Source organism: Thunnus maccoyii, chromosome 19 (genome assembly GCF_910596095.1).
Source record: "Thunnus maccoyii chromosome 19, fThuMac1.1, whole genome shotgun sequence".
NCBI classification, from domain to species: domain Eukaryota; kingdom Metazoa; phylum Chordata; class Actinopteri; order Scombriformes; family Scombridae; genus Thunnus; species Thunnus maccoyii.
In genome coordinates this window covers 5,495,835-6,649,267 of record NC_056551.1, presented here as the reverse complement: position 1 = coordinate 6,649,267, position 1,153,433 = coordinate 5,495,835, and the positions used below count along the sequence as shown (strand labels likewise).

At 39.4% G+C, this 1,153,433-nt stretch overlaps 35 protein-coding genes and 3 long non-coding RNA genes across 74 annotated transcripts in view; 20 read left to right on the top strand and 18 right to left on the bottom strand.

Annotated features, from left to right (window-relative positions):
• The window catches only part of zgc:92275 (cholesterol 7-desaturase nvd), a 13,672-nt gene extending 9,089 nt beyond the window's left edge, over window positions 1–4,583 (top strand). Inside the window, exon 7 of the mRNA XM_042394239.1 lies at window positions 1,125–4,583. Coding sequence (XP_042250173.1) covers window positions 1,125–1,286 — 162 coding nt within the window. The 3' untranslated portion in view covers window positions 1,287–4,583. The remainder of the gene's footprint in view (window positions 1–1,124) is intronic.
• A 13,245-nt stretch (window positions 4,584–17,828) lies between these two features.
• On the top strand, window positions 17,829–52,469 carry grin1a (glutamate receptor, ionotropic, N-methyl D-aspartate 1a). Of its 3 annotated transcripts, XM_042395321.1 has the most exons (21): window positions 17,972–18,299; window positions 21,130–21,264; window positions 21,806–21,982; window positions 28,579–28,641; window positions 29,403–29,500; window positions 30,278–30,399; window positions 31,405–31,579; window positions 32,202–32,346; window positions 33,566–33,652; window positions 34,054–34,189; window positions 34,511–34,638; window positions 36,733–36,897; window positions 37,820–37,938; window positions 38,293–38,405; window positions 39,128–39,276; window positions 39,427–39,584; window positions 40,135–40,296; window positions 40,588–40,697; window positions 41,068–41,213; window positions 46,984–47,094; window positions 50,504–52,469. In XM_042395321.1, the coding sequence occupies exons 1-21, from the start codon at window positions 18,051–18,053 to the stop codon at window positions 50,570–50,572; spliced, it is 2,817 nt and encodes a 938-aa protein (XP_042251255.1). In that variant the 5' UTR covers window positions 17,972–18,050; the 3' UTR covers window positions 50,573–52,469. The 3 variants fall into 3 exon arrangements, with proteins under 3 accessions (XP_042251253.1, XP_042251254.1, XP_042251255.1); XM_042395319.1 differs by lacking the exon at window positions 46,984–47,094 and having other exon boundaries at window positions 17,829–18,299; XM_042395320.1 differs by lacking the exons at window positions 28,579–28,641; window positions 46,984–47,094 and having other exon boundaries at window positions 17,829–18,299.
• Window positions 52,470–57,388: 4,919 nt separating this feature from the next.
• On the top strand, window positions 57,389–72,744 carry LOC121886224 (ectonucleoside triphosphate diphosphohydrolase 2). 2 transcript variants are annotated; one of them, XM_042396171.1, is made up of 10 exons: window positions 57,389–58,032; window positions 58,179–58,324; window positions 61,863–61,980; window positions 64,420–64,570; window positions 66,755–66,914; window positions 67,432–67,659; window positions 68,930–69,199; window positions 69,533–69,652; window positions 70,482–70,616; window positions 70,737–72,744. In XM_042396171.1, exons 2-10 carry the CDS (start codon window positions 58,208–58,210, stop codon window positions 70,950–70,952), a joined length of 1,515 nt encoding a protein of 504 aa, XP_042252105.1. In that variant the 5' UTR covers window positions 57,389–58,032; window positions 58,179–58,207; the 3' UTR covers window positions 70,953–72,744. The 2 variants fall into 2 exon arrangements, with proteins under 2 accessions (XP_042252105.1, XP_042252104.1); XM_042396170.1 differs by having other exon boundaries at window positions 58,176–58,324.
• A 1,410-nt stretch (window positions 72,745–74,154) lies between these two features.
• On the top strand, window positions 74,155–76,769 carry phpt1 (phosphohistidine phosphatase 1). The gene is made up of 4 exons (XM_042395376.1): window positions 74,155–74,247; window positions 74,365–74,553; window positions 75,956–76,083; window positions 76,225–76,769. Exons 2-4 carry the CDS (start codon window positions 74,388–74,390, stop codon window positions 76,315–76,317), a joined length of 387 nt encoding a protein of 128 aa, XP_042251310.1. The 5' UTR covers window positions 74,155–74,247; window positions 74,365–74,387; the 3' UTR covers window positions 76,318–76,769.
• Window positions 76,770–80,164: 3,395 nt separating this feature from the next.
• On the top strand, window positions 80,165–95,647 carry mamdc4 (MAM domain containing 4). Its single transcript, XM_042396039.1, has 28 exons — window positions 80,165–80,276; window positions 80,642–80,803; window positions 82,150–82,275; window positions 82,480–82,713; window positions 83,000–83,125; window positions 83,888–84,043; window positions 84,211–84,314; window positions 84,601–84,756; window positions 85,132–85,222; window positions 85,327–85,440; window positions 86,303–86,395; window positions 86,512–86,649; window positions 86,742–86,881; window positions 87,458–87,566; window positions 87,672–87,776; window positions 88,435–88,569; window positions 88,822–88,949; window positions 89,210–89,426; window positions 90,061–90,198; window positions 90,297–90,424; window positions 90,894–90,984; window positions 91,251–91,400; window positions 91,548–91,673; window positions 91,862–91,986; window positions 92,204–92,306; window positions 92,749–92,966; window positions 93,906–93,971; window positions 94,698–95,647. The coding sequence occupies exons 1-28, from the start codon at window positions 80,165–80,167 to the stop codon at window positions 94,734–94,736; spliced, it is 3,630 nt and encodes a 1,209-aa protein (XP_042251973.1). The 3' UTR covers window positions 94,737–95,647.
• Window positions 95,648–106,915: 11,268 nt separating this feature from the next.
• LOC121885799 (glutamine synthetase-like) lies at window positions 106,916–112,022 on the top strand. 2 transcript variants are annotated; one of them, XM_042395560.1, is made up of 6 exons: window positions 106,916–107,084; window positions 108,508–108,669; window positions 108,763–108,909; window positions 109,941–110,068; window positions 110,229–110,428; window positions 111,352–112,022. In XM_042395560.1, exons 1-6 carry the CDS (start codon window positions 106,916–106,918, stop codon window positions 111,659–111,661), a joined length of 1,116 nt encoding a protein of 371 aa, XP_042251494.1. In that variant the 3' UTR covers window positions 111,662–112,022. The 2 variants fall into 2 exon arrangements, with proteins under 2 accessions (XP_042251494.1, XP_042251495.1); XM_042395561.1 differs by having other exon boundaries at window positions 108,751–108,909.
• Window positions 112,023–117,186: 5,164 nt separating this feature from the next.
• Window positions 117,187–156,188, top strand: arrdc1b (arrestin domain containing 1b). The gene is made up of 8 exons (XM_042395922.1): window positions 117,187–117,376; window positions 140,293–140,403; window positions 148,013–148,063; window positions 152,232–152,386; window positions 152,714–152,896; window positions 153,495–153,671; window positions 154,317–154,770; window positions 155,170–156,188. Exons 1-8 carry the CDS (start codon window positions 117,259–117,261, stop codon window positions 155,232–155,234), a joined length of 1,314 nt encoding a protein of 437 aa, XP_042251856.1. The 5' UTR covers window positions 117,187–117,258; the 3' UTR covers window positions 155,235–156,188.
• Window positions 156,189–159,252: 3,064 nt separating this feature from the next.
• On the top strand, window positions 159,253–167,192 carry slc31a2 (solute carrier family 31 member 2). Its single transcript, XM_042395703.1, has 4 exons — window positions 159,253–159,683; window positions 164,356–164,422; window positions 165,294–165,522; window positions 165,842–167,192. The coding sequence occupies exons 1-4, from the start codon at window positions 159,675–159,677 to the stop codon at window positions 166,005–166,007; spliced, it is 471 nt and encodes a 156-aa protein (XP_042251637.1). The 5' UTR covers window positions 159,253–159,674; the 3' UTR covers window positions 166,008–167,192.
• Window positions 167,193–167,211: 19 nt separating this feature from the next.
• Window positions 167,212–199,026, bottom strand: niban2a (niban apoptosis regulator 2a). Its single transcript, XM_042395699.1, has 15 exons — window positions 198,941–199,026; window positions 198,713–198,791; window positions 192,943–193,073; window positions 190,573–190,701; window positions 190,376–190,481; window positions 189,735–189,902; window positions 182,086–182,201; window positions 177,257–177,361; window positions 176,982–177,144; window positions 174,605–174,792; window positions 173,374–173,529; window positions 172,973–173,086; window positions 172,290–172,397; window positions 171,188–171,299; window positions 167,212–171,064 (listed from the first exon to the last, which is right to left on the bottom strand). Exons 2-15 carry the CDS (start codon window positions 198,765–198,767, stop codon window positions 170,169–170,171), a joined length of 2,547 nt encoding a protein of 848 aa, XP_042251633.1. The 5' UTR covers window positions 198,768–198,791; window positions 198,941–199,026; the 3' UTR covers window positions 167,212–170,168.
• Window positions 199,025–236,041, top strand: stxbp1a (syntaxin binding protein 1a). 3 transcript variants are annotated; one of them, XM_042395700.1, is made up of 21 exons: window positions 199,042–199,111; window positions 200,325–200,544; window positions 213,538–213,587; window positions 215,428–215,509; window positions 215,612–215,688; window positions 216,335–216,413; window positions 217,763–217,866; window positions 219,805–219,953; window positions 220,713–220,797; window positions 221,042–221,172; window positions 221,294–221,401; window positions 221,532–221,592; window positions 222,320–222,385; window positions 222,468–222,548; window positions 222,754–222,892; window positions 223,785–223,894; window positions 224,083–224,184; window positions 224,644–224,729; window positions 228,147–228,301; window positions 229,632–229,789; window positions 233,811–233,899. In XM_042395700.1, exons 2-20 carry the CDS (start codon window positions 200,508–200,510, stop codon window positions 229,739–229,741), a joined length of 1,812 nt encoding a protein of 603 aa, XP_042251634.1. In that variant the 5' UTR covers window positions 199,042–199,111; window positions 200,325–200,507; the 3' UTR covers window positions 229,742–229,789; window positions 233,811–233,899. The 3 variants fall into 3 exon arrangements, with proteins under 3 accessions (XP_042251636.1, XP_042251634.1, XP_042251635.1); XM_042395702.1 differs by lacking the exon at window positions 200,325–200,544 and having other exon boundaries at window positions 199,025–199,111; XM_042395701.1 differs by lacking the exon at window positions 229,632–229,789 and having other exon boundaries at window positions 233,811–236,041.
• Window positions 236,042–236,124: 83 nt separating this feature from the next.
• akna (AT-hook transcription factor) lies at window positions 236,125–258,487 on the bottom strand. 6 transcript variants are annotated; one of them, XM_042395694.1, is made up of 24 exons: window positions 258,384–258,487; window positions 257,907–258,031; window positions 251,791–252,454; window positions 250,637–251,411; window positions 250,209–250,512; window positions 247,881–247,955; window positions 245,935–246,091; window positions 245,570–245,691; window positions 245,408–245,467; window positions 245,209–245,327; window positions 244,921–245,092; window positions 244,150–244,319; window positions 243,728–243,892; window positions 243,338–243,587; window positions 242,599–242,705; window positions 242,083–242,327; window positions 241,704–241,854; window positions 240,836–240,979; window positions 240,399–240,538; window positions 239,915–240,034; window positions 239,460–239,576; window positions 239,176–239,274; window positions 238,458–238,602; window positions 236,125–237,478 (listed from the first exon to the last, which is right to left on the bottom strand). In XM_042395694.1, exons 3-24 carry the CDS (start codon window positions 252,176–252,178, stop codon window positions 237,202–237,204), a joined length of 4,302 nt encoding a protein of 1,433 aa, XP_042251628.1. In that variant the 5' UTR covers window positions 252,179–252,454; window positions 257,907–258,031; window positions 258,384–258,487; the 3' UTR covers window positions 236,125–237,201. The 6 variants fall into 6 exon arrangements, with proteins under 6 accessions (XP_042251628.1, XP_042251627.1, XP_042251631.1 ...); XM_042395693.1 differs by having other exon boundaries at window positions 251,791–252,435; XM_042395697.1 differs by having other exon boundaries at window positions 242,110–242,327; window positions 251,791–252,435.
• A 2,771-nt stretch (window positions 258,488–261,258) lies between these two features.
• Window positions 261,259–401,086, bottom strand: whrna (whirlin a). 3 transcript variants are annotated; one of them, XM_042394647.1, is made up of 14 exons: window positions 399,031–401,084; window positions 340,381–340,599; window positions 335,730–335,855; window positions 308,038–308,246; window positions 301,685–301,721; window positions 287,553–287,765; window positions 286,244–286,465; window positions 285,848–285,880; window positions 280,184–280,258; window positions 277,832–278,417; window positions 276,816–276,982; window positions 274,769–274,891; window positions 261,998–267,467; window positions 261,259–261,748 (listed from the first exon to the last, which is right to left on the bottom strand). In XM_042394647.1, the coding sequence occupies exons 1-13, from the start codon at window positions 399,772–399,774 to the stop codon at window positions 267,285–267,287; spliced, it is 2,937 nt and encodes a 978-aa protein (XP_042250581.1). In that variant the 5' UTR covers window positions 399,775–401,084; the 3' UTR covers window positions 261,259–261,748; window positions 261,998–267,284. The 3 variants fall into 3 exon arrangements, with proteins under 3 accessions (XP_042250581.1, XP_042250583.1, XP_042250584.1); XM_042394650.1 differs by lacking the exon at window positions 261,259–261,748 and adding an exon at window positions 271,133–271,302 and having other exon boundaries at window positions 267,391–267,467; window positions 399,031–401,086; XM_042394649.1 differs by lacking the exons at window positions 261,259–261,748; window positions 285,848–285,880 and having other exon boundaries at window positions 263,766–267,467; window positions 399,031–401,081.
• LOC121885306 lies at window positions 385,335–387,116 on the bottom strand. Its single transcript, XR_006092523.1, has 3 exons — window positions 386,660–387,116; window positions 386,210–386,344; window positions 385,335–385,573 (listed from the first exon to the last, which is right to left on the bottom strand). It is a non-coding gene; the product is annotated as an uncharacterized LOC121885306 (long non-coding RNA).
• A 15,644-nt stretch (window positions 401,087–416,730) lies between the features above and the next one.
• Window positions 416,731–435,975, bottom strand: man1b1a (mannosidase, alpha, class 1B, member 1a). Its single transcript, XM_042395623.1, has 14 exons — window positions 435,692–435,975; window positions 434,233–434,370; window positions 430,640–430,748; window positions 429,456–429,766; window positions 428,985–429,127; window positions 428,648–428,766; window positions 427,540–427,731; window positions 427,123–427,271; window positions 426,770–426,958; window positions 426,109–426,299; window positions 425,589–425,709; window positions 424,990–425,184; window positions 422,711–422,842; window positions 416,731–421,504 (listed from the first exon to the last, which is right to left on the bottom strand). The coding sequence occupies exons 2-14, from the start codon at window positions 434,332–434,334 to the stop codon at window positions 421,295–421,297; spliced, it is 2,163 nt and encodes a 720-aa protein (XP_042251557.1). The 5' UTR covers window positions 434,335–434,370; window positions 435,692–435,975; the 3' UTR covers window positions 416,731–421,294.
• Window positions 435,976–438,429: 2,454 nt separating this feature from the next.
• On the bottom strand, window positions 438,430–560,129 carry si:ch211-196i2.1 (collagen alpha-1(I) chain). Of its 3 annotated transcripts, XM_042395118.1 has the most exons (69): window positions 559,769–559,836; window positions 549,052–549,118; window positions 522,627–522,774; window positions 522,337–522,495; window positions 519,244–519,436; window positions 513,476–513,610; window positions 512,999–513,079; window positions 492,345–493,049; window positions 490,620–490,664; window positions 490,162–490,281; window positions 485,864–485,902; window positions 485,709–485,762; window positions 485,516–485,569; window positions 482,282–482,389; window positions 482,128–482,181; window positions 480,644–480,697; window positions 480,469–480,513; window positions 479,745–479,798; window positions 478,164–478,208; window positions 478,009–478,062; window positions 477,387–477,431; window positions 477,237–477,290; window positions 477,074–477,118; window positions 476,086–476,139; window positions 475,484–475,528; window positions 475,355–475,408; window positions 474,680–474,787; window positions 474,108–474,161; window positions 472,852–472,905; window positions 472,488–472,532; window positions 472,217–472,270; window positions 471,058–471,102; window positions 469,761–469,814; window positions 469,229–469,282; window positions 468,998–469,051; window positions 467,368–467,421; window positions 467,177–467,230; window positions 465,640–465,684; window positions 464,855–464,899; window positions 462,331–462,438; window positions 462,122–462,175; window positions 461,947–462,000; window positions 460,297–460,350; window positions 459,491–459,598; window positions 458,458–458,511; window positions 458,222–458,329; window positions 457,459–457,512; window positions 457,176–457,229; window positions 456,414–456,467; window positions 456,267–456,320; window positions 452,543–452,650; window positions 452,332–452,385; window positions 452,155–452,208; window positions 451,969–452,022; window positions 450,966–451,019; window positions 450,553–450,606; window positions 450,407–450,460; window positions 450,220–450,273; window positions 448,992–449,045; window positions 447,897–447,950; window positions 447,738–447,791; window positions 447,059–447,076; window positions 446,701–446,754; window positions 446,212–446,274; window positions 445,753–445,918; window positions 443,634–443,743; window positions 441,062–441,142; window positions 439,816–439,998; window positions 438,430–439,330 (listed from the first exon to the last, which is right to left on the bottom strand). In XM_042395118.1, the coding sequence occupies exons 1-69, from the start codon at window positions 559,817–559,819 to the stop codon at window positions 439,181–439,183; spliced, it is 5,511 nt and encodes a 1,836-aa protein (XP_042251052.1). In that variant the 5' UTR covers window positions 559,820–559,836; the 3' UTR covers window positions 438,430–439,180. The 3 variants fall into 3 exon arrangements, with proteins under 3 accessions (XP_042251052.1, XP_042251051.1, XP_042251053.1); XM_042395117.1 differs by lacking the exon at window positions 549,052–549,118 and having other exon boundaries at window positions 559,769–560,129; XM_042395119.1 differs by lacking the exons at window positions 549,052–549,118; window positions 559,769–559,836 and adding an exon at window positions 555,997–556,234.
• Window positions 560,130–564,541: 4,412 nt separating this feature from the next.
• cacna1bb (calcium channel, voltage-dependent, N type, alpha 1B subunit, b) lies at window positions 564,542–736,642 on the bottom strand. 7 transcript variants are annotated; one of them, XM_042394880.1, is made up of 49 exons: window positions 736,032–736,642; window positions 734,003–734,321; window positions 731,305–731,583; window positions 729,160–729,265; window positions 725,825–725,964; window positions 672,147–672,238; window positions 671,149–671,301; window positions 666,387–666,574; window positions 648,668–648,771; window positions 646,626–646,741; window positions 646,434–646,523; window positions 643,239–643,328; window positions 641,525–641,746; window positions 641,313–641,425; window positions 641,010–641,122; window positions 639,730–639,861; window positions 627,067–627,139; window positions 626,666–626,783; window positions 626,081–626,148; window positions 625,846–625,952; window positions 623,268–623,330; window positions 619,751–620,497; window positions 617,931–618,136; window positions 616,647–616,776; window positions 615,836–615,965; window positions 615,006–615,065; window positions 614,301–614,407; window positions 606,243–606,339; window positions 602,884–603,044; window positions 602,481–602,618; window positions 598,850–599,051; window positions 598,127–598,291; window positions 596,436–596,546; window positions 595,091–595,174; window positions 593,169–593,285; window positions 592,174–592,239; window positions 589,560–589,651; window positions 589,256–589,406; window positions 588,877–589,004; window positions 585,928–586,024; window positions 581,503–581,608; window positions 581,269–581,376; window positions 580,484–580,593; window positions 579,257–579,423; window positions 577,264–577,393; window positions 577,042–577,152; window positions 571,094–571,355; window positions 566,662–566,885; window positions 564,542–565,989 (listed from the first exon to the last, which is right to left on the bottom strand). In XM_042394880.1, the coding sequence occupies exons 1-49, from the start codon at window positions 736,090–736,092 to the stop codon at window positions 565,429–565,431; spliced, it is 7,515 nt and encodes a 2,504-aa protein (XP_042250814.1). In that variant the 5' UTR covers window positions 736,093–736,642; the 3' UTR covers window positions 564,542–565,428. The 7 variants fall into 7 exon arrangements, with proteins under 7 accessions (XP_042250814.1, XP_042250815.1, XP_042250817.1 ...); XM_042394881.1 differs by having other exon boundaries at window positions 646,467–646,523; XM_042394883.1 differs by lacking the exon at window positions 736,032–736,642 and adding an exon at window positions 734,434–735,892.
• Window positions 736,643–738,386: 1,744 nt separating this feature from the next.
• Window positions 738,387–773,492, bottom strand: ehmt1b (euchromatic histone-lysine N-methyltransferase 1b). 5 transcript variants are annotated; one of them, XM_042394891.1, is made up of 26 exons: window positions 773,278–773,492; window positions 762,299–762,389; window positions 761,687–762,210; window positions 760,821–761,094; window positions 760,546–760,685; window positions 759,947–760,078; window positions 759,558–759,629; window positions 759,264–759,366; window positions 756,072–756,206; window positions 754,658–754,935; window positions 753,239–753,471; window positions 752,811–753,026; window positions 752,621–752,703; window positions 752,364–752,470; window positions 746,687–746,809; window positions 746,325–746,426; window positions 744,739–744,843; window positions 744,493–744,647; window positions 744,208–744,378; window positions 743,700–743,844; window positions 743,519–743,596; window positions 742,866–742,981; window positions 742,410–742,496; window positions 740,313–740,391; window positions 739,998–740,173; window positions 738,387–739,789 (listed from the first exon to the last, which is right to left on the bottom strand). In XM_042394891.1, exons 3-26 carry the CDS (start codon window positions 762,155–762,157, stop codon window positions 739,600–739,602), a joined length of 3,771 nt encoding a protein of 1,256 aa, XP_042250825.1. In that variant the 5' UTR covers window positions 762,158–762,210; window positions 762,299–762,389; window positions 773,278–773,492; the 3' UTR covers window positions 738,387–739,599. The 5 variants fall into 5 exon arrangements, with proteins under 5 accessions (XP_042250825.1, XP_042250821.1, XP_042250824.1 ...); XM_042394887.1 differs by lacking the exon at window positions 773,278–773,492 and adding an exon at window positions 772,771–772,850; XM_042394890.1 differs by lacking the exon at window positions 773,278–773,492 and adding an exon at window positions 772,531–772,745.
• Window positions 773,493–779,352: 5,860 nt separating this feature from the next.
• Window positions 779,353–782,637, top strand: ssna1 (Sjogren syndrome nuclear autoantigen 1). The gene is made up of 3 exons (XM_042395355.1): window positions 779,353–779,667; window positions 781,359–781,558; window positions 782,394–782,637. Exons 1-3 carry the CDS (start codon window positions 779,616–779,618, stop codon window positions 782,484–782,486), a joined length of 345 nt encoding a protein of 114 aa, XP_042251289.1. The 5' UTR covers window positions 779,353–779,615; the 3' UTR covers window positions 782,487–782,637.
• A 768-nt stretch (window positions 782,638–783,405) lies between these two features.
• On the bottom strand, window positions 783,406–813,391 carry tprn (taperin). The gene is made up of 4 exons (XM_042395354.1): window positions 811,042–813,391; window positions 788,635–788,836; window positions 787,518–787,642; window positions 783,406–786,513 (listed from the first exon to the last, which is right to left on the bottom strand). The coding sequence occupies exons 1-4, from the start codon at window positions 813,220–813,222 to the stop codon at window positions 786,451–786,453; spliced, it is 2,571 nt and encodes an 856-aa protein (XP_042251288.1). The 5' UTR covers window positions 813,223–813,391; the 3' UTR covers window positions 783,406–786,450.
• A 1,846-nt stretch (window positions 813,392–815,237) lies between these two features.
• tmem203 (transmembrane protein 203) lies at window positions 815,238–817,721 on the bottom strand. Of its 2 annotated transcripts, none has more exons than XM_042394688.1 (2): window positions 817,466–817,721; window positions 815,238–817,033 (listed from the first exon to the last, which is right to left on the bottom strand). In XM_042394688.1, the coding sequence occupies exon 2, from the start codon at window positions 816,764–816,766 to the stop codon at window positions 816,350–816,352; it is 417 nt and encodes a 138-aa protein (XP_042250622.1). In that variant the 5' UTR covers window positions 816,767–817,033; window positions 817,466–817,721; the 3' UTR covers window positions 815,238–816,349. The 2 variants fall into 2 exon arrangements, with proteins under 2 accessions (XP_042250622.1, XP_042250623.1); XM_042394689.1 differs by having other exon boundaries at window positions 815,238–817,029.
• Window positions 817,722–817,819: 98 nt separating this feature from the next.
• alad (aminolevulinate dehydratase) lies at window positions 817,820–823,924 on the top strand. Its single transcript, XM_042394687.1, has 12 exons — window positions 817,820–817,916; window positions 819,082–819,207; window positions 819,412–819,462; window positions 820,089–820,185; window positions 820,492–820,627; window positions 820,723–820,806; window positions 821,457–821,545; window positions 821,811–821,866; window positions 821,962–822,049; window positions 822,144–822,230; window positions 822,384–822,513; window positions 823,379–823,924. Exons 2-12 carry the CDS (start codon window positions 819,089–819,091, stop codon window positions 823,435–823,437), a joined length of 996 nt encoding a protein of 331 aa, XP_042250621.1. The 5' UTR covers window positions 817,820–817,916; window positions 819,082–819,088; the 3' UTR covers window positions 823,438–823,924.
• Window positions 823,925–827,345: 3,421 nt separating this feature from the next.
• On the top strand, window positions 827,346–890,697 carry LOC121885326 (atrial natriuretic peptide receptor 2). The gene is made up of 22 exons (XM_042394686.1): window positions 827,346–828,355; window positions 839,202–839,383; window positions 843,352–843,465; window positions 843,920–844,055; window positions 845,470–845,564; window positions 852,275–852,410; window positions 857,539–857,623; window positions 864,876–864,996; window positions 866,185–866,259; window positions 867,270–867,347; window positions 870,497–870,601; window positions 871,960–872,031; window positions 872,868–873,027; window positions 873,106–873,261; window positions 875,611–875,779; window positions 882,988–883,134; window positions 883,917–884,040; window positions 885,386–885,454; window positions 885,659–885,833; window positions 887,592–887,690; window positions 888,920–889,011; window positions 890,152–890,697. Exons 1-22 carry the CDS (start codon window positions 827,662–827,664, stop codon window positions 890,212–890,214), a joined length of 3,147 nt encoding a protein of 1,048 aa, XP_042250620.1. The 5' UTR covers window positions 827,346–827,661; the 3' UTR covers window positions 890,215–890,697.
• Window positions 890,698–896,442: 5,745 nt separating this feature from the next.
• On the bottom strand, window positions 896,443–902,173 carry spag8 (sperm associated antigen 8). 2 transcript variants are annotated; one of them, XM_042394269.1, is made up of 6 exons: window positions 901,984–902,173; window positions 900,525–900,684; window positions 900,253–900,298; window positions 898,686–898,806; window positions 897,725–897,787; window positions 896,443–897,157 (listed from the first exon to the last, which is right to left on the bottom strand). In XM_042394269.1, the coding sequence occupies exons 1-6, from the start codon at window positions 902,050–902,052 to the stop codon at window positions 897,050–897,052; spliced, it is 567 nt and encodes a 188-aa protein (XP_042250203.1). In that variant the 5' UTR covers window positions 902,053–902,173; the 3' UTR covers window positions 896,443–897,049. The 2 variants fall into 2 exon arrangements, with proteins under 2 accessions (XP_042250203.1, XP_042250204.1); XM_042394270.1 differs by having other exon boundaries at window positions 898,692–898,806; window positions 901,984–902,172.
• A 45-nt stretch (window positions 902,174–902,218) lies between these two features.
• LOC121885118 lies at window positions 902,219–907,220 on the top strand. Its single transcript, XR_006092466.1, has 3 exons — window positions 902,219–902,294; window positions 906,679–906,733; window positions 906,831–907,220. It is a non-coding gene; the product is annotated as an uncharacterized LOC121885118 (long non-coding RNA).
• Window positions 907,221–909,530: 2,310 nt separating this feature from the next.
• pmchl (pro-melanin-concentrating hormone, like) lies at window positions 909,531–910,687 on the top strand. 2 transcript variants are annotated; one of them, XM_042395744.1, is made up of 2 exons: window positions 909,531–909,771; window positions 910,000–910,687. In XM_042395744.1, exon 2 carries the CDS (start codon window positions 910,047–910,049, stop codon window positions 910,563–910,565), a length of 519 nt encoding a protein of 172 aa, XP_042251678.1. In that variant the 5' UTR covers window positions 909,531–909,771; window positions 910,000–910,046; the 3' UTR covers window positions 910,566–910,687. The 2 variants fall into 2 exon arrangements, with proteins under 2 accessions (XP_042251678.1, XP_042251676.1); XM_042395742.1 differs by having other exon boundaries at window positions 909,848–910,687.
• Window positions 910,688–935,301: 24,614 nt separating this feature from the next.
• On the bottom strand, window positions 935,302–939,327 carry ccnb1 (cyclin B1). Its single transcript, XM_042396030.1, has 9 exons — window positions 939,217–939,327; window positions 938,831–938,959; window positions 938,133–938,249; window positions 937,848–938,036; window positions 937,589–937,747; window positions 937,240–937,476; window positions 936,972–937,112; window positions 936,463–936,573; window positions 935,302–936,336 (listed from the first exon to the last, which is right to left on the bottom strand). Exons 1-9 carry the CDS (start codon window positions 939,235–939,237, stop codon window positions 936,232–936,234), a joined length of 1,209 nt encoding a protein of 402 aa, XP_042251964.1. The 5' UTR covers window positions 939,238–939,327; the 3' UTR covers window positions 935,302–936,231.
• Window positions 939,328–941,932: 2,605 nt separating this feature from the next.
• On the top strand, window positions 941,933–948,092 carry zfand5b (zinc finger, AN1-type domain 5b). Its single transcript, XM_042396100.1, has 6 exons — window positions 941,933–942,185; window positions 945,628–945,812; window positions 945,955–946,099; window positions 946,237–946,340; window positions 946,827–946,955; window positions 947,684–948,092. Exons 2-6 carry the CDS (start codon window positions 945,656–945,658, stop codon window positions 947,830–947,832), a joined length of 684 nt encoding a protein of 227 aa, XP_042252034.1. The 5' UTR covers window positions 941,933–942,185; window positions 945,628–945,655; the 3' UTR covers window positions 947,833–948,092.
• Window positions 948,093–954,944: 6,852 nt separating this feature from the next.
• tmc2a (transmembrane channel-like 2a) lies at window positions 954,945–967,969 on the top strand. The gene is made up of 20 exons (XM_042395864.1): window positions 954,945–955,015; window positions 955,722–955,760; window positions 955,872–956,319; window positions 957,432–957,587; window positions 957,757–957,847; window positions 957,944–958,025; window positions 958,118–958,224; window positions 958,407–958,505; window positions 959,252–959,394; window positions 959,533–959,680; window positions 959,868–960,056; window positions 960,966–961,145; window positions 961,362–961,520; window positions 961,911–962,039; window positions 963,596–963,663; window positions 964,587–964,826; window positions 964,913–965,038; window positions 965,324–965,402; window positions 966,111–966,231; window positions 966,424–967,969. Exons 1-20 carry the CDS (start codon window positions 954,979–954,981, stop codon window positions 966,642–966,644), a joined length of 2,862 nt encoding a protein of 953 aa, XP_042251798.1. The 5' UTR covers window positions 954,945–954,978; the 3' UTR covers window positions 966,645–967,969.
• Window positions 958,707–961,016, bottom strand: LOC121885995. Its single transcript, XR_006092655.1, has 3 exons — window positions 960,953–961,016; window positions 959,916–960,509; window positions 958,707–959,706 (listed from the first exon to the last, which is right to left on the bottom strand). It is a non-coding gene; the product is annotated as an uncharacterized LOC121885995 (long non-coding RNA).
• A 510-nt stretch (window positions 967,970–968,479) lies between the features above and the next one.
• On the top strand, window positions 968,480–977,300 carry LOC121885993 (annexin A1-like). Its single transcript, XM_042395863.1, has 12 exons — window positions 968,480–968,916; window positions 969,040–969,118; window positions 969,489–969,594; window positions 971,056–971,150; window positions 971,747–971,860; window positions 972,978–973,068; window positions 973,351–973,487; window positions 973,997–974,090; window positions 974,738–974,833; window positions 975,719–975,777; window positions 976,511–976,633; window positions 976,787–977,300. The coding sequence occupies exons 2-12, from the start codon at window positions 969,050–969,052 to the stop codon at window positions 976,841–976,843; spliced, it is 1,041 nt and encodes a 346-aa protein (XP_042251797.1). The 5' UTR covers window positions 968,480–968,916; window positions 969,040–969,049; the 3' UTR covers window positions 976,844–977,300.
• Window positions 977,301–979,457: 2,157 nt separating this feature from the next.
• slc30a5 (solute carrier family 30 member 5) lies at window positions 979,458–989,163 on the top strand. Of its 2 annotated transcripts, XM_042396034.1 has the most exons (17): window positions 979,458–979,752; window positions 979,880–980,003; window positions 980,477–980,599; window positions 980,704–980,770; window positions 980,998–981,083; window positions 981,273–981,360; window positions 982,026–982,113; window positions 982,246–982,322; window positions 982,418–982,588; window positions 983,437–983,725; window positions 984,945–985,153; window positions 985,994–986,151; window positions 986,264–986,393; window positions 987,661–987,925; window positions 988,017–988,243; window positions 988,450–988,578; window positions 988,880–989,163. In XM_042396034.1, exons 2-17 carry the CDS (start codon window positions 979,933–979,935, stop codon window positions 989,048–989,050), a joined length of 2,349 nt encoding a protein of 782 aa, XP_042251968.1. In that variant the 5' UTR covers window positions 979,458–979,752; window positions 979,880–979,932; the 3' UTR covers window positions 989,051–989,163. The 2 variants fall into 2 exon arrangements, with proteins under 2 accessions (XP_042251968.1, XP_042251967.1); XM_042396033.1 differs by having other exon boundaries at window positions 979,458–980,003.
• A 1,364-nt stretch (window positions 989,164–990,527) lies between these two features.
• LOC121885664 (MAM domain-containing protein 2-like) lies at window positions 990,528–1,007,877 on the bottom strand. Its single transcript, XM_042395339.1, has 15 exons — window positions 1,007,664–1,007,877; window positions 1,007,416–1,007,526; window positions 1,002,741–1,003,030; window positions 1,001,042–1,001,126; window positions 1,000,676–1,000,813; window positions 999,679–999,956; window positions 998,820–998,913; window positions 998,053–998,199; window positions 995,257–995,376; window positions 994,994–995,133; window positions 993,772–993,868; window positions 992,795–992,953; window positions 992,046–992,299; window positions 990,983–991,067; window positions 990,528–990,870 (listed from the first exon to the last, which is right to left on the bottom strand). Exons 1-15 carry the CDS (start codon window positions 1,007,692–1,007,694, stop codon window positions 990,824–990,826), a joined length of 2,076 nt encoding a protein of 691 aa, XP_042251273.1. The 5' UTR covers window positions 1,007,695–1,007,877; the 3' UTR covers window positions 990,528–990,823.
• Window positions 1,007,878–1,016,924: 9,047 nt separating this feature from the next.
• On the top strand, window positions 1,016,925–1,037,564 carry LOC121885189 (amyloid-beta A4 precursor protein-binding family A member 1-like). 4 transcript variants are annotated; one of them, XM_042394389.1, is made up of 14 exons: window positions 1,016,925–1,017,589; window positions 1,019,612–1,019,846; window positions 1,022,669–1,024,657; window positions 1,025,737–1,026,099; window positions 1,026,674–1,026,713; window positions 1,026,930–1,027,075; window positions 1,031,609–1,031,641; window positions 1,031,937–1,032,023; window positions 1,032,311–1,032,511; window positions 1,034,521–1,034,700; window positions 1,035,485–1,035,697; window positions 1,035,938–1,036,057; window positions 1,036,467–1,036,607; window positions 1,037,038–1,037,564. In XM_042394389.1, the coding sequence occupies exons 3-14, from the start codon at window positions 1,022,750–1,022,752 to the stop codon at window positions 1,037,107–1,037,109; spliced, it is 3,504 nt and encodes a 1,167-aa protein (XP_042250323.1). In that variant the 5' UTR covers window positions 1,016,925–1,017,589; window positions 1,019,612–1,019,846; window positions 1,022,669–1,022,749; the 3' UTR covers window positions 1,037,110–1,037,564. The 4 variants fall into 4 exon arrangements, with proteins under 4 accessions (XP_042250323.1, XP_042250322.1, XP_042250324.1 ...); XM_042394390.1 differs by lacking the exon at window positions 1,016,925–1,017,589 and adding an exon at window positions 1,017,599–1,017,745; XM_042394388.1 differs by lacking the exon at window positions 1,019,612–1,019,846.
• Window positions 1,037,565–1,037,988: 424 nt separating this feature from the next.
• Window positions 1,037,989–1,074,376, bottom strand: tjp2a (tight junction protein 2a (zona occludens 2)). Of its 3 annotated transcripts, XM_042394387.1 has the most exons (25): window positions 1,074,167–1,074,376; window positions 1,061,771–1,061,900; window positions 1,054,612–1,054,665; window positions 1,050,669–1,050,793; window positions 1,049,920–1,050,022; window positions 1,049,012–1,049,771; window positions 1,048,359–1,048,462; window positions 1,047,972–1,048,125; window positions 1,046,608–1,046,719; window positions 1,045,988–1,046,118; window positions 1,045,811–1,045,895; window positions 1,045,498–1,045,648; window positions 1,044,966–1,045,074; window positions 1,044,100–1,044,319; window positions 1,043,707–1,043,894; window positions 1,043,494–1,043,589; window positions 1,043,204–1,043,283; window positions 1,042,900–1,043,110; window positions 1,042,675–1,042,775; window positions 1,042,294–1,042,518; window positions 1,042,055–1,042,159; window positions 1,041,238–1,041,444; window positions 1,040,674–1,040,751; window positions 1,040,366–1,040,451; window positions 1,037,989–1,040,241 (listed from the first exon to the last, which is right to left on the bottom strand). In XM_042394387.1, exons 2-25 carry the CDS (start codon window positions 1,061,774–1,061,776, stop codon window positions 1,040,085–1,040,087), a joined length of 3,648 nt encoding a protein of 1,215 aa, XP_042250321.1. In that variant the 5' UTR covers window positions 1,061,777–1,061,900; window positions 1,074,167–1,074,376; the 3' UTR covers window positions 1,037,989–1,040,084. The 3 variants fall into 3 exon arrangements, with proteins under 3 accessions (XP_042250321.1, XP_042250320.1, XP_042250319.1); XM_042394386.1 differs by lacking the exons at window positions 1,061,771–1,061,900; window positions 1,074,167–1,074,376 and adding an exon at window positions 1,059,306–1,059,581; XM_042394385.1 differs by lacking the exons at window positions 1,061,771–1,061,900; window positions 1,074,167–1,074,376 and adding an exon at window positions 1,055,683–1,056,358.
• Window positions 1,074,377–1,076,275: 1,899 nt separating this feature from the next.
• Window positions 1,076,276–1,094,368, bottom strand: pip5k1ba (phosphatidylinositol-4-phosphate 5-kinase, type I, beta a). 2 transcript variants are annotated; one of them, XM_042394245.1, is made up of 16 exons: window positions 1,094,238–1,094,368; window positions 1,090,326–1,090,370; window positions 1,090,138–1,090,209; window positions 1,089,209–1,089,339; window positions 1,088,045–1,088,162; window positions 1,087,769–1,087,921; window positions 1,085,504–1,085,800; window positions 1,083,294–1,083,478; window positions 1,082,599–1,082,679; window positions 1,081,940–1,081,988; window positions 1,081,730–1,081,814; window positions 1,081,500–1,081,637; window positions 1,081,298–1,081,388; window positions 1,080,407–1,080,503; window positions 1,079,488–1,079,571; window positions 1,076,276–1,077,337 (listed from the first exon to the last, which is right to left on the bottom strand). In XM_042394245.1, the coding sequence occupies exons 3-15, from the start codon at window positions 1,090,207–1,090,209 to the stop codon at window positions 1,079,533–1,079,535; spliced, it is 1,536 nt and encodes a 511-aa protein (XP_042250179.1). In that variant the 5' UTR covers window positions 1,090,326–1,090,370; window positions 1,094,238–1,094,368; the 3' UTR covers window positions 1,076,276–1,077,337; window positions 1,079,488–1,079,532. The 2 variants fall into 2 exon arrangements, with proteins under 2 accessions (XP_042250179.1, XP_042250180.1); XM_042394246.1 differs by lacking the exon at window positions 1,079,488–1,079,571 and having other exon boundaries at window positions 1,090,138–1,090,370.
• A 4,255-nt stretch (window positions 1,094,369–1,098,623) lies between these two features.
• On the bottom strand, window positions 1,098,624–1,108,593 carry LOC121886026. The gene is made up of 5 exons (XM_042395911.1): window positions 1,108,521–1,108,593; window positions 1,102,569–1,103,157; window positions 1,100,184–1,100,384; window positions 1,099,774–1,099,884; window positions 1,098,624–1,099,308 (listed from the first exon to the last, which is right to left on the bottom strand). The coding sequence occupies exons 2-5, from the start codon at window positions 1,102,872–1,102,874 to the stop codon at window positions 1,099,222–1,099,224; spliced, it is 705 nt and encodes a 234-aa protein (XP_042251845.1). The 5' UTR covers window positions 1,102,875–1,103,157; window positions 1,108,521–1,108,593; the 3' UTR covers window positions 1,098,624–1,099,221.
• A 5,776-nt stretch (window positions 1,108,594–1,114,369) lies between these two features.
• On the top strand, window positions 1,114,370–1,121,456 carry LOC121886254 (oocyte zinc finger protein XlCOF6-like). Of its 2 annotated transcripts, none has more exons than XM_042396226.1 (5): window positions 1,114,370–1,115,685; window positions 1,117,111–1,117,285; window positions 1,117,391–1,117,465; window positions 1,117,866–1,117,925; window positions 1,118,996–1,121,456. In XM_042396226.1, exons 1-5 carry the CDS (start codon window positions 1,115,473–1,115,475, stop codon window positions 1,120,303–1,120,305), a joined length of 1,833 nt encoding a protein of 610 aa, XP_042252160.1. In that variant the 5' UTR covers window positions 1,114,370–1,115,472; the 3' UTR covers window positions 1,120,306–1,121,456. The 2 variants fall into 2 exon arrangements, with proteins under 2 accessions (XP_042252160.1, XP_042252159.1); XM_042396225.1 differs by having other exon boundaries at window positions 1,114,527–1,115,685; window positions 1,117,863–1,117,925.
• An 894-nt stretch (window positions 1,121,457–1,122,350) lies between these two features.
• Window positions 1,122,351–1,125,649, bottom strand: LOC121885759 (coiled-coil domain-containing protein 42 like-2-like). The gene is made up of 7 exons (XM_042395486.1): window positions 1,125,442–1,125,649; window positions 1,124,256–1,124,382; window positions 1,124,060–1,124,164; window positions 1,123,600–1,123,782; window positions 1,122,851–1,123,072; window positions 1,122,581–1,122,739; window positions 1,122,351–1,122,499 (listed from the first exon to the last, which is right to left on the bottom strand). Exons 1-7 carry the CDS (start codon window positions 1,125,480–1,125,482, stop codon window positions 1,122,371–1,122,373), a joined length of 966 nt encoding a protein of 321 aa, XP_042251420.1. The 5' UTR covers window positions 1,125,483–1,125,649; the 3' UTR covers window positions 1,122,351–1,122,370.
• Window positions 1,125,650–1,153,433: the final 27,784 nt, after the last annotated feature.

Here is a 1,153,433-nt window from a genome sequence, read left to right as displayed (position 1 = left end):
CCACCATGTTGTACCGCCCAGACCAGAAAAACCAAATACTGGCTCAAGAGAGGACCTTTCGTGTCTTTTGCAAGTTCTGCGGCCACCGTAGGTGGCAAAAAATCAGCAAATAGGAGTACCTCTATCAGCAGTCCACAGACAGTCAGACTAACTATGAAGGAACTGTGGCGTTTTGGCTTTACATTTGATATTCAACTTAAAAAGTTGTTCTATATCATAACGTATCTTGGGAGTATACAACAAAAGTGGCTGAACTGCATGAATATTGTGCTTGCTACTTTGAGGTCACAGTTATATATTGGTAGTAAGTTTCAGTTTCAATTCAGAATTGCTTTTAAACTTCAATGTGAAGAGATTATTGTGTGTATTTGCCTCCCACTCTGCCTTTGATTTCATTTTGCCTCTTCATTGCCACCAGAAGTAACACCACACAATCACAGAAAAGGTGTAAGTAGTCCTCATTAAATGTGATAATTAGCTGTGTGGTAAAGTGAAAACTAATACATTGGCTCACAAGACATGGGGAAAAGTATTTTTGTGAATGGTAAATCAGAGGTTGTGCTCATAGCTGTGCAGTCAGACACCAAAAATGCACCTAGAACTCTAAAACTGACAATTTTATCAGCTTGATATACAAGAGAAACAATGTGATTAAACACAGAACACATGGCAATTGTGTTTCTGCCTCAAAGAATCATTTTTAAAAGAATCATGTAGAATTATTTTTGTCAAATTACTTTGTTTCCTGATGTAGTACAAGCCACCAAAGGAAACTCATTTTTAGAGGGTAGTTCCAAGAGGTGGAGTTTGGATGAATTGCCAAATCTCAGCAGCTGACGTTTAATTCTTAGTCCTACTCAAGTGTGAGTCTGTTCCTTTTCAAATCTTCTGCAACTGTGCTACCTACTTGATTATCATGTGCTCACGAGAACTAAATGAGGATAGAGGAAGTGCTGAGAGTACAAACAAATATGCTTTTAAGTGCATGTAAAGATGCAATACTAAAAAAAACAAAACATGTCAAGTTTGTTTAAATATTCATATTTACTCAGCGTTTGTCTTCTTCACAGCTTTTTGAAATCACAGTGTCCAGTGACCTTCTCCTGTTTTCTTATTTTGTCTAGTTTGAACGGGATGTGATGATCTGGAACAATAAGAAGTACATCTCCAAGCCTCTTCTCGTGAAGGAGGATTCAGCCATCCGGAAGCACAGGCGCTGGTTCAGTCAATTCTACAGTGAGAACAGCCCGCGGCTGCAGTACCAGCATGACACTTTAAACTTCTGACCTCCTTGGACTACGGGGCGAGTGATCAGCAGAGAGATGTCTGATCAGGGTTGACATTAATCAGACGTCTCAGACGAGGGAGTCCACTGTTGGATTTTATCTCGCATGTAATAAATTGAAAGAAGAAAGGAGGCCTGACTTGTTTGTGGGACAGTCTTGGGCATTCATTCATTCATTCTGGGCCTGAATCTTACATTAAACCTGAAATCCTCCTTAACTTCATGTTTAAGTGGATAATTGGACTTTCCAGCCTCATATATGCAAGTGCCTGAAGCTGTCATGGATTAGTATAACTGACTGAGAAGATTCAGGCCATAAATGTGAACTTTTGATGAACCAGTGCTAGTTATCAAAGCAAGCAATACTAAGAACACCAGAATTGCCTCGATGTAACTGAGAAGAAGACCATAAGATTGTCAAAATACCGTTTTACTCTGCAAAATGTGGATAATTTATATACTTACATATACAGTCCTATGCTTGAGTGACTGTTTCAGCATGTTTGACACAGTTTAATATAAACCACCTGCTTCTATTTGAGCAACTAATCAGCGAAAAGGTTCTTCTGTAGTATGTCTCACAATGCTATCATTTGATATTAGTATCTGTGTTACTTTGACTTTAGAAAACATTAATCCGGCCGTCCACACTGTTAGTTTCGATCTTTAATGTGTAATCAAAGTCAGTCACAGGTTTAACTGCAGGTGTGTTTGTTTTCTCATTTATATCTCAGGTTACTCAACAGCGAGCTGATAGCATAGGCGGCGGGTAAGGCTGAGCATGGCGAAGGCAAATACTACTACAGTGGTGCTGAGCCGACGCCCGAGGGTGGGGGTGCTGCTGCTGGGCTGATGACGCATCTCTCTCGCTCTTGTTTTTGTATAATGGGCTGCTCAAGCGGCACACTTGCTCTTTTGGTTTTGTATAATGGGCTGGTCAATGTGGCCCACATAGCGAGCGGGGGATTTCTCCCGGTGCTCCTGATGGCTAGTCCGACTCTGAATTTAGGGAAGGCTTAGCCGTCTCTAGCCTACATTACCCGCCGCCCTTGGCTGATAGACATTTTCTAGTGACTATTGTGCAATGACAACTTAAGTAGTTTTATTAATCAGTGGTATTTCCTGTTATTATGCAGGAAATACCACTACAGCATAATCAGGAGGAGGATCTAGGGTAGTAATGACTACATGCTTCTTGTAAGTTACAGTCAATATTAAAGGAATAGAGAGTGATATGAGAAGATTGATATCAACCTTTTGTGTTAAGTAACAAGCTGAAGCGGGGAATGGATTAATTTAGTTTAGCATAAAGACTGGAGGCAGGAGGAAACAGCTAGCCCAGCTTTCTTCAAAGTGGCAAAAATATGCCCACCAGCACCTCTAAAGCTAACTCTTTAACAATTGCTGGAACAATTTCTTGGCCAAATACCAGCTGGGTGCAGTGACTGTGCGCAGCTTAGCAAAGTCTCGTCATGAAGTTGGCAGGTTGATACTACTGTGCCTGTACATAAACCTCCACTAAACTATGTGCTCACCAACTGTATCTGACAACTTGCTGTGGCATGCTGCAGTACTGGGCTGCATGGATGCTTATTTTTTGTGAAACTGACTTTGTGAAGAAATAGTTACAGCACATACCTACTCCTAAAATCGCAATTTTCAATTGTTTTTATTTCTGTTTGTGTATGAAATAAACTTACGAAATACAACATGATAACTTAGTAAGCTGAAGAGGTGGTGGTAGGGTGTAGTGGTGAACCAAGCTAGCTAGCTCTGCTTTCAGTCTTTATGCTAAGCTATGCTAACCACATCCAGACTCCAGCATTGTGCTCTGCACAGACATTATATTTAGCTTCTCATCTCTTGGAAAGAATGGCAAATTAGCATATTTCCCAAAATGTTGAACTATTCCTTTAACAAGCATAATTGTACATACAGGTAGTACGATAATGTGGCACAAATGGTGACAAATAAGGTGGTCCTTTGATTATGAGAGATGATGATTGTTGTGAAATTATAATGTACACAAAAATTATTGACCTGAATTGAATAGTATTAAAAGAAAATATGTCCTCCTTTAATGTATATCAGCATACAAAAACTTTGTTGTTGTGTTACCTCTCTGGTCCACATGAGTTATAAAGGATTATTGCATTAGTGTATTTTTTTTTTTTTTTAAACTTTTATTTAAATTCATTCATTTCTGTCTGATCATTTGATAAGGTGGGTATGTTTACATGTGCACAGTAGTGTGATTATGGCCAATACTGCGATTAAGACATTAGTGCGATTATGCTGTTTGCATGATTGCGAAGGTGACAACTCCCTTTAATAATCCTGTTTACATGTGTCATAAAGTTAGTTCGATTATATAAAGAGAGGTGTGACGTTTAGTAGCTTTGTTTACTTCCTGTTGTTATGTTTATTACTTTTAAGTCAATAATGAACACATGACGGCTCTAGTTAACCCGGCTGGGGTTTATTCTTCCATGCTCGCCATACATGTCATCATGTACAACTCCTCAAACTTCCAGAAATGTTGTTTCTTCTCTGTTTTGCTTTCCATCATCACATTTGTCAACACTACAACCACATGGAGCACTACGTCACCAGTTGCATATGCGCACCCTTATCAGAGTTTCAGTAATTTGACTGTATACATGCTCTGACTGGCCCCAAAAAAGTAATCCACATATTTTACTGTGATTATGCTTACTTGGACTATGAGCATAATCGCATTAACATAATTTGAGTATGGTGTTTACATGGGTTCTGCTTTACTCGCATTATTGCCTTAATCGCATTATAATCAAATTATTAACGTGCATGTAAATATAACCACTGTCATATATTTTTTACATTACTCCTCTAGACCTCTGTCTCTGTAAGACAGCAATATGCTGATTCAGATTTTCTTTTTGTTCATTTACTCTGCACAGACATGACTCATTACTGACTTAATCATTGATGACGACAATGCTGTGAATCTTTATTAAATGCTGCTGTGCCTTCTTTGAAATGTGACAAAAATATAAAAGCAATAATGTTCAGTTGCCGGGTGGGGGTTGGTTATGTGGGATTGGTTGACATTACATTTTAATTTCCATGTTTCTGTTTGTCAGGTGGTCATAGAAGAGAGATACATTTCAAAGTAAATAACCAGTGATGTTAAAAAGCACAATACTTCATATGAACATCAGATGAACGCCTCCCTTCTGTTTCCTTTCAATATTAAAATGTATTTTTGTAACTAGCTAATCTACAGATGTAATGTTTATTTAAATATGCAGAATAAATCTGTCTGCTCTGCTCTAATGTGTTTGCTCATGCATGTCTGAAATGGCAAAATCTTTCCGTTGCACTGAATACGTTAGCATGTTAAATTGAGCAGAATGGTGAAATGTTCACTGTACTACTTGGCCAGTGGCACTTCTCTGCAGCTCATAATATTGCTTGGCACTGCGTATCTGAGAATGTACTTATCTTATCTTGGTTTATGGTGGGAGAGAACTGTTGCCTTTGCTTTACTAAAGCATTACATCAACAATTTGCTCAGTTGAGCTTTGTCCAGGAAGAAGTAGACTAGCTGTAATGAGGAAATGCAGTACATTGAACTTGTGTTAAAGTTGAGTTAACTGTACTGAACAGAGAGAAAAAATATTTAAAAAAAAATCTTTATGTTATGAAGGATGGCTGAAGCAGAAGTCTTTGAATCTGAGGAAGAGGGCATGGTTACACTCGAAGAAAAGCACCTGCCAGCTACAGAGGAGACTTATCTCAGAGTTTTATACACAACAAGGAGAGTAGAGAAACGAGAAAATGAGAGCGACTCAGTCATACAGCCTTTGCTTCAGCACAAACATCAGGACAACCGTGATGAGAATCACAAATCAGACACGCAAACAGCGACAGATGGGGCTGACCGAAAGACATCTGTTCCACAAGAGCTGGAATCGGCTGGCAGGGATCAGCCTGGCTGCAGTGGAAGTGTCAGGAGTTTGTGCAGTGACAGCAGCCGGCACGAGTGCCCCATCTGCAGTGAGCTATTCGACTCACACGGAGTCACTTTATTGAACTGTAACCACACACTGTGCCACCACTGTATAGCTGGCATCCTGAGGCAGGCCAAGGATCCGGGCCGACTGCAGTGCCCTTTCTGTCGACAGACCACCCCGTGCCCACAGTGGGAGATCCGGAGACTGCAGGAGGAATCGTACAGTGACAGCGTCTACCAGCCCGGACCGGACCTCGTCATCAGGCCTGGCCTTGAATTTCAGGCCGTCCCAACATCACCGTTATGCTGCTTTGCTCTAGAGAGACAGCTGGAGGCGCAGGCACACACAAACATATGTGGATGCTGCGTTTATCCTTCCTGCCTTCTTGGAGGACTGAGACTGATGCAACTACACTCCCTCTGCTTCTCTGTCACTGCTCTCCTGCTGCTCTTCATGGCGCTGCTGGGTTGTTTCCTGTACATAGTTGTTCCTGCTATAATAATATCCATACTTTTCGGTAATGACTAAGGTTATAGATAATCATTTGAGTGACTTCAGCTGTCTGACTACTGCGAAACCGTTTATGGCTTTGAATTAACTGCTTGTTAGCGATTTAAGTGCCATTACAGACAAATGACATTTGGGGAATACAATGTACATTTCTTTGGCACTTTCAACAGTGAACACACATAATGGAATACAACCTTTTATTTGAGGCTTTTGTTCAAACAATAATTCAATGTCAAATGTCATTTACTCTACAGTTGTTTTATTAACCTCATTTCTTATCTTTCATTTCACATAACCTGATTATTCCAGACTTACCTTTGGACTGAGGTCTGTAAGGCAGTCTATTAGATATTATAATTGGAAAACATCCAATTTGGAGTTGGCAAAAGCCAAACTGACTCCTAAATAAGATGATTTGCAGGTGCACATGCAGAATTCATCGTTAATATTGCAAACGCCTGGAAAAAAGTACCAAGAAGTTTATCGCACAACATTTCTAAAATATGTCTAGGACTAAGAGGAGTTTGTCAATCTCTGACTTTTGTTTTCTTTGAAGAGTGCTGCAGCTTTGTAGGGTTTGGTGCTGGGGATAATTGAGGTTTGACTTTGGATCAAAACTCTTCATATCTTTCTGGGTCTCATGTTGACCTACTTCTCATCAGAACAGCTCGGATGATCTCTGTTGTAGCTGCAGCATATTCTTAGCAACAAACCCCATCTTGATCTCCTTTCATAGCGGACATGAAGGAAACTTGGCCCTACAATTTTATCCTTTATATCAATATTATTTATTCAAAGAGAGACAGAGAGAGACAGAGAGAGAGGGAGGGAGCAATGATGAAAGCTGGAATTGGTGCTTCTCTGGATTGTTTCTTCCTTGTTTTGTTTGTCAGTACTGTATGTAGTTTTTTTAGATGATAGATAACTCTGAATAGATTTCTGCTTAACCAAACTTTTTCAACAAACATGTTCTGTATGCTTCTCTACTATATATTATGAAATCAAAATTCAAACACAATGAAAATTTGTAAAGTTTAGATTTAACTTTAAAGCTGCACTCATCAATATTTTTTTTATATTAACAATGGGTCAAATGACTATGAAAGAGGTCACTTGTAGTGACAAAGCCACAGAAAATGACCACCAACTCTACGCTCTCATCAACCCTGTTTCCAGTAGCAGCTGTTTTCAGCTAAAAACCTCTAAAAACTTCCTGTGCACTACCCTCCGAGCATCACCCGGCAGACAAAGTTAGCCACTAGCTGGCGAAGAAAGTTGAACAGGAAAGTGCATACTGGGCCTACATTCATGAGGTGCAAACAGGACTCCATATAAGTAGCTCTGTGTTTGCTAAATGTGTGAATTTAAGTTTGCTAACATGTTTGCTACACATGGCAGGAAGATGCAGACAAAGTTCTGCTACAAAGTTCAGTTTTATATCACAGCACAGTCTCAAGGTTACAGTTTTAGCCATAACATGTGAAATACTACTCTAATAATATTTTTAAAAAACTCACCACAGTTTAAAATGAATCTTTTAAAATTTCTAAACTGCCAGAAACCCAGCTGATCGTCCAACAGCCAGGTCATTGATCAGGCAATTGATGAGGCATTGTAACCCCCCTCAAACTACACGTCAAACGACAACTTTTCTGGCAGAAATTTGGCTAGTGTCCGACTGGCTTAAAGGGGTTATGTCAGTGTTGTTTTCAGCTTGTTCAACTGCCACCAAGTGGCCAAAAGAATCTATTGTAACAGCTTTGCTGCTATATAAGGAAAACAATGCGGAGAAGGTGGTATAGGTTTTAAAAAACTCCAATAAAGACTAAAACCTAATAATCTACCATGTTAAAGTGATGTGTCGAGTTGCAAAATTTGACTTTGGTAGAAAATGTATTCGTTGGTTTTTTGCGCTGGGCTTTACTGTGCATATACATGTGTCTTTACAAAAGAGGCAGGTTCCCAGTATCAGTGGTTGACTGGTTGTAATTATTACAGCCAAGATAACAGCCAAGACAAGATTCTCAAACATTTCTTAAAAATGCATTTCTTACAAAAATACTGTATAGAAAATGTACAGAACTGATGTAAAGACGTAAAATCACCTGATACTGTTTCAAGATGGTGATCAACAGAAGGACAACACAATAATGTGAACAGACAATCTAAGGCACTCTATAGATAGCATACACACATGCTCAACATGCATTATTCATTCAGTATATTCACTATGCTGTAAATCTACATCCAGTATTGCATGACTTTGAGGAACAACAGGATCATTATGCTCTGTAATAACACATATGCTTGTTTCCGGAGATCGAATCCTAGTTCTCTCCTGACTCTCTGCACTGTCTCAATTACTGAAGCACAAATTTGGTGCTAACAAGCCTCTCCAATGTGAAACGAGAAATTGATCCATATTGATCAGGCCTGCAGCCCCCTTGAGAGTTTGCAGTGTTGGAAATAAAGCTGGAACCTAAAATCCGGAAAAGTCTTCATGTTCTCTGCAGCATGAATACTTCAGCTCAGCATGGGGACCAGGAAGCAAGCGAGCACCGAGGGGGCTCACACATCTATGATTTATGTGAGGACTTCACACTACATGAGAAACACATCAGATAGGCAGGCATCCATCTGCAGATGACTCATCGAGGCAATCCATTTCCAAGACCTCATCAGCCCTGTTTATGTCAAAGCACTGGCAGAGCACGACCTGGTTTTCTCCCCCCCTTCGGTCAGATAATGTGGGCTCCATGAGACAGACGTTCAACAACTACCACGCAAAATGCTGATTGATGCTTTTAAAGCGATCTTCACATATCATTTATAGTGCACTTCTTCACACCAGTCGACTTGGACATGTTCAGGTCAGAGCAAATGTGTTCTGAAAAAACATTCATCTGATGCAAAGAGCAACATGAGGCGTTGAAGACACGCATTGCTGTCATGCCAAGCGTTAAAACATGTAGGAGTCTAAATGTAACATGCTATGTCTGTTCTCTGCTCCCACTTTGTATGTTTCATACATGCATGATTCTTCAATTAAAGGCACTTTTGACCATTTAAAATTCTAGAAACATGCAGTGAAATTACTTGTTACTTAAATTAAGTTTGTTTTATGTTTGTTAAAATGTGTATAACAAGTCCTGATTAAAACACGTCCACAGGGTTTGATCACCTTCAAAACCTCCACCTTCAAAAGAAATATGATATTTTAAGGCATTCTTTGTTGCTGCCAAAGCAAGATGCCATCACCATTGCAACAGGGAAGGATTTCATTTTAAATGGGATGAAAAAGGTTCAAAAGTCCCTTAAACATTTCCCTTACAAAACTTACAACATAGAGAACATCATCTCAAATTAATTTTAAATACTAAAATACTTTAGTTTATACAGTGACACTTCAGCAGTATGCAGTATATACAGTAGATGATTATGTGCATTGGCAAGTGTAGTTTTATGAAGATTAGCTTCAGCTAGATGAAAAGGCTGGTGCTCATGGTGTTCATGAGTGTTTTCTGTATAGCCACACAGAACTCTCAGTTGCTCCACTGATGATAAACACACACCCTAGTCAAGATTTATTTCTACTGTGGCATGTACTGGAAGATGAAGATAATGTTATAAAGGTGGAGCTGGACCAATCACCCCTCGGGACGTGCTCATTATATATGCATGAGGAAAACTGGAGATGCAGTGAGGAAAATGGGGAATGTTGTGTGGGGAAACTGCTAAATAATGAAGTGTGTGCCAAGATCAAAGCAATAGTAAAATAAAGGAGTTCAAAATGAGCTAGTAAAAAAATAAATAGAAGAGGAAAATAAATCAAGTTTTAATTTATTTTAATTTCATTAACTGATTGGTAGTTAAGGAAAAAGAAATGAAGCTTTTTGCTTTTTTACCTACTGATTGGAGGTTAAAGGACAAGTATACATCTTTAGGTTTCTTTTAATAATTGATTTTATTAATTTTTATCACTTAAAGTGGCTATAATCAATATTTTTGTGGCAAGGACGGAGTCCATGCAAGAGTTGTATGTAAAACAAATGTAATTTATTAAAACTAAAGCTAACACAAACAAACAGTAGGGTGTGTAGAACAAGGTGCAAAACCAACAGAAGGTGATGCAGGGTGGATTTTGGCAAGAGGAAGAAGAGCAAGAGTGACCACATGGGTCATGGCCTGCAGGCCCAGGTGAACACATCTGACAGCCCTCCACTGTCAGCCAACTTAGGCTGCATTCAGACCAAATCCTGCAATCCGGCACTATGGTGCAGGGGGCTGCAATGTTGTTTGAGGTACTACAGGTGAGACAATGAAATACGATCCAGGAAGTCAAGCTGATACACTGCACAGTGGTTTGTAATTCACAGACAGGATTTTAGAACTCTGGGAAGTTTTCACAGCGGCAGCTGTTTTCAGAGAAAAAGCTCTAATAAATCCACTGTGCGCTGCCTGCTTAGCACCAAATGGCAAAGTTGCAACTAGCTAGCTGGTGAACAAAGTCAAGCATTTAGCAGCTAAAGAGCCAGATATTTCCCTCAGGAATTATAGAGAGCAAAAACAGAGCTAAAAGAGAAGTGAAATTTGGATGCCCCTGTACGCCAGCTGTACAGGGCTGGCAAAGGAGTGGCAAGAGATTTTGGCAGGGTGGCATGGAAGGGTGCAGTATGTGGGGATCCCCAAATAAAAATACAAGTCTACTTATGTACATAAATGAGTTGAACAAAAGATCCACAAATATATTTTATATTTATTCTTACATTATGTTATTTTGATTCACACGTTTAATGACGGACAGCAGGAACAAGATGCCAGCATTCATACAAAAAACTGTGCAGCTCTTACTGGCTCCGCACGAGGGATGTGCAGTGGGTCCCAGTATTTGTATTTGTATTTGTTGAGGCAGCAAAATTATTTGTATTTGTATATGTATTCGAATAAAAGTGGAAAGAGGCTTTAAAATCCTATTTTTGTTTTTATTACGCTTTTGATTTTAGAAAATTAAAGTGTTAATGAATGAGTAAGTCAATAAATAATGAAGAAGTGTTCATGAATAAACTACCTTATGAAGGAGGTCCCCACACGAGTCTCGAACTGGAGTCTCCCAGATCACAGACAACTGCACTGACTACTGAGCTAAAACTTTGCCAATTACAATTGTGCAGACAGACCTTTAGGTATTCATACACCCATAACACAGAAACAGCACAATGTGTAACATGTAGGGAGGAACTTCAAAGGCAATTATTGCTTTGCACTTTTCATTTATTGCCCATTTTTTACAACCTAACTTTGTGGAAAGGAGAAGGGGAAGTACAGGTTATGGAGAGTCCCTTGGGAGGATTCCACGTGTGTTAGTAGCTCAGCTTTATCTCTGGGGAGTGATGTCCAAAATAGGAAATGTGCGTCATGTAGCAGGTCGATGGGACTCCCCTCGTTGAGACCTGCTTATAGACGTAACAGCAGAGCACAGGAGAGAGACTGATATAGTGATGTAACCGACCTGCGCACTTGTATTTTGTTTGTTTTTTTCTTCTGGAAAAAACAAATAATTTAAAAAATATTTGTATCAAACAAATATTCGTAAAAAAAAACCCCACTATTTGTGCTTTGCCATATAATGTATTTGTATTCAGGCACACCCCTACTCTGCACTAACCATCAGGTCATATTCAATCACCGTTTTTTTAAGACAGCTAAAAGCGATGATTTTTATGCTTTGCAGCAAAACATTTCACTAACATATCTTGTATTAATGCTGAGTTTTCTTGCTGAAAAATCTGGAAATATAACCACTTTTGCCCTTCCTTTTAATTTTCAGTCCGCACTGCACACCAGTCCAACTATTCTGACCTCCAGTAGTCAAGTAATCAGTAGGATTATGATGTGATTCATAATGCGATGCATGATGTGATTTATGATGTGTTGTATGTTGTGTTATATGATGTGTTGTATGTTGTGTTGTATGTTGTGTTACATGATGTGTTGTATGATGTTAGATGATGTGTTATATGATTTGATGTATGATGTTATTATGATGTGTTTTATGATGTGATGTATGTTGTGTTATATGATGTGTTGTATGATGTTTTGTATGTTGTTTTATATGATTTGATGTATGTTGTGTTATATGATGTGTTATATGTGTTGTATGATGTGTTGTATGATGTGCTTGGTTGAAAGCCATGTATTACATTACACTGTAAGGGCATGTGGTTAATAAATAACAATAAAACAATCAGATTTAACGCTGAGTTATATTTAGACTAATTAATCCCCTCATCACTAATATATTCAGTCTGACAGTCACGAAGGCAGCAGCCTGTTTGTGTGTAGACTCTGTGCTGTACTCTGTTAGAAGGGCAGTTGCTAATCAACCAAAAATAATACACTAATGTGCAGTTATTAGGCTACAGTCCCAACAACCCACTCCCTAAGCGTGATGGATTCAAACACAACAGTGTTTGCACCTGCAGCTTTTGATATCTATGAAAATCGAGGCTCAGAATGACAAAGGCTCTTCCTAATCATGTCTTGTGAGGTTACGCTAGTGACTTAACCTTTGACATGCTCTCAATACTGAATCAAGTTTTGCATACAGTAATTACATTCAATTAACTTAACTTCACTTGCAACCCAGCCTCACAGCAGTTTGTGAAATAGTTATGAAATTTAATCTATAGATTTGTGTACATGGACACGAATTTTCCATTTTTTTCATGACAGTCAGTGTGACTTTCAAGCTAATGTATTTCAATTGGAAGCATGTTTTGTGCCTGCACCACGTTTTTTTTTTCTGTCACTCAGGACTCAGGAGCACAGAAGCTGTATTGTTTTTTCTCTTTTGTTATTCTTTTTGTTATTTCTTTTCAACTACAACCGCTACATTACTCAACATTTAATCATGAGATTTTATTCTTGTTTTTATTTCTATTTTAATTTTATCAGTACAGTCAGTGGTCGGTGTCAGTCTGATGGGTGGACCAAATGACCCGCCACCTGGAAGTAGCTTATTTTCCTCACCGTGTTAAGGTTTTCCTTCAATGATATCGTTAACATTTCTCAACAAAAAACACTAAAGTGTCCTTGATAACTCAACAATAGGATAGATTAATGTTAAGGTCATCAGTTTTGATTATTTCTCCTTCAATTCTGAGAAATAAAGGTTTTTGTCCGGGTCCAGACTGACAGAAAAAAACGTGGTGCAGGCATGAAACATATTCCCAATTGAAATATATTAGTTTGAAAGCTGTGCTGACTGTCAAAAAAAATGGAAAATTCATGTCTATGTACCGAAATCTCTAGATTAAATTTCATTTCCTCCTTTTAACTGCCATGAGATCGGGTTGTTGTTTGAGTTAAATTGGTCTGGCTGGTTAAACTTCACACAGAGAACATTTGACATCACTTCACCTCCAGATGCTGCAGCTCTCAGTCTCTCCGTGTGTTGTGTTGTTCTGCCTCGCTGTGACTGTGTGTCTGTGCACATTTGACACAGTACCATACCGAAAGTTTTTGGGGACCAAAGTGAGCATATTGCTTATTTCAGTGCTACCCCCCCTTACCCTTCCTCTGGATCCACCCCTAACTGTTTGCTAAAAGGTTTACCATCTTAAAAGGTGATTTGTTGTTTTCTTCTTCCCCCAAGTGGACTAAATAAATAAATAAATAAAAATTCACTCATTTCAGGATTAACTAATATTATTTATTGTCAATTTAGTTTCAAATATTTCAAATTTAGTCTTTCAAATGACTAAATTGACATTTCGATGCACCAAAAAGATTTTATATCAAAATTGCCTCTAAATTTGCATAATTTCTCACATTTTCTTAGAGCTTGTTTATTTTCAATTCCAAAGTTTGTAACATTTTTAAGTGTGTGTGAAGCAATTTGAAACGTCCTTAGTGTATGAATTATGCTGTTTAAATACATTTGTCTCACCTTGCCTAAAAAAGTGTTTTCACACTGTGTTGGTATTAACCTAAATAACACTTGTTTCACAACACATACACACACAAACATCCCTCTCCTTTCCCTGCAGAGGACTGTGTGGGTGGTGTATGAGTATGTATTACTTCTGTGTGGGCGGATGGCTCAAAGTGGGAACTCAAGATTGTGTCCACGTGTGTGTGTATGTCTTCGTGTGGATTCGCACGTATGTGTGTGAATTTAAAAGTCTGCAATGATCTATGTGTGCTCGGCTGCATGTGCTTCCTTTTGTGCCTTACTGAGAATCCACATCTGAAGCGAGACGTGAGCAGCGCGTAAAGCTAGGTTTATGTTTGATGTCACCGCATCTTTCATGTCAAGGCTCCACAAGTTGTTACGCTTGGTCATGCACCTCTGACTTTTTGCAACTAGGCGCGCTGCCTGGTTGCAAAAGTAGCTGAAGTGCATTTCCTTGCATTTTCCTTGCATTTCCTAGCACACATCAACCTCACAATACAGCTGTATTCCCCATTGAAATGTCTCTCTGCATGTAAGGGATGGACAGACCATCTCCTCTTGCATTGCCTTTGTAGTTTTAATAGCCATAAGCAGATAAATTCTTCCTCGGCAATGACAAAGCTCCAGGGCAGCGTGTTTAGCCATGTTGGATAATGATGTTCTTCCGGTAACACTCATTGATTTCTTGCTTATTCACAGTATATTTTGTTTGTACGCCCCCTGGCCCAGGCTACTGCAATGAACGTGTTGAGTATAAACACCTCTGTGCATGCTTATAGCTTGGGCGCCATCTGCGGAGGCCTGCACCACGGTGTCTCGCGTGAGGCTTAAGCATGTTTTACCCGTTGATTTCACACTGACTCCAACCTGCATTCAGCTTCTCTGTCTACAGAGCTGGTGTTACACCGTGTTTGATAACCCATCAGATTCTGTGACCTGCCCTGATATTCTTACCCTAACCATCTCACTCCTCAGGCCTAAACCTAACCAACACCAGGCCGTCTGTCAGCAGCAGCTCCTGACGAGCAACCGGCTAACCAAGCTGACTGACAGCAGAAATTTACTGAACCAAAATAGTTTTCATGTCGGCTCCACAGGAAGAAAATCAACAGTGTCTGTATTTATTGATTCATTGATTGTATTTCCCCACCCACCGTAGCGAGTGAGGGGAATCTGCCTGTAGAGAAACAGGCGAGCTCACAGACAGACCAGGAACCTTGATCAATCAACATAGATACGGTTAATACGTTCAAAACAACATATACAGCTGGATATTTGTGTGATTTAAACAGCTGTCTGTGCAGATTGCACTTCACTAAACGCGACAGAAATAGACGTAAAAAACTCAGATTCAGTGTGGATTGATATATTTAATGAAATGGAATGGTATCCACTCCGTAAGATGTAAGTGACGTCCATCACTTACGCTTCAAAAAACGAATGAATTGGCCGTTGTCTCACTGAACTTAAGAGTCTTTATAGGACTCTAGTGTTGTATTACTCCAGAAGCAGACAAACAAACTTATTAGATAATGGCTACAGAGCCGATTGGTCTACCCTTATTGATGTGTGAGTGGTCGGTGAGTGGGCAGGAAGTGAGGCAGAGGAGGGCTTCATAACCTCATTTAACAAGAGGCCCACACTCTCACAGGGCCAACCAATTGTGGTGAGTTTAATACAAACTGGCTGCGGCAGTCACGCCGAGGCTGGGAGGGTAATCATTAGGTGCTCTGCTCAACACCATTATTTGTTCAGTTATTTTCAGTGGTTTGATGGTGTCAGGGACTTGTCTCCTCCTGTCTGTGGCTAGCATTTTGAAGGCAGTGTGTTTTATGGCCCCAGTAGCTTATTCGCTTCAATGAGAGAAAATGCCTCTGAAAATGAATCTATCCCGGCTGAGCCCCAGAGGGAGAACATGAACCAAAATACTGGAACCAGCCAGTCCTGTCTTTTTCTTTTTGTTGATTTGTATAATGATAAAGGCAAATTTGTCTGTTAGCTGTTGTTTATTATATGGTTTGTTTGGGGGGTATTTTTTGCACTTTTTTACTCTGTTACCAGTCTGCCAGTCACATATCTCTCCTGTCATTCAGCCTCAGTGTGTTCTTGCCTATCTCCATCACCTGAGCTTGTTTTTTTGACTGTTGCCTGCCTTTTCCTGTCTGCTTACTTGTTATGCTCTTTTGGAAGTGACCTCTGCTTTGTTTTTGAACCATAAATAAACTTTGCTTTTACTTGTTCTGTATGTGAGTCATTCTTTTGAGTGAATTAAACTGCCTGAACTAAATAAATTTGAAAGTGTTCAGATATGGTGAAAAACTTCATAGTGCTGCTTTGTATGGGCTATAATGTATAAAGCCAAGCATTAGTCGGAGCCCTGCTGTGTTCCCTTCATGTATGTAGAGGGAGATTTGTTTGGGTTGGTGTTTTTTTTTTTATTATGGGACTGGATTACCACATTATTGTGTTTTCTCATCTATCAAATATAATTTTGACTAATGAGATTCAACATTTTAAGTCATTTTAAAATAAAGTGAGGAGATACTTAGCCAGCTGCCAATAAGTCTGTTTCATATAAGTGCATATAAAGTACATTTTTCCTTGTGTCAAATTGTCAGAAGAAAAGAGAAAACTTCCAAATCATATCTGAGACAGCCTCATTTTGGAAGCACACAGCCAGCAGCTGATGAATGTTGATTTCTTCAGCCTTGTGATTAATTTATCAGCTCTCTGCAACAGAGAGAGACACCACTGTGTTGTGTGATTTATAATTCAGCACACTGTTCGATGATTTTAAACTGGCCTCGTTTCCAAAAACACCTTTTTCCAATTGCAGGAATCGTTGACATTAATACTTGGAATAAACGCACCAAAGCCCAGAGAAAAATCCTCCTGGGGCAAAAATATTTATTTGACTGTTAATAATTGAAATGTGTGCACGAGTTTCTCTGACTGAAATGTCTTATTCATTTTCGTGCGCTTACGTGTTTTGTTGAAGTGTTTTATTTGGATGCTTCCTGCTGTGATGAATAAACTCACTGTCAGCTCGCCACAGAATATTTCCTCAGTGTGAAGAACCTCCTTTGTGCGTGTGTGTTGTAAAAATCCTGTTTCCTAGGTAACCAGGAGGTTGATTCTGCTGCAGGGATGCTCCCAACAGTTACTTACACACTCCAGAGATTACACAACATCTTCACCACAGTCTGATTTTACTCCTGTTTGCACACACACACACACACACACACACACACACGATTAAAAACACAGGACAGGTCTTGTGTTGGAGTGGACGGATGTTACTGACATGCTCAGTGATTAATGAGCTGTCCACGGAGACCTACACGACAAATAAGACCCCCCTTCCAGTTTGGAGGAAAATCCCGCATCAGAGCCCGTGTCCGTGGCTCAACTCTGACCTAAAACCCGTTACACTGGAATAAAGACCCCTCCATCTGCTCTTCTCCAATCAGGCTATTTGAGGGGAAAATCTCACAACGGTCTGCTTCTCATTTCAAAGCACAGGCAATAACAAAGCCCACATATGAATCCGAATTAATTTTATAACCTATCCATGCCCTGCAGGTATGCAACCGAACACTTCATGTGCGCTGCCCTCAGTGATCTCGTCTGTCATGTCACATTATGAAAAACATGGTGATCGAGAGTATTTGGAACAAGTAGGTGCATTTATTTTTCATACGATCAGCTTCTGCTTCAGCATTAGCAGCGGCAGCACAGCACGCCAACGCGCAAAACCCAGAGTGGGTAGCCGATACGGCGGGAGCGCGCAGTACCACCGAAGCGCGCATGCACAGCTGTCAGCACCAAGGACAGCAGCCGCTCAGCCCGGAGCGACCAGCCAGCGACGCATCGGTGTGAACAGTCCGCACAGAGCGCACGGAGCAGCGGCTGGAGGGAGAGATATACACCCCTGAGAGGAAGCCGCCTGGAAGCTCGGACTATGGTTTAACTCTTCTCTCAAAGCCGAGGGGAGGTTTGAGGAATTCTGCAGAAGAGTGCAAAAAAAAAAAAGGTGCACAATGCGGTTTGGACGTCTCTGGTTGACAGCCTGCCCCTAATATGATCATGCACATTCCTCCGCATTGCACATAATTCCACCGAATTTTTTTTTCGGTCTTCTTCCTTTTTTGGCCTCCCTCCCTCGCTCACAACGCCCACCTGGATCGCGTCTGCAGTCGTGCAAGCAACTGGCTGAGCCGCGCTGCTGTCCAGAAGCTGGTCGAGCCGACCCGCCACCGGGGAGAAAAGCTACCGGGCTGCACTGTGCTGTTTGGTGGTCCACACGATGCGTCTGTTTCTGCTGGCGGTGCTCTTCTCGTGCTCCTGCGCGCGGGCCGGCTGCGAGCCGAAGATCGTGAACATCGGGGCCGTCCTGAGCCAGAAGAGATACGAGCAGGTCTTTAAAGATGCCGTGACCCAGGCCAACCAGGTCTACGGCAGGGACAAATTCAAGCTGACCGCCATCTCCGTAACGCATAAACCTAACGCCATCCAGATGGCTCTCTCCGTCTGCGAGGACCTCATCTCCAGTCAGGTAGTTTACCGCCACCTCTGCATGGGCGCTTCATCAGATAACTGCTTCATTTATCACTGAATCATAGCCTATATCTCACAGGCATATATGATCCATGCACTCATCCGTCTAACTGTAAAATGCTTTGCTGTTGGACTCTGCATCAGGGTGTTTTGGAGGAACAGCAGCCTAGAAATTCCTGTGCCTTGCCATACAAAGTTGGGGCTTTCAGGAAACATTTCCTACATGTCATAATCAGATGTTTTTTCTCACTCAAAGGCCATGATTGGTTGCCATGACCACATCATCAGTCTTGAACTCTGAATGGCTAAATGGTTTTATTTTTTCTACAGACTCTAGCAGGGCAACTGTCCACTCAGCATGTAAATATTCCCAAATGTACAGAAAGATTAAAAGAAAGCAGGCCTGTCATTTATCTAATTTGGCATCCACTCAACACTTTTACACATAAACCCATAAATTAGTCCACATTGTACAATTCTAAAACAATGAAATCCCCACAGACCCATCTGTTTTACAGACATCCAAAAATAGGCTTTTGTTCGAGGCATATCTCGGATGAGAGGGCAACTGTACATTTCAGGACACACAGCTGCAAATCTACTGAACTGCAAAGGAATCAGTGAGGAGTGAAAATGTGCAATACATCATTTGCAATTAACGACTCGGCTGTCAGTGTGTGTGCTGCATGATAATTTTTGGCAGGAGGAGACTGACACGGCTGCAGACAGTTTGAGCAAACAGTTTCTGTATGTCGGCCTTCAGGCGTGGATCATTTTCTCTGCTGCAGTCTGTGTGGTAACATGAAAAACTGTGTTTAGAAGTCTGCGAGAATGAGTTTCACTTCAGAAATAGACACATTTGCCAGGGAAGAATTTTCTATCAGCATAAATGTTCATATGTGCTGCATATCTAACACATGAAACACATTTCATAAGTAATGCATGGTGAGTGTGAGCACCTTTGAGAGTTATTAAAACACTGAAGCACACTGAAATGCACCATCCATCCTCTCATATAATGCTCAACATGGCTTTTAAATAGCGCCAACATTATGTCACAGCATGTTGAGGCGTGAATTCCCTCTCGTTCCCGTTTCTCCCACACACATAATTAGGCTTTATTCAAAGAAAAAAATGCACACCCACAGCTTCAGTGCTGCTCTCATGTCCTTGGTCCTGTGCTTAGTGTAATGAGTCTAATTGATACAGGCTTGTACAATAATATTGCCACATCCAGTCTCCTGTCACATGCTCACTCAAAGTATGAACATGCCATCCACCCATTAGGTTGCTCACATTACAACAACAATCGTCCAGATCTCCACACACACACACCTTTTTGTAAATTAGACACACCTCACACCTAATTTAGGCAGAAAAGTCTACAGAAGGTTTAATCAGATGAGATTAGCTTGTAGGCGATAACAGTCACTGAGAAGGAAAGTTCGTGGCAGATGGAGGAGTAGATGCCTGGGAGCAGTCCTTGGAAGATAGACCTCATTTCTGACCCAACCATACGGACTGCTCATATCCAATAATTCATGCCTGCACGGCAATGCCAACTTTATTCCTCTTCCTCCACAACTCTGAGGCATTTGTCAAAGCTGGGCTTTAAGAGAGACACGCAGAAATTATTTGCTTCTCAAGTAGTTGGCCAGCTTTTTTTGCTTAATGCGGGGATAAGACTGAATCAGATGGCCTCAAATTAATATTAGTCCACCAGCCCACACAGTGAAGACATTTGAACAAAGGAGACGAATTCTTTTCTCTTCTATTTCTCTGTTATACATGAGTTTGTCCCTGACTACAATTTATATAGCTATTCACAGTTCAAACATGTTATTTTTAACCTGTTATACAACATTTTAGAGCAGCGGCTGCACCCACTAAAAGATGACTAAATGTAATTAAAGTACACTCATGTTTAATTTATCTTGATGCTGAAAACCAGATGTTTCAGTCACGGCTGGATTATCGACCAGGGAACATGGCCATCTGCCCCAGAGCCCCAGATGGTCAGGGACCCTAAAGGTCCACGATTCAATGTAGCAATTAGTTTGTGATACTCTGATTACCTGTAACTATAAACTGAAATTGAAAGGGCTTTGAGGTGACTCCTGCATATGTACTTAATCCTGAGGCTCTGTCTTACAGACAGTCTTAGACAGTATATATTCTTAAATACATTTGCATTTATTCATGTTACAACCAAGTTAAGATGGGGAACACGATCAAATCAAATCAATCAATCAAAACATCTCACTTTTTGCCTTGGGGCCCACTAGTGGATTCATCCAAAAATAGTTTTACAATCAAGATTTCATCAGTTAACAGTGATGACTGAAACATCTGTTTTTTCTACATCATGCTGAAAATTTTATAGTCACCCTTAAGTCACACTTGTAAGTGTGCATAGGAAATGTTTTTTGTATGTGTGTGTGTATGCAAACCTAACAGAGTGAGAACTATACACTGAATCAGGGCGGTTTCATTTATTTTTTGTCTTTTTGTTGTAGTGCTAGCATTATAAAAAATTTAAGTTTATTTGATTCAGGAAAAGGATACTGTACACTTATGTGCATGTGTGTGTTGTGTGTGATGAATATTTAAATATGTTTATATAATTTTGCAGTACATGTCATGTTTTGTTCCCTACTGACTGCAAAAAAAGAGAAAACTATTCAATAAAAAAAGAAAAGAAAGATAGTAAAAATGCAGCATGTCCAAAATGGACGCCTCTAAGACTTACACCTTTATCAGAGTGTGAATAGAGGTGTCTTTATGCTAGTGTCAAAATGACAAAGTGCCCTTCTTCTGTGTCTCTGCAGGTCTATGCTATCCTGGTGAGTCACCCTCCCCAGTCCAATGACCACCTCACTCCGACGCCTGTCTCCTACACTGCAGGCTTCTACCGCATCCCCGTGGTGGGTCTCACCACCCGCATGTCCATCTACTCAGACAAGGTGAGTGATGGATGAGAGAGATGTAAAAAGAGATAAAGAGAAGAAAACAGGAAGAGAGTGAGCGGAGAACGAGGGAGTAAGGAGCTCCCCTGGGGAGGCTTCAAAAGCTTCTTAGATTAAACGTCCCATCACTGTCCATTAGGGAGCTGTGATTAAATGGGTTTCCAGCTGAAAATTGAAAGAACATCATTAATAATGTCTGTGACCTAAGTAATGTTTTTATGAAGCAAAAACCATTAAAATGAAACTCTAAAGCAATCACATAAATAAAACTCCAAGGACTTTAATATCTTAATTTAAAGTCGATTAAGTGACATACTGCCTAATCTTGTAAATTATGGGAAATCAGAGGTATTAAATCCAGATGTTTGTCCAGTAGTTATTTGGTTTGGTATTTCTTTACCACCTAAAACAAACAGAATATTGCCTTGTGTCATTTTTTTTGTCCACTTATTTTCCAAATGTTATGAGTTATGAGTCATTCATTAAAAATATAAGGCGTTGTGTAAAACATCTCTATTCCGTGCCTCATGCTCCTCAGAGTATCCACCTGTCCTTTCTGCGGACAGTCCCTCCCTACTCCCACCAGGCGCACGTGTGGTTCGACCTGATGCGCGAGTTCAACTGGAACCACATCATCCTGATAGTGAGCGACGACCACGAGGGGCGGGCTGCTCAAAAGAGGCTCGAGACCCTCTTGGAGGAGAGAGAAACAAAGGTGAGACGCTTCTGCTCCCAGGGGCCCTCCCCCAGAGTGTGTGAGCGTGAGCACGCGCGTGTGTGTTGTAAGGCCTCTGTTTTTTAAACCTCAAAGGTCTTCTATGTATGTAACTGTTTTCCTTTCTGTTATGTGGCCACATCTCTTTCTCACCATTGTGTAAACATTGGCTAACATTCCTAGAGACATCAACAGCGTTTAATGTGGTCTAATCTGACAAAAGTTTGTATGTTTATTTGCTCATCTTCACGTTGCTTTTCGCCATAGTCCAAATTATCCTGTGTCTATCCACAATGGGAGCCAAATAGCGGACTTTAACGTGGGGCTTTGCAAACCATCACAGACTGAAGTGTTGAAGAGTTTATCGGGGGCCAAGGTGGAAGACAGGTGTTTCTCTTCTCTCAGCGTGTGACGAATGGCCGGTTTCATTACTGTGCACAGAGTCCTTGTGTTTATTGCACCATGCTAGGTCATGATCACAAGATATGGGAGATGTTTTCGCCTTTTCAGATACCGCTGATGCATCCATTCTGAGTGTAGCTCTGAGCTGTGTATGTGGGTCAGTGAAATGCTGATTCTCTATGAGCCAAAACAGACTTGAGACTGCGACGATGCCTGCCCTTTAGGAACGGAGAGCAAGCGAGAGGGGAAAAAAACAACTGCCATCTATTTCATCCATTTAATAAGATGAAATTACCTTGGGATATATTTTTTCTTTATACTCTATGATGCTTGTCCCTCTCTGAGGACTTTTGCTGTAATTGTGTGGCAGAGTGAAATGAGTTCTGATTCAGAGGTTTAATTAAATCAAACGCTGAAGAGACAGTGAATATGACACACACCCGAGAGTAATTCACGGAAGGCACCGACAGTTAAAGTGAAAGCTGCTTAAATTAAGTGACCGTATTGATTAACAACAACCAATTGGAAACATTTGCATCCGCATCCGTGCAGTTTAAATGATGCTACTGACGTTCAAAATCATTAAGCAGTGACTCACATCCTGCACAAGAGAAGAGAAATTTGTGTATTAAAAGCCTTTGATGAGAATCCAGGAAGTCCTTTTATGTTTGTATAATCTGAGTTTGGATCTCAAAATGAACCCATCTGTGATTCCCATTGAATCTCATAATGCTGAGAGAAGTTGCTGCAACTCTCTCTCCTATGAAGCTGTAATCCTGCGTATATTTAATTATGACTGCAGGGCCAGCTGGAGCAATTCTGGGCCCCTGAGAAGGATTTATTAAAATCTCCCAAAATGTGTGCAGCAAAAATTAAATTGAAAACCTGGTAAAACTCAAAGGATAAGGCTGGTGATATTATATATATTTCTTATTATCTTTAAATCCCATGATAACACCAACAATGAATTGATCCTACTAACAAGTATTATCTGTGTATCAAAAGTCTGATACATATTATTGAGCTCCACTGTTAAAACTAAAACTATTAAAAAAACATTAAGAGGCTACACTGGCTAACATGTTCCTTCATTGCCATGAAAACAAGCAATGTAGTGTATTTCCCAAACACACCGTCCTGCTGCCGTAAATACTCACCAGTGCACCAAATGTGTATTAATCCGCAGCTGAAAACAGTCCCCAACAAATGCACTATTTCACTTTCATAATAGCTGCTCTAAAATTGAGAGATGTCTATGTTTTTTTGGCATATTCTTTTCTATTGGCCTGCGTCTACATCACATGACTGTCAAGTTTCTTTCTGTGAAAAAAAAGGCTGACAATCCTTTTATTCTCAGTGGAAAATGCAATATTTTAAGATAGTTTCTACATTAAAATGCATTTTGATAACATTTCAAGCGAGAAATGTGCATTTTACTTTTATAATCATTCATAATCGTTCAGTGAATGTATATGATGTTTAGTTTGTTAGTTATTATGGAGATTCTTTCAGTTCTTGCCAAAATATTGTTGGAATGCAAAGTTTTCTATTGTTGCTATGGTGGTTACTATGGATGTTGCTATCGCTGAAACCACATAGTTGCATGTTGTTTGAATCATTGTCTTTGCGTTGTGGAGTTATCTGGGCTGTTATGTTATTTGTGTTATTTTATGTAACTGAGATTTTGTGTGTGTTCAAGGAGTCCCTCCCTTCACACACAACAGAGATAGTGACATTTGGATTCAGATAGTTGTGTTCGCAGCCAACAGGCAGTAATTTGAAGTGGAATGAAGCCCACTGACATCAGACAACCCAAAACAGGAGTTGAACACGCCAAGTCCGCCCACAACACATTGCCCTTCCTTAACCTTAACTTGCCTTTGCACTAAATTGTATCAAGTCTTGTACCATGGCCATATAGACGGGATGAAGACAGGGATCTTGCATTTCATCATGGAAAAGTCTCAACCTGGAGAGTAACATCATGTCAGTCTGAAGCTGATACATGACTCCGGTTTTGAAATATTGACCTCTGAACCTTGAACCCAGTGCATGTTTGAAGGCTTGTCATTCAGCAACAGGAGGGGCTACAGACATAGGACCAGCTGTTATAGAAAGCTCTTTACCTCAGCTGTCATGTGGGTGTGGTCACTGTTATGCACAAACTGAGGGCACTGTCAGATATGGAAAAGAGCCATTTTCACCCATTTAATGATTAGATTTGTAAATCTAATAACACCAATGTGTTTCCCATCCCCTAAAACCCCCTAGGGTACCCGCAGTTTAATACTGCCAGCTTCTAATTATGGGGAATATATCAATGTATTTAAAAACTACAATTCCCATTAGAGATGTGACATAGAACTTGTTACGAAGCGTACAAATCAGCCAGCACACTTGTAGTTCTTGTGGTTTCCAGAGTAGGGTTGTAATTAAAAAATGGATCTTCACTAAAAAAAAAAGTGTATACATATATATATATATATATATATATATATGTGTGTGTGTGTGTATATATATATCAATAAATATAACAATCTACAACAGTAGTGTAAGTTGTCAGCAGGAGTTAAACAACCCTTCAAAGAGGGATTAAGGATCTTTCGGTAACTCCCCCCCATGGATGTAACAAACTGTGTAATAATAAATAATTCAGGTTCATTGAAAAACTCTAGGGGACTGTACATTCCAACATTTTTCTGGTGAGACCTGACAGAATCTCAGTAATAATTAACAAACTAAACATCATATACATTAACTGAACAAAGACTATAAAAGTAAAATGCACATTTCTAACTAGAAATGTTATCAAAATGCATTTTAATATCGTCTTAAAATATTGCATTTCCACTAAGAATAGAAGGAATGTAAGCCATTTACATCTTCAGGGGGAAAGACTGGGCTTGGGGCTGAGGGCTACATACAGGGCAGGAAAGAGAGATCGCCAAACAGATAGTTGGTTTTGGTCTTTACATGGCATTTTTTTCATATTAAGAAAAATATAGAATAATGCCAGCCTTATCTATTAAATATTACTTGATTGCTACAGCATAAATTCATATGGAAATTGAATATAAAAAGAACATTAAAAAAGCAAAGGATATACTAACATTAAAATGTACTCCCTAATTTTCATAAAGGGTCACCAAATATCAAAATTTGGTGTTCCATTGCCAAAATGTTTCCAGCTGTGAGGATGTTTGTTGATTTGCTGCACTATAACAAAATCAGGAGGTGAGACTTTAAATTTTAAGACAAGATAAAAAGAAAATTTGTTTACACTACTGATTTTTTGGACGCCCCCTGGTTGTTCAGCAGCCCTGAACATCTACTTAACTCATCTTCGCCTCAGCCCTGAAATCCAATGTGTGTCACGACACCAGCAGGATAATGAAACCTTTCCCAGCTCTTTCATTGTATGTTTGGGTCATGGCGTCAGCTAAAAACCTAAACAGTTAATGCAGCAACAGCTTTGACTCTCTTAGATGATGTTAGTTTGGATGTAGCAGATTCCAGCTACGTCACATTATGCTCTACTTAAAAGAGAGATGTGTTATTCCTGCTAATCACCCGGCTGTGTTACATAGATGCAGTAAATTTACATAGTATTTTTAGCTTCATGGCAAGTTGTTACCGAGGTCGCACAGTCACAGGAGGATCACTGTCACCACCAGCTAAGAGGCTCTGGACACAGTGGACTTAGTCAGAGAGCAAATGTGACCAACACAACATGAAATATTAATGCCTGACTGAGGATACAAAAATAGAGCACTGAGAAAAACTCTTGGAAGAAAAAAGATGAACACAGTTTTTTTTTCTTGTTGCTCATGGAGACTGAGGACATATAATGACGCATTTCTGTTAAAATTCTGATGGTAGTTACTTGGTATTTAATACTGACTCTTCATAGTTTTGCATGACTGAACTGGACTGTAATTAAAATCTGTCTTAATATTTTAGTTTTCCCAAAAAAAAGGAAAATATATACTCTTGCTTATTTCACTTGTTTCAATTGTAGTTTTATACGATTGTGATATTGTTCCTCCATCTTTTACAATATCTCATGATCTCAGAATATATTCTTAATAAAATGCAGAAGTGGAATAGGAGGAATTATTCATAACCTCACTACAATTTTTTCAAAGAAAATGTGTTGACATTGGAAAAAATATTTTTTGTCATAAGTATGACGACTTAACATTTACCTCTCAACATGTAAAGTCACAATTACTCAAACTAACATGACTAACACAAAAAACACGACAGCCTCAGCTTGTATAACAGGCCTCGAAGGCTTTCAGTTGATGTGATTGGAAGTGTTTCTGGTCTGCATTGTTGTGAATTTGCTTGTCAGCATGAATATTGTGCTGATCGGCACTGACTTTGTGAGGGGAGGGCAGCAGACCCATAGTGCACTGAGGTGTGAGCTGTGAAGCCAGGCAGCTGTGCAAGAAACCCCGTGAAGCAGAAAGATGCTGTATATTCCAGCAAAATGGCTTCCTGTCTCAGGCAGGACTCCCGAGTGTCTCTTCTCACAGACACAGGACCGGACTGAAATTCAAAATGGTGACACCTCAGGTCCGATAGTCTGAAGAGTCTGACTTACGATTAACCTGCTCAGCCGCTACTGAAAATCAGTATCTTGTGCTGTCTCCCAATTCCATACAACATACTAAATGTATACAGTATTTACTATATAGAATCTTGATAGTATATTGTTTTATCAGGTATTATACAACATATCAATTTACTGTTTTATACCAACAGGAAAAAATCAAACAGCTACTTTGGAAAGCAAATTAAACATCACAGAGAGAAAGCAGCATTTTCTACAGATTTAATACTTGCTTTTTATTTGATTTATTTTCTTAGATCTTTCTGAAGCTGTCTGACAAACATTCACAATTAATTTAAATTATTTGCAGCCGTGAGGTTGAGCCTCGAGTGCATCTACTAATTGTGTGTAAATCAAAAGCACACTCAAAAATTCAGTGTTTTTAATATGAATAGTATACTTAATTTTGACACTTTTCCGTGGTGAACACATTACATAATCAATGCCTGTCCAGAATTAGTGTGTCGTATGAAACCGGGACACAGCTTTTGATTATTTGCTGGAATTAAATTGTGGGATAAATGACCAGTGTGAATCTTTTACTTGTGTTTGTGATTTAAGGTTTAGATTACTGATTACTGCTTTTCCCTGTCTCATTTGGTTAAATTTGATTTTGTAAATCACAATTAAATAAGACCACCTATATTAGCCAAACTTTATAACTGTTTAATAAAAATGCTCCATGTAAATGAAGCTATTTAGCTTTTGATATGTTGTTTCAAGTATGTGGTCACACTAGTTAATAATATTAAGGATAACTAGCAGCAGCCTCTGAAGTTGGCATGTCTGAGCTGGTGAAAATATTGTCACCTCAGCAGATGGTTGGATAGATGAGCAGTTTCCTCTTTCAGTTTTGCAAGTTTACACACTTCACACCTTTTATTGAGTACTGCAAATATTTTAGGAAGGCAAAATGTGGTCATGCTTTGGACTCAACACATCCTGTATTGTCATATAATTAAGTGACAGTATAGGTCTAAAATTCAGCCATCAAAAAACAACTTATAGTTATGTTTATGCCATCTAGCAACCGTATTAATGCGGCCTGAATTTTAGACCTATACTGTAATTTTTCTTGTGAGGACGGTCTATTTGGACTCATTGGTGTGTTTGTAGAGTGTTGAAAATCTGCTCTCTTTGACGGCCATGTTCTTTTCTTAAGTTTCCAGTATCCAGTTGTATAATATTAGTTTCCAATATGGTGAAGAAGACACCAAACATGGTAGAGTTAATGAGCTGTAAGTATTGATTATTGCTGGAGCCAGAGCATTTTGATCCAATTATTTCTTAAAGTTGATTGATGCATCTGAATCAGCATCATTGATAACTGATGAATCAAATATAATAAATAAATCACCCTGATAATTATTTTGTACTTTCTATTTTAATTAAGCACACATGATTTCAGCATTATTATTAAGCGATCATCTCTGATGTTCTTTGCAAGCCCCTCTGTTAAAGATCCCAATTTGAAGCAGAAAAGTGGAGATTTGTTGGAATGCTTTACTGCCCTCCATTTTCAACTGTTTATAATATTTTTCTGTGTCTGCATATTTTCTCTGTGCACATTACTCATCAGAATAAAAAAAGGAACTATGAAAACCTCGACCAACTGTCCTATGACAACAAGCGAGGACCTAAGGTATATTTGCATGGTCAATGCACGCCGCCCACCAACTTTCCAAACGTAGCAACTAGAAACCAGCCCAAACCAGTCACCAGCCGACCCAGAAATGTCCCTCTATTGGTAGCACATGTTTTCTTTAATTTTTACTTTGAGACATTTCCCTATGATTTAAATAAAGAATGATTTTGTTATGAAAAATCTATAATTTTCGGTCATTACAGAAAAAAAAAAAATTAATCAGTGAACAGCGCCCCGCTTTTATCATTTTCATTTTCTCCTTCAATAAAGGAATGCATGTACTCAGAACACACACACTCACACACAAAAAGAGTTTGCAAGTCCATTCCTTTGTGGAGAACCGGTAGTGTGGGACAAAACCGTTTCCCAGATGCTACTTCCTCCTGTTCTGTAGCACCTCCCTAGTTTTCAGCAGTTTTTTTGTTGGGGGAAAACGTCCCCCTCACCCCCCTTCACCCGTTTTTAGTTACTGGTTGCATTGACCTTCTTCTTCCCCCTACCTAACACATGCACGTCCTTCTTTGGAGCCTTGATAACCCTCAGTTTGCATGCGAACAAATGCAAAAGTTTTTTTTCCCTTCAAGCTTTTTTTTTTTTTTTTTAGTTCAGCCGGTTCCCCTGGATCGCTTTCCTTTTTATCTCTGTCTCCCGTTTTCAAATAAAATCGGCCAAGCTCGAACCAAGCAGGTAAAGAGGCAGCATGGTGTCTACGGTAGGGAAAAGTAGCTGGCTTGACCTTTCTTATGCCCCGATCACAGGCAGAGAAAGTCCTCCAGTTCAGCCAGGAGACTAACTTAACTGCCCTGCTACTGGAGGCGAAAGAGCTGGAGGCCCGAGTCATCATCCTGTCCGCCAGGTGAGATTTTTATCTAAAATTGCACATAAATGTCACCCAACTTCTGAGAGTTAGTGTCAGCAATGTTATCAGATGCTGAGAAATGTACACAAGATTGAGCTGGGTAAAAAAATACAAACAAGATCATTTTTATTATAGAGGTGACATTCAACATAAACCACCTTCTGCTGGATCTAGCTGTTGTACTTTATGTTCAGTTGTAGGGTGACTCTAAATTCAGGCTGAATTTTACAAAATTTGTCAAACTTGAAAGCTAATTAAAAATCAAGCAGACATTTAGGACCCAATACACAAAAAAAGAAGACATTTCACATCTTTCGTGTAATCGAAAGTACTGGTAGTAATAAAATGTTGCAAGCATGCCCCAAACTCAATTACAGTGATATTGTACATATGTACACATTGTACATGTGCATATATGTGTGTATATTTTTTTATGTATACACACACACACACACATATGTGTATATAGTATATAAAAATTATTTTTCCTCCTTCCTACAGTGCCACTGTTATTGAAGTATTTTTCTTATTCTACCTTGTTCTATTTTATTCTACTCTAATTTATTACCTGTGTCTTTTTATACATTTCCTGTGTGTGTAGCATGTAGGGGGCTACAACTGCATTTTATTGTGCAATCCTGTATTGTATAATGACAGTAAGACTCAACCTTAAGCCCTCAATGACTAAAAATGATCACAAAATGTCTTCCTCACACTTACATTCAGCATGTTCTGATGTGAAAAATAATCTTTTGTCTATTTTCAACATTCCAGTGAGGAAGACGCTGCTGCAGTGTACAAGGCTGCCCGCTTCCTCAACATGACGGGCTCAGGCTACGTGTGGCTGGTGGGCGAGCGGGAGATGTCGGGTAAAGCCCTGAGCGAGGCGCCAGACGGTACGTTTATCCAGAAGAGATCAGTGGGAAATACGCGAGTTAACCCCGGCTCTACTCACAGGCCGATCATAACACACACAGGATTAGAGAGATTAACCGTTTAACCATGGATGCATTACATGATTAACTGTAACTGCTTGTTGTGTGTTGAGCATTTAAACGTTTAAGCATTGTGTGTTTAAAGGTTTAAATGTGTTGTATGCAGAAGCTACACTCAGTTTTTAGCGTATATGTGTATGTCCCGGATTATCCAACGGTAAATTCATTGTCTACTTTGTCATATTAATACCCTGGTTTCTAATGAATCATGAAGGGAGAGTTTTGCAACAGATAACTGATAGAATGGTAAGCTACAACAGCCTTTCTTGTCTCTGTTACTGGATTTCCGCACAAGTCTTTCACAATGTTTTATCGTTTTGTGGTCACAAAAGTCGAGCGTCTTCCCCCCCAGGCACTCTAACACAACCAACCCCTGCAGAGAGTTTGTTGTCCTGTCCATGTCCAGTCTCCTTCACCTCCACTGCGGCTTCTTCCAGGAGTCTGCAAGACTGACGGACCTGGTTGCAATCAGAAAACTTAGCTGAAGTTGGATTGTTGCTCGGTTTAAATTTAGGTCTGATTGCATTTTTGTTTGGTCCTAACACGAATAATGCTTTGCCTGTGCTGATTCCCCAAACCTTAGCTGGTAGGGTCGGGGAAAAAAAAAATCCAACTTCAAGGGACTCTTTACACATGCTGTGAAAAGGTCATCAGTGGCATAAAAATGATCCATTTATTTCTGTTGCCTTGTCTCATAAATGACACTTTGTGGATATTTTCTGAGTTATCGTCCCTGAGATTAACAGGCAATGAAGATGGATCATGCAGCTGATGTCTGACCTTTATTCAGGATGTCTAAAGTGGAAGCCCTATAAGTTTTTTTCCACTTTGTGCATTGCAAAAGGATCCTGAGAAACTTTAGATGGCTCAGGTCAGTGATTATCTTTGTTGTCGGCCTGGTCTCAGGTCTGATCGGCCTCCAGCTCATCAACGGGAAGAATGAGTCGGCCCATATCAATGATGCAGTGGCTGTGGTGGCTCAGTCCATCCAGGAGCTCTTTGAGAAGGAGAATATCACAGAACCCCCAAGAGGATGTGTAGGCAACACCAACATCTGGAAAACAGGACCCCTCTTCAAACGGTAAGCTTGGATTTGCAATGCTTCAGTTCTATTAGATATTAAGATATAGATGACAAAGGTGGCTAAAGGAATCTATAAGTCTGACTTAATTTAGCCAGATGTGTCAAATCCAGATTTCTCAATTGAGGAAGAACTGATTTTAATTTTGTAAAGTTTGCTCAGTTCCTGATTCTCTCACTCTGGTTGAGTTCCTGATACTTTTTTGGTCATTTCCAGGATTTTTACATGTCTGGAAAACTGCCTTATAGAATGACAGTTTATCAGGTTTCCCAGGATGTGTAGGAACCTCATTTCCAAATGAAACAACTGAGTTTTGACTGACCCACTTAGAGCGGTTTCTCAGCATAACATAAAATAAATGCAGTGCTTCCAAACAGATGTGGTGACAACAATAGCCCATATCATCCTCGCTCGACAAACACAGCTCTGTTGTGTTCATAAAACTTTCAACAAAAACTGTGTCGATGCAGTCAGTTTACCACATGCACTGAATTGGGAGCCTCATAGCGAATGATACACAAGACGCATCATTACACTCCAAGAAGATGACATACATGATATCCATGCGTAAACAAATGTGCACCCATTCGCACATATAATCATTCTGCTTGGCTTGCCACAGGGTGTTGATGTCATCTAAATACCCAGAGGGCCTCACTGGACGTGTGGAGTTCAATGATGACGGAGACAGGAAGTACGCCCACTACAGTATTCTCAACTACCAGAAGAGTCGACTCATTCAAGTCGGCATATACAATGGAACACAGGTAAACTTTTAAATATTTGACACAACCATAAAACAAATTTTACAGGAATTTTAGAGTTTTTCAAGTTCATCTTCTACTTTATACTCATGTGTATGTTGTACAGCGTCTTCTTTTTATTTATGCTGGACATGCCGCTCCAGTTTTCTATCTATAGTACAATGCAGCTAATGTAGGACAACTCCACAGTCCTCATTCTGTGCAAAAACACTCTGCAGTACATGATGCTACAACAGTCCATCATGATGGATTAGAGGGGGTATTTAGAATTTTGTTGTTTATAACTGGGGCACATAGAAGATATGATGATTTACAACAACTGGATGCCAAGAGGGCAAGGAGAGGAAGTGGTCAGTTTATAATTAAAATTGACTACAAACTTCAAATTACCAGGTCGTTTTACTAAGATTTTGACTTTGGCCGAACCATGCTTTGATTTTTTTTCTGCATTGGCTGGGGATTGTAGATTTGTCCAGTGTCCAGTGGACCTGAAATCAAAACTGACATAAATGTGCTTTATGAAAACAAGGTATAAAAACAGGGATAAAAAGAAGTCAATCAAGAAATTAAGATGCCGAAAGCAAAGATTTTAGTGCCTGTTGTGAAACGCAAGAAACAACCACATTCCTATTATGGATAATAATCTGGGTTTGGCTTGACAACAAAAACATCACTCATGAATTCAAATTTTGTCACTTACACTAAAATGTAAGAGTCAGCTGCTCCACATCTTGGATGTCTTTTTCTCAAACTGTGTCACCATACCACCATAACTTGACCAAAAAAACCTGTTTGCTGTAATTGATTGCCTATCTCAATTTGTACTGAATTTGGAAAACAATAGCTGAAAATAAATCTAAAAATGTTGCTTGAGATGCAATTAAAAGCTGTGGCATGAACTAGTTAGTTTTTTCAAACTATTCAATTTGTAGCTAATGGTGGTTATTAACATGCTGCAGCCATGCAAAGTGCAAACAGTAAGGACTGCAGGGATCAGCACTTCAGTTCCCTGGTGATAGGTGTAATAATAATAAGTTCCTGAAGCCTTCAGGTATGATACATAAGTCAGAGGTCAATGTGATAAATAAAGGAACCGCTGAGCTGTGGTTATATAAAGCTGACTCATTAGTGATGCTCACCCACAGTGTTGGAGCCTCATCAGCAGCATGCCTTCTGTCAGCACTCAACTATAATACCTTATATGTGTGTGGCATCCCTGCAGGTGGTAATGAACAATCAGCGGAAGATCATCTGGCCCGGAGGAGAGACTGAAAAACCGCAGGGCTTCCAGATGTCCACTCGATTAAAGGTAAGGTGCCTTCACTTAGCTGCAGCGATGTGACATTTATGTCTACACAGATAGAGTACGGACCTCAGCTGATATGCTTGTGTTGGACAGTGCGTTAACGTTTGTTTCTCAGAGGGGAATGAAGTTACTCTTCGTTCGTGAAGGCTGCAGTGATTTATTTGCTATGACTTGTATCTCTTCAAATTTGTCATAGGCCTGCAAAGAGCCTCTCATTTTTATCCTTGTCAGTTATTTTTACATTCAACTATTTGTCTGTCTTTATGTGTCTCTGGGTATCCGGGCATTTGGACATGGGTTTAATTTCTCTCTCGCTCTCTCTCGGCTATTCTGAAGTCCCTCAGGATCGAAACGGGTCCAGCTCTGACTACGTGATAAACAGCTTTCTGTCCCGTCTGTTGTAGATAGTGACGATACACCAGGAGCCATTTGTGTATGTCAAACCAACTATGCCGGACGGAACGTGCAAGGAGGAAATGACATTAAATGGAGTCTTAATTAAAAAGGTTATCTGCACTGGGCCCAATGAGACCATCCCAGGTAACACATCAGGGACGTTTATAATATCAATGTGCTTTTACTGCACCCGCCAAACACCCACTGGAGATGCATACATATATATGCAGTAGGTATCTATATATGTATGCATGTAGCTGAGTGTGCCATCCAGAATGTGTGATTGTCAGGATGCTGGGACGTGCGTGGTCTGCTGAGTGTGATGTCTGAGTGTGTGAGTGCAAGGGGCACCGTGTGACGCATTTTGTTCAGTCTACGTGCGCCGCCTTTGGATTCAAAAAATTAAATCTAACATGTTTCCTCAGGACTGATTGTAACTTGCAACCATTGCTGGTTTTGTTACAGGACGCCCAATTGTACCGCAGTGTTGTTATGGATTCTGTATTGATCTCCTGATCAAGTTGGCTATGACCATGAACTTTACCTATGAGGTTCACCTGGTGGCTGATGGGAAATTTGGAACTCAGGAGCGGGTTAGTTTTACATTAACAAACTAACAGCCATATCTGTCATATTTATAGGCATGAATGCACATTTTTGCATGAAGCACAGGTTGCATGCAATATCTCACATTCATTACTTTACGTGACTTAAACTTTTTATCATTTTGTTGTACTCGACTAACAGTAGTAATCTCACTTATCCCAAGCTGAAGCGTTAAGCAGTCATAGAGCAAAGACCCACAGCTGTCAAATGTCCAGTAGGTGATTTTGTCAATAGTCAGTGATCTAGTTTCAGTTTTAAAATGTGTTTTAATAGACAATATAGTTATCACATGCAAACATGTATTGATAGGTTGTAAAACAGGTACCAGTACACATTGAAGATACTAGATATATTCCAGAAAAAAAACCTGTAAAAATCTACAATGAGATTCTAATTTATTCCACCTCCAACTACTGTGGGTTTTGGATGAAAAGGTCAGTTTTCTGCTGTGGTTTGAATTTGAATTTTTATTTTATTTGATAGGGACGATGCAATTTAACATAGTTCCAATACAGAGCATGAAACTGTTGCTATTAGCTATTGCTAATTTTCAACTCTTGTCCCTAGTTGGGCTTTACATATACAGTGTAATTAAAATATATATACATGCATATAGGTTGGGAGCCTAGTTTATGTTTAACAATGAGCTAATTATTTAATATGGCTCAAATCTCACTATTCATGTTGTTCATCTGCTCTGGTGTTGCAGTCAATGAACAATATGCATTCATTTTCAACATTGCCCTGTGAGGGAAAAGATTACAAGTAAATTAGGAAACATGCCATCACATAAAAAGACAATGGCATCTAATTGGCTTTATTTAACCTGTTTATCTGTTTATGCATTACTCAAGCAGGACGCCTTTGCATTAAAGAACTTGGCCCTTTTACGCACCTTTGCAAATTTCTTTCTTGACACTGCCCCTTCACAACGTCACAGAGTACCTTATCAACAGTTTGTTACTTATATATACAAACTGTCATTTTTAGCTAACAGTTTTGAGCTAACACTAGCTTTATACTGACTAACAATGGTGCAAATGGTGGATTTGGATATTTTCTAGGATAAATAGTTTGTTTTTAAACTGGGAGTTTGTGACTGACATCAGAATATAATGATACACTGATAAAATAACTTTGTTAAACAATCCTGGTGCAGAAAAATCTAGTACTGCTGTGTAATATTACGTTTTGAGACATGTTGTGTTTATATGTTTTGATGGACTTGACAATTAGTAAGTACTGTAACAGTAACCAATGCTTAATAGCAACACTTGTATTCAATACTCATTTTCATAACAATTCACATTCATAATAACTTTTGTTGGAAATAAAATAATCACTTCAGGCAAAATTGTTAACACACAAAAAAATCTTTGTGTTAACAATAAAGTACAATAGTCCAGTACTCAAATCCATTCGCACAAAGGCTCACAATAAAAGCCAACAGACTGAAGTGTTACAACTAGTATTACAACTATACATATATTTAAGAGCATGACATATCCGAGCCATGTTTTAATGTCATGGTATTATTTAGATGCAATGCCAACACCATGTAGCCTAACATTGATTTTATTTCATATTATTCATTATTTCATGTGTATTTAACCAGGAAGATCTCTTGAGATTAAAATCTCTTTTGTGGCAGAGTCCTGGAAAAAATGGCAGCATGACTGTGTAACACAAGTCAGTAAAGATCCCACTTTCACAGAAGTAAGACGAGAAAGGAAAGGAGGGAAAAACGGACATGATCAGCTGAAAACCTGCATGGACTGAACAGAAACATGAACCTCTAACCCAGAAAAAAAGCCTGTTTTATAGTCAAAGCATGAGCACAATCCTACATTTTTGGTGTTACATTATCAGATTTCTTGAACAACAGAAAATAGTGAACCCACTTTTGATATATATATATATAAGACAGAGCCCGTTTTAAAGATGTAGAGCATGCCTAGCACTTTGTATATCCCCACTAGGCTTAACCCAAATCCTAAAACCTGTAAAAAACATTCTGTGGTCTAGTAGACAGCGGGTTGATAGCGGACTCTCATGTCAACACCTTCCTTTTGGGGCTGTAGGTGAACAACAGTAACAAGAAAGAGTGGAATGGCATGATGGGAGAGCTCCTGGGGGGCCTGGCTGACATGATTGTAGCCCCGCTGACTATAAACAACGAACGAGCCCAGTACATCGAGTTCTCCAAACCCTTTAAATATCAAGGTCTCACCATCCTTGTCAAAAAGGTATGTGTTCACTTTTGGTGCTTTGTCATGTCAGATAGCCACCGGGGAACTGCATGTATCATCTTGTTGTGCATTTGCTCTTGTTCGAAAAAACCCGTCAAGGCAATTTTTTATTCTGTGTGCACCTACTGTGTCAGTAAGGACCAGCAATTTTACGCTCGCTATGACATTTGCAAATAAACACAGAAAACTTGTTTGTTAGGTGTGTAACCAGCATACTATCCTAATAATTTTACTTGATATATGGACAGCAGTAGTGACATGTGATATGATGAGCAATAACACAAATTACATACATTTGGGTCACCATTCATCTGAAAATAATTATTGAGTGGGAGGGAAATTTATACACAGCTGCCATGGTTTCTGCCGCTTCATTACTTCTGTTTTCTGCACATCATATAGACTTTAAATCACACCTGACCTTTTTGCAAACAATGTGCACTGTGTACTTTCAGGCATCTATTAGCTTTCATCCATTTCTATACTGTCTGGTATTAAAATCTTGTGTGTAATCCATCACATTGGACAGCAAATCTGCGTATATATTTGTTATTAATATGAGGTAATGCAGTGCTGGCTTCAAATCAATTGGCATTTGCCACACAAGGGTGATCATGTGACAAAATTTATGGTACCTTATTACCTGTGGATTAACTATGGGTTACACAACTCACGCAAGTTTCAAGGGTTTGCTTAAGATTTTCATTCCACTCAGAAATTAATGGAAACAAGAGGGTGCCTGGAGCCACAAGGTGCCAGAAGGAAGAATACATCTGAAAATCTAAAACTCTATAGCAAAAATGGTTAGCAAAAATTGTAAATGTACATGGGTTGAAAAGTTTAGGACATAATATGCGCAACTAAGGTAATAAAAGTTGTTAAATATCAATCAATAACCATCTGTGGTGTGTGTTTTCAGGAAATCCCTCGCAGTACACTGGACTCGTTCATGCAGCCGTTCCAAAGCACGCTGTGGCTGCTGGTGGGTCTTTCGGTGCATGTGGTGGCGGTGATGCTTTACCTACTAGACCGGTTCAGGTACAAGGGGAACCTGTGTGTGTGTATGTGTGTGCCTGTATGTGTGTGTTCATGTGTACTCAGGTCTGAATCAGTGAGTGTGTGTATATGTGTGTACATGCGCTCCTTGCCCGCTACAGATCTTCCCTCGGTGTGGACAAGAAGGCAGACAGAGGTGAAGATTGGCTCCAACCATCCCACCGCTCTGTCCCTGTGCCGCCGTCTGTGTCTGTTTTCTTTCTGTTTTCTTTCTTGCTTCGCTCGCTCATGTTCAGTTCCTTTCCCTGCCTGGGGTTGCCAGGGTTTTCGCCTCTACAGCTTCTCAGTGATTTCTCACTGTATCTCCCGCAACCCCTCCCGATTTCTTCCCTCTAGCCCGTTTGGAAGATTTAAAGTAAACAGTGAAGAAGAAGAAGAAGATGCCCTCACCTTATCATCTGCTATGTGGTTCTCCTGGGGAGTGTTGCTGAACTCTGGAATAGGAGAAGGTGAATGTTCCCTTTCTCCCAGAACACTGTAAAACACCTTTTTCACTGAAGAAATTTGCCACAGCCACACTGTCATAGCTTAACGGAGCCATCATTAATGTTATTAGTAACATCTGTGCTTTTCCCACTTTGATGAACCAACATATCCGCTGTGAAAAATAGCCTATTCTGTTGAGTACTTTGGTCTTTTAGCAGTTGTATAAAGACCAAAATCAAGACGTTTGTGGCAGAGAAATGCTCCAGGTGTTGCCTCACTGTGGGGTTTTTCTTTGAGGATGACAAATTAATTGCTTTTAAATCGCATTTTGTGAAGACAGGCTTTGATGCTGGTTGTCTTTCAGCAGTTTTACTCCTGCTGCCTTTGCTTGTTTCATTTGTCTTCAAGTGTGTCATTTTCATGTCTGATAGTTTTAGTGGCTTGTATTTTTTGTTCTAGGTCATTTCTTTTGTTCCAGGTAGTTTTGTAAGATAATTAGAGTTTTTTTAACCATCGATTGTAATATATTGTTAATGATCGTTGTTATTATTATTATTATTTGCAGAAGCTGTAACAGTAGTAAAAGTAGTAACAGAAGTAGCAGTTTTAGAGGTTATTAGTGTTGAGTGGTACAACTATTACTTGACAGAAATGGAAATATCCGGCTAACTACTCTACACAGCTGATCTGATTCGAAATGGAAATTTACTGAGCTTAAAGGTCAAATCTTGAACTTTCCACACAGGTGCCCCGCGCAGCTTCTCAGCGAGAATCCTGGGTATGGTGTGGGCCGGCTTTGCCATGATCATTGTGGCATCTTATACTGCCAACCTGGCTGCCTTCCTGGTGTTGGACCGGCCTGAGGAGCGCATCACCGGCATCAATGACCCAAGGGTGTGTAGATGATGGTGCTAGACCGCACAAAAACATTATTATTTATGAAATTAAATTTATAATTTATAAATAAAAAAAATTACATATCAATGGAAATTATTAGCAGTCATTACATGACTGTTTGTGCCTTGTCCTTGTCTCCTTGTGCAGCTGAGAAACCCATCGGACAAGTTCATCTATGCCACAGTGAAGCAGAGTTCTGTGGACATCTACTTCCGGCGGCAGGTGGAGCTTAGCACCATGTACCGCCACATGGAGAAGCACAACTATGAGAGTGCCGCCGAGGCTATCCAGGCTGTGCGTGACAAGTGAGTCTCGGCCAGGCCGGGCCGACCAGAGCACGTGTCGGCCGGCTGCTCGACCTGTCAGGCACATATTCCAGGGTCAGTCCAGTCAGCTCGGGGGGGGGGACATGGACCTCCGGACCAGGTGGAAGCGGCAGGACTTACTGCAGCCTTCCATCTGATCCAGGCCCATCGCCCAGCCAAGGCAGACGTCCAGGGACAGGAGCAGGTGTGGACGTGTCAACAGCACTGGCACCAGTGTGAGGTTGAGCTAACATTGAGTCGAGGAGCACCCTTTTTCAGGTTGTACCCAGACGAACATCTTTGAGATGGGGGGAATCCAATGGGGGACGCGCCCTCACCCATCTGGCATTGGATTTCATTTGGGCCATAAGCAGCGGTAGAGATTGCTGGTAAACGCTGAATGACACACACGATCTGGTGTGCGAGAGAGAGAAGGGTGGGAGCCGTAAATGTGTATGTAAATCATTGTATTGTTGCACCGTAACCCCCTCCTTCCCCTCCTCCTCCTCCCTCCTTCCTCCTCCTCCTCCTCCCTCCCCCTCCCCCACAGCAAGCTGCATGCTTTCATCTGGGACTCTGCGGTGCTGGAGTTTGAAGCCTCGCAGAAGTGCGACCTGGTGACCACGGGAGAGCTGTTTTTCCGTTCGGGCTTTGGCATAGGCATGCGCAAGGACAGCCCCTGGAAACAGAATGTGTCCCTGGCCATTCTCAGGTCTGTCCCAGCCGAAGCTGCATTACTCGTATGACTTTTTTGGTTTCTTATCAATATGATTTCGTGGTCACGTATTGACCATTTACAGCCATCCAATACATCGCCTTATGTTACATCTCTCTCTGTATCTCCCCTCTCCTGCCCTCTCTGTCTGTTTGTCTCTGTCTGTTTATGTCTGTTTGTCAGTGAACTTGTCTAGCTGTCTCAGGAGTGAGCGGCTCGAATATTCCCTCATTTGCGGCGTGTATTAACTTTGTCACCTCTCTCCCCACCACCCCCAACCCCCTGCAGTTCTCATGAGAACGGCTTCATGGAAGACCTAGATAAAACCTGGGTGAGATACCAGGAGTGTGACTCGAGGAGCAATGCCCCAGCCACACTCACCTTTGAAAACATGGCAGGTATGGTCCTTATAGCGTAGAGAAACCGTTAAAAGTGATTGGACAAAAACTGCAGTGGTAAGGTACTGTAGCCCTTTTTTGTCCAATACCTTTGCAAAATCGTTGTTTTAGTGTCGGCGTGGGTGCTCTGTGGAAGTGTGCCGTACAGTATTTTGTGCTGTGGCTTTGTGCGGTTGTGGTCTTCAATTAATATTGTGTGGTTTACAGCCGCTGTCGTCAGTAGGAGCGGGTTGAAAAAAGGCGGGGTGACCGCTGAGCATGACAGGCAGACCATGCATTCATGCTCAGTGGGAGCGGCGGGGGTTGTAGACCAGCAGCTCACACATCTCCGTCTCTGCTCTTTCTCCAACTGTCTGTCCCTTCCCGACAGGGGTCTTCATGCTGGTGGCTGGAGGCATAGCAGCAGGGATCTTCCTCATCTTCATTGAAATCGCCTATAAGCGCCATAAAGACGCCCGCAGGAAGCAGATGCAGCTGGCCTTTGCGGCCGTCAATGTCTGGAGGAAGAACCTGCAGGTAGGAATGATCCCCTCTGTCCTCTCACATCTAGGGTGGAAGGGCCGGGACTGGGGTGCGAGCCAGCAAAGCCTCTCTTCTCATGGAGGTTGATTTCTGTCTCTGTCAGGAGCCTTTAATTTTTCACATCAACAGTGGTCAGACTTCCAGATCACGGCATGAGAAACTGTGATCTCTGATGCCTTCATGTACTGCAAGGCATCCTGAGCGGCCACCCTGTAGGTCCTAACAGCTCCCAGAGGCCAACTGCGCCCGTGTGTCTTGTGTGTGCCTGCAGGACAATAAGGAGGCCTCCGGAAGTCAAGCGGTGGCTGGGACTCCCTCATTAGTATGTAACTGATTAGCAGAGCCATTTCCACCGCCATGTCACCGCTCACTGTTTTTACTCAACAACAATAAGATAATCAGCCTCGTGATCCTTTAACATATTGGACATCCAAATTAAAACTTCACCTTCCACGTTCATGGCATGAACCAGTAGTTTCTAAGCTGCTACTGTGGCGCTTATACGCTTCATAAGGTCAGATGATGCGGACATGGAAAGCCTTTAAAACAAACAAATGTCCAGCCAGTCATAAAAAAAACAATAACAACAGTGATTAGTGGACAGTTAATGCTCTTTGAGCACGTCATCATTGATTTCCTTCAATCTTCCAACAACAGCCAGAAGCTAACAATGCAAATAGAGCATAAAGATTAAAATCAATGCCCTGGAACAATCACACAGCAGTGACTCTCGCAGTATTGTCGGCATAGCTGTAACGTGCCACGCTGCAGTGTACAGTGTGTCTGCCTCCCCCTCTAATCCACTGCAGTGTCCATAATGCACACATCCAACAAGAGTCAAACTTATCTTGCATGCCGGAGGCTTCATGCAACACAGTGGCTGCCTAGCAGGCAGCAATTTAAAGGGTCAGCTCAATCAAATTACATAAATACATATTTTCCGACTTGCCCTAGTGATATCTAGCCATGCAGGGAGTTTTGGATAGATATCCATTATACCTCTGTAACTAAATAAAATGGAGGTTTGTGGTTCACAGTTATATGCATGACTACGTACCACTAGTAGTAAATAAGATTTTTTTTCTTTTGAGTGAACCGGCCCTTTAAGCTATAATCAAGCAATAAGGTCCTCTGCTCAGCCAATGAAGAACATGATTTGCCTGCCAATGCAATTAAATATGGCTGTGAAGCGTTGGCACATCGGAGCACCCCTCCTCCACCCCCACATACTCCTTTCCTGTACTCTTTATGGTTTTACTACCTGATTGGATAGTTAGGAGGTCCAGGGGTGCCACATTTAATGGCCAGTCACTGTGAGTGTGTGATGTGGCTCTTTCTGCTGCATCTCTGTAAAAGCCTTGAACCAGAACTCGGTGCTCAGCCCTGCTGAGTAGAGACAGCAGGGCTGCAGGAAGGTACAGTATAAAATCACAAGTGCCTGTCAGCAAATCGATGTCCTTCTGAGAGTGTCTGCCATCGACCTGACTACTGTATGTAACTGTTGTGACTGTCCTCATATGGATGTACGTTCTCTAGGCGCACTCAGCAGGCGAATGCATGCAGGTGTTGGGGGGGAGCATCACTGAGAAAGGAGAGGGACACACTAAACTGCCTGTAGACCAGCGCGTTTTAGATCTATGTCAGCCATGAGCATGTTGATTTTTCTGCACCGTTGAACAAAGACGGCTCATGCATGCTCATCTTACTCATCTACTGTCACTGTGGGCCCTCGAGCTAAAATCACGGACCCACACAATCTTCACTGCTCTAACTATAACCGCTGTAATGGGGCCTCATGCGAGGAGCACAGAGTGAGCCCACAAAGTCGAGCTTATACAATCTGTTCTGTTCTGCGTGAGTATTATTCAGGATATTATTCATACTGTTTTGGTGCACTGATGTGATTACTCACCGTGATCTGATTTACACAAATTAAAAATGACAACTTGGTTATGTAAGAAACAAACTCATCATGATGGAAAATCTAAGATCACAGTTTATGTGGCCTCCTCCTTCCTTAGTACAGCAAGCACTGAAACCTGGAGTCCCATTGTTGGCATAATTTTGACTGCTTGTATGTGTGTTTGTATGTTATTATGTGCTTATACTGCCTCAGGTTTGTGTATTATGCAAAGCACTGTGAAGTACTGTGCACCTTTCAACACAGAGACATAACCCCAGAGAATGTGCACTTCTGACTAATCTAAATCTGTCCATGTGGTACATTCCTCATCGTCTGCAGACTGACATGACCTCGCAAAATATACAAGTTCATTAACTAGCACACTTTGCTTTCACAATGCTTTACAAAGAGATAAAGATGCATGCATTGTTAGCATTGCATGCCTACAATAATCCAGCTTTATGGAGCTGTAGCCACAGAGGTGTAGTGGGGGTAAACCTACAAAATCTCAGTTAGTACATATTTATATTTAGGTAAGAGAATTTAAAGCTGATTTAAATCTTTATGATCTAAATTTATAATTTACATTATATAAAGTATTGTATATGGATGTACTGGATGTACTGTATAGCCACACTATCAGTCCATGAGATGTTGTCTCTTTTTAAGAGATTTGTAATGAGTGAGGAAATAAAGATACAATAAGTGCTACATTTGAGGCCAGTATCAAAATATTTGTTATACTGTATCAGTCAATATTCATTTTTAACATGAACAGATTTTTGAAAAAGATTAATCAAAGATTAAGCTGACACAGAGCTGTCACAAAGAGACAGTATGCACTGAGGAAGGATATGACAATATAACAATCAAAGATGACAGTAAAGCTCTTTTCAGACATGCACTTTACTATAAATGTAAATGTGCTGGCATTTTTACATGTCGGTCTCATGTCCCAGAGACTTTCCCTTAACAGTCATGACAGCAATCTTACTAAGTTGCACTAACTAACTACATTAACATGACTCAAGTCTGAATTAAATGTCAACAAATAGGCACGCACAGGAATAAAAAGCAATACAGAGATCATTCTGAAGTAGCAGATTTGACTCAGCTGCTTTCCCTCTGCACCATGGGCAACAAGGCACTTAATGGGACTGTATACGACAACATGATTGACATCCTTCATCAACAACGCATATAATTCTGTTATAGTCACGTCATGTTTAAATTATTTATAAATCTGTGTTTTTGTGAGCTCAGAGTCCATTACCTTTACAGACAGATGAAGCCAGCAATTTTATAGATTCTTGGCTGGAAATTTTGAGTCTACATTTAACAGAAACTCAAATAGTACATAGTAAAGTTGGAACAATTATACAACAAGAAATACAGCATATAATTCATTTTTTCATATCTCCACTATTGATGCTGTGCCAATTTATGTGTAATAAGCTAATATTGACCAATAATCTGGCTCTGATATGTTCTTTATAGGCTTCATATATTGTTTTGCTGATTGGTCTTAATACTACTAACTATAATGTATTCTATAAAGTTACATCATAATTATTTCTATCACTACATGTTTCTGATTTCTCTTACTATTATGATACGGTGCAGATAGTTTACCCAACGTTTTGTTGACCACTACATCACTAAGAGGCTACATGTCCGGCTTTCTAGCTTTCTCTGTTAAAACAGATGTTAGTCAGAAGTGCACTGTCTGATGAAGACTGAAACTGGTGTCAGTCTAAGATGAAAACAAAGTGTCAGAAACCCTGTTACGTGATGATGATGATGATGATGATGATGATGATGATGGTGTATAATGACGATGCACTGCGGCGGCTCGCCTCTGTTTCCAACGAGAAACAGGCGAGTCTGATGCCACACTTCATCTGACAGCCCAGCATGCCCTGCATGGCCGGGACTGTGCACACGCAGCACCTCATCAGGGCTCAGAGCGACCAGACTGCATTCCTGCAGTCTCACAACGTGTAAGAAATGGGGGAAAATAACAGAGAAGTGACGTCACTTGGGCATTGATTTTTCCTGAAACCAAGACAGTTAAAATCACTTGTTACACACGCTGACGTTCACCATTTACTAACATGAGATGTCATCTCCCAACAGGAAAAACATTTTACTTATTACACCTGCACTAAAATCAAGTGATGTCTTGCACCAATCACTCCTCCTGCCAGCTTTCATCGAACCGCCATGCCAGCTAATGCCTGCTCGCCACCTGATATCATGACATCAGGGGATTGAGAGGAAAACGCTGGTTGGCGGGGTGATGGGTGGTACAAATGTGCCCAAAAAGAGCCTAGTCATGTGACCTGATGAAAAAGGATGTACTGCGGGGCCAGTGCTGGCCAAAATTGATTTGTCATGCTATTTGTTTTGTGTTTACTTATTCTATGTTTCCCCCTTTTTTATCTCTCCCTCCATTCATACAATGTTTTTGGCATGTTGAAATTCACACCACACTGCCCCGCCCACCCAAAGGGCCTCACTCCCTGCAACTACTCGCTCATCCTCCACTTATACTTTACTAACGCCCATCTTAGAATGCTTTCTTTTGTAGAAGTAGCATCTTCCATCAAATCTTTTCCATTTCTGCACTTAAACTTACAGAAAGAATATTTTTTGCAGCTACAGTAGGAGACCATTCATTTTCCTTTTCTTATGCTCTCCATCTCCATCCCATCCCCTTGTGTGTGGGGTGAATTTCCATTATACCCCTTTAAAGGTATAATGACTTTCAATGGGCTTTAATTACTGACTTTTGTCGCTGTTGTTTTCCCTCTTTGATATGCATTTTAGTGGCTCTCCTGCCTCTGATACCATACGTAGCTTCTCGACTTTTTTACACCTGCCTGGCTTTGGATGTGGATGTTTGCTTTGCTAGTGTTTTTTTAAAGATATTCACCCTTTTTGGTTCCCTTGGCTTTTGCTTAAGGATCTTCTTTAAAGTAATAACGATCAAGTGGATGGAAATTTATTTCATTTTTCTTTTCTCCCCCTATGCAGCCCTCTTCCTCTCTAGAGACTCAGGATGTAAGAATACCTTAATATGAGTTTTTTTGCACACAAACACCCAGTTATTGTGCTGAGAGTAGCTGTGGGGCACTCTGATGGTATGAGGGAGGGAAGGGAGGGCACCAAATTGGCTCGCCGGTTAAAAATGCTTCTTTTTTCTTTTTCTTCTTTTGTTTATTTTTTGTGACGGGAATGCATTTGAAAATGTTTTCTAGAACCGAGTAGCGAATATGTTCTAGATATTTTCAAAAAGTCATATTCAGCATTCTGTTTAGTCGATCCATGTTTAATTTGACATCGCTTGTGTGTGGAGATGAGGAAGTTGGAACTGTAAAGTGTGCGTTCAGGCAATAGTGAGCGTACAGGTAGAATACTGTAGATGGTTTAAGTAGTGTAACGTAGGTATCACACCCACTGACATCTTTACTAGTCAGTCATCACTCATTCCAATGCATTTCTAGGAGCCGAGTGAATGTGTCAGCACATTTCTAGAGGACTACTGTGCCATCTTGTGCAGTCCCAGTGTGACAGTGTTGCTTAAAATGTAGTCGAGTGCCCTCATATCAGACTGAACAGACTATTTCCACTCTCACATCTAACAGGCTTTATCCCTTTCTTTCTTCCTCTTTGCGCATTTTACTTTTACAAATGATCTAGTCTTTCTCACAAGGACCCTCCCTCTATTTAGAAAATAATAATTAATTCATTGGGGTGGCGGGTGGTGGTGGTGGTGGTGGGAAGAGAAGAATGGGTGAGACCAAGGTTATCACTCCAGCCAGAGAACATGAATAATGTTTCTACATATATTTATTTTAGGATAGGAAAAGTGGTAGAGCAGAGCCCGACCCCAAAAAGAAAGCCTCTTTTAGGTCCATCAGTACCACCCTGGCCTCCAGCATCAAGAGACGTAGGTCCTCCAAAGACACGGTAAGGAGACGAAGAAGCAACATCTTCCCTTGTTTATTCTTCCCTCTCTTTCTTCTTCTCCTCCTTCTCCTCTGTCTCTCCTCCTCCCCCCCTCCTTTCTCTTTTTTCCTCTTCTCTGTCCTCTCTGCCTACATTCCCATATCCGACCGCGAGAGAGTCCCATGTTCCACTCACCCATTTCCACACGGCTCCGCGGCCTCTGCCACGTGTCTGTCCGTTCACCATCGATCAACCATCACCATTTAGCATCTGTAGGTCCTCAACAGGCTGGAAGGCATCAGTGCAGGAACTCAGGTCAGGCCAGGCCAGGAGCTGGGCTCTGAATTGGGGAGGGGTCGTCCAAGTGTCCAGGATTTTGGGGGGGGGTTGATGGGATTAGCGGCGTGTTCTTCTGGAGAAGGGGTGCGACAAAAGCAAGCAGTCTGCCAGTGGTGTTTTGTCTTGGGCTGTTCTTCCTCCCCGCCTCTGGTTTAGACGTGGATTCTGGCGATTGTGTCCCATTTGGTGGCGTTGTGATGTGTGTACTGTACATGAGCGTGTGTGTGTGTTTGTATATTTGTGTTGGTGTCCTGTCGTTTTGACTGCTTGATCCTTTGTATATCCACCTTTTATTTGCACCAACCCTGCACTTCCTCTGTTTGGGTTTCAGCCGCTGTTGGTTTGCTTTTGGTTTGAAAAGCATGCGCTGGTGTTTTGTCATTTTGTACAGTCCATTTCCAAGGTAGTCGTGATGGCCAGTCCTCCTGAGAAGAAAACTAATGTGTGGTCTTATTTATCAACATGTCTATTTCAGGATTACACTCATGGATTTCTATTAATCAATTTACTTTTTGCTTTGTCATATTTTCTTTGTCATAATTCCTGTTTATTTTTCAGTGTCCTTGTGGTCTGAACTGTGCATGCCTCTTTCAGGGTATATTTTCAGGTGGCGAAGACAGTCTTCTTTTTTGTTTTAATTCTTGTCTTTATGGGCTACAAACTCTGTGAAGCCTTAGACTCTCACTGTGTTACAAGCTATTCTTTCTTTAAAAATCCCTTTTTACACCATCTTTAGATCTCATATCTCTTTGACTCCTTTGTTGCAGCACAATGAGAGTGTCAGGTTTTCTCCATTCCTTCACAGTTCAGTTGAAAAACCCTGCTCGTTGCGGTCGGGGGGGGGGGGGTGCACTCCGCAAGCTTGGAGTGCTCTGACAAACCAGTGACCCCACAGTCATTTGTGCCCAGCTGCTCCGCCAGACATAGCTGGTCTGCTGACCAAATCTGGCATGGGACTCTAAAAAGAAAAGAAAACGTAAATCTCTGAAGATAGCACAGATACCTTCAGTGGAAGGCTTCTGTACTAACATTGTGTTTTGAATGTGTTTCTCAGGGGAGATGTAGCTTATTGCAGCTAAGCTAACAGGTCACAAATTTTTTTTGAGTGTTTTTATTTGATCTTCTGTCTTTCTCTCTCTTTCTCTTGTGTTAACTGTCTTTTTTTATGGATGTTTCTGCATTGAACCAAACCATCTTTACTCTCCCCTGGAGGTTTCACAATAGAATTGGTCACCTTTGAAGAGAAGAAGAGTTGGATCACCATTGTTATTATGTCTTTATGAGGGTTCGGATGCTGGTTTGGGAGCCCCAGTAGGGAAAAAAATGGCTCAAAGTGGAAACTTAAAACAGGATTCAGCGTAATCAAAAAAGATGCTCCAATTTAAAGATTTACCATCTTCAGTCTTTGACCATTATTTTGATTTTATATAAATGTTCTTCTTTTATATTAATGGATATCAATGGACTTGAGTGTCAGTGTCCCTCACCCACATGCCACACTGCTCCTCTCTCCCTCTGCAAGCATGCCGATTACTGTAACTGTCATAGATGTAGTAACGGTAGAACTAAGTAGAAATAATCTTTGTAGTTGTGCCATATATTAAGATGACTCACTATAGCTGTATTGAATAAGTAGCTTTAAAACCATTAACTGTGGTTGTGAAGTGTCTCTCTTTTGCTGGTCCACTTGACCCCAGTAGGGTGAGCTGTTAGCAGGCCCTCAAGGTACAAGACATGAGGAGACCTAAATGGGGGCTGTAAGCCGTCGGATGATGCAACTCACGGGTCAAGGAGATGAGCGACATCCACTCTGACTCCAGTTGATTTAGAAAAATGAAACCTTTTATCATTCAGGCTGGATGTTGCCCCATCTGTCAGCATGTTAGTTGCATCATAACAGCTTCTGAAGCTCATATGCTTGAATGTATTGGCTCTATCAGCTTAAAACGAGAGGAACTTAAATTGTAAGATCTTGCTTAATGGAGACACAAAAAGTACAAAAGTGAGATGGATACCGTGAGGCAAGACTCTTCCCTGTTTTGGTTCTGCCATCATTAATGTAGGACAATTATCTTTTATGTATTTAATGTCTTGCACATTGGGTGTTATGAAACTGGTTCTTCTAATATAGTGCTGTGAGTCAGGATTTTAATTGGCATTTTGGAAATCAGTCCAATTCTAAAGAGCATAATGCAGACAAGTTAGTTACTCCGCCCAATACCACTGTGTTTTAAAACATGACGCAAGGAATCATTACTACAAAAAAAACGCATGTTGAAGCTATATTTATGATGTAATTGACTGTATTCACAATATTTAATGAGTGATTGTTTCATAATGTTTCTATATTTTTGCTCATTAGTAGAAAAAGCAGCCTCAGCATTGTGAAAAATATGGCTTACTGCTTTCAGACCACACAAGACTCAAAAGACTCAGTCAAAAGCATAATAACGATTACCATAGAAACTAAGCACCTGCATGCAATCGAGATCTTGTTTCCCCCTCTCAGTACTGTAGACGCCTCTAATTCAACGCACTATGCTTTAAAAGAAGCACAGTGAAGTGGGGACTGGATGTAAGAGTCCGACACAACAGCACTTTGAAATCAGCCTGAAATTCATCTTCTCCTCCTGAGCTGCTAAAATTAGAGAAGTCTGCATGCGTACAAATGACTGCAGGGAGATAAATGAGCTGTCCGTTTTACCCGTGGCAGCAAATTATCACCCAGTCATGTTGTCAGGCTGGAAAATAAATGATTGCCTGATTCAAATTTGCTGTTGTCTAGACTCTCATGACCTTACATCTGCTCCCAACTAGCCCACCTCAGGCACAACCAAACTGCTTTACAAAAATCCAAACGTAAAAGATTCAAAATAGCAATCAGAAAAACTGAGGTCTGCCTGAGAGGGGTTAGAGAACCCTCCTGCTTCTACATTTCTGCAGAAATGAAGCGCAGGTTTTCTTAAAAATCAAAACGAATGTATAGATTAAGTTGCAACAAAGCTTCCAAATGCTGCTTTTGTCAAGAAATCACACCCTCTTATGTGTCTCCCTTTACTCCTTTCCCCCCCATTTCTCTTCACCTCTGCAGCAGTACCCACCCACTGACATCACGGGCCAACTCAACTTGTCTGACCCGTCTGTCAGCACTGTGGTGTAAAAGAGAGGGAGACGCCGAGGTTTGCTCCCCAAAGGAGAGAGGAAAAACGAGACGAGGAAGGAGAAGGGGAAGCGGAGGGGAGAGAGCCATCTCCTCGACTTCCCTTCGCCGTTGAAGCCGAAGCTTTCATTTCACCGCTTTCGGAGCTTTCGAAGAAACTGCTTGCTGAAGAAGTGGCTGAAAACACTGAAGTTGCACCTTTTTTGAAGTCAGGATTACCTGGTGTTAGATGTTTGTAGGGTCCCTGAGCATGCACAGAAGAACCCATCTGACTCACATATACAATCTTTCCGTCTGTATATTATTAGCTGACTTATTTAACCTTGTTTTTGTCCTTTTACTCACAGAAATTTACTTAATGTTTGATGTTATTTCCAGTTTCCTGACCAGCTTAGTTTGGTTAAGTTTAAATAAACCAGTTTTGGTGCAAGTACTGTACTTAACATATCACTTCCAATTAGGGCCTAGATACAATAGTAATATTTAGAATTTCTTAACAACATATACTGCAATACAATATGTACTGTAAGCTTCAATGGATATCAAGTATTTTTAATAGGAACTTCTTGTGTTTTTATCTACACTTTAAAAGTTTTTAGATGATATTTCTTTCATCAGGAGGCACTAATGATAACAAAGAGGATATAACTAATCTTGTCTACCAGAGAAGATGATGGAAGCATGTGTGTGCTTGTATATGAATAAGAGCTTTATGTATCTGAATGATATAGTTAATGAAATAGATAATTGATATTTTGAAGGCTATATTCTGGACTAGTAGTTGTTAAAATTGAATCTTTTTCCCCTTTCATTTTCTACAAAAATGCCAAATGCATGTTTTGTTTTTTATTTCTAAGAACTCAGTTTCTTAAAGAAAATCAGTTAAACTTTGCTACTATTTATAGCGAGAGATAAGTAGTGAATACATGAAGTTACAGATTAATTTGCAATCTGATGAAACCTTCAAGTAAGACTGGTGTTTTTAGGTCTCAGCCATAAGCCATGTTGCGTTTGGGGACGCCCTCTCTCTTCCTCTCTCCTGCTGCAGCAGTCTTTCTCAATTTCCAGTCTCGACGGGGTTGCATCAAAGGGCCAGGTTTTTCACCCAACCAACACTCGATCTTTCGTGCAAAACACTCCTTGCTGCGCAGCACCGGAGAACTTTTACACGAAGGAACCCGAGTGAATTGAAAGCGTGGCTCAGCTTGCGAGCTTGTGTGCAGGTCTTGGTTAGATGCAAAAACAGGCCGTTTCCCATTTTCTGGAGCTGAGAAACCACTGCTGCTTGTTGAAAGACTATCACATTCTTTCTGGTGTCTGGCTGGCACCGCATAGCACTTTAAGCTGAGGGGTCTCCCAAAACTGTTGAAAATATACTGATTTATCAAGAGAATAGGAACAGAACCTCTATAACATCAGTCAAACATGTTAACTTCTCCACTTTAAGATGTTTTAATTTCACAAATCTTACAAACAGTAGTATCTACAAAGTCTTTATAAGTGACATAATGACACTTTTACACAACCACACAATGTGCTAAAACAGAGTTTGGTTTCTAAACTTGAACCAATACTTTGCCTCTGATCACATTCTCATTCTGGCCTATGCATGCTTACGTGTTATTATCAGTGCTTTCGTTTTTTTGTTTGTTTGTTTTTTTTTCTTGGATGCGTGTTGTTTGCCGTGTACAGTTAGCTGAGCTGTGTGACGCACTTAAGTTGAATGAAATGTAAATAGAATCTGGTTCAGTGTAGATGGGGGTTGAGGAGATTGTACTGCGCTTGTATTATGACTGCAGCTGAGAATGTCTTATATTATAGTTATACACACACACACACACACACACACAGACACACACACACACACATACACACATGCACACACACAGCAGTTGTGATACACAGGCATGCATCAACACACACACACACACAGAAACATGACAACACCCCTTAAGGGAAGAATCACTTGTTTTTCTTACCTTTTCCAGTAAAGATCTTGCATTGAATTATCTTGTTTATACAACTGTAAATAAAATATACTTACATACTGCCAAGTCCATCCGCTCTTCTGCTTTAATTATTTAAAGTCCTGCATCTGACAGTTACTTACAGTATCAATTAATCTCTCAGCTGTTTTTTTTCAACAAATCAATAAATAGCACAGAAATAATCAATAAAATGTCACTTTCCTCAGTGGACAAAGTGGTGTCTGCAAACTGCTTAAGTCCAACCAGCAGTCCAAAACCCAAAGATATTCAATTTATAATCATATAAAACAGAAAAAAGCAGCAAATCCTCACATTTGAGAAGCAGGAGAATGTGAATGTTTGGCATTGTTGCTTGACTTAAACAATAAATCAATTACCAAAATTGTTAGCAATTATTTTTGTTGTGATCGACTGAGTACAGTATGAGTAAGTTTTTGTAATAGCACTTCTTAAACTGCTATATGAGGAGTCTCTAGGTGTGTCATATATACAAACGAAACAATATAAGTACACACTGTACCAAAAAAAGAACAAAAGAGAAGGAAGAGATAAAAAGAAAATAACACCTTTGCATCAATATATGAATCGAAGACAAACGAGTTTTTAAAAAGGCTGAGAACAAATCAAAGCAAGAGAGAGCATCAGTAAAAGGCAACAGGTCTTGCAATGAGATTTAAAATGCATTTGATACTAGCATACAACCCGTATCAGATTCATTTCCCAATAATGTGATTGCCTAACAAGCACAGTACTGGACGAGTCACTTCGGATTTGGCAGCAAACTCACCAGCTCCAATGGTAGCCTGATGTTGGCAAAGGCAGGCATTTTCCAACAGTCTGATGTGCAGTGGTCCGGTGCTGAAGCAACAGTGCATGCTGGAGATTTTTAACAATCTTGCCTGCTTTCATGCTGAGCTTGATAGACTTTTCTTAAAAGAAAGAAAAACAGACATGTAGCACTTCTCAAACACATGGTTTAAATGTTCCACACCATTGTAAATAAAATACACATATAAAATGAATTAAAATGTTTGACGTTAAAAGTGAATCAGTGATCTGATGTTGCAAGTGTTGCCAGAATTATAAACTTTGCAGCAGCTCTACGCAGCTTTTAGTCACTGTAATAGCTAATTGTTTTGGCTATCTGACTGTATGGTTGACTCCATAATGTTCATACCAACCATTCATATAAAACTGAAAGCAGCAATCTCCAGATAACAAGCTCAGACAAGCTGAATGTGACCTGCCCAGCAGGAAGCAGCAGAGCTGAAGTGAATGGTTGGTGAACTGAGCAGCTAAAGAGCCTGATGTTTTTCTCAGGAGTTCATGGAGACCAAACCAGAGCTAAAAACAATTGTGACTATTGGACTTACACTCATTACACAACATGTGATGATAATGTTGATCTGAGTCAGGTGAACATGTAACTTTTTATCAACATGCCAGCCAAGTGATCAGCTGATAGTATGTCTCAGCTGTGGTGTTTTGGAGCCTGTCTTTCCCCTGGTGATACAAAAAGTGCTTAAAAAAACAAGAGAAGCCAGCAAAACGCATCAAAAAATGGAAAAGATGAATATGCAATTAAAGAACTGGGTTTCATTACAGTCAAAATTAATATTATGCTCTTTGCAGTGACTTAAGAGTCAGCTATACAACTGACAAACTGTATCTGTTCCTGGCTATTTTGGCCACTACTTTGAAATTGAAATATCTCAAAAACTAGGATGTAGCCTTGTTAATCGATCTGTCAGTATATGTCTCTTCCACACATTGTACCATGTAACTTAAAAACAAACTGACAAGTTTGATAAAATCAAGGGTTTCTCCCTGTATCTGTCAAAATGTCATGTTGCATCTACAGACAAAATAAGGGGTGCTGTCTGACATGTACTGTATATCTTTAGGCTCATTGGAAACCTTCATTCTTTTAAACAGCCCTCACACATTGTCAATAATATGACCTAGAGCAGCTGAAATGATACCAATGTCATTCTGGATACCTAAGTGGAATATACCATAACACCAACACAGTCACTGTCAGTGTAATTTTTAATTAAATTGGGAGGACCATCATTCTTCACATCACAGCTGTCTTTGTTAATTAATGACATACCTTGTACGTCATTAATTAACGCAGGGTATTGTCAGGTGAGACATTTTTTCTGGTCCATTGACCCTGTGTCCTGATCACAGCAGACACTCTGTCACACTCTGTGAGAGAGATTGATGTGACACTGAGTGCTGATTGGTCCTGTGGATTACAACCAGATTTTATGTACAGGTCTCAGGCCTCTGCTAAAAAAACACAATAAACACAACAATGTCATTTAAACATAAAGTTTGATGTACAGTCTGAGTAACTGTCCTTATTTCTAATACATATTGCAGGGTTTTTCCTTGTAAACAAGTTAGATTCTTTTAATTTTTTTTTTTTTTTTTTAAGTTTTTACCTAAATTTGCTGTGTTCAACCTCTAAATTACTGTACATCAAGTTGGTGATGTGGGTGATCAGAACAGTTGAGCCTTAATTAACCCTTTTACTGTAAATGTCCTGAAGCTGCTGCTCATGTAAAATGTCAATGTCAAAACATGTCTGATGCCATATTGTGTCTGCAATCATTCATGTACAAGAAACAATGAGAGAAAGTACAGGCCTGAGGAAAGGCTGTGGAGGAATTTATGATTTAAATGTTCCCTCTTATATACTTACTTAAAAATGCATTTGGACTGTTTGCTCTGCTTAAGTGTGTGCTATAGCCAAATGAAATTTAGCACAGTCTGACATCCACACTTTCATTATTCCTTGACTGCCTCTTGCTGAAGGAGCTAATGCAGGTTCTAAAAGTGACCACAAGATGTCCAACATGTGCCTTGCTTTCTCATAGGCCCTGTTTACACCCAGCATTAACATGAGTGTTGGGTGATCTGATCACAAGTGTGAACGCACCCAAGATGCTTTGAGGACACATTGATATCTGATCACATAAAGATCTGTGAGGCGTGATAGACGAACTTGTTCCCACATGACGTGGATTCGGTGGAAGTTGCTCAGGACTGTTATGAGACTTTGGAAAAAGTCTGACTCATGAAAAGAACAATGAAACGGGCTGCAATTAAGAATTAGGCTGGATGTAAAATGCAAAACTTTATGGCAAATTTCAGCTTGAAAAGTCATTCTTGACTTTTGAAACTGCAATTCAACAATACAATCTCACTTTCTAGCTTTTGCTGAAGCTTTTAAACATATCACACAGTCTTCATCAGCAGATGGAGTTTGTTCAGTTGTCAAGGAACTGTAATTGTAGGATTTTTTTGTCCTTAAAAGTTGATCTTGACAGTTCATTCTTGACTTAGAAACAACAAAATAATTTCAACTCACTAAAGTCCTCAATTTGAACACATAGTTTCATGACAAACTCCTGATACTAATGACGACTGTGATACAGTTGAATGCTAAAGAAAAAGGTTTTTGTTGTTTTTTACAGCATTGCTCCTTTTTATTTTTTCACTTATCACAGCTTTACTTATTTATTCTGAATATAATGTGTTTATTTTTTGCTCCTCTCTCCCTACTTCTTCCTCTCTGCTGTGTTTTCAATATGGACCTTACATAAATGGGCCCATTTTAAATGCCAGCTGCTTTATGACTGTGTTTTTAATGGGAAAGTCAACAGTGGAAATATGTCAAAAAATTGCATGTTTGTTGATTCACTTGTGTGTTATTATGACAAAGGTCAAGAAAAAATATCTCTTCTGTTGAGGTTGAGTCACTGGGTTAGAGGCACTGTAAGTAAGTAAAGTTTATTCATACAGCGCCTTTCACAGACACCAGTCACAAAGTGCTTCACAGGCACGCACACAAAAAACAATAAATAAATAAATCAAAGATAAACAACAAATAAAACACACAGGAGGTAAAAAACAGGTATAAATCACAAGTTAAAACATAAAATACCACATGCTACCTAAATGCCCCTCTGGACAGATGGGTTCTTAACTGCTTTTTAAGAGTCCCCAGAGTCCAGAGAACTCAGACTTTTATGGAGACTATTCCAAAGCTTAGGTGCTGCTGACTCGAATGCATGATTTCCTTGAGTCTTAAAATGTGTCCAAGGACCACTTGGAAGACCCTGATTAGAGGACCCTCTGGTGGTGCAGAGGGTCCACGATATAATGTGGAGCCAAGTGGGGCTCTATAAGTGAGTACTAAGATTTTAAAAATGAATTCTAAAATTAACAGGAAGCCAATGTACAGAGATTAAAATAGGTGTAATATGTGACCATCTGTTGACTTGTGTTAAAAGCCTAGCAGCAGCATTTTGGACGGTTTGTAAGCAGTCCAAGGAAGATTTATTAATACGGGTAAAAAACAGAATTCCAGCTCTTGACACATCAGACCTGATTTTGGCTGTTTCTTAAGTGAAAGAAACATGATCAAGTCAGCTTCCTAATAAAAGCATCAAAACTCATGGATTGGACAAAAATCACACCAAGATTACACAGACTAGATTGAGAAGATGAGGATAAGGCACCAAGGTTCTGCCTGATCACTGAGTGAAGGTTATCAGGAGCAATAATCAATACTTCAGTTTTATCTGCATCTAACTGCAGGAAATTATTTGCCATCAAGTTCCTAGTTGCATTTAAACACCTGTTCAATACAGACAGTCTGTCAAGCTCATCAGGTTTGAAGGAAAAGTACTGTAATTGTCACACTACTGTAATTATTTTTGGCATTTAGTCTCCCAGATGAGCCTGTTAACCTGGGGTGGGATACTGACAGTTACAATAACAGTATATACTTAATGTTTTTGCTTTTTGCTTTATTATGCAATGTCTAGCATACTGCAAAGGATACAAACATTTAAATCTGTGCTGGAGTGACAACATAAGGATAGCTCAAGTGCTTAACTCAGAAGCTCCTTCAAAATACCTCATTATATATTCTGCTAAATTTGGACACTGTCAGACTTTTTTAGACTAGACTTTTTAAAGCACAAGTACAAAGAAATTTAAGGCCACTACTGAAAACTTGATGAAAACTTCATGTCCATGCTTCACTTTACATTCAAATGAAGGTGCAATTTGCAAGTCAGGTTTTGAGCTGCACCCATTCACATGCAAATACGGGGGGAAAAAACAAAAAACAGCTTTGCAGTTCCTCTGTCCAACTGCCTACAATCTGGACCTCTGCCGGTTTACGCCACCCATTGTTTTCCATAAATGACTATATAATTATAATATTCATCAGATTTTTATCTCTCTTAAATTAACAAGGAAATGATTAGGCAGAGATTACACGTAGCTCCACCCTGACTAACCGCTGAGTGTGAATGAGTAGCTCAGGCCCATAATAAAAACATTTTCCCCTCCATGGCACCAGTAGCCTTGGAGCTGATTTCATTCATTGACCAGGGAGAAGGTTTCAGACACATGGAGGAGGACTTGGTTGCGCTGGGAACATAAATTCAGGTCAGACTTTGCTATCTCAAGTGAAATGTAAAACAGGAGGCAGGCAGCAGGTGAAGCGTGAACCACAGGCGGGCCGGCAGCGGGAAGCCACCAGTACCTTCTCCCTCTTGGCCACTACTATTAAACGACGCTCAAATTTCCAGCAGGCGCAAAGAGGAGCTGCACTTCTCACTTCATGGCTCAGCGCTCCGCTCATCCTGTCGTCCCCATCGCGCTGCTGGTGTTTGGATTTGTTGCAATCCTGCTCCTCACTATCCCCACCGAAGACATCCAAGAGGCGCCGGGGTTCATGGTAAGGTCCCGTCGGGTATTTTTAGCTCTTGTCAGGGTGTTAAGTCGTAGGGATGTGTTACCAAAAGCGCTGCTGTGCAGGGTGCACAGGAAGCAAAAAGGTGTTACATAGAAATCGGTGGCACTGGAGGATTCTGTGAGATTACTACCTGAATGTAGTTTACTCAGACTGGGTTTTACCCCAAAGTTCTTTACATCCTCGGCTGTCTTCAAAAATGATGGGGTTGGTTAATAGTCTCTGGGTCAGCTCAAAAATATGGAAGTAAAATACTGACAATATTAAATAAAACATGTATTATACTCTAAATTGTATTTGCTATACACGTGCACATTATATATTATATTATATATATTATATAAGTATTTTTATGTTTAATTTTTACTTTCATATTGAGAAATGATTTGGTGATTTGCAGTTCAAAAGACAACTAAACATTAAAATGGGTGTAAAAATTGTTGTTGTCTGTTCAATCCCTGGACTGACAGGATAATTCTGGGTGTGGAAAGTGAAAAAGCAGCGCATGCCCCTCCTGCATTACCATCACTGAGGTGTCCTTGAGCAAGGCCCTTAACCCCAACTGCTCCAGTGGAGCTGCTCGGTGGCTGGTAGATCAGACTGTGGTTGTACTGGGCAGCTTCCAGGTGTGAATGTGTGTAACTGTTATACTCTAAATTGTATTTGCTATACATGTGCACATTATATATTATATTATATATTATATATATATATATATAATATTATATATATTATATAAGTCTTTTTATGTTTTATTTTTACTTTCATAGTGGGAAATGATTTGGTGATTTGTAGGCCAAAAGACCACTAGACATTAAAATGGGTTAACTTTGGATAAAAAGTGAACATTTTATAAATGTTAAGTTGTTTCAACAGTATTTCAGTGACTATATTCTAACATGTAGTTAGGACCTCCCTCATATTTAAATATAGTCATTTAAATGCTGCTGAAACAAAGTTGGGCTAGTTTTAACCAGTCATCTGATTAATCTTATCCTCTCCTGTTTTTATTATCTGTATGTTTGGCTCTTGGTCATGGCTCACTCATCTGTTGCTCACTCAAGATCAACTGAGGACAGTTTGCCTATCATGAGACTGTCATCAGTAACTTTGTGATATGCTATATATTATGCACTCAGGTGACCTCATGGCTGAAATACTGATAAACTGTAGTTGCCTCATTGTAATGAAGCAAAAAATATGGCAAAGAGACTGCCCTACATCTAGAATGTAAACCAAGATTTAACGAAGAGACAAACAAATAAATGACAAGCTTGGCTGTCTTGAGGATTAAGGCAGTGAAAGGTTGTTGTTCACTGCTGTTAGGAAACTGCCAATGCAGCTACACTGGAGAAGTTTCATTGTAAAGTGCCCCATATCTATTATAAATCTATCGTAAAGCATTTTTAAAGTGAAATTTGAAAGTTTTCTCATGTTATAATTTTGACCATATATCTAATGATTACAACACACACACACACACAAAAACAACATAAAACTCTCAACTCCATGTATGGACTTTCCTGTCTATTCCCTTGTTTTGAAACTGTAGTGGAGTGCTGTTTTAGCATTCAGAGCAGGATTGCTGCAAAGGTCAACTCCAGCTTCTGTTGCCTCTGCACCATCCCAGTGTTTGTGTTACCGGCTAAATATCCCATGGTTCCTTTTTTAGTATAACGTAGCTGCCCTTTTGCTCAGTAACAATGCGGTCAACCAGTCACACAAAAGGGCACAAAAAGGTTTTTCTTACATTTTTCAGGGAAACAACTGCAAGAGTTCCCATAGTGTATCACATGAAAGGACAAACAGATCATTAGAGTTCCTGTGTGTTTTTGGCAAGTGTAGAGCAGGTCCTTACAACTGACTGCACAGCAGTAATGAGAAAATATTATGAGAAGTAAAGCTGCCAACTTCCACATGACATTACTGTTCACCTGTTGTGCTGATTTGAGAGGCTGTGTGTTTTCAAATGCGAATGTAGAAGGATGTGCAAGTATCTATTTAAGCACACGTATTTGTGTGTATGTGTGTGTGAGATCCTTTTCTCTCAGATTATCAGTCGGATATCCTCTTGCGTGTGCAGACATCCTGGGGTCCAAGTACCTGTTATCTAAACAAGAGGTAGAGGAGGTATTTCCTGCTAAACAACTAAGATAGTTAGTACTGTTCACACACAACATATTTTAGGCTACATGGTTGGTAATGTAATGTTATGATAGAGACTGTATAGTGTATAACATGCACCCGAGAGTTCAATGCATACTTCAGTAACCGCAAGTATGTTGTAACAATGCTAAATGTCTACAATATGTTATAACAACCTGAAAACAAAAAATCTTGGATGTATAAGAGTGGAGAGATACAGAAGTACAATGCATTTACATTTACCTGAGAAAAAACTATTGTGGCATTTTCTTATAATTATGACTCTGTATCTTATAGTTTTTTTTTCCTTAATATCTCTATCTTATGATTATAAAATGAAATCTTGTAGTTATGAGATCTGTCATCCGTGTCAGTTGGGAGAGTTAAAGAGTCCCAGGCCCAAAAGGTTTCCGTAGATTGAACTGAGCTATCCCCTAAATACACCAACCCACCCGTTGAACACTCCTGCAGTTGTTTCAATATGTTTTCTTAGTTTGACCAGCAAAAATTATATTTTTATTTTTGCCAGTGTCACACAAAATTAAAAGCACACACAATTGGCTAGATGCAAGAAGTGGAGCAAGAACTTCAACTGGATTGTACAGAAGACTACTCAGTTTTAGATTTCATATTTCATTCCTTCAGTCTTGTGGAGCCCAGTTGAAATGTGTAAGTTTGACATATACAGTACCAAAAGCTGCATATCAAAGTGCTGAATCCTTACTTAGCAATGTCATTAAGATGAAAAACTGAGAGTTGTTTGAAAGAGAATGAATAAGCAAACATGTAAGACAACTAGTAACTGGTACTTTATATTTCAGAGCTAACATTAAGGTTAATAAAAAACATAAATAAGGTTAATATTATTACAATTTTAATGATGATTTTTATGACTTAAAAAAAATTGTCAACTTTGAATAAACTACATATATTGATGTGAAGCAGTGTAACTTGAACTCATCTGGCATATTCTTGTACACAAAACAATATTGGCATTTCTGCACAAATAAAAAAAAAGCAAAATAACACATTTTCTTACTTATTTTATAAAAGTGAACTCCTTTCCTGTATTATAAAGGTGAGGATTAAAGATGGGGTAAAAATGTAATGCAATCAGTGTCTTTCCAACACAAATACTTGTGTAATATGAGGCCCAGAATGCTGTCTTTGAACATTCACATCGTTAGTTAACCTAGTCTGCAGCCAAATGGCTTCAAGATGCCAACATTGAGGTGACACAGCCATGACTGTTAACGTCTTTCATGTTCTTTTATATGGTTAACTAGAGTCCTCTTTTCAAGACTGTCAGCACAATTAACTTTTTGAAATGTTGAGCTGTCTCTGTTATAACCCCCTTCACTTTTTTCTCACTCTATAGTATGGGATTGTCCTGGATGCTGGGTCTTCGCACACAGCTTTGTATATATACAAGTGGCCAGCAGACAAGCAAAATGGCACAGGCGTGGTCACTCAGCACAGGGAATGTCATGTGCAGGGTAAGTATTAGCAGTTTCTCCACCAAACACTTCACTACCAATACTCCTGCTTGTATGCTTGGGAGATGGTTTTGAAAAGTTTCTGCTTTGTCTCAGAGGATGGCAGCTGTAGTCGGCTCAGATTCATAACAGTTTCAACAGCAGCCCATTCACAGTGAAAAAAGAATATCCTCAGAGACATTTCAAAACACTATCTGTTTCCCTTTCACCTATAGTGATCACGTCTGTCTGGGTCAAATTGATCACTATAAGCGGATGATTATTATAACCTCTTTTTTTTCTTTTTCTTTATTTCTCATTCAGATTACAATCTGTATATTTATATATTTGTATACTTATAACATGAATATAAAGTAATAAAACAGACACCGTCACTATTTACTGGATTTTATTGACTGTTTCAAAATACAGTACAGCTGTTTTAAACTCTTGTTGTTTCACTGCTGCATGTTGTTGGCTTGTTTTTGGCAGTTTGTCATAAGCCCCAAGGAGACTATGTTCTTCATTCAGAGAAAAAGTCTTTCTTTTTCCTGTTTTCAATGTGCATAAAACACCAGCCTCAGGTAACCAGCTGGTGCTGCAGCCGCTAACACATATCATATGTGTATCATGGGAGTAAAGTAAAAAGAAAATAGAATCACCTTAGTTTTAACATTTTTTTCCATATGTTGTCATGTATGAAAATACCCAAAATGAACACTGTAAGTGGAGTGCTTGATTACTACAAGCAAATTATTTAAACAGCATTTGTATAGGAATGATTCTGTCCTAAGCTTTTTGATCCTTATAAGCGGTTGATCACTGTAACCTTGATCACTATAAGCGGTTTCCACTGCACTGTTTGACAATAGGCTAGCTCATGATGACCATAAGCAAGCTAATGTGAAAGTTAACCACAATAGCAACAGAAGATGTCATACAGTAGTTTGTCATATTTTAGAAAAAAATATGAGAAATTTATATTTTAAAGTCTTTCATTTCATGATTTTGCTCCCTAGTTTTACATTATTTAGCTGAAATACTCTTAAATACTCTAATCTTATTTCAGTAAAACAAATCAAATCTTGAATAAATCAGTTACGTGGTGTTCTATCATGGGCAGATCAGACGATCACACTGAGCCTGACTGCATCCTGCTACACAACACAAGAGCCACAGACTCTGAACAACAACCCACATTAGCTTTCTTGATAAAGTCTCATTCTTATCTAACTTACAAACATGAACACACATTATATCCTGCACCTTAGCTTGTTGAACAAGTCACCAAACAAACATTCACTGGGGAAAAGTGCACCGCTAACATCAAGTTAGCAGTGCACTTTTCCTAGTGCACGGGCTATCTAGCCCGAAGTTAGCAGGCTAGATAGCCAATTAGCTAATCAGCTACAGCACATTAAATTGCATGTAAACATAGGCTACCTGCAAATATCACTTTGGTCTGGTTAGATCCTGGTTTGGTCGTTGCTCTTCAAAATCCCTGTTAGCAACACAATGTCTGGCCATGACTTGTAGCTACAGCAGTTTGTTTATTTTATCTGTGTTCTGTACGTTGTAACGCTGGCAGCCTGCCAACTAATGTCAATAAAACAAGCCTCAATCCTGGAGGGGGCTGTTGGAATCAGATAAATTGTGATAAAAGTGCCTCAAGTGACATCACTTGAGGCACTTTTATAACTGACAAATAACAAAAAACAAAGCTTACAAAGTTCTTTGTCTTGTTATATTTACCAGTGAGTGGGATCTCAGATAGTGCCTGCTGGCTCCTGGGACTGGAATACTGTACATTGTGAAACAAATTTTTGTCTCCAGCAATCATGAATCACAAATGAGTCAGAGTTGAGCTGTGCGGGTTGCCACTCCTGTCCTGCCAAAGGGTCTTTATGTTTTAAAAGAAAGATAAACAAAGATTTTTTTTTTTTCCAATTAGTCATTAAGATGGTGTTTACTTTGTCATGTTTGTCATGTTTCATTGTAAAAATGTCCTATCAGTAGTGACCTTTGATCCTTAGATGGATGTCTGAGAAGGATATCCAAAATTACAAATTTCTAAATATAAATCAGACAATTTACAGTGCCCCAAGTTTCCTTGAATATTTGTAACATTTTACTTCACTATTTTTTATGAAGTCCATGATCAGTGACCTCTGATAACAGTAAGGAAGAACTAAAACATTCTTAAAGTTGATTTCTCAGTTTGAGTCAAGAAAAGCAGTATTCCTTCCACATTGCGTGATTCATTTTCATTGTTCACCCACAACTGTGATGAGTAGATTGTGTTGCAGTTTTCTTACCAGGTAAGTGGGAGATTTCTAGTGTTGTCGGCGTGATTGATTTGCATCAGAATGCAGGTTGGTCACAGATGCAGAACAAGATTCTTCAAGTCGATTATGTAATCAGATGGGTTTTTTCCTTCTCTTCCTTTCATCACTCACCCAGGAGGAGGGATCTCCAGCTATGCAGGCCAACAGGGAGCGGCAGGAAAGAGCTTAGAGGCATGTCTGGACCAGGCAATGAGTGACATCCCCAAAGAAAGACATCAGGTCACGCCTGTGTACCTGGGAGCCACAGCTGGCATGAGGCTTCTGCAGTGAGTCAGTGTGTGTCTCTCTGTCCATATAACCAGACTGTCACTGTCTGTGTTTATTTTGTTTTCTTTAAATGTGACTTTGCTTGTCTTTCTCATACTTCACCCTCCTATGCTACTCCTTTTATACGTTATAATAATAATAAAACAAACATTTTCATCTAGCATAATATATATATTAGTTGCCGATAGGTTATACTCCAATACAGGAGAAAATTCGATTATTATTGTTCCAATATGGAATTTCAGCCAATTATTACGTCTAATAAGGCTTTTCTTACAGTAGTTGTCCATGGTTCCTCTGTGGCCTTGAATAAACACTATATATAATCCTACCACAGGCAGATAGATGAATTTATATTAATTGCACTGTTGCCTGTTAGCACTTTTAGAGGGAAAAAGATAAAGATGAATGGCACATATTTTTTGCATTAACTACAATGTGTTTACCAAATTGACAGTGGAAAAATAAATTGGTCATTATTAATATCAGCCCTGAAATTGCATATCGTTACATGTTTAATGTAGCACATACTGTATATCTTTGACATTGTGAATATCTTATTTAAATAGTAATGATAAGTCTGTGGACGCTTTATTTTTCTCCCTGCACATTACATTCAATTATTATTCTGTTTGACTTGACTTGAATTGACTCAGTGAACTTGCATATCTTATCTTGCATTACATTCTTGTATATTTTGCATACACAGGTATATATTTTGCAGGGCAGTCTGTGGTATATCTCTGTTAAGATAGATATGCACCTATCCTCCAGCACACATGAAATAGACAAATTACTGTAAGTTGATGCCTCTATGATCTCAGCAGTGCTAGATTGTGTCTATTTTTTTGCTAAGTAGAAATATGTGGTATACTGACTATATAAATCTGTAAATACTGTATGAACTCCATTTTTGTTGCAGATAAGACTTAACTTCCTTGACTATATCTTCTGATTTCTTTCTTTTGTTATTATTCAGTATGCATAGATCAACTTCAGGTTCTGGGATCAGTCATGATGGTACAACTGACCAACAGACTGGAGGACCTACATTAATATTAATAATGCCAATTTCCTCCGCATTAAATTTTAGCTTAATTCCAAATTTTGTTTTGGCCTTTCTCGCTCTACATACGTTTTAAGAGAGGCAATTGAATATCTATCCAATTGACAGATATTGGGTAGCGCATGATATCAAATTGGATATCATGCCAGGGTGTGACATCGGTAGGTATCACGTCGACTGGGTGGTGCATGATGTCCAGGATGACTGGATAGCTGGTGTCTGGGAACTGGATAGGTGGTATGCAGTTTGGGTGGGGTTTTGAATGACAGGGCTCCTCATAGGGTCGGGCGCAGCTGGGAGTACATATCATACCTAATGGTGCCTTCGGTGACAACCAATAGCAAAGCTCATTAGAGGGCGGAGCACGTACAAAATAGAAATAGTAGTTACCTATATGTAGCTCCAGGTCTATGAGTATGTGCAGAGCCCTCCTACTACTAGCTCAATGGGCCCCAGTTGTTTGTTGCTGAGTTTCAAAGGGACACAAGCAGCACAGACACTGGGGTTTTATAGTGGGAGGATGCTGCACGGTTGCTACCTCCTGATTGCAAAGATCTTTTCTTAGGTGATGGGGCAGAGCCTCATAAGGGTAAACCAACAGCAAAGTCCATTTTAGGACACCGCACATAATCCTAGAACTGGAGTTACATCCAGGTAACTACTATTTAACATTAGTTGATTCAGGAAATGAATCGATTTGTGGCATACTTTTTAAATAACATACTTTTTAATTTGGGCTTGGGGGAAAGTTTCTGTCTTCAGCTGTCTGTCTCTTGTGGAGTCTGGTAGGCTGGGTGAAATTGGTGCATCTGGTCATGCTGACAAACATGTGTTACTGATTTCACTGTGGTGTCTCCATGAAGCTTTCAAATGAGTAAACCTCAACTGGAAGATCAGGGTTTGTTAAACCTTTGTAGTTTTAGAGGTCAGCAGTGAAACCTGAAGCCTGAGGGAGTAAAAGAGGGAGAAATAACTCAGGTTTATGAAAACTGCTCATTTTCAGCCATCTAACAGCGTTTTATTCATACAACTTCTGAATGAATGTCCAGAAAATTACCTGCTGCAGCTGAAACGTATAATGGTCTAATAAATTACGACTCTTATTTCTCCCCACCAGGATCTCCAATCCAGAGCAGTCTGCTCACACTCTGCAGGAAGTGGGCCGTAAAATCCAGTCCTACCCTTTCAAGTACCAGGGTGCGACCATACTGAGTGGTCAAGAGGAGGGGGCTTATGGCTGGGTCACCGTCAACTATCTCTTAGAGAACTTTATCAAGGTACCAAAGCTTGTGCAAAGTGTTGGAAGGTTTGAATAAGTAGGAGTCTGTATTTTTATCTAAATCAACAATAGGGTGTCAACTGATGTCAAGGCAACCAGTTAGAAATCTGGGAGCAACAAATGGATAACAATTACAGTTGTACTTTGTGAGACAGGATGGTGCCAAAAAGCAGCTTACACTAGAATCAATTCCTGTAATGTTAAAATTCATTTAAAATATATTCTTGTTTTTTGCTCTGGTAATTGTTGCAAAGATTGTCTGTCTTGAGGTATTTTTCTCTTTAAACCTTATTTAGTGGGTGACCGATGACATCTAGTGGCTTCTCCAACACTAATGGTCATATGCTTTTAAATACATCAGATATTGTCTAAATACATTTCTATGTCAGTGGAAAGTGGTTAAAGATTGCATGAGGCAGCATGTGGAAATATACAGTACGTGTAGGAAATGGCTCTTTAGACAATGAACACAAAAAAAAGATAATTTTCTGCTTTTGTTCCCTATTCCTCACCAGTATGGTTTCGTGGGGCACTGGTTCAGCCCTGGCAGACCCACAGTGGGAGCGCTCGATTTCGGTGGGGCGTCCACCCAGATAACATTTGCAACCCAGGAGGAAGTAGAGGACGAGAAGGACTTGATAAAACTGCGTCTGTATGGCCAGGAGTACTCTCTGTACACACACAGCTTCCTCTGCTACGGGCAGGACCAGGTCCTCAAGAGACTGCTGGCCCATATGGTGAAGGTAGAGTAATATGCCGTCTTCACACTCACTAAAAGCAAACTCAACCATCCTATTATTTCAAAAATGTATGTTAAACACAGCAGAGAGACTGGATATCAAGAAACTGTTGAAACAGTTATACCAAAAGACATCAATGAATGTTGTCAAGACACTGTGTCACAGCTTACTAAAAGCATATGACATGTGGACTGTACAACATCCTGGCAGTTAAAGGAATTGATGTGCTGCATACAGTTGATAGTGACAGCACTTGTTTTCTGTAGTTAGGATCCAGATGTTACGTTAACTGTCTGGCTTAAAGTTAATGTTTTCACTGTCTTTAGACCCAGACTAATCCAGGCTGCATGATAGACCAGATTTCATTGTTAAAATATAACAATATCATATGTCTTGTCGATATTATAGCCTCTTCCCTACAAATTTCAAACATATTCAAGCTTTCTGTATTGTTGTTAAGTAACCCAAATATTTTATTTTATTATATTTTATAGATATTAAACATATGTAGGTATTCGGCACTAAATAAGGATGCATCTTTTGCTGTTATTTTTAGGCCCTAAGCCTACTAATACTGGATTTTACAGGCTGTAACTATGGCGATATAAACATTTGATAGTTTAAATGATTTGATGGTAATATATTGGCAGATATAACACACATTACATACACATACAGTATGATGTAAACAAACATTTTGATAAAGAAAGGTGTCATGCAGTCAGTTTTTTTGAGGGATACAGTTTCACACCACATATGTTCATATTCACACCAAACCAAGTCGTTAACAGTAATTATTTGCTTTGGCTTCTATATTTATGATCTAATAATAATTTAATGACAAAATGTTAGCAAAAAGGTTTTAAACTCAGGGGTAACGTTAGCTTGGTTAGCGAACCAGCACCATTGATTATTTAACATATGTAAAGAAAACTGACAAACACGTAGCTAATAACCGCAAATGACATAAGCTAAAACTAATGTTAATTACTCATGGGTTATAGTTAAAACCTTTAAGTAATTTACAAATTCAACTTGTCAGCGGTCTCTGCTGGACAAAAGTATGTAATGGCAACATCGATTTACTTATCGGCCATCACATTCAACCATACAGTTATATCTGTAATAAACTGTACGGTATACATACAGTACATACAAAGTACATGTGCATATTAGAAACTTTAATGTTTGATTGTAATTGTTATATTAATTTAAAGGATTTGTGAAGGGAATGTGTCATGGCTCTCTTTCTCTCTCTGTCTCTCTCTCTCAGTCTCAGGGTTATTCAGAGTCAGTCACTCACCCCTGCTATCCTGCAGGACACACCAGAACTTTAAAGCTGGACAGCATATTCAACTCTCCGTGTACGACAGAGAGCAAACCCGACTCCTACATCCCTCAGGCCTCTTTGACGGTACAAGGCAGTGGACATTATGAACACTGTGTGGGCAATGTGTCCGAGATCTTCGACTTCAACAGCTGCCCCTACTCCCAGTGCTCTTTTGATAAAGTCTACCAGCCAAATGTCACCGGTAGCTTCATGGTAAGATCACAGGTAGCATTATACACTAAAGGTCAGCCTGTACACACAGGGTTCAGATACAGTGTTAGTGATGCCTACAGTTGTACTTTTTTACCATTTGGAAAGCTGTTGACACCACAGCAGCTGTACTGTATTGTCCTTTATATGTCGATATTAAATATGTAGCTAACATCACTGTATCACACACTAAAACTTGTGTGTTGTGACTTACACATAAACTGGGCAAATTTTTTGTCATTCCATCGCTCTTTCTGGCTATATCATTTTCCATATACTCTTACCGTAATTGCCCAAGTCTGAGTTTTGTATTTTGTCTTCTTTCTGTGTTATCAGGCGTTCTCTGCATTCTTCTACATTCACTCCTTCCTGCAGCGTATCACTGGTATCACTGTGAGCACTCCCTCACAAATGGAGGAGGCAGCCAAAACACTGTGCAGTATGACTTTCGATCAAGTTATGTGAAGCTATGAATTCATAATATCTCACTTGTGTCTTCACGTGTTTGGAGTGCTTGTATGTATGGCGTGTGCCACCTGATTAATTTATACATTTTCATTGGTTAATTATTATCATTTATTAATTGATGCATTGAAAGCTATTCACAATGAGTTCATGGATTTGGAAATACATTTTTAAATGACGTCTATTTCTTAAATTCCATTTGGGAATGTGTCTTCCTGTCATATTCACACTCACAGTTGTCTTATTTTTAATCCCCTCCACTCAAAAGTGTGTTTTACTAATTGTTTCTTCGCTTCACGTGTCCAGAGTTTGATACTGCAAAGCCGTTCTCACATCATTGTAGTGCACACAGCACACAGCACATAAATTAATTAATTAAGACAAGTTAACAGAACTTTTTTTTTGTGGAAAACCCATATCAGACAAAAGTAATCATTACAAGCAGAGTATTTTTATAGGTATTTTTACATGTCCGGGGGGGGGGTCTTTAAATTTAACATTTTAACTTTCACTTTCGTGACCACTTTGATTAAAGACCCATGTTTTTAATTTTAAAAAACATGTGGCCAGTGTGTCACATTGAAAATGAAAGAGAGAAAAGTGAAACAGATTTTTTTTTGTAAACTTGTAGTTTATTTGTATACCATCATTTACATATAAATTTCATTATTCACTTCATCAAGGTCTGAAAAAATGTATAATTATTCTGGTGGTACAATCAAGACTCCATATACTGTACACTTGGGTGGATGGGTATTATTTTTAATCCTATGTATTCATCATACTCTAACATTACAATATATTTTAATCTTTGTTCCAGTTGCTGCTTCTTGCTCCAGAGCAAAAGTCTCGTTTGCAGGACTATTGCACTTCCTCTGTGTTTGTCAAGATTCTCATGGTGAGAGGATACAGCTTCGATGAGACGTCATTCCCACACATTTCCTTCCGGAAGAAGGTGAGAAATTCATCATCATTTTACAATACATTATATCCTCATCATCATTTCACAAAACAGTATATCCTCAATGCTCATTTAACAATAACTTGCAACAATATTATGTTGCTGATCCTCCAGGCAGGGGACACCTCCGTGGGTTGGGCTCTGGGCTACATGTTGAGTTTGAGCAATTTGCTGCCAGCAGAGAGAGTGCAGCTGAAGAAGGCCCTGAACCTGGGAGCGTGGGGAACTCTTATCTTCCTCTTTGTCCTCCTCCTAGCAGCAGTCATGGTCTTCATTTTACTTCGAGCTCGTGATGGGAGGAAGAAGGGAGTCAGTGAAAGTACCATCTAGGTACTGCCAGTCAGAAAACAGTAGGACAGAAACACATTTTTGTTTGTTTTGGCACTGTAGTACAGCACATTGGATTTGAAATAAAGATATGACTATGAGGTAAAAGAACTGCTTAGAATTCCAATATCTGGTGTTCACATTATAATCGGTGAACACTGTAAAAGCCCTAACTCTCTTTATAAAGTCCCCCAACTTTAGGTTAATTCAACAGGACAATGATCCTAAGAGACTGTTATGTATGTTCACAGTCTGTGTATTTGTATTTTACACTTTACCTAGACTTATGTTTACTTATCCAATTACTTTAAGCCCCCTAAAATTGGTGCATTCTGCACAAGAAAATTTTGCAGAGCCAACACAATAAAAAATGTGTTAGACTGAAATATTGTATGACTGCTCAAATGGTTGAAAAACACATCACTCCGCTGGTGCCATCAGCACTACAGTGGAGGTCTGTATGTAATTTTTATTTTTAACAAGTCAAACCACTTTTTGGTCCTATGATATGTAAAAAAAAAAAATACAGCTTTTTCTTTTGTAGAGTAAGACTGTACTCTGAAGCACTGTTACAGTAAACTCATTGTGGAGATGACTACCAGTTTAGTATATGAGGGATCATAATTTTCTAAATGTTTGTCTAAATGTTCAAAAACATTTTTCAGGTAGCATTTTTATTCACACTTTAGTCTGTCTAGATTCTACAGCAGAGTTTAAGTCATTAATAAAGATTGTGTCACACAGAGGAGGGTTAATAACTAACTTTGACTGATTTTGAGGCAAATGCTGAGCCGTGACTCTTCCAGAAGTTAATAGTCAGTAATGGAGACCTTAACTTGTACTTTTGATACAGGTCGATATCTGATAGAATAGAGCTCTCACTGTCATTGATAAAATGTAGAATGACAAATGGATAAGGTTTGGTGTTTAAACTAAACTACTTCACACTCCCCATTGACAGTTCAGAAAGGAATGTGCAATGTTAAGTTACTGAAGAAAACTCACATCAGATCTCACCGACCTTGTGTTTATATTTTTCTTATACGTTTCTTTAATGACATTAATGCAGGTTTTAGTCATGTGTGCTGTAATAAACTTTAGCCATCACAAATCAAGCTAACATTTTGACTTTATATAGATGTTCAGAGAATCAGAATCAGAATTGCTTTATTGGCCAAATGTACAATGTACACAGGAGTTTGACTCGGTGATACAGTGCAGTGAAACAAGAAAATAGCAGAATAAGACATAGAAGAGCACACTAAAGTTAAGCAAAAGTGAGAGTGGAAGGAGAAACATAATAGAACAAAAAACCATACAGTTGCTGGGTGCCATTTCCCAGAACACAATGCCCATTATAGTATAAGTGTACTTGTACTACAGTATGAAAACCATCTTTTTGAAGTTTATAATGTTTTAGGTTTAGTTGACATTGTGTTAAAAAGATCATCAAAACCTTTTTTTATCACAGCTCAGTGATCATTTTTTAATTGCATTTGGTACTGTTGTACTGTGTTATATTGTCAGAGGTACTTTGCACCATACATACACAACATTAAAAAAAAAACACTGTCTACAGTGTCTGGGCGCCTTTTTACATGTTTACATGTTGAATTTGTATGTATATTATGGAGTATTTCAAATTATTCTAATACCATAATGCGTTTTTGGTTGTTGAAAAATCTGACAATTCTGGTAATTAGTGCAGTCTGTGTGTTACTTTCAGCCCATTCAATCAATCATTGTTTGATGAAACAGGTGTGACAGTAGATTAAACAAATGTTTTACCAACATATTCCCTTGACTCATCAAATCCTTAATTAATAACCATTGTTAATTTTGTATTTTATTTCCATCACTTACACTGCTTTCTGTGCGGTCACGTGGTATCTTTTACTTCACATAAACAATTAAATGTTATTTTTCTTTATTTGTACAAGGAGCCAACTGTGTCTAAGCATCTTCCACTCAGCTAAACGTGCCTCCCTCCTTCCTTAACCTCTTTTGGACCACAACTACCAGAATACTTATTTTACGGAAGTTTGCCACTCGTTGACTGCCGACATAGTCGCTTTGCCTTCAAAATAAAAGCTGGGAGCAAGTCAAAGCATGGGGAAGGGAGGCTCAATATACATTCTATTAACGTTCAAAGTCGTAAAAGAACATACTTGTAGATTTTGATATTGTTTCCTAACTGTTTCAGCTAGGACTGCTGAAAAGGAAGACAACTTTTTACATGGTGAATTGAGGTGGTCATGAAATTATAGTGTAAATGCGCAGTGTGTAGAATTTAGTGGCTTCTAGCAGAGCGGACTTGGCAGAAATGGAGATGGAATAAGGATGTTTTAATTAGTATATAATCACCTGAAACTAAGAATCACTGTTTCCGTTACCTTAGAATGAGCCCCTTATATTTACATAGTGAACAGGTCCTCTTCCACGAAGCCTGCCATGTTTCTACAGTATCTCAGAACCGACAAACCAGACAGTGGCTCTAGAGAGGGCCTTTCGCATTTTTCCATAGACTGTATAAAAATAATGGACGTAGCAACCATGACGTCACCCATCGTCACCCATTTTCAATTCTCAAGTTTGAAGCCTTGAGTTTGGCATTTTGACTGTTGCCATCTTTGTTTTTTGGAGCCATAAGTGATAAGAGGTGTCCATATTTAAACACGAGTGTGCAGCTGGGGAGGAGCTCCCCAGGGTCAAACTACAGCACCTCATGCAACGCCGTGAGAGCAACTTGTCAATCACATAGTAGCCACACCATAAAGCATACCCTGCTTTATCATGTATCATACTCTAACTGTAATTTACAAAATAAACATCATGCTGTATTGAAGAAGAAAACTAGTGATTGAGACCATAAATTCATTACAAAACTGTTTACTGAGGTAATAAATCAAGTGAGAAGTAGGATGATAGACTTCGATACAATTGGACTTCTTTTTGGAGCCAGTGGAGTCGCCCCATGCTGGCCATTAGAGAGAATGCAGGTTTAAGTCATTTCCACATCGGCGTCACTTTTCAGACTGAGACCTACCCACTTGCGTTTTTCGTGAGTTTTGCGGCCACCGTAGCCTTTCCGTGGATGTCTTATAAAAGGTTCTCCTACACGGTTGGGGGGGGGGCTGTATTCAGTTGGTTGCAATCTGCAACCTTTCCGCCTGCAGGATGAAATATTTGTATTTATAATAGCGCGATGGCGCTTTTATTTTGAAGGCTATAATCGGAAGTAGTTTTGTTGTTGCTGCATGGTGGAACAGGCGTGACAGCAGAGGAACCGCTTGCTGTTGTAATAATTAATTATTGCTCCATATACGTCTTGCTCAAACTATTAACGGCGTGTTTCCTCAGGGGCAGACAGAGAGTCTGTTGAGAACATACGAGCATTTTTTTTTGTTTGTGTTAGTGTGGCTGCAGACAGGTGTGAAGATGTGCACTCAGACGAAGGCTGCTGCTCTCATGGCAAACATACCGCAGGCAGACATCGACCCGTCCGGTGTGTTTAAATACGTCCTGATCCGAGTTCACAGCAAAGAGGAGGGAGACGACTCGGAGGTAGACATAGTCCGAGGATACGGCTGGGCGGAGTACCACGGTGAGTCAGGACCTACACAACCAGACTGCTACTAGCCAACAGAGTACATGACCATGGATGTATAAAGAGAACAGGCTGAAGGGTCCCCCACAAACCATCAGGTTTCCGTTTATTAGGTGTAGCTAGCATTAGTGCAGTCTAATACTATGGCCATGCAGTAAAACACACCTTCATGAAAGTATTAATGTCAAGTTTTTGTTGAAAACATTTTAAGGGGTGTTCATTCAGATTTCTGGTCATTTTGGAGGCAGTAGTCCTTGTGTTGATGTTGAATTGTATAACGTTATACTAAGAGGTGTTCCTATAGTCTACGAGGGTTGACAGCATTTCAGAAACACCTCCTCAGTATGAACTAAAGCCTCCATCCTGACCATGAAGTCAGATCAAAACCTCTCTACATCAGCTGTAACAGAAGCCTTCAAGAAGGTAGGATGGATTTATTGCAGTGCTGTTGTATTAAAGTTATGTGTAACTGGTGAAGTGGAAAGTTACAGTTTTTCACGTGCATCTCGCAAAACTAATTATTTATTCATTAAATCAAAAAATGCTTGCAACTGCTGGTTTTTGTTATGATGAATGACGAGCTAACTCTAGCGTGTGCGCGCTGTAGACTGACCGGGTGCTGCACTGCCCTCGCAGTTGAGTTCCGCCTTTTTGGTTCCGTCAACATTACGTTATTAACATTTAGAAACTCGATTTTTGACGTTTGGGAATCAATGCAGAATCGTCCACGTCCGCGTCGCGATGCATCTAAAGGCTTTTAGGCGACCCCCCACCCCCACCCCAGTTGAGACAAGTTGATTTTGAAGATATAGCAGCAAAAACAGATTCCAGCACTATGTTCTGAATTTTGGTTGCTGGGAAATTGAGTCATCTATGTACATGTAAAGCTTTGCTAAGTGTTTCCAGTAAGAGGGGGATGTCAAGTTAAATTCAATAAATAACAGCAGAGAAAAACCAAATATACATATAAAACTGTAAATAAATGTACAGCACAATGCAGAATAATGTTTGTACTACTGGGTTTACGCAAGATCACCACAGTAACTGCCCAAACCTGTAGGGATTAAAAGTCATTTATATTATCTGTATATTCATTTATACACATAGGTGGTATCTAAAGTATGGAATATGATTTTTTTTTTTTTAAAACCAGATGGAGGCAGCACATCTACACAACAAGCAGCCATTTGAAATGATAAACATATTTAATGGACAGCTGGCAACTCAAACATGAATGGCTTCATTCACAAGTTTATTAAAAACAAATGTACTTATTGAGGCAAAATCTGTTGTTCAAACTATTTTTTCTATCATAACCCAAATTATAAATACTAAACATATTTTTCATCATGTATATTTAGATGAATTAAATAATTTTTCATATTTCTTTTGCTTGCAGCTGATATCTATGAGAAGGTCTCAGAGGAGCTTGAAAAGGACGGACACCTGGACTGTGAGTGTATCGGAGGAGGGAGGATTAAACATGATGCTCAGGCCAAGAAGATCCACATCTACGGATACTCAATGGTAAGAGACTCCTGCTTCCTGCTTCCCTCCTCATTTCCTTCATGTTATCATTATATATATAAAGATATTGATCATTTGATTTTAAATAAATGGTTGTCTTTTAACTGTAAGGGAACATTGATGTGGTACTTTTCATTACAGGGATTTGGAAGAGCGAACCACGCAGTATCTACTGAAAAACTGAAGGCTCGGTATCCAGACTATGAGGTGACCTGGGATAATGAAGGATACTGAACTGAGACCAGCCTTTGTTTGACACCCTTCCTGGACTGACTTAGTACTTAGTCCATAAGGAACGTTTTGATACCACATTTATAATCCAAGACAAAGATTGACAAGTCTAAATAGAACCAAAGCCTTTTTTGATTTTCTTATGTTACAAATGAAGTAAAGTAAAGCAAACAATGTTGTTTTTCACATTTAAATTTTATTTGCTGTAGGTCTAAAACAAATGCATGATAGTCTAATTTGGAATTACAATTGTGTAAAATCTCCCCATTAAACTTGTTTCTTAATAAAATAAATAACTGGTTATGACAGTTTTGTAGTGTGACATACAGTCACGCATTGACTTGTTTTAGAGTCACATAGCCTCATAAAGTTCACCTTATCACTAAGATAAGTTGGAAAGTGAACCTTAAATGCTTTGTTGCAATGTATGTTTCATAAAGGTTTCCTGAAATCTGCTAAGTTGTGTGGATACTGTGTCTCTCCTGTCACTGAGCTCATTGCTTATCTTTTGGCCAACAGCCATTTATTTCTTGGCAGCCTCTGAACTGTAAACTGCTGATGAATGTCATTTCCTTAATTTAAAGTGGGGTAAGTGCTAGATAAGTGCTGATGAACTTGTTGATCTTGAAATTATAATACACCCGTATCATTGCTAGTGATCTAATTAAGAGGATAGAGGATGGATACGTGCTGTTGAGCTGCATCTTGTATGAGCTGTTGTATCTGTTGTATGAACAATATAAGATAAACCTTTGGACAGTGCAACAAACTACAAACACAGTTATAATATTATCACCTTACAAAGTTGAAGTGGCTTATTTTCCAATATTCACTTTTTATAGCCTTGTTTTGGTCTCCACTAACTAATTGTATGTAAAATAATTGTCTCTACAGCTGCTAAATGCTCTACTTTTTTCATAAGTTTACATACAGTGGATTTATGTGAGAGTTGTTGCTGAAAGAAACTGCCTGCTGTGATAAGAAATTACGCTGATGAGAGCGATTAATCAAAATGGTAAAACCAAAACAATGAGCTGAAAGATGCTAAAATGCTGTTGACCATCACCAACGTAATATTGTATTATTAATAACAGAATACATTCAGCTCATTCAAAAGGAGCTATAAACTGTTGGTATGTTGTTTAATGTACTAATGAACCACTAAAAATGTTACACTGTAAGAAAACATCTAATTTTAGCTTAATTCCCATTTATCTGGTAGGTAAGCAACAGGGGCAACCATGAGAGATCTTTAAATAATGCCTGAACGCTCCACAACTTGAAATAATGTTTCCCTTTTCTTCAGACCAGCTAAAGGACTTAAACCACTTACATTTTCTTAAACAAGGCACTTAACCTACATCTGCTCTTGTGAAGCAGAGTCAGTGAACACAAGGGATAAATAAAGATCAAATATAATAATAATAAAGTTTGGAGTATAATTTTGTAGACTACACAGCAGTTATAGCTGAATTGTTCTGCAGTTCTGTTGCCAATTGTGTGTACTTCATTTATTGCTGAATCTACGGATGTATCCTATGAAACATCCGTAGATTTAGAGGAAATTGTTTTATGGTTTGTTGCACTTGCATACTTGGTGAATTTAAAGTCCAGCTGTTATCTCAGAAACGGAGACGGGTCAGAGTTAACTAGAGAAGACTTTCCAGGTTGTGTTCAGTCCTTCACTGAGCTGGTGGAAGAGGAAAGATGTTACATTCAAGGGGCTCAGCCCTCTTTCTGCTGTTGATTCTGCAATGGGGTAAGTGCACATTCAGCCAAACTCAATTCAAACATTGTCAATTTTTTAATGTAGAAATTATGCTGCTGTTTGTTGGGCTAAACTTATCTTAAGTAGAGTAGAAATTCAGATTCAGATTTCTAAACAAGCCACTAAAGTTTGGCCAAACATCTTAACTTAATGTCTTACTTACAAGTTCAACCACTCAAAAAAGACTTTAAAACAGCATTTAGACCTTTACATTGAGATATGTGTATATATGTGTGTATATATAATAATAATAATAATAAGTATTATTATTATTATTATTATTATCATCATCATCATCATCATCATCATCATTATATTATTATTATTATTATTATTATTATTATTATTATTGTATTATGTAATGATATTGTCTTTTTTTTTCTTCTTTTTTTTCTTTTAAATAGACTAACTGGAAAACTTACTTTATGTCTAACTACATATGCTCGCTTGTGGTGACATAATTTGTTCTTGCAATATCCATTTTCATCGTTATGCAGAAGACTGTTTTCCTTTTTTGCCCATAAAAATGTCAAAACCAGTTAAGACAAGCACAAATTATCTTTAAGATTTCCTACATTGCATAATTTTAGAATTCTTAACAATATTTCTAGTTGTTTTTTTTTTGCCTTGAAAAAGAAAAAAAAACATAGAAAAGAGAAATAGCCACATACATAATTACATGCATTAAGAAAATACTAATCATGTGAAGATATTATCAAAAGATAACAATAAAATAACCATAAAATCATTAATTTAAGTAAAATATATCATCTACTTCAGCTATAAACAACAATTTGTCTTGTTTGGGTATAAACAAAATGTAGTAAATCAGGATCCAATCATCATCCAATAATTCTTTCTTCACATTTACATTTATTTCACATTAAAAAGGAACGACCAGAAAAATATTCCCATTGAAAAATAAGTTTTAAGAAGTTTTCTCTTTTCTTTGATTGAACTCAGTTAGAGTCATGACTCAACATTTTCTCAGTTTGAAACATGATTCATCATCCTACTTGCTGTTATGTTTAATTTCCTGCCATCAGGCTGATGAAGCAAAAAGTCTTGAGTCTTAATCAGAGACCTTTGGATGGTCGGATGGTATTTTGCTTGCAACCTGATTACTTCTCTCTGGCCTTTGAGCCTATTGACATTAGTTATGCCATAAATCTGTGAGAGCAATGAGTCCTGATAAGAGAATAAGTGTTTGTGCTTGAGTCATCTGGGGGATTTTATACAGTCTTCAAACAGAGGCAAAGACAGAAGGTAATAAATGTAAGAACAGTTACTTATTTATGGACTTTTACATTTTTCCTTCATGAAATTTCAGAGTAAAAAATAAAATAGAATAAAATATAGCGCTCTTTTTATTTTACCACATTTATCTGAAGGCTGACTTGTTACTTACACAAACTCTGCAAGTCTGTCTTAAAACAACAGTCAGGAGCCTAAATGAACATTGAAACATGTTTTTCTTGCTGTAATTATTTCTCCTGTTTAGCTTCAGTCAACCACATTCATCAAATCAAGTAGATATCTTTCAACGTTACAGTCTATTTGATGCTAAAAAGACTGTAAATGTGGCAGATATCCACTTGATATGACTAACTCAGATTTTGGCCTCCATCACTTACATTGAAAGCACATTAGAAGGTGATATTTTAATAGCCAGTATGAACAAGAGGAATGATTACAGCGAGGAAAACCTCTTTCACTGTTCATATGGACACGTTTTAAGACTGTTTTGAGCAATTCTGAACCTATCCTTTAAGATCTTACATTAAAAACATGAGCAATAAGCTGAGCTTGACAGATCATTCTTGACCTTGGAAACAGTTGACACAACAATCAAGGTCCACTTACTAGCGTCTGACGTTTTCACTGTATCATACACTCTTAATCAGCACATGAAGTTCCCATGTCAAGAATGAACTGTCAAGCCTGTTTAAGTCATAGACATGATCTGATGTTAAAAATTAAATCATTTCAGAAAACGACACATGTTGACAGAGTTTAATCATTTGCTTTATTTAATATTTTGTATTGATTTTCTGATTTAACTTGAAGTAACACTGTCTTCTGATGTTTCTATCTAATGACACAGCAGCTGGTGCTCAGGCTAATCCATGTGAGACTGACCTGAGATGTGACTTTGTGTGTGACTGCACTGACTGCAGCGATGAGCAGGACTGTGGTACGTTCACAACATTTAAACATGTTTAAAACACACCGCTGAAAACTGAACTCTCAATTGCAACTTTATTATAAATATCATAACTTCTTCACTTACCAAGACGACAGTGTATCTACTGAGGCTGGTACCTGATCTAATAATGACTTTTCCATCATTTACATATCAAAAAGTAGCACAGAATTGAAGCCTGGTGGACAAAAAACACTTCAAAGTTATATGTCTGAGTATATTATTAATATAACATAAAAAGATCTTGTCTTCAATGTTAGAAAATTTTTTGAAAACTGATTTTACTGATTCAATTTTTTCTGTTTTTTTCTTTTCTTTTCTTTTTTTTTTTTTTTTTTACCTTTTTACCTTTCCAGGCTACAGTGGGAAGGGGTATGAGTGTGACTTTGAGAACTCAGGGATGTGTGGATGGACTGCCCACACCTTGGATGGAGAATACTTCTGGGAGAGGCGTCAGAGAGGCGACACCCTGCCCAACAGTGGACCGTCCTCTGACTTCACCATCGGTACAGCTACAGGTATGCTTCAGTACACAGTTACTTATCCCTTTTTATATCACCCTGATGTCGTATATGCCACAAATATCTATACAAGTTTCAAGACAGTACACTATTTATTTGTCAGTTTGCTGTCTTCTGCCAAATGTATTTGATTGTTCTGTACAGTTCTGCAAGATCAAGGTGATTATTAATTAATATATTAATTCACATTTTAGTGTCTGCTCCAAAGAAAATTACAATGACTAAAACAGCAGCGTGAGTTTATGAGTGTAGCTGTTTCCAATATTTCTGACCCTGTAAATACACTTGATGAGAAGTTAATAACCAAGTAATATAGATGCATTTTTCTGTTAAATGAACACTGTTAGAACTAATAATAACTAATAACAATTTATTTGTTGCTGGTGTGTTGATCAGTGAGTAGTGCACAGAAATAACAAAGACTGATGTGTTACAGCAATGGAGAAAATATTACTTACAATTTTGACTGATTTTGAGTTATCTCTCTATAGCAACCACCACACAATTATACCACTGAAAAGATGCATGAAATTAAGTTTAAATCATTCATGCTATAAATGGCAACAGAACAGTAAGTGACTCCAAGGTTTTTGCAGAGACTCCTAATGAAAGAACTGTGTAAACATGAAATGCACTGATGTAGTGTGTAATTAACGGAACATGGGGTGATTTTCACAGCCAGCTTCAACATCCACTAATTTCTCTGCAGCTGTGAGGTCAACTATAACAACAGCGATCTCTCCCCAGCAGTTAGTCGTCATTTAACAGGAAGACATGTGTTGAACACTAAGATATTAGATTACAACATGTCATAAAGAAAGTATAGATGGAAGACATATTGGAAACTTCAGTTCTAGTTGAAGATTTTAAAACATGATCCTCGGATTATAAATTTAGTTTTCTTCCATTTGAAATGAATTGTCCATTGTGTGTCAGCTGTGTGTTTGAATTATATGTGTTTGCTTTTACTTTTTTGTGTGCTTTTTTTGTACACTGTATATGTTTTGCTGTACATGGGTTTCTGTTAAGAAAGCAATTATGATCTCAGTTAGATCAGCTGTTTAAAGGATTAATAACTGCAGTAAATAATGATGCAAATAGATCAAAACCAGACTGATATAACTTGGTCTATATGCGCATACATACAGCTTGGAATGAGCCATTATTTACATTACCTTATATGTATAGACATATTTAGTTTTAGTTTCTTTTTAACTTAATTTTATAACTTTAATGTTACAGGTTAGTTTAGCTACAAAAATGTGAGTGTAACAAGTTGCTTTAGATCAAACAGCACTAAATAATAATGTGAAATATAACATGTCTAATTTGACATCACACAGGTTGGTTTATGGGGGTGAGTGAAGTGAAGACAACGCATCTCAGTCAGGCAGCTTTAGTCTCTCCAAAGATTCAACAGACTTCACCAACATGTCGTCTTCGTCTCAGATATTTCCTGTGGGATTCAGGTAAACTGTTTGCCTCAGCCAGCTTCTCACAATGACAGGATTTCATACTAATTTGTGCAACTTTTATTTCTCATAATTCTAATTTAATTGATTGCTCTACTGCATCTTATAATCCTTTAACTTTGGCAATTAAAATAGTAATTAATAAGTCATTTATTGTTGTGTACATTGAGACCAAATTTCATTTCCTATCATTTCCTGAAGGCAACAGAGGACTGGGCTCCTCACCCCTGTGGGCGTCTATCCGTCACCCGGACTCTCAAGAATCCGTAGTGTGGCGTCCTGAGGCCACAAGTGTGCGAGGCTGGAAGGAGGACACCATGTATCTGGGCCGTATTTCCACAACCTTTCACATCGTTATTTACTCGCAGCGCTCTGACGGACGAAGAGGAGATGTGGCCATAGACCAGATGGAGTTTCTGGACTGTGCTCTGCCCTGTGAGTGCTTCATAATATCTCTTTCATGTGTTGTTTCTGCCTTATAAATGGATTAATTAAAATTAACTGTATATAACTTAATAATCACACATTCATTTTCTTATATACTTATGCCAAGAACTCAGTTACAACAAAAACACAAAAGTTTCAAAAGCTTTAAAAATATATAACTTTTTCTTATAACTTATGACTTAATATGTGTATTTCTTCACAATACACACATTAGGTTTGATCATCATAATCATGATTTGGTGTTAATGCTGTTTTTCTCTCATTACATCATCAGTACCCCTCCCTGGTCAACACTGTCCACGAGGGATGATAGAGTGTAAGCGTGAGGGCTGCGTGAAGGAGCAGCAGGTCTGTGACGGCACTGACGACTGCGGTGATGGGACTGATGAGGAGAACTGTGGTGAGAAATCACATGTCTTCTGAATTACTGCAGAGAACCTGCCGTAAATATTGTAGGAATCTGTCTAAAGACGCATGATTCACCGTACAAACTGTCACAGCACAAAACAAAAGATTCTGTGATGACAGTGCAACACTTATTATGGAGAAGCGATTCTGGGACCAGTCCAACACTTTTGTGGTATCCACAGACCTCACTGCAGATTTAACGGGAATCACTTTCGACAGAAGATATAGTCCCAATAGAAACTGTTGACAGCGTTGTCTGTAAATTATCCAGAGAGACTAGGATATTGTTTGTAAGACACACTGCTGCTGAGTTTTTCACATATATATTTTTTTTACATTTTAGCTAATAAAATTGTCTTCAATTAAATTTAATTTGGATGGAGGTAGAAGTTTCAAAGGCAGTTATCTTAAAAAAAAAAACTACTAGCTACTGCTGCCTTTGCTTCACCAAAAGAAGAAGCCATTATTTGCATAATGAAAAGGTTGTTTGTCAAGAGAACGCAAATGTACACCGGTAAACAAACAACGAGCGCTGTCACCTCTGTTTCCACGACAGCTTTCCCAACTTTCCCACTGAAATATCCAATTTCTTCCAACACTCTCTGTATGGAGTACACTTTCCACTATCCCACAATATTCCTCATATTCAGAGACATGAAATTACTTTCCATGTAATCTACAGAGTACATTTTACAACATGCATATCCAGTGATCACCAGTCAAAGTGAGATATGTGTGTGTCTTGTGTCTCCAGGAGAGTACAGGCGCTGTGATTTCGAGGACGGCCTGTGTGATTGGGACCTGAGATCATTTTCCTCACTGAAATGGGAAAGGACAAATCAGGAAACCATCTCTTTGACGGATCCTCTGAAAGGACCAGGCAGGGATCATTCCAACAGCACCGCATCAGGTATCTGACCAATCAGAGTCAGTACAGTATGTTTTTTTATTGTTGAAACCACATTGTTGTTCTGCTTCACAGTTCATGTGTTCGGTGTTACTCTTTTGTAAGTATTTAAAGTAAATTTGTAAATAAATAAGAATATTTTTTTAAAAAGACTATTCTTATTATTGCAGGTTACTTCCTTTATGTCACCGTCCCTGAGGGTGGTCTCAAAGACGACTGGGCATCTTTCCAAAGTCCGTTTCTTCAACCCACCAATAGTTCACATCCTTGCAAGGTGAATCCCAAGTTCCCTCCTCAATCAGAGAGGTTTTTGTTTCACTCTTACGCTTCAGTTTCACGGTAATTTTCATACAGTCCCACTTAACATATGCTGATTCTCTTTAAATTTAAAAATACAAAAGATTCTTTACACAAGGAAAATATTCAGAAAGAAAATGTCTGAGACTCCGATGAATTAATTGTCATTTCATCATGTTTAAAACATTTGAATTAAGAAATTCTATATTTTTAAGCATAATTTGAACCTACTTCAACAAGTTTCCTGTGTCTGCCCACTATAGCTGGTGATGTACACACACCAGTTTGGGCCAAGGTCCGGCGGTCTGACAGTGATGGTGGCGGATACTAAAATCTACCCGGTGTGGGAGAGGGGTGGAGCCCTGGGTGATGTCTGGGTGAAAGCAGAGGTGGACATTGTCACCAACAGTACTTTCGCAGTAAGTAGTTCACCTGAGTTTGTAGCAGTGAAAATGATAACAGCAATAAATTTATTATAAGCATATTTTAAACAGTTACTGAGCACTACATTTTGATAAATAGAAGTAAGGAATAACAGAATTAATGCAAATTTAGTGCAGGTTGTCAGTGCTTCATCATTTGAGAGAAATAATGATGATAGGAGCAAAAAAATTATAATTGTTGTTTAAATTAAATGATGATGAATTCTTTCCTAGGTACAGAGCAAATTAGAAATTAACGATTTCAGATCTCTAGTTTCTTTTTTGTTGTATTTAAATTATTTTGATGAAATTTACCCTTTATTCTTATGTCTTATTTTTCCCCTCTGCTGTTGAATTTCCTTTCCATTATAGATTGTAATAATGGCAGCAATCAGGGACATGGCGTATGGAGGTATCGGTATCGACAGCATTGTGTTGTCTCCTGAATGCCGCTTATCAAATGGTAATCTCTTCAACTGTCTGAACTTTTTATTTTGTGATTCCACACATCTGAAAAGTAAGAATAAGTATCTCCTTCCTGCTATCTCACTCTCTCTTCTTGAACAGAAAGTAATACCATCGGGGAATTCCCAGATGGTCCTGAACACCACTGCCAGAAACCAGACAAGATGTGCAATTTTCACCCTGACTGTCAGGGAGGACATGATGAATCCAAATGTGGTGAGTTTGTTTATCCTGTTTACCAAGTTTTACTTTTATCAACAAGTCTGCAAAGGTTGAAAAGCAATTATGAGCCAGCTGAGGATTAAGTAAGGCTGCTTAGGGCCTCAGGAGCCACCAGGGGGCCCTCCAAATGAGCAAATTACACAATGAAAACATAAGAAAAACACACACTAGTGTTCAAGGGATGACAGACACAGAATGGGTATTTTTTTTAAAAACGGTTTTATGGGCCTGAAAGTTTAAAATATTCAGTCCAAGGTGGAGCAAGACTGTCCTCACCAGGAAAAACAACATCACTGGTTGTTTGTTCAAACACTAAAAATAATCTGTTTACATTTTCCTGACAAGTCAACTCTTGACCGTGCATATGACTGTTGTCACTGAGAAACAAAGGAGGAAGGAGTGCGATGTTGTCATAGCGCCTCATAGGTCAGATGTTTGTTTCTTTTAACCATGACGTCCATCTTTTTTTCTTACCCTTGCCTTTACTTGTTTTGACCAAATATTAAATTTTGGGAAGAACTGACAAATAATGTCATCCTACGCAATGACTTTTTCAGAGAAATGTGGAATCCTTTAAATTATTATTATTATTATTACAAAAAATTCAAAGTGTTATGTTTTTTAATACAGGTATTCTGTTTTTGTACCATCTTGACACCTGAAATTGAAAATAAACTGAAGGTCCCAAATATGCTTTAGTCAGCTCTAATCTTTATGAGCCCTGTCTCAAGCACTGAACTTGTAACATACAGCAATAATGCAAGTTGTTGTTGTAAAGTTATTTTTGTTGATGTTGTTTTTAATTCCATAACATAACTCATTTTGAATGTGATGTCTCCATGAATGATTTCTGCAGGGGATTTCTCTTACCCTGACGGCAGCTCAGGCTGGACTGATACCAGCATTGGGAGTCAAGGTTGGGTGCTGTACAAAAATGCCACAGCCAAAGGTACATCATCACCTTCTTTACTTATTGATTATTACTATATACTGATTTAAAAAGCATAATCTTTAAATATTTTTCTCTCTGGCATGATGCTTTTCCCTCCCTTTCATATTTGTTAGAGAATTACCTGTATGTGGCCAAGGCCCCAGGCCAGCAACTGACTGAAGCCCTGACACGGACCCCCCTCCTGGGACCCTCCGGCCCAGCCTGCACCCTCAGCTTTGATTATGCACTGACTGGAAATCCATCCCACATTGGTATAGCTGTCAATTTAATGGGTTTTTTTTCATAATAAAGACACATAATTTGGATGTTTTAATAGGACTCTAATTATGTCTCTCTGCTGCAGGTGAGGTGTCAGTGAGGGTGATTGACAGCGTGATGGGCATGCAGCCTAAGCTGTGGGAGTTCAGTGGGAAGACGGGAAGAGTGGAAGGGGAGTGGAAACATGCTGAAGTATCTATTGGATCCAGGAAAAATCGCTTCCAGGTGAGCTTTTTTTTTAGGACTTGTCTCATATAATCATCACCTTTACATTTAAATTTTTTTGCGGTGATGATGAAATTGGACTCACAGATACTGTTCTCCTCTAAAATAAACACAGGTCAATCTTTGAAAAAAAGTCAGGTTGTCTGAAAACAATCAGAGTGGAAACATTTTATATATCCCCAAAGTCTCAGTCTTTATCCTGTCGGTAAAAAAATATTTTGCCAGGTGGAAAGTAGATTTTTTATCTGTACCATAAGCTACTAATTTTTTTCTTCCAGCTAAACAAAGATGGCAACTTGTAACAAATTGTCATTTTTACATTTCAAATTTTTTACTTTGATGATAACACTTGACTTACAAATATGATCCACTCTTCTCAAAATAAGTTGGACTTTGATTTTTGAGGACAGCAGCATCTGTGACTAGAATGTAATCATGAGTGTAAAAATGGTGATTGCAAGACAGTAACAAACAGAAGCTAAGGAACTTTAACACTTGAAGATGAATTTGTTGAGTTTTGTGAATGTCTTTTCACTTATTAGGGCTCCTCTGTTTTTCTTGTTTTATCTTTATCAGCTGGAATTTGAAGCTCGTGCTAAAAAAATGTGTCGATGTACCAAGATTAAAGTGGCAAACGTTCGCTACATCGGCTGTCATGCTGAGTATTTTCCATTTACTCCAACAGGTAACTAAGGACAAAATACAAACATGATACTGTAAATTAATATTTGAATATTTTACCTATAGATTTCTCAATGCCTTGATGTTTTTGCTGGGTTTTTTTGGCCAGGGCTGTCATGTAACTTTGAGGACGGACTGTGTGGATGGTATCAGGACCACAATGACAACTTTGAGTGGACGGTGCTTGATGGGATAGACCACACCATCGGGATTGGTAATGTCATTTAAAAATAAACAGTGTATATACAAAAATACACAGTGTCCTTCTCAGTAGAGACACATACTTAACCTTCATGTTTCCTTGGCCTCATTCATAGAAAATATAACATTTTAAATATGTCATGTAGAGTAAAAAATACATATTAAAATCATGGTTTGGTGCAATAATAAGTTACCAGTTTCTTTCAGGTGTTCTCTCCATTTAAATCATTTTATTATTATATATTATTAATATATTTATTATTATGATTATTATTATACATTTTTTTGTCTGAAAGTTTGTTTCCTTGACAACACTCAAACTTCCATGTTCATCAGGGTGAGATTCTGAGATCTGACATTTGGGATGTTATTCTAGTCCCAAAATAGCCTCGAGCCTTTAAGCTATCATTATATTCATAGTCACTGTATCAGGGAACATGGAGTGACAGCAGTGCTCCATTCTGTTCAATAGACAATATGAACAAAACTATTATCTTTTTAAAGATATAATATACATTTCTGAATAGTTTAATTGGGGTAAATGTGCACACTTAGTATATAATGTAGTTCATGAATTGCATTAATAATCACTACAAAACATAAAGAAGATACAGTATAATTGTGATGCTTTAAAACTCACTTCAGTTTTCCATCTTTCTGTTAATGTCCAGGCAAAAGTCTTTCTGTGGACATGTGGAGTTCATCACTGCGTGGTGTGTTTGGACGTTTACTTTCATACCCGCAGATGCCAGGTTCTACAGATTACTGTCTGTCCTTCTTCTACAAACTTTACGGGCCGAACACAGGTGAGGTGTTGAGCCGGGATGAGACTGATGTTGTGATGTTTAAAGTTGTTTCTACGAGGCTGTGCATGCATTTTGAGGGGGACAATGGCAACAGTGATGTTTTTTTGTCAATTAAACTCTAACAAATTAAACTTGCTATTGATCAGTTTAAGAGTGAATAAGTTGTTCAAAAATGCAGATATGTCGGTTTGTAACTGAATTTTACCTAATTGGTTACTCCCTCCTCCTCTTCCACCCACTGATTCCATCCAGGTGTTCTGAATGTGAAGCTGTTAGATAACAATGGTTATGAGCACATCCTATGGACCCGCAGTGGAGCTCATGGCAACATCTGGCACCAAGCACACTGCTCAGTACCACATCAGCTCACAGGCTTTCAGGTACGGTATAACAGTCAGCCTGAAATTACTAATGAATGTGACAGAGCTTAATGTATCTGTAATATTTTTTCAAAAAAGTGACAGAAGGGGAGAAAATAGAATAAAAGGGGGGTTTAATCAAGTGGTTTGGAGTTTTGGGAATCTCTGCCCCCATGTGGTAAAATATCACTGCAGCTTTAAGCAAGTAGTCAAAAACAGATAAGAAGATCTTTCTTCTTTTTCAACTAACCCTATCTGTCTGTCTTTTGACCTACCAACAGCTGATGTTTGAAGCAGTTCGCGCCGGCTTTGATGGGCAGGTGGCCATTGATGATGTGGTGTTCGCTGAAGGTCCATGCACCGTGCCGAGGACGTGTTCCTTTGAGGGCCAGCAGTGTGGGTTCACCAGCTCTGGTGAAGTTCGCTGGATCCACCGCAATGGACGCGGCGTAACATTGGCTGGACCCAAAACTGACCACACTCTGGAGACTGATCTGGGTAAATAATATTAATATTTGAACACACATGCAGAGAACTGAGAGACTCTGACTGTTTATTACTAATCACTACATTATACATCACAACTATGCAGCTGCTCCCTCAGAAATGACAGTAAAGGTGGGCACTACTAATATCAGTCATGGTTCATTCAAGATATTTTTGGTCAGTTACTGTCAGAAGAATAAAAGGTTGTTTTGCCAACTACTGTAGGTTTTATTTTTTTACAATTCAGATATGAAATAAGTAAATATAAATAAATATTCACACATAAAGAACTTAAGAGCAACAAAAAATCGAAAACTAGAAAACTTTAAATGACATTCTTACATTCAAGTAGTGACTAGCAACAAATAACAATGTTTTCATTATTGATTTATCTGTTATAAGCTTTTCAATTATTTTTAAAAATAATTTAGTCTACAAAATGTCAGAAAATACTGAAAATGCCCATCACTAGTCTTCAAATATCTGTTTTCTGCTCAATCAACAGCCCATAGCCCAAAGATATTCAATTTAGAATGATATAAAACAGAAAATTAGCACAAAATTACAAAACATTTGGTGCCAAATGTGCCAAAAATTGAAATTACACACATGTAAACAAGGATTCCTCTGCCCGGTCTGTGCTCAGGTTACTACATGATGGTGAACACTGGAGCGAAGATCCTTCCCTCTGGCGGTACGTCAGTCCTCACATCTCCTGTTCGCCATGGAACCATGAAGACCGAGTGTGTCAATTTCTGGTATCACACGGATGGAGTGAATCCTGGTGAGACACCTGCACACACTGAAAAACACAAAACACACACAAAAAAGTGACGGAAAAACACGATATGACGTGTGTGTGTGTGTGTGTGTGGTTTGCAGGTTATCTGACAGTGTACATGAAGCCAGTGAAAGGAGAAAGGGTGAAGATCTTCTCTGACACTCTGAGCCAGGGAAAAGTCTGGCGCCATGGCAACGGAAACATCTCGAGTGTCCTTGTGGACTGGCAGGTACAGTGTAGAGGCTGGAGAGGGACGCTGGAACAATTATAGACTTTTCAAGTGGTCAGTTATGAAACAAGTAATTAGTTTATGCATTAAGAAAATAATTTATGAATTCATGAAGTGTGCTATTAATAAAGTATTTCATACAAAGTGATGAAACATGAAAAATATGCAAATTAATATATTCTGTTTGAGTATTATGCATGAAAAGACTCCCTGGTCTTTGAAACATATTCTGTCACACAGTTCATTATTTTGCCTTCATGTCCCATTTAGTTTCTGTTTTATCCACAAATAATTTTAAAATGCTTCTCTAATTCAGAGACATCTTTAAATGTCTTGGTGAGGGTGTCACAACTCTCCAATAGAATTTTACCCAGAAACTTTTGAGAATTGTTTTTAGGGAACTTTAATATTTAAGATCTTGTGTTTGTCAATGTAACCACGCTGATGTTGTGCTCATTTTGTTCTGTAGGTGGAGTTTGAGGTGGTGGGAGCCGGAGGCAAAGACACTGCTATTGCAATTGATGATATCTTCTTTTTACCTTTTCCGTGTGAGAGTCAAGGTTTGTATCAGCTTCATCAAAACTAAGGTGGAACATGACAGACTTTTAGATTTTTCTAAGCGAACTTGGTTATTTATACACATGTCCACATCTAATTAAAAGACTACATAAAAGTCAAGTTATGGTGACATTATTACTAGGTTTAATTAAAGAAAACAAACTGTACCACATACAATCTGTATTTTGTAACATTTCAATGTTAAACAACAGTACACTGTTGTATCTTCTCTGTGTTATGTATAATTTTGTTCTGTTAAATGTCTCAGGTTCTAAGTGCAGTCTGGAGAGAGGAATGTGCAGCTGGAGCAACACTCAAAACGCCAAATTGGATAAACTGGACTGGGAGCTGACGAGTCAGGAGGGAGAGAGACGCTACTCCACCCCCCCTGAGGACCACACTCTGGGAACAGAGAAAGGTAAACCAGAGAGAGAAACAGAGACAAGCGACTGAATATTGTGTCATTAAGAGAACAACATTTCTGTGTGTGTTTGTTCATCCAACATGTACAAAAGAAAACATACTGAAGTGGAAAATAATCTACCTTCCCTTTTCTTTCCGCCAGGCCACTTCCTGATCTTTCCAAGCAGCAACCGGACAAGTGTCTATGAAAATGCTCAGCTGCTGAGCCCTCACCTGCCCCCAACCAAAGGCACCTGCCTGAAATTCTGGGCCTACAAGCCGTACTCATGTAAGGATCAATGTTCTAAATGAAACTTTAATGAAGCTTGGTTCATCTGTGGTTGAGCTGATACAGTTCTAAAGCTGTATCCAGATCCACATTTAATCTCATTTCAGGTGCATGCTGGTGTGTGTGGTGTGTGTGTTGCGTTCCCCTTTTTATATTTTGTAACAACCCACTTTTTTAATTGTATGCAGCGGACAGCCAGCTGAAGGTGTGGGCTCTGTCTGAAGGTCGTCTCCTGCAGCTGCTGGTGGTGAATGAACTGGGAGGACCGTGGAAACGCTTCAATGTAGACATCAAGTCTACTGAGGAATACCAGGTTAGACTCTCATCTGCTATAAAACACTGAATACTAATACAATGATTATAACATGTTAATTAATCAATTGTCAAATTAGTTTCCTATTAATTCATTATTGACTAATTGATTAATAGACAAATTGTTGCAGCTCCAATTCATTGTAACTTACAAGTTCAAATTCCTTACATGAGACTGACTACTCCTGTATCTCTGCTGCTGTTTTTGTTGTTAACAGATTGTGTTTGAAGGAATCACAGGCACATCCGGCTCTGTAGCTCTGGACGACATTGAGTACACAATTGGGGTCAGCTGTGATAACCAAGACAACACAGTTGCACGTAAGATGGGCCAGTGATTTTATGTGTTTTTCAGCCAGTTAAGCGCTAACAACATGTGTAACACATGTGTTTTTTGTTTTTACTGATTTTCTCTGAAAAATACCAGGATTTTTTAAAAGAATAGTTGGACATTTTGGGGAATATTGGAAGATGCTTTCTTGCATTGCAAACTTGGTTTTAAGTTGATATTCATAGCACACTGAAATTCATTAAATTGATTCGCTGCCTAGAAGGAAGGAAATAAGACTAAAATCCTATGGTATGCTTCGAAAATTGTTCAGCAGCAAAGGAATTTGTTAAATGTCAGCAGTTTGGCTTGAAATGCAAACCCAGCTTAACAGCCTTTAACTGAATTCCTATCTGAAATGTAACATGTTCTTGTTGTCTTCAGCACTATTCTCTACTGGAACTGAAATCTAAATATTTTCCATCTCCTCTGTAGCCAAATCAGAGAAAGACGATAAAGGAGCACTTGCAGCGTCCGTCATCATAGTCCTGCTGCTGATTGGCACGGTGGTCGCCGTGCTGGTTTGGTACCTGCTAATCAAACAGAGAATCTTAGAAGCTCAGGCTGGTCCATCACAATCTCCACCATCATTCCCATCATCTTCCTCAGCTGGTGTTGGTTTCAGTAATGAGGGATATGAAGCTGAAACCACAGTAAGTTAATGACATTAAAACTTGTGACAACACAACAAAAAAAAACTCAGTCAAATGAGGATAATTCTGGTTTATTACAATTTGAGTCTAATCCTAAAGTTCATTGCTGGGATTCTTCAGATTCCCGCTGTAATTAACTAGTTGTAAATCAAGTCATGTCAACTTTAGCCCAAAACCACAAATGTTCCTCAAAGGGCTTCATAATCTGTGAAGCATACAATAACCACTAGACCCTCAGTTCGGAAAAGGAAAAACTTGCCAAAAAAACAACCCTTGAGTGCCTGCAACATCTATAGATAAGCATTTCTAATTTACAGACATGCCTCTTTAGAAGAAACACTCAGTTAGCACAAACCATTGTAATATAGTTAGAGAGGATATGGTAACTGTGGATAACTAGCTAAACTAGGCTAGGCTAGAAGCTAAACTAGGAGCTAAATTAACACGGCAGCAACAAAGGCTACACTGAATGCTAAAATCATTTCTAAAATGTAATCTACTATGATTTAGACTTATCACAGAGAGAATAACAGATATTAGATAAGGAGAAGTGTGAAAATTAACTCAATTAATTTACAGAACCGAGAGAGTGTACATAAAGGTTATCAATCTCATGGCAGTCATGTTTTGCAGTTGTTGAGGTGTAATTTAAATGATAATAAAACTACAACAAAGATGGAGTACCATAGCACTTGTGACATCGGTCATTTTGTCGGTTTTCTATGTAGTTAGCTCAACCAAAATGCCCTCAACTGGCTAAGTAATGTCTTCAACAATTTGTTGTTTGCCTAAGAGAGAAAATGAATCAGCCGCAGTAAACCAGCAACATACTGTATGTACCCACAAGTGAATTGTGGGTATTGTGGATGTAATGTAGCTAGCAGCAGAAATCCTTTCTGTATTGTGTCTGATTCATGGTTAATCATTTGTTCATTTCAGCAAGACCGTTCGAAGGTTACAGTACCGCATAACCATCCGATGGCAGCTGGGTTCAATAATGTTTCTGTGAGTATAGAGTTCTTTTTTATGACTTGTGTTTTATTTCATTTATCTATTCTATTTGGTGGGGAGACAGTAAATTCATCCTTATTTCCATGTACTCTTTAAATATAGTTGAATAAAGGTGGTTTAAAGCTGCGACCACTCAAGGACAGAAAGTAGGCTCCAAAATACCCAACATTACACATCCAGCAGGGATGAAGCAACATGGTGCTCAATGGAGTCATTTCTGTCTTCACCTGTCAAATGCAATTATTATTATTATTATTATTATTATTATTATTATTATTATTATTATTATTATTATTGTTATTATTATTATCATTATTATTATTATTATTATTATTATTATTATTATTATTATTATTATTATTATTATTCTCTTTAGTGTATTTAGCTGAAAGCCACTGATGGTCCAGACTGAAGTGTTGATTCACAGTCCGATCAGCAGCAGCAGCAGCTCTTTCACATTTCAGGAATGGATTTGATTTTAAGAGAATATTAAAAACTTTTGGTTAAAGCTTCAATTTCACTTTCATTTTATGACAGATACCAAAACAACACAATTAATAGGACTCATTATAAATTATTCAAAGGAGTCATTTTTTATTTCTCAAACATGTTTGTGCAGACTTCTAAATAAAACTATTACCATTTACCGACAAGCTGTCATCCTTCCTGGGCAGATTTAAGTTGTGCTAACTGATGGATTTGACTCTTCTTGTGTTTCAGGAAGTCTCTGTTGATGTGAGAGGCGCGGCAGAGGCCTGAAGCAGGAGGAGTGGTGGTCCTGCCAACTAAAGTTGGCTTTGTGAAATTTGGGCGATATCACAGCAGAAGAACTGCTTGTGTCACCCTTACATGACACACACACACACACACACACACACACACACACACACACACACACACACACACACACACACAGCCCACATACTGAAACACTGATGAAGGCCTAATCAGTGCAGCTGCCTAACATCTGATGGAGCCCTCAAAGGTCACAGCTCTCTGCCTGTGGACAGACATTCGAAGTTAGAGGGACAACACATAGCGCTACACTCCTGAATCATGTTTGTCTAGTTTAAGGAGAACTCAGCAGATTTGGCTTCTTTCTCATGGGTTAAAGGGACACTTGTGCAATTTCTTACAGTGTCAATTTACTTGTTGTGGAGCATATACGAGTCAGCCTGTGAAACAGTTGTATAATGTCTTCCATGGCTCTGGAATTAATCAATTAATTTAGAAAACATCTCACTCAGTAACTCATCACCAGCCTATCAGCTTTAGCTGGGAGACTACACACTTACAACAGAAAGCTGGGAGCATGGAAGACTTGATTACCAGGCAGGGATGGTCTAACGAAAGATGCTATCAAATTGCATTATGGAAGAAGAGCTTGACTCACAATAGGGACTATCTGACTCTAGTATGTCTCTCACAGGTCCCACAAGTGGACAGAAGGGCAATACTAATTGGCTGGAGTGCCCCTCTGAAGAGAAAGGAAAAAGAAAAGAATTACTGTAAACAAACTTGTGTAAACTGTAAAAAAGATTTTAAGATTACAAAGGAAGTCAACATGCTGTAATGCTATTGTTCGGAAAGAGACTGTAGGAAGGATGTATTGCTTTAGATGTGTTGGGGGGGCACATTTACTCTGCTTTGAAACAAGAAATAATTGAACTCTGATGATAAATAAATTAAACTTTAGCAGTAAAACACTGGTGTCCGAGTGTTTTTTTACTCAGAGAGTAAATTGCTTGACTGGGGAAATTAAATATCGGCATCATGTCATGCAGATGCTGAGATAGGAAATATTTTTAGGGTGAAAAAGTTGATGTGATGATCATTCCTCGTAATACAAAAATCTGATTCTCTAAGTTGTTCTTATTATTTTGATATTGTGGCTTGAAGTTAAATATTTGTCTTCATTCTAGAAAATCTTGTCAGTCACAATTGTTATTTATGGATGGCTGCAAGGTGGTTTAAAGTGAAATTTCAGGTATTTTTGCTAAAAAAAATTAGTGCAGAAGTTAATAAAAATATTAATATTAATAAACAATTAATTCTGAAGATCTTTGATAATTGACTAACATTCAATCGATTAACTATTTAATTAAAAATATTGTATGGTTGCATCTTTTCAGTTTTGAAGATTTTCCTGCCTTTCTGCTTGTTCTGTTATAATATTTGGCTGCTGATGAGACAGTATTGATATACTATATATCCTCTATAATTCATAGTTTTTTGGACTAAATATTTATCAGTTGATGAAAAAGAATATTTATGAAAGAAATTAATTGATCATTCAAATAATCAATAATGGCAGCCTGTGTCAGAGGATGAATGGTATAGCCTCATAAAGCAATCATGCGGGAGGACACAGTCATGCGTGCACTTATCGGGTAGCTACCGGCATGACTCTGATTTGGTCAAATGCCTCGTTCATCTTTAGGAAAGGGATGACGACATTCTGTCCCTAGCAACGGTCGCGTCTCTACGGCAACATCCTCCGCTGTCCCCTCTCTGCAGCTGTCACCGTGACTCTCATCTGTTGTCAGTGAGAGAGAGAGAGAGTGAGAGAGAGAGAGAGAGAGAGAGAGAGAGAGAGAGAGATCACTGTTTTCACTCGGATGAACTGATGATTTTGGAGGAGCTGTGTTGTCATGGGTGGTGTGCGTGCGCCCACCTCTGCAGCCGTTTGTGTCTCGCGACTCGAGTGCCTGAAGTTGGACTGGACACGTGGCAACTTGGGCACGAGGGCCCTCTCCTTATCTTCCTCATCCTCATCATCATCACCATCACCGTCCCTCCTCCTGCACAAGGCTGCAACCCCGCGCCGTCTGCAGCCCGGTGCTGCTCTTTCTCATCTGGATCGTTTTTTATTTGCACCGCGCGGTTCTCATCCAGCGGTGCGCGCGATTTGAATGGATCCGGCCGTGCTCATCTTCCTGCTGTACGTGATGATCGCGCACGAACTGGTCTGTGGCTTGATGCAGTACCGGAGACAGAGTGCCAAGCCCCGCAAACGGGCTGGACCTCTGCTGCGCTCAAGGTGTGTGTGTGTGATAGCTATTTGATACACCTACATTTACACAATAGACTTAGTAAATAGGCCTATGTTTGCACTGCTGTATTGATTGGTAGGCTACTACTAACCCAAAGATAGTTCTGAAAGGATTAACTAAACATCAGCTAATGAAATAGATTCATATTTCATGTATAATACGACATACCATATTGCCTAAAGATTAATAGCCTAATTTATTAATCAGTTTTGTTGAGTTTGGTGTCATGTAATAAAATATAACTGTTACATGACATTTTCTTCAAATTCATCAGTGTTAAAAGTTGTCTACATTTAGCTGTACAGGAACAAGAACTTGTCTATAGATAAAATATTTGACTAAAATACTATTTGAGGTTCATTCTTGACCACTAGATTTCACTTACTGGATATTTTTCAGGAGCTTTCAATCATATCTCAGTGCATTCTCCATTGGATGGAACTTGATCAGATATCATCATACACAGCCACCTGTTTTCATATGACACAGGTTCAGTAGTTAGGACAGGTGAGGACACCTGAGCGAGCTGCATTAGCTCCAGAGAAGCTCAGTAAAATAGATAGTCAGAGATCCTTGAGTTTCGAATATTTTATCAATGAAAGGAAAACTGAATCAATAAAATTATGATTTAAGTCACAAAATACTACCATTTATCATTAACAACAATTATGGACAATCAAGTGCTGGAGACATAATACAGCACTTTGTATTCCAATGGTTTTGAGGTTTAATACCCCATGCAGTCCTACATTTTTGTCATTTATTGGTAAAAACATGTTTGTGGTGTCAGCTTTAAGTACAAATAGTCACTCGCTTTTCTCTGTTTTTACATCATTATATATTGAATATTTGGGGGTTTTTCACTTGTCACCCATGAAACAAATTTTGGTTGTGGGAATATTCTGGGAGCATTTTTTGTAGATAAGAGATAATTCCCAAATGTTTACAGAGTAACATTTAAATATTTCCTCAACAGCCACTTTTCTGTGAAGGTTTTCTGCAAGAGTTTGAAACCTGGCTGCATCTGTTTCCATTCAGCCATAAGAGCATTAGTGAGGTCGGACATTGATGTTGGGTGATTCAGTCTGGCTCACACTCGGCGCTACAGTTCATCTCAAATGTGCTGGATGGGGTTGAGGTCAGGGCTCTGTGCAGACCACTCAAGCTCTTCCACACGAAACTGGGAAAATCATTTCTTTATTGACCTGGCTTTGTGCACAGGCAGTACTGTCATGTTGAAACAGGAAAGGGTCTTCCCCAAACTGTTGCCACACAGTTGGAGACACACTATTGACTAAAATATTGTAGTGTGTAATGTTAAGATTTCCCTTAACTGGAATTAAAGGTCCTGAACCAAACCATAAAAAAGAGCCTGAGACAAGATAAGTTATTCTTTATTGCCCCTGAGGGGGAAGTTGTCTTGGCTTAAGTGCTGCATAGGAGAGACCAAATGTACACAAGTATGTGAACAGGGGTCAAAAAGTGAACCTGACGGAAATGTTTCTGAAAATTTCTTCGACATTTACAATGAATAATAAGCCTTAGGGGAGCCATAAAAAAGTATGTGTTTCCTTGGCAAACATACAATTTCCACTTTGAGCTCAGTGTTTTAATTAATCATTGTCTTATCGACAAGTTGGTTTGATCTTTTATTCTAAAAAATATCTCTGGATGAATCAGTTCTGAAATAAAACAATTTTTGCTTTGGACAAAATTGAAAATTATTACAACTAGAGTTCACTTACACTCTTGGAGTTAGATGTTGGTTGATTGCAGGAAAAGTGATACCATTTACTAGTCTTATGACCTGAAGATATGTGGTGTGTGGTTGATTACTCACTCTTTCTACTGAAATTGCCAACATTGTGGCTTTCTGTTTAATCCCTTGTACTTCTCCCTCAGCACCCGGGTATGTCAGGGAGCATGGAGGGTGAGCAGCCAGCCAGCCAGGACCGACAGAGGAGGGAGAGACCTGAGGAAGAGTGGACGCATCGTGAGAAAAGCTTAATCAAGAGAGACGACAGATATAAATGGCCATTTGTTGAAGGATAACTTTGACTTGATTTCCATGTGACTGCTGAGCGTGAACTTTTTGTCTGCCAGTCAGATCAAGTCCACCTTGCCTTTAGGCTTTATTTTAATTGCACATTCGAGCATTTGAACCTTTTATTACTGTGTTAGTCTTAGTTCTTTGACAAGTGAACCATGTGACACTGTTGGCGAAAGGAATTTCTGTCTGACATAAATTAAGATTCAGATGGCCAAACTTCTGAGAGAGTAACACCAAAAATGCAGCATTTTTATTGAAAATACAAGCCATTGCATTTCAGTAGTGATCTTCATGATGGACTTTCATCAGATCAATATCTCAGCCTCTTCTCATCAGTTTACTTTTGAGCTGCACCTTTCACAATTGTTGTTTTGTGCTCATTTTGTTTTGGTTTGGTTGTATTGCTAAGACAGCCTATTAAACCCATCCACCAGCCATCCCCTTTGCCTCTATTTCAAGTGATCAAAGGTCAAATGTGAAATATCATGGGCCTCCCTGGCTGATTTTTATTTACCTAAGACTGACAATGTGACCACAATGTTCCCCTATTTTTTCTCTAGTCAGTGATCTATTTTGTTTGACCCTTTTCCTCCATTGTTTTTGTCTCTCAGGTCAGAAAAAGCCCTAAAAATAGAATGAAATGCAGGGATATTAGTGGCCTGGTTGCAGACCTCTGAATCGCTGCCAACATCTCTGACTTTACCTCTGATTCAGTTATGTGCTCATGGACAGCTGTTTCCCTGGCTGGAAAAACAACAACAGAGTGAATCAGAGCTTTTTAGATGGGATTAAAAGTGAGAATGTTGTCTTCTCGCACCAGAGCTAGAATCCATTCAAACCAATCCTGTTACACATCTCTCAACCACTTGTGCAAGAGCTTTTCTTTGGGGTTTACAGTGAAGAGAATTCTTCAGTTTGTTATACCCTCTTTAACCAACAAATAAGCTTTGATCAACATGACATTATGTTAACTGCTCCAATAGCAACCACTAGTGCAGCAGCTAAAGGCGACACTGTTAACTGATGTTTCTGTCCAGTCCCTTCTGAATAATAAGGTTAAAACAAAATGGCAATTCATTCTGATTATATCACCCGAGAGTCCCTCAAAGCATCAATATTAAGAAACTACAGGCAAGTGGCTCTGTGAGGCTGTACTAGGGTACTGCACTCAGCTAAATGTTAACATCAGTATGTAAGCATTCTAAATTTTTGCCAGAACAGCTGAGGCTGATGGGAATGTCATTTATTTTGCATGAATTTGGGCATAAACCAATGTATTGATCGCACAGAAAATGTGACCTGGTGAAAAAGCCACTGCAAATCCAAAGTCGTCAAAGTTATGTACAGGATATTTCACAAAAAAACCCAAAATGTCAACCTGCTGGTGGTGCCAGAGGAAAAGGTCAGGGGATCACCAAAGTCATCAGGATACCATGAAGATGATACCATGGATCATCTGGGAACCATGAAGGTACCAAAATCTGTGCCAAAGCATAATGTAGGGATATTTCACTGGATAAGTGAAAACTTTGACCTGCTGGTGATGCTAGATGAAAAGTCAGGGCATCATCACAGTCACTAAAATTCAGTCTATGTATATCTGTGCAAAATTTAATGCCAATACATCAAATACTGTTGAGATGTTTCAGTCTGGACCAAACCAAAACTTCTGGTCTAGATACCACTAATGGTAAGTGGAAAATGTTTTCAGGATTACGTGACCAGTTAATGTTCCTACTTTTTGTCGTGATGTGCGGGTGGTGCCGTGTACATTATCTGTTTTCTTTTGTACTTTGTCATTGTTCCCTCCTAAGGTTGGTGAACCTTTGCACCACAAGCCAACAAAAACAACAATATGCAAAAGAATGTCGTCCTTCAAGTTTTTGTTTACTGTGGTTGTAAGGGAACGATTTAGTGATGACGAAAGCAATCTTCATGCGTGGGAGGGAAAGGGAGGGAACTCAGACTGTATCTCGCTGATCCATGACTCTTGATGCCTGAAAATGATGTCATAATCATAATGTGATATCTGCTGACCTGATTCCTCTGTTTGAGCTGCTTTTAGAAACAAACTTTGTGCTCAGACTCAGAACTTCATGAACTGAAGGCCTGTATGGATTCCCTGTCATATATTCATCTTCAGCTTCAAGAGCAAAAACACAAACAAACAACAATTTCCAGTGGAGTATGAATGAAACACTGCTTTGCCTTTTTGTTTATTAATATCTTTTTAAAACTGTGCATATGTCACATGATGTGGCAGTTATGGCACTGAATCTTGATCAGCTAATGTTTAAACATTGGCAGGTTGAGTGACTGAAGCTTCTTGTTGAGGATTATTTCAAATAATTTGAACTAACAGGTATCAGGTTCGTCAGTTTATTATATCTGATAAACTGTTCACGCTGAACTCAATTTCACTGCGAGACAGCTTGTGGTCTATGGAGGACCGAAACTGCCAAAATCATAAATGAATAAAGAAATAAGTAAATGACTCAATAAATAAATTAATATGCCATTAATCGCACCAAAAATAAATGTAGGCCTTAATTAATTGATAAAAATGACATGAATTAATATTTCTGTTTTAATTTGCTTCTGTATTTATTTACCTTTGTATAAATTTATTTTTTCTCTCCCATTTTATTTATTAATTTATTCATTTTTAAATTTATTTATTTATGTATTTATTCATGCATTGGTTTCTGTGTTATTTTCCCTTTGCATTTTTCCCCCCATCTATTTCCCCAAACTTACTTATTTCTATATTTTCTTTTTACATTTCTTTATGCATTTCTGCTTCATTATGCAAATGATGGAGTCAACTTTTCACCTATTTGCGCCTTTTCACCGTTGTATGGTGGCGTCAGCTAGACGCTAGGTGCTGGAGTTGTTAAGAGAGGTGGCTAATAGACTAGAGGAGTTATACCACACCATACGGCGTGAGAAGCAGCAGAGAACTGGGCAGATGTGCTGCTAGCGACAGGTAATGCTGTGTTGTTTCACCTCACAATGTTGTAATATTTGCTATCACATATAAGTCAGTACCAGCAACAGTAGTGATTGTCTACAAGATACCCACAACAGAAACTAATGTGCAAAGATCAGCTTGTTAGGTCAGTTATATGTCACAGTGTCTGATTAAACTCTACTTTTATGGCACTGCCACACAGCAGAGAGAGAGAGGCAGATAAAAAGAGTTTCTAATCAAAGTTTTTAATAGGACAGAGGATATTACAAAGGGTTTCAATGGCCTCATTAAGGTGACAATAAAAGTTATCAAGATAACAACCAAGTGTTTGGATGTATTCAAACATTTTATGCAGTTAAGAGCAGCTTCATAATTATCCAACAGATGCTGCATTACTTGCAAGGCCTGCAGGCATTAGTAGCTAATACTATTAAAAAACCTATATAAATAAAAACTTTTAGTGCATTCTAATATTCTCCAACTGCATTGAGTAAAATAAAGCTCATTATGTAATAAAAATGTAAACCAAGGTTTAGTCCCATCACCAAAATTCAAAACACTAACTTAGAAGTTACTATCACAATCAAACTGATCAGTAAGTGTTTTGACAGATAGAGTGAACAGTAACAGGCAACCACTAACCTATAAAATACTGGTATGAAATATACAGTATCTATAGAATCAGGTAAGACGTATATACAAACATAATGAATGTAAGTTTTTAATGGATGTATCTGGATGTATCTCAAACAAATGGTCAAATGAAAAAATACCAGTTTAAACTTTTAAAACAACAAGAAAGCACAGAGTGGATACCACCAAAGCTGCACAATATTTAATTAGCTATTTCAAAATGTTTCAATCTGTGTCTGGCTCTACTTCAAAATACACACAGAGACAGACAATCGTGAGACAGATTTTTATTTAATAACCATGAGTAAATAGTGAAAATGTTCAAAAATACCCCATCACTCAATCATTCATGATCTAATTTTTTTCCCCAAATTTCATATAAATCTCTTACCAGGTTCCAAATATAAATAAACAACAAAACAACTGAATCAGTCTGAAACTGAAAATTTAACCTCTTAGTAAATACTGTATGAGTACCTATTGTAGAATCAATCTGACTTGTAATAATGTAAAACTGAGAACCACAACATCTGTGCTGGGTTTCACACTAAAGTCCTGTGTTAAACCGTCAAGGCTGTGCAAGTTAAAGGGCAACTGCCTTGACATGTCTGACATATCTGCTTTCAGGATCTGGAAAGGGACCCTGGGTCAGTGGAGGACAGGGCAGCACTGCTGTCTCGTAGAGTCTTTGGTGTATGTGTTTGGTTGGCTTGTGAGCCTTTGTTTTAGAGGAACCTTTGAGTATGGTACTTTCGTTCAGTTCATATTCCAGTTTTGTGTTTGGTTGCTGGAATTTTGTGAAGGCAAAACATTGGAGGTTTGTTTGCTTCGTCTTGCTGCAGGCCACTTTTACACTTAAGATTAGCTCTGGTGCTCATTCTGACCTCCACATTTTTGCATACTTCAGGTCAAGGGTTGAACCTCATTCCATCCTGACCACATTCCTTGCTATTCTGTTTCCCTCACTTTCCTGTGTTCCGCAAAGACAAATCATCATTTTTAGGTGGGTACTGTCTTATACCATTTGGATATTCATTTCAAAGGTACAGTAAAATCCATACAGCTATGAACGAGTCTTGTCTTGACTATTTACTTGCCAATTAACTAGCCTCTCTGTTTTGATGGGTTTGTGTACTCCCCATTTAAGTGCTCCTCAGGATCCAAGGTTGCTGGGTGGGGATTCAAATCTGGTGAATTGGGTGGCAGTGATTTAAGTGTTTAGTCATTCATTGATATGGATGTGTGTGACTGCCATTCTAAGATTATGGGGAACAATTGTGAATTTTACATTGAGCAAATGTAACCATTTCTCTTTCTATGAAATATTGTATTGTTTTGTCTTTGTAACAACTTTGTTTTGCTTCAGATGTCAAGGTGGAGGTGTGACGGCCCTCTCACTGTCTTGGAGGCTGCCTTCTGGATATTGGCTGACAGCGGAGGGTCATCAGTGTAATATGGTTCACCTGGGCCTGCCAAGCTATAAAAGCTAGCCCATGTTGTCACTCTCTCTCCCTTCCTCCTGCTGACATCCACCCTGACTCATCTTTTCTTTTGTTTGCACTTTGTTCTAAACACCTTGTTTTGTTAGTTTTAGAATAAATAAATATTTGTCTTAAGCATATTTGTTTTAATATTTGTTTTTATTTGGTTAATCAATATTACAATATCTAAGTGTTTTCTCATTGGTTCATGAGGTGTGGTTGACTTGACATAGATGACAGAAATTATTGAATATTCAATTTGTAAGCACTTCATTTTCAGATATTTGATAGGAATTTCCCTTTTATTTGAAGGTTAGTTTTTCTCTCCACACAAAGGAATGCGGTCCCTCAAAAGAGCGCCAAGGATCCTTTTCTTTCAGAACACACCTTATAGGCTATAAAAAGTTGTATAACTCTCTTCTGCTTTTTGACTTGCTGACAAATAAAATTATACCTGCTCCTGCATGCAGAGCTAATGTCAGTATGAACGCTCCCTTAGTCCTGTTGAGATACAACAGAAATTTGTCATTTGGTTGTTTGGGGAACCCATGGTGGCCTTTTGGTGGCCCCTCAGCTCCCAAACAGCTGCTGAGGTTGCTTGTGTCATCAGCATCACACCCTTAAACACACCATCACAGTGTCTCATGTGATTATTCCTATTTCTGTAGGAGTTGTTGAATTTCTGCTCTCATGCCTGATCTGAGGACAGCTAACCAGACGGAAACTGAACATATGAGCTGCTCCTAGTCTGTAATTGTGTTCACTGAGCTGCAAGACTTGACTCAGCTCAGCAAACAGCAGTCACTATAAGCAGATGGCCTCTCCAGCACAGGTGGGTGTTCATTATTATTTCTCATGGGAGTTTATGGTCGCCTCAGCTGTACCTGTGCAATGATTTGATTGATTTGTTTTGTTTTGCTTTCTGTGTGCACTTTTATATGTTTTATTTGTATAGTATATGTTATGTGGAGGACAGAATGGGTGGATTTTGACTGAGGAGGTCAGTTTAAATGTTTACAATGTGCTGACTGTATACGGATGTCATGTTTACTGCTTGACATGTTTTCTCTCCACAGAGCAAATCTTGTCACAGATTTTAAATGTTTTTCTTAACAGACGCATGAAGGATCTGTTTTTGTCTGATGAAAACATCATCATCAGACTGTATGTAATGGAAACATACATACAGTATTACACATAAACACACACCTACAACTAATGAAAGCCTTTAAATGTCATATTATGTTGAGTCCACGTGATCCTGTGACGTCAGCGTGGTCATTTACATTCCAGTTAAATACCACAAACAAGTTCAGGCAGATCAGACAAAGTTGTCTATAGTCACTTGACTACATCTGGAGCCACCTGTAACACAGTAAGTCCAAATATTTATCTGTTTTATTTTTAATGTGCTTCAACAAAGCACAAAATTGTGTAATCTGAATCAACACTCATGATTTGAGTTAATGTATCAATTTTTGATCCTTACATGAGGAAAATTGCTGTGTCTGATGCTATTAACTGGACAAATGTGGTCATTAAGTGATACAGCTCAAACTACCTGAACTTATATTACTAAGAACTAAAGGTTTTGAAAAGTTTTACATGTTGCTGAAGATAAGAGTGTTAAAGTTGTTGAGTGAAGGAAACATGAGGGAAAATGAAAGTAAAAATTAAGTTTTGTACTTTTTCTGTGAATGAAGTTAAGGGAATCTTTAAATTTAATTAAGCATAATATTATAATATGATATATATATATATGTTCTTTATCCACAACTGGATCTGTTAATACATTATTTACAGATTTTGTAAAAAAAAAAAAACCCATATATATATAACAATAATAAATAATTCATAATTGATGAGGTGCACATGCAAAAACCCCAATGTTGTGTGTATATTGTGTAATATATATAGGTTATAATATATTTGACCTACTTATTGTTTACATTTTACTGACAGCAAACAGCTGTTCCTGGCAGCCTCTGATTGGTTTTCTCTTCCTGGTTTATGTTTACATATACATGGTATCAGCACTCTTTGTCTGTCTAAATCTTGCCTGATGAAGGTCTGAGGACTGATTTGATGTTAATAAAAAAGAGTAGAGGTGATCGACAGCATGCATTCAGAGACCAGATGTTACAAATTTTCATTCGTTTTCTTCTCTGTTCTATTTTCATTTACTGTAATTGTGCCTCATAGAGAAATCAGCAGAGCACAGGCAAAAGACAGATTTGGTTTCAGTAAATATTAGTGTACAGTTGTGCACTAATATGTGCACTTGATTTATTATTTTCAATCAGATGGGTTTTTTCTTTGTTTGTTTGGTTTTCTATTTTTCACTGTTTGCTTTTGAGTGTTTGTAACTGCAGTCTCCATATACAAGTGTGTTTAAGTCTTGATCCTGGTCTTCTGTGCATGGAGTTTATCACCTGTCAATGAACATACTTGGTTTAAGGTGAATTGGAGACTCTAAATTTCTTCACTAAAGTAAAAGAAAGAACTATGGAATTGCAGCCTAAAAAACTTTCCTGAGGTAAAAGTAAACAAACAACACAATATTTCCCTTTAAGAGTTGTCAGAGGTAAGTGCTATAAGTAGGCAGATCAACTACTAATCTAAAGAAGTGACTAATCCAGCGTCTAACATAAAACACAAAACCTAGGACAGATACTGGAGGTAACAAGTCACATAATATAATAAAAACATCACCTCTGCATTGTGATCTGTCTCTCTGATCAAAGGTGAACATGGCATCAGTGTCAGTCAGTTCCTGTCTTAACAAGGCTGTGCACCAGCAGTACATGAGCCTGCCGCAGGGCGGGAAGTGCCAGGTCACCTACATCTGGATCGACGGCACTGGAGAGGGACTTCGCAATAAGACCCGAACCCTGGATGAGGAACCAAAGAGCATAGATGGTAAATGTCCTCTTTTTATGGTGAAATACTTTTGGGGTGCGTAGCAGTTGACATTTTACCTAACTTTAAGGAGTCTACTTTTACCTTTGTACCTTTACTTTTCATGTCAAGATAAAGTAAAATATGCATTTAATACGTTTCTTTAAGGGGTGAAACAATTGATCCTTCAGTCTACTCTTAGGAGTTAATGGCATTAATAGCTTAATGTAATGGTTATTTAAAATGTCCTCCAGCCTTGCAAAGTAGAGAAAGACATTAAATTAGGAGATTAAGAGATGGATAGAGATTACAGAATGATTTAGGCATTTAAAACTTATTTTAGGGATGTTTGTGGACCAGTGAAGGAGTTATTCATAAACAAATATCTAGAGGAATAACAGCTGCGTTGTTAGGGAGAAGCTCCAAGAAAAGGGAGGGTTGCACACCTACATTGTAAACAGCACAGGTGTAGAAGAGCATCCTGGTACAATGTCAGTGAAACGCAGGCTCAGCTAGAGACCAAATGTTTAAGTACTGTATTGAGATCTCAGAGGGCACTGGTACTTAGAGTTGCACTTTATGTTAACAACAGATCAAATGACTAAGTGTAATGTTAAAAGGTGACCCTTGTAAATTATCAACTGACTCTGCAGTTCCACTCAGCTCTATGGGGCATTTTAGTTTCCTTTAGGTCCTTTAACCAACTTCAACTTTAATTGTTTTGGTTTTCCAGCTCTTAACGGAGGCAGTGGGTGGCTGTTTTCAATGAAAAAGGTCCAATAAACCAAATGTACCCTGATTGCCCTGCACTAAACAGCAGACAACGTTAGCGACTAGCTGGTGGACAAAGTGGAGCATTTAGCAGTTAAAAAAGCAAGAGACCAAACTAAAAGGAGAGAGAGAATTGGATTTACATTCATCAGGTGGCCAGAAACATGACTCCAAATGAATGTTAATATTGGTTTGTATCAATTGGGTGTGTAAGAAGATATTTGACAGTGCATGGTAACAACTTTGTCAATGTTCTCAGCTTGTTCCACTGCCCCCAAGTGGCCAAATAAATCAATTAATGCTGCTTTAAATCCTTTCTTCACCTGATCTGATCATGGAAACCTTGAGATCCAAGGTTTTCGCTTGACAGAAAAAATATCCTAACCCTACTCTACTTTTGATACTTTTGGTACATTTTACTGTTAATAACAATCAACAGTGTATAATCGTGTAATTTTCCATTATGATGTTTGTATTTAAGTAAAACATTTAAGTTAATTTGGTTCCCAAATACAATAAATGCACAGGATTTTTTTCCTGGTGGCATCAGAGTTAAAATAGTCTGTGAGCTGATCAGGTTTCACATTACGCAGCATGACACAAATCCAATTCTGACTTATATTTAGAAGAGATGTTTTTGCTGACAATCATTTGACTAAAATGATATTACCAGATATTCCTGAGTGGAACTTTGATGGCTCAAGCACATACCAGGCCGAAGGCTCCAACAGTGACATGTACCTCATCCCTGTGTGCATGTTCAGGGATCCATTCACATTCGACCCCAACAAACTGGTCCTGTGTGAGGTCCTCAAATACAACCGCTTGCCTTCAGGTACATTTTTCACCTTTCTGTTTACCTTTTTACGGCCATGACCCATAAGGTTAGGACAAACAAGCTGTACTGGTTTTTGTCTTTACTGTCTAGAAACGAACCATCGAGCGAGCTGCAACAAAGTGATGGAGAAGATTAAAGAGCACTCTATGTGGTTCGGCATGGAGCAGGAGTACACTCTCTTAGGAATTGATAAATACCCTTTTGGTTGGCCTGCGAATGGATATCCACCACCCCAAGGTGAGTCAGCAACCAATTTTCACTCCTCTTTGTTCAAATTATTCATGTGGAAGAAGTATTGCAAAATAAGGTACCACTGTTTAATAAGCAAATAAGTAATAAGTAAGTAATTTATGGCTTATTGATTTTTAGTAAAGTAAAGTATTTAATACAATACAAAGCAATAATAAGCTGCTTGCAAGCTGAACATTTGGGTTGCCAGGTTGTGAGAAATCTAGACCATTGACTAACACATCGCTAACACCTACAACTGCAGACCTCATGACTTATTAGAAAGTAAGAAATCCACAACTTTTTAGCAAGATAAATCTACGGGGTCACAATAAGATTAACAAGTTAAAAAAGAATCAGGCAAAACACTTCTGTAGCAGAAAACTCAGCAATTTTTTTAAAATTTAGAATTGTAAATAAATCAACTTAATTTAAAAAGAAAAGCTACATGTAATTTCAAATAAATCTTTGGTTTTTTATGAAATACTTTGGGAATTTTACCTCCTCAGAACTCTAAAAATAATCTGAGAAGGAAACATCACTTTTTGGTTCAAACTGTTCACAGCTCGGCCAAGAATGTGCATTGGCTATAAAGGATAACAATCCAAAAAGGTTGTGAATGAGCGTAACAAGTTATCAAATCTGCAGTTATAAATGTTGGTAAGTCTCTTATAAAGAATTTGTTCCATGACAAAAATAAAATGAATTAAATTAAATGTGTAGTGTGGATGCTCTTTAGCTCTTGGTCCGACTCATACACCAGAGAATTTTCAGAACCTGGCAACCCAAAAGTTCTCCTTGCAAACAGCTCATCAGATCTTCCCTGTGAATTAAAGAATGAGATAAAAAGACAAAATCATTTATGCTGGTGGAGGATCACCTCCAGCCAAACTGTTTTTTACAAACTGGCATATTATAAAGTGGTACCAGAAATAAAATTATCTCAGAATTGTCAATTAATCACAAATACAATTAATTTTTGCACAGGCTTTGCATGAATTTTGTCTTAACAAGCTTCCCATCTTATCCGACATTTTAAGGTCCTTACTACTGTGGGGTGGGGGCAGACAATGCTTATGGACGGGACATTGTGGAGTGTCACTACAAGGCCTGTCTCTATGCAGGAATCAAAATCTGTGGCTCCAACGCTGAGGTTATGCCATCTCAGGCAAGTGTCAGCATTATTCAAATACACAGCAGTGGAAAGAAAATGCTTCCACATTGGCATGACTTTGCATTCAACTTGAATTATTGTTCATGTTTTTTCTTTTCTTCCCATGTGCTATTTCACCCTCTTTTCATTGCCTCTACCCTTCTTCTAACCTCAGTGGGAGTTCCAGGTGGGTCCCTGTGAGGGCATTGAGATGGGAGACCACCTGTGGGTTGCACGCTTCCTGCTGCACCGTGTTTGTGAAGATTTTGGGGTTGTTGCAACACTGGACCCCAAACCAATGGAGGGCAACTGGAACGGTGCTGGTTGCCACACAAATGTCAGCACCAAGCAGATGAGGGAAGAAGGGGGACTGCAGTGAGTAAACATTTCCATAGAAACTTCTAGTGACAGCAATTCATTAATTTTAATTGGTAAATAATTAGGATTAAATATGTTTTTATTGACAATGTTTTTATTTTTGCAAATGGTTGGATGGTTTTAAAAGACTGTCGGTAAATTATTAAAAGCACTGTTTTGAAGTCAGAGTTTATCTAGAAAATGAATGTTCTGGTAAATAGTGTCACTTATAGATTCTGAAACACACTCTAATTGTGTTTGCATGATCACAAATCTCTCTATAGAGCTATATGATTTTGTATTTGATATGATCCAATAACATAGCTGTTATTTGATTTGGTCTTAATACAATGTGATTCCATACAATACAATGAAAATCCCCAAGTATAATTTACATTTACTTTACTTTTTGTGTCCTTATTTGATCATTTTTGGTACTTAGGGTGATAAAAACACAGTAACACACTGCAGCTTTTCCAACAGGCTAAATTTTTCACTGGTTGATCATTTCACATAACACATGCACCTTTGAAATTTCTCTGTTTTCAGGCAGAAATCTTTTAATTTTTTACATACTCAAAACTTATAAAGAAAGAAACAATTGGACTAATTTAATATGGACTGTAAGTGTTCCTGTGACTGCAGATAATTGAGTTTCTCTAAATTCTGTAACTTAACGCGGCTATCAGCAATATTTATATATAAACGATGAAACACCTGTATGTACAAGGGATCACTTGATAGTGTGATAGACCTTTATAGCACCTTTCAGCTCATTGTTTTGGATTTCTGGCCTTTACTGTTTTGGTTCACTCTCACAGTTCTCATAGTGTTGTTTGTGGCTATGTTCTCTGTGGAAAAACTCTAAAAACCTGCCATACACTAATGCCCAGCACCAAACTCCACTCAACTGTCTCTTCTGTTTTTTTCTCTGATGACAGATACATCGAGCAGGCCATTGAGAAGTTGAGCAAAAGACACTTGGAGCACATCAAAGTGTACGACCCACGTGGAGGTCAGGACAACATGAGACGTCTCACAGGTCATCATGAAACCTCCAGCATCAATGATTTCTCTGCTGGAGTGGCCAACCGTGGCTCCAGCGTCCGCATCCCTCGCCAGGTAGGCCATGAGAAGAAAGGCTACTTTGAGGACCGCCGCCCTGCAGCAAATTGCGACCCGTACGCTGTGACAAAGGCCATCGCGAGCACCTGCCTGCTTGATTCACAAGAGGAAGAGGAAAGCGAGTAGGAGAATTGCACATCTATCTGTGCGTCTACCTGAGTAAGATGCTTGAATAACATGGCGATGAAGAAATTAAGACATGATGTTTGTTTTTGTTGATGAATTTATTGATCTAAGTGGCTTAGTTTGACATAGCTTGCATTTACATGTGCAGATGTGCACAGACAGCTGCTTCTCCAGTACTGTTATAGTCCTTAGAAATAAGAAGTTAAATATTTTGCACAGCAGTTTTGTCAGAAATGCAGGTGGGTTTTTTTCGGAGCCCACATACATATTATATTGTATTAAAATATTAGTCATTGTTTCTTAAATCTTGTGTTACATGCGTTAGTGCGGACAAAGTGAAATAAAGATACATGGTGCTGTACTTGTCTCAGTTTTTTCTTGTTTGTCTCTTAAAATTTGCAAAAATGTAACAGGTTAAAACTAGAGCAGAGCAATCAATCAATACAATAGCAATAGTATCATGGTCAATAGAGTGTAATTTGTCCTATTGATTGGTTGCTGAATGTCAGACAGAGACACCAAAAGAAATTAGTAAGTAAGGAGAGGGAAGAAAAGACGAACAAGATAGGTGGTGTGCTGCTGACAGCAAGGAATAACCCTCATCCCTGAAGTGTTTTGGTTCAGATCCTGCTTTGAATTATAATAATGTGTGTCTAATATGTTTTTCCATAAAAAACTACCTTAAGATCCTTAAAATGGCATCTCCTCCTTCTTCCTCATTGAAAAAACTGCTGGATAGCCTACGAGATGTCTCCTACTTCACTGTAAAGTCCATTCTCAGTGTATGTGCACTGGAGTCTTCAAGTTTCTACATCACACGTGTTTAAGTTGCATACTGGGCCATGATTGGCTTCCAAACTAGTTGTGATGTCACAAATCATGCTCATAGGTATACGCCTTAAACTGAGAATTAAGATAGAGAAACTTTACTCATTCAGCAGATGAAGGTGAAAACAACTTTGTAGTGTCTCTGCACATACGTCCTTCTGCACAGTAAAGCTCAAACATGCAGGTGAAGTAATAATAAGAAAATCAAATTTTTCAGTGTAGGGACTTTAACCTAAATGAAATGTAGGCAGCGCTGTGAGCAGTCAGTGTTCGGAAGCAACTGTGGGAAATAAACTGAGCTCATCTGGGTTCGTTCACTCAGTTTGGGTATTCAGTATATGTTGTGGCCCGTTAGAAGCTGCTATAGCCACAAAGCTTAGTGGCAACAAGGTGGCAGGAAGTTTCGGCAGGGTGGTGTGCGGGGGTCCCCACGATTCTGCAGGTAAATGACAGAACATAGCCAATAACTTTTTTAGTGAGTGTGTTATTGTGCTGGAATTTATATAAACAGAGAGAAAACATACCATGAGGTCCAGCTGAAAGCAGAAACAGGGTCAAAAGTCCCTTAATTCAATTTTTCAATTTTTTTCAATTAAATTCAACTTTATTTATTTAACGCCAAATCACAACAGAAGTTATCTCAGGGCACTTTTCACATAAAGCAGGTCTAGATTGTACTCTTTATTTTACAGAGACCCAACATTCTCCCATGAGCAAGCATTTGGCAACAGCAGCAAGGAAAAACTCCCCTTTGAAGGGAAGAAGAACCAGGCTCTTGGTGGGCGGCCATCTGCCCTGACTGGTTGGGTTGAGAGAGAAAGAGGGAAGGGAAGAGAGGAGAGAGAGACACAGAGAAGCATAATAACAACAACACTTAACAATAACAACAACAATAATAATAATAGAAATATGACTAATACTCTCAGTCCTTATCTCTTCCTGTCACTTTCTGTTTCTGTCCCTGTGCTATTCTTATTCTGTCTCATCTTTCTCACTCAGTTCTTCATCCCTCACATTCAGTTCTTCTTCATCTCATTCTTCTCTCTCTCTCTTCTCCTTTTCTCTTCCCTTTGTGAGTTTGTCGTCCTCCTGCCTCTCACTCTGCTCTCCTTTTCCATCCCTCCCTATCTCCTCCTCTTGCGCAGTCTGTAGCATGTTTTGTTAAAGATGGTGCTATCTGCTGCTCTGCCCTTCCTTTTCAGTTTCTATCTGAACAATCCAGCTGCACTGACCTACAGTAGTCAACAAGTGAAGGGACATCTTGGTTAAAATCTGTTATGTAGAAAGTATAAAGAACTATATTTGCTACAGTGATATGCAATTACTCTAATTACAAATACTGTGATAGGTTAAAAGACTTTATTCAGCTTATCTGACTCTAAAAGGAAAGACTCATACTTTTACAACAGTTGTGCTGGATGAGGAGAAAAGGCAAAAAAGGCCTTAAAAACATCAAAACATCCAATCCCAAGAGTAAAATAAATTCAGGAAACAGCCATCTGGCCTAAACCACCACTGTAGTTACGGATGTAAATACTTATGGTAACTGTCCACCAGGTGGAGCTTCTGCTGTATTTCTCATCTTACTTTGTCTCAGCATGACTCCACAGTTGAAACAACAGTAATCAACTTGTCAGATCCACCTGATGGAAGGTCAGAGTGTCATTACAGACCAGAACCTCCGTTTCCCAAATGCATCTTAAGGCTAAGATGATCTCAGTCTCATTTTAAGTCTATGGGCTAAGATCACATTAATCTTAAAATCCTTTTGGGAAATGGGGCCTTGAGACATCTATGCAGCACTTTATGAAGGGAGAAGAAGGATGTGGTTTGAGTAGATGAACCATCAATCCACAACAAGAACAACATGATCTGTTATCATATGATATATGATGGCAGAAAAAACATGAATGAGGTTGCCTAGTCATCATACTCTCAGTATTGGCATGGATTCACCTCAACCTGATGCTCAGTGTATCTGACATATGGCGTTAACATCTTATCCTGTTACTTCCTGAAATACGATCCTCTCATTTTCATCCTTGCGGTGTCAAAATGACTCATTATTCAAGCTGTTGGAGGGAAGCGTTTTTTGCAATACGAGTAAACAAAAAAAAAAAAGAGATTCTTTAGGCCAGATCAGATGCCACCAGATTTCCATGGATACAGGGAGTAACTTGGCAACCATGGTGTTTGTCTGTCGTCATGGAAACATCAGAGCTTTTTACCAGGAATATTGGCAGCCTTGTGAGATGATGACGGAGAAAGAGAAGCAGAATGAAAACTATTGTCTGTCTCTGTGTGTTTGACGTCATTTTTTTTTTGTCTTTTGATGAATGCCATATTTTAAAGCTTCATGACTAAAACTGAAAGTGGAAACAAGAAAAAGCAAATAATCTTTTCTGTGAATGTCTTATGCATCAAAGCTATCAAAACTTTCAAATCTATAACATTCATCTGCTGGTGCTGCACATCGAGACAGGAAGTACAGTTAGAGACAGGAAGCATACACAGAGATGGGAAGTGTATGAGCCAAGAGAAGTGCTGTGAGACAATTTTATTCAAACTGTGTTTCTAATAGTGTATGTTTTAACTTACCAAAATACAAAATGAAGTGCACTTAAAAATGCCAGCATGCAGTCTAAAATGCCTTAATTTTTGAGTGTGGTTTTGATGTACTTGGTTAGCCCACAATGGAAATGGTTGAATCACTCACAGCAGGAAAAAGTTGCGGACGGTTGTGCAATGCTTTGCCAACTGCTGAAAAAGAAAAGAAAAAAAACACATTTGTGTTGAATATGTGGTGCAATAGTTTTACATTTTTTACTATATATTAAGTTTTGATTCACAGTCTTTTGGTTCACACCTGGTATCTTTTCCTGTTAATACAAGACAATATGGTCATACTTTGTTCTCTAAATGCCAACATAGTGCTCTTAACATTGACTAAAAGGATTGCGACACTGCCGGTCTACATGCAATACATTTTGTTTAGATGGTTTTCCTGTTTTGAACATAGACAATATTGTAATAATGTCATTTGAGACAGTTGAGTTGAGTTCTCCACACTAACACCTTTACATCTTGCTGAGAGTGAACTCTATTACAATTGAACTGCATGCACTCAGAAATTAAGTGCAGAAAAGTACTTTTTGGAGGGCAGTGCCAATAAGGCTGGATTATCAAAGGGCAAAGTGGGCAATTGATCCAGGGCCTCAGAACTCCAGGAGCCCCAGAAGCTCCAGTCTTGCTGTACTGTATGTTACCCGAGATCCCGAGGCCCTAGCTTGAGAAGGGTCCCTGTGAAAGACTAGTTGATAACCTTTCTATTTCAGATTTGTACTTACATGTTGTATATTCCTAAATCATTTTGTGTTTAATCAAATAACCACACAGGTAGAATTCTAGCTTTAAAAAAACTGTAAACAATTTACAGAGTGAGAGGAAGTAAGGACTTAATAGTGTCCCAGCAGCTCATTTTTTACCCTTGTTTATCCCATGCATCTATAATGATACACTGGGAAGGAATGTAGGCCTACCAAATGAACAAGATTTCTCAGACTGCGTGGTAATATTTTTCCTATATTATCATCCTTGGAAAGTCCTGTACAGTCAAAATGAAACTGAACCTTCATTACAGGTATTACAGTATGGGTAGACACATGAGGATATGGCTGTGTACAACATGTGTCCAACTTTCAAGTGCACACAGGATAAACTGCTATAGTTGGTGAAACAACATCACCAACTATGGCATATCCTTTCAGTCTTACTGGTATTTGGAGCTCTGTATTTCCTTTTCTCAGCAGAGAAAAGGAAATACAGTCCTTCTTTTTAATAAACAAGGATGTATCAACAGTTGCATTATAAAAATAAATAAATAAATAAAAACATGGCAAAATGTGTACGGGGTGAAGGGTATTAAGTTGAGTAAAGCCATTAAGTCCACTAAATGAAATTCATCCAGAATGCTGACATCTTTCTTTCTTTCTTTCTTTCTTTCTTTCTTTCTTTTTTTGGAGATTGACTTCTGCAATTACAATGTTGAAAGCAGGTTTTAGAGCCAGTTAATTTAGATAAATACTAATTGTAACCTTCATTTATATAGGCTAGCACTTTTCAAAAATAAGTGCTTCACAGACATAAAAACAGAAAAGACACAGTGAAATTATAAATTAGAATAAGTTCAATGCAATCAATGAGCAGGACAATGAATACAAAATTTAAGAATAGACAGCTAAATTAAAAACGTAAACAAAACAAAACAAAAATACTATACCGTGCAACTAAATTATATTGTGGTACTCAAAGTGGGGTCCGGGGACCTCTAGCGGTCCTTCAGGGGGCTCTGGATGGTCCCCAGCCAAAAGGGGAATAATTTATTTTCACTAAAATTTCATCCGTAAATAAGACAATGACAGAACGTATGACTATTTTGGTCATGGGTTTCATACACTTTCTGTAATAAAACATCTCAAAGCAAAAATCTTATCAAGTAGGGGAACCTGAGACAAAATCTTATCAGATGGGGGTCCGTGGTCTGATTTGTGTCAGTTTAGGGGTCCTTGACGTGAAAAAGTTTGAGAACCACTGGTATAAACGACCTTCGCCTTCAGCCCATAAACCGCGAGATGAATCAGTGATTATCCCTCCCATTACTCTCAATGGGCTGTCAAAGTGACGTCAGTGGTCTCTGTCGGCAGCAGGTGAGAGCGCAGCGTCGCCTCTTCGCTGCTTTCACAGACGCAGAGCGGCGGAGGAGCGGAGCCATGGGAAAGCTTCAAGAATTTGAGATCACTTTTGCCAACAACAAGGTGGTTTACAGTCCGGGAGAGTCTATACGCGGAAGTGTGAAAATACGAACCGGCAACTCGCTGCAGTACAAAGGTAACCTCCAACATTTCCACACAGAAGGAGAGAAACATGTTTGTGCCAGCGTGTCTTTCAGCTGCTGGTTCAGCGAAGCGCGCAGAGAAGGTCGATGTAAATAAACTTTTCCTCGGTGATGGTAGACATGTAGGAGAATATATGTCGCTGTGGCAGCAAAGTGGTGATTTCTCAGCCGATTGAACGTCTCGTTTTGTGACCGTGACCGCCTTAAAAATGTGGTGCGGACATCACGGATTTCGGTGCTGCTGCTGCGCCGAGGAGAGGACGGAGCGTTTCCTCCCGGCAAATGACACCAGCAGCCGCGGAGGATTCTGTTGTTGTGCCATAAAAGCTGGTTGTTACTGCTTCTCGTTAGTCAGGCCGTTTGAAAACCACATCCTGGATCACATCCTGCTTGTTATAACATGTTGCTTCCACATATTGTTTTTTGCGAACCCTAGAAATTGTTTGGAGATATTGTTTGAATGATGAGAAGCTTCCAAAAAAATCAGGACAACAGGTGTTAAACACTTTATTGCTATTAAAAAATATTTGTCTGTTCATTTACGGTATGGAAGGATATTAAAAGCTTTTACTGCCAAGCATCACAAACTTGTGGGTACAGTTAATAATGGGAGTAAAGTAGGTTAACAAGGTGGGGAGCAGCTCTTTGGAGTTTCCATGGAAGTACACAAAGAATCCATTGTATGAAAGTGATCCTTGTGGGGATTCTTCTCTAATAATAGAGGGCTGCTAACAACTTTAACTAGCCTAAAGCACTTGTTGTATGGGAGTCTGGCACAGAGGTATGTTAATTGACAGGGACAGTAAATGAGACGGGCTTCTGTGTGTTTGCCGAAGTTGTGAAAACGAAAGATGTAAATGTTTACCTTTTGTCATTGCCATGAAATAACAAGTGCAGAGCTGCACTTGCAACTTTCCCCACATGCATTTTAAATGTGTGCAACATAGCCGGCTGCCAAGTGAACATCCATCCTCTCAAAGGAAACATTCATGAACATCTGCTTCCAACAGAACTAATCTATCAAGATGATTTACTAAAAAGACTATTCATGGCTTGATGTCTTGATGATTTAAAAACCTGATTCACCTCTTGAATTCCATCATATTTTAGAGATTTTGTGTGTTTGTGTGTGCATGTTTGTGTGTGTGTGTGTGTGTGTGTGTGTGTGAAGTTATGTGGTGTATGTCTGACGTGGTGAAATTAATTTGCCATAATGCACAGGCTGACCTGAAGCAGATGGTGTTACAACAGAGGTCAGAGCTCCTGCTGAGCTCTGTTACACTGTAAGGTCACACGGCTGCAGTTCCCCAGTACCTGACACCGGCTTTATTCCTAAATAGACCCTCTTGTGGTGGCTGCTGTGGCAGAAATCGGCTGTTCTTCTCCAAATTACTGTATGTGAGCAGCTCAATAAAAGTATTTTGCAGTAAAATGGTGACCAGAACATGTGGAGAGATTCAGATGTTGATTGAGGCTTTGGATCAGCTGCACTGACTTGAAAAGTATTTGTTGCAGTTACTGGTCTTTGTTTAAAGTCAGATGTCACAAATGCAACGTTCAACCAGACCGCAGTGTGCTTTCAGTTCTCACTGCTGTGACAAACGACACAATTATTAACAACACCGATACACAAATCATCATTTTTCAAAGCAAAGTAGATCTTAAATCTTTAATTAGATAAATGCAGATCAACTCAGAAAATGCCAAAAAAAATGCACTTCAAGAGAAATAAAACCAGGAAAGGAGAATAAAATTTCACGCTGCAATCATCTTGACCAAAATGATTTTGTTACATTGTCATTCAGTTGACTTCAGAAATAAAATAACAATCTTCAAACTGTATTAATGACAAAGGACAGTCACATTTATATGACTGTATCTGGATGTTGTGAAGGTTCTGCCAGAGCTGCCATACACCTCCACAAACACTTAACTAAACACTATTACTTAAGGTATATTTTTGAACAATGTGACCCAATAGAACAAATTTTTATTCAAGCCTTCCCTGGAATTCAACTATAAACGTTTTTGACAGATGTTCTTTCTTTGAAAAGAACCACAATAACAGAAAAGTTCATATCAATATAACTTTATAGTTTTGGCAGACTGTGACAGTTCTACAGAGTGATTTTATCCGGCAGGCTGGACAGTAGGAGGTAAGAAGTTAAAAACATTTTCAACAGATTCTTTTAGTTTTCCAGTGGTATTTTTGTCAAAACTGAAATATAGCTCTATATTTGCAACTTTGCTTTGATCGTAGAAAAAGTGCCGTTTTCTCTTTGTCTTTCTATTACAACAAAACAAAATAGCTGTGTCCACCTTCTGCCATGATAAATGTGTATACTGGCATGCTGCTGAGTGCAGACCACGTAGGAGGTGGCATAGGAGAGTCTTCTTGTTGCTTGTAACTGCTGTTTTTCTGTAACAGCACATACTGAACTGAAGCTCACTAAAGCTCAACTGTAAAGTGTGACAGGGAAGTGATATACAAGATAATACTGTTTATGCCAGTCAGAATCCTCCACTTCTTCTTCCTCCGGGTGAAGGTTCTTCAGCTGAGGAGCTCCATCTCAGGCTCACAGCATGTCCGTTGTACTGTAAATGCCGAGGCTGCATTATGCATCCAGTGATGTCACCCCTCTAAATCATGACTGCTGATGATTCCATCAATCAGACAGCTTGAATCATGCTGAAGCAGGAAAAAAGGTCTCCATATCTGCTTTGTTTTGAGCGTGAGAATTTCCTGTTTTTGTGTCTTGAGGAAAGAACAAAGAGGAGTAGGTGGTTTGTTACGGTAAGTCTGGAAACTCATTGATGGGGAAAGTCGGAATAGGTTCATCATTTAATCCGTTTAATGATTTTATTTGATTAAGGATGTCTCATTAAGTCAGATGATGAGTCACAATGGTAATAAGTGCGCATGGTCCAAGAGTCTTTTTTTTAATTTTTATTTTTTTACCAAAAGAATGAATATCTCTTAATGAAAACAGCAAAAAACACATTTTTAACTGAAGAGAACTAAGCATTTGCCTTGAACATGTGTTGGTCAACAGAAAGTTAATCGTCGACAATTCTTCCGGTCCAGTCAGCTTTCCCATTTCTCTTCCATTCCGTGTTCATGAGTCTCTCATAGTCGATTTTAACAGCTGCTGTTTCCCACCAGAAATCTGTGTAGCGCCCATGAAAGGCAGAATCCATCCTCAGATACTTCACCAAAGAGCAGCACTGGTCTTCTTTTTCAGGGCATGATATCAAAGTGGACTGTAAATGTATGTTTTATGTCCTTTGAGAGTGTGTGTGTGTGTGTGTGTGTGTGTGTGTGTGTGTGTGTGTGTGTGTGTGTGTGTGTGTGTTTGGTGTGATAAGCAACAGAGGCTATCTGTTACACAGATTGTGGCACCATATGAGCTGTTTAGTATTTTATTTACATTGCAGTGTGTGTCTGGTGTGTACTGTTACCAAGTAACATGATGAAATAAATACAGAGGGATATTATTAACAACATACAGGCTTTCTGAGCTGCTGGATACTGTAGAGGTCCAAATTCTCAGCCTCACTGTATTATTGATGATGGAGACCATTAGACAGCATTTCTATTGATTGGCTTCCTTACAAAGACATTTGTCTTGGAGCTTTCAGTCATTTGAGCAGAGTCGTGAATGCATGAATGAAAGTACACGAATAAGCAACTTATACTATACTGATACAGACAGACTGATAGACATGTCGTTACTGTCATGTTACTGTCGTTACATTAGAGCAGGTAGCATAATATGAAGAACAGTTGTGGGAAGAAATTGAGCAGCATTTGTTCAGCAAAGCATTCATCCTTTCTTTTGCAGTGGTTACCAGAGCCATATCTTTGGCTCACTTATGTAATGCGTTTTAGCCTCTGTAGTTTTGATGTTTGAGTGGTCGGGTGGTTGGGATTTTCTGCGGATCTTTTCCGTTTTTGTGGTGTTTCAGGTGGATGGACTAATTTGCAGTGTTTGTTTTGCTCGCAAAGTAACATAGGTGTTTTTGACTGTCATCAGTTTCGGTTTATTTGTTGTTCCTCCCTGTTGCCGGATCAAGTCAAGTCTTGTTTTGTGCTTGTTTTGATGTAATGCGTCTCTGTGCCAATGCAAACACGGCAGAATCGCATAGAGGCCTCAATCAAGATTAAAAATCAAGAAGACTTATTTTAATTAATCATGCAGCTGTAGGTGCATGATTTACATCTAATGCTGACGTTGCAATTGTGCAGGAAGTAGCTAGTCCTTTATGCTGTGAGGCAAAAAGTATGTTTCGGGTGGTGGATTGGCAGTGTAGTGCGTCTGACTTTCATGCTGAAGATTGGAGTTTGCAACCCTTCACAGACAAACGATTAATGTATGTTTTTTTTAAAAAACCATATCCAAGATCTTTTCCTAATGTTAAGTTTTTAATCTTAACCTTTTCTCATCCATAGTTTATTTGCCATAATCACAATCTTTCCCAAGTCATAACTATACTATAGATTCTTGATTTTTTTGGTGTTATCATTGTCAACAGAGCACTTTACTATTTGTTTTTGATGTCTTTATTTGTAAGATTTTTTAGTATTTGTTTGACAGTTGGCACAGACGCAGAATGAATTTCCTAAACTTATCAAAAAAAGTTGAAATATAAACTATATTTTCTGTTATTGACTCGGGGCATTGACAGAGAACACACTCAGTGAGCAGCAGGGGATCCCTCTGTGTCACTGATGATGGTGAGTTATAGATCTGAGGTAGTGGGCAGAGCCAGCCTGTCTGTTTGGTTTAGCCTCCTCCTGTGTCTTGATCGGCCTCGCGGCTCTCAGCAGCACCTATAGTCACCTGATACAGGAGATGTTGCTGTATTGACTCAGTGTCTCAGCTTGTATGGACATTTTATCTCATGAGGGACATACCTCTGTATTGACAGTTTACTCCAGCCTTTGCCACTGTATGAAAGTGAGAAGTAAGGTTTTGGAACAACAACTGTAACAGGAAATGAGTCACCTTAAGTAAAAGTCCTCTCGGTCTGATTTCCTGCCTGTTTGTAGTCTTATTTACTTTGTCTTCACTGTATATCTAAGTAGACTCCAATGTAAATCTGTCAGTGTGCAGGTGTGAAACTCCTTTCTCAGATGACAGCAGTAGATCTCAGCTAAGATTTCAACAAAGCAGAAACACAAACACCTACTGTAATATAATCGTCATCTGTGGTAATGCAAACCACCGCCTTTATGTAAACAAGACTATCCTGCCCTCAGGTTCATATGAAACTGGCCACAAGCACGCATATGCACACATACACACACACACATTTTTATCTTGTATATAACCTGTGGTTTGTGAATCACATGGGAAGAGTCACTTGTTTTTACAAACTAGTGACAAATAATTTGGACTTTTGCTGCCTTTGTGAGTAGTCAGTGAATTACTAACTCATCCTGTCTTTGTTTTTGTCTAAATGTCACTGAGCAGTTTTGTGTAATCTCACATGTCTGTTGGTTATACCACCATGCTTGTTTCACATCCATGTTTATATGACAGAGAAGAAGGTGTGAACCTATCCAGTTGCCTCTCCATTAGCTCCGCTAAATTTATGCAAATGTATGCTCTTTACATTTGTTTTTACAATATCAGTTGTACTTTTTTTTGAATAATATTGGACAAAGATAACATATGACTACGAGTCACACATCAAAATAGGGAAATGTTATCATTTCCCTATTTTCACCACTTTGTAAATCCTCCTCCTCCTCGAATCTGCTACCTGGCCGGTCGAGGTTTTCAAGTGTAAAAAATAAGTAAACATCAAGGAAAAGCTGGAGGGGATAAACACCAGCCACGATCCAGAACACATAGACAAGCAAGACCATCTCTGCATCCATGTCAACATCGAAGGAAACACAGAGGTAAACATGGAGGGATTAAACACCGACTGTAGTGTTTCCCTGATATATTCTGCAGAATCATGAGTGCCACTGCTAAAATTTTACACAATCATTAATATCAATGGGCTACTAATGATTTTCACTCGCACACTGTGCAAGCACAATAATACCCTACATTATTGTGGAATTGTTTTGAATCATCGACTAGTGCCAAGGTCACTACTATGTGGACTGCAATCTGGGTCCGGTATTCTTTGTTTCAACCGTGGTTACTGTCTTCTATCATGTATGTAGTGCATGCTCATCTGAAATACTCACCAGCAACTAGATTAAATAGAAGCCGAAGGACAACAAGAGATGAAAATGTGATTGGAAAAAGACTGGATTATTTAATACTGCAGTTTATTCATCACTGTTTTGACTTTAGCTGATGTCCGTTAGGCAAACACTGTCTGGTAATCCAAAGAAAACTGGGGTCAAATTGCTACAGAATAAATCAATGAATCCAGTGTATAAGTGTCTCTTCATTGTGGCAAGACATATCCCAGCAGGCTGAGGTTTCTGTGTGACTGTCTAGTCTCAGGGCCTGAGTAAATCATGACATCATTGCCCAGAGGGTGACTGATAAGAGATCCGTCTGAACAAGAAAAGAGCTCTGCACTGAGCACTCAAAATAGAGGACATTCTGATGACAGACTTTAGCACATCAGACTTGAAGTAAATTACAGTGAAAAGACTGGAAACTACAACAGAAATCTATTGATTTTTTTACTACAACTGTGCCTACTACTGCAACTGCTACTACTACTTACTACTGCTACCACTGCAACTGTTACTACAACTGCGACTACTGCAACCTCAACTACTACAGTTGCAATTATTGCAACTTTTATGACTACAACTGCAACGACTGCTACTGCGACTACTGCAACTGCTAATACAATTGTGACTATTTCAACCACAACTACTACAACTGTGACAACTGCAACTTCTACTACTACAACTGCTACCACAACTGAGAGTATTGCAACTTCTACTACTATAACAATGCCCACTGCATTCTCTACTACTGCAGCTGTGACTACTGCAACTGCTACTACAACTGCGAGAACTGCAACTTCTATGGCTACAACTGTGACTACTACTAATGTAACTGATACTACTTCTGCTACTACTGTAACTGTTACGGTGTGTTCATACATACGGATACAAAGTAATTGTCAGTCTCTGGCCTCTTGTGAATCTGTAGTTGTGTGTGTGTGTGTGTGTGTGTGTGTGTGTGTGTGTGTGTGTGTGTGTGTGTTGAGCACATAATTTTACATACTCTGATCCAACTGGACAGTTATTTTTTGATGTAGCCATCGTAATAATGAACCAACAATGTCAGCGATTTGTTTCCACACGTTGTTCTTTTAATTGTCTAGGCAGCTCGTTAAATACATGTCGTAGAGAAGCCGGACGCCATGACGATCAGCTTTTCCTCCATTTTGTTGTAAGTTATTTCATGTAGCAGTGTGGAATAGTTAACAACTCTGTGCTTCCGTTTCCACAAGAATCAAAACGAGTTTGTGTGAGTGGCTCTTGCTGGTTGTCGCTCACACTGCGTCAGAGGACATTTGCATAAAGTTGAGCCTTTCTCAACTTTCCCCTGCAGTGTCGCTGGGCATTGTCTGAATCTCTCTAGCTCAGCGGGGGACACTGTGCTGTAAAGCCAGGTGTCATTCACAATGAATAGTAGCCATCACTGTGCCAGTTTTTGAGTCTGTATGTTTGAAGGCCCGTTACTACTGGTGCTCCTACAAAGAGTTTCTTTCTTGTTTTAATAGGTTTGGTTTGATAGGTCACCATGACCTCTGATCATACTTCACTTTGTTTTGTGATTAAATTTTTTAGAGGTGTCTTTTCCAGTTTTCTGTTTGCATTGTCCTTTTGATGCTTGTCACGGAAAGACTACTCTGTATGATCCTGAACTGAGGAAGAAAGAGCTTTTAATCCCTCTGACTTGTGGTGTCTTTTGTCCTGAAATGAGGAACATGACACATGATTACACAGTGTGAATAACAGTGACTCAGAGCGACTCCATTCTCTCTGCTGCCCTTCAATGTGTGCGGTTGGCATTGATCCACATTTATATTATCATCTCAGTGTACTGTGCCCATAGAGCCGGTGCCATGAGCTGGAAATCTTGGCACCAGCTGCTCCCTCTCCCCCTGGACTTAGTCATCTTAATAATAACTATCCTTTGACCTCCATAACCAACACCCTGTCTAGCCCCACTGCCAGTTATTTAGGTCTATCATAAGAGGATTCTGTCTCATTCCCCATGATAAGCACAAAACACCCCCCGATCACTCCCCCTCATCCTCTCTCTAAAACACTGTCCTAGATCCTGTGCTATAAAATGAGAAAAAGGAGCAAAAGCAGTTTTCAGTGAGGATGTCACTCTTCTGTGGAAGTGGAACAAAACGTCAATTATTTCCTGCTAACAATGAAACTAAAGATAGAAAGCATGTAGTCAGCTGGGATATAGGAAGTTGGTTTATGCTTGCTCTAGTTTGTTGTTATCTGTGAAGGCGCACATGGTACAGGGATATTCTCAATCCAATCTTAATGCACTGACCAATGTTTTTATATTAACTATGATTTAAAAAACTGTATGTAATGTGAAAGATGGCATAAACCCAGATAATTACCACCAACTCTGAGGCTTTATGCAGCTTTTTAGCCTCTTTGACCTCCATAGTTTTGATTTTCGTCGACATATTTGCAGTACAGTTCAGCTCTCTGCTCGTATTAGCCTCATTTTCAGCAGCAGCAGACGGCTATTTTCAGCCATCAAGCTCTGATAAACCCACTATGCACCACCTACCCAGGACCAGAGACCAAGTTTATGACTAGGTGGTAAAGAAAAGTGGAACATCTGGGAGCTAAAGAGCTCCTGAGCTTTAACTTTTCATTGAAAAAGCCAGGTTAATTCCACTGAGATCATTTTTTAAGGAAAACTTTGTAAAGTAAATTTAGTAAAAAGAACTTGGAAAAAGTGCTATAATCTAAAAGACCGTGGAGGAACAGGACATGTGATGTTTGCTAAGAGGGCTGAAGTTTTGCTTGATGTGGAGCGAGAAACCATGTTGAATAACAGGCTGCAGAACACAGAGATTATATCTTTTATATCCCGTATTTAGAGGTGAACCTGTGTGTGTGAGTGTGTGTGTGTGTGTTCGATCCAGCTTTTGAGAGGCCATGAAAGGTTTCAATCATCATTCCATCGTTCCACATTTGCTGCTAATCCTCCATCACCTTCTCCCTTCTCACCCACATTTTTCGACAAAGCTCATCTTTCCCCATTTGATGTAGCTGAAAATTGTTTCATCCCTCATGCCTTTGTCAACCTATGATGGGAACTGCCACCACTTCCTATTGACACTTTGATTTAGAGATTGAATACTTCCAGAAACATTTAAATATTGTTTTCTTTTACTTCTGCTCCTTCCATTTCTCTCAAATGCTGATTTCAGTACCAAGCTGGAGTGTTGTGGTCGGGGCAGTGATGCTTCTGTAAACAGCATACGGTTGGTTAGCATGTATACTGGTTCCAGGGTTCTCAGTTGTGGGAAATTGTGTTTGTGGCAGACTAGAATCAGCAATAATGTACAGTCTGAATATAAGTTTGTTTCCTCCATTCTTCCTTCCAGTTTTTTAGCACTGGCTTATTGAAGGGTAGTCTGCTTTCCTGACATGGTTTTTTGGAAGCTCCAGGCGATTGGCAGCTGTTATTGTTGAATCTAGTTCACCTACAAACCAAATGAAAAGTTCTGCATAATTTGTATATAATTTGTCCATAACACACTTTGTTAGGTACCCAGATTCATGTCGGGCTTTTTCAAAACAACTGCAGTGCTCAGAAGTCACCAATAACACAAATAGCACAAGTCTTTGGATGGTACTGATGAGTCATATAGCAATGCCGCTCACTACACGATAGCAGCCCAAACACACCTACATCATAAAATCAGCTGCGATTGAACACTGACAGTTACATTCAGAGGGAGTGAGCAGAGGTCTGAAGGTCGCTGTTGGGCGGCTGTTGATACTAAATGACTAATCACACAATGACAGACAACCAATGTCTGTAGCTTAGAGCAGAGTAAATATCTCTCCACTATAAGTATGGAAAACACAGAGCAGGACAGTTTTAATAGTAAATGTTAGATGCAGCAATGATCCTCATGTAACCACATGATGTAACAGTTGATTAACAGTAATAATGAATAATAAATATGAATGCAAAGAGAGTTGCTGGCTTTCTGACTTAGTCTATCATTATACTATGACTGATTATATGAGTCACATCTGGTGGCCCAACTGAAACTGAAACTTTCCGCCTGTTTTTCTGAATACTTAATCTTGAAATAAGATGTCAAAAGATTCAAGACGTCTTCGGAAACCAGCTGCTTTGTGTGAAGCCAGTAAAATGAGACCAGGTCAACTGAGGACATCACTGATTGCTGCAAGGCAATGCTAATGTAGGTCTCTGCTGACACAGATACCATCAAACGTGATCCTAAACTGGCAGTGAAGCAGTGTTTACACATCTTGATTCCTGAGCGAGCCTCATACAAATGGCAAGATAATGAAATATCCAGAGAATGAAATGATTAATTCCCTTGCTTCTTGTCATATGATGAAAACCAGATGATAAGTTAGCTGCTAAATATGTGAGTATCTTTTGATGTTTTTGTTTTCCTGATAAAGTCCATAAAGAATACAGAGGAAATTTGTGTCTCCTCAGATCATGATGTCTGCCTGGATTTGAGCCTAAAGCAGTTAAATGTTGAAATTCGTGCCATGATGGGTAACGTGGGAGCGAGTACAGATTACACGTCTGCTGGGTGTTTTATGATGTAACATCTGCAGAGATAAGCCTCTTATACATGCATGCAAACATACGCAGGGATTTGTGTGTGTACTGTACATGCAGATGTGTATGCACCTCGACTCTAACACGTGCAAACACAAACATCATAAACTGATGAGTGATATTAAAGTGTGCAAAGGTCGTCAGCATCCATAGAGGAGGTGAATATTATGGTGCTTGGGCTGGTCCATGATATCAAACTCTGTTTTAATATCACAGCAAAGAAGTGAACTGCATTGGCTAGAACTAGTTTAACACTGCCAGCATGGATATCTGTTGAATTATATGGATGAACTATGTGCTCTACAAACCAACTTGATAGCATTGCTAGAACAGCAGAACAAATTAATGGTACGACCAATGTTAAATGTGTTAGTAAGGTGTTTTTCCACCACAAGCCTTTAGAACAGTTTCAGTGCTCCTTACCATAGATCCTCTATGTGTCTGAACTCTACTGGAGGGATGAACACTAGTCTTCTAAAGATAATCCCTCATTACGGGTTTTGATGATGGTGATGGAGAGCACTGTCTGATACATTGCTTCTAAATCCAATTGGTGTTCAGTTGGGTCGAGAGCTGTGGCGATATATCGAAGTAATTTGATTCACCTCTAAATTTTCAGTTATTACAATATGCACACAACGGTTATTTTTAGTCAAAAAGTAACACAGATGCTATATTAGTCGTTTTGAGTCACAACAGTCCCGTAAACTGTGACGTGATTAGTTGGACTACCTGCACACCTGCTGCAGTTTACAGGACTGTCATGACTCCTGGTGGCTAGCTCTCTCTGGCTGTCTCCTAGTGAATTTAGCCATCACATCTACAAGAAGGACAGACTGAAAATGCGTTTGTTGACAAGGCATCATCTCCGGCTCTGAGAGTGGAAGCGCTGGGAGTCTACTGAACAGTTCCCAGATTCTGCTATGTTCAGTTTGTCCCTACCTGCCAGGTAAATAATGCTAGCTACTAGCAGTCTGCCGATATCAGACTGATGTCTCATAAAGAAACAAACAACAGCACATCAATTAGTGAGCGACCCATTCTGCTCTGTCTGTACTGAAACCCATTATTAAACTGGATGTGCTCTAACTAGTTGGAGCATCTAGTACTGACAGTCAGTAGCTGTATGGGATAACCTGAATTTTATGCAGAAATGATGACAGCCTAGCAGGTGGTGCAGGTGTTTTATTATTATTGCTCAACTGTTTTATAAAACTTGAGCTTGAGAAAAATTGGATTATATTTTTTGACATATCGCCTGTATGGAAGCATCTGCATTCCTTGCATTCATCAGGTTTTTCTTTTAATTTCTCACCTCTCTTTACATTCTCCAGCTTGGAGGTGTGATACAGTGAGTGATGTTAGGTATCTGAGAAGAGTTTTAGGATGCAGAAACAGACATATGGTCCCCTTTTACCACCTGAACTTTTCCAGGAACCTTCTCAGGAATCCTTGAGTTCGACCAGGGAAACTGAAGTGCATCTCTTTTACTTTTCTACTGGAGAAGAACTTTTGTGAAGGAGAACGCAGTGTTAAGAATAGTTGACAAAGGCTTGTGGTCAAACACTGCTGCAACTTGTACACAGCCTTCATTCAGACTGCAAACAGCTGCAACCTAATATCAGGGATGGGAATATGTATTTAATTTCTACTGGTGTTCAAGGACAGTTGTGTAATGCACTTTCCAAATGGTCAGAAACAGATACGTAACTTAATATGTGCTAAAGCAGAAAAATAACCAGAAAAGTACACTTCCCTGCACTTTAGTCTATCTTGCAAAAAAACTCAATCTCAATTCGATTACTTGATTAAATAAAGGTTATTCATCTGTGCATTTCCTTTTCAAACATCACAGTAAATGACTTCACTCTATCACAGTATATTACAAGAAATAACGAGTATAATAATAATAATAAGATTCTGTGTTAATGTCATGTCAAAAGGTTTTCTCAGTCCATTGTCTGGTGATGTAATTTCCCCAGTTTTCATGGTTTTTGAGAAGTGGTGGAAACACAAACGCAAATGCATTAAGGGAATGTTTAGACTCAGTTTGTAGTTCCTGTGTTTTGTTCCTGTGCTTTTCTAGTTCCTGGCAAGTGTTTGGTTGAAAACTGTAACAGAGGGCATGAAGCTGTGTGTTAATTTTGTCTCTCTTTCACTGACACGTTTCTGTCTGTTACTAATCCTACAGTGAGCTAACTCAGGACGTGTCTGAACGAACAGCCCTGGCTCTGTTCTGCTGTGGGATTGTGGGGGATTCCCTTACAGTCCAGAGTAATAGATCATAAGATCAGGTGGCAGTGTTTGTCGGCTCGCACTGAGAGGCATTAGAAAGGAGATGAGGGATGATGTTGGAAAAGTGAGAGGGACTAATTGTTTGCAGCGCTTAAAGATTTAATGAAGGTAGTAAGTGTTGCGTCGGGTTACTCTGCTGTACAGAATGATGGCTGTGACCTCTGAGCTGTGTGGAGGAAACTAGAAATAGTTTTATCAAAAGGTTTTACAAATATTGAGAGAACAGAGGATCAGTGGTGTCTGTTAGTGCATTTTGTTATCTGTTCTTCACTGCTGTTGTTAAAGCTACAAGAAAAATGAATTACCCTAAAACTCCCTCAGATAAAAATATGTGTCTCTGACCTCACTGGTAGAATGACAGTTACAGAGACATGTCAAAACAAAACTGTATTTCCTCTTTGTGCAGTATCAGTACAAGAAACAAATGATGTTTTCTTCATCAAGAAGTTAAATTTCAATTTCTCATACTGTGTGTTAATGAGCTTCTAATGTTTTAAATCTTGACTCCTCAGTTATAACAACTCCATCAGGCTAATTAATCAATTTCTTCATTTCAAAAACCAGTGCAGCAAAGCATTATCACACCAAACTAACCACCAAAGCCAACCAACAACTGAACCACTTAATTATCAAATCTTACTCAGGGTTTCCCCCAGAAAAGTTGTTAGGCCTGGTGGCAAGTATCCTTTTTTTGACGGGGCTGCAGTGCAGGCCAGCAACAGACTGATGGCAGCATTAAAGTAGGGCCCTATAGTTTCTGTGATAACAGAATCACAGGTGGAATCGTGGTATTGAGAATTTAAAAAAGCTATAACACAGATTCAGCAGGGCCCTACATTAAGTCACTGCTAAAAGCTGACTGGAGATTTGAAAATATGACTACGTAGTGTGTTATTAATAGTCATTTATTCAGCAAAAACAACAAAAAAAATCAACAACTATTGCAGAGTCTTACACAGAATCTGACAATGTACAGTCTCTGAATGCTGTGTTTTCAACAACAACAAAAGAAATTAAATTAAAATAAATAATATCAAAGTTTTTGCACTCTACAAAAAACTTGAAAAAAGTCCTAATTGGTGACAGATTCTTGCAGCCTTGGAATCCTGGGCACATTTCAACAACAACAAAATAAATTAAAATAAATAATACCAAAGTTTACGCCATAGCTGATTGAAAAGCTCTGAGATACCATTACTGCTCCATGGAATAAATTGCAGCTCATTCATGTCACTACAATCAGCAGAATTAATCTACACAAGATTCAGGAATTCTGCCTTGCCCGAATGACTGCGCATTTATTTTTATTGCAAAATGAGGATCATAATATACACGTACACAGTGTATACTGCTCACCCAGCTCTGCGCTTATCAGCACACCTCTGTCCGCCCTGATACCAGCCACGCCACCGCTCTCTCACTCTCCCTCGCCCACTCACTCACATTGCTAGTTTTCTTTTAGCCGTTCGCCTGCACACCACAGCTGAAACATGAGTGATGCCTCAAATGGTCAAGACTGCACTTCAACACAACTGCTAGCAAAACTTTCTGTCCTTAACATGCAGGCTACAGTAAGTAGCTTTCCATCCATTATATCTATGTTTCCAACCGAGCCGCCCCACTCAACTGTACTTTAAAAAACATCTTAAAAATACATTTAAAAAAAATTGCCTGATGCTTAGGCTCAGTGGGGGGTCAACTTAGGCCCAGCGGGTTACTGGGCTTGCAGTACACTGGCGGAAACTCTGAACTTACTGGATCAAAGTTTGAGCTGCCGCTTCTCAAATTGCGGTTTGTAACATTTCCACAGAAGCTTCATTTTAAAACAGTCCGGTCTTATCACGCAGACACTGCTTTGGGAGTTTCCATGCTTCATTATGCTGGAATGTTTATATATGACGTCCGAGGAGCCTTTTGGTGCATTTGAGGAATGTTGGTAAATTCAAGTCATTCAAAAAGCCTCTCTCAGTCCCCCTCACACTCCTGACCCACTTCAAGATGACCTTTTAGTTGTTGAAAAGGCACAGTTCCTCTCTAGTCTGTGTTGTCTGAGAGGTTTGGGGTTTCCTCAGTCTGCTTTGTTCTTATAAAGTCCAGACCTTGAACAAACTCACTGAGGCTCCTTTGTGCTTCAGGCAGTCAGCTGAAACTGGAATGTAATCAGTGTAAATAAGGAACTGTCATTATCAGCCCGGCTTCCCTGCATGCTTCCCCACCAGCCCCCGAGCTGACTTTTCCCATTTACTGATGCAACATGCTGTAAGCTCTGACATAATGGTTTTATCCCACAGACACACTTCTGCTTTTTTCCTGGTATAGTTAAACATTTGTTGCTTAAGTCATTTTTCTCAGTCAACATATTTGTATTGATATGTGGGCCAGTGTGCAAACAAAATTTTTCATAAAGAAACTTCATAAAATAAAGCGGCTCTTTGTTTGGAAAAGCTGATGACAGAGCAAATAACACTATTGCGTAACTGGCACATACTTTCTCAGGGAAGTACGCCCTCAAGGACAAATATCCTGTACTGGGAGAGGGTGGAAGAGAAAAGTATGAGTTGCATCAATGACTTTGCCAGACAAAAAAAGTTATTCTTATAGGTATGTGAAGGATGGCATAGAGGAATCAACAATCAGTGATTTAGCTAACAGTTGTCTGTTAAAATCAAGTAAGAGGATACCTCAAACATGTAGATAACCATAGCAACAGTACTTGCTATATACAGTTGCCACATGCTAAAAGTTAAACTAGCTTTCACTGATGAAACTGACCGAAATGTGGGTTAAACTAACCACAAATACATTTTTAACAAAGGATGATAATTTGAACACACATGCTTTTTTTGCACTTGGTAAGTGGCCATGCTATAAGTACGGCTGGATATTGAACCTACTGCACTTTTTTGGCGCTGACCTAAATGGGTCCATAGCTCTGAGCATCAAAGCTTAAAAGTACCAAAGTATCTGTCATGAATGTCTGGTCAGATTCTTTATCTTCTTTACTTGTTATTTGATCAGATGGTTCCTGATTTAAATCCACATTTTTCCACTTTTAGACTGTTTTATTTCAACATCATTAAACTAGGGCAGCAATTAACAATTATTTTCATTATTAATTTAATCTGCTGTTTATTTTCTCGATTAATTGATTAATTATTTTGTCTATAAAATGTTAGGAAATAGTGAAAAATGCTTGTCGTGATTTCTTAGAGCCCAAGATGATGTCTTCACATGTCTTGTTTCATCTGACAACAGTCTGAAATCCAAATATTTACTGTCATGTATGACACATAAAAGCTTCACATCTTCACATCTTCACGTCTGGGAGGCTGCAATCAGCAAATGTATCATAAGACTCTAATCATTGCACTTTACAGATGCATAATGGCATAAAGAGATAAGAATCTGACTTAAGGAGTCAACCGCTTACTCAACAGTATTACACCTTCAACTCTCACCTACATCCTCCACGACCCACCAACACCCTGTTCTAACCCACATCAGACAATCCTTGACGCAGTGCAACCAGCAGCCAGATCTAGACACAGTATCGATTCCATCTTCTCAGGCACACAGACAGTAATGGGCCTGGTGGCACTGACCCACCCAGCCAAGTTTGATCAAAATACATGTTGTAACAATGAATATATATATATATATATATATGTGTGTGTGTATATATATATATATATATGTGTGTGTGTGTGTATATATATATGTGTGTGTATATGTATATATATATATATATATATATATATATATATATATATAAGGAAATAAATAAATATAAACTTGATTCATTGTTGACTTGTGTGCGTTGAATTTGTCTTCTGATTAAAACGGATCTGTTGAAACAAGTTGTAGGAAGTCTCCCAACTGTAATTGAGTAAGAAGACATGCCACTGCCTCTATCAACCAAGTCCACCAGACTCATCAGCCCACCATGACGTCAGCCCGGCCGCTCACTCCCTTGTGGTACAGCGCTTTCTCCCGGTCAGCCTGATGCAGATTCACCTGTAGCTGCTGGAAAGTAGAGATACTGAAGGTGCTGCAGCCTCCAGGTGGCCTATAGGCCAGTGGTGGAAAGTAACCAAGTACATTTACTCAAGTGCTGTACTTAAGTACAGTTTTGAGGGACTTGTACTTTACTTGGATATTTCCATTCTTTGCAGCTTTATACTTCCACTCCACTACATTTCAGAGAGAAATATTGTACTTTCTACTCCACTACATTTATTTGACAGCTTTAGTTACAATGGATAATATAAGAAGCCTTTAAAATACAACATGTTTTTTCTTCTTTCTTCTCCCATTAATCATCTCATGACCCCTGAGATTTATCTGATGTCCCTTTGGAGGGGCCCAGCCCCTAGGTTGGGAACCTCTGGACTAAACTGTAAATAAAGTTGTTGAAACTAGCTCCACCTGCAACAGTTACAAGAGTAACATGCTGCTTACACACTGATGCTTCAGTATTAATGATGTAATGATGTCATATATAATAATATATTAGTCAAAAACTGTAGTTATAAACTTGACAGGACAGAGGAAACTCTCCAGGAAACAGAATTAACCTTTTAGCTTCCGAAATAATTTTTTAGACAGCTCTGATGGAGCTCAGGATTTATCAGGAGGACGGCTGCTTTACTCCAAACAATTTCACTGTATGAACCTGGACTGTGTGTGTGACCTTTTGGATGTGTAGAGGAACACAGAACATTAACATGAGATCCTGACCGATCCTGTAAGCGTGTCTGGAAATTTAAATGCCTCCTGCGTAAATGCGCACAGCGTCTGTCTCAACGGGGAGACGCACTTATCATTTCTGCTGCAATGGGATCGCTGCAAGTATTTAATAAATTGAAACAGTTTTTTGTGAAGGGATGTTTAATCATCAACACCCCCACACCTCCAGCTGGAATCATGTTCTCGTGGCTATGGGTTCACCTGCCAATTTATGTGCTATTTATGAACCACGGCCAAATTTGTATGCATGTCCCTGCACAGTCAAGAATGGAAAATCAAGGTGCTCAAAGTGGTATGGAAAGTTTTCTTGATGTGTCCATATAGTGTTTTTCTCTGGCAGAAAAGTGCTGGCAGGTGCTGGGGAGTGCTGGGATGAAGCGCTTGTGCGACAAGAGAAAAAACGTTGCGTGTGACGGTATTTTAGGCTGGATAGGCAATAAAAAAATGCTTTTTGTCTATACTGTTGTGTACCGCCTTTATCGACTGAGGCTCTATTGGTTGAGCATGTTGGATAGGCAGTGTTTTGCTGTTATTGCCTTTTATGATGCAGAACGTTGCAAAGTAAACTGGTCGCTTGTTTTTCAGTTGGTTCTTTTTTTCTTCTTCTAACTTTTCATAAGTCAGTTATTCTGGGAAAAGATGGCCCACCCAACTTTTGTATTAGCCCAGCTGAAATAAAATTCCTGCCTACGCCACTGCATCCTCTTGGATCTGTTGCCCACTCAGTCTAATTCTTCAAATCTAATGAGTAGTAGCACCAGGATCGTCTACGCCTACGGACACTCTCATTGAACCGTAGAAAGGACCTGGACAGACTCCAGTGTGTTGGCAACAAATCCAGGCAGCTGCTGAGTCAGAGCATGCTCTACTGCAGGCTCCTACTACCGAGTGTCAGTCTCCCTCCAGGCTGTGGTTTATTGTGTGGAGAGGTGGCCCCTGGCATAGATTCCTGTGCTGGCATTTCTAAGGTGTGATCCATAGCTGCTGGTGTGTGGACAAGCTGGAAGTTGTCTGTTTGGCAAAAACCAGATGAAATCTTGTGCGCTCAGTCCTGCTGCAGGATTTTTGTCATGAAACTTCTGAAGTTTGTGAAGAACTACTTAAATTAGCCATCATAGATCACAAATCTAGCATAATTTTGGAACTTTATGGTCTACTTTTTGCCTCAAATTAATTTATAGACCAATTTTAGTGGCACTGTAAACACGTAACCTGAACAGCCAACCTGTATTTTCCTGTTTAAAATCAGAAGCAAAGACAAATTGTAGCCCAGTGAGTCAGTTTGTCTAGATCCTCACAAATATTCCCATAGCACTGATTTGTATTTATGTAACATTTGGAGGGATACATCTATTGACAATTAACATTTCAGCCTCTATAATTCTTTGCCTAGAAGAGCAAGAAAGAGACACAGAGACACCAGGCAATCCTAGCAAAAGAAAAAAGTCCTTGGATGCAAAAGACTTCATCAAACTCCAGGTGAAGTTTAAGTTTAGGTCATCATCTTTATGTCTGGAAGCGCGTCCCATTAAACACATCATCACTACTTGTGGTCCATCCGGCTCCATGTGTCTGCGGAGAGGCGGGCCCATCATTTATCCACAGACAGCCAGTCTCTCTGCCAAAGCAGCTTGTCTCTTATGACAGAACTATTCACTATTCAGCTCTGCTGCAGCCGCTCTTCCTGTTGCTGCTGCTACTGGGATATTAACAGATTACCCCTGTGCTGACCTTTCACAGGCTGAACTCTTCACTTTTCCACACCAGACAGCTTTAAACAATATCTCGTAGAAGTCATTGTTTGCCTTTTATCGTCGTGTTTGTGTTCTTTGCACTTCTACCGTTGCTTCTGCGAAGTGTAACGACTCCATAGAGCTCACAGGGTTTCGGTATGTGTGTCTGTGTGTGAATGTGGAGAATAAAGGTATTATTCTCGTACGTGAATGAGGCAGATGGCTGGAGGAGCAGATTGCAGGGTTTAATTAATGACCATAAAAATGGACGTTAGTCTGCGTGGCTGAAGGACACAGCTCTGTTTTGTGCGCTGCAGATTTTGGTTTTCTGTTTTTACCTCCTCCCCCAAACTGTGCCAACAGTCCTGCCGGTGTGGAGAGCGCAGCCATCTGCCACTTTTAGAGAGAGAGTGTGTATATGTTTGTGTGTGTGTGTGTGTGTGTGTGTGTGTGTGTGTGTGTGTGTGTGTGTGTGTGTGTGTGTGTGTGTGTGTGTGTGTGTGTGTGTGTGTGTGTGTGTGTGTGTGTGTGTGTGTGTGTGTGTGCTCCATGATGCCAGCACAGGATCTTACGTGGGTGTGAGCCAGTGATTGGTCAAACACTGTCTGTAGCATGATATTTTTTTACATCAGAGTCTGTGTTTAGGATTTTTTGGGTTTGCACATGTTTCTTATTAATACCAGAATATTGATCAAATCGTGTTGGTAGCTTTGTGAATCGAAGACATGCAGGGTTTGGCATCATGACAACAACAAGTGGAGATTTTGTCCTATTCTGTATGTTGAGGTGTCCCTAATGTCTCTGCTTGGACAGGAATCCATTGTAGCAAATCTAGGAGTAGGTGTGCTTCATGCCAATATCAGATTGTTTATTATGTATGCATCAGTGTGACAAATTACCTTTATTTTATGGCTGAAACTAGCAACTTTTTTCAGTATCAATTAATCTATTTATTGCATTTTTATTAATTTAGTCTATAAAATGTGAATAAAATGAAAAATGTCCACCACAGGTTCCCCAAGCTCAAGGTGATGTATTCAGATTGCTTGTTTAGTCCGACCCTCAGTCCAAAAACACAAAAATATTCAATTTAAAATGATATAAAACAGAGAAAAGCAGCAAATTCTCACATTTGAGAAGCTGGAACCAGTGAATGTTTGACATTTTTGCATGATAAATGATTTAATCCATTAATTGATCCAGAAACTTGTTGTCAATTTAAGTTTCAGACCTGGTTGATTTGTCAGGTCTTTAATTGACTGAATTGGGCAAAGGATTATGATTAGGGTCAGCGTTCTAAGTGGTTCTTGTTTACTTTTCTCTTTTTCCATATTACCAGACTTACATCAATTATATTTTGTCATTTAAAAGTACATTGCGGAGGTAACATTGTACAGATGTTTTGGACAAAGCAAACAAAAGAAGTTAAAGTTGAAGTCTAAAAAAGCGAGTAGCTCGGAAGGAAATAAAGAAATTCATGTGTCACATCAGGACCGATAACATTTATTTAGAACGATACTTAGCCTGATCTATCTGTCTGTCTGTCTGCTTATCAAAATACTGAGATAATACTGAGGCCAGGCCATCTCTGTTTAATCCTCTGGCTTCTGTCACAGTTTGGGTGTTTGTGTTTATTTGTGTGTGTGTGTGTGTGTGTGTGTGTGTGTGTGTGTGTGTGTGTGTGTGTGTGTGTGTGTGTGTGTGTGTGTGTGTGTGTGTGTGTGTGCGCGTCCGTGTGTGTGTATTATCAGAAGATTTTCATTTCCTCACAGACAGATCAACAGGGAGACAACAAGGATAGAGAGAGGAGGGGTGACACAGACAGACAGGCTGTGTTCACGCTGCAGACCTGCAGGGCCGTTCATGTTGCTCACTTCTAACTTTCTTTTGCGCTTGTTGGTGGACTGTTGACGTCTGTCACAAGACACATATAGCGCCATTGTGAATTCATAGTGGCGCCTTTAGTGCAGAGTATAAATGATCTTATCATCTTGATGTCTGTATCAAGCGTGAGAATGAGATAACACCATTTCCTGCACCTGAAGCAGCAGTACAGGAAAACATGTTGCTTAACCTCACCACTTGTCTTGTGGTTTACTGGCGACAGAAACACTGTCCAAATGGTGAAGAGTATTGGCAACCAGTGAAAACATCTGCTGGTTCTTAATTGTTGTCACTCTTATTCTTTAACACCTCTTTTTGTCCTTGTTGTTGCTTCTGCTTAGTTACTTTTTTTTTGTTTTTTTCCCAAAACAGCTTTCTCAGCATTTTTTGAGGCCACTGTACACATCGACAGGCAGGAAAACAATGAAGTCAGGTTCAATTGACAAAAAACAATGTGTCTCTGTGCGGTTATTTACATTTACATTACATTCATGCATCCTGTTGTAATATCAGTAATCCTGATATGACGTCAGCTTTATCTAATCTGCGTTAAGCATCATCGCCATCGTCATCACAACAAGCTACTGAAGGTGAAGCACAATCAGTGTTATAATCTAAACCAGTCAGACCTGAAGCATCCAGGCCTTTATTCACAGTAGCCTCTTTCTTTCAAAACAGCTCCCTGATAAAGTTACTTGTCCTCTTTCCCATCTGTTGACAGAAAGCCCATTCACAGCCTCTCCTGATTATTTACAACTATGGCAGCACAGGCTCCTAATGATTCAGTGAGGCGTCCTTGCTTGTTAATCATTGTCGTGCTGATTTGTGTATATTGTGCTGGAGGTCCGTATTTCTCAGACTGTGGTGCTCAAACTGGCAGCGGTTACATGAGACATTTCTTTCTTTTTCCAAATTAATCAGAGCTTTTTTGGCTCAATAGTCAGAAATAAGAAAGAGGGCTTCTGTCAATGTTCTGACTGAAGTCTTTACGCAACATTTTTTAAGTCTGATTGAGCTTTTATTGTGATTATTGGTGGAGTAAAAGATTTAGATTCAGTCCCAATTAAATTTCTGTTTTCAGGTAATCAGTCGGCAACTATTTTGATAATCGAATAATTGTTTTAGTCATTTTTTAAGGAAAAGTGCCAATAGTTTGCTGTTTTGTGATTTAATGATTTTCTTTGTCATATGTGAGACATAGGCCATAGGTCAGACAAAAATTAGACATCTGAAATGGGAAGTTAAAACCTTCATTTTTCACCATTTTCTGACATTTTATAGACCAATTGATTAGTTAACAGATAATGAAAATGATAGTTAGTTGCAGCCCTACTTATTTTTTAATAGCAATTTTGGAAATATCTGAAAATATCAGTTAACTTGCACAGGACCGTTTGTTTTCAGACAGCAGACTGACTGTTGTTCTCTCTCCTCTTTCCACAGCCATCAAGGTGAACTGTCAGGGATCATGTGGGATCTCCAACAAAATGAACGACCCCTCGTGGACTCTGGAGGAGCAGTACTTCAACAGCACGTTGTCTGTCGCTGACAAAGGTGATGACAGGAAAACCCTCAAGACTTTATTTGTAGCTTTTCTGTTGATGGCACATTTAGCCCCGATCATTGAACAGGGCACATCAAAACACTGTAAGGGTGCATGAATGGAGACCTTAATATACAGGCTTTACATTTTATTTTAAAGTTAAAGAACCACACCAATATTTTTGTTCATTTGCCCATTTGGTGCATAGACAACTTTCAATAGCATAGACAGGTATTTGTCAGGTTACATTTTTCCTACTTTCCAGGCAGCTGTAGATCTTCATTCCTATTTGTGCACACTATTAAAAAATGGAACATCAACCCTAAATGATAAACCTCAAATATATGTGACTTGTAGATAGTGGTCTATACATGTAAAAACACTGTTACAGTCATTTAAAAGTACAGCACATAATCATCATGTGCATGTGTCTCTGCTGACATCCTCCATATGAAACAAACCGATTTATTCTTCACCCCGGAGGACATTGAAATGTCAGAAACCCAACCTCCCCGCCATAACAACACTGTGGCGTGACTGAAGGTTCCTGTCTTTCACCTCATTTAGTTTATGGGAAATGTGCAGGAACAGGTTTAATCTCACAATGAATTAGGTGTCAGCAGCAGGTTTTTTCGGCCCAGTAGTGAGGAGTTAAAGTCTCAATCAGTCAGAGTAACAGTCTCCTGCAGAGATGTTCCAGCCTGCCTCACTGCATGACACTTCTCCAAGGTGAGACATGGTCATCAGTGTCCACCAAGTCTCCAAATGAGAATGTTAGATATGCTCCACAGAGGACAGGTTTACACCCCCCCCTCCACCACCCCCTCCCCCCAGCGCCTTCCCCTGCAGCACTGAGGCCCAGCTCGCCTGCGGAAACGAGGGCTTACAGGACCTTTTGTTGTGAGCGTGATCTTCCATCTTTTGTATGTGTTGTCGATACTGCCTACAGCCAGAAGGTGAAATGTGCCGTGCATGCATGAAATCTGTTGTAAATGCAAAGTGCACTGTGGGACTTTTAACAGTCATTAGAGCATGTAATCCATGCTGGTTAGAACACCACGAAGCAGTTCAATGTTTAACTCTCATTCACTCTGTCTCAGGACTGTGTCCTTCAACATGTGTTACTCTATATATATATATATTATATATACAACCTCTGTATATACTATATACTGTACTACATTCTGCATGCACCATTACTGAAGAATAGAGGAAATACAAAATAACACTGCACAGGGCCATTATTTATAATGACTCCTTTTACTTTTGATGCTTAAATACAATTTACTGCTAACACTTTTTTTAACTACTGACTTTTACTTGTGTACAATTTTAAATGCATTACTTGTACGTAAGTAAAGGATGCTTCTTCCACCACTGACTAGTATAGCATAGAAAGCTGTATTACACAGGGAAAAGGTTTTCATTCAAAATACTTTCCACTGAAGAAATATTCTTCATGGAAACAGTTGACAGCAACATCTAGATTTCCCTTCCGGTGAGAGAGTAGAAAGGAAAATACAGTGTTTGCATTGGGGACTACTAGGTGTAAATGAGAAAGAAATGTATTTTATAATTTGGGGGACTTGAAGTAAGTGGAAAAAAAATCAAAGATATTGGATTCTTTCGCTTGTTTCCAGTGTGACTCTGGTGTGTGGTGATACCGTGTAGTTATCTTCAAGGAATTCAAAGTAAGTTGAGGCTCTGCTCCATTTCAAGATAAATAAGAGGGGAGTTCACGTGTTGAAACAGAAATAAGATCCTGAGGCTGAAGAAAAGATGAAATGTCTTGTTACACTGGAGATTTTGTAAAATACTTTGATATATAATTTCTTACAGTATTTCTGTTTCTCTTCCATCAGCTCAAGAGATTAAGACAAATTCAACTACAAGAATTTGAATTATTGTATCAGTTAAAGTGATTTCCAGTTGATGTAAGTGAAAACAGGGCCATTATGATTCTAGATCAAATGTCAAACAGGATGTAAAAGAGAAGTGAAAATTTGCCCACAAAGCGGGCACAGGTTATTCAAACCGACCCAAAAAAAACCAGGCATAAACATGAACACACCCATCTCACACAGGAACATGCAGACCTGTTGCCATACTACTATATTAGCTTAGAATGGTGCATGCATAGAAGTGAAACTTGCAGTGAAGGTAAAACGTTACTTACAGGCTAGTTATCAAACGTCAACATTTTTGGTACTTCCCAAAATGTGTCCACACACCAACTACTGAAAACTCAAGTGATGAAAGTTGGCGTTGAATTTCTAGTCAAATCAGTAAAGTTGTTTGTTTATTTTTTGATCAGTAGTGCCCAATTTAAATTTAAATAAAGCCAGTTTTACACTACTTTATTAAGGCAAAGTTCTTGTACAGCTGTTTGTGTTAAGACATTTAATTTTTGTTAAATGAAAAAAGGTGAATTTACTTTTTTAATTCATATTTCTCAAAGTAAAGTATCAAAAACTGGTATTGTTTCATTGGTAGTCTCAAAAAATTGTGACATGAAAGAATAAAAAAAATCATGCATGCTGTTGAAGTACCGTTCAAGTGATCGACAGAGTGCAGGATATTTTGGTTCTTTCCCAGTAAGAGTTTGTGACTTTCTAGTGTGCAAAAACTTTTAAGCGATAGATACGAGAAATAAAAAACACATACCACATCTGCAAAGTAATATGGACAAGGAGATCTCTGAAGCAATATTAAAACTCATTCAACACCTCCGTACACACACACACACACCCACAGCATATTGTAAAACACCAGGCACACTCCAAACAGAGGAGGACATAAATAATTCATTACACACCCTCCCTCTGTGCTCCGCTTTATCTCTGCCATTTTTCCGTATCCCATTCTCTTCCGAAAATGGGCTGCTCTGCCCCCAAGGGCCGAGCAACACAGAGAGAGCGAGACAGGAGGGGTGACAGAAGATCACCACACACACTCACATACACACTCTTGCACAAAACAAGCGACGCTCACTGTGGGTGACTGATAATGTGGTATGCCACAGATGCTTGACGGTTGGAGGAGTAAAGACCAGTGATGTCAGCGTCCGCTCTTCATCCTGTCACTGATCTCGGTTAATGACCTTCAGGAAATAAGGATCTCACTCTCACTGCTGGTGTGTGATTGTGGTTCCACTGAAGGCTTGCTTCATATTTAGACCACGAATAAGGGAGATTTATTGTAGTATTTCCTGTATTTTTTATATTTTACTTCTTAATACTACTACTTCACACATCTCTGCACAGACAGTATTTGTCATCATTTCCAAAAATGATGATCAAGTTCTTGGCATTCAAAGAAGCTCCCGTGGAGTTTTTCCAACGTGGGAACACATAATATGTCATCCTAAATGTTGCTAGACTCACAGGTCAGTCTCTAAACGCTTCGCTCACAGAGACAGAGGACAATCTCCCAGGTTTGGTTGTTAAAACTGGGTGGAAACAATTAGAGAGTTTTAAAAAATCCTACATCGCAGAACAAAACCAACGTCTTTAGGACAGCCCTTCATACTGGGGCGGTCACATGCAATTCGCTACGGAGGAGAATGTGGGTAGAGCATAATTCCCAGTAGGGTGTGTCCTTGACAAAATGTAAGGGCCGAAGGTTTGTTAGCGTCTCTTCTTGCGACCGTTCAAGCAACTACTGTCTATTTAGAAATCCCCAGCTTCAGTAGGCAGAGATCTCCGATTGTCTGGTATCACAAGACTAAAATGTTGCTCACCCCCTTATTCTCTTTTAATGTGTAATTTGTCCCAAAATTAATTTAATGTTACAGGACAACAGGAATTCCCAGCAACTCCAAAAATAGAAAATCAATATGTGGCGGGCAATGTTGATATTGTGGCGGGCTGCCATAGATAAATGAATGTATGGGAAACCCTGATGTCTGAACTAGCTGGTGCCACCTGGAGCTAGCCAGCCCAAGGAACTAGTGGCGTTTAACCTCCGAAGGTGCAGGGCTTTTGGGAAACGGTGTGTGATAAAGGCTGATAAAAACTGAGATATCAAATAAACAGTACACCACCATAAGTGTTGACCAAGGTTATGTTCCAGGGCTGTATTTTTAGTAATTAGTGTTATTACAGATGTTAATAGGATTTTGAATTAGTTTTTCTTACTCTAGAACCTGGACGTTTTACTTCATCTCTTTACAGCCATGCTAGCAATCATGATATCATCAACTGTGGTAGACGAGCGGACATTTTGTCCACCAGTAATGTAAGTGTTGCCAGATTTAAAGTCAGTTGATCATTAAAGTCATCAGGATTCATTAACATCTGCACCAAATTACATGTAAAACCATTCTATATTTGTTGAGATAATTTACTTGGAAATAAAGTCAAACTCCAACAGTGTCTAAAAACAACATCACTAGGTCAACACAGGGTCAAGGAGAAATAATTATAGATAAAGAGAGTTATCACTGCCCATTGTCCTAAAGACAAATCCAGTGAACTGAACACATTCACAGACAGTGAAAGCAGTGAGGTTTGGATTAATCACGGTTGGCAGTTGCCCCTCCGACAGATAAGCGTAGCCTGTGTGACTGTGGCAGTTGTTCAGTAAAACACTAGTGTAAAGCAGTTAAGACACAGACAGGAAAAAATAAGATTAATGTACCATCTCTGTCCAACCTCCATGATGTGGATATCAAAGTGATGCGAAGGAATTAAACCAGCTGGCAGTACATACTATTTTATACCTGTAAATACACAAACTTAACCATGATTTCAACTGACCATTGTAATAAGAAATGCATCATTTAATAAAAATCTGAAACACATGATAGTGTGAAAGTGGAATGTTGGCTTGGAAACACAAGAGAGTATCCAGCTAGCAAGAGATATGTGGATTGGCTGCTCACCATTGGCCCTGTGCAGCAGACTGCTTGGGTCAGTCCTTTGCTGGCATACTGCTCAAAATGCTTGTGAAGATTTAAAGTAAAATTTATTTCAAAAATGAGAAGCAGCGGATTTGCCTTCTGTTTTTTCCGATTATTGTTGGAGGAACTGATAACAGCACAGTACAGAAAAAAAATCTTAAAAGCTGAGTGAAACTTTGTGAAAGGTTTTCAGATTGTACCCTTCATTTAAATGACATTCAATGTCTATATTTTTAACATGTAACAGATTCTACAGGATGTCTTAGACAAAAGCGGTTAAAAAGTAAAGTCATTTACATACATTACAGTATACTGGGTTTGAAGGTGCCACCATAGTAATGGCCGCTTGTTTACTTCTGGGGTGGGTGAGCGGTGCTGCAGCCAGTAACCTGGGAACACCCTCAGGTGACTGACTTTACTTTCAGGTGTTCCCAGTTGCGCTAATGATCACCTGTACAGCAGTACAGCAAACAGGCAGGTGAATCACTCAGCAAAACAGACGACACCAGGGGTTGTCACACCTCCTACAACCCACAAGTTGGCTGTGTTGGATATTTAAAAAGTGTGAGATATGGCAGATGTAGTAATGAGAGGGATCATCTCTTAAGGTACAGGAATATGAGCCATGAGTCTATTACAGTATATATTTTTAAGTTTGTTTAGTTGAGTTTTAGCGTTTTTTTCAAAACTGGACTGTTCTGTTTTTAACTTTCAGCCAGTAGACTACTGATAGTTTTGCCCTTTCCCTTGAGTGTAATTATATAGTCTTAGCAGTGACTAGTACTGTAAGTATGCAATGGCTCTTAATTGTCTAGGATTGTTATAGGTTCGATGGATATTCAAAGAAAAGGGTTTGTATGCTGAGGGTTTTAATATTTTTCTTTCTATACCTGTAGAGTTTAGCCACTTCAGTTGAGTATCTATAGTAGGTGTTGCACCTGCACAGTGCTGGTTGAAAGCTTGACTGCTTCCTCTAGCAATAAACATGAAAATGTAAATGAACACACCACCAGTCTGTGCACTTCCCCTACTGAATTGAGACCAGTGGAAAAAGTTGTGCTTGTCCCTAATGAGGTGAGACATTTTGCTGTCTGGAAGAATTTAATTGGGCTGTCAGCTCACGTAGAGAATTAATCATCTCATTGGCTCAAGGTGCTCTAAGTCTGACGGAGATGGAAAGGTCTTATTCTCTTGTTATAAATTCAGTTGAGCTTGTGAAGTATACAAGATTGAAAAATTCTCTTCACAATTATGTAATTGAATGAATTGCAATTTTGTTAAAGATTTAGTTTCTTGGCAAACTTGGAGACGTTGAGTTCTGCAGCCAGCTGGTGTCGTATTGATTGCAGCAAACATTGTAATAACCAGGCAATGTCTGAATAACTGAGATAAAAGCTGAGCTCCTATTTTGTGGATACAAATTCTTATTCTGGGAAAAAATGTGTTCGCAGTTTTATTGTTTTCTTCCAAAACACATCTTCATATTTCAAAGCACTTCCTTCCATCCTCAAAATGCCACATGTATTTCTGAAACCCCCCAGTGAATTCTGCTTCAGTTCACTCTGTGTTGTCTGATAACATACAAAGTTTGCAGCCCTCTGCACTGCTGCTTGATAGAACTCCTGTTCATAGCACTTTCTTTCTCGTCTTTCCCTGTATACCTTTTGTTTATGCCAACATCTTTAAAGAATAAGGCTGGAAATATTCTATATGTTTATTATCAACAAATCCCATGAAAAAACAAAACCAACAGTGAACTGATCTACTTACAAGTATTGTCTGTGCATCCAAAGCCTGATATATCTTATTCCTCTGTGCTGTAGAGCTCCATTGTTGTCAAAAAATATTAAAAACACATCAGTGAGCCACACTGTTACACTGGCTGACATATTCCCTCATTAAAATAAACATACACACTGTAGTTTATTTTGTGAATCCCCCACACACACTCTCCTGCTGCTGTAAAAACTCTCTAGAGCAGCAAATATGTATTAATCTGCACCTGAAAATAGTCCCTAACAAGTTTGCTACTGACTTCTATTTGAATAGGTTTGCTAAAAACTACAGTGCCCAGCTGCTTGGGGAAATTGCTGAGCCCCTTTTAAAAATGAAAGAATATATTTATCACACATTTCATAAGATTTATATGTCTTCAGTAGGAACCAGAGGAGTTGGGGCTGAGTGCCACAGACAGGGTTGTTGACAATGAAGGAAAATATAGAATAAAGCCAGTCTTATTCTTTAATCTAAAAAGGGCAGACTTGGCACACTGATGCTGACTTGTAGCTGTTGTAACGGTGCAGAAGAGTGCACTCAGAGTCTTGGGTCGATCACTGCTGGTCCCGCTGTGCTTGTAAATCATTGATTAACGTTGCTGAGAAATGCTCCAACTTTGGCAGCTACACATGTAGGCTATTACACACCCAACAGTTAATCACCTCCTCTGACACTGGCTGATTAGTTTCAGTTGCAAGTTCCGTTAACTATAAAAGACATCTTAGCTCAGCTGTCTTTGAACAACAAAGGCTTGTTGTCTCAGTAACTCCCACTGGTAAAGCAGATGAGCCCCACAGTCACGGCATCACCTGGACAACTGTTTACTAAGGAATATGTGAAGCTAGAATAAACACAAACCCTGAGAATTATCACTGTAGCAGAATTTGCATTTTTTTCTTTTCTTTCTGTCTGATGTGTAACTGATAAACCCTCCTCTTTTACAGGAACTCTGGCAGCTGGCGAACACAATTTCCCTTTCCAGTTTGTCATTCCAGGTGAGTGTGGGATTAACCTCAGTGACCTGTTTCACCACATTCCTCTATGTGAAGGGCACACTCTCAGTATCCATAATTGTTTTCTTATGGACCTGCTTTATCAGAAGTCCAGATGACGTCAGTGTAAGGAGTGTGCAGGTGCGATAAACTCTGATAACCTGGGACTTTCCTCAGCATGTGCACTGACAAAATATTTACACCCTTTGTGTCTGACACAAAGCAGACGCGCAGAGATCTGTGATGCCGATGGTATGTGAAGGCTCATAACGTAGTTAATGTTTAAAAGGTATAGGAGGAGCATGCTAATGTGAAGCCTCAGCATCATAAAGTCTTTACTCCACGTGACACAAACACATTCTTCAATCACAAAAAAAAAGTACATTTTTTTCTGAAGGCTGGCAAAAAATTACTAAACCATGACTATGCAAATAACACAACGATCAGCTGAACACACTTGGCACCTGTGAGGGCACACACCATGCAGTGTCTGTCTGGTATCTTATACTCTCTCAGGCGTGGGCTGGAGCACAGGGAGGCTTTGGGGTTATTTTTAGTTCCCTCTCCTGTTGTGCAGTCACTGTTTAATTGGTCTTCATGCCCCCATGCTTCGCCCTCCCCTCCTTGCGGGCTCTCTGACTTGAGAGCAACAGCACAGGGCATGTTAACAATCAGCCAGAGATAAGTGGATCATTGGAGAATAAGGTGTCTCCTACTGCCTCCTGCTGGCACTTAAAACAGACTGTCATGCTCTTTTGTGTTCTTAAAAGAGCTGAAGAAAAGCAGTTTTTTTGTAAGTTTAAAGGAAAAATGAGCCAACTTGAGTTTTAACACAGGATTTAAAGAGGTGATGGTGATAATTTGTTTTTTATCACCTTTTTTTTTAATCCTCCGTTCAGATATGAAAACATACATTCAGTGCTAGAGAACAGCAGGTCTGCCAGAGATCTTAAAGCTTGTTTGTGTGATAGCGTTGGCAACAACAGTTCAATGTTGTTTTTAAGGGAGAAAGAAGAAGAAGAAAGTAGTAAGAGACTTTGATGAAATATGCAGGCTGCAGTGTTTTCTGTAAGTCATACGTACTGAAGAAAGTGTTTCTTGACAAAAGCTGCGTAGAAGCCTTCACATCAATAACATACACCTTGTCACCAATTTACCAGGTACACCTAGCCGATACTAACATAATGTTAATACAACCACTCAAGCAATAAATCCTACATTCATAAAGATTAGTCATTTTTTGTTGAAACAGTTTTCGAAAGATGTTGACTTAACTTTATGGTCATTTCGGTGACTGTAGTTTGTGGTGCTGTTGAATTTTATTGTGTTATAATGAGGGGTGTTTCTAATATTTATTCTACCCTTGTTCATATAGTTAACCGTTAATTCTCTCAACCCATCTACAGCAAAAAATAACCCTCAAGATGGTAGGATTTATTGCAGGTCATTTATCCAAATAAATAATAAATACATAATTTAAGAATAAGCCACAACAGTCCACAAAGAGTATTAGCAACTAGTTTGGTATCTGTGCATCTTTGATGGTGTCAGTTTGTTTTGTAAGTCAAAGTCAGTTTCAAGGCTTTACCACCTGACACCAAATAGTACAAGTTGGTGCTTTGGAGAAAATTGTCAATAACAGAGCACACAAATACATTTCTGATGACAAGTCCACATTTTTTATTTTATTTGTACATAATTAAATTTTTATGCCTCCCTCCGACACCAGCCGTGGCTGGAGGCATCATGTTTGTCGAGTTGTCTGTCCATCAGTCCATCCCATTCTTGTGAACGTGATATTTCGGGAACACCTTGAGTGAATTTCTTCAAATTTGGCACAAATGTCCACTTGGACTCAAGGATGAAATGATTAGATTGCGGTGGTCAAAGGTCAAGTTCACTTTGACCTCAAAAAAACACGTTTTTGGCCATATCTCAAGAATTCATATGCTAATTATGATGAAGTTTCACACAAAAGATTTTGATGGTCAAAGGTCAAGGTCACTGTGACCTCACGTCTTTCCCATTCTCTGATGAATGCGATATCTCAGGAATGCCTTGAGGGAATTTCTTCAAATTTGGCACAAACACCCACTTGGACTCAAAGATGAACTGATTAGATTTTGGTGGTCAAAGGTCAAGGTCACTGACCTCATGTCCATCCCATTCTCATGAACGTGATATCTCAGGAACGCAGTAAGGGAATTTCATCATGTCTGGCACAAACATCCACTTGGACTCAGGGATGAACAGATTAGAATCTGGTGGTCAAAGGTCAAACTTAATACCTTTTTTATTAAATTACTTCAAAGTCTTCACCACAAATATTATGAGTATGGACAGACATGGATGTAATCTTCAACTTGACTAGTTGGCAGAGGCATACAACCGCGAGGTGGTATTTCTAGTTCAGATATGTACCATCTTGCTGTTACTTTGAAATTTTCTTTGCATTTGTTTATTTAAAGAAAAAGTTATAATGCAAGCAGAAATGATTAATGTGTTATGAATGTAAGAAGATCAAGGTTGCATGATTTCAGTTTTTTTTTTTTTTAGCAAAGCTGTCCTGAAAGGACTAACAGAGCATTTCTTTTAACAAGCCCAGCCCTTTTATCTGAAGTGAAGGCACCAGGTGTTGTTCATTTCTCACTGGGGGAAGAACAAAATTCAAAGAGGAGTGGAAGGTATAGGCTGAGATAAACACAGTACAAGGACATTTAGAGGGATATATAAGGTTAGATGATATGGTGGATGGCCTCATTCCAAAGGGACATGAGTTACAAGTTCAGGAAGAGAGGAGAGAAGAACAAAATAGATGAAAAGGTCATACAATTACTATTAGAGTGTTACTGTATAACTTTGTAGATGAGTCCCTGCACAAATAAACTGAATAACCAGTGAGCAGCTAACTCCATAGCTGAAGATCTCCATATATCCTCCTATCTCACTGCTGATCTTCTGCTGAAATTTTACTGTCAACTGTGATAAATTTCAAAACCTCCATACTGAGCTGGAAGGAGGGTTTTGGGGAACGTAATTGGCTGCTACCCAGTCAGTGTACCGTCAGACAGACTATGTGTGAAATGTGTGACGCCTCTCCTGACCAGCCAGACCTTTTTAAAATCAAAAATATTGTTACCTCCAAGCAGGATTTCTACCCACAACTAATTTCCTATGTGTGTGCGTAACGTTCACTTTTTTAGCCCACTGTTAACCTAGATGTCTTCTGACCCGCAGTCAACAAGTGTTTACATACACAAGTCCACGCTGAAGAAGAAATTTTAGGGGTTGCTTGTTGAAATTAAGATATGCCCCTGCCATTTTCAGCAGCCACGAGCAGCTCAGCCTGGTGTGTCTCCAGGGAAAGTCAGCCTAGTGCTTCAGTCTGTTGCCAAGCTGTCTGCTACAAGGCGGCAACAGCGTTCTTCTCCTGGTTAATTCTTATTGACAGCAGCAGCAGACTTGTCCCTGCAGCAGCTGCAGGCTGCACCGACATTACCATCTGAATGAGGATCAGGGAACAAAAGGAACACATTAAAATAGTGAGGGTGAGAGAGTGGCTCGGTTTGTATTTTGACAACACATTAATCACCTTTTTCTACATCCTGTTTGGGAATTTATGTGCAGATTGTTTGTCAGAATATCAGAAAACGTTTAGATTCCAATGTATTTTTTTCCCTCTCCTCTGGCTCTGAACATCTCTCTGCTTTTGTCTGTCTGGCTGCTCTCTCCCCAAAAAGATATTTTTATCTCGCTCTTCTTAAATTTCCTGCCCTCCAGCCGTTTCCCTCCCTGTTTCCTTCACTGTCCTTTTCTCGAGTCACAAAAAACAAGGATGAGACAAGAGGTGCAGGAATCGGTCTGAATGGCTTCTTACATCTTCTGACAGCTCTGATAGAAGGACACAGTTTACACCTCTGGAACTAGGAACTAATATAGAAGAAATTCACATAAAATTCTTTCGGTATTAATATTGTTTTTGCTAGCATTGCATCCTTAAATTATTTGGAAAAGAACATGCATTAATTTACCATTCATTCATTGTGGAAATTATTAATTGAATGGGCTTTAGCAGTTAGTATGTAAATCAGTCCACCTGAAATGTCAGCATCTGTCCTCAGTGTCAAACTGATGTGTATGTTGTCTTCCTGCCTCCTTCCCTCCCCCTCAGTCTCTGTCCCGACTTCATTTGAGGGACCCTTTGGGAAGATTGTTTACCGTGTGAGGGCAGTCATTGACACACCCCGCTTCTCTAAGGACTACAAATCCCAGAAGCCCTTCTACCTACTCAACCTGCTCAACCTCAATGAGGTGCCTGACATTGACGTAAGTTTGATGCACAGATCTGTCTATTTTGTCATAATTTCTCTGCTCATTTTTATTCCTTACAAACTAAAATCTTGCCTTGTGTGTTCTGAAGAGCTGTTATGCATCTCTTTATTTGATTAACCTTTATCTCGGTTTAGGCTTATTTGATTTCATGGAGGCGGATCTTATTCGTTTTTTCTTTACTCCCTTGCATTATTTACCGTTCACTCTCTTCCTGTCATGACTGTCTGAGATCTCTGATACTCTGGAACTGAGCAGGAAAAGATTATCAGCTAATGAGTCAAAGCACAAACAAGCAATTATCCTGTGACTCTGTCTCTGCAGCATTCGAGTTACGCTGTGATCACTAAGAAGTTCAACTACCTCCTGGTGAAGACGGGGACCCTGATGCTGAAAGCTCGCAGTGACCTCAGGGGTTACATCCCCGGTCAGGTGATCAAGTTAGCCACTGAGATCCACAACAAGTCTGGGAAGGACACGGGATATGTACTGGCCAGTCTCATACAGGTAGCTGCTGGATTATTGAATATAATTATGGTTTTTATCACCTTTTTTTCTAAATAAGATAACATATTTTCTACAGTAAGTCATCTTTAGAAATATGATTTTGTCTTTATTGGATTTTCAGGTGTTGAGTACAGAACAGGTGCACTGAAAAATGCATTGAGTTGAAAGAACTAAAGAAAATAGATCATAAAATAAAAGGTGAAAAATGTGGAACACAACACTTCTAAACATCATCCCACCTCTTCAACCCACAGACGTGCATCTTCATAGTCTTTGCTGAATCCCAAATACCAGTATGAGCACAGCCAGTGTGAACTGCCCCCTGGAAATTTCCATTTTAGAGGGTATTGACCTTTTAGAGATGTATTATAAATCTCTGCTGGGACTCGGGAGCTTCAAACATAACCATTCATAGAACTAATCCTTTCATGTGGGTGCACATAAAATCTCTATACCCCAAGATAACAGTAATAGAGGTTTCCTTGATCCGTTTCAAAAGAACGTTTTTCCTTGCAATAAGCCAGAGGTGGATGAAGTGGTTGGAAGACACTATCACATCTTTTTATGTCTGGATATGATTTTTTTTTGTGCACACCAGAAAGTGACCTATAAGACCAAGCGGCCTGTGTTTGACCTGCGGACCATTGCGGAGGTGGAGGGAGCTGGAGTGAAAGCAGGAAAACACGCAGAGTGGAGGGAGCAGATCATCGTCCCTCCTCTTCCTCAGTCAGCGCTGGCTTGCTGTGGCCTCATAGATATCGACTATTTCATTCAGGTCAGTTTGTGTGTGTGTGTGTGTGTGTGTTGGTTTCAAACACTATATGACAGCTTTATAAGCTGGCACAACTTATATAAGTGTAGACAAAATGATTGAACTTATCCTCTGACTTCCACAGTTCATGGTATTTTGTTGTATTGTTTTTTTACTTGTGTACTTAAAGAACACAAGTCCCTCTTTGTGAACCAGTGAATTCTTGATGACCCTCACTCATTATAAACTCACTGTAGAGAACTGACATGACTGTGATATTATTGAAATATTATAGTGATTATTTACTTGGTGGTTCAGGCTGTTCCTGTTTTCTTTTGGATCAACTTTTTTGCAGCTTTGCTTTTTTTCCTTTTTGTCAGCTTTCCAATCACATTTACAAAAGTAAATGTAGAATAACCTAATTATGTTCAGCATTGTGTAAATGTAAACACAGACAAATAAATGTGCTCTAATTTCTTATGCTATAATTTATTTTTTACTTTTAAAAAAGGCTAAATAATTTCTTTAAACTGGTAAACTGTTTTACAAATAGTATATATTTTAATAAAAACTAAAAACCAATGGTATGAGCCATAATCATATTGCAGCATAAATGTAAAATCTAATTGAGGCCTGTGCTTTATTCATAAGTCCGTGTTTGTGTTACAGGTATCACTAAAATCTCCAGACACAGTCGTCACTCTGCCCATCTACATCGGGAACATCGCTGTCAACTTGTCTCCGTCGAGGCCCATTGCCTCTAGTCCGGACTGCTGCGGTGCGGCCAGCATGGCAGGGGTGACACCCAGCGCCCCACCGGTGGAGGAGGACCTAGGGGAGGGGTTGTGCGCAGGTGGTGTGGCCAGTGAGGAGATTCCCACCAAGAGTCACTCTCAGCAGGATCCCTCAGGTCAGCCGGTCACCATGTCCCCGAGCGCCTTCAGTCACGCCCCCGGCGCAGCGCTGCCTCCCGGCCGCAGACGGCCCGACGCGTCAGCTCCCCTGTTCTGCGTGTCCACCGGGGCTACCATACCTTTCTTTACAGAGGGAAACGTCACTCCTGTCCCCACTTCCTGTTCTCTCATTCTCCCTCCAGAGTACAGCAGCTGGGACTACCCTCACGGTTAGATCTTAATACAATCCTGCACATACACAGATACATGCAGGGACATACAGTAGACACTCTTGAAAATTCTGTAATACAACTTTCTAATGGAAAAGTCCTGAAAATGCCAAAATGTCCTGGAAAACAAGCAGGTATCTGTAAATTTTTGCAGGTTGCTCTTTGACCTTTCATAAGCACAACATTTATTTATTTCTGATGTACTGCATTTTCCTTTTTATAAATCACAATCAACTTAGAGCAGTAGATCTTCTTTTATGCAAGAATATGGACAGAAAATGACAGGAACATTCTTCAGATTTTCAGATAGACTGGCGGAACAGAGGCTAGGAGAAGGTGCAGGACTTCAACTGTATTACTGATTTTACCGTATTTACTTTTTGCCTTTGTGTGTTACAGAGCCCCCGCCCACTTATGAGGAAAGCTGCAGTAGCGCCAACTCCAGTTTCAACAGTAGACAGTAGAGAAGAAGCAGGTGATGAAGCATCATGGCCAAGCCCACCCACACCTGTCTGCACTCGCCTCTGGACAAATCAGGACGGAGAGACGCTGGGTGAAAGAGTGTGGAAGATAACTCCCAACACTCCAACTCCAACCCAAACACCCCAGAGATTTTTATTTGTCCTCTATGAGTAGAAAAGGGATCATATCTTATATTGAATATAAGAATTTTAATTTCACCTCATGTCCCAACAGGTAGTGTCAGACAGAACGGGAGAACATCACTGTGCCTAAAAGAAGTATTTTGAATCATCACACAGCATTTAGAATATTCAGTGATTGGTTGGACCTGATTCTTTCTTGGGGCAGGGTAAAATCCTTTTTTTTTCAATGAATTGTTGCATCTGTGATGCCTTGAAAATGATTTCGGTCTACTGAGGGTCGTGTATGACAAGACCAAACTTTGGCCTTTTTTGTAGCGCCGTTCCAAATGTGCACTTGTCATCGTGGTCCTTCGCTGTCTGTTTGTGTCTCAGTGTGTCCTCGTCATCAGCGGGGCAGGGTTGTCTTCATGCTGGATATCAAGAGGAGAACTTACAGCCACAGGTCCTAGTCTGTCTGTAAAACTAGTTAAAACCCCTGTGTGTAGGATTTTTCTGCATCTTTAAAATGATTCTGATGGTTTAAGTCTTGGAAGAAATATGAGGCACTGTGTACTACAGCAGCATGTCTTGCTGTCTGCCTCCGTGTATTTATTCAACATACCACTGAAAATCACCACACTTTTTGAATCCTACACAAAGGGGCTTTAAAGTAGGGCTGCAACTAAAGATTATTTTCATCATCGATTCATCTATCGAAATGTCAGAAAGTTGTGAAACTTTTCCGATCATTGCTCTTTAAAGCCCAAGATGCAACCGAAAATGTCTTGTTTTGTCCACAACCCAAATATTTTCAGCTTACTATCATAGAGGACTAAAGCAACCAAAAAATATTCACATTTAAGAAGCCGGAACCAGAAAATTTTGTCATTTTTTGTTAAACGGCAAACTATTCAGTGATTATTAAAACGGTCGCTGATTAATTTTCTGTTGATCGACTAATCGTTGCAGCTCTACTTTCAAGAGTGTGTCTAAAGGAAACCTCTCAGTTGTGTAACTTGAGACACAAGTAGCAGTAAACACAAAATACAAATGAATGCATTCACACGAAAATAAACATATTTTAAAATTTTTCTATTTATTTCTATGTTTTAATTGACATGAATTAACCAATTGGAATATTTACGCTATTTTGTGTCATTTATGATGAGTAAATCAAATTCAACACATGGAAGAGTACTTATACTGACACTCTGAAAAAGTAAATTCTATTAAATATATATATATATATATTTATGCATATATATTTCACCTCTGTACCGCCACCCTGTGTTGGCTCATAAAACTGAGAGGTTTTGCTTTGACACCAGTTTTGTATTCAGGAGACAGTTTATCTGCAGATGAGATTCATTTTTCCTGCAGCTGGATGTGTAGACTTCAGTACTGACACGGTCTTTCTCTGCCCTCTAGTGGTCAGTACTGTTACAAACTTTATCTCAACTTAGAACTGGAGCCCGACATTATCACCCATGCAAGCTGAAATGCTAAATTGACTCCTTGATTCAGTGGTGCACGAATTAAGATTGGCTGTGTAGACTTAATCTTATTTTCTTGCGACTGTCTGTTCAGCAGAACAGACAAATTGAGATTCATGTTGTTTCAACATCTTTTCAGTCAGTCTGGATGAGATTGTATTTTGTTTTTTCCTCCTGTTTGTTGCCTTAACTTTCTTTATTGTTACATTAATGAGATGAGAATCTTCTAAAATGTCAGTCGGTGCACATGATAAACACACATGTGCACAGCAACACAGCACTTTTGATCATTTGAGTGCATGAGTTTCTATGAGTGTGCGTGTCTACTGTACATTTTGTGTGTATGAGTGTGTGTCTGTAAAATATAGCTGTCTTTACTTGCTGTTTATTTGGACCAGATGCTAAATTCACCTCAAATCTGTTTTCAGTCAAACAAAACAATTTCCAATTAATTCTAGATTCAAGGTCTCTTATAAATTGTCTGTAAGAAACATTTTTCTTTGCTTGTCTACAAGGGCTGGGTGATCAAACTTTCAGATGAATCAAAGTTTTGTTGTATGAGCAAATTGCAATTAAAAACTAAGTTTTTAAACATCAATTTGGTTATTTTATATATGATTTCACATATATGTATTATATCGTATCATATATTGGTAAAAGACAATGTCCTTATTTATATCATGATAATGATTTTAACCATGTCATCCAGCCCTACTGTGTTGTAAAAGCATCAGCACATATTCATTGTCTGTGGGAATGTCTGTCTAATGCCACTGAGGATGTGCTGTACTTAATGTTTGTGTTGCTATTGATGTTTTTATCTTATTTTACCATTATTTTACCAAGTCCAGTTAACTTTTAATTCTGTGAATTGAGAAAAAAAATCACAGTGCTGGTTTTGGCTTCTTACAAACAATCTTGTTTTGCAGAACTTGTATTCACATCAGCTCTGATATTTCCATCGACAAACTGCTTTTACTGTTAGAACCCTGACAGTCACCCTAACTACAATATTCTGGCTCTACATTATTGTGAATGCATGCCTTAAACAATCTGGATTTCCACCGCCCCCCTACAGGAGCCTGTGATGGACATTTCTTTTTTGTCATGGAGGACATCAGGATGTGCTCATGCAGCTCTTTCTGTTTTGTCTCCCGTGGACTGTGCCAAGTGCACTTGATGTATACAAATGTAGCTTTTAAAGGACACTGGACCCTGGTTAAAATTTGTTTTTATTGTTTTAGAAAATATGTGCAATTCCTCTCATCACCAAGAAGGCTGCAGCAGCAGCAGCAGCAGCAGCAGCAGCTTGGTTCCCTGAAGTCATTTCACGCTGCCTTTATTGTTCCTCATTCTGTTAAGTTCTTCTTCACCAAAAGGTACTATAGCTTTATGAAGCCCCACTTGTTTTGTGCTATTTTTTCATTGTTTCTCCCTCACATATTGATGAGTGGTGTCTGGTTTTGTATTTTTCTACTTGTAAACTGTTTACAGGTGCAGTATGCAGATGCTAATAGTAGCACCTCAATCAGTAAATGTAATATTTCAACCTACAGCGCAGAATCAAAGTTGTACTGTACAGTATAACAATAAAATTATCTGACATGTGTTTTGGTGTCCATGTGCAGTCAGCTTTGTATTTCTGAAATGGGAACATGCCAACAGAATATCATGGCAACCATTTATATTTAGTCTCACAAAATAGATTAAATGGTCTATAATTTCTGGAAAATATGTGTTCAACCAAAGGAATCCTCAAATCAAAAGGCGGAACGGTAAAGATACTGAGAGATTGTACTTTGCATAACGCAGATCAGTGGGAGGAGGCCTTTTTCACAGAAGACATGATGATGTGTCATAGAGGGAAAAGTACAGGTGTAAACAATAACATTAATGATGGCTATATCCTATTTAGCGGCTTCAGTTTCAGGGTCCTGGTATTGTGTATGCTGGTCCACTGTCACACTGTCATGGCTCACTGGGACACTTGACTAGAATGGAGCCATTCATGTTATTAGTTATACCTGCACTTTTCCTACAGTCAGTTATGAGTCAAAATGTCTGCTATTAAATAGGCCTATCATCAATATTTTGCAGTTTAAATCCTGTGTGGGACATAGAGCAAGTTAATAATCCCAGATAACATAATTTGTTAAAACAAACATATATTACACAGTATAACAACATAAACAATATTACATATAGAAATTTCAAAAAAAGTAAATATTGACAGCACCGGTTCGGCTCATTCAAAGATTTACCGCAATCATTTGTTGTTTGTAGGTTGACAAAAGATTTCTAACAGTACGAGTTACAGCGAAAGAGGCCGAAACTCCACGAATGCCTCCCTCGGCTATCTCCGTCTGTCACATGACCCAAGTCGTAGTAAACAATGCTGTATGTTATGCGCATGCGTGTTGTCTTAAGAGAAAGTAACAGTAGTGGCTACATTCCTCGGCTAAAGTTAGCCAACTATTGATTTTAATGCTAATGTTTGTCAGTTAGACTTAGCTACACGGACTCTACTCTTTGTTGACGATGAAATTTGTTTTTCTGGACGACTGGAATAGTAATTGAGTCACTATTTCGACTTTATTCGCGGTGGCTGAAAACTCCACTAACCGTCAGCCCTTTGTGTCGGCGTCATTCCGCTACACTGAGAGTCGCTTGGTCAGCTGCGGGTAATAATGTGGTACAGTTGAGAAATGAGTCGTACTTGAGCGCTCTCTAAAAGCAACTGTATCCCGGCTGTGAGCCGCCCATGATGGGGAAACAGAGCCAGTAACCGCTGAGACTGTCGTGTTTGCCTCCAAGCAGCAAGATCAACATGATGTCTGTAAGTTATGTGTTTATAGTTTGCCACAGCTCAGTATCATAATGTGTTTCTGGAATAAGTTGCTTTGCATTTAATATATTGATGCCTGTTCAAGTGTGGCGTTGAGTAACGTTAAATCAGTGTGTGTGAAAAACAGACGATATGACCCGCATGGAGCAGACCATAATAAGAAGTGAATATCCACAAGTTTTGAGTGAACTGCTGTTAGGTTTTGACCATAGACATTGTACACACAAATATATATATCTCCACAGAATTTAAACTGCAAAAATATTAATGATAGGCCTTTTTCATAGCAGACATTTTGACTTGTCACAGTGGGAAAAGCGCAGCTGTAACCAATAACATTAATGGCTCCATTCTAGTCAAGTGTTATGCATGCACAATAGCAGGACCCTGAAACTGAAACAGCTAGATGGGATATAGCCATCATCAATGTTATTATTTATACCTGACGTTAGTTTTCCTCTTATGACACATCATCATGTCTTCTATGAAAAAGACCTACTCTCACTCATCTATTATACAAAGTACCACCTCTTAATATCTTTACCCTCCACGTTTTGATTTGAGGATTCCTTCAGTTGAACACATATTTCCCAGAAATTATAGACCATTTAATCTATTTTGTGAGAATAACTATAAATGGTTGCCATAATAGTGAGTGAATATCAACAAGTTTTGAGTGAACAGCTGTTAGGTTTTGACCATAGACATTATGTGTGTTTTAGGCTGGAGAGTTAGTACACCCCTTGACAAATAACATTCTATTTTCAGCTAACATTAATGCATAGTTACTTTTTATGTCAAACTGAACAAAAAATAAAATAAAAAACATCATTGTGGCATTTGCATCCTATACAGTCAGTACTTACTAACACTCTCTATGGCAGATATCACAGGTAAAAGTCTTTCAGTTCTTGTATTTGGGCCCATTCTTCCTGTTCTAGTAGTACAATATTCTTGGGTTGTCTTGCATGCACAGCTCTTTTAAGATCTACCCACAGATGTTCAATCATGTTAAAGTCAGGGGACTGTGAGGGACATTCCAAAAGCCTCCACCTGTGCAGTGTTTCCTGTGCCACTGGCTGCAACACAACCCCAAAGTATAATAGATCCACACCCTTGCTTAACAATTGGCAAGGTGTTCTTTTCATGAACTGCTGCTCCTTTTTTTCCCTCCTAACATACTTTTGCTGATTGTGGCTGAAGAGTTCTATTTAACTTGATCAATCCACAGCAGTTGTTTCAAAACACATCAGGCTTCTGTAGATGTTCTGTTGCATACTTCTGATGTTGGATTTTATGATGAGGACTCAAACAATGTTTTCTTCTACTGACTCTTCCATGAAGGTCTTGTTTGTGCAAGCATCGCTGCACAGTGGAACGGTGCACCACCACTCCTGAGTCTGCTAAATCTTCCTGCAAGTTTTTTGCAGTCAAATGGGGTTTTTGATTTGTCTTTCTGACCAGCATATAAGCAGTTCTCTCTCATCTCTCATCTTGACCTCCACAGTTGCCCTAAACCGCTATCTCTTAATTACATTTCGCACTGTGGAAACTGCAAGTTGACAACACTTTGCTATCTTCTTGTAGCCTTCCCCTACATTATAGGCACCAATAACTTTCATTTTCAGAGTCTCACACAGCTGCTTAGAGGAACCCATGGTTGCTGAGTGTTCACATAAGGTTTGAAGAATCAGAATATTTGTAAAGCTTTGAAATTGGCACCAGCTGACATTTCCTAATGACAATTGTTGACATGCTTCAGGCCTAATAAGCTGATTAAGCTCTGAGACCTTTTATAAAAAGAATCTAATGCTTCAGAACTCTTAGGCTGCCCAAACTCTTGCATACAACAGAACCTCTCACTGCTCGAAAAGATTAACTGTAAAACCTAAAGGCTGTGTTTTAAAGAGCCCATTTAACCAGGCCCTCAAATCACATTTTACACTCATAACAGAATTTAATTAATTTAGTCAGTTATGAATCACAGTTTGCATAGGCTCATTAACTGGGACAACATCATTTTGTAAAACAATAACATGTTGTGATCAAATCATCATGATTTGATTCCATTAAAAGTCCATATACTTGGATATAGAGTGATTGTCCTGCCCTACATGTAACCAATTTATATCACATGTACTTCACATGATTCCCTGGCATTTTTCAAGGTGAATCTTAGCTTCTTATATTTTTTTAATGTGTTATTCCTTTCTGTCAGGCAGCCAGTATAAGAGAGTAAACTTGCATTGAATCGAGAAGCAAAAATCATCAATATGTTTTGGTTAAAATGAGAATTAAGTTAAATGTGCGAAAGTCCAGACGCTGCAACATCTTTGCAGGCTGTCTCACAGTCGGCAATGACAAGAACAGCAACCAAAAACGTACAAAGTTATATGCTTGCAAAATGCTTGACTGACGTACGTGTGACCTGAAACATGCAAAAAGACACGCAGTCCTTTGAAAGTGTACTGGGAATGTTTGTAGTAGAAGCAGTGCTGTCACGGTTTGCAGTCTCAACATTCACCTGGCAAACAAGTATCAGGTTTTCACAAGCAGCTTGAAAGATAAGCTCACAACGATCACCCTGCCTGGCCTTGACTCAATTTGTTGACTCAAGTTGTCCATATTTGACTTTCTCTGTGGTGTTTTCCAACCGTGTCAAATACTTCCCTTTTCCTCATCACTTTAACGGGACTTTTTTTTCACTGTCCTTCATCTTTTTTGCTTTGACCTTTTACTATTTTTCAATGTCGAAGCTGTTCACGAGTCTGTCAGTTAAAGAAGTTTCTACACATTTGACACCAAAAGAATTGGATTTTAATGGAGCGGATAAAAGTGAAAGTGACATTGAGTTAATGAGGTCACTTTTCCGCAGAAGCCGATTTTCCTCTTTTCCAGCTGACACAGATTTTTAAAGGTTAACTCGATATACCACAATAGGATCTTGTTTTTGTAGGTCATTTTACTCACCAAGTTAATTGCTGAGATCTGAGAACATGGTGTCATCACTGAAAAGAAGCCCAACAGTCAGACGATGAGACAGGTTTCAACCAAACCCCGCTGTTAGACAATCTGTAGGAGAAAACAAAGGAAAACTGTGAAATTATTACCCAATGTGATTACTCATGTTTCTCGCCCCATTGGACTGTTGTAGCGATGTCACTGTGTTAACTTGGTATGTACCATGTTATCATGACTGATAGAAATGAAGCTAAGAAAATAAAAGCCAAGTTATGGAATTACCCTTTGATATTTCATTTGGTCTTTAATTGGACAGTTGAAAGTGAAGAGGGACCAGAAGAGTGTGAGAAAACCTGGTTTGTGTTCCACCTCAGTAGAGCTGCAACAATTAGCTAGTCAATCAATTAGTCAGTCAACAGAGAATAAATCACCAACTATTTTAATAATCGTACAATGAAGCTTTGTGTTTTTCTTTGTGTTCCCTGTGATGGGGAAGGACTACATACACATTGTATGCACAGTTGCATCACATAAACTAGAGCTGCAACATAGTTTTTTTTATTAGAAAATGTCAGACAGTTGAGAGAAATGCCTTTGGCTTGCTTCCAAATCCTATATTGATGTCTTCACATTGCTTGTTTTGTCCAGCCAGCAGCTCAAAACACCAAAAAAAAAAGTAAATCCTCACATTTGAGAAGCTGGAACCGTAATATGTTTGGTGTTTTGCTTGCTAAAGGATTCATGATATATTAGAATTGTTCTGGCTAAATATTCTGCGATGGACTAATAGTTTGAGTGTTAACATGGACATCGCAGGTTCCATGTACACCTTCTCCAGCGCGCAGCTGGTGAGAGACACTCATGCGCAGACGGGTGGTGAATTAGCAGGGAAGTGGGCTCAGAGAGAGCCTGGCAGGAACCGGGCAGCTGACTTAGGAACACACACACACACACACACACACACACACATACACACACAAACAGTACATTCCTCTGTCAGTCACACATCTACAGCAGCAGGACAGAACAGAGTGTGCTTTTGTGGAACAATACATCCTGCAGTCGAGGTCAAGATCAGCTGAACAGATATTTGTTTGGAACGAGGAGAATTAAATTCTTTTCGTTTTTTAAGGAATCCAAAAATTATATGTTGAACAAAGGAGCTTTTGAGAATAAAGAATCCTGCACATAGAGCGAATTTCCTACAATACAATTGAGAAACAGAAGAGGAAGAACATCTCTTCTCCCAGGATTGTTTAGTTTGCCTCAGACAAAAAAAAACACCACTTCCACAGCATATTTTATGTCTTTATTTTCCTATATTCAAACTGCTTATTTTACTGTTCTTTTATGATGCCTTATCAGCCTGTCTGTTATTTTAAAATGTAAACCTTTTTTTTATGAGGAGTGCTTTTTATTATAACGTGAGTCTGGGCGGGTTTGTTAGATGTGTAATCAAAGACGTTTTGAGTCGCTGCCCCAGAAAATGGAGAGGACTGATCAGAGAGCAGTGCAGCAAGTTCACAGGCTTGGATGACTGATCTTAAAGGGAAGGAGGATGATGTCAGTGTTGTTGTAACACCTGGTCCTGCATTAATTATGTCTCTCGGAATTGGAAAGGTGCCTTTAAAGTAAATGACAGTCTACTTGAAGATCAACAGAGGTTTAGAGGTTATAATTTGTCTCTTGTTTTTTCTTTTAGATGACTTTTGGGGTGTCAAGTAGCGTGACGCTGCTGTTTGACTTCTGGGATGTACATGGACCTGCAGGTAAGCTGCCAAGTGAAGAGTAGCACCTTCACTTCAGAGGAAAAATTGACTGTGAGATGTTGACTGGTAGTGGTAACTCCTTAGAACCAGTTCATCTGGTTAAAACATACTGTACACATTTCTCTGTCTTGATGGTTCATGTTACATTTATATAACATTGCATCACACCCAACAAAGATGCAGGTGCATTTTTTTTTTTTTTTTTTACTCCACTGAAAGCTTGTATTTTGAGCATCAAATACTCACCTGGAAGCCGGCTCTAAAAGGTTTAAAGCTTGCTCCTCTGTGGAGGACGGCAGCTGTAGTCAGATTGGATTCAGGACAGTTACAGTGGTTTTGAACACTGGGCCAGTGTAGCAGCGAAAAAAAATATCAAAAAACCTGTAGCATGATCCACTTGTCTGCTGTCCATCCACCTGCTCAGTATGGGAGCCTGACTGAGATTTTTGAGGCTGAAAATTTACCAGTACTCATTTTTTCAACCTAAATGCATAAGAAATACACGTCTTTGTCAAGGATCCATTAAACTTGGTTGTTAAAGAATTGAATATACAATATTTGTATATGTTGATACATCTCTGTTTATCGCTATTGCTGAGAACTGCAGTGTATTGGTCAGGCTCTGCTCAATATCTTCCAAATACTCATATTTACAGCTAAAACAGTAAACTGTTTCCATCTGTCAGAAAAGGCAGTTGCACCAAAAAAGAAGCTGTGTGTTTAGACATATTTATGTATTTAGACACATGTATTTGGAACATTGGCAACCCAATAAATGGGCAGAGGAAAAGTGGATTAAGCAGCAGGAATGGTTTAAAATACTTTTATAATACAGTCATGTGTTGTATCTTGTGCATTAATTGTGTCTCAGGTATGGTGCTGTCGGTGTTCGTGGTGTTGCTGCTGACGGTTTTCTATGAGGTGCTCAAAGTTTGGAGGGTGTGGCTGAGCAGTTGCTCCAAGCTGGCTGAGCCACAGCCTCTGTGCGCCGTCCCTCCGTCCTACCGCACCGATAGCAGCTCCGTGCTGGAAAGCAGCCCCTCTGAATCCTCGCTGACCCCCATGGATTCACCAGCTCCCACTCCAAGCACCAGGAACAGGTCAGGGTCTTTGAAAGCAGATCCTTCAGAAAACCAACCCAAAATCCTAAAAGAGTTGAATTCTTTGTGCTTTTTTGGCCCCTATTAACCACTTTGATGTTTATTCAAACGAACATGTAGAGTTTGGTGATTTCTCTGAGTGTTGCTGACCTCGCTTTCTGTTAAGTGTCAACTATTCTGTCGTAATGATTGATAACCAAAAATAATATATAACACAAGCAAAATATAACATCTCAAACACCTTGACAGACTGAATGTGCACTATTTTGATTGATATAATTTATTTGAGGTGATGATTTCTCTGTTTCCTCGTCCTCAGCTGGTTGCTGCACGGTATCCAGACGGTGCTCCACATGCTGCAGGTGTCTCTGGGCTACATGCTGATGCTGTGCGTCATGTCCTACAACACGTGGATCTTCCTCGGGGTCATCGTGGGCTCTGTGCTCGGTTATTTCATCTCTTTCCCTCTGCTGGGTCAGATGTGACGGTATGGACAGAGATCAAAGACGGCTCGTTTTTGGTCTCTTGAGACGGAGGGATCGCGTGTCCTGGAATCTAAATGGAAAACTACTTGAGGGACTAATTTCTGTGTGTTGTTTTGCAGCTCTGAGTAGGCAACAGTTAGCATTTGGGAAAATGATAACACTGTGGGAGCATGAAAAGGCAAACTCCCTCTATGCCACGCTAACGCACAGAACTCATGTGGATGTGGAAGCTGACTATTTGAAAGACAAAATCTTTCTCATCGCCCGTCACCTGTTTCAGTCTTTGATCTCTGATTTCTCGGTTATACATTTCACACACTTTAACTACTTGACGCACAAAATTTGAACATTTGACCTCAACCATAGGGATGCATATTATTTCTTTATTATTATTATTAGCTGGTTCTTCTGTGTTAAAGGGACATCATGCTCAGTTTAGGCATAGCCTCATTTCTGTAATCAAGAACTCAAGCAAGCGCTTGTAAAAATGCTTGTGAAAAATGTTTATAGCCTACGAGGGGAGGAATGCTTGCTTTCAACTCTTGTCTTTTATTTATCCCAAAACAATCTACATTAAAGAGATGAAATGCATTTGTATCGTCCACAGTAGTAGTAGATACAGTAAGTAGTCATCCATAGCTCTGGGAATTTCCAATTATGATTTTATGTTTTTGTGGTCAACACTGACCGATATTGATAGCTACTACACAGTTCACTGTATTTTAGGAGTAATGACACTACAGGTGATTCAAAGATGAGATCTCTGACAATGTTGATAAAACGCATCCAATTTTCTGTGTTTTGCAGTGTTTTGGAGTGAAACCTAAAAGCAGAATAGCACTTTAGAGATTTACTGTCAGAGGTCATAAGACAGTTTGAGGAACTGACTCAATCATATGATTTTGGCTTGTAAACTTCTGTGATGTGTCATCTAACCGACCAGTCATTCTCACATGCCTATCAGGGGAAGGTAAAAGTCGGTCATGTGGTTCTGTGTTAATCATTTACACACCACAAACCTGCAAAGAAAAACATGTTTGAGTGCCTTGCAACTGAAATTTCATGTGTTTTCTGAGTATTTTAAACTCTATTTTTAACTGATTCTGACTATAAAAAAACAATATTCAAATATGTGTAATTTTCTCAGTGATGATTTTCTGTCAAATAATAAAAATCTTGAAAGACTTTGATGACAATAATAAAGAATAGTCGATGAAACAATTTTATTCATCCATATATTTTTGAAATATATTTCAGGACGACAAAAGACTAAACATACAAATCAAAGAGAGCTGTTGACAACAACCACACAGAGGTTTTTATAATAAATAAACAGGAGAAGGTGACAGTGGTCCTCCATTGGAAGTTATGGATGTATAGGTCTAAAGGCAGCAAACTTAACAGTTGAGACAAATGTGCCTTGCATACAGTGGCAGTAGGTGATTTCACAACAGGGGAAAATGCAAGGGGATTCTCAGCATTTAAGATAAAATTCTAACTTGTCCTGTCGACTACAGATGATACAGAAGTGAAAATAATTCACCCTTTTAGAGTATGTGATGCTGACAACAAAAATATAGTAATACTTTATTTTACAAGTTAAGTTTCATAGAATTTCTTAGAAAGAAACTGATTCGTAACTGCAAATACACAGGAAGGTTCCTGGAAAGGATGTTTGATACAAATTATAATTGGGAGACATAAAATGATATGCGTGTACCTAAAATTGTCATTCTGTCTCCCCATGTTGTAATTGTGCTACAGTTACCTCTGTACAACACCTATTATAATTCATGTCTGTCTGTCCTGGAGGAGAGATCCTTCTCAGCCATGCTAGCAGAGTGGCTCTAGGGACAGCAATGCCAGTCAATATGTCCATCAGTCAGTTTGGTCCAGACTGAAATATGTCAACAGTTTTGATGGATTGCTGTGAAATTTGTACAGATATTCATGGTTCCTTAAGGATGAGTCCTAGTGACTTTGTTTACCCTGTGACCTTTTTAGTGCCACCTGCAGGTCAAAGTTTTCACTTGTTCTCTGAAATATCTCAACATCTTAATGAATTAGCACAAAATTTACAGTTTCCAGATGATAAATCCTACTGGCTTTGGTGATCTACTGACCTTTTCTCTAGCTCCATCAAGAGGTTCACAGTTTTTTGTACTTTTTGTGACATATCTCAGCAACAACACATTCATGTTCCCCTCAGGATGAATTGTAATCACTTCAGTGATCCCTTAACTTTTCATTTACATTTTAGCTTGTTAAATACTTTGATTTAGAACGGAATGGAAACGGACTTTCAAAATCTTTGTGTTTAACACTAATAAGTATATGTTAGCATGCTAACACGCTAAAGTTAGATGGTGAACAAGGTAATTATTATACCTGCTTAGCATCAGCATGTTAGCATTGTCATAGTGAGCATGTTTGCATGCTAACTTCATTTGGTGAAGTCTTGCCTTATCTGAATTGATATAGGATATAGGTTGCTATCTGTTGTGCAGACTGTAAAGCTTTTAGGCAAATTTGTGATTTATGATTTGGGGATATCTAAATAAAACTGACTTGACGAAACAGTGTTCAACTGGTAAACTTATAAATAATTCCAATTAATTGTTAGTGTAACTTACAGTAGAGAGTTTTTAGTTAGTTTGCTGAACATGCAAAAATGCAAGATTTGTGAACAGCCAAGCATACAATGTGGAGCATCTCTTTCAAGGAAACAACTGCTGATAAACGCAACACAACTACTGAAAGTCAAATAACTGTGTCAGATCTTTCCTCTTTTCTTTCTATTTTTTTTCTTTTTTTTTTTTGTTTCATTTTCCCTATATTTAGTACCAACTTACATACATGTAGTTCTCTCCTGGAAACTTCCTAGGAAACTATACAGACATGTAGAATAAAGCATTACCAAAAAATGCCCATGTTAATTGTAGGCTTGACAAGCAGTTTGTTATATACTGATGTATTTCAGGAATAAAGTAACATTTCCTAGATGTATCAAACATTTGTGTCCCCTTAATTAGTAAGATGAATATGAACAAATGTCTTCACAAGGATAAGTATCAGAAAATATGTTTAGACTTCCTTGTGATTTAGGTGAATTGACCCTTTAACCCAGATTAGAACATTTAAATAAAATAAAATGTTAAATAGACATTGTCATATCTGTTTAATGTATTTACAATGAAGTTGAAGAAAAAATATCAGTGATATTTGAACATCATCACCAGAAGCCACTATTAAGATTCCCCCAAATAACTACGTAGAGGGCTTCCTCTGATTAAAAGGTTCATCAAAATCCTACAAATTAGAGAACCATTATTTACTGTATCTTGGCCTTCTACACCCACAGGCGAAGACAAGAAATTTAGTTTGTTTTCCTCCACAGATGTAAAACTAACAATAACATCTTACTTTTTTGTTTTTTCGCAGTTTGAACTGAAACACATTGAAACATTAAGGCCATTTGCTACTATAAGAAATGCTCACAAAGTAAACAAATTACATATTTAAAAACTTACATTTTACAAAAATAGATACCAGTATTTGAAAAATTTGTAGTTAAAATACACATAAATCCAGACACAACAACTGGAGGCTGATATAGCACCCCCTGCTGTCAAGTAGAGGCTGTGACTTTTAGAGGATCCATTCACCAGCAGTAGAGTTAAAGGCTGCATCTATAGTATATTTGACTATATAAATGTGAGAGATATTGAGAAAAAACATTGGCCTGATTTCCTGTTGTGTTCACAACATTAAATTAACAAATAACTTAAATTTAGTTCCTCTCTTATTGTGTGTGGATTATCGTTTAAGATCCCTTCTGATTCATATAAATGAGATACAGTACCAGTCAAAAGTTGTACTGTATATTGAATTCAGTGTCATACACAAAATATGAAGAAAACTTGCATTGAGTTACATTAAGCTGCATAAAGAAGAACCAATCACCAAAGAAATGTCTCTAGTCTAGGAGAGGATGGAAGAATTGGTTTTATAGTGCTCGATATCAACAACAATAAAGAAAAGGCAACGCTTCAAATGAAACCCTTAAATACAATCCTTATTGTACAATCCTTACTTCTCTCCCATCACATGTGATGCACACTGCTGTTTTCTCTCCAAGTGCATGAGCAGATAATTGTCTTCTTACGCTAAAACCACCTCCACCTCTACAGGGTCAACGATTTTGTCCTCTCCATTCAGACCATTTGTGACAGGCTGAGGCTTACCTTCTTCCAGTCCCTCATTGGACGGTGACTGGAAGCCGCTGTCATCATGCAGGCGAGAGTCTGTAGCCAATGGTGGCTTTGGTGATGACTCAGAATCTGACTCTGCAGCACAAACCTCAGCAATCCGTTCACTGTCACGTTCTTGTATCTCCATTTCCTGGATGGCATTCTTAATTGCTTCTTCCTCCTGATGCTCCTTATCAGCTTCCTGCTTCTTGCTTCCTACCAGCTGCTGGAGGATTGTCTGCGGGGACGTCTTGTTTTGTGGAGACTTCCTGGGGACGTCCTCCACCAGTGTGGTGACATGTGTCACATCCTCCTGCACCCCATCGTCCAGGGTGATGGTGGCGGTGCTCATCTCCATCCCGTTGGTCATGTCGCTCTGGTTCTCCTTTGACACTGGCAGCACTACCTCAACCACCGGATTGATCAGGTCCCTGATTTCATTTACACTATCAGGAGACTTGGGATCCTCAGGCAGGTCTGAGTCCTCCTCATCGTCCTCTCTGCTGTCACACATCTCGGGATCCTCCTCAGGGATAAGCTCCACACCTGGAACCTCCAGACAGGACTCATAGGGCAGAGGAACCCCTTCCAGCTGGATCATGGACACAACCTGCCTGCGTCTTCTCCCAGAACCCCCTCCTTCAAGACCGCCACCGAACGAATCCTCTGGCTCATTGCCTCCAAATTTGGTGGCCCAGTCCACTGGAGGGGTTTCTCCGAGCAGGTGCAGGTTGGGGTCACTGTTGGTCAGAATGATGCTGTCCCTGTAGAGATTGTGTCGCCTCTGGACAGCTGCCTCCTTCACAGCTGAATACAGAAAAGAACAAGAGAGTCACTGTGTTAGCAAATAAGTTAGATCATGTAATTTGACACGACTACTAACACCATGGGCACAGTCATTTCAACATCTTAATGTTTATTGTCCCTCACCCATCATTATGTCCTTGGTGACAGAGTGCAGCACCACCTCCTCAAACATATTTTCCACCAACAGAAAACGGGAGAAGTCCTCGAAGATTAGCTCTTTAAAGCGAGGCAGCTCCTGGAGGGGAAAGGGACAGAGAAGAGGTTCATAAAGCTTTCAGCATTCAATACTCACATTTCAGTTAACGACTTATTGGATTTAATGTTTCTGATCCCCTCAGTTAGCATTCATCTCTGGCCACACCTGCAAGTGTTTTTAGGGAAAGAAGACAAGGTAGTTGAATCATAGTCATACTCACCCACCAGCCAGTGATGCATGCTGATTGAAGGAATCACAAACATTAAATGTAAATGTTTTTAAATGTCAACTAATATGTAGGCACTGATTCAGATGCAGTAGACAGCAATATTAATGAGAAGTATTACTTCTATTTGTATGTGCATATGTTGCATGGCTAATGTTTTTGTTGCAAAATTGCAAACATTTTGTTGTGGGTCAAAAATTAAAAGAAGGCAAAACCACCAAATCTTTCATATATTCTTTGCAGTCAGACTGGTTGCATTTTTCAGCAAACTCAGGAAAGCAGAAAGTATGATCTCATTTTAGGGCCAAAAATGCAGCACAGCATACTAATAATAATCCCCTAAACAAAGTCTGTCAATTAGAAACACAATTGCTGCAAATGAGGGAATTGTCGTTAAATCAGATTTTTCTCTTGCCCTATGTTTCTTGTACTGCTGTTCTTAGTGGTGATACTTTCTCTTGTGAATTTTGACACTTTTTAAATTTTGCTGTTGGAACAACTCAGTGGGTCCTGTTAGCTATAGCAAGCCACTGAGCCATTTATTTATTTTTTTCCTCACTGAAAGTTAAATTACATTTTACTCATGGCTTTGGTTTCTGGGCTAAAATAGAAAGAAAGAAAGGTGGGACTGAATTTCAGAGTACTGTCACCCTTTCATTGTTGGAAAGAGTCATTAGAATTAGAATATATATATAAGTATAAGTATAAGGTGTATGTGTATATATACTATAAAGCATTCAATATGAAGAGATTATAAAATGAAAAAGGGGTAAGTAAAGTGAGCTGAGTTTGGTGCCACTCACAGGTGAGCAGGATGGCGAGAGCTGCTGCAGCATGTATGGGATGATGATCTGCAGCAGAGCCTCTCTGAAGAACTTCTTGCGCACTGTGCTGCTGTCATAATCATATTTCTGACAGGGAAAGACCAGAAACACAGACAGTAGAGATTACTTAATCATAATAGCTCTTCTACTCACTGCACAAACCATATTTACCTTAGCAAAAAACACCTTTTAACATTTCATTCTGCTTCAGCTGTAACCTCAGGTTCCCTCTGAAGATTAATAAAATATACATCCACATGCTGCCTGTCTAAATGAACCTCAAAAAGACTCCTACTGGTGAGTTTTCTGAGTTACTTTGCCCAGATCAAGTCATATAGAAACATGTCATCAGAACAGGCTCATAAGGGAATATCCACATTTAAAAATTATTTTCAGTGTTGTGAGTACCACAATAAACCTTGAGGCAGAAACCTCACTGGCATACTGCCTCAAAATAAATCCATCTGCACAGCGAGCTATCACCAAGGGTAGGTGAAAAATATGTTTTCTGTAAATTAGGTGACCTGTTTTATAGTATTATTGTGATTAATGTGCTGTGACTAAAATAGTGAAAACATTTGTATCAAGTTACACTCTTTACAGTCATCCTTTATCCACCTATCTACTACATTACTTCTCTGTCTTTAATTTCTCTGATTTACCTTGAGGACCCTGTCCTGGCATCGCTGGATGGCCTTGCACATGTCGTCTTCTCCCTGGGCATCCAAAGACTGGTGGAGCAGCTGCTCAAATGTGTACACTGCATTGTCCATTTGCTGCCAAAATGAAAACAAATTATAAAGTAGCACAAAGACACAGATCAATGCAGACAGTGATGATAAACCACAGCTCTGCTTCAGCTCACGGTATTTCTTTACAAAATGTCATTCTCTATTTGTCCAGCAGATGGAAGTAGAGACTTCACCAGAGACGAGACAAGTTGCTGGGGTGAGCTGTCTTACTAGGAATCAGCAAGTCTGTTTTTAAGCCATTTAGACATTGCTTTATGATTTGCTGACTCAGATATATAATTATTACACAGAGAAAGGCTGTGACAACTCACCTCCCTCATGAGGATCTGAGCCCTGCTGACGAACACTGAGGGGCTGGAGACGTCGAACCTCTGCTGCAGCCCCTCCAGATTGAGCTGCTCCACCTTCTCGTAGCAGCTCTGCATTTTCACAGGGTGGAATGCGAGCATGGACAGCCTCTCCATGTGCTGAGAGGGAAGACGCATAGAGGAGGGCAACAGTGAGCAAAATGGTAGGGCAGCTGAGGACACTCCCTGACTTTTAATTAAAGACCAGCACTAATGTGACCGAGGCGTCCACTAACACACAGTTTCTTTGCATGCTCTCTAATTCTCCTTTTATTGTAACCAAAAGTCAGACAATACTCTTAACATTCACAAATTATCAGCTTAACCATATTCTCCTGCTAAATTAAGTCTTAACTGGAGTGCCTAACATCCACTTAGAGCTGTCTAACTCATGCAAAATGATTTTGTTTAAGAAAAGCAGCACATCTAACAGATGTGGGGAAAAAATGGCTTTTCTTGGGTCACACCAAAATGGGTTTCTTGTTACAACTGATGCTACAACTAATACCCATTTAAGCTGCATTAATCAATATTTTTATGATAACACAAAATCAAATTTTAGTAACACAAAATGAAATGACTGTGTAATGTGACAGGGGATCACAGTGATAAACCCACAGAAAATTCCCACCAACTCTGCAGCTCTAGGAAGCTTTTTAGCCTCTTTTAGCTCTTTGTTTTGATTTTACAGCAGATATGCTGTATGGTACAGTCTCAGCAGTCAGAAGTAGCAGGCAGCTGTTTTCAACAAACAAGCTCTGATAAACCTACTGTGCACTACCTGCCCAGCACCAGATGACAGACAGGAACATTCAGCTAAAAAGTATTTCTCTTAGGATTTGGTGGAGACCAAACAAGCTATAAGGAGAGTGAATATTGGACTTACGTTCATCAGGAGGACACATTCATGAGTCCAAATGAATGATAATGTTGCTTTGTATCTGCTTAATGCCCTAAGAACTTGATAAGGTAACAATATATCAGAGTTACTCTGTCCCCTAGTGGACAAAAACTGATTAACGCAGCTATAAGATGCTCAACATCCTCAATACTTGCCCGTTTTCTTTCTATATTACCTCGTTTATCAAACAGCTGACAGAGAAGTCAGATTCCTGTGAACCATGTTAACACCTAAATCAAACTGTTACATGACTTCATGTACAGAATGAAAGACTGAACGTAAAACATGACTCACCTCTCCCAGTCTTTCTTTGCTTCCTCCGTTGAGTGAGTTCTTGCTGATCTCCACCATCTCTCTGAAGAAGACGTCCCTGACCTCAGAGAAACCGCGGCTCGCGGGATCCATCAGGGCCTCCAGGATGGAGCTGATGTAGGGCTGGATGCTGGTCCGCAGGAGCTGCTCTGCCTTGGGCAACACCAGAGCTGCACGCCAGCAGCATCACATAGAGAAAAGAAGAAAAACATATTCATGGTTTGTTAATTGTTAAGTTGCTGCAGCTTGTAAACAATTAACACTCTGCAGATGATGATAAAGAGTCAGTCAAAGCATCAAGAAAAATAAAGGCATAGCTCTGACTGAGAGGAACTGTGCCAAAAGGTTCTTACAATGTACAGTGTATTGTTTAATGCCAGGATGAAATAGTAGGTATGCATGTGTTGACTTTAAACAAACGCACTTGGGCAAAAGTGAAAGCCGCAGGGCTTCCATGGAAACAGTGCAACTCGGATTCACTCACATTCTAGCAATTCAACCTCTGTGCCAAAAGAGATCAACAAAATTAACGACTAGGGTTACAACTCTCAAACTTCTGCCCTACCCTCATGTAAGGTGAACCTGCATCATTTGTTCTTCTGACTTGTAGTTTCAAGCCTTATCTGTGGGATAAAGTCGGAAACGGCCCATACAGTGCAGGTGATGGAATGCAGTTCTTCCACTTTAGTTCAATGGAAAACCGTACACATGAAAAAAAAAGGAGCAGCCAGTGCTAAGTTGAACTTTTGAATAGAAAGATGACATGCTGACAGACTGATCAAAGAGTGGATGCTTTGGTGCTGTAGAGGTAATCAAACGAGTCTTGAGGAGAGAGTACATAAAGTAAATGAGAGATGGAAAATTAATTACAGAGGGAAGGCCCTTATAGTGCCAAATGTCCAAACAAACTCATTGGAAACTTGAGCCATGTGGCGTTATTCAGTGACCAGACTGATCGCTTCACTGTGCCAATAATCCCTGAACCAGAGAAACCACAGCCACATGTCACTGAGGCAAACAGTAGGAGAACAATGAAGCATGGCTGGAGGTTGGGAAGATCATGTTCCATGGAAAAGTGAGCACCAAGTGAAGCAAATCACTTTGCATAGCATGTTGTTTAGACATGTGTAGCTGAACACTACTCAGGTAGTATTCTGTTAAAATATGCCTGTCTGCATCTGTTTCTGTCTTTCTTTATTCCTTCCCTCCTTCCTTTCTATCCATTGCTCCACATTACTCTGGTTCTTACAGCCTCACTTACTCACTAAAGCTATCTACAGCTGTTCTATTATAAATAAGTGATTGCCTCTTCAGAGTCAGTTTTCACAAGTACAGACTTCCCAGTCAGTATGGTTTTTGCAATTTACAGGTGAAACCACATCTAGGTGTAAAGGGTAAAAACTGTGATTTGGTTCACAGCACAAACTCTCATTGAACAATCTTCTTTACTCATGAGGTTCTTTCAGAGTATACAGATGTTCCTCTCTGGCATCTTCTGTGTTGCGTCCTGTAAGCAGTGGAAGTGGTGCACAGACACCACTGAACCCAACTGGTCCTGACAATGATCAGTAAACAATCACATTCTTTGTACTTGATGAATAGTCAACCACCATCTTAAATTCATGCAGGCCGTTAGCAGATGTTGAGTAGTCAACTAGACTGCAATGAATTTGCTTGATGCAACACATTGCCAACTGGTGGACATAATATCTACTTCAACAAAGGGGACATTCTGCAAAAGACCCAAACAAAAGATCCTACATGGTGGGCATGTCTATACAAATTTTGAATCTGGATAAAGTCTAAAAAGTGATACAGTATGGAATCACAACCCAACTTCAAAGCACTTCCCTTTGTTTTGTTCAAAGAAAAAGCTGAAGTGTATCTCTTACTGAGGTTTTCAAATCACACAGATGCAGGGGTCGATAAAACTACCCCAAAAACAAGCACTTACTGCATTGAGAACCAAAAGTGAAAGATTTGTTAAACATCTGCAGTAGGTTTCATGTAACTCTTCTTTCAACAGCATTTCAGTGACTGTACTCCATTGTGTAGTTAGCACCTGCTTTACGTTTAAACAGTAATATAAATGCTGTTGAAACAGTTTTCTGAAGTGCTGGAATATGCAGAATGTGCCTTACCATCATTTTACCGCAGTGTGGCCACAATATTTAAACATATAGATGTAAATGCATCTGTTTGCCTTCTGTTAACACCCTAAAATTGTATTTTTAGGAAGCACCATGAGACATTCTCTGTTAATTTATCATATTTAACCTATTAAGACAAACTCAAAACAGGAAGATTAGTTTTCCAAAAGCCATGAAGAAGACTTGGTTGCACGTTGATATTCAGTCACCTCGTATCTTGCCGCTGACGTGTTCTTTAGATGTGATGATCTGGTCCATGTCAGTTCTCAGTCTGGCGTCCAGTGGACCTCTCTGTGCCTCACAGGCTTCCACCAGTGCCTCATACTGACCGGTAGTCTGGGACAACACCTGCTTGTACACCGCATCAGAGATCTGGAGGAGAGAGTCGTTCAAGAACATGACTGGTTTGGACTGGTGTTGATTCTCTCCTGTGCTTTTACAGGAGAGAATCTGCTGCACGCTGTATGGTATGACAGGAACTCACCAACATCCAATTTCTCTGTCTCTGTTGCATCTTCCCTTTCAGGCGAGGGCCAATCACATTTCTCAGCTCTGGTTGGAGGGTCTCCATCACCAGATTAGCCAGAATCTGCAGTCACACACACACACACATACACAACACATCTATTTACTTAAACACGTTTATGTTGTTTTATATTTTTTGCATTTTTATGTGCAAGTAAAATAAACAAAAAAGAAAAGAAAGAGATCCTGTCTGGCTCACCTTGCATAAGTTTATAATAATTATGACTATGCAATATATATATACAGTACATATATATACTATGAGCAGTGAGGTCAGCCCTCATCAGTTATAGTATGTTATTGTTTCTACGTCAATGTGCCAACTGGGTTTTTTTTTGGGGGGGGGGTTTGACTAGAGGTGTAGTCAAAAAAAATAAACAACTAATATCCTCCACCCAAAGAAAAACAAAAATAAGCCTTAAAAAAGTGCAGCCTGTCTTTCCTGTGTGGATACAGTGGAGCGATTGAGATGATACACAGCTGGATACAGAGAGACAGGAAGGCTGGTTTTAGTGGTACTGCCCTCACAACTCACACATATAAATTTAAGCACTCCTTTATTTAGACCTCCTGTGCACCTCCATGAGGTTTTAACTAAGCTAAAGTAAATATTTGGGGAAACATGTTGCCGGGTAATGAATGACTGTAACAAAAGCATCATTTATTTTTCCACATGGACAAACAGAAGGGCCTGGCAAACAACTGTTAGTTGTTTAAGGACACAAAACTTCATGGAAGTAACGCCACGTAGTGAAACAATGCTTTCTCTGTGTTACCTTGCACTGTGGACCAGGTTTTCTTTTTTTGTAAAATATCATATTATATATATTAGCAAATTTATAAACCAAACTCCATATATTTGTGCCACTTTTAACATCCAAATAAGCCAAAACTTTTTCTGAAAATGGACTGAAAGGACTCTTTTTTAGAACTTTTTTAATATCTTGAGCACCACTTTTATTCAGAATATTATCATTTTTCTTGTGTTTTATCAATATTTGCATGTGTTAATATCATGTATTCTCCGAGTAGCTACTGTATATTCTGTTTATTGAAACAGCACGCTGAAATTTCTTTAACTTTTTCCACACAACATACTAATGTGCTTCAAGTATTGTATATTTAACACACTTTCCGTTAAAAGGCGGTCTATTTAAACCGTTGGTCATCGCTCACGGCTTTGTTACTCTGCTCGTTTAAAAACTGCTGTATTTCTGCTGTAAACACTTTATGAAACTGACTGTTTCTAATATAGCATTTTTTAGTCAAGATCGCCTGTCAAACAGTCTGACCATGTTGCTCCAGGACTGTTTTGTGGGAGAAATGATTTGTTTTGATCCTTCCTCCTGTCCTTCTGTGAATGTTCCCTGGTTGTTGGTTGTATCACCTGTAACCCTCAACAAGTGGTCAAGTGAGGATTTATATGATGGGTGCAGTTAACTGGTCACCCAAAGTCACATTTGATTCAATGAATTTTTGGTACACAGTATGTATAAGTTCAAGATGAGTCATCAACCATCTGAAAATGTTTTACAGTAAGAGGAAAGAGAGATTTTGATTAGAGATGCACGATATTGGATTTTTTTGTCGATATCCGATATGCCGATATTTCCAACTCACTGTGGCCGATTGCCGATATCAATATATGCACATATTTTTTTCCAGATGGCTGAGGAGACTATTATGCATGCAATAGATTGTACTAAGTATGATCAAGAAAGACAATGTATGAAGGAAGAATTTAGGAAGCCTTAAAACTTTAATGAATCTGCCAAGTGGTAGAGTTTTAGAGTAGAGTACAGTAGAGTTTTCATTGAGTTCATTAGACAGACAGGATTAATGTGTAGGATTTAATCTCTGGTCTAAACTCCGGAGCAGAAGGTGGCAGTAATGCACCTAATATGCTGGTTGCCAACTGCCCTTATAAACCAAAAAGTTTTTTTTTTTCCAAACAGAGTGGTACATCCTGTCAGCCGAGGTGTTTCCTATCTGTGCGGCCGAACTTTGCAGCTCCTCAACTGACTGTTTCTCCCTGACGGTCCCGTTGTTTCCTCCTCACACAGCTAGCTAGCCTCTGCTAGCCTCCCAGCTAACGTTAGCCCCGGTTCTGCATGTGGATCCAACCAGACCACCGAGCCCCGGTTTGTTATTCAAGTTAAAGTGGGAAGAAGCAGCGGGTCTGACGGGCAGCTTAAGTGAAGTGGAGCCTGCGGAGGAAACACCGGGACCGTTGAGATGAAACAGTCCATGTAGGGAAGCACAGTAAGGCGGTGGAGGAGATTGCAACAAATCGGCCTCTCATAATCGGCAGAAATGGCCGATGCCGATATTTCATTTTAGAGCTTTTATCGGCTGATACCAATGACGTGCTGATAGTATCGTGCATCCCTAATTTTGATATAAAAATTTACATATATTTGGTATATAACAAGGGACAACTGATCAATTAACACAAAGACCCATAATAAGAACTGTGAAAATGTATTTTTTTATTTCATTATGTCTAAAGCCAGCAGCTAGCAAGCTAAGCTACTTGAAGTCTTCCTGCCCTGCCGTCACCTACTTGATACTGTGAGGTCTATACCCACTTCTCTTCACTGAGGTAAGCATTTGCTGCTTGTGTCATTATAAAATGCCAGACTACTGTGTGCCTTGGCTGTGTTAAATTACTGTTTGTGTGCGTGTAATGTGAGTAAACTATGAGGTTAAAATGCCTTTTCCACAGCAGACATTTTTATTTGTCTTCGTAGGAAAGCACAGGTGTTTCTAATTAACGACGGCATCTTCAAGCTAAAACTGAAGCAGCTAAATGGAATTCAGCAGTCATTAATTTGATCACTCACATCTGTGATTTTCCTGTCAAGATGTCAAAAAAACCTATTTGCTTATGTTCCATGTCTTGTTTACTGGCTGTTAATTTCTGCTTGTATGCTGCTGCCAATGTTCTGTTTTTCCATTTATACTTATTGTGCACTGGTTGCTTCTTGTGGCGTCACAGCTCTTTTGCATTTGGTTATTGTTTGGTAGGTGCATTACGGTGCTGTCATGCAGTTAATAGTGGTGAAACATAAAGACTCATGTTTGAAAATGATGGATGTTGTGGGCTGATTTGGTCTTGCTGGTTTTTGTTTTGCAGCATCTCTTCTTGGCTCATTGCAAACTCTGAATATAAGTAGAAGGTAATATTGTAAACTAGCTAAATCTTAACTGCTAATCTCTTATTCCATGTTTAGTGCTGTTTTTACTTTCTGCTTTGCTCATTAAGGTTATATCCATGTACTAATGGTCAACTGCTGCTTTCAGTATGTTTCTCTTCTACAATCACACGATAAATAAAAAACCCCACAGGAATGTCTAAAAGGGAGAGGCCTCTATATTCTCCAAAAAGTACTAACAACACTTTCATCTGCTCCAGCTAACTTTATTCTTTATTACATTAGGAAAAGCATACTGTTTGGAGACCAAATGATCTCTTTGCCAGGTACAGATTATGATTCCTCTGTACTACTCTTTATAGTTTACCTGTACTTGTCAATCTGGGCTGGAAACATTGTACCATTCTTAATGTAACAGGAGCAGATGACAGAGAGAAACTGGGATATAGACAGGAAGCATAGGCATCAAGTAAGGAAAAGGTGACCAACATAAACACACAGAATGATTCTGAAGCTCTAGCAGGAGTCTGAAAGGAACCTATTCAGAGGAAAGAGTCCAATCAACAGTGTTTGTGTATGCTGGTATGTTGAGGGGTGGGGTTGTGTTGCTGACAGTCTCTTTTAAGGTTGTATGTCAATGCATTCTTGTTCTTTAGTGGGAGGAGAGGGTGTGTGTTCATGATGCATGATTGTTTGAGCTAAATTCCCTTAGAAAAAGTTTGTCTCTGGGAAGCAGCCCTGCCTCTTCCAGTGTGTGTCATCCATCATTTTGGCCTCACAAGAGGTTGAACTAAGGCACTGATCTGAACTTTGGACAATCATTCACAAGGACTGTTATGATATTGTTCCTGAAAATCTCTTTTAAATTGTCACCTGCAGCAAACATGCAGTTTGAGTCACAATATCCTCATTGTTAGTCTACCTCCCAGGAGAGAAACATAAACTATATCAGGGGCTTGATCTTCTGAAGGATGTGGCCCATGAAGGTGGATCCCCCTGAGAACCTGCAGGCAGGGCTGAACCTGAACTACTAATGGTGCATTCAGGTACTCCTCAACAATTTGCAATGTCAAACATTTCCAAGTGTCATCAGGACTTTGCCATCAAACAACAACCAGCAATGTGTTAATACTTGATTTTCATTATATTCATCCTGCCTGAGTCACAAAAGGCCTTTTCAAAGCAAACATTTTGACTTGTCAGGAAAAGCACAGCTGTTACTAATAACATTAATGATGGTTCTCTTATATTGACAGTGTGACACTGAGCCAACATGCATCATACCAGGAAGGAATACATGCATCTATTGTTATATGTTATGCTATATGTTAATCTATTAGTTACACCTCTGTTTCTCCTACTGTGACATTTCAAAATGTCTTCTGAGAAAAAAGCAACTGATCATTGCACAATAGATTGACCATTCATGTCTTTCAACTTAGGGCTGGTGGTGTGACAATATAAATGTGTCAACCATCAGATTCTCTGGTGATTTTCCATAAACCTCACTGATATCAATATCACAATATAACATTATATGACATCGGCTTTGTCAACCTGTGATGACATATTTGGTCAGAGAATTGCAAACCATCTATACTGTGATTAAACAAAGACCCTGACTGTGTCCCACCTGTGGGGGCGCTCCGCACATCATCTCCCAGGTCCCATAGTGTCCCTTGGCTTGTCTGTGAAGTCTCACGGCATCTGTGAAGGCTGGCGTCTGAACAGTGCACTTCTCTGACAGACCTGTGTGGTGCAGGAGAGAGTAGAGCAGATGATTGATAACGTTCTTCAAGAGAGGATGATGTGGGCTGAAATCTTAGTAGCAGGATGGTGGGATGCATATTTTTGGTATTTGATGATTTCTATGTATTTAAGTAAGGTGTCAGAATACTTTGCAGTGACATAATAGATGTTATCTTGGTATAAATTGCAAACAGCTGTTGCTGAAGCTGTTTCCATAACATCTGAGTTGTCAGTTATGGAAACATCTGTTGGACAGTCAGGCGGTATGAATTTGGCAAGTGGTAGGTTATATTCAGTAGCAGTTGCTGGAGTGTTGGACAACAAATGCAAACCGTGTCATCCCCCAAAACAGGAAGATGTCGTCTTGTTGGTGGACAGATGTCATGTGGTCGCTATGGTTACTGCCCCTCCCAGTTGACAGGACAATAGAAAAACACTCTGGAACAAGCGTGTGTTTTTAGGAAGTTGGTTCTTATCACGTAGTCATGTGGCTATGTTTATATGATGAAAATACATCAATAGCTGAAGTCAAGAGCTGCCTCTCTCAAGGCCACGGCACATGGGACACCAAGTGCTGAAAGTCATACATCCCTAACAAAAGAGTATAAACAGGTGTATGGAATAAAGCATCCCTATAATTAGCAGTTTGCCCTTCAGAGCAGTCCTGTCCTTAAATAAAAATGGCTAATGCATTGGTTGTGTTTTCTCCTCTAACAACAAAAAAAAGGCAAACCTTCTGACGCACAAATTTGTAATTAAAGGATATGTTTGCTGTTTTTCAACCCAGCCCTTATTGAAATACCATCATTCCTTCATCACAACTTCAACTACAGCCGCAATGACTTCTTTAAAAAGTTTACTCCTCTGCTGCCGCTTTTTACTGCACTTAAACACTGAGGCACTTTACTTTAAGTTATTTCTAAGTATTTCCATTTTGCCATGGTGGAAGAAATATTTAGACCCTTTACTTAAGTAAAAGTGGATATACTGTACTAGTATAATACAGATTACTGTACTACAATAATACATATTTTTCTACTGGAATGACCGGCCCAGATACAACTCACGTTTATTTAAAGTTTAAGACATCACAGTAAGAACAGGCTATGTTGTCATCATGATGTCATTACAGGCATTACAACCACTGACATCTCAAACATGTGATGCCTATAACATGCTGAAAGGCAGCTGAAAATATACCCAAAAAGTGAGAAGGAAGTCACATGTCTGCACTTTTTTTTAATGTGGAATTGTGTGGCTGTAATTTTTTATATTGTCAAGACTCTGTAGCCCCACCTGTGGGCCAAGCAGGCTTTCAGACAAAAAAAAAAAAACAACAAAGAAAAAGGAAAATTGAAAAATAGGCAGTGTAAGAAAAAAACAAACAAGGCTGTTGTGGACACTGCAGCATCTGTTCTTGCTTTTTTTTTTTTTTTTTTTTTTTGAGGCTGATTCCTCCAGAGATGTCGAGAGATGAAATGATAGAAGTATGAAAGTTTCCAGTGTAGCAAATAAAAGGTGAATGGATGGTTTATCCACAGCATGCCAAAGTGATAATCTGTTCTCTGTGAGCTTTGTCATACAAGGGCATCAATGTGTATTTGCGTGTCTTTGGTCTGAGTGTCTTTCAAGTTGTTTTGTCTGTGTCTGTAAATCTGTGACTCAGAGGAGGCTGACAAAGACAGGAAGTGACCAAGGAGTGAGGCCAGACAGGAAGCCGTCTCTGCTTTCGGCTCACTAACTCTGCGCTGACAGGCGGAGGGTCGGGAGTTAGCTTGTCTTGGCACAAGTTTCCATGAGAATTCACTGGACACTAAAGTTAGAGGCGCAGTGGGAAAATAACCACACAGACTTCAGCCATGTTGGCAGGTGACCAGCCATCATTTGGAGGTCAAATGTAGGGAAAAGTGTCTGAAGGTGGCAACAGGCCGATTGATGGTTTACCAAAAAGTTCACAGATGAAAACATGCATGTCAACACCAACCGCAGAGCCTTGTCCAACCCTGCTACTGGTCCACGGTCCAGCAGCTGCCACCACTGGGATACAACATTCAGCCTTGCTGTTTGCCGCTTGGTCTTCACCCTTTACAATCCAAATCTCTGTCTGATTTATTGAATGTTGGAAAATAGATTCACACAATGTCAATCTAAAACTTCAATATTAGATGGAAAGTGTTTCTAAGAGCAAATCTTTTAGGATATAAACTAGAGTTAGGGACAGATCACCAGGGTGAAACGCCTGACATACATTCTCAGCTTGTTGAAATTTCCTCTTGGTACCAGCAGAAAAAGGAAAATATTTTTTGACGACCTGCCAGGCCTGTAAACCACTACACATTCTCCATGTGTCTGAACCAAGCTAGATCAAGGAACAGATTACATTTTCTCTGTGCTGTGTGTGTGTGTGTGTGCGTGTGTGTGTGTATGTGTGTACTATGTATAAATAGAACATGTGGCAGCACTTATCACGGTCTCTTTATTTGAGGCATTTCCCTCCCTGCCTTGCTCACCACACTCTGGTTGGTGGGATTTTAGCAGCAGCCGAGGACATGTTCCCAGGCCTTCAAATCTACAAATGTTTGTTTGAGTTGAATACATTTGACATTTTAAAACCTATTAAGCTTTTGGATGTCAAATATGGTCTGATGGGACTTAAGCTGCAGGCCACCTGCCTTCACGTTAAGATTTGAAAAAATTTCGTTCAAACACTGCTGCTGCTCCCATTGACACGCATGAGTAGGGTTTCACCATATGGTGCAGCCCTACGGAACCAGCCAAACCCACAGTCCAATAAACACACATGGACACATACCATCAGCCGCAGACATCACAAACACATGAATGAATAAGTCTTAACATGCGATTTTAGCAGATGCCTTCCTCCAGTAGCAGCGGATAAGCTAATGCTGGACGCCCTGTATTTGTTTATATATTGTATTGTATTGGTATATACACACTCTCTGTCAACACTACTGTATAGAGAACATAAACGTCAGCATTTTGAATCATATAGCTGAGAAGCACACTGCTCTGCTACCGACGAGCCATAAACCTGCGTTGAAATGTTCTTTTATCGTCCTTTGAATGTGCACATCGCAGGTCTCCTCTTGCTGAGTGGAATTAGTCTGAGGTCTGTGGATCAGAGCAGAGGGTTGGTGGCTAGGTTTAAAGGCTGTGGGGGTGGAGAGTCGGCCATGATTGATGGCTCTCTAGTGGCCTGGCGGCAGCTCAGTGCAGGGTCTGACTACTAATGTGATGCCCTGCAGCATCAGACTGCTGGCCTGATAGCAACAACTGGAGCCATCATTAAAGTTGCAACTGATGATTGTTTTCATTGTCGATTAATTTATCCTATCTATTGAGAATTCATTGATTAAAGTAACATCTGAAAATTGCTTGTTTTGTCCGTCCAAGAGTCCAAAATCCAAATATATTCAATTTATAATCATAGAAAACAGAGAAAAGCAGCAAATCCTCACATTTGAGAAGCTGGTATTTTTGCTTGATACATGATGAATTAAATGATAAATCTGTAATCAAAGTTGTTGTCTAACATTGATTCATCATTGTCACATCATTCTACCTTTACAACAGACTCCATTATTGTAGCTCAAGCATCCAGAGCAGTCAGACAGATTTACTTAAATAAATCCCAAGTTAAATTATGCTACCTAAACCATTTATTTTGAAGTATAAATGAAGATGAACAGTAAAGTTATTACCAAACTGTATGTTGAAAAGCTCAAAGCTCCATTGTAAAGCTGAATTTATACTAATCTTTCAGTAACAATATTGGAGTGTAAAACACTCTCCCTGGGAATCCACTTAAAGACGGGCTTTTAGACTTTTTATACGCACACTTCTATCTCTAGCCTTGTTGGGTTGTACACATGTAATTCAGCCTCTGACGGTCCCTTTCAGCAGCATAATGGCCGCTGGCATTTAATTCTGTGGTGGTGTGCATTCAGACTGAAAGGTGGACCAGTCAGATGGGTTGCGACTTCTTGTGCGATGAGGTCACCTGTAACTGAGCTGATACACAGAGCGCTTTGCAAATCATCCTGTTGAGGCGATGCAAAGCAGCTACTGATCGTTTTATTGGTCAGCTATTATGGATAAAACAATAGGCACTTTAGTACATTCAAATAGATTAAACTTATCAAAGCTAGCTGAACAGTGGCTGTGTTCAGTTGAGAAACTGCTTTGCATGAAGTTTCTGTGCTGCAAACGGTTTATTCTTTATTGGCACTGCAACTTTCTTTAAAGTGCTGAATTCACTGGTCAATTTCTGTATTTTTTGATGGCCTGTACACCCTGACAACATTTCCATTAACAATTTAATATCTAAAAAGTGTTCATTCTGACATACTTGACCAGGAACTCTTTCAAATCTGCCCTATTGGAAATGGTGGCATGTACACTAAGTGTAAATGTGTTTCCAGTGAGTTAAAGGAACTGCAGAGAGGACAGGGGTCAGGCTGTTATCACCCCCAGGAAAAGTCTTTTACCGGTTCTGGTTTTCTTCAAAATATCGACATGACAGAGGCGAGACTGGGCGTGTCAACACAGGCCAAAAGCATGAATGCCAATCCACACAGAGAGCAACGTAGTTAACCTTTACTTACAACATCTTCCTGGAGGCCAGCCTCACAGCTGGAATGTGCTTTTACTGAGCATGCCCAAACAGGTGGAGTTGGGAAGTAGTGCATGAGCTCAGCTGGATACAGACAGAGGCTGATCTTGTTTTACAGTCAACAAATGTGTGCACTAAAGTTGGTATTTGGTTTTTAATTAATTTTAATCTGCACCCAGGTTGGTTTTGGCTAAGACTTAAACCTAAAATGAAGAAATGAAGCCTCTGTTTTTTTTGGCTCCTCTGACTTCTGGGCTTGTACTGAATGTTTTCAAACCAATACTGATGATAGATAGCTGCTAGCTTTGTCATGTGTGGTTAATCAGAACACTTTGAATTCATGCAACACAGTTGGCTGGCGTAATAGTTGACTAAGTGCTAAACAAGACTAAATCAGGTTGGACAACTTTTTCAGCCTGGTGATAAGCTTCCAGTCAGTGTATTGTTTCATTTGATACATGGCATGAAGTTTTGCTGTATTGGTCATGATTTAGGATTTTCTAGGATTTAACTTGGTGGCTTTAGACAAACTTTAGTGCGCGGGTGCCCTCATCTTTCTGTAGTGATTTGATGCAGCTGACTTGATGTTCTATAACTCCTTTTGCATGATGACCCATCCTAACAATTGCTTAAAGCACAGTTACAGATACTTAAGCCCTAAATTAGCTGTCTTGTGAGGAAAGCTGTTGAAATATAATAGCACTAACAATACAAACAGAATTATAATTATGTGCATGTTAATGCCCACAGGCATGTAAATCCACATGCTTGTGTATATACTGTGCATGACTGAAAACTAGGGTCAGCTAAAGTAAAGCCTTATCTTTGTTTTATTTCCCTAAAATTGAATAAAACCATATGTGTGAGTGCTTTTTGGCTAAAATAATTTATAGTCAAGATGTGCCTAATATCTTTTGAAGTAATAATAGTTATATAATTATTAATAATAACGTAGAGAAGGCATATTATGTAACATGTGGTTAGTGTTGTCTGTACAGTAGCAAAGTAAAAATGTGGATTTATTTAAAGCAATGTGTAATTATATGGATTTTAAATTCAAACATATCTGTAATAGAAAAAATGAATATAGCCAGTAAAGGTCCACATTACCTGAAAGTTTATTGTAAATTAAAACTTTAGGGTGGACCTTAATAAATAATCTGTTCTTGATCTACAATTTAACATAAACACCACCTGCCTTTGCAGCCCGAAGGATCCAAACAAGCCTGATCACGTTCACTGCAGCAGCCTTTTTTCTATGACTGAATCTCTGAAGCTTTGTATTTTTATCTCATCTACCCCAAGTTTCCCATTCATTGTGATTCTCTTTGTCACGTCTAAATAAAGCGCACACTAAATGTGAGCTCACATCCACGTGTACGCGCGCACATAACCACAAAAATGTAACTTGACTCTCTTCCAGTGAAGGCAGCATGTGGACTCCCTGCGTTGCACTGCTAAATGTAAATTTAAATATACCCGCCAATTAAAAGAGTATAATTTTAAGTCAACACGCCATGTGGCAAACAAAGTCTGGAAGCAGGCCGATCACTTAAACCAATTCGGATTCTTGCGGTATGACAACATGACAAAAAAATGGATGACATTATGTTTTTCACATCCTCTGGCATGACTCTGTCTTTTGTCTCCAAACACAAAGACACGAGTCATGTCCTCAAAAGAAACCTCGATAGCAGATCAAGAGTAGTTCGCCATCCTCATAAAACAAACATCTACTAATGTGCAACCAAATGCAAAATGCAGTATCCTCCAAAATACCATCAATTCACAAATACAGGCCAGAACTTAAATCACTGTGGCATATACAAACAAATAAAGGCGGGAAAAGTCTAGAAAAAAAATCTAATAAAAGTGAAAAGCAGCAACTTGTTACCAGTTCACTATTAAAGCTTTTGATAAACACGACATGTTGAAATGTGATAAGCTTGACTTTTTAGGATTGTTTTATATACTGGGGACTCTGGATTTGCTTCTTTTTTCTCTTTTCAATGTATTTTTTAAATTTTTATAGTTCCTCTCATCAAGTACTTGTATCCTGGAAGAAAACCTCTGGTGTGCTGTCACATCACTATACTAATGACCTGTATTATAATGCTTCAATGTCCAAAAATTATACTCTATTTGCAATGATTTAAAACAGCAAAAATCAGCAAAACATCACATTTGAGAAACTGTGACCAGAGAATGTTTGACATCTGAATGACTAATTGATTAATAATTAATTTTGTGTTGATTGACAAATCAATAAACTGGCTGATGGTTTCAGTACTAGAAGAGGTTACACTCTGTGAACTGCTGGAAGGTTTTTATTGTGAAACATACGGAGAAAGAGTTGTTTGCACAGCAAACATCAAATTAGAAAATGGTAAGCTTTTCACTAAATACAGTCAAATATATAACAGGAAAATAGAAGAAAAGCCAGTCTTGCCTGTCTAAAATGAAAGTCTGCTTCTATTTTCAGTTGAGTAAATAACGTCTCCACCCGCTATCAGTGTGAGCGTTGCAGATTCTCTGTCTGGGCTGTACCATATGTAACATTTATAGCTTTGATCAAATTACAACACGTCACACTGTAACCAAGCAAATACAAATAAAGAAACAAATAGACATTATTCCTGCAGTGTCTCACCTTCACAGACTAACCAGCTCACTCAGATGGCATGTAAAGGCTTCATTCACGCCCTCGCCTGAGACACCGACAAAGGTGGAGAGACAGACAGAGAGTCTGCTGTATGTACTGTAGTTTCTACTCTACTCACCGTTTTCAATAAATAATCTGAATCCCATTAATTGAAGATCTTTTCTTGTGCTCTTACTGCTTCCTTTCTACTGTGGTAAAACATTTGTGTACTTCACTGTGTGCTTGTGTGTATTGTTACCATTGTTACTGTGTCTGACGCAGTCCTGCAGCACAGCGTGCCACTTCTTCTGCTCCTTCTCTGTCAACACACAGAAGTAGTGGTGGCGGGCGTATGGGTGCCACAGGATGAGGGGAAACTGAGTCGCACACTTGATGAATGGATGACTGCCCACTTTGGCCTTGATACCTACAATAAGTCACATGACAGGAGGAGAATGAGAAACTCTTTTCCCTCTTTGTTTAATAAGATTTAGAAAGTGCTTCACAGATGATAACGACAAAGAGAATATATATTAAATATCAGTTGATTTAAAAAAGTTAAATTAAACAATGACAGATTTTGCCCATTTTCTGTCTTGATTTGATTTTGCACATCATGGCCAAATTGATTGATTGATCAATTGATTTTGTTTCAGATGAATACATTTGGGGGAGAGCGAGAGATGTACTGAGATATAAAGAATAGAGAAAAAGAAAAAAGACAAAGAGCAAGAAAAGTACACAAAAAATACACAAAGTTATTTAGTCGGTATCCATCCATTTCATCCAACAAAACTAGTAAAAGTAAAACAATTGCAGACTGATGATATTACATCAGTTATACAGTATTTTTAGTAATATATACAGTACATAGTTATTATTCCTCTCTTACTATCCTACCTGGCAGGCTGGTGTTAATCAGCTCCATGTACTCCTCCATGGAGGTCAGGGCCTTGTACCCAGCACAGTTGATGGTTACTTTTGGGTGCAGGTGTCGTTCATGCGCCTGTTAGACAGACAGAAAAACACACCAAACAGTTTTAACACAAGTGTCCAAATCAGCAAACTAAACAGCAGTTTAGCAGAAGCGTACTCACTGCTTTGCTCTCATAGAGGCTGATGGTGTAGCTGTTTGGCACGTGCACAAAGCGATTCCTCCACTTCCGATTCTCCTCCAGGTATTGAAACAGACTCCCTGAGAAGATTGAATGGCCTGCCAGGGGGTCCTGAAAAATCACACATTAGCCATTTTTAGTATGAAATTACTGTGAGATATCAAGCGCACTAGGTGCAGACATTAATGAGATAAAGTTAAGTTTCATTAGTCTCACAAATTATTATTTTTTCTTCATGTTTCCATTTCCTCTTCAACTATTCCAAAGTCTTGAAGCTTACTTTGTGTTTTCAAATGTGCAGAGGTGGAGATTTTTACCTGAAAACACAAGTGTTTACACAAGGAAATACACCACCCACTTTGTTTTCAGATTTCCTGTTTTATATCTAATAATCCTGTAACTCAGACCGCTCAGAGAGGAAGGAAGGAACGAGCGCAGAGGCGAGCAGCGGGGCTGAAACATAAAGAGGTGCTTGTGTGTTTGAAGTCCGGCTGGCTGCTGTTTGTTTGCCTGAAAATGTTAAATTGTGGATTTTGTGTCCATGAGTGACAGGGTCAGTGGGTCCTCTTGCAATGCACACAGCTCAGAAATGTTTCCAGTAAAGAAGTCAAAATAAAAATAGGGAGAAAATGCAAATCAGGTGCTGATTATGCATCCATCTACTGTAAGTAAACAAACAAGTGGTTAAAATGCTGTGTTTGTCCTGAAAACGGTGTTTTTATGATACAAATGTCAGACAGATTTTTATGCTATTATATATTATTGTATATTTCTACTCCAATATTTTCAAATCATCAAAGTAAACACGGATGAATTTGCAAATTGTTTCTGTGTGTTTGCACAGGGTTGGTTCACATGTGCGGTTTGTTTTGTACGTTTGTGTCACAATCACACACAAGCAGCTGTCCTCCACATAGAGAAGAGAGGAGATGAACTGCCATAACAGGATTCCAAACAGCATCTCTGTTCATGTGTGAAATGTGCTCCACTTTCCCTTTTCGCTGATTGAAAACGTAGACAAAAGTGAGACCTTCAGTGCATTCAGTGACCAAAAAGATGAGAGGAATACAAAAACTACATAGTGGTAATGCAGAGGGCTTGCTCTTTAGGTAACGCAATGGTACACAGACCCCCACGAATGAGCTCATTCATGCATTGTGTATAACAGCATGCTCTGTTGGCCTGACAAAGCCCATACTGATGCAAATCTGTTGTGCACAAATCATTTAGCTACAAACACCGGTGTAAATTTGTTCATATTAAATACAAAAACATCCTGTTAAGATGGCAGAAAGGAAGCTGGAAATAGTCAAATTAGTCAAGTTAGGGATGTGTGGTGGCCTGGAGGTTACGGAGCTGACCATGAACTTCAACGTTCCTGGTTCAAATCCAGCTGGAGACCTTTTGAAGTATGTTGTTCCTCACCTCTCTCTACCCCGGCTTCCTGTCATCTCTCTAGTGTAATCTCCCTAATAAAGGCATAAAAATGCCAAAAGCTAGTTAGAATGATAAATAACAAAGTTTGATAATTAGACCAAATAAACCATAATAATTCTAATATAACAAACCACTCTGGATATAATTCTTCAGTTAACAAATAACATCAGGGAAAAACACACAATTCCTGGATGACAGGAAGTTTTATCCCCAACAGCAAGATGCATCCACATAGATGGGAATCTTGTGAACTGGTTTATTACAACTTCATCATTACTATAGATAATAGTAAAACTGTACTCACCTAGTTACGATTAGACAGATTAGCCCTCAACTTAGCCAAACTTACTGAGACAAACTGTAAAAATATTACCTCAACTGTTTGTTGCATCACAACAAACATCTATCTGGTTCAAGTGTCACCTGCCATACATGTCATAGTGTGTTTTCTTGTACAGTGAGGAATTATTATCAACATTGTGAGTGTGCTCGCTTTCATGGTAACATCGAAAGTAGTAAAACTTTCAGTTTAATCTGGATACACTGTTGTTTCGTTTACAGCCTGTCTTGTGCTTGTGTTTGTTGCCCTGTTAAGATTTTGTTGTAGCAACTTCCTGTTTTTCCAGGTCTCAGTAATTACTTGTGGTGAAGTGGTGAATGCAGTGTTATCATAATTGAAATCAATGAACTTACAAAAATAAGAACCAAGTTGTAATAAAGTGGAATTATCCTTCAATATCCAGTTCCATGTGGCATTAAAGACACCACAACAAATATGTTTACACAAATTACAAAGATCTTGTTCGATGGGGAAGAAACATCCTTTCTTTCTTTGTAGTTTTGTTTATGTCTTTTATCGTTCTATCCACTGAGCACGTTTGAACCTCTCTTGTGAAGCAGAGATATTGAACTTGCCTTTCTGTGAAGCAGCTGTGACTGCGTCCCTCCTCCTCCTTCTATCTCAAAGCGGACGCTGTTAAAGAGCGCGACCGCATACTGCTGCTCGTACACATTACTGAAGTCCTTCATCACATCTCTGGTCCGAGCTGCAGGAGGAGACAGACAGACACACAACATCAGCAAACATCCAAACTACACTAATGATATATTTCTATAGCACTTTTACTGAAGATACAGTAGAGTGAAAAGTCAGTCTTATTACAAGGGATAACATTTGTGTTGAAAGGTACACACTGTAACATATTTGAGGTAAAACATCAACTCAGTCCTGCAGTGTACACTAATGAAGAAATCTTCAATGACATAGTAAAAGTTGATATTGGTTCAAACAACACAAGTCACAAAAGAACAAATCAAGCAGTTCAATTTATCCCCAACAAGGTAGTTTTGTTGCAGAGTGACTGATTTCCACCAACTTTTCAAAACTTATCAGTATTGCAATTTAAGTTTCTTTGTTAAATATTAGCTAAGTGTTGAAGGGGAGCAGACATTCTCCTGTGAAGATAAATTGTTGCAGTTGAGGCCACAAACCTTCACTGCTGCTATCAGCTCTTTATGAAAAGTGCCATACAATAAAATGTAAAATGGATCTTTTGAAAATGGAAGATAGTGACTCAGGTGCAGCATTCAACAGAGATGTCTACCATGTATTATCAGTATAATTCACACTCTCCTGTATGTCACGGCTGTCTGGTACAGCTCAGTCACAGGAAAATGTTTGGATGGAAAGCTTTTGCATAGCTGAAGTATAACCACAGTCATAAGACGTTTGAATGAATGGAAGACGTTTGAACATTCTCTAGCTTAAAATGTTATTTCTCAGCTACTTCAAAGGCTGGGCATTGAACCTTTGTGCTTTTTTGGTACAGGTCAAAATATGTCTGCAGCACAGATCGACAACAGTCAACCACTGAATGCCCGCATTGAATTTCTGGTCAGATTTGTAATCTCGTTTACTTATTCTTTAAATCTAATTATCGTATCAGCATTTGATTCGAAACATTTCAACTGTGCACTACGAAATCAGACCTGGCTGACAATTTTTTCACTCCCTAAATTATAATGCTACTAAAATCAGTGACATAATTTAGGGGAGATGGTCCTTAACTGTCCTTAGCCAATTAAAATCCAGGTTTCTCCTTTTTAATTACCCTCAAGGTCACTGACAGTATCATATGTATTCTGTATCATCTTGTTCCAGCTCTTTATCGAATGTATCATATTTACACTGAACTCAAACCCAAGACGCCATGTTTTTACAGCTGTACTATTCAATTAAATTGTTGCTCATCGTGTAATTCACCTTTCCTGGACAAATTTCAAGACAAATTTGAAGATATCACCCTGCACTCTAGGAAATCATGAAAGGTATTTTTCACTATGATTAGATATTTTAAAGACTAACGATTAATCAATTAACTGAAAAGTGAAAATAAAAAGCAGTGTCTTCCTTTGGGGTTCAATAAAGTTGTATCATTGTTTTCCTTATCACAGATCCTCTCCACTGCTTGACTCAGCATTTCTTTTCCACTGCTGTCTGCAACCAGTTTCCAATAAATGGTCCAAGACCCTGCTGGATGGGACGTAGGTTTTCCCACGTTCCGATACTGGAGAAAGAGTCTGTTAGCGAGCCAATCAGAGTGTTTGGCTCTGTCAGCGGCAGACAGCGTTGACTATGATCTGTTTATGGAAGGTACAACACAGGAAGGAGGGAGCCAGCCTGCAGAGGGAGAGCAGGAAGGAAAGAGCTGACAGGACAGGATAGACAGGGAGAGAATGTGGAGGAGGTGGGACAGGGACACATGGACTAATTAAAAACATCATCTGTTTCATACCAGGATGGGACAGATGACTGATGAGACTCAGACTCTTTTTCCTCCTGTAAATCCACTGTTTAGTAGGGCTGCGTATCAAACCTCAATATTTTTCTGGTACTGACCAGAATGTGTCTGAGTATTGAGTAATGAGTATTTTAAATTGTCAGGTACAAAATGTTTCAACCATTTTGCCTTTTTTTTATGTGTTTATCTGATTCTGGATAGAAAGTTTTTTCTGTTCTGTGTAAATTTCCACCAAATATGTGTTGGTTAATGAGGCCTCCATTCCAAACGTGCAGGGAGTCAGTCGGTACTTTCCGTTGGTTGTCTTGCTGTGCCAAAGTCAGCAGACTGAAAAACTGGAGTTTGGGAACAAAGACCTCTCCTTAAATACATACTCCACTATTTAGGCCTGCCAATATTAATCTTTCTTTCCTGTTTCTCTCAGTTTGCATATTCCTCCATTCACTCCAAGACCTGTTTTCTATATCCTTTTGCTCTCTTGTCCAGTGCAGGAACCAGAAAGAAAACTGACATAGTCATCCTGTGGTCCATCAATGAGATGTGCCTCCAACCCTGACTCTCAACCACCTGAAATCACTGAGCTAATGAACTAATGAGCTCTGAACTAGACCCCAAATATGTATAGATGTTGATACCAGAACACAATCACATCTGCACTCACATGTGGGAGAACATACCCAGAGGCAGTTATTTTATTGGTTTGAAGACCTTTTCACATGTTATTACAAACTAACTTTAAATTACGTAAGATTGCACCTCGAATCTAAATGTGCTGATTATGGAAAAATACTATGATGAAAGAAGGGCTAGACTGGCCAAGGGATTAAGGCACCAACCATGAACCTTAACGGCTCTGTTTTGCGTCAAGCAGCAGACTTTTGCATGCCATTCTCCATTTCTCGCTCCCTCCATTACTGACTAACAATAAAGGCATACAATTTGACTGAAATTGACTGAGGATATTCACTTCTTAAAAAATTTAAATATCAGGTGGTTGGCAGATAATACAAGCGTCTGTTGTTTCAGCTTTGCTGACCAGGGGCTCGTTTCACCAAAAGTACAACATGCACACAACATGACTTGCAAGATGAGATCATTTCTTTCTCCCCTTTCAGCATGTTTCTCAGATCAAAACAAATGTCATACCTGCAGATTTAACAGCAATTTGCTAGTGTCAGTCATGTGTGAAACAAGACAATATTATATTGATTTGTTGCCCAGCTTTGTCTTTGTCTTGTTTTATCTTAGCTAAAATGACCAGAAGTTTGAATTCTACTATGGAGCACAATAGTAGATACTCATTTATCTTCTAATATGTACAGAAAACCTCAGGATCATGTTCCAGCTTTTCAGAAAGCCTGATGAAACAAACACTCAATGAGAAAATCTACAGAGTTACAGATGATAGTGGGAGAGATGCTAGCTAGCAGAGGGGGCGGATAATAGCTCGTTTTAGGGTTTAGATGGTTTCACTCAAATGCTGTTTATCCCTGTATTCTAGTGAGCAGGGTCTCAGTTACACAAACTGCACCACATCTGACAAGAAAACTGGGAAAACTGCATAGCAGCAACTCTGAGGAGTATTTCCCACAGACAGGCTCATGTTGTATGCGTCATTCAGTCTCTGCTATTTCTGTCAATGCAATGTAATGTGTGTGTGTACGTGATCATCTTGTGAGAATGTGCTAAGGCAGCGAGGATGAAGAAATCACCTTGCTGGGAGGTACGTACTACAAATAAGACTCCCAGAGCAGAAACGCTGAGTAGAAAAGAAGAGCAGCAGAGGATCCACAGAGAGAGGTGGTGGGGGTGGAGACAATAGAGGCAGCGGGCGTGTGAGACTTAGCAGTTTCAGCTACAGTATTAATCCTGTGACATGTTTCTACTTGCTTTACTTCTGCAGCTTCGCACACTATCTTCTGTATCTTTCTCTCAACCAGACTCCTGCAGAAAAAAGCACTACACGATTTAAGTTAATCTAGCTAAAACCCTAAAATGACATGAAGTTAATGTTGCTGTCCACAGTAACAATACAGTTTAAACCGCCCTGTGCATTCCTGCATTCTAGCAGATTGACAGCAACATAAATACATTTCCCAAATAGGCCGACTGTTCTGATGAGACAACACCTTTTGTCAACACTTGAGTCAAGTGATGACACTTGAGCCAGCTCCACTCACAGATGAGGATTGTGAAATGCAGTTGAAAGCTGAGAAAAAGCTAGTAAGAGGACCTTTGGGATGAGAGTACGATGTTACACATAGTGTGAACTTCCGTACTCGACACGTTCCATGTTTGTTTACAGATTCTTTTCAGCTCACCCTGAATCTGAAAGGTTGTTGTATAGCTTGATTGAAAGTTGTGATAAATGGTAAAATGACAATCACAGTTTCCTAGAAAAGTGAGTCATGTCCTCAAATTTGTTGTTTTTTTCCAACCGACATTCCAAAACTCAACAATTCAATTTACAATTATAGAAAACAGAGAAGACGTTCAGCAAATCGTCACATTAGAGAAGCTGGAACCAGAGAATGTTTGGCATTTGTCTTTGATAAGTGACGTAAATGGTTAGTTCTTTATCAAAAATGTTGTTGATATATTTTGCGTTGATCAAATAATCAGTTAATTGACTGAATCTCTTTAAATACACAGTAATAAACACAGCTGGTGTAAAGAGGCAGCTGCAAACAGGGTCATACGTCTGACTTTCTGAGACTATTTCTCTTTCTGGTTCACAAAAAGCAGCAACAACAAACAAACTGATTGTCTGGCCAACAAAAAATCATATTTGGTTGTGTGTGTGTGTTTGTGTGTGGTGTGCTGTGGTTTGGTTTGATTTCCACTTGCAATTACGCCTGCCAGCATATACACAAACACAATTACAATAGTGAAAGAATATCCTAACCCAGCCTTAAATGATTCTGTGACAGGTTTCTGGAAAGCACTAGTCTAAAGGATCTAACCACTCTCCTTCTTCCTGAGTTATTTCTGATCCTCTAACTACTTCTAGCAAAGAGGATCTGATCATTTTTAGGGAAGCATCCACTGATCCAAGTATTTCACTCCACTCCCACGCCCGCTGAAATAATCACACAGACCTGCACAGTTCACTTTGGGGAGGCTGGAGCAATCTGAGACTTAAATAGCAGTGAGTCCCAAACTTATACAAACATGCTCCCCTTTGGGAAACCTACTTATTATCTCTGAGAAATAGGCCTGCAGCAGACGTGGGATTGAGGGGAACTCTTCAAGTAGAGCAGAGCAACAATCCCCTGATATAAATAAATTTTTTATAAAAATGAAACCCGGGAAGGGAACGCTTGCTGTGAAGTAAACCAGGAGTTAATGTCTTTTGTAGATTCTTTGGTTAAATCATGCAGGAAGGTTTCAGTGGATTTCTCTGTGTGGGTCAGCATGATGACAGCTCAGTATAAAGGCAGTTTGGTTTATCTGAAGTAGAGCTTTCTCCAACAGATAAACATGGGTTTTATGCTGTAGGCTATTAATCTTTTGACTTTGAAAGACGAAATTGCCCAAATTGCAACGAAGCCCAACTGGAATTTAAAAGAATTTTCTAGCTTTTAAAACCCTGGTATTTGGAAAAGTGAATTTAAGACATTTCAAGACTCGCAGACATGCTGAACGAATGCTTTTACTCTGGATGAGTTTATAAAACCAGAAAAGTAGTTTCACATAATGGAAATTCACTGAATGATGAGTAATGAGGAGATAATAGAGCAAGCCATGAATTATGTAATAGCAGTATGTTGATAACCCTACACGAGGATATAAAAACTGAACACACTTGTTACAAACTTTGATGAAAGCTCCAGTGCTGCTTTAGATTTAAACAAAATGACTTGTTGCAGGAACTCTTCTCTCACCTGTAATCATCTCCCGTCTGCTCTCATCCAGGTGAGAGGAAACCACGTCCCCCATGGTTACAGGAAAGCCTCACAGATCCTGTAAGTATCCGAGCTGGTTACAAACTGTACAGATTTCCAGGTGAAGTTGGTGATATCTGCAAATATCCGAGCTGAGCCGCTGGGGGTTAAAAAAGCTTTACTTTCCCTCCTGAGAGACGCACTGCTCCTGACTACTCTCCTGCTTACCCCAATGAAGAGGAGGACTGAGGCGAGGTGTCAACTCCCCGGCGGTGAGGAGGAGGAGGAGACGGAGGAGGTGAACACTGGTCTGGTTCACGGTGGCAGGACACACCCTCTGAGAGTCATCACTGGTCCAACGTGTTCAGTCGGCGCTGCCAAGGGTGTGGCCTGCGTAAAGTAAGACCATGTTCAATATCTACTGTGTATCTCAGTGCTATTTTTTGGGTGCTGCCCTTATTTGGTGTTAAACTTATGACCTGTTGATATGAAATTGTAAGATACCAACTCCCATTTATTCAGATATCACGACCAACCAATGAGGCTTTTTGTAGTTTATTTCAAAACTGATTTTTAAAAAATTTTTCTTACAACACTATAAAACCAAAATAAGCTGAGTTCCATTGAATTAGAAGTTCTGCATTGGAGTGAAACCGTTTTCCATGATGCCCAGTGCAGGTCCTGCAGAAAGACACATGCTGCCCCCTTGTGGACACTTTGTGTCCCGGCTGTTTTATATTTAAACTGGCCTGTATCTACCTCACACATCCTCCATCACAGCAAACCTGTGATATAAATTCAATTACTCACTTTTTTTTTTTTAATTGCCGTGCTTAAAATAGGCCTATGAGTGTAATTCAACCTTTAATGGAAAACCATGTACGATATTCTCACTGACTGATGTTTTATAAACTGTTGACAATCGTCGAGTTCTGAGTTAATCATTTATTAGATTAGTTGTTACTTCTCTTTCTGGGGTCCATATGAATACAGTAACAGCAATAATCTCCACTAGTGCTGAAAGTACAAATGTATCAGCCGATCAACAGAAAATATTACACAACAGTGTCAGTGATCTATTAATCGTTAGTGTCATTTTTTCAAGCAAATTTACACAAATTTACTCAATTGTGTGTTTGAGCCTCGTTCATATTTGTGAATGAACATTTTCTTTTGATTTTGGACAGTTTTCAGGTAAAATAAGGAACTTGAACATCATCTTGGGCTCTGGGAACTTCATTCTTTTGACATTTGTAGACTATGATTAATGAAAAGAATCATCAGACCTACTACACCAATTAAAAACTACTAATCGATTAACTAATTACTACTAATCACCATTTACACCAAACGCAATAAAATAGCATCAAAACCAAACATATGACATAGCCTGTAGAGAGGTTATAGAGTGGGGTCATCCTCTGCTGTAGGCTGTACATACTATACATACTATAGGCTACAGACACTAACTGCATGTGGCATGTTTCTGGATATACAAGCTCTAAAATATCATTATTTTACAAGGAGTGTATCTGTAAGGGTTTATTAGGGGCTAAAGAACAAGCTGTTAATGAAGCTTGTCATTATACGGCTAATCAAGGAATTGTTTTAGGCTAATAAGACGCAGTTGTATCCAATTGTGCAACACCACCTATGATCGGATGATGCGGAAGGATACGTGGTGACGTTTCCCACTGGAGGCTCCTCCGCAGCGATGTGAGGTGAACACAGAGAGGAGAGAGAGAGAGAGGGAGGAAGCAGAGGGTGAACACTCGGTCCAACACTCAGCAGCATCATGGCACCTATCGGATTAAAGGCGGTGGTCGGCGAAAGTAAGATTTTCACTATTATTATTTTTGCTCAGAATTTGTGGAGATGTTCCGCTGCGGCTCTGCGCTGTGCGCGCAAATGTGTTTGTGTTTTAACAGGATGCGGATGGCTGGATGGCAGTGATGATGATGGTGATGAAGGTAGTGCTGTTGGTGCCCCATTGTATCCCATTGTAAACCACAGCCGTGTGGTGAGGGAGCTGTAGATAACCTGCAGAGGCTGGTTTGTCTCACTGGGCTCCTGCGGCGCGGATGCGCAATAGTATTTAAAGCGGCCGAGACCTGAAAATGGCTCTAACAAGCAGCGATTAGCCCACTGATGGAAAATGTAGGCATCCTTGTCCAGCATGATGCAGAAAGCCTGGAGGCAAATGTAGCCCACATACGCCCTTTTAGCCTCAATTTATTTCAGGAATAATCCGCGCTGCATTGGAGCTGCATCACAACTGTAGTTTTGACTGACTATTGTGCAAGAGGATGCTGCAGACACTGGCTTCTCACGCCTTGGTTAGCTAATTATAGTCTGTAATCTACTGTAATGCTATTGATTGTAAAGTGATTGGACATTAACACTCTCTCTCAGTGGGATTCCCTGATTTCAGCAGTGCCTCACCCCTCTGATGGATCATGAATCGGTTGCGTAAAACACCCTTTCTAACCCGGTGCGGTCGAAAGCTGAAACAAGCTGCTGTCAGCTCTGTTTCACATTAATGGCGGATTGTATTCAAGGCGAGAAAGTTCCCTTGCGAGAAATTCCGCATTATCTGTGTACAAGCTACCGTCTAGTGAATGCCCTTTCATCATCATCTGCCCTTTCCTGGCAGTGCGCCACCGATCAAACCCGGTCTGTGTAACCCTGCATCGTTCAGACGCTGTAGACTCGACTCTCCACTGTCTGATTTTGTCCATTTAGACTCATTTCATTCGGCCGATGCTTCAGCAGTGTCGGTGTGTGGTGCTGATGCAGGCCTGAACATGGAGGCGCAGCTCGATTCTCCTCAGCAGGGTCAACTGGGTGCAAGTGTTGGTGGTCGTGATGATGTGAGACAGGCCTGCATAGTAAAGACTCACACAGAGCACTCAGATAATGTGAAGCCAGCTATTCTAATTTATAATTATTGTTTGCCATCGTTTCTTCAGCTGCACGTTCCCATCATTAACGTGCCCTGCCCATGGTGCAGGATTTGCCTCATTTAATATCTGTTGTTCAGCTTATTGATTCGGTTTCTCATCTCTTACAAAAATCTACACTCGCTCTGTAGTAACGCCTCACTTTCTGGCAGTAAGATTGCTGAATCTTTAAATTCCTTAAATTGTATCAAGCTCAGTGGTGTATCATATTACTCATGGGTTCTGCTGCAAATTTTTGGGCCCCCACCCCCACCCCCACCTCATCACACACACACACACACACATACACATTCACCTCCCCAGTCATACACACTTCCTCTGCTATGATATGATGGAGGGTGAAAATGCCTCTACAGACCTCCCACATGGAGCACACAAGAGCTGATCCTGAACTACTAATGATTACACATCCAAAAATATAAATTCACTCTGAAGCCAACAATATAATATTATATAATAAATATAATAGTATTAATATTTTATTAATGGTAGCCTATATAAACTGACTGTAGTATAGGGCTGGAGGATATGGCTGCATACTTTAACAACTGACTTTGTCCATTTTTAATTACAGTGAGCTTCTGTCCATTTTTAATTACAACATAATCGTGTAAAACAATGATATGATATAATTATATTGTCATGATAAGATTCCACTGATCATACTGACTTTATAGCCCAGCCCTACTGTGTAGTTGGAGCAGATTTTTGGATACTTGAGTAGGAAAGGTTGTTTGGCCCAGGTGCCATATTGTGGGTGAGGTGAGAATAAGTATTAGTGGGAGCCCAGACCTGCAGTTTCACGCCCTGCATCACTGCTAGCTGTGCTAGTGAGGAGATTGTCATGGCATGGTAAAATTTTTTGATTTAAGGCCCTCAGACTGAAATTTGATGGGAATGAAATCCTCTGCGCACCTACACCATTACAACTCCACGCTTTACATGCCAGATATTCTTGCATGTTCTGTCTTCTTTAATCATGTAGGCCTTGTAACTGTCAATTACATAATCCCGTTGGTTAAAGTAAAGGCAAGCACATGCAAGCTCGAGTGTCGAATGAATCGTCTTTTACAGAACAATGTAAACACTTGTGCGTGTTTCCCAGTAGGTGAAGGCAGGGACGCTGCAGGCAACACCTGCGCTCTGTTTGGCTTAGGTGAAGCTGGGATGGGATTGGTGGAGGTGGAGGAGGCAGAGAGGGAGGGGGGGGCGACACCATCATGGGTCCTCTCTGCAGCAGTGGATGTAGCAGCCAGGATGGAGGAGAGGGGGGGATGGGCAGCGAGCAATGCTTCACCCTCCCTTTTCATGACTGTATGTGAGCATCATTCCCAGAGAGCAACAGAAGCTGAATGAGGATCTCATCAGTCAGCAAAAGCCTGAGCTGATGGGTATTTATTTAAAAAGGGGTGTTGCTTCTCAGGTGAACAGATTTGATGAAACTCAGTGATCATTACGTTTTGCAAATTGCAACCCAGAGATTAAAAAGAAATATTCTGCATTTGACACTCAAGACGTGAACACTTTACAATATGATGCATACAGAGTTGGTGGACTGGATATTATCATAGTGTGCAGGTGTTCACATTATTCCGTCCACTCCTTGTATTTCTCAAGAAATACAACAGGACAGTTACAACTTATTTTATGTCAACCTAGACAAGGAATCACCTACTTTCAGTCATTCATTCATTTATTTAAATATGGGTTATATGGATAAAATTGTGTATTACAGTATATGTAATTTTATATTGTGATATAGTAAAATTTCTGGAAATTAAGTTGAGAAACAGTTTGTAGATGAAATAGAAGAATAGAAATGTCCGTTTTTGACTGTTCAAGAGAGATACTTAATTACCTCTCTGCAGAAATCCTATAAATCCAATAATACCATATAACAGTCCCGATCTGCAACATTGTCTACAATGACCCAACACAAGATATAAAACGGAGAGCTACCTCAGTAGAAATGTAGAAAATCTCTGACATATTATAGACGTTATTGTCTACCTGCTTATTGTTGTGCAGGGTCATGAGGTTCATACTGCACATGCAGTGCTGTTAAACTGACACCCAGCATTCAGCATGAATATAATCACCATCCTGTGATTGCATAACAGGTAAAAGTAATGTTATTGTCCACTTCAGAGACCATATATGCCCAATGAGCCGATTGAGTTAAAGGTTTAGATCATGAAAATTGCATTCAGTAACTTCAGTGTAACCTTACTATTGTTTAAATGGCATTCTGTTAATACAGGAGCTTTTCATTTTGGCTTTTGCCTTCATCTGATGTTACACAGTTGAGATCTGTCAGGAAATGAAGGTAGAGAGAGGGGGTTTGACGTCCGCCTGACTTGAACCACAGACATTGTGATCACATGGTCACAGTCTTAGATCCCCTGGTCAACGTGATACTCGTCAGTAGCTGTGGACTGAATTTACGTTCTGCTCTCAACGTACATTTTCTCATTTTCTCCTTGTGGCATTTTGATGACTTTATTCATTAGTCAGCTGGTCAGAACACTGAAATTAGCTTGTTGTAATCCAAACATTGAAAAGTTGTACCATACCCACAACACTAAAGCAAATTCAATTTTTGCTGTCCTCATGTGTCAGTGATAGGGCTGTGAATGAAGTCATTTTGTCCCAATTCCATATTATTATACTGTTATTAAATGCTATACATTATTCTTCACTGTGTAATATTCTGGAAATTAGGATACAATAAATTTGTACTGTAAAATATTGTAACAACAGCAAATGATGCAAGACTCAAGTAGTATAAATGACTGAGGTTTTTGAGTATTTATGCCCGTTTCTTTCAGTCTTTTCTCTTGTTGCAACATTTTAAAAACATTAATGTACTAGTTAAACATGAGCTAGAGTTAGGATACGATGTGATTAGCCTAGCTTAGTATAAAGACTGGAAGTAGGGGGAAACAGCTAGCCTGGCCCAGTCCAAAGTTTTAGTTTATTCGGGACCAACAGCCAGCGACAGTGACTGTGCAGCTTCCCCAAGTCTTGTCATCGTAGGGAGGTTGCCAGGTTTGTTTCCATCATGCTTGTGCCAAGACCAAAATCAAAACTTTTGTGCTCGCCAATTGTATCCCGGAACCCGCGCTATCGCAAGAAATGCTGCACAGAAGCACTGATCAGGTAGATAAACTGGATATCTGAAACCACAAACTTGCTTTTTTGCATTTCTCTTTAGGTACTGATAAAAGAAATGAGATAAAAGGTATTTAATGATGAGCTTTAAAAGTCTTGGTTGGCGTATTTTATTTAATTTTTGTCTAGGGCCAGGGTAGCTGCTAGCGTTCAGTCTTAATGCTAAGCTAGGCTAAGCATACCTTGACTCCAGCTCCATACATAATACATGAGATTGATATTGATCTCCTCATCTCACTCTCAGAATAAGGAAGCAAATAAGAAAATTTCCCAAAATGTTGAACTATTCCTTTAAATATCTTATTGGTTGTGATGAGTAAGTTCAGTCTTCCTTGTATAAATCTGGAAGCAGCCGGATGTGTATTTACTCCTCTCAGTGTCAGACTGTGTAGAGGAGAAGAAAGGAAGAAGGTGAAACAGAGAAGGACACATGCATGCACTTAGTTGCACGCACACACACATACACGCACGCACACACACACACACACACAGTCTAAAGCTTTCAACTGACCTTGGAAGCATCGCTGAACCAGAGCATCACGCACATCGTCTGGGCTCAGTGTCTGACGCAGTGCCTGCAGCCCCTGGGCCTCCGTAGAACACACACACACACACACACACACACACAACAAACACACATGCAGGCTACACACATACAAGCACATGTTCCCAAATAAATCCATGCCGAAATGTCATGTCGCTGTGGCTACAGAGCATGAAGGGCTGGCAGAAATAGAGCTCTCTAATGCAGGGTTACAGAGGCTCGTAATTGTAATGAATTCCCCTTCTCTTTCACTGAGGAAGAGTGCTGTGTCAGAGCTGGCAGACATCCTCTTCCTCCCACTCCTCTCAGCAGCACGTGACCACTCTCGCCATCCTCCTCTCGCATACATACAGTACGCACACACATACAGTGGAGACATATTTAACACAGTGTTACCGAAATATATTCTTATAGAAGATCGGTACGGTAAGAGAGCCAAGTAGCGACAGCCAAGATGCTCTTGTCCTCCAGCGACAGCAACAAAAACGCAGATTAAGGAGAAAGAGAGAGGGATAGTGTGACATGATGGTGACGTGTCAGGTTGTTATGTTAACTGTAAGAGGATTTTATATGCAAAATGATACTGATTTGAGGTTTTATGCTGTACATTAACCAGTGAAACTGAGCCGGAGGAGACTGCAGAGCATTCAGAGCTCCAGCCAGGTTGTTGCAGCCTGCGGCATCACAATGCATCACTTGCTTTCCTACAGTCTATTATATACTTCCTGTCATTTTCAGCGCTCTGGGCTCCTGTGAGTTGTTTTCTAGCTTCATCTAAATCTTACTTTGGTTAGTTGCTGTAGAGAACACCTTGTACACCTCTTGAATTTATGCTTTGATTTTTAATACATACTGATATCAGCGTTATGTTTTTGTAAAAGAAAAGAATCAGCTGATTAATCAGTCTAAAGAAATGATTAGTGATCAAGTTTAAAATATTAAGTCTGACTGAAACCATTCAGGGCATGGTAAGCATCTGTAACATGATGGGTTTCTAACTGACATAATATGTGGGGTATAATGACGATGGGGATTTGATCAAATCGTTCTGGGATTTCATTTGATCACAATGAGTGTGACTTAGTGAGTATACAGCGTCTCTGGAGATTCACAGCGATTTGGAGCTGTAGAGGACTGTTGGCCTTCACCCACACCTTCCTCAACCCACTTTGTTAGAAGGGAAAAATGAATAAATTAGACTGCAACCCACACTCTATTGGAATGTTAACAAAATTCTTGCCAACCGATAATCCAAACACATAAAATCTCTCTGCTAAACTAAAGTACGACCCACGAGCACAGATGCCCACAAGCTCACAAAGTGAAGTGAGGTTTGTATGATGGGAGGGGTTAGTCCCAGGTCTAACTCCAAATTACATATGATTGGATCCATTTATTTACACCCCTGAGTTTAAAATGAGTCATCAAAAATGTTAAGTAAGAGAAAAGAGATTTGGATATAGAATAACTCAAAAAATATTTTTCTTAACATATATTTGACAAATACCAAGAGATTAAGAGAAAAAATAGTAGTTAATAGTTTCATATTATAACCATAACCATGAAAACAAAGAGCCTCTCGTCTTACCACTCTGAGAAAAAAGGACTTAAGTAGGTCATCACTCTCTGAGTGAAATGTGTTGAAAAGACAAGACAAGATGTGTTCTTATAACACACAGAACAGTTTAGTCATACTTGCTAAAATTATTCTACCTGTGGGTGTTCAGTAGGAGTTTAAGACACCCAAGTGTTGCATCTGTTAGTTAACTGGTTGTCATCGACCTAATTATGTAAGAAAACAAACAGTGTTATCATGTGCAACATTTTTAAACATTTTAACATAAAAAAATAAATAAAAATTGAATGTAATTTCTTAAGAGGCAAAACAGGAAATATACACATATGCACAGTATTTTTAATCAACTGTGAGAGTGGAGCAATAATACAAAGCTGTATATGTACAGTACATGTGTACACAGTATATGTATGCTGTAAATGTGTTTACTGGCTAAAATCATACAGACTGTGAGTAGCACTAGCTGACCACTATGGACAGCATCTACTGGTAGTAATAGTCAACTAGTCTGCAAACCCTTTCATGTGAGAGGTGAAATACACAATGAAGGCCACACACAGCCTGATGCATTCATGTGTGAAATTAATAATAAATCATGTTGTTGTTGCCGCATTACTGACTTCTGTGGATTGATAAGACCACCCATTCATCTGAATGTCCCCTCAGAGAAGCTCCTTGCTGTCAGGTGAACAGAGGTGGCCGATAGCTCCACGTGTGTTGCGATTGAATTGCAAGCACAGAAGACTTTCTTCTTGTCTCAAGATGTTAAAAATGTATGAATATGTTGATTCTTGCTGAGTAATCACACCAGTGTTGACTGATGCATCCACACCGTTGGCTGGCACTGCTAGGCCTGCTCCCTTTGGAAATATAAAGGGCTCCCGCACGCCTACGTGCTGTCATATGTGGTCATAAGTCTTTATATGTCTTCTGCATCTGCTCAGATTTCAGCTTAATGAGCTACGTTTACTGTATGTAAACTACAGGAGAAATACTGCCCACACAGTCACCAGAGATCAGTCCACTACCATTAATATACTGTATTTCTGGCAGGAAGATTTCTCAGTGGATGCGCTGTCAGAGCATCTCTGCTCTCAGGTCTCGTGTTTTTGCCTTTTCTCTGCTCCTGTACATCATCTCCCCATCGACGCAGGTCATGGGAAAGGGTCCTCACGTCCTCCCATTTACTGGTGACCTGCACTTCTCATCAGCCTGCATGACCTCTGAGTGGATGGATGTTGGAGGCCACAAAGTCATGATCCTCTTCTGCTTTTTCTTATATCTCACTTGTGCTGGTTGGGGCTGGTTAGTGGTGTTATGTAACTGCAGGCCAGCTGCAGACTAACAGTGGGCTGAGAATAAATGACTGCTGGGTTTCAGCTTTGATACTCACATACAATTTTTTATGACTGGTTTAATTTTTTGGATGTAATTTAATGCGATATCAGGATATACTGAACTGCAGGAAATCATAGCAACTGTGATGTTTCATGCTACGTTATCAATGAACCCTCACCGTTAAAATAAACTCAACGTTAGTTAAACTGACTACAAACACTTTAACAAATGGATCCCCATTTAAACAAGGGATGCAAATAACTATTATTTTGATTATGAGGTAATCTGTTGATAATTTTCATTATTATGATTCTTTGGATTAAAAATTTAAAAAATAATGATAGATGCCCACTGAAAGTTAATTTATGTCATAAAACTGTGGTGCAAATCCTGAATTAAATCAGTTATCAATGACATAAAACAGAGAACAGCAGATAGTTTTCACATTTGAGGAACTTTAATTGTTTGGTACTTGATAAATAACTATTGCAGTTAATCAATTATCAAAGCAAATTAGTCAATCAGCTATTGACTATTGATTTCAACTCTGTTTTACCCACACTGTCAACTCAACATAAACCCCAATCTAAAAAATAATGGTCTCCATGTCGAAATGCCACTCATGTTTTTTGCCTCCAATATTTTCTATTACACTTCATTATTAATTATCACTAATATATGGCATGGTTTTATTGATGGATTAGGATTGAGACCTGGCTTCATGTTTCCTTTTTCAATATGGCCGCTCTTAAGTTGAGACCCTAGAAATTGAAGCTTCAATTGATTTTTTTTTTTAAGAAGCAGACTAAAAAAAGCTGAACTGTGGTGATGGCCTGCTGAATTGTCTGCCTGTCTCTTTAAGATCAGACGTGTCAGATACTCTCGGGAACGATGCCGCTGTGAAGCCGAGACCCAGAGAAAAAAAAATGGGTCATGTACTCATAGGTGAAAGTCCCTGAAGGGGGGAGAACCACAAGGCAAAGGGAAAAACTGTCGGCTACACTGTTGTAATATATGTGGAGTGGAGGCTGGGTGGAGGAGTGTACATCGACTCTATCAGCAGTATCATGTACAGTAACACATCACACTGACTCTTAGGGTGTTATTATAGGGTGAAATAGGGTGAAATGTCAATATGTCTTATTCTGTCAAACAAAATTCTGCAATGTAATGTGTTTAGCAATTGAGTTTTTTAAAGTTTCATTAGCATTTTTCATAATTTACTGTATTTTCTCTGTAAAAATCCTGTCGTGTCTTCTGCCCGTCTCCATTGTCGTACCCTGTTTTACCTTGAGGACGTGCATCCTGTTGAACTGGATGTGAGAGAGATTATGGGGCTTTTGAGAAGTGTGTTTGTGCCACTCTGTCCGTTTGGTTGACACAGCTGTTGCGCTGTGTTTGTTCAGGTCCTTTTCCTTCTGTCTGACCGATGCGTTCCTGTATTGTTGTACCACTATCAGGACGTCAGAGAGGAAAAATCCACAGCGCTGTCTCCTTCTGACGTGGTTTTGAATCTCACTCTTAACACGTCACTTACGAGAGTGTGCAGCGCCTACTTCACTAGCTTATCGTCTCATTATTCCCACGATTCCAACGAAGGCCAACACGCAGGAGACGAAAGAGAGGAAGAGTGAGTCGTTTCTAAAGACAATACAAAAGCTGTAAGATTTCACACAGTTCCTGATATTGCACACTATTTAGCCAGTCCACATCTAACAAATAAAACACACATTATCAAAAATAGGAAAAATACGTCATGATGTACAATTCAGTCCTTTATTTTTTTCTTGGAGGATGCTGGAAATTACACAAGGTCGCTAAACTTCATGCGTCAATTGAATTGATAAAGGTGTTAGTTGTCCCATCCAAAGAGATGCAATAAAACTAACAGGAAAGCGAGCGAGATGTCAGTCAACAAAACACAGTGTGTACATGCCCACACAGTCCTGAGAACAGAGACAGGTAGATTTAGTTCAAACACTTGTGTGGGTGAACCGTGACTGTTAAAGAGCTTTGAAATTGTGCTTAATTTTTGGCCACCTGAAGTCATTGGAACAATCTGGAAACAACATTGTCATAACCGTATATGTTACATGTTAGCAAACCGTTTACACAGCATTTACACATCAAGGAGACATTGAGCAATATTATCATTCATTTGGACTTGTGTTTGTGTCCACATGATGAATGTAAGTCCAATATCCCCTCTCCTTATAGCTCTGTTTTGTCTCAACTAACTCTTTAGGGAAATATTCGGCTCTTTTTCTGCTAAATGCTCTAATTTCTTCTCCAGCTAGTTGATAGCTTTGGTGCTGGGCCATTGGTGTACAGTGGTTTTATAAAAGCTTATTTGTTTAAAACAGCTGCCTGCTGCCGCTGCTGGAAACAAGGTTGATGAGGGCAGAGTTTGCAGGCCAGAAAACCAAAACAATGAGCTAAAAGGTGGTAAAACTCTCTGTAGAGCAGAGGGGAACTGCAGAGTCAGAGTCTCTGTGGGTTCGTCACTATAAACAACACCTCTGGATCAATAGATCCATTGTTTATATAAAAATACTTTATAGTGCAGCTTTAGCATTGCTTACACAACCTGATATCTCACAATCTTTTCATACATATTTCCCCAAACTGAGTATCAATGACTTATCAATAAACAATGAGGATTTTTTCTCAACTCTGAGCCTTCATAGACGAACATAAATGATAAAAGTTGCTGTCATTCAATTCACATTTAGAGGCAGAGTTAAAAACAGGAATCAGTGTGAAAGTAACTCTTTGCTTTTATTTTAATGCAATTTATGTGTAGGACAAAATCACCATTTTTAAAAAATAAATGAATACAAGTTTACACCAGTATACCAGTTCAGTGACCGGAGATTTCCATTCTTGGAGCTTTTATCAGAAAACCTTTATCAGAAAAATGCTGCAGCAGACAACAAAAGGAAACACATCAGCTGCAGCAGAGGAAAAGGGAAAACGAGTGACGGATATCCCACTGCGTCTTTGTTTGTCTGTGTCTCATCCTGTGGCCCGGAGCCGCTGCTGAATGAAAAACAAGTCAACTTTTTAGGAATGAAAGTGAACCTGCTTGAATGCTGCAACTGTTACTTTGAGCATTTAGCATAGATTTGTCAAACTCCACAGTGAAAGCACACACTCCCTAACACATTAAAAGCCCATGTGTGTCAGTTTTTGGTTTTGTCACTTGAGTTGATATTCTCTCTGCTATTGTGCTGACGCAGCGGCTTACAGAACAGGATACAGAAGATGCTGGAAATAGACTGAAGGAAGCTGAGTTGGGGAATCTCTCATTTAGTGAGAATAAGATTTGCACTATTCCAAGATCATCTGTCCCACAGGAGGTCAGATACAGTTCCTCTGACTCACAGGAGGTGGAGGCCGGAGACTGACGCTGTTTCTGGATGAACTCGGTCACATTTCATTCACTTTCAGTATGTCAGCTGCTTTTAAAGGCCCATTCTGTGTTTTTTTTTTTTTTTTCGTTTTTTTTTTTTTTTTGACAACATAAATTTGATTTATAATCCTGCATGTAACTGAACGCTTTTCTTTGCTTCCTTCTTTACATCCATCCTATCTATATATCCTTCCTTCCATCATATCTATCTGTCCTATTGGTAGCCCTTAGCTCCTCCTTCTGTTTGTCAAAAGAGCCAATCAGAAGCTGTTATCTTCATCACCTGAAAGAATTTATCAGATGTTGTAATGGAGGCAGAAAACAAAAGCGCTGACTGAAACGAACACACCCCTGATCTTTATTCGATGTGTGTTCTGTAATCTTTTGTACGAATCCTTTTTAATCTGTCGTAATCCATCAGTATCTGTGTGGCTTCAGGTTTTAGCCGGGGACGAAGGGCTTAGCGGTTTATATTTGCAGTGATCCAGCATGATGTTTAACAGTAATTCACCCTAAATGGATTTATCCTAATACGGCTGGCAGATGGTTGGCAAAGTGATCGAGCCAATATCAGTATCGTGGCATGAACACGGCCGTTGTGCTATAACCCCACAGTGGATTGGATTATTTCTCCTCTGTGGATTTTACTGGAGGTCCTGAGAAACAAAGCAGAATCATTTACCAGCAGTCTCTGTGTTTTTATTCACTCCGCACCGACAGTGTACATCTGTGGTTATTAACCTTGTTGCAGGCCATATCTGACTGTTGCATGTTGATATCCTCCAGTGCAGGAATTGCATTATGGGATTTTAAATCTATATCAGTATGGTTGGAACAGTTTAGTTTTAGTTGTTAGTTGAGTTTCGTCGAACTAATATTCAAACGTGTTCTTAAATCTATTCTCTACTCTATACTACAACTACAAAGTACATTTTTGTAGCAGCACAATCATTACTATTGTAGTATAGGTAATTTTTAGAGAATGCATTTTTAGCGCTTTTGGCAGAAATCAGTGAATTTTTACACTTATATTTTACACATATTCCTTAAAATATTTTTTTATCATCAAATTGTGGAGCATTATTCAAACTTAACTGCACTTTATTTGTTTCTGACATTCCTAAATACAATAATTGTATTTTACTTAAAAGATGATTGGGATTATCAGTATATGCGATTGGGACGGAGGGATTTGCCGTCATTACTGGTTGCTTGTTCTTTTGTAATTGTTAATTGAAATGAATGGCAGAAACAGTTGTCAAGATCTTTCACTGCTCAGTTGAGATCACAGTGAAAATCTAATTATGATTGTAATAATAAGATATTTAACATTTCTGGCAAAAAAAAAAAAGGAAATCTCTTTATGGACACAACAAATCACATGAAGTCAGCTGTCAGTGTTGTAGAACTGGATACTCAAATTAATGGAGCACATACTGTGCTGTAAGACAGAGCCATATGTGAACCCTCCACACACACACACACACACAGGCAAAATTATCCAGTCAAAGAGGACATATTCAAGCCTGCAGGGTGCAGCGACACCGAAACAGCCGAACAAAGGTTGTTACATACCGTATATTCTCCTGAAATTTAGAAATTATTCATTTATGTTGACGTTATGTGAAGGTATTTAGGTCTGAGGGTTGATATTAACTTACTGCATGGACATAGCACTCTTGGTGTGTGTGTGTGTGTGTGTGTGTGTGTGTGTGTGTGTGTGTGCCTATTCATGAGTATTCCCTGTTTACTAAATGGAATATTTTTGCTCATCAGATCACCATGCACCCCTGAGATTCCTGATGTTTTGTTGTTTTTTTACAGAGATTATGAATGATGTAATCAAGAAGATAAAGAAGAAGGGAGAATGGAAGGTAAGAAGAGACTCCCACACATGAAGAGACACATACTGTACATACATTTGTAGGCATTTGTTAGAAAAAAAGTTACAAAAAAAATACCCTGTAATTACAAACTGTGGGTCTAATTGAGAGGGGAGTTGATGTGGAGGACTGAGCCTCAAACCAAACAGTACATCATCATATTTCAATAACCGACATGTCCCGACCCCCAACAAAGTGATAAGTGAAGTCAACTGTTGTAGAGTTTGATTCAAATCACATTTGGTTTGTTCCACGTGTTGAACACATATATTTAATAATGTGCATTCTTGGAAAGAAAATCTGCCGTTCACTATTCACAACTGCTTTATGACAGGGCTGATATAGAATAGTCCTCCCTGTTCAGTATTTGATCAGTGTTATAGCTGCCAGTAAAGACATAATGAAGTTTTCAGCGAAGTAGCCCCACTCTTTAATCTGCATCTTGTGTGAATGAGATAAAACAACTAGATTTCTTATTTCCAGGGCTTGAGTAGGAATTGGAAAAAAAAAAAGATAGTCTAAACCAGCAGCCTGCTTACAGTAACATGCACACGCAGCATTTAGGAGCACAAGTCTTGTGTAGGCATTATTAATTCATTTAAGGACACAAATCACTCATGTGTAAAAAGAAACACTGATAGTTATTCATACACATGAATTATAAAAAACTTCTCCCTGATACCTGCTGGGCTCTGTATCTTTTATGGACAGAGGATTTTGGAGGCGTAAGCAGAAATCTAAGTTCTTATCCTGCAGGTCTCTGACTCAACTAAATGTTGGACGTCACACAGCAGCTGCACATTTTTACTTCTTTGCAGATTGTTTGAGCAGGAAACTGGGCTGATTTTGATCGACGCTGATATCAGCTACATCACATATACCTATATTTATTGGAAAATGGCAATATTGGATAGTAATGGTATGTATGTAGTGCTCATTTCTAGTGAGTGATGTAAAATGTAACCAAATAATATATTAATCAAATAGTACTATAGATCCTGGAGTTAGTCTTGAATAATGATGTCAGGGCTGTGCAGTACGAGCAAACAACCACAAAATTTAGTTAAATCTCAGAAATGTCGTTACACAAATTACAACAACAGGAAAAAAAATAATTCTGAAGATAAAGCAAAGAGAAGTACATAAAAGATACAAACAATGTATGAAACATACACACATCAAATATAGAAGACACATAAAAACATTTAGAAGTGGCATAGAATGAAAAACAAATGAAAAGAAAGTTCATATTTCAATAAGTCAAGTCAAGTTAAATCAATTTTATAAATATAGCCCAAAATCCTAAAGGTCAAATTTGCCTCAAGGGGGCTTTACGATCTGTGCAGCATATAACAGCCTCTATCCTCAGACCCTCCACTCAGATAAGGAAAAACTCTTTTACTTCAGGAGGAGCAACAGAGGAAGGATCTCACTTCCAGGACAGATAGACATGCAACAGATGTTGTGTGTAATAAGTCCTCATATCATAATGGTCCACATTAGACAGAATAACTAAAGCCATAGTCACATGAAAAGAGTTGAAGCCTGCATTTAAAGGAGGTGACTGAATAAGCCTGAGTCACTAACCAATGCAGGAAGAGCAGAGAGCTTCAATCAATTTGTTTTCATAGTTTTGACATTAAAATAAAACCGACCACTGACACACATTAGCTTAAGATATTTACTTAGACAATTCCTGGCAGTGAACATCAGAAAATTCCCGAGAATTTATGTATAACTTTATTTGAATGAGACAGTTTTATTGTCAGCAAGCTGTAATATGAGTAATAAACTGTGTTTGTATAGTTACTGTCTTCTCTCTTGTTGCCAGGCGCTGATTGTAGACCAGCTGAGCATGAGGATGTTGTCATCCTGCTGCAAGATGACAGACATCATGACAGAGGGCATCACCAGTAAGGAGACGATGGTCACGTCTACCGTTTCTCTGTGACACTTCCTTTAGTTTGTTTGTGTAACCGTGTGCCTGCATACGTCTGTTTCTCCTTTTCCTCTAGTCGTGGAGGACATCAACAAGCGGCGAGAGCCTCTTCCCAGCCTGGAGGCCATTTACCTGATTACACCCACAGAGAAGGTGAGCATGCTCTCTCTCTCTCTCCCTCTCTCCCTCTCTCTCTCTCATTCATAGTGTATATTCAGAGGTGTGTCAATGGCAGCAGGTCTGTGTTTTCAGCAGAGAGAACAGAGAAAGCCGCTGTATGTCAAACACATGGCTGTTGACTTACCCGAGGCAGATCACGCATACACACTTATTGGTTTCCATGGTCTCTGAATTCATTATTGGCGACACCATAATTAAGTTCAGTGTTGTCAAAGCAGGCTGTATAATGTTTTCAGTGTACCGTGAAGTGTATTATGAAGGAGCACAGAACAGTTTCATATGCTGTTGTTGTTGCTCTGACATGTTCTGACATATTTTGCTGCTTCTTTGACATAGTGTCACATTTTTCCTTAGTAAATATTTAACTTTGTTTTTGTTGGTTGGTTTAGTCTGTTTGGTCTCTTTGGTCAATTGATTTAAGCTTCATTGGCATGTATTGTGTAGTGTTAAAAAGATTTAAAAAAATGTTTTTCATGTGCTTATTGTATTTATTCATTTAGTTCTGCTTATGTAAAAGCTTTGGCAACATCCTTCTGATCAGAATGCCAGAAAGGCTTCAATGAACTGGATCGTACACACTCAACACACTTACCTGAACGCTACAATTCTCTCTCCTCAGTCTGTCCACACCCTCATTGGAGACTTCAAAGATCCTCATTCAGCTAAATACAAAGCAGCCCATGTTTTCTTCACTGATTGTGAGTAGATGCACGTTATCTAGCTTTGTGTTCTGTGCTTTTTGCTCTTTAATATTTTCTTCCGGTCATCAGTTGTACTCTTTGTTCAATGTATTATTGTATTCTTTTTCTTCTCTACTGCTGTTTTCTAAGCTCCTTGTAATAATTGATCTAATAGATGAGCTCCCGTTGTCCCTTTTTGTTTTCCTCTCATTTCTTTCTTATTTTGTGCTTCATTTAATTAAATTGGATGGAGTTACTATAATGCTACAATGAGCTTTGAGTTTGAAATGTCTCTGTTATATAAGTTGCTGTTCTCCTGAGAATCTGCAGCTACTGTACATCCTGTCAACTGATGAATGAGATGGTTGGACACAGTGCTCAGACTCGTCTCAGATGCACATAACTGCCGTTCACACAATGAATTGTTGCACGTCATTTGCAAACATAAGCATAGCAGTACATCATTTGCATACACGCTGCAGTCAAACAGACATAAATGTGAAGGATGCACTGATATGAAAATTCTTGATACCAATAACAGATTGTTTACAAAAATATCTGCAGATGCCAACACTGTTAGTTTGTCATTTATGCCTGTTTGTCCATTTGTCTTTCAGCTGCTTAAACACAGCTCACCAAGGAACACAGTTTCACCACTACTACACACTAACCTCCCACTACTGCTGCATTTATATAGTCTCTATTGTTTGCACCTCCACAATAATCAAGCTTTAAGCCAATTTGATATTTTGAAAATCAGCTAATTTGAAAAGATGATGACAATGTAGCCTAAACCTTTTGTTGGCTATGGTGAAATAAATATTTTAGGGCTCAGCTATTACTTAATGTTATGATGACCTAATAACAATACAGGCTGAATATGAACATGGCTGTTGAAACTGTAGAAGTAATTGTACTTCATTTACAATGGGGAAATTTTCCTAGAATAGGCAAAGTTATAGACTACAATGCCAAGACGCTGCTGCCTCTTGCTGTTAGACTTGAGTACGGCACGTGCACAACTGAACTCACTAGCGTCACCAGCTTTTTGCGTAGTTTAGAGTGACAAATTGTAAGAGCATACTTTGAGGTCAAATTACGTACCTGCTATGCAAAATGCAAAAAAAATATTATAACAAAATCTGCCAAAAAGGTTACTAGATGAATGTTTGAGGGCGAACATGATCTCCTAACAAATACCAACATTCCTTCAGAATTCCTCTATGGATCAAGATGCATAATTCAGTTTTTCTCAATTCCACCTCATTAAGATTCATAAGTTTTCAAAGGTGATGAGAGCAAATAATCAACTAGAAGCTATATTATTATATATTATTATTATTACTTCTTGTTTCTGTCTCTTCCAGCCTGCCCTGATCCTCTGTTCAACGAGCTGGTGAAGAGCCGTGCTTCCAAAACCATCAAGACTCTGACGGAGATCAACATCGCCTTCTTGCCCTACGAGTCTCAGGTAAACATCCTGCCACATGTAATGAAGGTGGCTCTGGAGCTGTGAGAGAGCGCTGTCCGTGTGACACTACGTTGATATGCAAACAGGGGATTAAGGGTGTGTCACAATGATTGAGATAAATAAAACACAACCATGCAGACAAATGGCAATATAAATCTTATGAAAAGAGTGCGTATGCATAGACTTTTATGCATCTGGATTGTTTTTTCTCTCGTATTATTCACCTCTCTTTTCTCCTCAAAACAGGCCATGAATGAAAGCTGGTTGACTTTTATTGTTTGTTAGTGACTGTGAGTAAAAACCAGAGAGAGAGAGAGAGAGAGAGAAAGATGCAGAGATAGAGAGCGAGAGCGAGAGCAGCGAGAGATCGATTAAGACAGATGGGAGGAGAGAGATGCTGTAAAGGACACGGACAAGAATAGTAACCGTGAGGTTATTGGTTGTTAGATTCAGGGTTGGATAACAAAGAGACAAAGAGAGGAGAGAGAAACACAAACACACACTCAGGTGGCCACTTGGCAGAATGCTGCTGACTCACCAGTCGCTCTGTTTACTGCCAGACTGTTCGAGAAAGACTCACATTTGTCACATCGCCTTCCTTCCCTCCCACTTGCTTCTCCACCCTTTGCTAAATTTCCAAATTCCTGCCTCCATCATGTTCTTTCTTCCTCCCTCCCTCTCTCCCTCCTTCTGTTTTCTGTTTTTTTTTATCCCGCCATTCCTCCCAACCTACCTTTGCACGTAGCTTCTTGCTTTTTTTTTTCATTATGTATGTTTATTATTTCCCTTCCTCCAACAGCATTTTGCTAATTTACCCCTCCCTCCCTCTCTATCTCCCACATCTCTCCTTCTGTCCATCCTTCAATCTCTCCCTATCTGAAGATGCGGCTCGGCCCACAATGCTTTGCTGCCCTCCTGTCTACTATGATTAATTCAGAGTCAGTGGTTTTCAGCTCTAGGCAAAGTGCTGCCTCATAGACCCGCCCACAAGACGACACTCTGGTCCCATTGGATGAGTCAGGATCCACACAGCAGGCGGTAGCCAATCATAGCCGAGCTAAGGCAGGGACCCTTCTGCAGAGCAGGAGTGTGGTCATGTGACTGTGGACAGATGGGTTGGGAGGAGGGAGTGGTAGTGAATGATGCAGGAGAGGAGAAGGATGTCTCATTTCTCTAAAAACATGTTTCCTCATTTCCCCTCTCTGTGCATCTTCTCCTTGCATCTCTCCTTGAATCTTTAGTGGGAGGGACTAAGATGCCAGTGAGGGAAACGTGGATGCAATTAAGGGAATTGAAATGGAGAAGGAGGAGGAGAAGGAGGGGAGACAAGAGGAACATGGAAATGAAAGAAGAGAGGAGAGGAGAAAAGATAGGAGGAGATTCAACAAGGAAAAAAGGACATAGAGGAGGAGAGATGAGATGAGATGAGAGAGAAAAGGAGAATGAGCGTGAAGACCTGAGAGAGGAGAGTACACAGACAAAGAGTAGAGAGTAGATTAAAGAAGAGTGGATAGAGAAAGACAAAGAGGGGAGATGAGAGGAGATAAGGGAAGAGGAGAGAGTATATAAATCAGATATGTTTGATATTATCACAACACCTCCAGCTTGTTTTTTGCAGTAAGATAACATGCTGTCTGTTGACGGTGACCTTCTGTATTTTACACAGAGCAATTCATACTCTTCATGATACTGAACATCTCAATCACCCTCTACATTCATAATCAGCCATCACATCCTGGAACACATCCTCTGTTCCTGACTGCACGCGACAGAGTGTCTCAGTCAGCAGCTACACGTCACAACTCTCTGAGACTAAATTTGCACATTACATAAGAAAAGAAGGAAGGTGGAAAAGCTCAAATCAACAAAAGTAGGAAGGCAAGAAACGGTTTGCTGTTTTGTTAAAGCAGAGTTTACGTTGTGTGTCTGCGTGTGCAGGTGTACTCTCTGGACAATCCAGATGCCTTCCACAGTTTCTACAGCCCTCATAAGACCCAGCTGAAGAACCCGGTGATGGAGAGGCTGGCTGAGCAGCTGGCCACGCTCTGCGCCACACTGAAGGAGTACCCTGCCGTCAGATATCGAGGGTGAGCAGTGGGAGTCGCTGCTCAGGTGCAGCCGTGGGTACAAGCTGGATTCTCAAACAAAAGGCTTCTTAACTTCAAAGAAGTAGCTTATTTGGACAGATATGGTCTAAAAGTTGAAGTTCAGGTGCTGCAGTTTGGGAGGATATTGGCCTGTATTTATCAAATTTTGGATGCTAGTGAGAAATGATATTAAAAAACCCTATTCATTCCAAAATACATTTAATTTAAAGTTGGCTGTGATGAGTAGTCTACAGCTCCTATGAATGACAACACAGATGAGTTGTTATTAGTAATATTATTAATGATGTTTTTTGCATAATGACACATCTCTTTTGGATGCTGTTTTTGTTTTTGCTGCACTGACTTGTGTGAGAGGAGAAAACTGATGGTGCTGCAGATGTTACTGTAGATCATTTAATGTCATTTTTAAAAAAGTAATCAAATATAATTCTTGCAGCACTGATTCAGCATATTTGTCTAAATTAATTTCCCCACCCCTTGAGAGCAGCGTTCTCTGGAAGCTGCAGCATAGACAGAGCGTTTACACACCTGTCTGTCAGACCGATGCTGTCAGAATGTATTTTTCATGTAGAATTTTTATCAAAATGTTTTCTGCTTTTTGTTGGTTTTGTCTCACCTGCTGGCTTGAATGTCTGTCTGTCCTCCTCCTTCCTCTCCTTCACATTTAACCGTCTTTCTGACTTTCTGTGTCTCACTTCCACATGCTTCCATTTATCTGACCATCTGTCTGTCTGTCAGGGAGTACAAGGACAACGCCACCCTGGCTCAGCTGGTTCAGGACAAATTGGACGCTTACAAGGCTGATGACCCCACCATGGGAGAGGTGAGCTCAGGAGATTTTTTAATTTAATTTCTTTGTCTAATAGTCCCCTGTTGTCTCGTATTCTCATCGTGCCTTTGTGTGCCTACTTTCATTTCTTTTGAGATAGTGTTTTCGTAAGAACATTTTGTAAAGTGTATTATCTGCCCAGTCTAAATATTTTCTCTTGTCCTTTTTTATCTTATCGCTCCTTTCACTCCTGTCTTTCTTCCTGTTTCTCTCTCTGTCTCTCTCTCGCTCTCTGTAGGGTCCAGATAAGGCTCGCTCACAGCTGATCATCCTGGACAGGGCGTTTGACCCCGTCTCACCTGTCCTGCACGAGCTCACCTTCCAGGCCATGGGTTACGACCTGCTGCCCATCGAAAACGACGTCTACAAGTAGGAAGAAACACAAATGCTGCACTGGACAGAATTTTTTATAAAAGTATTCCTATCAGGTCCAATCAGATTTTAACCAAACTAGTGTGTTTCAGTCAAAATGATTGTTTCCGTTCTTCAGATATGACACCAGTGGCATCGGAGACTCTCGTGAGAAGGAGGTTCTGTTGCATGAAGACGATGACCTGTGGGTGAGCCTGAGACACAAACACATAGCTGAGGTGTCCCAGTGAGTACTTGTCTTTATAATGTACTTTATAGATCAATTCACTCAGTATTTTGATACTGAATTAAATAATATAACAACCTTTCTCTCATGCGTCACTTCTCCTCCTCTGCTGTTTGTGTGTTGTGATCAGGGAAGTGACACGTCAGCTGAAGGAATTTTCTTCCAGCAAGAGGATGAACACTGGAGAGAAGGTAAAGAGGAAGCTGCTTAAAGGAGATGTTGATAAGCTGATGTATACAGTCTGAACACACAGTATTTGCAAGATATTGGTACTATAGTGTTACTTAACATGGAGGATAACTTCTTTAATTCTTCATTACTTGTTATTCATTTCAATGCTAAATTACTTTAGTAATTTAGGTAAATAGGCCTTTCTAGTCCTCCGACCACTCAAAGCACTTTTACACTGCATGCCAACATTCACCCATTCACACACATACACTCACACACTGATGGCACAGCCTTCAGGAACAATTTTGGGTTCAGTTTCTTGCCCAAGGACACTTCCACATGCGGACTGGAGGAGCCGGGGATCAAACCACTGATCTTCTGATTAGTGGAAGACCTGCTCTGCCTCCGAGCCACAGCTGCTGCAAATAGCAATAAAGGCTCTAAATACAATCTCAAGTTCTGGTGTATAAACTGTTCAGTCTGAATTTCCACTTAAGGTGAAGAGATCTACTGCATGTTTTAAATCAATTTAGAAACTTAGAACATAATTTTAGTTTTTATTTGGCAGCATCACTTGGTAGAGGAAACTGAATGAACTGTGATGTTTCTCTTTTTCTTCTCCATTTCATGTTTGTAGCAAGGGTTAGGGTTAAAGGACCACGGTGTAGGATTTAGTTTATCTTGCATTTATATTAATATATCACACTTTTATTATCATGTAATTTCATGTTGCTTTTGTGTCATCAGACCACAATGAGGGATCTATCCCAAATGCTGAAGAAGATGCCTCAGTATCAGAAGGAGCTCAGCAAGGTATGTGTGTGTTCATATGAGTGCGTGTGTGTGTGTGTGAGCGTGTACAGTATGTTGACTTTGTATATTTTGTGTTTTTCAGTACTCCACTCACCTGCAGCTGGCTGAGGACTGTATGAAGCATTACCAGGGAACGGTGGACAAGCTGTGCCGTGTGGAACAGGTGAGAGTGCAGTGGAGAAAGAAGAAGAAACAATGAGACAAGAGAGTAGATCTAAAGGAGGATTATCACAGTTTTTATGCAGTGTACTTGAATTCCACAATGTAATACTGTGCAATAGTTTATTTGAAGGTTTGAGGGAATACATGTTGTTATGAGACCATTTTAAATGCCAAACATTATATGAGACCTGGGCTCTCTGTTGCAGGATTTGGCTATGGGCACAGACGCTGAGGGAGAGAAGATCAAAGACCCCATGAGGGCTATCGTGCCCATCCTGCTGGATGCCAACGTCAGCACATATGACAAGATCCGCATCATCCTGCTCTACATCTTTCTCAAGAACGGTAAGAAGGAGTTTACAGGTGACAGAAAGGACTCAAAGCTAAAGTTTGTTCAACTCTGTGCTGCTTTCTGTCCCTGTAAACTTGTTTCATTTTATTGTGCTGTTGTCCAATCATCTTTTTAAATATTAACACAGAATTGTGAGTATTAGGATTTCCTTACTACACATAGAACTGTTTAAATGCACAGAAATGCTCAGAGTGCAGGAACATTAACCTGGTAATTAACCACACAGTCAGTTGGGATCTGAGACTCATGGGCAACGTCTGTCTGCTGAACATTCTTCTAGATTTATCTGTCACTGCTCTTTTTTAGAAATTATAATAGAAATGAGGGGCTACTGCACTGCTGGTGCCACTGTAGTCCTTCACTAATTAATATCCGCTTTGTACGAAAGAGAGAAATTAACCACTGCAGCCCGACTCGAGCTTCAACCAGTCAGCTTTTCAGAAAATGTGAAATGTAAAAATACAGGATACAGATACAGAGAAAGACAGAAATTTAGGCTGTAAAATTCAGGTATTTTCTTTACCGCTGCAAAAATCCAAAATTCAAATTCTGTGTAGCGAAAGTCTGATACATCCTGATAATGAAAGGATATATCAGTGACTCGTCATCTTCAGATGGAGACAACAAGAAAAATATAGAATACACTTATCTGTTAAGGAAGTGCAGTGACATCAAACTAAACACATTTTGAGTTCTAATGAAATAATTTTATTTTTGTGCTCCAGTAACAAGATATTAATTCCCCTTCATCGCAGTACAGGCTGAACATATTAAATGTAAACAAATACGCTTAGAGGTTATAAGACATGACCCGTGTGTGTGTGTGTGTGTGTGTGTGTGTGTGTGTGTGTGTGTGTGTGTGTGTGTGTGTGTGTGTGTATTCAGGCATAACGGAGGAGAACCTGAACAAGCTGATCCAGCACGCTCAGATCCCCCCTGAGGACAGTGAGATCATCACCAACATGGCTCACCTCGGCGTCCCCATCATCACAGATGTAAGACCCTCACTGATCAGCTGATCAACTTCTTTCACTATCAGACATCAGAGATACTGTTCCCTCAGTGTATGGACCAAACAAGTTGACACAAAATCTTTGAGACATACAGGTTATTCTGATCACTGTTTCCTTTGTCCTTCTTACTTTCTCTTTCTTTCACCTCCTCCTCTTCTGTCCTTCATCAGTCCACCCTCCGCCGAGGAAAGAAGCTGGACAGGAAGGAGCGTGTGAGCGAACAGACCTATCAGCTGTCCCGCTGGACACCACTGGTCAAGGACATCATGGAGGTGTGTTTGCAGGGCTTGAATCTCCGTTAGAATGACCATATATTCATTTATTTGTGTGTTTTTCGAGACAAAAATAGCTTAATTTTAACCCGGTTCTCCACTTTTCATTTTCAAAACCATTTCCCCTGTAGATGTGTTTTTTATTTCCTCAAGCAAACAAAAATTGGGAATGAAAAAAGCAACAAACTAATTCATTTGAGCAGATTTTTTTTTTTGACTCAGCAAAACATCTGTTTTTCCAGCCCTGTTGTCATTGACTATATTTAGCCTCTTATTTGTGCAAAGCCAATTCTCCAATGGACCTCCATGATGGAGCCACACATGGTTGCTAAGAGACATGACGCAACTGTGAAGCCCCTATTCAAGCGTGTGTGTGTGTGTGTGTGTGTGTGTGTGTGTGTACAGAAGGCAGACAGTATTGCTGACAAAGATCTGTTTTGTCTTTTTGTCCCCTTGCAGGATGCAATTGACGATAAGCTGGACACCAAGCACTACCCCTACATCTCCACCCGCTCCTCTGCCTCCTTCAGCACCACTGCAGTCAGGTACACACACACACACACACATTGCATCTTATTGCATGGTTTGCCCTTTTTAAATGACAAAGACAGAAATGGTGCTATTAGATCAATAGTAATTTGGGAAGGGAGATGAGTCTGGAAGATCAATACTTGAAAAACTGAGAGCAGGGAAGTGCTTGATGACTGGCAGGTTAGTGAGCCGTATACAGATGCCAGTGCAGTGATGGGAGGCACCAGAGCTCAGACATTCACCAACTCTTATATATATTCTAACGAGACCGATAAACACCAGGCAGAAGTATCCAAAAACGTAACATTTTTAGAAATCAACCATAGAAGTTTCCACATTTTAAACTAATTACCTTGCATCTTTTGAAATATTTTATTCTACGTTCATAGAGGATGCAATAATTTCAATAAAAGAGGGAAACATTTGCAAAGATTTTTGTGTTTTCAAATGACGTGAAAACTGAGTAAAAAAGACGTTGCAAAGACAGTCTTTTCTGAAATGATTCATGTCTTCCACAAAAAAACATTATCAGTTAAAATATCACCCCTGGCAACAATATTTAAGCAAGCTGACCTGAAAACAAATCATCAATAATTCCAACTCCTTTTGCATGTGTGTGTGTGTGTTTGTCTATGAGAGGATGACGCCACATCGAACCTTTCTAATCCTTACACTCCAGTGTGTGTGGAAGCTGCTGGTGTGTATTGATTCAGCATCAAATTCTCTCTTGTTACAAACTGCTGTGTCTCACTAGCTGTCCATCCCCCACAGCTACAGATCGCAGTGCTGAGGATCATGTTAGGATACATGTAGGTTACTGAGACACATGCAGATAAAACCTCTAATGGAGTCTGATCAAACTTTAGCTTCAACTCACATTATTTGGTTTCAGTTTCCCAATTTAAAGCAGCTATAATCAATATTTTTATCATAACAATAGATTAAAAATGAGAAATTCTGCATTGATTTCTGCACTGCAGTACTGAACACCACATTGTTTGTTCACATGTTTGTTTGTTGGCTGGACCGCGGGGACCAGCCTTATAAACACTAAATGTCTGTCCGTCACTGACTCACTCACTGACTCAGTGACAGAGTGATGAAGACAAAGCTCGGGACAGCCAAGTATCCCAGAATGCATTTCGCACCAACTGGCAGCGATGGCAGAGATTGTGAGCCAGACTAAAAGCCGTCATAATTTTTCGCTGTAGGACAGTAATTTTATTAAGTTTTAATATTTTTCAGGCAAGAAAATAACCATTTAGATTCCCAATATTTCGTCAGTTTATCCAAATAACACCTGTTTGTAATGTGCTCCAACGTTTCCGGGCATGTAACCGTGTGAGACCAGCCAGTCATCTAAGCCGCTAGCAGCCCGACTTACTGAGATAATCAGCCAGTCAACATGTCGACATCCCAGAGAGAAAATGATCTGATGAACTGATCTGTGCAGCTCTTTGGAGATTTACCACTGGCTCTAATGTCTTAATGCATTTTGTTGTATGATATAATTCCTTTTGGAAGATAAATGTTGGCCTCACAGATGAAATCTAACAATTGTAGCTGCCACATTAGTTTGTCTGAATGTAAAGTGAAGCTTCATGTTTTTACCGTACAGAACAACAACGCTGCCTCTGGGGCTTTTTATGTACAGATATCACTACATTTACATAAATATAAATGTATTCAAATGAACAGATCAGTTCATTTTAAATTTAGTTTTATTTTATTAAGCTACGTAACAGTTTAGATTTTGTTATAGCTACATTACAGACTGAATAACAAAATTTACTGCATCTCTCTATCAATGAGGTTATTTTTTGTGAGAAGACTGTTAGTGGAGCTTTGAGTTGAGATTATTTTGTCACAGTACAGTCAGGTAAGTGTGTTGAAGCTGAGCTGCTGCTGTCAGCAGGCAGAATGATCGTACTGCGTCCTCCTGTCCTCAGAAGTTTGTACTCCTGAGTCCAACTTGCCAAGTCTGAACCAGCAAGTACACAAGTCTGAACTCGGCGTACTTGGTATCAAGGTCAAATTGGCTTCAGTCAAAGCCCTGCACACTTCCTGGCAGTTTGGTCGCCATGTGTCACCACTTCCTGTATCCATCATTTCAAATGAAAAGCCCTCCAGTGTTTCATACACAGTCCAGCCATATACCAGGTTTTGATTTAGTCTTGTCAATTTTAAATAAAACCAAACAAAAAACTAAAACCATGAAGTATTTTTTATCAGATACCTGCTTGCCATTTTTTTGAAAGCACTGCTTTAGCTTTTAGTAATGGTGAGTTGTAGCATATTTTCAGGAGTTAATAGACATTTTTACAGAAATACATCTTGATATGTCACAGTAGGAAAAGCACAGGTGTAAATAATTAACTAATGATGGCTAAATTCCATGTAGCTGCTTCAGTTTCAAAGACTGGTATTGTTCATGCTGGCTCAGCGTCTCACTGTAATGACTGACTGAGACACTTGAATAGAACAGAGCCATCGTTAATGTTATTAGTAACAGCTGTGATTGTCATACTATGACAAATCAAAGGCTGTGTCTGAAATTACTCCCTCGTTCACTCATTCACTACTCCCTTTACTGTAATAGACACTCAATAATCTACTCAGTAGTGAGCAGCAAATTGAGATTTTGGACATTTGCTAATCATCGTCATTTTGCATCAGCACTGTCAGCTGTAGTGTCAGTAATTTTTGCATCTATAAAAAGCAGCATGTTGCATTGTTTGATTGTTAGCACAAAGTACTTTTTTGTTTTGTCGTGAAATTCTTGAGGGAAATATATAGTGGATAAATTTACACATTCAGAATTCAGACATTCAGATGGAACGGCAGAGGTTATAGTAAATAGGGAGTGATTTCAGACATAGCCAAAATGTCTGTTGTGAAAAGGCCTTTTGCAATAACACACTGTCGCCTGTGAATCACGATCTGCCAAAATGATTTGTTTTTTTCCCTGAGAAGTTTGTGCAGGCTGCAGAGCTTCCTGCCAGAGTGTGTGCAGCTTTCAACAAGCTCCACTAATCTGATGCAGGAGCCTGTATGTAGCCTGAGCGGAAACGCTGCCTGGCAGGCAAAATTCAGGGCAAAATAGTTTTCCCAAAGCCTTTTTTTTTTTGCATTTTCCTCTACTTAAATTATCATTATTATTGAGATCTAATCTCACTTTTACAGCTGGACGATAAGAGGACACTGTTAAATGCATTTTTAGCATTTCAACTCAAATGCTAGCTGGAAATGTGGGAAGTGACAAAATAACTCTCCCAAGTCTCTTAAAATTATAAGGGAGACATAATCCTAAATTTGGAAATCATTCTCATTTCACTAAATCTTTTTGACTCCGTTGTGACAGCCAGGCTAATAAAAACATGAGATACTTTAGGAAACTGTAATAACATGAATCCTGTTTTCCTGTCTGGCAGTGCTCGGTACGGCCACTGGCACAAGAATAAAACACCTGGAGAGTACCGCACCGGTCCACGTGTCATGGTCTTCATCATTGGGGGCGTGTCCTTCAGCGAGATGCGCTGCGCTTATGAGGTCACACAGGCCAATGGGAAGTGGGAAGCCATCATTGGTGAGTAGTGCAACAGGGGGGCACCACTGAGTGCAGACTGAGAGCAAGAAGAAGCGTTCATGTGTAGGCTGTGGACATGGCTACTCAAAAACACACCCGCCGCAACATTAAACACAGAGCAGGTGTGTCTCTGAGTGGACACGTTTTGAAGAAAGTGTGGTAGCTTATAAAAGCTGCGTCCTAATTCAGGGGCCACATCCTTTGAAGGATTTAAGAGGACTGTGTGAGGTTGAACCAGCAGGTGCAGGTTCAGTCTGGCCTTCAGGTCCGCAGAAGGACACAGCTTCTGAACCGGGACGCAGCAAAAAATATCAGGATGGAGGGAAGGGGAAACACGGAGTGAGTCAGCCACAGGAAGTGAGCTGATGGGCAGTCTAACCTGAGGTGGAAGTACAGTGCATAAAAAGAAAGATTTACTGCTTTATGACATATTAAACCTTATATCAGAACCTGTTTTTAAGTTTTCAAGTATTACTTCTAGGAATTAAGTTGCATTTTGTTGAAGTAGGCGGAAAGATGATTATAAGATAGTTTCTTTTCTTTTACAAAATCATGGAAAAAAGTTGACAATCACTCACAAAAACAGTGAAATCTCACACCAAGGCCAAACTAGACTCAACAGATATAAATAAAATATTCAACATGGTTTGATATTTCATTGATTTTTGCATCAACTATACAACTGAGAGGTAGATTTATATACCGACTTATTGTTACGCCTTTTTTTTTTTCACCGTTTTGATACAAAACGACAAATTAGGAATTGACATCTCATGTTTTGCAAACAGAATCCATTTCAACACAACATAAATGTCATGCACCCAGATCCTGAATCACATACATCACTACCACCTCAATCACACGGACACACTTTAGATGTAATCTTGTGTAAAGTATTGGGAGGGTCTAGCTGCAGATTGTTACAACCTGCCTACTGTGTGTAAAGCCTTAATGTTAAAATAGTCCTTTATGTCATGCCCCTCTGTACTGTTTATTTAATGTCTTAAAGCTTCGCCAGTCAGTCTGTGTTAGTGTCTTGTTAGTTTCTGTTGTGCTCTGCTTCAGCTGTTGTCTTTAAAAACAATTGTTGTCTTTAAATTGCAGCCACGCCTTGTCTTTTTCTGTGTCCCGGTTTTTTTGTGTTTGTGCAACATGGCAAGTCTGTGTGTGTGTGTGTGTGTGTGTGAACTGTGAGTGGATGAGTGTGTCTCTGTGTGTGTGCGTACGACAGGTTGCTTGTTTTAACCCTTTGTGTTCCTGGAGAGAGCGGGGGAGGGGGCGTGGCATGTGCTGAGAGACGAGTGGTGAAGCCGCCTCTGTTCCTCCACAGGTTCCACCAACATGCTCACTCCCACCAAATTCTTATCGGACCTGCAGCACCCCGACTTCCGAGAGTCCACTAGGGTGTCCTTTGAGGACGCAGACCCCTCAGCCGAGTGAGGCAGAGACAGATTGGGAGGGAGGGAGAGAGAAATCACACTGAAAAAAGTAAAGGCAGCCGCACAAAGAAGCCCTTTCTGATCTTTCACAGCACAAGGGCTTCATCCTTGTTCCTTCTTCTTCTTTGATCACTCAGTACCGTTTTATGTACCTCCACCCTCCTCCTCCTCGTGTCCCTCAGGGATGGGCAACCCCCGACCTTTACTCACTGCATGGACCGCTCCATCAGGCTCCACTCCCTATAGGCTGAGAGTTAGCCTAGAGAGTTAGTCCTACTATTCATCAGGTGTTACCTGTCTGCTGCCCCTACAGGAAGGCTGAATCAAAATGTCACAACTTTACCGAATACCAGGCGTGTTCCTGAGAAGTCCATGAGTGCCTAGGACTACCCAAGTCCACAATTCATCATCATCATAAGTCCACAAGGGGGCACATGTGGACTTTCTACAGACTACTAGAGAGTTCACTTAGGGTTTAGACTTTGTTGATTGAACCCACAGCTCGTTGCAAAACGAATGTGATGCTGTCATTTTTAAATCACAGACTCAATGCATTAAAAAAGTATTTTTTTTAAAAATGATCAGCTGTGAAGTCTTACTGTGTATGTATGTGACATGAGCTGCAACAGCCCAGTCTGTAAGTCTGGGTAGACATTTGGATTCAGCCCAAGTAAAGTCTGTGCTGAAGAGCGGCCATGCCTGAGGGGGTCGTGACCCCATCCCTGCTGCCTCCTCCCATCATCTCAGCTGGGTGGATTAAATCACCTCTTGACGGCCACCCAAAGGCCTTTTGAGCCTGTTGAACACTCACTCCAGATTTAATCTACCCCGAGATCCATCTTTATTAGTTTTTTACTTTCTGATTATTTTTAGAATTAAACCTTCGCAAAGACAATCACCTTGATTTATTACCAGTTTCTTTCAGGACAAGGTCCTTAAATTGATGTTGGATGAAGGATTCTCTCCTTTTTTCCTTTTGCTTTTTTTTTTTTTTTTTTAATTTTGACTCCCAGTCCTCAGCCCACCATCACATGCTCACATGGCTCACGGCTCGTCTGCAGAGGGTGCTGGATATTAGTAACAGAACATCTTTATCATGATAATACCTACACAGTGCTGTCACACAGGGCAATTTTGGGGGCAGCAAAATGAAAAAAACAGTCAGGCAAGAAAAACTATTTCAGAAGGATTCAGTTCAGACACCTAAAAAGTTGCCCTGTGGATCAGTGCCACTATGAAGCCTCTCTGCTGACTCAGTCGGGGAATGTAGCAATGTTCCACCTGATATGCTTTAGCAACCTAACAAAAAATAAAGATGCCACACATGTCAAACAGCTGCCACTAATCCCCCCTCCCTTAATGTAGGAGAAGATTCATTTCCTCCAAAACTAATCCTTTATACCAGCCACTAGCAGATTGATAGTTTCCAGTATGTTGATGCAAGAACTAAAAAGACAATACATCCAAAAGCACCTGTCGTGTTCTGTTCTGATTGTTGCTGTTGTGCCACGTATTGGTGAAATGCCATCAGATTTCACAGGATTGCTCAACGCTGATATGTGCATGTGTTGAACAGATGTGTTGACAACAGCACAATGCATTTAAGAGTTACTGTAGTTTATTTAAAATAAGCCACACCTGCGAGAATTTGGTCATTTAAAGGAAAACTGTGTATAATGTGAAAAAATCAATACATTTTGATGGAGTCACCCATTACTGTTATGTAACAAATTTTGGTTTCGTTTGGATTACAGGTGTAGCATCGAGAAACGACTGTTGAAAACATTTAAATTCAAATTAATTCATGTAAATGTATAAAAGAGGGAAAATAAAGGTTTTTCTTTTAAGCCTCGGCTCAGAAGTTGTAACAACATTCAAAACATAACCTCCTTGGCAGAGGTAATAAATAATACAGACTAAAAAATAATACCTATCTGCATTAATATCCATGACCACCTCATTGCCCGTCTCTGTAATGCATCAGCAAGGCCACTTTTACACACACATTTCCATTAAAAGCTGGATTTTCACCCACTAAAGACAGAATACTCTTTCCCCGGGCATCCATCTCATTCCTGACTAATCTGCTAAAGCGATATCGTTTACAAACCAACTTTTGGTTTTATGGTTTCCTCAGTAAGCAGCTCTCACCATAAGCAGTATGGCTGCTCTGACACATACTGCCGCATTCAACACTTCCTGAGCAAAATGGCCATCACTTACTAAAACAAGTCTTTGTTTTTGTTATGCTGTTTTGGTCTAAATCTGGTCATATACAAGAGTTTAGTGGCGTTGGAAATCAACGTCACAGTGTTGTGTTTCTGGGGCAAAAAGGCCCACGAAGCTGTGTGTTTTGGGGAACAGCAGAGAAGCAGGCGAAGCCAGTCCGACGTTGACCTCTGTTACCCCCACTAAACCCCACTCACGATCCCTGACACTTACGACCCCCGCATCACCATAACGACCCAACTCGAGATGGGCTTGCCTCTTTCTCTCCTGTTTTTACCTTCAACTACTTCCACTTCTTGTTTTGACCCCTCATAGGATCAAGTTTAGTTTTACTGTAGGCGAATGTCTTTGAGCCAAAGAAGCAAATCAAACCAAAGTGGAAGAAACATGCAGCTTTGCAACAGAAACAAACCAATGTAGGCCAAATACTGTTGATAATGTTGAACAGGTGTGAGGAGTAAATCAAATCGTCTGTTTGCCTTCTTTATGGTCAAGGATTAAGATGGTTATCCATCTGTCAATCTGGTAATGAAGCGACAAAAATATTTGGCAAAATGTTTGCTTTACTCCAGTCGAGCACCTTTCAAGTTTTACAATGTTCGAAATGTGTCTTCAGCTGTCACAAGAGTTCATCCCTGTGTCATTAGAGCTACTGAGTTTCACATTTTCATTCATATTTACAGTAGACGATAGACGTAACTCTGTGGTTTTTGATCCCATGACATGTAGAGATCCGCTTTTGTCTTTTTTTTTTTTTTGCTTTTTCTAGCAGTATTTTCAGCTGTGTGCATGCTTTAATGACTGTACTATACCACTCTCTACTGTATGTGGTTGTGTGCACATTTTTCTAACACCTGATTGGCTGTGCTGTGTAGACAGGTTTGATGTCAGAGGATTTCTACTAGCCCGCCTGCAGCTTGCAGCTCACATGACAGTTGTGTGGTGCCATCACTGATCTGTGTGCTTCCATAATGTTCAACTGCATGTGATTAAGTTTGTGTCAGGCTGTATGTTTGTAATGTGACGGACTCAGAGTATTAGTGAGAGGTGGAAGAGGTTAACATGGTACTTCACCTGGGTAAAAGATGAAAACATTTCATGTCTGAAGTGATGGATTGATAGCTGGAGATATAAAATGAAATGAAAAATGAAAAAAAAATTAAATGAAAATCTTTAAATTTGGACCTGTGAGGATTTCCGACTTGTCTAGTTAATCTTGCATAAGTCATATGGGGATTTTCCTACTTTCAGACCAGTTAAAATAGTACAAGTTGACAAAATTCTCTAAATTAATGTCTAAAATCACATACAGAACTCAGTCATCACACTGCTGTCTTTAAGACTTTTGAAAATACTGATATTTTGGAGACTGGAAAACGTTTATCAGACAACACTGATGAGCTATTTGATGACCTCTTCTGTTTAATGCAAAATCTGAATATGCAGAGTAAGAAGTAACTGCAGCTGTAAGATAAATGTAGTGAAGAGAAGAGGACAAGTACAAGTGCAAGAAAGTAAAATGACACTCAAATGAAATACTCAAAGCACTTGTAAGTACAGTGAAAGTTTGGTCCCACCTTAAGTATTTTTTTCTCTTTAATACATGAACCATTTTTAACTCACAGACTAACTGATTATGATTTCTTGACTTTGGGTTGCTCAGTGTTTCTATCTTTACTTTCATTATGTGAGACTGCCCTCATCCAGCTACTGTAGGCATTCATAGCAAGAGCTGAAAACACATTTTTCCCTCTGTGTCTTTCCAAACGCGCAGATCTAACACTCTCTCTTTGTGTGCGTGTGTGTGTGTGTGTGTTTGTGTGTTTTCTGCGTGTCTTCAGGATCGACCCACATCTTTACCCCCACCAGCCTGCTGGAGCAGCTCAAGGCCATGAACAAACCAGACGAGGAAGTGACAAGCTAAAATCCTCCCATCACATCTCCCTCCTCTTAACCTGAACCTGGCCCCCCTCTACCCATCTTACCTCCTTCCTTTCCCCACAAGAATCCTACATTTATTGTGTATGCATCTTGCTTGAGAAGAAAAAAAAAGACATCTTAGATGACAAAAAAATATATGTTATATCAAAGAATAAAATCGTTGTAAGTATTCTCATGTTTTACAATGGATGCAACTAAATAAACTTATTTAAAAAGGTTTAAATATCAGAACAGAAGGCCATTTAAAACTGAAAGTACCAAAATGTAATATTGTATGCTATGAATCCTGCTAGAATGTGTAAAAGGTAGATATTTTCTCTCGTTTGTTCCTTTGGGTTACCTCCTTTGTGTGAGTTTTATTGGAAGCGGGTGGAGGAGGGATGTGCAGTTTGAGAGGTTGATGTTGTAAAATATATCATATCAGTCAACATGCAATATATATATAAATATATTTCATCAGAGAGGAGTCGCCCCTGCCCATTTGAGATGTTCGTATTCAGTAGCATGCTTGGACTTGTGTGGACTGTTACTGTGTTTGTATCCAGTGTGGATGTTCTGGGAGCCACAGAGTTAGCATTTAGCTTTTTCCTAAGATGTTGTGCTTGAATACTCCACTGAAAACTTTACTTTTCAGTATCAAACAAGTATCAAAATGTGCTCAGAAACACTTTCAAACCACTCTTACTCAAAGGTCTGTCTATTAACTCAGTTGCCAGTGTTTTAGGGACACCTAGCGTTAGCTAACACTAAGCTAACTAATTAAACTAATGCATTATACTCAGAAGAGTTTCTAATATTTAGTCTTCTATCATTGATATAAATAGGGTGTACAGAATATTAAAGGCACCTCTCAGTATAGTGCAATACAATTCAACTGTATCACAAACTGTAGCTTCCAAAATGACCTTAAAGTGGTCACTGCTGTCATTTTGTTGAGATAATTCATATTTTTAAAACTCTCAAATTTAGGTAATGTTTAAGAAATGTTGATTCAGTTTGTTTGTTGCACATGTGCGCACTAGCAAGAAAGGAAAGCTGTCTTATTTGACAGAGATGTAACTTTTGACTAGACTGAGCACATGGTTGAGCAGCTGATAACTGGACTATGCTACAGGAGTGGTTTTATAAGTGTCTATGAATATTTTGATACATTTTTTCACGGTGTAGCCATTTTGTATCTAAGTTAACCTCGGCTGCCGCCCTCTGCAACTTTCCATCATACTACGTTGCAGCCGGTGAATGTTTGATACTCAAAATGAAAATTTTCAGTTTAGTAGAAACTCTTGGTTGAGAGGGTTTTGAGAAGAGAAAAAGCTCTGTTAAAGCCAGAATCAACCCTGCTGAGACTGTAAAGTATTCACTCGCCACAAACTTTTCCTTTCTCCGGAGAAACTTCACGTTTTAATGTCGAAACGGCCGTTGCTTGCTGATATTTAATGAATAATCTTTAAAAGGGCCAGTTGTATTTCAGTATTGTATCCTGTCAGATTAAGTCTTATCATTGGTTAGTAATGATGTTTAATTGGGCCATGCACTGAGTAGTGTTGTGTATATGCCATATGTTGCTGTTTTAGCGTCTCACTGTTGACTGGTGATATTTCTGACTGTGAAGTAGTGATACTTTTCCTTTAAAAAATGCCAATGTGAAGCCACCGTGTTTGTGATGTTTTAGCTGTAGCTGTTAGTGGTCAACTGGAAAAAAGAACTAATATCTATATTTTCTTTGTCTGTTTCCTCCTCTGGTGCAATGTAAACCCTCCAATGGTGAATGGCTTTGCAAAAGAAAAAAAGACTTCAGTCCAACTCTTTATTTTATTTCCTCCCTCCCTTCCTTATTCCCTGGCCAAACAAGTTGTATATTGCACTATAATGCGTTTTCTGTGATGCAAACGCTTGACTTTGTGTTTATTTTTTTCTATTATAATTTGCTGTTGTATAGGGTTTACTCTGTCAAATCAATTGATTTATATCAAATTTATTTATCAGAGAAAAAATATTATTGAAACATTAGTCTGTCCTAAAACTGTTTAACTTATTGGGATTGTATGTTTGCGAGTGTCGAAGCACAAACAATACTTCCATGTGTACCTAATATGTACTAAGGCTGTCTAATAAATTGGCTTCCATTACATTTAAGACTCAACTCTTCTTGAGTAATATCTTTACTTTTTATTAGGTTCTTTTATAATATAAAATCAAAAATACATTGAGACAAAATGTTCACTTTCACCTTTATTTGGCTCCTTCGGGACAACTGAGAAGATTCCCTGCAAAATATTAAAAAATACAGAAATAATGGTACAAAAGTAAAAAAGGATTAGAACAAAAACAGAATTCACTTAAAATCCACAGTTCTTCAGTATGTAACGTATAATCTGATCTGTAGAAACTGTCCTGTGTGTTTGCAGTCCCACCTGTAGAGATGGATCTACATCAGCCTTGATGTTTAAAGGCGTTCATGACTGCAGTGCTTAGTTGTGTGGATGTTTGATCCACATAAAGCTGTTCAGTTACTGTAAACATCTGGCTCACACATGTGCAAGCTTATGAAAAAATACTGACTAAATTACATTCATAACTTCCATAATCTGTGAAATATGTAGAATAAAACAGACGTGAACTAATTTTGAAGTCCGAGTCCATCACAACAGGTAGAATGAGCGAGTGCGTTTCATTTACAGCACGATGTGTTACTGTATCAACGAGGTGAAAAAAAAGTTGCAACTAAAATAACACTGAAATGCTGAACTTATTATTAGATTTATATAAACTAGAAAAGATTTAAAAACATTCACATGATCAATAAGCACAGTCACATAATCAGTACCTCAAAATAATTGAGTATTAACTCAGGACCACTGCCACATCCAGACAGCTGAAACTCTGTCATATGGTGTAAAGAAACTCATTTCTTTACCTCTTGGGTTTGAAAATCAATATGATCAACAGCATTTCCAATCAAACTGATCTACAGTACTACATCATATTAGGAAGTTAGTTCATCTTTTCAACGTATGCCAGCACATCTTTTGAAATAAATATTATGCCTGCTAAAGATACAAATTCATGTTTGGACACCTGAGACATACAGTAATGATGTCATTAAATTAAAAACGCAGCAAAAGAAGCGTCAGTTTTTCTCCAAACGTAGGAGCCAAAGAGAAGTTACAAAGAGAAGGATTTCAGATTTTTATTCTTTGTTCTTGCACTTAGTCCTGTTGGCAGCCGGTGATCCTGACAGCCTCACTCTGCAGCTGAACTGAGGGTGATATATAGTTAAGTGAGTTCAGACTAGTAGCTGCAGGATTGAGACAGCAGCTCCTGGTAGTGCAGTCCTGCAGCCAGAGAGCGGGCCATGTGTCTGGAGGTGTGTTTCATGTGCTGAGCTGCTCTGATGGCTCTGTTTAGAGAACTGTCCATGGAGCGCTGGGTATCGACGGACAGGGAGCGTCTCGTCCTCCCCCTCACCTCCTTGCGACCTCTGATCCCTGAGGATGTGCCTGTGCTGTTGCTAGGAGACACGTAGAGGGGCGGTTGGTAGGAGTTCATCACAGGACCGGAGTACAACCTAAAGAGAAGGTAGGGATGATGACAAAGAAATGAAGTATACAAAGGAGTGAGATCTGCACACTGTTAAGCTCCCAATAAATAATTTTACTCTCTTTTTTGAGGCAATGTTTTGATCTGTAAGATCTTCCTCAGGCAAATGTAAAAGAGAAAGATGCCTTTCATGTAGAGACAGCAATCAAATCTAATCATTATCACCTGCTGGTCAGCAAGCAGCAGGGAAAACAAACACCACAAGATGGCGTCACAATAATGTATATAATGAGTACTCCAGAAAATAGAACCACCTGAAATTCCCCCAATTTTTTTTTAAAAATACAATGCTGATATGACAGCCTTTAAAACCATATGGTGGTCATTTGGTAAAACAAAATTGACAAGTTTCTAATTATCAATTAATTTACAGATGTGCCACAGAGGCTTTAACAAAAATGTGGACATGCAGGCAAAATAGCCTATAATCACAAAACTCTGTCTCTCTGTACACACATCATAGGACAATGGTCTGTGTGGGAGAGAAAAAAAAAAATATATATAGTCATATGTATATATATATACACACACACACACATAATTTGTCTGGATGTGCACACACTTGGTCGCTCTTCTTCAGTGTGCCACTTCAGATCAAACAGAATGTACTAAATATTATTTTTTCATAGTAGATTTTGCCGTGTGTATACAGTGAATCAATGCATTTTGTGTTTTGTAGTTGGGATCAAATCAGACAGAAATCTAACCTGCATGTATTGTGCAGTGATCACTGGTGAACGATTCTGCACAGACGTGGCTCATTTCAAACGAGTCTATAGTGTATAGAACTAGTATGTAATGTGGAATTGTTTGCTGAGTGGAGTGAATGAGCCAATGTGAGAAATTTCATTGGCTCATTCACTCATTTCATTTCACCATTAGTGGATGAAATCATCCTAATGGTCGTACTCCATCATATGTCTGGTGTGTGTGTGTAGGTGACTTACAGCAGTGGTGGTGGGCACACTGGTGTGCACTGCAGCAGCGCAGGAGGAGCTGCAGCTGCAAAGTATCTGCACCTCGCTGTTCTGTCCAGGGACTTGGCTGGTTTGCGGTTGGTGCGTGTGGGGGAGTCTGAGTCTCTGCGACAGTCTGTGAATCACAGCGGGTCAAAAGCTGCACTTCAGATAATTAAGCTCATTTCATTCACTGCAGACTGAACTGATTTATGTGCCGAGTACAGTGAGTGTAGAGAAATTTGTGCTGCTGATACTGAACAACAAACTCTCAAATTTTGACAAGTCATAGATTAATGACATCATCAACCACATACAGAGCAAAGACTTAGCGATACAGAAAACTGCACACACCTCACAATAAGCATTTAAAATTCAAAAAAAGTGTCTGAGCAGAATCTTTGAGAAAGTATCTGAGTCTCAAAAAGTCTTAAAAGATTTGAATTCAGTTCGCTCAAAATAAGAGTCTTAAATTTCATTTACAAAGATCTTGAATATTTTTTCTTGTCTGCTGTGGACAGTAACATTAGTGCTAACATGTAGGCTGTCAGTATACGTTATACATCTATAACCTACAAGTGAGACTAGTGCAACACTGGATTGTGCTGCACAAGCCGTTTAACCTCTCCTCAGAGTTTAATTCATCCATCAGTTTTCTGCCACTTATCTGGGTCCAGGTCACGTCAGTTGATTAATTGTCTCGTCTCACCTGGTTCAGTGCTTCTGTACGGTTCAAGGCGTCCACAGAGAGGACAGTGACGTAAGCGAGAGGGTGAGTGGGTCGACTCTTTGTTGCCACCAACTGGCTCTGATAATAAAAGACAGATAGAAAGAGGACTGAATGAGGCCAATCAACAACTCAAGCAGGACAATCAATGATGACAAAGCTGCAACACTGGTTTCAAATGATTCAATACAAAAAGAATGGATTTTATCCTCTTTGCCTGAACGCAAACACAGAGTTCCTGCTCAGATTGAGAAGAGCCTCCTTACTTTCAGATCGCCCTCGGTGACATGACAAACACTGAGGACAAAGAGGAGCTCGACCTCTTCTGCTGTCAGGTTCATCTGCTGCTTCAGACACTTGTACAGACACACCAGGATCCTGCCCTGCGACACAAACACACACACACACACACACACACAGGTGAGGCCTAAGTAAAAAATACGCTCCTCTTCTGGCAGATTCTCATCTAAAATACATGAAGGTAATCTTGATACTTCATTTAACACACGCGTGTACATATTTTGAACTGGTTTGGTTGTTAGTTAGCATGAACAATGTAGAAATTCATAAGTAGTCATAATGTCACACATTATTTGGAAGCTGGTGAGGTGAAGAGAGACTGAAGGAAGCATTAACAGTGTTGTATATGATCAATGACAGAAGCACAGTTCATACAGTATGTTGAATCAAATGTCTGTGGTGGAAGGATGGATATTCTTACTGGGGTGTGTTCTGCTGCTGCGTGAACAGCGGCTGTCTGGTGCTGCTTCAGATGTTTGAGTACATCTGGACACCTGAGGCTGAGGCCGGGGTGTGGAGGGCTCCAGCTGTGAACCTGTCACTAAAAACAAAAACATTACATGCGTTAAATGATATACTTGTTAAAATCACATGCTTTTTATGAATGCGCTAGCATATGTGTCTATATATAATCTATGTACAGGTAAAAGTGTTTAACATACACAACATTTAGTCACAGTCCTATGTGTTATTCTCATTGGACTAAATACCGTGGATGAAAACATATAACGCATTATCATTTAAGGCTCATGTATAAATGATAATGAAGAATTAGGTTTATTCACCTCATCCTTAATTGAAAGATATATACATACTATATGCTACTATAGTGAAATTTGGATTAAACACCTTCTTTCAGGCAAACTTATGAATTAAGGGTCAAGAGTTAATTCAGATGTACTTACAGATGTCAGCTTGTGGTTTTTGTCTGTGTGCAGGAGCTGATTTCTTCCTGGCTGTTCGTCTCAGTGTAGACTCCTCAGCCTCATCAACCGTCCATCTCTCCCTTCCTCCCCCACTAACATCACGCCGACACTCCGCAGACCTGAGCAATGAGAGAAGACCAAACTAAGAACAAGCTGATGTACAAAAAAAAAAGCAGATAACTAGTCAAGTACAGTATATATGTATAGGGCAGTGTTTAGGTTGCATACACAAAAGGTAACCATGGTAGGAGGCAGGCTGCAGGCTTCCAAGCTCCATGCAGATGCTTCAGTCTGAAGATAAACTGATTCTATGTGCTTGTATGGCTGTAAAATCAAACACAAGCCTGCAGTGGCCTGTGCAATGCTGCAGTAGGACATATGGACTGTGTAATTACATCTGGAAGATACAAACCAACCTGATGTGAGGTGTAGAGGTGTTTTGGTGAGTGCAGCTGTCCTGAGCTGCTCTCACAGAGCTGACAGGTTTCTTATTTTTCAGACAGCTTTCTATTTGGTCCTTCAGTCTGGTCACCTCGGCCTGCAGGGTCTGGATTGCATCACTAAGAAACACACAAAGATTCACACCACAGATGTTTAAAATCACATGAAACAATCTAGTTGGGGGTAGTTTTTGTATTTAGTACATATGTTTTTGTTTTCAGTACCACACGTATCCAAAGTCAAACACCAGGAAATGTGACCGCTGACCTACTGCACTGTGGAACTATTCAAGTCAACAATGGACCAGACAGGTGAATTCAAGTAGAAATGCAGGTGACAGGTGTCAATCCAAACGCATATACACACACACTCTTTGCAAAGAGTCATGCAACACCACGCCATGCAGGAAACAAGACAGAGTACCTCCTAATACGCAACCACATTCACTAGCAGCCGATTCTGTAATAAAATACATAAAAGAATATGATGATATAAACATTAAGGATGGTTCCGCATTTCAAGAGCTGTGAAGCTTGATGTTGTAGGGTAAACTTCCAGTCAACCAGTCAATTTCAGAGAACATCATCTGAAAATATTATTCTCACCCATTAGAAATGATGTGTCTGATTAAATCAAAGCTGCTGCCAGAATCAACAGAGAGCAGGTACAGGAAGATACCTGAGCTCTTAGCTCTAGCAGTGTTTTTCTATAATATTCTGCCTTCATACTTTGTGGCAACACAGCTTGTTCACTTTGAGTCCCATGTAGGAGTCTCTGCAGGGAGACATAAATCTGGCCTTGTTTGCACAGCTATCGCTAAGGCAGCTGCTGCTACATACTCACTTGCGATTCGCCACCTGACTGGAGCTCAGTGCTGTAAGAGAATCACCATGGTGACACCGTGCAGCGGGGGAGGAGCTCGGGGAGGAGCTGTGAAAGGAATCGATGGACTCGGTGTACTGGTCACTCTGTCCCTCTTCAGACACAGTGTGAACTGCAGTCAGAGCAGGTTAAATACACAATGAAAGAGAAAACTAGTCAGTCATGAATGAGGGAAATTCAAGGTGACAATGAAAACAACAAGACAACAGGCCTTAGTAGTGATTTCATAGATAAAAAAAACAACATTTTGTTATTGTTATTTTGTAAGTGTTTCAAATGATTGAGCATCTATTAAGAAAACACAAAAATCTCAGCTGATAGATAGAACTTGGAGACTCACTGCAGTCACTCTCCAGCCCAAACTCACTGGTTCCACTGTCAGCCCTGGTTTGATCTGTCTGACTGACCCAGCGCTGGGGAGAGCAGGAGAAGGTGCGTCTCCTCTCCACATGTCTGGTTCTCCGCCGGGAGCCTCTGCTGGGTTCCAAAGCCGTGCGTCTGTGTGACGGTGAAGAAGCACGAGGTGGTGCTGATACTGGGCCTGTCTGAGGCTTCCCTGAGTTCACCTCCTGAGGGACTGAAACACTGGCGCACGATGGAGGAAAATTCAAACATACAAAGACAGAAAACACACAAGACCTGATCAGAAATGGACTGAAAGACAAAGGTTTTGATGAAAACAGTTAAAACAGGAATGTCAGTGGATTTAGGGGAGTTGTAGGATCAGATATCTGAATGCTTTTTGTGTGTGTGTGTGTGTGTGTGTGTGTGTGTTACAGAGGTGGGGGAAGGCACATGAGGTGAGATTTATGGTGCAATAAATACTGTATGTGTGATGTAAACAAGCAGTGTTCACCTCTCTGAAGCCCTCTGGTGGAGAGGACTGGGAGCTGCTGCAGGAGTCGGATGGCTGCTCTCTGAGCCGACAAACCCGCTGTCGGTCTCCGGAGAGATGATCCCATCCTGGTGAACACAAGACAGAACATCACACACCATCCAACACAACAGTGTTTTTTCATACTACATATTTATTTGTGGAATCAACAAACCACATCTGTTTATGCAAAAATCTCATTAAATAGGTTGTGTAACCAGATTTTCCATCCTTCTCTTAATTCATCTAAAAAATATCAGGGGAGGGGAGGGGCAGGGTAATGTGGTTTCAATGTTCTTTTGCACAAGTGAAGACAGGATCAACATTTATAATTTCATTTTCCATAGAGGTCAAAGGTCTCTTAGTTCAAAACATATATACACAAACAGACTTTTTAGGTTTAGAAGCTCATGTAGCTACAGTCATAATCAATATGATTTTGTTAAATAAACAGATTTCAGTATTTCAGGAACAAGCTTGTTTTAAAGTTATTTTAATGAGATGTTACACAATATCTTGACTGCAGAAAAAACAGAATAAAATGCTTAAACTTCTGAAAGCTAAGAATCCTGTGATGAATTACCACAGAAAGCATTGTTTTAGTTTCCGAGGATTATATTCTGCACACAAGCAAATACATCATGTCACATTTTTTGAATGAAATCCATGTAGAATCAGTGAAAGTCTTTTGTTCATCCAGACAGTTTACAATATAACTGACCTGAGAAAGCACTCTCCTGGTCCCAGTTTGTAGTTTGGAGCTCCTTCTATCTGATACAGTGATCTCTCCCAGACTGCTCAGACTGCTACTGTGGGACTTTCCCATCTCTAACCTCCTATTGCTACTGGGTGGATGAACGGGGAGTGTGGTGGACTGACTGGAGGCCCTGCATGATGGAAGATTAGATTTGCTGGTCCGTTGTTTGCTAGAAGGAATAGAAGGAGAGTCCTGGTGGTCTGATTCAGCTTGCCTGTCAGAGACAATCAGAGAACTTAGTGCTGTGAAGCTACTGAAATTAGCTTCAACAAAATCAGGACCAGGCAAGTTTAGAACAAAGCAAAGATCTAAAGAGTAATTTCTAGCATTTACTATGCAGCTGATGAAACTAACCTTTGAGGAAGACTTCTCTGGACTTCCATATTTCCAGTTCCTTGAACCTGTCCCTCTTTGCCCTTTTCTCCAGGCTGCAGGTCAGTTCTTGAAGCAGCAGAGAGGGGAGCTCCTTCTCTCAGGCCACAGTCAAGGAGTCTAGGAAGTTCTTTGAAGCTTTGGTAGCTAAACAACAGAAAAAACATTCAGAGTGAAAAAATGAAGCTCCAGGTTGTATGCTGAGCTCAATATTTTCCAAATATCCTTCTGACAGAGCACAAAATAATCAAAAGCATTTGGGTCTCATGTCATGACTTAAATAAAAAATCTTTCCACAGCAGAGAAACTGACTGAAGATCTTTTATTGATTGACACATGCTCCAGTGCTGTGAACTTTTTTTCAAAATGAAAAAACAATTTAAAACACAAACATCACCACTTACTGATCTATTAGTGTGGTGAATTCTTGGTCAACACGTCTGTGTTTTCCATTCAGGGGTTTGAGGAAGACAGAATTTAGAGTTTCCTCATCCTCCTCTTCTTCTTCGCTGACTGAGCTCACCTCTGCCACTGCCGCCTCTCCTGGATCAACCAGCAAAGGCACAGCTGGGCTCTGGAAGAAGTTACAAACCTTGATTAGTATGACATAATAAACAGTCATTATAGAAACAGTGTGTCAGACCATCAAAAGTAGAGTCACGATATAAAATATGATGTGGCTGCGATTCTTCTTACAGTGAAATAGTTCTGACTGATCATACAACAAAGAAAACTATATTATAATTTTCAATTCAACAAAACTTCAAGACTTCAACATGAATGAACATATAATTTTATATAATTTTTCAACATCAGTAACAACAGCATCTGTCTCTACTAAGTACTTGTAAGAGGTAGACAAGACTGGAGTGGAAAAAATGTCAAAAATATCCTCAATATCTTACACAATGATTCCTGATAGGAATACAAAACAGTTTTTCTATAGGCATTCTATATATAACATTTACAAATAAATATCCTATTTTATATTTCTATTCAGAATCACTTTAGTAATCCAGTACAATAAATACACAGATCGTGTCTTTGTGGCACTGACACAGAGACATGATAGCAAGCTTCTTGAACAGGTGCACAATATAGTCGTCTGTGCATTAACACCATAATCACTGTGTAGCTGTGTACATGTAGACAGAGCGCAGTGGTTTTGGTGGTACCTGTGGGTGAGACAGGGGTTCCCTCCCCTCAGAGGGTACAGATGAAGTGGCAGGTTGAAGAGGTGGAGAGGGAGGAGGCTCACAGATGGGCTGCTCCTGTCGCATCTGTTCCACCTGCTCCTTAAGCTCATCCATACGCAGGCCACACTGGAAGATGAGCCCATCCAGCTCCCTGATACATACACATACATACATGTATATACAGAACATAAAGACAAACGTAATCAAAACAGGTAAAAAAAAATAGTGTGCACTTAAGTACATAATATAAAATGTAATCACTCTCACCGTTCAGGGTCAAAGTGGCTGATTTCTGTCCCTCGCTGCTGCAGGAGTTTGTGCTCATCCCTCGCTAACAGGTAGCCCCTTTCTAAAGAGTCCAGCCCCTGAACAAGCTGTGACAGACCCTGAAAGAGAGCATCGGTTCATTAGTGCAAATATGAGGTGGCCAGTGGGATTACAGACTTCAACTGTTTGTTGTTCTTACCTTCATCTGTTCAAAAGGTTTGAGTTTTTCACTGTTAAGAAGGTCCTCAAAAGTCTGCAGCTAAATGAAAAACACACAAAAATCCTCTGGTTACGTTGATGAAATCATGTTATCAAGTAAATCATTGAGGATTTTCAGCACATCTGATAATAGTTCAGCTACCTGCTGGAGGAACTTGTCGGCCTGATTGTAGAGAATCTTGGTCAGCTGCTGCCCCACCTGAGGGCCTGGACTTCTTGTGGAAGAGATGGAGGCAGATGATGAAGGACGGGCAGCAGAACTTCCTGTTTATTTGACAACGTGCAGAGGAAAGAACAATTATATGATGGGAGTTGTAAGCAGCAGCTGAACGATAGATGAAAGCCAGTTGATTTATTTGTGTATATATATTTAACTGTACAGTGAATCAGCCTTCAGAAGACCAGGTAGACTCAGATGGGTGAGGGAAAGCTGATTCACTGATTGATATAATAAAATATATTAAATGATGAATTTGACAGCAAAGACATTGAATAGGATGTATGTACTCTGGTGAGGGCTGTGTCTATCCGGATGAAGAGAGGCTGAGTTGGTGTCCGCTCTCTGAGCCTGAGGAAAATCCAAGGTCATGAACTTTGAAGCCTCCTTGTTCAGTCCTGACTGCACGGAGTGACCGGGCTTTGGAGGGTCAGAGTACAAGTTCACCTGGTGGAAATGTGTAAAAGTAAATGTGATATGGTCATCCATATCATGATCTATGTCATCCATTATCATTATCCCCCCAATCACATTTTAACCTCTAAATACATGGTCATATCTTGGAACAACTTTTTCCCTTCTGCAAGAACAGTGATATGAGTGACTCCAACTACTGTCACATATCAAGACTTAATTTTACTGGGTATCTTATTTTAGAAATGAGATACTGATGAGTAGAATACTTTATATAACATGTTAGAATTTTATTCAATAGAACAGGTTTCTGAATATTTATGCAGAAAAAAAATCTAATCATACCACTTGAGAAAAACAGAAAATTAGAGATGATCAGTTTCATTTGGATTAACTAAACTAAAAGAGAAATCTTTCATATTCCCTGAGACAAGTAACCGCGACATTCAGACCCAGCAGAGAAAGCAGACCAGTGAATCCCCATCTATTTATTGTCCTATGTTTCCACTTTCTGTTTTCTTGGCTTCATTAAACAACAAGTCATATCAACACACCAGGAGGTCATTGAGGTCGTCTTAAGTGTCAAGAAGACACTAAATGAATTTGGACTGGACTGTGTGATAAAAGGGTAAAATGCACAGCGGTTGTCCTCCCTCCCCTCCCACACACACAAAATGAATGAAAATGAGAATGATAAGCCCTCTGAGCAGTAAATCATAATGACCCTAAACTGACCTCAACAGTTCCCATAAAACACACACACACACATAAAATACATAAAACCTTATGAGCTGTATTTCACCCAGCCACTTAACTTGCTCTTGTCTTTTTCCCCTGCTATTACTTGCAGATTGTTTCCCATTTATCACAGTTAAGATGCAAGACACTGATAAAAATGGGTCAGAAAGATAGAATGGTCTAAGTTTAGAGCATAAATCATAATGTAACTCGTCATGTCTGGGGTTTGCGCCAGAAAAGTTGTTAGGACTGGCGGGGGTTGGAGAGCAAAATTCACTAAAATGAACTTGGCTTGAGTCTTGAGGAGTTGTATCACACAATACAATACATTACAGTGTAATTCCACTTTAAAGTTGGGTCTAACCCCCACTGCCCTCCTCTCACTCTGCCTGTGTGACTCTATGTGCAGGAGAGGGAGACAGATGGTGGTTCAGCGTTATGGTGAAGGAGATGGAGGAGAGGCGGAGGAGCTCGATAAGCTGATTTTAATTGGTGCTGATTGTGGCACACTGCTGCTCTGACATAAATTGGCCAATAATGTTTTAAAGGAGCTACTTCAGAACACTTGAACACTCCTCCTTCATTTCTTTCACATCCCGCTTTTCTGAGATTTCTAATCACTCGTTCTGACATGCTGCTCTGTCACTGATGTGCTGAGACTGTCTGGATCTGGAAATGAAAACACAACAGGCTCATTTATATTTGAATATAGATCTGAAACAAAGAATTATTATTCTATTAGAAATTTTGTGTCTATATTTTATAAAGCTTCATGTTTAATGTGTTTTTATTAGAATCTTCTATGCACTATTATTTTTATTGATGCACATTTGATCTTATTTTGGCTTCTGTTGCGCAGCTTGAATTGTTTCATAGTACTCAATAGTGAATGATAATTTAATATAAATGCCTGTATTTGAAGAAAAATTAACTGTCCTTCTTTTTGAAGCTTTCTAATAACTTGGAGGTGTTCTACTGACTTCAAATTGAGTGCAAAAATACATTTCGCAAGTTTTTTAAAACCCCAAACTGCTGCAAACTGTTAGATAGTGACAAATTAAAGCCTGATTTCTAGATTACCTACCTTGGCTTCCAGGCGCAGACGATCAATGGTGTTCTCTGCCTCAGCGTATTTAGTCAGCAGTCTGTTGTAGTCCTCCTGCAGTGAGGAGAGGAAATAAGAAAGTAAGGTAAGGGAAGAGAAGAGAAGAAAAAGAAAGTGCACAAGAGGCATGTGAAGAGGAAGAATTAAAAAGAAAGGGAAAAGTTTGGCAAAAAAAAGAGAGGCAAGGAATGAGAGGACAAAGAAAATGGAGCAGACTTTAGGCACTATTAGGTCCAATTTATAAGTAGACCCAAACATAGTGGATCAAAAGTATGTGGATACCCTGAATGGGAACAAATCAGGTCAGTGACCATATACTTTTGGCTATGTAGTGTACATGGTGGCCAGCTCTTTAAGACACTGGTCCATTCAAAAGATTCCAGTAGAGATGTTATAATTACACTGATGTAACGCAGGTAACAACGAAAATCATTCTCAGCATTTAAATGGTGACTAAATGTAATGATACTCTATCATCATCATAACACTAATGTTCATACAGCATGGGACTTGTGCAGTGGCCAAACTTAAATCATAGACCAATCAGACCAGTAGTGGACTGTACATTTACAAAAAATGTCACCCTGAGAAGCAAAGTTAATCCGTCCTGGAAGAGTCACTCATACATTATTACTATATTACACTATAAGTGAGAATTTATTACTAATATTATCTCAAGGTCAGTGATCTGCAGACCTTATTCCACTTTCCACTTTAAATCAAAATCACTGTAGTATGAACATAAGTGTCACGTCAAAGTTTTGTAACAGCCTTGGTGCAGTAGACTGATTAAGAATAAAGCATGAAGGATGGAATACTGGAATATAGGCCAAAACACACAAGAGAGTGGTTATATTGATAATCTTGCGGGGGGGAAAAATCTTTACAGCATCCAAGACTTCAACAGAAAGGAAATTCACTGGAATCTGGTTATTGTAGTTACACTTTCTGGTTGAAATCACCCCTTAAAAAATGTCTTTGAAAAAAACAGGCACCAGAATGAAGAAAGCCTAATCTTCATTCTTCTTTTTGGTACCACAGTTATTTAAATCTATCCAGCATATTCAATATAAAACAAACATTAGTGTGCCTTCCCTGCTCAGTACTTCATGTTTAGTTGTTTGACTTGAGGGTTGCTACAGAAACAGGGAGGATGTAAAGTGGGACAGCTGGAATACTGCTGCCTCTGGGAACGAGCATGAAAGCCTGTGAAGTGTTGCAAGCTGCGTGAGGCACCTTGTTTTGAATATTAAGGCTAAATTTGAAACTTCTAAAGTAAAAGAGAAAGGGGACGTTCCTTTCAGAAGATTTCCCTTTAGATATTTCTAGGAATTCCCTTCAGGTTTTTTAGGGATCCTGTTTCACTTAGACAGTGTGTGTAAACAGTGCTTTATCAAAATCATGTACTAACTCTGGGTCCTGTACAATCACATGTTCAGAAGAAGACCTGCATTGGGCCAAAGTGACAACAAAAATTACTACAATTTACTACAAGAGCCTATAAATGCCAATCCTGACAGTGTATCATAATCTTCTTAATTTACCTATGTTAATCTGCTTCCTCCTCTTCAAATTTATGCACAGCTTGTGAAAATGTTGGCATTGTAGCATCCTGCGAGACATTGTCAACTTTTGAAACTAAAACCTAAACCATATGGGCTAATTTATCTGAAAACATTGTGCATCCATACTAGTGTTTTCAGGCTGTTTTTGTAAAAATCTCTTCCATACTGAAACACCTAAAGGAAATCGGCCAAATCTCTTCACCCTCCTCATTTGGCTGACAAATGACAAAACTGTGCATCACAGCCAACACTTGTAAGGAGTGGTACAGAACATCTGGCTCCTCTGCTGACTTTACACTGGTTAAACCTCTGTTCTGTGCCCTCCTGCTCTGCGTGATCACCTGCACTGTGTTTCAATACAGCCAAACTTCTGATTTAGTTGTTGTCCTTGACATTTCTGTCTGTTCTTGTTGTCAGACAACTGAACAAGCATAAAAAAATTATTTGATTATGACTTAACTTCCTGTTAACCAGGCCAACAGTAACTCCTGCACTGTTGCTCTGCGATGTCGACCAGACTACTGTCAATCACAATCTTCATTCATCTTTCAATCATCATTCCATCTTCCATCACTGTTTTCTAAAAGCTCCTCATCAACACAAAAACACGAGGCTGGTATTTTAAGAGTTACCCTCTCTGTTCATTGTATTCAAATAAGCTCAGTGTCTGGGTGACAATAAGTAAGCAGGCCCAAATGGTTTTTCAGCTTAGTGTGGATGTACTGTCAGTCTCTACCAATACCTGTAGCTGTTCGAGCAGTGTGGTGGCTTGCTGGCGGCATCTGAAGTCCTGAGGCACAGTAGAGTTGGGGGCACTGGCTGGTGGTCTGTTACAGTCTGATGGGGCAGGAGGTCCATCAGTGGTGTTCAGTAGGACTTCTTTCACAATGTCAGCAGGAGATTTAAAAACTAAGGGGGGCTGAGGTGACAAGGACTCCATCTTGGAAGAGCGCTTGCTCTTGGGGGGCTTGTAGCCACCTTTGGGGAAACGGACCCTGGGCTCCACCTTGGAGAAGTCTGGTGTCCGGTGACTCAGAGCCCCTGATCTGGAAACATAATTCAATTCATGCTAAATGCTTTTTTTTTTAAATCAGCTACAAACAATGTGTGGTTTTAGGATGAGGAGGTAACATGAGGATTGGTGAAGATACATGGCTAAGAGTCCCTTACCTGGATTCATTCAGTAAATCAGCATTGGTCCTGACTCTGGGTGTATTTAGCTCTCCATTTGGACTGGATTTTGAGCAGTCTGCCCTGAGAGGGCTAAGGGCATGAGTCCTTGAATATGTAGCTTCAGGAGAGTGTTGCCTCATCTTCCTCGGTGAGGGAGTGGGCTTATCTGACTTTAAAGGCCCGTTACTGACTCCACTGTATTGATTTGGTTCGGTAAAGACAGCTGCTGGTTGAAGCCCCTTCAGCTCCCCCCTTTCAGATTTTCGTGGACAGCGAGGACTGGACTTGAGACTCATGCAGCTGCTGTGTGATTCTGGAAGACTTTCTGTGAAGCCAATATCTGGCAACGTTTCAGCTTCAATCCCCGGAGCGGAAGCTATTTCCTCAGCAGTAAAGTGGAGGAGGTGGGGGAGGGTGGAGGATGTGAGAGGTGAGGTAGACTGGTATACTGGACAGTGATGGTTGGAGACCGCAGGTTCTACAGCTGGCAGGTGAGCACTGCAAGACTGTGTCCAGCTGATCTTCTCATTCTCTCTTTTGTTAATGTAGCTTCCAGCCAAGCCAGTTGTAGCTCTAACCTCTCCTGATGTGCTTATGTGTTCAATTTTCTTTTTATTTCTATAACCTCTCTTTACCTCTTCTTCTCCATCTTTCTCTTCCTCTGTCATGTCCAGGTATTCGTCCCTCTCAAGGAGGTACTGCTGTTCCTTCCTCTGCCTCACCTCCTCATCCTCAGTTCGTGCTCTCAAGATACCCACAGTGTCATCACCTACTGGGATGGGGAAATGGGAAAACAATGCTTTCAACACAGTGCAGGCATAAACTGTCTCCCACAAAGCAGTAGCCTTGTCTAGCTTTAAAGGAATAGTTTGACGTTTTGAGAAATACACTTATTTGCTTTCTGGACGGAAGTTATATGAGAAGATCTTTCCCAATGTCATAATGTATCTGTATAATAAATATGAAGCTAACACCAGCAGCCCATTAGCTTAGCACAAAGACTGGAAACAGGGGGAAACAGCTAGCCAGGATGTGTCCATGATAACAAAATCCACCCACCAGCTCGCTAATTAACACATTATAGCTCATTTGTTTAATCTGTAAATGACATTTTCATAAAGACATTAGATGATGCATAATCAAAGACTCACATGGTGACAGTACTTGTACATCCTCTCCTGGTGATTCAGTGTGGGACAGATGTTCACTCAGGTTGTAACTTAGCTCCTCAGGCGGTGTATCCATCTCACGCCCACTAGGGTCTGCCTCCTCTGGGGTGAGGGCTCTAAGATACCACGCTGGATTACATTCTGCGTCTAAATCACAAGTTTCCTCCAGTCTCACGTCCTCCAGTGCCTCTGCCAGTCCAATGATGCCATTCTCATCCATCTGGCTAACAAAGTCATCCGCTTTCTCTGCCTGTTCGTCATCCTCATCCTCCCACACGTCCTCAGATACTACAGAGCTGGTGGGTGAGGTGCGGACCGGGGCAGGGGTCCAGAACATAACCCCTGCTGTGGTGCTCTTTTTTATCTCCATTAAGCCTTCAGCCAAATGTTACCTCCCTCCAGTCTCAGCTCTGACCTCAGTTACTGTCTCAGCCAGGCACGGGAACCTTCCGCATGTTTTCTTGTTGCTCTGACTCTGCCGTGAGGTCTGCTTTTAAAGCCATGGCTACAGAAGCTCAGAGCTTACAGATCATGTCATTTAGCTGGTAACAGTCCAGAGGTACAGCTGAGGAGGACTCATCAGCGAGTCTTCAGTCTTGGGCAAGAGGAAGTCTTTGGCTGCAGTTCCTGAAACACAAGATAACCCCTGAAATAAGACCAGATGTTTGATATCAATAACAGTTTAAAGCATTAAACTGTCAGACAGAAGAAACCAATTAAAGAAATAAGGATAAGAATATACTGGTATTCATTGTGCATCATAACATGCACCTTCATTCAATAGACTATCAGAACATTGTGATTTTCAGCACTCTATTTTCTGACATCTTACAGACCAAACAATGTTTCCATTAATCACCAAAGTAATTGAAAATGAAAATATCCGTTTGTTGCAGCCCTACAACAGACAAAGTAAATTTGCTGCAGAACAGCAGCCAGAAAATGACAACATGATTCCTAATTCCTATAACTCAAAAATCACAATCTTTGAGACTTGAGACACTCCATACAATCAGTTAACTGTAGTATCTGCATCTGTATCTGCATCTCTCAATAAATACTGTGTGCATCATCCTCTAACAGCAGGAAAGAGCTGCTGTGTGAAGTCCTAGGGGGGCAATAACTAGAATGAAAATATACAATAAGCAAAGGCAATAATTTCAAACAAAAAGTCAATATCATGCATGGCAATCAAAGCATAAATTATAAATGTTGGCATCTTGTACAAAAACAAAAAATGATTCTTCAAGACAGGTTGAAAGCAGGCCTACAGTGATTTTCATTTACAATCATTAAGGTCAGCTGTACCCTTCAAGCATTCATTTGGCTTCCATCATGTGTTGTTGTAGGTGCATCTGGACAACTTTTGAAGACGTTTACAAACTTTATTAGATGATGACACACTCTACTGTAAGCACTGCACGCTCATGTATTTCATCCATTTAATTGAAATACATGAACATTTGGTATTGTCACAAATGAACGTATCAGGTTAAGACAAAGCTGTGGAAGTGGATCGAGCAGACTGAGTGATTATGTCCTGATGCATACTGTAAACACAGCATCAGCACACATCCCTTTCAGAACATTTAAACTTGACAAACTGTTTTACCAGTGTAGTTGAATCATTTATTATAGATGACAGAATGCTGTTGCAAACAACAAAATGTGAGTCAGAGGTTGTTCTAAAAAAACAAAAAAAAAAACAAAAACAAAAGCATGGGGTTACTGATTCATAGAAGCTTGTAGATGCAGTAGTGTTTATGTGATGGTGTCTGTGTGTCATTGTTGAAATCAAAAGTCACTTGTTAAGCTGATCAGTGTGGGTTTTTGATTTCATATCAAAAGTTCAAAACAGAATAATCCTCAGATTGTTGGACAATTAATTGATTTGTTAATCGTCCAATAATTCCAAATACTTGCATGTTCCAGCTAATTAAATGCCGAGTATTTGCTGCTTCTCTCCTTGTTTTATTATTAATTTTTATTTTATTTTTTTATTATTGTTATTTTACTCATCTTGCACTTGGACAGTGCACTTGTGGTGGGAGCTGTCTTGTGTGAGCACTAACAGACTTGTTTCCACGGTGACATGACCTCTGTGTCAGTCTACACCACAGATGAGCATTCATTTTATTGCCTACCACTCAAATCCTCTGTTATCAGGTCCCACCATTCAGTTTATACCAACACAAATCAGCCAAAACCATGTAATTCACCTAACATATCCTGCCCATATTTACACATTACAGATAAGAACATCACACATGTAACAGATGAGATTAGACTACTAGTTCACAATGTGCCATCAAGTCCCCAAAGTATCTGCCTGGAGCTGCAACGCTCACTATGGCTCACTATGGCTCACTATGGCAACTCCACAACATGAACCAGACCTGAACTTTCAGCGTCTGCAATAAAACATCTCTGACAAGTCTTAATGTACTGTGTAACAGCTATTCTGCCTCACCCATTTCATCTATTAACTTATACATGCTCATGTACTTACAAGCCACATAACCAAATTCTCAAACGTCATTAAAAGACATCCATCTATATATTAACTTTGATTGAGGAATTGCTGTGGTTGCTTGTGCACCAATGTCACATAGTGTAATCATCATTTTATAGTTTTAATTACAGTATATTCCCCTGACACTTGTACACACACACTTTTTTGATGCAACATTACTTTGATGGTAGTTGACAAACTGGCTGTGGTACGGATCATGCATTAATTACAGTTATTTAACAAGGAATGCATTTAAAGTCATCATCAGAGAAGCATAAAAGTACAAGACATGCAGTACAGATTCTCATTACGAAAAGTGGTCACCTTGTGTTTTAGCTTCTTTCATCAATATCCCAGATTACCGCAAGTAGATTATTAGTCTGGTGCTTCTTACAGTGTCTGACACACAATCGCATGCACGCACACACACACACATCAGGAGAGTATGTTTTGTTTTTTTGCAGAGAAATTAAGACACTCGTGCATCCACAGACACTTGTTTTGATTGTGCTGGAAACAAACAAAAGGCTCACGTCGTGCTCTCTCTACAATCCTTTCATACACAAATCCGCAGCGTGTCTGCATCCTGGCCAACATGGCAAGCTCACCATGCATTTAAAGTAGACCACAAGGAATGAGAGCACACAGCTCCGCAAATGAACAAGTTGAGAGGAAGATTTAGACAAACAATAACTTCAGAATAGAAAGAGTTTGAGCTCACACTATGACACGCACAAGATTTTCAAAAGACTACAGATAGAGAATAAACCCCTGCCAGGAGGAAGAAGACAAATAGACAGATTCATTATGAGCTGCTGTCTGTGTAAACAACGGTGAGAAGTAACTGGATACATTTACTCATGTACTTGAGTACAATTTTGAGATACATTTATGAACACCATGTAAATCACCTCACCTATCCTGCCCAGGATTTTACGTACAATATATATGACGAGCTTATAGAATATAATGCATTGTTAGCACCAGCTACAACATCAACACTGTTAATGTATATATAATATGACTGGATGCTTTTCTGGTCCCAATCAAAATATGTCTAGAACACTTAATATTGAAAACTGTACCAAAGTACCACCTATTGAAATTATATGACACTCTAAAAGGAGGCATTTTGCATAATTTTTTTCTAATAAAACTTTTACTGCAGTAACATTTGAACAAAGAACTTTTGAATGTTTTTGTATTGTGGTATTTCCTCATCTACTTAAGTACAGGGTACTTCTTCCATCTCTGCTGCACCAGCAGTGCCAGCTTGGCCACCTTTTACAAATCTTTTTTAGTTGTGGTTGGTGGTGTGTTCCTGCTCCACACACAGAGCTATGTTAGGCATGTGTAGTACGTTCCTCCAACAGCAACTATATCCAGAGCAAATCCAGAAGAGTCTCAGGCAGCAACAAACTTCTAGTGAAACCAAAACCATTTCCATATTCAACACGTTTCTAGCTTTTCCATAACTGTTGGAATTTAGTGCCTCACTTTGATAAGAATAAAGCAAAGAAACAACTCACCTGTTGCTCTGCCTATGCTCCCGTTTCCTTCCCAGGGGAACTGAGGATTTATCTCAGCTGCCAGATGGGGGGAATTAAGCTGCTCTAAACCCCTTACAGGGGGCTTCACATATTGTAAACAGACAATGATCATCAGTGTACATCTAAGACAGAAAGCTAGTTCAGCTCCTCATGGACAGACAGTGAGACAACAGCAGGGCTTTAATCACGTGACTGTCAGGTGGAAATGAGGGATAGAGAGAGAGAGAGAGAGAGAAAGCAACAGAGAAAATGACTGACAGACTGAGAGAAAGGGAAAAGAGCAAGCTCTATCATCTTCACAGGCCCAGCAAAGCTGTCACAAAACCAATCAGCCCAGCCAACAGGGACACCACATGATTTTTCACAGAGTGACACCGGCTGAATTTTGAGCAAAGTCAACATAAGCGTACCTGGAGCTGCCCCAGAGGCTGGCAGAGCTACAGCGAGCTGTTTAGGATGGACTAGTGACTAAGATATGACAGCTAATCTTCTTAGGAGGCACAGGGAGAGCTGAGTACACACAATACAACGTGCAGAGGAGAGTGATGAGAAGAATCATTAAGTAAAATTGTCCAGTTATACTAAAATGATTTGTTGATTAATTCATGAGCTGATGTCATTGTAAATCAAATAAGTAAATCAAAGAAAGCACTTAGGAGATGTCAGCTGGGCTCTGGAAAATTGAGGTAGGCATTTAAAAAAAAACAAAGAAAAAAAAAACTACTTTCTGATGTTTTTGAGCCTAAACAATTAATTGATCAATCATAAAACAATCCACACATTAACTAATAATTAAATATTGTTAGCTGCAGCCCTGATTTAACTTAAATTAAAAATCTTAATATTTTGGCACTGATTACACAAGGCTGTATTTAATTTTCGTGTGATGTCTCATTGACTTGAACATGTACACTTCATTGGCACTAACAAAAACAATTTCATTTTCAAAAGTGTTACAAATAATAGTTTCTTCTGTACTTCTGTTCTTCTTACTATTGCAAGACTAATAAAATCAAATCGCAGTGTCAACATATTGCAGTTCAAGATGTACAATTTTTTCAACAAGTTATAAAGCCTCTGACTGCAAACAAGTGCTTTACTATACTTGCAGTTGCAATCATAGAGAACTGATTAATATATAGGGCATGGGTATTTAACTTCAATACTTTTTGGCACCAACTGAAATGTGTCCTTAACACAAAGTTGCAAAAAAAAGTGTTTAATGGTGTTATTACAAGCTGCTTTGTGCAAAACAAAATTAAACATTTGAGAAGTCTTGCTTGTTTTGTTAAATGGAAAAAACATGAATTTGTTGAAAAACACTCTTCTAATCCTAATATAATTTTGTATTGGTACCGAAAATTAGGTATTTGCAGTGGTATTGAAAAACTGAAAATGACACCCAGCCCTACTGAATATAACCAAAATAGGCAAAATATCACTGAATTGCCAGAAATACTCAGGAGAATTCTGCCCTGGTCCTCCACATAATGTTGTTAAATTTTGGCTACAGACAGCATGTTATCTAAAGGTACTTTGCTGATTATCAATCTGATATTAAACATAAATCAGAGGTCATATGGTATTCTAAAAATCTGTGTGGCTGGCCATGCTGGTGTTTTACACAAAATTGTTTCCTGCACAGACTGTGAGAAAGCAGATAAGAGCCCAATAAGAAAACAGTCTGTTAGATATACTGTGACCTAAAACAGCAGTCTCTTTCCAATCCAGTTTCAGGAAATCAGGGATTAGAGGAGAAGACACAGCAACTATGCACTTTTTCTTTTAATTACTGTGACTAACTATGCTGTTAGTAGACAAACACATGTCACTTGCAACAACAACAAGTTCCAGTACTGTAAACTCAAGAAAGACTTGCTCAACACCATCAACTGCTAACCAAGTCCAACCAGTCAGGCTGGTGGGCTAAAGAAAAAAATCCAATATGTTTGCGTTTCTGAGGACAATACACACATACAAATTCAAATAACATAAGTTTGGTACGAATTATAAACAGCATCACGTTGCACACTTACCTTATGGCATAAATAAGGGCTTCGTTTATTTCGTCGATACAGCTAGCACGATTTTCAGGACACTGTAGAGATTTCACTGGCAGACTTCACAGCAGCAGGGGTCGGTTGCCTTGAAAACCGCAAAACTAAAAAGAGAAAAGACCCACCCCTGTATCACCATGGCACACACACACCACAACAAACCACCGCCGACAGGTTTCCTCAAACACTTTCAAGCCTACATATTCGTTTAACCACTGACTTAAAGTCTGTGTTATAACGTCAACGTATGTACTTTTTTTGTCATGATAAACTGCGGAGTACATTACCGTTAGAGAAAACGGTTGGTAACTGTAAGCTAGCTAACAGTCAGTGCCAGTTTCAAAAGTTGGGTTTACGTTACACGTTACCATCACTTTACTCCTAACGTGGACATCAAAACAAACGCAAATAAGCCACATTAACAAGACTTTCAAATACGTAATGTTGGCACTTTACTTTTGAAGGTGTTACACGGGTATATTCCTCCCAAGAAAGCCGGGGTTTGTGATATTTAAGAGGCTAATTATCAGTCTAGAGGAGTGTGGCACTGATTTAGCTGGCACTGCATGATAGACAAAGTTATGTCCTGAGTTTAGTCTATCAGGCTTTTTATTTCACCTGCTTAAAAGACCTCGTACAAATCATGCCCTTTCCCAAGCAGTGTCCACGACTCTAACGTTAAACTTTTATGACCTTACTGTAGATATAAACATTTAATTTGTGGAGTTTCATGGGGATGCTGTTGCCTGCCAGGCAAAATTCAGGGCAAAAAACTTTACACTTCTACAGAAAGCTTGAAGCCCAAACTGAGTGGTGATTGGTTAAAAGGCTGCTCAGGGGCGGGACTTTGCGTCGATTGATATTGGGAATACAACACTGGGGGGCTGCGGTTCATCGATGTGCCCACAAGAGGGCACCGTTTGCTACCTTTTCTATGTCATCCAGTCATCTTTCTCGATGTCTAACACAGCTGTTCATAGACATAACACACATGTAAAACAGAAAGAAATAAAAAAAAATATGTATGAAATACGAATCGATTTAGAGACATTGCGCAGGGGATTATAGAAAAAAACAAGATCTCTGTAGTATAAACATCCGCTCATGTTGAAGCTTTTTTAAATCAACAATGTTATTGATGGAAAGACAGTGTAGACAAGAACAATTGACTCGATGAGAACACTCTTAACCCCAGCACAAGAGTAAAAGAACAAAAGATAACAAAACAAAACCCCAAACTGCCCTTTACTCCCACAATAATGGCTCATATTTACCCACCCCAACCAATCTCCCCTACAGACTTTCCCCTTGTGAAAACACATACTTAAAGTTCTTGCACACACAGACCTATTGATACATGTTCAAAAAGAAAACAGACAAAAAAATAAACAAACACCAGAAAGGAACTGTGCCTCAGATATGTGTGTTTGTGGACCAGTGCTTTACATTCTTCAGACCTTGAAAGAAGAGGCTGGGAGGCAGTTTAGTGCAAATATATTAAATACATAAAAACATGAGAAATGGCAGCGGGCAGCATGTCGAAGCTTTGTAGTGGCTCATTTCAGTGGACTCATGTGAGTGCAATATTAAGATGTGTAGGATGATGTTATACATGTGCAGATTTCATTACAACTGGTTGAAACTGAACCGAGAGAAACAGAAAGACAGACAGATGACCACGAAGCTGACAGCCTTCTCATATATCCAGACATTCCTACAACTATCTGTGTCATTCAAACTTTACCTGAACAAAAAGACTGGGTAGGATGCAACAAGAAACACTAAGGTAGATGTGGCATTTATAAAGAGTACACAATGGCAGAGTATTATGTCCCTGCCACAGACAAATTCATCAAAAAGTCAGTGCCCTATTATCATCTCTTGAAAGACAAGCTGGTGACATGATGACTTCTAATCATAATATTTTTCAGAACCAGGTGGCACAAAGTTGTGGTCTGACCACATGCAGGTTAGATGAATTGAAAACATCATTTATTTGATAAAAGATCAGAAAAAGTGAAAAATGTCCATCACAATTTCCTTTTAGCCCAAGGGGATGTCATCTTGAAATAGTTTGTTTCAACATAAAAATGTAGAGAGAAAAGAGAAAATCAGCAGGTCCTAACATGAGAAGAGCTGGAACCAGGGGACAATTGGCATTTTTGCTCAATAAATTGTTTAAGTAGAGTCAATTTTATTTATAAAGTACATTTATCATTAAAAAAAAGGAATTATGTGAGGTATTATTCAGTAAAGTACAGTGTGTTGCACTGCTTTGGCAATGGTAGACAATTTAAAAACAACAATAACAGAGAATTCTGAGCTGAAATGAATCATCAAAGAGCCTGAAAGAGCGAGAGACGAGTTTACAAATGAACAGAATTAGAATAATGTACCAGGATATGTAGGAAGCTTGTGCATGCACTGCGCAGGGTCATCTACCACAGGAGACTGAACAAAATATGTGGATACCTGAACACCCATGTCTGATTGTTGAACATCTCGTTCCAAAACCATGAACGTTAATCTGCTGCCATAACTGCCTCCACTCTACTAGGAAGGCTTTCCAAGAGATTTTGGAACCAGACTGCAGGGATTTGTTCCCATTCAGCCACAAGAGCATTAGTGAGGTCAGACACTGGTGTTGGCTGATAAAGTCTGGATCACAGACTACACAACAGTTCATATTAAAGGTGCAGTGTGCAGAATTTAGTTGCATCTAGTGGAATGGACTTGGCAGAAATGGAATATAATATTCATAAATATGTTTTAATTAGTGTATAAATTACCTGAAAACAAGAATTGTTGTGTTTTCGTTACCTTAGAAGGAGCCCTTTATATCTACAGAGGGAGCGGGTCCTCTTCCACGGAGCCCGCCATGTTTCTACAGTAGCCCAGATGGGACAAACCAAACACTTGCTCTAGAGAGGGCCTTTCGTGAGTTTCACAGCCACTATAAGTTCTCCTACACACTTTTGGGAAAGGGGGTACTCAGTTTGTTGCAATCTGTAACCTCACCACTAGATGCTACTAAATCCTACACACTGCACCTTTAAAGGTGTAGAATGGGGTTGAAGTCAGAGCTCTGTGCATGCAAGTCAAGTTCTTCCACACCAAACTGGGAAAACCATTTATGTATGGAGCTGGCTTTATGTTGAAAAAGGAAAGTGCTTTCACACGATTGCTCACTGTTGCATTAAGATTTGCCTTCATTGGAACTAAGGAGCTTTGCCCAAACTGTGAAAAACAACTCCAGACCGAGGGGCTAAATCAGTGACCACCCCTCTACATTGCTATGTTTCTAACTTTCAAATAAAAGCAGACAGCTTGCTATTTTTATGCAGTTATCTTTATTGAAAAATTAAACACACTTTCTGTATAAATAGCATGTCATTGTACAACACTCCTCGTTAAAATGTGCAGGAAGCAGACAAAAAAGAAGGATGGACTGACTGACAGGAAAACAAAAGCAAAAGGAGATTGCTGAAGAGCACCGCAGGGTGGAAAATGAACACCAACAAAATCAACTTGTGCAGCTAATAAAGCAGGAGGCACAGTCAGTGAAACAAATAAACATTATTGATAGAGTCAACAGGTTGTGTTGGTTGGTTTATGAGTCTGACTTTTGCAGGGAAGCTGTGGTTCAGGGGTGGAGGGGTGGGGGCAAACCATCACACCTTGCACCAATGCCAGCAACATGCCTAAGCCGTCATGTCTCCTGTCAGAGCCAAGGCCAGCACCTCTCTGTCTTGGCGTTTGATTAATGAGACTGTCAGCGGCTGCCATCACTTCCCTCGATCATCCCTCCATCCTGGACGGCCCTTTAATATCAGGTCAAACAGAAGGCCGAGCCGTTATCGGCACTTGTCTACAAGACAGGGTCATCATGGACTTCAGTCATGAAACGTTTCTTTAAGCACTCCTGCGGTTTAAATATGGTTAATTAATGTCTAAATAAATAAATATAGGGTTAACACAATAATGGCTGCTTCTTTTCCCGCAGAGCTTCATTCATCAATATTTTACATTTGACTTTCTCTGAGACATATTTGCATTTATCTACATTTCACCTGAGCAGGGTAAAGCCAGCAGCAGACAGGGGGTTCAGTGTCTTGCTCAAGGGACCTTTGGCATTGATGGACACATGTAGCTGTTGCAGAGATTGAACCAGTGACTGAGTGAGTGGTGTGATGTCAATAAAGTGATAAAATAAGTGAGAAAGTTGCAACTGTCTTGTCCTCTGTAATTGTTGCATTTTGTTGCAGTCCTGTGAAAACCAACAATCTCCAAAATGTCAAATTTTCATGTACTAAGAAATCAGCCTTGTTTTAAGTATCAAACCTTAATAACTTTTAGGTGCTGAGTATCAAAAACTGTTCAGATTTATATTCTTCACTTATTCTTTGATCAGAGTTTCAAATTTAAATCATAATTTTACTAATTTTAGACTGTATTTAGGCAAAGTTCTTACATGATGTTGCAGGTTTAGATAACATTTAGCATTTAAGAATTTGGCTTCTCTTATTAAGTGATAAGTCTGGTGTTATTCTATATTTTTATTATTGTCAACAAATTCCATGAAAAGACCAGAACCAACAATCCTATTATCAAGTATTGTCTGTGTAGCCAAAGCCTGATCTATCTTATTCCTCTGTGTCATAAAGCTCCATTGTTGTCCAAAACCTAAACACATCAGTGAGTCACACTGTTGCCCTGGCTGACATACTTTTTCACGCCCATGAAAATGCACATTGCAGTTTATATTGAGTCACAGTGTGTGTGCGTCTGCTGCAGTAAATACTCGCTAGAGCGCCAAATGTGAATGAACCCAACATTGAAAATAGTCCCTGACAAGTGTGCTCCTGTTTGAGTAAAGTTTGCTAAAAACTCCAGATGTCTTAGGAAATTAAATTAGAGTACTGTGACCCATTTTTAAAGATTTACATCTTCGGTAGGAGCTTGAGGAGCAGTGAGCTTGGAGTTGAGAGCCACAGACAGAGTGGAGATGTCTGACAGTAATGAGAGACAGACTAATGCACTGTTGGTTTTGGTCTTTTCGTGGGATTTGTTTGAGAACAACATCAGCTTTATCCTTTAAAGGGCTTTGCAGAAAAACAATATTGGTACTGAAACCAAAGTATGCTATCAGCAGGAAAATGTTCAAATGGTACCCAGCTATAATGTGACACAGCATGTTTTAAATGAATCCAAAATGGTTTTATTAGCATTAAAACCAGGAGAAGTCCCTCAACCCACTGGAAAATTGAATCGATCTCAGAAGTTAATTAGAAGTTTTATTTCAAAAGTTTATTTGAAAGACATTAAAAAGCAAATCTAGATTAAATCAAATTTGGAGATATATAGTACATGGTTTTCCCAGGACAGATTTACCCTTTTATCATATTCCATCAAAAGGCTGTCCATTGTAATGTTTGACAATGAACACTCTCTCCTTGTCTCCTCTCTGTCTGAAGGGAGGTGTCATGTGATGTTTAAATGCTCAAGTTAGAAAAACAAAAGCCTTCATCTGGCTGTGATTCCTTCCACATTAGATTGTTTAACGGAGAGTAATTCCACTGAGAAGACGCACTCCAGCTCTCATCTGTCTTACTGTCTCTCTATCTCGCTCTTGTCTTCCCATCTAAGCTATCGTTCTCACACAGATACACACTCATGTACACACACACACACTGATGCATCCTGAATTTTAAGTGTTTTGAGTGGTGGGAGTGATTACGCTCTTTTCCAAATATTGCTTGCATCATGTACTGAATATGTAAACAGTTAATTTCTCCAAATCAGATTAATGGATGCACTCAAAAGCCAGACACTTGTAAATATTAATCAAAACTTTTATGCGTTTAAACGGGTGCTGCAGTTTAATACAGTTGCTGACTGTTTTCATCAAGGCTGTTGACTTATTAATACACAACATCACCTACAAAACCGTTATATAAATCCTGCGACAGGAGTTACTGTTACCGTTAAAGCTTTAATTGTTGTAATATTATTATGATTTATAGGTCCAGGTCGTCCTTTACAAGCCTACAAAACACAGAAACACAAAACAGAGGATTTATCTCAACTGGATCACTTCTTCAGTTGTATCATATCGCTACTTTTATGTCGACTGGCTCTTAAATCTGTGAGGGACAGCGACATTTTCACTAAATTCTGTCTGGTTTTGAAGGTAGCCAGCGAGTTTTGTCTTGCGTTGTTGTGTATGTTGTCCTTCAGTATTCAGTACATACACACAGTATTGTACAGCATGTTTCCTGATCCTGAGCCCTAGAACACACATTTGAAACAACAAGTGACTTACAACAAAAGTCACATTCAGCAAAATGTTTCTGAATGTGGAAAGTCAGTGTTGAGTTGGACAAAACCTAAATTTGCCCAATTTTACATAAATGGAGGAATTCTGTGGTCATCTGAGGTGAGGGAGGTTTTAAACAATATTTTTTAGGAATTCACTGAGAGTGTATGTTGGCAAGGAGCAAGAATCAATATTTTTTAACTTAACACTGTGTAATGCGAAAGAAAAACCCACAGAATTATCACAAACTCAGCAGCTCTATGGAGTTTTTTAGCCTCTTTTAGCTTGCTGTTTTGGTTTTACAGTATATTTATTGTCTGGTTCTTCCAGCAAAAGCTGTTTTCAGCAAACAAGCTCAGATAAATCCACTATGCGCTGCCTACCCACTAAACAACAGACGGGCAAAGTTAGCGACTAGCTGGTGAAGAAAGCAGAACATCTAGCAGCTAAAGAACCAGATATTTTTCATGGGAGACCAAAGCAGAGCTACAAGAAGAGTTAATATTGACATTCATCAGGTGGACAGAAATGTGACTCAAAATGAATCAAAGAATGGAACTTAATCAGGTGATAATATCTCACAGCTGTGTGTCTGTTGGCTTGTTTTTGAATCAATTCATGCAGCTAGAAAAGTTGAGTTTTTTTGGTCAGTGTTTACTTGTCAATTGTCCAATTAGTAACAGAACTAAACACTATAATTTGACAAATAAATAGTTTAATCAGATTTTCATGTTAAAAAATGATAGATTCTTTAAAAAATATATATTTTAGTATAATTGGTCGTTACAGGTACAAACATTTCGTATATGGGTATGACCTTTTAAAAAAAAAACCCTACTAGTGCATCCCTAACATTTGCTTTTACTCCATTAATGACATTTTAAAGATTGACAGCAGGGATATGTTGGAAAAACAAATCATGAATATGGTGTTCTCTTCTTCCAGTTGTCACCCGAATGATACAGCCGTGTTTGATGGCAATTTCTCACAATGTAGCACTGTTGATATTCTTCAAATAGCCCAGACTCCTGCTTCGCTTCCTTGTGTGTCACATGCAGCAGCTACCTTGATGACATTTACATTTGTCTTTTTTGCGGTCCCCTTGTTTTGAGCACTTTTTTTTTGCGTTACATCCATTAACCGGCAGACAGACACACACACACACACACATCACTCACATTAAACACATACATAAACCATATCCACACACACACACACACATAAAACCTAAAGTAATTCCTCTAATTACTTCATATTTCTACCTGCAGCATAATGAGTTGCTCTAGTGATACATCCTCTTCACGCTCGCACTCTTCCTGAGGAAGCAAATCATCTCCACAACAACAATCACGTCTTATTTGTCACTTTAGACGCTTTCTCATTCTCTCTCTTCCTCTCTCTCTCTCTCTCGCTCCATCACTCACTCTACCTGATTGCTTATCTCCTAATTGCTTTTCTATAAATGGATGAAATGTGTGTGTGTGTGCACGCTTGTTCCATGTGTGAACATGTGTGGAGGAGTGTTTCTAAAATCTTTGGTAGTGTCGTCCTCTAAATGTCTCATTACTCCCCTCTCGGGTGTAATTGCTGCACCAAGCATGGCTTCAGCAAGCTCCCCAGGGAGAATATAATTAAAACTATGAAATTACAAAATAAAATCATCAATTGTTATTCAGCAGGGGGAGCAGCAGAAGAAAAGCTGAGCAGTCTGAGCGAGGAGCTGAGGGATTTTATCCCCACTGAGAGCACATCCACACTAAGTGGGCCAAATCTGAAAACTTATCTTTGCCTTTTTTTCTTTAAATATCTCTTTTCAAATCACTGCACAGAGAGGATGAATCTGAATACACCAGCCTCGTGTTTTAGTGTTGATGATGAAACTTGACTACAGAACAGCTGTTGTTATTAACCGACGTTTATGTTGTCAGATGACTTTGTGATCATAAAATAATGATTTTATTGATGCCTCAGAGAAGCAGCTCAGGAAATATTGTTCATCTGATTAACAGTTAGCATTTGTCACCCTTGATCAAATCACTATTTTATACCTGCACCGTTGTCTGACAACAGAAACAGAAAGATATGTCAAGGAGAACTTAATTGTGAGTTTGGCTGTATTGATTTTATGAATTCTATTGTTTGTATTGTATTGCATTTTTTAAAATTAGCTGGCTTAGTGTGGATGTAGTCTGAAACACACATACAGATAACAAACAGGGAAGTGGGAGGGAAACAGGAAATATGCTTATGAGTGTGGTGACCAAATAGATTGCCATCATTCACATGTACAGTATTTTATCAAACAAAATATGAGCATGTTGTGAGTTTTCACGTTAGCCTAACCTTCCTTTTTAATGAAAGGGTGGTAATATGCAAACAGGCCGGTAGCATCAAATGGTTAGAGTCCTGCATCGCTAAGCTTGACTGAATTATCATCATCTTTGAAATATATTACTATATGTTGATGATGCAAAAGAGGTTACGGGTTTTATAATTCATATAGGAGTATCTTTATGTGTACAGTATATATGCATCTGTATCTACATTTGTTCATTTTTACATATACAAATCCAAGCTTGTAAAGTCGAGCGTGAATCAGTCTTAGATGTGCGGTTGTCTCTCAGATAGAAGCAAAAAAATTGATCAAATAAACTGACCAGGGGAAGGTGAGAGTGCTAAGAGGAGTTCCAGTGATTTCAAACGGTGGCAATTCCACAAGTTTTAACACTGAGAGAACAAACAAAAGATATAGGTTTCACTATTTTCCATTGTAGTGCATAAAGTCTCACAGTGGGGAGGTAACACGTTGAAGAAAATCCTGAACAAAGTCCACAGCGGAAGTAATGCCTGGTAAGTGTGAGTATCATGTGTCCAGATTCAGGGGTGGATTCATGGGAAAGGAGAAGAGCTGAGAGATCTGGTGGTGGTTTGTTTATGTCTGTCTAAAAGAGTTGTGCCATTTAAATCAATAGACGCTTGAACGTCTGCCCTTCATCGTTGTTGCTGCCCTCGTCATCGTCCTCCTCTCCTCCTCTACTAAGCTATAGCGCTACATTGAACTCAGTCACCAGGAAGTCCACGTAGTCCCTCTCTTTGGTCTTGAAGGCCTCGGCGATGAGGCGTGCGGCGTCCTTGTGCTCACGGCCCCTCAGGGAAACGCCGTTCACCTCCAGGATCACCTGACCCACCTTCAGCTGGCCGCAGTTATGAGCTGAACCTCCCCTCTGAGAGAGAGAAAGACAGATAGAGAAAGACAAGGTGAATTTTAAGAGAACTTAATTGTTTTAATTTTAAGAACAGATTAAAAAAAAACAATAAATGGGCCTCGTGTAATTTTCTCAAAATTAGAAATTTCTCTTTGGCATGGACAAAATTAATGGAAGGTTCAGGCCTGTACAAGTACAACAATATACAGATTGTGTATCTTTCTCCAAAGTGGGAAAAAAATTATAGTGCTTTCATCTGAATACATTTGGATAAAGTTTGTCTGCATATTTATAACAACAGAACTTGGAGTCTTCTTAGAGTTCTACATCTTACTCTTGGGTGACATTTTTGTGAATAAAACTTGCCCACAAACAGGTAACTTTATGAGGCAATTAGGTGATGTCGACTATAAAAATAATTGGATCTCACAAACCTACTTATAAACAGGGGAGAGTCATCAAGTTGAAATGAGACATTTGCTAACATTCTGCTGACTTGGTGGACTTGTACAAGCCAAGTCTTACAGAAAAAAAGTTAAGGTTAAGGATAAGAAAATAAAAACGTTCTTGCATGAGGCTCATTAAATCTACTGTCATGACTAGCTATTCCAAATAAATACACAAAACTTTCCCCATTTCATGTATGAGGAGTGACAAAAAACAAAAAACACATCCATCTCTATTTTGTACAGGAAAATATTAAAAAATAAAATGAGAGTCATATAGATTGAATCACTTGATAGAAGTTTCTGTTTTAATGCTGTGTCATAAAACTGAGCAAGGACATATTGTACGTACTATACATCATTTCTGGCTGCCATCTTTGTTTGGTTGAAGGCATGTGGTTACAGGTTATGAGAAGAGAATCGACTTTACTTTGCAGTTGAAAAATATTTTTGCTACCAGCAGGATAGAAGAGTCTTGGATGGGTTTGGAAATGGCATCAAAAAAACTGATAAGTGCTGTCAAACAACCTGCAGGATTTTTCAAAGTCTGGTTTGTATTTATCACTGAGAAAAAAAAAGTAGCTTCTGTCTGTCTCAAAGGTAAAAGCGGTCATCAAATAAAAGAACCGGGACTAACTGCAGCTCAGTTCCAAGGCTAGCAAGCCAATAAAGACTTGTTCTCTCTGTAGCTCAGGGGCCCTGCAAAGAGTTTTTATGACAGTTTGAGATCCTTACTTTTGTTCTATTACAACCAAGTAAATGAGGTCTTCTCAGTGCATCACCTAAAATTTAAACATTGCACTATAAATGTGACAGGTACCTCATCAGCATACAGAAATAGAGACATCCTGTCACAGAAGAACACATTCGCAGACACACAGATACTTAAATATACACACACTCACCCCTGCAGTCTGGCACTCAAAGCACACAGTGACAACTCAGCAGGAAATATATGCAACCTCACGTCTTCTATAAGAAGCGTGTGATCACCAAAATGAAATGCTTTCCTCCTCACCGGCAACACTACCCTCTCACAGTTACATCCTCGCACATTCCAACACATCTGTGATCAGAAAAACGTTTTCTGTTATTGACACCCTGAGGCATTCATGCACAGGACACGGTGAGCTGTCTATTCACAAACCACAGAAGGACTCTGGTCTAATTTCTTGAGTAAGTCTCAGCTTAGTTCCTTGGTGGGGGATGGAGGTGGGGGGGGGGCATTTTTCACCTCTATTTGACAGTCAAAAGTGTAGTGAGACAGGAAACATGGGTAGAGAGAGGGGTATAACATGCACAGGGACCTAATTGGGTTCAGCCCCTGAAGCGGGTAACACACAGTTGCCATTGTGCTGTTCAGTAGTATTCAGAGTTGGCAAAGTCCAATATAATACTCTGTGTGAAAACACAGTCAGATACCAAAGCACTGTGAAGTTTGTTGCAGTGTAGAGTTCTCAGGTCTGACTCCATTCTTTCTGACAGTCATCACCGGGCACCGGTCGATGTTGCAAAGCCACTTCAGCCGCAGCACCTCTCTTTCAGCCGCAGCTGTTAACGTAGCTACAGTGGTCACTTCCACCTCCATACTCTGTTGTGTCTGATTCCACAGCATGATAATCGGCCTGATAACAGTAGCTCCACATCTCTGATTCCAACATGGAGGGACATCATGAAACTAGTTTTCTTCTAAATATACTGCTATTTTGGTGTCTGCTTTTCTCTATCACTAGCAAGAAAGCAATATGGCAAACAGATTGTTTTGGTCCCTGAGTTTGGAGACCCCCCTTTGGCAGTGCTTGAAGGCACCACTATAAAAAATGAGTGTAGTTTTAGTCCAAGACAGATCTCCAGAGGACTTTTGCAGCTGGATGAAGAGGGATATTTTAATACAGGGAAGACAGAGGAAAGATTAATGATATTCAAATATAGGTACTTCCTGTATTAGAACCATAGGAATCAACTTGAGAATTAGTGAAGTTCTTCAATTTTGGATGACTGCAGTGCATGAATTATGTCCATTGCCAACATTCAGCACCAGTGCAAGAAGTAGTGGGTTCTTTATGTTGAGAGGCAACAAGCCATGACCTCTGCATGCCTCTTTCTTACTCTTTTTACAACTTTTCACACACTCATCCACATGCCACTGCAAGCCTCTGCAATAATGTCATAGCAGCTTGGGTGAGGATCTGGCTCCTTGTTGATGCCTGGCTTGAGATTGGCTGTGCTACCCCCCCCCCCCCCGAGTAAATCACTTCTTCCTCTGCCTATTTCCAAAACACACCAGCACCAAAGGAAGCCGCCATATGTTCGAGACAAAAGGAATGAAGATGGTTTTGCCTCCTTCCCAGTGGACCTTCTGGTGTGCTAGCAGTAGATTTGTCCACAGTGCCCAATACAGTGTCAAGATTGCAGTGGCACCTCTTGCGCAGCTGTCAGTACGCATCAATGGTTGCATACAGTGTGCACGTGGCCACAGAAGAGGTGAAGTATGGATGGGCACAAAAGGCATGCTGAGACCTTAAGGCCACGGAGGTCACTATGGCACAAGTGATTTTCATGCTAGAAACCGGAGTTCACATCCTGTCTCAGACTAGCAATTAGTGCTGGTTTTTGAACTATAAATATGATCTTTCTTTAGCCTTAACCAAGCAGTTTCAGTGTCCTTACCTCTGCCTAACCTGAAATATACTGTATCTGATAAATACACTGTATGTTACCTGCAGCAACAAAGTCTCATCCAACAAAGTTAGCTGCTAGCCAGAGAAAAAAGTGGAACAGCTAGAAGCTAAAGAGCCAGACATTTTTCTCATGACTTGACCAAATCAGGACTACAGTAAAAGGAGAGTGAATATTGGACTACATCAATCAGATGGACACAAACACTTTTCGAAATTAATTATTTTGGATGTGTAAATATGCTGCGTTTTGCTAAGACATTAGCCATATCAACTTTGTCAGGCAATAAATTGTTATAGCTGTGTGACTGTCAGCAACTTTTAACTTAATTTAAACCCCCAAATCTACCAGTCTAGCTATACAGGCTCCATTTTCTTGTGGTCTTAATAACACATCAAGTAAGATATAACATCATGTTTTTCTTTTTTGCCAGTTTCATCCTCCTCCTCCTCAGGACAGCTGACCTCATTATGTGCCACTATGATGGCTATAGAAACACCAGCAGTGCCTTCCCCTTTAGGACTGCATTATCTTATTTACTGAGTCTAGAACAATTACCCTGAGCTACAGGAACAGTCAGTCGTCACGATGGGAAGATGGCAGTGATAACAGGCTGTCGCTTCAGGAGGGGGTGATGGGGACTGATAACGTCCGGCCAGCAGGCAGCTGCTTACTCATCTGTACTTCATCCTTAGCAGCCGTGATCGAGGTGACTTGAGGCGAGAACCCTTGTGTCCAGACAGATAGGAAAATCAGACACCAGAGGTTTGCTGTATCTCAACTCCACTGTGCTTACTTGCAATGATGCAGAGAGACAGTATAATACAGGGCACTGGCTTTGATGTGATGCCATCATCTGTCCCCTGAATAGAACCAATGCCCCTTGGAAAGCCAAAAACAAAATTAACCTTTTTTACCTCCTTTTTTTCCTCAAGGCAAATGTATCATTCTGATGCTTGGTCCTGACTGGGAGAAGTACTGAGGTTGTGTACCTTGCTTGAGGGCCTAATAACATTGAGTTAGCTTTCCCCAGGTAACAGGGCAAAGTTTTCAGAGCTCACTTTTCCACCTTGAAAACGGAACATGCAGAAAGTCTCCCGCTTTTTCCGTAACAAGTGACCTCGAGGCTGCCATGTTATTAATGTCTCTAAATAACTGTGAAGCGCTACAGTGTTATTGTTCGGGGATGTAGCAGCGGTGTCATGTAACTGTGGCCTCCTCTCGTTTGTAATCAATAAAGTTTGCACCTCGGCAAACCAAAGTTTGGATTGGTCTATGCTATTACAAAAATGTGAAGCAGTAATTAGAGACCCATAAATAACTTCAACTTGATTAAAATTTCAATCTTCTTGCCTGAATGGTTTAAATTAACTCTGTTAAACTAAGCTTCTGAAATGTGTTTTAAACTTGTTTCAGGCAGCTGCACTGGACCTTCTCATGTCCTAAAAAATCCATGCGACAGTGAGAAAGCAAAAGTTTCCTCTGCTATTATCCATTGCAATCAGCTGCCTTTTTATTTTTAGACTTTCAGTGAAGTGTCTGTGAGGTTTAAAGGGATTGGTTAGAAGTCAGTGGCCTCATCTCTTGAGCGTAACTTTCTTTTCTCTCTCTGTGCTCATAAAACATTTGATGTCACAGACAATCCTGGGCTGAAGTGAGGATTTGTTACTTGCATATCGGTATGGTAATTGAAAGAAGACACAGCTGCAGTGCTGGCCTTCTTGAAAAGTGACAAGTTAATGTTTGCCCCTTTCTTTCAATAGTTTGTTGGCTTGGCAACGTTTTTGTGATAAACGTAAAAAAAATATACTATACCGTTTGGTGGAAGATCAGATGCTAGTGCCTGATACTACCACTTCTTCTTCTGACAGATGCTTTGATCATATGTCTTCTGTCTTATTGTTATGTCTCTGATTTTTTTTCTGACTGGTGAGTGAATGAAGCTAAGATGAGGTTCATACAATGATGTAGCAAAGAGACACCAGTGATATAAAATTAGCCAAGCTGAGTTCTCACAAAACCAGAAGCACATGCATAAGATAAAAAAGTTTAAAAGAACCTGATATTCCATCTTCTTGCATTTGTCTTGGGATTTGTTTACTTGGTCCCACTGCAACCCTAGCCTATAAAAACCTTCCTCCCACCTACTCAGCCGCCAAACACCCAAATACTGCACCCACCCACAACACCAGACCTCTGCATAAATCCTCATCCCTCCTCTCCCTATTAACACCGTTCTCACTTCTTTTGCATCCTTCACTCACTCTTGCCATCCTTTCTTCCAGTGCACTCTTTGATTTTGAATGTGCTGATTTCCAATCCTTTTATCCCTCCTCTCGCAATCAGCAAGCCTTTTTTATTTCAATCACCACCTCTTTGGAGTGGGAGGCTGAGAGACAGCTTTGAGTGGGGTGTGGACTGTCGTCTGTAGCTGCTCACTGCACTGATCTTAAAATTGTAACTCCCTGGTTCTCTGAGGTTAGAAAATGATTAGTTCTACAGATAGTCCTGAGCTAAGGCTTTGATGTCTCGCAAATTGCCATGCCAGACAGATATACGCACACCCAGTCACCGTAATAGCTTTCTTTAAAGGTGACTAACCTGTCATTTCTAGCTAAGCTTTCAATATTTGGATATCACTCTGTGTAGCCGGGAGATCTAAATTTTCCAACATTTTTCAGTATAAACATGCTTTAAATGTAAGATCTCTGCTAAAAATGTAAGAAATTCAAGTTACAATCTATTCAGCCTCATCATTAAAGCTGGAGTGTGGGACTTTTGTCTCCTCCTTCTGGCATAGAGAGTAAAGGGGGGCGCTTGGCTGTGATTGCCTGAGTACAAAGATGTTACTAGGACGAGGGGAGGACATTTCTCTTCGTCTGATAACGTTAAAAGCAAAGTTAGATTTTTCAGTCGGCTTCCTGACTCATTTTAAGAAAGATGAGAGAAAAAGAGAGAGAGAGAGAGCTGAGAGCACCAGCGAGCGAGAGAGAGCAGCTGTGGTTGAGTGAGCTAGAGAGTGAATGAAGAGAGGGAGCGGTGGTAACGAGAAAGCTGGTGAATCAGATCAATGAAATGTTATTTACTGATTGTTTCACAGCAGTTACGTTCTAGAGCACAAACACGCCCACTTACTCTACTCAACCCTGCAGCGGTGCACTGCAACACCTGGTTTGGTCTGAATACGCCTGACATGTGCGCACCCCGAATGACAGGCACACAGAGAGAGCCGGTGAAAACAGATATATTTATTTATTATTACATACATGTATTATGGATTTTTTGACAGCCCACCAGGATTTGTCCCAGTAGCTCGATGGCCAGTACATACTGGCTGTAACCTTCTGATGCGACTGTAAAACAGTGGATAAACTGTTAGCATCACACAACCCCCACAAAATGACTTTTTTTTTTTTTTTTTTTCCATTATCAGAATTTGACCCATTTGGTCCGATAACATTTGTAAAGTCTAGAAGAGCTGCATGATTAATGGCCAAACAGCCAGCACGGGAATATTGCACCTGAGATTTAAAAACTCTGTGTACTGTGAAATACGGAGAGATTTATCTGGTGGTGATAGGCTTAATCAGCACTGTGTGAACTCGTTTGGCAAGGGTTTGAATGTAACGGACATTCATTTATATGTAAAGGTTCTGCACTGCAGGTTTAAATGAAAAATGTACACATCTGAACTGAGCCTAACTCTTAGCTTTTATTTAAAAGGTGCTTGATCATCTCCTTTAGGTGCTGCTGATGACTCTACCTTCTGCCTTTATCCTTAAATAGCAACATCATGTTACACAGACTGCCTTCTCTGAAAAACTAATTGCCAAAAATCTACAGGAAGTCAAGCCTTCTCATGGAGGCCATTAATGTTGAAATCATCTTTGTAAGAGCCCCAATGAGGATGAAATTAGCAGGATTCTCAGTGTGAGCTCAGCTGCAGTCTGAATCCATATAAAGCCTTGAAGGACATCAAATCCCACCTGGAAGGTTGGCATGTGGTATCATTGCAGAGAATCAAAAAAGCACAATAAACACAGCCGACAATACGAGGAGAGTATTCAACAAATTGTAGACAACTGCATGTTAAGAATACTGGGTTAAAAAGACGTTAGAAACAACCTTATGGTGATATTATTTGAATTAGTAAGATGTTCCTATTATTTTTCTTGTATTATCTTCCTCATTTACCTGTATTGTGACAATTCTTGGCAGTGGCTGTCGAGTATTGGCTCCTCCTTCAATGGCAATACCCAGGGTGCTGGCACTCTTTGCCACCCTCACTAGTGTAGATGTGGGCTCCAACAGCCCTGGCTAAAGGGAGGGAGAGAGAGAATGGTACAAATCATAACATAAGAACATCATTTATACATGTTTTAAAAAACCTGAATATATTCATAACATTACACAACCTCCCATTGTCTGCTTTCACTTTGTGCCACTATGCATACATACATTTTCCTGCCTTTATTTATTCCAAGAAGCACTTAATGCTCAAGAGTCTTTTCAATAATTTACACTTTCATAAAGGTCCTGACTATATGTAATACACGTACATATTCGGTCCTGGTAATATATTCATGAATGAGCAATCATGTTAAACAGCTTCACAAACCAAAGGACAAAAGAAATATTTTTTTAACCACTTCACTCATTTTTAACAACATCTAAGTTGTAATTGTTTTCTCTTTAGTCAGTTTTATGTCAGCTCTTGTAAAGCTTCTGTTCCACTAGCTTCTGTACCTCAGTGGAGCTTTTGTCTCTATGAATTTAACAAAGTTGAATTTAAAAAGTTGAACTGAATTTAAATGACTATTTGAAAGCATCTTGGTGGTGTAGTGAATCGGACACATGCCATATAACTGCAGCGTCCCGGTTGCATCATTTCTGCACCATTAAGTTAATGTCCTGTAAAAATCAAAAAAGCAGTATGGCTAAAAATCTCTGTTTCCTTTCACGTTACTGAGTCATTTGATCATTTTCAACCTGGAAAACCCCATGATGAGAAAACTCAACTACAGGCTGCAGAAGCTAGTAGAACAGAAGCTAGATAACAGATGAGGCTCACAAACCAGTTAACTTACTGTCACTTCAGCCTTCTCCAAAACATGTTAAGTGACATGCAAAATTTTCTTCAGTGACTCTGGACCAAATTTACATACTTGCCCGCAACCCACAATTTGGCACCAGCTTGGTGTATGTTCTGAGTGACATAAGGATGACTAGAGTATAAAAAATACACAACTGTCTTTAAGTTTGTTCATCAGAGTTTCTATGAGCATATCATTTTGCTCTTTCCAGCACACTCTTGTTTGACAGTCATGCAGGAACAGAATTTAAATCCCTTGCTCCATGGCAATAAAATGCATTTCCATTATCCATTTAGCCTCCACTTTTCCAGCCTAATAACTCTCATCTAAAACAGACATTGACCCTCACAGCCCTCTCATCATAAACAATCAGGCTATTCCATCCTTACTTGTTACTCCTTCCATCAATCAATAAGAACCAGAGAGCGATTTCAGAGTTTCATTACGCTACACTGCAGTGGGTGATGAAATAAATGATGGAACATTTGGCTGAATGAATGACATGACTGAGAAATAAACAAATGAGTGAAACAAAGACAACAGTCTGTGAGAAAACAGAGGGAGGAGAGAAGAGATCACTATTAGGATTGAGAACAGATTCTGGAGGAGGATTAGCAATAAAGCAATAAAGTCCATCAACTCTCGGCTATTTCAGCTGATGCACACATTTGTACTTCTATACTTATGAGGACCCAATGACAATTATGCATTCTCTACCTCCCAAATCCATAAACCTGATTCTAACCTTGGCCCTAAAATAAAGTCTTAGCCCTCAGAAATCCTTTAGAGGGAGTGAGGTATGGATAAAATGTCAAAACAGGCTCTCATTTTCCTAAATATTGTCCTCACTTTGCAAAAATCTCTCTATTTTCCCAAAATATTCCCCACTTTCTTAAAATGTCCTAACCTCCTAAAAATGTCCTCACTTACAACATATGTTCTTACTTTCCAAAAAGGTCTTCAATTTTCAAAAAAATGTCCTTACTTTCTCTCAGGGTCTAAAACTCAAATTGGTCCTCACAAAGACAGAAATACAACAGCACACACACCTTAATTAATTAAATACATTTCATATTCCCCACAGTTTAACAATTAATCCACTCATCCATCCATGTTTGGCTCACAGCTGTTCCAAATCACTCCCTCACCGGTTTGGAGGGGTTGTCCCCCCCGCCCCCCTGGGTGTCTTGGGGGTGGCGTGTGCGTGTGGAATGGGAGCTGCTGTCTTTGCTGAAATGTCCTGACTCAGCTATGTCCACCCCGCTGTCCTCACTGAGAGTCTGGCCGCTGTCTGACAGCTGAGACAGGGCGCCACCTGAGGGAGAGCAGGCAGACTGGATATCAGCGGTTTATTCTCCCGCTGTAAATAACCTGCAAACATTGTTCCTTTATAATGTCAATGAACACATTGTTTGGTCTTTAAATCTTAATGTGTGAAAGTACTCAAACACTTCTATATCTGTTGGTTTTACTCTTTTACTTATCAAGATGTGAAACTACACAGAAAAAAAAACCCTTTCTCAATCAGCACTGGAAGATTTTTACATTTGTTCTGAAGAAAATATGATTTTAAGACTTAATACAAGATTAAAAGCTTATTAAGATTAGTGGTGTTTTTGCACACAGTCGCGATCGCACAGAGTGTTCTGGGTAATTGCTCATTTAAGCACATTACGCCCAAGTAAACATGTACTTGGAGAGATTATACACTTGACATTTATATGCAACTTCAGACAGAGACAATCATCAAGCCTCAGCATCTGGCCAGTGTTAGGAAATGAATCCAAACTGCAGTATCTGATCTGAATGTTTCACAATCAAGAAAGATACAGCAAATACTTCTGAAGATGTCAGGTGTAAAATCTTTGAAAAGGTTTGTGTACCAATTAATAATTCATAACTTTGGATTATTATATGCACAAATACAGGGTTTTTTTTCTGTCCTGAGATATGTACAATATGTGTATTTCAGGTTTTGGCTGTTGAACGTACCTTTGTGATACCTTTGACATACTTTAAATATATTTTATGAAACTTTTTTTTGTTCTGTTCATTTGTATGCACAAACCTCTAATTAAAGAGGACACTAATAATCAAAATCTTTATGTTAACTTAATACATGTTGGGTCTGTACATTTTACCTCCTGTGCCCTACTTTCCTCACCTCGAGCTTGGGGCAGGGGCCGCACCTCATTGACGTCGGGCTCTGCGTTGGGCCTGTGAACCTCCACTGTAACAAACTGTTGTTTAGTGCCAGGAGAGGAGGTGGCGGAGGCTTTGGACATAGACACTGGCTTAAGGGGCAGAGCGGGAGGCGGAGGAGGAGCAGGGAGTGGAGGCGGAGGCGGAGGCGAGGGGGACGGGGCTGCAGGTTTGGTGCCTCTGCCGGGAGACTGGACCCTGGGGAAAGGGCCGATGTTGTGCTGGGAGACCATGGACAACTGAGCGGCGGTTATTTGTTCTTTCTTGGAAGGTGCTGAGGTTTCTCTCTTTCGGATGGGGGCGTAGTCCCGAGAAGGGTCCCTGGGATGCTCTCGTTTGTGGTGTAGCGAGGGTGAAGCGGGGGGGTGTCCTGGGTCTTTGCTGTGGTTGTGGGAGGTCGGGGCTGTGAAGTACAAGCCTGAGTGGGAAGATTCGGATGAGGGGCATTTGTTGTGCTGGTCTTGTCTACTTGGGCGCCTCTGCCCCCCTGGTGGGGGCGGAGGCTTGAAGGAGGGGGGAGATTCAGCTGTGGTGGACTGTACATCATCCTGAAGTGAGAGGATATTGTCATCATCATTGATTAGGGGTGTAACAATGTACTGTGGCAGAATGTACCACGATAAAAAATGTGACCATTTGCATCACGGAGCTGAAAAACTGAAAGCAGTATTAACTAAATCTGATCAGTTCTGACTCTTAGAAGGTGCTTGTTATTTTGTCTGCATAAATTAAATGCCGGGTGCAATTGCATTTCGCCCATTAACACTGTAAGTGTCAGAGGTTTCAACTAATGACTCAAAATGTTCACAAGCGTTAAGTCTTAAAAGAAAAAGGTCCTATAAAATCAGTTTGTGTGAAGATGTGTGAACATTTTGTGAATGTTACTCAAGCCAAGACATTTACTCTTTATCTGCATGAGGACTTCAAGGCATTGTATAATCTTCATTTTAATTCTATGTAGATAAAAATGTGCTGAGGTGGTTCAATCATGTTACAAAATCCCCCCCCCCCCATCTTTTCTCACTTACCACTAGTTGTATGTAGTTTGGGTTTTATCTATACATATGCATATATCTGAGATTTCTGCTGCTACACCAATACAGTGGAGGTGAATGGAGTTTAATTTGTGGTGGTCACAGCATTTTGGAAAGACATGTTGATATTGAATGTTTTAAATGTCTTTTTTTCATTGGAGGTAAATGAGAAAATATACTTTTGGTAATTTGGAGGAAATTACCCTTTGAGACATTCTATTATTTACATTTTTCACTAAAACCTGGAAGAAAAAACTTGAAACTAAGAAAGATAAAAATGTGCAGACTTTGTACATTCACAGTTTGTTTAAATTCCAACTTTGTTAAAAATATCAAGAGTGAATAAAACCGTGAAGCGTGTATTGCACCAAAAAATTAGCTGACTGTATTGTTACACCCCTAAGAGAGGATGTATATTAAAAAACAAAGTTTAAAGCCGGTGTTTGTATTGTTTCTTCATGATTATCACCAATTTCCACTCATTCTCTCACTCACACAACTGTATTAGACACCTGTTTAACCATGCCACCAGTTTAAGTGACAATAATAGTTGACCTGAAGATGTTCAACACATCCAAACCTGGTTATACGTGTCGGTTCTTGCCAATTAGATTCCGCTGGTATCCTGCGTTTCTAGGTAAGAGTGCTTGAACACAAATTGAACAGTGGAATGAACAACACTGAGACATGAATGGCTCGCCAGTGTATGGAGTAAGACATAAAATGAGCATAAAAGAAAGTTTACAAAAGAAAAGTAAGGTATGATTTGAGTGGCACTCAGCCTTGGGCGATGGCAAACTAAAACTTTTCTCCTTGACCTCTTTATTTTCACCCGCTGTTCAGAATAACAGATGAGACCTCTTGATATCTCTTGTTGCTTTGGAAATTGTGCAGTCTTTTTTAAACCCCATCACGCAGAGATGGAGAGGTAGGAAGAGGCCTGAACAGGCCGGGGGGCATATAGTGCTCAGCGTCTACTCTCCTCTTCCCATACAACAAAAAAGAAGAAAGACTACACCAGCACTTACGCTGACAAACCTCAACTTCTCTTTCTTTCTCTGGTTCTTATTTGGTGTAAACATTTGTTCCACTCCACCTTAGTCTACAATATAAAGCCTGCGGGTCAGCTTGTCTCAAGTACCTCAATCCTTCCCTACCTCGTCTCCCCTCCTCTTTTTTTTCTATTTTCTTCCCACCCCTCCTCACTTCTCCCCTGTGCCGTATCCATCTTTATCAGGCCAGAGCCGGGCTGTGCCTGCCTTTCTGCCTGCCGGGCTCACCAGAGAGATGTCGGTCAGAAGCGTGTTCAGGCTCTCCGGAGGATCCTCCTGATTACTCTCCACCACGCTGTCGTTCTGAGAGATGGAGGAAAGAAACAGAGGAGGAGGGACACCAGGTGCAAAAGTAAAAGAGAAAGAGGGGAGAGAGATGAGAAGACAGCAAAGACAGAAAAACAGAGAGGGAGGAGGAAGAAGAGAGGGATTTAAAGTGAGAGGGAGAAATCTTTGGAGCAGATGTTAAACAAAGATGTGAGTTTATCCCAAAACAAATGCCAAATTAGATTTGGTGGATGTTCCACCTCTCCTAGAAAAAAGGACAGACGTAAATATCTGTTTGGATTTGCTTGCCAACCTCAAAGTCTATAAGGAAGGCAAGCAAATAAGACATGCTCACACACGCACCTATCATGTGTTCTTCCACAAGCAAAACACACATGCTGTGTAATCGATAAAGAACCATCAGCTCAGTTCAAAGCAGGATTTGGCAGCTCAATTCCACCGGCATGGTGGAGAGAAGGTAATTTGCGGCAGATCTGTGAGTGATTTCAGAGCAGAGGAGCTGAGTTCAGAGAAACGTTGCCCTTCATTTAACTCTGCCACTAAACCAAAACAAAAGCCCCATCAATTCAGCTTAATTACCCGTCGTTGCTGCACAGGGAGCACTTACAGACAATTTATTTATCACAAGAGTCAATCGACTTTCTACATGCGGAGACGCAGCTCTGCAGTGTAAGCAGTCAGACCACGCTGTGTTTGTGTATGTATGATCGTCTTCATCCACATTTACAATCCGAAGACTGTGTGTGTGTGTGTGTGTGGAAGCATGTGTGTCTCAGCCTACTCAGGAATCATATTATGCAATTAAGCAGAACAAGGCTCACAACCAATGCCAACATCCAGTGTAAATACAGGAGGTAGTGTCATGTTTACATAGTGGTGGTGAAAAATAACAGTATAGATATGGATGGGCATGTTGCACTGCTGGGATCAGACAGCACAATATCAGCTCAATTCATCAATGTGATGAATTGGAAGGTAACTTTTGGGTTTGGGGCACAAAAATTTGTAGGAATGACATTGTCGAACTTGAGACACCATGGTTGTTGATATTCCTGATTCTGGAGGTCTGCCCCTGGGCCTGTATCACAAAGCCACATTAGCAGGTCAGCCAGGTATCTTTGGGCTTAACTCAAGTTCTCTGGTATCACAAAGTTGGCTCACTTTTACTTTGGATAAATGGGGATAAATCACCATGGTAACTTATGCTGAACAGCTAACCTGCTCTGGAGCAGGTTAACATCAGAGGATCGGATCACAACATGTCAACACCCCGAACACTGACCATTCAGATTACTGGATAAAAGGAGTCATCATTCCTACAGAATCCCGAAATAGACAAAAGTCCTGATTTTACAATAAAGTGACAAGTAAAAAAGAGGAATATATATATTTATATGTCAGTAGAAACATTTTATTGTTCCAGGCTTTCTATTTTATTTAAAACAGAGCTTCTAACAAACAGAGAGATCGTTTATGACACTAAACACATAATGATAATTTTCGCTGCATTTTAATTGTGCAAAGTAGATTTTATCCCCAGAGTGGCAGCTGACAGTGTGGATGATTTTACACTCTGATTCCATCACTGCAGCTCAGAATAACATGAGACAACTGTGTGATGATAACTGGAAATAATCCACACACTGTTAATTGGCTCCCATGATTATAAATACAACATTTGGGTCAGATAGACCTCATCAGTCATTAATTACTTCTCCACTCTTTGCTTTGGAAGCAGAAACAGTCTGGCAATTTTTTATGTGACATATTAAGAATGGTTTCTTCATCATCCAACTAAACAGCAAAAAATACTCACTCTACACTTAAATCATATATAATAATACATACATACATTTTAAGCCTTAGCCTACTTTTAAAATTTGGAAATTATTTCTAGTGTTTCTACATCTTCTTATTCTGTTTGACAGGCTGTTGTTTACATTTCACTTGGTTGATTATGACTTTTTGCTGTCCCTAAAACAGAATTTTTCCACAGGTAGCTTACTTGGTTTAAATATTTCATCTCATGTCATATGAAGTACTTCATTCATGGTTCTGATGATGTTGCTCGTAATTAACAACCCTGCCTCTTTCACATGAACGTGCTTGTAGCTGGAGAGGAAAACCGAGTTGACTGAGCTAGTTGATATCCAGCTTGTGCTATTGGTTTTCCAAGATGGCCAATGTAAAGCTCAGTGAAGCCAGCTCACCCAAAGACAGCCTCAAAGAAGCCTCTTGTTTGCCCTTATTGACAGACTACAACGTATAATTGGTCATACATATAGTCTGACACGTCTCTCGGCTTTGTCACGGCAGGAAGGAGCGCCATGATCACCTTAACTCACATGGTGAGCATTTTTAAAGAAGAAATTGTGCAGTCTGAACCGGTGCGGCTTGACCGAACATGGCGAGTTAGACTGACCTTGTAACTCTGATTCATTTTGCATGAGAAGCAGTGAATGACTCAAGATTATCATGACGGGATCATAGCTGCCGAGGCTTATTAATTTACTGCTCGAATAAAACACATGACCCTACACTGCAACAATAGGAAGCAATTGTGATAACAAACATTATTGATCTGCCCGCAGAAGGTGTTTATGGCACTTGGTGGCCTTATAGTGATTAGTCAAGGCAACATTTAGATTTTAAATAGAGCCCTGTTAAAAATATGTAAGATGCAATGTGATCCAGAAAGTAGAGTTTGGATAGTAGATCCATGAGGTTGTATTTGATCTGATTTGTTTTTTCTGACCCGTCTCCACATGACAGTATGAATAATCTATTTTTAAATTGACATGGAATGTTAAAAAACAGCTGTTTAATATTCTTCAAGCTGCAACTATGTTTGTGTCTATCTCCATAATATGTGTATGTGTGTGTGTGTGTGTGTGTGTGTGTGTGTGTGTGCATGTGTGTGCGTGTGTTTGCATTGGTATGCAGTTGACAATATACCTGGCTTTGAGTGTGGTTCAGAAATCCAGTGTTTTCATCCTCCCAAACCCACCCAGCTCTCTAATCTGCTTTGCACAGCAGTGGTAGCAGTCACCCATGGGTCCAAAACAACACAAATAGACACACACAGACACACGGGAAGAATACAGACCACACAAACACACACACACACACACTCACACATGTAAATGCCGCTTCTCGGTGGGGAGAGCAGAAAGGCAGAGAAAACCCATGTGAGGCATCTGAATGAGAAGGACTATTTGTGGAAAAATCTGCAGACGGTCAACAGCTTATCTCCACTGTCAGCTTAGACACTGTGTGTACGCGTGTGGGGGTTTTTTGTATGTGTAATCAGTTGTCACTTGGATACTGACACATTTAATACATACTGGCACATTTGTGTTCAAGCTTTTGGGACATGCTGTATGTACACTGAACTGAACTACCGATGTGAGTAGAAAAATTAAAACAAAAGAAAACACATCACACAAATAAACATTTAAAAAGTGAGAGTTGGCTGTGCTTCATTGTATTTCTCTGAAGGGCCTGGAACGCATGGCTGGTATAAAGGTTTTACTCTGAGGAAAAGCTACAGCATGTCTCACAGTATATTAGGCTCACTAAGTAAAAAGTATCTGCCAAAAGAATGTTATATAATGTGTCCATCCACCTGTTTTTATGCATACTTTCAGTGTGCACATGAAAAAAACAGGGTGAAAACGCCGCAGCCACAGGGCCTTATTGCATGTCACCTTCCCCTTCATCACTATAGTGGCTGATAAAAAAGAAAATCACACAAAAAAGCATACACACAAAAAACAAAACACAAATCCATCTCGGGTAAGGATAGCATTAAGATGTATCAGAGTTGGGGATTGTATGAATTTTATTAAGTAGGGAAGACGGAGGGTTGGAAAAGGGAGAGGATTATGTATTTTTTTTGTTTTTACTGAAGGGAGGGAAGTCAAACAATTTTGGGGAGAGTGTGGGAGGGTTTTAACCTTCTCCTGTCCCAGATTTATATTGAGATTTCATCCATCCATTGTGAGATGTATTGTAAAAAGATCAAGTGGTTTGTGTATATCAAAAAGCTGGCTCTTTTGTGCACCATGGGTCACAAAGGTGCACTTGGCTATATGCAAAGGACAAGAAACTTGCCTCTGTATCAGGGCTTTATTTTCCACATCAAAATCAGATAGAAGGATTAATGTGTCAGGATTTGGATCTTTGTAGTTGTTAGTGATTGAACTGTGTCCCCATTTTCACGAGCCTACAGCGGCTCCCGTCTTCACTGCTGCATCACAGCAGAAAACAGAACTACAGTCAAGTAAAATGCATCATAAAAAGTTCCAGGTCAGCATCACACGCTGCCAACTTGTCCTACTAATGGGTGAATTTAGATGAAACATGCTGATCATTGCTGTTTACAGTGTGGAACGTTAATATCATCGGTTAATTAACGCATGTTTTCTTCAGTACACGGTGATGTGAACACACACACTTTATTATCTGTTCTTCAGCAGCTAACTGAACTGTTGCCTTCGATTACACACATCACCTGGTGCCTGAAATCAAATCGACGCACGCAGCTGTCTCTCTCTCTCTCTCTCTCTCTCCCGCACATCAGTGAGCAGTGGACTTTAAACATTTACCAACCTTGGTTAACAGATTTAAAGGTGTACTGTTTGGCACACCATATAATCCTGCGCACAGCTTTCTGTCTCTCCTCTGCACGTCCGCCAGCCTTGGACTAATTCCCAGCCGTTAATGCTTCTAATTATCACGCACGATCAGACATCTCATCTCAAACATATCAAACACAGCCATGATATCAGATCCAAATCATATTCATTTTTTATCATTTGGAATCTAGGTGAAGAGAAAATATCTTGGTGCTTAGGTCCATCAGCAGCCACTGGTGCTGATTAAGTCTTAATTATATCTTGTTACATCCCCTTGAATATAGTATATTTGCATATAAGGGAGTGATTGGGACACAGATTGATTCACGTTCCACTAAAAAAAACCCCAGATTTTCAGTTCAAAATAAGTTTATACCAATGTTCGTGGATTTCATGTCCACAAAAACCCAAACTCTGTTGTGTTTTCGTCTGCAAGAGGACACTGATCATCACTACAGTTTACAGGGATCTCTTTTGACGAGCATAGCTCAGAAAAGCTTTTGGTAATAGAAGGAATTTTTTTTATTCCAGCTTTTTCTTTATAAAACTCTCAAGGAGAGTTATTTTTGTGACCTTTTCTTCCTGTTTTCATGGCTGCAACCCTGATCTCCTCCACCGAAACAGCCAGACATCTCCTGTACAGCAATCATTACAACATAGACTATTGACAATTAATAGGACTGTAAAGAGACACGTCACTTCTTTATAAGAACTATACTTTTTGCTGCAACTATAGTATCTGTGGAGCAACACTTACTATAGTGTTGCTCAATCAAGGTAGAGAAAGAAAAAACAAGAGAGAAGAAAAACACTGCAAACAAATTCACTGCAAAACCACAAACCGGGGTGAGATTTGGAGTGTATGTTTGAGTGTCTGGTACACATCAGCCCACAGGGAACATAACATCTCCTTGTTCTAATGTCCTCTATGTGTGAGTTTGTGCTTAAAGGCATTCATCACTCCTACCTCCATCATATCTATCAGCCAGAGCAGCCTTTCCTGCACAGAGGGGGGGAAAGGGAAGGTTTTAGGGATGAGGTGGAGGTGAGGGGGTTATTGCGATGGAAGAAAAACACAGCCTATCAAATATCAACGGAGAGACTTTTCAGTCTCAACAGAAAGGCAGTGAAACATGTCATTGTTCAGCCCGACAAAGTCCGTGCCAGAACGGGATCTTTTCTACAGCAGAATCTGTTATAATCCATGGAAATGTATCACACAACCCCCCCTCTCTCTCTCACACACGCACACAGCCAAACAGAGAAGGAAACAATCACAAAAACTCTGCCTATCTCAGCTAACTCAAGTGCACACTAAATCAAGAAGAGCCAGATTATTTTCCAACTAGTAAACCTGGCGTACCCGTGCAGAGCTGAGGGTGGTGTTGGTCATGAAGCTGGCTGAAGACGAGGTCAGGGTGTCTGGGTACGACACCATGGACAGGGAGTCTGGTTGGAGCGCTGTGGCTCCAGCTGTGCCCTGCCGCGCCTTTAGTGCCTGGATTTCACGTCGCAGCACCAGCCCGTCGAAACGCTCCAGATCCTGCGGGGTGACCAGGCCTCGCACCTCCGACAACAGAGAGAACTGAGGGAGGAAGGTACAGTGGAGGGAGAAACAAGAGGGCACACGTATGATGAGATAGTCTGACTGAGACTCGAGTTCCCAGGCATGTTCATCAGTGGAAACTTCATTTAGTAACTTTTCTCTTCTTACAACATATGTGTATTTGGTTGTGTTGTCTGTGTTTGTGTGTCTATATGTTGCATGTTTGTTGTCAGATTGGTGAAGATATTTCCTTCATTTGATTGTCTTTTGCCTATATGCATGTGTTTTCTTTTGTTGCAGTGTGTTTGAGCTCTGAGGGCCACCATATTTAAACCTTCTTTCAAACTTAACTTTTAAACCTTATTTTAAATGCCGGTGTAGTCATCTGTAAACCAGATTAAAATCAACTGTGTTGCTCCCAACTTTCACCTCAATTTAAAGTCTGATCAACAGTAAACAGACAACTGCTGTAATTGGTTTAACTTCTAAAGCGTCTGGGTTTTTTAGATGAATTGAGCGAAATCAAAGCGATGACCAATGAGGAAAATGATTCTGAATGTTAATGTAACCAGTTAATACTCAAAAGCAAACTTTCTGGTGCAAATAACATTTGTCTGATCAAAAATCTTATGTATTTATGTAGGATTTCAACTAAGTTTCACTGAACCATGATTAACCCTTTTCTAAGTTCAGATTCATTCTGGTTGCACTTTTGTACAATTCAAAAAAACTAAACCAAAAACAACCCATATATTACAGAAATTGTATAGTAGCTCTAAATATAGTACAAGGCAACTGCAAAAGCTTTCAGCAGTGTACTTGGGAAATTGGAAATAAAATGCCTTTGATTTATTGTGTTTTTTTATAAGGTGAACTACTGCAGACTGTGAGTAGATCAAGAGACTTTTAATAGCCGAGGAGAAAAGAAAAACTAAACAGAAGTGTAAGCATCGGCAAAAAGCCTGGGAATTAATCTCCAATGGGCTGAGAAAACTTCAATTCAAACCTCACAGCAATCATACACACAGATTGTACAATAGTACAGATTCCTGCACAAAGAAAATATAGTTTCTTTTGATTTTGTTCTTTCATTTCTCAAACTGACAAAAGCCTCCTCGTCCCTCACCTTTGCGTGCGTGTTGAGCAGCTCGAACAGCGCCATGACCAGCTGCTCCACACCGATGTGTCCGTCCCGGTACTCCTCCACGTAGTAGCCCATAGTCTGCCGCTCCGACTCTGTCAGCAAGTGGCGTGCTTGCTCCTCCAGCATGGCCCGGGACTGGTTCACCAGGCTGGACAGGGTCACCTGTGAGCCCGCCACGCCTTTATAAAACCCAGGCTGGTGTAGATGGAGAAAGATGTTGAAATAAAAAAAGAGAAGAAATGGAGAAATTTGTTATTTGCACTGATTTATTTCTAAAATTGATTTGTATTTTTTTGTTAATCATGTTATTTATGTTTTAGGGTGATGGAGTGAGAAGGAAAGTTGAGACAAAGAAGTCAAGAACAGGTCATGGAGAGGAGTGGTGGCGGTGGCAGTAAAATGATGTTAAGGATGAGGAAGAAATAAAAGAAGATGACAGCAGATTAGAAAAGAATGAGGAGAAAAACATAAAGAGGAGGTTTTGGAGTGAGGAGAACGAGGGATTTTGGAGTAGGAGGGTGAGGAAGAATGGGAGAAATATGGGAGGAAATAAAGGGGGATGTGAGTAATGACGGCAGACAGAAATGAGTAAAATAGAAAGGAGTCGGATGGAAGAGATGAGAGGAGGGGGTTTGGGAAGATGGCAGGGAGATGTTAATCATGGCAGGAGGTGAAAACCGGAAGGAGGATGATGGTGGATGAAGGAGGAAGAGGTGATGGATAGCGAGGAGTGAGAGGCCTAGAAAAACCCAGAGGTGAAGGTGGAGCAGGAGGGGGGTTAAAGTGGAGACAAAGGCGTGAGACCAATCGGGGCAAGAATATAAATTACACCCACATACAATGAACCAGCCATCAGTCTTTTCATCCCAGATGTATAAATTATCATCCTACTTCCTACTTCCTGCTGTCCTACCATCATCCATTATCATTAATGCATTGTGGCGCTAACAGCACAGCTTGCTGCAGGACAGAAACTGTGTCGTTCACACATGTGGGTGACAGGTTTTTTTTTTTTGTTTTGTTTGCAGCTTTCAAATCTGTCCCCAATGTGCCAGCTGGCTTCCCTGCCAATCAGAAGGACGGCACTTCAAAAACTGATGAGCTGCCAATATCACTTCTCCGCTCCATATCTGCTCCGCTTTTCCCACTGCCTGTTTCTTCGCTTTTTCCTCAGTTATCTGTTCACTAGCATGCGGCTTTTCTTTAATTAACTCCTTAATCAAAGACACCACTTCAAAGTCACAGCTTCAGGGTCTGTGCCTTGCCTGCATTTGTATGAGACGGAAACAGGAGAAACAGGCCCGATGCTGTCCTCCCCCTCCTCCTCCTCCTCCTCTTCTCTCTGCCTTCACCTCATCCTAAAGTCTCGCCTGCACCGGTCCGTCTGTATTATCAGCAGTTGTTGTTCCAGTGTCCCGGTCTGAGCAGAGCCAACAACTGTTTAGTGCCCAAGGTGAACTCTGGCTCTACCCTGCCTGAATCTTAATCACTGCAATGCTTACCACCAGAATTTCTCTAAAGCATCAGTGTCCCGGTTACTCAACTCAAGGGTGCCGTGGAGTGAACCAACAGAACCACACAAGGTATCTGAACAGTCAGTATGTCTCTCGCTGTCATTTTAGAGGGCAAATTGGCACTTGAGAGAGCTAATGAAATCAGTCGTCACTCAACTGGAGTGGAACACCTGCAGTCTCCTGCTAATGAGGTCTGCTTAAGAAGGCGGTGCAGGAGGACAGAGAGGGGGCGATTTTACTGTAAGACCATGATTTTACAGGTAATGGACATCCGGTAACACTGGTCTGTTTGTTGGACACGTTCCATCTCTGAGGTCATTGTCTAGCTGGGTTTGTCAAATGCCAGATAAACTGACTGACCCTGTTATCACAGTGACCAGCAACAACAACTACTGCTGTCGGCATCCAATCAATAGAGAACAAATCAGATAAAGCTAGATCAAAAACTGGCCAAGTACAGAAGAGAAGCGCATCACAAGAGAAGAGCAGTCTTATCTCTGCTATAGCTTGACTTTATTTAACAATAGAAAGAGTAGAAAAAAGTGAGATAAAAGGAAAAAAAGAGAATTCTCAATAGATATGAGACTATTCTCCTCTCAAAACTATGTTTTGTTGTATCATACCTCCATTGATTTTAACATTAACTTATGGGAGACAAAACCCTGTGCACTTTAAAGCACTTCCACTGCACCACATTTAGCCTGTAAACATCGCTGACAATATCTCATCTAAGGGCTTTAATGCAAAGGCTCCCAGAAAAACCAAGCAAATGGCTGGCGGAAGAGGCCCACATGGTAGTTAGAGACCTCCTTGTACTAACAACCAAAAAGCTAATGGGATGACTAACCCTGCTGGGTTCAAGCAGGTTTCCAAAACAAACTTCCAGAATTGAAGGAGGAGAGTGACTCATAACATGCCATTAAAATCTAATTACTTTTGGGTTTTGGGACTGTTGATCCATAAGCAGTTTTAAGACACTTACACAAGCATCTGATTTTATACACATCACAACCCTCAAGAGACTAAACCTTAAAAAGAAAATACATAAGCAGTATTTAATGAAAATAAAATAAAAATAATAACAATGAAAAATAATTAAAACTAACCTGAATAAAAACAAGAGTCATATAGCTAGAAGCTCTGGGAGGCAAAGGCACAGTGGTGCTTTGAGCTAAATGCCAACTTGCTGATGTTTAACAAGTAATGATGACCATGTTCACCATCTTAGTTTAGTGTGTTAGCTCGCTAACATTTGCTAATTAACGCTAAGCACAAAGTCCTGCTGAGGCTGATGGTAAATCACCAGTTTTGGTAGCAGTGGACAAAGTGAAATTTTGACCTGACGATGTGTAAAAGTGCATTCTTGACTTCAGAAATTGTCCTGATTAAAGCAATGAATAATCTTAACTCAAAATCCACTCATTTGTTTTTTGTTGTTTTTTTTTTCCCCCAGAGCTTTCAACCGCATCTCAGTCTTTGTCAGCAGATGGCTCATTTGTCACGGAGACGGCTCAGTTGACAGAAAGATGAAGGAGGTTATTAACACCTGACACCAAAGACCATCTTTGAATGGAGACAGAGGTTGCAACTTTTGTTTGTTAAAATGTCAAGGTAAGTTAAAAGATATGCTTCATTAAACTAGCCTCAGTTTCATGAAGCAAACCATGACTGAACTGGTGAAGGCAGTCAGACAGGAATTAATTTCACTTCTTCAACTTTTAATCATTATGTAGACTTAGAAAAGTCAAACCAAAGACAATACACTGCCAGTTTAGAGTTTGTGTGTGCGTGTTTTCCATCTCGTTTCCTATCACAACTACCTGAAAACTAGATCCTGCAAGGGCGACACACTTTTGCTTAAGTGAAACTTAACACATCACATCCTTCTCTGTGAGAAATCAAACCTCTTTGCACTCGGTCTATGTTTGCAAACAAAATTAGGACATTATTTTTCTCATGGGGAGTTAAAGCCCTTTTCTCTGAAAATGAAAAAGGACAAGGAAGACCCTAGGAAAGAGAGGAGAGGAAAGATTGCCATGCCAACACTATAAAAATTGATTGCATATGATGGTGGCACAGATTGGGTCTGACCTCCCAGGGCAGATTCTGGTATTTAAACCTGAGGCCTACAGAGAGAACAAGTGTACCTCTGCCATGTTGCAATGTAACCACCTTAGAAACACCCAATAAATTAGCTTCTTGATCCCATCAGGAAGTTATAACAACAGACACATTTACTACATCATGAGCACTATGCACATTGAAGATGACAGATATCTTTATTCCCCAGGGTGACTGTGTTTTGATTTAATCACATTACGAGATTATATATTATTATACTTTAACGCTCCTCCATCAGATGGAGTTATGAGAGTGCATTATTGATACAGTCAACAGTATAAGATGTTTGAGCAATGCAGTCAGATCTTGTCCGATGCTCGATGCTGAGGCTCAAATCAGCTTCAGTCTCATTCTGCACACTCCACCAAGAAGTGAAATCGACCCTGCTCTTATCGCAGCTTAGGTCTGTTAATAATCTTGATCAAGTGGATAGATAGTGGTCGCTTATTGCAGTTTCTCTCTCCCTCTCTGCTCTCACATCTTTCATGCATCAGAAAATAAATTATTAGCGACAGAATCAATACATGTGACCAGATCAGAAATTAATGTTTTGGGCAATTAACCTGACGCTCTTGGAGGGCTGACTGATTTATAGTGTGTAGCCAGAATATAGATGAACTTTTGGTTATAAGACAGTATTTCGAACCACAGTTCATCTCCGCTGCCCGTGATTGGTGATATTAATTACACATTTGACTAATAAACAAAGATGAAGATAATTTGTATACGATTGAAATGAGCAGTAACAGATGTGATCTGGCATTTACATTCAGCTTTTTTCCCCACAGCCAGTCTGAGGCATCTCATATTGAGTATGTGCCACTACTAAAGATTGATCACTTGTTTTGATTTTGTTGAAAAATACAGCTACAGACTGCACATTTCAAGTACCTCACAATTAGTTAAAGCAGACTAATTTAGGTAAGATATGCTGCATATTTTTTTTATGAACGCCTGTTTGGTCATCATAAAAAATAGCCTGCGTTTTAGCTTTCCTTTGACACAGTAGTGTTAATTTATTATAAAGATATTAATTTATAATACCTTAGTAAAGAGGCTATCAAGTATCATAAATAGCTCTTACAAATACAAAGATGCTGACCAAATAGATACAACACCCATAGGGGTAACATCTACTGCGATCATCAATGCATCTGCAATAAATTCAGGTTTAATCATCCTCTTTTTCCTTCATATTTTCTGCCTCTGTCTTTGCCTCAGTGACTTGTGTGAGCTCTCTTATGTCTGCTAGCGTTTTAACGGAGAGAACAATGTGATGTTTATGACATGCATATGTCAGCTGATGGAGCTGATGGTTAAACAAAGACAATAGTTAGACTAAAATATGCTGTGATCATGCAAATCAGCTCCCTACATTCCAAACATGATTCAAAAGGAAACATACACGCACAAACTCAATAATACAAGTGGCAATCTACGGTATCAATGACAGCTTGAATATAGAATAGATGGTTTACCAATGTCACCATCTTAGTTTAGTTTATTTGAATTCTAACATTTACTAATTAGTGCTTAACACAAAGTACAGTTTGTTACTAGTGCAAGTATTGGTCATTAACCAAAGTACTGGAAAACTTGAAATGTTGACCTGATGGTAGCACTAGAGGAAAAGTCAGGTGATCACCAAAGTTATTTCAGTTGATCCTGAGAGGGACATGAATATCTGTACCAAATTTCATGGTGATGAGATATTTCATGCAAAACTATAAATGTCAACCTCATGGTGGGGGTAAAGGAAAAGTCTTAGAATCATTAAAGTAATGATGATTGTCTGTACAAAACTTCATGAAAACCCAGCCGATAGTTCACACAAACACCTCACTAAAAACCACAAATGTCAACCTTGTGGTCAGAAGATCATCAAAAGTCTGTTGGATTCATCCTCTGGGGACAATGAACGTCTGTATGAACCTTCATTGCAATCCATACAATAGTTGTTGAGATATTTCACTCAGGACCCAAGTGGTGGACCGACTGACCAACACTGCCATCACTAGAGCCATAGTGCTGGGGTGGCTAAAAACTGGACTACATGTATAACATGACTTGATTCCATGTTAAGGACATTTACAGGACTGCCATAAACTTGTACTGAATGTCGTAATCTCACTGAGACGATACCACACACATACAAGCAGTAGGTGGGAAAACTAGTAATTTAATAGTGCAATTTAGAAAAATTCCAAACACTGTGTTGAAACAATCTACCAGTTTTCCAAAATATGAAATGAACATGTACATCAGAACTCAGATTCAGACGACTCCTACTGAAAAAGATTTACTTGCTTTGTTATAGTCACAAAGCTGCTGCTTGGGGACGTTACCAAGATGGTGCCAAAGTGAACCAATAGAGATTTTACTTTTACAAGCTCTATAAATCCTCATCAGACTCACTGTCAAAGTATTTATAAAGTATTTATATTGCACCTAAGCTCTCTTCAACAGCTGATGTGCTTTCTGCTCTTCGGTTCAGTCCGTGATAAGCTGTCTGCAGACAGATTTCAGCAGCAGGCTTTGGATTGTTGCTTCAGTCGTCTTGGACAAATCAATGTGCATCAGTGCAGAAGAAGTGTGACTGTCTGACAGGCAAGATCTATTGGTTTTGATTATACTGAGACAGGAATTACATCACTACAATACTACAAGCTTATAGTTGGCACAGCTGAAATCTGGATATCTATAATCTTGATGTTATATAAAGTAAAGTGAAGAAATACATCAAACATGCTGCCAGATATCTTTGTGCTTTCTTAAGCCACATTGATTTCCATTAGCAGTCTGTCAACAGAAAAGCTGCCCAAACATTTCTGCAGCATGTCATAGTTGCTGTGTTGCCAAAGGTATGGCAGGTTTGTTTTTTCAGTTCAAGAGAGTGACATATACAACAATCCTGAAAATCTCAAAATATCAACTTTGTCTTTGTGTTCGGTATGTGTCTTGACTTGGCTTTAAGCAACACTGAACTGCCAAACTCTAAAAAGAATTGCTGTCTACATGGGTAATGGTCAGCTTTCCACACTACAATCTGACATGCCCTGTTTGTCAGAAGACTTAATTGGCCTATTTCCCATATTTATTATTATTATTATTATTTATTATTTTTAGTATCATGCCTCTATACAAACCTTTCTGATTAGTAAAATTTACTCACGTCACAATAAACATCCTTTTCTCATACAAATATCATTATAAATATGATGAATATGATGTTTCCACCAATGAGGAAACTCCAATACTGGGCTGGCCAACCAATGGTGTAACTTCATCACTCAGTGAGTCAGTCAGTCGGTGACAGACAGGTATTCAGGGTTATAGGGCTGGTCCGTAGCCGGTCCAGCCAAAAAGAATGCCAACACTTCATAGGCTGCTTTTTATTTTGTGAATTTCAAAAAACCCCAAACAAAACAAAACAAAACAAACAAAAAAACTGTGATAGCCTCGGTGTGAAGTTTAACCCTTTACCACCTTATTTAATCCTGACTCGCACATTCATTTGCAATAACTACAAACCTGTGTGATGCACTATGTCCTGTCCTCTTATTTTTCAAACCTGAATGAAATTCTTTGAAACCTAGCGGTAAATACTAATTTTGTGTGCTGGATTTGGGTTTGCACAATTTACACCCCATGTGAGTGCATTTATCATTCCATTCAAGCCAGTCGATGTTATTTAACCATTATTCACAAAATGCCTGCATCCTTTAATTCAGTCTCAGTCTTTCATTTCTTTTAAAGTGGTGGGAATCCGACGTAAGTACTCAATTTTTATTGTTTATTGCCCCATGCGGTTTTGTAAAACTCTTAAAACCTCTGGAAAATACAATGAATCTATCATGAATTCTGGATGCTTGCAGTGACACTTCATTTGGAGTGGCTAAAATTACCTTTTTGCTGCAAAACAAGAGAGATCTGAGAATTACAACTGTCTTGTTTGCCAGACAGCTTTGGGAACCATCAGTTTTGATGGTAAAGCAGAATATCTTCAGATTCAACTCATTAGCTTTCAGTTTTGTATACCAGCAGTTTTTGAATTTAAGGAGTTTATCTTTAAATGCCTTGAGGTTTGAGCATTTTCAAGTGGTTCAGTTTTAGCTGTGTTTGCTTGTATGTGCACTCCTGCTAACAAAACTAACAAACATGATGTTGTTTTCACTGTCATAATATCCATGCTCAGTTTACTGACCGCTGGGCATCTCAGCCTATTAAAAATCCTGCTGTGCCTTTAAATTTACGTGATCTCTGCAAATTAGGTTTGACTGACACATGCGTTATTTGCTGTAATACATTTTGTTGTATCTCAAACAACATTCATTTGCTCTAGATCAGGGCCCAAATGGGGTCAGAACAGAATTAATGATTGAGAATTGCTGTGTGACCTATCCTTAATTAATTAGCTTATCGGTCTGCTTTGGCCTTTGGGCTGCAATTACAGGATAGAGGGAGAGAGGAAAGCCAAAGGGAGGAGAGTGTGTGTGTGTGTAAGGGCAGGGGATGTGACCACTGAGATGCGCTGAATCTAAAGGCACCAGCTGGGGGAGAGATAACACAAGGAGGAAGAAAATAATAAGATGAACACAAATCTGTTTGCTTGTTTAAACAGGACAATCACTGGCAGATCATTCTCAGAGAGATGAATATTTATGTAGAGGACATGTTGACATAGTGTGAGGATAGCAGTGGGGGTCGACTCTAACAGAGGCTGCCTGGCTCACATGGAGGAGCTGCAGAGCTGTGAATTATCACTTCCCTCCCTATAGCCGAGCCCTAAAGCCCCGCTGCTACATATCTTTCCCTCTTAATGCCTCCTCTTTCCCTCTCTTTCTCTTGGTGTGTCACTCTCACACACACACACACAATCATACGAGTACACATACAGAGAGTTGCAGGCTATCCACCTGCATGCACTTAAGTAGTCTTGGCTTACTCTGAGCTTGTATACGCTGACTTCCATAATCACAACAGTGGTTTCATTTCTGACATTTCCTCCACATTTATCCCTTAAAAGAGCATGTGGTGTTCTTACTTATGTATTCAAGCTTCTTAGTGATTTCTAGAGGTGCTGTAGCTATAAGACAATGGTTATTGAAAAGCAGGGCTTTGTGCTTTTTTTCACTAAAGCACATGAAAACTTAGTTTTAAATGTTATGTACACTACATGGCCAAACATATGTGGACACCCAAACAAAGTATGTGGACACCCGAACATCGAATCCAAATGTGACTGTTGAACATCTCGTTCCATAAACATGGACAGCGGGAAGAAGCGAATGGCTGCAGCCAGCGTTTGTAGTTGGCGTTCCAGTTTATCTCAAAGATTTTGAGGATGGGGTTGAGGTCAAGCCTCTGTGCAGGCCAGTCAAGTTCTTCCACACCAAACTGGATTTCTGTCTTTTGTTTTCTTTTTGAACATATCGGTAATGGTGGCTAGGGCCTTTATTTACCTCAACTGCAGAGGGTACCAGTCCTTTATTGGAAGCAGGCTTATATTAGAGAGAGGTCTTTATTTCTGATTCCCTCTGTTTGATAAGTATATTTGCTCATAATTTAGCATGAAGCCTCCTTGTTTTCTTATCTGCTTCCGTTTGCTCTTTAAAATTTTTGTTACTGCATTACCTGTAATCTACTTACTCCGACATGCGGAACAACAATTCTAGTGCTTGAGTTCCAGCCGGAATGTTTTGGCAGTGCACCACATAGCTGTAGCATTCACTCTATCTACAGGGCCCAAATCACGAAAAACAGCCCAGACACAAAAGTATACGAAGTACACACTCCTTGTGATGATGTCAGCCACAGACAGCTGTCCCTTCCATAGTCTTTGTTGCTAAGGTTGTTGCCAAGGTTCTTCCATGAGTTGTTTGCATTGGCTACTTGCATAACTCGGATTTGGGCTCAAATAAGTACAGATCTATTTGAGAAGTTTATATTTTGAGTAAAGAACAAAAAAAGAAGTGAAATCCTACTACTACTGTCTGTTTACGTAGCCTCCCGAGCCCGTGGAAGTCTGCTGAGGGGCAGCTGCTGGAAGCTAGCCAATCAGAACAGAGTGGGCTCATCGGGAAGGAGGCCTTAAAAAGCACAGGAGCTAAAACAGTCTGTTTCATGCAGGCTGAACTGAGGTGCTGCATAAAGGACCAGTATTAGTATAAATAAGGGATTTGAACTGTAAATCATTGATTTACCAGAGCCCCGTAATATAAATATAGACCTAGAAATTTGTATGATACATCCCCTTTAATTATACATTACCTAAAATAAGAAAACTCAGGTAATGTTTGTCATCAGGATTGTGAGGTTTTGGTTTGATTAGATTTAATGTAAAGTGGCACCTCCTTGGCAACACAAGCAAACAATCCGACAAATTACATCATGTTATGATTCTTAGTAAAACTACCTTTCCAACACAGTCTAAGGCACAAAAAGTTATAAAATACATACATTTATCATGTGAAATAACCAGTATAGTTTCAAGAACTTACACATACATAAAAAGCATAATACACACAGCCACTTAGATGCAAACACATGCAAACATAAAGTATACATGTACACATTAAGATGCACACATAAAAACACACACACACACACACTGATTCTGCCCTCTAAGGATTGTTTCATCTTCAACATCAAAAGGCACCACTTTCATCAAACAACACGTATTTGATCAAGGTCAGCCTATAGGACGAGGCTTTGAAATGAATGCACAGCATGGTTGACACAGCATGACACTAGAGCACCAATATCATATTGTTGACACTTTAATGACAGTCTGTATCAAATTCACTTCAGTGACTATGAGGAGTGCATGGAGGGGGATTGAACAGGACAGTGGAGCAGGTTAAAGCTGCTGGTTTACGGATATTGACACTGCCACACATGGAGAGAGAAGGACAGAAGCCTGCCACGCTGACTGTGTTGACAGTCACTGGCAAACCATCTACTGTACAAATCAGTGTACTCTGTCTTTTTTATGTATGAGAAAAAATATAAGAAATACCACTGTTCCACTGTTGTTTCAGTCACTAGAGAATTCAATGTAGCAATAAACCAATGATATGCTGTCTTTAATACTGGAAGACAAAGTTGTCCTCAAACCAATATTTTAAGGACCTGCTGTAGGGCATTACAACCTTTATAGTGGGAGTAAAAATGTCTCTAAAAAGTTAAAATGCTGATATGTTGCTATTTGTGAGGTCCAAAGGCTCATCATAATGAAGGTATTTAGTATTGTGAACTATACATGTATAGCTCACAATACTAAATACCTTCCTGTTTTATTAAGTGTACCAACTGAGCCGCTCTGCTGTGAATAAGAAAGATAAGGGCTGGATAGCAGGGTGAAATTAATAAAGGTAACTGTCTGTATTTTCATGATGCTTCTTTGACGGCTGCACTGCAGAAGAGAGAGAAAAATTAGCTTTGACCCTCATGATTGAATTAATCTCAGGATTAGCTTATTCTTTGTTCTCTGCTCATTCAGATATTTCTAAATGAACCATCGGTGTAATGTCTCACATCTGATGAAACTTTTATGTCGGGGTTTGGTTTCAAACCTGAGAGGATTGCATGATGTTTGATAAAGCTTATTTATCCTCTACAGCACCTTAATGAGGACAGACTCAAAATCTCATCTGCATGCATGTTTTTTTTTTAATTATACAAAATGTGGGATGGATGGAATATTCTGCAGTATCACAAATCAGAGATGTCAGGGTGCTGTATGTTTGCGAGTTTGGGAATCTTTTAATCATGTCTTTGTATCAAATTCCTACCTCTCGTTATATCTGTGTGGCAGTGATGCACAGACACTGAGGGGGCATGTGTGAAAACTTGTAAGAGCACATTTCCCAGGTGTTCTGCCAGTTTCATATGCAAAGACATCAGTTATATAAATGCAGCATCAAAGGCTTACATCCAGCCTGGGACCTTTGTCATGTCACCTTGATTTCACTGTGAACTGTGGAAAAAAGCAGAAATGCCAAACAATCTAAACAGCATTTCCATAGGAACGCTACAGGTCCCACGCATGATGCTCTCCAGAAGAACAAACTTTGCTGAATTTTTTACTAGGATAATGTCTCATGGGGAAAATTTAACTTGGAAAAAATGTATTTTTGACTTTGCAATACAGACTTGTGTTGTGTACTCTATCTATCTATCCATCTATTTATCTATTCAGTGTCTTTAACACTGCCAAATCTTGTCCAGTCCACCTAAACAGTTGCAGTGTGGTACCTCACACAGTTCTGGCAGTTATTCATTGGAGGGAATTGGACTTATTGCTCTGCACATACTGGATAAGGAACTGGATGGGAAGCCAAGTGTCCTGTAAATTCTTGGAAAGGATGAAGGCAACCAAGTGGTCATAAATTCTCCATGCTGACTAGTGGAGGCTGCTGAAATGCTTTTCACACATGACTACCACACAGTTTGTAAAGCTGCAGGCATTCACAAATAAAATTATATATGTATGTATATATATATATATATATATATATATATATATATATATATATACACACATAAATATATATGGGGGGGTATGACATGCAACACGGATCCCCCAGCCAGGAATCAAACTGTGGACAGTGCGGTTATGTGTTATGTGTGGTTATGCACCTTAACCATTAAGCCACCAAGGCAACCTCAGTCTTTGGACCACAAACACAACATTTAGTTAACCTTAACCAAATACTTTTAGTAGTCTTAATTTAACCAGATCTTGACTCACAACTCATTTAATGGTTTAGGTACATGAAGATTTGTCTGTTTGGTGAGTTGATGGATTTGCCAGCTTGCATATATAGTGGAGAAACTGCAACATTTATGAAATGTCCTGCAAATTCTTTACACCTTTTATTTCATAGCTCCTGATCACTTCGCAGTGCCCCCAGTATAATTCACCTTAGCTGTTCTGTCTGAAAAGAGCACTTTTGACAAAAAGGGCACTCCACTACTGTGCACACTAGCGGAGTGCTGTTCAGCAAATGGTTTAAAACAAAGTCTATAAATTACTTTTAAACCATCTTTAGACACAAGTGTGGAGGAAATGTATGTCTTCCGCTCAAAATATCCCCTGCCTCCATCTTCACTCTCTGTTGTCTCTCACAGTGTTGCTAGACTGTCTCCCTCCTCTGTCAGGAGAAGACTGTCCATCAGGGCTTTCATAATGAAAAGTGAGCTCTCCCTCTCACCTTCCTCCCCTCTTTCTTGTCCCCTCTCTTTCTCCACCGTCAGCTGCTGTCTCTTCCAACTTTCCTCCAACACACCCTCTCTTACTTAGCAAAGTCAGAGTCAAAGTCAACAGTGAAGACAGTGGGAGTAGGCTGTATGGTGAGTGAATTGAGGACAGCTTTATAATATAAGGTAATAACACAAGACTGTTTTTGCTGATGGGGTGTATCTGATAGCTTTAGTTGCATTAACTGTACTACAGTAAGCATACCAAGCTGAATGAAGAGCCAAAACATGACATCCAATGAATACAATCCATATATAAAACTCCAAGTGCGTGCAGAAAACCTGCAATGGACCAAAACTCTATCAAACAATGGAAATGACTGCAGTAGTGCTTCCTCTCCTGCGCGCCAGAGCCATCACTATCTCTGAAATATGACAGTCGTATTAGGAACAAAGCCAATGAAGCACGACACCAGTTCGGCTTGCTCATCTGCATTTATCACTGAAGTAGGATTACAGCGCTTTAGGATCCACACTAATGATTATTTTCATTATTAATCATTCATTTTTTGATTATTTTTACATTTTTCATGGTCTATAAAATATTTTAAATAGTGGGAAATGCCTATCATAGGATCTCAGAGGCTAAGGTCATCTCTTCAAATTGCTTGTTCATATCAACCGACAGTCCAAAACAGACAGATTTTGAATTTGCAATGATTTAAAACAGAGAAAAGGTGAAACAAGCAAATGGTTGTCCTATTTGCTTGATAAATTACTTAAAACTTGACTATAAAAATCTATTGAAAATCAAAATTGTTGTCAATTCATTTTCAGTGCTGCAAAAATGTCCTTTTGTTATTTATTTATTGGTACATTGATTAACTGAAATTTGTGATTACACATTAATAAAAGTAGAAAGAAATGCTCATGTTATGTGGTTATGTGCAATCTGTGAGTTTTTCTAAGGCGAGACATTAAAATGTGTGTTTGACAAGTAAAACATAAGACTGGACAGGTACAGCTCCTTCATTCCCAATCAATGACAAAAGACTTGACACAAGAGTGGATGGTGGTGATAACACACGACTGGACAGATGGATGGACCAACAGATAGATAGATAATTATGCCTAAAGAGAGAAACTCTGGTACACACACACACACACACACACAATCTATATTTACTCTGCACACACACACACATACACACACACACAGACGCACACACACACACCCACACACACACACAAAGACAAATAGCTTGTTGTGAATCTCACCTTTCCTGCTGCAGAGGCTCCTTGATCCATAGAGAAGCTGCAGAAAAAAGGTGAAGAGGACAAATTAGCCACTGGGGGACAAGAGTCCTCAAACACACACACACACACACACACACACACACACACACACGTCTCTCTTTAGTGGTTTAAGAAAGAAATTATCAAAAGAAATGATAAGAAAAGAAATGATCTTACTGCTGACCATTTTATTACAAATTTTATCCTGGTCTTCTTTTTCTTTTCTTTTTAAATACTTATTATTCCCCTAGTGTCTGGGTAATTTTAATACAATGTGAAGTTTGAAACTAGTTGGACATCCACTAAAGTTGAGCCTTTATACTTTGTTACAAAAACACAAGATCAAATCATGTTTGAAGAGACTGTTCCCTTCTGAAGTGGCCTGTTAAATAGCCCCTCTACAGTCTGAAAGCCTCCCTGGGACTTTAAGCCATCCAAACAATAGAAGAGTGTGAATAAACAACATGTTTGAGTGGGTTGTTAAAATCCCTGCTCCAGCCTGCAGGGGCACTGCTGAGTATGAGCTTTAAAACTCACACACTTGCCGGTCCCCTCTTGGCCAAAATTAAAATAATTTCACCAGAGGGCTTTAAACATGATTTTATCATTATTAATGACCAACAGGGAACCAGCAAAATGTTCCCTGTTGCCTTGGTGTAACCTGATGCGCCGCATGGTTTCTTACACAGAACCATCTGAGAAGTCGTCCTTGGAAACTGTTTGGAAAAGGGCAGGCACTTTCAAAAAATACTTGGCAGGTGATTGGATGAACCATCTGTCCATCACTGTCTTATCTTGCGAGGCAGCTGGATTGGCAACACTGATTGTTCGGACACTGATTGTTCAGACACTTGAAGCCTGACAAGATGGATTCTTGCGTGATCTTGTGATATCTTGATCTTGCGAATCCAGCTGCCTTGCAAGGTGAGACTTGGTGGTCCCCTGTTAGTGAATGTGTAATGATACCACGGTCCACTTTTTGTAAATCAATATTCAGATTAATTAAGGTGTAACTTCTTGTTATCTCTTCACAGTCTGGACCATGAGACACACATATTTCTGTATATCAGTATAATAATACAATATATGTATGGAGAATTACCTGATGTGATTATTTAGGGTTGGATATGTATTCTCAAGGATGTTTTTTAAGGTCCCCCTTTCCTCTAGCTTAAAATTATTTATTTATATATATATATGATATTTTGATGTATTGTTGATATGCTGATGTATTATCTTTTTTGAGATGTCCCTTTTTTGAATTTTTGAATAATTGTTGATTGATTTGAGATGTTGGGCAGGTTGGATGATTACCTACACCTGCCGCCATAGAGCCTGTGGGATTCATTCTTTAAAACTTTTTGACCTGATCCAACTTGGATTGAAACATGGTTAAAATTGTGGCTTTAGAGTAAGCATGCAGGCCTTACTCTCTTCCTATTGGTGGAGTTTTTTAAAAGCCCTGCACCTACGTGATGTGCATATAATTGCGTCCTTACATCTGACCCGTGACATATTTTCTTAGTGCTGGGTGACAGATAATTTTGTCATATTGAAGGTACCTTTAGACTGCACTTCAAAACACTCATACACACACACACAATGTTCAACGCCATAAAAATAGGCAAACTGATGTGTATATACATTAAGTGCATACACAGGAGTCTCTCATGATGAGCTTTTAATGCAGTCAAAGAGCAAACTTTAAGAGTGCATTAATACCAACAAGTCCTATAAATTAAATGACCATATAGGTCATTTGACCATGCACTGCAGAACGACACGGCTCTTATCGACAGAAATCTGCAGGACAACATCATTTGTCTGTGCTTTTCAAAACCATTACAAATTACTGCTAAAAAATCATGATATTTTATGGTGTGACAACGCTGTGGTTAAGGTCTGGTTAGGTTTAAGCACAAAAAACACATGTATAGGTTTGGGGAAAGATCATGGTTTGGGTTCAAATGATCACTTTGTTAAGGCTTGAGAAACATTTGGTGTTAGGCCACCTTCGTCATCATGGCTACAATAGTAACCAAAGGGTTAAGGTTGGGGGACGGTGTGACACAAGTGTGACCTGTGGCAAAGTCTACTGTTGGGTTATACCATCCATCCACCCAACCCACCACCTCCATATGAGGAACCAGACGTCATCTGAAATGTGCCACCGCTCTGGTTCATAATTACTTCACCCGCCAGATGACATCTGTCACTCAAACGTAACTACTGTATATGTCGTTTTTGGGCAACTGACCTATTGTGTCGTTTTTCTTTGGAGGACAGGCTCATTTATACTGTAGTGAACATATTATTTCACCAATTTTCTCACTAAATCACATTCATCGCTCTCTTACACACAGATTTTAGTCACTATGTTCTGCAGTAACATCACTAATCATTAATCAGCATTTTTGCTACCACAGAGGCAGTTTTCACACACACACAAACACACACACACACACACACACACACACACGAGTGATGAATGGAAAAGAGGATTTGAAACATCTTGACTGACAGCTTTTGATCTTTTTGAATATATTTCTCATTTATCGCAGGCTAATAAAATGCACAGTACCACAGATTCATCACGGCTTTCATGTTTCTTAGTGACATGGCACAAACCGCTCTGCACAGAAAAGCATTTTTACAGGAAAACGTGAGGTGTGCATGTCTCTCAGTCTGGCTTTTCAATAAATTGAAAGCACATATATCAAAATGCATGTTACAAACACACACAGCAACACTCTCTCTGAATCCATAAAAGGGAGTGCTTTGAAACATCTGTCATTTTTTTTTCACACCCATATTCATGCCAGAACGAAATGAGTCGAGCGGATGTCTTTACATCCTCAAGTGCTCACCAAGTAATAGCCTTTAAATCCAGGAGTAAACATGACAACTCAAAGCGCTGCCTTCCGGGCTACAAATGGCAGGAAAAAAATTAAACCAGAGTCCGAAAAACACTGCAGTCTCACCTGCAATGGCACATTAAACTCAGAGTGGAGATCTGTTTTGCGATTCAAATTGAATTAGCCCTTTTGACTTGGAAGACCAACTCAGCCGTTTATTCTCTCTTCTTACTGCTTTTTTAAATGTCTCCTCCCTGGCTGTTCTCTCTGTACTCACAGATAATTGATAGTCTTTAAAGGACAAGATGAACAAGACTAAATGAAATACTATTGCAACGTCCCTCAGTAAGAAGACGAAGAGACATGCTTTAGCTTATGAATGTGTCAACAAATGTGTGCTGTAATATAATATAAAACATGCATCATGGTAAGAACACAAGCAACTGTGCAACTGTATGTATACAAATTGATTGATAACCATTGTTTTATGGCAGCACAGCACACATTTCAACCCTTAAACTCTTTAACCGGTTTGAAATGGTGCATATTCCATTTGTTTCACATTTATACTGGGAGAAAAAAAATAGGAATTTATGTAAATTCATTATTGGAATTTATGTAAATTTATGCATCCAACATGCTAAAGACACAGGCAAAGAGAAACAAGAAAACATTATTTCAAGCACCCAGCATTTCAAGTCTTAACTTTTTTTTACCTGCCTCCTGGTGCACCTTCCAAATCTTTCCTTTTTAGATTATTAAAAATGTGAAATTAAAATTCAAGACTGGGGAAATTATGTAAATATATGTACGGGATTTATGTAAATGTATTTAAATGAAGAAGGGCATTTTAACTCCTGTATGTCTTTATGTTCTAGCACTGAAACACCACAGTGAAACAAATGAATACACACAGAGAACAGCCATCTGTCTTTTATAATGTTCAGCTGTGTTGCCTCTGCAAGAAACAATAAAATAACCATGATATACATCTGAGAGGAGATTCGACCAGAAATTCATTGTGGATGTAAATATTAAATACCTTTATGGCCGTGTTTGTTTGAAGAATCAGCAAGGAATTACAAGCTCTGAGTTGTCGCTTTGGCTGGTTGTGTGTTATTGACTTAGTCTGGCATTTATATCAGACTTTAATTTGGTTGTTGGGGATCACATTTATTCCAGGGACTTGTACTACGAAGCAGGATGTGGGGTTAGTGAGGTAACTTCAGGTTAAACTCTGGGTTTTCAGGGTTACGATGATGGTTCACTTCTTACCGGGTACATCACCATGGTAACGTAGCCTGAACAGCTAACCTTCTCCAAGTTAACATCAAAGGATCGGATCACAACATGTCAACACCTCGACCACTGACCAATCAGATTACTGGAAATAAAGAGTCATTGTTCCTACAGGAGCCCTGAGTTTACAATAAAGTGACAAGTAAAAAAGAGCAATATATACTTTTATAGGTCAGTAGAAACGTTTTATTATTCCAGGCTTTTTATTTCCACTCTGGTTTTAAAACAGAGCTTCTAACAAACAGCGAGATTGTTTACAACACTAAATACATAATGATGATTTTAGCTGCATTTTAATTGTGCAAAGTAGATTTTATCCCCAGAGTGCCAGCTGACAGTGTGGATGATTTTACACTCTGATTCCATCACTGCAGCTCAGAATAACATGAGACAACTATGTGATGATAACTGAAAATAAAAATGAAAGATTGTCTTTTATTAGAAAAATAATCCACACACTGTTAATTGGCTCCCATGATTATAAATGCAACATTTGGGTCAGACAGACCTCATCAGTCATTAACTATTTTTCCACTCTTTGCTTCAGCAGCAGAAACAGTCTGGCGTTACTTTTAAGTATTTTTATGTGACATATTCAGAATGGTTTCTTCATCATCCAACTAAATAGCAAAAATTACTCACTCTATACTTAAGTTATATATAATAATACCTATATGTTTTTTAAGCCTTAGCCTACTTTTAATATTTGAAAATTATTTCTAGTGTTTCTACATCTTCTTACTCTGTTGTATGATTACAGGCTTGTTTGTTTGTTTGTGTTTGATGTTTTCTGCAGGTAGTTGGTATCGCTGTTTCATCTCGTATCATATTCAGTACTTCATTCATGGTTCTGATGATGTCACTCATAGTTAACAACCCTTGCCTCTTTCACATGAACACGCTCATAGCTGGATAGGAAAACTGAGAGTTGACTGAGCTAGTTGATAGCCAGCTTCGTAGTACTGGTTATCTGGACGGCCAATGTTAGACTCAGTGAAGCCAACTAACAAAAAGATATCCTGGGTATGTTGAACTTGCTTCGTAGCACAGGCCCCACCAGGTCATGAGCTGCAGATGAGTTGCTCAGGTGTGACATTTTGAAAGGAGTTCTCTGTTTTTCCCAACAGAGCTGCATATTGCTTTTTGTTTTCTGCAAAAAGGGTGCGAGTGAGAGTCCTGCCATCTTAGAGAAGGGCCTCTGATCACATTGGATGGTTAAAGACTGTGACTTGACTGTAAGAAGGAGGGGATGTTTTTCTGGGTGTTCTCTTCATTATCTCTGTGATGTCTGTTTCTTGCTGCGCTGCACAAGTCCCAAGCTTCTTTCTTGTGCCAGTTTTCAACGCTGAAATTAGCATACTCTCATTTTTAAAAAACTGGGTTGACTAAAGGTATCTGTTAATGTGTGGCAGAGTAAAGGAGACAATCAAGATGATTTTTTCTAATATTAGTGGTTAAATATTAGTGATCAAATCCTTGCATTACCTCAAAGACAAAGAAAAGATGAAATGTGAAACTCCTCCTGTTGTACTAATAAGGTGACTAATGATAGTTCTTCCCTTGTTGGTAATCTCATAGCATTTCAATTTCTGTGTCACCTGCAACAAGGTGGGCTTAATAAATATCTCATCTGATGTGTACGTGACGTGTAAAGAAAATTAACTTACATTTACAAGTTTAAAGCCTGTTTATATACAGTTGGTCATTTTATCAGAGCTTGTATGCCTTGTCAATATCCCAAACATCTGATACATTAATCTTACTTCAGAAGATCTAATTAAGTTTTCTCACCCTTTTATTCAATCAGGAACCTTACTTACAACCAGTTCTTTATGTGGGCTGCCTTCTCTCCTTCAGCTTTTATTCTGAGCCTGGACTGAACAGCACATTACAGGACTCCATGTAATATTTTGACATACACTAATTAGCTTTCTTGCTGAGAGTTGGATTGGGTCGATACCACTATGTTCACTTAATATGAAGCTACACCCAGGAGATGGTTAGCTTAGCTTGGCACAAAGACTGGACAGGGGGAGTCTCGTCTTCACCATCTCTTTTTGGCAAGAAAGCAAATAAGCGTTATTTCCCCAAAGTCAGACTAATTTTGAATGTTAGCAAGCAGAGTAACAGTTTTCACAGATAAGTTTGTAACAGACTATTTGGGGCCCAATCAAAACTCACCCTGCCACGCTGCTGTTGGCGGAGCTCTCTGCGATCTGCGAGCTGGCGATCCACTTGGTCTCCCCAACCACCGTCCTGGCGTGCGGCAGGCGTCCCACGTCTTTCACCGTCATCATCAGGTGCCGTGTCGACTTCAGGACCCTGACGGCTTCGTCATGCGGGATGCCCAAGAAGCTGCGGCCGTTCACCTCCAAGATCTGGTCACCGACCTGTGGGGACGGGAGGGAACAGAGAGGTGTGGCGGGGGGGACTGAGCAAGGCGGCGAGAGTGGACTAGGCAGAGACTGTCACATGCACAGGTTCACAGGTCAAAGGTCAGACAGAGGTAACATAACAGATGGAGGTGGTGGAAGTGTGTGAAATGTTAAATAGATCAGAGTGAGATGATTAGGTTGTAGGTTTCTTGTTAAAAGTTGCGTCCCTTTCAGGTTGTGCAGCGAACAGAAATAATTACACAAAGACTCAAATATTCTCTGCTGACTGAAAAGTTCAAGACCACAAGTGTTTAATATGTAATTGAATTCACATGTAATTTCACATTCTATCAAAAGGCTGAGCCTGGAAGCAGTGGCAGAAGGAGTATAATGATGTCCATACTAAACACCACCTTGGACTGTACCTCCTGTCTCCTGTAATGAGCTGATATATTGTAGCTTTAACCTCAAGGTCAGCTCCCTGTGGTGTTCTAGCGAACCTCATCTGCACTGAATGAAGCTGAAGCACCATCTCAACCTTAAACTGCATCTCTCCTACATGCTTGATCTGCACGTCTGCCTTGCTTGACCTTAATCTGACAGATATCAATCATGACTGGGATGTATTCTGTTTATACTCCGTGGTCTCCTTGTTATCATTCTTACAGTGTTTTTTAGGTATAAAATGGGCCTCAAAACAGAGCTGTTCAATCACTACGATCAGGTTTGTACCCTGCAACAGAAGCGCAATTAAGTCTTTAATTTGAAGCATGGCTGTTGTGGGCTAAGTCCTTCCTAAACATGCAAAAAAAAGTCAGTGTGTGACTGTTCATGTGTTTCTTTATACTTAACTTATGTTTCTTTAACATAACATCACAGTTCCCATTAGATCTGTAGCACTTGGTCTGTCAAATCACCATCATGAATTCATTCATTATGCCTGTACTGAAGGAGCAAAAGAAGAGCAATAGCTGCAATGTAAAATAATATTGAATTATTCAGAAATATCCGTTACTTGAAGTGCTGAGTATAAAATTTGCCATTTAATGAATATTTGAATTTAAAATGACTGATGATAATAATACTATGAAATATTGTCATGTAGGGGGCTCCAGCAACAACCAATCCCCCTACCTTAGGCACATTTTGTCCAAAGCAATTGACCAATCCTAAGCACTGCCTATTTCCCTTAATGCATTAATGACAGCTAAGCACAGACTCAGACAACTCAATTCAATCTTTCAATGGTGTACCCATTGGGCTTGAATAACCTATTATATATAATCACACTATAAGGAGCACTTCACAACAAATCTGTACCTCCATGAGCCTGAAGCTCATCTCGATGTCTATTGTAGCAAAAAGTCTCATTTAGAGCAAGTCACAATGGGAGCTAGAGCAGAAAATACCAAGATGTGTTGATATTACAAGTGACCAGCAGGGTGAAAGTCACAGTGCTGACAATTGTAAAAGTCCTTTGTCCCCCAAATGTAAAGAAATATTTGGGTCAAGAAATTAAGATGAGGTGATTTGGTCATCTTAGTACCTCACACTGACTCAAGAACTTTATCTGTCACCATAACTGTGTAATAAATTCAAGGACAGGTTCGACACTCCTCCTTCATAAAACAGCACAGAGTCGTTGGACTTGTAAATTACTTTGGCTGGCATTTAGACTTGATATAGTGTTTAGCATTTTAAAAAAAAAGTCTCCAAATGTCACTTTCTGTTTCTTTGTTTTATTCCCAACTTACTCTGGTCAGCCAACCAAACCTTGCAATGATTTCAATGTTCTCCCAAAGCAGCAGCCAATACAAACTAGTGATTAAAGACAATCAGAATCTCATAAGTTTCATTTTCTTGGGTGTTTTCCAACAACCTGAGGTAACCCAACACCAGATCTGGCACACTAATCCACAGCAGTACCTCTAGCGCACATCTGAGGCAGCTGAGGATACTCTCCACATGCAGTTTCTGCAGTGGCACAATTTGTAATACTTTGTGGTAGGGCCGTTTGATTGCAAACACAGGGACACATTATCAAAATTGCACTTATAGATGCAATCAATCAATCAATCAATGCTAACAAGCGTACTGCTGCCACAGCAAACAGTTCTTATTCGTGCTGTCAGGCTGAGCTGAAGCCTCTGGGATGAGAGACAGATTTTAAGACAGATTACAAGCTATTTGTTCCAGCTGTTTGCATCAATAATCTGCTTCTTATGGACTTAGTACAGTGTTTGTCAAGCCTGGAGCTCAGTGTATTGTGAGATTCATCTCAGTTTCACTTGGATTTGACACAGTGTGAGAGCATGGCTGTGAAATGTACACACGACACCATTTTACTCCTTTTTGTTTGTATCTCCGTCACTTGAGGAGAAATGGCATTCTGTCTTGGTTATGAAAAATATTATACTATTGCATCTACTATTGTGATTATTTCATAAAAAGAAATGGTTTTTGTTTATATTAATGGTCTAATTTTAAAGGAAATGTCTGAAATGACTGCTCCCTTCACATTTTACGCACTTCATTATGTTATAATTTTAACTTAAAATGGCTTTAATTTACATTTTCTGGCAAGTAATTCTACACAAGATAACAGTAATGGCAAAGCAACACGTTATTTACAAGTATTCAGACCTTTTGTCATGTCGCTCCAAACTGAGCTCAGGTGCATCTTGTTTGCTTTGATTATGAGATTGTGATAACTTGTAGTAATTGGTATGCCTTTTTTCACAGCAAATATTAGGAAAATCACAGGTGTTACTAATAACATTAATGATGACTCCAATATATTCAAGTGTGCCAGTAAGGTCTGACAGTGTGACAGCCAGCCAGCATGCAAAATACCAGGGCTGTGTCTGAAATCACTCCTTACTTACTTTATAGTGCACTAAAAATGTGGTCTTTTTATTTGAGTATCCAAATTTTGAGTGTGAAATTAATGCACCACATAGTGCCCTCAAAAATTCCCACAATGGAGCTAAAAAGTAGTGTCCATAACATGTGTGATACTGCTTTCTGACATTACAGTGGTGACGCTAAATGGATTGGAGGATGGAGGATTTATACATGTCAAAAATCTCAATTTACTGCTCACTGTAGAGTTTTCGACACAGCCCAGGAGCCTGAAATTGAAGCATTGATAATGTTATTAGGAACACCTGTGTTTTCCTAAAGTAACGACTCAAATTATCTGCTGTGAAAAAATCCTGTTAGTTGCTATGGTGACAAAGAGTGGGGTGACATAAAACAAAGTCCACAGTCTGGAATTAAAACTTGAGATGAGAGCCATGTGGTGCGTGTCATTCCAGTCGGACATTACCAACGTCAGCAGAGCTTAATTGGACACATCAATGGATTAATGGACTCTGTTTCTCGGTGAAGTCAGGGTGCGTGAAATTCGTCCGAGCTTCCCTGTTGAAGCTCCAACTTTGACAGCCTTTCCATCATCCTTTTTCAAGTAGACCTTTTTAAGGTCAGAAATTTTCGAGTTCTAAGTCACTCCGGAACTCAGGAACACAGAAATACACCCCTAAAACACCCACACTTTTTAAATTTTATTCATTTTTAACTCTCTGGTAGAGTGGAGGAACAACTTCTACAAAAAGTAGAAGCAGCAGGAAACAGAAAAACCTGTTGTGGCATTTCCTCTCAGGTTGTTAAAAGTGTGAACAAAAACATACAGCATGAATGGACACATACTGCTTTAATTGTTTAACCTTGCACATCTTTTCTATGTGAGGCCTAGTGTGTTTTTTGGCCCGTACTGTTTCAGTCCTGTAGTTTCTAAAAGAAATGCTGTGTGTCTGCAGCAGTTAATCAAGTCAGATTATTTGCACCTGTTGTACTTGACAAATAAATGGAACTTTGATTAATTACACGCTGATTAAGTTTTATGACCCTCTGAGGCTCATTCAAAACCACACTGTTAATTACACAGGGACGAATTAGAGAATGCCAATACGCAGTGTTCATCCTCCCATAAATTTCTCTATTATTCTAATGGTTCACGACGGATCAATCGATATTTTGGAACACAAACTCCTCCACTCCTACAGTAAGTTATCTGTGGTGTCCTTTTTAATAATTTGAGGGACAAACATGAAAATCCATTTTGCCTTTTTTATGATGTACTTTAAACAAGCATATTCCTCTGATCTGCAGATTTGACTGTTACATTCAGAACAATATGACATTTTTCAGTCATGGGACTGTGCATGTTTTGCAGTGGCTGTCCATATACTTTTGGCCATATAGCGTAAGAAGTGACAAGTGATAAGTTTATCATTATCAAACCTTTATTCCAAAACAAACACACTATGTAGTATATATACACATAAGATCTACACACACACACACACACATAAGCAGCTTTATGTGGTTAAAGTCGGTTCACTCGACTGCATCATCAACTCGCAAATGACATCTTTCCTTTCCTCCCACTCTCTCACTCCTTCTCTCTCTCTCTCATTATTCTGCTCCTGTATGCCCCCTTCTTCTCCCTCATTATACTTCTATTTGAGAGTAGATGGGCCCTGTCCTGAGTCACAAGCACTTCATTTTTTGAGATCAATCTCTGCGTCACACTGGAGGTGCCGTCGCAGCGCTGCATTCTGGGCAATTAAAAAACAGCCAGCGGCTGTGATGTTTATGATTAAATCTCTAATCAATGCTGCTGTTTAATAATAACACATTCTTCATACAGAGAGGAAAATAACTCAGAGTGCAGAGCGCGGTTCGATTGGCTGCAGTGAAATACCACACATAGTTTTACTGAAAGTCTCCCAATTATAAACTCTGTATGTCCAGAATGATTTTCCCTTAAAAATGAACACACACCTGCATGTGACTGAGGATTCACCAGGCAGGAGAAGTGAGAAGTGTGTAGAGAAAAGTTTCTGTGGTATCACAGTGGCTCTACAGACTAATCCAGGGTAGTATGTGGAAGTAAACTGTCTGTCACTGTCAGCGCTGCAGTGGTACATCACTTGTCATATGTAAAGGATTTTAACAGCTTTTGTACAGCTTTTGCCAACAATCATGTCCAGTAGCACCTGATACATTTTGAAATATAGGCATCAAAATGCTCCTTAAAGGACAATATTCTGTATTTTTCTTATTCTCAGGAAATCACATGAAAAAGATGAATTCCTCCCTGCCATACACTCCCATCTGTGTCCAAAAACATGAGCCACACTGTTGCACTGGGTAACTTGTTCCTTCATCACCATGAGCACGTCCTGCGTAGGTTATTTTGAGTCAATCCCACATATGACATCCTGCTGCGAGAAATGCTCAACAAGAGCACTAAATGTGTGTCAATCTGAGGCTGAAAATAGCCCCAAACATATGTTTGAGTAACATTTGTGACAAACTACAGTGCCCAGCTGATTTTTAGCCTTTAAAAAAGAAAACTATATATTTGTGACCAGTTTTAAAGGATTACACATTCAGTAGAAAGGAGCATAAAGTTAGAAACAGCCTGATACTGCTTAAAGTATTCAAAACACATAAATGAGCCACTCTCAAACTAATGGCCTTTTCATGGAATGTACTGGCATTTAGAAAAATATAGAAATAGCAGTTATACACAAGGAAATGTAAAGAAAACTAAATTTAGTTATCATCTGCTGCAACAAAATGGCAAACTTGAGCTTTGAAAAAACATCCACATTCACATAGGCAACTTTTATTCATCAGAGGAGGTGATTACTGACCCTTAGCAATTCAGCATTCTACTCTGTGAACCTGCATTTCACTGCGTTATCCCACCGCAATAATGCCAACATCACTAGACTGCAACATACAATCAGCTGGCAGACTAGTCTACGGGATTTTCAACATAATCTGCAATAATAACACTAATAAACCAGTAAACTCTGTAATATAAGTCACTGGCACAAGACTGCAGAACAACTTACTAATTACCTCTTTCCACTGTGCTAACTGCCTAACAAATAATCCTTTAAAGAAGAGGGTTCTCTCTATTTGTAGACAGATTTAAATGCAAATGCAAGTGCATCACTTGGCAAGTGGTAAGTGATGAATCATATCCCCTGTCTTCTTCTGTTCACACTAATTGCTCCCCAAAAAAACCTGTTCTGGCTCCTTCCTCAGCTCTCTTTTCTTTTTGCTTTTACAAAATGACTCTGATCACAGGAACATTATGGACATAATGCCTATTTTCCTTAAAAACGGTTTGCCGAATATTTGATCTTAATACGACTTTATACAACGGCCAAAGAAAATGTTTATTACACCTTAAACATACTATGGTGAACAATTTAACTGCTGTTGTAAATCAGTGGACAAATGATATGAATCTGAAGGTGAACATACATACAAAGCATACAATTATGATTCATGCTATATTACCAGTTAACTCTCACTGGAAACCGACTGTATACAAGCTAATATTAAACGAAATCACCTTTGGTGGTCCAGGTAAATGCTGTAATGCAGTCCAATATATTCTGAAATTAAAAAAAAAAAAAGTAGACTAATTTGAGAAAATGCCATGACACAAAACAAAGTGGCATTCTTGACCACTTAACACTGTAGTCAATGAAGCTGCTAACTACTGTATTTGTAAATAGTGGAGTACAGAGAGCGACTCCAACAGGTAAATGCGCAAATGAATGTGTTTTAGAAAACTCCACCACTCAGATAGACTTACTGGCAATACAAATGAAATTGAATATGGTTTATTCCCTGTGCAATGACTTCAAGTACTTTTATGTTTCAATTAGTATCCCGAGATCCTATAATCATTAGTTTACACATCTGTGTCAGTATTTCATAAATCCCAAATGTGCAGTGGATAGTACAAACACATCCTAATGTCTGTTTGAAAGCCTGGAGCAGAGCAGTGAATGAAGACGGAAGAGGCAAGCAGACAGACTATTACGCTCCCTTTGAATTGTCCTGCTCAAGCTGTTTGATCAGGACTATTGTCAAAGATTCCTCTGACATTATCAGAGCTCTCTGATGAAAAGTCTGGGTCAGACAGCTCAGTGCCGAATGGTGGCAGACACATAGAGGGGAGATAGAGGGATAAAGTGGCAGCTCCAGACCACTAATCCCTAAAGCTACATTAAGAACAGTGAAGCAGTTTTATCTGGTCTTTTGGTGTTTCTTTCACTTAAAAGCTTCCTTTTCCATCTCTAAGTCTCTCAGATCTGTGTGTGTGTGTGTGTCTTGTTGTTCAGATGTATCGTGCTTTATCAAGATATTTCCTAATTCTGTCTGGATCTGGTTGAGACGGACCAAACTCTGAATATTTCAGATTTATCTAGAGTGACTGCATGTTTATCAGATTTTGCTTCCTCACTTTCATTTACATGTACAGTATATGACTGTTTACAATAATCTGTTAGATCAGTCTGTAAGATTTCTGTCTTTTAGACTATACTGCAAAAAAATCCCCTTATGATGAAAGTTATCATAAGGCTTTCTTCAACTCTTCTTAAAAGATCTCCCTCAAACATGTTGGCAAAGTACTTTGCTTTGAATAATAATTTGTGTCTGATATGTTTTGTTTTAGCTAGAGAGGAGCACTGCATCGTTTACTTTACATTCAAGATGTATTGTTTTCTAGAAAGTGGGAAACACTGCGTAGGCCGGCTGCCTCTCATACTTCAACTGGCCTGACATTTCCTTCACTTTGCTTCCGTCCCTTGGCAGAACAGCGGAGAGATTAGATATCGACTTGTATGCATCCGTCCAACTCCTTACTGTATACCTTTGTCTGCAGGCAGAACTTGTAATAGTTTTCAGATGTACTGTAATTTCCTCTAAAATGAAAAGGGACGGACACACAGATTACACCGAAGTCCAGACAACACATTTATCTTCACTTTGAGACCTTCACTGGAAATGATTAAACTCTAATTAGACCCTTTGGCTCCCTTACCTTTCTTTGTATTTCTCATTAGTATCTGTGCTGCTTTTAACACGTGATTTCTTGATTTTGGTTACTACACATAACTTTCTCCTCCTAAGCACACTCTCTATCCCTCTCCCTCACCTTACACTCTCTCCTTCCACTAATCTTTTTTCTTTCCTCTAATTATATTTCTCTCCCTTTGTCCTAGCTCCGCTCAGCTCCCCAGCTCCAGTGCAGCCATCTATCATCAGGCATTCTCATCAGCCGTCAGCCACTTCAGTAAAGCTTCCTCTAAAGTTCATGTTTCGTGATCATGCTGCATTTAGCGCCACATCACAGCCGAATAAAGCAGAGAGAGTTCACAGGTCACAGAGGTTCAGTCTATTCTCATACAGCAGAGTGCAGTAATGAGAGAAACCCGATATTGATTTGTTTTCTGGTGCACTGATTCACAGCCATAATGTTCCCACTATGAAGCTTTATTAAAAAGGTCACCGCATTTTTCAAACTGACTACACAACCAACACACTCCAAAAAGCGGATAATTGTCATGAAGAGTAGCCCTCTGGAGTCACTGATTTCAATAACGTCTTTTTCTTATAACTTTTATGAATTACTAATCGCTCATAAGTAGAAATAAATTAATAAAGGCTGTCACGTGTGTCAGCTGTAAACCTTTTAAAGGTTATTTATGTCTTCACACTACAAGTAGAAACAGAGCTGTTATCTTCTTGTGTCACACAATCAAACTATGATACTTTAAGAATTATACAGTATGTACTTACATACTATACATAAATCTAAATTTAGATTTTTGGTCATATTGCCCACCCCTATACACAAATATACCCCTTAATATAAACTCAGCCCACCTTAAAGGTAAACAGTAAATCTGATTTTTTAGAGATGCAAAATAGGGACATCTTACCCATTAATGTAAAAGCAGACTGCAGAGCATAAGCACCACTTAGGGCTTCACTTTGGTCTTTTAAGGAACCATTTCAATCAGTTTACCCCATAATGTTCGTTGGTCCATATTTATAAATAACCCTAACCTTATTATGAAATATTTAGGAGGCTTTTAAGGTGGAAAACGATGGAGTTCTGTTCCATAAACCACAGGGATTACTGTTGTTTATTGTAGTCTGTGCAATCTCTACATTTGTACACACCGTGAAATAAGATACCCACACTACATGTTTACATATTGTTAAATGTCTTTGGAACACTTTTCACTACTGCTCCTCTTTCAAAAAAAACTAGATCTGCGGAGCAGAAAGAACATCTTAATGATGCAACTCTGACAGCAGTGAAGCGCTGTGTAGCGAGACACGCTGAGTGAAATCTGAGTGTATAAGCCTGACTGACTGATCCTGCCCGAGCATGCTAATGACCCGCACAACCACAGTGCATCAAATAATACCTCCATCACACCGTGATGTGTTAGGGCTGTTTGTTTACTCTGGTCAGAATGAGCGGATAAGTTGGTGAACTTGGCGTGTTTTCCTTGGTTCGGCTCCTTTTCACACAGAAAAATCAAAGCGAGCCAAAACGCAGCACCACAGGCCACGTGGTCAGATGTGTCTGAGGAGGGAGCAAGAACTTAAACAAACGAAGATGGTCCTGAAGGAGGATCCCAGTATGCAAATCTCACTTGGTTATGGGAGCTGTTTCGCTCAAACTTGCGGAGTACACCTAGTAGTTGGGTCAGATCAAAGTTGGATCACGTACCGACCTCAAATAAACTGCTCCAGAGTTTGTTTAGGACCAGATGAAGACCACCTCCTCTAAGGGTGTTTTCACACCTGCACTTTTTAGTCTGGTTTTTCCCCTTGGTGCGATTTGTTTGGGAAGGTGTGAACACAGTAATCACACTGAGTTCACCCTGATTCCACTGTGTAATTGGTTTGTTCACATCCTCCAGAACGACACGTATTTTCTGATCTGATCCTACTGAGAGGATGACGTCACTGTTTCAAAAATAAAATCCTCTTAGGATCTGAAAATGCTATGGTGGAGGGCCCCCCCCCTTTCAAAATGACATTGATCAAAATTGTTTCTGTGGATCAGATAATCGATTAACCATTAATCATTTCAGCACAAAAAGCTCAACTTTTAGTTCAGTTTAAATACACTTAGATCAACTTAGATCTTTCATGACCTTTTGCATTACGTCAGAATTTAAAGTAAAACTAACATTATCAATAGAAAATTAGACAATTAAGGCAACTGTCCATATTGACGTATTTGAAGATAGGGTGCATGACTTTGAACGTCTCACACATAGGTCAGCACATAACACACCTCTCCTCTACTATGCAAACTGTATTCAAGACTATATAAGGCTTTGAAATTGAATAATATAAATTCCAATATTCTTTTTTGAGCCTTGCAGATATCCAGCTGCAGTTCTGAATGTTTTCTTGCATTGTTCATGGAGACCTGTCACCTTGGTCTCTCAAAACTTCCCTGAAATGAACACAATGCCTTAAAGAAATATATTTTCTCACCACAATAGATTACAGCTAGTAGGCAGGTCTGGAAACAGCAGTGAGGAGGTTTTGGCCTTCAATTCTAACAACTAAAGGTTCAACTCTTAATTTGTTCAAAGAAATTCGTGACTGTGAATGAAGTCTGCATTTTAGCTATTTTTTTTTATTTTGAAGCATGACTAGTACCCTCAACCAAATTCATAATGAGAGTTTTAGGAGTTTAGACCTCACCTAATTAGATCACAGGCGAGGATGCTGATCACCTATTTTGACTTGTAATCCTGTTAAACATTTCAAGGGATTCATTTCTTGGATCACTTAAAACTGTGGCAAAGAAAGTTGTTTTCTTATCACTGGTAACTGAAACTGTAAACTGTAGCCCTCCCAGGATAACAAAGAATAAAAACAGCCCACAGAACATTTTCCCCAAAGATGATTTCCTTATTCTGTGGGAAAAACAAGACCAATACAAGCAGAAAAACAAGGACACAGCACACAAGGACACTACTTAGGGATAAAAAATCATGCTTATTTTAGATCTACTGTTTTTAGAGTCTATTATACACAGAATAAATTACACATGAGAGATCTGTAAGCTGAATTGGAGAAGGAGGTTGCGCTTCAACAATGGGATTCTTAGTCGAGATCCAGTGAGCATGTTCCAAAAATATAAATATAGGCCTAGCACATCTCAAATTTCCCAGTCAAGGAGGACAAAATACCAACATTTCACTTGTTTATTTGGCTCACATCACAATGGAAAAGTGTTTCGGCACAGAGCCTTCTTCAGCGCGTTTGAAGTATACATGTTCAATTCGGTCATATGTACAAGGGCAGAGATAGTGGTTCTGTATGTAGAAATCAGAAATTCCTTCTCATGAGTGACACCTGTGGCCGTAAAATGAGTTGTAGTCAACATCCTGGTGCTCACACGTTGTGAGCACGTGCTTGTGCGCAACTATTGCAGGTGATGTCTATTTCCCTGCTTACACTTCTCATATTTACATAAAAGATCTCTAACGTTGTGTTTTTCACTGTGTTTCAGCAAAGCATCTCTCACTCCCAGGTAAGGAGTGAGAGAACAAACATTTGATGGCAGTAAAGGGACATACAGATTACAAATAGTCCTAACTTGAATAGCATTTTAAGCTGAAGTCATCATGAAGTTCATTTAGTGTCATAGTGTTGAGTGTGTATATCCAAAACATTTCTCTCTGGGCCAGTCTTAATACGATCATCAGAAAATGCTTGAACTTTCAGTTCAGAAGTTTCAGTTTTCAGTCCCACCTACAGGAAGCTAGAGAGAAATCCTATGAATTAATTTAAATCTGAAATTGACAATCTACTGAAAGTTGCATTTGAATCAAACTGGATCACAAAAAAACAAACAACCCTCCCTGAATAACCAGCACCCAGTCACCCCCATTATTTATAGCCTTCACAAAATCCACACATACCAAATAGCCCCCTCTCAGTCCAATAGTCTCAGGAAGAGGCTCTGTCACTGAACCATTATCAAAATATGTTGACTTCTTTTTGAAAGACTTTGAGAAAGATTTACCGGCCCAAATTGCATTCCCCATGAAAATGCTTTAAACTCTGCTGCCTATTACCTACCCGAGAGAGAAACAACACAAAGTCTTCCAAATGCATTCCTATTAGAACTACTGCACCTTGTTCTGAGTCGCAACTATATACAATATGAATCCAACTGGTACCTCCAGCAAGCTGGGACTGCAATGGGGACAGCAACAGTTCTCTCTGTGGATTGGATTGATTGTGGGAAAAAGGGAAGAAACTGTTATATATGATCCCAATAACAATCCATATCACTCAAAGATAAACTATATAAACAGTACACTGAAGACATCCTGTTATTTTGGGAGAGGATGCAGGGGGAATTGATGGACTTTGTGTCATATCTTAACAACAGCTCAAGTTTCCTGAAATTAACCTGTGAACAAAGCACTGACAAAATCAATTATTTCGATCTAATCATATACAAAGATGAAACTGGAGCCATTCACACTTCTATCTACCGAAAAGACATGGAACACAATTGAATATTGCATGCTGTTAGCAATTATCCCAAACATCTAAAGGATAATTTCCCAGTGGGTCAGTTTTTGAGGCTCAAACACAACTGCTCAGATCTTGATGACTATCACTGCGAAAAAATCATCATGGCTACCAGGTTCAAGGAAAGAGGCTATGTCTCGAACTCTATTCAGAAAGCCATACAACGTGCCAATACCACCTCCCGCTCTGATCTCCTATCTAATACGCAAAAAACAAAAAATCCAAGCCAGGCTTGTTTCTCTACTGAATATAATCATTGTGTGTGTGTCAGTGCTTCACAAATAAAAGGGATACTCAAGAGACAATGGCATGTGCTTCAAGCAGAACAATCAGAACAATCAGGAGAACACCCACAGTTAAAAACATTGTCATGTACAAAAATATGACTCATAACAATACCATATGGCTGACCACAACTGCCATTTATAGATGTGGTAACTGTGTCTGCAACAACAATACAATAAATACGAAAGTGTTCAATCATGCCTATACCTGAAGGAAAATTCCTATTTGGGAATTTATAAACTGTGAGTCGACTCATGTGATTTACATCTTAATATATCCCTGTGGTCTAGCTTACCTTGGACAACCCTAACGACTCCCTAAACAACAAATATCGGAGCACAAAACTGCAATACGTACAGGCAACATGGATTATGCAATTGCAAAACATTATGCTGAAGCAAATCACGGCTCACCCTCTTCATTAAAATTCTTTGGGACTGAGAAAGTCATGATGCCTACTAGAGGAGATGTTTTGAAGAGACTGGCCCAGACAGACACACTCAACACTACGACACCAAATGGACTTAATGATGACTTCAGCTTAATGTGCTTTTTAAGTTAAGACTTTTTGTAAAATGTATGTCCCTTTATTGCCATCTGGTGCATGTTCTTAATAGTGAATCAATGATGGCCAGAAACAGTGTTTTGTTAAGTTTATATTGTATATAATGGGGTTTAAATCAAATTTAACTATAGACTTATGATTGGTCCCTGTATCTAGAACCATGGGATAAGAAAAGTGATTAGTTCCTAAATAATTGGGTCCAACTCCCCGCTGTGTATTAACTCTGCCCTTGTAGATATGACCGAATTGAACCTGTATACTTCAAATGCTCTGAAGGCGGCTCTGTGCTGAAACACATAAGTGAAATGTTAGTATTTTGTCCCCCTTGACAAGGAAATTTGAGCTCTGTAAGCTGCTTTCTGTCAGGCCTGAGGGTCTTATTCACTGTACCACACTGTCTTTTACCTGTGACCTGCCAAATAACCTGTTTGTTTCAATAAATTCACAACATCTGTTCACTATTCTTCTCTTCTCTATTCTATGGTTTCTCGCGTGTTACAATCAGTTGAACAGTGAGCTAAGTGCTGCTGAAAGCTCAGTTTAGTCACACTTGCTGCTTGGTCTGATAAACTATTATTTGAAAGCTTTCAAGGTTTCTCATTGTATGAATAAGTCACAACACAGTGTGGTGATCAATTGTAACCCATCAGTTTGATCTCATTCAGTGAGGTTAATTTAGGCCCTGAAAATCTTCTTTCTGAATCAGCTCCTTGCTATAAGTGATGGAGTTCCACATAATGCTACAGGAGACTCTTCTGACTGGTGTGGAGTGGGTGGGGCTCTGTAAGAAAAAGGTGATGTCAGGTATTTCCATGGACCAATCAGAATGTAACAATTAGGGATGTCAACAGTTAACCATTAATTGGTTAACCACTGAGAATATTTTTGACCAGTTACGCATGTTGGCCTATAGCCTTAATGTTGCTGGGTTAGCGAGTGTCTCAAAGTCTGTTTATAATGTGTGTGTGTGTGTTAGTCAGTCAGACTTAAAAGTGTTTCGTTAGTCCAGCTTAATCTGCAGGAATTTCTGAAGGCTCGTGCAACGTGTTTTTCTGCCATGGGGGAAATAAATTCATGACGAGTGAAAAGGAGTCCAAAGTATCATCACATCTCTACTGCAGAAACAGAATATGTCAAGCTGCCAAATAGCACTGTCACAGATGATGAGCTCAAAAAGACAAACAGGTAGTCATATAAATGCTGACTACTGGTGAAAATAATTTTTGACCACTTCCAAGAGCCTGGTAGGAGAGTGTGAGTATGTAACTATACTGTGATGTAAGTTATATTCAAAAAGTAACATTAACGTTATTTTCCAAAAACAGTTGTTGGAAAAGGAAGGAGTCTTATAGGGAGAGTCTTATAATCAGGGTTGGCTTATATTTGGGCCAATATGGTATGGTACTAGCATTATGCTGTACCACATTAAGAACAAGCACCCGGCTGCAGTCCGAGGATGGCTTGCTGTTGCAGCCAAAGATCACATCGCTGCTACCCGGGGGAGAAAGTGTGATGAGCCGCGGTCCAAGGCCATCACCCAGTTGGTGTGCTGAATGACTGAGACCAATATGCTGCCAATCAGTGTGGTAGAGGGTGAGGGATTGAAAGAGCTAGTTCGATACCTCGAACTACTTTATGCCACCGAGAGCTACTGTGACTAAATGATCTGACTAAAAGTCAAGCTAACCAGGTCAGACAAGCTAGCTCTGACCACCTCCTGCTGTACAGCTCTCATAAACGAAAGCTACATCACAACCTTTCTTAAAAATTAACTGGATAGTTACAGTTTAATGGATGTCTGTCTGTTGAAAGCAAAATTAACCAAAACTGACATCTCTAGTAACAATAAAAGAGTCAGAATCGAAATCCGATGACAGCTGTTAGGCGTTTCGTTTGATGTTACAGACGGGAGATGTTACTATCAAATCAGATAAACCACCATCATGAATTTTGAATACTTTTGAGTATTGAAGGTTTATCGATTTCTAACAAAGGATGAAGAAAACTTGTCAAAAACTGTCAAACAAAACAATAACAAAATATTCTCTATATTATACACTCACCAAGATTTCACTGGTTTTCACCTATCCTGTTTTATCCTCAGTTTTTTGTATTTTATGTGTGTGTGTGTATGGGTTTATTTGTTTATTATGTATGTATAGCAATTCTATGGAATTTGGGAACAACAAAAGACCTTTTTCACAAAAAAAAGTTTGACACAGTAGGAAAAGCACCTCATCTTATAAAATAAGATGAATGATGACTGAATTCCATTTAGCTGTCTGAGTTTCATTTCCAGTTTCAATTTCTTGCATGTCACTGTCATGACTCACTGAGACACTTGAATAGAACAGGGCCATTGTTAATGTTATTAGTAACACCAGTCCTGTGCTTTTCCCACTGTGAGAAATCAAAATGTCTGCTGTGAAAAAGGCCTATCATGAAAGGCATTTTCCATATGTGCATCTCAGGAGGAGTAAGATCTGGGTTTCCTATAGTCAAACATTTGCCTTGATAGCTTTCCTTTATCATTAAATACTTGCTACTAGGTGTGCACAGCCTTCTTTTCTCCGTATTAGCTTTTCTGTCCTTCTCACATCAGCATTGTGTGGTGATCAAAGGTATCCACTTGTTTGAAGATAAAATATTCATCAACATGAATTTAAAAACATGCAGTGAATGTGGCTCAAAGGGGATATACTCACGCTAAGAATGTGTATATTTTAAATAAATGTTGCCTCTGAGATGAACATAAAAACATGCATGTTCCCACTGTACACTGCAAAAATACCAAAAAAACAAGAGAAATGAAAAGGAGCGAGCATTTGTTCCATCTGTGTGTGTGTCTCAGTGTGAGATGTGCATATATATCTGTTCAGTTGGCAAACATGACCATCACAGCACTTTAACAGTCACTTTCACAGCAAACGAGCAGTTTGCATTTATAAACGGCACCTTCTCAAAATCCAGACTATTTTCCATTTGTCCTGTCTGCCATTTGTATGTCTGAGCAGTTGCTGTGACTTAGTAGTCTGTGCCAACAGATACCATACAATCAACAGTATTTGGCTCAGTGGGGCGACTTATAATGTTGAGAGAGCTCTACAGGAGCCACATCACATCACAAAACACATGGGCCGTATTGCTGTTTGCTCCCTTGGCCTGAGTAGAAATGTGTGAGTGTGTGTACTGTAGAGAACAAAAAAACATCAGAAGTTTAAAAAAAAAAAATGTTTCGATACAACTCATTTGCAGCGGCTAATATGTTTTGTAGGAAGCACAATGCCACCCAGATGACGTGTTTTTATCAACATAAAGATTCAGCTTTTTTATTCTATGTGTCCACAAAATGTTCACTGTCTGTGTTAGCCATTTTTTTCTGCTTCTGGCAACTAACAGTGCCATTACAGGCCCATTACAGGTGCCCAACCCTCCTCCCTCTGACTTCTCCCTGATTATAAGACAGTCACCCTTCCTGTACTGAACAAAACTTTGCCAGTGACGGTAATCCAGGCAGTCAAACGTAATTCAGTTTCTCCAAAATATATTGTATCTGCAAGTGCAGATGAGCAGTATATAAACTTATTTTTAAGAGATATTGTTGGAAGAACAATTGTTTAGCTGTAGGGAAAGAAGACAGAAGACAGGATGCTGACTTCTTCAATTCTAAACCCCAACATTGACAATGGGCTAACCAACATTTCATGCGAGTCAGCATCCTGTTTATATCTTTTAACACTGTCTGTGTGGTGTACTGTAAGTGTGAAACTCTGTGTTATGAGAGTCTCACAATATTTTTTTTGCAGTAAGCATGTTAACCCTTCATCACCAGCAAGTGTGAACAGTGTGATGTTGTCTAAGTGAAATGTATAGTTTATTTTCTAATGGGGAGGCAGCCACTCTTTTTGGGGATTTTTTCCCCCTTACTTCTCCTTATTTAAAGATCCGCTCCATACATGTTTAAAGACATATAAAAAGATGTACTGTACTGACTGGATAATAATTTCTGATAGGTTTACTCCTTTACCTCATCAGAAATTCTTAAAATTACTAATTATTCCTTCTCCCTCATTCAAAAATCCAGAATATATGAAAATGCAAATTTTCATTTCAAAAGTTTAATTGCTGGACACAAGTTGTCTCCTTCTTCACTGTAAAGTCCATCCTCAGTGTTTGAGCGCTGGAGGCTTCAAGCTTCCACATCACACTTGTGTAAGTTGCATTCTGGACCACAAGGGGCTTTCAAACTACTTGTGATATCACAAATCATGTTGGTATGTCTAAAACTTGAAAAATTTTTAGGTGAGCACAGAGAAACTTTCCCCCTTCAGCAGATGAATGTGAAAACAGCTTTCTAGTGTCAAACTCTGCACATACATCACTCTGCACAGAGAAGCTCAAACATCCAAGTGAAGTAACGATAAGCAAAACAGAATTTGTGTGAAGTGGAGGGGGACTTTAAATTGTGTCAATAACTTTTCAGTTTTTGCTTCTTTTCTTCCCCCCTTTTGGCAGTAAGAGTAATTACACAAACACTGTTGACACGTGCTTGCGTCATAGGCTCCGCCATAGCCTACTCCATTGCTACTGTTGCTGCTGTAAAATGGTGGATAAATTGTTTTGAGCATCACCCAACCCCTGCAAAATGACTCATTTCACTATCAGTATTTGCCAATAACATTTGGAAAGTCTAGAGGAGCCACACGATTAAATCATTTTATCCCCATTCAAGTTAGCAGAGAGCTAATCGGAGGATAGCCACTCGGCCAGCGGAAGTCTCTGGTGCGCATACTCTGCCCATAGAGTGTGCGCAGTATGCATTCATCCAGCCAGCGCGAGAGTGTCAAACCCAACACCAGAATGAAAATCCTGTATACTCTGAAATACAGACAGATTTGCCTGGCATTGATGGGCTCAATCAGTATTTAGTGAACTCGTTTGGCGAGGGCTTGAATGTAACGGACATTCATTTATATGTGAATATGTTCCGCGCTGTGGGTTTAAAAACTTAAAATATAATTACACAAAATTACACAAAGGCAAGAAGAACAAAACAACATTTAAAATGAAAAGACTTTAACATCAAGAGAGAGAAGAAAAGAAAAAAAAATTAAAAAGCAGAGAGTGGGCAACTACTGGCATGGTTTTTATGTGAAGAGCAGCAACTGTTATTTACTCCTCAATGGTCCCTGGTGATTTGGGAAAATGAGGAAGTCCAGGTGCCTGTCAACAGGCCAGACTTTGATCAATGGGCCTCTGGGTAGCAATCACACTTTTCCGTTGTCTGTGTGATCTGCTGTTGGTGCATTTGTATTTGAATATCATGTTTATTAAAGCAGGAAATAAGGAACTGTCTTCTCTTTTCTGCCAGCACAGCAGGGTTTTTCTATTGGTGTGGGCGCAGTGTCATATATCTATAATAAGTGGAAATAAATGGCTTGCTTTGCTCCTGAAGTGCTCTCCAGCTGTGCAGCCAGAAATAGTCTAATGTAGAGCCCATCTCCATTTCACAGCAGACACATAGAAGTAGAGTTTCTACTGTATGTGTACCTGCAGTCTGTGTGTACTACTGAAGCACAAGGCCTTGATATTTTCTATAGGCAGTGTGGAGATCAGCTTGTTTTTTATGAATATTAATTCATGAAATGTTTATTTTACAAGGACAGATACAAACACAAGGACATTGCGAGCAAATGGCTGTAGTGCTGTTATAAATTATTTTTAGCTAAAGTCAGCTAGTTGATAATGCCTGTCCTTGGAGAGGGCTGGTGTACAAACACATGGGGCTTGATGCTCAGCAGGGTTTGTTATTCTCTTTACCATGGATTAATATAGCATTCCTTATTCTCAACCAACCTGCCAGATACTGCCATGTACAGTATATATATGTAGTTATGACAGCTTGTATAAAGTGGCTGTTATTATGTGCGTTTTAGACTGTAACGTTAATGTTAAGTATACAGTGTGTATATAGTCTCTTCTATGCATATGTATAATCCAGTGTACAGTATGTGTATTAAATCTAGATGCCTGATCAAAAATAAAAATATAGACTGAAATGGTGTCTGTTTGGTTCCATTATTTTTCTATCACTTCACAATGAAACACCTAATTTTAAGTTCTGTCAAGTGAATGTTGACCAATCGGACACCTTTACCAGGAATATCATGATTGTACACTACAAAGTAAAGCTCAATTATTGACATATCGGTGATAAAACAAGTGATGAATGTGGCATATACTCCATATTTTTTAACTATTTAAAGGTGATCACAGTTCCAAAGTTTGAGTTGAGACAAATATGCAGCAAATAGTTAATGATTCATGGAAACGTAACTATTAAAAAGACCATGGGTGCAATCCTGTTAATGATTTATGTTATTAATTGTGTAAAGTTTGTTTGTTGTAATAGCTGCCCTTATTTCAACCTTTCATTAAACTGAAATTAAACATCATTTGTGGTATGAAAACGCTGCAGGTAACACTGAATCACTGAATGTCTGCACTGTCTGTATGTTTTACACTGATGCTGCTGTTTGGATTTTATTATTTCTGTCCATGTCTGCTGAATCCTGTTTTGATGTTCTCTTCAAGAGCAGCAGACTCAGTCCAAGAAGTTCCCCTCAAGGGACAATAAATCTTTCCTCTTCTTTTTTGGCCACATTATATTAGTCTACGTTGTTCTTATCAGGAGTTATTTAATATGCCTCAAAAGACAATAACACAGCAAAGAGATGCTGAATCTGTGGTGGTCACTGCTCAAGGTATCTCTGTATTTCACACTAATACTTAACACCTGCAAGTACCAGCTACCATGTTGTAAACTAACACTGATCAATCTGTACTGTGGTTGTATGTAAGTGTTGTCACAAAGGACAGTAAAACATTGTGGGGCAGAGTTGGATCTCTGCAAAAAGTCACATATATTATTATTAATAATAATAATAATAATAACAATAACAGTACGTGCTGAAAATGAAGTGTACCTCTGAGAAACTGCATCTTTTTTCACTGGTTTTGCTGTGATAGATGATCCTGATTTGATTCAAAACCTTTAAGTCAGTTGCACCTCACAGTCTGTACATCACCTTCAACCTCCTACAATCAATGAGTCAGGTATTTACACAGAAAACGAGGAACTACTGAGTTAAATGTGATGAGACCAAATGGTGGCCTGTTGGCCAATATGAAAAACAAAAACAACATAGTTATCTATTCATGCCTATGTTAATGAGTTGGGCTCATCTTTTTCAGGTTGTCACAGATTCTCAGTCATGTGATTCATATAATACATACATGTAGTTAATTTGCTAAACATGCTAATTCATTTAAGTTTTGCATGTTTGTGACACTGTCCCTGTTTAGGGATCTGAGGATGCACTAATATGAGTTCATGAGATCCGAAATAAACAATCATTTCAAAAGCAAAATCTTCAGTCTTTCATTTCTGATATTATCAAGTAACCACCGGCTGAACCATGATTTGGTTTTAAACATATACCAAATATAAAAATTGTCCAAATAAACACCAAAGTGTTGCACTCATTCCTGATTGAAGGCATTACAGATTTTTTTTTCAATCTGTTGGTAAGAAGGCCAGTTGTAAGAATCAAATAAGAGGTGCACAAAGTCTACATGAAGGATAAAAATGGCTTAATTTTGATAGATAAATGGTGGGAAAGTTTTCTAGTTGTTCAACATCATGTTCATTTTCATATATCCCTGTGATTTTTAGATTGGATAACTATTTTTGATGGGAGCTCAGAAATACAGCTCTAGTAAATTTTCACATGCAATAGAGGATATGCAGACACTAAATCCTAGATTCACCAGAAATGATCTGGGGAACCATCAGACTCTCAAGGCCATTTTTGGAAAAATGTTCTTTTAAATACTATATTTATAAAATGTCTGCTTTATCGGACCACTCACAGTGAAAAGAGACAGAAAAGATGGGCAAGAGGGAATGTAACAAAGCAACAAAAGGATCCAGGTCAATTTAAAACCATTATGGCAGAGCCACCAGGACAGCCCAGAAGTTGCTATTTTAGATTCGTTTTTATACCCTTTTATCTTTTCCTATGAACTGGAAGTAAAGTGACTCTAACTGAATTTCCCCCTGACCATTTCAGTGGCTTAACATGCTTGCTGTGTTTGGAAATGTTTTTTTGACTGTGTAAAAGAATAGTGCATCAAAGGCTGGTCAGTATCAAATATGATCAAAAATGATTCTTTGGTCTAAAATCTTTTCATTAGTTGGGAGACTCCAATGTTTGTATTACATTTGTAAATAGTACTAATCCATATTTTAAATTAGTTTTTCAAACCAGCTGCAACATCAAACACTTAATATGAGGATTTTTGTAGCAGTGTATTGTAGCAGAGATACTTTGAAATAGAAATACTTTGGAAAAAATATAGGACCTAAAATCAAACCCTGAGGTGCTCCAAGTTATATTGTTTGAGTGTGAGTTTTTAATTTTGTATGGAGTTTTCTTTAAGAAGAAGCCATGAGATTTCAGTTTCATTTTAGTATTCTGACTACTGTGCAAAAAATTCAGACAATCCGTGGAGATGTTGTGATCTTCAGGTCACACCGAGGACACCAAGGACATTTACTTTGTCAGTAACTAAAACATTGTTGAAACTCGTTAAGCTGCAATAATGTTTCTCCATTGTCTAGATGGCTAAAGCAAGCAAGACCTTTTCAGCTATTCATTGTGGTTAAAGAGAATAACACACACACACACACCTGCACCTTGTTGCTCGCCAAGTCCCTTTTTTGTCCTGATTTGTTTTATGCTCTTTCAGCAGGATTGCTTTATCATCAGAGAGGATGGAAAATCACCCCTGTGCAAATTGAAAATACTTGGCCTTAATCCATCTACGTGTTTGGGGCTCTCTTTATTCATTTAGACACAGCCTGTGTGTGTACACAGCTTATGTGTGTATTTACATTTGAGTAAAAGGCAAACAATGAGAAAGTGGGTCTGAATACATATATTCTTACTTGCTGACTTAAACAAAACCTCTTTAATTATGAATTTACCAAATGCTTGATGAACCTACAACAATATGAAACAGCAGCACTTGAATACTTCTTACAGACTTTCAATAGTGCCCAGTTGCCTCTCCTGTTACTTTTATGTGTGTCACTGTGTTGACGTCACCGTAGACATGACCTTTTTCCCTCTGCGTTAATCAAATTAAACCAAGCCAGGCAGATGTCAACAAAAGGGCACTGGGCAGGGTTGACCTTTCTCCCCCTTTTGAGTGTGGTGAGTGGGAAGAGGTGCAATTCGGGGGAAATTAGTAACTAGTCAAAGTCTGTCATGTCACTTAACAACACGAATACATACAGCCTGCATTCATCCAAACTTACACATGCATATATTCAAATGCATTATCACACACATCTGAATGTGGACCTTAATTGGTAAGATGGTCAGTCTTTGCAATTATTTTCAACATCCATTAACATCCCTCCTCACTACAAAGCCACATTACTGCTACATACTATTAAATAACATTTTAAAAACAGGTTTTATGAGGCTTCCTGTTGAAAGGGGAAGCGGCAGGCAAGCAAAGCGGTGAAGTAACATTTTCTCTGAGACTGAAGATCGAGGCGGTGGCATCTTGGCAGTGTGATGATCACAGAAGCCTTGAAGCCATATAAGCCATCTACCATAATCATCCAAGCTAGATGAAAACCAAGAAGCAGAGTGTGAAGACAGTCTACTGTAGGGTTAGGAAACGTCTTCTCCCACTGAGGACTGACAATCAGAGACGTCTTAAGCCTGTATGAGTCTCTGCCCTGACACTATTCAGGGTGCACAATGGTGCCCTCTGAGCTATCTCACAAAGAACACATAAATTCAGGCTCAGCTTCTTGGCCCTTTTTGTGATAAGAAAAAAGTTAACTTAAGAATATGAAAAAAGTCATTTATATTGAAGGTGAATAATTATCACATTTATTTATTCTCAGGTTATTACAATGTCAAAGTCTTAATTACAAAGTAAAACCTGTACACGAGCCATTCCTCCTGTTCATGAAGCTCAGCTAGAAAGGTTCAGGAGGTGTCATATGCTCTTATCCTTATATATTTCTTATACTTTCAAACAAAAACATATCTAGTCAAAAACTGAGTAATTGATTATTCGACAAAACATTTCAGAGCTAGTTTTCTGCCTCACAGCAAATCAAATGTCTTTTTCAGGATTTTAAAAGAGCACATGGTACCTATTTTGTTGAGACAAGATTATGTCCAGACATCCATCAGCTTGATGAGATGCTGATGGCTGTACCTTATTTGAAAAGTTTCTGCTTTAAAATAAGTCTCAATGAAGGTGTAATATGTGATATTTTTAGCCTGAATGGCTCTGTTGGACAGTTGGTCATTCAGTCAGTCCACCACTTTGGTGAACATGGTAAAAAATTAAACCTGATTAACATCAGCATGTTAGCATCATCATTGTGAGGATGTTGACATATTGATGTTACTCACTTGTTTCACTGTCTGGTGAGGATGCAGGCTCAAGTAGGCTTTGGTGCCACAGTACTGGGTTAATGCTAATTTTGTTAAAGAATGTATGACCACGCAGGGATCCGACTGCACACAAGCCCCATAGCTCAGGATGATCAAACACTATAGACCACTGTGCAGCAAGAGGCCCATCGTCCAAATGTTATCAGTGTTGCCATTTAGTGTAAATATAAAAACACTGACAACAAGGCATGAATTAATCAACACTGACATCACTTTAATGTTGTACACATTTTCCAAAAATATAGTTTTGATTAGAAAATACAGCTGATTAAACAGGGTCGGTTCTGTTCTCCAAATTCCCAACTGACTATTTCAGTAACAAGGCAAACTGACGGCTTGAAACTTAATTACATTCCCTTAAATGTTCTTTCCATTTTACATTGAAGTAATTGCAAAATAATATGCAGCCATCTCTTCCACTTGCATGCAATTATTTCTCATTAACAGGTACTGTAGAATAACAAAGCACAACAATCACCACGCCAACATCAACCGAGAAGGCCAAAGTGGGAATCAATAGCTTGACTGAGGTTGCCAACAACAACTTCATAGAGGATTTTACTGAATACAATTGCTTATATTCACATCCACTAAATATCAAGTCCTGTGTATTTTCTAAATATCCCGAAGAACGAACATTGTTTACAAGACACATTGTTTAATGATCTTGTCTTGGGGCGCAAACAATGCCAGAAACACCAGTTAAACACCTTCGCTGCTGATGTCAACAGGGAGAGTTATTTTGAATAATTAGCTCCTTAGAGATATTCTACAGGTATACTCCAGATCCATATTAATGGACAGTTCAGCTAGACGTTAAATACCATGACCTGAGATTTCTGAGTATTATTATTCAATATTTATGTCTCTCTCACCTATTTCCTGCCTACCTGAGTGAGTGTGTGCACACTAACTACAAAATGTGTCTCTGCCCGAATGTGGGAAGTTGTCAACGTCTGTGCTCTCTCTCCTTCTCTCTCTCAAACCTCCCTCTCATTCTGTTGAGACAGTGAACAGCATCTGGCCCTGCGGGTAAAGCCAGGTGTGTACTGAAGCATCTCACCAAATCAACAAAAGCATTGCTGAAACACATCACACCAGACAGGAAAATGTGCTCTATTTAAATCTTCGCTTCTTACACTGAACACTGGCCTGTTTGGATATGCTTTCTTGCACTGGAAGCTGCATTACCTTGTATTTTTTTTTCCAGTGTTTACAAATGATGAAATTCCACATCAAATACCGAGCTACGAGGCACCAAAACAGAAAAGGAGGGGTGGGGGGAGGTGGGGGTGTCTAAGCTCTAAAGACTCAGGTTTGACACTTTCCGAAACACATTCCTCAAAAGCACATCCAGCTCAGCATAAGAAGCAGTGTTAAATAGTTCATACATATGAAATAAAGAAAAGAACTTGCGGGGGGGAAAAAAAAAACAGCAGAAGAGCAGAAACAGAAAAAGGGCAAGACAAGCACATGTCATATCACAGGATATTAAAGCCTTTTCTCCCTCCTGTGTTTTCTTTCCATCCTTTTTAATAAGATGCCTTTCTAGTCGCTAACAACACTCCACATCAAGATGCTGTGCTCAGTGTGTGTGCACCTGTGTGGGCCTTCTAATAGGTATCTGTGTAATTGGCTGGTTGACGTGCTGATAACTAACAGGCATGAGATGAGGAGCTCAGGGAGACATCCTCACTCTCCTTCTGTTGCCATGTCACCATGACAAACACACGTATGTAAGCAAAGCAGACAAAGCTGTGCACTCTAAGGATGGATACTGCCTAAAAATGTCTAACATGTACATCTATCCTGCACCCGCAATTTGAAACAAGCCTCAACAGTATATGTGAGATGTGTTACCATGTATGTTAGTGAAACTAAAAAGTTGTGTTTGCTATTGCCTTAATGTTATCATTTAAACAACAGCAAAAGAGGTTTTGTGTGGAAAGCTATTGAGTTTTTCTTTCCCTAAAGGGCACTGAAATAAATTGTTTTTCAAAGACTATGATTTTGTTACAAAGTCTAATAACACCCCCATGCCAAAATACCTTCCCAGTTAATTACTCATGTTATGAAAGTCATTCATTCATTCACTCACTCATTCATTCATTAAATCATTCATTCATTCATTCATTTATTCCTTTCCTTTCCCTGCCACCAACTCTCACAAGGAATAAAACCATTTGTCACAGAGGTGAAGTTGATAAAAATCTTAGTTTTAAGTGGTCATCTCTAAGCTGTTTCACATTGTTTTACATTATCTTTATCTATTATATAGTATTGACAGCTATTGTATATGGAGAAACTGACCCTTACATTAAAACTTTAATATGATCAATATGTAAAATACTGGAAAAACTGACTAAATATACTGTATGTTCCTATGATGTAACCCATTACATATGTCACTGAAAGAGACAACAATAATGTTGCCTATGTCAACCCACTCTTTTTGTCTGAAAATATCAATACAAATAAACTTGCAGAAGTGTAGGGAGTAGAGTCACAGCACAGCGTATCAAAGAAAATAGCATATGTTACTTTCTAATTTGTTCAAACCCCTTAAAGCAATTATTTTTGGCATCCCATATGGCGAAGAAAAAGAGGAACAGCAGGTTGGCAAAGAATAGCCTAAAGTAGTAGGAAATGTGAGTGTATACATCAAAGAAAGTGGCATATCGGAATAACTTTCCCTCTGTTGTCATGTCACTGTGACAGAATCAGGAAACAGGAAATTTCACTACCAGTCTGAGATGTCTGTATTCTAGACAGAACAAACAGTAGGCGTGAAGTGCAAATCTGATCCAACTAAGACTAAGGGCTGTCCCACCGGTTGGAGAGATCTAATCATGGATAGATCCAGTGCTAATACACCCTGAACACCGATGGCTGTTTGGCACTTTTAATGCATTGCATGCTCTGTACTTGAACCTGACTTCCTTATAAGGAGAGCAGATGAAAGGAAAGATTTTCTTGTCAGGAAACAATACTTTTGTAAAATAAAAAATTATAATGCATGCTGAATTAGTTTAAAAGCTCCTATTTTATTGCTAATAACATGGTAGTTAGTTGGCAATATGTTGAAAGGGGCTGTTACTAGGTGGTTGCTACGATTGTTCTAGGTGACTGCTAGAGAATTAGAGAGTGCGAGCCGAGGGGTTTGGGGTGGTAGCTCATATGTGTCTGATTGTTTTTGAAGTGACCTGTAGGAGGTTCCTCTGTGGTTTCTTTATGTGTTTGATGCAGTTGCTTAGCAGCTGCTAGGATGTTGCTGTTTGTTCTATACAAGCCTTGATAGGTTGATAGGGTATTAAAGGCATATGACAATCTAAATGGTTCTGAAAAAAAAAAGATTTATGCTAATTTTGCAAAAGTTATAAGATGACATGCAACCAAAAGTAATATAATGAGACTCATATTTTGATATATCATACATGTATTTGGCACCAAAACTGTGTGAGAGGCCTCAGAAAAAGAGGAATAATAGGCCAATTATGGAGAGGTAGAGTGTGCATTCCCCTGCAAGCACACCAACAAAGAGCAAATCATGCCAATAACTAAATCCTTATCTATCCTTATCCATCTTCAAAGTGAGAGTGTGTGGGAGACAGCGAGTGAAAAGATAGATTGAAGTGATACCTTGAGTCCTCCACACTCTGCTGCTGATCCCTGGTCCACTCCAGTGATGTAAATACCCAAAGCATATTCAGCTCCCCCCCGGATCATTAGACCCAGAGACCGGCCGTCGTCCAGAACCAAGTTGACCTATTAAAGACGGACAGAGAAATAGATAAAGAAGGCAGAAGCAAGGGGTTAAATATCTGAAACGGTGTGAAACAGACACTTCTTAAATATCAACATTTTAAATGGCATTTTGCAGTCTCAATTGTGTCGCCTGACGCGCTGCCAGATCTGCCTGCGGTGTCGGGCTGTTCACAATGAAAGGGATGTGGAACACAATGCATAGAGGAAATGACAGCTTTGCTCTGAGCCGGGATTTGCAGGCAAAAATAAAGAGTTTCAGGAGCTACTTCAATGTGGTGACTCAGAGCCAGTAATGAGGAGGCAGAATCTGTTTTGATTGGAGGAATGACTGTTTGAATTGGTCAATCGGTTTGTTTACGGGGCTCGTCTGTACCACTCCCCCTGATAAGCAGTGCGGACAATATCTGATGCTGTTTGAAGGAATAATCCACCAACTGAAAATACTGGATAGTTACAAGATATCTCTGCTATTAACATACTGGTGCAGAGAGTTAATTATACCTACAGGAAATACATGACTGTAACAAAATGATTACTCTACTTACTGCATTTGTAAGAATGTCTATTTAAAAAAGTAATTTAATCTTTTACTGTATTTAGTCAGTCATTTCTGACCTGGAAACGACAGAAATTAGAGCAAAATGAGTTTACTGGTTTAAAATTCAACCTCTTTAAACAAACGTCTTGAATTAAATGAAATTCTAATAAATTATGTGGACACAGGTGGACAGAAATGCCAGATTATTTCACTTGTTTTAAAGCAGAACAAGTTTTCATGTTGTCACATACAGCGTGTGCAGCATGTCAATGAAAGATGGCAATTAAAAATTTAGCTTAGTTGGCAATGCCTGAATCAAACAAAAAGTCAACTTCAGTTTCTGCATCTGCAAAGTTATGATTAAGCGGTGAAGATATAACCAAACAACACAGATCAATGCAACCTCCCACTCCTATTCTTCTGCATTCTGCACACATCAGACATAAGTTCACAAATCAAGATGTGATGCATTTAACGGTAGAGTGGACCTGACACATCTCAATGACAGTCAGTCCAACAAGCAGGAGGTAGGACTAGAGCAACAGCACTCGGCATGCAGACGAGGATCTGGACTGAGAGGCATCACATCACAATTCTTACATTTTGGAGATCTTCAGCTTCAACACGTACACAGTTTGTTAGCGCTAATGGTTTCATTTCCATTGCAATTTATTTAACAATGTGAAAGCCGATCAATCTGTTAATATTTTCAAATTCTGTGTTAAAACTAATCTTTTTAGCCTTGCGTTTATATTGACTTGATTAACTTATTTTAGTACTAAGTTACTTACATTTATAGATCTTTAGATTGTATTATTTGCTGTGATCATGCTAGTTTTATCAAGGGTCATATTGGCTCTCATAATGTAATAAATTGACCTCCAGGCTGCTGTCACATACATTGATCTATGAAACCTTTGACTGGTTTGACCCTTTCTGCAGTCTGTTCGGGAAACTGTAGGGTTTGATGAAGGGTTGATTTGTTTGATTCTATCCCACTGGCAGTGATGGCAGGTATGATATGCTTTGTTCAGTCAATTCCTCAGAGGTGTCCCTTAACTCTGAAGCTATAGGTTTTGGCCCTTGAGCTTTTAGCTTTAGGTAATTTGGTAATCTTCTCATACTATATGTGTTCACTGCACACAACATTACAGGTTGATGATTTCTAATTCTTTACTTGGAACACACACACACCTCAACCTAAGAGTTGAAACGTTCCCCTCTCTCACCTGCACTGATACCTATACAGTACTATAATTGCAATGAAGCTCTGCACAATACTTCTTAATGACATTTAAATGTGCCTACCCAACCTTAACATCAAAAGTAAAAAAACATCTTTGTATTGTACTTCATTTATCATTCGCTATTGGCTGCTTGGATGAGCTCACCTCAGAATATACATTTGGAAAGAAAAGAGACCACATTTAAGTTTATACTGCCCACTGGGAAAGGTTTAGCGGTAGCTTAGCAGTGCCAAACTTTAAATTGAGTTTTTTCTCCAGCACAATGAGGCTTTGATTACTTGGTGTGATCCTAATACAGCTGTCTCTTGCCAAGATTGAAAAGGGGGAATCAGTTGCACTCTGGCGACTGCAAGCTGTGCAAATATCTCTATTAAACAATGTCAATTTCATCCCTCTTATATTCCTGCTGGTGTAGGTTTGGCATCTGGCACTGAAATCTTGCTTTCATTCAGTGCATATGGCACTGCAGCTCTTCTCTTTTAATAACAACTATCTGCATATTGGAGGTAAGCCAGCAACCTTTGCTGAGTGGGAATATGGAGGCATTCATGTTCTCTGTGACATTTATGCAGGACATAGAAAAATAGTCTTAATTATCTGACTCATCCTTCTGTTATTGGCAGCACATAGAAGCTCTTATAGTTCATAGTGTTCCCTGGCATCAGCTGTTATCATGGAATTAATGAAATATGCTCTTTCTCTCTAAAAAGGAGCCCCAGCGGTCTAATGTCTCTGATTTGTAAGCAATGGAATCTGTGGTGGCATTCATAGAGCCTTTGTTTGGGATAGACATTTAATCACCTGAAGTGTATTGTTCATATTGAGTGAAATTAACACTGCATGTTTGAACAGCTAAACAGGACATTTCCCCTCGTGATAGCCAATTACTACATGCTAAAAAGCTACCTGAGCTAGCCTTGTTTCTAGCAATTTACCCCCAAAACACCAGAGACATACTGCTACTGCTACATAAAGCACAGGAAAGAAATAGGAGCAGCAGTTTTGACCTTTGACACTGTGTCCTATATAACGCAGCGTTTTAGTCACCCCTAAACTACAAAGCTCCTGGAAACTGTTCCAACAGAAAGTGGACTGAAAATGTTCAGATGACAGATTTTTCTCTCAGATTGAACAGCAACCACCTGAAAATTTCAGAGAGCTCCTCCACCTCAAACCCAGAAATGGATATTAATTTCTTTTTAAACAGGAGCAAGGAGCTGAAACTATTTACTTGACACTAGATTAATATTTTCTAAATGTTATCTGCATGGCACTAATTACAGTCTGCACTGACGGAGCTGAAGCTGGCAAGATTAATGCCTGGCTTTCAAGTGATGAAAAATTGAAAGTTCTAGTGTAATAAATCTTTTAAACAGCTCTGACAGCTCCTTCCCTGCAGGTCATCAGGTGTTGACAGGCTGGAGTTTTGTGGGACTGAAGGTCCAATTACTGTTATTGTTTAAGTTTCTGAAAAAAAAATCTGCATCCATCATTTTTTGTCCATTACTGTGTCTTACTATTATAATTTGCTTTTGCTCTTCCCAGCTGCTCTCAAAGTCACCCCGGTTGGACATGTTGGAAGCGGATAATAACGTGACTTGCCGACCCTCTAAGTTCTTTAACAGCCATTAAAACTGGGCTTTGCAGATATAATTGCAGCATGATTCTACAAATGCATGACCTTTTTTTCTCAAATATATAAAGAAAGTGGCTGTGGTGGGTAGATTGGGAGAAATTTAGTGTTTCAAGAACTGCCAGATTAAACATCAAAAGCGAGGACTGATGATAGCCTGCGTTTTGTGTGTTTGCCCAGTCAGGTGCACAAATGGTTAATGTCAATGTTCAAGTTCAACAAGAGTTCATGTTCACTTTATTCTCTGATTCATTCATGGACTGCAATGACTGAAGCTAAAGTTGTATGATTGCTTTTCCCTTCCTTCAAGTTCATATAAAAAAAATATTATGAAGTCATGCACAAAACCAGGCCCTGCAGTCACAGAGTTGGAGTGTGAGGAGTTCCATGATAGAGTTAAGTCAAGTGGAGATCAGAGTCAAAGGCAGAGCACGGCGAAAAGGACTTGTTGAACTCCATCAGAAAGTGAAGAAGTGTCCATAACTAGGCTGAATGTGAACAGAAGAGTTATCATTCTTTTCTCAGTATTTCTCAGTCCCGAGGCCGCTTCACAGCATGACGCCGGTTACAGAAGCAAAATTTTAGTTGATGCCCTTAGAGAAAGCTGGAAATGACTTTTTAAGGATGTTTGTTACAATATTTATGATTAATGGATCAAACTGTTTTAGATTTCTTTGCTTACTTTAGCATGGCTTAATTTATTCTTACCATTTTACATTCTTCATGAATATTTGATTTTATTTTTCCAGTGTTTATTTTCAAAGTTTAAAAGAAATTTGAGAAATTATACATGTAAGTAATATGTTGTAAGCAACTTTTTTTGCAAGCAGAAACTGTTATAAGTGCATAATGGATGTAAGGAATGTCAAATGTTTTGAGTGTATGAAATTATTTATTGGTTAATATCGGAGTCATCTATAAAAGATTTAAACTTATAAATTATAATCATAAACAATCTGTGGATATGTTATCCAAAAGTAGAATATTTGCTTGTGTTCTCCTGATAGTATTATTCGAGGGGGCATCTAACTGTTGTGCAAAAAAAAAAAAAATGGAGGCGAAACACAAGCTGCTCCATTATTCCAGCACCCTGATGTTTTGTCTCACCTTCTTTTCATCTCCGTCCTGCAGTAGCTGCATGTTGCTGCGTCGCTGGCTGTCAGTTCTTCTCAGGGTGGCACTCCGATGCTCAGGCAGGTCAGGAGGAGGGGACACACTCCGACCCTGAGGGTCAACCCAGGTATAAACATGGTTGGTGACATAGCCGCCTGGAATCCGGCCGACTGAACGTACAGAAAGACAAAGCTTTTTACTGCCCTTCAGCACCTGAGGAGAGGAGAGGAGAGGAGAGGAGAGGAGAGGAGAGGAGAGGAGAGGAGAGGAGAGATTCAGCCCACTTTAAACACAAGTAAAACATTTTTCTATTCTCAGAACATGTGAGTACACACAAATCCACATGTCAATCAATTTTATCTTATTTTATAAAGCCATAGCATACACCCACACACATACATGCATGGGCCCAGACACACCATGTGGTTGCAGCAGTGAATATTGAAGTGAGACACAACACATAAAAAGGCTGAAAGGGATATTTAGGAGAGAATTAAAGATTACATAGAAACAATCCATTTTTGTGATGCTTCTCCACCATCCAAACCCCAAATGACCAAACACCTACCTACATACACACACACACACACAACAAATACATTTCTACTGAAAATTGCTGTTGGCTGTGCCTCATTGCCTTCTGATAGCTTGCTGTATGTGCAATCCCTCCGCAGATCAATATATTCCCATGTGCCCGGTGGTCTGGAGAAATCAGACAGAACAGGGCTGAAGGTCTTAATGCTCAAACCATCTTTCTGCAGCAGAAACACAAAGAGGACCTCTGTTTTCAGACTGAAAATGATCACGAACACTCCTGATTTCAAAACTGACATCACAAACAGACAGTTTGCTCCTGCAGCAACCACTTCATGAGTTTTGAAAGGACAGGAAAGGTCTGTATATGGAAAGGCTTCATTTTGCTACCATCAATGTGTGTTATAGACTACAGACATATCAAATCAAAATTATTCCTCCATGTCAAGGCCCTAGTTGCAATAGAATGCATAGGCAAGGCATCTTTTTACCCAGTAACTATTTATAGCTCCATCTCCAGCCACTTCTATCAGCAATCTCATTCCTTTAGTCTTTACCAAAATCTCATGAGCACTGTTGCGGGATAGAACCAATCGAAAGGTTTAGAGCTCTCTTCTCACCACTCTGGGAAAGTAAAAAGCCTCCGTTACTGCAGCCAAGGAACATCAGATATCACAATCTGATAAAAAAAAAAAAAAACATCATCTGCAAATAGGTGAGATATCACCACAGCTGCCTTGACATCCTGTACATGAATAACCAGCAAACAAGAAGGGTGACTTGGTGCACACTAACCAGAGTACAATACTAATGTTGAAGGTGATTAAATCTATGTCTCAAATGAAAACGCACCCCTCACAGCTCAGACTGCAGAGAGACTTGAAATACAAGCTACATTCTGGACATGCTTGACCTTCTGTTGGATAAAATCAAACCTAAATGCTTCCTGATTTGATTTTAGGTGATCAGTCATCGCTTGACATCCCTGAAAACCACAAACACATTGTGTTGTCATTTCTACTTGATGAAAATGTCCTTGTTCTCTCTCCATTTAAAACTCTCTCTATGCTAAATATATTCATAGCTGTCAATTGCTTGAATTAATGTTACGTTTGAGAGAAATATTAACTATTGGTGTACCTTGACTTTCACTATGAATGAAAAGTCCAGTACAAATTAAATATATTATTATTATTACTATTATTGTTGTTGTTGCAGGTTGTACAGCCTTATGTATTTCTGCTGTGTAATGTCCCATATGTAATGTTTCATACATACAAGGGCATAGGTTTGGTTTTAAAGGGGCCTTATTATGAAAAACACTTTTTCAGTGCTTGTGTGTATATATTTGGGTCTCTGATGTGCTTATTCATGCACAAACTTGGAAATAAAACATCCCAGCCAGTTTGGTGTGGGCTGGCTTGCTCTGTACTCTTGTGATTCAACAGGCCATTCAGATTTGATGCCCCCTCTTACATCATTTGGGCCTTCATTGGCCCAAATGAAAATTTGTACTGCCCTCCCCCCCATCCATGCCTCTATCTGAGTCTCCAACTACTAAATTTCCTGAGGTCTGCCATGTTTTTCTCACAAATATCAGCCAAGACCTGGCTAAACTAAACTAAGCTAAGCTAGGCTAGGCTAAGGGCGTAAAATGTGCGTGTATTGCAGGGCTGGACCGAGGCACAGAGCCGCTGCTTGCTGACAGATGGCTGATGAGCACCGTCCAGCTCTGGAGGAGAGAGCCAGGGAGCAGAATCGAAGAGTCCTGTGTTGCTGCTGTCTCATCATCTGGAGGAATAAACACCCAATTCTTCTATAATCCAGAGCAGTTTACCGGTGGAAGGAGTTTATTTTTTAAACCTTTGGGATTAAGTGGATTCATCTTTATACTCGCCTCAGCTGCTGTCATCAATAATAAACATCTTAAATGCTGGTGAGTTTATATAATCTTAAAGTAGATATCTATGTGTATAAACAATAACGTTGCTGCCATATTTATTCATTTATTTCAATTAGACCACAGCAAAATCTAAGTTTATTTTGGGTTCATTCAGGCTGAGCTTCAGTAACATCACCGCGCTGGTTGGGGACTAGCTGGCAGTTTGGGGCGAATGAATGCAAATGACACAGTCAATGTCGCGCGAGTAACAGAAGGTGTGTTGGTGTGTTTGCTGCACTGCTCATTGGCACCGCTGTTTTCTCTGGCAACCATGTTTCTCCGGGTTTCATGCTCAACAGTTGCCATGGTAGCTAGCACACCCCGCAAAAAAAGAGTGGGGTGAACTCAAAACAGCTGTTCTGAACAGGGCTGTTTACACCAGATGAGAAGGCTGCTGTGGTGCTTGATCCTTGTGGTATTTTAACCAAAGAAAGTCAGAGACATTTTATTAAGACCCCAGGGAACTGTGTTAACTTGTGGAAAAGGGGTATAATATGGCCCCTTTAATTTTGGTAGGGCTATTTTTTGTTGAATGGGCAAAATCATTGTGTATGTGTACTTGCTCTCTATCACTCTATCCACTCAAGAGTTTCATAACAGAATCAGTGATGCTCAAACCTATCTTTAAAATAATCTCCAAAACTTTTAATTGTATTATTCTGAACTTCTGGCTAGATCTTTCACTACCACATCAGAGCTCACCTGAGAGGCTGCGGCTCACCTGTCTGTGTGTCTCTGTGCTGCTGCTGACAGGATTTTAATAATGAAATGATGACTGACAGTCACAAAGGAATCAGTTGGACAAGCTGTTGCTAATTTAGCTTATAAATAATGTTCATATGCAATAATAACTCTGCTCTTGATCCACTCATGGAAAGGAGAAGATAAGGCATTAAATACTAAATATTTCTCCCACTACTTTCAAAGATTAATGTTTGGACTAATTACAGAACATTCTTATTAATTAAGTAATAAGACTGTTACTGACACTTTGGTTCTTCTTTCAAAAGGACTAGATGTTGCATTTGGGAGGAATTTTCACCAACAGTGAAATTGTTTATTAAACAGCATGTCTGAGCAACAATCACAAATTAGCTAACAACACCTAAAGCCTGAAATTAAATATAATATCAAATGATCTTAGTTTTGTCCTGTGAAGTTGTTTTCAATTCTGTGACATCTGGATCATTTAAACTATAAACATGAACCTCTTCAGATTCTCCACCTCACCAACTCCACTACTACTGCTGCTGCTGATGCTGCTGCCAGGCTGCTGCTAGTCAACAATGTGCACAGCTTGAAGTTGAGGGTTGCCAGATCATCAGGTCGAGTATCCCCCATATCCTGCTCTCTCACTCTTTATCATAATAGCACACTTTTTTGCAGAAAACACAGAAACCTGGCAACTCTACAGAGATCTTCCCATTAACATTATGTGCAGTTAAAACAGCTAGATTGTTTGAGATTGGTAAAAATATCGGTAGGGACAATTCAGCAACAATATTGGTAGGGACATGTGCCTGCTGTCCACACCTACGCATACATGTTTCATGCTGTTTTTTAAGTATTCAATGAAAAATGCAGTGCAAAATAAATCTAAGAGGCTACATCATGATGAATCTCCAGTAGTCATTTCCTGCTTACTCTGTATGCAAGGTTGGTGAAATGACTTCTTGGGGTAGCTCTGTGTCCCTCAGGAATCCAAGTGAATGCTGTTACCAAACACAATATCCCTCCATTCTCTCCTTTATTGAGCCACAAATACATCTAACCCTCACATCAGTCTTCTTTCATCTGTCTTCTTCCTACAATACTTGCAAGAAAACTACTAAATGCTTCTGTTGAAATGCCTATGCTACAAGCAACAATTCAAATTATTACTTGTCAGCGTGCTGTGGATTTCAGAGGAGGTACGTCTCCTTGAGCATGACAATCTAGCTGAATCAATTTCACGATCCTGATTTGTGCTGAGAGATAATAACTTCAATTCTGTGACAACAAAACCCTGTCAGCAGTGGAGATCACTGACTGGACCAAAATGCCTGTCATCACTCCCTCCCTCTTTCACCTCCTCCCCTCTTGACGGACCGCATCAATGCAGAACTGTAGATAAAAGTATAGAGGAGATAAGTTCTGCAACACACGCTGCTAGTAGCCTTTATTCAAAGAGTGAGAGAAAGAGAGAGGCACACAAAAAAAACACAGTGTGAAGTCGTGAAGGCAAATTGCGTGTCTCCATGATTTTATTATTGTGTCAAGATTTTGAAACTGTGTCAAGATTTTGACACTATGGTGCCAAGATTTTTGACAAAGCCCATCTCCTTGTTGGAACAACACACATCACCAGCGCACGACATGTGTCACATGTCTCTGAGCCACCAGACATCACCAGGGGGTTGTGGGAAACGAAATGCAATCAGGATGGCATCATTTGCAGATTGAACATATCGCACATATAGCAAAGAGGGAAGATAAGTTTAAAAAAAATGTGAATGTGGAAGGTGATGAGACAGCTTCACGGAGATCTCAGAATGCAAAAACTTAAGTATTATATATGGAAGTTTAATTGGTGGTGCTGATTCCAAGCCACAGTTTGATTAAGGCTTCCTGTTGGTACAAAGCAGTAAAATATATTCATTTGTATACTAATAGAAAAACCTGTATAATTTATGTAAGAAAACACAAGTATGCAGGATAAACTGTACACTATTATTATGGAATTGGGCCACAGTTATAATTAGTTGTTTTAGAGAAGCATTGAAATTTCTGTGGGAGGATGATGATATCACTATAGATCTTTACAAATTGAACTGAAAAAGTTTTAATGGCATTGCAGCATCCACATTCTCAAGCAGATATTAGAGAGAGATTACTGGTGTGGTTCTTTATTTTGGTGATTGTTTGATCCATGGACACCGGCGTCTCTCTTAGACACTTTCCCAACCAGCTACAGAGCATCACTTTGATTGAATATTCCAAACAGGCTCCATGATGGTGTGTGCTGGTCTGAGAAATTTAACTGCATTTAGAGGAAATGAAGGAAGAAGTCAAAATGAGCAGTGTTTAGATGCAATGGGAAGCAAGAGCGCAGGGAGTCAGGGCAACATGACAGACAAGGAGAAAAAGGAAAGATGGAGGGTAATGGAGGCGATGGAGGAAGGGCAGCGGGTTTAACAGGTTGCTCTGTCCTGTGAATAAGAAACAGTGGTAATCGACGAAGCAGCCGTGGTACAGTGGTCCTAATGCGTCATCCCTGGAGGAAAAGTGCTGATTATGACACCGGGCTGATGAACCTCGGCTCTGCTCGCAAGCAGAACAAACAGCGCTGGGGAAATAATGGAAAATATAGCAGAGCGTAATGGGAAATGGCAACGGCAGGTAAACTGCTTTCAGACGATGCTGCGGAAAAAACAATATGCTCTCATGAGAGTCCAGGCAATCCATTTTATACACAAAAGCTGACTGCACAAAGCCCGGCGGTAGAGGCCATCCAATTCCATCACTCATAAATGCACGTCACATGCTGTGTACTGTAGAAGGTTTAGAGCTACAGTATAAGACGTGAGGGATTAAACCATAAACTTGGTTATATAAAGAGGATGTATTAAATGGCCCGACAGTGTTGTTAACTCTTATCAGTGGAGTAGTTTAATCTCCAAAAGTCATCAGAAATCATTAGATGATAATGTGTGTCAATTTGCATAAGTGTGACATGACTACACAACTATTTGAATATCAGAATGTGTTAGCGGTGTTCCCCTGACATCAGCCCCTTTGTGGTGCAACGCCACACCTGCCACAGATACATAAATAATAAAGAGATTATTATGAAATGTGAGGTCAGACGATAAAGTCGGGCGCAGTGGTGCACGAGTGGACGAACAACGCTGCTGTTACAGTTATTGATGAAAGAGCAGTTTGGCTAGAAGGTTAGGCTGCACTTCAGAAGCTTTATCATTGGTATATTACCACCAATGAAAACAAGTTATTCAATGGGATTAACACATTCTGAGCATTAATTTATTCTGTGAAAACATACAGGAGGTTTTCTTAACAGACAATACACTCCCCAGGCCATCAAATCAGTTATATGAAGGCAGTCTACGCCCTCTGCTAGTGTAAAGACTAGGTGATGTATAAAAACCATATATACGGTACAACATTTAGAAACATGTACATGTTTAAATTAGCACATATATTCAGGTTTTTTCACAGCGAGAAAAGTGCAGCTTCACTGAGGAGTATTGGAAACTTTGTTCAAGGGAAAGTAGTCAATAAATGTCCCCAAACCCTCTACTGGCAAAAGTTCTTTCATTTCATTAAAAACAATTCTAAAAAACTGATAATGTGTCTTAAAAGTCACCAAATCTAATGAAAACATTGCTAAGTTGGCAACACAAGGCCCCAAATGTAATTAAACCCCCAGTGCTCTACCTGATGTCCTATACTAAAACAAAAAAAGTCTCTGCTTTCATGAGGGTTTGGATAAGGTTTTGTTTCGGATAGGTGGATTTATGACAGAAAAAGAAAAAAAGAGTCCATCAGTCGTCGGCTAAAAGCATTTCTTCTGTGGTGCTGTCAGATGATTTGGCTGCAGAGTTGAAACCACTCAGTGCTAATTGTTCCTGCCGATTGCACACACTTAATAAGTTGTCATGAACACTCATAACGCACAAGTGAATTCAAGTGAATCAAAGCAAGTGATCTGAGCACACAGTCCAGTCACACACACACACCAACAAACATAACAACAAACACACCGACCTGAAAACATACAGATCTGATGTAAGAAACTGATACAGACATACGAAGGTAAATTGCCTTTCACCTGTTCATTTAGTGCTGTCAGAAAGGATCAGTCAAGCAGTAGAGATCTACTTTATAAAAACACACACACACACACACACACACACAGAGGTGATATTTATTAGAAAAATCTAATGTCATGAATTCACGTCTACTGCAAGCAAAATACTTACATTTTATATTTAAAATATGTACAGTTTCAGTATATCACATGCTCTTCAAGAATGTGGATGACTGGAAAAATATCTGTGTTGATCCATACTTTCAGATCCTGTAGCAAAATGTTATCAAGTAAAAGGAGTAACACTCACATTGTCCTGATTCCAACCAATTACCACGCAAACAAGCTTGCAAGCAGCGTGACATTTGCTAAACACAGTGGAACAACTTAAGCATGCACAATAAGGATACACACTTTTACGTTAAACCTCAATTATCTGGGAAAAGCTGCGTCTGAATGATTTTATCCCTGTATCAACTAAATGCTCCACAATATGGCATGTTTTTTTTTTCTCAAAAGAGAACACAGGACAAATGATTTACAGAGCAGATATGTACAGAATGCCTTAGTAGACAAAAAGGCAGTTTATTTTCAGTTGTATTTTATCATACTCAGGTCCCAGGCTCACCCTTTTTTTTTGCAAAATTTGAATTTCCTGGCTTCAGTAACGTACAACAATGGTGTTGAACCACAAGATCAAACACAAGATATGTATGCAGCATTCCCACACACACACACACACACACACAGCAGGAAGAGCTGGTGACACATAAAAAATATACACAAAACAAAACTGCAACACACAACACTGATGGCGTTCTTGTACTCCTGTTAGCGTTAAGACAGTCAGGAGATTAAAAAGGAGTGATACTCTTTGCTGGCACTGCTGCATTGTGGTTTCCACAGTGCGTTTGTCCAATTACAACACCCAGCAGTGACGGTAGGCCCGGTAAGCTCTGGAGAGCAAGCGAGCTGTAACAAAACTGGAATGCGTTTGTTTGATGGCTTGCTGGAAATCCGAGCGCGGCTGGGAGGCAAGCGGATCTGTCAGCGGTGTGAATGGATCATAGCCATCGATGCAGCGTTGGCACAATTTTCAAAGTCCGATCCATCTATCAGCCGTATGTGTTTGCGCCTTTGGGCGAAACGTGTCACCGGCAGCGAGTGCGCCTGTGAGCCTGTCGATGGAGTGTTTCTCTGACACTGATCGAGGTCAAAGAATAAACGCGGGAATCACATGTGCTCGTTTCCACATGGGTTGAGTTTACATGTGTCACACTGACATGTAAAACCCGCAATGTGCTGGTTTCACAGCACACAGCACAGTGAGTCACAATACTTTCGGAAAACAGTGTGTTTCTTTTGTTCTATTTTATTGAGCTCAAAGAAGGAAATACAGATCGAAATTGAATTCAAAACGCACAGTGGACTGTTTTGCTTTAAGCACATTCGAGGGTGTTCACATACATTTTGGGTGAACAGTTTAGGACTCCAAACTAAACCTTTTATACACAGTCCCACAGTGTGAGGACATTTTAGCAGGTGAAATATTTTTGAGGTGAATAAATGATAACTGATGTCTTTAATTCACCAAATTAGCCCTTAATTAATGCAGTTAAATGCTATAAACTGAGAAAATTGAAGAAACCAAATAACAATAACTTGTTCTCTCTTATTTCTGTCCTTTATGACAACATATTAGTCATGACAACAATTCACTGTACAACTGTTGCAGAGCAATTAACCACCTTTATCATATTGCATAGCGGCCGTCAATTAACATTGACCAGTGTGTCCTATTTTTACAACTTGAAAACATGCAGACATGAATCATCTTCAGGAACATGTCTAGACCTGTGAGGATAATTACTTTATCGACTTATCATACGATAATGTAATCACAGACATGATCATGTTGATATATTGACTTATCGTACCATATATGGACATGACCTTGATCATGTTCACCTCAATGTTGCCCACTGCGTTTACATGCATGGACATAAGAATGTCACCAACATTTTCGCCAGAATAAACAGCATAATTTATTGTGTGTGGTCTATTTGAGTCAAATAATCGGTTTACCTGTTTCAGCAGGTTGTTTCCAGAAAGTTTCAGCATTTTGATTGATACAGTTTTTGCTCCTGCTGTTAAAATTAAAAAAAGAGGAAGGCAGCGCATGAGACCCGCTCTTCCTCGGCCTCCACATCATGGGCAGATTTCCCACACTCCAAATTAGCGGCTGATAAGCTATTCATGTCACACTGGAGAAGTAGTCGCCACCATTCCTCACTGCACATGTCCCGAGCGGGGAATGCCCAAATGAGCGGTGCTGCTCATATGGCATTAACCATAAATAATATTTTTACAGAAGCCCGCCATCACTGCCCGGACATTAGCTACTACATGTCTGAGGTGGGAGCCATGTGCAAGCAATCCTCACTAACCTTGATCAGATCAGGGGAAAGACTTGTTTCACATTCCAATCCCAATGTCTGAATATTCATAAGACTTAAAAGTTCATTGCTCTTTGAAAGGGTGTACTTGCATTATTATGCTATTATATTATCATTATATCAGTGGCATAAAATGGTCTTAAAATGACAATAATATTGTTTATCACAATTATTTCTGGGACAAAATATCGTCCATGTCGTTCTAGTATGTTCTGACTGCACTATATACTGAGTATTTGTGTGTACTGTTTTGCCACGTGTGTGAGCATGCACATGCACATTTGTTGGACACAGAGACGCAGTTTAGGCCCCAAATGAAGTAAACACTTAGAAGGATTAATGAGTAATTGACAAGGCCACAACACAGAGACTTAATGGAGGCAAGTCATCAATCACAGGGATTAGCTAGAGGGAAACATCCACAATGCTCTGCCCAAGTCATCTCCACTAATCCTCCCATTCCCCAATCCATCTCTCACTCTCTGTATCTCTCTGTAATTTGAATAAATGTCACAAACCACCTGCAGAAACACACACACACGTATGCATACATCACTGCAGGATAGGACATGCATATAAAATACAAACAACACAATGTGACCGACAGTGAAAGCATGAGAAGAGTCAAAATGTAGTGATTAACAGGTCGGTATAAACACTAACCTCCTTGCAATTTCTTTTCACTATTTTCTGCTGTTGAGCCCATCCTTTCATCACACTTAGAGAAAGCACTCCTTAAGGTATGTATCATAATGCCTACAAGTCCCTGATATTTCTAGACTATTGCCATTTATCATTTTAAGGTGAACACAGAGAGAGATCTATGCTGGCTTTCTACAAATAACAGGGTGGATAATATACATAACTGTTATCACTGTGTCACTGAAGACAAAAGGTTCAAAACACACTTGTAATTTTTTTTTATCGTACAAAACAACAATGCAAGAGTCTGAGATGTACGCACAATGATGAATGTTACGTTGAGTTAGAAAATAATAAAATGGAGAGTTTTTGTTAGTTGTAGCCCTAACAGGGTTGTTCTGACAAACATCCATTACGTCCATGAATCCACTGTTCCATTGCCACCACAAGCAAATAGTCCCAGAATTTGGCGGCTTGTGTTTCAGCAACATCTGAAGAAACATAGACCGCTAATGGTTTTAAAACGACCACATTTGTTTGAGACATAAAATCATTTTTGTATGTGACATCCACCAGACTCATCATAGTCTTTGTAATTTACTAATGTTTGTATTTATGTTGCACAGGCGACGTTAACTGGTGTAAAGGAAAAATGAAAGGTGAGACAAAAAGGAAAGAAATTGGTGAAGAATTTTCAGAATTGTACTTGTTTATTGGACTTTTTATTGAGTCTTATATTGGATTGGTACTTTAGTACTGTTGCTGCGGGTGCCTTTTAAAAAGTTTCCAACAGTGCTTTCTTATTTTTACTTTAAGAGATATTTTAGAGAAGTTTTTCTTTGTCTTGAGGTCAGGCTTGGTTGGAAATCTGAGCCATTGTGGGCCTGTAAAGCCCTCTGAGAAATGGGATGTAATATTGGGCTATTGAAATGTACTTGACTCGATTTGAAGTACACGCTAAGGTTCCTGGAATCTTGAAGAAATCGAAAAGGGCTTTTATAATTCAGTGATATTTATTAATAAATGCTGTGGGTGTTACATACAGCAAAGTACATACAGTATCTGTTGGTGTGGGAAGAAAGCCACAAAAACATGTAACGAAAACTCCAACTTCACACCGTAGGAACCTGAGATTTTTGGACTTCCTTGCTGTGAAACAACACTGCAAACTGTTGCAACAAAGTGTTAAAAGGGGATATACAATGTCCTAATTACACAGTAGTCAACACTGAATTACTTGAAATTGTTCAAAAAGAAAAAGACTGTCAAGATGGCTGGTGGGGCCATGGATCAATCTACCCCCCACTCGTTCCTTCACACCAGCTCATTAATCAAACCTGCCTCCTATAGCTCCTCTCCTCCCTCTCATATCTCCTGTATTGAACGCCATATCTCTCAGCAGCTGTAATTTACGACGCCTCCTCCCGGACACAGATGCCCGACGTCTTTCACCGGCATTTACTCAGAGTGAGAGAAAGCAAAAGTAAGAGCGGTGAAGGCCGATTCAGAGCTCAATCTCTGCTCGAGTTAGACACATTCCACTTAAATCCTTGCATCTAAATATAAATAGATTTCTCTCTTTCATATTGTACACCTGGGAACAGCTGCATTCATCATTAATGTTTCATAAAGCATGTACAATCAGCTCTCATGTCACATTATTAATAGAGCTGGGTATAAAAGAATGAATTGGTACTAACCCTTGACAAGCAGCAGAAGATTTAATTTTACATAACTGATCATTGAACATAAACCGTTCTCTGTTCAGAAGTGGCTGAGATTGACACTAAAATGAGAATAGCTGGTCCACCTTAAAGGTCAGTCCACCTAAAGTGAGCCTGGTCAGGTTAGGATAACCCATTGCCGCTAACTTCGGGGCTAACCCCCTTCACTTTTCCAGCTGTTGGGGAAACAATAGACAAGACTTTTCTTGGTCTTGAGAAGCTGCAGCATTTATTGAGTGAAACACTGTAGCCTGTACTGCACATTTACTGCCGGTTGACAACTTACTACTAACCTTTTCCTCTGCTCCGCTCGCATTCACAGTTACTCGCTCAACCACGCACTCGATATGCACACACATTACACACTGCCCTGTTCCTTAAAGGAGATACGCTACCAAGAGTTTTCCAGGCAACGACACAGAGGTTGACTCACGTTTCGGAACAGCGCTGTACAGAGGCTCTTTGACGCTATTGATTTCTGAATGAATGGATATTTGGCGTTATTTTTGGCATTAAAAAGATCATTTTTTGGCTTGGTGGGGGTTCCCATTGGCCTGGTGGCCTGTACAATTAAAGGGGGAACATTGGACTTTCTTTTATTCTAAACTATACAAAAGCTGACCTGCAAGTGGCAATGGCGTCTGTTTCCGCTGCTCAAACCGAATCAATTTAAAATGCTCCTCCACTCGCGGATGCATTGATGTACCTCAGCATTCAGACAGGAGCTCCGCCTGGAGCCATCGGAAAAGTGTCTGAGATATCAAATGGAATGGTTTTAAGTAATTATCACTGCTTCGGCTTGGAGCCTCTCTAAAGGATATGCCAGGACAAATTGACTTACAGCAGTTACAATGGTAAATTCAGATAGGGGTAAAGAAGTGAAGGTGCTTAACTTAGGGTGAAAATGTAAATTAGACTAAACCTGTTCTTTCATTAAGCATAATGGAGCCAGACTACATGTCTAATTTTCTCATTTCGAAGTTTCAGTCTGAAGAATAATTTACATGATATCAGACTGTGTCTTACCAATTGGATATTAAAAAAATACTTGACATGCATGAAGGATGCTTTTGGTTCCTTTTTTTTTTGGTCTGTCTGTTTGCAGGAGATGTGAAAACTGCAGATTTGGTGGAAAGTCAGGCCATGGGGCATAAAACAAGAGAGGACAGAGAGCAAGAGATGAGAGTCTAAAGCCATGCTAGTGGCTCTGTGAAGTTGTACTTGAGTAAAATGCTAAACCCAACATGGCAACATGCTTACAATAATTAAGCTAACATACTAATGTTTAACATGTGTAATAATTACCATGGTTGCCATCTAGTTTAGCATGTTAGCATGCTAACATTTGGTAATTAGCACTAATTAGCACTGCTGAGGCTGATGCGACTGTCACTTCCCATCTTGCAGGCATTTAATTATAAACCAAAGTATTGGACAAATTACATTTTTGACCTATTAATGATGCAAGACAAAAAGTCAGAAGATCACCAATTCATCTTGAGGAGGACATTAATGTGCCAATTTTCATACTGGCTTGGTTTCAGACATTTAGCTGATGTGGCCATTACAACACACAACAATAGCGAGAGTAGAGTTTACAGTCTGTTGATGAAGGACATTTCCTGCAGACAGAACACATGCAGTCACGGCTGAGGAAGAACACACACTGGGGGTCAAACAAGTGACTCCTCTGTCAGTGGGCGGCCTTTCTATCCAGAAGGCTACCTCACTGCCCACAAATGTACTAACAGCCTCTCCATCTGAAGACTTTATTCATCTGTCCTCATTTCCTTAAGAGACACTCCTGCAGGCGAGAGACATGAATTATGGAGAACAGACACTAGCAGGAGCTTGTGCGTGTCTGAACGTTGTATAAGATGGTCTCATTACGCACAACTAAACTGTGAGTGTCTGCAAGTGTGTGTCAGTATTTATTCTATGTCTGTGTGTGTTTTTCCGTAGCTGCATGTGAGTGTGTGCTTATCTTTGTTTTCAGTTTGTTTGTGTGTGGGAGGATCAAAAGACTGTGGAGGCAATAAAGTTTCAGCTGTGGTACCTGGATAAGAACTTTCTCATGCCTGAAGAGCTGCTGTGTTACTAACAAGTGTAGATAGTCACATTATGCATTATGCAAACTTCGATACAACTGTTGATAGGAAACATTTCCTGACGATGCACAACGGCCTATCAAATCACAGGAACTAAGCTATTTGTAACCAATCATATGGCAGTATTTTACACAGCTCACTCCCCCCAGAACGGTTGGTTGACTTAGCTGAACAAACCACATGTTACTGTTTTGATTATACAAGAGAGTCTTGAAAGAGATGAATGCTTCTTCAGAGGAAACTTCAAGTGTCGATGAAGAAAGTGACAGCTCAGCGACCGTGACGACCGTAAACAAAGGAGATATTATGGATGAACAAGGTAAAAAGACGTTGTGTATGTGGCAGAACTTTGGCTATTTAAAGTCTGACTGCAACAGAGTTGACCACATATTGTAAACTCTGCCAAAAACATGTGCCAACCAAAACAGGAAATACCACAAACTTACCTTAAACACTGTCACCCGACAGAGCACACAGAGCGCAAACATTAACAGTCACAACCACCAGCAAACATGTCACCTGGAACAAGCCAGGAACTGCTCAGAGAAAAGCCCAAGCAACAAACTGTCATGTCTGTGATTTCTAACAGTGAAGACCCGATGAACGCATTGCGTCGCAAAGTTTGCCCCCTTTCATATTCTATGGGACATAGAGTGAGTGAATCATAGTGAATCATTTCGCAGGGCATACAATTTGTCATGCAAATGAGGACAAAATTTGCCAGGAAGTGGTGTAGTGAAACTGACGGAGTGGTTTGATGGTGGACCAGGAAGATATGAGAAGATGTGCGTGGAGGAGAAAATAATTGTTGCCGTTTCAGGAATTTGACTTCTATACAACCCTTCCCTACCAGATTAGAAGGACAAAAGACAAAAGAAAGACAAAACAAATGCATTGTTTATTTACACAATGCTTGCTAAGAAATGCTAACAGGCCTTTGCCAGACGGTGTTGACATAGCGACGAGTGAGAAGTAGGTCTTCCCCATAAGTGAAATTCATGTAACGTATCATTTAAGAAAGCACTGTTATAGCACTCCAGCTTATGAACCTACTGCAAATGCCAACATCTGTCAGTTTTGATGCTACTCAGTTTGTGAACTACTGGTGTGTTTACATTGTGTTTCTGTGCCCTACTGGCTCACCTGTCAATCACACAACACACCAGCCCACCCACTCAGACGCTTGGAGCCTAAATGAACTTTTCTGATATCTACTTGTTTTGTTTTTTCTTTTTTCCTGTACTATACACACACATATATATTTGTATAAACAATTTACAGGATCTTTCACTGCAAAAAGGGATTGTTTTTGCAATTTCAGATGGATTTGAGCATGAAAATTTCAAATAGGAGTGATACCAAGAGTCGCCTTTATCCCGCAGAGCAGAGAGGAAATAAGCGGCTGCAGGCTTCTCATCAGCATGCTGGTCAAACAGCGAGCTGAGCCTGCAGGAGATCCCTGAGGTCTGACATCAATGGGGAGAATGGCACATACCACAAACACACACACACAAACCAGTCCTACACATGCATACTGTATTTTTTTTCCTAGGTCACCTTTAATGTGCACCGCAGTGTTGCCATGTGACATTGAAAACAAATAATAGATAATTACTAAGACACAATAATGCAGTGAATGATGAAATAACTAAAGAGTCCTGCATGTGGAGCTTTATTATCTGCATCATTTTAAGGATGTTTTGGTTAAGAGTAGGTGTGTTTTTACAAAATGAAGTACAATCACTTACTTCCATGTTTAATTGCAACACTTGAATGACACCCGAAAGCACACATTTTTTTATTGTATAAAATTTTTAAAACTTTTGCATTTGAACCATTTGATGTTTTTTATTACTTTGGGGGAATAAATAGCAACATATCATGTTTCAGTACACATACTCTGAGCTGTCCTCATCACAGCTTGACCTTGTTTACTATAATCTATAGCAGAAAACCACAACAAATTTTGGATGAACGGAGTGAAACTGCTATTTTAAAAACAAAATCAAAATCGAGATCGAGAAGTGGTGAACCTGAAGTGTAGGTGCACTCTGTAAAGAATATATGAAAGGAATGGATTCCCATCACACTGAACAAATACGCTTTCCCACAGTACATAAAAGAAAACATACTATAAGGCCAGCTGAACCTCTATAACAGTATTTGATTTATTATTCAGCTTCACTGTGTGTTTGGTTTAGGTTCATACAGCAAAGAGGAGCAAAGAAATCGAAAAGACAAGAAGTGATGCAAATGAGTACAAGGAGAGGAGACTTACTCATTTCTTACTCCCTTGAAGTCTCACGTCTTTTGTTACATTGTATATCAGAGAAAATGATGAGCCACAAGGAGGACTCACAGCAGTGAACTGTGAGCTTCTGCATTATCCTGTTATAACGTTGCATCATTTATTAAACGCGTGCTGCTGTTTGAGGGAGAGCAGCTGTGCAGCAGCCCAGCTTTCTTGCATGTAAAAGCCGTTGCACTGCACCGACAACATCCGTCAATCGTAAATAGATTACGCATTTGTTTTTCAATAGTATATTGATTTATATAAAATCATCCTCGTGTGACGGGCCTCTGCTTTGCTCTCGTGATATTTATTCTACTGTCCTAATCAGCCATACCATAAATTAATCAATACTGATGACTGACAGGAAACCGAAAGCCTCTACTGACTGCACGGTCGGTTTATCTTCATATATTTGTGTCTCATTTTTCCCTGTGGTCTTCTTTCCTATCAGCCACAGTAAAGACACAGAGAGAGAGAGAGAGAGAGAGAGCGAGAAAGAGAGAGAGAGAGAGCTGAAGTAGTTCCAGAGGAATCACTGAGACGCTTTGAGCTCCTGTAAAACTCAGGATAAAGAGAAGCAGGGACAGCCAAACTATACACAAGCATCCAGGTAATAAACACGTCTGATCATCCTCTGCCAAGAATGTCATCAAAGTCTACTTGATCTACTTTCTGCTGAACAATTTCGACAGGAAAACCTTTCTGAAACACAAAGCGCTGTGGCGGGGTGAAGCTGCGCCACTAAAACATAAAACTGAGAACCAGAACGCATGTGCCTGTTCTGAGAAACCCCCTAAAAATACAACTTTTTTTGATGAGCTCTCTGTTCCCCATGTGCCTGGCAAGTTAAAAGCCATTTAGCGTTTTTATTCAATATGAGTTTATGAATGTACTGAAGCTTTTTATGGGACCAGTTTAGTAGGCTGGGCAAGCAGTCAGAATCCTGCAGTCAGCACCAATAAATAACCATTGCTCCAGACCGAGCAGGGGTTGATACCGTCCAGGTCCATGAAGGACACTTAAGCGTCATAGCCAATTAAAATATACAGCTGAGTGGGACAGGTGGTCATGAATAATGCTGCACAAACCAGTGCATTTCCTCACACAGTTTGCGCAGGTACTCCACCTGTGTCCACCAGCGAACATCGGGCTGCTGCATGAGGCTAAAGAAAAAATTGAAATTACACTGCAATAGAGTGAAATGTTACAATAAACACCTTCATTTAGTTACGGTCTGGAGAAATTCAAGGAGGAAAGTCAGTTAGAAAAGGGCAATTGAAGGCTCACTATTGCTTATCCTATTCCAATTTCAAAAAAGAAAGTGATCAGCAGTTTTATTTAATAAAGCTGAGACCGTCCTCACCAGAAAAACAGTGTCCTCTCATGTTGATACAAAGAATCAATATTCTCTCTCTGTTTATGAACTATATGACATGAATTATGACAACTGAGGATATGTATGTGTGGGAGTGTTAATAGTCGACATGCTGACACATTTTGCTGTTAGGGGTCACGGTGGCTTCATTCTGTGAACAGCTACAAAAATTTGACGTGCGAGAGCAACTGAAGAAAAGGGCGGGTGGGTGTTTCAAAACTCACAGTCAGCTGATTGGCAGCCACATTAATTAAAATGTCTTTTTTTCCTTAATGAGACTTTATCTGCGACATCAAAGCTTGACAGTATGGAAAATTATAGTAACCACTGTCAAAACTAAATGGGTACCAAGACAATTAACTCAAAGTGATAAAAAGGTACAGCCTAGTCTGGGGTTCATGGTTTGATCACCGGTAGCCTCACACTGCACAAAGTAGCTAAATAATGCAATACAAACTGACATGAAGGTGCCAGACTGCTTCAGAGATGTTATGAAACAAGTTAGATGACAACAAAACAATACAGACTTATATGAGAGTTCTTGAGATTTTGCCTCCGTGTTATTTCTCACAGTGAAGTAATTAGCTTCTCTGCCTTCCCCGTTAGGGACTGTTTAAGCCTTGAATGATTTCAAATATTCTAAAGTGAGCCGCTTCATCTAGACTGTAAGTCTTCTATCAGCTGATCAAGCAACACAGAGAGAACGATGCTCCCTGCAACCAAAACAGACTCTCTAATCTGAGATGTGTCATCATTTCTGTCTCATTTCCTGTTTCATTTCGGTTTGAGCTGAAGTCAATCTCAGCACAAATAAGCATCTTAATGCTCTGACATGGGACAAGGAGTCTTTATAGTCTTTATAATACTACTTCAGTACACAAAAATAGAAATACTGCAGCTCATCTGGCACTTCAATTATTGGTAGAAGTGTCCTCCCCCCATGTTATTGCTTCCCACCTTTCACATTGTCATTTCTTCTACTGTTGATATAAAACTATTAGTACAGCTTTAATAGTTTAAGAACATTTTAAGATGTCAGTTCATGAGGAAATTAAATATGATCTCAAAGGTAATGTACATTGGTAAAGACTCCTTTCAATTTATTCTTGAAATGACTCCAATCACATCACTTCTTTAAATGGCTGTAATAACTACAGTGTAAACACCATTCAATGCATTGAAATGCATTCCGGCTTTCAAACTCCACTGATATTTCATGACTGTGCTAAAAAAAAAAAAAAAAAAAAGAAAGAAGAAAAAGTCTGTCACAATCCCTGGCTGACCCTGTTTGACATGTACCTCTGCACACTCCGTGACATTGTCCTGGGAATTCAAAGACCTCTGAGAAGGCAGCACTGCAGTAACCTCCTCAGGGCGTCCGTATCTTATCAAACAACACTCCCAGCATCCTGCGGTGCTGCTCTGTCTTACGAGCGCCTCTCACCGCAACACGCAGCTGTTTTTCATGCTTCCAGTGCTCAGCTATGCAGAAAATTAACTCCAGCGGCAACAGCCCATCCACACAGGCCAATCTAAACACAGTCCCCACCTCTATCCATTTCACTCCATCTCTCTTCCTTCGTCTCTCTCCTGCACACACACACACACACACACACACACACACACGCACACAAGATGACGTTTCCTGTACACCCTTTCCCCATCAAACGTCCATCCACACCTCCGCATCAGCGACAGTCAATCACTTGTGCACTATTTCATTTGCAGGCATGCATTAGCTCCCTCTACATGTCTCCTGTCTTTACATATGAAGCCTCTCACACCGTGTACCAGTGAGCTCTATCACTCTCCACAGTTATGCACACAAAGTTGAACAAAAATAATATTGTCTCAACTTGGTTATTGTAGTACTTAAGTATTACATATTATTTTTAAAACCAAAAGACATTCATAAATAATGAAAACCAGGGAGCTTAATCAGCTGACCGTGTAATTGCAAACGTCCCCAGTTCAAACTCATGAGTAGGCTATTTTAACAGCTTGGTTTTGCCTAAAAAGTGCAGACCATGAATAATATTACACTCTTATTATAACACTTGCAGGTATAGTGGTCAATAAATAACGAAATACAAGAACTACTTGCACATCAAATGTGATTCGACTCGGAAAATTCTGGTTTTGGGAACAGCCCCAGAAACCACTCCAGTGCTAAACATCATGTCTCAAATGATTTGCCTCATTGGTGAGTGTGATGCCAGGCAGGTCTTCACTGACATGGTGGCACGGTGTTTCATTCTGTTGTCAGCTGTGCCTGTCGCTGTGAGCTCCTTCCCTCCTCCACAACACACACTCATGGTAGTGGCAGGTCTAAAAAGACGTGGGAGGACAGGGGATGTAGAAACAGATGGGTGCTGGCACCAGCTGAAAACCCAGAGTCTGACACTAATGGGCCCGAAGAGAGACAGAGAGAGACGGCCCCATCTGGGCCTGATACTGCTCAACCAGCCAACAGCAAAACACGGATTTAGGAAACAGACAATAAAATGTCCTGTTGCCCAAACACAGTTAGGCTGCTGAAACCGTTCTACACCTCTGATCTGATTTATAGAAAAGTCCTGGCCTCAAAATATGATTACACAAGTGGCTGAGTGTGTGAATTTATAAATCTAGAGGTTGATATGTGAATGTTTCCACCTGAAATGCAGGTTGAGTTAAAGAACCATACCGCTGGTTTTGAAGATTTCAGACATTTGTTACATGTACAATACATTAAAGACAACCATTTTTCAAAGTGTGTTTTTGGTTATTTTGGTTGCCATGGTTGCCATTCCTCCCACTACTGTGATAAAAACTACTGTAGAGAGTTGAATGTTGTTTCAGTTTAAGTAGCATTTTGCTGAGATTACATATTTGCAGTTTTCCTACAGGTAATTTTTACGCAACTGTCCCCAAAAATGAACTAGAATTTAGTTATTTGGTTATCATAAAACACCACAGTTTCTACATTCATTCTTGTCAAAGGACACTGCAGTAAATTTTGACTTTATTTGGTTTTTCATATTTGAGAGATGATAGAGAAAACCAAACAAAACTCCCCATTAAAATATCAATAATAAAGTAAATGGACTCGGTACCCAAATGCTAAGGTCATTATCAGCGCAGATACCAATCCAATTAATTAAAGCAGTTTAGACATAATATTTTTTTATCAGTTAAAATAATCAGTGCTGTTTAATTGTCCCTTTGCAGATGAATGCAGGCATGCAGAAGGATCTCTTAAAATCTACTGCTGATTACAAACCAAAGAGTATTTTTAAACATAACCGTGATGCCAAATGTGCGTTTCATTTCTCAGTCAGCCAGTTTCCACTCATTACCTACAAAATTAGACCCATCAACTACAAATCTCTGTATCTACCAAGACCTCAAGGGCTGATTACTCAGATGAATACTTGTTATGAAATGTTTCTGACGCAGAGAGTTGTGTTTTCCAGCAAACCGCGACATTAATATTAAAATTACATTTGTCGCTGGCTTCCTCTGGGCTCACCCTGGTTTAAATGTTACAAAAATCAGTCATGCTGAATCCAGATGTGCGTATTAAATGAAAGCAAAAACTGTAATGATTTTAACATGCAGCTTTTCCAAACACACACACACACACACACACACACACACACACACACACACACACACACATATATACTTGGTACATATTCTATTACTTGTCTGCAAATATCTTAAGTATGAAGAGTAACCTTCCAATCGCTTCATTAGCTCAAGGGATACAATCCAGTGAGGAGAATTAATTAAGCAACACATGATTAAAAGGACTGTTGAAGCGTATTATTTCTCAGATTGCTTTGCCAACAGCTATATTCCTCACAAGGTGTGTGTGCGTGCGTGTGTGTGTGTGAGAAAGAGAGAGCAAGAGAAGCACAGGAATAAAAGAACTCTGGATTGTAAACTATATCAAAATCTGATCATTGAGATATCTTTCCTCATTACCACACAAAGAGAACTGCTGCTCTCCAGGGTTTACTTTGATTAAACAGGACAATGTGAACGCTACATACTCAGAAGTTTGATCATAAAACATCTGATTCTGATACACGACCGGGACCCTTCCTGATTAACTTCCTTCAAAATCTGTGAATGAGTGTTGAAGTAGAGCACATGAAGAGAGTGTGCTCATAAAGTGATTTCCGCTATGTTGGGTGACTTCACTACAGTGAAGATGTCATCAGTTTATTAAAATGGAAGATGATGCATTTAAGGCTTTATTACTTAGTAGTTACAATTAAAGTCTTGGTGTAAACTTGTGTAGACATGATTAAAATTGAGGATGTTATTGGACATCACAGTCAATTAAAATGTAGTTCAATTGAACACAAATACAGTAAGATAGTGCTGTCCCATTTTAGAAGAAATGATTTTATGGTTTTCATATTACTTCATACATATCAACAACAGTCAGTGACAGGGTAAATCAAGCAAAGACAGAAAATTCTGATGATGTAATGTAGAGGTGACATCTTCAGCCATTAATCAGACTCAAGCTCTGCAGGATGGACAAAGGAGTATTGAAGGACGACTGGGGAAAATTTGTGCTCAGCCAGTTAGCAGGAGCTACCAGGAAGACGGTGACTTTATCATCATAACAGTGCCACCGTCAGTGGTGGCCTTTTGAAACAAGGTTAGATAGTCCAGAGATGTGACTCAACGGGACACATGTCATCCTGTGTGACTCACTGCAGGATGATCACAGCCAATTAAATAACACAGCTACTTCTGCAAAACCCAACTACTGTCCAAGGTCATCTGCTAAATATAAATCAGAGTACATCCAAAGCAGACATGCTGTAAACTAAAGACACACGCTGTGACATTAATACACATCCTCTCCACTTTTCAAGTGTACATCGTGTTCCTACAACAAGCAAACAAGGCAGATAAATAGCTGGTCCTCCAAACTAAATGACAGAGCAGGTCTTATGTCAGTATCTGCTTCGTGTGCCTTTGTTTGAGCAAGAAAAGTCTTTTGAACAAACAACCAATGCTGTAATTTTTCTGCTCTGAATAATTTCTAGATTATGATGCTAACAAACACATCTGTACAGGCTACATACACACAAGAACCTGCATTACAACACCCAACATCTTCACCAGCGGTGTCAAAACATCCAATACATTTAGTCCAAGTGCTTTACATAAAGTTGCATTACACATTGTGAAATCTATCACTAGACATTAAAAGTGTTCCTTTTCTAATCCTTTTCTAATTTCTAATACCTGATCCTCCTGATCACTGTGACGACCCAGAGGCTACAACTCTTCCCAAAATGAACTGGAGTGACTCCATGGAAGCTATGATTTGATAATCTGATTAGAAAAAGGGTTTTGTGTTTGCATGTAAGGAGCCACAGTAGCACTATGTGTATATACTGCTCCTGTTCAACCTGGACTTGTATTCATGGAGTGCCTATAGACATACAACTAAGAGAGCAACCATTTGGCCAATTAAAAGTACAGCTGACACAGCATCCTGACAGTCACTACGACGATCAAGTCTAATAGATGAGTGAAAAAAGAAATGAGAGAAGAAGAAAGACAGGGGTTGCGGGGTATTTTTGAAACAAAAAGAGGAGGAAGGCTGAGAGGAAGATTTGAGATGAAGAGTGTCAAACAAGGGAAGAAAAGAATTTCAAAGCAAAACATAAAAGCTTGTTAAAAATATAAAAATAATGTTGTATAGTATGTCTTTGAATGTATTTGTCCTGACAACAGAATTGTCAATAAGAGGAAAGAACATAAAGAATACAAAGTCAGTTCAAAGCTGCTGCTTTCTGCCCTATGGGAGTTCTGAATGTCTCTTTCAGACATTTCAATTTAATTCATGACAATTTAATTCCAGCATTAGATCACTGGAGGGAGAAAATGGGCATCCTCCAGCCTGCAAAGCACAGTGGTGTTGTGGAAAATTGATGGGTGAATATGTCACTTTGATTTCCAGTTATGAGAATATTAGACCGTGTACTGTGAACATTGAAGTAATTGGACCAAAGAGCTCCTGACAGTGTTCTTTAATGAGAGACCTGTACAAGCCTTCTCTTCAAGGGGAGTTGGATTGACACTGCTTCACTGTACAGCTAACCAGGCGCTACACAATCCTGTGTGAGAGTCCAAAACAAATCCTTTTTACTTGAAATGTAGACTGAAGTTAGTCACGGATATGTCTGCTTGCCACAAACTGCCTTAATGTTGATTATTTCACTCTTAGCCTTCTGACTTACATATATTTTAGTTTGCAGAAGGATTGACCCTGAGGCTTACGTCTATGAACTGCAAAAAAAGTCAAAGTGTTAACTGAGCACAAAACAAGCCAAATCAAGTGGGTAAATAATGTTGAACAGTATGATTGAATCCTTTATCAAAATATAAATAACATCTTATACATTTTCAGGAAAGTCAACTGATAAAACCAGACAGAGCAGACAAGCATGTCTGTTTTTGGATAATCCAACATGGTTAATTATCTAACTAATCAAGGCTCTTTTCATTCATATATATATATATATATATATATATATATATATATATATATATATATATATATATATATATATATATATATATATATATATATATATATATACATATATATATATATATATTGCATATATAGATTTTTGGGAGGGTCTAAAAATATAATTAGTAGATTTTCTCTTGAAAAAGGAAAATAACTTCTGTTGTAATGAACACAGATTGGTCCCAGCATCAGTTGATACAGTAATAAACTGACTATACTCATAATTTACTGACTCAAAAAATGGATCCAAGGTTAAGTTACTCTTCAACCACTTTTTATTATGTGCAAGGAGTAAAGTTTTGATGCAATATGTATCTTCATAAAACATATTGTTGACTCTAGAGGAAGCGGGGAAGACTGTCATTCATCAATCATCTTACCAATCTTCTTAAAGTACAGACTTTCAGTCCATAACTCAAAGTGACATTATCTATTTAACTGACAGTTGCAGTGTCATTAGCAACAGATATGCATTTTTATATATACTGAAAAGAGCTAAACAGATTTCAGGTTTTTAAATGTAGCTTGTTAATTAGCACTAGGTTGAGTTTAAGGCATCATTTCCAGTGATGATTCACTGATTTTCACCCAAAATATTGGTGGAGGAGGCAAGTAGAGAAAACAAAGTGATAAAGTTTTAGAGTCATCACGAGTACGTGATGTATCCAAGAAAATTGTCCTATCGTGAATACTAAAACTGACATCCTGTGACAGAGCTGCGAGACTCAACTTAAAAATATTCAAGCTTTCTGCCTCACAAAAAGCCCCTGGTGGAGCAATCGAGAGATGTGGCCATTATATGCAAATGATTCTATAGATCATGAATTTAAAACTAACTAAAAAACTTCCAAACAGCAGAAAAGCCAACAGAGCACACTTTAGCTTTTAGCGCCATCGTGTCATTTCAGCTCCAACTCAATAAACATTCAAACCAAAATGTCCTAAGCTGATTGGTCTGGTGGTTTTATGATATTTCACGAATGGAGCCTAATGTATGGCACTCTTTATGTAGCTGGAACAACATGAAATGAATCCAGGCTACAGATTCAACTACTTGACCATTTTAATTAGATCAGATCCAAATAGCTGAGAGCCCTCATCCACAGGGAGGCCGGAGTGTAGCAAGAGAACCAGGACAGCTTCCCTGAAGGACATTTCAGCTGCTTTACCTTAAGTTACCTACTGTGCCCACATAGAGGCTTGAAATCACGTCCTCTAATTCAGGACCCAAGTGTACGTGTAAGCATAGTAACGAAGACATCAAACACTATCGCTGAGAATACATCAAAGGAAGAGGCCAACAGATCCTCTCTGTTTGCTTCCCCTGCATCATGATGTTCAAACAACTAACATGGAAGTTGTGGATCGTTTCTCCCACCAGGAAACTTTTGGCCAGCTACACTGATGTCTGTCACGCTGTGTGATTTATGTCTTAATGTGCTGCTGTTGTTGGTAGATTCTGTGTGTATGTGTGTGCGCGTGTGCTAGTAAATATGTCTGTCATGTCTATATTAAAAGGCAGCTAATTAAAATAACGTATTAAATCAATCTCAAGTTCATTAAAAAAAGCAGAGGTACAGCATGCACACACACACACACACACACACACACACACACACACACACACACACACACACACACACACACAGAGTCGTGTTTCCATCACATAAGAGGACCTTACAGTACAATGACTTACATTCATTTCCTGGAGACTTATCCTGACCTTAGCCATAACCCTAAACTTCTCTTAACTTTCAACCAAGTCTTCACCTTAAAATGAATGATTTACATTCAATTAAAGATTCATGTTAAAGGGACTCGCTTTTTCTCCCCATAAGGGAGGTGAGTCCCCACACCATGACACCATGAAGAATACCTGATCCACACGCACACACACAAACACGTATTTCAGAGGACTAGATAATCCATTGGGAATGTTAAGATAATTTTACATACTATACAATCCAATTAACAAATGAGATGAGCAGCATCATGATTGGCAGCATATCTATCTACACTTCTATGTACAAGTCAGTACTGGTATCTTAGTACTAACCTAAGTAATTGCTGATATCAGTGAACATGGGGGCATTACTGCAACAAAGTGCTAATTTGGTTGAGGAGTTTGTGTAAAACCTGTTCTGGCAAAACCGCTGTATTAACAGATCTTAACGACTAACTTGGTAAAGAGAGTCCCAGAGAGTCTTCTTTTTATATTTTTCTTGACTAGGTTGTTAAATCTTGTACAGTATCCTCACAGAAGAAAAAGCAAGATAAACTCCTTATATCTTCCACCCAGGGGAGAGGACAGATAATAACATAAAGGTGTGATTTAGTGGTGTTCCCCTTAAGGAAATATTTTTTCTGATCTTCTCAGCACACCAGCTTTTTTTGTTGTTCTTGTTGTATTTTATATACCTGCACGAGTCAAGTCCATTGTAAATCAAACCAGCTGCTGAAACCAGAGGATTCCTTTGTCATGTGTAAATTTGAGGCGTCAGCTCTGTTGGACTTTCAGGAAAACAAGTATCACTGCAGTAAGACTGTGTTGCATATCAGCATGCTGCTGCCATGTGGCTCTGACTGGTTCACAAGTGTCTCGAGGCGGCCTGTACCTCAGTGCCAGACTTCACATTTTTCCGCAGGCAGGTGGGAGCAGGTGCAGAATAATGTAATAGTCAAGAGGCAAAAACAACATAATAATGTGTAGAGTGTGGAATTTAGAAAATATGTATCGTTTCTGACAATTTTAAATCATCTGTGCTACAAACACACTTCAGTCTTTACTTGAGGTTTAATAACCAAACCTACTGGCACTTCATGACCAACCGTTACAGTAAGTATATTTAGTTTGGTAGATTAGAGCACTGGTTCCCACCCTAGGGGTCCTAACTCCCACTAGGGGTCACCAAAGCTTTACAGGGGGTCTCGAGGCCCTCTTGATCATAAAGGGTGTAAGAATTTTTTTTTGTATGTCTAGTTAGTGTGATGGGAGCGAGCCAGCTCGAAGCCTATCCCTGCAGCACAAGAGTACACAGTTAAAACAACCAAAAAGCTAATAGAACAGGGGTCAAGTGTCAGGGAGAGAAAAACACTGAAGCCTCTTCAGTATGTATGATACTAAAATAATAATAATACAGACATAGAATTGTATAAAAAGTTCCTAAAAATGTCAGGAAAACTCATCTCTGATGCACTACACTACTCACAGGAATTAATTCATTAAAAATTTCTACCAAATTACTAGTTTTACACAAACTTCCTGCAGGTACTGAGTTCACTATTTGGGTTCATTGTACAGTTATTACATGTTCTGTACTGTTACTATTTTATACTGAACATAATATGTAATATCCATAAAATGTCAAAAAAAAGTACCCTATTATTCCCTTTGTAATGTGCCTGTGTATGTGTGTGTGTGTGTGTGTGTATTTTACTCAGTGGTAAAATAGGGATCGGTTAAGGAAAAGGTTGGGAACCACTGAATCAGAGCGTAGGGTCAACACTGACATTACACATGGGGGAAACAGGTCTGACTTGCTAGAGCCAGACAGCTACTATGATGAGCCTCATGAGTCCTGTCCTGTGATACTGAGAAGTCAAACAGGGAAGCAGAACTTTCTCACGGGGGAAAAACAGGCGCACCCTCAAGTCAAATTTGCAACACACAGGACGGCGCTCTTAGATCGCTGACACTTTAGATGGAGAGACGGCCATGTTTTTACACTCATGTTTTTGGACACTCATCCGTAGCAACTTCGATGGCTGTAATTACAGTGAAATAAAAAGCTGTACGGTGGCTGTTATATCACTCTGCTAAGTTAATCCATTTTAGAGGCCATTCCTCATTTCAGAGTCAATTTCTCATTTTTAGCTCAGGGTTTGTGCTGACACGTTGACTCCTTCAGTTAAAATGGAAGTATTTTTCCTGACCCCCGAGCTTGGCTCCTCTTCTGCCAGGCAGGAAAATGTAGAGTGAGATCAAGAGAGGCACAGCAGATCTAGTCCAGCACACTGAAGGGAAAAAAAGTGTGAAACGACAACAACAGAAAAAAAACCTCCCAAACTGCTTTTCTACACCACACCTGAGCCCAAATTGTACACACTGGGATCCGCTCTGTCAAGTAATCAAGGTTATAAAGACTTTTGAGACAGCGAATGAGAGGCAGGAGAGAAGGACTCTTCAGGGATTTTGAGTCAAGTTCTTCCACTTCTGTGCAATTATGGACTCTCAGTTCCAATCGAAACAAACAGATGAATCTTCACAACTCTTACTAGAGTGATGGCGAAAAGTTCAAGTTCAGCTTTCTACTTCTATCCATAAAATCATGCAGTTTCAGTGCTTGCATCCACATCATCTAATGCTGAATATTGGTTAAAAATAATATAATATGCCAAGTAATATAAAACGTACACAATCAGTGCTGAAATGACTTTGATTTATTGATTGATAAACAGAATATTAACCCTTTAAGTCCTTTTATCAAGCTTTTCTCAATTGTATATCATTATAAGTTGAATAATATAATATATAAATAATTGAATTAAATGATAAATTAAAAAATGGATCAATAAATTAATCCATAATTAAATAAAAAACCATTGGTTGCAGCCATACATTTAGCATGTGTATTTGAACAAACCTTGCATGACGATGTCACACAGATGTGGTCTGATTAATTGTGGGCCATTGATCTCTGTTTCTCTCTCTGTGCTGCCCTCCCTTTCATTCTGTTTGGTAACAGTGATTATCTAAAGCTAATTAAGCTTTGACCACACTCCACTAACTCAAACTACTACACAGTCAATATAACACCTTGTTGCTCCTCTGCAAAAGAAAAAAAAAACGACGGTTGAGTAATTGATGGGCCATGACACCGGACCATGCACGTGCGTTTGTGTATACGAAGGTGTCCTTTTCGCGATGTGTGCCTCTGTGTGCATGAGAGCGTTTGTATTGATGACTGCCCTCTGCTGAGGTGAGGTGATGATGATTTTATGGCCCACATAGCCACAGCCAAATCCATTTCTCACTGAGCTGGTGGATTCTAATGGCCCGGTTGGTGTGGAGAGGATGTTCTGCCCTGGCACAGATATTGACTGCATCGACAAACAGTGGCCTAAGAGCCTGGCCTACTTCTCCTGGGTGCATTTAGAGAGACGCCACAAAGCCCAGAGGGCAAACCAATAAAAAAAAATAAAAAAAACGACAAAGCATGTGACTGACTCTGCAAAACAAACACGATGTTTCGATATCCGTACACAAGTGCATGTGCAAATAGATTTAGATGCATGGACATGTGCACAGTTTTTCTCTGTGTATACTGAGCAGACTATATCCTCTATACATTCTTTACGTTCAAACCTCAGTTTTCAGATTTTACCTATTTTCGTTGAAAAATACCTTGTTTTTTTTTAAAGCAGGAGCAGTAAAAAAGTGATTCTCACTAGGATTTTATGTCCTCAATCATGTAAAAGGTGATTTGCTTCCTGCGGCAACATGATACAGATCAGAGTTGTTTACCGTAGCAGTGAGTGAGAAGAAAAATGGGCAGAAACACAAAATACCTTTAAATAAGTAAAGCAAACTAAAACCCTACAGTGTTTATGCTGCAGATGACATTTTCTTTTTTAATAATTGATTCTTTGATACTAATACTTCAGAATGGATCTCAATCAAAGTTCTGAATAAAAGCAAACAGGCACCAGAGTGTGTATTCTGGCTGGCTGCTGCATATTTTTCCCCTGACTGACATGTAGTGACGTAGTGCCTTTTTGACTGAGCTGCTCTAAATACTCCCACTTCCTGTCTGCCACCATATGTTGCCCCTCCATCCATAAAAGGGTTTTATTCAGAGGAGCAGAGAGATACAGCGATGAAACACATTTTTAGTCGATATCATGTTCCATATTTGTCAGGCAGACACAATAAAGTGGCCTGGGTCAGAATTTGTGTGGGTATCTGTGAGTCAGTATGTGTGTTTGTGTGTGTGTGTGTGTGTGTGGCCGTGAGTAAAGTCAATAGGGGAAGTGTAGCAGTACAAAGAGGACAGAAGCAACATAATTGCAGCTTTTTGTGTCAAATTCTTCTTTTCAGCTCCCTGTGAAGGCTGTCAAGACTCTATATATGACACATTAGACTGTTAGACACTACTCTACTCACTTCTGCTACTTAAGACACACTATGCTGTATATGCATGTCTCTCTCTCTCCTCTCATTTCCTCTCACTCTCTATAATGTCAAAAACAAAAGCAAAGCGAGTAACCTCATCTTAAATCTTAAATTTGACAATATTACCATTTATTTGGAGTTGTTTTCCTGTGTACCTGCCTCTTGTAAGTCCAATATTCACTCTCCTTTTATCTTTGTTTTTATTCTCCACCAATTCCTGAGAAAAATATCTCTTAAGCTGCTAAATGCTGCATTACGTTTGCTAGTCACTAACTTTGTCTATCTGCTGTCTGGTGCTGGGCAGGTTAAGTCGTTTCATCAAGGCTTTTTTTTCTAAAAAACAACTGCCTGCTGCGTCTGGAAGCAAGGTTGATGAGAGTGATGAGAGTGAAGCAAAAACAGCAAAACAATGAGCTGAAAAACGTTCTAAAGCTCTGTTGAGCCGAGGGTAACTACAGGTGATCATTATGTGTGGGTTTGTCACTACAAGCCACACCTTTTACACACAAATAGTAATGTGATCCATTGTTAATATAGAAATATTGATTATAGCCACTTTTATTACTGTAGATGCATTGCAGTTATTGTAGTAAAAACACGTGAAAAACATTAGCCGTGGATGTTGTGCAGCTGTGTAATGTAACATGAAATACCTGCATGCACATAATTCTAAGCTATGGTTGACAGCTTCATGAAATTGTACCTTTACTTCTACTATTTGTGTTGATAGAGAGGACAGACTGTCATTATAGAATCACCGTGTTCCTACAAGTGACAGTTTTCCAAGACTTCTACATTTCATGAGGTTTAATATGCGTATGACTAAATGCGTGTGTTTGTAGGATGAGGGGTTTAAAACTCATCTAGTAAATCCTTTTCTCTATGTACTTACATACTGTAAAACAAAACTACTAGCCTTAAGGAAATAAAACTAAATCCCTGCTATGAAGTTATCAACCTCAGACTTATAATTGTAAAAAGAAGGGAGAAATCATTTGAGAAGGAAATCTCACAACCTCAAACATTGATATCACTCTACAAAAAAAACATTAAAATCTCTTCCAGACAAAGCTCCTTCCAGCCAGTTTTTCAAGAGTTAAGCTGATTAGCTCCCGGCAGTTTCCAATGTGTGTGTGTGTGTGTGTGTGTGTGTGTGTGTGTGTGTTGAAGGCAGCATGTAATCCCCCCTCCGACCACAATGGGGGGTGCTATGGCAGAGTGGCGCTGTCCACATTTCCACTCATTGACTCTGCAGGAAGCAAAGACTAAGTAACATTGAAAACTTAAGCCAAAATATGAGATATTTGTGTCTTTGGCCAATGAAACTTGCTTTGTACTTCCACCGAAGCGCTCATATTCATAACGGATTTTCTGTGCAGCTGGCGGTTTGTGGGTCGGGTTCAGGTGGTTGATTGACACATATTTTTGTGACTTGGGCAGTGCAGATTGGCTCTCATAACGGGTCGGGCGGGTGCAGGTATTATCACTAGACAATGTCTTACATGCTGTAATGACTTCTGTCGCCAGCAGCTCAGCTTTTACAGGTTTTTTTGTTTTGTTTTTGTTATTTTAAACACAATTACCATCATATACCGTATACCCCAGTGAAATATCAGGAAGGTATGAAGGTATTAAAAAATAGACACCGCCCAAGCCTTGATCACAGAGAGAAAAGACAAAAAGAAATGAATCTAATGGAGGAACAAGAGTAAGGATTTATCAGCATCCAGCAGCTTGGGGAAGTGTAGAAAAAGAACACAGGGAATGAGATGTGAGACAGGTGTTTGACTGCCAAAAAAGGTAGAAATAGAGAAATAAAGAAGCAGCACGTTCCCTGGTTTGTTCCTAATCCTGTTTAATTAACTTAAAATCCTCCCACAGGCAGACAGATGTGCAGGCTGTCATTTCCAAAAAACACTCTATTCATCTGCCTCTATCCAACACACACACACACACACACACACAAACACACTAATGTGCACTCAACACACACACACACGAGAGAGAGAGAAAGACAGAAAGCCAGAGACAGGGAAGTCTTGGTCGCTCTGCAGGTCCTTCATACAGAACCACTTCACTTTGAGTGGCTCTTAAACCACAAGCCCTAAAAGCACGTATGCATGCACACACACACACACACACACACTCATGAAAACTGACAGTGATCACACTAGGCTCACACCTTGCTCTGCTGTACTGTATATAGAGCTTGTTGACACATGGCTGGATAAACCTCCTATGGGGCCCTGGAGCAAAACTTTGTTGTTGGGCCCCTTTTGACTCCTACTATACATAAGAGTAGTCTAGAGCTGGATTGATTAGATGATTCATTGATTAGTTGATTGACAGAAAAAATTAACTGGCAACTATTTTGGCTAAATGATCATTTAAGTAATTTATTGAGCAAAAATGTCAGAAATTCCCCAGATAGCATTCGGAAGTGGGCCACTTCAGGCAATGATGTGGCACTGCTGGCCTTCTTCTAGCCAAGATAAAATGGATGTGAGCCTGAAATGTAAAATAACAAATATGGCCCAAATATCCCAAATCAAATGTGGGCCTTTTTTTGGTAAAGATGCTATGCTCTCACTGGATGAGGGCCAGGTCTGGTTTATCTGGTTTGTTCTTGGTTGACATACAACATTGCTATGGTTTGCTTGTGGCCCAGATCTGGGAAACAGGAGTGGACCGCCCAAGTGCCATCATTCCACGCTGTACGTGGGCCGGATGAAAGTGCTGAAAGTGTCAGGAGTGGGCAGAATCTGGGCCACAGCAATTTGCTATCTGAGTCTCTGGTATGAGCTTCTCACGTGAGTATTTGCTGGTCTTCCCAGTTTTTTTACAATAGTAAACTCAACATCTTTGGGTTTTTAAGTCATCTGAATATGTTAACTTCAGCTTCAGGGAATAATGATCAGCATTTTTCACTGTCTTCTGTAATTTCATACACTGAACAATCATTCGATTATTAAAGAAAATAATTGTCAGATCTATTGATAGTGACAATAGTTATTGGTTGTAACCTACAGTACTATGATGAAATAATACCCTCAGTTTTCTGTGTGCAGTTTGATAAAACACAACTTTGCAACAAATGAGCACAATATGAACTAAAACAATTAACAAGATAAAACTAGATTTTGACACGTTTTGGCTTTTCAGAGTAGGAAAAGCACATGTGTTACTAACCAGGACCCTGAACCTGAAGCTGGAATTCAGGCATCATTCATTTTATTAGTAACACCTGAGCCTTTCATACTGTGATATGACAGAATGTCTTCCATGAAAAAGGCCTATTACAAACATTATGAATCTTTTAGGGGCCTACATTGACTCACATTACAGTTCTCAAGAAATAAATCACCTGAATCCTTTATGATTAAACTGAGAATAGCTCCAACAACCAATGACATCTAGGAGGACATTAAACCAATGATCCAAAAGTAAAGAGAAAGAGAAGAAAAGGGAGCTACATGCTACATTACATACAATGAATGACTAACAGGTTAGCCTCAGGAAATAAAGGGAGCTTAGTATATAAAGACATTAGTTATCAGGGATGGGTATTAAATCTTGTCTCATGTGTCCATAACTGTATTGTATTCAGGTAAAGCTCTAAAGATGTGCTGAGAATTTTGAATTATTTTGTTAAATGAAGATAAAGAGGTTTGTAGAAAGACACATTCAAAGTAACATTGTGAAAAAAGGATTGTTTATTTATCTGAACCGCAGGTCTAGTAACTATTGGCACTATTAGTAACTATTGGCACAGATTTCTTACAATTTGTAATGACGCACAGCTCCATATAATCATCATGGTAGATAATGTAGTTATATAAAGCATAACCTTTAATGTCATTCCCATATTACGATAATACTCTAAACACTAAACAGACGGCTCAACATCATATATTATTACACACTTCAACAGCAGTCGGTTGGTTACATTTAGGCATAATCCTCATGAATACCTTAAAATTCCTCACTTTCCTTCATGACAGACATACACCTACGACTTCCAGTCTCATGACTCACATGTGAAGCACTCGGTGAAAGCTGAGCGGTGACACTGTTACATTATAGCAGGAGAACAGTGTTGGGAGTGGGTGACGACGGCTCAGAGTGCCAACAAGGGGCTTTTATGATATAATGAACCTGACAACTGCATCATTTTGCATTCATTACACCAGGTACATACAGTATATACTGTGCTAACAGCTCCTCTGTAGTTTCACAGATCTGTACGGTGTTTATGATTTAGCAGGAATAGCTGTATTCAAAATGTCATAACATTCACCCTGAAGTCATTTCTATATTAGAAATCCATACCTTTCTCACAGGTTGTGTCTTTCATTTATTTCAGCCTTGATTTATTGTTTTTTTCTTCCACATTCTGGGCAATTTGGTTCAAACTTAGCTCTTCCTGAGTGATTGTGTAAATGTGAGTCACTCTTAAATTGGTTCTGAGGTGAGTTTTTAGACGTCTAGGTTGTTTCAACAGCATTTAAATGACTATATTTCAACATGTAGTTACAACCTGCTTCACACTGAAATAAAGATATTGAAATGCTGTTCCACTCTCATCTTTTGACCAATCTATCATCAATATACTATCAGTGCGCTTTGATTCCCTTTTAAATTCATCTATTTTTACCAGATATACTAGTGTGGATGTTGTCTCGTCTCCCTTTCAGGACTGATCTGAGCAAAAAGTAAGATTTAACATACAAACACACAACCAGCAGGAAACATTGACCACAGTCAAATCAGGACCAACAGTCGTGTCACGAGGTGAAAAAATAAAAACAATTATAAGCGTCATGAAATACATTGGATAATAAAGTTAGCCAAAGGAAATGGAAGAATCTAATCTGATAACTTTCATTTCATTCCACTTGAAACATTTCAGAGATCCTGTCAAGATTAGCATGTACAAGGTGAACTTATTATTGGATCATGTACTGTGGAGATGAGATTTGAGGTGGTTTGGAAACTTTGACAGTGGAGCACTTCAGATAAACATATTAATCTTACTGTCAAGAGAGCAACGATGGGTATGAAATGCTGTCAGAGTTAAAAGCTGCCCATTGTTTTTATCTCTCTACCTCTCTCTGTCTTTCATCCTCTTTTCGTCTTTTTGTTTATCCTCACTTTTACACTCTCTGTCCATCCCTCCCTCTTGAAGCCTTCATCTGTCAAGCACTTGCTGTCTGCCTTATTACGTGAGGTGTGTGTGTGTATGGAGAGAGAGAGACAGAGAGAGAGAGAGATAGAGAGAGTGTTATGAGGGTCAGACAACACGTATGAGTCAAAGAAAGTCACCAGGAGCTGTCACAGAGAAACTGACTAAACGTTTCCTCATCCATCCCGTCTCTCTCTCTCTCCCAGAGGTGTCGTTTACAAATGCCTCTCGGCAGGTGCTCCAGGCCTGTGTGTGTGTCTGTGTATATACGTATATGTGTATGTGTCTGTATGTGTGTGTCTGCTGCCTGCCTACAAGATCACACACACACACAGACACAGAAGCTAACAGCAGCCTGGAGCCTGGAGCCTGTAGCCTCCTGCCTCCCGTTATCCAGCTGTCTCTACTCTCCCTTGGGTCCATTATGACGGAGGCATCCAGCCAAAAAGAAAACCACACCCACAACAACACTGGCAAAGGTTAGCAGCATCTCTCCAAGTTACACACCATAAGCCTCCAGAGCCTATAAAACAGCAGTACTCAAACCATTTGGCTGCAGCATCCCCAGTTTAATTGCTGCTGAAGACCATCATTGCATGTCATCTTTCTCTCTTTCTGGCTGCATTTTCAGTCTGTGTCTCTGTTGTTATTTTCTAATTAAGGCAAAACAGCAATTTTAGTGAAAAATGAAGAGGTAGTATGAGCTGTAGATATTGGAGTCTTCAATTGGTGCTGGTTTCAGTTTGATCAGAATCAAAATGCTACTGGGCTGCTGAGCAGTTGCTGCTGTTACTTGTATTTGAATGTCATTCACTTTCACTCCTATCATAGCTGCTGAGCCTTCAGTTTGCATCCTGCAGCTATTTTGTTCCAGGGGATCCTGTGTGTTGAACCATCATCTTTGATGCATGGTTACTCTGTTCACTTTTTGTGGATTCTAAATACAGTGGACAGTTTAAAACAAGTGTGGGCTCACATTAGCAAAATGAATGAAAGTTAAGCTAATGCTAACACTGTTTCTCCTCTGGATGCATCTCATCTGATTTTCAGTTGTCTGGCTCAAGGGCGTCTGTCAAAAGAGACGTTTCCATCTTTCATCTTTCGATTCATGCTTCACTTACAGTAACTGCATCCCAAAGCCTCTTTTTAGGCTTCAGGTCTACTTTCTTCTAACTTACTGATCTAAAGTGGACACTGACAGAGGACAGAAGCTGCGTCAGTTGACACCAGTAGCATTCACATTATATAGACAGAAGAAGTAGTCATGGTGCAGTAGCCTGGATGTGCCAATGTGTTGAGTGAATGTGATCAAATTACTGCTTTTCTGTCAACACTGGAAAAAACAAGTGCCACAAGTGACAAATCCTCCCATGTGTGCACACTTACATAGAAAACAGTGCAGGTGCAGTTGTTTGTGTGATGTCTGAGTGTATGTGCATAAATGATTTGTGGATGACCTCACGGAGCAACATGCCTCAAATATGCTGGATTTTGGTTTTCTAAGCAAAGCAGCTACGGTGCCACTATCAAGCATCAGTAAGTTGGCAAGCGGCCCCACTTCCCAAAATAAAGTGACTGTGTCAACCTGAAGTCATTTATCTGATAGAAAAACTCCATAGTTATTAACTTTACAAGACATCACTGCCAGCCTCAGTTTAAACACTATAGATTTATGTTGGTAACCCTGCAGACTGTAGCAACATGCTTATCTTATTTTAAAGAAAAAGGTCGCCGCTGTGAATATGATGATTTCTTAAAACTATGTCACCTATGTAGTAGATATGTGCAATTATTTTTGAAGTTAGTGCCCTATGACAAGAGAAAACTGAGAAAAAGGCTGTAGATTCCCCAAACCGCTCTTAAGGGGGAATCCTACAACAACCAGAATGCATTGCACACATCTGTCCAATGAGCTTCCAGTGAGCAGCGTTACATATCTTTACTGAGGCTTCTTTACAAAACGTTTTTCCTGGATATATCATACTAGTGTTAACACTAACTGCTGTCTTTTACCTATTTGGACGACAATGAGCCAGACCGGATTGTGCTCAAAGCTGGATGCAGCCGCAAATTACAGGTAACACAGTCATTGATGTGCTGTTCTGCATTCAGAGTTGGTAAAGTCCATATAATATTCTGTCATAAAACAAAGTCAGGTTCACCAAAGCAAAGTTTGTTGCAGTGCGGAATTTTCAGTTTGTCTCTGTTGTCTTTGATAATCCTCACTGGTCACTGCTCATGCTGCAGCAGCCTCCCTGACTGCAGCCAGATGACACATTTTGCGTCACCCTGCGGCCTCTGAAAAGTGCTCCATGATTATTACACAGTTTATTACTACAATAGTAGTGATATGTATTTAAACTGAGTTTATTGGTAGTAATTCAGCATGTGTCTCTGCACTGTTTACTGTTAAATGATGGAGAACAATCTACTATAATATGGATGAGTAGTATAATATTGATACAGTTATTGATCAAATATACCAATCCCTTGTTACCCCCCACTAACTATGCAGGTAAGTGGACAGGGAGGGAGAATTAACAGTAAAACAGCAGAGACAGCTCTTTAGCTTACATAAATGTGGCTGGACAAGCTTTCTCTCAGTACGTCTATAAGCATGCATCCTTGTGGGTGTTCACATGTGTGTGCATGGCCGGGGCAGAGAGGGTATAATGGGCGGTGAATAGTGTAATTGCTCCACTGGGGGAGCCAATGATCGAAGGTCCACTGAGCTATTATCAGAGCATCTGTGAGAGCAATTGCTCCCATGAAACCTCCTCTCCTGATCATACGGAGAACAAGAGCTGACAGAAGGCCCCGGCCTCTCACAGTGTGATGGGCTCTCCAGACAAGCAGGCACTAATGGAAGACAGCGGAGGTCAAAGCAGAACATCAAGCGTTGATGTGTTAAAACCACAGGCAACGGCAACGTCCAACTGCTTTCATAACACTTCCACCGAACACACGAGACGCAAATGAGAAAATTCCCCACAGAGACTCAGGCAGAATGACCAGAAATGGAGATTTTGGAGGACTGCGTGCATAAGTGTGGTGTTTCACAGCACTGTGTATTTGTAAGTGCAGTGTCTTGTTATGTGTGTGTGTATATGTGAGTGCTGGCCTGTGTACAGTGTAATAACTCTTGGGGAGCTGATAGCCTTGGGCTCAGAGAGTGAAGGTAATAAAGCCTAAGAGTAGCACCGCAGAGACTGTTACATCTCCCCAACACTTGACCTGTCCTGAACCTGAACTTGACTCTCTGCCCTCCACACACACACACACACACTGACACACACACACACTTACATTACAAAATCTGCACAAACGCACAGCTGCGGGACTGCAGGTACACTCTAGCTTGCTGACTAAGCTTGATGGCGCACACACACACACACACACTCAGTCGGGGTTAATGGGGTGACGAGCTTAGGACGAGGCCTGCATTACAACCCAGGCTTCTAGCCGTGTTAGCCTGGCACATACACAGATCTTGTTATTCTATATGAAAGGAGAAAAGGCAGAGACGAGACAGTTTCAGCCTCCTCCAAAATAGAAACAATGCGAGTCAAGGATTGTGAAAAAAAATAAATAAATAAAAAAAGGACTTTGTGAGTGAGGAACACATTGTGATATCTATAGGTTTGCTCACTCAGCCTGGAGGGAACAATGACAGCTTAGACTTTTGCTAAAAGAAGATAAATTAAGGCTCTCTGTTGTTTTTGGTTTTTACCAAAACAGTGACCATGTTAGTAGTTTCTGATAGTAGGACATGAGGGGAACATTTGGGAGAAAGAGCAGATGAGCTTTATCTACCAGAATTGTTTGTTTGCAAAGAGTACTTCACTTTTGTATTAGTATTTTTCCTATTTTTAAACTGACAGATTCTTTCATTTCTTTCAAATAAAAAATGAAATAATGAGCCCTAACTTTATTTTATCATTTATCAGCTGATACAAGTACCAATCTAAGCACTACTCAACTTTTCATTCATCCTCACTGTTGGCAGCGAGAAGGAAGCAGTTTATAACAACAACAACAAAAAACTAAAACATTTAACCAGCCTAGGTGAGGGTAAATATAATGTTCAAAAAGTTTAAGCATGTTGAGGGTTTGACACCTCAGACTGTCTTATATTGTTGATACAGACACCTGATATGATACATAAAAGGCTCACATGGTTCCTTTTCAATTTGCATTTGCTGCCAGTGGAAAGCAGACCATGTGATCTGAGGCGGTCCCAGCTCGTAACCTCTGCTGGACTCACCAGTGACTCAACCCATACTTGTCCTCTCCATTTCTGCCAGCGCTACAGAATAACTTTTCTTTTTGATGATGCACAGAACAGAAAATTTCCACTCAATGCGAAGGTTCATCCATTAAAAGCAACATGGCATCTTGGTTTTGATTATTTTGCTCAATATAAACAGTGTAAAGTTGCTTCAATAAAGAGCAGAAACAGAATATACTGTATGTGATACAGTCATACTGACATTTCTTTAAATGTTCTAAATTAAAATAGTCAATTAATCCAGCAGTCAAAGTCCAAGAAGTTTGATAATTGATTAATCATTAAGGTCATTTATCAAACAAAGATATCACACATTCACTGGTTTCAGCTTCTAAAATGTGAGGATTTGCTGCCTTTTCTCTGATTTATATCATTCTAAATTAAACATGTTAAACTGTTGTAATTGGCTTTTTCAACTATTTTCTAACATCTAGGCTAATAGACTAAATTATGCAAGTAATCAAACATTATTAACAGATTAACCAATAATTGATTCAAATAATGGGTAGTGGCTGCACTAAATTTAACTTCTGAGGGAATATAAAACAAGAATATAATAGTTTGATGAAAGTGTTGAATGGTATGTTGACATATCTGTATTGTATGTTCAGTAATACAGTATACAGTCGTCTCTCCTGCCTTTTCTCTTTCATTTCACTCACTACTCTTCAGAGATCACATGGATCACATCAGCAGAGGACACACAGAGGACTGAACGGGACACTGGTGATAATTGTGTATTGGATTCTGACAAAAACACACCAGCTGTGGATGGATAAAAAGGTCCAGCTCAATCTCCTGCTGTCTCTCCTCTCTCCCCCCCCCTTTTTCCCCCCTCCAACTCATCTCCCTTGTTTCACTTTTTCCACTTGTCCGCTCGATCCGTCGCTGCAATCCGTTAATACAAAGGCATCTCCACCAGAAACAATCCAGAGATGAAATCTCATCTTCCCTCAACATGGAGTCAATTATTTGTCTGCGGCTGGTTTTAAGGCTTTAAACATGCCACCTTGTCTAGAATCATAATCTGAGCCGAATCGACATTTATCACGACCGCGGCGGCTTAGCTTGACCCTGGAAATATTAGAGGAGAGTTAATGCTCCTCGTATTTCTGCCGCCACCGGGAACCAATCACTGCGGAGCTCTCTTGTCTGATAGTCTGATAGAGGACATGTTAGAGATATTAGATGGGGCTTCACCCTAGATAGTGTTACAGCATGAGAGCGAATTATGTGATGCCACCCGTATTGTCCTTCAGTCTTCAATCTTCCTAAGACCCTGCACCCTGCATAAGACATCCTCTTCTCTCAGGATAATTGCCTCCGTGTGGCAGTGCAGGCAGAGATCAAGCTCCACTACCATGGTTTAAGAGGCAGACAAAAACAAGGGTTTTGAATGGAAAACTACCTGAAATGGATGTTTATCAGTGTTACGTAACTTCTAACTTACTTTACGCAAAGAGTGGGAAGCAATAATCACTTAATGCCTCCCAGATTATGTTTATTTTAAATCAACATAACTAGAAAACTTTACTGTTTAATATATCTATAAACTGTTCACTTCCAACATAAAAAGTTAACACATAACTTAAACAAAAAATACACCAAGGCTTTGTAACTTGTGCTGTATATCATCATCACTACTATTACTACAACTCTTCATTCTGCACAATCACACACACACACACACACGTGCATAATGTGCCAAAGGGAAGGAGAGAAGAGAATAAGCAAGTAATTATTTCCCAGTCCTCATAAGAATATGGATTTTTGCTCAGGCTGCTTCTGGAGCAGCTTGGTGGGAAATCCCCGACACAGCCACAGCGAGAGCTAAAAAATCTTCACCAGCCATCAACCTTCAAACTAATGGTTCTCACCGGAGTACATTACAATAAGTGAGCCCGTAATACATCACAAGATTGCGCACCGTCTGTTTGATATGCACATACTGCATGTTTTATGACTGTGCGAGTGTTAGTGTGTGTTAGTGCGACTTTCTTTGATGTAGCTTTCCCCTCTGTTTGTATTCTGTGCGTCCGTGTGCAGTTTTACATGCTCTGATCACCGGCAGTGACTGACCGAGAGAGACAGAGGAAGCAGAGCCCGGGGAGGGAAAGCAGTCGTTTCTACAAATGACTGCAGAGAATAGGTGGGAATGGTGAAAGAAAGAACAGTTAGAGTACAAAATGCTCTGCCCTCTTTTCTTTTTTTTTCCCACAACTCCCGCATTATTGGATTTCTGCCTTCTGAGGGAAGCCAAAGGTTTTATGGTTTGACAATGTAATTTAAAAAAAAAAAAAAAGACATTTCAGGGTTTGAGTTGGTGTCAAATGTCTGACGTATTTGATATCTTTAAAACTATTCTTTTTTCTGTCTAGGTTCTAGAGTTTGGAAGTGGGAGGAGCCACTGGTGCTGGACCTATTTTCCCCCCGCTGTCAAATCCCATTTCAAAGTTTATTTTAATGATATCATCAATGTTCATTAGCAAAGAAACACAAGAGTCTCCTGGCAATTTACCAAAGCAATTGGCTGATATTATGTTGAATTATTTCTACTTAATTACTGAGAAATCATGATTTTTCCTCTTCAAAGTGTAACCTTTAGGCTTTGGCTCAACAATCCCTGCACAGAGCAGAATTTGATTCTTACCAAAATGCACCTTTGCATAGTTAACTTGTCTCAACAAGTTCTTACTTACATAAGCTTGTACTCGGTTCTTATTAAAAGAGTGATATATATTTCTAACACAGTTGCTAATCTTTTGTACTGATGATTCATCCAGGAGAGTGTGTAGCGGCTTGTATGAATTCCGCACTGCTGCGCTGAGTGATACATAACAATGTGAGTCCTGAGACTGCACACCGCTCCAATAAAAACCAATCTCTGTGTTACAGACGTCAACTGTACTCTCAAGGTGACAACACTCTCTCTTCTTAAATTATTTAAACTCAGGAACCCTCGTCAGGCTGTGCTGCCGGTCATGTAACTCCAGCAGATAAGAGCACATGTTGAATGTCGCTCCAAATGTGCTCCAAAATCAACACATCAAGAAATTACATGCATCACTTAAAATGTGCAACCTACAGTGACAGACTTCCAGCTAACTCTCCCCCTTTTCTTCACATTTTCTCCCACATTCTCAACTCCTCTTTTTTATCCTTCTGTGTTAATGCGTCTCTTTTAAGGTGTTGAAAGAGTCAGCGGTGGCAAACAGCAGATGGTATGGAGGAGTTTGTGTATGCGTGTGTGTGTGTGTGTGTGTTTAGGTGTGTGTGTAGGCAGGAGATAGGTAAGGCAGATCCATGGTATCAGGTGACCTGCAGGGCTCCTCTCCGGTTGTTGCACACATAAAAGAGACATCTGGGCCGGCTAACGGATCACCGTTGGCCCTCTCTGTGTTTGTGGGGAAGAAAATAATGTAATCTGACAGGCACACAAAAGCGGATTTAGATTTCTGCCGGTGGTCACTATCTCAATATGTTAGTGATTAAAAGCAGGCAATTATAAAGATCCTCACCACACCCATGTGATTTACACGCTGCTCTCGCTCTCCTCTGAAGATTCACTGTTTTTTTTCTCCCCTCCTGTTCTGATAACTTACACATAAGAGGACTTCACAACCTCCCTGGAAGTCCTTTTCTCGGGAGGAGATTATTTAAATCTTCCCCTCTTGTGCTTACGTAACTCCATTAAATTCCTCTTCTTCCTTCTCCAGTAGAGCAATCCTTGAATGGTGGCTTGCATCAGGCGGTGAAGGGAAATTTGCCAAGATGTGTGTGATTCTGAGTGTGTGTGTCTCTACGAGAGGAGTAGAGCCTCAATCACTGGGAAACAAAAAGTTTCCAGCTCCTCCTACAATAACCAAGCCTCTTAAGATAATATATAACCATGCAGATAAGTCATCTCCATTGCCACATCTTTATGAAATTGAATAAGTTAAGCTTTGATATCTTTTTTACACTAAAGCTACACTAAACCTATATGAATGATTATATGATCAGGATAATAACTGGGTTCATTTTAAATCTTGAAACTGTTTTTAACAGTGATCGGGGATAAAGTCATGAAAGAGTTTCTCGTAACATTTTATAGCAGAGCTGTGCCATCTCGCCTGAAAATAATAATATCACACTTTTATTAAATATTATAATAACATTGAAGGAAAAAAGAGAATATCACAGAGCAAAATCTTTCCGCTCTGATCAGCTCAGGAGGTGACAATAATAGATTGATCACATCGTATATTCGCGCCGCGGTAATGAAATAAAACAACACATGTCACAATGTTGGTTGGTTTTTACAAGGTGAGAAAAGTAGAGGGATCAGCTTATCAGTCACAGTCAGGTGTGTATTAAAAGAAGTCACCACACAAGCAGAGAAGTATTATTTATCTTCCTGTAGCCATTATAATGACATTTTGATAACCAGCTTGATTACTGAGGTCATTGGGACTCAGATTTCCAGCATCTGTCCCCTGCCATGTAAAAATGCACGTACACAACAGTGCACACACAACTAGAGTACAGTAAGTGGATTAGGACAAAGCTGAATAACATAGTAGCTCTGTGAAATGGACTAGTTCTTAACACAGTTTGACTAATGAAACTTTGTGTTAACCTTCATTTTCACATTCAAATGAGCATTTTAGATAGTTGGGTTAAAATTAATTTGTTTCAAATCTGTCTGATCACTCAGGTTTCAAATAAAGTCCAGTGGTTAAAAAAAAAAAAAAAAGCAGAACCTTCCCTTAATTATGTTTCTGTCACTCTGGAGGGTCTCTACATTTCTATTCTTCTCTTTCACCCTTTGCAGGATAATGATCACCACTGAGCTTCTGTGTGTGTATGTATGTGGTAGCTACATACACACCTCTTCCTGTGCCTGGCTCATAATTATACCTGTCAAGGAGCAACAGACAAAACCAAAGTAACAATGAACCTTCCAAATCCTCATTGATATTCAAAGCATGCCTCCTGCAGTCTCATAACTCCTACGATGGTTGAGATGAAGCCTTAGAGAAAATACCCAACGTGCTCAATTCTACCATAAATCCCTTCTGAGGTCACGGCAGCTGTATAGTGGTACCACCTCTGATCAAAGTTTTCAGCCTACACTGTAAAAAAAAAAAAAAAAAGCTCAGTCTGGAGGGCATCACTAAGTCTCCTCCATCAATCATCACCCACTGACAAACATCCACTTAAAAGAACACATTACTTTGCTTTAAAAACTTCCTCACTCTTAACAATGTCATGTTTTGATTCATTCTTAAGGTTTTTTTTCTCCTTTCCATACTTATGTAATAAAAATAAATAATACAAACTCAATAGTTCATACCAGACAAAGTCTATTTATTTCAAAAACTCAAGGTTTAATACAATGCCTCCTCGTGCAGAATTGCCAGTGTTGCAGTTAACCACGACATAATGACACATATTGATGTCCTGAGCTGATGTAAAGGATCAGGACCGCATTTTTTCATGAATCAGTAATGGCTATATAAATCCAAACTAATTTCTGATCATTTGTTTGTTTGCTCTGGTTCCAATCAATTAGCAGTCAGTACATATCTAAATTGTTTTACTAATTTCAATCTTAGCCTACAGTACTATAGGTACATGTTAATATATATTGAGCATCTATCTTATATAGGAAAATTAAATGAAGATATCAGATCAGACTCAGTGCTGGCAGATATCAAATGCAAATGATGTGAATTATGCAACACGAATGATGCAATGTTGTCTCTTACTTGCTATTATGCCTCATTCAGGGACGGAGCTGGACTCTCAGCACAGAGGGGGCAAAGCATTCTCAAGGGGCCTTTCTAAATGCAAGCCTATGTCTCAGGAAACATACAGTGAAGCCACTTTGAGACAAGCTTGTTCTGAAGAACAAAAAAGAAAACAGGTTGCCAGCCGCGTTCAAATGTTTCAGCACTGAGGACAGCATGTGGTGCTCTACATACACCGACTGACGAACAATTCAATAACATAACATAAAATAGACACAGCGGTCTACAACACTACAAGGCCTATTCTAATACAAAGTGGACAGTCTACAGCACCACAGGCAGTGACACAGACAGGTGCTGAGATGTGGTATTCATGGAGTTCAACAACACATTAATCTAACATTTTGACTGATTTCTTCATAACCAACTTTTAAGTTAATAAAAACTAATTATGGATGTATCACTCACCAGTTGTTGTCCCTGCTTAGACTGCTGTAGTTTAGTGTAACGCTAGTCCATTTGTGTATTTCTCCATCCTCCATGGAACAAAATAATCCGAACAGTTTAACAAACTTTGTACATTTCACGGTCCGTTTTAAAACTTCATCCTCCTCTCCTTCACGGTGGCAAACATGCCAACCACTTAGTCCTTATTAGTGTTTATGTCCCGCTCAACACACAGTAAAGTGAGGTTGGATAGTTTGCCCTCATCCATGCATGAATGCAAATGGCTCTTAATGAGCTTCAGAAGGCTGAAACTTTATCTGGCAAGTTTCATTCACCATAAACATAAAAAGACGTGAATATCTCATATTTTGGATAAAGTTTTCAGCGAAGTTAGTCATAAACTTTGAATCGCTGCTTCTGCGGTCTTCACTACCCGCAGAGTCAACGAGTAGAAATACGGACAGCGCCACTCTGCCATTGCAACCCACATTGTGGTGGGAGGGGGGATTACACCCATAGTGATAAGAACTACCACAGAGAATGAATAGAAGAAGCTGAGAGAGTTAAATTCTCCTACTCCTGCTGCACCCGCGGGGTCGAGCGCTACGTCCCTAGCGGGCCCTCCTGAGCGTGGGTCCTGGGGCGGCTGCCCCCTCTGCCCCCACGGTCGCTCCGCTTATGGCCTCATTCAAAAACAGCTTGATAAAGCAGGCTAATATGGCAAACTTCAGGTGAGAGGCAGATAGTAGGCCTGTCCATAACTAATTTACATATTTTTTCAATTTGTGTTAAAATGTAATAATGTGATAATTACATTAATTAACCTTAATTTTAGGGGCCCCCACCTGGTACTTGAGGCCCCACGCGCTCTGCGTACTCTGCGTATGTGGCACTGCACACCAGTCACACTGGATTCTGCTCTAATGGAGCCATATGGCAGGAGGAGTTTAATTTTTAAACTTTTGGGATTAAAAATAATGTCTTTATCTTCACTTTCACTTCTTAACCTAATTTAGGCGGTGCTAACACCAGACTCATCCCCCCCCAACTGCTGTCATCAATTATAAACATCTTAAATGCCAGTGGGTTTATATAGTTTTAAAGTTACAATTTTATTGTCAAATTGAGTAATTGTTTCAACACTAAACAGCACCACACTCTACGTCCACCAAAATGTTTACTCAACACTTCTCCAAAACATTTGAACAAAAACTGAACAGTACTAACCTGACGTACCAGATTGTTTGTTACACAGAACCATCTGAGAAGTCGTGCTTGGAAACTGTTTGAAAAAGGGCAGGCACTGTCAAAAAAAAATACTTGGCAGGTGATTGGATGAACCATCTGTCTATTACCGTTTTACCTTGCAAGGCAGCTGGATTCACAGGATCACAAGATCACGCAAGAGTCCTTATAGGACGCTGACTGGATTGAAACCCGACAAGATGGATTTTCGCATGATCTTATGATGTCATGATCATATGAATCCAGTTGACTCACAAGGTAAGAAGAGTAATACAGGACTGTTGTATTTAGACTGTTTTGGCCAGGAATACCTAATAAACTGACAGCTCAGTAATTATCCAGAGGCATTTCAGTGTCCCTAATACCACTAATTTAAACAACTTCATTTTCACCTGTGGTGTGACTGGTTTCACCACAGGCCTTCAATAATTAAATCTGATGTCTGTTAAACTCAGAGCACTCCGGGGAATAATGTAATAAGTCATTTCCTGCATGCAGACAGAAGTGACCAGAAACGGAGGGATACAGCTCACTGACCGGATATTAATGGCTGCTTCCGGTGATTTAGTGCTGTGGAGACCAGGTGATGGATTGAGGACACCTTCTCTGTGAACTGAAGCGTTTGGCGGCTCCATTGTAAAACAATTAGACCATTACAATAGAGTCACTTTGGCAGTGAATCTGTCTAACAGACCCCAAGTGGGCCTACCAGAGGAGAATAAAAACACTGCCTTAAGAAGAAATGATGAGATACTGTATTTGACACCAAAGGGGAGGAAAGAGGAGAGACATTCCTTATTTAGTGTCATGAACCGCTCATAGGGTTAATACTGCATGTGTGTATTTATGTGCACATGTGTGAACTTGCGCTGATATAAGAGATTAGTGTACAGGTAGTGGCATGGCCTATCAAAAAGTGAGTGATGGCAAAAAGGTAAAAGATCTTATCTTCTGTCTGTGACATGAGAATGTGTTTCTAAATGAAAAACAAACATATTTAACGAAGGTTAATAAGGAGAAAGAGAATAGCTGGATAAAACATCAATAAGTGTGAAAGATAACAGCTTAAACATGCTACCCTGACTGCTACTAAGTATAAACTGCAGCAAAGACTCCTCTCAGTGGGTTTCCATCATCTCCCACTCAGTCTTCAAGTCTACCCTTCAACACCAGTAAACATTTCAATATTCATCAGTGCAGCCTGCCACAAGACAAAAGCCAGTCAGAATTGGCCTCCACCTACTTAATTAAAGCAATTAATAAATATTTCACATAATAATCACTGAGAAGAATAGAACTGAGAAGCCACAGTAAAGTTTGAGCTATTGCACTGCATGGAAGGGCTGAACAATACGGTTAAAATCATTAATGAAAATATTTATCACAATATGACAATGTGTAAAATTATGTAATTCATGATGAATGTACTGAACTGTTCCACTGTTATGCTTTAAAGACAACACATCATTATTCACTGTTCCATCTGTTTATCATCTTTCTGCTTTTTTTAAATGGTAGTTCTGAGATTAAACAACACAAAAGGAGGCATTGTTCAGGGTAAAGTCAAATTCAGGGATTTCTTCAAAACTCTATTTGGCCAATATGAGGACTGCCAACTGATAGCATGTGTTCAGTATCTACACACCATGGGACTGTATCCATTTTTTCTGTCCTTTGGGCAGAGAGTTCTGGCTGCCAGAAATTTAAGATGATGAAGAAGAAGTGCTGATCCTCCAGACTTCAGCCATGACTCGTTTCATACTCTCACAGCCACATATGGTCACATCTGGAAGCTGGCCAGTACAAGCCGGTGGCCAAATAACTGTTGGCCAGCGGAGCCGTTAGATGCTACTTTAAGTGTCTTGCTCAAGGGTACCCCAAGGGTAGTTTTTGAAGTAGCACCCGTTCATTTTGTTTAATCAGATTTTCCCAGCTGGTTCAACAATTCAAACTGCTCTGCTCTATTATATCCTGCTGTTACCCAAATAGAATAATCCACATTTTGACAGTCCAATTTTTCAGTCCCCATTATACCGTATTAAAGATACACCCCTTAATTTTGTCATAGCAACGCTGTTTACAAGTGAGTTCCAAAACAGCACTGAGTTGGCAGGAAATTATGGGATTTGGAGAGCTGTAAAAATATGATTTTAAAGAAAAAGCATTTAATTTACTTTTAAAATTCAGTATTATAGAAAGCAGTACATCATTATTTAACTACTGATATTTTAACTATATTATTAACCTCAGCTGAGGAGTGAAAACACTGGGAACCACTCACTGAAAAAATGTTATCTATCAATGTTTTTCCATGTGAATTTGTTGACTGTCATTCAAAACAAACAGGAAGGAATTTGCAGTAAGAGCAAAATTTACTATACACTTGTTCTGTTACTGGGAAAACTGGGAAAATCAAGCCTTTCTGCCAGTTTAGATGATGGTTGTGGCCCAGTTTTTAGCACATTTTTATTCTGAGAAATAATACATCAGAGAACCCAGAAAACCACTTCACAAAACATAAATAATATGGGAACTAATTACAAGATAAAATAAATGAAAATTGGTGTCTTGAGATATGAACTATGTACTACAATAAAAACCGTACCACTATTAAATTAATTATGACAGATGAATGAAAAGTTCTTAAATTATATTGCCAAATCCCCTTGACTAATTCACACTGAAAACGGAGTATATTGCATTATCTCCTTTTTGTTGTTGCTGGAGTCATTATTCTAAACAAAAAAATTACACTTTCCAGGGAAAAAAATGACCAAGCCTTGATTTTTTTGGCCAAAATGTTTTTTGTCTTTGCAGCACTGAAAATCAATTCTCATTGATATTGCCAGTGTTAAGAAAGCCAAATATAATAAATAAACCCCCTTGTGAGTAAAGCAACACGTGCTGAGATTTTTTTTAAAAAAAGGTTAGACTTACATAACTCCATTAATCTTCAACAGGAAACATTTGAAAGCCAGCCAAAGGTCCCTTCACTTCATCATGACTGTTTCTGCAGCTTTTACACTTCAATGAAATGTATTTGCTATAAGACGGAGGTGACTTTTTCTAATGACAACTGCATTCTTCTAGCTACTTAGGTACACCTTTCATATAAATCATAGTATAGCAAGCACAGCATGATTTGTATACATATATTATTTGTATGGGAGCACACAATGCACAGAAATGAGTTTCTTGTGAAATAAAGTGCCATCTGAAACCCTGGGGAAGTGGTTATGTACTGTAAACCCATGGCTTTCAGTTGAAAAAAACAACAAAAAAAACAGGACTATGGCAGAAGGAGGCTAGTTTATTGGTAGGTTTATTTAGTAAGCATTTTATTTATCCAGGGAATGTTCAGCATGCATGTTTTAGCACTGCCTTCCATATTCAATGACACTACAACAAAAAATTCACCAGACAGCAAATCCTACATTTTCATCACTTGATCAGTTAAGTGTCTAGCTCAAGGGCACATTAGCAGTAGTTGAGGAGAAAAGGAAAGAAGAGAAATAATTCATCTTTGCTGTGATCTTACCAGCATGACATGTGTGCTGTTTACTGTGGTGTTGTATAATCTTTAGGGCACCTTTAGGCAACAATCAGCCCCCACGTTTACAGACAGCTGCACTCCAAACTTCTTTGGTGATTTGACAGACAATATGCTACTCAATGTAACTAGATACATACAAATACCCATATGTAAACACAAGCCCGGAGGGCAGGCCTAAAGGCACTGTACCTCATATATTCCAATCTGCTCACTGCAGTGTTTAATCAGCTAGCAGCCTGAGTGCAGTGCAGATTTGTTTTCACTTTTCACAGGAATGTATTTCTCCCTCTTATATTCAAACATTATATGTCTATTAACTCAGACACAGACCCTATGAAATGTAACTTTAACTTCTTCGAACAGCGGACAGTGAATCTTGAGTGGTACTCTCATCCTGGGCACTATAATAGCCAGAAAAACAACAATCATTAGTGGAAATGCTTCACAATCTATGTTTAGACGACCTTTTGTGGTTGTGCAAATAATGACTGTTGTCCCTCTGAGACATCGAAGTATCTGTGTCTGACAATGGAAACAGCAGACAAACTCATTAACGGATTTTCAATTGCAGTTTAGAATGAACCTGTTTCAAAAGGAATCTAATCACCTTAAGGTGATAAAGATGCTATTACATTAAGTTCAAATAATGTGCAGTGGTGAGGTGTGAATTCTGGCTGTTGCGTAATAACATGCAATGTTATTCTGCTGCTTATCTAAGCAGTCAACCTATGATAGAAATATTTGGGATATTTCAGGTTTTGAGCTAAGTAACTACAAGCTCAACTGCAACAACAAGCACTCTGGAGCAACTTTATATGTTGACAACATCAAGCAAGACGAACCTCTGTCACAACCGCGGATTCAGCCCCAAGTAGGGCTGTGATGGTATGGATTTTTTTTTAACTGCGGTGAAAAAGCAACGTATCCCCATGGTTTGGCGGTTCACTGACCCCACCCCTGTAATCCTGTCCGCCTGCGGAGCAGTTAGCTCAGCTAGCTGGATGGCGGAGTCGGGGATACTGTCGTGCATCCACATCTCAGTGAAGATAAGCAGTTTGTCATTTCTCTCCAGGAGGTCAGAAGCAGTTTTGGGTAGTATAGTTTATTGTCGATGGAGTGGATGTTGGCGAGGAAGACTGACAGGAGAGCTGGTTGACTGGTGTTAGCCTTTAGCCTAGCTTGGATGCCAGCTTGCTTGCCATGCTTCCAGGTTGTCCCACACCACTTACAGCATCCCTCTGGTTGGTCATTCTCGTGAGGGAATGCAGAGGTCTTGCAGCCTGGTGTCTGGAGCAAGCCCAGGAAACACAGATTCTCCAACATATCACGTAACCTCCTACATCTCTACTATATTACTATTTATCACACAGTACATCAGGCCAACATATGACAGTTGTAGTTAACATTTAAAAAAAATAAAAAATTTAGTGATGATGGTAATGAGCTCAACCCCATGGTAAGCATCACATGACTGTAGTATTGCGGTAATGCGGTTATCGTCACAGCCTTAGCTCCAAGCTATGAATCAATTAATACCGTCCTCTAGCTTAATGAGATTTCTATCTGCCTCCCTCCATCTAATCAACACACTGACCATTAGCAGTCTGCAGAGCTGTGCCAGGCCACACGCTTCCCATTTCTCTGACTTGTGGCCAAGTCTTTGCATGTCAATGTGTCTGGCAGCCGCCCAGGTGTCGACCCAATGAAGACCGGACACATCTTCATTCTTTTTTTTTTTTTTTTTTTAATCCACTCACCCCTTACAGGCTGGTCATAGCAACTGCCGCCCCAAAAACACCAAACTACAGTATCTCTTAGAATTACCGTAGACATGGTTCAAAACAAAGAAAAGAAAAAGGGAAGACAGGAAAACATGTCCACTAACAAGGTCATCTCCAACTCCTCTTCTTGTGCCTTTATGTCATCACTCTGCCTTTGTTTCTCCCTCTCACACTCTCTAAGACTTGGGACCAATCAGATTAAAAAGTCAGAGAGACCCAACAGTCTGTGGCTGATGCTTGTCTTGTTGTTGTTGAAGCTCTGGCTCCAAAACAACAGGATATATGCCCCTATCCCTATCATGTCTCCTGACCACCCAGCACACACACTACTGAGCAGATGATAAAGAAAATGTCTATAAGCTGACTGGGTGGCTCACCTTGGCAGTGACTCCAGAGACTGGGGCCAAATCAGGCTCTCATGAAGAGAAGAAAGAGAGACAGAAAGAAATAAAGCTGTAAGCCCTTGACTTGTCCCCTGGGCAAAACAACAATCTGCTGCTTTCAGAGGCCATCCCTGAACTCATCAGACAACACAGGTTTGCTAAAGTGGCGTGGATTACGCATAAATGGAGGAATACAGCAGGGGGACTGTGTGAATGGGTAATGAGTTGAACACAAAATAAGTTGCAAAGGCTTATTCAAAGCCAACGTTGTTGTTTGTGTGGGATTAGTGATTTATCATTTCTTGGATGGCAGAGAAGGAGAGTTTTCTAATAACATTGTGGCTGTGCAAATAAGCGAGAACTGCTGACAAAGTCAAAATTCAATCTAAACTTTGTCTCATATCAGATTGAGTTTTATGGTCTAAAACCTGGTCTTAATCCTTGTTTTTGGCTACTTGGGGGTAGAAGAATTCCAAATGTATCTGAAAGACACACAGCCCTGACATATTATCACCTTATAAAGATTTTACGGCTAACATGTTCACTGAAAATTGCCTGTTTACACATCATGGATGTGATGATCCACCTGATGAATACAATCTGATATCCAATATTGACTCTCCTTTAAAGCTCTGTTTTGGTCTCCACCAACTCCTGAGAAAAATGTCAGGCTCTTTAGCTAGATGTCTGCCATTTGGAGATGGACAGGTAGTGTGCAGTGGGTTTATAAGAGCTTGTTTGCTGAAATCAGCTGCCTGCTGCTGCTGGAAAAAAGCTTAATGAGAGTGCTGAAATTGAACCATGCAGTAAATGTGTCATGAAACCAAAACAACAACCTAAAAGATGCCAAATATATCTGTAAAGATTTAGGGATGGGTGACAATTTTCTGAAGGTTTGTCGCTACAAGTGAGTGATGGCTTTCACATTACAGAGTGATTTGAATCAAAATACTAAATCAGTTGGGCTTTGAAATTGGATACTCTGTGGGAGCATGACTTCAGTTCAAGGCGAGGAGCCTGGATCAGTGATTGCTGTCACAAATGGATTCATCAAGAGCGTCCAGACAGCAGCTTATTCAAAAGTGACATTTCATCTGTCAAATGTGCCAGAAGCTTAACTTCACCAAGCTGTTTTTAGACTCGGCTGGTGGCTTTTATAAATGACTTTAAACATTTAGAATAAAGAATGTCGTAATGCATTGAGATGATTTTAAGAAGAAACTATAATGAATACAATTATTGAAGAAATGACATTTATTCAAACTGTGTATATTTAATCTCTTTTACAATTAGATTTTTTTTTATTTATGTTGTGGTTTGTTGTTTAAGGACTGAGAAAACACTAGTTCAATTATTGATTAAAGTCGGTATTTAGGCTGTTCAAGCAAGGACTAAGTGTTTATAAAACAATCAACAGCTCAATGGTCTGTGTACAATTTCCCCAAGTGAAAAAAGCTTTAAATACACTCACTGGCCACTTCATTAGGTACGCCTGTTCAACTGCTCATTAAAGCACATATCTAATCAGCCAATCAGGCAGCAGCAACTCAATGCATTTAGGCATGTAGACATAGTCAAGATGATCTGCTGAAGCTCAAACAAAACATCAGAATGGGGAAGAAAGGTGATTTAAGTGACTTTGAATGTGGCATGGTTGTTGGTGCCAGGTGGGCTGGTTTCAGTATTTCAGAAACTGCTGATATACTGGGATTTTCACTCACAACCATCTCTAGGGTTTACAGAGAATGGTCCAAAGAAGAGAAAATATCCAGTGAACGGCAGTTCTCTGGGTGAAAATGCCTTGTTGATGGCAAAGGTCAGAGGAGAATGGCCACATTGGTTCGAGATGATAGAGAGGCAACAGTAACTCGTTACAACCGAGGTATGCAGAAGAGCATCGTTGAACGCACAACACGTCGAACCTTGAAGCAGATGAGCTACAGCAGCATAAAACCACACAGGGTGCCACTCCTGTCAGCTAAGAAAAGGAAACTGAGGCTACAATTGGCACGAGTTCACTAAAATTGGACAATAGAAGACTGATAAAATATTGCCTGGTCTGATGAGTCTCGACTTCTGCTACAACATTCAGATGGTAGGGTCAGAATTTGGCGTAAACAACATGAAAGCATGGATCCATCCTGCCTTGTATCAATGGTTCAGGCTGGTGGTGGTGGTGCTGTTATGGTGTGGGGGATATTTTCTTGGCACACTTTGGGCCCCTTAGTACCAACTGAGCATCATTTAAACACCACAGCCTACCTGAGTATTGTTGCTGACCATGTCCATCCCTTCATGACCACAGTGTACCCATCTTCTAATGGCTACTTCCAGCAGGATAATGCTCCATGTCACAAAGCTCAAATCATCTCAAACTGGTTTCTTGAACATGACCATGAGTTCACTGTACTCAAATGGCCTCCGCAGTCACCAGATGTCAATCCAATCGAGCACCTTTGGGATGTGGTGGAATGAGAGATTTGCATCATGGATGTGCAGCCGACCAATCTGCAGCGACTGCGTGATGCTATCGTGTCAATATGGACCAAAATCTCTGAGGAATGTTTCCAGCATTTTGTTGAATCTAAGCCATGAAGAATTAAAGCAGTTCTGAAGGCAAAAGGGGGTTCAACCTGGTACTAGCACGGTGTACCTAATAAAGTGGCCGATGAGTGTATACCCTTAAATTGAACCTTTCACATTGTGTGACATTATCACATATTCCAGTTGTTCCAACACATCATTGAAGGCACATGATGCACAGACTGAGTGAAATATTAACATTAAACTTAAGATTCTATTACATAAGGTGTAAATATGGTAGATGTCGTCTGCAACATGTTATTCATATTTGGTATCTTCATTTGAATATAACATAACATAATTCTGATGGTTTGTACAATGTTTCTCTACACAACATTAGTTTGTATTGATGGATTCACTGGTAGGCAGAGGTTAAATGATTGCAGTTTTAAAGGCCTGTAATAACATTTAGACTAAACCGAGGATGCATAAAAATAACTGAACAAGCATTTTTTAATGACCTCCAGTGGGGATTTTATCTCAGGCCGGCTGCTCTCCTGTTGGCTGTGTGCCTGTTCTGTAAGACGGATAACAGCAGAAGGTAAAGCACCAGTGCTAACAGTATAACTAGTAGTGGTCAGTTGTAGAGTGTGTGTTTTCACCCGCTAACCTTTCTTAACCTCAAAAACAGGCCACAGCTGCTCAAATAAGAAATTACCTGCACTCTGAAAGGGACCTCAAGAGAAAAACTCTCCAAGTGTTCATTTACAGTAACAACAATCAATAGTCTGTAATCCACAGATGAGAGACAACTTTAAATATGGAGAAAATTGATGGAAAAAACATGAATGGTAAATTCTGTCATTGGTATTCTATCCAATACAGTTTGAGATCATGTTCAATGTGAAGTGAAGACACGTTCTGCTGCAGTCTTGTGACTAAAGGCTTTAGGTTGCAGAGCAGATGTAGAGAAACACCTAGGGCAAAACTACAACAATGACCTCTTTACTTTATCATACACCATAAGTAGTCATGTATGAACATATGGGGGCTATGGGTCCAACTCATAGATAGATAAACAGCTTAACAAGGTGGTGGTTTTACACCACAAAAATTACAAACAGAATACAATGAGAAAATACAAATGAAACTATGTGAAATGTGTTCATATCAAAGTTGTGACTACAGTGGAGCCTGGACTATTAAGGCACAGTCACCCATAGCAATCAGGCAGGTTTGTAGAGCAACCAAAAGACATCTGCAGTAGGTAGAATAGAGGATAAATATATCTGAAATGTATCTAAGACCCTGACCCTGTAAAACCCTTAAAATATATTCTAAAACACACAGGCAACCAGTAAAGGCCAGGTGTAACATGTTCTCATCTCTTGGCATTAGATAAGAGCCTATAAGGCAGTATTTTGGATTAAATGAAGGAAGGGGATTGCTTTATGCCTGAGCTGTGCATAAAAAGAATTACAAAAGTCCACATGAGAAGAGATAAAAGCATGGATGACTTTTTCAAGATCACTGAAGGTTAGAAAGGACTTAATTTGAGCTGTAATCCATGGCTGTCAGAGGGAACAAACCACTGACCTTCCAACTACGTACAAACGATCACTATTTTAGAAAGCAGCTTATAGATGGTTTGAATATATAGATAGTTAGCACTTTTGTAGTTATTTCTCTTTGTCTAGGCAGCATTGTCATCTGTTTTTACTGATAAATAACTATCCCCTCATAGTAAGTGTGAGCCAGAGCTGTCCAAGTAGATGGAAATCTGTCAAAACCTTCTTGTTTTTCCTTTATTTGACTGGGTAAAAGGTTTCATTGAGATTAAACTCTCTTTTTCAAGAGAGATCTGGCCAAGAGGACAGCACAGCAAGAACATTGCGGCAACAATAATATGCTAGAAAAGAGTATATATAATATCCAGTTAAGATGAACAGGTACAGAATGAGTTTTCCAAAACAAAGGAAAAACCATATATAAGTAGCAAAAGCACTGACCAAGACTTATATTTCCCAGATCCTTTAAAACTGACTTGAACCTTTTTTTTTTTTTAAGAACAATGAATCCCGTAATATGAGTGTGTACAGCATGGGCAAATGGGTGTGAATGAGGACAATCACAAAATCAATAACAAATGGAGGAGAGACGTGAGAAAGGGAGAGGTAGAAACAGTTAGGAGGAGAAGAAGAAAACAATATGACTTTCCAGCACCATGGACAGCTCATAGGACTCATAAAACCTTGCAAGGTCCTTACAATATAGCCTTTTAAATCAATCTTCACTGCACACAGATCAGACATACTCTTGTATCACCTCATTTGCTAATAGGCTTTCTTTACACTCCGTGGCCTGGACAATAGTGCTCAGAGCTAAAGTGACCTGGGTCTTTATTCTCAGTTTATAGCTCCAAAGCATAAGGGGCCAACCTCCACCTCCTTCCCCACAAACACACACTCCTCTATGGTTACCAGCTGCTTTGAAAGTGTCTAGTTACCTGCCTGCGTCCTAGCAGTAGTAGCAGTCTACAGTTTACACTACGGTGCTGCAACACGTTGCTCGTTGATATTACAAATAGCCTTATCTCCTTCCCGCCAAGAAAATTAATTCCCCTCAGCAAATCGGGCTTGTTAGCAACAAGAGGTCCATTTTAGATGCTGAGGTCAAATACATAATTAATATGAGGCTGGAGCGTAGTATACACAGGAGATAATATATGTTTAGAGGACAAGGCCAGTGCAAACAGTTCCCGCGACTCTGACATTGGTGCCACTTCACTGAACAGCTGCAGGCTACTAATTTATCCAAAGCATGAATGTGCGGTCTGTGCTGTAAAAGCTGTGCGTGTGCAAGTTTGGTGTAAGTGAAAAATAGAAAAAGAAAAAAAAAAAAACTTACCTTAACTGCTTCAGCGTGAGTGACTTTGTCGAAGACTTTGTCATTGACTTTCATGATCTGGTCCCCGATCCGGAGACCCTCTTTCTCCGCCAGGCTCCCCGGCTCCACCAGGGACACGTAGATGCCGACCCCGTGCTCCGAGCCGCCCCGGATGCTAAAGCCCAGGCCCTCGTTGCTCTTGTGCCGCTTCATCGTGACCTGCCGCAACTCACCCGGCGGCTCGTGGATAAAGTTCCTCCCGAGGAGAGGCACCAGAGGAGCTGTCCCGTCGCTACTGGTGCTGAAGCTGTCCGGCGAGCCCCGCAGTGCCACCTGAAACTCGGGCGGGTTGTTTGGCGAGAAATGTCCCGGGGGAGTCGGGCTGGCGCTGGGGAAGTCGCCCGGTGGGGGTTCCGCGTTGCCGTTGCTCGCAACTAAATCCGATTTTAAGTAGAGGCCCTCCGAAGTGTACTGCTCGAAGAGCAGCTGGTCAGAGCGCGGGATGACCAGCCGCAACATGGGCAAAAGTTGCCGCTTGCTGGGCGCGTTGAGGATGACGTTGAGGGTCTGTACCAGGTCGTACACGTTGCGTTTGGAGTGGTAGACGTTGAGGCAGTGGATGAACTGCTCCCTCTCGAAGTCGTTAAGCAGGAGGTTGAGCGCGTTGTGCAGCTTCCTCACGTTGGCCGAGAGCGTCCGCGCGCTGGAGGCCACAGAGTTGGCCGAGGAGCTGAGCGACATGCGCTCCAGGTCGGTATTGCTCATCCTGGCGGTGTGACCGGGACACGGCGCCACACTGGTGCGGGTTAGAGAGCTGGCATTACGGGCTGGCGGCGCGGGATTAGACCGGCGCTTGGCATCACGACCGCTGGAAGACGCACACTCCGGTTATATCCATGTCCATCTCTCTCCAGCAGATGCTCCACTTATTATTCGCAATTTGCAGGACAGAGCGACGGAAGGGCAACTTCAACAGGCAATTAAGTCCAACTAATTCAATTTCACAGTCGACATAAGTTAATTAGCACTTACCATCATTTAGAGACCAGCACTTGAATTCTGCAAACTTCGCGTGGAAAACGGTGCGTCAAAACTGGACGTGCGATAAACAGCCTCGCGGAAAACTCGTCCCGCTCCGCCGGAGAGCTTAGCAATGAGCCACGTAGGATCTCAGCCTGCGTGTCATTAGCTGCGGTCTTATTTTCCAGGAGGTCAGGTGGCTGCCGAGCCGCCGCTTCTCTGGTGTCCGCTTCACCGTCAACAGCTCCACTACAAGGCGGAATAAACAACACCGCAACTGAAAACTACCTGTATTTAGTTCACTGTTGGGCTCGCAACTCAGAAAGAAAAGCTATTTCATCGACGAAGAAAAAGAAAAGACAAAAAGTTATTTTTTTCTGCTCCTGCTCAGCGTCCCGAGGAGTTCATGATATCCTGCTCCGGTCTCGGTTTTAGTTCCAAACGACGACAAGTTCACAAAAATAATTATCCACCAGTGTATTCCAGCCGTTTGTTTGTTTGTTGGTGTTATTATTAGCCTGTTAACAGTCCGGTTGCAGTGTTGAGGTGACCCGCTGCTCGGTGCCTCCGTTTCTCAGACGTTACTACAGCTCTTACCCGCCTCTGACCGTCCTCTGTCAGGAAATGACGCAGCCTCGTGCAGCCAACACGTTATTTATAACCAACAACATGCGCTCGTGGCCCCATGCTCGCGACACTACAGAGAACAATAAGTTGCTAAACGGACGTTAATTGCTACGTATTGATTAGCTCCAGCTTGTAGCCTGTTAGCGTAAGTGTAATGTTAACCCATGAGATGCACAAGCTGCTTTTAGGACGTATTGATTGTGACTAAAAGGGAAGATAGTGGGACAGGGATTCCAGTTTCATGTCTGTTGTTTTTATATTAAGATTGTCTTTGGATTTTTGTTGCTTATTGTTTAAGAGGATTCTATGATGTCATGTATTACTGTCTGTCCTGTTTTTTCTGACATCAGGGACCATGTTGGAAACAAGTGTTCTCACTTTTACATGTTATCCCTTGGATTCATTGTCTTCTATATCCATAAATAAAATCAATCAATCAGTCAAACTGGGCACAAACCCTATAGTATGCCCTTGTAATTTTGTTTTTATTCACCACTTTTCGGTTCTTATATTTAAATTTGTATTTTTATAGCATATATGCAGCAAAATATGATTTGCAGAACGTTTTATAGTTTGATTTCTCTCATTATTTCACCAGGGAGTTTCACCAGAAACTCTGTTTAAATATTACTATTGTTTCTTTTTCACAACTGCTGTTCAGTGTAAATAAACTCATCAATGCTGTTGTGTTTACAACAATTTATAATGCATAAAGTTTACTCCAAAGTGGCTGCTAGAGTGCACACTGTGGAATAAAACAAAAGAGAAACACATAAAAAAGCATTACTAATAGACCGCTTTCAAAGCTGACATTGGGAGTTGTCATAGTTGGAAAAACATCAGTGATGACTCCTGTATTCATGTGTACCAGTTAGTCATGGCAGTGAGCCAGAATCGACAATGCCAGGACCCTGAAGCCAAAGCAGCTAAATGGATTTCAGCCATCATTAACTTGATTATTTACACCTGTGCTTTTCCCACTGTGACATCTCAAAATGAAAAACGCCTTCTTTTCCCAAAAGACAGCTGGTTAACAGTTTTGAAATCATCTATATGATTATAATTATAATTATTAGTATTATAATAAAACTTTTTCTTTTAAACTACAATTTCACGAAATACATTTCCTCATTTAGGTGCCCTCTATAGTGGCCAGTGTAGATTTTCTTACATTTATCATCTATCATTATTGAACTCTTACTACAGAAGCTACAACTATATACAGTACACTACTGGTTAGTTGACCACAGCGTGGCATCACTTATTGCACAGTGATTTTATTATAATAATGGCATAAAAGGACATTTTAGTGCAGAAAACTTTATTCTCAGATTCTCTGGCTTAAAAAGAAACCAAAACAACTTTTAAAATGACTTGTGGGCTAAACCGGCATCTGGTGGAGGCTAATCTCACCTGTCTTTAATGTTGACATGGAATATAAAGACCATGAGGCATGATGAGGTCAGATGATTAGATCTCAACTTATAGTAGAAGGTTTCATTGTACCTTTATTTCCTATTTCCTAATAAATTCTTTACCATTTTTGTATCCTTAAATCCCACATTGTGAGAAAGCAGCTTTACTTTAATATCATATCACATTGAATTCATGCATCTTTCCCTGATTGCCTGATTTCACTCCATTGTCCAGATAGCATCAATCTTTTCCTGGAGGTCGCCTGGTGGTGAGAGTTTAACTAGCTTTGGAATCCCTTATCCATAAGTCCTCGAGCCGTAGCCAAAAGGAGCAAAGTGGAGTTGAACTCAGTTGCCCTAGTGATCAATCACAAGTGCAAAACGGTGAGAATATCAACTGTAAATGAAGCCTGGTGCTCTGAGGCCACTGTGTTGACAAATGGCACTTTGCAGTTTTTGGCAGAGTTTCAGAGCTGATCCTTCATTAAAAATTGCAGCTGCTAAGAGCCAAATATTCATTCTGCTTTATTAACCAGAAACTGATGTGTTTGAAAGGCTGACCGGGGCAAACTGAGCACTGTCTGCTCTCAGAAAAAGAACTACTGTGTCGGTTTAATTTGAAATTGGGACCAAGTGTGCGCTGGGTGATAAAAATCCCTCATGCAAAAGTGAGTGAAAAATGAAAACAGACTTGGAAAATCAAAATGGTCTATGGAAATGAATCAATAACATGGAGCAGTGATTATCGGAGGAGTAAATGAGATTAAAGCCGAGCCGACTGAAATCACAGATGAAGTCAACACTCTGCTTCCTGAAAGTGTCACAGCAGAATTGTCAGCCAGACAGAAACACAGTCAGCCAGATAAAAAGCATCTGATAGCATATGCATAGTTTCAGAGGAGGTTTATCAGTTAATGGTTTTTCTCTCTAAGTCTTTATTTTTTCTTTTCTTCTTCTAGATAAGCATTCCAAGCTCTTTGATTTGTTCATAATGGTGATAGTTCATTCCAGTTTATGATAAGATGGTTTGATACAATGATTAGGGCTGCGACAACCGATTATTTTCATTTTCATTTCATTTTTCAAATTAATTGATTAATCATTTATGAAAATGTCATAAAAAATGTAAAAAATAAATAAAATACAATAAAGGCTCACCACAAGTTAACAGAGCCCAAGACAACATCTTCAAATTGTTTGTCTTGACTGATTGACTCATCAATTAATCGATGAATCGTTGTGGCACTATTGAAGATACACTCTGATTTTTAGGATCCAACAGCCTTTCCTGGTTCAAAATGACAACACCAGCCTGCACAAACCAAGGTCCATAAAGAAATGGTTTTCACAGTTTGGTGTGGAAGAACGTGACTAGCCTGCACAGAGCCCTGACCTCAATCTCATCTAACATCTTGGGGATGAAATGTAATGTCGACTGCGAGCCACCTCTAAAATATTGAGTGGAGGCTCAATTAATATATGGTCAACAATTACATAAACTATGGCAGTCATTTTTGGATGTCTAATGAAGCTATGCAAGTGTTCTGTGGCAAAAAAAAAGATGAATATGAAGACTAAGAAATTGACTAACGGCAACAAAACTACCAAATTGTGCATTCTGTGTGGTGATTGTGGGTCCACTGGTAATCTGGCAGTGCCTAATAACCCATGATTACCATAAACTGTGTCCAGAAGAGTCCAACTGGCAATATAATAATACAATTTAATGTGCATGAGAAAACAAAGTCTCAATTATCTTTTTAATAACCGTGAAATTACACACAAGGCATAGGTTAGGATTCATCTGTAGGAAAGTGGAAGAAAATAGTTTTGAGTTTTGGTTTTGTAAATTAGCTCCTTATCCAACACTACAAACTAGAACAAATTTTAACAGCACTTATGTATGACAGGAGTTAGCTGTGGAGGTCTGCAGGGTCAGCCGTGCCGGTAATTTCAGCGTTAAGTGGCCAATAATATGGTCTAGTTGAGATGACATGTTGCAACCTACAGTAACTGAAAATAACTGTTTTGAATTACAATTTTCAGAGTGGCAGACAATAAAAGGTGAATAATAAGAGCCTGGTTTTCACTGTGCAATGACAATGACACTGAACACTCGGAAAGCAGTAATTTAAGAGTTTAAGACAAAAATCACATCACAGTTTGTCAGTGTTCAGTCAAATCTTATTTTTGTGCTTAGAAGTTCCCTTTAAGACTTTCAGTGATGCCGTGAATAGAATTTAGGGGGCAGTCAACAAAACACAAGACGCCTAGATTTCGGCTAACACGCTAGGAGTGAAAACCAGTGAAAAAAGAAATCAATGAAAAATGGTGAAACAGCTTTTTTTTTGTCTGTTTAGCTAAGAGGGAGTTAAAAGAGAGACTGTGTGTGCACATGTGTGTGTTTGTGTGACTGTGTGTGTCTGAGGTTGATCGATGGCAGTAATTAGAGGAGTTCAGCAGTGGGAAACATTGGAAAGCCAAACAGTATTATAATGGACAAAGACACATACAACAAGCAGAGCAGCAAAGAGGAGACAGTTACAAAGAGTTCAGTATGTGAAAGAAATTGAAACACTGAGAGAGGAATAAATACAAAAAAGAGAGATAATGAACACAACGAGCTCTTCAATAACACCCGCAGAGCCGGTGATTTTGGCTGTTATTGTGATTTTCAATTTTAACTCTTAGTTGAACGCCCACCGCTGTTATCCAGGGACGTACAAATATAAATTCTTTCATGGTGACAGAGCAATTAGTTTGTTAATGTAGAGATGACCACTGTGAGCTTAATCACTGCATTATGATAACAGCTCTGTGTGTAACTGTGTGTGTGTGTGTGTGTTTGTGTATGTGTGTGTGTGTGTGACCAGGGCACTTTGCCCCAGGAAAAGATTTCCCAAAATAAAGAAGGCTACCTACTCATAATTAAATTACCACATTTCATGGTTAATTGTATTCATTTTGAAGGCTTAACAAGGCTTAAATACTTCACTTAATAGGCTTAACTGTGTATGACTAAAAGCTTAACAGAGTCATCAGTTTTCCTCAAAGAGAGAATAAATGGCCTCTGAACAGGTGGGCATTTAAAACAAAAGCAACATATGTTTAAAGGTACACTAAAATATATTTTCATATCAACAATGGGTCAAATGACTGTGTGTGATGTGAAAGGGCCCACTCTTAAAGATTCCCTGTGGAGTTTTTGACCTCTAGTAGTGCTGTGGAATAGTTTTTTATAAGTGGATCCTTGTTTTGTTTTTGTCATGCATGCATGTGATAGGATATACAGTCCTTCCAATTGTTTCACACTATTTCACTGATCTACAAGTGGCTGTAATGTGCCAAGAAATACAAAAATGCACCAACAAAGGCAGAGAAGAAGTAGACTGCAAGTCGGTAAACATGGATGCAAACAATGCAGGATTTAAAATACTTATTAAAAAACAGTTATGCAAATGTTTTATGAGGACAGAAATGCTTTCAACACATTTCACAAGGATACACGCAATGATTTTTGGTGAGTAACAGTGAATGTAAACATGACGTTTGTTTACAAGAAAACACCATAAGGCACCTTTAATGATGAACTTACGGAGAATTAAAACCCAACTCTGCAGTTCTCAGCTAATTGTTTTGGTTTTACAGCCTGCAAATGTACTGTTTTGGTTCACTCTCACCACTCATCAACCAGCAGCAGCAGGCAGCTGTGAAAAAACTGTACAATACTCACCCAGTACCAACTGGCAAACAGATGGTGGAGCATTTAACAGCTAAAGAGCCAGATATTTTATTCAAGAGTTAACAGAGACCAAAACAGAGCTAAAAGGAGAATGAATATTGGTCTAGTAGTGAATTAATAATCCAGCAATTTGAATAACATTTCTATTTTGTCATGATGTGTTATTTGCTGGATTTATACGGTATTGGCCCAAATATAAGGTGACCCTGATTTTTGACTTTATCGTGTCCCTCACACCTCTAAGTCAAACCTACACTTTTGCCTGTACTTGTACCTAATATATGAACCATTTCATCTGACTTGTGTTGCTAGGAAACAGCTCAGGCCAGGATTATGTCCTGTCAGGTGCTGACGTGAGAAACACCCAAGAATTATAATTAATTATTTTGAATGTTCATATAATCAGAGCACAGCAGCAGGAAATAAACCTGGATCCATTCAGAACATCTATACTATATTTATCTCTTTTAACATGGACTCATACTTGTAGTCGCATATAGTGACACTCAACTTGAAGAAAAAGCATCATCACAATCAACACAGAACATAGCTTGTCCAATCTTTGCATAGCACTTTTTAATAAGTGAATATACAAGAAACTTGTACAGAGAGGGTATGAAGTCAGCATGGAACAGCAGAGCTGATTGTAAGAGCAGAGAGACTGCAGAGAAATGATGCTGAGTGTCTGAAAACATCAACACACTCAGACTGGAGGCGCACCTTAATGAGTCACACAACATTGAGCTTTTCCCACTGATTACCTTTAAAACATGACTCTGGCTATTCACCAGGAAGAAGAGGTTTTCATTAGGTTTTATGTAGGAGACTCAGTGCTCCAGCGTCACATTTAACTAACAAAGTTATTTAACATAACTCCTGTCACTTAGATTTTTACATTTATTTATATACAAGTGTAAAACTGTGACGATTACTTAACTGTAAGTACAAAAGCCGTTACAAAGGTGATTCAATGAAAGTGTGGACAACTGTTCGAAGTTGTAGTTTCTACTTTTATATATGACATACTGTAGTTAAGTGCCTCCAAAACAATTCTTTCCATCCATTTCCCATCAGTCTCCATGGGGAAAAACAACTTTATTCACTAGTTTTATTACCACAAGTGTCCTCAATGAACTACATCTTATGAGTCATATGTGTTTGTGGAGCTAAAACTGCAGGAGAAGTCTGATGTGAAAAAGGCACAAGTAGAATAAGTATAATATACTAAGTATTAAAGATAATGTTATTGACTGTTCACCAGCCACTGACAGTCTCAACAGAAATGGAAAACTATATAAACTTCACAGAGATGTTGTGACCATATTGTGTCCAGCTCATTTAACTATTACGTGTTCAAGCTTTCCATCACCAGGGCGAATTCAAAAACAACTATTGGAGCCAGTCGTTGCCATCATTTTTGTGTTTTTTGGTCATTTCACTCTTCTTAATAATCTTTTTTCTTTTATTATTTTCTTTCAGTCTTTTCTGTGGCTGTTCAAGTGTTCTGCACTTAACCCAACCTGAAATGTCCCCTTGTTTAGCTCAAACATGTGTCAAGTAAGGCCACTGAATACAGTAACAAGTATCTACAAGTAATAAAAATGACTCTGACACAGTTTGATAAAGAAAGAAAGAAAAAAACTGAGTATAAACATAAAATAAATTAGAGTATGGTTTAAATTTCTATAAACAGGTCTTGAGATAAAAAGGGCACCACTTGTGTGAACTGGTTTTCTAGTCTATCTCATTTTCTACATGAGTAGCTCCCCTGTGGTGAAGCTTTCACGATGTTTAAAAGAGGAGCGTCAACAAGGAGAACCAGAGACAATGAACATGTGTTAAGAAATGGGTTTTTTTTATTTTCAGCCTTTAATTTTCTAACAAGTCCTAAGTAGAGCCTCAGAGAGTCACGAGCATGGCTGTAGACTCTTAGTCTTGTTATTTATTTTAGAACTTCAAGAAGTCTGGGGCACCATCATCATCAAAGAAAGTCTGAAGATGCGACTTGTTTTCTGGTGCAAAACTTCAAATTGTCTGATTATAAACAGATATTGAACATATTCATTGAGGACATCTAGGACTAGCTGAAGAAACTCATTTCTATTGAGGTCATCGAGATATTAAAGTGTCAAGATTCTGGTAAAATCCTTTTTACTCATCAAACCACTCCTGATTTGTCTCACTTCACAACACCGCATTGATCGACATCTAAAAATAGCTCCACCGTGTTTGTTTGTGATAGATTATTTGATCTGACCTGGGATCACAGTTGGCTGAGCTGCTGCAGTAATGGCAGCTGTGTGTCTGGACGGATGACACAATTCACACAAAAACACACAGACACACAGGCAGTGTATGGGCCTATCATTTCGCTTACAGCAACTGACTAGTCAGATAATCTGCAGGGATAAGCTGGACATCAATCATGAATCACTGTGGCGTTGACTGTGTGTTGTAAAATCTGCACATTCAGATAACTGTACCCAGAGTTCTGCAGCAGTGACAAGAATTACCCTCATGCATTTTTGATCATGGATTCTGGTTCAAGTTTGACATTTTAGTGCATCTTAGAGTACTTGTGAGAGGACTACTCTGACTCTGATTTTGGGACATACACTTGTGAGCTTTCTTAGCAGGGAAAAAATTATATCAGTTTTATCTGTGTGTTCAAGGGTGTAACTTTGGGTTGAAAACTGGGGGGTTGAGGTGGCCAACCATGGAGGGGGGTCTGGGAACATGCTCCCCTTGGAGATTTTTTTGCAAATAGGCTGTTAAATAGCTGTTTCACATTAATTTTAAGGGGAAGAGACATACCAAAACAACATACTCTACATATCTCAACTAGTGTAGTTGAATAGCATAAAATCATTCACTTTGTATAAAAGCACCAAATTTGTAACCATAGACTATATAAAAATAATGGACGTAGCCACCATGACATCACTCATTGGTTTGTGGACTCCCATTTTGAAGGCTCAAGTTTGGCATTTTGACTGTCGTCATCTTGATGTCGCCAAAAGTGATGAGAAGTGACCATATTTGGACAAGACTTTTCAGACCCAGAGCTATGCACTTGTTTGTAACATATCGCCTGCCCTGCTACTATATTCACCTTCCTGGATCTGATATACATAGATAAAAAAGATACACCTTAGAAGTAATCACTAGTTAATATGAATAATACATTTCAAAAATCATGTTTAGGTTTGTTCAGACCCTGAAACATGTACTGAAAACATTGCAAGGGCAAGGAACACTACATCAGAGACTGCACAACTTTCTGCTAACCTACTGCAACAGTCCACATGCAACCACCAAGACATCTCCTGCTAGTCTGATGCTAAAGAAAGACCTGTGTACCATCTTCAACTTTTTGAAGCCCCCAGTGGTGAGAGACATTGTTCAACATCAACAGGAGAAACAGATTTTGCGCAGAGAACAACAGGCTAAGGACAGAGTTTTAATTTCAGGAAAATCTGTGTTGGTGAGGAACTACCGTGACGAACCTAAGTGGGTTCCTGCCACTTAGACACAAACTGGACCAGTATCCTATACAGTCCGAACTGCTGATGGTGTCTGGAAAAGACACGTTGATCAACTCCTACAGACCCCACCAGTGCCTGTGGAACTGTCTCTCTGGGATTCTTCAGATACACTTGTCAACACACCAGTTCACCTACCCAAACTGGTGCAGAACTAAACCACATCAGGGCAGTGGCCATCGTCATCTGCACCTTGGTTATCTCTGGTGCCATCAGCTTGGTCCTCTTGTGTGTGAGTCGGTCCCAAGATTCCCAGGAAAGCCATATTATCAGCCAGTGCCACCACCTGAGCGGCACCAGTGTAACAGCAGTCAAGGAAGCTGGCCATTACTCTGTCCTTCTCGGATGGGAGCAATGACTGACCGCCCAGCCAGAGAGTGGCAGATGGGAGGAGGCAGACCCTGACTACATCCTCGATAGGAGGTACTCCCTTGTCCCACTCTCAGCCCTCGACAGTCAAATAGGGCTCGTAAGCCACTAAGAGCCTCAGCCTCGTGCTGCCAACCCAGGCAGCAGTAACAGGATTCATGTGAATTCGCTGGCGGCAGAAGTGAGGCACACAACATGCAGGACTTGCTAGTAGACATGATGAATTCTTCTGTGACACCGGATGGTGAAACAAAGTTTGCAGGTGATTATCCATTCTCAGACATGGGTGAGTAAAAATGGGAGATGAGCAGCAAGTGTGCTGGGATTTTATAGGGGGAAGGTGCTGCACGGTTGCTATGTCGCGACTGGGCAGTGAGTGCAAAGATCTTACGCAAGTGCCAAGGCCGAGCCTCGTAAGGTAAACCAATAATGAAGCCTTTTACAATGTGGACCACATACGACATAGAACCCTGTTTTATGGCCATTTTTTATAGGTTTTTTTATAACCCTGTGGTGTTTGAGGCAAAACAAAAGTTTCCTCCTCGAACCCTCTAGACTGTTGGCAAGCTGGCTTGACTATTAAATGCTACATTAGCAACAGCTGTGGAAGCAATAAATGAGTTTGAAGCAGAGTTTGTTAAAAGATCAGGTCAGCAGCAGAGTAGAGATCCAAAACAGAAGGAAAAGCACTTACAGTTAAAAAAAAAAAGCCTTTTTGCAAAATATATTTGAATTATCAGGTAAGACTGTAGCTGTACACTGGCGTTATCTGCCCCATTTGGGACTGACTTGTATGGGGCTATGCCTCAATTAGCATGCAGGCTTTTATCCATGTTCACTTTTTGGACAAAAAATGTAATACAGTCAATGAAAATAACAAGGCCTAGACATTAAACAATACCAGGAATGACAACAAAAGCACATAAAGATGGACAAACATCACAAGAGAAACATTAATGTTGGCACTACACTTAAATGAGCCAGTTCCAGGGCTCTGGTATTGTGCATGCTCACTCACTGACTGGCTTAATGGGACAATTAATGGCATGGAGCCATTGTTAATGTTATTATTTACACCTGTGCTTTTCCTGCTTTGACAAGTCAAAATGTCTGCTGTGAAAAGGGTACATTATTTTTACTGAAACAGTAATAAGGAACTGTTGTGGGTCTTGATGTGGCTTAAAGAGTGCAGGAGACCTTTGTGGAAGAAAAGGCAAAAAACTAGGCAGGGGTCTTTTTGTTTGTGAGTGTGAATTTTAGCGATAAAGATCAAAAAACTTCAACATATACTGAAAATGATTTAAAATAAAATAAAACAAAATAAAAATAAGTAGACAAATATTATTATATAAAGTTAGTGTAAAACTAAGTTCTTGTCAGTAAAAAAGGTTTGTATCTCTTTCAAGACAAAATTGATTGGAACTATATCAACTACCAAGATCTGCAATAACTATATATATATATATTACTTATGAAAAACCTTTACACACATTACACAGGACTGTATAGTGTATGTAATGAACACAGTATATAGCCTGGTGTGGGTCTAGCTTCCCTGAGGTAGAACAGCTCCTGAGTTAATCTTTGTGAATCAGATTTTATTTTAACTAACAAATATGATGTTGGCAAACTGCAACCACAGCTGCTCTCGTCTCTCCTTCCTCACCTTCGTCATTCCCCCCGCTTTTCTTTTAATTTCTCATCTGAGACCACAGGGTTGTGGCTGACATTTTACTGATAGATAACAGCTCACAGCACAGCCTGGTGTCAAGGTCTCTGGTTGCTCAGATGAATGTAGCTCTCAATGATCAGAGGAGTTGCACTGCTGTGTGAGTCTGCACCGCCCATGAATCATCCTACACTTAGATGGAGGGGAGAAGAGACCCGAAGAAAGGAAGATGAAGAGGAAAGATCAACTTTCACCTTTTCAGACAGCGTGCAGAGTCTGTGTTTCACCTGCATTTAAAATTTAACAGCACAGTAGATTTCTGACTTTTAATGGTTTGAATGTTAAGTCATTTTGGTGACTTACTGAGTTTGAGTTTATTATATAACATAATATCAAAATCAAATATTTAGGTCATTGTTTCCCAACCTTTTGTGTCTTATAACTCTTTATAGACAGGCAACTGTGCTGTAGATTCTCCCAGAGTAGGTTAAAGGTACCTAGTGGATTGCTGTAAACAAACAAAAGTTATGTTTACATTCAGTATTCAGTCATCAAAATGCATCATGTGTATCGTTGAGATCCTGAAGTGTCAATCAGTGGAAAGGCATGAAACTGGTAGTAGGAATGTGTATTGTGTCGCTTGCATGAAATAAATGAAAACAGGAACCCACATGTAAAAACATCTCTCCATAGTACTAGCAGTCAAAAACTCCAAGACAAGCAGTATTTAATCTAAAATTCTAAATTCTCTAAATTTCTCACTTCTGATGGATTCCTGATGTGTTTGGGTGTAGTCACTGTGCTCTGTTGCACCTGAAACCACTAACAGTGATGTCACAGTGTACTGACACACCCTTGAGTACACTTCTACTTCACTGCAGCTTTCTTTGGGAGGTCTAGTCATTGAGCAGCAGGGGACTATTGTTATACATATTATATACATGTTTATATACATATATTATATGTTTATGAGGATAACTAAACTCCTAACTCAACTGAGTACAGTGGCATTAACCAGCCAGATATTTGTTGACCAGTGCTTTAATGTCCTTGTTGAGACCAGCTAGCAGTCTTGCTTCATGTTTGCCTTTCTGCAGCAGCTGTTAAAGACCCATGATAATAATGATAACAGTCCTAACCAGGCTTCTGGCACCTCTTAGACCACTAACAGTTTGTAATCCTACAATTAAATGTCAAAATTTCCAGAAATATATCAAGGATATGACATGTGTGTCCCTGTTTTTAAGGATTTTTTGGGGCATTTTTGCTTTTATTAGATATGATGCGGTAGAGACAGACAGGGAGTGAGGGAGAGAAAGGGGAGAGATCCAAGGCCTATGGTACATGGTACATGCAACCACGGGCCCCAGGGATATTGAGATTAGATGATCAGCTTCTTAAACTCATAGACCACCAGGACGAGCCCCGACCCCCCAAACAACTTCAAAGTCACAGAATAGCGATGGTGATGGCAATATCACCAAATACCGTCTTGATCAGTACATGTAGTACAGTAAGCATGAGTATTTTTCTAATATTTCTCATATTTCTGTAAGTAAAAATCATATCACAAAGGCCCTTTTTACCCCAGCTTCAAATCCAGCCCTTATTCAGAGACGTTCCCAACAGATAGGAAGATATACACATATTGTAGGCCAAGTGCAGAATACTAAATTGTTGCAGCAACACTCACCAGGGTTGTCTGAATACATTTCAGGGAAACTGAAGCATTTGTAAATCTTTTTCAACCAAATGTATTGGCAAAAAGCTTACTGACAGCTGGTGAGTTCTGAGTGAAAATCTCTCCAAATTCCCCCTTGGGCTACAATTAGTTTCCAAAAATGTATTCTTTATATTCTTTTTGAAGAGAGATGCAGCTTTAAGGGCATACTGTGTAGGATTTTCCTCAAAACAATGTATAGACTCATACAAAAATAATCCCTCTCAGTCATCACTTATGACCCACTAGAAGTGTGTGGCAGTGTATGTATCTACAGAGACTCTGCCCATATTTTCTTATTTTCTTATTATTTTGCTGTGTTTGGGACGTTTCTGGGCGTCAACCTTTGGGCAGTGGGCATGTAGCCCCAAGCCGATAACTGTGTGCAGGGTGTGAGGTCGGGACTTGAAGCGTAGTGACCAGGTTACATCACTATGTTTTCAGCCTTTCCCCTAAATGCTTTCAACTGCAGCACAGCGCTGCTGCTAAATGATGAACACCTCTGCTGAAATTTCACATTGTAGCTACATAATAATCACTACGAAGGCAAACCATGCAAGCTTTATCCGCTTTCAGCAGCTGATGGGAGCTAGTGGGGAGAGAGCGGGTTGTTTGCTTCTCTTTCTCTTTCCTCTGCTCTCTGTCTGTGTTTGATCAAGGGTGAGGCTCAGCTACACACACAAACACACACACACACACACACATACACACACACAGAGCAGAGAGGCTCCAGCAGACAGTGGAGGAGCCAACTTTGAATGTTGTGTTTGCAAACCGCAATTTGACAAATCCTACACAGTATGTATGCCTTTAAGCCTTGTGCAAACTCGCACAGCCAATCCACAGATGACTACAGTGTTTCCACACAGTATCCCCAAAGTCAACAACAGCATCAACCTGAGAAACACCCAAATGTAATTATGCACAGAAGATTTACAAAATACCGGATTATATTTGGAGTCTAATCCATCTGGCTGTGGATGTAAATCTCATACTGGTAACTGCTACAAACTCTAACGGGATCAATGCAAAATGATTCTCTTTTGTGCTTGTGTTAACTTGACAACTACTGTAGTGATCCTGCTGGTTGATTGATGTTAATTATGAGCAAATCTAACATTAATCTCACCACTGACATCATCATTCATGGCAAGAATAAACCATATCAACATGTATTGAAGACACGTTCAGAGGCTCACCAACATATTCAAAACACAAGAAACCTGCTATCTCTCCTAAATTGAGAGACAGCATTGGCCTAAACACTGAGGACATAGAAGTCATGTCCTTGGTATTGTTTTTGTGAATGTGGTTGTTAAAATTCTCCACTAGTGTTGATCTTATGCTTGTCACAATCTTTCTCCCACTTTTTTTGATGAATGTAGCTACGTAGCTATGGAGGAAGATGACAACATCATTCTTAATTCTGCTAACTATGCTATGATTGGTCAATTGTTTCCCTAACCAATCAATCAATTTTGATTGTGAATATTCTTCACATTAAGATGATTCAGAAAAAAGTAACACATCAGATCATAACTTATATAATTACACCCTAATTAAATACAGTGAAACAATGAATACTTTTCTATAAAGATATTTATATACAAGAGTGGGATCATTGTCATGTTTGTTATATAAACTCATAAATTAATTTCTAACAGCAGGTCTACATTATAATACTCCTCCACCACATAAATAAATAAATTAATAAATAAATAAGCTATAGCCTCCAGGTAGCCTGATCCATATTTATTACATTTAATAATATAAACAAAACCTGTGACATATTCTCTGAGGCTAAAATGAAAAAAAAATCTCAGTCGAGGTTCTGCTCTGTGAAGCAACACATGTAATATCAGGATGCGCGTCTCTACTTTAAATTCATTTATTACTGATTGACAGTCAGATGTCACACGTTGCTGTAGCAGCTGTCATAAGAGACCTCACAATAAATGTCAGGGGCCTAGAAATCGCCGGTGTTTTTTTTTTTTTGTGCTGCACAGGAGGATTCAAGGTGCAGGACCGTCACATACTTCACCACCAGCCTTGAATGCTATCAAGGCTTCACATGTTATTATGTGAATTTCTGTGTCAGTTTTCATTTTTATTTGAGTACAGGGGCAGTGACTTCACTGCAACCTTAACAGAGTGTAACACAAAGTGAGTTAATATAAAAATAATACGCCATTAAAAAGGATTCAAACTGACTTTTTTTTTTTATCGAGGGTGAAAACTCTCCACTCTTTCTCAAATGATGGAAACTTATAAAATGCTTGTCTGAGGACATGTCAGGCAAGTTGCTGGACAAGCAAGGAACCTGCAAATCTTTTGGACAGTTGAGTGAAAGTGGGCGCTGAAAAGAGCAACGACAAATGTCAACACTGTCCTGAAGAAACAGTCTAATCGTGTTCACACATCAGTCATGGTAGCCTGTTCACTCCTAATGGCATGTCAGTCAAACAGACAGTCACTTGTTGCAAAAGGTTGAAAGATCCTGAAGTTCTTCTGGACACAGAAAAATAAAAACGAATTGGAAATATATAGACATTAAAAAAATGGAAAATAATGATTATTTTGAGATTAGGAAGAGATGACTCTATTCATATAGTGCTGTTGCAATAGCATGCACTGTATTACAACAGCAGCATATATATGCATGGTCCTTCTCTTTTTATTGATCACACTCCTTTTGTACCCGCTACAAAGACTTGACACAGGCAGACACTCTGCAATTTACTCTTTTAAGATGAAAAACACTTCCTGGTATGGAGCGCTGCTTTGTGCATTAATGAACAACTACAGTACAAGCCACTGCATTCATTAGGATCATTAGGAAGTGTGTGTTTCTGGTGAAGACAGTGATGGATGGTTTCTACTGCCCCCTGGTGTTGGAGTACTGACAATCTCTAGTTTTTAGAAGTCAGCCAAAGGCATCTCAAGTTGATGTTTTAGTATGCGATTGATGAACATGCAATCCCCAAACCCATAACCATCAGTCTGCTCAGCCTCCACTCTTGTGGGAAGGTTTTACACAAGAGTTTGGAACGTGTCTGCAGGAATTTGCTCCTTAGGTCACGACTCAGCTGACTACCAATGTCAAATAAATGACAGCTGACACTGCTTTGAATGCAGCAGTCTGATGACTCATGTGACAGCTTCAGTATTCTTCAAATGAAGTGCTTGTGAGATCATCTACCAGCTTCTGAAACAGCACTTGCCACAGCAGGATTGGGGCAGCGTCTGACAATTTTTGTAACTTCAGCCGCTTGATGTGGCGATTGGTGAGGTCTGTGTTGGTGTGTGAACTCCTTGATCAAGCTCTTTTTTCACTCCTTGCACAACTACCTCCTTCAGTTTTTGTGTGTACAAACAGGCCCAACATGAATATTTCAGGGGAGAGACTACAAAGACAAACAAGACACAGCAGTCTTTGAGAGAGATCATGGAGGCAGTGTGACACAGCCAGAAGGAGGCTCTGACTGGGCTACATGTGGTCAGACGACACATCATATGACATCACACTAGTCCTTTTAAGGCATACCGAGGCCTTGAATCTTTTTCAGGATTTCCTTATGTTGTTTTTATTCATTCAAAACAAGATACGGTTCAAAACCTTCATTGAAAACCTTTATTTAAAAATGTAGTAGGCAGGAAAAAAGTTTGAATTTGGTGAACATTGCAGTAAGCCACAACTTGAGTTACAAAGTGCAGAATCAGTCATCTGTACAGTGAATGCGGATTTGACAAATGGCTGGGAATCAGCAGAGACAAACATTGGCAAACACAGCACCATGAAAAGTACAAACGAAAAGGAGAAACTTCTATAACTGTGTCTGCTCTGAAAACTGAACACAGGGCAAAAGGGCAAATTAAAATAAATACTTTGCATTGTCTTCAAAATAGCCAGAAGAGTTATTGACTTAGTACACTGGCTCTGTCATCACGGAGAGTAGTGACCGCTGTGTCAAGATGTGGTTTTTTTCCCCTCTAGTATGGCTCAATTAATCGATTGCACCATTAAAAACAATATTGATCCATGTCTTTGGCCCCTCACTCACTGAAGCAGGAACCTCTGCAGGCAAGACACTGATGAACAACACTGATGCTTTGTCGCCCACATCTGTGTAAAATAGTTAAGTTGTCACTTTGCTATGGCTTGAGTTCAATAACAATCACATTAATAACATTTATCAACATTATCACAAGTGGAAGATTCAGCCAATCAGCTAATAAAAGTGTTGAATTGGACAAAATGCTTGATTAGTAGTCAAATACTGTACATCAAAACCTCCTTTTGCTTCAAAAAACCTTACAGTTCTAAACAAGGTTTTGCAGAATCAATTTCCTGACCATTACAGTTTATAAAAAAATGGGATCAGACTGCCTAATTTTCTTAAAAAATAGAAATAATAATTCCAATATGTGGAAAAAATCAGCAGTGAAAAATAATGACTATGTTAAATGACAAGTTGAAGTGAATTTAAATAGCTTGTGTGGGAGCTCACTGGGGAGCTTAATGAGTCATTTCTGGTCTTTTATCTTTTCTGTTACCATCAGTCTCTTTACACAAAATAATGATCATGAATATCTGACAAAGGCTGATTGATGCCAAAGATAAGAGAGGCAATTATACAGAGAGAGCAGAGCATTTATCAATGTGAAGACCCCGACGTTCATTGCATTTTAATGTTTTTGAGTTCTGACTTGAGATCTCCTATCCCTCTATGGATACAGTACATAGTACAACCCTTTGGTTTATGATGCCAATACTAATCAAGTGAAGGAAAAAAAAAGAATATAGGTCAAGCTAAAGACACGGCTGCTTTTCTTACATCATAAAAATTGGCTTTTGAAGAGACTTAACCTGTGAGCTTCCTGCTATGAGACACTGATGTGATATCACAATCACCTTCCTGTCTTTGTGGCACCATCTGAAACTTTTATTGTGATGAAGGATAAGCTGGCAATAATATAAACTTTTCTTACTGTCAACAAATCTTATGATATTGCCTGAGTATCCAAAGCCTGATATATCTTGATATATATTGTTGTCAAAAACTATTACACTCAAACCATATTAACATTGGTTAAGAGTTATTCCACATAGATCTAGTTTGGTTTCCTCACTCATCACCCGTGATCTGGTGATGGAATGGCTTTAGTTTTTACTGGCATTGTCCATAAAGCCGTTGCCCCTTTCAGACATGAACCTGGTTGCTATTTTATATAGTAGCATCATGTTTGAAAAGTACCCAGAGTGGTTTGTCTGTGAAAGTCACACAACAATCTAGACTAGATTAGACAAGATATGACCTGGTGGCACTTTACAGGTCATGTCTGGGTTAAAGTGAACAGAGAAACATAAAAAGCTCATGTTTCGTTCAGCCCTCTTATAGCTCTGTAATGAATTTCTCATCTAATTATCATTCCTTATGCGGCAGGAATTGAAATCACTTTAATAAACCATGAAATACTATGAATGAGTCATTTTTAAGTTGTAGAACAGATGTTCTTACATCAAATGAGTCATTTTCAAAATGTATGTTTTAAATTAGGATATTAAATTTTCCCCCTTGATGTGTGATGCAATAGATTCAGAAAATCACTTATTTATCAGACATCAGTCTTCGTAAATGAATGCCGCTTGGTATAAAATTAAGACCAGAAAGGGCTCAATAATCAGCAGATGCACGTTTGATTCAACAGACAGGTTAGAAACAGTTTACACAAAATATTTACATCCATATTGTTTTGTCACCCACACATCCAGAGTAAAAATACGAGCCATAAATCAAACTTTCACTCAGAGCACTTCACAAATAAACACCACTGATGCAGCAGCAATAAAAGACAACAGAAACAAACCACCGTAGCACAATATACGTTTCAATAGGCACAGCAGCGCATTGGCAAATGTAGTGCACATTCAGTGATGTTAGTTAGTATATGGCTCTCTGTTAGACAGACGTTCATTAACAAGAGAAGATGCTTAAAACCTGGACTTGACTGTCTGTCTTCACTGTGGAAAAATGAATCAAAACAGAAACTCTGGATTGAAGAATTGAAGGTGATAGTACAATAACAAAATGTAGGTTCAACCATCTTCAACACAGCAGCTACAGTACAACAGATATGTCCTTCAAAGTGATTTTTCAATGTTAGCATATGGAAAACAAGCGCTCCCACACTGCTCTACATCAATGTTTGACGGGGAGTCAGGGAATGCTAAACAGCAATGAATCAAATTCCTTCGAGTATGAAGAAAACAATTCAACAAACTTCACTTCTTATACAAGTTGGGTGTGATAAATGGATGAATGAACGGCTGCATGTATACTGTCCCTGACACAGGAAATGATCATGTTCCCAGTTGCTTTATTTTGCTTTAACTACACAGTAACTACAAATTTAAGACGGCATAGCAGCCTTAATTCATTTTCCTTCATGTGATGTAAAATAAGCGTTACACTCACTGAGTGTGTTTACATGCACACCAGTATTACAGTTGTGATCAGGCTGATGTAGCAGAGTGGTAAAGTCCTGTCGGCCAGAGACCAAAGTGGGTTTTTCCTTGCATACTTTGACGATCAGAAACCTTGATCATGTTAGGATCATGTATACGGAGACAAACAATCAGGTTAGTCCGTGTTCCATATACACATCCCATCCTGAATATAATCAAAACCAGGATAAGACTCAAAACCGGCTTACTAGAGTGCATGTAAACGTACTTTCTGACAGGTGCATGTCTATGACAAACATGTAAAATAATAATAATTTTAAAAAAAATCACAGAACAAATGTCTACATTCATCAATAAAACAAGCTGTCATAATGTGTGCAGCCCTGAATCATCTAAGACTCATTCATTCATTACATCTCTATACAGTACATCTGTTTTACTTTTACACATTTAGGTCATATAGACATGACCTAAAAACTGTGACTTTTCTGCCACATCCACATTAAATATAAACAACAACCAGGCTTCCCTTTAAAGACACAACGAGGTGTGAATGTGCAGTAATTTGTTATCTGTCAGCATCTAATAAATCACTGCTATGTGTGTGACAGTGGTGCCCAATAAAGTAATCAATTTGAAGTTGAAGTGCAGTGCATTCTGGGGCTTCACAGTTGTTTAAATGTTCCATCTTAGTAACAATTATAACCAGTGTTTTAATCTGGTGGTCTCAAAGAAAGACAACCTACATTTGGTAAACTCAGTCAGGAGTCTGGAAAAAATTTGGTGAGAATCTACTGATCAACACCTGGAGGCTGCACTGATCAGAAAATAAGCAACAGGAAAGAAGCAGTTTGTAAAAGTAAAGTAAAAGTACATTACTAATGTTTGTGTACCTAAACTTCCTAATACTTTAACTAGTCTTTATATAATTAAAGACATGCATGTTAGGTATTAGGAACACTCTACCTCTGCTTTACAGCAAGAACTGGCCTCAGAAGTGAAACTGGTTCCTGGGCGCTGCACTGCAGCTGCCTGCTGCTCCTGAATACTTATGATTGGACAAATACAGGACATATATTTCCCTAGAGGGAATAAAAATGAGAACTTTTTAAATGTATGTTTTATACTTAAGTGCACTGAATGTAGCCAAAGCAAAGACTCTAACAAGTAGTCAGGGATTCGTCGCCTAGAGCAATCTGTTTAAATAGAAGCTTATCTGAACATCTTTCATACATTTCCATGATTGGTTACTGCACCTTCAAACATTAGTGTATTAAAAGAATTGGTTGACCACCACAGTCACAGCCATGACACCTCACTGCAGTATGTAGGATGAATGAGCGCTTTCCCCACATACATACATATAAAGAACAACTATCCAAGCCACTCAAGTAATAAAGCCCTTCCAAAATCTTCTTTCTTGCTTCCTGTTAGCCCTAGCAAGCCCAAACTGATTTTTACAAAAGTTGTTTACAGTAGAGACCAGCTCTATCACAAACATTTTCCTTAGGAAAAATTAAAAAAAAGGAAAATCCAAAATAAATTCCTCCACATGGAAACGTATCAAAGTACAGGTGGACGGCACATATCTGCTTTACTGCTAAACACAGCAGTCCAGTCTGGACGGTTGCTTGTAGACTTGCCTGACTGAGCGGCCGTTACAGTCATTGACTCATACGGGCCAGATCTTTACAGATGTCTCCTGTATGGTCACATCACTTTGGTGGAGAAGGCCATATGGGGAGTGGATGGGCCTCTGTGTTGAAGACATACTTGTCTAGACTGAGCAGCTCCAAGTCGTCAGAGAAGAGCAGGTACAGGTACTTCAGTGTCTCGCCGAGGAAGAAGCTCTCCATCTTGTCACGGGGCCCGGGGTTAACGGGGTCACGGACGTTGTTAATGGACGTGTAGCCGCCATCGGACACCTGCAGAGGTGGAGGTATTAGGTCAGTTACTGGATAGAAAACTTCAAAGAGTATTTTGGTATTTACAGTTACTTCTGTTGTGTTGTAAAGACATCTATGATGGCCTAAAGGTTGCAGTTCTCAAGCCTTTTCTGTCATACCACCCCTTTGGAAGCAGAAAAACATGGCCCCTGTCCACCTTTAAACCAATGTAATCTTTATCAACCATTAAAAATATTGGGGAAACTGGTGACAAAACGAGCTACATTGAATGTCATTTCATTGAAATCATGATGCAAGTTAAACGTTTGCTTAAAAGACACAAAGCTCTGCCGAACCCGAAAGCAAGATAGACTTCTTCAAATTATTTTGTCTTGACTTTTGTTTTGACTGACGTGTTTGCTTGATGAGCATCACCTGTTTTTCTTTTCTCTGTCAAAAGTATGTCCACTGGGTGCCTCAGTGAGATAATGGTTAAGGTGCATACCACATAACTGCAATGTCCACAGTTTGATTCCTGGCCCGGGTGTACGACTACAGTATTTCACTTTTCATTTTGCTGAACTTGATTTTGAGTTTTTGTGATTTAAAACCACACCTAGACTGTATTCATGTAGTAAATACAATAATAGTCACAGAAAACACAGCACAAAATAAAACAAAAGAAGAATTAATTACCATTACAAGTCAAACATGAGCCAAATTAAAAGTCATGCAGTCTTGTTTACTTATAAACACTTTATATAGCATTATATGTTGTATGTGTGTATTTCCCTGATGGTTTTTAAATCTATGCACAGCTTCTCACAAGCACCTCTTATATGAAACACAGGAAGTTTTTTTTCCAGAAAAAATATGTAAGCAAAACAACTCAGCCAGCATGTGTGGTTCCATAATTGTGTGTCCTTAAGGGTTCACCAAAATCACAAATAAAACCAAAAACAAACAAACAACAACAACAAAAAAAACCAAACATATTTTCTAACAAACCCCCAGTGGTATTTAGCCATGCAGATAAATTAAATTTAATATGTAGAGGTTTTGAGATATCTGCTGTCTCTGCTAACGACCAAATATAAAACTAGATACCACTTGGAGCAGGTAGGAAAATATACCTGACTTGGATGACCTGACCTCTTAATAATGAAACAGGCCAAATAATTTTATTTCCTGGATAATTAAAAAATGTGATGAAACTAAAGCTAGTCTAAGGTCAGTTGTCTGTACCTTAGTGTACTTATTAAAGCTCTGCAGTATCTCCCATCCCCAGTCTTGGTACTTTGTGTCCTTAGTATATCTGTACATGTAGAACAGACTTTCCACCGTCTCTGGTCTTAGCAGGTTGTGTCTGTCTGCAGGCTGAAAGATAAAGGAGAAGTTGTCAGTAAATATTTAAATCAATAAAAGTAATCAGATAAAGTTCAGTCTCACAGCTTGACCCTTACTCAACCAAGCAGTCACACTGAAATTGAAAATGTTTGAAAACGTTTTATCAACAGTGAGCACACATGAGCTAAGCTACAGTTAAGATTAAATACAAGTTAAGAGCAGACTCAGATTCAAAATTCAGTGTACGACTGCAGATCAGACATTAGGACAGCAGTGTCCCAGATATTTCGATGCTGCCTTCACAGCACTTTGAGGAGGGAAAAAAAGAAACAAAATTGTTAAGAGCATTTTTATGAGATTAGTTGTGGTTTCAAGCATGAAGAATCAAGAAAAACTATCATGACCAAACAGGATTTATAAAGGGGAGACTTGTGTCAGAATTATTAGACAGCTTTTCCACATCATATATGCATCTGAATCAGATGCGCTCACTGCAGCTGTGTTCAGCTTAGATGCACAAAAAGCCTTTGATAGAGTGGTTTGGGAATACTTATGGGTGGTTTTGGAGGAAGTTGGACTTGATAGAAACTACATATCATGGTTAAAACACTTTACACTAATCCTTGTGTAGTTGTACAGACAGGTAATATTCTGTCCAAAACATTTTGCCTGCAGCGTCATATTTGTCAAGGCTGCTCATTGTCTCTTTCTGCTGTCACTGGAACTGTTGGCCCAGACAATCAGACTGAATCCCCACATCTCACCTATCAGTATACAAAGTACACAACATAAAATTTCTCTGTATGCGGACGAGGCATTTCTCTACCTTACCAATATCTCCAGGTCTTTACCTCAAATTAACACATAAGATGACTCAAACTGGACATTTTATCCGATATCCAGAGATGATTTAATCTTAAAATGTCATGGCAAGACAGAATCTTATAATAAAATAAATAATAAAAATGAATGTTCTTAGTCAACTTAATTTTCTTTTTTCTATGATCCCTATGCCCCCACCAGCTAAATACTTTGATGAATTCCTCATTGGTTCTCTTTCATACCCACACTTCTTGCACAGATATAATATGTCACTTTGATATAATGCAAGAAGACCTACACACATTATCTAGTGTCTGTGTGTTGTCTTTTTTTGTGGGTGTTTTTTCTTTTTACTTTTTTTTGCAAGGCAATAGTGATATGTACATACTGTTTGTTTGCATGGTATCTTGTGTACAATGATTTTCATGTGTCAAATTCAATAACAAGTTGATCACAAAAAGAAAAGAATAAAGCAAAACTGATGTTTTGAAATCTTCCTGGTGCTAGATGTGACTCTGCTTACTTTAAAACAAACTGTAAAAAGTTATTTTTCCCAGGACTTATACATTTTGGTGAAATTCAATACTTTGTGCCGTAGGCCCACTGTTCAGGACTGCGTTTACAAAAGCACCACTGACTTGTGCACAAAGGACTTAAGTAAATAAAACAGAATAAAAGACAATTAATGAAATAGGGAATTTCTGAAAAGCTTGTCTTTACAAGTAATTCTTCAGCTGTCGATCAAAACAGCTCACAGTATCAGCCAATCCCCGATAGTCCAGTTTTTTTTGTTTTGTTTTACTTTCCCCCCCTTACTTTTCCATACATGTATCTGAGGTTAATGAAGGCAGCAGAGGAGATACTTACAAAAATACTAGACACTTCAATAAACCAAGACCTGGTAATGACAAACAAAATGAGTGCTGAGGAGGGTAGGGAAGGTTCACAACTCCCATGACAAATTTAAAATAACTGATTTTTATGCAACATTGTATTTACTGGCTCATTCAATCTGGTATGGGCTCTTTCTCCTTTTGGTTCTTAGAGTCTTTTTTCATACAGATTTGCATTTCCATTCAGACGCATCAGCAACACACTAAAATGACAGCAGTGCTTCCCAATACACAATGACACTGCAAAAGATAAAAGACATTTAAATAACCATTACTGATCCCTAATATGTTTGTCCACTTCTAAAAGTAAATTTCCTGTTTTGGGGTTTTATTCAATCTTAAATTGAATTGAATTTTAAAGAGAATACATTTAGAAACCAACTTATGGTGCACAAACACAGAAAACAGAAACACACAAAAAATGAAGATGATCAAACACCACCAGTCTGCTGTAAGCCTCACCTTGACAACAACATCGCGCCCGTCACTGGATTGCAGGCTGAAGTGTGCAATTTCCGGGCTCAGCCCAGTCTCCATCTGTTTGTACATCTGGTGACAGGTCTCCATCAGCTGCACAGCCAGATCCATATGGTCCCCTGGGAGGCCGTTGTGGGCCCCCAGCGCCAAGGTTCCTGGCAGGAAGCACACCAGGTGGTCCTGAAGGGGAGCGACAGCGGGAAAGGTGCAATCAGGAAGGAAGGGACAGAAGAATGATGAGAGATAATGATGGTAGCCGAGAGTTGGAATTGATTGGACTGGCTGATAGAGTGACTGCACAAGTCTGTACAGCTACTGATTCAACAAAAGCACAAAGGCTGATTGATTCAACAAGGCGGCCATTGTTTGTTTTGGCAGAGTGCAAAATACCCTGTAACCATCAGGGGGTCCTGTGCTGTGTGGTACTTCCAAATCACAGTAAGCCTATGTCAGCCACAAGCTATACACATCATCACCACAAAATGAGAGTTTGAGGTTTTCAGCAGGTCCGAAGGTAATTAAAGGATCCAAGACCCCCTGACAACCCTGTATTTTGCACACTGAATTTCGTTGAACATCTCTACCATTTTAGCATTGAAGCGGTTATGTGACAACTCTCCAACAAAGGTCAATCTGCTGGGCCCCGTCTGTCTCACAAGGTGTTTTTTCACTCCTTCAATAGCCTGAAGGTAGTCCTCCAACAGGCTGAACAAAACACAGAAAAGAAATAGGACATGTTAGTTATATAAATAATATTGTATAATAATATATGATATAATATAATATTATATTATATTCAGGGATGGGCAATAAGACTGATATCAATATCACATTTTTAAAAAGATGTCGACATATATCACAATATGGCAAATCATTAATGCACCATTCCACTAAAAGTTGACTACTGTGTACTACTGTGTCGGATCATATTATCCTCAAAATGTCTCTGCATTAATGTTTTATTTTCTGGCTCTAAAGTGATTCTGACTTTGTGAATATACTCCAAATTTGCTTTTCCACGGCTTTGTTGTTCCAGCTTTTACAATCCAGTGTTTTCATTCACAATCACAGAACAGCATCTCAGAAATGTAAAGTTGTAATTACTCGTCTTCTGTCTTGCCTCCCTGGATCCACTGTTTGAGCAGGTATTCATAGTAGCTGTCTGCCCTGGCGCCCAGTGTGAAGACTCCTTTGTGGGTGAACTGGCCACTGTTGGTGTTGATGAACATGGGCACCAGGCCGTCATGTTTGCCTGGAAGCTTGTGGACCAGCTTCATTACCTCGTTCACAACCTCCTGGAGATATAAAAAAGGAGAGCTGACATTAACACCAAGACATGAGATAATGAATCCACCGGCCACTGGTGTGTGGGAACATTTGTGGGAATATTTAAATAAAAAAAAAAATACTGCTACAAGAAATTTCTCATTGGAAAATTATCAGCAATTTCACACTTTGATGAAACTGGGCTCACCCAAAGCCATGTCTCACAGGCTTGGCTCAACTTATGACAGAAATTATTCAAGTTCATGTCAGACTGGGCTGAAAATCTTCAGGCACAAGCTCTGGTTTCTGGAATCACTCACAAACTGACAACATGATGGATTTAAAGCAAATCCTACCTTGTCACTTCAATTGATCACACAAGTCTTTGCGAGCTCTTCTAAATGTCTGATTTGAACTGAACTGAAACCCTCTATCTCAACCCAGGAAATGTTTTTAACAGTGTATTTTACTGTTATGGAGGCCCTCCAGGTGTCCTGACCTGGTACAGCGGGTCCTGAGTGAGGTGGCTCAGCTCTCTGAATTCCAGCTGAATGCTTGTGACCTCAGCCAGTGTGCTGTCTGATGTCCATCGAGGAGGGTGGGCTGTTCCCTTTCCAATGTTGACGTCTGAGAATGGGATCTTTGAGGGTGTTTTGAAAGCGGGCATCAACCTGGACCCCAGGTCTTTCTTTAAGTGGAAAGAAGAAACTGAATTACAAGGTAAAATAACTTTTCTGTCTTTTATAAGTTAAGTATCGTATTTAAAGTATTTTGGTAAAACTCAGAGCCCTAAACGAAATCATTATGTTCTAAAACAAAACAGAAGAAAAAACGACAGTGAGAATGGCTCACAGCTTTCTCTAGGAAAAGATGGTCTCCTGTTAGATGGTAGGTGCTCAGCAGGCCCCCAAGGACGCGGATGGTCGTCTCAAAAAGATTCACGTCCACGTTTTTGTTGAAGGACAGCTCTTTCTCTACCCAGTCCTTTGCCTCTGCAAACTCTGTGTGGAGTGAGGCAGAGTACAAACCTCAGTCACTGATCAACATGTATCTGCAGCATGAGCATCCAAAACTGTCAAGTATCAAGCTAAAAGGAAATTGGAGATTGGACAATTATGTCCATAGCATGTAAATGGAAAGATGCAAGTAAACGCATGCAGATTTCCTTATGGCAGCGCAAATTCCGAAACAAATTTTTTTGTTGTCTGTCCCAAAACTCTATATTGATATTATCTACCAGCCCTATTATACAGGGAAGATATACAGTACCTTCTTTTAAGCCCATAATCCACATGGTGTCCAGAGAATCAATGAGTGTTAAACCCAATCCAAACCACTCGCCAAAAGACTTGGAGATGGGCTTGAGCTCATCATGACCCCAGGCGTAGTCCTTATAGCCTTTCCATGCATGTCGGAAGGCATCACGTACTGCCTCAAGTCTGTCCACAGCTCCAGCTGAAACTACAAACAAAGGCCCACAAAGGAATGAATAAGAGATAAAAGCATAATCTTAAAAGTCTTTTTCCTCTGGGAAGCTCTCTCAACAATGCACATCTCGTTTTTTGATTATTTTCAGTAGAAGGAATACTCTGTGCCATGTGTGGCTGCTTTGAGCACAGCAAGTTAAAAAGTGTTCGAATTTTAAGCAAAAAAGAGATGCTGGTCTTTAAAACAGCATATACCAGTAGAGCTGGCCAACACTACATTAAAGAATCTGTATGACAGGAAAAAAGTTTCTCAGTAGAACCAAAAAAGCATGAAAAGTTTGTATTTTCCTCTGCTCCTGGAAGAACAGAACAAGACTAAGAGTCTAAAGCTATGCTAGTGGCCCTGTGAGTCTGCAGTTGGGCACAGGAGTGCTTTGAGCTAAAAGCTAACATGCTCACAATGACAATGTTAACATGTTAATGTTAAGTAGCTGTAATGTTAACTATCTTAGTTTAGCGTTTAGTCTAATTAGCACTAAACGCAAAGTACAGCTGAGGCTGATGGGTATTTCATTAATTTAATATTGCATATAACCAAAATAATGGACAAATTAAAATGTTGACCTTGAAGAAAGGTCAGGGGATCAGTTTTGAATGTCTGTACCAAACTGCATGGTAGTCCATCCAATAGTTGTTGAGATATTTCAATAAAAACCAATATAGTAACCTCATGGTGGCACTACAGGAAAAGTCAGAGGGTCACCAAAGTCATTAGAACGTATGCTCTAGAGAACTTGAATACCTGTACCAAATTTCATAACATTCAACCTAACAGTTGTCAAGATTTTTCACTTTAATCCACAAATGTCAACCTCACGGTGGTGCTCTGTACATCCTCTGGGCCACGCTAACAGCCATGCTGCTAGCATGAGTATAAGTGCAGTACTGACCTGCCAGTGGGACGGTGTCAGCAGGGTTGGCTGGTGCTGGGGGTGCTGCAGCTTCTTTCTCATTGGCTGAGGGTGAAGGCTCTGTGGCCTGATCGGCTTCAATCATCGCTCCTCGCCAGCTGCATGACAAAAATAAAAACCTGTCTTAGATCTAAATTATTTACTGCTTTTCTGATAGATTTATAGGAACAACAGTTGGTCCAGGGCCTTGAGGCAGCTGGAAAATAATTGATTCTGATCTTCTGAGCACTATCTTGCATGCCCTCTACTTTTCTCAACAGTTCCAAAAACTTCTGTACAGTTGTTTATAGAGAAAAGAAGCAAACAATTAGACCACCTGACAATCTTCTTTTCTTTTTCCTCTTCCTCTCCTTCATCTTGAACCACCTCTTGTTCTTGCCTTTCCCCACCAACTGTGTCTGAAACATTTCCACCTTTCTGCAGGCTTGGTGGACCTCTCTTGTTTGGGAATGGCTTTTTCTGTGGATAAGCAAACAGCTAGAGCTAGGCACAAAGTACCCAAATGATGATGTCAGGTCTTGTTGCCATCTGACATTTTTCTCCCAAGCACAGTAAGTTGTCTTTTGAAAAATAAGTAATTGACTGTATCTGTGGCAGTCAGATTGTGTCTGAATGTAATTCATATGTAAGACCAACACACATTAAGATATATACTTAATATGATAGATATTTGCGGGCAGGGTCATTTTAATTTCTGGCAAGGAATGGCAGATGAAAATGATTGAACCTCAGCCAACTCTAGCATTTAAGTCATGGTGAAATAAAAAAATATAAACACAACTCTAACCTTGATGGGGGGTTTTGCCAAAATAGGCATGTTTGGTCCTTTAAGCTCCGCCACAGAATCTGGACCCAAAGCATCTGGAACCACAGCCACTGGACCCACAGCATCTGGAACCACAGCGTCTGGAACCACAGCGCCTGGGACCACAGCATCTGGGACCACAGCATCTGGGACCACAGCTGGCCCCAGATGTGGCCCCGCCACAGGAGCTGGAGTTTTACCTGCAGCTGGACCCAAAACAGGCTTCACACCTGGAGGCACAGGCTTTAAGTCTCTATCATTCAGTTCCAGCCAGTCCTCCCTGTCAGACAACCCTACACACACACACACACACACACACACACACACACACACACACACACACACACACACACACACACACACAGAATAAATAAGTAAACAAGCTAACACCACATCCACATTATGACAGCTAAATCTGAAAATGCTCGTCCACACTGAAACCCCAAAACAATGAGAAAATGACTGACTGTCCTTCTTGCCCTTTCAATCAGCAAACAACAGACGTATGTGTCTGACAGAACTGATGAGCCTCTATTTGAATCGATACAGTTGCCTCTGTAGGCTGTGTGGCTGCTGAAGTTTTATTCATGCAATACGCTCGTAATCAACCTGAAGTGCCTTTTGAGGCTTCAAGCCTATTTTCTTGTTTTAAATGCGTAACTACAGTGATTGTGTGTTGGACTCACAAGTACTGTGCCTGGATACATCATATGTAGACAGTGAAGGAGGACTGAAGCTGTTGCTGCTTTACATGTTACCATACAGCCTGTAGACCAATGTCAGAGCCAAGAGGGCACAGACACAGCCCAGTTACTTCCAGTCCAAACTGGTTGACTATGACTATGTATGTTATATACTGTATATATATGTATATCTTACTGTCTTTCAAACCAAGACTTAAAGCAAGCAGGTGTGCGCAAACACACATGCACAAAAACTAATCTAAACAAAGAGGAAACTAACACAGCATCTCATGATGTTCCACTAATCACCTGCAATCCATCATGACCACCAAACAACAGGCAAATATCCAACTCATCAACTTCAACTGGTCATGCAGCAACCTGTACAACTATAAATAATGACAGACTCTCTGTCTCTGCCTGTTTGTGTGTGTGTGTGTGTGTGTGTGTGTATGAGCCTGGCATCATGTGAGCATCACTTACCTTTCCACTGCTCTGTGATGCTGGGATAGGACAGCAGTCCAAATATGAGCAGCAGAGCCAGCAGGAACAGGATGAGGCTTCGCTGGAGCCGAGACAGCTGCTTCCATTTCTGCAGGCGGATAAACAAACAGAACTTACTACATTGAAACATGTCGCAGCTCTGAATGAAAATCACAAGCATCTGTCAGCAGATTCGAACACCCCTTAAAATATCTCAGAAATGTGTTGACGCTTCCTTTAGAAACAGCACAGTGTAAGAAGGACATGGCTGATGGCGTTCTCTGACGGTTAATGATCAAAATTAAAAGATCCCAAAATACTTTGATCGAAAAACAAAAACAACACATAAATTCTTATCTATCCTGAGAGAACAGCATGAAAGAGGAAAAAAAGAGCAATTGTTATGTTTGACCAAAAAAAAAAATGCTTTCAAAACAAAATACTTTGTATGTCTTACCCTGTATGAACACAACATCTCTCTCCAACTGATGTATTAAGCCCAGTGACAGCTTACAAATAAACGATCTAAGCAGCTCAACCCAGCAGTGCAGAGGGAGGGACAGAGTTGGAATCTCTCAGGAGAGAAGGCTAACAGGCAGGCTAGAGTGGTACCGCTCTGTTACCTGCTCTAATTAACACCTGTGCAACACCAGGAAACTATTGAGCCATCGCTTGTGAGCAACGACAGAACGCACAACAGACTTTATCTCAGGGGGGATAGCTTTATTTTACTTTCGTAGCTCATTCAACATTCAAAGCTACAGCAAAAAGACATTTTATACAGTCCAAAGTTTTGCACATCATGATTCAATATTATGCTTTTTGAAAATGTGCGATATGCTCAGAAGTGCACTAAGATGATATAAAGTGATTTATTGCCTTTTGTGATTGTCCCTCCCAAAAACACAGTCACCATCTAGCTGTTTTCTGAGGCTTTCGGGCAAATCTCACAGCCTTCTTCAGTGAATGAAATTTGCTCAGGTGTCGTCTCGTGACCTAAGTATGGACTTTAAATTACATGATAACAGTGAACATAGGTAACGTGATGATACCTAAGCGTGTTCCATTCACTGAAGAAAACTGTGAGATATTGTCAAAAGCTCTGGGGAAAAAGCTAGCAAGTAAACCCTGAGTTTAAAATATCTTATCTTATAATGTAGGAAACATAATTTATCAACCAGGCATGTATGGTATGTTGTGACTGTGTCTGTCCCTGCCATGCCAACTGACTATGTGAACAACAATGTAATTAATATTTTTCCTTTTAAAAAATTGGATACTGCACAATGAGCAAGAGACAATTATTCATTTGCTCTATCTGCACTGGGCTGGAAGCTGAGAAACTCACTTGGCAGGTTGACTGCCAAACAAAAACACATGACATACACACTAATGAGTGCTACACCTCATTGCATGTCAGCATGTCAGCTTCCAACCCGACATGCATGTCTTTGGAAATGTTGAAGAAAAACCAATGTGAATAGCATTAAAACACTACGAGAAGTCCTCTTTGTTGTTCGAGGAGCAAACACTGAGCCAACAAGCCACTCAAAGCAATATGATTTACGGAAAATGGTTTTCTCAGGAGCCATAAACCGTGATCAAATTTGACAACGCACAGGTACAGGGGGAGCGCCGAGCCAGATCGACGTCCCTGCTCTAAAGCTGGTTTTATGTCTGTTGATATACGGCTGAAGCAAAATGTAACAGATCAGTCAACGAAAGCAATGGTTCGCCTTTTAAATTCATATCGCTGACAACAGAATGAATTGTGTTTATGAAAGCTGACTATGCTGGTTTTACCCTTATGGAAAAGGGACAGAAGTAATCATGTTGAAATGATGATTGATACGGGCATCTGCAGATTTTTTGAAAGCCAAATTAAAATCCTTTTAATTCTACTTGGGGTTATATACCAGTTTTAAGATAATAAAACAATGCAAAATAAGGAACAAAGCTGAAAATATCAGAGCATTTCACTACCTAAGACTCCAAATTTTTTGAAAAATAAAAGTGATCATTGATTTGAAAATAAAGAATTGATGGATCGTCTGACAATATTTAAAATAAAGCAATATCTTCAAAAAACAAAGTGTTTTTGGTGAAAAACTGGAAGCATTTCCATCTGAGGCCTTAAATTTGAATACTGAACTGGTGAAAACAGTGTTACATAAACATAACCAGTGGACAACCAACCTTATTATGAGTGAGGTTGTAAGACCAGTTGTACAACTATGAAGGATGAAACCAGTAAACAAAGCAGCAACAAAAGTTTGAAATGGGAAATAATAAGTGCAACATAATATACCTGTACAACCTGAGTATCAAAACTAACAAAGAAGATGCGGGGGCGCGGGGGGGGGGGGGGCTGCATAGTGAGAGGGTATAAGGAGGAGAGAGAAGCGTAAGTAAAGAAAACAAGATTTTAGAAAGAGATTTTAGAGACAGAAGAGACGGTGAGATGAACAGAACATGTTTTATCTCACTGTAGTAATCAGACACAGAGTGCGCTCAGGGGATGCTTTTATCTAAAGTGTTTGAAAGTTCAGGCTGCTGTACAACAAAAGAGGAGTGAGAAAGGAAGACTGAAATCCAATAATTGATTTGTCACAAAAAAAGATACATTTCATAAAGACAGACAATCTGTCTCAGCGGAATGAACAGAATCATAACCGAACAGATGGATGCTTACAATGGACGCCTTTTTTTGCGGAGCACACAATCAGTCAGAACTGAGGAATCCATCAACAAGGGCTGGGCTGACTGACATATATATGATGAGATGGCAGACATTTGTCAACAGAGATTTATTCTGTTTATATCAGGCCAGCCGTTATTTTAGTATATCTTGTTTTATGGTGTTGTGGACAATGTTGCAAATCACTGAGCACTACAGCTTCATGGCAATATTGAATTTATAGCATTTTTTACATGAATATGTTGAAGTATCTTGATTTCTCAGGTATTTAATTCACTTAATTACCAAAAACACAGATTCCTATCAATTTATTTGATCCATAAGCAGTTTCTCAGTTGAATTTCTATAAAATGTACTGCATCAAAATATAAAGATTAATTACAAATGAAGAGAAAAAGTAAGATAAGGTGTCTTGGTAAGGTGATGAAGGGATGAACACCATTCTCTTATTTGGTGTTTTGATGATTGTGGTGGGGAACGCTGTCTAACACGTCACTCCTAATTTCCCATTGATGTTGAGTTGGGTTGACTGTGAAGACCATAGCATTTGATTCACGTTTTCATATGAATCCATTCAGTGAGCCCCTCTGCCCTGTATGGAAGTACTGTGCAACTGTTATGTTTCTCCACTCATTTATTGAGGTTTTTGTTTTCATTTGTCTCTGTGTGTAAATCTTGATACAAAGTTAGATATAGCATGCGAGACGATTTTATCCATATCGCTAACTTTTACCATAAACTGGTTTAAACATAAACTGACGCTTAGCAATGATGTGTACAGACTTACAGATATAGACCAGAGCCAGAGAACAGCAGCAAGCTGTCTGGTATGAATTGTCATTCATCAAATCCAGTAAAACCCATGATGTGCTAGCTGCACTACAGGACCACTCACCCTCCAGCAGGACTGTCTCCGGTGTTTGCCGTTGTTGTACGTGTGACTGTGCGGGTCACTGAGTGTCAGAGAGATGAAGTCCTTTCTGGAAGGCGGATACATCCTCTGATCGGGGCAGACAGTCGTAGGTCATAGAAGCTGCATTCGGATAAGTAGAAAACACAGTTAGACTGTTTTAGGAAATGATTATTTCCTAAAAAATGAAAATAACAAGACATCAGGAAACCTGACATGTTGACCAGATGAGATGAATATAGTATTGGACATTCATCTCATCTGGCCAACATGTCAGGTTTCCTGATGTCTTGTTATTTTCATTTTTAGTTAAAATTCTGTGTATGTATGCTGCTACTGTTTCCAGTTGATAAAAAGATATTTAATACTGAAATGTTAATTTTACTACTGAAATTTTCCAAAAAGGAAGCCAAAAATTGTCACTGTTTGATTTGAGACTTTATTTGAGCAACATCTGCCACCAGCGGCAGCTGCACTGATCAAAGTCCACCAACTTAACTTGCTTGAACTCACTTCAACCCAGTAACATCAGTCATATGAAATACAGTGACGCTGACTATTGATTGTGCATTAGGCTTCCTATTATGTCACCTAAACATATTGCGACATTTACTTCATTTATGCTTTTGTAAATAATGCATTAGACTATAGATTCAACTGTATTGTCACTGAACAAGTACAAGTGCTTAACAATGAGATGCAGTTGGCATCTAGCCAGAGTGCAATTTAGGCATAAAGTGCTGGTGTGCATGATATAAATTACTATGAGCAGGTTACAAGATATACAAGATGTAGATATACAGATATACACTTGTGCAGTGATGCAGTATGTCATATTAAGTGACGTTGTGGTGAGTAAATAGTTCATTATCTATTCATATAAGACATAAAATTTATAAAATATTCATGGCTGTTCAGACTCATCCAATGTTTTCATCATCATCATCATCATCATCCTCCTCCTCTTCAGTACCATGGACAGCTGACGTTATGACGCTGTCGGCCAGACACAGGTGTATAAATTTGGAGGGGCTCTTAAAAATACCTTTAATATTGGTTGTTATCAGGAAACATTCATCTCGAATACAGTGATGCTCCTTGAAGCAGTCACGTAGTCTTTGTAAAAAAGCTTTATCATAGATAGGCAAAGCTAAATGGAGTTTAAATGACAATAACACGGACTGCAGTCTTGCAGCTTGTTACTTAAAGCAGAAGTCTTGTTGGTATAATTAATGGACTGTAGAAATATTGCAGGAATGCAATCACTATTCTCAACAAAAGCTAAATGTATCCATTAACTACAGCGACGGAGCAACTTAAGCTAAATAGGCGAATTTGCTACCTTTCTGTCCTGCCTTCCTAACTTCACTGACATGCTGTTTAAACACAAAAATTACCAAAAAAAGTGAGATATTAGTTAAACATGCAGCTGCCTCCCCCTCACCTTCGTCTCACAGCGACGTTATTCTCCTGAAAGCTAACCAGCTAGCCAGGAGATGCTCGCTTCTTCGGCGTGTTTTTGAATGGAAAATGGCACTATTCGGCTGCTAGAAGAGCCAACATGTGACACAATAGTCCGTCTGACTGTCACACAAAATGACCAGTTGTTATATGGAATGTCAAAAAAATGAAACTGCGGGGAACATGGCTAAAGTTAGCGTGTGAGTGGGGAGAGACACATACGGAAACGTAAGAGCTGACGAGGAATGATGCTGTGCGTCATGTAACGTCAGCACGTGTTCCTAAGGTTTGAGCGTTAACCCTTAACAACCCGTGAAAACCATAAACTATATAAATATATGTATATACAGTCTGTGGTGAACACCAATATTCCCAGCTACTGCTATTTTTACAAAAAAGTTTTTGTGCCTTTGAATTCAAATCGTGTTTTTTGAGTGTATTTTTTTGTCAAATGGAAAGTTTGCAAAACCTTGAGCAGTATTTATACAAATTAAATGTATGGTTTTACAATGCATGTCTAACGCTAAAGGGTGTGTGACGCTGACAATATCTGTCATAAACCTCAAAAAAATTAATTTACAGTAGGTTTGTAAATATAATCCGATTACTTCATCTGAGAACAAAGAACACTTAGTCAACATTTGGTTGTGTATGTATTTTTTTAATTCAGCTGAAAAATTCTTTGAATGAGCTGATGGAGGGATCACACAAGACAGATGTCCAGCATGTCATTTCATTTCACACTTTTCAAAATGCTAATTTGTACAAAACAAGTAACAATGATCAGTCTCAGCCAGCTAAGGCAATCATATGGAATGATGATATAACAAATCTAAATACAAATAGGAAACAATGAAGTCAGAACTGCAGACCCGTGACTAAGATGCTTAAACTTCAGTCTAAGTCTTCTGGTTGACATAAAGATGAGTGAAATTTTACATAGCAATGACATACCTCAGCCTCACGAAAACCACAGAGGCCCTCTAGTTTACCACAGTTAAGAATTTCTTATGAGGAAGAAAATTAAGTTTTGGTGTTTTCCGCCTGCAGAGTTGCTGTTTTGGCTGAGCTAGTAGACTATACTCTCATCACAAACTCCCTGAGATCTCACTCAAACATATTCTCAACCCCCTGCAGGATGCACATACACCACTCATCACTCACCGCTGATCAGCTCTAGGACACAAACACCAAATCCTGATTCTGCTGAGAAGCTACAAGGCTCGCTTCTTTTCTCTGGACCAAAGCACTTCTCAGATTGCATGAAGCAGAGACTCAGGTCAACAGCAATTACGTGACTTTAAATGTATGGTAATAGGTACTTTTTTTCACCATGGGGCCAAAGAAGCACTGCAGGGCCAGGGCACTACTGTACTCTAGCATTTGCTCTACAGCCAAACTGATACATGATCTTTACAGTACGATGAAAGAAGTTACGGTATTATTTTGGGAGGAAATGTGTGGATCTGTAAGCTGTGGTTGCTTAACTTGGTTCTTTGGTCTACATGAGAATAAAAAGAGAAGATCTCATTAACACACTTGAATTGAACATTTCTACTGTTAAAATAGTTAAACTGTAATGTAAACCTGTTGGACAGGTATGTAAGAGAAGATGATCAATTGATTTATTGATAATGAAGAGATCCCTCATACTACACTGTCAGCACATAATCTATTAAAGCAGCAGCCATGTTTTTGTTATAGACCTTCAGGTAAATGGGGGAAATAGTGGCTTGATTGTCAGACTGAACTGCCATTTCGTCTTACATCATTATTCAGACACGATTGCTCCTATCCAATCAGTAGTGACTGAGGCATGCATCCCACCGACGTCATCTTCAGTCGACACACAAGCAGTTAAATGTTTTCCACATCAGTTGAAGACATACACTACGTTTAGAGATGTTGTTTCTGTACAACTAATGATGTTCTTGACCTCGCCTACATAGCTCTGATTGGCTTGATTGTTTTTCCAATTACAGAAACAGGCGTCACTGGGAAATAACATCAGTGCTATATGGTGCTTATTGTATTGTTTGTTCAAAGCCTGATAAAGGTCTATGGCTGAAACTTCTTTAACAATTTTTTTGCTGACAGTGTGCAGGAGTTCAGTGCTTTAAAGAAACATGCTGGCGAGTTCTTTTGTTATTGTCAACAAATCCCATGAAAAAACCAAAACCAACAACGTGTTTAATGCTTTCTGACCTCCTATCCTGTCTGTGGCACTCGCCTCCGAGCCCACTGGTTCCTACTAAAGATGCAAATCTTTAAAAACAGCTCACAAATATGTTTTCCAAAAAAAAAAAAAAAAAGGTTTAGTAATTATCTAGAACAGCTTGGAATTGTAATTTTTAGCAGCTCAAACAGGAGTAAATAGTGAAACTGGGGACTATTGTCAGTTGTGGATTAATACACACTTGTGTTTCTAAAGAAGAGACCCAGTGCAACAGTGTGGCTCATGATGTGTTTTTAAAAGTTTTTGAACAATGAAGGAATTATATATATATCAGGCTTTGGATACAAAGACAATATTTGCTAGTCAGATCAGCTCATTGTTGGTTTTGGTTTGGTTTTAGGATTTGTTGACAATAAGAAAAATCTAAGATATAGGTAACCTTGTCCTTTAACATTTTTAATCCTAACATTTCTTAAGTTTTCATGCTAAACTAAAAACTGCACAACATACTATGGCAACAGCAGTTTCAGTGCCCATGTGTATATCATCAAAATATCATACCTGAGATGTAAAAAAAAAACATACAATTATATGAAACTGTAAAAACAATAAACAATGATTTATATTTTAACAAAATGAGATTTTGTCTTGCTATTGATAACGGACAGTATGGAGTATGTATAAGATAATATGACTGTCCCCGTTTATTGTTTTGGGGATTAAATAAATGTGGGGCTTTTAAATAAAACTTGGTCAGCACATTGAGGAAAGTGACACATATGAGTTCACTTACAGCACTAAAACAGTGGGCTTACAGTGAGAGAGGTGACTGGCCTGGTTACTTACAGCCAATGGGACGGCAGAAGCTGTGCCCCCATGCAGAACACATTGTTAAGAAGTCAGTTAGGAAAGTCTGACTTTTACTGTATATACACAGTGGGCTGGCTGTGACAAGAGCCCAAAATACATAACAAAAGTCAAACAGATTTAAAAAAAAAACATTGTATATAAAAGATAAAAAACATACATTTTTAATTTAATCAATACAAGTTAAAAGTCTCTGTAAACAAAATTTACTTCTCCGTGAGCTTGGGGACACACGTGCCCTCTCAAATTCATGATTACGGAGTCACTAAACTTGACAGATCAAACCCCTGGATACAAGAGGAAAAGGAAGTGACATCCTCAGAAATTGAAGGAGAGGTTCCAGTCGTCCTCTTTGGTGTCCATGATTTGAACAGAGGTTTGCTTCCTGGACCTGCAAGTCTTCTGGAAGGGCTCAGCTGTCTCCCCGCTCTAGCTGAAACAAACAGGTCCGACAGTGAAGCCAAACAGGTGTGTGAAGTTTCCACCTCCCCTTAGTGCCACGTCTCTCAGAGGAAGCAGATGGAGGTCCTCGAACTCAAATACAGACTCCCGAGGTCCAGAAACCGTCTCCTCTTCAGGCTGACGCACAGAAAACAGAATATTTTTACATTTAATCGCTATGAATCATTATCACTTTTTATGTGACAGTGATACTTCAGCATATGCAACTAATGATTCCATTATCTGTTGATTCTTTTTAAAAAAAACTTTAACAAATGGATCCATTATTCTCACTAATCATTTAAGCAATAGTCTTATATTTTCAGTGCACACACGTCTATGAACGTTTAGCAATAGCAAACCTGAGGGGCCTGATGTCTAATTTGAATTCACAGATCTACATTGTGAGCTGTAATGTTGCAACTACTGTATACCTTTAAAAGTATACAGAACTAACAGAACTAACAAGTTGCAAAAAAGTAAAAAGTTGCTGTCTACTGCTAGGCCAGCCAAGATTTTCCCTCCTCCTTTTTAAAAAACAACACCAGCAGTAAAGACCAGTACTTCCTCAAGCCTCTGAAGGGCAAAGTTAAAAACGGAGGCTTAGAAAATATTTTACATACCACACAGTCTTTAAGTGCTCCAAGGTAACTTTGCTTCCTTGTGTCAGTGAGGAATTTGACGTCTTTGTCTGTCTGGCCCAATCTGTGTCCTGGATGGCAGGAGTAGGTCACCTTCTGGACGGCAGTGCTGCTATGCAACCTCAGAAAACGCATCTGGACAACGTTGGCACCTACATAGTAAAACTGAAGACAAGAATAAAAACTTGATGTATTGTCATGGTCAGCTGGTTCGTGATTAAGGAACAACAATAATAATATTAACAATAAAAACCAAGGAAATGGAAAATGGACAAACTGTCATGAATCAAATCATAATCAAAGCAACCAGGTCTCCATGTAGGATACAGAGGGTGTGACAGAGAAACAATACTAGAAAAATTATTGTAGAAAGTTTGTATTTTCTACTGTGACAAGTATGTCCAATTTTTAATGTGAAATGTAAAAAGATTTGAATGCAGATTTTTAGCCTTTTTAGCTCATTGTTTTGGTTTTAAGCTACGTTTACTGCAGGTTGAGTCTCGGGGCTCTCATCAACCCCTTTTCAAGCTGCAGCAGGCAGCTGTTCTCAGCAGACAGTGAATATTGGACTTTATGTCAAAGACAAAGACTCCTACTGAACAATAATGTAACTCCATGTCTAGATAGGCAACTCTTAGCTTACATGTTCATCTTATTTACTTTAATTGTTGATAATATGTATATATCTGTATTTCTCAGGTTGTTTTGGATCGGGTTTGTGCTGCGCCACAGTGGCCAAAAACAAATTATTGCAGTTTTAATGAATGCTCTGAACTGCACATGGGTATCATAAAACTGCTGGAGTAATGCGAGTAATCAAATTATGGGGCCAGTAAACTCCATCAGAAGTGCTTATCAGATGGTCGAACGGCTTTGGAAACCCCCTTACCCTACATTTCTGATGTCAGAATTTGGGGGACTGCGTACAACATTAACTGTAACTTTGTGCAATCAACAATCCGACATTTGCCCCCACTTCGCAGAGCCATTGTCCAGGTGTGTGGAAGTGAGAAAAATGGCAGGATTTGAAATTTTCTTTTCATTCTTTACACAACAATTTCTTTCACTTTTTCTGTCTCATCTCACTCCTCTCTGTGACAGCTGGCTTTTCACCCCACCTTCAAGTGTGGACAGGAACAGCAAAAAACACTTAGTTCTTTTCTTGTAAAACCCAGTCCTAATAGTAAATGTTTTATTTTAGTTGTTCCATCCGGAAGGATTCATCCACCTGAAATCCCTGCTCCAGCTTGCTGAGCCACTGAAAAGATCCTTCATCAGAAACGTCTTCCATCCAGGCTTTCATCGGCAACTGCAGGCAGAGAAAAGAAAGCACACATTTGCAAATCTGTATGCAAGGCCTGCTTTCATATAGGAGACTCATGAAGGTCAACAATGTTCAGACAGCTGCTGATAAACTCTGGATTTGCATGCAGCTCAAGCATGAACCAAAATGAAATTGGCTACCTTGGTGAGAGATGCATCCACCTCACGCTACCTGAGACAACTCATATTATTCCCTGGGTGAGTGAGTCAGTGTTTTATGTGGAACTGATTGTTAGTAGGAGAGCGGAAGAGTCGAGAGGTGAATATGTGTTTTGTGTTTTTATAGACTGCAGCATAGAAAAAGGCTGTAATGAAGAGAGTAATAATGTCTGTGTCCTGATATGTCCTTTGGATGAATGTGGTCCCTCATTTACATGTACAGCTCCCCTCCTTCTGCATGAAGTTTAATTTGATGAAAAACTGTCCCTGTTCAATTGTAAGAATTGTTATGAAGATACAGTTTTGTGTAACATTAAACATAGAAAAGGAGGAATAAATACAAAAAGGCATTTAAAATGCATTAAAATAACATACAAAAATACAGTTTTGATATTTTTATAGATATTTGGCTGATCTTTGTTAGGTCCTGATATGTTGTATTTACTTTGACCAGAAAGATTTTAATAAAAAGATTTTAAAAACGGCTTTTTGAACTGGCATTGCATGATTATATCATCTACTGAAAGTTGCTATCAGAATTTGGTTTCAGTTGAAATTTTTTTCTAGTCGCAACCTCTGCTGCCACATTTCGACCAAAAACAAAAAAACCTCTACACAAGGTCACTTACTTGGTGATGTTAGGACACCAATTTTGAGAAGTTAAATTTGAGAAGTTAAATGCAAACAGTTCAGCGCTAACCAAGCTAGGCATTACACTAGCTGTCTCAGGCCAACGTGTTGCTTGCGTTAATACAACAATCTAGGTTACTTCTAATGTAATGTTGGACTAACTGTGGATGTTACATGTTTTACTATTTGCTATCTTTATTTGCTATTTGCTTCCTGTGGACTCAAGTACTGTATACTTACTAGATTAAATACTGTGTTGCACTTCCTAATGTGACTTAATGCTGTTGTTTCACCAGCAAGACTTGTTTCTTCCAGACATGTGGGACAATGTAACTAAATCCCTACTTTTTTGAGTTCTTCTTTTTTGTTACTCTACATATTCATTTTTAACTTTTGTCTAACTCCTACTCACGGGATCAAATATTTTTCTGATTTTTGTTATTGTCAGCCTTGGATTTGTTTGTTTTATCAAATGCAGTTTTCACAGTTTCACAATTGCTTCCAGAAAAATCTTCAAGGACCAACTAATGTCTTGAATCCTTATTAGAAGTGTGTTTATGGAGCTTTTTCCCTATCTTTAACTGGGTTCATCCACTCCAGCCCTCCAGGGCTTTATAAAATGTACCTCCCTTGCTTTCTTTACGACTTTTGGAATAAAAGGACGGTCCATTTATACACCAGCACCCGTGATTTTTACTATAGTAGCTGCATACAGTATTATAGTAGCCGCATGGCACAGTGCCAGCCTGTTGGTGTGCTGGAGGAGAGAACAATGTTACCTTCATCATAAACATTTCTATGGTTACGCCTGTGTGAAAAGGTGAGATGGTCGCTTGAACTTCATTTTTTATATGAAAAATTAAAGTGATAAGCATTACATGGACCCACAGTTGCAGTTTTACTTCCTTTTGGGACCCACAGTTGCAGTTTCCTCAGGCTGGTTAGCAGCTCCTCCATCCGGACTGCTGCTAGTGCAAAGCCACTGACACAGTAAGCCTAGCCTGTTTGTGTTTAGCTCGCTGCATATGTGTGTTTGTGTGTGTGCAATACAGTGGATCTCAGCATTGAAGTTAAAGAATCAAATGTTAACTAAAATTGTAGGAACGATGTCCAAACTAGATTAGAATTTTCCTTTAAACCTGCAGTATGGAACTTTTACATATAAACAAACGTCTGTTACATCCAAGCCCTTCCAAAACGAGTTCACACAATGCTAATTAAGCCCATCACTGCCAGATAAATCCCTGTATTTCACAGTATACAGAGTTTTCTCGGCTCTTCTAGACTTTCCAAAGGTTTTTGGACCGAATGGATCAAATTTTGATAATGAAGCGAGTCATTTTGTGTTATGCTCAACCAATTTATCCACTCTTTTAGAGCCACAACAGTAGCGACGGAGTAGGAGCCTATGATGTAAGCATGCATTGACAGTGTTTTTGTAATTACTCTCACTGCCAGAAGGGTCTCCCCCTTCAAAAGTCCTGCACTCCAGCTTTAAGCTGACTGAGTTAGAAGCTGAAGTTCAAGTCATCACTGCAGACGTCTCAGTCATCAAGGAAGTGTGAGAGGACTGACAATACATACAATTGAGATTCAGGTCGTACAACAGGGCTACTTGTAGTTTGCAGGCATGTCATTGATCCAGAAGTGCAATTTTCTATAGTCTTTCTCTGGTGATATCTTTGTACCTGAGAGTCACGAGGATGAAGGCAGGTCTGTTTTGATGTGGAAGAAAAGCTGCAGTAGGCCAGCAGAGCGTCGGCTGGGCTGCCCTGGTTGGGGTCAATGTAATACATTCCTGCAAATAAAGGTTAGTGAGAGCTCAATGAGATCTGCAGAGATAAAAGTATTGTACTCCACACTGATAGAAGACATGAACAGTACTGGAAACACAACCACTACAAAATATTGCACTGCAGTAAAGAAATATAAAAGACGATAAAAACTGCAGTGTACATTTTTTTTCTCAGTATTCTGAATTTTTATTCCTGCTCTAACTAGCAACTGAAGAGTGTGCTGACTGGGACAGAAAATTTGTATTTTTCACTTATGATATAAAATGAGAGTCAGAAGCATTACAGTGTTTCCCCTAGGTTGAGTGGTTTAGCCTGGGGGTGGGGTGGGGAGGGGTGGGGTGGGGGTGTGATTAGCAGCCACACATTTCTCTGTTCTCTATTTCTCTGTTTAGCGTTGTCAGGTTAGGCTAACCCATTGTTTCTAACTTCGGAGTTAACCCCCTTCACTTTTCCAGCTGTTGGGGAAACAACAGACATGACTTTTCTTGGTCTTGACAAGCTGCAGCACTTACTGACTAACACACTGTAGTCTGTACTGTACATTTACTGTCAGATTGACAACTTACTTATGACAAGTAATGTTAAAAGTAAAGTTAGGCTTTGCTGTCTGCTGTCCCAAATGCTATTGATTTCCAAATGAATGGATATTTGGTGTTATTTTTGGCATTTAAAAAAATATTTTTTGGCCTGGCAGGGGTTCTCGTTGACCTGGTGGCCCACCAGGCCTGTAGTATTATAGGGGAAACACTGCATTACACATTAATTATCTATTCGATATGGATAGGCGTAAGAGTGCTCTCCTGTTTTTGTGTGTTTATGTTATATAAGTACACCTTTTATGGCAAACGAGCAGACAAATAGATAGAATATACAGAATTTAATTTTAAAACATGACCTTTAGAAAGAAAATTTCTAAACTCAGCTGTTTGTTCATGTGAGAGAAGATGCTGCTGGACAATTAAACCATCCAGTTTTGGTGGCTGCTGCTGACAGATAGGTTTGACACTTGACACCAGCTCTTGAGGGCTGTTAGCAAAGTGGAAGTAAAACCTCCACAGTACCCCTGAGGCAGCACAGAATTATAAGAATACTATGTATGTTTTCTGAGCCTACAGAGGCACGATACACATCATGTACGTTCAGGAGGATCCTTATTCTCAAGGCTAGAGATGTTAAACAGGTAATGGTGTTGTTAAGAATGAAAGCACGTCAGGAGGTCTTGTTATTATAATAACATCTACATTAATAACAATATTCTGAAGACACACAAGATTTTGATGGAGGTAAAGCTTGGTCTTCTACTGAGAATACATATACAAGAAAAATTAACTTATTCATTTAAGACAAAATATTGTATTCGCTGTGATTGTAAATCACTGGTATGTTAGAAATAGAAAAAGATGTTTAAGTTATGTAACTGTAACAATGTATCTATGACATTTAGTTTGATCAGGGATAAGAAAAAAAAAATTCAGCAAAAGGTTGGAAGCGATTAAAATCTAAAATATAAACAGGGCGATCATCTGCAAAGAAAATCTGACTTTGTTCATTTCTACTTTCTTTTTCTACCTACATTAGTATATATGTGTATATATGTACATACGTTTTTGTAATAATTTGTTACTGTGCCCAATAACACATGCCTCATAAGTCATTTCTGATCTTTTAAAACTGGACTGTGTTGAGTTTAAAAAAAAAAAAAATCAACAGTGAGCTGAGAGGAAATTTTAAAATTTTGAGGCACAAAAACATAAGCAGGCAAATTATGTACATGTTTGTGGTTAGTGTGCATATTCATAATTTATAGAACAGTTTTCCTTTCAAGTTTCAAGTTTGTCATATTAATATTTAACAGGCTTGTATTGAGATTTTCTATAAATCTGAAAAATTCTTAAACTTCTTAAAAATAAAGCTATAATTGAGGAAGAGACACTACATAATATATAATTGAGGAACTTCAGCTAGCTCAGGTATTTTCAAAACAGTTTGGATTTACTGTTAGTACACTGACCACTGCTGTATTCGGGGTGGCAGAGCCAGAGCTCCAGACAGGTGGTGGCAGGATGCTCTTTGCTGCCATCAGGAGGATCCACCAGCAGCCGAAGCTCCTGCTGCAAAGAATCCAGCAGAGTGTGGATCAGAGGATAGTTGGGCTTATCGGACACATACATCAGGTCCTGGACAGAAGAGAGGAAAAAAACCCACACACAATCAGTTGCTTTTAGTTGAGTTAAGTTAAGTGTATTTGTGACTAATTTCTCTTTATTTGCTAACCCTCACAAATACAACATGTTACTGATATTATTCAGTATGATATAACAATGCTAAGCTATGTCTTTTCTTCATTTCTCTCTGTTTAGAAACAGGAGACATACAGTATTGCAGATTCTGATATGATAAATACTTCTGTAATTTTAATCCATCATTGAATAGAATATTTAATTTGATAATGAAGAATTGGAGGACTTGCCTTGAGTTGTATCAAGGTCATATTTAGTGACGGTCCTGGAGGTCCAGGAACACCAGGTGGACCCTAAAACACAAGGAAGATGCACAAATGACTACACAAGCAAATGGGAATATATCACAAAAATATCAATACTAAATTAATATTTTAAAAAACATTATCCATCACAAGGTAAATTGGAAAAATATCTTGTATATAGCACTTGAGTAAAAATACACACTATAAACTTACAAATATAAAGTAAAAATGTTTATTTTATTTTGAGAAGTCATTTAGTACTTTTATTCCGCCTTGAAAAAGAAATGGCTGTTTCCCTTGTCTCAAATTGAGCAATGTCATGTTGAATTAGCAAGACTTGCAGACACCTTTGTATAATTGTATAAATTCGGATATATGGTATGTATCTTAAGTGCTTTATAGTAACATAATGGGTATATTTTAACCAATCAAACTTTATTTCAGAGTTTGTTTTATCCTCTATTGTAAACTTACCGGGAGGCCTCTCCTGCCCTGCACACCAGGCAAACCTTGATAGCCTTTCAAACCCTGCAGGGAGGAGAAAACATGATGAGCTCAACATACAGTACAATTCTGCACTGTTCTGCACAGTGATACGACACCAAAAACTATAAAATACATTGATAAGGAAATAAATACTGCTGCAAAACCCCACTACATTCAAACACCATCTCCAAAATGTGACAGCTTTACGATTATATGTGCCGTCAACATCAGGCGGGGCAACCTAATGTAAAAATCCTCCAGGGCATTCGTTTCAGATAACAGTGAGTAAGAGCTGAAGTGAGTTTGATCTGTCAGGATAAGAGTGCTTGAGTTGATGATATCATACCTTTAATCCAAACAAACCCTGTAAAAGAGGAGAGAACAGGAGAATAAAAGGGCATTAGTATGATTTTCCACTATGAGGTGCATTTATCGACAAAGAGCTTCTGAGTGTTTTTATCTACTGCATTAAGAACCCATCAGCCATGGCTTCACAGATTTTATAACCCAAGTCAATGGATTTTTTGTCTTTTTTTCCTAAGACACAGGGGGCTGAACACAATCATTATGTGCTGCTGAGCTGTGAATGATTCAACAGACTGGCAGCTGAAGAAAAGATTAGTTGGCTGACAGACAACAGTCTGCGGGAATGACTGGGGTTATATAAAACGATACACTGTCTCCATTTTTCAGACACAATCTGAAATAAGTATCTGACTGATAGATTAACTGCTTGAATTTAAAATATAGAATATCCAGACAAGAAAAAAAAGAATAAGTAAAAAAATACATAGGCTAAATATACTTTAAATGTCTTTTGACAATACAAACAGACGACAGAAAACAGATTTGCAAATTATTTTGCAAAAAAGAACAACTTAGAAAATACAAACTGAAAATCAAAATACTGGTTGTATACACAATTATATATATGCTACATGTGTTTGTAAAAATGTGTTTTGCAAAGTGAATTAAAGATGAAGTTTATTATTTCATATTTGTCACTTTATATTCTGAAAACTTACAGGCAATCCTGGCATCCCTGGTAGACCCCTCGGCCCTGACAGGCCAATATTTCCCTGGGGAAAAAAAAGATAAAAACATATTTCAGTGCAGTAAATATTAAAGTTTCAAAACACAAGAGGGATATTAACAAGAAAAAATGCAATCTCAATTTTGTGTACCTGTTCTCCCTTTAGGCCCACTGGACCTGGCAACCCAGCAGGACCACGAATACCCTGAAAAAACAAAGAAACAAACAAAAAGGCATAATTGACATGATTGACTTAATGTTTCCAGCAAGTCACTCACAAGCAATATGTAACATAACCAAGCATTTAATTACAATTAGAAACGTTCTTTAGTTAATATAACAATAAATCTCTTCAGTTGCTTTGCAAGATGTTGCACAAGTCAAAATGACCTGTGATGAAAGAGCATATTTCTCGGTGCAGTGACTCTCTGTACTCTAACATTAGGAAAGCATTTAACAGCTGTTTACAAATCACTCCTCACTTTCAACATCACGACCTGGTACAACTTTCTCTGTGTTGAAAACAAATCAAAACTCATCATCACTCATGCAAGTTAAGTAACACTTGCATGATTGATGAATATCACTCTTAGATCTCTACACCCAGTCAGTTACAGTCAAATATATTCAAATAGTCATCAATTCCAATTTGCATTTACATGATTAACAAGCAGTGAAGGACTTAGTGCTCTAATACATACATATATTTGCACTTTGCCATTTCCTGTACAGCCATATTTTTCTTAATTTTTTGTTTCCACTGTTTTGTGATGGAAGACTAGAAGTTTTCTGATCCTGATTCTTCAGTGTATGTATTTTCAAGGCTGATCTAATGATTGAGATAGAAATTACTATTGTTTGTATAAGATACAGATAATATCACACACACTTATTCACATATGTGGCAGTTAATGAGGCTTTAATCACAAAAACTAAGAATTAGATAATTTTTATGTATTAAAACTGAATTTAACATACTTTACATTGAAAAAGTGACCCTTCTAACAATCTTCTGTGTCTTCTTTTGCCACAAATATATATTCTTTTTTTTCTTACATATGTGCAATTTTCAGACAGTATACATGCATTGATACACAATATTTCCAGGAATATTACATACTTCTTTACTGTAAGTATTAGTAGAGATGTTATTTCTGGCTGCTTTGCTATCATATCCAAGAACACAGTTATCACCCAAATTATTCTTTGTTAAACATATTATGTATTTCTTTTTAACAGATCCTACCTTCATGCTATTACCTCCAGGTGGTCCAGGTAGCCCCATGTCTCCTTTCTGACCCTAAGGACACAAACACTGCAGTCAAGCCTCCACCTTCACTTGAATACATTCATTTTAGAACTGGATTTTTCTAGATTGACCTAAATACTACATATATAAAATCCACTGCAACTGATAACATTAAATGTTTCATTTTCAAACAGCCCCAGTTATCCTGAGAGAAAAGGTACAACACATCTATATTTAAAGCTAAAAGGAGACTTTCAGAGGTATGTTAATGGAAGTAGTACAAAAGCAAAATTTTTGGCTCAACTGAACTTAAAATGAACCACTAGAATCAAATTTTAACAAACTGAATCCAGTCAGAGCCTGCTGAGTTTGGCCCTGAACATAAAACTTTCACTGCATAACGTGTGAAGTTTATTATCTCCACCAGGCGTGAGCCCGGGGGAGATCATGTGTTTGGTCATGTGTGTCCGTGTGTATCTGTCCACAGCTAATCTCGAATACTACTGGACCCATCAGCCTAATATTTTTTGTGTACATTTATGACTGTATGCTCAAGGACCTCTTGTGGTTGCGATGATTCAGAGTTGTTGAAAAACCTATTTTATAAGGCGTTTTATACCGCCATTGACTGCTGACTCCTCACTCCTCTTAACTGGCCGGTTGGGGCCACAAGTGATCATCAACTGCAGCAAAAGGCAATTGGCTAGGCTAAAAACAAGTCTGTTGCAGGCCACATTTGCAGTCCTTTGTTGTGGCTTAAAAACTGACATCCATGGAAAAGTCTGGTCTCATCTTTAACCAGAGCATCTGCAGATTAATTCCATACCTGATGTGTTATGATCCACTAAAGTTAGGCACGATATGACATAAATAAATACCTATTTTTGTGCTTCGCCACCATATTCACTGTAAGGGAGCTGGGAGGGACAATTGAGATTCAACTCTTTGTTTGGGAGGGGAGAGGGAGGGGGGGGGGGGGGTATTTTGTGTGGTGTGTTACAACAAAATGTTCTAAATAAATAATGTTTAAATTGAGAAGTTTGGACTTATTGTTCCGTTTATTGTTGCCTTATTAAGTTTATACAGTTAGGCGAACCCAGGAGGATGCTTGGTTACAATACCATTACACTGTTCTATGCATCTTAAAGAAAACTGAGACAGTTACATGCCCCCAGACACACCTGGCGGAGATCTGCACTTTACTCATTACACTGTTCTTATTTACCTCTTTCCCCTTTTCACCATGATCCCCCGGCTCTCCACGTAAGCCAGGGATCCCCTTGTTGATGAGAAAAAAAGTCAATCATCAGGTGGATATCAAATCACTGACTGTTCAAATGCATGTGCTGATATGCTCAGCTTTAACATAAAACAGATGAAGGGATGTTAAGGGAACAAATAAATTGACTTACAATGAGCCCTGGCCACCCAGAGAGACCTGCCAGTCCTGTGTCTCCCTTTTCGCCCTGAACAACGAAACACAATCTACTGTTGGCTCATGCATCATAATTAAACCAGAAATACACAGAGCCTGAGGCCTTGTTTCCAGATATCCCACCTTTGGTCCTCTGTCTCCTCTGGTCCCTCTGACTCCAGCCTTTCCCCGTTTCCCCTGTGAACAAGTTCCCCATGTTTTTCAATGAGGCAACAGACAGCAAAGAGGAGACACACAAAACAACCTAATGTTTTATGTATAAATCCCTTCATGGAGTGGCTGTCAGACCTTTTCACCACATACTCACGCTACAATATCACTATAAAAATCCATGTTTTCAATACTAAACAATCACTCTTTTTTCAAAAAGTTGTAAAAACTTTAAATAGCATTATTATTGCTAAAAGAAATAATGACTGAATATTGATCCTTGTGGCCCTCTGGACTTCATCACAACCGCAGATCTTCTGCTACATGCTCATATTGTTTAGAACCACATTTCACCTGCAACATTTTAACAACACTGAAGCTTTTACCCTCCTTCCGACATGACCCGTCTTTCCTGGTGATCCATTCTTTCCATCGTCTCCCTGTAGAGGTGATACACAAAGTAATCAGTGAAAAAGAAAATTTGTTTCTGTTTGGACAATTTCCAACTGGAAAAGGAAACTTTTAGCAGCTGTAGTATGAAACAACCAGTGTATGTGCCTATTTGCATAATAATACACTGTATATGGAAATGGTGTCAATAGCATAAATGTTGTCAGCAATGCAGATAAAAACTTAAAAAAAAGTTATAAGCTAAACAGTTAGCTACCCTCCCCTGGTATGGAAATGCAAGTATTCTGCAAAAGTCATTTTGTATCTTTTGATGAGATCATGCTGAAGATTTGGAGGTAGTGTGACCTTGGTGGCCAAAAACTATTTACGCCCCAAATTGATGAAAGGCATCCATTTCATATTCTACTTCCATCAGCCACCTACTCCAGCCCCACCTACGATTGATTTTCAAATGTGTGTAGGAGAAGCAGACAGTCCCAAGAGCAACGTTTCATTCATCTTTAGAAAAATTGTTCAGGATTTTGGGAAATATACTTATTCACTTTCTTGCAGAGAGTTAGATGTGAAGGCTATTGAAGTACCACTCTAATGTCTGTAGGATAAATATGAAGCTACAGCTAGCTGTTTCCTCTTCTTTGCAGTCTTAATTCTAAGCTATAAGCTGGCTGGCTACTGGCTGCAGCTGTGAAAGCAGTATTGATCTTCCCATGCAAATATGCACATTTCCCAAAATGTCAACCTATTCCTTGAAGCTGTTTCCAATCCATGTATGCATGTTTCAATGATTTATTGAATTAAGTAATAATAGGGTATTTTAAAACAAGCATAATAAACACCGAAGTGGACAAAATTATATTTACTTTTGTTCAACAGTGAATGCTTCTGGAAAAATGCAATGTGTAAGTATGTGTGAAAATGTTAAATTACACATTAAGATGTATAGAGCCAACACATCAGACTAAAATATGAGGACATTACCTTCTCCCCTTTCATGCCCTGTTTCCCCTCAGGTCCTGGTCTTCCTTGGACTCCCTGCAAAGCAATTTGCTTATTTCTCAATAATTAAACGCTTCCAAACAACTGGTAATAATTATAGCTGGTAATGGAAGAAATGTGATTTCATCATCTGCTGTGTTTCTGTGTTGCACACATTCACACACTTACAGGAACTCCTGTGGGACCTGGGGGGCCCTGGGGTCCCATCTCTCCAGGAGGCCCCTGAGAAAAAGACAGGTTAAAAGTTGTTGAGGCAAAAAAAAAGAAAAAAAAAACAAAACTTCAGCAATACTAATTCACATCAGACAAACTGTTGATGCTACTCAAAAGTGATTTAGTTTTCACCTCTAACCCTGGCAGAGCTGGGGGACCTTGGATTCCAGGCAGACCATCTTCACCCTGGACATGTAATTAATACAATTTATGGATATTTGTACACAGTCAATATACACGTTTTACATTAAATGTATCCATTAAGAAGGTGCATAACCATGCAATCATGCACTGAGGTCATATTCACTGGATTTGTAATACCATAAAGTGAAAACCACAAAACCTGTTCTCCTGGTGGACCTGGAGGTCCTGGCTCTCCTTTTAGTCCCTGTGGCCCCGGATACCCTTTAGCTCCCTCGTCTCCCTGAGGTCCCACTTGTCCTACTGGACCCTGCCATCAAGCATCACAAAGAAAAAAATACAATACAGTCACCATGACAAGTTATTAAGTCTGTTTTATATCTGGGCTTAAATTTAGATTTATAGTAAAAAAAAAATAAAATAAAATCAAAACTAGGCTTTGGGATGAGATGCTGTGACTTGGTTTACTGCAACTAAACTTGTTTTAGTTTTATGTAAAATCTGTGTATAGACATGAGACATCAAATACTGCACAACTACAAACTTCTGCCATCTGTCCCAAGAAAATAACTGTTTATTCAGTATGTCAGTATAGCAACAAACATCTGGTTGATTATTGTCTTCACTTGTTGGTATATTAAGAGAAACACGTCAGATGGACCATTAGACATTTTGTTACATTTGTTTTGTTTTTGAGAGAGTTTTTCGTTTTATTAGGAGATCTTTTCAGAGCTTCAATTGTTGAAAATGAAGATGGGTAGCTGGTGCAGCCTAAACTGAATGTGTCCTTTGTATTCATTCAGCAGTGGTTCACCACCACAACATGATGACTTAAATAACAACATGAGAACTTAAATGTCACTGTAATTACCTAGATTTCTCTCTAAAATCACTAAAAGTATAGTCCTATAATTAATATGTAATCTAGAACAAAGGCAAAATCCTGCTTTTAGAAATGTTGCCACCATTAAGACTTTGCCTTAAATTCCTTCTAGCTATTTACTGTCCATCATTTTATTTGATTGTCCGAATTCTTTCGATTTCAGAACACAAATGCACTATTAGGAGACAGGATAGCAGGGCCATAATAATAATATTTACTGGGGGAACACACTCAATTGTCAAATATGCTCAAAATGTCCCCCAACCAGGGGTGGCGCCACCATTTTTGCAGGATAGCATACCTAGTAATGGTAGCCACTCAATATTGCCATTGTTTTTTGGCTGGTGAGTGAAGCAAATCTACTAGCCACTTGTATATTTTACCATTTGGCTGGTGCTCATTTTGTGCCCTTACTGTCAGTAAGGATGATCAGCATAACAAAATGGGATCTGACAACTAATGTACATTCACAGAGAGAGAGAGAGAGATGTTTACGTTGGCTAGCTAGCTGTCTAGAAAGAGAGGAGAGGGTGAATAAAGCTTAACATGCACGCAGTATCAAGTTAGTTAGCAAAATGATAAACTACATCAATGAGCAAAACTGGAGAGACTCAGCAGCCAGACATTTCTCCTTGCTCTGTTTAGGAGCAGCTGAGATTGTTACTGAAGGTCAGTCCACCTTAAGTGCGCCATTGTCACAAACTTCGGGGCTAAATTCCTTAACTTTAATCAGCTGGTGGCAAGCAAAACACAGAAACTTGTCTTGGGTCTTGAGGAGTTGTAGCATTTATTCACTGACAAATAGCCTAAACTCTACACAAATTGCCCTTCTACGTTCACAGCTATACTGCTAACTTCATACTCTCTGCTCCGGTCGAGAGCCTCACCGTCACACACACGCTCTCTTTCTCTCTTGACTGCACACTTGTACGCATACAACCTACGACCATGTTGAAATTGAAGTTTAACAGAGTTACACTGAGCTGAGGTTGAGACTACCAGCTAGATGACGGTGTACAAGTGACAGTATCCTCTAAAAATGGCCGACTTGCTGTTGATGACATCACATTCCCATTCTCTATGTGCATAGCTGTAGCCGTTTCAGTGTGTTTTCAGTTCATGAAAGTTAATTTTAACATTTTGATCGTCTAAAAAGTCTTGTTCAGTGTTTAGTTGTACTAAAAGACCTTCTAAGTGGTCGAATGTTCGGTTTTTCCGTTAAGTACATTTTGTTTTAATGGTTGTAAGTCCATTTTTCGCTAGCAAAAATTAGCATTAGCATTATAACAGTTAGATCACCATGGATTGTAAATACACTGTCCTAACCAAGCTAGCAGCTAGTGTTAGGGTTAGCTCCACCCTCTCATCCAAATATGGTCACTTATGGCTCCAAAAATCCAAGATGGTGACAATCAAAATGCCGAACTCAAGGCTTCAAAACAGGAGTCCACAGACCAGTGGGTGACGTCATGGTGGCTATGTCCATTTTTTTTTTTTTTTTTTTACAGTCTATGTAAGGTACAATCAATGTCAAACACTGCACTGTCTCTCTATTTCATTACTTTCAAATGTATTAAAAAGTGGAAAACTAGAATGCTATATCAGTGTTACATGGCTATATCTCTGCTGATTGTGATAGTTTTTGTAAAGTGTTATGAAAATGATAATTTTCTGAATGATTATTGTCTCGCAATAGTATGCTAAATTCCTGTCAGAACGTTAGCTAGCTAGCACGCATTCCATGCATTAGCTAGTGAAAAGGTCATACATTCTGAGCATATTCCAATCACTGCTTTGTTACATAGGATTCGTTTATGTTCCCATCAGTTGTTGATAGGACACTTATTATTGTAACACCATGTCAATAATGACACTTCATTTCACTACACTACACAATGTTATCATCAATAGGTCATTTTGCGTTGGATGTGTAGTTGTGGAAATAAATAATATTCTGCTAAAAAGTGTCAGTAATTGCATGGAGTGGAAACAAACGTTTTTGGTGAAAATGGGCTGATTTGCGTGTGCTAATCAATCAACCATCACTACCATTAGCTAACAGAGCTAAGTTACCTGGAAAGTTAATTAGCCACACATCCACCCACGACTAACAATGGTGCTCATGGGCATATTCAACTAACATTAATGTCTTTATTACATTATATTTGTCAGAAAGCCCATGTGAAGTCTGAGTAAGGTGTCTCATTTATGTTGTGCTGCATGTGTAATTTATGTAGACAGTAGTAGCTTTCATTTATTGCATATTCATATAGTATACTTTATAGCTGTATTTGCTTATGATAAATAGTTTTAGTGTTTGTTTGATTAAAGTTTAAGCAGTTTTATTATAGTTAGCTTTCATTCACAGTGAGTGTGGACATGAGCAAGAGGAAGGGTGGCAGTGACATTAGTCAGTTTTTTGGGCAGCCTCATAAAAGAATATAAGTAAGTTGAGAGCAGTGAGAAAATGAGTACCAGTCAGATGATAGAAGTAAACAGTAGAACAAGAGATGAGTCAATGTGTCTTGATATAATAATCATTGCCATTCAGATCAGAAATGGTTAGTAATCCATTCCTGAACATCGCAGAGAGAAACACCACATGTTTACTGATAATATTCCTATGGAGGACATAGAGGAGGCTCAAAAAAGAGCTAAAATGTCAACCTCATGGTGGCACTAGAGGAAAAGTCAAAGTCAGAATGTTTCCTCTAAGGACCTTGAAATCATGTTTTGTAAGTTTCACGGCAATCCATCAGATAGTTGTCGAGATATTTCACTCTGAACCACAAATGTCAACCTCATGGTGCAGCTAGAGGAAAAGTCAGGGCTTGATCAAAGTCATTAGGATTAATCCTCTGGGGATCATGAATGTCTGTACAACATTTCTTAGCAATCCAGATATTTCAGTGTAGTAAATGTAGACTGTGAGGATAACTTTGGTACAACAGAAATACTGATTTGCATTTAATACGCATCGCAAATAAATAAAGCGAACAGTCTCCTGATATTAGTGAACATTAGTGGATTAGTGGACACTTACAGGTGGGCCCAGCCTCCCCATGTCTCCTCTGACACCACGTGCTCCAGTTATTCCCTATGAATAAGACATATAGAGATAAAACGGATGACTTTCCACATACACAGTACACCGTGTTGAACAAAATGTTAAATAGAATCAAAGGTTTACCTGAGGGCCTCCCGACCCGGGTGGTCCATCAATTCCTACAGGCCCGGACTCCCCCTGGAGAGATGGATGAAAACCTTTTATTGTCTTTCCTTTGAGATTTCCTCTAATTTAACTGATTTGATTCAAGCAGAGCACTGCAGGTGATGTGCTGTATATGAAAAAAAAGAGGTTGTAGAACAGCAAGTCCCTGGCGAGGCAGGGGTCCTCTCAACCAGGCAATTACTGAGACTCAGTGCTGATTAGTTCCTCTTACTCTCTGTCATCAGCAGTTGTAGTGTTTGTCCACCTGGAGCATTTACTGTATGAAAGTGCCGAGTCCACACTCATGGACTTGAGGAGAAAGTTGTTCTTTAGTTTTTTCACTGGGATTCCCATGATTCTCATTTAACTCAACTCAACTAAACTCAAAGTAAAATCAAAGTTGCTTCCTTCTAATCTAAAACGTGCTGTGTGACATCACAAGACCTAGTTGACCTGCGACATTGTTCATCATCAGTTGATGCATCTTTGTCTTACAAGAAAAACTTCACCCACAGCTTTTATTTCAGACTTGACTATTGAGAAAATCCGAATTTGTTGCTGAGTGGACTTGACCCTCATCAGGTCTCAGGTTTTCAGATCCTAATGAACTCCATACTGACAGGTAAACTTTTTCAAAAATCTTGTTTTATTCTATTTTGTAGTACTTTAATACAGCTGTTATTAACAAGATTAAGATTGTGAGTGTGAGGATAGCTTGTTACAGAAAGAAAATAATATTACCTTCTGTCCCTGAGGTCCATCTAGCCCTGTGGGTCCCCGAGAACCTGCCATTCCCTAAAATTGGAACAAACACACCACAAAAAAATGACACAAGTTGACATAAGTTTGCACATATGTGGACATGCTCTGAGACTGACAATAGGGGAAAAAAACATGTTTTTTCCCATAGGATGGATCGATAAATGTTGATCACAACTGTGAACTGTTCAATAAAGGTTAAATCAAAGGCCTCTCTGAGCAGCATGTCATCAACAGCATCAATACGTTCTGGTAAGAAACTCACCTTTAACCCTGCCAGACCTGCAGGTCCCACTTCACCCATCAGCCCTGGTTCACCCTGTTCAAGAGGATCAACGTGACATCAGGAACAGTTTCTGGCTTCAATCAATCTGAGTATTATATTACATTTATGCTGAAAATTTACTGAAATTCCAGACTGTGTTGCTAAGTGGAACTGGTCACTATGTTAAATTTGGTTTTGCTTCCTTTCTCCTTAATTTATTAAAAAGGGAACTCTGAGTATTTTGCACATCAAAGTCAATTTACTAATCCTGAAGAGGACTACAGAAGAAGTGGTTATAAGTGTGACCAACTGTTTATTTAGTCAGTCTATTTATCTGCATCATGGGCAGTGTAGTAGCCAGGGTTTTCAGCCTAAGAAGCATATAAGGAGTGAAAGGGAAGATGTTTGTTATTCTATTTAATCGATAAAAAAAATGCTTATGTCAAGTCCCCAGACTTTAGGAATATTAAATAGTTATTACTAAAATAACTCTTGGATGTGTACAGTTACCATTCAATTAAGGCTATTATACACTAAAAGGTTCTTCATTACTGTGTCTCTTTTGTGGATGTATTTCAAGCAAGCATCTAGATGTGAATACAGCCATGATGTTTTAAAGCAACATTCTCTGATTTTGTTTTTTGTCCTGATACAGTAACTCCCCAAATCCAAAAATATCCCCCCATGACACTGTTGATGTTTGTAAACTCATTCATTACATTTAATTACAACAGACAGTTGTGACAGGTAAAACTGTGCTCACCATTAGTCCAATGTGGCCCTTCTCCCCCTTTGGGCCCCTACTCCCATTTTCTCCGAGGGCTCCCCAGGGGCCCTCTCGACCAGACAAACCTAGAGGTCCCACCTCACCCTGCCAACAACAACCACAGTCTGATCAGAAACTGCAAACACAATCATCCTCCTAATCAGAGAAGGGAACAGAGTGAATATTACGTTATCCATTCACTGATTTCAACAAATGAAAGTAGCGAAGTTTACCTTCTCCCCTTTGGATCCAGGATCTCCAACTTCACCAGGATGCCCAACATCACCCTGCAGAGGAGGGAACACAAGTCTGGAGTTGAGTAACTTTTTTACTGCTTATCAGGGCATAAACACCTTATCTATTGTTTGTAAGTGGCCAATTATGCTACATTCGATCTAATTTGTGTCTGAATCTTGTCTCTTGTTGGTGTTTTGCTTGTTTTTTTAAATCCAAGGTTCATTCCTGAAGCCAACATGAAGGACAAACCACCACCACATTTTTCTGTTTTTCCAGAGAAGCTGGACATTTGAGTTTAAAAACTAATTTAAAAGGCAATTACACACTCTACAAGCGCCATGTTGGCTTCCATAAATATTCTGCTGACAACACATTCTTTATAAAAATATTTGAATATACAAATATGATAAGAAGGCAGATTTTTGGGTTTTGCTTTCAGGTACTTTCAAGGTGGTAAATTTACAGGTTGTGCAGGACATATTTCATAAAACTTAGTGAGGACACCCCTTGTGAAGGGATTGTTGAGATTGTTGAGATAAACCATGCCAGCTCTCTGCTCATCTTGTTGCTATATCATCAGCATTTGAAAACCCTCATGGGAGTTAAGCACTGGCATGAGGCATCATCACAAAAAGTTAATTTCACGGTTTATGTAGCAGTGATGGTGGTTTCATGCTTTTCAAAACATTTTTGCACCTATTTCATGGAACACCTGGAAAAGCTTTAGACATTTTAGTCAACAATAATCTCATTCCACAAATAATGATAAAAAAGAAAAACACCACAACAAGCACATCTGTTTACCATAACATGACACACTTTGGACGGACTGTCTGTGTGATGCTGTAAAGTAAACAGGATGGAGGTAATGCTGATGTGATGATGTACTTAAATGTCTTCACTGAATTGGAAAATCAACTCCTGAGCTGCTCTGTCATTTATGAGACAGCAGTTTAGCACGTGTGTGAAGGTCTGTAATCATTTAAAGTGAAGATAATCTTTGTAAAAACAGCAGATGAATGTACCAACCTCTTTACCGCCTGGTCCAGGTGGTCCCTGTTGGCCTTTTAGGCCCTCAAGTCCTCTCTCTCCTTGTGGCCCTGGAGGACCAAGTTTCCCACAAGGCCCAGGGTCCCCCTGTCAAACACATCGGCAGAAGAAGACAGGAAATCGGATCGGATCAAATCATCGACCGTGGCTGTGTTCAAAATTGCATACTAATCTACTATTCATACTAAGTATGACGTCAAATTGTGTATGTAGTGCGTCCCGACTGCATAGTATGTGGATTTTGTGTACACGAGAAATGCCCGGATGTATACTAGATTAGCAAGAATTTCTGAGTACGTGGCGTGAGCTTACTGCACATAATGCACTGCATCTCTTCAGACTGCAAGAGATTTTGAGCCAGGCTAATAGCTGTTAATGTCATTTTATTAAGTTTTAATATTTTTTCAGGCGAGAAAGTAACCATTTAGATTCCCAATATGTAGTCAGTTTTTCCAAATAACTGCATCACATTACTGTCTTGCTTGAGTGTACTTCTCTTTCAACGGGTCTGCTTCAGTGTGAGCAGTCTGCTGGCAATAGCATACTTGGCTGTTCATTTATTAGGCAGTATGCAGTACATACTGATGAGTATGTAATAGGCGGTATTTTAGTATGCAATTTCTAACACAGCCTGTGTGTTGCCTTGGCCTCAGTCAGCTGGTGTACATACACATGTTGTACAAAACAAACAAACAAACAACCTTTAAGTGATTTTTTAAAGTCGCTTGTTGTGTGAACAAACAGTGATGCAAAGACTCAGGAATAATGCTGCTGCAATCACTGACCTGGTCTCCTTTCCTTCCTGGTGGGCCCTCAATGCCTGTTTGGCCAGGGATACCCTGATGAGTCGAAAGGTCAAAACAGTCATCAACTGACAGTAAAATGTCCTGTGTGGTCATATTACATGACTAGATATAGACACAAACTGGTGATATCTGATCCAAAAGTCTGCTCTGATGATCAAACCCAAAATACCGACCCTTTGTAAAGTTACATCATCTCATTTACTGTTTTCTTTTGTTAGTTACAGTTTTCTCTCAAAATATAGCAGAGATATCAAACCTAGCTTATCCACAATTAGGACAGATATTATTCCAAATAGGAAAGTCTGCCTATATTGATTTATTCATCTATTTGTATCAATTATTTCTGTTTTTATAGAATGGAATAGAAATAGAGATAGAATAGAAAGCCTTTATTGTCATTGTATTGTAGATACAATGAAATTAGGAGTGCTGCTTCTGGTTGGTGCATTAAAAACACAGTACACCATAGTAAAATGGTAAAGTGTATCAATGAAAATATGTGTAGTACACACTGGAGCACAGTGTGAAATTCATGAGAATGATATATTGTTCTACTTTATGAGAGTAAATATTAAGTTGTAGCACAAGGACAGTTGCCATATTGCACACTGAATTGATTACTTTTTGATGGAGTTTGGAGTGCAGATGGCCTTGGGAAAGAAACTGTTCATGAGTCTAGTGGTCTGTGTTTTGAATGACCTGTAGTGCCTGCGGGTCAAACAGGTGGTGACCAGGGTATGAACAGTCTTGTACAATGTTTGTGGCTCTGGAAAGGTAGTAGGTGTTCGTGATGTCCTCCAGGGAGAGAAGAGGGCAGCCAGTGATTTTTTTGTGCTGTATTTATGACCCTTTGAAGAGCTTTTTTGTCACTGCTGAGCAGTCGGCATACCACACTGTGATACAGTAAAACAGAATGCTCTCTATCGAGGAGCGATAAAAGACCACCAGCAGCTTTTCATTCAGTCTGTTCTTCCTGAGCACTCTCAGAAAAGTGCAGATGCTGCTGTGCTTTTTTGATAATAGCCGTGGTGTTAGCAGACCAGGAGAGGTTGTCAGAAATGTGGGTTCCCACAAATTTAAAGTTGTGAACCCTTTCTACACAGTCTCCATTAATGAATAGTGGGAGGGGGTCTGCACTGTGCTTTATGAAATCTATAATGAATTCTTTGTTCTGTGATGTCCAGTGCCTGATTGTTTGTACTGGAAATGTGCAATGACAATAAAGGCATTCTTATATTTTAAATAGTTTCCTGTTAAATCTCAGGCTTTTAAATCATGTACAGATCATGTTGCAACCTACAGTAAGATCCAAATTGCTCCAAACTTCAGGCTGAAAATGCAGCGTGATCAAGGTATTGTTTGATGCTTGTGTAAAGGAAGTAAGGTGTTAAATTACAGCTTTATAAACACAATTTATTTTTAATTTAGATACATTTTTTGTTTTAGATTAGATACTTTTACATGATCATTATCTTGTTTGTCGGTATGTTGTCTTTCTTCTAGTTTTGTGCGGTTTCAATTTGAAGCGTTTTATCTGCTGCACTTGTAATTTAATTTTATAAATAGTTAACTATTATTTAGATATATGAAAAAATAGGTTTCTTTACTTCACTATTCAACTAAACCAACCTGTTGTCCATCTTGTCCATTGGGGCCAGCATCACCAGGTGAGCCAGGTAAACCCTGGACGTTACAGTTAAAGTTCAGTAATTGAACATACATCAAGTTTACATGAACAAAACTCTCATATTTTATTGCAACTTACTGTATATAACTTATATTACTTGTTTGTACTGTAGTTTACCTTGTTTCCTTTTTCCCCTGTTGATCCTATTAAACCATCGTCACCCTGTAGGCCCTGTGGAGATCCAACACACATGCCATTAAATAACTTGTAATTCTGTTTTTGTGTGTCTGGTATTTAAATAGCAATATAGATGGATTTTCATCTTTCCAGACTATGAGAAGTGACATATGAGGAAAAACAGCAGTCGATGGTAAGTACCCACTCACTGGGATTCCTGCTGGCCCCTGTGGCCCCTGAGGTCCTAGGGGCCCATTACTTCCCCTGGGTCCAGGTTTCCCAATGGCCCCATCACTGCCCGGTAGACCTGGAGCACCCTGAAAATCAGAGAACATAAGTATAGAGATTAAGGCTGTTAGGATTGAGATCAATGTTCAAATTTCAGTCACAAGTCAAAATAAATGAATATCAAAATCAGCGAGTTGGAAATAATTTATTCTCTTGACTATAAAGTCAAAATCCACTGATTTAATCTGCGATCTTTCCTGTTTGTGTCTGTTGTTGCTTCAAAGTGTGTTTTTTATCAATAAAATTCAGTCAATAGTGACTCATTTTTAGTCAATTCTAATTTTAAGAGGCAATTGACAGCTGGACTATTTATGCATGTAAGCGGACATGTAAATATATTCAAACATACACACAAACTGTTAAGAGGCTGTACAACAACTATTGATTCTGTTTTTTATGAATCATAATGCACATCAGTACAATCAGGGAATGGTGGTGACATTTTCTTAATTTTGTGATGATTGGTTCAATGAGTGTGAATTATATGTTATCAACAGGTGTTATTATTGTTATATATGTTATTATATTATATTCTACATGTGGTCATTATTTACAGTACAGTGATAAATCAATGAAATCTTCTCATTTCATTCAACTATACTCGGATAAGGCAATGACATGATGAAATGATTTCTCTCTTAATGTAAGCAATATGTGTGTGTTGTATTTATCTTATCCATTATACTGAAACAATATTGCACTAATATTTATGTTTTCTTTAAGTGATTCGGTTCAATTCTCTGTCTCTCACTGTGTGCGAGGCATGTGTACTGATCAAAAGGAGCTTCATAAATGTGTTAAGTCTGACTTGTTGATGAGGCAATATACAGAAGCTTGAATTTATTTATTTATTTGTTGTTGTTGTTGTTCAGAATACAACAGCAGCTTGTGACAGACTTCTTCCCTCTGGGCAGGCAGGCAGTACCCGTACAAATACTTTTCTGCTGGATAATTACAGACACATCAAATAGTCAAATGGACCTTTTTCATGGAAGATACAGCACCAGTCGAAAGTTTGGACACACTTTCTCATTCAAGGGAATGGGAAGGTGTGTCCAAACAAGACTGGTACTGTATTTTGACATTTTGCAGGAGGAAAAGCACATATGTAAATAAGAAAATCAATGAAGACTGAATTCCATTTAGCTGATTCAGTTTCAGGGTCCTGTTATTGTGCCTTCTGGATCACTATCATTATTGAGATACTTGAATAGAACAGAGCAATCATTAAAGGAGACCTATTATGCTCATTTCCAGCTCTATATTTTTATTCTGGGACTCCACTAGAGTAGCTTTGCATGATTCACAGTTCAAATATTTATTTATCTTACACTGGCCCTTTATGCAGCCCCTCAATTCAGCCTCTGTCTCTAACAGGCAGTCTTAGCTCCTTTCTCTTGAAGGCCCCCCTCCCGATGAGCCCACTCTGTTCTGATTGGCCAGCTTTCCGGAAGCCTGTTGAGTGCCAGTCATATCAGATCTGTGTTAAGTTACTGCCGATGCAAACCCACCATTTCCTGCTTTACTGCTTCATATTAAGAGCTTTTAAAATACTAAATAACGTGAGACTTCTATTGTGAAGAATTTACAGGAAATTAAACATGTTCCTCACCAAATTAGTAGAACCTTTTTAGTAGTGCTAAAAAATGGTCGACACGACGAGATTTGGAGATATTTGGAAGTCTTTGTTCAGCGGATCAGTTAGAAATAATGCAGGAAGGAATAGTACAAGCAGAAATAGCCACAGTGATGATGATGTTTGATGAAGAGCTGCAGACAACCAGCACCAGCACACTTCCAACACTTAAACTACTTTTTTTACTTTACTCTGCTGTGTAATGGAAAAACACTCACAGCGTGCCAGCTCGACTTGAGTCATGGCTCAGCGTGACTACCCCTAAAACAATGAAAAAATGCCATAATGTTAGCGGAGTGGAGTAGTGAACTTGCACACTGTGCATGGAGCAGATGACCATATAAAGAAATCTGTCATGAGTTGACCTGAAAGTAGAAAAAATGTTGGAAACGTTCAGAGCAGTCTGAAGCCGGTGCTTTTTGCTCACATTACTTCTACATAAGTTTACCTCATTATTTGACACTTTGGCACGTTTAATATGAACATCCAACATTGTAACATTATATATATCTATATATATATATATATATATATATATATATATATATATATATATATATATGACTGATAATAAGAAAAAGAATAATAGGTCCCCTTTAATGTTTAGTAACACCTGTGCTTTTCCTACTATGACATTTCAAAATGTCTGCTGTGAAAGAGGCCTGTTACAAAACCAAAATAAAAAGATGAGAAGAAAACTGTGTACGTCCAATTAAAATGCTATTTGGCAAACAAAAAACCCTGGAATACACAATGTGCCACTATGAAAATGAAGTCCTATGACCTTCACTAGGAGAACAGTAACTTACTGGTGTCCCCTGTATCCCTTTGGGTCCTTCATCTCCAGGTCGACCCTGTGAGAAACAACAAAACCTCCACTTTAGTGACTTGATTAGGAAAAAATGGGAGAAAGTTTCCCAGTGAATTCATTAGTCCTTTCAGACTGGATCTCAGAATTTAATATAGTGTTTTTGTAGCTGAATCTGATGTACAGCTTTTAATTGTGTCTGATCGGATTTCTCCAAAACCCCTTAGATCGTCCAATAAGAAGCTTCAGTGAGTGTGACACTAATGCTGAAGCTAGTTTAAAAAGTTCAAAGCTGGCATATTGTTTTCCTGTTGTTTTCTTCATGTGCATTACATTGGTGTTCATTTTCTCCTTTTCCACAATGGATAGCTTAAAATTTGTAATATGGGCTTGGCATGTCTTTTAGAGCTGCAACATTTTATACTCATTTCTGACATTTTACAGGAAAAAATGATTAAATGACTAATCAAGGAATAATAATAAAAATCATGGTTAGTTGCAGCCCCAATGTTTTTGTTCCAATGTCTTTTCTCTGAGCATTATTAGAAAGAAAAGAAGATATGAATATTAGCTGTGAATGATAGCTTGTAAATGTGTGTATGATATACATTATGTTTCTGCTATTTTTACAAACTGAATATCCTTATGGACAATAATTGATACTGTGTAATAATCACAATTGTATCATTAAAACAAACACCGGCATTACAGTTTAGGTCCATCAACAATATGTGGGGGAAGCTAAATAATTTGTTCTCTCTGATTTAGGGTTTCAGTTTCTCTCACCTGAGGTCCCCGGGGTCCCTTCTCTCCGGGAGGACCTGGCAGACCCTGAAAAAGAAAAACAGACAAGGCAAGTCAGAACATGCTAATTGCACCCACAACTCACACTTCTGTCTCATGTGAGGACTGTTTTGAGAATAGAGTATGGAAATTATATGTATTTTTTAAACTTTTGCAGCAAAGTGTAGAACCTTGCTCAGCTTGTCCATTTGTCCCTTTTGATGACAAGATCATTGTCTACCATGATGAGTGTGGCTTTCAGTTAATTCAGTGATGTGGACACAAAAGCATTCAGTTTACCATTGTATTTAGTGTTCATGCCAGTAGCTGATGAATCTACCGTCTTAGCACAGTATGACTTCACTCTATGACAGATTGATAGATTTCACCACAGCAGTGGGCAACCATGTGAGAGAGCACAGAGTGTGTCCAGTGACACTGCAGGGACTGTGGAAAAGAAGTGAACTTCAGAAAACCCACTTACATGACTGACACTAACTCTTTCCATGCAAGAGGGACTGTCTTATTCCCAAGTCTAACCAACCGGAAAAAAGGAGAATTGATTTATAGGGCACAGAAACAGAAGAAAAGCCATCAGTCCTGACAAGGTAAATTATTTTAGAAATAATTATTGAATAATTATTATAATCATAGAAATAACAACAGAAAGGTGTATAGCTTCATTAAAGTTTCTGCTTTTTCTATCTGTTTTTCTATCTCTCTATAAGCTTGCAAAGAGGTTTGTATGTGTGTACCTGCCTGCTCACACTCAGGTGTATACAGGTGTACGTTTATGGACTTTTATAACTGTGTTAGAGAAGCAATAGTCTGCATCAGACTCCCTTACTTCTCCTGCATTCAAAAGCCTTCTCACCTCATAAGCCAAAATCTGCAACTGCAAAGTAATCCAGTAAGCATTGATTATGTGATTTGCAGGCCAGTCACATGTCAATGTGTCTACTTTAGATGAAACTTGCAAATTTAGTGGCAAAGTTAACTTTTATGTAACCTCTTGCCATTGTATTTTGTCCTTGTTTCCATGGTATTTCCCTTTTTTGCACACTGTCTCTGTATATGGTGTGTCTTTGCAGTTTGTTCTATGGTTTCATTTAAATTCCTGTAAACTATGCTGACCTCAATAAAGATCCTGATGTCAACAGCAATATTTCTGCTTCAAAGACTGTACAGTGAACTGTTTCATTGAGGATTTGACCTAGAGCGCAGTCTGGATATTAGGGGACAGGCTAGAAGTTATTTGCCCTCTATCAGCTAGACGTGCCATCTCACTTTGCCATAATATTTGCCACCAGTGCCCCCTACAAATTCAATCACTGTGACCTGTTTGCCTCCATAAACTGGCAGTCCCTGCACACCAGCTGCACACTTCACTGGTTTATCTATCAATCCCTCCTTGGTGTGACCCCATCATAGCTGCTCTTAATCAAATCCTCTGTACAATACTCAGTGCACCTCCTATACTCTTAGCACTTCTCAGAGGTTGATAGATAAGAAATAAAAAAACAAAATAAACTACACTTACTGCAGGTCCTGGCTTGCCAACTGGCCCGGATAAGCCTCTTAAACCTGGCTCACCCTGGCGCAGAAGAGAAAGAAGAGATTACTTGTGATTGTTTGTCAGCTAATGTGATGTGAGAGATTTCAACAGTAAATCTAAAAAGTCTGTACTTTAACAAAAGTTGTTAGAGATACGTGAGAGAAAGATGACCTTACCCTTTCTCCTGTGAAACCCGGAGGACCACGCATGCCCACAGTCCCCTGGATACCCTGATGGTAATAGCAACAACAGACAGAAGAATGTAATTAATCATCATTTAATGTCAGGTCAGGTTCATCCAGCACAACACAGCCGTAGCCAGAAAATTGCAGGGATGGCCCATTATTAGCTTGTGCAGTATTCTGAAAAAGAAAGCAACATTTTTTAGTGTCCATATATGTGACAGTTTATAGACCATACAGACTATGGGTAGGCTTTTCAATACTTACATTAATTGGAGTTTTGAGTATTAAAAAATACAGTTTCTTGCTTTCTTGCAGGGAGTTCAATAAGAAGACTTTTGTTTGTACTTTATGAAGCTAGGACCAGCAGGCGGTTAGCTTAGCTTGGCATAAAGACAAGAAACAGGTGGAAACAGCTAACCCTAGCTAGTTCCAGCACATAACACTCTGTAAACCACAAATTGTCAATTTTACACTTTGGTTTTCTATGAATTAAACAAACAAGATAGAACATGTAAATTTATGAGATTTTCTTTTCCTTTGGACAGAGCTAGGATAGCTTCCTCCTGCTTCAAGTCTTTATGCTAGTTAAGCTAAAAGCCTGCTAATAGCTTCAAATTTAGCACTGAGATCGAGTGGTATTTTAATTTAGTCTGGGCAATAAAGTGAACAGTCAGTCTGATTGAAATTATTTTTTTAAAATACCATTGTAGGGTAAATACTAATAACTTGTAATAACTTTTTTATTAAGTAGAAGGACTGTGGTGCATCAGCTCATCTACATTTATTCCTCTGCACTTTCTAGAGGAATTTTCTGAGCTGTGAATTATCTCATTGTAAAGTCCAATGGATAATGTCCTTTTGAAGTGGGAAAAACACCAAATGGTGCATGGTGACATAAAATTCATGAGGAACATCAACTGAAACCAATCTGCTCCTTGTAGAAAACCTTGCTGTATTACAATGAAAACTATGAGCCTTAAATCCATACAGTCACAACCACTGAATCATTATTACATCTTATTCGGTCTGATTTCTTCTGAAAAAAACCCTCTTGTTTATATATATATGCATCATATATGACAGTTTCATTCCACAGTACTTTCTAACGAAACAAACAAAACTACCAAAAGACCATGCAGTTTAGTTACTGTAGCCATCCTGTTGCACCTGTATCTCAATAAAAAACTTGAAGCTTAAAAACTGAATTACTTCAACTCACATTAACATAATAATGATTTATGCTATGAACTGATTAACGTAATTAACATAGTCACATAATAGAGTCACTGTGTCCTACTGCTTGAGGGCAATAATGATCATCTCACTGCACATTAAAGTTACTGAAAAAAACTGAATTTAACAGTATTTATTAATTACTTGCATAAAAGTTTAATTTAATATGTCAAATCAATGTCTCTCTGATTTTCTGTTTAGCTGCACACATCAGTGTTCTACACATTGATAATTTTGTCAAGGATTAAACAAATTTTTAAAAAAAAAACTAAAAAAAAAACTTAAATGTGTAATGATATACTGTTCATGTAGTGTATGCATTTGTATATGCTGTGAAACGGTAGTACAGGTGCATTCCTTGCATCTGCCCTGCTGAAGAATCACTTACATACAGGCCTACTGGGCCCTGAGGTCCCTCCATGCCTGGCTTCCCTGTAAAACCCTGAAAAAAAACACACACACACACACAAACAATGAACACTTGCTCCTTCAAAGGGCTAATCAAATGGCAAGGTCCACTAAGATCTACATAACATACAATGACCATATACGCTTATACAACAAATATTTGTGTGTTGATGTGAAGGAGGTCATGATTGCTCTCTGCCTGCAGAGTCACCTTGTCTCCTTGGAGTCCTGGTGAGCCTGGAGGTCCTGTCTTCCCTGGTGGCCCCTGTCGGATAAAAAAAAACTCTATCACCAAAGGGCCAAAGTACCAATCAATACCACTGTCCAAACACCATGAACCTTAATGCAACATTGGCGGTGAAAATAAGGATGTTGCTGATCAAGCATGTGATACATTTAAATTAATCTGCTTGTTTGTTGTCTGAGCAGGAGTTAGAGACAAAGATCAATATCACAGTGTTTTTAGTTTAGCATAGCACAAACACTCAAGCAGGGGGAAACTGCTATCTTATCCAGCCTAAATCTATAGCTGTATTTACAGATTGTACGCTGTATGTATGCTAAACGTGTAGAAAATAAAAATGAACAGCATCTCAAAAGTCTTGACACAACAGCCAAGTTTTTGTCTCCATCAAACGTCCTACCTGCCTTGACTCTGAAACACCCAGTTTCATAGTTACAGTTCATAGTAAAGTTCCTTTGTCTTCCAAACTATACAGCAACATAATTACAATGAAACATACCAGAGACCCTGGTGGGCCATCTGCTCCTCTGTCACCAGCAATTCCTTGAAAACCCTGGAAAAGTAGCAGAGGACAGCATATAATATATAAAATATCAAGTAAGTGAAAGGGGAAAGAGTGGGATGAGAGAAAACATGGAGAATTGCAAAGCTGACCAAAAATATAAAAGTGCAAATGTGAAATAAACTGTCATTTATTTCTTGCAATTAACAGACATGCACTGAGCTGTTAAATTGTTGGTTTAAATTAGTTCATTCAGTATTTTACTAATAGTTGCTTAATCTGCCATTTAATTGTGTTTTGGCCATTTCATTTGATGGGATTTTATGAGGCTACTCCCTAAAAGTCATTATGGATAATATATTGGTGATTAAGAGTTTAATTTAAGACTCGATGGGCTACATTTGTCTGTAATAACTTAAGCAATTAATAATGTAATTGCAATGCAATTAATGATCACTGTAAATTTTGGAATTACAAAACTCAGCAGAAGTACATCTGGAGTTTTTAAAATAGTAAATCCATTTTTCTCATGAGATTAAGAGTTTTAACACACACACACACACACACACACACACACACACACACACACACACACACACACACACACACACACACAAATATTAGTCTGTGGGCAAGGCATTACTGTATATCTGGGGCTGTTTTTCATGGTTTGGGCTCTTGGTTCCATTAAGGGGACACCCAACATAAGTGCCTAATCTTACTAATGCTCTTGTGGCTGAAAGTTGAGCGAATTCCAAAAACGCTGATATAGTAGTAGATGAACGCCTATGATTTTGGAATCATAATATACAGTACTGGTCAAAAGTTTGGACACACTTTCTCATTCAAGTGAACGGGAAGGTGTAACCAAACTTTTGACTGGTACTACAGGTGCAATGTTAAGGTGTCCACATACTTTTGGCCACATAGTGTGTCTATACGACATATAGTATGTGTAAGCATTTGTGATACATACACACAGGCACTTACATGAATTCTGATCAGTCCCAGCCACTCCTAAAAGTCTACACACCTGATATCTTTAACTGGCTGGTAGCAGATTCTGATCTGTCCTGATGTTTTTTTTTTATTTTTTTGGCAGTGTTTGTTGTCTTTGCCTGCTCATAAACCTATAAACTCCTCCATCATTTAATCCTGGGCTGTCTTGTAAAAAGTGTAACGTGTTTTTATTCAGTTGAACCCTGCAGGTTTTGGCATAGAGCCAAAAAAGGTGATCTGGAGGGATGATGCCATAAACTGAATAATGAGGTCATTCTGAGGCTAACAGTCTTACCTTCGGTCCTTTACTGCCCGCACTGCCAGCTGCGCCCAACGGACCCTGAAACAGAGACAGGGAAAATGCCAACAATGTAATTTTTCCCAGCAGCAGAGGTCATTCAGAGTGCAAATAGTAAATATCATCACTTTCAACAATTAATGCATGAACTAAACACATGAATTTCTATCATATCAAACCATTTAATCTTGAATTCAGTTTCTTAATCGATGTCTTTAAGTCTTTAAAATTTGTTACAAAATAAAATAAATGATTACATTCATTATCGATTAATCTGTGGATTATTTTTCTGATTGAATTAGTAATCATTTAGTCAATAAAATGTCACAAAATTGCCAAATATAGGTTCATACATCAATATGTACTCCAAAGTTACGTACTCCAATACTATAGAAAATATAGAAAAGCAGCAAATTTCACACAAAGCTGGAATCTCAAAATGTTCATTTTTCCTTGACAAATGGCTTAAATGATCGATATCACTATCAAAATTACAACCACGGATAAACTGATGAATCATCTGTTTTTTCAGCACTACCCCAGTTCAACAAAAATAAGGTTTCACACTAAAAACAGAAACATGGTAACATTGACTATGTAGATTTAAAAGTTCAGCAATTCACACTGTGTAAATATTGGATTATACATGGTGATGAATAAAGGAAATAGAGATAAACATCATGTTACTGTAGAGCTGAAAATGTACAACAGCTCACTACAGTGTTACTGTACAAAGACTGCCTCCTGCTGTCTACACCAACAATTACTACACAAGAGAAACCTCCACTCAACTAGGGAGTCAGTTTTGACATTTTTAGGGCATTTCCATCTTAGCAGTGTTCTAGTATATCACCCCTTAAAATTTATACCCAACAGCCACATCATCTTGTATTCAGAGAAGCATTGTTTTTCTTTAAAGAAGTCAAGTGATGTGATGATGTACGGTGCAGTGTCTCTTCCCTCTATATTCATATAAAGATTTAGCCCCCTACCCTCTAAAATACAAGATTGGGACTAAACCAAGATGGGTCATAAAATATGTGTGAAATCAGTTTATGTAATTATTTTTTTTTAAATATAACAGAATAGTAGAAGACACACAGATACACACAGCATTTACAGGTCATGAGATTGAAATATGATAGAGAATGGGAACCTGTGTACCAGGCTTTCCTTCTGCTCCCTCTGATCCAGGTGGCCCCGGCAAACCCTGGGAGGAATCAACCAAACACACACACACACACGCAAACTGTTCATCCTATAGAAGTGTAAGCCATCAAATCCACTGACTGTGCCTACAAAAAAAGCTTAATTCGGATTTTAAAAAATGGAAATAAAATCCAATATTAGGGATATATATGTTAAGATTATGACCTCATACAGTTTTTTTAAGAAACCGCATTTTGAATATTTGACCGGAGCCATACCGATGGACCCGGTTGGCCGGCGTGGCCCCTCTGTCCAGTCCGACCCTGGAGAAAAGTAAAGAGAGAGGAAGAGATCAACACCAAAAAAACTAATTTTGGAATACAAAGCAACTTACACAGCAGGTAACAGAAGCCAGACAATTTGTCAGGGAAATTAAATGGTCCATCTGTGCAGATAATTACCAAAAACAGCTTGTTTCTGTATGTTAGCTCTAATTTGGCAAATTTATGAATGTTTTTTTCCTCTTTTTTATTTCAAGGACAGCCACAGTACCCTCATAGATTTGTTTCCTTTTTTTGAGCTCATGATTTTTGCCGGCAGTACCACGAACTCAAAAATAAATTACAAGCAGTAGTGTTGTACCTTGTTCCCTCTGGGTCCTGGTTTGCCGTTGCGTCCATCTGGTCCCCTGTTCCCCTTCAAGGAAGTTCAGATATTAGTGACTGAATATAAATGTCCACAATGAAACCATCTTCATTCGTGTTTACTGTGTTCATTTCTGTATTGCTTTCTTGTTCTTAAAATTAGTGAAATTATGCAGAAATTAGAAAGTAGAAATGACACATGATACAGGTATAATTGCCCTTGTGTCACAGAGTTGATGCTGATTACTAAACTTCATCATATACATCTTTACAGAAGTCAAAAAAGGTGACACTTGATGTAATACCCATATTAATTTCAGTTTAGACTAAAAGATGGCAGGTGATCTGGAATCTCTCAGAAATGATCACACAATTGAAAGAATGTCGACACATCATCCACATATTGCTAAAAACAGTTTAGACAAATCCCAGGAGTCATTAGTGAAACTGTAAATAGTGGATTAATAGTTGGGTTTTTAAATGTTTTAATCAAGAGTTTACTTTGTGTCTGACAGATATACAGACAAAATATAATTCATCCTGTCATTGCCTTTTTAACAAATAAGTAAACACTTGCAAACAGAAGGCTGAGAGTGACGCCAGCTGAGACGAGTGATTCCAATTAAAACTTGTACTTCACAGTGACGTATTCACTTTTACTTGCATGCTACAGGAAAAGGCTTTATTCATCTTCTGTTTTTTATTATTTAAATATTCCTCTGGATTACTGACCAGTGTAGATACCGTTAACAGCATGTTAAACCTAAAACAACTGATTTTTTTCACCATTTCTGGGCAGAGGAAACACGCTGTAAACACCACACTGACATGTTATCACCTTTTAAGTGATATGGAGAGCTGTTAAACAGCTGGCTATTTACACATCTAGCAGACACATTAAAATGACATTAGCATTCATTTGGGGTTGTGTGCTGAAAGATGCTATAAAGCTCTGTAGAGGGGAACTGCAGAGTTGGTTGATAATTCTCTGTGGGTACGTCAGTATGAGGGACCCCTTTCACATTAAACACAGTAATTTAATCCATTGTTATTATAAAAATATGGATTATAGCTGCTTTAAATTCATGTTATTGCAGTCAAAGCTGTGCAATCACTTCACAAAATTTGACTGTTAAATTTTCATGCAGGAGGCCATTGAAAGCTCTAATGTTACACAGTGAAGTGTGACGTTTGGATCAACATATGAAGTCATCTGACATTTCTTGGTTTTCAGACGCACAAATCATCACTGACCTTTAACCCGCTGCTGCCCTGTTTTCCCTGAGGGCCAGTTTCTCCATTTGTGCCCTGAATGAAGAAATATAAAATCAGTCAAGCTTATCTCGCTTTTCACCTCCCCCAGGCTGCCTCAGGTTATACAATATCATGCTGCAGGAAAATGTCAACATAAAGAAGTAATGTAATGTTGTAAAGGGTTGAGAAGTTTATTTTGTGTTTTGCTTGTGTAAATCAACTTGTTATAATAATCTTTAATAGGACAATGCATCTTTCAAGAATTTTTTCTTTAAAAAAAATCACATTTTCTTAAACCAATGGTGTATTTTTTTGAACTTGTTTTCTAATTTCTTTAATTTATAATTTTAAGCTTGACTTTCCTGCTGAAACAAAACACCCACTGACTTTATTCTTGACCTTTGAAATAGTAGTTTAACACAACAAACACTCCATGTCTGCTAACTAGCTTGCAAGGAAAGTGCAAGGAAGTGCTTTTGTCAAAACACATCCATTGTATACAGCTACTAATGTAGATTCTGATTAGTGTTATAAAGACAGAATATGGTTAATAGCAGTGCTGTACTCTGTACCTCAGTGCCTTTGGGGCCAGGCTGGCCGTTGGTCCCTGGGAAACCTGGGAAGCCGGTGGGGCCCCTCTCTCCCTGAGGACCTGTAATACCTGCTGCCCCCTGAACACCCTGAGATAAAAAAAGAGAGACTTATCTCACTAAGAAAAGGCACAGAGACCTTTCAGAATGATCCATGAGATGTTAAAGGAGGGTTGATATTCTGGGAAATATGCTTATTGACTTTGTTGGAGTTTTGTTGTCACTGTGAGGTTGTGAGACTCCAGGAAATAACTGCATCCGACCAAGAAATAGTTGCACATAACCCTTGTAAACTCTGACATGTATTTTTACACTTTGGTTTTTGTACAGATTAAAACAAACAAGATATATTGTGTTAATTAATGAGCTTTACAGCTGCTTGTACTGCAGGCAGATTTTGTTACCTTTGGACAGAGCCAGGCTAACTGTTTCCCCCTGTTTCCAGTCTTTGTGCTAAGCTATGCTAACTGGCTGCTGGTTGTAGCCTCATATTTAACGGATGGACATGAGAGTGGTATCAATCTTGTCATCTAACTCTAAACAAGAAAGCAGATAATCGTACTTCCCAAAATGTTAAACTATTCCTATAAGTAGCTCTATAACATTGCATTAATCTCTTTGATCAGTGTTATTAAACAGGAAATCGTAGGTTCCTACTTTGTCGCCTTTAGGTCCTGGATCTCCCTTGTCCCCATCTGGCCCCCTGTTACCCTGTAAAGAAGAAAATGGTCAAAGGAATGTTTACTGTGGCTTTTAATTTTTGCAATATCTATCATCAGCACCCACCGTTACTCCAGAAAAACCCATAGGACCCTGGCTTCCTGGTGGACCCTGTAAATAAAGCCAAAAAGTACAATGTATTGTTTAAAACTGCCACTGTAACAATGATAATAAAGATGGAAATTATTTTGCAGGGCATCAACTTGTTCTTTGTTGTAACTACAAGTTACAAAAAATAACTTCATATTATTGAGACAGATGATGTTTGTCAATGAATACATCTGTTGCAAACAGTTACGCTTCAGTGAAGCCCAGCAGCAGATAATGAATTGTAAATAAGGAACAGTGAATTCAGTGTCTCACAGAGTCACTATCACCAGTAGATGGCACTGTAAGGCAGCAGCACGCTGTCTCTCAGCAGCATGCCTGTATAGGTCAATGTGAAAATATATTTTACAGCTTTTCATTGTGAACTGTGAGATACAGCTGCTGTGGTGACAAAAGTTACAGGACCTGTTAAAAAATCCCTGAAACTGAATCCAACATCATGTTCTGCTTTTAACGCTTTTCCATACATCCAGTCAGCTCATACATAGTGTGTACCTGCATGTGTGTAACTGCAATGTAATGATGTAATACCCTGGAGAATATGTTCAAGTGCAATTTACCATTGGCCCGTCAAAGCCAGGATCCCCCCGGACACCCATGGGCCCCACAGGCCCCTGATATGAAAAGAAAAAGAAACAACACAGAAGGGAAAACAATGATAAGATACTGTATATTTTGTTTTTAGAAGGTCAGACTTCAGATGATGAACATATCGACCCTTATCTGTAGAATTAACAATTGATACAACTTGCCTTTAATCAGTGGTTCTCAGACTTCAGAAGCAGAAGGAAATGTCAACCCCCCGTCATGTCTCCATGTGAACCAATTTAATTTACAACATTGGGACGATTGTCAGGTTTTAGACGTAAAAGTGATTCTTCTTGAATCTAGATAACCTTGCAGCATCTTTAACATAAATAATACACAATAAATATACACTACCAGTTTTTATACCATCTCTTTGATTCACAACTGAAATAAACTGGCTTAAAATGATAAACCAGGACACTTCAAACCAGAGGTTCTTGGCTTTAAAGGGTGAGATGGGACCTGAGCAACAGAGAGGTTCAGATTTATCTCTTAAGTTACAGCTGTCTGAAATGACCAGCCAGGTCTTTTTTATAAACCTCAACAATAAGTGTAGATAAAATAGTAAACTGATACTGACACTGGTGAAAGATAAGTAGTAAGTAGTATGAAATATAAACTATAATGCACATATTAAATACATGTTTTAAATGCAAAACTGTATAGTTGAGCTGACTTATATGAACTTATGGTTAAGAGTAACAGGTGCTGTATACCAAGGGTGGACTGTGGCTGCCCTTTTAAAAAATGTGCACATTTTTGGCCAATTATTTAGCATGAAATTCTTCATCATAAAATAATGATTAATTGATTAAGTAAAATGTATTTGTCACAGCATCATTATCAGGGGAATGATTGTATGACTTATACTTTGTGTAGTTCATCCATCTCCTGTGCACTTTTTTGAGGTTTGGTTTTTAAAACAAAAGAACATGATTAACATGACGAGAACAAACTTACAGGATCTCCTTTAGGCCCAGCAGCACCGCTCAGTCCTGAATGTCCCTGTTGAAATGCACAAATTGACGTTAACCTACTGCACTATACATGATGCAAACTGAATGAAACAGCACCCCATCAATCAGAACTCTCTATGGACAGTCCTGCCTTGAACTCTACTCACTTGTTGTCCTCTGAGTCCTGGAGGTCCCATCTGTCCTTCTAAACCTGGAGGCCCCTAGTCAAAAGAAAAAGAAGGAAAAATGTATGTAAAACACAGTCTCTAAACATTTCAAACAACTGCTGCATAAATATAACCAAACAAAATGTAAACCTGTGGGCCTTTGGGGCCAACACTGCCAGCAGGTCCCATGTCCCCCTGGAAGAGAAAATAAACCATTCATACACAAAGGAAGTCACCTGCACACTCAGTTTGAATGCTCAGTTTCAGATCTATGAAACTTTCCAGACATGAAATTTCAAATCAATAAGATAACATTTACTTTATTTTAATGTTGAAAGTCTTATTTTTAAAATCATAGCTGGAGTTGAAACACCACCAACAACAAATATGTTTTGATCAACCGAATATGAGTCAACAACAGTTTTAATTATTCTTTAATAGTTCAAGTCATTAATCAAATAGAAATACTATTGAACATTCTTTGTTTCAAGCTTCTCAAATATGAGAATTTGCTGTTTTTCTCTGTTTTATATGACCATAAACAAAATATCAACCATTGGTTCGACAAAACAAGCTATTTGAGGATGTCGCCTTGGGCTCTGGGAATTTGTGATGGACACTTTTCACAATTTTTAACGGTTACAGTGTAATGAAAAATCTCTCAATTGAAAAATTAATGACAGTTAAAGTACTCCCTAATCACAGTCCTATGTGGGAAACCATTTATTACTTCCAGATGAAATGAGTTACATAAACACTTTTGCGATCTTACCCTGGAGCCATTAACTCCTTGAGCGCCAACTTGTCCTGTAGCACCTGGTGCACCCTATGACACACAAACAAACAAAAAAATATTATAAATACAGTATATTCATAATTGGCTCAAACATGCAAATATTCTGCCATCTAATCTGTTTGTCTGCTTACCGTCAGCCCTAGCAGACCTGGGGGGCCATCCAGTCCGTTCTCCCCCTGGTAACAAATATGTACATAACAGCATGAATGATACTTTGTCCATCACTTCAGAATCTCTCACAATGAATAAAACTGTATAATCACTTCAAAAGGATTATTCACCCAAAATAGAAAATAATCAGGCATTAACCACTCATCTCTAATTTAGTCTTAGTTAAAGATTGTACAACAGCCAAACAAAGCCTGCATAGGTCAATCTCAACCTTCATTCAAGTCACTGAGAAAAAAAAAATCAGTACAACTTAAAAAAATGCACAAAATGTCCAACACTACTCTTTTTTCCTCTTGTGCAAAGCATGCTGGGATAGGCTGCAGCCCCATGGATAAATGGTTTAGAAATGGATAGATAGATGCTTACAAATTTCCCCATTTATGCTGTTCATGCAGCGTAATGAAGGTCTTCAATGGCCAAATGACGAAAAATGTGGTTTCAGTACTACCTCATTGATTTCCTTAAGAATTGGCTTCTTCAAATATGTTTAAAGAAATATGATACAAATTTTATGTATTTTTTGGAGCTAAACCACAAAAAGAAGCCAAGCTCAATAGATTAGCGTGGGGCTGACATATAACTACATGAGCTAATTTATTGCACATTTGTTTTTGGCACAAACACCTGGGGCCAGGTGCATAAAACTCTGTGTAGATTCATGACTTAAACTCTGTGTACACACAAAGCCGGAAATATGCATACACATTCTTTTTGTCAGATTTATAGAGCTGTACATATGCAGTAGTTCTGTGTCATAAATCTCAGTCATTGAGGAACTGGGCACATGTGCACAAGCCTCATTTCCACTCCCACTATTAGTCATAAATGGATGAAGACACGCCCTGAACCAGCTGTTTACATATCAGTTTGCTGCCTGCTTCACCAGACTTGACACCTGTCAATGAAACAAATGGGGACGAAGAAATGTCGTTTCACCAATTGTGTTGCACCGGCAAGGTTCTCCAACAACAGAACAGCTGTCATTACACACGGCTGTGCAGCTCTTTATAGCATCCATATCAATCAATCATCACATGGAGCTGTAAACCACCGTCAGCAGTTGTACCTCAGAAATATAATCAGTGATGTGCTTGTAGCGCTCATAACTAAATCAACTTTACAAGGTGCGACACAACTGAGGATAATATATAAAGAATATTAACAGCAAAACCATGTGTATGCAAGATCTAAAGAATGCGTGAGGTGCACACCTTCTCATTGCACACTCTTTATAAATACCAGTTTATGTGCGGGAAATGGCGTATGTATGGTTTTTGTGTGTATGCATCGTTTATGCATCTGGCCCCAGTTGTTCCAGGTGCTATGGAGGTGATTATTTAATAACTGAATTTTCAATTTCAGTAAAGTAGCAGTACAATGAAGTTTCAAAGACATGTTAACCAAACAGACTGAACAATATTCATTTGAAGACGAATCAATCATACAGTAATAGTACAAAGTGCCAAGTAAAAAACTTGACAACTTTTATTTTGAAAAGCTTAACTTCATGTGCAACTAGTGTGGAATGGCTCATTACTCACATCAGGACCACACGGCCCCTCTAGCCCGTAGCCACCTCTGATCCCTTGAGGCCCCTGCAGAGAAGATTCAAGATATAATCAATGTCAGCTTAATAACAACATATTAAAATACATGGAAAACATTGTACTCAAAGTGAGGGTTAATACAGCAGATAGGCTGCCTACTGGTCAGAGTGCTTGTGCTAATACTGCAGGGCAGAGATTCTGATTTCATGCCAAGTAGAATCAAAATAAACCCGAGAATAGGCTGAAAAGCAAAATGGAAGTCAGTGCCTGACTGCTGGAAGCACCAAAGTTCAAAGGGGGACTGGATTAGGGATTAAAAGGGATTCAGAAGCGCATGTCTTTTCTTTCACAAAGGCTGATTGTTTGTCCTGTTCTTCTTATTTTACACCAGTTGGATATATAAGTACTGTACATGTATAGTACATATACATGTACTGTATTACACAAAGATGGCTGTTACTCTCATTCTTGTTGTTTTGAATTGATCCTGTAATGTGCTGGCATCTTGTCCAGTAGACTCTACTTGTACATGAAAATGTTCTTTATGTATGAGCTGCTTCATGTCACAAATAAAGGAGAAATCCTCCTGGCTTACTAACCACCTACTTTCCCTACAAGGATTATAAACGTAATGAATAACATCCACTGATTCCTGGCATGTTGCACATATAAAAAGGAACAAAACAGATGCTGAAGTGGGAGAGTACAAGACACTCACTGGTGGCCCGACAGGACCAGGTGGGCCTGGCAAACCAGTTGAGCCCTATAAAAAGAAAAAACACAATCCAAGATCATTACAGCATATTGCAATCCACATCTTTGATGAATCATGTATGTATAAAATCAAATTCTAATTTATATAATGATAATAATTAAATTGCACCAAAGAGTACCTTCTCACCAGGTTCCCCAGATTCCCCTCTTTGACCCGTAATGCCAATGAGACCCTGAGGAAGAAGAGAAAAAAATAATTATCTACAGTGTGATAGTAATTTCTTTCTTGTCCTACCCTGTATACATGAGCGTTAATCAATTTCACATGAGCAACAACAGGGTTTCTGCAGGGTTCACCAAGTCGCATTTAAGACCTTTTTAATACCACATAGAATGTGATTTAACACGTTTCATGATCATACTGGCCAAAGTATGAATGTATTCTGGAAAACCAGTAGGGACGATACGGCCTGAAATTATTTATTACTGTATCACATTTTTTTCAGTACTTCCCAGCAGTATATAACAATAATTCCTACTGATATAACTAGCTAAATCAATGCAGCTAAGACCTGGATAAGTATAATAAAATATATGGATGGAGTAACCAATGAAAAAGGATTCATTCATTTAACTTGATTTAGGTTTTGTAGTTTATAGATGTATAATGTCCCCTGCCAGCTTGCATTCACATATATAACACATACGTTTATAAATAACACTACTACCTTGAGCAGGAAGGAGAAAATTCAGACTTTTATATATGACACTTAAAACTTTCTAATACATTACAAGTCTTTCTTTAAGGAAACACAATTTGATGCTTTTAAGAATTTTTAAGTCCTGCAGCTGATCTGTTTTAAAATGACGTTATGCATGAACGTGTTAAAATTTTGAGGGGAGTTCTCATGCTACAAAACCCTTATCAAATGTAGATTTAGATCATGAATCCTGCTGCAAATCCAGCTTCTCTTTTAAAGGCAGAAATATTACTAGATCATCAGCTCTGTCATGAATAGTTCAACAGATGAAACCTAACCAAGCCTCAATCTTTTGGTACCGGCCAAGATGTGTCTGCAGCACTGAAAACCATTAATAACTTAAAGTTGGCTAGCTTTCTGGTCTGATTTATAATCTTGTTAACTTAATCTTTGGTCAGATTCCTGATTTCAATCAAACTGTTTGCCAAAAATATACAATTTCCTCTCTTCAAAATTAATGTACAGCTTCTTATGTTTCGACATTTTTTAACATTTGAGAACTTAAGTTTCTTTTGTTAAATCAGAAAAGAGTTTTTTAGAAAAACATGTTAATATTTCTCAAAGAAACACATGGAAAGTATAATTTTGGTATCAACACCAAAGCTAAAGGTATCAGTTAGCACTAGTACCAAAAAACTTAAAACAATACCCAGCCCTGATTAGTCCAGTCAGTTGAACTTGCGTTGGATAAAAGTGACCGCTAAATACTCAGAAGTAAAGAATAACAGCACAAATGTTTAATCATTAAAAGATGGCAGAAAGACAATGTTCATGAGCTGTTGCTCAACCCACATACAATATAAACATAGGTTCTTATGTAATTTCACAGATAGTAAATTAAATGTTTTAACAGAACTGACTTTTCTTCCTTACAAAAGCAGCTGTTCCTTTTTATTCCTCACCTCATCACCTTTTTCCCCTTTGGACCCTTGTTCTCCCCTGTAGCCCCACGGGCCCTGATGTCAATTAGAGACAAGATGGAAAAAAAACAAACAATTTAGCAGCTGTAAAACTCTCATGCTTTAAAATTAGTTTACATCTACAGAATGTGCTCACCGGTAATCCAGGAACACCAGGTGACCCTGGCTGACCATCTTCTCCATTTTCCCCATCTCTCCCTGGGGGCCCAGCTCGTCCTGGAGGGCCCCTGAGACCCCGCTCACCCTGTCAGGCAACATAAATCATCAGAGGTAGGCCACTGTTGACACCAACTGCATCTTTATCAGTTTGTTAGGGACCATTTTTACAAGATACTTAAACACAAAAAGAGAAAACTGACAGTAAAACAAAGAAAATGTGAAATCTAACAAACTGGAAATATAGTGAATTGAAATCACAATAGTCTGCAGCGGCACTGAGCTTCACACTGGATAAGCTACATTATAAATTATATGTTTGTACTGTGTAGACACTGGCCCTCTCCACCACTCAGCGGAGCCATTCATCACACAGGCAAGGCATCACCTGAATAACAACATACTGTCTAGAAGATTGAGGTGTGCAATAACTCTGCCTGAAGACAGGTGGAAAACATGTACAGATTCACAGTGAATGGATAAACCACCTGTGCTGGCATGGGACACTGGTGTATTTTAAGCTGTGGAGGATTATTGATACAATGTTATACATGCAGAGGCTGGCATGATGGATGAGTTGGGTTTGTTTAAGCTTTATTTAACCACGGTAGTTTTACTAAAAGCAGTGTTTATTTATTTATCTTATTTAGTGATGCCCTGCTACACGCTCATACATTTACACACAACACACAATTATTTTAATTAGTGATTATCTGATTCATCGTTTATCCCTTTAAAATATTGTACAATACTGACAAATGATAATTATAATTATCCACAGCCCAAGGTGACCCTTTCAACTTTCTTGTTTTGTCTGACCAACAGTCAAAAACCAAACAATATTCAATTTACAATGATTTACAATTTACAAAACAGTGAAAAGTAGTAGATCCATCCTGCTGTTCTGGGGATTGAACTGGAGACTGCAGCATTTAGTGGAGCTTTGTTTAGAACAGTGGTTCTCAACCTTTTTGGCACGTGACCTTTTAAATAGAAGCACCGTCTATTTAAGGCCACTCGGCATAGGTTGTTCATGTCTACAAGTGGTGAACAGCTTGCCAAAGAGTTTTTTACTCCTAAACTTGATTTATTTGAATATTTTTATAGGCCTAAGCTGGTGAAATTATCCAGCAAGTAAAAATTATTCACAAGTAAAAAAGCAAAGATTAGAGCAAAGTTGAAAAAAAAAAATCTGTTGCAAAAAGTTTTTTTTCTGGTTTCCTATGCTGTTAATCAGCTTGCAACCTCTGAGATTCATCTTGTGACCCCTCCAGTCAGGTTGGAAACCACTTGGTCTAGACCATAAAGTCATCACACAAGCCAACAATTTAAAACATGCATGTGACAGACAGACACTGAGGTGACATCACCTACACGACATTTCTGGTTATTTTGGCACAAGCAGAAATATGCTTTTTTTTCATGTAGTCTACAGAGTGACTCACACACAAACAATCAATCTCTGCCATACGGGCTCTACACAGAGCAGATACTATGAGCTGTTCTATGGGCGACTGAGTGTTTCCAACTATCCCAAACCACGCTGTCTGGCCCTCAGCATCAACTCATTACTCAGCTGAGATCTTACAGAATGAGTGGCACAGGCTTTCAGTTTCCATGAGGCCACAGGACTCATGTTTATGTATTTTGAGATGTAAGTTCAAATTACCTCGACCTCTAGTTTTACAAGCTGCTCACTCAAACAAATTGACTCTAAGGTTTCTTAAATTTGATGTGACTCAGCACTAAATGACAAGAAGGAGAGGTCCTGGTGAGAGAATGTGAAACTTATGAAATAACAATATAAATTTTAAAAACCAGTACAACTATACCTAGGTGTAATCAAATTTACAAAAAAAAAGTATGGAACTTCTTAATTTAACAATAAAAAAACTTTCATTGCTTATTTTCTCAATATTTGAATGGTTACATCATAGGGAGTTTCATGCACAGAGGGTTTGCCAACACCCACTCCCTTTAACCACACTCACTCTGCTCCAACAGCTATATTATACATAATTTAACTTAACACTCAACTGTTAAATTCTGCTGGATCCACTAGTGGGTCCATCTTTTCAAACTTATGTTGTGTGGGTGAGCAATGTTTCCAATGACATTAAATATGTCAAATTGTTTTAAAGGTAAATGAGCATGAAATATTGCCCAATATACACAGTATTTCCATCTGAAGTAATGGTGCAGCCAGAAAATGTTTCATTCTTGAATGGTGGGTTCAATGAAGGGTTAGAAAAGACATGTGATAGTCCGTCTAGTGATATTGTCATCTAGTGTGGAAACGCAAAATCTTTAAAAGTTTTCAAAATTTTGAGAAACCCAAGATATTTAACGAACAATATGTAACTTCAGCTGCTAGGGGTCTCTCAATCAAAACAATAACAAAAGATGGAGTTTGATGACATTATGAGGTAGTGTGGGATCGTGGCAGTTGTTGTCTTTATTGTTAAACAGCTTACGGGTTAAAATTACTTCAGTGTTCATCATTCAGGATGTTTTTACCAGGAGCAGAATTATCCGCAGAGGTCTCCTCTCCAAAACAAGCATACACAGGGATTAAAAAAGGTAAAAACACTGAATAAAGCAGTTTCACATAAAAAAATCAATGTTTCTCAAATGCTGTTCGGCGAGCACGGGACATCTGGGAACGTTTGCTCAGCTTGTTTCTCTGATAACTTAAGATCCAGACATCCGATGACTAAAATCCTTCATCTGGTTAAAAGATATAAAACGACCAAGATCTAAAAAGCTTATCGTAAAAGTGTGTCTTAAAACTGAGAAAGAAAGTCAATTTATGACAGTTTCTGGCAGACAACCACAACGCTGACAGGTTAGACGGGGTATGACACCATTGACAGGCGACCAAATGAAACGGACCGTTACCTTGATTAAAATGACAGATTTCTCTGGGCTTGAAAATTGTTGGAAACATTTGGAGTAATGTAAGTACACAACTCAACAAAATATATAACATAGGTCTAGTCGTTCATTTTAAAGCGAAATACTTATTATATTATTATGATATTATAGCTTTAAAAGGAAAAAGATAAGTATGTTTTAGGGTGGGCATACCTAGACATTTTCCTATACTCTGATATATGTACTGTATGTGAAGTGAGGATGTACTAAATCTTATGTACACTGCTTTGATTGATAACTGGTAAATTGTGGATCAGACAGTGATAGTTTGGGTGTTTACCATCTCTCCTGGCATCCCTGGTCGTCCACGCTCCCCAGGTTCACCTGTTGGCCCCTGATAAGGAAGATCATTAAAAAATACAAACCGCTCACGAATTCAGAATCAATCAATGTAGGAAGATTTTTCTAAATATGTGTGATATTTTGAGATTTGTCATTTGTGTTTGTAATTGTCAATAGAGCTCATCTCTAACCTGTATGCCGGGCTTGCCCATCTCTCCAGGTGGTCCTGCAGGGCCCTCTTTACTCTACAAGCTCACAAAGAAGAAACCAGCCTCAGGTCAACAGGACTTTACAAAACTACTAAATCCCAACAAAGGAAGGATATTAATCGTCACAGCATACTTACAGGCCAACCAGCACGAAGTAACTGGTAGAAGTTGGTTTGCTACAGGAAGAATAGAAACAAACAGAATATGTCACAGTTTCAAAAACGAAAATAAAATGATAGAAAATGACATAAGGAAATGAGTGTATGGATGATATCAGTCTTAATTTCTAATGAAATCTATCATGAGCTCTCAAATTCCATAGTTTCTGTAGTTAAAAATCTATTTTTGCTTTGTCACTGAACCTGAATGAGGGTCAGTATGTGAATGACCTCTACAGGCTGACTACATAAAGCTCAAAGCACTTCGCCTTCACAAACCACTAGCAGACTTTTATTTCTCTCATCTTTTTTCAATTCTGGGGTTGTAGTTCTCTATCATGCTGACATACTGATGAGTTTATTCTACAACACACAGCTGTGGCCACTGCAGAGAGATTAAACAGATCAGGACAAAGCATCAGCTTGCACGCACTATAACTGCAGGGTCAAAGGTTTTATAGATAGTATGGGTCTTATGGGTCGAGGTAAAATGGCTTAGCCCAAAAGAACATTTGATGTCCAGTGTGTCTTTTAGGTAACGTTTGTTTGCCTCTCCAAACAAACAGACAGCACCACTCTGCTATTGCAATCAACACTGTGGTTGGATGGGGGATTACATCCATAGTGGTAATGACTTAAAAAAGTTTAGGAGACTTAAGCTCGACTATGTTATGTTCAAGACTTATTGCAAGATGTCTCAGACACGTTTTGAATGGGCACTGCAGTTCATCTGTCTGTCTGTATGTCCTTTGCATATCTCGAGAACTGTTCATCTGATCTGCTTCACACTCAACGGTTGTATTGGTGGGGACCCAAGGACGTGCAGTGTCGAATTTGATGCAATTTGGACACGCGACATATTTAATATTAATAAGCTTTGAATAAATAAGTGAACGGCGAGCTGCTCAGCTCCGTGTCTGAGTACAGCGGGGGCTGTTTGATACAAACACCGTCACATCACAGTGGGGTGGGGCTTCTGGGCTCTGGCTTGCTGAGTGGGACAAAGGCACACACCCCGCTCAGTTAAACTACCCGAGAGGGAAGAACAAGCATACACAGGAGAAAAAACAGAGGCAGAGGCAGTAAAACTAGCCAATAGGCTGTCAATCAAACAGACACGTTTGATTGGCAGCAGAATCAACCAATGGAAGGCTGTAAACTGCTTCTGCGTTTCAACCTCTGTTTAGTCTTACTGGTGAAATTTCTGTCTGGATTTAAACCATTTAATTTATAAATCCATTATCATTTTAATTGATACACTTGTCAATTGATATATATATATATGTGGTTCTTGAGAAATAATAAGCAATCATCCCATTCTGAAATAGAAAATTATAAAAGGAAGAGAGGAGAAAGGAAAAGTTATCTTATCTGGAGACTTCAACTGGCAAGAGGCTTAAAGGAACACAAGAAAATCTGCTATCTTACCAGGAATTAGATGAAAAGACTGATATCAATTTAATCTCTTAGCACAAAAACTCAAAAGTTGTCTTTTTTTAAAGGTTGCACCCTTCAGCATGGTAATGCAAACTACTTGCTAATCCATAATATCTCATTTCTTCATGTTCAATACACAAGAATCAACATGTAAATGTGACTGCTTTGGAGTTGTTGGCAAACCCTTTAAGCTAGACTAGCAGTTCCTTTCCACTCTTTGTGCTAAGCTAGGCTAAACACTGTGTTGTCGTTGTGTTGTCTCTGTATAGACCTTTCTCACATTTTGACTTGTCGGACACATGAAAGTGTGACTTCAGACAAGTGGAACTGCTCCAGTTCCTGGTATTCTGCCTGCAAACTAAATAGCTAAATTGAACCAGGACGTTATTCATTTCATTAATTATGCCTAATGACGTAAAGTTTGCTTAGAAAAAAGGTCTGTCTCTTAATTCAGCCGTCGCATTTCCGAACAAAGCCTTCATCCAGGTGTTTTACAGAACATATAAAAGCACAGCCTATACTGTATGGCTGTGTCTGAAATCCCTTATTCACTCATTCACTACTCCCAAAAGACACTAACTAGTTACTCAGTAGTGAGCAGCAAATTGAGATTTCAGATACTCACTAATCATCATCATTTTTTCATCGTCAATATCAGCTGTAGAGTCACACAATATTAATTTTCGCATCTACAGAAGCAGAGTAGGGGTTTCTGGCACAACTTCACCTACTTCCAAGGTGCGCGGAGAAGGGAAAAAAGTCTAAAGAGGTCCAGCAACACTTGTAGTATATAGAACAACTTTATTGTTAGACCAATGCATTTTGGCTTGTGGCCTTCATCAGTGTCATCTGATTTTCACATCTATAAAATGTGAAGCATTGCATCGTGCATTTTTTTTGCTCCGTTGTGGAATTGGACACTAGCCCATATAGTGAATAAATGTGCACACTCAGAACTCAGACAATAAAATAAAATGACTTAGGGTAAATGTAGTGCACTATATAGTATATAGGAAGTGATTTCAGACACAGTCCATATACACACTACAAGATAGCTGAGTATTCGCCAATCACTGTCAGAGAAATTAGATTAAAGATCTAAGCAAACATTAAAAGTGCTATAGAACTAGAAAAATGACACAACACCTAATAACTATGAAAACTTTAAGGCTAAAATCCTTCAAATGTAAGTATCTGTCTGTTTTCTTTCTACAAGTAGCTGTTTTTATGACCAATATTTGTGGATGTATATGTTCAGATGTTATCTTTTTTACTAACTTGTAAGAAAAATAGAGGTACAGATGAAAGAGTCATCAGTTGAAAGAGCTTTGGTCCATATTTTGTCTAACATGCCTTACTGATAGCTCATGCTGAGTGTAAGCTGCCAGTCTGAATCAGAGCCCTTAGATGATCTGTTTCTTGAGAATTTAGGGGACCAAAGTTCAGGGGCCAGATGCATAAAAGATGCATACACACAAAAACCATGCGTACGCCATACCCCGCACATAAACTGGTATTTATAAACATAGAATGTGCAGTGAGAATGTGCATGCCTCACGCATTCTTCAGACATACATATGTTTTTCTAAAGCTATCTGAGGGAGATGTGATGAGGTGGAGATGAAATATGAAGTGAGATGGATTCTTTTGGTAAAACATTGTTTGTTTTGGTTGACAACCAACTGCACTGATTGTGTGATTTTTACACAGAGATTTGTAAAATGCCAATCAAAGGCGCATTTACGAATGTAATGTTGATTATCCATCAGTCCACCAGATGCCCTCAGACTTTTTCCCTGTTTGTAAGACTGAGTGGGAGATGGACAAATAAGATAGGTTGCAGATTATATTAAAGGACCACTTGAGATACTGTTGCTCATTGTATAGAGCCTTTGTCCAGACATTTAACTGCCTAGTTTGTATACATGTGCTCCACTGGAAGAGCTAACAGAACTAAATGTAATCTGTAGTACTTTTGCTTTCACCTAGTTAAGAATGAAAATGCTTGTTTAATGACCAGATTATTTTTGTGGTTGCATTTGGCCTGCTGACATTTTATGCTTTCTTGAGCTTACTTACTGTGTTTTCTGGGTTTTTAGTTTCTGCTTGCTTTGTGTTTCCCTCCTGTGTTCATGTACTCCTCCTCAGCCTGCTTTTCCCTTCACACCTGCCCTGCATTCAGTCTCGTTAGCCCTGCCCTTCCCCCTGTGTCTTCCCCAGCCAATCAGCTCCCAGCCTGCCCTTGTGTCTTGCCACCTGTTTCTTGTTGTTTCATTAGTTCAGTTTGTATTTAAGTCCTGGTTTTCAGTTCAGTGTTGTTGGATCCTGTTTGCTGTTTTGTTAGTTCAGTTTATTCAGTTCAGTTTTGCTCTGCCTGCACTCAAGCTTAAATAAAGCAACATTCTTCATTTCATTCTGGCTGCATCCTGCATTTGGGTCCATCTCCTACGACTCCCTTGACATCTTGTGTGATTCATTTCATCATTATTTTAATTTACATAGGAATCAACATTGTATTTTCCTGTTCATACTCTTTTTATTTTATCTTTAGTTGTGTCACACCTTGTAAAGTCGGTTTAGATATGAGTGCTACAAACTAATCATTGAACATATTTCTGAGACATCACTGCTGATGATGGTTTACAGTCCATGTGATGAATTAATGATATATTTAACGATATGTGTGCAGCTATAAAGGGCTGCACAGCCGTGTGTAATGGTCGTGCGTAATGACAGTTCTGGCTGTTGGAGAGCTATGACAGAACCTGTTTAAAGAAGGAAAACAACTTATTGTCAATATTGCCCTAAATATAAGGAGTACATTGTGGTTACCATCTTACCTGGAAGGCAGCCCATTCCTCACCAGTGTTCCTCCACAGGTAGAGGGTTGGTAAACCTGGTGGTCCGGGAGGTCCTGTCTGCCCCCTTTTTCCTGAACTCCCTTCAGGGCCTGTCTTACCCTGTGAGAGATGAAAAGGAAGTTGTATGTTAAAGCAAGACAAATCAATTTATATGGGACTCTCTGTATTACAGCATAGCCTTATTTTTATATTACATCATAGAAGTGATTTGATGCAGCTTTGGGGCTCTGGCATAAATAATCGCCACGTGGACTTAATGGAGGAGGGGACAGGAGTTTATAGCAGTTGGTATTAAAATGTCTCAGGTGATATTGAGCTTTAAAACAATATACGGCCCTTCTTTTTCAGAGGTGCACAGAACAGAGGTACACTTAAGTCAAGTAGAATAACTTAACACATCATCATAGGCTATTATGTCATAAACAAGCTTCTCTTACCTTGTCACCTTTAAACCCAGGCAGACCAGTTTCACCAGGACAGCCCTGTGAAAAACCACAAGTAAATCATTGCTCAAACTGTAAAACTGCTGTGTCTTGAACAATTTATCTCAGAAATTTAAAGCTTAGAGGCAAAAAGCCAGTGAGAGACAAGCAAAGCACTGGATCCTTGTAAAACCTCCCAGTTTGTGGCCTATTTGACTGCCTGTTGAAAAGTGAAAGCTATTCATTTTTAAGTCTTGCTCCCAACACCTATGCCAATAAAACACTCTAAGATTGTATGGCTGGGATATACAGTAATTGTACATTTAAGCAACAGTGTCACTGCACACACAGTGTAATTTTTGTATAGTGAAACTTCCTGTGGGATCTGGACAAATTCCTAAATCTGGTAAATCTACATCTTTGCTATAGCATCTGATGGGGTTTGAAAACTGAATTCCTGCAAGTTTGGTGATTATCTGCAGCTTGTTTGAGCTAAAAGGTAACATACATTAGTTGTGTATATGTTGGAGGTACGCTGGCATTACTGTAATAAAAAAGTATTAATGCAAGATGCAGTGTACTGATATACAAATATAAAAGACAAGAAAGAAACCCTGGGAAAACCATGGCACTTTATCCACTGAGTTCATTATTTCCCTCACAGTGTACTGCATGATCCATTTTACAAAGTTTGTTTGCAGTCAGTTTAACTCACGGGTAGGTCCATTTCAAACAAAAGTATTGACGCTACGGTTTTCCGCAAATTAATGCATTGCAGCTTTCACACTGATTTAATGGTGGTTAAACCGCTAACCACATCTTCGTTTGAGATGTCTTGTTTTATGATTTTGACACACCAGCAAGCCAATCACAAAATAGTATTTTGTAATAATGTAATGCAATAATAATGTAGTATAGTTTTAATACTTGTAGAGGCTAATGATACAGCTAACAGATACTGCAATTTGCTAAGCAAGCAAGGTCTGAGATGCAGCACATGAGGGGAGAGAAGGTCTGTATTCCAAGCCAACAGGACGTCTTCCTTCATGTTCCCTACAGCCGTCTTCAATCACAGTAATCGTGCTGAGTGATCCTGTGGATTTTATGGCAGCGTGACTCTGGAGACCGGCCCAGACATGACCAGATGTGCAATCTGGGTCTGGTTCTGTCTGCCCCACAGTCCCTGTGTTGACCCACCTCTTATGCCAGGTAAATCTTCCGATTGAATAGCATCAATCGACTTTACTCCTCGGCACCAATCAGATAACTTGGCAGCCGGAGGTCATGATTGTCATGTTGTGTAATGCTATGATAAAATGTTGAGGTTTCTAATCCACAGGGTTTTCTGAATGCGGCATCAAAGACATGTGGATCAACATATGTTTGAGCGGCGTAACCTCCCTTGATCAAATTCAGATGGCAGCTGATGGAGAACAGCTCTTGTAAGCTGTGAAGCATAAACAGACGTCACACTTTCTTCATTCACAAGACTTGTCCTAACATTTTTTTCTCATTCAACAACAGATAGCTCTGATATAATACTTCAGATCTACTGTTAAATCAGTGGGAAACAAGCCTTAGGCCTTCGTAATCAATATCCACAAAACTGCAGTGATACAAAATGCGAAAACAATACTTTCTCTATTGAGGACTTTTGCTTTGTTGTACTGTTGTGGGAAAAAAAATGGATTGATCACAGTTGGATGCAAACAGTAGCATTAAAATAAGGGTGCCACTCACTTCCTGCCCTGAGGGACCCATTCGGCCTGGTGGTCCTTTCTGTAGCCGGTACATTTTGCCATCTGAGCCTTGGACCAGGTCTCCATCTCTGGATACAATGGTCACAATTTCAGGGCGTTTTTTGTTTGGATGTTTACCATTGTTCTCAACTCTATGATGAGTGTGTGTGCTGCTCTGAGTTGTGATGGGTGTCCCCTCCTCAACTACTGCCTTCACAGATGGACCAGAGATGATGACATCAGGTGCAAGTGAGACAGTCCTGGCCTGTTCATCTGTCTCCTCCTTGAGTCTGTTGGAGTCAGGGGACGTTCTGGGATCTAAAGGGATTTTAGGAACTACAGGAAATTCCACTGGGGGCTTTTTAGGGGCGTTTCCGGTGTCCAGGTCAATGATGTCATCAAATGGTTTTCTGGGGAACGACGATGAAGTCCTCCCACCGGAGTCAGCCTTCTTGTCTGTGGTAATGTTCTCCTCCAAATGTTTAGATGACATTTCAGGCTTCCCCTTCTGGTTTCCCTTGAGTCCATTTCTAGAAGGTTTCCACTGAGGGTTGACCTGTCCGCCATTTTGGAAGGTTGGATCCAACAAGTCAGTGTCCTCGTCCACCACAAAGACATCCCCACTGCCTGCTGATCCTTTCCGATTGGATCCTGAAGGCACCGTCCCGTCCCCTCGAGAACTCCCTCGTCGCAGGAACATATTGTGCTGAAAAACAAGAACAAGAATCAGCGCTCGTTCAAGATCATTCAGATTCTGATTTGTGTCATGTTCTGATGTCAATAGTTTGATGGGACATGGATGTCTTATTGTGTGGCTCTGTTCTTGTGGTGAACTTGTAAAGGGAGAGTCTCTCTGAGGGGAAATAAAGATTACTGAATTAAACGTTATTGCAAATTACAAACTTAGTGCAGTTTGTAATTTCCAAACAACCCATAGTCAGGCAAACCAATAGTAAATCAAAAATACTGGATATTAAGTATTGACCTTGTACCCTCTAATGAGTGAAGCACAAATAATCAAAACTGTCACTTGAAAATTTGCGTGACAAAATCTACTATAACAGGATCTTTCAGATTGAACGGACTCAGAAAGATTGAGAAAAAATCTATGACCCACAGTAAATCAAATTACTATTCAGACTACAGACATAATAAGCATTACCATCCAATTTTCGCACACAAAATATAAATTAATGAAATCTTAGCCTTGTACTATAATGACACTATTCCTGCTTAAAAGACTTAAACATGTCTCCTACAACAGGCCCTCCCTCTCGGAAAAAACACTGCTTCCCTTCTTAAAAACTGTCATCAGCTCTTTTCTCACATCTGGCATCATTTCATCTGCCTTCAAGTCAATTAGTTTCTCATCTTTTCAAGACAGTTACCCTTGACCCGCCTGTCATCAAAAACTGCACACCACTACTGATTTTGTCTTATTTCTTTCCAAAACATTTGCATGTGCTGTCTCTAGTTAACAAGTCAGTGGTTTCTCACTGAGTTGCTGGAGCTGAACCAGTGAGGACATCAAGCAAGACTATGCTTATTGTATGTTAAATATGCTGTCCACACAGCTAGAACCACCATTTGATCTTTGACCCTCACTGTCAATTGTCATTGTCATTGTTACAATGTGGTTGAGGTACCATTGCTGTTGTGTTGTAGATAATGAAAATAAAGCCCTCTTGAACTGTGAAAGAATATTTCTACAACTGAAATTCCACTGTAATACCTGAAACTCTGTACCTCTGTTATCCTTCAACTGATACTCGGGCTAAAAAATGCATCTTTTCCTATCTCTATGTGGATTTTAAACAAATTTAACATCAATCTTGACAAGACTGACTTCTTCTTTTTTTTTTTTTTGGAAGATCATCTCTGGAAGGCCTCTACAGTGGCATATATCCAATTATCAATAGCCTTGTTGTGGTTAAAGACAACTCAGACAAGCTGCATGTACGGCCCATATTGTGGATCCTGCAGGTTTGCACAGGTTGCAGGCTTGTAACAAACCCTTCTTCAGTGTCTACTCATCCATGCTTCTAGTTTAATTGAATCCCCTCCAATGTGGACTACTACCACTACCACCTGTCCCACCTTGTCTTCAACCTGTCCATTAGCCGGTAGAGTGACTAATCATATCAAAGGTGGTTTCAAAATGTTAGTGCGGATGTACTAAGAGAATGGGGGGAAAAAGCCCAAACATTACACCTCCACGTAGCCCTTAATATCATCCCTTGTTGGCACAATTGGCTGCTTTAGTCCCAGGCTCCTGTTATGCAACACCTGCATCATCTTTCTCTCTTCTATATCTTATCCCCCCTCTGGTGGAAGGTACTTCCCTCTACAGCAGGACAGCAGAGTCATTCCTGAGTTTCTATCACGGGATTAAAACTGACTTATGATAAATACCTTTTACCATAACCTGCTTTCTACCATTTCGACACACTCCAATATCTTCTTTCCAAGAGTTAAACCTATATATTGTACCTTTCTTAACTTAACACTATTTCATGATGGTAGTCACTGTAAATACCTTTGGTTAAGAAGTTCTGTGGTGTCAAGAGGTGACAGTAAAAACACTCAAACTACCAGGACTTAGGTATTTTCCTTTGCTAGACATATTGCATTACATACAGTACATGTATGCGTACAAACACACACACATCAAAACACATTCCCATGGTTCACCAAAATGTTGGGCCTCAGGGAGCAGTGGCGAGTGAGAGAGTGAGAGAGGCCTTTCAGGGGGAAGGGACCAAAGGGCTGTAAATTTTGTTTGATGACCCTAATGGGTTGAAATGGAGAGCACTAAAGTGGAGCTGAGAGGCATATGGAAAGCAGGAGAACAGGAGGAGGCGAGAGGGAGGCAGAAGGAGTGTGTCTGCTCAGAGAAAAAGTAGAGCAGAGTTGTACCTTTTAGAGTACATAAGCTTATACACAGCACTGAAAACAAAACCTTTTACATCAAAGGTTTATAGTTTGCACTAGATCAACAAAATATGATATAGTTCCAAATAAGTCACAATAATCAGTAACTGAACCTATCACATACCAACTGCATGCCGGTATAATCAGCTAAAGGACCTTTAAGTCTGAGCTGAACTGGCAGAGTTTTGTACTTTTAACAATAATTAACTGTTTTATATCTTTATGGTGGATCAAAAGGTAACCATCAGATCTCACAAGGGTCTATTATTTGTCTATTCAGTCAGCTAACTCACATGGAATGGATTGTTATGTGAATGTAAAATATGTAAAGTGTTGTTTGACATCTATGCTCTGACATCATCAAAGGGAAGTAGCAGGTTCATTCAGCACAGCAGGGAGTGGGGACTGATGATAATAACTTCCTCCCAGGGAGGATGTAGACTCAGAGCAGCAGTAACATTAAGTGACAGGATAGCTTTCAGATGAGCAGCAAAACATCGAGTAAAGCAGTGACCACTTAAGAACACCACCATTATCTAAAGGGAGCACTGGTTGTCAAGATACCGCTGTCATGTCTATCTGTTAAAAAAGAATCTGGAACCAGGAGACAGTTAGCTTAGCTTAGCATAAAGGCTGGAAACAGGGGGACACGACTACTCTGTCTATGTCCTAAGGTAACAAAATCCTTCCAGCTCACTAATTAACACATTATTTAGTTTGTTTAATCTGTACAAAAGCCAAAGTGTACTGTAAAAATTACAAAAAGACTGGAAGTAGAGGGAAACAGCTAGCCAGGCTCTGTCCAAAGATAGCAAAAACACCTGTGAAGTTCACTAGTTATATCTTGTTTGTTTAATCCGTAGGGTAAAAGGGCATGTTGTGGTTTTCACGAGAGGTTATGTGTGTGGCTATTTCTTGGCCATGCACAGTGACTTCCTTGACTGTTGCCTGACAGCCTCACACTGACAATAGTGTACTATTAGATTGCAGAGAGAAGCAGAAAAAACAAGCAGAAAGAAAAATATACTAAATTTAACCAGTTTTTTTTAACACTGTATTAGGTCTGAAATCTGATTTTTACACGATACTACGATAATTTGATATTTAGTTATCGAATATGAAGAAACAGCATCATACCACCAACTTGTGTCTTTGATGGAAGGCAGAAGACATTGGTTCATGCTGGTTACTCACATACTCTACCATACCCTATAGCACCAATCTTTGAGAGCTACAAAAAGAAGTCTGTACTGGAAAAGCACACAGAGTTGGAAGTAGGAGTGAGTAACAAACATGAGGAATGAAATGGTACCATACACATTTTATGAATTACTACAATTATTACAGAGGTAATCTCAGGTTTCCTACTAGGTTAAAGGCATTTTAAGGAAAAAAATCAATTGAGCATGCTCTGATTGTATTATCAGAAAAAATGATATGTCCAAATGTTACCCAGAAATAATCAGTTGAACCTGGCTTTCATTCATCAAATCTGAAATATTAGAACAATAGTCAGTCCTAAAAACTGTATCTGCGGTGAAACCCAGCCCTCGAGGGCCAGCGGAGGGATGAGATAGGCCAGAGACCAAACAAGGTGCCCCAAATGAAAACAAAGGCCCTTTCTCACTCTCTTATCCCAGGCCACAGTCAGGCAGCCAGCCCTGCTCGATAAGCTGACACTGGATCTCTTCTGGTCAACGCTGTCCCCTCAGCTTATCTCCCCTCCAGTCTGTTAGATATCCCCATGAATGCCAGCCCAGGCCATACTTAGATGGAGTACTGTGACACGTTAGCCAGTCAGTCAGGAGCCGATAGTTGTCAAACACTGCAATTTTTCACCAAAGGAAGACATACTCCATGAAATTTATTGTTAATTTTACCCATTGATACCGCTGATATAATACATTATCAGGCTGTGTCCTGCTTTTAAGGGGCATTCCACCAATTTTACACAGAAAGGTCAAATTACTAGCCATGGGGAGCACAACTCAGCTTATGAAAACAGCTGTATGATATCTTCTGTGGCTCTGGACTTTGGGGTTTTCCAAAGAGTGAGAAAATAACCTTGATGATGTCATCAAGATTATCATGAGTTAGGTGTCAGACTTCAGATATTTGACAGAAATCCTCAGTAACAAACTGGGAGCATGGTGTCTTAAAGATGAGGGCATTTAACAGACAAGACAGCTCTAATGAAAGATGCTGTTGGATGGCATTATGGGAAGGGAACAATCCAATCTGAGGCTTTATTACTGAGCCTTTATTCAAAATGCTTGTTGTCACTATCACAATCACCAACAGCTTCACAAAATTGTAGGAGAAAACACAAGTATAAAACCATCTTAAGGACCTACTCTTCACTCAGTAAATTAACAGTTTTTCAATATCCTTAACATGATTTTAGCGAATTATTACATGACAACTCTGACTTCAGTGACAATGGTCTGATGAAATTTTAACACAATTTGAATGGAAAAAGGAAAACTCTATGAGCTCTCATCAAGCAACTGCCATCAATAGTCAAAAATTACAACTAAAGACTCCATCAGGTTATACAGTTTAAAATTAAACAGCTTTTAAAGATAATCTACAGAACACACTGGATCCAGTCAATCTGAGTAGTTGTCCCATCGAACAAAACTCTAATAATCTCAGTAAGTAACTCTTTGACTCTTTATATCATGTGCCAAGACAATGTTTATACTTGCTCTCGTTCTACAGGCAGAAGCAAGCAAGAACATTGTCTAGGCAAAGCGTGTGTGTGTGTGCGCGTGTGCGTGTGCGTGTGTTTTCATGCCTTTGTATCCTAACAACATTTAGTCTGACAGAGGAAATGTACAGCAGGGGCACAATGTGGATGTGTACAGTAAGGTTTTGGCTCACCACAATCTATAGGTCAATGAACAACAATCAGGGTATCAAGTGGTTCAGTGTGTGTCAGTATGTGTGGCTGCAGGCAGATAAACAGAACAATTTTCTCAGTGCTTCTTTAATAGTCCTGTTTTTCTTACTTTATTTGAATTTTCACAGCCATACATGTGTGCTTTATCAGTTTTTCTAACCCTCAAGCCCCCAAAATCTGATTTATAATAGTATAATGGAAAAGCTGGTCTTTATTATTTCCTCAAAAGAATATTTAGACATAGTTTTTGGTCTTTTTTTGGTCTGATCATAGTTAATCATATGAGGTGATGTTGTAAAAGATGAAGAGACAAGTCTTAAATCACAAAGTGAAGAGCACTTGCCTACTAAGAATCGACACTGCCATAAACATAATAAACGGAAGTCCTGAGAACTGACAGCTAGCTTATTCATCAGACAGTTATGGTAATATGTCATCGTGCAACACTGTTGCACTCATTTCTGATTTTCTGACTAAGTTAAATCTCACAAGAAAAAAATCAATGTGAGCATCAGTTAAGACTGTAAACTGACTGACATCAACTATGGATACAAAAGAAAGGCTGCTTGAAATGAAAGGAGGCAGTTCAGACGATGAAGTGGGTAAATTTGTCGACTTAAACATTTGAATTCATACAAATCTCACATAACTGAAAATACTGCAGTAAACTGAACGGATTCTTTAATGATGTTGTATTGTTTCTGAATATTTCAGGTAATTTATTACAAAACATACACTTAACATTCATGCAAATCATTCTCTCAAGCATAACATACGGTAGCTTTGCTTTGTTTTTTTCCAGTGAACTTTTCCAACCTTCAAGGTAGCTACTGGTTAAACTTGCAGAGACTTGAACTTTCTAATCCATACCACTGTCACATGATCTTTTATTATTGTCTCAGTTACAGTATTATTAAGTGTATGCAGTGGAACATGATTTGAAAAGCCCGTCAGTATGGGGCACAATCTCTCTACAACTCTCAAACATTTGTGGGAAAACTATAAATTAGGATTAGGGCAGATGTCCACAGGGCACACCTGGACTAGATTAATGTTTATTACGAACCACTGTGTCCTTCCATCAGCACAAGTATCCTAAGGAGTCTGTCTGCATGTATAGATGACAGATTGTCTGTTATGAGCAATGAGAAATCCATGGAGGCCTCCCAACCTGACACAAGTGCTGCAGGCTAGAGTGCTATCATCAACACACACGCACGCATGCACGCACGCACGCACACACAGACAATGAACACTTGCTCCTACAAAGGGCTAATCAAATGGCAAGGTCCGTAAATCTAGCCAAGACACAGGTATGCAGACACTCTCAGACTGGCTGGGTCTTGCATACAGCAGTAGGCAATTTGGCCTGGAAAAACACATGATGGCAGTGGTCTGATGGTTCAGGAATAAGGGCAGGAACACTGTGCATGGCAGTAAAACAAAAAATGAAGAATGTGAAGAAAAGCCGATAATTTTCTATGACAAAGGAACAAACGTCCGCAAAGTTGAATCAAAAACAAGGAACAGCAACAGTAGCCTGCCACAGTGGAGACAAACAGACAATGAGGTCAAAGTAGACAGTTGTGTTTGTGCGTTCTGTGTGTTTCTAATTTTGAATCCCAACAACACTTGCACTGTTTGTGTCAAATCACTATAAATATGCATGTGAATACTTAAAAGTGTATTTATGTGACTTTATGTGTGTGTGTATGTGTTCATCAGCATTGTTATATGTGCACGAGTGAGCGTGTGACTTTCTATCGTGACTCCGTCGAGCACGGCATTAACACCATCATGGTATGGGATTTTATTTCCCGCAGGACCACCCATGTTAGAAATGCCACTGTTGGTTGGGGTCAAAATGTCCCGGTGGTCCCGGCATATAAGATCATGAAGCGTGTGTAAAGGGGAAAAGAAAGACCATGACATTTTTTTATACAAAAAAAGAAAAAAAAAAGCTCTGCAACCTCTAGCTCCTGCACCTGAGCCAAAGTGCTTTCACTGCATCTGCAGGCTTATCATTTTCACACTAGTTATCCAGAGAGCCTCCATACAGAGGGCTTTTGGTCTACCTTATGTTTGTGAATACCAATAACATAGAGAGAGTGGTGTGTCTTTAACCTCTAAATGTGTTCAAATTTCACCCAGAAGGTGCCCACTAATCAGAGGATGCCTCCGGCATCTCCTAGCATCCATACAAATTCAAATCAATGATTCAATAATATCTGATGAAGTTGTGAGGACTGAAACATCGTTAATGAAGTCAGTACCAGTGGCTGACAGTGTGCAAGACTCTGTGGTTCCTACCAAGAGTTTATCAAGACAAGAACTGGAATTACTGATCAAATTTCCCAAATCTGCTTAAATTAGCAGTCACAGTGGATAAAAATTAGAAGCCTACAGTCACTGACAAAACTGAAAACTACAGCTCTGAACTTTCAGCCTCAAAGTCAAATTCTCAAGAGATGCAATTGGCAATAAATGAACCACATACATGTCATCCATGCTGAAAGAGCAAAACATGTTCAGCCATGAAAAACCAATAAAAGCACCACCACGAAGTGTGCAACACAGTGGTGTGCAGGGCATTACACACCCTCCTTTATGTCAGTGCAGAACAGTCAAAAAAGGGAAAATCTACATCCATAAATTCAGCACATGTACACCAGGCAGTACCTTTCCTTTCTGTCGCCTTTGACCTTGCACATGCCGTCCTTCTAAATCCAGCAGCAGGCATCCCAGGAGCAAGTACCATCCAACATGGTAGAGCATGACTGCAGGAGACTCTGCAGGTCTGTCTGCACCTCAGCTCTGTTCACATCTTACCCACAGGCAGACCTCTGCACAAGAGGCTGATCCAGCTCCAAGCAGACACACCCACACACCTACTGGGTACACACCCTTCCACTAGTATCAGCTATACATCTTTTATAGCCTAAACAATACATCTGATCCGGCATATGTAAGAGACTGTGATTAGCCCTTAGAGTGGTTGAGAACACAGAGAAAGAATAAGGTGAAACTCAGCGAAACTGAAACTGACAGAGACAACTGTAATGTAAAATCATCTGGGACAATTTATATTTCAAAACAACCCAAAGTCTTTTCAATCATAAATACATTCCATCACTTTCGCCCACAAGGAGTCACAGCATGCATCAAATGTTCTCAACGCTATAAATCATTAACGTCCAATTTGTTCGCCAGCACTCAGCTAACCAAACTAGATTGATGGTGAGTGTGAACATCTGATCGCACCGAGCTGTTGGCACAACATGCCAACCGCAACATCATGGGCAACTAAAAATCTGCTGGAGTGAATAACTTCTGGAAGCAGAACGAAGGAAAACAGGGACGAAGATTATGTGAGGGAATCCCTGCTGCTTTCACACATGGATGGATTTTGGTTGCAGGGAGCCTGCAAAAAACCTAGAAAGAAAATATCTCTATAGGGAAATTAGAGGAGGGGAAAGCCACAGTGACCAGAGTGAGTGAAATAACCACAGCTGAGGGAGCATTTGAAGGGAAATATTCACCAAGGATTCTTTGACATTGGCTTGGATTGGGGTTGAAGCAGAGAGGAGTCTTCCTCTGCATGAAAGTCAAGAGCAGCAGGGCAGTTTCCCATCACACAAAGCATTACTTCATGTCTATTAGGAACAAAAGGAGAGGTGGTCTAGTATCAACAGCAATATAAATAAACCAGAGCAGAGGGAGATTGATTCGAGGTGAACACAACCTCCATGGGTGCTTTAAAACTGCAGGGCAGATGTGTGGGGGGAAATCAATGCTCTCTTTTTAATTCTCAACAACTTCCTGACACATCTTCGTCCTCCCCACCACATAATGGCTTCCAGAGATCTCTGCTGTCTGCACAGAAAACATAATCCTCATTGAATTCAAAGAGTTGTGACCTGCAGCGTTGGGATTTCTGTCCTGGCGGAGCGTGTTAGCGCTGGGAAGAAACGGAAAGGAGAGTGATTGCAAGTTGCTGATGCAGCACTCTTCTGACAATGTTCCATCACCTAGCATTAAACCGCAGCTGATTTATCTTCACAGCATAGATACGCCATCCTTAATTACAGTTTTGGTGAGGAAAATTATAAGTTTGAGCATGTTGGAGTTGCTCATGCTGCGAAAATGGTTCTGCGCTGCTTAGTGACAAAAAAGAAAGAGACAACTCCTTCTCTCTTATCTAAGCCTCCCCTCTTTCAACAACCCACTTCCTCTTGTACTCCGTGATCTGAGGGCCTCCCGACTCGTCTGTAATTACTTAATTTTATTATGGAAGCAGTTATGAACCGCGCCAAGCAGATGAAAAGTTACCGCTCAATCTATGGGAAAGTGCATAAAAGAAAAGCCTGACAGTGTGCAGAGCCTTTTTTTTTAAAAAAAAAAAAAAAACAGCAAACACAAAGCATATTTCCTTCCTGTGTGCCCTTTGATGCGTCCTGCAACTGAGTGGAAACCCCAGAAAAACATGGTCTTAGCACCACAATCCAGAATCCACCACACCAGATGGATTTTAGGGGATCATTTTAATATTAGTCTTTTCTTCATTATAACGTACTGGGAAACAAGAGTTCTGCATCCCGCTGTGTTTCTTCTGTTGTTGCTCTGACATGTTCGTCTTGCAGTGTATCATGTTCCTGCGATGCCAACAGTTTGGTTGAGGAACTTGCCGCGTGAAATATGTGTTTTTGAAACAAGCAATTGAATGTGTTGACCTTTTAAAAATAGCTCACTTACAGTAACTCCTTACAGAGCTGTGACACAGGCTGAAAACTCATGTAACTGTATTTTGTAAACTATATTATTATTATTATTTATATACTTTAGCTGTTTCTCTAAAGCAAAGATTTTTGAGTTTTTGAGAACCTTTTCTTCTTATTATCGTCTTTGACGCACACACTCACTAATGCATGGTTCTCTTCCAGCACTATATTTAAAGGTGCAGTGTGTAGAATTTAATTAGTGTATTATCCCATGAAAACAAGAATCATTGTGTTTTCCTTACCTTAGAATCAGCCCTTTATATCTACAGAGGGAGCGGGTCCTCTTCTACAGAGCCCGCCATGTTGCACCGCCATTTTTCTACAGTAGCTCAGAGTGGACAAACCAAACACTGGCTCTATAGAAGGCCTTTCGTATTTTTCGGGTTTTTTGCAGCCACCATTGGTTCTCCTACACGCTTGGAAGGGATGGTGAGGGCAGGGATATTTATTTGGTTGCAATCTGCAACCTCACTGCTAGATGCCACTAAATCTTACACACTGGTCCTTGAAGGGAATATTACATTATAACATAATATCATCGACACTGCTTAAAATAATCTGCTTCTCTCTGCCTCTGATTGGATCATAAAGCATGACACTCAGTAATCACAGAGCTCAGCAAACACAAAAGAAGAGCCCTGAGAGAATTGCAACTCCTTTCAGCAGATCCATCATCATGGAGCCGAGCCTGGCACACTGACAGAATACCGTCTAACATTAAAAATAAAAACTGACGACTTGACATGAGTCACTCATCTACTGAGCTTTTCTGGCTGGCTACAGCACATATTTAGAGAAGTTATAATCTGAAAATGGTGGTCTGTCAGCACATCTACCTGCTCCTCTCCCTTTGTTGTTAGGAAACTGTTGCGTTGAGCAACCTTATTCTCCAACAGAGCAACATTTACAGTATAGGACAGGGGTCACCAACCTGTTGATAGGGATCGACTTGCCAAACTTTGGGAAGCTCAAAGGAGATCGTAAAGCATTAGAGGAAAAATGATAATTATAGTAAAATAACATTTTAAAAAGGTTGTTTTATCCTACCGGAATTTATGTCATTTACATTTTTTTTCAATCCAGCCACTCTGGAAATGTTGGGACATAATGCTCTTTTCACCTCTCTGATTGGCTGGATCACGATACTGTTGTGAAGCTACTGTCAGTTGGTTTGGCAACCAGCTAGCAAGTTAAGATGGAGGAGAATGTATGAAAAAAGCAAAAAACCTACAACTTTCATTCCGTATGGGAACTGTCAATGACAAACCAATCTGCCTAATTTGTAACCAAGCAGTTGCTGAAATTCAATGACGACTTCCCACCCAAAGGTGCTCTGCGCTCCAGCAAAGTGTCCAAGTTGAAGTCAGCATTGAAGGTCCAACAGCTGCTGTTTATCAAGTCCACAGACAAAGGAAAGGCTGCAATGGAGGCCTCCTTTCATGTAAGTTACCGTTTGGCTAAATGCAAAAAAACATTTACTGATGGAGGCAATGTCTGTCATTGCTGAAACTTTATTCAAAGACTGTAAAAACAAAGACACTATTAAAAATGCGATCGTGAGTGTAACACTTGGCCAATTGTGGCCAGAAGGATAGAGTCGTTATCAGAGGATGTGTCTCAACAAGTGCTCAGGGATTTATCACTTTGCAAATGCTTCTCACTGCAATCTGACGAATCTGTGGGCATGACAGACATTGCACAGCTAATGGTGTTTGCTCAGATGGCTTTTGAAGACTCATCCACGAAGGAAGATTTCCTCACACTTTTGCCATTAAAGGAGAGGTTGAGAGGTGAGAACATCGACGAGTTCAAACAGTATGTGCATGACAACAACATCCCTATTCATAAGTTAGAGGCAATTACAACTGACGGCGCACAAGCTATGTGAGGAACACACTGTGGTTTTATTGTTTTGTGCCACAAAGACCCAAGTTCCACAGTTATCACTGTGTGTTTCATCAACAGTCGCTTGCAAGCAAAGTTGTGGATTTTTCCCATATAATGATGCTAGTGAGAATTGTTAACTCCATGCAGGCAAAAGGACTGCAGCACAGACTGTTCAAATCTTTACTGGACGAACTTGATGCTGCTTATGACGACTTGCTCCTGCATGCTGAAGTTTGTTGGTTAAGTTGCGGAAAAGTGCTGCAGTGATTTATTGACCTCCTGCCCGAGATCCACTCCTTTTTGGAGGCATGGAATGAGCAGCACAAAGAACTGTCACACAATGCATGGCTTCTTGATTTGGGATTTCTTACAGACCTGATAGCCAAACTGAATGAGCTCAACTCAAGACAAAGAGGTGGCACACATGATTAGCGCTGTCAATGCATTCAAAGCCAAAGTGCATCTGTGGACCTCTCAGTTGAGATATGGGAGACTGACACATTTCCCAAACCTGGGGAGACTGGCGCAGAGTGTGAGAGAGGCTAAACCTGAACAGTTCTGTGCCCATTTGGATAAAGTGGCAGCTGAATTTGACAGGAGTTTCATGTCATGGAGGACATTGTGAAATTCATCATAAATCCATTTCTTCCCATTGACATTGACACAAGTTGCAGGATGCATTTTCCTTACCAAATGGAATGGACATAGAAATAGTTGCAAATAGACTTTGAATTGCAAGCCAGGTCAAAGGACAGCAATACTGGGGACTTGTGAACAGGGAAGAATTTCCTCTCCTCTCCTCCTGTGCACTGAAAGTAATAGCCTACTTTGGCTCCACTTATCTTTGTGAGATGACTTTTTCACAGATGAAAAAATCAAAACAAAGCAAAGGACCCACTGACTGTGCGAGACTAGGTGTCTCTAACTATGAGCCCAACTACAGAGCACTAACTTTGGAGAGATTTTGCATAGTTTGAAGTGAAATGTTGTGTATAGTACCTAATTGCTTGTTTATTTCCCTTTTGTTGTCATGTGGCATATGGTTCAGTGAGAAGATTTACATTGCTCTCTTTATCTAGTTGACATAAACTGCAATTAATGTGTTGCAGTCATTCATATTTTAATTTCTGCCTTCTAGGCTGATTTTGAGAGAAAGTGAGGGTATTCAGTTCATAATTTGCCTTGACAAAGCATACGATAGTTGGAATTAAAATTGTTAAAATGGACTGGTTATAAAAAAGAAAAAGAAAAGAGGCAGCATTATTCACCATTTAAACATCTGTGGGCTTTTATTTCTTATATTTCTGAATGGTAGATCTGAAAGTGATGTTGGCTTGGAAAAGGTTGGTGACCACTAGTACATGAGAACAAGAGCAGAACAAAGTGAACAGTATTGAGATCAATGAAGGAATGTGACCTCTGCTGGCATGAGAACATGTTGTTTTTGGCTAATGATGCAAACATGAGAATGTAAGGTAATGACCGATTGATCCTAGCTCTGACAGCTCAGGAATGATATCAGCTTTTTGTCCACACACCAGTGCACAGTTTGCACTGGTTCAGCTCTCCTGACAAGCAGATAGTACAATATCCAGAGTTCAGTGATGACATTCATAATGATAGCCCTGTAGGTGCAGATCATCTCCCCTAACTATTTGGACAAGAGGTGAGGGCAGGCTACCCTATCCATCGCACTCTCTCCAACCCAGCTGGATGACTCTGACCAGGCCCTGACCTCTGACCTCAGCTTTAGCCAGCTGCTGCCTCCGGCCAAGTAGCCTAAGCAGTGTGGCCAGAAAGTGAGAGAAAGAGAGGTCACAAATGGAGAAACAGAGTCAGAAAGGAGAGAGACAACGGCTCGAAAAAGCATTACCTTAAGGCTCTACTAAGCTAAAAGCAGACAAAGTTATTGACTAGCTGGGGAAGAAAACAAACAAACATAGCAGGCTAAAGAGCCTGATATTTCTCTCAGGAGCTGGTGGAGATGAAACCAGAGATAAACGGAGAATGAACATTGTTTCACCCAACGGCTGATAGACAAAGTTAACAACTAGCTAGTGATCATAGTAAAGCAATTAGCCACTAAAGACATTGATATTCCCCTCATGAGTTTGGTGGAGGAAAACAAAGCTAAACATAGAGAGAATATTAGACTTGCATTCACCAGGTGGCCAGAAATACAACTCGAATGTGCCGATATGCAACTGTTTGCTAACTGCTGTATGCTGTATCAACTTCATAAGGAGATGTGATAATATATCCTCAAGTTGCTGAAAAATTGATCAATGCTAGTTAAAGGTAAACAGCAGGAGTGTCATTTAATTGGTAATTTGAAACTCTTTCAGTTGTCAATCCAAAATAACCCAACTCATGAGCATTGTAAATTAGCAGCTTTAGAAAAAGGTAAAACAATAATCAGCCTTTAACACTTGAGCTTTGCTAAGACATGAAAATTCCACCCTGGGTAAAATCATTTAATATAAAAAAAACTCTTGACAGATTTACTTTAAGGTAAAAACCCTGGTGGATTGACAGTCATGGAAAAGTGTCAAAATGATGAATAATTTTATTCCACCTCTTTATTTTTGTCTGAGCTTGCTAGTAAAAAGCCATTGTTTGACAAGTTTTATGAAAGAGGCCTCTCTAGAGACCGGAGTGGAAACACTGTGATAGGATATGGAACAGGGACTATTACGACTACAGGGGCGTGTATGTCTCTCTGACAGATGCAGCTTCAGGGATCAAGTGTAAACGGTGTTCAAACTATTTATGAAAGTGAAAGCCCTCCGACCAACTGGATTTGGTCTCATGGTGATGTTCAGTGTAGAAAAAACAATCAAACACAAGTCCTGTCATGCTCTTTCTCTCCCCACATATACACAAAAAAGTCCACAATTCCACACAGACCATTTAAGAGACTGAAAACTTTCTGATCATGCAGACACATGCTGATCACTGTCAAGCACTTAAATAGGTGTGTAATCATTCATTATCATTTCATTAGGAGTTAAATGATTCATTTGTAGACTATAAAATGTCTGAAAACTGTGAAAAATGTCAAAAGTGTTAACCACAAGTCTCAAACATAAAGAAAGAATTTACAAGGATATAAATCTAAAGAAAAGTAGCATAACGTCACATTTGCTTTATGTTGTTGTTGGAAGTTGGAAGCAACAAAGACTTGGAATTTTTGTTGATATATAATTTAAAAGATACACATAAGTACTACAATTTACCAGCGCAAGAAATTCTGACTAATATAGGACACATCAATTTCAAGGGTTCAAAGCCATCAATATACTCTGAAGTTCATTGCTCTGGCTTTGTACTTATATGTTTAGCTAAGGTCCCTGACCTCCAGGAGTGTTTAACATCTTAGTGCACATTGGAGGAGCTGTAGATTAACTGCTCGAGTGCCATGTCTCTAAAGAGAGCACCTGTCAAGGGAGCCTGTGGCCCCAGACAGCACATGCATCAAAGTCAGGAAATCCCAACAACGTGGCCCCACAGTCAGAAATGTTACGCACCAAAGACTAGAGCAGAAGGCCTTAGCGAAAAGTGAAAGAGAAATACATCTTGTTAATGTAGTAGATTTATTTTTTTTCAAATGTGCAGATTCTGAGGAGAGTCAGAGACAGGACGGCTGCACCTCCACAGCTCTGGTCTGTATGGATTTAATGAGAAACAGGCTGCAGAGAAACAAGGACTGCCTCTAAAATCACTCCCTTGTTTACTACTTCCAACATGATGACCTACAATTAACATTTGTTTTCATTGACCATTAATCTGCAAACTAGTGTTTAGATGAATGGATTAGTCATTTAGTCTATAAACTTTCAGGAAATGCTCCAAGATGACGTCTTCAAATAGATTGTTTTGTCCTACCACAAGCATGCAATTTACATTGATATAACACACATTTGAGAAGCTGAAAGCAGTGTTTGTACTGTGATAATTGTAATCGATTCATCAATCACTACATGATTCAATAGACTACAGTAACCTCTAGACAACAGTTTACTCTATGGTGAGCTGTAAATTTTGATTTTGGTCATTTGATGAATGATAATTTTGCTCCATCATTGACTGGTGTCACACCAAAAAATAAAGTACAAGCCATGATCACTGTGTTTTTCATTCCATTGTGGGAATTTCTGAGGGCACGTCTCGGTCAGATTCAGTAAGAAAAAGGCTTTGCAGAAATGTGCTTAGCAGTTTGTATTGAGTTTGCAGCCGCAATATGAATGCCTTCAGCGTCTGACTTTGTAAGATAGCATCTCATTTTGCAGTCATCTCCTAGTACTGTCCTCCAAGAAGAGGTGGGATTTCTACGAGATCACTGAGCTCAGAAAAGAAATGATAACTTGATTTTCAACCCAAAATATTTGCTTTGGCCAACTCTACCTCCGAAAAACCTTCAGGCTATTACTGAAAATATTGCTTATCCTCCTAACATCCACCCTTTTTTAAAAAAAATTTCACCCATTTGGCATACCCAAATGGAAAACTTATAACAGAAGAACTGTAAGGCCAAAATGCATGTATTAGATTTCATTTGAAATGGAACATTGTCTAGTTTCTGGGTTTGTGCTTGTTTAGCATGTGGCTAAAACACAACCAAAATTACATCAGTTCAAATATGGCTCAAAAAAGTGTTTCATATTTAAGTCATATTTGAATAACAATAACTAGGACATGCTTTATGCCAGAACTATGCAAATCACCACATACCTTCTACATCTTGTCAACCACACCTGTATAAAATTCCAGACCTCTAGACCTTAGGGGAGCTAGGGAGATTTTAGTTTGTGTTGTCACTGGTGTCCCTGAATCTCTCCAAAACGTCTCCAAGTGACCAAATTGTGCCAACTGCTTTTACTCATTACTGCGTGATGCTAAGCTGCCTACAACTGGCTTAAGTGGGTCGCCAGCGACCCAGTGGATGTTAAGAGGCTACAAATTCCTGATATTATAATCTTTAGCATATATCTAATTATTCATAAATTAGGAGGCATTAAACACGTTCACAGGAAATGAAAAGGAGATTAAGTGATATAATAAGGCAAATAAAAGACGCACAAAATATACACAAACCATCGCAGAGAGAGAGAGAGAGAGAGAGAGAGAGAGAGAGAGAGAGACAGACAGACAGACAGAAGAGCAGCAGCTCAGAGCAGAGCATATCTGAAACAAACACTATTTGTTTGCATTACAGTAATCAGATGTTGTATCCATTGATAAAAGCCTAATTGCATAATTTTTGCATGTTTGTATGTTTCTTTTCCCCACTACAACCATCCTTGTTGCTCTTGTAAATCCCATTTGCACTAAATGTACAGTATATGCTATGAGGAAAGAGACGGACCTCGCAAACTCTCACATGTTTGGAGCAGAATGCGTCACATCAGCGCCTGAAAAACTGTCACAAAGGCCTGAGTAAATCTGACCCTCTGTCCTTTTACCACACACTAGCACTATGTAGGACATTCACAGACTGATAGTACTATGAAATGCTAAATGAATATGAATGCTTGATATACTGTTCGTGGAATAGACTATTTTTAATCGCTGTGGTGATTTTTGAAAACAACTGTCATCTCAAAAATAATACAAGCATAATGCACAGCAGAGTATACAGTACAACTAAACCTTTAAAATATGATGCCTCCCTACCTTCAAAGCACTCTGGCTGTCCAACAATGTAATAAATCCTTGAGATCTCTATAATGTATTACAAGGATCTGATAATCCAAAAATAGTGCATTAACAATAGTGCACTTGTAAATAGGCTGACTGATCGGGTGATTTTCAGACACTGCTAAGGAGGACAGGGAAAAACAGATGGACACTAAAACTAAGAGACAGGGACAAAGACACAGGGACAGAGACATGTAAACGTAAAGAGACAAAGACACACACAGAGCCAGAGGACACAGATTCAGACACAATAAAAAACAGAAAAACAGAAACAGATGAACGAAGAAAGACAGATAATGGGAACAAGTCACAGCCAGCTGACAGAAATTTCGGTAACCTTTAAGACAGATCTGGTGCAGCTTGTTCCTGCAAACATTTTCTACAACACAAAACAGCAGGAGAGGTCTCCGTCTCTTACATCACTACACAGGCATCCCAATGCCATCCTGATGGATAAACTCTGTGCCTGGTGGGGTTGGCACAGCACAGTATGGTCTGCTGTGTTTGACAGTCAGGATTGCAATCGCTCCCCTGGCTGCACACTACTGTATACTGTAAAGAGAAGCAGATCCTCGCTGATTAATTCAAACATTTTGCATAGACATCAAAATGTAAATTCAAACCAGCTTTGCTTTTCCTTCGTTTCCAAGCATTTGGTCTGTGCAGGTGTTTCCATTCCAAACATGTGCTGATTCCAGAAATATGGTTTATTCTGTCAGTGCCAGTGTAAACAACCATATGTATTTCAGAAACTGTATTTTGTTTGGTCTGAGATTTGAGACTACGGTTTGTGTGTGTAGTCATAACAAAACGGATTTCTGAATGTACAAGTTGGCATAACTGAGGCTCGCTGTGAAATTTAAATGTACTGATCGCTTTCATATTCATCATCATCAACACAAGTTCCTATTAAAGATCAAAGAAAGAGTTTTCATTAATTCCTGAACATGGTACATTTCCATCTGAGGCAGGATTTGGGGGCTGGAGATCAGGCCAAAGTAGAAACTAATGGGCTTCCAGTTATGGAGATAAAGTCACTTTCATTTGATAAGAAGAAAGGCAGAAAAGATGGGCTCACAAAGTATGGTTCAACTGATCGTTCATGATGTGAAAATCTTGTCACCAGGCTTGTTAACCAGGTGTTGGTGACCCCCTAAAGCGGAGGATTAAACAACAGCCGATCTGAACGAAAGGTGGCCTGCTTCTACAATTAGTTGTGGTTAAAAGTGGGCTTAATTCATACAATGTCTGCTTAGTTCTAATGCAACAAGTTACCACTGAAGATGCACTGTTTGCCAGGAAATCGCAGCTGTTGCTGTTTAGATTCTCAGTAGGAGCTGCATCTGAAGTTCCATGTAAGATGTAAAATAACAGGCTGCAATAAACTTTAATTTACGGTAAATACAGTTTACAGCTGGTCTCAGGTTTGACTGGTTACCATGCTGATTTTTTCTGCCTCTTTCAGGTCACAGTTCATTTACTTGAACTCTGCGCTTCATACCACCTACCATCATCCTCCACGCACAGGATTCTCTCACAGAAGAAAGAAGCCACTCTACTCAGTTTGCCACTTGTGATGTGTTTCTGCCCTAAGGCTCATCATCTGATTACAGAACAATACCCAGATTTTTCAAAAAGTAGTTAATAAATTTGGCCAGCTTTTTTGTCCCCATAAGAAACTCTGAAGAAATGTAAATTAGCTGCTGCTGATCATACACCCTGTGAATAAGTGGAAAAAACTTTCAACATGGTCCATCATCACTGCTACATTCTTTTATTATTGGTATTGTTTTCCCTTTTTTTTTTTTTACACATTTCTTAATATCCAAAATATAAACAATTTCTGGATTTTTTTTTCAATAGAAGCTACAAGAAATCAGCCCTGGCTATAATTAATCAAGATCAATATTTAGTTTCAGCACCAGGATGAACCCTTTTGCAGGCCACAACAAAGACGAGTGAGCAGACACAGACTGATGGACCAGAAGGCAGACAGGTCAGGCACACAGGCGTCTCTCAGGACACACACATATGCACACATACACACATGTAAAGTGGACCAGTCAGCCAAGGACATGACTGGCTGTTTGGGGCCTCTGACGCCTGAGGCTCTGCACTACAGTGGTAATTAATGACAGACACTGGACTGGTGGTTTTACAGACAGAGGCTGAAAAAAAAACACACACAAAAAAACGGTGTCAGTGGTACCAGCAGACCAGTGGTTGGTACACATGACTGTAGATGCCTGCCTGACCACAGCTGGATCTAATCACCATGACGACTGGTCAGCTGCCAAAACTCTCAAACTACAGCTCTGCGACGTAGCTGTGAAACCAGGCATCTGCATGTTTTTTATTTTGGTTGGGTTTAACACCTAAATGAACAGGGAATTTTGAGCACAGCTTCAAATAGCGCTGTAATATTTTTCAGTAGTTTAGGTACCAAAATATTCTACTCACAGTTCTGCCAAAGCCCAAAAATGACTCGTTCTTGGGATCCCCCAGCAGGTCCTCCAGGTCATTTGAGGACAGCAGTAGATTCTGTGTGGGAACAGTGGGGACAATTTCTAAATTTAAAAACCACAAACAAACACAGTTCATGGCTAAACTGATGAACAACCAAACACTCGAGAGTTGTTAAATTACACCAGACTGGATCAAAACCACAGGAGTCTGCAGTTTTTGTTTTAAATCCTCTGAATGATCTTTTATCATGCTTCATAGGATATGACGGGTTCTGCTGTAAAAGTATTAACTACAGGAGTCTCAGTGTCTGGGATGCGGGCTTCAAAAGACATCTATGAGCTTCACCTTAAACACCTTATTATGTTATATGTCGGGGCCTCACTGTGTGCATAAATCAAAGGAATAATTAATGCTAAGACTTCATTTCACTTGTGATCTCTTCTTTTTCCTTTTCCATCTATCTTTCCTCACCTCCAGGGCGTTGTTGGTGCCTGGGGAGCGGGGAGGCTTGGAAACAGCCTCACCGCAGCGGGGCGGGTGGTGGCTGCAGTGTTGCTGGGCGGCGTCTGGGTCGCCCATCAGGAAGGTCAGCTGTCGGAGATGACCCTGCAGAGATAGAAACGTTACATACAGTGTGAGGGGTCAAGCACACACAATGTAAAGATGCGTTCACAACCTAATGCTTCTTGTTATAGTGTATTGATGATTACAGATGGCTACACCTGTGAGTCTTGAGTTTGGACAGGTTCTGAGGTATATCTGCTTTAATACACCCTGAACATTTGACTCTACAACACATCACATAACATCAGTTACCCGACTTATATCGCAGGTTTGGTGTTTTTTTTAACAGCTTTTTACAAAAACACAGATATTTTATGAGAAATTATGGTGGTGATTCTGGTGGTTTCAGGGTCAAAAGAAGTCTAGAGATGTTAAAACTGGACTTTTAGGTTTAGGTTGCACATAACTACTGTTTTTATACCATTTCAATGACTACATTTCAATATCTAGATGTTACAAGCTGCTTCACACTGAAATATCATTTGAATGTTGTTAAAACTATAGTTTTATATAACCTTGACATCTAAAAGGTTCACATTACAACTAAATTCAGCTTGATTTTAATTTAGATATTTAGACATCTTTTGACCAGCAAATAACCACAAGGAAAATGTTGTCTTGAAGGTGACAAATGAACAATCACTTTCTCTAAACATCTACATCCCTATTTTATATCTCCACCTTTGCCGATGGAGGTCACGATACATGTGTTCCAGTTCTCTCTTGAAATGTTAAAATGTAAACAAACTGAATCAGAATGAACCTCCAGACACCAAGCTATCCTTCTGTATCTTACAATCGATACATTCACACAGTACGTGTGCTGTGTTTGTACTGTACAGCTTTTCATGCATGCAAACAAAATATACAAAGAACGGAAGAACATTTCACAGTCTGGATACACACATACACACACACACAGGGAGGTTACTGCAGGTCATACATATACCTCACTGCAGTTTCCATGGTTCTCTGACTTTCCAAGTAACTCTCTGACATCAGGCCAAAAATGACAAACAAAGCATCAGCAGACATTTACTTCAAAAGCTCTGTCCCCAGGCTTTGTTTATGAGAATGTGACGGTGGGTGAGAGAGCATCTGTGTGTGTGTGTGTGTGTGTGTGTGTGTGTGTGTGTGTGTGTGTGTGTGTGTCTGTGTGTGTGCACATGCATGTGTGTATGTGTCATGTGAATTTGTTTGTTTAAAGACAGATAAGCGTCACTTCAAGATGAAATGATGAAACCATGCAAGGATTTCAAATGAACTGTACCTGTAATATTAAAATGCATATTTCTCATAGTTTTGCCAACTTGAGGCATGTTAGTGCATATCATACAGCTAATAAGTGCCAAAGACGCTCATTACTGAAAAACGACAACCCATTTTAACAAGCTGTTTGTGTCTTACAACAGATCCAAGGCAAGTGGAAAGTGGGAGACGTACATAAAAGGCTTGAAGGAACTCCATCTGGGTGGTGTTTTTTTATTTGATGCACAGCTGCATTGCTGTATATAGAAAGATAATGTTTCGGAGATATTTCATGTTCTCTGCAGAGGAACCAAATCTCAGGCACCTCTGCCAGAAAAATCCCATGATACCCTAAAAATAGAGGCATCCAACAACACACAGGCCTGCTAAACACATACATCTGCTGTATATTTCCATGTAGGAAAAGAATTTCTATTAATTTTTATTGGTGATTGATCTTGAGTTATAAAACAGACTTAAAGCTGGAGTGCAGGACTTGTCTCCCCCTTCTGGCAGTAATTACAAAAACACTGTGCTTATGTCATAGCCTCCACCATAGCCTACTCCATCGCTACGGTTGCGGCTGTAAAAAGGTGGATAAATTGTTTTGAGGGTCACACAACCTGAACAAAATGCATTGTTTGACTACCAGAATTTGATCCATTCGGTCTGTTAATATTTGGAAAGTCTAGAAGAGCCACATTAATTTATCCCCATTCAAGTTAGCAGACAGCTAACCAGGAGTTAGCGACTCGGCCGGCGTAAGTCTCTAGTGCGCATAGTCTGTATGCATTCATCCGAGTAGCGCGTGAATGTCGCCACCAACACCAGATTAAAAACTCTGTATATTGTGAAATACAGAGCGATTTATCTGGTGGTGATAGGCCTAAACAACATTGTGTGAACTTGTTTGGCAAGGGCTTGAAAGTAGCGGACGTTCATTTATATGTAAAAGTTCCACACTGCAGGTTGAACATAACTCAGTATTCAAGCAAGCACAGAACAATTTCTTTGTTTATTGCAGGGAGAGCATCAAGTAAACACACTAAAAAAAAAAAGTTTGCGACAGATGAGAAACAATCCATAGTTGTAATTTCATCCCTGGCAACTATTAAGTGGGGGTTTAAATAAAGCATCACACAGCATCCAGTTATCTTAATACCTTGTGTGGACCAAAACATTGTTATTTAAAGTCCCACTCCACTCAAAAATATGTTTTTCTTCTTGTTACTTCAGTTGGATGTTTGAGCTTCACTGTGCAGAATGATAAATGTGCAGAGTTTGACACTAGAAGGCTGTTTTCACATTCATCTGCTGAAGGGGGAAAGTTCCTCTGTGCTCATTGAAAATCTGATTTTAAGGGGTGGGCTTATGAGCATGATTTGTAACATCACAACTAGTTTGGAGCAAATCGTGGTCCAATATGCAACATACAGAAGTGTGATGTGGAAACTTGAAGTGCACATACACTGAGAGTAGTGAAGTAGGAGACACCTTGTATTCAAGATTCAGAATTTTAAATGAGGGAGAAGGAGTAGATGTCATTTAAAGGATTTTATTTTTTAATTTGATTTACTTTTTTTGTGGAAAAAACATATTGGACACACATTTTTGTTCCAACCAAGTATATTTATATGTCTTAATACATGTCTGGAGGGGATCTTTAATGAATTCATGACAAAAGGTGACAAAGGCCTTACAGTAAGCAAGACAGTTGAAAGTTATGGGCCTGCATATAAGCCCACATCACTGAAATTGCACTGTATGATTCTCAAGCCAATATAAAATATGCTGAATTTCTATGAACCCTTGCAGATTCTGTTATATCATGTTCTGGTATTAAGCCATAAGAATGAACCAGAATGTGACCCTTCCAGCTGTGCTGCAGTGGAGTGGATGACAGTGAGAGTTATAAATAGAAGCAGAGTAAAGTTACGTATAGTTTAGTGCTGCCTTACACCAAAGATTGTCCAGGGACAAGACTGTCACCACCTCTGTGAAGAAGTGCTCCATCCTTGAAGCTCAGCAAAACGCTGTCAACACGGGAAACGAGGCAATGGAGAATCCATTTTTATCTGGTGCTGAGAACAAATCCAGATGCGGATTCAATAATGCTTCTCTTTACCTCCATTGTGATACAGTTACACTGCCCGTTCTGATCCTCAGGCTATACGAGTGCTTGTTGTAACCGGGACAGCATGTCCGCAACACAAAGCCAGGTGCATTATGGGCCATCAAAATCTGCTTCTAATGGAAATGTGTCAGTTTTTGCCCCATAAGAGGAAAAACTTAAGAACATACAAGGTAACGTAATGCAGACTTTTCCAATTAATCTACACTTTGACTTCATTGTGCCACAACAAGGCGAGTTCCCCTTGAAGGGACAATAAAGTAAAGTGAAATGTCCTCATGTTGTCTGGAGAACAAGGGGAGGCTGAGGATACTGAACTCATCCTCTGTCCAAACACTCATCATTGTTTCCTCTATAATTTTATGTAACAGTGGTGCTTGGGAGGTAATTGAAATTGTGGTTAAAGCTGGTTACGGGGATTTCTACGCATACTTTATGAAAACAAACACATGGTTTCTAAGCATTAGAGGCTACACGTCTTTGTGTCTATGATGAAAAAGGACTGGGGTTGGAAAGGGCCACAGGGTTGAAAACTACTTGTGTGTTCTTTCCTATGTGTGTGTGTTTGTGTGCTGGAAGGATGAGCAGGCATACATTTCTTTTCATACTAAATACAAATGAACTGGAATATGCACATGTGGCTTATTGTCTGGCAACAGTTGTTTTAAATATCATCTGGCTATTGCATAACAATCCATAAAGAAGCAAAAGTTATTCTACTGCCCAAAGACATGAAAACATTATTTAGTGGCCCTAAGCTTGTTACCAGCAATAAGTAAGATCTTGGAGAAGGCAGTATTTGATCAAATACAAGAATACCTCTCAGTAAATAATCTGATAAAAAAAACTTCCAGCATGTTCACAGAAAGGGACACTCTACATGCACAGCTCTAGTGCAAATGACAGATGATGGGTACAGAGATCTGGCCAACAAAATGATATGTGGAGCAGTCCTATTAGATTTTACGGCAGCATCTGATATTATTGACCATAAGCTCCTACTTGAAAAGCTTGAGTGTTACGGATTTAGACCATCTGCAGCTGCCTGGATGGAAAGCTATCTGGTAAATAGATCACAGAGTCTTCTTTAATGGAGGTCTGTGGAATATGGAGTTCCTCAAGGGAGCTGACTAGGCCCACTGATGTACTCCATTTTCAGCTTGCATACTAAGAAACGCTAAATTAACTATGGATGCAGATGACACTACAGCACATGGATCAACAACAACACCTGCTGATCTGACTACCATCTTGAACAGGGAGCCAGATATTGTTGGAAAGTAGATCCTTGAAAACAAATTGATGCTTAACATATCCAAAACAAAAAGCATAATATTTGGTTCAAATCATTCTCTAAGGCAAGAGCCAGAGCTTAAACTCTTTATAAATAAAACACCCATCCAACAAGTAAAGGAAACCAAGTTATTGGGCATCACCCTTGACAACACATTGTCCTGGTCAAAACACATTGACACTATTGTCAATAGAATGGGCAAGACATCAGTTGTAGTAAGGCGATGCAGAAAATACCTTACACCTGATTTAACTAAACTTGTATTAAGTACTCTTGCAGCTTGATTACTGCCAGATATTATGGGTGAATGCCACAAAGCAAATAAGGAAACACCTAGGAACATCACATTTGTAGAATGCTATGCATATGCAGATTTGTAGTTTTTGCTGGTAACTCATCATCAGTGTATGTTTTACACATACATATTAATGTTATTCTCTAATATATGTCTTATGTTTGCCATTTGTGTTGACTGTAATGTTAAATGTATGTTTTTTTATGTGGACCCCAGGAAGACTAACCTAACTGCTTTAGGGCACAGCTTATGGGCATCCTAACAAATAAACAAATCTGGTCAAATAATATGTATCATTACACACACACACACACGCACACACACACACACACACACACACACACACACTCACACACACACACACGCACACACACACACACACACACACACACACACACACACACGCAATACAACAATTTGGGCCAAAATTCTAAAAGTAGAGATTTAAAAATCCAACAAGGATCATTCAGACATCCTGAAGTTTATTGTTGAGTCAGCTGAGGTCAGTGGGTCTAGGCATCTTGTAAATGTTTAGAAAGAAATGGGCAGAGTAACAGAATCGGTCATAGGGTGCGGGGTTTATAATTATAAGGGATGGTGTCAAGGCCAGGGTGTGTCTTCATTTCTCTATTTGGATCAGTGGGAAAAGAAAAAAGAGACACATACACATATACAGATATACATAAAACTGGGTGGAAACCACTCACTTCAAATGGAGTCTCAAAACCCTCGATGATGCCTCCAACCATGAGTAGCCCATCAGTGTTGATCCCCATGCCGTGGTACACCCAGTCCACACTCTCCAGCAGAGAGCAGTCCACATACAGTGCCAGCCGCTTGGCAGACACACTGACAGCCACGTGGTGCCACTTTCCATCGGACAGACCACTGACTGGGAGCCTGAGAGAGAGACACACAAGCATTATGTAATCACATGTCTTCAGTTCTGTTTGTCTTGAGATGAATGTCTACATCTTCATCTAGGAGATGAGTTCAAATCACTCTCAGGGCCTCTTAAGTTTTGAAGACAATAGCTGTGTTTCCCTTGGATTTGCAAGAGAATTTTAAGTGAAGTTTTGAAATGTCGCAAAATGGAAAATGCGAATTAGGTGTGTTTCCATCAACTAGTTTGAAGCAAATAAACTAGGCTATGCAACACATAGTTTCATAAGAAGATGGCAGTATAGGCGTAAACAATCTGCCAGTAAACAGTAGAAGAAGTAGAGGTTGCCAGCATGAAACAAAACAAATAGTTATATTTCTTTGATGAGAGAAAAATGTAGAGAGGTCTGCAGGAATTTGTTTCAATTGGACAAGTTGTAATTAGCCATGTTTCACGCCTGGAATGGAATATCTGGGAGGACACCGGAAGATGCTAAGAGCGGAAACAGCTGATCAGCCATGTGAGTTAAACGTTTGCTACGTCATTATTTATTTGACAAATGTGTTTCCATTACCCATTTTGCGCATTAACTCTTTTTTGACATTTCCAAAATCCACCTCAAGCGAGCGTGAAAAAACTTTTTTGCGAAATTGAGGAAGTTTTTTTTTTTAATTTTGGCATTTCCATAAGCATTTCTACTGCAATACTTCAAAATGCACATAAAGTAGGTTAATGGAAACACAGCTAATATGAGTACGAATGTTTATTTCTCTCAACTCATGAGAACTTTTCGTTTTTCAACAGTCAGGTTTCGGCTGTAGTTCAAATATCATCTGATATCATGTTGGGTGGTAGGAATGAATCTACATGTAAAAACTGCTCATGTATCAGGCCAAGATACAAGCACACATAACAGAAGGGGTATAAATTCCTGATTAAAATGTTTAAACACAAAGGCAGGGACTGTGTGAAGACTTGAAGACTTGTGAAGAATCCCACAACTAGCGAAGAAACACACACCTCTGACATATTATCAATTTGTGTTAGCTAACAGTTGCCCATTTACACATCCAGGAGACATGAAGCAACATTATCTTTTGACTGAAGCCATGTTTGTGTCCACCTGATGAATATGAGTCCAATATTAAGTCTCCTTTTAGCTTTGCTTTGGTGTGTACCAACTAAAAATCTGTCTTTTTGACTGCTAGATGTTTCACTTTCCTCACCGTATTTAGACAGTGAGGAAAGTTGCTAATTTTCTCTGCTGTTTGGTGCTGGGCGGGTAGCGTGGAGTGGATTTATTAGAGCTTATGTGCTATAAATATCTGCCTGCTGCAGCTGGAAACAAGCTCACTGAGAGCACTGAGACTGAACCATACATACAGTAAATGTGCTGTAAATTCAAAACAATGAGCTAAAAGAGGCTACAAGGCTCAGTATAGCTAACAATTACATACTGGCCTACATATAGGCTGATTTTTTTTCTTGGCAATTGTGTTTTTGTGTTTTAAAAAGTGGGGGTTGTATCATATTTGATGACATTTACATATATACAACAGTAGTTATTGTTTTTCATGATGTGCTGTTTGTAGCTTCAGTGTTGCTAGGAGTTTAGTCCAGTTTAACCTGCGTGAGTTTCTGATGGCTAGTGCTTTGCAGCAGTGGAAAAATTGATTCCTAATGTGTAAAAACAAGTCAAATGCATCTTCCAATCTTTTTACTTCAGAAACATACAGGGAACTGCATGAGAGATTTACCACCAGAAGTCATGATGAGGAGTTCAAAAAACAAAGAAATTCATTCTGCTTCCAAGATCCTGACAGGAGAAAGTATGAGTATGTGACTGATAGACAAGCTATACAAATGTGGGATTTACATTCTTCTTTAATGGAAGTAATTCATGCTTTGATCTTACTACAGAAAAGGCTTATGAGGACTATACTTTCCTTAGACTAATACCGGTAGTATGTCTGTGAAATGTTTCCAACAGGACTAGTATCGAAGTTTTACAATCCTCTCGCAGTCTTTTTCCAGGCATTGAAAAGGGGAGGCTTGTCTTACATTCAGGGCCAATACTGGGCTCTAGAACCAACTGAACCTTGTAGGTGGAGGCCACCAACGAACATGCTTAACAGACATGCTGCTTTGAAATGAAAACAAGGTAAAAAATATAATCAACCATGTGCCAAGATTACAAGATAAGTACAGTATCCATGCGTGTCTATCTTTTTGCCCAGTTCTGTTTGCTGCCTTGCAGTGATATACTGCTCTGAGCTCTGTGGTTACCGGAGAGGAGGAACCTGCCAAGACACACCTAATAAATCATTTCACCAAAGAGACATCCTAACACACATGCAACACACAGTGAAACAAATACACACATGCTGCAAATAAATACACTTCCACAGAGGTGCCCTTCATATTTGCATACACTGAAGCCTAGAAAACAGGACTGGGCATGAGCGGCCCTCCATTACCTGAGATGAATGTGGTAATCACCTTCTGACATCTGGATTTTTTGGTTATTAGGTAATGCATTCAAATTCAAATGCATGTACTTGTTTGGAGTTCTGTCACTGGTAGATATTGAGCAATTTTATCTCTGAATCAAAGCCTCTTAAAGCTGCTCTAAGGAGTTTGCATAGCATTGAATAGAAGTAGATCAACACAATACACTTATTTGTATCAATTTGGGGCTGCACTGTTCTCCTTTTGTGGGTGTTCACCATTTGACAACACATCTAAAGACTTCATAACAATAGCACCAGCCAATGTAAGAGAGAAGTTGATATTAACCTGTCTTTCAGGAAGTATTGCTTGTTTATGTCCTTTTTTATATAACTGCATGGTGAATGAACACAAGCAGCAGGGAAAGAAGATAATGACAAATGAATGACAAATGCGAAAGTGGGCTCACTCATAGTGCCGTTGCTGTGTTCCAATGAAGATGACGGCATAAGCGCTGATCCGCAGCTGCAGCATAACATGGCTGTCGGGGCTCAGCATGGTAAAGACACTGCGCTCAACCCTCTGAGGACTCCGCAGCTGCACCAGTAAACTGAACTCATCTGCAAACCTAAACACAAACACACACACACCATTAAGCCATGTAAGTGCCATACAAACATAAAGGCCTCCACTTTTACACACAGCAGGAAGGCGCTGTTTATAAAGAGTTAACATACGGAGGTGTAGATGAAACCATACCCGTCAATGAAGAGCTGTCGGAGAGGGAGAGCCAAGGTGGAGTACTGTCCCACCTGTAGGACTGGACACCTGCTGTCCTCCACAGTCATAGAGGCGTTACTGCTGTTTGACACCTGAAGAGAAAGCTCCTGCAGAATGTTCACCTCATCTGTGGGGAGACAGTTGAAGAGAAAATACAGATGAAGTTGTTACAAAGGCTTTTTATATATTAATAGTATAAAGGAAAAAGAGTTTGACCCAAAAGGTTACCATCGACCCAAACAAGGACATATAATTTTGTTCTACAGTATTAGGGCACAAATACTAAAAAGAGCTTTGGAAAATGTTTTGGATGGACATCAGAATTTGGAACATTAGATAACAATATCAATATTTGAGAGGTAAAAAATCTGATACCAATATATCGGCTGTTATTCGTTTTTTAACATAAACACATGCAACCAAACTTTTTTATAAGGATTTCTTAAATCTGTTTATTAAAGAGTGGTCTCTGGTGTGCAAACATATCTTTGGTATTTGTGAACTGCAATTTCTTATCAGCATACACACGCTGATACCAGTATATCTTCAAACTGCCACACTGCTCAACATTTCCACCATCTACATTATGTAAGTAGCAGAGAAATCATTGGGCCTCATGCAAGAACCACTCAGATTTGTTCTTAAGATGCATATACGAGTGGCAATCATCAATTTTCTCAAACCTATAATTTTCTCTTAGGTGTGAAATAAATTTGAGTGGTCCAGACCTGTTGTACAAGAATAGATCATCTCTGCCTTTCTTCACAAGGGGGAAACACTTGCAATTATCATGTAAGACGGGTCAAACAAACTGCATATCCAAATCGCTTTGCAAATTCCAAAAAGTACAAGCACATTAACGGAAAACACAAATACAAAAGCCACAACAGAAGTGAGCAACAATGGTTGATGACAATGAAACCAGCAGACTTTTATTGCCTACATATGTGGAAGAGGAAGGTTCTTGCCTGTTTGAGAAGAAGTGAAGTGAGAAGTGAAACGTTAAATCATCTGTATTGATCTGTAAATAAATGTGGGTGATTCTGACAGTATCTGCTGTCCACAGCTGTTTACACTGTATGAAAAGCTTCTCCTTCAGTTCATTAAATCCCTGCCACATCTGAAGGAAGCTGGACTGATATGCTGATAAATCTGTAGCCTCTGTGAAGTGCCGCACCAGAGCGCAGCGCCGTTATGCACGACCAGTCACTGTTTTTACCTTCATGAAATCACCTGAAAACAACACCAGGCATCTGCAGAACACACACACACACACACACACACACCTCTACACACATCAGACTGATTGGTTATAACTTGATATTCTGCCTGTTCAGACAAGGGATGGATGGGACATCCCCCCACTTCAAAACTCATTCCGGCGCCGCTGGGTCAGTTACCACGGTAACTGACTCTGTGAACCTATCCTGCTCGCTGGCAGGTTTTCTTCAACAAACTGTGAGTTTCAAACAGGCAAGAACTTTCCTATTCCACATGTGCAGGCAATAATAGTCCGCCGGCACTAATAGTGGGCTGTTTCATTGTCAACACCAGTTGTTGCTCACTTCCGTTGTGGCTTTTGCATTTGTATTTTCCGTTAATGCGCTTGTGTCTTTTGAATTTGTAAAGCGTTTCAGATATGCAGTTCATTTGATACGATTAATTTTTAGTGTAAATATGATACCGAAAATAACAAAAAATAAATATATAAATAAAACAAACTCAAAAATAATATTCTGTTCACCATATTGTCATGATCATGGCTGCCAATTTATTGAAAGGTTTTTTAGATTTTATGATTATTGCTGGTTTATTTTGGCGCAGCAACCTCTACATTTCAGTAGTAGCTGGGAAACTTCTCTCACTCTGACAGCTGCCCCATCACAGACCAGTTTGCTTTAGAAAGATGATTTTTAGCATCTAACTTCATGTAAAAGCATTCCCTCATATTCTGTAATTGTTTTGGGTCTCCTACTACTGACACTCCTAAATTAGTTACGTTTTTGTCAGCTTATTTCTGAAAGCAGGACTTAGCTTAAAGCTTGAAGCAGTGTTTTTACTCTTTGGGAACTTTTATGTGAACGAAACTTGCCCACAAACAGAGCGGAGCATAGAGCTCCTTTCAGTGATACAAAATATTAACAACAGACTTCACTATGATTTTTGACTGCAGAAAGGGATTACTTTAGTTGGACTTAAATTGTTCGTATATATGCATCTTAATGAATGAGAGACAGCTGAGATCAGAGAGATCTGCTGTGTTTCAGGATTGGAGGGAACCAGGCGGCGACCATCTGCAGTAACCAAATCATTCTTCTGCTGCCACTTAGAAAAAACTTAACATGCTGTGAACAGACCACTGATGGCATAACTAAAAAGCGGAAAACCACTTATGGGGCCATTGCCTTTCAAAGCTGCAGACGGCTGCTACAAATTCCATCCCATTCAAGGTTTTCTTGTTTCTTTTTTTGGTGCCCTACAGTGCCAAACATTGTTTTACCTCTCACCCAGTGGCTTATTTCCTGTCATTACCCATAAGTACACAGGGGAGTCTTTTATTTTTATCCCATGTGAGCAGGTAGTGCCATTCGTCATGTCCTGCCCACAGGTGGGGTTTGTTGATTAACTCCTCTTGAGGATTATGAATACAGCTCTTCATCATATTTGGGGAAAGTGAGTCACCACTCAAAGACGGGTATTGTTGTATATTGATCACACTCTAACCTGGAAAGTGACTGAGATCATTCTAAACATAAATTTTAATGTCATAAAGTAAGGGTGGGGCTGAGGCTAATTAGGCTAACAGAGAGGGTGCATTTGAGTAACAGGCACAAAAAAAATCAATTTCACTACAGACCCTCATGTAAGAGAGATCTCATCAGCAGCAGGGTGCATAAAGATTATAACAGCAGCACTTAAGCATGAATCTCTGGGATTTAACCACTATGAACATGTTCAGACTGCCCCCGGACTTTTTCCAAAGATATAGGATCACTCAAGCAGATTAAACCCCGCTCCTCTAGAGCACTTTTATAAATGAATCCATGTCTGTCAGCCCTTAAGAGACCCATTCACTCTTTACACTCATCCCGACAGCACAGCCAGACAAATCCCTGCTCTGCAGAGCGCTGTGTGGTCACACTCTGCTGCCCCGAGGAATGGCACTGAGGGAACATATCTGGTGTCGCACTAAAAATTCCAACATACCAGCCTTCCAGGGTTCCAGGAATCCTCAAAGATATATGGATGAGACACACAGAGAGAGAGAAAAAATGATTTGAATAATGGTTTGCTTTGCACTCTTAACCTTTAGCTAACAGCCATGAGGTCAAATAGTTTGCTAATCAGGTAAACAAGATGTCAGTTTTCAAGTTTTAAAAAGGGGCTCAGAAACAAAAAAGCAAGACATGCAGCATGAGGTAAGTGAATTCTGCTTATTAATGCAGTGATTTCACTAAAAGGAAGAAATTTGCAAACCATGGCTGGAGATGCTAGTGTTAAACTGGCATCTTGATCGCTATAATGACGCTCCAGTCCCACGTTTGCCATGCTGAAGAGGTACTCATATTGCAAGGGGCATATGTGATAAACATGATCACATGAATGATATACTGTGTATCTGATTTTGCATTGTAGTAAAACTAAGGCCAATGGATTATAACCCATAATGACTATATTTTGTGATTTCTCATGTCTCCACAAATGTGAGATGGGGGGGCTGTAGAGCACTTTGTCCATTACTCACAGTCCTTGTGCTTGAACAAGACACTTAACTCTAAATTGCTCTCGATGGTTCCCTGGTTTGGCCGGTACCTTATATACACTGTATAACTTGCTGCCATTTGTGTGTGAATTAAAGAAATATATAAATGTAGTCCATTTGCAGGTTACTGTCACTTTCTTGTCTGACAATAAAATGTTGTAGCTCCAGAAAGGGTTCATGTGATGAGAACATACTGAACTTTGCTTTTAAAATTAAGATTTTAGATGCGTCATGGATAATAAGGGGACAAGCTGATCAAAAACTGTCATTAGTGACTTAGTGACTACACAAAAGAAACGGCTTCTCTAAGATGTTGGCAGACGTCATGTCTGCTCTGTCCCTGAAACACTTCAGCTCACGGTAGGCTGAAGGGGAACAGATGCAGCATCAAATGGTGATATCTGAAGATATCTGCAGGGTAAAAATTAGATGTGCTGGGTTATTATGTCTGCACTGCACATCTGCATGAATATAATCGGATATCCCTAGTCAACTGAAGGTTGGTGAAGGTGAAGGAGCCACTGATTGTGAAGTATGAATAAATCAGCTGATGCTAATCAGATTAGTGACTTAAGTGGTCTTCCTGAGCAAACACTGTGTGATTGTTCACCTGTGTATGAAATATGCAAGTGTACAACATGAAAAACACATGGAACAACCTCAGCAAGAACCTTAGCAACAAAGACTATGGAACTCACAGCCGTTTGCGGGCATGCATGGACAATCTGATGTCATCACAAGGAGGAATTAGAGGTAATTTTGCAGAGCAGGTTGAAGACTTTTGACTTTCAGGGAGCATTTTTACATACATACACCTCAAATTCTGGACATTTGACTGTTACTCCCTTTACACCTTGTATTAAAATGCATCTCTCATTATGATTTAACCTGATTACATGTATACCTGGTATTAATGTGTGTCTCCAGTGTCCACACTGAGATCCAATTGAGATCCGATCGCTCTGTCCAGCTCTGTGACGGTCTCCTGGCTTGTTTTTACACTCTGTTTTTACTCTGTTTCTATAATGCAGCAGGTACCTGGAGGGCTGAGAGCAGATCATCCTATTTGGAAGCACCTGGGCCCGGTGCTTTCATATCTTTCTGGCCGAGATCTCTTCCTCCCTGTACATTGTTGTTTTGTTTTCAGCCATCCAACATCTTTTCCTCACACGACACATTGCACTCATGCATACATGCACCCTCACCACTGACTTTACTGACGATCTCATCCCATGATATTCTTAGTTCATTTTGTGTTTACTGTTGTACTTTTTAGTTAAATAAATTACCCATTACCCACTTTCTTGCTGCTTTCTTGCTAGTAGCTTATCTTGCTAACTGGCTAATGACTGCTACCTCGCTGATAAGGAACAGTTGCGCACAATTACATGTTTCCACCCACATAGTTCTTGTATGACAACCGTGACCACCTCCAGAGGTGGCTTGGCCGATCTAATCACAATCCGTCCTCAATGCGTCTTGGGTGCATTTACACCTGTACTTGCACGTGATCAAGCACTATCCGATTGCAATCCAATTACCCAAAATGCATTTTAATGCAAGGTGTAAAGGGGTCTATGTTTAACATAGACATCCAATATAACAATCACAAAAAGCATGATATATCCCCTTTAAGGATACTAGGGCTGTAACTAGTGATTCATTTTTTATCAATTAATCTCTTGAGTTTTTTTAAATCAATCAATTAACCATTAATGTAGAAAAAAAGTGAAAAATGCCCATCACAAGTTCTCAGAACCCAAGGTGGCATCTTGAAATTTCTTGTTTAGTCAGTCCAAAAGTCAAATATAATCAATTTATAATGACATAAAACAGAGAAAAGTAACAAATCCTCACATTTTAGAAGATGGAAGCACCAAACCATTGATAAATAATCTTCTTGTTGATTTTTCTGTTAATCAACTAATTATTCAACTAAATGTTTTGACAGTAATGGACGTAATTACACACAAGCCTATTCTGAGAAATGATTACGATTAATGACCTCAATGGTAGAAATATGCATTTCACTCGTAACAGTCAAACAGATTCCAAATATTTTATAAATCATTGTACTATTGTCTTTATAACGCGGCCAAGATCATGGTATTGATTACACTGATATTCTGCCAGAGTCACCTGATCAGTCTGCAGTGATGTTTGTTTAGATAGGAAGCAAATGTCCACTGCATAGTTTACAAAAAATCTTTAATTTATCAGGCTTTGTGTTTACCCACAATTACACAAGCCCCTAACAATTTACAAATTGCAATGAACCATACTAACTAGATTAACATTAATCACACAAGCCACAAACTCCTCGGTCAAATCCAGAAGTGTGTGGGATTGCTGATGCTACAATGTCTTAATGAACGGTAATTTTTAGCCACAGGAACTGGAAAATGTTCTCACACACTTACTGGCCTAATGCTCTGATGGTCTTTATTAAGCCCCACTTGTGCGGGAGTATTCATGAAAGAGCATTTCATGTGCCAACACTGTGCCCTCAAGGAAAAGCTAGGAACATACTCATGTGCTTTCCTTCCAACACTATAATCAAAGGATCAAGCTATTAAGATGGGGAGAGGGTAAGGAGGGAGGGGCCGTGGTGGTGGGGGGGCTGCCAGTCATGCCTGTTCTCTTTCCTGCAAAAGTAAAACAGATGTTTGAGTCCTGCATCAGAGGAAATGTGTGAACAGTGAAGACTTTCAGGGTTAGCTCAGTCTTTGGGTATTTTTGCAATTTGTCCCTTTTTCTCACATTTTTTTTTAATCTCTGTTCTGTCTGAACGTAATGTGTGTTCATTGTAACTCTCAAATGTAAGTGACCAGGCTGCCCTAAAAAGATACATTATTATTGCTGAAAAGTTTATTTTGATTGCTCATCAGTTGTGCTGATGTAAACTCTAAAATCTGCTGACCACCTCTGCTAAATTAAAAAAGAATACAATTTCATGAAACAAAGTGTAACAAAATATAAACCTCATGGGAAAAAGAGCAGAAGTGCAATTTCAGACAAATGCCCTTATATATAAAGTGACTATAATCAATACTCTTTATAATATACCCAAATCTGAAGCTCTAATCAGCTTTACAGAGCTTTAAAGCGAGTTTCAGCTCATTGTTTAGCTGTTTTGGTTCACTCTCAGTGCTCTCATACTGTCATTTTTGGCTAAAGTAGGCAGCTGTTTTCAGAGAAAAAGCTCTAAAAACCCACTGTACACTACCTGCTCAGCATCAAATGGCAAACAGGCACAGTTAGAGACCAGCTGGTGAATATAGTGGGGCATTTAGAGGCTAAAGAGGAGAGAATATTGGACATTCATCAGGTGGACAGGTGCTAACAAGTTCGCCATATCAACTTAAAAGGTGATGATTTGTAAGTATTTTTTTCACAACTTGTTTCTGCTGTCCCCAAGTGGCCAAAAGTTCAATTAATGCAGGTTTAATGAGTGTGGTTGTCATTTAAGCCCTCTTCTACTTAGTATAATTGATTGCTAAATGAAATACAGCAGGATCTGGATGGCTTATCATCTAATCTAAACAATATCCCCCCTGTAATACTTGTTAGTCTGATGTTACATTTTCTTTTCACAGTCCATTGCTTCCGATCATGTATCAGGTGAGATGCAAGTCAAAGCTTGGACAGGTTGCTAGTCTATCACAAGGCTAACACATACCGTAGACAATAAACAGCTAATAGGCTTTGCAAAGACTCAGGCTTTGAGTCCCAGGAGTGGCACCTCTGGCTTGGTTATGCATTCAGACAAACACAACTACCTGTGTTCGTAGGATGGAAAACAACTGTTCACATTATCCTTGATGCACCTATAACTCACAGGGGGATTGAAAGAACTTTTCAAGTGTTGCATCCTCCAGGTGAAGTTCAGTGCCAACAGGTAAAAAAAAGCAATTGGTAACAACATGTGTACAACATGTCATCTGTAGCGCTCCAAACTACAACTACAGAATTAACAGAGTTGGGGGAAAGCAGGCGGAGGACCTTGTTGCCTTGATGCAACATTAGTAACCACAGAAACATTGTGCCACCTGAGTTCTATAGTTGGAAGTATTTTTTCTGAATTCTTTTTTAGCATACCTTCAAGTTGCATTTAGAGACCTAATGCATCCATGTACGACACTAAATAAGTCGGAAAAACAGTTCCGCAACAATCAAACTGTCACTTTAAATAAGTCTATGTAAAATCTAAAAAGCTGTTTCTAGGAGAAACAGACAAACACAATAGATAAGCACTAAAAGAAAACAGTGCATTAGGGAGACAATGCTGAAAATCCCCAACACAGACAACAGCTGTGTTTGATCTTCTTTATATGCTCCCGGTCATTGTGAAGCATCTCTTCTTTTTTGTTAGCATGCCAAGTCCTGATCTGTTCCATTAATGTCTTCAGTCTTCTGCTGATGAGAGAAAGTAGTCTAATAAATGGAAACCTTCATGATAATCCACTATTGTCATACAGAAGAATACAAAAGCCTCCAGAGATGTTAAATAGTAAAGAGACCCCACTAATTCTGTATTTGCTCTACTTCAGTAACTACTACAGCAATTATTTGCCAGAACCACTATGATTTACTCCAGAGTTTAACACTTGAGACAGTTCAGTGATTGCTGACAATAGATATCTGACAATGAATGAAATTTTAGATAACAATGAGATTACAACTTCTCATTGATGATAGTCCAGAACTGTATATGATTGTAAACAGATATTACTTGGAAAATTTCTCTGGGTGGATGATCACATGTAACTCATCTATGATCTTTTTGATCATGGTGTTTATGGATTTGCTGCTTTTCTTTGTCTCTTAAATTTAATCTTTGGATTTTGGATTTGAAGGCATCGCTGTGGGTTGCATGTTTTTACTATTTTATTACATTATATAGAACAAATAATTAATTGATTAATCTAGAATTTTTTTTCTAGAAGTTTTCATAGTAAAACAAGACAAACATTCCCACCATTACTCTATATCACAAAGTGAATGAAAGAGTAGCTTTGCTAATTCACAACTCCTTATTTATCTTATATTGGCCCTTTATGCAGCCCCTCAGTTCAGCCTCTGTCTCTTAACAGGCAGTCTTAGCTCCCGTCTCTCTAAGGCCCCCCTCCCGATGAACCCACTCTGTTCTGATTGGCCAGCTTTCCGGAAGCCTGCCGAGGGGCAGCCATAACAGAGTTGTGTTTAGTTATTGCTGATAAAAACTCAACATTTCCTGTTTTACTTCTTCATATTAAAAGCTTTTAAATGACTAAATAACGGGAGACTTTTATTGTGAGGAATTTACAGGAAATGAAATGTGTTCCTCACCGAATTAGCGGAGCGTCTTTAGCAGTGCTAAAAACCAGTCAACACAACCACATCTGGAGATATTTGGAGATATTTGTTCAGGTGATCAGTTACAAATAATGCAGGGAGGAATAGTACAAGCAGAAACAGCCACAGTGATTATGATGTTTGATGAAGAGCTGCAGACGACCATCACACCTCCAACAGGTAAACTACTTATTTTACTTTGCATGTTGTGTAATAGAAAGACAATCAAAGTGTGCCAGCTCAACTTGAGTCATCGCTCAGCGTGACTACCCCCAAAACAATGGAAAAACATCATACTGTTAGCTGAGTGAAGCAGTGAACTTGCATGCTGTGTATGGAGCAGATAACCATATAAAGAAATCTGTCATGAGTTGACATCGGCTCAAGCTGAAAGTAGAAAAAACTGTTGGAAACCATACTTTTTGCTCACAGGGATTACTTCTACATACCTTTACCTCATTATTTGAAACTTTGGCCATGTTTAATATGAATATCCAACATTGTAACATTATTTAAATGACTGATAAGGAAAAGTCCCCTTTAAATCATGGCACGATCTGACAATGTAGCTACAATACATCCAGATAGTTTTGCAGTGGTGCTATGTGAAACCTGATGCTAACCTCAGTTCCTCTGCCAGAGAACACGACTGCAGGGCTGTGAGCTGCTCATATTCTCTGCCTTAACAGCAACAACACACCCATGCATATGTGAACAAGAAGACTCACCAAACAAACAAAAACAACATTCAGAATGTAATCTGGCTTTTGGGGTGGGGGCTTTGGATGATGCCCACCGTGAAAGGTTCTTATTCAACACACTGTATACTGTAGGTAGTAACCACAGCATATAAATCATCCATTTAGACTGTACATGCCAAATTAGCCTCAAGAAAAAAATACTGTCATACAATGCTGTCATCCATTCTTTGATACAAATCACTTTGACAGCAATTATGCTTCAACTAAACTTTTAACAGATGGAGTCATTTAAAACCAGAAACATTTTACATAAGTGAAAGAAAGGAAATCTTTGAGCATGCTCTGCATTTTTCCAAGTGAAAAAGCCTCAAATATTAAAATATTCCCATTCCAGAGGGATGATGCTTCAGCGTGAACATGAACACCAGCACTTGGAAAAGGATTTTCTTTGGAAGTAGCTTTTGAGTTGTGGAGCAGAGTGAGGCCAAGAAGGAAAGCCGTACAGTCCACTGTAGTCCATGTTCATGATCCCCTAAGCATCACATCTTGGCCACACCTCTCTTGATTGCACTAATTTAGTTTTGGCTCAGACATCCGAGAAGCATGTAAGGAGCTTACAGACTTTATGTCAGACTGTTACAGTAGGTACCAAAGCTCAGGTCCAACTTGAGCCAACAATAGGGAATGGCATGAGGCCAGAATAAAGCCAGTCTACACTTCCTCTAGCAGCAATTATCGCACTTGGCTGATGCCCAGCTCTGAGTCAGACCACTGAAGTCACTCTGAACGGAGGGAAAGATTGTAGGAGCAAGTAGGTGTCAGGTTCTGTAATAGGCAAAAGGGTCAAAACAAAGACGTAACCAATCAGTCCACAATCAGTAGTAATTAACTTAAATACTTTGTAAACATATCAGCATTTAAACAGTCAAATTACATTTTACTTTTAGATTCATTATTTATTTTGTGTTATGCGTCATTCAGTGTTGGGCTGTAACGCATTACTTTATGACTCATTACAGTAATGTGATTACTTTTTTCAGTAATGAGAAGTGTAATGTAGGGGAGGGGATTATAATTGAGAATTCAGTAATTACATTACAGTTACTAATCCCAGTAACACTAATTTACTTCCAAAATTTGGGGGACAACTTGTTTGCCGTCTTACTGGTAGTTTGGTGGAGGGCTTCTATCGGTTTGGTCACTGTGTGTTCAGTTGACAAACTGGGGCCCATATCATTATAGCAATTTGTGATTACTGTTTACATGTAGATCACAAAGGGTACTGGTTTCACAAATGATTATCACTCTCAAATTGCAGACATGTGAGCGTCCTACGGCCCTCTCACATGCCCGTTTATGTGTCGTAAGTATGGTGTTTCTTTTGTTTGGTTAAATGTGTTAAAATGAACATGAGAGGAAATGATCGCATGTTGCAAGTTGCAGCTTACACGTTGCAATTTTGATGAAACAGGCCCCTGGTGTGGTATGTGCCAACTTGCTGGAGGGCTGAAGGTGTGTTGAAATGGTTAGCTGCCACCAAAAGAGGATAAATGCCACTCCAGATAACTCTAACGTTGTCTTATTTACATGTCGTGTCATCTTAGTTCGCTTGCTAACGTTACCCACTGGGTTTTCTGGGTTATTAAGGCTAAATTCAGGAATCCTCTGGTTTAGTCCAGAGGTGGAAGGTGTAAGAACAATGCAGCTTCACTGAGAGAACAAGAGATTTCATGCACTGAAGTCTGTTGATCATTCTGTTGATCTAAATTCCTCCAAACTGTATGATAGTTGCTCTGCAATAAATGTTAATTTCATAGTACACAGGCAGGATTAGCCTTACCCTTGTAATAGCTGAAACAAGCAGCCTTCTAGCTATTAATCTAGCTCCATGATGAAGCCACTTCATCAGAGCTGTGCAATTATCTGAAAATAATTCACACTCCTCAGCAGAAAGAAACAATTGTTTCACTGCCTTTTTTACATTCACAGCATATGAATGCCAAAGCCTTATAGCTTAAAACTATATATTCTATTGGGACTTTCCACAGTGAGGTCAGTAATAGTTCTGGATGTGAGGCAGCTGTGTCAGTCAGCGAGGGTCAGACCTGGCATGCAGGGGGCACAGAGGGTCACTGATACAGGACACGAACACTGAACGTTCTCCCCCCTCGGACCAAAGCTTCAAACTTTCTCTACGGTACACTGGCTTTATGAGCTGATCAGTGGGGCCCCGTTTCCTTCTTGAACACAGACAGGCACGTTTCCACTGTTTATCCTTTACTCTGCACAGTCTGCACTGTGATGAACCCCAAGGGAGACTGAGAGAATGGAGCTCTTAATAAATCATCATATTAATTCATGGCAGCCTGGGCAAAGTGAATCTGGCTACCTGTGAGACTAAAAGCTGTTGACTATCATGGTCACAAATAAGAGAGATTGATATATTTTATGGTGTGGCTGCTGACATGACTTGACTGTCTACGTATCTGATCCCTGTCAGTTGTATACAGACTGTTTTACCTTAAAACATTGTAAAAGCTCATCACAGGCCCTTTTAGGTCCCTGTTTTGGGACCTCACATCTCTTGTATTGTTCAGTGCTACGGCTCTTATCAACCCCTTTTGCAGCAGCAGCAGGCAGCTTTTGGAAAAGTGACTGTATGCTGCCAAGCATAAAATGGCAGACAGACAGAAGTTAGTTGCTAGCTCAATAGACCAAACAGAGCTAAAAGGAGAGTGAATATTGGACTTCAGTAAAAATGTTGCTCTGTTTCTGCTGGATGTGTAAACAGGCAACTTTCTGTTAGCACAGGCAATAAAAGCTTAGAAGGTGACAGTAAGTCGGAATTAAGCTTCTGTCAGCCTGATGTAATGTTCTATTACACCCCACACTTAATGCAGTTTTAACTGTTCAAGCCAATATTGCTCTTCAACACGCAACTTTGAAAACTGCTTTGAGTCATTTTTAAGTAGTGTGAGCACTCTTTTTTCCAATTGTTGTGTATCTCACTTGGAAATAAAACTTCTATTTGTAAGAAGGCATTCCTTTGTCCTTGACATGCCAGTGGTTAATGGTGGTGGCGATAACCAGGGACATGATAAGACATCCTCCTTCCAATCTAAATCAAACTCTCCCCGCCCGCCACAGCCTCCTAGTCTGGCCGGCCTCCAGCAGCCATAATCAGGGGAAGCGGAGCCGGCTGCCACGCCGTCCTGTGGTGGGATCACATTACTCTAATAGGCTGGGACGGACCAACAGATAGCTCAATTACTGTGCTGGTACAATTACTGGGCTCTGCTGTGGTAGAGGGGGGTGCAGCTAAAATAGGCAGAAGATTAAAGTCTTCCACCTGCCCTGGTGGAAAACGAGGGTGGAGGAATCACCGGGTCAGATAAGTAGGAAATGAGAGATGGAAAGTCGGAGTGAACACAGGAAACATAGATACTCTGTGTTCCTAAACATCTCAATCAGTCACTCATCAACAAAGCTTTGAATGATGAGCACACCTACTGCCACACTGAACTGTAACTGAACTGCAGATTGTAAAACACTCACAGATGCATCTGCAGCATCCTAATGGAAATACCGTCTGTTAGTACAGCCTGAGACTTCTGACTTTATGAGGACTGGGTATCAGAGAGCAAGAGATCCCATGTTAGGATATTATTTCAAGAGGTGTCCCATACAGAGGATACAGTGAGCTTATGTAAAAAATGTGTTTGTGTGAAGACAGGCTTGTTAACTGGGCTTACAATCCAATGGAGGACACAGGGGTAATTAAATGGTCTGAATGGATATAACAGCCATGCTGTAAGCTGCGAGCAAGCATGTATGTAACAAGGCCCAGACACTGGCTCAGAATATGCTACAACATTTCCTCATCTGGAAAATCAAGAAATATTTGCGCAGTCTGGAGGGGGGAATTAACTGTGCCATCCGGAGTATGTTTAAGAGGAATGATGTTAGAAAGGTACAGCTAGATTGAAACCAGAGTTGTAGCACTAGCAAGTAAAAGACATTACACTTGTAAACTAATATACATTTTTATAATCTGAACCTCTGGAAACAGTAAATTTAGATTCAGTCTGTTTTACTTCAGTCTACTTCCTCTAATCATATGGGAATAAATATCTATAGTGTCCTATTGCGCTATTTTCTTGGCTAAATAAATCTTAGAGCACCTTTGTCCCTCATTGGATGGTCATGTAAGCCGGCAGGACTGGTTCTCAGAGTGGTTATCCACAGCAACTAATCACTCAGTCCTAGAGGGTTAAAAAAGACATAAAACCTTCCTGTGCTCTTTTTCTCCCACTTAACTGCCGTTGTAATCCCTTCAAAGCGTGCCTTAAGAACACTGGAGCCAGTCATCGGCAAAGTAAATTAAACATTATGGTGGCATAAGTGAAAGGAGAGGGGGAGTCCTGGTGTGATGCTTATTGCTCAAAGTGGCATTAACTCACAGGTTCCTGTATTTAATATATAAACTGCAAGAACATGCAACACTAAAGGAGAATTATATGTTCTCACAGAAGTACAGATATACTCAGTGTAGTAACGCATTTCACCTATTTGAAGAGATTTTAAATTTCACTCAGTGTATAACTATCAGGGCTCCACTCTGAAATCATTTAAATAAGGCTGCAGTGGACACAGCAGACACAGTACAGGTGTGACAGATATATATCAGATAACCTCTACAGTGGCTAAATCTGTAACATAATGGAAAAAGATGGAGGATTGCTTTAAAATAAGGGTATTTACACAGTTAAGCCAAAATTTTAGTTTGTCCAGTGCTCTGATTTTGACTAAATACCTGCAAAACTAATGACATTCCCATGTCAGCCTCAGCTGTACTTTGTGATTAGTGCTAATTAGCAAATATTAGCCTGTTAACACACCAAACTAAGATGGTGAACAAACATAATACCTTCCTAAACATCAGCATGTTCACATTGTCATTGTGCTCATGAAAGCACCACTAAGTACAGCCTCACAGAGTCACTAGCAATTTTATTTGTGGTTTTGAGCACCACAAATAAATTTCCACTGACCTACATTATGTTGGAAGGTAGGAGTACGCACGCACATCCAAACCAAAGAGGGCAGGTGGTGGGCTGAAGATGAGCAAAAGTCCAAATAAACAGCTCGCACACTGCAGGGCTCCAATGTCCACTTCTAATTTACTCAAGTCTTGAGTCTGAGAAGAGCAGTGATGCTCGAAAACATCACCTTGGTGCAATAAGTTAAGTGGACATTGGAGCCCTGCAGTGTGCGAGCTGTTTGTTTATTTCTACATTGTGTTGGAGGCAGAAGTCTCATAGATATGGCTAGACAGCGTGAAGGTAGGTTTTTTTGTGTTCTGGGTGAACTCACCCTTAAAGTTTAGTATGAGTATTATACATTAAGTTGATTTCTTTCATATAGAACAACACTAAAACACAATAAGAGAAAACTCAGGTGAAATCAAAAACAGCTTATTAAAATATTTCCATCTTTAGAAGAAGAACATGTGAAAATCCATCATCGCAAAATAAATGAGAATAATAAACTTAGGTTTTCCTCACAAGACCAAGCTGAGCCCCCTTGAACATTTTCTCATTTCCCCTCTTGGGATGAATAATATTTAAGTACGACCCAGGGGTGCGGATAATCCAAACATTTTTTGTTAATGTCTGAATGCCATTTTACGGCACAATGGATCCATGGTGAAAAACGACTGTGCTTACAGACTTGCTAATGCTTTCAACACACAACAGCTTCCCTGAGACAATGCCCGAGTTTCCTCAGGACAAATTTCCTTCAGGGAGAGGAAACGTAGAAGAGCACCAGTCAGCACTTGCCCTGGTCTGTTTCTAAACTCGCCTGTTTGGAAATTCATCAGAGGACACCAAAGGAAACGGATGGAGTGATGAACATGCCCCTGGGTCAACATTCCCCACTGCTTTTGCAGGAGTGAAGTGCATTGCACGAATGATATGTTTATAGCTCTGTAGAGCTTCGAGGTGTTTTTGCACATCACAACAATGCAGACAGCGGGTGTCATCAGTGTCAAATATTCATCTCAATTAGGCTGTTTGAGTTTACACCAGCTAAGTGAAATACATATAACAAAATCCTGCAGATCATACTGAATGTGTTTAGCTGGCCAATAAGAGCAGTGTGACAAACATTCATTCTTTAGTGTCCACGTAATGCTGAGGAGTAAAACACATATTAAAACCCTGGACGACTTTCCCATAGTCAGACTTAATAATCCGCTGAGGGAATTACAAGATACTGCTGTGCATAAGTTGCAGGTTTAAAAAAGTGGAATATATACTGTAACACCTGAGAGGCTGGGCTCGTTCAAATGATGAATCTTTTCTTTGGAACGGACTCAGGACTCTGCTCCAGTAAAAACAGAAACTGGCAACTTTAAGGCATTTAGTCGAGCCAAGTTTAATGATCCATTTGATTTTTTTTTTCTCCCCTTTCTTTAATGTACTGACAGGTACTGCACTTGAGACATTAAACAGTCAAATGAGATAGCTCTGAACGGCGTAACATTAGCTTCTCATGTTTGGTGAATGACATAAGGGCAGAGGGCAGGAGAGAGACTGGTGAGTCAGTCTGACTGTGGGGAATCCAGGCCATCCATCACAGGTTCGTTCCATTGTTTGACACACTCCCCCAAAAGTATGATGACCCACACTGAGGTTAAGGTCAATGTTAGCGTTACTAAACGGACAACCAAAGAATATTTCTGATTTAAAGCCAGTCCTGAAACAATACTTATAAATAGTGTATAGTTGGCTATCTGTAGCATTTGCAGGGTCTTGCTGTGATCGCAAATCTTTCCATGCAATCTGTGCAGTTACCATATGTACAATAAGTACTGACTTGATAATCTGCTGGTTAAAATTGTCCAGATAAAACCAGGTTAAATAAAAATAAAACATTTTGGATGTCCACGTTACAAAAAACAGTTGTTTCAATAACATTTAAATGGCTGTATTTCATATACAGCAAGTTTATAGTTAAGTTAAAATAAAGTCACTTACTATGTGCTATAGCAGACCAAAAAGAAGATATTTTACTCATTGATATTCCATTTATTTTAAGATATAAAACAGTAAAAAAAAAATTAAAAAAATCACAAATCCTCCTGTCCATCTGGTAAACTATCAATTAAAGGCCAAACAAAGGAAATCAGTTCACTGATTAAGTCATTTATCAACTAAAAAGATTTCTGAATTCTTACAATTTGACTTTTGTAACAATAACCTAATAGTACTCATTGTTAATTGTAATTAACCAATCAGAAAAGACAGAAGAATCAATGAAAATAAGAAATCTGTAGCTCTACAGAAACTCCACTACATTAATTATATATGACAACTGAAATAATTCAAACTGTTAGATCTGCATGTTAGATGCCACAGTGCTTCTTATTAGATTCAGAGATTTCAACAAAAGCAAATAAGCTGCCTGTTTTCACAGATGTGCGGCTGACAGTTTGCTTTGCATGAGAGACGTTTCATTTCTCACTGAGTGGACACACAGGCACAATGCACATCCAGCTCCTGGGACAGGATACATCCCTGGACCCCACCTTAGGAGGCTGCAGAACAGATGAAAGAGGTGAAAGGGCCTTAACAGACAAGCTGCAGTACATCTGGAGAATTCAACTTTGCAAAGCTGGACTCCGACCAGGCACATAAACAGCACCTGTGGTAATCCACTGGCCTGTATCCTACAGTGCGGCACCAAGCAACATGAGAAGTTCTTTAACCATGTCAAGCGAGGTATTTAGTGAGATTTAACTTCACAACCACAGAAATGTGAAATATGAGGTAATTTTTTGTGATTACATGCTCATTAGCACGATTTAAATTATTGTTTCTTTCTTGTCATGTTCTGACCGCCTTTTTGTAATTCCAAGAACCACACAGCCAGATGAGGAATGTGTCGGCTGAACACGCAAACAGATGGGAGGAGGAAGGCCTTTGTGTTACATGTGTCTTACATACCAGTTAGAAAAATAAAGCTGCAGAGGGCGAGGAGGGCTGGGCGGCCAGTAAATTGGTATTTTAAATGAGATGAGGAAAGCAGATGAGGGGATTTTGGATGGCTGAGGGAGGTTGGTGAGTCAGGTAATGAGCCTGCTGGAACACTGAGGGAGAGACACATCTCAACTGGAGTGGAAACGCAAAGAGTAAAACAGGGTGTGTGTTGGACCGAGGACAAACCGCCAGACCCCAGCGCTCACCGCGAGATGACCAGAGGATGAAAAAATAATCTTTTCCCATTCAAGGATGCCACTCTATTTCCACAGAAAACATTAATATCAGCCTCAAACACTCTCCCAACAGACTGAAATTAAGTTTTAATTTATAGCCCGCTTGTGTTTATTGATTTATTTTCATGGATGTTATTGTTACCTGTGAAACATATAGCCAGAAACCACGGTAGAAAAACAGATTAGAGTTTCAAAATTACATAACTGACACTGTATCTACTCTATGTTTCATGTTACATTTCTATGTCTTCTTTTTAAGCTGGAACACCAATGTATTTTCAGACTGACAAATTAAATAGGATCCAGGCCTTATCAGTGTATGGGAACTGCACAGTAATACTGGCACAGCGCCACTCAGAGTGCTGCTGCTGTCACCACTGTACAAACAGTGCAATGTGTCTACTGTTCTGCGCCTGTCTTTATGTGGCAAACACAGTAGAGTTAACTTAAACATTGTGTGAAATAGACACGTTTTCTGTCAAATACTCATGACGGTAAAAACTGTGTATCTCTAACGTGTGAAATAAGAGTTTACAACCTTGTTAAAACTTACAGGATGAGCTTTTTAACATATAGATGTTTTAAAGGTTTTCATTCACCCAAATGTTTGACAACTTCCTTTTAATCTGTAATTTAAATTACAACATGGAGTTTCACGATTTTCACTTAAATGTAAAGCTAGAATGACAACACCTTTTAGTGCTGTTTTATATCACTGTAAACTGAATATCTTCTGGTTTTGGACTAATGGTCGGACAATAAAAGCAATTTGACAATGTCACCCTGGACTTTATTATTTTACAATTTATTATTTTTTATAATATTTATATATTTTTTAGATTAAAATTTGTATCTTTTTGTCAGGAAATAATCAATAGATTGACTGATAATGAAAATAATCACTAATTGGTGCCCTAAACAGTGTACTGTATTGTACTACACTGTAATGTTTTTACCAGTGAGTAGGAACTCACTTTTTCATCATTCTGACTTGATATGATTTTATTTCTTGCTTTAATATTCAATCTCAGCAGGGAGTCCCTTGCAAATTTAAGTTTAATAAACATAAAAAAGACAATAGAGAATACTTCTTTCCGATGGGCAACACATTGGCCTGGTGAATCCCATGACCTCAAAAGTCTTCACTGCCCTCATAACCACTGCCCTGTCTTGTTAGGGTCATCGTTATTGTGAAGGCCACAGTGGAATGGAGTAAGAAAACACCATAGTTACATTGACAAAGCCATTAAAGTGCTTGTAAAAAAAACTCTAGTAAAAAGCTTTACAAGACTTGCACAGCTCTGTGCTCTATGAATCCTGACCCTGAGAGTCAAGTTCAGTTGAGCTGGTTACTCTTCAGGGCTCCAGTAAAACAAGGACTGGCTGAAAGGTCATACCAATCTAGGGGAGATTCATGACAGGGCAGTGTAGTCGGTGACAGAGTGATGGTTAAAGCCCATTCCTCTTCTCTGTCACACTCTTTGTTTCGGTTTCTGGTGAAGAAACATAACAAAAGCAGGTGATTCCATACAACTCAAGAGGCGTCACTGAGTAGTTTGATTAGTATGAAAATGATGTGAATCATATGCTATGGCCTTCACAGTCACCAGATCTCAACCCAGTTAAGCATCTATGGCAGATTTTGGGGAGAAATGTGAGACAGCGCTCTTCATCACCATTATCAACCATGAACAACCATTATTGTCTGTGAACAGCTGTGTTTAATCTCTTCACATCAGCACATCAACCTGACGCAGGACAGGTGCAACAACTGTCAAAGCAGGAGGGAGTTGAGTCCTCTTTCTGCAGGGACCAGATTGACTGTTTTCGAATCAAAGCAGGTGTGCAATGCCATTAATGTGGCACAATTTTAGCTTGCTGTGAATGACAAATTAACAGTTCTTATCTTGAAGCCTGATAAAATGGCCTGAATGATATAACGCAATAAGCAGGCTGTATTTCAATTACAGCTGCAAACTTGTGGTGTCTGTGTCTCTGACAAACTATTCATGAAACTCTGTCAAGCCCTGAAATTTCACACACAGCTGCTCAAAATTCAGCATTCGTTCTAAGAGTGAAACACCTGTTATCTAATCTAGTTGTAAAAGCTACCGTTTCGCCATTTTATGTTGATCTTCATTGCTGTCAACTGTGTTAAACTGTGTCAATTTGTTAGTAATGCTTGACTTTATACTGATACTTAGCCACAAGGAATACAGTAAATGCTAAAGCCATGTCTCGGCTATAGTGATTATAATGGACTGTTCCTGAAATCCCAGTTGATCTGGGAAAAGACATGACAATACACTTTGTCCATTCATGACATATTGCACAAAGACATCTCTTGCACTAGATAACTGCAAAGGGCAGTTGGGGATGCGAGGATGGCTACAAATCCACGTAACAGCATTAAACCAAGACAACACACAGCTATCTTAAAAAGAATAGCACAAAGGTAAAACAGAGGTCAACTTTTTTTCCAAAATGACAGCTTGGACTCTTTAGTATGCAACATGTAATGGGATGTCACTCTGACGAAATGTTTCTTGAGCGCTGGGAAATGAGTTTTCACGTACAATATAACCTCAGACTGACCTGTTTTGCATAGACTGATAGAAACTCAATCTACATCAAGCGTCAGCCTGGCAGCACGGTAATGACAACCTCACTGAGAGGCACGTATCTGGCCGTGAGGCCTCCAGCAGCACAGATAGCGGTGGTTTTCTCTTGATGTCTGTCAGCAGCACAGACCACAGACGATTACATCATTCTCACCTAATCAGCGGAGATGGGAGCACAGCTGGGTCACGAGAACGAGGTTATCATTGCTTTACTTAAGAAAGACTAAGAAAATGGGGAAAAAGACAGTGAGATGATGATGATGATGATGACGAGGATGGATGAGGATTGATCTTCACAGCCAGGCAATTAGCAAAGTAGGTGTCTGTTTGAAAAGCACTCAGAAAACTGGAAAGATATCTGGGCAATTTGACAATATACTGTGAGAAATTCTTCAACTGCTACAGTGCTGTACTGAGGTTTTTAGAAAATGCAGCTACAACTAATATCTCTGGTTGTATTAAGCAATTGCTAATTATTACGCAGGACTGGGGACATCTGGTGGCACTGACAGGTGTGGAGATTCCTTTGTGAGCTCCTGAGGTGAACTCCAACAACTGGTCTCTTCTGCATCCCAGTACACCTAAACTCTCCATCAACTGATGCATGGCAAGCTACAAGCTCCAGCATAAATTCAACCATAACAGCCTTGTACATTCATCCTATGCACTGATAATAAACAAGCTGGCATTGCTAATATGGGGTACTGACATAATGTAGCCGAGTTGCAACAACAAAGTCTGCTAAATGCACTCCATGAGACTAAAGACAACCTGGTGAAACATTTCAACACGAAAACCACATTCGAGTAATGCTGCTAAAGATTTAAATTTCACACTCCACATTGTCCGACCAGGTCCAAAAACTGGAAACTTGGAGAACATCAGAGACTCTACAGTAGCAGCCGCAAAGATAATATGGAAAAGCAAACTGCATACCTAAAAGACCCACAATCTTGAAAAATGAAGCTAATTATAAATGGTAATGGCAATAATGAAATAAGTAATTCAAGTTAGTATTTCACTGGTTTTGCTATATGAATTATATATATCGAGAAAGAGAACTGTATCCATATCACTCACACATAACGTGTGATTGAAAGGCAGCAGACTGGCTGTTACATCTCATGAGTCTGGCTTGTTCAACATTGATTTACATACTTTGCTGCAACTGGGCAATTGTTTTCTGATGTTTTCACAATATTGGCACATAATGACACCGTTGGAGAGCTGGATATGGCGCAGCTGCTCAGTCTTGTTGCCAATTTTTCCTAGTGGCAACTCATAGTACTGCAGCAAATAAATTCCCTGTGGCCCAAAAAGCCTTTACCCGCACTTCAAACTGCAAACAAAGTCTATTATCATGTGTATTATTATGTCAATTACTTAACTTGTGGGCGGGAGAACCACTACCGTGCATATTCAATGGGCTGCACAACACGAAAGCTAGAAACTTTTTTGGCTCATGCCAGGTGAGCAATTTTCACTGAATAGGCACTATTTTTGAGTCAAGTATCCAGTTCTTATAATACATCTATGGAAGCTGCAGACCATTATGTTGAATTTTTCCTCCATTTTGTTTTAAGCATCATTACGTAGTGGAATAAAGGAGAAAACTTCCAAGCACTATTGGTTGTCACTCAGAGAACATTTTGGACAAGTTGGATCATTCTCAACTCCCCCTATTGAACATCACTTTGTCTGGAGTGTTGGAAGCCTGGGTAAGCACATGTATTGAGGTTCAATTCACGATGACAGGCATCCTGTCGCCTCTGCAGTCCCTGAGGCTGTATGTGTGAAAGGGGGGTAATATGTATGTTAAGTGTGATAGGAATGTAGCTGGTTGAACCATTATCTGTAACATGTCAGTCCGCAGACATATAATCTCATGTCTCTTGAGAATGCACTGCAGACTGAGCAGCTGATAGAGGTACAATAAGTTGCTTTGTGTGTCTTTTTATTGTTCATTGTTCACAGACTTTTTTTGTCAGCATGTGCGTTCTGCTGCAATGTCTGCAGTGCATCTGTCTGCAACATCTACAGTTGAAGACAGTGTTATATATAAGAAGTCACTGCAAAGATGAAAGACAGAATCCCATTTCTAATGATATGAACTGTACTTTACTGTTAGTTGAGGTGACCATAATCACATATAAGTAGTTTCTTTGAATCTTGTATCTGGCATACAACTAGCGGTTGTTACTGTAATATGTGTTCATATTGATGAAAGTGCCCTGCAAGTCATTTTTGTCTGTAATTGAGTCATAATTTTCTTTAAACAACTGACAATATCTGCCAGGGCAGTGAGATGATTTCACTTTGTTTTCAATGCCAAAGAACTTGTTTCAAGTATAGAAGTTTGATTTGTCTTTATTCCAGTGCAGCAACTTGCCAGATTCAGTCTTATTTATATGGAAAGTCATTTCTATAAAATCTTGAAACAAGCTGATTTCTACTGAAACCATGTTGAAGTACTCTTACTGCTCTGGCAGGCTTCCTCACTTATGAGAAAATTACTTTTTTAAGACTCATTTCTAAACAAATATGAATTGAAGTTTGCTTATGTGTTTGACATTAATCCAAATCCAGCTCAGGTTGGCTGGCTATCATCTTCGTCCTTAAAGAACGGCCTAATGTGACCAACAGACATGCACATGAACAAGCGCAAAAGATTGCTAACATTTCTGTTTGGGGAGCTGTTTTGATTGGAGTGGCAAAGCGCCATGCAGGCGATGAATAAAGAAAAAAGCCTGCCTGTGGTCCCCAGAACCAAATCCTCTAGGGCTGATAAACCTTGAGCAGTCTGGACGAAAATGTGAGCAGTGAAGGCAACACGTTGGACTAAGCTAAGACTTCAAAACAAATCAATCACATTAAAGTAAACAAAAGTAAAACAGGTTGAACTGGTCTGGACAGACAGCAGCTGATAGGGGTTTGAACGCGAGGGCGAAGTTCAACCAGGGAAAAGTGAAGAAAAAACAAAACAAAACTAATTTTGAGCCTTTCCTTCTGGCTGTCTGCTCGAGTTCTGTTAGTCATAACAGAGTTGTCACCTCAGGTCCGTCATCCGTCAAGTTCAGCCGAACCAATAAAGATAAGGATCTGCACATGTTCATCATCATGAAAAGGACATAAGGACATTTACGAACATGTCAAGGGCTATTCATTTCAATCTATCAAGCTATTCATTTAACTAGTACACCTATTCATGTTATCAAGCAGGACTGCAAGTTCATTACTCTGCAGCCACGCTCTGAGGCTTTACTGAGCTAAATGTCAACATGTTAACATGTTCACAATGATAATACTGCCATGTAGATGTTTAGCATGTATAATTTTCACCATCTTAGTTTAGTTAGTTTAGTGTCAACATTTCATAATTAGCACTAAACACAAAGTACAACTGAGCTTAGTTTGGCAGGAATTTGGTCATAAACCAAACTATTGGACAAACAGAAATTTCGACCTGATGATGGCATTAGATAAAAGGTCAAGGGACAAAGGTTTTTTAAATTCATCCTCTGGGGACCATGGAGGTCATGACCATGAAGTTTTACAGTAATCCATTCAATAATTGCTGGGATGTTTCAATACAAACCAAAAATGACCTCATGATGAGGCTCAAGGAAAATTTAAGTGATCACCAAAGTAATTAGAATACATTGCCTGAGAACCACAAATATCTGTATAAAATTTGGTCGAGATATTTTACCCAAAGAGTGAAAACTCTGACCTTCTGGTGGCGCTACAGGAAAAGTCAGGATCACCAAAGTCTGTAGGATTCATCCTCTGGGGACTAAGAATGTGTGAGCAAAATGTTGTGACAATCCGTCCAGTAGTTAGATATTTCAGTCTGGACCAATGTGGTGGACTGACTGACAGACTGACACTGTCATCCCTAGAGCCAAGCTGCTGGCATTGCTAAAAACTGAGGAATGTAAGCAAAATAATAATTTAAATGCCTCAGGGCCAAGACCAAAAGGTGGTGCCATTTAGTAAGTGAGTTGAAGAAACCTCCACTTTAGTATTTTGTTTCCTAGTCTGTAAGGACATTTTATGCTTTTGTACAACTAAGTGAACATCCAAGAATAATGGGGATTCTTTTACCTTTTCTGTATCAACAAATCCACTCTAGAGACTAAAACTAACGTCTGTGTTGCCAAATCCTGATATACAGTAGCTTCTGCCTTCATGCCACAGTATTGTTGTCCAGAACTGTAAAACCACACAAAAGTGCTATATTGTTGCACTTGGTGACCTACTCCTTCATACAGTTAACATGTTGGTGTAGTTTGATCTGAAACAACTCTAGAACTGCATTTTCAATAACAGCAACTGGCAGACATCACTGAGAATCCAATGCTTGTGCTGTAAAGCAAAAACAAGTGATATAATGCTAATAAAGACATGGTGACAAAATGCAAAAGGTCATATCAATATCTGGACAATATCTTTTGTTATAAATAAATAAATAAATAAATAATATATTTAATTATTATCTTTGTCTTATATGTTAAATTAATTCAACTTAAGGCATAAAAGAGGAAACCTACAAGACATATTTTTGCTTTTTCACCAGGTTCACTGAAGAAACAGCACAGAAAATGACAGTAGTTGATTGATGAGGTGCATGAATGGCATGTTCAATACTACTGGGACAGCCAGAATGCTCTGTTTATTTTACCATGCAGTGCACCTTGCTGATCTCACATAAGGGTCAAGGAAAATCCGAATGGTCACTGGAAAAGTATGTCTGTGTGTCAGTGTCTAGGAGTGTATGTGAGAGCCAAACCATCACAACGGTGTTTGCAATGAATCTTTGACAATTAACCATAAATGTGTTTAAAATGTGTTTAATTTGTTATTTGGCAATAAAACGTTCCTGTGCTATGAGGCAAAACAGGAGAGTGACTGGTAAGGGCAGGAATTAAGTGTGAATGTGTGTGTGTGTGTCTCACTGGTATGAAACATCATTGCATCACCTGGCATCTATTTTGTGCAACACAAGCGTATTAAGGCATTACACGTGTCACAGCTGCAGCAGTTAAAACAAGCCTCCTGGCTCCACCTTGACTTTTTTAATGAGAAATTACAATAATATGATAGCTAAATGCATCCCATGGGGCAAATGGTTGCCAAATAAAGTCAGGCCCTGCTATTAGACACCAATCTGCACCAGATTTAGCTCTGCTTGCCTGCCAGGATTGAAGACACTCAGCCAAACTCATGCCAAGTGCTGTTACTGGACCCTCTGCTAGTAACCATTGTTTGGCAGAGACAGCAAGACAGTGTGAATTTACCTAAAACATACAACAGATCGTACAGCCAAATCTGAGAGAGACAAAACAAGAACAGAACTTTCTAACAATACTGTACTATGGTAATACCGTTGACACGACAATTTGATCAATACCATGATAATGTACTATGGTAAACCTAGCCTTTCCCTAATGCTGCATTCATGTTGACAGAGAAGAAAAGAGAAGAAAATCTCTTGTTATTCCGATTGCAAGCATTCACAAATTATTCCAACATACTGTTGCTAGCCATGTAGTCACACCATATACAGCAAACAGCATAAAGTGGCTTGTTGTGTTACATATTTGTATCTGGTTTCACCAGTTAACAAGCAGCTACAACAGTGTATAGCTTCTTTTTTTAGCTGAATTGACTGTATTAGTTTTAATATTGGATTTTATTTATACTTAACTGCCAGAGATGATGGCTTTGCAGCCACTTTCCCATCGGTTTGTAGAGACTCCAGTAGTTTTCTTCCACTAAGTGGGAGATATCATAGCTGTCAGTGAAAGTATCCTCAATAAGAAATACAACTAGAAGGCTCATGTGAAAGGTTTTTCCTGTTCAGTTGCTTGTAATTACAGTTTGAATGATGTAACATAAACGTTGCACAAGCTAATCTTGCTAAGCTAACATTTCTTTTTTGGTAACGTTAGTTATAAAGGTAGGTGCCATTTTCCAGCTAATTTTCAATCTAATAATAATTAGGACTGTCACAAAAACTTGCTGGACATTACTATTATGATATTGATATTGAACTAGCTAAATTGAAAAATGCTTAGCTACCATCACTGATGTGTACACTTACACAAATTAATGTTTGTTACTTGCTACAATGTGCTGGTCTTTGCGAATATTATAACAACAGGCCTTTTTCATAGCGTTTTGACTTGTCAGGGAATAGAAAAAGTGCAGGTGTTACTAATGACATAGACATTGGCTCTGTTCTTTTCAAATGTCCCAGGAGGCCATGACAGTGTGACAGTGAACCAGCATGCACAATAGCAGGACCCTGAATCTGAACTGCTTCATAGTCTCCGAAGGAACAAAGTTATGTGCACAAAGTCTCAAAATAAAAATATTCAGTGTACGTGTGCAATATTACACTATTTGTATCATAACCAGTAAAATACCATGAAAATACAGTCCATTACTATCACAGTTCCATGGTACTTGAATGAGCAAACCTTTCAAATTAAAACCAATAATTATGACACAGCAAATAAGAGGAAACATTACTGCTGGCCACTTGAGCAGATGCTACCTGCAACACCAGGTGCATTCCATCACCATTAGCTCTTTTATTCAATAGCACAAGGCAGGTGTTTAACATTTGCACACTACAAAGAAAATTACAAATGCTGCACCGAGAATGGATACAATTATGTGTGTCAACACTTCATTCAAAGCGGAACCACAAACAGCATAGCTTGGGACAAAACAGAACAAAACAGATCATTAAACTGCCCTTTCCACATAAATCTGTGTCTTTCTGTCCAACAGGCTGTAATGTGTCTGCAGGCTCTTTGCAGGGACTGAGAGATGGGAGACACATTTAGAAACGTTACAAAGTGGTCACTGAAGTAACGTTGTAAATGTTTAAAAAATAAAAATATGAAGGCCTTTCTTTGATTTATCTCTAACACCACACATCTGAGGAGCTTTGTCTGAGCGCTATCAGCCCTCCCTATCTGCCATCTGGTTCCATTTGGCTTGTGAAGAGATTACAGACAAGGAAAGGGGTTCTGGTCCGACATGTGGTTTGTACCTAGCCCTCTCCACCCACTTTTGTTCACACAAAGCTAACCACAAGCTGTGACCTACTCCAAACCCAGAACCAGCCCGACGACCCAGTCTGTGTATATTGAAGTGAATGTTACACCACGCACGCCACAGCATGTGGGCCCCTGCCTGGTTAAGCTGGCTAATGGGCTCCAGATCAGGGCTCCGCTGCTCACCAAGCACCAAGGCCCAAGATCACATTTCATTGGAAGCAGATGCCTGGTTATGGATCTGGCATTATATTGGCAATGACATCATGAGCTCAACCTGCTGGAAGAGCATGTGTGTCTCAGTGACATGGCCGCTGTTGTGCTTTTGATGCGGTTTGACTCACAGGCTTAGTGATGTAACAGTGTTGCAAAGCATAATGAAATGAATTTGAATGTTGATGATTCTTGTGAATCCAGATTCTCCATGTAGAGGGACTTCCAGAGAATAAAAAATAATTGTGTTCCTGCCAGTGTTATGGCCTAATCTGATAATCACATCTGTAGATACTTTCTTTAACCACTGTTGTAAATTCGGACTGTTGGTTCAGTTTACAAGAACATCAAGCATGAAAAAAATCACTTCCATGGCCATGACTTCATTAAAATCCAAATGGTTCTTTCTCTGGAGAGCATGAATGTGTTCAGCAAATGTTCAGGCAATCTGCATATGAAATGAGGACAGATTGTGTGCAAGTAAAAAAGTTTCACCAACGGTGATGCTGGAGGAAAGGTCACCAGAATCATTAGAGATTCATCCTCTTGATACCACAGAAATCTGATTTAATTTAATGGAAATCAGTCAATCCAATCATTGAGTTTTGAGATACCTTTTCATTGACTGAAGTGTTGAATAATAGAAAAATTTTGACTCATTTTATTATTGCTTAATTTGCTGATTTTTTTCTTGATTTGTCAATGAATTATTGTTTGTTTTTTTCCAACTAAAATTCCAAAATCCAAATATTACCACCTACTACCAGCAAATACTTTCACTTGGAAAAACTGGAACCAATGAATAATTAACTTAAAAGCTGATTAAAAGACTAAATAACAAAACTGTTGTTGATTCATGTTCTGTCGATCAACTAATCAACAAAATGTTTCAGCTCTAGTCGGGATCCCACCTAAATATAATTAAGAATCATCTTCTGGAAATCATTATCTACACCAAATATAGTAGCAATCTGGCTGGCAGTTTTGGAGATATCTTCATCTGTCATAGATATAATCTAAGTGGGCAGAGAGACAGATGGACTGACTCACATCTTTAGGCTCTGACACTAGCAGGGCAAAACGTTTTTGAAGTTGGATAATCTAAATCACATTTATGTCATCCATGGCATATGTGATTGACAATATTAAGAAAAGGTTAACAGCAATGTCTGTGAAATAATGCCTTTTCAGATTCCCACAGTGTGCACTTTAGACACATGAAAAGACCAGTCAGTGCCTCTCACTGTCGGAGCTCCACTGACACTCTCACACACAAGGTCAAAAAGGTTAGTCAGCAATTTCCACTTCTGAGGCGAGTGTGTTAGTGCTGGGGTAGCAGTTAGGTGAGTGGATGGGTGATGCTGAGGGGTATGGAGAGACACACCTCTTTTAAGCATCGCAAAACTCCTCTCAACAGCTGTTCTGCATACTGTGCTCTAGTGATACTCATCTCACAGGGTCAGAGGTTACAGTAAGCTATTCCAGACATATGGGAGTCACATATCACAGCTAGATATGGATGGAGGGAAGGATGGATGGATGTAAAGATAGGTAGATTGGACATGACAAAAAAGACCCTGCATTCTGAATAAAAGGAACTACAGAGCTATAGGCAGACAGCACTGTTTGAAATCTATCATTCTTTCACTACACATGGAATGCTACTTACAACGCTATGTAGACTAGGTACCAAAACTACATGGGTACAGTGCATGGTGGTTGTGGTTAACTGGTTTGTAACCAGCACTTGAAATTATTGGAATCCATTATATCAAGTATAATAATTCAACCTCATGGTGGCACAAAAGGAAAAGTTAGGGTATGACCAAGATCTTTAGGATTCATCATCTGGGGACCATGGATGTTCGTACAAAATTTGATGGTAATCCATCTGAGAGTTTTAAATGGATTTTCAGTCATACCATGCCACTAGTATAGCTTTGGACCATGAATGTGAATCCACAGAGAATTTCATTAAAATTGGACCATTAGTTTCTGATATCTTGTAAAAATGAGAGCTTGTGGAGAACCCAAAATGCAAAGGGTTCATCCTCTGCGGAGTATAAATGTGCTCAGATTATTTAATGGCAATACTGAATGTGTGCAAAGGGAAATTTTGGTCTAAAGGTGGTGTTAAAACAAAAGCACTAGGATTCACTTTCTGTTGCCCGTGAAAATCTGTAGCAAATTTAAAAGTAATCTGACTTATTGTTTACATAATTTTCCAGACTTAAGTTTCACAGTGACAAAATCACGATTCTTATACCTCACATCTGGTGGGCAAAAATGAACTGTGTTGACTTCTACAGAAAGAGTGGGAATCTTCGTAGGCTCAGGTCAGATGGGATTAAAGCTCTGTACAGAGTTATGTTTCATGATCACTATAGTAAGCTGATCAGTGCACACTGTACTCAGCACAGAAAGACAGATGCTCCCCATGGCTGCATGAAGTCAAATCAGAGCTGGTTTGACAATGACACTTTTGTAGAACAGATAAATCACCTGCAGAGGAATTTTGGTTTAAAAGTCATTGTGTAATTGAATGCAATTTATCAAACCTGAGTGAAAAGGAATGCTCCATGTACAGTACATGTGATTCATTGCAGTCATAGAAGGTTTAAGTATGAAGGTGAGTAAGTCTTACACAACAGATCACAGTGGATACCTGGTATGTTTCCCTGTTCCCTCTTTCTTCTGCTTTTTTATTATCTCCGCCAGGCATAACCCTGGAGGGGATCATGTGTTTGGTCGTGTGTGCATCCCCCTGTGTGTATCTGTCCGCAGCTAATCTCACATACTACTGGACCCATCAGCTGAATATTTTTGGACCTCTTGTGGTTGTGGTGATTCACAATTTTTGAAAAACCTATTTTAATGTCATTCCTTATGAGCCTGTCATAAAGCTTTGACTTTCTTTTCAGCAATCCTCGCCATTTTACGATATGCGTTATGACATAGCAAAAGGTATTTCCAGCAATCAGCTAGGCTAAAAACAAGGCTTACCTAAGCCCCCAGGAGCAGCATCAGGCTGTGAAGCTAATTTGATATAGCCGCCAAACTACAATGTCACATGATGCTATTGGGCCCAAAAAGACTTTTTCCCATAGACTTACATTGTGAAAGAGACATCTGTAAATGAGCAGATAATATTTTTGAGCATCACAACCCCCACGAGATGACTTGTCTCTATCAGAATTTGATCCGTTTGGTCTGATCACAATCCAAAATTCTAGAAGACATGATTGAATTGTTTTATCCCCAATCAAGTTAGCCAGAGGGCTAAACCTGAAGTAGCCGGCTTGGCCGGTGAAAGTCACTAGTGCACTTGCTCTATAGGCCCACCAGATGCGGAAGCAATGCATAAGAATTTTGACTTTTTTGGCTTCATGCGCCACAGAGCAACTTTCATAGGAATGAACAGGGCACTGACGCTGTATCCAGTTATCTTTATACATCCATGGGCTTACCTAGTCTGTTGCAGGCCACAGTTTAGCCTTTGTTGTGGCTCAAAAATTGACATCCATAGGAAAGTTTGGTGTCAACTTGAACCGGAGCGTATGCAGATTAATTCTATACCTGATATGTTACGATCCACTGAAGTTAGGCACGATACAACATGAATAAATCTCCGTTTTTGTTATCTTTGCTATTTTTCCGTCTTGATTGTACACACCTGGCGGAGATCTGCACTCTACTGAGTGCACTCTTCTAGTCTTTAACCTGTTCTCTGCTGGTGTATCAGTAACTTGATGACCAGGACTTCTTCGCTAATCTAGGTTGCTTAAAAAGTGCCAAAGTATGTGCAGCTAAAGATCTTTCTGTTCTTGTGACAGAGTGCAATTAAGTCCTGCCCACCCTGGAGGGGAAAACAATTCATCATTCTCCACTGACTTTGTATTGAGTAAAAGTGTCTCCTTGTCTCTTCTGTCTGCTAGCAAACAACAAAAAAATGCTTAAAAGCTGCTGTGTGTTGGGATGCACTGCCAACAGGGTAAAGAACCCAGAACTAAGTTTTTATGAGCTGGCGAACCAAAAAATGGAGCCTTTAAGAAGACAAAAGTGGATACAGGGCCGTGTGCCTTGCCGTGGAAGAGACAGACCCCACCTGAGCTGCACGGACAGCCTGCAGCTCCAAAACCTCCATAAAAATGACACATATACCTGAACACGCTGCTAATCACAGAGAACACGCATGAAAGTAAAAACAAAACAGCTGTTTAGTTTAAAGGTATGAGGTGTTGGTAATAGACATTTAAATCACAGAATAGCTAACATGCATTCAGCTGAAATGCTAACAGTAAAAAGAGCCTGAATGGGAAATGATAGCATGTCTGTGCGTGTAATTTCCCGCCTATGTTTACAACCTGTACTCCCCATAACAGCTATGAAAAGTTTCATGCCAGGCTGTTATGTCGTGGAGTTTGCTAGAAAGTTGTGCTATCTCTACTGTAGACGTGATGTCAGCCCTTGCTTTCATGTATGGCATCTTAATTTAACGAGTTTCAGCATATGCTATAAACTACCTTTTCTTCTCTGGTAGACATAGGGTGCTAAAACAGTCCTTTATCAGGCTGAAATCTAACATTTTTTGCTAGCTACAGGCATTTTGTTAGCGTTTCAGCCCTTGCTTGCATTTTATGGCGCCAATTGTTTTCCCCTCCAGTGGGTGTGGTTTTCAGAGTAAGACGCATTGAACTCTGTCTCTTTGATCAATCAGACCAATACATATGATAAATGTCTTTTCCAATTTATCTGACAAGTGTTTATCTGCAGGGAGTTCACCATGGCCAGAAAACCGTGATTACAAGTGTCTTTTCCAGCCAATTAGACTTGATTCATGTTGGTGTCAAAATTGGTTCATCTAGCCAATGTGGAACTGATAGTAACAACAACATATTCTCACAGGAGGCACACACGACCGTGAGAGGGCTTTTTTGGGGTTGTGGTAGTGTCATATTGTGTGTGAGAACACAAATCCAGATGACAACTAAAGTAGGTTAAACATGCAGTATTAACACCAGCAAAGCCTCCACAAAGCTGAAAATGTACTTCAGCAAAGAGGATCCTAAACATTTCTGCGGATCCACGCAGAGAAAGTTGTTACAGGAAGCTCGTAGAGGAACAGATCCAAATCCAAAAGCAACTACACGTAGCCCTGCATGCAGGGTCGGACTGGGAACAAACACATCAGACTTAACAGTCAGGGTTTGGTGCGACCTACACTATTTAAATGTTCATTCACTGCTATTGTCAGGCTGTGACAAGCAGCATGCCTGCACCCTATTGGAGCGGACCCAGAGTGACTAATCAGCTGATACCATTCAAAAAACAGTATAGCACAGCAGCACAGCGAATAGAATAGCATGTCCTACCTTAGGTGGTGAGAAGACATCTCATCAGTGCGTTCCTCTCTGCCATCCTGTCAATTATTCCATGAGTGTCCAAAGCCATAAGAATGTCTTTTTCTGTAGCCATAAGCATGAACGTTTCAATAAGCTCTTGTGATGTAGTGCTCCATAATTAATTCTTGATGAATTTTAAAGTTGAAAAGCTGCACTCAGTGTGATGAATCCCCTCTGGCCTAGCTCCACTGTTAACATTGTCACTAACTTACATGAGCTAGCAGTATCACCTGCTGGAGGTTGTCATTCACCTTTCACTCGTTCTCGACAGTGGCCACCTCTTCTTACCCCTGCTCTCCGATGGACTCAGCCTGCTGCTCATCTGTCCAGACTCTTTCCTTCTCTTCATTCCTCCTCTTCATTTGGCGCTGGCGGACTGTTAATGTTATCAATGCAGCTAGCAGGATTTTGTGTGTCACTGGCATCGGTAACATTATTTTTGAATAATAAATGTGTTAATTTAAAATATTTTGAAGCATCAGCCTCGAGAGTTTTTTTCTTTTTCTCTCTGACGTTTTCCGCTCCACCTTTTCGCTTGTTGGGACCTTTATCCATTTCATTTGTGTTGTTGATTTGAACTCCACTCTCTCTGTCTTGATTTGATTATTTCCTGCTTGACCTCTGACATTACACGGATGGACAGATCCACTTGAAGGGGTGGGGGGAGGTGATGACAGTCGATACCACTTCCTGCACCTTCCTGTTGACAGTTTTGGTACCACGTAACCCCCAATAGGATGGGATGTTCCAACATCGAGTGGGCCGGCTGTCAAGTAATTTTTTTTCACCACATTGCTGGTGGTGGGCCGGCCCATCTGTCATTTGCCAGAATTACCAGATTGCCATTCTGGGCCTGCCTGAATGCAAAAAGCCAACTGTTTGATCCAACTTCCTATCGTGTTCACCATCACATCATGGTGTGTAAGTTTTGTCTGTTGATGATTTTATTAAAAACACACAAAACCCCCCTAACTGCTTATACATTTTTAGCTATAAGTATCACCAGTGGTCCAAATCCACTCCCAAATGAGTTCAACAGCACCTTGTTGCCTTACAGCGTTTTCAAACCTATATTTCATTTGGTCTGGCCTGAATCCGTGGGTGAGTTGGTAAACTTAAGTATCTTTTCACAAAGAGAAAAATCCAAGCAAACCAAAATGCATCACTAAAAGTTGCTCATTGGTCAGATGCGTCTCGGGTGGGAGCAAGAATGTAAATACAAGAAGAAGGTCTTGAAGGAAGTATTATCTGCCCAATATCAAATGCAACAAAGTTTGTTGCGCAAGTCCAGGTCAGACTGTGAATCACTCTCTGGCCAGCTGCTAGCAACTGTTGATTTCAACCATCCGCACCCCAGCATGCAAAGCACACCCAGCTACAGGAGCCGTTTAGTTGCAGAGTATGCCTTTTAGTTGGGTCGGATCACATTCCCACCGCAAACTAACTGAGAACAGAGTTCGTTTGGGACCCAGCTGAGAACACATCCTCAAATGGTCTCTGGGCCACACCAGAGTACGATTACTGTGTTCAGATCTGGGAAAATGAACCAGAGTCCATTTCAACCAGACTAAACAAGGCAGGTTTGAAAACGCTCTCAGATTAATTTAAAAGTCCAGAACCACTTTACAGAACCGTATGTGCTGTCTTATATTCAGGTGCTGATTCATTTTTATCTGCAGAAAATTTCCAAACGAGTTCAATTACATTTGAAGCAGGGCAGAATTTAACTGGGGAAGCCTAACACTACCAGAGTAAACATAAGAAGCATACATATTACCGCAGTATTACATAACCATCTGCATATTCAGTGATATCCAGTGAAAGTTTAAACAAGGCTTTCACACTCTGCCATGTACAGTGACTCTGAAAACACACAGTGAAAACATTCAACAGAGAACATGAGGCTGGATTCAATCAACACACTGCAGGATTCATCCGTCACCTCACCGGTCTAGTCCAAACTCTCAGCTGGTTCCCTGTTCTCAGACGTCTCTGTTAGTGTCTTCTATGTGGTTTTAAAATAAAAATGATAGTAATGAGGAGATGTGATAAAAATGAAACTGGAGAATAAACTCTGTGTGGTGCGGTGGAATCCAGACGTGACCCACTGGGGCGCCTGGCAGAGCTCCGATCTAAGATCAATTTCAGCAGGTCATGGATGGATTATACAGCTCAGAAACACAATGTAAACTTGCAGCATGTAGACCCGCTGTCACTGTATCAACAGTCCTGATTAAACAAATGAGATCCAGACACGGAAATCACTGATGAGACAACAGAGTTGGCCGTGGAAAACGATGTTGTGATAAGACTGCTTGGCACAATAAAAGCATTCCATGTGATTTAATAACTGTGGATGAGTTTGGCTTCAGTCTCCACATGTGTTTTATGCAAACTAAATACATTTGGTGTACATGTATCCAATCCAAACATCTCTTATGGGCCATGTGAAAAGAGACATCAATCAGACACATTTCTCTAGAGAGAAAAATATATATTTCACACCCAGATGAGAAAGATTTGGCAACTTTGGCAATGTTTGAGTGGTTTTTGACATTTTAGGTGCATGTTGAGAGGCAAGAAAGCATCAATACTATGAATTTAAGACTATTTTTGTTTGCAAAGTCAAACAAGCATATTACAGTGTCAACAGTACATTCACAAGAGACCTCACATTTTGGTTTCAAGGGCAGATTTATGAGGAGACTTGTTTATGTTGAGTAAATATCAGCAAGCTGGTTATTTGAATTCAAATGTGCTCTCAATATAGTTGTCAATTAGGGTTTCCTCCTTCAAAAAGGTTGTTATAGTGATTGAAACAACATAAAATGCAACTGGCCCACAGTGAATAGTTGAAGCCTTAGTGTTTCTTTGTGGTTTGAGTTTAGTCCTCACAGCTTGCCAAACAAAGTTATTAACCCGGAGTCTACAGTGTTTCAGACTCACTCTCACATCAGAGACTAATAAGAGGAAAAAAAAAATTAAGTACGAGCTTCAAATTGGGACTGACTGAGGCTGCTGAGTATGAGAGGAATGACTGATGAGAAGTGGAAGATTTTCATCTGGACCTAAACTGCACTGATCAATTTATGTAATGAGCTCCAGCTGATAATATGTGACTCATAATGTGTTAAAGAGCCTTCACAGGTGATGTTGCTGTTATTAATGCTCCAGCAAATCTGGCCTGGCAGACAAGACCGGAGAAATCACAGTTTACAGCTGAAGTAAAATGTGTCAACACAGTTTTTATTTGATGGTCTCTCAAGAGAACAATAGGGGTTTTATGTTACATAACTGTAGATTCTGGTGGATATTTCAAGTTCACAGGAAAAATGTATATTTTTCACAAGCTTATGTTTGGTTATGAACCCTGTACACAGCTAGAGAAGGTTCATTGAGCTGAATGGAAAGCAGAAAACAAGCAGACACTTTTAAATTTGAACTATTTTGATGGAAAGTTGCCACTGCTTTCTAAAACTAATTTGGTTCCAAACATTCTACTTAAAAGCAAAGCTGGGGACCTTAATCTCTGTCTCTCTGTCTGTGTGTGTCATGAAACTGGTCCACTCAAAAGAATTAAATATATCGTTTCCACTTCCAAAGTAATGAAGTGTTAATTTGTCAGAAAGGTTTTCTGTCACACTTTTCATGGTTAAATTCATGCAGTGAAATGAGGAATCATGATTATTCTTCACCGTTATTTTACCAGAACCGTTCAGAGGCTCCACAGGTGTTATCTTACCTGTCTGCAGCATCCCGGAGCCGGACTCGCCTCCGACATCCCCCGGTGCATCGTCAGGTGAGGCGGTGCTCGTCGTTATGACGAGAAGGCAAAGTGTCCATTTTAACAACCAGCGCAGCATCTTCCCGGTTTAATCAGCTTTGCAATTAAAGTTTAAAGGCATGCAAAACAAAACAAGAGCCAGATAGTGCGCTGGATATAAAGCAGCTCCAGTGCGGTGTTCATTCATCAAATGTCAAAGTGAGGAAGAGGAACATTGTTGTAGGACTCTCTCTTTCTGTCTTGAATGTGATCGTTTTTGCAGGACACAAACTCACTCATCCTCTTCACCTCTCCTCCTCCTCCTCTTAAGCCAGCAGCAACTTCTCTCCTCCTCACATCACTGAGGCGCCAAACCAGCCAACAGAGCCCCGCCCCTTTATTGTAATGTCAACCAATTAAAATCCTGCAGCCTCCCCGCCTTTTATCTCAAAGCCTGTCTGCACCTTGTCAGCAAGGTGCTCACTTCTAATTACTGAGACTGATCAGTTTTGTTCAATAACAGATAGGCTATGTGCACATTTCATCATTCCACTCTCATCATACTGCAACATGAGGGGACACATACTGTACTGAAGCTAAATGTCCAATGTGGAGTCAGATAATTCTAATTTAAAAGCAGAAAAGAAAAATATCAGAGGAAATGTGTTTTATAAAACCATGCTAGCCCACACTCACCCTGCACTGTACTGTCTACTCTGTAACTGTATTTAAAGGGGCACTCCAGATATTTAGTGTTACACTTACTAACCACTTGGGGGTTAGGGAATCACTTTTCAAGTTAATATAGCAAAGCAACATAAGAATTCATTTGGAGTCGTGTTTCTGTCCACCTAATGAATGTAAGTCCAAGTATCCACGCTCCTTTTAGCTCTGTTTGGTTTCTACTAACTCCTGGGGGAAATATGTCTCTTTAGCTGCTAAATGATCCACCAAGTTCACCAGCTAGTTCTTAACTGTGTCTGTTTGCCATTTGGTGCTGAGCAGGTAGTGTACAGTCGGTTTTCAGAGCTTTTACTCTGAAAACGTTGCCTGCTGTGTCTAAAAACAATACTTTTAGAGCCATGAGGGTGAACTAAAACATTAAAGTTTTGGGCCAGGACACCAAAATAATGAGCTGAAAGATGCTGTAAGCTCCGTAGAGCTGAGGGGAGCTGCACAGTCAGGTGATAATTCTCTATTTGTTTTTTAAAAATATTGAAAAATTCCTGCTTTAAAGGTGCACTGTGTAGAAATTAGTTGCATCTAGTGAAACGGACTTGGCAGAAATTGAATATAACATTCCCATTGCCCTTACCATTCAACCTCTATGCACATAGGTTCTTACACAGGATTTCCATCTTTAAATTAGTAGACTCCAAAGCCGAACTGAAATAACCCTGATTGCATCACTATAACATCACCAGGGTTATTTTCTCTTGACAAACCCCTCCCCCAAGAGCCACAGAAAACATTGTATGTAATAACTGTCTTTACAGGCTGAGGAGTACTCCCAGTGAAAAAACTGATCTTTGTAGAAATCATTGAAGTGCCAGTGAAGGAACAGGAAAAGTGATATCTGAAGTTATATCCATTAGATGTACCATATTCAAAATAGCAGCATTTAAAAATCTTCATGATGATACAAGACTTGTTTTTAAAACCATGTTTAACACTTCTGGTCGAGGATTTGGATTGGATGTGTGTATGCACAATTCTAATGAGTCTCTTATTGAATCTTTACCCAAGTTTACTCAAGTTTTACTTAAAAATTGCAGAGCTACGCCAAATAAGAATCAATAAAGGATTCTATAGAATTTGTATTCCATTATCAGATTTGACACTGGATTCAGATTCAATAAAATGCTTAAACCTCAACTCTAATCTCACACACACACTTCAATGCAAACTGCAGAAATCTACTAATTGTAATTTCATAATCATACCTCTTTATTCAAGGACTTATATTCATACAAAATCTATAGGTACAGTCGAAATGACTGCGGGAGAGACAGTCAAGTAACAGATCAGGCAGCGAAGGATTCAGCCACTCCAGAACCTCTTTTCTGAGAAAGAACTTTGTTTCCACTTTGGTCGTTCTGTGATAAAATGTTTTTCGAGCTCTTTTTTTTTCTTTACCTGAAACAGATACATTGTGTGTTTTAGATAATCAGAAAATACAACCAGGAAACAAATTGCACAAATCATGGACTTAATGAAGTCAAACAATGCCTCTTTTTTTTTTTGCACATGCAAATTTTCTTTTCAGAACATGCAAACAAGACATGTCCAAAGGGGGCAGCCATAGTAAAACAGGATGAGGAGAACTTGGCACCCTGTTCACGTAGGGCTCATTTGAGGTCTAAAATTTTAGGATTTTTTTTAAATCTACTGTAGCAATGAACACAAATCTCTGCTCCAATATGGCAACTTACAGACGTTTAAAGACAATGAGATGACAAGCAATCTATTTCTTTACGAAAAACATAGTCACGCCTATACTGTAGTTAGACCTTATTGCTTTAAAGTCTAGAATGTCTCCTTTTAGATGATCCATCAAATAGATTGCACGAATGTGAGACTACAGGTAGCAAAATTAAAACACAAGGAAATAATCAGACTTGGATCAAATAATATTTGCAAATAATTAATGTTCTTTGACTTGCTTTAAGTCGAGCACCAAGAGATTTAGACACCTAGAGGTCTGTTATTTTAATCTAATCTGTTATTTGTATCAAAATACACATAATAATCATCTCCCTGTACATGTGCCACATTTGTTTTATTCAGATAGGTGCAGCAGTTCATGAAATATTAGCGAAATGTTCAAAAACTCACGATTTTGAGAAATCCCTTGAAAAAATCCCAGCTCTGCACTGAAAATATTAACTTGCTCTTTGGCCAGTGCACTAATTTTCTCCCAAATTTTACTCAAATCTGTTGAGTTTTGAGATATCTTGCTTACTAATGAATAAACAGACCATAATCATTACCTCCAAGCTAAAGGTGATGTCTCAAGTTCTACCCAAACCAAATACTTTACTGAAACCTGTTACTTTGTTGGGTTTCCGTGCATGTCATTTTGCCACCCAAAGGATGAAATGAAGCAAAAATATAGCCTCAGGTGTCGGGTCTCAAATTTGGCAGCACAGGTCAGATTCAGCCGGGTCAGGTAGAAGGTTTTCCTGTGATTTTAAAATGATTACTCAGGAATATTCCATTCTTTTCCCAGAATTAACGGGATTTCTTGCCATAAATTAAGATGTATTTAACCACAAAACTGCAGATAATCGAAAATTTAATTATATTAATCATAAAATGGTGTTTATTCCAATTTTCTGATATTATTCTTCAGAGTACATGGTAGTAGAACAATAACTCCTCTCAAAAATACACTCTCTTTGAGGTGGGAACAAACACATATTGTGTGATCCTGTCTTTCTTGATAGGGCTGCCTCGTCGTCACTACTGTGTAGAGTTAGTCTGATGAGAGTGCTATTTTCTTTTCCCTTCATTATGTATTATTACTACTATTACTAATTTTAGGCTAATATTATTATTGTATTATTAGAAAAACTCTGAGATGTGGGCAGCGATTCAGATGTCCCTGACAAAAGTAGTGTGGAGTTGGCAGTGAAGAAACTACAAAAGGGTTGATAAAAGGTTGATACAGATATATTACACTAATAAAGGCATTTCAGATGTTCCTGTAGGCATTTTTCTCAGGAAGCAGGAGCAGATGTTGTGCAGAATCCCCAAGATATACCAGAATCTCAATTTTTGTTTTAGGCATGTGCTGAACTCAGTCATGACACAAAACCTTCGCTGTTAGTCCAGCCTTTTGTGACCAGCAGAATACCTGACACTAAAACATTAATCAGGTCTATTCAGTTCTCTAAGCAAGTTCAAAAAACACCAAAAATCATTTCAAATAAAACTTGACCCAAGTCCGGAAAGGACACAGTTTTATATTTTGGGTGGTTATATCTGGGTAGGCGTCATGCAGTCAACTTGCCAACCTCAAAAATGCCCTGTGATTCACATATATCAGCTTTGATACCATTTGTGCCTCAGTGTGTTTTCAGTTAACTGTACATCATATAATACATTTACAATTTACAACTCTACACACATAAATGTAAAACTTGGTCGCAGTCACACTAAAGCCTGAACCTGGAGAATCCAGAGGGTAAAGCTACAGGGCAGATGGAGTGTCGTCTTGTTGCATAGCCCTACTTAAAGTCAACAGTCAGCAGCAACAACACAACTCTATATTGTACCTGTGAATACACAAGCAGGTAACCTCGCCTCTAAACCCTCACACAATACTGCTCTCAGAGGAAAGACGTGAGGAGAAAGGAAACCCAAGACATTTGGGCAAATATGGCAGAGATGAGATATATACTATATGCTTGAGGAGGCAATTGTTTCTGAAAATGTGAATTTTTTTCTGTTGATTAGAAATAAAAAAAATGGCACTTTTCCCCATTCAGAGACCGTTTTCCACCAACTGACTGGCAGTATATTTGAAAGAGAAAGGCAAATGTTTACCACACACCCTTAGGCAAAAGTACAGACACTATTTTTTGACAAATTCAAGACCCTGGCATGCACTACATTGCTTTACTTTGGATCTGTAATTCTGACTTACCTACCACAAGATTCAGTACAAAAAAGTCTAATTTTTTGCATTCTGTCCATTATACCAGAAACAAGAGCTTTGTTCTGTCCATTTTTTCTCAGCTGTGTACATACTTACATCCTCTACTGCATGTTCGAGTCCCTCCGACCCAAAGCCAGGCTGCATCTTAATACATCTTGGAAAACGAGGCACTTAGTATTCAGCCACATAACGTCAGAAAACAGTTGATCTAGTCCCTATGTGCACTCAAAAAATTTACATCTGGTACAATTTACAAAAACGTGATCATGAAAACTCGGCTTTACTCCCACTCCGACTCATCGCGTCGTTTTTATTGTTTTCTAAAGCGACAGTTTGTCACATTACTCACTGTGTTCGTTAGGTGTAGTGGCAGAAGAGTTTAAGAACTAAATTAAATCGTTTTCCTAATATCTGTTCTGGTCAGAATTTGGCGATAACCCTAAAGAGAAGAAAATCATTTGGTGGTAGCATCAATATGATCAAGTTGAAACTCTTGTCTCACTTGAATGGCAAAAATAAACACAATTGATCATAAAAAATAAATAAATAAAAAACTAAATCCAGTGTTGTGAGTAGCCATTAATACCAGGGATGAGGCATTCAGATGGGTCTTAAACAGTTCATCGTTTCACTCAAAGAACGACATTTTCTTTTGTCTTCTGCTCCAACACTGATTTTACTGGCCAAGGCAAAATACTTAAGGGTCTTCAAATGTGCTATAATTTCAGTGCAAGTAAAGGGGGTAGAAAAAGTCATTAGTGTCTTTTTTCCTTAAAGAGTTTGTTGTATAAAAAAGGAGAGTAACACAACAAAGCTGGAATGATTTCTGATCCCCTTTTACAGCACTTCCCACTGGCTTCTTCCTAAATATCTTGCCTTCTGTATTTACCTGCTGGCTTCCTACCAGCTCGCTGTACATCTCTGACAAGCTGCCCCGTCAACAGCTAACATCAAACCCGTTCCAAGGTTTCCTGCCATGTTAGCACCAGTCCTCTTCCTCCCTCTCCCTGAGACTTCCTGTTCCTCTGCTCCCAGACGCAGAGTTGACCCCAAGGGTGAAGTGGTACCCGTTAGGCACCACCCCCGCCCGTCCCTGCGTCGCGGGCGCTGTGACGGGCGCAGCAGCAGTTCCATGTGAAGCTGAGGCCGTAGTGGAGGTTGTTCTGGCGGGGCGTGCTCCTCCGTGGCTGCTCACAGCGTCCTGAAAGTCCTCTGCCTCTTCAAGGAGGGCCTGCTGAGAAGTGTCCTTCGGCTGCCGGTTTAAATTAGGGTCTGAACCGATGCGGGTGACTGGTATCGGGGACTCGTCATAGCACCCGAGTAAGCGCTCGTGCTCTGAAAGGCCACGGCTGAAACGAGTCTGGTGCCCCGTCGTGGTGTTACTGCCACCGGACGGGAGAGGCGAGGAGTTGGCGGTCTTGTAGGCCACAGCAGGGCGAGGGGTGAGGGGTGTCTGAGGGAGCTGCCTGCGACCACGGCCGGGCGTGCTCGAACCAGACGGCAACGTCATGGGGACAGCTTTAACCGCACTGCTGCCATGCTGAGGAAACAAAATATGATATAAGGGTTAGGGTTAGGAAGGCGATGTATCAGTAGGTCAATGGGAAGAAAGTAAAAAGTAGGAACAAATGTGAAAAATCTAAAATGTTTATTATGCTTGAACATCATTTACAAAACAATACAAAATAACCAATCCCTGATCCTTTGAGCCTTTTAAGACATCACTTTTTCACAACATTGTCTTTGCTGAAGTGTTAAGGTATTTCTTCATGTACAGTGATGTGAGTGATTAGTATGAATGACATTTGTTATTGTGCTGGACTCAAACAGACTGAATCTCTTATGAAATCATTACTTGGAGTTTAAAAAACAACTTAACATCCCCTAAAAATCTCCAGTGGTTTAACTTACCCAACTCACCTTGCTGCAGTGATGTAGAAGTGTCCTCCCGTCTTTGTCAGTATACTGTGACATCATTGTTGGGTGTGATTACAGGTGTGGCAGAGTACACCTCTGACTATACCCAGTCTCACCTACTGTAACTGCACCCAGCATCACGGCTGTTTCAGAGGTGAAACAGGCTTAAGACGTTCACTCAGAGAAGAGTGAAACACTGCTTTTCGGCCTGGTGTTTGAATTTCAGCTTCACTTCCTGCTTGTTTCAGGTTGTTTTTTTTGTCTTGTTTTAAGGCACATATGACATGTAACTCACCTGTTTGAGGAAACCAGCGTCCTGTCCCTCTCCTGGGGACGTGGATCGACTGGGACCGGCTGATTTGGCATGGCACTGCTCCCTGCTGCCGTAACGCTCACAGGAGTAGTAGCGCTGCTTCTCTCCTGCTGAGGAGTGGTGCCTCCTTTCATGAGGCCGGCTGCGGTCCCGCTCCCTCGCTCGCTCTCTGGACAAACCTTCAGCTGAAGGGTCGGTAAATGAGCCTGGAGGATGGCAGCATCAAATGAAATGAGAAATTTGATCTTTTATCTGAGATATCACTTATTAGCTGTGAGGAAACGGAGGCAGCATAAACAAACTCAAAGTCTACTCTCAGACAAAGTTGAAGATTAAGCATGGGTTGCAGTCAAATTAATGTAAATGGAGTATTAATGTTAGTGTATAGTGTTAATTATAACCTGACTTTTTAAATGAAGTTGTATTGATTTGTGTTATGGACTGAAAGTGAGCACTGACACTCTTCATCTCAGTTTATTGATACAATTTATGTGATATTGTGATCCATTTTAGCCCCATGATATGAATCATCATGTTTGTCTACTGTGGAATGTATTACACCACTAATGAAGGCAAATAACTCATCTATGTGTGTGTATGTTTTTTTTTCTAGAACTTGGGTGTGAGGCATAAAGCAGAGCATTGTGGTGGAATCGCTTTCTTCAGCGATGGAATAATTCCATTTTTCAGATTAAAACTGCGACGACAGAAACACAGAAGCCTATTCATCATTCTGATGTATCAGATCTGCCTCTAGAATGACCAGCTTTGAGGAGTCAAACTCTCTCTCTGTCTTGTCGTACCTCTCAGTTTAATGGATGTAGAGAGGGCTGCAGGATGTTCTGCTATCTTACCGAGAGGTACCCATAAATCCCTGTGCTGGACCTGTCCGCTGTGGCCTTTTATCTCTGCAATAAAGCCCAGCTGCTGCCCTCCAGTGTTAACACAAAAAACACCCTGCCACCAGCTCTCAGGCTGTAATCGCTCTAGCAGACGACCCCTGATGGCGAACAAAGACTGTGACCACCATCCTTTAAACTCCACAAAATAATATGAACAAGTGATGTTGCTTAATCATCCTCAAAACTATCCATTTTTTGCTTACTACACAAAATCGACCTACAAAGACTTTATTTTTTTGTCCAACTTCCAGATACTATTTTGAAAGTCATTCTTGGTGCTGCATTTATGGACACTCTGACATCTAAGATTTAAGAGCAGGCTCAAGAAAAGTTTTCATAAAATTTCACCAAGAGAAAAAAAAGGATCAAATTGTTCCAAATGATTTGCAATAATGAAAGCAAAAAATATTGAAAAGTAATGGAACAGACCTTTAAAGCAAGTGATGCAATCTGTCATATTTGCTCATTTTTAATGCATCTCAACAGCAAATGATCTAACTCTAGTACGAAAAAGTAGATTGGATAGTGCATTTTACCGATGATCCTAAAGTTCTGCCTGAGCGGGAGACGTGACCTCACTCATGGCAAACAGTCGACGACTGCTGCCGCACCCTGTTCATGTGTCAGAAGTATTTTTAAAACAGGGAATATAGATGAACCTTACAATAGTCCTCCCTGGGGAATCAGATATGTGTGTGCGTGTGTTTCTGTTTGCTGTATGTGAGAAGTTAGAATGAGTTGCGTGTGTGTGTGTGTGTGTACGTGACCCAGCTTGCTTCTGTTTTCTCAAAGGCGAGAAAATATAAATTCAACCTTTTTTCAGTTATACTTTTTTGAACAGTTTGTGAACCGATGACCTACAGCACCTATGAGAGGGCTCAGTCTACGTTTGATAAATGTGACTGTTGAGGTCAGTGGAAACAAAGGGAGCAACCCGTAAAAAAGAGAAGAAAATCCTCAACAAAGTAGATTTTCCTCTCTGCTTATCAGATGGAAAGCCTGACATGTAAAATCCCTGGTTAAAGCGCAGCAGAAACCCCTTCACCTACATAGCCCAATCATGGCATTTTAATCCTGTAAAGAATTTCTGTAGCTATGTTCAGACATCCAAGTGATCTGCAAGGAAAGCCTGGCCTGTTATCTCCGTCTCTTCATGAAAGTGATGCCAAGTTTCTATGTGGATGTTCTCCTTGCTGTATTATATGTAATAATATTGGTGTGTTACATGAATTAATCTCTCAGCAACCTAAAATATGCTCCCTTATTGGACCTGTGAAAATTCTTTGTTCATGAGTTTCAAGCTCTATGTAATGACATTTTTATGGCAACATGTTAACCTTTTCATTTAATTAGTGTTAGAGGTGAGTGCTACAAGATGTAAGGAAGCATGTGAATGAAAACTGTGTAATTTTTACTGAACAGCGGAAACTGTGGCCACAAGTGGTAATTACAGAGTAACGGGACATCAAATTTCCCTTAATTTCACAAGATACTCTTGAGTCAGTTGCTTATGAATTCAGATTTTACTAGTATGAGGAAGATTGTGATATTTCTTATTTCATTAATTAGTTATAGTGTCACTATTCTCCATTTGTACAATGTAGTGTGACATATATCTGTTTTACAAACTGCATGTCTGTTTACTTCCGGTCATCCTGCTGACAATTCTACAGTAACGTTACTTTCGCCTCCACCTTAGTTAGTTGACTTTTCACAGTTTTCATATTCACCTCAGTGTCTTTGAATAGCGAGGTTAGCCAATCAGCTAGCCTAACTGGCTACTAAAATGAAGAAAAGCACCGTCAAGTTCACGAGGAAGGCAGTCAGCTCTATGGAGTTTTGCTCAGTCCCTCTTTGCTCTTCATTGGCTAAGTTCTCCTCTGTAAGTGTTCATTCTTTTCCAGCTGATGCTGAGCCTAGGGTAAAGTGCGAGTTTGGCCGTGGTAGCTTAAGTTAATGGAACAATGTTGGTGAATGTTTAAGTAACATTAACGTTACCCCCACCAACCTCATTATTGAAGATATAGCTGAACACTAGGGATGTCAGTTTCAGTTAATTTTGCTTTCAACAGACTGACACCAATTAACCAGTAACTAACCAGTCAATTTTTAAGAAAAGTTGGGATGTAGCTTTCGCTTGTGAGAGCTGTCCAGCAGTCAGTGGTCAGAGCTAGCTTGTCTAGTTGCAGTGGCTCTCGATGGCATAAGGGCTCAGGCTCGAGGTACTGAACTCTTTCAATCCCTCGCCCTCTACCACACTGATCGGCAGCCTATCAGTCTCAATCATTCAGTACACCAACCGGAAGAAATTATTTTCTCCAGCAGTTAGCATTTATAAGACTGCCAGTTTGTCTTTTTGAGCTCATCAACTGTGACAGTGGTATTTGGCAGCTGTCAAAAGAGGCTTTGGACTTGTTTTCCCTTGTCATGAATTTATTTCCTCCGTGGCAGAAAAACATGTTAAACAAGCCTTCAGAAACTGCTGCAGGTTAAACTGGACTAATAAAACACTTTTAGTGCTGACTGACTCTAACACACTCACTGTAAACAGACGTTAAGACACTAGCTAGCCCAGCAACATTAAGGCTACAAACAACCCATAATACAACACTCTGTGTAGCAGTCGGTTTTAGACCAGTACTTCATCCATTCAAAAAGAATATCTGATGTTGAATACATAATTATCTAGCCGTTAGCAGAATGTGTATGCAAATTAACCTACAGACCAACAGGCATTAAAAATATTCTCTGCAGTCAACCAACTAATGGTTGACCATTGACATCCCTACTGGACATACAATTTAAACCCCTTATCCAGCAATGGGTTCGGAGATTTACTGCTCGCTCTTGCAAGAATAGTGTACGTCAGTCACTTTCAGTATTGCCAGCTCTTCCAAGCACCAAGTGTAAAAAAAGAGCCATAGCGACCTAACGTTGAAGCTGTCAAAAATCAGCATTGGTGCTACACTGAGTGACTGGCTAACATTACTAACAGTTTTCTAAGACACTGAGGCAATCATCAGAATGATCAAAAATGCTAAAAACGCTAAAAAAACACACACAAAATTAACTGTGAAAAGTGAAGTAAGGTGGAGGCAAAGATAACATTACTGTAGAGTTGACAGTAGATTGACCGGAAGTAAACAGACATGCAGTTTGTAAAATAGATATACATCACACTACATTGTGCAAGTTGGTTTAGCGTGTTAGCATGCTAATGCTGATTAGCACTACACATGAGCTATAGCTAATGATGGCGTTTGAGGAAAAGTCAGAGGATCAGTAATTTATTACAATCTATCCTGGTGGACATGAATGGCTGTACCAAATTTCATGGCAATCCATCCAATATTTGTTGAGACATTTCACTCCAAGCCACAAATGATGTCACCATCAAGGTGGCGCTAGAGGAAAAGTCTGGGGGTCACCAAAGTCAGAGGAATACATCATCTGGAGAATATGAATATCCGTACAGTCGTAATATAAGTTTGTTATTCATTTCTTTTTCTCACCAACAGTGCTGGACGGCTGCATTGATGCAGCTCTGTCCAGGGACTTCTGCTTCTTGTCTTTGTCCTTGTCCCTGCGTCGATGGCAGCGGTGGTGGTGGTGATGGTGGTGGGCTCTGTCCTGGCCCTGGACATGCCCTGGCCCAGTGGAGGACTGGGCCAGTCCGGGCCGTTCCAGGTCATAATCCCTCAGTCCGACCTCCTGGTGGTGCTGCGGCGTCAGCGAGGATGCTGAGCGTCTTATCGGACTGAGGTCGACAATCGGCTGAGAGGGAAAGAGAAACGCAGACAGGTGTGAGGAGAAAGGCGAGCAGAGGAGCGGTGATGGTGGTTTGACCCATACCACTTGTACTGGATCAACAATATATATACGACACTGACACAAGTGGTGGACGGCAACCTTTTGTCTAAAGACCGACGTTCAACCTGTTCTTCTCCAGACACAGATATTAGAAAGGTTTGAGAAGAATAAATCTGTGACAGTACTTGAATACTTACAGTTACAGAACTTACAGCTAGCAGGCGTCTCTGCTAGTGAGCAAAGAAGAGGTGGGGTGCGGACAATGGCCTTTGTGGCATTTTATGCTACTACTTCTAACCTTTGGAAGAAGTGTTATCTTTTGTAAAAAGGTAATTCTTACAAATCAACACATTCTGTTCCGTTTAAAGGACTAATCCCCTGATCACTGATGTTGTAGGTATCAAACAACACTCACTGCCTGTAGGCTTGAAAGATGGCTTTACAGATATCACATATCATGGCCCTGAGTGGCTATCAGAGGGAATCTTTACATTTCAGTGACTCATTCATAAAATTCATTACAGGAGAAATTTTGAAACGTTTAAACTCATCAGATGAAAGGAAGCTTTATAAACATGATTACTGCTTTGATCAGCAGAACTGCTGCAATATAGCTTCTGGCCACCAGTGGCAGCACTGAGCCATCTGCTGCTGAGGAGCACTCCAGTCAGGAGGTCCTGTGTCATTTTTGATTTTGTATAGTTTCTATGAAGTTTAAGCTTGTTTTTTGGTGATGTACACTTATCTGACATTGTTTTTCTGCTTTAGCATTTAGAGAATGGCTTATCAGTGAGTTTGTACTTGCAATCTTCTTCCTGTAACAAACCTTACGATTGCCTGAGCAATTACAATATTCATGTTCCCTCCACTAGCCTAGAATTGGTTATTTGTTCCTTTGCAGACAAAAAACAGCTGTATTCAGCAATTAATTCTAACAGTGACCTGGTTTCACAAATTAACTTTTCACATCACTCCACTCATCATAAACCACTTCTGTACTGTCTGTTGATATGTACAGTATGTTCCAAACAGTCATATATTTGCCAAAATATGACAAAAAATATACAGCTTCAGTGCAACTATGCTCGCTTTTGTTGCTTCTGACTGATGAAAAAAAGGCATAAACAGTAGTAAGATACTCAAAACATTACAGAGTAACTTAATACCAGGCTGAAAAGCTGTGCTGTGCTGCGTTTTCTGCAAAGTTTCAAGCCTGTTTCACCTCTAACCACGACCTGTAAACACATCCAACAGTGATGTCACAGGGTCCTGGAGTACACCTGTACATCACTGCAGCAATTTGAGAAGTTAAACCACTGGAGGTCAACAAAAACAAGATTTTCAGGGGGTGTTAAGTTACTCTTTAAACCTGAATTAACTGATTTATGACCACTTAGCGGCAGCAGACGCAAATTGTAAACAGAAGACTAACATATTATTAAATTTTAAGTTGATAAGGCAAACTTGTTAACATATAGTACAGTTATCTATTTAAAATTCCGACAGATATGAAACAACATGAGCATTACCTCTTTTTAGTTCTGTTTTTGGTTTCTACCATCTCCTGACGAAAATATGTTACTTCTTTATTTGCTAAATGCTCCACTATGTTCACCAGCTAATCAGTAACTTTGTATGGACGCCTGCCATTTGGTGCTGAGCCAGTAGTGTACAGTAGCACTGATGTGAGCGGTGACAGTAAACCAAAACAGCTCAAAGTTGCTATCACGCTCTATAGAGCTGAAGGGAACTGCAGAGTCAGGTAATAATTCTCTGTGGGTTTGTCACTTCCAGCAACTCACATATAAGTATTGATTACAGTTGCTTTAATATACAGTTGTGTATTCCTTAGTCTTACATTCACCAATTGTCCTTTAGGGGTTAATACTTTGACTAATGCTTTGAGGTCATTGACACTCACCCCACCTAATTCTTATCTTACTGACCAGTACAGCTACCAGGTAACAAACTGATGTGATAGGGAACTGGAACAGCAGCCAAGTTACCACCCCACCTACTGGTTACTGCTTAGACTATGTCCAATGATTTCAGTTAATAGATTTTAGTTTCCAAATAGAACAAAATGTATCTGGATTAATCAACTGTATAACTCACAGAAACCACAAGTGTTGAGAGTTAAATTCCATCCATATGACAAACAAAATGTTGGTAGAGTACTATTTTCATTAATTGCTCTCTCACAGGCAGGTTTGGGGTGATTGTGCTTTTCCTCTTGTTCCTATCCCACAGTGCAGCCTGTAGCTACAGTCAGACAACAATATCACAACACTGAAAAAATATTGATATTACCCAGTCATTTTATCTACTATGCAGTCTTAAAATCTTTCTTTTTAGATAAATGGAATTAATGTTATTAATAAAAAGTAGAAAAAATCTTCTATTCTTTCAAACTACTGTAAGTCTGTAGCTGAGCGAAAGTAAAAGATTCAAGAGATAAATCAGACTTGTTCTGTTTGTTTTTGTTTTTAATGAATGAAGAATACGATTTTAAGACTGACTGTAACATCAAATGACAGAAAAGGTTGGACGGCTTTTGTGGTGTTATTGAAAGAAAATACAGTTATTTCAAAGCAGGAAAGCAGCAGCACTGTCCCTGCCTTGCTTCACAATCACACACACAAGAAAACTACACACTACTACGTTACTACATAATGACACACACACACACACATTTCACCAAAGTGTAGCACTGTAGTTTGTAGTTAATGGCTGTAAAGCAGGACAGAGTGCCCCGGGTACACATACGAATACTTTTCCAGGGATGAAATCTGAGTATATTTGGTGTGTTGCATGTAGTATGTCTATCAGCAATGTCATGGAATGAGCAGCTTATACTGTATACTGTATATGTAGGTGAGAGGGTGTGAACTCTGCACTGAGATGAGAGGAGCACATGGAGGCAAACACAGACATGAGAGAAGAAGAAGGAAAAGAGGGAGAGGACAAGGACGAGAGGAAGAGAGAGAAGAAGAAGAGAAACAGAGAGGTGGCACAACAGGTGGTACATACTGCCAGGTGGGTCCCAGGGGCGTGGCGAGGGTGGCTCCGCTATCAGACAGCACACACAAGAGGGAGGTGGGCAAAACATTAGCAGTGGGCATCAAAATTAGGAGAAAGGGAAGACAGAATTGGAGAGACTCAAGAAGTTAAAGTATAAGGCTGGTGACATTCTAGATTTTTCTTATTGTCAACAAATCTCATGAAAAGACCAAAACCAACAATGAAGTGATTTACTAACAAGTCTGTTAGTAAGTAGGTATATCTGGTATATCTTATTTCTCTGTGTCATAGAGCTCACTTGTTGTTTAAAAACTATTGAAAACACATCAGTGAGCCACACAGTTGCATTGGGTGACACGTTCCTTCATTACCATGCACACACACACTGTAGTTGTTTTTGAGTCAGTCCCACAAACACCATCCTGCTGCTGTAAATACTCACTAGAGCACCAAATGTGGATTAATCCACAACTGAAAATAGTCAAATGCTCTTATTTCTGAAACTTTTGCTAAAAACTAGAGTGTCCAGCTGTCTTAGCAAACTACTGAGCCTTTTTAAAAACAGAGTAACACATTGTTAGCTTTGGTCTTTTCACTGGATTTGTTGACAAAAGGAAAAATATATAATATGCCGGTCTTATCCTTTAAAGAGAAAGCGAGAGAGAGAGAGAGAGAGAGCAAAAATGCAACATAAACATAGGGAAAGCACATGTTAAGTGAGGGAGGAGAGAGCAGGGTGAGGGGAGAGAGGCAGACAAAAACACAGAGACAGACAAACAGCGAAGCTAAACAGACAAGATCAGACAGGTGAAACAATCCAGGAAATAGAGAAATGATGGACAGATAAAGCATCTTGACATCCATACACAGCAGACAAGAGCAGCTACTGTAACTCGCAAAATGACAGTAAAGAAGTAAACACTTTAAAAATAGATGAAAATAAGAGAAATTCATAAATATAGAAGGATTACTGTTGTCATGCAAAACTCGCTTGTGTGAGTGTGAATACTGTATGAAATGTAAAAGATGAATAATAAGTTTTATAATAATTGTATTGGTGAGATAAACCAAATACATTTTTAACATTTTAAGAATAATATCCTCAGGATTTCCAAGAAATTCATTATTTAGATAACCTGTTGCATTTAGGTGATCAGGTTAGTGCATTAAAGATCATAATTTTACAGAGAATATAATAAGTTTCTCGTCCATTGCAAAATACAAAAGGACTAGATGAAGTGTATTATTTGAATTGTTTGAATTGTCTGACCAGGACAATTAAAAATCAGGAGTTTTGGAATCAATACAAACACTGTGGATTTCTACTGTCAAACAATATTCTGATATCAGATTATAATTTCTACTTTAACACAAAATATTTTTTGCACTTGTTTGTGTGTCAACACTGTCAGATTGAATATTCTTTAAAAATATAGTTTGAGTCATTATTATATTTGATATCTCAGTATTTGGCCAGTAAAGAATATAAAGGAATAGTTTTGGACATTTTGGAAAAAAAAGGCTAAATGCTAAATAATTTGCTAAAGTTCAATGAGAAGATCAATATGACATTTACAGTATGTCAGTCTGTTAAGTATGGATTTCTAACCGGCAGGCACTTAGCCTTCCTGACTGTAAGTACAAACAGAAACATGAAATCAACAATTTATGGTTTTAGGGGGAGTTAAATATTTCTTTTTCTTGTAACTACTGTATTTCTCATGCTATGCTAGGCTAATTGCCTCTAGCTCCATACTTAACACAAACATGAGTGTGGGAAAAGTCTTCTCATCTAACTTTCATAAAGACAGCAAACAAGTATATTTCCCAAAATGTTGATCTGTTCCTTTGAGAAAAGATTCATCTGAAGGTGGTAAAACAGCACTGAAGGTAGGCTGATACAAGCTCATTCATTTTCTGCAAAATATTCATCGTTTATCCATGTCTATTTATACAGAATGTTTGTATTTTATTGTATTTTTGTAATTAATTTCCTGTCATAAGTCCAGCACACCTGCTGCAGCTAAACTGCCCATTCAGTAATCCAGCTAATGACATTAGTGAGAGACTGTTGATAATTAATCTGATAATAAGGTTGGTAATAATCAGTCAAGATCAAAGTGTGTAGCAGGCAGGCCTTCATCGTTACAGATACTTATGTCCCTATCTAACATAACAGTGTTCTCTTTGTCTGTAGCAGTAATTTAACTTTCTATTTCCAATAATCAACAGATTTACTATATGTCTTCCACCTCGCTGAATCCATCTCTATTCTGAATCTCCCTCTCAGTAAAAAAAAAAAAAAAGTGAATTTGTCAGACTGGAAAGGTCAGGGTGAGCAGGGTGAACTGATGTGGGCTGACAGAGAGCGATTCTATTAGCTTATAGCTTCTCTCACTAACCCAAAACCACCCAGCAGCCTTTTTCAGCCCTTTTCAAAGTCTCCTATCTCAGCCATTGGTTTAATTATCATAAAAGAAAAACTAAGGTATCCACAGTGTCTGTATTTTCCAAGCCTGATATTATCAGAAGAAAAAAACAAAACAAACAAACTGTGAATAAACCAAAGATATATTTTCTGTGAGCAGTAAAACAAGAAGCAAAGCATCATGAGCACTGAAGAGCTTACGTAGTACTCAGCATTCAGTCGGGGCAGAGACGCTGCTCTGCAGTGGCCTTCTAGGCCAGGATGTCCCTCTGTGTCTGAGACATCCTCCACCTTCTTCATCTCAACCAATTCCTGAAAGAAAAAGAATGACTATACATGTGGAGGCAACACATATGTCAGATACAGTAAATTGTAAATGTAAAATAACATTTAGTAGATGGAGTTTTCTTGGTGTTTGTGTACCTGAGGTCTGGTGGAATATGGCACATCCTCTGATTGGCCTCTCTGTAGTTTCCTGCGGGCTTTGGGCCTCAGTGCTGCCTGAGAAACATCTCCAGACTGGGAATGTTTTATGGCACTCCTCTGGTTAAGTCTGTATACAACACATAAGAGCTGTGACTGTAATACTGGTGCTTATCAGTGTTGTAGGATCAGATAAACTGGGATAAATTTAGGAAATACATTTTTTTGGTATAACAAAGAACTGTGTATGGTTTCATAACATTTTTACCTCAGTGTTTTAACAAATTTTATTTTTTCTACTTTCCAGGTAGATGTTGCTATCCATTCATTTCTGAACAGTGTGTAAATCAATTAGCAGAATCTGGAAAGTTGCTTGAGTTGTGCAATCCATCACAGTGAAAATCAAGTTTATGTGAGTCTGCACTGTATATCTCACAACTATAATGTAGCTGTGTCATGTATATAGAATGCATTCATCATCTGAAGTAATTTGTCATTGTAATGCTGTTCCTGCTTAGACACATTAACTCATTCAATCTAGATTGTTATTGTAGCAGGTGTTTTTATGGTTCTATGGTATGTTGTTTTCCTACCACTGCTATGGTGATGATAACAGCAATTTTTGTTATTCCCTCCATCTGACACTCAGGTAAAGGGAACCAATCACTGCTTGCCTGGCAAATATCTCAGACTGGATGTCAAGGCAGCATCTAAAGCTCAACCTCACTACTGACATTAGTGTGGTGATGCTAACTTGAACAGCAAGGAACCTAGGTGTGACCCGGGACAATGAACTATTGTTTTTGGCACTGCAGCAGTAGAAGTCTCCTGTAGATTCTTCCTGTACAACATCAGGAGAATTCCTCTTTTATCACTAGAGAAGTAGCCCAGGTTCATATGCAGATGCTTGCTATCTCCCACCTGGACCAGTGCAACTCCCTCCTCGTTGGAGCCCCTGCAGTGGCAGACTCAGGCTGTCTCAGGGGTAGAGGTGAAAAAATATATAGGACACCAGATACATTTAATGGGCCCCCACTTCACAATGTTTTTCTCCCATACAGTACATCCTATAGGGCACCTTTTTTCATTGAAAAGGCAACCAACATTAAATTGCACTTTTTTTTGTTTTTTGTTTTGTTTGTTTGTAGGGTACCATGAGGACCAGATTGTCACACATAGAGGCACTCTATAGGGTGTTTCATCCTGATTTACCCATAACTAGACATTTTAAAAGGCATTTTATCATAATGAGGGGTCAACTTATACTGTGGGGGAGTCTTCGAGGACATTTTATCATAATGAAGGGGAGTCTTAGAGGACATTTTATCATAATGAAGGGGAGTCTTAGAGGGCATTTTATCATACTGTGTGGGCAGTCTGCATCTAGTTCAAGACTCTGGTGTTGGCCTACAGGGCAGTGAAGGGAACTGCTCCTTCCTATGTCCAAGCTATGGTCAAACCCTACACTGTCACGCAACATCGCACTGCTCTGCCTCTGGACGATTGGCCGCCCTGTCACTCCAAGGACCGCTGCGACTGCTCATCTCTGTTAAGGCTGTTTTCTGTTCAGGCCCGCAGTGGTGGAATAAACTCCCCACTGAAGTCAGGATGGTATATTCATTTCCCATCTTCTGCACCACGCTGAAAGCCTTTTGAGATTACAACTCAACAGTTTTTGATGATATCTAGCTATTGCTCTGCACTTATTTTAAGTCACTTTGGACATAAGCATCTGCTACATAAATGTAAAATTATAATGTTAAAAATGTATCTGGAAAGAAACAGTTGACAAATATCTGTATAATGCATTATTATCTTTTCTAAGGCCATTTTGGATTTAAGGAATTATTCGAAGGATTATTCCAATTAAATAGTGAGGAAAACATTTTCTTGTACTCGAAGGTCATACTGCAGTATCAAGTAAACAACAGTCCCAGCCTACGTTGTGAAAATATTGTTTGTGCTGTACAGGACAGAAAAGACAGCCACTCACAATGCGTCCCTGTTAACCAGTGTGGCGGTGGTTGTGGGCTGGGCCTCTGACTTAGCCTCTGGCTCAGGTTGGGGTGTCAGGGGCTGTTTGGGGCTGGAGAATGGCGGTTCCACTTCCTGTATGTGAGTGAGGGGCAGCACGGGACGGAACAATGCCCCCAGTTTACTCTGCAGGACAGAGACACATAAATGGAGTCACTGAACTGACATTGTGTCTTATTCTAGTGAAACAATCATGGCTGGCAGCATGGTGACTATTTCATCACTTAACTCAGTCAGAAATGTTACCATGAGATAAAAATCATTTATTAGGAACAGTGGGTAACGGAATTTGTGTATGGGACAACACCCAAGACAACAGAGACATCAACAACAAACATCTAGTATTACACTACAATAGAATACCAAACTTCAAAAATGACTGTACAGTCTATGTCAAACAGAAATGGGAGAAGGAATCAGGCCTGAATATATCTGAGGATGATTGGAATGACAATTAGGAAACCCAGGCTAAAACTACCAACTCAAGATCCTGGCAAGAGCTCTGCTGGAAGAACATAATACGCTATTTTGTGACTCCAAAACTGAGATTTATACAATGTGGTGTGATAAAAACAATGGCTGACAATTTTCATATATTTTGGGCTTGCCCTTTAATTCTTTCATATTGGCGAGAGATTGCTGAAAAAATAAGATAAGAAGATAAAAATAGATAAACAATTTTTGGAACAGTTGACCACTCTTTTGTCACATTATACCTGGGCAAAATCATGGCTCAGGATGAATATCTCTAAAACAGACTTTTGGCTGCGAGCAAGAAAGCCATCACATAGAAATGGCTGCAAGTAAACCCTCCATCAAAGGACGACTGGACTACAGTTGTCAACGAGATATATTGTATCTGATCTTTACCTTAAGGCTACAGTATGATCGGTATGTAAAATACTGTAAAAATGGACTACATACTCTACATTATGTAGGTAATTGAAAGACCTTGTTCTGTTATTTTGCCCATACCAAGCCATTCAGTTAAATTCAGGAGCTAATGCTGTAAGAGAACACTACAAAGAACAACCTGAAAACCTTGAAATAAGACACCTGATTCACTGGTCGGCACTAAAAAATCATTTTACACATAATCCCAGCTAGATTCTAAATCACCTTAGTGAGTAATAGAGTTAGCAGTTCCTGCCTAAACCACCACTGAGCTGTTGCCAACATACTATACCTGAGTTGCTCCTGAAGGATTCTGCTGCTGGAGCCTCTTGGCACGATTCTGCTTATAGTAGTCAAAGATCATTAGAGCTGCGTAGACTTTCCCCACAGTCAGCTCATTGTCTAGAAGAGGAGAGGGCACAGTAAGAGACAGTTCCTCTTTGAGGGCAGTAGATGGCGCCAGATGAGCAGAAAAACAGCAAGCACAGCACCACACTGTAAAAATGTTATTAAGTAATTTCTGTCTTTTATTGAACCATCAAACTGTTGTTTAAATTACTGCACTAGAATAAAGAAAAATATTATAAACAAGTGGAAATGATCTCATTGCACCAGCAGACTTTTATACCAGAATTGAGAAAGTAAGGCTTTTGCAGGCTCAATAACAGACAAAAATCTCCATTTTACCACACAATTTTCATCTATCTCGTCCTAAAAGTGTTAAAACTTAGAAAATCTGCCATTGTAGTATGATTATTTCAACCAGTTTCCAATATAAAAGACCCATCTACAAGTATCTATGTCAGTACCTGAAAAAAAGACAACCTTGACATCAATACACTAGAAAAATTAAACTCAAATCTGTAAAATTCTTGAATTAATTTGCACCTGAAATAAGTTGTTTGATCACCAAAAATACGACTTTTAGGACTCAATAACAGACTAAAATGACCAGCAAAGGACATTTCTGCAGTGTTAACCCATGAAAGATATAAAATATTAGAAATGAAGTTAGAAAACAGGAAGAGGTCAAGTGGAAAGCAAGCAACTGGGTTTCAGTAGAACCCATTGACTTACATTTATGTGGTGTCACCAGCAGGTCGACAGTCTTCTGCGACAGGTTGGGCCAGACTCGGTTTATCTCCCTCTTCAGGTCAACATCGCATAAATGCTGCGCCAGGACCCCTGGGGACGGACCCACAAACATGTCAAATCAAATCTGCACCACAGCAATCAGCATCATTCACATTAACATAAGAGACGTCAGTCTGGCCGCGAGGGATTCTGGATTTTGTAGTTTTAGTCTCTCACCAGACGCCAGTTTGATCTCCAGGGCTGTGCGAATCAGGGCCATCAGCGTGGAGGTGAAATGCACCGTGTTGTCATCGGCAATGGGCATGTTCATCTTAACCAATCGCTGAGAGGAAGGGAAGCAAAAGAGTAGGGGCCATGAACCAGCAACAATCAATCTACAGCTCAGAGATGTACTTGCAAGCCAAATTAAAAGGAAAGTTGTTTCAAAATTTGGTTCTTTGTATAGTTGAGTCTAGCATACATACAAACTTTATCAGTGATATAAAAAAACTGGTGAAGAATATCCACAGTCATGTGCTAGGGCTGCAACTAATTATTATTTTCAATAACAAATAACCTTTCAGTTATTTTTCTGATTAGTCAATTAATGGTTAAGTCTATAAATTATCAGAAAAGAATGAAAGATGCTAATCAAAATTTCCAAAAGTACACAATGACATTTTTGAATTGCTTGTTTTTTCTAACCAACAGACCAAAACCCAAAGATATTCAGTTTAGAATATCTAAATAATAATAGAATAACAGAGAAAAGCAGCACATTTGAGAAAGCTGGAGTAAGAGAATGTTTTGCATTCTTGCTTGATTGCTTGCTTAATTTCCTGTCAATTTATTAATTGATTGCTTCAGTCCATGCAGATGAAGGCCTCGGCCTCTGTGACCACCACACTCTCTGACTCTTATTTTAAGCTAATAGCACTAAACAGATGGAAGCGCGGAGCTCTGTGCTGTTTATGGACACTACTGTTGCTATGAGATTATTGTAAATCCACTGGAAGTGTAGCTCACTTCTGCTAAAAGCTAAAATATGATTAGCTTATGATACTAAGCATTGTGAGCTCTGTGTACATGCTAAGCTCTCACTGCTGCTGTGAACATGCTGCAGCACGTCCTTCTTTCTGAAAATACTAACTTAAAGAGGCCTGAGGAGAAAAGATAGGACACACAGCTCTGGAACAGGAGTCTGACAGAAGACTATCCATCAAACTATTATTACACTTTAGACACTGGGAAACATAAAAGGACTGTCTGTCCTTCTGTAATACAATATTCACATGCCATATGTACATATTAGAGTTATGTGTAATACTATCCTTTAACAAGTAATTATATATCTGTAACTGAGTTGTGACAACCATATCTTCTTAAAAAGAAAAGAAAAATCTACCAGAATAAGACACATCCCTGCACTTGAATCAAGAAACTGAAACCTGATGTTTGATTTTGACAAAGGATTAATCGTTTCAGTCATTTATCAAGCAAAAATGTCAACCATTCTCTGGTGTCAGCCTCTCAGATATGAGGATTTGCTGCTTTTCTCTGTTTTATATCATAATACTTTGAATATCTTTGGATTTTAGACTGCTGGTCAGACAAAAGAAGGCATTTAAACATGTCACCTTGAGCTCTGGGAAATTGGGATCATGTGATCACAGATCTAAGTTTGAACTATTTTCTGATATTTTATAGGATAAATTATTAATTGGTTAACAGAAAAAAGTTACAGTAGATAGTTGAAGCCCTGCATTCCAGTGCAGTGAAAATGACTAGTAACAACAACTGGACAGCCAAGAGGCTCAATTATTATGAATTAATCAATATTTCTACAGTAGGTTGTAAAGCGCATCAAAAGCATCAAAAGGTATCAAAAGACATTCAATGTAAAAAGTAGAAACTGATCAGCATAAATCCACCGCATGCAGGTCTACTGGATCAATGCTGCATTTAAATGATTCATACACACATGCATGTTCGAATTAGTACACCACATTCACAGTGAGACTGGAGGGGTGGTGGAGGCATGTGCGGGATAAAGAACTTCTAATTTTAAAAACATCAAGAGCCAATGGAATAAAGTAAAAGCAAAAGCCATCAGAAGAAACATCTGAAACATTTGAGAAAAAAAGAAAAACAATAGCTGATGGTTGCCATTTTCTTTAAGCCGAGCGGAGGCAAAACAGAGATGAGGAAAGAGAGCAAGTATATTCACTCTGGGAGCATAACAATACAGATGAAGAGATGGAGAGAAGAGAGACAAGGAACAGAGGAGGAGGAGGAGGAGGAGGAGGAGGAGGAAGAGGAGAAGGAGGAGGAGTAGGGGAAGTAAGTGCCTTAGCTGGAAAGCATCTATGCAAGTAAAGTCTTGCATCTTTTTCCCAGAAACAGAGAGCAGAAGAATGGCAGCTGCAGACATGAGCAACAAATAAATAAAGAAACACACCTTCAAAAAGCACACAATGCAAGGGGACACATGCTCGCAGACTAAGACTTTAAGATGCACACACACACACACGTGTGCACACAGTGAAGAGAAGTGGAAGAGAAGCTAAAATTCCCTAGAGACGGTGAAAGAAAGATCATTCAAAAGAGAGAGTGAAGCTTAGCCTGAAGACAGAACATGAAACTGGAAACTAAAGGGTAATGGGGACAACTGTGACTATCAGGGGAAGATGTGTTCATTAAGACGGGAGGTTAACAAGGAGCGTGATCAATGGCAAAGAGGACTGGAGAAAAAAATAGAAAAATAGGGATGGGAGAAAAAAATGCTAGCCTTGCTCTCAAGAGCACTCCTGCTCTCTGTGTCTCTTTGTTCACGTGTTTCCCTCTCGATTCACAAAAACGAGAGTTATATTTGGAGATGCGACCACGTCAGACTCAGACATTTTTAACTGGGGCAAGGGCAGGGCTGCTTTAAATGTAATTCATTTAGACAGCTGTGCATGCACTGGAACCACTCACATTAAGTCTGCATGCTAAGAGGTAAGCAGCTGGCACAGGGACTACCTGAGGACTGCTGAGCTGTATACTAGACTCCCACTTCACTATCAGTCAAGTATCATATATAATCATGGGACATGTGTGCCAGGTTGCTCTGGTGAAAGTGTTCTAAATGATACTACAGAATCCTGCAGGTTTTAGAAATCACTCAGTAAATCCTGGATATGAACCTAAATGTAATCCTACTTCTATGATCAGATTTTGGCCATTAGAGGGCAGAATAACACATCCAGCAGACACAGAGCAACTTCATCATTCATTTGGAGTTGCATTTCTGTCCACCTGGCATATCCAAGTCCAATATTCTTGTCTGTCTTTTTCAACTCTGGTTTTGGTCTCCACTAGCCCCATTTGTGACTTCAGCATTTGCTATGTTACTCCATGATTCAGCCACACAGCCAGGATTCCCCACTCAAACCTTTCAGGAAACAAGACTAAGAGTCTACATCTACACTGGGCACAGTGGGGCTTTTAGCTGCATGCTAATATCAGCATGCTAACATGCTCACAATGTCAGTGTTAACACATTGATGTTTAGAAGTTAATGTTTACCATGTTCACCATCTTAGCTCACCGTGTTAGCATGCTAACATTTGCTAGTTAGCACTAAACACAAAGTACAGTTGAGGGTGATGGGAATGTCATGGTCATTAAACAAAGGATCGGATAAAGTGAAATCTAGACCTGATGATGGTGCTAGAGGAATAGTTAAGGCATAACCAAAGTTGTTCCAATTCATCCTGAGGGGAACATGAATGTGTGTACCACATTGCATGGCAAACCATCCCATAGTTGTCGAGACATGAAGCACAAATGTCTGAACTTCATGCTAGACGAAAAGTCAGAGGATCTACAAATGTCTATAGTCTGCTTTGAATAATAGAATGTCTGCATGGGGTGAAATGAACATCTACTGTAAATGCGCTCTGCTGTCCTTCTTTGCTGGATGTACATTAAGTCCACTGCATTAGTCTATGGCAGGCTGTGGCAGTGCCTAGTGTCTGTGGAAAAACTGGATTTAAACATTGGTTTTGCCCTGGGAAAATATTTTATCATTTCAGGCAGACTCTAAAAATTTGTGAGTTTACAGAAATAAAAATATGAAGATACACCCTGGGCTGAGTAACAGGTGGGAAATAAATATTTCCCCCCATGAGTTTTGCATTAGGAATGCAGAATCAAAGAGCGTCCTGAAGTCATAAATCGGGCTAAGACTCGACAAACTCCTGAGAGAAATATCTGGTTCTTTAGTTGATAAATATTCGACTGTCTTCACCAGCTAGTCACTAACTTTGCCATTTGGCTGCTGGACAGATAGTGGGTTCATCAGAGCTTGTTTGCTGAAAACTGCTTCCTGCTGCAGCTGGAAACTCACTGAGATGACTTTGTGGAGATATGGCAAACATTATGGTTTTCCTCAACTCAGTATTACATGGCTCTACAGTGAAGAGAGGGTAGAACAAACCCTCACAGAGCAGGACAAGGCCACAGAGCTTCACAGATAAACAGAAAGAACAACACAACAGCAGGCCAGAAGATACTGACTGTGACACATTGACAGAAGCCAGAAGATGTTTGACAGGTGGAAGCAGGGAACCAGCAGTGACTGCAGGAGGGAGCGGAAGGAAGAGGAAGGATTGATTCTACCTTATAGGCGACTCGAGGCGGACATTTCTTTCCCAAACCTAGTGGAGGGGACATGTCACGAAGCATCTCGTACATATCACGGTAAGCCATACGGCCGCTTCCCGGAGGGAAAGATGGTAGGAGACCATGGAAGGAGGAATGAAGATTTCCCAGGTGAGATGGTGTAGGGATTAAAAGGGGTAAGGGGAGTTTCATTGTAACAGAAAGTGGCAAAATACAAAAGAGAGAATGGGAGAGAAAAGAGAGGAAAACACAGAAATCCTTGTTAATAAGATTTCCAGGATATCATGATCTGGAATCCTCGTTGGCTTTGAGGATTCAGGAGAGGATCCCAGAGGAGGAAGGACGGGAGGATGCTCCGGAGGATCCTCTGGAGGATCCCCTGTACAGGGATGCTGGATGGAGGGATCCTAGTAGAGGGTATGCATTTAGAAATGAGAGTGCATTTTGTGTCAAAGGAATACTCCACCGAACATCTTTTGAGAATCAAACACTCACCCTGTCTGTAATGTAGGTGTGAAAAGTGACTCTGAAAAGTTTGTGGCTTGGATTCACAGTAGCTACAATGGATTCCAATGGCAACCCAGTTTTACGGCATAAAAAGTATCAAAACATCCATAAAAACTTCTCCAACCACTCCTGCAGCATAACCCACCACTCTGCCAGTGACCCTTGTATTCACTATGTCCCCAAAAAATTGCCATTTTTTCAGTAGATTGCTAAATACACTAAGTTTCAGCGCAACTAGGAGGCAATAATGTGACACAGAAGTAGTGTATTTAGCTCTGAGAGTTTTGAACAAACTTTTAAAAAAAATAACTTTAATTTACTCTATATGTTATTCACACACAGAATATGTGGATGGATAAATGAAAAAATAGCAAATTACTAGAATAAATGACTTTCCCCTTACATGAACATTCATGTAAACCATAAATCTGTTACACATATAGTGAATATGGTTCACTAACATTACAAAGGACTCAATCTATTATCAGATTTTGAGTCATTACGTCCAATAAAAATGAAAAAGACTTGTATCAGTAAATTATTGTTGTGCTAGGAGACAGTCAGCTCAGCCCGAAAAGCAACAAACAAGAAAATTTCATTGGACAATCTCTTATGTCCTTCCATGACTGTTGTTCTTCTTGACACAGTGCATAAATGTGGCTTTTGGAACACACTGAAAACATTGAAGGGAGAAGTGCTGCAGGGGTGGTTGGAGATATTTTATGGTAATTCTGATAGATTTTTTTGTTTTGTTTTGTTTTTGTTATTTTTCCAAGACTCAGGGTCACTGGAAACCATTATAATCCAACCTGACTACAGTTATAGCCCTTCGCAAAAGAGCAGCTACAAACTATTCAGAGCCACCCTCCAAAGGGTTGGTATCTTACACCCAAAAGATAGATATTCGGTGGAGTATTCCTTTAAGATGCCCTCTGTTTCTGCATGCTAAGAGACATCAGCAGTAACCAAAGTGGAAACAAAGCACACAATGCTCTCTTTTCACTACCCACTCTTCTTTCACTCCTGTGTTTAGAAGCAGGAAAAAAAAACTTAGACATCACATCTGATGCCTTTTGTTTGAGCCTGACTTGCGGCATTGTTTCCTGCACTCGCCATGGTTACCTGCCAGCTGGTTAGTGGAGGATTGATGCATGTTTGTATGCATGTGTGGTCGGGTCATTCTCTGGTAGCGCAGGGAATGAGAACAGACATTCACAGTCCGAAAAACCATCACAGTCCCTTAGAAAATCAGAGGACTGTGTGGGAGTGCAAACCTTATAAGCCACCCTGTTAGGGCACTTCTTCCCCAGGCCCAGGGGAGGCGAGATAAAACGCAACAATTTGTACATATCCTGATAGCATATCCTCCCGCTGGAAAAGATAAAACATGTTCAAGAGATTAGGTCACAGGTTATTCCATTACATCTATCTATTATTATCTATCCATAATCTGTTAAAGAGCGTTAACATTTAAGTAACGGCATTTATTTTTTGTTGGTCTAAAAGAAGTCAAATTGTATAAATTTCTAGTATGTCCCTCTAAAACCCCCAAATTCCCAGAAAAAATGAAGACATGGCAAGTGTTCACTATAAATGTAAGTGGTCATTGTCTTTTGCATGTGTAAGGAACATAAAAACGAAGTGAAAATCATTTAAAGTAAGTATCAGTGAAAACCTAAATATACTCCTTGCTGCAACCTGAGATAATGATGAAAGCAGTTAAAAATATACCGAATGTAACTGCAGGTACCTCTCTGAGAGCAGCTCATCTATATTCAAAGGAATAAATAATAATTCCTCCCCTGTAATGTCTGTCAGGTGATGGCAATTTTATATTTCACATCTCACACCTCTTCTGGAGTCCTGACTCACTGACAAGGCTCCTGTGACGCCTTCGTTTAAACTTAATGAGCCTTGTATAATCTGAGCCAGATTACGCCTCACTGTCTCACTCAAAACTTGTATTGTCCTTTAGTCAAGTTAAACAGTGTCTGTGTAATGGGCATAGAGGTCGCTGACATAAACCTGCCCCTGTTGATTGGATAGAAATAGTTTTTCTTCACTCCACAGTGACAGACTGAGGAGCTTTAGAGCCCGCCGGCTTAGCGGCGAGGAGGCCTGGGTGGACGCCAAGCAGAACACTGGATTTACATGCATCAGTCCGGCCAACAGGGGGCTCGTCACCATCCTCAGCCGACACTCTGGGCTCAGGCTTAATGTCATTCACCCGCCGCTGCTAAGACAGGATTTTTCCAGTTCCACGTCACAGAGTCATCCTGCTGGAACTCAGAAGCCATTCTTAGAGTTTCCTGTCTCCTAGCCTCCCTCTCTTCCAAAACCCCCCCACCCCCCCACCCCCACACTGACAAATGTAACACTGACTCTGGCTAACACTGGGGGCTATAGCTGTACCAGTCAGAGATCAGCAGAAGCACCTACCAGGCCGCAGGGTCATACTCCGCCCACACACGGATGAATTCATCAAGGTGATGAGGCCCCAGGATGGAGGCATCCCTGGTCAGGTACTCAAAGTTGTCCATGATGACAGCGACAAATAGGTTCAGCATCTGATGAATGAAAACATGCCTTAATATGGCTTGGCTAGTTTAAAGATGTGTCAAATTTGTATTTAAAAAAAAATCAATAAGACAAATATCTAGGTGAAAATCTGATTGAAAATGCCATTTTCTGTGCATATAGTATTTTTTTCAAATTCCAAGTTCAAGTTGCAACTAGTTGTTCACTAGCCAAAACAAGCAAAACCACCAAATGTCTTCATAGCATCTTTCAGTCAGAGCCCAGAGTACACATCACTGACCAGGAAGGAGCAGAGGAAGATGAAAGAGACAAAGTAGAAGTAGGCGAAGTCACTCCCACACTCCTTCCCCACTGTTCCTGAGAGCTTATCACACGGCCGGTTACTGAGACATGATAACATGATCTCGTGCCACGCCTCGCCTGTCGCACTCCTGAAGCAAACACAAATCACAGTAGAGGTACACACACAAACAAGTACACAAAGTCAATGTAAACACTGTGGAACAGTGATGGGAGCAGGAGTTATCAGCAGTTACTGAATTATTTGTGGTGCCAGAATTTTTAGAACAAGGAAGCAGGATTACCTGAAGAGGAGGGTCAAAGCCTGGAAAAAGGTCTGGAAGTTGTTGTGGTGATTGATGGCAGTCTCTTCATTCAGCTCGATGTTACCAAACACCTGAGGCAGCAGGAGAGCAGGTGATGTTTAATGAATACAAAGCCCAGAATTTAAATCCATACACTACTGTTAGCATGAACTAATGAAGCACAGTGACTACAATACAATACTTCTTCACAGGCCCCGAACAGAGAGAGCCCCAGCCCATACCTACATCTATAAGACCTAATCCAACTGAACCTTACTGATCCCAAATTTAAGTAGCCTATCAAACCTGACCAGAAACCTGAAGCTTTACGGAAAAAAAATGTTCCAAACCTGAACAAGATTGGATTTCGGGGTGGGTAGAAAAAAACTAAGTGGGAAGATGTGTTTATACTGTATATATTTTTCATTTTCTTCATTTATTTTATTTTATAGTAGTATTATAATAGTAATATATGGTATACTATGTATTAATACAGCATGTTATGCATACCGTAGTTTGTTCTTGAATTGTTATGCCTGAATGGTAGCCCTTGTATGAACTGCTTTAACAGCACTGTACTTAATTAGACTATTGTCATGTCAATAAAGCAAATTAGAGAGAAATTTCCCTTTTTGTTTTTCTGAATCAATGACAATTTCACTAAAATCTGTATCTGTAATTAGTTCTTTTATGTACTATCTACTGCTATTTTTTGTGTACACATTGTATTCAATGTGTACATTCCATTAAAGCTTCATTGATTTGAATTGAAAATGAATTGAGAAAGACAAAGAGTAGATAACTGACACAGCTTGTGATTGCATTGTTGTAAGTCCAGTAAAACTACCCAGAGGCCTCTTTTTAAATATTTATTTGCCCCTTGGCATGTCCATTCTGCTGGTCTATATAAACTATCTGCTGGGCCCAGGAGACCTCTGGCAGTTCAAACAGTCAAATATGTTTGTAGCACTTTCACCCCTACCACAGCAACTAGTTACTTTTTTCAGCACAAGCACTAAAACAATCTCACATGAGAGGAATACAAAGTAGTTAGTCTACCTATAAAAATGTAAAAAGGGTTCTATCTCTTTGTAGACGGAGGGTCACCACAATTATATATAGTAACAGTAATATGCTAATTTAATGGTGGCAATTAAAAAATACAATTAGGTTACTTTTCATTTATAATTTCTTTATCTTCCTTTTTATTATGTATAAAGTTTAGGTGACTTACTGCTGTGAGGCTCTGGGATCTAAAGGTTGAATCAACAGGAGGTGGACAGAATTAAAATAACGCCTCTTCAATATTATGCAATCCAAGGCAGAAGCCCTGCAATACATACTGGGTTTGTGAAGCTTACAATATTAAATTTTCATTGACTGCGTCAGAGATGCGTCAGTTCAGCTTTATGGTAATTTTAGAGGTAGATGTTGGTGGTGTTGTTGTACTGGAGGACAAAATACAAAACAACCCCAAAATAAATGCAATCTGACACAACAACAGCACAAACTAAGGCCTCACAAAGGAGTTGAATGGATCCCTAATCTACAAAAGCCCAAAACATTTGAACATTATTAGGCTTATAAAGGTAGTTTATATTTGTTGGATTAATATTGTACAGATGATACTTTTATTGTCCCATTTCTTTATCTGTCTCTAGAGGAGAGGTAGCCTCAGTTTGTGTTAACTGCTGATATTTAAGCCCCTCCATGTTGTCCAATTAGATCAATACTCACCAGCCATAAAAGCACATTGTAACAGGATGTGTGATCACTATGAGGCCCAATCTGTGATCAGCACAGTGTCTTACAGCCCTAACCATCACATAAACAGAGTCTAGGAGGTGTAACTGTAAAATATTTAGCTAAGTACTGGTCACAATTCCTTAAAAACTGATTTAAGGTGACCTTCTCAAAAATGTGTATGTTAAATTTTGTTTATATGTTAAAAATGACTATCAACTAGTATATCGTTATCATATCTTTATATAATTAAATATCACTATCGGTATCAGCCTCAAAAAATCCAGTATCGGTCTGGCTTCAGTCAGGACTGAACAATTTCATCACTTATTGTAAATCAGTTCTATGCCTCCAATGCATTAAACTAGATAACGGATAAACTAACCACAAATAAACACATTAGCCAAGAGGAGTTTTGCATAACAGCATTCTGTGTTATTATTTTCTTGTTTCTTGTTGTCCTGCATTATTGCTCACAAATTAAAAAGTCATTCTGGTTCTTATTTTTATTGATTTGACTGCTGCTCAGGTTGAAATTGGGTGGAGCTATGCTGGGAATTACTGTACATGAGGTCACCAAATATACACAACTACTACTAATAATAAAGGTATGAGTTGTTCTGCCTTGGTGCAACAAGACTAATAGAAGAATCAGAGAGATGCCAATAAAGCAGTCTGTAGATTCCCACACAGTCATGAGAAGGTGTCTAAGTGACCAAGATAGGTAAAAACACCTGTGGGGGTGAACCACAGGTGTACCTGTATAGGGATTCTGAACGATGTGTTAATGAAAAATGCACACTTTCAAGTAAGCATCTAACCTTGAATCATTAAATTCAGACTTGCTTTAGTCTAACTGGTCACAACTTACCTGCATTCCAATGATGGCATAGATGAAGAACAACATGGCGATGAGCAGGCAAACATACGGCAGGGCCTGAAAACAAACACACAAATACACATTAAAGACACTTATAGCACAAACATGTTACATGTTACCTCACATACACTCCTCTCTCTCTCTCCTACGTGTACACACACACACACACAGTTCACAGGTAGGTACTGGACACATACAAAACCTGTTCAGCACTTTGCTTCTCTTTTGATCTCTCCCTCTTTCTCTGCGCACCCACACCCACACCCACACACACACACACACACACACACACACACACACACACAAACAAATCCGATTCTCCAAGGAGGACTAGCACCCTTGTAAGATTTTACAGTCTTGTTTAAGAACCCGAGCAGTCAACCTGACCCGCAGGGTAGATTCTTTTAACCGGCTATTTATATCGCTGTGAGGAGGAGGCGAACATCTGTTGTAATTAAATAGCCACCTTTTAACACTCTGTAGCTACTGTCCATTTTCATTGGGCTTAAAAGCTCTCACCACTGACATTAAACCTACTATAAATTCTCTCGGCTGCGGCCCAGCGCTCCGCATTTAACTCAACTTGTCCCGAGGGATTTAGAGAGCAAACCGGCACTGTGTGAAAATCCTAACTGCTGTCTGCTGCGAGCTATTTGGTTCATTTTTACAATAACAGAGGAGGTCTGCCTCTGTTGCCGCTGCATGCTTTTGAGCTCTCTATTCCTCAGTTTGTATATTGTGTAATATTGTTTTATTCAACTACAAATCAATCCAAAAGATGAGGCCGACACCAAAGTCTCTTTGCTGAAAAGAGCATCTGTATTCCTGCTCAATTCTCTTTCCTCCTTCTCTAAAACACTTTGTGACTTCTGTTTTGAAACGTGCTACATAAATTAAGTTTTACTAATATGCTTTACATGCATGTCAAGAGGCACATATCGTAAGTTTGTCTGTTTACATATAAGCCATTGTGTGTGTTTACTCACCTTGAAGGACTGAACGAAGGTCCATAGCAGGATGCGGATGGTGTAGCCCTGCCGAAGCAGTTTGATAAGTCGAGCTGCTCTGAACAGCCTCAGGAAACTTAGATTTACCAACTTGTCCTGGGAGAGAAAAACAAGGACTCTGTAAGATATTATACTATACCCAGATTGAACCAATTTAAAGCTATACTATGTGACTGCTGTTGAAGCCCTGCTTGGTCTGGTATGACCAGTAGCTTGTGCTGAGTAATGTTAATGTAAAAATGTATATAGATATTGCTGTGGAAGTGATATAACTGAGAGAGTTCCCTGACTTAATAACTCTTCTTTACTTGAACCTCAGCTAATTGCACTTGTAGCTACAGTACTGTTCAGAAAAACATGACACAGACTCCCTTTAAAATAAAGGGAACAAACAAAGTTTCTGTTTACATTCAGATTTACTCACTAAAACACATTGTGTGTATCCCTGACGTCTAACAAAAGCATTTCCCTCCTCAGAAAACATTTGCAAAGCTGATTTTTCTTAACAGCTTTAAACCCACATTGTTTAAGTCCATGTTTACTAGCTTGCACTGTTTTTTTTTCTCTTGCCTTTACTGGTGCATTGCTGTGTGTTTTGGCGAATTACAGCCACCTGTCGATCAGTGGAATAGAGTGAAACCACTGGAAGGAACATGATATTTTTTTCATCTGACTCTCTTCAATACAAAATAATATAATAAAATGTCAGCCTAAACAAGTGATGGAGTCCGTTAGGGTCTTGAGATTGTTTTTAAAAAGCAAAAAAGCATGCCAGGGTTGAGATAATGTAATCTAGTTGCAATAAAAAAAAAAAACAAATTTAAGGAAACTGCATGGGCTGAATATAAGATTAAATGACTTGACATTTTTCCAGTCCACATTTTAACATCAGATCTTGCAGCTCACACCTGTAACTGCTCTACATGGTTGTGTGCCTGTTAAAGCATACATTTTTACATACATTTTGAACAGTGTTATTCTTTTATACCATGTCACATTGAGGATTCAGATGCTTTAAACTAAAGCTGTAGGATAAAAAACAAGACACTGATGGGGGAGCTGACAAAATCAGCAGCCAACAAGAAAAGCCACTTACCGTCTAGAGGTATCAGATGTGACAGAAGGGGCAGAGTGAGGGCACAGGCGCCAGGAAAGACACAGCAGAGGATGGAAACAGCGAAAGAGGGGGAAAAAAAAACAGAGAAGGAAAGCCAGAGAGAGGAGACAGAAAAGAAGACTAATGATCACATGAAGAGAAAGTCACACAAAGAGAGAGACCGACTTCGCCACAGAGAAAGCTACAGTAAACCGCCTCAGTCCTCCATCTCTACAATCAAATTCTCTTGTCCATTTTTCAGTGTCTGTAATTCAACAGAGGAAACTAGCAGCAGCAATATTACTCCTATTGCCCCGCAGCTGCCTTTGTTTATGTATTGACTTTCATTATTTCATTTTTTTTGCTCTCGGTTTGCTTGGCTGAGCTTTTAATTCGAGGACTGAGACAGTGAGAGCATAGCGAAGCATGACTTCTACATCCATGATTTTGATGCTGAAGCAGTTCAGATTTGTAAGAAAATATACAAAAGACACATTTTTATTAAAAACAACTCTGTGTAAAGCATTGTAAACTAAATATCTTTGAAAATGAAGATGTCATCTTGGGGTATATTCCATGTATAAATACATAATTACATATATGAACTGTTTTCCTATTTCCTGCTTCTCTGGACTAAATCAACGTCCAGTATCACGGCATGCTGCCCTGCCACGGTGGAATTGCTGCTGCAGTTATGAGCATGCACTCAAGCCTGTTACTCATGTATAGTACAAAGTGCCCCATGAGACACTGGTGTAATGGTACTTGGGAGGAGGGGGGGGGGCATGACGGCTGCAGCTCTTACCTTAATCTCTGTGACCAAGATGTCTGTTATGCTTCCAAGCACAGTCACAAAGTCAAACACGTTCCAGGCTGCTTTCAGGTAGTTCTAAAATACAAAGAAGACAGACCAGACAAATTAGGCTGGACAGAGAGAGATCATTCAAACTTTAAAACACTCAGCTTCTTCTTTCTATGCTTTTTATCATGAAAAAGGAGGGAGTAAAACCCACCACTTTTTTAACCCTTTCATACTTTAAGGAACAGCAACAAATCCATTCTACCTTGCAAACTTTTTTCTTTATATTCTATATTCTTTATTTACTTATTTTATTAATATTTTTAAACCTTAATTTAAATACATACAGTTTTAATACCTTTCTTTCATTTTTTGAATTTAAACTACCTTTTCACCAACAATAAAGGTCCTTGAATCCTTGAATAAACATCTCAAACAGGTGATTACCCTTTATTTTCAATCACCCTAAATCCTACTAATTCTCATGCACAGTTAAAGTTATAGTAAAGGTTACAGTCTATAAATTTTAATCTAACAGGTTGAAGAACATCAATGTGGATATGCAAAAGTTGCAGTGGTGCACAAAACATGTTCCCATACTGTGGATTTAAGATATAAATATCACTAAAAAAGAGACACAACACCAATACCACACACAGGAATCTAGACATTCCCTTGGGCAAACAAATTGATAAATGCATTTACAACACACACACACACACACACACACAAATGCTGACACGGTCTCCTGCATAAACTAACTGCTGAGCGGCTGCCTGCAGCCTGGATCCCCTCAGACTGATCAAGCATCCAGTTCCTGAGGGCAGAGGCTGCTGCCAGGCCCTGCAACTGCAGTCTGAAGATCTTCAAGAGCTGAGCGTTTATACCAGCAGATGCGAGCCCATCCGTCTGGGCTTAACAGCTAAACAGGTGGAGGTAAGTGGTGTGTGAGAAAAGCTATTTAATAAATGGACCCTGTAAATGGAACTGAGCCGGAGATGAAATGCCTTGCTGCAGGCCAGACGGACCCATGTTGTGAGAAGATTTATTCTTTTTGTGCACTCTTCCATTCATCCCTATTTTTTATTACCAGTTTACCCTCCTCATTCCTGAATTAGAGACCTTAAAACACCACATTGCACTTTTACTTACTGTTTTTTTTTGGACATATTATACATTTTATGTACTCATGCACAATTAAAATCTCATTCCCTCAAGAAACATCCATCCATGTTTTGTGTATCCGGTAAAGAGATTTTCCCTCATATGTGAAAACAGAAAAACAACATAACAGTGAATAATTGACTAGTGTTTGCAGAGTACAGCGCAGCATATGGTCTTGACAGCTCACCAGTGGACCGAAGGCAATAATCTTGAGGATGCACTCCAGTGTGAAGAGGGCTGTGAAGACGATGTTTAGATATTTCAGCATGGACTCGTACAGTTCCGGAGCTCCGTAAAACTGAGGAAAGACGGAAAAAAGTACACTGAATATATGTGGTGATAGAAAGAACTACAGTGAGTGTGTAAAAGCTGCATCCTTTCTACTCACTTAGTCACTTCAGTGTTAGGCGGATATGTTACTGAAAACTACGAGTGTAAATGCAACCAAGACACATTACAGACTATTTTTATTTGAGTGCTAACACACACTCCAGGAAGATATTTAGAAGGTGTAAATGCATCTGTTAAATGAAGCCGTCTTGCCACTGTGATGATTGTGACGTTGAAATGTGTGCCTGTGTGTGTTAGTTGTTAGTCAATCAGTCAGCCCTCAGTCCCAGAACCATGAAACTAACTTCATGGTCCTGGGAAATTTCTAAAATTTGTTCTGGAAAGAAAGTTGAAGACATGATACGAAAATATGACAAGCCTAGAAAAGTTTGTGATGTCATCCCAATGTTAAGTCTATGAGCTGAGCGGGAACTATTTGGGCAGGGCCAGTGGGAGAAACACTACTGTGCACATTCACTCGGCTGCACAACGTGGAAGCAATCACGAAAGCTAAGAACTCTTTTGGCTCATGCCCCAGATGAGCAATTTTCATTTGATTGAATGGGTGCCATCCTTAAGTCCAGCATCCAGTTCCTATAATACATCCCTGTCCTGGATAAGTGCCAATTAGCTAGTTGTTAGCTAGCTAGCTAGCTAGCTAACTAAACTTTTATTAGCATGTTAACAAGTTATCCAGAAACATTAGTCAAATTAATATCTTTTTCTTCTGGTGTTTTGGGCATTAAAGTCACCTTCTCTCATGGAGAAGGTCTTCATTTATTTGAGATGTTACAATTAAAAAGTTCATAGTTGTATCATGTTATGACCCAAACAAATTCACCTCTAGTGGGGTAAAACTAATGCAGGTACGCTGCATTCTTCTTATGTGACTATTGGAGACACAGATGTGGCTATATGAAAGTCTAAGTTGTATGTGTATCTATAGTCACACTATAATACATACAGTAGATAAAGGTCTATGGATCACAGCACCATGCTGTTTTCTTTACTGCATCATTCTTGGTGTTGCCTGATTTAAAACAATATACTTTAAATAGATTTTTAGAGTTTATGAACACAATCTGGCAAAAAGATGTAGACTAGAAATGTTGTTGAATTATGTAAATGAAAGCTCCTGTCTGGCACCAGTCTGCGTTACTCAATCTGGCTGTCAAGCTCCCACAGAGATTTTCTTTTCTGAGTAGATGAGTAAAGGAACTGCCAAGAAACAAGCACTTCTCTCTGATAGCAGCAAGCACTGTTCGGGAGAGGAGTCGCTGTGGTGTGCTGGTGGTGGTGTTTGATTTTTAATTGTTGACCTTGTCTCAAGGCCAGACCAGTGCTGTCATTGTAATCACATCTCTGCCTTAAGAACTAAATTATTAAATGTTACAGATTCATGGAAACAGCTTCTGCAATTATTTTATGAATATTTTAACAGTGCACTGTATCATATTGGGAACTGTATCACTGAGCCGATACATTGCTTTTTCTGGCTGAGATTTTAGGAGTTGGCACTTTGTCTCATTAGCATGAGGAATCACTGACCTTCATCATCAGCACAACCGTGTTGAGGGCAATTAAAGTCATGATGGCGTACTCGAACGGAGGGGACACCACAAATTTCCACATCTTGTACTGGAAGGACTGCTTGTTCTCTGGCATGTATCTGGTCAGCGGCTTGGCGTTGATGGCAAAGTCAATGCAAGCCCTCTGTTTGAAGAAAAGACAAAACGGATTGTGTCTGAAACCTTTCTGATAGAGGAACTAAACACCTTTCATCATAGAAGAAAGTGCTGGAAATCAAATTTAAAAACACAAAAGACAGCTAACTCAGCACAAGAGGGTTTTCTAAGTGTTCTTGTAATATCAAAGATGAGACTGTACTGTAAATCGAAGTACTCTGATCACTAGCCAATACTTTACAGACAAAAAACAGCATGAATTTAACAAAGTCCCTGTGAAGTGGAGATGAGGAGAGCGGAGAAACAAACCCCACTGCTTTCTTTTTCAGTGTTTTGTTTTGTTTGAGGGAATTATAAGTCTTGTTAGATAGTTAGACATCATTTGCCTGAAGTGATTTTTAGAAGTGGCTCAGCATGTGTTCTGATTTCTAATGAAGAAAACATTTGTGATGCAAGAGACAAACATTTTCAGAAACTAGAGCTTCTGCAGAAATAATGTGTGTGTGTTCTTGTTGCATGTAGGGGAGGGGAGGGGGTCATTGTTTTCAGAAAAACCAAGAAACTGCACCACTTTCCACTCCCCCACCTCATTCTTCTCCAGGCTACACTCAGACATGGCCTTGTCTCCCTGCTCCTGGAAGGTGATGATGATCAAAGCCACGAATATGTTCACAAAGAAGAAAGGGAACACCACAAAATACACCACGTAGAAGATCGATGTCTCCATGCGGAAGCCTGGGCTGGGACCCTGGTCCTCATAGGTGGCATCCACTGAGTGCTTCAGGACCCTGAAAAGAAGGAAAAGGGATTGATATGGCTAGAGATTCATACACAACCAACCACGTAGAAATACACAGCAGTCTGCAAAGCACTGAGTAATGCCTTGTAAAATTTCTTCAATTAATTCAGGTCCTTCCTCTGCCGTCTTCCTGGAGGTGACGTGTCCGTCAACCTTTATCCAGCTTGTCAGACTCTTTCAACAAATTTCCATAAATTTCCCTCAAAAGGCTCCTTCATTTGTTTTTAAATCACTGAATTTCAGAATTTCCACATCCTGACATATAAATGCTGGATTACATATTAATTTTCATGTATTATATTAATAAATGAATGAGTCAAGGCACAGTCCGGTACACTGTGCGCCTTCAACACAGGATACGGTGGTGCACTTGTGGGCCCAGTTCCAATGTCTACCCTTACACAATCTGTTTTTCCTGTTGTGAAAACCGCAAGTGCTTGAGGGTTCTCTGACAGACTTTTTGAGCACTGCTTGCACTAGGGATGGGGTTCGATAGCATTTTATTGAATTTAAATCCAGTATCTAATCCACTTATCAAATTGGAATCCTTTTGAATCCCTTATTGAATCTTATTATGTTTACCTTTCAAAATTTGCAAGTAAATAAAGGCTAAAATAAATACAAGATCATTCAATGAGGTGAAACGCTCATTAAATCATAAAATTTCTCTGTATGTTGATGATTTGTCATTGTATATGAAGCTACATACTGTATATAGTTTAGTTTAATGGTTTCAAGATTAATAAAAATAAATCTTTCCCTTTACCAGCAATATAAATAATGCAATAAAATTATGATTGTCATGATTTGTTTACATCTAAATCAATCAAACTATATTGCTAATATAATGCAATGAAGAAGATGTATTTAGAAAGTCACAGCAAACACCAATATACTGGCCACAAAAATACAGCACATCTGCCCAGGTAACATTTAATTTTCCAAATTCCCACTGGTAATACAGCATTACATCCTCTTTCATTAATGCTAATCATACAGTGACATCAGATAGGCTGTTGCTAAATTCAGGTCATGTGGGGGTTTCTGAGGTTACCTGTTTCCAATTTGTAAATATGGCTAGAGATTCATACACAACCAACCACGTAGAAATACACAGCAGTCTGCAAAGCACTGAGTAATGCCTTGTAAAATTTCTTCAATTAATTCAGGTCCTTCCTCTGCCGTCTTCCTGGAGGTGACGTGTCCGTCAACCTTTATCCAGCTTGTCAGACTCTTTCAACAAATTTCCATAAATTTCCCTCAAAAGGCTCCTTCATTTGTTTTTAAATCACTGAATTTCAGAATTTCCACATCCTGACATATAAATGCTGGATTACATATTAATTTTCATGTATTATATTAATAAATGAATGAGTCAAGGCACAGTCCGGTACACTGTGCGCCTTCAACACAGGATACGGTGGTGCACTTGTGGGCCCAGTTCCAATGTCTACCCTTACACAATCTGTTTTTCCTGTTGTGAAAACCGCAAGTGCTTGAGGGTTCTCTGACAGACTTTTTGAGCACTGCTTGCACTAGGGATGGGGTTCGATAGCATTTTATTGAATTTAAATCCAGTATCTAATCCACTTATCAAATTGGAATCCTTTTGAATCCCTTATTGAATCTTATTATGTTTACCTTTCAAAATTTGCAAGTAAATAAAGGCTAAAATAAATACAAGATCATTCAATGAGGTGAAACGCTCATTAAATCATAAAATTTCTCTGTATGTTGATGATTTGTCATTGTATATGAAGCTACATACTGTATATAGTTTAGTTTAATGGTTTCAAGATTAATAAAAATAAATCTTTCCCTTTACCAGCAATATAAATAATGCAATAAAATTATGATTGTCATGATTTGTTTACATCTAAATCAATCAAACTATATTGCTAATATAATGCAATGAAGAAGATGTATTTAGAAAGTCACAGCAAACACCAATATACTGGCCACAAAAATACAGCACATCTGCCCAGGTAACATTTAATTTTCCAAATTCCCACTGGTAATACAGCATTACATCCTCTTTCATTAATGCTAATCATACAGTGACATCAGATAGGCTGTTGCTAAATTCAGGTCATGTGGGGGTTTCTGAGGTTACCTGTTTCCAATTTGTAAATAGTGTTCATGTGATCATACAAGTCATACAACTGGGAAACTCATATTCTGGAAGCTCCATTATAACCAACATGATGCTTAATAATGTACAGCTCCCTGAAAACCCATCAAACATCGATGTCTTATGTCAACCAACATGTGTTCAAGGAAATTAAACCCATATTTAATTGACATTGTGTTTTATTTTCAAAGCACATTAATTTTTTAACCCTCACATGAGAAACTCTACAATCATACTACCATCTTGAATTCTCCAATGATATGAACACTCTCAAGTCATAAACACAGGAATCTTTCCCATCTCTAACATCCATCCCACATGACGTGAACGCAGCATTAGGATGATCGTTGGACCTGAGCCTTGGTATGTTTATTGCCTGAGGCACACTTGGAAACAGGGTGAGATTAGAAGGAATCTATAATCATAAGTTCTCAGTGTGTGTTAGGAGCTGGTATCAATCATGGTCAGTCACATCAGCTCCACTCATCCTCTTTAAAAGCAGAGCTCTACCCACACCTCTAAAAATGTAGGTTTTCATTAATTGAAGAATAAACATGTTACATTTAATAAGAATGCTTGGCTATACAAGTTAAAGAGTTGCAACATTGTGTGACTATGGGTGTGCAGAAGGTAACGTATCAGTGGTATGATTTCTTAGGTATCGCAAACCAGAAACTGGCTATACTGTATATTTAAATTTAAAATTTAGCTGCAAGTCCTCTGTTACAGTCATTGTGTTATTGTGCTGTCACTTCTTGTTTAGGAGCGTGTGATTTTAGATGATCATGACAAGCTTAGTCAGTTTAACAATTTACTTCTCATTCTTAGGTAAGTAGACTGAATTAAATAAGTAAACAGCCATAAATGGTTCTTGACAGAGATGATGATGATGATGATGAATCTGGTGGTACTTTAGCTCAGGCACAGAATTGCAGACTGAAGATGTCTATGCAATGAGCCTTGATTGCATCTTTAGAGATGCACAGTAATTAAGCCTGGGAGAAATCAGTTGGGTTTAATCTGCGTGCTGCTGTCTACTTGCAGGTGTGCTGAGTGTGTTCCAGGACAAATCACTAAAGGAAATTTTAACAATGCAGACAAGAACTACATGATTCAACAGTATTGAGGAGTTGATGAACACGACTTTAACCACAAATTGTGGCCATCTTCACTGATTATTTTACTTTATCTGCTCCATATTCAGCATGCAAATCATTGTGTCCAGCTGACATCATTTCATGTATAAAAGGTTGCTGATGAGGTGATGTGACGGTTGTTCTGACTTACACTGGCCAGCCCTCTCCGGTGGACACAGTGAATAACGTTAGGAAAGCCCAGAGAACATTGTCATAGTGGAACTCGTACTTCTTCCACTCTCTGGGCTGAGCTGCCACATCATCCCTGTCATAGTCCAGAAACTGACCCCTGAGAGAGAGACGGGAGGAAAGACAGAATCAGGAGAAAAAGATGTAATGAAAGAGGATAGAGAGAAAAAAAAGGTAAATAGGTGACATATCTGACGAGGCGGCAACCACAATGGTTGAATGTAGATGTGGCTTAAGATGCAAAACGGTACAAGTCTCAATAAATAGTCAGTTTTTAAGGGGTGATTTTAAAACTGACCTTTTGAAAATATAGTTTCATCAAGAAGATATTCAGACTTGAAGAAGAGTAAGTTTGGATTATGTACCTGCAGTCTTTCTCTAGACCCTTGGACTCATCAGTGCAGTAGAAGAATTTGCCCTTAAAGAGCTGCACGGCGATAACGGCGAAGATAAACATGAAGAGGATGTAGACGATAAGGATGTTGAGAACGTTCTTCAGAGAGTTTACAACACAGTCGAATACAGCCTGGAAAACACAGACATACACATATCTGTAAATGTAAGGTGCTGTTGTGAAGGACTGATATCTACACATGGTTTTCAGGAGACTGTATTGATTGCTTATTCTTACTTTAACCATAACTGGCTCATTAATTTCTGCTTTAATTTTTCAGAAACAAATTCTAAATCCGTGTTTATTTTATACAGGTGAAATAAAAAATCAATAATGCAAAAATCTGGCTGTAAATTGGATTAAAACTGCCACTGAAACAAACAAAAACCAAACAAAACATTTTCTAGTTTCACTTTTTTGTTAAATTCAAGGGTCTGGCTGATTTGCACCATAATCAGCAGCTCTGTTGCATTTTCTCTTTACTTCACATACAGGAGCCATATTCTGAGCTTTTCCCATCAAGACAAAACCCTGAAAATCTGAATATAATCTTTTTTATCTTTGTTTCACAGATTTTTCCCAATTTTCCCAAAATTCTGTAAAAATATAGTAAAGAATTTGCTTTAACCATAACCAATACATAACCCAAACTGTAAGGTTGGTGATTTGGTTTAAAAAGTAGTCCCAGTCAACATGTGGGTTCACTCTCACGGCTCTCATCATTGTCGTTTCCAGCTGCTACTAGCAAAAATGTTCTAAAAGTCTGATATATGCTACCTGCCCAGCACCAAACCACGGACAGACAACATCAGCGACTAGCTGGTGAACATAGTGGAGTATTTAACATTTCCTTCAGGAGTTGGTGGAAATCAAAACAGACCTTAAAGGAGAGTGAATATTGGACTTAACATTCATCAGGTGGTCAGAAACCCAACTCCAAATTAATTCTAATGTTAATCCATATGTGCTGGATGTTTTGTTTGCAAACAAGTTAACCATATCAACTTAAAAGGTGTTAGTATGTCAGTCATATGTCATATGTCACATTCATTACATGTAACATAAACACTGTTTCAACAGCATTTATTTAACTACTATATTTCAATTTACAATAAATGCCTGCCTCCTGTTGAAATATAGAAAATGAATGCTGTTGAAACAATACTTATATGTAGTATTTGAAGCCAGATGTCTAGATGTCTTCTGACCCTCAAACCACCAAATCATTGCTTGCTGGGTGTACTGTATGTACACACATATTTGCATAAAGTCTGTCTTTGTGTCTGCCTGCCTGTCACTCTCACTGTCCAGCTATTTTCCTCTGTCAGCTCGTGCTGTGATCTCTCTGTGAGATGAAATGCTCTGTCTATCCATCCTGACATGTATGCAATCTAACCAATGAATATACTGCTGCATGGATGATTACCATCAAGGCCTTTGTCTCTAGAGTGAGGACAGAGTATATTCCTCCCCTCCTCTACCAGCCTGTCCGTTGTGGATGCATGTCACTCTGCCAGCCCTGATCTGTCTCAATCATTTCACTTCTATTACTCCAATCCGATCTTTCATCTTTTGTCAGATCCATTACTTTTGGCTGATCAGCTGCCTTTACTCACCAGAGGGAAGCTGTCATTTCTGCGTCATAGGAAACAGTTGAGGGTCTTTACTTGCCAACAGCATTTTTTTTGATAATGCCAATTCTCCTTCTCTCCTTACACTTTGCTCTATGAATTAAAAATCATGCTGCCAGAATATGTTGAAACATGCTATAATCATATAAAAAATACCTCCACAGTGGCTTTAGTAAGTTCTGCTAAAATCACCAGCTCACCATAAGTACATTCAGATTTACATATTGCAGAATTGTAATACTTTGAGTTCTGTACATCCAATGAATGGGGACATGTGGTGCACTGACTGAATGGTGTGGTCTCTCCCCTTCTTCACATTTACTCTGAGTGATTTTGTCATATTTAATGTCTCTCTTTGACAATTTGCTATTTCTATAATATAGAAGCACTCTGGTTCATTTCTTTTACATTTTTTGGAAGTACAGGAAGTAATTCTGTACATACACACAAATTTAACACGTTGTATATAAAGACTTACTTAATCACAATTACAAAACACTACGACAAAGGTGGCTCATATTTAACTGAATACCAACATTGTGAAGTGACTAACTGAGCTCCAAATAGGCCAGATGATTGCAAAAGTGCACTAGTTCGTATCAATCAGGCTCAAAATGCTGGTGCAAGAATTCCTCCAAAATTACTATATCAAGAACAGTCACAAAAAGCATGACAACATATTCCAAACACAGATAACTCGCACTAACAAAAGGGAACGAGCTGAAACAGTACATCACATACATATTCAGTGTAAACGGGGTGGACTCCTACAGTAATTGGCACCCAGCCTGATAGGACGTACCTTTGAAGCAGCTTCTGAGACAAACACTCACCTACTGTAGGCTCTGAAAAGTCGCTCCTTCATCTCAGACTTATAGAAATCATAATGAATACTAATGGTGACCCAGATTCATGGTGAAGAAAGTATTTAATAGAAAATATTATCAATACAATCATTAGTTTTGCCCATATATAAGTTAACATGTTTATTAGCATGGTTAGCTTTTGGTATTTGTCATTTGTTACAACCATTAGCTAACGTAGCTGCTTGCAGCAAAGGTAAAGCGCTAACTACACTGGAAATAGAAGCTATTTAGTCATATTTTAGTAAAAATGTAAGTGTTTGGCACACACTGAACGTTGGATTGATAAGTTTCTATGGATTTTTGATACTATTCTTTTGCCGTGACTCTGACCTCTGTTGACCTCTATTGTTCCTGCTGTGAAGCTAAGCTAACAGCTGCAGTTCTCCACAAAAGGAGCAGCTACAAACTTTTCAGAGCCACTTCTCAATTATTTTTGTCTACCTCCTGTATCTGTGCTTATGTCTTTGTCTTTTGAGTGAATGTCCTAGAAATAACAGGCTTTCATTAAGTCTCCATGCACAGAACGACTTCAGAAAAGGAAGCAATATTCAGTCACTTACTTCCCATTTGTGTGACTTCTGTCAATCCATAACCCAGAACTCCCCAAAGCTCAAACAGCTCAAATCTTTCATCTAGAGCTACTAATGAAAGATTTATATCTGATTTGAAACTGTTTTAATTCAGATAAATCCACTCCTCCTTGATATACTGTAAATGTGTTTGACTCATGATAGTGTGTCTGTCGCTGTCACAGACTATGACACCAGCTGCTCGGTATTTCTCTTTTTTTTTTCCAGAATGGGCTTGTCGGGTGACAGATTGGATTACTGTACCTTCAGCTTGGGCAGCCGTTTAATGGTCTTGAGTGGCCGCAGGACTCGGAGGACCCTCAGGGACTTAATGGTGTTTATGTCCTTGCCTTTCGTCCCTCTGTGCAGATTGAGAGTACAGTTAGTCTGGGTGATGTAGTGTAACAGATAGTCATGTAAACCCTTCCATGCCATCCTCCAGTAACAAGAGCTGATTGTAGTACATCAGGTATACTGTGTACATGGAGAAATACCTGTTTATAGTCTGTTAGTAGAGTACATGCATGTGAGTACATAATGTTATTCTACAGAAACGTGCTACAATAGAGGAAGATGTATTTGTTTAGAGGTGGAAAGTAGCAAAAGCATCTTTATTAAAGTGATGTTTAATATTTTCTACTAGGGAAATGTAGTTTTTACTGCACTTATTCTTCTGATTATTGTAGTTACATTATATTTCTCCCCCCTTCTGTCTTTTCTTTCCTTCTTACCTATCATCAATTTTTCCTTCTCTTCTGCCTGTCTCTTTTATTTCTTCTTTCTTTATTCCTTCTTTCACTCCTCATTCTTTCTTTATTTACTTTCTTGTGTTCCTCCTATTCTTTCTTTCTTCCCTTCCTCCTACCTTTTCTCTTCCCCTCCTTTTCTTTCTACACTTCTATCCCTCTTTATTTCTGTTTTTCCTTCCTTCCTTTGTTCCCTCCTTCTGTCCTTTATATTTTTTTTCTTCATTGTCCTTTTTCCTTTCTTCTCTCCATCTTTTCTTCCTTTCCTATCTTCCAACATTCACTTCTGTCTTTCTTCTTCCATTCCTTCTTTCTTTCCTCCTCTCTTTTTTCTTTCCTTTTTTCCATCTTTTTCTTGTATTTTTTCCTTCCTTCTATTCTTTGTCCTTTTTTCCTTTCTTTTGTCATTTTTCTTTTTTCTTCATTCATTGTCTTTTTTCTTTTTTCCTTAATTCTTTCTGTTCTTTTATTCCTATCCTCCATCCTTCTCTACTGCCTTTCTTTTTTCCTTTATTCCTTCCTTCCTCCCTACTTCTGTGCTTCTCTTTCATCATGTCCTTCCCACATCCTCCTTTCTTCCTTCCACCCTTTTTTCCTTTCCTTTCATCCTTTACACTTTCCCATTTTCAAACTCCACTCTTCTTCTTCACGTGTGCATTTCACTACTCGTTTACTTTAACTGTATCACTGTTGTATTGCTTCTTTTACTAACAGTAACAGATTTGTTGCCGTTGTTAGTGTGTCACTAAAAGACTCTAACAGTCACACAAAGCTAAAACGCTGTTCCTGTAGAATAACATATAAACATTTAACAGTATTTAAGTAAATGCACAAAGAATCAGCCCCTGGTTGAGGAGTCAGCTTCTTTGCAGGAACCACTGCTGTCAGTCATATGCAAATGTAGCAGGTTTTGTTAAATGGTCATAGAGTGGGAGGTGGGTGTGGGGGTTTAAAAACTAGCTCTTATGCTAATAACATACAGCTGAACCATCATTCACTCAGAGACTGACATTGGCCAAGGACAGTGAGAGAGGGATTTTTAATTAATTAGTCACACAAACACACAATGTGGCTGTCACTCTCGATAAGAAGTGTTTCTCATTTGTTCCTTCTTTAAAAAATTCTGAGAAGTAGAAAACGAGAGCGTATACATATGTGTGTGTGTGTGTTTGTGTGTGAGTGTGTGCATAGCAATAATTTCACGTGTGAAGGGTGCAGAGAAGGACACAAACACACTAGAAAAGAAAAAGTCTAAAAACCCTACTCCTTACATGACAATGTGACCACAAGAGAGTTACTAACCAACCAATGTTTTCATCCTCAGGGGACAGGAAGTAATCCTATTGTAAAAATAATTCTATATTCACCCAAACTAACAAAGATAAAATTACGCTCTCACGTCCTTAAACAGACATTATAAAAATACACGCAGCATTTATCCAGTGACTTCTGCTCACCGTCACACAAACAGGAGTTCAGTTGTGGTCATTTTCATGAACATTTTCATTTATTTTACAGGTCTTTTACTAAAAAGTAATTGACATAACTGTTATTTCTTGTGAACTTTCCTACAAAGGAATACATGAGGACTACGTAAAGGAACATCAAATCACACTACAGTATTTGGCACTTTGTCCAATTAATATGTCATGTAGACTACATAAAATTCAACAAATATGAGGACTTAAGTTTCCAAAAGCAAACTATATCTCTGTTTACCAAATTGATCTTCTCAGTTTGTTCAGTTATTACAGTAAGCCTTCACAGTTCCTTCCAGAAAGTACTACTTTTATTTAACTATTAAGTTAAAGATTACTACATTTCCTGGTTCTTTCTTAAACACTCAAACAAGTGAGTCTGAGTAATTGAACAGCATGTCAATTTCCTTGCAATAAACACCTGATTTGAAAGACCATTCCAGGAAAATAAGGTAAATATCAACTCATTTCTAGGAAATAATTTGGATACAAAGTGACTTGTAAAATAAAGCATCATCATTCTATCAGCTGGCTTCTTCTCTTATCTCCTTCCTTCCTGTTCTTCCTTCACTTTAAACATCCCCATACACACAGAGACACACACACACTCACTCAGGCCCACTCAGATTAGTCAGTCATTTAAAAATACACCTGTTAGGCTGGTGGATGTTATTCATGGGACTGAGGGACTCATGAGAACAACTGTTTTAAGTTGTGGCTGGGTGAAAAACAATAATGAGCTATATCTATTTTTTATGTGATGTGGAGTATAACGTGAGGTGGGACGGAGCTCACACAGGAGAGAAGCATGGTTCCATACATTTAAGTCTCGGGCCTTTTCCTTTCTCAATGGAAAACTCTACGTCTGACAAAATGGCATGCAGCTCTCATGCTTGGATGACTTGGTTACCCTGGCATGCAATCTGCAAAGTCAACGCCAGCCCTCGCTATTCAAGGACCTCAACACATTGAGACAGCAACAGTCTCCCAATAGCTTTCAGAAGCACCGTGGGCATGGGGGGACAAGGTCGCGTGTTCACATCGATGCACATTGATCGGCACTGATTGCTTGACGTGCACAGCGGCCAGGCATGTGAGGTCATCCTCAGTCATCGTGACTCTGGTCCTCTCAGCTGCCCCCTCCAGAGAATGAGGAACATTTCCTGTTTATAGACGCGAGATCTGATGTCCAATCAGCTCACCGCCTCAGCAAAACAGGAAGCACGACACTATCCTTCTATCTAGGATATCTATGATAATTTATCCATGATAATTTGTCAGAGTTTATTTTGATTATTAAAAAAACTACAAAATTCAGGTTAAAATGAGGTTAAAAATATTATTTGAAGCACAAACAGTTTGTAATTAAATATGTGTATGTTTGTTTGTTTATTTAGAGGATCTGGAAGCAGCTCTCATCCTCTTTCGTCTCTATTTTACTCTTTACTTTATATTACTTGGAGCATTTTCCAACCATGCAAGAGGATCCTGTTTACTGTAATCAATCAGCATTTTCTTCCAGCTGTTAAGAACAAAAAAACATCTTTTGGATATATGTGGACATAAAATCAGGATCAGTAGTTTAAATGATTGTTCACTTCTAAAAAAATGTTTTTTTTTATTTCAAAAAGGCAAAAACCAAACCATTGCACTTTACATACAATATGTTTATTATTATTATTATTATTATTTATTTTATTTATTATTTCCCTCACATACACTGACTGTGCAGGCTGTAAGAAACACCTGCTTTTCAATGATATAGCCAGTCAAGGTGAAATCTGCTGGAAAGCTATAATCCTTTATTGATCTGTGTGTAAGTCCACTGCATAAAGAGGTAAGAGAGACGTAGGTGAAGGGCGGGGGAGGTGAATCAAGCTGCAGGCGTATAATCTCTTCGCAATTTGACCAATTAAACCCACTTTAGTCGTGATTAAAGGAGATTTACTGGAAGGTGAAATGAAAATGAAGGACTTTTTTTTTTTTTTAGCTTTGATAAGCTAAGTTTCATTCATATTAGATTCATACCAGATTCATATTAGTGTATGTCAGCAGCTATATGTTGGTCTTCTGAAAGCTATAAAATGGAGTTCCCAATATTGTCTTTTGTCTTGATGTCCCAATATTGGGACGGAAGGTTACTTTTTCCAAAAGGGAGGACTGGAAAGAGGGAGGGAAATTATGATGTTATCCCAAGCACCTTGGGATGGAGGGTAACAAAATTCATTTGGAAAGGTTGATAAGAGGAGTTCTGTGCTTCACATGTGGGGGAAAAAGGTGACAAGGAGGGTGATTAAGCAAAAAGGTAGATAGGGACAGTTCCCACCTGGCCACGCTTTGTTGCGATCTGATGAGAAAAAGCAATGATAAGCACACAAACACACACGATACACAAACACAAACACCACCCACACAAATTGAGCAAACAAGCATATAGAAGAAAGACAGAGCAAAATAAACATTTTAAGCAAATATCACACAGACGTGAGGATACAGAGACATTATTAGGACTTCAAATTGATCAAATTCAAAGCACAAGCACAATCAAAGCACATCGAAAAGGGAACGAAGGTAAGAGACAAATAGAAGCACTAAACAAATTACCCTGTGAAAGAGCAAAGCCGTGGACGAGAATGATAAAATATTAAAATGAAATAGTGATGATGTACTGAATGTGTGACTGAATGTGATTTATAGCAAGAGGATGATCATGATGCAATAGACAGTTTGAGGACAATTTGATGAAAACAATCTGTACGACTACGTTCACACTGCAGCTGAGAGTGGATAAAGTCAGATCTGTTTTTTAATGATAGAGTGAACAGATGAAAAAAAAATACAAAATTAATCAAACTTTTTCCACTCCTCAGTTCAACAACTTCAGCTCCTCTGATCCTAAATCTGTTACATACTGCTTCAAATTTCTGTAAGATCTCAAAGTCTTGACATCACTTTCAAGCTAGACACTGTTTTACTAGCTTCTGTAAATCTATACGATCTTTTATTAAAAGTTTAATTTACCAACATTGGTTTGAGAACTCTGAAACATTGCTCACATTTACAATTATTCCTGCTTTTCAAATAACTCTATTGTAGAGATATTCACGGGTCCATTCGGTTCTGAAAAATCAAGACTGTCCGAATTATAGTCAGTGTGCTCAGTGTCAGCTCTGATCATGTCATACGACATAATCACTGCGCAAGACAGTATTTTAGGAAACCAGTAACCTATGTGAAAATGTATAATATCAAAAGCAAAGTGTGCAGATTTCACACATCAAAGTGTGTTTACTGGTGTTGGGGAGTATTGAAGCTGGAGCTGTGAAGTCTGATAGATTGCCTCAGGTGATGTCACTTGAGTCAGTGTTGGCAAGGGCTGAAGATTACAAGTTTGAAAATTAAACAAACCTGGGCAGGTGGGCTTCAAAAGACGTGAGGTTACCTGACCTCTGTAACCCACTCCATCATCTTAGCCTGATGCTAGAGGCTGGAGGCTACGTTATCTGCTACTAACACACCTGAATCTCCCACTAAACTCTTTCTAGCCATGTCACTGCATTCCCAGCTTTCAGCAACTAGCTTGATGAGTAATGTCATCATAACCAATAGAAAAACCAAAACTACAAAATTAACATTCAAGTTATAAGAAACTAGACTAATCCTTTAAGACTCGCAATGTGAACGTAGCCTGTTTAGACGCTTACATGCCATGAATGTGACAAAATGCTGGACAGGAAGTGAGTGTGTGGGGGAGGGGAGGGGGTGGGGTGAAGGGGAAGGGATTCAATCTGATAACTTCTGCACTGTATGAGTGAATCAGAGTCTTATTTGTGGAGCTATATGAGGACAGGGGCTTATAGATGAGCTGTGCATTAGTAGTCAGAAAGACACTGACAGAATGCTGAAAGTTACATCATCCTGCATATTTATTACCTGAAGTCTTTCTGTCTAGAAATGAAAAAGAAGTGACTTCTATCTACCATTCACTCTGTTTAATAGTTTTCAATTAGCATCTTTTTTGTATTTGGATGCTTATTGTGGACAGCAGCACTCAGATCTTTTGTGTTCAGGAATATCTGGAACACCTTTTGCTCTTCTAAAAGCTTGAACCTTTTAAGTGTTTTTTCTTAGTGTACAGTACAGTTGTTCTTATTCACTGTGCTGCCCCACTGTACATTATGTACGTTGTTCCTGCTAACACACAGAAAATGTATCTGATAAATGGAAAACAGGTAATTGCACTTATGTAACCCTAATACAGATGTAACAAACACGGTTACATAACACAAACAGAGTAAATGCCAGTATCTTTGATCATGACTGTGGCAGGGATGATAAGAATAACAAATAACAAAATATGACATTTGTTTCGAAACATTCAGCTGTGAGAGAGAGGTTTCAGACGCATCTATGAAATCTGCAAATGACACCAGCTAAGATGGACAGGAAGGAAAGCAGAAGACACAAACAGGAAGCACGTGGGATAGATAGACAGGCAGAGAGAGAGAGAGAGCAGGCATTACCCCATAAGGCTCCTGAAAGCAATCCAAGCAAGAAAAAGATGGAAGGAAAAAAAGTGAAAAAGGGAGAAGACAGAGACAAAGTCAGCAACAGATAAAAGACAGAAAAAGCTTCAATCTACAGCTGGCAAAAGAGAAGAAATCAGAGCCACAGAAAGCCGTACAAAGAAACAAAGAACAAATACAAAGAAAGAACAAGTACAAAGAAAAATACACAGGTGACCAATCGTGGAGAGTTTCAGGACAGAGTCCATATCTGAAATAGTGGCAGACATGAAATACATGGATTGAAACAGAATAAGTAATCAGCTTCTTACTCTAGAGACCCAGAATGCAGGTCTGTAAGCTTCAAGGGGCTCATTAACTCAGTTTAAACTGTAACTACAGACTTGTTTCTGACAAGCTCTTAAGACGTCATTAAAATTGTATAACAGGACAAAATTTTGCTTCCAGCTAACTGGCGATGATAAAATGGACCTAACCGTGGGTTAAACCACTGCTTGAATGGGGGCAGCACTCATCCATACAGAGTAGTGGCGTGTTAGACTCCTGTCCTATTGAGTGCCTGTTTCTTGTATTACAAGTGCCTCGACTTAATAATAAATGTAGGTACTGAAGGTGTTATTGTTGTAAGTGTCTCATGCTCAAAGTAGCTGTGAGAGAAGGCAAAAATGTGCAGCTGTGTCTAGTAAAACATGAAGAAGAGTTTAGACTTCTTGATCTGTATAGAGCCAATATCAGCTTCAATCCATAAATAATGATGATGATTTGAGCCCCAAATGCTGGTTTAGTGTACTGGCACCTTTTCATTCCAATTCAAGCACTAGCTTAAACTGTCTGCTAATAAACTTTTAAAAACTAAATGACGATCTGAACATAGCTTCACTTTTTGAATGTATTTAGTGAGCATAACACAATTATCAGTCAGCTCCAGGGTGTCTGAACTCAGCAGAGAAAAATCACCTCCACCTTGTCTGTTATTATGAATATAAATCTATACAATACACAGTACGTAGCTCGAACACAAACACAGCTGTCTGACAAAAACATCTGATACGTCAAAATGTCAATCTGTGACTGTGACAGTAAAAATAGAAGAAAACATGTCAGGAAAAAATAATTTGCTAAACTGCAGTCATTCGACAAATCTTTCATTCCTGCAGTGTATTGAGCTGCAGGAGTTGCAATTACATGCCAGCTTAAACATTAGCACTTAAATAACATTTTGTCTCCTCTCGTTCCCCCTTCTGTCTCCTCCTGTCCCCTCCTGAACCTTAAACCAATTAGCAGAGAGGGGCTGTGGAGACTTTATGTAACAATGAAAGATGAATTTGACATAGTCATGTTGGAAAAATAACCCTAGGCATCACAAAAGCCTTACAAGTTCACAGGGAATAATTGGATGAACACATTGGAGTTGTTTGTTAGAGCAAAACACAGGACCAGTGGCACCGAGCTCCAGCGTGTTAGCATGCTAACCTAGTTGTGTCCATCCATGAAACTCATTATATTCAGAGCCCTGCTGTGATTAGGAAAGTATTGGGCGACGCGGCGAGAATAAACAAAAAGTTGACTTACGAGCAGGCAAAGGCCACCAGAGCTCCACTGACCACAATGAAGTCCAGAATGTTCCACAGGTCCCGAAAATAAGAGCCAGGGTGGAGGAGCAGTCCCAAATCAATCATCTAGAGTCACAGAAAAAAAAAATTGAATAATATAAAGAAATACAAGCTGTCACAGAGTTTTTCTTTGATATAAGGGTTTATCTAGAAGCTATTCTAACCGTTCATCCCTTCTTACCTCATAAAAAATTCTGGTTTTCATATTTAGTACCCTTCTTTTTCAGTGACCAACAGCATTCATTATCTAAAGTATTTGGCATTTGGACAGAGTGTTATCACAGATGAGACGTGTAAAACTACAAACCCAATTAGCAGCGCTGTCGTCAGCTGTGTGCTAGCCGTCCCGGTGAACACAGACTTGATGATTTGCAGGTCAGAAGGTGGCAAAACATCTTAGTAAAGTCAGGTTCATTTGGTTGACAATGACTATACTGAAGCAAGTCCCAATTACATGAAGAAACAGTCACTGAAATGCTAATGAAACCACGGTTACACTGTATGTAACCTAAACATCTAAAAAAAAGTTTCAATTTCAGACAAATTTAGCTCGACATTAACTAAGAACCCTCGATGTATTTGACTTGCAAATCACCTAAATCATGCTAACTGAGTTGGTTCGCAGCTCAAATCGCGGTGTATCTTCATTTTGACAGCACCTCACCTTAATCACCATCTCAAAAGTGAAGACTCCAGTAAATACATAATCCAGATACTTGAGAACCTGCAAAAACAGAAAGTAAGAAAACATCCCGTGAGATGACTCATCAACAGATCCAGTGACAGATGTTCTCAGTTTAAGACACTTTGGAAGTGTGTGTGAACCGAACGGACCAGATATGCACGACGTGTTCCTCTGCCCTGTCAGAGGTCTGTCAGCTTTGCACTCCCCTGCACTATCACACGTTGCCTGAACGCCCACACAAGCAAGCACTTGAATAAACAACGCGCAAACACACACGCACAACCTCACCTCAGATTCCCTCTGTGTGCTTGAATAGAATACTAATTCGTTGTTCTTGTCCGTCAAAAATGCAAAAAGTCAAGTCATGTGTTTGTGGGCATAAATTTCCTCCTAATTCAAAACATGGGCTAACGTGTCATGCAGAGTTATAAAGACATTTAACATATAATATTTTTTCCAAACTGGATATGTGCCACTTTTGGTGCTTTATTAAAAGATTATTCAAGTCCGAATGAGAGCATTTGACCACAAATGATTTTAAAAAATGCTTGTTTTTATGCTTCCTGCAGCTTATTCCTCAATATGGGCGAACTGTCAACCCCTGTTAGTACGGACTTCTCAATCAGTCTGAATGAATCAGCCAGTCAGTCCAAATGAGACATGTTTGTGTGTGAATCCTCATGCGCTTGTGTGAGCATCCCCATCTTAATGCAAATACTGGTCTGTACGTCTCTGCGTCTGACAACCAGTGTGTTTGTGGCGTACCTCCAGATGTTTATTTATTTAGTTTAGATGTCAGTCTGACTCACGTTGTTGCGCGGTGCGTTCGCTTGCACAGGGTCCTCGGCTGCCAGAGCGATGCTGCTCATGGTAATGACCATCAGGATGCACATTTCAAAGTAGCGTAGGTTGACCACGTAGTGACACAGCCGCCGCACCCTGCAAGACCACACACGTACAAAATTGTAAAAGTGCACACGGAGTAGTGACAGCTCATTAGGTGTATTCGGGTGACGTCCTTCCAAAACAGGCCGTGAATAACACACATGTTCCTCCTTGTCAAAAAAAATGCACAAAGGTGGAAATGTATCAGCGTGAGGGGGAACCACGTGGCTCGGGCTCATCTGGGTTCACAATGTCTTTGAATGAAATCAATGTGTGACAACTTCTAAAAAGCTACTTCTGTATTAAAAATGAACATTTCTATGAGGACAATGCTTGATAAGCTAACCAAATGATAACAGACTACTTTTTCTGTAAATGATTAAAGGATAGGTTCATAATTATATGTGAATGAACAATGTAAGAAGTTTTGCAGCTCCAAAAAATAGGAGGATCCAGCTCCAGAGTCCAGCTCCTATCAGGACTTTGCCTCTTGTGTGACCAATTTTCATGCCAAAGATTGCTTCAACAAGGTGGGTGACTTAAATAATTTGGGGCTGAAAAAAGAGTCGTCTATAGCTTTCAATTCTCCATTTGATGTTCATTTTTTTTCCACTGTACATGGACAAATGCTGATAATATGTGGGTTTAATGAGCTTTCTGTTGTACCTAATTCGACCCAAACTATTAATCTTATTTCACGTCACTCATCTCAGTCACCTCCCAGCTGTGACTTACGGGTTTGTTTGCCCAAAGATGAACATGGAGCTGTAGGGAAGGATCTGCCGAGGCCCATTAGCCGCCTCCTCCTCCTCTAGATCTTTTTTCTCCTCACTCAGTCGGAAGTTATCACAGTCGATGTTGTTCACTGGTGTGGAAAAATAAATACACTCATTTAGCCCAAAGAAGCACAAACATTAGTGACAAGTGAGATATTTTCTATGTATTTAAGAGGCAAGCTATTGGTATTTATAGATATATATTTACTTCCTGGTATCAATCACTCCAGTAATTTCTCATAAGATGGTGGACAGATATGTGCAAAAACAAATACACATATTTGAATAAAAATGAAGCTGCTTTTACTTTATATAGTCACCATAAATAGCTTTAGTATTTCTGAACCAGAAGCTACAGGTAACATCCTCATTTTTCTTCAAGACTAGGTAGAATGTATATTCTTTTCCTACTTCAGATTGCAAAAATAGCGACTGCAGTTACTGGAGAAAGTGGCAAAGAAATCCAAATGTTATTGAAGTAATATAATAGAATACACTGCTTGTAGCATTATTATTTGGTTGATTTTTAGCCATGCTAGCAGCATGACTCTATACATGGCAATGTCTGTCAGTTGGTCCACCACTTTGGTACAGACTGAAATATCTCAACAACTGTTGGATGGACTGGTACACACCTTTATATTTCTCTCAGGTTGTAATAACTTTGGTGATCCCTTGACCTTTCCTCTAGCACATAGTCCATCAGGACAACACTTCAATTTGTCTAATACTTAATAATCTAATAGCTACCTGCAAAACTATTCCCACCAGCCTCAGTTGTACTTTGTGTTTAGTGCAAATTAGCTAATTTTAGCATAATAACACGCTAAACTAAGATAGTGAACATAATACCGACAGTACTTAACATCAGCATGTTAGCATTGTCATTGTGAGCATGTTAGCATGTTGACATTAGCATTTAGATCAAAGCACTGCTGTGCCTAAGCAATAAGAAATTCTGTTGTTTTTTTTACAACATGGTTCTTATTATGATATCATCCTTATTGTATGTGATAAGATTTTACTCACAAAATACTTTGCTGAGATCTGAAGATGTGGTGATATTTTAATTAGTCTTAATTACCCTTAATGACTCTGTTGTAAAGTGATGACTCGTGGAAATATTATAATAAGATGTTTTAATCTTATGACCCGTACAACTAATGAACAAAACTTTAAAAACTTTTTCATCAACATTCCCAATCCTTCCCCACTTGACGTGACAATGGTGTGCTGTGCTCACTGGGTATGATGGTGGTTTCTCCGGGCGGGGCAGTGATGGTGACAGGGATGTGGATGGCGTTGCTGTTGAGGCCAGCCTGGCTGGCTCTGGTGGAGTTCTTCTGGTTGTCAGCGTCCTCTTGCTTTTCTCCAAGACTCAGGCTACTCCGCATTGTTTGCAGAGGACTGGAGGCGAGGCCGTCCTCCTCAGCATCTGGCTGCCTGTCCCTGGGGAAGAAGATGTTTATCTTATCACAGGCATCATTATACTCGGCTCTCAGGCCACTTCAAGCCTCTTCTTCCAAATGACATACATATAAGAAAGTCTTTCTGTCCTCTTGGGAGACCATAACTTATGTGGCAAGAAACTAGAAAGAGACTCTTACTGCTGACTCCATACAATTATACAGTGTTTATGTACAACTGTAAACTGATGCAGATAGTCTGTTATTCTTACAATGTCTTGCGTAGTGTCTTAGAATATAAAAACTTAGGTCTAGAAAATCCACTGTAGAATTAATCAAGCCCAGTAAGATACATAACAGACCAATCAGAGAGCTGTAGGGAGCGTTTAGATAATTGTAACACACTACTGTTCAGCCTGAAGCTCATGAAAAAATATGTAAAATGAAGATATAAAATGAAGCAAGAATCTGCCGCTGCAGGGCTGTTTTCTCACCTCAAATTTATTCATAAACTGATATCGGTGGAGTGTTAAGGGAAATACGACAATCTCAGATCAGCCAGCAAATTCAAAACACACATAAAAGCCAAACACAGCGCACACACACTGCTGTGTTTGTCTACTCAGGTGTAGGATTGTTGTCTAAAGGTACGGTCAGATTAGCTTTCTGTTCAACAAATTTACACCACATACAGCCTTAAAGAGGCAGAGATGTCAAACTGCCTTATTATTTATGATCTGCTTCGATACAGATCATAAATAAATACTGAGAAGAGCGATCGCTGATTGTAAAGTCTACGAGAGTGATGCTGCAGGTCGTAGTCTGGAAGTTTAATGTTGTTTAATCCACACGAAGCTGAACTCTGAACTGCAAATCCGCCGGAGCTGACTGGAGGTCGCATCAAAACAGGACACACACGCTTCAATTGCAATGAGTGGGAGACGGCGTAAATATTAACAGGATGTGACAAGAGAGAGCATAACCAACAACATAGTTCTGTTTGATTTAGGTAGAGTACACACTGTACTTCAGAATTCGCTTGCCAATATTTTTCATAATGTATTCCAATAAATTCACTTCGGCTGGTGTGCTGGGACACACGCAGCTGCAAGGCACCGATTTTAATTATTGAAACAGTGAGAAGTTTTCTCTTTCTGTTTTTTTGATCGCTAAGATGATAGTGAACAGGAGCTTGTTTGTTGTCTTATTCTGTTGTTCCTTCACTTATTATTCATAGCTCAGCCATCAGCTGAAAACTTTTAAAGTACATGGTTTTTAACTTTATTATCTATAATGAAAAAATGTTGGTTTTTTTACAACCTGGGTCTTGTATTCATAGTTTGGGAAATTACATGTACCAGTTATGATGGTGGCATGCTGAGATCTAGGCACAAAGCTTTACAAGCAACACAACAGTAATAAAGTTGATGTGTAAAGTGTTAAAAGTAAAAAACAAGTAGTGAATAAAAAGACTTTTCATTTAACAAAAACACTATTGTGTACTTACAATAACTGAATAGTTGAATATGTAGGATAATGGTCTAAAGGCCACTGTATAATTATTAATTATGAAGAAACATTTACTGTAATATCACCAGGAATCTCAAGAACAAATCCAAACATATTGAATTACAGAACATAAAGTCTTCAGTCTTACCTGTGAACTTTGGCTCCATTCTTGTTCCGTTTACAGTCCTCTCCGTCTAGCGTAGACTGAGCTCTAACCATACGAGAGCAGCGTCCCTTCCTCTCTCCATTACTATCCCCTCCTCCCCCCCTCCCCCTGCGCTCTCCCTGCGCACCGTTCGCTAACATCCCATTTCCCTCTTTTGGTGGACGATGGGAATGGTGGTGGCGATGTCCCCTTTCTTCCATTCCTACTCCTCCTCGTATGTCATTGGCCTCCTCTTCAGGGGAGCCGGCCTGGTGGTGGTGCCTGTGTCCCTGCCCTCCATCGCGGCTCCTCTCCCCTCTCCTCTCTTTCGTCTGGGCACCTTCGTTGTTGTGGTCTCTGCTCCGGCTGTGATGGGTGTGGTGCCTCCCTCCTCGGCCGTCGCCTCCTTCTCTGCTCTCCCCGTTCCTGTCTCGGTGGCGGTGATGCTTCCTGGAGTGCGTGTGGAAGTTGTCTCCCACACCGTCTTGCCGGGTGTCCCCGGCTTCCTCCTGTTCTCCTTCGTGAGGCCTGCTGGGTTTGTCACCATTCCTGGCTTCTACCACGAGCGGCCGGTCCAGGTGAGTCTTCATGTCAGGATGCAGGTGGAGGGCGGATGACACCCGGAGGCGCTCCTCAGGGTCGAGCTCGTTAAACAAGGCCTCGCTGCTCGCCCTTATGTTATGTCTCCTCAGCTGGTTGGTCCTCTGCTCCCACACTGACATGGTCTTTGCTGCACGCTGCTGCTCCTTACTGCACACAGGAATCAAACCCACAGGAAAAGATCATGTCACGATGAAAAACAATGATGTTTAAGTTTTTTGTGTCTGTCTTTTCTCTACTGTATGAAGTATTTTCTGTATTGATTTTCATAAACATAATTATCCACAGTCTCATCCATAGCCACACCATTGTAATGTGCACCATCTTCTGCTAGTAACGTAAAATTCACAATTTCCTGAATTGAATTCTATTCCTCAGGCCCCTAATAAAGAAAAGTACACGGCAGAAGGTGGTCTATGGATGCATCATCACAAATGTTCATCATGGTAAAGCTTTCACTTACCATGCTTGAGTGTAATATGGAGCAGTAGTTCAAATCCTCCATAGCAAAATATGAGTAATTTTAATTTCCCAGCACCTACGATGGTAAAGTTTGTCTAATGCTGAGGGTCTTAACATTCTGTTGTCATGACATTACCTCATCATGGGAGGTCCATAACTTATTTTGGGTCCTCAACCTTAAATCTTCCCACATGGCAGAAAGTAATTAAATCATACTCTCATTGGATACAGTTTTGTCAGTGAGAATCAAAATAAATATTGTCTATAATAAGATATTAGTGTTTGGCTGGGGGAATTTAACCTGCATCAACTACCAAGTGTACAGTGTTTAACTATCAACAGCTATTCAAACAGTGTCAAAGCAGGTTTTCTACCACAAAAAAGCAAAATATCTGTACTAATGTGGTAACTTCTAAGTTTATCTTCGCTGAATAACTTACTACTCCTTTGTCTGGATGAGGACGAGGCAAAGGACAAGTAGTCTCAGCAGAGGTTTCTAACATTACTTCTCAAGGCTTCTTCCTCTGACTCTTTCAAATGTCTAAGAACTGATGCCAGGTAGGCTTTTCAAGGACTGAAATGGATTCCTGCAACAGCCTAAAATATCTTCATTTTCTCAAGGAAACTTGTTTTGCCTAAAAGAAGGTTAGATCTTAGATCATGAGTTCAGATCATGAGGCCCCTGCTGCCCTTCAAGGCCCCCAGTAAAAAAAAACTTGCGGAACAAGTTTGATAAGGTATTTTTGCATGGTGCGCCTATCAGAAATGAGACCACAATCTCCAACTGACTGGAGAAAAAATAAATAAATAAGACTTCCAGGACAAATCAAACATTCTATGTAACTTTGTCAAGGAAAACATAACTATGTAAAAAGTATATAAATTATACAATACAATATATAACATATTATAACTGAGAATTTGTGCCACACTGCTTAGGGACCAAATAGTAAAGGATTAATTCTATCTTTATCTCCAAATTAAACAACTTACAGGAAAATCCATTGTGCATAAGAGATCATGTCATGGGCAGAAGGAAAGTATAGTAGCCCACAGACAAATGCAATGTTTCTGAATGTCTTACGTCATTCTGATTCACTATGTGAAACACAATTCTGTTTTTATACTGAAACACATCTCTTGGTACTGCCTAACAGTATTTTACATTTTGTGAATATGATATTTTGTCATTAGTTGTGTGGCCAACCTTACTGATCTGGCATGCAGGTAAACTGACAGACCATGTAAATCACCAGGTCATGTTTAAATGGGGCAGGCCGGAAAAAACGTGCTATGAGGGATGATTGTTCCTGACAAGTATCTTCTTAAAGAAAAGCAATAAACTGACATTTCTGACAAAAACACAATCAAAAAACTTTGATGTGTCCATATTTCCATCTAAAATGGATGAATATACCGCATACTGTTTCTGTTTCTCTACAGTATGATTTATTTACATGGGGCTTTTATGGGTTAGTTAAGTTCCATCTCGTGACCTGTACCTCAAGATTCGTCGGGCGGGGGAGGAGTAGACACAATAACTCCTGAAGACAGTCAGAAGACACAGACAGACAGAAGACACAGAGGACACAGGACAGGTATCCACAGACAGGTGAGCAAGAGACATACAGGTAGTGAGAGATGAAACACTGAAAGGACTGGAGTATTAAATATAGATATATTATTTCATTTATATTAAAAAAAAGCACATGCGAACACTGAAAAACACACGAGAAGGGTGATGTGAAGGAAATTAGAGTCAGTTCTAGTAATAACAGTGTGTAATCTCAAAGAGGTAAGATGTTAAATAAGCTTCTCTGGCCTTCCATCTGCACTCTAATCGATTGAGACAACAGATCGCCGGGCAGGAGAGCAAACTTACTGCTGGCCGTTGCATTTAATTTTAGCCCGGTGCATATTGCCAAACTGCCTGCAGTGATGTCGGCGCTCAGAGAAATTAAACATTTATACACAGATTATTCACATCAGAGGGCGCAGAGCGGAAGATGAATTACTGTAGGCGCCAACACAGAGGAGCTGCAGCCATCAACAAAGTACACAGTGGTTGGTGAATGCCAGAGGGAGTCATAACTGCATCTATGTACCAGCAATTTACACTCAAAATTACACTCATAATGCCCTCATAGCTTCAAATGTGTTATGTGTTTGTGCTATTTACATGTAATTGTGGGGTCTGTTTTTGCTCTGTGAGGCACTTTGTGATGGCTTTTTAAAATAAGAGTCATAAATACATTTCAGTTTACCAGCAATGAAGACATGACAGACTGCAATTTAGATTTGGAGGTCCAAAGGGAAGGAGGAGGAGAGGAGAATAGAAGAGACATGGAGAGGAGAAAAAAGGAGTGGACACAAGGGGAGAGGAGAGGAGAGGAGAGGAGAGGAGAGGAGAGGAGAGGAGACAAGGAGGAGAATATTGTAACAGAGAGTGATAACTCACGGTGACTGAACGCTGTTGATGGACGACCTGCGAGAGAGTGCATCTCGATTTTGCTTTACAAAACTGTACATGCAGAACAAAAACAAAAGAAAAAATGAGACACAAATCTGAAGGGGACAGGTGGACAGTCAGTCAGTCTGTCTGTCTGCCCGTCCACCTGTCCCCTCCTGTCTTACAGTAAAGGACCAATCTGTGCAACTACTTCAATAACACAACAGCAACAAAAGTCAGCAGAGACGAGAAACCAGAACTAAAACATTTCAGGGATTTCAATGCAAAACAATTACTAATGAAGTGTTATTTTAACAGTAAAAAAATTAAGAGTTTTTAATATATTTAGATTGGAAAATAATTTATAATAGGAATTTTCTGATGTCTGTTTCCTTAAGAGGTTGTAGTCATTTTGTAATGAAACCCTGAGTTTCTCTGAAACACCACACTGAATGCACAAAAACAGTTCATTTAAAATAAAAACAGTAGCTTATGAACCCACTCACTGAAGTGTTACAACACTGTTCAATGTACAAATTAAAATATTGTGAGAATATTGTGAGAATAATAATACACAGGATCATATAATAACAGCAATGACAGACAATAAGGGAAAGTTAGCTAACCAGGGATTTCGACAGTCAAACTGGCCTATTTCTTAGTGAGAAGGACGGCAATTAAGGAGAGACTGTGAATCAAAGACCATCACTTTGTATAATGAGTGAGTGGCTTTGTAAAAGTGCACATCACACGAAGGGCTCTATGCAAAATTATGCAACATACAATCAACCATAGACAATATGTTGTGTTTTTTTTAACATAACAGATATATCAAAGAAAGGCACGTTCAAACATATTACAGCTTTAAATTAATGATGAGAATGAAAATGCTCCAGTTTCCACACCAGATTTCACTTGACAGACTCTCATAATTCCAGTCTTCAGCAAGACTCTAAAAATACATTGAATTTGGAGGCGCAATTAATTTCCACGTTGACCTCAAGCCTGTCAGTCACAGGTTTGTGGTGGAGAGGGGGTGGGTCAGAAGTTTTAGCATGACAGGACATCCCTGTCATTATCATATTAGAGAACGTGGGAACTTGGTGACAGTGAAAATAAAGGTTTTCTTGTATCTTGTTCAAAGGTTCAACAGTAGAATCTCCTGTCTCTCTGTTTATCTGTTTAGCCTTTCTTCCCAAATAAGTCCAGGGGATGAAAAGAATAGATATATAAAGGCATTCTTAATTGGCAACTGTGCTGAAGTATGGATCCATGGATTGATCATGTGTCAAAAGTTTTGAATTAAAGGAGCCCTGTGGAGTTTTCTTGTAAACAGACAAAAAGTATGTTTATAATGAGTCTGTGTATTCTTAAGGCCTGACAGATGTGTTGAATGCATTTCCTCTCACATCAAAATTTTTCAAAGCAGATTTTAAAAAAATATTTCAAATTGTGTATTGTTTACATTCATGTTTGCTGGCTTACAGTGTTCTTCTTCCCTGCTTTTATTGGCACATTCCTACATCTGCATGTTACCACCAGCTGTTGATTAGTGTGAAAGTGGTGCTCATGCAGGTGTGTACACTTCCTTGTGAGCAGCACGACACAAACCACACAGGGACCCTATGATGAAAACATTGCTTCATAGTGCTACTAGTGAAACTCCACAGGGTATATTTAATATAGTTTTTAATTGACTTTTTCTGATGGTTATGATGACAGAGGTTTACACACATTTCAAGACATATTTTTATCTTCCTGGTTCCTCATTTTTCTTTTATATTCTCTCAAAACAAAAAAGATGTAGGCCAGGAAATAAGACCATCTAGAGTCATGACCTTTCTGGTGTTGATGTAATATGTTGTCCACTACTTATTATTATTACTATCAACACTAATAACAATAATAATATTTAATTATTCTATTTCTATTATTTGCTCTTTATTTCTGCAACTGTGCCTATAACTCAGCTTGTACTCATACTTTTTGTGTCCCTGTGTTTATTGCGTGACTTGTCTTCATGGGCGTCTGTATTCAGTGCATCTCTGTATATTCGTATTAGTTATCTTAAACCTAATCAAAAAAAATTTTTTAAAATGAAATGCCAGCTCGGCAACATGGAGTGAGGCCGATGGTGTGATGTTGTTAAAAAATAAATCTGCCATTTTGTCATTCAGATAAGCGGCAGAGTTCCACAAATCCTTCCACAACTTTGCCATCTTTGCAGTAGTTTAACATAATTACATTTTGCCACTAAAGAAAGCAAAAAAGTGTGTTTGGTTGCAGATTTGAGCTTTGCGCGGTGTGCTGTTGATTGAAGCTTCCTTAATTGCCTCTGGTACTGAAGGAGGTAAACAGTGGGGTGTAGTAAACAAGGCAACATCACAGGAGCAGTCTCATAGTGGGAGCAGATGAGGAGAAATCCAGAATGTACACAGATCAACACACACACATCATACACAGACAATTCAGACTGAGAGGGAAGAACATGTAGAGGGACAACACACTCAATGACAAAGGGACATTTATCTGCAGTGTGGGACAGAACAGAGCTGCTGTCAGAGGCAGGAGGGGCTCAGAAACTTACGCAGCGATCGAGATGTTGGCCGCTGACATCGGGCTGACTTCCTTCACCTCCAAAGCCTTCTGCAGGGCAAGCTTCTTATTGGCTGCCTCCTCCTGCTCTTCTTCATCCTTTTATCCAGTGAGAAACAAGATGTAAACGTGTGCTGACATGTTTCACTGTGAAGTAGAAACATTTGCATTGCTATGTTTTATTAATGTGTCTTCAAATACAACATTGAGAGTCTGAACCAGCCTACCTTAGTCAGCTCCTGTGCATTTGCGAGGTTATCGACAGCGATAGCCAAGAAGACATTCAGGAGGGTGTCTGAAGAACAGGACTCAGGAGAAAATACAGATGGACAGTATATATCCTGTGATGAAATATGCACTGTTTTCTTCCCACATTATAGGAGCAGAGCCAGAGAATGGTGATTTGGTTGATCTGACAGTCTGCCTGTCAGAGTCGGGCCAATATTTTGGTGCTGTGCAGGATATCGACATCTACAGTTCAGATTGACATGAAATTTGGTGCTACTCATGGCTCCCATAGGACGAATCTGGCAAACCATTTCTGTGGTGCCATCATCAGATAGAAAGAAACTGGCCAATCATGATGTATAGCAAAAGCTGCTGGCAGTCTGTAAAATTTGTTCTAGATATTTATGTTCCCCAAAAGATGATTTTGATGATCTTCTGAGCATTTCTGTAGCGCTAATATCGGGCCAAAAGTGTGTGTGTCCACTGGCACAAAACCCCAGCCTAAAACCTTTTCCACATGTTGATCCTGCTTTCTCTGACTCTAACACACTGCAGTTTTAATTACAGGACGTCAAAGAGGATACAGTTTCCAAAGAGCGTGAGGACAATGAAGTAGACGGAGGAGAACATGCCACGGCGAACACCTCCTTGAGACTCGATCCCGTGGTACATCACGGCGTTCCAGTCCTCGCCAGTTAGAATCTGAGGAAGACAAGAGAGTCAAAATGATGCCGGGACACGGGCCGGTTGTAAAGCACTGTGCAAATCTCACACAGTGTAGATTTAAATTACTTCACAGAGTGAAGGGTTATGAGCACAGACTAATTGAAGGATTATCAGCAAGCTCATTAGGGGACAGAAGGTACACAGACCAGCCATTCCCTCTAATTAAAATGAGTGATAACAATCTCTCTTTTTCCATAAAGTCAATATTCTCTCATTTATTCAGAAGTTGTGCGGTAAGTGTGTGTAAGGGTGGTCTTACCTGGAACACAGTGAGGATGGCTGCTGGGAAGGTATCAAAGTTTGTTGTTGGTGTCTCATCTTCAAAGTTAAACCTAAAAGAAACAGAATCACAAAAACATAATTAAAAAGAGAGGAAAACAGAAAAATGTTAAAACAAATGTAGTTTCAGTCAGGGTTTAATGGCATCTGCCTGCGGTTCAGGAGAAGATACAGGGAAATGTATTTATTTTAAAGATTAGGATTAAAATTAAAAATATCATTTTAAAGAAACCAAAGTTAGGAGCCTGTTGTTGAACTGTCTAGGCAACAGAACATGTTTCTGCTCATGAGAAACATGACAAGGCACAAAAACAGACACATCCACACCTCTTCTTCGCAAAGAAGCAGTTGTTAGAAACACTGCTGCACCATTTCTTCTTTCTCCTCATCCATAACACTTTTATTGTCAATCCACAATGTCCTGACCCCACACACACACGCACACACACACACACACGCACACACACACACGATTGTACTTCTATAGTTGTGAGGACCTTCAATTACATAATGCATAGTGCATTTGCCTCTAAACCTGGTCTTCATCATCTGTCTTTGCAGTCAAAAATAAAGTCATGTTTTTTAAATGTATTAAAAGTTATTAGAATGAAGAAAAAAGGTCTTCGATAAAATATCAGAAATGCTCCTTTTTGTCAGAGCTGGAGGGGCGTGTCGATGTCTTGTTTGATTGACATTTGCTGGCAGGCTACAAGCGTTACAGCGTACAGAACAGAGACAAAGTTAACAAACTGCTGTAGCTACAAGTCATGGACAAACAGTGTGTAACTAACAGGGATTTTGAAGAGCAATGACCAAACCAACATCTAACGGGTCAGAAGTGACATTTAGCCTAGCCTAGCCTAGCTAACTGACGTTAGCAGTGCACTTTTCCCCAGTGAATGTTTTGGTGGCTTGTTAAGCAAGGTAAGGTGCAGGACAAGACATGTGTTCATATTTGTAAGTTAGATAAGAAGGACACTTTATCAAGAAAGCTAATGTGGGTTGTTGTTCAGATGCTGTAGCTCTTGTGTTGTGTAGCCGGATGCTATCAGGCTCAGTGTAACCGTCTGCTCTGCCTATGATAGAACACTACGTTCTAGCTTTATTCAAGATTTGATTTGCTGCATCTAAATAAGTACACCAGTTTAATTCCAGCTGGACATCAAAGGATAAATTTAGTTTAGCACAACTTGGATCTAATTTCATTCGTTTTGTTCACAGTATCTATCAGTAATGATGACATTGCACTTGCCATGTTAATTGTTTAGAACTGGAAATGTGGCAACATCACTATAACAAACTCTGAAAGGGCAAGAAACACGAGCAGTCAGACAATCAGTTTGTAAAAAAAAAAAACAACAAGCTAGACATATTTATTCTGATGAGAAAACTCAAATTGCCTGTTGTAAATATCCATCACAGTGACTTCAACCCACTGTGCACACAGTTTTGCCGTGCAATGCGGGATTATTACCAAGATTTAGTTTCAGCTCCAAATAAAGTGGTTTAGATCATTCTTATAAACTATCAGCTTGTTTACAACCTGTTGATAGTTTCACTGCTTGAGTTTCGTGCCCCATAGAACTTTTTACTGGTGTCACTATGTTTCCAGATCTCTGAAATTAACTTTTATCTATTATAGATATGTTAAATATATATATATATATACACTGTACATATATGATTAGTACAATGCTATCAAAACCAGGCGAAATGGTGGCAAAAACCCCAAATATAACACCCTAATGGAAGAGCTAGAATTATTCCTTAAGCATCAAAACTAACCCAACCCTCATCATAACCTTAACCTTCAAACAGCTCTTTGAATGAATGAAATGAGGATCCGATGAAATGCCCTCACCTTCCAAAAATGTCTAAAACTCAAATCAGTCCTCACAAAGATAGAAGTAAAAGACATGTGTAGGAGTAAGTTTTTCACATTTCTTAACAGCTTGAGGGAGAAAGGAGTGTATTCATAGATGAAAGGAGTCGTCTTGTATTGATAATGGATGAGACAGAAGGAGAGAGACATGCAGCAGCAGGAAACACCAGTCACCAGGGAGCAACGGCTCCAACTTTCAAGTCCAAAACACACTGCCTCTGCAGCGCAGGGTTACACCATGTGACATATATCATATGCACAAATCGGAGGCACCGTGATGCAACATGTCAACAAATCCACACAGCATATTAACCATCTGTATGTAAAGCTAGAGTAGTTTAAAATTGTCTTTAAATTATCTGGTATTAGTTGTAGTAATCTGTGTATTTGAGTTTCTTCTTGTCCACTGTGACAGCTATAAGACCACAGAAGAAGACATGCTATCAGCTGACAAGACAAGAAATCAAAGGTAGCCTGGATATGCCAAGCAATGCTGCTTTTGTTTGGTGAATGATTCAGCACCTCAGAACTACAGCTGTGTGTGGAGAGGGTTTACACAGAAAACGGGCAGCCATCTTGACACATCCTACAGTGCCAGTATGTTTTGGGCTCAACACAACAGCACTCCTGAAAGGAAAGTTGAACACACTTCAGCACAGGGAAAAGACAGTCACAGAAAACACAAACAATACCAGATAAAACAGATGTGGAATGAATGGATGAATAAAAGAATGACTGAATATATTACAGAACAACTTTAAATGCTTTCCATCCTTTTCATCTCTATTGCTTAAAAAAAGCTGTTTTCACACAACTTCTAAAACTGTCTTTTGAGGCTGGGATTTATAACATTTTAACAAAACTGAATGTAGTATTAGGGCTGCACGATAACAATTCTGCTGTGGTTGCATTAGCAGGGAGATCCATTGCACGAAAATAAATGATCCTATTTTCTCTCTGAGCTTCATCAACAAATCACAAGAAAGTGTAACTCCACGGAAAGATGGGACAGGAAATCGTAAAAGGTGGAGTAAAATCCAGTGAAAGAAATGTTTTTTTGTGCAGTCTGCTGTGTGGAACTGGATTTAAACATGATGATGACAAAAGCACCTAACTTACTTACTGCAAGAAAAACTGCAAGAAAACACCACAAATTAGTACAATCACCTGAAACTTCACAAAAAGGCCAGGAAAACTTCAGAGGAAAATCCCTGTTGTCCTACCACTCAAACATCCACAGTTGGAGCCTTAAAAAGACTACAGATGCTCATATAGATAGATAGATAGATAGAGTACTTTATTAATCTCAAAGGGAAATTAAAGTGTTACAGCAGCCACTTCACATAAATCGATAGATTTATTATCTAAGTGAGCCAAAGATATGGCTCTGGTTACCACTATAAAAAGACAGGATTAATACTTTGCTAAACAAATGCTACTCAGTGACTGCCCACAACTGTTCGTGTTGTTCTGCTCTAATGTTATACAATAATGTGACGAGCAGCAGTCGACGCAGAAATGTGAAAAATTCATAATTTTGTGATCATAGCAGATTTATGGTCAAGCTGAATAAAATTACATGAGCCTGACTTCTATCAGTAATGACTTTAACAGTCTGACGCTATAGACTGTGAGGATCACACAGTACGGAAACAGGCTCCTCATATCAGTCTCCCTTCATAACTTGACTAGGCCTCTGTGTTTTAGGAGTCACTCTGCATCTGGCTACAGGTGAGCTAGGTATTAGTTACAATTTTATAATATTTTAATCAGCATCTTTCAAAAGTGTTCTAAATAGTAGACAACAGACTTAGATGATTTTGCAGTTGCATATGAGCTGTCTGTTAAAAAAAAGCTATGTGCCATTTACATTACCAGTAGCTACTAATCACATCGTTTGCTCTGTCTGCATGAAGACAATATGGATTGCAATTCATATTTTTTTCTTTAAAAAAATTATGTCCATAAGAATCGTGGGAGAAAATCATGATCTCAATTCTGAATGGAAAACATGGTGATTCTCATTTTGACCAGAATCGTGCAGCCCTAACATAGCAAATAATTCTCTTATCAAATCCGAACCCATCTGGATCCTGTATCAAATCATTTCAGGCTAAGCTCTCAACAGTGTTAAGTAATAAAACTTTGATTAAAACTCAAAGACTGATATTTTGTTCTATGTTAACAAAAATGAGAGCGCAGATAAAAGATTGAATAAAGATTTGATAGAGGCAGAAGTTCATGAATCTGTGTATTTTAACAAATTGGATCCAGATTCAGCTCTCTAATCCCAACGATACTGGGTTTACAAAAAACTGAAACATTTTGGGTTTTATATTCACTACAATTACATTTATCACAGATGTATGGCTGCCGATTTATTTTGTGTTAACTTCATAATGTAGTCCAACTAAAGATCATCAGTATCTTCATCGCACATGCACATTTTCTACACATAGGATCTGAATCTTGTCAGAAGCCCCCCCCCCCACCACCCCACTCCCCCCGCCACCCAGACCCATCTATAAATGACCCAACAAACCTGCCAAAACCTGAATCCATGGTCTTGAAACTGAAGAAGACAATGAGAGATTGACACAGAGATGCATAAGGATGGGTTGGTCATTCCACTAAATCAGGACAAATAACCGAAACTGCTGATATTCATCATTTAATTTCATGTCAATTAATCTCAGAATAAGAGGTGTGTGTGCAAAAAATATTTTGGGTTGAAGAAAGAAGAAAATATTAAAAGCTGAGGCAACATTCAGCGTAGTTCTTGACCTGTTCAGTAGGTCATCTTCATCCAGAAGTAGGAATTGTTCCAGTAGTCTGATCTTTTCATTTCACCTGCTACAAATTCAACTCAATTTAAAAATTCTCTAATTATGTAAGAGTGTCTTGAAACCACTGAAGAATTCTGCCTTAGCTCAAGATAGTATTGCTCACTTCAAGAATGTGTTGTAAAGGAAAATGCTTATGTTACATTCAACTTCCAGGACATAATTTGCTGCTATTGTTATTCATTTCAAGGAATCAAGAAAGGAATGTTCATTCTTTTCAGTGTATTGGAAAATTGATATATATATATTTTTTTTACCAGGTATCAATTAATCTGACAATCAAAGACTAAAAAACTGAATACATTCCATAAATTATGGTGTTATTAGTTGTGGCTTGAAATTTTGCTCCACGGGCTCTGTTTTTGTAATGCAATGTCACTCAGAACAAACTGGAAGCACAACTACATTACATGAACACAAAAGGCCTGGAAAGATTTTGGTACTTTTGTCACCAGAAAACCCTGGCACAACTGTGGTACCACTGCAAATGTCACTGAATTAATAGGAAAAGGTTATCAGTATGTGTGATTGTCAAAGCACTTGTTTTTCTTCTCTTTAAAAATATTATTGTGTTGCTCCCTTTTTATGCCCTATGTCACAAAAAAGTGAAAAAGCATAGAAGATGCAAAAGATTGCTAAACTGGTTCCACTTTTAACTTAAAGGGAAGGAAAGAAGGAAAAATGGTGAATCAAATTGTTGTTCAAGCCCTCCTGTCAACTGTAATGGGGTGCCACAGGGATCTATTCTTGGTCCACTACCATTTGCATTATACATAAATACTATCATTCTGTCTAATTTGAACTTAAATGTCACTTTGTATGCTGATGACATAATTATGTATTCCACAAATTCTAGTCCAACCCAAGCCCTGGGTATATATGCAGGTAAGACCAAGTAAAGTGTCTTATCTGCAATGATAAATGCAGCCATTTACCATTTATATTCTTATATATAAAATCTTTAAATAGTAGCCAAGCAGCTCTACAAATACTTTGGAATTTGGCTTGACAGTAGACTTAAACAAAACCAATCCAAACCATAACAATTTTCTTCAGTCAACTTTTGTGTTTGCATTTAACCACTGAGATATTTTGTACTGTCATGTTGGCCCTTTTTAACATAAGCAGTTAAACCCAGTCTATCTCAGTATGTTATGCTTTATCATTAATGACAACTTTCATATTCATCATTGCTCCCTATAACTTCTTACCTACCTTGTGTGTATATATATATTATATATATATATATACATATACATATATACATATACATGTATATATATATACACACACACACATATACATATATATATACACACATATACATATATACTAAAAACTTAAAGGTCTGAATGCAGTGAGGGTAACTGGTGGCTCTGTTATGCTGTGTTGGACATTTTGCCGAAAAGGTCCACTTGTCCCCTTAGAGGGAAGGGTCGCTGCAAATCAATACAAAATTGTTCTGAGTGATCACCTTTATCCTAAGATGAAACATTTCTATCCTGATGGCAGTGGTCTCTTCCAGGGTGACAATGCCCCCATCCATAGGGCGTGAGGGGTTACTGAATGGTTTGATGAGTATGAAAATGATGTGAATCATATGCTATGCCGTCGCAGTCACCAGATCTCAACCCAATTGAACACCTATGGGAGATTTTGGACCAATGTGTTAGACAGCACTCTGCACCATCACAAAACCACCAAACAAGGGAATATCCTTGGAATAATGGTGTTCATCCCTCCAGAAAGGTTCAGAGACTTGTAGAATCAATGCCCAAGGCACATTGAAGCTGTTCTGTTGGTGGCCCAACACCTTATTAAAACACTTTGTTGGTTTTTCCTTTAATAATTTGTCACCTGTGTATATATATATATATATATATATATATACACACACACACACACACACACACACACACATATATATATATACATACACACCGCAAGCTAGATTCCTTCATACCAATTGGTGATTTTAAAGCTTTATCACATAATGTTTTTAAATAGTCCTCTAATTATTTTATTAATTTTATCTGATGCTTGCATGTTGGTTGTCTGATTTTATACATATTGTTTTTGGATGTTGATTGTGTGGTTACCTCAGATTTTTTGCCAACAAAAATCCTCAGAATGTTCCACACACTGTCACAAAAACAGAGCCCTTTGAAAGCCTCTTAACAAATATTTCAGCATTTCAGACAAAGACAGACAAAAGTATTGTTCATATGCTTGAATGGCATTCTGTACCTACATGAGTTCCTTGATTGATTGCAGCTGACCAAAGCAATGGTATTTGCAAATTATCAAATACTCCTGTAAAGCATTTCTAAATATACTGAGCTGATGAATAGTGCTGTTGAATAAATAAATACCTAGTGTCCATTTACTGCGTGATAACAATTGAAATACATCAGATATGAACATTTAATTCCATCTTGAATATCATTTGATATCAAGGTGTATGTAAGCACTTTGAATAACAGAGCATGACAGAGAGGATCATCACAATACATTTGACATTAAACAACACAATAAAAGAAGATGCATGCAAGAGCTTATGAATTATACAGTAACATTCCAGTAAATGTGTTTCCAAAAAAGCCATTTATAAATACTGACCTAAAAAATGGGTTCAGAGATTGAAAATTCAAATTGAAATGTTTCTGCTGTATGGAATGAATGAAATGTCTTTCACATGTCTATGAACAACCATATAATTCCAAGCATGTGATGTGCCACGTAAAGCTGTCAGAGAAGCAAGAGGGGAAAAAATGTGTTTGGGGACAAAAAACACATGAAGGAAGAGAGGACAAAGGAAGAAGAATGGTCTGTAAAAATGAGGAGAGGATGTGGAGCACATTGTTACCACAGCGACCATCTGCAAAAATGACAGCTGGTTTCTCCTTCTCAGAGCAGATCCTGTGATATTGTGTGTGTGTGTGTGTGTGTGTGTGTGTGTGTGTACTGTATGCATGTGTACTCGATCCTGACCGATCCTGGATTTTTGAGGCTGATACCGATATTGATATTTGAAATTAGATTTTTTTTTTTACATGAATAAGTAACAAAAACATTTTGTATAGTAAACATACTTGAGTACAGAGTACAGATAGCTCACAGTTGAACAGGAAAGTAAGAGTAAACATCAGGTAAAAGTCCATTTTGAACGACTATAAACAGAAAAATAAAACAACAAACAAATTCATAATCAAAAAATTGCCAATAAAAGATGCTGATACAGATATACATTATAGAGATAAAAGTATATGGACACCCACATAGTTTTGGTCTGGGACTGTGGTTTAGGGTCCTTAGTTCCCTGTAAAGGGAAATCTTAATGCTACAGCACACAATGATTTTTTTGGCAGTTGTGAGCTTTCAACTTTGTGGCAGTGGTTTGGGAAAGATCCATTTCCTGTTTCAACATGACAATGCCCCTGTGCACAAAGCCGACTCCTTAAAGAGCTGTTACAGAACCCTGACCTGACCCATCCAACACCTTTGGGATGAACTGGAACACCAACTGCGAGCCAGTCCTCACTAATGCTGCTGTGGCTGAATGGGAGCAAATCCCTGCAGCCAAAACCTTGTGGACAGCGTTTCCAGAGGACTGGAGGCTGTTATAGCAGCAGACTAATGCCCCTGGTTTTTGGAGGAAATGTTCAACATTCACATGTAGGTGAAATGTTCTGATGTTCACATACTATTCTATTGGCCATGTGGTGAATATTTGAAAACCCAATATCAGCTGATAATATCAGTCAGCATATATCGGTCTGGCTCTAATATGTACTGTACATGGGTTACGTGAGGGAGATGGGGGTGGGGTGGGAGGGGGTGAGGGAAGAGAGTTGGAGGAGTGGGGGGAGGGGCAACTAATTCAATAAGCCTTTTCTCCTTTGGTATGTCATCATTTTTTCTCTCCCCATGCTCCTCCCCTTCTACCTTTGTCCTTCTATGTCTCATTACTCCATCCCCCATCACCCACCCCTCTCTCCACCATCCTTCATCCCTCCATCACTTTCTCCATTTTGCCTCAGCCTCCTCCTCCTCCTCCTCCCTCCTTTACTTCCTTTCCTCCTTTCCTGCTCCCCACCATCTCTTCCCTTCTCCAACACTTCTTCCTCCGTCCTCTCCTCCTTCCTTGAGGATTAGTGGGCCCAGCGCAGGGACGGCAGCAGTGGTTTGCTGCTGCGCCTGTGTGTGCCGACCTCTGTTTACTCTGATAATAGGGATTGGGAGCGTGCTGTTTGGCTTCCACGTGGCATCCACAGAGACTTCATTAAATCAATCCACACAACAGGAGTCATGTGAGGCCAAACTCCCCACAAGCTCATGCCCATGCCCCCCATATCTAATTCTTCAGACAATAGAAGCAGATATACATTGTGTAGGTGAATGCAACACGCATCTCTGAGAACACGCGGGCATGTACAAGTGGACTGGAGATAACGGCGGTATGATATTGAAAAAGAGCATTGAGACTGACGTCATGCAGCCTCATGAGAAGTCAAGAAAAGAAATGGGCTTTTATTAACATGAGGAGGGGGCTGAATACAAAGGGGCATCCCACTGTTTAGCTGTATAGACTAGGGTTGCAACTAATCAGTCCCTCTTGGATCTTACAAAATCCAGTCACCCAAAATGACTGAAATTGCAGCGGTTTTTCCAAAACAGAGCTAAAATTAGCAAACAGATTTGTGTTATTTTGCATTAAACTGCAGTATACAGCTGTAAAAAATACATATTAAAGAACTTATACTCAAATTCAATGAGAGCAAATATAAGTTCTGTTATTAGACCATTGCCTGAGCATTAGTTTGCAAGGACGACGAATGTGTGAATGTGGTGAAGGTACTGCAAATGTGAACTATTTTTTTACACTGAGTGGGAAACAGTTTAACTCCAGTTGGATGTTTCAGGTTTTGCTGGTTTTAACAGTCCAAAACCCAAAGATACTCAACTTACAGTGACACAGTACGATGAAAAACACTCAACCCCTCACATCTGAGAAGCTGGAACCAGCTGACTTGGACTCTCTATTGTCTCTATGGATTGATTAATCAACACTGCACACTGATTGTTAGACCTTCTGGTGCTTTACTGAGAAATCTCATTATTTTAATAAACTCATGCATATAGCAAAAAAATATGAAATGCCATCAGTTCTGTGTCTGAAAAAGTCAGAGTTAATCAACAAAGGATGCCTGTACCTTTAAAGCAGCAAGCAGAAAAAAATCATTATTATTACAGTAAATCCTGCACGTTCCCTTTGAGCTGATCACAAACAGTCGGTGATGTCCTGTGAGTCTCAGCAGGGAGACGGTTCTCTGCCTCAAGCTGTTTATCTTTCAAGTCTCACAATTTTACCAGGAGATTACTTTTGGTGTTTTGAGCAGGAACATAATCTCTGAGCCAAAAATAAATTTTGGATATAACAAAGCTTTTGTTCTTATTCTTCTTGACAAGCCATTTAATTTTCTGTTTCAGGTTGAAAGCCTATTTTTCATTAAACAATTGTCATAATCTGCCTGATGAATGGCAGTGTTTTCCTTGGTTTTGATATAATTCAGCATTTTCTGAAACAAAAAGTGATATTATCTGTCTGTTTTTTTTTTTAACGTACTCTTGTGTTTAAGTAAAAATGTAGGGCTCAAAGCGTGAGTGTTATTTGCAGAGAACAGTGTGCTGAGCCTGATGTGCTTGGCTGGCTGGAAGCACCATGTGGACGTCAGACTCATCTCACACTTGTCCATCACCAGAGACTGATGCAATGCTAATGATGGTGCAGACTGATGTAAGGCTCGGCGCCATGGCAACAGCCTGCTGCTTCAAAGACATCCAGTTGTGGTGAGGTGTTTGTGAAGGCCATCAGTCCGAGGAGACGTGACTTCATATAAAAGGGGCGTTTCACTTCGGAGTGGACACTACCTGCCACAATGGCGGCAATATGTGACAACACACACTGATGGCTACAATCTGAGGTCGATGCTTTTAATAAAAGCTTATGTTTATTTTTATGAATGACTCACTGCTCTGACATCCTGCCACAAGTGAAGATTCTGACCTTTTAAAGGCTATATATATATAAAAAAAGACAGTTAGGTTTGTACGTCACATCATGTGTCACCCAAAGAAAAACTATCATGTTTAATTTTTTTTTTTATTCTTGTTTAACAAAAATAATTTGAAGAAAACTGGCTCAGGAACAAAACTTTGACTACATTTACAGAGCATGGCTGCACAATTTCAACCAAAATAACAAACAAAATGGAATATTTACGACTAGAAATATGATCTGAATATTTATGACTAGAAAAAACAAGATGTTTTGCCAAAAATGCCAAAGCCTATCACTGACAGACAACTTAGAAAAGCTTAAAAATCCCATAATCTCATATGATAGTCATATGATTAGGGGCCATGTCTCTTAAATTATCCTTATATTAACTAGTTGAACACCTCATTCTTTAATGTAAAAGCAGACTGGGGCTTAAACAACATTCAGGGGTTGAGGTTTTAAATTATAATAAATAATTAACCCTTAAACTTCAAAGAGTCCTCATAAAATGAGGTAATAAAATTAATGACAATCATTTGTCAGTGCCTTCCTAAACAACCCATAAGATCATTACAAAAGTGGTTAAAGTGATATGACTGTTTTCTGATCTTCTAAAGAGTGGTTAAATTGACATGTGGTCAAGGTAGAAAAAAATGAAAGTTGACTGTTGGCAGGAGACGAGATGCAAACAGCAGTTTAATATCTGACTACTACTGCTCAACCATCAACCTCAACATCCTCTGTTAGAGGTTTTGCGGTGTGTTAAAACAACGTTGTGCTTTGTCCTTTGCTTCTGTGCGTCCGCGGTCATTATTCACACGACCACAAGAGGTCACTCATCAAGAAAATATAAACAGGTCATTGACCAGTCCTGTAATTCTTCTTGTGAGGAAAGTCTCAATATCCAATCCAAACTTTCCATCCCATGGTTAATAAGATACATTTATATTTCGGTATATTACAGTTTGGATATTTTTATTATTGGCCATCATTTATGTAACAATAACATTGTACTCATCGAGTTTAATGTGAGGTACAGGTTAGTCAGGCTACTCAAACCTATTTGGAACAGAAAAGTAAGGCAAACGGTGAAATTGTTACCAAAATGGTCCATCACAAACCAACGCTCATGTTACTTTCCTGCTAGAAATGGTGGACTTCATTGTAGCCATGTTACCGTGCTCCATATTATACTGTTATTATGACGACAAAGAAAATAAGATCCAAGTTGTAATAAACTGAAATGATCCTTTAGGGACTTTTAGGTAAATAATAAATTAAGGGTTTCTTTCTCAGTGAACTTAAAGCAAAACTGCAAAAATTACCTCAGAACTCACAGCTCAAAGACACACTGATATGTTGTAAATTAAAGAACTGTGCAGATATTGAAAGGCTGTCAATGCATGTAAAAAAAAAATGTACACACAGTATCTGTGTGGAAAAAAAGTGATATGTGAAGAGATAGAGAATAAAATGTGTGTGTATGAGTTGAGTCATATGGGGCTGGATTCGAGCCCTTTGATTAACTGCAGCCAGCCCAGAATCATGAGGTGTTCCTGTCATTAGAAGACATGGAGCTCCTGCTGAGAGTGATATCAAAGGGCCGCAGTTGGTGCTGCTGCTCTGCCAGCTACCTGCTGCGTCAACACGTCTGTCACCACTGCCACGCCGGGCCAGGGATCACACACTGGGAGGAGGGCCAGGTGGAGAGATGGATAGAGGAGAAGAGGAGCAGATGTGTGTGTGTGTGTGTGTGTTTGTCTGGGTGTGTGTGTGTGTGTGTGTTGAAATCGTGGATGGACAGAAAGAGGAGGAAAGAGTAGTCAGAGAGTAGGACAGGTTTAAGAGATTACTCACTGTCCTCCGAAGAGCTGCATGCCCAGCAGAGCAAAGACCACGATGAAGAGGAAGAGGAGGAAGAGCAAGCTGATGATGGACTTCATGGAATTGAGAAGGGACACCACGAGGTTCCTCAAAGAGTTCCAATATCTGAGAGGAAATAATAGTGTTTAAACACCCTGAAGACACAGAATGACTTTGTTTTTTTCCCTGAAATGCTACAATACATAACTGACAAACAAGGCAATGAAAGAGGAAGCAAGAAGAATGAAACAAGCTGATGTAGACGGAAGAAATATAATAATGCTGGAAAACAAAGAAATGGAGGAAAGAAGTGAACAAATGGCACTAAGAGCTGTAGGTGGCATGGAACAACATCAGTGTGTCAGAGTCTACAGCTGCCAGTTTCAGTGAATCACAGGATTAGTGTTAATCTAAAGAAATAAAAGGATTGCCATCAAACTCTAACAGGATTGTCGGTTCAGAGAAAAGAGTTAAGACCGCCCTCAAGTGCTGCTCCTGCCGCACAAAAACCCTGAATCTCCCTATTTTAACAGAATTCATACAGATCTTGAGCATTTACTAAAAAAACAGTTTTTCTTTAAGTTTTTTTTTTAAAGTTTTTTGTGAATGTATTTGTTGAAATGACAGCATGGCCCACAGGTGTAATGCCTTATATTGTTATTTTCAGAATATGTCTGGCTGCTAAAAAATGCCATCAGTTGGTATGGGAATGGTACGTCCATTTTATGGAAAAAAAGAAGTCTGGTAATAATTTTTTAACAAGCAGCATAGATCAGAAAATAAAATGATGGAGGAGAGTGTCAATTCTTCAGGGAAATAAGAACCGTTTTGATGGGACATTCTGAGACTTATTTTGGTCATAAAATGTTTCGTAAAATGATAAAAAAAAGTTCATGGATTTTGTCACAGTTCGTTTTTTCTTTTGGCACTGCATTTCCCATCATGCTTTGATGTCAACAGAACTGTAATGTTTCCACCCAGTCAGTGAGTAAGCAGCAAGCTTTAACTAAACCCCTGTTTTTGCCAAAAGCTCTTCACATTTTTTGAATCTGCAACATGAAAAGTTATGCCTTATTGTTGTTTGTACATCCATTTTGATTGATTCATGATTAATGCAACAATACAATTAGTTTTAGATTAGTTAACAGAGATCTCTTTGAAGACTGACAGTTGTGGATGTGCAAAAACTGAAAGCAAGGTTTTTTCTGTAATGGAAGCCTAATGTGCTTATTGTATAGATTCATGTGTGTGTGTGTTTTTGGCAATGAACTCACTTGGTGACTTTAAATATCCTGAGCAGTCGCAGGGCTCTCAACACGCTGATACCAAACGACGCTCCTGGTTTAATCATGTCCCAGATCACCTCAAAAATACTTCCAACAATTACCTGGAGAGGAGAGCAGAGGGTAAACCAGCTGTATTTGGCTCTGTTTCAACAAGCTGTTAAAAAAGGTTTAAAGCATCACATCAAATCTTTTCATAAACCACTAAAAGATGACCTGTTTACCATCCAGACAGACAGAGCTTTATATCAATGTGACATATCTACCTGTGTATCAGAGCAGACAGTAACTTACCCCAAAATCAAAGCAGTTAAAGGAGGAGTGGAAATAATTCCTCGCTCCAAGGCCGTACATCTTCAAAGTCATCTCAGACAGAAACAAACCCAAGAACACAAACTCTGCTGTGTCTGTTTTCAACATGGACAGAATAACAAAACCGATTTTAAAGGCCGTCAGCACCAATAACTGCATGCTGGTATGGGTATGTATATGTGTGTGTGACTTACAGAGGGCTCTTGTAAGCCACTCAGGTTGGTCGTAGTGGACTATGGCTACACACAGTGTGTTGAGGCCCACCAGACACAAAACGATCCAGTAGAAGCTCTGAGCTTTCACCATACGGCGGATGAAGAACCGGGTCCTCTTCTCTTTACGCCGGAAGTAAGAGGAGCTGTCCATCTTGCTGCTGCTCTTCACGCTGGCCCGACCGAACGGAGAGCCGGGAGGAGCTGAGAGTGATGATGAAGAGGGAGAGAGGGAAAGTGTGAGTGTGCAGCAGTTTGATATTTGTCACTGTTTGAACGGTTTTCACAGTGTGTGTTTTCATTATCTTCTTCCTGCTGCCGTGATGAGCACCTTCCCCATCATCGCCCCACTCATCAAGATCATAATTATAATAAAAAAATGTTCGTGGTTGGTGTTAATTGGTGATCCTCAGAGATAAAACAGCTCTTCATGTGTGTTGATTTGGCTTCCCTCTGACCAAGAAACAGTTCCAGCCTGAACTTTTATTTTTTTTAAAGTAATGTGGTCGTCAACTGCTTACTGCTTATGTAAGATCCTTCCATTTCAGTAAACATTTGGATTGCTGCTACATTAACACTGAGGCTGCTGTAGACTGATATTTTTGGACGTCCCAGAAATGAACACTTTGTAATGTCTCCACCTGCTGATGCTTTATTCCTCCAGATAACGATGCATCCATCCTGCTCCAGCCTCTTTTCGTGCCAATTTTCCTGAGCAGCACCAGGATTGCACTGGTGCCTCTGGTCACCAAAACTGCAAAAATCAGTTGGCAACACTCACATGCATCTGTGTCAAGAGTTTGCGCTACAACTGAGCCACCAGCTACAGGAAATTAGAGACCTTACAGTTTTTTGAGACAGAAGCATGACAGTATGGTTGAGTAGGAATCCATTCCACTTTACATCTGCTCATAAGCACAGACAGATGTTTGTGGCCAAAGCTAAGTGATAACTAAGGAAAGAAAAGCGTAAATTCATTTGAAGACTGTGTGAATTAGACTTGCAGCTGCTCATTAAAGAAAACGCACTTAATACCTTTGTGTCATGCAGCAGAACTGCAGGCATGAAGTGTCATGAAGTGAGATGAGAGACGGCGTTTGCCTGCACAGTGCATCTATTCCCTTGGCACTTAATTTCATGGAAAACAGTCATGAAATGAGATCATCAGTAGAAAAAAGAAAAGTTTCATTTTTGAAGTGAAGGCAACAAAACGGTTTCAATTATCATGCTTATGCTTATTTCCATCCCACAGACAAGCAATTACATGTTGTCTTTGTGTGGAACCATGAAGTCCATTAATATTAAAAAGTCTAATTCTAATATGCTGCAGGTGATTCTCTTCTTATTTTAATTTAACAATCTAATTAGAAAAGTTAATTATACATCTTTTCCCTCAAGGTGATATGCTTCTGCGACCGGGAGAAACAAGCTTCAGGTCTTTAGATCCAGATGGTGTTAAATATGCTTCTATGATGTCCATTGTTAAGTTTATATAAGATACAGTTTAATATGTTTTATAGTGTAGAGGTGACATGACATACTAATCTGATAAATGGAGACTGGAGAGTCAGAGGACATGGTTATGTTCATTGTAGAAGACAGGCTTTTATAGTGGCTTTTATTGTAAAGGTCGACAGCATGTGAAGGTCAGAGGTGATCTGTTGGTTGGCGGTGGATAAAGAGATGTGAGGCTTACCAACAGAGGAGATGTCTGCGAAAGGATCCTCTCCTTCCTCAGCACCGATCAGGTCGTTTTTACCCTTCTTGGCTTTGCCTCGTTTCAGGACTGTGAAGAGAAGCGCACAGACAGGAAGGGAACAAATAATTATGTAATATAATGTGAGACTTACTGTACAATATAATTTGGTTCTGATGTTTTCTATTCTTTAATATAAATCTGTCAAAGTGAAGGAATCAATTAGAGAAATGTGAGAAAAAAAACAGCATTTTCAAATTGTATTTCAACTTAACAACCCTCTTTTCATTGCAGGATATATATACGTATGTGTGTGTGTGTGTGTGTGTGTGTGTGTGTGTGTGTGGCAAAGTGGAGGGGTGACCTAATTGAAACCTATGAATAGCAGGCATCAATCACGTTTTTCATTTGGAGATTTTCTGCCTTCCTGCTTGAAGCCAGCCTTGGAATGAAAAACTGCCAGCATGACATGAATGTGATCGTCACATGACCTCCTGCGTGTCGCCGGAGTGGTGGGCTCATTCTCCAGATCTACAACCCTGTGTCTCCGCTTGAAAAGGCTGCTGGGAGGCGAAACCAGGCAGCGAAACGAATGAGGCTCTGAGACGGAGGAACGCTGCGAAAGTTTCACTTCTTATCAAACCGTCTCCATCGATAAGTGGGTCATAAAAACCTTATGTTCTTAAAACAAGCCAAACAAAGAACATTTCAGTGTGTTTCCAGTAGAAAACAAGTTGGATTCAAGAAGGATAACGGAGGTTGCTGCACTCAAATCAAAGAAACTTAAACTTAACTTTGGACAGAAGTGAGCTGTTATGTCCCACATTTGTAACAAAATGAACTTGCATTTGAAAAATATTTAAATAATCGTATTACATTTGCAGAATTTTTCAAATCTTTTAAGAAAATATGACTATAAAGACAATTAACAGAGAAAAATGACTTGATAAGATTTTTGCAGTGAATCCTGAGAAACATGAACTGAGTGAAGATGTACTGTAAGTAGCGGAGAGGGACTTTTCTTATATTTGAAAATTATTTTAAAATGATCCAGCCTGCCAAAAATGTTATACAGGATCATTTTTTTCAATTTCTTATCATCACAAGATTAGGTAAATGGTGGATACATCATATTTGAACAACGAATTTTAAAATCACCTCTACTGAGTCAGTCAGTCAGCTATGATTGGCACTTTTACTTACCTACTCATACCTGTCATTCATCTGACGAAGGCCAACTCCGTATTTCATGCTCTAACAACATCAGAGTGGTTTTTCTACGGCTGTGGACTCAGACATTTTAATCCCCCGTACGTAACTAATTGAGAAAATAAGGCCGCTGGGTGCTGTCACTTTACTGGAACCATCAGCATGGATGTGTTTCAAGTGTGTGACCGTCTACTGGAAAATGTGTGTGTGCGTGTGTGTGTGTGTGTTGGGAAGTGTGGTATAGTGAATTTACTTTAACAAATCCAATCAGACTATAGCTGTAAATCCCACTAATTAACCTTTGCCTTCACACCCGGCCTAATGGACTGACATCACAAGAGAGAGAGAGAAAGATAAAAAGGCAGCAGGAGCAGAGAGCGGAAACCGTGATTAGCACTCAAACAACTGGCTGATCATAAGTGCTGATTTTATGATTGCACTTCCATGTCATTGGCTGCTCTGCTTACAAACAGCACATTTTGCAGCTCCACAGTCGGGGTTAATGTAAAGCTCAGGAACCACCTTACACATGCTATACCTTATATGTTATATTGTAATGTTAACTAAAAAGTAAGCTCAGATGCAGGTTTTAAGAAAATTGTTACCAAAATGAAGTACATGTAAGCATATCAAACTAAAATGTGGCCCTGAGTCATATGATATATTTTGCTTATCCAGCTGCAAGCTTAAGCCAGCTGCAGTTGAGAAGTGATTGTGTGAGCTGTGTTAATTTGGGTGAAATGGAAAGTGACTCTCATTTTCTTTTTGTACTAGAATGGCAATTTTACATCTCTGTGAAATCTTATTTTTGTTTATCAATGATCAAAAATTGGAATGGGTATTTAATTTTGTTGTGATTAAGTTTGCTAACGTTGTCTCAAAAGCCTGTAAAAGAAAGCAAGATGGACAATTTAAATAGTATCTAATCTGATTTCTCCAGGGTTATATAGTAAATGTTTTGTTTGATTTATGAGTTTTGTTACAAAAAATGAATGTTGAAAGATTTGATTGTGAAAGTTGTGGGAGATTTCTTCTTCTTCTTTTTTTTTGGAAAATGTATACACAGCGCTCTGAATCAGGATTTTATGAATTTGTGGTGTTCTGTAAAAAATCTCTTGTGACACAGATTAAAATCATTCTAAAACCAGAGATTAAAGTATATGTCTAATTTTCAGCTTAGCTTGTTTGATTCAAACTGTTCAATATTTCTTCCCAAGAGTAAGATGAGAGATCAACACCAAGTCTGTGCAGTGAATATAAAGCTCTAGCCAGCGGCTGGTTATATTAATTTAGCATAAAGACTAGAAAAAAGGTAGGAAACTAGCCTCATAGATAACAAAATCCACCTACCAGCACCTCTTGTTTAATCTATATAAATGACATGTTGTGGTGTTACTGGGGGGGTAATGTGCTGGACGCAGACTCCCTTGAGTCCTGTCAAAGCCCCAAACAGATTATCATGTTTTCTCAATACCTGTTTCAACTAAAATCCTCTGGGGTTCAACTGATCCACTTAACTGTGAATAAGCCTGCACTTTGCTGGTTTAGGTGTTAAGATTTACTGCTCTGACAACAGCTCCAAATTAGTCTTAAGACAGTTTTAATAAAGGAAAAAGACCAGGCTAGTGTCAAATCACATCAAACCAACAATCATATCAACCTAACAGGCCAATATTTTGAATTTTGTGAGATGGGATATGAAAAAAACAGATTGGGTCTATAAGATGCAGCTGTATCATTCTGGATGATAACTATTTCTGTACAGTGAGTCTGATTTAAGCCTACACTCCACTCCACACAGGAAAAATGTGACTGATCGATGATTTTGGAAGGATTTATGCACAACACATACTGTAGATGCTGTACAAAAATCTATCCTTAAAATGGAGATGATGAACTGTACCTCTCTGTGCCTGGTTTACCATCGGCCTCCTGTGGTGATGGACCATGGTAAAGCAGGCAACAGATACTCAGCCCTGTTTTCACCTGGAAGGTTTTGTTTCCTCTTGTACCACGCACCGTCCAGCGGGGACTTCTCCTCTGCAATCTCATCCTCCTCCTCCAGCAACACCTCCTCTGCAGTGGGAGAGAGAAAGGAAAGAGGGACTTTCTATCAATTTTTACGTTTTTCTAACAAATACATTCTACCTCTCACATTGTTTCAGAGATGGGTCTGACCTGCTTTGCAGATCCACTCCAGGTATCCAGTGAGCTCTCTCTCGATCTGCTGCTGCCTCCGAAGCTTCAGGAACTCTTGCCTCTTCTCTACACGTTCTCTCTCTTTGGCAAATTCTCTGTTGAAACATATACAGAGACATTTTTTCATACACAGAAAGAAGAAATTAATTTAACATTTGATCATATTCGTCAATTCGGATATTACAACAACAAATAAGATTATAAGCATTACAAGAGCAACACATCTACGAGACACTGAATTGGCTCAAAAATTTTTTATGAAGGATTATTAACTGTGGAGCGAAGGTGACAGCTGGGCAGCTGTTGGGGCCAAGAGAGAGGAAAAAGGCCGTTGGCATAGCTGTAGCTGTGTTAGCAGATCTTTCTGAAGTTTCTGAACACTGAACTATGGAGATGAAGAGGAAAAACTGTGAAGAGTGATGTAATGGCCTGACAGACCATTATGCAGTTTCATGGCAGCTTGTCAGATAAGTATCAGATTTAGGACTTACCGCAGGATACGTAATTATATTGAGCATATTACAATTATATCTAGATAGCATATATAGTGATATAGTTAAAGCTAATGGTAAATGGACTATTTCATATAGTGCTTTTATCCAAAGCGCTTTACAATGTGCCTTTCATTCACCTATGAGAAGCCACCGGGGCCAAAATTGAATACTTCACTTGCACATACATGCATACTCTCATGCACATACATACATACCTGCATATATATATATATATATATATATATGTGTGTGTGTGTGTGTGTGTGTGTGTGTGTGTGTGTGTGTGTTCATGTAAGTATCTATGTATATGAGTGTGAGAATGTATTTATGTTTACACTGCAGTATGTATGTATGTGTGTGTGTGTGTGTGTGTGTGTGGTTGAGTATGTACGTATCCAGAAGGCACCATACTTTAACCGGAAGTTGGTAACACAACATGGCGCTACGGCGATGATGACTACTTGTGAAGGTGCAGACCGGTGCAAACTGCCAGCACAGCATAGGCTAACGTTAGCTAACAGATGGAGCAGTATGGCACAGTGTTTCCCCTAAGACAACCTCAACTATAAGTAAACACTAATATCATGTATAAGATGTTTGTGGCTAACATTATTACAACGGATGTGCACAGTCTCATCTGTGTTTTATTGCTGGACTTTGCAAGCATTAGCGTCTAATGTTAGCCTGTTTCTGTAAACAGGTGTAGCTTATGTGACGTAACATGAGTTCAGCGGCGAACAAACACGTTATCATCAACAGGTTGTACAGATCTGTATGTAAGTGCTCATCTGTGCTGAACAGATTCCTTCATCTGCTACAGTGAGAAACACCAGTATTTAAAACCAGTATCAGCAGGTAAGAATGTTGTTCTGACACACAACACACAGAAAAGTTGGTTGAGTGTTGCAGAAGTGACGACATCAATGCAGAACAACCTGCAGAATGTTTGTCTATAAGTTAACATGGCAAAGAATTCAATATTGGTTAATATTGGTTGACATTCAATTTAATAAGCTATAAAAAACTACAAGACCTGATTATTCCATGATTTTAAGCTCAGCCAACTCCAATGTTTGTTGTTCTGTCACTACTCACACTCAGTGTAACAAGACATAGATTTGAACATTGCCTCAGTAATTTCTTGCAACACTGATGTAGTAATGATGTAGTGCTAATTGATTGATATTCTTATTTGTTAGATAAGCTTTGCAAAATGTGGCATCGACTGCAGCCTACATTTGTGCATCCTGCAAAACCAGAGCCTGAAGCGGTTCCCTGACATCTGTGAGAAACCACTGCGACCTACCTTCAAGGACGGGTTGACACAGACAGCCAACGATTCGATATAGACATGTGGAGGGCATCAACTGCACACACACATACATGCTTATGCACACACATATATACACACCCCAGTACACCCTCTCCGTTATCTTGATGTCAGTAAATCAGCCTTTACTACATGTAATGTGATCTGAGCTTTAAGCTGACCTCAAATGTGTGTGTTTGTGTTACAAAATGACTTACCCTGATAAGACACCGAGCACCAGGTTGAGCATGAAGAAGGAGCCGATGATGATGAGAGGGATAAAGTAGAGCCAGTTCCAGGTGTTTCCTACCACATCATTAGTCTGGACACACAAACACACATAAAGACACGACATCAAAACAACACAGAATCAAGTAAGACATTTTTGGGTATTCTAAGAATTTAAGTCCTTACTCTTACACATATTTCACCTGATATATATATATATATATATATATATATATATATATATATATATATATATATATATAATTAATTTTTCTGTATATCACTGTGAGATACACAATGAAACCTAATGCGGGAAATCCAAAATGTAAAAGGTCACCAAAACTAATTAATATCTAGATTATCTCTTTTTCTTGAAATAACCAAATGTTTCACTATAATCTCTCTGCATAATTCAAGTTGGAAAGAATCATTTTAGTGAGAAATGGAGAATGAACATGTCCTAAATAAAAGGTAAATGGGCTGACATTTGGTTTTCAATGACCCACTTTGAGATGACAATGTATGAATGTCTTTGATCCTACATTCCTATTTCCCATCCACAGCTGTGAATAGCAATGCATTTTTCAGTAACTTGGCGGACTGAACAGAAACTTTTGCCAACTTGCCTTGTTCGAAAAATATTGACAACTTTTCCATTTGAAAAGAGTAATTAAAAAACGTCTCAGTTATCTCTGTGTGCTTCCTACCACCAACAAATGTCCCACGAACAAAAAGCTCAGTCTTCTATCACAGCAGAACAACTGTTTAATTCAGCAAGTGTTACTGCTCATGAACATCCACTTAGAATAAATTGTCCTCAGACAAATAGGTGACAATTCAGTCTCCCAGTATGAACCGTCATGGCTGAGGGTTGATTACTGTAAATGACTTACGCACACACACACATAAAGTTGTGTTTCCATTGCTTCAGAGGACATTACATTGACTAACATTCATTTCCTGGAGACTTATCCTAACCTTAACCATAACCACCACATGCCTAACCCTAACCCTTACCCTAACCTTAACATAACCCTAAACTAACCTTCATTTTAACCCAAGTCTTCACCCTAAAATGAATGATTTATGTTAAATTAATGATTTATGTTACGGGGACTTGCTTTTTGTCCTCATAAGGGAGGTGAGTCCCCACAACATGAGGAATATCTGGTATACACACACACACACACGCACACACACACGCACACACACGCACACACACACACACACAGACAGCTAACTGTTGCTGATTTTTAACATTGACCTGTTATTACCCTTTAATGTCCTCAGTAAGAAAAAAGCAATGGAAAAATGTTTTCTTTGCATTTTTTATTTCCTTGGGGCAATAATAACAACATTCCATGTTTTTTTAAACAGACTCCACAGTGTGTGATGGTGCAAAAGCACAAATGTTTTTTGTGCATTAGATCCACTTTATTTCTGGTGGTATGCTACAAAGCATTGCTGGTTTGCATTCAAACACAGGAAAACATTGCATTTCTGACATTTCCATCTTGACACACCCTTTGGACAGAGGTTGCACCACCCCCGCTTGTCACAGTGAAGTGGCAAATGTCTGCAGTTATCATAACGCACATCTGGTTGTGACTGTAAGTTTCTTGGGATGTAGTGTTTCTTCTGAGACGAAATCTGTGGTGAAGAGGAGGATAATGGTTGGCCAACTTTGGATGCTGGCTTCTTGACTTGCTTCAAACTGTGGGCAACTTCCAGGCAGAACCTTTTGAGAGGCATTGGTTTGTCGTTCAGTGGGCCACAGTCTCTCTTGTAGACCAGCCAGGAATTTGACATGCACAGGTCAAAAATGTATCCGAACAAGGGAAAGTAAAGATCAATATCTTCCGATTGTAGACAGGAATGAGTGATGGGCACGGGACAGCAATCTTTGCGTGGGCCTCTTTGCTCCACCTTTTGACATTTGAAAGAGACACGATCCCACAGGCAGTGCTCAGAAGATTGACACATATGTTGTCAACCCATTTCACTGCGATCACCCCTTCAGCAGACCTGCAATCAAAAACTCCACATCCTTTCTTCATCAGCTCTGTCTGTCATTAAGGGAGCTCCACTGATCAAGTTCGATTGGACAGCGCTGATGCACTTGAATACCCAGGTTTGTGTGCAGGTTCTGGACCAAGTTGAAACTGGTGAAGTAGTTTTCTTAGAAGATGAGTGAAAGCTGTGGCAGTGTTATGCTTTTCCATGACGTTGTGACCAGTTTGGCCTTATGAGGTAGCACCTGCTCCTGCTCACTTAGCAAAACATTGAAAAGTGTGATTGCCCCTTGATAGAGCAGTAGGTCGTGGATGATGCCAGATGAACTGGCCCAGCAGAACAATTTAAAGCCCCGCTTGTCTGTTTTTTTGGTGATATATTGGCTAAGAGTGCCAGCCCTTGTGCCTTTATATGCCACAAACCATGTACTGATATAATGCTAGTAATATGTTAGTATGAAACATATTTCAATTAGTAGTATTACCAGTACCAGTATTATTTCCACTTTACTATATCTACAGTACTTTGAAAACATCTCAGAAATGGTAAAAAAAACCAAAAAAAACCCATAAAATTATTTCAACATACATATAATGGAATAAATGTATAGTATACCATGGTGGGTGAATACTCTTTTCTGAATGGCCAGCAGGTGTGCGTTAAAACCATTTAATGCACAAACAGTCCGGCTCAAGTTTAATCACCGTTCAAAATTCATCTGCTACCCATCCTGTAACCATAGCAACATTAAAGACTACAGCTGTCAAAGCTTACTCATTATGAAGTTTTGAAGAATGGGATGCAGCAGAAGAAAGAGAAATGGAGAAGAAAAGAAAGAAACCAAGGAACTGACACACTGACACACACAGAACATTAAAGGGTTTTAATGGAGTCTTGTCCCTGGTATATCCCTGATATATACAAGCTATTCATGTCTCGGTCATCTACTTATCATATGTGACCAGATAACCGTGAACAATAGCGTAGCAAAGAGGATGAAGCATGTAGACACCTAAAAGTATGTGGACATCTGAATATTTCACCCATGTGTGATAGCTGAACATGTCATTCCAAAACCGTGAACATTAATCTGCTGCTATAACAGCCTCCACCCACAAGATGTTGGAACCTGGCTACAGAGATTTCGTCCCGTTCAGCCACATGAGCATTGAAAGGGTTTTTTTTTTAAACTGATATCCTCGATAGTTATTTTTCACAACAAACAATTTGACTTGTCATTGTAGAAAAAGCACAGGTGTTCCTAAAAATATTAACAATAGCTCTGTTCTATTCAAGTGTCCCAGTAAGCCATGACAGTGTGACAGTGACGTGACTGTTTCCTACTGTGAAAAAGGCCCTCAACATGGAAACACAAAAACACTGACTTGCTTAAATGGTGACCAGGGTCAGTAACGTGCAATATGTAATGAGTTGCTCAAAGTGATAGACACACAGAGAATTATCCTGCAAATCTGAATTTCCTCTCAGCTCTACAGAGTATTTTAGCTGCTTTCAGCTCATTGTTTTGTCTTGTGGCCTGCAAACTTTACTGTTCTGATTCACTCTCATTGATCTTATCAGTATTGTTTCCAGACACAGCAGACAGATGTTTTCGGTGACAAAACTCTGATAAGGCCACTGTATGCCACTTGCCGAGTGCCAAACAGCAGACAGATAAAGTCAACAACTAGCGGGTGAAAAAAGTGGAGCATTTAGTAGATAAGGAGTTAGATATTTCTCTCAGGAGTCGGTGAAGACCAAACCATTGTAAGAAGGAGAGTGAATATTGGATGCACATACATCAGGTGGACTCAAACTTGGCTGCCATGGAATGCTAATGTTGCTCCTTATCTGCTGGATGTTTTAAGAGGCAACTGTTTGCTAACAAAATTGCTGTATCAGCTTTATAAGGTGATAATATGTCAGTTTTTAAAGCTCATTCTGTTTTCTGATACTTGAAATAAACATCTATAATATTTTTCTGGAAAAATAACAATAGCAAAACAAAGGAATCTTAGATTTTATCCAAAGAACTTTGGCTGGATACTTTATGATACTGGTGATATGATACAGTTTTGGTGACGGGGCAAAACTGACTGTGTACTTCAGTAGTGACTGAGCTGTGCTGATATTCATGCTTGTTGTCACCCCCAGGGGTTCTGGGAGTCAGCACCCTCCATCTTTGCGATTGCTCCCACACAGCGGCCTGTTAGCGGGGGACAGACCTGCGGACTGATGGGCTGTGTGAAGCACAGTGACATTTTGCAGACGCCAGTGTCGGAGCGATGCCACACGCTGGCTGTAATTGTGATGGGAGGTTCAGGGCGGCTGAATCAGCAGGGTGGAGATCTATATTATGCACCCGAGTATGTGAGATGAACACATACACACAAACTATATACAGTAGCACACCCTCTGTCTCAGCTGTCAGAGAAGCAGTGGCCCACACACCAGGATAAATGGCTGGCAGAAGGCTCACTGTTGCTCTACATCGTTTCCTTCCCTACAAGTCCAACGTCTCTTCAATGTCCCATCATCTCATCGCTCAATCTTAGGTCTTGTCTCAGGAGGTCTCATGAGCATCATCTTCTCTCTTAAATTAAGTTCATTTGAAATTAATAAAGCTTAAAGGAAAGGTTTAATATTATAATATGCTTATTCACTTTCTTTCCAAGAGTGAGTAGGTAGAATGAGGATGTTGTTAGCCTAGCTTAGCATAAAGACTGGAAGCAGGGGGAAACAGCTAGCCTGCTCTGTCCAAAAATTAAAAATATGCCTATAAACACCTCTAAAGGTCACTAATTACCATCTTGTTAATTTAACCCATGCATGAACAGGTTTCATGTTACATGCTGACACTATTTCTTGGTGAACAGCTGGGTGCAGTGAATGTGTGTAGCTTCCTGTCCTTTTGTCGTCACAGTAAGGTTGGTTTTAAAGCCCACAACTTTACTGTGTGGTTCAGTCTTTTCAGTGAAAGAGCCCTTATAAACCAAGTGTACAATACCTGTCAAAAACAGACAATGATAGTGAGCTTTTAGCAGCTAAAGAGCAAGAGAGTTTCCATCAGGAGTTGGTGAAGAAAACTGAGCTAAAATGAAAAGAATATTGTACTTAAAGGCTTCTCCTAATTAATTTTAATGTCGCAAGTCTCAATAGGCAACAGTTTACTAACCTGTTCACAATATCATCTTTAGGAGGTGATAATAAAACAATTGTATGTTTACAGCTTGTGCTGTCCTTTCTACTAATGGTCTGTGTAACATTTTTGGCTAATTTTGTATCTGCTCAATATTTGGTAAGATGCAGCTCTTCTGTCTGTTTGCAGTAGCAGCAAATATCTCCCTGCTTCTCTCTCTGGGGAACCCTGGAAGCCTGGTGCAGAAAATGAAGTGGAAATACACTCTGTTGCGTCAGCTTTCAGTCCCAGTCAGCTGGTGAGGAGGGAAGACTTTTCTCTCCTGTTGACACGGCCTTAATTCTTCAGCTGTCAGCTCAGGCAGACAAGCTGAGTTCAGTTGAGCTTAGGCAGATGTTTTTAAGATTCTGAAACACAGCAAGGTCTCTGCAGTGAAAGCCAAAGAGCTGCTGGATTTCTCACATTTGAAACGTTCAACAAGCTAAATGCAATCTGGTTTTGTACTACTCATGAGGATATTTAAGATTTATTGTTTCATTGTTTCTTTTCAAAAAGACCAAACAGAATTTGGAAATTTATCAGTGTTTATTTTGAATATTACTTAATAATATTTTTTAATGTGAAAATGAGATTTAAAAAATGTGTAATACAGATGAAAAAAATATTTTAATATTTATTTGCAGCATTAACACTCAGCAGCTTTTTTGCATTTTCTCCACGTTTTTCCTCACTTTGTATTGCCAGATGTTTTTCTATGACTGTTGCCACAAGGACCTTGCCTCTTGTAACTACTTTACAGCTTCCCAAAAAACAAAGAAAGTTATCTCTTTGACTGAGGAAATAAATGGCCAGTGTCACTATCATGAAATGCTGTTGAACTACTACACTCAGTGGGATCAGACAATATGACATCGGCATGATAATGGCCTGATCCAACACAAGTAGAGAAGAGAAGAGAAGAGAAGAGAAGAGAAGAGAAGAGAAGAGAAGAGAAGAGAAGAGAAGAGAAGAGAAGAGAAGAGAAGAGAAGAGAAGAGAAGAGAAGAGAAGAGAAGAGAAGAGAAGAGAAGAGAAGAGAAGAGAAGATGCTCTGGCCCTGGGCAACATGGAAGGACATCCATCACTTCAGTTTGTCAAATGTCATTTTCTGAACGGAGGGTGTGATCGGTATTCTATATTACAAACCGCCTCTGGCACCGTCAAGCAAACACATCTGTGGTTCCATCTACATTTAATTCACATATTTAGGGGAAGGTGTGTGTGTGTGGTGTGTGTGTGCATGCGTATGTGTGTGTGTGTCAGTCTGTCTCTCTGTTTCTTGCCAACTCTCTCAATTTTGCTCCAAGTCTGCAGATTTGTATTCCTTTCTCTCACTGTCTCATTTCTTCTTTTTTCATGTATTTTCATCAAATTTGCACAACCTGCTGCTTCATAATCTGTCAGCATCAAAACAATTTGTCCCTTCACTACCAGCTGCTATTTGTGTGTAATATGCAGTACATTGCACCAAGGATGTAGTCTATAAGGAAGTCCAGACCAACTCAAAAGCTAAAGACCATAATAAATGCCCACTTTTACTCATTGTCATTTTGCTTATTACATCATAGTTAAAGATAGAACAAGCAGTTTTCATACTATATTTTATTGTATAGAAAGATAAAATACCAAATCTTTGTTCAGAGTGACTGTCATCGCAACCCTGCTTTGATTTCCCTATTCCTCAGTATATGAACGTATGGTGTGTTTGTCATTTATATGCATTTGGGCAGATTAGTTTACCCTACCTTTAAGTACACTGGGTATGGAGCCATGCAACAAGATTAAACCACACTGCATGCACAGCAGGAGAGCAGATACAGGGCATATGGCAATCAAGGCCACTGGCTATACTAATTTAGTTCATTAGAAAACTACTGATGCACTATGTTGCCTTCAGCAAGGTACTTCTAGTGACCCCATATGTTGTTTAAGTATAATCTGATTACAGAAAAAAACTAATAGTGGAGTAAAATGTAGTTACAAGTATAGCAAGCAAACATTCAATGGTTAAAGGTAGCATACAGTGGCAGTGCTGTTATTCACATTTTCATGACTGACACCTATTGGTAACATGAAAGCTCATTATGGTATTTTTTATTTTTTTATTTTAAAACTTAATTTGAATGAACTCATAATCACATAGTAGAATGCCGCACAATTCTCTAAATTTGTCACTGTAACAGTTTTTCATCTTTAGAAGATGTTTAGAACTTTGAATTGTGCAAAGTTTAAAGGGAGCCAACCCTGAGTTATGTCCATTTCAATTCCTCATCTTGCTGTGGTGTCATCTACAGAATAGATGAAATCAAATTTTGTAATCTGGTCAGATTTTGAGTACATTTGTGAATAAGTCATGTAAAATTGGGAGAGAGTTATGGCAATTTATATCAAATTCAACAGAGCTTAAAGCCTTAAAGAACTTCAGTGCTTAAGTTGGCCCAGTACTCACCAGTATGGAATACTGGTATGTCTGATTTTTGCCCACTTGAGTAATCATACTTTGTATTACATGCTGTCACCCCCTGGTGAATGCAGATACACAACTCTCTGACTAAAAACCTAACAATGAAGACCGAGACACTGAGGAAACATCATCACCCAGGATCTTCATTTCATTTAGCTGAGACTTCCCTTGTCACAAGCTACAGTTGCTACAGGTGATGCTATCTGTGGAAAAAGCGAGCACAATGTGGTCACATGTTCCATTTTGAAGAAGTATGTCCAAATGTGATGTTGGAGAAATTGTGAATTGATATTTGTGGTGGAAAAAGTTAAAAAAGTCTAATCGTGGTGGAAAATCTATCAAATGGAATGGGGCGTGGCCTATACTGATGATAACTTTTGAGATATTCTGCTAAAAACATTTGGAACAAACAAAAATATGAACTGCAAACAGAGCCTTCTTGCTGGCTGTGAAATGATGACACCCCAAAATATTTACGCCTCCACATTTTGTTGATTTTTAAGAGCAAACTTTAGGTAATGACTTATATCCACTGAGTTTTTATATGAGTTCATTTGATATCGTTATCCCACCTCTGTTATTCCCATGAGTCATCGCTGGCGGGCTGCTCTGAATGATCGGCGAGGAAAAAGCAAAATCTGCCACATAATTTGGACTCATGCATCATAGAGTTGTGGTGTGACAGTGTACTCCCACTCTCAGCTTACAGTGCTGCCACCGCACACACATTTTCTCTGATGGCAAGGAAAGCCTGCTGAGATGAAGACAGCCACTCTGAACCAATTCTGCAGGTCCTTACCGTCCTGAGCACATTCACAACAGCTCCAGTGGCACAAACAGCAAAAGGTCTTCAGCTCGAAGAAGAAGAATATATCAAAACAGTTTTCTAGTTAAATTGAATTTGAGGTTCTTGTCATCTTTCTCGACAAGTCTACAATTTTTTTTTCTCTTGACAGGGAATTCATTTGCTGCAGGCTAATTTTAGTGCTATTTAATCAGGCAGATTGAGTTCAAAAGGCTGACCACTTAAATATGGACACAGGGTTCCTTTCACATCAAAGTAATCAGAGAGCATGAGTCTCACAGGCTAAAGTCTGACCGGTGCATTTTGAGGTCTTTTCCTTCCACTGTAAACTGTTCTACATCTTAAGTAGCACTTTGAAAAAAAAAGCCACAAACTCCCATAGTATTCTAATCATTTATTGCATGAAAATGCAATTTCAAGAATCCTAAATTACACCAGTCTTGGACCACATTAATATGGTGTCTTACTTACCTATCCGTGAGATATTCAAAATTAAAACTCCAGTAATTCATATTTTTGAATCAAACTCTGATAAAACCACTCTACTCAAATGACCCACGGTCAAAGTTCGCAACTATTGGCTAAATCACCAAAGCTAAACACTTAAGATCATCAGGTGGACACAAATAAGACTCTGAATGAATGCTCATGTTGTTAGCTTGTTTTGGAGTTCATGTGTTCAAGCTGAAAGCAGTTATAATCTATAAGACACACATTTCCAGAACAAAACACATCAAACATTCAAAATCTTTTCTTTTTTTACTATAAATTCCTTTTCAAGTATGAAAAACTAGCATGTGCTACCATGTGCTCATGATGCTAGTTTCTTCCTGCTAGTGTGTGGCCAAACATCCCTATAGGCAAACACGAACACACACGCATGTACACACTCAGCTGAACTTGACAGCTTCTGTATGCTTTCTTTGATATTGTTACTGAAGTTACCAACTAGATTCACACAGAGACATGGCTGAACGTTCAGACAGTATCTAACCGTCCCTGTCTGCTGCTCTATTTTTACGAGGATTTGACAAGCACCATGACTGCCCATGACACCATGACAAGACGTCTCCCTGACAAGGTCAAGGTGCACCTGCCTCAGTGACTCACACGGCTCTAACGAAGTGAGAGGAAAATGTGGCTGTGACACCTAGCATCTCACACACACACACAGTAAACCACACAAGCTCACATACAGATCTCAATAAAGGGATGCCACAATGCACAAAGATTTTAGTCAATATTTTAGATCAATACATGTCACAGAATGACAGTACAAGACATTTCTTGAGGTATAACACTAAGATCTACTGCTATAATAGCAGGATCCCTTCTTTTATTCTATGAAACTGATTTAGAAAATATGTTTTCAGGGCCTTTAAAAATATTCAAATGAGAGCGAATACAATATTAAGTGACATGTGTACATTTTTTGCAGTGTGAAGCCAGAACATGACACAGCAGAGGTAATTAGGGGTGCATCTAATTTGATGGCAGCCGTTGGATCGCCAGGAGAGACAGAGGAAATGTAATAAAATCACGGGGCATGAAATGAAGATTGCCACATTATCAACGCTAAGAAACCGCCCACACATCCTGCTGCTGCTACAACAGTGTCACTTCCCTGCTGACTGGCTCAGAGCTAAAGCAGCATTCACAGTTTGAATCAATGCAAGACTTTGCTGTGTTTTGAGGATAACTGTCATGGCATTTCTGCTGGAAGAGAGTGGGAATGATGAGATCTAGTTAAGATGGCGCCCGAGCCTGGCATTTTGAGCTTTATCAAAGATTGAGCTCATTAGTTTTGTTATTTATAGGATTTTTGTTTTCAAATAAATTGTTTTTTTTTTTTTTTTATCACGGTGTTTATTTAGAATATTAAAAATACGAGATAAAATAAGACGTGGACAATTTATATTTGGGCATGTAACTGCTGATGATTTTGGTGTTGCAGGTCAATCTCATACACAGCTAACAAAAGAGGCGCATACATTCAGATATTACTTAATTCTCTCTCTCCATTCTCTCCATTATGTCAAATAAATATATAAGTTAATATAATTTTATTATATGTCTGTGTAGAGCTGTATGAATTAAATTATTTTGAGCCATTCATGTGAGCAGGGAGCCACCGAGCTCTGCCAGAGAAGTCTAATGCTCATGCTCTATGGGCAGCATATGTGCTGGGTGAGCAACTTTTATTGTAATGAACAGCACTGGGTTGCAGCAGCTATGTGTAAGTTCTCTCCTAAGTTAGGGTGTGAAGTCGACACTAGAGGCTTAGTAACTACTAGTTAGTTTGTAACTAAATCAGCTACTAAAATTGGTTGCACTGTGATTACTTGGGGCGTAACCTAACTATTTTGGATGTGAAGTCATAACTAAGGCAAGTGGCCAATCAACGATCAAAGATAGAGTTCCATCGTCATGGTTACTGTGCACATTAGCTTTCTGGCTGGTATGAGCCGCTTGGCATCGTAGCACATCATAGTAAGCTAGATCAATATTGAAATATCTTATCAATAAATTAGGTCTGTGTTGCAAAATGAACAATGAAAAAACAAAGCTGCGTGGCAGAAAAACTGCTGTTTTACCATTAGTAAGTATAATTCTGTGACGTTTTATGATTCACACCTACCCTAAGGGCATGTGTAACTATTTAGTTGTTATTCTGAGTTATGCTGTAACTTATCAGGTCTTACCACTTATGAGTGTATTAGAGGGTGGATGTCATAGAGGAGAGAAAGAGAGAGCATGAATGCATGAAAGTTGGCATGCTGCTGATAGGGAGAAAATCTTTTGTTGAGACTGCAATGAACAGTGAATGATAAACTTCATCCCTGAACATTTTGGTTTAGTTTCTGTCTGTCTGTGTCTAATTGTTAACCTAAATGAACTGAAACCTACACTGTGCTCAGTGCACAGTTAGGTGATGGACTAGAGGATACTCAGCCACGCTCCCATCACTCAGTCGAGGGAGGTGACATGCAAGTCGAGATCATCAGGGTTCGGTTATAGGCCTGCATTTCTCTCGGTTGTTGGCAACCAAAGTGTAGCCTGTTAGTACCTCCAAGGCTTAGTGGTAATTCCCTACTAATAAAAAGGCTACAAGAACAGACAAAGTGTGATCAGGCCTCAGTTCAGATTAGTTATTTATCCTCATATTAATATCCACTTTTCACTTTGAGAACTGACTGACTAACAGGAGACATTTAGTGGATGTAGGGGAGGGAGGAAATATGAAGGAAAAGTCAGCAAATGACAGAATAATTTGAAAGGATAATACTTATTATTTCTCTCTGTATAGGTAGTTTGAACTTCTGGATGCGAATATAATCTGGCCTCCAACGTTCTGCAGTTGCATATCAGTAACATCCACCGTGTGGTTGAGCTGCTAAAGTAGACACTGATGGGGGCATATTTTGCTCAACTCAAAAGCTCTGCAGCGGCTGGCAACATTATGATCATTAGCATAAGCTGAAATCTCTCTTTATTTGCATTCCCTTCCCTTTTCCTCCGCTCTGTTCATGATTATAACATCAAGAAGGAGTGTTGACTCAGTTTGGAGACATTCTCTCCCACCTAGGCTCTCTCATAGAGGGAACAGACTTCACTGAAGGTGGATTTTTATCATGTAGCAGGTTGAGCTTGTTCTCGTTCTCGGGCCCACAAAGGCACTTTGTCCAGAAAAAAAAGGTAACCTTTTAGTTTGGGAAAAGTTATAGGGAAAGAAACTTCGGGTTTGGCTAAGTTTGGGGAACGATTATGATTACAGTTCAAAGATATACTTGTTGTACGTTGATAGAAGACAGGATGCCAACAGCAGTCTCCATGTCAAGGCCAGACACTACAGTACACTGAGTTTGCATTATGCATATAAAAATTGCTGTTTAAGTGTTAAATCTTTATGCTTAAAAAATGAAATTGCTGTCCTGAAGTGTCTTCTATGTCTTCAAACTGGACTTCCTGATTTGTTTATCCTCTCCCTGGTACCTGTAGCAACACGCTCACAGCCTTATTGTCACCACTCCCTCGAGCTGAAGAATAACGAGGCAGACAGTAACGCTTCATTCCACTACATCAGCTGCTGGGAGACCACAGGATCCTGGGACGTGGCCTCGCCGTAGGGTTGAAGTTATGAGGGAAGTGTGAGGGAGAGGAGGGGTGGGGGGGGGGATGGATGGCAGAGAGAAAGCAATGAGGAGAGAAGAAGAGGGAGCAAGATGGTAATGACAGAGAGGATGGAGACTCTGCATTTTCTTTTGCACCATTAGAGAGGAAGGGGTCTGAGCGATCCACCTCGGGGCAGAGGTAGCACAGTCATCAATCTGCGAGGTTAACGCCGGGTTATGGTAAAGTATATAATCCACAGAATAGAGCCCCCGCCTGGATGCTATTCTGGATTCATGATGTTATAAACCATACCCTTCCCCCTTGCTTCTGTACCAAGAGTGCATCTACATTTGTAGATGTGGGATATTAATGCATACACGACATGCATGCGCGCTCCACTGCACTCACACAAATACACCTATGGTTCTTTTCCACTACATAATGTTGTCATGGTTTCTCCTTTTATTTCCTTTGTTTGACACGTGCTTTGGGGAAAACTTTGTGGAGCTACAGTGTATTTCAGTGCTGGTGAGTAACAGGTACTTTTAGGAGGTGCTTCCAGTGCTGTCGACCAAGATGAGTCGAGGAAATGTATCATCACATACATTTAGAACAGTGGTTACAATCATGACTGGGTTTTTATTGGAGATGTCCAGTTAAAGCATGTTAATGTGCACCTGCCAGCCAGTCACAAACAAGTATTTTCCATGGCCATGGCATAAATTCTTGTAATAGATAACTGACACTTGTTACGCACACAAGCCTATCAGCAGATGTTCCACTGGCACGGTAAGTGAGTTAGTTTCAACAGACAGATGGATGTATAGGTGTGAGCCAGGTGTCAGCTAGGTGTTAAACTTTAGAGTATCTTTTGAGAACTGTGAAAATGCGCTAACATGAGCTCATCTGTTTCTGCCTGTAGTGTAGTAAAACCTCAAGAGTAGAAATCAGACCAATCAAAACAGTCCCAAACTGAGCCTTGTCTGCCTCAACGGGGTTTGTGAATGGACTCTAAGGCTGTGAGAAATCTCTCCCGCAGCCAAACACCCCATCATACATGCAATAAGTCTTGTCATGAAGTGGAAAAGACGGGAAAAAAGAAGAGAGGGGAAAGAGAATGAAACCAGGGAGGACTAGATGTTGAAAGTCAGCAGCATGAAGAGAAGGAACGGGTTGGATAGGTGGGCAGGAAGAAATACAGTAATGAAAGCCTCACAGAAAGGCTGAAGTAAAAATAACTGGAGGATAAAAAAACAATGACTTTGAGCAGAAGGAGAAGAAAAACACAGAAATACAAAGAAAAAGTAGCGACTGAGAGAAAAGGCATTCTCAGATCACAGCAGTGTGGGTCTGCAGCGCTGAGGATAATGAGCCAGAAAAAGCTACAGGAGATGTCTGGAGTGAAACGAAGAGGAAGAGCAAGAAGAAGAAGAAGGAAAGATGGCTCTGTAAGTGGCTCACAGTGTAGTGCCAGTTAGCCTCTCTCTTGGGGAAGGAGAAGAGAAAAGAAAGAAGGAAGGAAAGGATAAAGGAGAGGTGTTTAGGGAATAAAATGGGGAGATAAATGTTGAGGACAGGGGAGTAAAGTGGAAAAATGAAAGTAGGAAGGAATTGTACTGTAGTATCAAGTAACACAACAAGTAAATCATTCACCTGGTTAAATTTAATGGATCAATAATAATTGATCATATTTCACATTGGGTGTATAACGACTCACCATAACAGCATTAACTTCAACAGCTAACTTCATAAAAGAAAGATTTTGTACAAAGTGTGACTCTCAAACTGACTCTAATCAAAAGCGGTATTTAAAGCCAGAAATAGAATTTTTGAGGCATTTTTCAGAAGCACTGATTGTTATTAATGGCCACACATGCATTCAAGGCATCCAGTGGAGTATATTTGTTTCAAACTAGCTCAGATTTTGGAGCATCAACAGAGAATTAGCTTCATTGATGGTTTCACACAACAAAATTACACTGTAACCTGTCATAACAATGAAAAAAATATCACCTCACTAGTCCTGGGAAGCCCGTGGAAATTTATCCCAAAAGCACTTTCTAATGACCTGCTGTTAAGACATGTTCACAAATCTATGATGTTTGGAGGTTCCCATCTTGCTACTGATGGCTAAAACTGGTGTCAGAAGCTACAGTGTTATTTGGTTGTGATTAGGTATGTCAGTTTTGGTTTATTTTGCTTTTGACGGACCGACAACCATTAACTGATAACTAACCAGTGAATTTTTAAGAGAAGTTGTGATGTAGCTTTAGTTGGTGAGAGCTGTCCAGCAGTTGGTGGTCAGAGCTAATGTTAGCTTGACTTTTAGCTCATCCTTCTTCTCCTCAAAGTGTTTTTCAATGCGTTTAGTCATAGTAGCTCTTGATGGCATAACATACTCAGGCTCGAGGTATGAATATAAAATAATAATACGAATATAAGGCGACCCTGATGATGAGTCGACCCCCCTTTTCAAAGACCTGTTTTTTGGAAAAATATTGTTACTTTTTGGTTATAACTTATATCATAATATAGTTACATAATCACACATTCTGCTGTCAGGCTCTTGGAAGCGGTAAAAAATATTTTCTCTGGCAGTTAGCATTAATAAGACTGCCTGTTTGTCTTTTTGAGCTCCTTATCATCTGTGACAGTGGTATTTGGCAGCTTGACATATTCTGTTTTTGCAGTAAAGACGTTAGAAGACGCTTTGGACTCGTTTTCAATCATTATAAATTTATTTCCTCCTTGGCAGAAAAACACCTTCAGAGCTTTCAGAAACTCCTGCAGGTTAAACTGGATTAACCAAACATTTTTAGTGCTGATTGACTCACACACTCACTATAAACAGAATTTAAGACACTCGCTACCCTTGCAACATTAAGGCTACAAACAACCCATAATGCAACACTCCGTGTAGAAGTCGGTTTTACATTGGTACTTTCTCCATTCAAAAAGAACATCTGACGTTGTGAACCTGTAACTGTCTAGCCATTAGCAGAGTGTGTATGCAAATTAATCTATAGACCAACATGCGTAACCGCTCTAAAATATTCTTGGCGGTTAACCCATTAACGGTTAACTGTTGACGTCCCTAGTAGTGATGTTTTTCTAGAAAGTAAGACATGCTATTTTGAGGTCATATACTCAGAGGTATTTTTGAATCAAATTAAACAACATTATTCTCCTCTCTTCTCCTTTTTCTTAAACCATATATATGTGTCCCTGCACCACAAGCAACCTTTCAAAATGACTTGAAAGCATTTTGAGGTGGACATTTGTGTTGTATTTCCTCATTTGGCAGGTACTGCTAGTCCAATATTATGCCTTAAACAACTGATGAAGCTCTGAGTCAGACTCTCATTGTGGGACTGGCTCAGAGACCTCCCATTTTTTAGTTCTGCTTGGCTGGAGCTCCCTCATCCTTTAGAGAGTCTTGTTTTTCTTTTTGTTTCCAGGATTGTGTGTTTTTAAAAGGCGCTATCATGCTTTTGGCTGCCCTGAAAAACCAAAGATGTACTGGCATTTTTTTTTTTTTTGCTGGCATTTAGATAACAAAACTGTTTGGGTTGGTAACAGAGACAAAAGGTACTAAAAACTTGTATGACTAGAGGGAATGTCCTGGTGACCCAGTTGTCTTAGACACAAACCACATGGCCACAGCATCTCTGCTCTGAGTGCACTCGCAGATTGTTAATGTCATTTAGTCCCCCTCTCTCTCTTTGTGCATTTTTGACCCGTGTTTTTGTGGTATGTACATTGTAGAAACATTTTCAACTTGCTTTTTTTTACTATCACAATTTGGGCTGCTCAGAACCCCGGTCTGTTTGCCTCCACTTGCATCTTTGCATTGACTGTATATGCAATCATGTAGCCTCACTTCAAGTCATGTCCGAACACACCTTTAGGCAGTAATTAATGTTTCAAAAACAGCTTAACGAGCATGTTGGAAGCAGTGATATGCGGTGCATTCATACTCTGCATACATGAACACTAACATTGCACAGGTACAATGTGTCCACTGTGCCACTGCTGTGACCTCACCAGCCATGCAGAACCAAAACTGACACACTGACACCCTGAAGTGTTTACCTGTTCACCATCTGTGCTTCAGTACGCTGGCTTACACACACAGATGGGTAAGATATCAAAGATGAGATAGTGTCATGTTTAAGTTCATGAATCAATATGAAAAATCTGAGGGTAAAAACAATGAATATTGCTCTTAACTCCATTAACAACTACCTTTAACGTGCCTTTCAGCCACAAACCAATCCTCTAAATGCTCCAGGGGAGCTGCTCACTGGTCACAGTTTTGTGGTTGGCAGCTTCCAGGTCCAGGTGTGTGTCTCTACATGAATGTTAAGCATATGCGTGGTGTAAAAAGAATGTGTATGCTCAACAAAACCCTTTTTTAAAATGAATTATTCATGTATAAACCATCCCTAGTGGTTCCCAAGGGCTGAAATGTTCTTTACACCCCGAAATATTAAAGTGAGAGATGGCAAAAATGACATGATTCTGCAAGTCTAACCCTAATGTCAGCGGTAGGGCTAACATTGTAAAGGTTGTCCTGAGGGTGGTGCTAGAGAAAAGGCCATTGGGTCATTAAAATCAACATGGTTTATCCCCATGAGAGGATGAATACAGTATGCTCAACACATTTCCTGGTACATTAAATAAAAAGATAACTTGGCATTTAGATCAGAGGAGGGCACAGAGCTCATGAGGTGTCCAACAGAGCAAAGGTTCATCCTCTGAGGAACATGAAGGTTCTCAGATAAGTTCATGGTGCCATTAGATTTAGATTTTTTTGTATGTATAAGATTTTGGCCTGAGAACAGCAGAGGAGGAAATGCAAGGAGGCGTCCAAAAACATTAAGGTTCATCCTCTGAGGACCATGAATATCCATACCAGATTTCATAGCAAGCTGGCACTAACTTAACTAACACGACATCTTTAAGCCCTGCCACTGGAGAGCAATAAATAGCTGAGCAAAGATGATAACCTAAAATGTGATAGCTAGAGATGTTGATGAAGGATGTGTGTTACAAGGTAGTGATGAAAAACAGACAGACAGCAGGAAATCAAGCTTATATGACGAAGTCCAAAGTTTTTGGTGTGTATAGACTCACGCTGTAGAGGATGTCCACCCAGCCCTCCATGGTGATGCACTGGAACACAGTAAGCACTGCAAATAGGATGTTGTCGAAGTTTGTGATACCGAAGTTGGGCCCAGTCCAGTACCCTTTGCACTCGGTACCGTTAGGACACGTCCTGGCGGGGGGCTCAAGACCACAAGGCCAGTCTGCTGCTCTCTCACCTGATCAAAAGAGAAATAAAGGAAGTGAGGGGATGAGTTTTTATATGCATATTTATGTTTTCTGGTGAACTTGTAAATTTGGTGATTTTTACTTAAACTGCTCTTAAACAATTTTATACATAAATAGATAGATCTCAGCTTGTCTGCACCTATGGTAGTTCTACAATACGATAGTACTTAAGCCACTGAAATGATCCGAATGCCCTCTAGTGGTCACACTTTTACTGTTTATGTGGGTCAGAACTGTAGCAGAGAAAGCAGAGCAGCCAAAATGTCCTTTTCTCTTTATAACTTCCTTCAGCTGCCTCACGCTGCTCCAATGTTTCCCATGACCTCCTCACAATCAGTCATCAGTCATGCCTGCAACACTTGAAAAGGGAAACTCACAGAGGCGTCCCTCCCTGCTGCCCCGCCCAACTCAACTGATTCCTCTCAATGAAGACCACTGACCTATAATCTTATCTTGGAGAGTGAGGCTGCAGCCTCATTCTGTCTGTCAGTATACAAAGCTTGTGACCACAGGTGAAGGTCAGTGCTAAGATCCACTGGTGAATTCAGAGCTTTGCTCTGGTGGTTGGCTCACTTTTCAGTGGTACACTTCAACAGAGCACCACTGTTCTAACAGCTGAGGCACCTAACCAGCAGCCACTATCACCGATCTGTCTTCTACACGCATATTACCTAAGTTCTTTCACCTAAGAAAATCCAAAATGTACCTATTTTCCAATATATTTTTACATGTGGCCAGGTTCTGATTTTATTTCCATTATTATTTGTACACTTTGGGGAAAGGTTTTTGAAATAGAATTTCTGTCATGCTCAGGAGGAGATCCTAACTAAATGTTCTACTTCAAGATGGTGCTACCAGTACTGACAATCATGATTGATAAAACAACTGTGCCTTTACATCACAACAAGTACTTCTACAACAAGCACAGATCAATAACCACTATTTTACTATCACACCCACAACATAAAAAACTCTGAAATGTGCATGTTGGACAAACAAAGATATCCAAGCCCTGATAAACAGCTGGAATCAGAGACAAAAGTTTGCAGTGACTGAAAAACACCATCCTGCAAAACTGTGCAGTGAAACCATTAGGAAAATGAATCAAGATTACAGACAAATTGAAGGTCACAACCTCATAACAGCAAAAAAAAATATTCAAGTGATTCGATGTACTTGACAGTGTCAGGGTCACAGTTAAGTTCCTATGATGAAAAACCTGCAAGTAAGAAGGTCAGCCTTAAACTTGAACGTGTTGATATTCATGCTGTTGTCCAGCTGGCCCAATCAAACTGAGATCTCAGTTGTGCTCACAGTTTATCTTGTGACACGTACTGGTGCACGCTCTGCACCACTGCTGCAGCTGCCAACACACCATACCCACACTAGTTCCAAGTGCCTGAGTCAGACCTTGATGCTTATTGGTCTTCATGTGTATAGCTCGTTGTGTTGAATCCAATCCTAATATCACACAGCATTGAAGAGGATTCAGGTAATGATGTAAATAAAGACATATTCACATTAAAACTGATACTTTTTTATGTCCAGAAAACACTGTTGAAAACACACTTGTGTCTCCATTATTTCTGTAAAGATCTCCTAAACAGAAGGAATGTTTTAAATTACTTCTTTTTCACACTGTTTCAGTCAGCAAACAACAAATTTGTGCATCACAGCACAATCTGTCCCACATCTGGTCAGCAGTGGGACAGACACAGGCCAGTTACTTTGCTGAGTGTCAGCTGAAAACCTCGGCTCTGTCTCTTCCTGCTTTCCATCATCACATATACTGTGTTTCATAACAGGCCGTTCATGATTACATTGTTGTCATGTACATATATATTTTAGTTGTCAGACAAGTATTTATCAGGATGCAGCATTGAGATATTAATCAAACCACTATTTTGTGATTACAAAGTCTTTGTGTGATCAGTTATATTGACACTGACAGACAGAAGATGATGTTTTCAGGTTCAGTCGTCTGAGTGTGGACTTTCTCTAAGTAAACAAGAAGTTTTTTTTCCCATCTATGTGCTTGAGTTTTCAGAGATTATGAAGTGACTCTGAGATGACAGTACCAGGGTACACGGATGATGAGAGTTTGCTTAAAGGATGTGCTGGCGCACATGTCAGCAGATGGGGATCAGAATAAAGAATAAATGTGCTGAGTATAACAGATGCCTTGTGCACCCATCGTTTCATGAGGGATAGTGCCTCAATCCAAGCTGGGCCAAGTTTTAACAATGATTTGCAGAGCCAGATTGCACAGCCAACATCCCTCTGGTGTCACTCCAGTAAAATGTGTCCTTTACTTCCTCCTGACAGGTGCTGTGTCATCTGCACTCAGTGACCACAGATGATGTGGAAATATCTCAGGTCTTTATTTTCTTCCACTGGGTGAAGTTCCTTATTGAAATTAGAATATTTAGGAAATAATTAGGGCTCTTCATTTAAAGCTATATATTATTCAAATATATAGCTTTATTCAAAGCTATATATTTTACATGTATTTTTATGATGAAGATCAAAAAAAACAGAAATGAAAGATGAACCTAAAGATGTTGCTATCTTGCAGAAAGTTTGGATTATTTATTTATTTCATAGTGCTGAGGGCTTTTCAGTGTCACGCTGTCCAATTCCATGTGCATGTGAACAAATTCATAGGAGCAGTCATGAATATTTTAGTGGAGCGCCATGAATACCAGTACAGCATTTCAATGCAATGAGCAGTGCAAGTGGAGATGGGATGTTGAAAGTAGCTGTCATTTCAAAACTCATCAGTTAATATAAATCTACAGAAGTCTAAAGAAGATCTTAAACAGCTTTGTTCTTTGTGGAGTTAGTTTATAATCTAATGTCAAAAGGGAGATTATCCAAGTCAATCCTTCTGTGTGTTTGTCCTACAAAAAACTGCATAAATGACTCATGGCAATGTGTTTATTACTTATCCAAAGGCAAAGTCTAAGCAGAAATAATTAAAGAGAAGAAGAAGCCAGGAGAAAGAAGTCAAGGAAGAGTTGGAAATATGCAAACAGACTCACACATATGATACACAGCGGCTTTACCCCGCATTACCTGGTTATCTCTTATTTATTCATATGCCAGACTAACACACACACACACACACACACAGGGAGAGATAGAGAGAGAGAGAGAAATGCAACACAGCTGCTCTCACATAGAAAGTTGTTACTGGTGCTGCTCAGCTTAATCAAACCCTGCTGCGTCTCTGTGACTAAAATAACTCAATAACACACGTACTGTACATTAGCAGGCTGTCACAACTGCTCACACCACTACCAGCACCCTGACCGGGTTGAACATGCACACACACACAAACACACCGATAGACAAATATCCATATTTTACAGCTGGCCCAGCCAATAACCCTCAAGTCACGCCTTGACACTCTATCTGACACCAGCAGCAGGGAAATAAAGCCTTCTCATAATTTTTTAATTTTGTGCATTACACATTGGGTAATTTCAGCCAAGCAGTCTGACTGTTTTCTACAATTAGTATAATGCTGTAGTTTAATAATAACACTGCAATAATAAGCTGGCTGTGATTTATCTGAAATTGCTTCCTTGCTAACTCATACACAGTGGAGGAGACTTATCTCTCTTGTTTTCTCCCTCTCTTTTTATTTTCACACATTAAAGGACCATACCGGTAATTTTGTTGGCTCATACTCATCTACATCATACTTTACATGACAGTTAAGCATTTTACATTTACAAATTGTGTTGATGTATTTCAGAGTTCTGCCACCTTACAGGCAGCCATTGCTTTCAATTCATTTGTATGAAAATTGAACCCTTTATTCATTTGTTCCTATAATTAGTACCAAATTACATAGAAATGTTCTAGGAAATAAATAAGAAGTGTCAGGATCAGTGAAATAAAGTGTTACATAATATTTTCAGTACAATGTAAGGAGGTGCAGACTTTTTAAATAAACCAACCAACAATAATACAGAACAAAACAGGATGTTCAAGTTTTAAGAGTCGTCGTTCAAGAGATTATTTTTGAACATGAATGGGACACAATAGCTGCTTGAAAGGTAAAATCTATTTAAAAAGTCTGATGAATTGGAAAATGGTCTTGGCACACACCTCTGATGTGGGAGAAAATGGAACCAGTGAATTGTAACCTCATTAACACCATCTGAGGTAGCGTTCGATCAGGAGGCCGAGTGCATATTGTAAGCATCCCTATTGAGTTACAGCAGAAGCTATCAATCAGAATGTGAAGACTGAAATTACCATGCATCAAAATCAAGATGTGAAAAATGGCTGTCAAAAATTCTGCTGTGCACTTGTTTGTTTCGTTGATATAGGCACACTGCCTGCCAGCGCTGCCAATGTGCAGCTACTTGTGAGACACACACAACTTATGAATAATTTATGTACGCCTGCATAAATATGTAATGAAAAATCCATTCTCATCTGTAAGAAATACAGGAACACAAATATAAAAAAAAAAAGTTTTTCCTGACATGAACTCAGTTGATAATCGGTGTTACCGTACGAACGCTCGCTACAGCCGGGCTGTTGCTCTCACCAGTGTTGATCTTGAAGCAGGTGGTGTGGAATTTGCCCATGTAAAACTCCACCCCGATGATGGCAAACATGACAATGGCGAAGAAAAGCAGCAGGCCGATCTGAAGCAGAGGAACCATGGCTTTCATTATGGACTTCAACACCACCTGGAGGCCTGAGGGACAGAAAAAGGATGGAGGAGAGGAGAGGGAAAGAGAGTGTTAGCGGGTTTGGCTCAGCTTAACCTTAGCTTCAGATACAGCCTGGGTCTTATTTTTGTAGCTTTGATATCGTTTCTATCATATCCTCATCAACAATGATACAACAAAAGTCAAAGGTTTGTTTACAATCTGTCTGACTGTCTAATTGTCTGACTGCTTGTGTTTTTTGCCTCATCTGACTTGTTTTTAGTGATGTCATTCCCCGATCAATGAACTTGGTGAATACAATGTTACTTTTACTGACTGGAATGATCGCCAAAACTGCAAAAATTACACCAAAGTCATAATAAAAACAAATTATTCTTAACAATTCTAATTCAAGCAAGTAGTTGACAATTCAGTAAATCCGTAGAGCATGTTCCTAATTTCAGTGTTTTACTGAAAACGTTCAAATTAAAAACACAAAACTTAGTAAAGATGATTAAAGACTAGTTTGCTCTAAAGGCTGAATTGCTTCATCTAATTAAGAAACAAGCAAATATGCAATTTTCTTGCAACTTCTTGTAAATACTAACCAGTCAAAAGCGAGAGCTGTTTGCTGGTAATGACACACACGTTTAAATAGGTTTATTTGTGAGGGACTTTTCAAAACAATTTTACAAATTAATTTAAAATTGAATTAAATGATAAAAAATATAAATTATTCACAAATATTTCACTTTTGTATGAAACTAAGGAGAATTAAGTCATTTCCTTTTTAACTCAGACAACCTTCCTGGACTTTATACAAGGCACTTTGTATACAGCACAGTCTCTGCTTTCATACATCATATCATGAGGCGTTGACAGAGTGACTTACTGGGGATTCCTGACACGAGTTTGAGGGGTCTCAGCACTCTCACCGCCCGCAGTGTTCGCAGGTCAAAGTCTGAACCCACCGTGGCCAGGATTCTGTATGTAGACACAGACACAAACATGCAATAAGCATGGGTAAAAATCAGAGCTGTAAAAGGTAAGTCCAATCTCAGGTAAACAAAAAATGCTGTATGCCTTTGTAATAGAGACACAGTAGAAAGATGACCGGCGTTGAGGAGAGAGAGACAGAGAATGACATGCAACAGATGTCAGCACCCCAACTTACAGGCCACCAGGGTTTCCCTACATTAAGCATCTTTTCAAAGTGAATCAGTATTTAACTGTAGTACTAAAATTGATTTCAGAGCCCAAAGTGACGTCTTCACATTAGGGATGCACGATATTATTGGCACGTCATCGGTATCGATAAAAGCTCTAAAATGAAATATCGACATCGGCGAATTCTGCCGATTATGAGAGGCCGATATGTCGCCTTCTCCTCCGCCACCTGACTGTGCTTCCCTCGATGTACTGTGTCACCCTGATGGTCCTGGTGCTTCCTCCGCAGGCTCCACTTTACTCAGCTGCCCGTCAGACCAGCTTGGATTCAGTTGGATCCAAACAGAGCCGGGGATAACTTTAGCTGGGAGGCTAGCAGAGGCTAGCTCCGGTCATGCTGCGGCTAACGCTCCACTAGCCTCTCAGCTAACATTAGCCTCGGCTCTCCATGTGGATCCAACCAGAGCAAAGAGCCCCGGTTTGTTATTCAGGTTAAAGTGGAAAGAAGCAACGGGTCTGACGGGCAGCTGAGTTAAGTGGAGCCTGCAGAGGAAGCACCAGGACCATCGGGGTGAAATAGTCCGTCAAGGTGCTGCTACGTTCGGCTGTACAGATAGGAAACACTTCGGCTGACAGGATGTATCACTCTGGAAAAAACAACTTCTTTTTGGTTTATAACGGCGGTTGGCAAACAGCATATTAGGTGTGTTGCCGCCACCTTCTGCTCCGTAGTGTGGCCCAGAGATTAAATCCTACACATTAATCCTGTCTGTTTTATGAACTCAAAGAAAACTCTACTGCTCCACCCACTTGGCAGGTTCATTAAAGTTTTAATACTGAGCTCCTGAACTCCAGTCTTCCTAAGTTCTTCCTTCATATATTGTCTTTCTTGATCATACTTAGTACAATCTATGCCTGCATGCATAACAGTCTCCTCAGCCAGCTGGAAAAAAATATGTGCATATATCGCTATTGGCATCGGCAATCGGCCACAATGAGTTGGAAATATTGACATATTGGATATCGGCAAAAAATCCAATATCGTGCATCCCTACTTCACATTGCTTGTTTTGTTAAACCAACAGTCCAAAAGCCAAAGATAACCAATTTGAAATTGAATTTTTGCTTGATAAATGACTGAATCAATGAATCGTTTATCAAAACTGATTAATGCTGAATGACCAAACGAGTAAATTTCAGTACTAGAAGGGCTGTAAATAATGCTTATTTTCATTACTGCTTGATATCGTGATTAGCCTTTCAATGTATTGAAACTTAAAACTGCTTGTTTTTTTTTCTGGACAACAGTCCAAAACCCAAAGATATTTAATTAACAGTTGACAAAATCATTGTTAATTCTTTTTTTTAATGTTCAACTAATTGATTAATAAACCAATCGCTGCAGCGACAACTGGAACAATAACAAGATTGCAAATCTGAGTACTTTTCCAAGGAAGCTGGAAAACATCAGTGCCGTGGGGTTGTTAATTGATTCATTGATTGGTCAAAATGAGGACTGCAACAATTATTGTCATGAGCGTTTAATCTGTTGATCATATAAATGTATCGTTTAGTCTCTAGAATGACAGAAAGTAGAGAAACATGCCAATCACAATGTTCCAGAGCCCAATAGCTTGATATTTTTTGTCCAAAACCCAAATACATTCAATTTACAATGATATAAAACAGATAAAAGCAGTTCAGGACAAGTAAAACATCTTTTTGCTTTCTTCCACACACACACACACACACACACACACACACACACACACACACACACACACACACACACACACACACACACACACACACACACACACACACACACACACAACACACACAGCCTGTAGTTTGGTCACATATGTGTCTGATTACATCATGTGCTGTTTATATCTGCTTTTACCTACAAGTGGAGGAGCAACATACTGTGTGTGTGTGTGTGTGTGCACTGACCATTGAGCCACAGCTGGCAGCCCTCATTACAGGCTGTACACAGAGGGGGAGACTTAAGTGCTCCACTAAAACACACAGAAAAAAACACACGCTCCAGGCTAAAGAGAGAGAGACAGAGACAGAGAGAGAGAGAGAGAGAGATGATATGCAGGAGAGAGGTTGACAAGAAAGAGAGGGAGATGAATATGAAAATGACAATTACCGCAAAGAAATAGAAGGTAAGTGAAAGTAGAAAGGAAGAGAGAACGTAGACCAGGAATAATACTACTAATAATACAACATTCCTACACATTCCCTACATTCCCAGATCTTGTTTCATAGCTGTTGATACACATAGCCATTTTGTTTTCACATCACATTTGATTCAGTTAAAAGAAAAATCTGAGATACAGGCAGTGTTCAGAGGTGTGAAACCATATCTACCATAGATGAAGCTGAGGTCATGTCCTCATCTACTGTAGTTTACATTCTATAAGTGCACATGTATTACACATGATTTTTTTTTTTAGACTAAAACAACAAATATAAACCTATATAAGAATATAATTATAGTATTAAGTATTTCTCTCAAAAGATACAGAAAATATAACTGAACAGTTGAAATAATTAATGAAATTTTGGTAATTAATAAAACATTTCTTCAGGAAGTGGAGGGATTTGGATTCATGACCTCAGTTTTTCTCGGCTCCTGGCTACAGCACTGCCTGAAGTAGGGTGGAGGGAAACATGTGTTAAGAGAATTAGACTCAATACTACTGTTAAGCCATGAAAGTAAAAACCAATTTGGAGCTTGTGTAGAAGCCGTGACGGCCCCAGAGCCTGTTGCCTCTGTTGCCTTTGGTCCTGTGGTTTATGTCTGTATGTTGCAGGTCCTTGGATGGGTGGAGCCAACAACAACAGTGTCCCAAAATGTATTTAAGCCCGCCTGCCCTGATTCCAGTCCCTCTCTGATCCCTTCCCCACTAACCAAGCTGTGGTTGATTTTTGCATTTCCTCTTTGGTTTTGTTTCGCACCTCACATTTGACAACACATTAATACTATATTATTCTTATTTACTTCAATAAATTTCAGTTTATTATCGCTGAGTTTGGGCATGTGTCTCCCTCCTTTGTTGTCTGAGCCGGTCATAACAATTGGGGGCTCGTCCAGGAGCCTACAGAGTTCATTTATCTACTGGATACTAATGGTTATTTTCTGTTTAATTTGTATTTGTAGATGAGTGCTACATGTGAAGTTGTCTGTACTGTCGCAGGGTAATGGTCTGCATTTGGGTCAGGTGAGTAAATAGTAGTATTTCAGCCCTCTGATATTGTGCTCTTTATTTCTTTATTTTGATGTTACAAAAAGTGTATTTCTAGACATCTGTTGTTCTGTAAAAACTTTCTTTTAACACCCATGATGACAGTTTACAGTAAGAAAATGTACATTGTTTAAAAAATTAACCATATGATAACTTCTGATTTACCCCACCCTTATGTCTCTAACAAATTTGAAATGAAACAAATACTTTTGTCTTGTTTATTGGAACCTGCATTCATGATGCTTTTTTAAAACACATCTGACTGTAAATGATATTATTTATAACATCCCAAATGGGTATGTTTTTTTTTTTTTTAAACCTCTCAGTTAAGTGCCGTCGGGAGTCCCAAAGCAGGCAGAAAATCCTCAAGGGTACAATAGCTGTTATGTGTTGGGAAGCACACACTGGAGGACTCACTGAAAGAAATTCTTCAAATAAGTCACACACACACAAACACACATGCAGGAAAAAAGTAGAAAACAAGAAAGGTCACTTATTGTTCCCTGGTTACCAGTTGGCATGGTAACTGATAAAGCACATCTGTGCTTCATGGGAATTATCATTATGGGTGGAATCACTCTGCAGGGATGAAAGTGCCTGTTTTGTAATATGGAATATATTGTTTTATACATATTTCATGCACGGGATTTGCAGTTGATCAAATTCTCTGACAGTGATGGATTTTCAAATGTTCCTTTTTATAATTCTCTCATTACTTTTCCACATTCAAATTAGGATTTTTATTTATCATGTGTTTCTCTAATTTTCAGCTCAGTGTAGGGAACCTAGATTAAAAAGTGAGAGACCAGAGCTGAAGGATGACTTAAAGATGACATATTGATGAGGACTGCCAACCAGCATGTGGAGGAAAAGCTTCTTAGCACCACCTATCTAATACCCACACATGAGCATGCATACATGCATTCACACGCACTGTACCAAACTTATTAAACGAACATTCACACATAGTAGCTGTGTCTCAGTTCAGTTCTAGTCATATACGAATGGTAAATACAGCCTTCTTTTGGTAAACTTTATCCTTTACAGCTCTCAGTATCCCACAATCCATTACGCCTCAGTCAGTCAATTAATAGAGTGTTCAAGTGACCCGTATCGGCCATCAAGTCAGGAAATACGTTAATGGTATACCTAACAAGTTTCTGTCCTTCTCAATAGTGCTGAAACATTCAAGTGCACTATTTCTCCCAATGGACCACTCTGTGAGTGCTACAACTGCTACTAAAACCACTGATACTACTACAACTATGTGACTAGCAACTATTCAGAACTCCCTTGCAACCACAAAACACATCACAGCTACAACCAACCTGAGTAACTACTATCCTTGTCATACTGTGTCAAACCCACAGCACCATTTGAACTACCAAATAACCCTTCAGCTTCACCCCAACAAATATTAGTCCAAGTAAGTTTTTCTCAAGCAGGAGGCACACTTTAATTTTCTTTAGAATATTAAGTTTCTATAGCTGCTTCATATAATCAAAATTTGGGAATAATTAATTTATGCTACATTTTGATGGGAATTAGTCTTTGTTCATATGCCTACAATAAAAAAACATGTTGCATGTACTACTTCAATTGACATAGTTTGATTTTGAATGATTTGCAGCCCACATGTAAAGCTTATATGTCTACACTTTGCAAATTGAACAATAAAACTTTAAAAGTTGAGACAACCTGTGATTAAAAAAATGTTAGTGTTCTGGGAATGACGTTAATGGACAAATGAAAAGCAAGCCAGAAAAGTCTATTCACAGTACATAGAGCCACTGTGACCTGGAGAAACAAAATGAAAAGAGGCTATAAAGCTATGAATCATCCCTCTGTGCTGTTTTTATATCCTCCACAATCAGTAACTCACTTTGTTCTGCTAAGTGCGCACACGTATGTGTGTGTATGTGTGTGCACATTTGCCCGTGAAGGGGTGATTTGATGACTGTGTAGACAGACAGTCGGGCAGGGAGCAGGCTGGAGAAAAAGCTATGACTTTTAATATCCCTTTATCATCGCCACAATATATCCATGTGGGCGCCAGACAGTGGCACAGGAAATATGGAGGGTGATCCTATCATCTGTCACTCGCTCACACACACGCAGAGTCACATGCCACTTCCCTCTATATTGTCACACACAGGTACGACCCTGAAGACATGTTTGAGCAGGCAGATTTTTGCTCATCTTTGCAGTCGGACCATAATAGATTTACAAAGAAACATAAAAAGACGCATACATAATTTACACATGGCTCTACAAATCCACATACACACACAATCAGTTAAAAGTACCTGCTGTGGTTCATCAAATATATTTCACAATGCTGTGATTCAACATTTATTGCTGTAATATAAATAGAACTTCAACTAATTTAACCTTGAAGACACAATGGCAGAACAAGGCAGACAGATAAGAGTGATTCATGCTGCCCATCAAAGTCCGTAGGAAGAAAAACAGACTTCACTTCATTTAGCTGTCTATTATCTTTTGTTCTTCACAGGACTCATTTCACAAAAAGTCGACAAAATTCAACCGTGACTGATAATCATGTTCACTCCTTGGTAAATGGAGATCGTTTTAGAACTAAATTACATTGCCCTCCAAGCGGTGCGATGGATGAGCTTTCATAAACATGAATAGAAGTGTGAAGAGGACAATGGGTGAACAGAAATGAAGAGTTCACCAGGACAAAGGTGAAAAAAAAGGTTCAAACACAACACTGCCTGTTAAATAGAAGACTTTACACTCCTGTCAGAGACTCAAGCCCCACTAATCAATATTTTTATATTACCAATGTATCAAAAGGCTACATGTAATGTGAAAGAGGTCGCTCACAGTCACAAACAAACAGAGAATTACACCCCAGCAACTAAAAAAGCAACTGTTTACTAAGATGTTAGACATTTCCTAGGCAATGTCAAAGCTGTTTGGGGCTCCTTTTGTAGCTTTTCTGGTCCCAAAGTGGCCAAAACATGATTAACTCCGCTTTAGACATAGATGAAGAAACATAAAACAGCCGAAATGGGGGGAAAAAAATGAGGCAGAAAGATGAAGCTGAGAAAAATGAGAGAAAAACGCAGCTTTCTTGTGAGGCTGAGTGATGTAGTTTAATTACTGTGACCCTGCCCAGCTGGGCCGGGGGCTGTGATTGAGTTTTTCACACATCCCAGTAAGAGGAGACGGGGGCTCCCAGAGGACAGACAGGAGAACATGGTGCTGACAACCTGACTGAATAACTGCGTGCCTGTCTGTCTCAACACTAACAGCTGGTCACAGACTGTCTGTCTGCGTCACAGACTGTCTCTCTGCTGGCTTGTCTGCCTGACATTTAAACAGACCCAACCGGTGAACGCTTAAATTCAATTGTTAGCCTGTGGCTGCTGCATTAAGCATTTCTACCTGCCTGTCTGCCATTTCAGCTCAGAAAGGAGAATGAGGGGTGAGATTTATCTCTGAACCATGAGCAATGCCAGTGTTCTTCCTTTTTTATCTTGGATATTTTAATGCCTGTGGAAGAACTCACTTACCATTCCCTCACTACTACTACCATGAGTACTTATGTTAAATGATAAATGGACTACATTTATATAGCGCCTCTCTAGTCTTCCGACCACCCATTCACACATACATTTGTATGCTGAAGGCAGAGGCTGCCATACAAGGTGTCAACCTGCTCATCAGGATCTAATCTAATGCACATTCACACACATATTCACACATTGCTGGCACAGCCATCGGGAGCAATTTGGGGTTCAGTATCTTGCCCAAGGACACTTCAACATGCAGACTGGAGAAGCTGCGGATCGAACCGCTGATCTTCCGGTTAGTGGACAATCCGCCCTGCCTCCTGAGTCATAGCTGCCCCTTATGCAGGTGTCTCATCAATGGATGGCTTTTAAAGCTTTCATTACTTCACATTTCACAATACAGAACACACTGCAGACACTACTCATTGTTGGATAAAAACTGTAATGGTAAGACACAGCAGTCAATATAAAATAAACAAGAAATAATACTGTGTATATCAGGACACACCAGTGAAGTTTAAGAAACACTGGTCTAGGCAATAAGGTACAGTAAGGGCCACATGAGGACAACTCTCTTCAAACAGTATACTGTACTGTTCTGGAAACTGTTATATAAAAAGTCTATTCAAGCCCTGGCAGCATACAAAATATGTCTACTGAATAATTTGTCTGTCTGCCTTCTCTCATAATCTGATCAGTTTGTCATGAAATTTGCTGAACAGATTCATGCTCCCAAACAGAAAAATCTTTTTAATTTTAATAACACTATGACCTTTCCTCTGGTTTTACTATCAGTTTTTCAAATCTCATTTATTTTATATCTTATTTTTCTTACGTATTTATTTTATCTTATTATTTCTCCACACCTGTCTATCTGTCTGTCTGTGAGTGTGTTCCTTTCTCAGAACTTGGGTGTCAGACCTAAAATTGCATCCTATGAAAATAAAAATTATCAAATCAAAATTATTATTATTATCACATGCAAGAGTGCATGGATGTGTACACACACACACACACATAAAGATGAAAATGGACCTCATCATTAGACACAGACCATTTCTTGCCAATTAGACCACATCCTGTTTGTGAACAAAAATGGAGTGTGTGTGTTTGTGTTCTCGTGTTGACAGTTTCACTTTCTGTGTTCTCTTTTTTAACTTTTATTATTTTGTTAGGGTTGCCAGCCAGGTCTCTCTCCTGGCATTTAAGATTGATCAGTCAGGTTTTGTTTCATTTGTAGTTTTTTTTTTATTTTTATGTTTAAATCAAGCTTTCCAAAAGGATGCACACCAATCAAAATGTACACCCCACACATCGAATGACTGTACTCACAAACCCAACAAGAACAACACAAACACAAAATCTTAGTGTAAAACAAAAGTGAGTGTATGTGTGAATGGTGGTGGCCGTATCGCCATGACGTTATATGATGTGAGTGGACAGTGGCGACAGAGTCAGGAGAGCAAGCATTTCCCACAATGCACATGTAGACAGAAGGGGGTACTCATGAACTCATCGTAGCTGCCAGAGCCACTCGCCGTCAAACATGGCTGCTGCCGTAGTGCTGTGGTTCTAAATTAACACTGCTTGCATGCGCATACATGTGCACACACACAAACACACACATGCAGGCTTCCTCCTTATTAGACTCATACATAAACATGTCAAAGGGACTAAAAAAACAAACTAGTTCACATCCTCAGGCTAGGAGGTAATGCCGTTCTGATTTTTCAAGCTATCAGCTGAAATCCTCCTATTTCCTTTACATCCAACTCAGTGGAAAAAACACACATGCAAACATTTTGAGATATTGTTTCGGTAAATGTCAGATTTCAGAGAAATTGTAGAAAGTGCAATCAGAACCACTCAAATTACAGTGAAATTAGTGTGGGGAAAGTTACTTAGAAAATATAATCAATTATTCGTAATTTCTTCCATGTTTAAAAAGTCACATCACTTTACTAATTACTTAATTAACTAATTACTACCTTATTTTCTGTCTCCACCCCCCTAGAATAACAGCCGTCCAACATAAAATAAACCATAAACCTTGCTGTGGTGCAGTGCTTTGACTAAACTTATGTGTTTTTTGCAGTGTAAAGCATTTTGCAGAGGAAACAAAGTTTACAAGAGACAATAATGTACTTTGCATCCTTGCCCAAAATTAATTCAGAGTAATGGGTATAGAGTAAACCTGCCGCTCCTCACCATCTATTTTTAAATTTTCTTTTCTATCTAGCTGGCGTAATAGTGGACACAAATTCGCCAACTAAAAACCAAGAAGATTTACACAAAGCAATACTTGGAAATTATGGGAAATCCTTTTGTCACTGAGAGAGTTAGATGAAAAGACTGCAATCAATTTAACAATAGCCAAATGTTTAGCCAAGCTTAGCACAAATACCTGAAGCAGGGGAAGCTGCTATCCTTGAGCCGTCAAAGGTGCCTTCCAACAACTGCAAAGCTGACAACTTTGACTCATTGTGTCTTATATTTGCCCCAGTCACAGCACAGCCAGCAATTTTAGATGGCTGCCACCGTATCAAGTGTAGAAATATAAAATGAGATACTGGATTTGATAAGCAGACAGTGATCCTTTGATTTATTGCTCGTAGCTAACATACGCATTTATGTTAGCTACGACCATACATAAGAGTAATGCTAATAGAAGGCATAGTTTGATCATTTAGCAAAAGCTAGCTGTTATACGGAATTAACACACAGACATAATAAAATTGATACCAGTCTTCTCATCTAGCTAACACTACTGTAGTTAAGGCAGCAAACAAGCCTAATTTCCAGGATTTGTAATGTAATGTATGTGTAAGACACTACTGATTATTGAAAAAAGTAATGACATCACTGTTGGAGTATGGAGCACCAATGTCACCTTTGTGAAGTTTTTCCATTTTGTTACAGGTATCCAGTAATCTATCTCACCAGGTAACATGGACATAAAAGTACTCTTTGTCCAAGTGACCAAATTACATGGACTTAATATGGTCCACCAGACAGATGTATCCTGAAAAACCCGATAAACATTTTTCAATGGCGGTATGGAGGTCATCTACCTCAATGGTATTTATATACCATCTCACCACTCCATACAGATTCTGGTGTGCTGCATGGCCAAAAGTATGTGGAAACTCTAGTCCAGTTTGGTGTGGAAGAACGTGACTGGCCTTCACAGAGCCCTGACCTCAAACCCATCCAATACCTTCGAGATGAACTAGAACACAGACTCTGAGATAGACCTTATCACCCAACATCAGTGGCCATCACAATAATTCTCTTGTAGCTGAATAGGACCAAATCCCTGCAAATACGTTTAAGGAAAGCCTTGTGTAGAGGCCTTATGTAGAAGAGTGGAGGCTGTTAGAGCAGCAGATTAACACCCACGGTTCTGGGAATGATATTCAAATCTGGTATAGCGCTAAACACTCTAAAGGGAAAGCCAAATCACAGAGTTTGTAGGTGTGTTCATTCCGGTATCAGACTAGTTTGTGCACTGCTCAAGTGGAGGTCTGAGATATGTTGCTAAGCCAAAGCTGGCAGTAAACAACAAAAGAGTAGGTGTTCTTCCTTGAACCTCTCTCTCTACTCCCTCTCCTCCTATTTCCTCTTTCTCCTCTGACATCTGAGTGTTATTTAACCTCAATAATGAATCCCAAGTTGATTGTCTAAACATAACACACAGGTTCCTCCTCAGGGTCATGGCCAGATTAGTTAAAACAAAATCTTAACTGAGACCCGTGGTCTATTTTTCTTTTTTCACACATACTGTAGGTGCCTGAAGTGAGTGATGACAGACACAGAAAGAGAAAATAGAGTGAAAAGGAGGGAGGGAACGACAGAAAGGCAGTCGCAGTGCAGTGCGGGGGGGGGGGGGGGGGGGGGGGGGGGGGGGGGGCTCTCTCTGGCTTAGCCATGCGTGTGCTTCTCTGGTTGGCCCATTTTTAATTTTCACCAATGCCCCGTAGAGAGTTTATGCATGCCACTGGATAACTGGATAGCCACTAAACCTGAGACTCACCTGATGATTAATGACCACAGAAAACACCTTTGCAAAGCTTCCTTCTATAACCTGCACTCACATAAAGTTAAGTTCTGCCTCACTTTATTGCTACATACCACTTCTTGTATTAATCAAGAACACATGATTATGGTAAAAGATTATCCAATCCCGCAAAGCAAACAGTTGAACAATCAAAACAGAAAAAGACTAGAGGTCTGATCTCAAAATTAACTTGTGGAAAAAAAACCAGAACCTGGCATGCATGAATAAATTTTCAGAAATAGAGACCTGATCTGAAAGTGTTTGAAGAAGATTAGATCAAACTGCCTCATAAATGTAATTCTTCATGCAATTCGCAGCTGTCTCAAGAAACAAATTTTTCTCTGGTGATGATTATGACACACTGTGTGATCAGAGAGGAGAGCGAGTCTGTTTGGCAAACTGACAAACAGATCTGAGACCCACTGCCATATGGGACATTACCCGGCCCAATTAGACTGAATATAATTTGGACCTGGCCTGACTCGGGTCCCATTTTGGGATTAATGAGGCCCAATGATGACTTCTACTCTAGACTGTTTAGGTCTGCACTTAGGGGCTGTCTGATAGTGGGAGTTCTCAATAGAATAAGTGTGGATCTCTTCCAAAAAAAGAGATAAATGGGGGCCAAGTTTTCCTAATTTTTTTCCTCAAAGTTGTACTTATAGACGAACCTAAGTGCTTCAATGTGGATGGTCCCCAACAAATTATAGAGCCAATGCTGTACTGAAAGTGCTTCAGTTGTTTTTTACTACTGGGGTAAAATCTTCCTTGCTCCTTTATTGTGACCAGCATGCTACATACTAATTCTAGCTGGTTTTCGAATTTGTAGCGTGCTCACACTGGAAAAGTGACAAAATTACATTAAGTACTCAAAAAGGTCAATGTGGATATGATCTACATGCTGTCAATGGACAGTATTGTACTGCAATGCATTGTACAAAGGAAAACAAGGAGCTGCTCAGACCCGTGAAAAGAAGTTCCAGTTCCTGGAAGATCTCAAAAAACAACAACAAAAAAGTTAAATCTTGAAAACCATTTTGCTTTCCAACGTAACAGTTTAAATGATTGTAAATCTTGTATCATTTATTTTAATTTCTACTGTCAAGTAGAGAAAATTAATGTCAAATACATTTGTTGTATACTAACTGCAAAAATAAACTATGAAAAGTAGTATATATAGTCATACATCTCATATAGTATTAGTATGTAGTATGGAGTTGGACATAGCTTTAGTTCTGCTTTACTTCATATCCCAGGAGATAAAATTGTGTTTGCAAATACCACATGTGGATCAAAACAGGAAGCAGATGAACAACGTACGGGCAGCAGGGAGCTCGGATGGCTGTCAAATTTGTCAAAAATGGACTGTCAGGAAGGATTATGTTGTGCTGCTTTTAAATATGGCATTCATGTATTGGATGGGAAACAAGTGAGACTGTATGTTCACTGTATGAGAGTTACTGTTAGAGGACAGTTTCCCCCAAGGAGACGTCCTGACAAGATGTGCTGTGATTTATGTTTGGGAATACAATAAAGTCCCGTCTACCTCAGCTGAATCCTGTCTGGAAAGCTGCATGGATATGACATTTTGGCACACTTTCATTGCATGGTAGAGAGTCATTGTATAGATCTTGAGGTTCATCACTGGGATTGTGGCCTGGAGGTTTGATGAATCTTGACTTTCATATAAAACAGTGTTTCCTGTCTGACTCTACTCTGTCTGTACATTGTGAAAGTAAAGTCAGTTAGAAGTGAAGTAAGCAAACCTTTATCTTTGTAGTGTTTTTCAAACCAGAGTGTTTACCAAAGAAACTAATAAAGAACAACAGAGAGGAAGTGAGAGGAGAACAGCAGACACAAACACGCACAAAAACATTAATAAAAGTAAGATTAATATGAAGCCAGACAGTAAAGATATTGCTTGAAATATCTGACAGAATTTGTTTATGTCAGCCAGAGGAAGGCCTATAAATGATGATATATAACATAAAATCAGCAAATACTTTGTCTCGTTTGTTTTCCACCCAACACCCAAAACGCAGTCAAAACTTAAGCAGCTGCTACACTGTCTGACAGTATCATATTAAGAATCATATTACATATCAATATCAGTATCTTACATTCTTTATGGATGCACCATTCCATCAAATAGAAATATTCTACATGTCTTGTGGATCATTTTATACCCATTTCCCCACATATTTGGTATCTTTGGAAACTTTGGGATCTCCACTACAAATGAAAATAAAGTTTTTGGGTTCAAATATGATTGTTAAGCTGCAAAAGCTGTTCATTCCGTAGCCTTGGATGCTAGGGTTGTTGCTAAGGTTTTCCATGTGTTGTTTGTGTTGTCCACTATCATATTTCAGATCGGAATTCGGCTTGAACATGTACAGATGTATTTGATAAGTTGAAATTTCAGGTAAAGAATGAGGACAAGTAGTGAAATCCTACTACTATAGTTAACAGCTAGAGTTAGTTAGACGCAGCCTCCGGAAGATAATCCATCAGAAGAGAGTGGGCTCATCGGGAGGGGGGCGTTAAAGAGACAGGAGCTGAAGCGGCCTGTTTCAGACAGAGGCTGAACTGAGGGTCTGCATAAAGGGTTAGTATGAGATAAATACATGCAGTTATTCATGCAAATCATGCAAAGTTATTCCAGAACAAAAACATACACCTGTAAATGTGCATAATACGTCCCCTTTAAGGATACTGGACATATATGCATTCCATGCTACCTCAGTTTGATTTGCATCGGATCAGTCCTCCATCAACTACAATGTTTACAGTACAAATGTTGAAGTGAATGTTGTGCTCTCACTGTCTCAACCTTAGTGTGAACAAACTGTCCTTATGTACATTATTTTGTAAAGTGTACATTCTTGTATATATTTATATATCTTTTTCACAGATTTTTGGGCTGCTGGTGGTGAAAAGAAACTCATTTGACATGCTAACACAGCCAGGCTGTCATTCACAGAAGTGTCATCAGTGGGGAGATCTGTCTTTCTTGGAAAACTCCCTAATGTGCAGCCACCACTTGCTGAATTTGGATCACTGTCAGATTCTGTCAGAAACAGATTCCCAGACTCTCTCTTTCTCTCTCTCTCTCTTTTTTATATAAATCAACAGTAAATGACAGTATTTTTATACAACAGCAGCAGTTTATTCCTAAAAATTATGTCACATCATAATATAGGTTATATGAAATAAATATATTAGCCAATGAAATGTTAGGATTGCCCTAAAGATCAATCAAGAGAATTAAAAAAAATTTCAGGGTAACAGAGGATTAAAGCTCAAAAAATGTTGGCATTGAATATTTAGGCTCTACAGTCATGCAAAGGGTGAGGTGTGCAACAATTTAGCCACAGAGTGCCACGACTGAGCATGACAAGATTTATTAGAACAATTAAAGCCATATTAATGTTTAGCAGAACTGCTGGGTGCAAATGCATTTAAAAACAAATGACAGTAGAGACTGTTTTTAAAATGAAGCAAATATTAATATCCAAAAATGTCTAATGTAAAATGTGTAAAATGTCTGAGAGAGGATCATATTTTATCAATGTTTTCCCTGAAACATTCTATCAAACAGCTGATGCATGTAATTAAGGTGAATACTTTATGAGTGCTTTATGTTAACTCACTTTACAGAGATTAGGTGTATATACACTGGTGTGTTTGCATGTTTGGGTAGTACAGTAGTGCTGTGTTTTCTGGTCCCTCTGCATATGTGATTATGTAGACTTTGAGCTGAACTAAGACAAAGATTCTTAAGTCTTTATAAAGTACAGTTCACAGACGTACAGACATGCATAGCAGACATAAATCCAACCATAAACACTCGGGCTTAAATGTTGAAGGCTTCTGAATATGAATGCAGAAGATAGAGAAGCAAACAAGTAAACAAACAGGCAAAACAACACAGACATGAGATTCTATATGCATAAATCCAATTAGAATGTTAAACTAGGTCTTTAATCCAAAGATATAACATAAGAAGAATACAGATGGTATATCTACCAGTTTTGTGTGTTTTGAATGTGTCTGTTCTAAGTCATCTAAATCCAAATTACCTCTTCCAAAAACATGGTGAGCCATGACAAAGCCTTCCCTGTGCCCTGCACAGAAAACCAATAATGGTACTGACATACAGACACAGTTGTAACTTTTTATTAAACTTGTATCACTGACAAAGCTGTCCTACTGTACACCTTCAATACAGGGACATTGATGGCTAAATGTAAAAATAACTCATTGGCAATAAATTGTTTTTTTTCCCCTGAAAAACATACTTAAGTAACACATATATCTTTCATTCATTGTCTGTAAAATAGTTTCTAAGCTCTACTGATGTTTAGTCAACTGGTTGATATCTTTTAAAATGCAACAGTCCTCACCTGAAAAATGACACTGGTTATTTGTTCAAACTGTTAAAAGAGCTTTTGGGGAAAAGTTTATGTTTTCCCCAAAAGACTCAGTCAGAAGCAAAGGTTGATGTATTGTAGTGTTGTAAAGCGTCACAAAACCTCTAAGGGAAGGGCTCATGGCAAACAGAGACTATGGCAGTTCACATCCCGTCTCCTAACAATGATCAATGTTGGTGTCTTTTGCCTTTTCCTGTACAATCGGAAAGACATAGTTTGACATATTGGAAAATATGCTTATTTGCTTTCTTGCCAAGACTTAGATGAGAAGATTGATACCATTCTCATGTGAAAATGGTATCAATTTTCTCATCTAACTATTGCCAATAAAAGTGAATAAGTGTATTGTTCAAAATGTAAAACTATTCCTTTAACCAAGTAGTTTTAGTAGCCTAAATGTAGCTAAACCTCAACGTAAGCATAGAGGTGGCCAAACGTATGAATTGTCTTTGTAATGGCGTTGTGCATTTTAAAAGGCAACAAAAAACAACTTTTTTTGTTGTTTAGGCTGTAGGACTTGTTTAACACGTAGCATAATTTGTCAAAAGTTAAGATGTCACATTCTTGAGATGGAAGACGGATCCTTTCTTTTGCAAACCTATCTCCTTTTTCAAACATTTTTATTATTCAGTCATGATCAATATTTTCCATATTTTCATTGCCATATACAAATATTGAAGGAGAATCCAATTTAAAAATGTTGACAGACTATAACACGAACATCCTGTCTGCCAAATAATCCAAGCTACAGAATGTTTTCATTACGCATATTCTGCTCATGTAAAATACTGATGAGGTTGTAAGTTTGGGAAGGAAACCTTTCAAATACAGGTTCCTCGATGTGGAAGGAAGAGGAACATGATGAATGGACAGGTCATCATCTGACCAGACACTGGCTTCAACCTATTTTCTTACGCATTAAATTTGCATCCAGAGCAGCCCTGTATGTTTTCTATTTAACAGGCTGGATTAGAGACATCAGGGATGAAATCCAGCAATTACTTTTCAGAACGGGAGCAAAAGGTTTCACAAAGTTTTTCTGAACTGTAAAAGTCATTATAAGGACCAAAAGTCAGTAAGTTCAGAGTATGTTTCAAACCTACATAAAAGTGAGATTTAGATTCACCTGATATTACTTTAAAAGGTATGTAAAGTATCAAGTCATGTTTCAGTGAATGCTGGAAGTTAAATTTGTAATCAGCGATCAATTCATTTATGAGGAATGCATTAGACAGGAGTGACCTTATGTTTAAGGTCAGTAAAGGCCAGTTTTCATAGGGGATCTCATCTCTGAACATAAACAGCTCGGGGGTTCAGGTACTGATCAGCTTTGTTTACACAGTCCCCACAAGACCTCAGAAATTCATGTTTCCTGGTAACCAGGCGTTGGACAGACTCAGTCTCAATGGGATCTGACTGAGAAAAGAGAATTAAGTGAAGTGAAGTTAAATGAAATCTGCTGTGCTGCAGGCACCTGGGGTTTTTGTGGGTGACAGAGGATCTAATCTATGCTAATCAATTTACTCTCTGTTGACAAATTAAACTTTTAAGCAAACAAAACGATCAGTGCATCGTGGCCAAGCACATAGATATAAAAGTAATAAAATCTGTCTGCAAATAAAATCATGTCTAATACTTAACCAGCTTGCAAGTCCATTATACTGTATATATTGCAAGACAGTGTTGTGTTACACACAAAACAAAGATTGCTGTACACTAAATTAACAATATTAAACTTTTTGCATGTCTACTGCGCTGCTGTGCTTCTTCTTCATGTACACTATGCACCTAAAATATGTGGACAGCAGAACATTACAGCCATATGTGATAACTGAACTGAGGCAAAGATTTCCACAAGAGTTTGGAACCAGGCTGCAGGGATGTGTTCCCATTCAGCCACAAGAGCATTAGTGAGCTCGGCCACAGATGTTTGGCCATAAGGCCTGGCTCACAGTGTTCCGGTTTGTCTCAAAGGTGTTGGGTGGGGTTGAGGTCAGGGCTCTGTGCTGGACAGTCAAGTTCTTCCACACCGAACTGGGAAAACCGTTTGTCTATAGACTGGACATTATCATGCTGAAACAGTAAGTGGCCTTTTCTAAACCGTGGCCCTCAAAGTTAGAAGCACATAATTAGGGGCCGTAACCCAGAAAAACACATTTCTACTGTATGTAGAGCTGTTTTAATATACATACCTCTAAGGGAACATACTGTACATACTGTAGGGTACATACTGTACTTCTGGCCATATAGTGTGTACAGTATGTTAACTTTGCAGCATATGTTTCATTTTGTTTTTCAGGTGCCTATTAACGTCAGGCCAAAGACAACAGATAAAAATGAAGTGACTCAATTACATTTTTTTCTGTTGATCGATGGACATTGAAGTGAAAATAAAAAAGAAAAAGAGAGGTGCAAAATTGGATTGGTTTGTTAATTGTTAAGCGAGATAACACTATCCTCCATACACATGAATTCAGGTCCAGTGTGCTGCTGCACACAACTTTCACAGCCTCCACTCTACTGGCATTAACTACATCAGTCATGTCTATTTATGTCAGTGTTAACAGTTAATCTGTTAACTGCATCACTCACTCACAGTAACATCGCCGAGAACAAACAGTGAGTCGTCTTTTGATGAAGGAAATGAGCAGGACACACAGAGCCAGCTAAACACATCCTGTTCCTGTCCTACCCGTCTCTAATCTGTTTACATGCTTTGGACTGCTGATTTCATGTCCAGCCCCCCCTTGGGGTGTTTATTTTAACAAACATCTATTATCCACTGCCAGAAGAAAAAGACCAAATTTTAAACGGAGAGATGTTTTTTTTTCTTCTCATGCAGAAAATCGTTTTTGAACTGGACGGTTAATGCGTGGCGCTATTAAGTCGAGTCATTTAAGATGAAAATAGGATCTTAACATCAGAACATGCCTTTGCACAGTGTCTGTGCTCAGAATGCCTAAGCTCTGCAGGACATGTGTAACCCTTTACTGCTTAAATTAAACCTCACAAGGCAAAGTGAAATTTAAAAGCACTGAGTTATTGACTCCATGAAAGGCCAGCTCACTGTTCTGAGTCTGCTGCATATCACACATTAACAATCACACCTGGATGGGGTAGATAATTACTTATCTAGGTGAGAATTAGATTTTTTGCTAAAGAAAAGGTGAAAGTTGCCCGGATTTTAGATTTTATAAGTCAATTTCAGCACCACTGAAATGTATATATTTTTTGAAAAATCTTACTGGGCTCTTAAAGGTTAACAACACAGTTTACAACCATCCAGAGGACTACCCCTAACAAATTCCAAACATGTCTCCTAAAAAAAAAAAGTTCTTACACAACTGATTTATATAACTCAACGCCAACTTATCAGTGTTTTCCAGAGCTTTCAATTGCATCTCACAATTTTCACACCTCAACAACAACAAATGCCATCCACTGAGGAGATGTGGCTGAAAGCTCCAGAAAAGGCTTGTAAGTAGACTTGATTAAGAGTTGATAATATGTCAAAGAAGAAAATATGTTTTACAGGAAACATTATGTCGCCAGGGATACGTTTTTATCCACATAATGAGGAAACATTTTTCCTGAACATATATACAAACTGTTAACAGTCTTACTTACTTCATTTTTTTCCCACAATATCCACTTCTGGCAACTTAAACATAATTCAAGTTTTATAGTTATTATGTTAAACCACTTAAGATCAAGGAAATATTGTGGTTGGTTGAATGCTGGAAAACCCAACACTGACTTGTTGCGCAAGACAGTATGTGTTGATTTTTAAAATATTTAACCAAACTCGCAATCTTTCTTTGACCAAAATGTTTTATTAGCCTAAACCTAATAACACACTCAGGACTTGAATCCCCATCTCTGGTGACAAAATCCTGCACTTTGTTCACCCAGTACCTCCTCTATATGACTTCTCTGTGGTATAAGAACATCACAGTGCCTGGGTTGGAAAATTTAGCCAGTGAAAATAATGCAGACAGTCATTATGTTTGATCTAAAACTTTTCTGAGTTAGCAAATTAGTATTATATAAACATATTTTGTGGGAGACAGGGTTGCAAATATGCACCTTCACCTACTGAAGGAAACTAATACAATAACATGCTGTTTAATACACTTGACATTCTATAATGTAACAAATACATTGTTTAAATAACCATAATTTAATAAACAATAAGTATACAAGTATACCCACACTAATTCATGCTTTGGTAACACTAGCAGAACCACCTCCATCACCACACACACACACACACACACACACACACACACACACACACACACACACGTACACATGCACACACGCACGCATGCACACACGCACGCATGCACACACAGCAAAATAAACTCATGCATGCAGGCTTTAGCTAATGGTCAGTTCTGTTCTGAACACCATCACCCATAAATCACCTTGTCTATACAAGGCCATTACTGAGAGCTATTAACTACACAGTAATCAGCCTTCCACTCATTAGCAACGAGAAGATAAATCAGCACAGTGGCTGTTGCATAATGAAGGCTTTATCCCAGAAACTCCAGTCAGCGACAGAAGCAGCAGTTTTTTTTCTGGAGAGAGAAGGTTCAACAGAGCTGAAAACGACAGTTAGACCTCTTTGTGAATGTAGACAATGTAGACAGGGCCTCGACAAAATGAATGATATACTTCATGCTCAAAACAGTAAAGGAGGAGTTGTGTGTTGAAATAATGAAGGCAGAGGAAAACATTTGCTGCAAACAATAGTAGCAGACCTTTTATGTGTAAAATAAAATGCATTTAGAAATACACTTCAGGGAATTTTCAAGCTATTGAATATCACTTACCACAAATAAATGTCAAAAAATCTCCCCAAAACACAAAGACCTTTTAAATTAAGTCATGGAGGCTTCTCAAAGCTATAGTGTCATATACAGTGGCTGTTTACAGTTTGTAATCAATTACAAACAATGATGGATACATTCCAGTGGTGGAAACTGCCCACTACTGAGATGGCTGAAAATGCATCCTGCATATAATTATCGTACACATTGGTGTGTTACAACACCACATCTAATAAAGACAGGTGGTGGAGGAGAAAATTGCAGTCTCACCATCTGAAGTCACAGCTTTAATAACAGGCTACATTCATATTGTTAACTACTTTTCACTCATAATGTGTAGAAATAAGTGCAGATTCTGACCTTCTGATAAATGTGTTATGTAAATCTTTACACTAAGTAAAATCATGCTCATGTGTAAAAAGCAAAAGAAAAATCTATTTGAATCTCACAGCTGAATCAACTCCATGACATCTGAGCAAACTTAATTTGCTGATGAAGGAAGTGCCAGTAGACCTCCAGTTATGATTTTTGTCAAAATTCTCCAGAGGAATTTTAGTTCACTCCAGAGTGAGTTACCGTTAGATCCTGACCAATCCTGTCACTATGTCTGTAGATTAAAATGATTTATGACGTTAATGCTGCTGTGCCATCTAAAATTATGCACTGCCCCTCTCTCAAATCACAGCCTGTGGGTATAATTTTCACTTTTTCACTGAACGCATTATATGACATGTCACAGTGGGAAAAGCACAGGTGTAATAATAAAATCAATGATGGCTGAATTCCATTTAGCTGCTTCAGTTTCAAGGTCCTGGTATTGTGCATGCTGGATGACTGTTATGACACACTTGAATAGAACAGAGCCATTGTTAATGTTATTAGCAACACCTTTTTTCTTACTATGTAAATTTCTGTCAGATACATGTATCATTCCTGCTGATGTGTGATGGCTACAGGTATTGGAAAAGATTAGTCAGTATTGGTGTTTTTTTTGGTGAACTCAAAGACATTGCATTATTCTCAGTGACATGTAAGTTTTAGTACTGCTTCATGCATTGTCAAGTTTTTTAAACGCCCAGCAGAGCGTGAAGGAGAAGATGAGGAGACAGGAGTGAGGAAGAAACTCAGTGGAAACAAATGGAGACAGAGATACATGCAGAGTGAACACAAAATGCAGGTTTTTAATCTAGTCAAGCTGATCATTATGAATGTGATTCAGCTTTGAGCTCAAGCAAATTAAATCCCTTTTAAATGAACATGATCACTTTTGTTATTGTGTAGAGATCCAAACATTGATATACATGTTTGAAAAAGACCATCTAGGCACGGTTTGATTCCAGATTGAGTTTTGAGATGTTGACATACAGGGCCATCTCGCAGGGCTGTATTTAGTATAAGACATGTGAAAAGACGAATTTATGCTTCTCAAAATGTACAGACGAAACAAAAACATTCTTCATTCACATTTTTCAAGCTTTGTTACTTTTTGGGTATGTTATAAATTCCTCCTTTTTTGAAGTTTCTGGCAAGTTCTCAGGGATTTTTTTCCTGTTATGAATTCACATTTTGACATACAGTATGTGGTTTTGGGTCACTGCGCATGTGGATTATCATATTAATGTGCTTTTCTGGTAAGGGAATGATAAATAAGATGAAAAATAAAAACATACCATGCCTCAGACAGCATATGATGTACATGATTGTGTCTCTGTGTCCTGTACAATAAGAGGCTCAAAAATGTTTTTTTGTATTTGGGGCAACATTTAGTCTGACTGAAATCTGAATAATATTAGACAGATAGAAGTGGGCCCTGGTGGCATTAGGAGGGATCTGGATTGAGGTTGTGATAAATGAGGTGGAAAATGAGCCGGTTATGTTTGGGAGAGTCTTGGGGAGATCACACGTCTGCCACCTCTGCGCTCAACCCGCAAGTCCAGACAGGTGGCGCCAAGACCAGTTACACACACACACACACACACACACACACACACATTGAGTGACTACTGCAGGTCATGATAGGTGCTTTCGGACTGGAGGAACTTTTTAATAGTTCTCTAGAACTGTTGGAGGAACAACCCCCTTTTTTTGTGTCTGCACTGCAGGAACTGGGAACGATCGTAGTTCTTAGAAAACTGTTTATTAGCTCCTACTTTAAGGTAGGTACTCTCCCAGCACAAGAGGAACCTGGAGTGACAAAAGTGTACGATGATTGGTTAAAAACATGAGCCAAGGCAGCACTGGCAACCGCTATTTTTAAAAACCAGTGTAAAACATTAGCCGTGTAAACAAACACACAGCTCCGATCATGGTGTCCTCCATCTTGTTCTTGTTCTATGTCATGCAGAAGTGACGTTGCTATACCAACCACCAGCCAGTTTACGTCACTTCAGCGTTCCTATTTACGGTGCGAATGCAAACAGAAAAAAAGCCCTTGAAAGCTAGTTCCTCTCTGGGAGTCCCCGGAACTGTTTGGTCCGAAAGTGCCTAATGTTTTCTTTACAAACTGACTCCAGTCCCTTCATGATTAATTACATTCAATAACTCTCTATTATTTACACACCAGCAGCAGTAGCAGTACACCATCCATCATCAGTTAGCCGTGAGCACTTTGTGTCATAAAATCAGGGAGGGAGGGGCGACTGAGGATGACATGCATACACAAGCATAAGCTCATAAGAACATTATCAACACGTGCACAAAAACAACTTGTCGGCGACTGCATCTTGTCTCCTTTTGCCGAACCAACCCCTCCCCCTCTTACGCTCTTGATGTCTCACTATTATGTTGGTGAATTGGAGCTGAAGAGAAAGCGGAAAGCCTTGACACAGAGCTGCTAATGCAGAGCCGCTACACTAACACGTCGTGTACATGGTCACTCAGGACAGTGAGGGATAGACAGTACTGTCACTGCATTCAACACATACTCTAATGCTCCTAAAGTGGCCTTACAACAGCGATACATTGAGCGCTAATACAAACACAACAAAACACATCTGAGGTGAAATATAGCATTTCTAAAGAATTTCCAAAGAAAAAAAGCTCAGGGAGAATCAGTCATTACATTTTTACTTCAATTTACAAACATTTTCAAGGAGGATTTACACCAGTTCATTACAAATTATGTGTATTTTGACTTTGTGCCTCAAATGAATCAACTACTTGAATTGTGAGAGATGTTGCTTATAGTGTTGAACCCAGAGGCACATTTACTGGACAGCATGTTTACTACTACTGCATATGATAGTATACAACACTCTGTATGTTACTCTAATTGAGTCTCACAGCGTTCCTGATGCAAACCTTAGTGGAAAAATCAAAAAATCGTTTTTTTACCTGCTATCTAGCAGCAGGTTATATTTTCAAAATTATTTGTGTGATCTCACAGATACATATTCTCATTCCAACACGTCCTCATACTGAAACAACAGAATAGTATACTATTTCCAATGACTCCCAAAACGACATATATGAGTGTTTTCAGCACCCTCCTTAGGACAGACGGGGACCAGACCACATACAGACTGGTGAAAAATTAAAGAAAAAAACAGTACAGGTCTGAATGCTTGACCTCTACAGTGAGGGGATCTGGTGGTTCTGTTATGCTGTGGGGGGCATTTTGCTGGCATGGTTTGGGTCCACTTGTCCCCTTAGAGGGAAGAGTCACTGCAAATCAATACAAAGTTGTTCTGAATGATCACCTTTATCCTTTGATGAAACATTTCAATCCTGATGGGAGCGGTCTCTTTCAGGATGACAATGTCCCCATCCACAGGGCACGAAATAGAATTAAATCCAATATCATGTGACTTAAACTAGTATACTCACAAGTTAAGGATCAGGGAAACCTTAAATGTGAGTTTATTTAAAGTTTTGTAGATTACAATATCAGAACAGGTTTATCTTTCTAAGAAAAAAGTTATATCTCAGACCATTCCAGCACCTCATGGATGTCCTATTCCATATTAAATGGTCAAAAACACTTTGACTGTGTAGTGAGAGCGCCGTAAAACACTTTATCACCTGACACGGAGAAATGAAATAACATCAAGTATACATCTCGTACACATCTTGTATTTTTAGCACACAAGTAAAGCATAGCCCTAAAAATATCTGTGATTATAGCACAATCTACTAATCAATAGTATACAACATATCACATCAAGCTAAACAATTTAGCAAACTGAAATATGTGCTTAACTTGTTATTACAATTCAAATTAGTGTCTGTTTAAACTGTGATTTCATTTACTCCTGTCTAAAATGATGTGGAGGCAGCACCATAAATTCATACAGAGATACATTCATACTGCTGCCCACCCACTGGAGTCTACTGTAAGCAAAGAAGAGGGCAAAATATACGAGGCGAGAAACAGGAAGAGGTAGGCATGATGAGACAGATCGACTAACAGAGACAGAGGTGAAGGAAGAACAATATTTTTAAACAGAAAAGGAGAGACGGGACACAAGTTCACAAGAATGAATCAAATCAATCAGCTGGACCTGTGTACCAGCTGGCACTGTGCCTGACAGCCAATGCGAGTGAGTGTTTGTTTCAATCTGTTTGCCAAGCTGCCCATAACACTGTTTGGAAACACACAGAACCATAAAACATGAAATGTATACAAGACATATATTGCAAGATGAGATATCGTCTTTAGGTAGAAGAAAGAAGATTTGATGGAGAAATGCTAAAACTTTTACAAACCTGAGTCTACAGTTCCGAGGAGAGAACATTGATTGTGTTTAGTGAACATCATTTAATTAGTTGGAAGTGAGCTCTCAATATCTGCAGTCATATGTAGCCTATTATTGCACAATATATCTCAATATTGTTCTAGCACATTTTCTGCACCTGCCAATTTTCTTTTTCTCATTTCCATATGAGCATTGTTGCCCGACACCTGATTTCTCTGTGGAGTCGTATACCAAACAGCAAGCTGCGGTACGACATCAAAAAGGCTTTTGAGGGAAGAGTACTCGCTGGCTTCATGGTCGCATCGGTTCGTGATTTACAGCACACTGCTGTAAATCAGATTGAGTGTCTTTTTCAAAATGAATCACGAGAATTACAGGAAAGCGTGCTCAGTTTAAAAAACACTGTCCTCCAGCAAACAAGATCTACCACTTGTGTGTGTGCTCTGTTTAGTGGTGCTGCCGCCTAAATGTTGAAGATTAGAGTGAAGAGAAGAGAAGATGCTCTCAGCTACAGTGCTGGATAATAGCAAAGCTGGCTCAACTTCTCATTAACCAGACGCTGGTAGCGCTCCCCGCTTTTGCTCCATGTGATCGCCACGTGTTGTCCAAATGTGTCTGGAGGTAAAAGTGTTTATGGCTGTTCAGAGCAGCCACACTCTGAACAGCCGAATGAAAAGCTTGTCGTCATAGAGATGGGAGAGATAAATTAATCATACAAATCAATCGTACAATCACTGCCTGAAGTGGGCATGCTTGTCTGATGGACGCAGGCCCCCACTTATGACACTGTAAGGGTGTGTTATTGGCTGATCTTCCCTCTTTATGAAGGTACCCTAATAGGTAACCTGCATGTGTGATGTAGTCTCTTCCAGGATGTCTAGATCAGCCCAGGGTGCAGCATAATAGTTGATCAATTGATTGATTGTATTTATGTATTATCAGACACAAAAATAATCCAAGGGATAACGTGTTAAAGTGAAAACACTTATTTCCAATCAATCAATCAATCAATTTTTATTTATATAGCACCAAATCACAACAAAAGTCATCTCAGGGCACTTTTCACATAGAGCAGGTCTAGACCGTACATGGTCCCAATCTCATGGTTATTGAAAGTCTGTATATTGTTTCACTGCCACAGAGGAGAAATAAAGTTCCTATTCATGCAACGTTACAACAGCGTCTCCCTCTGATTCTTCACAGCAGAGGTGGTCAGGACTGTTGAAAGATAGTTACCAGCTACAAGCCTAAAGTAAAGCAATAAGCCTAAAACAACAGGTTTCCCTACTGCAGTTTGGAGTTTCGGATCTGGAAAAGTAACAGGTGTGAGGAGAGGTGGTTTCAGGTTGCAGTTTGACAGTCTGACTAGTTTGGTTGAAGCATCCTGACTCCTTTATGTGCAAGTTACAGATTTTGCATCTGCTTTACCACAAGGGTCTGTGTACTGGACGATACTGTAATTAGATGTAGGCCATGAAAAATCAAATATTTCTTAGATAAGGTGTAATGATGAAAAGGCACCGGTAATGTTGAGTATTTTTTAAAAGCAAATAGATATCTATAGATATGAAAACACAGGAACCACAAGCAAACAAAAAATGAATTAACATTAACATGTTGAGTGAAACAACTTCAAGCGCGGACCAAATGTGGCCACACTAACCTTATTTTCACTACTTTTCTTGTGAAGTACTGCACTTACTTGAATGGAAAAAATGTACCCTACAATCAGCTGTGGCTCAAGATTCAGATTAAAAACTTCAAAATATTTTCTATTATGAAAGACCCACTCAGATGGAATACTTGACACCCCCTTGCGTCAAACGGTCGACAGTGTGCGTCTAACCAATCCAATTGTCACAAAAGTAGAAGAAATGGTCTGTGGATAAGTTTTCATAGACACTTTCTACTATTATTCAAATAAGACATTTTGAGGATTGATGGAGATGCGTCTTCTCTGACTGCTTCCTAGTTTGCACACAAACCTGTGCTTTCACAGAACTCATGTTACATTTATGATATGCTGTAAGTAGCACTTAAAGCTTCTCATTTCTCATCTATAAACATGTCTGGCCTTTAGTAGATAAAGTGAATGGTGTATCTTTGAACTAGCCGTGTCTGTGATGACTGAAGTGTGTAATTTATCATGGAGTGTTGCTTCCTCAAGCTCTGTCAGACCCTTTGTGTGTGTGTGTGTGTGTGTGTGTGTGTGTGTCTACACGCTTGAATGGTGGTATATTATCATGTATATATGTACTGGTGCCAATCATGTCCGTTCGCAACTGCCTGAGGTTCAGTGCCAGCTGGCCGAGTGACAGCATATCATGCTCCAAAGTCATTTCACAGCTTCCTGTCTGGGAGGGAGAGCAGGTGTGTGTTTGGTTCATACCTCCAGCTACAGAGACGCCTGTTTGGACAACAGGTCCTATATGGCATCTTTGTAATGGGCAGGGAGAGAGTGAGAGTGACAGAAAAAGTCCAGATGTCAAGGAAATCCAGAAAGGAAGTGGTGCACTTCAACTATACATATTTAGTACTAAAAATGACATCAGCAGGCATCTAGTGGCAGATTATCTGGGCAGTGTGAGCAACCAGAAACTGCAGATATTAGCTATGTAAATATAGACTAAGGGACCACAGCCTGACCATAGAGACAAACATGGCAACCCAGAGAAACCAGACTGTGTCAGTCCAGCCAACAAGAGGTAGACAGAGAGCAACACTTCCTGCTGCGCTGCAGCCTGTAGAAAGACAGAAGAACCAAGTTCTTCACCAACATCACACTATATCCCAATACCAAGACTTTCAACACACTATTAGACCAAAACAAATTTAAATTTGTATTTGGGGAAAAAAAATGACGTTCCCAAGACAGCACCAAAATATGACATCCAAATACGTCACAGTCTGAAGGAAAACCGACAAACCTGACATTACCCTTACTGTTACAACATATCTCTTCTTCTTATATATTACAAGTTGTCTTTCTTTTATTACAGTACACTATACCAAATACTGGGACCTCAAACTATGGTCCAGGGGCCAGATCTGGCCTGTAAGACAATTTCCTAAGACCCCCTACATGTTTTATTGATGATGAATTTATTACATGAATTTATTGTTAGTGTTATTGTTTTAGTCTGAAAATAATTGTTTATATTTTCTCATTTAAATTTTTTCCAAGCATTTTTATTTTTTATATTCATATTGTATATTTATTTTACAATAATGATTTTGTAATAAGTTGGTGGATAAAATGTAGCATTTAACATTTAGAACAACTGCACAGCATTCTGATTTCATGCCTGACAGCAAAATGTCTGTATCTAAACCTAAAAGTAAACTTGACCTTACTTATTTTGGATGATTAGGGCTCTTCTCAGGAGTGTGCAGACTGTGTTTGATTGACATCTTCCTCACTCTCCTGTTAGCTTTGTTGCACCTGCCAAATTACATTTTTATTTGCATTCTTTTTGGTGCATAGAGTCTGGTGACCTCACATAATGCCCGGCATAGTTTTGCCCAACTTTAACCAGAGCAGAGGACTAAAGAGCCAGGACAAGTGCAGGTGTGCAGGGCCTTTAATGTTACAGCTCATTTGCAAGAAACAGAATCTGTGTGTGTTCATGCGTGTGTGTGTGTGTGTGTCTGATAGGGTCAGAGTGAAAGCGCACATGAGCCTGCTGGATCCGACTGTCATTTATGAGAGAGTGGACATGCTTGAAAGTCACTGGGGCAAGTGAGGAGCAGCGAGGTGAGAGACTCGCTGGTGACAGATCACACCTCGTCACCATAGAAACAAGAAGACGACATGACAATGGTTCTACTGGGCTCGTGGAAGATGCACAGCGGCAGTGGGGGGCGAGTACGAGTCAGAGTCAGAGAGAGATGTGGGTTGGAAAGAGAAGAGAGGCGAGTGAGGGAGGTGGTGTCGGAGGAATGAATCACATATTTCTGTTTGGTTTGTTAATTCCACTCACTGCCATATGGATTCATTAAATAACTACGATATGAGACACATAAAAATTAATGATACTCCAGGGCTCTGTTTACATTCAAGCAGTCTCTCCCCAGATGTTCATTATAAAATTAAGGGAAGGGAAACATTAGTTTTAATACAGAAACAGGTTCAGAAATGAAATGGCAGTCTTCCATATGTCCATAATGGTACTAGTAATAAAAACATATAATAGGCAGGAAGACAGTGGAATATAGGACTGTGTGTACACACAAACACACACAAACACACACACGCACAAAGGGACAGAGAGAGACAGAGGCTGAGAGATGATTTTGCATCACTCTGAATGCAATCACAACCAAACCACAATGAGGAAACCACGTTTTGCTCCAATTACAAGCTGTTCCCAATCAACTGGTTGAAATCCAACATTTTTCCCTAAAAGGGGTTTAATTCAGAAACACACACATACTCTCACTTTCTGTCAGTTCCAGACATTGATGCTGCCACTGTTCCTGGTAACCACGTGTGTGTTGACAGCGATGGAGCAGAACAAGATAATCCTCCAGTGAAAGGAGAGAAAAAAAGGCAGAGAGAATGAAAAACAGAGAGAAACCAAGGACAAGAGTGGCTGCTGAAAAAAAGAATGTCAGGTGGGGATGCAGAAATATACACATAGAGAGAGATTTATTTCATTTTCTTTTCTGTCTGTAATGTGAAGGGACTCCCAGTAGCTTAAATCACAGCAGCTGTTTCCTAAATTGACATCAGGCGGGCTCCATGACATCAGAAATTCTAGCATCTCTTACTCATGTACATGTACATTTAGGAGTAGATTTTATGCTTTTAAAGAAATAATTGAACAGTTTGGGAAATATGCTTATTTACTTTCTTTATAAAAAATGAGATGAGAAAATCAACATCAATCTCATGTTTGTGCATTAGAGAACAAAGCTGGATTCATGACGTTGTAAGTGTAGCTTAACATAAAGACTCAACACAACGGGAAACAGCTAGCCTGACCATGTCCAAGTTTAAAGCCCCCCTACACTCAAAAATGTGTTTTAATTATTTTTACTTTTCATGAATGATCTAGCTTCACTGTGTAGAATGATATATGTGCAGAGTTTGACAATAGAAGGCTGTTTTTTACATTCATGTGCTGAAGGAAGAAAGTTTCTCTGTGCTCGCCTTAAACTCAGATTTAAGGCGAGCTCACACAAGCATTTATTGTGACATCACAAGTAGTTTGGAGCCAACTGTGTGTGTGGAAACTTGAAGCCCTCAGTGCACATACACTAAAAATGAATTTTACAGTGTAATGTAAGTAAGCATCTTGCATCCAGCAGTTAAACTTTTGAAATAAACAATATTTGCATATTCATGATTCTGCATTTGTTTAATAAAAGATAAGCAATAAATAATTTTAAGAAATTTTGTGGGAAAAAAGTTGACATAAATTATTAGTCACAGCAGAGTATTTTTGGATGTCATAAACATGTCTTGAGGGGATCTTTAAATAATTCTGCATGTCAACAATGCTACAATAGTCTTATACAATGTGTCTTGTTTACTTCACCTGTAAATGAACAGAAATGTAATAATATTTGATAATGGCATTTGTGGTTTTACAGAGAGTTAATACAGACTTGAAAAAAATCTCTACTCTCACCTACTGATGTAAGAGGAAACAGAAATGTATATGTACTCCTGTATATTAACACACAGAAACCATGACACAGGCCACAGAGGAGATGGTGGGAAGTGACACAGTGCATTGTGGGGGTTTGGGGACATCTGAGGTGGCGTTAACATTTAAATGTCATTTGCTGGGACGGGAGGACTTGTTGGCAGCGCATGACCTTGGGGTGATCGTCAGAGGAAAGAAACAGAGACAGAGAGAAACAGATGGAAAGATAAAGAGACTGACAGTAAGACACAACTAGAAGAAGAAGAAACACAGAGAAGAAACATACAGCAGGAGGGAGGGAAAGACAAACAACAGACAGAAAGAGATTTCATGACTTGCACTGACGTCAATGCTTTGTTGTGTTTTGTGGACACTGATACATGGACTCCCAAGTGATGGCCAGAGAGTGTGTCATTATAACTACAGGCTGTATACCAAGCAACCATGAAGAAACAATGATTTAACAAGACTAAAAGTCTACAGCAATGCTAGATATTTACTTTACAATTATATAAAATGAAGAAAATCAGAAAATCATCACATTTGAACCTTTTTCGTTAACGGATGCCTAAGTGATTTATCCATTATGTAATTGTTGTCGACTAATTCTCTGTGAGTGATTAATCATTTCAGCACGTTATTCCAGTGGCTAAAGACACCAAATGCTCTTTGTAATGCAGAATGTTGTTTGCTGATTCCTGGGCAGGTAGGATATCAGGTGAGGTTGGTTTTGGTGAGCAAACTTGAAACAAGTTTAGCAGAAATGTTGTAAGCAACTTCACTCACCAACTTTATTTTTTGGAGTCAATCTGAAATTTTGGTTTTAAAAGACATGGTTGCATGAGCGAAGCAGAGCCGTTCCTGCTGCTACAGACAGAAGATGATGAAAACAGGGAGAGGGTGTACTGCATATAATCCAGCCTTCGAGTTAACATGGAAGACAATAACTTCAGTGTAACAGAGCAATAAGGACAGATTCCCCACAGGAGCCATTCTGACAACGTGTACTGTGATTTATGCTTGAGAATATAATCAAGTCGGGCCAATAACATCCTCAGCAGAAATATTTCTGTACAGCTACACGGACATTGCATTACAATGCAGTTTCATATATAAGTGGACAATCACCGTACAGACTGCTGCCTGCAAGAGCGAAAAGTATAGATATCCATATAAAATCGTGTGTCTGTCTTTATGAGCATATCCACTAAGATAAAAAGAAATCTTTGTTCGCTGGTATTGTGTGTAAAACGTAGCACACAAACTAGAAAAATGCACAGTTTTTTATATTGAGTTGTCAGTTTGCAGAGTTTGGGGTTGATGTCAAGTAGTGAGGAAGTGCAATAAAGATCAAAATATATCAAAAGTAAATTTGATGCATGTCATAATTCATTTGCCAACACACCCGATGTTGTCAGTTGCCAGCTGTGAACTGGCAGTGAATCACATCACCTTGATGCTGTGACTCTGAAAATGTTTTTCATTTTTTGGAAATATTGAATCTTTTCACATCAGTCTGATCATGGCTCCTAAATAATGATGCAACACTGTTATATGAATGTGTACATCATGTCATCAAGGTGTTTTCTATAATTCTACCTTTAAAAATGTAGGTGCATGGACTGCCATGGTCTGTTTTTCCATAGATGGACATACAGCAACCAGGTGAGACAGTGAACACACAGGTAGGACAGAAGTCTTCTGGTACCACAAATGATTCCACATACTGAAGATACAGGGAGGCCTAACTAAGCTATTCATTAGACATACACTCATCAATGGACAATGACACTTCTTACCTATTTCTTATGTTTTACATTGACTTGCATTACCTAAATAAAAACAAGTTAGCCTTCCTTGCTATGGCCTAAGTACAAAGATATTTATTGGATTAGAATTATAATGAAATGCCGAAACAAATCAGTTGTATTTCAGACAGAGAGGTTCAGGATTTAGTATCTCCTCTTCAGCGGGGGAGGAAGAAAGGTTCAGATCATTTATTTAAATAAAAGTAACAAAAAGAAAAACTCAAGAAAAAGTATAGAATTATTACAGTAAAATGTATTTAAGAGCCAAAAGTAAAAGTACTGCAGAATGAACCATTTAGATTTGATATTACTTTATCATATTATGTTATTGGTTTATGATTAAAGGACTAGTGAGTAAGATTCAGTGGCATCTAGTGGTGAGGTTGCAGATCGCAATCTTCCAAATGTGTAGGAGAACCTAAAGTTGTCGCAAAACTCACTAACAACATGAAAGGCCCTCTCTAGAGCCAGTGTTTGGTTTGTCTGTTCTGGACAACACTAGAAACTAGAAACATGACGGTGCAACATGGCGGGCTCCAAAGAAGCGGACCCGAGAGATATAAAGATGATATCATTCTATGGTAACGAAAACACAACAATTCTTATTTTCAGGTGATTATACATTAATTACAACATATTTATGAATATTATATTCCAATCCTGCCAAGTATGTTCCACTAGATGCCACTAAATTCTACACACTCGTCCTTTAATAATTAATTTTATTTCATTCTTAACTGGTACATTAATATGTAAGCAGTTTAATGTTGATGAAGCTATTTTCAACTGCTTGACATATGTTTGGGTAGTTTAATCTATAACAAATAATCATTTCAGTTAGAGACACAACTTACAGCAAATCATTATGTGATTATTTGCTTTCTTCAAGGGCGCTTTCAAAGAATCTGAGCAACAAGGCTCCTGATGGAGAGCTAATCCCCCCTTAGCAAACACATACTGTACATGAACATTAAGTCTTAGTTAAATCAACAATATCAAAATAGCACATAACCAGAAGGTTGAGGTGGTGGAGGGAACTGCTACATTTAAACCATAAACAGTGTTGGCATGAACATATTAGCAGAGTAATAGTGAGTGTTAGGTAATAATTAATGTACTGTACACCATGCATGAATATGATTGGGCGTAGCCAAACAGCTGATGAATGATTGGTGAATGGTGAACCAACTGATGCCAGTAAGCTAATGCTCAGTGCTCTGCATGAGCAAACAGTGTTTTTTAAGCTGATCATAAATTTTGTATGCAAAATCTTAATCTGCAAAATAACTAGCAACTCTGTAAAAACTGTAGATGACATAAAATAAGTAAAACATAGGTATAACATAGCAAAAATTGGAAATACACAAGTATAGCAGTACCTCAAAATTGTACCTGGGTAGAGTTCATGAGTATATGTACCCACCATCATTGTTCTTCAGATACCGCCAATGGTTAATGCGTACCATGGTGCAAACAAAAGTGTAAAGCCCTGTACATAAACATCTTTAGACATCTGTATCTATAATTAATTGCATTGAATTACACAGATTAAATACAAGGATCTGAAAGTCCATCAGAAAGATTGAAGCTCTGAGTCTGTTCTGAATCTGACATCCTTTTTACATGATGTTCTGGTCTATATCTGGCAACCCAGTCAGACCCATCTCCAGATCATTAGCGACCAGTCTCCTCCTGGTGCTGATCACTACCATAAGTGAAATTGAAGCATAGCTCTACTCAGTTCATCCCTTCAGTTCCCCTCTAGCTCTCTCTCTCTCTCTGTCTGGATGTCTCTCTTTCTGCCTTTATCGTGCGTTCTCAGTCTCTCTCATTATCGCCTTCCCCCTCTCCCATCTGTCTCTTTACAGCCTTTTCTAATGTAGCGTGGATACACAGCAGTAAAGCAGTCGTTGTGGTGACTAATGGGCCCCTTTAAAATATCAAATGTTGTTCCTAAAAATCTACATTCACACGAAAAGATGCAGATATTGTGGCAAAGGAGTGGGAAGTGAGTGGAGATGGGAGGCAGTAGAGCAAGATATTGATTAAAAGACACACAGTGTGGTCAGCAGCATGCTGTATGAGCTCCTTTAACTTCCAGGAAGGACTGCTTTTTTTAAAAAAAACATTACTTGCAAGGTAAATAAAACATAATGTTCATACAAATAAAAATGCATCTTGATCATCACATGCTTACAGTAGTTTGTCAGACTGTCAGTTTCTCTCACTGTTTTTGGAGTGGAGGGTGGTAGGCTCAATGCCTTATCTATCCCAATGATAGAAAAACATGGTTAGTCTTTACACTACTGATGTTACACTGGGCTTTGGCGTGTTCTTATTATAACATTTTCTATCCCCTTGAAATCAGTTAATTTTGAATGCCTCTTTTCACAAGATCTAAGGATAAGCACACAGGATAGAAAAGAGTCTTTGTTTTTCAGGCCACTTGCAGCCACCTCATAAGAAGGGATGGGGTTCACAGAATAAAGGCTTTCTCTAATTTAGGATTTTTGAAAACATCATCAGGCCCTCAAGATTTCTGCACACAACTACATGACTAATGGTAGTCTTGACCTGGATATTTGTGGTCAGATATATCTAGACTGAGTCTGACTCAACGATGTATTAAGAAAGCTGGATACAAAATGGAAGAGTGGCCTTGCTACCAGTTTGTCCCAGCTGGAGAATGACGAGACTGAAAAAAAAAACTGATGTGGCCCAAAAAGCACAGGAGACTGCCGTCATAAAAGATACATCATTTTTACACCATCAGGATTTGATATTTGTAAAATGTGAAACAGCCTCTATTAGATGTTTTCACACGTCCACTTGGTTCCTCATAACAGAGATGTTGGGTCCATATAGTCTAATTGGGTCAGGTAGGGGCCCATTCAGACCACAAGTCTCAGGTCTGTGTCAATATGTTTAATACACCATTAAATTCAAGTAGACTCACTATCAACGCTGATCATCACAGGAGAAACATTATCTTACTATCACATAGGTGGCTACAGAATGTGTTAATGTTGGTGATTAATTTGAAGTAGTTTCTATGACTTTACATTGACTCTTAAGACAAGTATTGCTACACTTTTTGTTGCTGCTTTATTGGTGGCTCATCATGTTGCTGCCAGTGTTGGTGTTCCCTGTTTATTTGGATCTTTTTGGGTCAACCGCATTTTGAATTGTGTCTAATTATCCTCTGGTCTGTTTCAAAATCATCGGACTATTTGCTGTCTGGTCCATTTCAGGTCAGGTCTCATTTTGAAAATTAATTCATGCATATCAGGTTTGGGTAGGGTTTCCACCTGTTTGATTCGAAATGGGGTAAACATTTTGTATGAAGATGAATATGACTAAATCAGAGGACATCCACACAACCACTGTGTGAAGTTAGTCAATGTTTCTCAGATAACAGATCAGAGACTAAAAGGTGGAATCACCTACAGACTCCTCATGTCTTTCTTATAATATACTATATGAGGGGGAAGGTCAGTTCTTTATTTCCAAGAAGATCTGAGGACTTGTTGAGGACCTATTGTTGCATTACACTTCACTAGGTATGCAAGTGTGTTCTTATCTTTGCTTGTGTTCCTGGAGGAAGGAAAGAAAAGACCTCTCAGAGCACTATCCTCCTAGTACAAACAAAACTATCAGCACTACAAACAAGGGTAAGTTAGAACATGACGTGTGTATTACATTGTTCAAACCCTTGATAACCAGTTACAATTGACCTTTTTAATAATTGAAGAAACATTGAAGATGGGTTATTTGAAAATATGTCAGGTATGGATGATGTGGTATGTTCTGTCTGCCTTCCTTATTAGTATTGACAGCATGTTTTCACCTTTATCTTGTGTTTGTATTTTCAAGTGACACAGTAAAGATATTTTAAAAGTGTCTCTTGCAGCATATGGTAGACTGCAATAATAGTGATGCAGACAGTTGTGGTGCTGGTTCTTTGGCGGTGAGGGTGAAAGACTTGAAGGACAAACATCCAGCGTGTCTTCGTAGGGGAAGGGTGGGCCACTTCCTTTCCCATTTACACTCCAGTATTTGTCGGGCTCTCCAGAGATGGCCTGGGAGTCACACAACACACAGCTCAACTGCTTCTCTCGAGACTTTTAGTCTCAGCACACGACAGCAAAGACTCTCAACTAGTTTACTTCTCTTATTCAGCGTTCTATCTTTGGAACAGAAAAAGCACAGGTCAGGGATGGTGTGGATGGGATTGGAGAGGTGTTAGGATGAAGATAATAACAGTTATCATCCTAGATTACTTTATGTGCCATATTTTTTCCTCACTTGTAGAATCAGTATTTTTGTCCTGCCAGCAGAAAGGCCTACGGATTGATACATCAGTTGGTTGGTTCATCCACCATTTTGGTGTCTTGACATCTGCTGGCCAAATCACTCAAGGTCCCCAGAGGACGATTTCTGATGACTCTGGTGACCTTCCAACCTTTTATGTAGTGCCACCATCAATTTAAAAATCCTTTTTGACCAATGCTGTGGACCATGATGAGGTATATCGACAACAAATGGCCAGGAATTTACAATCGTGGGAACACAATTCAACTGATATATTTTCACAAATAAATTTTCAAACTGGAAGAATGCTTGCTAATACAAACAATACAAATCACTTTCCTTTTACAAACCAAAGTCAAATGAAAATCAAGCCTTAATCTCCACAAACAAACATTCTTGTGACTCCAGTGGAGAGGATTATTATTCCCTAAAACTTGTGACAAGCTCCATAAGACAATTTGGCTATGGAGCAGCACTGACATGATAGGAAGCACTATGGTTACCTTACAGACTCAGCGAAACAAAAAGTTATATACTGTAAATACATTCAAGTTTCTGGCTAGCTAACTCCAGAGGCTAGCAAATACCAACATGTCCACAAACAGGGCATTCTTGAGGTCTTTCAAGATACTAAAACTTGTTTTACACGGACTGAAACTTACTACATATTAACAGTAATTTTTTAAAACTGATGCAATGTATGGCCAAACAACACAACTCAAAAATGGCTGCAAATTTTCAAATACACTGTCGGGAAAGTCACTTCAAATTCATTCCTTTTGGCCTGCAATAATCACAAACCCTGAAAGTACAAGTTTTTAGTGACTCACTGACCTTTCCCATAATCCAACATCAGGCTATGAACCTTTTCCATTGCAATCTTGCAACACCACAAGGCCAAAATATCAACTCTGTACACATGATTTCTAATAACTAGATTACAAAGAAACTTGCTGAGCACATTCAAAGGAATAAACCCTTTCAACCTTTCCTATAATGCAACCCTCTGAACTAACTCATTTTAGCTGTAACAATAGCAAAATCCTCTTCTAAAGTGCTTCAGATTCTCAAATGTACATTTCACCGATACAGTCAGTCTTAGTGAAGAGCACAGCGTTTTAGTGGTTACAGCTGCATGAGGCTTTGAACTGTGAAGGACAAATGAGGTACAGGACCTGATCGATCCTTAACACCGCCACTCTCAGAGTGTTAACAGGCTTCTTCAGCCACCCACACTGCTGAGTAGACATTTAGCCTGAAGGCCTGCATGATCATATGGACCAATGAAGAGAAAGAGATACTCAGCAAGCAGATTACTCAAGAGATATCACTAATTCTCTGCAACCACCTGCCCTAACCCAGTGTCCTTATCCCTCTAGAGTCAATATTGACTTATTGTGAATTGGTGAATTGTGAGATAGCATGTTGTCAATAGGGCTTGGCTGCAGTGCCAAAAGGTTGTGTTTTGCTTAAAAGATACAAGCTTTCCTTGTTTGCTCAATTTGCTTAGATAAGAGATGGGATAATTATGGTGTCACAGAACATCGAATTAGCAGCAGGAAAACATTAGCACTCAAACTGCAATAATGGCTATGCAAAGCTAAAAACGCCCACTGAATTAATGAATATAAGGAAGACATACTTGAGAAGATAATTTACACCAGTTGCGTCTGAAACAACATCTCCGCTCATTAATGGCGACACAGTTTAGAGGTTACATTTCAATTATTTGCACATATGAAAACACAAAAATAAATAAGACTGAGCAAACTGGGCTACTGACAATATATAAAAAAGTAATGTCTTACCATCATCTTAGTGGGTTAACAAACAAACCTACTACAGTACTTTTTTATGTTGCTCAAACAACTGAAGAGGCCAAATGAAAGTAAACATTCACACACAATCACACACGCACACCAAGCAACCCCAGAGTCAGTTTGTGGTCCCTAAAGTATGGATAACAAGGATTCTTTAAAGGAAGCACAAGCTGGTCATCATATCAATAGACTCCACCACCAGGATCAATAGCTCAAGAGCAATAGCAAGCCAACACAAGCAAAAAGAGGAAAAACAGAGCAGTCATGGTAAAGACTCTCTGCACATACTACACTACCTTTAACTTTACAGGTGCACCTACACACACAAACAGATTTTCTGCTCTAAAAGTAAAGAAAAAAGAGTTCACAAAGAGACCAACTGTCACAAGCTTTTTGGTGATGCCCACCTCTACCTCCAATTAATCAGTTAGTTATTCAGGAAGTCTCAGTGAGATCAGGATACATCTTGCAAGAGAGACCAATTACACAACATTCACACTAAACAAACATAAAACTCAAAACCAAGTTAAATAAAAGAATCTATATACAGTATATATACAAGACGGGTGACAAATTAAAGGAAAAACCTGAATAAATGAGTGGAGAAACATAATGAATACAGATGCTTCCACATAGGTGCACTTCATGGTACAATTAGGCAATTAACATCTAATCATGCTCTGTGGCGTGTATAAAAATGATGAGCAGGCCCAATTGATTTTTATTTTGTATCAAGATGGCAAGAAGAAAAGATCTAAGTGACTCAAGAAAAAGAGGGTTAATTGTTGGGGCAACGGATGGCAGGAGCTTCAGTCACAGACTGCTCAACTGGCTGGTGTTTCAATAAGAACAGTGACCAAAGTGACATCTGCATTTAGATCTATGGGAAAGACATCAGTAAACAGGGTCAGAAACTGTGGTCAACAGTGCACATTTGATGACCATGATGCTCGTGCATTGGTGCGATATGTAAGGAAAAACAGAAGAGCAACTCTTCCTCAGGTGACTGAGAATGTCAATGCAGGACGTGATCAGACTGTCAGCCAGAACAGTCCGTCGACAGTTACATAGAGAGGGATATTATAGTAGGGTTGTAGTGCATATACCCCATTTATGTACATTTGAGAGTTCAGTGGTGCAAAAACCATAGGCACTGGTCTACAGAGATGTGGAATAAAAGCGATATGGTCAGATGAGTCATCCTTCAGCATATTATCAACAAGTGGGTGAGTGCATGTGAGGCGTACACCAAGAGAACAGTAAAAGCCTGAATGCTTGCCCCCTACAGTGAGGAGAACCGGTGGTTCTGTTATGTTGTGGCGGGCATTTTGCTGGTATGCTTTGGATCCACATGTCCCCTTAGAGGAAAGGGTCCCTGCTAATCAATACGAAGTTGTTCTGAATGATCACCTTTATCCTATAATGAAACATTTCTATCCTGATGGGAGTGGTCTCTTCCAGGATGACAATGCCCCCATCCATAAGGCACGAGGGGTCACTGAATGGTTTGATGAGTATGAAAATGATGTGAATCATATGCTGTGGCCTTCACAGTCACCAGATCTCAACTCAATTGAACACCTATGGGAGATTTAGGACTGACATGTTAGACAGCGCTCTCCACCACCATCATCAAATGTTGGTCTTTCCTTTACAAACCACACACACACACACATATATATATATATATATATATATATGTGTGTGTGTGTGTGTGTGTGTGTGTGTGTGTGTGTGTGTGTATGTATGTATGTATGTATGTATATATATATATGTATATATATATCAACACTAGAGTTTACAACCATGCATGCTTATCTCATTTCAAATGCTGACATCAGCATGCTAACATGCTCACAATGACAATACTAATATGCTGATGTTTACCATCATCACCATCCTAGTTTAGTATTTTAGCATGCTAACATTTTAACATTTTAGTACAAAGTACACAAACACAAAGTACTACTGAGGGAATGTCATTAGTTTTTCAGGTATTTGGTCATTAAATTAAGTGTTGGACAAACTGACATTTTTGCCAGATAAAGGTCCTAGATGTAAAGTTAAGCAATCGTCAAAGTCATTAAAATCAATCTTGAGGGGGCATGAATTTCATGGCAATCCATCCAATAGTTATTGAGAGGACAAACATGGTGGACTGACCGGGCGATAGGTGGATACTGCCATCCCCAGACATACCTAAACATAACTGACAAGGTGCTAAACAGAAACCAAAATATCCATAAAAAATGGTAAGAGGTCCAACTAAAAAGCAAAATACTACACCCAGCCAAGGGGAGATTGGTAAAATAAAGGTAAAAAGAATGCAAGAAACAACTGTCAAAAACAATGTCCAAAGATGACAGCAAAACATTAGTTATGGCAAGACAACTTGCTGTATATACTGTACATAGACAGATAGAGGGTACAGTACATTCTGTTCCCTGCCTGGATAGTAGACTAGTATAGGCTAGCATACAGTACAGCTGAGAGTTGTGTATTGAGTGACTAGTAAGTCCACTTGAAAGATGGTTACACAAAAATGCAGGAAAACAAAAATGTTGAAAAGATGTACACTGAGACTCAAATGTAATAACATCAGCAAAGAATGAAGTACACAAGGTTATGTATACTGTACATTGTGGTAGCTAATACTTGAGCACTTTGATCTCAGCCTCTCTTATCTCCCTCATTTTCCCTCCTCTCTGTTGTGCCCTACACCTCTCTGTGTGTGACTCTGTCAGTTATTCCACAGTGAGAGAGCTTACACAGGGGCCGGGGAGGGTGAACAAACAGAGCGCCTCTCCACTGAGGCGAGACGAGGAGAAGACGAGGTGGAGAGGAGGAGGAGGCGGTGAGTGCCTCAGCAGCGGCAGCATCCTCCTGGTAGATCTAATGAGACAGAAGGGAAGAAAAAACGGAGGAGGAATGCTGTTTCTCTCATCGCATAGTGCAAACAAAACTCCCCACGCCCTCCGCCCGGCCTGAAGCTGCAGGCTGCAGGCAGTGAGAAGGAGATGCTCTCGCTGCCAGAATTCGCTCCATTACGCAGATGTTTGGGAACAGGGGGGGACACCACAAAATGCCACTTTCCAGTCCTTTTAGGGCCGGGAGATAGAGCTCAGAAGAAAACAAGGGGAGCAAATTCATCCATTACACTGGCAATATCACCAAGTGGGGCCCATTTTGTGGTGCAGCTGCTGCCCTTGGAGGTGAACTCAGAGGGAATGAGGAAAGGGACGCTGGCTGACTGACTAAAATGAGATGCAGTTAGATGATTCAATATTCACGCTGGTTTGAGTGCCCTTGCATTTCGGATGTGTCCTGGGGGGTAAATACTGTAAAAGACACCAATAAAAGTGCAACAAAGTTCAGGGCACAAGTCATATGGTAATTAAAGAGAGCAAAAGCTCTCTGCCTGCTAACTGTAAGTGATGACTTTAGTGATGCAGTCAATCACAATTGCATCGGACAATTTTTGTTGTGATTGCAAGAAAGACATTAATCCTGTGGGGTAAAATGAAATATGATATAGTTGTCAATATTATTCAACTCTTGTTAGTTAATCTGTTGCAATGCTCTCCTCACTGGTCTAAAAAATGATTAGGCTCTTTAGGTACACCTAAAACTCGGTGCCACTTTTGGTCGATTACAACTGATTAAAATACCAGAGTCAGCCAGAGTCTTCACAAGAGAGAGCAAATTTTAATCACACCACACCTGTTCTCAGATCTCTGTATTGGCTTCCAGTTAAAGAATTTATTCCAAAATTTCACTTGTCTACAAAGCCCTACATGAACTTTGTTTGTCCCAACTGCTGGGATATTATGGCACTCTGAAATAACATTTCTTTTCTCCTGTGTATCAGTTTAGTTTTAATGTTTTATGTTTTTTGTGTTGTTGAGTTTTTTCTTAGTACACAGCATTAATGTATGCATGAATAAATGTTTAGTGTTCTTTGCTTTTCTGTGAAGCACACTGTATCTTCTCTAGAATACTTGTTGACTGTTCATGAACTCTAATGTGGCAAAAAGGTAAGACAAATGAAAAATAAGCAATTATAAAATATACAAAGAAATCATAAATTATCAGCATCAGTTACATCAAACTGTAGACTGAAAAATAACAAGGTCTCTGTGCTCTTTGTATTACCTTCAACTGAGATCTAAAAAATATTCCAATAGGGTCTGTTTCTCTCAAGACTGCTGTTCTTTTTTAGAACTTAGGAGTGGGTGATACAGAAACAATAAATACAGTAAATATGGCTGTCAATGTCAAAATTGCAGCACAAGACTGGAAGATGAAAAGTAGACAGAATTGTCACTAAAATCTATTAACATTTTTACGCAGTCACAGAGGGAAAGAACAGGTCGGGCAGGTTTATTAGTTATGATGGGAAAGTGCAGTAAATATTGACTTAGTTAGCAATGTTGACATTTAAAGCTGAATGATTTCAGTCATGGCTGTAGCTTCCCTGTAAATAAAAGTATTGTTCACATCATCGCTCTCCCTGAACTTGAGAATGTCTGGTTACAAACCAGCTTCTCCAACGAGTGATGTTGCACTTCAGAAATATTGATGATACAAAAGTTGTGTGTGTGTGTGTGTGGGCCCGTGTCACAGGTGACAGTCACATAAACACCCTGCAGTCTGAAATGTCAATCTTGCTTCTTTGATAGACAACACATGCGATGTGACGCTGACATTCTCTTTAGTGTGGCTGACTGCAATGAGGAGGATTCAAAGGTCTCCGCTGTTTACTGTGAGCTGTGTGTGTGAGCCTCGCTAACCCAGCATCCACCATGAAAGCTGAAAGCTGACCCTCTCCCTGATGGAGGAGCACTAACCAGGAGGACTTTTAAAGCTCTGCTTGGTTTGGCTCCTTGCTAGATCTCACATCTTTTAACCGTTTATGGGATGTGGTGTTTCTAAGGTCAATGCAAAGGACCGTAGTGACTACATGGAAGTCTCTGAGGTTGACTGTCAGTATCATATTTACATAACTTTAAAGTCAGTATATATATTTATGTGATTTGCATCTTTCTGCAGCATTTCATTTTTTGTATTATTACAACAATCGCAATGAGACATCGGTCATCTTTTATTAGCACACTGAAGAAAGAACTACTGGGGACCATGCACAATAAAGTGCCTCCTGTCTTTATCATGTTGTTCTACTGATAGAGATCTTCTTGCCTTTGTACTCCTACAAATTCACTTATTTGTGGCCAGATGTTTAAAATGTGCTGGACTCTGATCTATATCTTTTATCTTTAGGTTTGGCACAAATATTACCTGCCAGGATATCTAAATCCTTCCCTTTTCCAGTTTTTTATTTATTACATACATTATAGATATGCTAAAATGATGACAGACACTGACTCATAACCGTTTTGGTAACTGATGTCATTCATAAAGCAAAAACACCAGAAATCATCTGGTTTCAATATCTCTGGGTTTTGGACAAAACAGGCAAATTGGAGACATCAGTATGGGAACTACAGACGATAATTTTTTGATTCTTTTGACATTTTACGCATATTATATTACCAAAAGAACAAAGAGATTATTGAAAAATGAAAACAGTCATTAGTTGCAGGAATTGAAACATATTTCTTCCTTTTCATTGGGCATACAATGTGTCACTACAGGATCAAAACTGAATTTAAAAAAACACACATATTACATGACTGTCACTTTCTCTTTTCTCTCTTTCCTACAAAATGCAACTGGATTACGTGTGAAATTGCTGATGTTTGCCAGGAAACAACACGTTTGTAATTAGTTGTGGACTGAGTCATGTGTGAAGAGGGAAACCTGCCAGTCTGCCACATCAGCTGTGGTGTAGTGCACTTCCTCTGCCTACAGGAAATGACAAGCATCACTTTCAGCCATGCTTGACTGGAACCTTGGCAGCCAAGCCAACAGAGACACAAAGTTGTGTGCATGAGAGTGTGTGTGTGTATGTGTGTACGAGAAAGAGCAAGAGAGCGATTACTCACGTTTTTTTTGTGTGGGTTTTCATGTGTCTAGACACGTATTGTGTTAGTGCTTGTGTGTACTTCACTTACACATGTACCTGCACATCAATTAGTCCAACAAATATGTGATTAATGTGTGCTTTAGTGTGTCTTTGCGTGCTTGCCAACATCTCACTGATCCAAACAAAGTTAATCTTTGAAAGCTTTCATGCTATGAGTCGTGCCCACCTACCAGGGGCTGCATGTCACAACTGGAGCAGATGATGCAAAATGTGACCATCTCGCCAAGAACCTGCCAGATATGTCACCGTGATAATTGGTTGAGCCGGTACATGTAAAACCATCTAAATAGCAGCCATTTTAGTCAGACATAAATAGACATAGATGGCAAAGAGAGAAAGGCAAGCTGGATATGTTGCATCCACAGTGTTATACTGAGTCACGCTGGCTTACTGTATTCTCTGTTTTCATACATATTCATGAAGTGGGGCTTGCCTGCTGGTTGGTGTGAGCTGTGATTAGTCAATTTGTCAAGTCACTTGTCATGTCCAAACATTCTAATCATGAATATGTATCAGTGAGCTTGGGTGATGTTTAAATTTACATATGGACAAGTGTCACATCCTTGTCAAAATATGGGTTTGAATTGACAATAAGCTGGGGCCTCAAGGTTAAGTTGCCGACCATGAAGCGAAATGTCACATCTAGTCGGGGCTTTTGTTACAAGTCATTCCCCGATTCTCTCTCCTCTGCTTTCCTGTCATGTCTCTACTGTCAGCTGTGTAATGAAGGCATGAAATGCCCCCTGAAAATTTCATCTGTATTTGACAGTTCGATAATAATCATTTGATTGTTTGGGCTGGTTACCAAACTTTGACTGCTGGAACAGAATACTGTCGGTGATTAATGAGACAAACACAACATTATGACTTTGATGGCCATGAATTGTATTGATTGAACCACTAATAAACTAACAAAATAGGTCAGTTGTAGTGCTCACACTGTAGTGCTGGAAAAACAACTGAGCCAATCAGAGCTGTGTGGGTGGGATTAAGAGCAGGGACATCATCTTTCTGTGTGAGAGCCAGAAAATGACAACAGAAAAGTGGCCACAAAGAGGTTGTATACAGGTTGTTATAAGAAGATTTATAGAAATAAAAACTCTTAAATTGATATATGTCCTAGATCAACATGACAAAATATAAAGTCCCCCTCCACTCAAAATGTGTTTTGTTTACTGTTACATCATTGTGATGTTTCAGCTTCACAGCAAAATGATGTATGTGCAGAGTTTGACACTGAAGGGCTGTTTTCACATTCATCTGCTGAAAGTGAAAAGTTTCTCTGTGCTCACTGAAAATCTGCTTTTAAGGGGAGGGCCTGCGAGCATGATTTGTGACATCACAACTAGTCTGGAGCCAATCCTGGTCAAATATGTAACTCACGCAAGTGTGATGTGGAAACTTGAAGCCTCTGACGATAGGATGAATAAATCAGTCACTACTGATTGGTAAGATTAAAATAAACAGAAATAGTAATTAAGTCTAATTATCAGGCTTAGAACATAAAATATGTCTTTAAAATAATGTTAGAGGTTTTGGTATTAGCTCACTCAGCAGTACTCTTAACAGCTAATTACAACCTTTGTTGTTGTCATAAAGTGCAACGCACAATACTTTGCATAAAAGTTGAACTTCCAACAATGATTTTATTAACACAGTGATGAAGGTTTATGAACTCTGCTTTCTCTTATCATTTCATTGTTTTCTCTTAAAACTATTTTTACCTTTGTCGTGCGTATTATCTTTATAACCACTATGTCTTCTCATCCTCTTGTTCATGTAATTGTAAATCTCTGAAGCTGGGAAGACTCTGCAGTTTATGCAGATGATTAACTGATTGACAGAAAATTAACTAACATCAACTCTGATTATTTTTTAATTGTTTGAGTCATTTATCTAGGAAAAAAAAACCCAAACATTTTCTGTTTTTCTGATTTGTTGCTCTTGTTTTATATCATTGTAACTAGAATATCTGTCACACACATTTTTCAACAGTTTTTAGACTAAATGATTCATGGATTAATCAAACAATAATAACATGTCAATCAATAATTCAAATAATCATTAGTTGCAGCTCTACTTCACAATTTTGTATTCCTGACCACATCCCTGTGAGAGCGTGAGCGGGAAGACAAGCAGTTCGCTGAGTTCCCACCTGCTGCTCAGAGCTGTTGTGTGGCTGCCAACAGACAGACCGACCGAGCAGAGCAGAGCTGGAATTGGTCTCCTACGATGTGGACAACATGGCATCAGCATCAGCAGCACTCAGCCGGCCTCACAGAGCACACAGTGTTCACCAGAGCACTCACTGAAGAGATCGCTAACTGGCTTGAAGACATTAAGCAGAACAGCCTGTTCCAACAACACAACCGCCACACACACACATATATATATACAAAACCAACCCAAACCTCACAGCTGTCAAGTCAATGACCACATCTGTCAGTAGAGCAGATATTGAGAAAAGGATCAATAACATCACTAGGAGGGAAGCTCTGTAATCGAAGTGAAAAATCTCTGAGAAAACAACTCACTGGACTAAAAATATCTTTTTAAACATTTAAGTTAAGAAGTGATCACGTCTGTAAATGTGTATACATCTTATCGAGAGCATCATGAATCCTTAAAAATGCATAAATACTGGCTGAATAAATCTGTGTGCATAAGTAAATATTAATAATTGTAAATAATGAGCATTCAGGATGCAGTTGAGTAAAGACACAGAGCAGAACCCCCCTGCTCCAAATTTTACCTCAACTGGAGAGAACCGCAGTCAAAAATAATAATACTGAGAAAATGAGGGTGTTGCCAGGCACCCAGGTCTCAGCAATTAACTTGGTGAGTACAATGTTATTATTAGAAATAGAAATGATGGCCAAAACTGCAAAAATAAGACCCAAGCTGTAATAAAACAAGATTATTCTTTAAGGTCCAAGAGAGAGAGAACTAATTTCTTGTCCTATCTCAATTCTCTTCTTAATTATCAAAGACCAATGTACAAAACATTTAGATCTCTTCTATCTTGTAGTGTACAACTGCTGTAAAATAAGTGTATGCTAACTCAGAGATCCAGATGTTTACTAAACTGACTGAACATGGCTGAGTGATGTAAACATTCCAAGGTGTGGATGCATTTCACAAAAGTAGATGAAAAAACTGCAAAATGCAATATCTTTGGATAAGTCTTTACAACAAACCAGCAGTTTTTTGCTTAAATCCATGGCACATAAATGGTGTGGACAAATGTAACAGAGCGTTGAAACAGATTTGATAGGGGATTTGAATGAAATTAAGCGTTCATAAGTGGATTCATTACTGAATTCAAATATAATAAAATGCTATTTAACCCTGACCGAGCCTAAGCTCAGCCCTCAGGTGTGGTAATGTGCAGCGGATAGTGTACACACACACACACAAAGTGTACACAACACACAGGTACAAACCCAGCCCATATAAAGCCACAACTGTCAGACCTACATGATCAGACAGCAGCATTTTGGCAGACGTTCAAAGGCAACATTTATTCATGCTGCCGGGTGCGGGCATAAGCTAAAGTGACCCAACCTCTGTAGTCTCCGCAACTATACTTTGAAGCTTCGTATTGTGTTCGCCCCGTTGCCTGAGAGGTACATGAAAGGGGATCACAACTTTGAAGTCGACACAAGCACCGACTCTCGCCCCCGACCACTTACAGCCGCGACTCGTGAATCAAACATACCGATAAATAAATAAAAATAACTGCCCTGGCTTTGTTTCCCTGGAGATGACAGTGGGATTATTGTTCTCGGTGACTTAACACAGGAGCCTCAGATTGCGGTTGCCATAGTGTTTGCACAGGCAGTAAAAGGCCATGTGAGGCTTCGGTCAATAACAGCAACGACTGGCTGGCAGGGGAGGTTAACTGGAGGCCCACTGAACCGTCCAGATGTTACTGACACACATTAAGAACAATTATATATCCATTATTTTTTTATATCCTCATAGCCTATATGTTACATCTGCTGCAATTCTTTTTCTTATGTGAAAGTGTTCAACTGTATTGTCCCTGTTAAATATGAACAAATACATATAATCTTCATAGAGAATTTGTTTATTCATATTTTAGGGAGATGCTCTCTTTAAATGGAAACTTTCATTAACTTTCAAATACAAGTTGTAACTCCACACATTTGAGAAGCCCAGTGACAGCCAATTAGTAAAATATTTTAAATATTGATATATTTACTAAAAGAGTACTCCAGCCATTTATTATTGCTCTTCCATAACGTTGGAGGTCAAGATCTAAATATACTGGATCCTATACTTCCCATAGTGTAACATGTCTTGTCTTCTCTTTCATTACATCCATCCAGCCTCCATAATTAAAACCCACCTTTTTCCAAATCAGTGCCCCCAGACTCTTACACATGCTTTCTGTTTTCGTCTCCAAGCCCAAGCTGAGATACCAAGGTGAGTGTTTTTTACTCAGATTTCACAACCTCTAGAGCCACTGAAGACATTAAAAAATGTTTCACAACCTGGGTAGTACTCCTCATGAATATTAAATTTCCACTCACGTGCAAAATTGTAAAAGTAAGGCTGTTGCAACAGGGATGGTTCCCTGATAGATATTTGGTGCAATTATTTGAAAATAACACACACCTTTCAGCCAATCAAAACTGTATTGTACATCACTTTCTTGGCTTTCAGAGTAATGGCTACATTTCAAAATGTAAGAAACCACTTTCCAACACTCTCTGTGCCTTTAAAAAAAGATGTTACCTGAACTGATTTTCCCAGTTTCTGCTCTAAAAGGAGGTAAAACCTGCTGGTTACAGACGGCAGAATAAATGGACTCCGAGTGAGTTCTGCCTCTGAAATTAGAACCAGTGTGAGTGTCATTTAATCCCTTTCTTTTTGGATTTTTAACATTTCTCTTTTCAGCCACTGAGTCATGGTTACTGGCAAATGCTCCAGGAATAAAAAGCTGGTTTTCTGAGCAGAGCATGCTCCTCACCCTTTCTCTTCATGTCACAGACACTGTCGTACTCAGGGTATGATTGGCCATGTCTGGCTCCTCATCAGGGCTCAGTGTTCCTGGGCTGGCTGGCTCAGCGTTCTATTGATTAGGCCTTTGGCAACTCGGGCAGATTTATTCTCCTATTAGGGGCTCCTAATGCCTGATCAGGACAGATTAAAGGTCTGCCATTGCCTCCAGCTACACTATCATTTAGACTCTTTCATTAGGATTGGATGGCAACATAATTAGCCTAAGGACTAAGCACTGCAATTGTACAACAGGCAGGGAACTAATGCTGATTCTTAGCAAAGTGGAAAAAGGATAAGATACGCTACTGACTTATGTAATATGAGATGATTATTAAAGTAGAACTGAATATTTTTTAATTTCAAACAAAGTAGGATTATTTATTCCCCCTCTCTTGTAACACAGCCACAATTATATGTTCTCAAAATGTATCCTAAATTAGATTTCTGACCAGTAAGATTGATAGAGACCCTGACCAGTCACCTTTGATTGATCACACAGCACTGTTAAAATTATTTTTTTTTATCAATTATTCATGCATTGATCAATACTATCCAACTGTGGTAGTATTTAGTTCATCTCTGGGTCTCTTTCTTACTGATGTCTTATTCTCTTGCTACTCAAATATTTTCGTATATTATCATCTCATCATTTATACCATATGGAACTCTAATTATGATCACTAATTCTGCTCATTCCCTCTGTAGACTTCACAGGACAAAGCGGAAACTGATTTTCACACCCAGGTGTGCAGTAAAATCTGTTTAATCCTCTTAACTTCACTTAGGGAGGCTGAACGTCTCGGGATGTGGTTAAATGTCTTTTCTGTCTTTTATCATTTGACATCAAGGAAAATTCTCTCAGGATCAGATTTTGTTTATACTGAGACTCAGTAAGCCAAACCTCATCCAAAGGTGATCTGATTGATTTCAGATCGATGGGCTCGGTCCAGGCACCTTCGGCCCCGTGATCCCGCAGGAGCATGCCGAGCACAAAGCAAACGGAGTGTTACACACACACACACACACACACACACACACACACACACACAAAAACCCCTGATCACGCCGAGGCACATTATCTACTGTGGTTGCCAGGCAACCAAACAGAGATGCACACATACACAATATAATGGTTAACTTGTATCCAGCTGTGTCAGCAGTGGGTAGCCAAAACTGAAGAGCTATTTCTCTAGCTTTAGTTTTTCAACAGAAGAAAAAACCTGAGACAAAAGCAGATTTTAGATACATGACACCCTTATTGATATATTCCTTTAAACTGAGTCTGTGTTTATATATTTTAGATATATTTCTTGAATATATAAATAACTTGGTGTGTATGAATCAGAACTTTCTGATGTTTTTAAACATAAAATAACACAGCTTTAAGTTATATCTCATAAAGAAACCAAAACACACCAAAACACTAAGCCCCTAATGCACAAGGTGTATCACATGGCACTGAAAGTCGTCTTTCTATATGAATATATTGGAATTTAAGTGTTTTGCTCAAAGTAAAATGCCTCTGTGTGATCTCCAGCTTACATTTTAATAACGCCTTTTTCCATTTTCCTGCTCACATGAATTCTTCCACTGTGTAGGTATTGCAGGAGAACATGAAATGCAATCGCAGCTACAAACACAATTTTCCTACTTATATGCTGTGAAAAAAGAAAAAGCATCTCTGAACTGTTAATGTGCTGCCTATGGCTGGACACAACTGAGACAGAGGAAGAAATGTTTTAACTTTAAACACCAGCGTTCTGAATGTGTTGTCTTAAAATGCATGAAGTATAATTACAATTTTGTTTATTTACAAAGCACTCAGAACAAAATTGGTTCATTTATACCCATCTTCTTTCTCTTCATTTTGACTCGTCTGTTTTTCTCATTACCTCAAACACTCATGGTCACTGCCTCTCTGCAATCTTCGCTCTGCTCCTCATTCAATATCCACCTTGATTCATTTGTTTATTGACTTTCTGAAATAGCCAATATTTACAACACAAATTCAATCTGAACCTCACACAGCACCAAGGCAACACAATATATCTCTGCTCATTCATTTAATAAAGCAAGGGAAGCATTTATAGCAGCACCAACTGAACTGGGACAAAACAGATACATTTCCAACATAGTATGACTGTTTTTGGGGCAGTGAAGGCTTGACACTGGGAAACTATGCAAGAGGACTAATTGGCTGCCTTTACATTGTGTATTGCAATGTTTACTTAAGTAAAATCTAGTACTTCTTCCAGCACTGGGAATTAGTAGTGAGCTGATTAACACTAATCAGTATTGATGGAGCTTTCCACGTTTTGGATAGGTACCTTATGATATAATGGCTCTTGTGGAAGCCCCTCTTTGTTCTTTTATCCTGCAATCACAGGTGTGAACAGATACTGAGAAGAAAGGGCAAAACTCTAAAAGGACTGCTTTCTCTGTGTGCAGTAAAATCGGACCAATATACACAGTGAGTTGTGAATCTGCCATTCAGGTGTACCCTATGGTGGAACAAACAGTTTTCTTGGGCATTAGGGCAAAAATTAAGCAAGTGTTGCATCAGATTGCACCTTCAGATAAAAGAAGTGAGGGTGCCCTGTACTCTACCACACAAATGGTTAGGTTAATGATTATGGATACCAATTTAAACAGCTCTCAAGGACAACATGACTCCTGTCTTTTTGAAGAATTAAAGGACATTTCTAAAAAGTGTAGGAGAGTAAAAAGAGCAGGAGACCCCATAAAGTGGAGAAAAACAAGGTTTGTATGTCAGACAAATTAAAAACATGAAAGCCCTTAAAAAGCTCACTCTTTGAAATAATACCTTGGATCCAACAAGAGCAAAACCACCACCAGCTTACATACATATTATCTTTCCTCGTCTATCTTTATGTTGTCAACCTTCTGATTGCCATCAACGGTTAAAAGCAGAGAATGAGTACCAGACTGCCTTCCAGAAAAAGCCTCAATGCTGCCTAGGTTGAAATCCCAGCAGTAATTACCCAGAACTATTGACCTGACCGTTGCTGTATCATTGACTTCTCATGACTCCCTTCTGATAATAAGAAACACTGGCCATTACATGTCTCCAAAGGCCCAGAGTCTGACAGCTTCCCTGCCAGGCAGCCACTCTTGTCCGAGCCCTACTAAGAGCTGCTCAAAAAGAGAGAAAAAAATATAACTTTCAACTATAAAAGCATCTGTCACAGAACTCTGCAGTCCACTTAGCTAATAACTCCTACTGCAGACATGTTCTTATTTCTGAAACACATATATGAAATATGAAACACATATTTATTCTACTTTTGTGTTTCCATTTGCCACACAGATGCACAGGTGGTAAGGCTTTGGGGTAGTGCTGGACAATATGGTGTGGTTGTTGCGATAAAAGTTTCTGAATTGTTTAATCACAAAATTCAATTGTAAATTATCATCAACCGCATACTGTGTCTTACCCTGTATGGCCAAAAGCATGTAGACACCTGAAACTGACACCTATAATGTAATTGCTGAACATTCCAAAAAAGCTCTGGGTTCTGTGCAGGCCAGTCAAGTTCTCCCATACCAAACTGGGCAATCCATTTCGCTATGGACCTGGCTTTGTACACGAAATAGGAAAGGGCCCTCCACAAAGTTGGAAGCCATTAAGTATGTGGGTGTCCATATAATGTAGTCCAGCAACAGTGTTAAAATCAAGGATTAAGGAATGGCCAAAGCAACAAATGTTCACTGTGACAATCTTTTCACATCTTTTACAGGCTTGTGTGACTTGTTGAATAACATATAGATGCTTGTAGGCAGATGCTCTAACTGGAAGAAGGTGATTCCACCACGCTCTCTCTCAGGGTGCTCACAGATACACACAAAAGAAACCACTCTCTCACTTATAACTTTCATCCCAAGCTGACAGCCAGCGGGCAAGGGACTCACCCCGTGAGGACGACCACGAAGTCCATTACATTCCAGCCATTGCGGAGGTAGGAGCCTTTGTGAAATGCAAAGCCCAGGGCGATGATCTTAATGGCAGCCTCAAAACAGAATATTCCAATAAAGTAGGGCTCTGTGTCGTCCTACAGAAAGATAGAGAGAATCAGAGAGAGGATGAGACTGACAGAGGAAGACCTTTTTGTTAAAAGTAAGAGCGTGGTTAATGAAGCATTAAGTGAAAGAGAGGGGGGTTAATAAAATAGAGAAAGAAAGATGGCCCCTTTCACTTCTTGCATCAGCATGAACAGAAGCACAGGAAGTGGAGCCCTCTTCTTTGGACGAAAAGAGAGTAAATACAGTCAAAACAAATATTTACACACAGTATGATCTTAAGGGTTATGATAAATCAATAGAGCCTCAGGCTTTCTTATTTAAAGCATTAAATAAATTCTACAAGGACTGTCTTGCATCTGTATGCTGTCAAAATGTCACAATGGATGTGATCAGTATTATGCACAGATTCTCTAAGGGGCTGGGGCAAAAATGAAAAAGGGGCACCTCTACTGAACACAATTTCTTGTTTCATGTTTAGTGATTAGGTTTACTTTTTGCCCCAATGTCACACCAGAGCAGCAGTTGACATGACTAGAGTGGGGCTGGGGCAGTGTAGAGGGGCACTTCTACACTGAACATTGGGGCAACCAAGCCAACCAGGCTACTTGAGTCAACCAGAAGGGTTCTGGGGCAAACCAGAAAGACATTTGGGCCAACTAGTGGAGTAGCTGGGCCAACAAAGGGCCACCTGGGTCAGGCAGAGGGGTACTTGAGCTAAACAGAGTGGCATTTGGACCAAAAACTAGGGTGCTAGGGCTGACTAGAAGGGCTCAAAGACATGGGCCACTGCTTGCATGATATAAGTGTAAAACAGAAGGCACTTAGACCAACCAGAAGGGCATGTGGATTGAACCGGAGGCTACATGGGCACTAGAGGGGCATTTGGGCCTCCTAGGAAGGAATTTGGGCTAACCAAACTTTGGCTGTTCAAATGCCCCTCTGGTGTGACATTAGGGCAAAAATAAAGCATGGAAAAGCATGGCATTTGGGCTGACCAGAGGGGCATTTGGACTAAACACAAGGGCACCTGGACCAACCATAGGGGTACTTGGACTGACCAGAGGGGCATTTGGGTCAACCAGAAAGGTACTTTGGTCATTTGGGTGCCCCTATGTCTGGGACAAAAATTAAGCATGGAATTGGGGGGCATTTTAAGCAGCCAGAAGGGTACATGGGGGCCATTTGGTCACACCATAGAGGCAAAAATGAGGGCAGTCGAGCAAACCAGAAGGGTATATGGATTAAACAAAGGGGTACTTAGGCCGACATTTGGACCAATCAGAAAGGCACTTGGGCTGCCCCTTTGATATGACATCAGCATGGAATAATGGAATTGGGGGGTAATTGAAGCGACTACAGCGGTACTTTGGCTGTTCAAGTGTTCCTCTAATGTGACATTAAGTATGGAATTAACCTAATAGGACAAAGACATTCCTGTTTGAAAGGACACTTTGACACACAGAGCATATGCACAACATACGACTTGACTTGATTGATTTGGGCACTCTGCATTATTCCCTAAAAGTGTCAAACAATCAACAGTGTGTCACAGTTTGATCATTTGCACTGTGTGGCTGGATTAACCCTGGGCCTTGCTCTAAGTAAGTGAGCTGGAACAGGCGTGTATGACATGACACTTTTTCCTTTGCCTCCATTAATATCTGCGAGAGCCTTGGGCAATGCACAGGGCACAAGCGGAGGATATCTCACGCCTACACTAACCTCTCTCCCCCTCGATTTTTCTCTCTTGCTCCCAGCATACTACAACCTGACAGACAGTGTCCCCAATCCCCAGCATCACCAAGCCTCCAACATAAATAATCATGTAAAAGCAGTGTGACAGGTCTGAGCGCTATAAGAAATGTGACCTTTTCTACAGCACTGGCTGCCTACAGTGAACAACGAGTGATAATAGATATGTTGGACGAGAGTTGCTGTATCAACCGTGAAGGCTGTGGTGGTAAGATAATGACAGTTTGTTGTTGTGGAGAAGCAGAGAAGCTGCTTCTGGCTAATAAGAGAAGCCATAGGAGCCTGCAACATTTCAATAACAGCTATTGAATGTGACATACAGTATATTAATTTTGGTCTGTTATAAAAATACAAGATTTATAGACAAACAACTGAATGTCTTCTGTCATGACAGGACTGGATTGCTGCCTGGATAAATATCTGTACCGGTAGTGTGTTAACATCTATTATACATACATCTAAAATATTCCTGAATTATAAATGCGCTTTCGAAAGATGGATGAGGAAATCCCAAAGGATCATGGCACTAAAGAGCTGCAATGGATCTGAAATACTGTTATTGAACAGCTTCTATCATCGCCTCCACTTACAGTGCGCCTCCTACTCTGTTGACAGAGCTTCATAAATAATAGCTGATCCCTTGTTCTAATTAAAAGGCTTCTTGTTGTATTACATCCTCAAGGTGGAGGAGGCAGGGAGAGGATGCTTGTTTTCTCTTTGTGTAACCACTCTAATCACTTTCTCAAGTCCTGAATGCTACCTTTTTGTTTTCCTAACATCTTCACTGCTGAATTAGCAGTGCAGCTGCTGAGATAATTCTAAACAGGAGCAGGTGGTTGAATATGACAGGAATTCATTGACTTTGTCACATCAGGCTGTTGCTCTTTGTAACACTCTCTGGCTCTCTATTTTAAGAAAAACTCCTCTGAGCTACAACACCCTCAAGAACAAGAACAGCAAAGTGCTGAACCATGAAGCTACAGTACATGCTATTCAGTTTTTTTTTCCTGGTACACAGGGTGGGATATGCCACTTGACCTCCCCGGGCAGCAGTTTCTTAGGTTTCTCTCTGAGACTGGTTAGCTGTACAACGTGACTGTCAGAGTTCAAATGTTGGTTTTAACGGAGTGCATATGTGAGCAGCTGGGGGAACAGGGATCCAGAGCAGGGGATCAAAGCTAGCTCACTGAGAGGCTCTGCTGACTTACATGATAGGAAGGAGGAAAAAAACAGGCAAACACAGTTAAACACACAGTGTTCCACAGCCTAAAGAGAGAAAGGTGCTGCTGTAATTAAGCTGTTGCAGGTCAATCCCTTGTTACTCTGGGACTCTGATACTTTTGACAAAGGTTAGAATATCTAAGCTAGGTGTGGTACCTTTCTGTCTCTACATCTGTCTGACTGGTTGCTTGCTGCAGAAAAGTTTTTGTCTAATGGAGATGACCTGATAGAGAGGCACACTGAACACTTACCAGGCGTTCTGACATGGGTGTCTTGTCGCTGGCGGGTAGATGCTGCTCCAGGGCCAAGACGATGCAGTTGGCGATAATTGTAGCCAGGATCATGTATTCAAATGGAGTGTGACAGTTAAGGAGCAGTAGAAAGTGAAGTTGCATTCATTTCATTACATTTCACAGTGTATTTATGAATAATATGTTTGTATGGTTTGTGTAAAGACTTAACCTGGAATACAATGAGCAAACAATCAAGGTTGGTAATTAGACACTTCAGTCTAATAAAAGAAGAGCGTCCAATCATTGCAGACAACATTAAATTGTAAAGAAAAGCAAATTATTCTGCATATTGCTGACTGACGAATGCCATTCAATTTTCTGTCCACTAAAGCATAAACCTTCCATCATGCTCTGGTTGAAGGCTTTCTGGAAAGAAAGCATCCTATACATGCACTCATGATCTTTCCAGATGGTTGACCATTTCCAACCATTTTCAATGGTTGGCTCATTCTGCAATCCATTTTCACTGGGTCATTGCCCGCGGGTCAGGGCCTATTGAGGGCCTGTGAATCGCAAGGGAATAAGGAGCTTATGACCATTAAAGCCAAGACGTAGAATTATTACCCATAACACACCCAACTCCCCTGATTATGCAACCAGAATACTGTTTTCCTGACAGTGAATTTTAAGTGGAAATGGGTGTAATGGTTACTTTTACCATTTTGTCTGTGTTTCCTGTGGTTTTTATTTTTGTATTGGTCCTGTGGAGTGGGAAATTCAACTTCTATCAGCTCATAGAAGGCATGGATAAATTAATAGGCATTGTTATTCAATTACAGCTAATGCTGTTCTCACTGTCGCCCACAGAGAAGATCCAGCTGTCTGGTCATGTTTGTCACAGAAGCTCTGGCTTTCCAGCCTTAGCCATTTCACTGCAAAAATATATTTTCATCAAATGTTAACGTTATATGATTATTATAAAGCAGCCTTGTTTTAAACTTGGTGATAATGCATTTTTGAGATAATCAACTGGGTCTTTAAGGGACTGTATGAGCAGAAGAATTATCTCAATCCATTAAAATGGTTTTTCTCATAAGAATTTGAAAAATACTTATGACTTGAGATTATTTCACTTGCTTTCAAAGCAACTCACAGCTTTTAAGACTTTTCTTGTCTTTTTGTGTGGGCTGCTGTGAGCTACCTCAAGATTTCAACACTTTTTCCATATTGAAATGAGTGAGACCGCTTCAGAAACATCATAAATAATACGGTGAATAATGTCACCGCCTGGAAGAATCTTTCAGTTGTTTTAAGAGAGAAAACACGAAGATTTGAAGGGTGACCGTTAATGTAGATATTTTTTGCAGCGTTAAAAGACTGGCGGAGAGTGGAGAGCGTGGGCGACTTCAGCACCATGGAGAGGGCTCCCAACTAAGACAACGAGGCGGTTCTGCAACCCCGGAACAGCGGTCTCTTTTCCAGTTACGCATTAAAATAAATAAACGGTGCTTTGTCATAATAATAGCCCATTTTATGACTGGAGAAGATGGGGGCTGGAGGGCAGCCAGTGAAAGCAGCAACAGCGCTGACTTACCATTGCCCTTTTACGCACGCAGCTTTTTATTGACTTCTAGTTGCGTAAATCAATAGAGATGTTTGATCATTATTAACTAGAACGCTGGGATTGCTGTCCATGCCCAGTAGACAGTTTACAGCTGACATTTTAACAAAAGAACTTATCAGTCGATGTGGACGCTTAGGCTCTAAATTGAACTGGGAATAGAAAACGCAACACAATAGGCGGATGTGGAGTCTTTTCAGTGCCCACACCTATTGAGAAAACATCTTTGTGTCATGTTGAACAGAGATAAGAAGCGGAGCGACAGGTGCAGGCAGCGTTGCGCAGAGAGGAATAAAGAAAGACACCGTGGTAGCTACTCCACAGGCGAAAATAACTGATCATTCAACAGCACAACCTGAGCTGAAAGCTTAGAGCGCAATCAACATCAGCACCTAAACTTAACAGCTAGACAAACAGGCCTGCAGGCGGTGGTGTGTTTCTGCTTTTCAACCCTCTGTGTGTGGTTGCCACGCAAGGACAGACAGGTTATAGGCTACAGATGCACCTGCTCTATGCGTGGTGCCACTGGTCAGGAAGGATATGGCCACTCTGTTATTCGCTTTGCATACTTCCTGATGAGATTGTCCTCGCGGAAGATGAAGAGGGAGCGGTTGACAGTGAAGCAGTTTTGTTTGACAGGGTTCGGGTTGTAAATGGCCATTGTCCGGGCTCTCTGGGCCATCGACTGCTTGTACATCCTCTGGCCACCCGGAGCGCCACCACCCCGGGCTCCCCCTCTCCCAGCGCCCGGTGCACCTCTCCCTCCGCCGCCTGCGCCTCCTCCATAGCGGGTGGGTAGATCTTCTGCGAAGCGAGCCATTCTGGAAACGCACAGATCCAAAGGGGAAAATCCAAACTGGTGTCAGTGGAAATGGAGGGGAGACGCATCACAACAAACACACTTCATCCAAACCACAGCTTAGCGTTAGAGTGTATACAGAGAGCGCTGCGTTTGGAAGATGAAAAAATAAGGTGGCCTCATTGAAAACCATGTTCTCTTGATCCTGTCCGTTCATTCATCTTCCGTGAAATTTAAAACATGAAAGTTTGAAGCAATAAAGCACTTCAGCTGTAAAAAAAAAAAAAAAAAAAAGAAAGAAAGAAAAAAAAAGAAAGAAAAAAAAAGAAAAAAATTCACTTCACTGAAGCTGTTGCATCCATAGCAGCCGGGCTGTGAGTGGAGAGAAATCAGGCTGAAATGAAATGAGATCACCCTGTCTCTGTCCAAAATCCTGACAGCATCGTGTCAGCATCCAAACACCAGTTGAAACGTTCAGGGTCAGTCAAAGATGAGCGGGAGCGTCAGAAAACACGGACATCCCTCTGTTCCCTTTTCTAGCTGAAAGCAACAATAAAACAAGCCAATCCAACGCGAGCAGTTGTCCTGTGATTTCTGTTTGATCGCTCGCTGTATGGGGGGGCTGAAAGCTATAAGTCCTCAGAGGAATAAGGAAGAGCGCATGTGACCAAAATGAGCCTATCGGTGACTGGAGCGCACAGGCACGCTCACAGTCTGATGGCTGAATTTAAGAGACTGTAAAACTAATGAAGTTAAAAAAAGCCCCTGCGGGTCAAAACATGAGCGTTAATCAATCTTTCTTTTAGTATCATCAGGGGACCAACATGGTTCTATACAGGATGAGCTTCAACACTTTGCACGGCAAGGCACAAGTTAAAAGATCAGACCATTTTTCTCAGGAACTTGCGGTGGGGGGATCAGTAAAAATGACACTTCGTTAATAGCTTCAACATACCTGAATCATGTGACTGCTCTCCACGCTTGATATCAGCAAAACGCACTGGAGCTTCACTCCAGTAAATCAAATGAACTGCTGATCTGCTTTAAAAAGGATTTGTCATTACCAAAGATCAGCCAGTTGAATCTTTGGGAATATTCCTGGGTAGTGAACTCAGTTTCTCTGTGAATGCTGACTGTTTTCTAGGAAATATCTGCAATGTATCTATCTGCTCGATCTGCTTAATAGCTTTGGAATAAGTCAGCAAATGTATTGTTTAGTCTATAAGTCCCTCATCAAAAGTGTTATTTATCATAGGAAGGAAGTAAACAAGCTATTTTATGCCATCTTAACTGGAATAAGACATACAGCAGCTTAAAGCATTCACAGACCACTAGGCCTATAAATCAGGTAATGTGGCCTGTTTAGTTGAACGTTAATTGCCGTTGGGAATGGTTTGTGCATGGCGTTTACCGGAGATGATGGCTATGCTTTTCAAATTAGATTAAGAAAGAATTAAAGAATTTAGAAAAAACTTAGATCTAAAGCTTGTGTTTGTTTTCATTTCTTTTTAACAGTCCCCATATAAAAGCAATATGAAACTAGTGTACTGCAGGTCATAAACTGAGTTGTGTCACCTCATGAGATTTACAAAATTATGTATTGGGTTGTTTTATAGATACACAATTAGCAGATGATAGGATACTTCTCTGCTTTTTTCAGTTTTTTGTCATTTAATCAACATAAGCTACGTGGCCAAAAATATATGGACACCCAAACATTTCACCCATGTGTCATTGTGTATTCAGACAGCAGTTTGAGGCAAAACCACATGATGCCATTTATTCCTGAACAATTGCGCGTGTGTGTGTGTGTGTCTTTTGCACACACTTCAGACTTTTCTTACCTTTTTATACTTTGCATTTACAGGCATTTGCATGGCCAATAATCACTCTAATTAACCAAGCAGACTAGACTAATTGTAACTTACCCGCGTCAAGAGGCCAATTATAAATTGACACAGTCTTGCGGGTTTTTTTTTTTTTGGTTTTCTTTTTCTCATTATTAATTTAGCATCTACAAATCATGTTTAGCCCCCTGTTCACATCATCTGCAACCAAATCATTAACACAAATGCACAAGATACGACCGAAGAGACATCTAGTGGTTCAGTTAATGTACTGCAATTAGGATGCAAGACTGTGCAGCTGTGTGGGGATTTTTTTTTAGACATTACATCGTCAGAGGAGCCACAGTATTAATACTCCAATCTTGTGGAAATAATAACTTTCCTTTTGAAATAACATCACTAATTTCAAAGACCTGGAGTGGGTTATGAGGTTCTTTTGTAAACAGTAGCCTACTGACGACTTGTTAAGTGAGGATGATGAAGCTTAATTTAACCAACAATTGACTGTTTTAGTTTTTCCTAAAGGCAATTTAAATGCAGGGGTTTTCCTTATAAATAAGTATTTAATGACGGTGAAAGGGTTGTGTGTCTGACCTGCGGGGCCACAGCGTGTTGTTCAGGGTCTGGTGCTTTTTGACAATGTGACGCACACCATCTCTCCTCCCCGCCCTGCTCGCTCCGTCCAGGTGTAAAACTTCGTCAAACTTCTGCCCGGTGTCGGTGTTACGGGCTCTCCATGGCTGCTCCTCCGGGTCGCCGGTGGAGGTGTGTGTTCCCTCCGCGGACCCTGGCTCCCCCTCCCCCACCCGCTGCCCGGGAGGACGCTTCCTGTCAGGTGACGGAGCCCAGGTATCTTCGTACTCTGTCCCCAGGGTGAGCATCCTCCAGGAGCCAAACGTGGCTGAGCGCACCGCTGGTGGGCGAAACAAATGTAACGTAAGTAATTTCGCATCTGTCTCAAAAACAAAGCTGTGCCAAGAAGTAATGGAAATACTCCACCGAAAGCCATACTGAGCCACACTTACCTGTGAAAGGTGAGAGTGGAAAGTTTTGTGCTCTCTGGAGAGGCAGATTCACGACCGTTACAATGGTTTCAAATGGCAACTCACTTTCAGGCGGGAAACAAGGTGTAACTACGTTTGTCCATAGAAACCTGTCAAATCACTCCTGCAGTATAATACAACTTTCATATGTCCATTCATATACCCAGTAGATTAGGAACATATTTTCAATGAAATATGGCTCAATACAAAGCACGGTTAGCTGTTATCAAGCATGCACTACAAACTGCTAGCCTACTTGCTGCTAGCACAAATAAAAGCTCTGTATTTAGTCATATTTTGGCTAACATGGGAGTATTTGGAACATAGTGAACATATGGATGAACAGAGGAGGATTGGATTACTTCAGCAGTGAAGAGAGAAGTTTCTATAGACGGGTTTTCCTGTTAAACTGAGTTCTGTAGGAATCTACTGTAACTGCTATCAGGCCACTCAGGACCTATAGGTTAAGGGTTTGATACTCAGGTTTAACCAGTGCTGAAGTTGGTTAATTGATGTATCAGTCCATGCAGGCACGGTCCTCACCTCACTGAGGACTGCCACTTCACTTCCTGCCCATGATGCTACCTTTTGGAAGTGTGTTTTGAGGGGAATCTGCTGTGCTCTTCTAGGTTTACTCTTAGATATTTGCAAAATTTACCCGTGAGTCCTAGAGTTTAAATTTTTCTCTAGAAAGAGTAAAACATTGTTTTAACGTAACTCTGATAAAGCATAAATCTCAACTATGCGTGGCTTTTGCGGATTGTGTCATCTTCACCTCATGCTGGTGCACCAAACCTTAATAGGCCTTTTTTCACAGAAGATATATTGTCATGTAACGGCAGGAAAAGCACAGGTGTAAACAATGAAATTAACGAGGGCTAACATCTATTTACAGTAGATGCTTCAGTTTCAGGGTCCTGGTATTATACATGTTAGTTCACTGTCACAGCTTACTTATATAACAGAGCCCGTGTTAATGTTATTAATAACACCTGAGTGTTTCCTTCTATGACAGGTCAAAATCTCAAGGAACAAAGAAAACACATCCGTTCTTGTAGCCCCCAAGAAAGGTGGAGTATTATCTTAAACCACTGTACATCCAGTAGACTGACGTTGCCACAATCTCCCTTGATAATCATTGTACAGCCTGGTCTCCCAAATAGTTCCACAGATCTGTTATAAAATAGGCTATGCTCAGTTCAGATACAGCCTTACTGGCATGTTTGAACAGGGATGTGATGGCATTGCATTAAGAAAAGTGACAGTTATCGACAAGGAACCTATGAATGATTTGAATCAGTGATTTGTGATATCCACCTGTATTACATCATTTTAAAAAGCAAGGATTAGAGCCTGAAAAAGAAAACAATTTTGCAAAATATATTTTTTCTGCTTTTTGATCCTGTTTTGATTTGACCTGTTGAGGGGAGGTCCTGACCCTGCTGTAAACCACAGGACCTTCACTCAGGATTTAATGCCTCAATGGTTCTATACAATACAATAAACACTTGTGAAAAAGAAAATCTTCTGGAGATGTGAACAAATGCAAAGAAAGGTGTTAACAACCAGAGTGAACATACCGTAAACCAGAGTAGATCGTCTCTCTGCCCATCTGGAGTTGTGAGGAATTGTTCTCTTCATAACTGCTTTCCAGGGTTACGGAGATCTAACTGAACAGTGGAGTAAAGCAAATTTTTGACACACACAGATCATGTATGACTGCCTGCAGGAGGTTCCCCTGAAAGGCAGCAGGGCAGGGGCACAAGATAAAAAAAATCAGAGTTTCTCCCACTTTGGAATGCGGAAAGGCTACTTCCTGTCCTGCCAGTTAAGGACCTTATCATCAGACCAAACGTCTTGATGCTCAAGAAGAAATTTCTCATGATTCAATTAGTGACTGTTTTCGCCGTCCACCCTGGTAATCAGGAAGGGAGCAATCAACGGCCAGTTTATGAAACCTAAAAGGCCTGCAGATGCACAGTCATCCACTTCCTGCTTTCTCCTTCTTGGTGCTACAGGGGACATTTTGAGTCCAAATCCACAGGGTGTTTGTTACTACAACAGCTGAGTAGATTCCTGTTTTTACAACTTTCTTCCTTGATTCCTTTCTTCCTGAGTGAAGTTGCAATGGTGAAAGTTAGCTACATACATTTACTACTGTACTGTACTGTACTCAAGTACAGTGTGAAAGTATTGTAATGAAATTGATCATTTCCATTTTTGGAGACTTTCAGCTTCACAGGGAAATATTGCACCTTTAACTGTTGCACATTTATTGGACAGCTGTAGTTCAATCACTTGAGATTAAGATTTTACATTCAAAGTGAAATAAACTCGTAGTATATTAGTGTTGTTGGGTAAAAATCTTGCATCATCAAATGTCAGCTTTTCATGCACTCTGAAAAACAGTTAGCTTACAAAATGCTTTTTTAGCCAAGCTATGGCTCTAGGGATACCGCTGGTTGGGCAGGTGGTCAACATCTTTGGTCCAGACTGAAATATCCATTAACTATTGGCTTGACTGCCATGAAATTTGGTAGTTATATCAATGGTTCCCAGAGTATGTATTCTAGTGACTTAGGTGATTGCCTGACTTTTCCACTAGTGCCACCAGTAGGTTGACATTTTTGGTTAAAATATTGGTAAAATATTTCCACATCTTTTGGATGGATTGCTGTGACATTCATGTTCCCTACAGGATGAGCTGTGATAACTTTGGTAATCTCTTAACTTTTTTTATATCTATTTCAATTTGTCCAATACTTTTATTTATGCCCAATACCTGAAAAACTCAGCAGTACTTTGTGTTTAATGTGTGCAAATGTTAGTAATCAGTTTAGTGTGATAGCATGCTAACTGATGGTGAACATGGTAAACATTACTTGCAGCATGTAAACATTTTGATTGTGACCATGTTAGCATGCTGACGTTAGCATTTAGCTGAAATCACCACTGTGCCTCACACAGACATCTGCTAGCATGTTTCAACATGTATTCTATGTCAAAGGATTCTTTTGTTATCCTGCTCATTAGAGCTTTGCTCGGGGTAATGTGGGGCGGACCTATGCTGGGAATTACATGAAGTCAGGTCAACACAGCAATATGAATGGTGCAACTGGAGAGTGAGAGAGATGTCAATCAAGCACATTTCGTATACACCTCCACTGTCTTGAAACAAGGTTTAATCAAGCAGACAAGTAGACACCTGTGAAGATGGAACACTGGTGTGTAGAGTCTTTAACAATGAGTAATTTAATTTTCTTTTTCAATTCTTTAATTTCTTGCTTGTGAGGAACTCTAAATCTGCCTCAGTGTATGAATTGTGCTACATAATTAAACTTGTTTTGGCTTTTAATACTTGAGTGCCTTTTAGTGCATGGATTGAATCCATGATTTTACTTTCGATTGAGTATTTTTCTATTGCTGTATTACTACTTTTATTTTCTGCTTGAATGCTTTAATACTTTAACACTTCAGTTCTTGCACCACTGTTTAGTTGTAGCTTCTATCAGTTTGAAATGAGCCCTTCAGCAGCTTTCCGAATCGCAGCACAAACGAGAGGCTTTGAAAATCTAAACTCATTAAAGCAAACGGAGTGTGGGAAGTGTCAGCCGCTTGGATGCCACAGCTGCTGAAATATTTCAGCGCTGGGCCCGGAGCCTGTCTGTCAAAACTGAGCTGCTGCTCGGTTCGTACAGGGTCAAACTGACTGCAGGCTCCAGTCTGAAGATCTTTCAGCAATGCATTTGTGGTTAACAAGATAAGGAGCTAAAAAGAAAGCTTTTCCTGGACATGAAGAAACTGCAAAATGACAGAGCTGAAGAAACGCAAGAGCCAATGTGATATTTAAATTCTGCAGCATTTTCAGGTAACATTGTAGCAAACTGTTTTGCCTTCCAAGAGAAACTCCAACGAGTAAACCATATCAGAATAAATGCATTAGTATTAAATTTATTGAAAAAGACACAACCAATTAGATGGATGGTTCAAGGTCCAGGAATATGTAACAGAACGTAATGGAAGTGCATTTTTATAACCTTTTTTTTCATTTATACCTTTCAAGAGTTTGCACAACAGATACTGCTTTACTAACAACATTTAAAAAGACAGGTTGGTTTCTGTCGGCAAAATCATGAAACAAAATTATAAACAGACTAACTACAGTAACTACGATTAGAAAACTGGAGATAAAACTAAACATAAAAAACTTAAAATGTTCTCTTATTTTACAAACTATGTTCACTTGGGTAATAAAAATGAAAACAAAAGTAAAAACCTTTGTGAGCACCATTTTCTTGTTTTTTTAAACTCTGTTTCAGTTTAATCAATTCTTCCACAACTGTGGGAAAATATCTGACACATTAAGATCCCCTTAAACATGCTTAATAAAAAGGTCGGCCAATTTATTCAGACTAGAAACACCTCATTTTTGAGGAGTAATACAGCATCTTTCTATTGGACAATCTATACTCACTTGAGTAGCAAATTAAAAAACAGTCCACTTTTTGTACAATTTTTGTCTTTAACATCATTTCAGTTAATTCATGTTCAGCTGCGGTGGCAAATGTTGGACATGTCCTTTCAAACACTGCAAGGAAGATGACACAAAAAAGTGGCAACATAATTCAATATTTATCAGCTAATTTTGCTGGAATGGTTCGTGATTAATGACCGCAAAGGTCAAACAAGTATCACCCAGCTGTATGCCGAGGTTGTCTTTGCAAAAAAGACGATACCCTCGTCCCGGAAATTCTTTGATGACTCTGAGAAAAGTCATTTAACGCTATCAACAAATTATCTTAAAAAAAAAAGACAAGAAAGACTAAATGCACAGTTATCCTTCCCAGTAAAGTTATGTACAAAATGTAAAGACTGTTTATTGTTTGCTGAGCGTGACAACACCGCCCCTTGCTCTCCGGTTAAACAAGGTGGAATAAAGGAGCAGTAAGTTCCTGGATTGTGCATCTTGCTCTGTCACAACTTTTTATGGGTTTTTACGAAGGTTGATGGTCCATGGGTTTAATCATAAGTGGAGGTACAGTACAAGTTCACTGATAAAAGTTCAAAGGTCATAGAGGATAAAGACAGGCATCCCTGTGTGTCCGTCAGTTATATGTACGTGTACTGAAGGTTAGTGTGAGGAAGTTTTTAAGAAGGACTGGAGGGACTGTTGGAAGAGCTGGTGTCAGGTGATGCGCTGGGCTGCTGCTGGTCCTCAGGTGTGCTGTCTGCCTGCAGCGACGCCATGGCTGCTGATGAGTACTTGCACTTAGAAGAGCCACATTCGCAGCTAAACAGCTTGCTTTTGACTTCCCAGAAGTGGTCGCCGTAGTTAAATCTGAGAGGGGAAGGTAAAAAGCAAAAAATCCTAATCAAAACCTCCCAAACTTTTTTAAACCACAGCACCCTTTCATAGGATTTTTTCTGTCAAGAACACATAAGGAAAATGCCAAGAAACTGCAGTACAGAGATGCCAATAATGTGTTGTGGTCATTTAGTAGCAGTGTTACCATTACATAGTTCAAATACAAGACAATATGTTTTACCCAAGCTCCTCTCCAGCCTTTATGTTTTCACTGGCGAAGAAGGCAATGTGTGGAAAACGCAGGTCCTGGTGCGTCGTGAACACTCGACACGCAAACAAGTTGGGCTCACACATGTGGTTGAGGAAACGGCTGATGTTTCCATAGAAACGGGCATCTATGCAGTATAGATCTTGTGGCTGGGAGGGGGAAAAAAATGAAAAGCTCAAATGAAAAAAGAACCTTCAAGTGCACAGCCGAAATGAGAATTAAAACATTACAGAAATTATGTCCATTGATTAAGAGGGACAAGAACTCGGAAAGTCTGTTTTACTTTACCTTATCATCCAGGCTGAACAGGTAAGCGTCATTTTGCCTCATCTCTGCTTCTGCTTCGGAGATGATCTCACCGACGTACCTGTTCAAAAGCAGGTGACCTGTCAGTAGCAGTAGACATCACTGGAACATTTAAAAACTGATGCTGTTTACAACACGTCAGCTTTCATGAGCCTGGAATTATAAGGTTTTATTTGGGAAGACTGCAGTTCTGAGATACTGAGCTTCAAAGATTTAACATCCCTGCAGGTAAACCTGTGATGCATTTTCAAATCTTATAAATTATTTAATCCTGAAGGTTATTTTTAATTCAATAAATAACACCACACACATATTATTCAACACATGAATAAGTGGGTAACTCAATTTAAATGAAAAAAAAAGGCAGAAAAACTTACCTTTTTGTTTTAGAAAATGACAAGTTAGCTTCTTAAATTACCTGTAAATTCTGGCCTCATTCATTTCATCATACTTTCTAACTAAACATCTTCAGACTGTTCTGATAAACTGGATGAACTCAGATGAACTGAGGTTAAATAGAGGTGCATTCCAGGGTTATACGATGTCACCACTGTCGTTCTTCATACAAACAGCACAAATGAAGTCTTTATTTGTCTGTAATAACTGAAACTTTGCTTTGAAACTCAACCAGCAATGTGTGAGCAAAGACCAGCCACACACACAAACAAAAAAGGCAAAAAGACAAAATGGCCCATGATACAACAGTGAGGTGAACACTAGAGACTTGTAAACACACATCTTTCACATGGCTTGTCACAGCTGAATCTTATGCAGTTCGTAGTGTGCTGCCTGTTTAATTAATGCATTAAAAACTATGGGTTGTGCCTTTTTTTAAATGGCATACTGCTTATGTGTCTTAAAGTGATCTGTAAATATTAGAGCACCATTTAAAAATCTGTTTTAATGAATTATCAGTTTATTAATTGAACACTGAAAAAGTACATGATTATAGTACATGTTTCTTCCCATGACAAGACCAAAACCGACAATATATGGATCTACTAACAAGTATTATCTGTGTAGCCAAATCCTGATACATCTTATTCCTCTGTGCCATAGAGCTAAAACACATCAATGATTCACATTTCCTTCATTTCCATGAACACTCACCTTGTAGTTTATTTTAAGTCGATCCAACATACATCATCCCTCTGCTGTAAAATGTTTATTAATCCACAGCTGAAAATAGTCCCCAAGTGCATTATTTCCTCCTGTTTAAGCAAAGTTTGCTAAAAACAACAGTGTCCAGCAGCTTTAGGAAATTACTGAGCCTTTTTCAAAAAGGAAACTACATATTTTTGAGAACTTTTTAAAGATTTACAGTTGGGGCTGAAAGCCACGGACAAAGCAGATAACTCAGAAAGTATTGAGAAACAGAATAACATAATTGGTTTTGGTCTTTTCATGGGATGCACTGACAATTAAAAAAATACAGAACACAGACATATCCTTTTAAGTTACTGTGCTTTCTTTGCCAACACACGCAAGTTACATTAGAAATAAAAGGTCCAGCACACTGTCTAGAGCTCCCAGCAACAGCATTTTATTGAACAGACAATGTTAAGATCTGGAATAGTTTCTTCAAAACAACTTCCAGAGGGTTTTGGTTTTGAAATTGCACACAGAACGCTAAATTTAAAAAAATCATTGAACATGAAAAGCAGAATGAATAATTAAGTACGCCTCTTGTGTGCTGTGCTCACAGTCTGAGCTGCTACCATCTGGCAGGAAATACAGACACTGCATATGAGAGAGTAGCAGGTTTTTAAATTGGGGAAAGAGTGACACAACACGCCTATTCTGTGTTGTGCCCAGATTTCAAAATCATTTTCAAAAGTTAATGACAGGTCTGCAAGGATGCTAACTGTGGCTGCATGGCATTATGGTCTTTTGAGGCTAATGCCTGTGGAGAAATTTGCAGTTTGTGTTTTTTTCCTGATGTAAAATTAGAAACTATGCTGGGAAATACTGAATAACTGACTGATTTGTGGTACAAACAAAAATCCACCAACTAATAGGTTTAGAAATGCACAGTTAATTGCAAACAGAAACAGTGTTGTGTTTGTAAATGGGACTTACTCGCATATAAAGGTCCCCTGCGGTATGTCTTCCAGTGCCCGGACACCCCAGCCCTTCTTACTGGTCCTGAAGAGCTGAAGCCTGGTCCTGGAAGATCCACAAGTTTTAAGTTACAGTTTTATTTTTCTCAGCTCTCTATTTACCTTTACATTCACAACACAGCCTTCTACTGAGATGTTTGAATAGTGCTTCCCTACCCAGTTCTACAACTCTAGAGGTTGTAAACAGCTGTTTAAGGCTGCTGCCAACTGTACTTTACTAGCATGTATGTTTACATTTCTCAATTCCCTGTGACTGTCTTATACAAACAGACAGAAATCACTTGACAAAACAAAGATGACCTTTATTTATCCAGACTACATGAAGTCCAGAAGCTCTTTTTGCCGATCAATGCTCTGTGCAAGATATCTGAACTATATATTTTCTTTATTTAGCATTGAAATGCATTTCAAATACCTGAGTCCATTTTGTACTACGCGGTTCTTGCAGGTCCTCCAACAGGAGCACGCATGGTTACACTCAAAGATAATGGCAGGCTCCTCACGGCAGAATTCAGGGAGAAGACGCCCGCTCTAAATGTGACAAAAAAAGATAAGATTTCCAGTGGCCAGGGTGTTGTCGTACCATAGACTTCATATTACTGTATCATGGAGTCTTGACAACCATCACAACACAGCTCCTTTGGACAGAACGATATTTTAGACGATAGTGTGCTTTCAACTTTATAGCAACAGTTTGGGGAAGCCTCTTTCTTGTTTCATCATGATAATGCCGTAGTGCACAAAGTCAGCTCCATAAAGAAATGGTTTTTTTTAATTTTCCCAGTTTGGTGTGGAAGAGTGACTGGCCTGCACGGAGCCCTGATCTCAACCCCAGGCTGAACGCTGACACCGAGCCAGGCCTCATCACCCAACATCAGTTCCAAGATCTTGTGGAAAGAGTCCCGGAGAGTGGAGGCTGTTATAGCATCAGATTCATGCCCATAGTGTTGGAATGACATGTCCAGCGATCACATGAGGCCGTATACTTTGTTCGGGTGTCCACATACTTTCAGTTATATCTTGTTTAAGAGGACTGAGTGGTCTGTCCATGTAGACATCCATCCTTACCTTGTCGTACCAGCAGCGCAGACTGAGTTGTCCACACATGCAGATACTTGTCGAACAGTCCTCCTTACAGACACAGTACTGTGAGCCATAGAGGAGAAAAATAATCTTGGTCACTTGATACTGCCACATAGAAAGAAATATCTTTGTCTTGAAATACCTGATATGATGGCCTGTAACTCACCTGTAAGTGTGTTATGTTCCTGTCGATGTTCATGGGAGAGGTGACACAGTTTTCTGGGATGTATTTGTAGTCATCTGGGTAAGGTTCACTGTCGACAGCGTTGACACAGGGAATGGGGACTCTCTCCTGCCCCAGAGCTATGTCACTGTAAACAAAACACACATAATGGTTAAGGGGGTGTGTCCTCAGATGATGTTACAGTGCGTTGAGCCATCAAATTAGTGCAAGCACACATTCCTGCTAGATTACTTTGTAACATGAACGCTGGATTCCTCCCAAGATAGGGGAGAGCTTTTCTCTCCATTTTCTATAAACTGCTGTGCAGTATTTTGCAGTCTGATAAGCCTTAAACTCGACCTGGCCCCACTGGATAGCGTTTCGTCTTCTCACCTGTATCCCTTGCCACATTCCCACCCCAGCCTTTTGCATTTCTTTTAACAGTACTTTTTTCATCTCAACGCCTACTTAATCATTCCCAGTGATGGGGAAAGCACAGTATAATTTCAACCTGTGAAGAGCTTTTTCCTCTGCTCGATTGAGCCCGGCGTTCTTGGCGTCCCTCTCCCTCCTGTTGGCCTGGAGGGCCGCCCAGGCCTTTGAGTTGTGGCTGCAGCAATCTGGAGGAGTTTCTCCCTCACGATTCTTCAGAAACACATCTGCTCCTCGAGACAGGAAAAGCCTGAGGAGACAAAGACCAAATTTTACTGATCATCAACAACAAGCTGGTTTTCAATAACTTCTCAAACTGCTCTTTTGATCTTCTAGTTTTTAAACTACAGTTCAAACAACTGACGTGACACAATCCAGACGATTCTCCCGAGCAGCGATGTGTAGAGGAGAGTCTCCGTGGATGTTGACTGCCTGGAGATCACAGCGGGTGTTCAATAGCAGCTCAGCAATCTCCACGCTGCCGGAGAATGCTGCCCAGTGAAGGCAGATATTCTCTTCCTAAAACAGTAATCATAAACCATCAATTACATAATGCGTGACTCTTCTGTAAAAAATGTCAGACACAGGGTGGACAGAAGTCTTAGCCAACCTTGTCTCTGATACTGATGTCAGCTCCTTTGGTCAGAAGAAGCTTCACCTGGTCCACATGTTTGTACTCTGTCGCCCAGATCATGGCTGTCCAACCTCCATCATCCTGAAGGGAAAAATACTGTTTCAAGCTCAGCAAATGGACCATATATCAGCTGAGTACAGTTAAAACAACACAAAAAGAACAACGTAATGACAATTCTCACAAACAAGGAGAAAAACAGTGCTTTTTTTCCCCCAATCTTCAATGACAATTGTATTTAAATATGAAACAGTGCTGTTACAATTTGGTGCAAAGGTTCATCCAAGGAGAGACTGTGTCATTACGTCACAGTTGTCCTAATGGCTTCCTACTTGCAAGGTCAGACATTTCAAGCAAAGACGCAGTGAAGTTGTTTCTCTGAGATCTCTCTTTCTATATCTGATTTACTGGCATAAAAGTGCATTTGATGGAAGCATAAAAGAAAAAGAAACTTATCATCAACTTTATTTCTTTCTGTCTGTAGCATCCAATGGGAGATCTTTCCTCAGAGCTTCGTGAGTCGTCATGACATTTTGAAAATGAGTAATAAGTGGAATGTTTGAACTAAACGGCGGCGGGTGAACCTCCCTTACTTGTGTACGGATTAAACAAACGAGCTATAACATGTTAGTGATCTTTAGCTGTTTCCTCATGCTTCCAGTCTTTATGCTACGCTAATCAACTCCTGGCTCTAGCTCAGTAGTTAAACTCTTAGCAAAAGTATGAATAAGAGTTAGTGAAGTTTTCCAAAATGTCCAACTATTTCTTTAAATACTGCAGTATTTCACACACAGGCCATACTGCCAGTCGCCTGACATGGCTAAGGGTGGATTTATATTTGCTCAGAACTGATTCTTACGATGTGTTGTCCGACCACGTTGGATATTACATGTGTTTTATAGCCGTTCTGAATGGCTTCACTGAAAGGTGTAGTTAAAAGCTAACTGTCACAGAGGGGGGAGGGGAACGGTAGAGACACGTTATCATTAAAATACGGGGATAACAATGCATATTTACACAGTCTCTCCTAGAGTCATAGTGTTGCACTCTGTTGTTCACATGAAAAGTGACAAATAGTTGTGTCATGAATGATAAAGGAGACCTAGAGAGAGAAGTTGAAATTCTGGCTCCTCTCTCACCTCTTCACAGTTGACTAATCACTGTGTGAATTGGGTGTGATTGTGGAAAAGCTCCTCATCCTTTCCACTGTTCGACAAGCATGTCTTAAGGAGTATACAGCCACCTTATGGCATACGCAATATACTGTAACTTTCAGCTCATCTTGCCGTGACAGGTGAAAAAAGTTCATTCATCCCTTTCAATCAGTTGTACCGCCATGATCCTGACAGTCAAATGTTAAGAACTAATAACTGAACACTGCTGAAGCATTAATTATCAACTGTAAGTCTAAGCCACCTGGACAGATATGTGCATCTGTGTTATGGCCAGACTTGTGATCAAGTCCCTTACAGAAAAAATGCTATTGACATCACTGAGTTCCCAATGGGGAAATCTGTACACCTAAAATCATTGAGATTTTATGACTGAAAGGAAAATGTACTGACCTGACAGTTTATGTTGATCAATCCTGTGGTAAGAAGGTGCTCAACAATGTTGTAATGGCCAGACTTTGCCGCTAGGTGGAGACACGTGAACCCCTCTACATCCTGAGAAGAGCAGAGAATGAAGTTATTGATCATTTCTCAAGTCAAGTCAAGTCAAGTCTCAAGATAAAAATATAAAAAAAATATATATAAATTTGAATGTCAACTCTGAAAGCCAAGTTCCTTTCTTCTTTGGTGAGAAACCAGTTCGACACCTTGAGTCAATCTTTTATTTGGACTAAAAGGATACAAGAGAGAGCTACATGTATGACAGCTGCCAATGAAAACGTCTGATGCCCTGGAGAAACCTCATGCAGGTTTACCTTGTGTGTGGCGCTGGCTCCAGCTCTCAGCAAATACATGACCACCTCCATGTGGTTGTTCTCACAGGCCTCCATCAGTGGCGTCCGCTGATCTTCATCACACATATCCAAGTTCGCACCAGCCTGAAGTGGGACACATGTAAAATGCAACCATTAACTCAATTCAACTTTACTTATATAGCATCTTTCAAGCCCAAAGTGCTTCACATAGCAAAATTAAAACAACAGATACAAAAATAAATAAAAGCAAAACAGACAATAAAAATTTTGCAACACTTAAAATTACAAGAATAAAACAAAGTTTCAAAAATAGAATAAATAGAATTAAAGTCTCATCAGGGATAAAATGATATAAATATATAAAGCCAGATTAAAAAGATAGGTCTTCAATTTTCTTCGAAAAATACAGTGAGAGCTTGCCATTCGAATATCCAGAAGCAGCGTGTTCCACAGTTTAGGGGCATAAAAACAGAAGGCAGCCTCACCGGTACTTTTATGAGACAAATAAGGAACATTTCAAAGAAAAGCAATGGAGGACCTTAGTGATCTGGCTGGAACATTAAATGAAAGAAAATCTCTGATGTAGGGTGGAGCAAGGTTATTTAAAGCTTTATAAACAAGTAAAATTACTTTAAAATCAATTCTGAAAGATAAAGGTAGCCATTGTAGTCTTAGGCAGTGGGGTGATGTGATCATTTTCTTTGTTTTAGTTAAGACACTGGCCGAAGCATTCTGAACTAATCCAGGAAAGAGGGAATTGCAAGAGTCTAAACAGCGAGTTAAAAAAGGTCTGACCAGCAATATTTCTGAGATGAATAAAGGATTTTTTAAATGACCTTTTTAAAATGAGAATTAAAATTGAAATCAGAGTCTTAAATCACTCCCAAGTTTGTGACTTGTGTTTTAAACTGCTAAGACCACCAAGCATTGATTGCAGTTTTTCTCTTGCTGCTTTGGGTCCTATTAAAAGAATTTCAATCTTCTCCTCATTTAAAGGTGCAGTGTGTAGAATTTAGTGGCATCTAATGGAACAGACTTGGCAGAAATAGGATATAATATACATAAGTATGTTCTAATTCGTGTATAGCCCTTTATATCTACATTTCAAGATTTAGTTTATTGTAATTTTCTTGTGTATTTGCATGCACCAAAAAAAAAAAATGCTGTTCCTCCCACCCCACAGCAGTGCAACAACAACAGAAAGGATAAAGATATAGATGTATATCTAAAAATTCCCTTTAAAAAATGATAAAAACATATAAATCCCAAAAGAAAAACAAAAACAAAAAAAGAACGAGTTAGCCGGGAGCGGGTCCTCTTCCATGCAACCCAACATGTTGCACCGGCATGTCTCTACAGTAGCCCAGAATGGACACACCAAACACTGGCTCTAGATAGGGCCTTTCGTGTTTTTTGCGAGTTTCACGGCCACCATCGGTTCTCCTACACGCTTAAAAGGGGAGGGTGAGGGGAGGGTATTCAGTTGGTTGCAATCTGCAACCTCACCACTAGACACTGGTCCTTTTTTTAAAAATTTTAAAAAGTTTTTACCCATCCATTCATTAATTAATGCCAGTGAGACAGGCAATGAGAGCATGCAATGCACTGGGGTCATTTGGGGATACAGAGATGTACAATTGTGTGTCATCAGCATAAAAATGGTAATTGATATGGTGTTGGTTAATAATGTTCCCAAGTGGGAGCATATTTAATGAAAACAAAATTGGACTGAGAATGCTTCCTTAAGGAATACCATATTCAATACCATGAGTCTCTGACACATGAGCACCCAGGCTGACAAAAAACTGTCTACCAGTTAAATTTGACTGAAACTAAGCTAAAACACAAAGAGACCTATCCATTTCTCAGGTATGTCAATCAAATTTTTGTGGTTGATTGTATGAAATGCCGCACAGAGGTGTAAGAGAAGAAGGACAGCCACGTTGTTTTTATCCACAATGATTGTCAGGTCATTTACAACTTTCAGTAGGGCTGTCTGTACTGTGGTTTGCTCGATAACCAGATTGGAGTTTTTCTAAAATGCCATTTTTGGTTAGCTAGTTGATTAAGAACAATTTCTCTAAAAGATTAGCAAGGAAAGGTATATCAGAAATGGGTTGTTTAGCTCTGAGTAATCTAGACTGGATTCCTTGAGAAGAGGTTTTATCATTTAAGTCTTGAAAGTTGTGGGGAAGATGCTTAAATGAAGAGAGGAGTTTATTATACCCGTTACTTGGGAGAGGCTATGGTAGCAGGATTTAAACAGCTTGGTTGGGATGGGGTCTAGAACACAAGTGGAAGACTTCATCTTGCTATTCACTTCACTGATGGTATCTTCTAACATCAAATAAAAGGATGACATACTAGATGGAGGCCCATGGGCAGGGAGATCCCAGGAAGTGTGAGTGTCTGTATTTACAATGCTCTAATAGAAACTACTTTTTCTCTAAAAAATTAAGCAAATTCTTCACATTTAAGAGTTGAATTATTATGAAGACTGGGAGAAGGTGATGGATTTAGAAGACTGTCAATTGTGGAAAAAAGCACTTTGGGATTATTTTGGTTTTCTGAAATAATCCTTGAGAAATGGACTTGTCTCTCTTTCCTGACTGCAGAAAAGAGAGACAAGGTGCTCATCATTGCTGACACGCATGCGTCGGCATCTGTGTGTACCTGACAGAAGCTCTGTCTGAAATTGACTTTTTATCCAGTTTTTAGTCACATTTTTACGATACACTCTAAATTTTGGTTGTTTTTAACTGTCATTTAACTGGATAAAGGATTTTAGCCATCAGACGTGGATTTTAAATTGTTTTCAAGAATTGTTCTCAGCAGTGACAATGCGACTCAGCTCCCAGCCGCTCCAGTCAGCCTGTGTCCGCCAAACAATAGCAGAGAAACACTGGTTTTTAACGTAAGACTGTTTTATTCAGTGATTTTGCCAGTTTTGATCACTGGGTCTGGTTGTCTAGGAGAAGAGGATACCTCATGAATGATGAGTGCTAAGGGTATCCTGGCTGGGGGAGGCTGACTGCGGAGCGCCATCTACCTAGGTGAAACCGTACACTTGTGAGTGTGAGCAGCGTGGGAGAATTTCTGACTTGCTCACTGTATTTTACAAATATCGTATCAACAATATCGGCATGCTCTGATCAGCTGCTCCAGACAGCCAACAGGGATATCACCAACCTCAAGGAAGAGATCCGGCGCCCTCTGAAGAACTGCAAAAGAAGGACTCTCTGTTGTCCAGCTTTGTCAATGTTGCAGGTGCACAGGCTAGAGAGATCACAGCCATGAACTTTGCAATCTCGGACACCATCCTGTGGGATTCAAGATCACATCCCCCGCCATCCCCGTTTGACCCCCAACCCTCGAGCTGCCTGATCAGAGGTGGTTATTAGAGGCTGACGGAAGGGAAAACAACACCGCTTAATCTTTCGAATCACTATGAGGCACTCCCCAATGAGGCCCCAGCCGGAGCCCCCCCCCCATGGTTGCTGCTGAAAGTAGGGGCTCGGACCCTATCTATACAGCAGTTACTTCAGCTGCCGCCTGCAGACCAAAGATCTCTGCTTGGGCCTCTGCCCCCACTAAATCCTCTAATGGGTTTTCAGTTGATGCGGTGACATATCCTCCTGCTGTTGTCACGGATCCTGCTGCTGCTAAAGCCTCTGAATGCTGACCACTTCAGCTGGCCAGTGGGTCTCACAGAAGGTCTAGCGGACATGTGCAGCAGAGCAGCGATAATTTCATTGTTAATGTTACGCTTCACAGTAGCAGTTGAAATAAGCCAGGCTTCAGTTAAAAGTAAAAAGCTAAGACCATGTACAGAAATAAAATCTTTCATATAAAACTTATTGCTAGAGAGGGCTCTAATATTCAAGTGCTAACTGTATCAGCTCGGGTCTGGGCCTCACTGGGACTGACTGTGTCAGACCAATTTTCACATGGTTGTGTGCTTTTTTTGCCATAACGAGGGATTGGTGCGACATTAATGTGCAAGGCTAAGCTGTTGTGAAGAGTAGGCCTACCCTAGTATTTCTTTGTGTTATAGTGACAGCTAACTATGACAGGAATGGAGAATCTGTCACTAATCACAACTGTTGAAGTGTGGTAGGAACAGGTGGGTATTTTTATGGATTGGTGTTGCGAAATGACTGAACTATGACCAGTTCCTACATGACGTGGATGTCAGTCTTTTGACAGTTTACAGGACTTCAGTGTGAGTTCAAAAGTGTAGGCTAATAGTTGTCTACCTTCTGTGTTGAGATGAAGTCCATCCCGTGCAAAGAGGTCGGGTTGCTTCCAAAAAACAGCAAAGTTATCTACAAAAGGAAATCCCGTTGCACTGCAATAGGAATTAAGCCAGATATGCAGCTGATGGATCCGGATGAATTTCACATCATTAAACTTATGATAAGGCAAAGGTCATGAAATAACACACCGTCTTTCTGGAAGACTCCAGGACAGTGTCAATTAGAGTCATCGTTCAACTTTTTGGATTGTTGAAGCTTAATATCTTAGATCCAACATGTGTGACCACTGAAGACGCAGAAGGATTATCCTGCAGCAGTTCATGGAGCACTAAATTAATGTGGAGTAACTGAGCCCTGGGATAGCAAAAATTTTCAGTGTTAGGACAGTGGATGGGCTGGACCATAGATGATCCTACAATGAGACAGGATGGAGAGGGGGACATGTTGAGGGTGTCCCCTTGAGGTCCTCTTCCCACGGGGAAGAACCACAGTTCTGGGATGCACCTCGGTACTCCACCTGTTTTGCCTGGGTGGGCGATCCCAGAAGGGCGCAGGCAGCAGGGATGGCAGTGAGAGGCTGGATGTAGCAGCCGCAGGAGCAGGGATGGCCATTGGTGGGACATCTGTGGTGACAGATGAAGGCAAAGAAGTAGCGTTTGCAACGCAGCCCGAGGCGGCAAGGCACAGTATGCGTTGGCAGCAGCCACGGATATATCTGCTGGGTGGACTTAGAGCTTCCAAAGCAAGAGCCCCGTAGAGGTTCGAGAGGTTGACACCTGGAGGTGAGATCACCTGGAGACCACTCTTCTTTCGGTTTCTAATCACCATTTCGGACCCAAGCGACCTGGGTTTGGGGTCAAGCAGGAAGATGGTCTTGGTCGTGATGGAGTGTCCCACAGGATAGTGTTGGAAACAGCCAAGCTTTTTGCCTGAACACAGGCAGTATCAAGATAACAAGACAATAGAATATCCTTCTGTTTTAGTTCATCTGATAGTCTGCGGATGTCTTTCTTGAGGTGAGTGATACTCCTGTTTGCTTTCTGAAGTAGGCAACAGTCAACACACGGCATGGTAGGGAATATGTGCCTCCCTCACAGACGTACGGTTTCACTCAGCCGCTGTCTCGCTGATAACTTAAAATCCAGGCGTCCAATGACTAACATCTTTCGTCCGCGTAAAAGATAGTTAAAAACAACCAAGGTCTAAAAAGTGTATCGTAAAAATGTGTCTTAACACTGGATAAAACACAATTTAAGACAGCATTTTTTGTGACAGCGGGCCACCACACGCACCGCCGACACATGCCAACCATTAAAGAACTATGAATTTGACTACAAGTTAAAGTTGATTTTTCATTTTAAAACCTGATATTTAAGTTACCATAGGAGTAACTACAGGGTAGAACTGAAAGATAATCTTACCTGTACGAGCATGTGGCAGATGTCTTTGTGTCCTCCTTCAGCTGCAGCGTGGAGTGGGGTGCGTTTGTTCTGAGACTCCATCTTAAAGTTAGGGTCGATACCATCCACTGGAAGTTAAACGGAGATGGAAACCATTTCATTAAAAATGACATTTAGACAAAAACAGAAGATGACTATACAGGAAAGAACTACTAGATAAAAAGAGGTACAGAAGATTTTCTGAAAAAACAGGACAAGGCTTTTATGTATGGACATACCCAACATAAGCAAGACCTTCTTGAGTTCTCCCTGTTTGGCTGAGAGGTAAAGTTGCTTGGGATGAAAACGAAGCTTCTTGGGCCTGATCAAAACAAGCACAAGAAAAATGTTTGTGTGTGTTTGTCTCAAAGATCCAGGCTTTTGGTCATCCAAGGCAGATTAAGATGAAAGTCTTGTGGTATAACTTACTTCTCTGTGTCGAGAGCTACCAGGATGCTCTCAAAAGTTTCTCTGGGTGGTCCTGGAGGGACTGTAGGTGGCACTGTTGTTCCCATACTGGCCTGCAGCATTGCGGCCCTAGATGACCCGGGAACAGCAGAGGGGTCGAGACCATGTGGAGAACGAATGGGCAGTGAGCTGTCAGCCCTGCCGCTGACCTCAGCACCCATAGCCAGACGAGAAGAGCTGGAAAACAAACAGGAAAAAGTATTTTAGTTGTGCAGTGGGTGAATTCGCTGCAGAGAAAACAAAAAGTGGCTTCCTTTGCATTATTCGTGCATACATATTTACCAGTTGGCTAATAATAGTTATTTTCTCTTGACATGAACATCACACATGTTTCAGAAATCCTGTCAAGTAACTTCCTCCCTTTTCTGTTACCACAGTCGGTTGTTTACCTGCCAGTGGTGGTGTCCGCCCGGCCCTCGGAGGCCCCGGGTGTGGCAGGTCCATGAGTGAGCACAGGGGGTACAGTGGAAGTGGTGTCTGCCTTGGCGATGGTGACCTCCTTGGCCTTGCTGGCCTCCTCTCCACAGTGGGGACAGAAGCTTTGACCTTTCAGCACTGAGGCACAGGCACGATGGAAACGGTGAGAGATGCTGACGTCTGGTTGGCACTCCATGAAGGTACCCTGCATGACAAAAAACACAATCTCAATTAGCAAATGCACACACTATAAAATTCCTTTAGAACCTGGTAAAACACAGACTGGATAAAAGGGGTGTGTGATATGATGATATTAGATCATGAACGATTAAAAATGTCTCCACGATCTGCCTTTACAGAGATTTCGTTAGTATCGTGCTACAGTGCACATTGCATCAGTTCAGCTCTGTGATGGAGCGCAGTCTGCTGGCAGGAGACTAACGAGTAACAGCACCGACATGGCGAGCGCCCCAATCTGCTGGTGAAATCTACAGGACTTTTACTGTCCTGCTAGGAAACCGCTGCACATCATGTTAAACTGAGAGCTGGGCTGCAGGTCAATGCCACCGTTAGCTTGCCTGCTAACTGGTATCACTAACTTCTGTCATGCCGCTAGCTAGTGTGTTTTCAGCTTTGGTGTACTGTGTTGGTGCCTATTTTTTTTGTTTGTTTGTTTTATTGTTTTTATAAATGGTGCACATCCTGCTACTTATCTGAAACAAAACACTAATGCTTCTATACATCAACTGTTTGCTTTTCAGTTTTGAAATTAGTTTGGTTGTACTGTTAGTGCTATATCCATTGTAAACAAGGCCAAAGAGACTGACACTACTTTTTAATGCGGCTTTGCACACCCGCTCTTATTTATTTGTGGAACTGTTTGTGTTTTAATGTAATTTTATGTCTTTATGTCTTTCATAAGTGTATGTCTTTATGTTGTTTGTGAGCCCCTAACCTAAGACAAATTTCTATCATTATGTAATAGACAATAAAGTTTTTTGAATCTTGAATCTCGAGTACTGTTCAGTAACTTGCAAAACAGTCTTAAAAACCAACATGAAGAACCAAAAACCATCATGATAAGATCATGGATCGTGATCCTGCCTGAAAAAAATCATGATGATGATTTTTGCCATATTGACCACCCCTAGTGGATACACATAAAAAAGTAGGTGCTGGTCATGATAGTGACATATGAAGAGAAGATGACAGTACAATAACCTCAATCACAGTTGCCCCTTTTCAAGGTAAGTGAAAGAAAGAACTTACTTATTATGGGCATTTTGCCATTAATGTATAGTTCACAGTACAAAGCAACATTAAACATGGATGGAAAAGAGAGTGATTACACAGCTGAATGCCTGAAATCGATTAAGTGACTATATACTCACAGCCCTGCAGAAGAAGCCACAGCCGGGGCAGCACTGGTGCTTCACCATGCCATTACGGTGGTCTTCACACAGAACCAGCAGCTGCACTGAGTTGGAGGGACGCATCATTTCATGTTTCAGTACGGCGCTCTGGCAGCGGGTCAGCTGTCCGTCAACGCTTTCGGTGGCCATACATTTCCTGTCTGCCAGGATGAGAATCTCTCGACTCTTGGGTGTCTCCATGCGGCAGCTGCAGAGTGGGAGCTCCTGAGCCTCTTCGACTGCTGACCCTGAAGTGTCTGCAAAGAAACAAAGTAAACTGTTTGAATTTTTCACTTTTTGTGCCACCTTACTTTGAGAAATATAAGTATGATTTTCTACAAACTCTTATTTTTCAGTTTCCTGACACACAGATGTATGTAGTGAGACACAAGTGTAGTAACATTACACTAAGCACATTATAGAGTTCTCAAAGAACTTCAGTACAAACTCAAGAGGCTGTGTTTTTAATAGTTTTTGGATGGGGGTGGTCTACGGCACAAAGGAATACGATATACAGTATTTCCTAAAATAGTGGCCAGGGCCTTTATTTACCTCAACTGCAGAAGTTACCAGGCCTTTTTTGGAAGCAGACTTAGAGAGATTATTATTTAAAGCCATCATGTATAGAATTTGAACATTTCTGACTTTGTCATCCTCAAGTGGTAATAACAAAAAAAGACACTGTGGCAGCCACCATCAGCTACCCTATACCCTCACCCATAAATCCAACCTGGTCTCACAATGAATGGGCTTGAAACAAAAGCAAAAACTCTGCCTCACTTTTCACAGGGATAAATTAATTTTCCTACAAACAAAAAAGTTTGACATCAGAATAAGTCCAGCCTGCTGTCAGACCTATGAATCATTGCCCTGGTTCCCTGGTTGAAGATATAAACCAATCAGAGCTTTGTAGGCAGGATTAAGAACGGGGGATGTCAATTTCCTATACCCAAGCTTGAAAAATTCTGGCAAAAAAATGGCAACAAGAATTACAAACATTACATTAACTGCACTTGCTATTGATTGGTTAGAGCAAAATAACCTACCCCCCTTAAACAGAAATTAGTTAACATAGACTGAGTAATGTGATGAAAACAATATTGAAACTCAGTCTGATTATCAGGCTGTATGACTTTGACACATAGTGGCTTTAAAATATCAGCTGCATTTTTTTGGGCTGTATTTCAGTTGAGGTGGCTGGTCTCCACTATAATACATAATGGGAAACCCTGCTTTATATGCTAACATGTTCAAATAATCATCATATCAAAACATAATTACTGTTAGTGGTAAAACCACATCAGGATTTCCATATCCTAAAGGATCACATGTGACTATGGTGGGTAAAAAACATGGATTGGATGAATTATTTTCTCCTTTCTTCTGAGCTCACCTTTGTTCTGAGAAGGTGCATCAGGCTCTTGGGGCTTGTTGAGGTTGACAGACTCAGGTGGGGGGATCTGTGTATACTCCTTCTCGTCTGCCTGGGCCTGAGCTGAAGCCTGAGGCTGAACCACCTCCTCAGTTTCTGAGCAGAACAACAGCAATCAGTATAAAAAGCTTCATTACTGTTCACCAGAAAACTCAAATCACATGAAGAAAGAAAACAGAAATACAGTCTTGAGCAACAATACTATGATTCAGTCTTGTGTGTGACATGTAACAAGGAAAGCCTGTCTACCAAAGCAATTAACACTGCACTGAGTGAGTTAGTGAGAACTGGATTTCAGGGTTTGAGTGGACAAAGTTCTCATTCATAGTATTCGTTTCAATGTCTAACTATGGGATATGCCCCCCCCCCCCCCCCGTGTATTCCTCGGAAGGATTTATCTCATTACACTAATCCTGATTGGTAATTGTGACATCCGCATCAGGTGGTTCCACCTACCTTTAAATAGTTTACGCAAAGACACAGGCGTCATTCAAACACCTCTTCTTGCTTCAGAGCATATCTCAAACTGTTTTCTAAGATAGCTAGGTAACTGTCCACAGACTGGAGCTATCTTGGCTAAACACTCCGTCGCCAGGCGATAGCTACCTTGATAAGTTTTGACTCTCTGACCTTCACCATAGACTAGAATGCTCTTCACCTAGCCACACACAGCTAGGTTTTTGACAGCATAGACTACCCACCACAGATGCTCGGGTGCTTCACCAAGCGTTCACCCTTGCACAGCAAGCAGAAAGACGCTCTGCCTTTCGCTCTCGCTCTCCACCGTCATGAGTCTTTGACAGCAATTGGCAAACGATGCTAGGTTGTTGGGTAATGACCCTTACCTGTCTGCCAGCAACATGCAGGTCAACAACACGCACAGGGAGGAGAAGGACACGGACACTAGGCCGTGCACTAGTGCTAGCTGGGGCTCACAGCTGGACCTGGCCACGGCACAGCAGCCTTTGGAAGACATGTTGGAGCTGAACTACGAGGATGACGACGAGGATACCTCGGAACTCCTCCTGTCAGAGGAGGATGAGTTGGACAAGTTGTTCATCACTCCTGCTCAGGCTGCAAAGCCTGGAGCTGGGTCTGCCTCCCAGGACAGGGACAAGAGCACACCAGCTTCCCCCGTCCCCAGCATGGCTATGAAGGACGTATGTAAACGTGCCGCATCCATGCTGAACATCCCTTGGTAGAGCATCCTCCACCAGGTCCCTTTATGACTGTAAATGGAAGGTGTTTGAGGAGTGGTGTCTCAGGCAGAGAAATGTCTCCTTTCCATGCCCTGTTGGTGTAATTTTGTCACTTCTGCAGGACTTGATTGACAAACACAAAGCCTTCTCCACAATTAAGGTGTACCTGGCTGCTATTGCTGCATGTCATGTGGGGTTTGATGGTAAAACAACTGGCCAACATCTGTTGATCTGCCATTTTATGAAAGCAGTGCATAGGCTCCTTCCTGTTTCCAGCCCGCTGGTGCCCCAATGGGACTTGGCAGTTGTCTTGGATAGGCTCTCTGGCCCTCCTTTTGAACTACTTGGAAGAGGTTGACTTGAAACATCTGTCTCTGAAGACAGTGTTGTTGCTGGCTTTGGCATCTGCTAAACGGGTCAGTAATATTCATGTCCTTTCAGTGCACCCTTCATGTGCTCAGTTTGCCCCAGGGCATGTCAGAGTGTCACTTAAACCTAACCCCACCTTTGTGCCTCAGGTGGTTGGCTCATGTTCCCCTATTGACCATACGGCATTCTCTTCATCGCCTTTTTCTTCCCCTGAAGAACAGCGGTTGCCCATGCTGTGTCTAGTTTGTGTCTTGTGCACCTATATGGACAGAACTAAGAGATTTTGGAGAAGTGACCAACTCTTTGTATCCTGGACTAATCCCCATATGGGAAAACCTATTACAAAGCAACGGCTCTCCCATTGGGTTGTGGGGGCGATTGCTCTAGCTCATACAGGCCATGGACTGCAGGCACTGGCAGGCTGCGAGCTCATTCTTCTCTGTGCGTGGCTCAAGCAGTACTGGGCTCAGGGCCCTCGCTGGAACAGGTACTACTGTTTGAGTGCTGGCGGTTGCTGAGATAAGCTAGTCTGGCAATACAGGAGTGTCCATATCCCATAGTGAGATATCGAAACATATGCTATGAATGAGAACTTTAGGTTACTTGCCTTAAAGTGAATCAGATTGTATTAGAAGTCGCTCTATACTCTTTGAATTATTGAATGATGGTGAAAGGCCACTTGAATGGGAATTTCCATTTCAAAACTTTGCCAGACAGCTCACTTGACAAAACTAAGGCTTTGTGCAGTTACTGTCAGTCTGAATTTAGTTATCATCGGAGTTCATTCAGCCTACGATATCACATGCAAGCCAAGCATACAGCTAACATCAACAGTGTTAGCCCTAGTAATATGCGACTGACCATGTTTGGCGGAAATTAAGTAGTAGTATGAATTAAATTTGTGTTATCCATTTTACAATCTAATTTCCAATTTTTTATCCAATTTTGTGTTCTCTATGTTCAATATTGCACAGCTCCACTGTCTGAATGATCATGATTTCGCAATACATTACATGGAGACTGTAGTATGAGACTATGTGTCTTAAATTTTGTGTTATCTATTTTACAATCTCAGCCTAATTTTGTGTTTTCTATGTTCAATATTGCACAGCCCTAGTGTGTGAGTGAATAAAACTCCCTCACAATTTAAGTCTTTTTGAATTATCTCTTGTTCCAGTTACCTGAACTTGTACATTTGTATGAAGCATATTGTGTCCGCCCTTCTTAATATAACTTATTACACTTAAAAAAAAAATCTTTCATTGGGGTGAAATTTCAACATTAAAAAATGAAATAAATTTGTGATTAATCACGATTAACTGCACAAATTCATTCAATTAATCGCCATAAAAAATTTTTAATCGATTGACAGTCCTAATGAATTTGAAATGTATTCACTGAATATAAATGAAGCAAAAACCCTTGTGTCATCAGGGCTAAACTGTGCTAAAATAGCAGATATACAGTCAAGAGCTCACAGTCAGCTTGTAGCTACAAACATTTGAATAATAATTAAAAATAAAATTTTCATTAGTAATTTTTAGCCCAAAAAAAAAAGTGTGAGTGTGACGGGAGCGGTTATCACCTTTGGCCTTTATCCTCCTTTTTCGTTTCCTGGATGGCCTGAGCCAAGCGCTGTCTCCTTTTGTTTTCTTTTTCAACTTCTTCTTCAGACTAGACTCCGAGCTCTGAGGCAGATGGATGGAGTTCATTCACAGAGATGATTACATGGACCGAGAGCAATTTGTTAACAATAATGGGAGACAAAACATTTAACTGCACTCACTTTTGTTCTGTCTTCAGACAAAAGAGCCGGTGTGAGATGACATTTAATATTTTGATGTGGTTAGGTGGAGAAATGATGGTGAGTAGATCTTACCAAGTCAGATTCTGTGCCCTCCTCCTCTCCATATTCTTCTCCCGAGTCTTCAGATTCCTGCTCATCACCCGCCTGCAAAAAAAAAAAAAATATAATATAAAAAATATATATATATAATATATATATATATATATATATATATATATATATATATATATATATATATATATAGCATATCCATCCATCATGTCAACATTGAAACTGAGACCTTAATTATTCACCAACTGATTTATCACTTTATTTGCCAAAAGGGTCACTCAACACAGCTGTCTTCAACAATATTTCCATTAAAAGGTCTTCAAATTTTGCACTTCACACATTAAATAGAAAATACCACCATGTGATGTTGGGACAATATGGAATGAACACAACAGCTTCTATGTACCAACCTGGGGGATGGGTTCATATGTTCGACTTGCTTGCTGCTGTCGTTCCTCTTCCTCAGACTCCACCTCTTCTGACTCCTCCTCCTCAGATGCATTTTCAACCTTCTCACCGTTAATGTTTGCTACCTCTTTAGTCTGTAAGATAAGAAAAGACTAGAAATGACCATAGCAATCTCAAAATATACTGTGAAATATACTTTTGTGATGCCAACCTATATGTGTCTGTAGCATATTATCAGTATGAAAAACTGCTCTGCAAATTTCCATTGAATGTTTGCTAAGATTTGTGAACTTGTTTACTTTTTGCAGTTTTTAAATAGTATTCTTTAGGCAATGTTCTTGTATGGCTGCATGTGTTTAAAAAGTTAACTCCACGTTTTTACTTTACTGATTCAATACTGACTAGAGAAAGGTGGCAGATTGATAAAAATGTTTAAAATGTCTGAAAGTGTCAATAAATGTATAATATAACTGATAAAGTGACTTTCATTTCTTCTTTGTTCAAAACTGAGATGTCAGCCAAGTGGCTAAAGAAGGGATCCATTTCTTTTCATTCGTTTGTTTGGTTAAGTTTGTTTTAAATAAAAGCGAGGAACACAGACCGGTGGGCTCTTGGCAGACTGTGGGAACATTTCCAGCATAGTTCTCTGCTTGAGCACTTTGGTTTTCTTCTTGGGAACCAGGCTATACGTTCCCATCCTCCTCTTTTTCTTACGGGATGACAATCCTCCTGAGTAAGAGCCTACAGCACAAGATGAGAAAGATTTACACTAAGATTGTGACTGATTACTTTTCTATGAAATCCAAGAACAAAAAACATTTTTCCAGAGTCAGACATAGTGTGTGTATTTTGACTTGTGTCTGGAATCTGTCTGACCTAGTTGGATCTTGGCTGGTGCCGCAGCTGGAGGAGCTGGAGGAGCCGGAGGAGCCGGAGGAGCCGGAGGAGCTGAAGTGGCTGCAGGAGCTGGAGTTGGTGGAGGTGCTGCTGGTGAAGCTGATGGAGCTGTTTGTGCTGAAGCTGGCGTATCCGGAGGACTCTGAGGTAGATGGTTCTGAGCGGAGGACTGCTGCGAGGATTTCTGCGCATCAGGTGCAACTTGAGTCTCCATTTTGGCACTCTTTGCTTCTCTTAATTCCCTGTTAAGAAGCTGCAGGTGACGAGAACCAAAACTATTATGATCATCATGTTAGCAGTCTATTTGTTACTGGAGAGGCTCATTGTTTTGGGATTTTCACAATTTTTAACAAAAAAAACACTAAGAAGAAAAGAGCTATTAAAGTTTGATTTATACATTCAAATAGTTTTGTCTGATGTAAGGGAACACACTTCACTACATTAAACAACAATTTCATCATTTTATATGTAATTTTGCGTATGTTTAACTCATAATTATACACTGTATGGCCAAAAGTATGAGGACATACAATACCAGTCAAAAGTTTGGACACACTTTTTCATTTAAGTGGATGGGAAGGTGTGTCCAAACTTTTGACTGGTTTTCCCAGTTTGGTGTGGAAGAACTTGACTGGCCTGCACAGAGCCCTGACCTCAACCCCAACACCTTTGGGATGAACATTTGATCATTTACTGTATAATGATGTTGGAAAGATATTCATATTTACATTGTGATAATGATTTCAACTCTGTCACTCAGCCCTAACAGAGAATAATGAGACAAATAGACAAAAAACATCAATGAGACAAAAACAAATTCAAGTAAGATATTGAGTATTGTTTACCTTTTGTGCCGGGCTAACGGCAGGTCTAGACATGGTCTTGCGCGCCCTGTGTATCGTGACGGGCGCTGGAGCCGGGGCAGGAGATGGGCCTGTGCCATTTTTAGTGTCTGGTGCCCCCTGTCCTGACATAGCCCCTGTACTGGGGTCAGTCCTTAGTGCACCTGGACTTTGTGCGCACCCAGACGCCGAGGTGGGGAGGGGTTTGGTCGTGTGTCCCCCTGTCGGTGAGCCCGAAGGCAACCAGTTAGTCCTGTGAGGGGAAACTCCCAAACCTGGCGTCGCTGCAGAGCTGCCTTCCTGCTGCTGTTGTTTAATGAGAATGAATCCATTGCTGCCAGTAACGGAGCCGTGCGGTGGCTCCGCGTCTGACATGCCATTTTCATTTACCAACAGTAAAGTCTTGTTTCCTGTTGCAGAGCCATGTGTCGGGCTCTTGTGCCTCATGTTGTCACATTCGCTGCCGTTGAGCATTGCCTCAGCTGCAGGGGAAGAGGCCAGTCTGGCTACTACCTCACTGTCTCCATCTATGGATCAGAACCAAAGACATCATGCATACTACATTGTATACATTTTCATACATAAAAGTGCTTTCAAGTTTATTTTGACTGATACCTGGCTTCTCCTCTCCGTTGCTCGCTGGATCGAGTCCCTCTTTCTTTGTGGATGCACCCTTATCCAAGCTGCCCTTGGCTATACCAGCGGGCTGAAAGAAGACATATGTAAGGAGAAATCAAATTTAGAGCTGCAACTAACAATTATTTTATTTTCAATTCAATCAATTATAACTTTCAATCAGTCAGTTAGTCTGTAAAATGCCAAAAAACACGTAAAAATGTCCATCACAGGTTCCCAAAGCTCAGGGTAGCCTCTTTGAAGTGCCTGTTTAGTCCCACAGTCAAAAACCAAAGATTTTCAATTTACAATTACAATGCTGACACAATGACAACAATTATGCAAATGATTATTTAAACGGATCAACAGAAAATGTATAACCAACAATTAATCAATCAATGAAATGTTTAAGTCACTTTTCAAGAAAAAATACTAAAGATTCTCTAGTTCCAGCGTCTCACAAGTGAGGACTTACTGCTTTTCTTTGTCTTTTATCATTACAAACTGAATATTTTGAGGTTTTAGACAAAATAGGACAGTTGAAGACTAAATGATTAATCAGTTAGTTGAAATTAATGTTGACAGATTCATTAATAATGGAAATAATCGTTGCAGTAGTCCCAAATGATATAAAAACAGAGAAAGGTAATAAATTCTCACATTTTACAAGCTGGAAGCAGAGACTGTTTGGCATGCTTGCTTAATAAATAGCTTAAATGATTAATCCATTATTAAAATCGCTGCCAATTCATTTTGACTAAGCAATTATGCGACAAATCTGAAAAAATCCAGGTCTAAGAATGAGTATGTGAATAAAACTATCTTACTTTTGTACAAAGAAGGCGGTCTAAAACCTTTCTTTGTGCTTATTAGTGATGCATCTTTGTCAGAACCAAAGACTATAGAGTAAGCCAAGAGAATGAAGGACACCCCTGAGCTCTTTCATTGTCTGTCGTCTCTCTTTCTACTCTTGCTACAGCCAACCAGCGGTGTAGTACACAAGCCACAGGCTTCAAAAGAAATCTCAACCACCCACAGACCCTCTTTACATCTCACAGGAGGAAGCAGTTCAAGAGGCAACACCAGGAAATGTAAAGCTCTGTCTTCTGTGCGGATCGTCAACCTCATGCTCACTCTGGGAAAATGGGCTTGAAGGAAGAGGCCCGGGAGAAAAGCATCATGAAACCACGCTTTTGCTTTCATTTTGCTTATCAAAGCCACTGCCTTTGTTCCAATCCCTTCACACTCTTCACATCAAATGTCAAAAAGAAAGTGGACCTAGGTCAGTTTGTCCTTGGAGGGCAGCATAACCAGCACTGAACAGAAAAGTTTACACTCTCCACGACTGTATGTGTGGCTCAGAATAAAGGTAGACATCCAGACATATGTGCTGATTGGGGCAAGGGTTCATATCTAGTGAGTAGTAAGAGCAGACGCTGTGTTTTATTGCTCCAAGAAAACAGAGGAAACACTATTTCTCCAAACCAGCCCAATCAAAAGACCTGCAACAGACAGACCACTGACAGCTTCATTTTCTCCTTAAATTCTCCTCTCCAAGGTTTCTGACAGTCAAATCCTCAGATTTTAGAGTCTGAAACCTGTCCACATTCAAACCCAACTAAATGAGTCATCAGGACAGATTTCCCAAATCTTTCTCCTGAACATGTTCTCCTGAGTCCCTGAGCCAAGGACGAGACAGCAACAAGGTCAGACCAGGAGCCGGCCTGTGAGCAGAATAACTGAGGTGTTTCCCAGTGAACATCTAGTCTGGGACAATCCTCAAGGAATCTAGTGAGCACATGTGAGGGTGAAGGAAAGAAGAATCCTTTAGTTCCTTTTTTCATGGATTGAAGAAAGCCAGTTACAAAAAAAAAAAAAAAAAAAAAATACACACACCAGGCTCATCCCTCCCCCTAGTGGTGGAAAGTGGAACATCCGCACAGGAGAACAGAAAGGAGAGGGGGGGAAGGGAGGCAGAGAAGGCTGTCTGCAGATCTCCGCCATTTCGCAACCAGATTGTTTACTGACAGTATGCGGCCATTGCAGCAGTTTTCCACTAGATGGGGAAAGTCTGGAGGCTTGTGGATGGGAATATGGGGGCTGCTGAGAGAAGCTCCAAATGTGAAGCCAAGGCTAAGAGTGCTGATCAGAAGCCTTAAGTAGCACATTAAAAAATGGAAAGATGTTAGAATAGATCAAAGCTTCAGCCAATGGTTCAGAGTTTATATTCAAAGATTGGACTCTCTCCTAATACAGCAAATAAGCTAATTAGAAATACGGTCTTAACAGATTATAACAGATTTTTATACTGCTAATAAAATATTCTGATTGTTCAATCACCATCTTGACTGCCTAGAATCCCTACGACATTATATGAAGCTGGTATGTGACAAGGCCTGGACCTCCACACTGATATGACCTATCTTTAGATCTACTGCAAGAGGCCTGAAAATAAGTCAGAGCCACCTAAATACAAAGCACAAACAACTTACACAATCAGCTGTTAGACTGCCAGTGACAAAATCAAGGTCCCAACACTCCAATGAGATTGAACAATAAAAAAAAAAAGTACACAACTGCACTGCAAACTGCCAAAGTAAAAAAGGATGAATTCCTGATCATCTAAAGCAGTGGTTCCTTATCCTTTTAAATGAAGCAGCGGCTATTTGTGAAGCCTCGTCTGTGAGCTGTGAGCAGTTTGACCACAGAGAGGTCTCTTGTTTTGTTTGAATTATTTTTAGAGGTCTGAGGAGGTGAGACTATGAAGTATGTCACCGGAAAAAGGAAAAGATTGGAGGGAAGTCAGAAAAACACCTGATCTTGTGTTAATTCTTTCATGTTTCTATGTTCTTGCAACCCCTTTCAGTTGTCCCGATCCCGAGGCTGAGAGACACTATTCTAAATGTGGTTCTTGACTTTGCATTTTCTTAAAGCAAAAATGACAAAATACGGGGCTGTGATCACAACGACCCCAGTTTGAGTCCAGCATGCCATCTCTCCTCTCTCTTCTAATTTCCTGTCAGCTTTTTACTTTGCACTATCCAAACAAAGGCAGAAAAGTGACTTAACATATGCCAGTTATTTACCTTCCCAGTGACTCATTATGCAAACTGATGTATCAACACATGTAAGGTCTAACCAGACAGAAAGCAGAACGCTGGTAGACATGGAATCTAACACCACAGCCTGACAGGCAACCTTTAGATTGATAATCACTCAGATAGTCACTGCAGCCATATGTTCCAGTATACTCCTGATCACATAGCTTCAGCTGCAAATACATTTAGTCCCCAGAGACCTCATTATATACTGACCATGAGGGATACACAGAGAGCACAGAGGAAGGATAAAAGAAGAGGTATGAGGAAAAAGACAAGGTTTGTTCTGAGTTTAGAAAATCTACCGTCAGGGTAGATTCCAGATCTTCAGGAGGTCAGACTTTTCTTCCCGTATCAAGGCTGAAATCGTATTTCCTGTTTAGTGATTGCTCTAAATACAGCTGTTGTGCTAATCCATGAGGAGCTCTCTCCCAACAACAGCATCCAACACGGCAGACTCAAATCTCTCTTTGATACAGCAGCACTGCTACCAAAATAAAATAATCATCGAGATCAAGTCCTCGATTTCAGGAATCAAGAGCAATGAGGTGCTGATAAAGCAGCAGCAAGTGTCTCAAGAAGCACATCTTACAAACTGAGAAACCATCTCAACGAGAAGACAGCAAGAGCTCAAATCAATTGATTGTAACTTTAATAGAAAATGGCTAAAAGGAGCATGGAAGCAAGACTGTGCATCTGCTCAGACCATTCAAAAGCAACCAAGGGTGAAGAGTATAAAGCTAACATGTCTTTTCCCTTGTGTGCCTCCAGGAAGCATCATACCTGCTTTCTTCTCATGGCCTCCATTGAGAAGAGGAAGGCGTCAGAGAGGCAGTGTGTGCGTGAGAAAGTGAGAGAGAGAGAGTGTGTGATTGAGAGAGAGAGAGAGAGAGAGTGAGAGAGAGAGAAGGAGAGAGAGAGAGAGGAGAGAGGGAAGGGGGAGGACAGAGAGAGGGAGCGAGCGAGAGAGAATGTGTCGAACAGATTGTTCCTCTTTTCCTTTTCTTTCCCCGCATGCACATTCACCTCGCCGGTCATGTGACCTGGTGGCTCCCTCTGTCGGTCTTCCTCTTCAGAGGGTCTCCACAGAGCATGCTCAGTCAGTTCAAACTGTAGCACCGCTCCATTTCTTTAAACTGGAAGACCTCACTGAAAGTGAAGACATTCATTGGAACAGACCTGCCGTACAAGTCATTTATATACTTTTTTTAAAATCCTGCACATACCCTACACTTCACGCCAACATGTTGATGTCAGTTGTAGTTTTTGGAAAAAAAAGGAGCAAAAATCACTCACTCATCATTTTATTACAAATCTTTGGGTTAGATTGTGTGTGCTTTGTCTTTCTGTTTCTCAATATTGTAATTCTACGACAATCTCCGGTCCAGTTATTGTTGTTCTTGCCTTTCTGCCACATAGCTGGTGTGCCTGCACAGCCACTTGAGGAGCACCTAGGGAAGGAGGAAAGATAGTAGAAGTAGAAGAATGAAAGCCCCAGAAGCAAACTGGATGTCAGCGAGGAGCCTGAGGAGCCAAACTTTTTCCATTTTTCCGACATCAGTCCGCATCCAAAACCTCTCAACAGGAGAATCTTTTGTCTTCACTGAGCCTCAGGTCAATCAAGGCAGCAGCAAAACACAAACCATGCCAGCCAGGCCATGCACCACATATTAAGTCACAGAACAGTCCAAGTTGTCAATGGGGAAAAAGCCTCAAAAACAGTTGCAAAAGCAACAACAAAAGGGCCAGAAGAGATAAACTGAAGCACTATATTACACTACAAACTTCCACAGGAATATAAATGTAGGAAACCAGCTTAGCATAAAGGATCTTTACAAAGGCTTTCTGTTGCCCTCTGGTCTTTGTACTCTATGTGTTCCATTATATATTTGGTCTACATTCTAGTTTATGTATACATTCAATATATTATTTATATTTTCAGTGCTTCTCATTATTATTTTAATAATGTGTCAGTTATTTTCAATCAATTCCTTGTTTTGTCTGACCAACAGTACAGTGCAGAATCCACTGATCAGAGAAAAAACAGGAAATCCTCATATTTGAGGAGGTGGAGCCAGTAAATGTCTGGCATTTTTTTGTTTAATTAATGACTTAAATACATAACTTATTATAAGAGTAATAGAGGTTTGTCATATTCCAAAGGGAAATATGTTGTCTCCTCAGGGGAACTCATTAACATAGGAACGCAGATGTATAGATGTCGGTGGCTTCTCCTGTTTCACAACATAACAATGACAACCTAATCCTGACACACGAGGTCAGGTTTATCAACTTTCAGCAGTCGACGCACGAAAAAAGAACATAAGCACTTCCCTCCAACCATGGCTGAGTTGCAAGAATGTAAAACAAACAAAAAAAAAATCAGACAGATATGCAAGAGAGATAGTAAAGCCAACGGGGTAGTAAAGAAAAATTTACAACACAATATATACAGGAACAGTTCACTATGTGCTATGCAACAAACACAAGACACAAAAAGAGGCCATCCATAAGAAATGACAAAACCTCATCCTGTATATGAGAAAACCTGGAGCCTGTGATGTTATAATGAGAAACTCATTGTAACTACACCATAACAAATTCTTGTGCCCATTTGAGCCCATTAGAGTTAATGTCTATATACACTGTAACCGAGTAGATATGCAACATGATTGTAAAGATTAAAAGTTACACAATGCAGGCCAGATGTCTTACTTAATAGCAACAGGGACAACATACTGAAACAAAGCAGATGACAGACTATCACAAGGCCTTTCCTTTAGCAATGCTAACAGCCACGGTATGCAGCAAGGCTCTCTGAGTATCAGTGTTGGTCTGTCTGTCGCTTTGGTCCAGACTGAAACATTTCCACAAGTAAAGGATGGACTGCCATGACATTTTGCTTAAGACCTTCATGGTCCCCAGAGGATGAAGCCTACTGAAGCCTTTGGTGATCCCCTGACGTTTCCTCTAGCACCACGATGAAGTTAACGTTTTTAGTTTAGTGTGAAACATCTTGACAGCTAACGGATGGATTGCCATCAAGTCTGGTACAGATATTCGTTGTCCCCAAGATAATTAAGCCCTAATGATTTTGGTGATCCTCTAACTTCCCCTCTAGCACCACAGCAGGTACAACATAGTCCAAGCAAACACACAGAGACGAAAGAGAGCATAGATGTGGAAAATAATTACTTTGACTATGGATTTTGATGTCTTGCAATGGGTTTGCAGCCCATTAGCAGCGGGGTCTAAGAACAATGTTGTTATTCCATCTGTCCATCAAACACTTTGGCCGAGAATAAAACCTCAACTACTTTGAAACAGCTTTAGTTTCATTCATGGTCTTCAGAATAGGATTCCTGATCATTTACCTCCATTTGGCAAACACTTTATGACAAAGGTGTCTCAAAGACTTAAGTCCAGATCTCCATAAAATTTCCTTTGGAGATTCATGACACCCAGAGACTAATCTCCAAAATGTCCAATAATCCCAACGCACATCAAAATCTAACAAGTAGATTACCATGAAATTTGCTGAGCACACACTGTGTGGATATACTGTTTCTTTGGTGAACCCCTGACTTTTCTTCTAGTACCACCACAAGGTTGACATTTGTGGTTCAGGGTGTAACACAGGGTGCAAAATTAACTTTTTTGTCCACCAGCCAAATGGCTAATGAATGTTCAAATTTTACCAGCCACTCAATTGATTACCTTTTTTTTTGGCTGGTGAGTGAAGAAAATCTACCAGCCACTTGCATATTTTACCAGCATTTGGCCAGTGGCTGGGGCTAATTTTGTGCTCAGTTGTAATATCTCACCTTTACAACTCTACAAAATCTACAACTATTAATGGTGGCCATGAAATTTACAACAGCTATTTAAGGTTCCTAGAGGCCGCATTCAAACGACTTTGGTGATATTCTGACTGGTCACAGTTACAAGCATAGATGGTAATATATCTACTATACTACTCTACTATAACATCTACTTGATGGATTGGCACAAATTTGGTATAATTGATAGAGATATTCATGGTTCCCAGATGATATATTCTTATGACTTTGATGATCATTTCACTTTGACTCTCTTCTATCACCACCATGAGGTTGACTTTTTTGTTCTTTATTGAAATATCTCGACTGTTACTAACTAGTGGATGGATTGCTATGACATTTGGTACCAACATTCATGGTCCTGGAGGATGAATTATAATAACTCTGATCTCCTGACTTTTCATCTCTGCACAGGGTTTTTTTAAAGCCTGGCACTGTGGGATCAGACAAAATTCAAAACAACAGTGCGGAGCCACTACCATGGCTATAGACTGTAAAACTAGAAACTAACTGGTTTGAACGAATTGTTGTTTGACCACATGTGGCCATTCCTGTTCTCAAATGGCCGCATTGAAGGCAAAGTAAAAAGCCAGCTGTCAGAGGGGGGAGAGGCAATATGCAAGTATGGAGATAACGACAAATTTTCCGGCCATCTCTCCTGCAAGGCACTCATAATGTTGCACTTATTTGTACACACGAAAAGTAGGTGGCTCACTGGTCTGTGGAACCCTTGATGTCTACACTTGTTTTGTCACACCAATAAAAAGTTTTTAAAAAAAGAACAAAAAAACAAGTAGAAAACAGCACATGTGCTGTACAGAAGTTTTAATAAAGAACAGTCCCATTCAGCTTTTCCTGCTCCTGCACAGACTACTCTTCAAAAATATCTTATGTCAACAGATTTTTCCAGTGATCAAGCAATCTGCGTCATATCAACCATACCTGATGAAAAATGGTTTTCTACAGATATATATTTATGTAATTATACACACATTCGCAAAATATGTTTGTTTCATGCTGTTTCAGCAGCACCATCAGAACCTGGGATTCGAGGGAGATGCCTGAGAGTACATGACATCAGCTGGATGGTATCTGTCGCAAGGCCATTTCACCTCAACAATGTACTTTAACCACAGCGCCAAAAGTACTGCTTGACATTCAACCAAGCCTTTTCTCTTGCTGGGTCTTGTGTCTGAATGCACACAGTAACTGAATGCTGAATGAAACACACCCGTACAGGACCAGTGACCAGGAAATTAGAAACACCTGTTTAATGTAATGCAATACTGTACAGGCGCCCTGCACTTACTACTACCTTACCTCAAGCTATAATCTATACCTTTTTACTAAAAACATGTTAGTTATTAGTACAATAAATTATGTAAATGATGTCATTTGCATGGCGCAGTGTTAACAAATAAGGCTGGTACATTTTCTGTGGAAGGACATGCTGTTAATGTGCTGCAACTGCTGTTTGGACAATGCAAATGTAGTCTGTTCAAATAAGAGATACACAGGAGGTGACTCACTCTCCACTTCTTTTGTAATTTCAAGCCTAAAAATCAAAAACATAACATGAACTTTGGCAGCTGGCACACATTTAAACTTTTGCAATGTCTGATTAGAATAAACAGCAGACTTTGTTTATGATGTTAAAGGGTCTGTTCATTATCCAAATCCAAATCATCCAGATATACTATGCCTGGTGCCCAGCCATTAGTGCTGCAAATAATAGTTATTTTCAATGATCTGTTAATTACTTATTATTATATATTATTCTGATTAATCAATGAATCTATTGATCTATAATATGTCCATGAAAAAAGGTAACACTTGCACACTTTACCCCGAGCCTTGAAACATTGTCCAGATTAAACTTTTGTGGCTTGAAGTAAGTGCGCAGGCGTTACTTTTTTTCATTTAAATTGCTTTCTAATAGCCTTGCACCTATACATGATGTGCGTATAATTACTCTCCTTCAGCTCTATGATATGTCCAACCAAGAGTGTGAAACCCATAGATACTACATTTTTATGTCAATCACAGTATTATAGAGCACAGACTAGTTATGCAGGCAATCAGCCATCAATGTCAACAGTTTTCACCGGATCTATTTCTTCGGTCGCTCCTGTTAAAACTGATCACAGTGAGGCCTGTGGATTACAGGAACCCTATTTCTGGAGAGATATGTATCTCAGTCATTTCCCACTGTTTTGCGCACCATGAAATTCCATTCACCTCCACTGTATTGGAGCAGAGCGGAGACATTTCAGAAACAAAAATCTGAAAATATCAGCAGATAAAACTAAAATTATCTGCATGGTCAGATACAACTAGAAGTATGTAGAGAAATGTGTTTTTCTGATTTTGGTGAATAGACCCTTTAAGGCCACCCATTATCTATATGTCAAATGCAAAGCCATATCACTCACGACAACACCATGAATTTCAACGGAAGTGGCTGTGAACCTTTCTCTGCTACTACCCCTCCAGACTCTTTGAACAAGCAGATCTCATCACAACGCTGATGGAGCGACCTCTGCCGAACAACACTGGATCCTTTCTCTCAAAAGAAAGAAGAAAAAGAAACAAAGACTAAAGCTGATACGTGTGCACACTTCTATGCTAGTAAAATCGGTCCATCTTTACTAGTGAAACCTTACTAAAACACAATAATGTAACTTGTTACAGTTAGCCTTAGAGTGCCTTATACCGACTGAAAGCCATGGAAACAACTGCAGATAGCTGACAAAGACAACCACACAACAGGAACATATTACTTGATAAGTGTGATGTGAAGAATAATGATGCAGAGAGCATCAAAGCCGGTTTAATATGTTTACAGTGGGAGGTTGTAAGCAGCCAAGCCAATGCTGCCTTCATTTGACTGCATCAATTATCATGTAGGAGCTAACATACTGTACAGCACGCAGAAGAGAACAATATCAGCCGAGCATTAAGCCGTATTGTTCCATATCACATAGACTCCTGTGTCGTTTAAAGATGTGAACCTCAAGGATCAGTTTTTGTGTCGATTTGAGAAAGTGTGCCTAGTCTGCTAACTAGCACAGCTGCTAGCAGCTAGCTAAACAGCAGTGTATAAATTAGCCACCAGTAAGCCGGTGACAAACAATACAGCTACGTCGTGAATAATGTCGTCTATAAACGCATGCGTGTCCATCTGCGGTTTATTTGGAACCACTAAACCTGGACAGAAGCAGGACAGTGACATGAGCCTGGACCATGAATGACTAAAAACCCCCCGGAGCAGAGCTCACATCCCGCCTGCACAGACCATTCATGTTCCCGGGCGCAGCATCTTCCTGCACATTCAGTTGCCCTCCGTACGGCACAAAAGCAAGGGAGTCCAGGCTGGCAGCAGAGGCAAGTTACGACAAAACCGACGCCTCCACACCGACAATTCTCCCGCTCATTTACGGGGTCACCGGTTGCCGGGGCGCAACACCTTTTCCGAGACGCGGAATACAGCGAGAAAGTGAAACAAGCTGGCCGTAGATTAAGCTCACACACTCACCTCGGTTCCTACCGAAGCCATGGTGCCTGGACGTAAACCCCGCCCACCCGCGATTACGTCACGTTTATACATTTGCAGGCGATGTTAATACCACACCTGAGAGTTGGCTATGATATGACAGTAATAATAATAAATATAGACGATTGTAGCGATTCCGAGGTTCAAGCCAAGACAGACCGTTAGAAGTTAAAAGCTTCAACAGCCTAATTAAAATATCCACCAAGTTTGGCGATGTTTGGACAAACTCATTGATTTATGGCCAAATTTGCACCAGGCCCATGCACGTGTTTGTAACTGGTGGCGCTCCCTACTTAGAGATTTCAAAATAGTTTTACACACGTAGTCCAACATTGTAATGAAACATATTCTGCGAGTTTTGTAATGATTGGACAAACAATTTCTAATTTATAGTCTGATTTGTATTATGCCACGCTCATTTTTTGCATTTGTAGCGCCCTCTAGTGGTTGATTTGAATGAAACTTTCAGGGTGTGCTGCAGGTACTTACGTGGACATATCCTGCAAGTCCTGTGATAATTGGTCCAATGGTTGTTGATTTTGGTCTATTTATGTGCTGAGCCAAGCCTTTTTGAAGTTCATCGGTCAATATCTTGAAAACTAAATAAGATATCAACAAGATTTATGAAACTTTTGATAATGATCCACAGAAATGTTGTTGGTAAGTGGACCTACAGTTTAGGAGATGTCAAAAATGTGTTTTTAAAAAAAATCAAAATGGCGGAAAATCTATCAAGGCACAAATGGGCGTGGCTTATATGGATAGATTTGTCTGATCCCACGGAATCCAGGAAAAAAAGAATTTTGTATGTGAGACTTAGTGTTCAAAAGTTATAGGCCAAAACTCGGTGTTAGCGCCACCATTAGGCCGATTGGGGTCATATTTCTTAAGCAGCACTTGCACAAAACTTCCAATCAAAGGGCAAAATCTCATGGCTCTTGCATTCACCAGCTCACAGGAATTTGTGAAAACATTTCTGAAGAAACATAATAATAAACTTGACCCTTTGGGCTTGAACCCCTAATAATAATAACTGTGATAATTGTAATAATGTACTCTATTTAGTTACTTCTGTGACTTTGCTGTCATACTTTGATTAATGAACAGACCAAACCTCTATTTGTCCACTTTAATATTATACTATTAATATTATATTTCTCCAGTAATAATCCTTAGATATTATATAAGCATACAGACTATGTGATAACAGAAAATATTGCAATTAGAAAATACAGAGGACAGCACAATAAGTAGCCTAACTAAAGCATTCAAACATACTGACTCAAATAGTACATCTAATACATAAAGGTGCTGCAGTCATCCTTTCAAGATTTAAAGGTACAATCCATTATCCAAATGCAAACAGAATTGTTGCCCCACCACCAAATTCAAAACACAAGACTGGAATATGCCATCCTACATTATCTGACAGATCTTTCAATCCAAGGATAACTGATGCTCTGTTGTTGTAAATATTATTAGTATGACAATATTGGTGTTATCACAACTGAACCTTGTCTTGCATTTGGTGTTCCAGTTCATCCCAAAGGTGTTGGGTGGGTCAGCCGATTTCTTCCACACTAAACTGAAAAAAATCTTTATGGACCACACATTATGCTTGGTGGCATTATTATGTTGAACCACTGTTTATTCTAAATGCTATAGAATTAAGATTTCTTTTCATTGTCATTCATGATAAAAAGCGCCAGACCAGAAGAAAACAGGTCTATTTCACCGTTGATGCAATGAAGGAGAAGGTTAACTATATACAGAAACTTGCATCATATATTCCCAGTGTAGTCCTGAATAAAGATTCTGATTTCACCACAAAAAAACAAAAACAAACAAAACAAACAAAACAAAAAAAACATAATCATCCAACCACATCAAGGGTAAGAAAAGACAAACACACAAGTTTTGTCTTACACTTTTGGGGTGAAGAACCTGTCAGACATGGTGCTTACCCAACCTGAGAAGAATGTTTTCACCAAGGGGCGAAACTGGTAACCACGCTGTCTGCCAGTGGTAGATTTCATCACAGCCACAGACTTAACCATCAGGAACAACAATTTAAACAGAAACAGGGGCAGAACAGCTTAGAATAAAAGTATCAGCCGGCTTCTCCAGTGCAATGACCCCTTCTTCACCAGGAAAGCAGTGAGGACTGTAATATCACCATCTTCAGAATCAGGTTTATTCGCTGAGTAGCAAGTACAAGGAATTCAGAGTGGTCTGAATGTCAACAGAAAGTGCAATAAACATGAACATTAAACAAAGATTACAAAGATTATTAGATTAGACAAAGATATTAGATTACGCACTACTCAGTGACACTATGTATGAAGCACTGAAGAAAGATCCCACCGATGGGTTTAAGAAGAAGGTCACAAACTATCTACAACAGTTGGAAAAAGTACAAAGCCATTAACCTTTCACTATATCTCTGTCCTCACCCCCTGAGAAGCCACTTCATGCATGTATGGAATCCCCAAGACACACAAGGAGGGAGCCCCACAGAACCCATCATCAGGAACAATTTCAGCTCATTTGGTTGGTAACACTGCACACCACATCCAAACTCCAAGGACTCTGTCAGAACGATTCAAGAACTAAAACCTGACCATGGTGTCCAACAGGATGGCCTTCTTGGACTGTTCAGTGCACATTGAAGAGGACAGAAGCTGATATGTAAATTTACAGAAAACCGATCACTCTTTGACTTTCACCACCCACTGCAACACAAGTGAGGGGATATCAGACCCCTCCACCACTGGGCTGAGAATGTTCCTACAAGTACTGAGGCGTAAGAGAAGCAGCACAAACCCCTCGAGGAAGCCCTTAAAAAGCTTGTGGCTACCCAAACTGAACCTTCGTCAAAACAATAAAATGATCCAGTAAGAACACCACAATGACAGACAGAGAAGAAAATAAGAACAGACTCAAGAACATCACTCTATCACTCTCTATGTGGCTGGCTGAAAAACTCAGGAGGATCTTCCACAAACTCCTAAGCAACCTTCCTCAAGAGTTGTTTTGATCAGGAGTGTAGGCTACAGTAGCTGCTACAGGTAGCAGCTAACTAGCTAATTAACAGGTTTTCACTGGTGATGTAATCAGTAGCAACTAAGTACATTTACTCAAGTACCACACATAGAATTTTAAGGTATTTGAGCTTTTTATTTTTTACTTTAACCATTTACTCCATTTCATTGCAGAAGTACATACTTTTACTAAATCTGACAGCTATAGTTAAATTAGTTATGGTTACTTCACAGATTAAGATTTACAAAAGAAATTACAAGTTTGCAAAATATGATGCACTTCACTTATAGTGGAGAATATGCATTGTGATGTGGCAACTTTTAAGTACTCTACTTTAAAAGTGACATTAATTATTGGCTACCATTCATGTAAAAAAGAGTATTAATCCAAACTAATACTGACCAATAATACTAAATGAATACCAAAATAGATAACCAACCAATGATTGAATGATAAAAATTAACAGTAGCGAAGCAAAAATTGGAGAAAGAACTACAAACTGTTTTTGATTCTGATCGGTGGGAGAACACTCATATTGGACTAGAATAACAGCTTCATATGCCTGGAAGATACAGATACAGTATTTTGTTATGCCAGATAAATCTACTAAATATAATTCATCTGCATCATAAAGTGTTGGAGAGAATGTGGAGAAGTCTAGTCCTACTTTACCTGTATAATTTGGTCCTGTGAAGTGTTAAAATCACAGTGGATTTGTGTTAAAAGGTAAAATTTCGAAAAGTCTAGTATAATGAGATGGAAATGGAGTAAATTAAAAACAAGGAGGAAATTACTTTTTGAAACAGGATGAAACATGATGGGCTAAATGGCTGTGCTATGTAAAACTGAAATCATGGATATAATGGATGAAATTAGGTACATGCAGATGGGTGGATCCATTAATATGTATATTTGTACAGTATAAGTCAAAAGTTTGGACACACTTTCTCATTCAAGTGAAAGGAAAGGTGTGTCCAAACTTTTGACTAATACTGTATGTGCATATGTGTGTTTATTTGGTTTGTATACATACATAAGAATGTACACAAATATTTTTTATGTATTTCTGCAGTGAAAAAGATCTATTAATGTAAAGGCTTACTGGGCCTCTCTGCATTAAGGACACACCTTTCTTTCCATCACTTCTGTTTTATTACAATGATTTTAATTTTTGTTGTTACAGATCAGCTGTGCACCAACAACTGTAAAGTTTAAAACAAACAAACAAACAGAAAAAAAACATGATTAATGACAATTGGTGACAAGTATTTTCAAAAATGAGCAATAATTGTGGTAAAAATGACAATATTGTAACAATTTCAGTTGAATTACACTGTAACACTTCATATGTAACATTAAGCAGATTGATAACGGTTTAAGTTCCATGTTTTAGTTATTTGAGTCATTGACTTAAGTCATTAACATATAACACTGTTTATGCCTGAGATGCAGCTAACCTCAACAAAGCATCCCTCTGCAACCTTTACTGTTTCCTTTGATCGTGTCTGTATTAAACCACCAGATGTCCTCCTTGGCTTAGTCCCCCCCACCCCCCATACCAGTTATTCTCTCCACCTGTTTGATTCTTCTTTTCACCTGTGTTTATACCTACTTACTTGTTTTAATTTCTCTATCTTTTACCTCAGTTCTTGGTATTATGACTGGAATTAAATGAACCTGTTTAAACCAACAAATGTCCTGGGTCTGACTCAAACAGGGGACATGGTCAGCATGCTTAAGCCCTACACCACCAGAACACCTCCAATTCTACTTTAATGGTTTGCTCCCCAGAACCATTGGTAAAAAAAGAGGTATATTACATCACACAGAAATACATTATCTACATTTCAGAGGGGAAATATTTACTCCACTACATTTATTGAACTGACTTTCAATAAATCCTGATCAAAACAACTCTTGAGGAAGGTTGCATGGGAGTTTGTGGAAGATCCTCCTGAGTTTTTCAGAAGACAGATATGTTACATATACAAAAATTATGGTTATTTTATAAAATATGATGTATTGTTATGGATTTAAATTGGTCCTACATTGACCAACTACAACATGAAAGTATTGCTCATACATTAATGCATTAATGACAAAAAACAATACAATTTATAACATTCTGCACAATAAGTACTTTTACTTTTGATACTTTTGATACTTTGAATGCAGGACTTTATGTGCAATGGAATATTTCTATAGTGTGGTATTGCTTCTTTTACTTAAAGGATCTAAATACTTCTTTCATCACTACATACTATATTTCTGACCTGCTCACTTCTATTTATGATGAAACCACACCTCTCATCACTTGGTGGTGGTGGTTTTCTATTTGTAGCTGCTTTTGGTTAATCTGGTCCTGTTCTCTGGAACATACTGCGGGAAGACCTGACATCTGTCCTAACTGTGCAGGAAAGCTGCAAAGACAAAACAAACTGAAAACATTTCTATTTTCATGCTGATGATTAGTTACTGTGTATCTGCACATGTTTGGATTTGTCTTTGAGTGGGTATGTCGCATATTTTAATGTAAAGCACATTGAATTTACCTGTAGTGAAATGTACAATAAAAATAAAATTGCTTCCTCTTCAGTTGTATAGCCTCATGGAAAGTTATTAGTGTTTTTATTAAATACCTAAAAGAAACCTGTATAGTAAAGAAAATTTAGTTGTTTTTTTTGTATCAGTATACTCACTTGAGTTACTTGGAATACTATTAGCACTGGGTGGTGCAATGTAATACTGTAATTTCCTTGAATAGTCTTACAGCACTTACGAGTATATTAAGTCCGGTAAGTTGTCATGCAGACAGGAAATTTTGTTTGTTTTTCATTTTTCATTTACTAGTCAGACTGCATAATAAGGGTTTGGAGGTTTCCTTCCTTTGGGTTCCTGCTCAAGCCAAGCAATCATTAAAATCACAGACAATCAATGGATAAATACTGTGAAGTAAGACTGAGGTCAAAACTATTATCAAAGAACAAATGCATATAATCTGGCAAGAATATTGGGACATCAGTGACACAAGAAGACATCTTTACAGTATTCAAAACCATGTTGGCATGAATGAAACTAGGTGCAGGGACCAGAGGGAGGAAATAGTCACAACCCAGCTGAGGATAGGACACACAAGTCACACACTTTATAGAGTAGGTAAGCACCCAACTGGACTGTGCACTCACTGTAGTTAACCAGAAACCAGTAAACATGTACTACTTGTAACAGTTAATGGGCAACGAATTGACCTAATAACTGCATTAAAGGAAGCGAAACTTGATCTTACCTTTGGGAATCTGTTAAGGAGAGCCTAATGGAAGGTGATTAGTGCTTTGATTAGATACATAAAATAAGCCTGTATATTAAACAGAATTTAGTTTTTTAGTTTGTTTTCTTCCAATTTGTTTATAGTTTGTTTTCTGCCTATCTACTGTTCCACACTCCAGTCCAGTAGGTGACGGTAATGCATCAATAAGCTGGTGCCAACCGCCAATAAACACTAAAGAAGAAGAAGATTTAAAACTTAAAGTAGAAGAAGAAGAAGAAGAGTTGTCTGGGAAACCAACCCGCCATGTACGTGCAGTTCATCTACAACACTTTCTGTGGAAAGACGGGTGTATCTTTAGCTTTAACAGCTACTGTCTGACCCGCTTATACATCATACAGATACGATACAGATGACGAGCTAGTCGGACCTGCGAGTTTAGAGAACAAGTAGCTAACAGCTAGAAACTACAAAGTCACGGTTGAATCTTATAGTTGGGCGAAGCTAGCTGAACTCAGACATGACCCAACAAGCTGCTGCTCTGCAGACCTACAACAATGAACTTGTCAAGTGTAAGTCATTTGTTTTTTCTTGTCAATACATCAAAAGCGTAAGCTGTCATGATGCTAGTGATTCTGGCTGAGGCGTGTCGTGCCACATTTAAGTTTCCTTTTGAATATCTTTTCCCCTCCATAGACCTCAGATATAACGTTACCTCATTTTATAAACTGGTATTAGAGAACAAGTTTTTCTCCTATAAGCATATGTTTAGTACGTAATTTTAACTGTAGCTCGTATTCACTTTCTAGTGGAGATATTGCTGTTATGCTTCCACTGTTCTAGTTTTTTGACTTACCAGCTACTTTGACCAGCCGGCAGGTTGCTGCAGTACAATCTGATTAACCTTGACAGATTATGCTGTCTATCACCTGGAAACCAGCCCTTAACCCTCCACAGACCACACCAGTGCAACCAGGGGCTTACAGTTATCATTTTACACTACCTGCAGGGTTATGCTCTCTAAATAACTAAATACATAAATAAATAAAGTACCGCCAGAGCTATCCCTTTTGGTCTCTGAGAAGGAAACATATTAACACTTGCCATCTGTCATTTGCTGGTTAATCTGTGTCTCTGCTCTGCCAGCCACTGTGGCAAGATACCAGACTGCATTTGAAGGTTATCTTCTACTTCAGTTATTAATGTTACATCTCATTACACAAGTATAAGAGAGTAAAAATCTTAGCTTTCAGCTCCATGACAATGCAGTAAGGAAACTAAGGAATATTTTAAATAGTAAAAGCAATAGTGATAAGAGTTTAAACAACAAGAATAATATAAAATATAGGCATACGTGTGGTGTGCATGTGTCCTACATATAATATATGAATGAAAATAAAATTTATATTTTTATGTGTATGTACAAATACGTATATATTTAGTAGTAAAGGTTAAAACTCAAAACAAACTACATATATACAAACTAAAACTGCAACACCCTGTTTGTTGAAGGATTACATTACATCAGTACAGATACACAGATTTTTTTTTTTAATGTTCAAATAAATTGTGCTGTCACACTTGAAGCAGAATATGCAAATGTAATGCTATACAGAAAGTAGTTCATTAGTAATATTACTGCACATCTGTGAGTGCAGATTCAGTTCTTCAGATTCAAGTTTTATCGTAAAAATAAGACATTTTATAAATACCTGAGATTTCAATGCTTGATAAATACCTTTTTTAGGATGTGATTAATCTGTCCAATACTGTTGTTTTATTTCTGTCGATTTCTCTTTATTTGTGTATAAATTTGTGTATTGTGTACAATATCTCAGAACTCAAGGTGATGTGTTCAAATTGCTTGTTTTGTCTGACTCACAGTCCCAAACCCAAAGATATTAAATGTTATAATAAAAAAAAACAAAAGTAGTAAAACTTTACCTTTGAGAAGCTGGAACCAGAAAATGTTTGTAATTTTTGGATGATAAATAATAAATAACATCAAAATTGTGGTCCAAAAGCTTTCTGTACATCAACACTAGAATGTAGTTACTTTGTAGGCCAGAAGTTGCACTCATCATGTTAAAGAGTTGACACATTAAAAAAAAAAAAAAATCATGTGATTTGGAAATGTGCATAAGTACTACAATTTACACTTTAGTCTTAAAGTAAGAACCTGTCATCACACTGGTTCAACTGTTGCTGTCCTCAGCCCTCGCAGAGAGACTCTGGCAATCATAAACCTTCTTGTCTCGGTCAGGTATTGAGGACCTGTGCTCCAAGCGGGAGGAGTTGAACCGTCAGATCAAGCAGGAGGAAGAGGAGAAGGAACGGCTGCAGCACGACATCCGCGTCCTGTCAGAGAAGCTGAGCAGAGTCAACGAGAGCCTGGCACAGAGACTCGCCGCCCGCGCCACCTTCGACCGCACAATCGCAGAGACCGAGGCCGCTTACACCAAGGTGTGTCTGGACTGTCTTAACCTGATTTAAACTGCTGTTGTTCAGCAGCATTGAAATACATTGACTATGGGACACTGAAGCTTTTTGGACACTGATTGAGCCAAAAATATTTATAGTTTTTGGGGAGAGACAGATAATTAGAGTTTAGTGTTCAGGAAGTATGAAAATAGGATGCTCAATAAAGAGCATCATGTTTATGAAAGGGTTGAAACCAAGACTATCCAGAAAAACTGTTATGAAAGCTTTTATTTTCTTTCTGATTCACCTTTTATCTCTCAGAAAACATGTTTTTTTGACTGATGACATCATTGTATTTCTTTCCCACATGACTAAAAACTGGAGGTTTTACAATCTTTTCAAAAGAAAATCCTAATTCTGTGAACCATGTAGCAAAAAAACAAACCAATAAAATGATGTGGTTTGAGACTAAGGATGATGGAAGGTCTTAAAAAAAACCCAACAAAAGTCAACCCACAGCAGCAGTTGAAATTCAACACAGGCACTGCATAGCTTTAGGGATGATGAACTCAATCTGCTGCATTTTTGTACCCCACTATTTTTCTCTTGGTTGTTTGTACTTTATAATCAATGACACACCATCTTGTTGTCCTTCTGCAGTAGTTTCATCTCACGCAGGCACATCCCACTTACTGATGCTGACCTCCCCGAACACTCAAAACAAACACTCCGACACGGCTCTTATTAAAAAACAACAAGACCCTTCTTTAACTTACTCTTACAGGACACATCACACTATCAGCTTGTGCTTCCTCTGCATCTTAATATCTATACAGTATATTTCATGTGATTCCTTTTTTTTTCTCCCCTCCTTTAGATCTTGGAGAGTTCACAGTCTCTTCTCAGCGTCCTGAAGCAGGAGGCAGGAAACCTCAGTAAAGCCACAGAACCCCGAAGGAAAGAGCATTAATGGAGACGAAAGGTCACTGAACTCTCTTTTCGACCACAACAGTACATTTGACTCTGCACTTTTAATGCAGTTTATTCTCCATCCTGGACTATTTGTAATATATTTGATTGATTTTATATATTCTTTATTCCAATAAATGTGTTTCTTAACACTTGCATGACTCATTCTTCTTTGACAACACAAATAACAGGCCAGAGTTTTAATGTGTACTTCTCTGTGCTGCCTCAACAGTCTCCTACATTAAACCACTTTGTTTTCTTTAATGTGTAAATGTTAGAAAAAAGTTCCCCCTGAAATGACACATACACAGTATTTCCATTTGTTCAAGTCTTCTATTTTATTGAGCTTTCATTTGTACAAGTATGACATCACTTTGTTTTTTTTTTTTTTTTATTTGCCCAAATCATTGACAATAACTTTACAGTAAGCACATCTGCTGCGATGTAGATTTACAGACGAGGGGAAAAGTAAAAAGGGGGGGAGGGGGGAGATGAGATGGAGCTTCTACCACAGAGTTGCTACAGTGTGACCAACACAAACTGCTCACTTTGCAACAGGAGGAGACAGATGGGAAAACACTGCGGGCGGAGTGTTAACACCACCGCATGTTACACTTCAGAAGTCGAGTCGTTTTCTGTGTCCTGGTAATGGCCATCATGAAAGTTCTTGCTGGTGTCATTTAAGACGATCAGTGGAAATGACCCACAGTGAACTCTGCCTCTTTGGTCCTTCAGTTCACAGAAAGACAGAGAGAAAGAGAGAGAAAGAGGAAAAAAATAGATTCCCACAAAGAGTCGATTTCCTCTTTGTGGTGTTGAAGGCAGCAGTTACCACAGATGGATCCACAGGCTTGTTATGTGACTGCTCCACAGCAGGTCCAAGTCAGGTTTCTTTAGGCCAAATTAAAGGACAATACCAATGTTTTGTTTTTTTCTTTTAAACTACAAATCATGTATACTTTACATTTTTGTTAGTTTCAAATGCATGCCATACAGTTCTGTGTTTTTCCAACTGTTTGGAGCAGCCATTGATTTTTATTAATTTCCTTTGGTATGAAGATTAGAAGACTCTTGAAACTTGCTGGAGTCGTGTAATCCATAACAGAGACATCAAGCCTGGATTTATCTTTGTTGGTTACATTACAGTTGTACGGTCGTATACTGGTAGGGTAGTTTAAGTGGAGAGTAATGTGAAAAGTCTGCAGTGTATCATAGGGGCAGCTGTTGAACCTCTTTTTTGGTACTGGCTGAAATGTGTCAGTAGCACCTAGTATTGAGTGTTTACTTATTTTCTGTTCGGCCCATTTCTGATTTAAAACAAAATTTTGCCAGATTTGACTTTTGATTTAGGTAAAGTTGTGTTTAGTTTGTCATTTTTGAATGAAAAAGTAATATGTTTAAAAAAAAAACTCAAGTAGATTTTCATACCATAAGAAATAGAGTGGAAACCAATGGACACCCTGAGTGGTTACACAATAAAAATACATTCAAACTTGTAAAACACAGCAGCATGATTTACAAAGTGGTTCACAGTAAAGTATATGATTTGTAGTAAATGGGCTAAAACATGAAAAATCACTGGCATGGTCCTTTTAAAACTACTGCATATCAGAGGGTGAGAAAACAGCTCGAATGGATTTGTCAGGATGGAGATGAAGGCCTGGACCTGTGTGGAAAACAACACGTGCGCTACTGCTTGTGGTCACAGCGACAAGGCCGACAATCATAAGACTTCTGATGCAAGGCTGTGGCAAACAGAGTACAAAAGTGGTAATGGCATTCATCGGCAGTGCATTCATCGCGTACAATTGAAGAGTTCTATTCCAAAAAATATCAATACCTGAATTTCATCACTCCAGTCTGTATAAATGTTATTCTTTCAACTGACGTACAATCAATTGTTAATAAGAATATGTCAATAGTGGAAATGGTTTTGAAACAAAACTCTTCAACTAGACTTCTTTGTTCTCTTAAGTGCACATTTCCTCTGTCGCCTACTCTGTTCCTTCTCATGAGGTGCAAAACAAAGCTAAAAGCATGACAGTGCAAAGACATTTAACATCCAAGACTCCAGACAAAACACATAATCCCCAAATTCTTCAGACAAAGACATAATATCTCGTCTCCTAACGACAAAATCCAACCTTTGAGGACTGAACAAACTTCATCTGATCTGAGAAATGAACAAAATGACAGGAGAAAGAAATAAATCTTTGATGATTATGAAAATATGGTAGAATATTGAAACTGTACAACAATACTGGCCGAAGGGGAGTCGATCCTGGGAGTGTAAAGAATGAATGTGAGGCTGTTACAGCAACACTTTAATCAATTGGCATTATGAGTAAAAAAAAAAAAAAAAAAATCATCTGGAAACTTGGTGCGTTCCTGTATATAAAAAAATCTGAATTTTAAAAAATCATTACATATTCTTTCAAACACACGCAACCTTGCATTCGCTCTCACAAACATGCCATATTATGAATGATCACAATCAATTCATTACTTCAATGGACCAGCTTCTTTCTCTGTGGAATGTGAAAGTACATGAGGTCCGACTGGAAAGAAAAAAAAAACAAACAAACGTCCGATGGGGGTGTTCAGTCTGAACGCACCCTTCCAGTTCTTTCCACACCAGCAAATTCGCCTTTACAAAAAAAAAAAAAAAAAAAAAAAAAGAGTACATGAGCAGGTCTCAGACATGCAAACTTCAACTTTAAGCAGGAATAAATACACGAGGAGGCAGAGAGAAGGTGTCGGGAGGTCTAACAGCGTTTTGATAAACAGGATATACAGAAACATTCTACAGTATGATGATATTTTGCTGTACGTTTGTCACCAGCAATACGGACATACAGACATTATTGGCCAAGGTCACTTCTTCAAGCATTTTAATCAGAAGTCAGAGATGCTACTGATTGACGGAAATCTTTCCCCGGGGGTGCATATTTATATTTTTCCTCCCTCGTCGCAGAGAAGGGGAAGTGTGTTGAAGTTTGCTTGCCGTTAGACTCTTCTACCAAACGTCCAGCAGCTTCAATACAGCATAGTTTGCCAGAAAACATACAAAAAACCCCTAAAAGGCATACAGAAGCTTTACAGTAAAAGAACCAAAAATCAAAACATGCAGGTACAAAAACAAAAAAAAAAAAAAAGACTACAATTGTGGCACCCTTTTACCATTTTTTTTTGTTTTTGTGTGTATGAGTCTGCCATTGTTCTACTTGTATACAAGCGGACACGTCCTCCAGATCCTACATTTCTGGAGAACGTCCTAATGACATGTTTCCATGCTAACACTGAACTCTGTCACCGTGGCGTCGCCTACACGTGGGCACTGGCGGCTTCCTGTTCTTTTAAGGAGTTTGGTCCCCTCGCTTTCTGCTGCGTTCGTCGATATCTCCCAAACAACCTGAAGCGAATGTGAGACGCAGACGTGGAAGCAGGAGAATCACAGGAGAGGCCGTCTGAAGCCAGAGAACAGAGAGGAAGACGGACGTCTCTCCGGAGTCCGACGGTCGATTTGATTCTGTCAGATATTTTGTTAAGTGAGTGAAGAGGATGAGGAAGCGGGGAGGGCTGACAGATCAACTGTCCAGGATCATCAAGGGGCGGGAAAGACAGTCCAGCTGCTTTTGGATTGGTCGGAGCTTCGGGTGAGGAAGAAGGTGCGAATCTGATATCGGTCACCTGGAAGAAAAGCTGTTAAACTCTTGATATGCTGTTGATAACGTGGCGAGGAGTAGTGGTACCGTGGCAGGAAATCAGCCCAAAAAGAACCCAAAACAAAACATAAAATCAACACTGTGTTTCCTGTCTGATCAGGAAGATGTGCTTGGAGCCGGCTGGAGTGTGTAGAGCTGGAGGCAGTTTGGGCCCAGGTGTGGAGGTCCTCGCTGGGCTCCGGCTGCAGTCTGGTCCCGCAGGTGAGGTACTACTGTACAGCTGATTGGTCCGACCTTTGATCAGAAGTAAAGAGCGGGCTCGCTGCTGTAGTCAGACAGGGAGGAGCTGTCTGCCGGCGTGAGCTGAGGAGAAAAAACAAATTCATGTTGTTTTCAGCAACTTGATGGCGATAGGGTGATGTACTGTGAGAGATCTACTACTTAGATGTTGCTGTTTCAGCATTTCCATGTACGAACAGGCTGCTACTCTCACACTCAGCATAGGAAACTTACAGTTGTGACTTGTTCCAGCCAGACTACACTGATGTTTCTGTCCTGTCCCTTCATTCTGTCTTGTTGAAATGGGAGACATGTGTAAATAGTTTTTTTTTTCATGCTCTACAGGTAAAATAGGATCATTTGTACTTGAGGAGGGCCTGCTGTTTATATATTTGTAAGCAGAAAAAACTATTTTTGTCTCTCATTCATATTCTGCTGAATCTTATTTTCCACATACATGGTTCCTGCAGGATTCATGACCTAATGATTATTTTAAAGCCTTTTTAATGCTACTTAGAATGGAAAGTAAGACTAATTATATAACTGTAAAATATTAGAAACCATAAAAAACTGATTCTGATAGTATGCATGACTGGTTTTACTTCTCATCAGCAGAAAATTGCTCCAAGAAAAGACCTCTGAGTCTGATTTAAGGCATGAAACACCACATTTAAATCATTGATCCATCAGTAATCTAATGGAAATAGGTCCTGCACTACCAAAAACCAAGACACAAAATTGGAACCTGCAGTCATTTTCATACAAGGAACTGAAACAACTAGTTCATCAATCGATTAGTCAACTGACAAATAATCAACAACAATTATGACAATGAATTTTTGTTGTTGTTTATCAATCAAAAATGCCAAACATTCTCTGTTTCCAGCTTCTCAAATGTGAGGATTTGCTGCTTTTTCCTGTTTTATACCATTGTAAATTTACTATCTTTGGGTTTTCAACCATCTTTAATTCTGAGTTAGGACTAGAAGTTGAAACTGGCAGCTCCTATTTGAGAGGCAACACCACCTGGTACTTGACTCTAATACAGAAATTGGAATCTGCTTTGACAAATTTGAGTTTTCTCTCACCATGACTTCCTCTGTCATCTGCGTCTGTTGAGAAGCGGCGTCTTCCTGGTAAACACTGTCTTCATGTTTGTGTTCCTGCCAGGCGCTGAAGTCCACAGCGTGCTTGGGAACATAGCTGGAAAGGTCTGCAGACCAAAAAAAAAAAGACAGATGTTATTTACATGTGATTAAGCTTTTTTTCTGCATGTGCTGCAAGTGTTGGTTTATTTTTATCTTCAGCTTTTACAATAATATGGTTTTCCAATGTGTTTGTACCTTCCCCTTTTTGCATTAAAAACAGATATAGATACAGATCATTGAGACATAATTTATGCATTTTTCAATGGAAAGGACACTGATAGTCCACCTCACATTTTCTCAAACGTAATTCACAGTATGTGCAGTAGGGGTCTCTGTCATCATATGTAATCTCTGCTCGGTTACAGTTGCACTATGCACATAATGGTAGTGTGATCTAATAATGAAGCGATGACTATCAACTCTAGTTTTGTGTTTCCTTTAACATGAGAAAATCTTCAATCACATTTACTGTCCTTCAAATCTAAGTCTCCCTCTCCATCCTTTTCAGATCTTTTCTAGACGAATTCTCTAGCGGATTATATTTGCTTTATGATGGTGAAAAAGGTCTGAAAATCTGCAGTTTTATGTGTATTTTCTATGACTGTCCAACACAAAGTGGGACAGTGGCTGAACTGGGAGGACACATACAAATATACAACAAAAGTGGACTCAAAATGACTACAAGATGAACTGGACACCTCTGTGACATAAACAGCTTCACCAGGCTGCTGTTTAGGGCAGGGCTTCCATTTGTACATTATGTATGTATGTATTTTGTAGAAATAAAATAAATCAGCTCAATCAGTTATCTTCCTCCCTTATCGCTGTTCCCATCTTCCAAGATGATTTTACAGCCACATTGTGATTAATTTACAACAAGATGAAGTTAGGAGTTTCCACTGCCTTGCTAATCTTTTCACTTGGTCAACAATGTTTCCACCACGTGGAGTGCTGTCGAGATATATTCCTCTGGACCAAAGTGCGGGGCAAAAACAACAAAACAAAATGAACAGTGCTTGTAAAAACTCCACCCCACGTTTGTTTCACGTCATCTCACCGTTGCTGTTGGTCGTGTGCGAGGACGAGCTGGTGAAACTGGGTCGAGGGATGTGGATGCGTCCCACCATGCTGGGCTGTTCGTCCGCCGCCTTCTCGTCCTGCTTGTCCTCCTCGTCCTCCTCCCCGCTGTCCCACACGCTGCTCTCTGACGGATACTCGTACGTGCTCTGGAGACTCGACTCATTGAAGGAGATCTTGAGCTGGAAGAGACACAATTTGGGCAAAAATGTCATGATTATCTATTATCTTTAACATGTTATTGTTAATATTATGACAGCTTTGATTTGGCAAAAGTGTTGCTGTCCTGAGAGTGTCTGATAATTCATAAAAACCAGAGGGAAACAACAAACAACACAAATATTAGCAGTGGATAAATGACATTATTTTTTCCATTCTTGTTGTAAATGCATAGTAACGCTGATTTCTCCTGGCTCCATATCTTGTTTTCACTTCATTGGCACCGCAATAAGGAAAATAACACCAGTCACCAGCCACACGCCAGTAAATACTGGCCGAGGTTCATTATTTTTGGCAGGTGCCCCGTTTTAGAGCGAGTATCTGATTGAAAAAATCTCCCTGGCTAGCAACAAAGAAAAGGAGACAATAAAGTTCAGTCGTTTCATGATAGGAGCTATTGTTCTCAGGAAATTTATTTCCCCCAAAGGCTGCCGACTGTTCTCACCTCAAAAACTTATCAGCCCTTTTCAGAAGTTTACTCGGGGCCGGTTCAAGCGTGTCTGTGGCCTATGAAAAGTTTGACCCCTCCCACCCACCAAACTGTGCACAGCAAGAAATAAATACAGTCACACCCTCATCCCCAAATTTAGTATAGTTACTCCAAAATTCAGCTGCAAATTACTTGATTTACAGAGTAATGTTATCACTCTTTTTTTTACAGAGCTTTTTACCACATTTCTCAGTCTTCAACAGTGAATGGATTTTGCTCAGTTATAAATACATATACATTTCTATACAAATGTTACATGATTCCAACAGAGCCATCTCCATGACAACTGAGCGAACGCCATCACCACTGATGAAAACTGTGAGATATAGAGTTGAAAAGTCTGGAAAAAGCAAGAAAATAGACCTTGAACTAAGATCTTGTTTTGTCAAATTTCACTGTCAACCCAAATAACTTTATTTTGAAATTTTATTCAATTTCAAAACTTGTTTCAGTGCCCGTAATTCCCCAAATCGCCTCACATCTTGATATTTTGAGATTTGTGGACAATACAGTGAAAACAGACAATGTATTTTAAAATGCACATATGATTTATAATTTTATAATTATAGAAAAAATGACGAATGAAAAGAGAGTTCACATTTTTGTATATTTATATCAAGGCCCCTGGCAACCGAGGGGCCCTAAGCAGCCATTTAAAGCTTCTGCATGCCAGCTTTTTGTTTACAAGCCAGATTTGTTTACTAAGAAAACAAACCTCCCGCTGTTGTCTGTTAGCTTGCTGAGTTGTCTGGCAGATCACTCGGTCAATCAGCCAGGATTTAAAAGTATCAGATACCCTCTGACTTCAAAGCACAGATCTTAATTTAATACTGACGGCCATTACCTCACTCTCTTCCGAGACCGCTGCTTTTTATCACCACAGCAAACATTAACAGGTTATTACTTCCTTATTGCTCTGTAATTGCACATCTATACTAAACATTATCACACGTCTCAGCCCTTTGCTCATGCTGCAGTAATGCCAGTTTAGCTCAACACCAATCAACTCCCTCATAACTTATTCAACAGAGCTTTTAATTGGGATTCTTATGGAGCCAGCTGCAGTTTGTTCAGGCTCATCAGTGGCTGCGTGCACTGTACTTTGTGTGTCCTCTAAGTAGGACAGGTGGCAGCCTCGCAGGAGCTTTGGGGCCTGTGATTGATCGTCTCAGAGTGCTCACTGTAAGACATGTCTGTTTGGCAACGCTTCAGTGGTCTGCAAACAGAGCTCCGTGGGGTGAGACGAGCACTCGCACTTTGCTGCACCGTGTAATCCAAAATGAACTCTGCAGTCAGAGACCTCGGTGGTTTTAGCTGTCAGCGAGCACACTGACTAGCAGTTATTGTCAAAAGGAGACGTCTCGCCCCTTTAGAGTGTATGTGACAGGTTCTCTGAGAGGTTCCTGCTGTAATCAAGTTTTCAGGATATCATTTAAGTTGCTGTCTCTGATGAATCCCAATCAATCCCATTCTGAAATTTTCAACACTAAGCATCTGTCAATTTTTAGAAAAACTTACAACACTAATGCAACATGTGTCTCTTTCAACATGTTTTTGTTGCTTTTTAGTTTTGTTAAATTTTCACAAGCATTTTAAGAAAGCATAAACATATTTTTCCATCAATATACCTCTATTTTATTTAATTTCATTGTGTGTTTTTGTCTTCTTTTATTTCTCACTTCTCTTTTGGCTCTCATAAACCTAAGAGATACAGTGTGAAGATGGCAGAAACGCCAGAAATGGTTTCTAATAAGTTACTATTTATGTCTTCTGGCCATACGTAGGCGTTGAAGAATTTTTATAGTTTCTCCTGAGTTGCCATGGCATTGACAGCTGATACATGCATACATAACAGGTGTTTGTCCGTGTCTTCACCGAGGCTGTCAGCTGACTGCTCTTATCGTACTGTACCTGGCTCCATCTACTCTGCTGGCCCTGATCTAAATCTGCCCTAATCTCCATCACAAGGCCACGAGCCAACAACAGCGTCTCCGACTCACGACTGTTCAGGGTTCACACTTAACCTCCATTTCAAAATGTCATGCTTGTTCCATATACTTTATGACTTGATCTGTCTCTGTCATTATGCTGAGGTCTGTGAGAATGATATATGGAATATGTCAGTGAGCCTGCATGTCAAAAAGATGGGAGAACTACAATTTCACAACTTACTTCTATACCTAAACAGATTTTAATACAATGATTGAAGAGGGGGGGGGGGGGGCCTACAGATTCAGGACGTAAGATTCAAGAGTAAGGTTTAAAGATTCAGGAGAAGGGTCTACAGATTCAAGAGTAGAGTCTATAGATTCAAGCCAAGGGTCTACAGATTCAAGAGTAGAGTCTATAGATTCAAGCCAAGGGTCTACAGATTCAAGAGTAGAGTCTATAGATTCAGAAGAAGGGTCTACAGATTCAAGAGTAGAGTCTATAGATTCAGAAGAAGGGTCTACAGATTCAAGAGTAGAGTCTATAGATTCAGAAGAAGGGTCTACAGATTCAAGAGTAGAGTCTATAGATTCAGGACAAGGGTCTACAGATTCAAGAGTAGAGTCTATAGATTCAGGACAAGGGTCTACAGATTCAAGAGTAGAGTCTATAGATTCAGGACAAGGGTCTACAGATTCAAGAGTAGAGTCTATAGATCTATGATTGAATACACATGTCTACAGATTCCAGTCAAGGATCTATAGAGTAAGGTGAGGGTTTATAGATCCAGGTAAGAGGTCTACAGATACGGGTTGGGGGTCTATTGATTCTGGACAAGGATCAATGGATTCAAAATGAGAGTTTATAGATTGAGGATGATTCTAAAGATAGAGGACAAGGGTCTACAGATTCCGGACAAGTATTTATTGATTAAGGACGAGGGTGTAGACCTACATATTCAGCATGAGGGTCTACAGATTATGGACAAGGGTTTACAGATCACAGATGAGGGTCTATAGATTCAGTATGAGGGTCGTTAGATTCAATGAACAAGTGTCTATAGACTTAGGTCGAGAGTACTGAGGTTCAGGACTATAGATTATAACAAAGGTCTACAGATGGTAGAGAGTCTACACATCCAGGGTCTATAGACTCAGGACGACGGCCTTTAGATTCAAGATGAGTAAAATATATTTAGGATAAGAGCCGACAGATTCTGGATGAGGGTCTATAGACATGAAGAAAAGCCTTTAGAATCAGGACTATAGATTCAAAGTGCCTAAACATGTGAAGATTAATGACAGACCAAGTTCTACATGTTCAACATTTCTAAAACAACTTTCCCCCTTAAGTAGCTCCTCCACATATCTCCACTGGACATTTATAATCATGTTTTGATGATTTAATAGTTGCTTATAACTGATTAGGGCTGATAAAACATAACAAAACATCCACTGAGATAAGTATATCAGTGAGGATGGCTGTATCTTTTTGCTTTCACATGTCATTTGTGCCACATGACACATGGAAAGGACGAGGGTTCACAGATCAGTCTGTGAACCATGTTAACTTTACAAAGAGCCTTTACAACTGTATCCTTTCAGCTAATTGCTCATTCACGTTATCTTAAGTATTGTTTAGTCTGTGTCTTTTGGTTTTTATTCACAATGTCACAACATTCAGCTATATCAACTGCCCTATGCTTCTGTCTCAAGTTTCTCAAGCTTTTAAGGTAATGTGTTTCCAAAAAATAACATAAACACAATTATACTATAAAGCTGGAAAATTAGGATGGCAGAAAAATCTAAAGCTCCGGGAGAGAATCCTAATCCATTCTTTAGGAAGCTTAGAAGTGCATGTAGATGTGATAGTTTGAGAAAAACAAACGGAAAATGTTCAGTACAAAGTTTCCTCCATTCATTATTTCCATATTGTTTCTTTACATTAATTAGAAAATTTTCAAAGACTAGGCCAAGTTAATATCCCTGAACTTTCAGTATTTAGCAAACTACAAGTAACAATAATGCTGTGACAGCCCTGACAGACCTTGTTTTTCAGTCACTGGATTTTCATTGAAACATCTTTTTCCTACTTTTTCCCCCCTTTGACAGCCAGACTAGGTTTCTACATTAGTATTTCGCCAAAGAGTACAATCTGCAAAACAAATTAAATCCTGTGTATAGATACAGGCTCTGTCCCAGACACTTCCTATTTTTAGCCCTAAAACCTCTCTTTTTTAGTTCCTGTGTTAAATCTTACACCACAAAATGCGTTTCCTTGCTAAACAGGCATCCTGTCTTGGAGGATGTCTCTGGATACTAAAAGCCAGTCTATTAATAAATCAGACTAGCTGCTGGGCTCGCTTCCTCTTTCACTGTCTTTCACTTTTCTTTTTGTCTCATCTACCATCACACTTCTCACATGAGACTCTTGTTAGATGAGACACCTTTGCACTGCCTGAGCCGATGTCCTCGCTCTGACTTAACATTTCAGCCGTTTAGTTTCAGCATGAGCCATCTCAGGAGAAAAGAAAGCGGAACAAAACATAGGGTAACAGAACTGTGATCTTCATATATAAAAGGGACCTCTCCCAGCCTGCTGCTGCTCATATTTGAGCTTCAGTTGAGGGTCTTTTTCATCTCTATGATAAAAGGGTGCATCATGGAGGAAGAAGTGATTCGTCTTCTGTCCTCAGGCTGTGGGACGGACCAGCAGAGGCCAGATTCAGGCCAACTGGGGCCCAACTCAGGCCTGCTGGAGCTCAGGCAGGAATCTGCAGCTCGACAGACCACTAATAACTAATTATTTCAGTTTCATTTTAGATTTAAAGATTCAAAGGCTGACTATGTGTGTGTGAAGCCCATGCTTTGTTTCTTCTCACCATAAATCACAATAATGAGGCATCTGGCATGAAACTTGATTTGAAAACAGCACACAAAGTTCCTGCTGAGGAAGTGACTTCTGACTCCTTCACCTTTAGGAAAATGTGAGATATTTTAACTAAACAGACAACACCTTCATTTACAACATATCACCCATTAATTTAATAGGCTACACCCATTTAATATATTTATTGCATGAATGATCACAAAGGTAAAGAGATCCTGTGTGTGATAAGAGTTTCGGGGGGAGATGATTGATAAAATCTGAATATTCTTCTGGAATCTAAGGTACTTTTGTTCACTCATACTGTCTGAAACTTACAGTAAGTTGAGTCCAAGTTCACTGATGTGTATTTTTAAAGCCAAGTCAGCTGCCACCCTGAACAGGATAAAGACTGATAAGTATAATATTGATGTCTAGGTTAAGAAATATGGCTCATTGTGTGGGCTTGGAAAAAATAACTAACACTTTGATATGTAAACTAAGTGTTAGTAAAGAAATCTGGAAAGAATCTTCTCGTGCACTAAGAACTGGGTTATATGAATAACGCTGCTCTTTGCAAAAGGTGAAAGGTCTGCTTTTTGAATACTTTTATTTTGGAATGTTTGTTTTTCGTTTTTTACGCATCAATGTGGAAACTGTTGCGTTTTTTTTCAATTTCTTTCTTTACTTTTTATTAAATGTAATTTCTACACAGCATATGCAACAGGAGGTAAAAAATAAGGGAGAAAATGAAGGAAATGGGAGGGTGGGTTCTTTAAAAAAGGAGAGAAAGAAAATTCTTGCGACACAATCAAACTATTCAGGAAGCACGTAGAATCATTTCAGCTATGTGGTAGATTTTTTTTTGCTTGCTCCATAAAAAAAGAGCGGTTTTCGAGCTGATTATAAAAATGAAAATGATTCGTTAGGACTGTGGTTGTGAGCTGCAGCAGCAGCAGCAGCTTTATCACAGCCAGACTGAGACAATCAATGCACAGAGTGAAGAACTGATTAAATAATATTTCTGTTGAAACTGATCCCAAAAGTTTCTTTCAACCAAGTTTCATCTGCTGTATTATTTTATTGTATGCATGTTATATATGAACCCAGAGGGATGCGAGGAAGACAGACAGGAGGAGGAGGAGGGAGAGAGAGAGAGAGGAAGAAGAGAGTTGGCAGATGAGATTATGCCTTCATGAATGTGCCTCGGCCAATAGGCGAGATGGAAGCTGTGCCAGGAATTTTTTCCAGGCCACCCAGCGTGGCGTGTCCTCGTTTGGTGAAAAGTGGTTCCTACTGAATGGACACACACACACACACACACACACACACACACAGAGGGCCAGTTCCCTGGCAGTGCCAATGAACTCGAAAGCTGAGTTACATCAGAGCTACGATATAATGGTGCGGCTCTTACTAACCACTGAGGGTGCAGCAGCATTGAGCTTTTGTATTTACATGATGTGCGTCTGACTGGGTGTGCATGTCTTCAAAAAGTGTTGCTAAATTTATCTCAATGGTGCCAGATTGCAAAGGGTGTGGTGTGTGCAGTCTTGTTGGTATTGGGTGTGCACCTGTTCATATACAGTATGTGTAAGTAGGTACAGTCGGCGCTTCTGGTGCGTGAAAAAACAACAACAACAACTGTAAATTAAATCCAATTTTCTGCCTAATATGGCAAATTAAAGTCCTCAAACTTAAAGGTGCATGACCAGGTGTGTGATTAGAGCTAATCTCCTGCCAGGTAGATAATATTAGAACAGCACCACAATGAACCGGCTGAGGAGTTTAGCTGCTGCTGCATTAGCGCCTGAGACGAAGGGTAATAAAGCCAACACGTGCTCAAATAAAGCATGTGGTGCGGTCTCTCTCCACTGTGCTGGTAAATGAGGATAACTAGTGTGAACTAGACGACCACGTTTACGGAGACAAAGTGGCGGGTGCATCGTTAATGATCAGATGGAGAAGATATTTCAGAAATCTGCTCTCTTTTTTATCCGTTTTTTTATTCATGTTCAAGACATTCACAGAAACTCTCAATAACCTTTACCAGCTGCACCAGTCAATAAGCTTAAAAGAATATTCTGACTTCTTGAGATGACTTGCTTTCTTAATCAATTAGGAGAGAAAACTAGTTTCAGTTTCATCTCCGTATGTTTGACTATAACCCAGACAGCAGTAAGTCTGAGAACCGCTTGTGAAGATATTATCTCGCATATCAAACTTACGAAGAAATCTGAATAAATCACACTGTGGTATAATGAGCGGTTTTCTGATGTAATGATGTTAGCAGAGATATTTCAGGCTATGATAGACACTGCGGCGATGCTAAGTTATAGTTTTTCAGCAAGGTTTTAAGATCTCCGTATCTCCGTTTGAGATTTCTGTCTCCACCTGAACACAACGGAGGTGAATGGAATTTCAAGTCCACAGACCTCATTGTAGACACTCTTTTTAGGTACTATTTCTTCAACATAAAGTACTTCCTGTGACAGCTCATTCTATAGATTATTTAGAGTAACAGCGTCACTGTTTCTAGAGAAGAGATGTTACTGATGAATTGCTGTCTGCAACCAAAACCAAATTCCATTGTACGATATTTTGAAACTTGGACAAATAAAACCAAAACTACAGACCAGGAGGGGGAGAGGCAGTGGTGTATTTCAGGGAAAAAAATTCCCCTGTATGACGCACCGAGAAGTCCCACAACAACATCACCTCAAACATGCTGTCAGTGGTAGATGACTATGTGGAATTTACGTTTGGGGAAACTTTGAAATTCCTGTCTATAAGTAACAGCAGTACAGTAACAGGCAACAGCTGCAATACAACAACAAAATGTGCTGTCATTACTATCTGCTGCTTTAGTCGTCTTTATTTCCTGTAGCGATTAAATTAGACCGGATACTCTTCTGTGCAGGCAACAATGTCACAGCTACACCACAAATACACAGAACAATGAAGTTCTGCCTGACTGAATCATTAGCTTTTGTTGCTGCAACAAAGCCATCTTACCTGTAGGCACATTCTTTTTAGTCGTTCTGAGTAATTTGTTGGATGCCAACAGAACTCAAGACGGTGAAATGTCTTCAATGAGCAAACAAAATAACTTATCGGATGCAGGGATTCAATCCAGCGATGTCCATTTCTAAACCCAAACATCAGACCTTTAGGCTATCAGTGACCCAAAATATTTCAGTAAAAAGGTCAGCGCACACCTGAGCTAAAACCAATCTGAATGTGATACTGCCATGGTACCGTACACCCGCTGAAAACCTGTAATCCATGCAGTAGAACCAGGTCAAAATATACATGCTGTTGTGTAGGTGTCATCAGATTTCTCATCACATATTCAAGATTCAAGATTTAGTTTATTGTCATTTTCTTGTGTACTTGCATACACACAAAAAATGCTGTTCCTCCCAGCCTCTAGCAGTGCAACAGCAACAGAAAGGGTAAAGATATATATCTAAAAATGATAAAAACATGTAAATCCCACAGTGCATTTGGAGAGAAACAGCTGATGCATGTCAACGAGTGATCAGCACCGATGAGGGTTGTGCAAGTTCTGTGCAAGTGTGGAAGTTAAGTGCAAATGCTTCAAGTGCTACAACCGTCACTGATCACGTATCAAAACACACAGCAATATAAATTAATGCAAACTGGAAAAACATTGTACTGTTTGTCACTTTTTCTTCAAAGTCAAGTCCCACAACCGATCACCCAAGAAATGATCCTATCAGAGCCAGACGTTATGGAGGTCAACCCAACACTGAGATTCCACGTATGTACAGGGGATGTTTATGTAATGCTTAACTATTGTTTGTTTATGTATTTGCCTTTCCTGTTTCATAAAGGTGTTTATGAGCAGCACTTGACCAATTACATTATTTGTTATCAACAAATCCATCCATCTATCCATGATAAAGGAGACATTCATGTGTCTTGCCTGCACAACCCTCACCTGTGACATGTAAGGTCAGTAGTGGGGTAGATCTGTGTAAATATTCATAGTTTGTTCTTGTAGTTTTAGGTTTAATGTAAAATTTCTTGGTTTTAAACCCATTGAAATTTTGTGAAGAAAAAAGTGTTCTTAAAACTTAATATACTAAAATGAAATTTAGTATCTTATTCTGTTATTGAAAAAAAAAATTCCAAATTGAAGATTAATTTTCATGTTAGCTACACATTTTGCTAATCAGTGTTAATAGAAATAAAATAAATCCAGCAACACTTGGAGGGCAGTGAAAGAGTATGTGACTGATAAATTGTTAATTAAGTAACTCTTCCAGTCTATTCCCAAGTGTTGCTGGAGTGGTTGCCTCGATACCAGTCTCACAGCACACTTCTCCTCTTGTTTTCTCTTTAGTGTGGCAAAGTCACGTGGCTCGTTGCAGACTACCGGACGGGTTACTCATTACCATTCGATTAAGAAAGATAGCATAACGCACAGCCTATCACTTGAAGGCAGAGTCCATTCAAAATTATATTCACAACTAGCCTGTTGTAGTACATGCATTCATTTTTCAAGTGTATTTTCAAAGCAAAGGTGAAAAAAGCACAAGGACTACCTCATATATATTTAGATAGATAGATATATTATTCAAAAATCCATAACAGGAAAGAACAAACAAAAGACAAAAACAGCAGACAGATATGATAAATTTTTTCTTGACCTGAGAGAGCAACTGAGTTCCCTACAAAACAAAGGATGGATTTGGTAACCTAGGTCAAACTTAATGACATTAATTAATCACATATGATTGAGATTAATTCACAAAAAGCCTACATCTTAATGCGATGGAAAAAAGAAGGCAGGGGTGCACACATAGTAATCTCTCACATTGCCTACTTGTAAGTCCAGTCATGCCGTTTGTCACAGAACTGATGCTGAATATGCCGGCGGCATCATGAAAAATATTAGAGAAAAGTAAGGTAATATTAGCTACGCCAGCATCTGAAGTTCCATGCAAATTTTATGATAACTTTGACCTAACCTTTGTGCATCAACAATAAACAGATATAAATAAATTAAACCATTTTTTTCCAATTAGGTCAAAGTACAACCTGACGAAGGGCTCGCATTAAGGTTAACAACCAGTGGCCGATGTTCAGACTTGCATTAAAGAGAGCAAGTACTACAGAGACGTGGAGCTTCACTAGGTCCAGAGGTCCATTTGGCTCTGCAGTTGATAGTTTTGGACACATTTGTGCAGGTGTTCATGATAGTAATCATTAGTGAACTTCAGTTTGATTCTCTTCAGGAATTCGTGTTTTCTGGGGGGGGAAAAGCCAACAACAATCCTTCCTCTTGTGCATGATCATGTTTTGATTCAGAGTGTGCACAGAAAGGAGGGACTATTCGCAGACCGTCCGTTGTCAATGTGTTTGTGAGAGAGAGAGAGAGAGAGAGAGAGAGAGAGAGAGAGAGAGAGAGAGAGAGAGAGAGAGAGAGAGAGAGAGAGAGAGAACGGGGCAAGGAGGGGCTGAGTGAATCAATGTGCTGCGCGTAGCTCTACAATGAAATAAGATTTTACCTGTTTTAAATAGTAAAAAAAAGTAGAAAATGAATGTTGTAGTGGGCCCCAACCAATAAATGAATGTATGGGAATCCCTGGGTGGTTGGTGCTCACAGCGCTGGCTAACGGTGTGTGGGTGAAAGTCTGTGTTTACACTGCCATGTCTCAAGACTGTGTGAGTCACTGCTCTAATAGTATGCTCTTTGCTTTGTGTGAGTACAAGTGTGTGTTACCTGTGCTGTTGGGTTATTTGACTGATAAGAAAGGGATGGGACTTATTTACCGTACTTGTGTGTATCATCGAGTCCCCGAATAGATCTGACTCAGACCAGTGGAGTCGTTTTATTCATAATTTTGTCCCATCTACGAACATTAGTGTTGATAAGAATGAGCTGGCACAGACTGATCCAACTGCACCAGACTGTATTTGTAAGCTGACACCAGCAGGGTGGGGATCGAAACCTTTCAGCAATCTACTCATTACACACACTGTCATTGTGGGAGCGTGCAGGGCGTTTAATACATAAAAGCGCACTTCTGGACTCTCGTACGAAAGCGTTGACCATTGGGTGTGTCAGAAAAACGGCAAGCAATCAGGAAGGGTAGGAAAGGATCACACACTCTATCGGATATCTTTCTATAAGGAGGATCTATATTATGTCTGTTAATTAAATCTCTTGTTTCTTAACTTCTAGGAGTTGAAATCATAGGCAAATTCAATGATGGCTTATTTTTTTTATGCACCCCCCTCCAATAACTTCTTTCTTACAGAAATCAAAATGGATCATCAGTGGCTTCATCAGACACTGGCTGCAGTTATTAATACCAAAGAGTGAAAGAAAAACCAATGGGTGTGTCTCACATTGCTCCCTTGGTCAGCTGGTAGTGAATAGATATATTTGGTCCGTTAGATTTCCAGTGGTGATAAGGTTATTGTTTAAATGAACTTTGGGACAGAGATGGGTCAATGATCGACACAGTTTCAAGCCAGCATATGGTAGACAAGTCACATAGCAAAGAAGGTGGTTGGCATTTACATTCAGGACAACAGCAGCACAACGAAGTCCATGAAGGGTGAAATCGTGGATCATTAAAAGAGCTGTCTGACTTACAACGGACAGGTTTTTAAAAAGGGATCATAATGAAATGCAGCAGAACCAAGACATTGCCATTTGTTTTTTAAAACTTGATGCCTACATTACCCACAAAGCGACTCAACCATCAATAGCTTGGTCAGAGATTCAGGTGTGTTATGCTAGTAGCGGCTAATGTAGCCTGGAGCTGCTAGCCTGCAGCAGAGATGAGGTAAACTCACTACTGTCTAACTCAACACCCCCAGATTTCCTTCATTTTCAAACTAGTAGTTCAATAAAGAGTAGCTCTGGTTAAAGTAAGCTAATAAACAAGAAATGAAACAGTATTATTTTCAACACTGCTAACTGTCTAAAAAGGAATACACCACTTTACTGTTGTATCAAATGTAAGATAAGAAGAATTATTTTAGCCTAGCTTACACATTGTATCTTGTTAACTAGCAAGCAAGTTTGATGGAGCTAGACCTGTAGTTTTTCCCTGCTTCCAGTCTTTGTGCTAAGCTAGGTTTAACACGTCTAGACCAGTCTCTCTACTGAATCCACAGTGATTAAACTAATATTGACATTCTCATCTGAATCCCAGCAAGAGTGCAAACAAGGCTATTACCTAAGAAGTATATCAGCTATAAGGTTATCATCTAAGAATCTGAACTTCCGGTGCACTGGAGTGGTTTTGGCAAGGGACTGTTTTAAGACACATTCAATGATATATGGTATATTTAAACACATCAAAAATGGAGGACCGTATGTTTTTATAGTCTCTAATGCCATAGAGACTAGAGGGCCAATATTATCAGCATATACGTCAGCTTAATGGTACTAACAAATGGCAGTATGACAACTGAAAAGTTCATTTTTCATCTCTAAAATGCCCCGTAGAGTCCATGTTGGTCACAATTCTTTAATAACAAAATTTAAGAGATTTAAAAAAAATGTTTATGTTACATGTTAATGTAACAAAATGAATATTGGACGATATACTGTTTAACTCTCACCTATCGATACTGGAATAACATTAACGATGGATCAGTTCCATTCAAGAGTCTAAGTACGCAATACTGGAGAACCACCATGTGCTATACTGGGGTCATGAATTTGGAAAAACTAAATGGGATTCAGCCATCATTAATGCTATATATTGCACCTGTACTTTTGCTGCTTTGACATATCGAAATACCTGCTGAGGAAAAGGTCTATGAGATGGTGAAGTCCGGTCAAGTCAGAGATGATCCATGCCAGGGTGAAACACAACAAGTGAACAAAAGAAAACAAAAACATGTCTGGGGACTTTTTCAGCCCTGTACTGAAATAACTGACCTTGGCTTCACACTGGGCCTCATGAAAACACACCAGCCCTCTCTTAAACATCATAAGGCTGAGCTGTTTGGGTCTCCACCCACAGAAACACTGATTTAGGTTTAGCTGATTATAGACCGTGCTCGCCAGGAAACCCACTGAAAACATCTTTATTAGACAAAGTTTCAATTTGATGCAGGTTTTCATCAGGTCAAAACGCTCCTTGTAACAGCTTCTTTTATCCACCAATTACAAAACTACAACATCACCACTGATGTAACAGTGTGTGTGTGTGTGTGTGTGAGAGAGAGAGACACAAAGAGAGTGCGTGTCCTTATACTGGAATCCTAATGACAGGATAGAATGGCTACGGCTCGTGTTGCCCTGGCGACAGGCGCCATGGATATATGACAAGAAAACGAAAGAGTGGAGGTGGAGGCAGACGCTCGGAGAGACAGACATGTCAGAGAGACAGACATCTACTGATCGTGTAAACAGGAATACAAATTATTAAGAGTGTCAATGACTCACACGATAACAAGCAGAGCATAAACAGAAATATAATTTACATATTGCTCTTCTCAGGCCTAGGACGAGGGCTTGTTAACCACCAAAACACTGAGGTGGATTACACACACCCTCCATGGAAGAGCATTTGAATAAAATTTACATTACACACACAAAAAAAGCACCACATACAACCGAAGATTCTCAACCGTGTTTTGCATTCGTAATTGAGGAAAAAGAACTGGATGTATTTTTGGTCATCAGGACAGCTGGGTGGGTCTTTCTAAAGATTTTTACCTTCCAATTATCAATATAAGCAAACATATTGATTGGATGTATGTTTAAGCAGATGGTGTGAAAAGAAGCGCTCAGAAAGACACTACATGTGTTAGAAGTCAGTGACCTGCCTCTTTCGCTCGCCCACTCTTGTTTCTTTTTATAAACTTTCCAAAAGCCCCTGTCTGTTAACGTCCTGCGCTTTTAGCCTCTTCATCTTCTTACTCATGCACTCTAAAAGACACACACACACACACACGCACACACATACTGAATTAAACATGACTACGATAGCGGGGCTTTGCTGGCTGAATTCTAATTACACCGACTTTACAGGGTTGCACATGTGCCTGAGGGCTCTGTGGGAAGCGAGCGAGTGTGTGTTCGTACTTGCGGTGTTTATGTGGAACTTAAGCATTGCTGTGCTAGTGTGTATGTGCGTGTGTGTGCGTGTGTGTGTGTGAGTGAGAGACAGTGTGTGTGTGTCCACATTCTGCAGCCACAGAGCCTTCGGAAGAAATGACAAGCTTGTTAAGAGGAAACCATATTTGCACCACCAGTGGTATCGATGATAAAAACAGAACAAGAGTCTCTCTCATGTGACAGTCTGTGAGAGAAAAGTCATTTTGAAAAGTCGCTGGTGGGATTGTGACTAAAGGACACCTTCGTCTAAACACCGAGGCCGTGCTGGTGCCTTTAACCGCAAAGCTTCTCTTTCTCACTACACCAGACAACAGTAACACACCTGGCAACTAAAAGCTTTTATAAAGCCATTAGATATTTCAGCAACAGGAAAAGAGCAGTGAGTAATGCAGCAGCTCAGCACAGGACCACAGGAAGTGAGGTTAGAGACTAAATAAGTTGCTCACAGGCCTTTAAAGCCATCTCTCTGATGTGTTACATCTTCATAACTTCAAATTTGGTGATGTTCATGCTTTCACTTCAGCTGAAGGGGTCACATTTTCCTCAGAAAATTGAGCAAACTGTCTAACCGGTTGGGTTTATGACAGATACATCATCTTAGATCTAAACATGTGAAGACCTGCTTTAGAGCCTTGAATTTAAAACTGCACTATTTGATATTTTTATATAACCGAGTGATCACATATTGATGTATAACGTGAGAGGGAACTCTGTATTACCAGACATATTTCCAGACACTGCAGTTCCTGTCAGCTCTATGCAGGTGTTTTAGCTGCTTTTAGCTCACAGTTTTGGGTTCGGGTCACTCTCAGCCACAGCAGCTAGCGGTTTGATAAACCTACTGTACACTACCTGTTAGCGACAAGCTGGTGAACATAGTGGAACATTTAGCTGCTAACAAATTGAATTTTTTTTTATAAGATGATAATAAGTCAGTGCTGTTAATTACATTATAAATAAACTAGAAATACTGCCTCACGGTTGTATGAGTCCACCAACCAGTCAAGTTACAGTTTACATCCATTTGTCTGTCCAGACTCATATAATACTTGTAGTGAAGACTTTGAAGGAATTTAATAAAGTATTAAAGTAGTATTTTGCTTGTATGTGTTCACATGTTTGGCCAATAAAGCTGATTGTGATAGAACACTAAGTTGTAGCCATGACAGCAGACGATGCTTCAGATATGGATGTTGCTGCAAAGACGCTTCACACACATCTTCAACCCGGCAGCACAGAAGATCTGTACAATCTATATACAATCACCACAGTGAGTGGTGAGCACCGAGATTAGTGACACCAATTCAGTATCTGATCAAATGTGAGATATGGTCACAATCTCCCCTTCTGTTCCTGTATGGTGTTCAATAATGGCCAAAAAAGTGTTTTTGCAGAACATGATATGTTGTATGATGTCACGATGAAGTTGACCTTTGACCTTTTGGATATGAAATGTCACAGTGTTTCCTCTGTATTCATTTAGCGGTGCTGCGCCACCACAGCAAGAGAAAACATTAAAATCAAAATAAAGATTGCAGTTTAGCCTTAATGTCATCCAAAACTAAAGTGAATAGAATAGAAGTAGTGTATACATAGTAATTAAAAAGACTTTTAACACTAGAGCCTCAACTTTAAACATAAATTAGACCCAAACAGTGACAGATACTATTACTAGAATTATTGGCCAAAGCACCACAGCTGTATTAAAATTAAAGAAGGGAACACTGTCACCACTTCATCAATTCATCCTATTAGTCATTTGTGTCAAACTTTGCTATAATTAGCCTATGAATTCTTGAGTTATAGCCAAAAATGTGTTTTGTGAGGTCACAGTGACCTTTGACCACCAAATTCTAATCAGTTCATCTTTGAGTCCAAGTGGATGTTTGTGCCAAATTTGAAGAAATTCCCTTGAGGCGTTCGTGAGACATTGCATTCATGAGAACAGGACAGATGGACAACCCGCAAACATAATGCCTCCAGCCACGGCTGTCACCACAAATGATACATTTAACTATCTTCAAAAATCAATTTCTGACTCTGTAACTTTAAAGTTTTAAATTTCCACTTGATGTGCTGCCTGGTACTTGAGGTTATGAAGTACAAGGAAACATCACAGGTCTGAAAAACAGATTTTGTTTTGGTCTACAGGACACCAATACTCCATTCTCTTTGGGGGGGGAAAGGCAAAGAACTGTTGTTGGACTGTTTTGCAATGAACATTATAGACTGGAGCTACTTTAGTTCAATGTAATATGGTGACTGGACATATAACTTCCTAACTCAAGAAGAGGATTTAGTGTTAAGTTACTGAACCAGACATATTTTGGAGAAACCACTCAAAACTAATCTGAAGCGTTTCTGCTGTCACTTCAACTCAGCCTCAATAAAGAAAAAAAAAAAAAGCACTCAGGATAGAGGGCTGGTATTTCAAAGGGAAAAAAGCGAGGGGGTGGGGTGGTAGGTTTCAGGAAGCGTAAGGGAGGAGAGATGGGGAATGTCTGCTGGTTGGTAAATAATTAAACACAATGGACTTTCACACCTGTAGCCCAGGCGCACAATGTAAATGTAGCAGTGTGCCCTTTCGTTACCCTTCCTGTGTTACTGAGAGCTTTTAACTATTTAAGTTTGGGGTATTTTTAACTTGCCGTTTGCGTGACATTTAACCGCAAGTTTTAAAAAAACAACAAAACTAAATAATGGATTCTTTAAGCACAAACCAAAGTAAATGTCCTTCACATTCATGCAGAGAAGCGGAGGAGTGTACTCAATGCCACGAAAACATGACTTTGATACGACTGGTGGGGAGGCAGACGAGCCGTTCTGTCTCCGATGTATTCATAAAGAAAGAGTTTTAATCATGGAGGAGCAGCTAGCTTGACTGTCTTGTTGTACCGTTCATGCATGGCAACAATACATAGTGCTAAGTATGGTTGTCATAAAACATTCAGCTGGGTTCATTTAGTCCAGAAACTAAGGAAACACATCATCAGTTGTTGCCTTTTAGCCCTGATCCCTTTCTTCTTCACACTGACTAAACATGAAATCATGGATAGACAGGAAATTTGCTCACTGGACAGTTTTGGTGACCGTCATCCTGCATCCATCCTGCATCATCAGCAAGCGCTACATGTACCAATGGTGGAAAATCTAATCCCTGTGACTGACTTAACAGAACCTCGTTTATGGGCGTTATTAATCGAGACTGCAACTGGACTCTTTTTTTTTTGTCCCATTAGCTGCCATTTCAGAAGGGCTCCAGTACAATAGCTTTGATAATATTTCACTGCAAGTAAACACTGGCTGTGGTTGCACATATGAAGACATAGTAATCATTGTCAGTGTTTAGGCTAGGTAGATATTGTCACAAACTGGATGATTCTACACTCTCTACCATTACTTTTAGTCATCTATTTAGATTTTTTCTGCTTGATTGCTGACTAGTTTTCCACTGTTGTAACACTTGGTGGCCTTCGGAGATCGCTTCCTTGTCAGTTCCCATGATTAGGGGATGGATTTAATAGTAGTTCAGCATCTGACTTACTGTGAAAATCAAATATCTGCTGCGGCTGCATCCATCCCTCCGTCAGATTTACTGTAAGGTTGACAGGAACTTAACACATTAATCTAACCAATTTCCAACTACCATTAGAATAACAGTCATAAATCTGAATAATTATCACTTTCAGTAATGTACACATGCTCCTCTTCACTAAACCTAATCATTAGCTCGTCATAATTACTCATAAATATGCTGAAGCAATTTCAAAATCGATCATTCGAGTGGTTCTTCTGAGCGAATACGCAATAACTCAAAACTTGGAAGAGGCGAGGTGCACCATAAAGTCTCTTCCCCTCCCTCCTCCTCTGGATGTTGTGCTGACAAACACATGGGTCCGTCTTCCTTTCCCATAATGACTGGTCATAAGAGCAAAGATTTCAGAAACAAACCACTCCGCCCCCTTCCATGTCTAGCTGCCAGCTGCATCTCTCTTCCACAAAGAGTCTACCACAAGGAAAGTTTAAAAAAAAAGAAAAAAAAAAGGGCCAATTCTGCCTGCGCTAAGTCAAGAGAGCCCAATCCAATCAATCCAACCCGGCCTGTATATATTACTAGAAAACCCAAGTCGATTTTATGCAAATGCAGGAGTGATGCGGTACAAGAAGCTGCACTTGACCTACATAGCTTCTCCACAATTCCTTCCCCAATAGAGAGGAGGAGATCACAGGAAGCTGGAAGCAAGAGGACAGGCCTTATTAATCACCACCACAAAGGAATAAAGCAGTGCACTGTGGGTAGAGGAACAAAAAAAAAAGAAAACAACAAAGCAGAGTGATACTTGCAGAGCGATAAAGATGACAGTGCAGGAGAGATTGCGCTGGATGTGATCCAGCGTACGACACAATCTCTTACTCGTACAAGTCTCGAGAGAGAGCTCATAAATCAGAACATGCAGCGAGCGAGTGCGCGGATAGAGTAACGTATTTTTGGAAAATCTAGAGGAAGAGTTGATGATCTGCTTTGGTCAAGTCCTGACGTGCATATGGAACATTCTTTTCCAGCCAAGTTCCTCGTAAAAAAGACAGAAAAAAAAAAAAAAAAAAAAGGGTTTGGGTTTGTTGGAAAAAGAACGCTCACAAACCCAATCCCAGACCAGAACGCTGATCCGAGGCCATTCTCGGAGGCGGCTCTCACACTGAACAAAAATTCCACACAAATTATACAGCCCGGGCCAAGCCTCGATGCTTTTGTAATTGCCCGAGCAGCCCTGCCCAGAAAAGAAAAGGGAGGAAAAAAAAAAAAATCTGGGCCTTGATGATGACCAAGAGGAACAGACAGACAACAAAAGGAGAAATTGTTTGGTTTGTGAACAACAAAGACAAGACAGGATGTGTTCTTGTTTCATGGCCACGCTCGCTAATAATCTACATGCACATGTGCACATTAAAAAAATTTTTAAAACCCCCCCCCCACCACAACCAGGTCGCAGCACGGGCTGGACTTATTTGCACAAGTCTGCAGCCTAAATATCCATCATTATAAAGTCATGATCTGCAAGCAAGCGTCGCTTAAACCCACAGAACTTTATTTTAAATTCTAGTCAAGATCCCACAGTTTCCATTGATACTAAATATATGATGCTGAATTACAGGGAAATGTGGAGAAAATGCTGCGCAAGACATCTACAAATTCCCCTTTAAAATAATACTTCACTCAGACTGATGCCGGGTATCGTTTTATATTATTTTTCCAACTGACAATACAAAACTTGAGTTTCGCTACAGAAGCCAAACTTCTCAAATGTTGTCTTAAAGGATACGTTCACAATTTTTCAAGTCTGTTTTATAACAACAATCAGGTGGCTGAATGAACATTGAAAGGAGGTTTTTCTTGCTGTAATTATTCCTCCTGCTCATACTGACCATTAAAAGATCCCTTCATAATATACGTAAAGCTAATTTTAAGTTTCAAATGAGTCAAATCAAGTAGATATATTTCAACGTTACAGTCTCTTTAGTGCCTCTTTTTGTTACTATACTTCCACCACAGCTCAACAGGGAAACACAAAGAGGGAATTTGATGCTAGAAAGACTGTAAATGTGGCAGATAGCCACTTGATATGACTAACTCAAACTGCTGAAGCCTCATATAAGTTTCACATCAACTTTTAAATGCATTTTTTTACACAAAATGACTGTGTGGACACACTGTGGACTTTGGCTCCCATCACTTACATTGAAAGCACATTTGAAGGGGATCTTTGAATAGTCAGTATGAACAGGAGGAATGATTACAGCAGTTTCACTGTTCATATGGACACCTGACTGTTGTTTTATGACACAACAGTCAGGTGTTGTGCCATGTCATGTCCACATTTGAAAAATTGTGAAACTGTCCTTTAACACGTGATGCCGCACAAGAAATATGCTTAAATTGAAATAGTCTAAATCTGGCTTAATGTCTGGCAAAATGTGATATAGTTTCAATTAAGTTTTAAACAAGCTGATACAGAATGTATGAAGGTGTGTTAGAGAATTGACAATGAATCAAACAAGACTGTAAAGATCTAAGTGACTGCAGAGTCTTTGCACTTGTTAAAATTGTGAGTAGCCCAGGTTCCGTGCCCTGCTTGTAAGAGTTAGTTGGCTCTACTTGGAGAAAGGAGGATTACGGCCGATCAGGTCAAGGAAACAGGACCGCGGGCCAACGTCTGAGAGGCTGAGACACCGGCCTAGATTGAAGAGCTGCCAAAAGGCTAAAAATATTCAGCATTAGAGGCGATGCGGTGCTTTGTAGATCAGAGAGCATAGCGTGATGTAACTAAATGCATCCTAACATATAATTTTTGATATTTCAACTGAGAGTACAGTAAACTTTCGGAGGGCGAGTGAGGGATGACGTGTCAAAGGTCCAGACTAGACTCAAACCCAGGATGTCATGTTACATGTTCCACACCCTGATCATCTGAACCACCACCATGCTCATATAACTCGTTATGTGACGTAAAAATTCAAGCCACAGGCTGCAATCTTTGACTGCCTCTTAATTACAGATACCAGAGCAACATAAACAGCACCATGCTGCTCGACACGCGGGCTGATGCAGCGCATTATCTGAAAACAGCCACCAGCAACTCGCAAAATTAATTAGAAACATTCTCTGATATTTAATTAATCCCTTAATACAGATAAAACAGGAGCAATTTGCAGCAAGACCTTCATCGAGGAAGCACCAGATATCTGATTATGACTGTTAGATAAGTGTGATGCCCAAAACACACAATTTACTTATCAGTTAATTATCTCAGCTTTGAATGAAAACACAAATTAATTCGACTGTACACGAATCAATACATTTGTTCTGGGACAGGTCAGAGCTGGCCTGAATCCCTGAGCCGGCTCCTGAGAACTGAATACAGCCTTGATGAGATTGTTCAGTCAATAGGCTTGAAGGGCCACCTAACCTAATAATGCGCTCTGCAACAAATAACATGCTTTTGTGGGACTGCAATCCACAGCGAGAAGCGCCGCGTGTCGTTCCAAGTGCCTGTGTAAACACATGCTTTTAATCCACTTAGGCACTAAGGCCCCGAGAGCAGGTCAAGTTAAGGGAAGTGAGGATATTAAGTCGTGGGTGCGCTCACACAGCAACACATGATAAATAACTGCGAGGATTAACCACGAGGTGGAAATGTTGCTCGGATCCTTGAAAAGCACAGGTGAGCGGAGTGCACCGGCTCGGCTCTGCTGGGGAACAGTGAAGTGACAGAAGCGCAGAGATGAAAAGAAAACAAAAACAGAGCCTTTCCTGTGTGACGCCTGACTACTAAATTTAGATCAGAGGGAACTTTTGCCACATGTTATGCACACGGTTGTAAGGGCACAATAACATTGCTGGTTCTACCTGCTGCAGAACATTTAACATGTTATTATGCTTTTGCTATGATGCCTTATTCATTGTTTAGTCTATTAGATTCCATCAACTCCCAGAGCCCAAGCTGATGCTTGCCAAACAATCCAAAACCCAAAGATATTCCATTCACAATGATATACAACAAAAAAAAAAACAGCAAATCCTCACATTTAGGAATCTGGAAGCAGCATTTTCACTTGATAAATGGCTTTAATGATTAATTGATACTCAAAATAGTTTGACTAATTGCTAAATCAATGAACCTTGCTCTCTGTGTGTCCCCTTAAAGATGAAGAGTACAATTGTAAACATGTCAATAAAGCCACAAAATCTGGTTCAGTTTTTTTGCTCTCACCTTCTTCCCTGTGGAGCCCGTCTTGGAGAGGCAGGACTTTGCGAGGGAAAGGTATCCACCGATGACCTCGATCTCCTCCACAGCAGGGTAGCGTTTCTTCAGCAGGGAGCCCAGCTGAGCGTACGGGGCCTGTGGGGGCGTGGACCCCGGTGGGGCCTCACTTGAGGTTTCCCGTTGGGGCTCAGGTGAGCTCGGCTGGCCCTCGGTCTCCGCCCTACGTTTAGGCACCACAGTGAAGGTGTTCCCCTTTCTCCTCTGCACCATGGGGCTGGGAACAGGGACGCGCTGGGGGGGCTCCACCTCAATGTCATCTATGTTCGTTACTGGCAGCCGATCTGCGGGGGGTGGTTCTGGAGCCACAGAGGGAGTAGAAGGGACAGGGGATGGGGCGGGAGACTCTGAGGGTGCAGGAGATGCGGCAGGTGGAGAGAAAGGGGGTGAAGATGGGACAGCCGGAGAAGAGGGGGGTGAAGACAGGGCAGGTGGAGAGAAGGGAGCTGGGGCGAGAGGAGGAGATGGAGACAGAGGCTGTGAGGTCGGAGGAGGCGCAGGACTTGTGGCAACGGGAGGAAATGGGTCAGGCTTGGGTGACCTCGCCACCCTCTCCACCTCCTCCTGCTGTTTCTCCTCGTTCCTCTTTGAGGGTGTCAGAGTGGGTGTCGGGGTGTGGGAGGTTGGCACTCCTGGCGTGGGCAGCTCTGCCACTCTATGAGAGGGGGAAGACTTGACGGGGCTGGGTGGTGCTGGCCGACCTGCTGCAGGGGAGGCAGTGAGATTGCGCTTGGGGATCACTGTGAAGGAGTTTCGGGACTGCAGACGAAGGTTTGCCAGGGCCCGTGCCTGGGTGTCTCCATCAGGAATTCGGGCGAGGTCTGGTTTTGGAGCGGGACGGATCTCGAAGTCAGAAGAGTTGCGCGACACCTTAAATGAGATGGGGCTTGAGGGGGACTCGGCACGGGCACGACGGGTCTCCGGAGAGCATGGCACCTTGGGATTGGGGGGCACCTCGGCGCCTTCCCAGTCTCTCTCTCTGGTGGGCTTGGTTTGCACTCTGTCTGGCTCCTCTCTGGGGCTGACAGCAGCGCCATGGCCTCCACTCTCCTCAAACCGCTGACGGAAGGAAGACACAGACTGTGGGGACCCGGTTGAGCGCTGGGGGCTGCCCGGCTCAGAGACAGCAGGCTGTGGCTTTGGTTTGGAAGACCAGGGACTCTGGAAGACAGGCGACGACGGGCCTGGCCTGGGCTTTGGCACCAGATCTGGCTGTGGCTTGGGCCAGAGTCTTGGCCTGCTGCTGGCACAATCCAGGTCCAGCAGGTTCTCTGTGCTGTGGGACTTCTTCTGCAGCTTCCCATAGTTGCTGTCGAACTTCTGCAGCATCTGACTCACCCTACCTTGACCATCACCTGTCTTATATGATGGGAGCTCATGATCAGGGCGGCCAAGGGTGCTCAAGTTCTCCTCACTCTTGCTTAACGTGGTGTCATAGATGACCACTTCCTTAGCTCTTATCTCCGTAACAGCACTCCCTCTGCGGTCCAGGAGGTCATTCAGGGAGCTGTAACTACTGACACCGTTCTGCTGCCAGTTGGACCCGGTTTTTACCCCCCCACCGTCAGGAAAGTAATCCGGGTCCGACTCAATGATGATAATATTCTCGGCGCGGATAGTCCGTATACCAGGGACGCTGCCGTACAGCTCCAGGATGTGCTGGACCGGACGAGCGGCGTTTTCTCGGTCCTGCCGCCTCCTCCGCTCTTTCTCCAGCTTGATAAACGGGTTCTCCTCCAGCGGGCCCAGGCTCTCCTGTAGCACCAGGCTCTCCGGTCCGCCATCCTCTCTCTGTGCCGTTCTCTCTGCGGCTGTCGGCCGTGGCTCTTTGTTGTTGGCGAAGTGTTGGTTGGCCGTGGTGATGGTGTAGTTCCGCCCGGACCCGCCGCTGCCGCTACCGCTGCCGCTGCCGTTGCCTCCGCCGCCGCTGCCGTTTACATTTCCCGACTGCTCGCCGTTGACCCGCTGCGGACCCGCAGCGCCGGGGCTCGTCTCCGCGGCACCGGCTCCTGCACACCCGCCGCCCTTCGCCTTCCTCCTCTCCAGTATCTCTCGCTTCCAGGCCGGCATCCTCGGGCTCTCTTGCCCGGCCTCTTGGCGGAGGACGCGTACCTCTCCTCCGCCAGACATTGCGGAGGGTTTATTGGAGGGGGTGAAGAGGAGAGAGGCGGGCTCCGGTGCGGCTATATAACCTGTATCCGGCTCTGTCTTTACCTGCAGCACCGATCACCGCACAGTCACGCACATCCCCGCCGTCTCTTTTCTTCTCTCTCCTCTCCCTCTGCTCTCTCGCTGTCTGCCTCCCTCTGTCCCCCACAGCCCCTGCACGCGGCCCCGCCCCTCCGCAGCAGCACGAGCAGCTTCGGCAGTCCCATTCTTCTTTTCGATTGGTCATTAAGGCTCACGCACACGCCCCCTCCCTTTCTGTAGAACGCCGCACGTTCACGCACGCTGACGCAAACCACTCCCGTTTCTATTGTTGGCTGGGCCAGGAAGGCCTGTCAATCAAATATGTGGCGTTCACGTTCAACCCGCCCCTCCCTGTTTTGACATTATTTAACGCTATCAGTGAACGCATCTTACATGGCCTGAAATTACACACTTGACTTATTGTCCATGTTGTTTGCACTCTCACCGCTTCATTTACATGTATTCACTTAATGTCTCAGAGACAATACTATCAGAATGACTAATTATAGGAAAGGGTGATCAATTAAAGTCATAATCACGTCGTGAGAAGTTCTTGATCCACCACATTAAATATTAGGCTGTTGTTAATTTATCACTATTGTATCAATGTAGTCTACTCAATAGTGACTTATTGGAGATTCATTTTTTATTTTTGCTGTTTATCGTGTCCAAGTAATGTACTAAATTCATTGCTTGTGGTATTTGTATAGTTTTCCTCTCAAAGTCAGTGTTACAGGGATACTGTAGACCTAAATTGTTTTTGTTAGGGTGTGATTTACAGCATTAGTAGGGAATATCCAGTACTGGGTGGAGGCTGACGACTGTTCATTCAGCATTTACCGGTGATGCCACCTGTCGATAATCCTGCTGAAGTAGCTGCGAAGTATCCTGCTGCAAATGAATCAGCACTAAGAGGGCTATTCTTGGGTACTACAGGAGATTACTGTCCCTCATTAAACATTTATCAGCAAGCCGCAATTAAGAACAGCAAGGCTAAAGAGCACAAAGGAGGAAAAAAATAATCAAAGGGATGAATGAATAGGTCAAATTTAACTTGTCCGCTCTTCAAAGTTGGCATTAAAGATGAAATATAAGCAGGAGGCCATGTCCTCAGTGATATTTCTGGACATTTGGACACAAAAATGAGTTTATATTATGCTACTACAAACACACTGCACATGTTAAAAGACTGATTTTGATATTTCTTTAGTGTAAATATTTTAAAAATACACACAATTAAAGAGACTTAATGCCCAGTATAATTACGTACTAATGTAGAAAAACATTTAAACCTTTAATGTAAGGAGATTACATTTACTGAAAACAGTAATTATTGACTTAACCTTTTTATTTTAATTATTAACTTTAACAGTATTTTGTGGGTGGGGTTGCGCTGGGCAATTTGAACTCATAATCCCCGAAATTTAAAATCCTGGTTTTATTGCATTACATAGCCAATTCAGAGAGCCACACCTATTTATCACATGGACAAAACATTAAATCAGATTCCACTGGTTTAAAATGATTCCATCCCTGAACATGTATACATGCCTACATATAGTGTCTCGCGTGTCCTATCTTGTATATACTGTATAGTGTATGCAACCCTGATAAAAGTATCGGATATGCAGTGTGATGCATCTTTTTTTTTTTTTTTTTTTTTTTTTAAAGTCTGTGAGCAGATTTTCACGCTGCACTGAACTGAAAATAACACAGCACCAGGAAACATGACATGACAGTTGAAAATAAGCTATATGATTTGGAAAAAGGTGAGTGATGAACAGGATTCGTATGAGCTAAAACATACTAGAAGAAAGAAACGTGTATGTTCCTCCACATTGTGGTTTACCACGCCCATATAAAAAGGCAGTAGCGCCTCCCTGTGGCAAAGACTTAGTAACTGACTGAACATCTCTGCCCAGACCAACTACCACTTATTTATTCACAAGACAACATTTGTTAAATGTTGATGTTTTATTTACATGTATATACAGATGTCAAAAAGGATGCGTAACAAGAACATATTAACATAAATAAGATTTTGTGAAGTTCTTTCCAGAATCAACATATACATATTACACAGAATTTCACATCAGGAATTACCTTCAAATGAGGCCTTAAATACATGCGGTGCATACACAGGATAGGATCAAAAATAGATCAATTACATTACATGTTGTACAAATAAACAGCTATTTTCAGGGAAGACGTGTGCACACAACTGACTTACTTGTGGAAAACACATTCAGTTCCTCTACTTTGGGGCGAGACTGTGAGCTGACAACAAGTTTCAGAACCAGCTTCCTGCTGTCCAGATCATTCTCACTGATGGAGTTGACAAGCTAGGCAATTTGGTGGTGGTGGTGGTATTAGTGGTGGGGGGGTGGGGAGGCATTGTGTAAGTAACACTCCCAGCAACAGGCAACAAAGTGAGACACTAGATAGTAAACTAAACAAAATTATCTGGCAAACACTTCCTCTCTGAAAAAAAACAACAAAAAAAATTGCTGCAGCAACTACTTGGGATATGTTTCCCATTAGAGCCCAAAAAGTTACTACTGCCTTAAAGTTTCAGCAGTTTATTCAGTTTCCATGTGTTGTGTGCACATGTGCATTAAAACATAACTCTGGTATAAATTTGCCTCATGGCTCCTTGTCTGCCATTGATTGCACAATGTAGAGGCACTATTATGTCCCACATACACATTTACTGCTCTGACATCCTCTCTGACTCTTTGTTGGCCAAAATGTGGATGAGGGTGTCCACTTACTTTGGGCCATACAGTGTATTTTAGCAACACACAGAGTAGATTGTCTGCTTCTGTTTGGAAATACTGCATTTTAACTTCAGCGAGCAGTGACTATTTTTGTTCATTTTTATGAAATTAGAAACACATATCTATTGTGACCTGGAACATGTGTTTTGTTTTTGTTTTAACTAGAGGTGACAATGTGCCAAAAGACAAAATTACACCATTGTTATGCTTTAAATCTCTAACGGCAGATGAAGATTGCTCTCTGCTCCTGTTTTGGTGACGTGAATGCACAACCACTGATTTGCCTCTCATCAGTTGACACGGCACGCTCGTATCATCAGCAGCTGCAGCAGGATGAACAGTGGTGAGACGATGAGGCCAAACCACAGGTCTCTGGCTTGCTCCTGCTCCGCCAGCTTCTGGCACAGCAGTACCTCGCAAACCAGCTTCAGGCTGAGCACCGTCAGCACCCAGAGGAGCCGCAGCACTGCCAACCGCTTCTCATTCTCCTGGTAGAGCCGGATGGACACGATGGCTGTGAAATAGGTGCTGAGGCCGTCGGCAGAGAACAGAGGGACGAACACCAGCCACCAGCTCAGCGCGGGGGTGAACATGTCGGCTCGCAGAGCAACCAGCATGCTGAAGACCAGCAAAGCTAGCAGGTGAAGGAAGAGTTCAAAGGTGGCAAAGCCAAGCCATTGGACAAGTTCCCGCAGGGAGAACAACATGGCTGAGGAAGGACAGTGGGGTGTTCAACCAGGGACGGACGGACTGACTGAGGACGGCCAAGTCACGCGCTAGGCAGCCCTGGTTAGGGGTCCAAGTGCTCCAGAGTTGGGATGGAGGTGGTGGACACGCTGCTTGTGCCTGGGCAGGAATGGTGAGGTACTGCAGAGATGACCCACTTCACTCTTGGCTACATCTTCAAAATCCACCCTGAGGAGGAGGATGAATGCAGGAAGTGCTCCCAGTCTCAGGCTCTCTGGAAACCCTTCCTTATGTAGGACAAAGAATAAAACATAACATTAGAAAGGAAGACACAGATCGCTCCGTCTGACACAAGTGATAAAGAAAAACAAAGAGGCATGCACACACAATCTGTAAATTATTAAGAACTGGGCCTGAGTCACATCAGTCTGATTTCATGACGTTGTCAGTTCACCAGTTAGCCTGGTTAGCCTCAGTTTGATCCCAGCTGACTCTGGCTGATTCAGTTTAAAATGACACACAGTGTAATGCCAACGTTACAGGTCAAGTCGAGCAACAATCACATCGATGATGCAGGGATACAGAATGTAGCCGCTCCATGTACTTCAATGTTAGCTTACCACAGATAGACAGAGACGTTACAGCCCTTCTAATTACACACACAACGCAGATATAGGCTTATATAAAATGTGTTTTACTGTAATACCACACTACTGTACCTTAATAACAGTTAGGCATTTTCTCCTCCATCTAGCTGGATGCGAAACCGTCAGTACACAAGGCTAACAAGCCATTAGCATCGTAGCTTTTTTCCTCTCTGTCGACGTTTGACAAATATCGCGAGAAGAGTAAACTGGTGCTGTACAGTGGCCGACATGAGTACTTTTTGGAGCAGGTTGCTAATTTGCAAATCTTTCCTATTTTTTGGTTGTGTTTTTAAAGTTACACTTGTAACTGTGATATAAATATATACCCTTTATGTGACATATATATGATGATAATAACACGATAATTTCCTTTTGGAGACTTTCTTTATTGTAAAAAAACACTCCAGTCACTAGGTGGCGGTAGTACAGCGTCGCGTCGACCGTGAACCGCCTGTCAAAACCAAAGAGGAAACACTGTCGTTTGACTGAAGTGTAGAGAAGTGTGCTGCTCTAATCTGCACAGGTAAGTAATTTACAGTCTTTATTTAACTTACTCATCATTCAGTCTCTATTCAGTCTCTATGCAGTGTTTATTCATGTTTTTTTAAAATTGTTTGGGGACTGTTTCTTCAACACTACATAGTTAGTACGAAGACATTTTCTCGATCAAGGTGACAAATATACTTAGAGCCTGCTCTGGTAAAATAGCATACAAGAGCAAACTGGCGGTGAAAAACGTCAAAAAACACGCACGTCCTTGTTAAAAAGCAATTGCAGCGACTATTAGCATCGTGTTTCCAGCTATGAAGAATTAGAGCTCACAGTTCATTGAACAGACACATGGCATGTTATCTTAAATCTGCAGTTTAGTTTTTTCTATTGGCCACTTTGCTTCACATCAGAGGTCAAATATTTTTGGAAATTAGATATAACTACCTCAGGCAGGGTAATATGTTTGCATTACAGCTCCTAATATCATAACATGGTTGTTGTAAGTGATGTGATGTTGTGTAGTATCCTACTGTTAGTAATAGTAGATATGGAAAAAGTCACACATAAAATAATCAAACTAATGTTAAAAGCAATGAATTGTGTTCTACATGAATTATAAAGAAATCAAACTGTTTATATATATGTGCAAAAATTTTTTTAATTAGAGCTTGCCTTGCCTATATATATATATATATATATATATATATATATATATATATATATAATGTAACATTTTTATATATATAAATGATAATATGAAGAGATATCATCTTTATATATTTACTGACATCTAATGTCTGAATTATAGTACTGATCTCCTAGTCCTGTGGTCACTAATAAAGAATATATTCATTATTCAAGAAAGTCATGCTTGTCCTGCTGTGAAAAAAATGTGGAGGAATTTTACATAAAGGGCACTCAAGCTCATGTATGGAGAAGAAGTTTTGTCCATTAAGATTAAAGGTTCTAACTTAATAAAAAACCTGCAGCCTGCTGACTCATCAGCGAGGCAGAGCCTAGCTGCTGTTTGGAGAAGCAACATCACGCATGCTTAGTCAGTTTTAACGGTGACTGAGCTGAGATGAAGCACAATAGTGCGAGCTCTGTATTTTTGCTCTGCTCATAAACTAAAGAAAAACCAGAACCTGACCTGCTCTCTGTCCCCTGTTTCTCTGTGTTGTCACTCTCCATCTCAGGGTAAAGATGCAGACACCTGCGGAGTCAATCATCCACAGTGGTTATTTCCACCCGACACTCCGATACTGGCAGACCTGCATCACCGATTTAAGACCTGACAATCTCATCTACCCGATCTTCATCACGTAAATGACATTTCTTTGTTTCCTGCAAGTGAAGTTACAGTCACATAAATGGGCAGATAAAACAAGTGTATAGTAGATTCTCATGACTTGGGACTTATATCATTTGACTACGTTTTGTCATGAGAAGTGGAGGATAGAATATTTGTGACTTTAAGACTGGAATGGACTTGATCTAACTCGTTTCTTTGTCACTGTCTCCTACAGAGACAGTGCAGATGCAGTGGAGCCCATCGGTAGCCTGCCGGGACAGGCCAGGTATGAGTAAAAGCAACAAATTATCTTATCATAGTTAATGATGAGCCATTTCATAACTGTAAACTATCAGATTCAAATCTTCACAACCATCTCATAACTGTTAATTATCAAGTTCAAATTTTCAAAACAACAGGGCATCTGTTTTTCTATCCAACTTACAGCTTCAGTTTCTGCTCATAAAGAAAACTAATTCGTGCACTGGGATGACTCTGGTGCTCATTTAAACAAAAAGACACACAGTGTTACCCTGCAGCTGTGAACACACTGATGTCAAGGGTGTTATCTTTTAGATAAAAGCAGTCAGGCAGGGTGGACCGACTGCCAACCACTGGACCTAGAACAAGATAAGAAAAGAATCCGTTAGACTTTTATTCCTCACTCGACAAAACCAAACTGCAACCCCATCTTCACATTTTGTGTTCTGCTGAATTACAAGATACAGACCTTGAATTTCCTGTTTTGAAATTTTGTGTCAATATTCCTAATAATAAAATGTAATTTCCCTGAGATTTTGTGGCACTTTTTTTCCTTGAATAAAACAAGGATGATGATTTTCACTGGCCTTCCCTAATAGACCCCTTTGTGTTTTCATATTGCATCATTATCATGTGTTTTCCCATCAATAGATATGGGGTGAACAAGCTGGAGGGAATGTTGAAGCCGCTTGTGGAGAACGGCTTGAAATGTGTGCTGATTTTTGGTGTCCCTGCAAAAATAGCAAAGGTACGTAAAACCAAAAGAGAGAAGAGGACATGATAACTGAACTCATACTGAAAACCATTGCTTTCCCTCAACATTCATTATTAAGCAGCAGGTAGATAAAACAGTAGTAGGATTGAGTGTTTGCAGTTTTTTAATTCATCCAGTCCCTGTGAATTTAATATATTTTAATCCTGACGTGTTCAACTATCATATATGGGTGAAATGTTGGGGGGTGAACATACTGTTAGCCATGTAATATAGATAATCCACACACATGTTTAAATACAAAATACAAGCATGAAAATAAGTGTGATCTTTGTGTTTTAGGACGAGAGAGGTTCGGGTGCAGACACAGATGACACACCAGCCGTTCTGGCCGTGAAGAAGATCAGATCTTTGTTCCCGGAGTTGCTGGTGGCGTGTGACGTCTGCTTGTGTCCCTACACATCACATGGACACTGTGGTCAGTGTCTCCTCATATGAATGACATTCAAAGAGCAGCATGACGGAACATACTCGGGTTTTATTACAAATGTTGTTTCCTGTTTTCTCTTCCAGGTATCCTGAACGAGGACGGTACTCTGAACAATGACGCCAGCTGCCTGCGCTTGGCAGAGGTGTCGCTGGCCTACGCCCGGGCTGGTAATCCTTCTTTCTCATTTTTCAGCAGTGTTTCTATTTTTGGAGCCTTAGTAACATGAAGCATTACTCTTCTCTTTCCTCAGGGTGCCTCTCTTCTTGATTTTAATGATCTATTAAAATTAGAGATGCAACATTTAAAAAAAAAAAAGTATTTACTTATTTATTTATTGAGCCTGATCATCAGATATTTTCTTTCATCCATATTAGTTGATACAGAGATTGATATGTGATTTGTCTAAGAACATTTGTGAAAAACAAGCATCTTAATTTTAGTGTATTTGTATTTATAATTTGAAAGTTTAACCTCACAGAGCCAGAGCTACCATGGGATTTTGGGGTGTTTAACAACTGAGGGCGTTACATTCTACATTAAAAAAAACAAACTTTTTAGACCCCATATTTCATATTTGACTACTTCAAGACCAATGAAAATAAAATAGATGAAAATCAGTAAATAGAATTTGCAGAAAATATAATTACACAGTTAACGGAATAAATCAAGACTTTACGATATGTAAAATCTCCACAGTAATACCAATTCCACATTCACCATCACATTCATGAAGTTGAACCGGACTTTCAGTAGTTTGTAAAGCTGATTATTATTGGATAATGACTGATAATATACTGCTGCTGCTGTTGTTCTTCAGGCTGTCACATCATCGCTCCCTCTGATATGATGGATGGAAGAATCAGAGCCATAAAACAAGCACTCATATCCAATGGTTTGGGAAACAAGGTAATTTCGAAGACAGTTTGAAGAGAGATACTTGTGCAACATGTACAAACTATAAAATCAAGCACACTGTACCTCAAAGGAAGTGATCAGTGTCTTAAAAATGCAGGCATGTGTTAGCCTGTCTCAACCCTCTCTGTGGCCCTCAACCTGAGGCCCAATTGTTCTTACTGAGGATGTAAATCTTCAAAAACAAGGTTGTAAATGTAACAGAATGTTTTTAAGATGAGTTTCTCAACATTTGTTTCTCTTTATTTTCCTACTCCAGGTTTCAGTGCTGAGCTACAGTGCAAAGTTTGCCTCTTGTTACTACGGTCCTTTCAGGTATGTAGACGCTCCAGGATCAGGTGTTAACAGATCAGTGGAATTGACCGTTGAAGTGAGAATAGACTGAAGTTCTCTGCTGTGTTTGTACGCAGAGATGCTGCACAGTCCAAACCTGCGTTTGGGGACAGACGCTGCTATCAGCTGCCACCCGGAGCGAGAGGACTCGCCATTCGAGCTGTGGTATGTTGATTTGTGTGTGTGTGTGTGTGTATTTGGGATGCAGGTGTCGTATTGAAGCAGATGTAGGAGGTCTCAGTGTTGCTCTGTGCCGCAGGAGCGAGATGTGAGAGAAGGAGCTGATATGCTGATGGTGAAACCAGGTCTGCCGTATCTGGACATTGTGAGAGAAGTCAAGGACAAGGTCTGTAAAAATATCGATTTCTACTGATCCCAGGCAATGAAAGAATAGTGCTGCATTTTGGGAGAGATGCTCAATTTCTGTGAAACTCATCATACTGATGAGAAAAGTGTCCATGTCATGATGAATCTCTTTTCCTCTCGTGTCTCTCCTCAGTTCCCCACTCACCCTCTGGCTGTGTACAACGTGTCGGGGGAGTTTGCCATGATATGGCACGGAGCGCAGGCTGGAGCTTTTGACCTCAAAGCTGCTGTGATGGAGGCCATGACCGCCTTCCGCAGGGCAGGTGAGAGGGTTTAATGCTCAGATCACCTGAACATAGACCAGGTCCACATTTGATGACACATTTCTCTCCATTTTGGATGTCAGTCAACATTAAGTTGGAGTGGATAAAGCTGCACGGGGAAAACAAAAGCTTTTAGAAAATAATGCCCGGTCATGGTCCGGTGCTGTGTGGCAGTAAAGTTAAAAAGGCAAATTCCTGTCACCCCCATCAATCATAAAATACTGGTTTGATGGTTTGGTTGACATCTTAGCACAGCAATGCAAGAGTCACTGGATGTAAGAGTATGTAAGAGATCACTTTTTTTATACTTGATCAGTTGTCTCACAACAAAAATAGGAAAGATTTGTAAATGAAATCAACAAAAAAGCTTGAATTTGTCTGTATTAAAACAGTATATACACAGTGTAGATGATCAGAGAGCAGGGGAGGACAGAACAGAGGTTTAACTCAACCAGGGCTAACTGTCTCACTGCTTACAAGATACTGGCTGTGATGCAAAATTTATTTTGGACGAAGAAGAAAATATCTAGAAATGTTCCTGTTCTTCTGATATGTCTCTGTGGATTAAGATAACTAGAAATACAACCTGAAAACACTAGTGTGGACATCCTCTTATGCTTTCCACTCAGAACTGGACACATGGATGGACGGTTGAGTGAACTAGAGTATACCTGCAGTTTACCTATTTTGACTTAGATCACATTTGTGCATTTAAAGTAAATATTTGTGGATGTTTTTAGCACCATTTTGTTCCAAACACAGATCTATATCAATGTAAGTTACTGTCACTACCAATCAGGATAATCGTCAGAGTTCAGCCATGCGTGTAATTTGATTAATCAGGTTTCCTCGCTTTCCGTTGCAGGCGCTGACATCATCATCACCTACTACACACCCCAGCTGCTCAACTGGCTGAAGGAGTGAAGAAGGAAGATCTGAGGCCAGAGGACGGACGGTCAGACAAGCGGACCAACAGACAGACGCCTTTTAAGACTACAAACCTGCTGTTGACTCAGTCATGCTAACGAAGGGTGTTAGAGGAGATAAAGGTTACGAAAAACAAGCCTCTATTTTCCTGTTTTTGTTCCGTACTGTGATAACACCTGCACATGTTAACCAGTGCATCAGGTTTATTCGCTGCAGCAGGTATTTTTTTTTTAAAGCTTTTGAAGGGCTACTAAGGAGCTGACCACTGAGGATGTAAGAGTTAAGTATGATGTTGTTTTCTTGTGGGTGTCATAGCATTAAATCAAGTCAGTCATCTCTTCACTAATGTGATTATAGAATGTATATTTGTATGAATTATGGCTACACAAATGTCTGATATATCTGTGACTCAGCTAAAGCACTGTTCTCCCCCAACAAGCTTCTATTAACCAGAGGAAATAAAACCCTTCATTGAGAGCTACAAGCGTGTGTTTGTATATTATTTAAGGTTGAGTAATGAGCCGCATATATCACAACTTTACCAACACTGTAAAGTTTTCAGCACAGAGCGGCAGTTTGGCAGTCTGAATTTCATTTGGTGGGGAGTTAAATGGATCTTGACTGATACTCCTCCTGTTATTAAACACCAACATAAAACTCTTTGCTGCTTTACCAGTACAGAGCAGAAAGGAAATTTAATTTCCTGTTTGTGTGCACGCTGGTTTAGCGCCATCTCAAGTTGTATAAAGTCAGATGTTGCTCTTTTATTGACCGAATCGCTGTACAGCTTACATCACACACACACACACACATACACACAAAATCACTCTTACAAATTGATTAGGATTTCTGTAATTATGTAATAATGTAGACATACATATTTAATGATTAGAATTTAAATGTTACGTAAGGAGCACAACTTCAAATATATTGACAGTGCTATTTTCAGAAACTTTTACATTACAATTTCTTGTATTTACATTTTACTCTTAATAAAGTCATGAAATATAACTTCAATACACAAATGGCGGATATTTACTCACCATCTTGTATATTAATACCTCATTTAAGATCTCATTTAAACATTAAGAGAATAGCAAACTAATTCTAGTATCTCCTGGTAGACAGAATATGTAACTGTGCAACACATCTCTTTGTCAATTTCTGTGTGTTTTTGGTGCATGGTTACATCTGGTCAGTGTAAAGTTATAATACTGGATGCAAATGTTATAGGATGTGACCTCTGACCTCCCGCTACATGTTGAGATTATTATTTCTTATTATTTTTAGCCATATTACATGACTTTAGGGAGAGGTGAGGTTGACATTTGTGGCTTTGAGTGAAATGTCTTGATAGCTATTGGATAGATAGCCATGACGTTCATTTTTGTCATTCTTTTTTTTCCCTCCTTCCTGTGTGGGTGATGGCGATCGCAGCTGGGCAGAAAATAAAATATGTTCAGCAGCAATCAGCAGCGTCTGAGCACACAGAGACATCTTAATTGGATACATGTCACTGAATACTGCAGGAAACATCCTTTTTTTTTACAACAAGGATGAGTGTAATGTTTCAACTAAGTGTTAATAATAATAAGTTTAATATGTTAAAGTCAATTCTAATTATAAAGATGATAAGGTGACCTGGAGGAAGAGATGATGGTTAGATTTCCAGCGCTGAGCAAGGCACTGACCCCCCAAACTGACCTCTCTGAGAAAATGCATGTTCACAGACTGTGTGTGTTACTAGGGAGAGATGTGAAGACTCATTTCAGTTGCCTGTGCATTTCACTAATAACATTCTGTATGTCTATCACACCACACAAGTAAAATGTTGGAAAAGCCACACACTTGTAACTCCAAGGAATTTCTTTTAGCCAAGTATCCTGGAGAAGGCAGTTTGATCTTCATCTGTTAAAAGGAATTCATCTGTGTTAAGTGTGCAGCTTTTCCGCTTTTAAATTTATTTTTTTTTTAAATGTTGGCCTGGTGTGCATTTTCCCATTTTTTAAAAATAACTTTTATTTTATTTTACTTTAGAGCAGTGGTTCCAAATCTTTTTGGCCTGTGACCTCTTAAAGTGAGGCAATGTTTACTTATGAGCCCTCATCACTGGTTAGTGTGGACATAAGAGGTTTTTCTTTCTCAGGTTGTTACATTTAAGGAATTTATAAGATCCCAGAGAAGTGAAAATATCCAATATTATTATTTTTTTTGATGCAAAAAGACAAAAGTCAGAAAAAATGGAGTTTTATCTATCAGCAGACTCTTGAAATTTGCTTGAGTTGTGCAGTTCATCACGATAAACATCTAGTCTGCATTCTTTTTTGTCAGTGTTACATTGTTAACAAGAAAAACATGATTCTAACACTCAATTACAAGCCATGACACAGCAGGAAAAGCTCAGGTGTAAATCATAAAATGAATGATGGCTGAATTCCATTTAGCTGCTTCAGTTTCAGGGTCTTGTTAAGCATGTTTGATCACTGACACCTTATCACTGGCGTAGTTGTGCATTTGAATAGAACGAAGTCATCATTAATGTTATTAGTAACACCTGCGCTTTCAATGACACAATGCCTGCTGTGAGGAAGGCCTATTATAATAAAACTGATAATAACTCTTGTTCAGGTCAGTCTGGAAATACTGGGTGACAAATTTGGCTGAGCCTAAGGAATGTATCAATTTGTAAACGTCTATTAGTAAATTATGTGTCACTGTTTTACAGTCTGAGTGTCACATTTTCACAGATTTTGCGCCAAACTAGATGAACGTAATTACTTTAAATGCACCAATGTGGTCTAAGTCAAAATAGGTTACACTAATTCATGCAACCATCCATCTGTGTGTCCAGCTCTGACGAGAAGAGCAGAATTGCAACTTCATGAAACTATTTTTTTTCTATATTTTTGGGGGGTTGGTCTTGAAGAAGTTAAATTTCAAATACTAAAATACATCGAATCAGAAATACAAAAATCCGCCTATAAGATCCCTGTCAAACTGATGCTGAAGCCTGATTGGCTGGATTCAATCTGAATCAGGTACTAATGTTAAATGTGAAATTTTCCAAGTGAATCAGACTTGATCTTAGTTATGACCATTTAAAGTATAAATCAATAATCAAATCACAAGATGTGATGTTAATTTTGCCTTTATCCATAATCCAAGGCGAGTATGAGGTGACACTATGCATGTCAATGTAATGAATATAAAGACTGTTCAACAGGTATCCTCTTATCAACTAACTAACTGACACTTCAAATCTGTTATAAACCTATAAAATCCAACCTGTTAATACCTGGTGACAATTGCTAAAAAAAACTCCCCATTAAATCCATTAAAAGCTACACGTGCTTGGACGCCTAAAAGAATTCCTACTTGCTCAGCAGTAATTACTCACTAGACTGTAAAACTTTCCTGGGTGTTGAATGACAGGCAGGGGGCGACTCACGCCTGTTTTGAGGTCTATTCATACACTGCAAAAAAATAGGCATATTAAATCTTTTAACAAATAATCCAGTCTGTCATATGTCGTACTTTGCTTTACAGCCTCATTTTTCATAAAAAACATGCAACGTGTTTCCATTCCCAAACGTGTTCCTCTTCTTCTCAATGTAGTTTAATTTGTGAGTTTTGTTCAAACAACTGTGAGTCACTATCTGCCTTGATTTGTAAGAAGACAGAATAAAACAGATCTCTACTTTAATAAGAAGATTAAAATAATTATGACCTACACATAAATCACCCCAATTCTCTGAAAACACTTCATTATTTACCTAAAGTAAAATAATAATTTGAGACTCAATAGTGATTTACTGACAGGGCAAGAAGCACACACTTCTTGCAGTGTGTGACGTGTGGGGGCCGAGCAGAGGGCTGCTCTGATTTAAGTTGCAGTCATCTGGATGGATGTTATCACTGTCGGAGAGGCTATCAGCGTGAAGACCGCGCTGCGCTGGAAAAGTCGGTCTTGGGAAGTACAAGAACTTAATTTAACGTGGAATTACGCAGCAGAGATGCATGGCACAGCCTGGCTGGCACGACAGGATGATGGCTTTACCGACTTTGTTTGACTTTTGAGAGAGAGAGAAGGAAAGAGTGAGGGAGACGGATACTTATGGTTTGGTGTCAGGGTGCCACAGCCGGCCGTGTCTCCTCTCCAAACGGTGCGCACTCGGTGGCCGTACTTTACTCTCTGGGACTTCCAAGCGGCTAGGGCGCAAAATGGGATGCAGAAGCGCGTTGGGATGCTGCCTCTTCGCGGCGCTGTCCTGCTGCCTCCTCCCCGGTTGCAGAGGCAACATAACCGTGGCGGTGATGCTCCCGGACAACCACGTCAAGTATCCATGGGCTCTGCCGCGCGTCTTCCCGGCCATCCTCATGGCGCACGAGGACCTGCACAGCAAACACGGGCTACTGATCGGCCGCTCCATCAACATCCTGAACTACAGCACTGAGGACCCGGCCGCAGGCTCGTGCGCCGAGAGCCGTGCGCAGGTGGTGGCCGTGGACGCCAAACTTTACGTCCGCCCGGACGCTTTCTTCGGACCCGGGTGCGTGTACCCACTCGCCTCCGTGGGGCGTTTCGCGTCCCACTGGAAACTCCCGCTGATCACAGCCGGAGGAAACGCGTACGGCTTCGACAGGCGGGATGAGTACCGGACCATCGTGCGCAGCGGGCCGTCCACCACCAAGCTGGGGGACTTTGCCAACGTCCTGCACACGCACTTCAACTGGACGTCCCGGGCCCTGGTGACCTTCCACGACCTGCGGCACGACGACCGGCCGCACTACTTCCTCACGGAGGGGATCTTCCTGAACCTGAAGGAGATGAACGTCACGGTGGATGCCGAGCCGTACGACGACGACCTCATGGAGTACAAGAACGTCATCGGTGCCATGAGGGAACGCGGGAGAAGTAAGTTCACGCTGAAGGAAAAAGTGTGATTTTAAGTTTTAAATCCTGAAACAATCAAATGCGCGTATCGAACAAAACCTACAGCTTAGATATCACCTCCAAAAATAACTTGTAGTGTTTCTGATCAAATTTGAACAAGAGAAATCTTTGTGTGAGCTGTTTTTGTAACTTGTCTCTGAAGCAATGCTGACTTTATCTTGACATGAAACAGATCACCGGCTGGTGACTGTAAAGATTTCAGTGGATGGAGAAGGAAATTTCCTGTGAGCGGTTTATGTACGTTGGAAACAATTTAGTTAAATTGTCTCACACCAGTCGTCTGCTGGCAGAAATCTTTTTTGTTTCTTGTTTGACCTTTTAAATGGCCTGAGTGCATCATTTGGTCTGAGGGAGAATATTTAAAAATACATGGGTTTTTTTTTCATTTATTTATTTGGAGAATTAATTTGAGGTGTTTTACTACAATCCTTGAATGGGAGACTCCACTTTTATAGAATGAGGTCACAGTGACCTCATTTTTTTCCCTCAGCAGATACACACAGAGGTGGACTGGAATAGGTGCAGGGAAGGAAAGGCCTGTTTATTCCGGAGTTATTACAGAGGAATGTTTAGGCTGTGGGCAGTCTGCTGCTGCTGCTGCTGCTGCTGCTGCTGGTTTATTGCCTGCGGTGGACCACCACCTGCGTTTTTAAAGAGAAAGACACGGAGGTTGTGATCAAATGACTGACCTCCCTGCCAAAAACATGCCTTGTGTGTGTGTTGTTCACTTTGTGCTTTCTTGTTGCTGCTGCTGCTCATTCACTTGTAATGAAAAATCGGTGCAAACTTTGTTCAAACTCACAGAACTTTATTTCAAAATTTCCAAAGAAATATGTCAGGCAGGATTTGGGGGAGAAATGTGTATTAAATGATGCACAAGATATCTAGAATATTTCCATCTGATGGAATGATGCAGCCATAAAAACATGGAGTCTTGGGTTTGAATATTTCACTCAGTGGAAACATCATATTGCTTCACTGGAGAACTGGAACAAGATGATACAGAATATATATGATGCATGCTGTCAGCAGTGTGGAACAAGATGATTTTCAAACCTTTAAGCTACTGAAGGGGTAATAAAAAAGGTTGGGGGGGGGGGGCAAAATGTTTAATACCATAATTAATATGTATTTCCTCAAGTTTCAATAGAGTCATTTGGTTGTTAACACATGAGAATAACATTCTTTTTTTTCAACGAAGTGTAAATCCCTCGGTACAGAGGCTGTTAAATCAGTCGTCACTGTTCTCGCCTTCAGTTTAATTAACTGGAAACATTTTGAGGCTGACTTAATCATCGCTGCTGTTGTGAAAAGTTATGTGTGACTGGATTATGGCTTGTGCACGCTGGCAGCTGCACGTGTGCTGGTGTCGGTCTGTAGCCTGAGACTGTGTGGTGCATTAGGAAAGACGCAAGTTCACAAACTAAACCGAGCACAATTAATTCTGTGTCTATTTCTAGTAGAGATCCATTCATAAAGGTTGAAACGTTGTAACTAATGACTTTATTATTGTTCATAAATAATTTATTACTACTTTATGGATCAGTCATAATCTTTGACAGGATCAACTTTTGGGTTGGCATGTTTTGAAAAGTCTCTTATCATTTTCATTTGGTAATAATGCATTTATAAATGTTAGTAATCCAGCAATAGTTCAAACCTTGCTTTCTTCTTGAGAGTGAGATGAGAAGACTGAGCTCAACTTCACATTAAGTATGGAGGTGCTGTCAGGACAGGGTTAGCTGAGCATTAACACTGGAGTCAGGGGGAAACAGCTAGCCTGGCTTTGTCCAAAGTTTAAAAAATATTCATAGCAACACCTCATTTTGAGCGTAAAATCTGACTGAATGTGCAAAGTGGCCAGCAACTGCAGCTGTCTAATGAAAGTATGGGGAAAAGTACAAAATTTCCCTCTGAAATGCAGTGGAGGAAAGGCGACTAAACAAAGTATAACAAAATTGTATTTAACTACAGGTTCAGTAAATGTGCTTAGTCACCTCCCACCTTTGCTCTCTGTTACCTATCTCACACACAGTAATGTGAATCTAATGTTTTTCTTAAACTTGATTGCTTCAGAGTCAGCATTCAGCGATGCATGGCTGACCCTGATATTCATCTATAGTGCATGGGTGTGTTGCAAAATATGTATCTCCCTTTCCTGGGAAAGTTTGCAGGGAATAATTTTTGGAACCAGCTCAACATCTCAAAGCAAAGTCTGTTTCCAACCAGTAAATCTTTGAGTATTATGGTTTCTGGCACTGCGAAACAAACGGAGTTACGTATGTTTGAAACATTTTAACCTGTTACAGTTACAGTAACAGTTTCAACAAATAATGGACTAAATACAGCGTACCATAATTAAATAATAATTAAAGGGCGGTACAGCAGCAGGGAAAGAGGTCAAAGGTGCAAACCACCAAACCCCCCCCTTTATGGACCTGCGCAGTGAGCTGGAGGTCACGGAAGCTAATGGTTTTGTCAGGGCTTGTCCTGGCTTGGCATTCAGCTCACTTTTATCCCAGCAGATAACCTCCAGGCTATCAGCTCTGTAAAGTCACCCGGCTGCCGACTGGGTTCAAAAGGCAAGAGGCTGAACTGAGGTGGGAAAGAAAAACTGGAGCTTTTAACGTGAAGCTTTGCATCATTTGAGCTTTGACAGCTGACCGAGTGATTGCATGTAGTTACAGAGTTAAACACCCCTCTGAACACCACCTCTCATTCCCCAAATTCCTCATTTTAATACCTGGCAAATGCAGATGTGAGAAACAAGCAAGTAGACTTCCTCAGGTTTTGAGGAACTAATACCTTAATTGAGTGTTTTCTATTATGTGAGACTTTCTAGTATTCCTCCAAAGAAAAGTATTGTGGATTTAACTCCTTCTCACAGCTTTGTGGATTCAGATTGAACATTAGATAAGCTGATTACCAAATAGTCAAACTGCCAGAATCCAGGCTCTAAAAGTCCCTGGTTCACTTCATGCCAATGTGTTTTGGTAGTTTGATATTAACTAATAGGAGTCCTGAATTATTACCTAATTTTGTGGTACTGTCTTGTAGATTGCCTGATTCCAGACTTCTGAATCGCAGCACACATCTATGATTTGTTCAGCGACTGAAATCAGTCTGGTGTTGTTATCATTGAAAAACAATCAAGCCAATCACAGCGTTGTAGGCAGGATTAAGACATTATCTTTCTGTGCCAGAGCCAGAAATATGGTAACAGAAACACTGGCACGATAATTGTGACAACTGTGACTGAGATTGATGCGGTTATGCGGGTTGTTGCAAATCGGCAGAAATAACTCTTTTCACTGTGAACAGTTAACTGCTCCGAGTGATTGTTACCACAGCCGCTGTGGGACAGATACGGGACATGCTACTGATAGATTAGAGCAAAACAAAATTAAGCATTTTAGACAATAAAGGATGGATTGACAATTTTTCAAATCTGTCCTAAAACAACAGTCAAGAGCCCAAATGAACACTGAAACATGTTTTTCTTGCTGTTATCATTCCTCCTGTTCATACTGACCATTAAGATCCATTCATAATGCACTTACAATGTTAGTGATGGGGAACAAAATCCACAGTCTTCCCTCTGTGCAAAAACGTCTTTAAACGTTTATCTGAAGCTAATTTGAAGCAGTCTTTTTAGTGCCAAAATCCTCTTTTTGTTACTGTACTTCCACCGCAGCTCAACAGGGAAACACTGTCCAAGGAAACACAAAGAGGGAATTTGATGCTAAAAAGACAGTAAATGTGGCAGATATCCACTTGATATGACTAACTCACACTGCTGAAGCCTCATATAAGCTTCAGATTAACTTTTAATTGCATTTTTGCACAAAATGACTGTGTGGACGCACTGTGGATTTTGGCTCCCATCACTTGCATTGAAAGCACATTTGAAGGGGATCTTTTAATAGCCAGTATGAACAGGAGGAATGATTACAGTGATGAAACCCTCTTTCACTGGTCATATGGACAACTGACTGTTGTTTTAAGACACACTTGAAAAACTGTGAACCTGTCCTTTAAGTGTTTTAGACCATTTTCTTATCCAGTAGAGAAGCATGTGACCTTTCAACTGATCTTAACACGTGAAAGTTTCATTTACACCTGCTATTAACATGTGATCTGTATCTGGATACATTATCTGGATAATGCCATCTGATCCTGGTATCAATAAACATTTTTGTTAATTTAGTTTTGCCCACTTTGTGATCAGATCTCAATATGCAGATTATTCAGGTGGGACTGGCGGACTTAACAGTCGTGGCACCTCCCAAATCAAGAGAAGCAATGTCATTCAAGACTGACTGCCTCCAAATGTTGTCTGGCGGATTCAATCGCCTTCTGATCTAAATGCAGTCGTTTACACCTTTGAACGGTTTACATGCGTTTTTCCTTATCCAGATGACATATCCAGATACAGATTTTAATGACTAGTGTAAATGTCTCCAGTTTAGGGGATTTTCATTTTCATAACACTGAGACCATTCTTCACACTCAAGAACATTAGTTATTTTTAAATGAATGCAGCCTTCTTTCTTATACTGGAATATTTTTTAAGTTAAAAGGTCAGTTCACCCAAATAACCACCCTTTTTTTTCACTTAGCTCTAATGGTATCTGCACCATCGCTATTAACAGTTTTCTCTCACAGACCACTTTCTGCTGAAGAAATCGTCCCTGTAAAAACTGTTCACAGCATGTTCTGTGGACTATGTTGAGCAACAGGGACAATATATTACTTTTGAATATTCTTTATGTCATTTTTCAGTGCTTTGAGCAGCACAAGTGAAATCCCGCAGAAATCTTAGACACAGATATGTCAAAACTTGGACAAATTAATATTTGAAATATAACCAAAATTATCTGCATAGCTATGTGTGTGTTTTTTTTAAATATTTTATTTGGGTGAACAGACCCTTTAGGTAAAAGTTTCAAGCCTCTCCTCCACTGAAAGCAGTACTCTCAACATTGTGACTATACTCCAACTCCCATCACATTGCCCAGTCACACTCTCGCCTGGATGCTTCTCAGTCCATTAATGACACACGAGGGAAAATTTCATCTGTGTGAGTGGAAGAATACATCAGGCCGTGTTGCACGTACTTTTTGGAGTACATATGCCAGTGGTTTGTAGCTCCCAGTGAGCGATGAAAAGATTGTCTCTTCACAATGAAGCTCAGGGAGCGCCTCGGTGTAATTACAGAAATCCTATTTCCTGTGAAAACACTTTCAGGAGTCAACAATCGCAGATGTGGCGTATTGCTTCTTCAGTGTTCTCTAGTTTTCTATATAAAGGAATGCCACAGAGGAAAAGCTATAAGTCATCTATTTTACAACAGAGTCGTACATGGCCCCCAGACAGATTAGAGCATGAAAAAAAAAAAACAAAGAGTTGGAGGATAATCTTCTCTGACAAAAGATTGAGCTACAAGACAAATATGACACAGAGTCATGTTAGAAAATCCAGCATAATCCAATCGAAAAAGGGACAAAAACACTTGTAATTGGCCCACTCTCTGTTTTTTGTGCATTTGTATGGAGCCATCTAAAACAGTGAAATGTCCAAATTTGCAAACCAAACACAGTGTAATTAAGAGTCTGAATTATGACAGCGAACGTTACAAATTTACAGGAGAGTGACTTGTTTTCACTGGTTAAAGCTTTGCAGTTCCACACTAATGCACATGATAAATGCAAGGACTAATACAGGACTTCACATGAGAAGTGAGATTTTTCCAGCACTTTCCAGCACAAGTCAGCTTGTCTCAAGGCTTTGCTATAATCAGGTGTCATTTACTTGATACTAGTTGACAAATCTGCCTTTTTTGTCTGTTTCAAGACATTGACGTTCATTTGAGAACATCCGCCAAGGCTGCTTTAATGTCTATATGTGTTTTAACAATAGAAAATGTTTAAAAAAAAAAAAAAATCTGCATTTGGATATGCTTCAAAATATGCATTAGTGACAGAAAATCACCGGGCATACATTATTTGTTTTAATTCAAGTGAGAGCAGCAGTTCATGAGAAAGTAGCAAATATGTTTAAAAATACCCTATCTTGCAATGTTGAGAAATCCTGGATCCTCCCCAAACATGAATCACTTGTTCTTTGGCTCAACTTTCCATCAAGTCAGTCAACAGGTTTTTGAGATATCCTGCTAACTATCAAACAGAACACAAACAGGACAGAAAACATTATCTCATCAGCGGGGGTAAAAATGAGACATAATATATAAAATGATTGAAACAATCTCATCAAATGAAAACATGAATTCTGAATTACATAAGGAGATTTTCTACAGCATAGAAAACAGAGCAGAAGCAGGGTTGATTAACATCCTTGAGTTCCTGAAGTGGAACAACTTGTACCAAACAATTGAATGTGCCTTTGTGTTAAGTAAAGTGTGGCAGGTTCATGTACTGTAGCTGCGGCACAGAGGGACATTTTGCCTCAGCTGTCTGTGCATTTACTTTGGGAGCGATTCAGGAGACAGCAGGACTACTTGGCATGGTGAACCATGTTGGAAGAGATGAGAGTTGGGGTCTAAGCAGCGGCCGACTTTGGTCTAACACATGAGGAAATGTCTGCTAACTTGGAGGACTGCCTCGGAGTTGGCAGCAGCTACTCTGACATACGCTGCTAATGGAAATAATGCTAGGTTTTTTTTATTCATGACTCAACAGCAGGAAGGTGGAGGTGGCAGGGTGCAGGTACGCTGTCAGATCCTGTACGCAGATGGGTGTCAAGTTTGTTTCCTGCAACCGCAAACAATGAAATGTTGGAGTGTCTAAGTGAGTGAGGCGGTGAAAGTATACCTGCTCACCAAGTTAAGCACTAAGAGTTGGGGAAAATGGAGTCTAGAGTTTGGCAATCTTGACTTTTTTATGTAGGCAAAGTTCTTGTGCTGCTGCTTGTGTTTAGACATTTAACATTTGAGAACTTTGGCATCATTTATTAAATGGAAAAAAAGGGGTTTGTAGAATCTTTTTTTTTTAAAGTTTAAAAAAAGGATTGTTTTTGAAATGCTGACCTCACATTATACCTTGTATTATGTCTGAATCTCCCTCCTTCCTTATGTTGTTTCCCCTGTGTGAAGACCTCCGATCCAATATTCACACACGACTTTGAGCGATTTCTGTCTTCATTTTGGCTTCTTTGCTTCCTCTGACTGATGTTTTCCTAAATTTCTGCATGTGCTGCAGACGATCGTGTCGAAGCTTGACATTTATTAGAATCAGACATTGCAAAAGTCGAAATATGCGCCAGCTGTTGAAGTGTATTATCCACTACTCACGATATGCCCTTGATTTTAATATGTGAAACTACAAAACGTGGTGGAAAATGTGTCACATGGCTCTGCTTTTAACAGACATTATTGGCCATGTCAGCTAGGAAGGTAGCGATCTGCTACACAGAGCAATTAGACTGAAAAGAAGCACATTTAATCACTTTGAAGCAGGACCAGCTGAAGTAAATGTGTTGATCTGAATGTCTAACAGCACTCAGAACCATGCACATAACATGACATTACAACATTTTAACTTAAAGAGGGTCCAATGGCACATTTTTTTCCCCCACTGGCCCACTTGGCCAGTAGATCAGTTTTACTGGCCCCTTGTATATTTTCACTGGCCCGGCAGTCGAAAAATGAAAATAACACTTTTTTCCATAATTCTGGTGATTTATTCTTTGTATACATAATATGTACAACATGAAAGTTCCCTTTAGATTTGGTTGTTTTCCTTTAGTTATGGATATGTAATGTTGATATATTATTATTAGGCACATATTGGATCAGTAAATGAATGGTGTATAAATGAATGGAGTTATTGCTGATTGCTGCCAACAGTGTCCTCTTCTATAAGGGGAATCTGGCTAAAAGGGGAATTCATTTAGGATTGTTTTATAGTTTCAGCCTATAACTAACTGCATCAACAAGGAATTACATTTCAATAACCCTGTCAAAATTGTAAAAAGCATTTGAAATGCACAGAAGCAGAGACATTGTGTTTGAAATAACAATGAAAGGACAAAAATGCTGAGCTTACATGAGCTAAAAACTTAAGTGTTTTCAGCCCCACAGCTCGCTGTCTAGTGGCAACACAGAAGGTAATACAAAAGGGTTAAAAGTAGCTGAGAGTATACAAGCTTAGACAAAAAGCATCGTCCGTTTCGATATCTGATGCAGTTACTTAGAGCAGCAATGGAAATACAGAGCTACATACAGCAATTAAATTAAAATTATGTGCATGGTGCAGTAGCGCTACAACAGCTGGTTACACAACACGCTAAGTTAGCCAGGTACACGGCACAAAGAAGATCCAACCACAGCTGAATTTGGTGTAATAATGCGCTCATGTCCCACAGCAGCAACATCATAGCTACACTCGCAGCTGGTAAATCAACACAAGCTGAGGTGACTAGTGTCTGTAACGCTACATACACCGACTATATTTTCTGTTATCTGCCGAAGCTAGCAAGCTAATGTTAGCAGGCACGTAAGGTACCTCTTCCTCCACCGGGCCGAGGCTCGAGCCGCCCACAGGGCTTCTCTGGTTTCTAGTGGTGGTTGGCATCCAAAATGTCGCATCTACTAGATTTAAACTAAAATATGCACTGACCAAATAAAATAAACCCCTTCCCACCCATTTTCCACTCTGTTATAACTTCTCTATTCTTCAGGTGTTTGAAAGAAACTAAAAGCTTCTTTCAACATCTACTGCACACTTTGTCCAGAAACTCCCACTACACCCAGAAATCTCCTTGCTGCATCTACAATTATGTCAATTTTCTCATCAGACTTTCTTTCTACTCCAGCAGTACTTAGATCTGACCCTGATTATTTCAGCCTTCCTTACTCTCTTTGTACAGTTAGCCTCCTGTGCTGCATGAATCCCTTTGCAAAGAAGACACTCTGGATCTTTCTCACAGTCTCCTTCACAATCATTCTCTCCACATTTACCACATGTGGTAAAATCACTCCTACATACAAACAAACTCTGACCAAACTTCCAACAATTCTTGCTCTGCAAAGGTTTGGGAACATGCTCCAAATCAACGTGAAGCATAACAGATGTAGTCTCATACTTTTCATTAACTATTTAGTCAAACCTTTTCATTCTATAGCTGTCTGTCACCCCTTTATACTCTTTAAATCTCCTTGCATCAATTCTGTGTGAGACTCCATTAACAACATCTTTAATTGGAGCTTTCTTACTGGGCAGAAAACATGCCACTGGGTACGTATCCATCCCAGAACCCAACACCAAGATTTTCAAGGCTTTTTCCAGCTGTATCTTTGACATACACTCGATGAGTATCAAGCCGGATCATTTTACGTCGATCAGTTTAACTTTGCCCACTTCACTTTTAAGCCATCTTTCCACAGTGTGCTTTTCTGACAAAGCTCCACATCCAGCACCTTCTTTCAAACCCCGAATCGTCATTCCAACAATGCAGGTTTCTTCTTCATGATCACTCTCACTTTGACTTAATGAATCAACTCTCTTTTTCTTTCTCTTCCCTGAGGCTCTCCCACTTCTAACTTCAAAATTCCCATCTTCCATTTCCATTGTTCCCTCTCCATTTTCTGACTCCATCCCTCTGTCCTCTTCTGACCCCTCCCAGGTGCTTCGCTGTGGCTGGTTTACTCCTTGTTTTTTCAAAGGGACTTACCCATGACTCTGACTGCCTGTCACTGCATAAACTTTTATTGGCGAAGGCCATTGGGCCATCGGTTATGTCAAACCCTGTAAAAGAAATGACAGATTTCTGCTTTAAAGGTTATTTTGTGGTATCCTTAATATCTCCCTCAAATTTCCTCACAGCTCAGAGTGGATGTTATGAGGTTCAATAAAGGTCACAGCTGAGGTTAAAAACATCAACACAGTGCTAGCTGAGAGGAAATTTGGGGATTTGGGTAGCTACAAGGAAATCGTGGAGTGTATCTACAAGCAGAGAGAGGAAAGAGGCCAGTAAAACTCTGCCTACTTGACACAGACTCCTCCCACTGGTCAGGTCAACCCTCCAGCCTGCAAGCAGCCCTCCTCCTGCTCTCTAGCCTCAGTTATTATGTCTGTCATATTTGTGCCTGTTGTAGATGGTGGTCTAGCTGTGCTGTCTTACATCTGCCGTTTATTCATGTATGCTTACCAGTTGTTTTGAGTGTAAATAAACGGACATGGCTCACTGTTTAAATGAGAAATAAACAGGTGGCCAAAAATTCTGATGTAGACCAAAAATCAGAACTGTGCAGCAAGTCCTGCAGTGTAAGTGTGGTCTTTGACTTTGCATTGAGAGCAAGTGAAATTTATAAACCAATAGGGGATTTTTTTTTCACTTGTTACACTCCATCTTATCAAGAATTTTTTGTCAAGTACTGAACTCTAAAAGTTTTGTTTACTTAAAATAAGTGAGAAACCCTGCCATAGTTTTGTGATTATTTCAATATAAATCAGCTCATTCTGATCATTTTTCTACTTCTGCTAATATTGTCATCTTTTAAGATACTGAGTGTCAGAAGACTGAATCACTAGAATATCAGAAGATGGAAAAAAAAGAAAAATCACACTTGAATCTAGAAAATATGTGGCATGCTATGCTTTGTACTGTATTACAGATTGAAATTTCACTGCAATTGCAGATTACTTTTACTTGTTTTATGAAAATATTTTTTGACTCAGTATTTGACTTGAAAAGAATCGAGATTTTTGCAGTGTTTAAAGAAAAGTAATAATTTAAAGAGGCAAGTGGGAAAAGATGAACATCTTGTTTGTTGTTATTCTGTCTGCAGTCGTGTACATCTGCGGCCCCCTGGAGACATTCCTCAGCATCATGAAACACTTTCAGAACGAGATCCAGGACCCAGAAAACTACGCCATTTTCTATGTGGACGTCTTCGCCGAGAGCTTGTCAGAGCGCAAACCGTGGCAGAACTCTGACCCTGACTGGATTGATCCTATCAAGGTCTTTAAGGTAAAATGAACACAGAACAGACATACACATGGGATATAGACACGCACATAGGCACACAAATACTGTACAGTATATAAGAACAGAGATGTAAAGGCTGATTATATCACACAGTGCATCTGTATCCGTTTAACCATTACACACACAGTAACCAGAGGCAGGAAATAATAAAAAGACCAAAACCACCATTGGGAATTAGAAATGGATTTGCAGTTTCTGTTCATTTTCGCTCTAATTCCTATAAATTTTATCAGGCTCTTCTTATTGAGTTACACAGAATGAAATCCCTAGATCCAGTTGAAAACAGACAGTTGGCTCAAACATTGTACTTGTCAGTTTTTTCTGATAAAGTATTACTTGTTCCAAGAAGTCTCCTAAAACAAATCACAGTACATTGAAACCAAACATCAGTCACTGTAGTCACTTGAATTCATAAAACTCTTCAAAAATATTCCTGAACTGCAAAAAATAACCATTGTATCAAGTTGTTTTTGTCTAAATTTGAGTCTTAAAATGTTTTTATAAAACAAAAGAAAAAGTCTGCCAGTGCAGAAAGAATATCTCAACTGTTCCTAATAGAAATAATCTTGTTTCAACAACTTTTGGGAAGTAAGTGTCTGTATCTTGAAATAAGAAACAATAAGGTGACTTGTGGAGCTACTATTGAGAAAATGAAACCAAAAATACTGGAAACATCCATTCTAAGTAGACACACTAACTAATTTGACACACTAAAATATGTCAAACTTAGCCTGATAATCAGACTGAATTGACATATTGTTATCACTTCATTGTCAGGGAGGTTATCATTTTCTCCTAACCATTAAAAACAATTTAAGAGTTATTTCTGTCAGTTGACTTGACAACAACTTGTATATCTACGTTGATCTCATACATGCCAGTTGCATTTTTGTGGCAATTTTTCTGGCAATGCTCAGAATCTGCATCTATAAATCTCTGATCTTGTCATAGCTGTGTTCCTTTTCCATCTGGGGAAGCAGTTGTCAACGAGTGCCACACCAGACCTAAATAAGAAATCCCCAGCAAAAATCTGAAATGTGGGCAGAGATTTAGAGGTCTGGGACAGAGCAAAATCCAACTAGCTGTCCATATTGCATCTGAATATTACTTAAGTAGTAACCATGTTTCAATTACTGTGTCTGAGAATGATAACAAGAACTAGCCAAAGCAAGTAAAAGCAGGAGAAGCTTTTATGGTAATGACAACCATGCATAAGAGAAGCTTATGTGCACTCTCCCAAGGACACAGTCACACTTTAAGGAGTGAAATACTTGCGTGACAGTAATGAATGGGAGGACATGTTTTCACAGGAAGCCATTTAGCCCTACAAATTAGTGCACTGAGACAGAAAGGAGTGGGCACAGATGTGTTGCTCGTCTAATTTATCTCCTTGAATGTCACACTGGCTTCTCTGAATTCTTTTAATTTAGTGTTCACTAAGTTTTGAAGGAGAGCGGCTTTCTGAAATTAAATGTAGCATTATATTGAATTTATAATGACAGTTTTCATCATAATGGACTCAACATATTTTGGCAAAAAATAGAGTTACAAAACATTAACTTAGGATAGTCGAGAGATTAATGTCTTCCTTTGAATTCTATTTGAAGAACTTAGGGGTGATTTAGTTTTATGCCTGTATGCATCCTCACACATCCCCACCTTTTATCTCTGCACATGTGGAAATATCATCTTAGTTGTAATATTTGTTTTTCTGAAATGTGTTATTAGCTAGGGATGCAAAGGTCAAGTTTTAATACGAATAAATAGTCATTTAATTTGTTCTGTCAAAGCATATAAAAACACTTTGTGTAGACACTTTTACTCTTATTTGCAACATAAGTATTTTTTTGTATTGAGAAATTCTTCAAAGAACTATTTTAATCAGCCTAAACAAATTCAGTATATTGCAGTTTGTGTCATACCTGTGTCTATTCACAAGAGTTGGATTTATTGCAATCAAATTGAAGATTGTAGACACGATTAAGTGAGTGATTTATTTTTGGAGTGTTGAAACCATGACCTGGTATTTAACACCTTCCATGATACATTGTGATCTCACTATCTCTTTATCTGAAAATGAACTGCTCATAACCCTGGCTGGAGAACAACATTTTGGCTCCCATTTTGCTGATCATGTAAGAAGTTAATTTGTCTGCAAGCCATAACAGGGCTCATTATGGCAATATGCTTCCTTCAGAGCAATAATTGCTTGTGGAAATTTGTGGTGGGTTTCCAGTAACTGTTCTAACATGAAAAACGATCTATATCTTTCCAGTTAAGCTAAAAGACTTCATAGAAATGTGAAAAACTTGTTTTTGTGAAAGCAGCAAGTATCAACAGAATCAAAGGTCAGCTGGAGCAAATATTTGGACTGAAATGTCTGGCAGAATATTTTACTATTGTATCCAAATACCTCATCAAACATTTACTTCTGCCACTACTCATGTGGTGTTACAGCAATTTGTAACCGATTTTTTCCAAATGAAAAATCATGAAAGAAGACAGGTTGCCACTCATTATGTCAGCCTGTCATTTTAGAACTAGCAGTGTCTTCACTATTTTACAAAACACAAAGTTTGATCAAGCAAGCATTTTTTAGAGTGTATAGGTCACCTTTTACATTTACAGTGTACATTTTTCAAGATCTGAAATAAAAAAAGCTGCATTCAGCTTGATCATCATGGATTTTTTATTTTATCTTGTTGTAGTGTTTTAAGATAATGACACGATTCTAGAAGATTCAAAAAATGGAATTACAGGAACATATGATAGGGAGGTTTCACAGTGGCTGATTTTTTCTTCATCTCCGCTGATCGTATTACACAGAACGGTTTTGTTACTGTCATACAGTATCCATCTACTTTTGATATCAAATGACTGCACAAATCTAAAAAAAGGGATTTTCTTTTGGGATTCCAAAACTGCCCAAAAATGTTCATTATTATGAGTTAGTATGCTAACACCTCAATGATTGCATTTTATTAGCACTGACCCTCAAGTGGAAACCAATGAAACATCAGTATATTTTGTGCTATACTGAAATACAGTACAAAACTAAGTGTCTTGTGGTGACATACATTTTATATTTTACTATATATTATTCATATATATTTATCATTATATATATATATTTTACTATATTTATTTTATGGTGACACAAATTTCAGTAATGTGTTGGGAAACTGCATTGTAAACAGACAGAAGGGTGGTTTCACAGTGGCTAGCGTACAGCTCTTTCACTTAATCTTAGCTAATAACCTATCCACCTATGCTGTCTATACAAAGTGCATATTGTCATTTGCCTACAATATCTGTCTATTTCTGATATCAGATAACTGCAGAATTATGTCAGAGGGACTTTGGGTCATGAAATACTTGCAGCTTAAACTTAGCAAGTTAGTTAACCCTGTTTTGACTGTTAGCACGCTAAAAGCTCAATGACCATTGGCAGGTCCTGTTAGCCATTTAGCCGCTTAGTCAATTAGCGGTTTGTGACACTCAACCACAAACAACAAGATGTCACTGACAATACCTACTAGTGTATAGTTTGGGATTTGCTATGCTGAAATGGTCACAGAGAGAGTTGCAGAGACAGGAATTTAGACTCTTAGCATTATTGACAACTAAGACCCTGCCAAGATGAATAAGAGTTGACTTGTTTACTCCATTAGTATAATTTTAAAATAAATGTAAAAATTAAGAATGAAAATGACACTGAATAATGTAATAGCAATTAAATTACAATGAAACTACAAAAATGTGTTTTCACAATGTTTTCACTTGACAGCAGCAGATATTCCAAATGCAGGAGGTTGGGATTCAGTGCATTAATTGCTCAAGGCCCTTTTAAAGATGAACACATCGGATGTTTCATGGATCAATACTCAGGCCCATACAGCTCATGCTGTAGTGTTTGAATATTTTCCTCTCTGTTTCTGTGTCTCCTTCAGTCTGTTTTCGTCATAACATACCGGCCTCCCGATAATCCAGAGTACAAAGACTTTCAGAGGAAACTCCATGCCAGAGCACAGAGGGATTTCGGTGTGCGTTTGGAGCCGTCATTGGTAAGTTATAGGCTATGAAAATCGTGTGCGTTCTCAGCATCATCACAACCTCTTTAATCTTTTATTGGATTTTGTGTGCAGAAAAATCCCGACTGTGCTGTGTAACTGTCAGCAGTTAATGATGAATGATGTTGACAGTGATGTTAGCAATGAATACTTTTTCTTTTATCACTGCTCTTACCTCAGCCATTAAGCATGTGAGTTTCACAAAAGCACATTAGACTGAACATTTCTAAAATGTATCATTTTGTGTATTTGATGGTATTTGGCACTTTCACTGGCCAAAATTGTATAATTTCACAGAAGTAGGCTCTTGAACCCTGGTTGAAGGATAGGTATTTCCCCCCCTTAAAAATGTTATGTAATTTTTTATTCCATCATTAAAGTCCTTAATCAAAACCTTGTGTATTGCACAAATCCCTGGTTGTTCAAGAGTACGACTCACTTCTTGCAGATGGACTACATTGCCGGCAGCTTCTATGACGGTTTTGTGTTGTATGCAACGGCCTTGGAGGAGACGCTGGCGGAGGGTGGAGCTCAGAACGATGGCATCAACATCACAATGAGAACGCTGAACCGTCGATTCTGGGGTGAGCAAACGTCGGTCATGTGTCTTAACTCATAAGAACTGCTTCATACATCAGAGTAGGGCTATGAACCTTTCTGAAGTTCAGTTAATCAGTCACAGTATATTTCTAATGTTTTACATACGCTTTCTGCTACTTTTACTTTTTTGTTTTGGTGTGTACGCCACATCCAAACCTGCAGTTACACATGGATATACATGTATATGACTTAATGCAAAATGATGTTAAATAAATGTGTGAATGAAGTCTCCACTTCCACTTAAAATGTCATCAGTCACTTTGCCGTAAAGCCCACGGCAGCCTCTCAGATAACAGGGAACAGTGCTCTCCAGTAAACATACAGTGAGGCAAAAAGACTGGCCCAGCTGCACATTATTGGAAAGAACCATTGAACCCAAAAAATGATTAAAATATGCCCTTTCAACACAATAATTATACTGTTATTGAACAGTTATCACACAACACTCCAGTTAATAGTCCATTTGATGCTTGATGTGGGTGCTCACACACTTCCTTGTTTACTTTGCTGGCTGCCAGATCTGCCCTCACATCATATTAGAAGAAGCAGAACAATGGGATTTTGTTGGTTTGGCTTAAAAGGGTTGATGAAGGTTGTTTTGCTCAGCATGATGGGAAAAAACAAGCAAAATAGGACCCATGTTGAAAGTAATAATGGAAACTTTCACTTCATTATTGTTGATGTTTTAACAATGTTTAATGTTACCTGTTTTTATTGGAAGCAAACGCTTTTCAAATATCCGATGCTGGCTCAGCGAATGCATTATTCTACTCAGAGGTCACATTCCAACCATTTATAGTTTTATTATGAAGTAGTATTATACTTTACTAATGCTCAGTATTAGATGCTAATGGAAATCTTTTAAAACAGGCTGGAAATTGTGACATATAAATCATAGTAATGCTGAAAATGATGCTCTACTTTTATGATTTTCAGAATAATCTGTCTGTGTAGTGCTCCATTAGAAACTATGGTGTGAAACTGTGCACATCAATACAAAGACATCAGTGTTGTGAGCATCACTTGTCACTTGTCAAATACTGTCTCTTGAAGAAGGACCTATACAAAAACATGGAAGTATTTTTGCTGTGATTCTTCAGGTAACATGTGCCCTTCCATAATAGATGTATGGGCATGTAGTATGTTGTAAAAATGTCTCTAGTGTCTCTTTATGTTAGTTAAAATAAGTTAAGTAAGTTAAGTTAAACTCTTAATAGTTTAACTTACACTGGCACATAACACTGGCCCATAAAATCAGTTTGACTACACAGAAAAACTCCTCTGAGTCAAATTTGAATGGGAGCAGATAAAATGAGCATATCTCAGTTTGTATAAGAGATGTATGACATTACACTGTCTGAATAAGACGTTTAATGCGCACGTTGTCTGTGTTTTAAGGAGTGACGGGTCTTGTTACCACAGACCACAATAATGCCAGGGATATAGATATCAACCTGTGGGCAATGACCAACCAGGAGACAGGAGAGTATGGGGTAAGTTGCTGCTTTTACTGTTTACATCAGTAATGTGCTTTGTATTCACTGTCTTAAGTATTTATGGTCTCCTGAGGGGGTATAATAGATAACTGAATGAACGTTACGATATTGTATCCCTAGTTCTATAAGCACAGGCGGAGCCCCCTACTGGACTCTACGGGTAATACTCTCCTCCAATCACACGCATGCAATTGCCCACTGAAATTTGCATCTATGTAGCTGGCCAATCAGGATGCGCCTTCTGATTATGTGTGCCTCACAAGGTATAAAACGCAGCGTGTCACTGCTACTCTCATCCGGAGACCACTTCAGTGGACAGCGTAGGAGCAGCAGGGTCCATAAGCATCAGACTGCCTAACTGAGCCCGACCGGCTATAGGTCATCCAAGCCACTTCAGCGGAGCAGTAGGGTGCCCAACCCAGCCCGTTAGTTAACATGAACATGAAACTGTGTAACCATGGCCTAAGCTTGCAGGGGTCACAAATCATACAACAGACACCCTGCACACCTCATTCCCTGAGACAATCACGCTACCCTTTTCACAAGTCCCGAGTTGCTCCTGCAAGCACGGACCTTGAGAAGGAGCCCGTCATGTCTAAGAGATAGAACCTTATGAATGGTCAAGGTGTAGACCGAGACGCTGCCATGCATATGTCCTCGACCCTCACTCCACTGAATAAGGCTGTTGTTACACCACATGTGGAATGCGCTCGGACCACAGTGGGGGGATCCTTACCCGCCTGCTTGTAAACTTGGGAGACGCACTCACAAAGCCAACTAGCTAGGTGCTTCTTGGATAGGGCTTTACCAACCACTCCATCTCCATAGCACATGAACAGTGAGAGAGTAGCACCGCTGTGGTCACCATGAAGCAGCAGGCAATTGGGGTGAACCAGGGCAGGGCACACAGCTCACTCACTCTCTTAGCTGAGGTCAGCGCAAGCAGCAAGGCTGTCTTGAATGACAAAGCCTTCAGAGAGGAGTGCTCCAGAGGCTCATAGGAATCACTCACTGGGGCCTCAAGCACTAATGGTAGTTCCCACTGGGGCTCGGAGACCTGCATCGCTGGGTTTTGTCTCCAGCGATGGTCAGGTCTGTTGCCAAAGCCCTCATGACAGGAGGAAATCACTGCTGCATACACTTGAATAGTGGCATGAGACAGCCCCTTTTCCACCAGATACTGTAGAAAGGAGAGAACCTCTCCCACTGCACATGAAAGGCGGTCTCCTTTCCCTGCACCAACTTAGGAACCCCAACCACTTTGCTTTGTAGCAATTAATGGTGGAGCCAGATACCACTACTATACATCATATAGTATGTAACTATATGATGTAAGTTATATTTGAAAAGTAATGTTAACGCTTTGGGCCAATACAGTACTAGCACTATGCTGTACCACATGGACAACAAGCACCCGGCTGCAGCCCGAGGATGGCTCACAGTCAAAGCCAAAGATCACGTCGCTGCTAGCTGGGGGGACAAAAGTGTGATGTGCACCAGTCCAAGGCCATCACCCAGTTGGTTTGCTGAATGATTGAGACCGATGGCTGCCAGTCAGTGCAGCTGAGGGTGACGGATTGAAAGAGCCAGTTCAGTACCTCGAGCCCGAGTATGTTATGGTATCGAGAGCTACTGTGACTAAATGCATTGAAAATACTTTTAGGAGAAGAAGGATGAGCTAAAAGTCAAGCTAACGTTAGCACTGACCACCGACCACTGGACAGCAGCATGGCATGAAGATGAAGCATGCTGTCATCAGCATGATCATCTTCACAAAAGCTACATCACAACTTTTCTTAAAAATGGACTGGTTAGTTCCGGTGTGGTGTCGGTCTGTCAAAAGCAAAATTAACGGAAACTGATATCCCTAAGCAGACGCTGCCTTTTATACTGTGTGAGGCACACATAATCGGTAGGTGCGTCCTGATTGGCTGGCTACATACATGCAAATTTCAGTGGGCAATTGCATGCGTGTGATTGGAGGAGAGTTATACCCATCGAGTCCAGTAGAGGGCAAAGCCTGTGTGAGATAGAACTAACAATTTAGACATTTTTAAAGAGATGGTTGTTTTTTACTGTTCGACATGTTTCTGCTTGAAACAGGAGGTTTGGGCCAAAATTTTACTGTATATTGGGAAGAAAATGATAACAACAGAGGTCAATGGGTCATAGGCTGCATAATAAACACTAGTTTTTTTTGCTATTGGTGCTGATAACTCGCCTTCTCCATGAATCGTAGTTTCTTCTATCAGAAGAAATTATGGTGTTATTGCTTGGTTTTAGAACTAAGGTACGGGTTTTACATGATGAATCGCTTAAAATCTCTGATAATACATTATTGGATTGAATTTTCATAAACACCCCAGTGTTTAGAGTGTAAGAATAGTCATTTTGGTTCATGTTTGGATATTTGATGGGATTTTAATAGAAATTACATAAGATTTACACATGTTCTCTGGCATACAGTACATGTAATTGGACTGTAATGGTAGCAAGAGTAACAATCATAGACTGTAAAAAAATAATGGAGTAGCCACCGTGATGTCACCCATTGGTTTGTGGACTTTTATTTTGAAGCCTTAAGTTTGCATTTTGACCATTGCCATCATGGATTTTTGGAGCCAGAAGTGACTGTATTTGGACAAGAGGGTGGAGCTGACCCTAACACTAGCTGCTAGCTGCAAGCTGCAAGCTGCTAGCTTGGTTAGCACGGTGCATTTAGAGTCTATTGTTAACTGTGTTATTTTTAGTTTAATTTCATGCCTTCTACCATGGTGTTTTGCTTACAATCTCTTGTGAAGATAAACAGTGTTTATATATCACATTGTTCTCTTCAAATGGGCCACAGTGTTTTCACAAAAGGCTGAATGTATAGCATTCTTTTTGAAGAGTTAATGTGTCTTTTTTAAAAACTCTTTATTTATATGTGATGCATTTCCTAAAGAAAAATGTCTGTGATAAGAGTTACAAGTATTTTAACACCCATGCTTACTGTAGTGATTACATAAGTACTAATAATATTTTACAACATAAAATGTAAAACATTTCTCTATAACAGTAATTAGTTGTTTTTGATTTACACTTTGAAACTTTTTCATGAATCATTTTCAGTGTCACTATGTAAAGCTGTTGACACAAAATGATGATATTGACAGAAAACAATGGAAGAAAAGTCCCTCCATTTGTCTCTAATTACTGCAATGAGAATTTTCTCAAAATTGTTTTCAGCATAATTGGTTGTGTAGTTTAAAACCGCAGCTTTTGCTTGTGTTTGGCCATTGATGCAATGAAAGCAAATGTTCAACATCATGCAGAGAAAGGGGATATTACTATTTGGGAGATATTTTGGGGTCCTGACTTCTGTAATGATAAGATGCATAAAACCTCAAATTTCCATCACAGTCCGATGAAAATATTTGTGTGTTGCACTCTGCAAACAGCGCTGTGAAGCGCTCCAGTGTGTCTCTTTTTTTCTCTGTGGGCAGAAGAAGTGGGTTAGCTACATTTGACTTCAGTTAGAATTTCATAGTGGTCCTCTGAGGCTGTCAGCGTGACTTCCTGGTCTCATTTATCCTCAGCTTTTAATTGGTCGATTCGTATGGCTGATTGACCCGAGTAGCCAGCAGCCTGGTTGAAAACATCACATGCCGGTGTCAGATTTCAGAATCTCAGACTCCTGAAGATGTTGTCTAGTCGATAACTTATATGTTTTGTATTTACGGAACAACGACACACTCTTCTATCATGATCATGTTCCAGATATACGTATCTTATCTTGTTGTTCCATAGACATTGCTATGGATTAATACAATATCAACCATTTTTAAAACATGATTCTGACTTAACAACATGATTACCAGCAGAAACTATTACATAAATTTGGTAATAAATGATGTATAAATAATGATGTATAAGTTTGTTTGTTTTTTAAATGGAACTATTAAGTGAACATTTTAGATGAGCTCTTCTTTCCCAAAAGAATGTAATATTTATTTCTTTATTTTTATTTCATTTATTTATTTGAAGTATTTTTTATAAATCTCTTCTTTAAAATACAAAGTAATATGATCTTAAACACAAACCCTATTTTTGTGAGGAAGAGTAAACTGTAGAGAGTAAACATTAGGGAGATACACTGTGTGGCCAAAAGTATGGGGACATCCTGTCCACATACTTCTTTGTTTTGGTCTGGGACTAATGCTTAAGCATTTAATGACATTTTAGACAAACATGTGCTTCCGATGTTGTGGCAGTTTGGGAAAGGTGACCATATAGCCCAACATCAGTGGCCAATTTCACTAATGCTCTTGGGGCTGAATGGGAGCAAATCCCTGCAGCGGGGTTCCAAAATATGGTGGAAAGCCTGACACCATATAGCCATATAATGTAACTTCCATATTTTCAATATATTTATTAACATTGACATTTTTGTGATTTCAATACATTTATTAAGCTGCTCTGGAAAAAAGCAAAAATGTCCTTCCCTGTGTGCAGACATGAAGATATTAGAGGTTTTGAGAGTGAACGCCAGATTAAGTGAATAGTTGGTAGGAGATTTTTTGGCAGTGCAGTGCAGTAAACACAGGCTCTGAGCCGAAATACTGCATCTATTTCAGACTGTGCACCCTCTGCCCTTTCACCTATCATGTTCTACATCGTTTTGATGACCCTCAGTAGGGGTGATGGCCTTCAACGTTTTAGCAGAGACGACACAACATACTAGGAGCAGGGGTGGAAAACATTAAACCCCCTCCAGCTAGTTAGAAACACAGGAGTCATGTTTCACAGCAGGACAACAGATGCTGCTCATGACGCTGTACCGTTAAAATGAAGCTCACACAAACACTCAAGCTATTCAGTATGCTGGTCAAACGGCTTTTGTAGATGTAGCCCAATTCCTGATTAGCTTGAGTGTTTTTTTATCATAGTTCACAGAGGCTGCACGATGCTTATTTAACTTTTAAATGCCAATAATATAATACAATACAACATCCTGTGGTTTTAACTACTGAAGCCAAGACCTGAGATGATTATTTTAGGCTTATCTTAGTTTGATACACAACTTATGTATCTTGTTATCCTATGATATCAGAATGTTGTCTCAGGATTGTGACTTAAAGAGCTAATTATTTTTGTTTGTTTTTATTGTTTTTTAGGCCAATATCTGATGGTAATGATTTCTTTGTTATTTTTTCTCAAGATATCAAACATTGTGTTTGCCCTTAATAATGTCTTATTAGGAGCCTCACATAATCTTGAAACTAAGTTGAAAAGTTAAGTTGTTAGTGTAATATTGTAAGGTTATTGGGGCTTTTGAAAAAGATTTGCAGTGAGATGAATGCTGTTACTCATACTCAAAGGAATAGTTTGACATTTTGGGAAATACACATATTCACTTTCACGGAGTCTTGCCATCACGGTGAGGTTACCTGGCAACCAGTGAAGACTCCAGGAAGTCTCCAAGCACATAACTACACATAAAGCCGCAAATTGTCATTTTGACATTTCTGTTTATGTTTGGATTTGACAAATAAGGTAGATAAGAGGTTTATTAGTAATTAGTTAGAGATGCTGGTAGGTGGATTTTTTAACTGTGGACAGAGCATGGCTAGCTGTTTTCCCCTGCTTCCAGTCTTTACACAAGCTGATTGGTTAAACCAAAACAATACTTTGGTTTAGTCATAGACTAAATTGATTTTGTCCAATACTGGATAATATTGGACATATCGAATGATGATAGCACTAGATGAAGTCTGAGATAACCAAAGTTATTAAAATTTATCCTGAGGGTAAAATGAATGTCTATCCAATAGTTGTTGAGATATTTCAGCCTGGATCAAAGCTGTGGACTAACCAACAGACATTTTCATTCCTAGAGCCTCGCTACTAGCATGACTGAAAATACATTAGAAGAGAAGTGTGGGTGGATATCATGCATAAGGGTGAAACCAACAGTGACAATATTAATTAATTGCAGTATAACTCTGTTAAAAGTGCAGTGTGTAGAATTTAGTGGTATCTGGCGGAACGGACTCGGCAGAAATGGAATATAATATTCATAAGTATGTTTAAATCAGTGTATAGTCACCTGAAAGTAAGAATCTATTTTTTGTTACCTTAGAATGAGCCCTTGAAGAGAGAGGCCTCTTCCACGGAGCTTGGCATGTTGCACCACCATGTTTCTACAGTAGCCAAGAATGGACAAATCAAACACTGGCTCTAGAGAGGGCCTTTTGTGTTTTTTGCAGGTTTTACGGCAACCGTAGGTCCTCCTACACGCTTGGAAGGGGAGGGTGAGGGGTATTCATTTGGTTGCAATCTGCAACCTCACCACTAGATGCCACTAATTCCCTAATTTCATTGCATTTACAATACAATGACAATAAAGGCTTTCTAATTTCTAATTTCTAATTCTAAATCTTACCCACTAGTCCTTTAAAGCCACAAAGGGTTTGAATTCCAATAGCAAGCGTTTTAGTAAATACTGGTTTATCTCAGAATATTTATAGTAAACCCCAGGAACACGTTTCACTTTTACAGACAGAAACCCTCAAAGAGAGAATGCATTGAGTCACATAAGCTAGCTAGAAAGTGACATCAGGACTCTCTTTATGGTTGCACAACAAATGTCAAACAATGGTATCAAGACTGTCATTGACAATGAATGGATAATTGTGTCAAATTAGTTTTTTCCTTTGTGATTGCAGCTTGTTGCGTATTACAATGGAACGACCAAAGAGCTCATTTGGTCCCAGACAGAGAAGATTCACTGGCCCAGCGGGGGCCCGCCGCTGGATAATCCACCCTGTGTGTTTTCCACTGACGACCCCTCCTGCAATGAGGGTATGACCACACAATGAATCACAACTCTGCCTCATCCATCATCCATCTAGTCAGTAATGTTAAATCTGCCTACAGATAAATTATAAGTGATGTGACATTTTCTAAAAACACATAACTTAAGGTTGACTAATGGACACACTGATTTTGCATGAAATGTGATGACAAGGAAGTTCATTCACAGCTTTGACATCAAATGAAATTATCCTACACTTAATGGCAGATGTTTTCTCTTAGCTCAGAGTAAGACTGAACCAGATCTTCAGATGGCTATTATAGTGCACTAATGCTTTGTTGATATTATCACCAACAACTCAACAGGGCCTGTGATATTTTAATTTTAATGCTATTATGATAAATGTGTTGTTTTTCTTCAATTTCATGAAAAGCAAGTGTAGAAGTGTAAAAATTGCCCAACTAACAAGCAGTGTGAAAGATAAGTGCTGGGAATGGTCCTTGTTGTAGGAACACAGCGTCAGTTTCCGAGAGAAATGTCACAGATGATAAACTGAGGAGGAAAACCACTGCGATTATAAATGTATTTTGGTATGAAGGAGGGATAATGAGTGGAGGAGCAATAAATCTGAGCCTGTTCCAAAGTCTGAAGCCATCCACAAATAATTTGCAGAGTTGAGAGCCTGGATGCCGCCTTCTCCAGTGTCGCTTTCAGCACCAAGGACAATGAATTTTGTGAAAAGAAAGACAGTGACAGTTTCACCACATGTGTGAACACATAAAGCACAATGACACCAGTGTCTCACTGTAAAGAAACAGGATACCGTATGCTGTGGTACCATGAGTTTTCATGAAGAGAATGAGATAATTGAAATTAATTATAAGCATTAGAGAACTGCAAACAATAGAAGACTATAATCCCGAGCAGAGAAAGCGATACTTGACTTGAGAGTTAAAGTGGAAAAAGTGGAAAGATAACGGTGTATGTATACGTTGTTTTTTTCTGGTTTTGTGTTGCTGCATTGATGTTTATTGCTTGAGCTGATGATGTTTAATGATGATATTTTAGAGGTCTAAGTGATCAGGGTTATGTTTTACTTCTGCAAAACTGTTGAAACACTTGGGAAACTACATTAGTAAGAGGAAATTGGATTTCATGGATCCTACCCAGTTCTATAGAACAGCTGGACAACTGTGTGCAGTATCACAGTCTCGTTGTCATGGTGAAGTTGCCAGGTTTGGTGCCACTGTGCCTGTACAGAAACCAAAACCTGTGGTCACTGACCATATCTGGCAATCCGCACTATAATAGCCTGAGATGCTCCACAGAAGTGCTGGGCAGATGGATAAACTGTCCATCCGCCCATTGATCTATTTCAACATGAAATTCCCCATAAAACCACAAACTGTCATTTTACAGGGTGGCTGCGGCTCAGGAGGTAGAGCTGGTTGTCCACTAATTGGAACATTGGTGGTTCGATCCCCCTTTCCTCCAGTCTGCATGTCAAAGTGTCCTTGGGCAAGATACTGAACCCCAAATTGCTCCCGAAGGCTGTGCCATCCGTGTGTTTGTGTGTATGTGTGTGTGTGTGAGAATGAGCATTAACTCCTGATGAGCGGGTTGGCACCTTGCATGGCGGCATCTGCCATCAGTGTAAGAATTTGTGTGTGAAAAGGTGAATGTTGGCATGTAGTGTAAAGCGCTTTGAGTGGTTGGAAGACTCGAAAGGCGCTATATAAATGCATCCCATTTACATTTCTATTTGGATGGATTAACCAAACGAGATGCAGTGTGTAAATAAGGCAGCTTTAGATGTGCCGTAGGAGTATTTGTTTAGGGATGGCAATGTTGTTGATGGCAATGGTTGGTGCACCAATCTGTCAGTCCACCACTACAGTCAAGACTGAGATATCTCAACAACTATTGGATGGATTGCCATGAAATTGGGTTTGCAGATATTCATTATCATCAGCCTACTGATTTAGGTGATCCTCTGACTTTACCTCTAGCACGACCAGCAGATGACATTTGTGGTTTTGAGTGAAATATCTCTACAGCTATTATATGGATGGCCATGACATTTGGTCAAGAGATTCATGCGCCCCTTAAGATAATTGTAATGATTTCATCTAGCGCCACCATCAAGTCTAAAATTTGTTCAGTAGGGGCGAACGGGGTAAACCGAGCCAGTGTAGAAAATTAGTCAGTGTACAAATTAAGTAAGTATAGTTCACATTACTCAGTCCATCTTGGACTCAAGCACATGGAGAGAGGGGTCAGCAAAACAGAGCAAAAAAAAAGATTTTTGTCCTGGCAAGTGAATTCATCATGTCACTAAAGTTATCAGTCTTGTATCTTAATTAAAATAGATAAGTTCTGGACATTATTGCTGTTATGGAATTTTCCATCTTTAGAGGTTACAAATTGGGTTACTTTGGGTCAAGCTTGGCTTTGAGGTCACACTGTAATTCTTAATCAGAGATTAAGATATCTTCTCCTTGAGACTTCAGCTGTCTGTGATGTCTTGGGGAAGGCAGAAACCTCTCTGATAGAGGGTATATCAGCATTTCCATGGTTACCAAGGTCAGAGGAGGCTTCCCTAAGCAACACAGATAGGTGGATGACACAATCTGACGCTCAAACCAAAACTGCTGAAATTACATGCAACGTGACTTAAACTGTCATGGGTAAAGTGCAGTCCCTTGTTTAGAAACTAGTAAACCAATCAGACTAATTTTTCATATTGTAGGCTGATAAAGACTAGGACTTGGACCTTCAGAGGGCAGAATGGAAAGAGATAGCATCGGAGCAGAAAACTCTGGTGTTTGCTGTTTTGGTTCTCCACTTGGCCAAGTGCTTCACAAAGACATCAAAAGTCTCGTGTGTGCCTTTCTCCACTGCTGACCATCACTCAAAATATCCACAACAATTACATGTTAATTTAAGTCAGTGTAAACTACAAAACAAGGTCATAAACTCAGCATAAATGTGGATCTGAGCCACTGTGTGAAACAGTTTTGTCAAAATGGAGGTTGTGGGGTAAAACGTGCCAGTGATATTGGGGCAAGTTGAGTCAAAGCTCAATTTACCCCCGAAAATTATTGTCTGATATTCTAGTGACTAGAGACACTGTTCACATTTGATCCCTGTTACAAGTGTTACAATGTTGATGAATAAATACCCAATTGTTGTCTAATGTTAAGTTTAAGCCACACGCAAACATGCTGTACATACAGACAGGTGACAAATTAAAGGAAAAGCTGACATTAAGTGTCTTAGTAAGGTGTTGGACCACCATATGCCACCAGAACAGCTTCAATGTGCCTTAGCATTGATTCTACAGTCTCTGAACTCTTCTGGAGGGATGAACACCATTCTTAAAAAAGATATTCCTTCATCTGGTGTTTTGATGATGGTGGTGGAGAGCGCTGTCTAACAGGTCAGTCCAAAATCTCCCATAAGTGTAAAATTGGGTTGAGATCTGGTGACTGCGAAGGCCATAACATATAATTCACATCATTTTCATACTCATCAAACCATTCAGTGACCCCTCGTGTCCTGTGAACTGTAGCATTGTCATCCTGGTAGAGACCACTCCCATCAGGATAGAAATGTTTTTGTAAAGGTGATCATTCACAACTACTTTGTATTGATTAGCAGTGACTCTTCCCTCTAAGGGGACAAGTGGACCCAAACCATGCCAGCAAAATGCCCCCCAAAGCATAACAGAGTCACCAGATCCCCTCACTGTAGGGGTCAAGCATTCAGACCTGTACTGGTTTTTCCTTTAATTTGTCACCTGTCTGTATACACAAAAGCACATTTACACACAGTTGAACAACAGGACACAAACATATAATTTTAATTGAAAGTATGAGTTTTTGCCTTTGTTAAATTGATGGCATTAATAAAGTTCAAAATGATCTCAAAATTGTATGATTTTGTGTCATTTTTATATCAGTATTTAATGGTAGCACTATTTACCCCATCCCCATGCTCATTTTACCCCTACTTTGGGGTAAGTTGTGCCATAGGACTAACTTTTTTTGATGGGTCATTGTTCTAAAACCATAACAATTAGATAACTTGTTTTACTTTGTTTTCCATGGGTACACAACAACCTGAAGTATATATAGTAACTATTATTTGAAACAAATACAGTTTTTTTTGCAGTAAAATCATCAGATGTAAAAAGTGGCTCATGTTACCCCGTTCTCCCCCACTTGTTTTATGTAACTATTCCATCAGCCTAAACTGTATTTTGTGTTTAGTTAGAATTAGCAAATGTTAGCATGCTACCATGCAAAACAAAGAAGGTAAACATGGTAATATTGTTTAGCTCAAAGTGCAGCCCTGGCTGTAGACTTGTTTCATTTTAGACAGAGCCCGGCTAGCTTCTGTCCCCAGTCTTCATGCTAAGCTAGGCTAAATGTGTTCTTATTCCAGCTGCCAAATTACTGCATTTGGTCTTCTCATCCCACCCTCGGGATGAAAGCAACCAAGCATATTTCTGAAAATGTTGAACTATTCCTGTGATAGTTTCTATTTAGTTGTATTTGCAGGTAAAAGAGACTCATGACAAACTAGACAGCAAGTCATTCTTTGTCAGCATGACTATAGGCCACATTGAAGTTGAGATATTGACAAATCCACATTTAGAGATCAATATTCTTCAAAATCCATGATTACAATTTTATTGGCATCTGAGAAAATGCTCTGTTGTTTGAATGTTCTTTGTAGTTTCCAAGAACGTATAGATTTACAAGTCTCCACAAAATCTAAACAAAACCTAAACAATATAAACATAGTGAACCTGAAAATTATTATAAAGTGCAATTGCTAGTGAGTTCAGTGAAGTGAAACATCTTGTGTTGAGTTTTCCTAATGATGACTATCAGCATATTCTGTGATTTACAGCAGGTGGTATAATTAGTCTCCAACAGAATTTTAAATATATAACGTCAGAGCTGTGTAATTGTGTTTAATTATTGCCGATGCCTGTGGATGACAGATTGCTAAAGCAGTGCAGCTGTACTTCAGGAAGTCACAGCTGTGTTTTTCACAGCACAGGGTTTTTTTTTAAAAGTTCTTTTTCTGTTCAAAGATATGAATGTAGACATCTGTTGAACATATGAGAGACAACTGAGTGTGGAATCCTTCTTCTCCTGTTTCCAGGTCATCTGCCAGTTCTGGGTATTGTAGCTGTGGGATCTGGCTTAGCGCTCATCATTTTTGGAATCTCCAGTTTCCTCATTTACAGGTGAGTTTCACCGCATCGCACGCCCGTCTGTGCTGCTTTTAGCTCAAACGGCAGATATGCAGAGATGATTTTTTTTCTCTTCTTCTCAAACACAGAAAAGAAAAGAGTGAGAGAGAGAGATGTGTGTTTGAAACAAGATTTATGGGTCGTGCTGCTATAGGTGCCAGCGTGGTATTTACACAATTGTTTCCATGGCAACAGCTCAGCAGGTGACGGCATTAAAGCAGCGGTGAAGTGTGTTTAAGCTGCTAAGTGAGCTCATGTAACGGCCCCGAACGACCCTTACTGCCATTCTCACTTAATGATCATTAGTGTGTTCATTAAGTTTGTTTTCTTTGCACGGGATTAAAGCTAAATGCCACCTATTTTAATAATTCATACACTGCTGATGTCAGGGGAAACATCAGTTAAGTGTCCAATGTTTGTTTGTAGGTTGTCATAACTCCTTTGCCTCATAAAACCTTTTAAACTCCTATTAGATGAGCGCAAAGATGCCTGGTTTTCAGCCTGGAAAAAAAACTCTATTTACATGGCAAATCATGTGTCCAAACAAACGTTTACACAGCATAAATCTCAATCTCATTAAGTCATTTTTGTCTAAAATTGAGTCCTAAAGATCTTAAAACAAGTGAAAGCATCTGCTAATGTGGTAAGATCATTTTTAATGAGCTTCCAGTGCAAAATATTTCTTAAATACATATTATAGGCAGCGGTTTGTTGTTTCCAGATAGATACTTACAATCCTTTCTAGAAACCTTTGAAACAAGTAGCACCCGAGGTTTCTTCTCTTTTTCTCCCTTGTTTTTTTTGTTAGTTTTTCTTTGTTTGAAATGAGGGTCTACAGATACAGGGTGTTGCTTGCTATGGACACTGAGGTCATGACCTCAGTATTGTTTCTGGGATATATTTACATTCTACAATTACAGAAAAAGAATTATAGATTTTTCTCTCAATATCTTCAAATGTGACTTGCTCTAGCAGTAGTTAGTTCTCCTACTGGTAATGTGGAGAATTATTTGAAACAGCATTAAGGAAAAATTCTTGTTGTCTGTCAAACATTTTGTTAGAGGGGCGGGTCGCGCTGCAGGAATTTGCACTCATGACCTCAGTATTTCTAAAATCCTGGCTACAGCCTTGAAACAAGTTGAATAATATTCAAAACAGGTTCATCTTTTCTGTTCTGGCAGATTTTTTTTTCACTTGTTTTAAGAGAACAGGACTTTTATGACGTACCTACTGTGATAAGGTGGTAGATTTTTTGCAGTGTATAATCAGTAAAAATCACTACATGCTGTAATTTAGTTCGTAGTTAAAACAAACTAGTCTTGACGATATGTAATTAGGTGTTTAAATAAGTGTTTAATTATTAATTGCTGCCCCCTTGCAGTTGTGTATCTGTTAGATAAAATAACTGCGTGCCACTTTTCTAATGGTTTTAACTTGGTCCTTGGCATTCAGCTGTAAAAACTAATTCAAGTGAAATTGTTATCGTGTCCCAAGTGGCACAGTCTACATGTTTATGGAAATCTTTCTGAGTATGAGCCTCATTTAATTACACAAGAAGTTAATCATGCATGTCCTAAGCTATTAAGCTACTGGAAGGATTGCTGAGTTCTGGTTCATGTCATGGGTAAATTCTGCATGTAATGAAAGAAAATTAATGTTTCTATTTTTCCCCTCCTCTTCATCACTTCTTCAAAAGGTGTCTTTACATAGGCAGTTAATGGTGTTCAATACTAATAAACGCAATGATTTTCATGTAAAGAGGAGCCGTTTCATACCTCAATTTACATCTCTAATTAACAAATCACAGCGGTAATCTGATCACTTTTGCAATACTGACTATTAACACAAACAAGTGTTAATCACCAGCCAATCAGAATGGATTTTGATCAGAGGAATGGTGGAAGAAAGACGGAGGAGCTGCTATCCACCAGAGGTAAATCCACTAAACCTCAATCTGAGTTGATCATGTTCAATATCAAGCAACTCCCAGATAATTAGACGCAGAGTGTGCACGTCATTCTGAAAACACTGACATCTTCCCTTCTGCTTTTTCAGCTTACAGTTCAGCAAGCACAGCATGGTTTCCTAACTAGCTAGCTAGTTTCCCTGAACTCTTAGCTGGTAAGTTTGGTAAAATATGCTCTTCTTTTCTTGCAGTTTTTTTTTTAAATCTGGAAATGTTTGGTGATTTATTGCAACAAGTATCTATTTCTTTTATGGGAACCCAACAAGCAAAGTCTGTAATGCATTTTTGGTCCCTCTCTGGTCTCATCCATCTATATATAGATTAATCATTTACACAAGTGACAGTTTTGCATGTGGAAAGCTATTTCCGACAGACTTGAACATTTTGTCTTTTATTGGATTTCACGTTGACTTCATGCAGCCTTGAAACTTTAAATGTAAACCTTCTGTTGGAGTAAAAAGAAAAGCATACTGCAACACACCATGTCTAGTTAGAGGTTGTTCTGCGACGGCTCTGTTTGATACCACAGGCTAACAAATCACTTCCTGTTTTTGCAGACACCAGTGGAGCTTTGCTGATGGACAGAGAGGCGAAGCTGTTTACAGCTGTCTTTAAGATCAACCAGCTGCTGGAGAGGCCTCCATGTTCAGTACTTGACCTACAAAAACACCACTAAAACGTCTTAAACACTTTGGAGTTTTGTCACTGTCAGTAGTTATTCTCAGATCAATCAGTCGATAACTCAGAGTTTCTCAACTGATATAATATTTAATTTATATATATATTAATGAAAGAAATTAAACAGAAAATATATTATCATTTCTATTCATTATATATTTGATGCTGCTTAGGTGTTTGTTTTTTAATGCATATAACAAAAGATTTTATATTCAGATGAATTACGTCTCTACTTGCTGGGGTCTGAATTTAGTTCACAGGGCAGAAAAGGTTGAGAATCTGCAATATAACGAGGACACCCTTTACTGTGAAATGTCTATCGGTGTATTTTATGTAAGAAACGGGTGGCTGGTTTATAGTTTTGGTGATAGGTTGCTTCTCAGGCATGATAATGACTCGCAACTGTTGCCTGTATAAAATGTATACAAGAGTAAAATTTGATCAACCTGCAATTTAATAAAAAGGAACCTGTGTATTGAATTATCTGTTTCTTTTTTTATTTCTTTGTGGTGGAACACACTGCGACAAAACACCTTAAGTAATGTACCCTCAAATCGGCCTTAAAGTCAAATTTCCTTGAAAGATAAGGCAGATGACTGCACTGGTGTTCTTACTAAAACAAGCTGGTTTGTGTGAGGAACAGGTGATTTAGTCTCACCTTATTGACGAAAGCAGAAAAGTAGAAAACTGGCTTTTTAGGACAGAAATATATTTGCTGTGAACATATGCAACACTGTCACAATAAGATAATGCTCGCTGTTTTTATGGAGTGACTGTTGAATATCAACCCACAGCACTCAGTAGATTGAACCAGGTGGACGGCTGGCCACTCTCAGTTGATTTTGGAGTGTAGTGTGCAGCAGCAGTGTAAGGGGATGTTGAGCAGAGCAGCAGCGGCTCTGTTGTTTTAATGGAGGGGCTGGTCCAGCAGAGGTATTCACATATGGGACTTATGAAACAATAGGCCCAGTGTGGAGCCCCACACTTTGCCCCTCTGGCTGCCAGAGGTCTCTAAACGAGACTCTTTAAATAGAAAAATACCTTTTTTTTGGTGGTGGTGGATGGGGCTGGAGGGCACCGGTGGTTTAATGGTGTTTCCTGCCCTCAAAATGGTTGCACATAGGCACGGCCTGGAGTATTTGTAGACACAAACAAGTTTCAGAAGCTGAAGTTTTCTGGAGTGTCCGGCAAGAGAGTCTGTCCCAGTGAAAAAAGCAGTAAAGAGAGAAAAAATTTGCCACTTTTTGGGCCAACTAGGATGGTTCGGGGAAAGGCTAAAACACGGTGATATGCAAACGCTGCAATAATTTCCTGCAGCCATCTGGAAGTGTTTTACACCTTTTAGATTGGGTTGGAATGTGTGGGCTTTGCTCGTTTTTCATTTCTAAGTGTTTGAAACTAAAAATGAATTTTCTTCTCCCTCTAAAAAAAAAAACAAAACCCTAAAACAAAATAAATTAACAAAGCACCTCCGGTTTTCAAAAATCTGGACTAATAAAACAAAAAAGATTTTTGCTGTAAATCATTAAGTGTCAAGAAACAGCAGCTCCTCTGAGATCTGCGCCAGATGTGTTGATACGCTGGAATGCCTCTTCCCCTCTGTGGTGCTCGGTCTTTGCCAGTCAGACTGATGCTCAAAAATAACAACCAAAACATGTGAAAAATATCACTGACATGAAAATCACTAGATTCATTAATCTGGTTAGGCTGTGCAGACATTTGGAAGTTGTTTGCCATTGTGAAGTAGTATATCCATATATACTTGTATTTATCTGCCCGTCACGCACCATATAGGAGACAGATATGATGGATCTCATATTAGCATTGCATCATTTGGAAAATTACACTGACTGGGTCAAAGAGACACCAGAGTTAGCAGCCAAAACTGTTGCGTAACATAATGTAACATGACATGCTATAACGTGACACAACATGACCAACCTACCATGATAATAACTTGAAACTTAAAACAACACAATGTTATGATACGCATAGCATAGTATAGCATAACAAAGCATAACGAAACATGTTAAAAAATTTTAAAAATAAAAACATGAATTTCCTTCCTACTTAAATTTGTGTTTAGTAAACTCATAGCCTGCTGAACAGTTTATATAGTGCAAAACTGTTTTTTAACATTAGTTACATGCATTTTTCTACTGAGTTTTTCATTTTTGCTTTTCAGCAGTCAGTGTGGACTCAACTGTGGATGGATGCATTCAATGACCACATTTATCCAATGTCATGAACTCTTTTCACATTAAAACTCCACCACCACCAAAGCTTTGTGTATTTACAGTTCATTTTGTACATGTTAACGTACTATTTTAACTGTTAAATATACAATCAAAACCTAAGATAACGTAAAATTACCGTAAATTAGACCGTAATTTGCTATATATTCCGCTCCATCTACAGTACATAAACATAAACTCATTGGGCCCTACAACACTGAGTGCCTCATTTCATTTCTTGGTTCATGCAAAGAAGCAAACAAACAACACAGAAGCTGAAAGCTGCCTCAAAGACAGTAGTGATACATATTGTGATGCTACTGGCTGTTAGTGTTATTTCAGGCCAATGTGTTCTGAGTGACAAGGTTTTTCTTGTTTGGGAACAAATGTTGTCAGTGTTTTTGGTTGCATGAGTGCATTTTGAATGTCTGTTGTGCTGACCTGCATGTTGTTAAAGAGAAGTGTTTAAAGAGTGAACTCAGTACAGTGAAATGTATGTTTTCAAATGTAAAAACTCTCTAATACACAGAGTAATACTGACTTGACACATTTTTTTAAATTTAAACACAAAGGGATATTTTTACATATAAGTGCCAAACACAAAATCCCATGCTCAGTCCTCAGGATACAGCCAGCCATTATTACAGTAGCACATCATTCAAATGCTCATTATTAGACCTGCAGACCTCTAAATCAATGCAACCTGTGTTTTCAAACATTTCTCCATATTTTAATTATATCATATTGTCATTATTCAGGTGATCAACATTGAAACGTACAGCAAATGCTAATGAATTCATCACTTCTGCTTAAATTTCTTTGATTTTATTTCACTGGAAGAAATGTCATATTGAGTTTCTGTTACTTTGGTCTAAATTGTGATTTACTGTTTTATGCTTTCAAGGTTTACAGCATTAGCTCACTGTATATGTACGTCTGACTCTACATGATTATAAACACTGACTTCTGTGTACTGTGAGTTACACAGTTATTCTTGTTGCTATTTGTATAATTGATGATTGAACCATTGCAAACTCTGTTTTGATGAGAATTAGTTTTATGCTATTTGATAATGAGCATATGCAATGTTCTGATGCTCTGATAAACATGTGGAATGATGGGTTACCTGTTTTGTTGCAACTATCTTCAATTGCATGCTATGTGAGATTTTGATCCCAAAATTAGGGTAGTTTGCAAATAGATTGTTAGAATTCAGCCAAAGCAATTTAAAATACTGTAAAACACATTTAAGACATTGAATCCAATCTATAACACCATACAGACATACTGCTCCAGTTACATTCATTCTTTCTGTTTTAAGGAAACATAATTCTTACTGTTTTTGAGTTGGAAGCTATTTCTGTGCCAGTGTTAGTACAAAGACAAGGTTACAATACCTGAGTCCACTCTTGGTGAGTTTGTTGAAATTAAAGTTCTTTAAGTTCTTTAAATTCAGTTCTTAAGCCCTTAAGAACTGAATCCTGAAGTGGATTCTAATCTTCTTCATGGTTACGGTGTTATCGCTTTTTAGTTTTCACAGAAGAAAAGACCTATGAGTCATCAAAACAAGTCTCCATCACGTACCTTTATTTAAAGCGGAAGAGAGAAGAGTTTTAACCCAAATACAGTGCATGCAGGAAGGTACATGTATGCTAAAAACCTCAATTCAATAAGTTTAGTGAGAGCTCAGCATGACGTCCAATCAGCTCACCATTTCATGCCTATTTACATTATCTATATCTATCTACATTAAGTTAATGATTAATCCGATTATTTCATTAAATTCCATATGATTGAGTAGTAATTGTGTAATGTTGTTGCATATTTCAGCTTTTCTTTGTTGAGGACTATAAAAATATTCTCCTATAAGTAGTTTACCGCTTCACCAAAGTTAAAATAAGCAGAGCATATGGATGAGAAGTTAAAATCTAGTAAAACAGAAACATATGAGCCTGTATTCATCAACACACGTACATAACTACATAACAACAACAAACGCTGGATGTGACGCATTGTGCAGTTAGATCTGAGACCGTTATCTCAGGAAATACCACCAGTAGGGATGGAGTAACTGGCAAATGGAGCAATTAACTCTTTTTTTTTTTTAAAGGTGGCTTGACAGATTAGTCAAAACTCATACACTAATTCCCCCAAATAAACAGACCACCTCGCCTCTTAAGGATTTTTATTAACTGCATGCCTACAGTTGAGATTCAAACCCGCGCAGTCTCAACTTTGTGGTAAACACATCAGCTCACGACCTCGGCATCAACCCCAAGCCAAACACATTTTATGTGAGATTTCTTTTCCCCCGGTCTTTGTGCTGCTGTCCTTGTTGCTTTCACCACCTGTTTTTTCCTTTTTGCAGGAAATTGAAGCTGGAGAAAGAGCTGGCTGGAATGCTGTGGAGGATTCGGTGGGAGGACCTTCAGTTTGAGAGCCCCAATAAATACCACAAACGAGCCGGCAGTCGGCTCACCCTCTCACAGGTAGATATACTCGTGATAAGGCAAAGACAAAAATTGAATGCAAAATGTGCAGGTGAGGTGACAGAAAACAAACGTACCGTAGCGCTAAATGTTACACCCACATGGTCTCATATTCAAGCTGGCAGCACTTAGCATTTCTTCATATTTCTTAGCTTTATATTGCTTTTATTCCATCAGTGTTGCTGGCACAGCTTCCAATATTTGATTAACAAGTTGTTGCTCCTCTGGCAGGTTACGCTGCCATGTTTGCCAGCGGGAAAGACTCAACATGGGGTCCACAACTTTCATTCACACAGTCCTGATTATCAGTCTTGAGATGTTAATGCTGCAAAAATTAGACCCACCAGGAATCGAAAATGCTAATTTGACATGTTTGAAGTTGAGAGCTTCACCCTGTTTACACACTGTGTGCTGTGTATTAAAATGCAGCTTTGTGGCTTTTCTTACAGAAAGCAAAGCTGCAGCCTGGAGAGAGAGAGTCAAAATCCTTTGTTAGTTTACACATTCCTGAAAGCTTTCCCAGCGGTTTATTGAAGGTGGCTGGGTTTAGCGGTGGCAGACGCATATTAAATGATTGTTAAAATAAGCCCACGTCTGGCCCCGGTCCCTACATATATAATACCTCATCACGCTCTTCAAGTATCAGGTTCTGTTGTTTGAGGGCTAATGCATCTCCTTCGGCTTGTGTTTCGTCCCACACGTGCAAGCGTTCATGAAAAGCACATGTGCACACCTTTTTCATTACTGCTTTTCGGTCCAATTCCGGGGATAATGTGTGTGGAAAACACAGTAATTTTCCAGACCGATGTATTTTCCAGTGTGCCATGTGGTGCCAATATTTGCATTCTATACAAATCTGTAGTTGACTGTGTGTCTGACTGCCTGTATGCAGCTCGCCCACTTGATTTTTATTCACTCTGTGTGCACTGCATTAGCTCAGGGACTCGAGTTGGTGTTTTAAAAACTGAAAAACACTTAATTTTCTCAAATATAGGTGAAAGGCAGTTTGGCATTTCACAAAGGGAGGTATTTTGGATAAGAATGTTGGTTAATGAACCCTTTTTTTAAGAATTGATGTCGCACTGAAATGGAAGCACAGTTTTAAATGACCAAGATTTAATCCTCTCCGCTCTAATCTACTCACTGCTAACTGATTTTTCTTCTCACTACTCTTTTCCACCTTCTCAGAGAGGCTCCAGCTACGGATCCTTGATAACTGCCCATGGAAAATATCAGCTATTTGCAAAAACGGGCTATTTTAAGGTAAGGCTTAGTGAGTTCTGACATTTTCAACTCCTGCGCACTCCTTTCCCACCCACACATGTGCACACTCACAGAGAAAGCCAGGGAGCTGGCGAGGAGAGAGAAAGAGAGAGTGTGGGCGAATTTAGGTACAGTAGTTGGTTTTAATGTGAGCTGCAGAATGCGTCAATTTTACTTTTTCTTTTTTTTTTTTTTTTTTCCTCCCCCTCTGCTTCTACACACCCGCCTCTCAGTCTGGACATGGCCATCAACTTGTTGCTGCTGTTAATTTATCCGTTTAAGATGGAAGACGTGTGAGCAAATGTGACAAACAGAGGTTGCTGAATAATGTGATAGCTGTCTTTGTTTTTTTAGCTGCATGATGCAGGTTTTATATAAATGCTGATGTCATGGTACAGCTTGAACACCTCACGGTTCGCTGGAGGTACTGATACACTTCTCAAATTCAATACGGGCCAGGGGATTAAATCTGACACCAAAGCCAAACAAAGAGAAAAAAATAACCAGGCATCTTCTAAAATGATGTGTTTTCATTCGGCGGTCAGAAGCCAAATTTATCTTCTTTCAAACATACAGCCGTCATCAGCTCTCAACTGTGTGTTATGCTGTATTGAATCAAAGTTAAAGCTCCCACATGGACTCACACATGAACTGTCTTCTGTGTTTCGTAGTGTCTAAATTAGCGTTTTCCGCCAGTCCGTCACGTCTGTGGCTCTGAGGAATTCACCTCGCTTCCTTCAATTAGTGATCCTCAAAGCGACAGATACAATTCTTCTTCTGCAGCAGACTGAAAAATAAACCCCAAATGTACCTGTAGGCTGAACTGTACAATGATGTTCTCTGCTCTGAATGCTGTTTGATTTTCTCTCTTTATTTTCATGGCCGTTCTCTGTACTGTTTATGGTCAATATGTTGCTGTATGTAGACTGAAGTGTCTTCGTATAATATAAAAAGCCTTGTAAAAACTCAACTCTTCATCAGTGCTCCGTCTCTTCTTGTGTTGCACGCAGGGGAACTTGGTGGCCATCAAACACGTCAACAAGAAGAGGATAGAGCTGACCAGACAAGTTTTACTGGAACTCAAACATGTGAGTGGTCATTAAATATTGTTAAGTTTTACTCTTTTGAAGGGTTGATTTTAGTTTTGTCTTAATCAGGTCAGCTCAATTTTATTTATATAGACCATGATAAATCACAGAGGGCGTTACAATCTGTACAACACACAACCCTCTATCCTTAGATTGAGATTTTGAAAGGGGAAAAAAGGAGGAACTCTTGTGTTTGAAGAGTTCTTGTTGTCAGTTTTTTCAGTGTAGTGTAGTATATTTAGCACTCTGTGAAAAAGCACTAAATTGTCTGCAGTTAGTCCAAAGTGCAGCTGCAAGGTTTTTATCTGGAACTATACACTCTGCTCTAAAGAGAGTTTCAGTCTTTCAGCTCAACATGTTGAAAGTTTAAAAGTTCCAAAAACCGACTGTATGCTCAGCACCAAATGGCAGACAGACACTGTCAGCAACTGGCTGGTGAAGAGTGGAACATTTAGGAGTTTAGTGAAGACCAAATCCGAGCAAAAAGGAGAGTGAATATTTACATTCATCAGGTGGACATAGACGCAACTCCAAATGAATGCTAGTGTTGCTACACATTTGCTGGATGTTTAAATAAGCAGGCGTTCGCTAACAAGTTTGGCACATTAGGTTTTATACGTTGATAATATGTCAGAGTTGTGTTTTCAGCTTGCTTCTGTTGCCCCCAAGTGGCCAAATCAGTTAATGCAGGTTTAAGGAATACAATGTCTTTGGTCCACAACAAGAAATCTCTGTGTATGTGTGTATATTCCTGGTTTCCAGAGGATGAATCCTGATGTTTTGACCATTCTATCTTTCTTGTAGTGCCACAGTTAGGTTGAAATTTCTGCTTGAACAAAAGAAATATCAACAATTAACAGGAGGATTGCAATTAAATTTGTTTGAACTCATTCATGCTCCCAAGAAGTCTAACCCTTATGCTTTAAATGATCTCATGACCTTTCCTCTAGTAGCACCCTCTGGGCAAAATTTAGCTTCACTAAGGCTCTAAAGATAGTAAAATACTTTGTTGTTCCATCCAACACTTTTGTAATTTGGGGTGTAGTGAATGTTTCAGTCTCTGGAAGCTGCTCCCAGTTCTACACTTAGTCTTTTTTCTTCAGAGGAGAAGTCCAAAATTCAAGCATCCGCCCATGAACTCCATCTGAGAAACCGTTGTCTTTGTGCTTTTAGTGGCCTTGGGTGGTGAATTGTAAACAAACCTGCATCTCAATGAGTTGTATTCATCAAATTCTTTATTCACTCACTGAAGTAAAACAACCGTGAACTGACATTATTATACTTGTTCCCACTGCAGGTGAAAGACCTTCATACAAAGTTCAACCACTCCTCTCGCTTTAAACCGTTAAACATTTCAGGATCACTTATACTCATTCTGACTTTTGGGTTGTAAAATTTGAAGAGTTGCCTTTCAAATGAAGGGATGAAGAACAGTAATCTTTATATTTTGGCTACATTATTTTGTGCGTCAAAATGATGATGCCTGGTTAGAGGTCAAAAGACAAGTTTCTGAAAGGCAGAACAAACTCACTATTTTGGCATTTAAAAAAGAACATCAGTAGGACAGTAAACGCTTTATTTTTTTCATTTTTGGACCTGTTTGCAGGAAATGGGAGCTGACTCCTTGTTAGTATGATGGAAGGGGGGATGTTACCAGCATCTCTGCGAGTCGTTGCTTCCAGCGAAGAGTTAACATCCTTAAACGGCCTCTTCAACATCAACGACAGCAGCTGTTGATGAAAAGGTCCCTTTTGGCTGCGAAATATTTACGAGAGAGCGATAAGGAAGCTGAGGGAGAAAAAATCTGCACAATTTATGCGGTTTGGTGATGGAAACGCAGTGTGGCACAGGGAAACCCATAATTCGGAAATTACACTGGTGCTCATGAACAAGATGGATGCTCGTGGGGAAGATTTTTGGCCATTTCTTCACTTTCGACATCTCTTAGTCTCCGTCTCTCTTTACTCAAATTCTTTCTGTCTCAGCTCTGTATGTGAGTTGCAGCCAGTTGGAGAAGAGCAGTTTGGGCTTCCTGGATGCCTCTGTGGCCTCTCGGTCAGTCAGCAGGCACACATGGGAGAGAGGCTGCTGTCTGAGCTGGCAGCTTCTCAGACGCCCCGGGGGCCTGATCGGCTGTCAAACCTCAGCTCATGAAAAAGGCAACCAGATGGGGGGAAGAAACTGGCCTGCCAGTGGAAACTTAACCACTTGTCTCCCAGCACTCTCTTCCTCCTCCCCCTCGTAGTCCTCCACCCCCCCACCCCCCTCCACCTCACCAGTGTGCAGCAGGGGAAATTATATAGGCCAAAGGGTAGGCTAACATCTTCCGAGCCGTGAAACAGGAGCGACTCACTCCCTGCTTTTGGTTGTGAGAGCGGCTGTCACTCACTACGCTCAAAGAAGAAAAGTACACTGTTGAAATTATGAACACCTTTTTTGAAGTTTCATGCCAGCTGGAGAAAGATTTTGTTTTTCAGCGCTGCTTCTGTCAGCACTCGTACAGGTCAGAATAAAGCCACGACGAAGACGTCCGTGTAATGTACGCTTGTTTCTATAAAAGAAAACGACTGGGCTTTCTCACACTTTCTCATAAAAACAATCTGCCAGAAAATGTTCTCCACTTTGCCTCTTAATCGCTTAACCTCAAACATTTTTGTTTTCATACTTCTTTATTATTCAAAGTGATTCATGGTTTGGAAGACATCTTGTATCGTAAAACCAGTGTGTGATTAGTGATTATTTTCCATGTCGAGCAGTTTTACACGTTCCGCTTGCTCCACTCTGGTATTCCTGCTCGTACATCCTCTCAACACCTCAACATTTCTTTTTTTTTTTTTTTCACCCGCCGTCGCTCCTCAGCACACTGGCTCATTCATAACCTCCAAGGGCAATTTATGCACATGCACATGTGTCAACTGGGTGCCCTGAGCAGGAATGCGTCTCAACACGTAGAAAAAGACACCGTGCCAACTAGCCGACTGCAAATAGACTATTTTGATGAACTGCTGGCAGCGTTATTCTCAAAACTTTGTATATAAATGAACCGTCAGTCCTCTCTGCCCCGTCCTCTGTTTCCATGGGGTTTGGGAATGTGATGTTTGGAAAGAGTTACACTCACAGTTGCAGTGTGTTTGTGTGGTTATTTTCAGATGAGAGACGTCCAGTTCAACCATCTAACCAGGTTCATCGGGGCCTGCATCGACCCTCCCAACATCTGCATTGTAACAGAATACTGTCCCAGAGGCAGCCTGCAGGTAATGTCTCTCGCTCCATCTCCTTTTACTTTTATACATTCCCTACTCTGTTCTTAGAAGAGGGTGATGATAAATGACTTCATACCAGTGTCAAACCGTGAAAATTCTGCTACTTAAAGCCCCTATTCACTCAAAAATGTGTTTTGCTCATTGTTAATTCACTTGGATGTTTGGCCTTCACTGTGCAGAATGATGTATGTGCAGAGTTCACATTCATCTGTTGATGGGAAAGAGATTCTCTATTCGTAGAAGCATGGTTTCCTGACATCAAAAACACTGAGAATGAACGAAGAATATTTGCATAATCATAGATTGTATTTCTCAATGAGTGGGAAGGGACGTAAGTAATTGTAAGATTTTTTTAAATAAGGTAACTGAACTTTTTTTTGTGGAATAAAACATCAAACATATATATCAAAAAAAGATGTTTCTTTTCACCAAATTCTACTGGAATCTGTTTACAGGTTTTTGAATTATATCTGCAAACAGACTGAAAACATAACATAACCTCATAACTTAAATAATGACTTCATGTAATGTTTTATACCAGAAGTGATTGTGAGAATATTTGTATGAAAGTATGATTTATCGATTTGGAAAAAAAACCTCTGAAGTTGCTGAGTGATTCATATAATAATACATGAAAAGTGCGAGTAGGGGAGATTTATTGGATTTGATCTTTTGGCAGAGAGCTACAACTGATAGACTTTTTTGGTTGCAGTACTGTAAGAGTGAAAAGTTTTTGCACAGACAACCTCATCTAACTGCGATTCCTGGCTCGTACTGAGCTCTACAGCGCCGACTGAAATCACCTTATTTAGTCTGAAATAATCTTACAATACGCAGAGAGCAAGCCTTTGTAGTTTGCCATATTTTTGTTTTGTCAATCTTTGTGATTTGTCTTTTTTATTCCAATAAGAAATACATGATGCCATAAGTGAACTTGTTCTTGGCCTGTACTCACATGTTCGTGCCACTAGCTTCTTAAAATGGACAAGCTGGGAAACAATGTGTAACTCAGCCATGGACGTTATTACTCATGCTCATAGATAAGAATTTCTGTGTAAAAAACAAATAACTGCATCTAATGTGATATGGTTGGAACAAAGCAGGACCCAGATTACAATAACTGGCCGGGTCATGTTAACATCCTGCAGGGCGACATGTGTGACCCTGAGGATGAAAAAGAGTATATGGTATCTGGCCTGAAGGTGGTTCTGTATTGAGTCCCAAAATAAACCTTTGGACTGTCTTATCTTGGCTGCTCTTGGAAGTTAAAAAAATAAACCAAGAAACCAGATTTGTCTCTGAAAGTTTTATGCTCAATTTTTGATTTGTTTTGCTCTTGTGCTGTCCAGGACATTTTGGAGAATGAGAGCATCAACCTGGACTGGATGTTCCGCTACTCGCTGATTAATGACATAGTGAAGGTACGTGGCGGTCAGACTGACAGGACTGTAAACAAAACTCCAATAGTCCGAAAGTCAGGACAGAAGCATCGATTTATTTGATGGTTGCCCATAAATGTTGACAAAAAGGTCACTTTTCAATGTTAAATAAGATGCTTTGCGTGCCTTACCCACAACAAATGCCCCAGGTTGCCATGGTTTCACATGGACAGTTTGTGAAAGAGTGAGTGAGGTGGAGAGAGCGAGCAAGAAAGACCATCATGCACAAAAAATGTATTTTTGGCACAGCGCAATGTATGAAACTACAGTACATATTGCCATTATGTCGTGTAAAGAAGGACAGAAACGTCATCATAAAATTTGCTAAAATATCCTTCCAGCTTCGTCAAATCTAATCATGGATTTACTTTCGGAGATTATTTTTAATTCATCCAAACAAAGAGGCTTTTTGTCAGGAGATCTCTCTCTCTTGGATGAATTCGATATTGAACTACTTGCATGACAAAGCGCTCCAGCTAAATTGCTCCACACAGATAGCAGCGTTCTGCAGAGAAGAGGGGCTGGTGAAGCTTTGAGGGATGTTTGACTCACCGTTTCCACAGAATATTGAACATGAGTACACTCAGTACCCGCCGTCCCCTTCCCTGAGGACTTAACAATAATGTCACAGAAATTCCCCTGTGACTGTGGCATTCTTGAAACATGGCCTTTTTTCAAATCCTTCAGCATACGTCTACTTGTCAAACTGTATTATTTCCATATGCCTGCATTTTTGTGCGCTCACATGTATGATTTGCTGTAGAGGAAAAAAAAAAAAAGCACCCCTTAATGCTTGACTTAACGCTCCTCTCCACCAGGGAATGAACTATCTCCACAACAGCTACTTTGGCTGCCATGGAAATCTGAAGTCATCTAATTGCGTGGTGGACAGTCGATTTGTTTTGAAAATCACGGATTATGGCTTGGCCAGCTTCCGCTCGTCCTGCGAAAATGATGACTCGCACGCTCTCTATGCAAGTAAGTGGAGTTCATGCAAATCAGCAACTGTTGCTGTTAAGACATTTTCAGAGTTTCTGACTCTGCCTCATTTTTCAGAGAAGCTTTGGACAGCTCCCGAGCTGCTCATATACGATCGCCATCCCCCTCAAGGGACTCAGAAGGGTGATGTGTACAGTTTTGGCATCATACTGCAGGAAATAGCCCTGAGGAACGGACCTTTCTATGTGGAAGGCATGGACCTCAGCCCCAAAGGTAAAAACAACTTTCTTTTACCTACTTCAGGGAGGTCAGCTGACCACTGTGTTATTAACTGCATGCAGCATGTAAACATGTAAAACATGAGCACAAAAGAAAATCACATCAAACAGATAAATCAATATTGACTGAGTTGTGTTAGGTCTCTAGTTCACAAGCAAAACCATTTTCTGTAAAGCAGCTAACTTTACAAAGTGTCGTTATAGGAAAATATTGGGAGAAATATTTCTGAAGAAATCAGTTTCCTTTGACAAGGACAGACAGAAAGACAGAAAGTTCACATAATAGGAACTTCATTCATTGGCTTCACTGGCATTTAAAAGTGGACCTTGGTAAGGTCAGTCTATTATATCATGGCCCTGTAGCCATGTACACAAACAAAGAACACATGTTGACCAGATGTCAAAGGCAGGTGGAGTCACAAAACCAACACTTTTCATAGAATACACAAAAATACGATTGTTCCCTAAGAAACAACACAAACAAAATACAGACAAGGGAAATGAATAAGTCAAATAAACAGTAAAATGTAAAAAGTCAGCATGTCAGTGTGTGTTTTTGTTTGTTTTTTTGTTTTTTTTTAACAATTTCACTCTTGTAAGGCCTTGTGACCTGCTCTGTTAAAGGTGCTATACTAAATAAACTTTACTTACTTACTTAAAGCAGTTACTGTATGTTAGTTTAAGATGCTGCAGGCATTTTCAAAATTTCTTTTCATATATGGTTTTGAAAAACAGTGTTTTTGTTTTTTTAACTTATCCTTTATTTAGGCAGGAAGGTGCCAATGAGATACTTTTCTTCTAAGAGGTCCTGGTGAAAATAGCTGGGTTAAAAAACATTTATATACAACAAGACAGATATGAGCCCACAGCATCAACAGCTACAGAATAACACAGTCCACCTCAACAGCAACAGGTTTCCTGAGAGTTCGATTGTAAAAGCAGAAGGTCATGCTTTGAATAAAAACAATGACATTTAAAGACTATAGAAATCAAAGAGCATAGAGAGAGAACACTTTTACAAAGCTGATCGTAAAAACCCTGTTGCCATTAAGAATGTTGTTTTTGACGGATTCTACAAAACTCCACATTATGTTCATTGTTCCAACGTTTTAAAAAAAGACTTCTTTCTAAAATATGTGTTCATGGTATGTATGGTATCTGTTATGGTCAGATCATGGTTACGGTTAAACCAGATGGCCCTCCTGGGTGATCTCTAAATATATTTTAGTTTGCAGTAGCTTTCTCACACTGAAAACCTTATTGTTATCTTCTGGAGCTTTCATTTAAATAAAGACTTTAAAAAAAATAAATAAATCTGAGCTTAATCACCGCTGACCCTCTGGCTCCTCAGCTTCCTGCACACATGTTGGCCATTGTGGTTTGACCAGTTTCTTCACCAGCACGACAGCAGGAAAAACTTCTAAAGCAATTCAGGATCAGAGGTTCAACTTTTTCTCGTCCAAAGTGGATGTGGTGCTTCCTCCATATGATGACTTTCATTAGACCTTTATTAACAGTCACGCTCGATGCGGATTGTACAAGTGGCTGATAGTTATCCATTAACAGGCTGAGAGCAATGAAAGCCTGCACCTGTTCTCTAGTGTCTGGATGTGTTCAAACCTGCACTGCTTTCAAATAACAGCCGAGTCTTCTGATTACTTTTATGGAGGTTTCATGATGATACTAATAACAGAAGGAAGAGGAAGTGGAGGAATCCATTTAGGAAGGATGTCTCCTATAAACGTATAAAATGATAGGATTATTGAATCAAAGAGGTGAAATCAGTAACAACAAAGAGTTGATCTACACTGCTGAATATATTGAGGCTTATTCAGCTGAAATAGCACAAGACATGTAAGAAATACAAGACTATTAAAACAATCAATATCAACTAAAAACACTTTTATGTGTAGTTTAGTAGTCACTGATGATTCCAGATGTGGGCTGCTATGACAAATACCATCTTGGAAAGCAGCATGGAAATTCCCCGATGTATCAGTTGTTGTATTCACTATTATTCATCATCATCATTTCTTGTTATTCTTATATTTATTGAGTCTTTATGACTCATGTTGTCTTTAATATATTCTCACAAAGGTAGGTAAAGGAAACAAGCACTTCTTTTTTCAAATATTTTGCTGAAATTTTAGAAATTAGCTTAAAACTTGTGCAGCAATTGAATGAAAACAATAACTGCAGTCGCTGACTGAATTACTCATGCATCAGTGGCGAACATTATCAGTGTATAAATATTAATATAACAGCCTCCTCATCCAGACACACACACACACACACACACTACATTTCCCACTGTGCATCACACTCTCTGTCCTCTTCCCCGCAGAGATCGTGCAGAAGGTGAGGAACGGTCAGAAGCCGTACTTTCGGCCGACGACGGACAGCAGATGTCACTCGGAGGAGCTGACCATCCTGATGGAGGGCTGCTGGGCCGAAGACCCTGCAGAGAGGCCCGACTTCGGCCACATCAAGATCTACATGGCTAAACTTAACAAGTGAGAAACTCACTTTCACTTCCTTTCGTTTCCCCAGCCTGACAACGCTCACCTTAATTCCAAAAAAAATCTGATACAGATATCCCAAAACCTGGAACGACAAAACCAAACCTATCTGCTTGGCTAGATACCACTCTTTTACAACTTGGGTGAACTGACTCTTTAAATTACAGAATTAAATTATACCAAAACACTAGGAGCTGGAAGCACTTTTGATTAATTTAACATATTCAACACCTCCGTCCTCTTTTTTCAAGGGGTGATAATTGGACAAATTGAAATCGACCGAGGCTGTTTTTCCCCAGACTATCCGTGTCTTCCCTGCCAAGCTCAACAAGTGAACACCGTGTTGGAAACTCACTGTCTGTCTGACTGCTGTGAGACTCATGTGTTTAAGTGATTCAAAAAGAGAAACAGTAAAAAGGATCATGTCCTGGAAATCACGGAGACAATTTTAGATAAAAGGCTGTTTGTAATTCCTGACAGGCAGCTCTTGACAGGAAGTGTTCTTTGCTGCCTTTCCATCTCAGCATGTGTGTGTGTGTGTGAGTGTGTGCGTGTGTTTGAGAAAGGGGAGTGTATGAGTCTATGTTTCTGGTATTGTTTTCAATGATCCCATGAATCATTCATACGCATATTTTGGTTTTAAGTTGTCTGTCGACGCCAGAAAAGAGGCACGCATGTTTTCCCTCGAGTAGGGCAGCTCTGTCAGGAAGAGTTACTGTATGAAGCATCCCCTTCTGATACAAAGTGACACACACGCACACTCACGCACACACGCACGCACACACACACACACACACACATAAAAAAAGGCTCATGGAAATACACAATTCATAGCACATTCTTGGGTTTGAACTCTAGGTTGATGGAAGCTGTTTGGGAAAGTGTATAATACAAGTATATATGTACAGATAGAATTCATTCTGTAGGAACATGACATGGAGATAATACTCTCATTTTGTATAGAAAGCAGTAGAAAAGTACTGAAAAACCCGGAAGAAATACTTTACTTACTTACTACATCACTCCAGTGAAAGTATAAGGAGAAAAAAGTAAAATAATTCATTCTCAAAGTTTCCAGTCAATGTGTTGCAGAGCAGAAATGAACATGACATGAACTTTTGATTCATTGTACTGTATTTTTTTCATTTATTTCACCCTGCGCTTGTAACTTATGGTGGCTTGAACTAAATTCTCACAAAAAGAAAAGATTCAAGTTCAGCTGGACACGGTGGCGGGTTTCCATCATTACAAAAGCATGTTAGGTGGTTAATCATTGTTCAGACCCACAGAACTGAACTTTAAATTCTAGTCAAGATCCCAAAGGTTAAAAAAAAACCAAATATGGTGCCAAAAAATTAGGAAATGTGGAGAAAACTGTGCATAAAGACAACTGGAATATGTCAGTTTGATGTAACAATGCAGCCATTATAAACATTAGGTTTGAATATTTACTTCAGCTTCAGCTGAAAATGGAAGAAGCGTAAACATGTGTAAATATGTAAGTGTGATATTGTCAGACAGTAGGATGTGAGTATTAAAGGGGATATTTGAGGGTAAAATCAAGGTTCAGGAGGTTAAGCACACTGGCTGACTCAATGCAGTTTCTGGCTGCCAGAGGTTGAAGTGTTGTGCTTGCTGGCTGCGGTCAGTGTTCCTGTGCTGTGAGTTGTGACATGGAGATCAAAACATGGGTCATGGTTCATTACTCTGAATGGCAACTTGGAGCTTTCTGCTTCTAAATGTCGTGTTCTAGCTTAGCTTAAGATGGAAATAAACTTGTGTGTCAAAGTGTACAAGTGGTCCTGCTGTAGCTGCCTCCGGCGAAGGAAGTGATTTACAGCTCAGCGTCAAATATCACCTGTCGATACCATGGCAACGCTAAACGGATGTGTCATACATGATCGGGCTGAATTGTGCTTTATTTATATACCACGCAGTTATTGTGTTTGCATTCATTCATTCACTTTGTGAGATAGAATGATGATGGGAATGTGTACCTAGTCTCGCTACTGAATAGGAGACAACTGCTGTGCAATCAACAGCCTGAGTAACCACGCTCATCTTCTTTCATCCACTGTAGTAGAGTGGCGAGCAGCAGGCTTCCAGTGGATGGCTTTGTTACATGTGTTTTACTGAAAAGAATATATTATTGAGCTGTCTTTCATCTTACCTGATGTTGTCATCAACAACCTTCATCTGCTTCTCTCTATGTGTGGAGGTTACATAGCTATGCTGTTGCCTGTACACGTGTACAAATCCAGCTTTGGCTATGTATGATGACGGATTGTTCAGGTAGAAAAACACAGCTAATGCATCAGTCTGTCTTTGACTGACACGTTTGATTTAGTTATTCAATATTATTATCATTCATTCTTATTCTAAAGGTGAACTCAGTGTTGATTGCTAAGTATCTTAAAGAAGAGCGTAGTAGAATTTTGTTTAACATAGTGGCCTCATCTATGTTCTAAAGAAAGACACGTAGCTGGAACGCTAACTCACTTTAGCTGTTGAGGCTTTGGCTTCTAGCTTTTGGAACAGCAAAGACTCTACTGGTCCAAAATTGCCAGACAGAGTTATTGTCCCTAAATATGAATAAACAGTATAAATATTTTTGTATCACTAAACAGTGCAGGATAATCCAGTCTGAGCCATTCCTTTATGAAAACAAGTCAAAATGTTGTGCATCATATTTTTATAAATGTGTTGTACTACAGACAAAACAGTCACTGCAAATGTATTAAAGGGCAATTATAATTATCAAACGTCCATATTAATCATTCAAGTCAAAAATGCCAAACATTTCCAAGTTCTAGTTCCTATTGTTATTCTTTTCTTTGTCTTTTTTTTTCTGGCATTAAACTGCAAATCATTTGTTTTTTCAGTGTTAGTTGGACAAAATAAGCAATCTGGTATTGCAATTAGGAAATTGTGATCATTTTTCATTATTTTCTGACATTTTATAAACAAAACATTTAACTGATTAATCAAGAAAATAACTGGTAGATGAATTGATTGAATGAAGATGATCATTAGTTGGAGCTCTAATCAGTATTACAGTAAAAGGTATTAATGGAGACCAGTGACTACTCAGTCTCAGTGTCCATTTTATTTAAACTATATGATAAGTGGTCAGAAGAAACGTAAAGGACACATGATTTGTAGTTAACTAAGTCGATCAAAAGCAATGATTCTTTAAAGATAGGATCAGCGTGACAGCTTTATGAAAGTACAACCATACATTTGTTGATTTGGTGGAGTAGCAGTCTTAAAACAGGTGGTTTGGAAGCGTATCTATAAACAGATCTGTGTGTTTGGTGTGTTTTTCCTCTCAGTGTGACCTCTCCTCTGTTTGCTCTGTAAGTCACTGCAGGACAAGCCCGGTGATGTATAGCTTTCCATTTGGAGTGGCTCGGAGTAGAGAGGGTCTGTATGATTGATATCCGCAGAAGCACTCAAGGATGCTCTTGACAGCGAGCATGCAAAGTCCCTTCTCGTGTGTATGAAGCCCTTCACCACAGAGACCTGCACGTTAATGCACTGTTTGCCGGTTATTTTCATTAGGTAAATGTATGTTGTTGACATGACGTGATGGATGGGCTGTTATTTTTGGTGTGTGTGTATGTGTGTGTGTGTGTGTGTGTGTATGAGCTTGGGCTTGAAGGGCGCGGTAACAAGAGGGGTGTTCAGCAGTAAACGGTTCGGTTTAACCCGCACAGAGAGCTGACACTTCACTCGCCGTGAATAGCTGACCTCTCACCGTGCAACTCTCTCACTGTTTGCGTTCACTGCTCACAGTATACTGCAAAAACTGCTCACTTTACATTGTGTTCTGCATTGAAATCTTCCCTTTTTTTTTACATGGTATCACTATTTTTTCTTTCATTCTTAACTAAAAACTGGTTATGTCAGGCCCATCAGTCCATATATGAGGAATACGTAACTTCTCGAAGCATGTTTATCCACTTTGTAAACGAGAACTCAGAGGGCACGTACCTCTGCCAAGACCGCACAGTCAAGTAGAAAATGTTTTAAATTCTCAATCTGCATCTGGACCCAGATCTGCATTAAAATACATGGTGATAGACAAACATGCTGACTGGCCCATGGTGGTCACGATTTCCCGAAAATATGTAAATCCTGCCTGGGAAAATTAGAGCTTTGTCCAGGAGACTCAGACTCATGAGGTCAGAGTTATTTAAATTTATTTAAATTCATCAAGTAGCTGTAGCATCACCTCTAGAGGGAAATGCAATCAAATTTTGCACAGTCAGTCAGATTTCATTCATTTAATTGCAGATTAATTGAGTCAGTCATTCTCTACTTTCTGCGCTTCTGTGTCTCCTGGAAAGAACTTTGTATTTTGGAGCAAACTACAAGGAAAATAGGGTTTAAACTGTGAGACAGTCGTTTGAGTGTAGCTTTTTTTTCTTAACAGAAGTGGTACATTTACACACAAGTAAACAATCATTTATCATTTACTTGGGTGTAAATGGGAAGTTGGTTGTGAATGAAGATATCTGAACATCCGACAAGCAGTTCTGACAGAGTATACCGACCCCTTTATCTCATTATGTAGCTAAACAGCAGTTTGATTAATTAATGTTTTTTATTGGTCCAGTGAGAGAATCACATTTTGAACACATAACCTTGCACATTCACAAGACCAGTGGCTGACCTCTCTCATGGTCGCTGCTGCTGACCTCAGTGGCCGTTGTGTTTACACTGGAAAAAGATGGAGTGGTAAATGCTCGCTGTCTGAAAGCACCTAAATGAGTTAAAACAGAAAGTGCTTCTGCTGTCTGTCAAGCCTACAGTCCACTAAATTTCAGTGAAACTGGTCAAGCTTCTATGATATCCTTCTGTCAACACATAAACGAACGGGGATGTTTTTTCCCCACTTTCTCTCGGAGGAATAAGGTTTTTTAGACAGGATACAGGGTTAAATCACTTACTGAAATGATGATTTTTTTGAGTGTTATCTCTTTCCCATCAGGCTCACCATAGAGACAGTTATTACTGTTATTATTGTATCAGTTTGGATGAATGGTGGGAAAATATGGATGTCAGTGATGTGCAGTGCAGTAAACCATGCGTGCCCTGTGTGATTGCATTCAGTGCGTTGATACTCATAACTGTCTTTCATGTCTCCCTCTGATGTTTTGTACTTTAAACTTAAACAACATGTGGGTGTGTGTAGGATCCGTGACCCAGAAGAAACATGGCAGAATGCCAGACATTGATGCTTTTAACCGTCATGGTGGTGTGGATGACTCGCGTTCACGCTCCGGTACAAGCGATCGCGTGTACATGCATGTGTGTGCGTGCGTAAGAATATGAATTTAGAAAATCACCTGAGACAAACACATTATACAACATTGTGTATTATATAATTATAAAACATATGTGAAACGCTACCATCGCAGCAGTAGGGATGAAAATAGACCTTTCACAGAATGTTTGGAGGGACTGTTTTTTTTCTCCATGTTGGAAGACAACAACAGCTGCTGTGCGTTCACAAACAAATGTCTCAAAATCACAGTGAAACAGACATATGCATTTCTGGTGTTTTACCTGTTTTCTGCACAGACTGAGTTTCTTGTTTTTTAAGTGGTTGCCAATGGACACAGGTGGCCATGTTGGAGGAGGAAAAGCTATTCAAATACTCTGAATAATTTGAATTTTTCCACAGCTATTTAACAATGATAACATTTATTTATACAGCACTTATCAAAACCAAAGATTACAAAGTGATTTACAAGGACAAAATGAAAAAGAAACAAACACAACCAACCACATGCAGATTAATACATTTTCAGAATCAACATAAAAGTAAAAATAAACCTCTGAAGCCACTGCAGAGATTATGTACAGCTGTATTTATCAAACAGCAAAAAGTGCTTAGTGCTCCTCACTAAACTGTTTAAGTCTGTCATTCCTTGTTTTTCTTTGTGCTGTTTCCATCAGCTGGACACCAACTGCTACTGATGTTTTCTTCAGTAGTTAAAATTTGTTGAGACAAAACATTTTTTCTGGGGTTCCACATGGGTCAATCCTTGGGCTTGGTCTCTTTTAACATCAACATAAAATACAAACACTAGTTTTTACCTTTCGAAGTTCTTACTCTTTTCTTTATATGTGTTCCTTTTTTGCTACATTTTGCTTAAAATACAATTTAAATCTGAATAAACTGAAATTTGTAAAATATGGATAGTTTGTCCCTCATATCTGATTCACAAAGCCTTTATAATTTACATGATGAACACATGTGAGTGCTGATAACAAATAACTTAAAGATAAATTCCGATTTATTCCGACCTGGATGTTATTTTTGTCATCGTGTAATCATTTCTATCAGTTTAGATAACTCTTTTTACTTAATGCACCAAACAGACAGTGAAAGAAAAACGAGCAGTCAGACGTTCACACAGGTTGTAAACAGTTTATCCAGATTATCTAAACCACTTTATTTGGAGGAAAACAAACTGTTTCTTGCCAAGTCAGACTTTATTTCATTGATGTTGTCCTGGTCCCAGGTCTTGGTCCATAAATGAACTTGGTGACTACAGTGTTTCCTTTAAATACTAATAAACAACTGTGGTGGCAAATAAATGAACTTTTAGAAAACGAAAAAGCGTTCAAAGGTTAAGTTGTCTTTAATGTTTAAAACTGCACACTGTCCCAATCAATAAATCAAATCAAATCAAAATCTTTATTGAATTGACGAAGGAACAAAGACCTGAGTTATTCTGCGCAGAGCAATTAACATTGTCAGGCAATACAGTGTCATTTATACTTTAGAGATGAACACGTCTCCTGATGCTTTTTACAAATCTCATTGGTCTTTCCTTATTTATCTCAGTAACTCACCTAAAATATCACTATCTACAATAATATTAAAGAGCAGCTTATTACTTTGTCTGTTTGTGCTTGGCAGGCTATTGATTTTGTCTGGTGGCGGGCCGTCCTGTCCCTAGAGAGGATCAAAGTCTCTTCTATTTTTACCAGAGCAGATGCACTACTTAATTTAAGTGTAAAAGAAATATATGAACACATTCCTAATACACTAAGTTACACTATGAATTTTCCACCATACTACTGTAACTAAAGTTTCAGGTACCAGTATGATTATACCTGACTGGGGATTTGTGTGGATATTCCCTAATTCTACTCTGTGTGTGTGTGTGTTTGTGTGTTTTCCACAGGGAGGGCAGCACCAGTATTCTTAACAACCTGCTGTCCAGGATGGAGCAGTACGCCAATAACCTGGAGAACCTTGTGGAAGAGCGAACACAAGCCTACCTGGAGGAGAAAAGGAAAGCCGAAAATCTCCTCTATCAAATTTTACCACAGTAAGGAAAAATGACACATTCACGCTTTTGTCCTTCAACCCCAAAAGCTTCAAACTCCAATTAACGTGAACCCTGCAGATAGAATGAATGTTACCAGTCGTAGCTCAATGACACTCTGTCAATTGTGTTAAATCCCTGTATTAATTTAAGACTGAAAATCCCTCCCAGTACCACGTTTTATTAAAAGATGCACATTTCCCCGTGGTGTGATCTCACTGTAGATGAAAGTGAAGAGAGAGAGAGAGAGAGAGCTGACAGGCAAACTGCTCATTAAGGCGAGACAGAAGAACAGACATGATAGTGGGTGTAGGCATTTGGATAACACAACAGTAGCAAATCTCATCTTTCTCAGACATTTATCCCCTTTTTCCTGCTTCCCTCCTCCAAAGGCATCCAGATACACAGACATTAAGATCTGTGAGAAAGGACAGATATCATTTCTCACCGCGCTTGTGAATTAGACTAACTGACTTCTGCCACACTGTTTTTGCCTTTGGTATTATTTGCTTAAGAGAAAATGAACATGAAGATAAACTGACATTTATTTAAACCTGCCAGGCGATTGTTCTGTAATTATGTTTTAGGAAGACAAGTCTTAGTTAAATTTGCTCACCTGACAGCAACAAAGCAAACATCATTTTCTCATCACCTCTGAGAACCTGCAGTTGCTTGTTTGATCTTGTTTTTTCACATTTCTTTAGTCATTTGAGTATCCTCTGATCCTCCGTTGATTCTTCTGAACCTGTCCTCATGACCTTACATCTCTCTCTCTCTGCACGCAGTTCAGTAGCAGAGCAGCTAAAACGAGGGGAGACGGTGCAGGCTGAAGCATTTGACAGCGTCACCATTTACTTCAGTGACATCGTGGGCTTCACGTCCATGTCTGCAGAGAGTACACCACTACAGGTACACAGCCTGCAATCAATATGTCACCGCGCTCACCTCCGATGAGTGATTTTACTCGATTTCTGTGTGTGTTTGGTGAAATGTATCAAAAGATTTGAACTAACAGGTTCTCCTTTTCTCTCTTTCCTCAAAATCTATCAAGCTAATCTAATATCTCTGGTCGTGATCAGTCACAGTGAATTCTCTTTCTCTATTCATGCATTAAAGTGTTCACTCGTATCAGGTTTCTACCTACAGTGTGTTTCATAGTTCCCACAGTGTGTGTTCCCACACATGGACTGCAACTCAGAATAGTACAACTGCTAGATGAAAGAGTGTGTTGACGCAGAGTTGAGTCACATTGTGCCACAACATGCAGTATCTGCCTCTTAAGAAAACTCATAGATTTAATCTAGCATCAGTAAAACAACATAACTGTAAACATGCCACTCCCTGTGAATCACTCAGAAGTGATTGTTGGTTTCAGAAGTGTGGGGTCAAGTCAGGGGTCTTCAACTGAAACAATGTGAATGCTACTTCTAGCATTTATACGTATTTCTTTTAATCATATTATAGTAAATAATACAGTATGATGAAACCGGTTGTCATGATTTTATAATAATGGTAGCCCAACAAAATATTAGACTGTATTATCAGGTGATTTTAAACATTGATTATTGGTAAATAATGTGTTATTGTGGTCTTATCTTTGATTGATATTCAATTATAGCTTCTTGATATTCAATTCTTTTTAGGAGAATATTAAGAGTAAATCAAAAACTTAATAAAATGTTTGTTTTTTACTGCCTGAAAAACATACAGATGAGGTTGCAGAACTTTTTTTGGAGCCCTGAATAGTGTCTGCTGATGTTCCTGTCAGGACACGAACAGGGCCAAAAAAACCCATCACTTGGCTGCCGCTTGTTAAAGTTATTGCTGTGAGTGGACGGTAATAACTGTATATAAATAAAGCAGGATTCTGAAAAGCGAGGGGGGCATAGACGATATACTGTATAGAGCTGAAAGGTGTAGGGATGGCAGATTGTAATATTCCATCTGTGGATTTGATTCATGATGTTGTAAATGTTTGTCGGTAAGCCACAGCGGGCAATCGTCCAGGGACAGACAGACACAGATAATGTGAGAGACTGTGAGGTTTAGCAGACACACTGACCTCTCAATCTGTCAGCCTCTTAACAAATGCAAACCCCAGTGCCAAATGTTGGATTAACGGTCTACAGTTTTACATTTCTCAGTGAACTCACAATGCTTTCAGTTGACATACAGGCAATAAGTTAAAAATGTTTCAGTACTGTTGCTTTAGTTAGGTCACATAATCCAAACTGTCATGTCTCTCTCTCTGTAGGTTGTTACGTTGCTTAATGATCTGTACACCTGTTTTGATGCCATCATCGATAACTTCGACGTATACAAGGTAAATCAGGATTATCAATGTCACTACAATGACTGATTTTAATGCAAGAATTTGTTCATTTGTGTCCAGTCAGCGCTGAGTTTTGTCTCTTACTTTATGTTAAAATCTGCAACTGAAATGTTTGAGTACATACAATGGCAAAATGACAAGAAGAAGGTATTTTTTCTCTCTTGACGCTTTGATCACTTATGATTCGTCCCTCAGGTGGAGACCATTGGCGATGCCTACATGGTGGTGTCAGGGCTGCCGGTTCGGAACGGGAAACTCCATGCCAGAGAGATCGCTGGGATGTCGCTGGCTTTGTTAGAGCAGGTCAAAACCTTCAAGATCCGACACAGACCCAACGACCAGCTGAGACTCAGGATAGGTATACACACAGGTGAGTCTGGACTCTCACGCTGACCTGCATCTGTGCACGTCTGCACCAAGGTGATTTATGAGTTCTTTAATCTGTAAATCCACTTACAATAAGCTGTACAGCTACGTCACTCTCATTCCTGCTTGTTGCCATTTGTCTGGCCATTTTTCTGTTTCCATTTTTAGTCGTAGCTACTGCATTTTTCTTGCTCTGGAGGATGACTATCCTATTCTTAATTCCACCCAGACTGAGAATAATCAACAGTTGATTGACTTGGTTGTTTTCCCACTGAGAAACGGCTGGTAATGAGCACAACACCAGACCTTTTTGAATTGTTGAACAAATCAAAGATGTGGGCCGTGATTCAGAAGTCTGAATCAGGCTACATGAATATTATAGTTATGAGAACTTACTCAGAATATCTATCCAACCATGTATTTTGTTGAAAGCTTAGTCAAAGCAGCATCATGTTTTCCCATGTATGACCCTTCTCTTTCCCGTCTACCAGGGTTCACATCTGATATGAGTTACAATACGTTTTGCAATAAATTCAGCCAGAATTAGCAACAATTTTCCGTAAAAGACTTGGACTAACCAAAACACATTTCTCTATCTCCTCTATCTAAGATAAACTGTAATTACAGTATGTGTGTAATGTGAGGGCTAATGTGCTCTAAAACTAGATATACAGAGAACCTGTAAAAAGCCTAAATTAAGACTAAATACAGTGTGGGTCCTGATATTTAATCATCAACACTGAACTCCTATAATTAATCATAGTAATCTCACATGCTTATCACCATCTATGTAATGATAATAATGATACATTTTATTTATAGAGCACTTGTATCTATGTGTGTATGTGATTTAACTGTGGATCCAGGGCATTAGATTACGTGACAGATTGTGTGAGTACACTGTTGTGAAATCCCCAGACTGTCAACATGCCGGTAAATGTGCTTGAGTTAATGCCCTGCCTCATAGTAATAATAAATCAAAGTTAAGACCTTGCCTATAAACATTTTGATTATTTTGACAAAATAATCTTAGCTCAAGATCCACTTACTTGGTTGTAGTTTGCGGTGCTGTTATTTTTTCTACTACTATGTGCTTGTAATATTTTGTCCGCCCTGTTTCTATCAATGAGGGTAGACTATGTAGAAACATCTCTCAGTATAATGTAATGCAGTTCAACAGCAGCATAAACTACAGCTTCCACAATGACCATAAGTTGAACTAACACCTCTCTGAAACAGTTGCAACAAAAACTGAACATCAGAACCTTAATGAAGGTAGTATTTATTGCAGGGCTGTTGTATTAGCCTGCATTATTTTTTGCTAGGTGTACCTAATAAACTGGCAACTGAGTGTACATCAAGCGTAGGGCAGTGGTGATTTGTAACTTCCCACCATTGGATGCCAACATGATGACTGGACATAAACACTCAGTAGTACCTCAGTAGTAGTTGGGTGTAATTTATGAGTGGCTTCTGACGCACTATTTAGACTGTATCAGCTCATGATGGCACTGTTTATATTCTTATTCAGACACTTGACATGCAATAGCAATAGACCAGCGTGTGTAGGCTGGTACTTAGCATTGTCAGAGTAATTTAAAGCATTCCAAGCACAATTTCGATTCACTCACACTTCTGTCGTGCTATTTAAAAATATTTTCACTGAGGTGGTGGTGTGAAAATGACAGCAGCGTCTAGCATGCCAGATATTATTGTTTTTTTCTGCTGTAAAATGTGACTATCTTTAGCTTCTGTTTTATAGGTCCAGTCTGTGCTGGTGTGGTTGGGTTGAAAATGCCCAGATACTGTTTGTTTGGAGATACTGTCAACACGGCATCTCGAATGGAGTCCAACGGAGAGGGTGAGTGTCAATGTCACTAGTTTTTTTTCTATTTGTTTTACCCTGGACATCTCTGGTGCCTGCTGGATTTTATATCATAAACCTTGACTTCTCTACTCTGTCTGTGTCACTCCCAATAACACAGTAGAGAAGTCAAGGTTACACAGTCCCAATCCCATTGGTTCCTACTGAAGATGTAAATCTTAAAAAACAGGTCCCAAGTATATAGTTTAATTTTTAAAAAAGGCTCAGTACTTTCCTACAACAGCTGGGCACTGTAGTTTTTAGCAAATATTACTCAAACAGGAGTAAGAAATGCATTTGTAAGGAACTATTTTCAGCTACGAGTGAACACATACTTGGTGCTCGTGTGAGGAATTGTTTTTTGTCTTTTCATGGGATTTGTTGATGTGATTTTTTGCTTTACCGTTGATTTGTTTAGTTCTGATGTGATTCTATTGTGCTGTGTACTATTGTGTATTATACAGCATGTAGTAAGTAAATGTAAAAGTGTAAACCTTTGCTAATTTCACTGTTTTTTATATGGACCACAGGAAGAGTAGTTGTAGCCAAGATAACAATTGATTCCAGTAAACAACAAATAAGCACTTATCTGAACAGTTTTTTAAATCTTGTACAGTCAGCACACATAACATACTGCACAGAAATCTGCTGAAATAAGTGTAAATGAGTATCTTCTAATGTGGTTGGATGGAAACATTCTTCAGTAAGAACATGATTTCAAAGCTGAAAATAAGACGTATTGACATGCTGAGTCAAATACTTTCTACACTGACATTTCTGTTCTTAACTGGCAGCGACAGGACCTAGTGTTATGAAACTGTGGTTGGATATTTTGCGAGCCAATCATCAGATGTATTGATTAACTACTGAGTCGCTTCCTGTATTGTGCCTCCACTGGTAAATAATTGATAGCACTTACAGCTAAGGGCCCTTAGCCAGCGATAAACTGTGCAACCTGAAGCCTCACAGTCAGGAATCACATCTCACATCTCTGCACTGTGTGCATTAATTGGATAAAACAATGCAGATTTTCACCACTGTTAGCATTTTAGCTGCTGATGTCTGATGGGACTGAATGCTTCTACTCGTCGCACCTCTCAGTTATGTCCTGAGGCCTGAGATAAAAGCAGTGTGGTGGTAATTCAAATATTGTTGGAGCTGTCATTTTCCATTTACTGTGTGAAGATTCTCATTCTTATCTGTTGTGTTCTTGATGTGTTTTGCAGCTTTGAAGATCCACGTATCCTCAGCCACCAAAGAAGTGCTGGATGAGTTTGGCTACTTCGATCTTCAGTTACGAGGAGATGTAGAAATGAAGGTAAGCAGCCTTCCTTTGCTTCTTAAAAAAACTGTTAAAGTTGAAACACAAGAAAAAGAGCAAGCATCATGCTCACAAAGGCTGCCCTGCTTCTGTTTGTGACTGCTGAATAAAGATCGCTCACAGTGCAAAAAACATTTATTGTTGGTGCGGTTTGTTTCAGGAAGGCTGATCACCACACTCGAGATTCACAATTCTTGAAATGACTTTATCTGTATTGGAATGAATGAAGTTAAGATTTGTTTGCAGAATGATATTTCTACATTTTAATTTGGAAACTAACATCTTACTGTATAATGGGGCTGCCAGCTGTTTCATGGAATGGGCAGCAACTAATGATTATCGAAATGATTATTGATTTGTCTGATTATTTTGATTAATTGATCAATAGTTTAAAATCAGGGTTGCAGTTTCCATTGAGGGCACACAGGTTATATCCTCAGTATTGTTTCATTTAGTATTAGTTAAGATAAATAAGTTAAATTAACCATAATGGAGGGATTTATGAATGAAGGGTGTTTAGTGTGATTTAGACCACTAGAATTACATTCTTGCCAGTGTGGAGAATTCTTTAACAGCATTTAGGAAGGAAAATGTCAGTGTTTCTAAGGTCCTGGCTATGGCCCTGTACAAAATGACAAATTGTGAAAAAAGTCCTTTACCTCCCAGAGTCCAGGATAATGTCTTAGGAAAGCTTGATTTTTCTGACCAACATTCAAAACCCAAAGATATTCAGTTTACATTCTCACATTCGATCAGCTGGAGCCAGTAAATGTTTACATTTTTGCATGATAAATATTTAAATTTGCTTTAAATTGCTAATTTTCTGTTGATCATCTTATCACCTAATGAACCAATCATTTCAGCATTAGCTTGAGACGGATTTTGACCTTTTGGAGGAACAAGGGTTTCACCTGGCAACAGCAATATGTTATTATGATTTTGAAGTATGATGTGGTTAATTCTTCTCTGATAACACATAACGCTTCTTTTGCGAAGAGAGGTGGAGGTGTAAACTGAGCTGCAACAACCATCAGGGTCACCCTTAATGAAGGGCAGCCTAATAGAGGATATCACCCTCACCTCCCAACCCCCACTTCATCTCCATTGATGAACCTATTGATTTCTGTGTTTTTCCAGGGCAAAGGCAAAATGAGAACCTATTGGCTTCTTGGGGAGAAGACTGATGTGTATGTTATCTGAGAGGTCTGCTGATAATGTGGCAGCAGCAGTGGAGACGACAGCAGAAGCTCCGGTGGCCGAGCCACTTCTTTATTTGTTCTAGAATAAGTCCTTACTGGTGATTTCCGTGCAGAGGAAAAGTGAACAACACCATACGAAAAAACACAGAGTGAATTCCAGGTATATTTACTACCTGAATACTGTAACTGCAAAAAAAAATATATTGTAAAAGTTGTTTTTTGTATGAAGAACCTTTCTGTCCTGAGAGTGAGTACTTTTCACTGATAAATTCTTATTTTTTGTGCTTTCTATATTCAGATTTGTATAATGTGTTTGGAAGTCAATGATATATTAATATTTCCTTGAAACATCCATTGAAGTTTGGAGGCACAGTGTTACAATCAATGTCACTGCAGGGGCTCATCAACGGTGTTACACAGTACAAGATAATATGTATATATGTATATCCAAGATACTGTAAGATATTTTGTTCAATAAACCGAGTAAAACACTCCTTTTTCCATTTATGGACCAGGCTCTATTTTTATACTTTTGGTGTGGCTTTTGGAAATGTATTGATATATGCATCTATAAAGGGTGTAATATGAGAAAGGCAGAAAAAAGAAAGAAATAGGATAATGTGGACTCATTACCTTGCGAGGCAGCTGGCTTCGCAAGATCACAAGATCAGTCCATCTTGTCAGGCTTCAAGTTGGTTGGTGCGAGACTGGAGCAGCTGGAGGGACAATTTACAAAACTCTTGCAAGATTTATACACTAATCTTAATCTTAACCCTAACCTTAACCTAAAACCTAACCCTAACTGCATACCCGAGAGTTTGTGCCTCCAGCTGATCTAATCTAGCATTTACCCTTCAAGTTATGCACTTGTGTCTGATCCAATCAGTGTCCTATGAGGAGCTACTGGCAGTTACAGGTGTGGTTTAGGTGTCACAACAGCGAGAAGCGACTGTTGGTTCAAAACAACAATAGCAGCTCTTAAAGAGGATTGTGTAGATTCTGCTATAGCATCAGTTATATCAGAACTGGGGAGTATGTCTTTATTGAAAGAAGAGCAAAGAACGGTACTGAAGACTTTTCTTGATGGATCTGGGCCGTATTCTCCTGATAATACTCACCCAAATGTTTTCATCCATGTTTAACCTAGAAAGAATTTATAAATTACCTCGTGCTGTACCCCTGAAATATTGGATGTCCCACTAGAATTGCAAATTTAAAAAAGGAAGTGGTAATTAAGCAGAGGGGCAGCTAACCCGGTGTAACCTTTTGGGAATGTCTATTGAAATTAAGCTGCACCTTGAAGATTTTATTTTCTATTTTTATCTTCTGTTAAATATCAGCTCTGCACTTTTCCCCTCAAAGGTCATGATAGCTAGTTCAGATTTATCCACTTTAATATTAGCCATATCCCTTCATGTTTCACGATACTGCCAGAATTATTATAATTATTTGCCATATACATAACAAATGTGTCATAGAAAGTATCTGCAGCCTAATTAACTGCCAGCAGATGTGGACAGATAAGGGAAGAAGTGGAGAAAAGCGAGGCGGTAGCAGGCATCTGTGTTTGTTGTAATGACATCACCACTCATTAGATGCTCATTATCAGTTGTGAAACAGGGGCATGGACACAGTGTGTGGCTATGTGTGTGTGTTTGTTCTTTTTCATCTCTGCAAGAACACATATTCCCCTCCTGCACAGCTGTAATTACCGCCCACTTTCTTGCAGTGACACACCACCGGTGCCTGTTAGAGCCACATCGAGCAGTGAAGGTCTCTGCTGAACTGCACGCTGACCTGTTAACTTCTCAATACTGACCAGGTTGTCTGTCATCTTATCATGTTTTATTTTCTGCTTTTTCAGAGAGCAGACCTTGAGGTACAAAGCCGCCAAGAAAAACACGTGTACATAAGTCAAATAATTCTCAAAATCCCTTTAAATAAAACATCTTCAATTTTTCAGTGATTTCATGTCACTCAAGCCAGCGCTAACTTGCATATAGGTGTGTGTGTAGAGTTGGAGGGAGGGTGAGCTGATAACATGCAACATAGGTCCTTTCTGGTTAGAAAAAAGTATTTTATGGACTATTTCAAAGGTCTGAACGTATTTATCTTTTGGAAAAACTAATGCTTAGCTCTGTCACACAAATGTAATGGTAATGGTAAACTAGTTAGGACCTGCTTCAAATCGTAATATAGTCACTTAAATTATATTGAATCAGTAGTTTTATGTAATCAAGACATCTAAAAAATGTCCTTGACTTGTAAATCATAGAATCATTGCTTGGTTGGTTCATCTGAGTGTTCAGATCAGGGAATTCACTCTATATACTGTATATATATTCAGTTGATATAGCTTCACCTTGATATCTTGTTTCAGGACTGATTCTTTCCAAAAAAAGACCAAAATGATACACAGACATAAACAACAGAGAGACACAACTGAAATTAAAGAGGGGAAAGAAAAATGAAAATTGCTGTATCACATTTCATTTGAAATGTTAAGTACAAATTCACTGCAAGGTCTTGTGTTTCAGAGACAAATTGGTTTTCCTGTATCATTCCATGAGTTAATGAAATGTTTGGAGAGAAAAGCTGCATAAATATAAGCTAAAATTACTTGTCGCCATAGCTACCGCCTACTAATCCCTGCTGAAAGCTCAGAGAGGATCAGCAGCGCCTGGAATTGTCCTCTGATTGACAGAACACAAATGTAGATCTGTAGCATACTTCCCAACAATATGCCATGTTTCACATCTGCATGCTGTGGACCTGTGAGCACAGGTCTCTGTAAAGGTGGCAATAGCAAGATATTTACCCGTTACAGGAGGAAAGTGTGTCTTTTTGTTGCTCAGCACCATTTGATTGCAATAATTACCGACTGCAAAGGGCAACAGAGAAATAATAAAAAAATAGGAAACCAAACCAAACTCCCTGATCAGGTGGAGGCAGCATGAAGAAACAACAACATGACTTGGATTGTGGTGCACCATCCATCCATCCATTCATCCATTAGCTATCCCTGCTTTATCCTTTGCAGGGTCACGGGGAGCTGGACCCCATCCCAGCTGACATTGGGTGAGTAAGTAAGTAAATAAGTAAACTTTATTTATAAAGCGACTTTCAAAACCAGAGTTACAAGGTGCTGTACAATGCGAACAATTGAGAAAAAAACTGAAAGTTAAAAACAGGAAATATCAATATAAAAAACAATAAAAACCATAAAACTACACAGAGGGTAAACACAGAAGTCAGATACACAAACAATAAAAACAATAAAAGCTACACAGAGGGCAATCACACATTATGGGACACAAAACAGGCGAGTTTTTAACAGCTTCTTAAAACTATCGACTGATTCTGCGTTTTTTATAACTAGAGGAAGATGGTTCCAGAGGGTGGGGGCCACAACTGCAAAAGCACGGTCACCTTTAGGGCTTTATAGGTAAATAAAAATATTTTAAAATCAATTCTACTTTCTATGGGAATCAATCAATCAAAAGGTTGGCCAACAGTGGTGTGATGTGTGACCTACGTTGTGTATTAGTTAACAGTCTAGCGGCTGCATTTTGGACCAACTGGAGCCATGACACAGAGGAGCAACTCAGGGTTGTGAACAGTGAGTTACAATAATCAAGACAGGAGAAGACAAAAACATGATGATTTTTTCCAGATCTTGAAAGGATAGTATGGATTTGATTTTCGCAATGTTTCTTAGTTGGAAGAAACAGAATTGGACCACTTTCTTAATATGCCACTCAAAGTTCATGTGTTGGTCAAAGAAAACACTCAGGTTTTTTGAGGCTCACTTAACATTTGCTACTAAAGGACCAATACATGGCTGTATTTTCTCAGAGATTCTCTCAAGGCCTATAATAAGGACTTCTGTTTTGTCAGGATTAAGTTGGAGGAAGTGACATCCAATTCCTTATAGCTGTTAGGAAGTCTTGCAAGGTGAAGAGTTTGCTAGGGTCATTTGAAAGAAAAGTACAGCGGTGTATCATCTGCATAGCAGTGATAAGAAATACACTCAACTAATTAGGAAACCAAGGGGTAGCATGTATAGGGAGAAATGAATAGGACCAAGGATTGAACCTTGGGGTACCCCACACTTCAGTTGAGTGGCTGAGGAGACAAAATGATCAATTGCCAGAAAAACAGAAAAACTACTGTTTGACAAATCTGAGGCAAACCAGTCAAGGGCAGTCCTCATTATTACCCACCCATTGCTAAAGTCTACTAAGGAGAATAGAGTGGTCATCAGTGTTGAAAGCTGCACTTAGGTCAAGCAGCAACATAAGTGAACATTCCCCAGCATCAGCGTGCATTAAAATCTCATTTTCAACCCTAAGCAGAGCAGTTTCAGTACTGTGCCCCACACGAAAACCAGACTGGAATTTATCAAAGATTTCATTGCCGTCCAGGACCTGTATAAGTTGTTTACAAACTACTTTTTCCAAGACCTTGGAAATAAAAGGAAGTTTGGAAATAGGTCTGTAGTTACTGGGAAGCAATGGGTTGAGGCTTGGCTTTGTCAAGAGTGGCTGAATAATCTCATGCTTAAAATAATGGCACACAGCCAAAGCTAAGGGAACTGTTTACAGTAGAGGAAGTATGGTCCCAGGGAACTAAAAACATCTTTAAAAAGAGAGTTTAGAACAATGTCAAGAGAGCTGGAGGAGGGGCGCATTTGAGAGAAAATGACATTGGGCTAAACTGGCAAAATAAAGAAACATGGGCCGGATGCTCTCCTCCAGGGTTACTGGAAGGCAATATTTTAGACCTTATATCAGTGACCTTGTCCACAAAAAATGATAAAAACATTTCACAATCATTATTTGAAAAGACTGGTAAAGGGGAGGAGCAGGGTTAACTAATCTATCAATAGTGCTAAACAAAACTGGGATTTTTTTTTACAGCAATCAAGAGAGAGGCAGGTACACCCTGGACAGCTATTTGTAAATCCAAGTTTGTGCATAAAGACTTTACTATGTTCTTACTTACCACTTGTTATTTTCAAACAAGTAATTTCTTAACTTTACACCACTGAAACTGAAGTTGTCACAGGTAAAGATCATAGTAATGTGAAAATCAGCTGCTAGGAAACTTCCGTTGCACCGACCACCTCCACAACACCAACCCCTTCTTTATGTACTACGTTTTTTTGGTATTGTTGATTCAAATCAAATGTTCATGTAGGTGTTAAGAGGGCACCGATTCTCCCAGAAGAATCCTCGTTGCTGATTGGATGCTTTGAAAGCTCCCTCAAACAGCAGAGCCTTTGCCACCTAATCTAATCATCTGATATTAATGGTTAATTCCTTAATGTGTCTCTGACAATGTCAATCAACAATTAAACCATGGCAGTAACATAACTAAGAAAATTAACAGTTTCAAGGGGCTAATATAAGCAATATATGAATATCAATATAATATATCAATATATCAGTCCTTTCATTCATGTAAGCATAAATGGAGAAATATATTGGCTGTTGGGTCATTTAATCTGACATTATTGTTGCCATAATGTGTTGTAGTATGACCCAAATTGTATTCTTTTGTGAATTGTAATTATGTGGTTTTTGCCAGTTTCTTTTCCATCATTTAGGCTAGTTGACGTCCTCTCAGTTATTGGTAACCAAGACCTGACTCGAGTCAGTCTAATAGTGTGCAAAATATGACATGTAATGCTCTGCAATTCTGTTGATTAAGGTTATTGTTGCTCTCACATCATATCATCATATAAATCTAATTTAAGACATTATTTAAAAAGCATTTCTATCCCTGTATCAAACATGTCCTCCATATTCCTTATTACCTTCTCTACTCTCTTCTTTAATATTAGCTCTCTACTGATTAGATAAGATTAAACTCTTTTTAAGAACTTGTTTGTGTAGTGCAACCTGTCTTGATCTAGTGATGTGCAAATCTCCATTTAGTAAATGTACTTATAGATTACATTATAACTAGGCTACGTATGACCTTTATAACATCTTGTACAACCGGCTGCTGATGTTAAGACATAATAGTAACAGGTTTTTATCAAGAAGACTTTGATGAACTACATTTAAATACATTTAAAGAAATCAGCAATTTTTCCATGTAAATAAATGCCAAATTTACAATTCTAGTAAATCTATTCTAGTCTAATCCAATCTGTTCCCAGTGCCTGAAAGTATTTGGTTATATGTTAACACATGCATGTACCATAAATGATGTGGTTAATATCTCCAGGAATGACAACTGCATTTCTTCTTTCTTTAGAAATAACTACAAGGTGAACTGGTAGTGAGGACATATGGAATCTACAGATGTTAAACTTCATCAACATAAAATGTTGAGAAGGGGATTCATATTTCAGAAGACAAAAGTAAAGTAACCATACATTGAACATCGGGATAATCAAGAAAAAACAAAAGAGGATTAGAAATTGTTGTTTACACTGTGTGTCACTGTTAATATTTTGGGTCTCTACTCACCAGAGTTACAGACTTTGGTGATAGAAAAATTATTATATTTAGGTAGTTGTCAAACATGGAGGCAACTTTTTCTCTGCAAATGTGAGAAATAGGTTGGTGTGGTTTATTAAGTTCAGAGACAGTTTGTTTGGCAGGTTTAATGTCCCAACATGTGTGTTTTGTCTACATGACATCAGCTGAATATCTGGTAGTGATTTCTGTGTTTTTCCAGGCAGTAATAATGTAACCAAACAGTTAAAAAAGCAACAATGATAGCTAATCACCAGAGGTTTCATCATTGTTGAGAATGACAGTGACCTTTAAAGTGGATTACCACTTAAATATAATTCAGGCATTAACAGGTTATGAAGCGATGTCTTAGTTATCAGGTGGGGGCTCGATCTCATCCAGCCGCTCACTAATGGGTGTGCTGAACAGGGCTGACTTTCTGAAAGGCATGTTTGGGGTCCCTACAGCCGTCACACCCTGTGACACAAAACAACACAAAAGAATAATGTTTGACCATCATTAGTTATTCCTAAATCTTACAGGCCACATGTTCTGTAAGTGAGCTCAAGATATTGAGAGTGCAGAATGTAAAACAAAATAATAAAAAAGAACTCTTCCATCGAGCAGAGAGGGAATAATGGGGGGAAAGCTTAGAATACCAAATCTATAATAATCTCCGTCTTGACTTTTGTGGACAAATAAAACTCTTCTGAGAGCTGCTGCTGCTGTTGCATTCTCTTCTGTCATATCATATGGTGCCATTAGCAACTCCATATTATTTTTAAAGAAAAGGAAAAAACAATTGCTTTCTCATACACTAAGCACAGACTGAAAACAAGCCCAAATGTTCAACATCAGGGAGAAAATTAGTCTGATGTACATCATATAATCCCTATGGGCCATAACTAATTAACTTAAAAGGAACCAAAATTATTTAGTGTAGTTTGAATATTGATCCAAACAAACAAGCAAAAATATAATGATGACAGAAAATAATCAGCAAAACATGAGACATATATTGAAAAGTGGAACAATTTGACATACCTGTATCCTCTGGTAATTTTCACTCCAAAATGTGACGGCCTGCTCAGTTTTATAATCATAAACCTGGAAATGAGACAACAAGAACACACTGTTAAATCAACAGCATGATAACACTGATTGTATTCTTTCTGCTCTTGCTTCTGAGTATTTTAGGACCATTATGAGCGTAAAATGTACAGAACACAGTATATGAGTACATAGACTAGTCTAGGTCTTTTTCAAGCTTTGTCTGAGGGGAGGCCCACAGTCATACACTTTGAAAACCCCTGACTTAAAAAATTGTGATTGATTAGTACACAATCAGATGGTAACCCATCTGATAGTTTAGACTAACAGACTAATGAGCTGCAATAGTTGCATATTAATTGCGCTTTCTTTCATTTCCAACAGGATTCTTGACAGTGTGGGCAGATGTCGCAATCCTACTCCATCACTGCAGCTCGGTGATGATGTTGCTTGTGATTGGCTTCTAATTCAGAACTCTTTCACATGAATGCCCTTGTAGCTGGATTGGAAAACCCAAAGTTAATCGAGCCAGCTTCAAGACACCTCTTATCCAGAATCACCATGTTAAGCTCACTATAGTGAACAAAAAAATGCAAAAAGTCTCACTGCAATGAATGTCTATTAAACTTTTAGTGTCATATTCAGGCCTAAACTCTCCTTGTACATTTTAAATTGGCTAGCAATTCTAAACAACAGACCTAGCCAACAATGTAAAATATGATGTTATATAATGTAAGGTTGGCACACATTTATGCAAACGTAATAAATGAAGTAGTCATTCAAATATCACACAGATACAACATATTGGACACACTTTTAACATCAGTCCCAATACTGAAGCTGCATTTTAGGCACTTGTCTGCTTTTTTAGATTCAACACAGGAGATTTGATCTCATAACTGCTCACGGATTTACATACTTAGTTAGATGCAAACAGTATACTTTATATACATACACATACTTCTGTTGTTTCAGGGGTAAGGGGCACAAATCCTTCCATGCAGAAATCGTTTTTGGTTGTAGAGCAGAAGTCAGTTTTGGGAGTCGGTGGATTCAGGTCAGCATGAATCTTCTCACTGTGAAAACAAGAAGATAACAGCCTCTATCAGTGTTTGGTCTGACTATCAAGCAGTAGCACATTTTTCAATCCTCGGGTAATCCGGAAATCCTCAACCATCATGGTCCAGTGCTCTAATTTTTGCTTCGAGGATTGAGAAGTGAGGAGGGCTCCTGCAGAAGGCTTGTGCAAGGATACACAAAGCCATCCTACTAGAAGTCTTTTAGCAGACCATCTCTCTCTCCTTTATTACACATATTTTAGTGATTAGATGCTGTAGTTTTGAAACCGCATCACTACAACACCAGCATGTACAGACAAATAACAGAACCAAATTGGTTGCAATACTCCTCCCAACTTAAAATGTTTTCCACCTCACCATAGTGGATCTGTGCTAACTGTTGCCCTGTTTGAGGAAAATATAAAACATGGCTACCAATTGGGGTAACCAACACTGGAATAATGCATGAATACTCCCAAGTCAGAACAACAGGTTTAATTTTCCATTCTTCCCATTCTGCTGACATTGCCTGAATGCAGCCTCAGACGCAAGGAAAGATGCAGGTGAGGAAAACGAGGATGCAATCAAGTGAACTGTTATGTACCTAAAGAGATGCTAAAGGAGCAGAGAGCAGCAGGAGCAAGAAGACTACCGGAAGAATGAGGCAGACACTAATCAAGCAATGTCTGTACACTCCCACACAGTCCTGAGAAGAGGTCTAATCAGTGAAAACATCTATGTGAGTGAACCAGTGGTATGTAGGGCCTTTAAAACTGGTGATGATAGAATTCAATTGTCCTTGTACATATAATTTCATGCCACTTAATGGATGATAATATACATTTGCATAAAATTTCCAAGTTGCATCAAAAGATACTGGTGTGATATTTAAACCATGAAAACAAAACCCTTACACTCTCCAACCTCTGATCTGGCTAACTCTGTTAATTCATTCATTCAAAGTGGCATTGTGTTTAACATAACAACAGATCAGCCTAGAAAAACCCTCTTAGCTGTGTGCTGGTCGGGAACCTGGTATGAATCAAGCAGCGTTGGTGTATACTTATAAAGTCCAGGAAATTCAGTGTGTGGCTCAAGACTAAGAGATGAGACACTGTCTGCTACTGGACAAACCGTTTTCACCGAAGACTTGATGCTTTGTATTCTTTATGAGCAGTTAACTCGTGCAGGATGTTAATAACCACATCTGTGGGGGACAGACTCTATAAGCCCCATTAGGATGAATGGCCTCCATGTAAAATAACATCATAAAATCTGATTTAAAAGGTAATACAGCTGTAATTGTACAGTAAAACAAACCCAGACATGTAAATATTACATCACTTTCCTCCAACACGTTCCCCGTCAAGACATGGTCAGGCATGGTGTTCTCTGTTTCCATAAACAAACCACTTCCAGCAATCATTTCTTTAGCATTAAAACATAGTTTCATAGTTGATTTACCTTATCATCTGGGCGATATGTTTTTCCAAAAGCTCACCTCTAATGCCTGGACCGTGAAAAGAAGAAGAGATGAACTGAGCATGCATAGAAAAATATTGACTAGAAACAGAATTTAAGAAAAGGTCACAGCAGCTGTCAGTGTGATTCTACCTCCAGCAGAATAAAATCTTTTCAAACTCTGCTGAAATACATCTAGTCTAGTCTATACATGGATTACAATGGTAGGATGAAATTGTTTCTTACTGCAGTTAGTGAAAGACAAAGACACATACCCCGCAGCCTCACCCCTGGACTCTTTGGAGGGATGTAAGCTGCTCTCAGCGTGCTGACAGTCTCCATTTTCGACTCCTGGTCTATTGTGAGAATCCCTCTGTGTCCATGTTTCTGGATATGTGCCTTTGTCTCCTGTGTGTCAAGAGCTGCAACAGCCCTCTGGATAAATGACCATACAGGGGAGATGATAAAAATACATGTTAGAATCTAAAGTAATGCAATAAATTCTGCCTTTGTAAAGCCACAATGCTCGATTGTAGGCTTTAATTAAAGATAGATACTTCATCTTTCCTTGATTTCACACATAACAGCTTGTTTGTGTTTCATGCTCATTATAGTTTATAGTTTTTAGTTTTTGTCTTTAAATATATATCACCTGTTCTGTGTTCTTGTTACGGATTAGAGCTGCTTTTCATTGTCTTATATAAAAATAAACTGAATATCTTTGGGTTTTGGACTGATTTAAAAACCCCTTTGAAGAGGGAAGATTTTTGACTTTTTTCTGACGTTTTTAGATCAAACTATTAATCGATTAATTGCCAGACAATTTAGCAGATAATGAAAATACTTGTTAATATTATGTCCTATAGATATCTATGTTTTTTTGTATTGCATAAGCACCTACACAAATGAGACAGCATACTGAATAGCTTTTATGAGCAAGTGTCAGCTTTAATAGTCTCACAGTTACTGGCTTCACACCTGAGCTGTGAAGGTAATGCAGCAAGGGGAACACTCACAGTCATTATGACATATACCCAAAAAAGAAAAGTGAAGGTGCACCCTCACCATCACTGTATGAAAGACACCTTTACCTAACACCACAAACTCCAAATTCATCTCTGATGGTCTAAACAACATTTGAACATTAGGCTATATAACCTTTTGGTCTAGTGAGAGGGCGAACACACACACACACACACACACACACACACACACACACACACACACACACACACACACACACACACACACACACACAAACATATTGATAGTGAGACTTAGTGGCTATTGGTATGCCACTGAGTAGTATGTGACCCTACCTAAATACTATTGGGTCACAACACAGCATGTGAGTATGGCTTAAACAAACAAAAACAAACATTAGCAGTGGTAATAAGTACAGGTGGAACTGATATCACTAACATGGCTCAATGGGATTCAGCCACCATTAATGTTATTAATTGCACCTGTGCTTTTTGTGCAATGACAAGTCGAGCGTAACTACGTGTAACGTTACCAACCAGTGATATTAAGTTACCAAATGTCTGCTCTACTCTGAAACTACTTTGTGTGTTAGCTACTAGCTCTGACTAACAATATATTTGCTCCAAAGTTAAGTGATACAATAATGTTAGCTATAGTTTTTATGTGTTCGTACAGCAGTAACGTAACTGTGGAGTGAGGTTTTGCCGCCAGCTAACGTAACTTTGCACTAACCGCTAGTTAACTACTCACCTCTTCTACCCAGTTGTGAAGCAGACATTTTCCAACTTTATTGTCCACAGTAGCAGGCTGTTCAGTCATTGTAGCAGCAAGTTAATTACTAAACCTTAACCTGAGTGGCTCAATGTGTCCGCGAAAAACAATATAAACTGTAGAAACCTCTATAGGTTTGCGCTGTACGTCCCGTCCTCTCAATGAGATGACCTGGCAACAGGATTCAGTTGACGGAAGTGTCACCATGACAACGGCAACTTTCTTCTCCCATAGACCATGGATGTACGGAGATTGCACAGAAACGAGAGCAAACACGATGAACATTTAAAGTAAGTTACAGTAAAATACTGTCAAATAAAAGAAAAAAGGAGACGAAAGAAAGAAAGAAAGAAAGAAAAGAAAGAAAGAAAGAAAGAAAGAAAGAAAGAAAGAAAGCTTTCGTTCGTGGCAGTCCCATTTCTTTCAAACCTCAATATTAAATTTACATCTAAACAACAAATGAAAGTAAACGAGAAAGAGAGCATTCTCATCATCAATGCAGTAATCACTGCAACAACATCATACTTATATGTGCAACCCCCCTCCAAAAGAAATATCTTCTCAAAACCTACAGGTAATGTTGCAAAAAACAAAAGTGGTTTTGGTATTCCTCTGCACTTTGGCCTACACACTGCATTTACTTGTGAAATGTGTGTTATGAGAAAGTTGCTTTTTACATGTCTTAAAGAGATGTAAAATAGTAGCACAAGTACATTAAATGTGAAGTCTTCCACCTTATGTGTCAGGTCTGTTCTCAATTATTCCAAAAGGATACAAAGTACATATCTTACTGGGTTTTCATCAGTATGATTATGTCCAATTAAAAAAGAATATCTTTTCTTAATTTGTAAAAGCAACTTGGCCTTATGAAAAAAACAACAACATGGAACCAAACTTGAAATATACTATTTTCGAACTCAAATACAACAGAACCTAAAATACTTATTTAATTGTCAGTGACAGCCACAAAAGAGTTAAGTTCTTCACTGTGGAAGGTTAGAGGATGAATAATCTTCCTCACATTCTTTCAGGTGTGCACAGAGGCACATCCTCTGGTCTCCAGGAGACAGTGCTGAGTAAAAGCATTGTCCCCTGTGGTGCAATTAAAGTGAACAAAGATGACATTCCTGTCATTTGATGAGCTGGTAAAATGTCTTTACATCCATCTACTGATTGATCCATCCAATCTCCATCTCCATTGTTACATCCATCCTGCTGAGCCAGAGCTGTGGTGGCAACTGAAGGATAATCACAACTCATATTTCTTTCCTGTATTTAACTCTTATGTTCCTCCATTACAAAAGAACTTCAACTCAATTCAACATGAAAAGCCAAACTCTGAGCAGCAAAACAACTATAAACATAAATTCAAAATTTCACCTTTTAAAAAGAGATTCTCCTTTTTAAAAAATGTGTTTTTATTATCTCATGATCAAAGCTCCATATTCAGGTCACATTATGCCACCTGAGCTAGAACCATTTGTTAATGAAACCTGTGAGATTGCAGTTGAAAGCCACAAAATTGTAGAAAGAAAAATCTCTGCACAACTGAATATGCAACAGGTGTGCACCTAGGCTTCACAGACTGAAATGCTGTGAACTAATAAATATTCTAGCAGTAAGCGAGACATTGTGCCAGAGTTTTTCCTCATTGTTTCAAGTTGAAAGCTCAAAAAAAAAAGCTAGTGTTCCTTGAGTTTAGATTATTTTGTCATATATAGTATACTGTATACCATGCTCACAACATGTACTGTTTTCCTGAATTATAACATTTACTTACTTTTGTTTGGATTGTATTGCTCTCTGTTTTCCCCTCACCTTCAATCTAAAATCTGTCTGTTTAAAGCAGAACCAAATCTCATATTTTCACCGAGCATGTGGTGCAGCTCTCTTGTTATACCCTGAAGGTGAAGATCATTCTCTGCCAAACCAATGATCAACAAATACTGCAGTGTACATCATTGTTAGGGTGGGGGAGTCAATTTGAGAATTTATTTATTTGCTCAGTAATCTTGTTCATTGAGAATCACATACCATTTATTCATATCGATGCAAACCTGGCTAAATTTAACACTCTGTGCTTGTTACCGTGGATATGAGACACAGAAACAAACCACTGAGTCTGTTGCTGAGAAACAGCAGAGGAGTTTTCACTGTCAGGCAGCCAGTGTGTCTGGAACTGTCTACCACCTCAGCATGAAGCACAGTCAGAAATCTAATCAATGTTTTATGGACACTAGACTATCAAACTGTGTCTCGTCATGCAACGCAAACCAATAGGTGTCCACTCATTATTTCATTGTGATCTGTGATTATGTTGCCTGTAAATTCCATATGTGCTACAAGAATGGATCAAACATGCAATCTGTTGTTATTACATTAGTGTAGGGATGAGGAATAGTCACCAAAAGTACATATTGTCCTAGAAGAAAAAGCTTACAGCGTTTCTTGCTTTTCAGTTGTATATGCATATTGATTTACAATTTTCCCAGAGACACAACAGGCAAAACAAAAGGCAAGAAGAACAGAACAGTTCAAAAAGAAAAGGATATCTCACATCCCTTCCTCCCAAATTCAACAAATGTACATAAATAAAAATGAGAAGCAAAGTATACAGTTCATTATACAGTCATGCAAAAGTTGTGTTTCTATATCAAAAAGTACATACATTGTTTGGTAACTTAGCATCCAAGTAATGAATATTTTGGAATAGTATACATTAGCTTTTTCATGTTCAGCCATCGACATCAACAGTTGGCAGTTGGCACAGTTTTTTTTCATTGGGTGAATATATAACATTTTGCCTGGAGGATGCAGGATCCAGAGACCAACTGGTAAGTTATCAATATACACAGTGAAATGTGCCAAAAGTTGGGTGAGCATTCCTATGGAGGTCAGCATTAATATGAAATGATATTCTTACCTATCATTAGGACCTATGGGTCCTAGGCCCATGGGTATTGGGCTGTGCAGACATGAATCTAGTGGGCCATCTCACAGGTGACAACATTCTTGAACACTGACCTAACACACCATTAAAATGCCTTTGAATCCTCCCCTTACCTAAGCAAAGAGCAAATAGTCAGCTGCTTAAGCCTCACATCCACACTGCATATGCTTAAGCTAAGCTACAGTGGCTAGCCCAACTGGTTTGATAGGTGGTTTCATCTGCTCATCATACTGTTCATCTAGTTCCACTAGTCCACTAATTAGTAACTCCTTTGGTATGAGAACCTTTTCAATGCATGCATCATGTCCCTTGACCTGACTTACATAGGAAAAAAGAAAATGGTTACAAATCAAAGTTGTGTGTAAGAGTGCAGACAAGACTACAGTGTCATCAGGTGGGCATCCTCAGTAATTTCGTGTTCGCGTTGAGTGCACAACACAGAGAAGACTCCACAGTGTTTCCAGAAACACTCCCCTCTGGATAAGAAAGAAAGAGACCTAAGATACATGATGTAGATAAAAAGGTTAATTATTTTTTACCCAGATTTTAAAAAATCACATGTAATCTATGAACCGTCACATGTCACTTTACATTATTATCACATGTTGAAAACCATTTCACATGTGAAATTCCACATGTGCATGTATCTGATAAAGTTGATGGTGTAGGCACATGTGATTTTCAGATATTACACATGGGAAAATGTCAGACATCACATGTGAAAGCAACAACTTCACATGTGATGTCAAATCTTGAGCATTTCTCTGTAACAGATACATGACATAAATATTTGTGAACAAAGCAACAAGCATTGAAGTTGAAGTTAAGTTTTTAAAAGTCTTTTTTTTTTTTTTTAAAGAATATCCTTTGTAAGAGACTATGAATGGTTTTACACTGAAAAACTCAGCTGATGTGCTTCATCAGGTCTGTGTTGGCGTGGTTTGCTGCAGTCTGGTTGACAGTGGGTCTCCCTGGCAACATAAGGAACAACCAACACATCTGTGTCTGAAATTTCCCCTTCTGTCACTCGTACAGCAGTACTACATAGATAAATAGGGAGTAACTTCAGAAACATCCTCTTTCTGATTCTTATATTGTTAAATTCTGACATCACCTTTTGCCAAAAAAGACACACCCATTTCAAACCAGTCAGAAAAGCACAGACAAAAAAACGCGAATACAGAAATCTTTGATGTGAAAAAACCCCCTGTATATTTCTAACTTGTGCAGATAATTTTGCATTCCCATCGCTTAGAGTAAGAGGCTGAGTAAGAAAGTAGGCTTTCCAGCCCTTGTAGCATCAACATATACTGTATAAAACACCTTATCGCTGGACAGCTTAAGATATAGTCCTAGAGCAAATGTGCATAAGGAGCTTTTCAAGTAAAGCATCTCTAAAGCTAAAATTTCTAAAGCTTAGAGCAACAGTCTCCCACCCAGCATTAACATCGTGGCTTATGTGTGGTCACTGAGCTGGAAGGGGATCAGATTCTCCAACTCGCATCCATGTAGTTCATTATTCAGTCCCTTCATAGAAAAGCATGATGCCGAGAACTTCACAGGGCTTTCACTCTCCCCTAACCGACACACAGAGCGCCAATGTTGCTATTTTTGTATCGCATTGTGATTACATGTTGACTGACCATCTCCATGACTACCAGCATCTCTGCAGATATATTGATGAGATATGTAGTGTGTTGAACGGTTTCTTTCTTTCTTTTCAGCTGGAAACCCTTTATTCTCACTTGCAGCGCATATGAGAGATGACACTTTCTGTGGGTATGTTATGCTTTTGTGTTTTAGCAAATCACTCTGAGATGAAGCAACAGATCCAAGATATCACCTTTCATCTCTTTACTTTTATCTTCCTCTGCAGTCACATCCTCACCCCAGACCAACTCACACCCTCTCCCATTATGAGTATGAGCCGCAGATATCTGGCTTTCATCTTCGGGCTCTTCAAGGTGTTTGGATTCGAGTTGTTTTGCCATCATTATCATTGTCAGGATGCGGAGAGAAAAGACATGGTTGATCAAGTCCAGAGTGAATTCTTGGAATTCCAGTTTCAGCACAAACATGTAGGGGGGCCTATTTTGTTTTGTTCTGCCATCACTATCCTACCAGCATAATTTTCAGTCAACATGCAAGCTACGGTTATGGTTTCTAGGAGCAGTAACATTTGTCAGATATCAGATGATCAGAGACTTCATATAATCGAGGGTCTAAGGATAGAGGATATTGTATTGCTGTACAGACTGTACACACCCTGAGGCAAAGTTGTGATTTGTGATATTGGGCTATATAAATAAAAATTGACTTGACTATGTCAATTTAAGAGTTTCTTATTTCTTATTTCTATAAGTCGACTTACAACATCCCGTACAGCTGCATTAATCTCATCCATGCCTGGTGCCATTAACCTTCTAACTCCGAGGTCACGAAAAGTACAAATGAAGATGTAAAGTTTAGTTTTGCTAGTGGCTAAAGATATTTTTATGCTTTCGTGATCAGTTGAGGAGGGAACAGAAGGAAATAAGGAAAAACAGATGGACACTTTTTGGTTTTAACCACAGAACACCTATTGAGCTTTATCTCATGTTGGTTGTAAAAACTTTGGAAGGAGAGACAATCTTTGGCTATTTTTTAAAATTTGAGTCAGCACTTAGTCAGTGTTCTCCTTAAATTCATCACAAATGTAAAATCTTAATCTGGAAGTGGTGACAACGGTTAGATTCCAGCTGGAGACGTTTAGATGCACGTCATACATCTCTCTGACACCTTGTTTCATGTCTTTTTCTACACTGTCGCCTGGAAAATAAAACCACAGTGACAAACAGTAAGTACAAAAGAGTAAAAAGTGCAATATTTCCCTCTGAAATATAGTAGATGAAGAGTATAAAGTCTCCCAAAATGGAAATACTCAACTATTTAAATATCATAGTACATGATCACATAGTGAGTTACTTTTCACCTCTGTCTTGGCGTGAAAGCAGAGCTCTCTAGTTGATTCTTTGAGAACATCCAGTGAATTACAACCAGAACTTCCTGCCCTGTAAAGTAGGTCCTCTGTGCATGTTGCGGTATAGAAATACTTAACTTGTCTGTGAGCGAAAGAAAACTGAGATTTCAATCGGTCATACCTCAGAACTGGCTGGCAGAAGGCACCGTGTTGGAATTTCAACAACATAATTCAATTTGTGCCTGTTAATACATTCACTGCTGTTAGATCTGTGTCCTGTATTTACCTAGCTGGAATAACACTTGAGCCTGAGCCGTGTGGCCCGCCGCTCGGTACCGTAATAAAGAGGAACGCCGCTGTGTGCGTTATGTGAGAGTCACTGTCTTCCTTCAGCACACGGTTGGGTCTTTTTTCACCCCCTTCAAACTTTTGAGCTGAGTTCTTGTGTTTTGGTTGGCGCCCATCAGTGTAGTCAGCTGCTCAGCACTTATTGCCCTCTTGCTTTCAGAGGTCCTTTTTCCTTCTTCTTCTTCACCTCAACGAGGTGTAGCGCTGTTGCTGTTATTAGCCGATTCTTTGTGACACACAGACACCTTCAGCAGGCGGCTGCTCTCTTACTCTCAAGGGCAAGCATGGAAAATGTTCCCTGCCACTCCCTCTCAGAGTCTTAACACTGCAAATGACAAACTGTATATAGTTTACAGGAAAAGTAAAAAATGAGAGACTATTCTGAATATATTTAAGATGAGAGACTATGATCTTTTCCGTTAGTCCTGTTGCTGGCACGTTTACCATATGGATTGAAAGTGTTGGCAGAAAATGATTATCTTTAGGGACAAAACAACCATTATTTTCTTCATTCCTAAAACATCTCTTTTTAACACATCCACATGGTTTTCATTCAAAAGCAGCGACAATCTCTATTGAGTTAAGACCTACTGCATAGGAAGAGCTCCACTCGTCCCATCAATGATACATATGAATATCTGACATCTAGGAATGAAAGATAGGATTAAAACAAAACCATCTGTCTCCATGAAACCACACAAAGCCTTTCAGACTGTAATAAAAACAGGGTGTAGGTAATTATCAAATCCCAGACTTTTTAGAAACCACAGACATGGTTTTCAATAAGAAATGGTCCACAGTACTTACCATCTGAACTTCCCAGCTGCACATTACCAATACTAAAATAACCTTAACAATTTAATGATACCAAATTATACGTCTAGCCATCAAAGTTTTGTAATGTGCTGCAAATCATGTCTCAGATCCATTCTCTACTATTATACCACTGAGTTCAGTTGTGTTAAGTATAATAAGCTTTTAGTGCTCATAAGCTCGTTATTTTCAACCTCTGCTCCAAAGATCATATGCGGAGGACAGAACTACTTTTTTCAAACTTTCCTGGAATAGCAGATGACATGAAATTATCCGAATCACAAATTAAAACTTGTTAATTTGCCGACATGTTTGATCTGACTCTAATCTCACCTGCATAAATTATATTAACTAATTTTGTCTGGATCTTATGTAAGGGCAGGTGTGCAGAGCTCCTGCAGCACCCATCTGGTAACCATAATTAGGTAAGATTGTAATTATGCAGTGGTCCGGCTAGAGATCAAATCAGCTTCCACCTCAGGGCCCTGGGAGTAGATCTGCTGTATATTCTCCTGAAAGACACATTTCCTAACTTCACTTTATCTTTGACACATCCACAAGGAGATGCCACGAACACACAAACACTTCAGGAATCATTTGTTTGCTTTTTTTCTCTAATCCAAGGTTACATCCCTTATTGAACATTGTTGCAACAATGTGAGTCACGGTGTATCTAACACCACAAAGAGTTTGACAGGTGGGTAATCCACACTTGTTGTTTTAAAGGGCAGTAATTTTGGATTAATGTTTTTCTTGCTGTTACCTGTTCAAAGAATTCCCACTGTTTCATCGACAAGGGTCTATTTCAGCCACCATGATCAAGATGATTTTAATTAACTTTCTGCCAAAACAACACACTTGAACTCTGCAAGAGTTCTACTCAACCGCCCTCTAATGCTTTTGGCTAATTTCCTGAACACAACAGGAGAATGATGAAAAACGATCCAACGTGGCCAATCCTGAGCATCCGAAATGGTATATAAGAGTGTGATACGATCTCAAAGTCAGAACAACGAAGCAAGAGCTCTGGAAAGAAATTCATCCACAAAGCCAACGCCTTACATCTCCTGGAAGATCTTCACCATGAGACAGTCACTCATGTCCGTCATCTTTGCTGCAGCACTCTTATTTGAGTGCTATGCACTGTCAGTGGCATTACCCATGGGCAAGACTGAAGACAGCTCCCTGGAGCAAGATACTTTCGCTTCGCTGCTGAGCGACGAGGGGACAGAAAACAGTCTCGCCGACGCAGATCTGGCCGCTGCAAGCAAAACCAGAGGGCCGAGGGTAATAGTTGTTGCTGATCCGAGTCTGTGGAGGGACCTGCGGGTGCTGCACAACGGACCGTCCTTCTACAAGCGGAGAGCTGAAGACAACAGCCAGGTCATCGAGCACAAAGACGCCGGCCAGGACCTGAGCATCCCCATCCTGAGGAGGGACACCATGAGGTGCATGGTGGGACGAGTGTACCGGCCATGCTGGGAAGTCTAGGACAGTTTGCTCTGCTTGTCAAGGCGCCAAAACAGAGGTCCACCACCACGTCTTTTCCTGCCTCACGCTGAGCTGTAACATAATCCAAAAATCTGTGTATCTATATTTAAATTATTGCAGATCTGAGAATAAAAACCATGTTATTCTGCCTTATGTCTTGTGCATGTTTGGTATCTCTGCTGGTAGGTTTATTATTGAACTTTGGATAGAGTCAAATATTTATGTTAAGCTAAGCTAATCGCCTCCTGGCTCCAACTCCATACTTAACACACAGACTTCTTTTCATCTATTTCTCAGAAAGAAAGCAAACACACCAATTTCCTAAAAGATTTAACCCCCAAAAACAGACACTAGGATGGAGGATAGAAGCAAGAGGAAGAGTAGATGCAAAATTTCAAGTAAAATGGTGTGATCTGTTTTCTTCTCTTTAACATCATGAATTCATGAAGCTAGAGGGAAAATTTCAAAATACACACAAGCTGTGCTCATTCGAAATGTTTTCTAAGTGTGTTTCCTGCAGTAGCTCTTCACATAGGCGAGCTGTAATAGATGCAGTAATAGGCTGTAGTTTGGCTTCTTCTGGGGGTATCTGATTCAACAAAAACATCTGTGATGGGAGGAGTTGCCTTGATAACCCCTAGGATTGCAGCAGCTCCCCTTTGTTCTAAAATTACAGACAGATTTTCACATTAGAGTTTCGTGACATCAGATCCTGTATACTGGTAAATGACTGCTGATTTACGCGTGATGGTGGCTGCCTGCCTGCAGAACAGAGGCAAGCTCTGGGGAGAGTATTTCTGACCGTACAGAAGCTCATCTTCCATGAGAATTGAACTGTGCACTGTAATAATGCCAGATCATTAGGCAAAGTAATTTCCTAAGCTTTGCAGATGTGTCTTGCACATCTGTGTTCAAATAGAGGCAGGATTTAATAGGAAGTGGCCTTTCAGTCAATGAGGATCTGAATCAAGCTTCTTGATGCTCAATAAACATCAATTACAGATGGTTTGTGGAGTTCAGGTCGGCTCATTAGAGCTGCTGTGACTCTTGCTTAGCCAAATTATGCTAATAATGAAGATCCAAAGACTCAAACACAGATCTTTTTCTGTGCATTTTATTTAGACATGAATAAGAAACTGTTCATGTTGTATTGTTAGCTATGCTTGTGGGATGGCTCTAGGAATTGGTAATGACGGTCTGTCGGTCCAGACTGAAACTATTGGATTGATTGCAATGACATTTTGTACTGACATTTGTAGTCCCCAGAGGATGAATCCTAATGATTTTGATAACACCCCAACTTTTCCTCTCTTGCCCACCAGCAGGTTCATATTTTTGGCTTTTTGTGAAATATCTGTTGAATGGATTGCCATGAAGTTTGGTACAGATATGACTGATAATCTAAATTTCCTCTAGCACCACCGTCAGATCAACATTTCAGTTTGTCCAATACTTTGGTTTATGACCAAATACCAGCTAATAACATTCCCATCAGCCTCAGCATGCCTGCATTACCAAGTGATGTGCGTTCAGCCCATGTTGGACACATTTATATTGGACTGTTGGACACTGGTCAAACCTGCGTCATTGCTTTTCACATAAGACACGTGTCCAGCCTGAGTATGCTCACTACATCATTTCCATCATCGCTACCCAGCCGAGCATCGCACGTCAGTAACAACGTCAATAAAAAAGGATGTGGTTATTACTCTGAGGAATGAACATGGTGGGTACAGCTGACAATGTGGAGCAGCTCCAGGCAATCATCTATTTATCAGGATTTATTTTCTTTGTTCAACCACTTTATAAACCATTACTGCAACAAGTAATGCTCTACTATCAGCTTCAATTAAAGAAATGATTGATAAGAGTGGCATTTTTGTTGTGAAGGACAGTCAACTGACATGGGTTGACCCATCCAGACCATGGCTGCGTCAGTCTGAATGGGGTATTAGTCTTCTTACCTGTATCAAGAAGATTTGCCGACCTGTTTATTTGTTAGCATGCCATCTCAAAAAAGTGTGTCGTAATTTCAATGAAATTTGGTGATATCTTTTATCTTAACGTGCTTCCATTTGTGGTGTGACACCAAACTGGACCAGCCATAGGATTTTGTGACAGAAGATTCATGAAATCAAAAGCTAAACCTCTGTTAAATCAATTTTCTGATCATGTTAAACTGTAAAGAAAGTATTTTTTTCTCAATACATCAAAAAGCGAAAAAAAGTTAAAACATTATGTCTGTAATACTGCGGTATGGTACAATATGTCTCTTTTCATCCTGTTTCTAGCTTTCTGTCATTATTTATGACATATGAGGTCCAGTTGTGGTCTTAACTAATATTGCTCAATTCGTTATTTCTCTGTGAGGTCTTTGGATACCAGAGATGACTAATTAACCCACAAGTTGCAGTAAGGCACTGTTGGAGCAGAATGATGATCTGGTTGTGTGAGAGTTTGCGTGTTTGCACTGTGAAATAATGTGTGCAGGCATGCATGTGTGTGTGGTTCAGTTGTGACTTTTGAATACTTAGCACCTTTCTTGCCAGCAATGACTGGCAATCACTGTTTACAGTAAAAGCAAAAAAAACAAAAAAAATAAAAATAAAAAACATCTGCTATTTATTGTTGTGAGTCTGTCAAAGTGGCTCAGCCAGCAACTGCAGAACATTCTTCATAAAATACAGAGAGCAGTGAGTCAGCAGAAAGGAGGATGCGTTTCTGGGAATGTCTGCACCTTTTGGTATTTTGGAGTAAGCTTCTGGTTGGAAAAACAATTAGATTGAAATCATCGGCAAATATCCAGCATGTGAAAAATGGAATGCCTTCTGAGACAAAATGACTCATGGGCCACAGTTATGAAAACTGTGTTACTTTGGAACTATAATAGACTATTTAATGCCCTCTGTGACAACAAACATTTTTGCAAAGTAAATCCTTTAATTTTGATAAATAGCAAATGACAAATTTGAATGGCTTTCCCTAAAAGAGATGAACAGAATTTAGAAAACTCTTCAACTGTTTTTTTCATCTTGAGGACATTTTAGCCATGTGAGTGGTGTGGTTCTGGGGATGACAGTGTTGGATGGTCGGTCCATCACTTTGGCCCAGCATATCTCCACAGCTATTTGATGGATGGTCATGAAATTTTGTACATTCATGGTCCCCAGAGGATGAATCTGAATGATTTTGGTGATGCACTGACTTGTCCTCTAGTTCCACCATGAAGTTGATGATTTTGGTTTTCAGTAAAATATCTCAACAACTATTGAATGGATTGCAATGAAATTTGGCTCAGACATCCATGTTGCACACAGGATGAATTGTAAAAAACTTTGCGAGCCTCAGCTGTGCTCTGTAATTAGTGCTAATTTGCTGTTAGCAAATGTTAATATGCTGAGATACTAAACTAAAAAGAGATGGTGACCATAGTAAATCTTATACCTGATCAGCATGTTAACATTGTCATGAGCATGTTAGCATAACTCTACCATACCAATCACCATTTATAGATATATTTCACTGTGACTGGATCAAAAACAAAAATTGGAACTTAACCTTAGTTAAGTTTTCTTTAGCGTGAGAACAACAGACTGACAGAGCCGCTAGCGTGGCTGTAGACTCATAGTCTTATTTTATTGTGGACAAATGGTTTTAACATGTGGACTTAACCAACTCTAATTCATCATAAAGGGTAATTAATGAGTCATAATGTCAGGAAGACTTACTTATGTAGTTTTAGTGGAATGCGGCATTATGCAAAATAAATGATTGCCAACAAATAGAAAACCCTACTGCAGTGTGTATTTTCCTGTTTGACATCCATGATTCAGAAATACTTTGCCATAAAATCCTTGACTTTGAATGCAAAAGCCTTGCCCTTTAAAATTATGACAAATTACAAGGAGAGCTATTTGGCATTTACATACCTCATAAGAGTATGCAATTCAGATAAACGTTTTATGGGAAGGTGTTTTGTTTTGCAGATAACTGTGGGGAGCAACATCTGGAAACTGTTAAACAAAAGGCTGTGCAACTTTTTTTAATCATCCGTTGGTTTTATGTGGTTTTTAATTTAACGTACCATGAATGTTATTGGTCTGACGAGTCTCTTAAAACTTCCCTGAGATTGTTCTCAAGAGTTTTTTATATGACACAATAGCATACTTTATTCAGAATCAGATCCTGTGTTAATGTTGCGCCCCCCCCTCAAACAATAGATAAGGACCACGTGACTGTACGTGTGCATGTTTCTATGGGTGAGTGAATACACTTCTGTTGTAAATAGCTTTACAAACATATATGATTACCCAATGACAAGTGCAAATACATACACTTGTATTACATAATGGACACATCAGTTAACCATGATGCTAACTTAGCTAACACCATCAACTGGCTATTAGCCATTGAGCTGAAACGTGCAAAATATACAAGCAGGTCAGCTTTCAGCATCATTATCCTGTTTGCCAAAATGTTTTGTTGTTGCCAGCTCCACGTCCACAGTCCAAAACTGGCTCTACTTACTTGTATGCAAAATATTCCATCACAAAATACTTTTGTTATAGCAACTGCAATTGCCAAGTCACAGCATTACCCATGCTACATATAGTCAGTGTGACCAGGAAACACTGGTCAGTATTTTGACATCGGAGACCATGGTCCATGTCCAGCATTTTGTATGTGGATATGTTTAGGTAACTGAAACAAATTTTTATCATGTTATGGTAGGGAAAGATTGTGGTTTTGGTTAAATAATGAAAAAGTGTCCTGTATCACTTCAAGTCATCATTTTGTGTTTTACGTTTGTAGATACTTTCAGCATTAACATTTTGCAACTTTACAGATTGATTTAAAACATTTCTTCATTATATTAACGAGGAAAAAACATAATTGGGCAGCATTCATTTTTTTCAAAACGTATTTGCTGTTGCAAATTAGTAGTATACCTAATTTTTCAGTGTCAGTGTTACTTTAATGTAACTTGAAATTAAGCTCCTGCATGAAAACAATTGTTGCATCTTTTCTCTTGGCTTCTGGTCTGAAAACGTCTCCTTAATAACAAGTGCAGTTAAACTGATAAAAATGTGAGAATCTAAAGTTGACATTAATCCTCTACCTATTACATAACCACAGCAAAAGTCTTTATCAAGGCCATTAATTATTGGTGATTTCCCATTAAGTTTTGTAATACAATTCATAATAAACGCTTGGCCCATAACTGCAACAGTTAATTGAGGGATTAAAAGGCACTTTGTATCCTCTGCAGGGAGGCATCGTAAGGCTTGCTTGCCTTGCCTGCCTTGCCTGTCGTTTCTTCCGGAAGAATAGCACTATTAATAGCTGAGGAACAGCAGGAGAAAGGTTAGCTATCCATTGAAACTGTCTTGGACTTCATTATCAAAGGCTGGAAAGCACAGCCCTGCTGTCTGCTTCATGCTACACTCTACTCACTCTGCTTCCCCCCGGAATAATCACATTTAGTACAATAAGGATCTAAAGAAGCCTCTGGACAGATGAACTCAGTGAATGGGGAATTAATGAACATGATACGTCTTGAGTGGGGATTTGAAAGACAGAATTTGAATTATTGCAATTTTGGTGGACAATAAATGCACAGAAATCAGACTGCAGGGACTGCAGAAATATACTCAGAGTGTAGAATACATTTCTATATATGGCAGCTGTAAGACAAGGTACAGGGAAGGATAAACAGTATCGTGTGGATGTAGACTTTACATGTCATCAATGCATTAGGATTCAAATAATTGATTGTAATATGACATGTTATGAGATGTGAGACAGTTATGATTGAATTCAGGCACAGTTACAGTGAGGTAACATACATTCAGTATCACAAAGGACAAATGAGAGTGTAGTCAATGTAAGATGGCACCAAAAACCATTTACACATAGTGTTGACTTGATGGAACCCAGAACATTTTCCACAGACACTGAATGGAGGATGTACATTGTCAACTGTCTCTCTATCTGGTTTACACTGTTGTTCATCTTGCAAAGACTAGTCCAGATACCTAAACAAAAAACAGTGGTGTCTATAGGAACACAGGGTTGAGTTTGAAGCCAAATGGATCTGTATTATACACAAAATTATGATTACATATTTTCTTGACATATTATTTATTGACCTTTGTATTTATGTACCTTTGTTTCTACTACAGAGAAAGTATTTTTTATTTATATATTTCAAGTTGTGTTGGCCTCTGTATCACTATTTTTGTACAAAGTCCCACAGAGTTTTATCTTGTGTTCACAAATGATTAGATTCATATCTTGCACTCACAAGGTAATAATACAGAAAATATATATATATCATTTTGGATGTCAGCACCATCTTTTGCAGTTTGATCATTTCCTGCTGTGGCTCTCTGAGAGCAGAATTAGTGGTATTGTACCATCACAGAGGAGAGCAGGGATGGTTTTAACATGCTAATGTTTTGGACAGAGTGAAACTACTCAAGCTGTGGCAGCGCAGACCTGCAATTGTCTGGAATGGCTGAAACAGCTGACAAAGTGAAAGGAGGTGAACACATGAAGGCTAATTATAGCAGGAAAGGAGTCATCTGTGTATGGTTTCTCCACATTTTTGTTTGTTCAACAGTGCTCGTTTTGCACAGTTTACAACAAATGGGTTTCACCCTCAATGGGGTACCTTGGAAAAAAATGAACATCTGGAACCCATTTTTGGCAAAGTGATTATTCTGTCTGGGCTGTCAAGATAAAAATCAGAGCATTGTTTTACCAAATGGCAACTACAGCATTTTTTTTATTTTATTCCTGAGATATTATGTCTAGCTTAAATTGAAACTGAATAAAACTGAATGCCACATCTCATACTGGAACATGAAACATTTACTTCAGTTAAATATATAATCTTGATAACATACTGTATGTAAAGATGCATTATGCAAAGGGGAAAATCACACTGTGATATGACAAAAGTTATTGGTTGGATATTTTGGTTACGCCTACAATTGCTGCGAATAATTGCCTATTTGCACTTCCAGTAAAAACAGAGAAACATGAGCATCCTGTTGTAATACAGGTGCTTACTTGAGTCGCTGCACCAGCGTCGGTAAAGCCACCAGTGCAAAAGCAGCTTCTCCTTTCCAAAACTGAACACTTCCTGTATGTGTCTCAGGGGGTCGTGCCCTTTGAGTGACTTGAAGAACTTTAATGCAAAACATCTGTACTGTGGAGGTGCCCAGAATTGATCAACACAACAGGTAAGCACGGAAGAAATTTTGAGTTTGCTTTCAAAGCAAACAGCAACAGCTGCAAATAAACCCGGGAGCTAATTAGAAAATTGTGAGGCTCATTAAAAAATCATAAAATTATACCAAAACAAGAAAAGTAAGAATGCCTGTCTCTAATTTAAGCCCAGATGGAGGCCTGGCTGTCTCTGCAGTTTAGGTACATAACAGCCAACCTTAGAACAGCCAACTAGAAATTTCACTGTTTTAGCAAAGATATACTTTTACCCTCAAATATATGGACTAATTAAGTATCCATGACAATGAGACACAACCACCTCTGTGAAATTCATTGTTGTATCAATCAACAAAAATGTTAAAACTTAAGAATTTCTTCAGATTTATGGAAATAACTGCGGACACTATCATGCTTAAATTTTTTGTGTGATTAGGCAATTGGTGCCTCAAGGGTAAAATCTTGGCCCAACCTCAGTTACCCCTGATATACACAGCAGGTCACAGCGGAAAACTGTGGTCATCAAAGTATTTTCCTCTGCCACACTTTATTGATCCCTGAGGAGGAAGTTTCCACACTTCCTACCTCCATAGAGGGTGAGAGCACAGAGCGCAGGGGTCACTGGAGTGTGGGAGTCAGCCATTAGCCTGACGATTGGTGCACGTCTTCCAATCCGATCACAGCCTATGGTTCCAGACCCCTGAACTGCTGCCCACATCTCCAATTTTGCAGCTTTTCAAAGAGTTTTGGAGTCATGCTCACTGGATGTTTCGTCCAGTTAGAGAAAGAAACAAATAATCTAAACTAACTAAAGAAATTAATTAATCTTGCTGCATTTTATTTCCATAAGTTGGGGTATAATTTCCACTGGGGATGGGGGGAACATGCCCCCACCCCCCCCCTTCAAAATCCTGTTTGTGTCCCCTCCCTTTCAAAACCTTTTTATTATTATTTTTTAACTGCAAACATCATGCTTAATACACTACTATTTGGCTAGTCATCAGGCTCTGGCTGAGGAAGTGAAATAAGCTGCTGATTGTAAGGCCCTGATATACTCCAAAAAATTACCAGCCTGTCCACACGGTTGTACCGTACATTTTGGCATCTGTGGAGGCATGTTCCACACATGCGCACTTGAAAAATTGCTCACTGAATGAGCACACGGCAGTAAATAAAAATGAAACCTCAACAGCAGAAGTTAAATTTAATGTCTTTCTTTGGAGAAGGGATGAAAAGAAAGAAAGGAAATGTGAGTTGGTTGATTAGAAGGCTATTCAGTAATTTTGCCCAATCATATTTTCTAGACCTGTTGATGTTAGGCTAATGTTCACTGAGCCAACATTCTTGCTAGGTAGCATTGTTACTATTACTAATGTTGGCTGGTGAGTGAAATAGTCACCATTTCCTGGATTTTGTATTGGTTACTGTAGTCCCTAAATGTATGTAGAAATGCAGGAAATGGGATTCAAACTGCAATTTTTTTCTGGGGGTGGACCCCCAGATCCCCCATTTTATTACCCACCCCCCCATAAATACATAAATTCTAAGGTTTTGTATAGAAGAATTTGATTACATATAGCTCTTGTTCTTACTGATGTTAAATGCACATATTGTAGCTTGCTTTGGACAAAAATATACAGTAAGGTGAAAATTCTCTTTATTTAGCATTTATACCATCCCTATGAAAACTGTGAGGTCTTGAACATTCATTTTTATGGTAATTTTATAATAATAAACTTCTTCAGTGAATCCTGCACAAATTAGTACACATAGTAGATTAAGAAATACAAACAATTAACTGTATCTATGTTTCTGTCTTTCCTCATTTATCTCACCATTATGATTTTAACTAACTTTTTATACAAATGACATATATTCATACTGTATAGATAATGTAAAAATTTGATTCATACCAAGTTTTATTTGGAATGTTTTATGATTGAAGAGATAATGGGCAGATACTGGCATTAATGCTTCACAAAGTTAGTGCCAGAAATCATTTCAACGGTATATTTGGTCAGATGGTGTCCATTTTATTTTAAAGTGAACATCTGGCCTACCATCTGTCTTAAGCCATAAACATAATGTTTAGTCTAGATTTATTGCATTAAGTGCAGTGACAATGACTGGCTCTATGTGAAAGAAACCTGATATTGAAATCTAATTTGGTCCATCTCAATTCTTTGTTCCCTAATACAATCAGACTAATAGTTTGGTCAACCGGTTACATGGCATCTGGCGCCAAAGGGCTCTCAGATGTCCAGTGCTAATTGAATTCCTCTCAGTCAGTTTAAATAATCAGTGTAAAAGCTCAACATGTTTGAGACTGACTAGCTGTCACTCACCAGAGACTGAAGGTATCAGATAAAATCATCAAATGCAGCTCTGGTGGTTTAAGAAAATTACAGCTGGAGGAAGATATGTTTGAATGCTCAAATTTTCAGGAAACTATCCAGTTTTAAATGGACTCTACTTACATAGCACTTTTCTACCGAGGCAGGACAAAGTGCTTCACAATGCTTCTCATTCACACACACTCACACTAATGGCAGCTCCACCAGACAAGACACTGGTTGGCTTGACAATCAGGAGCAATTTGGGGTTCAGTGTAGAGGTGTTCAGTAGCCTACATGTACGAATAAGACACAGAATTTTCCATCTGAACTGAATCACCAATACCACTGAACAAATCGGTAGCTTTTAGCAGTGGAGCTCCCCTCAGTGGAAAAAGACATGGTCTGGAGGAGCCAGGGATTGAACATCATAGCCGTATGTCCACAATCTACAGAGCTGAAGAAGTCCAAGATGAACCTAAAATCCTTTTAAAAAGACCAAAAAGTCTGTTGCTAGTTGCTAGTTTATGACCAAATACCTACAAAGCTAATGACATTCCCATTAGAGTCAGCTGTGCTTTGTACCTGGCGCTAATTAGCTAAACGTTAGCATGTTAACATGCTAAACTAATGGCATGTCTACACACAAGGCATAGTGGGAGCAACTAGGGCTTATTTGCGTAAAACTGAGAAAAATAGACTTAAAGTGCAAAAATACTCCTCAGGTTGCATTTACCTGCTTATGACATGAGTGAAACGCAAGCCATTACGAGGCCTGTAGACAACTGTTCTGATTAAAATAGAAATGCATCTGTTCCATCAGATGCACATGAGATGGATGACTGAAAAACGTGGCTGAAACACTTTCAAATTATGCCTACCAAACATCAGCATTGTCATTGTAGCCATGTTATGCTGACGTTAGCATTTAACTCTAAACATTGCTCTGCCTAAAAACACCCTCACAGAGCTGCTAGCATGGCAGTTCTTCTTTCAAGAAGAGTACCAGTTACTGTATGAAACATGATGAACGTTCTTCCTGATTTCTTGAATTGGAATCAAACAGTTGAGACACTGTAGTATTAGCTCATTCACTATGGCAGCCCAGGGACCCTGTTAGCATTCCTGGTTTATTTCACATTCACATTGTGCTGTGATTTTTTTCATTCTGAATCTAGTGCAGCATTCACATACAAATTTTACATTTGTGCTGGTTCCCAGGGACCGCAGGCCTCATTATTTGATGAAACCCCCCATAGTCAGAGGCCTTTGGGAACCAACCCTTTAATCCATCTGCTGGCAATATCCCACATATATCAGGGCAGTAACACATTAAGCATGAGCTTGTGCCAGTGATTTGAAGACCTCTCCAGGCCTCATGTAGCCCTTTGCCCAGAGGGTGAGAGACTGAATGAGTGACAGAGAGACAGAGAAAGAGAGAGAGAGAAAGAGAGATGACTCTTGGCAACTGGATTACTTTCTTCTCTCTTGACTTTGTTGCTGACTGTGTTGATTTTCCACTGTGTTTTAGTGTTTTTGCTACGATACTACTGACCTTCCCAGAAATGAGACAGAAGCAGACCAGCGGGAGAGCGGAAATACCTCACACTACGCTGAAAACACACATGGCTTATTTCACGCGCTTTTAAATTTTGATTAGCGGCAGGGTACTGCCTGCATTTTGACGTTATTGCCCGAGTTAAGTTGTTTCATTTTTTTCTTTCCTCTCTCAAGGGTTCTCTGAGTTCACAATGCCACAAATAAGAACTCAGTGGGAATACATATAAGTCATGTGGTATATATGGAGATTGTTGTAAAGCAGTAACTTAACAGTAACTTCGATCGATACAAGTCATCAGCACAGGACAATAACATGCCTCTGATGACTCTATGTGCTGCTTGTGTACGACAGAGGATTGCTCAGTTGAGTGAATTCAATCAGGCTTTCCTCCATTTAACCATCTCACATCTCACACATTGGCGTTGACACTCAAAAGTCAGGTGGATAGAAACATAAGGAATGGCTGCATTTTACCATGGTTCACTTCAATCTGAATTTCCATTAGATTCCACTGGCAGTCCTTCAGCATCAGCCTGATGAAAACTACCGGTTGTGAGGGGGACAGTGTATAATCTCTGCAGTCTTTGTTGGCAGTCCCTCTATCATCACATTTGTGCTTTTAAATCTTTCATGTAGACCTGAAGTCAGGACATAGTTCCAGCACATAACTCCCTAAACCCACATTGAACATTGTAAATGCGTGCTGCATTGTAAATTTCTCAAATACCTTTAGGACAAAGTCAAGAGGTTGTGATATGTAGCAAAACAAGCTAGCGTTCCTACACATGCGCAGTGGCATCTGCCGTACACGGAACTACTCTCCGTAGATTATAAAAAACATGATCGCTGTTATTAGTCTTTGGAACCAAAACTAACGTGTGAGAAACAAGACTTGTGGTGAAGGAACATGTAACCCAGTGCAGCAGTGTGGCTCACTGATGTGTTTTTAATAGTTTTTGGACAACAGCAGAGCCATACGACACAGAGGAATATGATGTGTCAGACTTTGGATATACAGATAATACCTGTGAGATGGATGAGTTCATTGTTGGTTTGCCTCTGCACATGAGATTTGTTGACAATAAGAAAATTATAGAAAATCATCAGTTTTACCCTTTAACATTTCTGTACAGTATGTGTACGGATTGAGCAAACAAAATGCAGTGTTTTAATTAGTGAGCTTTAGATGTGTTAGTAGGTGTAGTTTTGTAATTTGGACAGGTACTACTGCGTCTCATTATCAGAGTCATCTAATATGCGGGAGATTTCTTCTCTGTGTGATTACTCAATCTGAAATATATGACTACTCCATCTGTGAAAAGCTTGAGAATCAACATCCCTAATTAGTCACCCATCTGTACGTTGATATCCGTTTATGTCTCTCCATTTTTCAGTTTTCAGCAACTTCCATTCCCCCTCTGCAGTCATCAGTCATTATGAATCGTGGTTACATAAGCTGGTATTCACAGACACACACGCACACAGCATTCACAGTGTTCCCTCTTGACCACCAGGGTCTGCTGGTGAATTGACCTGCGGAGGCAGAGCACTCGTCTCCTCAGTCAGAATCTTCCGGCAGAGCTGTGGTCCTCCACAGCTGACTCCATCATTCAGTCCCAGGTGCCCTTGTCTGGCTCCGTGGGGCCGGGTGACATCATCGTCACCCCCCTCTCCCCTCTCCCCTCTTCCTCTGCTGCCTCTAATGGAGGCCCGGAGCTGGTGAAGGGGCCTTGTGAATAATTTAGGAGCTCTGGTGCACTTTATAACCTGGCCTGCAAGGCTAGCCGGGACATTCACCCTAAGTGCATTAGTATAATAGTCCGGGAGGAAACTAGCCTTTATTGACTAATATAATCAATAACTGTGCTTCTGTTCACCGTTGTGTCCCTGGAGGTTCCTGTGTGTGTCGGATGATGTACTAAACTATCAGCAAACACTCATGAGAATGACAAAAAAGTAACCTCACATTAATTACACTTTAAGGAAAATTGGTTTATTTCACATTCTTGATGAAATGATGAGCAGGTGTTTTCTGGAAAGAAACAGCTGTCGAATAATTGGAGTAATTTTATTCAGTCATTCATTTCTTGATGTAGTTCAGTGAAGAGCCATCTGTAACGATCAGAAACATAATTTCCCCACGGCAAGGCAAAGAAACTCCACAGACAACATGCATTATGTGCCTGAGGCTGCCAATTTTAACACGAAAAGAGCTCTATAATCAAGTAAATTCGGTTCATTTTAGAGAGTGACGTTGATAAATAGTGTAATTATCCGAGGCTTCTTGAGTAAGATGAGCGTCCTCGAAATATTCATCCAGAGGAGGAGCTCACCTTCATGAGGTGAACGCCAAAGGAAAAAATGACTCCATTTTAATTTACTAAAGTGCTTACTCAGCACTGCACACAGAGAGCACAGTGTTGTTAGCACTATTAGAAATAAACACAAAAATAACCATGTTTGCACTCACATACTTTTCTGATTTGGTGCCAGCCAGAGCCTGTTTGAAGCACAATCAACTATGCAGCCGCTTATGATGAATAATATAGTGATACACATGAAATTAATACATTTTCATCCGGCAATTATCCTGAAAGGCAGTTCAGTTTTCCATATAATGCCATTAATATGTTACATGTTGCATAAGGTTTTAGTATATCCTTTTCTATAGTTCTCTGAATCATATATGTAATAGGCCTGATGATATACAGAATGTCATGTGTTTGCTTTTTGTTGTTTTTGGTTTTTCATTTACGTTTATTATTGTTGCTGTTATTGTTTGTTTCTGTTATGTTATTTCTGTTAAAAAAAAACTATGTGGCTGGTAAGGGCAGGCACCAATGGGGGTCCAAACAAACTTTTTTTTCATTCTTTATTATTTTTATTTTTCATCATAATGTTTTTAAAATTAGCCCAGTTATCATTACATTTTGACCTCTGAGATGTCCGGAGAGACTCAACTCAAAGTTTCCATCAACCACAATGCTGGTTACCACCAGCATGTAGACTCCAGATGATGTCCTATCTCCTGTCTTCATACTCTTAAAGAAGACGTAAAAAAATATATATATATTGTTATACATTTCCAACTGATCTCTCCTTATTTAATCTATAATAAAACATCTTAATTTTGGTTCACCTTATGCAAATTGAACAGGGACTTGTCATTACCAGCTACCATCTTTGTCTGGATGAGGAAAAGCAGTTGCAACTTGGGATATGAGTTAAAATCTTTTTTATTATGGGGTGGACAGATAGCTGGGGATTTATCTCTCAGAAAAAACATGAGCTCTGTGACATAACTATAATGATAATACATGAGAGGCACAAACTGTACATCATTTAAAGATACATTCCCTCATTATGTCATAAAGCCAATGACATTTTGTAAGTGATATACCAAATATATAGCAAACACCCCATAACAAAGTTCAGGGAGTGTCATGGTAGATAATTGTTGTGACGTGGGGATGGGTTTTAAAATCCTGAGTAGGTTCCAAAAATTGCTTGGGTCTGCAGCAGATTAAAAACAGCAGATTCAACACCTCTAGGTAAGATTTAATGAAAATATTTTTTTTTAAAAAGTATGTGTAAGTTGGATAGTTTACAGTGTATATTTTGTCTGAACTGCTGTATTGGAATCACACAGCAAAATAATCCAAGAATGAGTGATTTGTATCATGTGCATATTTCTGAGTGCGCTCAGGCCAGATAGGTTTGCATAAGAAGCAGCAAAGGTGCCAGTGGGTCCAGTGGCGGACGGTCTCTGTCAATCTCCGTGTCGGATGCAGACAACAAAGAGGATGGCCAAGTGACCCCAGAGGTTGATTTACAATGTGTCAGCAGGAGCAGCAGTGTCCCTCCTCCCCTCCTCCCAACCCACTGAGGATTTATCACAGCTCAGAGGCCACATTTGCCAGGCAGCCTGACTCAACATACAGGTCAGATTACAACACACTGTAGATACCAGGAGACATCTCAAAGACCAGTTATGCTGAATGTTACCTTGAAATTTAAGACAGAAATGGTGACTTTGCAACTTTATGTAGAAAAAATAAACATTTAACGACATTCATAAAAGTCATTTGTTTTGTTTTTGTGAACGCAAGATTATCAGTGTGTCGAACGATTGTGATTTTATGACATAAATGTAAAAGAAAGAGTCTAAAACAATTAAGGAAACCTTAAAAGCTGCAATAATGCATTACATGGCACATAAACCAGTCTATAGCACTTGCCATCACATAAGAAATGAATAATGTGCCAACAAAACTCTAATCACAGCACCAAGCACACGATTCATTGGCAGTCTTGCTCTCATTATTACTGATCCCGTAAATCAAAACACAAACACTGGCACAGTTCCCTCCAAGTAAAACAGTGTGATTTTACCTCTGATAGTTACGATGTGTGGCAACATGAACTTAATGGCCCTTTGGTGGTTATCATGTTGCACAATGATGTTAGGTTAAAATACAGATAACAGTTTGACATCAGTACAAACTATTGGTACGTCAAGTGAGTATAATGTAATGTGAACATATAGATGTGACTGCTGGTGGGGCAGTTAGTATGCTGCTTTTCTAGAGCCAGGTCAGAAGAACTGAAAATCTTTCTTCTCGTTTTTCAAAGACAGGATAAAGACTTTTTTTATTCTTAAATAAGTCATTAAAGGAGATATCATGTAAATCTGTCAGTTTGCTCAGAACATTTGCAATAACATGTTTGTCTGTATTCACATGATGACAAATCTTTGTGTTCCTGCAGATAGTGTTTCTTTGCGGAGCTGCACTGCAGGGATATTAACACAAAGAGAGAATATTGTGCTAAAAAGACAGTAACTTTGGAAGATATCCACTTCATTTGGCTAACACAGACTGTTGAAGCCTCATATTAGCTTTGGCTGGACTTAAGAGTGCACCTTGCACATAAAGAGATGTTACACCATCGCTTTCAGTGCTGTCACACCATGAAGGCAGTTCTTCATGGCCAGTAACTCCTTCATGGTACATGTGGGCATGTGAGTGTTGCTTTAAAACAGACTTGAGAAAATCTGAACCTATCCTCTAAAGAAATTTCTCAATATGAGCTCAATCTTTATATGCCTCTAAAATTAAATTCAGACAAATCTGAAACATTGAATCAACTAGGCCCTGAAGATCAAAGGCAGGTAAGACCTGCAACTAAGCTTGCCAACATTTTAAACATGTAATAGATACCTTTTAAAAAATTAAATCAAATTTATTTGCTTGCTTGTTTTATTGTTTTTATTCTGTGTGATTTTACTTGCTTGCTTGTATTGTTGCTTTTTGTGCTTTTGCCTGTGTACTTGTAAAGCATTTTGGGTTGCCTTTGGGTATGAAATGTGCTATATAAATAAATTTTCCGTGCCTTTCAAAAACTTTATAATTAAATGTATCATCCCACAAAAATAATCAGAAAATCATGATCATCATCATTTCATTTCAACACCATGTTCATGTTAACTGATTTCTGTCTGGGAGGGGGGTATCTTGTTTTGTTTTCGGGTGTGAGTCATTTCCAGTCGACATAACAGCTGTGGTAGCGGTTGCTATGAGCAGTAAATGTTTTTTCACAAAAATCTTGAGAAATATGTTCATTTTACTGGAAATCCACATCAAAAGCAAGATGTGGCTGTTCAATCCACGCTGACTCTATGTTCGCCTGTCACGGTCGTCAAAACCAGCTGTCCTTTCAGCAGCAGCTCCTGGGGAGCTGAGAAGACGGCGGCCGGCCACACTGTCTACACCAGGCTGATTTACTGGACAAAAAGTATGTTCCATGAGGAGTATACAGGAAGAAAACACACTTGTTTTAATTTCCACATTCATTGATTTAATAGTGGCATTGGGGGAACATGTCTATATTAAAATTGGCTAAACTTTTTTGATTGATTGTTCATTACAGATACCATTAACCAAAGATGGTGCACCATTCATTCCTATGAAAGTTGCTCACTGAGTACACACATTAATATAATTTCCATGGATTTTGTCACACTTACATATTTTGGGCCCATACAACATGTGCAATAAAGTCCTTCAACAGCTCTGCCGGTTGAAAGCATTCATGTTTGAGATTTATGCTGGCCGAGCTAGCTGACTTCCTGTTTGCTCACCGCACACATCAGTTGGATAAAATAATTTAATCATACATTTCTTCTTCTTCTAAGAAGGTAGAGCCTCCAGCTATCAGGCTCCTCTCCTGTGGAACTATCTTCCAGTTTCGGTGCGAGAGGCAGACTTCCTCTCTACGTTTAAGAGTAGGCTTAAAACGTTCCTTTTTGATAAAGCTTATAGTTAGGGTTAGGTCAGGCTTGCCTTGGACCAGCACCTAGTTATGCTGCTATAGGCCTAGACTGCTGGGGGACTTCCCATGATGCACCTCTCTCCTCCTTCCCATCTGATTCTGTACACATTCATGTACCATTAATGCATATTACTAACTTGGCTTCTTCCCCGGAGTTTTTGTGCTTTCTTGTCTTGCAGGTTTCTATGGATTGTGGTTGCAGACTGCCTGCTGCTGTGATCCTGCCCATGCCTACTATTATTATTATTAGTCATATTTCTATTATTATTATCATTGTTATTATTATTCTCTCACCTCTTTCTCACCCTCTTTCTCTCTCAACCCAACCGGTCAAGGCAAATGGCCGCCCATCTAGAACCAGGTTTTGTTCAAGGTTTCTTCCTGTTAAAGGGGAGTTTTTCATTGCCGCTGTCGCCAAGACCTGCTCTCTGTGAAAAGTGTCATGAGATAACTTTTGTTGTGATTTGGTGCTATATAAATAAAACTGATTTGACTTGACTTGACTTCCAATTTTGTGATTGGACAGAGTGGATTCTGATTATAAAATCAATAGTCATTTTGTGGGGATTGCAATGCTCAGAAAATTATTTAAATTCTATTATTCACTGTTTTACAGATGCTCCTTTTCCAATGATTGTGTATACTAAAAAGTGCTTTTTAGGCCAGTGTGCATCTCGTGATGCTTCCACAAGTTGCAAAAGCCAAAATTGCCTCACAGTCCAGGGCTCTTCCTGGGGCCTTGATGTAGCTAAGTAGCTATGTAAGAGGATGATGCCTCAATTCTTAATCCTGCGTTCAAAGCTCTGATTGATCGATTGTTTCTCCTATTTGAATTGCTGAACAAATCTGAGATGGGTCTGGAACCACGCTACAAAAAATACCTCATCCATCATAAGTGGGTTATTCTAATGCAGTATTTGGTACAGAAATACTCATCAACAAGGTAAAAATGCAACTGTTTGATCCCTGATTGAAATAGAAATTTGACCTCAGTACCTGGCTTGATTCCAACTTTGTGGTTGTTCCTTTTTAAATACCACTCAGAAACAAAATACTCCTGTGCACCTACAAGGCTACTGTTAAAACATTTGGACCAAATCAATAAATCCCCAAAACTTGTTTAATGAAGGCCAGTGGAAAAATCTCAGTTGGGGAAGTGAACAACCGACAGTCCTTGCTTCTCTGCAACCACACTGTACTCTGAACTGATCCAGTGGAGCTGTTCAGTGGCCAAAAATAACCCCTGAGAGCTGAAACAAGATAATAACTTCTTTTGTCTTCCCCAAAACAACATCTCTTGCCAAAGCACGCATGTAATAAAATGTGGGGTTTCTACAGTGGCTTTATTTTGTATGACTTGATTTAGTTTATATCTGCATGTATCTAGACTTTCGTCTGCAGTAAAAACTCTAAATGGTTATTATACTGTAAAACTTTTTTTTCCTATGTGTTGAAAGTTACAATTTTATCTTGAAATTTTTTTCTTAACCAATATACTTATGCTTGATACATCATCCACACTGTGACAACATCTACTGTGAAGTGGCATTAAGGTTGTTTTCTGTTTTAAAGGATAATTCTGGTTCAGTACTATCTTTGTACTATTTTCATAACTTTACCCATCCTGTCTAACTGCCCAGTCAAATTTTGTTGTGTCCATTACCATGTTCCCAGAGCTCAGCAATTAATTTGATGAGTACAGTGTAATTGTTACAGATAAAAATTATGCCCCCCCCCCAAAAAAAAACCCCAGGTCCAATTAAACAGACAAGAATGAACAAAATGATCACAGAGGTTTTGTTCAGCACCCTCACAGCTTCAAAATTGATGATTACTTGCCAAAAATGGGTAAAAATAGTTTTAGACACTGAAAGCAGGTAGATTAAATTCAGTTTAATCAAATTTATTTATAATGGGTCATGTACAGTTATTAAACATAAATGCTGCCATGAACAGTTCACATTTTTTTCAGTTCTTAAAGCTACAGCAGTTACGTTTTTAGTTATATTTTTTCTAGTTGAAATATACTCCAAATCTTAATGTGGAGAGGTGTTGTCAAAGGCTTCTGTGACCTGCCTGGCAGCAGTACAGAGATATTACTGTCTCAGTTTTTTTTAACCAAAATGTAAACCTTCTAACCAATCAGAATAGGCAAAAGTCAGCGGTGGGAGCTCATGGCTGTCAATCAATGCGTGAACACACTTCTGGCGTCCACGAAGCTAGCATTAGCAGCTGGAAGACATCACTATGGCGAACTCACAGGCTAGCAAGCTCCTGAAACCTGTTATCAAAGAGTTCAGTTACTTCCCGTCCCCGGAGAGAAATCAAGGATGCAGATAAAGGGCTGGTTTTCTTTCGAGTCTCATGCACTAGTGCTAGCTTGATGTCCAGAACTTTCATATTGGAAACAATAGTGGATAAGACAATCTCACCTCAAGGTCCATTTGCTAGTTGTTCTGGAGCTTTCAGTCATATCACATAATCTTCACATCAGGAGATGGAGATTGCCCAGTAGTCATGGAATTGTAGGTGTTAAAGTTACTATTTTTTCTAAGAACTTTAAGGGCTTCTCATCCCTGCTGGCTTAATTTTGCTGATGAAGACACTATGATATGATTGAAAGCTCCAGAACAGCTACTAAATATTGAGGAGAGGACACATAAATCAATAAATGTATACTCTACTGTATGCATGTAGCTTTCAGATGCGTTATTTTTTTGAATTCACAATGTTTTACACTGATCTTTGTTCAGTGTGAAATCTGCTTTGACATCAGCTTTGAAACATAAGATTTCTGCTCTCCTTCTGGTACTCTAACAAATGTCTTTGGATAGAAAACACTCACATCCCCCTGTCTGCGACGATTCAACAAACATCTAAGCGTAACCTTGATCATGAGGAGAAGATGACTTCCTGCTCGCCATTCAAACCGTGCACGCAGAAGTTAAGGTGGTCTGGAGAAAATCCAACTCACACCTGGCTCAAACACTCCTCTGTTCAGGCCACAATGGGAGCCTTTCTTTCCTCCGTGTGACATTGAGCGTCAAAGGTCAGTAAAGTTCAGGAAGCACATGATTTTTTATTTGAAAATCTATAAATTGTGAAAATGAATGCCCCTGTGTTTATTTGTGCTTCACTCCACTCTCAAGCCCAGAGGCCTCATTCTGCTTGCCAGCTGCCAACCTATTAGCACCCCACAGAAACCCTAACAGTGCTGCCACGGGCCGGCTGTTTGTTTGACTTTGTCATTATTGAATTGAGACACGCAGACTTGGTGGACGGGAGGTGAGAATGGGCATTGACTCATTTTGAAGGGTGCACTTGTTAAATCTCTGGCCATCTTGGATGATGTTTAGACTGGGAAGGAGTTCCAAACTTTTGACTCTGGTCTTGGACGATCCGCTTGTGGGTGAGATCTGTATTGCTGAAATACTGAAAGGTCTGAAGCCAAGCTTTGCATTCTTTCTGGACCTCAGTGCTGACTCGCAAATTCATTTAATGGAGAGAGCTTGAATAAACATGGAAAAGGACAGAAGCATTTGAGCTTTAAGGACACTGAAATGTGCATGAATACATAAACGTCCTCAAACAATTTCCCCGGAGAGCTTGTAAGGCCATCTAGTCTGTGCAATTGTACATTGTTGTCATTTAAGTGGTCGGTTCACCAAACATATTTTAGCGCTCAATTTTAGTGGTATCTAGCCATGCAGATAGTTTTGGTTTTATTTGCATACATAGGTTTTGAGATATCTCTGATCATGCTGCTAGACCAATAGCTCCATTAAAAATCTCTGAAACAATGTCCCAATTACTCTTAATAATCCACAAACCTCATTATGAACATTTTTTTCCTATGAAAACTGAATGAACACTGGAGGCAAATAACATCAGCTTCCTGTAAATGCTTTCATGGACTGGGAATGGAGTCGTGAAGTCAGGAGTCAGCAGATGGCTGGAGAAAGATCAACGAGGCCAGGGAGCATCTTTGAGTTTCAGGTCATGACACCTGAGCCAGTTCCATTCACTGTAGAAGACTGTACACTAATGCGTGGACCTTTGAGCTAAAATTATTTTTCTTACACCTATGGACTGGTTCTCAGTGGGTCTGTGGATTTGTCAGGGAAACTGGGACATGTTGGAAACTGTTTCTGGATTGTTATACTGCTGTTACAAGAATACTATAGCGATGTATGTAGTGATGTAGTATTGCACATCCATAAAGTAGATTGCACTTGCAAAATTATGAAAAGACAAGTTTTTAATGCAGATTTTCTGTTAAAGATTTGAAGTCTCTAAACCCGACGTTGCTTGTCTTTGCAACCACAATAGGTCATTAATTGTTGCATCAAATGTTGCTGTCAACTTTTTAATGTTTTTTAATGTTCAAATTTAAATTTCTTTTATTTTCATATTTAAAAAAAAAAAAAAAAAAAAACTTTTAAAATGTTTCTTCTTCAGTGTTTTGAATAAAATCCATTCACCCTTCAATGTACTGGCGTGGAGGCAGAAATCTCAGAGGCTGTTCTTTAACCTTGCTTCTAAAACCAAAACTATTTGCATGCCTAGATACCACAAGGTTTGAGTGATGAAATATATCTTTTGTAATTTAGGTGAACTGAGGCTTTAAGCATTTTCAGGATATTAGCAAACGTAGTGTTTAAGTGTTCACTTGCTGAATTATCTTGAATTGCATAGCCACTAGGCTTGATTTTCCATCATAATAAATGTCACACAACTGAAACTTTGTCAGAAAGGCCAAATAGTGTTCCAGGCAGCTGCAAGTGTATGGTTTGGAGCCCTGCACAGGAGGAATCTGTCTTGTAAACTGATATGGCTGCCCAGTCATGACCTCAGCCTCCAAGTATGAATTCTCAGTATGATCTGTGAGTTTAAAAGCCCAGCTTTCCAGGATAACCAAGACTAATTATCATGTGTCTCTGTGGAAAACAACAGAGGGTTCAGAGCTGGAGGGGTAGATATAAGGGATGTGCTCTCAAGGTGTCAGCATTACTGTCTATATGTCATAATGTCAGGTAACAGATGCACAGCTTAGTCATGAAACAATAACAGATCAATATCGTATGATATAACTTCTGAAATACCCCGAGCATGATTTGGCTGCATCTTTATCTCGCAAGACAATGAAAGCACCTCTGATCTTTTTTTGTCAAATTTACTACTCATTTGTGACTGTATGAACTCTGTGTGTGAATCATAACAAACCCAGACTCCCTATGCGCCAAACAATGTTTTTCCCCTTTCAGTGTCAGATGATTTCTGGTCTCGGCCTATACTACAACAGATGTAGTCAAGCTGTTATCCAGCAGGCCTTTAGGAGTGATGGCCTTATGATCCTGATGATGTGTACAGTGACTAACGTCATGGAGATGGCAGGTGGTCTTGTACAGCAAAGCTCTCTGAGCGTCCCCCTGGGGTGGGAGGATGGATGGGGGTGGGGGGCTGGTTCCCCCAGGGTCTCAGCTGTGAATGGGTTAAAGTGATAATAGCTCCCACTCTGCTGTGTCCATTAGCTTTAAATACTTGTGGCTTGATATAATTGAAGCTGTGAGGAACCTTTGCATCCGGAGCTTACATGAGATTTACATACATCTCATAAGTATTAAAGACTATGATGCTGACAAGAATCAAAACAACCAACAGTGGAAGGGGTGGAGGATGGATTATACCACATCATCTCCTAATGTAGTACATCTTATGAAAATTAAATTGAGAAGAATGAAAAGCTCCTTCAACTCCAGTGTTACCATAAAGTGGTCTTGCTCATAGTTCTTTTTCACAGAAGACGTTTTAATTTGTCACAGTAGGAAAAGCACAAGTTTATAAAATGAAATTAATGATGGCTGAATTCCATTTAGTGGCCTCAGTTTCAGGGCCTTGGTATTGTCCCTGCTGGCTCACGGTCATTGTTTAAGGCACACTAGGATTTCAAATGGTGAAATTTTGCGGCAAATTCATTTAATGCCAATGGAATTGCTGCAATCAGTGGATTTGTTTGCGGGGATGAAGTAAATCTGCATGGAGGCCAATTTTTTTAAGCCATTTTGACAGTGCTGACCTTTGAGGGGGATGAAGAGCTGGAAAGTCCTAAATGGAGGAAGTTATTGTACCTTATTAGCTGCATTGCACCATTCACTTATTTAAAATCCTCAGTTGGAGTTGACAAGACTTTCCCACAAAAGAACAATGTTTTGCAGACAGTTATGAGTCCGGAGTCGATTACAAATAAGTCTTTTGACTGAACTGAAGTTATAGTCCCATTAGCCACCAAGCTAAGGAGCTTGCCAACTGTGCTCGTTAGCAGTTAGCTCACCAAATAACCCTGCAAATAATTACAACGTCACAATTCCGGACCCACCTATTTAATGTGGGCGAGTGAATATGTCACTTTGTGGTGTTGCTTTATGGGGATACCTAAATACAGAGCCATTGTTATTAGTAAATCTCATGTTGCTATGAAAAGGACTTATTGCTTTGCAACATTGCACACAACGCCCTATTACAAATCTTCTGTAACTATGTAATAAAGACCAAACATTTTTGGCATTTATGTACAGCAACTTCTTGGCTGACATACCAGTCTAGTTCTTCTCTACATTCAAAGCACATTACAGAGGTTATCTTCAGAAGGTCAGTATGAACAAGAGGAACATTTACAAGATAAACCCTGTATATTTGTGAGCACCTGAATATTGTTAAGGACACTTAAAAAAAAAAAAAAAAAAAAAAAAAAAAAAAAAATGAATCTGTCTGTTTAGTGGAAGATTTAACAAATGCTTAACATTTAGGTTTGCAACACTTAGACAGTAAAATATGTAACGCACTACACTGACCGGTTTGAGAACATTTGGAGCCACCACTTCAGTCAAAACCATTAAAACTTACCTGACCTTGCTCAAGTTCAGACAAGTGACATTTTAAAAGCCTGGCCGTTTGAGCAAGGTTGCCTTTTCCATATGTACAATACAAAGACAAGCTCCATGTGTGAAGGGGGAACCAAAAGGTTTTTTTTTAAGTCTGTACTGAACATCTATACTGTACTAGCCTGACTGAGCAGTTCAGTGTGATGCATTGTATTAAACATTAAGTATGTGTGATTAAGACTAGACTGTGGGAGTCCTCCCTCTGAAATGACTAACTGCTCACAGTGTCAATGCGTTTGCAGATGCCCAAACTGACACATTGTGCAGAGAACTGGAAGCCCAAGTAAACTTTAGTCTTATAGCAATCTCTAGTGGTGATCAAAAGTATGACAGGGAGCAAGTTTCTGGTCAAGACCATTTAATAAAGGCTTTAAGAATGTAAAAACCATTTAAAAGTATTGCTGTACATTTTACACATTCACTGCCACACACGCACATTAAGAAAACAATCCCATTTAAAAATGGCTAAAAGGCCCCATTGGACCTCACTGGACCCTTTACATGGCTGACCCACTTTTAAAGCATGCTACAAGTTTTAAATTTGCAACAGCTTAGCAGCAGTTAAGCTATTAAACAAATGTGAGACATGTTTGACTTACAATCCGTAGCAACTTGTGTAGAATATTCAAATATTGTGTTCAATGATGCTCTAACCCAAAAAAGAAAAAAGTCAAACAATATGTAGTGCATCATATTGCAAACATCCCATGTGAAAAGAGTGCTTTGGGTTGCATTAAAGTAGTCATTGGTATCCAAATGAACTTAAGCAATAACTTGATAAGACTGAACTGCCATTCACCCCATGATAATGAACAGGCTGTGAGGTCTAAGGGATCAATTTTAGATTTAAATCATAGGTTAAAGCTGCAATGATCAATCAATAACTAAATGCCAATTTTGATAGATTGAGTCATTTGAGTGTACAAATTCTGAATCCAGCTTCTCAAATGTGAATATTTGCTGGTGTCTTTAGTCTATGATAGTAACTGAATATCTACACAAGACACTTGAAGATGTCATCTTGGGCTCTTGGAAACAGTTATGTTACACCATTTTATAGACCAACTGATTAACATGAATAGTTGCAGCCTGACTATGGATAGCAAGAAATTTAGAAAGATGAACATGTAGCATGCTTTGAAGAGGGCCAGTAAGATACAAGATCTGTAAAAAACAAACCGCTGACTCATCCTCAGGATCAGCGCAATGATCGTCATGTTAAAAGTTAGTTCAACTGTACAAATCAGCACATTGTGCCAAACATGGTCATCTCACTGGGTGAGCTGCTTTGCAAGATCCCTCACCACCGAAGATTTGAGCTGTGAGATGGTGGCAATCCTCATCTGCTTTGAAGTGGAGTATTTGCCTTTGATAGCCTGTAAGAGAAGATGTCACAAGTGTCAGTTGTGTGCCCATCTACAGATTCCCCATTTAACCAGTTAATTAGGTTGCTGTCTGGTTGGAGTTCAGAGAAATCACAGGAAGGTTTGTCAACAACTTACCATATGCTTTGTCTGCCCATCATTCACCTTCACAACATTCTTGGCAATGTGTGCCATCACAGGAATCAAACTCTCTGCTGTGTAGTCCATGTAGTGCTGCAATGTCACATCCTGAGGAGACATTTCAGAAACATGTCAAGAGTTTTTCCTACCATGATCTTAGAGCAGCTCAGATTTAGAGTCATCATTTTATTAATAACCCAAATTTAGGACCAACTAAAGGCCAACAGCTTATTGCACATCTACTGTATCGTGTGTGCTAAAGAAAATGCATGATGGAAATACCAGATCTGTTTGGGGCAGTTAGGAAGGGTCTTTTTGGTTAGTCCAAAGAGTGCTGACAAGAAAACCTAATGTGACTTTGTATCTTGTCAGAATTTACTTAATCCTTGACAAGAGGTTTGTTAATGCACTTAAGTGGCCTCAAAAACCCAGTGTCAAGCTATAATTGTTTGGAATAGAAGAAATCTTGGGCACTTTAAAAAAACAAAAAAAAAACAAACACTCACCCATTCTCCAGCATCCAAGATCTTCAGGGTAAGAGCTAGAGCAGCACTCGCCAACATGGAAGGTGGCAAATGAACCATCTCATAGTCGACCATGGTGAGCTCCAGGAGGTATTTTGCCAGGGTGTGCTGCTCTGCAGTCACCTGAGGAGGAGACAAGTTAGAAGTAGATGTTAGTGGGTGGTTAAAAAAAAAAAAAAAAAAAAAAAAAAAAAAAAGACAAAGCAGTCATTGAATCTAGTTTAAACTGGACTTGGATGCTGCTTCAAACCTCGTAAATCTTTGAAGCCCTTCTGAGGAACTGGAGGGGGAGAGGGCGGCCCAGTTTGAACTTGAGCACCCGCAGGATTGTCATCTCCATGTCTCTGATCTGGGCAGTGGTATAGGCCTTGTCCGTCACATAGGCGAAGTCTGAGATCTCTGGTGGATACATCTCCTCGTATTTGGATGCAAGGAACATGGCGGTCACACCGACAAGCTGCAGCTGCTTCTTGGGGACTGGGTGATCCTGTTGGAAGTGCAAGCACATGCAGATTTTAGAAACTAGTGTGCAGCATGTCAAAGAGGGCCACGACTTTGCCATATCAGAAGCTGCAGCCATCCTTAAGCCAATTGCTCACCTGAAGAAAGCGGTCAATTATTCCCACAGTCATGTACATGGTCTCCTGCAGTAGACGGAACTTCAGGTTCACTTGCACTAGCCAGTCAATGAGAATGGCCCGCATGTTACCAGTCACCTCCTGACCCTGCAGATAAGTGGGTCTGACATTCTGCTCAACCTGAGGAGCAGAAGAAACTCAGTTACAAGCCAATTTAAAAAAAAAAAAAAAAAAGACAGTTTTAGTCAAAGAAATCTCATCTGAAAGTTATTTTGTTCACCTCAAGCTGTCGGAGATACTTGTAGATGTCCTTTACATATTCACTGCAGAGCATAGGGTTGTCATAGTCATCTGCATCCACATCCCTGATAGCTGTGTGAAGAATGACATCTGAAAATGCTTGACATAAGTCGGCAGGCTCGCAACCAGAAGTCTCCATTGGAGTGGGGGATGCTGGTTCAGGCGGAACCTGGAACAGTATAAATCCCAACAAGAGGTCAGACAAACAGCAGCGCCACACCCGGCAGTCATTTATATCTCAAATAGCTGCTGGCATATAACTCACCTGCACCTCTGGCTCAGGTTTAACTGGAACAACATTTTCTGGTTTTGGCTTTTCAACAACCACCTTTTCAACTTTGGTGGTGACTTTGGGCTTTTTAATGGCCTCTGTCTTGATGTTCTTTATTAAAAAAAGAAAAAAAAAAAAGGGGGGATTAGTGAAGTCACAAGAGAGTCAAAGTGATCAGACAATAATCTGCAAGGTTTCATAGTGTAAGTTCAAATGTGGAGGATTTGCTGATTTCCCCCCATGAAAACAGAATAGTGAAATACTGTAAACTTCAACTATAAACAATTTAACATTTGAGACTAAATGGAGAATCAGTGGATGAATATATAACCAGAGTTGTTAGTTGCACCTCTACTTAACTGTGCTTTAGAGCACTTTCATTTTGTTAGCCATTACATTTAGGCCTTCACTGAGACCAGCTACTAACGTTAGTTATTTGGCAGATAAGTTAAGACATGAAAATCCAACATACAATGCGAACTCTTTCAGGTCAGTGAACAAACAAGCCTGAGTGGGGTGAGGGGGATATTTTTAAGATCATGGGTATAGGATTTTGCATGCATATGTTCTTATAACGTTAATGAGTTTGCATTAAGCTTCTACAAACGGAATCGTAGATAACAGGCGTGATTTTTCACTTTCCATCGATGGAGTTTGGTGAGGTCGCGAGAGATTGTTATTAACATTTGTACCTTTTTTTGTGGTTCTTTGTTAATTGCGATGTTTCCGATTTCACCCAGCGCCGCTCGGGGCTTCATTGTAGGCCCAGTCACCGAGCAGGCCTTTCCACCGAGGTCATTCCTGGTAGAAGCCAAGCGGTTCTGCAAAAAATAGACACAAATAAACAAACAAAGAGGCAGTCAAGTTATGTTGCATGTTAAGTACACAATAGTTTAATCTGGGTCTTTAGTAGAATCATAGAATAGCTGCACGAGAACAGACCGACAGCGACGCACGAGAGCATATAACATTCAAGTATTCATAAATAGACGTTTTAAAAGAAAACATATTCCCTCAAGACGCTTTCTCTGGTTATAAATAATTAGAGAATAAATAAAATAAAGCTTAAAGCACTTACTCTGGTTACTCGTAGAGCCATTTCGAAATGTGCGTTGCACCAACAAAGATTCAGTGACTAGTAATGGAGAACGATGCGGTGTAGTTTTAAGGTTCAGCGTCTCTGTTTAAATCCTCGCTCGCTACAAGCTGATTCGCTGAGCTCTGAAGTCGCAGAGCACCTGATTGGTCGAGCGCATCTGTTTCAAATGCGTTCTCCGGGCAACCAGTGGTCACATGACGTGGAGTTTTTTTCTGTCCACTTCCTTTTCCTGTGACGTACTGCGTATTATTATTTATCGAATTTTCTGTAAAGTCTACTGTTCATGCTTTTTAATCGTTTTTTTCTCGTAGACGACACGTTTACATGCTCAATGCTCAACATCATCTGATAAAGCTTAGATTACAAGCAGCGCTGTCAGCAATCAGTCGTAATCTACTACTACTACTATTAATAATAATGCTTTTAATTTGTACCGCACCTTTTATTCACAGTGAAACTTAAAGTACTACAGCATTAAAAACAGAAACACATACAGACAAAGATATAAGGCCTCTATACCCAATGCTTTCTTATTCTCTGTCTCAACTTTGTTTGAGAAAAATTACAGCAAAAATATGGAAGTCCTATCCCTGATTTGTTCACGCATACTGCACTGATTATTTTCTTATCGTGTGTTTTAAATTGGCAAGGTCATACCCTCGTGTGAATTATAATGATATATCAACACAAAGCTATTGATAAAATACTGTATACATCATATGATGTGATGTGAGCATTTTTGAAAAACAACTAGAAAGGTCAGAAAAGGGCTTTGCATTCCTATTAATCAACTTCTTTATGCAGTCTGCTGCCTTATAGAATGTATAGCCTTTCCGTATACCCAGTGACTTTCTTTCTTCCCTTTTAGGTTTAGTTTTTTAGATTATGGATTTTTGACAATGGTTTTAATGCAAGTAATCTGCAATAAAAGATTTGATGATAATTAATAAACAATCTGTCAGTGGGAAATTGCTAGGAAATTGCAAGTAAAGGGGGCAAATAGGTAAAAGACACCCTCTCCTAACTACTAGGGTACCACAACAACACAACATAGTATTTTGCAGGTTAACTTAACTCTACAGGTCAGTTGTTGGTTGAAACTATTTGCTGGAGATGAAGAGGCACTGTTCTAATCATTGCCAAACCTTCCTGCCACGGCAGATCCACACTGACACACCTCTCACAGACATCATACAAACTTCTATCGCAAACTATATAAAATATTTCAGGTAATCATCAAAGGACACCTGTGATGCAGGCTATGTTTTCCTCAACATATCTTCAAATTGCTCTACTAATTTTATTTTAGCATCAAGTATGCACTTGAAGCTGTATTTTCTGTCCAGGGATCAATACGTGGAACTCCTTACCCACAGAGCTCAAAGGGATCATGAATGGGATTTTAAACTCAGTTTGAAACTGGATCCATCATTTGTGAATGATCTGGTGCTTGGCATTGTTTTATGCTAATTTTGTTTGTGTTTCATGCATTGTTTGTATTTTGTGCTGTTTTCTATGTGTTTTTCTGACTGAGTTTTGTGTCCTATTTATATAAAGGTTCATATAGAGACTGAAATAGTCAAATATAGGCTACAAATGCTTGCTTGATTGATAGATTGAAATTCTTTACTGGCAAATATATATATATATATATATATACATATATATATATATATATATATATATATATATATATTTATATGGCATACATAAATAAAAAAATATGAACAGCCTCAACCAGGAGGCATCCTGGTGAAATCATATCTTTGTACAGTATTTGTCAGAGGGATAAAACACAATAAAGCTCGTGAGCTCATTTCCATTGTGGTCCTTTGGGTGTAGGTATATGGCATTGGTCCATGCTACTTGTCCGTATGTAAATAAAACATTAAAAAAATTAGGGAAAAATTATGGAGCCTCCCTAGGGGTCATGTGGTAGGAAAATATTAATGTGTAAATCTGTGCCAATGGAAAGCCAAACTGAGGGAATGGATTGGTAAATCTTGTGCCTGGGCCCTGTGACTTTCCAAGAAGAGATGGTAATAACAGTCACTTCAAACAGCTGTGCCCCCTAACTCTTTGGATCTGTGCCTGGCCTATTCAGTAACCCATCCATGTATGGTCGTCCCATATTTTGAGGACTGCTAATATCATTGAGCGATAGCATGGGAAGATACAGGTGGTAGAACGAGATTCAAGATTCAAGATTACTTTATTGTTATTTCTCAGTACTCGCATACATTGAAATGAAATTCCATTTCTCCCAGACCAGAAACAGTGCACTTGTAGAATAAACGATTTAAAGAAACTTAACTACTAAAAATACAAGATTCCTAAAAATACATTAAGGTGATAACAAACAAGAACAAACAGCATGGGTAGATGGAGTGAAGTAAGTACCACTCTTGGCTGAATAGTGAAAGTATAGGGAAACTGGAGCTTACGAGGAGCACTGAAGGCACCATATCTTCTTCAACTTGCTTTACTGTTTTCACAGACAGCTGATAGCATGTATATTTGTTTTTAACTATGCAATGAAGCTATGGTCTGTGTACCTGGTAGAAGAAAGCAGGTTTAATGTTCTGTAATAATAGCCTGAAATATTTAGTGGCTGCACTCCAACACTTCAGCCTCCCAATCAGAGCATCACAATTTTCCGTGACGTCCGCCGGAAAAAGAGAGGACGCAAACGCATGCGCAAACGCCGCAAGTAAAACAAAACAGATGCCACCACAAATCAGCGACAGTAAGACGTCACCGATATCAGCCAGCAACACTACCAGGCAGAGAGGAGTCTACATCTAGGGAAGAAGACCGAAAAGAAAGGCATAGACGACGACTTACCTAGACGGCCCTAGTTAGTTAGCTCCAAGATAAACATAGATATTCCGTCAGTCCAAAAAAAAAAAAAGTTTCCACAAAGAACCAACGTTTATCTGACACAGACGGTAAGTTAACTTACAGCTAGCATGAGTGGTTGTTTTGGAAGTTTTCTGAAGTGAACACAAACATAAAGTCGTATTTAATCTTAAATAAAGTGATTAGCCTCGACGTAGCTAACTAAATGGAAAATTGGCTTTAATTAGATACCGAGGATTAAAGAAATGTTAACACGTGTCGACCTAAACTTTTTATCGCCTGCGAGTGATGTAACGTTACGTTAAATAAAATTCACAACAGCTTCTCAATCTAACAATGACTTAAATGGGTTTTACTCCATTTTCTTCGCCGTCCTATAACAAAAATAAAAACGTTCTCTCTTTAATTAGGCCGACGTTAATCTACTAGCATCTGAAGACTTGCTCAAGTTATCTTGTGAGCTTTTATTCAGATTTCTCGATGTGTCTTTTTAACCGTCCTGGTTCGTGCAATTATTTTACATTGTAATACTCTCAAAGACATTGTGTTATTATTTTGCTGTGAAGATACACAGTTCGTCTGTGCTGGGAACAAAAACAAAGAACAGTTTCCTTGTTAGCATATGCTAACATTAGCTAGATCACGAGAATCTGCTCACACGGTTTATTGTGGCTAAGTAACGTTAGCACACGAGCAAGTGGACCCAAACTATGTATATTGTATGGCTTTCTTTTAACTTGAAGTTTTATAACTCGATGCACATAGGTTGGTGTCCATGCTGCCCGGTGCCATGTAACCTGAAGTTAGCTCATTTAACAGAGAAGATGTTTAGCAGCAGCCATTAGCTTGCTAGCATGACTCAGTGGATTTGTGGAGAAGCGACACGGCTGTGGCCCGGTGTTTGTAAAGGACTGCAACCGACAATGACTGCTTAAAACAACCCCCACTTAGGATATCTGACTAGAAATGTATGTATGTTATTGAGCCTCGGGGCAATGCTTGACAACAACTTGGGGCCAGAGGCTGATTTTTGGCTTTTTTCTCGCTGATAAGCATACTCTGCTCTGTATGCGATCTACAGGTGTTGTGCTGATTTTTGTGCCCATATCAGAATCTGCCCCACTAGTCTAAACTATGTATGGGGTTGGGCAGCCTCTGTCTTTATCACATGTTCTTCTCTTGGGTAAGAAAGCTGATGGTATTTTTGACAACTGAACATCTTCTATACAAAATGTGGCATCATACCCACTCAGTTTGAAGGACTCCTTGGGTTTCCTTACAAGCTAAATGTAACTCTTATTATTTAGTTTTGATGGCATTTGTTGGAAATTATATTGCAATTATATTTTTGTATTGTTCTTTTGGCTGGATTGATGTGTTTTAATATAACCACAAGATGGTGTCATAATGTGCAAAGCAAACACAGGTGGCAATGCAGGTGATACAGATGATAGTTTGATTACCAAATGATGTGATTATCCTATAGGACGCCTTGTAATGTTTACAAATGTAAAAAAAAAAGTGGTTTTCAACCCAGTATTCCTGTTTGGCTCCTGATGAAGGCTTAAGTCAAAATGTTGGGCTTTAATTCAGCACAATGCTGTTTTAAATAAAGCAGAAATTGATGAAATGAACAAGTCTTGTGTGCGTCCTCCTCCTCCAACTAGGACTCTCGAGGTTAACTATAAATAGATGTGTTCCCAGTCTTACTGTATTGAGGTAGCACGCGTGTGTGTGTGAGCCTTTGAGATCACTGTGTCACATTGCACTCCTGTGACAGAGCAAAGCCATCATACACTAGTCCATGTGAGCACTGCAGTCTGCAGGCACACACACACACACACGTGAAGGGAACAGATTGCAGTGATGACTGTGTTTATCAGAGTGAACCTCTGATGCATTTTACCGGAAACTTGAATTTTGTTTTTGTGAATACTACCCTCATGTTTCTCAAATGACTAAAACCAGTCTCTGGCCCCTCAAGTGGTATCCTCACAAGTTCCTTCTAAATACAGGTAATTAAGAGGATGATGCAAGTTCATGTCAACTTGAGTAACTTCCTGGAGAAGAGACGAGTCACATGCTGTGTTCTAATTTGGAAAAAGCACTAATTATATCAATATTGGCTAAACATCTTGGTTTGTAAACCTTCCCCTACAGGTCTAATTGTGACAAAGGAGGTGTGCAGGAGCTTTTATAGTCTAAGATTAGTATAGTATCTTAGTACTCAGTGTAAGATTTAAAGTCCTCATACTGGTAAAATGACACTACAGGTTTTTTTTAAAGATCTTACTTTGAGGAATATAACAAAACAAAAGAAGTCAAAGTTTTCAAATGTTGTCTACACAACCATCAGCTGAAAAATTTTAGACTACTTTGCTTAAATAAAGTAATATTGTTGTTTGTTGACTTTGTGCAAATAAGAATACGATGTTCTGTTAATTACATTAAGTAGCTCAGCAGGTGAACAAGCCAAAGTCAGATGTGAGCGTGTGTTGATGCCTGTTAGGTTTAATAACAGCTCATAATCATTAACAATAATTGTGTTGAGTTGCACAAGAGGTGTGCGTGATTTAGTGAAGCAGAAAGACTCAGCAGCAAAGGTAAAATTACACTGTTCTGAACTGTGATTTACAGATTATTTGTTTCAATCTGCAAATACAGATAAAGTTAAACATGTAGAGATAGCAGAGGCTGATTCAGGCATTAACTCATTGATTTAATGTTAATTCTGTGAGTCACTTCATGATATGCTAAAATGAAACTCTGCTGTTGTCGGGTTTCTTTTGCTCTTTGTGAGGGAGGAAAGTCCACTCTGTAACATCCCTTTAGCTGATTGCATCACGTCAATTTCAAGAATTGCATTCTGCCAGACAAAGGGAAATTCTGGTATTTGTCAACCTGGACCCTATTTTCCCATCATTTTGGATCTAAGTGACTAATGGGGATAATCATTTTTGGAATCGGTCCAGTACTGAGCAAGAGCACTTCAGCCGGCAGCCGCAAAATGGATTGCAGTGTCATCCTTGGGGGCAATTGCGCCTGTCTTTGTACCTCCGCTGTTTGTTTTTGCCACTGACAGGCTCAGATTGTTATTAAAAGTGTCTGACAACAAAAGTAAACACAGGAACTAGCCCCCTGTAGCAGCATTATGGCTAACTGCAAAGGGATCTATATCCGGGGCAGCTTGCCGGCTAACTGAACCACCCACATATTCATCTGTGCACGCTGGTCTGTTTATTCGTATGAGGCTGGCTTTCACAGAGGTTGGACTGTAAGGAAACTAAAACACTAAGTGCAGTGATGGATTATCCCGTGGACTAAGGAAACTAAAAAGCTGCCCCGGAAATAGATACTTATGCAGTTAGCCATAATGCTGCCACTGGAGGTTTCATTTACATTTTAGTAAGATGGTGAAAAGCTTTTTATTTATTCTGTAGGTCTATTTATCAATTTTTCAGGTCTGTTTTTGTTGTTTGTGTATTGGCCACACAGACCCTCAATGGCGTGTGTCTTTGTTTGTGTCTCCAGGTCAACTCACCAGGCGGCAGACATCGCTATGGCCCAGGAGACCAATCAGAGCCCAGTTCCTATGCTCTGTGCCACCGGCTGTGGTTTCTATGGCAACCCTAGGACTAATGGCATGTGCTCTGTGTGCCACAAGGAGCACCTGTCAAGACAGAACAATGGAGGAGTCAGTTCTCTGAGTGCTGTGGGTAAGACCTGCTGTGTCTGTCACAGGTTTTTTTTTTTTTTTGTTTCCACGTACACACAGGAAATAAATCCCAACCTCTGTCTGCAGCTGCACCTTTGTCCCCAGCATCTGACTCTGACATGTGGTGAAATTATCTCCCTCAGGCAGCAGCAGCGGCCCCACAGCTGAGGCTTCTGCCATCCAGAGGTTAGAGGCCACCTTGAACAATGCTGCAGCTGCTGCAGTCGCCGCAGCAGAGGTGGCAGCTGAGGCTGCTTCGGCTGAGGCTGCTGCCGCTGAAGCTCTCAGGTGAGGATCCACTCAGGTCGTGAGTACATTGTTGACAGTCATTAGCAGCTTCCAAGGGGAGCTGACATTTTTTAAAACATTTTACACTTCTGTAATATTCTGATTCTGTAATATTCTAATTTTCTTCCTGTTTGCAGTGGGGTTTCAACAGCCATTGCTGTAACAAAACAGATGACTGAGATGAGTCTCTCCTGTGAGGAGAAAGGAGCATCAGGGAGCAAAGTAGAGCTCACAGAGCCAGGTGGGTGCTAAAAAACGGACCTGTTATTTATCACAGGATATATACTGAGCCAGTTTATTGGGATACAGTGTACAACAGTCCACTACATAATAATAATGTGAATCTTGTGATGTTGGGCCTTTGTTTTCACTGTCAGATGTTTACAGTTGGGTGATATCATGCTTTGTACTGTAAGATTATCAAAATTTGGTTTCTAGTGTGTTATCCTTTTCTTTAATATCTGGGGTCGTATTTGACCAATCAGGACAAAGTTGTCAATCAGTGAGTAAGACTGTTCATTGGATTAGTCAAAAACATTCCAATCCAGTTACTTCATGTATAAACGCCATAAAGTTTACTGTATCACAACAGATGAAGATAGAACTTGGAATAAAAAATTGCATATTTTCCCTAATTACATACACAAGGGGGGTTTGTAGATAGAGAAATGCTTTATAAGGTGTTCCAGCACCTACTTAATTGAGATTTTTTTTGTTCTGTCTGCAGTGGTGAATCAGCCCACAGTCTCGACCTCCCATCCCTCCACTGCTGGCAGTGAAGACTCCAAAGCCCCAGAGCCCCCCAAACCCAAGAAGAACCGTTGCTTTATGTGCCGCAAAAAGGTTGGCCTTACAGGTAAGAGACAACACGATCACTGATTTAATGTTAGTAGAAACAGGATCAAAGGGTTGTTCCTGTTCAAGCTGAAAACTGAAACTTTTTTCACTTAAAACTTGGCAATATAGTTATTTACAAGGTCGAGTGTTTTTATGTAATCAGGTGTTAGGAGCGCTTTTTGCCATTTTTGTCACACATCAAAGTCTACAGCAGAATGTGAAGAGTGGAATCCTTGCAATGGTTGATATTTTTAAAAAAAGTCTGTCATCACACTCTTCTGCAGCAGATGTAAAAATGAAGCATGTTTCAAAGAGCCAAAACGGAGAAAGGCACAAAGATGAGCGTACATGCTGATTCATTAATTATTGATTTCAGGTTTCAAGTTTTTCAGGAAGTTGAGGTTCCTTTTTTTTGTGGGTTTTACAACATTTTTAAGAAAGTTCCTGCCAAAAATACAGCAGAAAGCATCAGTTAAGTTTATGTCTTTAGTGTTTAAAAATACAGATATGTTTCAGTACTAGTTAGTCAGGCTATTTTACAGGGAGCAATGATTCACTAGAGCTTATATTCTATTACATCCTCCAACATTAAAACTCTTTTTCCTGAAAATGTATCTTCACACACACACGGTGCAGTATTTAAGGGAGTCAACAGTGCATCAGGCCGTCTACACTTAGGAATGTTTTAACCGTTGTTAGCACTTGTTATTGATTTGACTCGGTCTGTGCTCTTCTGTGGCATTTCAGGTTTTGACTGCCGCTGTGGAAATCTGTTCTGTGGACTTCACCGTTACTCCGACAAGCACAACTGTCCATACGACTACAAAGCGGAAGCTGCTGCCAAGATTCGCAAAGAGAACCCTGTGGTTGTCGCTGACAAGATCCAGAGAATATGAAGAGAACTCTACAGTTTGACTTTGAATACTGGGAGTGATCGGCTTATAAAAAAAAAAAAAGGACTTGAGCCCAACCTTCTTCCTGAAGGACCTGTTTTCTTCTTGTTTGTTACACAGTCCGGACTTTTTTCCCAGTGCATGAAAGTTAACTTATATTTTCAGCTTTCATTCTTGTTTGTGTGAGTTTAACACTTTTGGAAGGTGGTATTGAACAAACAATGTGTGAATGGGAGGTTGGGGAGGGCATGAGTGCAGGGAGGGGGGGGGGGGGTCTATATTATTTGATGTGACGGAGGGAGATTTCTGAAGAAAAAGTCATCGTAGAAAAAGCTGTTGATGGTTACTCAGTCTGTTTTGTGATCACCTGAGGTTGCTTGAACTCTGCTTTGAAAGACCCCGGACACTCTGGCCTGTTTGAACTCTCAGACTGTTACTGCTGTTGGCTGACGGCGCCATCTCAGCCGTGCTTGCTCTCTGCTGGCTTGAGTAGCAAAGTGGATATCTGTCTTTTTTCTTTTTTTTTTTTGGCCTCCACCTAACTCTGTGAGTTCAGAGTTAAAACCCTCCTGACTTTGCGTCCTAGAAAGTTTTTATCAACCTGAAATGCTTCTCTGTGCCACCGGAATCTCGTCCATTCTGGCCCGCCCACTACACACAGCTCCGACATCTTGCTGAAGAGAGACTTTGAAAAAGAGACTTTGTCGCTAGCCTTTTCTCGCTGGCTCATATTCTTTCCCTCCTGCTGTGTGTGTGTGTGTGTGTGTGTGTTTGTGTGTGTGTGTGTGGCACGAGAAACACAACGTAGTTTGACAGTTTACGTCTTTATCTTGGGCTGAATGCTGTGAGCCGCTCTGTTCTGGGATCTGGATTGCAGGCACGTCAGTGTCTTGCTTTTTTAGGTCTTTGAAACCATCCACTGAGGTCACCTGACCGTTTCTCCGATTCTGTTAACATTTGTTTCCTTTTTGTTCATGAAAATCAGTGTGTATGCTGTGTGTTGTTGTATGACAAGTAGCCTAAACTTGTATTACTTTTTGCCTTTGGAAGGGTTTAGCCCCACTAATATTTTCATCTTTTACTTCACTATTGAATGTTTTCTTCTATTTTTAATGTGAGCTGACAAACGTTGGGAGTGTTGGACTGTTGCATACTGTGTATCGAAGACGTGTGTGTGTGTGTGTGTGTGTGTGTGTGTGTGTGTGTGTTTGTGGGGGTAGATGTGTTGATGGCTGGTGACTGAAAATCGTATGAGGTTAAGTGGTTGTGTGCAGCAGTGACTTAGTGAGACGTGTGGTCGTAGGTTAATTTCCATTTCGTTGATTTTTTTTTTTTTTTTTTTTTGGTCTGGCTGCTTAATCTGTGTGTTTTGTTTTTTTACCCTTTAGTTATGCAAGTTTGTACAAACATCTTTATTTATATACTGCAGTGCGCATAATCTTCCAATTATACAGAATAAATTGTATGATGTAAATAAATTATGTTCACAAATATAACATCAAGAATTCTGGACCCTTCATTTCAATATGCCAGTGTCTGCCAGTTCAGACTAAAATGAAGATTAACATCATCCTGAATGTTGACCTCTTTTATAATATATACTACTTCATATACTGTAGTGGTGTTTTACAATATCTACTGTTAACTGGAAGAAGGTGATGAATTGTAAAGTTCGGAACAGCCAACCCTGAGGAAAAACTTAGTCAATCTGCTTTTATCTGGCAGTTTTGGAAGTTGTGGTTTTCCTGAATGTTCTAAAAGAGGAGAAATCTTACCCTGCACACTAAAACTGCAGATTTAAGCCATTAAAGGTAATCTGTGGAGTTTGACCTCCAGTAGCACTATGGAGCTTTTCTTTTTTTTTTTTGGGTTCTGGTTTTGTTTGTCTCATGCAGGCAAAATACAGGATTTAAAATACTTTTCAAAATTGGCTTTGCAAATGTTTTATGAAGAAGGAAACACTCACCACTTTTGTTAGTCCTCAAGGATACACACAATGTGTTGTGGTGACTCATAATGCAAACATAACTTTTGTTTGTTTACGAGAAGAGTCCACTGGAGCGCCTTTAATGTTCAGTCATCAACCACTGTGGTTATACAAATCTACATCAAACAAAATTTACATAGGTGACAAATGATCATATTTCTTTTTAAAGACACGTCAAGTCAATTTTAAATACATATTTGTTTGATAGTTTGCTTGGATGATTTTTTTTACTCGTGTTTTTCTTTGAAAATCTTTTTTTATTGAATCTTTCTGCAAGAAGATTCAACAATACACAAAACATATCTCTTTAGTGTCCATATCCACCTCAACTCAATGTCCAATACCTTCTTATAAAACCCACGCTTCCATCTCACTGTCCGAATTCTGCAATATGAATATGTAAAATAGATAAAAATTCAGATAGTCAAATAAGAGGTGGCAGTTGTAGTCATGATATCAAGAAATCCAGGCTTATATAACAAGACAGTCACAACATGCAGTCTAAACCAACACAGTCACAAACATACAGTACACCATAACGCAAATACACAACATACACTCATATGTCACATCATTAAACCACAGTTTCTAATGATGCATAAACCGAACTGTCGTCCTCCTTCACAGGTTCAGATGTTCAGCACAACATCCAGCTGACATTTCCAGGCTGCTGTCTGTCAGTTTATGTTGCACAGCGCTGTGCTTCCATGTGACTCGTGTCTCTGCTGTGGAAACAAGATCTGCTGCAGAGAGAGAGCGTGGCCTCGGGTCACGTTATGACACCCTGCCTCACCATGATGACTGTATGTTTAGATACACACACACACACGTGCGGAGTGTACTCTTTCACCGGCACGAGAAGCACATGGTGTTCCTCTGTCAGTCAGCCCCCTCCCACGAGAAATAGTAGAAATGCTTCCTCAAATAATCTTCTGACTACTAGCACAGAAGTAAACACCGACCACCCACAGCTTTCATCTTATCAGTGTTTACATGGAAAAAACTAGCAACACATGAAGGTATAACATATAATTAATGGAACACACTCATTAAACTGGATGAAATTCACTTTATGAATTATGCAAAAGCAAACAAGTATTTCATATTTGTTCTTCCCGTAGTTAGTTAAATAATTTTATTCACCATCAACACAAAATCACTATGCAGATTTTTTAAAATAATAATGAATAATAATATAAATGAAATCAAGCTGTTAACAGTTAGTCACACTAAAGAAAAGAAAACTAGTAAACATGGTAGTACAGTTATACTTGAATGAAGTTGATCCTCGTGATAAGTGTCTACTTCAGATGTGTGCTGGTGGTATTTTATGACCCTTAAACTACGAAGTAGCAGCTGCTGCTGTCACTGTAGTGAAAACTGTTAAGTCTCCTACAGTGGAAATTCACCAAAAGTACCAGTGCTGCATTCTACAAAAATAAAGCTATTGAGTAAACTCACTATCCACCTCTTTGCATAATAACTACATCTGCACGCAGATTGTGTGAACCTCCATTTCCTTTTGCATGCAACCTCAGTTCTGTGTATACTGTAGATGTGTGTACAGTAAAACCCTGAAGGGGAACCGAGCAGCACACTTATTAGCAGAAAATGTATACACAAGAAAACAATGTTGATGAAGGCTTTAATTAGGGTTCAGATAAAGGTCAGTAAGATTTTGAGCTTGTGAAAGAATGTCCAGGAAACAGTTACCCTTTGTAAACTCTGCATGGGGAATTCAAGTTTGTGAATGTGTAGAAACAATCTGTAGCTGAATAAAATTACAGTATTTCTATGCAGAGGCTCTGTGTCCTGAGGGAGAGCAGTTTTTTGGGCTGAATTCTTACTTCAGCATGCTAACATGCTCTGAATGACACAGCTAACATGCTAATGGTTAGCAGGTATACTGTTTACCAAATGTGACATATTACCTTTAGCCTGTTAGCATTCTAGCAACATTTGAATGCAGCTGATGTACAACTGAGGCTGATGGGAATGTCATCAGTGTTTGCTGGTATTTGGTGAAGAACAAATCTGTTTTTTGATGTGATGGTGGCAATAGATGAAAAGTTAAGGGACTACTTAAATGGTAATAATTCATCCAGAGGGCGACATGATTGTCTGCCACAAATTTCATAGCAACGCATCCAATAGTTGTTGAGATATTTCAGTCTGAACCAAAGGGGTGGACTGACTGACTGAGTCAGAATCAGCCGCAGGGAGGTTACACAAAGAAAGACACAAATGCTCTTGTGAACATCTGACTATAGATGTTAAGTAGAAAACCATGGAATCACTCCCTTTCACATTTAAAAGCTGTTTTCTACAACCACAAATCTTTTCTACACATTCACAAGTTTTCACAAACTTAATCTTATTGACTTTTATTTGATCCCATATATAATTTTCTGATCATTCAGTTTCACACCTTTCACCTCTGCAGTGCCTGTGATTGTCAGAAACATAAAGAAGAAATTTTAAATACATTTTCACACAAATGAATATGACCTCTCAAAATCTGTAGAACAGCTCATTTATTCAGTGATGCACAGTTAGTTGGATGTTTTTGGTGGATCTTTTTTTTTTTTTTTTTTTGGTGAATAACCACTAGGTGGCATAACAAACATCCTATTTAACCTGTGTGACAAAACAAAAATCCAAACATGAATTTAAACTAAAACTTATTGTGCAGTTGGTGTAAAATTATTGAACTCTTGAAGAAAAACACAAAAATATAAATTAAGATCATTCAGCCTTAACATTGTAAATTGTTTGGTAACCATAAATAAATAAAACTCTGTATTATTATACAGCCAGCGCTGTTTGTACAATGCAATTATAGTGTAGAAGCAGTCATACATGTAAACAGATAGTATTTACATTATCTTATTAAAGTTTACAGTTTTTAATATTTACAGCTCTGGCTGTCAAAGGCAACACATGCAAAATTTTACCATGAAAAGTTTAAGTTGAATATCTTTTAATATTTCAGTCATTACATTAACACACACAGGCACGCACACATGCATACCCACTTGTGTCATTCTGTCACAGATGTGCAGTAATATTACAGCAAGACCAGATCCATTAACTTTTAATTGCTCATGCATCTTTCATTGTGACTGTGCATGAAATATTGATTTAGAAAGATCTGACGGTTTTTTAGACATGCAGGTGTTTAGAAATTCGTGTCAAGACCACAAATGTGGTCAATGTTGGCTGTTTTTGCAAGCTTTTGTAAACAGAACTGCTTTCTTGCAGCACTGCAAAAATAACACACCACCCATGGGCATTATGAACACAAAACATAGCTGATTAAACACCAAGTGATTTTGTTCATTTAATTATTTTCAGCCCACACAAATGCTTTGAAATGTTTAGATGAATCATCATCATCACTGCACAGTAATACTGTTTTGGGGCCTGGTCAGACCAAGTAAGCAGTTTTAGGGAAAATGATAGCTTTTAGGCTACATAGTAGATTCATTACTAAGAAAAAATCTAAATGCACGGATCAATAATGGAATAATGGATGGACAGTACCTCTATTTATTTATGCTCATTACTGTTTATCTCTTTCTATTTCTTGATTATACCTTTCTTGTTATAATATATGGTGTGGTTTATGATTCATGACTCAGTACTGTTGTATAGACGTTCCTTTTCATTGATATGTATATAACCATACAAAACTGCCAACACAAACAGTTGGAGCAAAAGGAAAACATCCCACCAACAATCCATCAACATAGATGACCAACACATATATATTAATATATACAATGTGTATGTGAACAGGTTTGCTCATAGTGACGAGGAGTTGGTGGAGAGCAAAACAGAGCTAAAATAAGTGAATATTAAATATAACATTCATCAGACACGGCCAGAAACACGACTCAAAATGCATAATAATGTTGCTCTGCTGGATGTGTGAATGCTGTGAATTGAAGCCCCCAAGTGGCCAAAAAACAGTCAATGCAGTTTTAAAAGAAAAAAGAAGAAATGAAGAAAGGACAGAAATAACTCCATACCCTCCCCCCACCAACCACTGTTTGTGGTATACACATTTATATACACATACTGTATATAGCCTCATATAAATTTGCTATTAAAGTATGTCATGAAAATTTCTTATGTTATGAAACCTTAAATAATGCCCATTTAAGTATTAGTTTGTTGTGTGTAGTGTCAGTTCATGCTCACCTAAAGATTTACAGTAGTGTTGGAGGATCTAACTGTGTTAAAAATGTATTTGGCTCTCAAGCAATATCTGACCAGATGTCTCATCTTCACCACACACACCTGTACAAAGGTGATCCATGTGTCACCTGTGGGAGCTGATGACTGTGTAAAAAAATCATTTTGGAAAATTAGCTCTACTCTATTATTCAATGAAGTGTTTCTCTGCACAGTTTCCAGCTCTGCACACACAGGCAGCTGCTGTCAGTCTGCTGCAGGTCGGCTCATTCGAAACCTGCTGCAATTTGATCAAAGACGAAACAAAACAAAAAATACTGCAGCTACAAGGTCAGCTCAGGGTATTTAATGCTTGCCTAATGGGCCTTGCATGAAGAAACCTAAACCTTCATTAAATCTTAAAGCTGTCTAGTCTTCTTGTGTTAATGTGTGTATGTGTGTGTGTGTGTGTGTGTGTGGTCTCCAATAACAAGAGGAGTGAGAGTGTCTCCATCTCTTTGGATAATGGAGTCCTTTGGCCATTTATTAAAAGCAAAGCAGGACACAGTAGTTAAGTCTAGCTAAATAGAGCAACTCTGAACTTCTAAGAATCAATGTTGGCCTGATGTGAACTGTTGGTGTGACCCACACCTCTATATCAGCACTTCAATATAGTAATAATAATAATAATATAATAATAATATAATAATAGTAATAAAATATATATGCCCCAGCTCCTCCTAACAAAGCCCACATGCTTAATAAGCCGCAATGTATCATCTTTGGTTTCCAGAAATTACTGCACCCATCTGAGAACCACTCCTGAGAGTGGGTCACATGCAGCAGTCGTCATAGTGACGGCATTGTGAGATACCTGAGTTTGGTGCTGGCAGGGAGCCGAGACAGAGGAGAGCCAACCTGTTGGGGGGGAAGTCTGGGCGAACGCCGCAGAGGACAAAGAGGATAGAAACTTCTTATTTTTCATCATGCCGAGAAAAAGTGATGCAGCTTTAGTGGAAGAAGGTGAGTTGAAGGTTTAGATGACTGGAGGATTCATTTGCTGTGTCGCTGTTATAATGATGTACGTTGTGTAAGTTATACCTATGTATGAGGCAGCCTGGTCCTTTTAGAAGAAGAAAATGTTTTCCCAGATCAAAACAAATTTGTAAGAATCATTTGTGTTGTGAAATGTACATTTCATTAACTTTGAATCTGAATCTGATCGTATGTGTGTTTTGTCATACAGCTTTATGACCACTTACATACAGATGTCATAAAACATTATATGCTTCAATGACAGAGATGTGGACTCAAATCATGTGACTTTTGGTGACTTTTCCTACTATAGGAACTTAACGAAATATAACATAGTGTGTAGCCATTGTCACAGGTTCAGCCATTGTTTCTACTAGTCTCCACACATGACGGGGACGAGTTCCTTGAACTAAATTTGGGTGCTGCTCAGGTGGTACTACAGTAAATGCAAGTTCCCGGTACTTTCATGGCTGTTCTGTGTCTGGTCAAGTCGAGATATCAGTGAGGACCATATTGGTGGACTGACCTACTGACAGACACACCAACATTGCCATCCCTAGAGCGATCCTTGTACTGAATTTGATCATTGTTAATTGTGCAGAATTATAATGTTTGGCGTTACATGTGCTCAAGGTCTGTTGAGCTGGTTGAATATTTGATTGTTGATGTGTTGTTTTTGTTTGTTCTTCCTCAGTTGGGATAGATGTAGATGCGGATATAAGCGACAGTGATGGTGAGAGGATGAAACAGCATTTCATGGAACTGATTAAAACAAAAATAATAGTCTAGAGTTGAATCCAATTCTCCGAATCCAAAATGTGTGATTCATTTGCTCTTAATGTAGACGGCGCCACCCAGAGAAGAGGGAACAGGAGGCAGGCAGCTGGGAGAGGAGGTGCAAAGGGAAGAGGCCGTGGTAAAAAACCAGCCAGTGAGGACGAGGATGATGAAGATGAGGAGGAGGCTCCCAGGAAAGGCAGGAGAGCAAACAACAAGAAGCCGACCAAGAAACGTGGTGGTGATGATGATGAGGATGAGAGCGAGGATGAGGCCCCTAAGAGGAAGCGAGGAGGAGCGGCCAATAAGAAGAAGAAAGGAGGCAAAGCCCAGGACAGTGAGGAGGAGGACAGTGATGTGGGGAAAGGAAAGAAGGGAAAGAAGGGAGGAGGGAAGAAAGGAGGGAAAGAGGAGGAGGACAGTAAGGGTAAGAAGGGGGATGCCAAAGGAAAGGACAAGGGGAAAGACAAGGACAATGACAAAGACAAGAAGAAGAAGAAGAAAAAGGACGACAGGTAAAGCAAATGAAACTACACTGTAAGGAATCAGATACCTACCTAACTGAGTTATTGTAACACTGCTTTTAAATTACTTTAATTGACAACTTAATTGCCAATACACAATAACAACAAAATCTGAAGCCCTGGTAGTGATCCCTACAAGGCGCACTGTTCATTACACCAATATGTGAGTGTTAATTCTACTATTCTTAAATCCCTACTATTAGGAAAAAAGACATTTGTTCGTCTAAGAATGTGCTCAGTAAATTAAATAGCAATCTGCATGTTGAAGTGAGCAAAGATTACATTTTGTTCTGAGAGGAAAACTAATGGAGTGTCCCAAAAGAAAAGGGTTCATCTTCTGTGGAGCATGAAAATGCTCAGTAAATAGCATGCTTATTTGCCCATTAGATTTTGATTTCGTCTTGCTGGATAGATCAGGGTGGTCAACCAAATCATTACGACTCAAGAGAATATGAATATCCACCAAAAAATGAATGGAAATCTGGACAGAAGTCTTCAGCAGCTTGTATAAAAAGTTGACATTTTTGGTCTGAGGATGGGTGCTATCAGAATAAATTTGGTACATGCACTTATGGTGCCCAGATGACATATCCTCTAGCGCCACTATGAGGTTGATATTTGTGGTTTGAGTGAAATTCCTTAACAACTCGGACATTCATGCTCCCCTCAGTATGAACTGTAATAACTTTGATCTTTTATGATCCCCTGATTTTCCCTCACATTTAGCAAACTTTAGCATGCTAACATGTTAAACTAACATGGTGAATGTGGTAAACATTATACTTGCTGAAAAGCAGCATTTTAGAATTGGTATTGTGAGTGTGCCTCACAGAGCTGCTAGCATAGTTGTTTGCTTTATCTGAATATTTTTTAGACAACTGAAGTGGTAAAATGACGAGGTAATTTACAAGAAAAAAAGCTTGGATAAATAGTTCTATCCTGTTAATCATCTTGCGGGCCCTCAAATGTATTTCGTGATACCTGATATTCACCTGAAAATCTGCATATTAAATTATATATCCATATCAAACAGATAAATCACTCCTATTTATTTCAACAAACTCCCTCCCTCCTTCTTTCTCCATCTGCCTTTTCTCCTGCAGTTCATCTGATTCCAACTCGAACTCTGACGAGGAAGAGGAGTCCATGTCAGAAGGAGAGATGGCCCGGCTGATGGAGGAGGTGGAGGAGAAGAAGAAACTGATTGCTAATATCAGGAACAAGCCATGGAGGATGAAGCGGAGGCTCGTACACCTGAAGTAATCTCCTGTCATCTGTCTCGTTTTCCAGCTTGAGATGTAAAAAATAAATCATATGCAGTTCATTCAGTTCAGTTCGTAGGTGGAATATTTTGGGATCATTTCATCTACCTTCATCTACCTGTCAGAAGTGTTCAAAAGGTTCACATGTGACCTTGTCTCTTCACAGGGAAGCTCAAGAATTTGTGGATAAGTTTGAAGGAGCTTTGGGCAAAGGAAAAGGCAGAAAGTGGTACGCCTACAAAGTGATGATGACAAAGGTTAGGAACAAAATGCCTCCTTTCTATTTTACCCTCGGCTTCATGCTTGTGGGGGTGTTTTTTCAGTCTTTTTTGTTGTTGTTTTTTAAATCTCAGAAATGGATCAAGTTCCAGAGGGATTTTGAGAATTTCAGAACATCCTGTATCCCATGGGAGAGGAAGATCAAAGAGGTGGAAAGTAAGTTATGTTTACAGCACAGCTGAGTTTACCAGATGAACAGCGACTCCTAGTGGACAGATGCTGAATTTAAAATATTCTAATATCCTCAGGTCATTTTGGGTCATCTGTGGCATCTTACTTTATCTTCCTGCGCTGGATGTACGGCATGAACCTTGTCCTTTTTGGATTCACTTTTGGACTGGTGGTCATCCCTGAGGTGAAATGATGCTGGACAACATGCTTAATAATGATAATTAAAATCCATTCATGATGCATTAAAGTATGAAATAGTTACAGTATAAAATAGTTAAAATAAAAATAAACAAAAATCTAGATAAACAATAAATATGTACATGAAGTTTTATTCTTATGTTTTATTTAATTTCTTCTGTTTTGCAGGTTCTGATGGGTCTTCCTTATGGATCCATCCCCAGGAAGACTGTACCTCGAGGAGAACAGGACACTGCTCAGGACTACTCTGTCCTCATGGACTTCAACGTGAGTCTCACTTATACTATAGATGATGTTTTTGAAGCTTTTTTTATTAGTGTGTCATGCATATAAATGTCCCCAACGCTGATGAGGCCCACAAGACACTACAATAATATAAACCAGATTCAGAACGCAGCACATACTTTTTCAAATGATACTACAAAGAGACCAAAAATAAAGAATACTAGTTCACATAACATTCACAAGCAGTTTTACACACCTTTATGTCTAAACAGACAAACAAAATTCACAGGTTACTAACAAAGCATATATAATAGTAACCCACTAGAGAAATCAAAGTAAAGACACACCAGAAAGTCATTCTTGCCTTCTTTTTGCTTTTGAGCCAAATTAGCAAATGTAATCACATCAAATAAAATAAATAAATACATTTCATATATACAGTGCATCACCTGTATACGAGAATATTTAAGGGCTCTGTTGAGCCATTTCATGCAAAATTGACACTCTTAAATGATCATAGTTTGTACAAAACAGAAGAAAATGAGACTCAATTCTACTTTTTCCAACAACTTTTTCACACAATTCACACATTCTCTTTCCCTTCTGAATATTTTAGAATGCCAGATGTAATACATACCCTTCATTTTACTGTATATTCAACCTTTCCAAAGCATCTTGGCTAAATGACAGCACAGCTGTGTTTCCCAAACCAACACAGACACTAAAGGAAGATGAGTGAGGAAAAGAGCAATGAAAAAACCTAATGATGGCATGTCTTCTTTTCTCAGGGATACTGCAAATATTCAGTCCTGTTTTATGGATATTACAACGACCAGAGGACCATCGGCTTGCTGAAGTTTAGGCTGCCTCTGTCCTACCTTATGGTTGGGATCGGTACATTCGGCTACAGCCTGATGGTCGTGATCCGCACGTGAGTCTGCAGTATAATAGGATGTACAGTTGCCTTTTGGATGTTTACTGTTAAACAAGTTAAATCAAGTACAAAAAAACCTCTCAGCCAGGCTGTTTCAGCTACAGCTGAGCAATGTCAGCAATGTTTTTTCATCAGAATGGCCAAGAACGCTGATGTTGGCGGTGGAGACGGAGAGGAAGGAGAGTTCACCTTCGCCTGGAAGATGTTCACCAGCTGGGATTACCTCATAGGCAACGCAGAGACTGCAGACAACAAGTACGCCTCCATCACCACCAGCTTCAAGGTAACCATGGCAACCGGCCACACAGACTGTCAGATGAAACATTTGTCCAGTCAGTTCATATAGGTTTATATTTTAAAGAATGATATGTTGAAATTCATTTCTTTCTATATGCTATAATAGAATATTGAACGTTACACTTATAGTTATGCTTTTACTGTCAATCCTGTACATTTTTTGACAAGAACAGGAGTCAATTGTGGACGAGCAGGAGAACCAGAAAGATGAGAACATTCACCTGCGGAGGTTCCTCAGAGTCCTGGCTAATTTCATGATCACCTGCAGCCTCGGTGGCAGCGGATACCTCATCTACTTCGTGGTGAAGAGGTCTCAGGAGTTTGCCAACAGGAATGACCTCAGCTGGTACGAGAAGAACGAGGTAATGATGGTCAGATGGCTCCAACGAAATACTTGATTTTGGAAATACTTACAGATACTGATCTTAATAAAGCTGACATTAGTATAGTTAATATCACTGCAACTCCTACTACTACTGCTGATATTACACCCAACAAAAGTAGAAAAGTCAAATAGAAATGAAAAAGTACTCACTTTTACAACAAAACAAGTGAGGTTTCTTACTATAACTACAATTACTAGTAATACTCTTGCTGCTAGTAGTACTGCTACTACTCCTGTTCACAGAACAATCTCAACCCAAGGTTCACCTACTTTCTTCTTCTGGGGCTTTCGAGCTCATCCCACAGTCTTCACAACAATGATGGAAAGTTTAAACATCTATAATTCAGTGGTGAGAGATGCTATATTTTCTTAAATTGTCCTGGCCCCCAATATGGCAAACAACCAGTACAATCACTTCATACAGGAGAAACTGTAAACAAAAAATAAACTGTGAAGGCCTACAAACAATCCTTACATGCAATAATGATAAAAAAAGATGCTCATGTTGTCACTAAATACTACTTCTAAAACTTTAAAAGAATATTTAAAAAGGTTAAAAAAAACTATGATGAAACCAAAAAATGCTGTAAAATTGAACTTCCCAAAGATTTCAAAGAAGGCAGCGAGTCTGCACAAGTAGATCAAACAAGACAAATGCATTTGCAGCAACTTTTTACTCATGATGCAATGCTGTAACATTAATTTCTTTTAACAAAACAAACAGTATGGGAAAGAAAAAGGCATCTGTATTAATAATATAACAGTGAGAAAGTATATAAAAATACTGAGATAAAAAGACACATATTGACAAATAAAAGTGTGTTGTCAGCTGTAATGAAGTAGATACATGAGGATGTCAGTGGTGACTCTGACCTGTTTGGTCCAGTTGGAGATCATCATGTCTCTGCTGGGTCTGGTGTGTCCTCCTCTGTTTGAGACCATCGCTGAGCTGGAGGACTACCATCCTCGAATCGCCCTCAAGTGGCAGCTGGGACGCATCTTTGCCCTCTTTTTGGGAAACCTCTACACATTTCTTTTTGCCCTGTTTGATGAGGTCAACACCAAGGTATGGCAGCAGTGTTTGTGTGTGTGTGTCTGGACAGATTTCTGATGGTTCCACATTTGCTACAAATTTGCTCCAAAGGCCTTTTTAATTTCAGTAGAAGCGCTGGGAATGAATTTCCTAATTTCCTGAAAAATAGTGTCTATAATGAGCAGTTTGCAACATGCTGAATGGATTTATGTGTCACTGCTGATTCATCACCTTGTCTGTGCCTCTCAGCTGGAAGAAGAGGAGTCCATTAAAAATGCCTCCATCTGGACCATGAAGGAGTACTACGCCAACTACTCACGCCTTGTCAACGACACCGAGGCCACCCCGCCCCCCATGGACCCTGCTGATGTCATCAGAGGACCCTGCTGGGAGACTGCTGTTGGCATAGTAATGAAACCCCCCCCCCCAACTATTTACATCTGGAATATAAGAAACAACATACATTATTTTCTGCTACATCTCATCAGTTAACATCAGTGCTGTTATTCTCTGCCAAAATTGGAAAATTATACAATTTCCTGCAGTAACTTGATTTATTTTAGGCAACATACATGCCAGTTTTACCTGGTTCACAGTCCAAAAAAACATCTGATTTTAGAATGAATAAAAGATGTTTTGACAGTGAAAACCACCACAGATGCAGAGAAATTCTCCAACTTCCTTTTAAAGAAATATAATAAGTATCAGATATGTGTTAAAATGAATCAATAACTTGACTCCGCAAGCAAGCTCTTCAGATTTTTCTTGACCCCTCACTTTGTGCTGTCTGTATTCCAGGAGTTTGTGAAGCTGACAGTGTCGGACATCCAGGTGACCTACCTGACCATCCTGATTGGTGACTTTGCCAGAGCTGTCATCGTCCGCTTCCTCAACTACTGTTGGTGCTGGGACCTGGAGGCTGGATTTGTAAGTCTGACGGCTGGAGCATTTTTGCTTCATAGTTAAATGAAACTGTTTACTTCAGGTGTAAATACAAAGTAGTCGGTCCATCATCACATCAACCCAATGTGAAAATTCCCATAATGCCACAAAACAGCACATCACCCCAGTATTCATATCCCTCCTCTGGCTCCCAGTTGCTGCCTGCATCGAATTCAAAACCTTGATGCTCGCTTACAAAACAGTAACTAAAACGGCTCCCATCTATCTGAACTCCCTCATTCAGGTCTATGGTCCCTCCCACTCACTACGCTCTGCCAATGAAAGGTGCCTGGTACCACCACCACAACAGGGCCTTAAGTCGCTAGCCAGACTCTTCTCTTCTGTAGTTCCCCGGTGGTGGAACAAGTAACCAAACTCCATTCAATCCGCAGAGTCCCTCTCGATCTCTAAGAAAAAGCTAAAGACCCAGCTCTTTCACAAACACCTCTGCGCCTCATGGACTCATAAAATAAAATTAAAAAAAACAAACAAAAAGATACTATTATCCACTTCTATGCACTCTATGCCTGCACTGCCTTTTGGCACCTACATCATATCAGACCTAAACACACTTGCGTGTTCTCTCCTGACTAGATCCTTGCTTGTGTTGTACTAACTCTCATGTGTACGTTGCTCTGGATAAAAGTGTCTGCTAAATGGAAATGTAACATTGTAACATTGTACTGTGAGAATATCTCCTGTGAAAAAGGCCTACTGTGCAATTATTGTTTAATTTTTACAGTGTGGGCATGTGAATCACCTGGTTGACAGTATAATATGCAGGTGGAACACATGGTGAACCCAACTGTTTAATTTAGAAATTAGCATTGATTATCACACTAACATGCTTGGTCATTAGCACATTTAAATCACACAAACAACTTTTTCATTGTAACAGATGCAGCTGTGTTCACTCTGCTACAAGATGCCTGTGTAACTCATAGTGATAAATGCAATCAGTACCTGAATAATCAGAGTAACACAAAAAACAGTTTTCACTTTTTGACTTGTTATATCAGTAAAACGCAGGTGTAATTAATAACTTTAACAATGCTTCAGTCCCATCATGTGAGACATTTCAGTGAGTGATCATCCACAATGTGAATACATTTTAGGCAAATAGAATGCAGTTGTTATTAATGTTATTAGTACCACCTGCTATTCTCCTGCTGCTCCTGCTATTACATGTCAAAATATCTGCTGTGAAAAAAGGGTGAACTTGTAAGATGACAGACCAAACTTTACTTATGAATCTAAGTATTGTTACGCCTTCACATGATTAACAGTTTGTTAAATTAATCAGTTTTCTTCTTCATAACTTTTAAAACTAGAACCAGCTTAACTGTGGATTAATGTGTTGTTGATGTGATGTCTTTATTATTTTTCTTGCAGATCTAAACCATTAATCAGTGCATCAAATCCAGTTCTCTGCCTACTGAACTGAGGACTTATTTAGCTGTTCTACTGAACGAGTTTAAACTTTGAAATTTAATTTTTTTCAGTAAATAGTAAGTAATCATCATCTCTCTATTCACTTCTAGCCGTCATATGGAGAGTTTGACATCAGTGGTAATGTTCTGGGATTGGTCTTTAATCAAGGGATGATCTGGTATGAACTTTGTTTTTATACAGACGCTACACACAATCAGTCACCAGTGTTTTCAGTAGTCCTGTGTGTGTGTGTGTGAGTTTTCATGCATGGATGTGTTGCTGCATATATCCCGTAACATTGAGAGGATAGATAATATCAATGATACTGCCATTATTCTGCATGTGTTATCAACAGCAATTTGAATACATCACTACTATTTACATGTTGTGGTGGGTTACACCTGATTGTAATCTAAAAGTAACATCACATTATTCTATGTCACCTGTATCCCCTTACTGTGTTACATTATGCCACAGTTTTTATTACATTATTATTGATGCATGTCAATGCTGTGCAAGCAATAGAACAGGACAGAAACCTTGAAAAACTGTGGATGAAGTTGTTCCGTGGGGCAAGCACCAGCAGTGTGTAGGCATCTTCTTCTTCTTCTTTTGGAAATGTCTTCTTCTGTCTTCTTCTCTCTCCAAAATTCCAACTGACCTCTGGTGGGCGTGGCCTAACACATTTTAGTTGATAACTCAGTTAGTAATTTGAACACTGTCAGTAAAATACCCATGTTAATGTGCAACCTTCATACCAAGTTCTGTACTAGTAAATGTCTGGACAAATAGCAATGATGAAAATCACATGTGGTGGGTTTAGGCTGCAATATTTCAGCTCAAACACAGTTTGTGATTGCTGTGAAACTTAAATGTTTCATCAGAAAAACTATTTACAACATTCCTACTAAGAGTTACATCAAATGATTGATTTAAGGCTAAAATGTGTAGATATTAGACACATTTCCAGAGAAAAATAGTAGAAACTCAGTTCAGACATTTAAATACTTACTTTGTAATGGCATTGTAATCAATCAAGCAGCATAAAATTTTACACAACATCTTGTCTCATGACATGATGCATGTTCTGGTGTGTTTCAGGATGGGGGCGTTTTATGCTCCTGGGCTGGTTGGCATCAATGTGCTCCGCCTCCTCAGCTCCATGTACTATCAGTGTTGGGCGGTGATGGCAACCAACGTCCCCCATGAGAGAGTCTTCAAGGCCTCCAAGTCCAACAACTTCTACATGGGTCTGCTCCTACTCATCCTCTTCCTCAGTCTGTTACCTGTCGTCTACACCATCATGACCCTGCCGCCCTCGTTTGACTGTGGACCCTTCAGGTAACAACAAATAAACAATGAACACGAGTGATATGAGTGAAATCACAAATGAGCATGTGACACGTTGATCCTGCTGATGTTTGCAGTGGGAAGGTGAAGATGTTTGATGTGATCATGGAGACGATTGACCTGGACCTGCCGGCCTTCATGGGGACGCTCTTCAGCTATGCAGCCAACCCGGGCCTCATCATACCAGCTGTTCTGCTCATGGTGTGAGTGTAGAGGAGACACACTGGATCACACACACACACACACACACACACACACACACACACACACACACACTTTACCCTTTGAACATAAATGAACTCTTTGATTTAATTTGAATAAATCCTTTTTTGCACATTCATATTTACACATCTCTGGACACATGCAAGTGCATGGATACAAAAATGAATTGTTGTTTGTAGTGTGTGTGGAAAAAGGTTGCAATCTTTATATGTTGCTTTTGTGGTCACTGAAACACAACAAATCCACAAGTCATCTCTGCTTTACAGACTGGCCATCTACTACCTGAACTCGGTGTCTGAGGCCTACAAAAACTCCAACATGGAGCTGAAGAAGAAGATGCAGATGGTGAATACAGATAACAGTAATGCACTCCAGTGGTCCCCAACTTTTTTGACTTGTGACCCTCTGAAATGAAGCCATTTCTACTTGCAACCCCAAATCCCAGGTTATGGCTTTATAGTGCAAGTGTGATTGGTAAGCAAAGAGAGATTTTTCCCTCTCATTTTTAAAAATAATGATTGTAGGTGCCCAGATGAGGCAAAAGTATCCAGTATTTCACAAGAAAAAAAGGTACACACATCCACCCACAAGAGAAATGTTTTTCTCTCTTATCCTTTAATCATCTTGTGACTCCTTAGATTCATCTTGTAGATGTGCTACAGTGAGAAAATGTCCCCTGCTGTTGTGAAATAATATTCTTTTTTGCCAAAATAAACCTAATAACAAAAAGAGAAGGGCAGATTTGTAATCTTATCATTGAAGTTTGCATCAGAGCCAACATTCACACCAACAGAGACAAAAGTACACAACACAGTTTGTACAGTGGAAACTTGCATGTACAGACCTTCAGCATTTTTTCCCCTGAAATTAAACAGTCCAAATACTTCACTAAACTGTACTGTTTTGAGAACCTTACTGGATCTTTGTATAACATTTCTTTGACATTACTTTGTATTACGCCCCCTCCTTTGTCTCTTCTGAGTGTCTGAATGTTTATCTCTTCCCTTGTTCTGTATAAAATTCTGCTATCCTCCTCCATCTCTCTCTGCCCAGGCTCGGGATGAAGAGAAGAACAGGAGGAACAACACGGACAGCACCAACCAGGTCATGAAAGACCTGGAGGACCTGCTGCCGAATCGCTCCCTCATCCCCCCTGCTCCTCCACCAGAGCCTGGTCAGTAAACTCCTGCACAGTCGATCACTCTGTGTGTGTATCTATTTGTGTGTCTACATTCCTATAGCATAATGGAAAAGTACAATTCCCTCTGTATATCGAACACCGATATGTTATTGGTGTCAGTCAAAACTGACTTGAAACTAGAAATCTGGAGATTCATTTGATTCATCATTTTGTTTCTCTGAACAGAAAAGGCACCAGAGAAGGATGCAAAGCCAACTAAGACGAAACCCGGGACAGCCGGTAAAGGTGTTAATTTGCAGAAAGATGTGGCTCTAGCATCACCCAACCCCAACGCTCGGGGGCCAGTGAGCCGGCCACCAGGGCCAAGAGGACCTGGACCAATGCCAGGTCCGGGTCCTGGTGCAGGACCGGGCCGAGGCCGTGGGAGAGGGCCTCCTCCAAGATAACAGTGTGAGAAAATCACAATTTTGCAGGCTGTGTTCATCCCTCAGATAATGTCTGTTAATTTCCCAACTGGAGACACAAACAGGCACTTGTGATTGTGGTATTTCACTCACAAGGACCTTCATTAGGACTTCATATTTACTTACTGACATCAACATCAACTCAGGTTATTTTGGAAAATTATAACTCTATAAACTGCAACCTACCATACAGTTTTAAAACACAGTGCTGTAAAAACCTCAATTTTGTTGAGCTAGTTATCATCACAATTCACAAAGGAAGACAGGAAAACCAGGTTGTTGATGTGTGTTTCTGCCCATGTGGGTCTCTAATGGGACCAAAGTGTCCAACCTTTTGGGCAAATTCAGGGCCCAAGTTGAACATCTTTTGGTTAGCACATGGTATAGACTTGGGTTACCACTGGTATATCAAGACACCTCAGTCAGTGCTAAATCAGTGCTCAAGGTATTTTTAAACTGTAGGTAGCCATAGCAACAGTACTTCAGATAACATAAGACACAACTTTATTTATCTCAAAATAAATTTTTGTGCCCCCAGATACTCAGTATATATTGAGCGTGAATTCTTGGAAACAGTAGTCTGACAAAACAACACTGCTAAGTACCTGTTTCTGGAGCTTTCAACCACATCTTATGGTCTTTCTCATCACCCACAAACAACTGCTTGTTATCACGTGACCAAAGTTACATACTTAGGTCATGTGATTATTTTTTTGTTTTGGTCAAACTCAGTATACATTGTATATATAATATTTCTAGTAAAATAGAATAAAACAAACATAAAAGTGGAATAAAATAAAAAATAATAAAGGGTGGTGCTAGTACAAATGACAATGCAACACATGAATGAGAGGTTACTAGGTTACATATGACAGAGAGAGAAAGATAGAAATAGAAAGTCTGAATAGGAAAGTGCATGACCATTCAATGGGAAACTGGAAATGGATCAGCCTGTTACTAAACTGTGGGGGGCCTAACTGGAATATGTGCAAGTGATGAACAGTTTTCTCATTGAACTTTGAAATCACTGACCAGGAAACATGATGACTTAACTGATTTTAGGTGTCCAGACACACTGTAAAGTAAATGGAAGAGGGTAGCTTGGATATCTTGAATTTAATGTCAGTATGTTAATAATGTAAATTAAGCATATTTTCATACTTTTACAATATGATATCGGTATCACATCCATATACAACTAAATCTGTTTATGTATTGTAGGAAATTACAGTGTGTGATCATGTCTGATGTGTCAGTTATTGATTTTCAACACATCTGTGCCTCTGGCCTTCTTTATTTTCTCTTACATGTACACTGACTTTGTAATTATGGTATGATTCTGCCTTTGCAATAAAGTTTAAAATCTTTAAATAACATATTTTATTTTATTTAACATTTATTGTTTTGTTTATAGCCTGTCATGGGTGTGGGTAAAAGGTAGCAAGAAAGTCCAGGGCCATCTGATGGACAGGTGGAGAATGGCAAAACCAAGGGAAGAGAAAATGTGGGGCTGAATGCAGAGGGACAGAGGAAGAATGGGCAAAGGAAACCCAATAAACAGGGCTGCAGCAGGAATCATGACAATATTCTTTTATTCTTATTGTATCTATTATATTTTAGTTTAGTTTATTTTATTTCTAGTTTTTTATTTTCTTGAAACCACTGAGGGCAGGGAGTAACTCAGAGGATGATCAAGTGAAAAAAAAAATCAAAAAATAACAATTAAGAACCCAATAAGTGAGTTAGTCACATTTCTGCCTTTTGTTGGATCTCTTTTATGTGTCTCTGTGACTTTAACAGTCACAGCTCAAGAGAAAAATGTGGAACATCATGTTCAGTCACATAATTGTACAAAACAAACTGAGGTCAGCATTAATTTTGTTTACTTCAGCAGCTCCCTTAAATTATGAACTACAGCCACTATTATCTTAGTTGTCACTGTTTCCTGCAGGACTGCATGTTTGCATGAATAAAATGCTGTTTGATTAAAGGGTGAAGCACTTACAAATTTACAACACAAGTCTGAACAGAGGAGTCACCCAACCAGTCAGAGGTTCGAGCACCTCTGACTGTCACTTCGCAGGTATGTTGTCTGTGAGAGGTGGCAGACGATTGGCTGATCTTCTGCAGGTGAAAAGAAACTTGCCTGAAAAGCATCTGCACAATGAGGGGAGTGGCTGCAGAGTGAGCTAAATACTGTGACTAACACTGCACATCCACAGACGGGGTGTGAAGACTGTCTCCGGTAGCACAGGTGAGTTTTTCAGATGTTAAAATATGAAGAAAAAGAAATATATTAAAATCACCTTAAATTCTGTTTCTTTTTTCCTTCTTCACACTAAAGCAATTGTTTTTGTTTCTGGTTTTAACTCTTCAGCCAAGTAAAGATGTCCATCTTCAAGAAATTCTTCACAAATATCATCCATGACAGAGATCCTGATGATAAAACTGTCACAGTGAGTATGAGATCCCTTGTAGGAGCGAACAGTCATGGGGAGATTACACCTGTTGTTGGCTAACTGCATTTTAATTTAATATCTGATGTAACTCCGGTTTCAGGTTTTTTCACCTCTAATGCTTGAAGCAAAGTTTTAATGAGAAGCTAATTATCAAACGCTGACACTTTGGTTTTCAGTAAAATCAAATGACAGCTGTCTGTAGCTCTGTGAACTCTGGTGGCTCTGCTTGTTGTCACCTCATCGTCCTCTTCTACGTTGTTCCAGTCACCCTGCCCTGTGGTGAAACTGGAGTTAATTAAAAACTGTAGCGGTGAATTCCTGTTGGTTTGTGTTTGTAAAACACCTGTATTTCTGCCTGTTCTTCCAGGTGAAGGGTAAGCCGAAACCTAAGTATTATGGAACAGTCACCCCGTACCCGAACTTCAGTGCCAGCAGTGATGCTTCGGTTCTTCAGAGCGCCATTGAAAGTAAAGGTTTGTGTGCTCTCTGGTTATCTTGAAAAAAGAAACATACATTGTTAGGTTATTCTACAAAGGTTTAACAAAAGGTACAAACACTTAAGGTGCAGTGTGTAGAATTTACTGGCATGTAGTGTAACAGATGTGGCAGAAATGGAATATAATACTCATAAGTATGTTTTAATTACTGTATAATCACCTTGAAAATAAGAATCGTTGTGTTTTTGTTAATTTAGGATGAGCCCTTTATTTCTACATAAGGTCCTCTTCCACGGAGCCTGCCATGTTGCACCGTCATGTTTCTACAGTAGCCCAGAATGGACAAAAACACTGGCTCTAGAGAGGGCCTTTTGCATTTTGCAGATTTCACAGCCGCCATAGGTTCTCCTACATGCTTGGAAGGGGAGGAGTATTCAATTGGTTGCAATCTGCACCTTCACCACTATGCCACTAAATCCTACACACTGGCCCTTTAACATAGATAAAACATGATTTATGTTTACTTTTTAATGAATGATGAAATGTAATTCAAAGCCATTAGACACATGATAAAAAAGGATCAAAATGAATGCACCAGGACCAGAGATATCATCTTTCTTATTCTACGCATCTACTCAGTTCACTCAACTGCACAGATTTGGATGTGTTATGCTAGGAGTGACTAATGTAGCCTCAAGCTGCTGGCCTCACACAGAGATAAGGAGCATGCCTCAGAGGTCATGGCCAGCTCACTTGTTGCGAACCACACTACCAGATTTTTTTCACTGACTCAAAAGACAACACTAGAGACAATGTTTCAGACTTTATTACCATTAACATGCGACCTGCTAAAGGAAGCTGCACAAAAGCTACAAGTAGTAGCATTGAAAAAAGCAGTGAAAAGTGAATGGCGTTTGTTTGTGGCAGCAGTTTCTTTGACTTGGGACGCCATATGTTTGTTGACAAGTCCACCAGCTCCACCTAGCTAATTTACATATTGAGATCACAATGCAAGCATATTAGTAGCCAGCGGGTACAGTGCTGTGCAGTGAGTAAACCTCACTCCCCCGACACCTTCAGAGACATGCTGGCGACAGATGCTGGCGCCTGTGGGTTTTAGCCTCCTTGCTAGCACGCCTGCCTCCCATGTCCGAAGTCACTGGTCGAGTCCAGTGCGGGACTGTGCTTGTCTACACAACTCAGGCTTCACTGGTACCATGACTCACACTGGGAGAGAGGTTTAGGGGGGTGAGTGGTATCCAGATCACATGTTAATACCAGATGTAAATGGGGCCTATGCAACTCCCTCTAAAAGACTTTTTGCAACGTAAGTACTCCCCAGCCCCTGTAAACATACTTTGTTGTGTAAAATCAGTGGAGTTCCCCTTTAATGTATTTGGGATTTTTTTTAAAAAGACAAAATCTCCACAAAACTCAACCTTTCTGACTTAGTGGCTGTGCTCTAGTACTTAAGTAAGTACAACTTGTCCCTTACAGGAGTGGACGAGGATGTGATAATTTCAGTCCTGGTGAAGAGAAACAACGAGCAGAGACAGAAGATAAGAGTAGTTTATGAAGCATCGACTGGGAAGGTGAGTAATTCATTTCTCAAGAATGGTCAAATAATAATAAATCAGCAACAGACTGAACACATCCGAAAAAAAAAAAGTTAAAGCTTGGAAAAATACTGAAACATTAAATGTCCAGCAGCCCTCTGACTTCACTATGTAAAGGGTTGTGCGCTTTGGCAGTTTGACATGTTACAGAAACAGGTCATTCAATCCTAATCCATTGCATTAGAATAAAAACTGTTATTACAATTCTTACTGTCTCTTAGTAACTCACTGGATTTACTGTGTATAGGTTGTTTACTTATTTACAAGTTCTTTTACAACATTATTTTGCTCATTTCCACTTACAGTAGACCATGGAACTTTTGAAAAGAGACATAAAAATCCTTTTACAGATTAAAAGATGAATTCATAAATAATAAATCACACCCTTCCTCAGTTCAATACACTCAGGGATTTTGCTACATGGTTTGTTATAACCAGTAGCTTATGATAGTATGCTAATGTTAGCTAACTTTAAGTAGATAGATTTTCTGCAGGCTTAGTCCTGTTTGAAACGATTATATTGAACAGTAACACCCTCATGCCTTTCTGTGGCTACTCCTTGTGTGTTGCAGAAGCTGGATGAAGATCTGAAGGGAGCTCTCAGGTCAGATTTAGAGGATGTCTCTCTGGCTCTGCTCATGACACCTGCTCAGTTTGATGCCTTCCAGCTCAGGAAAGCCACAAAGGTAAATATCAGTGGTTTATATCCTAAATATCAGAGAAAATTATTTCCAGATGTCACTGTCTATGTTACTTTTCATTTCACTGGTTTGTCCTGCCAGTGGGGAATCCCTCTCTGATTTGGCATATCCTGGGTTTTATAGAGTTTCTTGGGCTTTTTTTTTTAGTTTTTTCCTGCTATGTCTTTGTATGTATCTTTATTCAAGAACGAAGCTCTTTTTCAGGAGCAAAAAAATCTACTGTACTGTTGCTTCGGAGAATGAGTCCAAGCAAAAAAGTTAACTTCCACACACTGTCAGCACAAAATGTATTAAAGAAACTTTTGTGCTGACATTGTGCAGGAGTTCACCATCTCTTTTACAGCAGCGGTTAAACACATTTATACCCGGAAGCTGCTTTTTATTCCAGCCACAGTTTGATATGGTGACTGAGCAGCTGCACTGCAGCATTTAGTGGTTGAGTGCCTGGCTCAAGGGCACTTTAGTGGTGGTAATACTTTACTTTTCTGCCAAGATTTATCCTTCCACTGGCGGGATTGGAGCAGCTACCTTTCAGTGACAAGCCTGCTTCTCCCTAAAGGATAAGACTGGCTATATTTTATTAATTAGTCTGTGTATCCAAAGCCTGATATATCTTATTCCTCTGTGCCATACAGCTCCAAAGCAATTAAAAACACATCAAATTACACAGCCTTTACATCTTCAGTAGGAACAAATAAGCTTGGAGACCAGTAGGGAAGTCAGAAAGTATTGAGAGACGGACTAATGCATTGTTGGTTTTAGTCTTTTCACAAGATTTCTTGGCAGTAAGAAAAATATAGAATAACACTAGCCTTATCCTGAAGGTCCTTTATTTAGTGTATATACTGAAAGTGAAACTCCATGTAAAACACTTTAAGCCTGTGAAAATATTAATATGTAGAAGCTTTGGTGACATACATTGTCAAAAATAACTCATCGGCTCTATTTGTAGCTTTTCAGGGGCATTTTTGTGTACTGTTATTATTTCTGTTGATGTCAGTTTTATTAATTGTATTTGTTTAACTCAATAATTCAGTTCAAAGGGTCTTATAAGGACTACCCTTGAATCACTGTTTTACATTTTGTCACTCTGTGCCAACAGGGACTGGGCACAGATGAAGATGTCCTGGTGGAGATTCTGGCAACAAGATCAAACCAAGAGATCTGTGAGATCAAGAGGGTCTTCAAAAAAGGTCTGTCCTGATTTAGCACAGTTACTGGTCTACGTGCTGGGCTCTGAGTTTTCACATGTTATGTAACATGTTAGGTAGCTGACATTCCTCAGTGTCTCCAGTGCACACAGCAGTAGAGCAACACTGAATTCCTAGACAGTTGCAACATTGTAATCACCCTGTCAAGAGGATTGTAAGCCTCTAAACAAGGGCTATAACCACTGTGGTCATAGTTTGTTCCTTTATAATATTACAATTTGCAAAGTTTATTATCTTTGTGCTGAACTGCTCTTTCTCTCTCAGAGTACAAAGAAGAGCTGGAGGATGTTATTGAGAGCGAGACCAGCGGTGACTTCACTAAGGCCCTTCTGGCCATGCTGAAAGCAAACAAAAATGAGAGCAAGGAAGTTGACATGGCTCTGGCCCAAAGGGATGCAGAGGTAAAATAAGGAAAATCTGCTTTTAAGGGATGGCATCACTCCATGATTTTCTTACTGTCAACAAAAGACTAAACCAAAAATACTTTCTGACTTCCTTATACTGCATGTGGCACCCACTGGTTTCTACTAAAAAAAAACAGCTTACAAATATATAGTTTCATTTAAAAAAAAAAAAAAAGGTCATTACTTTCCTAACACAGCTGGGCACTGTAGTTTTTAGCAACCTTTACTCAAACTTGAGTAACAAGAGCATTTGTTGGGGACTATTTTCAGCTGTGGATTAATACACATTATGCAGTTTTTGGGCAACAATGGAGCTCTGTGACACAAAAGAATAAGATATATCAGGCTTTGGATATACAGATAATACTTGTTAGTAGATCAATTCATTGTTGGTTTTGGTCTTTTCATGAGATTTGTTGACAATAAGAAAAATATAGAATATCACCAGACTTATGTAAAAGTTTTGAAGAGAACAGTAATGGAGTGTCACTGTTTCTTACCTGCAGACTCTGTTTGAATCAGGTGAGAATACCGCGGGAACCAACGTTTCTGCCTTCATCGACATCCTGACCTCACACAGCGGGCCACAGCTCTCTAAGAGTGAGTGATTGCAATGTGTGAATACTTTAGCTGTTAGATTTGTCTCATCAGCGGCTAGAACAGCCACAACCTTCATTTTAAAGTGAAGACACACACACTGACACACACACACCTGTAAAACAGGTGGAACCACACTCATCTAGGTAACAGGTGAAACACACCTAGCAGTGTAGGAAGAATAGAGAGCAAAACTGACCTTATATAAAGGAAAACCAGCTGTACCCTGGATTAGGTCATTTCTTTGAATTTATGTATCTGTTTTTAGCAATGGTGATCCATTTACTTTTTAATTTATTTCAGCCACATACTTTACATGTTTTCAAGTTGAATATGGCAAAAATAACAAAACATTAGCTTGGATTTTTTTGCACAAAACTTGCATAAATATCTAAATGTCTAAAAACAAGCCCCAGTTTATGGATTAGTATGTTTGGTCCCCATGCATACTAAAAATTCTGCAAAATTCTTGTTATTCTTTTGTAGTTTAGCTGAATGTTTACTCGGCCACTTATTCTGGAAGAAGATTGTTTTGAAATTCCAGAAAAAGGGTATATGCAGTGATGTTTTACTTGGCAAAAAACAAATTTCTGTCAAACACAGTAGCCAATAAACAGCTGTTTACTTGTGTGTCTGTTTACCTGCTATAGCATTCGAGTACTACGCCTCCGTCAGTGACATCAAATTACCCAAAGCCCTGGAAATGGAGCTGAAAGGAGACATTGAAGATTGTCTCATTGACATTGGTGAGGAAGATTTCTTTCTTTGATATGATTTGGTATAATTTTCCATAAAACATAGTTTTCTATTTCGGACTTGAGCAGGGGACTTCTCAACAGTTTACTCAGTTTAGATAAAGTAGAAGAAATGTGGAAAGAATGAACAGCCTACTGAAGATTTTGCTATTCTTAGAGCTTTACCAGCAGTAAAGCCAAAAAGTTAAAGGTTTGTTTTGAGAAAACATCTTGAGATCAAAAGGGTTGATTTTCTGGGGAGCAAGAATATTCTCAGTAAATGTCAGTGCAATATGACTGATATTTCCTGTGCTGAAGTAAAAATGTTGGCATCATGCTGATGAGAGGAAAGTCAGAGGTTGTCATGCTTAAGAACTGCTGCTAGCAGGTCAAAAGTGTTTAAAAAAAACAGGTTTAACTCTCCAAAACTAATATTCCTGTGAATTCTGTGCAGCAGCATGTGTTATCCAGTAAGAAGATAGTGGGAGAACAGTTTCCATAAAGAACCAGAATAAACAAAGAGGCTGCAAAAAACCTTAAATTCACAAATCAAAAACATTATCTCCAGCTGGAGAAGCACAAATGAAAAGAAGTGCATGAAACAGCAGATCTGAACACTGGATAGATCCAATGATATACAGAGACCCCAGAAAGTTGTCTTAGACTTTTGGACCCTACTGTATATATGGCAGCAGACTCTGAATAGTTCACTCCTGGCATGTGGGCATCATGACCTCACACACTGTGAGATCAGTCTAAGACTGTGCATGGACTATTTCAGCCTGAGAATAGAACTCTACTAGATGAATGATAACACAGAGGAAAGAAAGTGACATACAGTAGCAGCACTTGCATGCTGCATTTTATTTTCACTTTTTGTGTCTTTTTGATGTCTAGTGAAAAGTGCCTGGAACATGCCGGCTTTTTTTGCTGAGAAACTCCATCTGGCAATGAAGGTGTGTATAATTATCTCTCTCCTTCTCTCTCTCACCTTATATCAGAATGTATATATGTATATGTGTGTGTGTGTGTGTGTGTGTGTGTGTGTGTCACCTAAACTGTTTTTACTGCTTATAATCTTGTCAAAAATGCAAAATTTGAACCTTAAAGGGATAGTTTGCTATTTTTCCTGCCAACTCACAGTGACACAAGTTCTTGTATGTCTTTTCATATGGTTCTGCAAGCCGACTGAGATAGAACTTAAAACTTAAACAGTTTCAAATTTTTCTTACATGTAGACTTGGTCCAACCTTATAGAGTTGCCCCTCAACCAGAAAGAATCTTTGTATTTTTGTTCTATGTCTTTCTTTCAAATGCCTTCTTGGGAATTTAGTGGCAATAGTACATATTAATTGAAACATCTGCCACAATATGCTGCATTCACATTCTAATAATATGATGTCACTGATCAGAAATTATCTCATAAATGAGATTATTTCTGCACCTGCAGCTGACTCTCAAATGTCAGATTTTGAAGATCTGACTACTACAAATATTCATAGTCTCGGGAAAACACTGCTTAACCGCAGTGATTGGTTATACAGCTGACTGTACACAGATGTAGTACTGTATATCATTCAAATGTTGGATGAGACCACAGTGTGTAGTAAAACCTGCAGAGTGAGGTGATGTGCATGCACTAATGCTTTCTACCCGTTCAGTGACTGAGGCTCTGCTCCATCCTCACAGGGCTATGGCACATGTGAGGCGACGCTGATCAGGGTGCTGGTAAGCCGCTCTGAGGTCGACCTGAAGAAGATTTTGGATCAATACAGAGCCATGTATAACACAAGTGTACAGGAGCAGATACTGGTAAAATAACATAAGTATTCAAATGTTCCTGAATGGCTACCTTTATGTTCTGTATGTTCTGTTTTTCACTTACAGAGTCATTAAGTAAAGAAAGAAATTACATCACAGTTTCAGAATATTTCAGCTGACCACATCTTCGCCTCTGTTTCACAGGAGGAGACTAAGGGTCATTATCAGCAAGTCCTGCTTGGATTGTGTGGACCGCACTGAAATTCTGTCATAACCACTTCACTGGAAATGGAGGCCAGCGTGTCCACCAGATGCCACTGAAATCTCACATTAAATAATAGTAGAATATAACATGACAAATCTGTCTAACTGAGCTGATGCTCTAATAAAGCTGTTGAGAAAAGAAGGAGGAGTAAAATATATTTCTGTTGGCTTTAAGTAAGCAGTAAGTAAGTAAGTAAACTTTATTTATAAAGCACCTTTCAAAACCAGAGTTACAAGGTGCTGTACAATTTAAAGCCAATATCTTAGCAAAATGCTTATCCTGATATGTTTTTTTATAAGGTTTGTGAAATCTCAGTGCAGTCTTCTTTCTTTCCTTTGTCTTTAATAAAAATCTTTAGGTCTGTTGTATAGATTCCACATATATAAGATCAGAGTCATAAGGTCGCCTCCATTGCAAATTCTAACAAAAAAACAATTAAAATCCCTCTCCATTCAAAAATGTGTTTTGCTTATTTTTTTTACTTCACTTGGATGTCTGGCCTGCAGAATCGTGTATGTGCAGAGTTTGACATCAGAAGATTGTTTTCACATTCATCTGCTGAAAGGGAAAGTTTCTTTGTGCTTACCTTAAAACTGAGTTTAAGGTATTTACATACAAGCATGATTTGGTGAAATCACAACTAGTTTGGAAGCCAATCAATATTAGTTTTGCTTGTATTTAGTCATAAACCAAAGTATTGGATGGATTTAAATTTTGACCTGATGATGGCACTAGATGAAACTTTGGATCACTAAAGTTATTACAATTGATCCTGAATGGGATATGAACGTGTTTACCAAATTTTTATGGCAATCCATCCAAATATGGATAAAAAATACTCCCATCAGGCTATGTGACAAACTATAGCCCAATATTTTACATATTATAGTATTAACAGAGCCTTTCCAACCTGTTCAGCTGGGGCGTGGTGGACTCACCTGTACTCACTTTGTCAGAAAAGGGGATCCTTGGAGCATATCCTCAGCTGCTGTCCAAAGACCTTGGGAGAGGTGCGGTATCGTTGGTGGGCAGTAGCAGACACCATCTGCATCAGCTATAGTAAGCTGCAGCACCCAATAGAGTGCATTGCCTTTGTTCCTGGTCGACCTAGGGAGACAACTGAGGTTCCGTGGCAATCGAGCAAGTGGTTTTGCTAGAGCAAACTGTCCCCTGAGAAGACCTGATGGAGGAGGAGCAAAAAAGGAAGAGAGCCAGGTATGCAGATTTGGTGGCTGAGTGTTGGAGGAAAGGGTGGAAGGCCTTCTCTGAGCCAGTTGAAGTGTACTGTATAAACATGGCAGTGCCGCATGGTGGGCTCTGTGAAAGAGGACCATGGATGTATAATAAGAGTTGGATAGGGCGCCGCTGCTCAGCCTTGCAGCCAGTTTTTCTTAGTGGCCACTCGTGGTATTTTTGCGAAAAATCCCCCTGCGGCCCAAAAAGCATTTTCCCCATAGACCACCACTGTAAAAGAGACGTCTGTAAAACTGTTGACAGGACCCCTCGAACTGCAAACAATGTCAATGATGACTCTTGCTAATATGGACTTTTGATCCATGGAGGTTGGGTGGGAACTCACGGGTGGGGCCAGCGGGGGAAACACTACTGCATATATTCAGTAGGCTGCAACCCAGAAGCTAGAAACTTTTTTTGGCGTATGCGCCAGCCGAGCAACACCTATAGGACTGAATGGGTGCCATTTTTAGTCTGGTATCCAGCTCTTATAATACATCCATGAAGAGGACCCACTCCTATTTAGATATAAAGGATTCATTCTAAGGTAACGAAAACACAGAAATTCTTATTTTCAGGAGATTATACACTTATGAAAACATACTTGTGAATATTATATTCCATTTCTGCCAAGTCCGTTCTGCTAGATGACACTAAAATCTACACACTGAACCTTTAATATGTTACATATTAGTACTTTCAGAAAAAAAAACTGACATTTAGATTTCTAGTTACTACTTTCTTTAGTTTGATGTTTCTAATTTGGCTTTTTAAAATAAAAAAAAAAAAAAATTCTCCAGTAAACTGATTTAATTTTACTGTAGGCTAAATAAAACCAACAACATACCCCATAAATCTGAGTTACAGAAACACTATCAAAGCTTGTAGTTGTTGAATGCTAAGCAAATATTTGGTCTTGTATTTTTGTTAAAATGCCAGGGTGTTCAAATTATACTGTGCAATACAGTGTTAGATACTGTGGAAGTCCGTTTCCACCAAGAAAACTTTGAAAGTGATAAAAATAAAAATACTCAAATTATGACACACCAAGTTAACTATGAAATGGTAGGTCGAAATATTAGTAGTAAAAGTAAACGATTAATAATTTGAGATACAGACAAATAATTTGAGAGATAGAAGATATCAGACAATAGTTTGAATTTTCAAAAATATGAGATAAATAAGTCAAAATTATGAAACAAACTTTAACCTAGAGGTGGCCAGTTTTCTAGAACTATAGCTTTCTGGTCATAAAATTGTAATGATAAAGTAAAGCACACTAAAAACGAAATTTAAATGTACTTCTTAAAGTTTTATAGTTTCTCTCCACCACAGTCGTCTTCATGCTCGGCGCCGAACTCGGAACTGCGCAAGCGCAGCATTCACGAATACACATGACGTGTAATGTTTTACCGTGTCCGGAAGTGCCGTGGCTTTTTGACCAGCTTGGACGTTTCATCCTTTAATTGCGGACTTAAGCTGTTATTGTGGAGCACTCAGCCTAAACAATGCTATTTATCTTCCTCTAACTAAGCTATCACATGGATTTGCCTGTCGTACACTATACACAGAGCACGTGTCGCGGCTAGAAACTTTGGGTAAAATCTGACTAACGTTAGCATGCCAGATAGCTAGCAGCTAACAGGCTAAGAAAGCTGCCAGCTGACTGAAGGTTTGGGCTTGTTTACAGTTTATTTTACAGACTAGTAAAGTTATAACAGGAGAATGAATGAGAGCCTGAACAAACCTGTTCCTGTTCTTCACCGGTAAACGGACTGAGCTTTAACTGAACTGTTTAGGTAACAGTGATGTTGAGGATACTGGGGACATAAATACTGTGACTGGAGTGAAAATGGAGGAGAAATACAGCAGCAACGTACTCTCTGGGGGTAAACTGGGCATGGTGGAGGTGCCCAATTCCAGGTATGTCTCTGTTAGTTTAGCCAACGTTAGTTGAATTAGTTAAGTCCATAAAACCAACCTCAAGCTAAGCTAGTGCTGCAGCTAACTGTTATCTTCAGTACTGATTCATCTATCAACTAGTTTTTCTATTAACTGTGTATAAAATGTCCAGAAAAAAAAAAATCTTGAAAATATTCATCATAATTACACAAAAGTCCAAGTTGACATCTTTAAATTGCTTCTCTGTCCGACCAACTCTCCAACACCTAAAGATATTACATTTAAAATGATATAAAACAGAGAAAAGTATTTAATGATTAATGGATTATCAAAATTGTTGACAATTAATTTTTTGTCAGTTGACTATTCACCACTTACTTAGTTTAATAGTGCAAATAATGTGCAATACACCTTTTTGTATGTCAGTATCAGTGGAGGATAATGATGGTTATCTTTGGTATGAATGTATGTTTCTTTGTCCTTTTCCTCTGCAGGTTAACCAGGTACATAGTTTTACTGGTTGTCTCAAAGGTCCTCAAGGCGCTTGGGATCTTTGAATCATACGATATCCTAAAAGTTGTTCACATTGTCCAGTTCATCTTCATACTAAAATTTGGGTAAGTGCTCCTAAGCTTATTACTTACTGATGTTTCATTGTTTCTTACTTTGTATTTGGGGGTTTTTGGACGATGACATCATGGTGATCCTTCTTCTTTCTCAGGAGTGCTGTTATTCTGCTTTTCTTTCAAAAGCCTTTCTCCTCTGGCAAAGTCATCTCAAAAAGACAGGTTTGATGGATTTCTTTTTCTTCAGTATGTGCGTGATCTAGCTCCTGTTTGATTAGATCCATATGTGAATTCAGATCTGTTGTCTGTAATGTTTTAAGACATTTTAAAGTTGACCTAAGGAAGATCTTTTTTTCATGAAATACATTGTATTAATGCTCCTGTAAAGCCATGATGTCAACCTGTCTTTATGATTAACCTTTTTCTTTTCATATCTGTTTTCTTTGTAGTGGATAAAGTTATTAAAGCACGCTGTTTTCAGCTGTGTCATATACCTCTTGGGATTCTTTGGTCTAACTCTCTGTGGACCTCTAAGGTAAAATGTCTTGATGCCACCATAAATGTGTGTTAGTGTGGTTTTCATAGCAGTTAAAGGCAACAATACATCAGTTTGCATGTGAACATGTTTACATGGTTTTAACTGTGTGCTTGTGTTAGCGTGTGTGCTCATGTAGACGTTCTTGTGCCCAGGATTTGATTAAAAGTTGGTTTGTGTCTTTTACAGGACGTTGTTGCTTTTTGAGCACAGTGATGTGGTGGTCATTGCTCTCCTCGGTGTCCTGTTTACCAGCTCAGGAGGAGGGCCATCCAAGGTAGGAGGCCACAAACTCACACAACTGGTTTGAAATCAGGAACTTTTTATCTTGAAAAATATGTCCCATATATTTTACTTTACGTTTTTCATTAACTATGATTTCATTCAGGTTTTTTTTTTACACGTGGTGTCACCCAAAAAACACAGATTTATAAACAATGAATAATCTTCAGACTTTGTTGTGATAGGGTTAGCATTAGATTTTTCACCAGAGTATACCCTGTCACTGTTTTCATGCAGAGGAAAGAAACCAGTCACTTCAGCATTTTTTAAAAGAGCAGTTCCAGTTTCATACAATTTTCATTGTTTTGGCCATCAGTCCTATCAGTAATAATAACATTTTACTCACCAAGTTAATTGATAAGATCTGCTGAACACTGTGATATCGCTTCAAAGAGGTCTGACTGGTCAAGATAATCTGGCCAAACATTTAGCTTGTTTACAATGTGTCTCATCGTCTGACTGCTTATGTTTTTGCCCTGTATGACTAGTGATGTTGCTGTGTTCCCATTTCTCAGGAATTACTTAGAGTTGTTTAGTAATTTTGACTCTGTTTGAAATGAAACAACTGTGTTGGACTGTGTATATTGGCTCAAATGAATAACACTGCGGTAGAAGTTTTGTTAAATGCATTCCTGTTTGTTTGTCCGTGACTTTGCGCAGACCAGAGGTGCTGCTTTCTTCATCATCGCTGTGATCTGCCTCCTCCTCTTTGACAACGACGATCTCATGGCAAAGATGGCCGAGCACCGTATCCTTTGCTCTTTATGAAGGACATCAGTTACAGCTGTTTTTAACAGCTCATTAACCTGACGTGTTTGTGTTTTTCATTGTCATATTTCTCTGTTTGCATTGTGTTTGACTTGACTCGTCTCCTAACCAGCTGAGGGACATCATGACAGCGCGCTCACTCATTTCCTCTACACTGCCATTGCATTTTTAGGAGTTGCAGATCACAAAGTAAGCAAAGTCCATGTCTGTGTTGAATGTTATGTTTAGTGCTGCCTACTTTCCAACTTACTGTCATGCCTCTGTATCCTTGTTCTTCTTGTCAGGGTGGTGTTGTGCTGCTTGTGGTCTCCCTGTGTCTGAAGGTGGGCTTCCACACGGCCTCCAGGAAACTATCAGTTGAAATTGGTGGTGCCAAACGCCTCTATGCCCTCGACAACCTGGTTTCTTCTATGGTGCTGCTGCCCTGGGTCATAGTGCTCTCAGCCACCACAGAAGTGAGTGCACATACATCTTTACATGCATGAAATGGAAAGAGCTAAGAACGGTGATGCTAATCACTGTACTGTCCAGATTGCCACAAAGTTTGTTGTCAGTGTTTATGACCTCTAGAGGATCATTCCTAATGATTTTAGTCACATCTTGATCTTTCCTGTAAGGCCACCTCCTGATTAAAATTACTTTAGTCTATAACACAATGAAAACACACTAGTGACTAGATTTCTTTAACCTTTGCTGTGGATATTCATTGTCACCAGAGGATGAATTCTCATGATTTTTGTGACCTTTGTTTAGTGCCACTTATGCACAAGAAATATCAAAACAACACAGTGAGACTGGCCATTGTATTTATGCTCTCCAGTGAATTAACCTTTTCCAATGGAGATGTTCAGTGAGCTTCTGATAAGATGATAAGCCCTTTTCATTTGACTTTTTGTGAAGTTTTTCAAGTATAGTATTTGTTGAGGTTGTCAGGAGTTTTCATTTCACCTCTATGATCATTCTTGAGGGGTTTGTCTTTCTAGATTTCTTCATATATTTTAATCTGGTCCTGTAAATTTGTTTACTCCTTTATTCAAATATAATAAGCTTTATTAGATTACATGGATTTTACATACAGTACCAGTCCAAAGTTTGGACACACCTTCCCATTCACTTAAATGAGAGTGTGTCCAGACTGGTACTGTATCACCACATAAACAAAATGCGCATATATGTATCTTGTTTATCTGTAAATGAATTGAAACTATGTCTGTTTATGTTCAAGTGATTTCAGATTTATTTTTGTCTTCATTCTCATCCAGATCATGTATTTGACTGTTTTTTCTCTCTGTCTCAACCCCAGAGTAAAGTAGAATCATGGTCGTCCCTCATCCTACCTTTCGGGATGATCATCTTCTCTGTGATGATCCTGGAGTTTTACGTAGAAGCCGTCTGCAGCGCAAAGATGGAGACGCCGAGGTGCGCCCGCTACGGCGCCATCGCTCTCTTCCTCAGCGCCCTGCTGCTAGCTAACTTCTGGACTCATCCGCTTACCGATCAGCTGCGCTCCATGAGCAAACCGCCCCAGCAGGTCAGCACGGAGCATGTGCTCTCTGGAGGAGTGTTAGTCAGCGCCGTCTTCTTCATCATGTGTAAGTAACCGAGGTGGGAGTCAGCAGGAGTTGGAATTACAATCATCATGTAGTCCTCTTTATTTAAAACCTACCTCAGTTATTCCCACTTCTTTGGAACAAGAAAGCAGTGTAAAAGCATTGAGATTTTCTGGGACCCCACCTGACGGTAATTTTTACATTATGAAAAGGGTTTCCTCTCTCGGCTCCAGAGATCTAATCACCAGGTCCCTGTACTGCCTGGTGTACTTGCTTGTGTCCCGCCTATTCCCTGAAGGCACAGTTGCTGAGGTCATTCTTTTAACAGAAAACATAAGGTTAATAAAATTGTTGTGTAATGTTAGTACCTTCATTAAAAATCTGTAAGCCCTTTTGTAGCAGGTTTCAATCTTGTGCTTTGACTTTTGTTAGTGGGGATGCCCTGTAGTTTACATTAGGATAACAGATTGTGCCTTTAAAAATATTTACCAGAACAGTAATTCATCTAGTTACAGCTGTAAGCTCCTCACCAGTTTTCCTGCTTCGGATTTGTTCATGTCTCTCCATCACCTGACATGACCTGACTGTTTCTCTTTCCTCCTTATTTTTTTTTTCTTTGAATCTTGAATCAGTTGTTTCTTCTTTACTTTCTCCTTGTTTTTATTTCACCATCATTACATCCTGCAATTTCTCCTCACTTCTTTCTCCTCTCTCCTGATTCCTTCACTCACTCTGGAAATGTAAAAAGTCTTCCTTTTAAAAAATCTGACAGAGCATGAAGCAGAACTTGAACTTGTGTGGTGTTAATTACAGCAATTGTGGACAAAAAACACAGAGTCAGAACTATCAAGCTACATTAAAGCTGGATTGCAGGACTTTTGTCTCCAACTTCTGGCACTTCACACACACTTTATATTTAGCAGTGAATATACAATGCAAGAACAGGAGAGTGAGGATGAGGTCATCAAATAAACACAAATACACAGATACAGTTTACTACACAGGGATTTAGGTGTAATTGCCCTTTAGTATTGAAACAAAGAATAAATAAGATAAAATGGTCAGAAGAGTTTTATGTATTTGCTAATGTAAATAACAATAACATCTTTGCATCTTTAACGCAACAACAACAAAGCTCTCACGCTTAATGTTAAGATTCATCAGTGTAAGACACTTAAAGACCTAAATTTTGCAGCAACATTTCATACATCAACCTTAATTTGTCTTGACTTTCTCTGCTCTCTCATCTCTCTCTGTGCAGCATCCAGTATTCTCTCGTCTCCGTCAAAGAAAGGTCAGAAGGGCACGTTGGTGGGTTACTCACCTGAAGGGACTCCTCTTTATAACTTCATGGGCGACGCCCTGCAGCACACATCGCAGTCCCTCCCACGGTTCATCAAAGACTCACTGAAACAGATCCTGGAGGAGTACGACTCCAGACAGATCTTCTACTTCCTGTGTCTCAACCTGGTATGTACTGTACATCGTCAGGAAGAGAAAACTCACCGCTGGTTGTCTGGTGGAAGGGTGTAGATATCATCTGGGAGACAGTTTAATGAAACACTGAAAAATGCATCTGTTTTTCCTCATATAGGGAGATTTATGGATTCAAATCTCTCATTTCTCATCAAAATAAGAACCATGTAAATGAAACACAAAATAACAAACAACAGCACATATTATTAGAGATAGTATATTAAGAGTACGCAGAAAAATTACACAAACAGCAAAGTCATGACAAAAGCAGCACTTTTGGAAAATGTATACGTTTATAATAATCAAAAATACATATTTAATTCCAATTATGTATCCTAAAGGAATAAATGCTTTTGCTCTCCTACAACATCTTATCAGTGACAGTTGTGAGGGGAAAGTATATTTCCATCTCAAAGAAAGTTTGCAGATTTACAGACCTGAAGAGGACTAAAATTACGCACAAATAGCACTCAGTGAACTTTTTAGTTGATTCAATTTAAACTTTAAATTAAATTTCATTGTTTATGACAAAAAAATATGAAAACGTTTTTGTAAAACGAACCCTTCTAGGAGTATGGAGATGGCTTTGATACAGCGTTTATATCCTTATTGGGAGATTAAATTTATTAAACCTTCATCAGAAAAACAAAAGTCTTTTATTCAAAGAAGGTTGAGGGTTCTGTAATCTTTCTCCTGCTCAAATTTCTTCAAGATTCAAGATGTAAATTAAATTCTTTTCTTTCAGCTTTGGGACTGGTGTCTAGAATTGGGATTGACTTCACACTCTCGTGTCATTTTGAGTTTCTGTAAGATTTGTTTCTCTGCACGTTCCAGGCTTTCACCTTCGTGGAGCTGTTTTATGGTGTTTGGACCAACAGCTTGGGATTGATCTCTGACGGCTTCCACATGCTGTTTGACTGCTCTGCTTTAGTCCTTGGCCTGTTTGCTGCCCTCATGACCCGCTGGAAAGCTACCAGGATCTTCTCATACGGGTAAAGCTGATCAAGAACATATGAAAAGTCTTTTGTAGGAGATATTGGTATGATTTAAAGTATTTCATATTCAGCTGGATGATTAAAAATGGAATCTTTTGTTATTTTGCAGATACGGACGTGTTGAAATACTTTCCGGATTCATCAACGGTCTGTTCCTGATGGTCATCGCTTTCTTTGTCTTTATGGAGTCAGTCACCCGGTTGTTGGATCCTCCTAATATAAACACAGACATGCTGACTGTGAGTAAACTATTGCTCCAGATTAACATAAAGGCTTGTGACTGAATGCATGTTTGCACCATGTTAGCATCATTTTTTGTAACAATTATTTGGTATGTCCTGGTTATGTTTTTGCCTTCAACCCTGAGTCATTTAATATCGTGTGTCTGCTGACAGAGTCCTGCCCAGATGTTTATGTTTTCCATATAAAACAGCTGCACACTTCAAGTATTATTTAATTTTATTATTATTAGTATTAAGTAATAGTTTTAATATAAAAGCTCTGTATTGATAAAAAAAAAAAAAAAATCTTCATCCCTTGTACTTAATGGCTTTCACTTGTTTTTAACAAAATAACATAGTAAACAAACTCACAGTGGCACTACACCAATTTTTATAATGAGTTATGTGCCTCTGGATTAGTTCTGTCCAGTTTGAGAAAACAACAGTTGTGATGTCGTCAGGGTTATCTCAGTTTAGAGACAAATGTTTAACAGACAGCCTGCATTGCAAACTGGGGGTGTGGAGTTAAAGAGACAGGGGGCATTTAACAGACAGAGAGGGGTCTCATGAAAAGACACTATCTAGTTACATCATGGAAACTGTAGGATCCAGTTTAGGAACTGTAAGTCAGGTTATCTTGGCCTTTGCTACAATGATTTCTATCATTCTTTTTAATCTCTCTCTCATAAATCCCACAACTTTATGGATGAGCTGTACTTAATCACTGGAGCAGCCCATTAAGAAGCCCACTCCCTCAATGTTCCCCAGTCCACATGGGCTTACAAGACAATACTTAGATTATATACAGAGCCAAGATAAAGCAAAGAGGAAAGCAGGAAAACACAGGACACACTGTTGGACATTATGTGTCAAAACATTCAACACACTGGGATGTCAAGCAAATATTTTTAAGGAAAAGCTAAACTGGAAGATGAGGATGAAACGGTCAGCCGAATCACATCCTTTTAATGGCTTAAATTACATTTCTACTTAAAAGTGGTGCCTTAACAGACTGGTTTTGTTGCAGCTGTTTGTTCCTTAAACTTGGCAAAATACAGGTATTATAGACATTGTGTAGCTTCTACTTTATTACCCACTCTACAGTCATTGAAAACACACATACCTCACCGGCTGCCTTAACCTGTGAGTAACGTCTGTTTACAGCTGTTTAGTTTGTGGTAAAAGATTTTAGTTGTATACTTACCATGAGGGATTAATTGTCTTTCATCACATCTGTAGACATCAGTCAGTCTGATCTCTGTGTCCCGTTTGTTGCCCCCTGCAGCCGGTGTCTGTCGGAGGCTTACTGGTCAACCTGGTGGGTATCTGCGCTTTCAGTCACGCTCACTCCCACGGTGGCAAAAGCTGCTCGTCACATGACCACGGTCACTCGCACCACGGCCACTCCCACAGCGAGCACAGCCACGGAGGTCACGGCCACTCTCACGGAGGGCACGGTCACGGCGGGCACGGTCACGGCGGACACGGCCACGGCGGACACGGCCACTCTCACGGATCCGGGGGCGGAGGCATGAACGCTAACATGAGAGGTGAGCGTATGAGTCCATGCACAGATAAAAAGAAGGTTGTGGAAAGGAAGTTGTTGCCAGATATCATCCTCATGTTTTTCTTTTCTCATAGGTGTTTACCTTCATGTCCTGGCTGATACGATGGGCAGCGTTGGCGTGATCATCTCCACCATCCTCATCCGTCAGTTCGGCTGGTTGATCGCCGACCCAATCTGCTCGCTCTTCATCGCCACGCTCATTTTCCTCAGCGTCATCCCTCTGCTTAAGGACGCCTGCGAGGTTCTTCTCCTCCGAACTCCCCCAGAGAATGAGAAAGACCTGAACAGTGCGCTTGAAAAGGTGAGGAGTCACATATGATGATGATGATGATGAGGAGACAGTTACTGCAGATTTTTTTAACAGATGGTGGTTCTACTGTCCATCAGGAAACTCATGCAGCAAGTTCTCGAGCATTGTTATTTGCATTGGTGGCAATAAAAATTGTATCAACCCATCAGCAGATATTTAAAAACTAGTTTTCTGGATGTTGATTTTTGTCATTTCAGATTGAGAAGATTGAAGGAGTTTTGTCGTACAGAGATCCTCATTTCTGGAGACATTCAGCCAGTGTGATCGCAGGGACCATCCACCTCCAGATCATGTCAGACGTGGTGGAGCAGAGGATCATACAGCAGGTCCGTACAAACAGGAGAGTCAAGATTCATACTGATGTTTCACTGCAGACTCCATATCTTAGTGCTTAACTTCATACCAACAGTATAATCTATGATCTGTGTTTGATATTTGAGAATAATTGATATTCATGGTCCCCAGAGGATGAATACTCGGGCAGATTGCTATGAAATTTAGAGTGATTGAATAATAAATATGTCATTTATCCACACTCTGTAAAACTTTTAGTTCTGTCAGGTTTGACTGTGCTACAGTGAGAACAGACAGGCACTTCTAATTGGTTGTAATTCCCCTCATTCGTAGGTGACGGCCATCTTGAAAGACGCCGGGGTGAATAATCTGTCGGTCCAGGTGGAGAAGGAGGCGTACTTCCAGCATATGTCTGGACTCAGCACCGGATTTCATGAAGTTCTAGCAATGACGCAGCAGATGGAGTCCATGAAATATCTGAAAGACGGGACGTGTATCATGTAACGTCCATCTGTGGGACCAAATGAAACTTTATTAATTCAAACACTTGGTTGCTTTTTCATTGAAATGTACAGTATATGTATTTGGTTTAAATAAATCTGAATATATTGGTTTTACATTTGCCTCAGCTGTGTTTTTGTTTTGTGAACTGTGCTGACATTTCCCTGCTCGAAGCATCTGGTATTTAACTGACTTTATTATTTGTATATCTGTTACTGCAGCAACTCCTTCACTGCAACAATATTTGTTACTAGCAAGAAAGTATTTGTGGTTGCTGCAATATTTAAAAAAAGTCTCACCACACAGAGAAAGACAGCTATAAATCATACAGGACATGTGGATAAATGTTTATGGGCTAATGGCTCATTCATTAACTATTACTATACAAAAAGTGATATTAGTTTATACAATATCAGAAACATTTAAGATTTCATCTATGACAGAGTGAGTTACATTTTTACAGAGATTATTGTGTTTATGTGAAGGAGATGTACTGGTGCGAATGCCAAATATCTGAACAGAAGCAAATAACAATTTTTTTTTCACTCACTTTTGGGATTTTTGTTTTCCTTTTGTCATTCTCAGACTGTCATGTGTCTTAAGTAGTAGAATTTATGTCAGCCAGTAGAAAAGCCTGTGATATGTCTGAGATATTTGAGAGACAACATTTCTATTACATAGTTTGTTCGCCAGAGAACACCGACAAGTACAATTGTCAGCTTTAAAATGTCGTACTCTGTTTAAAGCTTTAATAATCCAAAAATGTTTGTGTTTATGGCAAAAAAACATAGACGTTATGTTATCAGATCTTTTTACATTCAAATATCAATATCGGCCTCCAAAATCAGCCGGGCTCTGCTTGACACCATCAGAAACAGTTAGCCTTCTCCTCATCAAATGTCAGGGTCTCCATAAATTGCTTCACTGAGTGATCTTTAAGTCATATTTCAGGTTGTTATCTATTCTGTGTATCAGTGATTGCATAGTTTCAGGAGAATGTGTATGTGTACTCTGTCAAGCACAACCTCAACCAGCAGGGATGCTAGTCATCACCTCCAGATACAATAACTGCTGTTTACTGTTCAGTTATTAACAATTATTAACAATCATTTTATTTCTGTCCTAAGAGTGAAACACAATGTGATTTTTTTATCTCAGTTCACCTTGTTGGATACATGTTGAGTGTTTACTGTAAGAACATTTTTGTAGTACTACATAGTACAGTACACTATATGGCCAAAAGTATGTGAACTCCTTGTCGATATACTGTACTTTTGTGTACTTCTTCATGCTGTGTTCGGATGTCCATTTATTTTTGGCCACATAGTGTAAGTGGACCTTGCTGAATATACAGTATGATGACCTTTGTGATGACATGAGTGTTGTGGCAAATTTGTATTCCCACTAAGTGACAGCAAAATCAAGTATTTCCAGTATCCAAATTAGTATTTAACAATGAAAAAAAAAAACAGGAATCAAGTTGAATAATCTTCTCGCTTTATTTGAGCAATGAGCATTAATCTAATGCATATAAATGTAAAGAAAAAACACAGTGTAACACACTCTCTGTTGCTACAGTGTAGAGAGAAATGCTGACTATGACGCCACTGATATGTGTTGCTCCATGAAAACAGACCTACATGAAAAAGTTTCCTTTAACCCACATTCCTACATGTTCAGAATGTAGGAGTCAGGAGTCGGCAAAGACTTTGAGTCGTCTGAAATGTGCAAATAAACAGGTTTCATGCATCCTATACAGCTGTTTCTTCTTCTCTTCTACTCGATCTCATTGGAGGTTCCCACTGTGGCCCTGATCTCTGCTTCTGCAGCGGAAATAAAGAAATCATCCAAATTATTTCCTGTGCATTTTATTTCTTTGGAGGACATTTCATCTTTAGCAGCGTGTTCAACAAATATCTTAAACAGGTTGTTTACCTGGGCAAGGTCCACTCTCCAAAATAATGTCATCAATGGCGATGTCACTCCTTACTGATGAACCCCTGGTCGCCTCAAACACAATCTGGAACAGCAAGACAAACAATAATGATAATTTAGATCTTTTTCATTGGAGGCTGATAGAAAAGGACATTTGTGGGAACAAAATCTTACATATTTCCCCCCAACTTTATCATTAATTTTTGCACCTTATTAACCTACTTCCTCTTTATACTTGCAGTTGTGTCAACCACCAATAAAAAAATTTAAGCCTCTACAACCTCCAAGTGGTGAGTGCAGGACTCCACAATGGCCTAAAAACCTCCCCAGTTAGCTCATGTGCTGTAATGAATAGATGTCAGAATAATCTGTATAAGAATGATGATAGAGAAAGGTCAAGGGTCAAGGGATATTTACCACTGTGAGGTTAGGAAACATGTTTATGAGAAAACTGAAAAGTTGACCAAATAGTGGTGGTAGAAGGGAATTCATAAGGTCCCAGAAATCACTGGGTTTGTCCTGTTGATCAGAGCTAACATTATTTTTTCAGCTGCACAATTGTTGACTCAGCTTTGAAAATAAGTGGTCAAAAGCCAAAAAGGTTGAGAAATATTAGCACAGAAACAATTAGTTGATTATTCAATAAGTCATAAAATGATTTTACAACAGCTTTCATGATCAATTGAATGATTTATCAGGCAATAATGTTTAAAACACTCTGGTTCTAACTTTTCAAAAGAATTCACTGCTTTTCTTTGTTTTATAACATCATAAATTGAATGGTGTGTTTTGGGCAGGCAAAACAAACAATCTGAAGATGTCACCCTGGTCTCTGGAAACTTGTGGTAGATATTTTTCTTAATTTTCTGGCTTAGTCCACAAATAAAGAGTAAGTAGTATATAGTAAATAAATTATCCATAAATAAATTCATAAATGTATAAAACAAAACTTGCTATTTCCAAAAGGCCAAAAGTCCAGTCACCATCACTGTCCTTCTATCAAACAGACTTAAAATAGTCTCTAATAAAAAAGCAGTTTGGACAGATTTTGCTTCTCTCTTGCCTGGTGCTGCCTGTCACTCTGGTACTCTACTGTGGCCCTCAGCCAGGCAATGCTCTGCTCGCCGCTCCGTTGCCACAGCAACACATCCTCTCCGTTCTTGTTGAGGTGAACGCTGAGCTGGCCCGTGCCCGAGCCGTACATGTGGTAGTAGAAGCGCAGACACTGAGGCCCCCTGGAGCCCCTCAGTGGGCGGGACAGCAGGCGAACGCTCTGACCGGGCAGCATGGGTGACGCCTCCATGTGCAGGTAGTATCCTGTCAATCAAAAGCCAACAGGTCTGTTAACAGCTGTGGAAATTCAACATGCAGACAGAGAGAGTGACATCCATCTTCTCAGCTAACTCTCATCAAGAAAACAAATAAGCGTATTTACCAAAATGTCAAACTTAGATTAATTAGTCTCAAGGTTTCTCTTATTACTGAATATACATTTTAAACAGGGTGGTTCTTTAACCCTAATTTCTTCTTTAAATGTTACTGTGAAGTATCTTCAAAGCTTTCCACACTGTATAAAATAAAATAATAATAAAGCTTCTATCAAGCTATTAAGCTTCTATACCAGGATTGAATATCTGTACTGTGCTTGATTTTTATACATATTCCTTGCAGTTCAGATAATGAACAGAATTAAAAAGAAACAACATTTGTATGATGACTTTTTGAGCATGGCTGTGTATTATTGTGAGTGTTGAGCACTATGGTTTCATGTTCTGGCAGCAGGAGGAGAGATAAAGTGGAGTGGACCCTCACCAAGTCCCGTGGTGTGGTCCCCTCTGGGCCCGGTGTACGAGGTCGGAGTGGGTCCCCTCCTCCACTCCCAGTCGGCAGCATCGTTCTGCTTGTCCTGTATGTAACCACACATGCCTCCTTCAAAGTCACAGTGTCCCGGGAGAGATGACATCAACAGTCCTGCAACAGGAAAGTTGTTCAAAGCTGAAACATAACTATCAAAAGACAGGAAGTTGATGTGTTTTTTTAAGGACTTTTTGGCCTCGGTTGGACAGTTACTTGCAAAGAGGCCAACAGGAAACAAGAGGAGAGACAGATGGGTGTGATGTGCAACAAAAGCTGCTTGCCAGACCTGCTGATCTGTGGCATACGCAGTAAACATTGGGCTACCAGGTAGCTCCAGAAAGTTGATTTGCTTTTTGGCTGCATCTCTCTAGACTGAGTCTAAATTTAACCATAACCTGACCTTTATAGCCAAAAATTAAATGTGCATTTTCTCACTTACGGCAAGAATCACCTGAAACTCTGATGTTTTAATCACTCTGCTTGTAGGCTGATTTTCACCTTATGATCACTGTAAGATAAAAGCTGTAACCAGAACTAAAATGATAACTGATAACTGGAATATTAATTGTTTGAATCCCTGGACTGATTGGAAACATCTGACTGGGTTTATTTAAGATGAGTTCAATTCACCGACAAAAGGATTGCACTGCAGCATCCATCTATTCTGCACAACATGGCGGTCAAAAAATTGCCTTTGTGTTTTTTGCTTCTCCAAATCAAATCTCCAAATTAAATCCAATCTTTAACAAATTTGTTACATGCAATATTTACAAGAGATGGTTTAGATGGAGCTTTTTAAAACAAAAATCCATACTGTTTCCGCGTTATTGATGCCAAATTCTGCCAAAAAAAACCCAGCTTCTGTCCTGGTTCAGTACATGTACATTCTGTATGTAATTTTTGAAAATTGCAGATAATTTAGCAGTTGTTACCTGCTGCCAACTCACAGTCTCCGAGGCTCACAATGATGTCATCCAGAGCCACGGAGCCGCAGTCCCAGAAGCTCCTGCAGGTGCTGACGAAAACAACCTAAACAGCAGAGGTAAACAGTGAGCAGAAGCGTCCTCATCTGCATCACTTTCCCTGAGGAATTTGTACATTTTTACAACCATTAATCATTGACAGATGAGTCCCGAAGAGAACCAAAACCACAGACACATTGTTGTGACCGTTGTGCAGTTCACTCTGTTCTCAAATGTTTATATGAGACTCAAGTCCCAAACTTAAATCTCTCATGAGGAAGATAAGAAAAATCATCAATCAAATGCTCAGTGTTTTAAAGCAATGTAAAAGTGAGGAAGAAAAGGCCATTGTGGGGAATGCCTTTGAGCATTTCCACATCTGGTTGGTTGTCAACATGCAGAACATATGATGACGAAACTGTGTCCTCTAACAGCAGCTGCTTAGTAATAAACAAAATAAATCACAGATCAGAACTGTAAAGGCTCAAACATCAAAGTAGTTGCTAGACTACAAATAATTATAATTTTCTTATTATGTCCATAATTCTTTCTGTTGTGCATTCCTTTCCTTTTTTGTTCCCGTCTTATTTTCTTCATCTATCCCTTTATTTATTTAATTTCATGATTTGCTTGTTTTCTTCCTTACATAGTTTCTCAGATATTATACGTTTCCTTTAACTTCCTTTATTAAATTTACTTCTGCCCTTCCTTCATTAGTTTTTTGTCTCCTTTTGTTTCTTCATCCAATCTTTACCATCTTTCTTCCATCTGTTCTTCCTTCATTCTTTTGTTCATTTGTCTGTTTGCTAATTTGTTTGTTCCTCACTTCCTTGTTAATTAATTCCTTACTTGCTTAATGTCTTCTCTCCATCTTTGCTTCTCTAATTTTTTTGTCTGTGCCTTCATTTGTAATTAGTTTATTTGTTCCTTGGATCCTTCCTTCCATCCTTGCTCCTTCTCCTCTTCCTTTCTTTCCTTTCCTCACTCCCTCCTTCCCTGTATTATGTGATTTGATCTCTCCTTCCTTCCTTCACTCAAGGAATGATCCTTCTTTCCTTCCTTTACTCATTTTCCCCCATCCTTTCTTCTTTCTTTCTTTCCTCCCTTTTTATTTATCCCCTTATTATCTATTCACACATGTTGTGAGCATCCATTCTTCCTAAAGAGATATTCCCACTTCCTCTTCTCTGACCTTGGCAGGCTGTGATGTCTGGAAGGTCATGTCCGTTGCAACCCAGATTCCTCTGGACTTCTCCCCCAGAGTCCAGATCTTCTCCTGGCCGCTGCTCTGCTGCAGATAAACAGCGAGAGCCTGGTCTGTCTGGTTGAAACCTGCAGTTGCCAGAGTTATTTTGGGCGGTGAGTCAGTTAAATAAATCACAGGATTCACACATAGAGTCAATAACCAACTCATACTGTGTCCATCAATCTGGAGAGTTTTTGAGTGCCACTCACCCCTCAGTGAGAAGTAAAATCTCAGGCAGAACTTCATGTTGCCAGGCAGAGTTGGACCAATCACACGGCTAACGTAGCCGGAGCTTGGGCCCAGCTGGGAGTGAGCCAACAGGAAAGATCCTGGAAGGAGAAGATAGCCTTTATTTTCTTGCAAAATACTCTCTTCCTGAGAATCTGCTGGCCATGAATGTTCCCAGCACCACTAACACCTGGTATTTATCTGGATTTCCATCGTTTCAACAGTTTTTCGGCATCCAAAAGTTACATCCTACCAACATATTTAACATCCAGGGCTACTGACTGGGGTCCCTGGGGACCCCAAGAATAAACTACTGTAAGAAACACCCATAATAGCAAAATGTTAACTTATTTCTTCTCAAAATATTATGTAAAATATTACTTATGTAATTAACACCATCTGAAAAAACTGATCATTAATAATTTAGGAAAGTTACAGTTAATTTGTATATTGTGTAAAACTAAAATGTATACTTTTGCAGCTTTCATCCCCAGTACAATCTTTACACAAAGCCTTCAGAATCACTGACAGTGTCCTCTTTTCACACCGCAACAGTTATGAATTTGTTTTTCACTGTGTGAGAAAATGGATGAGTGGTATGAAAGCATGTGAAAAGTGAGTCTCACAGTCAATATATATACAGTGTATATATACATGTATACAGTCGTTGTGGCTAACAGGTTAGCATAAACTGCCAATTTACACAGCATACACAGCAACATTATTATCCCATTTGAGTCATGTTTATGTCCACCTGAGGACTGTCAATCCAATATTCACTCTTCTTTTAGCTTTGTTTTGTTCTCCACCAACTCCTGAGAAAAATATCAGCCTCTTTAGCTGCTAGATGTTTCATTTTTTTCACCAGAAAATGGCTAACTTTGTCTGTCAACTGTTTGGTGCTGTGCAGGTAGTGTACAGCAGGGGTCCGTTTCACAAAGCAGGTTTAGTGAAAACTCAGGGTCTGTTAACCCTGAAATGAGGGAAACTCTGAGTTTTCCGTTTCAAAAAGGGAGGTAACTCAAACCAGAGAAAGAGGGATAACTCTAGCCTGTTTCACAGAGAGGGGTAACTTAAGCTCTCGGTCAGTTACCGTAGTAACAGACTCTATGAACCTAACCTGGTCGGGACCAGGTTTTTCTCAATGAACCTCGAGTTTCTCTCAGTCTCCGCCCTCTTTCAGAGCCACACACTCCATTTGATTTCCTCATTCATTCAGTCAGCAGGCGAGTTTTGGCGTAGCCTAGTTCTGCCGTCTGTCATTTAAAAAAATCATTTAAAAAAATCAGAGTCAGTATATTAGAAGTCCATTAGGCACAGTAGGTGGCGACTTTTTCACTAACATGGCATGTCCTTTTGATAACGATCCCGTGGATGAAGGTGCAGCATTACTGCGCAGAGAATTAAATATTCGTTGAGAGATGGTTATCAGACCACGCATAGATGTTCTAGCATTTCCAGACAATTATCTTTTTGAGCGGTACCGTTTCACGTCACAGTCCATCATCTACATACACAACCTAATCCGTCCTTACATTTGCAACATTACTAATCGTAATCAATTCTCTCACATCCCAGCAGATATTGTATGTTGCGCTGCGTTTCTTTGCAAACGGAAGTTTTTTGTACAGTGTCGGGGCCAGCCACTGGCCTTCCTAAATTCTGGCTTAGGGCCAGCTCCTCTGCCTCCGTTAGAGGTGGCGGTGCTGGACCACCACCCGTTTTACGGACATCTGCCTTCTTTCTGTTGGCTGAGTAGAAGTCTGTGTTACTTTAAATAGGATTAATTATTTAACAGAACATGATGTAGATGAGAAGACATTTATGTGTGTGAAACCAGCATTATGTTGGGGATAAAACAACTGCACAGTCAAACAGCCACTTAATATTTACTTTACAATGTAAAACATGATCAAAGTGAGGTACCCCCATGAGATTATGCCGAGGTCTCACCTGTTTGAACAATGTTTTTATATTTTATCCTAAACTGCTGCCAAGTGCGCTTCTCCCTTGCGGGATTGGACCTAAATAAAATAAATTAATAGGCGACCAATCAAGCAGTTTTCCTCTGTAATATTATTGTGATTGCAAAGTACTACATTTAAACTTAGGCATTGACCCGAGCAGCGATGTTCTCCCACGCCGTCTCCCTCTCTTTTGCAGCTGCAGCGGTGTTGCACTTCTTTTTGAAAACATGTTCAAACTCGCCGTATTATCGCATTAAGATTTCTAATTCTGGTGGGGCGAAAAACGCAGCCCTCCTCTTCCCCGTTGCCATGGTGACTCGTTGAATCGGGGCTCCATTGATGCTGGCTTTTTATAGTTGTGGTGCACGCGCTTAACTCCAGGTGAAACTACTCCGAGTTGAATAAACTGACTCAAATCAGCTGTTCTGGAACCGGAAACTCAGAGTTTCTTATCTCAGAGTAGATCAACTCAGAGTTCAGGATTAGACTCAGAGTTTGTTGAACCTGCTTTGTGAAACGGACCCCAGGTTTATCAGAGCTTGTTTGCTGAAAACAGCTGCTGCTGAAAGCCAGGTTGATGAGATCACTGAGACTGAACCAAACAGTAAATGTGCTGTAAAACCAGAACAATGAGCTAAAAGGGGCTAAAAAAAACTGTAAGGCTGCAGAATCGTGAAATAAATCTCCATGATTTTGGCAATACAAGTGCCCCCTCAGTCATTTGAGTCTATGTTTTCATCAGATATTTATATAAATGTGGGTTTAAATGTTATAAATGTTCTGAAATCTATCATCAGTTGCTTTTTCTACCTGCTCCTGTTGTGTGGTCTCCATTCCTAAATATGTTGGGCTTTACAGACACTCTTCTCCACAACGACCCCATCACTTGGTCCTGGGTGTATTGGCAGAAACCTGACTCAAAGTCGCAGCTAGCGATGGAGGGGTCAAAGGTCGGCTCTGTGGGACACATGTATGGACAACAGGATTTGTGGCTTTTGTTAGAGTGAATTTCATATTTTAATGACATGATAATTATATTGTGGAAGGTTTATACTTTAGTCTACAGAAAGATATCTCAAATCTCCAACTATGAGCAAGAATCACATGACATTTGTTACGGATATTCATTGTCCTCAGAAGATTTATCCTGAATTTAGTGACCCCCTGACTTTTCTTCTAGTGCCACCATAAGGGCAAAAATTTCACCTCCAACTCTAGAGAGGAAATATGAAAATCTAAATGCCACATTGTATGAAATTTAAGAAGCACATTCATGCGTAGGGATGAAACCTTTTAGTTGACCCCATGGTCCATTCTCCACTGCCACCCCCAGGACAAACTTGACATTTTTATCCCCACTAAATGTAAATCTCCAAGGTTTCATTGTTATTGCAGCTTCTATAGACTGCTAATGGAAATTTAGGCTTATAGTACTTTAAAAATCCCAAAATGCTCATATTTTGGAGGTTTAAGATTTCCACCCACACAGTATTATATCACAAATATGACAGTTTTAATGGTGACATTAAAACGGACCTGTGTAGAATAAATAATGAGCGATGCTCGTTGCAGCTTACCAGTATCTGTGCTGCAGAACTCTGAAGAAAAGGAAATGTCATCGACTGCAACACGTCCGCCTCTTGGGCTGTTAAAGGCCACTTCAAAAACCACCTGGAGGGGCAGACAGACACTCATAAACAAAACTGCATGCCATCATGCACACACAGACGCACACCCTCACACAAAAGTGAAATTTATGTAAAACATCTGTGCAATATTGAGGCACTTGAACTTTAAGTATTTCCACTATACTCATTTTATTCATTTGGCATTGGCATACCTAAGTAGGTTAAAGCCAAGAACAATGAACTACTTTGACATTTTTCAGACAGAATGAGGAGCACAAGAAGGGAAATGGAAGCACAAGAAGCTAAATTCTAACTCTCAGTGGAAGAATACACACCTCACTTTAGAAGAGGTATTCAGAACCTCTTTCTCTATTAGTGTCGATGTTCTGTACCTATGTGATAAACTCTGAAGAAAGAACACTATAATGGTAATTCTGCTGATGCATGCAAAAAGCCATAACATGTAAAAGGCTCAAATCTGAGGCTCTCTTTTTTGATGACTAGATAGATTTTCATTAATTATACTGTATATAATGGATAAACACACCTATGTAACTCATGCATATTGCGACTCCTCTCAGCTCTAAAAGTTTTTATTAACTTTTAAAAATGGAAGAAATAAGCAAAACTTAATCTAGCCCACTAGAACCTTCTCATAGGCTATCTAGTAGACCTGTGATACTGCCAACAATCCTTAAAAGGAAAAAAAACAGTGATTTCCACTGCAGTATGTGCTAATATCACCTATTTGATTTTAGTGTTGATGCCATCACATACCCCTAAGCTGACATTATATTTTCATACTGACCTGTACAGAGTACGGTGCCTTCAGGTCCACCTGCACAGGTATCCACTCTCCAAGCGTCCCGCTCCAGTCGCTCTGGATCTCTGGTCCAGCCCTCCACAGCTCCTGGTACTGACCCAGTCGGTCCCGGGTGAACACAGAGAACAGGTTGCCTCTCTCCTCGCTGCGTTGGTACTGAAAACTCAGGCAGCCGGACATCGGCACCGTCGTCAGGGGAGACACCAGTTTGGCCACTTCTTTGAAAGTCTTGGCATAGATTGAGTCCACATACATGAAGTGACCTGAGAGGGAGTTCAAATGTATATCAGATTTTGGAATATAAATATGTAAAATTGCAAAGCATGGGAACAATTGTTTTAATGTTCGATTTCAGATGGATTTATAATTGAGGAGACTTTATGCGGAAATTCATGATCCCTAAAGGATGAAGCTTGATGGTTTTGGTGATCCCCTGACTTTCTACCTGGCGCTATCATCAGGTCAAAATTTGCTGCAGCAGGTGTAATATTTACCATGTTCAGGATCTACTGCTAATTAGCACTAAACACAAAATACAGGTCGAACTGATGGGGATTAGTTTCGTATTTGGTCATTAATTACAATTCATACTGAGAGGAACATGAATATGTGTACCAGTTTTTATGGCAATCCATCCAACAATTGTTGAGACATTTCACTCAAAACCATCATCAGGGAAACAATGAACGTTTTTGCAAAACATTGTGGCAATCCATGTAGAGATGTAGAGATATTTCACTGGACAATGGAAAACTTCAATGGCACCAGAGGAAAAGAGAGAAGATCCTTAAAGTCAGTAGGATTCATCCTGTGGGGATCATGAATGTATGCACAAAATTTCATGGGAATCCATCAAATACTTCTTTAGGTATTTCAGTCTGGACCAAAGTGGTGGATTGAACGACAAGCTATCCCTAGAGCCATGCCGCCAGCATGTCTAAAACCCTGTTGTAAGACTAATACTTCAGGAAATCTCACTCACCTGTCCTGTTGTTGTATGTGTGGTCAATTGGCATGTTGTTGTGAAGGAGCTGGACCCCGCCTCCTCCCACATACCAGTTTACATTTGCATTCCACTGGTTACTGTATCCACACAGGTGAGACTCCTCAAAATCACACTCTAGATACAGAAAAATGAGATATCAGCAACAGACTTGCCATCATGGGTTTGGGTGTACAAGGCTTTCATGCTGATGTAACTTAATAATGTGCCAAATACATGTGTGTCTATGCGTGAGATTAACAAACAGATCCCAGCTAGTCTGCATCCAGACATGCATATGTTAATCATATTTCTCTTTTTGTTTTTAGAAAGATGTGTGAGTGATGAATGTGTGATGTCACCGACCCAGGCAGTATCCGGGGCTGATGTGGATCTCAAATATGGCCACGCTGCTCCCAGCAGTCTGTCCAGGTTTACCTTCAATGACAACCTAATCAAAAACATATGTTCAGTAATATCTTCAAAGTGATATGGAATGACACAGGAATTACATCACAGAAGGTGAAGGAACGCATGGAGGGTCAGAAAGAGTGCACGCATGAAACACACACAAATCTACTTTACTTTCAAAGCTCTGGTGAGCAGCAGGTTTGCTGTAAAGAGACACACAGGAAGACAGAGGAGAAGAAACACACTTTTTAAAACATTGAGTCAGAGCTTTTACATATTTGTGTGTGTGGATATAGGTTCAAGCATGATCTCAGAAGTAATTTGTACTTATTTTGATGAATAAATGTCATGTTTTCATCATTATGTGCGTTAAAAAAATTGTGGATGAGGGCTGAACAATACTCTTATCAAATCAAACAGCTTTTCCTTTAGTGATATTTCATTGATTTTACTTTACGTTAAACATTGTCCCTTGCTGTGTTATGTCCAGCAACATGTTTAAACTAAAATTACATCATGTTAGGAAGTAAAGACGTCATTTCATCAGCTAGGTTAATTGATTTTTTGCCTCTAGGGGGCTGAAAAACTGAAACCATACAGTAAATGTATGGTGAAACCAATACTATGATGTAAGAGTCCAAAAAAATCACCACAGAGTTGTGGGTTTATCACTAAAAATGCCATCATTCACATTTAATTTTTTTGTTTAATTAATCAGGATTCCATGTATAAAAAATAGATAATTTGATGCTTTCTGTAGTAGCAGATTTAGCTAGATCCAGGACATGGTTAGCTTAGATCACCTTAAAGGTTGGAAACAGAAACAGCTAGCCCAGCTGTCTTTAAAGGGAAAATCTACCAACATCTTTAAAGCTCACCGATTAACAAATTGAATCTGGTTTGTTTAACCCTTACACCAACAGAAATGTAAAAATGTTTTAGAGGGAGTTAAATGGTGTAACTATTTTTTGTTAGCTATAGCCCTTTAGAGAGAGCTATGCTAGCTGTTTCCCTCTGTCGCCAGTCTCTATGCTAAGCTAAGCTAACTACCTCCACACTTAAGAGGTGAGATTGGTAGTGTTATCTTCTCATAAACTCTTAGAAAGAAAGCAAATAAACATATTTCTCAAAATGTTGTACTACTCCTTAAAAAAATAACCAAAACAAGAGCATAACCATGTTCATTTTAGTGACGGTGGCTTTGAGAGTAAATAGCAGAACATTTTAGAAGTCAATGTGAAGTTTAAACCTCTGACACATTCATTTTTTTTCCATTCAAGTCTGGAGTGAAAGCTGTTTATGCACTGGGAGGCCCACACATACAGAGCAGGCCTGGCTAACCATCATGTAGGTCACAACCTTGTCAGAGTCAGCTCTACCTCTGCATATAATGTAAACATGTGCTGTAATATTTCCACACAATGTTTAGATAATGTGCTTGGGTGTATATGTTTCTCCGCACACTTCGTATTAGCCTCAATATGGGCCTGCATGTGTAATGTTGACCTACTTCTGTCCTGTCAACAAAAGCATGAAACGTTTTCTGTACAATCTCCAGGGACCACTTGTGGAGGTTTAGACTTTGGCCTTGTTTTTTTAATTTCAAGCTGGTCTCCTTGGTAAATAAATATAGGACACTATTACTTTGTTTTACCCTGTAAGGCTCAGTATTGTTCTGCAGGTCCATGCTTGAGATGACCCAGCTGTCGGAGGGCTCTTGGCTGCTCCACAGTGGCCTATCAAAGCTCTTTCCCTCTGTACGCTGCAAAACCTCCAGGCTGCCTGACCCGGTGATCTGGTAGACGAGCCTCAGGCAGCTCCACTCGCCCTGCTCCAGAGCTGGACTCAGTAGGACTCCAGTGGTTTCTCTCTGCATTTCGGTGTCTGCACCTATCTCATCATCCTGATCATTGCTCATGACTGCATCCACTGCAACATAACGGCCTGAAACAGAGAGGTGTGTGGGATTTAGAAAAATGTAAAACTGTAATTTTAGGGATGACATTTTGTTCTACAGGGGAGAAGATATTGTGAATACCACATGGACAAGGACTTAAAGGAATTTATGCATGTTTTAGCTCACTTCCTAACAAATACTTTGCATTATTGCCAACTATTTTGCATTTTGCACATACCATTTTGGATGTTGAATACTTTTATCTAGCTTTGAGGCTGCCACTGATTAATTTGCGATGGAATGAAAGTGTACTTGCAGAAACTTGAAACTTGCCTTATACAGCTTTTACCTCCCACTGCCAATGAGCAGCATTTGTAAGCTTTAAGAGATCAAGTGGTCAGCAACTTATTTATGAGCTTTAAAAGAAGGCACTGGCTACGGAACCGGTGCAATAATTTACCAACTATTGACACAAAACAGGATTCTGTGCCAGTAGTCCACAGGTTGTTGGTCCAGACTGGTTTTCCATGCAAATAGTTTGTTCTATCGGTATTGAATGGGTTTCCATAATTTATTGCTGGACCGCTTGTAGACCACTAACTGGACATTTTTTACCATCACGTCAGGCATTTTAGTGCTGTTAAATGGAACATTTTTACTGCATTTTACTGTTTTACCCCAAACCATGTTTTTCCCTAACCCTAGCCAAGTGGATTTTGTGCCTAAACCTAACCGTTTTAACCCAAACCATGGGAAGGATTATCATATCACCTGCAAGCAAAAACATTCCTCCATTTTGAAACAATTTGAATTTGATCACATTATCTTGAGCAATAAATACCAATGCCCATGCGTAAAAATTCCAAACCAACAATAAACAGACTATTGACACAGAGGAACCCATACCAACCAATAGCTACTTCCTTAAAAGAAAAGTGAAGTACCTAGCTGTGGGTGCAAAAAAACAAAACAAAAACCAATTGCAAAACCATTGCATCAACATAACAGAAGCCACAAGTTAAGACTGATCAGCACCTGAATATATATACAGCTAACTGGAATGCAGGCCTAATATGATCCCCCTTTGTAGCAGTGATTGCAATGGTAATGTTCACTTTCCTGAAGTAATTATAGTATTTACATTATCTTGTTTATCAAGACTATGGTGAAGACCCACTGAATGCAAAGCAATACACATATGAAGTGAAGCAAAGTTTGCCCTTATTACTTTTCTATGGTATGCAAGTGAATCGCCCCACAAAGCCATATCACAAAGCTTTGTGGGGTAAATGTCTGTGGATTATTATTGTAGTTTCTGGGAGGTCTCTTTTGTACTGTATGTCCCCTGCCCCCAATGGTACAGATACAAATAAAAACATAGTGCAGCTTGGCACAAATAAGTCAAGTGAATTCCCGGAGAAAGAAAGAAATCAGCTAAATCAGGGGATCTGACATTTTACATCAGGATTCATATCTAAAGTCAAGATTCTGACTTGGAGCAACATAAAATCCACCTCAGCTCCCACCATAACAGCAACTCTAAGCTTCTTTTCTGCTTCGGGGCCTTTGAGCTCTCCTTACTGGTCTGTCATTTATTATTTGTCCCAGTGGAATGCCCTGCTGCCCCAGGGCTCCTATATCCTGACAGACACACATATATTCACTCACTCACACACACACACACACACACACACACACACACACACACACACACACACACACACACACACACATGCACTAGGGCTGAGCTCGTTTCACCTTCAATTCAGTAAGTTCAAGATGTTTTTCTTCCTGTGTTGCCAGTAAATTGCAATTGTTTGCCATGACACACTCAAACTGACCTTTTTTCTTGGTTTAATCAGTGCCAGTGGTGTTTTTAAATCCAGAACACATTAAAAAAAATCCTTTACAAATATACAGTACCAGTCAAAGGTTTGTGCACACAGTTTCTCATTCAAGTGAATGGGAAGGAGTGTCCAAACTTTTGACTGGTACTGTATTTGACATGATTTAATTTCTGTTCGAGCTTCAGTGCTGCATAGAGCACAGCGAGGGAGAGGAGGACTGAGAGAGGAGAATAAATGAGTAAGCACTGAACACATCATTAACGCACCAACTACATCCTATCCTAACAAGCCAGTGGCAATAGTTACAAGGATGGAAACAGGAAAAAGAAAAAGCAGTTGACGTATTCTAAAGGAGAGACCGACAGCGAGACAGGCTGCAACAACAGAGCAATTTCAGACAAGTACAACCAAGGATCCTGGTGGAAAAATAAGAAGTTTCCAGTGCCTGTTGGACCCCGTTGGCTGCAGATACAGTGGCTTTGTGGTTACTGGAGCAACAGGACACACTCCTCCAATCAAATCGGTATAAATTAGTGATGCTTATAATTAGGTTTAATGTTGAGAACGGCTGTGTTGTTAGTTCTTGAAGGAAAACTGTGATGTTAATGGTTTAGAAGTGTAGTGGTCCTCCTGTGTTTAAATGTCGGGGGGGGGGGGGGGGGGGATGTGCTTTTATACAGAAATGTGGTGTATGTAGTACCTCCAAGGGAGCTCTGGTTACTGTTCATGTCTTAATAATGCTGACACCATCAGCGCTATAATAGTAATTTAGTTATTCCCAACTTGAAGGTTGGGACTCCTCCAATGACTAAATATGAGAGGTTTGTGGGATAATTAATAGGACAGGAAAGTATGAAAAATTAAATTTCTGCTACACAAATTTGAATTTTTCTTTGTTTCCCTTTTCTTGAAATACTGAATTGTTTCATTTCATTGGACCTGACAAATTTAAGTCAGTTTGAGGAGTTAAGGGGTCAAAACTGGTGACTCATGAATGAGGTGCTGCAGGTGGACAAGATTGGAAACCACTGAGGTGATCAATTAGTTCATACAATCAAATTTACTTGATACTCAATTGAGTGATTCTCTGTTTGCATGAGCATTTACAGCATTTTCTCTTTTAAATACTATTGCTAATTGAATACTGCTGATGCGTTAATTGCTATTGTTCAGACAAAATGATGAATTTGAGACATCACCGTTGGCTCTGGTAACTTGTGATTGATGTTTGACATTTTATTAACCTATAGGGTTAGGGTTAGGGTTATTGATTTGGAAAACAATTAATAAATTATCATGAAATCATGAAAATTATTGTTGCAGTTACACCTGAAGTACCAATCATGTGACATTAGATCATTAAAGAAGAAGACAGGGAATGTGTATTCATAGTAGGCTATATCCACTCCTTTATCCTCCTCCTTCCTTTAGTTAACACTATGCCAATGAGTTTCAGTGCTTTCAAAACTTTCCATTCACTGCTGGAGATCCTGAAATGCATTTGAAAGCTCAGAAAAACCTTGACTTGATTATTACGTCTAATAAACTGGTCCTCGGTATAATGAAATTCAATGTATAACATCAGGTATAAGGTTAAAGATAATAGTAGTCATTTAGTATTACATAAGAGATGTTTAAATTTATCTAGTGACGAATGAAGTTGGACTGATTGTGGCTCGGTGTTGGTGTGCTCTGGTATGTTCTAGTATTTAGAGGACCAAATGTACTCTGGCTCTGGTCCATATATGGCTGGCTAGGATTTAAGAGTGTGGATGTGGGCCATTTATGCCGAAAACCAAGTCTAGTTAGCAGAACTTGGGTCAGTTATGGACCAGTGTTTGCACCTTTGATTGTATGAGTACTTGAACTGATTCTGGTATATAATTCATGATGAATCTGGTCTCCCAGATAGTGGTCTATCTTTTTGGAGAAAGACAGTTAAATTTGGTTTTGTATGACTGAGATCTAGTTAAAGATCTGGGCCTCACGGCCCCAGTTGATGTCACAGTTTACGTGACAGGATCCTATAGTGCAACAAGAGACATCTGTCTTGAGTGGTATCTGCAGCCAGACACTTTTCAATATATTGTGCAACTTTGATCTCCACAAAAGATTCTACATATGTATTAAATCTGAGCACAGATACAGCAGATGAGAGAAGTTAGTAATGTTAAGTCATTTCTACAACAGGGTAATCACGGTATTACATCATGTACAAGTGATTTAATCTCCATACATCTGTTGACTTTGATCACTTTAAGTAAATAGAGAGTGATATAACTTTGATATGGGTGTGTTTAGTACTCATTTGCATTAGCTACAGTACCAACCCAGCGAGAATACCTAAATGTGTTATTTCACTGACTCCAGATGTTCTGAGATGCTGGAATCAATGCAGACCAGATGGGCTTCTTCTCACCAGTGTGCCTCAGTGTTATGGACTAAACCAGCACCAAAACAATTGCAAGATCCCAGCTGAAATCTGGCACTGCTAAGAAAAGTCTATACTTAGTAAACGCCTTTGAACAAAAAATATTTTAAAAATCAGAAGATGCAGTGTGGCATCTATTAAAGTCTCCCAGTACCATCTCTGTGCAGGGTCCAGCTTGTAAAGTCTGCATCTGACGTGTATCCGCAGGTGTTGGACTCAAAGTTGCAAGAGCCTGGCAACAGCTGGCTGTGGGCTTGGATGATGGCTTTGAGCAAAGAAAGAGAAAAACAGAGAAGAGAAAAAGTAGAGCAAGGGAATGGTAACTATGAATCATAGGAACTAGCATTAACAGAAACATGTCCCCATGCTCCAGAACTGGCACAGTCATTAAAACGTACTCACCAGCAAAAGTCAAGAGGTAGAATGGAAGCATTGCCGCTTTCTGTGGAAATAGGTTGACCCTCAGAGGAAATAAGAAATGCAAAAGTAGGCTTGCATCCACTGTTGTAAAAAAAAATACAAGAAGTTGCAACCAAAGTCAGTTTTGAAGACTTCTCTTGTGTGTGTCGTCTGAGTGTCTCTCCAGCTCACAGACTGGCAGCACACTGCAGACTCGCCGATGGGGAAAGTCTGTGTCTGGATAACAGAGCAGGGGTGAGGGGGTGGGTGGGGGCATGGGGGGAGGAGGAGAAAGAGAGAGGGAGAGGTTGGAGAGAAGGGAGGAGGAGAAAGAAGGTGAGCAATGAGCTTGTGGGAGGACAGTAAGGGATCAGAGGAAAGAGGGAATGGTAGGGTGAGAGAATGAAGAAGAGGAGGGATGGATGGTGTTGAGAAAGAAGAAAGGAGGTGTGGAAGAGGAAGGACACAGAGATAAGAGAGAGTTGGTGAGAAAGGGAGGGAAGAAAGGAGATGTGGCAGGAGTGGGGACATTTGTAGTAGTGTCGACAATGCCACCTAGGGGAATTTCACCCTAAGGAAATTCTTAGGAAGTTTAACCACTTTGGGACGAAAGAAAAAATATCAAACAGGCAAAACAATTGACTGGAGACATGATTCCAAAAAAACTTATCTATTTTATTAACAATATTCTCCCCTGCCCTTTTTTTTTTACAATGACAAACTTTAAAATACAAATTAGCACTGCAAAAAGTTAGCTGCATGTCAGATATTGCACAATATCCTATAGGCCCATTAGCTCACTACTAAAAGCAGCAGAAAAAGACTAGCTGAAGGGGAAGGGTCCTGATGCTCACCACATGTGAACACTGCACACCATCCAAATGACACCCCAAGTGCTGTACAGTAAGGGATCAGTGAAGGGACCATTATTTATGTTTACAGTTTCTTGATAAGGAATAACATAAACTTCTTTTCAAGAGCAAACTTAACTTAGCCACAAGCACAAGACTGGCCTCATTAGTGGTTTGTTCAAACACTCACAATGACCTACAATACATGGTGTGACCTCTTGTGGACGGGTAACTGCCTTCTCACAAAGACAAAAGTATGATGTTATATGGTCCCACAGCCTCTTAGGGAAGAGGTCGGGGTTGATGGAGGGGTCTGACTTTAACACTGTTTGTGTCCTGTCTCCTGCCAATAGTAAACGTTGGTTTCTTTTAGCCATCATCACAGTCTTTTCCATACTGGCTATTTGAAGATCCCTTCATAATGCACTTTAAATGTAAGTGATGGGGGGCAAAATCCACATCCCTTGTTTTGTGCAAAAAAGTATTTAAAAGTTTATTTGAAGCTAATATGAAGCTTCAGCCATCCATATTATTCAGATCAAGTAGATATATTTCAAGGTTAGTCTTTTAAATGCCAAATTGCCTCTTTTTGTTTCAATCTTTCCACTGCAGCTGAACAGGAAAACGCTGTCTGTTGAGACACAAAGATGGAATTTTTAACTAAAAAGACTAACTGTGGAAGATATCCACTTTATATGAATAACTCAGATGGCTGAAGCCTCGTTTTATTTCCAGATAAATGTTTAAATAAATTTTTGCTCAGCAAACTTGAAGAACCTTGCAGAGGACTTAAAAATTGTGAACCTATCCTTTAAAGGCCTTGCACACCTACACAGGTGTTTTGAGTTATCTCAAATGTGTTATCTTAAATGTTATTATCTCCGCCAGGCATAACCCTGGAGGGGATCATGCGTTTGGTCGTGTGTGTGCGTGTCTGTGTGTATATCTATCTGCAGCTAAACTGGACCCAATTGTTTATCTGATTTGACCTCTGTCCAGGTTAAAGGTGGGTGGAGACATACTGGAAATTACATGATATTGCCTAACTCAACGTACCAATACATTGCTAAGGGTGTAAAGCTGTAGTCAGACCAAAATCTGCCTGATGAAATGTACTTGTGTGGTGTGGCCAAGAGGAGGGAGGTCAGAATATAGTGTGGGTGGAGTTGTAAAAATAAACTGCAGGAGCTAGCATGGCTAGCGTGCTAACAACAGTGCATAAAGTTAAATTAGTGGATTTTACAGCATTTAATCAAACACACCCAATCCCCTGGTACTGTCCTTACACTCACTACAGTCAACCAGCATCTCTCCTTCTCTTCTTCTGGTCTTACTTCACCTGCAGTTACAAAACAAATAAACAATATTTCCTGAACGAGAGGTCAATCCCTCTCTCAAACTGGCTGGAGACACTGCCCTGGAGAGCCCAGCGATTTTGTGAGTCAAAAGTTCAACCAGATTGAACTCTGCGCAAAGCGAATGTGTCTGGCCCCGTTCCACGTAGACATGAATGTGAAGCGAATTTCGGTCTAACTGCACCATAAATTGTCCCACCTTAACAGCTGCAGTGCTGGAGCTGTCAATCAAACACAGACTATACACACTCACACAGTCCAGAGAAGAGGTCTAATCAGCCAACATAAGTGGAAACACCTGTGTAGGTGTACCAAGGGAACCTCTTCCCAGAAGAGTGGAGGATAGCAGGAGATTAATGCACATGGTTTTGGAATGACATGTTTAACAATCACATTTAATGTCTAGGTGCGCACATACATTTGGCCATATGGTGTAAATCATCAACATATTTTGTGTTAGGTAAACCTTTCATGAAAATGGACCTTTAAGATCAAGTCTGGAGGTGGTATGATGGTGCTTTGTTTAAGGAGAGGCCTGAAAAAACAAATGATTTAAACTGTGCTCAAACCTGCAGAGAGTAAAAACATTTTGAAACCGTGTAAAATATTGGTCCTGGCTTCAGCCTTGAGCAGCATGCAGGTATTGTGTATTTGTTAATACGAACATTAAAGTCCCCCTCACAAAAATGTGTTTTTCTTCTGGTTCCCTCAGTTAGATGTTTGAGCTTCACTGTGTAGAATGATGTATGTTCAGTGTTTGTTTTCACATTTATCTGCTGAATAAGGAAAGTTTCTCAGTGCTCACCTTAAATCTGAGTTTAAGGGGCGTACCTACAAGAATTTGTGACATCACAACTAGTTTGGATCCGATTGAGTCAGTAAAAAACTTATACAAGTGTGATGTGGAATCTTAAAGCCTCTTCTTTATGTCTGCAGGAGTTAAACTTTTGAAATGAAACATATTGCATATTCATAGTTCGAGGGGGGTAGCAGATGTCATTTTAAGAATTTTTTACAAATTAATTTAACTTTTTTGTGGAAAAAACATGTCAAATGTCAAATGCAATTTACTATTCCAAGCAGAGGATGTTTGCATGTCCTAAAGTCTGGAGGGGATCTTTCAGCAATTTTGCCTTAATCCTACATGTGCACATAGCAAAAGATAGATATTCTCATGCAGTTTCCATCAGTTTTTTTTTTTTTTTTTAATTTAAATGCAAATAAACCATGTGAGAATTTGAATGTTATCACGACAGAGACAAGATCCTTAAATAACACATATTTCCAAAAATGTGACTCCATATTCGGAATAAACTATTACATGTGTGGTATAAGAGGACTGTTTCACTCACTGTCTCCATCTCGAGTGAAAAACATTCTGATGAGCCATTGAGAAAACAAAAATGGACTTCTAGACACCTTCACTTCAGTGTCACTTCAGGAGAAAAGAATGTAGCATGCTGGATATGGGACAATAGACTTTGCTGTAATTTCTTTTTGAAAGAGCACTCTCATCCACATTTGTGATCCATCTGTCAGACCTGCTCTCTCTGTCTCTTTCTCTCTCTCTCTGTCTCTCTCTGCAGTTGTTTTGTACACAGTCTCTATCGCCTCTCCTTTGGTTATCATCATTTTAAGGAGGTGCTATGAGCACCCTCAGACCAGATGAGGAGATGAGTTCTCCCCTGATTATGTCCAGAAGGCCTGATGGCAGCCATCAGTGTTCTTTCTCTACTAAACACTAGAGATCTGAGTCATCTTCAGCTAAATATAGAGAGAAAATTCATTAAATCATTAAATAATCATTTCAAGTGTAAATGCCAGCAATACACATTGTTGGGTCAAGTACAGTGAAGAGATAAAAGACTGGAACTTGGCTTCTTGCCTGTAAGGGATTGCATTCGCAAACCATCACTCATCTGCTTGATTTCCTGGTTGTCTGTGTCTATGTTAGCAACAAGACAGAACTTCAATAAAGAACTGAAGGCTGCCAGAACGTATCATTGAGTTACTATTTGCATGATGATACAGTAATGGCATGTTCTCATTAGTATGTGACTCATTGCCAGAGGGCTCAATAGGTTATATCCCCTCAGGCTCTCCACCCTTCCTTATGGGAACATCCCAGACCACCACCTAAGCCCAAAATCTCAAAACAAGCAACACAGAATAGCTATTATTATAGGATTTTTCTATATTAAAAACATCTGATCTTTACATAAATCCTGATCTTAATTGTTACTGGATCTGCTCTGCTCTCAGGGGTCAGAGTGGCCTTCAAGTGGTTTAATTCATCATCATATTTTCAACAGAGATTTCTATGTGAAGGGAAAAATGGACAGAAATCTTTTTTTGCAGAGCAAACTTGTCTCAGATATTGTGGTTTTACTCCATCTGCTGGGAGTATTAGTTGCAATTTATAACAATGATCACTTACAAGTCATGTGGACTCAAGTATTCAATAAATGAATAAGAGTCTATATAATAAATCATATGAAAATCCAATACAAATGTAATATAACTATGAAATTGTGGAATAATATAATAAGATTTAAAAACTTAGCTCAATAATTCATCCTGCTTCTTTTCATTATAATAAAGTTGATTGCAGATCATTTTTTATTGAATTACAGGAGTTTTTATTTCACAATGCTTTATATAATACTTTTATTTAATAATGCCTCTTTCTAAGTCTTTGTATATCAATCAAGATAAACATGGCAGACTTATGTGATTGGCTGTTCTCTCATTCAGACAAAAGCCGCAGCCAATCACATAACAGGCTCTGCCTAGTAATACTATTTTGTTCAATCAAGTTAGTATTATCAAGTTAATACACAGAAAAACATTTTGTAAATGACTAAATCTGTGCATTTTTGGATTACATGAAAGGTTTTAGAAACACTTTGATCCTTTCCCATTTATTATTTATTATGTTCATGTGTACTGTATATATATTATATTTGGATGAGGAAAAAAGACTGACGAAAGACAAATCATACACTTACACAAGACATTTGTACAAGATGCTAATACAGTCATCAATTGTCTAGGCCATTTGTGAATTTTTAACTAGTGCAGTAATCAATATATCAATAATTTATCAATTATTTTAGATATTATATTTGCTTTATCAAGCATCACAATATAATTACAACCTTTCATGTATTTTTAAACAAGACTAAGAGTCTACAACCATACTCATTACAAGGAGTAATGGTATCTTAGATTAGCGTGCTAGCATGCTAGCATTTGCTAATTGGCACTAAACACAAAGTACAGCTGAGGCTGATGGGAATATCATTAATTTTGTATTATTTTATCTATGTATTTAGTCATAAATCAAAATTGACAAATTGAAATTTTGACCTGCTGGTGGCGCTAGATGAAAGTAGTCAGTAGGCTTTATCCTCTGGGGATCATGAATGTACAAAATTTAATGGAAATCTTTCTGATAGTTGTTGAGATATTGCAGTCTGGAATATTGGATCAATTAAAATAGACAAATAGACTGTCATTGATATCCATAGAACCATGCTGCTAACACAGCCAAAAAATTACAGATATTTTACCATACATTAATATCTGTTGGTTAATTATTTACAAACACTAGAATTTGGTTATTTGTTTTCAAGGGTTTAATGTCGCTACTGTAATTATTTATTGGTCATTTACAAATGATTTTTAATGATTAGCCCTATTATTACAAGAGTTATCTAAAATTATACTTATTAACCTTTAATCAATATACATGGATGATTTGTGAATGATAGCCTATAATTAATTGATGATTATAAAAGTTAATTAATTGATTAATTGTAAAAATCTGTGGTGGCCTAAAGGTTATATATAATGCCCGTCTCTCATTACTTCCACAGAGGTGCCCTTGGGCAAGGCCCTTAACCCCCAAACTGCTTCAGTGGAGCCTCTCAGTGGTCAAACCATAATATGGTTGTAATATTGGCAGCTTCCAGGTGTGAATGTGTGTAACTGTGAGTGTGTGAACAAGTGTTCTTAAAAACAGAGCACCACTCTCAGTTAAATGTCCATGGATAAATAAAGGCTAATTAATGATGGAAAAGTGTTCCCTGAATATTAACTCCATTCTGCTGCCAATCCCTTCCCATCCAGCTGAGGAGCACCACTTGCAGAGGGGCTGAAAACACAGGCCCTGCAGGTAAACGTGGGACCAGACTGTCTCATGACAGACTGTGCGTTTTAAATTGAGGCCATGGTTTCCTGCATGATAAGAGATACACTGTAATGGGCCATGATGAAACATTAATGTGAGTTAATGCCAGTAATGGGCTCAGTCTGTGCTCACTGCGTGCCACATAACTAACGAAAGAACATGTACAGTATACCTTCATCCATGTATGCAGAGAGAGAGAGGGAAACAAATTATTGATGTCCTCTCTCAAAATAGAACCGTAGTGAGCTGGATGAAATATAGGCAACATAAGCAGAATGATAACATAAGTTAGATACACTCCGAAGACCTGATTCTCCAATGTTGCACACTATATTTTGAAGCTTTTTGATTGGCTCAGGAGAAATGTATCACACATGCCTCCACATTCACCCAAAAGTTCATAGCTTTTGTAAATATTTGTTTGTGTGGGATCAAAGATGTATAGCTGCAGAGATGGAAATAACAGATTGGGTACCATGGTTACAACTCCACACCATCACTGTCCTCCATCACATGTTGTTGTCACGGTAACGGCTGCTCCGGCAGAAAGGCGTACGTGACCTAGGTGAGAATGCATTAAAGGGTCTCAACAATGTGTAGTCACAGGCCCTATTGATCTGCTCTGCCAGACTATGACTGACACTGAAATGTGCACGGATTATCGTGCCAGGAGCGAACACCGCTGCCCTGCTTCACACTCGTCTCTGTACGTTGTTTATCAACCATGATTCATTATCATAAATATCAGGCTAAAAATAGTAAAAATATTTAATATCTTGGAATTAAAAGGCCTTAATTGAACATAACCTATTTATTTCCAGGTGTGTAGACTATGGATATCCATTATTTTATGAACAAAAAAAGATATATACATGATGAAAATATTATCCTTACATCAGTGCCATACATTAGACATTCGACTATGGAGAACCATTCTGCATACATTTACATTTTAATAAGAAATACATGATTTTCTTGAAACTGTTATAAACCCTTATTTTTTAAATGCAAAGTTCATATTAATACTACTTAATAAATTAACAGGCATGTTAATATAGAAATATTTAGTAACTAGTGTGCTATTTCCCTCCACTAACTGGAGATTATAATGGGACATGAAGCTCAAGAGTGTCTCATCAAAATGAAGTTGTCCTTATGATCTGAATGTCACTTCATGGCTGTGTGCTGTTATTTAAAGGTTAAAATGATAAGATGTGGGGCAGCCTGATAGGCTAGTGGTTATGACAAAAATACTCCAGCTACTACACAAGAAATATTTTTACTTCCCAAGCTGCAACTCTTTAGCTCTGCCAAACAAAGTTGGTCTCCAGAAGTGACTCCTTACTGGTCCACACTGATTTTTTACTTATCTATATTAATCTTATATTCAATAGTTTTATAATTTCAAATGTGGATGATACTTTGTTCAGGGGCTAATTTTGGAACATGTATCAGAAAAGCACAGGTGTTACTAATGACATCAAAGATGGCTCCATCCTATTCAAGTGTCCCAGTAAACCATGACAGTGTGACAGTGAGCCAACATGTACATATAGCAGGGCCTCGAATTCGAAGCAGCTAAATGAAATTCAGCTATGATTCCTTTTATTATTTACACCTGTGCTTTTCCTAAGGTGCCATGTCATAATTATCATCATTGTCACAATATATAAAAAGCACTTAGTATTAGTATTACATATTAAATAAATTATATAATGTCAATAAAACATAAATTAATAGGAGCATATAATAAAAAAGCAAAAGTTAAAGCTATCTTACCTAAATCACTTTAAATCATCCCTGTTAACATCTCTTATTATTAAGTTTAAGAGACTCAGTGGTGAATAATTTAAAAATCATAGGCTGGAAAAAACAAGGATATGTCATCTTTGATTAGCTGGATGGATTAGCCACCATTTAATTGCACAGCTGGTGGAATATTTTTTGCTTCAGTAAGACAGTCTTTGTGGACACTGGCAACAATTAAAAAAAAGTAAGTAGGGTTTTCTTAAGAATTTTAATTCTATTTTTTTTCAAGTATTACTTACATTTGTCTTTAAGAAAAAAATCATCCTTAGACAACAATACATAGAAATGATAACCAGATACAGATAAGTTGGTGGAATACCACTGTCTCCACTTGCTCAGCTCTCACAGGTGTTTTAGTAGTACAGGTGGTCCATGAGCATCATGTGTAGGGTGAAGTCAGGTAATGGAGGACATCAGGTAAAATGGGACAAATAAGGTTTTTATGTCCTGGGCTCTTTAAATATTAGGAGCAAATCACCAAACATGTTATTGCATTGTTGCTACAAATGTCCCTTACATGAAACAGTAATTTTAATTGGTCTGAGATAACTAAGATGGGCAGATTTTTAAAATCACTGGTCCCAGAACTTGCTTGGTACACTATGTGGCATGCTGAATTTCTCTTTTTGGTAATAAGAGTTCTGCAGCTAAAACAATAAGGGTATAAACAGTAGTGTGTTGCATTTTATTAACTGTTTGGCTTATAATCTAAATATTTTCACAATACACTTTACCTTTTATGGGAAAGGGTTTTGAGGGACTGTCCCATTTTACCTGAATGCATTAGGTAAAATGGGACAAAATATTAAAGGTCCAATAAATGACATAGAGCCTCACTGGATGTCAGCAAACAACTATTTGCTATGTAAAGATACAGTGAAGTAATGGCAACCTGAACAGTGAATGAGATCACACTCCCGCTGTGTGTATTGTTATTCGAGCTCGAGTTTTTTTTTATTAAATCCATTCATCATTTCAGGCATTAATTAATTAAATCATGAATGTAACCTAACTTTTCATTAAAAAAGATTGAAAATTGTAAGCTAATTAGACCTGTAAATTTCAATCGGCCAATTTTGACATCACCCTATTTGAAAACAACCATCTGTGACTGTCCCATTTTACCTTACCAGCTGTCCCATTTTACTTGAACATGTCATGGAGTGAGGTAGGAGTTCTTTATGTGTTTCCAACGCATTTTACTTGGCAACCTATTTTCTTTATAGAAATATACCAGAGATCCATAACAAGGTCTAAAGGTTCCACTTAAGGTAGTTTTCAATTTTCTTGGTAATCTACCAAAAAGTGCCCCAGGTTCCTGACTTCACTGTAGACCGGAGGGATCCACAGGCAGGTAAGAAACAGCGACACCACCGTCAGGCCGTGAGAGTGCAGCAGGGTGTCTGAGCAGCAGCACTCTGCAGGCTGCAGGCTGCTGCTGATGGAGTAGGTGGATGAGGCCACACTCATGGCCGTAAAGAACTGTTTGTGCCTGCTCAGCCAGCATCAGCAGCGTTTGTAAAGGCGCTTTGTGCATCGCTAATCCGCTCTGATGTCACGGTGCAGGAGGAGGGGCTCCGCTTAATCCGAGCAAGTTGTCTGAAGGGACAAGCCGAGCCAAACCAAGCCGAGCCAAGCGAGCAGGCACTGGAGGGTGAGAGAGAGGGACGAGGATGTGTGCTGCAGCGGCCGGACCCGGGCCTCTCATCCACTGACATGCAGGTAAATGACGAAATGTCATGTCCGGTGACGGGGAGACCGGGTTTGTGGGTCAATACCGCGTGAGAACAGTCAGGTTGTTTTCGCTGATGGCGGATCCGACACCTGCGGAGATTGAACCTGGTCCGTCAGGATGGAGAGAGGGAGGCATTTAGACAGGTGACAGTTTGCTTTACATTTGTATCCTCAGAAAATGCAGCTTTTTAAGTAGGCGTTAGAGGCGCTGGGATACAGTGAAAGATACTGTATGTAATTCCCAGTAGCCTACATGAGTGCATTACAACCAGAACATCCTGATCCTTTGAGAATTGCACCATTGACTAAAAGCATAATTCAGACAGTAGTAGTAGTGGGCCTACAGGACTGATCGTTAATTGATAATGAGCACCAATGCCAAAAGGAAGGGCTTAGTTTGACCCTTTTTAATATAATAAAATCGTTCAAGGCCATTTGGGGGAATTTAAACCTTCAAATACACTTGACAGTTTGGTACTTGTTGTGCGTGGATTAATTTTCTCCCTCTGGAGCAATGGCGTAGTTTACATGTAAACACCATGTCAGTAATAGGACTATTGATGCATCGCAACATGGACCATATGCTTTCTGAGTGGGTGTTTCTGTCATTGTGTGTTTGTGTTTGTGTGTGTGTGTGTGTGTGTGTGTGTGTGTGTGTGTGTGTGTGAGAGAGAGAGACAGAGAGAGATGAATCATGCGCTCAAGAATAGAAAGGTGAAGAGAATGCTCCAAAGTGAGGACAGTTGCATCTCATGACTACTGTCATTATGCATTAATCTGCCAATTATTTTCGTCATTGTATTGTTTTGTCCTTAAAATGTCAGAAAACAGAGTGATAAATGTCCATCAGAGTTTCCCAGAACTTAAGGTGACCTCTTCAGATCCCTAGTTTTGTCTAACCAGCAGTCAAAACCCAAAGATATTCTGTTAAACATCACATAAGACAAAGAAAAGCAGCAAATCATCATAAGTGAGAGGCTGGAACTAGGTAACGTTTCCCATTTTTGCCAGAAATACATAAATATTTAATTGATTATCAAAAGTAATGATCATTTTTTTGTTGATTGACTAGTTGATCAGTTCAGCTAGGATTTAGGCAGGTAGTGTGTACAGGCATAGAAACAGTTTAAAGGTTAGTGCCGTATTAGGGTCTGGGTTTAGGGTGAAATTGATACTCAGGATTAAGTGTTTCAATACAATATAATGGTGTGATATGCTGTATGTATAATACTGGTTATTAATTTCTTAAAATCTCACCTTTTCCTGATCATTGCATTAAATAATCATTTCGAATTTCAGATTGTAAAATCATGGTTTAAGATCACACAATGTCTAGGATCATTTTTGAAACCTGTATTTCTAAATCAGCTTTTAATCTAAAAGATTCACAAGGATTTTTTTTATTTTTTATTTTTACTGCTCTTTGATATTTGAGAAATGGTATCTTGCTCTTGTGGTTACTGTACTGGTTGTAAATCCTGCACAGGGACTGCATGTGTAAACCAGCTTAAAGGTCCTCAATAAACAAGCAATAAACTGAACAGATTTATATTTTGGTTACATGATAGTTTTCTCAGCTCATTTGATTGCTGAGGGTGAGTAAAATGAACAGCGAATGTTTCATCATATTCACATGACAGCTGATTGTTTTCACAATATCCTCACAGTATTAACATTATCTTAAGTTCTGGGAAATTGTGTCATTTTTCACATTTCCTGGCATTTTATAGACTAAATGATTTATCAGTTAATTAAAACAATTGACAGATTAACCAGTAATGATAACACTTGTTAGAGACAACACTAATTCAGTCAAAAATATTATGATATTGTTTTTTGTGTCAGTGTTATCCAGTCCTAGTTTTAGGCATACGCTGTAAAAGGTCTAAGGCTGCATCGATATAATCAGTGAAGGTCCTTATAAGTTCGTGTTGCACGTGTTGTTGTCAGTGTGTGTTTATCAGTATAAGATCAGAGAGCTAATGGGCTAGTAAATCCTCCTCCCTGCAGCTTTCACTGCAGCCTGACAGATGGAAGTGCAGTGCTCGGCTCACAGCTCTGCAGACACCGCCGCGCTGCCAGGGCCATCTGCGACCCGGGCAAGCCCTTCTCCCTGACCCTCCCTCTGAGGCACCCAACCTCTGCCATCCAGTCCTGAGCTCCAGGCAGAGAGGGACATTAGCCACCCCGGGAGTCCGCCCTCACTCCTGCTGCGTCCCTTCATGTTCCCTCCCTGGCAGTTGTGGTTTGTGCTCAGATTACGGGATCAACATTAACCTTTGCCCTCTGTGTCTTCTCTCTCTCTCCACTGTATTCGATTTTTCAAAGTCTAAAATGTATTTATCTGTGCATGTAAGGTGACAACTACGTCAGTAAACCTTCTGCTGCCTCTCAGTCCACAATATGAAATGTGTTGATTTGAGAGCAGATAGGAGTGAGCTTATCATTATGCTATTGTAGGTTACTAGAAATCCACTCACATTAATGCAGTAGATCCAACACACTGCAAATTAACTTATTACAAAGATAAACAAGAACTAAGAGTCAATACAGCGTTCACTTATAAGCAAGCTTAGAATCTATTTTTCTTTTGAGATGTCCTTACCGAAAAATATTGCACAAATTAAACTTAAGTCACATCTTTTTTGGTCCCATTTTTCACAGATTTTCGTGAGACATTTGAAGTAATCATAATATAAAACACAAATAACAATTTTATTCTGTACTCTACTCAAGATTACCTGAGTGATCTACTGTAGGTAAGAAATTCTTAAAACCCTATGAAGTACTTTGCTAGTGCAAGAAATCTTTAAGAAAAGATTCTTAGTTTTATGCATACAGTCACATATTTATGGGTTCTAGTGACAATTAAAGCTTGAATTTTCTGTTGCTCGGCTGTCCTTTGTAACAAAAGTAAGAGAAAACACTAAAGATAACCACCTCCTGAGACTGGTTTTACTTCAGTCTTTCTCAGATTTTGCCAAAAATGTGTTCTGATTTTAGTATAAACAACAATATCAGTTGTTATGGCAACCATTACATACAGAGCTTGGTTAAGGAGAAAACTTCAACATCTCATGTATACAGTCACACATTTATGGATTCTTCTGATCATTAAGGTCATATAAATAACTTATGAAAGCAGCTTTAGTGAAACATATGGAGTAGCAATAATGAGGAATGCTTTAAAGCGGTTATGTAGGCTTCGTAAACAAGCTTTAGCCTGGATCTTTTTTTAAATCAGACTGTAGTTTTCTACATCAGTGACCTTTTCTGGAACCATTTTTTATTCCTGAAACATTTAGTGTCCTTTCTCAGCTTGTTGACCCCAGACACAGTTAAGCCTGCGATAGGAGATAACTGATGGATACCCTGATAGCCTGGTCATATTAAATAAATATCAAAACTGGCCTTCTCATTCACAGAGGGCATTTATTATTCAGATCGCTGCCCTATCCATCTCTCTCTGTCAGGTCTTATCTGATACCAGAGAAATGTCCCTCCTTGTCCTCCTGCCCTGCCTCCTCCTCCTCGTACTTTTCTCTTCTCCCGTCGTGTGCCATCTGCCAGCTGCTGGTGGATGGATGAGTGTGGTGCAGATTAAAGTGCACTGTTCACCCAGATGAATACCAGAGGATTTAGGTTTTTGGTATTAGCAGTATAGAGACAGGGAGTCCCCGGTCTGATTCTCAATATTTCCTTTGTGTGTGTGTGTAATCTGAAATCAGAGAGATGTTGGGGTGGTGGATTAATTAGCCATAGTGTGAAAAACAACTTGGCAATGGGTTTCGGCACTGATCCTTCATCAGGGTCTTTTACCAATTAACCATAGTGGCATGTAAATTTTCAAAATGAAGGAAATGCAAACTTGATGAAAGCAATATAAGTTCAAACTTGCAGTGCGGAACTCTTGTCTCCCCCTTCTGGCAGTGAGAGTAATTACGCAAACACATGTCATCGCTTTTTACATAAGTCGGTCCCTACTCTGGTGACGCAACGCAGTCGGGGGACACTGAGGACCGTCCACCCTGGTCAACTGTCGCAAACCAATCATTGATGGTCTACATAAAACGCATCACTACCAGTGTGCCAGCGTGGGAATGTTGACACAGACACCAGATTTTAAAAAAACCCTGGTATACTGTGAAATACAGAGATATTTATCTGGCGGCAATAGGCTTAATCAGCATTGTGTGAACTTGTTCGGCAAGGGCTTGAATGTAACAGACTTTCATTTATATGTCAAAGTCCCGCACTCCAGCTTTAAACACGGTGACTGCCTGACTGTATGTATTATAACACTGCCAGAAAGCAGGATCATTTTGGTCTCCTGCTGTTCACCTTAGAAGTTCATATGACAAGTCAAGGACCACAGTTTGATGTAACTTAATTTAGATTTGTGAGAAAAGAAATGTTGATGTGATTTTGACTGGTCAAACTAGAAGTAGACAGGTTGAAGATGGACTGGGGGTAGCCTCTAGTTGCTTTGACTGCAAATAACAGCCCAACTTTTTTCTTTCCAGTTTATCAATTAAAGGCCGCAGTATGCATCTAACTAATTAGCTTGTGTGTTGTGTCGTCCAATTGTCTAAAAGTAGAAGTATTTATACCTGTCCTGAGTGGCCACACCCAAAAGCAGGAAAGAAAGCCTGCCGTCAACTGCTCCTCTCTGCTGCATCCCAGTGTCTTCCTGATCTCTTTCCAAGAACCCAATTTATATAATTAATTGTTCAAATGGAGACAGTGGCACACTGTCCGGACAGACTGTAGTCGAAGGTGTTCATGGTGTTTTGCTTGGTTGCACACATGAAAGGAAGTAGCTGTGTGAATATTGAATAAAAAGAGCTGGAAAGAGAAGTTCAAACCCTTCCCACTTTCAGACCTCCACACACCTAGTCAATGACAATTTGTCAAATACTTTGTTTGAAGCATACTGAGGCTTTTATAGTTTATTTTAAAAAATGTGAGAAAAAATGAAGCGGTGTTTAGCATCAGCATGTTTAACCTTTCCTTTGACCACTTGTGTGTGATTTGACTCCTGTTACATCCTGTCTCTGTTTCTTCCAGACTGTGTCCTTGTATGAGCGGGGTTTCCTTGGAGACGAGAGGAGCATGTTCTGAAAATTGAAGTCAGATCAAACCACAGCCATGAGCCATAAGTATCAGGGAGAGGCAACGGGGGAAGCAGGCGAGGAGCACAAGGTGACCTCGGTGCCTCAGAGGAGCAGGCAACCCAACGGGACGACACCCGGGGAACCTCCCGTACGTCGGTCCTGGAGGCCATGTCAGATGCTCAACCAGGATGGGGAACCGAATCCCCATCATCATCACCATCATCACCATCATCACCCTCCTCACCACCACCACCACCACCACCCACCCACAGGTCGTGGACCCCCACGGCATCGCCGACGGCCTACATCAGGGCAAGGGCAGGGCCAAAGCCAGGCTCAGAGTCCTGGTTTTATCTCGGAGGTGGCTCTTTCCCCTGAAAGTCGAGATACTGAACCTCGTCCTGTCCAGCAACACCGCCCTGCTGTCACCCGTTACCGCCGCCATGGTGACCCAAACCCCAGGTACAGAGGTCACAGACAGAGGCAACCAATCAGAGAGAAACAGGACTCTTCACCTGGTGCAGACAAGAGAGAAGAACCAGCAGAGGAGCAGGTGCAGCAAAGCCCACCAGAAGATACTCTAAAGGACCAGTTGCAAGACAGGGGATCTCCTCACCAGACTCCCGTTGCTGTTGTCACCCCCACCCACCTCTCACCTGGTCCAGCAACTCATAACGTACAAGACACTCCTCCTGCTGAGGCAGAGGAGGACCTCCAGGAGTGTAATGCAGAGTGTGAGGAGGAATCGCAGGAAGTTCAGGAGAAGGACGAAGAACAAGAACAGGCAGAGGATGATGGAGACCAGGACTCAACCACAGGTCACTCCAGCTGCAGCCATGACGACATGCAGACAGTCGAAGACGGAGCAGAGGAACATGCTGAGAGGGTGGAGGAGGATCAGGAAGAAGTGATAGATGATGTAGTGGAGGACATCGCAGCTCAGGGAAGTGAAATCACTGATCTCTGCTCTGACACGGAGAGCGCCGCTTCGCTCAGTATGGATGGACCTCTCCACAGCCCGCCGCCGCTCCACTCACCAACTCCTCCTTCCTCCCCCGATGCTCCACCTTTCCCCCAGCTGGACCACTTCAGTGAGGACAACAGTATGAGCCCACTGCCCGACCACGACCTGATACCTGAAGAAGAGGAAGAAGATGAAGAAGATGAAGATTGCTCTGAATCGTGCTCACTGTCCCACTCCACTTCCTGCTCTGAATCTTATCCAAAAACCTATGCAGACTTTTATACAGAGTCCCACCAAAAGTCTTACTCAGAGCCGGTCTACGAGTCATACTCGGAGCCAAAATCCCATCCTAACTCTTTTCCTGAGCCCCTTAAGACCTCCTACCCTGAGTTACACAGAGAACCTCGTAGGCAGGGCGGTTGGAGGACTGAGCCCAACGAGGCCCAGCAGGAGTCCCGCCAAGAGCCCTTTACCAGCCATAGACAGGAGAATGTACAAAAAGGGGCTCCACCTCCCCCCACCAAGGGCTCCCATCATGCCCCAAGGCAGGGCAGAGACCGCGGTTCACATCACTCTCCGCTAGACCGTTCTGTTGGCTGCCGACTGCACCACTATGACGGTCAGTCTGATGGAGAGGGGAACAGCGCCAATCAAAGCCCCATTCCCAAAAGTCGAAGGCGTGCACCCAGACAAGCAGAAACCCAGGCTAAGAGCCCCTCGTCTGGGCAGAGCAGCTCCAGTGAGATCCAGGATGAGCGGAACATGTTGGGTGTCACAGCAGGAGAGGAAGGTACAAGAGGCTCAGGAGACGCCATCAGTTTGGCGATTAAAGACATCAAGGAGGCGATTGAGGAGGTTAAGACTAAGACAGTACGTTCCCCCTACACACCTGACCAGCCTGTGGAGCCGATTTGGGTGATGAGGCAGGAGGTCAGCCCCACAGAGGATGTATACCCACTGCAGACAGCGGCGGGCCATGTTAGTATGACTTCTTTCATCATTAATGCTTATTATTTTGTCTTTTAGTGAGAAATGTTCCTTTCCAAAGGACTTTCCATGCTGTCATCAACTCCTGTAGACATTTTTTTATTTATTACACAAAGAAAATCAATATTTCAAGCCTAAATTGGCTCTTTAACTGGTTTGATTCCTCTGCACCTGATATTGCACTTTTCTTCATCAAGTAATAAATACACATACTTGCAGTGTGGAAAGTCCTTGGGGAGATACAAGACAGAGTTGCAGTTTTTTGAACTCAGCACCTGGACAGGATAAATGTGGGTTTGTTTTTACACTCAGATTTTTTAAAAGGAGTAGATGGGTTAAAAACATTTTTTGACCTGGTTGTTTATGCTCCTGTTTTTCTGTTTTGTATGGTTTACAGTTAACAGAGTCCTCTCATGTTGATGGCAGCTCAGAATAATTTTAACTTAAAGTATCAGTCCCTCATAGTAAAAAAAATAGTGAAACTGCATATTATTATAATATTTTTCACTTGCTTCTTAATTTTAAAAATGAATAGCCCTACACTTATGATTTATTTAAAAAACTGAGCTTTTGTAACCTTCAATATCAATTGTCATCCTGCTTTTAGGATGTGGTTAGCTTAGCTTAGCTTAGCATGAAGGCTAGAGGCAGGGGGAAACTATGAGCCTTGTTCTGTCCACAGTCTGTCTACTGTCTCCAAAACAGCCTTATTTACACATGTATCTTAGCAGATAACATGTAAAAGTGAGAATTTGTGGGCTTTTTTAAAGTTATTTCTTAACGTTTCTTGTTGAACTATCCCTTTGAGGTTGTGCTGATGAGTGACATTGCCCAAGGAGTTTGGTCCGCAGTGCTGCAATAATTCAATTTGATTTGATTGCTTCCTGGAAGTTTTACTACAAGATTTACATCCCTTGCTTTAATTTCATTTTCTGTTACTTGGATTCATGCCCAAGTCCTGAATCATGTATTGTCTGAATAAGGTGTCAGCATGAGTGGTTTTAGATGCGTTGCAGTTTCAGAAGAGTCATATGTTCCTTTTCTCTTTTCTCTCCGTTTCCTTCTCTCAGTCCTCTCCTCAGTCCCCCTCTCAGTCATTGTCCGAGTCTCCATCCCGATACGCCTCAGTTCCGGTTCGGGAGCCGGTTAGTCCGCTGAGAGCCGAATCATCCAGAGCTCTTCATCCCCAACATTATCACCAACTGCAACCCCAACACAACCATCATCACCATAAAGGCCACCAGTCACAACAGAGGGACACCGCAAGGCAGCCACAGACATACACACAGCCTCAACCGTACGCACACATGCCGCCTAATCAGCATCAACAACGTCAACATCAGCATCAACCACAGCATCAACAGCTTCCACCTCAACAGCCGCGGCTACATGTTCAGCCACAGTCGCCTCCGCAGCAGCCGTCTATCCAGGAGGTGAGAGTTGAACCTCCCAGTGTCCATAAGTCATGTTCTGTATAGCCCAGTATCACAGCAGCAATTCCCCATCCATTGTGGATGGTTTATATGGTTGAAATTCATTTGACAATGATGAAATGAATATATTTAGTGTACAAAATCACATTTTAAGATAATGAAATTGATGTTTCGCAGCTAAATATGTTTTGCTGTTGTTATCAACTCATTTTGCTAGTTTTTGATTAAAAAACAATTCCACTCAAGCTCCACAATTGAAAATATTGAACCATCTCCTCACTCATTGCTGAACTCATTACTTTGAATTCTTGAGTAACAATATTTTTTTGACCCTCAGCCCCATGAAACCCATCTCAAATCTGGAGAAATAAAAAAGAAGTATGGTTTGGGTAGAGACACGAGTATGGTGATAAGTCCTGCAAAGATCTTTTACAATGTGTTATCTGCCAGCAGCTAAATGGCTGACAGCAGTAGTAGTCCTGCAGAATTTAAATGAGTTAGGAGAAAGCTGCAGTATGTGAGTAGAAGTAATAAGGATGGTGATGTAGCTTTTTTCTTTTTTCTGCCTTTATAGATTCGCAGATCTCTTCCCTCGTTTCCCACATTTGTGGACGGTAAGTGAACTCCCGCATGAAAATCATACTGTCGGAAGATAAAAACATTTTACAATCTGTATAGGTTTGCCTGTGTTTATTTTTCATTTTCCAATGGTGGCTGTAGTTTTGCAAGATCAATGCTGTAGCTTCACTTTCTAATCTGTACATGCAGTATGTATGTATATGTATATGTATTGTATACATGTTCCTAATGGATGTGTTTGGTTCACGCAGTCCCGGGACCATGTGACCCTGAAGACCTTATTGACGGGATCATCTTTGCAGCGACCTACCTGGGCTGCACCCACCTGCTGTCAGAGAGGACGCCCACAAAGAGCGCCCGCATGCAGCAGGCACAGGAGGCTATGAGCAGAGTCCGGGTAACTACAGTTACGCACATGTACTTTTGTAATTTGTTTTCATTCTGTGTGCTCATCATAGAGAAAGAGGAAGAGCAGAGTTTGAACTCTAAATATACACTATTTTTCTGCCTCTGTGGACAAATTTATGCAATTCTAGAGAACAAACATACATATATGATTTTATCACCTTGGCATAGAAATAAAATGTATGATTTCGTATCTCTTCAGACAGTCTGGTAAAAGATGATTTTAAGTGCATTACAGCTTGTTGAACTATATATTAAGGGTTTACACTCTTAAATAAATATAATATGACTCTTATAAAAATAAATATTACTTACAACAGACATCAAAGAGCTCAGAGTTGAAAGCCACTGCTTTTTTCTTACACAGTAGGACACATCATCAGTGATGTAACAGTGGTTCGCTTCATATTTGGGTCTTTTAACATCAGAAATCCTCGCCCAGGCAACACAGCCAGCGGGCGAAAAAGTCCCCAGTTTTGTGGGCAGCGCATCATCCACAGATCACTGCTCCTGATCCACAGTCATACAGGCTCCTCTCCTCAGCTCCACTGGATGTTATATAAACTGTATTTCAAGGCTGCGAGGCCCCGGAGACTGTAGACCCCGCTTTCTGCTCCCGTCACAGTGCATGATGTCAAACACTCATCATACAAGGGGGGAATACTTTTGACTTCGATCGCAGCCATCAAACTAACTATAACAGTGCTTATAAATGTGGCTTGTTTCATTTGCTGTTGACATGACATGAACTATCCAGAGAGGATATCGGATACACCAAAAAAATGGATTTGTACAGCCTGTGTGAACATAGTTGTCAGTTGGAGTCAGTTGAGGGCTGGCGGTGTAGAACCACTGGAGTATGAGAGATAAGCAGTTAGACGTTGCCATTTTGGAGAGATGTGCGAAGAAAGTCAGAGGCAGGAAGAGGACGAGCTAAGCTGAACTCTGCTTTCTGGCCGGTTGACTGACAGTTCCAGGACATCGCCTTCGTTAAGGTCTGAGAGGAGATAAACCTACAGAGAAGGAGAAGGTTAGAAACTGTATAATGATGAGGGGGGATGAATAAGTCATCTTACTTTTTTAGAATGTAAATTGCAGAGAGGAGGCTCGTTGTATAACAGTCTGGGTGAGCTAACGTCTCACTTACTAGTCTGATATTAGTGCTCTTTTCTTCCCGAATTTAAGCTCCTGTTTCTTGTATGTGTGAGGTAACGTGAGGCTGTAACTAAACTGCACTAAAATCGTTTTTTAGGCTCGTGCACATTTTAATTATATTGTTAGGTTTATGAAGTTGCATTATTACAATGTTTAAAAACAACCTCCCAACAAAAAAAAAAAAAAATCAAGAAAATGTTTAAATTAATGAGGCTTAGGTGATCTTTGGTAACGTTAGCTAACAGCAGATGTCATTGCTATTGGGTTGACAGTAAAGGCCTTAACATACTTCACATTAAAATGCCTTTATTGTGAAGCTCATGCAGGAAGTGATGAGTCAGTATCGGCAGTGACTTTATACAACAACAAGCAAATGAACAGACCATTAAACTGTATTTATTGTGGATCAGTCACGTCTGGCTGATACCCGATCAGCTTAATACGGTCAGTATCAGGATCAATACCGATCCAATGGCTTGTATTGTGGAGCATATTTTGTTGTATTGCGTTCCTTGCATGTCAGCATTTTCAATACTTAAAGAATAAATTGTAAAACTTCCCTTTGATTTAAACTCCCCTTAATCACAAAACAGTTATTTTTGAAGAGTGAAAATATTTGTAGTGAATTTATATTCTCTCACATTTATGATCTTATAATAAATAATAACAGCAGCATGATTGTAAATGTTCTATAGATTCATAAATTCAGAAATATGCATTTATGTGTTTAGAATGTGTTAATAAGAATTTGTCAGTATATAAAAACATATAAACAAAAATATTTTGTCCAAATAGTCCAGATGGAAGATGATAGTTGCAAGTTCACAAACTGACAAAAATGCAGACATAAAACACTAGTATCATGGTAAATTACACCAACATTTAAATAGGTGAAAACAAATGACATAAAAGTCTGTCTGTAAAAATATCTTTTATGAAACATGATACTGATTTAACTCAACAGACAGGGAAGTGCCGGACGGTGTAGAAAGACAGATTATTATACAAGTTGTTTGCTACCTATAAAAACTGAAATACTGAAGTTGACATGACTGCTGTGAACAGAGTGATATACGGTGACATCCGGCACAAGTCAGTAGTCAGACTCCAGCTCGTGATGATGTGACGCACAGGAGCCTGCGGAGCCGTCCAGCTGCGTGTGTGAAACAGACTGATGTCTCTGCAACAGCGCTTACACAAAGACATTTTCCTGACTACAGTAAATAAACACTTAGGAGAAATATGTGTCAGCTTTAATAGAGATCTGCAGTGTTTTCCCTCAGGTTGACGGCTTTGTCTTTGTACTCGCTACGCACACACATTACACACTGCTCTACTCCTTAAAAGGAGCTACGCTACCAAGATTTTCCCAGGCAATAACATGGAGTGTCCCTAGTGTCCCACAGAGTCCCAAATTATTTTCCGAATAATTTGGCAGTATCTTTGGCATTAAAAAGAAATTGGTTTTTGGCCCGGTGGGGGTTCTCGTTGTACAATTACAAGGGAAACACTGATCTGATTACAGTAAAATCTCTCTATAGAAGTGAGATTTCAAAGCAACATGAGGCCAGACAGGAGCTGCTGGCACAAAATGATGTGTCATAGTAAAGGGGAAAAGCCAAAATGTCAAATTCTGACGAGTCAAAACTGCATTTAGTTTTTTGCTTTCTAAATGTAAACGATAACTTGGCAGCGCTTGCTGATTTACTGGGAAGTCTGTTCTTAATTCAACCAACGTGTTCAGGCACAGAGTCTTTATCAGGGTTTGTTTTTTTTAAATACTTCATTGTCATCAGTGTCAGTGTTTTTTTCCACAGATGTTGGTGTAACAGTACAATCTCTAATCATGAAAAGAAAACAGTTGTAATACAATGAGACAAAAATTGTGAGATGAATGAAATTTGGGTTATTTGTTTTGGGTGAACTGACCTTTTTAAATCTGAGTGAGACTGACCTTAAAAAACACAACTGACTGCTTTGTGAAATTTGTGAAATAAATATATTTTTAATTTTCATTATTTTATTTTTTTTTTTACCAATATTACAATTGCAACTGAAATTGTGATTATTTTCTATAAACGTCTGTTTGAGGTCTACATAGTATTAAACAAGATTAAGTTTGTACCAGTCATAATCACAAACTCATCCCAGTTTAACCAGTAGATTCTGACCAGAGTTGTCTATCTACAGTACCTGCTGTCCATCATTAACACTTAACAACTACTGAGCTAACTGCTAACTACCTGTCTGGAAATAACTCGATGCAATTTACTAGCTCATTTATTTATTTAATAGCAGAAAGACACAGTCTGTCTTTTCAAACATGATAATATTACAGAGTTGTTTCTCTATCTGAGTGTAAATAGTACAAACACGCATGCAGAGAGCCTATTAAGCGGGCAAACTGCCAAGAATGAGATTTTGTATATTAAGTCTTTTTCACAGAAGACATGCTGACATGTCAGAGTAGGAAAGGTGCAAGTGATTAAATCAATGATGGCTGAATTCCATTTAGCTGCTTCAGTTTCAGGGTCTTGGTAATGTACATGCTGGCTCACTGTCAGCCTGTCATGACTCACTGGGACACCTAAATAGCACAGAGCCACTGTTAATGTTATTAGTAACACCTGTGCTTTTCCTACCGTGACATGGAAAAACATCTGTGGTGGAAAACACCTATTAACACTAACAGTAATTACTTACACTGAACAAAATCTGCAGGTCATTATACAACGATATCAACTGCTGCTTAGCAACAACAACTTCATTATAATAACTTTAAATCATTCAATCCTAAATATAACTTTCACAAAGTATACAACATATCAGGGCCTCTTCTACTGAAGTGAAATAAACCTTAGTTTGAACTGAATTAAATTTCCACTGTAATCACATCTCTGCTGATGAAGATGAGCAGACATAGGTGGATTTTTAAACCTTGAGACAGCACAGATGTAGTTAGAGAAATTGTGGCACAAGCTAAGATTTGGAAACACAAAGCTGTGATGAGACGTCTGCCAGAAACACGAGGTCGCTTCTCTTCCTCCGGGGTCGTTTGTGTCACATAGATGAAGAGGGAACTTTTGAAAATGTTTACTGCAAAGACCTCTGGCAGCCTGCTGTTGTCAGATGTGATAGACAGTAACATCACTGTCCTCCCACACACACACACACACACACGCACACATACAAAACATACACCTTTAAGGTCTTTTTGTCCCTTAATTTGGCATTTGGAATAGAGACGGTCCACAGAGAATGAAGCGATCCGGGTTTTTTTCGTCCATCCACCTCAAAAAGCTATTTTTTCGATTTTGATTTCTTGATTAGTCTCTCTCTGAGTCTGTATTCTGCTTTCTGATCACTGCAGGCTGCTCAGAAGCAGGCGAAGAACAGGAAAAAGGTACGTTCTCTGTGTTTGTTCACTCTCTCTGTGACTTTGTAAGTTTCATGTAAAGCATGAATACTCATGTTGACAAGGACGTCAGCGCAGTTGTCTTTATATAGAAGGCCTTTTATGCAGATGTATTTTTATAACGTTTGTTTATGTTTTTGTTGTCCTCTTCTCTTTATTTTTTACCTCCAGTATAATTTTTGTGTTTTGCACGAGTTGTTACCTCTCCTCCTTCGCTGCTGTTCATCAACCTGTTGCTTCCTCTCTTCACTTCCTTTATTGTCGTTTCTCTCCGGCTGTGCAGAGCCCCGACGGTGAGGGTCCGTCTACCGCTGAGGTGGATCTGTTCATGTCCACGCAGAGGATCAAAGTCCTCAATGCAGACACTCAGGTATAGAAATAAATATGCATTCCTTACCTTGTCAGTCAATACATTACAGCCTTAAATACTGTGAAAAATGTGATCATACAAAGAAAGACTCAAAAACATGTTGCATGTTCCAAACCTCTTTAAAAAAAATGTGGCTCTTTAGGTGTGATGTCACAGTAGTGAGTTATTACCTGCTACTCAAAGAAAACTTAACATTTGGTAAAAACTTTGGAGAAAAGTTTACTGTCCTCTTATCAATTTCTTCTTGGATTAATTTCGAGTACCTCATGTCTGTTTCTGGCCACCAGGAGTCTATAATGGACCTGCCACTGAGGACGATCTCCTACATAGCCGACATCGGTAACATGGTGGTGCTGATGGCCCGGGGGAAGATGGTCCGATCCCGCAGCGCACAGGACAACCTGGACCACACCGCTGAGCAGACCACCATGACCCACGACGACAGACGGCTGTACAGGATGATCTGTCACGTCTTCGAGTCCGAGGATGTGAGTTACTGATTCAAAATTTGGTCGTCATCTATTAGCATATAAATCATGAATGATATTGAAGCTCGTACTTGGGTTTGCTGCTCGTCACTGTCTTGGCAGTCAGTGAAACCAAAAAAATCAAAATTTGATCAAAGTGAAGTTGAGGTGGGATGAGCAAAAAGAATCCAGCATGGCTGACTGTGACATACTTCTCTCTATTGGCCTGAACATAAGACAACCAACCACTTTTCCAACAAATGTTTTTGAAAAAAAGATACAACTCACTTCACACCAGAGAGTCCTCATCCTTGAAGCCTTGTATCTTGTCACACATTCACACTGTCTCCTGTCAGACTCTTGGAATTGGTCAGAATCATTTTCTCTGACAGCTTTTTTCAGACTGATTTTTTTGAGCTCCTCATCATCTGTGACAGCTGTTACTCTTTGCTGTTTGACAGATGTTTCAGTCCGCGGTCGGTTTCTGCAATAAAAACATCAGAATAGTGTTTCTAAAAGACTCTATAAACAGACAACAACATTAATGCTACAAACAGCCCATAATGTAGGAGCTGGTGTTACACTGATACTCTCTCCATTCAAAAAGAATTTGTGATCATGTGAACATGTAATTGCATAATCCTCGAATAAATGCTGTCTTATATTCAGGTCAGTGCGGTAATACTCTGACATTTCTGGGAAATATGTTAGTTTGTTGTCTTGCTGGGAGTTAGCTAGTTGGACAGAGTGGGAGTACAGAGACAGGTCCAGGACATGCTGAGTCTAGCTTAGCTCAAACACTGGAAGCAAGGGGGAACTGAAGCTGGCCTTCAGCGCAAGTATAAAAATACACCTTCTGTTTACATGTTGTATCTTGTTGACGAGAGAAGTAATCACCCACACGTCCATGAATCACCTGGGTTTGTTTAAAGTCAGAAAGTGAGTGAAATTTATGATAGGACCATTGTACATAAATATGGATGTCATGACAGCTCCTCATAAGTGAAGCCAAAATATCTCGATTGCCCCTTTGTGTCTGGCTGCAGTATAGCTCATAAGTCCTGCCGCCTCCATGTTAGCAGATGGGACATGAGCCAAACTAAAATATCAAAGTACACGTTCAATCAATTTCTCCCAAAGATAGTTTCTGTCAGTTTAGGTAGTTCTTATCACATTGATGTATGTTCAAGTGCTCATTTTTCTGATAAGTTTGTTTTCAATTAGACATTAGATGATATAAAAAGGGGGTGTGATGCTCTCAAACCTCCATCAGGCCGTCATCCTGCTGCCTGATTCTACTGCACAGACTCTGGCTCCAAATAACATCACACAAGCAAGATGGCAGCTCCTGGATAGGAGATATTTTGGCTTCAGTTTTGCATAGCGGTAGGAAGTGGAGATGTGTCATCCATATTTATATACAGTCTATGATCAGGACAGTAAGATCAGCAGGTTTTGGTTGGTACAAAGCACCAAAAAATGCTTGTAAGGTCACATTGTCCTATTTTCAAGTGTAAATATGACAACTTTGGAGTTGTTGGAAGGCAGCTGACACTACGCTAGCAGTTTCCACCTGCTTCCAGTGTTTGTGCTAAGCTAGGCTAAACACAAGAGAGCTATCTCTGTTTGTTTTAAAAGCACAAAGAAACTGATACACATTCACATCTAACTCCTGCAAAGTAAGCAAAACTTATTACGGATGAAAAAATATTCACTTTGTAGTTTGAGAGAGGTGTTGAGACTTTTAACTCTTGTGTATGACGACCTGTGTCTGTCCATCATTCTTATCACTAATACTAACATTGTACTTGTTGCACTGATGATGGTCAGACAAAAACACAAGTTCTAATAAACAGGAATGATCCTTTAAGACTTGGTTTTAAGGCTGAGGATAGAATAAGGTTTAGGTTAGGGTTAGGGTTCTCTTAATGGGATGTGACTAAGCCTTTTAAACATGAGGTCTGTGCTCAGTTTGTCTGTTGAGAAAACTCCCCCAGACACTCTAAAGTCCTCTTGTCTGTACCTCTCAGGCCCAGCTGATAGCTCAGTCCATCGGTCAGTCTTTCAGCGTCGCCTACCAGGAGTTCCTCAGGGCCAATGGCATTGACCCTGAGGACCTGAGCCAGAGGGAGTACAGCGACCTGCTCAACACTCAGGACATGTACAACGATGACCTCATCCACTTCTCCAAGTCAGAGAACTGCAGAGACGTGAGTCAACCAGCAGGTGGCAGCAGAGTCACAGGAGTTTTTCATTTACTTGTGGTGCTGAAACTGAGATCAGTTTATCACTGGATACATTTTTACTTTATACTTTCTATTTCACATCATATATTGATGAGTCTTAATGTGTGATTTTGCACATAGTAAGATCACACCTGCCCTTCAGTACAGGTCAAATCATGGATATTTGTTTCCCTAATTTGCTGTAATTTAGGCAAATAATTTGAAGGGAAAAATCTCAGTAAAACACTTTCTGTTTCTAAGTTTTAAGTTGGTAACACAAAGGACAAAGTACTGGATTTTTTCTGCTCAGCTTTCTCTGTTAGTTTGCCTTCCAGTGGTTCAAACGAGCAGCTTGTTTTGTCTTCACAGCTGTGTGACGGTCCTGAAAAAAGCCATACGGTTTTAAAAAAGTGTTCCTAACCCCAGTACAATGCTCAACCTGGTCCAGCCTCAGATCCGCCTCCATCCTCTCGCTGCTCTGAGCACACGCTGTAGTCTCACATTCTTCACAATCTCTGTTGGAGCTCCAACTGTGTGCAGCCTTAATCTAGCCTGTTGTTTGGATTGTGTTCCCTCACTAGGAGAGGTTTTAAACAATTAAAATTTTAACAGTGAATGTTGATACATTTCCATAGTTTATCCATCAAGAGGAAAGACTAAAGAAAAATGGCTCAGTGTGATGACTTAACTCTGTTTTCTCTTTTGTGACACACCTACCGGAGCTCAGCTGTTTTTGAAAACAAATAAAGTTGGACTTGTTTCCTGGCAGGTTTACATTGAGAAGCAGAAGGGGGAGATCTTGGGTGTGGTGATAGTGGAGTCGGGCTGGGGCTCCATCCTCCCCACCGTCATCATCGCCAGCATGATGCATGCTGGTCCGGCTGAGAAGTCTGGTCGACTCAACATCGGAGACCAGATCATGACCATAAACGGGACGAGCCTGGTGGGTTTACCGCTCAGCACCTGCCAGAGCATCATCAAGGTACGCTGCTGCTTCCTCTGTTGAAATGACTTAAATTTAAATTCTTTAGTCTTTTTAATTTTCCTGAATTTCCGTAATTTCTGAATTTAAACCTGCTTGAATGATTTGCTCAAAAGAACCCCAGAATTAGTTCTGTTACAATTACAATTAGTTTCTCTTGGCTGTAGACTCAGATTCATCTCCTCTTGTTCTACTGTATGTTAGTGTGTCTGTAGCTAACCGGTCTCTGTCCTCCCTCAGGGTCTCAAGTCTCAGTCCAGGATCAAGATGAACATCGTCAGGTGCCCGCCTGTCACCATGGTGCTCATCCGCAGGCCGGACCTCAGATACCAGCTGGGCTTCAGCGTCCAGAACGGCATCGTGAGTATCGGGACCGATCACTGCTACTACAGCTCACACACACAGTACCCCTTCATCTTTCTACCGTCAATGTAAAATGAACCAGTAAATAGTTTTACACTACTGGCTTCTTTGACCTAAACATGGAAAATCAACCACACATTTATAGAAATATAGATTTTAAAAATAAGGGAACTGAAGTACTCTTAGTGACCCAGAAGAAAGCACTTTTTCTGCTGCCATGTTCTAATAAAAGGTGGTTTTACCAGCAGCATACATTTATATTTATTTGTTGTTTTTGATGATATTCAAGGACACGTTTACACATTTATAAACTGTCATTAATTATTTAAATGTTATCCGCCACCACATTTTTCTGCTGCTGGATTGAGTCACCTCCCTGCTGTGTTTTTAATGTTCGTGTCTGCAGATCTGCAGCCTGATGAGAGGAGGCATCGCCGAGAGAGGAGGCGTACGTGTCGGTCACCGCATCATCGAGATCAACAGCCAGAGCGTTGTGGCGACGCCTCACGAGAAGATCGTTCAGATCCTGTCCAACGCCATGGGAGAGGTAGGAGCAGCTCTCAATGTCTCCTTTTTTTAAATCAAGATAACACATTTCTGGAATATACAAAAATGTGACATTTGTTCTTACAAAAAGTTTGCCTGCATGAAAGTGTGGCTTAAAGTTGGTGTTTTTTGTCAAGACAACAACACAACACTTGGTGCACAGATGTTTTACTTTAAAAGCCTTTCAGTGCACAAAGGATGCGGCAGAATTATCAGTATATTGTTCGTTCTAGTCATTATTTTGCAGTTAGCTGTAGTTTCCTTTTAAAATAGTTATTATTGTACCAGAACAAATGAAATTAGAAAAATGTTCATGCATGAAACGGTTGAGTTAAATATGCTTTTAAAGAATCTTTTCTTAAAATAAATTCAGTGTCTCATTTCACGTTGCTGCCTTTTAATTCCCATCATTTGGTTCGTTTGTGCTCCAGATCCACATGAAGACGATGCCTGCAGCCATGTACCGTCTGCTGACAGCACAGGAGCAACCTGTCTACATCTGAACACAGCTCTCACTTTTTGCACCACATCACTAAAGTCTATCTTTACTACCGTCCATCCATCTTTCAGTTGTTTGAATACCTTTCTCCTCTCTGTATCCCTCTCTTGTTTGTTATCACTTGACTTGCCTTAATCTGTACAGTACACTGTCATGTAAACATGTACATCTACAGTATGACAGCAGGAGGCAGATTATTTCACTAGGCCGAGTGTTAATGTGACGTGTTATGTTTGACCAAAGAGAAATTGTGGATTTTATTGTGCATATTTAGGTGACAAACAGAGTAAATATTACCTTTGGTTAAATAGCTGTAATATTTGAATGTACTTTAATGATGTTGGACCTATAAGTTGTCAGGGCAACCCATATGATGAACAACTTTAAACTGAACAAGTTCAAGGGGAATGCATGTACAATTCTGCTGAATAAATGGAAAAAAAGACAGCGAGCAGTAAATTCTGGTTTGTTTGACTCGACAGGATTTGAACTGATTAGCTTGCTGTTAATTCAGAAAACGAATGAAGCTCCAGTTCAAGAGCGGCAAGAAATCACTGCATCGAGGTACCAAGACACATGTCTAACGCGGCTATCATCTTTCTAAAATATTTTCCAAATCAATTGGATTATTGTTTCTATTAATTTGACTGTCTCGAAACCAGTTTACATTTTTAAATGTTGCATGTTGACAGGTTTCTCTTGGAGTCGTGTGGATTGGTATATTTGTTAAAACTGAAGCAAATCTGAGTGACATCAAGAATGCTCAAGAAATACTTCAAACTGATGTGGACTGCCCTTTAGGTGTGAAATCTTAAAACATTTAATCTCTCCAAACTGCTCCAAGAACAAAAGTGGAACGTGACACTTTCAAACAGACATAATGTAAAAAAAAACCAATTTATTAATTAGAATTTCCCAAGAGTCTGATCTGTAATACTCAGAAGACCACAAACTAAAAAAAAATCACAAACTAACATACATTTAAAAGAAACTGATCAACCAACATGATTGTCGTCACCACATTCCTCATGTGCCCGTGTACAAAGACTGATCTGACTGTCAGACTGATTTGAGCGTATATTCAATATAAAAACATGCAATAAAAATGTTATTGTCTCTTGTTGCAAGCGGCAAATAAAGACAAATATACAGAGCGTCAGCTCAATGCTGCGCTGCACAGCTTACATCCATCTCAAACCTGACAAACAAACTCATCAAACTGCATTTGAATGTTTCATTAATGCAATATTTGAACAGGTGAACTCTGTGACATCATTTACCTGGTTTGTCTGTTCCAGAAAAAAAAAAAAAGAAGACTTTTCTCGTCTTTTTAAACTTGTATACACAAAACTTGTAATAATAAGATCATGTCTCATAATTAACAGATATGAATCTTATGTTTAAAAGATCCTCATGTCATAATTATGAATAAGAATCTCATATTCTTATTATTTAAGACAGATCTCGTGAATTTGTATTATTATTATTATTATTATCAGATCCTTCGGTACTTTATTGTTTACATTATGTTGTTTCTGTTATTGTGACTTGTAATTTTTCTTTGGTGAAGGCGATGTGCTACCCTACTAAGGAAGTCAGTCAGGAAAATAAAATGGAAGAGTTTCCAGTTGATTAAATCTATAACTATTTTATTAGACTTGATAAAAAAAAAGTCACCCTCTATTGTTTGGTCCACATTATGGAACGTGTTTCTATTTGATGCACTCTGCGTCTGATGACTTTGTCCATTAAGAGCTACAAGGCACTTTAAAATGTGCTGCTTCCCAGAATGCACGCATTTTACACAGCGCTATGTATATACAAATGTTCGACTGGCAATGTAGAGGTGAACAATAACTCAGAATACTTGACAAGAGAGTGATTAAGAGGAAGAGTTTGGATGGAAACCAAACTGACACATTGATTTTAACATTATTCTTGTATGAACATGTCTTAAACATGCTATTTAACATTGGGGAAAAGTGTTGGTGGCCCTGCAAACCACTCACTAATAGAATGTAAAACCAAACAGTCCAGATACTGTCTGCAGTGGTTTGGGTGCAGCTTGGTGCGCTTCTCATGTATTAGCATCTGTTTTTCTAAAACATAAATACCCAGCAATCTTTAAAAAATGCAGGTTGTTCAACACTTATCACAGTTCTGAATTTCCAGAATCCTCAAAGACTCTTCTAACTATCTGGATGAACAAATGTTCTGTCTGCTGCAAAATTAAAAAAACACTTTTTTACCCATTTTCCAAGTTGTGACTTTCCTGATCAAAAACAAAGATGGTAGCAGGACACGACATACAGTATATCCTTGCTCACTTTGTACAACGTGAAAACAAAATGTAAGTTACATTTGTTTTCCATACAAAATACCAAAATTGCATCTTTCTTCTTTCTAAAAAATGATCAAGGAGACACGGCAACACCAGCTTCCAGGATAGATAGAGGAGGTAGATAGAAGGACTTCCAGCTAGACGGAAGAGTTTTTGAGGATTCTGGAGTTATTAAACAACTGTGTGGGTTTTCAAAAATCACAAGGCATTTATCTCTCAGAAAAACAGATGCTTAGGTCTGTGACTAAATAATGCTGATATAAGAGGAACTACATATTAGAGTTATGAGGGGAGGAGTGGGGGGGGGGGACTCACTCATAACAAAAACCTCTTCAGACACATTAAAACATTATATACACTGAAATATCAGGTCTGAAGAAGCACATGACACAAACCTGCCAGGACGGGTGAGAAGGTAAAAAAAAAAACACACTATCATTGTGTTTCTCCAGGCTGATTGAATACTTGCTGTACAAAATGTGTTGACATCAACGTCTTTCCATGAACCTGACTGCACACACAAAGTTCTGGGAGTTCATATCAAGGTGAAGCTGCCTAAGCTGTTAACAGCTGTTATGTAGCAACTACATGGAAGGACTCCAGCAGTGTGTAGTCATGTCGTCACTTCCTGGTTTGACCTACAGCTCGGTGTCTTTGTATTTCTGGGGATTGTAGTATCCTCTCTTGGTCTGGTCAGCCAGCTGTCTGCGGTACTCCGCCTCATCATCTTCGTGTCCTCTCGTCTCGGAGTACGGTGGCCTGGATGGAGTCTGCGGCTCCGGATTGGAGCTTGAACTGATCACACAAACACAGACAGCAGTCATCCAGCAGTTTGACGTTATTTTTTTTTATTAGACAAATGGATAATAACTTACAATATCTTATAAAAAGAACTGATGAAGAAGACTGATGCTCTCACCCTATTGGCTGAGGACGGTTGAGGTTGGGTTTTGGCAGTTTTACTGGGATGGCGTAGATGTCTGGATGCTTCTGGGCAATTTCCAGCTGCATGGAGAGTGGAACGAGACCCAGATATGTCAGAACTAATACAAAAAAACATACCATGAGACATCTTGATAAACCCCAAGAGCCTAGAAGAGGTTTTGCAGCTGTCTCCAACGTTTGTTTCTTGTTTTTAAATACTCAAGGAATTACAGGAAATTGAGATATTTTGAATATATTATTAGATTAGTAGAGAATTGCTAAAAAAGTGACAATAACACATACTCGAGCGTTTTCTGCCTCCTGCAGCTCCAGCATCCTCTGAGCTCGGGCCAGGTGGTCCATCTTCTCAAAAGCTTTAATCTTAGAGGAAATAAATAAATGTTAACATTAATATTCTTCTTTTATTGATACATGATAGATGCATCTCCATGGTATGATTCATATAAACTCACAGACTGGCTGTCAAATGAAACAGTTGAGTGATAGTGACATAGAGGAATGAAAACAGTTGAGCACCATCACAATGGACACAAATGATGAGTGCTTACAGATTTAAAGGGAGGACAACAAACATTCAAGGTAAAATGCAGACATATTCAGTTACCTGGTCACCCATTTGCTATTTCATATTAGAAGCAAGGAAAGTGACAGAAGAAGAAAATTGAATAAAAATATATTAACATATCAAAGGCAAAGAAACAGAGGAAAAATCATTTTAAATGCTGGATGAGTCAGAAAAATCTGTAGAATATTAGCAGGAATCTGTTGTACACATGAGTTACTTTGTTGATCTAAAACAGTCATAAACAAAGGCATAATAATAATAATAATAATAATAATACTAACCTTGCCCAGGAAGGATTTGTTGGCGGGATCCTCCTCCTCCCCCTTCCTCGGGCTCTGCTCCTCTGACGCCTGGTTCAGACGGACGACGGGCTTCAGGGCCACAGGAGGGGGAGGCGGCTTGCTTCCGCCCGCTGCATCGCTGCTGATGGTGCTGCTGGAGTGTGAGTCATAGCTGCGTGATGAGTCAGTCCGAGTCTGAGCCCGCACCTGTCACAGGAAAGGACTGTTCAGGATATTTTGGTCCATTTGAAACCTTCGGGACAGTCTGCTTCAGCATCCTGCTCCTTCAAATTAAGACATGTCCGTGCTCCAGAAGCAGTTTCTACATTACACCTACAAAACCAGGCCACATTTCCGATTTCTGTTCTAATTTGCCAGGTGATATTGTGATCATCAGCTTGGGATTGATTGTTTGGTTGCAGATCAAAACAATATTCTACTAGTTTAATTGTCTGGCAACAGAAACAGAAAAATATGTGAATGAGAACAACATTGTGAGTTTGTATTAAAACAAGGTGTAGGTGATGACGGAGAAGAAGGGGACAACGGAGGTTTAATGAGTTGAGACTTTCCTGCAGTCTGTCTGTCCTGCTCCTGACCAGATGTTGGCTGTGATGCAGTTTTTTTTTTTTGGTTTTGTTCAGTGTGAGTGGAGAGCTTTACCAAAACAACCTGAAAATGTGTGAACGCACAATGTTTTCACATAAAAACCACGTTTAAAAATGTAGATGCCTTACTGTGGATGTAGTCTGATTCTACTTTATGTCTGATGAGGAGTTTTTGGGAGGGAGGAGGAGGAGGAGGAAGGGGGTCTCACCTTCGGGGGTTCAGGGACAAATGCAGGGGGAGGACTGGGCTCTCTGTTCAGCACCTCTCTGCTGCCTGACTTCCTCATACGAGCCCGGGGTTCAGGGTGAGCCTTCTACACACACACACACAGACACAGACACAGGAGGGTTGACGGGGTCAGGCTATGCAAACACACACATTTTAAAAACGAGTAATTGATGGTGAGAATTAGAAGGGCGGCTGTTAAAGGGTGCATCTTCTTCCCACCTCTTCTGGCAGTACGGGCTCTGAAGATCGACTGATGGCCGACACAGGCTGGGGTTCGTCCAATGGCTCGTCCAGCTCGTTGTCAGTATAAGCCCCGCCTTCATCCGCTGTATCTTCGTAGTCGCTGGTCAGCCGGCTGTCCATGCTCAGGTAGTCTGCACTCATCGCTGACAGGTAGGACATGCGGTCGTCATGGAGATCCAGGTCCTCCTCTGAACCGTCCAGCTGAGGAAAGGAAGAGAGAGAGAGAAAGATGACTACATCAATCCACTACTGGATGTATTATTACTCAGTCAAACTCACCTACGCATGATAGAAAAGTTCATATTACTATGCCTGTTATGCAAGCAGTATGTCAGTCACACAGATAACAAGACTCACCTTGCCCTCACACACCCACACAGCTCTGTCCTGCTGTTCCCGGATCATATCTTTCACACTGCCGTACCATGCGTCATTGGCTGAGTTCAGGTCGATGGTTGCTAAGCGTGCACAAAAACAACATAAGTTTCATTTTTGTACTTTAGGTTTTACTTGATTGTTGTTACTATTTGCAGTCTTGAATTCTGAAAAGCATCTTGTGACTTTTAAAAGTGAATAACCTACAAGTGAAAAGGTGTGAGCAGGTCTTCCTCAGCTTGACGGACTGCTCGTACAGTTTGCGTGTGCTGCGGGTGGATCCGGGCATGAGTCGGTTCCTCATGGTCTTGACACCTTGCTTGTTGTCTGGGTTCAGGAAGATGACAATAGGGTACCACTGGGTGTAGTTCAGGGTGTCCACGGCTTTGGGAGTCACGTCCAATAAAGCATGACGGTCCTGAGGAAACAGGAAGATGTGGTCAAATGTTAGATGGTGTAACAGCATTTTCATCCTGTTAAGATGCTTTTTTTCCACCAAGAGAATACAAACCTGTTCAATGATTTGTCGAATGGTGTTTAGTCTCACCACTCCGGAGGATTTCTCACTTCCTGCATCCTTAGGCTCCGTTTCTGAAAGAGGAAATAAATTATTCACAAAGCAGAATGAAGTATATGAGCAACAATCTGTTTTTGTTGGCACTGATTCAGAGTTGGCTCACAACTCCGCCCTGTCATCCTGAAATACTTTCAATATTCAGTAAGTATATGTGTTATACAAAAAACAAATGTGTTACAGCTGTTAAACAAGCTCAACAAAGTAGTAATGATGTAAGCACTTACTGGCGATGACAAACTCGTGTGGCATGTCGTTGGCCAGTTTCTCATTCACTATGTCAGAAATGGGCCCGAAAATCACCACAGGTCTCTTGAAACCAGCTGAACAAAACAATAGACAGAATACAAGTTCAGCCACAGACATCCTGGAAAAACACAGGACAGCAATGATATACCTCTTGTGAAACTGCACAGTCTGGTGGATAACTTTTAGAGTACCTTCACGCAAGACCACTCTCTCATAGGCTGGGAATCGTGTGGTGACTGGAGCAGCAGTCAGGTCCTCTCGGCTCTTGCGGAGATCTTTCTTCTTTGCCGCCCTTTGACCTCTCAGCCTCCAGAAGTCTCCTCTGTCGTTGCCTGATGCGGCCCGAGCAGCATTCTGGACATTGGACATTTGCTCGGCTCTGTGATATAAAACAAAAATGAGCTTTAGTCAGAATCATGTCTAATAACCAATTCTGTTTAGTTCTAAAAGTTTCACATTTCCACATGGTTCTTAATGATTTTTGACTTTATTTGTTGGCAGCTGCTCCACAGCCAGGGAATTTACGTCAGCATGGCCAACACTAACATTACAGATGCACATATACCAAACCCCACAACCATCACCTGCTCTTGTTAGGGATGATTCCTTTCTCCAGCATTTGGTTGTCTTTGTCAGTACGGATTGCCAGCCAGTTGCCCAGCTTTCCATCATAAAGAGTGTCTGTCACTTTGAAGATCTCTCCTCTGATGAAAGGAAGGCTCTGGGGAGCCTCCTTCTCATACTCAAAGTGGGTCCTGATGAAGAAAGAGTCGCCTCTGCCAGATGCTAAAATGTCTTTGTACACTGAAACAGAAAGGAAAATGCAAAAAAACATTATGTCATTCTGAGCCATAGGACTACAAAACATAACTAAAAATGAAACATGACCTCTAGGTACTGCAGTGGATTTGGTGTACCACAGGGTTTGATTCTGGGCCCACTGCTTTTCTCTATCCACAAGGTGTATCCGTGTGAAATTATTCATAAATCTAGAATACATTTCTATTGATGTGCACATCAATTATGTGAAACCATGAAGTGAATCAGCAGTATATTGGTTAGACATTAATTTGGACATGAAACAACAGGTTGTGGTTATGTGGGACGCGTCTGAACCAGTAGGCTACCAGGGCGCACTTTATCTTTTTGTTTTTAACAATTTTATTATTCATAGCAAACAAAGTCTGTATTTGTTTTATTAGCAGCCATTTATTCAACTTTGTTAAATTTTAATCTGTGGTATTCATATACATTTTTTTTTACTTTATTGGTATCATGTTTAATGTTTTAATGTATTGTCATTAAACTTTTTACTTATTGTTTATTTTCATTTTAGTTTCTGGCCTAACTTAGTTTTTGATCTTGTATTATAAGGCACTTTGGGCTGCATCTTTGCATGAAAGGTGCTCTACACAAGAATTTTTATAATTATTCATGCTGCACACAGTACCTTCAGGTTTGCTCTGAGCAAGAATGGTTACATCTTCTCCTTTGGGAATCTCCAGGAGGTAGAGGACCGCATCCTCACGCACCATACCTCTGAAGTCCATGTTGTTCACCTGAGACGGACAAAACAGACAAGAATAAGAAATGCCATTAGAAACAGTGAAATGGTATAGAATAGATGTCAATACAACCTGAGACACAACATACAGTTATCAGTTAAAGGTCCAATGTTTAAATCATTAATAACTTACATTACTATTAATACATTTGGAGTGATAGCAACTTCTAATCTTGCCTCTGGAATATATTTACAACATAAATTATGCCTTTCATGATTTTGTTTTTCATAATTTTAATTTTGCCTTTACCTTTCATGCCTTTTGTTATCATGATATGTTTATAGTACTTTTTAATTAGTACCTACAACCTAGTCAGAGCCTAATGGAAAGCCTAATTAACACATTTAGTGTCTTGTGCTATTGATTCATCTGAATGTTTTTTGCAGATTTTGAATGTTGGGACAAAAGACGCCTCACCTTCATGATCTGATCTCCTGTGCGGAGACCCTCCTGCTCAGCTGCGCTGTCCTCCTGAACACCAGCAATGAAGATACCAACATCATTTCCTCCTGCCAGCCTCAGACCCACACTATCACCTTTCCGGAAACGGACCATCACTGTGTTCGGCCTGGATGATGTGAGCAAGATTTCATCATACAGTTGCAAATGAAAGGGAATGAAAGAGGAAAGAAAGTCAAAGTCAATTCTCCAAACTATGGGTCTTTGGACAGGGAGAGATGAACAAACAGATGTGTGCTCAAATATGAATTATTATTTGTGATAAACTGACCCATATACTTCCTGGTCATCCATGCTTGGCTTTAGAGGCACCTTAGGAGGAGCGTGAAACTTTGGGGCCACAGTGACTGCTGGTACTGCACAAACGGACAAAAAACACATGAAAATGTTTCACATTAACAGGTGTATTATTTAAGTTTAGGACATTCAGAAGGAGAAACCAGTTTACCTGGTGGTGTTTCTGCTCTTGGCTCCTCCCTCTCCGACTGCAACGGGGGCATGTCTTCTACGGTTCTGTCAGGACCTTTGAATGGTGTTGGCATGGCGCCCATTTTTGCCAACCTGTTAGGTGGATCCTCTCTAGAATGATCAGAAATTCAATTATTATATTATGTCTCATCTTTAATAGAGCTTCAAGAAACATTTAGTTTATAAATTGTTACTGTGGCAATTCTGATATTGGATGTGATGGATTGGCTAAGCTTCATGAAGCATGAATCGACATAATCCTGCATTATCCTGATTTTTTCTGCTGTATTTAACAACACTGGGATAATAAAATCTCTGAAGATATCTCAGTGAATATGGACTCATATTTAGATGATGAAGCCACAAAATAAATTATGTCAAAAGTTAAGAAAAACACAATCAATACATGCCTTTATTGATGAGCTTTCTAAGAAAAAATGTCTTGAAAATCTAATTTTCGATGTTGCCGATTAAGAGATTTCACCAAAGCAGACTATTCAGGAGTGGTTTGGCCTTGTGTACATGTCTGTATCTCCTGAGTACAATAAAGTTCAAGCAGTTAAATCTTTAGGTGTGACTGAAGGTTTGACAACAGCTTACCTGGGCTTCTCTCTGAGTCTCTCATTGGAGGAGTGGGAGGAGAGGTCGGAGTGGTGGCCCCGCCTGTCATCCTGCGGAGAGTAGGAGCGGTAAGACTCGATCTCGGAGATATCTGGGGGGAAAAAAAAACAAAAACAATGCAAACAAACAAAAAAAACAGATTGAAAAAAATATCATAACGTTCCGAACCACGACCAAAACCAAATTTTGACTTAAGTGTCTCTGATTCCGTATCGTCTTCATGTTCAGATGATTAAAACAAGTCTAGAAAAGTAAAAAAAATAATCATTCATTTCTCCTTGATGCTCCAGTAATTTTTAAATTACATAATGTGGCTTTTTACACAATTCAAATGGCCCACAGGTCATGAAGTAGAAAAATACACCAGTGCCAGACAAATGAAGGTCAGATCACTACACTAAATGGAGAACACCCACTAATATATGCATTAGCAAGGATCTTGATCATGACGAAGAACACTGAAATGCAACAGAGAAAAATGTTTGATTATATTTCCATGAATTTTAACATGACAGCAGTAATAAAGTGCAGCACTAGCGTTACAGAGAGCAAATTTAAGTAAATGTACTTCAGGTGATTTGAACCATGCAGAGCTGAAAATCCTCTCACTCACACACACACATACACACACGCAGTCAGTCCCTACTGTTGTCAGAGATCTTCACAGAGAGGGATCCTGGATGGCAGAAACCAGACAGCTGCTGTGGTGCGAACCTTAACATAATGAAATTCTGTCATATCCAATAGCAGGATTATGGTGGTGGATTAGATCACCCTGCCAAAGGCGGGTGAGCACTTTCACACACACATACACACACACACACACACACATACTCACAGTCCCAAAATCGGACAAAGTGGGTCACAAGTCTTCCGGCTATTCCCCCCTCCCTGCAGATGTTTGGTGAGCGAACAATCCACTCATACCACTTATATAGATTGGTCCCAACCAATCACAGCACTCCAGTTGGTCATGTGACATTAAAAATAGGTATAAAAGAGTGAGTTATCATGAAGGTGGAGGATTAATCATGATTGTTTGGTGGATGTCTGGTTAGCTCACAGTGCTACCTGCCTGCTTTGTGAAATATTTGCACAAACTATGTAATATTTAAATAATAACTAAAAACTGACGTGTGAGTAAAACCTTTATTTTATGAAGGGAAAACAGGTTTGATGGGTAAATACAAAACATCAACAACAACAACAGCAACAACATTTCCACATTTGAGTCATATGAAGTTCATATGTAGTGGGTTAATACATGATGATGATGGCCACACGCCACGTTTGCGTTTACACTGGATAGGACCTGCTGCTTTTCAGTTTCGATTGTCTCTCACCATCGAGCTCAGAGTCGCTGTCAACCATCGGGGGGACTCGGATCAACACCTGCTGTTTGTCTCTCTGCACCACCAGCTGCAGCTTCCCACGAGACTTCTCGATCAGTTTCCCCGCGTCGGTGAGAGACAGGTTTTCTGTCACCGTACCGTTAATCTGACAGAGAAGAGGAGATTAGGAGACGTTCAGATGCTTATCACTGCATAAAGTACCGAGACACAATGCAGCAGTGTAGGAGCCTGTGAAATTATGCATCCAAATAGTTGTTATGGAAAGAGACCGATCATGATAAAGATAATAAAGATAAGATAAATAAAGATTTGTTGCAATCCTATTCTGTCATGAAGCTCGTCCATGATTAGCACTTTGAGGAAACACGGTGACATTACCTTCAGTATTATGTCCCCTTCCTGCAGGTTTCCATCTCTGCTGGCAAGTCCTGTGCTGGTCATCTCTTTGATGAAGAGCTGACTGCCCAGACGAAGGCCATACTCTGGAAAACAAGAAAAAATATGATATAATGATGATATAATCTCTGTGCAGTATATAAGGGACTTTGGTCTGATTAGACTGTGTGTGGACTTACTCGCACAGATTCTGTGATCTGAAAATGAATTATTTTAGCATTGACAAGATGTGTTGTGTCAAAGTCCGCTTCCCCTTAGGGTTAGGGATAAGTCTGGGTTTAGGTTAAGTAAAGGGGAAACAGCATAAACATACTTTGACACAAACTGAAAATCTTATGGTCACAGAATTCGGTGAACAACACTTTCCTCTATCGGTGGTTTTCAACAATATGCGTGTATTTTGGAGAAAAACATTTCCCAAAAATTTCAATCACCATCCCTTCAAAACTATCATTACTTTTTATGTGCTCTTGATTCTTTATAAGAGATGTTGTTGCAAAGTGTTAAACGTGGAAACAGTTTCCAGGTGTAGAGGAAAGAAAATTTGGGCTAGACTGTCTTGGAGGTTTTGAGAAGTACCAACTGCATTTTGTCACCGAGAATGAACAATAACTCAAAACAAGGTTTGTTCTCACCTTCGTTGGGCCGGTTCTTGAGCAGCAGCACATTCAGTGGTTTCTCCAGTGCGTCCAAGTCCCGGATGGGGCGTGGCATAGGGATGGGCATGGCAGCGGGTGATGGCGAGCGTTCCAGGCGGTCCCTGCTTCCGCTCCGCTTCAGTGGCTCATCATACTTCCTCGGGTCACTAGGGATGCGTTCGCGTCCCCGTTCGAAGCTGTGGTCGCCCCCGTGGCTGCGTCCCGGGCTGTTGTGGCGGTCAAGCGTACGCTCGCTGCGGTAGCGTCGGTCAGGGCTGTACTCACGGTCGAGGGCTCGCTCGCTGCGGTAGCGCCGGTCGGGACTGTGGTCTCGGTCTAATGCTCGCTCGCTGCGGTACCTTCTGTCCGGGCTGTAGTCACGGTCCAGCATGTGGTCGCTCCTGTAGCGGCGATCTGGGCTGCGCTCTTTGTCCAACATGCGACCTCTGCTGCCGTCCCTCCTGTACTGCCGGTCCGGGCTGAGGTCTCTCTCCATGCTCCTGCCCCGCTCCCGCCGGTCATAGTCTCTGTCGTAGTCACGCTCACGTGTTTGATAGCCGGAATCCATGTAGCCTCCGCCACCTCGCTCCCTCTCTGGGCTATGATCCCGCCCGCCGCCACTCCGCCCGCTGTACACACTGCGGCGGTCCTGATCGTAGTTGTAGTCGTCAGTGTAGTCGTTGTTGAAGACTCGGTCATCGGGTGACGGGGGACAGTTCATGAGATTTACCGGAACCTTCCTGGGCCTCTTCACTGTCTGTTAATAGAGACAAAGAATGTTTCAATAAAAACGAAAGACTTAGATTATAAAGATTATAAATTATGTCACTTAAATAAACACTTCTTTATTACTAAATAACAAAACAATAACATGGTTCAAACAACAAACCAAATGCTTAACTTACTATTTTTGCTACTTTGCCGCACTTCCTGAGGGTCTGGACAGCGAAGGCGTGAAGGGCCCCGTCCATGGGGATGGCATTCACCTGCACAACTCGGTCATTCTCACTAAACACAGAGACATGGATATGAGCTAAACATGCTAAACTCAGTTAGTTATGAATGAATTGAATTGAATGTTCAATCCATTTACATTTTAATATAAACCTTCAGTAACTGGTGGAACATTAATGGCTTTGTGTCAGTTTAAAAAACTGCTTGGAGCCTTTCTGATGAGGTCCATAAAGTGGAGAAATAAATCCTTTGATACAGTATTCTTAGAGATTGTTTTGGTGTTTTGAACGTTAGACTCTTGTAACAGGTCAGTATCAAATGTTTCAAAACAGAAAAGAAGATGAAATCCTAAAAAATATTCTGGCTAGCTTTTTGTTTTTTGGACTATTAAAATAATAAAACAGGTTTTCAAATATACTGAGAATTATTTTGTCAATTTTAAGGACTTTACTGATCCAAATGTCTACGAGGGATTGTTTAAGTAATATCACTACTGAATGGGACATGAATTGTTGTCTTAACTGAATAAGAATGAATTCCACCACTTGACACAAAGTTATTTAGTTTGTCAGTAATGTAGCTTTTAAATAATTCAACTAAACTGCTTGAAAGTTTAGAAATGTTTTGTGAGCGTGCTGAGTTTAGACATTTATAGTAAATGAAGACCAAAACAAACAAAAAACAAAAAAAAAGTACGCACAACAACAAGCCATCAGCGGGTCCTCCCTGCAGGACATCGGACACCACAATGGATGTCTCGCCACTTTCCTCATTTGGGTTGTCCCGCCCGCCTGACACCGCGATGCCAAAGCCCATCTTTGAATCCTGAGAACACAAAAAAAACATGTAAATCATGTGGAGTCTCCATCTATTCTATGTCACTGTGTGTGTGTGTGTGTGTGTGTGTGTGGGCCTGTAATCCCTGTGGTGTGTATCAGCTCACACTGTATTATCATGGCTGAACAGTATGTGCATTGTACATGGTGATTAAAAGGGTTTTGACTCTAATTGTGATTACATGTCATGTATGACTGTGCAGCAGCTCAGTGTCTCCGAGTTCATCGTCTGTAGCTCTGTGTATCGTGTGTGTGTGTGTGTGTGTGTGTGATTAACATCCATGCTAATCCTTGGCTTCGTAATGTTCTAAAGTGTCAAGTGTGTATGAGTGTGTATGAGTGTGTGTGTGTGTTAGTGTACACTGCACACACTAAAGATGTGCTCTTAATTTACAGACACAAGTAGCAGAGGCTTCTTGCTTCTTTGGAAATGTGTTTTGGCTCTGAGTGGTTCTACATGTACCTGCCACTGCTCCAGTTTGCCCAGATGAGATTAGGTCAGAGATTTGATGACCCTCTCTCTTTATCCCCGCCCTTCCATCTGTACTTAAAAAACACACAATTCACCACTTCCTTCTGTCAGCAGCAGATGGCCGTTGGAGGCAGAGGGAGAGTGAAAGTGCGAGCACAGAAACGAATGGAGGCAAAAATCAAGGAACACGGAAGAAGACATGAACAGTCTTAAATATTAAAAAGATGTTTGAAAGATCCTACTTCCTGTTATAAAAATCTTAGGCGTAGAATCAAATAATGTAAGGAGAAACAGACTGCTGCAGTAAGATGTCTCCAAAATGTCATGTCAGGTTGTGGGCTTTTCTTTTTTAAGCTCGACAACAAAGTATGTTTGACGTTATCTGATTTTTGAAAAGGTTTCATGAGCCCGACAGGCTGGAGAATTTTTTCTAACCAAGAAAAAGCAGACATGTCACACTGGTATAAAGGGGTTTAAAAATGACAGAAGCCAAGGAAGCCTGCCAGTGTGCAGTCAAGGCATTGGTGATGGGATTAATGGTGTGAAACAGGTTGTAAATGTGTGTGTGTCTGTGTGTGTGTTGCTGGGATATCTGTGGTGCCCACTTCATAAAAGCACTTTATTACAAAATACCTACTTGACTTTGCCAAAGTCAGAGTTAATAAACATTTTTATCATATCAAGCTTTGCTTTGCCATTTAAACTGTAAAATCCAGAACAGTGTTCTTAAATCTCTGCCTCTGTCTTGATATCCTCCATGTTTGTTTTAGCTTTGATTCCAGTAATCTGAACAAGTTAAGGTACACATAACACAAAGGAAGTTTATCTGTTGATTTAACCCCACATTTTGAGTTTGTTACCTATTTGTACAGAGTTAAAATTGATTTTAATTTAAAGAGAAAATGCATTAAAATCCCTGTTCACCTTCTGTCCATCGTCTGTTTTCAACATGCCTGCTGTATGTGTTTAACATTGTTTGCTTTACATGTTTTGTGTGTGTTATGTGTCTGTGTATTTGCTTACAACACTATATTCTGTAATATAACACTATATTTTGTAACGTTAAGTCTTGTCTGTATAAGTTATTAATAACTCAGTCTCATTTATTGATTAGTTGTTTGGTCAACAAAATGTCAAAGCCCAAGATGCAACCCAACAGTCAGCAACCCACAGATGTTCAGTTTACAATCACACAGGCCTGAAGGAACCAGAAAACATTCACATATAAGAGGCTGGAACCAGGCAATTAAAAAAAAGACTGATCAACACAAAAAAACAATTAATCGATTATCAAAATCGTTGCCAATAAATTTTCTGTCAATTGACTAATTGATTAATTGACTGACTGTTGCAGGTCTATTTTTACATTTGCTCCAAAAAATGATAAAAGATGAATTTTTGTTTTTAATGCTCCTGTTCTATGTGCTTCAGTGTTTGTCTGCCCTTTGTCTTTTTCAATTTTGTTTTATGTCAACATGCAGATGAAAATGAGCCATCTGGCTAAATGTGGTACATTTACATGATAATGAAGTCAATTAATGTGAATTGTCCCTGATAAATAAAGCATTTCTTCTAACTAAAAACCAGAAGACTATTATATTGTGTAATGAATATTTCATAAATGTTGTGTTTCAAGATCAGAGGAGCCTCACAGACTCTTGCAGACTGTGTTTTTCTTAAATAAGGTGAGAGATGTTCTGGAGGACACAACAAGGGAAAGAGGCAGCAGCAGCAGCGTCTCGTTTAAAGAGACTCTGAACAAATAAGAGAACAAAAAGTAGATGTAAAAAGCGAGTGACAGCTGTGGTGGGGTTGAGAGTCAGGGGTCACATGCCTGAAGCAGAGGACCTTTTTGCACTAAATCTGCTTTTCTGGCTTCAGAGAAGTGCAGCACGAGACAATGAGCTCATCATGGTGATTAACTAAGCTCAACTGGTTTGCTCTGCTCACACAGTCGTACACGTGTTTAATATTAACAACAATGTGGGACCTGATTCACTTGGCTGCTGGCAAAATGTGGAACAAATGTGACAAATCCAAATGTAACAAAGTATTATTACTTGTAGTGTCAGTGGCTCAGAGTGTTGAAAACATGTACGTACCTACAGCTGGCATTGAATGTCTGGTCAGATCTAATCCTGTTTACTAATTCAATCAAACAGTTCATGATTTAAATCAGAACTTTGCCAATGTTTATTTAGGCAAAGTTCTTGACACTTGAGAAGTTTGTCTTTTTTAATTAAATAGAATAACATGAAACATCTCTCAAGGTAAGATATAGAAAAATATTGGTTTGGCTAATGACAAAAATTGTCAAATGACAGTCCTAAACACAAATTAGCAGACTCAAAACTTGTAACTTAGGCTATCCTTTCTCTCTTAGTATATTCATTTTGTAATAAAATTAAATTTAATAGCACCACATATCATAATATTTTGAGAGATTTGGTGTTTTTGCTTGATAACTGACAATCAACTGCCACTAATTGTATAAAAGTTTCTGTCAACTGATTGATTGATTAATCATTTCAAGCCATCTCAACCACAGGAAATGCAGGGCTGTAGTCAGTATTTCAGATGTACAGCACAACCTCGCTCAACACATTTTTTAATTGAACCAATCAATCTCATATATATTTTCTTTACTCTATGAATGTAAACCTGCATTAATTGATTGTTTTTGGCCAATTGGGAGCATTGCAACAAGTTGTGAACACAACACTGACCCCACACTGAGCAAACCCGGAGCAACACTAGCCTTCATTTGGTGTCATGTTTGTGTCCACCTGAGGAATCTAAGTCTCACATTCACTGTCCTTCACTTCTTTTTTGGTCTCCACCAACTCTTGAGGGAAATACTTTTCTCTTTAGCTGCTAAATGCTCAACTGTCTTCACTGTCTAGTTGCTAACTTTGTGTTTAATGCTGAGTAAATAGCTTACAGTGGGTTTTAAGAGCTTTATCAAATATTCATTCCCCTTTATTTCAATTCATTCAGATTTGGACATAAAAAACTTGATGTAGGTGAACTTTCTGTGTTAGTTTTTCAGCATACTGGGAGCTCATCTGACAAAACTAATTCATCATAATTCTGAAAACGAAAATTAAGAATTGTTTCATGATTGCATAAGTTTACTCTGGCTGTCATTAAGCGGGCAGGGGAATATCTGTATCATCTGTATTCTGGGCGTTCTTTGCTCTTTTAACTGTTGGCTGACTGAAATGTGTCAAACTAATAATTCAAAAGCAGTGTGTGTGAACCACTGGGGTTTAAGAGCCCGGCTTTATGCCTATAATGTAAATAATATAGACGAGATGTGGTGCAGATGGACTCACCCTCTGCAGGGTCACGGTGTACTGCTCCCACACTGTCTCCTCCATGACCGGGTTCTGTGAAGAGAAAGGAAAGATTACCATGGGTGGTTTCATTCCACTGAACAGATTAATAATGTATTACGTGATGTAACAACAAAGGCAGTTCATTAGCCTGTGCTTTTGTTACACAACCAGGAGCTCCCAAAAGAACAATGACATTCCTCTGCTGGGCTGTTTACAGGTTTGACTTAGAAACTCGTGTTGATTAAAAATTAAATAAACATCCATTAACTTTCTTTAAAATGCACTTCAAAATAATTAAGGATGAAAGCGCCTGCCAACAGGTTACATAAATCATCATTCAACTGTAATACCTGCTTCACTTCATGTCAGTTAACAACCAACACAGTGACAACACAGAACAGTCTCTAGCAGCAACTAACAGTTTTATTATCATTTCATCTTTTATTAAAAATAATCAATTTTGCTATTGTCAAGACTAATGAGAAATGCCAGAGCTCAAACTGATGTCTTTAAATCAGTTTATCTGACTGTCAAAACCCCCATAAAGTATTTACAATTACATGAAACACACAGAAACAACCAAATCTTTGCAAATGAGAAGAAGAAAGAAACCAGTAAAATTTTATTTTTAAATTAGTTTCCTGTTAAGCAACTAACAAATGACTCAAATCTGTGTATCAGTCCTATTGAAGTACAAAGTTACCTTTGTCAGAAATATTCCATCATGCAAGACAAAGTGAAAACACACAGATCATAACTCATTTTCTGTATAAACATCTACCACTGAGTCAATGAAAAGGTGTGGATTTGACAAACTATTTACAACACCCTTTACCTTTAACAAACACCAAAATTACTTTTGATCCCAAGTGATCATTTTTGTAACAACTAGTTACTTTTCTGTAAGTTTGGATCAACTCAACTCAAACCATTACACAAACACAACAACACTGACAAAAAGACACTCGTGTCCATAACAGAACCAGTCAGGTGCAGCTGCCTGGCCGAGCCACTTGCCCGTCCACTGATCTGATCAAATCTGAGCCATCATAGCAGAGTCGCACTCACGAGTCCCTGCAGGATGCGTATGGTCTTGACCGCGTGGGCCCATTTCCTGTGCAGGCTGAGGATGGTCTTCATCGTTGGCTCTCCCCGTCTCTTCCTATCCGCGTCTCTCCCTGTTCACCGCCAACGGTGGTCTGGCAGACTGATGTGCACTACTGCCTCTTCCATGGCCACAGCTGCACAACCACCAGCAGCTCTCTCCCTGCATCTGCCCGCCTGCCTGCCTTTGACGTAAGAGGGATTCTGCTGGCCTACATTCAGCACAAATCCCACCGTCTGCACACAGTGTAAACATACAAACACACCAACTCCTGCACAGGCACGCGGTGATTAAACTCCTGAGTGTTCATCCACAAACACAACAAATAACACAACACATTTTGGGCTTGATGCCCGCTCAGACCAGAACGTATATCAGACACTCCTCAAAGTTTTACAGATGTTTCACACATCTGCAAAGACAAACCGACACCAAACATGCCCAGAGTGCAAATCTGAGTTGTGTTTGGGATTTTAAATTGTTGGGGGGTTTTTTGGTAACTAAAGTACACAGTGAAATCTATGTGCCTCTGACATCTCAGGCTCAGGCTTAGTGAAATGCCGGCACAACTTGGGTTGGCAGCACACCTAGTATAACCCACTTTTAAGATCTTCTGGCAGAAAGCAGATGACCAGCAGCAGCAGCAGGGAAACAGCAGAGAGCTGACATAACTGTGTGAATGAACATTATAGAGAAAAGAATAGAAACGTTTTGTTTTGGCACTGTCATTAAACTATTCTTCTCAGATCAATTACGACAAATATCTGAAGAATTTTCTTGAATTCTCCAAACAATTGACAAAACACACGACTGCTCACCAGCTTGACAGGGTCGTGCCTGAGGACTGCAACAGAATAAGTATATTTTGTTTGTATGCATATTTAGTATTTTTGAATATTTAGTTGTTATGCTCAACTGAGGTGGAGAGTTTGTTGTATCAATAAAGATAAGAAGCATAAAGACACTGCTGCTTCTCTTCTTGTTCATTTGTCTTTACACCTGAAAGGCAAAAACAAACTGTAACAGAAGAGAACGCTGTGTGAGTAGAGGAGACACATTATCCAGTGAAACTAAGATAATTACTTAGCCGGTGGGAAGCAGCAACAAGAGACTTTGATGCACTAAGAGTTACAGTTGCAGGAAGAAGAAGAAGCAGCTAATGAAAAAGTGCTTTGGGTAGACCAGACCGGTTTAATCAGACTGTCTTCTTGTACAATGTGATATGATTGTGATGGTTGTTTGCAGGCAGGCCTGCTGGATAAGTCGTAGTCTCCTGAGTGTGGGCCATTACATAACAAAACACAAACACATTTCCACTAATGAGGAGAGAAGTTGAAATACTGGGTCATCCTCGCAGGACGTGACTTAGAAAACAAATTATTTAGAGAAGGAGTCGAGTCTTTTTAAAAACAGAAACACGGGATGCGTCTGGAGATCTTAGTCCAACTCAGAACACTACATTCAAATCAAACATTATACAAAATCTCTGTTGTTTTCTTATTCTCTGATTGTGTAATAGGATTCAAATTAATTACTGAATAGGAAAAAACGTTTCAACTATACAAATTAATTTCATGTCCATTTCATTTATTGCTTTTCTTTCCTACCCATTGTTAGGTTTTTCTTTGATGACAAAAAATCAAATAATAATAATTATAGTCATGTCATTTGATGGTGAAATATCTATTACAAGCCAAAACAGAATTTATACCATATAGGATGTTAGAGTCTTGGTAATATAATAAAATATTTTCACTATGTTTTAATGCCAATCAGAGCTCCTCAGAGCCTTAAGTGATGTTGAATATCTTGTTTTGTCCAACCAACACAACAGTTTATAATAATATAAATGCAGCATATCCTCACACTGAAGAAGCTGCAACCAGAAAATGTTTGACATTTTTCCTTGAAAAAGGAATATTATTGTTTACTAATTTTCTGTTAACCAAAAATTAAAATTAAAATTTCAGCTGTAGTTCTCAGTTTCTTTCTTTTGCAAGTATGACTGAGTATTGGTTGAAATGTTTTGATACTGGTTTCACTGCTGATCAGTGCTGAGGCAGAAAAACTGCTATGTTTTATGAAATTGTAGACAAAATGTGTCAGGATGCCATAATTAACATAAGTCCCAAATAAAAAAATGCCATTTAATTTATGTACAGTAAATCAGAAGATATGACTGTTATATTTTTCCCTACTTCAACACGCAGAAGAAGAATGCTGGTTCTTAACTGTGCAGCTACAGATCTTTGGCTTCTAGATAAGACAGACGTAACATACTTTTGTTTAATATGTGTTTGCCTGAGAACAGTTTGTGAATGTCTTGGGGGGAAATGTGTGTGTGTCACAGCCAGTGTTTACACATGAGGATCCCTGTCTGCCCTCCTGCTGGAATTCAAATGTCTTTTAACCCTCATCTCAATATATTTAACATATAAAGGACAACACACTGGGGTTCCTGGGGATACCAAGAATAAACTACAGTAAGAAACAACCATCATAGCAAAATGTTTGTTTGTTAGCTTATTTCTTCTCAAAACATTATTAGTTATGTAATTAATGGCATCTGAAAAAACGGATTATTAATATTTTAGGAAAGTTAGTTAAATTTGCATATTGTATAACACAAAAACACATACTTTTCTTTAATACAAATTGCAGCTTTTATCCCCGGTACAATCTTTCCACAAAGCCTTCAAATTGTCTGAGTGCACCAACCCCCCTGATAGTGTGTGATACTTTAAATTAGCACCCATGGCGAACATGAACCCAGGACGCCAGTACACTGGTATTTTTAAAAAGCACTAATTAAAACAATGATATGAAGTAATGAAGAACAAACTGATTGACAAAGACATGAAAAATTGGATTGAAAGAATAAATCACCTGTGAGATATGACAAAGAGTAAACCTCTGGGGTCTGCGGGTACCCAGTCGGTAGGATTAAGATTAAACTCATAACTACCCAATAATCCAGCAATAAACAGTCTGAATATACTGCTGGCTGCTGCTGAACACAAAAGTTGTGCTTGTCTGCCGCCTACTGGCGACAGAGCTGCGTTAACTGACACCGTCAGGCACCAGTACAACAACACATCAATACACGTAAAACTAACTGAAAAAGTTACGTCGTTTTAATAAATTTGGATATTTGTTGCTGTGAGTTTATAATCTACTACGGACTCCATCACGGTAAACTGTTGCTGGTTGAGAAATTCAGAGGATAACATTTAAAAAAGGAAACAACAATGTTGTTTTGACCACCAAAGGACAACAGCGCGCACTACAAATAAGTCCATTTGACCAAATAAACAAAAAAACCCGATAAATTTAAAGGAGTTATCGGGTCAAAACAGCCTTTAAAACTGCATAAATTAACTTTTACCGTGTTTCTACTTAGTAAACTATCCGTTAACGTTGATGTAGCTTTCACAGCAGGTGCAGCAGGAGGCAACAGGCTTCAACCTACTTTCAGTCCAAAGCATAAACACAAAATCACTGTAATACGAGAATACCAATGCTATTATCTGTCGACTTTTTTATTTATCAAAACTTTGAATTTAGCTGTGTAAGTAACGTTACTTACGGTGAAATACTGAGTTGCATATCTGCTCAGGGAGAGCAGCCCCCCTCCGTTCACTGGCATCACGCACTTTGAACTGTCTGCTGTTGAAGATTATAACTAAAATATGTCTAGTTTGATGTTTCCAGTCGCGTATAAGCCAAAGTTTTCAAAAACTGATACTTTCAAAGTGTAAAAAGTGTAAAAATCTCGTGTACTTCACTTTAAATATCGTAGTTTACTAACTAAAAACATTAAGTTTAGACATCCAGGGCAAAAATTAGCGCCGAGTACTCCTGGCTCGGGTCAGATTATACCAACATGGGAGCAGAGGGGGGATTTAAGATGAACATCAACTGTGATAAATGACAGCAAACTAAAACAAGTTTTTACGACATCAACCTCGCTGGCTTCGCAGAACGATTTATTTGTTTATCAGCAATAACGAAACGTTGATAACATTATAGATACATGTATAGAGATGAATTGAACCTAATACCGCTGAGATGGATCCGTCCAAAATTCGCATTGATTTTTAGGGAGCCTGCTGTGAGGCTCCCAGACACACTGCACAATAACAGATTGTATACAACACACCGGAGAAAATAACAGATATATAAAAAGAATCTGAGTACATAAAAGAAATTCATTTCAAATGCATTTTAGGTTGAATAAAACATATTTGGCCATATTCAGAGAAAAACAAATTTAGTTTAGCGTGTTTAAAATATTCAAAGCACTGACAAACAAAGTCAACAACACAAAACAGATGAAACCGATACACATAATACTCCTAAGCTGTACCACCAACACTTTTGACAGGACAAAATACAGTTTCTGATTTATCTATCTCTTAATCTCCTGCCTCCTTTTACTCAGACCGTGGCAAATACACAACATGGCTCAAAGTATTTGGACACCCAAATATTACCGCCAGTGTGATTGTTAAACATGTCATGCACATAAATATGCTGCTATAACAGCATCCCCTCTTCTGAGAAGGCTTTCCACAAGATGTTGGGACCTTGCTGCAGGGATTTGCTCCCATTCAGCCACAAGGGCATTAGTGAAGTTGGCCACTGATGTTTTGGCGCTAAGGTCTGGCTCGCAGTTGGTGCTCCAGTTCATCCCAAACATGTTGGATGGGGTTGAGGTCAAGGGCTTTGTGCAGGCCAGTCATGGGCCAGTCATGTTATTTCCACACAAAACTGGGAAAACATCTCCTTATGGCCTGTTTTGTTCATGAGGGTATTGTCATGTTGACAGTGGAAAGGGTCCCCAAACTTGCCACAAAGTTGGAAGCACACTATTGTCTAAATTATAATTGTATCCTGTAGCATAAAGATTTCCTTTCATTGCAACTAAGGAGCCCAGACAATGAAAAAGCCCCAGACCAAAAGGACACAAAAGTATGTGGACACGCTATAGAGCTATGTGAAAAATGTAAGGCTCTTATGTATGAGCGGCCGAAGCAAAGGTCTGGAACAACTAGACAACCCTGTGCAGCTGTCCCACAATAACCTATTGTTGTTTTGTTTGTGTGTGTGTGTGTGTGTGTGTGTGTGTGTGTGTGTGTGTGTGTGTGTGTGTGTGTGTGTGTGTGTGTGTGTGTAATACTATCCATTCAAGCCTGCCTTTATCTGGTATTTTATCAGCACGAGACAAATCACAGATAAGAACACCAGCTGACCCTGAAAATGTCCAAAATCCTTAATACCATGTACCATTGAATTATTTCTTTTCAATATCTACCCTTTAAACAAATGATAGACTCTTTTCTGCTGGTAAAAGGGACAACACTTTAACCACATCTTTTAATACTAGAGCAGCAATGCCATACAAATGAAATAACGACAATAACGTTTCAGAAGTATTCAATCCTATGAGATCAGCTAAGTAATATCACAACAGTTCCCATTGACTGAAATAGGCCTTAAAATAGGCCATTCTAATGCAAACAGCCTCACTAGACTGAATAATTTGTGTCATCGTTAAAACAATGAAGCTTCCGGGATGTGACATGTCTCTCTGGTTAATCATCATCCTGGATGCAGGAGGGGTCACTAGAGCGTACTTTTATTCAAATCAGGGAAGAGGACAGAAGTCTGGGAAATAGTGAGTCACTAAACCTCATATCTCCAAATAGTCAGCGTGTCAGGAGACAAGCAGAAGATAAAATATCATGAAATTTTCATTAGGAGAGAAAAATACAATATCACCAAAATGAGACGGACCTGTGGGGTCTTCAAATTACATCTGCGACAGATGACACGTTTCCATGTCACTGTATTCAAAACTAAAACGAATACAGTATTATAAATGCTAATGCTTAAGTTTTAATAGATTAGCATATTTAAAACCAATGAAATACAAGTGCATGTATGTTGGGTTCAAACACTGAAACACCACCACCACACATACAGTGTAGAGAGACACTACATCACTCTGAAAACTCAGCATCAACATTCAGCATCATGTAAACAACGTACCATCATAATAGCCGAGTAGCTGCGTGAAGAGAGGCGGCGCAGATACAGGTACTTGGCTTCTCTTGACCAACACAACTTGCGGTTGGATTTGAGTAGGTCAGTGCTGGTCTGGTCAAAGCCAGGCTGGTCCCTGTAGACAGAGAGAAACACAAACTCTTGACTACTAGTGTGTTACACATACTAATAAAAAATAATGCAATAAGATCCTTTAAATCCTATCACATATACTCTGTAGATCTTTGCTGAGAGAGAGCTGTGTGACATGTAGTCACATGAGTACCGCATTATTACCCATAATATTAGGGTATTTTTACAATGCATGTGTGAGCTTTAAATTTTTAATTTTAAGAGTAGTGCTGAAATGTTAAAGAGGCACCTCATTGCCTTAACACATAAAGGTTGACATTTAATATTTTGTACTGCTTAGCCAGTGAACACAGTCGTATAATGCCTTCCAGAGATGTTTGTCAAGGCTGAGGAAATAACCCTAATGATGTCAAAGCGATGTCATCGGGGTTATCTCAGTTTTCAATGGAAAGTCTGCGTTACAGAAGATATGGGCATTCACCAGGCAGGAAGGGTCAAACCAGGGACATTACTGTTCTTGTCATCTTAACTCATAAGTCACAGGGTCAACCCTTTTAATATTAGTTATTTGTCAGGGGTAGGAAACTGTGAAAATATGAGGATTTGCTGCTTTTCTCAGTTTTATATTATTGTTAATTGACTATGGGTTTTGGAAACCAATGAGGACATCACCTTGGCCTCTGGGTTATTGTGACAGACATTTTTTATTTAAAAGGTAATGCTAGATCAGAGATGCTAGATGTTTCACAGAACTAAGCCATCTGTTCACGGTTCTGAGTAAAGCCAGATTCACCTGAGGAGACCATGCACACTCACACAGATACAACTGACTATAGGTAATACTATAATCTGCAGTCTACCTTCAAAAGCAGCATCTCTGACCTGAACACTAACAACATGTTCCAACATGTGGTGTTCTCTGCTGAGCTGACACAACTTTTTTTCTCAACTTCATGGCAGTGAGTCAGAAATGAGTATCTAATGCATTCAGATGGACTGACTGGATACAGTCAGATACTGCAGTATTGTGCTGTGAGTGAGGAAAGCAGATTGCCTCTGCATGACTAAACCTGCTGCTCTTTACACATTAAGCACAGACTTGTAGATTCAGTGAAAGCACGAGGAAGGGCTTGGTATCTTCGGTTACACCTAAGGTAATCTAAGACTTAACTCACTTCTTTCCAAGACAAAAAAGAAATATTTTGTTTTCAGATATAGGGTTGGGCATGGCCGGATTAACTGAATGTTTATGTACCCTATCACCTCCAAGTTCCCATTAAGGGGGCATTCAAACTATTCAGTATTACACTTTAGGGCTGCTCGATTATGGCAAAAATCATAATCACGATTACTTTGGTCAAAATTGAGATCACGATTATTTAACACAATTGCACGTTGACTTTGGAAACATTATGCATTTATTGAACTTTTTTTTAATTGTCCTTTTAACAGTGGATTTCCTTGAACTTTAAGTATAATTCAACTTAAAAACAAAAAAAAATGTAAAATGTATGTAAAAAAAATTCCAACTAAATAATTTTATACATGTATTTTTTAAAATAAATATAAAAATAATAAATAAAAATAAATTAGATCAAAATAACTGAGATCATGTTACTGTACTGATTGTTAAGATGCATGTTGTGTAGAGAGTGATCAATACTAAAATGATCATTCATCATGGTACTTTGAGAAACAGATCACGGGCCTTTGACAGAAATCATTGACTTGTGTCATCATATCACATGCACTTCAGTAAGTTGTTTTCTCCAGACAGTTGATTTCTTAACTGTCATGTGAACAAGAAACCTGCTTTCTGTAATCAGAATATGGGATTAAAGAAACCTGGCTTCCACAGGTAGATTTTACTCCCTGGAGAACACCAATTTCTCTGCCATGTGTATGTGTAACCAGGTTTCTAATCAGCTTTTTACAAGTAAGCTTGTGCACAATAACAGGCTGCAGACACAGAAAGCATAGTGCTGAGCAGTTGGATGAAAGGAGAGATCATTACACAGAGCGAGGTGTCCTCGTATCTAAAATAATAGAATCTAAAGTCTGACTGAAAGTAAAACAAACAGTAGCCTGTGCCTGTAGATGTCTAAATAAGTCAGTTTCAACCACGGAACATTTGACTGTTAAATTCAGACACATTAGCACTGTGAGGAAGAGCTCCGTTCTGCCTGTCTGACACAAGACAAAACAAGAGCATCATTGCGAAAGGGAATGCATAATTGAAAATAATATTTGATTTATCACTCAGCCCTATTGCACTTCCATAAATTTGGGGGACTCACAAGAAATATTTCAAGAGGAATGTTCAAAATCCATGCAGCAGAAGCCAAGATATCCTGACTCTTTGTCCATAGTAAAGGTCAAGATCCAAAAACAGTGGCTCATATATGCTCCATTCATACAATGCAACTCATGCCTGCATCTTTTAAACTCCATTGCCTCAGTTTGTGACACAGGATTTCTATGAAACAATTTACATTGGCACCAAAACTCAGGTACCGTATTGGCACTAGTGTCAAAGAATCTCAAACAACACCAAACACTATTTAGACCAAGCCTCTGTTCAATTAGTTGTAAGTACTCGAACACTGAGGTTCAACAGATTACATTTTACCTGCCTTACAGGTGATGCGGTTCACTAAACTAACATCACTTAATGTCCAACTGAAATCACATTTAATCATCCCTTTTTGCAGTCAAAAATAATTTCAACATGTTGTTAAATGTATTGTTAATAGTTTTGTATTACTAAATGGAGAAAACAGGCTTTTGGAAAAATATGCAGGCTACTTGTGACATGTTGTCTTGTGTTGTGTAGCAGGATGCTATCAGGCTCAGTGTGACCATCTGCTCTGCTCCTGACAGAACACCACGTTATCGCTTTAAGATTTGACTTGCTGTATTAAAAAAAGGACTCCAGCTACGTAAGCGGATGATGAAATGGTATTTAATCAAAATAATGTAAAACTAGAGGGAACCATCATGAAACCAAAGAATTTAAAATGTAAATTTCTCCCTTTTAGTTTCTGAGTTTTTTCCTCAGAACACAGTAGAGTAGAACACAGGACAAGTGATTTACAGAGCAGATATGCTGTAGTAGACCAAAAAAAGGCAGGTTAACTTCAGTTGGACTGTAAGTGCCAGTTTGACTGGAATTCAGAAATAATTTAATAATGTTTATTGACTTTCAGTGGAATCACATCATGACGACAACAGGATGGTGTTATCCAACTATAAAGCAACACCTGCCTGCCTGGGCAGGCGGGTGAGAACCGTTCATCCGATCTACTTCACACTTGATGGGTGTATTGCTGTTATTGTTCCTCAGGCTGGAATGTGCCTGGCTGGCCATCGGTCCATACAGGCACTGTTCCTGCTTCACTGCCAAGAGTCTTCGACAACAAGGATAAGGTGGAGAAGAACACGGACGCTGGACCATGCGGTGGCGCTAGCTGGGGCTCACAGCTGGACATAGCTGCGGCGCAGCTTTCAAAGATGTGCTGGAGCCAAAATATGAGGACGAGGAGGAGTCAAGTCAAGTCAAGTCAAGTTAATTTTTTTTATATAATCGCCAAATCACAACCGAAGTTATCTCAGAAGGTGGACATCTTGGACATCCTGATTGTACTCGACAGCATTTTCAGCACCACTCTGACCTTCATGTAGCAGTGACGTGAGGCCAAGAAGAAGGAGAACGAGGCTCTCCATCTCTGCCTTCCCCATAGTGATGTGAAGGTCAGGGCATTTTAATGTCCAGACTCCCATAACTAACAATGTCTAACTCCCATATCGTGACGTATTTCCGTGTGAAGCAGGATAGGCAGACGGGACATAACATTGGGAGGAATTTGATTTGAACTTTGAAAAGTGTGTGTGTCATAATGAATCATAGCTCTGTGCTGCTAAAAGTTGAAGACTGATTGATGGGTGGATGTCATCACATGGATGTCAGTTGGCCAACATCCGTTGGTCTGCTATTTTATGACAGGGGCGTGTAGGCTCCTTCCTGTTTCCAGGCCACTGGTTACCCTCCCGTGGGACTTGGCAGTGGTCTTGGATGGGCTCTTTGGTCCTCCTTTGGAACCATTGGAGGAGGCTGACTTGAAACATCTGTCTCTGAGGACAGTGTTGTTGCTGGCTTTGGCATCTGTTTAACGGGTCAGTAATATTCACAGGCTTTCGGTGCACCCGTCATGCACTCAGTTTGCCCCAGGGCATGTCAGAGTGTCATAAAAACCTGACCCCGCCTGTATGCCCAAGGTGGTTGACGCATGCTCCCCCATTGACTTATGACATTCTCAGCGGTTGCACATGCTGTACATGCTGTGTCCAGTTTGTGTCTTGTGCACCTATATGGACAGAACTAAGAGATTTCGGAAAAGTGACCAACTCTTTGTATCCTGGGCTAATCCCTATATTGAAAACGTATTACAAAGTAATGGCTCTCTCACTGGGTTGTGAGGGTGACTGCTCTAGCTTATATATTCCAGGGACTGCAGGCATCACGAGCCTGTAAGCTCATTCCACTCATCGCCTGGCTACATCCTGGGCCTCATTTAAAGGGGTTTCCTTTCAGGACATTTGTGCAGCGGCGGGCTGGTCTTCACCCATCACTTTTGTCTGCTTTTATCCGTCTGTGTGTGGCTCACGCAGTACTGGGCTCAGGGCCCTCGCTGAGTGCTACTGGTTGCTGAGATAAGCTTGTCTTGCAATACAGGAGTCTCCATATCCCATAGTGAGACATCAAAACGAATACTATGAATGAGAAGTCTCACTAGACAATCCTTCTTGCTGGGGCAAAGCAAGAAGAAGTGATTATTTTGAATGATGCCTATGTTGTAGAGTAAGCTATTTAAAAAGGTAGGTGGAACCACCCGACATGGACGTCGCAATCACCAACCAATCAGGATTGGTGTAATGAGATAAATGCTTCTGAGGAATATGCAGAGGGGTGTTTCCCATAGTGAGACATCTCACTCATGCTACTCTGAGAACCGGGGTTATGCAAGTAACTTAAAGTTTGTTTTGATTACAGTTGACTGTCCCCAAATGAAGGTATGAAAAAAACATTTTTTCATTTGCTTCTAGTGGTATCCTCTTGGCTTTATTTGTGCAGATTTTGAGATACCTGTCTGAGATTTCTGCCTCTACTATTCCACCTATGGATTATCCAGAGTAAATGGATAATAGTTTCTGGAAAGACACAATAATATTGATGTTATTTCTTAAAGCTGAAGACCACAAACAAAATTCCTTTCACCTCTGTTGTATTTAGGTGAAGAAAGACATCTCAAAATCTGGACAAATAAAACCGAAACTGTCTGCACAACTAGATACCACTTGAAATAATCAAGAAAATATGTTTTTTGTTAATGTGGGTGAAAAGGCCCTTTAAAGACATATTTATCAAAATCCATCTGTTGCTTTCCTGAAAAAGACACTTAAAAGGGAGCCATATTCCTGAAACATTGCCAGGATTTAGAAATTAACAGCTGCAACAGTTGTTATAACATGTAGTACACTACTACTATGCACAAAACCTGTGCATGTTTAAGATAACAACACACACACACACAGGAATTGAACTCACCCTGGGGGTCGCCACAGTTTTCTGCCGGGTGGCAGAAGCTCTCGTTTGTTCAGGGGTACAATCCCCATAGCAGCCTGCATGATCGTGATGAACTTCTTAAACTTCATCTTCTAATACTCCTCTAAACAGAGGCCCATCTTCCAACAAAGTGCAAGACCAGAAATAGATTCAACATCTCCGTATGCTCGCCCATCTCCTTCTGCATCATCAAGACTACAAACTTGTCCTTTCTTGCTGCTTCAATGCATCAGTCTCTCCATGACAACGAGCAACAGCTTCAGCACCTGAAGCAGTGAGATCCCCGTGGTGTGGCTACTACGACTCCTGTCCCCTACCGCCGACTCTGACAGATGTCCGTTTGGCTTTTCTGAGCGAGGGAGGATAAAAGGAAAACAAATGGCCACGTTCCTGCCAGGCAGTGGGCCGGCCGAGAGACGATGACAGCACGTCACTCTTACATAATTCTGGAGCTTCTTTGGACATTACACTAATGAAAACGCAGCCTCTGCCACCACCACCACCACCACCGCTGCTGCTGCTGCAGCTGCAGCCGCTGGGATAATTGTGGTACTAAGCCCTGACAGATCATGTATGCTCCCCGCCCCCTTCTCCTATAATCCCCTCATCCAGGCTTAGTTTTCTCACCATTTACACCCGGACAGACTCATCCACTTCACCCTCACATCCACACACACCCTTCCACCAGGGATAACCCCTTAGGGAGGTTTATTAATGACAAGACTACTACTAAACAAATCCGAGCTGTAATTAATCTGCACTTCAAGATTTGATTGTGCACAGGGACAGATTTGTGAATGCAAATCACGTTTTGAGAGCAATGTCCTGATGTTGTGCGTGCTTCATTTGAAGTCTGCTCTCACTACTTTCTCAAGCTGCTTTGGCATATTCCGAGGAATTTGATCTTACAATTGCAAGAATTAGAAGCAAACGCTCACATTATTCTAGACTTATTGTCGTAAACAATTTTGGTCTTTGATACCCTTTAATAATCACATCACATTACTGAATAAAAACAAACTATGTGCTAGTCTATCTCTCAATACTGTGTGACTTCTATACCCTGCATGTGGCATTCAGCCCCAAGCCCATCATTTCTTACTGAACACATAATCTTAAAAAATGGGTCACATGTATGTAGTTTAATTTTTTAGAGGATCAGTCATTTTCTAAAACAGCTGGGCATTGCAGTTTTTAGCAAACGCTACTTAAACAGGAGTAAACTGTGCATTTGTTGTGGACTATTTTCAGCTGCGGATTAATACACATTTGTTCTCTAGTGAATATTCATGTGTGTGGGCTTGACTCCAAATAAACTGCAGTGGCCATGCACATGGTAACGAAGGACAGGGTGTAAATGTGGTTTTTTAATGCATTTTTAATAATTTATGAACAACAATGGAGCTCTGGAGGAAGATAATCAGATATAAGATATATCAGGCTATTATTGTTAGTAGTAATTCATTGCCGGTTTGGGTCTTTTCATGGGATTTGTTGATCTAAGAAAAAAATAGAATATCACCAGACTTATTCAACCAATCAACAGAATATCTGTTAGCTCTCATTTTCAGATGCCTGCAACTTTTCTGAAAAAAAAAAAAGGTTCAGCTGGAAGGATGACTGAAAATTTTACTTATCACCACATACATAAAATCAAATTCAGAACCCCCAAAAGTCTAATAAATATCATTCTCCACAAGCAAACTTCCTTAGAACTATAGTGGCACAGACTTCCTCTGGTTTCTCTTAACATGTCCTGTCAGACAGAACTTGTGCCTGGGTTGTTGGGTTGTGTATTGCCTCAACCAAGCCAAATTAACTAATGAAACATTTCTGAAGAGAGCAAAACCGAACCATTTATTTCACTTAGTTCTTATTTACCTTATTCATTAGTAAGTTCTTTAAAAAGTGGCAATTTTTCCAGCGGACAAGCAATTTTAAATATTACTGCAATTTACCACAAACTAAAACAAAAATTGTGGCATATTCTGGGGCATCCCGGTAGCCTACTGGTTAAGACACTTCTAAATCTGAAGAGTTTCCCTTGAATGTATTGTACTCATCACATTTCTAGATGCAATGCGCAACAATCATCAAGTGTTAAACTGTGACTAAATTCCACTTGAATTTCAAAAACAGCACGCCATTTTGTTTCACGGTGGGCTGTGATTGGCTTACCACATCAACAAGCTGCCACAAGTCAAATCAGCTGAACTTCACACGACAAAACTGTGAATGCTTTTTAAAAATTTTTACCCTCAATAACATACAATTCTTTACAGCGCAATAACCCGTTTTAATTGTGTTTTGCACTCGCTCAGTATTTTTGTCATTAATGGTCTTCCATAATGCATCTCCAACTCCTTCCTGCTAATAAGGAGCACACTCCTCCACTCGAACACTCGTGCGATCCCCCAGCGTGCGCGCCACCCTGCAGCACAGATTAAATGTCTGTAACTTGTCGTCCCAGAGTCACCAGCTGACAGCAGGCCGCCATGTCCTGAGAGGTTTGAAATAAATAAATAAATAATCTCTGTGGCCTCTTGATCAGCTGCCAGCCAATGCAAACTCCGGACGGGATTTATATCCCAGCAGCTTGGATGTCTGGATTACGGCTCTGGATGGTTGTGCCATGAGAGCTGCTGCAGATTTCACTGAGCAGCAGAAATCCCTCTGCACTCCATAGGGGGGAAAAAAATACCAGGAGCACAGCAGGGGAGACACAAAAATAACAAGCGGCTATTTTTAAAAAAAGTTGGGTAACAACAGCACAAAGGAAGAAGAAGAAAAAGGAAGGAGAGGGGGCTTTTAAGTTCACCCTGTCTGTCGTCTTTGTCGGAGGAGCCCAGATTAGGAGCTCCGTGTGGTCTGAAAGCATTGAGAAGACCAAACCTCTAAGCTGTGCATAATTCACACAACAGCATGACATTCATAGGCTGTTTTATCACAATCCAACACCTTACAGTTATCACAAAGCCCAAACTCCATCCTGACAGAGGGGAGTGTATATTTGTGTATGTAGAGGGATACAAATACTACACGGAAGACCAAGAATGCATCACATCCCTATTTGCATGTGAGAGAAGTCGCGTGTGGTGGCAAACCCGCACCCCTGACTCTACAGTTACCCTCAGCTGTATGAAGCCTTGCAGCATCTTTCAGCTCATTGTTTTGGGTTTTCAGTCGTAACTTTACTGTTGATTCAGTCTCACAGTGTTGTTTTTAGCCATGGCAGGCAGCTTGTTTCAGGGAAAAAGCCCCAATAAGCTATACAATGCACCTGGCCAGAAACAAATGGCAGATAGACATAGTCAACAATTATCTGGTGAGCACATTTATTAGTTCAAGAGTCAGATATTTCTTTCAGGAGTAATCAGAAGTGCTAAAGGGAGAGTGAATATTCATCAGGTGGCCGCAAATATTACTTGAAATGATGATAATGTTGCTCTGTTGTGTCTGCTGGATGTAGGAGGAGATGATTGGTTGCTAACTCATTTGTCATAACAACTTTATAAAGGTGATAATAGGCTTTAACAAGTATTTCAACACAGCCAGGAATACCAAAATGCTTCAGTCTGCACTCTCAAGTGCATCAAATGACTAAATACATCATTTATCACAGAGGTCTGAGAACCTGTAAATCAAGCCTTTTATACACCTGAGCTTTTAAAGAGCAAACTGTGTCAAGAAACTCCTGATTGACGGTCGCATCTCATTCCGCTGCACATTTATATTCTTTTCTTTATAATCTTCCACTGCATGAATTCATGTACAAACACAAACACTCTCATCTTCTACTGCAGTGCCAGTGATTTGGGTTTGCACAGATGTTTGCACGACGGTGGCTTGTACTCATTTCCTTGTCAAGATATGATTTTTGAAAAATCAGGAACAACAATGTTAAGCTTGTTGTTTGTTTTTGGCTCTGTTGCATTTTCATAAGTACATGAACAGTTTTAATCTTGAACTCCCACAGAGATGCTGGGTCAAATTTGGAGATCGGTGTCTTACTCAAGGACACTTTAAAATTATATATATATATATATATATATATATATATATATATATACACACACACACACATATATATATATATATATATATACATATATATATACACACACACATATATATATATATATATATGTGTGTGTGTGTATATATATATATATATATATATATATATATATATATATACACACAGTATACAGTAACCCTGCAACGATTAGGCGATTAATCGATTAGTTGATTAATCTATTAGTCGTTCACCAGAAAATTAAGTGGCAACTATTTTCATGATCGAATAATTATTTTAGTACCTTTTTTTTTTAAGCAAAAACTCCAAATATTCAGTGGTTTCAGCTTCTCAAATATGAGAATTTGAAGCTTTTGATGATAGTAAACTGAATATCTTTGGATTTGGACTGTCACCTTGAAATTATAATGGCATTTTTCTCTATTTTCTGACATTTTATAAACAAAATGATTGCTCAGCAGATTAATCAATAATGAAAACAATTGTAAACTGCAGCCCTAATATACAGAACTTTATTCTTTTTAAAAAGGGTACTTTCTTTTAGTTTCAGCAGCAAAATTCTGTCAAAAAAAAAAAGCAGCTAGAGATACCGATTACATATGGATACATTCCAAAGTGTTGAGGTGTGTTTTCTATATATTGTGAATCATTAACATATCACAGGCAGCATGTGAACTGCATCAAACCTGCAGGTGGGGGCTTTTACTTTTTAAAAAGGCTCAGATTTAAATTATGAAAGAAGACGGAGAGTGATTCATTCTTGAAGCTAATTCCTCTCTCACTGGATGTTTTCACTATTTAATGAACTCGACTGTAAATGCTTTCTATTTTCTCCTCTTTTTCCACAGGGTGAGCAAATGAAGCCGGAGTTGTTTGGTCGTCTTAATGCTTTTACATAAGCAGTTTGTTTCTCTGCCCCTTGTCATGTTCCCACGTGTTGTAGTAGTGCTGTAGTGCTGCGTTACTAAGGCCCGAGGTCATTATGCAATGTGCATATGCAATGCATGTGCGAGCCAGATGGAGGGCCACATGCCACTCACAAATCTGTGATGTGTGTGTAGAGAGAGAGAGAGAGAGAGAGAGATTGACAGATAGAGGAAAGAATCAGGGGATGCACGTGCCGTCCACAGGTATAATCTGGATCACTTGGGAACATGACCTGACCTGCAGAGGCAAACTCATAAAGCACTATCAAAATTGTTATATATAGAGAGAGAGCAGTTTTGCAGGGAACAAAAGTGTGTTCTTCCTGTTGCACGTTTTTCTTGTTAGAGATGCAAAACTCAAACGCTGCAGTTGAGGATTGAGAGAACAGTGCAGCTCCTATACTGAACGCCAGTGTCTCCCTCCCTGATGAATCCTGCCAAAACCAACCTTTTTTCTTTTTTTTAAAAAAAAAGGTTGCTTCAGAAAAAAGACTTGTTACTAATATTTTTCCACCACATTTAACCAATAAGGGTAGACTAAATATTAAAAGCATTATATCTCTCAGTATAATGCAATGCAGTCGACCCTTTTCACAGCAGATTCGATTAAGGTGAGCTAGTTTCAGGGTTCTGGTATTGTGCTGGTATTGATACAATTGTGTTTTTCCTGTTTTGACAAGTCAAGATGTCTGCTGTGAAAAGGTTCCATTCATGGGAACCATTAACTTCAGCCTCCATACTGACCATAAAGTTGAAGCGTCTCTAAAACGGTTTCAACAGAAACTGAACACTCACCTTAGGGCTGGGACATATATTGTTATTAAATCGATATTGTGACATGAGACTAGATATCGCCTTAGATTTTGGATGTTGTAATATCATGATATGGCATAAGTGTTGTCTTTTCCTGGTTTTAAAGGCTGCATTAAGGAATGCCATTTTCTGAACTTACCAGACTGTTCTAGCTGTTTTATTATTTGCCTTTACTCACTTAGTTATTATATCCATATTACTGATGATTATTCATCAAAAATCTCATCGTATAAAAATTTTGTGAAAGTACCAATAGTCATCCCTGCAATATTGTCACAATATCGATATCAAGGTGGTCAAAAATATTGTGATATTTGCCCAGCCCTAATTCACCTTTATGATGGTCGGGTTTATTGCTGAGAGACTGAATGTATAACCAGTGAGTGCTGTCATAAAATGTCATAGTGGAATAAATTACAACATTGCCCTCTGAAATATAATGAAAGTTTTACAAAAAGTTAGCACTGAAAGTTCACCTCGAGATTGACAGATTATTCACTTCAGTGAAAGTAGTAATTGTACATTCCTGGTCGCCCGGTGTTAACTGAGTATAGCTTGAAACAATTGTGGCTGCTCGATAGAGAGGCGGTTTGTCTCACTTACAGAAACAAACAACACAGTCACAACAGCGAGTACAACGCAAGCATGAACTCAAAGCAGACAGCAGAAGGCCTGGATACAGTATAGCTCACATTTGACGTTTGGATAACGAAAAACTGTCGGGTAAAAAAGGAAATAATAAGCTGTGGTCACTCTTTGGCGCAAAAAGTTGGCTAATTGTTAGTATTGTGAACTGGCAAAATGAAGCTAGACATTAAGTGAGCAGCAGTACAATGCCCTAATATGGCTGTGAGCCCAAGGAAACAGAGAAAACGTCGACATTCAGAGCAAACAACGAGAGGTCTACTTACCAGGTGAAACTGCGTCTAGTCTCTGTTTTTATGTCACCAGAACAGACTAATACCCAAAGTAGAGAGGAATGTAAGAAGAGCAGAGGTGGATGTGGGCTTCGACGAGACGAAATTTTGGTTCGTACTTTGATTTCGCAAGGTTTAAGAAATGCAACTTCCTGGTTCTCGCAGGTATGTGGGCGTGGCTTAGAGACTGCAGGTGAGTTTTGTGCAGGCCGCTTAGGCCGCTGCAGTTTCACAGCGTGGGTGCGGAAGGTGGTGTCATATTCCTGACTCACCCATCCTGTGAACCTCTGTGTCACGATGACTCGTTTTTTTTATCCGCAGGTACAAAAACTGAAATCATGACCTGACCAAAAAAGGCAAACGGAAATGGATGTGAGTCTAAAGTCATCACACAAGCCTACTTTTCATTAAGACTATTGGGAAATAGTGCGGTAATGTTCCACATCGGTTGTTAACCCTCAGTAATGAACAAATAACTAAGACAGAGTAACATTACTGTCCCCCAAAGTAGACATTTGTCTTTTACTGCACCGTCACAGAACATAATGAAAAGTAAGTGTTGGGGTGCTAAATTACCACTTGGGTTAAACTACAGTGAATGACAGCCAGAGTGAAAAAAGCAGCTACAATGTCATGTCTAAAATAAATAAATCTTCCAATAAAAGAACAAATAAAACGGTCAAAAACTAAATTAAATTTCTCTGGTATCCTTAGTGTCCAGGTATTAACTGCTCTTACAAAGTGCTTACAAACCACGTGTTACTGTAATGAATGTGATTTAACACATGCAATTGTTGTTTTCACATTTGATTTCTTACATTTATACTAATATGAAGCTTTGCCCTGCAATACATAAACTTCAGTTTCTCAAATTAGTTGACTTTTACCTACAAATTACTCTGAAAACCAATACAATTACTCACTGATGGTGAGTGAACAAATGATCCCACCTCTGCACACATTTGTCATCATGTTAATGTGTTACTACTCATGCAGGATACATAAAGCAACAGCTGACTGACCCTTTGACATGTCTGATTTCAGAAAAAAAAAAACACCTATTAAAATCTGTACATTAGTATTTGAAACTCACAATGGATAAAATACTCCATAAGAAAGTGGCAGAGTGTAGAAGTGTTAGCAGTAAAAGGAAATCATTTTGAAAAATAGTTTAGTATCAATGTTATATATTTTGTTATTTGAATGCACAGTGTTTTGTGTGCATTTTATTCTTCATCAATAAGTCATCAGAAATTGTGAAGTTTCACAAAATGTAAATTTTCAAGTCAGGTGCCACTTACTTCAACATCACACTGACTAAACGTACTTTGTTAATTTCCACCTCTGGCGGATGTTTTCATCTGAGTGAGATTAACCTAAATCCTCTAAACCTGCAGTGTTAGCTTCACACTCTGCTCAGTAAAACCATCAGTGGCTGAAGACACATACAGCACTTTATTGCACATTATAAATTAAGTTGAATTTAACCAGTCAGACAGATTCACATTTAATAAACATACATACACATAAACATAAATATACTATCATTTTCTTTACTCTGACTTTCATGTTATTCAGAAACCTGGTAGAGTCAGCCTGTAAACTAAAAATATGAATTTATTTATCCTGTAATAGTACAATATAGAGGACAGGACACATGATGCAGAGATAAGAAGTAAAGACAAACCTTAGCTTTATCATCCACTGTAGCTTCTTAATACACTATGAGTGAATCATTGCTGCGCCCCCTTGTGTTTAGATAGAATATGACAGTTGATGTGAGCAGATATGTGGTTTGATAAAACATTTTAACTAATATATGCTTACACATATGTTTTGGACACACTTGCATGACTCTGCATATTGAGGCTCAAACATTCAACTGTAGGAACAAGAAGAAAAACATATTTTTGAGTAGAGGAGGACTTTAAATATACAAGAATACATTCAACATATTTTCTATTTGTTAATTCACTTCACTTATTTAATGATGGAACTGCACACTGCATTTATGTGTATATGTTTTTGTGAGTTTGTTTTTGTTTGTCATTTTGTCATTTTCCTTCAATAAATCGCAAAGAAGAAGAAAAAGAGAAATGTAAGGACATTAAATATTAATTTATTTCACAGATACAAGTTCAAAGTATTGCTATAACACAGTTGTAGGCCTATAAATTACATAAAAGCACTGATTTCAAAACTTGTTAAGGCATGTGGACAAAGAATAAGAACTGAAATAACACACGATATGCTCATTATTTACCTCCAGGATACAGAACAGTAACAGGCATTAGTTTTTATTAAAGTCAAAAGCTGAGTCTAATGTACATTCAATAGAGAGATGACACATCCAGTGAAGGGTGCAGGACTAATACCAAGCATCAGGTCCGACCTAGTTTTCTTGTTTTAACAAAATATTATCATGTTATAAAGATAAAGTTTTCTTCTTTCTTCTTATAGAGTCAAAAATTACACAATATTATATATTGCCTTATGTAAAATGTGATTTTAAAGCAGGCTACACATATTACGATACACAATGTTTCACTCATGCATATGTGAGATGTATCAACAGATGAATTGGCATATTTCATTCAGATACCCCAAATCAGAATCATCTTTGAACATGTTTCCGTATAAATATATGATTTGAAAATAACATTAGGAAAACATATTTTTCTGTTGATGATTAAGTATGGAGACAGTCTCTTTCCTCAGGGATCCAGCCGCTGAGAAATTTGTACAGAAAATCCGAAAATAAAAGCAAAGAGGAGAGGACAAACTGAAACTCATTTTTTTTCTCAAGCACTGTTGTTAAATTAGCAGCAAAGTGCACAATAACAGGAGCAGAAGAAGCAGCTTCATAGTGTTTTATATTAACACAGTGTTCAGTGATTTTAACACACATAAACACATACTGTATCCACATCTGTTACTGACAGGATTTCTACAAAAGAACCAGTGATTTGGCACATTTACTTTGACCCAGAAAGGAAAGTCAAAGGCACAGAGTGACACAGCGTCACAGCGGAGAAACTGACATGAACATTTTACTGCCTGTAGTTTGTGTCACATTTACACTGCTGTGAGGTCCTGATGTCTCTGAGGTCTTTCTCTTGTAGAGGTACAGCTGGCGGGAGAGGAGACATCACTCATTTCTCCTCACTAGAAAACAAAAAGGAGTGTTATTTTTTCTCTGTCGTTTAGGTAAGAGAGGACAACAGCTGATGTTCAGAGCCTATATAGGAATGAATTAAGACACGAACATTTAAATCTAGACAGTTCTATAAATGGATAGATTACTGACACAGGCTCATGGACCCAATGCTGAGGGGGTCACTAAGCCAGAGACTGTGTTTAAAGTTGCTGTTGTATTGTATGTATTAAGCCTACATTAAAATTAGTAATGCAATTTAACCATGCCCAATAGCAGAAAAGCTATATGTAACCTAATATAACTACACTATAGACTTCCTATAGTATTTTGTGTAGCATTACATAGTGCTTTTTTATAATAGTTGTGGAGTGAAGTGTCAGTGTGGCACTTTACATTTATGGTTAACCAAAACAAAAAAAACTATTTTTGCATGATTTAGCCCACTTGTTTAAAGCAAAGAAGGCAGACAGTGAGCACATCTAATCCCAGTTGAGTACAGGTGCAGAACACGTGTAGCATACAAGAGAAAAAGATATGCAGTCCACACTAGATCTCTGCCAACCAACCTGAACCTGACAAAGTACCAAGCTAAGGTATTTTAAATGTAATCTATTAAGAAATTTATGTTGACTGTTCCCATTGTCTGTGCCCATGCATGTCATGTGTTGCAAGTAAATAGGCAATGCCCAGTAAGGAACACATAGGTGAAAGACTGTAGCCAATGTGTTGTGTTAGCCTGGTGAGCTAGTGGTCAGTAATGGCAGAAAAAAAGCAAATATCTTATAGCTTTGGGTCTCAGATTGGGTTCAGGCCTCCAATTTGGCTGTAACAGTCAAATTGGGTCTTAAAGATGAGGCTGGGTTTGCGTCTCAGTTTTAGGCCCATGCAAGACTCAGTGAACACTAAATATTACGAGCTCCTTTAAAATTAATGAGGCAACATTTCCACCACCTGGCAAACACCCATGAAGAAAAACAGGCTATATACAAAATTATAAAAATGATCAGATCAATAAACAAGATACATGGCATCTCCTTTACCCTTTTTGATGAGATGTCTCCCCCTGGTGCCAAACATCGTACATATTTTTCCCAATTTACATTTCTCAAAACATGTATATACGATATATGTGGATCACTTTTTGGATAATAGGAATATTTTTGTATCGTGTGATCTCTTAATTGTGGGTGTAGCTGTCAGTTTTTGTATGCATATGATATTTTTCCTTTACATGGATGTTTGAGACGTTGCTAGTTGAAATGTTGCCTCATTAATTTTGGGAGCTTGAAAATATTCTTTGCTGACCACTCTAACATAGTATTTTATATTTCCTGGTGTATTTTCCTTCCCTACTGGCAAAAAATCTTTTCAACAGACAATTGCATTGTCTGTTAAAGTGAACATAATATCTGCATTTCTTTTTCATTCCTTGACACCTTATTTTATGGGTTAAAAACAGCTGACATCATGCATATCTTCTATTCGAATAATTAGTTAAAAAATTAAAAAATAAAAAATAGTCAGGGGGGCAAATGGAGGCCAGCAGATAAATTGAAGCCTTTCCTTTTCACTCTCACTATAGCTTTTGAATCCCACTGTCTTCTGTCAAGAGGCTTTGAGATTAGATTAACCCCGACGTCTGCAGGCTTCCCAAAGAGCCTGAGTAGAACTGCTTAATGTGGGCTGACGATCAGCTTCATATAAGCCTGAATGAGGATTTTGTGGTTATGTAAGAGAAGTGCTGTAGAAAAAGGGAATTTAGGGACCTTAGGCTTTCGCAGGCTCACATGGACGTGAGAACTGCGAGGGAGTGGAGGCTACAGGACTCAGCTGAGTCATACACTCTAGATGTCACAGGGTATCAGCGGGGCCTCTAGGACCCGAGCGCAACCACAAAACCAAAGAAGAAAGTTCCAAGAAGACGGGAGAGATTGCATGCTGGGAGAGTGACAAGTGATAAGCATGTAAAAGATAGTAAGGGCTTTTAGATAAAGGTCAGTTTGTTATGATTCACTCTTAGTCTGCATATTTCTACTTAGGTCATGCAGCAGCTGCAGCCTCTGCTGAAGAAACTGACATCACCTGCAGAAACAGTGTCTATGTCCACAAGAAAAGATCAATTAATAATCAATAGAATAGTTTATGTCATGCTGCTTACATGTTGCTGCTTACAGTTTATGGATGCTGGGACACAAACGACTGATCAACTCCAGCTGGGTCGCCTGGGTGAGACTGTGTGACGCTGAAAATGCAGAGACACCCAGTGACCCCTAAGTTCATTGTGAATGGTGTTCCCAGATACACCAGTACAACACAGTATCAGGGCCACTGTTGGGGAAAAACATCTAAGAAAGCCATAATACTTAAAGAATATAGTGGTAACATATTTTAAAAAAAAACGTTTTAACAATTTGGGGGGAAAAAATCTTAATATACTGCAAAAAAAACAAACACTTCAGAATTGTAGAGAAAGTAAATGGATGACAGCAGTCTGTTATGTTCTGTGTCAAGATGAGGGATCTGTATTTAGCTCCCTCCTTAGCTCTATTTTGACCAAATTTACATAAATCCTTCATTCAAGCTTCAAAGCCTTACTTCAGAAACCTGTGGGTGATACCACAAACTTAATGTCTGTGTTTCGATACAACAGATGTTAAAATCTCCATGATGATCAGTTTGTCAGTTTCATAGTAATGAAAATACTTGATTGGATTACAGTGTAAATTGAGATTAATCTGCAAATACTAGCCTATTAAATAAATAATTCCATTTCATTTTGTCATCTATGATAATAATATTAAAAATACATAAAAATCTTACAGTAATGGGTAAAAGTTCATATTAGTTGGATTAGAGAGAATAAGGTTGGTGATATTTATATTTTTCTTGGTGCTGAGTGCCACAGACACTGTAGGGAAATCAGAAAGTATTGAGAGACAGACTAACACATTGTTGGTTTTGGTCTCTTTCAAGGGATTTGTTGACAATAAGAAAAATACAGACTAACGGCAGCCTTTTAAGACCTTGTAATTGAAAACATTTTGCATGCAGATTGTATAAAATAAAATATTTCATACCAGGTAGATGTCCAGTTCAGATTCTGACTGGCTTCTGTTGAGGGACGGCAGAGGATCATCCAGAGCGATGGTTGAACTGGAGGCTCGTCTGTCTTCACTGCAACATAAATACAAATACATATAGTGTAAAGACGTATGTGAGCACGCTAAATATCAGTTTTCTGCTTGTTGCTCCACTTACTTCCTCCAAATTTAATGGTAAAGAAGGTAGTTTATCTGCTATTGCTTTACAAAATGACCCATACGACCGTTAAAAAAATTTCATTCACTTGACAGTTTTCTGATCTGCCACTTCTGTCGTTAAGGGGTGGTCAAGTTAACTGTTTGGTTGAGGTTAGAGAAACACCCCGGTCATATTTAAAAGAAAACAAAGTTGACTGTTGGAGTTTGGATGCAAACAATGATTCTGGGAGATATCAGTCATTATTCACACGACCATAGGGGGTCGCTTGTCAGGAAAACGAAAAAAGATCATTTTTAAGTGTTTGAACCAAGCAGGTAGTTCTGAGTCTGAAAAATGAAGCCAATGAGGAAGTTGACTTAAACTGCATTCTTTCTAATGGCCAGCAGGGGGCGACGCCACTGACTCCAAAAAGAAGGCAGTTTGTATAGAAGTCTATGAGAAAATAACTCTACCTCTCACTTGATTTGTTACCTCAGAAAAATACAAGAACCTTGCAGTATATACAATGTAATATATATATAACTACAAAGCCTTCTACTACTACTACAAAACTACTAAGACTTTTTGTTCTTTTGCACATCTCTTTCTGTTTATATTCAGTTCCGTATCTTGCACTATCCTTTTTTTGATGTGAAGTGATGAAACTATTTTAACTTCTCTACATTCCTGGAAAGCTGACTTGTTAACGAGCCACACATGTATGCTACCTGTTGTCAGTGTCCTCTTCATCATTAGGGGTGGACTCGAAAGAAACAGCAGATCTTGGCAGAAGATCCGGTTGCTTGGAGGAACTGTAAACTGTTGGAACAAGCAGATGACAAATTAGTGAATCAAATACAAAAACAAAGAATCAAAGTTTGCCCTAAAAATAACAAAAATGTTTGATAAAATGTATTCCTTTCAGCTTACAGCTTCCATCCAGATTGTCCATGCTTTGAGCTTTCTTCTCCTTCTTCTCCTCCTTCGGTAGGCACAGAAACTCCTGCGAGGCTGACTTTGCTGCGTAGAGGGAATTCTTCTTCCTCTTTGAAGACGCTCCTCTTAGAGCTGAAACACACAAAGACGGAGTGTATTAAAAATAAAGCTGGCTGTTTATGTAGGCTACAGAATACAGGAGTTATGTTAGCAGAATGACTTACGATGAATCTTTTTGAATACGGTTGAGCCCATGAACTTCAGAAATCTGTCTGCATAAAAACTGGGCCTGTGAACTGACACTGTGTCCTGAAAAGGAAACGCAGCTGTCAGATGCACACACACATATAGACACAGACACACTGTACATACTGCATGCATGTAGGTGGATATAAAAACCTGTGAGGAGCAGGGGAAAATGTGAAGTTACGTACCCCATCATGTACAAGAGCTTTCCAGGAATGTTCCATCTTCTTAATCAACCTGAGAATAACAATTAGCAATTTAAAAAATCACCTGTTTAATTATAGTCGTCGCACATATTCTGTATGTCTGTGTATGGAGTCTGGAGTGAACCAACCAAATAATTTCACATTTCTTCAGTGTTTAATTTAAATAAATTAACAATTTTATGCATTTAAAAAAACAAAACTAAAGTGACCATGAACTGTAAATATTAAAACAGACACATTCGTAAATGGAAGAATAAAAATGTATTTTTAAAATCTATTTTGTGATTCAATTTTAAACTTCTATCTTACTAATTTAAATACAGAATATGGAAGCAAGCAAAACAATAATTTTAAGTTTTATCTGAAAACTTTTTATTGCAGAATTCAAATACTAATGTCATTAATTAATTAATAGCTGCTTTTTTACAACATTTCAATTTATTAATTGATTATAATTAAATACAGCCTAAAAGAATGGCTGCCGCTGCACTACTAACATCTTCTGGTGAAATGTGAATGTGGACATTAGAGTGTAACTAAAGACTAAAAGTGAATTGCAAAACAACAAATTCTTGTTTTCAGTGTGTGTGTGTGTGTGTGTGTGTGTGTGTGTGTGTGTGTGCCTCATACTGTGAGCTCACCTGTAGGACTGAAGGATATCAATGATTCCTAAAAAGATGAGCAGGTTCTCATCTTTATGTTTGGCAGGAATTCCACCCAATCTGAAATAAAAAGATTTTAATGATTTTTTTTATTTTTTAGATAAAATCTGTGAGAAAAAGATCATTTCCTCTGGGGTGTAGTGTGTGAAATATGTAGCACGTATGACTGATTTGTTAATAATTGGTCAAACTTAGTTGCTATGGCGAAACTATCAAGAAAAATCATCCCCGCATGTGAGGATGTGTTATTTTGACCGTATCAGACTATTGTGCAAAAAAAAGCAGTTTGTGCAAGAGGACAGAAGAAAAAGCAGAAGAGACTTTTAAACTAGATAAGAGAGAGATAAGAGAAACACAGACACACCTCATACAAACTTTAACAATAAAATGTTTTAAGAATTTTTTTAGTATATTTAAGCCATCACTCCATATACAAAGTAAATATTTCACTATGAAACACTTTGAATTTGTTTGGAGAATGTACATACAAATACAAACGTCTTCACATTCTGTATTGAAATGCTTTTGCACACTATTAAATCATCTATATGGCAATTATCTGTCCATAGGTAGTGTTAAAAAGCACTCCTAAAATATTTGTAGAAAGATGTCTAATGTGAGGCCAGAAAATATTTTTCCATTTTACAAGAAACTTTTACAAAAAGTTTTCTCACGTGTCGTCATCTGCCACTGGTTCAGGGTCCTTCACGTTACCCTGGATGGACTCAAGGGCAGTGGAGTAAAGGACTTTCTGTCCTTTCCTGCTGTCACATCGGTTTCCTCTGGCCAGCGGCTTCTGGTCCAAAACATGGATCCCCAACAGGAGACTGTAGTCCATGATCTTAAAGCTCTCTAGGACCTAATGAGAGATGAAAACCCAAGTAAGCAACCAATTCAAGAAGCAATTAAACTAAAACATTTTTTTTTTAAACAAAGGCATTGTAATACAAAAGAAGACAATAACATTACTAACATTTGTAGTATTCTGTTTTTGGAGTTGGTATATTAAGTTATAATTATAAAATCATAGTTTACACTCATTCTGTTTTGCACTAATAGGAAATGACACCAGGCATGCACTGACAGAAACTCTGAGTTTGGTTTGTCCGTCGCAATTAACCCCAACAAACACTTTATTCTGAGAACCTGGTCAGATTTAGTATGTAGTATGGAATTAGGAATAATTTAAATATGGCAGTAAACAGTCTTAAACAATTATTATTGGGTATTATGTCTAACTCTTATATCCAAAGATATGGTCCATTTAGTGAAGTGTATTGATTAATGATTAATGTAATAAAACAAGACTTTGACTGGTAAAATAATGTATAAATGTAATTTTTTTTAACAATCCACAGTTAAATGAATAAATGAAACAATATGAAAACAGCCTTCTAGTGTCAAACTCTGGACATACATCATTCTGTACAGTGAAGGTCAAACATCTAACTGAAGTAACAAGAAGAAAAACGCATTTTTGACTGAAGGAGGACTTCAAACAAGCCATGTGTTGACCTCTAACACCCAAGCAGGTCCCACTTAAAGGGGCTAAACCTGGATCTGCAAACCAAAAGTACAGTACAACATAAGCCTCAATCCCTCTGACCAAACACTAATGTCATGAAATAACTTACAAACAAAGAGGCATTTAATATGGACTGTGTTACCTAATACACTAACTGCCCAATAAGAACACATCACACCCAGACAGGCCAGTTTGTGCTCCAGAGTACAGCTGCTCAGCCCGATCATATGAGTCAGGTGCTTCTCTCTGCTGGGCAATAATCCCCCATCAAGTGGCCACTGTTGTTTCACACTAATCAAATAACAGGCAGGCGCTAATGAGGTCATGATAACAGCTCGAGACTGAGCTGCGGGGGCGTGGATCATAGAACTGGGCTGTCATGGTTGCATAATGTTATCGGAAGGGTGAGCCGATCTCCTGCTGAATTCAGCTCAGGCTGCACTGAGGAAAGATTTAAGCTCCATGTGAGTGCTGAAATGATGTGTTGATTACTTGATTGGAGAGAAATCATTCTGATAATATATTTATCACTTAACATTGCTGCTTATCTGTTTAATATAATTATACATGTATTTTGGACTGTTGGTCAGACAAACTTAACAATGTCTATATGTCCACAGATGGATCAGTTATGAAAAGAATCTGTGTAGCTCTAGACTTATCCCGAATAACTTGAAAACCCAGACATAGAAGTTAAATTTTCTTTTGATATTCATGGTTCCCAAAGGATGAACCATTTTCAGTTTGTAAACTGTGACTTTTCCTTTAGCGCCACTCTCAGCTCAAAATGTCAAATTCAGCACAAGATATCTTACAATCAAACAAGCAGATTTCCATTAAAGTTTTGTATCACATTCCTGCTCCTCAGACGACAAATTCTTTTAATTTAATAGTCATATGTCCTTACTTCTAGCACCACTACCACTACCTCAGAGCTAACTTTACATGTATAATTACTGGGATCGCTCTAAGAAGACATGTAAATCATCAGTAGGCTGTGTTGTTTGTTTTGTCCAGTAGATTTTGGAGTATCATGAACACTGTAGTCTCTAGACTTTTAGTCTCATTAAACAAATATTTTAGAAACATGAGAAATTCAGCTATGGAAGTGTTTAAACAACTGAAATATCTAACAGGATGTTGCTCATGAAACACATAAGATTCACAGAAAGATAAACAAGTAAAAAAGATGATTTCTCCAGCAGTGACAAACGTCTGTAATTCTGTTGAATTTTGAAATATCCTGCACTTTCACTGAAATATTTTGAACAGAATAATGATTCTGAGCTTTATATCACCCTTAATACCAACATAATGTCCTACTGTGCTAGTACATATAAGATCTTAACGTGAACACACCCGACAGTCTCTCTGCAGAGTCTTCATCAGGGCGTTGTAGGTGTCCGGGTCGAAGTGCAGACCCTCGTGCTCCTCCTGGAAGTCCAGGTCTTTGAAAGTGGGTGAGGACTTGGTGCGCTCTTTGCGTGATGCGCGGCGTTTGTACGAGGAACCCTTGAGGTCGTACTTGTAGTGCATCTTAATGGCACGCGGCAGCACATTGTTCATCACCACCACGCGGATGGTGACGCCGCCACAATGGATGCAGTAAAGGCCGTAGAACTTGGGCAGCAACGTCCTCGGGTTCTGATTCAGGTTCTACAATAACAAAGACAAAGCAGGTTTTTTTTCAGGATAAAATGTTGAGTAGAGACAAATGACGGAACAGACTGTCTTGAGAATGAAACTGGGAACATCCCAAAGTCTCACATGCTATTCCTTTTGATTATCAAGTTAAACCATGAAACAAGTGTTAAAAGAGAAACCTGGAATCCTTCAAACACTGAAAAGAGTGCAAAGGAATGGAAATAAAGATCAGTTATTCGCAGCAGTACGTACTTGTGTCCAAAATGATTAAATCATTAAATCATAAGCCTGACAAATATAGAAACTGCCACTTAAAAAAATAACCACAAATAAGACAGTTACCGCAGCTGAACAGTAACTCATCGGCAAAATTCAAAGACATTCAAAGACAGCCCACACAGGAAAAACTGTACGCTATCTCACCACAGAGCCCAAAAATAGGAGAAATGATGATTACCCAGCTGCATGTAAACGCAAGCTTCAGGGTTATTGCAGCATGTATACATGTGTTCTCGGATATACTGCCACAGCCTGATGTTTCTCAGTAATCTGGGCTGGATTTAGGTAATAAATGATCTAAAGAAACCAATTTAGGAGTAAAAAAGTTCTTATCAAGACACTCACTCCTACTTACAGTGAAATTTAGTTAAAAAATATTTACAATGATATATTATTCTTCAAAAGCCCATTGTATATGACTTTGTTTTTGTAGTTAATTTTGTCTATGGGAGATTTGTGATACCTCTAGTAGCAATCAGCATGTGAAAAAGGTGTAATGATAATAATAATAATAATAGGAAGCTTAAAAAACCAAACTAGAACATGGAGGAAAGTCTGCTGCTGCAAGGGGAGTTATACTGTATAGTAGAAAATATCTAATAAGAATAATTTACTGCAAAAGTAGCAGCTGCAGACAAAAAAGATGCATGAAGAAAGATTGCAACATCAAAGCCAGATGCAAGTATGTATCTTGTTGTTTGCACCACTGAGAAGGCACAAAAAAGTGATGCAACATCCTATCAAAAGCGCATCTTGAGAAAACAGCTGACAAGACTGCAGCAGCTGCATCTGGTACACTAAAACTGCCCTTCTCTGCATGATACATATCGCTTCACACAGTATCAGTCAATGTGACTCAACCCTCTCTTCTCGTTTCTCAGTTTGTACATCCTCCATTCCACTCCTCACCTCCTCTCCTCATGTCTTATTCCCTCCCACCTGAGATGCGAGCAGAGGAGGCGAGGAAGAGATACGAGAGAGGAGTTGAGGCAACAAGCATTTAACAAAATGCGACATCCTTGCTTCAGAGTCGTCATTTTAAAGTAATGTCAGTTAAATACGGCGTGTGGCAAAGCTACATCATCTGTCCACTGTTTTGTTAAAGCCTACAATTGTATTTTATGATCTCTGTCAGATGAGCCGTGTTCATGACAACTTATATATTTACTGCAGATGTTTTTTTGGAATTGAGACATCCTTAAACATGGTGCACTGAGATCCATTCCTGGGTCACAGGCAGGAGGACGGAGGAAAGAGGAGATGAGGAGGCACAAAATCGAGAAATGAGAAGAGCCCTGTATCTGTTTTTGTATTGCAGCCATTTTTAACCAACACATCTGGCACATATTCTTGCAGCTGGTTTCACGCTATTCTGCTGATCAACAATTGGTGGCAGTAACAGGCAAAGAAATTAAATGATGCATCAACAAAGAGGAAGACTGCTAGCACGCACACATGAATGTAAACAATGCAGGATTTAAAATATGAATTTAGAGAATGTTTTATGAGGAAGGAAATGCATTCAACATGTTTGTTAGGCTTCAAGAATATGCACAGTGTGTTTGGTGAGAAACATTAAACATCACTTTGTTTCAAATAAAACTCCACAGGGCAGCTTTAAGTCCAAACTGTCACTTTTACATGTGACAGTTTGATGAAAATATACACTAGTGAGAGTTTTTGTTTGAGGGAGCAGCTTACCATGTAGTAACCAGGAAGCAGCTTCTGCAGGAACTCGGCCTCTTTATGCTGCACAGTCTTAATGATGAACTCGTCATCACTGGTGAGGTAGAACCAGGAACTGCTGGCGCCAGGGTTGGACAGCTCGATCAGAGGCTCTTTACAGATGGAGTACTGAAATTCAGAACGACGCAATAGTCTTACCATGACAAAGTGTTGCAATCAAATCAACTGAAACTTCCGCCAAATGCTGCTGAATCACAATGATAATGTGAATTTGACTGTGTCCACACTCACCAGATAGTCGTCTGGTTTGATGCCAAACAGCTCTCTGAAGTAGCGAAAGGCCAGCGGTGCGTACGTTTTCAGACGGAAGTCTGGGAAGTGATGTGCTGGAGTCATGTTGCTGCCCTCACTGGAGAACAAAGAAAATGTATTGAAGTCAGTATGAGAAAAATATCAGTGTTTATCAATACCACAGCAGCTGTTTGCAACATATTACTGTTGAAATCTATGGCTTTCTGCTAAAACCACTAAAATTCATGTACATTTCTGAAAGTGACTTCCCTTTTTTCTTAACATACACTACAAATCTGTATGCTGCTGTTTTTTTAGAGATAAAGGTAGGTTAAAATATTTGATAACGCTCTGTTTTATGAGTTCATATGAACTCATATGTTACTGTAAATTCTTAGGAGACTTCCTGGAAAGGCACAGTGTTCAGTTGGTACACTTCCAATGAATTAATTTCAATTTATTACTAGTGTCATATAAAGTCTAACCTAGAGAGCACTAACTAAACTCAAATAATGGTCTTAAATCATTTGCACAGATACAGTAATGCCAGTTATTAAGGATTTACAGGACCTGTCAAATAAGCCTCACAAAATAACTATTGCTATGGTTAACAGTAGTTAACCATAGCAATAAGTCCACTTTATCTATTCTTCTTTTTGCAAATATCAGATAAAAATGTTTTTTGTTTCAGTTAAAAATGTATGAATTGCAATTTGAGAGGCTGGAAAAGTGTTGAAAATCAATTTTCATAAAAGACTGAGTAGTTCCTTCAGACTTAGGAAAACAAGTTGGCTCACTAATATGTAGTATTTTCATTTTTTGGTTTTACAGTATAGAACAAGTACTTGGATCATGGAACTGGATGTGTTAATGAGGCCAGTGTGGGTCAGCTCACTCAAATTGCAAAAAATGTTTGCTGAGGTTGGTTGATTATCCAAAGGAAATCTTTTCCTGTAGAGACATGTTGTTGTTGTTGAGTTTTTTCAAACGTGAGCAGCACAAAAAAAAAATTCCATCAAGCTGCATTGTATTGAGGTGGACACGGAAAGAAAAATGTCTTTAAGTAATATGGCTAAACTGATCTTTTAAGCTTATTGATCTATAATTCACTTTGAATATGTGCATTAGCCAAATGTTAAAATATGTGTATAAGTGAGTGTGTACCTGGGCAGGAAGACGCTCTCCACCACAGAGAAGTCCTGCATAAGAACATCTCTGTCTGGTTTGGAGCTGAGGTTTCCCACAGCGTAACCGATGCCCAGCTGAATGGCTCCTTTCAGGGCATCAGATGTGGGCTAACAAACCATAACAGGGATGAAAAAGACATATTTGTAAAAAAGGAAACATTTCTCTGTTTTACCAGGCCCATAGCCTGAAATTTTCACCAAATTGTATTAAACTCTGCAGAGTGTTATTCTGCCCATAAAGCAGCTCTGAGGTTGTACATTGGTACAGCGATGCTTGGAGCTAAAAGCCAACATCAATAAATAAAACGTACAAATCTAGTAAAGTAAAATGCAAAACTGAACACTTTCACTGGGCTTTTTAAAAAAAATGTTCCTACAACAAACTGAACTGTGTTGAAATCTCTCTGTAAGCCAGAAACTGAAGCTGATCAACCTAATCACCGTGTTATTCACCACCACCATCATCACACAGCTGTCTTACATAACACAGATGTGTTGGTCATTGTTTTAATGATTTGACCGTTTGACCATTTGATCATTATTTTTATCATATATTGATGGACTTGTATGTCCCATGTGTCCTTAAAAGCCTTAATTCAAATTTATGAACAACATACAAGGAAATCAAAGTTTCCTAGAGTATAGAAGTATAGAACTAGTGAAATTAATACTAAAGGGAGGGAAAAAAATACATATGAAAGCTCCACATTGACATTTGAAAGGTTTTATTCAAAATAATTATGCTTTGGAATCTTAAAAGTCTCCAAAATATCATGTATTTGAATGTTTCAATGATTTTACAAAATAATTTTCTGTTTTGATATCAACAAGGATTTTGTTAAAGTAAGTGTAACGTTCTTCCTTCCTTGGAATGAATCTCATAATTAATAATGAACGTCCCCTTACCTTTTTATGGTCCTTTGACACTTTAGAGGTTTTGGTTCCACTTCCTATACTGTCAGCGGTGGCGTTTGACATCTTTTGGACAGAGAGAACTTGATTAGAGGGAAGCTCGGATGTCGTTCCTCCAACTGTGAGGCGGACTGAGTTCCTTTTTTCCTCTCAATGATGAACGGACGGACGCAGTAATTTACCTTGAATGGACTTTACCGAAACTGCATTTTCCAGGTACACCGCTCCTGTAGATGAGGAAGAGAGAAGAGGAGTTACAAAGTGTTCAGCATTTGAATGAATGTCGATGCAAAGCACACCAGTTGGTGAAAAACTTACAGAGCCTTAAAATGTGCAGACCTTTCTGTCTGGGGCACTTCTATGCTCTGAGGGACCTTCAGTGTTTGTTTGAGTCTTAAACTCCAGACTCCTTCACAATAACCCTTGATCCCAATTAAGAAGGATTGGAAAACCATTACATGCCAAATCCCCCTGTTTTATAAGTCCGTAGAGGAAACTCAGTACATTTCTGCTTAAATATGCAACCACCAACTACCTAAAAAGGAGAGAGTGATGACCAAAACAGAAAAAATAAGTGGAAACAAAAAATAAACTGTTGGCTACTTAAGGAAAGAACTGTGGTGTTTGCTACTGAAATACTGCTGATGAATCCACTTGTTCATCAAAATGAAAACATGGAAATGAGCTTTAATTGGTGTTTCTCAATGTCTTTGCTAATGGCCACATTTTTTAGATCTTTTGTTTTCTAACTTTGCGGAACATGAAAGCAGATCCAGAAAGGTTTAGAGGAACTATTGCATAGATTTAAAACCTAATAGTTTTATTTATTAAAATGTATCAAAGATATACCAGTATATGCAGTATACTGAAGTTCTAAAAGTACACTATGTCACATTGGACTGTGAACGATGTAGAATTGACCAATTAATGTCTAACAAATATGGATAAAATCTAAAAGGCTTAACTGTATCATGGTTGAATCATCTGCAGTCTTCCTGTATGTAACCTCGATCACAAAACAAATGCTGCTGCAACAGTGAGTTGTTATTAGCAGCACTTGTCAGCTATAAAAGGTCTGGTAATTAGCACTTTGATAATGTAAGACAACTAAGAGGCCAGATCAGTGCCCAAACTTTAGGTGGATCGGTCATAAAAACTGTTATAACTTGTTATTATATTGATGTTTCCAATATGACGAACATACACAGTAAAAATGTTCTGGCCTAACAGTGGACTAAATCTGCCAAAACTTGTGTCAACAATCAATACAACAGCAACAATCAACAGTCTTGAAACCCAGCAAAACCTGGCAGCAGCTATATAAAACAGCTGAATACACTGACACACAATCTTGGTAATATACGTATAGAGGGATCTGACTTACTTAAGCACTGAATAGTTTGTTACTTTTTAGGCCCTGTAGTTGTTCCATGGATGCAAACATCAGTGTATGAAACCTGAAAAGTTACATTCTTACCAAAAACTTTTAGTGTCTTGAATGAAGCAGCAAAATCCAGCACAGATCTTGACAGACAAACCCGTGTTTATTTTAAGAACTGCTTCAGGATGTGGTATTGTGGTCTGACTCGAAGAGAATGAAACTCATGAGGGGCATTCATGAGCTCGTTTCTCAAGGATCTGCCTGGCAGTTCTCCAGTTTGTCGGCATGCAGTATTTAAATCAAGGGGCTGAAGATTATTCCTTCTCATAAAAAGACTTTGTGATTAGCAACTACAGTAGAGCATGAGGTTAATTATACAGTATGTACACACAGTCTTTGATGGTTCATTTTCCTCCACTGAAAACACATCGAGTGATGTAACAACACAACGTGGGTGAAAACATGTCGGATTAAGAATTAATAAGTGCATTAGTGTAACTTCTGCATAGTTAGAGAGATTAGATGCACGGCTTTCTACTCAAAACAATGACGACAAAAACTAAATTCTTAGTCTGCCCGTTTGCTGCTTAATAACACTAACAATGCACCAGATTGCCAAATAATTAATTAGGCAAAAACAGTCAAAATCATTCGTCTGTGAATGTAAACAGGTACTCTACCTGTTTTGTAGACTGAGGGAACAAATATGGACCTGCAAGGTAGTTTGTAAGAAATCATCCAATCACTGACAACTATTCATGTATTTTTAGGTGTATCTGAGGACGTTGATTTAACCTGGACTCAAACACATACACATGTCTTCATATCACAGCCATTAACCTGGACTCAGACACATTCTACCACTTGTTTTCACAGATCTTATCCAAAGTGTCAACCTTATTTAATATTGTCAAAGCATTCTTGCAGACATAAAATGAACTTTTGCACTTTCTGCACTTACAAGAGTGCTCCACTGATTTAGCATTGTACACTTGTAATACTGTCCAACATGATGGGCTGCTCTTAAAAAAAGTATCAAAATTTATGAATCAAGTGCGTGATGCTAGCAGCGGCTAATGTAGCCTCCAGATGCTACTCGGAAGCAGGGATGAGGAGCGGGCTACAGAGGTCTGGTAACCTCACTTCTTTCAAACACCACACCCCCATATTTTATTCATTTTCAAACTTGTAGTCTTCAGCCCCAACTACAGTGACTCAAGTGACATCACTTTGAAGTAAATTGATCAGCCATTGCCAAGCTTCCTCTGAAACCACAAATGCCTTACACAACTGTTTTTCTCTCACTTACCACAGGTTAGTATTGCCAAAGACCTGTAAACATACTTTGTTGTATGTCGACGGACTTCCCCTTTAAAATGACGTCTATTTTTACATATATTACTCAGATGAAGACACCTATGTGAAGGTTTTTGTTTTTCGGGTTTAGCTTTCTTGTCAGTCAGTTCATTTTACATTTAGTCTGAATTTACTTTAAACATTTTCAGAAGATTTTATGGTAACCAGCATGTGTCATGTGATTTATGATATTAAATACAGATCAGGTAGGCTATACTTAGCAATTATACCACAATCATTACCATAATTAATAATAAAAGGTAAAACATAAAGGTATGATTAGTCGATTAATAAACCAGTTGTCATATATTAAATTTATCGCCAACTATTTTGATAATTGTTTAATAGTTTGGAGTCATTTTTTTAAGAAAAGAGTGTCCAAATTCTCTGATTCTAGGTTCTCGTATTTGAATATTTTCTGGTTTCTTTAGTTCTCTATGACAGTAAACTGAATATCTTTGTGTTGTGGACAAAACAAGACATTTGATGACTTCACCCTCGGCTTTGGAAAACAGTGATTGACATTTTTCACCATTTTCTGACATTTTACAGACCAAACAACTAATCGAAACAAACTAATCCAAACAACCAATCGATTAATCAATTAGTAGACTAGTTGCAGCCCTCTGGTTAAGTAATCTACAACCTATGAGGGTGAACTGGAGAAACTTCTCAGTAATCTATAATGCAACACATTTCAACAGCACCACACACCACATAATGACCATAAAACCTGAATCAACATCACTTTAAAACAGTTCAAACTGAACATGACAGGCTTCATAAAGGTAAAATTTATCACAGGTGTGTTGTATTTAGACACATTGTTAGTTTGAGCTTAGTGTGTGTGTGTGTGTGTGTGTGTGTGTGTGTGTGTGTGTGTGTGTGTGTGTGTATGTGTGTGTGTGTGTGTGCGTGCGTGTGTGTGTGTGTGTGTGTGCGTGTGTGACCTGTCAAGCTCAGATGATCTCAGGTTGATGTTTAAACCCGCAGCTACACTCTCGCACGACATGCACACCGCGGCTCTGTTTGCATACATGTAAACGACGGCGACCTCCTCCAGTTTATAATTTCCGACATTTTGCTTTCTGTCTCTGACTGAAGGGAAGTGGAGCTGGTTTCCTCTTGTGATACCATCACCAGCTCCATCTTCCTCCTGAGCGACACACTGACGGCCCACAGGCTGCCTGGCACTATTATTATTATTATTCACAACAGCAGATAAAACAATATAGCCTATACTTACAACAGCGTGTCATTCACGCAGAGACTGATCTAAAAGTTAGACAAGTTAGTGGCTCCATCTCTCCTTCATAATGAAGTTCACAGGAAGAGTAGCAGCTGTCTGCCGTCTTACCTGAACAGCACACACCGGTGTTTGTGATATGAACTCTGTGGCAGTCTGACGATGGTGAGATGAGGTGCAAAGTGCTGCAGCGGCTGTTGCATCCTCACCACTTCCTCTCTCTCTCTGTGTCTGCCTGTCTGTGACTCTCCCTCTCTCTGTCTCTCTCTTTTTGTCTCTCTCTCTCTCGCTCTCTCTCTCTGTCTCTCTCTCCGCCTACCTGTTGTGTTTCCCTGTACCTACATGACTTGTAGTTGTTACTATTGCGTATGGGAGTCTGGAGAAAAAAATGTTAGAAAGGCCAGAGCTGTCAACACGTGTAACATTTTCCCCTTCTACCATTTTTTAGTTTTCATTCAGGTTTGTTTTGTATTTTTTGTTTGATAGGATTTTAATTTGTTTAATGTCTTAATGTTACCTTTTATTAATAATTATTAATTACTATTAATGACCCCCTCTGTATTACCACATAAAAATGACCAGCTTGGAACAGTAATGTGTGTCTGACATGGGTTTTTACCACAAAAATGTATCCTTAAAATGGCATCTTCTCCTTCTCCCTCATTAACAATGCCACAATCTATGAATATGCAATTATATTACATATCAGAAGTTTAACAGCTGGACACAAGATGTCTCCTACTTCACTGTAAAGTCCATTCTCAGTGTTTGTGCATTAGAGGATTCAAGTTTCCACATCACACTTGCATGTAAGTTGTATACTGGACCAGGATTGGCTTCCAAACTAGTTGTGATGCCACAGATTGTGCTTACAGGTCCAGACCTTAAAATCAGATTTGCAGTGAGCAAAGACAAAATTCCCCCTTCAGCAGACAAACGTGGAAACAACCTTCGGGTGTGAAGCTCAAACATCCAACCGTAGCAACAAGATGAAAAACATATTTTTGAGTGGAGGGGGATCAATTTGAGCATCCTTTTAAATCACTCATACAAATAAGTTTATGATGATGATGATTAATATTATCATTAGTTACTAGATGTTGAGCAGAACTTGTTATTAGAGCTGCATCAATCAGTCGATTAATTGATTAGCCAGTTAGTCAATTGACAGAAAATTATATAGCAACTATTTTGATAATGAGCTGGTTTCAGCTTCTAAAATGTGATGATTCAATTATTTTCTTTGCCGTACAACTAATTATTTTTGGGTTTTGGACTTTTGGACAAGTTGAGACCAATGAAGACGTCAACTCTGACTTTGGGAAATTACAACAGGCGTTTTTTTACTACTTTCTGACATTTTATAGACAAAACCATTAATCAAGAAAATATTTATCAGATTAATTGAGAATGAAAATAATTGTTAACTCATATGGGGGACATTTTCATACCTTTGTTAGGCAGATGTCAACAGAGAGATGACAGGAAATAAGAGAACAAGAGATGTGAAATGACAACACAGGTCTCTGGCTGGACCATTTGGACTGAAACATTTGCCTGTTTCAGTCCAAATTAGTGTAATATTTTGGACTTTTCCATCATTTTTGTCTTTTTAATGAAATATTGCATACTTTAGAAGAAGTTTAGAGGAGAAATCACTCTTTGGTGGGGCTGCTGACATGTGACAAGGGGCCCTAAATATACAGGTCAAAATAATATATATTTAATATATATTGTATCTTGTAAGTTTATCATATATTTGTTTTTTTAAATCTTACTCTGAAAAGTAAAAAGGAGTAAAAAGTACAATCTTTCCCTCTGAAAAAGCCGTGGAGTAGAATTATAAAGTAGCATCAAATAGAAATACTCATGTAAAGTACAACTACCTAAAAGTTGCACATTTACTTGGTTATTTTCCACCAGTGAATGTTTCCTCTGAGTTCTAAACAAAATGAAACCAGAGCAGAAAGGACAACAATTACATAACAGAATATGATAGGAAAATGTGGGGTTTGTGTAGTCATAAGAGTACTTTGAATACAGACGTGCATAATAGGCCAAAGCCTATAAACATTTCAGATCATTTTCAGAGATGTCACTGTTCCTTTCTGACCTCTGAGGGGTGCTATTGCAGCTCCGGCACACTTACCAAACCGTCTTCTCCTATACTGTATAACAGCACTGTGTGGTGATACTCTGTATAATCTGAGCTGCTGTGTATCACCTGTTGCTGAAAATCTGACTGCTCTTTGCTCTACAGGTATTATTAGAAGACATATTCAACAGTTTTCCTCTATAAATCATGTTTGGGTCTTTTGATTTTGATCAATCGTTGTATTTGAAATGCAGATTTCAGCATGCAGGGGTTTTGGTTTGAATACTGCATGACATCTTTTCAACCAAAGGGATGATTTCATCTATAAAGAGACTGTGTAGTCTGATCTGAATCTCATGTCTGCTAACTTTCTCTTTGCAAGGACAAACCTCCTGATAATAGCTGGTTATATTAGTTGTTTCAACCCAGTGCTTTAATATACCAGTATATAGCTAGTCCTGATTAGTCCACTCCCTGCACCAACCCCCTTTATTTGTTTGTATTTTCCTCTATGAATTCACATTTTCCATTCTCCTTCCCTCTCTTTGTTTCCTTTATTGGTCCTTCCTCATTTTTTGCGCTCGCTTTTGTATCGTTATTATTTACTCCTGAAAACAATTCTGTATTTCTCACTAGCTCTCTTCCTCTTTCCCCCCTCCCCAGCTCTTTGTCTTTCTCTCTCTCGTCCTCTAAGTGGGCCAGAGTTCGTGTTGTCGGAGGTTTGTTTGGGAACACCAGAGGGGACAGACTGCCTGCTCGTCGACGGTGACTTGAGGCCATCAGATATCATCTCAGCCCTCCAAGATTCAACACATAACCTTTGTCGCATTTGGCTGCAAGACAGCTGTGAGGGGGCAGAGCTGCTGGCTTGGGCTTGATATTGTAAGATGTCCTGTTTATATGACCATATATGGGAAAACAGTCTAACTTGCACCTCTTCTACGGTATAAACAAACCCACTCTTTCATTAGATCTAGATGAGTGTCATTCTGGAGGCTGCAGAACAGAACTCAGTGCTCCACTCAGGTGGAATAAACCTCAACAGGAATAAAAGCTGGATCATCTGATTTCTATGTTAGATTTTACATTTTTAAATGACTCAACAATTGGCTATTTCTGTACCTGCAATAGTTAGATCCGAGTGAAGTGTAGATATTTAAGGTTAGCTTGGCCCTGATCTTATATAGTTGTGGTCCTGATTTTATTTTATGCTGATTTGATGCTCTTTTTTACCCTTTCACAATTTTTCACAGTTTTGTAAGTTTTAATGTTTGCCTAAATGTTGGATTTTTCACAATGTCTTGGTTTGGGGTTCAATTCCCACTGAGGATTCCCGAGTTATTCGGATATATAAATACTTGTCATTATGTAAGGTCATGTCTCTGAATCATTTTGCTTTTAGTGTTGTGCCAGAACAGAGGGACCAAAAAGTGATTTTTTTCTTTTTTATCTTTTAAATTTATTTGACAAAAAAAATATAAAACAGAAATGTAAAAAAATGCAAAAACATATGATTTATGATGTATGGTTTAGACATTTTTCACCTCTATTCCATAAGTCTTTTTTTGACCTTTTTTCTGTGATATATCTCTATCTTAACAATTCTCTTACAATGAATGGATTACAAGCCTACTGACCATGGGCAGTAAAGTGATTTTTCCTCAGAGAGCCAAAAGGCCAGTTAAATGTAGTGATGTCTCGGTCATGTTTTTTTTTCTTCTCTTGATCCTTTAATATTGAGTATGTGCCGATACTGAGTCAGATATTCATTTTTAGAATATTTTGTTCATTTTTCCTACAGTAAACGATGCAGCTGCATAGTGAACGCTCAGGCTACAGTAAAGCTACAGTCACCTACAGTCATGTGAAATCAATAACAAAGTGTGCTACCACAATCAAGAATCAGAGGAGTCATGTCCCTGGACAACTTACAAAAATGTGTCCACATTTTCATTTCCAGCAGGTTACATTACTGTAGCTTGAAGAGATGCATGGATTTAGGTGTATTTTAAAAAATTTTTTAAAAATTAGGTGAAGTAATTTTTTTTATTTAAAAAAAAGTGTAAACTGCTTTGAGAACAGATGGATTACTATTACTTTATTGGGTACTTTGCTCTTTTTTCTATTGTTTTCTGAGAAATATGATTTCAAAGGTGCTTGTAAGACTAAATGACTTGCAAAATTTGTGTATTTTTGCAGTAGCCAACATTATCTAATAACTCCACAGAGTGTCTTAAACTTGACACTTGACCTAAAAGCACATTTAGATAAACATGTCAATGGTTATGCCACACAGTATGTAGACTGGAAGAACAACATGAATTACTTGTATAAACACAGAATATATATTGTTGTAACCTGCTAACAGAATATTCCACTGTCTTTACTGGACAGTACTCAACATTTTTACAAACCACTTTCATAATTGATATTACTGTATTTTTTTCATGGTAGATATGACTTGAGTGTACAGTACATCCCAATCATCAAACAATCAATTTGAATTAATTACACATAAAAACATAAATTAGTTCTAATTTTGACAATGATTATTAGATGATACCCAGTAATCCCATAAAGAACCTAAATGCTCCAAAAGTGTAAAATGTGCTTATAACTTATACTCTAACTATAACTTTAGAGTATTTGTTTTTAGGTGATAGACCTCCACACTGCTGTTAGTCTGAAGGTTCCTCTGACTCCAGCGAGTGCCTGTTTATTTGGGTGTGTATGAGTAAAATATCTTCACATGGCGTTTTACACCATTGTCAACCACAATATTGTGGAAGTCAGAGCCACAACACGATGACTCAGAAACAGGAACATTTTTATTTCTGAGCAGAGGCACAGCTCGCTGAGAACAACACACAAAATAACTAGACACACATGACGACTTGATTGCGGCACATCCATTTGTGAGAGTCAGAGCAGTTTGTTTTGTCAGCTTTAAAAAAAAAAAAAAAAAAAATCTTCTTCATTGCAGCTCATGAGTGGATTCGCTCATAGCCGCTGTGTTGATGCAGCTGTGCTCATCGGACAGTCGGAGTCAGAATCTGCCCTCAGTACTGCTGGGAGGCTCTTAGACACCTGAAGTAAACACACAGGGACAGGTCAGAAATACTGTAAAGATGTGTTATTGTAAAGCCATAGACAACTACAACATACCATAGTGTGAACACAACCCACCACCTCTATTAAAGCTCTGTATTTAACTTCAAATTATTTCTATAATTAGCTGCACATCTAATGATCTAAGTGATAACTGTAATATAACATAATACAAATATGTCAACTTCTACCACTAATAATAACAGTAATACTGCCACTATTAACATGGATGATGTGAAACATTCTAAGGTGTGTAGGACATTTTACAATCATTTTGGATTAAACATTTAAACTTTATTCATATAGAATTTTTGCTTTACAGAAGGAACAAAAGAGAAGGAGAGAGAAAAAAGAGACAGATAAGGCAACATCCAAAATTAAGCGCACACAGTGTATCAAGTTAAAACAAAGAAGTAAGCTTGAAAACATTAATGCTGAACATACCTGTTTCTCCAGGTTTTCAATCTGCTGCAGGCGCCTGTCAATCATTCTGTCTCGGGCTGAAACCTCAGAGGTCAGCCTGGCGAGCCGTACCGCCTGTTTATCGATGATCAGCTGTAACACATCAAAGATATAAAAGGGAAGAGATGGTCAAATCTGTTACTTCCACTGACAAATGTGTAGCTACTACAGCACAGCAACTACAACAAATAACAAAAAATTGTTACTTTATATTCGATCATTATATTTAATATTTGAAGTTTCAGACAAGCAAGCAAGAAAACCGTCATTTCCTTCCTTTCACCTGCAATCATACTATCCAAAGTAAATTCTACACTAGTTTAACACAGCAAATGTAAGTCAGACAAATTCCTGCTTATTTACAGTCAGTTCTGATTTTTTTCCGCCCTTACCTTCATGGAGCTAATGTCGAGCTGCCTTTGACCCCCTGACCTCGGCTCAGTCATGCTCTTAATGCCCTGGAGGATCCGGCTTATCCGGTGTTGCATGGCCCCCTGCTCCGTCTCCAGATCCTCCAGCCCCTTCTGCAGATCTCTGACTGCCTTCCACAGCCTGTCACCCCTGGCACTCAGCATCTGCAGGTCCTTCCTCACCTGAAGAACAGTACATTACATCACATTATTCACAGTAATAAAACGTTTCACGGCATCTGTATGTACCTGATAGTCTTCTTCTGATGGTTTACAAACCTTTATTCAATTAATTTTCAGACCTTGAGTCACATTCTACTTGGTCTTTAAAGGTCTCATTGACCTTACTCTTGTACTTCTTGTTGCCAATATACCATCCAATATAAAGGTCCCTGTCTTTGAAAAAAACATCTCACTGTCTGTGCCAAATAACATTATTTCATTTTTTTCCTTTTAGTCTGTAATTGTCTTTGACTCTTTTTCAAAAGTCTTTTACTCACCTTTTATTTAAACCAATGGGAGACTGTAAGAACACAATATTTTTTGCCAACACATATCATTTAGTTTTTTTTTGTATTTTTATGTGTTTTAACACAATGTCTCCATTGTACATACAAATAAAACAATTACATTTTCGAGATGATGCTTTTGCCCTGAGCAGATTTCAGTGGAAATCAGTGGAATATGAGACATAAGGAGTGCCTTTTGTTCCCATGAGTGGGTACATGATTTAGGAGTGCATGTTCATTTATTTTGTTTTGCCAGCTTGGAACAGTAATGTGTGTCTGACATGGGTTTTTTCCACAAAAATGTATCCTTAAAATGGCATCTTTTCCTTCTCCCTCATTAACAATGCCACAATCTATGAATATGCAATTATATTACATATCAGAAGTTTAACAGCTGGACACAAGATGTCTCCTACTTCACTGTAAAGTCCATTCTCAGTGTTTGTGTATTGGAGCCTTCAAGTTTCCACATCACACGTGTTAGTTGTAAACTGGACCATGATTGGCTTCCAAACAAGTTGTGATGCCACAAATTGAGCTTACAGTTCTACCCCTTAAAATCAGATTTTCAGTGAACACAAAGAAAAATTTAAAGATTAGCTGGTTTCAGCTTCTCAAATGTGAAGATTCAATGATTTTCTTTGCCATACAACTAATTATTTTTGGGTTTTGGACTTTTGGTTGGACATATGAAGATGTCAACTTTGACTCTGGGAAATTACAACAGACATTTTCTACTACTTTCTGACATTTTATAGACAAAACCATTAATCAAGAAAAAATTTGTCAGATTAACTGATAATGAAAATAATTGTTAACTTATTTTGGGGACATTTTCATGCCTTTGTTAGACAGATGTCAACAGAGAGATGACAGAAAATAGGGGAACAAGAGATGGAAAATGACAACACAGGTCCCTGGCTGGACCGTTAGGATCAAAACATTGCTGAGGCCTCATATTAGCTTCAGGTGAACTTTAGGGCTGTGGGCTTTTCCCCTAATCTCTTATCACAGTTAGAGAGAGATCTCTTCACAGCCAGTATGGACAGGAGGAGTGACTACAGTGGCCACTGAGTATTTCAGTGTACATAAGGGCATGTGGGCATTGTTTTAAGACAGACTTGATAAAAATGTGAGCCTAAAAAGTAAATTAAAATGATTAAAGTGAAAATTAAACAATAAAAACAAAGAAATCAATAAAAGATGAGAATCAAATAATAGCCATACAAGTGAGCCTTAAGCAGGCTGCTCCAAAAGCTTTAAAAGCTTATAGCTGCCCCACCAAAGGTTATAGTATTTTTAAAAAAAAAAAATAATTTTACATGCATTATTCACAATATACACCACACAAACAACATAAAACAAACTAAATCAACCAAACAAACATCAAAAAAGCAAATAGGATCAGACAGGCTGACATTTAAAATAGATCTTAACAAACTCCATGGTCCCTCCAGTGCTGCATCATTTTCTTGTAGAACTAGGGCTGCTCTTTCCACAGATAATAAGTTGAAAAAGTGAATATGGACTATTTCACTCAGAATAAAGTGGACAGAGCTTAAATGAAGTACCTTAACAAGTGGAGACAGAATAGAGTATGCTACACTGTCATGTGGAAAAGTTTATTTTTATAACTTTGAAGCTATTCATTGGAGGTTAAAAAGGAATATTGGGCTTCAAAGAGGTTGAGATTTATGATAAAATTACTGTTTCCAAAAGTTTCCATCTGCCAAAAATGTGCAAAAGTTAAACAAAAAAAGATGTCTCAAAACAGGTCAAAGTTTGTATTTTTATAGCTGTCTGAAAAGTGTATTTCCCTTATAAAGTATGATTTTTCAGAAATGTGGTTCCTCCTCACCTGCTTGTGAGTCCGTCCTGTCTTCAAACTCTGCTTACGGAGGCTCTCCAAACTCCTGGTGGCCCCGTCCAGCTCTGCCGCCACATGCTCTCCCTGCCGTTCCAGCTGCCCCGCGTTCTCCTCCACCCCCTGCAGCAGGTGAGCCAGTCCCAGGGAGAGCACTTTCAGCTGGGACACAGGGACCTCACCTGCCTCCTGTGATCTGGAGGGATTGCCTGGTGGATGGTCACGGCGGGCCTGGCAGAGTCCCACCAGCATAAAGGACAGCTGCAGCACTTGGCTCACCCTCATACTCCAAGATTTCATCAGTTCACTTTGGGCAGATGGACTGGACTGAAGATCTTGATCTTAAATCTTGAGAGCCCAGACCCAGATCTGATCAACATAACAGGTCTGTGGAATCACACCGTGGCTGCTTGAAAGCTCGTGTAGAGATGAATCCACATCTGCCAGGTCTCTAGAATCCTGATGTGCCTCAGATGTTCCCTGAGGAGGTTTGAAGCTCAGAGTGCTGAAGGAAAGAGGGATGAGGAGAGGGAGGAGAACCAGACTGGGAGACAAGGAGGGAGTTCCCAGACTGACGCCTGAACTGAAAAATAGTTCAGAGTTCTGAATATTATATTTAAAATAACAGACTACTGAGTAATCTATTTAACATTATAATTGTGTGGATTTTATTTAAAATATACACAAAAAACTAATTTGTTTATTTGTGATTAGGTCTCCCATCACATATGCACATGGAACATTATTGAAGGATTTCTGTGAAAAGGATTAACAAAATTCTGTATAGCTTAAATCCTAATAAAGTTTATAATTGGAACTGAAAGGTGCAGGTTTACAGTGATCAACACCTTGCTGAACTTTGAGCACTTTCCCCTTAAATGAGCCTGTGTTGCATTTATACATGAAAGTAAAGCAAGAGAGACATCTGCTGGCCATCTGAGGAGCTGCAATCAGTTTCTTTTATTGTTCTAGGAAGTGAATTGAGTATACAGGTGTCCTCCCTCCCCTGCAATACAGAACCACTGAGAAAACTACATTAAACCTTTATTTACTTATGAAGGGTTTGTCTCTCTTCAAATTAACACATTGAATGAACTGCCACGACATTTTGTAAAGAAATTCATGGTCCCCAGAGGATGAACCCTAATGACTTTGGTGATCCCGCCTTTTCTTCTAGTGCTACCAGCAGGTCAATATTTTCATTTATCCAATAAAATATCTTGCACAAAATTTTGTACAGATCCATTATCTTCATGATTTAGATGGTCTCCTGACTTTCATTTAGCGTGTCCATGAGATTGACATTTTTGGTTTTGAGTGAAATGTCTTAACAAGTAGCGGTAGTAGTAGTGGTTGTACACACTACTGTGAGTTCAGACCATAGAGTGTATATAAAGATTAATGGATCATGACCTTGGACTGAAGCGAATGCTAGCTTACTGGGAACATTGAGTGGTGCACATGGTGTTAACGTTAGACTTTGACTAAAAAAATTATTGACTTAGTATTTCTAGAGAGAAGTTGCCATGGTAGCTGCTGCTTGGTTCAGACAGGGCATGAAACAAATTTTAGAAGTTACATGATTGCATGAGTCAATGGAAAAAACACGATTAGTCATGAATTCGGCGCAAATTGATGTGAAGACACTTTGTGGTGCGTTGAAAATGTTTCAACTTTAGCAAAAAATTTGTGTGCATGTCGGGACTTTGAATCTGCTCCTTAAATGTACAGAGATGACAGGGAAAAGGGGAGAGACTGGAATGGTTCTGCTGTGAAATTAGTGAAAATTCACATTGCTAGCTGTTTGAACACACACACGCACACTACCGTACATGTGGTTGGTGTGTCAGCGTCTAGCTAGCTTATAGTTGTATCTGTATTGGTTGTATGGGGCAAATAAACTAAGATATGGTGCAGTGGTCAAATATGTGTGAATGATCCAAGGCAAAAAAATTTCACCTAGTCTTTAGACTGAAATCTATCAGGCAGACTCTAATCTGGATATTGTGCTTTGGTTTGACTAAAATGCTCATTCTTGGTCTTGACTAAAACTCCATGTTTTATTTATTAAGACAAGACTTTGACTAGACTAGTGTTTTTTTCAACTGAAACTTAAGCAAAAATGAGCAGGAGGACTTTTGATCTCAGTAAGGAAATCTAAAAATAGCTGAGGAAATTTACACAAATCCACTTCCCTACCACCTGTATTTTTTACAGTGCCTCAGAAGAGTTTGCATTTATCACACCATGTAATCTAATCTGTTGTTCGGTACAGGAAATGATAAGATCCTAAACCATACCGGATACATTTTTTAAAATAATTTAGGTCTTATTTTCATAGCTTTGTTATCATTTATTCCTGTCTGATCAGACTGTTTTCTGTTTCTTGAACCATCTGTTACATGTTGTACTTTCTTTACCAGCTAGTCTAACTTTGGTGAAAGAGTGACTTTCACATTACACAGGATTCATCTGATTAATTGTGAATATACAAAGGAGATATTTTACTGAAATATTAGGGGAGCTTTAAAAAATAGATTTTGGTAATATTTTCTCAGCTATACTAGTAATCAGTAGCTATAATTCCTGTACTGTGTAGAAATGTATTCATTGTATTTATTATTTACCATCATGTTTGGTCAAAATGTCATGCCAATAAAGCTCCATTGAATTTAATTGAGAGAATTGGGGGTACAAAACATGACTTCCTACACACAGACTCAGGCTGAAAGAGCTGCTTTGTACCAGCGAGGGGCAGACTAACAAACCGTTCTTTGAATTGTTTTGAAGTTGGGGCAGGCCTAATGCACAAACGACACTATGTCAACTCATAAAGACTGATTTATAAATGAGAGAAAGGCAGTCTCAGCCCACTGTTTCCTCCTGCATGAGGCATTCTGGACACAGAAGAAAGCTGCAGGAAGGCAGTGTCACTGCATGAGTCAGAGGAACCACGTTAGGGTTTACAGTAAGTCAACACGGTTTTACCATTTTAAGACACATTTGAATAATTTCTGATAATTTTGATTAAAAGTTTAAAGAAGTAATTGAGTAAAATGTAATAACAGTTCTTTCAAGATAATCCAGTCACTGTTGTCAGATTAATTTCTTCTCGTCTCCAAAATGCTACATGTTCTAAAACTAAACATAACAACTTTCTTTTAAGCTTAAAAATACTTTGTTCTCTGTGTATCCAGTTCATGTTCCAGTTGTTTTAGAAAGCTGAAGTATCATAGAAATGTCTCAATCTTTTTATGTGAGCATTAGAGCAGCTGGTAATCTTTCATCTTGGATTAAAATATAGGACTAAACCTATGACTACTCACTGATGAGAAATAAAAAGGAGAAAAGTGACACGCAGATCAAGGTGTTGTGCTCAAGCTGTCAAACATTTTTCCTGTTCTTATGAGCAGGAAAGATGTGGAAGTTAAGATATTGTAAAAAAAAACTTTTATCAGTTACATAACTTGTTTATAAGACAAAAGAAAAAAGAAAAGAAAGAAAAAGAAAAAACAACAAAAACCCAACCCAACTTTGACTTCATTAAGGCAAAATATTACAAATGTTACTTAACTCAATAGCTTTCCTGTCTGTATGTTAAGTATTGTTCTGGAGCTGGGAGGTGAGTAGCTTAGTCTAGCTTTGCATAAAGACAGGACAAACTACTTCATTTGAAGTAGTTCAGATGATGAATGAAAATTGTCATGTCAGCCATCTGGCTGTAAGTCACTTCATCCAGATAAATGTTGTGTGTTCAGCTTATTCTGCTGCCCAAAAGTGGAGAAAATGTTAATATTGTAACACCATTTCTCCCATCATTCCTGTTGCTCAGAAATGATGCATGTAGTGATATGACATTTGGTTACAAATATCTAAGATTTGATTTGCATGTTATTCCATGAAAACACCTTGTGATGATGCTTTGCTCCTGGTAGTGATCTTTCAGAGTCAATGAGCTTTAGAAATTGGAGCACAGGCAGTGGGTTAATTCAGTAGGTCAGCCACACAGGAAGTGATGCCTCATTTGGTGATTTTAGAAGAACGAAGCACACAAAGACCTAAATGCTGCTGCAGCTGGGCCAAAACTATAGCACACAAACATCTTGTGTGTTCATGCATAAAGGCCTGCATGCATGTGTACATCCTGTCTGGTTACATTAATTTGTGTGTGTATGTGTTTGAGTGTGTGTGTGTGTCTTAGCTGTGTGTTGAGCACTGGCAGGGTGAGATGGAGCACAGAGCAGTGAGGTCCCAGCACGCAGGGATGTATGGGCTGATCAAAGTGGTGTCACATGATCTTGTGGGCCCACAGGGACCACTGACGGGTGCAGGGCTGCTGGTGTCCTGCATTCAGGTTGGAGCCTTCAGGGTTGATGGAGACAGATTCTTTAAATACTACATATGTTTGACTTGTCATAGCAGGAAAAGCACAGGTGTTACTAATGACATTAACGATGGCTCAGTTCTGTTTTATTGATCCATGACAGTGAGCCAGCATGCACAATACCAGGACCCTGAAACTGCAGCAGCTAAATGGAATTCAGCCATCATTAAAGCCACTGGAAACCCAAATCAACAATAGCCTTCTAACTGTAACTTAGGGTCCTATGTACATAATAGTAAGATTCTAAAAAGTATTAGAAATTAGTTTCAATCCAAATTTGAAATATTGTTTTTGTAAACTTTCTTGATATTGGGTTTGAATTGGGCATGGTTATGCTTGGACAAATGCTTTTATGATGAAAATTACACAACTAATTAACTGAACCAATCATAAACAACGTGATTTGCTGACTTGCTGTGTAAATGCATTGTCTCATTTCCGGTTGCTGGAGTTTCTGTGTTATTGGTAGCGTTTCTGCATCTCAACCCAGTTAATTTTGCTATGTTTCATTACTGTGGCTAATTATGTACATTTAAAGGTACTTAACAGCAAAATGGGCTGTTTTTTGAACTAGGTTTTATGAACATTTATTTCTACTCAGATTTTTGTGGCTGCTTAATGACACACTTAACTTTGATATCACATGCATTTTTACTATTTCAAACCAAATTTCCAGAGGCTTAAATATTATTATTTACACCTGCTTTTCCTACCGTTACATGTCAAAATGTCCTCTGTGAAAGAGACCTATGGCAGGTTCTGAAATGATAGAAGTGACTGTCAGACTGAACATGGGGTTATGGTTAGGATTGGAAGTGTGCCTGCATTGTGTGGGGTTGGTAATGGGATTGGAATGTGAATACGGGAACAGCAGCTCCTAAGAGAGCCAACGAAACTTGAAAAAAAAGAGGGTAAGACAAAAACAAAAAAAATTCATTTCGTATCTACTGTGTTTAGCTGTGTTTTGGTCTTTCTGGCCTGTGTATAGTTAGTAGCCAGATCCAGTGCAAATAAACTGTTTTCATTGTCTGAAATGAAAAGAATAGTTTGACATTCCTGGAAATACACATTTTCGCTCTCTTGCTGTGAGTTAAATGTAAAGATTGACACCACACTCATGTCTGCATATTAACCATGAATCTAAAGCCAGCAGGTGATTAGCTTAGGTTAACATGAAGACTAAAGGCAGGGGAAACAGCTAACCTTGCTAAATAAATGTGGAACTATTCCCTTAATGTTCTTTCGTACATAGTCCCTGACAAATAAATCTAACCAAATAAATGTTAACATTTATATATCGTCATAAGCAAAATATTAAATATGACAAATTATTTATAGAGCAATTATAAGACCATTGTGCAAGATATTTTAAAGGGATATATTAAACTATAACATACACACACACAATATAATTTACTGTAGGACAGTAATACAAGCGCTAGAATACATTTTTAAAGTAATTGTGATCATATGCTACTTTATATTCTCATATGTTACTACTTTAGTGATGCAGGAATATCTGTTATACAGTACCTATTGTAACAGTGGCTTTTACCCATTACCTCATTAATACTGGTGGCATGTGCTGTGGCAATCCAGGAATTCAGAGCTTTTCTTCCACCAAGTTGCTCTAATGCTTCTACTACAATCCTCCGGTCACTGGGTCTCCACCTTTCATAAAGGCCCCACCAAGTCAAGCATGATTTGACTTGGACTCGCAGGGGTTTGGAGGTCAGAGGTTGGGTGGCTGAACAGCTGGCGAGGGTCACATGCCAAGATTACGCTCGGCATGCCCTGCCTCTATAGATCAAACGTACAAACTGAAACCTCAGCTAGCAGGATTGAGCGTGTTATTGTAGCATGATTCCCATTAAATAAGCTCCAGCAGTCACACGCACTGCTAACCCCTCGGCATACAGCAGGGTCGTGTTGTGGTTTAGCATGAGCCTGAGCATCTTGTGTTCACTTTTAGCTTGAACTCGCTCAAACTCTGAACGCAGTGTCTCACAGGGATTGAGTAAGAGCTGAGAATGTATTATGAAAATCATTTATGTGATATGAGAAACCAGGATGAGTGACAATTTAAGAGGCAACTGTGGAGTGTAGCCATGAACCACAAATCATCACTGATGATTTATGGTTGAAGAGATAATTTATTCACTGCTGGCACTGTATCTCAATAATCTTCCAGTAACTGACAGCGATTCCGTGCTCATTACAAACAATCATGCACATGCATTCATATTGTCACAAAATCTGCTTTTGTCATCTCAAAAACATTACTAAGGTGTAACCATTACTCTCCCTGAGTGACACAGAGAGACTAATGCACGCTTTTATATCAAGCAGGCTGGACTATTGTAATACCCAAAAAGTTATTAATCAGCTACAGCTGAGTGCTGCCCAGCAGGACCAGAAGGAGAGAACACGTTGCACCTGTTGTTAAGCCCTTACGCTGCTTTCTGTATTGATTTTAAAATTCTTTTACTTGTTTTAAAGCACTTCATAGTCTTCAGTCTACATGTCTCACATGCTTAAAATGTATGAAACAGTACGTCCCCTCAGGTCCTCTGGCACCCAACTCTTTTCATTGTATTCACTTATTCCATCATATTCATGTTGTAAAATATTATTTTATCTTTATTATATTATTATTCATTTTATCTCCCCCCTTTTTATTGGTTTATTTGTCTTTGTTTTTATCTAGTTTTTTAATCAAATTTTTATTTCACTCCATTTTACTATTATAGTTTTTAAGTCTATTTTATTACATTTTCATAATTTTTATTTCTCGTGTGCATTAGTCTCAAATTGTTTTATGGTTTACTGTCTACATTTGCTCTTTCACTTGCAACCTGCACTGTACCTGCAAACACCATCAGTCTCACTATGTATTTAATGTGAGCTAATTTAAAAGTTGTTAGGTGAATGCATCCATCACCATATGCATCATCACTTCTCATAAATGTCTAGAATATACAAAATTTTGAGGCAAAAACTCAAATATGCAACCTGGATTTGAATTGAATTGGCCTGGTGGGAAAGTTATTCACTACTTTTCTTCATCAGTTTCTTCTTCTCTTTCCCTCAGAGTACAGCCCAGTAACCTCCTGCCAGGGACACGTGTTGCCACTTGGGAACTTTTGCTTGTCATTAGATGTGTAGGTGGCGCTCCATTGCACCACAAGTCCCCCGTCAGGACCAATAAAAGGCAGTGATGGGAGCCAGAGACTCACTGACAGGTCACACTGCCTCTCTTCTCTCAGGGGAGTGCAGGAGGAGGAAGACAGCCAGGCACAGATGGATTTGACTTGTAAGTATGGCTGGTATGTGGCAACAGTATTGTTTGGCGTAACAATGCATCTTGCTCAAATTTTTTTTAATTGAAAAAATAACAACCCTAAGTTCCCTTAATTGTACAGTATGTTTCCTCATTGTAAGAAGAACACTAACTGTAACCCAAACCCTTTCAGCCTCAATTCCTGGCCCCATTTGGGACTTTTCCCATTGAAAGGCTTAGCCACTTAGTCCTCATCCTAGAAGCCTTTTCTCTAGTAAAATAGAAACATACAGCTTGAAAAGACTTCAATAAAGTGTAAATCTCACTTTTGTGTGCATTTTCCAAGCAAGCCCGATGAGGGCAAAAACACCCACTGCAACTGATGTTAGTAAGAGCATTGCAGTTGGAGCTAATCCTCCATTCATCACAAGGGGCTGCATTGAGACCATCCTGGCTACACTTTAAAGGTAGACTATGCAGGATTTGTCGGTTGGTGTTTGTAAACATTTTAGGGAAATACTGCATAGTATACCTTTAAAACAGACTTTTGACATGATGATTATAAAAAAAATAAAGGCACACTTTGGAGCAAGCCGAAAAACTAAGAAGTGGTTCAAAATGGGACAGGAAGTTGTAGTTTTTATGAAACGCTACTCAAACATGAGTAAATCGTACATTTTTTGGAGACTACTTTCAGCAGCAGATTAATGCTTTTTGAGCTTTAATAAATATTTACAGTAGCAGGACAATGAACATGTCACATAAATATCAGGTTATTTAGTTCACTGCTGGTTTTGGTCTTTTCATGGGATGTGGTGACAATTAGAAAAATATAGAAATTCACCAGATTCATCCTTTAAGTTCCTGCAGTGGAGAAGGGCTAGTAGTGACTTATCTGACTACTGATTTAAATGAAATGTATATTTAAATCCCTCCTGCATTAAAATGGAAGGTAGGCAACAGTCAAGACAACCAAAAGAAAACAGAAGCATGCGAATGAGTGACTTTTGAAGCGTGTGTCCCTGAATGCCCGCACACCTGCCATTAGACTTGCCCAACCAGCAGAGCGAGGAGGTGATTACCATTAGTGACTATCAGAGGAGCACACTGTCATTTTATTTTAGAGCCAGACTTCCTCGGGCCTCTCTGGAGTTCCTGATATAGGCGTAGCAGTTAATGAGGGAAATACCCAAAGTTAAACCGAGCATGGGAGCCTGAGAGCCTGAGAGCCTGAGTGGGGAGGGTGGGGGGAGGGAGGACCGGAGAGACTGGAACGTGAGAGAAAAGGTAGCAGGAGAAAAGAGAGAGAGATGACTTTACAGAGAGGGAAGGAGAGCTGTCGGTTTTCCTGGAGGACGGAGAGGAGAGTCATGTCTTTGCTGTGGCTGTGTGGGTCTCTGGCATGATGATTTGGGACAGAATAGAAAAATCACATTGCCAGGGATTACTACACTGCTACGGTGTCCGCTGCTGCTTCTGGAGCTGGAGGAGGATAAGTGTTTTTTAAAATAAGGAGAGTGTCACACTTTTTTCTGCCTTTTTAAACGTTTCTAAGAGGGGAATTCTTCAAGCTGTCAGTCTGTGGATGACTCTGAAGGAAGAAGTCTTCTGAGGCAAGATCAATGGATTAGAGTTTGTGTTGTGTCTGCTGTTTCTGATCAGGTGCAGAGCTTAGTCAACTGCTGAACAGGGATACTCAGCAATTTGTTCACAGTGGCTAAGTTCTTCACTTGTTATGAACTTGGATACAAATATCTGCAATTACTTACTCACTGAAACTGTATATAATCTTGTCAAAAAATTAATTTTTTAAAAAGCTTTTCACTTAAACAATTAAAACCAAATCAGAAGATTTTGTGCTCAAATTGTAAAAACTGAGAATCTGGGGATTTGTTTTTAATGTCACTTTATCTTAAAAATCCTAAACCAATTTGTGTTGCACTCTTGTTGTCATTAAAGTATAAGGCTGGTGATATTTTCTCTTTTTTTATTGTCAACAATTGAAAAAGACCAAAACCAACAATTAATTCATCCTACTAAGTAGTGTCTGTGTAGCAAAAGAAGAAGCCAGATATGTCTTATTCCTCTGCCATAGAGCTTCATTGTTGTCCAAAAACCATTAAAACACATCAGTTAGCCACACTGTTGCACTGACTGACATCATCATTGTGAACACAGTGTAGGTTATTGTCAATCAGTCCCACATACTCTGTCCTGCTGCTGGAAATACTCTTTAGAGCACAGAATGTGTATTACTCCGCAACTGCAAATGCACCATTTCCTCAAGTTGGAGTAACATTTGCTAAAAACTACAGTGTCCGGCTGTTTTAGAACATTACTGAGTTTACAAAAAATGAAATTGTATATTTGTGAACTGTTTTTAAAGATTTATGTCATGATTAGGAACAGATAAGCTGTGGGCTAACTGCCAAAGTCATGGTAGGGAAGTTGGAAAGTATCGAGAGGCACTAATACATTGTTGGTTTTGGTCTTTTAATAGGATTTGTTGACAGTAAGAAAAATGTAGAGTAACAGCAGCCTTTTTCTTTAAGTAGTCCTCACTGTCCTCACACAACACTCTCCATTAACTAACAACCATGATCTCAGGTTTGATATAAGCCTCCACCTGGTCCTGGAATAAATCTAATCTTTTTGTGAATTTGATGCAGAGTATGTACTGTAGGAACATTCTTGAGTTATTTTAAGATCTGTTGGTGGAAGGGGACCCAAATTAAAAGTGACAGTACAGTCTAAAACTACATTTTTCTTAAAAGAAAATCAAAGAGCCTTTAGATCTTGTATTTATAATATTTCATCAAAACTATATACCTATATATAGACCTATATAGAGGTCCAATGTGGAGAAAATATGTTGGAAATAAAACTTTTGCAGAAAGTAGCAACCAGCCAAAGGTCTATAATATACTGATATGAACCTCATAACTGTTTATTAGTTCTCTGAGTTCATGATTTTATATGCAACTTAGAAATTATGGATGCTTGTTACTATAAAAAATATGACGACGGATTGTCATTTGTCCAGTGCATTTACATTCACATTAGTATCTTAATTTTGGGTCTTATCCTGGTTTTGGTCATATTCGGGATATTAATAATATTACATGGAGCATGAGAGACCTTGATATTCAGCTCCCTGTGATTCTAACAGTATCCAGGTTTCTGATTAGCTGTGTCAAGTTGTGTCTTGATTCCTCAACATCTCAGCCTCTCATTTCTCAACCAACAGAGAATGTTCAGAGACCAGGATAAGGTGTTTACATGCTGCCACAGTAGCCTGATTTCTATTGGAGGATTCCAGGTAGCAATATCCAGCTTTATGATTGTGTATGATTCCCAACTGGGGTACTAAAAAAATACCCACACAGCTGTGTTTAATAAATTAAACACAATAAACACTCATGATTAGAAATTGGTGTGAGACTTATTACAAAGGAACCCCCAACGGTTGACTACTAGCATGCCTCTCAGTTTCCCACCAACCTGAGTTATGTTTTGAGTGGGTGAAACAAGTATAAAAGGTTGGATAGGTTGAAACAGGTTCAACCACTCCAAACGGTAGTACTTGAGCTCATCTGATTGGGCTGCAGGGGACTAAAAGATTGGATATAGCTACAATAAAGTATCTCTGATCAACAGCAACAAAACAAGACAAATAATGTACTGTATCTGTAGCATGTTGGACAAACTTTAAGATTGTCACTTTCATCTAACAAGATCCACATTTGACTCATTAAAGGCTCTGATCAGTCCTTTCAGCCCTTATCAGCGCCCATGACTTTATCTGACATTTATCTGAGCTTTTGTAACTTCTCTCCCTTTGCGGTCAGATTGAGTGACAATTTGTGATGTTGCCAAGTAATCTCATCCCTCTGAAATTTCCAATTAATTTTCCCTTAAACAATTAGAGGATTATATTTTCATTGGCAATACTGTGTTTACTTCTCCTTAGGGCTGACACTAACAGATAATATCATTATGTAAAAAAAAAAAGAGATAATTAGAAATATAAATATTCTGAAGTTTAGCTGTGTGCAAGTAATTACAGTAAAGGAAATGTGTTTCCTATAAACATTTAATTCCTACCATGTTTTATTTAATGTGCAGAATTTCACGCCTCTCTCAGCAAGCTTTGAATGGCACCACCAGAGCGACACATGTGGAGTCTTTGGCCAATGTCTTGACAGAAACATCTGGCCTCCCTCTTGTGCCTTCTGAGCTGACAGCAGTTGAATCAAACACACTGGCTCAGTTCAGCAGGAACAGGAGTCCCGTCAGCACTCAACATTTTGTCGTGGATCTGTGGAGAAATCTCAAGGATGAAAAGTACAGTGACCATGCGGCATGCAAGACTTTCAACAGAGATCAGAGCCTTTTAGGTTGAGTAGAATGGCATAACCAGAGATGACCGAAGATCTGGATTTATGACTGAGTATGATACAGCCATTGTATCAGCTAAGGAAGGACTGACATTAGGCACCAGAGGAATACTTTTCCCCAAAAAGTTCTCTCTATGTTTGGTATGATTTAAGGATAGTTAATACACATGTAATATTATGCAAGAAGCTGCCCATAAATGACACTCTTCATATCCAAAAAACTGTTTTATTTGTTTATTTTTACCAGAAGTGATAGTGTGGAGGTGTGTTGATACTGGTGGAGTTAAACTGTGCTGAGTATATTTAGAATCAGGTGTATTCACTGCCCTCTAGTGTTTACAATGCTGAAGTACAGCAGTATATTAACATTAACATCTGTAATGCTAATAGTTGTAGTTTCAATAAGTCAGAAAAATGTGAAAACTTTCAAAATAGACATAAGCCACTAAAATAAAGCAATCAGAAACATTAACAAACAAAAACTGCTTGATTTGTTTTAAATGCACAAATAAATAAATAAATAAATGTGAATGAATGTGCTTCCATACAAGTGGTTTTGAATTGTTTGGTTAAAATGGTTTTAATGATGCTGTCCCTGTAGCTGCACAAGAACATGGGAGCAGAAAGAAAAATGTCAGTTCAGTAGAAGAGACACATTTTAGGAGCACTATCCAAAATATTACAACAAAAATTGCTGTACTGCTTCATGTCCTCTGGAGGGCAAACTGTCTTCATACAGTGCAAGTAGTCCCCCGTAAATAACTCGAAGAAGAATGAGGAAACGCAGCGACTACAAAAAACTCTAATATAAATCAGACCGTGAAGTTTCTAACAAACATGTTCAGCCTAGACACTTTTGAGAGTCAGATATCTGCAGTGATGGAGACTCTGGTGGCCTCCGCGGTGTCGGAGCTCCGCAGACTTCTGGACGAGTACTCGGCCAACGTTGTGTCCGCTCAGAGCTGCTCGGCGCCGGCTGTGAAGACCGAGGAGAGCGAAGTGACTGCGACTCTGCCGGAGGAGAGACAGCAGTTTAACGGAACTGTTACGGTAACACACACGTGTACTGTTTTAGTGAGAACGTGCATGTGACGTCAGAGTTCTATTATGGGCTGTGGTTATGAATCATGGATCCGGGTTATTGATATGTCAGCCAAAGTTTGAAAAAAACTGCGTTTTCCTTCTTCATCTTTGTGTTTATTGGCGTATTGCAATACCAACTTATAGGTGCATACCGCCACCTAGCGTACGTATGTAGTACTCCTACTCAAAAAAACAAAAACAAAACAACAACAACAAACACTATATTCTCTTAAACATTCCGGTGTTTACTAAGAATTTTACTACCCCTCTCTGAATTTCTCTCACCTTATCACCACCAGTTCCTAGTACTCCCTCCAAATCCCATCCCCGTTTGGCCTCTCTCACCCCTTGCTGTAACCTAACTCTTCATTATATTTGACAAAGTGCATTAATATGTACTCAGCATTCTCAGTTATATTACAATGTGCACATGCTTGTGAATTTACTTTTCCTAACAGAAATAGTGTCTTATTTAAATCTGGATAGCACTGCCTCCTCTCTTCTAGTTCTTCCTTTAACACTGTGCTCAAACTGTTTTTTTGTATCCTGTATTTTTTGTATTGTAAATTTTATATTCACACATCCAAATTCTTAAGCAAAAAGCCAAACTTTTCAAAGGTGACTGTCCATATCAAACGATACATTTCTTCTTTATCTAAATGTACAAACAAAAAAAGTCGTTAAAACATATAACCACTGTAAGCCTTACAAAACATTTATTTAACTATTTCTTTTTTTTTTTATTATAACCTTTAGTCCCTCTGCTGTGTTTGTGATTGTAGACTCAAGTTGTATACACAAGGTGCTGTTAACTTGTTGTATACTTGTTCCAATTAAGCTGTTTAAAAAAAATCGAATGGTGAATTTATCCTTCTGTTTCATTCTTTCTGTTCCATCCATCCATCTATTTTTATTTGCAAAATGTTGATTCCGTGTGAAATATTTATGTTACAAAATTCATTTTTTACAATTCTGACAGTGTTAAATATGATCAGTGAAATCTGTTTTTGGCACAAGTAACAGCAACTATTGGTTCACAACAGTGTCATAACCAATCAACAACATAGCAATAACATAACCTGTGCTAACATTACTGCAACTAACAATATATCATCAATAAATCTGTAGATAATTTGTTCTTTTTGTACAGCCAACAGTCCAAAACCCAAAGATACTCAATTAACGATGATATAAAACTGAGAAAAGCAGCATTTGAGAAGCTTGAAAGCATTTCTGTGTAATAAGTTCCTTAATCGTTCATCAGAATTGTTGTGGATTTACATTCTGTTGCTCAGTTAATCAGTTAATGACTCAGTTGCCTAATTGTTAAAGCACTAATCATAATCAACCTCTCTGGCTGCTCTTCATTTGCTCTTCCTCATGTCTTTCCAGAGCCACTTTGCAGCCCTCATGGAGACATGGACCAAATGTGCGGTTGAAAAAATATCAATGATTGTGAAAGTGTCCATATGTGAAGCTGAAGGTAGTCGTGCTGCAGATCAGATGTCACGGCTGGATGACAAGAAGAAACAGAGGAGTGTGAAACAGAATGCAGGGCACAAAAATCGTAAGTTAGCGTATTACTCCAGTGGCAGTGACACTTCATTGAGACTATTGACAACTTTTTTTGTATATTTAACAGTGTTGCATATTCTTGTGGTTGTAATTACAGAAGTGGTGGTGAGAAGCTCTCGTCGGAAGATAAAGAAAATAGGAAAAGTGTGGGATGACCATATATATAGCCAAGGTATGTTGCCCACTCAGTTTCAGTTTTAGTCAGACGTTGCATAAAATGATTTTGAATACAAGGATGTATCGTTACATGTTACGATTTATCCTTTTATCTTGCTTCATGATGAGAACTACACAGCATAGCAGTTTTATAAAGGCGTCAAATGGCAGCCAAAAGCAAGATAATTAGTCATTAGCTTTGTTTGTACAGCCTGAGTGTGTTTGCAGGAGTTTCTGGGCATTGTTGTGATATTAGAAGTTGAGAAAAATGACTGGTCTCCTCTATCAAATGAAACACATACAACATGATCACAGAGAAAGCAGTCATTAAAACATGTTTTGAATCCCTCATTAGGCTGTTATATCTGAATGTGAGCTTCACTGATGTTGATGTCATGTTTTTGTGTTTTCAGTAGAGCGACAGACTGAAGAAGCAACAGAAGCAGCAGCTGACTCAGAGTCAGTGACTGAACCTGGTAACTACTGCTTCTTGATTTTACAAACCATCAGAGCAGACACGCAGATACGTCCTCTGTGTGTGTGTGTCTGTGTGTGTGAGAGAGCGAGAGAGAAAACAAGTTCATATTTTTAATTAACCAGGGACAAACTATTCATCTACAACATTCACACTGAACACAATAAAATAGGACCTGAGAGGCATTAAAAGGAAGCAGCCAGACTATTTAAAAATGATTCCAAGTCTAGGATGTGTGGTGCAAAGATGCTGTTAGAAAAAGGAGGAAGTATCTTACAGAGGTTTTCAGGATCAAGTCTACAAAGTAGCAGGTGTTGCAATTTTCTGAAACGGGTAAAATTTCAGACTGAATATTTTTTCAAGCATTTACAGGGTTATCAATGTGAATACAAAGTACATACAGCCATTCAAAAATATGGACGTTTTCTAATTCAATTCCATTTATTTTCTGAAGAGTAATGTTATCAATCTTAATTAGTAGACTGAAATTGTTTTGCCTTTTTGTTTTTTTAAATCATTGTTGTGCTCCACACTCACCACTTTGACCTCTTTGCAGTGTGTCAGAAACATTAATTTCAGTCTGTTAAAAGGTTCCTTGCTCTTCTAAAGTGATAAAACATTTTTCCCCGTCTTACATACTGCTTGGTCTTCTTGAGCAAATTGATCTCTTTCTGTTATTAAAATGTGTTATGTCCCCGGTCTAGGAGAAACCTTGACATAACATAACACATAACACTCCTCCCACTACCAAGAATGGCCAGCTGCACAGCAACTAATGTTTAAACAGTAGCAGGCTATTTCTGAACAAAACTTCAGAGATGAGCAATGCCCAAAACAACAAGTTCACTAAGCCCAAACCCTAAACTTCCCTAACAAAAAAACCAGAACTGAAACAAGAGCAAGACAGAGAAAGATCTGTTCTGTACCAAAACAAATGACAAATGACCGAGGTTCCTGACAGATATCTGTTAAATGTGTTGAATTTTAACTTGTTGTGTGGCTTTGTCTTGTGTTAGCTGTGTGCTTCCTACTTTGTTTCGAGTCCTCTTACAAAGCTTTTTCTTGTTGCAGCTGAAGTAGCCACACATGAGGAGAATAACTCCCCGTCTGAACCTGACATACGAGACTCTCAGGCCACGACAGCAGAGCAGGCCTCCGATGCCAGCGAGGAGGATGTCATCCAAGAGGATACAGACTCCACTCCAACTACCACATCAAAGATCAAACATAAGGAGACTACAGGGCCAATCAAATGTCCCTCTTGTGACAAAACATTTGCTCTGAAGTGTTTGATGGAAAGGCACTCCCTGACTCACACCAAACCTCACCTCTGCTCTGAGTGCGGCAAACGTTTCGCTGGACTCCGGGGGCTCATCGCACATTCAAGGCGTCACACAGGAGAGAAGCTTTACAAATGCTCAGAGTGTGGTACAGAGTTTGCTTACAAGTCCACCTTCAACAGACACATGCGCCAGCACAGCCTGAAGAGACCTAGCACCCATACATGCACGCTATGTGAGAATCAGTTCGCCGGGGTGTTGGCGCTCCAGCGGCACAGATGTTTCGCCCTGGAAAAGACGTTTGTCTGCTCGCTCTGCCCGGAGACCTTCAACTGCAGACAGAGTTTGGCTGATCATGAGAATCTGCATTCAGGAGACAGAGATTTTGTCTGCGAAATGTGCGGTGAGAGTTTCCTCTCGTCCTCGTCCTTGACCACCCACCGAGTGACCCACATGCAGAAGGAAAACTGCTGCGATGTGCTCGGCCTCGGATGCAGCGACATGAGCGTCCTCAAAAAACACCTGAGCAAACACACCGGAGAAAAACTTTTCACCTGCGAGGTTTGCGGGAAAGGTTGCAGTCACCGGAGCGCCCTGAAGCACCACATGCTGACCCACACGGGGGAAAGGCCGTACGTCTGCGAGACTTGCGGCAAACGCTGCGGCCACGCGAGCGCACTTCAGAACCACATGAGGATCCACACCGGGAAGAAACCGGGGGAGCAGCCGGTCTGCGACATATGCGGCAAAAAATTCCGCTGCACGGTCAATCTCAAATACCACATGTACATCCACACAGGGGAGAAGCCTTACGCCTGCGACCAGTGCAGTAAAAAGTTCAGCAACCCCAGCAATCTCAAGGTGCACGTGTTGATTCACTCAGGGGAGAAGATGTACGGCTGCAACATCTGCGGCAAAAGGTTCTCTCACTCCAGCAGCCTCAAGCTACACAGAGGCATCCACACAGGCGAAAAGCCGTATCGCTGCAGGGTCTGCAGGAAAGGCTTCCTAAACAGCGGCGAGTTCAAGAAGCATCAAAGGGGTCACCAGCCACAGGAGGCAGGGGATGGACAGTCTGAAAAAACTGCAGTGAAAATCTAAAACGTTTCATGCTGCACAGTCACTTCCTGTACTGAGCACTGATAGAGATTGTTGTGTATACATTTACATACACTGGAGATCGGCTTGGCAGTGTGAGGATAAATACTGTGAGACAATAGAAATTTGCCAACCATCAAATATTTTTTCAGTCTTGTTGGTATTGAGGTGTCTCCCCTTTAATATCTCTGGTTGTATTAGACTATTGCAGGCTTCATTGCATATCAACAGAACTGTTTTATGGCAATAAAAGGTCATTTACAGGAGTAAAACTTTCTGTATCACAGTGCAAAATTACATACACTACATGGCCAAAATTTAATGGAGACTCCAACATTACACCCCTATGTGATTGTTGACCCTGTCAATCCAAAACCATGGGTGGTCATGTGCAGCTACAACAGCCTTCCGTAAACTGTTAATACAAAGTTGGAATCACATGGTTGTCTGAAATGTTATTTAAGATTTCCTTAAGTGGAACTAAATGAAGTCCAAACCAAGACCAAAAGTATGCAATAATTTGTGGGCAGGGGTGTCCACATACTTTGGGCAATATAGGGCTGTGCGATATGATGATATATATAACGTGTGACGAGAGAAAAATGTCTATCGTTTATATTGTTGTGACGCAAATTACACTCTTTACGGCAATATTTTTCGTCATTTGGAGTCTGTCCATCTTTTGCGTGGATCACATTGATAAATTACTCTTCTTGGCTTTTTACTATTGCACTTACAGTAACATAATGAGTTTAGTTGTTGTCAACTCTCCACCGCTGTATGTCTCTCCTCTGCTGCGCTGCGCACACACGGCGGGCTGAGAAAGAGCAGAGAAGCGGCGAGACGGCGACCATAAGTGAAAGCAAAACGTGGTAGAGACTGTCTTTATTTGTGTTATTTAACCAAATTTATGTTCACTCTTTGAATTTCAGCTAAGTGTGTGAGAGTCTCTGTTGTGTTTTGCTGTAATTTATGGTTGCACTAAATTCTCCTCTGCTCTCTATAGCCCTTTAGCCCGTATTCAGACCAAATCAGGTGGTGCAACCGCAGGATTGAGCGGAGATGTGTGGGCATCTTTGTGCTTTTTAGAACGTAACCGCTGTGAAACAATCAGAAAATAAGGTTTTATTGATCTGATTCATCGGCTTTCTCATTTTCAGCACATCCTCTCTTCATTCACTCTCAAGCTCACTCGACCACAGCTGCTCTCTCTCTCTCGTCTTTTTTAAATGAGTCGACAGAAAAGTCTACCTTAACTTTTAATGTTATCAAACGAGGAGTAATGTCCTCCCCTCGTCCTACTAATGTCTTTCTTCTCCCTCATGGCAGAGTTCAGCTCTGATCAGTCTGATCTCAGTCACGCCTCTGAATCACACCCCTGCTGTGAAAAGCACCCCTCGTCGCGGGAATGCACATTTGAAGACAGTCGCCTCAAACGACAACCAAACGTGTAGATAACACCCACAGACCTTTTATTCATTTTAAAGTGAGTTTATGTCAAAAGGGACGAAATGCTTATGTTTTACAAGACACAGTTTACTACGAATGACAACCTACACACAATGACACAAATCAATATCATTCTCATTCCACGTCACATTCTGTTTAAAGTCCAGATAATTTGAGAGTGAACAGAATAGAATATATTTATGTTTATATATTGTGTATTTATTATATTTATTTTCTGTCTCTGTAGTTCTATATTTTATGAATTCTCTATATAGGGTATTTTTTACAGGCATTTTCTATCCCCTTTGTGATCTAAGGCCTATCTGTATAATTTTGCTTTCTGATGTATTGTTTTATTGGACAGTGTTTGTCATATACAATGTAGGTCTTCCTAATTAAAATGAAAACAAATACATGAATAAATAAACACCGAAAGTGCAAAGTGAATCCAACTAGAAACTACTTTGTTGACTGTACTCAGTGTGTTCAGTTTATTGAAGTTCATTGTCTTCAAGTTTCAAACTCACAGAGTTTACATTAGAATAACTCATGAACAACCTTTTAGTGAATTCGGTTTTAAAGCAGAATGGAAACTCGTGTTTAAGGTTAAACTGAAAAATCAACTTTTTTTATTGCGAGGTGCGATGCGCTTTTTGGACTTGTCTCTTTTCTGTTCGTTGCTCTGTCTCTGCGAGGCACTTTGATATTGTTTCACGATGGCGTCGTGGTCCTGGATGAAAATCTTGATCTAGGAAGGAGACAGTAGGAGACAGTATGTTCAGCTGATCGTCCTCTGTTGACACCCTCGCTGCTCTGTCAGGGTACATACCTTTTCCAGCTGCATCTCTGTGTCATTTATATCCACACCATCCTCTCCTCCTACAGCCCCACCTGTCGATTCATAGAGGTTGAGGGTCACCATCTTAATTTGTCCCAGTAGGAGCGTTTTCTTTGCTGCGGTTTCCTGGATGTGGTTCCACTTCCTCTCCTGTATGAAGACAGGGGACAACTGAATTTCACACAGAAGATGGTAGTTGAGTCCTTAAGCAACACTCGATCTTGTCTGAGGCCGGTTTTGACACGTGATCACGTCTCGTACCCAGATGTCAGCTTCAGAGCGCCTCTTCTCTAGTTCGGTCTGGAGCTTTGACAGCTCATTGTTCTTGTGCAGGAGCATCAAGCGATGCTGGTCCTCCAGTGTCAGCAGCTCTTTGCTCAGCTGGTCGGCCTTCTCCTCTGCCTCACGCTCCTTCTGAGAGAGCTTGTCTCGGACGTGTAGAAGATTCTCTAGATGATCTGCGAGCGCATTTACATCTTGAAACTGTAACACACATACACGCATTAAAATTAAACTTCATGATGTTCATAATGAGAACATGTCAGTGTCCTGTCCTCCGCTAACAGCATAAAAGTCATTTTAAGAAAGCCTATTCTAATGATTTTCTCAATACATTGATTAATAAGTTTGTCTATAAAATGACAGAAAATGCTCATTATAATTATAATTTCCCAGAGCCTGAGGTGGCGTCTTCAAATTCCTTGTTTTATCTAAGAAGGCAAAAGCAGCAGATCCTGACATTTCAGCAACTAGAACCTGTGAATGTTTGGCATTTCTGCTTGAAAAATGACCGAATCAATTATTCGATTATCAAAACAGTTGTCATTTAATTTTCAATTTTTTTCAGTAACACAACACTTGCAATGTGCTGCAGGGGTAGTTAGGTGGTCTCATGCATTTCAAAAAGACTTTACTCTGACAGATGGTTTATTAAATGGATAAATATAATTTTATGGTAGACTATTCCTGTATGGAAAACAAATTAAAACTTGTAAAAATCCGTGCAGTACCTTGGTCATTTTGACCACTCGCTCCATGAAGTCCCGACACACAGAGAGTCTCTGCACCTGGTGCAGTGCCTCCTGTTTCCTCTCCTTCATTTCAACATGCTCCTTCTTCAGCCTCTCTATCTCTGCCTCCTTTTCAATCATCCCCTTCCTCTCCCTCTCAACAGCTTGATCAATGTCCTTATCCTTCACAGAATGAGATGGAGTTAGTTAGTTAGTTTGAGAATCAAGGTGTACAGTCATGGCTGGATTAAGTCGCTGGGGGACCCTGGGGCAAGAATTAGCTGCTAGGTAAAATTCTTCACTTCCTTTGTGTATACTGTCCATCAATAGCACACAAAACATTGACAACATTGACCCTGGGGCCCCTCCACTCCTGGGGCCATAGAGAATTTGCCCACATTGGCTTTACTGATAACCAGCCTTGTGAACAGTCTAATACAGGAGTGTGTAATGGTCTTACCTTAAGAAACATATCAACGCTGGAGAGTAACTCCTTCGTTGTAATCCGTTTTTGTTTTAACTCCTCTCTCATCTCCTTTTCGCGCTGCTCCAAACTCTTCAATGTCTACATAAAAACACACACAGCAGGCAGAGGTTACATTACTTTATAATGTAGTATTTATAATGGACAGGTAGAAGTAATGCTGTGTTAGCACCTGCAGTTGTTCGTTGTACACTTTGGTAAGATCTTCATACTCCCGGTGTTTCTTCAGTACGTCAAATAAAAGATCGTCCAGTTCCATTGGGGGGGGTCTTGGCGCCACCAACTGAATCTCAGCAAACCTTCAGTTCACACATGAACATAGTAGAAAGTTATTAACGTTGACTGCTAAGATTGATCTTGGATCACACACAGACAGAGAGAGCCTCTGGTCTCTATGCTGGCCATTTGTGGCCATTTTAGCTGTGTTAATGTATATGACATAAAATGTCCCAAGGGTGTGGATTTTTTTCTGATTTTTTTATTTTTAACTTCAGCTCTTTAAATATGTCTATAATATGCTGTATGCATCCAATACTACCACTTGGCTCTATCGTGGCTACTTTTGGCCAGTTGAAACCTGGTAGCTGAGAGGGAATTTTAATGTTTTTTGGCCTGGCTCAAAAGAAGTAATTATACTAAAAAAAATCATTGTTACTGCTACTTATTGATAGGTATTAACCTGCTCTGATGATTAAAAGAAATATCCAGTTGCATCAATTATATGGTAAAAAATGACAATTTTCTGTTTTTTTTTTTACTGGAAAGGTAAGTGGCAATAGGCAATCTAAACAGGTATTTAAAGGGTTAAAATTCCGTCATTGATACAATTTTGGATTCCATGATCAGGACTGATGCCAATTTTAAAAAAATAACGAGTGAAAGTAGAAAATAATATTAATATATAGTGTTTCTATAGCATTTTCGGAATGTAAACAAGAGGTGGCCATTTTTGGCCACGAACAAGCTGAGTGGGAGTTTTGTCTATTTTGCTTTCCCTGCACAAAAATAACAATACATTATATCAGTGTTGTATCATATTATCATAAATCAGTGTTGTTGTTAATTAGTTACATATCCCAGAATGTGTTATTCATTATACAAGAGAAAACACTAGCACTGAGAATATGGATAATAGCTGATTTTGAGGTTGTTTTTCAACAAGCGCGTTGCGCAAATTAACTGGCATTTGAAGGGTTAAAATCCTAAAAAGGAATGGATATTTTATACTTATGACAAGAACTGATATGGGCTAAAAACTTTATGCAGTAAAAGTAGCAAGCAACATCAAAATTTTTAAAAAATTACAGACTCAGCTGAGAGAATAGTGATTTTGAACAAGACCGGAGGGTTAAACTCACCTTTGACGAGTCGGCTTCTCACGGAGAGGCCTAAAAGCCATGGTATGTTGTTGTGTTTGAAGTTTTTTCAGGCCATAAAGTCTCACAATCTCAAAGTTTCACTCTTTCTTCTGTCAACTTAGTTTTCAAACTGTGTATCCGTCTTCGTCTCCAGCGGCCCTCCTTCTCGTTTCCATGGTAACAGAAACGAGGAACGTTTAAAGGCACAAAGGCGCAATCGGGAATTCAAATGCAAACAAAAGTACAGCGCCACAAACAACATTCAAAAAATGATAGTTACTTTCCACCACTGCAAAATAGTTTCTCGGGTACATTTAGTTAGTTTCTCTTTCACTCATAGTTCCCTGTAAATTGAACACCTGCATGCTATGTAAAAGCACAGACGGAGGTGGCTTTATGCCGGCACGGGGAGATGGAAGGGAATGGACCAAGTGTTTATTCATTGAATTAAAATGCGCTATATCGGGATAGGTATCGTTATCGGGATATGAAATGACCTATATCGGGATGTGAGATTTTGGTCATATCGCCCAGCCCCAGTGTATACCATTTATTGCCCATCACAAACTGGAGACTTACGTTACTGCAAGGGTTTTTGACAACATTTAGCCGACACTTGAAAACTATTTATTAACAAATTCTGTTAGAGGATAAAATGTTATAATATAGATACAGATAATTGGAAAGTTGCACATGTCTTGAAAGTTTGTCCTCTGTTCTCTGTGTTGTCTTCATTAGCAGCTGTTGACTTCATTGCTCATTCTCAGTTAAATGCTTTTTTTTCACTTTGGTTTTACTGGAATCACACAAGTTACTTACATTTTGGTAATTCCATTGTCATTAAACAAAGGAAGGGAAGGAGGCGGTAAATAAGGTCAATAAAGAAAGCAGATAATGGAAAATGATTAAGACTTCATCAAGTTTGTGAGTCAGTCTGAGCAGACCAATTGACTCAGAAACATTGAGATTTTGTTGAATTTTCATGAGGAACAGTAGCTAATTAACACTGTATGAATATCTCATGACCGAAATAAACTAATTAAGATGGAAGCACATACAGTACACTGCCTCTGACACTGTCACTGTGCAGGATTGACATATGAGCAAAAACAGTCACGTAATTCTGAGTCACTTCAAATGTCAGTTCACTACAACAGATTTACATAATGATGTCTGATTAGATCAACATTGAGCTGGGAAGAAATGTTAAGATCATGTGCCCCAATAACAAAATTACAGTCAAAACCTAAATGATCTGAACATAAAATCTAATACTTGAAAGAATATTAGTGAAATTAGAGCAAAAGATAAAGACGGAATATTATCATACTCTAACTATTGCCCTAGATAGAAATAAAAACTGAATCATGAGAAAAAAAACCAAACAAACAACAAAATTCTTGTTTTAAAGAAATACAGTTCATAATCCTTGGTAAATACTTACAGGCTTGATTAAAAAATCTTGACTTAGGTCCCTTGAACCCTTTTATTAACACTGTAACTCAAATACAAACTCAGAGTAATCACATCTGTCCCAACTGTGTACTCTCTAATAATTGGAACCAAATCCTCCAGGAGAACACTTTGTTCCACAGAACATCACTAAAGTGACCACAAAGGGAAATATTGAGAACATAAAAATTACATAAGACATACGTTTTGTTGGCCTTCTCTTCCTGAAAAATCCAAATGAACACTTCAAAATGTTCAGGAGGAGCTCACCATGAGACATATACCCAGAATCATTATTAAAACACAAAAAATAATGTTCTTGTGGGCAGATGGTGTGTACTCCCTCTGATCTGAGTCTCAGAAATCTGTAGTGATGTGAAGAAGCACCGAAACTGCCCTGATTGTTTATGACAACAGATTATACTCCGTTACAGCCAGGACATCCACACTTTGTTATAAAGGAGGAAGTGGACAAATTTCAATTGAATTTTTTTCGTTCTTTCTTTATTTTTAGATTAGGCTGAATAATCTTCACCTTCTTTTCATGTTTTATATCTTCACGATTATGGATTACCACTGTTTTGATCTTCTACAGTAAGAATGTTACAACTGCACTCACCTAAGTTGTCCACTAGGTGGTGGTAAAGGACCATATACATGAAACTGCATCTTTAACATTCAGCTCAACAAGTATAAATGTTGACAATCATCCTTCTTTTATATACTCACCCATAAAATATCATCTTGAGAAATTTATGACTTACACTGTTGTAAAATTCATTTTTCGGGAGGATGTGACCTTGCTGAGAGGCACGTTCTGATCAGCAGGTTATGGGAGATTTGAAAGGGAGAAGGTTTGGACTTCTCACAACTTTTTTTTTTGGCTATTTCATGTTTGTTTTATTTATTCATTCATCCAGTCAACTCCTACACTCAGAAAGACTTGTTGAGCCACAACATCCCTCTTTTTCAAGCTTTTCGAGTTGAAAGTGAAAAAAAAGATTAAAAAAACAAAAATCACAGAAAGAGCAAAAGAAGACAAAGACAATAACAAATAAGATGCACCAGAACACAGAGACAACAATTCAAGAAATTACCAAAATCAATAAAGTATCATCACTTGAAAAACAAATTTAATAAGAAGCTTTGAAACTTGATTGGATGTGATCAATACTTTGCTCCCTCTCTCGTTAAAAATTGCTGCTTGAAGACATAAAGGCAGTCTGAGCATGATGTGTGACAGTGTGCTGAAATGAAACTTTTGTCCTCATACGACTTGCTCTGTGAAGAACTGAGTCTTGCTTGTGACTGCTGCAGTACCGACTGTTTCTCTGTGTGACTCCATCTCATGCTGCACTAAGCAGGTCACACACTCCTAATACCAGTTTATTGCATTTAGTATAACCTTTAGGCCAGCTGTGCTTAATGCAGCTAAGAATTCAGTGTTTTTATGGAGATTAAACTCCCACTGAGGCCGAGGTTTCTGCAGTTAGTTTGTTTAAAATAACGTACAATCTGCCAAACATGCAAAAGATTATTCGTTTATTATTAGCTGTTAAAAAGAATCATGTAAAGACAAAGTGATGTATGTATACAGGGAAAGGCTGAGGAATCTCAGATGGGCTTGTGAAAGTTGTCAAGCTGTCAAAAAAATTGGAGTGGTCAGGGAGTATTGGAAGATTGGAGAGAAGGCAGATACTCCTTAAGAGAATCTTCTTAAACTGTGCTTGTTTTATTTTTAATTCAGTGTGCTACTTCTTGCTTCATGGTACGACTTATTGCTGATATGAATAACTAATAGTCATATCAGACATTTTTTTGTGCATCAAAAAAATGTTGTGAATTTTGCATAAGTATCATGATGCAACAGATGCAGCAGCCCCTCACATAATCAAATGCTAACTCAATTGTTTGATCTAGTACCAAAAGCTGACATCAAATGTCTGGTCTGATTTGTAGTCTTGTTTACGTTTTATTTCATCATATATGTAATGATTCATTTTGCCAATTTTATTGTTTTTATTCTTCTTAGGTAAAGTTATGTTTGCTGATGTTTAGATAATGTTGAACATTTGACAACTTCTTTTGTTAAAGGAAAAAAAGGTTTCGTACAAAAACAATATTCCTCAAAGTAAATTATCAAAAAAGTTGTGTATCTCTATTGAACTTGTGTCTCAAATTCTGATAAAAAGAGCCATTTTGGGTGTCTGAGAAAAATATATTCACAGTTTTAAAGCTGTTCCTTTTGGGATTATTGTGTGTAGGAAGAAGTCTTTTTGAGACAGCGTGTGCGTCACATGATCCTGGAATACAGACTGTGGCCACTAGCCCAAAATTGCCCCACAATTCAGAGCTGTTCCTGTAGGTCTGAGCCCTAGTGGTCAACCATATTGCACCATTGATCTGTTTGCATACAGATAGAAGTTATTGCTTCAGTTTAGATAGAAACGGCAGCAGCTTCGATGCATGTTCCTGCTCGCCAGACTGACCCCCAGTGACATTCATGTCTCATCCACTATGGCTTCTTATATGGTGTCTAATTGTGATTAATGGAAGACAGTTTCAGGGGTCACTACCCTGACAGTAAGCTGGAGCCATGTGGTGTCAGAGTGTCACTGCAGAGTGATGAAGTGTAGTGACATGAAACAGGCAATCAGCATGCAGAGGTTCTTTTCTCCTGATCGTTTGATCCAAGGTCCAGATTTAGTAGCAAAGGTAATCATACCTTTGCTGTCAGAGCCTCTGGACTCTGCACGGACCTGTCTGTAAAAATCAGGACAGCAAATATACTGAAGTCTCCTTTAAAGGTCCAATTTGTAGAATTTAGTGGCACTTAGTGGAACGGACTTGGCAGAAATGGAATAAAATATTCATAAGTATGTTTTAATTAGTGTATAACAAAAATAAGAATCAGGTTTTTATTACCTTAGAATAAGCCCTTTATAGCTACATGGGGAGCAGGTCCCCTTCAATGGAGGTCGCCATGTTGCACCGCCATGTTTCTACAGTGGCCCAGAATGGACAAACCAAACACTGGCTCTAGAGAGGGCCTTCTGCATTTTTTCGTAAGTTTTGTGGCCACCATAGGTTCTCCTACACACTTGGAAGGGGACGGGTAGGGGAGGGGTATTCAATTTGTTGCAATTTGCAACCTCATCACTAGATGCCACTAAATCCTATATGCTGGTCTTTTAAAAGCTCACTTTCACAGTTTAATGAAGATTTTAAGATACACATTTTATTTATTATTATTTATTGATTGATTTATTATTTTTGTTTTTTTTAATCTTATTTATTATTTTTTATTTTTTTAATATTTTAGCTTATGTATTTATATATGTATGGAAGGATGGATGGGTGAATGACAGAATGGGTAAAACAATGGATGGACGAATGAAAGAATGGATAAAACGACGACTGGATGAATGATAGAATGGATAAAACAATGGATGGATGAATGGTAGAATGGATAAAACAATGGATGGATGAAGGGATGAAGGGATGAATGGCAGAATGCGTAAAACTGGATGGATGAATAATGGATTGGGTAAAATAATAGATGGATGAATGAATGATAGAATGGGTAAACATGGATGGATGAATGATTGGTTAAAAGAATGAATGGATGATTGGTAGAATGGGTAAAAGAATGAATGGATGGATGGGTGGACAAATGGGTAAAAGAATGAATGGATGGATGGGTGGACAAATGGGTAAAAGAATGGATGGATGGATGATAGAATGGGAAAAGAATGGATGGATGAGTGGGTAAAAGAATGAATGGTAGGATGGGTAAAAGAATGAATGGATGGATGGATCAACAGATGGGTAAAAGAATAGATGGATGGATGGATGAATGGTAGAATGTGCAATAAAGTGGATGGATGAATGGATGGATGTTGTAGCTGGAGTATTGGAGCAGGCAGCAGATCAATGTGTGTCACCTGACTGGACATGTGACTGTGTGAGAGAAGACTGATATCAATCAATTCTGAGGCCACAGCTCAGTGACATGATGACTCTGACCTTGGATAGACACCATTAATTAAACTCTGTCAAGCTCTTTATCACTCACTGCTCCCCCTCATGTGGACGGTCCATCAGTCAGCAGCAGCAGCTGGCTGTCAGCTGAGAGCAGGATAATGTGTGCGTTCAGCGTGCTTACATCACTGCATTATGCAACATTATCAAACATATGTGGGTGGAATTGTAAACAGCAGTTCCAGCTCAGAGTTGAGCTGTTGTCAGTGATGATGTGGACTCACAGCTCACACACATAAAATCAATGCTGAGTCTGCAGGAAGTGAGAAAAATCAATCAAATGTGGGGCTGCACAATAAAGTGTTACAGTTTGTAGCCTGGAAACCTGGATGTTTTTTCAAATGTGGCTTTCAGATTATGCAGAACATAAGGTCTGAATTCAGGTACACCACAATGGACAGCACTCTATTACAGTTAAAGTCAGGCATTCACAATGATATTTAACCATGGATGGTTTATGAGACAAAAGGCCCCTGGGCACAGACATGTCAACCTCTTAGCTACCAGCAAGAGATGTGTATTTCCCTCTGAAATGTAATGGAGGACAAGAAGAGTATCTTAAAATGAAAATATTTCAGGAGCACCAGCACCCCAAAACTGTATTTCCCACCTACACTTCATCACATTACACCTGTTTTTGTATTTTCAATGCATAAATTCAATTCAAAATCTGCCATGAGAACCCTGAGAAAAGCTGAGTTCTGCATGTTTGACAAACAGACAAACATGCAGAAGTCAAACTGAATGTCTTTGTATCTTAAAGATAAAATGCATTTTTATGCACTGCAGTAAACCAATAACAACAACATGCCAGGGATAGAGCCATTCAGAATCAGTGGTCTTAGAGCAAATGTGCTGCAGTGAATGATGCCTTAATTTTTCCTGTGGGTTCTCCTGATGAAAGAAGGGTTCATTTTATTGACTGACAGGGAAAGGTCAGAGCGGGAACGCCACCCCTGGGCCTTTAAAGATGGAGTGATATTTCATGGGAAGAAATCAAAATAAGGCCTCTAAATGGAGCCTATGGGGAACAGAGACCCAGCTGCATTATTGACAGGGGAGGGAAAAAAAACGAAGGAGCTGTGTCAGAGACGAGAGCTGGAGAGGGATCAAGTCTGACATTCTTACTGTCATTTAGTTGATTTCCCACTCGACTTACGTTTCCTCCTACCTGTGGAACACATTTCATGTTATCCAAACAAATATGAGAACATTATCAATGACTGAGGGAAGTTCTCATTACAGATAAGAATTCTGTGGTTGGATTTGTCCAAACATGGACAAATGAATATGTAGTGAGTTGGATGATTGGAAACCCAATTCCAAGAACAATAACAATTCTTAAAAAAAATTAAAACAATTCTTCAATAAATATAGGCATAATAGATACAAAGCAGCACTGTGTGTCACACATGCCTTCCTCACGATGTCCTGACACACAATGAAAATTGCGTCACCTCAGTGTTTCAATTTTACAGGGTAGTCACCACATACTCAGATGTAAATGAGCTCAGCTGCAATTCATCTGATTTGCATTAAGTGCCACTAAATAAGATCTGTTGCCGGGCTGTTTTGACGTGTGTTACACATGTCTGGAAAGCAAAACCAAAGCTTTCAGCTGCTGAACTTGGTTTATTGGTTGAGGAGAAGACACTTTTGGGACTGTAAGTTTTCATTCATCCCGCAAAAAGGCGGCTTTGTGTATGATGGGAATTATTAAATAGTCTGATGATGTCGGCCCCAAAAACTTTGATAAAATGTTTTGATAATGCTTTGATAAAACTCCTTTGACTAGATAATTTGTGTAAACAGATAACAAATAATTTAACAGCCTATTTAATACTAATGGCTGTTTCTTTCACATCACACTGGACTGTAGCAGCTGTGAGCCATTAAAAGTCAGCAAGATAAGCAGAAGGCCTCTGAGGGAAACAGAAAGGTAGAGTTGTGTGAAAAATAGCAGATTGTTTCATTGTTGCTAGTGCTGATAAGTCCCAGTGTTTGATTTGTCTCAGTATACTCAAGTCTGGACCTCTAAATGTATCGAGTATTTCAAGCATTTTGAGTTTTCCAGTTCTAGGTGTTTTGTTACTCTCAGAACACTACAATGCTAACCAGATGTGTGCGTATCAAGTGGTAGTAAGTACAATTATGCATTTTCTTTGCAAAATACCAGGCTGTATGCTACATGAAGTTGATAACTTATGAAATCAATTGTTTTTTCATTTACTTACTGTGATAATTGTGTTGATTCTACATGGGTATTGTTTTTACCAGAAATAAAGAAAAATCTACCAATTTGTATGTTTTATGATGACAAAATAAGAAATGAGCTGGAGACAATAAAGACATTTCAACCAACATGCAAAACAATTGTTAACAGGCACTAAAGTAGTCTAACTACTGTATCAACCAAAGTGTCAAACTTTAGAGTGTGAGTATATGGCTACTTCCTGGAGGTTGTACGTACCAGATTTGTTCGTTCATTTCATGCCTGCACTGATTATTGCTCTTTTGTCTTGTGTTGTGCTGCTGAGCAGTGAGCTTTGGTAAAGTAACTATATAATGCAATAGTGGTGCTTTGAGCTACATGCTAATATCAACATGCCACCAAAGTTATTACAGTCATCCTGTGGATCCTGTTGAGATATTTCAATCTGGATCAAAGTTGCAGACAAACAGACTGACATTGCCACACATAGAGCCATAGTGCCGGCGTGGCTAAAAACAGTGTCATGAAATACTACAGACTACTAAAGGGAAATGTAATGCAAAAATTTACTTATGTATATGTGACCTCAAATAACTAATTTGTCTGCTCAGTATACTTTTTCTACTACCTCTATCTTGTAATTTTTACTCTCAAAATACTTGTTTGAGTACATATGTTTAAGGGATGTTAAAGATACACAATATTGCCTTTTACAACAAAACATGGTTTATCCTCTTCTTGTAGTTCAAAATCTAAATGAAATTGCACTAAATCTGAGTGTCATGGGGACAAGGAGAAATACTATATAAGATACTGTATTAATTTGAGAGAATGAATTCAGTAATTTTAGCACAATTTAGTAATTTGAGGGCATGATTAAGATTAAGATTTTTGTGGGAGAGTCTGTAATTTTAGTGAACAAAGTAATAACTTGAGGGAACAACACATGAGGACTTCCTCTAATTTCACATTTTCCTTTTCGTTCTCTTTTTGACTGCACTCACAGAATGAATGTGTAACTCAGTGCATGTGCATGTGAGTGTGCCTGCATGTGTGACTAATCTACCTGCCCTAATGGCACCATTAGAGTGTTTCATTGGGGCCCAATTAGGCTGAGGCCTGCTCTTAATGGAGCCAGAGAGTCTCTAAACCGAAAGCACAGTCCACTGGCTGGAGAAGGACATTTCGCTCCGGCAATAATAAGGCATAACAAGATCTGCAAAGTGTTCTAATGGTAAAATCAATACTAAACTGAAATGTTGCCATGGACACGTGGAAACTGGCGGAGGAAAGTGGAGAGGCGCAGGTGATCTCGTGTTGGAATATTGAGGTTGAGTGTTGCATGGTTTTATCTTCAATGATGGAAGAAGAAAAATTGTTGACCTGAAAGTGCAGAGAGCACTTATAAATATATGTTCTCATCGGAAGAAAAAGTACAAAACAACACGCAGTAACATGCATTGTACTGTTACAAATGTTCATGTACAGTGTTTCTTGACTTGTTTGACTGCCAGGACTAAAGTTACCTTCATCAGTGAAGTTATGTTTTTGGTTAATTTATTTATTTGTTTGAGTGATTGCTAGTTATAACTATATTACAAAAACAAATTTTAATGAAATTTGGCAAATGAAAAAGTGTTAAGTTCTGGATTCAATAGTGCCACCATGTGGCCTTTTTTTTTTACAAGCACTTCGTGTTTTGACTCAAAACTCCTGAAACATGAGTTGCCTGTGTTCATTAGAGGCCACGCCTATTATCCTATGATCAGATTTTCTACTGCACTGGTGGGTGTGGTCACCCCACAGGGATAAATAGCAGCACTACTCCCAACAATAATAATTAGCGAGGTAGCATCTACAGTCAAAACTCCAATCCAGTGGTTTGGATTTTGCTTATTCTTCACTACTCCTCCCAAGGAGTTCATCTCATGTGCACCATATTTGGTACGCAATCCTAATTTTTAATTTAATTTAATTTTTTCTTTGAATTGGTTTGAACAATTACCCACATTAGCTTGGCACACAGAGCTAATCATGGGTCCTCACAATTCCTAGTAACCAAGAGCCGAAACCCAAGTCATGCTGGTCCAAATGTGGTCAAGGTAGAGTCCTGTTTTCCACTTGGTGTGTCAATATATATAAAACCCAAGTGTATCTGAGACGCTGTATCAGTTCTGATCACGAGGTATGTCACAATCATGATGGGAGAAAAATGATTGATACTGCTGCTCTTTTGACACCATGGCTGCTTGGTAATTGGTGAAGCAGCTGCCCGTGTCAGCGCTCTCTTTTTGTTTGGGTCTGTTCAGGTCAACTGCATTTTGGATTTGATGTAACTCTAATTTTATGGCATTTCACCTGAAGATGGTGATTCAGCAACATGAACATTTTAAATGTTTTCTGCTATTATATGGACATAATACATTCAAGGCTTCAGTATGCTTGAAGCAAACTAGTTTGTACAACATGTTAGAGCCTCGTCCTGGCTACATCTCACTGTGTCCCCAAACACTACAAGAATTCTGTGTCTTTTTCATGTCTTTGTAGTGTCTATGTGATGAATCTTACAAATAGGGTGCAAACTTTCAGACAGTCTTTCTACAAAGGCATTCATGGTGTTGCATGAAAAATGACGGCAGTTGTACAAAAGAATGTTCAGGGTACAGATTTCAGGCTATCATCTCCTTAATTTATTGTATTATTACCTCTAGTTCTTTACTGACTGAGGAGTACTCCAACATTATAAACAGACCAATAGTATCTTGCGGAGCACAAGAATATGTGTTTGAGATGTCAATATTAAACTTAGGCTTGTGTTGCTGATACAACATACAACAGAAATGGACAATTATTTCTTCACTGCAGTTGCTCTGTATTTCATTAATGGTGTACTTTAAACATTTAATGGTGTTTGCTGGGATTTAGCTGGACAGTTTTCAGTGTTCCACTTGAGGTTGGTATTAGGTTGTGATGCATGCTAAATTTCTCAAGGGTGCATCACGGCAGTATGCATGCATCTGGTGGTGCTCTACAGACCTCCATAGTTGGGTCATTTCCAAGTGAGTAGCTCCGGGTCTGAAAAGTGAAGCAAATGTGTAAGTGACTTAAACCTGCATTTTCTCTAATGGCCAGCAGGTGGTGACTCCACCGGTTCCAAAAAGAAATCCGATTGTATGGAAGTCTATGAGAAAATGACCCTACTTCTCACTTGATTTATTACCTCAGTAAACAGTTTCCTAATGTGTTTCTGATCTCAATCGCTAATTTCAAGTGTTCTTCAATACAGCATGATGTTCGTTTTGTAAATTATGGCCTCATTTAGAGTAAAATAGATGATAAAGGAAGGAATGCTGTAGGGCGTGGCTACCTTGTGTTTGACAAGTTGCTACCATGGCAATGTTGGTTAGATAACATAACCGTGGTGATTCACAGAGTAAAGGCATAGCTGTAGCCGTCGCTATTTCAGTGTGTTTTCAGTTTGGAATCTGATGTTCAGTTTTTTGAGTAAGTACATTTTGTTTTAATAGTTTAAGCCTGTTTTTCGCTAGCAAAAATTAGCATTAGCATTATCACAGTTAACCATCGACTCACACTATCACACCTATGCTCACCTGGCCAATCACTGCCTAAAGTGGGTGTGAATGTTGGATTGCCTGTTTTGGAAAGTTAAAAAAAAATGTGAACACAACCACCTCTGATTCTGTTTTCATAAAGGGGGGTTCAGATGTTCTTAGACAATCTGACTAGCACTTCATATGACGCAAACTGAGGCCTTCCTACAACAACCTGAGTCATATTACACTTGCAGATTGATTATCTGAATATAGAAACATCAGCTAACTGTAAGCATAGATGCTTTTCTTCACATTGCAACCAATTGGGTAGCAGCACTGCTGTTTGTCTTACCTAACAGGTGAAATCTATTGGTGCTGAAGCCGAGAGTGATGCCTGTATCCTTTTGTCAGAGGTTACATACAGTGCCCACAGACACACAAGGGTTGGCTGATTTCTGAGAAGAATTGTGCATCCACACAGCTCTCAGACATAAACAGGACCATGTTACTGTGAAGAGATTAATACTGTTGACTCGATCGACCAGCAAAGAATTACAAACGGATAATGACAAAGCTGTCTGTCAGTCTGACTGTGGAGCAGTTTTAGAGGTGAGAGAGAGTCACTGGAGAGTGTTGTTTTCTCTTTTTCCTGCTCAGAATGTCAGGTACTCTGTTAATGAGAAAAGCGTGGATGTCAGAGCCAGAACTCATGGGCAGTCTCTGGCCGTCTCCAAGGAAACAATTAAGACTCTCTCTCTTCATGGGCAACCATGACCCTCATTTTCAGCATGAAGAAAATCTCTCTTCTGTTTCTCCTCTCTCATCTATTAGGGGTGTTTCTGAGATATCATATTCTTTTGCAAAGCACAGTTAATAAGTTCAAAACAAGTTTTTGCTCATTTACAGTTTGTTCATTTTTATTCAGATTTTTAATCCCATTAGGAAAACATTTCACTGAAAATCACTTCTGGTTTTTCTGAAGACAAAACCAGTGTGTTTTTGCACATATTCTTTACATTACTGCTGTACATACTGTATTTTCCAAGGCATATAAGTAAGTTTCAGAGTGCTGAATGTGTTTCTCTTTCTTTCCAGGCATTTCTTGGTTTCCATTCATTTCAGTATCTTATGAAATCAAATTGCAGACACTTAAACTTGCTTGAGCGCAATCTATTACCATGAATATACCCAGTTTTTTTTGTTTTCTTATTCTCCATTTCTTGTTGCCATGATAACACAGTTGAAAAGTGTCAATTATACTGTCTGTATGTGGGCAGGAAGCTCTGAAATCTGGGATATAGACTGTATTCATAAGCTGAAGCAGGATGGGAGGAGTTACTGTATTTCTGCCAACTACATGTAGTGTTCTGGAAGTCCTGTTCATTTCATACATTGGAAATGTTAGTTGACTGACAGTTAGAGCACTTCAATGCTTGAATGGACATTAAACCATCCTTGTTGAATCATCTGTGCAAAAGAGGAGCAAATGTACCAGAAAATATCAATAAGAAAGTCCCTCTCCAGTCAAAAATATGTTTTTCTTCTTGTTCCCTCATTTGGATGTTTGAGCTTCACTGTGCAGAATGATGTATGTGCAGTCTGACACTAGAAGACTGTTTTCATATTCATCTGTTGAAGAGGGCAAGTTTCTCTGGGCTCACTGAAAATCTGAGTTAAAGATGTGGTCCTGTAAGCATGACTAGTTTACTCATGGTTCAGTATGAAACATATAAAAGTATGATGTGGAAACTTGAAGCCTCTAGTGCACATACACTGAAAATGGACTTTTTAGTAAAGGGACATCTTGTCCAGTGATGAAATGTTTTAAATGAACAATATTTGCATATTCATAGATTCTGGATTTTTATTGAGGGTGGAGGGGAGGAGAGTAGATGTCATTTTAAGGATTGGAACATGGTAATCGAACATTTTTTGTGGGAAAACCATATCAGACACAAATTATTATTCAAAGAAGAGGATTTTTATAGTATATGTCAAAACATGAGGGTTCTTTAAGAAAAGAAGAAAACATTCAAGAGTTTAAATCAGTTTACTTTCTGGGTCAGTGTAAGATGAATTCAGTAATGGTGCAGTGTTTTGTTCTTAACTGCAGCAATGAAGGTTTGAATTTGAGTTTGCTACATCTGATTTGCGACTCTGATTCACCATTATTTAGAGCCATCTTCCATATCGAAATGACAAAAAAATACATCAAAACATGATTCCTCAGAATTGAAATCTAAACAATTAAAGCTGACATACATAACAGGAATCTATATCTATATCATTAAATTATCCACAAAACTCATATGTTTCTATGTTATCTGTGTTCTGCTTTTTCAGCTCTAATGATGGTAATGTCATTCTTTCTGTCCAAGAGAAGTCCACCACTTTGGTCAAGACTGAAATATCTCAACAACTATTTAAGGAATTACTGTGAAACTTGGTACAGATATTTATGTTCCCCAGAGGATGAATCCTTCTGACTTTGGTGATCCCCTGACTTTCCCTCTAGTGCCACCATGAGGTTGACATTTTTGCTTTTTTGTGAAATGTCTCAAGAACTAGCAGGAGGACTGTGGAGTCAGATCTTTACTTCATTAGTATCTGCAGCATTCTCCATAGCCAGAATCGACCAGCTGTTCTATAAAGAACTCTGTAGTCTGGAGAGTCTTTCTCTGTCTCCCTCTTGTCTTTCCTAAACTCTCTGTCGATCGCACACCAACCCACCCACCCACACACACACACACACACACACACACACACACACACACACACACACACACACACACACACACTCTCTTTTCCTCAGACTTTCCATCCATTCTTCTGCACCACAGTAGCGTAGGCAGAAATCACAGTGTGGGTGGGCACAGAGAAAATCAGGTGTGCCTTGTCTGTCCAAGACCAATCATACTTAAAGGAACAGTGTGTAGGATTTAGTGGAATCTAGCAGTGAGTTTGCAGATTGCAACCAACTGAATAACCGTCCCCTCACCCTCTCCTTCCAAGCGTATAGGAGAACCTACTGTGGCCGCGAAACTCGTGAAAAACGTGAAGGCCCTCTGTAGACCCAGTGTTTGGTTTGTCCGTTCTGGGCTACTGCAAAAACATGGCTGTGCAACATGGCGGCCTCCATGGAAGAGGACCTGATCCCTATGTGGATATAAAGGGCTCATTCTAAGGTAACAAAAACACAATGATTCTTATTTTCAGGTGATTATACACTAATTAAAACATACTTATGAATATTATATTCCATTTCTGCCAAGTCCATTCCACTAGATGCCACTAATTTCTACACACTGCACCTTTAATAGGTTCTGAAATGCATATGTTAACCAAAATATTACATTACAACTATATTTGCCTGAATGCACCAAAGTTTAATCATACAAGCCTTATACACCATCAGAGGTAATGTTACAAGCACCAAGATGAACATTAACAGCATCACATAGCCTGGCACGGCAGCCACATATTCACACACACACACGTGGGCGCACACACACACAGCTAACAGACGCAACAGCTTCATTAATCAAACGTATGGATGGAGGTACATCGGCACCAACATGCTCACTAACATTAGAAATGGCACTTTAACATAGCCTGTCACATAAACCACACACACACACACACACACACACACACACACACACACACACACACAGCAACATCACCATAAATTCCACTTGTGCACCTAACAAAAGCTATACCCAATAAACAATAATGAAATAAACAGTAATGAAATAGGCAATAGGCTACTACAGTCTGAAACTGTAAGTAAGTTTACTTCTGATGATTACAGCAGGAGATGACGGGGTTTGGTGTTGAACACTGAAATGATTTCATTATAATCCAACGATTCAGTCAGTTCTCTTTCAAAGGAGAACAGGGACAAAGAGCTCAGTCTGTATATCATCATTAATGCCCTGATGCTAGTTTTTATCCAAATGACAGTTGAAAAGAGTCTTTCAACTGTACAGCTTGTTATGGGTAGGGTGACGACGGCCTGTAGGCGATGATTCATTTTGTCACTATGTCACTGGGGCATGCATCGAGCACCTCAGCTAATGATGGAAAGGCTCCTGTCTGCTGTGATCTTTTTTTTCAGGTGCTGGCATTAACACAGCCTTCCAGCACACACTTTTCCATCACTGTGGAAGATGCAGAACATGAAGTAAACACTTCATGTCCTGAATCTTCCAGAGCGGCTGATGGCTTTGCTTGTATCCTTCGGTTCGGCCCAGCGCTGTAGCGTTTGCACTGCTACCCTTGTGTTTGACACAAAATTGGAAAAGATGTTTCCAGTCTTTGAAGCCAGTTTTTATGAATTGGCCCTCTGTGGTTGCTTCGGGGAAATGGCGACATGCCTTATAAAACACAGTGTCCCTTGAAGTGCTGTACTCTAGCCATGGGAATCTTTCATACCACTGGGCAGAAAAACAATCACCACTAGCTTTGCCTGCTATAGTGGTGACTGGGAATGAACCGCATTTGGGCTGGGTTGCAGGTTTATCCATAGTGGGCAAGTCTGATGGGGCTTGTATGCCTCAGTGCTGGACCGAGCAGAGCCTGGAACAAATGACTCACTATGGTAAAGTAATGTTCATATTTATTCTAGGGCATTTAAAATATTTAAATTTGCTTTTCTGAGTGCATGGCTGCAGGTACTGTACCTGTGCTTTGGCGTGGAGGGGTGGATGTCGTCGTTGGAGAATCAAGTGTTAAGTCACATGCTGCTGTTGATGGGGAAAGGGCTGAATTAGCAGTCACATACATGTTGTTACTACTTAGCACTTGTTGAAGAGAAACTTGTACAGGAGTAGGTGTCTAGGTTGAGAATGGTGGCTGAACTTGAATTCTCTTCCTCCTGCCCCTCACAACATCTTTTTCTGACAAACATAAGCAAACTGCTTTGTTTCCCCATGATTTTTATCTTAACCTACATTAAAAGCAGCTCGCTAGCTAGGCTTCTGTTCCCTCTGTGCAATGCATGGGCTGTACGCTGATTTAAAGAGGAGGGGCTGCTCGCAATCTGGCATTTGCACTGCCACTCAAAAAATCTGATCTTTCACCATCATATGGTAAACAAAGAAAGAAAAATAGTTTTATTTTTTATTGGTCACGTAGTCAGATAATTGAAACAGTATTCATTAACTGCTATTCACTGGATGATCCAGCAGAAGGCTCTGATTGGTTGAGTTACGCACCCGCTGCACCATTGTGGGATCTGTCTCAAGGTTATCCCTTAACTGCAGGTGCATGTATGTGTGTGTGATGCTCAAAGAACCTGTTGTATTGATTTAGACTGCAGGGCGAAGCTGTCAGCAGCCTTGAGTCCTGGTGAACAGCTCAGGGACATGCAGCTAAAAGGAGATAGATTTCTGAATTTACATTGTATTTAGCCAGGTGTCTTCCCAAGGAACGGCCACATCAATACAGGCAGCACATTCTGTTCAATAAGGCATGTGGGAAAAACAACAACGACAACAATAATACAAAGAATAATGCAAATAATAAATGAAGCCCACTTGTCAGGAAGAAAAAATAAATAAATTGTGGGCATGATTTAATAAATCATGCTCTTGAATTACAAAATAGCTACACTTCAATTAACCAGACAGCCGAATATTTTTTGACATGCGGCAGGTCAGTGGCACTGTCTCTCCAACACATGCTCCGCTTAGTTCCTACTTCTAAGGAATGTGACGAATGTTTCACCTTTTCTTAGACAGCTCTGCCAACATCTGAATCACTGCGGCAACACAAGACACAGAGGTCACCGCACAGATTGCTGTCAAAGTGGATTTATTTGATGTCATCTCTGTTGATTCATACTGAAAAGCATTTGCCAAGATGAAACTCGACTAGAGCTATTCTATTTCTCCCAATAAATTTCATAAAGAAGTCTGGAAAATGGCTCTGCAGTACATTTTAACTTTTATAAATTCATCTTTCACCACAGGCTTTGTCCCTCACACACTTAAACAATATTACATTTTTGTAATACTTTTATATTCCCCCCTCCAACTTTAATTTTCTTTAATGTAAAACACTTTGTAACACTGTCAATGATCTGCACTATAGATACCTATAATAAATAACTGTAATAATTTTTGCCAGTGATCAGAATGATTAGTGATTGTCACTGTAAGTGATAAAGTGATGATATACAGTATGAGCTTGCAGTTAATAAATGCAAATTGTTTTCTCACTGTGGTTTTATTGCTTGAATTAGTTTGCTACAAGTCATCCAGTTAATAGCAGCATGTAGCAGTATGAACTAATTAGCAGTTAAATTAATTTATTGCATAATGTGCCACATACTGATTATGTGCACTGGATACAGTTATGTAAGTTGAACAGTGAACTGTAAATGTGAAGGTACACATGTAACTTACATCCTGATGTGTAAAGTTTGAATCTATATGTTTACTTTTGTCCCAGAAGTCATTGTTTTCCCGAGTTGCAGGTGTGTAACCTCAAACTGTATTCTCACAACACAGCATGAGCTGAGCTCTGCTAAAAGCCTGAAAGTCTCCTTTATTGTGAAATGCGGTGTTTCCCACTGTAGTTTACTGAAGAAATAGCTTGACATATTGGGAAACGCTTATTTAGATAAGATAAATACCACTCTAATATTTGTGCAATAAATATTAAAGGATAGGTTCACAATTTCAAGTCTGTCTTAAAACAACAGTCAAGTGTCCATATGAACAGTGAAAGAGGTTTTCCTCACTTTAATCATTCATCTAGTTCATATTGGCTTTTATGGGAGCCAAAATCCACAGTGTGTCCACATACTCATTGTGTAAAAAATGTGTGTAAAAAAATGCATTTAAAAGTTGATGTGAAGTTTATATGAGGCTTCAGCAGTTTGAGTTAGTCATATCAAGTAGCTATCTGACACATTTACAGTCTTTTTAGCATCAAATTCCCTCTTTGTGTTTCCTCAGACAGTGTTTCCCTGTTGAGCTGCGGTGGAAGTATAGTAACATAAAGAGGGACTTTGGCACTAAAAAGACTGTAACGTTGAAAGATATCCACTTGATTTGACTCATTTGGATGCTGAAGCTTCATATTAGTTTCGGATAAACTTTTTAATACACTTTTGCACAGAAGGAGGACTGTGGATTTTGTCCCCCATCACTTACACTGTAAATGCATTATGAATGGATCTTCTAATGGTCAGTATGAACAGGAGGAATGATTATGGCAAGAAAAAACCTGTTTCAGTGTTCATTTGGACTCTTGACTGTTGCTTTAAGACAGACTTGAAAAATTGTGAACCTATCTTTTAAGCTGGAGCCACTACCAATGTCACTACCAATGTTAATTTGTTTGAGATTTGTTTGAGTGTCCGTCAGTATGTCCTCTGATTCAGGGTTGTAAAAAAGTATTTTTCTTTTTATTATGTTGCTACTGAGGTAAAATAATTTCACCAAAGCCTCTATGAAGACAGCTAACTTACTCATCTATTTATGAGGATTGTTTCTTATTTTTACACAAAGGCCAGCATGTGATGAATGGATATATGAGAATATTTGCTGTCTCGGTTGTGCTGCTGACTGTCAGAATGATTTTTTTTAATCCATACATCACAGTGGGACACAATGATGGTTGCTAGCACCAGGAGAGGCAAAGACAGCCTCCCACTGTCTCTGAAATGAGAGATGCAAAGTGATGTTGTCTCAAATTTAAAAGACAAATTGTCGGCGCCTTAGCAGGAGCCAGATAAGCCTGTTAAACAAAACAGCGACGGGTACCATACGCTTGTGATGATGAGCTATGTGGATAACAACTGAGAGAGCAGACATGATGTCTATCAAGCGCGTTGTCAGAACTGGAGAACTTTCTGAGATCTGCGAAAAACACAGTGTTTGGATGTTTTGTGTGTGTGTGTGCTGATTTACTGTTATATCTTCGCATGTGTGTGAGGAGGCTGTGACAGAGTGAAAGCAGGCCTGCAGTTAATTTTTGGTAATTAATTTTAATTACCGAGCAGACAGGCACAGTTCTGATAGCAGATGGAGGAGTCTGGTGGCCTGACGTGGCGCGATCCACTCCAGTGACCCATCTGACTCCTCCGCTTCCTCCTTCAACACCTCCTCCTCCTTCTCTGTCCTGTCAACCTGCAGGGTTACAGGGTCACGGTCGGGCCCCATCTTTCAGCCGGGGGCCTGAGAAGAGGAGACAAGTGCGAAACGTAAGACGCCGGTGTTATACTACTGCGAGGACTTTGATGTGAGGATGTAATCAACCCCTGACAGCTGCTCAGAAAAAGACAAACAGTATGTTCTTAAATCTTCATTAGTCAACAGTAAATGAGGTTTGTTTTACACTGCAACACACACACACACACACATGCACATCAACTGGCCGTGTGCATATCCATTACGCCTCAACTGAGAACCATGGTAATGGTGTCTATTGATTTCCTTTCTCCCCTCAGCTAGTCAAGCATGTAGAGTTTGGATGCTTGGTAATGAAATTACCTTCACTCTGGAGGATGTCAGGAAAATGTTACAGCTGGAGAGAGGCCCCTCAGTGAGTGTGTGCAGTAAACACAGCACCTGTTTGCATCACCTTAATTCACGGCCAACGGCAGAGCTTCCTGTCTCAATCAACGCGTTCTTTTTTTTTTTTTTTTCCTTCCATCAGGGCAGTAATTCATTTATTATTCATCTCATCAGTAGCACTAAATGATGTAAATGACCTTCTCTGAACTGTATGGGAGTCCATTTGGACACTGTCAGACACCATTAGACATTCAGCGCCCGGCTGCTCGAGAGGGTCAACTCTCTTAGCTCAACACTGACAGATAAAGCGTGACTGGGCTTTGTGCTCATCAGTGAATCCGGGAGCTCATGGCCATGCATGTGTGTGTATGTGTGTGTGTGTGTGTGTGTGTGCTTACATGCTCTTGCCTGCCTGATGTGTACTTTCAAGCATTTTAAAACGTTATGTGTTGGGTGTAATTTTTAATGGAAAGATAGGGGCAGAAAGATGCAATGATAAAATGCTGTCAGAGTTGAACCCATGACATACAAGTACATGGTTCAGTATGTGGCTGGGCCATTTGAATCAATGGGAAGTGTGTGTGTGTGTGCGTTTGTTCCCTCTGAGCTCGCCGCTCTGAGTCAGTAAACACAATGCCGCCTTTAATTAGCTCTGCAGTTCTAATTGATTAAAATTCCCTGCGGCGCAATTATGCGATTTCATAGACATGCTTTCCCTTTTCTTTCTTTTGACTTTCAGCCTCGCTGCATTTTCTTTTTTCCTGACATCTCTCTGTCTGATTTCACTATTATTTAGACTCAGACAGATTGGATGGTCATGGAAGAAATACTGTTACTCCTCTACTGGTCATGGTGCTGGTGCTTTAGCAACATAACAAAGGTGAAAGGTCATCTGTTGGTCTGCTCTGTTTGCGTGTGTGTGGACCTGCAGCTAACAGTGACCTCCCTAGGCCATTTCACTCATGTATCAACTATTATTAAAGGAATGAATGCCCAAAAACTTCAAGGTAAAAAATACTTTCATGTTATTTTCACAATGTTCTGAACTGCAGCGATTAATAGTTCTGAATTTGAGCTCTGATTGATTTCCCACTAGTTTCTTCTCCATAGCAACGGCTGCTAAACACTGATGGGTATAGTATTTAGAGCCATCTGCCATATCAAACTGAGGGAAAATACATGATTTCTCAGAGATGCAGTTGAACAATTTAGGATATCATTAAAAGGAACATTTCAAATGGTAATTTAAAGATATTTCCAGAACCAGCAGCTCATCCTGCTTCATAACTCTGAGTCAGTGTCATCAACAGTGAGCCAGGCACCATCAAAGTGATCTTGGACCACTGTGTTTCAAATTTTTCCAAAATTGCGTCATTGCAACTAGTGAAGGTGTGCACTAATGGCCTTAGTATGTTTCAAATAAATTTCTTGTTGGATTGTCTAACCCTCCCTTTTTTCATTCTTCACTTACTTCTGTTATTTTACATATATACAACCAAGTGCAAAACCATGAAGGCTTTTGAGGAGAGAGTGTCTGAAAATGTTCACAAAAAATTTCAAAAAATTCCAGGCAGGGGGATGCAGCCATGCGGAGGCTGTGACATCTGGCTTTTTGCTCCGCCTTCGAGTGAGGACACTGTGAACAGGTAGAAACACTTCTGCCTTAAAGGGAAACCCCACTGATTTTATGCATCAAAGTCTGCCTTTCGTGGCTCCAGAGGGAACTGAAGACTACAACTTTGAAAAGGAAAAAGATCCGGGGGTGTGGAGATAGAAGGAAGTGAGGTTACCAGACTTCTGTAGCCCACTCCTCATCTCTGCTTGAGGCTAACAGCTCCAAGCTACATTAGCTTTTAACAGCATAACACACCCAAATCTCTGACCGAACTGTTGGGGGTCGAGTTGCATTGTGGGTAAGGGTTTTGACAAGGAAGAAGAATGCATGGAATAAAAAAGAGATCACTGCTGCATCAATTTTGATCTTTTTTATTTGTCCATTGCGAATCTGACAATGTTATAGCAGTGCTATCCTAAGTTGGTGGAAAACTTTGTTAAGGCAGGTTTGCTTCAAGAATACTGAACCCTTAAAGCTCATCAGCTGGTCCAAAAGGTCAAAGTGGACGAACCACAACAAAAATTCACACTTGATTGATAAATGTCTCCAGTAGAACTTGTATGAATGGAGTTTCATGTGAGCAGTGTTATCGCTGTGTACATCGACTGCGGGCTGCCAGCACAAATATGACACATCAACACGACACTGGGACCTCATTTGTGCTTGTGCCACACTGTATGAACCTTTTGTGTGTGTGTGTGTTTAATCATGTGTGTTAAACAGCCGTCTCATCATGATTCTGCGAGGTATATGCACATGCCTAGCAGCGCCCAGCTCGCCGGCCTGGCATTATTGGGAGGGAAAAGGCCCGTGATGAGAAGCCATTTCAGTCCATTGAAATAACACTCAGGCAAATTACACTTTGAACTTGACTACAGGCTACACAGCCTCATCACAGAGTCATTGCAGCCAGAATGGCAGAGTAGCAATAAAGCATCCTCACACACGGCAAGACAGCTCATGAATAACAATGAGGAGCAGGACACAATCAGGGTGACAGAGTCTTAAACAATGGGGAAGGGAAGGAAGTCTTTATATGACTCCTTCATTTATCTTTTCTGTTCCTCACATATGTACACAAATAATTAACGGAGTCAGCACCCTATTGGCTGAGCGTAAAGGTCAAGAGGTCAGGATCAGTGTTGCACTTATTTTGTGGCATTAAAAGATCTTAGAATTGATCAGATGTTATTGGCCACATTACAGTTGTGACATTTGAGAGTGGATAAGGATATTATTTTCCTATAAATTTCAAAAATAATAAAACTGCATAATTAAATAGGATAGAGAGACACAAATTAACAAAAGAGCTACGGAGACATAAAAATTTAATGTAGCAGATCTACCAAACATAATACAAAATTGTAAATCATACATAAGATAAGAAATGAAACAGTATTTTATTATTTCATGACACTGATCTGGTCAATTCATAGTCATTTTTTTATAATTCATAATTCAAGTTGTGGGCATGGATTTATCCCACATGACACAGCACAAACTGGAAGTGTTGTCTTTCTTTGGAACGTATCCTGATGATTGGTTTTAAACACTGTGGGGGTAAAAATCTGTTCATATGGTCATATTATGGGAACTTGCCTCCCATTTGGGGACAAAAAACAAGTTAAACCATTAAATTTGAGGGTTAAAACTTGACTTTTGGTTGGTGGAAGGACTAATGTAAGTCAATGCAATTTGCTCCTAAGTGACAGAAATAAGAGTGAATTTCCATTATGACGTAAAAAGACCTGAGGGTGAAAAGACTCTGAATAACTCTGAATGAGAGGAAATGATCTTTACTGTTGCAAATTGCTGCTTGTATGTTGCAATTTTGGTGAAACAGGCACAAGGTCAGTAGTTTATCAGACACTTTAATGAAATGAATGTTACGTTGGAGAAAGAAAACATTGCCCTGACCTACAGCGATGAACTGCTTTTTGCAGATATTTGATGTTTAATTAGCTAACTGATGTGGAACTGATTACAATTTTAAATGCAGAATATGTAAAGAGTTTATATTTTGTGTGTGGGTTCTGACCTTGTCACTCCTTGGAAGAACACACCAAGCTCAGGGAGTGGGGAGTACCAATATCAACTTTCCTCCCATGGGAACTTGGAATCAGAGCTTACAGGTGGATGCAGGGGTGGAGGTGGGGCTTATGAAATGCTATGAAAACAACAGAGGTAGCAGGAGTAGTAGCAGTTACAGCAGATTATTACTACTGGTTTTAAGTTGTGCAGTGCAGCAGCAGCAGCAGAGCAAAAGACTGAACAGAGCGCTGCCGGCTTAAATATACTGCCATATTGCAAGGGGTGTGTTTCAGGTTGCTGATTTTCACCTTCCAAAAACAAATAAAAGTTGCCAGGTTTGTGTGTTTTCTGCAAAAAGTGGTCTACTTTAATGATAAGTGAGAGAGCAAGATATGGGGGACACCTCACAGGATGATCTGGCAATCCTCACGCTATTCTGCACTGTCGGCTAGCTGCAGCATTGGCAGTGGAGATGAATGAACGGCAGTGAGTTTGAAGCAGTTAGTGTTTGGTTTAAATTATTCAAACATCAAAGAATTGAAATGAATGTATTGATACATAAATACGGCATAAGTAACATCAGTCGATTGATATATTTAAATTTCAGGGGTCATGTGTTGCTAATTTGTAATCATTGCTCAGACATCATCCACCTTTATTATTGTGATGAAAATGCTCCAAAAAGTGAAAAGAAGTCCCAAAGTGTCAGTAAGAGCTTAGCTAATAAAAATGTCATGTAATCCAAGAAAATATTGAACATCTTTGAAACCAGTAATGTAGTGTTAACACTTATTAAACTGTTACCACCCCCCCTGCCTCCCTCTTCCTGAGCTGATTGTATGGGTCATCATAACATGAACATTATTAATAAGGTAAATTAGCCACAACATGTCCACTGATTTGTTTGTTAGTGAATGCTACGCAGCATTTTTATCAGGAAAAGCCTGGTAGCAGCAGCTTGACCAGCACAGAGACACAATGGTTTTTGAGATGGTTTAAGGATATAGGTTCATGTCTGAGCATTGCTGTGGCTTCATCAGTAAAACTCTATTTTATCCAAGTAGCTGCACAAAACTCTTGAGTTTCAGTCTGCTGGTCAACAGAGAAGACAGAGATATAAAATCTAAGGTGACGTTTGGTTTACTGAAGACAGTTGGTTCAAACAGAGAAGCTTCCACCTACATTTGCTTTAAACATATATTTGTAAAATTTATATGAACATTTTAAATGTTGATTTAGTCTTAGATTTATATGAATAAAATAAAAAACGTGCATATGTGATCTGTTCATTCATTCTCTTTGTAATGTCAAATAAAGAAAAAACCAAGTTGCAAAGGCCCAAAGTCACTTAAGTCAAATTCTCAGCATCACATCACTTCCTTTGTGACATAAATGTTATTATAGAGATTAGTTTGAAATAACCCAGACAATGACTGAAATCCACTGATGTGCTGCAAATATCTGTGATGATAAATGAGATGGTATGATGAGCAGTGCTGCTCAATTGTCTGGCGATGCCTCAGAGGAAATTAAAGTGGTCTTTGACAACTGAGCTGACTGACCACTCCCCTTTCAAGCCTATTTAACTGCCTTTTGGACCTGCTTCAAAACAAAGCCTTCCTTTCATACACGGCCAGCATGCTCGGAAACACTTTCTAAAAACTTCTTTTGATTTTCCACTCTAAATATTATCTTTGTCAACACTCATTCCAGGAGAGTAATCCCAAACAGTTAGCTACTGGCGTGGAATAAGTTGCATGTTCTCTCCTCATAGTGAAGGATGTTATAGCATGTCTGCTGCCGGCAAGAAGAACCGCAGATGAACATGATAGATAGATGGTTTATGTACAGTATCTGCCCTGGATGACCTTGTTTTAGGTCAGACGTAGGGGGCGGCTAATCTCTTTATCAATCGGCATGCAGAAACACAGCTGGGCCAGCCGTATCCCAGCATGCCTCAGTTCACATCTTTCTGGCCAAAACCAACTGATTCTGCACGTAGTCAGGAATAACTCAGGCACAGCTTGACATTTGGCATAGGGAGAAAAGATATTGGATTTATAATTGAATTAGTGTGAAGAAAAAAATGAGGGAACTATTTTGCTGAGACATAATGACTTAGTGCAGTTTTTCCATTTGAGAGAGAAAAAAATCAGTACAGTACTTTATTAAGTCTGGTCTGTGGACATCTTTATGGTTTCACATAACATGAAATGTGGGGTTATCAAAAGAAAAGGTCAGAACCACCTATGAGAAATATAACTTATTAACACTTATTGTTATTACTTCTTGACTTTTTTGCCCCTTTACTTTGCATCTGAGCTATTAGTGTAATACACCAGTTAACAAATGTAATCGGTTATAAAAATGTATAATGTATTTGTAACATATCATTCCATTTTTATTATTATTATAATTATTATCAGTTTTATTATTATTATTATTATTAGTTTTTAGTTGTCTTTTTCAGTGGAAGCATTTATTTCTTGTTACTCATTTACTATTTAAATGAATATCTTTAGCTGTACAACATGGTCAAAAGTATGGGGACACTCAAACCTTATCCCTTACCTTAATTTAACAGTTTAACTTAACTTTAACTTTCTCCCATAGTTTTAGGCCATACAGTGGCAGAGGAGGGAACTGACGTCAAGCAGAGGTGGATTAGAGGAGGACTGAAACGTTACAAGCATTATTATTCCTTTTTTAAGAAAAACTCCATAAAAACTATTTAAAAGCAAGATAGAACTAGCTTACTGAAGAACAAAAAAATGTATATAAATACTTTTACCCAATTGTTAAAAATTAATTCTATGGGAAAAAGGTGAAATGGACCAAAAAGTCTAACTTCTCTTAAAACGTGTTAAAGAACTTGTTTTGTTTTTCTTTTGTCTTGGTATTTCATGTGTCAGCAGATGGTGGGCCCTTAGGGAGCGTAGTGTGCGCCTCTGAACGACCTGTAGCATTTCCTAACAGCTTCATTTAGTTCCAGGCATGGTGTCTGGCTGGGTGCCTTAACCTGGCTGGGGCCTTTAGGGCTGCCAAGCACCACAGCACCAGCCTTATTATTCCCCTCTTGCTCTGACTGTGTAATTTGATAAAGTTATTCATAACATTTCAGCTGACGCCTTTCCCCAGAGTTAGCGTGACATTGCTATTTGCAGAGGATAAATGCATTATAGGATGGCCCACTGCTAGGAAATTGAGCATTAATATTTGCTCTTGATGTGATGTATATAAACAGACAGATTTGCAGGCTCTTGGCTCCTTTATTGACAGCCCACGGGGGGAAGGTGGCTGAATATTCGTGGCCTGATTTGAGAGACGGGAGATAGGATAACAATAATAACAATTCATGTTTGTGTTTTTATCTGCTGGGAAGGAAGCCTGCTGCTTCCCGTCTCGGCAGTTTGCTTCTAGGTGAGGTGGTTGACAGCTATCAGCGGGGTCCCAGTGGTACATCAGTCGTCACATTGGGCTAATTTCACTCAGAAAGCATGCAGATGCAGCTGGAGAGTGAAAATGCAGATGAAAGCAGCAGTAGAAGGACGGACCACTGGGACCGTCCCCGGAGTACAGTCGGGCCTGGTTAAATCGATGCAGCCATTTCCCTCAGAACACCAAAACCTGCGAGGCGCTGAAAGCTTTTTTTTTCTGAGGGGAGAATCCCCCTTTCAAGGCATCCGATCTCTCAGTGAATCCATTCAAAATACAACAATAAAAGCCCAAATACGTCCCCCATACATAACAGCCCTCCCGCAGGCCTATGAAGAATATAAATGGTTCAGTCCTTGGGGCCTACACACCAGTGTGGCTCGCCACAATCGACATTTTCCATTTACCACTGCCTCCTTCTCTGGAGTCCTTCAAAAATGTCACAGCATTAGGTTAGCCTTGCCGTGCAAATAAAGCCATTTGACACAGAGGTCTAAGCTGGAGGGATGCAGTTTAAAGTGTGCTGAACTGCACAAATGTTCTTACCTTTTATCTCTAAATATGAAGAGCGCAACGGACAAGAGGTGTTGTTGTACTGTCAATGTGGAATTCAGCACCTGATTGCTCTGCTGTGTTGCGGAGGGCTATGCACGTGTGTTTTTCTTACTTAAATTAAAAATTTGAAAGGTTAGATGTTGAAGCCCAGAAGCATTAAACATAACACAAATATACAGTACATTATTCACTAAGAGGTGCAGACTGTGAAAGATGTTTGGACAGCTGGGCTAAACATATGTGATGATATCTAGAAGTTTCTTATCTTCACTAGATAGTGCAGCATCGTAATGTAAACCGTGTCTGCATGTGCAGAGTTTCACACTAGAAGGCTGTTTTTACATTCAGCTACTGAAAGTAGGAAAGTTTCTCTGTGCTCACCTTAAAATCTCAGTTTAAGAGGTGTACCCTATGTACAGGTTTTTGTGACATCACAACTAGTTTGGAGCCAGTATTCAACTAAGTGTGATGTGGAATCCTGAAGCCTCCAGTGTACATACACTGAGAATGAACTTTACAGTGAAGTAGGAGACATCTTCTCCAGCAGTTAAACTTTTACAATGAAAAACATT

Excerpts from the sequence above, each read along its gene's own strand:
- grin1a (XM_042395321.1), top strand. The coding sequence starts at position 18,051 with ATGCGTCTGTTTCTGCTGGCGGTGCTCTTCTCGTGCTCCTGCGCGCGG. Across the intron at positions 34,190-34,510 it reads GCCCAATGAGACCATCCCAG|GACGCCCAATTGTACCGCAG; the intron begins GTAACACATCAG and ends GTTTTGTTACAG. Across the intron at positions 36,898-37,819 it reads TCACCATCCTTGTCAAAAAG|GAAATCCCTCGCAGTACACT; the intron begins GTATGTGTTCAC and ends GTGTGTTTTCAG.
- LOC121886224 (XM_042396171.1), top strand. The coding sequence starts at position 58,208 with ATGGCTCAGCGCTCCGCTCATCCTGTCGTCCCCATCGCGCTGCTGGTG. Across the intron at positions 58,325-61,862 it reads AAGAGGCGCCGGGGTTCATG|TATGGGATTGTCCTGGATGC; the intron begins GTAAGGTCCCGT and ends CTCACTCTATAG. Across the intron at positions 61,981-64,419 it reads CAGGGAATGTCATGTGCAGG|GAGGAGGGATCTCCAGCTAT; the intron begins GTAAGTATTAGC and ends TCACTCACCCAG.
- phpt1 (XM_042395376.1), top strand. The coding sequence starts at position 74,388 with ATGTGCACTCAGACGAAGGCTGCTGCTCTCATGGCAAACATACCGCAG. Across the intron at positions 74,554-75,955 it reads CGGCTGGGCGGAGTACCACG|CTGATATCTATGAGAAGGTC; the intron begins GTGAGTCAGGAC and ends TTTTGCTTGCAG. Across the intron at positions 76,084-76,224 it reads ACATCTACGGATACTCAATG|GGATTTGGAAGAGCGAACCA; the intron begins GTAAGAGACTCC and ends TTTTCATTACAG.
- mamdc4 (XM_042396039.1), top strand. The coding sequence starts at position 80,165 with ATGTTTCTATCTAATGACACAGCAGCTGGTGCTCAGGCTAATCCATGT. Across the intron at positions 90,985-91,250 it reads TTTTCCGTGTGAGAGTCAAG|GTTCTAAGTGCAGTCTGGAG; the intron begins GTTTGTATCAGC and ends TAAATGTCTCAG. Across the intron at positions 91,401-91,547 it reads CACTCTGGGAACAGAGAAAG|GCCACTTCCTGATCTTTCCA; the intron begins GTAAACCAGAGA and ends TCTTTCCGCCAG.
- LOC121885799 (XM_042395561.1), top strand. The coding sequence starts at position 106,916 with ATGGCATCAGTGTCAGTCAGTTCCTGTCTTAACAAGGCTGTGCACCAG. Across the intron at positions 110,069-110,228 it reads CTGAGGTTATGCCATCTCAG|TGGGAGTTCCAGGTGGGTCC; the intron begins GCAAGTGTCAGC and ends TTCTAACCTCAG. Across the intron at positions 110,429-111,351 it reads AGGGAAGAAGGGGGACTGCA|ATACATCGAGCAGGCCATTG; the intron begins GTGAGTAAACAT and ends CTCTGATGACAG.
- arrdc1b (XM_042395922.1), top strand. The coding sequence starts at position 117,259 with ATGGGAAAGCTTCAAGAATTTGAGATCACTTTTGCCAACAACAAGGTG. Across the intron at positions 117,377-140,292 it reads CAACTCGCTGCAGTACAAAG|CCATCAAGGTGAACTGTCAG; the intron begins GTAACCTCCAAC and ends CTCTTTCCACAG. Across the intron at positions 152,387-152,713 it reads ATGAGGTGCCTGACATTGAC|CATTCGAGTTACGCTGTGAT; the intron begins GTAAGTTTGATG and ends CTGTCTCTGCAG.
- slc31a2 (XM_042395703.1), top strand. Across the intron at positions 164,423-165,293 it reads GGATGTACATGGACCTGCAG|GTATGGTGCTGTCGGTGTTC; the intron begins GTAAGCTGCCAA and ends ATTGTGTCTCAG. Across the intron at positions 165,523-165,841 it reads ACTCCAAGCACCAGGAACAG|CTGGTTGCTGCACGGTATCC; the intron begins GTCAGGGTCTTT and ends CCTCGTCCTCAG.
- niban2a (XM_042395699.1), bottom strand. The coding sequence starts at position 198,767 with ATGGGGGACGTGGTTTCCTCTCACCTGGATGAGAGCAGACGGGAGATG. Across the intron at positions 173,087-173,373 it reads CTCAGATCCTCATGAGGGAG|CAAATGGACAATGCAGTGTA; the intron begins GTGAGTTGTCAC and ends TCATTTTGGCAG. Across the intron at positions 171,065-171,187 it reads CACCAAGGACATAATGATGG|CTGTGAAGGAGGCAGCTGTC; the intron begins GTGAGGGACAAT and ends TTCTGTATTCAG.
- stxbp1a (XM_042395700.1), top strand. The coding sequence starts at position 200,508 with ATGGCACCTATCGGATTAAAGGCGGTGGTCGGCGAAA. Across the intron at positions 220,798-221,041 it reads ATGACCCCACCATGGGAGAG|GGTCCAGATAAGGCTCGCTC; the intron begins GTGAGCTCAGGA and ends CGCTCTCTGTAG. Across the intron at positions 224,730-228,146 it reads TTCAGCACCACTGCAGTCAG|TGCTCGGTACGGCCACTGGC; the intron begins GTACACACACAC and ends CCTGTCTGGCAG.
- akna (XM_042395694.1), bottom strand. The coding sequence starts at position 252,178 with ATGGAGATAAAAAAGAGCACCACAGCAGGGGTTATGTTCTGGACCCCT. Across the intron at positions 246,092-247,880 it reads GTCTGCGCCTGGAAGCCAAG|GTGAACTTGTACTCTGACCC; the intron begins GTAGGTAATCTA and ends CATTTCCACCAG. Across the intron at positions 245,328-245,407 it reads AACCTTTTGAACAGATGAAG|GGTCTGTCACAGCTTGTTCA; the intron begins GTAAGAACAACA and ends GCTCTCTTTCAG.
- whrna (XM_042394647.1), bottom strand. The coding sequence starts at position 399,774 with ATGAGCAATACCGACCTGGAGCGCATGTCGCTCAGCTCCTCGGCCAAC. Across the intron at positions 301,722-308,037 it reads GCCAACAGCAGCGTGGCAGG|CTTCTCTATGGATCAAGGAG; the intron begins GTGAGTTTTGAT and ends TTTTTTCTGCAG. Across the intron at positions 286,466-287,552 it reads TGCTCAACACGCACGCAAAG|TTCTCTCTGTTGTCGGAGGT; the intron begins GTGAGGGACGAG and ends TTCCTCCCTCAG.
- man1b1a (XM_042395623.1), bottom strand. The coding sequence starts at position 434,334 with ATGTATCCGCCTTCCAGAAAGGACTTCATCTCTCTGACACTCAGTGAC. Across the intron at positions 427,272-427,539 it reads GATTATGGGCTTAAAAGAAG|AGTTTGCAGAGGCAAAGGAC; the intron begins GTACTGTATATC and ends CACTCCACACAG. Across the intron at positions 426,300-426,769 it reads CTCAGGACCCGCTGTACCAG|GAGGTTGTGAACGAGGTAAT; the intron begins GTCAGGACACCT and ends TTATATCTCCAG.
- si:ch211-196i2.1 (XM_042395117.1), bottom strand. The coding sequence starts at position 559,889 with ATGCTGCGCTGGTTGTTAAAATGGACACTTTGCCTTCTCGTCATAACG. Across the intron at positions 477,291-477,386 it reads TTGGCCCCAAAGGCCCACAG|GGGCCTCCAGGTTTAGAAGG; the intron begins GTTTACATTTTG and ends TCTTTTGACTAG. Across the intron at positions 458,330-458,457 it reads CTGGATCCAAAGGGGAGAAG|GGTGAGGTGGGACCTCTAGG; the intron begins GTAAACTTCGCT and ends TGTTGTTGGCAG.
- cacna1bb (XM_042394880.1), bottom strand. The coding sequence starts at position 736,092 with ATGAAGAGAACAATTCCTCACAACTCCAGATGGGCAGAGAGACGATCT. Across the intron at positions 646,742-648,667 it reads GTGCTCGGTGTCTTATCAGG|AGAATTTGCCAAAGAGAGAG; the intron begins GTAAGTCATTTT and ends ATGTTTCAACAG. Across the intron at positions 626,784-627,066 it reads CCATCCTCACTGTGTTCCAG|ATTCTAACTGGCGAGGACTG; the intron begins GTAAGACCACCC and ends TGTCTTCCTCAG.
- ehmt1b (XM_042394887.1), bottom strand. The coding sequence starts at position 772,842 with ATGTATAAACGTGACGTAATCGCGGGTGGGCGGGGTTTACGTCCAGGC. Across the intron at positions 760,079-760,545 it reads AGTCTGCCAAGAGCCCACCG|ACTAAAGAGGTAGCAAACAT; the intron begins GTCTGTGTTCCT and ends CTTATCTTACAG. Across the intron at positions 739,790-739,997 it reads AAGGCTGGAGAGGAGCTTGG|ATTTAACTACGGCGACCACT; the intron begins GTAAAACATATT and ends TTCCCCTCTCAG.
- ssna1 (XM_042395355.1), top strand. The coding sequence starts at position 779,616 with ATGACCCAACAAGCTGCTGCTCTGCAGACCTACAACAATGAACTTGTC. Across the intron at positions 779,668-781,358 it reads CAACAATGAACTTGTCAAGT|GTATTGAGGACCTGTGCTCC; the intron begins GTAAGTCATTTG and ends TGTCTCGGTCAG. Across the intron at positions 781,559-782,393 it reads CCGAGGCCGCTTACACCAAG|ATCTTGGAGAGTTCACAGTC; the intron begins GTGTGTCTGGAC and ends CCCCTCCTTTAG.
- tprn (XM_042395354.1), bottom strand. The coding sequence starts at position 813,222 with ATGTCTGGCGGAGGAGAGGTACGCGTCCTCCGCCAAGAGGCCGGGCAA. Across the intron at positions 788,837-811,041 it reads CGGGCTCCACAGGGAAGAAG|CTCAAGATCTCCTTCAATGA; the intron begins GTGAGAGCAAAA and ends TGTCTCTTCCAG. Across the intron at positions 787,643-788,634 it reads GCACACGACCAACAGCAACG|ACCTTTCCAGCTATGTTCCC; the intron begins GTGAGATGACGT and ends TTTGGTCTGCAG.
- tmem203 (XM_042394688.1), bottom strand. The coding sequence starts at position 816,766 with ATGTTGTTCTCCCTGCGGGAACTTGTCCAATGGCTTGGCTTTGCCACC.
- alad (XM_042394687.1), top strand. The coding sequence starts at position 819,089 with ATGCAGACACCTGCGGAGTCAATCATCCACAGTGGTTATTTCCACCCG. Across the intron at positions 820,628-820,722 it reads CACATCACATGGACACTGTG|GTATCCTGAACGAGGACGGT; the intron begins GTCAGTGTCTCC and ends TTTCTCTTCCAG. Across the intron at positions 820,807-821,456 it reads GCTGGCCTACGCCCGGGCTG|GCTGTCACATCATCGCTCCC; the intron begins GTAATCCTTCTT and ends GTTGTTCTTCAG.
- LOC121885326 (XM_042394686.1), top strand. The coding sequence starts at position 827,662 with ATGGGATGCAGAAGCGCGTTGGGATGCTGCCTCTTCGCGGCGCTGTCC. Across the intron at positions 844,056-845,469 it reads GCTGAACCGTCGATTCTGGG|GAGTGACGGGTCTTGTTACC; the intron begins GTGAGCAAACGT and ends CTGTGTTTTAAG. Across the intron at positions 873,262-875,610 it reads CATGGACCTCAGCCCCAAAG|AGATCGTGCAGAAGGTGAGG; the intron begins GTAAAAACAACT and ends TCTTCCCCGCAG.
- spag8 (XM_042394269.1), bottom strand. The coding sequence starts at position 902,052 with ATGACTGAACAGCCTGCTACTGTGGACAATAAAGTTGGAAAATGTCTG. Across the intron at positions 900,685-901,983 it reads TTCACAACTGGGTAGAAGAG|AGGGCTGTTGCAGCTCTTGA; the intron begins GTGAGTAGTTAA and ends TCATTTATCCAG. Across the intron at positions 898,807-900,252 it reads CATATCGCCCAGATGATAAG|TGAGAAGATTCATGCTGACC; the intron begins GTAAATCAACTA and ends TTGTTTTCACAG.
- pmchl (XM_042395744.1), top strand. The coding sequence starts at position 910,047 with ATGGTATATAAGAGTGTGATACGATCTCAAAGTCAGAACAACGAAGCA.
- ccnb1 (XM_042396030.1), bottom strand. The coding sequence starts at position 939,237 with ATGGCTCTACGAGTAACCAGA. Across the intron at positions 938,250-938,830 it reads ACAAAGAACCACAAAAAAAG|AACATCAAGACAGAGGCCAT; the intron begins GTACAAATGTTA and ends TTTTTAATAAAG. Across the intron at positions 938,037-938,132 it reads AACCTGAGCCAGAGGTGCAG|GTTCCGCCTGAACCAGCATC; the intron begins GTGAGTTATATG and ends ATACTGTTCCAG.
- zfand5b (XM_042396100.1), top strand. The coding sequence starts at position 945,656 with ATGGCCCAGGAGACCAATCAGAGCCCAGTTCCTATGCTCTGTGCCACC. Across the intron at positions 946,341-946,826 it reads AGTAGAGCTCACAGAGCCAG|TGGTGAATCAGCCCACAGTC; the intron begins GTGGGTGCTAAA and ends TTCTGTCTGCAG. Across the intron at positions 946,956-947,683 it reads CAAAAAGGTTGGCCTTACAG|GTTTTGACTGCCGCTGTGGA; the intron begins GTAAGAGACAAC and ends GTGGCATTTCAG.
- tmc2a (XM_042395864.1), top strand. The coding sequence starts at position 954,979 with ATGCCGAGAAAAAGTGATGCAGCTTTAGTGGAAGAAG. Across the intron at positions 959,681-959,867 it reads CCATCACCACCAGCTTCAAG|GAGTCAATTGTGGACGAGCA; the intron begins GTAACCATGGCA and ends TGACAAGAACAG. Across the intron at positions 966,232-966,423 it reads TGCTCCTCCACCAGAGCCTG|AAAAGGCACCAGAGAAGGAT; the intron begins GTCAGTAAACTC and ends TTCTCTGAACAG.
- LOC121885993 (XM_042395863.1), top strand. The coding sequence starts at position 969,050 with ATGTCCATCTTCAAGAAATTCTTCACAAATATCATCCATGACAGAGAT. Across the intron at positions 971,151-971,746 it reads ATGAAGCATCGACTGGGAAG|AAGCTGGATGAAGATCTGAA; the intron begins GTGAGTAATTCA and ends TGTGTGTTGCAG. Across the intron at positions 974,091-974,737 it reads CGGGCCACAGCTCTCTAAGA|CATTCGAGTACTACGCCTCC; the intron begins GTGAGTGATTGC and ends TACCTGCTATAG.
- slc30a5 (XM_042396034.1), top strand. The coding sequence starts at position 979,933 with ATGGAGGAGAAATACAGCAGCAACGTACTCTCTGGGGGTAAACTGGGC. Across the intron at positions 981,361-982,025 it reads CAGGAGGAGGGCCATCCAAG|ACCAGAGGTGCTGCTTTCTT; the intron begins GTAGGAGGCCAC and ends GACTTTGCGCAG. Across the intron at positions 986,152-986,263 it reads ACCAGGATCTTCTCATACGG|ATACGGACGTGTTGAAATAC; the intron begins GTAAAGCTGATC and ends GTTATTTTGCAG.
- LOC121885664 (XM_042395339.1), bottom strand. The coding sequence starts at position 1,007,694 with ATGCTTCCATTCTACCTCTTGACTTTTGCTG. Across the intron at positions 992,954-993,771 it reads AGACTGTGAGTTGGCAGCAG|GACTGTTGATGTCATCTCTC; the intron begins GTAACAACTGCT and ends TTCCTGTTGCAG. Across the intron at positions 991,068-992,045 it reads AGAGTGACAGGCAGCACCAG|ATTGTGTTTGAGGCGACCAG; the intron begins GCAAGAGAGAAG and ends TTGCTGTTCCAG.
- LOC121885189 (XM_042394388.1), top strand. The coding sequence starts at position 1,022,750 with ATGAGCCATAAGTATCAGGGAGAGGCAACGGGGGAAGCAGGCGAGGAG. Across the intron at positions 1,034,701-1,035,484 it reads AGTCAGAGAACTGCAGAGAC|GTTTACATTGAGAAGCAGAA; the intron begins GTGAGTCAACCA and ends GTTTCCTGGCAG. Across the intron at positions 1,036,608-1,037,037 it reads TGTCCAACGCCATGGGAGAG|ATCCACATGAAGACGATGCC; the intron begins GTAGGAGCAGCT and ends TTTGTGCTCCAG.
- tjp2a (XM_042394385.1), bottom strand. The coding sequence starts at position 1,055,754 with ATGAAGACCATCCTCAGCCTGCACAGGAAATGGGCCCACGCGGTCAAG. Across the intron at positions 1,046,119-1,046,607 it reads AGACTCAGAGAGAAGCCCAG|AGAGGATCCACCTAACAGGT; the intron begins GTAAGCTGTTGT and ends TGATCATTCTAG. Across the intron at positions 1,042,776-1,042,899 it reads CTGCTCACACCTTTTCACTT|CAACCATCGACCTGAACTCA; the intron begins GTAGGTTATTCA and ends GTGCACGCTTAG.
- pip5k1ba (XM_042394245.1), bottom strand. The coding sequence starts at position 1,090,209 with ATGTCAAACGCCACCGCTGACAGTATAGGAAGTGGAACCAAAACCTCT. Across the intron at positions 1,085,801-1,087,768 it reads TGCTTCCTGGTTACTACATG|AACCTGAATCAGAACCCGAG; the intron begins GTAAGCTGCTCC and ends TTGTTATTGTAG. Across the intron at positions 1,083,479-1,085,503 it reads CTCTGCAGAGAGACTGTCGG|GTCCTAGAGAGCTTTAAGAT; the intron begins GTGTGTTCACGT and ends ATCTCTCATTAG.
- LOC121886026 (XM_042395911.1), bottom strand. The coding sequence starts at position 1,102,874 with ATGAAATCTTGGAGTATGAGGGTGAGCCAAGTGCTGCAGCTGTCCTTT. Across the intron at positions 1,100,385-1,102,568 it reads CAGGACGGACTCACAAGCAG|GTGAGGAAGGACCTGCAGAT; the intron begins GTGAGGAGGAAC and ends ACTGTTCTTCAG. Across the intron at positions 1,099,885-1,100,183 it reads TCGACATTAGCTCCATGAAG|CTGATCATCGATAAACAGGC; the intron begins GTAAGGGCGGAA and ends GATGTGTTACAG.
- LOC121886254 (XM_042396225.1), top strand. The coding sequence starts at position 1,115,473 with ATGTTCAGCCTAGACACTTTTGAGAGTCAGATATCTGCAGTGATGGAG. Across the intron at positions 1,115,686-1,117,110 it reads AGTTTAACGGAACTGTTACG|AGCCACTTTGCAGCCCTCAT; the intron begins GTAACACACACG and ends ATGTCTTTCCAG. Across the intron at positions 1,117,926-1,118,995 it reads AGAGTCAGTGACTGAACCTG|CTGAAGTAGCCACACATGAG; the intron begins GTAACTACTGCT and ends TTCTTGTTGCAG.
- LOC121885759 (XM_042395486.1), bottom strand. The coding sequence starts at position 1,125,482 with ATGGCTTTTAGGCCTCTCCGTGAGAAGCCGACTCGTCAAAG. Across the intron at positions 1,123,783-1,124,059 it reads GCGTTGATATGTTTCTTAAG|GATAAGGACATTGATCAAGC; the intron begins GTAAGACCATTA and ends CATTCTGTGAAG. Across the intron at positions 1,122,740-1,122,850 it reads GCTCTGAAGCTGACATCTGG|GAGAGGAAGTGGAACCACAT; the intron begins GTACGAGACGTG and ends GTCTTCATACAG.